The 1,050,955-nt window shown below is 42.0% G+C and overlaps 7 protein-coding genes, 1 long non-coding RNA gene, 3 other non-coding genes and 1 pseudogene across 26 annotated transcripts; 7 read left to right on the top strand and 5 right to left on the bottom strand.

The window, feature by feature from the left end:
- Positions 1 to 56,121: 56,121 nt before the first annotated feature.
- RNF145 (ring finger protein 145) lies at positions 56,122 to 107,564 on the bottom strand. Of its 4 annotated transcripts, none has more exons than XM_050794786.1 (11): positions 107,215 to 107,564; positions 101,392 to 101,611; positions 91,774 to 91,882; positions 79,936 to 80,027; positions 74,660 to 74,895; positions 72,091 to 72,266; positions 67,792 to 67,932; positions 66,989 to 67,171; positions 61,335 to 61,482; positions 59,992 to 60,348; positions 56,122 to 57,740 (listed from the first exon to the last, which is right to left on the bottom strand). In XM_050794786.1, exons 2-11 carry the CDS (start codon positions 101,573 to 101,575, stop codon positions 57,375 to 57,377), a joined length of 1,992 nt encoding a protein of 663 aa, XP_050650743.1. In that variant the 5' UTR covers positions 101,576 to 101,611; positions 107,215 to 107,564; the 3' UTR covers positions 56,122 to 57,374. The 4 variants fall into 4 exon arrangements, with proteins under 4 accessions (XP_050650743.1, XP_050650742.1, XP_050650740.1 ...); XM_050794785.1 differs by lacking the exon at positions 107,215 to 107,564 and adding an exon at positions 106,326 to 106,384; XM_050794783.1 differs by lacking the exon at positions 107,215 to 107,564 and adding an exon at positions 105,874 to 106,249.
- A 21,546-nt stretch (positions 107,565 to 129,110) lies between these two features.
- LOC126957775 (small nucleolar RNA SNORA68) lies at positions 129,111 to 129,219 on the top strand. Its single transcript, XR_007726943.1, has one exon. It is a non-coding gene; the product is annotated as a small nucleolar RNA SNORA68 (small nucleolar RNA).
- Positions 129,220 to 150,646: 21,427 nt separating this feature from the next.
- On the bottom strand, positions 150,647 to 162,759 carry LOC126957226 (uncharacterized). The gene is made up of 3 exons (XR_007726697.1): positions 162,688 to 162,759; positions 158,706 to 158,799; positions 150,647 to 150,840 (listed from the first exon to the last, which is right to left on the bottom strand). It is a non-coding gene; the product is annotated as an uncharacterized LOC126957226 (long non-coding RNA).
- Positions 162,760 to 162,882: 123 nt separating this feature from the next.
- UBLCP1 (ubiquitin like domain containing CTD phosphatase 1) lies at positions 162,883 to 185,127 on the top strand. Its single transcript, XM_050794820.1, has 11 exons — positions 162,883 to 163,005; positions 168,524 to 168,722; positions 169,557 to 169,648; positions 169,994 to 170,079; positions 170,162 to 170,277; positions 171,650 to 171,748; positions 173,993 to 174,030; positions 174,561 to 174,659; positions 177,356 to 177,472; positions 182,297 to 182,424; positions 183,993 to 185,127. The coding sequence occupies exons 2-11, from the start codon at positions 168,569 to 168,571 to the stop codon at positions 184,018 to 184,020; spliced, it is 957 nt and encodes a 318-aa protein (XP_050650777.1). The 5' UTR covers positions 162,883 to 163,005; positions 168,524 to 168,568; the 3' UTR covers positions 184,021 to 185,127.
- A 25,189-nt stretch (positions 185,128 to 210,316) lies between these two features.
- Positions 210,317 to 212,164, top strand: LOC126957220 (uncharacterized). The gene is made up of 4 exons (XM_050794826.1): positions 210,317 to 210,586; positions 210,779 to 210,984; positions 211,366 to 211,588; positions 211,853 to 212,164. Exons 2-4 carry the CDS (start codon positions 210,951 to 210,953, stop codon positions 212,031 to 212,033), a joined length of 438 nt encoding a protein of 145 aa, XP_050650783.1. The 5' UTR covers positions 210,317 to 210,586; positions 210,779 to 210,950; the 3' UTR covers positions 212,034 to 212,164.
- A 4,131-nt stretch (positions 212,165 to 216,295) lies between these two features.
- Positions 216,296 to 226,376, bottom strand: IL12B (interleukin 12B). Its single transcript, XM_050794818.1, has 6 exons — positions 226,271 to 226,376; positions 222,657 to 222,932; positions 221,999 to 222,116; positions 219,904 to 220,118; positions 218,347 to 218,504; positions 216,296 to 216,427 (listed from the first exon to the last, which is right to left on the bottom strand). Exons 1-6 carry the CDS (start codon positions 226,356 to 226,358, stop codon positions 216,296 to 216,298), a joined length of 987 nt encoding a protein of 328 aa, XP_050650775.1. The 5' UTR covers positions 226,359 to 226,376.
- On the top strand, positions 217,655 to 217,780 carry LOC126957794 (U4atac minor spliceosomal RNA). The gene has a single exon (XR_007726959.1). It is a non-coding gene; the product is annotated as a U4atac minor spliceosomal RNA (small nuclear RNA).
- Positions 226,377 to 370,091: 143,715 nt separating the features above from the next.
- TTC1 (tetratricopeptide repeat domain 1) lies at positions 370,092 to 931,173 on the top strand. Of its 2 annotated transcripts, XM_050794822.1 has the most exons (9): positions 370,092 to 370,101; positions 874,696 to 874,750; positions 876,163 to 876,521; positions 900,621 to 900,681; positions 902,160 to 902,272; positions 908,570 to 908,606; positions 914,833 to 914,981; positions 916,433 to 916,487; positions 930,561 to 931,173. In XM_050794822.1, the coding sequence occupies exons 3-9, from the start codon at positions 876,192 to 876,194 to the stop codon at positions 930,692 to 930,694; spliced, it is 879 nt and encodes a 292-aa protein (XP_050650779.1). In that variant the 5' UTR covers positions 370,092 to 370,101; positions 874,696 to 874,750; positions 876,163 to 876,191; the 3' UTR covers positions 930,695 to 931,173. The 2 variants fall into 2 exon arrangements, with proteins under 2 accessions (XP_050650779.1, XP_050650778.1); XM_050794821.1 differs by lacking the exon at positions 370,092 to 370,101 and having other exon boundaries at positions 874,672 to 874,750.
- On the top strand, positions 779,699 to 836,088 carry ADRA1B (adrenoceptor alpha 1B). The gene is made up of 2 exons (XM_050794802.1): positions 779,699 to 781,072; positions 835,407 to 836,088. Exons 1-2 carry the CDS (start codon positions 780,124 to 780,126, stop codon positions 836,012 to 836,014), a joined length of 1,557 nt encoding a protein of 518 aa, XP_050650759.1. The 5' UTR covers positions 779,699 to 780,123; the 3' UTR covers positions 836,015 to 836,088.
- Positions 814,219 to 815,245, bottom strand: LOC126957217 (glyceraldehyde-3-phosphate dehydrogenase-like; annotated as a pseudogene).
- PWWP2A (PWWP domain containing 2A) lies at positions 926,849 to 991,667 on the bottom strand. 12 transcript variants are annotated; one of them, XR_007726696.1, is made up of 4 exons: positions 991,018 to 991,661; positions 960,849 to 961,813; positions 929,153 to 929,284; positions 926,849 to 927,675 (listed from the first exon to the last, which is right to left on the bottom strand). XR_007726696.1 is itself a non-coding variant. In XM_050794776.1 (4 exons), the coding sequence occupies exons 1-4, from the start codon at positions 991,599 to 991,601 to the stop codon at positions 945,299 to 945,301; spliced, it is 1,683 nt and encodes a 560-aa protein (XP_050650733.1). In that variant the 5' UTR covers positions 991,602 to 991,667; the 3' UTR covers positions 943,027 to 945,298. The 12 variants fall into 12 exon arrangements, 9 of the variants coding, with proteins under 9 accessions (XP_050650733.1, XP_050650732.1, XP_050650739.1 ...); XR_007726695.1 differs by lacking the exons at positions 926,849 to 927,675; positions 929,153 to 929,284 and adding exons at positions 943,027 to 945,312; positions 957,298 to 957,404 and having other exon boundaries at positions 960,116 to 961,813; XM_050794776.1 differs by lacking the exons at positions 926,849 to 927,675; positions 929,153 to 929,284 and adding exons at positions 943,027 to 945,312; positions 948,140 to 948,259 and having other exon boundaries at positions 991,018 to 991,667.
- On the top strand, positions 938,201 to 938,302 carry LOC126957730 (U6 spliceosomal RNA). Its single transcript, XR_007726905.1, has one exon. It is a non-coding gene; the product is annotated as a U6 spliceosomal RNA (small nuclear RNA).
- Positions 991,668 to 1,050,955: the final 59,288 nt, after the last annotated feature.

Genomic DNA, 1,050,955 nt, shown 5'->3' with positions numbered 1-1,050,955 from the left:
GAGCGGGTCCGAGCGAGGACGGAGAGGGGACAGAGGGAAAGGGAGGCGGGTGTCTTCTCCAGGAATTTGAGCTTGGGGTCTGCATCCTGGCCATTGCAGTCCTTTAGCATCCTCGCCGCGCCCTGAGCGCGCTGGAGGCTCGCAGGCTGCGCCCTCCCAGGGCTGATGCCGCGTCCTGCTCCGCTGTTCTGGGACGTCGGGGACAAAAGTGGAGGAGACGGGAGAGCCCGGGCAGAAAAAGCAGGACGCGCGTCCCAGGTGCCCACCTCTTCGCTTTGAGGCGGGGGCGGTGGGATGGAATATGGGTTCGCGAGGTCGGGGCTGGTACCTCGCGGAGGGGCACGGCCTCCACGCTGGGAGGGGTGAATGGACGCTGGGCCCCGGGAAATGAGGCGCTGTGGGTTCCCAGGAAGTTGGGGGCCAGGTTCTGCTCCCACCTTGGCCTCTGAAACGCTTCTCTTTCGGCCGCTAGCCTAGAGGCTGCCAGGGTTGGGCACTGTTCTCACTCACACGCTCACCTCTCTCGGGCAGTCCTCGAGATATGTGAATGGTGGAATGAATGCTGTCACTGGGGCTGTGTCAGGATGCGTTTTTAAATCTTCTCAAATGCCAACCCCTCATTCCCCACCCCAAGTTGTTTGTTTGTTTGTTTGTTTTTAGAGTAACTACCAAAGCAACAGCAATGTTAACCGTCCTTGATTAGCTGGTAATTTGGTGCAGGGTTTTTCTCATCCTCCTTTATTCCTGTTAAAAAGGAGGGCTTGAGCAAATCCTTCCTAACTCTGTCTCTGCCATATGAAAAGGGTGGGGGGAGAAGAGAAGGAAGGTGGGGAGGAAAGAAGAAAAGGGGAAGGGAAAAAAAGGAAGAAGGGGAAGAGAAAATGGGAAAGAAGAAGGGAGAGAGAAAGAAGGAGAGAGATAGGAGGAACGAATGGAAATGGAAGAGATGGAAGGAAAGAAGGAAAGAAAAAAGGACGAAATTGTCTCCTTCCTCAGGCCTTTCAGCATGTATCTTTGTGGCTGGCAAAGGAAATAGCTAGAAGTTTCTGGGTAATGTGCCCCATCATTTTTTTAGCAGGTTGTAACCTCTAATAAGCACATGGTGAACTTCTGTTTCATTGCCCTCAAAGGAACTCCCTGACTGCAGCCAAATCTGCTAAGGACTCCTTCGGGGAAATTCTCTGCCAGAAATCCAGGTCCCCTTTCTGCCGGCCTTCCTTGGTCCTTTGATTTAAGAAGCTCATGGGGTCAGCGATGGAAAAGTACATATGCCCATGTTGAATAGAGACAGGCAAGAGTTATGCTTTGTGCTCTTGGCAGAGCAGTGGAGCCACTTCCTGATTCCTAAACTGGATGAAAGAGTGTGGTCCTGGCCTGCAGTGCATGGCCACTGTCCTCAAACACTGCTTTATCTCCTGTGCACAAGGCCTGCCCAGCTCTCACATGTGTAATCTAGATCTCTTGTGTGTTGAGCACTTTCCCCTGGTACCATAATTAATGCCATCTCTTCCAGGACTTCCTTGAAGGGATTGGTCTGATCTTTCTGGATCCCCATAGCATTTACAAGGGTTCCTAACATAGCGTTCATGTTGAAGAAGAGTATAATGGTGGAGAGACTTGAAGGGTTGTAGGTTTGTGGGGATAGGTTTGTGAACATTTTCAGTCTCTATAGTATTTAAATGCACAATTGAAACTTGGCCTGCTAAAAACTGTCTAAAGCTCCAAACTTAACCTGATGCTCCAGGTCCAAGGGGGTCCCCAGAGTCAATCCCTCCCCCTGCCTGGGCCATATTCTCCAGCTCGGAGAGGATCCTGGAAGGTAAGGAGATCAGGAAGCAAAGCCCACCCATCCTATCAATGGGTCCCATATAGCCCTGGCAAAAGGCCCAGGCCTCCTTCCCTTTAACTGCCTGAACCTCCATTTTACTCTCCAGTAAACAGTCCTCAACTGCAGGACTCCCAGCTGAGTCTGGTGGGATGTCTCCAATGGTGAGGGACACACAAGAAGGGAGCAGATCACTGCCAAAGGAAGGTGACAAAAGTGCCAGGGAAAGGAAAAGCATAGACACCGTCAGGTCCAGGATCAGCAAGAGACACACAGCAGATAGATTTCTGGGGTCGAGCAGAATCTAGAAGCATCTGCAAAGGAAGCATTTGTTGAGAGCCTGAAGCTGACTGACCCAAATGAGAAAGTGGCACAAAGCAAGAAGTCTTGAGCAGCTCAATTTCTACCCCAGAGCCAGTCTCTCCATGAACTAAATATGAGGGAGGCAATTTCCATACCTGCCAGGCTAGAGAAGGAAGAAAAATAAAAGGGGGCAGGAATATTTTGATAAGACTAATTCCCTTTGGCTGTGCAGAGACAGCATATACCTCACCTGGGGTGGTGAGTGTGCTTTATTTTAATCAAGCAGAGTGTATTCATAGCTTTTCTTCTGGGTGTCCTTGTGCTTTCAACCTGGCTTTCTCATCCTGTAATAAATGTTTAAGTAGGAAGGAGGCTAAAGAGAAGGTGGAAGAGAGACAGAGTGAGTGACAGAAAACTGGAAATGACACCCAGGCCAGCAGAGCAGTAGATTTTTTGTGGATTTTCTCTGGTGAATATTGAACCAGCAATTGTAATTTTAAACTTTGAAAAAGGACCTCTTAAATACTCTAAATCTTCATGTGAGGGTAGCATCACCTCCAGAGACAAAGCGTGTGTGTAGAGGGTGATTGCCATCATACCTGAAAGCAGATACTTCAAGCACTATCCATCACAATTACCTTAGGTATATACTATATAGTAAAGGTATCCTGTAAAGAGATATTATTGTATGTACAGCATTGCCTGGGCTTTATAGCATATGTGTGATTTGACTTTAGGGTAGTTTATAATAGTAATCCCCAAACTGGGTTCATCAGGCTAATCACACAGGGAAGGGCGCAGGCAGTTGTTAGAAATGCAGATTTCCAGGCCTTATCCTCACCCACAGAATCACAACCTCGTGTGTTGGTCCCTGGGATCTGTATTTAAAGTTATTTGGAAACTCTTGATTTTTGAATATATACAATCAAGAGAAAAAGAAGGAAGAGAAGGAATGAGTGAGGAAAAGAGACTTTTGCATGGGGAAAAAATGACAGCAGAATGAGTTTACACTTGGAAAGAAAAACTAGAGAGGTTTGGGGTTTCCCCTGGAGCCTGGTTTCCCTGCTGAGCTCCTCAAAATTTTTGCAGCTGTGGGAGTTCAGGATACACAGCTCCTCAGATGCTCCCAGGGCTGCCCAGCTCTCCGGATCTCTTGACCTGGGCCTGGAGGAAGCCCAGGGCAGTGTGCAAGCCCTCCCCACGCACCCACTCCCACCCTGACCTTCTGCTCCTTGGCTATCCCAACCCTCTTGAGGCACAGGGAAATCAATTCCCCTTCCTGAAAGGCAACATCTACTAGTAATTTCTGGGGGCTCCAGTAGAAACGCACCGGTCTCCCCAAAGAGAAAAGACCAGATACATACAGCCAAACTAAGACCCGTGGGAAGGTCCCAGCAAAAGAGGGAATCGTCTCTGCTCGTCCGCCCCCAGGAGGCCAGACTTGGGACCTGTCACTTTGAAAATTCTCTTGATCTCCGTTCGCCTTGTGAGGGCGCGCCCTCAGAAGGGCAAACCGTCCCCGGACGTGCCCCCTTCCCTCCCCACCTGCCAGGGACAGCTTCGAACGAGGCGGGAGGACAGATGCCTACTTCAGTGTTTGGAAGGGAAAGGGGAAAAGAAAGATGGGACGACCTAAGCCAAGGCGCAAAGTCCCTCAGATTGCGGCCGCTCCAGAGGAGTCGACCAGCAACCTGGAGTCGGGGTTGAGGTGGAGATGCGTAAGGGCCACGGCGCTGCCCGGTGGAGAATAGGAGTGAGTGGCGGCCCCGGGGCCCGGGAAAGCCGGGACCTGCGCGGGGGTGCAGCTCTGCGGGGCCCATGAACTGCACCCCAAAGATGCCGGGAGTGGCGGAGCACGGTGAGACACCGCCAGCCCTCAAATCCGTGGTTCTCTTCCTCGGTGATCTCCACGCGCAGTCCTCGGGGAACGCGTGGGAGTAGCAGGCCAGGGGTCCACTGGAAATCCAGAATCTGATTTCTGTTTCCGACTCTCTGCGCTCCAGAGAAGGCCACCTTTCCTGGCCCAGTATGACCGACACTTCCCGACCCTGGGAGCGCAACTTCACCTCCCACTCCCGCCATGGTACATACAGGGAAACTGAGGCCTAGAGAAGGACAAAGACACCCACAGACGGCTAGAAGACAGAGACCAAGCAAACAACACCGCGGGGCTCTGTCCCCGGCTGGGAGCGCTTAGTTTGATTAGGGCCAGAAGACTGGGGCAAGGGGTTCCTACAGATCTTTCCAGGGCGAGCCTGCCGACTCTCTCGGGTTTCCCCCGCGGGCGGCCCCAGATAATAATAGATCCCATTTGTTGAAGGCTTTACGGGCAGGAGCTCACTGAATATCCGCCACAGACCACGGCAGATAAGACCACTCCACGTTTTTCAGGTGAGCAAACGGAGGCCCTGTGAGCGAAGTTGAAAAACTTGTCCACGGCCAACAGTTAATAAAGTCGCCAAGCCTGAATATCGCCAGAGCCCGTCCCCTTAAATATAGAGCCAAACCGTCCACCCGGCTGTGCTGCGAATCTCTTGCCCCCAAACGCTCAAGTGTCCTTTGGCTGTGGAGCCCTTGGGCCCGGGTTCCGCAACCGGGAGGAGGAAGGAGCGAGCGTGCACGGTGCCTCCCGAGGGCAGGGAGCAGAGGAGAGAGAGAAAATGGGAAGATTATGAAACGTCCTAACTAATGTGCGTACTGAGTGCGCATTCACGTGGTCAGTTACCGATGTGCTTCTCTCTCCTGGCCCGCAGGGACAGAGCACGCCAGGGACGTGCCAGCCCGGGCCCCGGCTCTGTCACATTTACTATGTGACCTCCTATCAGTCACTTCTCTCTCCCAGTCCTAGCTGAGATCTTAGAGCTCACGCAAGCTCGCCAGTTGGAACAGACTAAGTATCTGACTTTGCAGGGATGTTCCTGATGCCCATCGAAGGACAGAAATCTGGACACTTGTGGATGTGTTTTAATAGGGGAGATGCTGATTCTGCCCTAGAATGACCATAGATAGCTAAAAGCTGAAGTCATTCTGAGTCGGGAAAATACAGTTGGGGGCATTGCCGGAAAGGATCTTTAAGTCAGTGGATGCCCCAGGGCGCGATCATATCCCACCCGGTGGTCCTTGCTCACAGTCTGCTAGCCCACGAGATTGGAGTCCTATCTGGAAAGGTCCCTGCTCCGTCGATAGAGGGAGGCTCTGGGGTGGGAGAAGGGAGCTTCCCAGCAATTTGAAAATTAGCATCCCTTCCGTAGCGCAAACCTTATGAAAGAAACCTTGTCCTTAAAACATTCTCAGAGGGGAGACAGGGACTAACAGGCCTATTTACTCAGGGGAAAGTTGGAGGAGGGAACGCGAATTTAGCAGACAAGCTCGAGATGCCTGGATAACAAAAAGTTTGTACGCATACTTCCTTCGAGGGGCAATTTGCTGGATATTTACACACCGTTGCGTGCTGCGAGGTCTTTGTTGGCTACTGGGATGCGAGATGTGTATGATATGTGTGTGCAAATTTGTTTGCATGTGCGAAAAGTGGCTGCACATTTGTGGGCCGGTGCAGTAAGTGTGTGTGCCAGTAAGTGACAGTGCGCACTTGGCTGGATGTGTGCGTGGGTGCTTAAGGTATTGATGCACACGGGCGTGAGTGCGCATGTGTCTAGTGTGTGTACCTGTCATGTGTAGACGTGTCTACTTTAAGTGAGTGGGGTGTGCATGTGCAAAAGTCCGTGTGTATTGTGCAAGAGCATCGTACACGTGTGTAAGTCTGAACTCATACGTACACTTGTGCGTATGAAATTCAGCAAAAAAAAAAAAAAAAAAAAAAATCTAGGTCCAGGCAGGGTGTGGACCGGAGGGCCCAAGGGCAGGCATGCAGACTGCTACGCCTTTGGCTGTAGAGAGACGCCTGCAGGGCGCAGGACCCGCCCGAAGACGCGGCTTAGCCAACAGCTCAGCTCCCGGCAGGCGATGCGGGTTCCCGCTGCGGGCACACAGATTACGCGGACTGAGCTGGGAACGGTCCCTGCTGGACAGTTCCGTGCTCTTACTCCTTCCTCACGGACTGTCTCTGATTATTGATGCTTGCCGTGTGTCCTAAAAGGGACCGCTTCCGGGTTATTTGCTTATGTATTTATTATCTTTATCAACGTCATTTTTTTGGCAACTGCCGTGAAGATGCCAAACCCACCAAGACCGCGCTGCCCCACCTCTCGGAGGCTGCCTTGGGAGTGCGGGTGACCCGCGGGCTCCAGAATCTTCCCTTAAGGTGGAGCCACAGCGCCACCTCGCGATCCTCCAGTTTCCCTCCCTCATGGCCACGGAAGACTGGCCCTCTACGGTCCAAGCCCCCAAGGTCCCACACTTAGTGGTTTTCCATGCACTTTCATTATTTCCCTTTCTCTCGCTCCAATGTTCCCTTATCCTGAGTATTGAGGTCTCCAAACACGGCTTTCCACCCCACATTTGGACATAGCCGGAATGTCTACCTCCTTCTCCATCCGGTAAAGCACTGCTCCGCCTATAATCACCAGCTCAAAGGTCACCTCTATGAAACCTTTTTAGACTTTACCAAGGCAGTCTTTCGTGCCTTTCCCTGGTTTCCCTACTGCTCGCATCACATTGGACAGGAAACGCTATTTAAACGTTTCTCTCCTCTCCCTAATCAGGGAGCTCCTCTGAGAGGAGCCATGACTATCCTTGTTTATCCAACAATAAAGCCTAGTATATATCAAGTTCATACTATGGAGCGTTTAATGCACTGTACTGCACAAAAACATATTGTCTTATTTCATTTTCCTAGCAAAACCCTGAGGAAAGCACCAATATTGTTTCCCATTTTGCAGATGAAGAAACTGAGGTTAGAGAAAATAAGTACCCATCCAAGGTACCATTGCAGAGCCTCACCCAAGTCAACCTGTCTGATGCCAGAGCCAACTTTTCTTAGCCTCTGTCTTGCAGACTTATTCAGCTCTCATGGGCTTTGTGATAGGAAAAGACACAGAATGAGTACTTGTGTGTTTACGAATAAATGTATCATTTAAATTATTTCTTCTCCTAGAGACTTGGGTGTGGGAAAGCACTGCAATTATCAGATATTTTGATTGAAATGTCACTGCAATTATTTATCTCTAAAGAGTATTCCTCTGCTAAGTAGCTAGGAGACCTTGGTCAAGTCACTTCATCCTCAGTTTCCTCAGTTCTGAAAGTAGGTGTACTGTGGAGATTAAATGAGAAAAACAATGTGAATTACATGATATATAGCATTCTAGTCATTACTCAGTTAATTATAATAACTCAAAACTACTGAAACACACACACAAAAAAAAAACTAAAACACAAAATTGACTTACCCGAGTCACACAGAATTCACTGTACCTGTGTATGAAATCATCTTACTGTTATATATTCATTTGCATCTTAGACATGAATTGTGTAATAAATATTTTTAGTTTATGATGGTTAGGGTGTTAATGTTAACCTTGCTCTGTTACAAATATTTAAGGGGTAGTGGGGAGAGATATAATAAAACAGTAAACCAGCAAACTTTGCCTCTCGTAATTTCCTCCTGCTTTGCAGATCTTTACCAAGAAAGATTTAAAGAAAGTCTATAAAAGTACTTATTGGCCAGGCACGGTGTCTCACTCCTGCAATCCAGCACTTTGGGAGGCCGAGGCGGGCGGATAATCTGAGATCAGGAGTTCCAGCCTGGCCAATATGGCAAAACCCTGTCTCTACTAAAAATACAAAAAATTAGCTGGGCGTGGTGACGGGTGCCTGTAATCCCAGCTACTGGGGAGGCTGAGGCAGGAGAATCGCTTGAACCCAGAAGGCAGAGGTTGCAGTGAGCCGAGATCGCACCATTGCACTCCACCTGGGCAACAAGAGCAAAACTCCGCCTCAAAAAACAAAAAAAAAAAGAAAAGAAAAAAGAAAAAGAAAAAAATGCTTATTATTCTGGAAAGTACAAAACTCTATTTTTTAATTTAGGGGAGATTCTGAGCTAGTTTAAGTGTTTCCCTACTTGAAAACTTTGCTGCTACCAATACATTAAAAGTTTAAAAATATATGTCTAAGCAAATGATTGTATCCAAATAAAAGAAAACTCAAATAAAATAACGTATTACTACTACTATATTAAAAGTTTAAAAATACATGTCTAAGCAAATGATTGTAACCAAATAAAAGAAACAAATGAAGGTTGTCTGAACATATTCTAGACCTTAAGACATTTCCCAAAAAGGTTAAGTTTTAAAGATGTAACATCTCTTTCTAGAGTAACTCATTAAACAAATATTCCTATTGGCAATTTAGGTGAAAATGAACTTTTTCCCCTGTTACAGCTATAACTTTCCTACTGTCCAATTATTTTGGAAAGACTGTTGACCAGTATTGGCATGTCATAAACACATGACTTCTCCTCCGAGAAATGAGACTAATAAAATCCATAAAAGGTATAAACGTGCCTCCACATTTTGCTGTCCCACAGGCCATTTCTAGAAACTTCACCCCAGCCCCAATTTAGTTTACTTTATTGTACTTGCTTTCCATTCTATGCAATTCTCTTGTTAGAGATGAAGAAATGAATTCAGGAAACTCTATTAATGTGTTAAGGTATTTTATTGTATAGCTGATGGATATTTGGGAATTTGATTCATCTTGATGGTGTGAGACACTGGCGTTTTGACAAAGTTGGGGTATATTCTGTTTTCCTTTTTTATTCCTAGTATGGTGGCCATTAGAGATGTTCACCAAAATTTTGGGTTTTCTTCTTCCAGGTGCATAGAAGGATGGAAGTATTCTGACCCCTCTGCATTTAGCTGTGATCCTGTGATTTAACCTGGCAAATAACGTATTAGCAGAAGTGAAATGTGTCACTTACAGGCAGAACCATGAAGAGCCAGTGTGCAGTTTACCAAATCCCTTTCCCGATGGCACAGCTGTTGCTGCCCCCCAGATGGAGTTTCCATCAGCATCCCACCCCTGGCACAGACGTGTGGAGTGGAGACCTCTCCAACACCCATAGATATTTAGCAAGAATGAGAAATAATCCTTTGTTACTGTAAATCCCAGAGATTTTTCTGTACTTCAGTATAACCTAGCCGCTCCTGACTAATACACTTAGAAAGGAAACTCATCTTTTCTTTTCTTTTTGGGAGACAATTTGAAAATTCTTCTCCTAGAGTGAAAAGTAGACTTGCGTGTCTAATTAAATAAAATAATCAGATAATGAAATCATTCAACTAGAAATCTGAATCTTATTTTCTTAATCTATTCATACATTTCCCCAGGGTCAAAACATCTGGAACCCTCTGAAATAAGGAAAACAACTAAATTTTACAAATACTTAAAAGGAATCTCAGAATTATTGCTAGACCTCGACAAGAATATTCAGTGTGTCCTTAGTCCACTTGCAGATACATCATGAAGTGAGTTACATAGGGTTAGATTAGAAAAGACTTTATTAGCAATTGGCCAGGCATGGTGGCTCATGCCTGTAATCCCAGCACTTTGGGAGGCTGAGGCCGGAGGATCACCTGAGGCCAGGAGTTCAAGACCAGCCTGGTCAACATGATGAAACCTGATGAAACCCTGTCCCTACTAAAAATACAAAAATTAGCTAGGCATGGTGGCACACGCCTGTAGTCCCAGCTACTCAGGAGGCTGAGGCAGGAGAATCGCTTGAACCCAGGAGGCGGAGGTTATAGAGAGTCAAGATCATACCACTGCACTCTAGCCTGGGTGACAGAGATAGACCCATCTCAAAAAGGAAAAGGCTTTATTAGCAACTGTATGCAGAAGTAAAGGAACTTTTCTCTCTGCATCATGTTCAATTCTATAATTTCAGATTGGCAAAAAGGAAAAATATTTGATTAATCAATGTGAATTTAATAACATGATCTAAGGCAAGTCATTTAACTTTTCCAGACCTTCTTTTCCTCATATGGTGTTACTGACTGAATGTTTCAGCCTTGCCCCGCTCCTCTGCCCTGCCAAATTCATATATTGAAACTCATATGCACAATGTGATGGTATTACTTCCCAAAGATAATTAGGAGGTAATTAGGTTAAGATGAGGCCATAAGGGTGGGATTAGTGTCCTTAAAAGAAAAGGTAGAGACTAAAGCTAGCGTGTACTCTCCATCTGTCTCTCTCTCTCTCTCTGTCTGTCTCTCCCTGCCATATGTGGACACAACAAGAAGGCAGCTGTCTGCAAGCCAGGAAGAGAGCCCTCAGCCCTCACCAGAACCTCATCATGTTGGCATCCTGATCTCACTCTTCCCAACTTCCAGAATGGTGAGGAATAAATGTTCGTTGCTTAAGCCACCTAGTTTGTGGTATTTTGTTATAGCTGTCTGAGCTGAGTAAGACACCTAGAAAACGAGTAGACAACATGAACTTCAGGGTACCACTCAGTTCTACTAAACTAGAATTTTGAGGTATCTGGGTTTCAGAGTTGATGCTACAGTAAAAAAATCTTCCTGTGTCTCCATCCCCAACAATATTTTGTGAATCTTTTTTCATTTTTTCATACTGATCTCAACTTAAAACAACTGTTTCTTAGGCAAAATAGTACTTCTTTCCTTAAACCTCAAATCTTTTAAACGTGGAAATCTGCTAGAAAAGTGTGCTATATAGGTTTGGGGCCATGTAAAATGCTTTGTCATTTTCTATCCAAGGGGAGAAATTTGCTTCTATATTGAAGAGCTATTCTCTATAGGTTTCATTATCTGATAAACTAAAGAGTTTTTCTGTAGATTTTCAGGAAACTTTTGTGAGAAAATATTGATTGTGTGATGAGTGCTATAGGGTGAAATCATTACTGTCTATTCTTTATCCTTGGTGTGGCATGATTGACTGCCAAGAATAATACTGCTATAATATTTTCATTTGGATAATTTAAATTTGACAAAGAAGTTTCACATGAGTTACTGCCTTGACTTCTCGCAACACACCATACAACTGACATTTCTGCCCTGTTTCACAGAGGAGAAACATGTTTAGATCTGCCCATACCGTGTGGCTAAGAAGCACCAGATTTGGGGTGTAACTCAAAAGCCACAGCTGCCTATGAAATTTAGAAAGCTGTCTGAAGCTTTAGTAGGAAATAGGAAGTGTCAGAACAATGCCGTGGAGCACTTTTTTATAAAAAGATGCAGGATGCTTTCTGTTGCAGACATGACTGCTGGTAACAGATGCCTGGTTCACTCTTATCCTGGCCGCACCTGAGGACTATGCTCCTCTTCTAGAAGTTTGGCGCGGTCATCTGACTTAATTGATCCAGCACATTTATCTGCAGGCGAGAGAACCCCCAGAGCACTTGTTCTCCTCAACTGGAAATATTATTGAGATTAGATCCATCAGTTTGGGTCCTGATATCTGTACAGATATTCAGCCCTGAAAAGTAAAAACAAGCTTCTTTTCTGAGCAGTTCATCATGTACTGTTTTCTTTCCGTGAACAGAAGATTTTAACACTAAGACGATTTTATAGGCAGACATGTAGAAGAAGCTAGCAGAGGCTTCTTAAACCCATTTGTGCCTATAGAGCCATACAGTTATCCAGGCCTGAAAAATATTAACAAATTTTTTTTCTGAACACTTCATCATGTAGTTTTTGCTCAGTGAATGGAAGATTTTATCACAAGGAGAAGTTTGTAGGCAGACATTTAGAAGAAACTGGCAGAAGTTTCTTGGACCATATATGCCTATAGGGCCATACAAATGTCCCTCCCTGAAAAGTAAAAGCAAGTTTCCTTTCTGAACAGTTTATCATGTGCTGTTTTTGTTCAGTAAATGGAATATTTTAACACCAAGAAGAGTTTGTAGGCAGACAGAAGAAGCACCGTGAGCTCTTTACCAATATGCAATGGATTTAATGTAAGCAAGTGGTTTAAGCCACTGGAATTTCTGGCTTGCTTGTTATTGCAGCTGAACTTAGCTTGTCTTCATTGGCACAGTTTCCTAATTCAAATTTAAATCTTTTGTAAAAGAGAACTATCTCTGTAGGGTAGACACTCTTATACTTCAGCCATAGACACATACCTTTCAAGGAGAAAGTATTCTTCTAGACCTCTCATGTTTTTATTTAAATTAATTTTATTATGTAACTTAAATATGTGCAAGCATAAAACTAGAGATCAATTCTTCATGCATACCAATGCTGAAACAATGGTGAAACTAAACTGCAAACTAAATGAAAAAGAAAAACCCCACAAAACCAATGATTTATAAGTAAACAATAATAAAATATGCGGATGACATTGTTTTGTGGAAACTGAATTACCTCTCAAATATCAACATTGCTTTGCATTCAATGGAGTAGATTCTTTTGGATATGGCATGCCTTTATAGTTATGTCATTTGTATCGCTTAATTCTTCTACCACTTTTCTCTCTTTGTAAACTACTACAAAACATTCCTTAGTTCATAGTATATAGGAAAAGCTTAAAGGAATAATTTCAGTATCAAATCCATTTCAGCCCCTTCTTACCAGCCTATGACAATTTAGAATTACCGTTGGCACCAATAAACATAAACTAAAACTTAAGTTCAGAAATTTCATGTCAGTCTTCAGTTTAAAGGTATTGCCCAGATGAATCTGTTTACCTTTTTAAGATTATCATTGAAATGAAAACCCTAAGTTTTAAATTTCTTATTAACAACTAGGAAGCTTCTCACCCTCAAGAACACATTTCAGATGCCACTGAAGTGCACACTTTAAAAACAGTTAGAGGGGTACATGTCATGTTAAGTATTACTATATTTTACCACAATTTAAAAAGATTTTTCAAAAAGAATAGCACAAGTGTGATGAGAATCTTATCGCTGCTACAACTATTTTGATGCTGGGTGACCTTGAGGCAAGTTGCTTAACTTCTCTGAACCTCAGATAACTCATTTGCAAAGCAGTTCTGTCTTTGGTTTTTGTTTGCTTGATTGTTTTTTAGAGACAAGGTCTATGTTGCCCAAGCTGGAGTGCAGTGGCTGTTAACAGGTGTGATCAAAGATCATAGCAGCCTCAAAGTCCTGGGCTCAAGTGATCCTCCTGCCTCAGCCTCCCAAGTTGCTAGGACTATAGGCTCAGGCCACCATGCCCAGCTTAAAGAGTTGTTTTGATGAACAAAAAGAAGAGTGAATGGAAGAGTCTAGCATAGTACCAGTCTGTGGAGAACTGCTTTGCATTTTCCTTCTGGGCAATAGCAAGGCTGCATTTCCTGGCTTCCATTGAAGTCAGGGTGAGGTCGATTGAAGAAAGCCATTTCCAGACATAGTCCATCAATCCTCCTGCATAATCTTCCACTCTTTTTCTCCTCCTTCTGTGGGCTAAATCAGAGAATCTAACACTGGACTCCGATGCCCTCTGGCAAGACTTAGCAAATTTTCCCTGTAATGGGACAGATGGTAGATATTTTAACCTTCATGGACCATACAGTCTCTGTCACAACTGCTTCACTCTACCATTGCAATGTGAGAGCAGCTACAAAGCACAAATGAAAGGGAAGTGAATAGGTGTGACTGTCTTCCAATAAAACTTTATTTACCAAAAAATGTTTAAAAACAGTAGGTTGGCCGAGACGGGCGGATCATGAGGTCAGGAGTTCAAGACCAGCCTGACCAACATGGTGAAACCCCATCTCTAGTAAAAATACAAAAATTAGCCGGGCGTGGTGGCACGCACCTCTAATCACAGCTACTCAGAAGGCTGAGGCAGGAGAATTGCTTGAACCTGGGAGGCAGAGGTTGCAGTAACACGAGATTGCGCCACTGCATTACAACCTGGGAAACTCTGTTTCAAAAAAAAAAACAGTAGGTAGGTTGGAATTGACCCATGAGCCACAGTGTGCTGACTCCCACTCTAGGGTATCTCAGAGTCAGAAAATGGAAGGAGTTTGTGTCCATAAACTACTACATGAGGAAATAGATTTTGTATGAGCAAGACATGAACATCTATTGTGTTAAGTCATTGAAATTTCAGAGCTGTTTGACAATAGCCTACTCTGATATAATGCTCAAACACGTAGATGGCTTTCTGTAAATACCACACTTCCCTTTTCTCCCTACAGTTCCTTTAAAGACAGGGACTGTGGATTATTCATCTGTTTACCCTCTCCAGAGCCTTCCCGATACCCATTAATGAAATAAATATAATTTCCATCAGAAAAAGAAAGATGTGCATGAAAAGATTAATGGATACAGCATCTATAACATTCTAAGTTGTCACTGCCTCCCCCTCCTTCATTCCACTGCCCTATTCCTAGACACATATTTGGGATGTTTTGTGCCCCATCCCAGATAACAAGAAACATGTATCTGTGAGATGATTTTCTTTCTTTCTTTCTTTCTTTTTTCCTTGTCACCCAGGTTAGAGTGCAATAGCACGATATCGGCTCACTGCAACCTCCGCCTCCAGGTTCAAGCGATTCTCCTGCCTCAGCCTTTTGAATTGCTGGGATTGTGGGCACCTGCCACCATGCCCAGCTAATTTTTGTATTTTTAGTAGAGACAGGGTTTCACCACGTCGGTCAGACTCGTCTTGAAATCCTGACTTCAGGTGATCTGCTTGCCTCAGCCTCCCAAAGGGCTGGGATTACAGGTGTGAGTCGCCGCACGTGGCCTATGAGATGATTTTCTTGAGTAGAATGAAGGAAGCTTGGCTACTGAGTCCATTTTATGTGAACGCATTGCTGCTTATTATAGTCAGTCCCTGGAACCCATTGTAAAGTCAGTTCTGGGTTTTTGCTCAGCTACCGTGTAATAACAGTCGCAGCCTGCCTCCTGTCACCCTAACACCATCACCATTGTGGGTGGGTATTTTTACCCCTAGTTTATAGTTAGGAAGCCTGAGACCCAGAGGGATTAAAGAGCTTTTCCAAAATCATATGGCTGGCAACACCAGTAATCTGGGCTGCCTGAGTCCTAAACATCATTCTACTCCAGCATTGAATTCTGAGACCTCTAGAATCTTACCCACCTTCCCTGTTTGAAATATGTTTGTTGGGGAACAATTGACCTCGGAATGAATAATTTGTCACTACTCTGAGAAAGTTTCACCGAGTTTCACATTTTCCCATTACAAAAGGAAAATGAGAAAATATGTCCTAGATACGACAGAGAAAAATACTTCATTGTCTTAATTGCCTTTCTATTTCAATCAAGGAATGCATTTAATTATTTCTGAACTACATTCAAAACTCTCTCTCAAGAATATTACTCTCCCCAGGTGAGTTAACCAAAGCTCTGCACAACATTTCTCAAGTCTGAATAATAACATCAAAAAATTTATTGAGCACTTTTTATATGCCAAACTGGTCTAAATTCTTTCTGTTTATGACCTCATTTATTCCTCATGGCAAGTCTATGAAGTGGAAGCAATCAGTATCTCTTCTAACAAATGAGTAAACTGAGGCACACAGGGATGAGATAGTTTATCTAAGATCATAAGACAGTAGGTGGTGAAGTCAGCATTGGATCCCAGACCACGCCCGAGGCCACCACTCCACCATGCTGCCTCTCAAGAAAAAGATTCAGTTTCCCCTTTGAGATACACATTTCTGAGTATACGTGCAAAAGCAACGTGGAGAAACCACCCCAGATGACTTGATTAAGCTACAGAAGGGACATTTGGGGTCTCAAGCCTCTAGAAATCAAGGTGGAGCATGTAGAGGCTATAGGGTCAGGAGAAGCAGGGTTTGACTTCTTTTTTTTTTTTTTTCTTTGAGACCAAGTCTCGCTCTGTCGCCCAGGCTGGAGTGCAGTGGTGTAGTCTCGGCTCAGTACAACTTCCACCTCCAGTGTTCAAGCGATTCTCCTGCCTCAGGCTCCTGAGTAACTGGGATTACAGGCGCACTCCACTAGACTGGCTAATTTTTGTATTTTTAGTAAAGACAGAGTTTCACCATGTTGGTCAGGCTGGTCTTGAACTCCTGACCTCGTGATCCGCCTGCCTCTGCCTCCCAAAGTATTGGGATTACAGGCATGAGCCACCGCATCCGGCCTGGGTTTGACTTCTTAAGCAACCTGAGGAACGATGTCCTTGCTGCTGAGCAGGTTGCTCTGAGCCCTGGAAAGCCCACATGACACGCATTCAGCACCTAATGCTGGCTTCATCATGGCTGTTGGAAACCACGTGGAAAAGAAATAACTTTTTTTGTGATCTGTACGTTATGGCTATTATTTTTTACCTCGCTTAGCTTTTCAAGAAAATGAAGACCAGTCGACTTAGTATTTGTACTCTAAAATTGAATGGCATGAACACATGTGTTGTATAAGTGAGAAGTATTTTCTTGTGTGATGGACTATAGCCTTCAGAAAGCATCTACTGTTAAACAGAATAGAGATTGGATTTTGAAATATGTAGGCCACATCAGTAGGAAAGTTGACACTTCAAATTGCCCACAAGGACTTTAAACTTTACAATAGGTAAAATGTGGCGTACCTTATGTTTTCAGACCAAATGATTTTGTAATTTGAATTCAAAATTTTTTTAGTCTTCACAGTATTCTTAGTTTTAAAAGCATGGTTATTTTTAGTATTTTCATAAAAATATTCTATTTCATTAATTTTGTATAAGGGCATATGTGAGAAGCATTGATATTTTTAAAATATAAAAATACAGCCTCTTTCTAATAAGCAAGAGCAATTGTTGATTTTTAAATTTTGTGTTTTTGGAGGCTTCCATTCACAAATCTGATTGTTTAAATAAATCTATCTCCAGTAAATATGCTGGCACTTAGACTACGAGTTCAGTTAAGATTTGTGGAACTCACACTGTCTTGAGACATGCAAACGGTTGTTGTTCAATAAGGACTTGGATAATATTCTTAAATAACTAGGATTAGATAAGAAATCTAAGCAAAGTTAATTTCCCCTTCCTTTTCCTTGATGCTAGTCCATAATCCTATCCAGAGTACTTCACATGCAGTTAAGCACTCAAATTCCATCATGTTGTGGGGATATCATGCCAACTTGGATATACTCAAGAATGTGAAAGACCAAAATAGTATCATTGAGCTTCTGGTTTCCAGTCATGGCAGCTAGGTCATTCAAATCAACCCTCTACTACCAACACACAGACACACACACACACACACACACACACACACACACACAGACAGGTCAAAATAATTTTGAACTCGACTGAAAAGAAAAAAACAGCAGTCGGAAGTTCCCAGGACAATTTGGGGGGACAGACTTGTGACCAGAAAAACAACTGGAATATCAGACACGAAAGCACTTAGGCCTGAAAGCATTTCTGGCTATTGGGGTTGCATGGAGAGAGGCAGCAAAGGTCAGGGCTCAAAGCCATCCAAGGTGGGAAATCTTTAGGAGACCTCCTCAAATTAAGCTAGGATTTCAGTGAGAATCTGCAGAATCAACAGAAAGCAGAAACATTTACACTCCCCTCCTGTACTGAAAGTATCATACAGACTAAAATATCACCATAGTTACCATGTTTAAAGGAGTAAACGACAAACTCTACAATATCTGCAGGAAACAGAAAAACTATAAAATTTGTCATACCAGATTTGAAAAAGAAATAATTTTTATAAATAAAGACTAAAATAATGCTAAGAACTCAGTGAATGGATTTGACAGCAGATTGGATAAGAGAGAATTAGTGAATGGAAAGATAAATTAAACTATCCAACTGAAACATGGAACAGGAAAAATAAAAACGAGAGTAAGACACAAGGAGGATATAGTGAGAAATCTAACATCGTGTCCTTGGGAGGAGAGGAAAGAGAAGATGTGGTGCAGGAAATGTTTGCAGAGAAAATGGCTGCAAATTTTCCAGAATTGAAGGAACATGTTAATCTATAAATTGAGGAGATCCAGGGAACCCCAAGCAAGTAAAATAAAATCTGCAACTAGATGCACTATAGTAAAATTGCAGAAAAACAAATGTAAAGAGAAAAATATTTAAAACAGCCAGAGGAAAAAAAGAAAGTTAAGCTATTTTTATTTATTTATTTATTTATTTATTTATTTATTTATTTATTTATTTATTTTTGCGAGATGGAGTCTCGCTCTGTCGCCCAGGCTGGAGTGCAGTGGCACAATCTAGGCTCACTGCAAGCTCCGCCTCCCAGGTTCATGCCATTTTCCTGCTGAGTAGCTGGGACTACAGGCGCCCGCCACCACACCCGGCTAATTTTTTGTATTTTTAGTAGAGACGGGGTTTCACCGTGTTAGCCAGGTTGGCCTCGATCTCCTGACCTCGTGATCCTCCCGCCTCAGCCTCCCAAAGTGCTGGGATTACAGGCGTGAGCCACGGCGCCTGGCCCAATAAGTTACTTTTTAAAGAATGACAATTAGAGTGATTCTGACAAAGAGCCAGCTCTTCTCTCAGTAGCAGTAATGGCAGAGAGAAGATAGTGAAATAGTGTCTTCAGTGTACCAAAAGAAAATCATTGCCACATAGAATTCTACACCCAGTAAAAGTCAGACTAAACATGACAGAATTTGTCGTCAGCAGAGTCTCACTACAGAAAATCTCTTGCTGTACTTAGGCAGAAAGATAATGACACCAGAAAGAAAATCTGATATGCATCAAACTTTGTGGAACAAAGAAAGTTGGTAATGTGGGTAAACAAAATAAGCATCGACTGTATAAAATAGCAATGAGAATTTCTAGTGGGGAAAAGGGGGAATTGATTAAATTATCAGACAACAAAAGCATATGAGTTTGAAGAAGGGAAATAGAGAAATAATAAAAGGTTCTTCTTTGTGGTTTCCCTGTGTTCCGCGTTTGTCCAGGAAGGGAATAACATTCTAATTACTCGTAAACTTGGGTACATTAATTACGGAGGTTGCAATTTCTAGGATTAGTTTCCTACCCCTGCCATAACAGAGTACCACGAACTGGGGGACTTAAACAACAGAAATATATTCTTTCATAGTATCAGAGGCTAGAGGTCCAAAATCAAGGTGTTGGCAGGGCCATGTTCTCTCTGAACGCTCTTGGGAAGAAGCCCTCTTTGCTTTTTCTAGCCTCTGGTAGTCTCAGGCATTCCTTGGCTTGTGGCAACATCACTCCAATCTCTGTCTTCACAGGGCTCTGTCTTCACAGGGCTATCATCCCTGTACGTCACTGCCGTCTCCTCTTCTTACAAGGACGCCAGCCATATTGGATTAGGTTGCACCCTGATGACCTCATCTAAATTTTATTACATCTGCAAGATCCTATTTCAAAATCAGGTTACAGAGTGGGGGTAAGGAGGTTAAGGCTTCAGTGCATCTTTTGGAGGGAAACAATTCAATCCATAACATAAGGTAACAACTACAATTATAGAACTAGGGTGTGTTACTTCGAAACGAGTAGGGGAAATTTCAGTAGTCCCTCCTTTTCCCAGGTTTCACTTTCCTGCATTTCAATTACCCAGGGTCAACCATGATCTGAAAATAGGCAAGTATATGTCTCTAAAAGAACAATTGAGTTAAAAAAAATTAAAGATAATAGATGAATATAGTACAATAAGATATTCTGAGAGAGACCACACCCACATAACTTTCATTACTGTATGTTGTTATAATTGTTCTATTTTATTATTAGCTATTGTTGTCCATCTCTTACTGTGCCTAATTTATAAGTTAAATTCTATTATAGGTATGTATATATGGGAAAAAACATAGTATTGATAGGGTTTGGCACTATTAGCAGTTTCAGTCATCCACTGGATGTTTTCAAAAGTATGTCCTGTGAATAAGGGGGGACTACTTTAATGGAATAATTATAAATGCTCAGGATTAAAAATAATATTGATGCCAGGAGCAGTGGCTCACACCTGTAATCCCAGCACTTTGGGAGGCTGAGGCAGGCAGATGACTTGAGGTCAGGAGTTCGAGATCAGTCTGGCCAATATGGTAAAACCCTGTCTCTACTAAAAACACAAAAATTAGCTGGGCTTGGTGGTGGGCACCTATAATTCCAGCTACTCGGGAGGCTGAGACGGGATAATCCCTTGAACCTGGGAGGCACAGGTTGCAGTGAGCCAAGATCACTCCACTGCACTCCAGCCTGGGCTACCAAGCGAGACTCTGCCTCAAAAACAATAATAAAAATGATACCAAAACCTAACAAAAACAGTGTAAGAGAAGAATACAGGTTAATCCTATTCATGAACCTGGATTTTTAAAAATTTAAACAAAATATTAACAAATTGAATTCACAATATACAAGAAGGACAATAGCTCGTGAACGAGTAGAATTTATCCTTTGATTTTAAGGTTGATGTAACATAATGAAAAGCAAGTAATTCACCTCATTAATAGATTAAAAGAGGAAAATCATACTGTCTTCATCACAAAAGAAGCAGAAAATGTCATTAATGTAGATAATAATAGTATTATTATATAAACTTAACTTTATTGTGATGATAAAATGAATCTTTATCTAGTAATTAGTGCCTGGCATGTAGTAAACATTCAATAAAATCCTATGTATCATCGCTATTTATAAACTCTAACAGGCATTTTACACACATGTACAGAAGATATCCAAATGACTAACCACACATAGGAAGGTGCTCAACTGTATTACAATTCAGGCAAATACAAAATAAAACCAGAGTAAGATATTCTTACACCTATCAAATAGGCAAAAGTTAGGCTGGGTGCAGTGACTGATGCCTATAATCCCAGCAATTTGGGAGTATGAGCTGGGAGGATTCCTTGAGCCCAGGAGTTAAAGAATAGCTTGGGCAACACGGGGAGACCCCATCTTTACAAAATTTTTTTTAAAAAATCAGCTGGGTGTGGTGGCACATGCCTGTGGTCCCAGATCTTGAGGAGGCTGAGGCAGGAGGATCACTTGAGCCCAGGATGTTGACGCTGCAGTGAGTCTGTCTGGGTCACAGAACAAGACCCTGTTTGAAAAAAAATAGTCAAAAGTTTGAAAATCTGACAATGCAAGTGTTACTTAATATATGTGAGAACTCTCATACACTTTTAATAAGTACAAACACTTTGGAACAAAGTCTGACACTGTTTACAAACTATTTTACCCTATAATCTAGAAATTTCACCTCTAGGTGTATACTCTACAGAAATGCCATTAAATCACCTAACATGTCAGGGATATATCTTACATGGTCGTAGTGTATAATCCTATTTATATATTGCTAAATTCAAATTTTTAATATTTTGTTGAGAATGTTTGTATCTATGTTCACGAAGGAAATTGGTCTGTAGTTTTCTTTTCCAGTGAGGTCATTGTCTGGTTTTGGTAACGGGGTAATAGTGACTTCATCAAGTGAGTTCAGAAGTGTTCCCTCCCCCTTATTTTTGGAAAAATTTTGTGAAGGATTGGTATTATTTCTTTAAATATTTTATTGAATTTACCAGTAAAATCATCTGGTTCTGGACTCTTCCCTCTGGAAATATTTTTAATTGCTAATTCGATTTCTTTTAAATTCAAATATTTGAGGTTTACTCAGACTTTTAAAATTGCTAATTCTTCTTTTTATAATGTTTTGGAATGCATTGAGTTTACACAGGTGTAATGATGTGTTGAAATCTTGTGCTCTCCAAGGAAGCTTCTTTTTTTTTTTTTTTTTTTTTTTTTTTTGAGATGGAGTCTCGCTCCGTCGCCCAGGCTGGAGTGCAGTGATGCATGGTCTCTGCTCACTGCAAGCTCCGCCTCCCGGGTTCCCGCCATTCTTCTGCCTCAGCCTCCCAAGTAGCTGGGACTACAGGCGCCCGCCACCTCGCCCGGCTAATGTTTTTTTTTTTGAGACGGAGTCTCGCTCTGTCGCCCAAACTGGAGTGCAGTGGCCGGATCTCAGCTGACTGCAAGCTCCGCCTCCCAGGTTCACGCCATTCTCCTGCCTCAGCCTCCCGAGTAGCTGGGACTACAGGCGCCCCCCACCTCGCCCGGCTAGTTTTTTGTATTTTTTAGTAGAGACGGGGTTTCACCGTGTTAGCCAGGATGGTCTCGATCTCCTGACCTTGTGATCCGCCCGTCTCAGCCTCCCAAAGTGCTGGGATTACAGGCTTGAGCCACCGCGCCAGGCCATGTATTTTTTTTAAGTAGAGACGGGGTTTCACCATGTTAGCCAGGATGGTCTCGATCTCCTGACCTTGTGATTTGCCCACCTCAGCCTCCCAAAGTGCTGGGATTACAGGCTGAGTCATTTTTAAGTGTACAGTTCAGTAGTGCTAAGCACAGTCAAACTTGTGCAACCAATCTCCAGGCTATTTTCATCAAACTGAAACTCTATACCACTAAACATCTCCCCATTCTCCCCTCCTCCTGCAACCACTGTTCTACTTTCTGCCTCTATAAATTTAACTAATCTAGGCACCTCATACAAGTGGAACCATATAGCATTTGTCTTTTGTTTTTGAGGCAGAGTCCCCTCTGTCATGCAGGCTGGAGTGCAATGGCGTAATCTTGACTCACTGCACCCTCTGCCTTCTGGGTTCAAGTGATTCTCATGCTTCTGCCACCCAAATAGCTGGGATTACAGGTACACACCATTACGCCCAGCTAATTTTTTGTAGAGACAGAGTTTCACCATGTTGACCAGACTGGTCTTGAACCCCTGACCTCAAGTTATCCATCTTCCTCAGCCTCCCCAAATGCTGGGATCACAGGTGCAAGCCACTGTGCCCAGCTGTGTTTGTCTTTTTGTGACTGAAGGTCAAAGTTTATTTATGTGGTAGCGTGTGTCAGAATTTCCTTCTTTTTCAAGGTTGAATAATATTCCATTACAAGTGTACACCACATTTGTTAATTCATTCACTTGTCAATGAATGCTTGGGTTGCTTCTACCTTATGGCTATTGGGGATAATGCTGCTATGAACATGAGTGTTCAATTTCTTTTCTTCTTATCTCCATATTTTCTATTTCTTAGTGTTTGTAATTTACGACTTTCTCAGAATGTTCTCATTTCATCTAAGTTGTCTAATTTGTTGGTATAAAGTTATTCATAATATTTTCATATAATCCTTTTAATTCCCATAGTGTTGGTAATAACATCCATTGTTTAATTTCTGATTTTTAGCAATCTGTATCTTCTCTTTTATTTTCTTTCTCAGACTTGCTAAGAATTTGCCAATTTTGTTAATATTTTCAAACAACCAACTTTTGGTTTCACTGATTCTCTCTATGGGATCCACTGATTTCTGCTCTAATATTTTTTACTTCTCTCCTTTTGCTTATAGTTTCTTAAGGAGGAAGTTTAGATTACTGATAACATTTAGATTACCTTTGTTCTTTTCTGATATAGACATTTAGAGCTAAAACTTTCCTTCTAAGTGCTTATTTAATGCAACCCATACATTTTCTATGCTGTGTTTTCATTATCATTTAATTCAAAGTGTATTTTAATTTCCCTTGTGATTTCTTCTTTGACTCATGGGCTCTTTAAAAGTGTTTTGTATAATTTCCAAATATTTGAGTTTTACTCAGAATTCTTACTATTGTGAATCCCTAAACCTAATTTAATTCTGTTGTGATCAGAGAACAAACTTTAAATGATTTTGAACTTTGAAAATGTATTGAGATTTGTTTATTGATACATTATATGATTTATCCTGGAGAATGTTCCATGTGCACTTGAAAATAATATGTATTCTGCATTTATTGGGTTGTTTGTTCTATAAATGTTAGTTAAATTGATTGATAGTGTTGTTCGGGTCTTAGTGTTGTTCAGGTCTTCCATATCCTTCTTGTTTTTCTCTCTAGTTGTATCAATTATTGAGTGTGAAATCGTCAACTATTATTGTTAAATTGTTTACATCTCCTTTTAATTCTGTCAAATTTTGCTTTATGTGTTTTGAAGCTCTATAATTTGGTGCATAGAGATTTACAATTGTTATATTTTCTGAATTATTGCTATTTTATTAGTATAACATGCCCTTTTGTCTCTAATAATATTTCTTATTTTAAAGATTATTTTGTCTGATAAAAGCCATTTCAACCCTCTTATGGTTAATGTTTACGTGGTATATTATTTCAATCCTTTTCTTTTAACCTATTTGTGCCTTTGAATCTAAAACAGATCTCTTATAGATAGCATATTATTGGCTCTTGCTTTTTCATTCAGTCTGACAATCTCTGCCTTTTGAGTGGAGTATTTAGTGAGTGTTTAGTCTGATCATGTTTAATGTAACTATTGACAATCTTTGCATTATGTCTGCCATTTTGCTGTGTGGTGTTTGTCTCACCTATTTCCTCTGTTCCTGCTTTCCTGCCTCCTTTTGTGTTAAAGAAATATTTTTAATGTGTCATTTTTAATTCCTCTGTGTACATTTTACTATATTTTTTAAGGTATTTTCTTAGTGGTTATATTTGGGTTTACAATATGCATTTCAACTTATCACAATCTACTTCAGAATAATACTAAGTCATTTCTGGTAAAATATGGAAACATTGCTCTAATACGGGGTTTCCAATTTTTTGACTTCCCTGGGCCACACTGGAAGACAAATTGTCTTGGGCCACACATAAAATACATTAACACTAATGATAGTTAATGAGCTTTAAAAAAAATTCCACGCATAAATCTCATAATGTTTTAAGAAAGTTTACATATTTGTGTTGGGCCACATTTAAAGCCATGCTAGGCTGCATGCATGTGGCCCACAGGCCATGGGTTGGACAAGCTTGCTCTAATATATCTTTTTCTTCCCCTTCATTAGTGCTATTATGTTTTATAGATTATGTCTATATATTAACTCTATATAACTAGATTGTTATAAGTATTGCCTTATACAGTCTTGCATCATTTGAAGAAATTAAAAGAAAAATGAGAAAAACTTATTTCTAGAGACTTTTATATTTTCCCACATATTTGTCATTTCTGACATTCTTCATTTATTCTTTAGGATTACAGTTATTTTCTGTTGTCATTTTTTTCAGCCTAACAGACCTTTTCTGTATTTTTGTAATGCAGCTCTGCTAGTGAGGAATTTTTTCAATATTCATTTATTTCCAGAACATCTTTATTTTCTATTCACTTTTGAAGGATAATTTTGCTTGATGTAGAATTCTAAGTTTGCAGGCTTTAAAAAATGTTTCCTATCAGCACTTTGAACATAGCTTTGTACTGCTTTTCTGGCCTCCATTCTTTCTGATAGGAAATCAGATGTTACTAGGATTCTTGTTCCTCTGTGTTGTGGGTTTTTTTTGTTGTTGTTGTTGTTGTTTTTGAGATTTTCTCTTTGCATTTATTTTTCAACAGGTTAATTCTGAGGTGTCTAAGGAGGATCTTTTTGTGTATATCCTACTTGAAATTCTTTGAAGTTCTTGGATCTGTACATTAATATATTTTCATAAAATTTGACATGTTTTTGGCCATTATTTTTAGACGTTTTTCTATCTCATTTTCCTTTCCATCTCTTTCTGAGACTCCCATTACACCTAGGTTGGTACATTTAATATTATTCCACAGGTCTATAAGGATTGTCTGCTGCACTTTCATCATTTTTATCCCTATTCTTCAGATTGGGTAATTTTCACTGCTCTATTTTCAAATTCCCCTTCCTTCCTTCCTTCCTTCCTTCCTTCCTTCCTTCCTTCCTTCCTTCCTTCCTTCCTTCCTTCCTTTTCTTTCTTTCTTTCTTTCTTTCTTTCTTTCTTTTCTTTCTTTCTTTCTTTCTTTCTTTCTTTCTTTCTTTCTTTCTTTCTCTCTCTCTCTCTCTTTCTTTCTTCTTTTTCTTTTTTTTTTTTTTCCAGGGTCTCACTCACTCTGTCACCCAGGTTGGCATGCAGTGGTATGATCTCAGCTCATTGCAACCTCTGTCTCTCGGGTTCAAGCAATTCTCCTGCCTCAGCCTCCTGAGTAGGGAGATTACAGGCACACGCCACCACGCCTGTCCACCTTTTTTTTTTTTTTTTTGTATTTTTAGTAGAGATGGAGTTTCACCATGTTGGCCGGGCTGGTCCTGAACTCCTGGCCTCAAGTGATCTGCCTGCCTCAGCATCCCAAAGTGTTGGCATTACAGGCGTGAACCACCAGACTCGGCCCTAGTTCTTTCTTTTGCTAGTTCAGAATTACAGTTAAGCCTCTGTAGTAAACTATTCATTTCAGTTATTAGAATCTTTAACTTCAGAATTTTCATTTGTTTTAAATAATTTTTATCTCTTTATTGAGATTCTCTATTCAGTCATTGTTGTCATGTTTTGCTTCAATCTTTAAAAACTGTTTTCTTCAACTCTTTGAACACATTTATAATAGCTACTTTGAAATTTTGTCTTCTAAATTCATTATCTGGAAACACTCAGAGACAGTTTCAGTAGACTCAGTTTGGTCACCCTTTTGGTTTCTTTATATGACTTGTAATTTTATATTGAATATTGAACAGCTTAGCTAATACTGCAGCCACTCTGGATTGTGATTTTTTTTCCTCCTAGAGTTGTTTTATTTGTGTATTTGTTTGTTTGTCTGTTTGTTTTCTAACTTAGTAACTTGCCTGGGCTAAATCTATAAAGTGTGTGGCCACTGTTGACTTTGATCAGCTTTTATCTTTGTTTACATTTTAAAGCCTGGATGCCTAGGAATTGCCCTTGATAGCTTAGAGTTCAGGTAAAGAATGGTCAGGAATAGCACTCAAGCACCTCAAGCCAGTGAGGCTTTCACTCTTTACTAATGGGCTACGTGTGGACTGGGGAGTACATTCAAAACTTGGGAAGTTTTTAAGTCAGGCTTGGCTTTTATTTTCTGATAGACTTTCTTATTTCTCTTGTGTTCATGTGTGCAGGTTCTATTGGCCAGGCATGTGTGAATGGCCTGGGTTCAAGCTTATCTCTGTAGCACATAAGCACAGCCTCCAGTCAACCCAGGATATGTGAGGAGATTATCAAGCCCCTGGAGCTATCTCACATCTGTGCACCCCCGTTAAATCCCTGGAAGCCTGTCAGTCCATCACTTGTCCCATATAGGGCCATAATCTCAGACTAGTAGAGCTGCTGGCTCTCCCTATCCACTTGTTACTAAGATCGCCACTTTAACTGACAACATTCCAAATCAAGGACACCTTCTGGCAGCAGCAACAAGGCTGTGGGTCTCCATGACCTGGGCCCCCTGGTTGAACTACCACCACAGAACTGGCAGGCGGGGAGGGGATGGGAGCAGCCTGGGCAACACCACCACAGACTCATGCTGTTCTTACCCAAACTTCGGTACATTTCATCAGTTTGTGGTATGCTTTTGGTCAACTTCCAGAGCACTGAAATTGTTGGTTTTGAAGTTTTGACCAACTTAATAGTTTCTTTTTGAAGACAGAATTTCTCTGCCTTCTCATTGCATCATGCTAGAAGTTGAAAGTCTAAAATCATTATTTCTATGTGCTTCTCTGCACAATAATTAATGAAATAATTATACTAATTATTATTACAATAATTGTTTCACTAATTATTGTAAAAACAATTATTTAAAAACATGTATTTATAAAATGGTAATATGTATAATTATATGTACACTTATACTAATTATACATATAATTAGTATAATTATATGTATACTAATTATACATATAATTAGTATAATTTTTTTATAAATATTTATAGTTGTTTTACAATTATATACAATTATTTTCACTAATTAGTAAAATAATTATTGTGCAGATACGTACATATAGTATACTAAATATATGTGAAATAATTATTGGTATAATTACTGTAATAATTATTGTAATCAGTATTTCCACTAATAATAATACAAAAAAATATATAATTATATGATAGATAATAATAATATATAATAATATAATACTTAATATACCAATTATAATAATTACACAATAGATTATTTAAAATAACTATATGAAGTAATTATTAGTGAAATAATTATAGTGCAGATAAGTGCATATAATATAATTCCATTTATAGATCTAGTTCTAAGTGCAGACAAAACTATATGGTTTAGGGATGAGTGTATAGGTGATAATACTATGAAGAAAAGCAAGTAAGTGAAGATAGTAGTCACCTCTAGGGGAAGAAGGGGTTTTGATTGGAAATGGATACATGAAGTGCAAAGATAGCTTCTTGGATTCCGGTACTGTTCTGTTTCTTTTTTTTTTTTTTTTTTTTTTTTTTTTGAGACAGAGTCTTGCTCTGTCACTGTTCTGTTTCTTGACTTGGGTAGTGGTTAACAAATCCTCACTTTAGAACCATCTCTTCAACAGTGCATATAGTCTTATGCATGTTTCTCCATGCATATTATACATTACACTAAAAAGTATATAAAACATGTTAATTTGTTAATTTATTTAATTAATAAATATTTATTGGGCAACATTAGTCTAAAAGGCAAAGTTCTAGGCAACGAGTATATACAGTAATACAAAGACAAGAAGGTCTCTGTTCTCATGGAACTTAAAGGTTAGTTTCATGGGAAAGACAGACAAAAAGTAAACCTCAAAAAAGTAATTTCATATTGCAGTAAAGAGTATGCAGGGCAGGGTGGCAGACAGAGAGCAGCATTGAGTACGAGGGACTTGAGCCTGATTTGTCTGATTAGGTCTCATCTAGAAGATGAAATTTGAGCTGAGAACTGAAGGGTGAAATGGAGACAGGCATGTAAAGATTTGGGGCAAATGCATCCCTGCAAATTAAAATAGCTAGTTCAGAGCTCCCAAAAATACCTAGAGAAGGAGACCGCAACTTGCAAAGAGAGTTTGACTTGCAAGTTGACATCAAACATCTGAAAGATGTGCTTTGGATGAGCTCAAGAATGTGTAGCCAGGATCAGTAGAGGAAAGCCATGGGGGTGTAGGGGGCTGAGCTCTCTTCAAGGAAAGGCAGGATTTGCAGCCATCGTAACTTCTCGAGAGGCTGCTTGAAGAGTCAGCACAGCCAATATCACTGAAAGTGATTCTCGCTCTCTTGGTAAGATAGTGACCACATGTTTTTTGTCCATTCTCTCTCCCTTGGGGAACAGCCCCCAATTTTCCTTGTGGAGAATTACCTCTCCTCTATTGTGGCAGCCTTGACTTAAACAATGACACTGGCCAAAGGGTGGTCACACACCTAAGGTTGTCCAAATGGACTTTCTTCCCCAGGACTCTCTTCTCTGCAGTGGTTAAGTATGGGGTTAGGAAGACTATGCAAAGCTGATCCCCACTGTGGTTGTTTCAGGGCAGACTTAAATTTCTATGTAGAAGGGATGGGGCTGGCAGTCTATTGAGGGCAGGATTTGGGGGACCACTTTAACCTATCTTCACATAGCATTTTGCATAAGGGTAAGAAAGATCAACTTTTCACACAAAGAATTACAGGAGGATGGAGGGGTTTAAAGTTCTTCCAAATACCCTCAAATATCTCCTTGGAGTCACCACTGGGTGACACCACTGGTCAGTGCCTCTCACCTAGATCCTCAGAATCTTCAAGGTTCCTGAGTCGTCCTAGCCTGGTTCTTCAGCTGCCTTTTATTTCTGGAGACCCCCTTTTAATAACACAAATACCCTTTTTGGTTGAACTTGCCCAGAGTTGGTTTCTATTACTTGTACCACAGAAGGCTGATGGCGGATGGGGACAGACCCAGGCCCTAGATGAGATGAAGGAATTTTTAAAGCCTCTTTCAATGCTGTGGTTTTAAGATAAGCACAAATATAATTAGGCCTCTCTCATAGGAATCAATAGTTATAGATGTGCTGGAAAGACAATACTTGGCTCAGTATCTTAAACAGACATGTTGGCTCTACACACCTGCAAACAGTGAAATCAAGTATCATTTGCAGCCCTGGGGATATAGTTCCAGAAAGAGGCTCAAAGTACACTTACCAGTGGTATTCAGAAAGCCATGGAAGGGGACTCTGCCAGAACGCCATCATCTGTAGGCTGATGTCAACACATAATAAAATAATAGAGTGAATGCTGGGGGAGGGAGGAATCTGTAACACGAAGAAGATAATGGAATCATAAACACTGATCAGCATCAGGAACAAATGGGGCTGGAGGAAACCTGAAGAATTCTTCAGAAAATCTCAAGTAAGTCTCCCACCAGAAACTAACCATGCCTCACATTTGATTTCCACTGGTATATTTCGTGTATTTCATGACGTTGTGTAATATCTGCCCGCCCTGCTTTGAATCTCAGCAGAGTTACAGTGATAAAAACTAACAAAAAACAAACACAAAAACCCCAAGAGATTCATACTCTGATTTGGGGATGGGGCCTGGGGGGTACAGTATAGTTCAACATAATTTGTCATAGAAAAAATAGTTTCTATTGATTCATAATCAACCTTTTTAGTGATAATGTTTTGGGGGACGTGATCTCTCTGGGCAGTTTTTTGGGAAAACATCGTTTCCTGTTCGACAAAGAGCATTCTGTTTTGAACAGTGAAACTGACCTCTCAGCTTCTCAGTTTCTAATAGCAAATTCAATCTACCTCACCAAGAAAAGAAAATTATGAAAAGGTAACTTCTATAATGCAGGAAATAATTGGTGTATTGATCTTTATGAATTTCCTGATTTCTTTACCTTATAATGGTTTTCCTTAATGGCAACATAGGCATTAAGAAAACAAAGCACATTTGATGGAAATTCGTTGTCTTCCCCTTTTTAAATTATTTAGTAACATCGGGCAGCTAAGAAATTGTTTCTGCTTCGATAAAATCCCCTATGCTAATTGTGGCCAGCAAATTAGTAATTATAATAGATTATACAAAGCAGGAAAGGGCTAAACTAATGTTAGGGAGTAAAGAGTGCAATTAGATGGTCAGCCTAACACATCTTCACTCTGAATCTCTGTGAAGAAGGAAGAAAAAAGCTCTGCACCAAAATTAAAGGGGACTCGTTTTCTGATTGCGTCCTAGGGGATTTGGAGAAAGCTCAAGCAATTTGAAGAATACCCTCAGGTTGTACTCAGCAGAATTCCTGACCTCTGCCACATCCTATCTATCATGAGCCTTTATCAGGAGGAGATGGCACATCACAAGCCATTTGGTGGCATATAATTGCTTCGACATTGACAGCAGAGGGGTATATATCATCTCCTCTGTTAAAAAGAGAGTGAGTGTTTTAAGTGGAAGAAGACTGAATGTAAAGGCAAATTTAAATAAACGTTAAAGGGAAGTTAAACCAATACAAAACTGAAGTGGATACCAAAACAAAATGAAAGCTTAAATATATATTGAAGAAAACACTTAATAATGTATGATTTCTAATCATGCCCTTTAGAAATATTGAAGAATCAAGAATAAGAAAAGAAAAAGAATCCTATAGCTTAGAACAGCTTATGAAAGCATGAGACTGGTTTTGGACGGTACATAAAGTATTGTGGTTGGTTTCATGAACTGCACAGAGAGAAAGGTCTCCTCAGTCTCCGTTCTTCTGCTGACGTTGGAAGGAAAGTTTCAGGGCTGGTCTGTCTTCAACTCCTCTTCCACACTTCCAAATCTCCCTTTTAAAAAAGGAGGAAAAAAGAGTAGACTCGTGCTCTGAGCCTTTGGAAAACAATCGCTTGAATTTAATTATATTACTTTGTTTTTATTACATTTATTTTTGTGGTTACCTTTATTTATGGCAAGTGAACTGCTTTCCGCTTGTGATGGGCCTATGACATTTTTTCTTCATTTACATTTTAAAAAGCTGAGTCAACTTGAAGACAAGTACTATATAAATATATAAAAAAGAACACTGGTGGAAAAAAAAGAAAAATCAGTAGTGGGTCCAACGTCGTTGAACAAAAATCTTGTAAGGGACACTGAAATAACCTTAGTTGAGAAAACATCAGTTGAAAGTCATAGACTATGAGAGCTAGAAGAGACTAGGAGCAGCAATCCAAGTCTCCTCCACGTGAGGAGACCAAGTCCAGAGACAGAGCAGGAACTGCCCCGCTCCCACGGCTTGTAATGGCAGAGACAAGCTTTAAACCTGCTGCCTCCTCCTTCGTTGCTTTTACCATTATTTAATTTGTAGGCTTCACTAAGGCTATATGTGTTGAAACTGGCTAAATGTGCCCAGTGCAGAAACGAGTCAAAGTCAGGAGGGAGGCCGCCAAGGAATTTAGTCTTTACTGATAAAATTTGTGCAACTTGCAAAACCACAGTGACATCTAGTGGTATTCCTTGAAAATGCAAACTTTAAAAAATACTTTCACATATTTAGAGGGTACAAGCGCAGTTTTCTTACATGCGTAGCAGTGAAGTCTAGGCTTTCAGTGTGCCCATCGCCCAAACAGCGAACATTGTACACAACAGGTAGTTCTTCAACCCTCACGACCCTCCCACCCTTTCAGCTTTTGTAGTCTCCAATGTCTATTTCACTCTGTATGTCCATGTGTATCCATTGTTTAGTTCCCAATTATAAGTGAGAACATGGGGTATTTGACTTTCTGTTTCTGAATTATTTCACTAGGGATAATGGCCTCCAGTTCCACTCATGTCGTTGCAAAAGACATGATTTTATTCTCTTTTATGGCTAAGTAGTATTCCGTGGTATATCTATACTTCATTTGCTTTACCCAGTCCTCCATCGATGGAGACAGTTAGGTTAACTCCATGTCTGTTTTGTGCATAGTGCTCCGATAAGCATATTAGTGCAAATATCTTTTTTATATAATTGTTTCTTTCCCTTTGGGTTTATACCGAGTAGCAGGATTGCTGGATCAAATGGTAGTTCTATTTTTAGATCTTTGAGAAATCATACTGTTTTCCATAAAGGTTGTACTAATATACATTCCCACCAACAGTGTATAAGCATTCTCTTTTCTTCACATCCTTGCCAACATCTATTGTTTTTAGACTTTTTAATAATTGCTATTCTGACTGTTGTAAGATAATATCTCGTTGTGGTTTACTTTGTGAAAATGCAACTCTTAATACAACCCTTGACTTAAGCAGGCTTGTCATTAAAAAGTACACATTGTTTTGTAGAATATCTCTTAGTATGGGTTTGTCTATTTCCTCATGATTAGATTATCCTTAACAAGAATATCTCGTAGGTGAAGGGGTGTCTTCCTTAGTGCATTGTGTCAAGAGGTACATGATGAGGGCTTGTTCTATCATTGGCAATGCTAACTTCAGTCACTTGATTACCGCGTTATCTACCAGGTTTATCTCCTATAGAGTTACTGTTCTTCCCTTTCTTAATCAGTGATTTGAGGGACAATATTTTGAGGCTATTAAGCATCAATTCCTTTTCAAACTTTCATCCACTGGTTTTAGTATCCATGGATAATTCTTGCCTAAATCAATTATTATTATAATGGTTGCAAAATAATAATTTTCTAATTCTGTCATTCCTTTCTCCATTTTATTAGTTAGCATTTTACTGAAAGAGGAGCTTTCCTGATTCACTTATGCATGTTTGTATTTATTTATTAGAATAAACTCCCGAATTCTGACACAATCTACAATCCGTGAATCTAGAATTCATGAGTCTATCATGAATAGATTATGTAGTAGATATTATATATCATTAGATATAGAGTACATATTCATGTATAGATTATGTCTAAATCTATAACCTATTGCTATTGTTATGTATTTCTTTTTAAAAATATAAATGTAGAACATCACACACCGGGGTTTGTCATGGGGTGGGGGGCTAGAGAAGGGATAGCATTAGGAGAAATACCTAATATAGATGATGGGTTGATGGGTGCAGCAAACCACCATGGTATGTGTATACCTGTGTAATAAACCTGCTCGTTCTGCACATGTATCCCAGAACGTAAAGTACAATAAAATAAATAAAAATAAATAAATGTTATGAATGTCAAAATAGCATGAAGAATTGTTCCAGATTAAGGAGACCAAAGAGACATGACAACTGTAAACAACGCATAATCCTGGGCTCGATTCTGCAAGGGACCTCAGGGGAGGCGCTGCAAACAACTGTGAAGGACATGATTGCAATAATGGGTGAAAGTGAAATAATTCTGTGAAGTAGGTACTGTGGATTAAATAATAATACTGTATCTGTGTTAAATTTTTTGGTTTTGATTGTTTTACTGTAGTTATGTAAGAAAATGTCTTGCCTTAGGAAATACACACTGAAATAGTTAGGGTTAAAAGGGCATTACATCTGTGGCTTAGTCTCAAGTGGTTCAAAAATAATAGTGTGAGTGTGTGTGTGTATCGTGAAGGAATGACAATCAAATGTGGCAAAATGTTAACGACTGGTGAATCTGGGTGAAGGGTACATAAAAGTTCTAGCAACTTCTTGACTAAATTTGAAATTAAATCAAAATAAAAGTTACAAAAAAAGATAAAATAAGATTTTAAAGAATTTTAAATTGTCTTTTTTTTTTAAAAAAAGAACAAAATAAACAAGTAAACTTGCACCTAGAAGCTTGAGAATGTCAAAGTCTTGTTAAATTTCTTCCCACTGCTGCGTACAGTTTGAGATAAAGCTCTGCTCTTTTCATTAGGGAATTATCTTGCTTGTCAAGGAAATCTATTATAAATTCCTAGTTCGAATTCCCTAGATGCCCAAAAAATTCCTCAAAGGCACAACAATTTGATAAAAGCTCACACATTTAATGTCATCACATACAGAAAACTGGCTATCCAGGTTGGGTTCTAGTATTGAACCCAACCAACCAACCAGCTGTATTTGGACTAGAGGAAGCTCGCAATGAACAAACAAACAAAAACTGCTCTGAAATAGAATTAGCCTTATCTTAAAAGGAAAAGAAACTGGAGTGCTGGTGAGGATGCAGTTGGGAGAGTGAGTCACTGGATCTGGAGTCACTTCTTAAGGTGGTGCACCAGCCCTACCCATGACCTCATGGTTGTGAGTATGCGTCTAGCCTCCTCTCTCATGATTCCCCCTCTCTGCCCTCTTTCCTTAGCCTCCTCCACCCTCTAAAGAAACTGTAGTACTGGCCAGGATGCAGTTGAGAGAGTGAGTCACTGGATCTGGGGGGCAATTTGATGCAAAAGGGAAAGAATTGGTCACCAGCAAAACATCAATTGACAGGTAATGTGTGTTGCATATCCTTAGGTTGTTCTCCTTCATAATAAGCCTGCTGTATGTATTAATAGGCGCATTGCTACATATGCCGTGAAAATAAAGGAAACGGAACAGAACTTGGTACCAGGTGTGAACTGAGTGACACAGCACCCTCCCAGACATGACATTTAGGGTGGTGTGGGGTTAGTGCTCCTCAGATCACATGACTGTGATGCAAAGCCTCTTCCCTGCCCTCCGGGAGCTGCCCTGCCCAGTTCCACTTCACTCTGCAAGACCCAGAGCTCCTGCTCCTCTGTCTTTGTATTCCTTGCTGTCTCTTCTAGGAAGCAAACATTGTATAGAAAAGAAAAGCAACAATGAAAAATGTCTGGGCTGGGAGCAGTGGCTCATGCCTGTAATCCCATCACTTTGGGAGGCTGAGGCGGGTGGATCATTTGAGGTCAGGAGTTCGAGACCAGCCTGGCCAACATGGTGAAACCCCGTCTGTACTAAAAATACAAAAGTTAGCCAGATGTGGTGGTGTGTGCCTGTAATCCCAGCTACTTGGGAGGCTGAGGCAACAGAATTGCTTGAACCCAGGAGGTGGAGGTTGCAGTGGACTGAGATCACACCACTGTACTCCAGCCAGGGTGACAGAGTAAAACTCCGTCTCAAAAAAATAAAATTATATATGTATCTTAGGTTTGGGAGTTACATAGCTATGAGTTAGAATCGCAGTTCTAGAACTTACTGGTTGTGTGGTCTGTGGGGTTAATGTATTTAACCATGCAAACTTCAATTTCTTCACCTGTAAGATGAGGGCTATTTTGAGTAAATATTCTAGACCTGGCACTTATAAGTGATGGCTGTACAATAGGTCCTGGGCGAAGCATTGTGGATCATGGAGGATGTCTGGTCCCTGGGCATCCTCCTCTCTTACCTTGACTGCCACAGTCTCTTGACTGATCTCTGGCATCCACTCTTATCCTCCTTCCTGTCCATTGTCCACCCAATAGCAGTGTGAGTTTACTGAAAGGCAAATCTTCAGACCCAAGTCCAAACTTCTTAAGGTGGTGTACCAACCCACCCATGACCTCATGGTTGTGAGTATGTGTCTGGCCTCCTCTCTCATGATGCCCCCTCTCTGCTGTCTTTCCTTAGCCTCCTCCACCCTCTAAGCTCTAGTGCTGTCCAATAGACGTTTCTGCAATAATGGACATATTCTGTATCTGTAAAGTCCAATATGGTCATCACTACTCACATGTGGCCATTGGGCATGTGAAATGTGGCTGATGTGACTGAAGGACTGAATTTTTAATTTTTGAAACATTTTTAATTCAAATGTAAAAAGCCATATGAGGAGTGGCTGCCATAGTGGACAGAGCAAACACATAAAACTTCTTCAAGTCTCCAAGCTGCTGTGTTCTCTCTTGCCTCTGGGTCCTTGCATCACTGTTCTCACTCATGTAAATACTTCTTCATCTTTTATGTCTCAGCCTACATGTCACATGCTATGTGCATTCACAGGATAGGATAAGATGTATACAAGCTCTGCCACTGACAAATTTTCAACCAATAAACATTCATTGGTGCAAGTAGGTTATGCCTCAGTGCAATAACCCATTAATTGTACCCTTTGCTTTCTACCAACAGATGTGCAAGGTATTTTTCCCTCTGCCCTTGACTGTTCATTAATCCATGGTAGGGGACACCAGTGGACGGTCACAGGTTATGATTCCTTCCATCAATGTGTTTTGCTTGGTTTTCATAGCATTTTTTATTTTTTATTTATTTATTATTTATTTTTGTATACAGAACCTCATTCTGTCATCCAGGCTGGAGTACAGTGGCATGATCTTGGCTCACTGCAACCTCCACATCCTGGGTTCCAGTGATTCTCCTGCCTCAGTCTCCTGAGTAGCAGGGATTACAGGTGCACACCACCACTCCCGGCCAATTTTTGTATTTTTAGTAGAGACGGGGTTTCACCATGTTGGCCAGGCTGGTCTCGAACTCCTGATCTCAAGTGATTGACCTGCCTCAGCCTCCCAAAGTGATGGGATTACAGGCGTGAGCCAATGCGCCTGGCTGGCTTTCATAGCATTTTTTAAATGGAGCCAACATTTTAAATGGAAAAGACTTCACTAAACATATGGATTGGATTCCTGGATACTCTGAAGAAAAAAAAAAAAATCAGTACATCTAACCACACTGGACCCATATCCATTTCTGCTCAGTGATAATCAGCTGACTCATTCCAATATGGTAGCCACTAGGCACATATAGCTACTTAAATTTAAGTTAATAAAAATGAACTAAAATGTAAAATTCTTCAGTCTCACTAGCCACCCTCAACTGCTTGATAGCCACGTGTGGCTAATGGCTACTGTATTGGACAGGATAGATGCAAAACATTTTATTTTTTGTGATGGAGTTTCACTCTATTGCCCAGGCTGGAGTACAGTGGCACAATCCACGATCTCAGCTCACTGCAACCTCTGCCTCCTGGGTTCAAGTGATTCTCCTGCCTCAGTTTCCCGAGTAGCTGGGATTACAGGCACCCACCACCACACTCGGCTAATTTCATATTTTTAGTAGAGATGTGCTTTCACCATGGTGGCCAGGTTGGTCTTGAACCCCTGGCCTCAGGCGATCCACCTGCCTCGGCCTCCCAAAGTGCTGGGATTACAGGCGTGAGCCACCATGCCCAGCCACAAAACATTTTCATCACAGCAGAATGTTCTGTTGATCCGTACTCCTGGAGGGTTGTTGGGGAGGGCTGCTTCCTGCAAGTGGAGCAAGCACTCTTCAAGTCTCTGTGGTCCTCAGCTGGCCTCCTTTACCCCCTTATGTCATCTACCTGATCCCTGTAGGCATCTGAATTCTAGAACTTGGTCTGCTACATGCTTTGGGGTTTCTGTTTAGTTTTGTGATATTTGAAAAACACCACTAATCCTAGGCCACCTGGAAGCTACAAAAAAAGCACTGGGAGTTATCTGAAAAAATGAATATGAAAGTAAGGATACCAAACCTGGAAAGAGGTGTGTGTGCATGTGTGTGCAGGCACACATAAATGAGATCAGTGGTTCCATAGTATAAATTGTTTTGAAGCAAACCATGGTAAGAAAACACTGTGCATACACAGTCAATATTCAGCAAAAGATTAACAAAAGCAACTACCAGTCTGTTCCAAGATGGCTGAATAGGAACAGCTCCGGTCTGCAGCTCCCAGCATTATCAACACAGAAGATGGGTGATTTCTGCATTTCCAACTGAGGTACCTGGTTCATCTCATTGGGACTGGTTGGACAGTGGCTGCAGCCCACAGAGGGTGAGCCAAAGCAGGGTGGGGCATCGCCTCACCTGGGAAGCGCAAGGGGTTGGGGGACGTCCCTTTCCTAGCCAAGGGAAGCCATGACAGACTGTACCTGGAAACAGGGGACACTTACACCCCACTACCATGCTTTTCCCATAGTCTTAGCAACTGGCAGACCAGGAGATTCTCTCCCATTCCTAGCCCAGTGGGTCCCACGCCCACAGAGCCTTGCTCACTGCTAGTGCAGCAGTCTGAGATCGACCTCTGAGGCTGCAGTCTGGCGTGGGGAGGAGCATCGGACATTGCTGAGGCTTGAGTAGGTAAACAAAGTCACCAGGAAGCTCAAACTGAGCGGAGCCCACCACAGCTCAGCAAGGCCTACAGCCTCTATAGACTCCACCTCTGTGGGCAGGGCATAGCTGAACAAAAGTCAGCAGAAACTTCTGCAGACTTAAACATCCTTGTTTGACAGCTCTGAAGAGAGCAGTGGTTCTTCCAGCATGATGTTTGAGCTCTGAGGATGGACAGACTGCCTCCTGAAGTGGGTTCCTGACCCCCATGTAGTCTAACTAGGAGACATCTCCTGGTAGGGGCTGACAGACACCTCATATATCCGGGTGCCCCTCTGGGATGAAGCTTCCAGAGGAAGGTTCAGGCAACAATATTTGCTGTTCTGCAGCTTCTGCTGGTGATACCCAGGCAAACAGGGTCGGGAGTGGACCTCCAGCAAACTCCAACAGACCTGCAGCTGAGGGACCTGTTAGAAGGAAAACTAACAAATAGAAAGGAATAACATCAACATCAACAAAAAGGACATCTACACCAAAACCCCATCTGTAGGTCACCAACATCAAAGATCAAAGGTAGATAAAACCACAAAGATGGGGAGAAACCAGAGCAGAAAAGCTGAAAATTCTAAAAACCAGAGTGCCTCTTCTCCAAAGGATCGCAGCTCCTCGCCAGCAATGGAACAAAGCTGGATGGAGAATGACTTTGGCAAGTTGACGGAAGTAGGCTTCAGAAGGTCGGTAATAACAAACTTCTCTGAGCTAAAGAAGCATGTTCTAACCCATTGCAAGGAAGCTAAAAACCTTGAAAAATGGTTAGATGAATGGCTAACTAGAATAAACAGTGTAGAGAAGAACTTAAATGACCTGATGGAGCTGAAAACCATGGAACAAGAACTTCATGACGCATGCACAAGCTTCAATAGCTGATTCAATCAAGTGGAAGAAAGGATATCAGTGATTGAAGATCAAATTAATGAAATAAAGTGAGAAGGCAAGATTAGAGAAAAAAGAGTGAAAAGAAACGAACAAAGCCTCCAAGAAATATGGGACTATGTGAAAAGGCCAAGTGTACATTTCACTGGTATACCTGAAAGTGACAGGGAGAATGGAACTAAGTTGGAAAACACTCTTCAGGATATTATCCAGGAGAACTTCCCCAACTTAGCAAGGCAGGCCAACATTCAAGTTCAGGAAATACAGAGAATAAACAAAGATACTCCTCCAGAAGAGCAATCCCAGGACACACAATTGTCAGATTTACCAAAGTTGAAATGAAGGAAAAAATGTTAAGGGAAGCCAGAAGAAAGGTCAGGTTACCCACAAAGGGAAGCCCATCAGACTAACAGCAGATCTCTCTGCAGAAACCCTACAAGCCAGAAGAGAGTGGGGACCAATATTCAACATTCTTAAAGAAAAGAATTTTCAACTCAGAATTTCATATCCAACCAAACTAACCTTCATAAATGAAGGAGAAATAAAATCCTTTACAGACAAGCAAATGCTGAGAGATTTTGTCACCACCAGGCCTGCCTTACAAGAGCTCCTGAAGGAAACACTAAACATGGAAAGAAACAACCAGTACCAGCCATTGCAAAAACATGCCAAACAGTAAAGACCATCGAAGCTGGGAAGAAACTGCATCAACTAATGAGCAAAATAACCAGCTAACATCATAATGACAGGATCAAATTCACACATAACAATATTAACCTTAAATGTAAATGGGCTAAATGCCTGAATTAAAAGACGCAGACTGGCAAATTGGATAAAGAGTCAAGGCCCATCAGTGTGCTGTATTTGTATTCAGGAGACCTATCTCACGTGCAGAGACACACATAGGCTCAAAATAAAGGAATGGAGGAAGATCTACCAAGCAAATGGAAAGCAAAAAAAAGCAGCAGTTGCAATCCTAGTCTCTGATAAAACAGACTTTAAACTAACAAAGATCAAAAGAGACAAAGAAGGCCATTACATAATGGTAAAGGGATCAATTCAACAAGAAGAGCTAACTATCCTAAATATATATACACCCCATACAGGAGCACCCAGATTCATAAAGCAAGTCCTTAGAGAACTACAAAGAGACTGAGACTCCCATACAATAATAATGGGAGACTTTAACACCCCACTGTCAACATTACACAGATCAACAAGACAGAAAGTTAACAAGGATATCCAGGACTTGAACTCAGCTCTGCACCAACAGGACCTAATAGACATCTACAGAACTCTCCACCCCAAATCAACAGAATATACATTCTTCTCCGCACCACATCACACTTATTCTAAAACTGACCACATAATTGGAAGTAAAGCACTCCTCAGCAAGTGTAAAAGAACAGAAATTATAACAAACGGTCTATCAGATCACAGTGCAATCAAATTAGAACTCAGGATTAAGAAACTCACTTAAAACCACACAACTACCTGGAAACTGAACAACCTGCTCCTGAACGACTACCGGTTAATAACGAAATGAAGGCAGAAATAAAGATGTTCTTTGAAACCAGTGAGAACAAAGACACAATGTACCAGAATCTCTGGGACACATTTAAAGCAGTGTGCAGAGGGAAATTGAAATGTCCACAAGAGAAAGCAGGAAAGATCTAAAATCAACACCCTAACATCACAATTAAAAGAACTAGAGAAGCAAGAGCAAACAAATTCAAAAGCTAGCAGAAGGCAAGAAATAACTAAGATCAGAGCAGAACTGAAGGAGATAGAGACACAAAAAACCCTCCAAAAAATCAGTGAATCCAGGAGCTGATTTTTTGAAAAGATCAACAAGATTGAGAGTCCTCTAGCGAGATTAATACAGAAAAGAGAGAAGAATCAAATAGATGCAAGAAAAAAAATGATGAAGGGGATATCACCACCAATCCCACATAAATACAAACTACCACCAGAGAAACACCTCTATGCAAATAAACCAGAAAATCTAGAGGAAAATGATAAATTCGTGGACACATACACCCTCCCAACACTAAACCAGGAAGAAGTTGAATCTCTGAATAGACCAATAACAGGCTCTGAAATTGAGGCAATAATTAATAGCCTACCAACCAAAAAAAGTCCAGGACCAGACGAATTCACAGCCGAATTCTACCAGAGGTACAAAGAGGAGCTGTTACCATTTCTTCTGAAACTATTCCAATCCATAGAAAAAGAGGGAATCATCCCTAACTCATTTTATGAGGCCAGCATCATCCTGATACCAAAGCCTGGCAGAAACACAACAAAAAAAGAGAATGTTAGACTAATATCCCTGATGAACATCAATGCAAAAATCCTCAATAAAATACTGGCAAACTGAATCCAGCAGCACATCAAAAAGCTTATCCACCAAGATCAAGTCGCTTCATCCCTGGGATGCAAGGCTGGTTCGACATATGCAAATCAATAAACATAGTCAATCACATAAACAGAACCAAGGACAAAAACCACAGGGTTATCTCAATAGATGCAGAAAAGGCCTTCCACAAAATTCAACAGCCCTTCACACTAAAAACTCTCAACAAACTAGGTATTGATGGAAGGTATCTCAAAATAATAAGAGCTATTTATGACAAACCCACAGCCAATGTCATGCTGAATGGGCAAAAACTGGAAGCATTCCCTTTGAAAACTGGCACAAGACAAGGATGCCCTCTCTCACCACTCCTATTCAACATAGTATTGGAAATTCTGACCAGGGCAATCAGGCAAGAGAAAGAAATAAAGGGTATTCAATTAGGAAAAGAGGAAATCAAATTGTCCCTGTTTGCAGATGACATGATTGTGTGTTTAGAAAACCCCATCGCCTCAGTCCAAAATCTTCTTAAGCTGATAAGCAAGTTCAGCAAAGTCTCAGGATACAAAATTAATGTGCAAAAATCACAAGCATTCCTATACACCATTAACAGACAAAGAGAGAGCCAAATCATGAGTGAACTCCCATTCACAATTGCTACAAAGAGAATAAAATACCTAGGAATACAACTTACAAGGGATGTGAAGGACCTCTTCAAGGAGAACTACGAACCACTGCTCAACAAAATAAAAGAGGACACAAACAAATGCAAGAACATTCCATGCTCATAGATAGGAATAATCCTTATTGTGAAAATGGCCATACTGCCCAAGGTAATTTATAGATTCAATGCCATCCCCATCAAGCTACCAATGACTTTCTTCACAGAATTGGAAAAAACTACTTTAAAGTTCATATGGAACCAAGAAAGAGCCCGTATTGCCAAGACAATCCTAAGCCAAAAGAACAAAGCTGGAAGCATCACGCTACCTGACTTCAAACTATACTACAAGGCTACAGTAACCAAAACAGTACGGTTCTGGTACAAAAACAGAGAGATAGATCAATGGAACAGAACATAGGCCTCAGAAATAATACCACACATCTACAACCATCTGATCTTTGACAAACCTGACAAAAACAAGAAATAACAAAAGGATTCCCTATTTAATAAATGGTGCTGGGAAAACTGGCTAGCCATACGTAGAAAGCTGAAACTGGATCCCTTCCTTACACCTTATACAAAAATTAGTTCAAGAGGGATTAAAGACTTAAATGTTAGACCTAAAACCATAAAAACCTTAGAAAACCTAGGCAATACCATTCAGGACATAGGCATGGGCAAAGACTTCACGACTGAAACACTAAAAGCAATGGCAACAAAAGCCAAAATAGACAAATGGGATCTAATTAAACAAAAGAGTTCTGCACAGCAAAAGAAACTACCATCAGAGTAAACAGGCAGCCTACAGAATGGGAGAAAATTTTTGCAATCTACCCATCTGACAAAGGGCTAATATCCAGAATCTACAAAGAACTTAAACAAATTTACAAGAAAAAAACAAACAACCCCATCAAAAAGTGGGCAAAGGATATGAACAAACACCTCTCAAAAGAAGACATTTATGCAGCCAACAAACACATGAAAAAATGCTCATCATCACTGGTTATCAGAGAAATGCAAATCAAAACCACAGTGAGATGCCATCTCATGCCAGTTAGAATGGTGATCATTAAAAAATCAGGAAACAACAGATGCTGGAGAGGATGTGGAGAAATAGGAATGTTTTAACACTGTTGGTGGGAGTGTAAATTAGTTCAACCATTGTGGAAGACAGTGTGGCCATTCCTCAAGGATCTAGAACTAGAAATATCATTTGAACCAGCAATCCCATTAATGGGCATATACCCAAAGGATTATAAATCATGCTACTATAAAGACACATGCACATGTATGTTTATTGCAGCACTATTCACAATAGCAAAGACTTGGAACCAACCCAAATATCCATCAATGATAGACTGGATTAAGAAAATATGGCACATATATACCATGGAATACTATGCAGCCATAAAAAAGGATGAGTTCATGTCCTTTGCAGGGACATGGATGAAGCTGGAAACCGTCATTCTCAGCAAACTGTTACAAGGACAGAAAACCAAACACCATATGTTCTCACTCATAGGTGGGAATTGAACAATGAGAACACTTGGACACAGGGTGGAGAACATCAAACGCCGGGACCTGTCGAGGGATGGGCGACTGGGGGAGGGATAGCATTAGGAGATATACCTAATGTAAATGACGAGTTAATGAGTGCAGCATAACAACATGACACATGTATACCTATGTATCAAACCTGCACGTTGTGCACATGTACCCTAGAACTTAAAGTATAATAATAATTGAAAAAGCAACTGCCAAAAAGGAATAGTGATCTTCAGGGGTCACAGATAACATAAATGATGGGATCTGGGTCGGACCTTGTGAACTGGGTGGGTGGGAGAGAGTAAGTGCCTGTTAAGGGGCAGAAGCCTCTGGGCTCCTGCTGAATATTATGGTGGAAATGGGCTGAGACCTTCTAATTTTTCCAGAGAATCCAGGAATCCATACTTTTTGTGTGAAATCTCACCTTTTTAATTTTTTTGAGATAGGGTCTCGCTGTGTCACCCAGGCTGGAATGCAGTGGTGTGATCACTGCTCACTGCAGCCTCCCTCAACCTCGTGGGCTCAAGCAATCCCCTTAGCCTCCCAAGTAGATGGGACCACAGGTATGCACTACCACACCAGCTAATTTTTGCACTTTTTGCAGAGACCAGGTCTCCCTATGTTGCCCAGCCTGGTCTTGAACTTCTGGCCTCAAGCAATCCTCCCACCTCACCCTCAAAGTGCTGGGATTACAAGCATGAACCACCATACCCGGCCTGATTTTTAAATGTTCAATTTTTTAAGAATCACCATCCAAGCCAAACAAAAGAAGTTTGCCAGTCAGATTCAGCTCACAGATGCCAGTTCGCCAGGTCTGAGCCCCAAAATGAGCAGCGGCATGAAAGTCAATGAACTTGCCTGATGCTGATTTAAGAGAAGATTGGGTGTTGAGAATACCAAGGCTCAGAGTGGAGGAAATCATGCTACAAACCAGGGACACTGTTGGGAGAAGATCTATCTCAGGTGTCAACGGCAACAGAACAGCCAAGTGCTGATCTCTTGGGACACTGTGATTCCCAATCTTTGGCGCACACTGGAATCACTAAGGGAGCGTCTAAGAATTCCAGTCCCTAGCCCAACAAAATTAGAATGTCTGGGCCTAGGACCCCAGGTGATCTCAATGTGCAGCAAAGTTTGAGAACCACTATGCTAAGGGACTCTCTCTTGAGTCTGAGAACCTGTCTCTGCAGTTTTGATAAAGCTGGTTTTAGGGGAGCAGGGGGTATGCCTCACAGAAGGCAAGGAAGTATACTCAGTTGTAAAGATTTGAAGTTTTCCCACATCTGGTGAAAAGGAATCTGAGAGCAACAAGTTTAAATCCATCCTTAGTGACTGAACTTATGAACAGCGGACTTTGCCAACAGCCATGGAGAGGTAGAGAAGTTTGGTGCTCCCTTAAAAAAATAATCACATTTTATTGTTATCATTTAACTGTGAGTCTTCCAAGTGCCCCATGAGAGCTCTATGAGGGCAGGGGGGATGTCTGGTGTTAGTCTGCATCTGGTTCCTAAGGGCTACTTACAAATATGTATTGGTGATGCCATGGAGAAGTAGGGAAAGCAAGCTACTAGCTGGGGACAGGGAGGACTTGGGGGTGGGACTCTGGAGAAAATGTCAGGTGTCCATATCAAAGAACAGGGGTGGGAGGTCTTCGGTGGAGGGTCATCTTGTCGCAGCTACTGAATGAATGAAACCGGTAAAGTCCCCAGCACATAAAAGTATCCAGGAATTACTTCTACTAAGATGCTTTCCCTACTACCTCCTCCAATTTTAAGTGCAAGAATGAAAAATTCGAAAAATACATGTCTGTGAATAAACACTGTAATGTATTGGTTAAGTGGCGCCAGGCTGCATAGGTGCAAGAACTTACTACTGTTGACTTTGAGCAAGACATCGAACTCATCTCTGCCTCAGCTTCCTCGTCTGGATATGTGGATGATAATGCCTACAGGTGGTTCTAAGGAGTTCATGAGTGATTCATAAAGGGATTAGAAGGCCACAGAGTGTGAGCTATTGTTTTCTTGGAGAATATCAGTAAAAAGGATATAGTTTGCTACTTATCAGATAAATGAAAATCAAAACCACAGTGAGATATCGTCTCACACCTGTTATAACAGAATCTCTATTGTCAAAAAGTCAGAGGCTAGGCATGATGGCTCATGTCTGTAATCCCAGCATTTTGGGAGGCCAAGGCGGGCAGATCACCTGAAGTCAAGAGTTCGAGACCAGCCTGGCCAACATGGTGAAACCCCATCTCTACTAAAAATACAAATATTAACCAGGTGTGGTGGCTCGTGCCTGTAATTCCAGCTACTGGGGAAGCTTAGGGGAGAGAATCACTTGAACCTGGGAGGCAGAGGTTTCAGTGAGCCAAGATCGCGCCACTGCACTCCAGCCTACGCAACAAGAGTGAGACTCCATCTCAAAATAAATAAATAAATAAATAAATTAATTAATTAATTAAAAAGTCAGAAGATAACAAGAGTTAGCAAGAATGTGGAGAAAAGGGAGCTCTTGTAACCCATTGGTGGAAATGTAAACTTGCACAGCCATGAGAAAATCAGTATGGAGATTCCTCAAAAAATTAAAAATAGAACTACCATATGATCCAGCAATCCTATCTGGGTATATATCCAAAGGAAATGAAATCAGTAGCTCAAAGAGGTATCTGCATTCCTGTGTTTATTGCAGCATCATTCACAATAGCTAAAATATGGAAATAACCTCTCTGTTGATAAGTGATTTGATTTTTAAAATGTGGTATGTGTGCACACACATATACACATGACGGAATATTATTCAGCATAAAAAGGAAGGAAATCCTGCCATTTGCAACAACATGGAGGAATCTGAAGGACATTATGCTAAGTGAAATAAGACACATAAAGACAAATACCACATGATCTCACTTATACATAAAATGCAAAAAAGTCAAACTCACAGAAACAGAGAGTAGAAGGGATTGGGGCCACGGAAAATGGGGAGATGTTGGTCAAAGGTACAGACTTTCAGTTATGAGATGAATAAATTCTGGAGACCCAATGTACAGCATGGTGACTGTAGTTAATAATACTGTATAGTATACTTGATATTTGCTTAGAGTGGACCTTAAGTGTTCTCACCACATAAGGGAAAAAAAGGGAAACTATGTGAGGTGATGGATATGTAAATTAGCTTGATTGTGGTGATATTTTACAATAATATGCATATCAAACATCATGTACACCTTAAATGTATACAATTGTCATTCATCAGTTATGCCTTAATAAAACTAGAATAAAGAACTAACTAAATAAATATAAATATTACGGTTTTAACGAAGAAAATAAAAGGGACACAGTGTTTCTTTTGGGTGTACGTGTCAGATGTTTGGATAACATGGACCATTAGCTCAGTTGACCAGAATGGAGGATAAATAAGGCCTGGGGGTCAAAGCCTAAGGAGGAGAGGAAAGGGAAATAGTTCTCTAGCTTTCAGACTATTTCTCTCTTTAAGTACATGGTAGTAGTCCCTGCAAGAATTGGTTAATTCAGTGAGAATGATTAGGCACACACTGATCTCCTCATCCCCATGCTGGTGGGAGGCAGTTGGTGGGGGATCCTTGATGTGTTACTAATTGTCCTTTTTTTTTTCCAAGACAGGGTGTCACTCCATCATCCAGTCTGGAGTGCAGTAACACAATCACAGCTCACTGCAGCCCCGACCTCCCAGGCTCAGGCAATCCTCCTGCCTCAGCCTCCCAAGTAGCTGGGACCACAGCTGGGAGTACAACTGTGCCTCCACACCCAGCTAATTTTTCATATTTTTTTGTAGAGACAAGGTTTTGCCATGTTGCCCAGGCTAGTCTCAAATTCCTCAAGAGATCTGCCCGCCTCCCAAAGTGCTGGGGTTACAGGTATGAGCCACCGTGCCTGGCCAAATGGTACTTTCATACTAGATTCTGAATGTATCACATTGCATCTGAGTTTATTGAACTCCATCCACCCATCTTTTTATAATTTGTATTTTATTTCAATAGTTTTTGGGATACAGGTGTTTTTTAGTTACATGGATAAGTTCTTTAGTGGTGACTTCTGATATTTCATTGCACCCATCACCTGCGCACTATACACCGTACTCAATATGCAGTCTTTTCTCATCCCCTTCCCCCTTCCACCCTTTCCCCCAAGTCCCCAACATGCATTGTATTGTTCTTATGCCTTTGCATGCTCATAGATTTGTCCTCACTTATAAGGGAGAACAAATTATATTTGGTTTTCCATTCCTAAGTTACTTTACTTAGAATAATCACCTCCAGCTCCATCCAAGTTGCTGCAAAGGCCATTATTTTGTTCCATTTTATGGCTGAGTAGTATTCCTTGATATATATATGCCACACTTTCTTTATCCATTCATTGGTTAATGGGCTTTTGGGTTGATTCCATATTTTTGCAATTGTGAATTGTGCTGCTATAAACATGAGTGTACATGTGTCATTTTCATATAATGACTTCTTTTCCTTTGGGTAGATAATCCAGTAGTGGGATTGCTGGATCTAATAATAGTTCTACCTTTAGTTCTTTAAGGAGTCTCCATACTATTTTCCATAGTGATTCTATTAGTTTACATTCCTTAATAATTTCTCCCATTCTATGGGTTGTCTGTTTACTCTAATTATTATTATTATTATTATTATTATTATTTTTGAGATGGAGTCTCGCTCTGTCGCCCAGGCTGGAGTGCAGTGGCGCTATCTCTGCTCACTACAAGCTCCACCTCCCAGGTTCACGCCATTCTCCTGCCTCAGCCTCCCGAGTAGCTGGGACTACAGGCGCCCCCCACCATGCCTGGCTAATTTTTTGTATTTTTAGTAGATACAGGGTATCACCATGCTAGCCAGGATGGTCTCAATCTCCTGGCCGAAGCTTTTTAGCTTAATCAGGTCCCATTTACTTATTTTTGTTTTTGTTGAATTTGCTTTTGGGTTCTTGTTCATGAACTCTTTGTCTAGGCCAATGTCTAGAAGAGTTCTTCCAATATTATCTTCTGGAATTTTCATGGTCTCAGGTCTTAGATTTAATCCATCTTGAGTTGATTTTTGTATAAGGTGAGAGATAAGGATCCAGTTTCACTCTTCTACATGTGGTTTGCCAGTTTTCCCAGCACCATTTATTGAATAGGGTGTCCTTTCCCCAGTTGACATTTTTGTATGTTTTGTTGAAAATCAATTGGCTGTATTCGGCTTTATTTCTGGGTTTTCTATTCTGTTCCACTGGTCTACACGCCTATTTTTATACCAGTACCATGGTTTGGGTAATAGTATAATTTGAAGTCAGGTTATGTGATGCCTCCAGATTTGTTCTTTTTGCTTAGTACTGCTTTGGCTATGTGGGCTCTTTTTTGGTTCCACATGAATTTTAGGATTGTTTTTTCCAGTTCTGTGAAGAATGATATGGCATTTAGATGGGAATTGCATTGAATCCGTAGATTTCTTTGGGTAGTTTGGTCATTTTCACAACACTGATTCTACTCATCCATGAGCATGGGATGTGTTTCCATTTGTTTGTGTTCTCTCTGATTTCTTTCAGCAGTGTTTTGTAGTTTTCTTTGTAGAGATCTTTCACCTCCTTGGTTATGTATATTCCTAAGTATTTTATTTTATTTTTGTAGCTGTTGTAAAAGGGGTTGAATTCTTGATTTGATTCTCAGCTTGGTTGTTGTTGATGTATAGCGGTGCCCCTGATTTTTGTACATTGATTTCGTATCCTGAGACCTTTACTGAATTCATTTATCAGATCTAGGAGCTTTTCCGATGAGTCTTTAGGGTTTTCTAGGTATATGATCATATCATTGGTGAACAGTGACAGTTTGACTTCCTCTTTTCCAATTTTGATGCCCTTTCTTTCTTTCTCTTGCCTGATTGCCTTGGCTGGAACTTCCAGGACTATATTGAATAGAAGTGATAAAAATGGGCATCCTTGTCTTGTTCCATTTCTCAGGGAAAATGCTTTCAACTTTTCCCAATTCAGTAAGATGTTGGCTTTGGGTTTGTCATAGATGGTTTTTATTACTTTGAGGTATATCCTTTCTGTGCCAACTTTGTTGAGGGTTTTTATCATAAAGGGATCCTGGATTTTATAAAATGTTCTTTCTGCGTCTATTGAGATGATCATATGATTTTTGCTTTTAGTTCTGTTTATTTGATGTATCACATTTATTGACTTGTATATGTTAAACCATCCCTGCATCCCTAATGAAGCCTACTTGATCATAATGTGTTATCTTTTTGATATGCTGTTGGATTGGGTTAGCTAGCATTTTGTTGAGGATTTTTGCATCTATGTTTATCAGGGATATTGGGCTACAGTTTTCTTTTTTTGTTGCATCCACACATCTTCTAAGCAGAATGTAATCTATATATGCACATACATTTGACTAAGCAAAATGTTTTTATTTGCATTTGTGATGTAAGGTATGTGTCGGCCCCATATTACATTAAAAATATTCAAGTTCTGGCTGGGCACGGTGGCTCACCTGCAAGTGAGGTGGGATTACGCCTGTAATCCCAACACTTTGGGAGGCCGAGGTGGGCAGATCAGTCCCAGCTACTAGGGAGGCTGAGGCAGGACAATCGCTTAAACCCACGAGGCAGAGGTTGCAGTGAGCCAAGATCACACCACTGCACTACAGTCTGGGCAACAGAGCAAGTCTCCATCTTAAAAATAAATAAATATTCAAGTTCTTTTTCTAAGTAGTTAATATTGCTTCTCATCTTTTTAAAAAGATGTTTTTTCCTTCCCCTTGAAACAACAAGTACACTTTGGTGGCAAGCATTTCTTTTTTTTGTTATTATTAATATTATTATATTATTATTATTTATTTTGAGACAGGGTCTTGCTCTGTCACCCTGGCTGGAGTGCGGTGGCATGATCACAGCCACTGCAGCCTTGATCTCCCCAGCTTGGCAATCCTCCCGCCTCAGCCTCCCGAGGAGCTGGGATTACAGGCACATGCCACCATGCCTGGCTAATATTTAATTTTTTGTAGAGACAGGTTCTCCCTATGTTGCCCAGGCTGATCTCAATCTCCTGGGCTCAAAACACTTCCCTCCTCAGCCTCCCAAAGTGCTGGGATTACAGATGTGAATCACCTCACCCAGCTGAGAATATTCATTTATCAGGTATCATTTGTTCAAGCTATATTTGCTTTTTTTCTTCTTAAATGTAGAATAAACTACAAAAACCTAAACCCATAACAAAAGATAAATGGCAGTGGCATGGAGGCAGGCTGTGAGAAAGCCTAAAATGGTTGAAAGTCTAAAATGTTATGATACAAGTTAGCTCAGCTAATTGGCTTCCTTCCCTTGTGAATACACTTTTCTAATATACATGGCCTTTCCAATATCAGTCCCCCACCAGCACCAGCACCAGCACCAAAACACATAGAGGTGACCATCTCTCAAGTTTATTCGTTTGAGTTGCACAATATAGCTCATAATAACAAAAATAAACATAATTGCCCCCCTTAAAATTTGGGATTTATAGGGGTAGGGGAGGAGTTTCAAGGTAATTTTGGGAAGATGACTTCAGAAAAGATTAATCAACTAGAGAAAAAAATGGGAATTTACAGTGTTTATGTCTATGTATCCCCCACATGTGTTTCTTAGGATGATTTAATACTTATCTTGGAAAGGAAGCAGTTTTATATTTTAAAATTCTCTAAACCAAGGCTTGACTCCCCAGTTTTAAACACAGCCCATCTGTTCCTGCAAATAGTGTGATTACATGGTCTGCACGGATCTGTGGCTCTAACTACTATGCAGAAGGTGTTTTGTATTAAATGGTACGAGGGTATTTTGTAGCCAACGGTTTCCAACTCCAAATCTTGATGGATTGTGGCTTGCCATATATTAAGATTTATTCTACATCCCATATTTTTTCACTGCTTTCCCTTTTTACATAATTTGCCAGACATTTGATCTCAAATTGATAATTTTAAATATTATATCTCAGAAATTGTTTCAGATTTTCATCAAATCTCACGTGTAATATCTTTAAAGTTAATACACGTTTTATTGAATGCAACAAAATAACACATGGGTGTTTGGATCTTTTTTGAGTTGAGAAAGTGTAACAGAAAGAGCATCGGACTGGATTCAGGAGACCTGAGCACCCTTCCCTGCTTTGCCATCAATTGTGTGGCCTTGGGCACATTGATAATTGGTTCTCTTGTAAAGTAGGACCACTGATCTAGATCTCTGAAGGCTGGTTTGCTTCCAAAATTCTGTGATTCTTTAATGTTTCATGCTTGGGAAAGGAGAGGTGGAAGGGGTGCCAAGAGCATTTTACCTTCAAATATAAATAGCTTAAGACACTTCTGGGTGGTCAGCCAACCAAAAAAGGTTGGTAGATTTGGCCAGATGGCATATGCACACCTGCATAATGCGTCAGCCAGGCTTTACTGCTTCACTGTAGAAACCCTATTGGTTGTAATGTTTGCTGAAATCCTTAACCACCAATGTTTCCCAGAGGCAAAACTCACGTGTATTTCTTCTCTAAGAATCTTCTTCCATAAAAACGGTAGATCCAAGAACAAGGAGCCCCCTCTCACTGAAATAGCAGGAATATTTAAATAAAAGATACTCTCATTTCCATAGAATCAGAATCATCTGAAAAATTGGAAAAGGTAAGATATCAGGCTCCATCCCAAACCTACCCAGTCAGAATCTATGGGACTCGGTCTAGGCATCGTATTTTTCTTTTTTCTGTTTTTAGATGGAGTCCCACTCTGTTAGCCAGGTTGGAGTGCAGCGGCACAATCTTGGCTCACTGCAACCTCCGCCTCGCAGGTTCAAGTGATTCTGCTGCCTCAGCCTCCCAAGCAACTGGGATTACAAACATGTGTCACCACGCCTGGCTAATTTTTGTATTTTTAGTAGAGATGGGGTTTCACCATGTTGGTCAGGCTGGTCTTGAACTCCTGACTTCAAGAGATCCACCTGCCTCAGCCTCCCAAAGTGCTGGGATTACAGGCGTGAGGCACCGTGCCCTGCTGGCATTGTATTTTTCACAAGCTTCCCAACCTGCTTCCAACGCCCATCAAAGGTTGAGAAACACTGGTCATGAAACAACTTGGTGATATCAAAATGCAAAATTCTAGCATAGATTGAAATTTAAAATGTCTTTGAATAAAACACTTGCTCAGTTTTTTTTTCTTTTACTGCACTCCTGTCATTAAAGAAAAACAAACACGTTCTATACTTCCATAAATGAATATCAAATTTATACACATTGCTTCTGCTTTTTAATCGCGTTTTTCACTTTAATCAATACCGAATATCTGCACTATACATATTCATATAGGATCTGTTATTAAATGAGATGTCGAACTTGCCCAGTGATCACTTACAGCATCTTCTAAGCAAACAGAAGAGTCTGATGACAGCAATCTAATCTGCTAGAGTAAGCTGTGGTGGAGAGAACAGGGGTGAATTAGAAACTCAGCCCACCCCAGCTTATGCTGTTGCCAAGCAAGAATGAGTGGCCTATGCAGCCAGCACTTCCAATTTTTCACAAGAAGACAGAAACTGAGTTTGTCATGTACAATCCTGCAATTTTTAAATGGCTGGCAACTGATTCAAATATTTTTTAAAATATCATTTAAAAATGTACAATTGAGGCCAGGCATGGTGGCTCATGCCTGTAATTCCAGCACTTTGGGAAGCCAAGGCAGGTGGATCACTTAAGGCCAGGAGTTCGAGACCAGTCTGGCCAACCTGGTGAAACCGTCTCTATTAAAATATAAAAATTAGCCAGGTGTGGTGGCGCATATCTGTAATCCCAGCTACTTGGGAGACTGAGGCAGGAGAATCACTTGAACCTGGGAAACGGAGGTTGCAGTGAGCTGAGATTGTGACACTGCACTCCAGCCTGGGTGAGAGCAAGACTCCATCTCAAAAAAATAAATAAATGTATCATTGAGGCCAAACAACAAAGCAAAATTTATCAGCCCAGATTTCCCCAGAAGGCCCCAAATTTGTAATTTCTGCTCTAGCAACTGAGTTCAGGATCTGATCAGTTAAGACGATCAAAACCCACTCACAGAAATGACTTCATTTAGTTGCCATGCAATATTATGCTCTCTGCCTCTGGAAAGAATAGAATTCTCTGCCATTTTTACACTACAGGGTTGATATGAGGAGCCGCCTGCTAAGTTTATTTGTTCATTCTGTAGATATTTAGAGTGCTCCTGCCGTGTACCAGAGACTGGGAATATAGTGGTGAACTGAATCTTAGGTAAGTTGAGTATGTAGCACAGCACATTAAAAAAAAAAAAAAAAAAAAAAAAAAAAAAAAAAAAGAAGCATCTGTCTCTAGTTTAAAACTGTTAAAAAATATGAAGCTCATTACTCAGTCAGTGGTGAGGATTAAAAATACAGATGGGCAAAACCTGAAACAGAATGACACTTCAGTAATTTTTTTTCAGATGAGGCTGAAACCCAGAAAAATAAAGGCTAACCAAAGATCATAGAGGACTTAAAATTATAATCCAGAGCTCCTGTCCTTAGTGCAAGCCCCTTTTATCCCTCTGTGCTGCCCATCTCCCTAAATCCAAGAGGACTGATAAAGGATTGTCACAGTACTAATTTTGATGGCAAAGTTCATAAGGTGACAGACCTTATTACAAAGTTTTTAAGGGAATATTGATGCGTGAAAATAGGTATGCACTGTCTGAAAACACTGGAAACCATTAAGTAGACAAGAAAAGTGACCTAAAAAGGACTCATAAGGGAACTGATGATTCCATTTGATCAAGCAAAATACAAGGGGAACTGAATCTAATTTTCTCATTTTCTCTTCAGTAGAACAAACCAGGTGGTTAAACTTTGTCTTCTTCCTAAGTCAAAAACTCTGCAGTGAGTTGGAAGCTATTAAAAAATGACTAGATTTTGAATATGGATGACATTATACAATGCTACTCTCCAGTACATAAGGACAAAACAAATTAAGTCAGAGGCTCCCAATTGGTATACTTGGAACCATTCACAGGTGTGCTCCCAAATTCTGAATAATCTGTAAAATGAAGTCTTGCTCTACCAGAGGGCTGGTCACTGATATGCTCTTTCTAGGACATGGAAGACAGCTTCTGTCCTGTTGTGGCTGGTGGGGCCATACTAGTAGTTCTGGCCAAGGGAGTGAGTGGAAGTGACATGTCCATACCAGGGAGGAGCATGTGATTGCTGGTGTACAGCCTTGCAGTCTTCCCCCTGGCATGACCATCCAGAAAGTTCAATAGTGGCTGTTCCACCAGCCTACATCCCTGAGTGTCTGCACCAAATGGTATCCTTGTAGTGTACGTGCATGACATAAATCTTTGTGGTTTTAAAGCCACTATAATTTTGAGGTTTTCTGTTACAACCACGTAATATATTCCTCCTGAAATACACACAGTGACATTTGTCCAAAAGGCTACCAACAGACTCATCTGATTTGGTATGTACAGCTGGGATCCATTTGTTATTGAGAAGTAAAAAGTGTATTATAATGTGAAAGTGATTCCGAAGAACTCTATTTTTATTAAAATCCCAGATAATTACTGCTAGGTCTTTGGATAGTAGCCTTCTTACCACTAGAGGGAGCTATCTGCTTTGTCGTCTGCCTAACACAGAGCACCAAAAAGATGATAAACCTTCAGCACACCAGGGGAGAAATGAATTCTAGCCTAGATACTTTCCGCCCCCCCCCCCCCAAAAAAGTCATATTGCCTTAGTGTTAGGCTAGCTGGATAGAAGCTCTGAAATGCTCAGGCACCCCAAAAGGTTGATTCAATCTGAATCAGAAGTAAAGTTCAGAAATGTATACTTTTTTAAAATAAAAAGCTCCCCAAACACTTCTGAAGCAGAGCTAAGTTTGCTAACAGTGGGTGTAGAAGATTTCAAAGAAATGGTCCTTTTCAATCAGTTTTGCCATCTACAGGGCATTTCTGACAAGGATCAACACGTAAGTCCAACTAAATTAAAAACAAAAAAGCACTTCATAATGACAACAAACCACAGGAACAAAACATAATTATCTTCAAATTTAAATTTATTAAGACATTCAGCTATGTCTGTCAGTCTACATCCAAATTTGCTACTAAAAATAAAATAAAAGTCACATCCCACATTAGGAATACCGAGGTCTGAAAAACACTTTTTGAGCCAAGCCTATTGTATAAATAAATGACTAGTTTCTTTTCATATCAAAATTCCCATAAAAAATTACATTCCCCCCTCCCCAGTTCTACCTGTAGCCATGATGAATGTAAAAATTTAAATATGACACATCCTTGTCAAAGAAAAGGTGCAAAGTCTATTAACAGCTTTAAAAGTGGCATTTGCAGAGTGTGATCATACAGTTATGTACTCATTCCCAAGGTGCAAATATTGCCATAATTTAACACTGTTTTGATTCAGTTGCAAGAATTAAACATCACACAGGATTGAAAAGTACACCCAGGGCCTCTATCAGTGCCCTAAAGCCCTTCCCACTTTGGTCTCCTTCACTAAAGCGGACTCCAAAGTGTTCATTAGAGTTTTAGTTTACTTCACACAGCCAGCGAAGTATACAACATATTAACAAAAGTTTCATATACATCAAAATATTGAAGACTCCGTCATAAAGTTCAAGAGTCTCAGATTACATGAATGCACCCGCAAGGCCCAAGTGCCCACCCACCCCTTCCCTAAAGCACATACAAAGTATGAGCGTGCTTCAATCTTTGAATACAATCAATGCTTCTTCATCTTTGATTTCATTTCAGTGCTGTACAAGACTCAATCACCACCTGACTGAGTTCCAATTAACTGAGGAGAAAGGGGGTAGAGGAGAGGGCTGGTCGCTATTCAGAGTTGATGATGATATTGATCTGTCCCACGGAGAGTGAAAGTTCAGTTCCACTTCTGCCTGCTTCTTCCCATGCTATCTTCATGCTCTTTATCCTCACTTCCTGAGTCCCTTCAACACTTAAATCTGATTTTATTTCTCTCACACGTATCAGGGGCAGTTTCTGAAGTTGCTGAGGTTGAATTTTCTTCACAAACCTCTATAAAACATCAGCATAGAACATATAAATACATTTTGATTAGCATACATTGCAAAATTTCTCCCACAATGTCAGCGGATGAAAGCAGGTGGTCCCCAATGAGAGGACTTCCTGGATTAGATCCTTGGAATGTCAGTTTCCTGCCTGATCATCTCATTTTCATTCCTCAAATCAGAGCATGAATTCCATCTTAACTTCTCCTCCAGAGTATCAAAGCATCATTCCTGCTTCTTTTCCTCTAGGCTGATTCAACAGTATGTGCTTCATCTTTCGCACTGTGAGGATATTCTTTGGGGTCAAAAACCCCTTCCTGGTTATCTGGTTGTCTGGCGATGCGCTCATTATTGTCCCTAGAACCTTCCTGTATCCTGGTCCCTGGAGTATGCTCTTGGCCTGGGGGTTCAGTACCTTCCTGAAACATGACGTTTTGCTCAGCTCCAGCATGAGGCTGTAGAACTGGCTCAGTTCCTAATCCTGGAAGCTGGGAGGAGTTTTTCAGGTGGCAGTGGCACAGAGGGCAGGTCTCCTGGACATACAGCCATTTCTTAAGACACCCTGCATGGAAAAAATGACTGCAAGGCGTGATCACAGCAGATTTCATGTCCTAGAAGAGGGGGAAAATAGATACCTTATAAATGTCCGTTTTCTAGAATCTTTGGTGCTATCCCCAAAGTTCTGGTTCTAACATTTCTTTCCCACAATAAAAAATTTGTAACATAGATCTCAGAATAAAACTTACTTTATGTATCAGTAATAATCCTGCTGCCACCACAGATCCCCCATATACAAATAATGCAAGAACCACTGGCTAAGTACTTTCTAAAAGTGAAGGAAAAACCAAAAATGAGGAAGAAGCTACCTTTATAACTGGGTTTTGCCTCAATATGAAATGCAAGTGTTACAAAACTGTTGCAGTATGATTACTGGGTCTCCACTGGTATGACAAGAGTATAATTACAACCTCAGAAAATCTGATGAAGACAGGACTTTTTCTACAGTTTTGCTTCAACACAGCTGAACACATTACTCTATGATGAAATTATTGGCAAGGAGACAAAATCAGCCATATAATACCAGGATATTGGCAAGGAAGTGGCAATCTCTCATTAGGGACAATGTATATACTCAGTTTCCAAGACCTGGTCTATATAAGCCAGTGTTTCTCAACTTGCATAAGAATCACTTGTTAACACATAGTCTTGGGCCACGAAACACCTACTGAAGTGGAATATATCACGATGTACAACAAGTCACCTATGTGACTTTTACACACATTTGATAACCACTGGAATAAGGAGTGGTGTACTCCTTATTAAACTGATATTTCTTGCATAAGATATATATGAAGAGGGAAGCCTGGAGACATGAAGTTATAAAGACATACATTTGGCGAATCAATCATTAATTTTGTTTAAAGTCCCAAAACAAGGAGGTGTGGATATCCCAGAAATTCCTTGCCAAGAACTGGTAACACCTGGGAGTCAACTTTTAAGCAGAAAGCCATCCAAGGAAAAGCAGCCAGCTGGGAAGCTAAGCAGTTGTACTCTCATTTTCCATATGATATCAGCAGGTAGTTCTAGCACCTCAAAAAAAGTGATGTGACAACAGGAAATACAAACAGGACTCTTGAATCCCCGAGATGGAATGTTCAGGCATCAGCTGCTGAAGCTGAGGTGCTCCGACTCTGTTTTGATGTGCTTTGTCCTGAGTACAATGAGGCTACCTAGCACAAAAGAGCTAGGGTTCACTTTAATAATAAACACAACTAAGAGAATGGCTACTTTGAAGGGAGGCAGGAACCCTATATTACTCCTCAGTCCCCTCAAATGCAAAAACAACCTGGAAACCATTGTTTAGCTAGGATCAAAAAGTATGTTCTAATCACAACAAAAAATTGGTAGTTGTATTTTACTATTAGAAAAAAATTCTTAAATACGCACAAATTTAAATATGCACAAATACATACATACCCCACCTAAACTACAAAAGCAATCCTTAAGTAAGAATATCCCCTGTATATTGATGACACTGTCTATAGTTTTAGTCTACCAGCCTACACTCTTAAGAGAGTGATTTTAAAAATGGGACACAGTTTCTGCTGCTGGTCATCATCTCACACAGCTTCTGCTGTTGGCCATTATCTCTGTCCATATTTCCAACAGTGCAGCCTCTTGCATGGGTGACTGATGATTAAACTTTAGGTCTTTTTGTTGTTTTATTTCCGAAGTGATTTAAGTACTACCTTTAATTTGTAACAGAATGCAATCATCAGGCTCTTTATGGTGCATGTGCCAAAGACTGTAAGTAGGCCAACTTCAATTGTACATCAGTTGGCACTTTGCCACATCCACCCACTTCCACCAAATGCTTGTATCCTCAGATATTTAGCAACCCAGAGGTGGGCACATATTCTCTCTACCTATGTTAGGTACATGAATAGTTCTTCCCCACTCTGGGAATACTAGAGGGAAAAGAGTCAGAATTTTGGCACACCACTTTTCAGGAGTTGCTGACCCCTCATTGATAGTATATTCGATAGTCCGTGTGAGTGTGTATTCAGGAGTAAATATAAAATGCACCTAACCTGTTTTTCCTTTATTTATGGGTGAGCAATAATGTTGAAAACAACAATACATTAGAACCCAAGGGACTAAATTTAAAACTTAATTTAGAAATAAAATGGAAATATTTTATCAGGTCTTTAATATTTGAGGTCCACTTTTTTTTAATCCAGAAGATAATTCTGCCTAGAAATTTAAGTTGAATTTGGTTAATATGGTTACAGTCCCTATGGTTACAGTCCCAAGGGATACACTGTATGACTTACCCAAACAGATTCTTATTGAAGGAGTTACCTGATAACAGATGGCACAAATATCATTGTGTTTCTCAAGCTGCTCTTTCGTAGCAATGGGTAACGATTTAATCTTATTCACAGCATCCCTGCGGAGAAGAAAGCTCTTCCACCCCAGCTGGGCCCGAAGCCACACGTTATAGTAGGAATGAATAAAGATGATCATTGAGCCCATCACTGTCCATTCTCCAAAGATGGTCTCTGAGACGCCATAGGCCACCACACAAAGGGCCACAAGAAACTCCAGCAGGCGGTAAGTGCCATTCACATAGTAAATGACATCATCCATGTTTTCCACTGGCTCTTTTCTGAATTCCTCAACCATAAATAAGACATAAATAAAAAGTGTTCCCAGAACCTGAAAAAACAATGTACGTATCTTAAAATATGATAAGAGACTTTTTTCATAGGCTTTAAACAATAACACATTCCTGGTGTTTTTAGGATGCAATATTTCAAATCTACAGCAGAGTATCCAGGGAAAAAAATATTTTAAATAAATAAAAAATCAACTCTAAAGAGAAGACACTGATGTAACTAAAATGTGGGTGATCTTAGTAATCCAGGCACAGACAACAAAAAGCCACACCGTCAGACATGACTTTCCTAAAATTATTCTGATGAGTAATCAATTTTCTGATTCATCTTTTTCCCTTATTCCTTAGGTCACCAAACCTCATCAACTCCATCTTAATTTTCCTCATACCATAGTCACTCCTGTTCACAACTCTCAAAGAACTTTTACTTCTACAAAAAATAATGAATAACTCTTCACTGTCAGTGTTACATTTTCTTTTACTTCTTAACTTAGGTAGCAAAGATCTTCAAGTTACAATAAGCTTATTATTTCTAGGGCAATATTTTGTGTGTGCATGTCTGCGAAATATGTATCATGTCTGTATGTGTGTAATACACACACATCAGATACATACATATTTATATACATCATGAAACTATTGGTATTTTTTAGTGGAATTTAATTTAAAAAAACACACTCCAAATAAGCTCTAACACAAGCTCTAAAAGTATTTATTGTTTTAGTTACTTATCAATTTAAGATTTATGTGACATCTCTGTATCACACCATTTTGAAAAAGAGAAACTGAAAGGCTTAATTACCTTCATAAAAAATACAGTGACATTAATAGGTTTATCTAATATTTTAATAACCTGCCATCTACCTTCTGTGCTCAAATAAATATGTGTTCTAGTAAAGAGAGAGAGAGAAGTTATCACCTCAGTAGTACACTTATAATCATTCATCTTGAAAAAATTTAATTCCTTTTCTGGGAGCAAAAATAACAGAATCAGTTATTATACAGAGTCAATTAATCATAGGCTTACCTGAAGAGAGGTAAGAATGCTGCTGGAAATAATGATAAGAAGCCAAAAATCCATGTGGAAAAACTGGCAAATCATATATGCCATATAAGCAGGGAATACCAATAAAAATAAACAAAGGCTTACAGCACGGAAGTGTTTCCACAAGCTCCTGGAAAAAGAAAAAATTATTCTTTTTAAGTGCCTGCCACCTAGTAGCACAACCACTCACATCAGCAGCTAACATCTCCGGTGCCATGATTAAATTTCACAAATTCCTCGCTGAACACCCTTCTCCATGCCAGTCACTGCACTAGAGTTCAGGCCAAGTCACACAGGCTTGGCATGTCAAAGTCACCACACTCAGTCAACTGCAAAGTACCACTGATTTTCTTTCGTTCCTCAATAGTTTGCTTTCAATTGCTACTCCTAGCAATTTCAAATTACTTCAGGCTTTTGTAGCCTTAAACCTTAACAATTTCAATAATTTGTCCTGGTTAAGACAGGGAGGGAGTATCAGAATAATTTGTGGTCTTTTTCATAACATGTTATTTTTCAAATAACATAAATCTTATGACACCCTCCTCCCACTCATTCCACTTGTGATGAGAATTTCTGCTACAGTGAGTGCAGTGTCACTAACAGGAATGACTCTCCAATGAGTAGGTACATTTATCCTCACATCTGTTGCGGTCAGGGGAAGTGGGAGATGTGACTGAGAGCAACTGTATTGTAAGATCTACTAGCTGGTTTTCCTCCCTCCTCCAGTCCTGATCTATCCAGGACACTGCCAGCCAGACTAATCTTCCTAAAGCTCTACTATCATAATATTTTCAACACTGTCTCTAAATTTTTGAGTCTGGCCTTTGAGGTCCTCCACTCCCAATTTTTCCATCCAAGCTTGTCAAATCTGTTCCTCATAAACCAAGATGGTTAACTAACTGCCCTCTCAGCAAAACACAAGCACTCTTACATCCCACTAGAAATTCCTCCATCATGCTCTCCATTTCTTTAAACCCTTTAGGCTAGTTCAAGCTAAACAAATTTGGCTTTCAATTGAAATAGTTTAAAGCTCATGGCTACAAAAAAAATTAAGCTGTTTTAATTAAATATCAACATCTGTGATATGTTCTCAAATCCAGGTAAAGCATCTCAAAGAGACACAAATAACATAAATCATCTTTCCTACCTTTAATTATAATATATGCAGGAAGTAAAAATTACCACACAAGGTCAAATGCTATACAGTGCGGTCCTAACATAATCAGTAATTCAGAGAAGAAAGTTAATTATTATGATGAAAATTAAAGCTGCATACTTTGGATAGTGTTTTACATTTTTTCTTGCCAAAAACTAACAATAATAATAATAATCAGAAATTAAGGAACAAATGTAAACTTGTCAGTAGCTTTTGAGATTCAGCAATTTTAACTTTTTAAAGAAAGGCAGGCAAGAAGGAATTACCATCATAGTAGCTTTATTGTCTTAGATGATGAATTATAGCTCTAATAGGGCAATCTGCCTTATAACCTTAAATATATTTTTTAAAAATCAAGCCAGCTATGATTCATTTATATGAAATATGTACATATTTATAAACACACATACATATATTCAGGCACACACACAGAAATGTATATACAACAATGTTATGTCAAGAGTTTTACATTTATGTCTAATTTTAATACAGGTGGATATATACACACAAACATATACATAGACACACATATATGTCCTTATCTAAAAAGTTAAAATCAAATTTCAAATAAAATATAAAAAGAATAAGGGAAAATTACATTGAAACCTTGAGAAATTAATAGGTTAAGCACTATAAAATGACAACCCATTTCCTAAAATGTTTGCCTTTTGAAAATTTGCTATATAATTTGAATAAGTAGACTATAGTTCTAATATTCCTTGTTAAAAACTGCAATAAAATTTACAGATAAAATAACCAATTGTTTCTATGGCTAAAACTAACTCACACACCCTCCCCTAAGCTAAACATGGAAATTACCTATAGTTCAAGCAACTCCAAAGATATATTTAAGAAGATTTTCCCCTTAACAATTATTTCATTAATAATAAAAAAATTGTTTCATGAACTATCAGTATCATCTCTTAATTGTCCTCTAACTTGAGAATTAGGATGCTTTTCCTTTCCTTTTTTAATCCCCAGTACACGGAATTGAATTCATCACAATCCTTGACTAACGATATACTATCATCATTGGTCTCTGCATGTCCCTCCTTTTATTTAGTCAGTAATCTAATTAACTACTGTAAATAATGTAACAAGCATTTATTAACCCACTTCCCACATAAGGTGAAGGCCTGGACAATAAGCCACATCTAACGACAGGGGCAGGCCTGCCTATATGTACCACGTCCTCGCTCGCCCCTCCACCCCATGAAACCACTATCTTGAATCCTGTGTGCTTCATTCTCTTGCCTGCTTCCCTTTTTATAGTTTGGTTTTATTTATACGTATTCCTAAGTATTACACATTTTAAAGTTTTGTTTTTAACATAAAAATAATATCCTACATTGTCATTTTTTTGGATTTACTTTTTTACCTCGTGCTGCTATGATCATTCATACTGTTTTGTGGGTCACTATTTTTAACATAGCACTGTGACTATTATCACATTTTATCATCTACTTTCTTGTTGTATTGGCATCTGGGTTGTTCCCAGGCTTCTGGTGAGGTGAACTGTTCTACAAACATTCTTCTACATGTCTCCTACTGTACACGTGCAAGAGTCTTTGAATATATACCTATAAGGAGATCATGCCAAACTCTCTTCCAAAGTGACTACACCACTTTACACTCTCACCAGTACCATGGGATGATATCCTGTAGAGCTGCAACTTCCCCCATCATAGGTACTGGCAGATTTTTCCCTCCCCTTTCTCTCTCCTTCTTCCATTTGACTGCGTGTAAGACAGTATCTCGCTGTGGCCTTCACAATTCCCTTGTCATGAATGATGCTGAACTTCTCTTCATGTTTGCCTGTCTTCTCTTTTCCTAAATGCCTTATCATGTTTTGTGTCCATTTCTCTTACCGATGTGTAGGAGCGATTCTTGATCAGGAATACATACAGAAATACTTTCTTCCAGTTTGTAATGACCATTTCTAACTTATCTTTAGGTTTAAAAACTGCTATTAATTCTAATATTAATAGTTAAATGTATTAATCTTTTCTTTCATAGTTATAGTCAAACTCGGTCTTCCATAGTCAGTTCTGTCAGTTTAAGAAATTTTTTCCTACTCAAACATCCAAAATACACTAATCTCAGTGGAATTTTAACTTTCTGTTTTTGACATTTAAGTCCCTAACATACTGGAGTTACTTTGTTTGTAGTGCGAAATAGGAATCCAGTGTTTTTCTAGCTTCATTATAGACTAGCACCTGTCTCCACTCATCTGGCATGCCACTTCTGTCATATACCAGAGTTCCACCCATATGTGGGTCAGTCTGGGGTTTCTATTCCACTGGTCTACCTTAAGCCAACATTACAAATGCCTCGTAAAACTCCTGCTATGAGTGAAATACTTTATTTTTCTCAAATTGCCTGATTTATTTCAATACTGGGATTACAATGGCTTCACAGAGTGAATGGCTTCACAGAGTGAATTGGGAGGTATTCCTCTTATAGTTTGAAAGTATTTGTTTTAAATAATCTGCCAAGTGTGGTGGTGTGCACATGTGTCCCAGCTCCACAGAAGGCTGAGGCAGGATTGCTTGAGCCCAGGAGACCAGCCTGGGCAACATAGCGAGATTCCATCTCTAAACATAAATAAATAAATAAATAAATAAATAAAATAGGGATAACTGTTCCTTGAAATTTGGTAGAACTTGCCTGTAATATCATCTGGCTCAAGATGTTTGTCAACTGCTTTAATTTATTTAACCGCTATAGAACTATTCAACTTTTTAGTTCTTGAGTCAGTTGTGGTAAGTGGCATTTTTCTCTTAACTTTATTTCATTTGTTTTAAAAAGTACTCGCATGTAGCTGGCGGTTATTCTCTTATTACTGTAGGCAATGGTGGGAGGGAAGAACAGAACGGAACAGTTCATGTCTATTTTTCCTCCCACAGCCAAGGGGGCAGCCTCTCCTGCCTCAGGTTAATGCAGCTGCAGCCAGAAGGAATAACACAGACACCAATTCGAAGTACCCCAAACCCACATACAACACTTCTCAGTTTGCTCCTTTCTCTCTACATCTCCTCTGCATCTAATTTTGGAGAAAGCCAGTAGTGAGGATAGTTCAATATCCTGGGAAGACCCACAACAGCAACACAATTTTTCTCTTTTCCAAATATTAGTTTTATCAATATATACTAATTAGTGTGATTAATAACAAATGATATTGACAGAGATGACAAAATACTAATTATACTTAGGTCAAAGAAATCTACTTTTCAGATCTACTAAGTGGCTATTTAATTGCACTCACCCTTGAGTTCAACATTTTAAATGCCTCAGTTGAGAAACCTTAAACCTCATAAACAAATGTGAAATAACTACGATCAGTTATGATGATTAAGAAGATCTGAAACATGTCTGAGAGTCTGAGCTTATTTAAACTGATTTTTCAGCCATCCTACCACTTGAGAAAATTTTATAGAATGTTTGGCGGTGTGTGTTATGAGGATACAAAGATGAATTGGATGTACTATAATTCAAATGCTAATTTGGAATGTTTTAGAAATCAGCTGATACAATTCTACCTCCCAAGATATTAGCAGTTCCCTCACTCATAAAAGGCTACCAAAGAAGCAATAAATTCAGATGTATTTCTATAATCAATAATCAGAATGTAGATAGAGCACTAGAAAAAAAACAGTGACACCGAATTTTCAGAAATTCCTTACAGAATTTCCTTATATAAACTATAATAAAAAGACTGTATCTTTAAGGAACTAAATAACAGTTTGGCTTTTATCCCTCACAAAAATTTCTGGATACCTCAATTATCCTGATTTAATCGTTATACAATGTATACAGCTCTCAAAATATCACATGTACCTCAAAAATATATACTACTACTATGTATCAATAAAATATACAGAGTTTAAAATTTTACTGTAATGCAAGATGTACATGAATCCAACTATTAATTTCATTTGGTCCCATAAGTTGTCAAGAATCCCTATAATCCAGTCAGTTGAAACTGTCTAAAACTCCATCAAATGAGGCTGTTTTTCCATAAATGTCTATTTTATGATTACCTGAGAGCCTCTATTTTCCTCTCCTTCATTTGTATTTCACTTGATGCTTTCTCTCCTTTAATTTACACAGAATAAAATTACATATTATTTGTTACATTTATTATGCTAGACTAAATTTTATGCTCTATGCTCTTAATTTTAAAACTGGACAAATATAAAAAGTATTAAATTCATCTGAAGCAGAAAAAGTTAACTTATAATTACATGGCCTTTGATGCGATTTTTAACTAAAAAATCTTGAGAGAAAAAACAACAGTCAAATAAGTCAAACACCTCATACAGGAAAAATAAAAACATCAACTTGTTGAATTAACCTAAGCTAATACCAATTACCCATATCCATTTTTCTGTCTCTAAATATTCCCTAAATATTTAGACAACAAATGCATGTAAAAAATATTACATTGAGTTAATTTAAAGAATATTAAGAGGCCTCTTACTTGTCTCTAGATGCTCCCAGTGCCAAAACAATAGGATCTGCAATTTCTAACATGGACTGTAGGATAGAAGCTACAACAATGAAAAGGATAATACTGAGCAGGAATGCCCGATGAACAACCTGTAGTTCTATCAGCCCAGTCTGCACTGCCAGGATTAACAGCGTTACTCCTTCTGTCATACCCCTAAAAAAAGCATACATTTTCAGAAAACATAAAATAATCTGAATCTCATTTAATTCAAAGAGAAAAATAATCCAAAGTCTTAGACTCTTGTTACGTATTTTTAAATCTATTCTGACTTAATTCAGACTAAAAACCTGATCAGTATATTAACTTTATAACATTAATGAAACAGTCATATATATCACTACACGTGCAAAGGCATAATAGCTATTATTTTACCACACGATGAGGGCAAAAATAATAACTTCTAAGACAAATAGAAATTTTCCAACCCGACTTTGTTAATAAGCCAGATATTAATATCAAAACTATAGAAATCAGATTTTAACAGGGTTAAACTTCAAATGGGAGAAAGCAAGCTTCTGAAAATCTCTTAAAGAAATCTAGGAAAGGAAGGTGTCCAATATTCATAATGTATTAATACATACAATAAAAATACATCTTTCTTTAACATGCAAATGTATTTTTTCACAGTACTTTAACCCAAATGTTGCAACCATTAAAAAAAAACTCTCCAATTCCATTTCTTCTAAAATTCATCAGCCAAAGAAATTCATCATTACTTCCTCGAGTTATCTATAGTATTTACATTTCTAGAAGTATTCAAGGAAAGAACTTACCGATTCATGGCAGGATCATTCATGAAAGCTCGATAACCCTGCAAGTAAAACTTGCAGAGTGTGAGAACACCCAAGGCAACAAAAGAAACTGTGAAGACCAAACCCAAAAGAGAGTAAGGAGTGCTGCAGCATTCCGCAATACTGGAAAAAAAGAAGGGGAAATTAACAGACATAAACTTTCCATTTGGAGTAAAAACATCCGAGGCCTTTAAATAACCACCAAGCTTGATCTGATCCTCATTAATTAAAACATCCTAAACCAAAATTTGAGGTGAAATCACCCAATTACTCCACTAATAATTTAACCATCTTATTCATCTTCAAACCCACATAGCACCAGATCTGAAACAAGGTCTTATTTTTAATAATCTATCATCTTCAAATGCAGTAAAATTCAAAGAGCCTAAATCTTCACATCTAAGAAATATATAATTAGCATGCTGACAAGTATTCAAAAGAAGCTTGTACAGTTGCCCACTGTTCTTCCTGAAAAATGTCGGCTATTCAAATTGTTCACTGTGCTACATTATAATATGAATACTTGCTGCAACTCCTTATTTGACCAAACTGCTATGGAGCAGGGTGTATCAATCCTCCTAATCCATCAGTATCTTACATACGACTGGCATTTTAAAATTTAGGTTGAGACAAACGCATTTTTAAAAAAGGGGTTACTTCCAAAGATGCCCAAGAATTCACTTCAAGACTTTAAAAATAATTTTAATATTAATTTTTAACATAAAAGTTTGCTATGATACTACTAGAGCCGGCAAATATTTTCATTGAACTTAGATATTAACTTATGTGTATTTTATAAATACATGTACTATTATGTACTAATGAGATGGATTTAGCATTCACACCATATCTTTCATATATGTATGTGTGTGTGTGTGTATGTATGTATATATTTGAGACAGGGTCTTGCTCTGTCACTAGGCTGGAGAGCAGTGGTACAATCATAGCTCACTGCAGCCTTGCACTTCGGGGCAAAAGCGATCCACTCACTTCAGCCTCCCAAGTAGCTAAGACTTTAGGAGTGTGCCACCACGCCTGGTAATTTATTCTTTATACAGACAAGGTCTTGCTATGTTGCCCAAACTGGGCTAAAACTCCTGGCCTCAAGCAATCCTCCCACCTCGGCCTCCCAAAGTATTGGGATTACAGGCTTGAGCTAATGCTCCCAGCCCCTATATAGTATCTACATCTTAAGTTTTAAAATTCAAAGAAGAATTTTACTTATATAGATGAGGAATTCATTCAGGCAATCAATGCTTGCTTGCCCTTTACTACGCAGCTCCATGCTTCTATATAGTTATCTTTCCTACACAATTGCTTATACGTTGGTTTTTATGTGAAAGCATCTAATTTTACATGGTACCAATGTACACTATGATGAGAAAAAATGTCTGACTTTCTGTTAGGAGCCAAAATATCTACCAATCATGGTGGCTAATAACTAGAAAAAATCATTAATTTTATAACATTCCTACAAATTTAATTTCTGAAATGTTTGGCATTTTCACACTGAAATCATTATGTAGTAACAATTTTAAACAAATTGTGTGTAATTTTACAACATGAGAATCATGACTGAAAACAAACTAAAATTTTACTTCATTCTCATTGAAAAAGACTGAAAATTTAACCAAAGGTCCATACTACTTCTCTATTTTTATGGACCTTTCTCCACATTTAGAGAAAATTTTACACCCACACAATATGATTTAATTACATATTCAAATATAGCACTTTCCTTTTATCTTATTTTAGAAAAAAAAATGTGGTGCTATTTTTCAAAAGACATCATACTAAATACCAAAGGTTTCGACCTAGCTTTGGGGAAGTGAAAGAGTTTAGAAAATTTATAAAATTTTTCTTTGCCCTCTCTTCATTCAGTAACTCATTTTTATGAAATCTTAATTTCTACTTTCTGGCTGCAAAAAAAACTTTTTGTTTGTTTGTTTTGCAGTTTGATCTTGTGTGCTTTTTTGTTGGTTGGTGTGTTTGTTTAGTCAGGGTATTCTGGTAAGCTTCCAATCCCTTTTTCTAAATAAGTTGATTTTTGGCAAAGAAACATAAACATTACGCAGCACACAAAAGCATAAATAAGAACAGAGAACAACTCTTATAGAGATATAAATTAACAAAAGGACCAATATGGGAACTTCTCAAAGCAAATTATAACATTCTTATCATGAAAAAAGGCAACCTATCCTGGCTATGCATAGAAAAAGAAGAGAAAAAAAATTACGTTAGCAAGATATCTGAACTTCACAGAATATCCCAATATTATTTTCTTTGTAAATAAGTCCAAATTCATTCATGGCTTAGTGAATTGTTAAGCCTGTCGCACTATGCTATACCTCATCTTACTGTGCTTTGCAGCGGGTAACAATCTGGTTTAAAGCACCACCAATTCAGTCCCACGCTGAGGTTATTATCCTAACCACAGAACTGTCTCTTTCTCTTTAAATTCAATTACGTTTTAGGTCATTTTAAAAGTCTGCAGGCCGGGCGTGGTGGTTCACACCTGTAATCCCAGGACTTTGAGAGGCCAAGGTGGGTGTATCACCTGAGGTGAGGAGCTCCTCAAGACTAGCCTGGTGAACATGGTCTCTACTAATAATACAAAAATTAGCCAAGTGTGGTGGTGTGTGCCCGTAATCCCAATTACTTGGGAGGCTGAGGCAGAAGAATTGCTGGAACCTGGGAGGCGGAGGTTCAGTGAGCTGAGATTGTGCCACTGTACTCCAGCCTGGGCGACAGAGCAAGACTCCATCTCAAAAAAAAAAGTCTTGCACAAAACCTCCATAATACTTATATCAAAAACAAATAGCAGTCAAATTTGCTTAATACGAAATTAATCCTTAAAATGTATTTGACTTTGACATCAACTTACTGTATGTTTATAGAAGCTACTTATAATTGTTATTCATTTTTAGAAAGTTCAAAATCTGATTCAGTACCAATATAAGTTTATCCTACTTATTTGTTAAAACAGGTTTTTGTCCCGTATATTTTTAATGTTATTTACATCTGTGTTAATGCTTTCCTTGTAACATTTTCCTTAAGGATAGTAAACTATCTTAATTTAAACTTGTCTTAAATTTCTCATAGCCTACACCACTTAGTACACAGTCTTCCATCATATTGGATGGCTGAGAAACAATGACTATTAACTAGAACTTAAAACTGTTATCTACCTACATTTACTTTATAGGAGGACAGATTTTCATCCCTACTTTTTAAAGTGACAATGAGTGAGGGAACCAAGATGTATATTCATGTACTAGATTCTGAGAAAGTGAGATTCAAACTCAAGTAGAAAAAATAACAAATGTGGATCTAGCATAAGCTCACAATAAAGTGGGAAAAGGACTCAAATGACATGAGATTTTAAAAAACAAAACAAAACAAAAAACCCCTAAATATTAAAAACTGAGTCTTAGAATTATTTTGGGTTAGAACAAGCCTGACTCACCTGCAGCCCAGGACAGTTTTGAATGCAGCCCAACACAAATTTGTAAACTCTCTTAACATACTATGAGATTTGTTTTGCGATTTTTTTTTTTTAAAGCTCATCAGCTATCATTAGTGCCAGTGTATTTTATGTATGGCCCAAGATAATTCTTCCAATGTGGCCCAAGAAAGCCAAAAGACTGAACACCCCTGGGTTAGAGAGTAAAGTACTATTATAGACCCATTTCTCCAATTATCTGACTCTATCTTGATACTGAAGCCAACAGTGACATAAGCAAAGTATACAGACTAAGTCACAGGCTTCGAACTCAGGTGGGTCTGAGTGCCAGTTCTGCTTCTTTTGGCAGTGTTACCTGGGGCAAGTTATTCCTGGTAGTTTCTTCAGCTATAAAATGGTAATTATAATAAAGGCACCTATCTCTCAGGGTTGCTGTAAAGATTAATGTGAGGCAAAGTGTTTAATGGTATGGGTACATTTTAAATACTCGATAAATGTTATTTTTATAATATACTTTTTTCTGATTGACCCAACAATTTTAACTTGAAAGTGAAAAAATACTTTTACAATTTGCTATGTACATTTCCACAAAACATTTGCTACACTCTGGTCCATAGTGCAGTCAAATAAACCACATTATTATATCAGCACCTCCCTGCATTGCCAAACCTAGGAATCCAGTGAATGAAAATCCTATCTTAACAAAATACGAAGTTGTATAACATGAATGATAAAAGTAATCTGCAAAACTTACTATTCCTAGATCAGTTTTCTCTTTCTAAGGTTATACATAGTATCATAGGCTCTTATTAAATTACCTTGTCAGAAAAAGGAAAAGAAGCCTCTCACGTGATGCAGGCTGATCTCGAGTACTGAAATAGGAGTAAATCTGAAGAGCAAATAAGACGAGCCAGAAAACCATGAAAAGAACAGGGACTACCAGTTGATTCCACAGGGACATTCCCAGGGCGAGAAGGCCATATACTTCCACTACCTAAATAAAAACAAGACAAGAAAACTTCTTGTATCACCATCTAATAAACACTGTAAAAACACTTAAGAATCGAATCAGAAGTAAAACATTAGTTTTTCTTTTATTGTAAGACTGTTTCAGCTAAATTCCTTTAAAGTTAGCCTATATAGTTAACAAACAGTATGTTTTTTAAAACTTACTGATTTTGCATTATTATTAACACTTGACACACACTTATTTGATAGAAACAAATTGCCCTAATAGTCCAGGGATAAGGTCAAAATAAGGTCATACTCAGTACAAAATAACCTTGAAGGTAGTTTGAGAAGACTTGGTAAACACTCATGTCTAATCAAAATAATCAGGACTAGCATGAACTTATACAACACTGCTTGAGGCAGTAGGCTAAAAAAAGTAAAAGTAAAAACTTTCAGGGTTTATTCAGAAATGTCACAAATGAGAAACAGTTCAATGAAGAAGAGTACTTAATCACTGGAAAAATTTTTTGCAGAGCAAAGATAGTTAGCAAGTCTTTTTCTCCCATACACATCAATTCCCCTTCCTCCTACTGTGTTTTTATCAAGCTATGTTTTTCCATTTGGTTTGCCAAATGTAGTAACATTAGGAAAAGGATATATTAAAAAAAAAAAAAAAAAGGCTTAATAATCTGCAACTCACTAAATTAGTTTTCCAGTTTATAAAACACTCTTCTTATGAAACTGACTAGGAAAAATCAATCACAGAATCTGATTTAATCTAAGAGCATAGGTGTTACCAAGTTTCTAGAGCTTCTATGTCAAGGACCAGACTCTGGTAACACAGCAGGAATTCTGCCTGGCAGCTTACAAAACCAAAATCTAGCAGTCAACTGGTCTTGCTGGAATTTCTCAATGTGATACCGGAATGTTTCAATAAGGTACAAAGATCTTTAAGTATTGACTTGCAGATTATTCTAAATTTAAAATTCTTTCATCAGTAAATCAAAAGCTTTTTCTACAACCCAGTCTATTAACTTCTATTTTCCCCAGTGAGAAAAGATTAAAAGAAAAAGGAAACTGCCCAACTAGCTGCAAAATTATTATCAGGCAGACTGATCACTAAGACGCAGAGAATACTTTTCTTCCTCTCCATTCAAGAAACAGACCACTATTTCTTGCTTATCTAATTCTTTCCTGGTCACACATTTTATAACCTGTATTTCCAACAGCTACATCTAGTTGATGTATGAATCTTATGGCAACCAACTAAATATGACATTAAAAAATGAAGGCTGAGGTTATTCAATAAATATTTAATATTCAATAAATATTTACTGAATATTCATTATTTATTACAAACTAAGATAACCCTCATAAGACTGAACTGAAAGAAAAATATGTATCTTAAATTTGTCATTCTTACCCTGAATACAACTATAACCCCTCCTGTCCTGCTTCCCCACGAAGCCGCTCTTCACTGACAGTAGAAATAATCTCGTTTCTGGAAGATCTACTCCTGGGAAAACTGTCCAAGTTAATCACTGTGTAAGATGAAGATAGAATCAGGCTAAGGCCAAAAGCTTAGAGAAAGTATTCTCAAAGATCTGCCCCTGGGGCCATAAGAGAATACCTCACTTAGCTGTATCAGTTTGTTCTATCTGAGAGCTTCCTGTACCTTAAGGACACAGTCCAGAGGTGGAAGACAGTGACATTTTAACACTCTCTTTTTATACCAAGTCAGGTTAAAATCTACTTTTTATACTACAAACTATCAATTAAACCAAAGAGAAATATTTATTTCCCAAATGTGTATTGTTTGTATCTGCGAGTAATTTACCTTAGAGCAAAGGCTGAAAAAAGTAGGGGAGAAACTTTTATAAAAAGCATGTTATGTTGGCAAAGTCAGTTCAAGTACTATATCTAAATGAAATCTATCATATTATAACCCCGAACTATTTAACTTTTCTTTTTCAATTAGGCACAAAGGGAAGAAACTGTAGTCACAGTAGGACTATAATCAGAAGGAAAAAGCAGGATTTGACTTATAGGTATTCAATTCTTTATTATTTTTGTCTTCATTACAATAGCTAACACATATGGAACACTGTCTGGTACTAAACTCATTTAAATCTCACAGAACCCTATGAGGAAAACACAGCTTTCATTATTAGCTCCGTTTTACAGAAAGTAAAGCAATTATCACAAGGTTACACAGCTAGGGAACAGCAGCATCAGGGTATGATCTCAGATAAATCTGCTTTAAGAGAACCACTTCAACAATCTTTCAGATGCTCCTAATTGAGCTGAAAATAGCTGCTGTTTTGAAACTGTAAAAATGACTGGTACCATAACTGTGAACTAAAAATGAACTATAACTTTAATGTACTTAACATTTATGTAGAATTTTATCTACATGTTTGTGGTTGTCAGTCTTACCTGAACCAATTCTCTGTATGCAGATTTAGCAAGGTTATAAGGTACCAAAAGATTAGACCCAAGAAAATAGAGAACTTCCAATCCAGTAAAAATCATAGCAAATTTATTGATGATAACAATTGTCTCCAAAGGAACAAGGCAGAGTCGTGCTAGCAGAGGAAGCATGTGAGCTGAAAAGAGCCAAATCTGCTTTGTTTTCATGACACAGGAGCATAAAGTACACACCACCAACTGACCTAAAATGGGGAACAGAATACATTTAAATTTTGAGCATTTGGCATCCACAAAATAAAAACAACCAAAAAACACTGTTGATAAGGATAGTAACACAACTTTTGAAGAAGTCTAACTAAAATCTTGTAGATAATATTTTAAATCAAACTTTAACTCTATCTGACTATAATTACATATTCACATGTTCTGTGAATTTTGAATGCTAATTCCTTAGGGCTGATCTGGAAAGAGCAACATAAATCTCCACTGGTTGTCTGTGATGGCATGTATAATACGAAGAAAACTTTAAACAATGTCTAGTTCAGTATTGTGACAATTCAGTTGCTACTGTTTATACACAGCTTCTTTTCCTAAGGTACTCAATATGTAACTGTTCTGGTCTATAGGTGAAAGCATAAAATCCAAGATACAATCACTTGTTCAAGATCATACTGTAACAATATTTGTTCTGAGAATTTTTTAATCTTTATTTTTGGAGGACCATGTAAACCTCCCCAAATAACTAAATCATAAGTTAAAACTAAAAACTAAACAAATTCTTCTCACTGGGAATTACACATGATCATTGTATTAAACTCAGAAACAGAGAAACAAAATGGGAAAGAAAACTCTCAGTCTCTTACAATCCCACAACCCAAAGGTAGCCCCTGAGAACACCCTGGGTTACATTGAATGTATGTGACATGATATTTGCATTTAGCCTTTTCCAAATATTCCAGAATTATAAAATACTTTATATGAATAAGCTTTTACATTATGACATCCTTGTATAAACTACCTGGAACACATTTCCTAATATTCTCTTAGGCTAGTAATTACTGAATCAAAAAAAAAAAAAATTTTAAAGACTTTGACACACTGTCAGACTGCCCTCCAGCAACAATTTACCAGTGTATAATGTGGCCATTCTTCTATTAACTTGCCATAGTGAGTATAATTTAGAGAAGGGAAGAACAGGGAATATTTCTTAAATTTTTATAATTGGCATTTTGTTGGTTACTAGCAGCACTGAACATTATCAATAAGTATATAAAAACATGTGCAATCATTTGCAATTATTTGGTGAAATGTTCACATTCTTTGCCCATTTTTCTACTAGAATACATATCTTACTGCTTGATCGAAATATTAATCCTTAGTCACATGATTGCATTTTTCTAATATGCCCCTTGTCTTAATATTTTTAATAACTTTATTCTCTCATAAAAGTATGTATTGAAAATAGTCAAACCATTTTTTTTCTTAATTGTACCCACCTTTAGTGCCATAGTTTATTACATGGCTACCCCACTCAAGATTATACAAATAGCTGTATTTTCTTTTAGTAATTTTTAGCTAATTTTTAATTTTAACTTAAAAATTAATACATTTGATTTACTGTGGAATAAGAAAATAAAGATCTAAGTTTGTTTTTTGTACATGTTTAGTTGGTTATCTCAAAACTGGCTACTGGACTCATCCACTCCTTTCTCATTAATTTGAAATGTCACTGTAGTATACTCCAAAATCTTTTACATATTTAGGTCTGTATAAGAACTTATTACTTTTTGCTTTCAGTGATCTATTCTAATGATGGTACCACCCTGTTCCATCATACTGATTGGACAAATCCTCTCTCATTGCTTCTTTCAGAATTTCTTGGAGATTATGGAATTTTCCAGATTAATTTAGAATCATTAGTCATATTTTCTCACTTCTTGTCAATGAAAACCAAAATGAAAATTTGCGACTTGTTTGTATTCTATCCACACACATGTTGAATATTCCTAGTCCCAAAATCTAAAATCCGTAATGCCCTAAAATCTAACATGATGCTCCAAGAAAATGCTCATTGGAGCATTTTGGATTTCAGATTTTGGGATTAAGGATTTCCAAACAGTAGTATAAAGCAGATATTCCAAAATCTAAAAAAATCAGAAATCCAAAACATTTCTGGTCCCAAGCATTTTGAATAAGGAAAATTCAATCTGTGTTAGAAAAATACAAAAATGTCAACCATTTTTACATAAGACCAAACACTTATAACAATCTACTATGTCATAAAACACATACGGTATTTTATCTCACAAAGCATTAATTTTGGCCTTTAAAAAACTGATACTAAAGTAATGTGAAAAACAATCATAAAGGCATAAAGAAGAGAAAAGCTCCTAATTATATAGAAAACAAGAGGCCACCAAATGATCTGGCTTCCACTGTGTTTACAGTTATGAAACTTAAATGTCCTTGTTGAGCACAATGTAAACTTCCTCTAAGCTCTGAAAATTCCCTTAAGTCTATGCCAGCACATGTGGCGCTCAGTGCTGGGGTTACAGGCTTCCTTTATCTTCTTTCATAGAAGAATATGACTCATATGGCATATTTAAGAGAAGACTACTCCTGCTGAGGTAGAAGAATGAAGGAGTCATATGTTGTTAGTGGAATCTCCCCTAAAGTTCCAAAAGAACAAGTTGTTTGTCTTCTGATTTGCCTATTTCAACTTTTAACTCTGAATAAACCAAAGTCCCAATGTACTCTTTAGATGTCAGGATTCCACTATTAGAAATATCTCCAAGAAGTTTGCAACCCTAGGAAATCATGGCATATTAAAATTACCTATTTTCAAAAAAGTTTGTTATTAAAATGAAGAAAAACACTAAAAAATTATTTTAAAATCAAAGTTGGAAGAAAACATGCTCCTTAATAGTTTATGGACTTCGGAAAGTTGAATCTTAGCTAAGTAAACAGAAGACCATGGCCACTGATAAGAAGAGTTTTAAGAAATATGCTTCATATTTATAATACAAGTATATCCATCATAAAATAAAACGTTACAAGCTTTCTAACTTAGCAAATATGTTCATTATTGAATGTTACCATTAATAAATATGCCAACTCATAACGACATAGTTATAAAGCAACATTATTTTTGTCCTCTGCTGTCTTTTAAAATCCACTCTGTGAAGATTAGTGGTTTTCCTGCCCCTAGATAAAATCCAAGGCAAGTCCCATAACTCTAGCTTAGGTTACTGTCTCAATTTAATAATAACCGAAACTTTCAAACACATTTAAAGTTGGGACTTATCCCTTACTCTAGAGTTCAGGCATTCTAGGGAAAGCATTAATTTTGACCTTCATGCTTTAAGATAGAAAACCTGCAATTGGGAGAGGAAGTGGAAAGCCTGTAGCTGGCTTCTGTCTCTTTTTTGACCTAGCACTTCTTCCTCTGACTCACCCAGGACTGAAGCGGGTAGGGAAGAAGGAGAGGGAGGGAAGTAGGCAGGTTCCTACTTAACTGGACTCTTACAACAATATGGTTGGTACTGGTACTGGTGCTTCCTAGACTTGAGGTATCTAAAACCGATTCATTTTCCCCTGGACACTTTTATGGGTTGTTCTGAAACTGTTCCTATCACTGTTGCTCTCTCACCTGCAGCAGTACCCTTGGTGCTTGGTGTATACCCTCCACTGGCCATTTTTGGCTCTTTTCTCAGCTCCTGGGAATCTGGAAGGTCAATCCCTGTTGAGGACTTCTCATCCCCCTAAAAGGCCTGCTTGAACAGGACCTAAGAAAATCCTACACAGACTTTCGGGGCCCTTGTCTAGTTCACAAAAAACTTACATTGTTTGCTCCACAATTTCCTATATCAGAAGATACAGGAAAACCCTATAAGGCATTTTCACTCCACAGTCAAAACACTCAACAAGCAACTAGCCTATTGCTAGTCCTTTATATCAGATTAGAATTATAATGTGAGCCTCATATATAATTTTAAATTTTCTATTAGTGTCATTTCAAAAAGTAAAAAGAAACAAGTGAAATCAACAATATATTTTACATAACCTAACATATCCTAAACACCATCATATAGACATTCAATCTATATTAAAAGTTAACAAGACATATTAAAAGTTAACCTGGCTTGTGGCAAGTCTTCAAAACTGAGTATGTGCTTTACACGTACAGCACACCTTAATCTCAATTCACCACATGGCAAGTGCTTACCAGCCACATGTGGCTAGTTTTGGACAACATAGTTTTAGATTTTGCAGGCTGAAAAGGCACAAGAATGATACAGTGGACTTCTGGCCTCCTGGAAAGGTGAGAGGTGGGTGAAGGATAAAAGATTGTACATTGGGTACAGTGTACACTGCTCAGGTGATGGATGCACCAAAATCTCAGAAATTACTGCTAAAGAACGTATCCATGTAACCAAACACCATGTGTTCCCCAGAAATCAATTTAAAAATGTTTTTTAATGTAAGAAAATAAAAATAAAAGTGTAACACACAAAAAAAATGTTCCACGGTAACTCAGACCCCAGTCCACAGCATTCCCCCCTTCACTACACAAGACACATAACTCCCTAAATGGTCCCCCACTGAATCCTCTAGTGTAAAGGGCTGGGGAAGTATTTCAGAAAAAAAGAGTTCTCTCTGAAGAAACCCTCCTCTAATCTCTAATATTAGGCCATTTAACACCTTCTACATGGGTGAGTTTCAAAGTCACAAAACAGGTTTGCTCTCACTTCCGTTTTTGCATTTTGGCATGGTACACTCTGGTAGCAGGGCTCCGGTACTTCACGTTAAATTGTATCTATACTGTTTTCAGGCCTTAGCCAACACTTCTATTTTTAACATTCTACTATCTGAATATTTCAATCACATCTCAAGTTCTTGATGTTTCCAGACATTTATTTTTGACAATAAGGTCATGGCTTTCAACAGCAATAAGTAAATTTAAGATATTACATGTTTCATTTTAATCTTTCAAAGTAATAATTAGCTCTATTTAAAAATTAATCTTCTCAAATACTTAAAAAAACCCTTATAAAAAGCGCAAGCGACTATGTGCTATGTACAATATGACTATAAATACATAACCTATACATGGGGAAAAGAAGACCTAAAAAAAACCACTGAACAATGGTTATATGTGGAAAAAGTCACCATGAATCACTTTTGAGAATTCCATTTTTTAAAAAAATGAGTATGCACGAATTTTGTAAGTTAGTAAGACTGGCCGGTTCCTACCTACACTTTAATTCTTTTATAATACTTACCTATTAAGGCTGTGGTAAACCGATTCATAGACAGAGGTTCTAAATACATTGGTCCCTCATAGGCAAACTCCAGTTCACTCCGAACATAGTCCCTAAATAAGAAAATTGATAAGAATGTGTATATGAAATACATTCCAAGCAGAATCACAATATGCTTATAAAAGTATATTATGTTACTGATACCCCTTTTCCATGTCTAAGGAAAAATTTAGGTATGAAGAATTATATATAAACGGCCTTCATCTGTTTTCTGTGCATTAGAAACAGACATAACTTATTGAAATGGAATGTTACCATGCAGAGAAAGCTGCCAAAGTTCCACATTATGAAATTTTCTTTCTTCTCATGACCTTATAAAATACTTTATGCCCAGTAAAAACCCAATTGAGAGGTGATCTCTCTCAACTCTACTACACTAACCAATGATATCTAGTGATATGACACTAAATATCTCCTTTTCTGGCTATCTTCCACCACCAACATCCCACCCTCATCTTATTTCCCTCAGAGTTTTGGCCCCAATTATATTTTATTAGTCCCAACTAGAACCACAAACTAGTTAGAAAACTGGGGGATAGCAGTATAATCCTTAAAAATTATCAACTCTATATGAAATCTAAGATGATAATTATAATATTTAATTAGGCTACATATTTACTTTGAAGCAAATTTTATATGTGCTGCCGAAGCGAGCACTACTTTGAAGCAAATTTTAGATCGAACAAAATACTCCTTTTAAAATTCAACTCAATTAACCTGTGACTACTGAGAAATAGTAAGCTTTAAGTAATAACCAAAGAGCCTTTACACATTCAGAAAACAAGCGGGAAGCACAACCAGGGAGAATTTAATTTATTATCAGTAAGTTAAATGGTACTACTGGAAGACAGTTTGTCTAAAGTATTTCTGGCATCAAAGAAGGGAAGTTTGTGTAAAAACATTCTTCCCTCTTTTTTCAACTTTTAATGTTTTATTCATTGTATTTAAAAGAGAACATTTCAAGTATTTCCAAACAAACTCATATGGCTATATTTACTTTTTCCATGAAATGACTTCCCATTAGGCAATCAAGTGGAATTCCTTTAGCACTGCATAGCCAAACAAGGAAAGACCCTTACACAATCAGCCAGAAGGGTATTCCCAAAAAAGAATCAAAACTTAAAACTAAAATTTTAAAAAGAATTAAAACAGTTTCTGAGATTATAAAAATGTATGACTAAGTTATATGAGTGATCTAGCAATTCTCCTTTATCGCTCTTAGATGACAGTTTCTAACACATAATGTATTGTCTCTTTCTACTGAAAGAGAAAGCCAAATTCTCAAGAATTATTTTAATGCAGTGGTTGTCAACCAAGGGGCAATTTTGCCCCTGAGGGGATATTCTACGTCTGGAAACATTTTTGGTTGTCACAATGGGGGAGAGGTATTACTAGCACTTAGTGGGTAAAGGCCAAAGATGCTGCTAAATATTCCTCAGTGAAAAGGCTAGCCCCTAGAACAAAACATTATCCAGTCCAAAATGTCAACTGTGCAATATTAAGTAACCTTGTTTTCATGTAGAAAGGCACAAATACAAATAACACATAAATATCTGATTACTATAGGTAACCATCAATGGAATTATATAGTTAGAATAGAAAACTAAAAAATTAAAATTATGAAATTAGAATAAAATGCATATATAAACACTATTAATACAAAGTATTTAAAAATGCTATTTGAAAAACAAATTTATACCTAAAAGAGATTTTAACTCTGAGTGTCAGTACTAGCCAGACCTTTAAAGCCCAATAATTTCTTTTTGGTCAGAGCATCTCTCTCTCCAATGGATATAGTTTAAACAGGGGCCAGGAAAATCCATACAGACAAAACACAGATTGGTAGTTGCCAGGGGCTGGGGAGAAGGGGAGATGAGAGTAATTGCTTAATGAGTACTGAGTCTTGTTTGGGGGTGACGAAAATGTTTTAGAATTAGATAAAGGTGACAGCTGCACAACATTATGAATGCACTGTATGCCACTGAACTGCTCACTTTAAAATGATTAAATTTATGTTATACGAATTTTAGAAAAGGGAGATAAATCAGCTCCAAGTGCACTATCCCCAAGGAGAAAGCCACAAAGTGCCCCAGAAGGGCCTCAGTCCCAAGTATCTCTGTGTGAGGGACAAGAAAAGAGAAGACTTGAGGTCCCTACCATGTTTTCTTTCCACTGTTTGGTTTTGTCACATATTATTAGTATTTTATAATAAAGCTCAGCAAACTAAACATCACGCTAGCATTTCTGATTGCTGAGACATTTGTTAACTGTTCTGCATTATTTCATAGCCTACGTTAGTTTATCCTCTTTTTAAAAACTTCTTTATCTTTCTTTAGTTTCTTACCTTAAATTCTAATTTCACACAACAAAATTTCTAGGGATAACTAACATTCTCTGTTTCTTTTTAACTCAAAAAGAAATTACTGAATACATAAGTGCTAGTACTCTGCTAGACTCTGCTAATACTGCACAGTCCATACTAGCATGCAACTTACAAACAGGGAGGGGAGATAAATACTTAGTCCTATAATTATTTAATTATGATGATAATCAGTGCTGTAAGAAAAATACAGAATGCTGTGAGGATTTTAGTCTTTTTTATTGATACATAAAAAGATTTTAAATTCACAGCATATTTAAAAATTACATATTTTATTCTCTATTTCTAGGTTCTAACTTTTTCAATAAACTAATAATATTTCTATGTGCCTTTTACTTTTTTATTTTAAATACTACTTATTTTACCTCTCCTATTTCATATGGTTATTATAAAAGTTTTTAATGTAACTATTTCCTTTTCATTTATCCAACCCTATATTTCATTCCTTTGTTTTTTAAGCCTTCTCTCAACTTTCTAATCCTTTCCATTATTTTCTTTTTAATTCTTTTTACTTTCTCTATACTCATTACTTTGCGATTTGCTGTGATTATAGGACACTAAGGGAGGTCTGCATTCCAGAAGAATAAATAATCAACCTTTAGGCCACAATGACAGCCCTGATGTTAAGCAGTTTCCTCCCACTTGCTCTTACTTTGTCCTTCTCTAGGATCCTAGGATTAGCTCTCCAATACTGTACTGCCCCCCACATTCCTGTTCAACTTGAGTCTTTGTATCATTCATCATAGCCTCAAAATTAATATCGTCCCTAGGCCCCTTAGAACCTTTCCCCTTTGCTCAATTCCTCTCTTTCAATACAGTCCTCCAAAATCCTCCATTTGCCTGATGCATCAAAAAGCCCCACCTCAGTAAAAACAGCCAGGCCTAGAAAGCCTGCAGACTCTCTCTTCAGGCCAGCTCAGCTTAGCATGCCAGAGTCAAGGCAATGGTTTTGGTGACAGCTAAACTACCTAGTATGCCACACAACCACTACGGATCTGTCACTTCTAAAAGGAGGATCTGGGCATCCCATCCCAAACTGTAGAGAAGAACTGAAATAAGAATCAGTGTTAACAAAAATCTCTACATCTAACTTATGCACAACTTCCAGGTATCTCATGCTGGCATTGAGAATTCTTGGTGACTCAGTCCCAACAGGGATGTTCATTCACAACATAAGAAAAACAAGACAGTAAGCCTAAATACGAAAGATCCAAAGTGGGAATTATCCAAAACTCCATGAGTCATTTTAGGTGAAAAATTAGTTCAAGGCAAGAGTCATAAAATTCTAACTTTTAACAACATCTTATGATTCTCTTAAGACTCAAGTGAGCTACTCAAGAGAAGCATTACAATTTTTCATTTCAGAAGACTTAAATGGTAGAATGTTTTAAGACCTTCAGAAACAAGAATTCCTGCCAATCTACTTATAACAGAATAAAATATTTTCCTTCTTAAATGTTTTTTCATTTGTGGAAGGCTGATAATCACCCCAACACAGTAATAAACTAAAAAAATCTCTGAAAAATCTACTTCCCTAGTCCTGTATAATAGCCTCCTCTCCTTTAACTCAAATTGGGGCCACAAGGAATGTACAAAATCTATGAAAAGGGCCTCCAGGCACGGTAGCTCAAGCCTGCAATTCCAGCACTTTGGGAGGCCGAGGCAGGCAGCTCACTCGAGCCCAGAAGTTCAAGAGCAGCCTGGACAACATGGCGAAACTCTGTCTCTACAAAAAAAAAGCAAAACTTAGCTGGGCGTGGTGGTGCCTATAGTCCCGGCTACTTGGGAGGCTGAGGTGGGACAATTGTGTGGGCCTGTTGGGGGCAAGGGCTGCAGTGAGCCAAGACTGCACAACTGCACTCCAGCCTGGGTCAGAGTGAGACACTGTCTCAAAAAAAAAAAAAAAGAAAGAAAGAAAGAAAGAAAAAGAAAAGGGTCTCAGAGCTTGCCATTAGAAAAATTCTTGCTTATATAGAGAAGTATACATGTTACAAAAAAATAAATGGGTACCAACCACAAAACCTAGTAGCTTACCATTTCAGCTAATTAAAGACCTTTTCACAACAGTCTATTCAGCAATCTGACTCACACACTGGACAACCTAGGAACAACTTGTACATTCTGGCTATTTACTTAAAGCTTTCAAACAACGTTAATTCCAAAGAAACCTAATCTATTTTCACATAAAACAAAGGTGTGCCAAGTTATCTTTTGCAATATGGGCAACAAGCACCACTTGATACAAGAAATCTCAGATGTTCAAATACCTGTACTTCCTTATATGCCTACTAAACACACATACACACACACAAACATACCTACTATATCCTCAGCACTGCGCTAGCAGTTGAATAATTCATTTACCCAGAGTTTATTTAAACTGTTGACACCCTTTCTTTAGCTTCTTTCTAGCCTCCAAGATATTTAGTGCCTGCATCTGATAACGTTCAAAAGAAGAAAACATGTTAAACAGCGAAACTGATCACTTTTATTCCTGTCAAAATTAAGTTTAGAATATAAATGGTAATACTCATTTTAACATTCCAAGCTACTTGGGAGGTTGAGGCAGGAGAATCACTTGAGCCCTGGAGGTGGAGGTTGCAGTAAGCCAAGATTGCGCCATTGCACTCCAGCCTGGGCAACAGAGCAAGACTAGTCTCAAAACAAAAACAAAAACAAGTTGGGCGTGGTAGCTCATGCCTGTAATCCCAGCACTTCGGGAGGCCAAGGTGGGCGGATCACCCGAGGTCAGGAGTTAAAGAACAGCCTGGCCAACATGCTGAAACCCATCTCTACTAAAAATACAAAAAATTAGCCAGGTGTGGTCGCGGGCACCTGTAATGCCAGCTACTTGGGAGGCTAAGGCAGGAGAATCACTTGAACCCGGGAGGTGGAGGTAGCAGTGAGCCGAGATCACACCATTGCATTCCAGCCTGGGCAACAAGAGCAAAACTCTGTCTCAAAAAACAAACAAAAAACAATTTACCTAGTTTTGTGGTTTTTTTTTTTTTTTTGAGACAGTCTAACACTGTCACCTGGGCTGGAGTGCAATGGCATGATCTCAGCTCACTGCAACCTCTGCCTTCCAGGTTCAAGCGATTCTCCTGCCTCAGCCTCCCGAGTAGCTGGGACTACAGGTGCCTGCCACGACGCCCGGCTAATTTTTTGTAATTTTAGTAGAGACCGGGTTTCACTATGTTGGTCAGGCTGGTCTCGAACGCCTGACCTTGTGATCCACCCGCCTTAGCCTCCCAAAGTGCTGGGATTACAGGCGTGTGCCACCGTGCCTGGCCTATCTATAGTAGTTTTTAACTGAGGACAGTTTTGTTCCTCAGAGGCAGCATGTGACAATGTCTAGGGACACTTTTTGGTTGTCATATTTGCTGGGAAGAGAGTGTCACTGGGATCTAGTGGGTAGAGTGTTGTCAACAACCTATAATGCACAGGACAGCCTCCATAGCAATGCACACCCTGCCCAAAATTCTGATATCCCTGAGAAACAGCAGCCCCCATCTACAATTTTAAATTATGCAAGTCATCATAAAATGGAGAGCTAATTATCCATATTTTACGCCTAAGCCACTCTTGGGGAAGTTTTTACATTTGAAACCATACTTACACACCCAAGAGCCAGAATAAAAACAGTATTACTTTCTTCTTTTGAAAGCCAGTTCTACTGGGCTCTTAATTCAAGTCGTAGACACACAAATCCAACATGTTGGTTCATAAATCTAACAATAAAACAAGGAATTTAAGAATACTGGGCCGGGCATGATGGCTCATGCCTGTAATCCCAGCACTTTGGGAGGCCAAGGTGGGCGGATCACGAGGTCAGGAGACAGAGACCATCCTGGTTAACACAGTGAAACTCCGTCTCTACTAAAAAATATATATAAAAAATTAGCCAGGTGTGGTGGCAGGCACCTGTAGTCCCAGCTACTTGGGAGGCTGAGGCAGGAGAATGGTGTGAACCCAGGAGGCAGAGCTTGCAGTGAGCCGTGAGCCGAGATTGTGCCACTGCACTCCAGCCTGGGTGAGAGAGAAAGACTCCTTCTAAAAAAAAAAAAAGAATACTGGAGTTTGGAAAAAACATCCATCTGTAGATGTGACCCCACACCCTCACAAGAATGACCACACTCTCACAGGAGTGGTAATATCAGTGTATGGTTTTTCTTTTTTTCCCCCTTAGTTCTGGATAGTCTCAATTTTCTATTGGGATTAGTACTAGAAAAATACATTCGCTACATCCCTCAAAATGCAAGGCAGAGTTCAGTAATTTTAAAAAATTTAAACTGACATTTAGTTTAGTAAGTTAGTTAATAAGTTCAATTAGCATATTAATATTAAATATTCATATGACACTGACTGAGCCGATGAATCTTCTGACATTTAATTCTTCCAAACTGCAAGCTATATCCATTCTATAGACATATTCTAAACAAGTTTTTAGTCATTTCCAGATAATCAGCCTCATTATGTAAATACACATGTAAGGAAAAACAGAAACCCAACTTTTCAAAAGTTTATGAAATTTGAAAATTTCAAGAAAATTAATATTTGCAAATGTCTTTCTCTATAAGCTAGTTTTTAAATTTGTTTTTCTTGTTTCCAATGAGGCTGGATATAGCCAGTTTTTTAAGTACCAAATTAATTGTTAAAATTATTATAAGTGCTGATTCTCCTTCTCAGGAGCATAATAAACTATGCCTTGATATAAGTAGACTGCAGTGAATGGAAGAATATATTTGCCAATCATAGATCTGATAAGGGACTTGTATATATTTGCAAATCATAGATCTGATAAGGGACTTGTATATATTTGCAAATCATAGATCTGATAAGGGACCTGCATATATTTGCAAATCATAGATCTGATAAGGGACTTGTATATATTTGCAAATCATAGACTGATAAGGGACTTGTATCTAGAATATATAAAGAATTCCTACAACTTAGTAAGAAAAAGACAACCCAATTAAATACTGAACAAAGGATGTGAATAAACATTTTTCCAATATTTACACATGGTCAATGAACACATGTAAAAATGTTCAACTTCATTAGCCATCAGGGAAATGCAAATCTAAAGCACACTGAAATATCTCTTCACACTCACTGTAATGGCTCCACTAAAAAGGACAACAAAGGGTGCTGGCAAGAATGTAGGGAAATTGGAAGCCTCATACACCGCTGGTAGAAATGTGAAACACTGCAGCCATTTTAACAGTCCGGCAGTTTCTCAAAAGGTTAAATATAGGCACCACACAATTCAGCGATTCCGCCCCGAGGTATTTGTACAAGGAAATCAAAAACATTTATCTACACAAAAACCTGTACATGAACGGTCGTAACATTATTCACAATAGCTAAAACATAGAAACAATTCAAGTGTCCATCAATGGATAATTGGATGTATAAACAAAATATGGCATATATCTGTACAACGGAATATTGACAGAAAAAGAAAATAAGTACCAACACATGCTACAACATGGATGAACCTTGAAGACATGCTAAGTGAAATTCAGTGCATATAAAATATCCAGAACAGGTCAATAAAAAAAGACAGACAATAGACTGACAGTTGCCAAGGGCTGGGGGCAGGGAAGGTGGTGGGAAATAGAGAATGACTGCTAATGGGTATGACATTTCTTTCTGGGGTGATGAAGATCTAAAATCAATTTTGATGATGTTTTGCACAACTCTGTGAATGTACTACAAACCACTGAGCTGTATACATATGTATTTTCTGAAACAGGGTCTTGTTCTGTCACCAGGCTGGAGTGCAGTGGCACAATCCCAGCTCACTGTAGCCTCAACTTCCCAGGCTCAATCGATCCTCCACCTCAGCCTCCCAAGTAGCTGGGACTAAAAGTGCGTGCCACCACACCCAGCTAATTTTTTGTATAGAAGGGGTTTCACCATGTTGTCCAAACTGGTCTCCAACTTTTGAGCTCAAGCAATCCACCTGCCTTGGCCTTCCAAACTGCTGGGATTACAGGTGTGAGCCACCATGCAAGGCCCTTGAGTTATATACTTTAATCAGGTATGTGAATATCTAAATAAAGTTGTTATTAAAAAAAAAAAAAACCTGGGGCCAGGCACAATGACTCATACCTGTAATCCCAAAGCTTTGGGAGGCTGAGGCAGGAGGATATGTGAGGGCAGGAGTTCAAGACCAGCCTGGGCAACATAGCAAGAACCCTATCTCTACAAAAAAAAATATTTTTTTAATTAGCTAGGCATGGTGGCATACACCTGTAGTCCCAGCTATTCAAGAGGCTGCAGTGGGAGAAGTGCTTGAGTTCAAGGCTACAGTGAACAATGACTGCACCACTCCACTATGACCTTGGTGACACAGTGAGAAACATCTCAAAAAAAAAAAAAAAAAAAAAAAAAGATACTTGCTTATGAAGCTCCACAGAAATCTGAACCATTATTTTTTTAAAACTAAAACCTTCAACCTCATGTCTTACAAATGTTACATGTTCAAACCTTGGTATTTATTAACTGATGCGTTATGAATAATTCAAGGATAGCACATCTTTGCTAGCCTTTTGTGAGATACTATCATATAGTATAAATTACACTAAGAGGAAAATACTAAAATATGCCATATCTTGAAATTCATTCATTTAATACCAAAACAAACTCCCTACGATGGCATTGTCTACAAAAGGGTTATCCAATCTTTCCGTTTCCCTGGGCCTAACTGGAAGAAGAACAACTGTCTTGGGCCACACATAAAACACACGATGATAGCTGATGAGCAAAAAAAAAAAAAAAAAAAAAAAAAAAAGGCAAAAAAAATCTCATAATGTTTTAAGGAAGTTCACGAATTTGTGTTGGGCTGTATTCAAAGCCATCCTGGGCCACATGCAGCCCAGGAGTTGGACAAGCTTAGTCTACAATTTCAAAGAAGTAACTTGCTGAGGTAACATATTTACTAGGTAAGGAAACATTTTGTATCAAGTCTGATTCTAAAATTTATTTTCCTTTCCACTAACCATGCTGCCTACCGAAGTGGAATGAACTAGATTGTGAAAACATGGATTCAAGTTAAAGTCTGGGATTTTCCCTTCCTAGCTGGTTGCCTACTTCCTTTTTTTCATCTGTAAATCCCAAAGGAACATAAAAAAAATCAAAATGAAATAAGAATAGGAAGTATTTTTGCCTACTATAAAATTTTATTAAAATTTAATAAAATCCCATTATTGAGGCTGGACACAATGGTTCATGCCTGTAATCCCAGCACTTTGGAAGGCCAAGGTGGGAAGATCATGAGGTCAGGAGTTCGAGACCAGCCTGGCCAACATGGTGAAACCCCATCTCTACTAAAAATACAAAAAGTTAGCTGGGCGTGGTGGCATATGCCTGTAGTCCCAGCTACTCAAGAGGCTGAGGCAGGAAAAACACTTGAACCTGGGAGGCAGAGGTTGTAGTGAGCCCAGATAAAATAAAAATAAAAATAAATAAAATAAAATTCCATTATTTAAATTAAGCTTTAATTTCCTAGTAATGAAAATAAACTTGAAACATTAGAAACAGTCATTTTCATAAACTGAAACTAAAAAGCTAAAAAAGCCACAAGGATGGTCAGGAAAAATCCTTTCTTTACCTCTGAAACTCCCATCTTGTAAAAAGATGGGAAAATGTCTCCATCCTCAGCCTGAGCTGAGACTCAGAGGTATCGGGGTAAGGTCAAATGAACAAACTGTGTGAAGTGTGGGGGATGGTGGTACTAGGATGAGAAACGCATCATGTCTGTGTCAGTATTGGTGCTTGGACTCCTAGTTTGACTCTATGGAGAGGGATGCTACAGGACAAGGTCTAAGTTATTTTCATGAAGGAGTCTAAGACACAGTGACATACTTGTGTGACGCAAAATGGGGAATCTCACTGTCTCTATTCTTGAAGGGAACACAGCTTGATTTAAACATTGTGAGGATTGCAAGAAATGCAACACTACTCTGCCAGCTCCAGATTTTGCAACTTTGACATCAGAGGACCTACCCTGGGCAGAATGGTGGCAGAAGTTCAAGAGTAAGACACCATCCTCCAGGCACCATTTTGAGCAGAGAAAATCAACCAGATAGGAATAAAGGAGGAAAATGCAAGAAGAGTAAGCTTCTGGGAAACACCCTGGGACTTTGAGAAATAATTAGACAAAACATTAAAGAGAATTGGAGGTCCTGTTTCAACAAGAGGGGCAAAAAACCCAGTCATTTTAGTTATTCTCATCCTTTCATATCCACAGAAGTGGTAAGAATTGAACAATGTTTTAAAAACTGTAAGTACCAGAGTATTAACACATCTATCTCTGGGTGGTATAATTTCAGACGATTATTAAATGCCTTTACATTTTCTGTATTTTCCAAAAATTGTCTATAGTGAGCGCCTAATTTTATAATCAGAAAAAGTTAATGTTTTTAAAAACTCAACAATGTAATTCTAGTTAATGTAAAAATGCTACTTCTAAGATTAAATTTCAACTACCCCAAAGTCTGTTTCAGACTCTTATTATGGCTTATACTATATGCAAGGTGGCCACTCCTCTTAGAATTGGGAATATATTTTAATATGGTAAATACCTTTCTATCAAAAATTATAAAATTTAAGTTTCAAAAGAAATTATACCTCCAAAATATACTCCAACCCACTACTTTACAGTGTCACTTTTGGTCCACCTATATTTTAACATTCTGTTCCAAAGTAGGAAGCTCATATTCATTGGCAGACCCAAGTCTTAAAATTTAGATCTAGCAGACTTAGGTACACAGACAATATGGCTAAAGAGACAGAAGTTTAGCTATACAATCAACCTCACAAGATAATGTATATCAATCCTTCACTCCACATGGCTGCATCTTATGCTGATTCTTATACATCATAAATTGATTTCCTAAAGTAATGAAGTGTGTAATTGTTAAAATGCTCCTACAGCCTACCTTTAGAAATTCTTTTATCAGGCAATACAGGAAAGTTAAAGGATATCCTCCCAAGTAGCTGGGATTACAGGCGACCGCCACCACGCCCGGCTAATTTTTGTATTTTTAGTAGAGATGAGGTTTCACCATGTTGGCCAGGCTGGTCCCGAACTCCTGACCTCAGGTGATCCACTCGCCTCCCAAAGTGCTGGGATTACAGGCATGAGCCACCGCGCCCAGCCAGTTCAAGGATATCTTTATAAACATAACCTTAAAACTTGTTTCATGTTAAGCTTGTTTTTAAAAGCAGAAATAAAATGTCAGCATAAACCAGCTATTAATCCTGTTTAAGATCTAGAAAATGAGCATCAAACCAGTTTTGGACCTAGCAAAGCCTTAGCTTTACTTAATAGTGTTCATGAAAAGTATTTTATTGGCGAAAGAAAACTTTAAATTCAGTCATACATTTCAAAAATGGGGTCATATTCTTACCTGGAAATTTGATGTCCAGCATAGAGGAGCAGAGCAGTCAAAAAATATAGATAAAGCTGAACCAGATGCTGCCTGGGCAATGTTAGCAGCACCACACTTAAGATATAACCTGTAGCAGAAAGACAGATAAATAAAATATAATTTTAATTTAGTTTCCCAATTAATTACAATAAAAGAAAGAGCTTGAGATAAGTAATTTTCCAAACAGGTTTCAGTACTTTCTGAGGTTTCTGATTATACTTACCAAAGTAAGTTTAGTATAGTGACACCACTATGGATTTTTTGTTGTTGAAAATATATTGTATTTTTCACTTCTTTTGTAGATTTCTCTACCTAATAATCAAATACATCACACAAATGTGTAACACAACTCCTTTCATCATCTACCTTTCCTTGATGTCAACTTACTTGTTTTATGCCAATTCTCTCTTTCTTTCTAGTTCCAGAGGAAAAACTGGGTGTCTTAATGTCTCTTTCCAAGGCTGCCCCTTCCATGTGATTCAAGACCTTATTTCTCCAACCCCTGAAAACCCTCTATCTCCTGTACTTTCAGTTGTTCCCCCTTACATCACTCCTTACCTTTGTTTCAAAAAAATATGCATGGCTTTTACCCATCTTGAGAAAAAATAATAAACTTCTTTTCATAGCGATTTTTTTCCTATGAACTATTTTTCTCATTCCACTATCAAATGTTTGAAAAGATCTATATCCAATGCCTCTATTTTCTAAGCATCTATTTTTCACTTTACCATCTACAATCCCTTTACAAACCCCCTTAACTCCTTTGCTCTAAAGAAAGTTGGAAGTCAACAATTGCCTACTTGTCACATCTAAGACATCCTGCTTATTTTTGATCCCTAATATCCAGGCAACTACCATCAAAACGTTGTTACTCTTTGGCTCTGTGATATGGACTTCCTCTTACCCTCTAACTTCTCCCCTTCATTTATTTTCACCGTTTCCAATAAACACTGGAAATCTGGTTCCTAAACAACTGTTTTCCTCTATATACAAAGTACCTAGTGCAAACAACATACTGTAACTTCAAATATCAGCATCTCTTCTAGAAATGTTATCAGCAGTTACTGACAACTTACTATATGTGCAAAAACACATCCTCATTTCTTAGTCTAAGTAGACATCCCATCTCATGACACCTGAGATATATTCCACTTAAATCTTCTCATATTCAACAAGCACAAACTGTGTTCCCCACCTCCTCCCTCAACAAAATAACTCAAAATGACTCAAAATCTGAGTCATCTTTTCTTTCTTATCAAGTCCTGCTGAGCCTTCCTTGATAAATTCCTCTCATGTGTTACCCTTCCATTACAATCTCTATGTCCCATATCCTAATCTGTTATGCAATGCACAGTATACTACCATCCTTCTTTCAGTCTCTATTTTCATATACCCTATACTTCAAGCTTGTCCAATCCGCAGCCCATGGGCTGCATGTGGCCCAGGATGGCTTTGAATATAGCCCAACACAAATTCATAAACTTTCTCAAAATCTTATGAGTTTTTTGGGTTTTTTGTTTTTTTTTTTTTTTTTTTTTTGCAATTTTAAGCTCATCAGCTATCATTAGTGTTAGCATATTTTATGTGTGGCCCAAGACAATTCTTTTTCTAATGTGGTCTGGGAAGCCAAAAGATTGGATACCCCTGATACAGTTAATTACCAGGGTAATAATCCTAACATCATCACTTTTACCTGACAATTCTCCTGCTCTCAAAGTTATGAACCTGACATTCTAGGTCTTACACAATCTGGATCTAGTCTACTTTTCTATAACCATCTTCCACTTAATTTACAAATCTTTATTAAGGCACAGGTACTCCTACTTATCCCCTATTGCCTCTCTCATGCTGAATCAATCATGCCAAAAGCTAAGGAAATATGAGCATGCTTGGGACTAAAGAGATAGAACTGAGGATTTCCTACATGTACTAACTGCAAGGACAATCCATCAAAAGCCAGAGGTAAGTATTTTTATTTGCTCTTTATTTCTTAAAATAATTTCTCCAATTTTGTTAACCCCTATCTCAAATGACTTTAGAGGTATTTTAAAGGATATGTATTATAGTTACTAAGCATTTCCATTGATTGTAGCTGAAGGATTTTCTAACATCTATTACATGAAACTTCTTAAACTCTCTTTTAACAAAACTGTCATTTTCCTTTCCAGAATGGTCTTGTCTTTTCTTTCTCCTACATATCTCATATAAAATCAGTTGCCAAATCTTCTAGATCAAACATATTCATTTCATCCATTCCTTCAATTATCCAGTCATTCAATCAACATTATTATGTGTAAAGTATATGACCCACTCACATTCCTAGACATGGAAGATCCAAAATTAATATGAATAATAATCTAGTGAAAAGGTAAGCATGGAAAAAAGTAATTATTAGACAAAATTGATGCTATAATAAATGAACATTAGAAGGGCTATGGTTAAGTGATTAAGCTTGAATTAGATCTCAAAAGGTGAGTGGTTCTTTACCAGGCTAAGAACAAAGGGAAACATTCTAGAAAAAGAGAACAGCAAACACGAAAACTATAAAAGCATAATTTTCAGGGGACAGTAAATTCTGTAGGTTAGATTAGAATTTGATGTTAACAGAAAGATTGGGAGACGATGCTGAAAGAACTGAGAGCCAAAGCCTCAATAAAAAGCCTAAATACAATAATCAAGAGTTTAGACATAGCTAACGGTTCTCAAATTCTTCAATACCTATTTAGGTGAGGTAAGAGAACAGAAATCAAAACAACAAAAGCACCATTGCTCACCTATACCCCATTTTCATATTCCAGTGGAAAAATAAGTCTGTGATAACAAAATATTTGTGTAAGAAAACTTTGAGAGATGATGAATACTAACTATAAGAGCAGTACGAATGAACCATCTGAACTACAATGTATATATAATCTAACAATTTAAAAAACACAAGTCAAAAATACTACTGACACAAATATGGATCACAACTTATTCTACAGCATTAACCAAACAATCCATAACAAACTAAGTTTATAATGACAAAGCCGTTAGTTTTAAAATTATACACAGTAATTTGTAATTAAAAAGCAAGACTAGTAGTATTTAATAATGATGACCTAGACCAGGTATAGTGGTGCACATCTATAATCCCAGCTACTCAGGAGGCTGGGGTGGGAGGATCACTTGAGCCCAGGAATTCAAGGTTATAGTGAGGTATGACTGCACCACTGCATGCCAGTCTGGGTGACAGAGCATGACCCTGTCTCTATAAAAAATAAGGGTTGGATGTGTTGGCTCACATCTGTAATCCTAGCACTTCAGGAGGCCAAAGCTGGAGGATCACTTGAGCTTAGGAGTTTGAGACCAGCCTGGGTAACACGGCAAACTCCTGTCTCTACAAAAAATTAGCCAGGTGCGGTGGCACACACCTATGGTCCCACCTACTCAGGAGGCTGAGGTGGGAGGATCACATGAGCCCAGAAGGTTGATGCTGCAGTGAGCTGAGATCGCACCACTGCACTCCAATCTGGGTGACAGTGAGACCCCATCTCTAAATAAATAAACAAATAAAAGAAATGATGACCTATGGGAACAGACTGTGAGAACAGAAAAAAATAAAAAATAAATAAAAATGATGACCTGCTTAAAACAACACTGATGAATCTAATAATTTCTGCTATTTAAACATTATGGTAGTTGTAGGGTAAACACACCTGATAGCAGTAACTTAAGTATACACTGAGACTGACCCTGTAGGGAAAATGCACCTAAATGTGTGGTCCAAGCTAGCGAATCCAGGAGTGGCCAATCCAGAGATTCCTTCCTTGTCTATGAGGAACATCCGAGCCTCTGGTCCATCCTGTGGAACACTGGCCATATAGGGGATTGGGCTCTGAGTTTTGGGTTGAATGAAGGTTGTCAGGTGGAGGCTGTTAGGGAAAAGGTGCTAAGTGAAAATGCTATATACACTACATGCCTTTTTCAAGAGGTTGCAGTTCTTCTGTTCAGCCCACTGCCACTGGATTCTCTTCCCTATGTGTAAGCCTGCAAAAAAAAAAAACCCATGTCTGTTTTGCTGGCTCTGGGTGTCTTCTTCAGTTTCTTTAACCTGGTGTCATCCCCAGTGGAGTCCACAGGGGTTCAGCACAACAGCAGGACTGGAGGGAAGATGAGAGCCTGGATTATAACAGTGGCTTTGGGTATGGAGCTGCCAGTCAGCTATGAGATACATATTTAAATAGGTCTTAGTGGTTATCTACGGGTGAGTGGCTGAGAACAAGGAAGTGAAGATCTGATGTTTCTAGCTTGGGTAATCAAGAAGACAGCTTTGCTATTAAGACAGGAAAACACAGGAAGAGGAAGACTTTTGAGGTGAGAAAAAGGCGATGAGTTCAGTGACTGACAAGCTGAAATGTCCATAGGCTATTTAGGTGGAAATGTCTAACAAGTAATTCAAAATTCATTCATTCAGGGCTGGGCATAGTGGCTAATATCTGTAATCCTAGCACTCTGGGAGGCTGAGGCAGGAGGATCACTTTAGACCAGGAGTTGGAGACCAGTCTGGGTAATGAGACCTTGGTATATGCCTGTAGTACTAGCTACTCCAGCAGCTAAGGGTTACTTGAGCCCAGGAGTCTGAGACTGCAGTGAGCCATGATCACACCACTGCACTCCAACCTGGGCAAGAGTGAGACCCTGTCACGTACATACATACATACATATACATAAAATTCAATCATTACTGGGCACCAGCTAGGTGCTGGGAATACTGAGATAATAACCCCCTTCTTACCTTAAAGGAGCCCACAATCTATTAAACAGTTGGGAAAACAGATAAGCATATGGACCCTCAGAATGCAGCATAGTAATTGCTATGGTAGAGATGTGAACTGGTTCCATGGAATCAGAGAGGAAGAACATCAACTCCAGACTACAGTGGTCAAAAAGTAGTGAAGTGGAGACAGAGATTTGCAGCCCAAACTACGTAAGGTCACCCAAACAACAAAAGATTGAAATTAAACACAGATTGTGGGCAATATCAACACTTGAGAAGTCTAAAGTAAACAAATCAAAAGAATCAGAAGCAATGGTCAGAGAATTAGGAGAAGAATCAGGAAAAAAAACAACAACAACACTTTCAAGAAAGAGGAAGTAGTAAACAGATCTGTAAACACAGAGAAGTCTGTAGAATGAGGACATAAACAAGGCTTGAATTTTACATTTTAAGTCACTAATGAGTTTAGTGATGGTAGTTCCAATAGGATTTTCACATCCATTTCTTCCTTTCTAATTTCTACCTTGCCAGTTCTGGCTCTCATTACCTCTTGCCTAAAATCCTAACTGGTCTTCTTACCTCCAGTTTCTCCCCTCCCCAATCCATCATCCTATAACACGCTGCCTAATCAATCTTAAAATGCAGCTCACCTGCTCTAAAATCCCCACTGAACCACCCCGACCTATAGAATTAAGCACAATCTCTACAATATGTATTCAGGACTCTTCACAAAAGTCCTATTCTACCTTACCAATATTACTTCTATTACTCTTTTCATATTCTACACTCCAAAAAACAGTGGACAGTCACTTCTCTTTCAGCAGAACCCACCCTGGAAACCTTCTAAGTTTGAAGACACAATTACATTCCATTACATACAAACTTTATTGCTCCCTACCTTAATTTTTAAGCTCCTTAATTACAAACAATTAGAAGATATAGAAGGAAAAACTTCCACTTACAATAGCAATAAAAAAGATAAAATACCTAGAAACAATAGATGTCTAAGACATATATGAAAAATCTTTAAAACACTCCAGAAGTACTCAAAAGAAATCTTAAACATAGTAAGGCTTTCTATGTTCTTGCATAGAAAAGACCTAGAATCCTTAAGCTATCTCTTCACCCTAACGTAAAAATTTAAAATAATGCAGCCAGGTGCAGTGCCACACAGCTGTAGTCACAGCTACTGAGGAGGCTGCGGCAAGAGGATCACTTGAGCCCAGGAGTTCCAGGCCAGCCTGGGCAACACAGCAAGAGCCCACCCTCCCCACCTGCCCCCAAAATCAGTAATAATGCAATCTCAATAAAAAAAATCAAATGGGTTGCTTTGTTTTTGGAATGAGACCTAGACAATTCACATAGAAAACTAACCGTAAAAAAAAAGCTCAGAGGAGGAACTGAAGGGACTAACCCTAACAGACAGTAAAATATAATCTAAACCTTCAACAAACAAGACAGCATGTTAATGGTTCACTAACAGGCAGGCAGACTAAAGGAAGAGAAGTTGAAAAATGAAACAAAATATAGGAGAATTCAGTATATAATAAGAAAAAAATGGACTAAACAAATAGGTGAAGACTACTGTGTGGTTATCTAGAAAAAATAAAATTATACCTATAACACACTATTCATACAGATAAATGAAGCAAAGATTGAAATGTAAAAATAAAACCACAAAAGTAGTAAGATAAAACACAACAGAACTCGTTATAAACTCAAGAATAAAGAAGGCTTTTCTAACTGACTCAAAATACTAAAGTTTAAGGAAAAAATGATAAATTCAGTCACAAAAAACCTTCTAAATGTCAAAAAAATAAACAAAATCACTGAGTTGAAACTGGAAAAACTATTTTCAACTTATAACAAAGGATTAATTTCCCTAATGTATACCAAATTCCCACAAATTGGTAAAAAAAAAAAAAAAAAAAAAAAAAACCTCACAGAAAAGTGGGCAGGGGATATACACTGACAACTCTCAGAAGAGAAAATACAGGCTTCTTAAATATGTGTATGTTCAATTCATTCATAATAGAAATGCAAACTAAAACCACATTGAGTTAAAAAAATCAATTTTTCCACCTACTGGAGTAGCCAAAATATGTGTGGTAACAGGCTGTTTTGATAAGAATATAGGATTGTAGGCACTCTCAACCACTGTTTTTGGAGATACAAAATAGTAAAACCCTATGGAAAGTACTATCTGTCAACACTACAAATATATATAAGTTAACCCTTGAACAACATAGGTTGGAACTGTGAGGGTTCACTTAAACGTAGATTTTTTTCAATCAAACTCTTATGGAAAATACAGTATTTGCAACATGCAAAACCCACATATACAGAGGGCCAAGCTTCTGCATACATAGTTTTACCAGGTCAATCGAGGGACCTGAGTATGCGCAGATTTTGGTATACGTGGGCATCCTGGAACCAATCTCCAGCATATACTGAGGGACCACTGTACTCTTTAACCCAGCAACTTCACTTCTAATAACTTAGCCCCAGGTTATATTTGTACATGTTGAAATTATAGTTATACAAAGTTATTTAGCACAACACTGTACAAAATAGCAGAAGGCAGGCTATCTAAAATGTCCACCAATGGAGTAATTAGTTCAATAAATTATGGTATATCCATATGAGGATACTATGCCAATGTAAAACGCAATTGGGAAGAGGAGAAATGAGGCCTCAACATTTACTCAGAGTCTTTAAGATCCGGCAGACTGCCATCATAAGAAAAGAGCACAAGATTCTATTTCATAAATATCTAAAAGCAGTAGTTATGGCTCCACATACACCACAAACAAACAAAAACCACGATTCAAAACCATGTATACCATGCTAACATCTGTATAAAAAGGGGGGAAACATATATTTTTTATATTTACTTATATATACATAAAAATATCTCTAGAATTATACAGAAGGAAATAAAAGCTACGCAGCGTTCAGAGTGAGAAATCAACGAATGAGTAACAAGAGATGGAAGGGAGATACTTTTCATTAAATACTTTTTATGCTTTTTGATTTCTGAATATAAATACATTATCTATTTTATTAAGGTGAAATTTGATTTGTATTTGAGGGTGAAATTCTGTAAACAGCAGCATTATATAAACACTATGTAATATTTTGACAAAGGTAACGCCAACCAAAAAATTGTTTAAGCTGAAAATATCTGTTCATGCAACCACTGAGCTTACTCTACTTTGGTATGGAGTAAGTGTATTTAAGATGGCTCAACTGAGTTTCCAAAATTATAAACCAGATTATGAACTTCAATTGTACTAGAACACATTCAATTTCTAAAATTAATATTTCTGATTATCAAGCAGCTGTTTTTATAATAAATAGTTCAACCTATTCAGAAATAATATATAAGCACATTTTTAAAACCACAGTATGTATGACTTTGCTGATTAAGCTAAAAAGCTAAGCCAAGAACCCAATTGTTCTACAACTGACCGGAATTACTTTCCATAAATTGGCTAACATACAAAGCCTTTCATAAAAGGCTGAGAATTATAGTGTTTTGCAACATAAAGTAAGTTTCTCATTTCAGAGACTTTCCCAAGGTAGTGCCATTCACAAAAGATGAGTTTACTGAACTGAAATGTTTTGTTTCTAGTGCACCGTCTTTTCTACTACATCATATTTCTTTCCACAACAGCTTATCTCTTAAGGATGTAAGGGCAACATTCTCAGGGCTGTTTTAGAACCCAGAAAGTCCTTTTATAGATAAAAATAAATCTCAGAGAGCCGGGCGCGGTTGCTCACACCTGTAATCCCAGTGACGAGGCGGGTGGATCACGAGGTCAGGAGATCAAGACCATCCTGGCTAACACGGTGAAACCCTGTCTCTCTTAAAAACACAAAAAATTAGCCAGGCGTGGCGGCGGGCGCCTATAGTCCCAGCTACTTGGGAGGCTGAGGCAGGAGAATGGCGTGAACCCGGGAGCTGGAGCTTGCAGTGAGCCGAAATCGCATCACTGCACTCCAGCCTAGGCGACACAGCGAGACTCCATCTCAAAAATAAATAAATAAATAAATAATAAATCTCAGAAAGACAAGACAACTCTTCATGACTTTATAAAAGATATACGTTGTGATGGGCAACTCTAATAATAAAATATTAGCAAAACCACTATAGTACCATTCAAACTATGTCTGGAACTCTGCAATCACAACATTAATAAAATACATTGCTATACACATTACAGATAAACCAAAACTTAACTTAAAAAGGAAGGATCATGACTTTTATTCTACATAAATTTTATCTGTTTCATGCTTGTATTTCTTGACTTTAATTTCTTTAATCTCTCATAATTATTTTTACCATTAACCCCACAGGGTATCAATGATAGTTCCATTTTTCTTGAAACGGGATTCAAGCAAAAAAAAAAAAAAAAATTACAGTTCCAGAAGGATTTTTTTATGGAACAAAATATTATAGTATCATTTCCCACATTTCATTTAACTGAACACTGAATTACTACCAAACTCCAAAACAAGGACAAACTAGAAGGGTCCAAATGTCTCTAAAAGTATTTCTTATTGTTTATATTTCATCATATTAAAATCTAAAATGTTTTCTTCTGTCTTCCAGTTTTATCCAGTAAAATAAATCCAATACTGCCTACTTTCTTGTAGCCTTAATAATTCATGTGCAATGGTAAGACAAAACTATCAACAAGATTCATAAGCACTCATCAATAACTATATCACTATCATCTTAATGAAAATGAACTTCATTTTACCCAAATCCAAAAATATATTAAGACATAAATCAGACTGCTCACTATAAGATCAGAAAACGTGATGTAGACACTCACCTACATAATGCATATTAAGAGCCAAATACTTATACTGGAAAAGAGGGTTATTACTAAGGCTACTTCTTTGGATCTGCTGGAAAAAGGAGCTGACATCCCATCTGTACAGGACATCCAACAGCATGATGCTTGGCACCCTCAGGGCCACATTTAACACTGCCTCCAGTTTCTCCTTTGCAGCCATGTTTTCTTTTTTTCTTTTTTTTTTCTTGGAGAAGACCTAAAATTCAGAAGACACAACATATAAAAATAAAAAGTCAACACAAATAGCTGTTAGATATCCTTTTATGAATCTAATAGGTTGTCACATACTGTACAAAACTATGTGAGAATGCATAATACTACTTCTCAGCCACATCTACTATTTTTAGATAGTCATGAAATAACCTCTGTATTGTGTTTTCACATTGACCCATTCAGTTCTGCCCAATCTTATAATTCTGATTAAATGTACTGGCCTCAAAACTAATATTTTAAAAGGCCACTAACTCCAAGTCTAGGAACAAAACACTCTGTAAGACTACTGTAACTTGTATACAATTAACTTGAAAAATTCACTCACTCCAGTAAAACTCCGATTTATGTAGCTCGTAAAAGGGTGAATTTTGAATATTTACGCTATGAAAAAGCCTAAGAAACTCAATAAAAACTTGATGACTGCACGTTTAGTTTGCAGCATCTTGTACTCTATGCTTTTCCTTATTCACCTGCAATCAAAATTGAAGGGATAAATTTACAATCCAGAGAACTCATGATGTAGATACAGGTAGAGGAAACATTATTTACAGTATCATTTCCTTGAATCTTTAAAGTTAAATATGGTCTAAAAATCCCATAATCTGCCTTTAAAGTGTTCATCAAAATCTTCCCTTGATATATAGATAACCAGGCACAGCACATGGAAGAAGCCAGGCATTGAGTCTGCAGCCCCTGTCTCTGCATACACCTTGATAAGTAGTGAGAGGGGGGAAAAAAAAGGAGGAAATGAAAGGCAGTTATCAGGACAATTTACTATTTAAAGGGACAATTCAATGCCATACTGCTTATTATGGTAGAGCTTCAAATTAATCCAAAAAAATACAAAATAGGGCAGACAAGGCGGGGCACAGTGGCTCACGCCTGTAATCCCAGCACTTTGGGAAGCTGAAGCAGGCGGATCACGAGGTCAAGAGTTCGAGACCAGCCTGGTCAATATGGTGAAACCCTGTCTCTACTAAAAATACAAAAATTAGCCAGGGATGGTGGCGCACACCTGTAGTCCCAGCTACTCAGGAGGCTGGGGTAGAACAGTTGCTTGAACCCGGGATGCGGAGGTTGCAGTGAGCAGAGATCATGATACTGCACTCCAGCCTAGGCGACTGAGCTAGACTCCGTCTCAAAAAAAAAAAGGGCAAACAAAAGTAGGTAAAGAATAATTTAAAGAGTAAAGATAATTCTGGATTGTTGGCTCTGACAATATCCTTTTAAGAATTTTGCTGAGAAAGCTAAACACATTTCCAGCTTTGGCAGTAATTTCAGACATGACAGGACAAATGAAAACATTTATTTCTGCAGGAAATTATAGTGACAGATTGCTATGCTATGGTTAAATATTTGTCAGTATTTCCATCTTACCCTCCAATTTTCATAACTTCCTAGTTCAGATAGTTAAAAAGCTAAAGGCAACCTCACCTGGCACACTATTAATAAAAGCTTTTCAATAATCATGTCAACCATTCCCATAACCCAAATATTTTATATATATAGCTACCAATAATATAGACTTAACATTTTTATAGATAAGTACTGCAATTCTGATTATTTCACATGAACAAGATCATTTTCATAATTTTCCTACGTAAGAAAAAATATTATTGTGAAAATCAAAACTAAATATAATGTCCTAAGGGGGAAAAATGCACTGAAAAATAAAATCTCTAATCTTTAACATTTATTGCAAACCACATCACTGAGGAATCTAAATTTCTCAAAGCCCATGATATAATTATTATTTTTTAATCCCAGGAAAAAATACACCAAAATATTCACAGAAATTGTTGGTAAAGAGTTTAATGCATTTTAATGTGTATAAGCCATCTAGATAACTTCAGGAATCACATTGGAAATACTTACTTTAGTGAGCAAACTGATAACCCAACACCCTCTTGGGAATTTATTTCAAAGTAACATGAATAGATTTTCTCACAAACCACCACCTACCATGTGAAAATCACCACGTACTGAGATGACAGTATTACTGACAGTCTTTATACTGCAATCGAAAAGTAACTATTTTTCTATATTCTGGAATCCAATATACATCATTACCTCTGTTTTTATAAGTAACAAGGGGGGAGGAGCTATTACTGATTTAACACTCGTAGCCCATATTTATTTCATTTGATTTGGAACCTTTCTCTTTATTCAATGCTTTGCTATTTTAAAATGTGCCCATTTTCACCATTTATTGTGGCTCCTAAACAGGTAAGAAGAAAATTTAAACTAAACAAATAACTAATCCTGCTTTAGAAATCAAGGTCTGCTGGGAAAAAAACCTCTCTAATCCGTACAGAGGATCATCTCTATTACAAAAGTCCATTAGCAGAATGGTACATGTTCCCTCTTTAATTCCACCCACCACTCCTGCCTAACAAATATAGTAAGAAACAGAAAACAGGACATATTTCTATTTCCATAAAGAGAAAATACTGGGTTCTGAAAGCTGTCAATAAAGAATAATATCCAAGATCCCCAACTCTACTACATAGTCAACTCGAGACTGAAATGTTTTTAACAAGGACTTTGGATGGAATTAAGTATGTCCATTTAACAATGAATCTATTGCTTACTAAATGTTTCGTTTATTTCTATACGTGAATGTTATTTTAGCAAGTCAGTGGCAAGCTGGTCATGTATAAGGGCACTGAAGAAACAAATTTAATACATGGAAAATCAAAGAAAAAAATTCCAAAACCTTATCACTTTGAAACTTTGTAAAAGAGTGCATGATAGTTACCATCACAAATAGGTACTTTACACACTTTAGCACCACACACTAAACCAACATCAAAACAAAACTGTAAAATATTCGTCTTCTTTGCAAGTACTTGCAATTACTCATATCACTGTATCATACAAACACGAAGTAAAATGGAGCCTTCTCTCCTGATCTGGAGAATACCTTTATAATGTTATCCAATTTATCTTGTTCCAGATTTACTGTCAGACAGGACTAATTAGCACATTCTAAAGTACAGGGGAGCTCAATATTCTCTTAAAAACAAAATAATACCAAATAATCCTAGAAAATAAGCAGGAGAGCTAAAAACAGAAAAAACCGAAAGGTTTAACACACCCAAAGCCAAATATATAAACTTCCTATACTGTTTTATCTTCCATGCAAGATTTTAAAATTTCCTCCTTGAACTTTGAAAGGAAAGTAATACTTCAACATGATGTCTCCGCAGGTAACATAAACTAAATGTGACTCAAACTTAAAGATGTTTTACACAGTAAAACCGCCAAAACCAAAAAAAAAAAAAAAAAAAAAAAAAAAAAAGCCTTTCTTTCCAAAAACCACAAGAGAGGTTCAACAAATGCTAACCAAAAAGGGAACCTCAACGAGTTCATTAAATGACTTTCTCAGGCTTCGAAGCAGCAATCGGTACTTATGAAAACAGTAATGTCTTGTAGAAGTATAATGTTGTACGATTTACCATTCAAATTTTGGGGTTAAAAAACACAGGAGGCTTCACTCCACACTTTCCTGAAAATATGGGATTTTAGTTTTGAATACGAAGACAACATACAAATCGTCCTGAATAAGAAAAATGTAGGTTTTTAAAGTCACAGCTAATCTCTGAAGAACTGTGTCAAATAAGAGAAATGAAAAACTCATTTTTCATTTCTCTTATTTGACACAGTTCTTCAAAAAAAAAAAAAACAAAAAACAAACAAAAACCTCACACCTCCGAAACTCTTTTTTTAAAAAGACAAAGAAAAAACAAGAATGACACGTTACCCAACTTAAAACTATTCAGTACAATACTTCTACACCTTCCCCCAAAACAGAAAAACAAAAATCATCATCCACCATTATCTCCTTTCTTTCTCCCAACCAGTTAAAAAAAATTCTACCATCAACTAAAACTGATCTTAAGAAAAGCAAATTTTCGGGCTGTCCATCTGTTAGGATGGTAGGCCTCATTGAAAACGTTAAGAGCACAGAGCTAGAGCCTAAAATTCTAAGTAAAAGCCCAGAACTGAGATATCAGGAAACAGAACGCATTTCTTACATAAGCAATGGCACATGTTTTAAATATAGCTGGTCCTCCCCACTCCCACTCGTTGCTAGCTAACTTTGTATGTACCTGATCTCCACATAAACTACTAGCAATTCTGTGGTTTCTAATCATCTCCAAAACCGCAAAGACACGGAGTCCATTCTGAATACAAAGGCCATCTTTCAACTTAAGGAACAGAGAGAGGAAATAAAACTGCTACCTCTGCCATTGGGCGCTCAGCCTGGGTCACGACTGCAGCACCGACAGCTCATTCTTTTGGGCATGATTCAAGATTCAGTAAAACTGCACACTTCGTATTTTAAAAAATAAAAAGACACACAGCCCTCTCCTTCCCTTTCAGACTAGTTTCCTGTTTACTGCAGACTGCGACGCAAAGCCATCCATTAATCTTTGATGCCTGCTCACTGCACAGGCCCCTTCCTCTCTCCCCGCACCTCCTCCCACCACGCCTGCTGATCTCAGATGCGTTTGAACTACAGTAACCCCAACCCAGCTCGCGGCAAGCAGGCAGCGCAGCGGCAGCAGCAGCAAGCGGGCCGCCGCCGCGGGGCTAAGAGATTACGTTCAGCAAAAACTCTGCCAGGAAAGAGGCTCGGGAGCTCCCCTCCTATCTCGCCAACGGTGCTGACTGTGTCGCGCCACGCCACGTACCAAAAGGCTCGCGAAGAAAAACGCGGGCGAAGTTCAGCATCCCCGAACAGAAAGCGAACTCATTCCAGAAGGGGGGTTAACGGGTCTGAGGGTCCTCGGGTAGGGAAAGCAGAACTGGAGGGAGAGGACAGAAGGGATGGCAGCGAGAGAGGAAACCACGGGGACAAAAAAGAAGGGATGAGCAGCCCTCTTACTATAAAAAGGGACTGATGGACGGGATGCAGAGCAATGGGTTCCCCCTCGAAGAATGGATTGGCAGGCCCTTCCGCACCCCCAAACAACCTCGCACCACCTGAAAGCGGGGAGCTTGAGTTTGGGGCTGCGTAGATCAAAGAAGGGTAAGACGAAGAGAAAGAGGGAGGGGAGGCTGGAAGCAAAGTGAACAAAGAGGCAAAAGAGGCAAAATTGGAAATGGAAACGAGAAAGGGAGCTGGAAAGGGGCCGCTCTGGAAGGCTCTTGAAAAAGGCCTAGAAATGGGATGCTGGGGAAGCAAAGGGGGAGAGCCCCGAGGAAGGGCATCTCAGGAATGTAAGGGACCTCTCCAGCCCTGGAAAGAGGAAGGGATGGGAGGGCGGGGAGGCGGCGGCCGAGGCCCAAGAGCTGCAGCAGAGGGGGCTTCGCGCGGGGCCCGGGAGGGGAGACCAGGGTCGGAGGAAGGCGAGGACGGCGGAAGAGGCTGGAGGATGGGAGGGAAGGGTGCTACAGGTGAAGAGGGGATGTGGACTCCTCCGAGGCTAGGGAGAAGAGGGAGGTGAAGCGAGATAAAAAGAAAGGAGCGAACAGGGAGAAGAGGAAGGAGCCTGCGACGCGATGGGGGAGGGGAGGGAGGCCGTGGGAAGCGGCCGGGGGGCGCGGGGATGGGAAGGGGCCGGCGGGCGGCGTGGTCACCTCAGGCTGCGGACTCCCTCCCTGGGGAGCGGTGCTGCCGGCGGGCGGGCTCCGCAACTCCCCGGCTCTCTCGCCCGCCCTCCCGTTCTCCTCGGGCGGCGGCGGCGGCGGCGGGGGCGGGACGGCTCGGCTCACAGCGGCGGCTCTTCTGCGCCGGGCCTCGGATGCTGCTTCTGGGGAGGCGGAGGCAGCGGCAGCGGCAGCGGCCCGGCCCGTACGGTCACCATCGTCCGCTGCACTAGGCGCTCGCGGGCCGAGCCCCTCAGCAGCCCGCGGCGGCGGCGGCCATGGCCTCCTGCGTTCGCTCCTCCCGCCCCCGGCGCTCTGCGGCGGCCGCGGCCCGGCTTCCGCACTCTGCGCCTGCGCGCGGCCCCGCCAGCGCGGCGCGCCCCTCCCCCGCCCCTCCCGCGCGCGCCCGCGCTCACTCACAATCGCGCCCGCGGAGTGCTTTCCGCACCGCCTCCGGTGCGTGGGCGGGAGACATAAGCCTAGCCAAATCGGTACAGCCCGGCTCCGGCGGCTATGGAGAGGCGTCCCGCGGCGACACCTGTACGCGCACTGTGACACGCGCCATTCTGACACACGTGCTCTCTCACTCCCAGACACCACGGGCCGCACGCGCTCACACCCACACTCACCTGCAGGGACCACGTGGGAGAATTTGAAGGCCTGATCCTGTCCCGGTGCCTTCGCTGTAGCAACGATGCGAAAATTCGTTTTAACCCCGTCACTGACTGGACTGACTAGACTGTCAACTCCTTGGCGTCTGGTATGGCTCAGCGGTGCTCAGCACCGAGTGCAGGCACTCAGACCCCTGCGGAGTCAGTGAGTGGATGAATGAATGTATTGGAACTGTTCCCTGAGTATCTGTAACAATTTTGATCCCATGGTTTGATACAAAGAATTTTATTGCAGTATGAAACCCGGTCTTGGCCTAAGATTCAAAACAGGTTAATGTATATTTTCCCCTCCCCAAAGTAGAGGAATTCCACTTTTTCTGTCTCTGTGCCAGTCTCTATCACAGATGCACAATCCTACCCTAATTTAAATGTCACCACCTTTTAGGGCAGGAACTGTTCCCCACAATACATAGCCTGAAGCATATTGTGTGTTTACACAACGACAGTCTTCTGGGCTTGACAAAACTTATCATACCCCTGGGCTTGACAAGACTTCTCATTCCCCGTTTGTCTGCCACTGCCTCACCACGACCTTCTGCAACCCCCACTTCTATCTCCCCTATCTTCCACCACCACCAAAACCCCTCCACTGTTTTTCGCTTTCTCTTTTCGTTAGTTCCTGGGGAGCCAGTTGCTATGAGAACCTAGCCTGGCCTTAGATGTTGAAAGAGCCAGTGGAAGATACACACCCAGTGATGGGTAAGATGTTGCAACTATACAGGGTCATGCTGAAATTGTGAAGCCTCAACTTCTTCATGTGCAAGAGAAATTAATGTACTGTAATCTCGATGTCTGTGTTGAGGACCCTCCTTGAAAATTCAAGTCTCTGGCCTCTGTTCTTTGAATGGTAAACCCCCAATTCTGAACACTCTTGTATCTTGCTAAAATTGTGAAAGCCAGCTCTGTATTTAGAAAATGCAACCCCTGGAGGTATCAGTCAACCAAACTCAGAGTAACTTGCCTTCCATTAGTTTGAAAGCTCTGTAGGAATCAAGTGTTTAAAATGTGTGGGAATTGTGTACATAACTCACTATAACCACCTTTCATCCAGGTGCCTCAGACTACTTCACCATAGTCATTAAGCCTGTTACATACCAGGGAGGCAGTTCGTGAGTCTCTTTATCTAGCCTAGTAAGTAAAAAAAGTACAGAGGCCACATGAATAATGACTGGAATAGGAAATGGACCAAGATAGCAAGACCTTATCCCTTGATCCCCTCCCTGTTTTAAAAACTTTGCATCTGACTGAGTCAAGAAAACCTAAGGCCAGAAACAGATTACAAAGAAGTCAAAATGAACATAACACTAAATTCTAACTTGATTTGTTATTCTTGTATAAATGGCAGAATCCTGAAAATGTGATTCTTACAAGAAGTATGGTTGCTGGATTTGCGTGGTTTTTTGTTTGTTTGTTTGTTTTTGAGATGGGAGTTTCACTCTTGTTGCCCAGGCTGGAGTGCAGTGGTGTGATCTTGGCTCACCACAACCTCCGCCTCCTGGGTTCAAGCAGTTCTCCTGCCTCAGCCTCCCGAGTAGCTGGGATTACAGCCATGTGCCACCACACCGGGCTAATTTTGTGTTTTTACTAGAGATGGGGTTTCTCCATGTTGGTCAGGCTGGTCTCTAACTGGATTTGTGTTTTAAATGGAGGAGAGGCCTACTTCAGCTCTTACCTTTCCTTTTTTTAAAGTGGGGGAAATGGCTTCAAAGCCCTGTAACCCTCACTATGAGTATTCTGGACTTGTAAAAGCAGGAAGAAGTCACATGTCTTTTTACCTTTTAACTTAATAGCAGCTGCCTGTAAATGCTGAAGTTCAAAACAAGTAAAGAAAATTACTCTGGTAATGAAAGGGTTACTGCTATTATAGTGCTGCTAATCCAGTTATGGGAAAGCTCCACATTGCCAGAAGCAGGTAATCAAACAGAACTAAAAAGAAACGCAAAAGAAAAAAGACGTGGGGGTGGGCCGGGTGAAGAGAGGGCAGCTCAAATAAAAGAGCTCAATCAAGTGTAGAGGAAGTACTTTCTAGAGGCACCCAAACCCACCCGAATCAGGAAAAGCCAGGAGCTAAATTTGTCATTAAGCACCTGGAAGAAAATGTCTAAATACCACAGCTTGGTCATAAAAGGAACTTGCCCAGGGTGCTAGAAGGAAAGAAGTGGTGTGTTTATAACTGCCCAATGGCAGACTATTCAGGAATCGAAAGGTTATCTTCCTTCCCGTCTAAATGCATCCAACATTGAGGAGGAAGTCAGCACAAAGTTTGAAAGAGTGCATATATGTTCCAGTTCTAGCCATTCCAAAAGGCTCGCTCCTGAATTCCTGATACAGCCAACTATTGCTAATAGTCACATAGAAATAGTCTTCTGTTGCAAATCCGCAGACAACTGATGGCCAGTTTATTATGCACTGCCTTCTAAATCTAGAGAATATCATATAACAGATTTCACATGATGGGGCCAAAATCCAAAGAACCATGGATAGCCAACACTGGGAGTATGAGGGAGAATTTTCATGTCTTCATTTATTCACACACTTTTTTGTTCCTAATGTTTTCTGGGCACTTTGAGGTTTTCTTTATCCAATTCAAACAACCAGATATTCAAAGATATCTAATTCAATAATCAACTTCCTAATTAGAAGAGTCTAGATAATATATAGAAGCCATTCAACCTGGCTACCCTCCTGGTTTGATTTTGAGAGCCAACTCTACAAGGAAAACTATAGTTTTGTTAGGCAACATTATGCAGTAAAGGGAGGTTCACTCTATTTTTCATGTATATATGTGTGTGTGTGTATATATATATACACACAGCTTATTTGACATATAATCCACCTGTTTAAAAGTGTACAACTCAGTGGTTTTTAGTATATTTGCAGAGTTGTATAACCATCACCACAATCAATTTCAGAACATTTCATCATAACCTCCCACTGGGGAAAAGAAAACCCATATCCATTAGCAGTTACTTACCTTCTTGTCCCAGCCCTAAGCAATCATTAATCGTTCTGCAATCACTAATCTTTCTGTCAGATTTGCATGTTCTGGACATGTCATATAAAGGGGATTATACAATATGTAGTATTTTGTGTCTGGTTTATTTTACTTAACATAATCTTTTAGGTCCATGCATGTGTAGCATGTATTGGTACTTAATTTTCTTTTCTTGCCAGATAAAATTCCATTGTATAGATAGATATATCATGTTTTGTTTATTCATTCATGAGTTGATGGACACTTGAGTTATTTCCACTTTTTGACGTTTATGAGTAATGCTGTTACGAACATTCATGTACAAGTTGTTGTGTGGACACGTTTTCATTTGTCCTGGTAGAATTGCTGGGTCATGTGGTAACTCTATGGTTTCGCTTTTTGAGGAAATGCCAAATAGTCTTCCAAAGCAGCTGCATCATTTTACATTCCCACCAGCAGTATATGAGGAGAGATTTACTCTTCCATTCAGATGCCTCCTATCTGTTAACTATGGGACCCTGTGCCAAGTGTATGTAACTTAAGAACACCTCCATTTATTGTCTGTAAAATAGGGATGGTGATAGTATCTACTTCGCAGGGTTGTTGTGAAAAATAAATGAAATGATGTGTGCTAAAATTCTTTGTACCTCAATATTATGTATGCAATATTCAGATAAGGCTTACAGTTCTTACACTGTGACCAGGTCCTGGATTCTTTTTATGTCTCACATTCTCTTTCTTGTGTTGGCTAAATCTTCCATTGGTTCTTTCTTTTTGTATCCCAGATAGCTGCCAGTAAATCCCTGGGATTACAGGTTTCCTTTTTTAGGTCTAGCAGGAAAGAGAAACTTTGCTCTTCTCATGGTTCAATCAAAACCTCTGGTGTTTAGTCTTACCCCTGATTGGCCCAATGTGGCTCAATCAAAACCTATGGTGTTTAATCTTACCTTCTGTACTATGAGGTACAAAGTCCTCAAGAGTTTCCCCTCCTTTTTTTTTTTTTTCCGAGACAGGGTCAAGCAGTCCTCCCACCTCAGCCTCCTGAGCAGCTAAGACTACAGGCATACGCCACCGCACCAGCTAATTTTCGTGTTGAGACAAGGTATTGCCATGTTGCCCAGGCTGGTCTGGGCTCAAGTGATCCACCCACCTCAGCCTCCCAAAGTGCTGGGATTACAGGCATGAACCACAGCACCTGGCCTAGTTCCCTTCCTTCTGTCTGTAGTATTTGGTTGTCAACTTTTATTATTCTCTAATAGGGTGATAAAGATTAAATTGTAACTTTATATTAACACTAAGTGATTCATACTCATAGCTGGTGCTGAATAAACACTTTTCGTGGATAATTGAAAACAGCAATAGAACTTATATTGTTTTAACACCAAAATAAATTTATTTCTTTCTCCCTGGTACGGAACTAATACCTGAGACTATAAGAAGAGAAAGCATAGAAATAAGTCAGCTTTTTTGTTTGTTTGGAATTTTCAGATTTTTCTGAAAACATTTTTTATTTCCCCAACATTTTAAGAGTTTCAAACATAAAGAATTAAAAGAATATTTTAATGATCACCCGTATGCATACAATCTAGATTCAACAATTGGTAATTTTTGCATGTTTTGTTTACCTATGTGTGTGTGTCTTTTGCTAAGCTATTTTAGAGAGCCACAGACATCAACACAATTCACTCCTAAATACTCCAACCTGCTGCTTCTAAAACTTTTACCAATTACCATTACCGTACCTAAGAAAATGGAGTATAGTTCTCTAAATCCTCTACTGCCCAGTCAATACACAGATTTTCTCAGTTCACCTCAAAATATCTCTAAAGAAGATCCAATCTGACAAGCCAGCTTTGCTTTTCATCAATCTGAGCACCTGTGATTGTTTAGAATCACTAACATTGGCAGAAAAAAATTGCATTTTTGCTGCGGTTCTCAGATTTTAGCTCAACTGGTACCTCTGTTCCACTCAGCTACTTTCTTTGCCTTGGTTCTGATTAAGCCTGAGGTAGGGAGTAGTGCAAAATTGTGTGTTGTTGTTTATGTGTGATGATATTCAATTAAATAAAATGGACATTGATTGTCATAGACATTTGTTAGCTACCTCCTCACTATTCTTCTTCTCCTGTTCTTCTTTCAAATACCAACTTGAACCTTGAATAAACAGATGGTCTGTTGGCCACTGACCAGGAATGGGATCCACCAGTTTATCCTTTCTCCCTTAGTGCTTAGTCCAGGGAAGGACCCGTGAGCCACATTGGGCCAATCAGGGGTAAGACTAAATACAAGAGGTTTTGATTGAACTATGGGAAGAACAAAGTTTTTCTTTCCTGCTGGACCTAAAAAAGGAAACCTGTAATCCCAGGGATTTACTGGCAGTTATCTGGGATACAAAAGGAAAGAACCAATGGAAGATTTAGCCAACACAAGAAAGAGAACCTGAGACATAAAAAGAACCCAACACCTGGTCACATTGTATGAGCTCTAAGCCTTATCTGAAGCCGGCATGCCCACCCCCTCACTCTTTAATTGATATTACCCAATAGGTTACCTTTTTTGGCCTAAGCCAATTTGGGTTGTGTTTTCTATTATTTACAGTTAAGGGTCACAAGGCTTTCAATCCTTATAATTTGCTTGTCACCCATCCCTGGGTATAATATGCTGCTATGAATATAAGGAGGTAACTAATAATAATAATGTTAAGTACATAAAAACACAATTGTACAGCTCCACATACTCTTATGAATACAACCATTTAACCACTGTCCAGAAATATAAGCTTGTCCACACCCCAGAAGATCCTCACATGCCCCTTCATTCACAGGTGTCTCACTAGCCCCAAAGGTAATCATTTTCCTGACTTTAGTCACTTTCTTTTCTTTCTTTGACCACCTAACTATGAATTCCTAAAAACTGTAGTCTAGTTCTGCCTGTTCTTGATTTTTTTCCTTTTCTTTTTTTTTTTTTTTTTTTTTTTTTTTTTGAGGCAGAGCCTCTCTCTGTTGCCTAGGCACAATCTCGGTTCACTGCAACCTCTGCCTACTAGGTTCACATGATTCTTCTGCTTCAGCTTCCTGAGTAGCTAGGATTACAGGCATGCACCACCATGCCCAGCTAATTTTTGTGTTTTTAGTAGAGACGGGGTTTCACCATGTTGGCCAGGCTGGCCTTGGACTCCTGACCTCAAATGACCCATCCACCTTGACCTCCCAAAGTGCTGGGATTACAGGCATGAGCCACCATGCCCAGCCTAGATATTCTTTTGTGACTAACATTCTTTTCTGCTTAACATTGTGAGATTCAATTATGTTCTCGTGAGGCTACAGTTATTTCATTTTCATTGCGTATAGAATTCTGTCATATGAATAGAACATGATGTAATCATCCTGGTACTTACGAACATTGAATTTATGAACATTAAAGTTTCAGTTTGGAACTACAGGTATGGTGAATCATGCTGCTATCAACATTTTTGCACTTGCCTTCCTGGTGACCACATGTACACATTTCTCTTGAATTGCTGGGCCACAGGGCTACCTATCTTCAACTTTCTTAGGTAACTCCAAACTGTTTTCCAAGGTGATTGCAGCACTTTACTTGCCTAACAGCAATCTGGTTCCTGTTGCCCTGTATCCCAGCCTATGATTGGTGGTGTCAGACCTTTTAATTTTAACCTTTCTAATGGGGTTTTTAACTTGCATTTTCCTAATTGCCAATAAGGTTAAGTACTTTTTCGTATTTGGGGGCCTTTTAAGATTTCCTTTTTGATGAATTGCTCAAGTCTTTTACCCAGTTTTCCCTTGGGTTGTCCTTTGCTTGTTGTTTTCTTTTGTAATTCTTTTCATATTATGAATGCAAGTGTTCTGTCAATTATGTGTCAAGCAAAATGTTCTGTTATATGGCTTCCCTTTTTAGTCTCAAAATGATGTCTTTTGAGGAAGATTAATTTTTAGTTTAAATTTAATTTTTTTATGTGTAATGCTTGTTTTAAACCTGTTTTTTCTGTGCTCTACAGCACCATCTCTGTCATAAAGTGAGTGTGCATATCTGAATAGATCTGTTTCTGAACTTTCTATTCTATCCCACTGGTTTCTTTGTTTATCCTTGTGCTGACACCAAACTGTTCCAGTTACTCTAAGAAGTTGATATGTGGTAAAGCACATCTTCCTACTTAGTTTTCTTTGTTTTGTTTTGTTTTCGGGAGGTTCTTGGCTCTTTGCATTTCCATATCAATTTTGGAATCAGCTTGTTGAGTTTCCCAAGATCCTGCTGAAGTTTTTAGTTTCCACATACAAGTCTTACATATCTCTTATTGCATTAATTCCACCATACTTGGGGTTTTTTTTAATGCTACTGCTATTGGTAATTTACTTTGACTTTTTTTTTTTTTTTTTGAAGAGAAGTCTCCCTCTTTCACCCAGGCTGGAGCGCAGTGGCACAATCTTGGCTCACCATAACTTCCACCTCCCCAGGTTCAAGTGATTCTCCTGCCTCAGCCTCCTGAGTAGCTGGGATTACAGTTGCCCACTACCATGCACAGCTAATTTTTGTATTTTTGGTAGAGATAGGGTTTCACCATGTTATCCATGCTGGTCTCAAACTCCCGACCTCAAGTGATCCGCCCAACTCGGCCTCCCAAAGTGCTGGGATTACAGGTGTGAACCACCACACAGGCCGGAAATTTGCATTTTATTGTATGTTAGGCTTTCAGGATATAACAGTAAATCTCAAGAGTTTCTGACCCCAAGACCTTCCAATGTCTTGGAGCTGGGGCAGACATATAAATGATGTGGGTTGGTTATCACAGATATACAAAGTGGTGTGGGTTAGTTATCACAAATATGCAAAGTGGTGTGGGTTAGTTGTGATAGAGGTGAAACAATGTTACCATGAAAATGCAAATAGTGTGAAGTGGGTGGGATTAGCCCATTTGTGAGTTCTTGAGGTGGTGGGGAGAGACATTCTGAGTGTTGAAAAATACACAGGAGTCAGCTGACCGGGTGCAGTGACTCATGCCTATAATCCCAGCACTTTGGGAGGCCAAGGTGGGTGGATCACCTGAGGTCAGGAGTTCAAGACCAGCTTGACCACCAGGTGAAACCTTGTCTCTGCTGAAAATACAAAAAGTAGCTGGCCGTGGCCGGGCACGGTGGCTCATGCCTGTAATCCCAGCACTTTGGGAGGCCAAGGCGGTTGGATCACCTGCGGTCAGGAATTTGAGACCAGCCTGACCACCATGGCGAAACCCCATCTCTACTAAAAAAAATACAAATATTAGCCGGGCGTGGTGGCATGCACCTGTAGTCCCTCCCAACTACTCAGGACTCTGAGGTGGGACGATGACTTGAGCCCAGGAGGCAGAAGTTGCAGTGAGCCGAGATCATGCCACTGCATTCCAGCCTGGGCAAAAAAGCCAGACCCAGTCTCAAAAAAAGAAAAAACAAATCTTCAAACAACCCATGGAGAGTCAACAGCTTCTCACAATAGTTGATCAGTTATAAAAAGCCAGCTAGCTTCTACCAGTTAAGATATGAGTAGCAGTGGTGCCGATTGTTCAGATTCTATGAAATTACTGCTCCTATGTGTTATATATTCTATGATGTGAAGCAACCTGTGCACCCTGCAAACCAAGGTCCCTTCTAAATCAATGCATGGAGTAGTTTCATGGAGTAATAGGAGAATCGGTGATGTTATGGGTCCTCTTTTATCAATTATGTCACTTACTGGTGGATATCCATATACTCTTTTTAATAAACTGCTATATCTTAAAAAAAAAAAAAGATGTGCAACCAGAAGAGAAAGAATCAAGTTTAGGCACCTGCCAGATGCAGACAACCTGAAGACCACCAGCAACCTGCATTGCCTCAGCTGGCTTCTGCCCAAGTGCAGCTGCTGGTGCCTGGGGAGGATTTAAGTGGGGTAGAGAGAGCATAAGGTGACCACAGGCCCTCACAGGTGCAGAGAACTCTCACTTTTTGAATGGAGATTGAGGCATTTAATTAATATCTTGACACATTTCTAATTACCAAAGCCAGACTGATTTTTTACTTAAAGTGAGTAGGACTGCCCACTAATTAAGAATTCTTGATATCTGTCCAAGTTTCCATTGGAAGGCAAAGAAAAATTACTCCTTCTGAATACTTAAAGCGATAGTGAGTGATAAAATCAGATTGCATTTTGATTGCATCATGAATCTTGTTACTTCCAGAGTGTAAAGTTCATATAAGAAATGATACACAAAACAATTACGATTGGATCTCAGATTTACAGAGGGAATGGAGGGAAAGATGAGGTAAGCTGGGGCCAGTCCAGGAGTTAAGGAGGGATTTTTCATGCCATGCAAAGGAGTTTGGACTTTAACACGGAAATCAGGGAAATGCTGAGGAGTTCACTTAGGAGAGTAACATTTAGGGCATTTACTATGTTTTAGGTCCTGTACTAGGTGGTTTACGTGAATTATCACATTTAATTATCATGAAAAACCTATGAAGTAGATAGTATAATTATTGCCATTCTGAAAATGAGAGAACTGAGGCATAGAGAGGTCAAGTAACTTGTCCAGAGTCACACAGTTAGCAGCAGCAGAACTCAGATACAACCCAGACCGTCAGGGTTCTATGTGTATGTCCCCCATTATGCTGCACCTGCTTCCTGTCCCACTGATATGCCAGGATAGGTGATGAGTTTATTCAGAGTCTAGAACTCAAGCCCCACTGGTGTCTCCTTAGTAATGAATGAATGATTATTTTACCTGAAATGACTATACAAACAAAAGGCAATAACACTTCAGGAATCTTCCCTGTGAGTTTTCTTTGTTTTTATTTTTTGAGACAAAGGCTCACTTTGTTGCCCAGGCTGGAGTGGAGTGGCGTGATCTCTGCTCACTGCAACCTCTGCCTCCCAGGTTCAAGCGATTCTGCCTCAGCCTCCGGAGGAGCTGGAACTACAGGTGTGCGCCACCACTCTCAGCTAATTTTTGTATTTTTAGTAGAGATGGGGTTTCACCATGTTGGCCAGGCTGGTCTTGAACTCCTGACCTCAGGTGATCCACCTGACTCGGCCTCCCAAAGTGTTGGGATTACAGGCGTGGGCTACCGTGCCAGGCCCCTGTGAGTTTTCTTTGATGTCTGATATGGTTTGGCTGTGTCCCCACGCAAATCTCATCTTGAATTGTAGCTCCCATGATTCCCACATGGGAGGTAATTGAATCATGGGGGCAGGTTTTTCCCATGCTGTTCTCATGATAGTGAATAGGTCTCATGAGATCTGACGGTTTTATAAAGGGCAGTTCCCCTGTATACGGGCTCTTGCCTGCTGCGATGTAAGACATGCCTTTGCCCCTCCTTCACCTTCCGCCATGATTGTGAGGCTCCCCTAGCCATGTGGAACTGTGAGTCTATTAAACCTCTTTTTCTTTGTAAATTACCTAGTCTCAGGTATGTCTTTATTAGCAGCATGAGAACAGACTAATACAATGTCTCCACATTGTTTCACAAAATAAGAACGTTTGCTTTGAGTCATAGACTTCTGAGAAGAGTGCGGCTAATGAATAACTCTTTCTAAATAGGAAATGGAGGTGGCAGCTAGGAGAGTGCAGACTAGAGTTACTCTAACTGGGTTCAAAGCCTGGTTCTGCCTCTTACCAGCTGTGTGACCTTGGCCAAGGTACTCAACTTTTCTTTGCCTAATTTCCTATTTAATAACACCTACCTCGTAGGATTTTGTGGTTAGATGTGTCATTATACATATAAAGTACTTAGAACAATGCCTTGCACAAGGAAAGCAGCATTGCTATGGTCTGAACGTTTATGTTCCCCCAAAATTCATATGTTAAAATCTATTCTCCACTGCAATAGTATTAAGAGGTGGGGTCTCTGGGAGGTGACTAGGTCATGAGGGCTCTGTTCTCATAAATGGGATTAGAGGCTTGAGGGAGCTTGTTCGCCCCTTCTGTCATGTGAGGACACATAGAAAGCACTGTCATCAGGAACAGGCTGTCACCAGACAACCGTTGCTGCCTTGATCTTAGACTTGCCAACCTCTAGAACCATGAGCAATACATTTATATTGTTTATAAATTACCTTATCTAAGACATGTTGTTATAGCAGCCCAAACCAGGATAAGCACTTATTATCATCATTGTTATTATTATTACTTTTTGGCTTATCATGCTTATACCTTCACTATTCAAAGATACTAAAGATACTATCAGTCAATATTTACTGAACACATATTCATAGCATCTGTTAGATACTAGGTGCCATATAAGTGAATTAGAACACACAATTCCTGCAGATGCTAAGTGTGATGTAAATGAATGGGAACATAATTTCTCCCTTCAAGCCTCTTATGACCCAGTTAGATAGGTGGACCTACGTATGCTGCCGTGTTATAAAGCTGCTCGGTACATATTTTATCCCTTAATTGATTATAAACTCGTTCTGGCACAAGCCACAGTTTATTTCTTTTTGAATCCCTCACTCCTTCTCTCTTCCACTTAGAAGATTGTCAATAGTATGTCTTCAGCTAATTTGTCATCAACATCAACTTCCAAAAAACTCATTTTCTTTTTTTCCTTTTTTTTTTTTTTTTTTTTTGAAGACAGTCTCGCTTTGTCACCCAGGCTGGAGTGCAGGCTCGATCTTGACTCACTGCAACCTCCACCTCCCAGGCTCAAGCAATTCTCCTGTGTCAGCCTCCTGAGTAGCTAGGATTACAGGTATCCACCACTGTGCTCAGCTAATTTTTATAATTTTAGTAGAGACGGGGTTTTACCATGTTGGCCAGGCTGGTCTCAAACTCCTGACCTCAGGTGATCTGCCTGCCTACTAGGCCTCTCAAACTGCTGGGATTACAGGCATGAGGCACCGCACCTGGCCACAAAAACCTTATTTTCAATAATCTTTCCTGCTGACCACTCCTATTAAGGTTCTGGTCCTGTTTTCATAGTGTCTTTACTAAAGTGTTCTTCTTAGCATCAAGTTTCCAATCCACTGACCCTACCAGCTCTTTACATCTTCCTCTTATGTCCTTCCATCTCTCTTCACCCACCATAGGTTCTATGTTGTGTCATTTAAATGTGCCACTTACAAGGATTCTTGGCTCTTTGTCTGCTCTGCACCTGCACCTGAGTGGCTAATAGTGCTGGATAAATCACACAACCAATCACAGATCTCAAATCTGAGCCTTCAGGCGCGCTCCACAATCCCACTGCATTGTCCTGATACATTTGTTTCCCACTCCCAGAGGGGCATGCTCTGCTTTCTTCTCAAACCTTCCACACCACCCATCCTCTCTCTTCCACTATTTTCAGCTCAGTGAGTAGCTGAGAAAATCGAAGTGATCCATCAAATCCCTTGTCTATCCACCATGAAATGACCAGACCGTAGCAATATTTTAGGCCTTCTTTCTTGTACCTTGGTAGAGGTTCCCTGGCTTCACCCATAGATCAGATCCTCTACTAGCAGTCTGAATCTCAGCCTCTTTTTTTTTTTTCCCAGCATTTAAAATCTGAAATAAATCCCTTTCTTTCTCGTACCATCAAGTCCCCTCTCTACTGAGTCATTTCCACTAGCATACAAACATGATTAGAATGGCAGTTATTTAAAAAATGTGTCCAAACACAGTGGCTTGCACCTGCAATCCCAACAGTTTGGGAGACCAAGGCAGGAAGATTGTGTGAGGCCAGGAGTTTGAGACCGGTCTGGGCATCCTTGTAAGATCCTACCTCTACAAAAAAATTTTTTTAATTAGTTAAGCATGGTGGCACACACCTTTAGTGCCAGCTATTGGGGAGGCTGAGGCAGGAGGACTGATTGAGCCCAGGAGTTCAAGGCTGCAGTGAGCTATGATTGTGCCACCGCATTCCTGCCTGAGTGACAGAGTGAGACCCTGTCTACAAAAAAAAAAAAAAAAAAAAAAAAAACTTCATGCCTCACAACCTTCAGCTCCCTCCTTTGACTTCATGCCTCACAACCTTCAGCTCCACTTCACTACAAAAAATATCCTAAAAAGTTGTCTATAGCAACTGCCTCAACTTCCTACCTTTTATCTCCTGACCTTGTGATCCCGCCCGTCTCGGCCCTCCCAAAGTCCAGGCTTTCATTTCAATCAGAATTCTACCCCAAATATTTCACTGAAAGTTTTCTAGCAAGATCATGAAAGACTTCCTCACCAAATCCAGTGGTCCCTTGTCAGTACTGATCTTATTCTACTTGTCACCAGCCATTTCAAAGAGTTCACCATCTCCCCACATTTTTTTGTTTGTTTGTTTTGTTTTGTTTGAGATGAAGTTTTGCTCTTGTGGCCCTGGCTGGAGTACAGTGTCACAATCTCAGCTCACTGCAACCTCTGCCTCCTGGGTTCAAGCAATTCTCATGCCTCAGCCTCCCGAGTAGCTAGGATTACAGGCATGCGCCACTACACCTGGCTAGTTTTTGTATTTTTAGTAGAGATGGGGTTTCACCATGTTGACCAGGCTGGTCTCGAACTCCTGACCTCACGTGATCCACCTGCCTCAGCCTCCCAAAGTGCTGGGATTACAGGTGTGAGCCACCGCACCTAGCCAATCATCTCCCCCTTTTAAAAACACTTTCTCCTCCTGATTTTTGCATTAGATGCCTAAGGCTGCTGTAACAAATGACTACAAATTGAATGGTTTAAGATAAAAGAAATTTATTCCCTTACAGTTTTGGAGGCTAGAATTTCAAAATCAAGGTTTCAGCAGGGCCGTGCTCTCTCTGAAGTCTTTAGGGAAGAATCTTTCTTGACTATTGCTAGCTTTTGGTCGCTCCTGCCAATCCTTGGTGTTCCTTGGCTTGTAGCTGCCTCACTCCAATCTTTGCCTCTGCCATCACATGGCCTTTTTGTAAGGACCCCAGTCACTGCATTCAGGACCCACTGTAATCAGTACGACCTCATCTGAACTTATTAGATCTAACTTATTAGGTCTGTAAAGACCCTATTTTCAAATAGGGTTACATTCTGAAATTCCAGATGGGCATGAATTCTGGGGAGAATACTGTTTAACCTACCACAGTTTCTGTGACTGCATGCCTTCCCGGTTTTTCTTCTACTTCATTAGCTGTTCTTTCTCACTCTCATTTGAGGGCTATTTTGCCTTAGCTGTAAGTGTTAGAGTGACCCAAGGCTTGGCTCAGGGCCCTTTTGCGTTCTCTAAACACACTGTCTCCTGAGGGGATATCATCCACTCCCATGGTTTTAAAATTCCATACCAAAATTTATGTTCCAGCCCTCAGCTGTACCCTCAGCTGTGTCCAAATCCCAGCCTCCTATTGATGATAGTAGTTAACACTTACTGGACACTCCCTATGTACCAGACCCTGTCTTAAGGTCTTTATATGTATTAACTCATTTAATCCTCACAACAAATTTACAGGGTGAGTACTGTTTTTATCCCCAATTCATAGATGAAGAAACTGAGGCACAAAGAGGTTCAAGCCTACATAGGTAGGAGCCAGGATTCGAAACTGGGTAAGCTGAGTCCAGAGTCTGCTCTCTTTACCACTACCTGTTCTGCCTTTCCTCAGGGATCCAGGCTTATATATTCCAACACATACTCAACATCTGCACCCAGATGTCTAATAGGCATCTTGGAGGTGAATTAAATAGAACGTTGGACTCCTGCCCCTTACTTCCACCTTAATCTTTCCTTCCCTGGTCCCACATCTCAGCGTATGACACCACCAACCCAGATCTGGAAGTCAAGTTCAAATTTGATTCTCCTGTTTCCCCATGTACCCTAGTCTTCATTCCCGTGCCCAGCCAATCCATCAACAAGCCCTACTGGCTTGATCTCAACCATAGGTCTCCAGTCTGTCCACTTCTCTCCATTTTCACTACCGTCCTAGTTCATGCTGAGCTATCATTTCATGTTACTGCAATTAAATTCTACGTAGTCCTTTTGCTTTCACTTTTGTAGTCTACCCCTAACCCAGTGGCTAGATAAATTTTTGAAAGGTAATCAGACCATGACATGGCCCAGTTTCAGAGCCTTCCACGTGTCCCTCATGTTCAAAATGCATACTCCTATTCCTTGCCCACAGGGCCCAGCCTGACCTGGCACCTTTGCCTCTCTGCCCTCATCTCTTACCACTCTCCTCCTTAGTCCTCCAGCTTGAGTCACAGGCCTCACTTATGCTTTTCCAGGAACGCCAACCCATGCTTGCATCAGGCCCTCTGCACTTGTTCACCCTCCTGACAAAAATGGTAGCAGAAATGCTCCATCCTCACATCTTCCCTTCATTCAGACTTTGGCTCAAACATCACATGCTCAGACAGGACTTTTCTGAATCATTACTTTTTTTTTTTCTTTTAGGACAGGGTCTCACTCTGTCACCCAGACTGGAGTGCAGTGGCACCATCTCGGCTCACTGCAACCTCTGCCTCCTGAGTTCAAGGATTCTCCTGCCTCAACCAACCAAGTAGCTGGGATTACAGGTGCATATCACCACTCCTGGCTAATTTTTGTATTTTTAGAACGGGCAGAGTTTCACCATGTTGTCCAGGCTGGTCTTGAACTCCTGACCTCAGGTGATATGGCCAACTCAGCCTCCCAAAGTGCTGGGATTACAGGCGCGAGCCATGGCACCCAGCTTAGGACTTTCCTGAATCACTAATGTTGTTCTGTTGTCCCCTGATCACTTTCTATCACACACTGCCCTGTGTTTTTTGTTTGTTTTTCCTTTGAGACTGGGTCTCGCTCTGTCGCCCAGCCTGGAGTGCAATGCCATGATCTCAGCTCACTGCAACCTCTACCTCCCGGGTTCAAGCAACTCTCCTGCCTCAGCCTCCCGAGCAGCTGGGATTACAGGCACCTGCCACCATGCTCAACTAATTTTTGTATTTTTAGTAGAGATGGGTTTTGCCATGTTGGTTTCGAACTCCTGTCCTCAAGTGGTCCACCCACCTCGACCTCCCAAAGTGCTGGGATTACAGGCGTGATCTGCTGCGCCCAGCCTGTTTGTATTTTAATAGCTTTTATCACTATTTAAAAATACCTCATTTATGTTTTATTTATTTGGACAGAGAGCTTTTCATTTACATTTGTATCGCCAGTGCCTAGAATGGTGTCCAATACAGACTAATTACTCAATATATATTTTTAAAGGGATGAATGAATGAAGCTGAGTGTATAGACAAGTGAGGTCAATCATGGAAGGTTGTAGATCAGTTTTAAGGCATAGTTTGAAAGAGGGGAAGATGTTTTATTACAGTGGAGAAAGGACATTTTTAGCAAAGAAAACAATATATTCAAAGAAATGATCTGGTTTTGAATAAGTGACAGATAGAAGCTGATAACTGTATTAATTCAGGTGATATAGAAAGTTGGTGACTACAGGAATAAAATTAGCTTATCAGAGCAGGGAGTTATCACTTAGATATTGAATGTCTAAGGAGTTTAAATTCATTAATGACTTTCACTTTATTGATTTTCTTTTGGATGCAGGTTTTGTCTAGGTAGTTTTTGTACAATAATGAACAAGCAAGATGTAATCCCTGTCCTCGTGGTATTTACAGTCTAGTGGAAAAACTGACATCAAATACTATTCCATAAACATTAATACAAATGGTCAAAGTGTGTGCTGAGCTAATATTTTGGAAAATTACTCATTGTGTGTTTTGTCCCCAGCATTACTTGTTCTCCTTTGGCTCTTACCCATTCAATCAGCTCAGTTTTCTGCATGTATGACGCAGAAGATAGATGAATTGCAGAATCCAATGTATAACTAACAAAAACCTTGTCCTAGCTCTTGAGTTCCAAAATCCAAGTTTTCAGTAGGTATAGACTGTAACTTCTCTCATGAATACATGAATAGTGATTTGAGAAGATACTCAATGAATCAGAGCAAGGCTATTCTGGCCCAGAGACTGGCAACTTTTCCCGAGGATGGAGGAGAGTCAGAGGGAAGTGATTAGAACTTAGGTGGTGTTGGGTCTTTGCAAAATGGAGCATCCACCCTATGTCATTGCCCAGGCCAAGCTCCAGGGGATGACAAATTCAAGATTAGTTTGGACTTCATAAGAGCAGAGGAGACTGGTGCTCACATTCTCCAGGCCCAGCCCAGCAAGTTGACCAACATTGAGCAGAAATGGCTTTGTAGATGCCTTTGCACTTGGACTTTGAAACCTCACAGATTCCGCCTGTGCTTCTCTTTGGTGTAGAAGAGCAAAGTGATCTCTAGGCATACAGCACAGCATTGTTTTTCTGACAGCAAATCTGTCATTTTCCAAGGACCACCAATTCTCCAATTCTTTGATACCAACTGGGTGTCCAATAATTCAACTCAACTCTGACACCAGTGACCTGGAGTCAGTGCAGACCCCCCAAGTTATGGGCTCAGTTGCATAACAGTGCCTCCACTTCACATGTTAGCCAGATACGGGGCTCCAAGCTAACTGAACCTTTGCTCAATCAACTACAAATTTGGGGATTCCCATGACCCTCCCTGTATTAGTTCATTTTCACGCTGCTGAAAAAGACATAATCATGCTGATAAAGAACAGCATGGAAAAGAACTGAGCACCTGATTCAATTACCTCCCACCAGGATCCTCCCACAACACACAGCAATGCAAGATGAGATTTGGGTGGGGACACAGCCAAACCATATCACTCCCCACCCTCCACCAGGTTTGATAATTCGCTAGAAAGACCCACAGGACACAACCACTGCAGTTTTATTATAAAGAATATGATTCAGAAACAGCCAAATGGAAGAGATGCATAGGGCAAGGAAGGGAGTTGAAGGTGGACAGAGCGCCCGTGCCCTCTCTGGGCATCCACCTGCCCAGCACGTCAATATGTTCACAAACTCAGAAGATCCCTAAACCTTGTTTTCAAGAGATTTTACTGAAGTTTCATTATGTAGGTGTGATTGATTGGCCATTGGTGATTGAACTCAATCTCCAGCCCCTCTTCCCCTCCCCACAGTTAGGGGTTAGGGGATGGGGCTGAAAGTCACCTGGTGATCAGCTCTATCCTGAATCTCTCTAGAGGTTAAGAATTCTCTCATTAGCATGTGGTCAGGTATGATTCAAAGAGGCATGCTATGAATTACAAAAGACAGTCCTATTAGGAAATTCTAAAGGTTTAGAAACCCTTATTCCCTGTGTAACTACTCCACCCAAGGCAAGTCTCAAGCTGTCCAACTTGATGTCACTGGGTTCACCTGGAACCCAGATGAAATCTCAGGAGGAAAGGGAAGGATGAGTACTGACTCTATCATTTTCAATTCGGGTTGAATAAGGGTTCAAATTATCAATTAAAGCCTACTCGTCCTTTCCCTCCCTCTCTCCCTTCTTTCCTCTCTCCCTCCCTTGCTTCTTCTCTGCCTTCTCTCTTTCCTTCTTTCCTTCCTTCCTTTCTTTTTTCTTTTCTTTCTCCTTCCTTCCTTCTTTCCTTTTCTTTTTCTTCTTTCTTTCTCTCTTTCTCTTTCTCCTTCCTTCCTTTTTTTTTTTGAGATAGAGTCTCACCCTGTCACCCAGGCTGGAGTGCGATGGCATGATCTTGGCTCACAGCAACCTTCACCTCCCAGGTTCAAGTGATTTCCCTGCCTCAGCCTCCCCAGTAGCTGGGACTACAGGCGCATGCCACCACGCCTGGCTAATTTTTTGTATTTTAGTAGAGATGCAGTTTCACCATGTTGGCCAGGACGATCTCCATCTCCTGATCTCGTGATCTGCCTGCCTAGGCCTCCCAAAGTGCTGGGATTACAGGCATGAGTCACCGCACCCAGCCTCTCTTTCTTTTGTTCACAAAGTCAACAGTGGCTGAGTGCCCATGTGTTTCATGGTGCTTGTCTAGTATATTTTTAAGAGGTGGCACCAGGGTGCTTCTGCTAAAATGGGTCTGTTGTTCATGGAGGAGCTGGGGGTAATGGTTCTGGAAGTGTGGGGAGACCAAAGCTGACAGGGATCAGCCCTTTCAGTCCAAGTGGACACTGCTGCCTACAGTATCTTCCTCACCTTCGTCAGCACCGTGTTGTTCTTGCTGTTGCTCATTATCATCCACTGTTGCTGCAGCTGCTGCTCCAACTCCCCTAGATCCCAGAAGGTGAGCCCCCAGAACAAAAAATTCCAGTGGGTTGGGTAACTTGGCCCTGGAACCTTAACACCACGAGTCCCTGCCAGCCCTTTCCTGTAGGTCCCGCCTTGTAGCAAGTAACAATCCCATGCCTTGTGTTTACCTAGAAAAATTAATTAATTAAATTAATAGTGAGTCACATGTTTAGAAAATAAGAATTTTTGCAGACCTGCGTTTGTAGATTGAGATCCATTCCTGTCATTAAGACTGATCTTACCATTGTAAATAGAGCTATACAAAACTACAAAGAGATTTGTGGAATCCCAACTGGATTCTATTTAAATATCAGTAAGAGCTGAGCTTGGCCTGCTTGGAAGAATAAGATAATTTAGAATAGAATAAAGCCATTCAAAGAGTAAATCAATCCAATCTCAAAGTGAAAGAACCTAGGAGAGGGGTTACAGACCCAGATTTCACTAGAATTAGGGATGTGAACATGGGACCCTTTCTGACTATGAAATTCCTATAACTAGGCCTCATAACTGGGCCTCAGTATGTTGGGAGAACACAAAACCCTGAATCCCAGCCAAATCCAGGGTCAATTTGTATCCTCAGTGACCTCCTCCTGAAAAATAACACCAAATGTTTGGTGTGGTATAACTATCTGCTTCATCTGCCCATTTTAATTCTAGGAGGATCTGTAACTGAAAATAAAAGAGTGAATTATGAAAACTGATTAAGCCAAACCCATTGTATTCATATATTCATGGTAAGTTGAGAAATACCTTGTGCACTTGCTATTTAGAATATATGTAATGATTTGGAGAATTTATTAATAGCAGATGAGCAAATCAAACAGAATTGCTTTATGATTTAATATATAATATTTAATTGAATAATTGATTAACTTCTGACTTCAAGTTCAATGTATAAGAAAACTTTACTAAATTTAAAGATATTATTGGAACATTCAGAAGAACCTAATATTCACCAAATTTATGTTTCATCTGTTAGAGTTACTTAAATTATTTTTGTTACACAGTTGAATGACTTGAAATGAAAACAAGTATATTAAATGTATGAATGTAATTTTTTAATGTTTAACAATTAAAACTGGCCAGGCACGGTGGCTCATGCCTGTAATCCCAGTACTTTGAAAGGCCAAGGTGGGTGGAACACAAGGTCAGGAGTTCAAGACCAGCCTGGCCAATATGGTGAAACCCCATCTCTACTAAAAACACAAAAATTAGCTGGGTGGTGGTGTGTGCCTGTAGTCCCAGCTCCTTCGGCGGCTGAGGCAGAAGAACTGTTTGAACCCCGGAGGCAGAGGTTGCATTTGCAGTGAACCGAGGTCATGCCACTGCATTCCAGCCTGGGCGACAGAGCGAGACTCTGTCTCAGAAAAAAAAAAAAAAAAAAAAAAAAATTAAAATTAAGTTTGTAAATGGGCTTGCACATTAATCAAAGTCTCCCTTAAAAGTGACTGTTAAAGTCTCATGTATTCATTAATAGAACAATGTGATTTTTATTTTGAATTTTAAAGCTTAAGGACAAATAGTTTTTTGATCTTATAACCTTAAATGGAATATTAATATCTAAAAACCAAACTCATCATAAATCATCTTTTCTGGTCATAAAAACTGCCATCACTCATACCTAAACCCAAGAATCACTTTCTTTTTTTTTTTTTTTTTTTTTTGAGACGGAGTCTTGCTCTGTCACCCAGGCTGGAATGCAGTGGCCAGATCTCAGCTCACTGCAAGCTGCCTCCCGGGTTTACGCCATTCTCCTGCCTCAGCTCCCGAGTAGCTGGGACTAAGGCGCCGCCACCGCGCAAGAGTAGAGACGGGGTTTCACCGTGTTAGCCAGGATGGTCTCGATCTCCTGACCTTCCGCCCGCCTCGGCCTCCCAAAGTGCTGGGATTACAGGCTTGAGCCACCGCGCCCGGCCAAGAATCACTTTTTTTTTTTTTTTTTTTTTTTTTTTTGAGACGGAGTCTCGCTCTGTCACCCAGGCTGGAGTGCTGTGGCCGGATCTCAGCTCACTGCAAGCTCCGCCTCCCGGGTTCACGTCATTCTCCTGCCTCAGCCTCCTGAGTAGTGGGACTACAGGCGCCCGCCACCTACATTTTTTGTATTTTTTTAGTAGAGACCCCCGTGTTAGCCAGGATGATCTCCTGAATCCGCCCGTCTCGGCCTCCCAAAAACAAAAAAAATCAAAAAAAAAATGCAAAAGCAAGCACATCTTGTCACCTTTGCGAGGCAGTGGCTGTGCCCCTCACAGTAAATTTGGAGGTTCTACATCCCCAGTGAAAATTTAAAAAAAAAAAAAAAGCCTGCCATCATTGACACCAAAACACTCATAATGACAGTACCCACTATAATGCTGAGAAGTGAGAAAATAATGTGCCATGAAAGAGACTAATTGAGGGGGCTTAATTTAGATCAGGGGTTCAAAGATCTCTCTGGAGAGTGCCTCATGAGCAGAGACTTCAGAAAGAAAGTTTAACCAGAGGAAGATGAAAAAGAAGAGCAGTCCAGGTGGGATCCTAGAGAGAGCTTGGTATGGCAGAGGAATTGAAGGAAGTTGGGAAGTTCAGAGAAGCTGGAACCAAGTGAGTCAGAGGGAGAGCGGCATGGATGGGACAGGAGAGGAAGCTGCAGTCAGATCATGCAGGCCTTTGGAGACCAGGTTAAACCGTATGTTATATAAACACAAATATACAAATCCCTAAATGTAATGGAAAACCTCTGAGGATTTTAAGCAGAGGTCGGGGTGCTGAGTATGGTTGAATAGCCTGGGTATTGCACAACTTCATGTTGCACCAGTGGCATAGTTCCTGGTGTGGTGCAATATTGCCTCCGGGCAGGTAACACAATCAAATTGGTGTTAAACAATTACTCTGATTGCTGTAGGGAGAAGAACTATAGAGGTAAGAGTGGAACCAGGGAGATCATTTAACTAGTTAATGCAGACTCCAATCAAGTAGCCCAACATAGTATTTGTGGTGATAGGGAAAAGCGGACAGACTGTTTTTTTTTTTCTATTTCCATGGTAGACAGTAGAAGTCTGGGTAGATTTCTGAATCTGAGAATAGCCTGTCTTAAATGGTGCTTGAGAAAAATTAATCGTCCATCCAGAAATGTGCTAGAGCTGATATACAGCAGCTTATATTGGTTCAGTACAGACGATGGGGTCCACCTTTCCCCAGCTCCTCATTCAGTGACATCAAGTTGATAGCTTGAAATCTGCCTTGGTGGGAATATTTACACCATGGAGACTGGCAAACACTACCAACAGAGCTTCTTTCCCCTGAGAGCTGACTGTGAAACATTTACCAGCACACCAGTGCTTCCAGAGCTTTTTGCCATCTCAACACTAGAACACTATTTAAAGAATCACTGCATATAATATATGATGTCAAAGAACATTCATACGGTTCTTATGAAACCTTAAGAAAGGAATGGTTACGAGAGACACTGGGAAGAAAATATCTGTAAAACTTGGTGGTGCTTTGTAAATGGTGGGCATGGGAAGAGAGGAGCAGATCGTATTTTCTTCCCTGGAATAGGAATCATTTCAAAGCACATCTCTTTGATGAAGATTATAGAGAGAACATTTCACAATTTGGTTCCCTGTCCTCTATATTTTAAATGTCCCTGCTTCTGCTGTCAAGGATTTCAAGTGCCTTTTAAAAATTCCATGTTGTGGTAGCTCTGAGTTCTGAATTCTATCACTATTTACTGGTGCAGTTAAATGAATAGAATAATAATGGAATACCAGACTCTCAGTCACTGTCTTGCAAAAATGGAAGCTCTGCAGAGAGCAGGAGAAGAGCATGCTTTAAAACTGAAAAATGTCTTCCACTTTGTAAATTTGTAGAATCAAGGCAGTGGTGTTGAAGACCAACCTGAGCCTTCCATATATATGTGGAAGGTTCACATAAAGGTTTCTAAAGGGTACCAGGAAAGGAAGTGGAGGGAGACCCTAAGGCCATGCTCCAAATATTATTTTTCCCATGAAAATTAGTGTTCTGCAGAATTTAAAGCTTGTGTCACAACATGATGTAAACACCTTTCTCATCAATATTGTGACAAGTATTTCCCTAGATCCCGGAGATATGAAAATGAATAATGTAGTGTTTCCTCGGATCTCAGTGAATAAAAAAGTGAAAAAGACTACTTCATTTGGCACACAGTAATTGAGAGAGACAAAATCATGAACAGATTAGAGTACAATGTGGTCAATGCAGAAATTTAGTATTTAGAAGATACCATGGAAGTCCAAGGAAGGGCATGTGACTCAGCCTTGGGTGAGCAGGGACAGCTTCCTGGGGGAAGCGATATTTAAGTTGAATCTTAAAGAGTAGGGGTAAACTAGATACAGTGTATGTGCGGAGTAGAAGGAATTCCAGGCAGAGGGAAGAACATGAGAAAAGACACAGAAATGAGGAACAACAGAGTGATTTGGCCTTGGCTGAAGGGCAGATAGGGATAAGGAGAGGAGGGTGGAGGCCTTCAAGTTTTCAGTGGAGTACCAAGGAGTAGGGCAATGTGAGTGAACCATGCTGGGTGCAGACAAAAAGGGGGTAGACTGTCTGTTGAGTATTAAAAAACAATAATAAAACTGACTCTATTGCCAACGATTCTAAACAATGATAACACACTCCTCTCTATCAAGATGGCTACCCGCTGGGGGCACCACTGCATGTTTTTCCTGAAGGTCTGGGGCAAGGAAATGATGCAGTCAGACTCCTGAGCTGTGCATATCTGGAGATGCCAGCCTCAATAATATCTAAGTGAGAGAACCTTTTCTCGCATCCCCACTCCCGATCCTAGACAGATAGAGAGTGCCTCTACTAAACATCCTCAAAGCACTGAATATTTTTCCTTAATAACCGAGCAGTTTGTAATTATATCCACCACTGAAGAGAAAGAATGCAAGAGAAAAATACAGATTTTCAGAAGATATATAGAGTTTGGGACAAGTTGAGTTTTATTAGCTTGTGGGAGATCAAAGACAGATATACAGCAATGGGACATGGATTTTGGACTAAAGCTGTAGGTTCAAGAGTCATTAGTATAGAAGTGGTGGTTAAATCCTTGGGAGTGGATGAGGTAACCTGGGAAAAACTGAGAAAGACAGTGGGCCAAAAATGGAATGCTAGAAGCTGAGTATTTCATGGACAGATGATGGAACAAATATCAAAAAAAAAAAAAAAATAGACAATGAAAAAGAAATGCTCAGAGGCCTAAGAAGAATCTGGACAACACAAAGTTGTGGCAAGATTTTCCAAGACCAAAGGAAGAGAAAGAACTGGAGATAATGCAGAAAACTAAAATATCAGGAAGTGTCTATGAGAAAGAAGTCAAACCCATGGCATGTGTGCTGGAAGGTAGTTGGTGAGAAAATGGGGAGGCAATGGCAGAAACCCTGGAAAAATCTGGAAATGACAGAATCCCATCTGGGATTCTCTAGAGGGACAAAACTAATAGGAAATATGTCTATGCGAAAGGGAGTTTATTAAGAAGAATTGACTCACACAATCACATGATAGGCCATCTGCAAGTTGAGGAGCAAGGAAGTCAGTAGTGGATCAGTCTGAGTCCCCAAACCTCAAAAGTAGGGAAGCCAACAGTGCAGCCTTCAGTCTGTGGCCAAAGGCTCGAGAGTCCCTTGGCAAACCACTATTGTAAGTCCAAGAGCCGAAGAACTTGGAGTCTGATGTTCGAGGGCAGGAAGCATCCAGCACTGGAGAAAGATGAAAGCTGGAAAACTTAGCAAGTCGGCTTCTCCCACCACTTTCTGCCTGCTTTATTCTAGCCAAGTTGGCAGATGATTGGATGGTGCCCACCCACATTGAGGGTAGGTCTGCCCACTGGGAGGATTTCCCTTTGCCTCTGTCCTTCAGGGATGTCCTAGAAAGGGGCTGTAGTGCTGCAGCTGTCCACTTTTGGGTGGTACCTGCATATTGTGCAGAACCATATGTAAACCAGGCCCTAGTCTTCTCTTCCTGTGTAGACTGATCATAGGGAATTCCCCGTGAGGCCATCGCTGCAGGCTTGGGGAGAGAAGGCAGGGTGGCAGGAGTGGAGACCATGGGCATTTGAGCCATTTCCTTATGTAACTTACTTGTGCCTTCTAAGCAGCTCAGGTTGCATGGTGACTTGATGACCCATAATCAAACCTTCAGATTCTACCAAAGCCCAGGAACAAGCCAAGAGCTGTCTCTCAGAAGGAGAGTAGTTATCTGCAGAAGATGGCAGGGCCTTGCTCCAAAATCCTAGAGGCCTTGCTGTGATTCACCTATGGGGGCTGGCTGAAGGCTTTGAACAGCATCCCATCTGCCACTGACACCTCAAGCACCATTGGATCTGCTGGGTCATATGGCTCAAGTGGCAGAGCAGCTTGCACAGCAGCCTGGACCTGTTGCAGAGCATTCTCCTGTTCTGGACCCCACTCAAAACTGATAATCTTTTGAGTCATTTGATAAATGGGCTGGAGTAACACACCCAAATAAGGAATGTGTTGCCTCCAAAATCCAAATAGGCCCACTAGGTGTTGTGCCTCTTTCTGGGTTGTAGGAGGGGCCAAATAAGGTAATTTATCCTTCAACTTAGAAGAAATATCTCAATAAGCCCCACACCACTGGGCCCCTGGAAATTTCGCTGATGTAGAAGATCTCTGAATTTTAGCTGAATTTATTTCCCATCTCCTGGCATGCAAATGTCTCACCAATAAGTCCACTGTGCTTGCTGCTTCTCACTCACTGGGTCCAATCCGCATAATGTCCTCAGCAAAACAGACCAGTGTGATGTCTTGTGGAAGAGAAAAGTGATCACAATCTCTGTGAACAAAATTACAACAAAACTGGAGACTTGATACACCCCTGAGGCAGGACAGTGAAGGTATACTGCTGACCTTGCAAGCTGAAGGCAAATTGCTTCTGGTGGGCGTTATGGACAGGAATGGAGAAAAAGGCATTTGTTGAATCCATGGCTGTATACCAGGTACAACGATATGTGTTAATTTGCTCAAGCAATGAAACCACATCTGGTACAGCAGCTGCAATTGGAGTCACCACTTGGTTAAGCTTACAGTAATCCATTCTCCCACTCTCATTCTCCAAGATCCATCTGTCTTTTGCACAGGACAAACAGGAAAGTTGAACAGGGATGTGGTGGGAATCACCACCCCTGCATCTTTCAGGTCCTTGATGGTGGCACTAATCTCTGCAGTCCCTCCGGGGATGTGATACTGTTTTTTGATTTACTATTTTTCTAGGTAGAGGCAGATCTAATGGCTTCCATTTGGCCTTTTCCACTGTGATAGGCCTCACCCTACCAGTCAGGGAGCCAATGTAGGGATTCTGGGAGCTGCTAAGTATGTCTATGCCAATTGTGCATTCTGGCACTGGGAAAATGACCACGGATGAGTCTGGGGACCCACTGGACCCACCGTAAGTCACACCAGAGCTAAAACTTCATTAATTACCTTATCTCCATAAGCCCCTGCTTTAACTGGAGGACCACAGTGATGTTTTGGGTCCTCTGAAATCAATGTCAGCTCAGAGCCAGTGTCTAGTAGTCCCTGAAAGGTCTGATCATTCCCCTTTCCCCAGTGCACAGCTACCCTGGTAAAAGGCCAGAGGTCTCCTTAGGGAAGGATGGGAAATTAACTGCATAAATTGTTGGTAGTATAGTGAGGTTCTTCCTCAAGGAGAACCAGCCTCTCCTTCATTCAAGGGTTTCTGGGTCTGTAAACTGGTTCAAGTCTGGAAATTGATTGACAGGCCATGATTGTCTATTTTTATAATTCAAATTAGTCTTTTGTCCATTCAGTCTGAAAGTTTTCTGCTCATATAAATTAAGTAAGCATGCAGTAGGCTTCCTATCAATTTCACTTCTGGGAACACTGTGATTAATTAGCCAAAGCCAGAGCTCAACATGAATCAGACTATTCTGATTGCTGCTTTGCCTCTGCTGTCCATTATAGTAACTACATCCACCTTGCCTTTGATGGTTGAGTGCCTCAGCGTGGCCCCTGCCACCTTGGGATCCAATTATTTCCATTGCATTTAACATTTCTAATTGAGTGACTGCGGTTCCCACTGCAAGATCTGGCATACAAAGAGGAGCAATCACAGAGCTCTTCAAGGATGTAAACGCTCCCCTCACAAATCTATTTCGCAAAGTATTGGTGAAGGGTATATCTTCTGGACCCTCCCAGCTGGGATGAGTAGGTCTAATGTGACTAATCCACTCCAACATTCCAATCTCCCTAGGCTTTCGGATCCCTTCCTCTACATTAAACCAAGCAAGATCAGGCATTTCCAGCTTGCTCATAGTAGGCCATATTTTATTTTATTTTATTTTATTTATTTATTTATTTTTTTGAGACAGAGTCTCACTCTGTCACCCAGGCTGGAATACAGTGGCACGATCTCAACTCACTGCAACCTCCGTCTCCTGGGTCCAAGCAATTCTGCCTCAGCCTCCTGAGTAGCTGGGATTATAGGGGTGCACCGCCAAGCCGGGCTAATTTTTGTATTTTTAGTAGAGACTGGGTTTTGCCATGTTGGCCAGGCTGGTCTCAAACTCCTGACCTCAAGTGATCTGCCCACCTTGGCTTCCCAAAATGCTGGGATTACAGGCATGAGCCACTACGCCCAGCCAAGTAGGCCATCTTTTGATCCATATTCCAGCTAACCAAACAAATAAATTATTAGCACCTTTTTAAACTCCCCGATCTGCAACATTAAATGCAGAATCCCTACTTAGTGGGCCCATATCAGTAAATTCAGCCTGATCCAACTTTATGTTCTTCCCAGCATTATCCCATGCCCTTAAAGTCCATTCCGATACCTGTTCTCCAGATTTCTGCTTATATAATTAGAAAACTCAGTTCTTTTTGGAGTGTAGCACACCTCCTCATCGGTCACATTCTGAACCTTACCTCTAGAGCCTGCTGGGACTTGAGTCTAGTTATAGGTCTGGAAGCAAATAGGGGTGTTGGGGGTGGGTCCTGAGGAGAATCAGCATTCTCTTACCTGGCAACTACCTCAGGAGAGGCCATCACTGTTGCCTCAGGCAGTGCAGGGTTAATCTCAGACAAAGGTGGAAGGGCTGATGGCAGCATGGGTGGTGGGGGGAGATGTTGCTACCACTGCAGGTGGGAAGGCTGTTTCCTCTGGCAAAAAAGGCTCATCAGAATTTAGGAGCTCAGTGCCCCCAGCCCCATCAGGGACCTCCCACATGTCCCCATTCCTAATTGCAGGGTCCCATTCTTTTGCAATCAATGCCCTCACTTTAACAGTAGGCACCTGGCAAGGCTGTGCATGTACCTTTCATTGCAGGCCAACCACTCACGTGATAAGAGCTTGTGTCTGATTTTCCACAATTTCAGCTATTTCTCTACAGGAGATGAAACTCTCTCTCAGGGCAATCTTAGAAGATTTGGGGTTCAGTATCTGCTTCTGGAGCCAGGAGTTAGAATCCCTGAGTTCAACGTTTTCTTTCATCACTTTGTCCAGCAAACTTAGGAGCAACCAAACAACTTTATTACATTCCTGATTCTCCACACATTGTCAAAGGTATTATGTATAGAGTCGCTAAACTCCTTGCCTCTGCAGAGCAGTGAATCAGGAGTATCAAATGCATTTATTTTGCATAACTGTCTAAACAGTTCACACCAAGGACTATCAGTGTTTTCCATACTATTCAAAGTAGAGGCCTTAGCATTTTGGGGTCTAATCAGATTAAGCTGCCAATTCCAGAAACCTTGAAACCAACTAAAGAACTCCATCCTTGGCCGGGCGCGGTGGCTCACGCCTGTAATCCCAGCACTTTGGGAGGCCGAGGCAGGCGGATCACAAGGTCAGGAGATTGAGACCATCCTGGCGAACACGGTGAAATCCTGTTTCTACTAAAAATACAAAAAATTAGCCAGGCATGGTGGCAGGCCCCTGTAGTCCCAGCTACTCGAGAGGCTGAGGCAGGAGAACGGTGTGAACCCGGGAGGCGGAGGTTGCAGCGAACCGAGATCGCGCCACTGCACTCCAGCCTGGGCGACAGAGCCAGACTTTGTCTCAAAAAAAAAAAAAAAAAAAAAGAACTCCATCCTTAAAATTCTTGAACTGCTCCAGGTACCAAAATCTGTATTAGTCTGGGTTCTCTAGAGGGACAGAACTAATAGGATACATGTATACATGAAAGGCAGTTTATTAAGAAGAACTGACTCACGCGATCACAAGGTAAAGTCCCACGATAGGCCATCTGCAAGGTGAGGAGCAAGGAAGCCAGTAGTGGATCAGCCCGAGTCCCAAAACCTCAAAACTAGGGAAGCCGACAGTGCAGCCTTCAGTCTGTGGCCAAAGGCCAGAGATCCCCTTGGCAAACCACTAGTGTAAATCCAAGAGTCCAAAAGCCAAAGAACTTGGAGTCTGATGTTCAAGGTCAGGAAGCATCCAGCACTGGAGAAAGATGAAGGCAAGTCGGCTTCTCCCACCTTCTTCTGCCTGCTTTATTCTAGCCAAGTTAGTGGTTGATTAGATGATTAGATGGTGCCCACCCACATTGAGGGTGGGTCTGCCTCTCCCAGTCCATTGAGTCAAATGTTAATCTCCTTTGGCAATACACTCACAGACACCCAGAAAGAATACTTTGCATCCTTCAATCCAATCAATTTGACAATACTAACCATCTGATGGCTTAAGTGGATCTGTGGGCCCCTACCTAAAGTCACATATTGAGCCCTGCAGGTGACAAGGCCCCAGAGTTTTCCCACAGCACAGTGTGGTGAGGTATATGGTAGTCATAGCCCAGTGTGGCTGAGGGGCCTACTGAGTGTTTCCCTTGCCTCAAAAACAGAATTGGCCCAGCAAAGAGCCTCACCAGACCAGAAAAGACAGGGACTTGGGTTGACAGATGGGATCATGCAGATCTTAAGGTCAGCTAGGATGATGGCCATCTTAAAAGATGCCATTGTTATCTGGCCCAGATGCATTCCACATGAACCTCATCATTACCAAAGCCTCTGCCCACCCCTACCTCCACTTGATCTTAGTTGCCTGAGGCCAAGTTTCTGCCACTGGGAGGAATAACAACAAATAAAAATGAAGATAGAGAAAAATAAAGTCAGATTTATTGTGTACTTCAGTTTGCAAACTGGGAACCCATCTGCTACTTGTAGAAAAATGACTTTATTGAATTGAATCCTTGAATCCTTTCTCTGTATGATGTTGATGCTGCATTCAAAGAAGTACAATCCCAACAGCTAAAAATGATAAAACATGAAATTCTGAGCTTTCATGTGCATGGCTTGGAATCTGTTTAAAAGGGTCCCATTTGTAACCCCTGGGAATACTCTTCCTATGCTCTTTTCTCTCTTCCACAATTCTCTCCCACCCTATGTTGCTTTAGAGCCTCTCATTCACAACTCTACCTCCCCAAACCTTTTTCTCCTACAGTTCACACTATATTTTGCTTCCTAAATTCATGAATCTGGCTGGGCACCCTGGCCTGTATTCCTAATACTTTGGGAAGTTGAGGCAGGAGGATCCCTTGAGGCTAGGAGTTCCAGAGTAGCCTAGACAACATAGCAAGACCCCACCACTACAAAAAAACAAAATTAGCCAGGCATGATGGGGCACCACTACAGTGCTACTACTTGGAAAGCTGAGGTGGGAGGATCATTTGAGCACAGGAGTTCAAAGCTGCAGTGAGCTAAGAAGGTGCCACTGCATGGGTGATAGAGCAAGACCCCATCTCTTATAAACAAACAAACAAATAATTTTTTTATCCCCTAGTTCTTTAATAGATAATTTATGTTTCCTTTTCTCCTGTCCTTTCCCCTTTTTTCCTATTCTTTCTTCCTCCTTCCCAAGGCATGGAAAGATTGTGAATCTACTCATTCAATCTTAAAGGGGGCAATGGGGAGAGGGAAAACAAGGAACCCTCACAGGCTAATTTTTAAACCACATCTCTTAAGAAAATATGGAGAAGCAAAGAGAGGAAAATGTAAATTACCTGAAATTCTACCACTGTAAATATGTTGATATACTTTCAGACTTTTTCCTATGCATTTATAACACACACAAACATATACATAAGTTGCAAAAAATGGCCAGCAGTGTATATATACATACTCTTTTGTAGTCCCCTTTACTTATTGTGAATGTCTTTCCCTCTCAAGCTTTATACTGACAACATCATTTTGAAAAGCTACATGACTTTCCATTGTGTGAACATACTATAATTTATGAACTGTTCTTTCACTTTAAGACATTTAGGCTGTTTTGTCTGTTGTAAATGATAAACACTACTGTTGTCAATATCCTTATGACAACTCCTTTGCTCACTTGTGCAATTATTTTTATAGGATCAATTACTGGGTGTGAAAATTGGGATGGCAAGCATGCATATGGCATTCGCTTTCTAGGGCTGCTGGAATACCACAGACCAGGGAGCTTAAACAACAGGAATGTATGGCCTCAAAGCTCTGGAGGCTAAAAGTTCAAGATCAAGGTGTCAGCAGGATTGGTTCCTTCTGAAGGCCTGTCCGCTAGCTCTGGTGGTTTGCTGGCTCTCTAGGTGCTCCTTGGCTTCTGCTGCATCACCCAATCTCCGCCTCCATCTTCACATGGTCTTCTCCCTATGTGTGCATCTCTGTGTCCAAATTTCCCCTTTTTGTGAGAACAGCAGGCCTACTGAGTCTGAGACACTATGGAACATGGAAGCGGAAATATCTACTCAGTAGCTATATATGTGGGTCTGGAGTTTAGGAAAGACAAATGTGTGAGTCATTGCCACTTCAGGGGCAGTTGACAGTCATAGGGATGGATGAAATCACCCACTAAGATCACCCTGTAACATGAGATAAAAGGAGAGCCAAGGAAAGAATTCTAGGAACTCCAATACTTACAGGATGATTGGAGGGTAAGAAGATCACTAAGGCATAATTAGACCTGGGCTTCAGGAAGTCAGCACTGGGAGTGATACTATGGAATAGTTGGAATTAGAAAGAAAGAGGAGACATGTCCCATCTCCTAGCTCTGAAGCACCCTGTGTGTCCATTCCTGACTTCAGGAACCTCCCTCCCTGCCACTGGCAATCACTGCTCTTAAGTTTTTATTAACCAATCTCTTGCTTTTCTTTATAGTTTAAGCACATACATATCTCTATGTTGTTCAATTTTTTCTATTTTTAAATGTTACATACATGGAATCTTGCTTTATGAGTTCTTCTACAGTCTGGTTGTTTACTCAAAATTAGGTGTTTGGGAAGGATTTATTTTGATATGTGTGGCTATAGATCTTTCATTTTTAGTGCTGTATGCTATTGCATTGTAGGCACATATACCAGTTTATTATTATTATTATTGAAAGTAATGGTAAATACCATAATTACTTTTGCACCAACCCAATATTTGTCCACTGTATTATTCATGGACATTTGGGGACATTTCCAGTGTTTTGCTATTATGAGTACTGTTTCCATGAACTTGTTCATACATTTCCCCTGCTTCATCTGCCCAAGAGTGTCTTTCTAGAAAATATACCACAGAGTAGAATGGTTGAATTGCTTACCCTCAGGCTTGCTTTACACCAGAAAAGACTCATATGACAATGAATTCCTGCCTCACACCATATTCAAAATTCAATTTCATGTGGATCAAACACTGAAGTTCCAAATGTAAACCTTAAGACTTTTAAGAGAAAATATGGAAGCTTTTTTTTTTTTTAACTTTTGAGATGCAGTTGCACTCTTGTTGCCCAGGCTGCAGTGCAATAGCGCGATCTCGGCTCACTGCAACCTCTGCCTCATGGGTTCAAGTGATTCTCCTGCCTCAGCCTCCCAAGTAGCTGCGATTACAGGCACCTGCCATAACGTGAACTATTTTTTTATGTTTTTAGTAGAGACGGGGTTTCACCATGTTGGCCAGGCTGGTCTCGAACTCCTGACCTCAGGTGATCTGCCTGCCTCAGCCTCCCAAATTGTTGGGATTACAGGTGTGAGCCACCATGCCCAGCTGGAATATCTTTATGACCTTAGATTAGGAAAGATTTTCTTATACAAGGTACAAGAAGAACCACCCATAAAGCAAAAGGTAATAAATCATAAGAATTAACAACTTTTTTTCAATAAAAGACATGATAAAAAGAATGAAAAGAGAAGCCATAACTGGGAGAAGACAGTCATATAATATATATAATGCACAAAAATTAGTATCTAGAGTCTATGAATAATTCCTACAAATCAATAAGGAAAAAGACAAATGACTCAGTAGAAAATGAGAAAAAGGCTCTTCACTGGAGAGGAAATCCAAATGCCTAGAAACATAGAAAACAAGATTCAATCTCATTAGTAATCAAATTAAAACCACAATGAGAAACCGTTTAAATCCACCAGACTAGCATAAACATAAAAATAAGGCAATACCAAGTTTTGACAAGAATGTAGAGCAGTGTAATCTCACACACTCCTGGTGGGGGTGTGATTTTCTACAACAACTTTGAAAACCAATTTGGCATCACCCAGTAAAGTCAAGTAAGCATGTATCACATGCCAAGCAATTCTCCCCCTAAGGTTAAACTAAAAAAAAAAAAAATTCTTTATACATGAGAAGCAAGAGACACCTATATAAGAAACTCCATTGCACAACAGCCCATAATCGTTCCTAATAGCAAGCAGCATTGACACAATTGAAATTTCTATTGACATTAAAATGGATTACAAAATTGTCATCTATCCATATCATGGAATTTTATACAGCAGTGAAAATGAATACACTACAACTACACATAATAAATGGATGAATTTTACAACACAGAGTGAAAGCCAAGTAGTAAGTCACAGAAAGTCACATATGATGTGACTTAATAGATGTAGTTCAAAACACAGACAAAATCAAATAATAGTTTGTTTCGAGCTACCTACATGTGTGGTAAGGTCTAAGGAAAACATAGGCTTAACACAAAATTTAGGATAATAGCTACCTCTGGGTGGAGGTGAGCATGTGATGATAAACTATGATAAATATTTGAAGGAAAGGATGGAGCTTATCTGAAGTTTATAATTAAGGGCCTGACTCAGACTCTGGGCTTACAAAAGCCTTCCTGAGGAAAGGGCACGTCAGCTGATACCTGAAGCATGAGAAACAGTTTAGAGCAGTGCTTCTCAAACCTTAGCACAGATCCCCACCAATTGCTATGGGATATAAAGGTATTTTCAATCATAGTCAGATTTTTAATTTTTAAAATGGAACTTTATGCAAGTAAACTTAAAGGACTGACCATTGGAGTTTCTACCTTCCTGGAGGAAACACGTCAATTTTTTTTTTCAGGCTTAGCTTCATTCGAACAGAATTTGAAAGATTTCAATCTGCTTTAATGGAAGCCAGACTTGAGAACAATTATAATATATACAAAAACTGGTGGCCACAAGCAAAAAATCTGGAAATACCCAATTCTTTACTCTGGGTTAAAAGAGATTTACGAGAGACCTGGTCTTTAGAAAATGCATCGGACATCCAAGTTCAGGTAGCTGCAACGAAAACATCCTTTAAAATATATCAAATAAATGAAAAAAAAAAAAAAAAACTTAAGGTGGCAATAAAAGATGGCCTGGATGAAAGCATATTTTCATAAAAGCATAAATTTGCTTTCACAAGAAGCTAAGATAAAAAGAAAGAGTGAGTAAAGTCAATAAACTGAAAAAAGCTTGCAGAAGATGAGAGACTGAGCTGCTGTTCTTATATAGGAGAATGAGATCTGGGAATTGGAGATATTAATAATTAATGCCTCAGACAATGGAGATTGTGTTGAAGATTAATAAAATAAAGTTTTTTATTGAGATAAAATTCATTTAAAAACACTTTGAAGTATACAAACCAGTGGCTTTTAGTACATTCACAATGTTATGCAACCATCACTATTATCTAACTTCAGAAGATTTTTTCACCCCAAAAAGAAACTCCATACACATTAAGCAGTCACTCCCAATTCCTGCCCCCACTTCCACCTGATAACCACTAATCTGTTTTGCCTCTATAGATTTGCTTATTCTAGATATTTTATATAAATTGAAACATTATGTGGCCTTTCCAGTGGGTTCTTTAACTTAGCAAAGTGTTTCCAAGTTTCATCCATATTGTAGCAAGTATCAGCACTTCATTCCATTTTATGGCTGAATGACATTCCAATGTGTGGGTCTACCACATTTTGTTCATCCCATTCATCCACTCATGGACATGTATCTTGTTTCCATTTTTTGCCTATTATAAACTATGCCTACTATGAACACTCATGTATAATATTTTATTTGAAATATGGTTCAATTCTCTTAGATATATTCCCAGGTGGGTAATTTCTGGGTCATATATTGTAGTAACTCTGTAATATTTTTAGGGAATATTTTTTTGTTTTATTTTTGTTTTTTACAGTGACTATACTATTTTACATTCCCACCAGCAAGTTTTGAGGGTTCAAGTTTGAGGTCTCCTTGCCAATACTTATTTCACATTAAAAACAAAATTATTGTTACAGCCATCATAGAGGATGTGAGGTGGTATCTCACTATGGTTGGATTTGCATTTCCCTAACAATTGATGATGTTGAGCATCTTTTTATGTGCGTATTGTCTATTTTTATATTTTCTTTGGATAAATGTGCATTTATCTCCTTTATTCATTTTTAATTGGGTTATCTTTATGTTGTTGTAAGAGTTATTTATATATTCTGGGTACTAAACCTTTATTAGATTTCTGATTTGCAGACATGTTCTCCTATTCTGTGGGTTGTCTTTTCACTTTCTTGATTGTGTGCTTTGATGCACAAAAGTTTTTACTTTTGATGAAGTCCAAGTTTTTTCTTTTTCTTTTCTTGTGCCTCTGGTGTAATATTTAAGAAACCTCTGCCTAATCCAAGGTCATGAAGATTAACACCTATGTTATTAAAATGAAGTTCTGAAGAAGCTGGATTTATATGGTTATGGTAAATGTATCTTCAAAAACTCTTGAAAGAAAAAGCAATAAAATCTACACTAAATTACTGAAGAAGTCAAAATAACAAATGCACTTACGGATAATGTTAAAAGTCTCAAAAATGTACTAGATTCATTGCAGTCTGAAAAATCCAGTTTGAAAGTGAGATTTCAGAGCTTCAGCCGAAATTTAGTCATTACTAAACTGCATCAATAAAATAAAATGATTATGCAAGATTCAATTTAAAGTGATTTACTATGGAAAGAGAAGAATCTTTCCAAAGCAGATGAAAAAAATCAGTCATGCATCTGAAGTGCTAGACATCTTCAGAATCTTAGCCAAAATCTTTCTCTCTCTCTGTTTTTGAGACAGGGCCTCTCTCTCTGTTGCTCGAGCTGGAGTGCAGTGGCACGGTCACAGCTCACTGCAGCCTCAACCTCCTGGGCTCAAATGATCCTCCCACCTCAGCCTCCCAAGTAGTTGCGACCACAAGCATGCACCACTATACGTAGCTAATATATTTTTTAAATTATTTTTTGTGGAGACAGGGTCTCCCTGTGTTGCTCAGCTGGTCTCAAACTCCTGGGCTCAAGAGATCCTCCTATCTTGGCCTCCCAAAGTGTTAGGACTATAGGTGTGAGCTACCACACCCAGCCCAAATTAAAATTCTTCTAGAAAAATCAGAAAAAGCCATTTGGTCTTATAAATTATCATGAGGGAAAAAAAGCTCTTGATAGTTGGTTGAGAGCCCTATTAGCTGAGAAAAACTTTGATAACTTAAGAAAATAAAATCCGTACCTCAAAGAAATAAGGATTTAGGAAGAACTTAAGTTTCAGCTTTTTAAAAAGTATCTCTATGTCACTGATATTCCAAAAGGAAAATTTGGCTGAAGCATGGGAAGTACTAGGATCCCCTGATACCAAGACAGCGGAGCATTAGGCTGGGATGGCTCAGGGATCCAAGATCTGTGCCTCATGTGAACCAGATTCCTCCATCAGGCCAACTCCACCAGGACACATAAATTCCTCCACAACAACAGGGAGAGTTTCTCCTGGTGCTCCTTTGCTGCCTTCTTTCAATGATATTCAATGCTCAAGACCTTCTTTTGATGATGTTGAGAGACATGCACCTTCAGAAATGGAGACCAATAGGAAAGTCAATGCACATGATCTTGGTCCTTTAATTACGCCAGATTCAACCCTTTCACCTGGACAGAAAGCAGCTGCCCAGGCTCTGTTCTTCTACCTCATCCTCCTGTCAGATGGCACAGATGTGTCCCAGGGGAATGTTCCTGAGAAGCAAATCTTCTGTTATGCTCTCTTCTCTGGAAAGCCATCATGGACCTCCCCAAGGATTCTTTCCTCGGGGATGGCCATGGCCCAGCACATCCTTCACTGACCACAAAAAAATCACAAGTGCTGGATTTTGTCTTCTGTTCACACAACTTGAAAACAGAAGCAATTGATCATGCCTCCCAAGAAGCCTACTTCCAAAGATCAGAATCATAAAATGCATTTTTGCTCTCTTCATAAGCAATTTTGATATTTTCTGTCAGTTTCATTGCTATTAAGTGATCATTCCATGCTTCAAATGAAAGCTAGAGAGAATTACAATTCTTATGATACTGTTTTATAACTGTAGATTACCTAAATGTGAATTTTTAGGCAAATTGTTTCCATTTTATTCTATTTGTATGTAATTATACTATTTTTCTTGTTAAGTCCACTAAAATAATTCATAAACACAGCAAAAACTTTGTCTTCTAAGATAATTTTGAATATTTTCTCTTTTAGTTTTATTGCTATTAAGTGATTATATAAGTACTCAAGTGGAAACATGATAGAATTATAATTCTCAGGATAGTGTTTTACAAACACACATGGTATAAATGGAAGTTTTGTTAGTAAATTGCCCCCATTTTATTTGATTTCTGCATAAAATACATTCTTTTCAACATTGCTATTTAACAAGTCTCTTCTGTTAGTCCAGAAAAATAGCAATAGTTTTATCTTCTAAAGTATTTTTCAATTTCTCTTCTTTAGTTTCTCTGTAGTAGTTACGTGATTACGCAATTGCTCAAATGGAAGCTCAATAGAATTATCATTTTTAGGATAGTATTTAGGAATTTATTTTCAAGTGAATTTTATTTTCTTCAATCTCTAGATAGTATGAAGATGGCATTTCAATTGCTGATGTTTAACAAGTCCCCAGTAACACAAACTGTAGTTGTAGTAAGAGCAGTTGTGTAAGTAAATACATGGAGACATTTGAAATTCAGTTTATTTCTGTATAGAACAGGGGCTGAATTTACTCTAAATAATTAATATATTTATCTAAACAAATGTCAGTTTAAAAAGAGCTGTCTTAAAATAACTTCCTTTCCTGGGTGACTTAAAAGAGGCAATCTAGGAGAAAACTACATTCTTTTCTTCTGTCAATCATGCTATGGATCCTTAGGGACCTGGGTTTTCTTTTAGGGATCAAAATCTTACACCTATTAAAGGCCAAACATGGCTGGGCATGGTGGCCCACACCTGTAATCCCAGCACTTTGGGAAGCCAAGGCAGAAAGATTGCTTGAGCTCAGGAGTTCAAGACCACCCTGGGCAACAAAGTGAGACCCGGTCTCCACAAAAAACCCAAAATATTAGCTGAGTGTAGTGGTGTGTGCCTGTGATCCCATCTACTCAGGAGGCTGAGGAAGGAGGATCGCTTGAGCCCCAGATATAGCAGTGAGCTATAATTTTGCCAGCACACTCCAGCCTGTGGGTAACAGAGCAAGACCCTGTGTCAATTTTTTTTTTTTAAGGCAAAACATACCTTTAAAATAAAGGGGGAAAATCTGCCTATAATCTACTTTAAGTCTTCTGTGAGGTAGTATTGCACACTGATAGCTAAGATTGAGATTTCACTGTGGAAGGCAATAGAAAAAAGCAGGTAACAATATTTTTTCACACTCACAGTCTGTTTCTTACATATACAGGCCCTCTTTTAAGGGGTTCTTTGTCTTAATGTTAGCAACTACTACAGTTTGTGTCCCTGCAGTTGCCCAAGAAATGTTGAGTGAATTAAATTTCATTTTGAACCCAGAGATACTAATTAAACTTATTGTAAGTGATGTTTTAAAGATGAAAAAGGACCAACGACTATATATTTCTCCACAAACGATGAATAAAATAGTTTTCAGAAAGTTTGGAGTGGGTGCTTAAAACTATATTTTGGGGGATGGCTTGATTTTTCAAATTTCCTGTGGTCACATTTTGGATTATTTCAATTCCAATGTGATACAAAATTTGGAGAAAATGAAAAGAAATTTTATAAAAATTATAATGAGGAAATACACAGCATAGAAGAATAAACAGGAGACAGAATAAAGCATTAAAAGTACAGATTCCAGAACTGTCCAGTACAGCAGCCACTAGCCACATGTGGCTACTGAGCATTCGAAATATGGCTAGCATGGACTGAGATGCATTGTGAGTATAAAGTACACAATGGATTTAACATGATTTAGTATAAAGAAAGTCTGTGAAATCTCTCTCTTTCTCTTTTCCCCCATCAGAACCCTACTTCTGCATTTAGACAGGCAGGGGATGCCTCATCCTTTGAATACTGGCACATTAGGAGCAGTCACATAGGTAAGAACTGAACACAAGTACTACAAGACAGGAGGTTAAGCAAGATCTAAAAATCAAGGTGATCAACAAGAACGGTAATCTTTTCTTTTCCAGGAAAAAAGAATGGAAGGAACAGAAGGTACTGGGCACAATGTATCCAACACTGTGTTTTGAATGACTCCAGATTCTATGACTGCCTAGAGGGGTTTTGCTGGATCAGTGCAATGTCATGTGATTATTGGAAATTATTCCCTTTTTTCAAGAATTTTTTAAGAATTAGGTTAAGTTAGATTTGAGCAAACTTAATTACCTTGCCAGTCATTTGTTTTTCAGAAACATAATAATCTATGTATTTGATTCAATTAGTAGGAGGCCCATGGGTTCTTTTGTAAATCACAAGAGTAAAATAGAGACTCTAAAAGTCATTTATTGAGCAATTACCACGTTCTAGGCAATGACCTTGTGAGAGAAATACCATTATGCCTATTTTACTAATATGAGAAATGAATCAAAAAGAGGTGAAGTAACTTGTCCAAAGAAATACACCAAGTGGGGGAGCTGATTTGTACCCACAAATGGTTCTTCATTAATTCTCTTTCAGCTGAGGAAGATAATTTCAAATGTAAGCATATGTCCTGATTTTATCTTGTGTACATCATATTAAAACTCAGAAGGACTGGTTAGCCAATCGACATCATTCTTCAAACTTCTCTCCCTCTCTCCCTTCACTCAATCTAGTCAACAATTAGAAGACAGAATCAAAGTGTGATTTGATACCTGAAAAAGACTATGATGACTGAAGGAACTGTAGAGTACGCTAGATCACAAAAAATAATTCCTGCATGTTGATGGTGAGGGTTCAGTTCTCATTCTCCCCATCACATTTCTATGTGTATATGCCATCAGGACAAACACTTGCAAATATAGGCAAACTGCTGATTGTGGGAGGGTGGGACGGAGTGGAGAATGAATCAGCTGTTAAGATAAATCATCTGTTCAACTGTTAACCCCAGGCAAGCACAAAAACTCACAGAATATTATGAAAGAATATTCTTAAGCACTAGATGTTTTTAGGAATTCTAGAAACAAAGACTGAGATAGCACTTGTTACAGACTATTTTTTTTTTAGAGCGGTTTTAGGTTCACAGCAAAACTGAAAGGTACATAGATGGCTGGGTGCAGTGGCTCACACCTGTAATCCCAGCACTTTGGGAGGCAGAGGCGGGCACATCACTTGAGGCCAGGAGTTCGAGACCAGCTTGGCCAAAATGGCAAAACTCCCTCTCTACTAAAAATACAAAAATTAGGCGGGTGGTAGTAGCACATGCCTGTAATCCCAGCTACTCGGGAGGCTGAGGCAGGAGGATTGCTTGAATCCAGGGAGGGAGAGGTTACAGTGAGCTGAGATCGCACCACTGCACCCCAGCCTGGGTGACACGGTGAGACTCCCTCTCCAAAAAAAAAAAAAGAAGACACAGAGATTTCCCATATATCCACTACCCCATTCAGGAACAGCCTCTCCTACTACCAACATCCCCCATTAGAGTGGTACGTTTGTTACAATCGATGAACTTGTACTGACATATCATTATTACCCAAATATTATTTTTTTGTTTTGTTTTGTTTTTGTTTTGTTTTTGTTTTTGAGACGGAGTCTCACTTTGTCACCCAGGCTGGAGTGCAGTGGCACCATCTCGGCTCACTGCAAGCTCCGCCTCCTGGGTTCATACCATTCTCCTGCCTCAGCCTCCGAGTAGCTGGGACTACAGGCACCCACCACCACGCCCGGCTAATTTTTTGTATCTTTAGTAGAGACGGGGTTTCACCATGTTAGCCAGGATGGTCTGGATCTCCTGACCTCGTGATCCGCCCGCCTCGGCCTCCCAAAGTGCTGGGATTACAGGCGTGAGCCACCGCGCCCGGCCACCCAAATATTATTAAACAATCTCTCCTTTTCCTACTTTTTTTGTGGTTATTAGAAAATTTAAAATTACACATATGTGGCTTGTATTATATTTCTATCGGACAATGTTGCTCTAGAATCAGCCTGTCTGGGTGTTAAATCCTCCACAAACCTGAGGTGTGACCTTACACACTTAACATCACTTTGTCTCAGTTTCCTTAAGTGCACAATGGGCTTAAATTTAGACAATACTTTAAAGCAGTGGTCCCCACCCTTTTTGGCACCAGGGATCACATTTCTTGGAAGACAATTTTTCCTTGGAATGGGGGTGGGGGTGGTGGAATGGTTTCAGGATGAAACTGTCCCATCTCAGGTTCTCATAAGGAGTGCCCAGCCTAAATCCCTCGCATGCGCAGTTCACAATAGGGTTCCTGTTCCCGCTCCTATGAGAATCTAATGCCACCACTGATCTGATGGGGCAGAGCTCAGTCGGTAATGCTCATGCGCCACGCTCACCTCCTGCTGTGCGGCCTGCTTCCCTTCTGTGGCCCAGGGGTTGGGGACCCCTGCTTTAAAGGGTTAAGAGCATTTCTTAGACATACTGATGTTGGCATGTGCCAGTGTTTAGTAATAATAGTAAGGCTACCAGCAAAATGATCAAAAAGTGAGCCTGTTCAGAGACAGAACAGAACTGGAAGTGGGATATAGTTGAAAAATGGAAGGATCACTAGAGTTTATTAAAACACACACAAACAAAAACAATACAAAACAAGCAGGCAACTAGTTAATGTTTAGAGTTACATTTTCCAGAGTCATAAAAGCATCATTCCTATGTCAGTTGTTACAGAGGAAATCTGGAGGAAATAGTGCCAGATGTCAGGTATGCTGACCATTGACTGAAAATAAAAATAAATACATCTACAAAGCAAGGACAGTGATACATCTGTGGCTGTTAACTGGAGTCTTAGGCTTTCATCCCCCAGCCTTGTTGAGGATGCAGAAACTGAATTAAGCCAACATCAGAGGCAGAGCACCAAGCAACAAAATCTGATTTTAAACAGATTGCTGCCAGTGATTTTCTCAAACCGTAAGTAAAACACAGAATCAATAGTTTGCCCATTTTTTCTTTTGAGACAAAAAGTTTTGATACCCGTAAGGTTGTGAGAATTAAATAAAATATCACATCTATTATATTTACATGCATTAATAATAGCTTTTATTATTAAAATGTTAATTGGGAATATTATTATGGGAAAGTCATGAGGATAAAAAAGTTATAGGTTAGATTCACCATGTTTAAAATAATAATAATACAGCTGTGCGCAGTGGCTCACGCCTGTAATCCCAGCACTTTGGGAAGGCCAAGGTGGGTGGATCACGAGGTCAGGAGATCGAGACCAGCCTGGCCAACATGATGAAACCCCATCTGTAATAAAAATACAAAAAAATTAGCTGAGCATGGTGGCACACACCTGTAGTCCCAGCTACTCGGGAAGCTGAGGCAGGAGAATCGCTTGAACCTAGGAGGCGAAGGTTGCAGTGAGCCAAGATCACGCCACTACACTACAGCCTGGCAACAGAGTGAGACTCTGTCTCAAAGTAATAATAATAATAATAGTTGTGAGTTACATCAAAATTGGCATTAAAATATAATCAGATTCAGAAAGATTAATTTTTTCTTAGAGTCAGGTTCCCATTCTGTCACCCAGGCTGGAGTGCAGTGGCATGCTCATGGCTCACTGCAGCCTTGAACTCCTGGGCTCAAGTGATTCTCACATCTCAGTCTCCTGAGTAGCTGGGACTATAGGCATGCGCCATCACTCCTGACTAAGTTTTTCTATTTTTAATAGAGACAGGGTCTCACTTTGTTGGCCAGGCTGGTCTCGAACTCCTGGCCTGAAGTGATCCTCCTGTCTTAGCCTCCCAAAGTGCTGGAATTCCAGGAGTTAGCCACCACACCCAACCTCAGAAAGAGTAATTTTAAGAAAAAAATTAATGTAGAAATCACTGTTGATTTAAAATACAGAGCATTTCGATTGGAGAGTCGTGAACTAATTTGGAACTATTTAGTACTTTTTACATTTGCCAGTAGCAGTGACAGCAGAAAATACGTTTCCAGGTGGTAGAATTTAAAATTAATGTAAATCCAAAGAGCTAAGATATGAATGGAAAGGAAGAAAATGAGTGATTTTCTTATGGATAAAATGTGACTATCATTAAAAAATAGAGTGGGTGAATGAATAATAAATTAACTAGCATATTAAGAGAAGGAAAAGAATAATATTGAGACTTGTTAGGAAAATAATTAACACTGTTAACTGTCAGTACAAAATCACTTCAGGAGTGGCTAATAGGCCTACAGAGAGGGTCTCATCCCTGAGAACCCTCCCCAGTACACAGGGGCAAGCTCAGGCAGAACCTGATCCCTTAGGCAGAACTGATTGGTTCAGAGAAGAACATGTGGCCCAAATGAGGCCAATAAGATTCCATCTCGGGAGTTTGGAATTTGGAGCTGAGCACTACAGAAACTGGGAGTCAGAGTCATATAAATGGCAGTGTTCTTGAGAGAAGGTCTGTGGATCTAGAATTTATTGTTGAGGATCTTGAATTCGCCTTGGCTCCTAGTTCAACAACAGGCATAACTGTGTCTGGTACTGTGCCCTTTCTAATACTGCTCTCCTGCTTCCTCTCCACAACCCCCTTTAGGCTCAAGCTAGCATGTTTAAGTTTCTGTTATTTAAAACCATAAATAATATTTCAAAACAAGTCACTTGAGGTAATATTTATACAGCATCAAGAAAAAATTTACTACTTCGATGTTTTCAATAAAATTCTACACACTAAATGTAAATTAGATTCTATAAAATGTATTTAAGTATGAATGATAAAGCTCTGAAAATTCCAGGAGAGATAAATGCAAATATCAAGGAAGTAATAATAGCTATCAATAAAGAGGAAGAACATGAATTTTCCATTTGGTTTTATGGACTACATGATTCTTATGTTTCTCATTTTGCAAATGGAAGATTGATGGAAACTGTCAAAATCTAGCCCAGGCCCATAGGCTGTTTGAGAACTATTAAACCATAGAGGCTATGAAATACAGAACATATTTATCTTTTTGTCTTTTGGCTATTCAATAAACTCATTTTTACAAATTTGGAATTGAGGTCAGGGGAAATTGATTGCCTCAAGGTCAGGAGGGTAATTTTAGGCAAAGCTGCTTCTAGAACCCTAATGCTCTTTGGAAATAAACACATTGCTAAAGAAATATCTCCTGAAGATTGGAAGCATAATGAATAAAACAAGGTAGCCTATTCATTATAGATATCTTATTGGTAATCAAAGCTTGCCTTGTTGTGTTGTAAATGTTTAGATTGTAACTGTCTAGACATTTCATTAATATTTATTGAAGCATGGGAGATACTAATTTGTTCACTTATGAGTCACTGTGGATGTAAAAAAACAAATAAATGAAATTACCCTCATAATGTTAAATACTACAACATAACAATTTGATGTTCTTTTTTAAGATTTCAAAGTGAATGTTGATTAGGCAGCAATATATTATGCTAAAATGTTCATCTCAGAAATAGTTTCATTAGTCTAGAATTTGTTGGTTGGGACATTGTAATTATTATTCCATAAGTAAGAAGATACTATCTCTAATGCACGTGATTTTGGATATAAAAGAGAAGCACACATTTTATTGTTCCTATTAAAACTGTGCATGGGACATCATGGAAGGTCTGTTCCACCCTTTGACTGTGGGAAAATTTCTACTCTATATTCTTCTCTATAAATGATAATGAAATGAAATGAATGTAGGTACTCTGCCACCCTGCAATCTTTACTAACTTTGAAATTTTCATTTTGTTTACTAAAGAAAACTAATATATTAATCTGTGTCAAAGAAAAGTAGGATCAGTTTTTTATAATGAGTACATATTATTATTATTATTGAGATGGAGTTTCACTCTTGTTGCCCAGGTTGTAGTGCAATGGTGCAATCTTGACTCACTGCAACCTCTCCCTCCTGGGTTCAAGCTATTCTCCTGCCTCAGCCTCCTGAGGAACTGGGATTACAGGTGCCTGCCACCATGCCCAGCTAATTTTTTGTATTTTTAGTAGAGACGGGGTTCACCATGTTGGCCAGGCTGGTCTCAAATTCCTGACCTCAGGTGATCCACCCGCCTCTGATTCCCAAAGTGCTGGGATTACAGGCGTGAGCCACCACACCCAGCCGAGTACATGCTATTTTTATAAATGAGAGAAAATGCATTTTACTGTCAGAAAAAGTGGAATCAAATCATGACAATGTGTTCCACTCCTGTTGGTAACTTTTCAACCCTATATTTAGGTTATGCTTGCTATATCATGTATATTTATTTTGTTTTGTTTGCTATATCATATATAAATATGTTTTGTTTTCAAGATGAAAACAAAAAATTGCCTTTTTTTTCTTATTGTAAAAGTAATACAGAGACTTCCAGTTCCAAGACAGTTCCAGTTGTACATCTCCATATTCTTTTGCTAAGTATAGCTAAAAACCCTGGACAGTATATGTAAAGTAAATATAAGGGGACTCTGAAAGGTAGAAATAAGGCAGATTGGCTATTTACCTTAAAAGACATGCTAGCAAATTCCTTGGGATTTCTTTTTGCTTCATATATCCCAGACTGGGTACTGGCAATACAGGCAACCTAGAAATGCCAGGGGGTTCATATAACGCCCCCCCATCCCTATCCCGAGCCTGCTCTCTCTAGACAAAGGACCAGGAAAGGAATAGCCTAGTAAGACAGAAAACATTTAGTTAATAACCACCTGTGCAGAAAAGTTACCATGGGAGGCCTGAGCCTGCTATCCTTAGAAATTCTTGCTTGCAAGATTGGTCTTTGGCTGGCATCTGGGAACATCCTACTGTTCCTACACAGATATGAAACTTTCCTCAAATGATAAGAATGGCTCACTAAGCCTAGACTGTTGGCAAACAACGTAGCTTCTGCTGCACAGCTGCTTTCCTTCTGAGAGTCTGCAATTTTGATAGGTGCAAGACAGTGGGTATCTACATGATTGACACAGTTGTCTGTGTCCCCCTCCAAATCTCATCTTGAATTGTAATTCCCATAATTCCTACATGTCGAGGGAGGGTCCTGATAGGAGGTGATTGGATCATAGGGGTGGTTTCCCCCATGCTCTTCTCGTGATAGTGAGTGAGTTCTCACGAGATCTGATGATTTTCTAAGTGTCTGAATTTCCCCTGCTTGCACATACTCTCTTGCTGCCATGTGAAGAAAGTCCTTGCTTCCCCTTCACCTTCTGCCATGATTGTTAAGTTTCCAGAGGCCAACCCAGACATGTGGAACTGTGAGTCAATTACATCTCTTTCCTTTATAAACTACCCAGTCTTGGGCGGTTCTTTATAGCAGCAGCAGTGAAATGGACTAATACAATAATCAAGTGTCCCCAAAACCTAGGGCACTGAGTCTCTAATAATCTTTCTTTGTAGACACGATTCATGCCTGTTGTCACAGTTCCCTGTTAACAAAATTAAGTGTGCTCTGTATAATTTCCCTGGGAGAGAATCCTTAGAATCTTGTGCCTGGTTTCCTCCAGACTTCATTCCATGAGGCTATTCCTTTTGCTCATTTTATTTGTGACTGCAACTATATGCTGAGTCCTATGAGTCCTAGTGAAACGCTGAACCTGGGAGTGTTCTTGGAGACCCCTGACACACTGCCATACTCCAACCAAATATCACAGAAAAAAGGAGTGGTCCCACCCCCACCAATGAGTAGTAGCTGAATGGGAAGCCTAGACTTTCACCCTTGATGGACTATAGGGTCTCCTAAATCCCCACCAGGCTGGTTTCAGAGAAGGCTGAGTGGAAGCCAAACTTTCACCATCTTCCGGTGGTAATGAGTCCCCCACACATCCTCCGAAGTGTCACTGGAGGCCACATGAGGATGTAACAGTGAAACAGCAAAAGAACTAACATAACTAATCAATTTTTTAAAGGGACCTTTACTCATTCCTGCATGTAGGCTAGGATAATTTTAGAACACTGAGATAATATGCAAAAACAGCAATCACGTAGTTTTAAAAACTAACTCTAGGATTAAAGGAGAAGTATGTAAGCAGCTAACTATATTTTGTTAAAGATTTATAGGAACATTTGTCATGTGACAAAGACAAGGAAGTTCCCAACCACTTTGGACCCTCACTGGTGCCCAGATTTCTGTGGTTATTGGTCATCTCTTGATCTCAACTCCCTCCTCGTCCCCTTACCCTTAACATAAAAAGAGCCTAAAATTTGTACTGACTTAAGATGGTACTTTAGAATGATGGTCCACCATCTTTTCAGTTAGCTGGCTATCTGAATAAATCTGCTTTTCCTTCCACCAACCATCATTTTTCATGTCTGGCTTTCAAGCAGTGAGCAGCCAAACCTAGGTTCAGTTACATAGGGCAGTAATGAGGCATCCCTCTCCCTCCCAACCAGGGTGCTATCAGTGGAGGCCTAGTGGGGAGCCTGAACTCCCAACCCTGCCCAGCAGTAATGAGATGCCTTCCCCACCAACCTAGGTTGCCAAGGAGGCCTGATGGAAAGCTTTGACTTTCTCCCCAGTCAGAGAGGTTGAAGGTGGCATCTCCCTTCTCCTAACAATTCAGTGTCAGAGGAGGCCTGCTGAAACAGAACATTTAATAAGATTCAGCACCAAGATAATACAGATGTTGGAATGATGTTTCCTAGCCTACGTGATAAGGGTTTTAAAGCAGTCATCATAAAATGCTTCAACGAACAACTAAGAGTATGCTCAAAATGAATACAAAGGCTTAGCAAAGGAATAGAAGGTATAAAGAAAAAATAGATGGAGATTTTAGAACTGAAAAATACAATATCCCAAAAAAATCAGTGGATGGAAGAATGGAGGGGACAGAAGAAAGAATCAATGAACCTGAAGATAGAACAAGAGAAGTTATCTAATCTGAACAATGGAGAAAAAATGGACGGAAATAAAATGAACTGAGGTTCAGGGACCTGTAGACTATACCAAAATATCTAACATTTGCGCTATCAGAGCCCTGGAAGGAGAGGAGAAAGAGGGGAGACCTCAAAAAGTATTTAAAGAACTCATGTTTGAAAATTGCCCAAATTTGACTAAAGACATAAGCTTACAGATTAAAGAAGCTGAGTGAACCCCAAACAAACACGAATAAATCCCCACCATGACACATCATTAGTCAAACTTTTAAAAACTAAAGACAAAAAAATAAAAATATTGAAAGCAGCAAAAGGGAAACAATGGCTTATGAGTAGAGTAGAAAACAATGAGAATGACACAGGATTTCTCATCTAAAACATTGGAGGCTAGAAGAAAGAAGCATATTTTTCAAGTGCCAAAAGAAAAGAACAGCCAGCCCAGAATTCTATATCCAGTGAAAATATGCTTCAGGAATAAAGGGGAAATCAAGACATTCTCAAATGAAGGAAGACTAAGAGCTTTTGTTGCTAGCTGACCTACTGTGATGGTTAATTTTAGATGTCAATCTGACTTGATTAAGGAATACCTAGAAACCTGGAAAAGCATTATTTTTGGGTGTGTCTGTGAAGATGCTTCCAGCAAAGATTAGTGTGTGAGTCTGAGTGGACTAGCTGGGGGAGATCCAACGCAATGTGGGCAGGCACCATCCAATCTGCTAGGGTTTCAGAAAGAACAAAAACAGAGAAAAGGTGAATGTGTCATTCTATCTTCTGGAACTGGAATGTGATGTGCTTTTTCCTTCCTTGTCCTAGGAAAACAACTCCAGGCTCCCCAGGCCTTTGAATTCTAGGACTTATACCAGAGTCACCCTCCCTCCCCAACCAACTGGGTTCTTAGACCTTTGTCCTTAGACTAGGAGTTACATCACTAACTTCCCTGGTTCTGCAGCCTTGGAGCTTACACCCTGCCACACTACCAGCATCCCAGAGCCTCCAGTTTGCAGATGACCTGTCAAGGGATTTCTCAGCCTCCACAATTGTGTGAGCCAATCCCTCTAATAAATCCTTTTACACTTCACTTGAACTAGTAACACGTTATCGCTAATTGATTGTTTTAAGTTATGCAAATATAGTGTAATACCTAGAGCAACCACCACAAAATTTACACAAAGAGATAAACTGAAAAAAATTATACAAAGAGATATACTCAAAAACACTGCAGACAAATCAAAATGGAATTCTAAAATAATATTCAAGAAATCAATAGGAAAACAAGAAAAAATAGAAAAGCTAAAAATAGAAGCAACAAACAGAAAACAAAATATGGTTTGGAAGACTTAAGTCTCAACAGATTACGAATTACCTTATAAACAAATAGTCTACTTTATTTCTAAAAGGCAAAACTCAGAAACAACTAAAATGCCCAATAAGTGAATGGCTAGACAAATTGTCGTAAATCCACACAGGGAATCCTACTCAGTCATAAAAAGAAATGAACCATTGATACACAAAATAGTTTGACTGGGTATCAAGGGCCTTATGATGAAAGAAGAGGCTGATCTCAAAACACTTATACTATATGATTCCATTTACATAACATTCTGGAAATGACAAAATTATAGAGGTAGAAAACAGATTAGTGGCCAGTGATTAGGAGCGGCCAGAGGAATGGGAATGGATGTGAGTACAAAGAGGTAACACAAGTGCTATGTTTGTGGTGATGGAATAGTTCTTTGTGTTGATCATAGTGGTAATTACATGAATCTGCATGTGATAAAATGGCATAGAGCTATAAGTACACTCATTGCATCAATGTCAATTTTCTGGTTTTGATGTACTACAGTGATGTAAGATGTAATTCACTGGGAAAAACTGAGTGAAGGGTACAAATGACTTTTCTTTTCGCAGAAGTTCATAATAATTAAAGATTATAATTATAAAGTAATGTAAGTATAATTATAAATAGAAGTATATTTATAATTATAATTATCATTTGTAAGTATATAATCTTTATAATTATTTTTAAATAATTGTAGATTTTAAATAATTGTAGATTTAGATAATTGTAGATTCCCAGGAGAATCTACAATAGAGTAGATTTTAAACTCTATCTAAAAATAGAGTTTAAAAAGCCTCATAAAAGACCAGGCATGGTGGCTCATGCCTGTAATTCCCAGCACTTTGAGAGGCCAAGATGGGTGAATTGTTTGAGTTCAGGAGTTTGAGACCAGTGTGGGCAACATGGCAAAATTCTGCCCGAGAAAAACAACACGCACACAAAATTAGCTGGATGTGTTGGCGCGTACCTGTAGTTTAAGCTACTCGAAATGCTGACGTGGATCACCTGAGCCTGGCACTTCAAGGTTGCAGTGAGCCATGATGGTGCTGCTGCACTCCAGCCTGAGTAATGGAGCAAGATCAAAAAAAAAAAAAATCACATAAACTATACATATGTGTATGTGTGTGTACAAAGTCTAGAAAAGCAATGATAGGCTCTACAAAAAGTTAGCAGAGTTATGAATATATCTGTATTACTTGAATATTTTTTAAAAGAATGCCTTTGTGAACTTCTCATATTAAAAAAGTAATGTAAAATCATTGTAAAAATTCAGATATACATAGAAACATAAGATGAAAATCGCCTGTTCTATGATGCCACAGATAATTTCATTAATTCACCTAACAAATATTTCCTGAGTACATTCTACAGAGCTATGATCTATCACGATTTTAGTGTGCATTTCAGAACTTTCCTGTACCTCCAGAGTTCTATACAAATTGTAATCATTCATTGATATGTATTGTTACAAGCGTAAAATGTACAGCTGGCCTTCTGGATCCACAGGTTCCAAAACTATGGATTCAATCAACCTTGGGTCGAAAGTATTAGGGAAAAAAACCAAAGATAATAAGACAACAATAAAAAATAACGGAAGTAAAAGCAGTACAGTCTACCAACTATTTACATAGCATTTCCATTGTATTAGATATTATAAGTAATTGAGAGATGATTTAAAGTATATGAAAGGATGTGTATAGGTTATATGCAAATACTATGCTATTTTATATGAGGGACTTGAGCATCCTCAGATTTTGTTATTTATTGGAGGTCCTAGAACCAATCCCCTACCAATACCAAAGGACAACTGTTATATAATAAGCTCTTATTACTTAACATTCATTATTCATTCATTTAGCATATATTTATTGAGCACCTATATTAGCGAATACCATGCTAGGTTCTGAGAATGGAAAGGTGAATAAATTGTTTCCTAACAAAATTTACTGATATGGTTTGTCTTCGTGTCCCCACCCAAATCTCATCTCAAATTATAATCCCCACGTGTTGAGGGAGGGAGTTGGTGGGAGGTGATTGGATCATGGAGGTGGTTTCCTCCATGCTGTTCTCATGATAGTGAGGAGCTCTCATGAGATCTGATGGTTTAAAAGTGGCAGTTTCCCCTGCGTGCGTGCTCTCTCTCTCTCTCTCTCTCCTGCTGCCATGTAAGACATGCCTTGCTTCCCCTTCACCTTCTTCCATGATTGTAAGTTTCCTGAGGCCTCCCTAGCCCTGTGGAACTGTGAGTCAATTAAACCTCTTTTATTTAGAAATTACCCAGTCTCAGGTAGCATCTTTATAGCAGTGTGAAAACTAACATGCTTATAATATAGTGGGAGAGAATATCACTAAAGAAATAATATTTCCAAGAAGTATACAACTATAGATTGTCAAGTTCAGACAACTGTAAACAATGTTCTGAATATTCATCTGTGAAAGGAAAGGGTGATGTCTATGATGGCAAGATACCGTGGCATGTTTATTATTGATGGGAATGAGCCAGTAGAAAGAGGTTAAAAATACAAGAGCAAGAGAAGGGAATCCTGTATTTACAGAAAGCTTCCTTAGAATAAAAAAGCCAGAGACCAAGTGAAAGGGTTGGCTTCAAATAGAAGGGAACTGCCTCAACTGAAATAAGTAAAAGTGAGGATGACTGAAAATATAGCTTGGTTTGTAGATTTAGAGGTTTGAAGAATTGCCAAAATAAGGGACAATGTCATCTGCCTAGAGCAAAGGCGTATGTTGCAAGTTCTGAGGTTTGAAGAGAATGGAGTTTTTAAGTAGTAGTTTGGGGAAAACATGCTGAATAGAGAAGGGCAGTAACTGGGCATGCTTCATTAAGAACCTGTATTCTGTCACGTGGGGCAGATTCTAAATATTTTCAGCTCTCTTATTGCAGGCAAGATAAAGGCAAATGAGTAGGTATTAGAAGAGAGAGAGACAAACTTCTAGAGGGAACCAAATTTTTAAAGGGGATTGTCTTCCAACTGGGAAGAGAGGGAAAGCTTTATGAGGGGAGTAGATCTGAGCTGGGCAAGAGAACACACTTGCTAGAGAAAGAAAATGGCCAAAGAGAGAAAAGGGGAGAAAAAAGTCTGGGGGAGACGGAAATAAAAGCAGAGTAGAGGTGGATTTCTGGCCTAGGTGCAGGAATTTCCTTTTGTCTTCCAAAGCAAATGTGGTCTTAGTAATATTAACAGTTTATCATCTGATGTTGTGAAATTGTTTCTATATATTTTTTAGACTCTTAGACCTGACAATCTATGGAGGAATTCCCAGGCATCTTTAGCTGCTACAGAGATGACGGAATGAAGGACAAGTATATTATCCTCCACACATTAAAAGAGAGGCTCCAGCGAGCAACAGAAGGCAAAAGTTCTTTTTTTTTTTTTGAAACAGAGTCTTGCTCTCTCACCCAGGATGGAGTGCAGTGGCATGATCTTGGCTCACTCCTACCTCCACCTCCCAGGCATCTTTAGCTGCTACAGAGATAGCTGAATGAAGGACAAGTATATTATCCTCCACATATTAGAAGAGAGGCTCCAGGGAGCAACAGAAGGCAAAAGTTCTTTTTTTTTTTTTAAACAAAGTCTTGCTCTCTCACCCAGGATGGAGTGCAGCGGCATGATCTTGGCTCACTGCAACCTCTACCTCCCAGGTTCAAGCGATTCTCATGCCTCAGCCTCCCGAGTAGCTAGGGTTACAGAACATGCCACCACACCTAGCTAATTTTTGTATTTTTAGTAGAGATGGGGTTTCACCATGTTGGCCAGGCTGGTCTTGAACTCCTGACCTCTAGTGATCTGCCTGCCTTGGCCTCCCAAAGTGCTGGGATTACAGGCATGAGCCACTGTGCCCGGCCAACATTTATCATGTGTTGAGACTATTCCAACCTTTCTCCTCTATTTTGAAATATAAAATAAATTATTGACTACTATAGTCACCTTACTGTGCTGTGAACACTACAACTTATTCCTTCTGTCTAACCGTATTTTCGCTCCTTTTAACTTCTCTTCATCTCCCTCTCCCTCTGTATCCTTCCCAGCCTCTGGTAACCACAATTTTACTCTCTATCTCCATGGAATCAACCTTTTTAGCTCCCACATATGAGCACCTAACTTCAAAGTAAGACCCACAACCATGCAGCTATTCCCAGAAAATGATTTGAGAAAATGCTTGAAAATGTTGATCTGGGCTATGATTTTTTTTTTTTTTTTAAATTAAGACCTTCTTCTGAAGAAAAGGGCATACTTTTCACTGAAAAAAGTTTTTTTTAAATGAGCAGATAATCATGCATTACTAGTGCAGCCAAAAATTATAAAAAAGTAGGGAAGAATGCAAAATAGCGTGTGCCTCTTAACTAAAGAACTGTTAAGATACAAAACTTGGCTCTTTGCTGCCTTTCCCCCACTGCCAAGAGGGAAACATGAATTAGTTACATTGCCGTCGTGCTCATTGGGAGTTCGCTATATGGACCAGATGGGGACTGCTCTGAATTTCCACTCAAGTCTGACATTCTTTTGTCAGCGTTTGTGTAACCGGCTTTCCTTGCATTCAGAGGAAAGGCGGTATGGAAGTATGGATGGGAAGGTTGGGACGATTCGATACAGTATGGTAACCTCGATCGCAGCTCTCCTATGAGACTTGCTTCATGGATTCTGAGTCACTGAAGCTTGCCCCTTCTCTTTCCTGACCCTCTTCCGTTTCCCCTTAGATTGGAGATTCTCCTCAGATTCTAAGTCTCTGAAATTATTAGTGTTCGCAGTCCCTGGGCCCATGGAGGGGTCTCAAGTCTTCAGTTCTCAAAGATCACCTTTTAAGCTTCATTCGAAACATGATACAGCCACACGAATCCTAGCCCTGAATCTCACGAAGACCTCAGTACACCTGGGGAAGGCAGCACACCCAGTTCCGACACTACTAGAGACGTCACACGCCGCAGCACCCACCCGCTCCCGGCCCAGAGCGAGCGCACGCGCAGAACGAGAGAGCGGTCACCCAGGGATCGGGGCTATCTGCACAGAGGTTACAGTCTCGGAAAGGCCTGGCTTCTTCGTGGCTTTGTGGAGATCCCGCACAGCGGCCATTCGATTAGCACCCGAAGAGATTCAAAGGAAGCAGCTGTTCAGTCCCCAGCATATTTCCGTTTCAAACCACCCACTTCCGGTTTTTCAGCCGGTTCCGGTCCCGCCCTTCACTTCCGGTTGCTTTCGGTCTCGCAGCGGCCGGTTTCTGCGTCCGCTGCCGCTGTTTCCACCGCGCTCCAGGTGAGGGGTTGCGGGGCACCCTGGCGCGCTCCCCATGGAGACGCTGCTGGGGCTCGGGGACAGTGGCTTTGCCGCCCGCGCGGCGTGGCTTGCACTGCGGCGGGCTGGGGATAGTGTCTGTCCTAGTCCGACGCCCAGGCCCCTAGCCCCGGCCCGCTTAGTCGCGGGGGCTGCTGTCCTCCTATCCAGCCGTCTCGCCTATTTCTAGGGCTTTCTGTTTCCCAGTGGGTTTTGCGTCCCTCGACTTCATTCCTCCATCTTCTCAGGCTTGTCCATCCCTCCCCTCACCCTCCTTATTGAAAGCATCCCGACCTTTTTGGTCTGGAGTCTCCACCTGCCTCCTGATGCTACCCTAAATCAGTCAGCACAGCCCCCGACCTGCATCACCTCGCAGTTGTTGCTGGTGTGCGGTTCTCGCCGGGAATTCTTAGTGCTTCACGGTTACCTTTTGCTGGGATTGTTGAAAGTTAGCCTCCCATTAATTCCCAAAGTGTTACTTTTACTGCTATACTTTAAAATTTCTTCATTTGCCACTTTTAAGGTTTGTGGTCCCGGGCAAGTTTAATTTCTTTTCAGGTTTCTCATTTGTATAATGAGGACAACAGCTATTGGTTCAGGATTGTGAAGATTCAGTGAGATAATTAAATTGTTTAGCATGTTGTTATTCCATCATGAACACTATTCGTATTGGGTTTTACAGTTTACGAAGTGCTGTCACAGGTGTTAGTTCATGCCTTAACACTACTCCTGTCCAGTGAATATTAGTAGCCTCATCTTGTTGAGAAGACTGAGGTCGAGAGGTAGATTGCCTAGGCAAAGTCAACACAGTATGTTAGGCAGAACTCGAACGTAAACAGATATTCTTGACCCTAGGTTGACCATATAGAAGTGTGTTCTTTCCTTGCTTGTTTGGGTTTGCCAACTTCACTCCTCCCCACACCCCAAATCGTTTCTCAGTTTATAAATCTGATGGGATCTGAAATGATGCAAAATACTAAGAAAGAAGGTTAAATGTGAAAGCAAAATTGCTCATGCGTTTATGTCACACTGCTTCATTGGTGTAAATGGTCTTAATAATGATGAAATAAGGTTCAGTAACTTTTAAACAAATCTTAAAGACATATGCATTTACAATTTTTATGGTGTTTGTTTTGCTTGGCCCTTTAAGGCATTTGCCAACTTGGAATTTCCACTTGTGGGATAGGTGCTTTATAGCGTTTTTTATGCTGCTTTGTTAAGCATATAAAGCCCATACCCTCTGGTACTTTTTTTTTTAAGGCTGAAAACATTGAAGAGCGTGTAGCACTGGCTCTCAAATTTGAGCATGCATCAGAGGTGAGGAGGATGGATCTTGGTAAAACACAGACTCCTAAGTCCCTTCTCTCCGCCCCAATTACATTTCTACCAAATTACCAAGTGAGGTCAATGCTGTTGGTTGGCCCAGGGACCATGCTTTGAAAACCACTGGTCTAGAAGAGCAATGACTTGTCCAGAGTCACCTGGAACTCAGATGATCTCACTCCAAACTCTGCGCTACTACTCATCACAATATATGCGATATTAGTGCTGGTTGCCTTTCTAGCTCTGGTAGGATTCCCTTTTATTCTTACCTCTTACAGAAAGTATTTCAACTGTATTTCGGTTTAACTCAAAAGGTCCACTTTTAATTGAAGGATATAACGTTTGTTACAGTTCTGTGTAAAATGGAATACATTACCCTAAGCTAACACACTTGCTTTACGTTTTCAGTAGAACACGTTGTAAACATAGGAGTAAGTATACATTTTTAGTTCATATTTGTATTCATATATGAGTAAATATAAAAGTGAATGTATAGTGCTCTCTTCTACTAATTGGCCTCTTAGTAGGAGATACTGTTTTCAAATTATTTTTGGATGTTGAGATTAAAAATTTGCCCTCTTTCTTGCAGTTGGTCCTAATAGTTGCATGAAGAGTGCAATCAAATGTTTCATCAAATAAGTGAAAGCATTGGAAATACCAATACGTTGAGATTAGAAAATCCAGTTCTCTGGACTGTGGGAGGAATGAGTTTTATGAAAAGTAGAAAGCTTTATGCAGGAAGAGACATATGTTTGGCTATTTACATGAGTAGCAGCCACTATATAATCTTTGTGTGCTTAGATCTGTGTCTGTGGGTTTTGTATTTACTGACTGATATGGTTTGGCTGTGTCCCTACCTAAATCTCAACTTGAATTGTATCTCCCAGAATTCCCACTTGTTGCGGGAGGGACCCAGTGGGAGGTAATTGAATTATGGGGGCCAATCTTTCCTGTGCTATTCTTGTGATAGTGAATAAGTCTCATGAGATCTGATGGGTTTATCAGGGGTTTCCGCTTTTGCTTCTTCCTCATTCTCTCTTGCCATTGCCATGTAAAAAGTGCTTTTTACCTTCCACCATGATTCTGAGGCCTCCCTAGCCATTGTGGAACTGTAACCAGCTGGGATTACAGGTGCCCACCACCACGCCTGGCTAATTTTTTTTGTAGTTTTAGTAGAGATGGGGTTTCACCATGTTGGCCAGGCTAATCTTGAACTCCTGACCTCAGGTGAGCCACCTGCCTCAGCCTCCAAAGTCCTGGGATTACAGGCATGAGCCACTTTGGCCAGCCTCAGGTATGTCTTAATCGGCAGTGTGAAAACAGACTAATACCGTAAATTTGTACCAGTAGAGTGGGGCATTGCTGAAAAGATACCCGAAAATGTGGAACCAACTTTGGAACTGGGTAACAGGCAGAGGTTGGAACAGTTTGGAGGGCTCAGAAGAAGACAGGAAAATGTGGAAAGTTTGGAACTTCCTAGAGACTTGTTGAATGGCTTTGCCCAAAATTCTGATAGCGACATGGACAATAAGGTCCTGGCTGAGGTGGTCTCTGATGGAGATGAGGAACTTGTTGGGAAATGGAGTAAAAGTGACTCTTGTTATGTATTAGCAAAGATACTTGTGACACTTGCCGCACCCTAGAAATTTGTGGAACTTTGAACTTCAGAAAGATGATTTAGGGTATCTGGCAGAAGAAATTTCTAAGCAGCAAAGCACTCGAGGTGATTTGGGGACTGTTAAAGGCACTCAGTTTTATAAGGGAAGCAGAGCATAGAAGTTTGGAAAATTTGCAGCCTGACTATGCAATAGAAAAGAAAAACTCATTTTCTGGGGAGAAATTCAAGCTGGCTGCAGAAATTTACATAAGTAGCAAGGAGCCTAATGTTAATTCCCAAGACCTAGTGGAAAATGTCTCCAGGCTATGTCAAAGACCTTCATGGCAGCCCCTCCCATCACAGGCCTGGATGTCTAGGAAGGAAAAAAGGTTTCGTGGGCTGGGACAAGGGTCCCCATGCTGTGTGCAGCCTAGGGACTTGGTGCCCTGTTTCCCAACCACTCCAGCCATGACTGAAAGGGGCCAATGTACAGCTTGGGCTGTGACTTCAGAGGGTGGAAGCCTCAAGCCTTGGTAGCTTCCATATGGTGTTGAGCCTGTGGGTACACAAAAGTCAAAGAATTGAGGTTTGGCAACCTGTGCCTAGATTTCAGAAGATACATGGAAACACCTGGATGCCCTGGCAAAAGTTTGCTACAGGGGTGGGGCCCTCATGGGGAACCTCTGCCAGGACAGTGTGGACAGGAATTGTGGGGTCGGAGCCCCCATACAGAGTCCCTATTGGGGCACTGCCTAGTGGGGCTGTGAGAAGAGGGCCACCATCCTCCAGATCCCAGAATGGCAGATTTAATGACAGCTTGTACCGTGCACCTGGAAAATCTGCAGACTCTCAATGCCAGCCCATAAAAGCAGCTGGGAGGGAGGGTGTACCTTGCAAAGCCACAGGGGTAGAGCTGCCCAAGACCATAGGAACCCACCTCTTGCATCAGCGTGACCTGGATGTGAGATCTGGAGTCAAAGGAGATCATTTCGGAGCTTGAAAATTTGACTGCTCACTGGATTTCAGACTTGCATGGGCCCTGTAACTGCTTTGTTTTGGCCAATTTCTCCCATTTGGAATGGCTGTATTTACCCAATACCTGTACCCCCTTTGTACCTAGGAGGTAACTAGCTTTCTTTTGATTTTACAGGCTCATAGGCGGAAAGGACTTGCCTGGTCTTAGATGAGACTTTGGACTGTGGACTTTTAGGTTAATGCTGAAATGAATTAAGACTTTGGGGGACTGTTGGGAAGGCGTGATTGGTTTTGAAATGTGAGGACATGAGATTTGGAGGGGCCAGGGGCAGAATGATATCGTTTGGCTCTGTGCCTACCAAAATCTCAACTTGAATTTTATCTCCCATAATTCCCATGTGTTATGAGAGGGACCCAGGGGAAGGTAATTGAATCATGGGGGCCGGTCTTTCTTGTGCTATTCTCGTGATAGTGACTAAGTTTCATGAGATCTGATGGGTTTATCGGGGGTTTCTGCTTTTGCTTCTTCCTCATTCTCTCTTGCCACTGCCATGTAAGAAGTGCTTTTTGCCTTCCACCATGATTTTGAGACCTCCCCAGCCATTCTCGAACTGTAAAGTCCAATTAAACCTCTTTTCTCTTCCCAGTCTTGGTTATGTCTTTATTGGCAGTGTGAAAACAGGCTAATACACTGATCTTTGATGTCTTAACCCTTGTACTTTCAACTGAAGAGAGAGAATTGTGGAGGAGAAGAAACCTAAGATTTAATTAGAAGACCTGTTCTGTAACTAGCTTTGTGTCTATGTGCAGATTACATAGCCTCTCAAAACTGCTGTTTCCTTAATTGTAAAAGAGGGGAAACTTATCAAATTACTTTCTCTAATGAGATTGTGTAAAAACTTCAATTCATAAAATATGAAACAAATAATGGCTCTTTACTGTTTATTTAGCACAGTGCCTGCCTGGAACATAATAAGCTTTCAGTTTAAAAAGATTTTTGTTTAACCAATACTTAATTAATGTAGTGTTTACTAGGTGCTAGGCACTATGTAACTTGTAAATGTTAATTAATTTAATCCTCATAAGAGCCCTAAGAAGTAGGTAGTATCATCATCCCTATTTTACAGATGAGGAAACCTAGGCACTGAGAGTCAAGTAACTTCTCAAAGTCAGATAGCTAAGTGGGAGAGATCCGGAATCTGAACCCAGGTCATCTGGCTCTAAAGTCTGTGTTCTTAACTACACCACACTACCTTTCAAATGTTAAATAAACATTGATGGTCTGTCAGGGAAGGACTTGCCTGTAGCATCAATCTGACCAAATAGAGCAGGAGGAATGGTAGCTCATAATTGCACATTTCCAGTTGAACAGTGAGAGTCAGAGTATTAGAAAGTAGTAACTCTAAGCCAAAAATTAGAAGTGTGGGGGAATTTAACTTTGAGTCCTAGGATCTTTTGGTGTTCTGGTAGTATTCCTGTATGGACAAAAATCCTCTGTGTCATCATTTGTAAAATACGGCTCAAAGTGTACACATAAAACTTGAAAGTTTGGCTTCAGTATACAGTATCTATTTTAACTTGTTCACTTTTTGTCTTTCTTTCCAGGTATTTTTTTTCTGAAGGAAAGCTGCTTCCTCATATGTTTCAAGAATGGCTCTCCCTATCATTGTAAAATGGGGTGGACAGGAGTATTCCGTGACCACACTTTCAGAAGATGATACTGTGCTCGATCTCAAACAGTTTCTCAAGACCCTTACAGGAGTGCTTCCAGAACGCCAAAAGTTACTTGGACTCAAAGTTAAAGGTAATTCTCTCCCCTCTTCAGAATTTTTTGCATTGAATTTTTAGTATTATGAATTTTAATAATTATTTTGAGTATAATTATTTAATAATTTATACTTGCTATTTGTTGTTTAGTAAGTCTTTCCCTTTCGAGATTTCTTTAGTAGAAATATTCTTAAAATTGTTTTAGTGGTAAAAGTGAGAATATTAAAGTGTCCTTGAAAATACCATGATTATTAAGATTACTTTTGATGTTTTAGACAGTTGGTATTTGCTTGTTAAACCTTTAGCACAGAAGTCCTTTATGAAACTCATTTATTTTCTGACATCTACCTTTTAGCACAGTGTTTTGTACTCTTCCCAAGGGCCTTGTACTCTTCCCAAATTATCTTTTCTGTTTCAAAAGTAAAGACAACATTTAAAAATTACAGGCAGCATTCATATCCAGTTTAAAGGCATTTTTTATGGTGTTTTGTGATTATCATATCAATGAAGAGTGAGTTTTGAGTAACAGTAAATCTACAGTTTTCGTAGGCACTCAATTTTTAAGACTTCCTGGAAAAGAGTAATATTCATTTTGAACAGCAGAATAAAACATGAATTAATTTTGTTTAGGTAGTTGAATAAAGGTGTTCGTCTAACATAGAACTGGGGAGAAAATAACCCTTGTATTAATTTTGACTTCTTAGTGTCTTAGATATGACTAATTCAGCAGAAACAATTTGTTAATGTAGGAAAAACAGAAACAACAAAAATTGCTGTGACATGTGTACCAAACCTTTTAATGTTAAGGTTTTGTATAATGGAATAGTAAAACCAGCACCTGTGAGAAAACAGTCATTTGCTTGTATTGTAGGCAAACCTGCAGAAAATGATGTTAAGCTTGGAGCTCTCAAACTGAAACCAAATACTAAAATCATGATGATGGGAACTCGTGAGGAGAGCTTGGTAAATGTTTACTTTTTGTTACTATTTGTCCATTTGATACTGCACTGTTGTATTATAGTTTTAATTGTGGTAAAATTGTCAGTCTAGCAATCAATGAAAAATAAAACCCGCACCGTGAATGTGGTATTAACTGTGTAAGTATAGTAGTAGTGCAAATGGTCAAATTTAATATGGTAAATCTGCCCAGGAAACATACATAATGAATTATTAATTGTGGAGATTTTCCAGTGTGGGCTTAAAAGACCCTGTAACTCGAATTGTATCTCTCATTTGATTTTTATGCTATGCATGTATTTGTTACATTAAGGATAATATGGTAAAACAAAACTTTTTCCATCTTAATAGGAAGATGTCTTAGGTCCACCCCCTGACAATGATGATGTTGTTAATGACTTTGATATTGAAGATGAAGTAGTTGAAGTAGAAAATAGGTAAGTACTTTTCGCTTTAGAAGTAATCAGTTGTCATGTGAGAATAAGTGAATATTTTATCTAATTATATGTTTTCAATTAGGGAAGAAAACCTACTGAAAATTTCTCGCAGAGTGAAAGAGTACAAAGTGGAAATTTTGAATCCTCCCAGGGAAGGGAAAAAGCTTTTGGTACTAGATGTTGATTATACATTATTTGGTAAGTGAGTTAATGATGCTTTTCATTTTCTGTTACCCACAACAACTCTTTTTTTTCTTTTCTTTTTTTTTTTTTCTTAGCAACTCATGGTTCTCATGAAATACTTGAAAACTTTTCTTATTACAAAAGTAAATTGCTCATTGTAGAAAATACAGATAACCAAAAAAAGAAGTCATCTGTAATAGTGATACCCAAAGATGACCACTCTTAATAATTTGATATGTATCTTCTAGACTGTTTGTATGGCTCTCCTGTAATTATTTAATAACAGATTGAACATCATCTCAGTAAAATATTGTTTATTATGAATGATGTATGTATGTGTGTGTGTGTATATATATGTATACACACTTTTTTTTTTGGCCAGATAGTGTTCTAGTTTATGGATGCATCATCATTTAACCATGTGACTCCCTGTTGATTATAAATAATTTTTTATAAGGAATATTTAAAAAAATTATTTTTGATATTTTATCACTAGTTTTCTGTTTAATTATATTCAAGCAGACTCTTGAATTTAAACTTTCTCATGTAGGCCAGGTGCAGTGGCTCACATCTATATCCCAGCACTTTGGAAGACTGAGGTGGGAGGATCGTTTGATCTCAGGAGTTGGAAATCAACCGGGGAAGCATAGCAAGACCTCAACTCTACTAAAAACTAAAAATATTAGCTGGATGTGGTGGTATGCACCTAGTCCCAGCTACTTTAGGAGGCTGAGGTGGGAGGATTACTTGAGCCCAGATTCAGACTGCAGTGAGCTATGGAGTGCCACTGCAGTCCAACCTGGGTGACAGAGTGAGACCCTATCTCAAAAAAAAAAAAAAAAAGTGTTTTGTGTTCATTGAAAAAGAAAGATGTTCCGCTTATGTATAATGTTGGCAAGAAATAGTTAACTTCTGATATTGGAATTTATTTCTAACCCTAAACCTAAAATATAAGTTAATGTATAGTTTTTAAAAATTTAATTAATTGGTTAATTGGCCCTATCATTTTGATGAAATGTGATTATATCTGCAAGATAGATGACTAAAGGTGAGTATAAGTGGACATAGTTTGTTTTTCATTATTAAAAAATAACATCTAAACTTCAGAGACTAGGTGAGAAAAAAATTTACAGGTTACTACTTAAGCCTGAATTTTCAGTATTGCTTTTTGCAAACTGAGCAAAACTGATCGACTAAAATTGGATCTTAAGGATTTTTAATTGTATGGTTTGAAAGACATCTTTTTGTCAGCCAATATAATTCAGTCTGAAGCAGTTTGCACTGGAATGTTTATATTGCATTTCATAATATATTACATTTTATAATAATTGGTATTAGGTACTTGTTCATGATGGTAAACTAATAATTATGATCAATTTTCTTTTAGACCACAGGTCTTGTGCAGAGACTGGGGTAGAGTTAATGCGGCCATATCTTCATGAATTTCTAACATCTGCCTATGAAGATTATGACATTGTTATTTGGTGTAAGCTGTATTTTTTTGCTTAGATTTCTGTGGAAATAAGGTTGTTCCATATATTATTGTGCTGTATAAAATGTGACTTAAAATGACCTATATTTAAATATGAAATAGTTTTCATTTTTTAGCAAATTTCTAAAACGAAGTGTGTATCATAATATAAACTTACACATATATTTGCCAAATACCAGTGAGATAGTAAATTTAAGTATAGGACATGAGTACATTATAGTATAAGAATAAAAATAACTAATTTTCCCAATGACCCCACCTTGATTTGAAGTTTTTCCTTCTGATTTTTTTTTTTTTTTTAACTGGGGACATATCTTTAGGGTCTTGCTGCGTTGCCCAGGCTGGTCTCGAACTCCTGGGCTCAAGTGATCCTCCTGCCTTGGCCTCCCAAAGTGCTGGGATTACAGGCATGAGCCAACGTGCCCAGCCTTTCCTTCTGATCTTTGCTGTGGAATTCTTGATGCTTCAGAATATTTTTGCTTTCTCCTTTTTTCCTGACTCCAGTTTTAAAATACTTGGAAAAAGGTGTTTAAAATAAATCACACTGATGTAGTTCTCTGGAAATAAAGGCAACTTGAATTACTTAAGGAAAAATTAATATGTGGACTAAAGCAGTGACATTGAAATTGTGGTCTATGGACCATTTCAAGAATGTACAGGTCTGTGATAAGATACTGAGTTTGCTTCAAGAAGTATATCTACTGTAATAGTATGCACACTATTCAGTTCAATTAATGTTTTTTGGTAGCAAGATTTTCTTGAAAAATGAAGCAACGCATTGATTTACATCCCTCCTCCCCACAAATATATGAGTTCACAGCTGTTAAGATTAAAATTATCGTCAAAATATATAATTTTCTGGTTTAGTAAGATAAGGCGAAGAAAGCTTGCTGGTAAGCAAATTTTTGTTTAGCAACTTTGACATCTAAGATGATATTTGAGAAAAAAATTTATCCTTTAAATGTTATTAAACTAGACTTATAAAATTTGAGAACCTTTTACAATCATATATTTAAATTATTTTTATAAACCATGGTATTTTGTGGTGTTCATTGAAAAGAATACTTCACTTTGGAGCTAAATAGACTAAGATTTTAATTCTGGCTCTGTTCTTACTGTGTGACACTGAGCAGGTCACTTAATCTCTCTGAGCCTTAGTTTCCTTATTTGAGAAATGAAGATAACTAAATATAACAAGTTAGTTGTAAGAATAGAAGTGTCAATATAGCAACTAGTACTATGTCTGACATATAGTTACTTAATAATTAGAAACTTTTTATTAGCTGTGAGTCTTTGTTTTTCATCTGATAATTGCAGATACAAAATAAGTACTGAATTAATTTTTTTTTCTATCTTATGATGGTTTTCATTGGAGATACAACAGTCTTTAGAATTTTAGCTCAACTGACTAGTTTCGTATGTGTAAAGTGGTTCTTCTGTTTTTTGTATGTGTGCATGCTGAAGATTTTTTACTTTGAGAACTCAGGTTCCTCTTTTGCTTTTAAAAATTATACACACACACACTTCAAATAATTAAATTGCTTTTTCTCTTTTTAAACATTTTACTTGGTTATACCTGTATAGTTTAGTCCAGTAAACCAGGAGAGCACATAAAGATGAGGATTTAAGTTTAGTATTAATGATCTCAAAGCTGGTTAATGTCTGACAATGAGCAGATACATGATGCAGGTATACTTTATGAATTTGTCTCAGATTTCTTGTTAGAAGCTGCTAGACTCAGAGAGCTTTAATTTACTGAGACTGACAAAATGCAGATTTTCATTGAACCTAACTAGCTGGTTTTCAACATAAACTTTTGACACATAACAATATGCTTATATTGACACTGTGTATACCTGTGCATTGCATAGAAGTAGGAACTTGGAAAAAAGTGATCCAGTTACCCGAGTTTAAGTTTGGGTGATAGAGTGTGAGGGCTGATTCAAAAAGAGAGTTTAGGTCTTGATTTGTAAATTTCCTAGGTTCAGAGTTCTTCTGAGCATGGGTTACCTGTATCTTATAGATAAAAGTTGTTTAAAATTTATTCTGTCTTGAAGACACACTGCAATAAGTTTACTTTTATCATTATTTAAAAGAAAATTACCATAAATGCTAGGGACTGTTAATTCTGATGCATTTAAACTTTTAGTTTTGCTTAGAAAACTTATTTATACAGATTTTTTTTTAAAGAAATTCAAACTTTTCATATGTATTGTATTATCATTCCTCATGTTTTAGCTGCAACAAATATGAAGTGGATTGAAGCTAAAATGAAAGTAAGTGTTAGAAAGCAATCCATTTAAAAATATTTTCAAACTGCATTTGTCTTGTTAAAAGTTCTAGAACTGAATTAGTTTTATTCTTACTGGAGGGCACTTAGTAGATAGATAAATGCCATTATTGGGAGTATAGGCTTTTTTTAAAGTGTGTTTATTAAGTGGATTGTACTGATCCCTAAGTTTTTTTTTAAGAAAAAGTATAACTAAGCTTGTCCCCTCCCCCACATTCTTCCTCATTTTACAATAATACTTTATTTTCCTTCTTTTGCTCTGGTGTTTAATACTTAAAGAGTCAGTATTCTCCTAAAATGGAGATTAGGAAGTAATCTATTTCTAGTTTATTTTCCTTGGTCTAGCATTTATTGACTTAGCTAAGTTAAACTAAAATACTTCCTAGTTGTTCAGCAAGATGCAGTGGCCAGTGGTGTAGAAAGTTGGCATTATGAGAAATTGCAGCTAGAATATTCAGAAAATCTGAAATTTTCCATATTACTGTGTTTTAACCTCATGAATATTTGTGTTTATAGGAGCTGGGAGTGAGCACAAATGCAAATTATAAGATTACTTTCATGTTGGATAGTGCTGCTATGATAACAGTACATACTCCAAGGAGAGGATTAATAGATGTAAGAAGTCATTTTACTTCTATTTAATGACATGGTTATTTTCCAGTGTATTTGTAATGTTTATACTGGTGGAGTAAATTAAAGAAAGAGTATAGAGATTCATCTGAGTGAATAATAAAGTGGTTGAGTTTTGACATAGCAAAATGTATTTAAGGTTGAAAGATTTGAATTTTAATGATAAAATTAAGGATCTTGAAGCAGGACTGTCAAGAAAGGAACTTGTGATTGTGCGTAATCGACCTGTGTTGATGACAGCACAACGTTACTGGGCAGAGTAGGTGAGAAAAATACTGAATATTATGAAGGAAGATACTAGGAACAAACAAAAACACTCACCCTGCCCTGTATGAAATTGGTAATAAAAGCAGATGCATCATGATGCATGTACTTTGGGGTGATGCTAGAGAATAGCAACAAGAACAATCAGAGAAAAGGGTTGGGCTAACCAGTTATTTTAGTTGTCAAGCAACTATTTATATTATTAAGTTCCTACTATCTGGAAGGTCCTGTGATTGGCACTGTTGGAAATATAGAGATGAGTGAGACACAGTCCATACCGTTTGAAAGCACTCAAACTGTTAGCCGGGCTGGATGGTGCATGCCTGTAATCCCAGCTACTCAGGAGGCTAGGGCAGGAGAATTGCTTGAACCCAGGGGGTGGAGGTTGCAGTGAACTGAGATCACGCTACTGCACTCCAACCTGGGTGATGGAGCAAGACTCTATCTCAACAAAATAAAGTAAAAATAAAATAAAAACATAAAAACACCCAAACTAATAGGAATTGAGGAGAACTTAGGATACGAGGAAACCTTAGGGGAGACAGTATTAAAATCATGAAAACCATAAATAGAATGATTTAAGAGCATGGGGACTTGTTCTATAAAGTAAATACTGCATGTATCAGGAAAAAGATAACTTATTATATACTAAAGTAAAATAATACATTTACAAAATCTTAACGTTAAAAATTACTTAGGGAAATGTTAAACATGTTTTATAACAGTGAAAAATTAAAGGAATAAAAATAATCCTCAGTATCCAGCAGTAGGGAATTGGATATATAAACTACTGTTATCTATGTAAGGAACTGTGGCTCGTCATTTGATGTGGTAGGACATGTAATGATTTAGAAATTTTCATGACACGTTTAAGTGAAAGAAGTATTTTAGAGAACACTGTTGGAAGCCATTAGAAAATAGTTCTTAACCTTTGTTTGGTTCAGGATTACCCTTAGTTTCACAAAGAACCTGTCAACTCTCTGAGGCTGCTCTTGTTTATAAAAGTGCCTGAGCCAATATATCAGAATATTGAGTTATTGTCCTTGGTACTGATAGATTATTGATGATTTAAAATTTTCCTTTGTGCTTTTCAGTATTTTGAAGTTTTTTTTGTAGTTAGCAATATTACTTTTCTAATTGAGAACAAAGTAGTTTGTGTTTTGGGGAACATATCTATGGTGCTTGACCTAATTGCCAAATGACAGCACTTTTTAAGAGGATGTAGGATTTTTATTCTGGATGTCATAAAAAGTGACCTCTGTTGTCATATTTCTTGAGGCTTTTGTTAGCTAAAAATCCCCAAAATATGGCTTATTGTATTAGTTCCTATATATTTCTCTTATTTTGCAGGACTGGAGTGGGTGGTTTCTGTTTCAGTAGTAAACAAGATTAGTAGCAAAAAAAGAAAATCAGGAGAGTAAAATTTTAGTAAATTAAAATATTTCATTAACATTTTTTGTAATAGGACCATAGGAAGGAAAAAGCTTTCTCCAAATTAAGTTATAGGAGGAAAAAAATTTTAAAGCGACAACCTTTATCACTATTTATTTATTACCACTTAATCTCATACATTTATTATTACATTCTGTTCTCCTACTACCATAAGACTTTTGTCTTCAGCAAAAGTAATTTTCTAAAAATTAATTTAAAAATTTTTCCAAATGTGTAGTGACTAAAAGAAGAATAAAGTACATAATGAAAAGTCATCTTTCACCTGGCACATAGCCACTTATTCTCCCTATAGTCAATCAGTGTTATTTCCTGTGTGGTCTTACAGAGACTTTACATAAGTACCAATAGGTAAGACTATATGAGAAATTATCTCTTTGAAGCTTCAGTTTAACAAATCAGAAATAAGAGTAAGAATTTGTAAAATATGGTGCTTCTGAAGTTAAGCAATCAAATTCCCTAGAAATTATGCACCTGCGCCACTGAGTTAAAGATAAAATGAGTTTTTCCTCTATAAAATATTTAAAGTATCAATTGAAAGAGCCAAATACATTTTTTTTGACTAGGGTGTTCTAGTTTGGAAAGCAGACTCCATGTGACTTCCAAGCTCTGAGAGGGAATGTGTTAACCAAGGAAGTCATGTGACTGCATAGCAGACATCTAAACAGTTACTTTGGATTTTTAAAAAATTAAATAATTATTTTACCCAAAATCTTCATGTTAAAATTATGGAAAATTTTATAATGGGTGTAGTTCAGTTGGACATGAACCAACCTTTCAGAAGTTTCAGTATTGCAAAATGCATTGTGCTTTAAAGTGGGTCGCATTTAATAATTAGCTCACACCTGTCTCACAGGAGGAAAGGAACGCTTTGGCATTGTTTTGCAGGGCAGTTTGCGGTATTCCTGCTTTTAAGACAGGATGAAATGTTGATAAAATTTGAGTTAAATGTAAACTTTTGTTCTAAGGTAAAGCCTCTTGGTGTTATATGGGGAAAGTTTTCGGAGTTTTACAGCAAGAAAAACACCATTATGTTTGATGACATAGGGAGAAATTTTCTAATGAACCCACAGAATGGACTAAAGGTAAGACATACTTTTTCTTGTTATGTGCTCACGTAATCTGGACTGTGTGGTAGAACTTTTGTAGTAAGCACTGTTGAATTTCATATATTTTTGGAAGTACTGTATTCTTATGTCACAGGCAAGAAAAGTTTAAGAACAATTCATGTAGAAATTGAACTTTGTCTTTTTTGCATTGATGTCTCCATAGTTAGCTAGTTCATCCAAGTGTTTGTTTGTTTGTTTGTTTGTTTGTTTGTTTGTTTTTGAGATGGAATCTCGCTCCATCGCCCAGGCTGGAGTGAGGTGGTGCGGTATCGGCTCACTGCAGCCTCCACTTCCTGGGTTCAAGTGATTCTCCTGCCTCAGCCTCCTGAGTAGCTAGGATTACAGGAGTGCACCACCACATCCAGCTAATTTTTGTATATTTAGTAAAGACGGGGTTTCACCATGTTGGCCAGGCTGACCTCCTGATCTGCCCACTTCGGCCTCCCAAAGTACTAGGATTGCAGGCGTGAGCCACTGTGCCCGGCCCAAGTATTTTATTTTTAATTAGCTCTGTGGGAGCAACATGGGCTTCCCAACATTGACTTTTAGCATCAAAAGTAAAATCATTAGTTATTTATTTAGGTATACAAATCCTGGCATTTTAAACATTCTGGTTAGCTTGAGAAATGGCAGTAAGGGTACTTTGTTTTTCTTTTTAAACTGAAACTAAAGACGTTTTTGAAAATTCCTAGAGGGCAAGTACAGATCTTAGAATTAGACGTTGCTAGAGCTAGAAGGAACCACAGTCATCTCTTGCCTACCTTCTTAACTTTGGAAACAGTCTCAGGTTGAAGAAGTTCCTGACTTGCCCAAGATTGTGTGTGTAACTGGCTAATGGCAGAATTTGGGTTAGACTCTAGTGACTTGGTTCCTAGGTCAGTGACAATCCTAGCATGCAATTGCATGCAATCTTATGTGACATTTCATCTTGGTAACAGTGTAAAATTGGTAAGAGTGAAATTTGAAACTTAAAAGTTTCTGGTACCCATAGTAATTACATGTTGGCGCAATATGAAAATGGAAAAGATAGCTCTATACTATGGCACTATTGCATATGGAGTCTCCATTTGAAGCGCAGTCCTGACACTGAGATGTTTTTATCCTCAGTCCTAAACTTTTCTACTAGCTGGGTCCTTGGTAGTTCTAAAAGACAAGAGAGAAAAACTTAAAGTACATTTTTTAAACCTTTCTTTTGTTGATTTGATTTTTTTGTTTACAATGAGGATATTTTAGGGAAAGAATGCTAATCTAGGTAGTGAATTGCCACAAGTATAAAAGCTATTGACTTGGAAGAAAAGTGGTTATGTTGTCCTTAATGGTTTCTGTTTAAGGCTTGGGGAGAAGTGCTTTTCTTACATGTGCTTCACCAGGTATAAGGTACAAAAATGTATTCTTGAGTCTTGAGAAGAAATGTGATTGATGTAAACTTAATTGTCTGTGAAACTAGTGGTTATTACCTATTCTTGCGAGGAGGTGAGCCCATGATGGTCAAGGAATAATTTTTGAGGAGACCTTTAGCTTTTTTAAAAAAAAATACTATCATTAGTTTCATGTTTGTTTAGAAGAAACTTTGTTTTCCTAACCAACATTTGAGTTCCATTCATCTCTTGATGCAGGGAGAGATGTTATTGTAAATGTCTACTTCTTTATGTTACTTTACAGTAGGGTTTCCAAAAGACTGTACTTAGTAGACCCACTAAAGGGATTCCTTAAAAAACATATGTCCCCATCCCCTAAATTCCAATTCCAGAGGTAGATTTAGACGCTCCACGGGTGGTCCTTGCGTGTCTTTTATTGAAAACCTCTTTTTTATAAAATTAATCTACCCAAGATAACACTTCATGAAAACCTCTTTTAAGGTTAAAGATTAAAGGTTAAGATTAAGGTTAAATATCTGCCCACACCATCATAGAAACAGGTAGGGTTTTTTGTTGTTTGTTTCTTGAAACAGAGTCTTGCTCTGTCACCCAGGCTGGAGTGCAGTGGCATGGTCATAGCTTATTGCAGCTTCGACTTCCCTTGCTCCAGTGATCCTCACATGTCAGCCTCCCGAGTAGCTGGGTGCACTACAGGTGCACACCACCACACCCGGCTACTTTTTGTATTTTTGGTAGAGACAAGGTTTTGCCACATTGCCTACCTAGGCTGGTCTCGAACTCCTGAGCTCAGGCGATCCACCTGTCTCAGCCTTTCAAAGTGCTGGGATTACAGGCATGAGCGACTTTGCCCAGCCCAGAAACAGTTCTAAAATGGAGAAATATCCTCAAATACTGTGTTTTGTTATCATGCTTTCATAATGCGCTTGGTAGAAATCTCAAAGATTTCATGTAGATCTTAAAAATAAGACTGCTTATTTTGAAAATAGTTCTATTAAACATAAGTTTGTCAGTCATAAGGTTTGAAATATATGGAAGGTACTGTGAATATGAATTTAGAATTACACTAAAAGAATGTGAATCTTGTTCATGGATAAAGCAGCTTATCGGCTGAAAACTCCATTTTTATTGTCCATACAAGGAAATTGTGATATAGGAGAATTCAGCTAATCTGGACAATCTTAAGTTTCTAAAAATGCTTCCTTGACCTGAGACTAGAGGGTGGTTTCCTGTCCTTTTAGTGATCACTTAGATCAATATTTAAAAATATACAGTAAACAGTGGTTATACTGGAGCAAGTGAAGTCAATTAGGTGAATAGATTTTCACCCTTAATTTGTTTATTTTAAATTTTAGAACCAGAATCATTAGAATATTTTAGTTTTGTTGTTTAATAGTGCTTAACAGCAGCAAATGTTTGGAAAGTAAAAATAACTTAGCAGAGCCTTGGGTTGAAAATCTTATTTACTACCCACCAACCCTGTAATTTCCTGCTGTTTAAATTTGGACACTTTAGTACATTATATATTAATTGTTTAAAAGTTAATCTGTTGCCTTTCAGTGCTTAGGAAGTGAATGAAGGAATACTTTAAAGCATTACCATGTCACCCAGGATTATGCAGAAACTCATTTCACTACATCCTCATATCATGCCTCTGTTTACTCCCATCCCCAGGGCCTAAGCAAGGCCCTGTAAAGCGTCGTCTTCATCCCCCCATTCAATGCTGCTGGGAGACAGCACTGCTGCACTGCCTTTTTGGAAGTGGTATCTCCCACAAATGCTGATTTCTGAGAAGACTCCCCTTGACAGCTCTGACTGGTGCCCTTCAAGCAGTATGCGAGCCCGCTAACAGTGTGGAGGTCACTGGCACCAAGCTGTTCTGATGAGAGTAGAACACCTGGGAAAATTTTCTTCTGTCCATTTCAGACTGGTGGTGTTTTTCCATTGACAGAAGAAAAGTATGTAAAAAATACTTAAACCCTTCCCTACACTTAATAGATATGGTAGTAGACTCCTTTGGGCTCACTCATTGTTCTTGCTACTCAGTAAGTGACAATGATTAAATATCATTCATTTTTCAGTGTTAACTATGTAAAATTAATAACTAATGACCAATTTTCATTTTCTCTAAGTCAAAAAATATATTAATACTTTGCTAAGTATGATGAAATCAGTGCTTACATGTGTGCTTTAAGAATATGTGTGCTTTAGGAATATGTATTTTTTTTTTAAAGATAACAGAAAAATTCAAATATAAACAGAACTATATAAAATTGCTTAAACCCCCATGTAGATATTATTCAGTTTAAATTAGCTTATTAATTCATGGATGGTTATTATTTACTCTATACCCTACTTCCCTCTCAGTATTTTGAAGTAAATCTTAGTTATATCATATTATCTAAAATTAATTTAAAATTATTGAAAGACGATCTTGAGTTGTATGAAGATATTTGAGCAGATGTCTTTTACAAAACAGCAGAATTCTTTATTGAAGCTGTAAAATAAGGAAAAGTGCATACGTTTATAGTTTAACAAACTGTAAAGATAATTCTTGTAAAAAATTTTATTCCACTAAAATTACTCATGATTTTCCTTTCCGAAGATAAACACTATTACCATCTTGATGTATAGTCCTCTAGTCTTTTCTAAGCATAGATATATGCAAAAATCTAGATAAAGATTGCATATAAACATATGCATTCATAGCACCGCCACTCAAGTCAAGGTATGATATTCCTTACTAATTGCAGCCCCCTACCTCGGTCTATTATTCTGACTTGTGTGGTGTGAAATAATGCTTTTTAAACTGTTTTTCATCATACAATAAATCAGCCTTAAACATTTGGAAAATATGACAGTTCTTTTTATGGAAAACTCTTACATAATTAAAAATGATTTTAATGGAGAATTTAACAATAAAAATGCTTATGATAAAGTGTAGGAGGAAACAGGTTATATAAATGTATAATGATATCTCAGCTATATAAAAATTTAATAGAAAAATAAAAATCATCATTGTTAAAATGTATCTCACTACTGTTAGATCAAGCTGGTATTTGGGTTAAATTTTTATGAATAAAATATGAATGAAATTAATTAGAAGCAACTAGAATGATAGGAAGCAGGAAGGGCTAAGTAGTTTTGCAAAGTAGAGTAGCTATGTATGGATTCAAGTGCTATAAGAAAGCTGGTGTTGTCAGGTTCAGATTGAAAAGATAATGTTCGGTGAAATAGGTGGGAGAGTTTGTCATTTGTAAACATTATACATGACTTTCTACTTAAGCTAATATAAAAGTAATTTTTAGTATTTATGTTCTTGGTGATATTTTAACCTCATTAACTCTAATTGAAATGATAGTATAGATTTGTTAGTTTTCCTTATCACATTGTGATGTGTTGAGTAATGTTTGTTTCCTAATAGATAAGGCCTTTTATGAAAGCGCACCTAAATCGAGATAAAGACAAAGAACTTTTAAAATTAACTCAGTACCTCAAGGAAATAGCAAAATTAGATGACTTTTTGGATCTAAATCACAAATATTGGGAAAGGTAAGTTTTAATTGCTTATTTATTTTCTTTTTACGTCAATGAAGAAAAAATTAATCATTTTTCATCAGTGACCCCAGTATTTATATAGCTGTCTTAATTTTTATTTAAAATAGGTGACTTCTAAAAACATTTTCTAATCCAGTGATCTACCCCTGAAAGTATTTTCCCCTTTCATCTTAACCTCTAACTTGTTCATAAACATACCTCTTGTAAGCTCTTTAATACTTCTAGAAGAGAGAACTTGAGAGACTAGCATATGTGGGTGATGCCGCCTGTAAATTATTTTGTGATGTTAGGTAGGCTACTCCTTTATGAATCACGTAATCCCTCTTCTCATACTGTAACATAATGTAAGGATAAAATAAAACACATGTAAAAATTTTATCTATTTATTTATTAAAAATTACAAGTAACTTGTGTGTAGCAGAAAAATTAGAAAACTTTATCCCACTAAAAAAAACAATTACTCATAATTTTCCTTTTTAAAGATAACCACTGTTACCATCTTGGTATATAGTCTTTCAGTCTTTTACCTAAACTCAAATGTATGCACAAATCTATATAGGCATTGCATATAAACATGAAGGTTTTGAGACAGAGAAAAGCCCCCGGAGAAGTGGAAGGTGTTACTCTGTATTACAAGTATTTTGGGGGGAATTAGATCTTTAGGGATCTGGTTCCAGTAATACAGCACCAAAAGAAACTATGTGTGTAATAATAACACTTTGGCTTTTCAGATTCCACTTTTGACTTTTCAGATCACTTTGACACAAGTCTTCTAAGAGTCTATAATCCTAATAGGAAGACAAAGCAGATATTTTTACCCCCATCTTTGCATTGCAGATGATGTAACTGAGTCATGAAGATAGTAAATGCTTAGTGCAGTGCCACAGAGTGAGCAAATTGTACCAGCAAAACATGTTCAAGTTTGCTGATTTTAGGAACTCTTTCCCCATCCCCACACCACCAATTATAGTAATTTGTAAATGTGAGAAATAGAGATCACGTTTTTAATTTAGTGGTAGATTTCTATTAAACAATATGAAAAACATTTGTTTGCTTAGTAAGTTAATGTCTTGTATCTTTTACACTCTTGATCAAAGACCTTTAGCATCTTTTGCCCATTGTCTTGCTGTAAGAAAAATAAGATCTTTATGGAGTTGGAGCTGTATTTGGAAGTTACAATACTAGTTAATATAGTGACCTTCACATTGGAAGTAAGGCAGTATGGAGTGATAGTCAATGAGTACGACCTCTGGAGCCTTGTTTTGAATCTAGGCTCTTCCACTTTCTAGCTGTGTGAATTTGGGCAAATTGCTTAACTTCTTTGTGCCTGTAAAGTAGGAATAATTCTAATAGAAACTCCTTAGAGCTGTTGTGAAGACTAAATAAATTAATACCTGTACTTAGAACTGTGCATGCACATAATCAGTAGATGTAAGTGATTATTAAGAATACTCATCTTGAAATGTTTCATTATTAGAATAAACTCCTTTGGGAGGAAAGTTAGGTTATCTTCATGAATTTAGCATGATACAGCTTTGATATCTTTATTTTATTTCTTGCAGATATCTCTCAAAGAAGCAAGGACAGTAGTTACAAGTTATACTGGCAGTTACTGAAGATACTTAAGATCCAAGAACTTCTTGCTTTTATGCTAGAAATCATTATGATAGTGCTGGACACTGAAGCAAATACCATAATGCTTATACTTGGTCTTCCAGTTTTTTGTAAATTTAATTTTATATTTTTTGAAGATGATAGCAATATGCTAAAAAAAAAAATGCTTGTCCCCTCTATGAATATTCTGTTACTCTTGAAAAATATTTTCTCCAGCGTTGGTTGCTGACCCCTCCCCCCCACCCCCCAACCACACACACACACACACACACACACACACACACACACACACACACACACACACAGAGAGTGGAGAAAAATGTATGCTCAACAATGTCATTTTGTGACTTTGGAAACAAGTTATGTTTTGTGTTTTTGTCTCATTGTGTTACTGTCTGACTAAATCTAAGACCAAACCCATGTTGAAACTAGTGCTTTCCCCTTTAAAACAAAAAAAAAAAGTTTTTGATTAAAGAACCTAGTTTGTTATGCTTAAAATTATCAAGAATTTTTTATTCCTTTGTCATAGACACAATTTCTCTTCTGTATGCCACTAGTTACATTTCTAAATTCTGAGCGGTCTCAGTTAGGCCTGTATGTGTGTACATGTCCAAGTAAAGCTGGAAAACGTCAGTCTTGATACAGCTGTGTCTTAGTATGAGAAACAGAAGACTGAAGAATAAAAACTAAGGAACAAAAATGAGTCTCTTTTTGGTGGCTAAGTATAATCTGCCTAAAACCATTGTCATAAAAGCAGTTAAAGGCAATAAATTTTTAAAAGGGACATATCACTGATTCATTCCTAAAAAGCATGAACAAAAAGTTTTTGTTCTGTTCCAGCTATATCTTGTCTAAGTGCTAACACTGTTTCAGTGAAAATATCTAGCCATAAGATTAAAAAAATATATTATTTGCAATGCTTAAGCCTGCAGATATGTAATGTGACCACTGTTTTGTGTTGACAATATTGCTTTATACAGTTCTTGTATTTGAAAGGAATTGATCCTTTTAAAGAAACATGGTGTATATTGTTCTTACAGGACTAATTTCAGTGGTGTAAATAATAAATATCTTTTCTTAAAACATTGATTATCTGTTCTATATTACCACAGATATTTTACCTCTTTCTTGAATGACAAAATGAACATTATGTTCGGGCAAGGATCTCTTGCAAAAACGTAAATGTGTATGGTGATGTTAAAGGTGTGTATATCACTATACATTCAGGAGTAGTTTTAGCAGCTAATCAGATACATAAAATTACTGAATTCTAATAAGTACCTTTTTTCAGAAATGTATGCTGTTTTCTTTGTGACAGGTTATTATGAGGATATACAGTGCAGAAGAGTTTGAGGACTCAAAGTGATTCAATTAAAATGTATTTCTTAATTATGAAGTAAAATTTAAATATTTAAAGATAGAATAGAAATTTTAGAGTATTCATTTCATTGGTACATTTTTCCCACTGTAAAAGACAACTTATTCCAAAGTACGAATGGAAAGGACTTAATCTTCTCAAGAAAATGGAACACTTGATTAACATAGGTCAAGAAAGGGCAGACATTTTCTTCTTCTTTTTTTTTTTTTTTTTGACATTTTCTAAAGCAGTGTAAACCAAAATACAAAAAGTTAGCAAGTCACAGGAAGCAAAGTAGAATTTTACAAAAACATTTTCTGCCATTAGGTGGTGCCCAAACCAAAGCTTCTTAGCTGCTGTGCTTAATTAAGCCACTCTGGAGAACATTGTCATTGAGCTTGTTGAGGTAACACACTATATGTGATTAATACCATCATAGAGTGCAGGAGTTTTCATTTGTCTTCTGCATCTCATGGCTTATTGAACAGCTCCATCTCTATATATCTGTGTGTGGTACACACAGCTGAGTCAATAGATCACGTAATTGAGATGTATATATATATATTTTTTTAATTTTTATTATACTTTAAGTTCTAGGGTACATGTGTACAACGTGCAGGTTTGTTACATATGTATACATGTGCCATGTTGGTGTGCTGCACCCATCAACTCATCATTTACATCAGGTATAACTCCCAATGCCATCCCTCCCCCCTCCCCCCTCCCCAATTCAGATGTGTATTTTGGTGAAACCACAAGTTATTTTTACCAGATATATGTGTTAAGCATTAAAACAGTATTATACGAAGTATATTTAGCCTAAAAACTACTGAACATCGGTAAATCTTTGATTCAGAGGGAAGTTTCTAGTTTCCACTCAGGTCTTTGTTATGGAAATCAGTTATTGGACTAATGATACCTATAGCAGCTCTTCAGTGTAAAAGGTAAGGAATGGAAAAACAGGTTGTTACAGTAAGCAACTGAAACTTATTTATTCATGGAAAGTAAAATAGTTGCTTGAGAGGAAGAGGAACTGTACAGGGATAGGGACTGGGAAAAAAGGATATGCAAAATAATGCAGATTAGTTGCATTTTAAGTTATTGCTTGGTTTTTAGGTATTAATAACAATTGGGTAGTCAGAATAGCAATAAAACATGAATAATAAACTGTTGAGTTTTCTCATCCCAAGTACTCAACAGAGCTCTCTCATGGGACAAACCATTATGGTCTCCAATGAAATATTTTACATCAAAATTCAATCTTCTTATGAACTAGAATAGCCCAAGAAATGTCTGTGAAGATTAAATGCATAGATATTTATGTAAAGATTAAGTTTTGCTATGTGAGTCTTGGTGAGACATCTGAGTATTTTAAATTTTTAATTGACAATTGTTTATGGGGTACAATATGGTGTTTTGATACATACATCCAATGTGGAATGATTGAATCAGGCTAATTAGCACATTCGTCACCTCAAATACTTCTTGGTAGTGAAAACATTTAAAATTCCCTTTTTAGCTGTTTTGAAGTATACATTATTATTAACTGTAGTCATTATGCTGTGCCGTAGATCACCAAAATGTATTCCTCTTATTTAACTGAAACTTTGTACCCTTTGACCAACATCTCGTCTTTCCCCATCCACCACCACTGCCCTCCCCAGCCACTGGTAACCACTTTTACTCTCTGTTTCTGTGAGTTTGACTTTTTTTTTTTTTTTTTTTTTTTGAGACGGAGTCTCGCTCTGCCGCCCAGGCTGGAGTGCAGTGGCCGGATCTCAGCTCACTGCAGGCTCCGCCTCCCGGGTTTACGCCATTCTCCTGCCTCAGCCTCCCCAGTAGCTGGGACTACAGGCGCCCGCCACCTCGCCCGGCTAGTTTTTTGTATTTTTTGGTAGAGACGGGGTTTCACCGTGTCAGCCAGGATGGTCTCGATCTCCTGACCTCGTGATCCGCCCGCCTCGGCCTCCCAAAGTGCTGGGATTACAGGCTTGAGCCACCGCGCCCGGCCGAGTTTGACTTTTTTAGATTCTACATATAAGTGAGATCGTATTGTGTCTCTCTGTACCTGGCTTATTTCATTTAGCATAATGTCCTTTAGCTTCATCCATGTCACAAATGACAGAATTTCTCATTTTTTTTAAGGCTGAATAGTATCCATATATATATATAAATGTACATCATATTTTTAAAAATCCATTCATCCGTTGATAAGTACTTTGTTTTTTTTCTATATCTTGGCTATTGTAGATAATGCTGCAGTGATCATGCGATTGCAGACATTTCTTCAGAGTGCTTAGTGCTTAAATCTTAAGAGAATCTTTTCATAATTAGTTTCATAGATTTAGCAAAGACTTCTGCGAAATTAGTGCCTGATAAGAACTGAAACAAATCAATATGAAGCATCCTGTAGGGCTGAAAATGGTGTCAGTTATCTATCTAGTAATGTCAATGAGCTTCCATGTAAAGTGTAAAATCTTACACGCCTCCCACATTAATAATTTTGTAAAAACACTTTGGAAGTAAGCAAGCACTTAAATGCAAGCATAAGGATATTACCTGACATGAACTGTTACTCATTAAAATGCTGGTTTGCTTCTGAAAAGCTTTAAAACCTGAACTTACAGCTTTATTTTATTTTTTTTGAGACAGAGTCTCACTCTGTCACCCAGGCTGGAGTGCAGTGGCGCGATCTCAGCTCACTGCAAGCTCTGCCCTCTGGGTTCACGTCAATCTCCTGCCTCAGCCTCCCAAGTAGCTGGGACTACAGGCACCCGCCACCACACCCAGCTAAGTTTTTTGTATTTTTAATAGAGATGGGGTTTCACCGTGTTAGCCAGGATGGTCTCAATCTCCCGACCTTGTGATCCACCCGCCTGGGCCTCCCAAAGTGCTGGGATTACAGGCGTGAGCCACCACGCCCGGCCTTGAACTTACAGCTTTCAAGAACATTTGTAAACAGTAGAAACAAAACCTTAAAAATATCAAAAAGATTGCTAAGCTTTAATGATTTTTCCATAAACCAATATGGCTGTGAAGAACACAAGTTAAATAGTGTATGTGTATAATTTGTTACACTAAAGGCCAAACTGATGACTTTTCAGGAATCTATACATTATTAAAATGAGGTGAATCAATTATTTAATTGAATACAAATCCCTCTTACTTTTATTCCCAGTTCTTAATTCTCTGAAACACTGATTGCTATCACTATCACTTCTTGTTGGATAATCTGTGAGGACAACTGCTGTAGCTTCCTAAATAAGGCTTTTGAAAGAGCCAGTGGTTTGTCAGAAAAACATGTGACTAGAATCCCTCTTTATTGGCAACAGTACCTTGGGCAAGTCACTTCAATTCTTTGAACTTTGCTTCCTTCTCCTTAAAAAAAGTTCTACACCTGTCTGCCTTTCCCATAGGCTGTGGCAAAGTCAATTGAGACAGTTCCTGTGGAAGGACTTCGAAGCAGCAAAGGCATATGAGAATGTCAGATGTTAAAAGTAGTTCAGAGCACGTGGCTATCATTGAGCCCTATCATTCCTGAAATACAGTTACCAAAAGTGAAGTTTTAAAAGGAAGACTTTTCTTGATAATTTTACAAATATTATCTTGGTTCTCCTAAGATTTCTAAATAATCAACGAAAGGAGAATAAGGAAACCTCTTATGACCTAGATCTTTTGGTAAGTATCCAGCTGCTTTTATGTCTGCAAATGCCATTTAGTATTGGTCTGGACCGGAAGTCCAGCTGTCCCTCTCCCTCCACCCCCACCCTTAAAGTGACTATGACTGAACCTTAACAGCATTATAATACATCTTGTATAGTGAAATATTTACATGATTTTAGTCTTCTAACTTTGGAAATCAATTGTTCCCAGATAGAAGCTTGCTTATTTTGCTGTGCCATGTAAAAATGAAAAGTCATTCAAAAGCAATGAGTTTTAAAATTTTTTTTCTTATAAAGATACACTCAGGTGTAAACATTCATGGGTTGGTTTGTTTGTTTTCTGACAAGTTTGGTAGAATAAACCATGCAGGAACCGGGCAGTCAACATTTAATGTATATTTATCAGTTCCTACTATGTCTGAGGCAGTTTTTCAAGGGTTAAAAACACAATATTTTTCTACCCTCACAGAGCTTATATTTGAGTAAGGGAAACAATGAAGAAACAAGATAATTTCAAATAGAAGCCCTATAAAAATATAGTAATATGAGAGAAAATGATGGTGATTCACAATTACATGACCTAAGGCGGGAAGATGGAATTTGAGCTGAGATCTGAATGAGAGCCACCATTTGGAATGTACAGAGAGAGGATGTGGAAATCTTAAGGTGCAAATAAAAGGAAGAAAAGAAAAAAAGTATGAAGAATATTGTGGATAGAATATTGCGGAAGGCAGGATCAAGCTAGGCAGATTCAGTGAAGAGTGGGAGGTAAGCCGTGGCCTGGTGCAAGGTGAGGTTGGAGAGGCAGGCAGAGCCTGTGGGAAAGAGAGGATGTTGTACATCACAATAAGCAGTCTGGCGAATTCTACGTGAAATGTCAGGAACCAGTGAAGGGTGTTAAGCATAGAATGATAATCTAATTTTTTTAACAGCCTTATTAAGATAGAATTTACATACCACAAAATTTACCCATTTGCAGTATGTAGTTCAATGGTTTTTAGTATATGTAGAGAGTTGTACAACCATCGCTGTAAGCTAATTTTAGAACCTGATTTGTTTTGAAAAAGATCATTCTGGTTCTCGTGTGAGAATGGGTTATTGAAGGGCAAAAGTAGAAAGGACAAGACCCATTAGGAGGTGAGAAATTTTCAATGTGACCAGGAGAAAGTACGCATTTCTTCACTCCCTAGTAGCATCATCTTCCAGCTACCTATTGAGCCCCTGTGCTGTACCAGGCCACGGGTGAGGTGCCACATCTTCCATGGTAAAGAAGACAGATGTGACTCCTGCCCTATAGCACGCAGCTGCAAGACTGTGTGTACCACAAACATAGCCCTTCCAACTTTACCACTGGGTAAGTGATGCAATTTGAAGAATAGAGAACTCAATATATCAAAGTCAACATATGAAAAATCTTTCTCACCCACCTACGCCCACAATGAAAAAGCCCTCTGTGATTCCATCCAACCCTTCTGCGCAGAGGCCAGACCCAGGATTCAGTGTCCAGCTTGGGCATGCATGGCCTATGCCAGCATGGGCACAGCAGAGGTCTGCACACATGGGAAGATAGATCAAAGGCCTTCTTCCATTTCTCCTCTCCAGAGTGTTCCAGCAAGAACATCCCCTTCTAGCTATTTCACACATGGACAGCCAAGAAATAGACAGTCATTTACAGAGCATTTTTCATCTGTGCACTTTCACTCGTTATTTCTTCCCCAGTACCTAATGGGGGCTGCAGCGTGTACTCTGTTTGTGGTTAAATTCTGCTGCCAGAAGTTTCCTCCAGCTCCTGATGCCCCGAACCCCTCCCTCCAGCATTCCTGTGGCTCGTCTTGCAAACTGATTAAAAAGTGCTTGGTTGCAATCTGATCTTTCAGGACACATACTGCTAAAAAGCTTTTGAAATTTTAGTCAAAGCAAAAACAAAAACAAAAAAATAAGCCTAAACATCCCCTGAGGCGAAAATAATGAAGGAGCTCTTAAGCATTATTGCAGATAATGCTTAATTTTAAGAAGACACATTTTTTTAAAAGAATGTGGACTACTTCCTAGTTTAGACTTGGAAGGGTGTATGTGTCCAGGAATTTATCTATTTCTTCTAGATTTTCTAGTTTATTTACATATAGGTGTTTATAGTATTCTCTAATGGTAGTCTGTATATCTGTTTTGGTACCAGTACCATTCTGTTTTGGTTACTGTAGCCTTGTAGTATAGTTTGAAGTCAGGTAGCATGATGCATCCAGTTTTGTTCCTTTTGCTTAGGATTGTCTTCGCTATGCAGGCTCTTTCTTGGTTTCCTATGAAATTTAAAGTAATTTTTTTTCTGATTCTGTGAAGAAAGTCAATGGTGATGGGAGTAGCATTGAATCTGTGAATTAGTTTGGGCAGTATGGCCATTTTCATGAGACTGATTCTTCCTATCCATGAGTATGGAATGTTTTTCCATTTGTTTGTGTCCTCTCTTATTTTCTTGAGTAGTGGTTTGTAGTTCTCCTTGAAGAGGTCCTTCACATCCCTTGTAAGTTGTATTCCTAGGTATTTTATTCTCTTTCTAGCAATTGGAATGAGAGTTCACTCATGATTTGGCTCTCTGTTTGACTATTATTGGTGTATAGGAATGCTTGTGATTTTTGCACATTGATTTTGGATCCTGAGACTTGCTAAAGTTGCTTATCAGCTTAAGGAGATTTTGGACTGAGACGATGGGGTTTTCTAAATAGATAATCATGTCATCTGAAAACAGAAACAATTTGACTTCCTCTCTTCCTATTCGAATACCCTTTATTTCTTTCTCTTGCCTAATTGCCCTGCCCATAACTTCCAACACTATGTTGAATAGGAGTGGTGAGAGAGGCCATCCTTGTCTTGTGCCAGTTTTCAAAGGGAATGCCTCCAGTTTTTGCCCATTCAGTATGATATGGACTGTGGGTTTGTCATAAATAGCTCTTATTATTTTGAGATACCTTCCATCAATACCTAGTTTATTGAGAGTTTTTAGCATGAAGGGCTGTTGAATTTTGTAGAAGGCCTTTTCTGCATCTATTGAGAAAACCCTGTGGTTTTTGTCCTTGGTTCTGTTTATGTGATTGATTATGTTTATCAATTTGCATATGTCGAACCAGCCTTGCATCCCAGGGATGCAGCCGACTTGATCTTGGTGGATAAGCTTTTTGATGTGCTGCTGGATTCAGTTTGCCAGTATCTTATTGAGGATTTTCACATCAACATTCGTCAGGGATATTGGTCTGAAATTTTATTTTTTTGTTGTGTCTCTGCCAGGTTTTGGTATCAGGATGATGCTGGTCTCATAAAATGAATTAGGGAGGATTCCCTCTTTTTCTATAGTTTTGAAGAGTTTCAGAAGGAACGGTACCACCTCCTCTTGGTACCTCTGGTAGAATTTGGCTGTGAATCCATCTGGTCCTGAACATTTTTGGTTGGTAGGCTATTAATTACTGCCTCAATTTCAGAACTTATTATTGGTCTATCTAGGGATTTGACTTCTTCCTGATTTAGTCTTAGGAGGATGTATGTGGACACATGGACACAGGGAGGGGAACATCACACACTGGGGCCTGTCAGAGGGTGGAGGGCTAGGGGCGGGTTAGCATTAGGAGAAATACCTAATGTAGATGACAGGTTGATGGGTGCAGCAAACCACCATGGCACATGTATACCTATGTAATAAACCTGCAAGTTCTGCACATGTACCCCATAACTGATAGTAATAATGAAAAAAAATGTGGACTAAATATTCTTTATTTTCCCTTAGTTGGTTCTTCGCTCAAAGAAAAATTTGCATCATTATTTTGGTGGATTTAGTGGACCTATTTAATTAATGTCAGAGCTAATGGCTTAAAAGATCTTGGAGCAAAAAGGTGTAATATCTTTCCCTCACTCATTTTGAGGTCCACAGCCAATATTTCTATAGGAAAGAGAAAAGCATAATAAACTCAACCAAGTTTCATGTGACACAAGAGCCTTCAGAAATGGATGCCCAAAGACCCAGGGAAAATTGTATTTTTATGCTTAGGTTCAATGAAGAATGAACAGCCATATAGAAATGTGATCAGACAAAAAGGGTATGTTCTAATGGCAATAAACAGGGGACCCCAGCAAGGCCTGTTTGTTCGGATCCTTCTTGGCCTCTTCATACAGGATTTTTTCCCTGCTGGGTATGGGGCAAGACCCTTCTGGAATGAGGGTCTTATGGTCTGCTTTCAGAGGAGGTAGGTCAGAGAATGACCTCTCTAGGTTTTATGACTTGCTTCAGGAGAGACAGGTTCTAGTGTCTATGACCCGCTTTGGGGAAGAGGAATTCTCATTCCCATGACCTGCCTGGGAGGAAAACGGTAGAAGGAGAAAGGAGTGTGAAGAAGGCTAAAGGGAACTTCTTGCTTCTGAGGTCCTTCCCATCTTTTACAGTTCAAAGTACTCAGCATGCCAAAGTGCCATACTTTGGAGGATAGTGTTCTGAGCCTTAACAATCTTTAATAGCTATACATGATTATTTTTATTTTCATGGGTAATTTCTATTTGTTTAAGAAATATAATTTTTTAAAATTACATGGAATCTCACCACCCAGAGGCAACAATGGTTTACATTGTGATATATATTCTTCTGGGCTTTTTTCTATGCCTATGTGTACTGATAAAATATATGTGCAAATATGGATAGGTGTGTCTCAGTGGCTCCCTGTGCTTGAATTAGTCCAATGGTTATTGTTAGATGCATATAGTTGAAAGCCTCAGGAAGCAAAGACTGTATGTCTGTTTTTTTGGTGTTCTTCCCAGGTACATAGTAAGCCTTTGAACTTGATAGATATATGATCAACCTGAGTTAAATTAACAAATGAATGTATAAACAGACAAGCCATAAAATAGGTACTTATTTAATGTCACTATTTTAATAACATTTACTTCTTTAAATGCTTCCCTCTGTGTTGAGAGTAATGACAAAAATATAACACATATTTATTTCTCTTTTCTTTTTGCATCCCAGCTTATTGATTTTTCAGTCTACCATTTAGGAGGATATATTGATATAAGGAAAATATTTTTATGACAGCTTATTACAAGAGAAAATTTTAAAATTCTGGTTACTGATGTAATGTTGGATGGGTGAACTACTATAGTTTTATGTCTCCATGATGTATGAGGGATATTTTCATTCATCTCTTAAATGCATTCTGCCTTTAGTGTAAGAGTCAATTGATTCATGTAGTTTACAAATGCTTCACAAGAGAATAATAGAAGGGCACAGGCCAGGCGCGGTGGCTCAGCCTGTAATTCCAGCATTTTGGGAGGCTGAGGAGGGCGAATCACAAGGTCAGGAGATCAAGACCGTCCTGGCTAACACGGTGAAACTCCGTCTCTACTAAAAATACAAAAAAAAATTAGCCAGGTGTGGTGGCGGAGGCCTGTAGTCCCAGCTACTTGGGAGGCTGAGGCAGGAGAATGGCGTGAACCCGGGAGGTGGAGCTTGCAGTGAGCCAAAATTGCACCATGGCACTCCAGCCTGGGAGGCAAGGCGAGACTCCTTTTCAAAAAAAAATAAAATGAAATAAAATAAAAAAAATAGAAGGGCACAGCATCATATCTAAATGCCATAATTATTTATCATAAATTGTTATTCTCTGGGAATTCTGGGAGCTTGAGATTACCGTCCATCCTGGTTAATAGGACACTGGTAGGTGTTATGTTGGTGCTGTCGAGCAGCAAATCATTTAAAGCCAAGTGCTACCATTTGCTGGCTGCCCATCCAGTTCACTGAGTAATTAACTAAGCAGTTACACATCCAACCCCACAGTGGGGTGCCGTGAACATGTATGGAAGCCCCATATCTTCAAGGTGGTCCTACCAGGGCCACAGGTTACTAAAACTTCCCCAATAGTGCCCAAGGTGAGCCCGTATTATTGTTCCTCTATCAGGCAGCTCAATATATATGAAAAGATAGTGGAATCGGCTAGGTGATACAGGTGAGGGAAGATCCTTTGATTTGAGTTGATGAGGGGAATTCAGCTGAGTCATGTTTTAGGATGCAGACCCATACGTAGAACAATCTTGAAAGTACCATCTGGGAGCAAGAGGGCAGGGCATGGATGCCCTGTTGAACATGGGCTTTGAGGCAAACAGACCTGGGATGGATATCTAGTCCCATGACTCCTGTGGGATCTAGGGATAGAAACTTCACCTCCCTGTATTAGTTTTCTATTGCTGCATAACGAGTTACCACACACCTGGTGTCTTATAATCACACACATTTATTATCTTGTGGCTTCCACAGTCAGGATCAGCTTAGCTGGATCCTCTATTCAGGGTCTCACAAGCCTGCAATCAAGGTGTCAGCCAGACTTGTGCCTATCTGAAAGCTTGACTGGACAAGAATCTGCTTCCAGACTCTTGTGGATTGTTGGCGGACTTCATTTCCTTGAGGTCGTGTGACTGAACGTATGTCTGAAGCCTGTGCCTTGTTGTCAGTTGTAGCTGCCCTGAGGTTCCCATGATCCTTGCCACATGAACCTCTAATATGGCTGCTTTCCTACCTCAAGAGAGTCTCTGACTCCAGTTTACTGAAATGGAGTTGTCTTGTATTACATGAAATAATTATGGAAGTGACATTTTACCACGTTTGCCAAATTCTCTTAGAGTCAAGTGACAGGTCCCACCTACACTCAGGAGAGAGGATTACACAAATGTGTGAACCAGCAGAAGGTAGAAACATTGAGGATTAGGCTACAGTCTGTTTGCCACAATCCCTGAACTCATTCTGTAAAGTTGGTATAAAAATACCTACTTTAGAGAGTTGTTACATGAATTCAAAACAAGATAACATATATTGAGTGTTTACATGGTACCTGGCACATAGTGAGCATTCAATAAATGTCACTGATGATGGTAATGATGATAATCATTGGTGATAACCAATGGGTATCCTGATAAATGCCTATAATCTTCTTATATCATTATGTCTTTCTAAGCACTCACCACAATATGAGGAATTTTAAGTTTTGAACTTGACTCTCTCAAAGGATAATGGTCAACTCAGTTATCTACATGACATGGAGAGGAGGGTGATGGAATTGATTGTCTAAGGCAGGATATAATTCAGGAAAATATCTAACTTGACTTTGAAATAAAATTTTTTCTTTCCCTGATTGTTTTGCACACACGTATTATTCCATATCACAGAGGTATGCTAATTACCCTAATTCATTTACTCTTTCCCCCTTGATGGACTTTTAGTTTGAATGTAATTTTTACTATTAACAGCAATGCTGCAGTGGACATCCTTCTAGATATATTCTTATGCTCTTTTGTGTTTTTGTAGGAAAAAGTTGTACAGCCATTTATCGACAGCTTATTACATATCAGACATTGTGTTATGTGCCAGGTGAATAAGACATATATGGTTCCTCATGGAGCTCACAGCCATTAAAATTACAGGTATTAAAAGAATAATTTTGAATATGGGGTGTATATTATTGGAGGACATAACATAGTAGGAAGGAGGGAGAGGTGAAGCACAGGAAGATAAGCAAGATTTTGGGGTCAAATGAGAAGAGTTAGGCTATCTCTAGAAAAGAAGTGAAATCTTAGGATCTGGGGAATCAGAACTTGGACAACATTGGAGCCAAGTTTCTGGGATCTTGGAATTACTCTTTAAAATTTCACTTGTACAAATCTCAGACTGTTAATTCAGAAATATGATTTTATTTTTCTATTAGAAAATTTATTTTAAGATCCCTTATTCTTCTGAGTAGCAGAAACTTAATCTTGGTCAATATGAGGTTTCCTGTCTTCCCCAGTGTTGGGTCTAAGCACTGGGGTCTTATATCATACCAAGACATTGGGAATATGGGATTGAGATGAAGAAGTATCTGGTCTTTAGTTGTCACCTACTGTATTAGTCTGTTTTCACACTGCTGGTAAAGATCTACCTGAGACTGGGCAATTTACAAAAGAAAGAGGTTTATGGACTTACAGTTCCACATGGCTGAGGAGGCCTCACAGTCAGGGTGGAAGGCAAGGAGGAGCAAGTCACATCGTACATGAATGGCAGCAGGCAAAGAAACCTTTTGCAGAGAAACTCTTGTTTTTAAAACTATCAGATCTTGTGAGACCCATTCACTATCAAGAGAACAGCATGGAGAAGACCTGCCCCATGATTCAATCATCTCCTACTGAGTCCTTCCCACAACACGTAGGAATTATGGGAGCTACATGATGAAATTTGGGTGGGGACACAGAACCTAACAATATCATTCTGCCCCTGACCCATCCCAAATCTCATATCTTCATATTTCAAAACCAATCATGCCTTCCCATTAGTCCCCCAAAGTCTCATCTCTTTTCAGCATTAACTCAAAAGTTCACAGTCCAAATTCTCACCCAAGGCAAGGCAAGTGTCTTCCACCTATGAACCTGTGAAATGAGAAGCAAGTTAGTTACTTCTTAGATACAATGGGGATACAGGCATTGCATAAATACAGCCATTCCAAATAAGAGAAATTGGCCAAAACAAAGGGGCTACAGGCCCCATACAAGTCCAAAATCCAGCGGGGCAGTCAAATCTTAAAGATCCAGAATGATCTTCTTCGACTCCATGTCTGACATTCAGGTCACGCTGAAGTAGGTTCCCAAGGTCTGGGGCAGCTCTGCCCCTGTGACTTTGCAAGGTACAGCCTCCCTCCCAGCTGCCTTCACAATCTGGCATTGAGTGTCTGTGGCTTTTCCAGGTGCACAGTGCAAGCTGTCAGTGGATCTACCATTCTGGAGGATGGTGGCCCTTTTCTCGCAGCTTCACTAAGTTGTGCCCCAGTAGGTCCAATTGTGTGGTGGGTCCAACCCCACAATTCCCTTCTGCACTGCCCTAGCAGAGGTTCTCTATGAGGTCTCCACCCCTACAGCAAACTTCTGCCTGGGCATCCAGGCATTTTTGTACATCTTCTGAAATCTAGGCACAGGTTCCCAAACCTCAATTCTTGACTTCTGTGCACTTGCAGGCTCAACACCATGTGGAAGCTGCCAAGGCTTGAGAGTTGGACCATCTGAAGCCACAGCCTGAGCTGTATGTTGGCCCCTTTCAGTCATGGCTGGAGTGGTTGGGACACAGGGCACCAAGTCCCTAGGCTACACACAGCATGGGGACCCTGGGCCTGGCTCATGAAACCGTCTTTTCCTCCTAGGCTTCCCGCCCCGTGATGCAGTGAAGACCTGTGACATGCCCTAGAGACATTTTCTTCATTATCTTGGGGATTAACATTTGGTTCCTTATTACTTATTTCTGCAGCCAGCTTGAATTTCTCCTCAGAAAATGGGATTTTCTTTTCTATCATTGTCAGGCTGCAAATTTTCTGAACTTTTATGCTCTGCCTCCCTTGTAAAACTGAATGCTTTTAACAGCACCCAACTCACCTCTTGAATGCTTTGCTGCTTAGAAATTTCTTCCACCAGATACCCTAAATCATCTCTCTCAAGTTAAAAGTTCTACAAATCTCTAGGACAGGGACAAAATGCCACCAGTGTCTTTGCTATAAGAAGAGTCACCTTTACTCTAGTTTCCAACAAGTTCCTCATTTCCACCTGAGTCCACCTCAGCCTAGACTCTATTGTCCATATCACTATCAACATTTTGGGCAAAGTCATTCAACAACTCTCTAGGGAGTTCCAAACTTTCCCACGTTTTTCTGTTTTCTTCTAAGCTCTCCAAACTGTTCCAACCTCTGCCTACTATGCAGTTCCAAAGTCGCCTCCACACTTTTGGTTATCTTTTCATCAGAACCCCACTCCTGGTACCAATTTACTATATTAGTCCATTTTCACACTGCTGATAATGACATACCTGAGACTGGGCAATTTACAAAAGAAAGAGGTTTGTTGGTCTTACAGTTCCACATGGCTGGGGAGGCCTCACATTCGTGGCAGAAGGCAAGGAGGAACAAGTCACATCTCGTGGATGAAAGCAGGCAAAGAAGCTGTGCAGAGAAACTCCCATTTCTAAAACCATCAGATCTCATGAGACTCATTCACTATCAAGAGAGCAACATGGGAATCACCCATCCCATGATTCAATCATCTCCCACCAGGTCCCTTCCACAACACATGGGAATTATGGGAGCTATAACATGAGATATGGGTAGGGACACAGAACCATATCACTAGTCATGCTGGCATCTGCTAAGATCTCCAAAATCTGCCCTGGACCTTGGCCACTGATCCACATAGGTCACTGCTACATCATCCCTTGTTCTAAGTCAGGTCGATGAATGTTCCTTGTTACATCTATACTTCTGCTGAATGCATAGAATTCTTGTGCTTCCCTCAACCCTAGGATATTAAGTGGAGCTAAAACCCTGTGGTACTTCAGAGCCACTCTTAGCAGCATAAAGCCACATTTTTGTCATCACTCTGTGCTGAGTTAAGAGGAAACTCTTGCAAGGTTGTTTAGGTTCCCTCTGTCTAGGCACACCCTGAAGTCATTTATTCTCTGAGGTTGTGGCACCTCTTTTAGGCTCTGCCAGGGGAGAGAGACACACAATTACTTTGCTCTGTAATCCCATAAACCTTCCTGTGGTTCACCAGGGGTTCCTTTCTGGGCTCACTTTTCCCTCATACATTCTTTCTTCCTCAATTCTGGAAGAACTTAATTTAATTGATGGGGAAGGATAGAAAACTTTGATCTAATGCATCACTTTGATTGAACTCATCACATATGTTCTCAAATTTATTGCCTGATTTCCAAGATTGAAAATCTGAGAGCAGGAGGCCCCTTTCAGGTCCCTTTTGCCCCACTGCCCCCTCCCCCAAGCATGGAAATAAAGGAAAACTTTGAGTCCTCTCAGGAGAAATTCCAAGCACTTGGCTAGCCTTGAGAAATAAATGAGCAACCTGATAAGCAAAAAGGTAATAATAATTTAAAACAATAGCTACCCAAGTAAGTTAGGGACACAGATATTTGGTTCCCTATAAAAACTAGAGATAACATCTTGACATATGTCCTTGAGTTATTTTTCAGAAACCCAGACTCCCACCAGATGAAAAATGTCACATAGGCTGTCACATAGACTGAACTCTGACTGCCATTCCTTGTTCTAAACTTTTTCCTGAGGGGCCTGAAGAAAGTCATGCCCACAGTCCAAACCTGAACATTCCTTTCTGTGGACCCCAAGCTTTTAAGACACAGTTTTGTTTTCTTAACCAACTGCAAATCAAAGAATCGTTGAATCTACCTATGACCTATAAGCCCCGGCTTCAAAATATCCTGTCTTTTTGAGCCAAACCAATGTATAACCTCCATGTATTGATTTACAATTTTGCCTATAACTTCTGCTTTCCTGAAATGTACCCCTGCTCTTAAAATCTCTTGCTTATAAGCCATGGGGAGTTTGGGCCTTAAGCATTATCTGACCAATTCTCCTTGCCTCCTGGCATCCTACAACAAATCCTTTTCTTTCTCTCGTTGAATATCTTTTTTATAACTAATGAATAAATTATTTTGTTTTTGTTGCTGCTGTTTACCTACAGCTGCAGTATCTCACAGCAAATCTTGATGTCAGCATTTGGCTTTGCTCTGCCAAGTGAGCAGACCCAAGCTCGGTTCAATAACAAATCCAAAAGCCTTTGTTCTCTGCCATCCTCTGAGTTATCTATTCTTTGAGGCAATGAATGACTGAATGGGGGTAGGGATGCAGAGGAGGACCAAGAGGTACAAAACATATATAGAAAAAAATTCTAAATATTTTAAAAGTATTTACCCACTACAAATAGCAGTTTTTATTTATTAGGGATGAGGTTCAAGACACATCACCCCAAAATATGACTGTATTAGACCAGAATATATCACCCCAAAATGTGCTTCTTTAGCATAAGGATTATGTTGATCTAATTATTTTAAGAAATAGAAGACCTAGGAGAAGCTCTGAAAACAAGAGTAGAAGTTACCCTTTTATAAGGAAAATTTACATTTACAAAGGAAATCTCCAATTGTAAGAGTGTTTTCCTCTCTGCACCAGGAAGAGAAGGATGACTGTACATCATTAGACATACCTATCAATGGCGAAGATACTGACCTAAATCTGCATAACAAACCTAAAGCTATTTTATGGTGTTTTGCTTGGCCATCTTGGTGAAACTGGACCTTCCCCACACCCCGCCCCTATTTTTTTGTTTCAGTAGATGGAATTTAAACCACCTCTTAGAGAGTTACTCATTTTCCCTGTGTATCTCCCATGGTATAAATGAGACATACATGTTAATTAACTTCTGTTTGTTTTTCTGTTGTTAATCTGTCTTTTATTATAGGAATTTTAGTTGTATCAGCTAAAAATCATGAAAGGTAGAAGAAAAATGATTTTTTCTCCCTTACATTAGACATGCAATAAGTGCGTGTGTTTGAGGCTGGGTGTAGTGGCTCACGTCTGTAATTCCAGCACTTTGGGAGGTCAAGGCAGGCAGATGACTTGAAATCAGGAGTTTGAGACCAGCGTGACCAACATGATGAAACCTCAGCTCTAATAAAAATACAAAATTATCTGGGCATGGTGGTACGTGCCTGTAATTCCAGCTACTTGGGAAGCTGAGTGTTATAAATAAATTTTTGGTGCCGCAAAAGAAATAGCACTCAAACATAAATTTAATTTTCTCAGCAAGGCAATTATACTTCTATAGAAGAGTGTGACTTGCAGATGAAGCAATGGCAAGAGCACACCTGAACAAGGGAGGAGAAGGGGTTTTTATTCCTGACGCAGGTAGCCCCTACTGCTGTCTTGTTTTCCTGTTGGCTAGGGTTGGACCTCACAGTCTAAGGTAATTCTGATTAGCTCTTTTAAAGAGAGCAGGGGTACAAGTCGGAGTGGCGGGGTGAGTAGTTTGGTGGGAAGGGCAGTTACAGAAAAGGTGACTCAGGATGATTAAGGTCAGAGCAGGTGACCTGGGGTGACTCAGGACGGAGCAGGTGACCAGGGGAACAGATGTGAACTACTGATTAGAACTGGTGGAAAAAGTTGTTTACTGAAACTAGGGGCAAGGAGAATGAGGAAGTTAAACTTTAAAATGGAGAACAAAGAATTGAACTTACTGACATACTGATTCTTTTAAGAGAAATGTAGAACTCACTATTCAACATGTGTCAGGAGAATCACTTGAACCCGGAAGGCAGAGGTTGCAGTGAGCTGAGATCACGCCATTGCACTCCAGCCTGGGCAACAACAGTGAAACTCAGTCTCAAAAAAAATAAAATAAAATAATGTGTGTTTGAATCTGCCTAACACAACCTTTTTAGGTGGATCTCTTTTGATGTTCCTAAATCAGGCTGTTAAGGACTATCTTCCATGGGAAAAGGTGACTTAAGAGTGGCAATCACCGATACAGTAAAGTTCTGCTTTGCTGCTTTGTAAAACTTTGCTTTATTCTCATTTTTGGGGAGATGTATCCTAAGCCTTAGGCAAGAATTACTTAAATTTAAAATTATGCTTAGGTACATGAATATTCATAGCAGCATTAGCCATAATAGTAAAGAAGTGGAAACAACCCAAATGTCCATCAACTGATAAATGGGTAAATATATTGGTCAGGAATAAAGGGAATGAAGTACTGATACATGCTGCAACATGTATGAACCTTGAAAATATTATGCTAAGTAAAGAAGAAAGTCACAAAGGACCACATATTATATAATTCAATTTATATAAAATGTTCAGAATAGACAAACCCACAGAGACAGAAAGTAGATTGTGGTTGCCTAGGACTATGCACAGGAGGAGGGATACTGGGATTGGAAGCTGTGTTAGTCTGTTTTGTATTACTATAATGGAATACCTAAGGCTGAGAAGTTTGTAAAGAAAAGAGGTTTATTTGGCTCACGGTTCTGCGGCTGTCCAGGAAGCATGGTGTCAGCATCCGCTCTCCTGGTGAGACCTCAGGGAGCTTACATATATGGTGGAAGGCAAAGGGGGAGCTGGCATATCATATGGCAAGAGGGGAAGTGAGAGAGAGGGAAGAGGTCCCAGGCTCCTTTAAACAATTAGCTGTCATGTAAACTAATAGAGCAAGAACTCATTCATCACCAAAAGGATGGCTCAAGCCATTCATGAGGGTTCCACTCCCATGACCCAAACAGCTCTCATCAGGTCCCACTTCCAATATTGGGGATCAAATTTCAACATGAGATTTGGAGGGGACAAGTATGCAAACCATATCAGGTGTTGATGGTGAAGAGGTGCTGGGTTTCTTTCTGGGGTATTGAAAATATTCTAAAATTTATTGTGATGGGTGCACAACTCTGCAAGTGTATAAAAGCCATTGAATTAGACACTTTAAAAGAGTCACTTGTATAGTATGTGAACTATGCCTCATTACAGTTGTTAGAAAAATGCATACATTGGTGGTCAAATTGTAGTAGCTAGTGGTGGCTTCAGTTTGCAGAGTTAGAAGAGTAAAGTCAGATATGAGGGTTTGTATATTTTGGGTAACTTTTTCATTATCTAAAAGTAAAATTTTCTCTTTTTGTGGATCTTGGGTGGAATGTAATGTAAAGGAGAAAACCTTTCTCTCTATACTCTTAAGCTTTGATCATTGAGTCTGGGAAGTAAATAGACAGTAGACAGATTAACAGGAAAAAAACAATTTTAGTTATGTACATAGGCATGGGAATCTCACAAAATATGAGACTCAAAGAAAGGCTAGATGATTAAAGTTTATATAGCATCCTGAGCTACAGAAAGGAATTGCGGCTAGGAGCTTAATTTGGGGGTGGGGCATGACACAAATTATGGGAGGGTAAGGAAAGGAAATGCATGGTGAATAAAAGTTGTCTTGTTATGCAGATAAAGAGTCTCTGGAGTCATAAAGTTTGTCTTGGAGCAGCCCTCTGAAGAACAGGTGATAGTTTGTGACAATGTCTGGGTGTGGCACTTACCTTCAGTCTGTTCTCCTCCTGTGATACAGTTAATTTTTCCTAATTAATGAGATTCCTGGGGAGGAAACTCATGACAATTGAGTGCCTTTTTGGAAGACCTATCTTTAGGCAGATAAGGCAAGTTCAGAGAGCACCCTTCCCTGTGCTTTTGAAACGAGGGTGAGAGACAGCAGGGCAGAAGTTCAGGGAGGCTTTGGCTCTCCCTTAGTTCAAAGCACTCTGCATGAAAGCTCCATACTTTGGGGTATCATTTTCAGAGCCCCAACAATAAACTTACAAATTTGCCTATTTGTGTAGACTTGCCTCTTGACGGTCAGTAGTCAGTATTTTTTTTACTCAGTGAAATTTCAAAATTTACAGAACTGAAATCACTCAGACTTAAATTTTAAAATGTACTTGTGTAAAGAAAATACATATAGTAAAATCCTTTGAAAGCAGATATTGAATCTTTCTGAAAAATGATAGGACATTTGCAGTTTTCATATGACAATCCAGTTAAATCCATTTGATTTCTTCCCTCTGTTCTGCCTTCTTTTACTGTCCATTCCTCTTCTGGTAGAAAGAGTTGACTGCCTGTGTACAGGTGGCAGGGTTGTTTTCTGTTCATCAGAGTCTGTAGTAGTAAAATTCAGTTGCTGGATCAGCCACGTGTGTTCTGAATTCTGACCTCTTCAATACAATAACATTTTGCATGATTAAGTCTATACAGTTTGTTCCAAAACATTACCCTGCAAAGCAGGCTGCAAAGCAGCTGATCCATGCTTGGATGGCCATCCCCAGCTTGGTCCTCCAGGTTCGTGGACAAGGATCTGGGACACTGAGGGCTTGTAGAGAGCAGATATGGATTGGATTAAGCGCAAATGCCAACCCTAGAGATGCACACAAGAAAGTCATAGTCAGCCACACCTTGGGCTTCAGGTGATGCCTGAAGGTGATGACAGCAGCACATCAGTGCTAAGGAGCCGGGGCTTGCAGGCCAAGGCACACCAATGCATTTGCAAACTCCAGAGTCAGCATTAGAAAGTCATTTCCTCCAACACTTGTAGAGAGAGGCTGCTTGTCTCTAACAGTATATGTGCAGTGTTGAAAATAAATCTTTAGATAAGTTAAATTTAACCAAATTTAATTGAGCGAAGAATGACTTGTCAGTGGGGCAGCTCTCAGAACCAGCAGAAGTTCGGACAACTCTGCTCCACAATATGGGCTGACAGCATTTATGAACAGAAAACGGAAGTGAGGTACAGAGACAGCTTGACTGGTTACAGCTAGGTGTTTGATTTATTTGGGCATGGTCTGATCAGTTGGTAGCCTATGACTGATTGGAGGTTTGCTGCTGTGTTTTACTGCTGAGGCTCAGCTATTAGCTACAAAAATACATTAAATTAGCTTTCAGTCAGTTCATACCAAGTTAGGTTGCAGTTCATTACATAGGGACTCAAGGTACAGCGGCAGTCTCAGGTCAAGTTTAGATTAATTAAACAGTGGAGAGAGGGCAGATGTTAGTTTCAGAATCATGGCTGATTGGAAAATGTTTTCCCTTTCTGGACTTTTTGGGTGGGAGAACTTTCCTTCTCAGATCCTCCAAAAGGCCTTCCTACCTCCACCACCACCAACTCCAAGAAATGTCTTTTTATTTTTAAATACATGCTCAGAGAATACAAAGAATCCAAAAGAAGGAATTAAAAAAAAAAATAACAAACTAAGACATAGTCATTGTTACTACTTTGGTATATAATAATGCTATCTAACAGAAGTAGAAGGTAAATGACAAATATGACCACATATTTAATTACAAATTTTCATGTAGCCAGGCGCAGTGTTCATGCCCATAATCCCAGCACTTTGGGAGGCCAAGACGGGAAGACTGCTTGAATCTCGGAGGTCAAGACCAACCTGAGCAACATAATGAGAACCCCTAGCTCTACAAAACAAAAATATGGTACTCATATTTTAAAAAGGTTTAAAAAGGTGAAATTAATGTTAATAATACTTTAAACTTGATATATATAATATTATTTTATCATACAATCAACTTTAAAATTATTATTATTATTATTATTATTATTTTTGAGACGGAGTCTCGCTGTTGTTGGCCCGGGTTAGAGTGCAATGGTACGATCTTGGCTCATGGCAACCTCCGCCCTGGGTTCCAGCAATTCTCCTGCCTCAGCCTCCCAAGTAGCTGAGTTTACAGGCACCCGTCACCACGTCTTGCTAATTTTTTTATTTTTTAGTTGAGACAGGGTTTCACCATGTTGGCCAGGCTGGTCTCGAACTCCTGACCTCAGGTAATCCACCCACCTCGACGTCCCAAAGTGCTGGGATTACAGCCGTGAGCCACCGTGCCCAGCAACTTAAAAATTATTAATAGGATATTTTACACTCTTTCATACAATCTTTGTTTTTTATCATTTTAATTTATTTTAGAGACAGGGTCACCCAGGCTGGAATATACTGGTGTGATCATAGCTCACTGCAACTCAGACCTCTCAGGCTTAAGCAATCCTCCAGCCTCAGCCTCCCAAGTAGCTAGGACAATAGACGTGCACCACCACGCTGGGCTAATTGTTTCGTTTTTTGTAGAGACAGGGTCTGTATGTTGTCCAGCCTCTTTCATATTGTCTTTGAGACCCAGAGTGTATTTTGTATGTACAGCACATCCTGCCATGTTTCCAACTGAGCTGCTCAATAGCTATGGTTGGCGCCTATTGTACTGACCAGCACAGATGGGTGTGTGTTGGGAATCTTTACCCCAAATTTGGCTCAGATGCTCTACCAAAGGAGGGCGCACCCAGGCTTTCTGAGCAGCTTGCCCAGGTGTGGGTGTGGTGCAGAGAGGTAAGAGGGAGAGCAAGGTTAAAAGCTGTTCACAGTCACATATCAAAAAAAAGGAGTCAGACTCTCTCTATGTATACATTATATTAATATTTATCTCTATCTATCTATCTATCTATCTATCTATCTATCTATCTATCTATCCCTATATCAGACCTCAAGGAAATATATTCAAAACTACATGTTGAAGAAATTAAGCAGAGAGAAGTAGATGGGAAGACACTAAAAATGCAAGACTTAGCAAAAGAAGGCTGTGTACCTACAGCAAAAGGAGACCTGCAGCAAAAGCCCCTCCCACTAGCAAATGCAGCCTAATCATTACCCCTAAAACAGAAACTTGCACTTGCTGCTCCTTTCCTGAAACGCGCCTCCTGCTCCAAGACACACAGATTCTCCCTCACTTCATTCTGTTCTCTGTTCAAATCTCACCACACCTACCTCTTCTGAGGGGCTTTCCTTGTTCATGCTATCTAAATTAGAGGTTTCTCTGCCCCTGTGATTCTTAAAGTCACTGCAAAGCAGCTACCACTTAAAGAATTTGTTTGTAGTCTGTCTCCCTCAAATAAACTGGAAGCTCAAAAGCAGGGAGTTCAGGTCTATTTTGTCCACTGGTTTGGCCCCAGAATTTAGAAAAGAGGCCGGCACACAGTAGGTTCTCAGTAAAATAGTGTTGAGTGAATGGTTGCTTGGAAACAGGGAAGGTACTTGGCAAAAAGGAGCAAGAAGGCCACCATTAGTGGGAATAAGTGTTTTATAAAACACAGGTTATGGTTTTCCTTCTTTAAGAAAAGTAGTTTTGTTTTCAAGTGCCGAGAATAACATTAGGCTACTAAGGATTTCTGGACTGCTTTGGTATTTGTTTTAATGAATAGATGGAAATTATATCTATTTAGCATTAATTTTTATGTGTAAATGGGTACATCCGAATTGCATAAAAGCAGTTCTCTTGAATAATTAAAACATCCTCTTCACCCTGCAAAGCATTTAGCACACTCCTCTCTCAAAAATTCTATTAATGGCAACTAAAATAATAAGGTTTAAATGCAAAATAAAGAAGGCATTTTTCCTTATGGTGGCACAGAATTGAATACCTCAAAACTAGGCAGACCCAAGAGTCAGATACCAAGTTCTGTGGAGTCGACATGATGGTCTCTGATAACATCAAAAGTTAGGAATGTTTTACTAAAAAGAATATAGGAAGAACAAAGAATTCTTGTTTACAGTAGAATTCAAACTAATAAATGTAGAAAGAAGGATGGAAATAGCAAATCAACATTAGGCAAAATTATTGTTGCTTGCAAGCAAGTATCATCTAAGTATGACAAAATCTGTTGGTAGATGTATGATGAGAAAAAGAGTATTGACATAGTCTTAAAGTGTCTCTCCCCAAGATACACTAATTCCAAAAGAAAGAAGAGTACTACAGGGGAGAACACTGGTGGTCAGACACCACCTAAACAAAGTGATCAAAGTTAATTTCACCAGTACTGAGAGACACTGATTTCATGCCCTCCTGATGAGATCCACTGAGAAGGGCACAGTATTACTGGTGGAGGATTCTTGACAAAAATGTAGAACCCAAATTTAATCATGAAGAAACATGAGACAAATCTCACTTGAGGGACATTTTCCAAAATAACTGCTCCCAGCTCTTCAAATGTGTCAAGGTAATGCATGATTAAGGAAGACCGAGGCACTGCCCCAGACTTGAGGTGATTATAGGACATGAAACTAAATTTAATGTTAGGTCTTAGATTGTATCCTGGACCAGGAAAAGCACATTGGTGGAAAAATTCGCAAAATTCGAATAAGATCTATCTATTAGGTAGTAGTATTGACCAATGTTAATTTCCTGTTTTGGATAATTATACCATGTTTATGTTAACATTAGAGAAACCGGGTGATAGTAATTTGGGACTTCTGTGAACTATTTTGGCCATATTTTTCAAAGTCTGAAATGAATTCAGAATGAAAAGTTGAAAAGAAAGTATCTTTAGGTGCCATCTTCTGGGAATTACAAACAGAAACTGCCAAAATGGGAGTCAGGAGACCCAGGCTCAAGTTTGAGCCCTGGCATTAATCAGACTCCGGGTGTTTTGACATGGCACCAAACTCTGTCCTTCAGTTTCATCATCTATAAAACTGTGTTCTGCAGACGTTAGGAGTGTTGAGAAGAGGCCTTAGGGCTCTCAGTGGTGAATAGGGGACAGGGAATGAGTGGGTGTGAGGCTTCAGCCAGAGCAGCTCTGCTTTTGCCTACTTTATATATAGAAATTTATAAAAAATTAATTTTTAATTATGCAAAAAAAATACTAATATATTTTCCTTGTAAGAAATTAGAAAATTGCAGATGCAACTGAAGCCCCTTTGGTCACCATACTCCCCAATTCCTGTGTATCTTGGAATTGCATTTAAGATTTCCATTTGAACAAAGGGACCGTAGCTCAAACAAGTTGGGGGACCATGGGGCTGGTTAACCCTTCAACACCCCAAACACTCAATGAAGAGGAGTTTCAGGGAAATGGACAAGCCATGGCTGGAGGATGTTTGACAAGGTTGAGCAGAAACCCATACAATAATTTGGTAAAATAGGGCATTGCTCTGGGTGCTGTGATTCCAGGGAGATGTCACTGCTGTGTGCTGGCTATATGCCCAGCAAAGGGCTGGTGACTGGAAGGGCATAGCTTTCTGAGTTAGGACTGGGAGGCTTCTGTACATGTCCAAAGTCAACCTTCATATTCATGGGGAGGGAAGAAGTGGGCTTTAGGATTGCCACTCCTTGTTGGCCTGCTCTGAGAAAAACAATCGCGGGAGGGTGAGGCGGGAGAACAGATTGAGCCCAGGAGTTTGAGGCTGCAGGTTAGAAGCTGCAGTGAGCTATGACTGTGCCACCGCACTGCAGCCTGGGCGATGGAGCACTGGGTCCAGTGAGCCTTGACTCATTTAACCCCCAGAGCACCCAGTAGATGGTGGCACTATTAGCATACTTGTTTTAGAGGTAAGAACACACACAAAGAGATAAGGAATTGCCTCAGAGCACAGAGCTGGTAAGTGGTGAGCCCAGGTATGAGCCCAGTCTCCTTACTTCAGGATCAAGTGTACACTCATGCGCTCTGGACTCCTTCCAGATGTTGCTCTTGCTGTCATTTTAGCTTCATTACACCTATCTGTATGTTGGTCGTGGGAAAGAGGAAGCTCACTGAACACTGTGGCTTACCCAAAATTTGTCCCTCGACTTTCCCTCTTCACCAAACCCCAGAGCCACTGATGGAATATTCAGTTCCTTGGAATCCCCCACCCCCGGGTTAGTTCTTTTTGCAAGCCGCCCGATGGATAGAAGTGAAGGGATGGTGCTCCTTATGAAAGGAGACGGGAGAACTTAGTGAGCAGCTGCAGGGCCCTGCGGCCTGTCACACGCTAGCATCCACCGGGTGGAGCGGCTGCGCACGACCGCGGCGGGCGGGCGCGCTGCCAGAACGCTCTGCGCCTCCTGCGGAACGCAGGCCTGCGTGAAGGTAAATGCAAATCAGCTCCGCCCAGCGCTTCCCGCAGAAGGAGGGTTTTCTGTATGCGCGCCCGGTTTCCTCCTCCTTCAGCCAGAATGCTGATTTTATTTTTGCGGTTTATGAACTTGAGAGAGGGAATTCATTTCCTTGGTATAATATGACCCTCTGGAGAAAGTCTTGTCCGAATACATTTTGCTCCCAAACATCGTCCTACAAGAAGGGCTATACTGAAACGAAACAGAGATGATTGAAGTCTGATTTATAGGTAAGGTGAATTGGTAGGTTTATGCCAAATTATTACATCCAGAGAAGGTGAAAGGGAATGAAAGGGCTCCTCCCGGGAGATGGAAACCTTTGTGAAAAGAAATATTTATGTTGCACATACCTTTAACCCAGCCAGCAGCCAGGTTACATTTTATTATATTCACCACCAATTCCCTTTTCTGTTTCTCGCCAGACTGTACAAGCCCTGAAAGCAAGAACGGGGTTCACGGCATTTGATACCCCCATATGGGGACGTTTTGGCGATTTTATTTATAAGAAAGGGATTTTACACCGGAGAGGCTTTTAAATCTACTAACAGACTGGACCAGCTTTCTCATCCCCACTGGCTGATTAATGATTCCTCCATGCCAACCCGGTTCTCAGAGACACCAAGTCCAGGTAAAAACCACACCTTCGTCCCCTAAACCTTGCAAGAAGCACACGGTCCAGAATTATGCTTCTTTCAGGTTCTAAATAGCACAATAAAACTAATAACAATAAGCTTTCTAGTTATTGGATCAGGTACATTTTACTTTATAACAAGCTTTTACTTATTGGATCAGGTTCCCTTTAAAGCAATGTTTGAACATGATTTCATTTAATCCTCACAACCACACTATCATTCCATTTGAAGGATGAGAAAACTGAGGCTTGAAGATGTTAAATAACTTGTTCAAGATCACAGCTAGTCAGTGGACATAGCTGCCATTCACTGAGTGCTTCCTGTGAGCCAGGCACAGTGACCATCACATTAAACCAATTATTTATTTCATTTAATAGTGCCCTTGATCCTTAAGAAGTGGCCTCCAGTGCTTAGAATTCCAGGCATTTGGTCCTTTGGAGATGAGAAACCATGGGAAGGCAGGGGCTTATTCACCCCTGTATCCAAAAAGTTGAGGGTGGTGCCAGGGACACAGATGTTACCAGGGACTCCAAAAATACTGAATGAAAGGACAGTGGAGGTGCTTTCCTGTGGGATCTTCCAACCTCTTCCCGCCTTCAGGTGAGTCCTGCTGATGCTCCAGCTGCCCTTGGAACAGGGACCTTGGCCACAGTTTCCTTATCTGTAATAATGGGGTGACAATTCCTCCTGCACAGTGTTGTTATGGACCTAGTGAGGCAGCTTCTATGGCTGCATTTGGCCCTTAGTTTTCTCACTTTCTTCTTGAACATGGGAGTGGGGAGATGGACTCCTAAGGTTATGACACTTGAAGATTTCAAAGGGGGGCCTGCAGATTTATGTCCTCACTTGTTTTATACCTCACAGAGGTCAGCGAAGCAGGGTATCACCGAAGTCCCACCTGATGTCACTGGAACGAGTGCTCCATGTCTTCACCAGGCCCATGCCAGCCGTGAGGGGCAGAACCAGGTTTTCTGACACCAAACCCCAGGTTTCTTCCTGTGCTGACATGGATCCTTTTTCTGACTTGGCCAGCAGCCTCTCATAGATGGGGGACTGATTAAATAGTTCTGGTGATGGGTGGGGTGATGGTTGCACAACAATATGAATGGATTTAATGCCACTGAACTGTACACCTGAAAATGGTTAAAATGCTACATTTTATGTTATGAATATTTCACTGCAATAAAAAAATTCATAACATTTTATGTTATGAATATTTCACCACAATAAATTTGCAGAAACAAATATGGGTCTTTCTCACATGTCAAGAAGTCAAGAAATCTGGGGTGGGTAGATACAGTGGTTAGTTCAGCTGCTCCATGATGCCATGAGGGTCTGGAGTCTTGCTTTTTGCTTTTTTCTTTTCTTTCTTTTTTTTTTTTTTTGAGACAAAGTCTCGCTCTGTTGCCCAGGCTGGAGTGCAATTGTGTGATCTCTGCTTACTGCAACCTTTGCCTCCTGGGTTCGAGCGATTCTCCTGCCTCAGCCTCTCGAGTAGCTGGGATTATAGGAGTGTACCACCATGCCCAGCTAATTTTTGTATTTTTTTTGGTAGAGACGGGGCTTCACCATGTTGACCAGGCTGGTGTCAAACTCCTGACCTCAGGTGATCTGCCCACCTCGGCCTCCCAAAATGCTGGGATTACAGGCATGAGCCACAGCGTCTGGCCTGGAGTCTCTAGCTTGAGTTTTTGCATGATGGCTTTCATGCTGGGCTCAAGGTGTCCTCTGACGCGTCTTTAGATTTTTTCTGCTCAAGAGAGGAGGAAGGAGGGAAAGGGTGATGCTAGCCATGGCTCTGTCTTTCATCAGAAAAGCCAAAGCTTCTCAGCAACCCTCCCAGCAGAATTTTCTTATATTTCATTGGCCAGAACTGGGTGTTTTGGCTTTGCTGGGCAACAAAGGTGGCTGAAAAAGTGATCGCTAAACTTACCAACATCTACAGCTGAAGAGGGCATCAGGGGAGAAAACAGTTGGGAATGAGTATTGATTGGAAAATCAGCAGGCTGTGTCCAACACTCTGCTCAAAGTCACATGATTATGTAACAGACTTGTTACATAACCATAATTAGGACTACAGTCTGCTCCTCTGATTCCCAGTCCTGAGATCTTTGGCTTAGACATCTAATACATTGTGTAGTGGCTAGATTTACAAGAAAAAGGACAGTCCTGGAGACTATCTTTAAAGAAGAAAAACTGCATTGCATGCTTTGAAATTTATCGACTGCAAGAGGTCATGTCGCAAAAGCACTGGGCATGGTGGGAGCCAGAACATCTCAGCTCTGCCCCAGACTGGCCAGAAATTTGGGGAAAGGTCTCCAGTTCTCAGTGCTTATGATATGTGATTATTTATTTTTTAAAATCTGGTTAGTGTTGTTCATTAAATGTCCATTAAATACTTTGGTAACTGTAGATGAAAGACCCTGTAGGGGAACAAACACTTGTTATTAACAACCGTATGCTGTAAAGTGTGGGCTTATGACATGGGACCACACATGCTCCAAAGGTTGGAGTAGAATGACAGAAGCCACCCACCATTCCTCCAGGCCAGGAGCATAGGGGCATAGGGCTCCAGGGGATGCTGAAAATCAAGAATGTAAACAAACACCCTTATTGTAATTACTCTGCCATGGCAAGGAAGCCTGAATGTGCACACTTGGATTTTTGGGATAGCAGGAAATTGGAGTGCATTCCCTCAGATCCCACCATCTGCTCCTTCCGTGGGAAGCACCAAGGGGAATTGGCAGGCCCTGCCCATTCTTTAGCCCAAAGCTGGCACCCTTTCTTCTCTGACGAGTCTTCCTGGATGGTGCTGGGTTACACAGATCCTTCTTTTTCATTGTCACCCCAGGATACCGTATAACCTGAACATTTCAGCGTTTAATGGTAGTGAAGTTAACTTTTCATCTTTGTCTTATAAGCAGTGTCAGGAGTGGGCACTGTTTGGGAGACACAATGCAAGGCTTTTTGAAACTTCCCAACCCCGAGGGTGAGCACATGTCCATATATAGGGCAAACCCTCAATAAATACTAGAGCTAGACCTAAGAGCTGAGATGTCCATGGCTGCAACAGGTTAGAGTTTTATTTCATGATTCTGGGGAAACCAGTAGAGTCGATTCCAGGATAGAGGGTGGAAGAAGTGAGAGCATCCACCCCTAAAAAAGGCACAATGCAGCTCAGTGCCCTTGCAAAGGATCCTTTCTGGTCAGATTACAGGGACATCCCCTGAGCTCAGGAAGACACTGACTTTGGAAATACTATAAGGGGAAAGAGCGACTCTGCAAAATTGGAATGGGATCACTTCAAGAAAGGGCAATTCTTAAGTGACAGGGGAAGAAATGCACCCCTGGTAGACTTGCAAGCAGAGTACTCAAATCAGCTGAGAATGCCCAAAATATGGTTACAAAGAAGTTTTTATTAGTTCAGCCTCAGAATGCAAAAATAAATAAATAAATAAATAAACAGAAAACAAATGTAATCACTTTACAGAAAGCACATACATTACTTAAAAGTAGCACCTTCATGGAGCCATACTGTCTGGTCATAATTGTGTATCAGGTTCACTCATGCTAATGAGAAAGGGATTCCAGATTTTCTCTGCATCTGTCTGCTTCTCACATGGCTGTGAAGAAGCCATCTGCAATTCTGACAATTTTATGTCCTTAGCCATAACTACTTGTCCTCTCTCTTGAATCTTAAGATCTTTTTGCCTTCCAGACACTTACGGTGTTTCTGTGCCATCCTCCTGTGTATTTTAGAGAGGTGGGGGTGAGGACTGCCATTGAAGCTAAACCTGAATTTTAATTTCAATCTTATTATTATTATTTTTTTTGAGACAGGGTCTCATTCTGTCACCTAGGCTGGTATAAAGTGGCACAATCACGGCTCACTGTAGCTTTGACCTCCTGGGCTCAAGGGATCCTCCTGCCTCATCCTCTTGAATAGCTGGGACCACAAGCATAGGCCACCATGCCTGGCTAATTGTTAACTTTTTTGTAGAGACGGGGGTCTTGTTATGTTTCCCAGGCTGGTCAATCATTTTTTTCTAGCCCTTTTAAAATTCAGGCATCCAAAGATTAAACTTGCTTAGAAGTGCAAGTGGCCCTAAATTGCTTTATCAACACCATCTCCAGGAAGTCTTCACAGACATGGGAACTAGCATCTTGTTCTCCAGGATCTTCTCAACAGGTTTGCATTGTCAGGTTTCCATTTAAGTATCTCTTGCGTTCCCATCCATCACAAGTATATGATGGCACTGGTATCAGAACACTGCATTCTTCCCGATTGTCATAAAACTGATGTACTTGCAGGCTTGCTTGAAAAGTTGTCAGTATAAATAAAATTAAATTCACATTTTGCATAGTAGGGACTGATCCTGATGGATTGGGTCATGAGAGTATGAAACATTCAATACATCCTGGCACACAAATGGTAAATAACAGTAATACATTAATAAATACATAAATTACTTAAATATTTAAATAGCATGAAGGCCTATGGCAACTTGAGAGCTAGAAAATCTATACATAAATTAGCTGATTGTTTCAATGAGCATTTAGCATCTACCTACACGAATAAAGCAAAGATATCATTGTGATCCTTAAAAAAACTTTTTAAAGCAAATTAGATAGAAAATATCTTTTTGGGTCTATTCCATTGTGTCTTTAAACGTTTTGCTTAATATCTTCTACTTTTCCTCCAATTTTTCATCCTGGGATCACAACCTGGAAAAGAATGCCAAAAGTCTATGTGGGGTGACATTGCAACAGCAAACTCTTCTTATTTCTCACAACACATGATCCTGGACAAGTGGGTTTTGGGGATTTCGTGCCAGAAGGCCCAGGCCTTCCTTATGTGGCCTGGAATTTGGCTGGTACCACACTTGCCAGAGGCTTTCTTGAGAGTTTTCTTAAAAGAAGATCTGATTGTGTTACTTCCTTGCTGAAAACCCTTCAGTGGGTTTCAGGTCCCAGGGCTCCCAGAACAAGGTTCTGAGTCCTGCAAGCTTGCAAGTCCTCCATGCTCTGCCTCCTGGCTACCTCTCTCTCTTCTTTACCTTTCTCTTTAGGAGGCCAGAACCCAGGTCTGTTTTCTTTCCTGCAATATCCCTGTGGCCAGCACAGCGTCTTACATAACACAGGCACCAAATAGATATCTGTTAGTGAATAAATGTACGTTTCTGATTCTGGCAACTGGGTGCCAGCCACCCCATCCCCCTTTCCTCTCCAACGCAGCCCCCAGTCACATCCCTGCACCCAGGTGTACTGAGAGTGCAGGTCTGGACTGGGCTTTGAGGGCCTGCTCACCTAACTGCAGGGCACAGATGCCCATTCGCTCCAAGATGAGCTATAGTAGCGGTCCTGGGCCTGCACGCTAAAGCTGGCATTTTTGCGGCAGATGACCGTGGCTGAGGTCTTGTCTGTGAAGATTCTATCTTTCTGCAAAAGAGAAGGAAAGCTGTGAAGGCCCCTTGGCAACATAGTTACAGGGTAAGCCGAGCCTATTTCTGCAATGCATACTCTCCCAAAACAAGTCCATCTTGGTCTTAAGACACTACCCTTGCAATTCACAGGGGCATGCGTAGAACTTGCACCACCTACTGGCAGACACTCCACATATAGGTGCAGCTTTTGTACTTTGTAAGCCCTTGAGGGAGAAATCGTTTGACCCAGCTTTCATCTTTCTAGCACAGTTGCCTTGCCTCAAGGCCCCATGGCCAGTCACCCAGTCCTGAGCTGATGGTGAGAGAGAGACAGATTTGCTCTAGCCATCCCTGAGATATTCAGAAATACCATATCCTGATCATTTCATCAGAAAACTTGCCTTCAAATCCTGTCACTGCTACTTAATAGCTGTGTAACTTCAGGAAAATATCTTAGGTTCTCTGTGTCCGTTTCCTCACTTATAAATAGGGATGACAATAATGCCTACTTCATAGAATTGTAGAAGTTCAAGGTAAAAATCATGTCAAACTCTTAGCAAGTCTTTAGCACATAGGAAGCACTCAATATCACCTATTAATCATACAGATCTTAAATAGGGAAAGCACTTGCCAAGACATAAAATAATATTTAGATAAATATCTATTCCAGAATAGCCTCCCCACCTAATTTTTTTCCCAGAGAGTAACTAGCTCACTGAATTTCTACCACATGCTAAATGTTATGCTGAATTAGGACTTTGTCCAGTGATTTTAAAAGTGGGGTCAAAGGAGTCTGGGGCTGTACAAAAGGGCCTTTGGAACCTTGCAGTAGGCAAAGGAATTTTGCTGTAAGGCGAGGAAGCTGGGAAGCCAATATCTTAGCCTCTGTAAGTGTAGATATTCTGTTTAATAAAAAATTTTATAATAGCTGGAACAGCCAGGAGCTATCCATTTTGGGGGTAATATCTCTTGCCTCTTCTATCATTCACTACATGGACTCAGTTGAAACAGCAATTTTAGGCTTCTGAAGCCCAGGTCTCCTCTATCACGACTGATTCTGAGTGCCAAGATCAATGACCAATATCAGAGGTGGTGGGGTGGTTAGGTGCATGGCCTTTCTGTCTGGCAGATTGAGTTTGTGTCCTGGTTTTGTCATTTCCTAGCTGGGTGACCTTGGGAAAGTCACTTAACCTCTCTGAGTCTTCAATCACTTGTGAAATGATGATAATACTACTGGCTACCAACCATCCTTTTCTTGGGGTTGGGCTACTGTCCAATGAGCACATAGTGAAGGCAGTGCTGCTAACACCTACACAAAATTCCTGCATCAGCTACAGCTTTGATTTACCTTGCCACAGTTTCTGGACAAAAGGAAAGCCTCTTTTCCACAGAAAAAGGGGGTAAAAAAACAAGAATAACACCAGCTGCCTTTGTCGGGTTAATTTTGTAGATTAAGTGAAATAAACATGGAAAGCCCTTGGCACAGTTCTAGACACATAGAAAAGTGCTAAAAAAAAGTAATTACGCATCACATAATACATTTCAGTCAAAGAAGGATCACATATATGATCAGTGGTCCTATATTGTTATAATATTGCATTTTTGCTGTATCTTTTCTATTTAGATATACAAACCATTGTGTTGTAATTGCCTACAGTAGTCAGTACAGGAACATGCTGTACAGGTTTGCAGCCTAGGAGCAACAGGCTAGACCATAAAGCCCAGATGTGTGGTAGGCTATAGCATCTAGGTTTGTGTGGGTACACCATATATGTTTGCACAATGATACAACTGCCTAACGAATTTCACAGAACGTATCCCTTTTGTTAAGTGATACATGGATGTAGTTGTTATTATCATCATTCATCTTCTCACTTTATGGTGGGTGTCCATAAAACTGACCAAGGAATATACTGCACCTGAATCACTTCTTACCTTTTCTCTCTTGCTCTTGCCCTGGACCTGAATGCAGAATGTCAGGGAGAAGTAGGAATGTGGAGTACTCCAGGTGTCAGGGTACTCCCAGCTGACCTCCACCTGCCGAGAATTCTTTAATGGCTTCAGCTGCAAGTTCTTGGGTGGGTCGGGTTTGACTGTGGAAGAAGAAAAACATGCTTTATTCTCCTAATAAGGCTTCGGAGTTCACTGGTTTTGGCTTAGGATCTCCTTTGCACCTTTGATCAGCTCTGAGTCCGCTGGAGAGTTACTTAACTTCTGTGAGCACCTGGCTGGCACATGTGCGGCACCTCTGCTGCAGGTGCTCACGCCGCTGCCTAGGGAAGGCAGTTGCTCTCAATGGCCACATCTCAGATCCACATTTATTGCAGGATCTGAGAGATGCTCAGAATCCTCATCACTGAACAATCAGATGGGACTGCACAGTGAGAAGACCTCTGCTTTAATGGTATGGGCCATGCACTGAAGGACCGCCCTCTCTGTGCTAATCCCTCACTTTGCACTGAACATGGAACTGAGGTGAGCCTCTCCCTGGGGATGAGAAGATAGATTTTCTATTTACTGCCTTTTTTTTTGTCTTTTCATAGCTTTTGGTGCTGACATGTCTTAGAGCAGTTATAGTCAATTGTCTCTATGCTCAACGTGCTTGTTTATTCCATAAATACCGAGCACGCATTACATTCCAGCCACTGGACTATGCATGAAGGATACAGCAGTGAGTTTCACAAAGACTCCTTCCTCAATTAGGTCTTCTAGATAAGAGGAGGGGGAGATATGCTGGGGTATGTGGTTGGGCTCTGTAGGCCTGGCGCTGCTCCACACAAAGATCACGGCTCCTAGCAAGTTCTTCGCAAATATGCTTCCCTCTGCTCTTAACACAACTGACATCTTTCCTTTTGGTGTCAGCTAAACGTCACTTCCTCAGAGAGGCCTTCCTTGGCCACCCTATGTGAACTAGACCCCACCCACCGAGTACAAACCCTCCATGAGTTTTGAAGCAAGTTCTCTGGTTCTGTTACACTTTATCATGCTGCCTGGTCCATGAATAAATAGTAAAGGAAATGACTTACGGTGAAATCCCTATCTGCCAATTAAAAAAAATAGATGTCCATTTTGGAAGGGTTTAAATTCTAAGAAAGAAGTCCTTTTTCAAATGCTAAGGAAAGATTGGTTGGGAATAATTGCCACTAGTAGGGAAGCCCTGGTTCTGAATATGAATATTAGGCTTGATTAGGCTCTGGGATTCATCATGGAAACTATCTGGCAGCTGAATCAAAGTGCAGCAAAGAGCAGCTCTAGTGGAGCAGATCTGGATTAGAACTGCTAGCTGTAAGGTCTGAGATCTGGGGCAAGTTGCTTACCTTTTCTAAGACTCAATTTAAATGCAGATAATAGTATCTACATCGTATTTTGTTTTTGGATGCAGAATAAAAGAGATAATGCTTGTCAACCACCTACCCCAGTGCATGGGGCATTGTGAACATGTGACAAATGGTATCTTTCCTTATGGAGCACATATAATCATCCAACACTCACTGATGTCCCTGATGAAGAAGCTGCTGGTGTAGTTTTCATACTTGAGCTTGTGAATGGCATCCACCATGACCTCAATGGGCAGCCTCTCCTCAGCGGATGGGCAGGCACTGTCCTCCTGGCACTCCACTGAGTACTCATACTCCTTATTGTCCCCTCTGACCCTCTCTGCAGAGAGTGTAACGGCTCCACACGTCACCCCTTGGGGGTTAGAAGAGCTGAAGTCAAAGACAGAAATTAGCCTGTGTTACACATTAGGGAGAGTGATTGTAGCCAGTAAGGCAGGTAAGGCCTCAACTGTTGTCCAAGGACACAGTTTCTCCAACTGGGCTGATTTCTACCCAAAAGGTAAGAAACCGCCCTCCCCAGGAGAAAAAGGTTAGCTTCAAGAGCACTTACATGTCTCTGGACTAAATGAATATGGAAGTGTTTGTTTGTTTGTTTGTTTTAGATCTAGAATCCCTGATTATTAAACCCCCTTGTTAAAAACTTAAATTCATTTTTCCCATTTTAATTATAAAATCAATACACAAATCAATACACACTAATTATAAAAGTAAAGATGATAAAGATCCATATAAAGGAAAGAAGTATATGCCTCCTTCAGCCTTAACTGCTCTCCGCAGGTATAAGTATTAATAAAAGCTTGTTGTATCCTTCCAGACCTTCCTTTTTCTTTTTCTTTCTTTCTCTCTCTCTCTCTCTCTCTTTTTTTTTTTTTTTAAAGAGACAGGGTCTTGCTCTGTCACCCAGGCTGGAGTGCAGCGGTGGGATGAGACCTCACTGTAGCCTCAAACTCCTAGGCTCAAGTGATCCCCTCCCTCTGCCTCCCAAGTAGCTGGGACTACAGGTGTGTGCCACCACATCCACCTAATTTTTTTATTTTTAATATTTGCTGAGATGGGGTCTCACTATGTTGCCTAGGCTGGTCTTGAACTCCTGGCCTCAAGCAATCATTCTGCCTCAGCCTCCCAAAGAGTTAGGATTACAGGTATGAGCCACTGTGTCTGGCCAGAACTTTTTCAATGAATATTCAAGATAATTGTATATCCACATTATATATATATATACATACATACATTATATATATAAAAAACACATTATATATATAATCCATGTTATATATATCTCCACATTATATATATCTACTATATATATTTTACCTATAAATATTCATATGGATTTTATTTTTATGAACTAGGATCAAATTGTATACATATGATTATGTAACTACCCTTTTCCCCTCTGAACATATTATGGGGAGCTCTCCATGACAAAACATATAGGTTGGGTTATCCATTTCAATGACTGCACATTAAACCAGAGTATAGTGTACCATGTTTTATTTAACCATTCCTCTGCTGATTATGTCTTTATGCACTTGGAGAAACATTTCTTTAGTAAGCATTTTCCTTTTAAAGATGAAAAAGTGAGACCCCAATGCTTAATTTACTCAGTGAAATAATAGTAAATTCAGAATGGTCACCTGGGGTTTGCTTAGGTGATGATTAAAGTAAGTCACATGGGGGTTAACACATAGGTCTTGTATTTATGGAAATTGCTTTCTTAGGGAAAGTCCAAGTGCATTGGACCAACAGTGAACTTCAGATTAGTGGTGTCAGCAGAAGTAAAAGGAGTTGAAGTGGCCCTGGGAAAATTTCGGGAGGCCTCATCGAGTTCTGGAGTCTGCTTCAGGGCCCCTAAGATCTACACCCTGGAGCTCTTGTTTTTATTTTTGACTCCAGGTGCAATTTCAGCAAGTCATTTGTAGCTTCGAATTCTCCTTTTATCCCTTTCTTTGGTGCTATGAGCCATCAGGAAGCATGGCCAGGCAATTTGGATGAGTGGGTTCAAACACAGCAGAGACTATTCTCAGTTCCCAATAATATCCTGCCCTAACACATATATTTATTCAAGTGATTGGCTAAAATCTCCATGTTCTTTCTTCAATGTAGACAAGGAAGGGCGGTTGAAAAAATATGGGTTTGACTTTGTTTTTCCCTTTTTCATTAACTGATAGGTCACTGAGAGGTTGCCCTTAATTTCTTAATGAAATAGTTCTAGCAAAATGCTGAAAAACCAGAGCAGTTTCACTCACCCTCTGCTGCTTTTGACACTGAATGTCAGATCAGTACTGATTGTCGTCAGCCACCAGCAGGTGAAACGTCCAGAATAATTTTTGGCCTCGCATCTTAGAAAGGTCTTATTTTTGGGTTCTGGATTTGAAAAGAACAAAAATTCAGTATTTAGGAGTCTTTTGCAGAAAGGTTTTGATTGTGATGAATCACAGGTCACCAGATGTACAGGGTGAAGTTCTTCCACGCGTTCCCTCTTGGGTAGCTCCATCAGGATTGGGAGGGTCTCCTAGTAGGGTGTTGATTCTGCAGAGTACACTACACACCTAACATGCCCAGCAGAGGCATTCATTCTTTGAAGGCTATCACCCCAGTGCAGAGTGATACACTATTGGTTAATTTCCATTAGCCATTAAATAATACCACCATTATTTAAAGAAAACATTAGGCTAAGCATTCAGACTGACCATGAAACTCCCTTAATATGAGATTTTGACGGTTGATAACCCAAAGGGTCCAGGAAAGCAAAGGAAAATGGAGGTTAACATCAATAAGAGACTTGATGTTAATTCATTAACTACACTCATCATGACTTGGCTTTTCAATTTGTTGTTGTTGTTGTTGTTTTTTACTCTTATGAGTGAAAGAGAAAATTGATACTATCCAAGGGCATAGAATTACCTTTCTGGTCCTTTAAAACATCAGTGGACCAAATTCCATCTTCCTTTTTGTGAAGCAGCAGGAGTGAATGGCTTAGAGCCTCGCCTCCTTTGTGACAGGTGTACTGGCCAGCATCTCCAAACTCTTTGACTTGGATGGTCAGGGTTTTGCCAGAGCCTAAGACCTCACCACTCTGGTCCAAGGTCCAGGTGATACCATCTTCTTCAGGGGTGTCACAGGTGAGGACCACCATTTCTCCAGGGGCATCCGGGTACCAGTCCAATTCTACAACATAAACTGGAATGCACAGGAAGTAAAGAACCAGGCTGTAAGCTCCAGGAACTCTGGGACTGTGTTTTATTAACCCTTTGGGCATCCCCACTGCCTAAACACAACCTTGTTCACAACAAGTATTTGGCAAATGCTTGCTGAGATGATCTCAAGGCATTAGACCCTGCTTGGGCTCAAGGTCATGGAAAAGAGAAACAAAGAGTTTTATAGCTGCCATTGACTCATTGACTGGAAGGCTGTCTTTAATAGTAACCTTTTATTATTCAGCAAATTGGAAACACCTTAATATACCAAAAACTGCAAACAGCACAAGACTCTTTGCCAAAGGTCTAGGGGAGAGAAACTTTCAGCACAATTTCAGTTTCATAAAGAATACGGCAGGGTACAATATTTAGCAGAATAACATAGTGGTTAAAAGCTCAGGGTGTCGAGAACAACTAACCAAGACTGTAATCCTGTCTCCACTAACCAGCTGGGGGATTTGGAACAAGGTACTTAATTATCATGAGCCTCAGTTTCCTCATCTGTAAAACGATAATAATAACAGTATCTGCCATACATTTGACTGAGGATTAAATGAAAAAAAAAAAAAAGCATGTAAAGTACTTAGCACAGTGTCTGCCACACAGTAAATTCTGTGTTAGTTATTGTTATTTATAGACTGAAGAGTCAGCCAGCTGTACAGAGAAACTCTCTTAACAATTTTCCATGGATATTTAAGGATTTAGTTTCCTCTGTTTTAAATTACCAATAGAGATTTTCATTCTCTCTGTATTATTATTATTGTTTTTAGCTATCTTACACTCTTATGAAGCAATCCAGTAGATCTTAGTCTTCCCATTTAATGAAGACGGGTACTGAGGCCAAGGATCAAGCGTGGTCACATCAAGTCAGAAGTACAAGGGCTACAGCGCAGACCTTTTGTCTCTTGGCTTTGCAAGGGATGCCTAATGCTGGTGTCTAAACTGGCCTTTGAGGAATGGTTTAGTATATTATTTCAGAGTGTGTCATAGCAAAGCTTCACTCATGTTTTTATCCATGCATAAATTATTAATTGAATAGAATTGTTTAATGTAGTAGCTCCCAAAGCATGATCGATGGAACACCATCAGCAGCATCACCTGGGAATGGATCAGAAATGCAAATTCTCAGCTGCTGAATCAGAAACCTTGGGGTGGATTCAGTCATTTGGTTTTTAAGCTCTCCAGATGATGTTGATGCCTGCTCAAGTTTATTAGTCACAGTGGTTGAGAGCCTGGATTTTGGAGTGGCAGAGGCCTGGATTTAGAAGCAGCTCTAGCCCTTACTCCAGTCTTGTGGCCTTCGGCAAGACATTCAACTACTCTAAGCCTCAGTGTCATCATCTTTAAAATAAGAAGAATATTAGCCTTTGCTTTAGAAGGTCGATATGTGGATTCTATAAGCTCATTCACATAAGAGTTTAACACAGTGCCCTTACATGCTTTATAAATGGTGGTTCTTGTTATTGGCCTCCGGATGTAAAGCATTGTAGAATATAAAGTCTTCACTTTACATCAATTGGATTATAAGGACTGAATGGATCACAAAAATAAGAGGTCAAAAGCATTTGGGGTCCAACTCTGGGGAAATGATTAGCTGTGCTGATGTAAAACCATGTGGCCCTTTTGATTTTTCTAGTTTTTTTTTTGTCCCCCTGACACCTGAACAGCATGGTTACTTTCCTGTCCCAACTGAGGCTCGGAAGCCCTAGATGACATTTGCTCAACAGCAGGGAAAACAGCGGCAGGAGGAAAGCTGAAGAGGAGCATCAAGAACCTGGCACTTAGCCTCACTGCATCGTCTGCCCTCCTAAGTCACACCTCGGAGCGTTTCTTGCATTGATTTTCTGGAATTTCTGTGGTTTACCAAATCAGAAGTCACTAAGGGGTCAAATATGCCAGGGCCAAGGTTCCTGAGCTCACTAACAGTCCCAGGGTTGGAAGGGATCTGCCATATACCCCTGGCTCAGGCCTTTGCCTTTACTCAAGACAGTGTCTAAATCTCTGAAACCCTCATGGAGAAGGGGTGGCTGGATTGCTGTCTTCCCAAAATTCTTGAGAAGAAAGGAGTGGTCTCAAATTTCTTTCAGGTACCCATTTCAAGATGGTGCTCTCCAGAATATCAAAAGATTATTTCTGATCATCACCTGAAACCTTTTCATCCTGAATTTATGTCCATTTCCTCTTATTCAGCTCTCCAAAGACCCAGGAAAAAATTACTTCATGTCCTTGTAAAAACTTTTTCACAAATTTAAGTACACCGGCTTTGAAGCAAGACAGAAATGGGATCAAGTCCCTGTCCTACCCTTACCAGGTTTGTGACATTGGTCAAGTTACTTAATCTCTCTGGCCTCAGTTTCCAGCATCTGTAAAATGGGATACAGACAGTCTCTACTTCATATGGCTCTTGTGAGAATTAAGTGAGACACTGCCCTCAATAAACATTAACTATTATTTTATACAATTAAAGATAGTAATTGCCAACATCATGATGTTGGCTTCAGTGATAAACATCTGAGGGTCTTTCAGGTACAGCCAACGATCAGAATGCACATATACTGAGTGTGAGATCCTAGAAGGATGGGCAGAAACCCTTATTTTACCATTAACTATTCTATTAGTCAACTAATAATTTTTACTGATCATTGGGATAATAAAAAGTATCTCTTGAATCATGAGAGATATTTTAAACAACCAAAATAGTAACACTAGCTGACATTTACTTTCACTTTACTATCTGTTGAGTTGTATTCTGCATTCATTAACCCATTGAATAACCCATGTGGTAGGTATCCACTTTGCAACATCCAGTTTACAGTTGAGGAAATTCAGGATCAGAGGTGACCCAGCTCAAAGTCACAAAACCAATCATTGACAGACCTAGGGCTTGAACCCAAGTCAATGTGAGTCTGAATCCTATGCTCCCTCCAAAGTGCTTGGTCAGAGGTAAGTCATCACAGTGCCAACTGAGGGGGCAGTATCATGTGGTGGAATGAGAAATGAACACGGTTGTTATACTTTGCAAATCCTCCTCCACTTTGGAATTTTAATTGTGTGAAACAGCTGGTTTTTAGTAATACTAGAAAATATCGTATGTCTTTTCCTACCATAGTGTACCAATGTCATCCAATGTGAAAACCAAACAATATAGATACCGTCAAGGTGGAAAAGAGAGATATGGCATTGCATTTTCCCAGAGTGATGGCTTTCTCTAGAGGACCCAGTGCACGGTTGCCTATTTCAGTTTGATTTCCCACCAGTGGCTGCCCAGGAGTCCTGGCTTAGAAGTGGGTCCTCCACAGAGAATAATGAGAGGCTGGTTACCGTCTTTCTTCAGTTCCCATATGGCCATGAGGGGAGATGCCAGAAAAACCAGGGAAAACCAAGAGATGACCAGCTGCTGGTGACACATCTGTAAGAAGGGAGAGAAGCAGGGGGAAGAGAAGGAGGAAAAGAGAAGGAAGAGGAAGGAAAAAGAGAAGAAAGAATGTCAATAATTCTTGTTACCTTTGTGAACCATATATACATTCTAGCCACTTTTTTAAAAAAAATAAGATCTTGATTCTCCCCTTTCTTCTCCATACTGTCGAGCAAATACTAAGTAAACTACAGGAGTTCTATAACTCTGGGGAAGAACATCAAATAGAGAACTATAAGGTATTTGGGGCTCTGGATCTGAAAGAGACCTAAGGCAAGCCATCTGATACAATCCTCTTATTTTTAAGATGAGAAACTTAAAGCTTATAGAAGGAATGTGACTTTCTGGATCAACATCTAGCAGTTATTTATTTAGTGCTTACTACATAAAGAGCACTGGGCTAGAAGCAGTTGAGAGAGAAAAAAAGGGCTTACCTGGATCCCGCTTCCTAGGAGCAAATACTTTTACTCAATAAATATTTATTAAGTCAGTGTGTTAAATGCCTCCCCGCCAGCTGGGGAGATGAGCCACACATCTGTATCACTGCAGCACAAGGCAGTGTGTGCTGGGACCCCCAGAGCTGAAGGACTTGGGTTAGGGACAGGAAAGAACACAGAGGCGAACTTTCAAGTTCTGGCAACGACCTGGTCACCAGCCCTTGCTGTAGGGGTTTAGCTTCTTTTGTTCTCCAAGTCCAAAGATTACTCTCTCCCACATAGAGAACCTAGTGCTTCTAAAATTTGAGTGACTGTCAGGATAACCTGGAAGCATTGCTACAACAGACAGCTGAGTCCCACTCCAAGAGTGTCTCATTCAGCAGGGATGAGGCCCTGAGAATATGCATTTCTAGAAAGTTTCCAGGTGAAGCAGATGCTGCTGGCGCTGAGACTACACCTTGAGAACCACTGGTTTAACCCATGTTGAGGGTCCAGAACCCCTGCAAATCAAAGTGTTCATTGGGAAAAGACCACAACATATTGATATATCCACCATCAAATAATGAAATGCATAATTTTGTGTTAAATCAGCCACCATCTGATAGAGAAACCAGTCTAGGTTAGTATCCAGGGTTTATGAAAATCTTCAGATTGCAACAATTACATGCCACTTACAAATGAGGTAGAGATGATTATTAAAACATTCTGAAACAACTCCATTCACCTTGCAGAGCACCCATGGTCTGGAGGAACATGGGTTCTGAAACCACTGTTTTAAATTATATGAAGGGCAATGCTCAACTGTTTCAGCCAAATACCTTAAAAATGAGCATTCCTGGGTTGGGTGACTGAATATTGACAAATCACAGCTTTGTCAGAACTGCTGCTCACCCTAGGGGGACCTTGCTATGTACTTTATTCCCTTATAAAGTTTGTGAGTGGCAGAGACAGGACTAGAAGTCAAGTCTTCTTGGACACTGCTCAGTGCTGTCACCACAGCATGAAGTTTTAGGGGCATGGCTATCACTTCAGTCTAGGTTATGACTGTAGCAAAGTACTAGCTGGCACAGGGCACCAGTTGGTACATTCACAGGCTTGAAGTTAAACAGACACAGGCTTGAATTTTGGCCAAGTTACTCTCTGAGCTTCAGTCTCTTCATCTATAAAAAGGACATAATACTTATCTCAAAGGCTTGTTGGGAAAGGCAATAAGATAACATATTATAGAAGGCAACCAATAACATATTATCTTGAACCTAGAGGAAGAGGTGAGGGAACAATTTGGTATTTCTGTGTTTTATATATCATGGATAGTCAAAAAAGTCATTCCAGGCAGCAGGGAAATGCACACAGAGGTACCGCAATTACATGGGACTGTAAAACCCAGAGGCTGGCACACTGGAAGGGAAACAGTGGAAATTCCTGGTATCTCCTGGTGATTCCTTTATACCCACTTACGCTGAGGTTTTCCCACTAGCTGTGTGCCCAGCCCTTCCTCTGCATGCCTCAGATGCCTTTGACAATCTCAGGTGAACTGCATTTCAGGGTCAAGGGAACCCTGGCCATGGTTCTAAGAAACAACTCCCATTTTAGTATCACCTACATTTGAAACCACAGAGCACTGTCCAGGAGAGGTGATGGTGACGGATCACCTCCTTTGGCTCTGGCCGATCAGCTGATACTAGGCAGCGCCATCCCTCAGCCCACATTTCCTCAGCATGGTCAGTTTGAGAGTCTTGAGGATTAAAACAAATTTTTGTGTGTGCAATTTCATAGGTTTTCTAAATTCTTGAAACCCTTGCATGAAGGACAAAGGGACCCCGCGTTACACACTCCTACTTCCTGGGGTATGCTAAGGGCTTCCCAACACTGGTGCCAACATCAGCACGCCAATGACACTTGGGTGGGCATCTCTTTTTCAAGTTTTATTTTGTTTGTTACCTTTAATTAGAAAAGGGAGTTATTATTAAAAAATAAAAAGATATAGTCACAGATGGCATGGGTGGCACATGCAAACAGCCCCAGTTTGAGGGCCAGGCAGACTTCTAGAACTGTCATCCCAGCTCTTCCATTTATTAGCTATGTGACTCTGGGTGAGTCACTTGGTCTCTTTAAGCCCCACACTCTTGATCTGTAAAATGGGCATGCTACTGTAGTAAGGAGTTACTAACATAATTCATGTCAAGTGTCATGGTGCCTAGATGAAGTCAGGACCCACTATTTGCTCCCCTCCTCCCATAGCATTTACTACAATGGCAACAATACAGTCTCTTCTTTACTATTTGTCTTCTCTGCCACACTGAGTGAACTCTCTTATGCCATGGATCATGTCTACCTTGTTTCACACTTTATCCCCAGAGTCCAGCATAGAGGGATTCCATGACTTATTAGTAGAATGAAGGAATGTACGGAAATCGTACAACTTCAGACTCCAGTAAAACAAACTCTAAGAGGTTACCCACATTCCATCTAGTATCTTGAAATTCCTTGTTTGAAAAAGTGGGTCATCACCTGGGGGTTAGTAATGCCTTTGTTAAAATGGCATTGTTGTTGCACACAATTTTACCTGGGCAAGTATCAGATACCAGTACAGTAAAGGTTGTTTTTTTCCCCCTTCTCACAGATTTAAAAACTCTTCAGGAAGTAATAATAGCTTTTCATTTTTTAAGTGGGGCCAAAGTTAGTTAATCCACAAGAATGGGGAACCCAGCTATCAGTTTGGTTGGTATCACAACTGACGATCAAGACCATCACAAATATGGGAGCAAGTCTGATTTGTAACACTGTTATAAGATATAATTATGAATTCAATTACTTTAAGGAATGCATGAAAGGCTTTTTTAAAAGTTTCAATAGTAAGGCAGGCACCACTCACTTTAGCTCTATACAATCCTTTCACTGACGGGCATTAATATTTAGGAATATACTTTTATACATCAATACATACCATTTCAAAATAAGATAAAACAAACATTTCCATAAAATATGCATACACACAGATCTTGCTATACAGTTATTATTAGTTGGCTTTTAAAATGGACACTGTACATCAGACCCCAAAGTACTAAGTTTTCACTAATGTTCCAGCATGTGACTCATCAGGGATGCTTCCAGGAATCCATCAACGCCCTGCTGCCAGGTGCTGGGGTAGCACACTAACAGTTTCTACACCTGGACAACTGCAGGCCCACAGTGAGGGGAGGGAAGAAGGGGCTTGGGAAGTGCTTACCTTGCTCTGGGCAGGATGTAGAGTCCAATGGCCCTGAAACAGATGTTGTTTCTTCTGCTGCTGTTGCTGCTACTGGAGCTTATATACTCTACTCCTTTCTGATGGAAACTTAAACTAGAAACTGACTTGTTGCAACATTATAAACAACTCTCAAAACCTTCTGGGGGAATTTCAAGAAGTTCCTTTTTTGTCTGTCTCTCTGTATGTGTATCAATAACGAGGAGACATCAAAATCCCAGGTAATGAACTAAGAGGAAATGACTTTTGGGTGGGGAAAAAGGAAGGAGATGGAGATGCTAATTTCTTTGGGTTTACATCATGGCCAAGGTGCTTAGAGACAGCACTAGGCAGCCTCCCTGAGTTCCACAGATCGAGGAAGAAGGAAGGCCAAGGGGCGGTCAGATGGGAGGCTGAGTTCTTGTCAGGATGGAGCAACTGTATGCCCAAGGGCTTAAAAGCAAAATCCTGGTTCTTCCCAAGTTGGAGAGGATGAGATAAAGGGCAAAGGGTTTAGTACATCTGGGGCACCTTCCTCCACATTAGTCCTTTAATTTCAGAAACATACTATTTACCACCCATCTTGGCTCCATGCACCTCTGCCCACATTCCCCGAGTGGGAACACACGCGTGCACACACACCCATGCACATTCATACAGACACAACCCCAGGGAGATGATGAAACTGGGTATACCACTAATAAGACTCAAATATGTGCACATCCTGTGCTCATAGGTACTCGCTCATAGGGGCGGATGGGAGCAGAAAGTGAAATACCCTCAGGGAGGCATACAGACAACCACACTCAAGGCACCCCTCTTGGGCACCCAGACTACATCCTCATTTCATTTGCACGCAAATCTATGACCCTAGGGGCTCCACGCAGATGCACAGGAATAGTGGAATAAAGACATCTCTTGTGGTGGAATTTCAAGTTGCTAAGAGGTATGCAAAAGTGTACACCGGTGTGGACCCCCCCCATCCCCCGCCCAGTCTGCACGTGAACAGGAACACGTACCCGCACGTATACCAGGTACAGGCAGACAGATGCGGGCGATCCCCAGAGCCGCCGACAGAGGTCGCTGCGAGACGGTACCCGCGTCCCGGAGTCCCCCCGCGCCCCGGAGTCCCCCGCGCCCCGGAGTCCACCCGCGCGGGTCCACTTCTCCATCCCTGCTTTCGACCCCGGCCCCTGCAGCGGGGGAAGTTCCTGGGGCGGTGACTGGGACCAGGCCGGGTTTTAGGCGGGCGCAGATTTCCGGGCTAACTTTCCTCGCCGTCTCAGCGCGGGGAGGGGGAAATGGGAAACCCGGCGAGAGCAGCGGAGCTTCCCAGCCGCACACTTCCTCCCTCCAGCCGTTTGTCTCGCCGGGGAGGGCCCTGGCAGCCAAGCCGGCAGTCCCACTGGTTATCCGACCTTGTGCTCTTGCGGGGGGTGGAGACCTTACCTCCAGCTCAGAGTGCCTCCTCCCATCCCCTGTGTTCTCTAGGCCTCCCCAGACTTTGCCTTTTAGCCTTCCAGTGAAACAAGTTCTGTATCCAAGATATACAATTAAGTGGACAAAGCAGATTGCAGGTATGTTGTTTGTATGATACCATTTGTGGGGTGTGCGTGTGTGTGTATGTGTGTAAGTGCACCTGCACTTTTCACAACTGGTATCTCTGTGGCATATGTAACAACTGAGGGAGGGGCTTTTTGTAAACATGTATTAATTTCCTTCCATCCATCACTGAAGTGTACTGAACAGAAAACTTTATATGAAATTGACGTGAAGTAGTTTCACTAATTTATTTACAGTGGCTGCACCACTACAGATGAGTCGTTGTGTCCCCCCATAAATAAATACATGTATGAAATAAGACAAATAAGGTTCAAAATGACACAAATATTTTATTCATGTGTTCATAAAAGCACCTTCAAAATTAAAAAACAAAAAAACAAAACCGTAACGTAAAGTCTCAGTAAAAATCCAGTGCCAGTTATGCAAAAGAAGCTTCAAAGTATGCTGTGATCCTCCCTTTTCCGCTCAGATTGCAGCCCAAGGGCTAGTCCTATATGAAAGGGCCCCCCGTGTTCACCTCCACCAGGGACAAGTAATAGGGTTTTAAGAGGATAGGCCCTGGAGTTAGAGAGCTGGGTATTCACACCTGCAAGTTACTTACCTTCGTTAAGCCTCAGTTCCTCACATCTGTAAAATCGGGTTAATAATAGTGCCTGATCTTAGGACTGGTGTAAAGATTAATGAGATATGATGGGATGCAGTTAAAGTAACATCCTGGCTGAATGTTTAATGAATGGCTGCTTGCACTTATTTATTTTGTTATCCTGTCGTGTCCCAGAAAGTCTTTTGGTAGCTCACAAGGGGACATCAAAGATGACAAAGAGGAGTGGAAGAAGACAGAATCAATGTGAGGAGCCTGGAACAGGGCTCTGAATTGTCCTCCCACAATGAAATCACTTGGCTAGAGCTGAGCCACGAATTTGACTCTGAGCATCTAGGATGAAAAAGAAGAACTGGCACCTATGCCATCTCTGCCCCTCGGGACTGACTACTTTGGTAAGTCCAGTTCACCCACAGAGGAAGTAGTTCTCGTACTTTCTCTGCATATAACAACAAAATTCAGGTTCTTGGGGCTGATGCTTGGGGATTGTGATTCAGATCTGGGATTGGGCTCAGGAACCTGCATTTTAACAGTGGAGGTTCTAATGTGGTCACTGGCAGGTTGTTCTAATGTGGAGGCCACAGCCCACTCTCTGAGACAGGCTGTATACTTGTGTTCCATTGCCTGGAGATACAACCTATGCTTCACTCATCTCTGGACACCCTGCATGGCCAGCCAGCGTTCTGGTAATAACAGCTGAATGCCCATTGACCTGATTTTGGAGAAGAGGTTTATTAACATGTCCCACTTCACAATCCAGACCGTGATCCCAGGCAAAATGAACCGATACCCATAAGCTTTCTATGGCTTACCCTATGGACGAGGAAGGTCTGCTGACAGGGCATGCTGAGCTGCAAGGTTAATGTGACTGACGATTAAGCTGTGAGATGGAGGAAACCCCCTAAAAACCAAAAATAACTTCAAGAATTTTTTTGGCCACAAAAACGTATTTTCTCCTAGAAGAATGCTTTGATCATCTAGTACACATTTCAAATACAGGAGAAGCCATGTGTACTTATAACAATTAAAATGTTTAGAAGATTACGTAAGCGGGGCCGGGCGTGGTGGCTCAAGCCTGTAATCCCAGCACTTTGGGAGGCTGAGACGGGCGGATCACAAGGTCAGGAGATCGAGACCATCCTGGCTAACATGGTGAAACCCCGTCTCTACTAAAAAAAATACAAAAAACTAGCCGGGCGAGGTGGCGGGCGCCTGTAGTCCCAGCTACTTGGGAGGCTGAGGCAGGAGAATGGCGTAAACCCAGGAGGCGGAGCTTGTAGTGAGCTGAGATCTGGCCACTGCACTCCAGCCTGGGCGACAGAGCGAGACTCTGTCTCAACAAAAAAAAAAAAAAAAAAAAAAAAAAAAAAAAGAAGATTACGTAAGCAATACCTGCATGCATCCTACTGTAAAAACTTCAAACAATACAAATATACATAGCATACAATGTCGAGCCCTGATTCCTGTGGCTTCCAGAGGTTACCATTGCCAGCATTCCTGCAGAGCTTCTCAATGCTTCTCTATGTATTTATATCTATCTGACTGTATAAATGGGATCATACTGTACATATTGTTCGGCAAATTGCTCTTTTCTTGCAACAGTCTATTTTGTATTCAGTCGCTTGTGGTGACTTCCTAGAGGTCACCTGAACAGATTTCATATCTACATCAATTAGGTTGCCCTGGATGTAGTTTTCCAAGGAGCTCTGCAGTTCCAGGCATCAATCCACTAAGAATTGATGACATCTGGAATAAGAAAGGTCTATCTTTTCCTGTTTATGTCTCTTAGGAGCAAATAATTTGCCCTACAAGCTCCCACAGCCTTTTCATGAAGTCTTGCTTATCACCTGTATACCACTCCCTGACAAGGAGAATGGGCTTATTACAAGGAAAATGATAGACAAGGCAGGTTTGCCCTATTAGGTGGAAAGTGGTAGGCCATTGAGAGTCATGAAACCACCCTCACAGGGTTGACAAGAATTGCATGCTGGGTTCTGGAGAGAAATATAGTTATAATTAAGCATTAATTAGGCTGCACGTTGGCCCACTTCCTTGTTGCTCAAAGTCACGTAGCACTAGATCCTGACCATTTGCATCTGCATTATTCCTATAGATAGGATTTCTGACATTAGGGTAATAAGATTTTGTAGGAATTGGTTTGTATCCCTATTGTTCCTTTAGATGGGATCTCTGACATTACAATCATAACGCTTTTGTTTAAGAATCACTTAAGTTGTTTTTCAGGTCCCCAATTCTACCCCGTTTCAGTTTGAAAACCCCCACAAAGAAAGGGGATCAGCCTGAAAATACAGCTTCACCCTGTCCCATGACTTCACCCTGCACTCTTCAACCAATCAACCATCTCCAACACATCGGCCCACTCCCAAACTCTTGAAAACCCTATCACCAAATGCCACAAGGAGATAGATTTAAGGTTTCTTCCTGTCTCCTCATTCAGTGACCCTACGATGAAACCTCTTTCTTGCTGCAACCTGGCCTCTCGGCGTATTGACTTGCAGTGTGCAATGGGCAATGAACCTATTATGGATACAGTCATATGTGTCTGTTAGGTGAGCCCAAGTGATTTGTGTGGCCAGTGAAGTGCAGAAATAGGGCAATTGTGTGGATAATGAAAACTAAAGGTTCTTCCCCCGAATGGTCAGTTGCTTTTGAAGGGATACTTCTAGCCTAGGGGTATGGGAAGTAGCTTCTACCTCCTGCCTCATAGATACATGCTGTTACCAAAAAGAGTGTAAGTGTTACAGCAGATAGCTAGTCAGACATGAGCAGGGCAGAAGAGGGTCCCCCCCCCTCCCCACCCACCACCACCAGGAATGTCAGGCAACCATCAGGTGAGGGTCAGATGGTTATTAAACAGTCTCTCTAAAATAATAATTGGTCACAGCTGGTACCAGGGAAAGGCAGTCTCCCAATAGATAGAACACCTGAAGTTGGTGATCAGCAGCTTCCGGATAAGATCTTAGGAGATGGGCGAATGAGCTCAAGCATGCGCAGTAGGAGGGAAAATGGTTGCATCTAACTGGTGTATGAGCTTCTAAGAACACTCAACTGGTAAGGGAAGAATGCCTCAAGTGAACATGTGTACAATTTCAGTAAACATACTGTGTATGTGGCCCCTCCCAAGTGCTGGCAGGCCACTGTGCATGTGCGCGGCCCACCCCAAGAGAAGAATCAGGGGAGGAGGCTTCACCCCAGAAGCATGCCAGCATATGCAACCCCAAATCAAAGGTTAAACCACACACTTGAATCTCTCAAGTCACCCTCCCTCTTCCAAGTGTACTTCTTTCTGTTCCTGCTCTAAAACTTTTTTTTTTTTTTAACTTTTTTTTTGAGACGGAGTTGCGCTCTGCCACCCAGGCTGGAGTGCAGTGGTGTGATCTCAGCTCACTGCAACCTCCACCTCCTGAGTTCAAGCCATTCTCCTGCCTTAGCCTCCTGAGTAGCTGAGATTACAGCCACCACGCCCGGCTAATTTTTGTATTTTTAGTAGAAATAGAGTCTCACCAGGTTGGCCAGGGTGTTCTCAAACTCCTGACCTCAAGTGATCCACCCGCCTTGGCCTCCTTCAAAGTGCTGGGATTATAGGCGTGAGCCACCGTGTCTGGCCTCCTGCTCTAAAACTTCCTAATAAACTTTCACTCCTGCTCTAAAACTTGCCTGGGTCTCTCACTCTGTCTTAAGCCCTTTGGTCAAATTCTTTCTTTCTTTCTTTTTTTTTTTTTGAGACGGAGTGCAGTGGCCGGATCTCAGCTCACTGCAAGCTCCGCCTGCCAGGTTCACGCCATTCTCCTGCCTCAGCCTCCCGACTGGCTGGGACTACAGGCACCCGCCACCTCGCCCGGCTAGTTTTTTGTATTTTTTAGTAGAGACGGGGTTTCACCGTGTTAGCCAGGATGGTCTCGATCTCCTGACCTCGTGATCCGCCCGTCTCGGCCTCCCAAAGTGCTGGGATTACAGGCTTGAGCCACCGCGCCCGGCCCAAGGTCAAATTCTTTCTTCCGAGTAATAGGGACAGGAGACAGAGAAATTCTAGGCAGAAAAGGGTGGGGGTCTTTGGCAAAGACCCACCCTCAAGCCTGGTGCCGCCGCCCAAAGTGAGAACATGTATTCCTGTTTTCCCACTCCAATGTTGCCGTTTCCCAAACCACCTGTGGCCCACCCCGCCCCCACATCCTGCACCCATAAAAACCCCAGGCTCCACTGGCTGAGAGCAGAGAAGGAGAGGAGAGAAGCAGCAGCTGAATGCTGGAAAAAAGCAGTTTGACTTTAGAGGGATGATTTGACGGTGGGACTTCAGGGGAAGAATACCTTCCGGGTCCCTCCCCTTTCCGCCTCCCCTTCCTGCGGAGAGCCACTTCCATCGGCAACGAAATCCTCCACATTCACCACTTTTCAATTCGTTCGTTCATGCAACCTGATTTTTCCTGAACGAGATCTCAGGTGCCATGGATGAGGATGCTAAAGGCTGTTACACTGACCCTCTGCCCTTGCAAAAAGGCAGAGGGTTCACTGAGTTGTTAAACACTTAATCCATCCATGGACAGCAAAGCTAAAAAAAGTGCATTGTAACATATGCCCTCTGGGGCTCCAGGGGTCATGGGTACTCCACCCTAGATGCTGCTGTGGGTCCTGCACAGAGTTTTGGTCCTGCCGGTGCCCAAAAGCATTTGCTTTGGCTCCTGCACCTGCTCACCTGTGTGCTCCCCGTCCCATGAGGGATTGAGAGCTGTGGGCCGAGTAAGCGAGGCACTCCTGTCACGAGGACTATGAAGGGGTCAAGGAAAACCTCATGTTTCATGAGGAGGCAAGAATTGAGGTTAGTTCACCACCACTAACATAGTTTGGTGCCACGTGATTTTGGTGCCACGTGACTTGGATACATTCCCTAGTGGTAACAGAAGGTTCTAGAGCACAAAATTTGAGTGTATATATGAATGGTATGAGGGCAAATGATTTTTGTTTTCTTTTCAATGATCTCTTAAATTTTCTAGAATGTCTACAATGACCTTGTATTACTTTTCTAATCAGGAAAAAAAAAGTTACTGAAAGAAAAGATAAGTGAAGCACATACAAAAGGCAGAGTATGTAGTGGATCAAGAATTTGTGTTTTACAATCTGACAGACCTAGTTAGACCGTAGTTCATATTTCAAATATAATTCCATGTGCTCATAGCTGAGAACCTTCTCCTGGGATGGATGCAAGTTACTGGGTCACTGCTGAAATGTTGTACTTTTAAGGATGGTGATGAGGAAGTATCTGTTTTAGGTGTGGTATTTCCTGGAGGCAGAAAACTGCTTGAGTTAGCTCTTTCAGTTTTTCAGTGGCCCTTCGAATACATGTTTTGTTTTGTTTTGTTTTAATGTTTTGCAGAAGATTCCCAGAGTGGAAATTGCCTTTGCAAAAATTATAACAGTGAGAAAATCATGACAGTGAAAGGGATCTGACCTATCTGTCCCCATCTTGCTTCTGGGTATCTTTGCTCATTCCTGGGTGTGGGCCAAGCTAACTTTGGGAGAAATTTAATTAAATGATAATGGCCCTTCCCAGATACTAAATTGCCCTTTTAAAACTAATGAAAGGCCACCAAGTTAGGAGGATGAGAGGGGTCTGAATTCTATTAGGAAGTATGCCTAGCCAGCCATTACTTAGGAGGTATAAAGATTTGCACCTTCCCCAATTACTCCAGCAGATAACATCACCATTTTAGAATCTAAGACTGGCCTTTGGAGATGTCTTTTCAGGTTTTTGCATTTCTGACAACCGGATGGGCCCCACCCAGGAACCAACTTAACACAAGAAGACAGTTTCCACTCCCTATGATTTCATCTCCAACCCAACCAACCAACATTCCCTACTCCTGTCTCCCTACTCACTGAGCTATCTTTGAAAAACCACTAACCTCTGAGCCTTTAGTGAGACTGATTTGAGTGACAATAAAATTTCAGTCTCCTGTACAGCCAGCTCTGCATGAATTAAACTTTTTCTCTGTTGCAATTCCCCTTTCTGGATAGATCAGCTCTGTCTGAGCAGGGGTTCAAGGAGAACCCACTGAGCGGTTAGAATCAGCTTCACTTTCAAAAGGCCTACAATGTCCCCACTAATTTCTTCCCCTTCAAAGATGACTCTGATCACATGTTTACAATATCGTCCTTCCACCCCTTGGCCCATGATAAGGGCAGAGGGTGGTAGATGCAGTCACTACTGAATTTCATTATTCCAGTGGGCATTTTTGGCCTGTTCAACTGGACTGACTGCAGAGCAAGGTTCCACTTTGACCTTGATTTTGCCATTTGCATATGGAAACCTTTTTTTTTTTTCCCCCTCTCTAAATGCAACTCTTTGGTAATCCCAGTGAAAGAAATGGGTGTGTGGGCAACTGGAAGGAAGTGGGTGTGTCCTAGGTTGTAGGATTGCTGAGAAGTAGAAATGCTTATGCTAGAAAGTTATGAGAACAGTTGGTCTGGTCTTGCTGTTAGTAGAGACAGGTAGAACAAGGCAAGGTGAGAACAACATGGAGTGGGCAGATGTTTGTGGTGAAGTCCTGTCATCTATTGTCTGAGGGTCCCCTATCAACATCAACTCCAACCAATAATTATTGAATATTAACCAGCACCCCCTGCATTTATAGGATGAATTGTTAAAGCACCATCCAACAAATACATTCCTGCTGCTACTCACCCGAGAGCACATAAAATTCTCCTGGAGAGAAATGGATTGACCAAAAATTGGAGCCTGCAATTTGGAGCATCCTCCATTGTGACAGTTGATTTGGGACTCACATTTAAGGCTGCATTTGTTTCTCCATTCAGAGAACATTTATATTAATATTCATCAGACTTTTATTGTATCTTGTTCTGGAAATCTGCTCTGGAAAATAACTATGACCCCTGGTCTTCTGCCCTGTCATTTTCTCTCTAATTTTTGGCTTCAAAAATTATCTATCTATCTATCTATCTATCTATCTATCTATCTATCTATCTATCTATCTATCTATCTTTATTCTTGATGGTACTTTAAAAAAGTAACTCATGCCTCTAGTTTAAAATAAACCATGCTGGGCATGGTGGCTCACACCTGGAATCCCTGTGCTTTTTGAGAGGCTGAGGAGGGAGGATTGTTTGAGGCCAGGAGTTTGAGATCAGCCTGGGCAACATGGGGAAGCTCCACCTCTACAAAAAAAAAAAATTAAAAAATTAGCTGGGTGTGGTGGCACATGCCTGTGGTCCCAGCTACTTAGGAGGCTGAGGCAGGAGGATCACTTGAGCCCAGATGGCTGAGGTTACAGTGAGATGTGACTGTACCACTGCACTCCAGCCTGGGTCACAGAGAGAGAGACCCTGTCTCAAAAAAAAAAAAAAAAAAATCAAATAGTACAAAGGTTACTAAGTGTGTCTATCTTCTTGAGGTGCCTCCCTGGTCCCCCAGTGTGAAAGTTGCGTATACCACAGATCCAAATCAAGCTGTCCCCAATACCCATCAGACTTGGTGATGATCTTCTAGTCATTTTACTTAAACATGAAACAGCCAAATAGACAAACTCAATTTCATTTTTGTTTTTTAGTAGGTGAGAGATGTTCCTTTTAGACCTGGGGAGACAGAAAGAATCTTAAGACCTGGGCACCATCATCAACTGGTTGTACTCCAGTTGAGGAGACTTGACGAGGCATGAAAGTTAAATAATGCCAAAGACAAAAATACAGCAAGGTGGGGTTGATTAGTCACCAAAGGAATTTACATCAAAGGCATTACCATGTTTGTTATGTAGGTGCCAATAATGATGAAATGCCACTCTACAGTATTTGGGAGGCCGGAAAATTTAACAAAAAGGAAAGTGGCATCCTTAGTCTTGTCGGGGACAGCAAAGGAAACAGACACTGGAGATGAACGGTCTTGGGTTTGGGTCGCAGCTCTGTTCTACTAGCTAGATGATCTTGGGCAAATTACTTCAATTCCCTGAGCCTCATTTTCCTTATCTGTAAGATGGGACTACTGATAATATCTACCTCAGAGAACTGATAGAAGGATTAAGTTACATTTGGCATAGAACATGGATCAATATATGGTAACTCTTATTAAAATTAAATAATATAAAAAAGAAATGTGTTTGGTTGCCAAGGGAGTCTAGTCTTACAAAGTAGCAGTAATAAGTGTATAACACAGCAAAACTTCATCTTTATTAGATTGCTTGTTTAAATAGCTATTTTTAATGTGACCAGAATATGTCCTGAGCACTTACTTTGTGCCAGGTGCTCTGCCACAGTAGAAGGAACACTGACCCCACCAGTTAATGTGCTCACAGTATTCTAGGGGGCAAAAAAAAAAAAGAAGAAAAAAATGCTAAGTGGCAATGACGCGGCAGTGTGACACACCTTGCAATGACAATCATGGCACGGGTGCTTTAGATGCACACACATCTTTGGGGTGGCGGTGAGGGAAGGCTTTCCAGAAGAGATGATGTCTAAGCTGAGACCTGCCATATGGGGGGTTGACCTGAGAAACCACAGTAGTAGACTTTTTTGGGTATGCTTCCTATGGACCAGGTACTGTGGTGTGTGTTTCGTGTGAGTTTTCTCATGTCGTACTCACAACAAAGCTATGAGGTGGAAACTATTCTGCCCACTTTACAGGTGAGGAGACTGAGGCTCAGAGATGTAAAGTTAACTTGCCATGAAAAACATAGCTAGTAGATGGAGAATCTGGGATTGAAACACATCACGTATTTGAGTTCATCAGTACCATCTGTCTTGTAAGACCATCCTATATAATGTTTATAAAGTGACAGCAACTCTGGTTAGCAGAAAAGACATTACCCTTAGCTAGGCCATCTATAGGAAGCCAGTGGGAGAAATGGTTTTCTAAGATGTGGGTATGCATGAAATAGGAAGTGTAGATAGCTCTTGGAGAGAAGAGTGATGTGATTCCAGGGGGTTGTGAAAATGAGGCATCCAGACATGAGGATCAGGTAGGGGAGAGGTTGGGGGAAGGAGACCCAGGAAAGAGAGCAACAGTAACTAAGGTGTGGACAGATGAAGGCTGATACTCATGCTTCTTCCCACTGCAAGGAGAGGAGCCATGTGGCATTTCCTGTCCGCGATTGTGAGCAGCCCCTGGCCCCTGGAGCTTCCCAGGTACAACCGAAACACCACCAGGGTCCACTGGGCTTACTTTTAAGCCTAGAACATGAAGACAGCTGGTTAGAAGGGGACAAGCAAAAGATTGGAAGGATTAGGCACACACACTCCACCATGTGCTTGGTGCCATAGAGCAGTTCGAGTCTAGACAAATTGGCAATCACTGCCTGACATTCTCCATTTCTGTTGTCCAACTGGATAATCAAAGTTCCATAAACGGATTCTTTTTGGTTTTATTTATGAGTTGTGTGGGGGACGCCAATGGGGCTGAGAATTAATTGTCCATGTTTCATATTTTGAATTGAGGCTTTTATTCTAAAACAAGCAAGAGGCATTGGACCTGTCAGTTTCTGAGGCAGAACCTTCCTCTCAGAATGGTGTGTGGGCATTCATGGGATAGTCCTTGAACACTGTCCTTGTCCTAATAAAAGCAGCTAACTTTTATTTAGAGTGCTTGTTTCTTGACAGATTTTACTTCAGAGCTTTATAGTTAGTCCTTTTAACAACCTTTTTCTAGGCAAAGACATGACTGGTAGAGGCAGAATGAGTAATTTCCCCAGTCTCTGCCAGCAAGGAGGTGGCAGAGCTGGGATTCTTGATCACAAACACCGCCCTTGACTGTCTCTGCCTGTGGCTAGTGATGCAATTGTCCCACGTGTCCATCTGAGGGGCTGTTTGCCAGAAAAGCCTTCTGAAATGCTTTGGGCTCTACAGGGCCGCAGTTAAAATACCTGTGCATGATTTAAACTGACACTTGTTAACCTTGCAGTTATTTATTGAGTGACAATTACATATCAGGCACCCAGCTAAATTCTGTTAATGTAGTAAGCAGATCAGACCTGGACTCTGTCCTCCTAGAGCTAAATAGGTATGTGCAAAGGACAAAATGCTATGAAGGAAATGAATGGGTGGTGAGACAGAGAATCACAGGGGAGGGCTCTCTGATGAGGTGGCATTTAAGATGGGACCTACAGGTGAACCAGGATGAGAATCAGTAAGAAGCCCCTATAGTGGGACAGGGCTTGGCGGATTGGAGGAATAGAAAGGAGGCTGGTGTGACTTAAGCACAGAGGAAAGGGAAAGATGCCCAGGGAGGCTGAGGCAGGTGCTGGCCGAGGCATGTGGCTGCACAGGCCCCATGTAGTGAGCACATTTAGCACTGAAAATATGGAAAAGCCTCTAAGATGAAACAGCCACGACAACCAAAACCAAGACCCAAGTATGTTTGTCATAGGATCAGGTACCAATGAAGTTCTTGGGAGCTGTGAAACATGGCTGACTTGACCAGACCTGAAGTTTCCAAATCTTCCTTGGTCGCAGAACGCTTAGTGCTTCAGTAATTTTTTCATGGCATCTGTAGGCCAAAAGAAATACCAAACAGATTCATTGATTAAGTAGTTAGGGTCAAATCGCTTAAAAGTCTTTATGTGCTAACAGCTTTTTACTGGCCATTTGAAAAAAAAAGATACATTGAAAAAATATATATATATTTTGTATTCTCAAATCATCACAATTACTTACTCATGGGATGTGTGGCCTGTTGGACACTATACAACTCCTTAAACTTTGGAATCAGAGTGGGCCCTGCCACCTTCATTTCCTCTTCCACACTGATTTCCTTGTGACACTTGCTTTTTGTCACAGTAACTGCCAAAAACATGGCTTCCCCAAAATATGCCACCATTGAAAGGAACATGACGTAATCTAATGTTGAAACCATGAACAACCCCAAGTTTGTGCAGTGTTCAACAGATATGGAGGATCCTGTCTTTTCCTTGGAAAATTTAAAATACCTCACAACAGTCCTGTGAATTTATTATGCTACCCTAGGGTGACCAGGTAGAGAGTTTGGAACCACTGCTAGCCATAGTACTTTCAAACTACTAGACTCAGATATCTCTTTGCCACAAAATACCTCCTCAGGGCCATATGTGACCCTGCATTTTGTGCAGGGATTCCAGGAAAGAAAGTTGTCACTCTTTCTGGAACCTGTATCCTATTTGTCCAACCATCAATAGGGATACGTCTGGAGTGCTAACCCAGCCTGGCTTATTTGAATAGAGGAAAGGAGGAGAGGGGTGAGTAACATGTACAGATGGTCAGCAGTAGTATGGAAGCATGTGAGGTTGAACCAAGAGGAAATGAGTAGGTGATACGCAACCATAATTTTGGGGCCCTTGATGAAGAAATGAGTGCTGAAATTCTGAAGGGTTTGTTATTGTGCAGACCTGCAGTTAAGCTGGCTAAGCTTTAGGTGTTGCCTCAGGAACATCCTGCCAGAAGGCAATTAAAGAGTGGAAGAGCAGAAATGCAGAGAAGGAATTCAACACCTGCTCCACCAGCACATTCCTTGGTTGCTCTCATCTGTTTCCTTAGCTGGATCACATTCTTGGTGAATGAGAGAAAGTATGAGGATTAATGAGCAGACCTGTTTTTGGAATACCCTAGAACCATGATGCAATGCAAATACCACAGTATCTTAAAGGACAGTAGCCAGTAGAGCCAGTTGACTTCAAGTCAGTTTAACTTTCTCTTTCTGCATAAAGTCATGTATGCAAATTTTCCAGGATGGCTGAGATGCTGATGAAATGAGTTCCCATGGCAACTGGTAGATTATCCTTACATCATCTTTGTGATGAGCAAAGTTCAGTGAAGACCAGAGGGAAGTAAAATTCTTGCTTCTCACTGAACTTGGACTGTTTACTCAACCTCTGTCTATTGCTTAGTTTTCTCATCTGTAAGATGAGAATAATACTGAGATGGGAGAGTTCACTTGACCTCCTCATGGGACTTGTGACATTGGTGGCTTGTTTACTTGGCCACTTCACTCAAACCCCTTGCAGGAGGGGGAGCACACAGGAGAGCAGGAGCAGGAGCCGGGGTGATTGCCTTTGGACACCATTAGGAACAAAACCTGTATCAGCCCGTGGCAGTGTCTAGGGGATGTCCGTGACCTCTAGAGCCCAAGAGGGCATGTGTTACAAACAATGCTCTTTTAGCATTTGCTGTCCACTGACAGCTAAGTGTTTACCAGCTCAGTGGAGGGTTGGGGTGAAAGCCTTTTACACCCTGCCCTCTTGGTACCCGAGTTCTTGTCCTATGTCCAGGAAGAATCAGGTCACACGGACTTGAAGGATGGTGAATGCAGAGACTTTATTGAGTGGTGAGGGTGGCTCTCAGTGGGATGGGGAGCTGGAAAGGGGGTGGAGTGGGAAGATACTCTTCCTCAGGAATTCAGCCATTCCTGGCCAAACTCCTCTCCAACCATAGTCTCCAATGTCCAGCTGCCTCTTCTCCTCTTGATGTTCAGACATTTCTTCCCTTCTCTCCTTCTCTGCTGCACTGCTCTGCTCCTCTGCCGGTGGAACTTGGAGTTTTTATGGGTACAGGGTGGGGCGGGGGGTGTGGTGGGCCAGGGTGGTTTTAGAAAAGGCAACATTCAAGCGGGAAAACAGGGATGTGAAGTTCTCATCTAGGGCTGCGGGTCCAGGCTTGAGGGTGGAGTCCTTGCCAGGGACCTTGCCCTCTTTTACCCAGTATTTCCATTCCTCCTGTCCTTATCAGTACAAACACAGACCTTTAAGTTGTTACAAGAAGTAATAATACTCACTAAGCCAAAACCATGGTGTCAGGTACTATGCTGATGTTTTATATACACTAGCTTATTTTATACCTAAAACAATCTTACAAGGAAGATGTATTATAATCCCCATTGACATCTGAGAAAAATGAGGCACAGAGAGAACAGGTAAGCTGGTATCAAAAATGGCAGGGCAGGGATAATGTGATATGTCTAGTATACGATTTGGTTGAGATTATGCATATGAGATCTTAGCCCATTGCCTGCCCACAGCAGCACTCAGTAAATGCTAGGCTTTTATTATTACTGTTATTTTTTGTTAATTCCATTACTGTTATCATTTGACCAGGGGAATCATCTTAAGCTTTATGGAGGAGGTGACATTTACAATCAACTTTGAGGGTGGGTAGGCTTTGGACAGACAGGGATGGGGCAGAAGAACATTCTGGACTACGGGAACAAAAAGAGCTAAGGCTAGGAGGTGAGACTGTGTAACTTTGAGATGGAGAATAGGGAGGAGACCTCAAAGCAGGACCTTAGGCTCTAAGGGAAACAAGAGAGAAGGATTCTGCTGACAAGACAGTAGAGCAGCCTGCTCGTCTGGTGGTAGGCACTGTCAGCATTCTAGGTTGTAAATGTGGGAAGTGAGCAGATCAGAGGTTTGCTCAACAACCTGCCTAGTGAGCCAAACTGCTTGCTCTTGAGGCCACTTAGTCCTTCTGGGGCAGCTAAACCCAAGTCCACACAGGCAGGTACCCAGTTCTTGCAGTGATGCCCCAAGCCAGATAAGAAAATGATGTTATGGAGATCTGGAATCCCCACCCAAAAGTCCAGCTTTCATTCTCATGCATCCTTCCATCAGAAGAGTCTTGTGTGTGTTCAGAGGTGAGGGATGAAAGAGAAACTTCACAGCAGAAGACCCTCTCAGAGTCATGTGGGGATCTGCACCAAGTCTCCTGTTTCTCCCTCTTCCCTAGCGATACCTCTTTTTAAGATCCAAAAGGGCAGGGCTGACTTAAAGCCTTCACTAGGGCCAGACATTCCTAGATGAAAACAAGGGGCTTCTTTAGAGGAAATGAAAGGAGACAGAGATGCGGTTTTGTCTTAAGGTTTTTTAATGTGAACCACTGAGAAGATTCATTTTGAAATAGAAATATGTGTCTGACAGTGTGATGTAAATGCAGGCATTTTGGAATCCCTGCTGGAGAACACAGAGGTGAGTAGGGGTTCTCCAGTGACCTTGTGGGAGTCTTTGGCTGGGAAGCTAGCTGCTGGAGCTGAAAGGGCACAGGAATAGAAACCACACCACTTGGGGTCTTCTGATCCAGTGTTTTCCAAAGGACAAGTGTCATGTGAACTGGTTTTGGACTGCAAAGGAGCAACCCCTTCAACAGTTACAAATCACCAATGAGAACTTTTCCCATTTCAAAGCTACTTTTGAGTTCTTCTGATGCTAAGGAGAAAGTGTCGGTTTCAGGCTAGTGCCTCTTTAATACCTCTCTATCACTTGTTGATCTCTCTTCTTAAGGAGGGCAAGCATTCTTCAGCCTCAGAGGCATTAGCAGTCAATAGCGTCTATTCTAGAGGGTCTCATCCTTGGCTGCATGATGCTATTTCCTGGGGAGAGCTTTAACAAATTACTTATGCCTGATTGCTTCCTCCCCAGAGGAATTCCAGTTTAATAGCTCTAAGGTCTGGCTTGGGCATTAGGATTTTTAGAAGCTCTCCAGACAACAGTTTCTAATTAGAATTGTTTTGTATTATATTTATTAACCTTCTATTAATGGCACGTGATACTAGTTTTCTACTGAAGGCATTGAAGTAAAATTTCCTTTCAACATCAGTTGACTTACATAAAAACAGTAAGTGCCTGTTAAAGGAAAATAAAAACTAAAGGCAGGAGGATCACTTGAAGCCAGGAGTATGAGACCAGTCTGGGCAACATAGTGAGACTCTGTCTCTTAAAAATAAAAGCCAGGCATAGTGGTACATACCTGTAGTCCCAGCTGCTGAGGAGGCTGAGGTGGGAGGAATGGGAAAATCACTTGAGACAGGGTGTTCGAGGCTGCCGTGAGCTATGATCATACCACTGCATTGGTGTGACAGAGCAAAAAAAACAAAGAAGAAGAAGAAAAAGAAAGGTAATAACTAAATAATGCAGGTCGTATTTGGATATGGCAAAAACAAAATATGCATTCAGTGAACTTTGCCAGACTCTCTTCTGGTTCTTGCTTAGCAGTCCCATTCCTGTCTTCTTTAGGCCCAGATTCCCCAACAATGAAATGGGAATAATGATCTCAGGTCGCATTTCTCTCTGGGCTTACCCTGGGAATCAAATGATTGAGTTTTGGTAAGTGTTATTTGATAAACAAATATGAGGAAGGAAATAAAAAGGAGAAGATCAGTGCTGAAGAGATGGGTAATTGGCAGATTTACACAGAACTGGATTTTTCGGGTATGTTAAACCAGGCTATTTGGAATTTCTGAGTTCAAGTACCATCTTCTCTCCCTCCGCATCAGAAAGAGCCACTGGTCTCCATTAAAGGTATCATGAGTGCCAGTAATGATTTATTTCTCCAGTGGCAATAAACTAAAGAACTTTGAAAGTCCCACTGAGACTCCCAAAGATAGCATGTTAGTATACAAGCTGAACAGCCTGTATTGCAGTCCCTCAGGGTCTTCTGGACAAAGCATTGCAGGTGTGAGGACTGGCCTGGTCCTCTGCAGGCTGAATTAGATATGTCCCTCCCATGTGCCCCCGTTTCTTCATCAGGAAGATGAGGGGCTTGGACTAGTGTAGGATCAGATATAAATGCAAATACCTCCAATACCAAGGAGGTAACTCAGGTGTGAGGCTCTGCTAAGGGAATAGGGAGTGGTCAGGCCTACAGCAAAGTAGAGAGCACAGTCCCACAATAAAGATACTCAGATTCAAGTTTTGAAAACCATGGGGTTATTAAACAACAGTTTGGCAAGGTGACAGTTGGTGATTCCTGGATATGATGGTTTCTAAGATTCATTTCTAAAAATAATTTTATAATAGTAAAATAAATCCAAGGAGTCTCCTGGGCATTTTTTATATGACTGCTGTACTCAGTGGTACCCAAGGGCTTCCCTGATAATAAGAACTACCACTTAGAATAAAAGCTAACATCCGAATGCTAAGTTCTTTAAAAACCATTTAATCCTCACCATAACTGTATGAAGCCAGTACGATTATTACAGCCTTATATAAGGAAGTTGAGATTCAGAGTGTTTAAGTCATTTGTGTAAAATCGCTAGAGCAGCACTGTCCAATAGAAATATAAAGTGAGCCATGTATGTAATTTTGAATTTTTTTAGTAGCCATATTAAAAAAAATAAAGAGAAACATGACATTCATTTTAATGATATATTTTATGTAAACCAATATATAGAAAATATTATCATATTAATATGTAATCAATGTAAAAATTAATGAGATGCCTTGTGTATTTTTCGTACTGTCTTTAAAATGTAGAGTTTCTTCTTCTTTTTTTAAACAAATAGCCTTATTGAGATATAATTCACATACTATACAGTTTGCCCACTTAAAGTATACAATTCAATGGCTTTTAATATATTCATATATGTGTCACAATTTTAAATTAAAATTGTATAAAATTTAGTATATTCACACATGGTTACACACATATGGTTATACATATGTTAATATACGCAATTATGTATAATTGTGTATACACAATTGTGTAAATTTTATGCAAATGTATATTTATTATTTATTTATTTGATATATAAATATTATTATTTATTTGAGACAGGGTCTTGCTCTGTTGTCCAGGCTGGAGTGCAGCGTTACAATCATAACTCACCGAAGCCTGGACCTCCTGGCTCAAGCAATCCTCCTGCCTCAGCCTCCTGAGTAGATGGGACTACAGGCATCTACCACCACACTCGGCTAATTTTTAATTTTTTTGTAGAGATAGGGTCTCACTCTGTTTCCCAGGCTGGTCTTAAATTCCTGGGCTCAAGTGATCCTCCACCTCAGCCTCCCAAAATGTTGGGATTATAGGTGTGAGCCACTGTAATTTTAGAAACTTTTCATCCCTTTGAGTTGAAATCTCATATCTTTTGACTAGCACTCACCTACTACCCTGGCCCCGTCCTCAGCCATAAACTACCCCTAATCTAATTTAAATCTCTATAAATGTCCCTATTCTTTTCCATGTGACTGACTATTCAGTTATCCCAGCACCATTTGTTGGAAAGACCATTTTTCCCCCACTGAAGGGTCTTGGCACCCTTGCCAAAATCAGTTGACCGTAGACATATGGGTTTATTTCTGTGCTCTCAATGTTCTGTTCCATTGATCTGTATGCCTATCCTTATGCCAGTACCACACCATCTTGATTATTGTTGTTTTTTAGTAAGTTTTGAAGTAGAGAAGTTTAAGTCCTCATACTTTATTCTTCTTTTTAAGGATGATTATGGCTATTTCAGGTCTCTTTTAATTCCGTATAAGTTTCTAAATCAACTTGTTGATTTGTACAAAGAAGTCAGTTAGGATTCTGATAGGGAATGTGTTGAATTTACACATCAGTTTGGGGAGTATAACAATGTTAAGGATTGGAAAATCCATGATTATAGGGTTTTCTCCATTTATTTAGACCTTTTTTATTTTCTCAACAATGTTTTGCAGTTCTCAGCATATAACTTTTGCATTTCTTTTGTTCAGTTTATTCCTAAGTATTTAATACTTTTTGATGCTATTGCAAATGAATTTTCCTATTAATTTTCATATTGATCATTGCAATTGTATAAAAATACTATTAATTTTTGTATATTGATCTTGTTTCATGCAAACTTGCTGGGATGGTCAATTTTTTGTGTCAGCTTCACTGGGATATGAGGTGCCCACATATTTGGTCAAACGTTATTCTATGTGCTTCTGGGAGGATGTTTTGGATTAGTTTGACATTTATATTGATAGAATGAGTAAAGTAGATTTCCCTTCGTAATGTAGCTGAGCCTCATTTAATCAGTTAAAAGTCTGAAGAGAAAAAAAGGCTGACTCTCCCCACAAATAAAAAGGAATTTCTTCTGTCTGACTACCTTTGAGCTGTAACATCTGTTTTTTCTTGCCTTTGGATTTGAATTGAAACATTAGCTCTTTCTGGGTCTTGAGTCTGCTGGCTTTCAAACTAGAACTACAACATTAGCTTTCCTGAATGCAAATCAAAACCACAATGAGATACCATCTCACACCAGTTAGAATGGCGATCATTAAAAAGTCAGGAAACAATAGGTGCTGGAGAGGATGTGGAGAAATAGGAACACTTTTACACTGTTGGTGGGACTGTAAACTAGTTCAACCATTGTGGAAGACAGCAATTCCTCAAGGAATTCCTCAAGGATCTAGAACTAGAAATACCATTTGTCCCAGCCATCCCATTACTGGGTATGTACCCAGAGGATTATAAATCATGCCGCTATAAAGACACATGCACACATATGTTTACTGTGGCACTATTCACAATAGCAAAGACGTGGAACCAACCCAAATGTCCATCAATGATAAACTGGATTAAGAAAATGTGGCACATATACGCCATGGAATACTATGCAACCATAAAAAAGGATGAGTTCATGTCCTTTGTAGGGACGTGGATGAAGCTGGAAACCATCATTCTGAGCAAACTGTCACAAGGACAGAAAACCAAACACCACATGTTCTCACTCATAGGTGGGAATTGAACAATGAGAACACTTGGACACAGGATGGGGAACATCACACACCAGGGCCTGTCATGGGGTGAGGAGGAGGGGAGGGATAGCATTAGGAAGTATACCTACTGTAAATGATGAGTTAATGGGTGCAGCACACCAACATGGCACATGTATACATATGTAACAAACCTGCACATTGTGCACATGTACCTTAGAAATTAAAGAGTGTGTGTGTATATATATATATGTATGTATATATATATGTATATAAAGCCACAGAATTCTTTTGTAAGTCAAAAAAAAAAATTAACTTTCCTGGTTCTCAGACATTTGGACTAGGACTAGAACTAAGCCATTATCTCCCCTTGGTCCCCAGCTTGTAGGCTTCAGATTTTAGGACTAGTCAGCTTCCATAATCACATGAGCGAATTTCTTATAATAAATCTCTTTTTCTGTCTCTGTGTGTGTGTGTGTGTGTGTGTATGTGTGTGTGTGTGTGTGTGTGTGTATAATATATATACATTCTCTTGGTTCTGTTTCTCTGGAAACCCTGATAAATTATACTTGTTGACTCAAATAATTTCTTGCTGGTCTTAGAATGTTTTATATTCAAGATTATGTCATGTTTGAATAGAGATAATTTTACTTCTCTTTTCCCCGATCTGAATACCTTTAAATTCCTTTTTTTTTTTTTTTTTTTTGCTGTCTAATTGCACTGGCCAATACTTTCAGTATAATGTTAAATAGAAGTGGTGAGAATAGATATTCTTGTCTTGTTTCTGATCTTAGGGGAAAACATCCAGTTTTTCATCACTAAGTATGATGTTAGCTGTGAGTTTTTTCACAGATTCTCTTTATTAGGTTGAGGAAATTCCCTTCCATTCCTAGGTTTTTTGAGTTCTTATTCTTTTTAATATTATAGGAGAGTTTTGGGTTTTGTAAAATCTTTTTAAAGCATCTATTGAGAAGATTATGTGTCTTTTGTTTTTTATTCTATTGATATGGTGTATTATATTGATCGATTTCTCGATGTTAAACCAACCAATCTTTCATTCCAGGGATGAGTCTCACTTGGTTATGAAATGCAGTCTTTTTGTATGTTGCTGGATTTAGTTTGCTAGTACTTTGTTCAGAATTTGTGCCTCCATGTTCTTAAGAGATTTTGGTCAGTAGTTTTTTTTTTTGAGATGTGTTTGTCTGGTTTTGGTATCAGGGTAATACTAATTTCATAGAATAAGTTAAGAAGTGTTTCCTCCTCTTTTATTTTCTTGGAAGAGCTTGTGAAAAATTGACATTAGTTCTTCTTTAAACGTTTGGTACAATTCAGCAGTGAAGCCATTTGGTCTTAAGCTTTTCTTTGTGGGTAATTTTTTGATCACAAATTCAATTTCTTTACTTGTTAGAGGTCTACTGAGATTGTTGGTCTAAGATGGTTGAAGTTATTTAATTTATTGACATGTAATTGTTCATAAGAATATTATAATTATTTTGAATCCTTTATAATCCTTTTTATTTCTATAAGGTTGGTAGTAATGTTCCGTCTTTTGTTTCCAGTTCTAGTAATTTGAGTTTTCTCTCTTTTCTTCTCAGCAGTCTAATTAAAGGTTTGTCAATTTTGTTGATCAAAATTGATCAAAAGAACCAGTTTTTGATTTCATCAATTTTTGTAATGGTTTCTTTATCCTCTATTTTATCATTTTCCATTCTAATCTTTATAATGTCCATCCTTATGCTTGCTTTCAGTTTCATTTGCTTTTCTTCTTCCAGTGTTTTAAGGTTAGGTTATTGCTTAGAGGTCTTTCTTCTTTTTTAAATATATGCATTTACAGTTCTAAATTGTCCTCTGAGCAGTGATCCAGCTACATTACTTAGGTTTTGGTATGTCATATCTTTATTATCTTCTTTCTCAAAGTACTTCTAATTTCTCTTTTGATTGTTTCTTTGACCGATTGGTTATTTAGGAGCATGGTGTTTAGCACCCCTTAAATTGAAATAATTACATTTCAAGTGCCTAATAGCCACTATGGCTGGTGGTTACCATATTGAACGGTGCAACTTTATAGAGTTATTCAGTGATGCAAGTTGGGAGGTGAACCTGGTTTATCTGATTCCAAAGAAATAATGCTTGCAAACTGTCTCTCCAATATGTTAAATGTGTAAAATAGCAAGCCTTGCTAATTAGCCACTTTAGGAAGTTTAATTACTTTATTTTGGGAAAGTAATTTTAAACATTTTACTTTTTAAATTATTGAACAATTTTTTATTTGTATATACTTTAGGCATACAACATAATATTTTAATATCCTTTTACATAGTGAAATGATTACTACAGTCAAATAAATTAACATATCTATCACCTTTTATAGTTACCTTTTAAGCTTTAAAAAATTTTAAATGTAGCACACATATAGAAAAATGCACAAAGTATAAATGTACAGCTCAATAAATTATCACAAAACAAACACGTATGCATTCACTACTCAGTTCAAGAAATGGAACGTTGCCAAGTACTCCAGATGTCCCATCTGTGCCACGGCCCAATCTGTATCCTTCTCTTCCTCTGAAAGTGATCATCTCACTTGTAACCAGAGTTGGATTTACCATTAAGACAATACAGCCTAAGCTATAGGGGCCCTTATTTACACAGACCTCTTCCAAAGCCCTAAGGTGGGGTGGAGTGCCCAGTCAAGTGTTCATATGGTCATTTGTCATCATTTTTATGTGTTTTTGTAAATTTTGCATAAGGAGAATATTTTGACCATAGTCACTTAAGGTGGTGGTGCTTTCTACTCTGACTTTCCTGCCTTCACATTTTGCCTTTTGTTGAGTGGTAATGAAATAGCTATTGATGTTTTTTGACATTTGTTTAAGCCTTAGACTCTGAGCGTAGGGGAGTTGAGGATATATTTTATTGAGGTCAGCAAGATTTATTTATGTGGCTCCAAGTCACTTCCATATTCAAACAGTTAAGTTAATGTAGGATTATATATCATAATTTATTTATATATTCTCCTGCTGATGAACATTGGGTTTATTTTGAGTTTTTGGTTATAACAAATTATACTGACATATCATCTTTGTACATTTCTTTTGGCAAATATACATACACGTTTCATTTTCTTTTTCTTTCTTTTTTTCTTTTTTGTTTTTTGAGACAGGATCTCACTCTGTTGCCCAGGCTGGAATGCAGTGATACGATCATGACTCAGTGCAGCCTCAAACTCCTGAGTTCAAGTAGCCTTCCCACCTCAGCTTTCTGAGTAGCTGGGACTACAGGTATGTGCAACCACACTCGGTTAATTTTTAAATTTTTTATAGAGACAGAGGTATTACTCTATTGCCCAGGCTTGTCTTGAACTCCTGGGCTCAAATGATTCTCCTGCCTTGGCCTCCCAAAATGCTGGAGTTACAGGCTATGCATTTCTTTTTGATATACCTCTCTAGGAATGAAACAACCACCTCATAGGGTAATTTGTATGTTCAACTTTGGTAGACATACCAAACTGGTTTCCAAAGTGGGTATAAACACATGTTCCTACAAGTAAGCACATGAGGGTTTCCTTTGCTTTACACCTTTGCCAAAAATAAATTAAAAGAATGAGTAGTTTTTACATTTCACTAATTCTGATGAGGTTGTAATGTTATTTCATTCTCATTTAAATTTGTATATCCCTGATTATTTTTGAGGCCAGGCACGTTGTCAGTCTATCAGTTATGCTAAGTTTCTAATCCATTTGTCCATTGGCTGTCTTACCTTATTGATTTGTAGAAGCCCTTAGTTTTGGCATGAGCTCTTTATCAGTTACATGTGTGGCAAATATTTTCTCCCACTCAGGGACTTGCTGTTTCACTCTCTTCGTGGTAGGTTTTGATGACCAGAAGTTCTTACATTTGATTTAGGCTAATTTATTAATCCTTTTGTTTCAGGTTAGTATTGTTTTATTTAAAAACTGTTTCCTGGGCTGGCTCACATCCCAGCACATTTGGAGGCTGAGGCAGGAGGATTACTTGAGCCCAGGAGCTCGAGACCAGCCTGGACAACATAGGGAGACCCCATCTCTATAAAAAATTTAAAAATTAACCAGGCGTGGTGGCTCGTGCCTGTAGTCCTAGCTACCTGGGAGACTGAGGTGGGGGCATCTTCTTGAGCTCAAGAGGTTGAAGCTACAGTGAACCATGATGGCACTACTGCACTCCAGCCTGGCCGACAGAGCAAGATCCTGTCTCAAAATATACAAAATAATAAAAAATAAAAACTATTTCCACACTGCAAAGTTATGAAGATATTCTCCTATTACCATAGGATAATGCTTCCTTTCTAAAGCATTATTGGTTTGTCTTTCAGATTTAGATATATAATTCACATAGACTTGATTTTTATGTGTAATGTGAAGTAAAGGTCAAGTTTCATTTTTCTTATGTGGATATGCAGTTAACTGAGTACTACTTATTGAAAAGATTGTTTTTTGTCCACTAGTTTGCAGTGACTCATCATTAGACAAGTATCTATACATTCATGAGTTATCTCTTCTTCTCCATTGATCTACTGGTCTACTCTTATGCCAATACTATGTTATGTTAAAATCTTAAAATAAATCTTTTTTTTTTTTTTTTTTTTTTTGAGATGGAGTCTCACTTTGTCACCCAGGCTGGAGTGCAGTGGTGCGATCTCGGCTCACTGCAAACTCCTCCTCCTGAGTTCAAGCAATTCTTCTCCCTCAGCCTCCAGATTAGCTGGGCTTACAGGCATGTGCCACCACACTGGGCTAATTTTTGTGTTTTTAATAGAGATGGGGGTTTCACTATGTTGGCCAGACTGGCCTTGAACTCCTGACCTCAGATGATCTGCCTGCCTCAGCCTCCCAAAGTGCTGGGGTTACAGGGGTGAGCCACCGCACCTGGACTAAAATAAATCTTCTAATGAGTAGAAGCAGTCATTCTGTCTTATTTTTTCTCTTTCAGAATGTCTTGATTATCGTTGGTCCTTCACATTTCCATATCAATTTTAGAGTCAGCCTGTCAATTTTCATACAAATCCTATTGACATTTTATTAGGATTACATTGTATCAGTAGATCAATTTGAACAGAACTGGCACATGGATGATACCCAATATCATAAATTTGTTATATTTGGTATTTACAAATCAATACATGTAATCTACCATATGTTTAATTTATTAGTCGATGCCTGACTTCTTGAGATGAAAGCATAGATCATTGTTTCTTCCCCAGCCTTTCTTCTTTCTTAACATATTCATTTTAAGGTTACAAGTTGCCCTATGAGCATGACTTTAGTTGGATTCCCCAAAATAATTAGTTAGTTAATCAATTTGTTGACTGATTGATTGTCACACTGCTAGCTCCTCTCAGACTACCCAGTCTTCCTCATGCCCAAAGTGCTCTCATTCCATTCATGGTAACGCCCAAAATCTTTACCTTGGCACACTCATTTCTCCATGATCTGCCCCTATTCCCTAATTGCTGTCAACTCCTACAATTTGTTCCCTTATTCACCTTGCTCCAACCACACTGGCCTCCTTACTGTTCCTCAACAACATCAAACACACTCCTGTCTCACAGCCTTTGCCCTTGCTGCCGCCCCTATCTGGAAGGTTTATACTTTAAATAGCCAAAAGAGTTTTACTCTTCCTTCATTCAGGTTTGAGCTGAAATGCACCTTTTTTGGAAAGACCTTCCATGACTACGCTGTATAAAATGGCATTCTCTAGCACTATCACCCATACTTTGATTCTATTTTTCTTCATAATGATACTTCCCAACTGACACAAAATTAATTTACATGTTTATTTATTGTTTGGCTACCAAGTTTTCTTTTCTCTCTAGAATATAAACTTCATGAGGATAAGGATTTTTTGTTCTGTTTTATTTACTTCTGTATCTCCAAAGCCCACAAAATGTGTGGTACATGGTAGATGATTTATAAATACTTGAGTGATGGATTCTGTACTTGGCATCAGAAGATCTGTATTAAATAGTTCTGAATCTGCCACTTATTAGCCATGTGACCATGGGCAACCAAATGAAACTTTCTAAGCCTAGATTCCTTTAATGGTATAGTGGAATAATAATTATTGCCCCTGAGATACTGGGTGTAAAAGTACTTTATGAAGTATATAAACCCATCATAGACATTTTTGATATTATAGTCAGAAAATGTACTGCTTGTCCCAAATTTCTTTCTATTTGGACTTCCTTGGTGATAAAAATTCCCGGGAGAAATTTTGTTGTCAACATTTTGGACATTTTGTTGTGTTTGGCTCTAGCTAAAACATGAGCATTTGTTCCTAGAAAGGATAACATTTTTACACTTCTGTTGCCATTAGTATGTGAGCAGTAATTAATATATGAACTCATTGTCACTGATGACATGGGATATGGGTGGGTAGGTTTTGGTGGAGAAAGCACTAAGCAAATATCTAGAGCACTGCGGGGAGGGAAGTGCTGGAAAGGTCATTCTAAGTGGGTACCTGGGGAAAAAATTTAAAAGTTCTTTATTAACCAGGTTAGGCTATGTTACACTGCAGCACAAAACAACCTCAAATTCTCAGAAGCGTATCAGGAAAGGTTGATTTCTTATCCAAATAGTCTTCTGTGGTTCCATAGTACTCTCCAGGGGTTGGGAGGAGATAGTTGTTATTATTTCACATGCCTATGTGGGAACTTTTTAGGGAGTCTTAGTTAAACAACTTTGATAAATTTAATAAAGTTTTGTAAGACTACCACAGTACAAATCTATCTTGGCAAAAGATTTTACAGTTTACATAGGAATATGCTTGACGATACTATTATTATTTTGTAGCCCCTTTGACATAGAGTTTAGGTACAATTATCACATTTTCTAACTGCAAGTTGTATCATGTGTTTTGATGGATATGTATGTTTTTGGGGAAATGGGACTTAATATTTGAATTAGAACCTTTAAAAGAATGCTGCCATTTATTGAGCAATTATTGTGTACCAAGTAGCACAGCAAAAGCTTTGAATACCTTATCTCATTTGATGTTCAAAACAGCTTCCTGAGGGAGATACTATTACTACATTCACCTTATAGTGAGGAAACTGATGTTCAGAGATGTGGAGTAATTTGTCTCCAGTCACACAAGTAAGTGGAAGAACTCAGGCCAAATTCAGGTCTGTTTGACTTCAGAGCTTGTGGTGTTTACCACAACACAACGCTACCTACCTCTTCCCAGATAATATATTCTGCATGTATAATTGCCTTAGGTCTATCAGCAGCCCAAAATAGATGATGACAATGAATATATTAATGTAGAAGGGTTATATTAATGATCTCACAACATTTGGACCTGAGTGTAGAATCCCAAAGATGTTCTGTTGTATATGTTTAACATTCTCAGCGTCACAGTCACTCCTTTGGGTTAAGACTTTGCCTGTGATAGACCCAGGTAAAATGCAACTATCCTTCCTGGGAGCAAAAATAAATTAACACGATCACTATGACCAGCAAGAAATAGCTGATTTCTATCATCAGGGAATAACCAAATGAAGAAGACAAATTTAAAATAGTTTGTTAGAAAGCAATTTAATATAATATATAATCAAATGAGAACTTAAATATAACTGAGTGGAAGTTATATTTTGCGTAACTATAATGGGTAGGCCAGTGAGGGAAGGGTTTTATAATTGAAAATAGTTATCAGGAAAGGATTCTTGGAGTAGTTGGCACTTGGTATGAGTCTTGAGTCACTTGGAAACCAGGTACTATATGTGTCTAATCATCCTGATTTTAAAAACCTATATGTCTCTCTTTTTTTTCTGCCCATAAGAGTCCACCTGTTTCCATCTTCTGTTTCTCTGCGAAAATGCTGCTGCTTTTCACTGTAATCATGTGACTTGAATGGGAGCTGCCATCTTTTTAGAGCTCTTTCTCCTAGACAGTGTTGATTGGCTCAGAGACAGGCACTTGATTTAGTCCAGGCTAATCAGAATACTCAAACTTATGTCCACATTGGTGAGTTCAGTGATAAGTACCTGACCCAGGATTAGTCAATTCTATCAATTGGTAGGATATTTGAGTTTGAGACTAGAAAAAGTGAATCTCAATGCTTCTATGGGTTTTGCTTTTGTGTTGTAAGATTTGATGTACTAGAGCTCTGGGTGGCCACGTTCCTGGTTGGTCTATTCTAAGAAAGAATGAGGTGCCCTGTGGGGTTGAAATAGAAATGAGAGACACAAGGAAAGAAAGGTGGCATTTCCATTTCTGGTCTCTGAGCTCCATCTTTATGTACTGTTTTGGCTGTTCAATCTTCAGCTAAATAACTTCTAATAACTCCACTGCCACCGCCATCTAGCTATGCTCTTGGTTAATTTGAGTTGAATTTTTGTCACATGCAACTGAGAGTCCTGACTAATATTTCATTGTGACTTTATATTGAAGTAGGAAGAATAAAAATTATCTTTATTTTACAGGGAGAAAATGAGCCTCAGAAAAAATATGTAACCAAGATACTAAAAAAGTGTAGGAGTTAATCCAAAGCAAACGTCAAATCTTTTCTCACTGGAGAAAACATTGCTAGGTACAAGGAGCTAGGTCATGAAAAGTCTACTGGCTTAGGAGACTCAGTATATGAACTATGAATAAAATAGCTTCCCACCTCTTAGGGTATTCTGAATGTTCTGACACCAGATTTTGGTGTCATTTTAGGTTGGGTTTTTTTGTTGTTGTTGTTTTTGTCAGTAAAATCCTGGCTTTTGAGGAAAAAGGAGGAAGTTCAATTCCACCACAGAACCCACTTCCCTTTTTACTTTAGGTCCATGGGGTTGCCCAGGTCTGAAACAAGTTAATAACTATCTCTTTTATACTATAGCGACGTAACTCTGAAAAGAATGGGTGTTTGATAAGGATTAATTTCAAAATGATACCAAATGATTGATTGTTCCACTCTTATCAAAGCACACTCAAATCCGTACTAACCTAGGGATGCAGAAAGATTAAGAAAGAACAACTCTTTGAATTTTGGGACAAATTTAGAGAAATATATCCTTAATAAACAAAAAAAGAAAATGAACTTAGGACATATAAAACTTTACATTTTGCCATATTTCAAATAAGATTTAAGATAGCTTAAAAGAATATAAACATATAAGAAGACGATTTAAGTTACAAGTGGAAGAGAGGCTGGATGTGGTGACTCATGCCTGTAATCCCAGGGCTTTGGGAGACCGAGCTGGGCGGATCACTTGAGGCCAGGAGTTCATTTGAGACCAGCCTGGCCAACATGGTGAAACCCCATCTCCACTAAAAATACAAAAGCCGGGCATGGTGGCACATGCCTGTAGTCTCAGCTACTTGGGTGACTGTGGCAGGTGAATCGCTTTAGCCCGGGAGATGGAGGTTGCAGTGAGTCAAGATTGCGCCACTACACTCCAGCCTGGGTGACAGAGTGAGACTCTGTTTCAAAAATAAATAAAATAAAGTAGAAAAAAAACCCCCAAAAATGATAAGATAGGGACATTAAATGGAGTTAGAAATAAGGCTAATAAATAATGAATATGCTACACCATGGAACACTACTCAGCCATAAAACAGAACAAAATAATGGACTTTGCAGCAACTCAGATGGAGCTGGAAGCCATTATCTTAAGTGAAATAATTCACAAATGGATAACCAAATATTGTATGTTCTCACTTGTAAGTGGGAGCTAAGCTGTGAGGATGCAAAGGCATAAGAATACTTTGGGGACTTAGAGGGAAGAGTGGGAGGGAGGTGAGGAATAAAAGACTACATATATTGGGTATAGTGTATACTTCTCAGGTGATGGTGCATCAAAATCTCAGAAATCCCCACTAAAGAATGGATCTATGTAATCAAAAACTACCTGTACCCCCAAAACTATTGAAATAAAAAAAAATAAAAAAATAGATGGATGTGACACAGTCCTATATGTATTTGACAACTAGCCCCAAGTTGAGTTGGACTTTAAGCTTTCTTGTTGTCAATGCAAATAGAGAAACTCAACCAATTACACAGTTTTGCAATGTCCACAAGACAAATGTTTAGGAAAAGTACAACTGCATCTAATACTATGTCCAGAAATAATGTGTCCCTGGGTTCTTACAAAGAGCACACTGTATTATAAAATACAAAATGCCTGAAGATCCTCCTTCCAGGAGACCCAAGGATGAGGTTCACAGGCCTGGTTCTTATAGGTGGAAGCATTATTTCTCAAATTTCAATTGTCTTTATTATTTCTGCCATATATACTTACTAAATTTACTATTATTATCATTATTATTATTTTTTGAGAGAGAGTCTCACTCTGTCACCCAGGCTGGAGTGCAGAGGCATGATTTCAGCTCCCTGCAACCTCTACCTCCTGGGTTCAAGTGATTCTTCTGCCTCAGCCTCCCAAGTAGCTGGGATTACAGGTGGGCGCCACCACACCCAGCTAATTTTTTATATTTTTTTGGTAGAGACGTGGTTTCACTATGTTGGCCAGGCTGGTCCCAATCTCCTGACCTCAAGTGATCTGACCGCCTTGGCTTCCCAAAGTGCTGGGATTACAGGCATGAGCCACTGTGCCCGGCTAGAAATTATTAACCTAATATTTTTTTTTAATGTAGATTTTATTTTGACTCAGTTTTAAACTTAACCTAATCTTAGCAAGGTAGATAAGCTAGTTATGTTTTTTTTCTAATATCCTTTAAGTCAAGTTTATAAGGATTAAAATTTAAAAGTCTATTTTAATCTACAGTTTTCTTATGTACCATTAATAGTTTGTAGGCTACACCTTGGGAAACACTGACTTAAGGAAAAGGAAAAATCCAGTTTTTGAATATCCATGACCTCACTGCATTTTAATATTTCTTGAGAGGTGTCATCCTAATATTTATTGAGAGGTATTATTATCACCAACAGAGATGGGGAAACATGTTAAAGAATTTTTGTAAGTTTCCACAATAACTGAGCAGAGATGAAACTCAAGTCTTCTGATGAAAATCAAGTTCTGGCTTCTAGATGGGTGTCCAGAGGCCTTTTTTCCAAACTGAAGTACAAACTCTCTTTGACTGTTTACCCATTTGCTTCCTGCCAGAATGCCCCACCCCACTTAGTCCCTAGTGGTGCCCACCTCTGGTTAATGGAGCTGAGGCTGCTGAACCAAAGGGAGGAAGTCTGTCAGGCATATGTGGAACCCAAAAGAGGAACTTCATCAACTGTCATGGACAGCTCTGCCACTTTGTGACCCTGTGGATTTTTTGGGAAGTGTTTTTGTGGTTCACCAGTCTCTCATTTGGCAAGGCCACTTGTCCTGGGTTGATCTTCTTTATTGGTGGAAAGTACGGCTGGGAGATTTGGAATGGTTGCAGATTGACTTGACTCTCGGCAGGAACTGCCACCATGAGCTTTTGGGGAAAGACCTCAAGCTGTGGTTTGTTGCTGAGGATTGTGGGATTCCTTCAAATCTTGGGGAACGTTTTGAGTCATCACTGGCAGCAGGTTTCTGTTGACAACTTGAGCAACCTCAGAATGAAGAAGCTGTGTTCATCTCTCACATGAATATGACTTTGGGTAAATCATCTCGAAATCTGAACTCATGGTTGTGATCCACACTCTTCCCAAGTTCTAATTTTTAGTGTAAGCCTTTTTCTTCTCATTTTTTCTTCTTTGTGCATCTCTTAAGGAGATTTTTTACATCTCATAATTAAAACATTTGTTTCTTCAAAACTTTTTATTTTGAAATCACTGTAAATTCACATACGTTTGTATAAAATGCCACAGAAAAATCCTGTGTGCCTTTTACTCAGTTTATCCTAATGATAACGTCCTTAAAGAGATTTAAAAATTAGGCCCAGATTGTCCCCTTTCCACTATGGTGGTCCTCCAGTCGACCAGGCGTGGGCTGCATGGTAGCTCTTTTGCAGGATTCTACAGCCTGGAGTAATAAGTCGTGCCAGCCTCTCTCTGCTATATCCCAAAGTCCAGCACCCTGCGGGTCAACCCCCAAAGGCCATCCAGCCTCTGTCTCCCAACACTAAGTTCACTTCATGTCTCTCACGACAGGGAGGAAACTTAGCATTCCTTGGAGACTTGAAGGGATACGGTGAGCTTAAAAATTTTCAAGAGCTTATCAATCAGTCAGCCCTTGTTCATCCCCAAGCGGATGTGTGGTGGTATTGTGGTGGACCTTGACTGGGCACTCTGCCAAATAACTGGAGTGGCACTTGTACTTTAGTCCAGTTGGCTATCCCTTTCACCCTGGCATTTCATCAACCAGAGGGAGGAAAAATAAGATGTCGTAAAGCAAGAAAAGCCTCTTATTGGTCTTTCAACTCTCACGTCCGTTTAGACACAATTAGAGTCCCACGGGGAATACCAGATCAATTTAAAGCTTGAAATTAAATAGCTCTAGGATTTGAGTCAGTATTTTGGTGAGTGACAGTTAATAAAAATGTAAATTGGATAAACTATATCTATTACAACCAACAGCAATGAGCTTTTCATGAGTTAAAAGAAAAACTCAAGTCGGCCCCAGCCCTGGGGCTACCTGACCTGACAAAACCCTTTACACCCTATACATCAGAAAGAAGAAAAATGGCAGCTGGAGTTTTAACCCAGACTATGGGGCCCTGGCCAAGGCCAGCGGCCTACCTCTCAAAACAACTAGACGGGGTTTCCAAAGGCTGGCCTCCATGTCTAAGGGCCCTGGCAGCAACGGCCCTGTTAGTACAAGAAGCAGATAAACTAACCCTTAGGCAAAACCTGAATATAAAGGCCCCTCATGCTGTGGTAACTTTAATGATTACCAAAGGACATCACTGGTTAACAAATGATAGATTAACCGAGTATCAAAGATCGCCATGTGAAAATCCCTGCATAACCACTGAAGTTTGCAACACCCTAAACCCCGCCACCTTGCTCCCAGTATCAGAGAGCCCAGTTGAACATAACTGTGTAGATGTGTTGGACTCAGTTTATTCTAGCAGGCCCAACCTCCGACACCATCCTTAAACATCAGTAGACTGTGAGCGGTATGTGGACGGGAGCAGCTTCGCCAACCCCTGCAAAGTGACTCTGGAGAAGACGACAAGCCCTGCTCCAGTCACACCTGGAAGCTGACTGGTCCATGCACGGCCGAAGCATGAGGAAACTCATTGCGGGACTCATTTTCCTTAAAATTTGGACTTGTACAGTAAGGACTTCAACTGACCTTCCTCAGACTGAGGACTGTTCGCAGTGTATATATCAAGTCACTGAGGCAGGACAAAAAGTTGCTACAATTCTATTATTTTATGATTATTATAAGTGTACCGCGACTCTAAAAATTAAAAAAAAAAAAAAAAAAAAAAAAAAAACTTGTTTGTATAATGCTTTTCTATGCAAGGTATGTAGCCCAGGAAATGACCAACCTGATGTATGTTATGACCCATCTGAGCCTCCCATGACCACAGTTTTGGAAATAAGATTAAGGACTGAGGACTGGTAAGGGATCATAAATGATACGAGTAAAGTGTTAGCCAAAACAAAAGAAAAAGAGGTGCCCTAACAAGTCACCTTGAAGTTTGATGCCTATGCTGTCATTAATAGGAATAAGTTAGAAATAAGATGTGGTTCTCTTAATTAAAAAAGAGGCTATATGGCAGAAAATAAGTACATTTGCAATGAACTAGGATTGTGTAAAAATAAATGTGGATACTGGTCTTGTGTCATTTAGGCTACTTAGATAAAAAATAAAAAGAAACCTGTCCACCCTCAGAAAAAATAAGTAGCCCTTCCTGTACCAGTGGTCAGTGTAACCCCTTAGAACTAGTAATAACCAACCCCTTGATCCTCGCTGGAAAAATGGGGAGTGTGTAACCCTAGGAATCAATAGGGCTGGACTAGATCCTCAAGTAAATATTGTGGTTTGAGGAGAAGTTTATAAATGCTCTCCTGAGCCAGTATTTCAAACCTTCTATGATAAACTGAATGTGCCAGTACCAGAAATTCCAGGAAAAACAAGAAATTCGTTTTTGCAATTACCTGAGCATGTATCCCAGTCTCTCAATGTCACTTTATGTTATTTATGTAGAAGAACTGTAATGGGAGATCAATGGCCACAGGAAGCCCGAGAATTAGTACCTACAGACCCAGTTCCTGATGAATTCCCAGCTCAGAAGAATCACCCTGGTAACTTCTTGGTCGTTAAAGCCTCAATCATTAGACAATACTGTATAGCAAAACTGAGGAAGGACTTCACCCTTGCTGTAGGAAGACTCAGCTGCCTTAGGCAAAAACTGTATGATACTACTACAAAAACAGCCACCTAGTGGAGTTCAAACCACACTAAGAAAAATCCATTTAGTAAATTCCCAAAGTTGCAAACTGTGTGAACCCACCCAGAGTCCCACCAGGACTGGACAGCTCCCACTGGATTATACTGGATATATGGGCCTAGAGCTTACACCAAATTACCCAACCAGTGGGCAGGTGGTTGTGTTATTGGCACTATTAAACCATCTTTCTTCCTACTGCCCATAAAGACAGGTGAACTCCTGGGCTTCCCTGTCTGTGCTTCCCACAAAAAGAGAAGCACAGCTATAAAAAATTAGAAAGATGATAAATGGCCCCCTGAGAGAATCATACAATGTTATAGGCCTGGCACTTGGGCACAAGATAGCTCGTGAGATCACCCAACCCCCATTTACATGCTCAACCGAATCATACGGATACAAGCTGTCTTAGAAATAATCACTAATAAGACTGGCAGAGCCTTGACTATTGTGGCCTGGCAAGAAACTCAGATGAGAAATGCTATCTATCAAAATAGATTAGCTCTCGACTACTTGCTAGCAGCTGAAAGAGGGGTCTGTAGAAAATTTAACCTTACTAATTGCTGTCTACACATAGGTGATCAAAGGCAAGTAGTTGAAGACATAGTTAGAAATATGACAAAACTGGCGTGCAAGTGTGGCATGGATTTGATCCTAAGGCCATGTTTGGAAAATGGTTCCCAGCACTAAAAAGATTTAAAACTCTTATAATAAGAGTTATAATAGTAATAAAAACCTGCTTACTGCTCCCTTGTTTGCTACCTGTACTTCTTCAAATGATAAAAAGCTTCATTGCTACCTTACTTCACCAAAATGCTTCAGCACAAGTGTACTATATGAATCACTATTGATCTGTCTTGCAAGAAGACATAGATAGTGAAAATGAAAGTGAGAACTCCCACTATTGAGTGAGATTCTCAAAGGTGGGGAATAAGGGAGGAGACCACCCCTCATATTGTCTTCTGCCCAATTTCTGCCTCCAAAGAAAGAAGTAAAAACTAAAAGGTAGAGATGAAATCCACAGGCAGACGGCCTGGTGCCGCACCCTGGGCGTGGTTAAAGATGGACCCCTGACCTAACTGGTTATGTTATCTATAAATTCCAGACATTGTATGGAAAAGTGTTGTGAAAATCCCTGTCCTGTTCTGTTCTAATTACCGGTGCATGCAGCCCCCAGTCATGTACCCCCTGCTTGCTCAGTAGATTGTGACCCTCTCAAGTGGACCCCCTTAGAGTTGTGAGCCTTTGAAAGGGACAGGAATTGCTCACTCAGGGAGCTTGGTTTTTGGAGATGTGAGTTTTGCCAAAGCTCCCGGCCGAATAAAGCCCTTCCTTCTTTAACTCGGTGTCTGAGGGGTTTTGTCTGTGGCTTGTCCTGCTACAAAGCAATCTTTCTGCCTCAGCCTCCCGAGTAGCTGGGACTACGGGTGTGCACTGCCATACCCAACTAATTTTTAAACTTTTAATAAAGACAAGGTCTCACTATGTTGCCCAGGCTGGTCTCAAACTCCTGGTCCCAAGCACTTCTCCTGCTTTGGCCTCCCGAAGTGCTAGGATTACATGTGTAAGCTGCAATGCCTGGTGAGTATTATCTTTGTAATGTGCTATTGAATTTGATTTGCTAGTATTTTGTTGAGGATTTTTGTATCTACATTCATCAGGAATATTGATCCATAGTTTTTTGTTTTTTTTTCCACTGTGTCCTTGTCTGGTTTTGGTATTAGGGTGATATTGATCTCATAGCATGAATTAGGGATAATTCCTTCCTCCTCAATTTTTTTGAATAGTTTCAGGAAGATTGACATTAATTCTTCTTTGTATAGTTGGTAGAATTTGAATGTGAATCCATCTGGTTCTGGGCTTTTTTGTTGGGAGATTTTTTAAATTATTGACTAAATTTTACTGTTCATTATTGGTCTGTTTAGGAGTTCTATTTCTTCCTGGGTTAATCTTGGAAGGTTATATGTTTCCAGGAATTTATCCATTTCCTCTAGGTTTTCTAGTTTGTTAACATATCGTTGTCCATAATAGTCTCTGATGATCTTTTGTATTTCTGTGGTATCAGTTGTGATGTCTCCTTTTACATTTCTGATTGTGTTTATTTGGATCCTCTGTCTTTTTGATTAATTTAGATAGTGGTTCATCAGTTTTATTTATCTTTTTGAACAATTACCTTTTTATCTCATTGATCTTTTTTTTCTGTTCTCATTTTATTTAGTTCTGCTCTGATCTTTGTCATTTGTTTTCTTCAGCTAACTTTGGATTTGGTTTGTTCTTGTTTTTCTAGTTCTGTGAGGTATGCCATTAGGTTGTTAATTTGTGACCTTTCTGCTTTTTTGGTGTAGGCATTTAATATGGTAAAATGTACTCAGCATTGCTTTTGTAGTGTCCCATGGGTTTTGGTATATTGTCTTTTCATTTTCATTAGTTTCATTTTTTAAAAATTTTCCATTTAAATTTCTTTATTGACCCAGTAATCATTCAGGAGCATACTGTTCAATTTTAATGTATTTGTATAGTTTCTGAAGTTCCTCTTGGTATTGATTTCTAGGTTTATTCTACTGTGGTCTGAGAAGATACTTGGTATGATTTTTATTTTAAAAAAATTATTAAGACTTGCTTTGTTACCTAAACATGGTCTATCTTGAAGAATATTCCATGTGCTGATAAAAAGTGTACATTTTGTAGTTGTTGGGTAGCACGTCCTATAAATAATTGATAAGTTCATTTTGTCTAAAGTCCAATTTAACTTCAGTGTGTCTTTGTGAATTTTATGTCTCAATTACCTGTCTAGTGCTATGAGTGGAGTGCTAAAGTCTCCCATTGTTATTATAGTGTTATCTATTTCTTTAGGTCTAGTAATATTTGTTTTGTGAATTTGGGTGCTCTGATGTTGGGTGCCTATATATTTAGGTTTGTTATATCCTCCTGCTGATTTGATCGCTTTATCTTTATATAATTACCTTCTTTGTCTTTTATTACCATTTTTTTATTTAAAGCTTGTTTTATCTGATATAAGTATAGTTACTTCTGTTCACTTTTGGTTTCTGTTTGTGTGGAATACCTTTTTCCACACCTTTACTTTTATCAGTCTATGTGTGTCTTTATGGATAAGATGACTTTCTTGTAGACAGCATTTTCTTGGCTCATTAAAAAAACCCATTCTGTTTTTTTTCAAGATGGTGGATAGGAGGTAGTGTTAGTGTCCTTCTCCCACTTGAAAGGACAGAATAGTGGGTGGAGATTCACACTGTTAATTTTTTTCCCATGAATTACCACAGGAACTTGTCAGGAAAACCGAAAGAATTCACAGAGCCTTTGCCAGAAGCAGCAGGCTATAGCCTACTCCATGAGATAGGTGAAAAATTATAAGTTCCCAGAGTGTGAAGGGGGGAACCTGCATCCAAACACACATCCCTACTGGGGAATCTGAAAACCCAGATCATGGGAGAAGGACTTAACCCTAGTGAGAGCTGGAACGAATTTAGGGAGAAACGTGAAATATTAAAGTAGAAGCAGCAGTGGGAAGTGCCTTGTAGGCATTCACAATCTGCAGCATGAGCCCAGGGAAGCCATTCCTGATTATTTCCCACAGGCGCCCTTGGGGAAGTTAGCCAACGAACCCAGGGAGGCGTCACAGGGTGAAAGAAGCTCCCAATTGAATTTTGTGATATAATTTTGAGTGGGGACAAACTCTCTTGAACAGAATCCAGGAGTGAGCAGGAAATGTGCTGCAGACACAAACACAGAAGCTGAGTGCCTGCCTTGTGAGCAGATGGGGAGGGGAATGGCCTTAAAGCTGTTATTGCTGTCTCTGTGGGGAAGCTTATGGCTTGGGTCAGGTCTGAGTTCTATGTGGGAGGCAAAGGCTGCAGTGAGCTAAGATCACGCCATTGCACTCCAGCGAGACAGAGTGAGACTCTGTCTCAAAAAAAAAAAAAAAAAAAAAAAAAAAAATTGGATCAAAGAGTTAAATCTAAGGCATGAAACCATAAAAATTCTAGAAGATAACATCAGAAAAACCGTTCTGGATATTGGCTTAGGCTAAGAATTCATGACTAAGACCCCAAAAGCAAATGCAATGAAAACAGAAATAAATAAATGGGTCCTAATTAAATTGAGAAGCTTCTGCACGGCAAAAGAAATAATCAACAGAGTAAACAGACCACCCACAGCATGGAAAAAAATTTTCCTTTGCATCTGATAAAGGACTAATATTCAGAATCTACAAGGAATTCAAACAAATTAGCAAGAAAAAAACAAATAATTGCATCAAAAAGTGGGCAAGGGACATGAATAGACAATTCTCAAAAGAAGATACACAAATAGCCACCAAACATATGAAAAAATGCTCAACTTCACTAATTATCATGGAACTGCAAATTAAAACCACAATGAAATACCACCTTACTCCTGCAAGAATGGCCATAATTAAAAAGTCAAAAAATAATAGATGTTGGGGTGGACATGGTGAAAAGGGAACACCTTTACACTGCTGGTGGTAATGTAAACTAGTACAACCACTATGGAAAACAGTATAGAGATTCCTTAAAAAACTAAAAGTAGAACTACCATTTGATCCAGATATCCTACTACTAGGTATCTACCTAAAGGAAAAGAAGTCATTGTATGAAAAAGACACATGCACATGCATGTTTATAGCAGCACCATTTGCAATTGCAAGGATATAAAACCAACCTATGTGCCCGTCAACCAATGAGTGGATAAAGAACATGTGGTACATATGTACCATGGAATATTATTCAGTCATAAAAAGGAATGAAATAATGTCTTTTGCAGCAATGTGATTGGAACTGGAAGCCATTATTCTAAATAAGGTATCTTGGGAATGGAAAATCAAATATTATATGTTCTCACTTATCAGTGGGAGCTAAGCTATAAGGATGCAAAGGCATCAGAATGATATAATGGACTTTGGGGATTCATGGGGTAAGATTAGGAGAGGGATGTGGGATAAAAGACTACATATTGGGTACAGTGTACACTGCTTGCATGATGGATGCACCAGAATCTCGTAAATCATCGCTAAAGAACTTATTTATGTAAGCAAAAACCACCTGTACCCCCAGAACTATTGAAATAAACAACAATGACAACAAATGATTCTGCCAATCTGTACCTTCTAAGTAGACTATTATTTAATCCATTTATACTCAAGGTTAATCTTGATATGGGAAGTATTTTCTGTTATATTGTTAATTATTTTCAAGTTGTTTTATAAATTCTTCTATTTCTGTTTTTGTCTTTGTGATTTGATGAAATTCTATTGTGTTGCCGTTTGAATCCTTCTTCTTCTTCTTTTTTTTTTTTTTTTTTTTTTTTTTTTTTGAGATGAAGTCTCGCTCTGTCACCCAGGCTGGAGTACAGTGGCATGATCTTGGCTCACTACAAACTGTCTCCTGGGTTCAAGCAATTCTCCTGTCTCAGCCTCCCATGTAGCTGGGGTTACAGATGTGCATCACCATGCCTAGCTAATTTGTGTGTGTGTGTGTTTTTAGTAGAGACGGGGTATTGCCATCTTGGCCAGGCTTATCTCAAACTCCTGACCTTAAGTGATCTGCCCCACTCAGCCTCCCAAAGTGCTGGGACTACAAGTGTGAACCACCATGGCTGGCCTTTTGTTTTGTTTTGTTTTGAGATAGCGTCTCATGCTGTCACCCAGGCTGGAGTGCAGTGGTATGATCATGGCTCACTGTAGCCTCAACCTCCCAGGCTCAAGCCATCCTTCCACCTCAGTCTCCCAAATAGCTGGGACTACAGGTGTGCGTCGCTATGCCAGGCTAATTTTTTATATTTGTCACATTGCCTGAGCTTGTCTGAAACCCCTGAGCTCAAGCGATTCACCCACCTTGGCCTCCCCAAGTGCTGAAATTACATGAGTGCACCACTGTGCCTGGCCTAATTCCTTTCTCTTCCTCCTTTGTGTGATTGTTTTATAAGATCTATGAGTTTTATATTTCTATATGTTTTCATGATGGTGAATATTGACCTTTCGTTTTTATGCTTAAGACCCCTTTCAGCATTTTATATGGGACTGGTCTAGTGGTCACAAATTTCCTTAGCATTTGCTTGTCTGTGAAAGACTTTATTTTGCCTTAATTTATGAAGCTTATTCTGGCAGGATGTAACATTCTTGACTAATAGATATTTTTATTTTTTTTCCCCAGCACTTTGAAAATACCATCTCATTCTCTTCTAGCCTGTAAAGATTTTACTGAAAAGTCTGTTGTTAGTCTGATGTGATTCCCTTTTATAGGTAATTAGCCACTTTTCTCTCACTAATTTTAAAATTCTTTCTTTCACTTTCACTTTAGATATTCTGAATATAATATGCTGAGGTAAAGTCCTTTTTTAAAGGGGATTTGCCTGGGGATTGCTGAGTCTTCTGTATCTGGATGTGTGACTCTCTTGCTCAACTTGGGAAGTTCTCATCAATTACTTCCTTAAATAGGTTTTCTAAACTTTTTTTTTTTTTTTTTTTTTAATCTCTCTTCTCCCTTTGGAATACTGATAATTCATAACTTTGGGTCACTTTAGTAGCCCCACTCTCTCAAAGGCTTTGCTCATTCTCTTTTATTCTTTTTCCTTACTTTTGTCTGACTGGATTATTTCAAAAGTCATGTCTTTAAGTTCTAAAAGTCTTTCTTCTGCTTGATTTATTGTATTGTCAGAGCTTTCTAATGTATTTCGTATTTCTCTTAATAAATTTTTTATTTTCAGAATTTTAAAAATATTATATCTGGCCGGGCGCGGTGGCTCAAGCCTGTAATCCCAGCATTTTGGGAGGCCGAGACAGGCGGATCACGAGGACAGGAGATCGAGACCATCCTGGCTAACACAATGAAACCCCGTCTCCACTAAAAATACAAAAAAATTAGCCGGGCGTGGTGGCGGCGCCTGTAGTCCCAGCTACTCGGGAGGCTGAGGCAGGAGAATGGCGGGAACCCGGGAGGCGGAGCTTGCAGTGAGCCGAGATCGCGCCACTGCACTCCAGCCTGGGCGACAGAGCGAGACTCCGCCTCAAAAAAAAAAAAAAATATATTATATCTATCTCCTTGGTAAATTTCTCATTCATATGCTCAATTGATTTTCTCTTGCATCTCATAGATTTCTTTAAAATTAATATTTTGAATAATTTATCTGGCTTTTCAAGGAATCCTTTTTGATTGGGATCTATGACTGTACAATTGTTGTGATCTTTACTTTTTCATGTTTCCTGTGTCTTTCCACTAATATCTGAACATCTGTTGTAGTAGTTGCCTGTTTCAATTTTTTGAAATTGCTTTTGCAGGGGAGGATTTTTTTTTCTTTTTCTTTTTTTTGCAGATGTATATATGTTGTTGGTTGAGTAGGATACTTTGGCTTTGATTTTAGATGCCTGTGGTGGTTTGATCTTTGTTTGACTTCTTGGCAGGAAAAAGGGTCAATAGTACCTGTGATTTTCTTGGTATCTTAGAGTAGTTATTAGTTGAGGTTGTGGTAATGTTTTGCTGGGCACCTGGACACCAACTGAGTCAGTCTTTGGGCTCCAGCGGTGGCAGCAGTTGCCTGAGTGTGCTTGTTTTTAAACCCCAGAGCAGCTTACCTTGGCTCTTGTGTTCGTGGGCCCTGGAGGGTTGATTCTTTGGCTTGCAGGTGGCTTATTTAGAAGTTAGTAGTGGGACCAGTGGGCTGGGTGTGTAAGTAGGTTCTCAGACCCCTGGGCAGCTTGTGTGGTATGCTTTATGGCAGTAGCAGTGGTGGAGCAACCAACCCACTTAGACCCAGTTAGTCTATGTTGGTGTTGCTGGTGGCTGCCATGGATTGGTTGGGATAGTTCTCGGTCCCACAGCTGCCTGTAGCAGGGTAGTGGGTATTATCCTAAGTATGCTTAGGAGAGCTTGGTCCATCTTTTCTCTCTTCTGGCTGGGTGGCAGCGGCAGCTGTGTCACCTTCAACTTGGCCTGAGGGCATGCACAACCCAGCATTAAACTCTCAAATTGATGCCTTGGCCTTGAGAGTAGAGAGGGTGGGGCCCCTCCCAGGCAAGCAGCATGAACAACAAGCTGTGGGGGATGCAGTCTGTTCACGTCTCAATCTCAACATCAGGCTTCATGGAGTGGTAGGCATTTTCCCATGGGATGCATGGGAGTGCCTGATCTCGCCTCTCCCTCCTTGAAGAAGTGCAGCATCAGCAGCCATGTCTGTAGATCTGTGGTATCTAGCTTCTCAAAATGGTGTCCAGCTGAAGCTGCTCTAGGCTTAGTTGTCTGTGGAATTCTGTGTGTGTTCCCTTCCTGGTGCAATGCCTCTGTGCAATCTCTAGGCAGCTGTCTATGTCAGGCCTGAGGCCCTGATGGGTTGGAGGGTTCTCCCATAGCCCAGATTGTAATAGCCTGTTTTGGAGTGTGAAACCGTGGGGGTTACTCTTACTGTTTCCCCACATCCAGGAGCCTCTCTCAGCTCTCAGCTCTCAGCTAGTCCCTTGCTTGGCAAGCTGCCTTGAACCCTCTCCTCACTCACTTCTGGTGATTCTCATCACTTCTCTGGTGAATCCTAGTATTCTCTCCTAGATGATCTGTTTGAAATGTGAGTATCTACTTTACTATCCTGGTTCCACTCTATGGACAAAGACCTATGTCTAGTCAGTGGTCTTGATCACACTACTCTCATTGTTGTTTCAGTTTGCATTTCCCTGATGATATATGATGTGAAGCATTTTTTCATATGCTTATTTGCCATCTGTATGTTTTCTTATTTGCCATCTGTATATCTTGTGTCTGTTGAGGGCTTCAGCCCATTTTGTAGTTGGGTTGTTTCCTTATGTTTTCTGAGTTTGAAGGGTTATTTTAATATTTTAGATAACAGTCCTTTATCAAATATGACCTTTGCAGATATATTTTCCCAGTTTGTGGATTGTCTTTTAATTCTCTTGACAGTGCTTTTGCAGAACAGAAAAGTTTAATTTTAATAAAGTCTATCTTATTAATTCTTCATTTCATGGATTGTATCTTTGGTGTTATATCTAAAAAGTCATCACCAAATTCTAAATCATCTAGATTTTATTATATGTTATGATCTAGGAGTTTTGTAGGTTCACATTTTATATTTAGGTCTGTGAATTAGTTTTTGTGAAAACTGTAAGGTCTGTGTCTAGTTGATGTTCAGTTTTCTAATATCATTTGTTGAAAAGACATTCTTCACCTTTGCTCCTTTGTCAAACATTAGTTGATCTATATTTATGTGGCTCTATTTCTTGCTTCCTAGTCTATTTCATTGATCTCTTCTTTCACCAATACCACACTGTCTTCATTACTGTAGCTTTATATTAAGTGATAAAGTTGGGTAGTGTCAGTCCTCCAACTTCGTTCTTCTCATTCAATATGTTGGATATTCTGGGTCTTTTGCCTCTCCGTGTAAACCTTAGAATCCAATTGTCAATATCCACAAAGTAACTTGCTGTGATTTCGATTGGGGTTATACTGAATCTATAGATCAAGTTGGGAAGAACTCGCATCTTGACAATAGTGAGTATTCCCATCCATGAACACAGAATATCTCTCCACTTATTTAGTTCGTTTTTTATTTATTTCATCAGAGTTTTGTGGTTTTCCTCATCTAGATCTTGTACAAATACTTATACCTAAGTATTTCATTTATTGGATGATAGTGTAAATAATGTATTATGGTTTTAATTTCAAATTCTACTTGTTCATTGGTGGTATATAAGAAAGCAATAGACTTCTATACAAGATTAACCTTGTATCCTGAAACTTTGCTATAACTGGTCATCCTGAGTTTTGTTCTTTTGCCTACTTTATTTCTTGACAAGAGGATTTTTTTTTTCTCACTGCTTTGCATGTCTTGTTCTTTTTAATGGAATGCTGAACATTATGGGTAAAATAACATTAGAGACTAAGTTAAATAGTAACTAATGTCCAGAATGGGCCTATCTCTTTTTCTGTCAAACCTTTAGTATGGGGAGCTGAGTCAATTGACTCAGTTGTTGAGCTGAGTTTCTTTTACTGTTGTTGCTATTATTACCTTTAGTGCACTACAAATGTTTAGTATGAATTCCGAAGTCCTGTAGAGTTTTTCTCATGTCTTTTGCCCCATCCTCAACTTTCACCATGCCCTTTTCCCTCTTTTGCCCTCTTCCAATGAAAGATTGTCACTGCTTATTACTCAGTGCAAAGCTTATGGTACTCAGTGCAAGGCTTATGGTAGACATTTTTTGAATCTCTTGCTCCAACTTCATTCTTAGGCAGACCTTGTGCACCTAAGCCTCAGGAGTTGGGCTTTCTCAGTATTCCTCCTCCTTCTAGTTGCAGGCAGTCTCTGGTACCTACTCAGTTCAGGATTGAGTGCAGTGCATTTCCTGACTGTTATAGGCTGTGTCACTCTCCACTCCCCTAATTCACATGTTGAGGTCTCAACCCCGGTATCTCAGAATATAGCTGTGTTTGGCTATATTGTCTTTAAAGAGGTGGTTAAGTTAAAACGAGGCCATTAATGTTTGGGCCCTAATTCAATATGACTAGTATCCTTATAAGAAGAGATTGGGACACAGACATGCACAGAGGGACAACCATTTGAAGTCACAGCAGGAGGGCAGCCATTTGTGAACCAAAGAGGGAGGCTTCAGAGGAAAGCAACCCTACTAGGACCTTGGTCTTGGACTTCCAGCATTCAGGACTGTGAGAAAATAAATTCCAGTTGTTTATGCCACCCAGTCTGTGGTATTTTGTAATGGCAGCCCAGAAAACTAATATAATAACTTTTTCTCCTATGGCAGATTAACTCTACATTGTATCAGCAGGGGATATTGGGTATGAGTGAATTTCCAGTCTCTCCCCTGGCAGCTTTTGCTTTGTGTCAAAACAGAGGCACGAGTAAGTTTCTTCTTACCCTTCCCCTGCCAGTAGGCAGCTTTTGTTTCATATCAGAGAAGACTCTGGGGTGTGAGTGGGTTTCATGCTTATCCTCTAGGCTAATTATTACCTTGTACTCATAGAGTGCCCAGAAATGAATGAGTTTCTCTGGATACTTCTGCTATTTTCTCAAACCTTGGCAGGCTCAGAACTCCCACACCACTAAGGAGTGTCTCTCAGGTCTTCTACCTGTCCCCAGTGTTTCTCATGAGTACCCAGTAGAGGCTCATGGAGAAGAACTATGAAGTGGGTGTGGCCTTCTTTCATGTCAGTGTCTCCTAGGGATCAACACTTCATGCCAGCAGACATTTAACCTTTAAGAATTCATGAATGTTTCAGTTATTTTCTTTTTACCTGCCTTTATAGCTTCCACCTCTTTTTCTCATGCTCTGCCACAATTAAAATTATTCATTAGTCCCTCAGTTCAACTAGTTGTCTAATGACCTCATCACTCTGATAAGACTTTTTAAAAAATCACTTTTTAGATTACAGTTAACTCTTGAACAGTGTGGGTTTGAACTGCATGGGGGCACTTAGACTTGGATTTTCTTCTGCCTCCATTACCCCTGAGACAAGCAAGACCAATGCCTCCTCTTCCTCCTTCTCAGCCTACTCGTATCGGTCCATTTTCATACTGCTACGAAGAAATACCCAAGACTGGATGATTTATAAAGAAAAAGAGGTTTAATGGACTGACATTTCCACATGACTGGAGAGAGCTCGCCATCATGGTGGAAGGTGAAGGAGGAGCAAAGGCATGTCTTACATGGAGGCAGGCAAGAGAGCGTGTGTAGGGGAACTGCCCTTTATAAAACCATCAGATCTTGTGAGACTTATTCACTATCACGAGAACAGCATGGGAAAAACCCACCCCCATGATTCAATTACCTCCTATCAGGTCACTCCCACAACATATGGGGATTATGGGAATTACAATTCAAGATGAGATTTGAGTGGGGACACAGCCAAACCATATCACTACTCAATACGAAGATGGTGAAGATAAAGACCTTTACAATGATCCACTTCCACTTAATAAATAGTAAATATATTTCTCTTCTTTATGATTTTCTTAATAACATTTTCTTTTCTGTAGCTACTTTATTGTAAGAATACGGTATATAATACATATAACACAGAAAATATCTGTTAATTGGCATAGGGCTTCCAGTCAATAGACTGCTGTTAGTAGTTAAGTTCTGGCTGAGTCAAAAGTGATACATAAATTTTCTACTGCACGGTAAGGTCAACATTCCTAACCCCCTCACCTTTCATGGGTGAACTGTATTTTTATATCTATATCTATATCTAATCTATATATCTTTATCTATATCTATATTTAGTTTGAGTGGCCTCAGCTTCCTTTTTTTTCTTTGTATATTCTAAGTGGATGCTTGAAGTCATTTCATTTATTGACATTGTTAGAATCAAAATGTGGTGATATGAAATCAGTCAGGGCCAAAGTTGTTGTACTCAGAAACATAGTATAAATCATGCAAGCACTATATAAAGCACATTTCAAATGAATCAAGTATTTAAAACTTGCTATGGTATTCTCCCACCAAAACTTTTAGTGACTGTTTTAGTATTTAATGGGCTGGACATTTGAAGGCAATTATTGCTCAGTGAATTTAGTAGATAATCAAAGTCTAATTGGATACTTTTTTTGTTTTTTGAGACAGAGTATTGCTCGTCACCAGGCTGGAGTGCAGTGGCACGAGCGTGGCTCACTGCAACCTCTGCCTCCTGGGTTCAAGTGATTCTCCTACCTCAGCCTCCCAAGTAGCTGGGATTGCAGGCATGCGCCACACCCAGCTAATTTTTGTATTTTTAATAGAGATGGGGTTTCACCATATTGACCAGGATGGTCTTGATCTCTTGACCTCATGATCCATCTACCTCAGCCTCCCAAAATGCCAGGATTATAGGCATGAGCCACTGCGCCTGGCCACTTTTATATTTTTAAATCCAATATTAAAGTAAACTTTATCTGGAATTCTAACTGTAATTATCCTCCACTAATATGAGAACAAGCTCTTTAGGACTGGAAACCATGAAGTCAATTGAATTGAATGTATCACAGCCCTATGAGTTAAATCTTTCTTTGTGAAAAGATTCCACAAATGCCTCTAAAGTTGCATCTATAAGCTTAATGATCTTATGTCTGTGTCTCCATGGATGACAAGTGATATGGTTTGGATCTCTATCCCCACCCAAATCTCATGTTCAGTTGTAATCCGCCACGTCAGAGGCAGGGCCTGGTGGGAGGTGATTGGATCGTAGAGGTGGTGAATGGTTTAGCACCTTAATGAATGGTTTAGCACCATCTCTTTGGTGCTGTTCTCATGATAGAGTTCTCATGAAATCTGGTTGTTTAAAAGCATGTGGCACCTCCCTGCTCTCTCTCTTCCTCTTGCTCCTGCCATGTGAAGTGCCAGCTCTACTTTTGCCTTATACCATGATTGTAAGTCCCCTGAGGCCTCCCCCAAAGCTGATGCCACAGTGCTTCCTGTACAGCCTGCAGAACTGTAAGACAATTAAACCCCTTTTCTTTACCAATTACCCAATCTCAGGTATTTCTTTGTAGCAATGTGAGAATGAACTAATATACCAAGTAATATGGCAATACTAGTTAAATGTCCTAGGAATGATGAGAAAGCAGAAGTAGTAGTGATTCACAAGATAGATACCAAGTGGAAGGGCCTGAAAGCCAAACTGAGAAGTTTGTACATGAACGGTTTTTATTGATTGACGGATTGATTGATTTCCTATGACGGATTGATTGATTTCCTATTAAGGGAATAACATGATACAGAGAAATGTGATATAAGGAAACGACTATTGAGATCTCAAATCCATGTAACCTGGATTTTAGTTCTGATTTTACTGATACAAAGCACAATGAGGTGAAAAGAGCTAACTTTAGGTCCAGAAAAGACTGAGTATAAATCTTTGGTTTTGTCAGCTAAGATTTTGTGACTTTGGGTTATATAAGCCTTAAGAGCTGTAGCTTACTTATTAGCTAAATGGCATAATTGTACCTATCTTGCAGCACTCTGGAGAGAACATAAGATCATATATTTCCGTAATGCTTGGCATTCATCATTAGAGCTCCATAAATAATTGACATTGGGATGATTCCAGTCATCCTCTCTGAGCCTTTTTCCTTGTGTGTAAAATGGGATGGTAACACATTTCATTGAGCCATTGAGCAATTTAAATGACATGATGTATATGAAAAACTTCCTAGAATGCGAAATGAAATGTTATTTTTTTCTTCTTACAAAAGTTGTTATTCAAGGGTTATTGGCAGCCACCATTAATTAAGCACTTCATTATGCTGTTTTACTTACCTCATCTCACCTGATTATTGAAGCAGGGATTCCTGCTCTAGGATTACAGGGATGGCCGACACGTGACACTTGACACTGAACAGATGAGATGACAGCAGCTTGTCAGTCACAGGTACTGCACTCACATCCAGGGAAGGAGGACACCACGTGGTAGGTAGCACTTATGCTGTGGAACAGAGTAAACTAGCAGGGATTGTATGTAGAAGGTAGGCTTTGTAGTATCACAAGGCTGTGGTGCGCCTTGGTTCCTGTGGGAGGATGTGATTGGCTCGTTTGAATAATTTTGTGGACTGACACAGAATGCAAACCCGCTACTAAGAGAGAAGCAGGCACTACACCTGGTCCCTTTGGAAAGGGTTCTTTGGCAGGGAGTCCTTATCTGCTATAGCAGGGTAGGGAGGGGAACTTGTGGTTATGCCATTTGAGGTCCTCCCAGCTTCTCCCAGATGTCAAGGCAACATATAATATTGGCTTTTAATTTTAGGTCTTGTGTCACACATATTCCAAGAAATTTGTAAGTCTTTAAAATCTTCATTAGCCCTCCAAGGTAGATACTATGGTCTGAACGTTTGTGTCTCCCCATAATTCATGTGTTGAACTCCTAACCCCCAAGGTGATAATGTTGGGAGGTGGAGCCTTTTAGTCTCCTGGTTTGGATTAGTGGCCTGATAACATAGACTCCGGAGAGCTGGCTTATTCCTTCCACTATGTAAGGACACAGCAAGAAGCCACTGTTTATGGGGAAACAGAGGCTTACTAGACATGGAATCTGTCAGAGCCTTGATCTTGTACTTTCCAGACTCTGGAACTGTAAATAATACATTTCTGCTATTTATAAACCACCCGGTGTATAGTTAATTTGTTATAGTAGCAGGGACAAACAAAGACAGTGGATATTATTATTATTATTCTCCCCATTTTACAGGTGAGGAAACTGAGGTGGAGAGGACAAGCCACATAGCAAGTGGCAGTGCCAGGGATGAGCTCAAGTTTGAGTTCTGGTGAGGTGGCTGGGATCATGCCGGAATCTGATGGCATTATGAAGGATGGTGCTGTAGCCGTGTGAGACTCGAGGCAGGAGGTCCAGCAGAGCTGTCCCAGGGGTGCAGGGGTGTGGCAATGAATGCCCACCAGACATCACAAATTCAAGCGCTTAGGCTTGACACAGCACATGTAAACGAATACACATAGACAGGGAGGCAAGGCTCAGGACTGAGGACAAGCTAGGGAGTGGTGGGGACCACAGTGAACCCATGGCGTGTGCTCTTTCCCAGAGGGAGGTCGCTCCTCAGATCCAGCTTACTGTGCCAGATGTGAAAGCAAGACAGGCATCACAGTTCTTGTGATGTTTAGAGAGGAGCTGGAAAACTGTATTTAAATGTGAAGTAGCTATTTTAAAGGCTGGCCACAATTATAATTAAAAATATATATGATATAGGCCACATTGTGAGTATGAAGCAAACTGTGTCTGTAGGTTGGGTCTGGCTCTCAGGCTCTGAGCTTCAGGGGTGGAAATGGAGACAGAGGGACTGCCTGAGGCACTGCAGCAGCTGTGGACCTGGAATTTAACCAGACGTGTTTTTTGCTGGAGGGCTAAGTGGCAGACTCCAGAGCATTTTCCTTTCAGTGTGAGACCATTCATTATGTATGCCCTGGGCTTCAGGCTTCACCATTCTGGAGGTGCCTCTGTGTTCACACTGATGTCAATACCTGACTTGCTTCATACTTCTTCCTGCCTCCGCTAGCCTCCACCCAGGGAAGGTGTGCTTCTCAGTAAGTCAGTTTGAGAGAAGCAGTGTAGTGTAGTGGTGAATAGTCTGGATTTACATCTTTGATCTTCCATTTACTACCCTTGTGACCTAGGGGGTGTTGCTTCCCCTCTCTGTTCCACTTATTTATCCATAAAATAGAAATAATAATTTGACCTCGCTTCAGGGGTGGCTGCAAGAATTATAAAAGATAATAAACATTGAGGACTTGGAAAAAAATCTCTGCATATAATAAATGTTCTACACATGTCAGCTGCCATCATTCACACTTCTTTCTTTCTTCCTGATGCATCGATTTGAAGCATCTATTGGCTGCCTGTGATGCATTAACTCCTGGGAAAATTCACTCGGTGTTGCCCAGAGCCCTCAGGATGCCAAGGCTGCATAATACATATTCAAAATTTCATAATATTAATAATATTCATTCAGAAAATATTTATCAAGGGCCCACTGTGTGCCAGGTTTTGCTCTAGGCATTGGGGACTCATCAGCTGCAAACAACATAGAGAAAGAGTTTATATTAGAATGCACAAGATTGACAATGATAATGAAGCCACATAAATGAACAAAATCATTCCTGAGAGCTTAATGCTATGAAGAAAAAGAAAATGGTGGTGTGATCACAAATGAATAGACAGTGACTTTAGGTGCTCAAGAAAGGCTTCTGTGAAGAGTTGTCATTTGACTGAAGGTTTGAATGATAAGAAAGTATCTTTTCATTTAAAGATCTGAGGGAAGAGTGTTCAGGCTAATGGAACAGCAAGTGCAAAGGCCATGAGGCAGGAATGAGCTTGGCTTGTCCAGGGAACAAGCAAAAGATTACAGTGGTTGGAGTATAGAGAATGAAGGGATAAGGGCCAGGGAGGGGCCACTGAGCTAGCTGGGACCACATCACCCAGGCAAAGGCTTTGGTTACATCTTAAGTCCTAAGTTGAAGATCTGAAGCAGGGGAAGGAGAAGACCTGATTTACATTTTATATTTATATTTATATTTTTAATTGGTCACTCTTGCTACAGTGGAGGATGGATTTGCCAACAGGAGGGGAAGCAGAGAGGCCATCAGCTCCAATGTGGACTACTGTGGAACAGGTAGTGGGGGAGGGAGAGAGAATGGCTCTTCTCCAAATTATTTTTTCATTCATTGATTTATTCATCCAACAGCTCTTTCTTATGTGTCTTACTGTGTGCCTAGTATGGAGAATGCTTGGCAGATTCGATTCACGATGTGTCAGCAATATGTTGGGCACTGGGAATACACTCACCCATGACGTTGGCATGAGCTCTGAGCTCTGCTGTCTTCGAGCTTTCAATCAAATGTCCCTCTTGGTTTCCTGGGTCCTGAGGCAGCTCTGTCTGTACATCATCTTTCATGAACATTTATCCTATAGCGGCTTACCCCAACCACACTCACTTTCACGTGGGCTCACAATCGGGGCGATGGAGGGGTCGAGGAGCCTCCATCTTAGTTGTCCTTCTCTTTTCTTTTCTCTCTTCAAGAGAAAAACAGGAGGGTAATTAGGGCTCATCCTGTTGTCATCCCGCCCATCCCAGGTAAGTCTTGGAGCTTTAGCTCTTTAAGGAACATAGTTGGGACCGTATTGATTTAAACCATGACAGTGAGCAAAGATTGTGTGAATCCTTTTTTCCCTAAGCTAAATTTTATTTAGAATATATCATATGGTAGGGCTTTTTGCTAACAAAGCCATTTACATACATAGCATTATGTTTGATCCCATGAAATGGGTGTTGTTATACCTGTTGTCCAGATGAGGAAACTGAGGCAACGGGTGGCTAGATCATGCGCCCAAAGCTACACAATTGCTAAGGGCAAATCTTGGTGTCACACTCAGAGCCGCCACCAAAGTTCTTGCTTTGAACTAATAAACTCCACTTTCTCTCTCTCTTTGACAGGGTCTTCAATTCTTGTCAAAAGTAGAAGAGTTTTAAGGAATGCTTACTGAAATGAGACAGGGAGGAGAAAAAGGAGGAAGAAAGGGTAATGTGGAGGAGGCAGAGGCAGAGGGAAGAGTTGGTCTTAAGCTAGTGACAAAGAGGAAATTAATGTAAAGTGATAAAAACCCAAGGAACCAAATGCTAAGAAAGGAAACTCCATGGAAAATCCAAAGAAAGATAATATCGTGAAGAAAGAAGAGAAGGAAGAGGTGGGCTCAGATGGAAGGTCACTGCTTACTAGACACCAAAATGCCAAGATTTCAACGGGGGCCAGCTGCCCTGGTTTCTATTTTGATGTGATTACTTAGTCATTTAAAGTCAAGTTAATGTTCACCAACAACAGATGGGGTCAGGACACAGGAGTTCTGCAGTTCACTGGAACTGGACAGTCTTTTAGGGAACCCAGCTCACAAGGCCACACCATGGCCTGCCCCTGGATGGTGGCTTTTTATGCCATCAAATGATCATTTTCCCTCCATTGACTGACGTTTTAGCTAGGTTGCTAAAATGACAGGCCAGGTTGGAGTCCATGAACCAACAGTTATCAGATCCAAGGGACAACCTAGAAGCCAAGAATCTGTCTGAGGGATGTTTCGTTTGTCAAAAGGAAAAATCAGGGAAAGACAACCAGTAAGCAAGCTGTTGGCGTATTTTTTGATGACTGGTCTCTGTTAGCCCATTTGTGTGGAATCAATTACCAAGATGAGTGGTATCAAGACCATGCACCTCCACTGCACAAGTTTTGGGTGGAATTGGTGACATAGCTCCAACTGCTGCTATGGGCTAAGTGGGTGCCTGCTGGATGGAGGCACCTGCCCAAGTAATGAAGGACAGGTCACTTTCTCATCCTCTGCCTTGGCTCACCTCTGTGGAACACCCCGATCATATTTGCTCCTTACCTAGTGTTTTTAGGTAAGGGATGTGGAATCGTGAGGCAAGAGTGTTGGAGAGCATGTTGAGTCTTCTGGGAGGGAAAGGACAGAGACATTCTTTAAAGACCACTCTTTAAAGGACAGGAATATTCTTTAAAAATAAGAGAAGGCAATTCACATGCTTTCTCTGGTCAGATTCTCCCCAACTGTAGGCTAGGCAGTATTAACCCCATTCTACAGGAGATATTCAGAGATTTCTGAGATTTAGAGACATTATGCTGTCTGTCCAACTTTTATTTTTATTTATTTATTTTTGTATCTCCTTCTCCTTTAGGTTCCCTATACCTCTTTAGTGCATCTATTCTTAATCCCTTTAGATTCTTAGCCCTAACCAAAGGGTACCAGGATAGGTACCAAAGGCTAGACTCGAGGCCTGGCAGGGTCACTTTGGAAACCAAGCAGATAACATAACTATTAGAGGCAGTCAGGTATAGAATAACTGGATGAGGAGTATGATTAGAGGGAAAGTGCATATAAAGACTTTCAGATTCAAAGAAAACACCCTTACATTGGTAAACAGAATACATAAAGACAGAGCTTTCCTGTTTACAGCCTCCTGGCTAGATCATCCTTCAGGTCTTTTTGAGCGCTAATGTTTAATTAAAAAAATTTTTTTTGCCATACCAAAAAATGAGCACATCCCTTGCTTATCTTCAGGTTCTGCTTTCTATTGGCAGGAGTAGGCGATGGTGGCAATGAGCTCATCAGATAAGCTAACCTCTGCTAATGGGTAAATTAGCTAATGGGCAATTCCTCTCATGACTTAATGCTATCATTGGCTTAAAGCATATCCCTTCTGATCTTGGACCCACAGGATTGACAAATGATGGGAATTCAGCATCCCTGCAACTACACCCTAGCAGGCAGTTTCTTGGTCTTCTCAATGCCAGGGGCAGGGCTGGACAGAACTGGCAAGTGAGCCAGCCTCAATTCCTTTTAATAGTGGCATCAATACAATGACCAGAGCCTAATTATTGGGCTAAACGCTATGGATTTCTGTATCATCTGGTGGACCCGTGAAGGGGGTAGAGATGAGAAAACCTAGGCAATCTTAAAGTCATTTATGAATATTTTGGTTAATCACATTTTAAACTCTGAATAAACACATAAATACTTTTATTTTATTTTTCATTTGTTTTTGTGTGTTTGTTTGTTTTTTAAAGAGGGGTCTTACTCTGGCACCCAAGCTGGAGTGCAGTGGCACGATCATGGCTCACTGTATCCTCAGTCCCTGGGCTTAAGTGATCCTTCCACCTCAGCCTTCCGAGTAGCTAGGACTACATGCCCAGCTGGTTTTTTAAAAAATGTTTTGTAGAGATGGGGTTTTGCTCAGTTGCCTAGGCTGGTCTTGGACTCTTGGGCTCAAAAGATCCTACCACCTTGGCCTCCCAAAGTGCTGGGATTACAGGTGTGAGCCACTGCACTCTGCCTGTAAATACTTTTTTTTTTTTTTCAGACGGAGTCTTGCTCTATCACCAGGGTGGAGTGCAGTGATGCGATCTCGGCTCTCTGCAACCCCTGCCTCCCGGTTCAAGCGATTCTCCTGTCTAAGCCTCCTGAGTAGTTGGGACTACAGGCATGCACCACCACATCCAGCTAATTTTTGTATTTTTAGTAGAGACAGGGTTTCACCGTGTTGGCCAGGATGGTCTCGATCTCTTGACCTCATGATCAGCCTGCCTCGTTAAACAAAATGCATTGTGGTAAAAACAAAAATATATGGAAAGACATAAAGTTTAAAAGTCATTTTTCCTCCCATCTGCTCAAACTCCCAGGCCTGCTCCCCTAAAGAAATTAACTTAATGTCTTATAAATATCTAAGCTAAGGAAGATCACCTATAGCTTGAATATTCCACCTCCAGAGGAGCCAGAAACAAGCAAACCAACCAATCCATCTTAGTTCCTTCCTTCCACCATCCTAGGGCTACAAATTATGCGAACAGCATCGCCTCTTTCTCATGCATCTGTCTTCCATTCTCTTGGCTTTCTCTTTTCACTGCTACAGAACTCCACCTTATGTCCACCTTTTTGATTTCAGAAGTTGTCTTTTTCAGAGAAAACCTTTTATCAGCAGCTTATATTTGAGTGTAGAAAAAGATTATAATGAATGTAGTATTTGGAATCTGGAAGGAATCTTCTATAATTGTGGATGCAGAGGCCACCTCAGAAAAACAAATATACACCCATTACCTTGGGTTTGTGTAAAAGTTCAGTGTTTATAAGAGGGCTTTCCTGTCCATTTTCATACTTGACCCTCTTCTTGGCTCCTGTATGGAATCAGGGGAAGTCAGTATTATTTCCACTGTGCAGATGAGACAACTGAGCCTCTGAGAAGCTGACTTCCCCAACAGCCAGTGTACTTGTCCCGAGGCCACAGCCTTTCACCCCACTGGCATCAGCTGCTTGTGGAGGGACTTCAGGTTTGGTGGAGACAGTGGGCATGAGGCCATCCCCAGAGCTCCTCAAATTGCAACACTTGGGATACTGGCTGTTTTGCATAAGCTGACATTGAGCTCTGGCTTAGGTACTCTGCTGACTCCACTCTCCAGATTTGATTTGGCTCCTGGCCCTGGGTTTCCCAGGCATGGAAATGACATCACCATGGCTTGAGACAGAAGACCAAGTGGAGCTCTGGCACTCAGCCAGCCTGGGCCCTTCCCAGTCCCTGCTTCACACGTGGGACTCACCTTCTTTCCCTTCATGCTTTTCTTCATCCTTCCCTTAATTTGGTGGTGTTACCTCTCATGTAAGGGGAGTTGTCTGTTTTCCTAACATGACCTCTTTTGCCCAGGCAGGGGTAGGGGGAGTAGAATGGCAAGAAGGGGTTGATTTGAGTGACTACAATGAGCAGGTGCTGTGCTAGGGACACTGGTACTGAGACTAAGAGGGCAGCATATTCAGTCTTGAGGACCTCACAGCTCAGGGGACAGGTCATCAGACACATAGCAAAGTAAACAAGTGAGGAATTGCATTTAGCTTCAAGTAATAGAGAATCAAAACAACAGAGATTTAAATAAGAGTCTCTTTTTTTCCCCAAATTCCTTGAAGTTTGGAGCTGGGTGGCCCAGGGCTGGTTTGGGAGCTCTGTGATGTCACCAGGAACCCAAGTTCCTTTGATTCTTCTGCTTGGCAATGTTTAGTAGGATTGCTTCGTGGTCATAAGACAGCTGCTGGAAATCCACACTGCATGTCTCAAGCAGGAGGGGGGTGAAAGGCGGAAATGCAAAGTGGTATTAGCCAAGTACAGCCTATTTATTTATTTATTTATTTATTTATTTATTTATTTATTTTGAGACAGAGTGTTGCTCTGTCACCCAGGCTAGAGTGCAATGACGCCATCTCAGCTCACTGCAACCTCCACCTCCCAGGTCCAAGCGATTCTCCTGCCTCAGCCTCCCGAGTAGCTGGGGTTACAGGTGCCCACCACCACGCCCAGCTAATCTTGTATTTCTAGTAGAGACAGGATTTCACCATATTGGCCAGGCTGGTCTCAAACTCCTGACCTCAGGTGATCCACCGCCTTGGCCTCCCAAAGTGTTGGGATTACAGGCATGAGCCATGGTGCCTGGCCAGAGTACACCGTCTTTATATCACTTTCCTAGGGCCCCCTATCCCATGATGTTGACTTACATTTCATTGCCTAACCTTATCTGCAAAGGAGGATAGGAGATCATTTGTTTAGCCTTTATTTTTTATTTTTTAAGCTGGGCACATTGTCATCTCTAGCAATATAGTCTTTGTTATTGTGAAAGAGGAGAAGAAGGGATGTTGGGTAAATTGCTAGCAGTGTCAGCTAATCTGGGCAATTTCAGTGCATTGTGGTGTACTCTGCTGAATGTGTGATTTAGCTAAATAATTAAACCTCTCTCATCTTCAAAATGGATATACTAATAACACATACCTTGTAGTAACTAAACTGTGTAGCATTACTGTGAAGATTTGATGAGAAAAATGTATGTCAAGGGCTATGGGAGGTATTCTGTAAGTGCCCAATAAATGTTAGTCATGATGGTGAGCATGGCAAGGGTGATGATCCTGGGTTTGTATTCCCCCTCCAGCACTCCCTGCCCGACAATGGGCACAGCCTTGTGATTCAGTTTCTTCAATGATAAAACAGTAGGATGGGAGATTCTGTGTCTCTAAATTGCTATCAGATTGAGATAATCCCTGGGGTGTGTGTAACAGAGTGTGCAGCACGTCCTAGGCATTCAGAGAATTATGATTATGGAAGCACCGAGACGAGGTGGGACGGTCAGGGAAGGCTTCCTGGATGAGGCATCCCTGGGTTGTGTTTCACAGGTGTAAAGGAGACAGCCTGGGAAGGAGGCGGGGAAGGCTGTCACATATTGTGCTCTGGGAGCTGTGAAGGGTCTGGGGCATCTGGGCCCCAAGGTCGAGGTAGGACATGGTACAAGTTGAGGCAGAGAGGAAGGCAGTATTTGGGGCCATGCTGCGGGGCTGAGAGCCCTGGGGGTGTGGAGCCTGCTGCTCTGATCTCCTGGGACTGAGGTTTCTGAGACTGAGGAGATCATATTCACAGACAAGAGATTAACTAGTTTGAACAATGCTTATTTTATTGGCATCTGAAAACTGCCACCTGTTAACCAGAAGCCTGGGCTCAAACTCTGGCTAGATTCCTCTGGGAATAGGCTATTAATCAACAAATGACTTCCCCTTTGGCAGAGAAGGAAATGTCTAATAGCTTGAGGCTGATCTTATGACTGGAAAAATGGAAAGGCTGTTGTAAGTTCTCACAGGGATGTAAAGACAAGTTGTCTCTAGGTTTCCAACAGGTTTTTTTTTTATTACCTATTAGCAAATGAGCACAGATTTGTTTATCAGATTCCCCTAGAAATTAGGTTGTTGAGGCAGCTGGAGAGGTGAATTCTGGGGTGGGAGAAGGCAGAGAAGGGAACAAGAGGAGCTGGCATTACCATGGTGCATTGTACTTAAGGAACTATAGGGGCTGCTTGTTCCTGAGCAGAGGTCACATAGAGCACTGGACTTGAGTCCAAAGTCACAGGGGCCAGTCTCACCTTTGCCTTGAGTTGCCAAAAACAATGTACGCTGTTCTGTAAAACATGGATAATACATACCCACTTGGGATTACCAGGCTCTCTGATGGTAACCTAGGAAAATGTATGTCTGCAAAGACACTTTGTAAAGTGCACCTAGAGTAAAATCCAACCCCCACCCCAATCTCCCAGTCCTTCTGACAAACTACAGAGCACCCCAGGCTCTTTTTCCACTTTGTACATTGACCATTGCTCCTTTTTCTGCCTAGAACATTCTTCTGCCCCCTCCTTGGAAGGGCCTTCCATGCCTTCTAAGTATATGCTCCCCAACATAGACAGTGGTTAAGACCCAGACTCTGAAACACCACTCATGGGTTCAAGTTTGGCTCTGATACATACCAGTGAATGGACCTTGGGCAATCACCTGACTTCTCCACCTCGGTTCCCACTTCCATAAGATGAAAGTAATAATTGTTTGTACCTTATGGAGCAGTTGTGGAGAAAAGATGACATTAACAAATAGCCATTATTACTGTTTTTCAGAACACTCTCTTCTAGTGCTGTGATCTGTAATTAATTTATTTGTATATATGTCTATTAACTAACACCCATAATATCCTATTATTTTCCATGATGGGATCTTAATGAGGGCAGTGACCATGTCTTTCTCATCATCCTTATATAGCACAGTGTCAGAGACTTAAAAAATGCTCAAGTCATAGTTGTTGGATGAGGAATTCACTGAACGGGTATTTCCCAGAAGTCTCAACAGCCTGTCCCCAGAGACAAGAAGACACCACGAGGGGTGACTGAGGCAGCCCTGCAGACCCTCGGGGAAGGGCCAGGGAGCTTGTCAGATGGCCCTATTTTGCATTTCATTCTCCTAGTTGCAGGCTTTCACTTATGTAATGAAATACCAGTGAAACCCCACTGATACCTGAGTGCTTCCCCTCTAGCCAGCCCAGTATTTGACCACAAAAAGGGGGAAGAAAAAATATGAGAAAAAAAGAAGCTTCAAACCACATGCTTCTTGGGACAGACAGATGAGCTGTCCTTTCCCGGAGTCATGTGAGCATATTGTAGTAGCCTGAAGAGTGTTTTGCTGAGCATGATCTTTGTGACCAAGTGGTGAGAAATCAAGGGGCCCAGCCTGCGTGTCAGCAGTTGAGACTTTTTCCACCTCTGCCCCTGACCTGCTGTGCAGCGTTTTTCAAGTCACCTTACCTGTCTGGGTCTCTTCAGTGACCCTATCTGCAAACTGAGGGATTGAAATAGATGACGAAAGTAGAGTAGCCATGCAGTTCTGGCTTTGCCTGTAGACTTGGTGTAATGATTAATAACAACCTCTTTCATTCTTCTTTTCTTTTGTTGAGATGGAGTCTTGTTCTTCAGGCTGGAGTGCAGTGGTGTGATCTCAGCTCACTGCAACCTCCGCCTCCCTGGTTCAAACGATTCTCCTGCCCCAACCTCCCGAGTAGGTGGGATTACGGTGTGCGCCACCACACCAGGCTAATTTTTGCATTTTTAGCAGAGATGAGGTTTTGCCATATTGGCTAGGCTGGTCTCGAACTTCTGACCTCAAGTGATCTGCCCACCTTGACCTTCCAAAGTGCTGGGATTACATGTGTAAGCCACTGTGCCCAGCTCATTTCTCTAAATGACTTGTATTGGATGATGAATATAAGATTAGTTTGATGCAAGTCTCTGCCAGTTGTAATATTATTGTCCTTATTATTATTATTGTTTTTTTCTGACTGCCCATCCCTGCTCCTACCCTGTCCCCAGATTCATGCTCTGTCCAGCTTGCTCTCTGGAATGCTGACCACCAAAGCCACTGTCACTTGGCCACTCCCACTCTCTGGATTCCTGTGAGGTTTGGTGATGGAAAGCACTAGCAGAAGAAAGGAGTGTGGGAAAAGAAAGAAGCGGGGTCATTAATCCCTCAGTGCCTCCTTTACTGCATCCTGGGAAGTGTCTGTTTCCTGTGCCCATGGCTTCCATTGGCTGAGCTCTAGAAACCTTACACTTTCCCAGCCCTTTAGGCCTAGGGGTAGTAATGGCTTCCCGGCATGTGTTTCTATCCCCAGCCGCTCCCTAGTTCTACCACACCTCTGAATTTAGTACCTTCAGCAAACTGTCTCCAGTTGACTGTTTTGAGGATGCTCCTTGTTTTCTGCTAGAACTTGGACAAATACAGATTCTTTGACCCTCTGACCCAATCTTCCCTTGAGGCACTGGGCTGTCCAATACATGGACACCACATCCAAATGTAGGCAGCTCTGCTGCTGAGTCTTGGTTTTCTAGGATGCAGGGGGCCTGTGGCATAACTGGCAGCATGAATTGGTGGGGGGGTCATGACAATGGCCTCTGATGCCATTGAGGTGCCATTGCAGCAACATGGACATGAACTCAAGAAACTTACGGTGCATGTCTGATGCATGGTAGGCATTTGAGAATAGTAAGATTTCCCCCTACCCCTAGATTTTATTATGAACATTTTTGAACAATCAGAAAGTTGAAAGACTTGCACCATGAACACCCATCTATTTGTCATCTCAACTCTACAATGAATACTTTTCTGTGCTTGCTGTATCACATATTCATCTACCTAATCCTCTATCCATCTCTCAACCCATCCTATTGTTTATATATTGTATTTCAAAGTTAATTGCAAATATCAGTATATTCCTTCTCTAAACACTTCAGCAAACATAATAGAATTGTTTTCATTACAAAATCAATTGAAGCTAATAGTGAAACATACTGACAATACAAGGTGTATGAAGTGAAAAATGGAAAATATCTCTCTTCTCTACTTTCTCTAATCTCGTTCCCCAGGCACAACTGCTGGTGGGTGTTGGGACTCAGAAAGCAATACTCCAAAATAAAGGCCTCAGAAGTCAAAAAGTTTTTCTCTGACCTCTGCTCTCCTGTCTCTCAGCCCCTTTCTCCCCCAAGGCTATCCAGAGAAACTAGAATCCCTTTTTCCCAAGGTAGGTCATGGGAACCAAAACCCCTTTTCCCCAAAGACAGACACAAAACCTAAAATTATTACTCCAACTTACCCCTCTGCTTTTCTGTGTAAAAACTGGCCATGAGGAAATTATCTGACCTACCTCGTTTGACCCCGATTCCAGAGGGGGGTCCCACCCCATTCCCAGGAGGAAGGAATGCTGCTCAGAGAGGCCAAGAAGAACTTCAACTGACAGGTCTCGCTGGGTTTCCCTGCTCAGTCTATTAGCATTAGATTAGACTTTTTTTTTCTTTTCTTTTCTTTTTTTTTTTTCTTTTGTCTAATCCTATTTCTATATGGCTGTTCATACTTTGTTGAACCTAAGCATAAAAATGGACAATTTCCCCCTGTATCCTTGTTCTTCATCCTGAAGTCCCCTGTGTATGCACATTAAATAAATTTGTATGCCTTTTCTCCAATTAACCTGCCTTTTGCCAGTTGGTATTTCAGCAAATCCTCAGAGGGCCAAGGGGAGCCCTCCCTTTCACCCTTACATGGGATAGTCCAAAACATTAACGTATACATGTATTTTTGATATCTTACAAATCTTGAATTATAGCATACTTATTGTTCCACACCTTGCTTTTAGAAAATCAACCATACCTTGAAAACATTCTTGCTTCTTAATGGGTCATCTCAACTTTTTTTTTTTTCAGACGGAGTCTCTGTCTGTTGCCCAGGCTGGAGTGCAGTGGCATGATCTCGGCTCACTGCAAGCTCCGCCCCCCGGGTTCACACCATTCTCCTGCCTCAGCCTCCCGAGTAGCTGGGACTACAGGCGCCCGCCACCTCGCCCGACTAGTTTTTTTGTATTTTTTAGTAGAGACAGGGTTTTACCGTGTTAGCCAGGATGGTCTCGATCTCCTGACCTCATGATCCGCCTGCTTCGGCCTCCCAAAGTGCTGGGATTACAGGCTTGAGCCACCACGCCCGGCCCGTCTCAATTTTTAATGACCATAGAAATTTCCACATTACGTACCTTCATTTATTTAACCATTTCTCACTGATGGACATTCATACTATTTTGGGTTTTTTTGGGATATGATAAACAACATCACAATGAAGATTCTTATACATTCCTTTACTTAACAAATATTCTAATAAGCACCACTGTGTGCCAGACATGGTTCTATGCTTGGGGATATTAGGAAAATAAGACAGGTAACGTTTGTGTGGAAAGTATATTCTTCTGAGGGAGTCAGATAACAGACTAGAAAACATCAAAAGCAAATAAATTGTTTTTAGCTAGTTATTAAGAAAATAAAATTGAATAATTTGATAGATGGTGATAGGAGGGACTACTTTACAAATGGTCATCTGGAAGGCCTCTACTTCGAGGTGGTGATATTTGATCTGAGACCTGAATGAAGAGAAGGGGTCAGTTACGCAAAGTCCTAAGGAGAATGGATAGCACGAGCTTGGTGTGTTGAGGGACAGAAATACACACAGCATGGCAAGTATAGCAAGTGGTGTGAAATGGGGTTGGAAAAGGTGGCATGGGCCAGATCACTAGGACCAAGGAGTTTGAATTTTATTCTCTGTGCAGTATATCAGGTTGTATTTTTATCACTGGATAATCATAGAGTAAAACTAGCTTGATCTGATCCATGTAGAATGGAATATGCGCAAAAAAATGCTTTGTATCTGGTTAGCTGCAGCATGGAAAGCCATAATTTCTCTGTAGGCTGTGTGGCACCCTGGAAAGAGAATGGGTGTCGGAGCAAGAGAGATCTGCTTTCAAATTCCAGCTCCATTGGTATACACCCCAAATAATTGAAAGCAGAGTCTCATATTTGTACACCATGTTCATAGCAGCACTGTTGACAAAATGGAACCCCCAAATGGAAGCAGTCCAAGTGTTCATTGACAGAAGAATGATAAACAAATGTGGCATATAGGGTGGGCATGGTAGCTTATGCCCATAATCCCAGCCGAGGCCAAGGCAGGTGAATTGCTTGAGCTCAGGAGCTTGAGACCAGCCTGGGCAACATGGTGAAACCTTGTCTCTACAAAAAACACAAAAATTAGCATAAACACACAAAAATTAGGGTGTGGTAATGCATACCTATAGTCCCAGCTACCTGGGAGGCTAGATGAGAGGATCACTTGAGCCAGGAGGTTGAGGCTGCAGTGAGCCAAGATGGTGCCATTCATGTATACATATGTAACAAACCTGCATGTTGTGCACAGGTACCCTAGAACATAAAATATAGTTAAAAAAAAAAGAAAGTAGGTTAGAATAGAAAAAATAAAATAAAATTTGTCATATATCTGTGATATTTAATATTATCAAATCATATTTAAATTTGTATAGTATTTAATAAATAATTTGGAAAAAAAAAAAAGATGGTGCCATTGCACTCCATCCTGGGTGACAGACTAAGACCCTGTCTAAAAAAAAGAAAATGGTATATGCACAAAATGGAATATTTTTAAGCCTTAAAACAAGGGAAATTCTGACCTGCTACAACATGGACATGTTAAGTGAAATATGCCAGTCAGTAAAAGACAAATACTGTATGATTTCACTTATATGAGGTACCTAGAAAAGTCAAATTCATAGAGACCAAAAGTAGAATGGTGGTTAGAAGGGGCTGTGGGGAGGGAGGAATGAGTAGTTGTTTAATGAGTGTAGACTTTCAGTTTTGCCCGATAAGAAGAGTTCTGGAGATTGGTTGCACAATAATGTGAATGTACTTAGCATTACTTAAATGTGTGCTTAAAGTGGTTAGTGGTTAAGATGGTACATTTTGTGTTATGGGTTTATGTTATCCCCAGCTAATTTTTGTACTTTTTGTAGAGACCGGGTTTTACCATGTTGCCTAGGCTGGTCTCGAACTCCTGGACTCAAGCCTCCAAAAATGCTGGGATAACAGGTGTGAGCCACTGCACCAGGCCCTGTTACTCATTTTTAATTTAAAAACTCCATCTCCATCACTTACTGGTGGTGTGACTTGGTCAATTAGTCCTTCTATGCATAAGTTTTCTCATTTATAAAAGGAAGACAACAGTATCTCATAGCTGTTGTGAAAACAGACTTCAATGCTATCTGGTTCCAGTCTTCCTTTGCATAATTTGGAATCTCAGGCTCCCCAGGCACACAGCTTAAAGAACCTTTCAATGAATCCCAATTGAGTTGTCCTTGTACCTCGTATATAGTAGATGCTCAGTGAACATTTGTTGACTTGCTGGCTGACTGAATCCACTTATGTAGACATGATCTAAAAGGAAGCATGTGTAGGGAGCTATGTGCCTGGTACAGAGTAGGCATTCCAAATATTTATGGAACAGGTGAATGTGTACATACCTGCCCACAAACTGTGGCAAAACAACTTGTTTGCTCCAAAATGCACACATTTTTTCCCCTCATGTTGTACCGTAATGGTTGCTTTAGAAAACAAACTGAAATCCCTACTGACTGAGTCTCATGTTAGTACTGTTGCTAGAAACACACACACACACACACACACACAACAGATTTCCACAAATATTGTAGTTTAAACAAGGCAAAGTTATTCTCTTACAGTTCTGTGGGTCTGACGTGGTCTCGCTGGGCTAAAATCAAAGTGTCAGCAGGAGTATGTGCCTTACTGAAGGCTCTAGGGGAGGATCTCTTTCTTGGGCATTCAGGTCTCTGGCAAAATTCAGTTCCTCTGGTTGTAGGACTGAGATGATGTTTCCTTGCTGGCTATCACTGAGGGACATGCCCAGCTTCTAGAAGCCACCCGAATTCTTTGACTCATGCTCAATTCTTCCATCTTCAAAGTCAGAAGCTCTTATTTCCTGTCACCTCTCTGACTCATTTTTTAGAAAAGTGACCCCGTTTTTAAGGATTCGTGTGATTGGATTAGGCTGTCCTGGGTAATACGGGATAATCTCAAGGTACTTAACCTTAATCTCATTTGCACAGTCTCCTTTGCTATGTCGTAACATATTCAAAGATTCTGGGGATTAGGTTGTGGATATATTTGGAGGGGTTATTATTCTACCTATTGCAGCATCCATTATCACTTTAGAATGGAATGGTTTCTCAGAACAGACAGTTGTCTGTCTTCCAGCAAAGAGCTCCAGAGAACTAGGCCAATGAAAGGGAAATTGGGATGAAGGCAAGAGAGGTGAGGCACTGGCAGTAAATGTGCTGGCAGGCCTGCGAGGGGTGCTACAGAAAGAGGTTCCTGATTTCATGGAATCCAGGTTATGAAAAGAAGAAATACTCACAAATGCCAGAAAAGTTAAATTTCATGTGTCTTACAATTTCCCTTCAGATCAGTTCTGCCAAAGATAAAGCGATCTTCATCTGCTGTGAAAAACAGTAATTCCTTTCTCCATGATTTTCATGATTTGGTTGATGGGTTAATGGTTCATCGCTGCAAGTATAATTGAAGGACATTGTCTTTGCTGGTTTGGTGAAGCTTCCAGATGTTATCAGAGGGGGTGTTCCTTTAAGCTCACCCAGCATTCTCTCACTTATAGCTGGGTATTAGCTATACAAGAGCTATTTGGCCTCTGAGAGCAAAAGTTCAGCCACTAAGGAAGGAGCTGGTGGTGTCCAATGTAGGCCTTTAGATCACCTCTGGAGCTTCTCTCCAGGGCCTAAGAAGTGACCCTGCCAGGACGCCATCTGTTTCAACCCTATTTTTTTTTCTTCTTTCTGCCTTGGCAATCTTCTTTTTCTCTTTTTCTTCCTTTTTCTCTTCTCTCCTTTCTAGTGTTCTGATGTTTTAGGATCAAATCAATGAAAAAGAATAGAAACCGTTTCAACTCAGAAAATAATCCAAAGATGGAAAAAGGTGTGTACCAAGTTCACTGCTCTAATCATTTCTGTTCTGATGAAAGGAGTTTACAGCAAAGAAATAACTTTTCGGGGTTTCTGAGGCTTTGGAAAAACAAGGCATCGAGAAGCCTGGGGGCTGTGGGGGGTGTGGCGGGCAGCCTACTGCTTGTTGAGGTAATGCAAACTAAGGAGAAAGAGGCGTTGGCTTCCTCTGAGGCCAGGGCGTTTCAGGCTGCAGGTAAACTATGGATGTGGTTCCACAGATGTTGCCACAAGGGGAAGCCAAAATCTCACAGCTAACAGAGGTCACAGCTTTTGGAAACAGTGGTTGCGACACAGGGGAAACTCCCCCTCCCAGCCCTACCTCAAGCACATCCTTGCTTCTCTCAGTCACACCAGTTACACCAACAAGGGCAGTACTGGGGAGGACATTTGGAAAATAGTCAAGAGAGGATGAAACCGCTGGCGTGATGTCACCAACAAGAGGCTACAACCTGGGAAAATCTAACAGGAAAAAGGTAGTTGAGCCAGGAAAAGCCACCAGACCCTTTCTCTTGGCTTGAGGCAACGTTTACATTTGAATAATAATCAAATTAACAATGTAATGTGACTGTTCAGCAACAATGATGTGCTAATCATGATTTTACATGGGTTATCTTTAGTCATTAAATTCTCTACATCCTAGAGATGCAAAAATTGAGAACGAGAGAGGTTATGAGAGCTTTGAAAGGCCACAGAGCGTGTGTTGTGGCTGAGATTCAAGCCCAGCTTTACTGATTTTAAAGCTTGTCTTCTCTTTCCCTACCTTGCTTCCTTTTTTTTTTTCAATTTTCTTTCTTGCTTCATGTGCTTTCTTTTTTTTTAAGAAATAAAATGATAATCCCTTTGTGTCTCCACTGCCTGCCACGCCCCACCCGCCTGCCATCCTTGCCAGCAGCAGCCTCTCAGTTGAGGTTAGAGTTTCCCTCCCACCCTTCATCGTGCATGTTCATGGCTATAAACAATAAGTATGCACGTTTTAAAAATTTATGTATATGAGAAAGAGCTTAAAGTATTAATTTACTGAGAAAAAAAATGCAAATGGCTATTAACCATCAGAAAAGATTCACCACCTCATTCATTAAAAAAAGAGTAATAAAAATTCAAACCACATTGAAGGTGGGTGCAGTGGTGCATTCCTGTAGCCCTAGCTACTTAGGAGGCTGAGGTGGGAGGATGACTTGAGCCCAGGAGTTAGAGGCCAGCATGGGCAACATAGTGAGACTCCGTTTCTACAACAACAACAAAAAATTTTAAAAATAATCACTAAAAAACCCCCTTCACATTGAGATAACATTTCAAAAATCTGTCAAATCGGTCCATACCCAAGATCTGATAACAGTGTATAGAAGAGGCTGAGGGAAAAGAGGCACTTAAACTTTGATTGTGGGTAAGTAAACTGGTATAATCTCTGTAGAGGGCAATTTGACTATATATATGAAAAATGCAAATACACAAGTCTAGGTGTGGTGGCTTATGCCTATAGTCCTAGCACTTTTGGGAGGCTGAGGTGGGAGGATTGCTTGAATCCAGGAGTTTGAGCCTGCAATGACCTATGATTGATCCACCGCACTCTAGCCTTGGCAATAGAGTGAGAACCTGCCTCTAAAAAAAAAAAAAAAAAAAAAAAAAGCAAATGCACAAAACTATAAAATAAATCTCATTTCTTATAATTTATCTATAGATAAGTGTATGTTTACACATGTTCAAAAGTGCATGTGTTCAAGGTTATTCATTGCAGTATTGCTTGTAATAAAAAGACCAGAAACAGTCCACATATTCATTAACAGGGAGTGATTAAGTAAGTATGGTGCATCCTTGTAATGGAATCGTATGAAGGCACTATCTGTACTAATATGGAAAGTTTTCAAATACATATCAAGTGGAAAGAAAAGCAAGGTGCAGAAGAATATATATAGCGTGCTATCTTTTGTGCTAATGAAGGGGAAAATAAGCCTATGTATTAATTTTTGTTTGCATGTGCACAAAGAAACTGAAAGTTTACATGCCAAACCTAATAGCAGTTTTGCATGTGGGATGTGGAAAGAGGGGTGGGATGAGGTATGGGAGAAGACTTTTAATTATATTTCTTAATTTTTTTTGAGATAGCCAATGTGGATGGACTATGTTACCTATTCCAAAAATTAAAAAGTTAAAGTGGTTTTATGCAATACAAGTCATTCTGTAATTAACCTTTTCCAATCAGGTTTATCTTTTTTTTTTTTTTTTTTTTTTTTGAGACAGAGTCTTGCTCTGTCACCCAGGCTAGGGGGCAGTGGCACCATCTCGGCTCACTGCAAGCTCTGCCTCCCAGGTTCACACCATTTTCCTGCCTCAGCCTCCCAAGTAGCTGGGACTAGAGGCACCCGCCACCACGCCCCACTAAATTTTTGTATTTTTGTAGAGACGGGGTTTCACCATGTTAGCCAGGATGATCTCCATCTCCTGATCTCATGATTCACCCGCCTCACCCTACCAAAGGTTTATCTTTTTGAATTTCTATCCATGTGGTTGTGCCCTTGATTTTTCCATTAATTATGCTGCCTTGAACTGTAGAATTTTACAGCTGGAAAAGCTCTTGGAGAACACCCAGTTTCCAGCTTTCATATTACAGGAAAGAAAAATGAAGGTGCATCAGTGGCGAGTAATTACTGAGAGTAGCTTTGCAAGTCAATGGCAGAATTGGGGTTTGGCCTCAGATCTGACTCTGATTCAGAGGCTGGGAGTGCCTTTCTCCACCCCACCCCCAACCAGTGCCAAAGCCATCTGCCGAGTCTTAAGAAGAGATTGGTATCTTTACATGTTATCCTTTCCTAGGCACATTTGCATTCAAAAACAAAACAAAGATAACAACAGACAACAAAACCCAGCGGTCACTGTTTCATGCAGTAGTGATTGTTCAGACCTCAGAAGTCAGGGAGATGCTTTGGGATGAGGAATAGGGAGTGGGATGGTAATAGTGCTTGGGCCGGTAGTCAGGGACACGGAAAACCTTCTAATATCTCCATTCCCCTACAAAATACATAAATCATTTAAAGGAAAAGAAAAAGGCAAATAAAAAACAAAACAACGAGGTTATCACTAGCTCATCCATATAAAGATTGTTTCTGTTTTCAGCTCAGGAAGAACTAATTTGAATTTTATATTAGTGATGCCATTGCTGTGAATATTATCAATGTAACTAGATCTTATTAGACTTTTTGTTGCCATAGTGATAGTACAGGCACTAATAAGTCACAGTGTATGAGACCTCTGCCGGCAGAGTCATCTGGTATATCCCTCCACCTACATGCAGAACTCCTCTAAGCCGTTCTAACAGGTAAAGACCTTTCAGGATTTATGTTAATAAATGCCAGCGTTTCTGGAGTTCTTATAGTCAAGCACTGTGCCAGAGTGGCAAGAATACAAAGACTCAGAAGAAATGCACTTCCGAGATGGCCAAGTTCCTAGGCAGATAAAAAGGGGTCCCGGGAGAATCTCCGACTGGCCTGCGCACTGGGAAAACGGGGTGGGGCCAGGGGAAGTTCACACCCTTTGCAGGAGGGAGGAACCTGGCCTATTCAGTTTCTGCGTGGTGGCCTCGTGTTCAGTCTGTGAGATGGGAGCCCACTGGCAGGATCCCTTCTTGCTTTGTTGAGAGTTTCTTTTTTTTTTTTTTCCTTTTTGCCCAATAAATTCCTCTTTAAGCACCCTTCAGTGTGTCTGTGCGCCTCATCCTTCCTGGTTGTGTGACAAGAACCTGGTATTAGTTGAACTAAGAAGCAAAATTCTGCAACACTTCCATCACAAATTAAATAGCATACCTGGGTGTTTTCTAAAATTTTATACAAAAATATTTCATTTACTTATTTATTATTATGATTATTATTTTTGAGACAGAAGTCTCCCTCTTGTACGCCAGGCTGGAGTGCAATGACGTGATCTCAGCTCATTGCAACCTCTGCCTCCCAGGTTCAAGCGATTCTCCTGCCTCAGCCTCCCCAGTAGCTGGGATTACAGGCGCCCGCCAACACAACCGGCTAACTTTTGTATTTTTAGTAGAGATGGGGTTTCACCATGTTGGCCAGGCTGGTCTGAAACTCCTGACCTCAGGTGATCCATGCCTGCCTTGGCCTCCCAAAGTTCTGGGATTACAGGTATGCGCCACCGCGCCTGGCTAACAAAAATATTTTTAACAGTAAAGGAATAGAAACAATGTGTAGAGACCTCCCCATGCTTGAAATTTTGGTCACATTTGGAATTTTAACTCATAATTTCATTCAAAATATTGGATTCTACTCCATAATATAAATGTGTTTGCTTTAATGTCTATTAAATGTCTTACATGTATAGTCTGTTAACTATTTTTTTCTTCCTAGTCTTCTAGTAAAATTGATGCTCCAAGAAGATACACAACGTTGACCATGTGGATTCAGATATCTCCTGCTTGGATCTCAGCCTGGATCTTGTTTGAGAAGCATAGATTAGCTACAGGTTGGTAAACTTTTTTGTAAGGGCCAGATAGTAAATATTTAAACACTATATGAGCCACCCTGTTCCCGGACAGAACGAGGTCCTGCTGCCTGTTCTTGCATTCCAATAACGAGATGCTGACAGACTGGGAAAGAAGGGAGTTTATTTCTGCAACTGGTTACAGGGAGAAGGTCAGAGTAACTCACCAGACCAACTCAAAATTAGAGGTTTTTCTCCAGTGTTTATGTTACTGGAAGGAGGTCCCAATCCAGACCCCAAGAGAGGGTTCTTGGATTTCATAGAAGAAGGAATTTGAGGCGAATCCAAAGGGCAAAGTAAAAGCAAGTTTATTAAGAAAGTAAAGGAATAAAGAATGGCTACTCCATAAGTAGAGCAGCCCCGAGGGCAGCTGGTTGCCCATTTTTATAGTTATTTCTTGATGACTTGCTAAACAAGGGATGGATTATTCATGCCTCCCCATTTTAGACCATGTAGGGTAACGTCCTGATGTTGCCATGGTGTTTGTAAACTGTCCTGGTGCTGGTGGGAGTGTAGCAGTGAGGATGACCAGAGGTCACTCACATTGCCATCTGGGTTTTGGTGGGTTTGGGCTGGCTTCTTTACTGCAGCCTGTTTTATCGGCAAGGTCTTGATGACCTATATCTTCTGCGGATCTCCTATCTTATCCTGTGACTAAGAATGCCTTAACCTCCTGGGAGTGCAGCACAGCAGGCCTTCGACTCATTTTATCTAGTCCCTATTCAAGATGGAGGTGCTCTGGCTTAAATGCCTCTGATATGCCTACATGTGGGGCCTGGGGTCTGGAAAATTACTTCAGAGGCTTGGAACAATTACTTAATCTAAAGTAGGTCATGGCACAAGGTGTGCAAGAACACCTCCATTATTTTAATTAAACTCTAAGGTCTGAGAAAGCCCAGGTGGAGTCTTAATGGACTTGTTTTTACATTCTAACCTTTGTACTAAGGCGCCAGTTTCTCCAGTTCTTTAATGTTTTACGTATCTGTTCATCAGAATGACAATAAGGTATTGGTGAAGGCTAACTGCTCTGGTGGCTAATGGAGACCTGGCCTGACACAACACTGTTTCTGTTACATGCCCTCAACCCAGCCATTATAGCAAAAAAATACCCAGAGATAATATGTAAATGAATTGGCATGGGTGTGTTCCCGTAAACTTTGCTTATAAAAACAAACAGATTTGGCCAACGGCCTGCATTTGGCCTGTAGGCTGTAGTTTACCAATCCCTGGATTAGAAAATGCCCCAAGAATTTATAAAAGGGAAGTTTTTGGCCAGGTACGGTGGCTCATGCCTGTAATCCCAGCACTTTGGGAGGCTGAGGTGGGAAGATCATGAGGTCAGCAGATGGAGACCATCCTGGCCAACATGGTGAAACCCTGTTTCTACTAAAAATATAAAAGTTAGCTAGGTGTGGGGGCGCACGCCAGTAATCCCAGCTACTTGGGAGGCTGAGGCAGGAGAATGGCTTGAACACGGGAGGCAGAGATTGCAGTGAGCCGAGATCACACCACTGCACTCCAGCCTGGTGACAGAGCGAGACTCCATCTAAAACTAATAATAATTTTTAAAAGGCAAGTTTTTTTCCGCTGGAAAAAATAAGTGTGGAAGTGGAAATTCTATTGGTTATTGAAGGCTGCATAGTATTTCAAACAGCAGAGAGGAAATGTCAGCATTATTGGTAGAGAACCAGTATAAGCAAAGGCAGATGTCTTGAGGCTTATTTGTAGATGGGACTGGGGGACAGGGAGGACAGTAAATAGATCAGTTTGACTGAAGGAAGGAACTCATGTCAAAGAGAAACATTCTAAATCATCAGGACTAGAAAAGACTTTGCTGATTATTTGCTTTTCATTGTACAGATGGGGAAACTAATGTGGGCGATTTCAGATCTGGAAAGAGAATAGAGTGGCATGCTTCGAATCCTGTCTTAGTTCATTTTGTGCTGCTATTACAGCATGCCTGGGATGGGTATTTATAATGAACAGAAATGTGTTGGCTCTTTTCTGGAGGTCGGGAAGTCCCTGTTTGAGGGGCAACATCTGGCAACGGCCTTTTTGCTGCATCATCCCAAGGTGGAAGGGCAAAGAGAGGGAGGGAGAGAAAGAAAAGTGGACCAAACTTACCCTTTTATGGCAAACACATTCCTGTGATAATGGCATTAATCTGTTCATGAAAGGTGGATCCCTCATGGCCCAATCATCTCTCATTAGGCCCCGCCTCCCAATACTGTTACATTGGAGATTAAGTTTTCAACAAATAAATTTTGGAGGGCATATTTAGACCATGGCATTCTGTACCTGGCCCCCAAAACTCATGTCCTTTTCACATGCAAACTACATTCATTCCATTCCAATAGCCCCAACATCTTAACTGTTTCAGCACCAATTTAAAAGTTTAAAGTTTAGAGTCTCATTTAAATTTGATATGGGTGAGACTCAAGGCATAATTTATCCTGAGTTAAAACCGCACCAACTGTCAGCCTGTGAAATCAAACAGATTATCTACTTCCAAAATATATTAGTTGAACAGGTATAAGATAGACATCCCCTTTCCAAATGGAAGAAATAGGAAAGAAGAATGGAGAAACAAGTCCCAGGCAAGTTCAAAACCCAATAAGGTGAATAATACTGAATCCTAAGGCTTAAGAATAGTATTTTTGGACTCAGTGTCCTACCTTTGGGTATAGTAGGATGGGGGTTGGTCCCTCAATGCCTTGGGCAGCCCTGCCCATATGGCTTTATGGGTGGTTAGGGAGAGCTAGGCCTGTGCAGCAGCTCTCAGGAGTTGAAATCTCATGCCTGCAGCTCCTCCAGGCTGTTACCTCGTGGTGGTGACTCTACAGTTCTGGGGTCTTGGGAATGGCCTTACCCTCATGGCTCCACAAGGACTAGTAGGGACTTTCTACAGCAGCTCTGATCCCATTGCCCCAGTGGGGGCTGTCTGCAGTGACTCTGCCCATGAGAAAAGTTCTGCCTGGGCCTCCAGGCTATCTGAGACATCTTTTGAACTCTAGGTAGAAGAAGCCATGTTCCCACAACTCTTGCATTCTGTGTACCTGCAGACTTAACACCACATGGATACTGCTAAGATTTGCCACTTGGGATGCTGTGCCAGAATTCAGAGAGCGGAGACTTGACCTGGCCTGGAGCCAAGGCCCCGTGGATGCCCTAGGCCTCTCTTTTGATGTATTTTCTTTTCCCCGACCTTGTCATTCTGAGCCTGCAATAGGAAGGTCTGCATCAGTAATCTCTCATGTGCCGTTGGGGTCCTTCTCCCCTTATCCTGATAAATAACCTCCAGCTTTATTCTATCCATGCTAATCTCCTTATCAAATAGTCCCTTGGCCACACCCTTGGTTTCCTAAAACATTTTTTTCTCTTAAAAAAAAAAAAAAGCTTCTTTTATTCTCTACTATATAGCCAGTCTGAGAGTCCTCCAAATCTCTATTTCTCTTTTAATTTTAAATTCTGTCTTTAAATGATTTCTTTTTCTTGCATTTTACTTTATGCAGTTAAGAGAAGCCATGCTGCTCCTTCAGTATTTTGCTTAGATATTTCTTCCACCAGATACCCTAGTTCATTGCTCTTAAATTCTGCCTTCCGTAAAGCTCTTGAGCACGCACATAATTCAGCCAAGTTCTTTGCCACTTCACAACAAGGATGGCCATGACTTCAGTTTTCAATAAAGTATTCTTCAATTTCCATCTGAGGCCCAATCAGTATGACCTTTACTGCTCATATATTTATGAACATTCTGATTATGATCACTTAAGTAAAGTTTCAGACTTCCTCTACAGCTCTCCTCTTCTTTTGAGGCCTTACCAGCATCATCCTCAAGGTCCATTTATAGTAATTTTGGCATTTTGTAGCCTGCTCCTCCAAAGTCTTTCAGCTTCTGTTCAATTGCATAATTCTGAAGCTGCTTCCACATTTTCAGGTGTTTGTTACAGTAACAGTTCCACCTCTTATTGCCAATTTTCTTTCTTAGTCTGTTTTGTGCTGCTGTAACAGAATACCACAGACTGGGTAATTTATAATAAACGTAAATCAGTCAGCTCATGGTTCTGGAGGCTGGAAAGTCCAAGATCGAGGGGCTGCACGTAGTGAGGGTCTTGCTGCATTTTCCTATGGCGGAAGAGCAGAGAGAGAGAGCAAGAGAGAGAGAGAGAAAAGGGGACCAAAGGTACCCTTTTATAAAGAACTCACTCCTGCAATAAACGCATTAATTCATTCATGAGAGTATTGCTCTCATGGTCTACTCACTTCTCATTAAGCTCCACCTCCTAACACTGTTGAGCTGGGTATTAAATTTCCAGTGCATGCTTTTTCGGGGACACATTCAAACTATAGCAAATACTAAGTTAAAGAAGTTTCAGCTCTGTTGGGCAGCCTCATAATATTTCAACACTTCATCATTTGAATGCTTATTAATTAACCAACTTCCTGTATGCCATGTGATCAGATGTCACAAGAGGAGTTCCTTTGGGATGAAGTTAGTTCTTTGTGCACCATTGTGACGTAGCACTGTAGTGATGGTGACAAAACACATCTGGAGTAGGCAACTAGACAAGTGCCAAGTATTAGAAGCCTTAGCATCTCAATCTGCCACCAACTTGCTCTGCAAGCCCAGACCAAACCCTGAACTTCCCTCTGGCTTTCTCTTTGGTTAAACAAGAAACATTTATTTTCATCTCTCCATCAGAACCAGTGGCCTGCTCCTCTCTCCCTTCTCTGCTTTTGTTCTCCACCAACACTGAAGTCTTAAAAGACTAGAGGGAGCTGGAGTGTGAGGTCCAGAAACTTGTATGACCCAGGTATTCATTTATTGATTTTTTTTCTCAATTAATTAGTGAGCATTTGCCATGTAACAAGTGCTGAGGATAAAGTGAGCAAGGCAAGCAGGCTTCTGCCCTCACAAAGCTCATATTCTAGTCCTGCATATGTGTGTTGGTGGGGGAAATGTAAACAATATACAAGTAAACAAATGAAAGAATTTCAGATGGAGATAAGTGCTACAAACAAAGTAGAACAAATTATTGTGATAGTGACTAGAGGGGTGTCTGTGGCTATTCTAGTGAAGGAAAACCTCTTTGAGGAGAGACCTGGAGAAGAGCCAAAGAAGAAGCACTCCAGCTAGAGAACCCTGAGTATGCTGTGCTGGGGATACAGAGAGAAGACCTGTTGACTTGACTGTGGGTTAGTAGTCAAGGGGAAATGCATGGTAGACAAAGAGAAAGAGGTAGACAACATGAAGAAATCGATGAGTTTTAATCTGGTCAATTGAGTGACTTAGTATAGTTTCTATTTTTAAAAGAGCATTCAAGCTGTTACCTGTAGAATGGTTTGGAAGGGGTAAGAGTAGAACAGGTAAGATGATAGGCAAAATTGTCAGGCACAGTGACTTGTGAATATAATCTCAGCTACTTGGGAGGTCGAGGCAGGAGGATCACTTTTTGCCAGGAGTTCAAGATGAGCCTGAGCAACACAGCAAGACTCTGTCTCTAAAAAACACACACACAAAAATAGCCAAATGTGGTGGCACGTGCCTTTCATCCCAGCTACTCAGGAAACTGAGGTGGGAGGATCACTTGAACCTAGAAGTTCAAGGCTTCATTGAGCTATGATCACACCACTGCACCCCTGCCTGGGTGACAGAGTGGAGACTGAGAGAAGTGGCTGGATTCGGGATCTGTTCTGGAAGCAGAAGAAACAGGACCTGTTGAGGGACTGGATGTGATGTCCTTGGTAGTGATGGTAAAATGAAAGCAGAAATCAAGGATGGCTTCTTAAGCTGGAGCTGGAACAACCAGGTTGACGGTGGTGCCTTTTTTTTTTTTTTTTGGAGCGGAATGTTGAGAGATGAACAGTTTGAGTGGGAGGTGTGGTAAGTTGGTAGGTCTTTCGTGGGTGTGCTAAATTGGAGATGCCTCTGAGAGTCCAGGTAAGGATATGCAGTCAGCATGTGGAAGTACTTTTCTTTGGTGTCTCCAGTCTTAAAGAATTAGCGTTCTCTCTAACACTCATATAATAATCCCAGCCTTGATTTGTTTGACCACGTGTTTTATAATATCCACCCGACCCCCGGAATTTCTGGGACTCCTTGGAGATATATTGATTCCATGGGATCCATCCTAGTTTCTGCATTTCACATCTCCCAGCCATCCTGCCCCCACCTCTGCTCAACCCCTTGCCACTACCTGTCTCCCTCTGCCCACCTACTTGGCCCCACGTGGTCATCTTTAAGGGACTGACACATGTTGTCATATCAGTCTTCCCAGAGATTAAGCCATTTGCATTCCTGTTAGCAGAGCAGGATGTGTCCATTTGGCCACATTTTAACCAATTTCAGGCACCATTATTAGCCAGTTAGATAGACGGTAACACATTTCCATTTGCATTGCAAAGATATGCTCCTAAACAGCGGAGTATTCTATGTCTGTAAATAGAAACACACAGAATCAATTCAAATGCCCAGAAACCACATGCAATTATTTGGGAATTTCAGGGTGCAGATAATAACAACCGTTAACATTTGTTGAGATCTCGTTATGTGCCGGGCACTGTGCTAAAGCATTCTGCAGATGTAGTACCTATTATTACAGCATTCTGATAGGGTGGATGTTACGATCAGCCTTCGTTTTCCAGATGTGGAAACTGAGGCAAAGGAAAATTAAGTCATTTGTGCAAGGCGCAGAGCTGGAATTCAGATCCCAGGTCTGTCAAATCCAATCCCAGCCAGCCTTCCTTCTGTTGCTCCAAGGAGGAGTCCTACCCAGAACTGTTCCTGGCCCTGTGTGACAGCATTGATAAGACTCCTGGAAATTTGGGTTACTTCCTAGCCTCCACTTTCTACCTTCCCGTTTTCTCCTAATTTTCTCAATCTTTGTTGGGGTTTTCTCCTTGACACCTGGCCAATATAACCCTGCAGGATCTTCACTCAACAAAACATCGCAGTCAGGAGTGGGGCGGGTAATGAAAGCCTCCCACAGGTTTACAGGGTGGGGAGGGGACTCCCTGGCAGGTAGACTGCCATCTCCTCCACCTCGCTTTGAGGTAAACTTTGTTCTTTCCTGGTAATAATAATAAGATAAAGTATATTGAGGGCCTGCTGTTTGTGCATGCGCTGTTTTAAGTACTACTAATCCCTACAACTCCCCAATGGGGTACTCACCATGATAGAAATTTTACGTGCATATTGTAAAAAATGTGAATAACAGAGTATCTAAAGACTGCCACTGCTAAGATGGTGGTGTATTCCCTTCCAGTATTTTTGCCTAACATAAGCATTTTTAATATTTTTCTAGAGTGCCATGTCGTACATCCAATAAAGTTAAACTCTGCAAGCAAGAGAGAGAAGAGGAGAGAAAGGAGAGAATCTAAAGTGTGTGATTCTGTTTACCATTCCACAGAGTAAGTGGCTGCCTGGGAGTGAGTGTGAGAAGGGAGTGGGAGGAATCTTCTGTTCTTCCCTTGGACCTCAGTTCCAGGGAACTTTTCAGTGTGTAAACATCTTACCATGGACATTCTGGGTTTCAATTTAAAAATATGCATTTTTGGTTTGACATAATCTGTCACTGAAACCAGCTGCTTCAGCTGACGGTCAAACTAAGAGTCAAGGATTAACTGAACAGTTAGGGACACAGTGGCCGTGGCGAAACTTACTGAGAAATGGCCATCTCCCATGTAGCATTCTGCTAAGGGATTTCAAGGGCATTTTGACTTTTGACTTTTTTACCTGGTGTGCTGACTTGGCGAGCTAACCCCTGGGCAAGATGCCACTCAAGAAGCTACTCTGTTGTTTATAATTAAGACAACAGTTGAGGTGGCCCTGTACTTTGAGGTTTAAACAATAGTGACTTAAGCTCTTTCTCCTGTTTTCTGTGGGAAGTCCAGCTTGCTCACTGAGAGCCCCGCTGGCTCTGGGGCTGACAGTCCTGTGATTTGTTCTGGCTCCAGATGTCCACCCCCGAGGAGCTCTGAATTCATGGTCTCACATGAAGGGACGGCACCCTGCTCTCCCTATGCAAGTCACTGAGCTTCATGTCAAACTTGGCCTCTGTGTTTTGTTCCCACCAGGCCCTTCTCCCAAGAAAGGTACACGTGGCAAACTTTACTCAGTGTGGGGACTCAGGAGGGATTTTTAAAAAATCATAAAAATGCCAAGTTTAAAATTAGATCATATTAGTGTTGCTTTCCTTAGAAGGAAGAAAAAAAGTTTAAAAATTAAAAGAAGAGATAAAATTAGATCTTATATATCTCTCTCCTAAAAAGTCCCTTAACAGCCTTGCTGTAGGGGATGTTGTTCTCACCGACCACTTTTCTTGGAAGATTCCAGCCTTCTACCTTGTTGTTTGCCTTCTCTGTCCATAAAACATTCAAATTCTCTCATTTATCCTAGAAGGCAATTTAGATCTACAGCCCCTACACAGTCCTAGACCTCTTTTCTGTATCTACTATTAAGTACCACTCACACCAAGGGTCACCCACTCTGAGTTTCAATCATTATTAATGAAGAAGAGAAAGTGGAGGCTTAGAAATTCCCATATTTTCTTCATGTCTCTCCACCAGTCTGCAAGTGAAATAGAGTCTGATAGAGATTTATTTTCTCATTGATATTAACTATGCTTCTCCTCTTAGAAGACAGAGGCATCTGCAGTCAGTGTCAAATATTTCCCACCCCACCATATATATATGAAATACATGGATTATGTTCTGTGGACAATTTGGTATCTTGTTTGTTTCAGTTACTATTGCTGCATAACAAATCATTCCAAACTTACAGGTTAATCAACAACAATTTATTGTGTCCACAGATTCTGCAGATCAGGGATTTGAGAGGATCATGGTATAATCACTTGTTTCTGTTCCATGATGTCTGGGGCCTCAAATGGGGAGATACAGAGGTTGGGGATGGCTTTGTGGATGAGGGCTAGAATTATTAAGAGGATTATCGCTTACATGCCTGGCAGTTGATGTAAGTCATCAGCTGAAATGTCAGCTGGGGACATCCACTGAAACACCTACTCATGGCCTGTCCACATGGTGCCTTGGGCCTCATCACAGCGTGGTGCCTGGGTCCCAAGAGTGAGCATCTCAAGAGAGCAAGATGAAAGTGTATGGCATTTTAATGAGTCAGCCTTGAAAGTCACATAATGTTAGTTCTGCACTATTCTTGGTCGAGGCAGACACTAAGATCTGCCCAGCTTCAAGGGGAGGTGACAAAGACCCCATCATTTGATAGGAGAATTGTCAAGGTCACATTGTAATGAGAGCCTGTGAGATGGGTGATGGTGTTTCTGCCATGTTGGAAAATGCAACCTGCTACACTGGTCTTTTCATTTAACGTATCATACCATTAAAATAATCCATCAACTCTGTGAATACATCTGTAGAACTTATTCATTTACTAATTCTTTAGTATAGGACTTTTCTCATCACTTCTCCATAAGAGAGAAGAAGGAGGTATGGGTATTTTCCTTCCCTAAAACCAAGAGAGAGAGGCACAAAGAGAATTATTTGACAAGTGGGATTCCTATTACTCCAGTGTCGACTCCACTAATTTGGGGTCTGTTATCTTTCCTTTGATGGCTTTTGAGTCTTGTACCAGCAGGAGCACCTGATGCTGCTTAGGACATGGATATAGGGGTCTGTGACTTCTTAAGTGTGTCAAGGACACATACCTTTCCCCTGGGTCAAGGGAACACCTTGGAAAGTGGGACTTGAGCTGTTCTGCCATTATTCCCCAAGTGGGTTGCCCACTGGATGAGATGCCCCTGGCAGAAGGAAAGTGTTGGGAAGACTGTGGTTGGGGAGGAAAAGGAAAGGAAGCAGCTGGAGCTCTAGCCAGGCCATCCATTTAGGTGAATATGCAGGGGATGGCCCTACAACATTCTCCAAAGAACCCAATGAATGAGCCCCATGAAGGAGCCACACGGCAGGAGTCAAAGCCCAGTCTGCATTATCCAGGAACCAGTAACCACTGAAATAAAAAGTATCAGCTCCTCATCATAAGCAGCCAAATGAGGAGACATCTCTGTCCTTCCCTCTTTCCATCCTGCCCTAACATCAGAGGGCATGTGCATAGGAGATGGCATGGTGAGAAGAGACCATACTCTTTCCCCCACAACCTTTAAGCAGCTTAGAAACTCAAGTCTAGGTTTGTTTATGTGTTTAGGCGTCACGAGGAAAAGAGAGTCATTATTTGAAAACAAGTTTCAAGTTTCTAAATGCATGGAACTGAGTCCTACAGAAACAAAAATGTCACCGAATAACCCTTAATAACTGGAAATAAATGGAATTGCACTAAGATGATGTCAAGCACCATTAAAGAGGATTTGAGAACACACAGTTTGTGGCAATTTTGTGTTTGAAACAGTGGTAAGCTGAGACTCCTTGATAAACTAGGTACAATTGTAGTTATTGGGTATCAGCCTTTAAAAGACTTAATTCTTAGCCAAAATGCCCTTCCAGAAAGGCTGTGCTCTTCCCAGCTCCTTGAGGATGCCCACTTCACAGGATGACATTTATTCAGGCCTGGAGAGGTGCAATCTCATTATGTGGGTCATTAAAGGAAACGCATTAAAGGCAACAAAGGGAGTGTCGCCAAAAGACTTTGTAGCAAGTTACATGGAAGTGAGCAAGAGAACAGGACTGCCTCACTTACCTCTTGGGGGTGGCGAAGGATTATGTTTAGGTGGGGTGTATGAGTGTCTGGCTTTTTTTACCCACATTGATGGCCAAATTCTTTTCCGCTTCTGATTCCCTTTGAGAATCCACTTCCGCTACCTGCTTCTTGCTGCAAACTGGGAGTGTAAAAAAGTGTAAAATCATACAGTCTAGGGTGTCACCCGAATTGCCCTCACATACAGCATAGCTGTGTGTGTAGAGCAGAAAGAGGTAGGGAGGGAAAGTCATGCTGAGCTCAGACTGAGAGAGAAGAGGGAATCAGAAAGATGGGCCATTTGAAAGCAAAACTGCCTTGAATTCTCTAATAGGCTCTGTCTTGCAAACAAGAAGAGGAAGATAGGGTGAGAGGGGATGTTAGTTTTTAGCAACTGTTTTAAAACTGACAACAGAGGAAGAGAGACCAGAACCACAAAGTTAACATTTGCAACTTAGGCATCTTTTGATTTTTTTTAAAAAGTCCCCAATCTTAGGAGGGGCTGTCCTTGGGTGAAGGGTTCTGTTTTGAACTGGAGGGAGATCTGGGTGAAGCATGGATGAAGTATATATTCCCTTCCTCAAATCACTCTCCATCTGCATCACCTGATGTTGGAAATCCCCAGGGTTAGCTTTTTAAAATTTTTGGCTACATTATGAAGTTCATTTAATGCCTTCCACAATGGCATCTCAATTTACAGGTGAGCTAACTGAGGCTTGGAACAGTTAAGGCAATTAGTGCAAGCCTGTGCAGCTGGTGAAGCACATAGCCCCAGATTTGGACCTAGATCTGTCTGATTCTAAATTCTTTCTATCACATCAGTGGCCCCAGCAGATGCTCAGTCCTTTAGATTAAGTACCCTCTCCATCAACTGCGTTACACAGTTTCTTAAGCAAATAGCATGGAGGCTCAGACTATGGGCTTTGGAGTCAATAGGGCTTGAATTTAAATTTTGACTCCAGCCTTGATCGTTTGTGTGACTTTGGGCACACAACTCGAAGTCTACTCAAAAAAACTGTGAGGAGGATGTCCAGCAAAGCTGTGGTAAACGCTCTACTAGATTATTGTTATTGTTATTATTATTTTGAGATGGGGACTCTCTCTGTTGCCCAAGCTGGAGTGCAGTGACACGACCTTGGCTCACTGCAGCCTCAACCTCCTGGGCTCAAGCCATTCTCCTACCTCAGCCTCCCAAGTAGCTGGGATGACAGGTGCATGCCACCATGCCTGGCTAATTTTTTTTTTTTTTTTTAAATAGAGATGGAGTTTCACTATGTTGCCCAGGCTAGTCTCAAATTCCTGGCCTCAAGAATCGATCCTCTCACCTAAGCCTCCTAAAGTCCTGGGATTACAAGTGTGAGCCACCATGTCTGGCCTATTGTTAAATTTTAAAAAGTTGTTGTCTCTCTTCGAGCCATGTGTGTGTGATGATAGAACAGGAGGGGGACAGATAACAATGATCAGAACACTAGCTAATACTTTTTGAGCACTTAGGACGCATCAGACACTGTGCGAAGTGTTTTCCATGGTACTATCTTAATCTTCCTAACAATTCAACGATATGTACCATTAGTCAACCTCAATGTGTAAATAAAAAGCACATCCAGCTACAAGTAGAGGAGCCAGGATCTGGATCTAGGTGGGTGAACTCTGGAGCCTGGGCTCACACCAGGAGGTAAGCTTGCAGGGGCCCTGTGGGACTTTGGGAGCAGATGGTGATGCTTAAGGAGGGTTGAGTAGGAGGCTGTGGTCCTGGGGTCAGTGTGTGGGTTTTGGGCATTGGAGGGTAGGGAAGAAGGTGACAAGAACAGGGTGAGAAAAGGTAACCATGGAGTGGGGATTTGGACATTTGAAACAGTTGTCACCTATAGGACGATGTGTTAGTCCGTTCTTGCACTGGTATAAAGGCACACCTGAGACTGGGCTATTTATAAAGAAAGGAAGTTTAATTGGCTCACAGTTCTGCAGGCTGTACAGGAAGCAAAGCAGCTTCTGCTTCTGGGAAGGCCTTTGGAAGCTTCCAATCGTGACAGAGGGCAAAGGGGGAGTGAGGTGTTTCATGGAGCAGGAGCAGGAGCAAAATAGAGTGAGGGGAGGAGGTGCTGCATGCTTTTAAACAAACAGATCTTGTGAAAGCTCACCCACTCTCATGAGAACGTCACCAAGGGGATGGTGCTAAACCATTCATGAGAAACTGCTCCCGTGATCCAGTCACCTCCCATCAGGCCCCACCTTCAACACTGGAGATAACAACTCAACCTGAGATTTGTGGGGACACAGATCCAAACCATATCAGATGGTTTCTAGGGAAAGGCATTTGGATCTGACTCCCAAAGGTGAATCACAGACTGTCAGGGCTGGGAGTTCCTTAGACATGGTCTAGTCTGATGGCCTTTTAAACCGTACCCATGGAAGCTTAGTAGAGTCCTTCAAGGGTGCCAATGGATAGAGGCAGTGGGAGGGAGGCTGAGCAAAGGGGTCTTCAAGACCTTCTGGTTTGCGTCAACCAAAGTCATTCCATTTCTCTTTTTACCCTTTTTGTTGTTGTCGTTGAGGTACAACTTATGTATAATAAAGCATGTGAATCTCAATTCATGTGATGAGGCTGGACATGGTGGTGCATGCCTGTAATCCCAGCACTTTGGGAAGCTGAGGTGGGCAGATAGCTTGAGCTCAGGAGTTCAAGACCAGTCTAGGCAACATGGTGAAAACTCATCTCTACAAGAAATACAAAAATTAGCTGGGCATGGTGGCTCATGCCTGTAGTCTCAGCTACTCAGGAGGCTGAGGTGGGTGGATCGCTTGAGCCCGTGAGGTTGAGGCTGCGGTGAGCTTTGATTGTGTCACTGCACTCCAGCCTGGGTGACAGAGTGAGGCCCTGTCTCAAAAGATACATGAGATAAAATAAAATAAAGCCTGATGAGTTTCTATAAACTTATGCATCCATGTAACCACAGATCAAGAATCTTTCCGGAGTCCCAGTAAGCTCTCTCTGGTTCTTTCCCATCAGTGCTCTCATGAAAGAGAACCACCATTTTCATATTATCTATTTTTGAATTCATATAAATGGAATTATAGAGCATGCATTCATTGTGTCTAACTTCTTTTGTTCAAAATGATGTCTGGGAGATTCATCCGTTTTCTTGCCTGTAGGAGCAGTCCACTCTTTTTCATTGCTATGTAGTGTTCTGTTGTGTGACTATACCAGAATTTATTTAGCTTTTCTGCTTTTGATGGGCGTTCGGGTTGTTTCCACATTTTGGTGTTGTGAACATAGCTGCTATGAACACTCTTGCACAGGCTTTTTGGGGAAAAAATGAACATATTTCTGTTGGGTGTATACCCAGAGTGGTATTGCAGGGTTACTGGGTGGTTGCATGTTTAGCTTTGGTTGGTAGGGAAGCTCTATTTTTGAACAGATGTTTCATACAGTAGGAATCCTCATATAAGATTTTGCCTGGAGAAAGGGTGTGATTGCTTACATTTTTCTTTAAATGGAAAAAGTTTCAATTCCTTTAGTGCAATCTTCTGCATTTACAGATGGTGAAACTGACACTCAGAGAGGAAAGTGATTTGCTCAGACTCAAACTGCGGTAAAGCCACAGCCAGATCACTAGACTGAACATTTCATATTGACTTTCAAACTCTATGAAACGGATCCTAAATATCACTCAAACTGGTTGCTGGTCAGATGTGGACAGAAAACCATAATTAGAGTCAGAAGCCTTGGGTTCAGTCTCCAAAACTCACACTAACAAATGTGTGAGTCAGGGTGAGGTACTGCTGTGGACTGCCATCTCCCTAGCAGGGAAGTGGATGTACTTGCTTCACAGCATTGCTGGATGGAAGGAGGTAATGATGGGGAGACGTTTGATAGCTGGGAAGCTCTTAGCAAATTGTTATTATCATTATCAAGATGTATTCTAAGGGGATGCTTGGGCAAACATGCTGTTTTCTTGCAGTATGAATGTTTATAATAATTCACTATGTTCTGTTTTATATTTTAGCCTGAGTTAATAGTTTTTAATGAACATTTCTTCCTCTTCATTAAAGAGCTAGTGTGGCAGTTAGTATTTTCCGGAGATAGCCACACCAACATATAGCCCATCCTCCACGCTGCTCTTACACTGGGGACATTTTTATAATGAGACACACCTGCATTGAAGCCGGGGTCTGTGTTCGCTCCCCTTGAACCTGGGCAGGCTTTTGTAACTGCCTCGACTCACTGAAAGTCCAGAAATGGCAGTGTGCAAGGAGGAATGCAGAGTTAGAAAGGAAAAGTCTAGCTTTTGGGGTGTTTCCTGTAGAGAACAGAAACTCTCCCTGGGAGGAGACACTGCCGTGGCTTTTACTTTTCTGGTTTTACACTGTGGCCCTATTCACTTTTCAGATTTCTTCATTAAAACTTGCCCCCAAAGAGGAAAGCCTGTGTCTAGCAAACACTCCGAGAAGTTAAAGCTGAGGTGAGAACTGAGTGCTCCATAGCTTCCAATTCAGGCAGAGTTTTAGTCATTTTGGGGGAGCCTGTTGACTCTGGGAGAAAGGCCTAGAGCTCAGATTCTCCTGGGGTTTTGGGGCTGGGAACAGGAGCTTTGAGTGACAGTACATAGAGGAATAGTGACAGCTTCCCTTTGCCTGAGGGGCAGATGGACTCCTAGCGCCCAGAACCCTAGAGGCAGAATGGTGCCCATGGGGGTGAGTGGTCGAGAGGGACACAGACAGATCTGGATTTGTGCCCCTTGACGTCCCCTCCCTGAGAGTTACAGATTTCTAAGAAAGAAGGTCCTCACCACAGTTCTAAAAATAATAACTCTCTTGGCTGGGCACAGTGGCTCACACCTGTAATCCCAGCACTTTGTGAGGCTGAGGTGGGAGGTTTGCTTGAGCCCAGGAGTTGGAGACCAGCCTGGGAAACACAGTGAGATCCTGTCTCTACAAAAAATACAAAAGACTTAGCCAAGCGTGGTGGCTCCCACCTGTAGTCCCAGCTACTCAGAAGGCTGAGGCAGGATGACTGCTTGAGCCCAGGAGTTGAAGGTTACAGTGAGCTATGACCACACAACTGCCCTTCAGCCTGGGCAACAGAGAGAGACCATGTCTCAAATACATACATTCAACACATACATACATGCCTTATATGTGTAAATCACTTTACATACTGGGAGGCAGGTTCATGCATGTGACTTTTTTTTATTTTTCCGATGACCCTGTAAATAAGCCAGAGAATGTGTCGTCGTCATCATCATCTTAATGTTATGTTTAAAGAAACTGAGAGGGTGAATAAAGGCTTCACCCAAGTTCACACAGGAGTAGGTGGAAATGCTAGTGGGAAAACCAGGTATTCTGGCTTCGTGAGTTTTCTTTCATTGCACTGCATACTTGATCCATGGAGGAGCGGGAGTTTGGGGCACACAGCAGATCAATGGCAGAGCTAACTTGGGGGAGAGGCATTTTCACCCCTGAGATTGCCCCCAGAAGGTAGCTGTCTCTTTGGCTGGCAGCATGGTGTTGATTCTATGTGAGAATAAAGTGTCCTGGGCTGGCCACCTCTGCCCCACCTTTGTCCCCCTACCTCCACCACCCCATGACTCCCCATTCCCTATCAGAAAAGAACCATTCTATCAGTCATTTACACCTTCGTTAGAATTTAAGGACTTATGCTTTCTCTCTTAGCCATATTTGCATTTAAATCTTATCTCTTATTATGATTTTCGTCTCCAGGAAAAAATGGTTTGTGGCATCAGTAAGCTGATAGAAGAGTGTTATCTCAGGGGCAGGGTGGGAGTGAATGGGAGAGATTTTATAGACATCCTCCTCCTGTGTCAGCAGATCCCAGCTACTTGAATCACAGAAAGTCACTTATCAAATATCTGAGTGCTGGATGCCTGGGACAGAGTGATAATAGAATATGGTCCATCCAGGTGCTGGGATACAGCTTGAAGAGAGTGCAGTTCATGGCAGGGGCCACAGACTGGTGGAGGAGACAGGCAAGGAAGCAAGTAATTATGATGTGCTAAGTGCTACTATAGATGTAAGTGTTCAGGGTGCCCTGGGAGCATGAAGGAACTGGGGTCGGAATGGGGGTGGAGGTGATGTCATTTGATGGAATCTGGAAAGGTGATAGAATTTCCCTTTATTGAATATCTTAGTCCAGGTACTCTCGACAAGCAAATCTGAGGGATCGTGTGCTCAAACCAGGGCGGGAGTGCGACCTCAGGGAAGAAGGCGCTAGGGAAAGTGCATGCGGTGGTGAAGGAGGAGAGTAATGTGAAGGAATGCATTCTTGTTGTGACCACGGTTCTGCAGCAGCCCTGTAGGTTGCTCCATCCTGCTGGACAGTCCCAAAGAGGTCTTACAGACCTCTGCCCCCTGAGCAGGGCTCTACAGGAGGGCAAACACCTCTTCTGCTTCTTTCCCATTTTGAGGCCCCCAATAGCTAAGCTTGCTCCATGGGGCGTCATCTCTTGTGCATTTCTAGTTTGAGTCATATGCCCTGCAGCTGGCAAGTCTGGGGGTGATGGGAGCTGCCAGAGGTGGCCGGTGTCAACCATAAGGGCAAACACAGATCTAGCGGCCAAGATGCCAGCAGAGAAAATCCAAGGTAGCCTATAAAAGGAGCCTCTTTGAGATGTCAGAGCATTTGTACACAGTGGATTGTCGAATCCTCACAATGACCCTGTGTTGTTCATTAAATTGTGCACCCGAAAAAGATAGGTTGAAGTCCTAACCCCTGGTACCTGTGAATGTGACCCCATTTAGAAACAGGGTCTTTGCAGATGTAATCAAGATGTGATTTAAGGTGAGGTCATACTGGAGTAGGGCAGGCCTTTAATCTGATATGGATGTTATCCTTTAAGAAGAGAAGAGATGCAGAGACAGGTGCACGTAGAGAGGAGAATGCCACATGAGGACACAGACGCACAGGTGAATGCTCTGTGATGATGGAGACAGAGACCGCAGGGGCGCATCTACAAGCCAAAGAATGCCAAGGACTTCTGGAAACACCAGAAGCTAAGAGAACGGTGTGAAATGGGTTCTCTGCAAGCCTCTAGAGAGAGCGTGGCCCTGCCAACACCTTGATTTTGGACTTTTGGTTTTAGAAGTGTCAGATAATACATTTCTGTTATTTTAAGCACCCCCGCCCTTTATGGTACTTTGTAACGGCAGCCCTAGGAAATCGAACGAAACAAGGCTCTTGCTCACTTTTTCACAGCTAATAATTAGAAGAGCTGGGGTCTGAAGCCAGATTTGCCTATTGGCCTAGATTTGATTCGAAAAACAGTGAAGGCTTCGCAGGGGTGGGACTGGGGAGACCAAAGCGTGTTCATGTCTGTGGGTAAATTGTAGGTGTATATATTTATTAGGTACATGAGATATTTTGATACGGGCATGCAATGCATAACAATCACATCAGGGTAAATGGAGTATCCATCACCTCAAACATTTATCTTTTGTGTTGAAATAATCCAATTCTACTCTATAGTTATTTTAAGATGAACAATTATTATTGTTATTATTATTATTATTATTATTATTTTTACTATAGTCACTCTGTCGTGCTGGCAAATACTAGGTCTTATTTATTCTTTCTACTTTTTTGTACCCATTAACCATCTCCGCTGACTACCCTTCCCGGCCTCTGGTAATCATCCTTCTACCTCTATCTCCATGAGTTCAATTGTTTTCTTTCTTAGCTCCCACAGATAAGTGAGAACATGTGATGTGTGTCTCTCTGTATCTGGCTTGTTTCGGTTAACATGATGACCTCTGGTTCCTTCCATGTTGTTGGAAATGACGGGACCTCGTTCTTTTTTTATGGCTGAATAGCAGTCTATTGTGTGTATGTACCACATTTTCTTTATCCATTCGTCTGTTAATGGACACTTAGGTTGCTTCTAAATCTTGGCTATTATGCATAGTGTGCTGCAAGAAGCATAGAAGTGAAAGTATCTCTTCAATATACCGATTAAAGTGAAAAATTTAATAAACTAGATACTGCTCCCTCACACACACAAGAGAGCAGCTCTGTCCAATACAGAGACCTTGTGGCTACTGAGTGCCTGAACTGTGGCCGGTCTACACTGAAAGGGGCTGTGTGTGAAAAATACACACTGGGTTTAGAAGACCTAGCACAGAAAAGAATGTACAGTATCCAATTACTAATTTTTAATATTGATGACATATCAGAATGATTATCTTTTGGATACACTGGGCTAAATAAAATATATCATTAAGCTTCCTTGCACCTTTTTAAAAAAGCGGCCACAAGAAAATCATAGTCACATATGTGCCCGTGGGATTTCTATTGAACAGCACTGCTCTGGAATATGAGTTCTCTGAAGGTAGGGACCACCATCTCTGTGCTGTTGACTGTGGGTCTAAGAGCCAGAGCAGGGCCTGACACGCAAGAATTTCTCAACACATAATTGTGGATAATTAAATGAATGAATAAACGAATGACCAAATCCAATCCAACCCTGAATCTGCTCGTCTGGTCCCTGTGAACATAAGATTGGATGTAATTTTCACCTTGCTTTGTCTCTCTGGACAGTTATTCAATGACTCTGAGGCTTACCAAGAGAATGCATGCCGCACAGTGCCAGCTAATGGAGAGGCTGGATGTGTGGTGGAATCTGGAGAATAAAAATGGCCAAAGTATTTCCAACCACAATGGCAGTGACCACTTATTGGATTCAAATTTTGTGCCTGGCATCATTCTAGGCACATTATATGGAGTGACTCATTTAATTCTAACAACCTATGACATCAGTCCCACCATTAACTCTATTTGACAGATAGAGGAAATTAAAGCTCAGACAGATAAAATTATGCCCCCAGGGTTACAGAGCTGTTTTTTTTTCCCAATTCTGTCTGACATGACACTTGTGCTCTTCACCACCATCACAGAACACAGAGAAAAGGGGACTGGGGGTCCTGCCAACACAGGGTGACAGTAAACCAGGTCCCTTTGATTCTGAGGCCCCAGTTCCTGAAAGCAGGTGGCCCCAGCCCTCCAGGATTTGGAAAACTCATTGTCTGTGTCTAGTACCTTGGAGAATTTGGCCACATACTGTCTGTGCATCTAGACATGTCCTGCTCATACATCCAGCCATATCTTGTCCGTGCATCTCCTTCACCAGATGGCGGGACCACCCTCTGTACCTATGATGTGGCAATGAGTGCACAGGTGAGTGAGCATTCCCTGTGTCGGAGGAGTGGCCTGGTGGGCAGTGATTGAATCGTGGGGGTGGTCCTTCATGAATGGTTTAGCACCATCTCCCTTGGTACTGTCATCGTGATAGTGAGTGAGTTCTCGTGAGATCAGGTTGTTTGAAAGTGTGTAGCACCTCCTCCTTCTCTCTTGCTCCCACTCCCACCATGTAAGATGCCTCACTCCCCGTTTGCCTTCCACCATGATTGAAAGCTTCCTGAGACCTCCCCAGAAGTAGAAGCAATTATGCTTCCTATACAGCCTGCAGAACCATGAACCAATTAAATCTCTTTTCTTTATAAATTACCCAGTCTTGGACATTTCTTTACAGCATTGAAAGAATGGATTGATACAATGGGCAATCCAGACTGAGCAAACCAAATGGAAAAAAGCACAAAGATATAAACCCATGGTTTACATTTGGGGCAGTAAGTAGTCCAGAGTGGCAGTGGCATGTGTGTTTGAGGTGGGCAGACGGAGGGAGCATCTTATGGAGAGAAAGCATCAGGGAAAGGGGCTGGAGGCAGACTGTATGAAAATCTGAAGGCCAGGTAAGGGGCTTGGACTCTCTCTGGGGTCCCTGAGGAGCAGGGATATGATGGGCATTGCTGAATGCTGCCAAGTCTGTTTTGGCTGTTTAGTGGAGAACCGATTGGAGGCAGGAGGCCAGATGCTGTTTGAAGCCAGTTCATTTTGTGTGCTTATGGTAAGTGAGCATTAAGAGTAGATGGCAAAGGAACTATGTCCGTCTGCATGTCTTCCCTTACAGCTCTATGGAAAGACTTGTCCCATGTGGGGCCCAGAAACCTCATTTTCAGCAGCTAGTTCACTAACAGGTGCAATGCTTTCTGGGAATCGGGCAAAATTACAATGAGTCTACATATAATGGAGCATGTAATGCAATTATCTTCCACCTGATCTTGGGACTTCCCTTCCACCCAAGCTCTTTGTACAGCAAGTCATTTGTGGGTCCTAAGAAGCAGGCAGAAATAACAGCAAGTGGGCACCTGCTAAGTGTCAGCCACTGTTCAAGGCTCTTGCCATGTGTTAACTTTAATTCCCACAATGTGTCATGGAGGGAGGAGCAATTGTTATCCCATTTTACAGGTTAGACAATCAGATAGGTTAATTAACTCGTTGAAGCTCACACAGCCAGTGAGTGGAAGAGCTGGATTCAAACTCCAGAGCCCACAGTCTTAACTGCTATCTTATATTGCCTCTCCCTTTTCAGATATGATACTTATTATTTCTACAATGATCACAGCTCCTTATGAAATACGTAATACCATTACTTTTCAGTTTATAGATGAATAAAACAAGGTCTGAAGAGGATTCATAGTTGTCCCAGGTCACACAGCCAGAAAGTGGCTGAGCTAGAACTTGAACCCAGGTCTGTCTGACTTTGTAGCCTCACCCCTGTTTTCCAGGAAGGGATGAGGAAAGAGGAGAGAAGGTGAATGCAGGGGCCTGCCTTGTGATTCCTCACCAGAGGGCAAGCATCCTCCAGCCTATGATGTTTGGGTCTCGTGCCTCCATAAGAATAAGATTTTTTGTTTTCATAATTTGGAAATTCCACAGTAAGGCACAAACATCATGACTCTACCCTTGGCCACATCCACCTCTTCTCTTGGCCAGGCCTTTGGCTCTTTCAAGTTGTGACAGCAAAACCCTGTCTCAGAGCTGGAGCTTGTAAATGTCAGGGCTCCCATCTGAGTCTGGAAGATAGTGATTTCAGGGAGTGGTTTCTTTATGAGCAAAGAAAAGTGCTATTCAAATCCCATCTTACTTCACATTTCAAAACTCTGCTCGTAGGCCAGTGTGTGTGCGCATCCATGATTGTCAACAGGCATCCAGGGATGGGGCGGGAAGTGATGCTCCGTGGCCACCATAGGTCAGATAGGAACTGGGTAGCTGACATATAATGAATTAGGCACTGCTTCATTTTCTGATCAGCATCACCTTCAACTGATGCTCATCTAGCAAGGCTGCCCTTGAGGAAATCTGAGCAGCGTGTAGTAATAACACATCTGAGCACTCATTACAAGCCAGGAACTATATTAAGCATGATATACACACCATCTCACTTAGTGCTCAAACAGTGCTGTCACAGATTTCATTACCCCTGGTTGAGAGATGGGGAAACCGAGCGGCTAAGTGACTTGCCACCTGGCTGAGGCAAGATTCGGACCCAGGTCAGACTCAAGTGTACAAACTGAACACCTGTATCTCTGACTACTGTGTGAAAAATAGAATGTAGGAGAGCAAAAGTGGATACAGAGAGACCAGTTGAGAGGCAAGTGCAATAGTCCAGGTAAGACAAAACAGTTGCTTGGACTAAGGCAGCACTATGGAAGTAGTAAGAAGTGGTTGAATTCGGAATATAGTTGAAAGAAAGGCAAAACAATAGGGCTTGTCAATGGAGTGGAGGTGAGCCATATGGGAAAGAGATGAATCAAGGATAAGACCTAGACTTTTGGCCTCAGCAACAAAGTACAAGGAGGTGCCATTTAGTGAGATGGAGTTGCTAAGGGCAGGAGAGAGTTTGGTGGTGGGTGTCCAGAGTTAACTTGGTGGGTCAATTAGACAACCATGTGGAGACATGATCAGGGGAGAGGTGGGGGAAGGAGGTGTGGATTTGTTGCCAGTTTACGGATCCAATTTAAAGTCCTGGGGTGGATGAGATCATCAAATGGAGGATTATAAATAGAAAAATAGCCAAGGGCAGAGCTTTGTAGAGCCTAACAATTAAAGGTCAAGTTGAGGAGGGGTAGCGGGCAGGGGAGACTGAGAAGGAATAGCAGCAGGTAGGAGGACAACCAGGTGCTGATCAAAGAGGAACCATGTTTTAAGAAGGAGGGGTGGTCATCTGCTCACTGACACTGAAGGTCAAGTAAGACAAGGAGAGAGTTGGCCAGTGACTTTGGCAAAGTATAGCCCATTGTTGACTTTGACATTTCAGGAGGAACAAATGCTTTAGACCTGTCATGTTGGCTGTCCTTGAATTTCTGGGCAGGAATTTCCAAGATTATGGAGCCTAGAGATGGCAGAGTCAACATTCAGACAGTTCCAGGTTTGAACCTCAGATCTCCCAGTAGCTGTGTGACCTTGGATAGTTACTATCCCTTCTTGAACTTCATTTTCCTCATCTATGGAATGGGAGTGATAATGCTTATAACTTGAGGCAAAGATTGAATGAAATAATATGTAAAAACATAAAGCAGCAAATGCTTAGGAGGTACTAGATATTTTTATTATTTTTATTTTAAAAATAAAGACAGGATCTCACTCTATCACCCAGGCTGGAGTATAGTCATATAATCATAGTTCACTGCAGCCTTGACCTCCTGGGCTCAAGTGATCCTCCTGCCTCAGCCACCCGAGTAGCTGGAACTACAGGCGTGCACCACCACGCCTGGAGACTTTTTTATTTTTAGTAGAGATGGGGGTCTCACTATGTTGCCCAGGCTGGTCTTGATCTCCTGGCCTCAAGTGATCCTCCCGCTTTGGCCTACCAAAGTGCTGAGATTACAGGCATGAGTCAATGTGCCTGGCTTATTATTTTAATTTTTATATATTTTTAAAACCATTGTTAGCGTAAGAGTGATACCCATATTTCTGAGAAAAATCAATGATCTAATTTTGAGCAGAGCTTTATTAATGCCTAGGAATCTGACGGAAAATTCTTTGAGGATTGAGACATTCTTTTCCTTGTGCCATCCCAAATGTCCAGCACCTAAGTGGATTTAAACCTATCAGGTCAATCCCTGTTCTGAGCAGTTTTATATTGCTCCCTGGGAAGCAATATAAAACTACCCGGGCTCACAAGACTGGGTAGTCTGGTTCCATCTACCTGTGCTGCCTGGTCACACACAATACTTTCCCAGTGACTCTCAGTTCCCCGATGGCACTGTGCTTGGTGCTGCACATTCTGTTACCTCCCCTACACACTCCCTTCTCTGTCCTCTTCCCTGTGTTCATTTCTTCTTGTCTCCTGGGGCTGTGGCTACTTCCCCAGGAAGTCTTTCCTGAACTTCTGGACCAGGTCGATTCCTTTCTTAGAGGCTACCAGAGCCCCTGTGCCTCTCCTTCCTGGCACTTAGCATGTTTCTGGTGATACATTCTTGGTGCACATCTTAGTTTAACACCTGACTTTATCACTAGACTCTAAGCACACGGGGGCAGGGGCAAACCTGTTTTGCTCACCACTGTGTGTCTTGAATTGAGCCCAGGGCCTGGCACGCAGTAGGAAGGCAACACATAATTGTGGACTGAGTGAGTGAGTGGGTATTTAATGCAATGAATACATGAGCAGATGGCTTTCCTTTTGTAGAGCAATGCAGGTGTCTCCAAAAGGTTGTTGGAAAGGCAAATATAATACCAAATCTTACTTCATTTAGTTTAATTACAATACTAAGGAGTGGAATAAATCTTGCCCTTGAAATGTAATGAAAGCATACTTTAAAATCTCAGCTGTCTTTTTCACTGGCTTATTTTTAAAAATGATAATTTCCTGATAAGCCATAAGTAATACCACTTAAAATAGATTCCTGACTTGGCTCGGCCACTAACTAGCTGCTGTCATAGGCAAATCACTTACACTCTGCACGTCACCAATTGTGAGGCTCTGGGTCGATGGCGTGAGAGTCTTTGATAGCAAGGTCTTATTTGTTATCCATTATTCTCAGTCTTATTAATAATAAGAAGAAACAGGCTGCGTGCCAGAGATAGTTGAGTAGATTTGCAGGGCTGGAGGATTGAGGCCACAGAGAAAAATGAAAAGAAATGTGATTGGTTGAGAAGTATTTAAGGGGGGCGGGGTTGGGAAATGAAGGGTGGACCAGAGACAGTAATGGCTGGGGGTTTATATCTATCAGGCTGAGCAAAAGGTGGGGCTGTTGGTGACCTGAATAAAATCACTCTCATGGCCAAATTCTTAGAAACCGCACAGGGAAGGAGAGAAAGGAATAAACTCCTTGGCTCACCATGTGGTGGCATAAGAGAGATGCCGGGCAACTCCCAGGTGACCTTGGCTGATCAGGGCTGTGGCTCTGAGGTCGGGGAGGCTGGCAGCTACCGGTGGGGATGGTGAAGCTGGTGCTTGGTCCACCAGGCAAATTATGCTGCCCAGCGCAACCTGAGCTCCACCACTAGGAGGGGACACAGACGCCCCCAGGCCTGGGAGAAGGAGCAAACCCAGCAGGACAGGGTGGGGAGGGGTGTGCAATCCAGGCCTTCAGGGCTGGGCAGGAAATGGAAAGAAAAAGAACTGGGCAGCCCAGAGGGGATGGGGTCTCGAAGAGCCCAGCCCAGTTAAAGAGCAGCAGCACCTCAGAAACAAGCAGCTGGTGCTGTGTGAGGATGTGGCACCCACCGTCACTCTCCAGCTTTTCCAGAGAGGTTGCTCGTCCTGGGTTTTAAACGTGGAATCATGCCATTTGCAGAAAACCAAAACCCAACCAACCAAACAAACAATAACAACAACACCTCTGCAGACCAAACAGGACAGATCCGATGACTGGGCCTGGGCTGCTGTTTTGTGGTCTCATTTGATGCCCCATTTGGGGGCTGCAGACAGGTCCCTGCCCTTCCCCTTCCTGGGTGGGGATGGAGAAGACCATTTGACTCTGTGGGAAAGGGTCCTGTAAGCTCACCTAACCCATCTTTCATCTTTAGGAAGACCACCAGAAGTGAACAAGCAGAGTAAAATGTCAGCTTGCAGTAGGTGCTATGAATAAAGATAATGCAGGGTCAAGGGGAGAGAGAGTGATGGAGGCATTTATTTTCGGTTGAACGACCAGGAGAGGTCTCTGTATCCTCCCTCCTTCCGCGCGCTCTCAGCAGCTTAACAAGATTTCACCAGGTTTCCTGGGCCTCGTTCATAGGTGCTAATGAGCAGCTGGGGGTTGACTGAGTAGCTACAGTAATCCAAAAGGGTTTCCCTTCCACCCTCTACATCCCTGGCCTTGGAATTAGCCTCAGCCCCAGCAAAGGGAGCAGGTGCAAAGCCCAAATCGTGATTGTGAGTAAGTATTTTCGCCTCTACAGCTGGAAGCAGCTGGCCACTGAGTCTGGGATGGGAGGAGGCTGCATGCTGAAGGACAGCAGGTGGGGGAGGGGAGGAAGCAGGAACCACCAGCTTCTGGCCGTGGTTGTTCATCTCCTGCTCAGTCTTACTCAGAGGGGACTTGACAGACATAAGGGATGCGGTGAGTCAGGACCGGTCCCACTGCCTCACATATGTCTTCTCTCACCCAGGTCTCCCTGCCTGAAATCTTATCATCAGACAGTAACTTTTCTGAAAGCTGCAGTGGCATCTCTAAATCTCTTCTTTTCCAAGACAGAAAACTGTGGGAGTTGTAATCCTTCCCATCTCAAAGAGAGAAAGAGTTCTCGCTGTGAGCTGGAAGGCCGTCTGTGGTATCAGCCCCAGCTCACTGGGATGGCTACATAATTTTAGGGGCCCAGTGCAAAATGACAAATTGGCCTGCAGCATTGTTGCCATCTCCCTGAGCACAGAGCTTTCTGTCTTTGTTTTGGCTTGATGATGGCTCTATCTTCAGTGCCTGGCACCTGATAGAGGCTTACTATTTTGTTGTTGATGTTGAGTAAAAGCATAGTATTTGAGTCATGATGTGGATGTATTGGTAGGACTTCTTTCAACATTTATTATGTTTTTTTGGCATCGGGCTAAGGAAATGGGGTTTCAGCCCTGGCTGCACAGGGGAATTGCCCCAGCAATTCTTAAAAATCTCAATGCCAGGCTTTACTTTGGACTAGTTATGTCAGGATCTAGTGGGGGTGTGTGAGGGGCCAGCAGCATTTTCAAGCTGCCCAGCTGATTTCTATGTGCAGCCAAGTTTGAGGACCAGTGCACTGGCTCAATCACACTTGCTCTCAGTGGCTGCTGCGCGTTGTTAGGCAGCTTGTTAGCTGCTCAGAAGGCCCAGGGCCATTTTCAGATTTTCCGGATTGTTAAATTTGGGAAGGAGGGTCTGTCCTGTTAGTAAGCTCCCCAGGGAATTTTGCTTATACCAAAGTTTGCAAATCTAAACTATTCTCAATCCTGTTCATTTTACAGACAGGAAAAAAGAGACAGAGGTTAAGTAATTTGCCAAGGTAACAAAGTAGGTAACTGGCAGAACCAGGATTTGAACCTAAGGCTTCTGAGCTTACCTAGTAGCTTCTCTGCTTTTTCTTTTTTTCTTTTTTTTTTTTTTTTTTTTTGAGACGGAGTCTCGCTCTATCCCCCAGGCTGGAGTGCAGTGGTGCGATCTCGGCTCACTGCAAGCTCCGCCTCCCGGGTTCACGCCATTCTCCTGCCTCAGCCTCCTGAGTAGCTGGGATTACAGAGGCGTGCCACCACACCCAGTTAATTTTTGTATTTTTAGTAGCAATAGTGTTTCACCATGTTGATCAGACTGGTCTCCAACTCCTTACCTCATGATCTGCCCTCCTTGGCCTCCCAAAGTGCTGGGATTACAGACGTGAGCCACTGCGCCTGGTGCTTCTCTGCTTTTTCTTTGTGACAAAAAATCTAAGTGCTCCAGGAGCTGGTGGTGAAAATAAAATAAAGATAAGGTTAGGTGCAGTCGTTCATGCCTGTAATCCCAGCACTTTGGGAGACCAAGGTGGGAGGATCGCTTGAGCTCAGGAGTTTGAGACCAGCCTGGGCATCATAACCTAGTAAGACCCCACCCCCATTTCTACAAATAATAAAAAAGATAAGATTAAGAAGATATGCATGTAATATTGTGTATTTTGAAGATGGAGAAGTCGATATTTCCATTCCATGGTGAGGAAACAGGTCCAGCTTGGTGAACTAACTCCCACTCCGAGGGTCTTTGGGGCTTTAAGAGGCAGAGCCGGGATTCCAGATGAGGGCCATTTTCTCCAGACTCTCAGGTTTTGCAGGTGAATCATTCAACACCTAGGGCATCCCGGAATCCATGTTGATTGGTGCCTAATAGGCCCACAACCAATGATGAGAAATGAGTGGTGGGAAGGCTGGCTAGGTGAGTGGGTGAACCGGTCAGGGAGTGAAGGGGTCATTTGGCTATTTCATGGATTCATTCTATTTTTCAAGTAGAGTTGGATCACTAGAGGGCGATATCGGACAAGAGAAAGAAGAATTCTTCACCACCGTTTCTAGGACTGGTGAAGGTAAGACATCTGTGGCCGTGGATTTAAACCAAAAAGGGAGACTCTAATTTACAGAGCAGTTAAAGTGAGCTTTGCTTTCCCCTGGGCTTGCAGGCTGATGAGAACCTTTCTCAAGCCCCATTAACACATGGGGCCACTCCAGACCTTTGTAGACTTAAAACCAACAGGGCAAAGGGGAGAGGAGGGGAAATCTTGGTTGGCTTGAAATGTGGATGTTTATAGACAACAGGAGGTTTTAGAAAAAGACATTTTGTAACTTCCCAGATTTTTACAACATTGATGGGAGTTAATGTTTCGAGAAATGGTATTATGATGAAGTTGGATGCTGAATTAATTTTCCATAAATAAGACCACACATTTCCACAGATCGCTTTTCCTGCTGTGTCATGGGAGTACGTCCTCTTGGTGGATGAGCATTCTCTCCCCTTCCTCCACCTACCACCTCTTCTCTCCGTGACCCCTAGAGCAAAAGCGACCTGGGTATGTCTCCACTGGTTGTGTGGCCTTGAGTAGGTCACTTAATTCTTCTGAATCTCGGAGTCATCGATGGTGACATAGAAAGTTTGTCCTGAGGTTTAAACACAGAACATGTGGGTCTCCTTGGAACTCCTTTCAGGCTCCTGTTTCTTTGTCTTCTCTTCTCTGCTCTTCCATTAAGCACCAAAAGTTCTGATGTCAAAAGAGCAGCTAAGTCTTCACTGAGAATTCACTAGTTGCCCCTCCCTGGGGCTATCACTGACCCCAAGATGTGCATTTTAGAAGTTCTCTGAACTGGAGGGGCCCCTAAGGAATGAATTTCAAGTGAAAGCCTTTCAGACTCAACACCTACTTAGTGCTAATAATCATTACAATGATAATAACTCCTATTGAGCACATATGATGTGCTAAGCATTGTGCTGAAGGTTTTATAGGCATCACCTCCCTTAATCTTTGCCACAAACCTTATGAGGTAGGTGTTTTGTTACATCTTTTTTACAGATGGGGAAACAGGATCAGAGAACTTGAGTAACCTGAGGTCACACAGCTATTAAGTGGCAAAGCTGGAGTCAAACCCAGATCTGATTCCAACGCTTATGGTCAAGAAGGGGGCTAGCAATAACGTATGTGTATTATTCACCCCGTGCCAGGGTGACTTCCATAGAAAGGTTGTATGTCCAGGATACTGGAAGGAAGAGGAGGCCGCACATGATAGAAACACTTGGAAACACTTCCCAGAAGCAGGGTCATTTGAGCAGGGCTCTGAGGATTAGCCTGGGTTCTGGCAGGCAGAGATAAGGAGGGAAGAGAGTATTAGAGGAACCACCAAATGCAAAGACAAGGAGACTGGAGAGCATGGGGTTTGCTTTGGGGATGTGGATGTATCCAGTAATGTGCCACCATATGAGGTGGGTGTTACCTATCATTATTTGCGTTTTGCACATTAGGAAAATGAGGCACAGAGAGGGTAACCGATTTGGCCAAGGTCACACAGCCCTACAAGTGGCAGGGCTGTCATTTAAACTGCCATCTCTCTGACTCCACTTCCATAGGGTAGAGAGCACATATGGATCTCAACTCAGTCACAACTAAGAGAAAGGCTTTAGTACCTGCAGCTTCTGGGGGGATCCCAGGGCCAGCAGCCCAGCCATGCCAGAGGTTTGCACACCAATATGCTCCCCACCTGGAAATGTAGAGGGAAGAATAGTGGGGACAGGACAATGTTCAAGCTCTAAGACACCAACAGTAAGAATCTACCTTTGCACAACACCCAGCCTTCTTCTCACTCCCACCTTGGGATCAGATTACTCTCTTGCATTCTTTTACATTTCATAATAACTGTTCATTAACCATGTGCCAGACCCTTAAACAATATTGAGGCATGAGGTTGGTTTAGAAACCTGTGGGAGGTCACATGGTGAGCAAGTGGTAGGGGGAGGATTCAGTCCCAGCCTGGGCTGCTCACTGCAGTGCTGTTTCCCTCTCTTGGGGAAAAGAGTGGGGAACACATGAAGAGCTGGGCTCTTGCGAAGCCCGTCCTGTTTCTCCTAATGGCTCCACAAGGCAGCTGGTCATAGGTGAGGCTCAGGAGCTCTGAATGGTTTACCAGGGCTGGTGGAGCCAAAACAGGAGGCCAGATCCTGACCCTCCCTGCTGCCCCACATCCAGCTACCCTCAGAATCTCCAGACCACCACCTCTCCTCCAGTCTGTCCCAAGGCCTCAGTTGCTGGTGGACTCCGGGTGTCCCCAACACCACCATAGCCAAAGTCCTGGCCTCAGGATCTTGTTACCTGAGAACTTCTGCCTGCAGGGGACAAGGACCCCAGGCCACTGGTAGTTCTATTTATGTGGGTTTTAGAATCAATGGAGTCATGGCTGGTTTCATTCTATGGCCAGAAACTGCCTTGGCCCTAGAGGGACATTTCTAGGGCCCCAGGCAATATCCACAGATGGACCAGATGCTGATGTTGGCACACACACAGAAATCCTGTTCGGAGAAAGGTAAGGTATAAAGCGCCCCAGAGGGGATCCCTTGCCGTGGAATGAAGGGGAATCACCAACGTAGTGATGAGAGTGGAAACTCATCTGCATGTGTTTTTGGAGGAAGGAAGGGAGTATGTACATTTATTCATTCATTCACTTATTCATATCATTAACTCAACAGACACACGTGGGGAACCTATTATGTACCAAGGAATGTGCTAGGCATCAGAGAAATAGCAGGGTACAGAACAGAGTAAATCCTTACCCTCATAGAGCCCCCTCGCTGGACTGGTGATGACGGGCATTGGGGAAGAGGAACAATCGACGAGCACATAAATCAAATACCTAAGTTTGGTGATGGGGAAAAGTGACATGGATGGAAACAAACCAGGGAAGGGGCTGGGAGGTCAGGTGGGTGGGATTTGTTTGGAATGGACCATCATTCTCATTCCAAAAGGAGCTAGAATTTGGTTCCTTTTCTCATAAACGAATGGGTCTTAATTTAGAGAATCCAGATTCACTCCTCAGGGGTAAACTGTAGGCAAAGCTCCAACACCTCAGCGGGGCATGCTTGGAGCCAAAATGACATGAGAGTGAAGTTTCTCTCGGCTCCTCACAGCATCAGTGCTCTCTCAGCTGATGGGGTAAAGGAGGTGGTTTGTACCCAGAAGCCTGGGCCCATTCTCATAAGGTGGGGATGGGAGCAGCACTTCCAGGAGCAGGTGTCGGTGAAGACCAGAATGTTCTGGTGTCCTATCACACAGTAGGGTGACTACGTCAACAATAAGGTGTTTTATACGTCAAAATAGAAGTGAGAATTTTGAATGTTCTCGCTACAAAGGAGTGATAGATGCTGGCAGGGATGGGTATACTATTTACCCTGAGCTGATTATTATACACGCACACATGTATCAAAACATCACACTGTACCCCATAAATATGCACAATCATTATGCATCGATTTTTTTAAACAGACCGAAATGAACATGTGTCCCTGTGCCACGGGTTGCCTGTAGAGGTGCAGGGCTTCTTGCTGTCTGTTGTGGAAGCAGTCGGGCCTTTTCCTGACTCCCAGTGAAGGAGTTCTGGGAGGGCCAGGAATTCTGGGGCTCAGTTTTCCTGAAACAAAGATAAGGACCCAGAGTGTGACTTCAGCTCACCGTGTTGTTACATGTTAAAGCGTGGTCTTGGCGCCTGAACTAAATTTGAATCAGCTGCCTTCTGTTGAGGGCCCATAAACATCCCCTCATTTCAAAGTCTCTAGTGGCCAAAGAAACACAAATTTATGAGAGAGTGGCTTTGCTTTGTAAACTTAAACCCTCAAAAGGGAATTTTGGGAATCTCTATTAAGATATTTTTGAACTTCATTTTTTAAAAAGATAGTAAATATGATCCACTTTGAATTATTTGATTTATTTTCATTAATTGCCAGTCATCCAAAAGAATTTATTGAGCACCTTTTAGGCACCAGACACTGTTCTAGGCACAGGTGTGAGCAAGATACACATGGTCCCTGTCCTCATGTAGCACACAGTCTGGTGTTGACACAGAGTAAATGGGTAGTCATAACACGGGGCTCTGAGAGGGGAAGGAAGGGGGTATCTTAGGAGATTCTTAAGTATCAAGGTCAGGGATGGCTTCATGGAGGAAGGAGTTGACTGGGTGAGGAGTCGTGGGAACAGCGTAGATGCCCAGATGAGAGTGGGGCCGGCCTGGAGTGGAGAGGGCATTGAGCACACAGCTAGAGTGTCATAACCTGGGTGGTTTAGGGAGGTGAAGGAGTATCTCTCTAGCATCTCTGCTAGGGCTGCCAGAGCAAAGCACCACCGACTGGGTGGTTAAAACAACAGAAATTTATGTTCTCATCATTCTGGAGGCAGGAAGTTTGAGATCCAGGTGTTGGCTGGGTTGGTTTCTCCTGAGGCCTCTCTCCTTGGGTGGTAATGGCCATTTTCCTCCTTGTCTTCACACGGGCGTCCCTCTGTGCAAGTCTGTGTCCTTATCTCCTTTTTGTGTAAAGACGTCAGGCATATTGAATTAAGGGCCCCCAAACATGACCTCATTTTCACTTAATTACCTCATTAAAGACTCTATCTCCAAATACAGTCATGTTCTAAATTACTGGAGGCTGGGGCTTCACTGTATGAATTTTATGGGACACAATTCAGCCTGTAATGGATGCATAGTTGCTGGATCAAGCAAGGCCTTGGAACCATGTTAAGAAAGATGGACTTTATCTGGAAGGCAAGGGGGAGTCACTGAAGAGTCTTACACAGAGGGGTGATGCTCATGTTTGCACTTGGCAGAGATCTTACAGCAGTGAGGGGAAAATTGGAGAAGGATAGCGTTGGGTTCAGAAGCTACGAGGATGTTGTCTAAGAAAACTCTTGGCAGAGGGAGATTAGGAGGTGGAAACTGCAGGACCTGTGATGGGTCACTCCTGGGGGGCAGGGCAGCGGAGTGTCAAGGTGAGCTGGATTTCTGGTTTGGACCACTGGGTGCACCATGGAAATCTTCACTGAGAGTTGTGGTCTGGGTGAGGGAAAGGAGATGAGTCCAACATTAGGGGGGCATGCTGAGTTTCAGGGCCCTTTGGGATATCTGAGTAGGGCAGGTCTCAAGCTCCGGAAATAATTCTGGGTTGGAGATATGGATTTAGGACTCATTTAGGATGGTAATTGAAGCCATGGGAATGGATGCGGGAGGGGGACTAGCCATGAGTTTGAATATTCAGAAGGGAGCTGGCAACACTTCTTACTAATGCTGGAGATGTGTGTGTGCCCAGAATGACTAACACCTCCACTCATATGAAGGCCCAGTTAATCTTCAAGCCCATGTTTTCCTCTCGGAGGAACCACTGGGGTCCTGGGGTAAGAGAGGATCTTGGGTCTCCTGGGCATTTGCTCCCTTCCCAAGACGTGAGGACATTTAATCAATTTTTGATACTTGATGAGTCACTGAATGCCTTCACAGCTGAGTCAGCCAAGGTACCCCTCCTGGGAAGCACAACCCAGGCAGTTCCAAGTACCGGCCTTGTTTATCAGAGGGATGGGATGAGAGGGTGGGGTGTGACCTCCCAGAGCAGCGAGCTGCAGTGTCTGACTACACGGGGCAAGGAAAGACACCAGTGGACAAAAGGTATTTGCTGGACTTAAGGGTGCGTGACGTGTATTTTTGGGAGTAGTGGCAGATGAGTCTTTTTAAGATGTCTTTTTTGAGCCACTTTTTAAATAACAACAGCTGACATTTATAGAATCCTCACCAGCTTCCAGACAATGTGCTAAGCATTTTACCTGCATTGTCTCAATTCATCCTCGCAGGCAGGCACTGTGGTTATTCCGATCGTACTAAGGATATGATAGAAGTCACACGATGTGACTTCTGAGGCTAGGACATGAAAGCATCTACCTGTCTCTCTCAGTCTGTCTCAGGATGTATGCCAGGGAGCCACAAGCCAACATGTGAAATGTCTGGCTACCCTGCAGGTGCTGTGCTGGAGACAGCATGTGGAGAGACTCCACAGAGAGTGATGTCCAAGGATCCTCTGCTGTTCCAGCCTCCAGATGTTTGGTACCAAATGAAGCATGAGTGAGGCTTCCAACCCCACCTTTGAGCCACCCCAGCTGATGCCGCTAGAGCAGAGATGAGCTGTCCCCACCAAGTCCTGCCCAGATTGCAGATCTGTGAACAAATGAGTGTTTTTGCTTGAAGCCTCTATGCTTTGGGGTACTTGGTCATGTAGCTCTACGGCTAACTGAAGTATAGTGAGAAGTGACAAGATTCAAGGTTGTATTGCTGCTTAGGGGAAGAACAAAGAAAGTACACTCTCCTTGCATTCGAAGCCTAGTTCTTCAATTTGCTTGCAGTGTGAGCTTTGGCAAGCTACTAAACCTCTCTGTGCCTCAGTTTTCTCACCTGTATGATAGGGATGAAGATGGCATTTCTTCAGAAGTAGTGATGAGGAACAAATATTTCATTCTTGGCGTGTAGGAAAAAGCTAATAAGTAGCTGGGTTGGGATTTCAATTCAGGCAGTCTAACCCTAGACCCTAGGTCTGGAACATTCCCACCAATTCCTGAAAAGGAAGCCAGACAGCAATATCCCAGGTACTCCCATTTTTTCCCCCGTAGGGCATGATTCTGAGTCCTCCTTGGCCGCCCTTCTCTGTTCACTGGGCATTGATACATGATTCTCTGAACTGAAGGCCGCACCATCACTGCTCTCTGTTTAGTGCAGCCCGAGATTACACTGGCTTTTTTGGCAGTCACATCACATTGTTGACTCATTCTGAGCTGGCAGTCAAAATCCTAAGTGTTTTTATCACATGTGCTAGCATCAAGCTGCATTCCTTCCCATCTAGGATTGGTGCAGTTGGAGTTTTAAAAAATCCAACTACAGAATTGTCTAGTTTATTAGATTTTTCTCATCATGGTAGTGTGCCTAGGAAAGAATCCAGATGAGCTCCTCTCCAGGCTTCTCGGAGATACCCTGTATCCTTTTGATATACCTTTCCTTTTTTTCTGAAGTCCATTTGAGTGGCTTACTGGTACTCGCAACACAAAAAGTAAGCCATAGAGTGACTTCTGGGTGGTCCATGAGCAGGAGGAAAAGAGGTGTGGCAGGGTGCTGTGGTCGAGGGCAGAGAAAGCAAATGGCAGGAGCGTGTGCCAGGTGCCACGTCTGAGCTGTGGCACACCTTGCAGTTGATCGTGACTCTCTTTTCTGCTGAGTCAGGAAATGGCCTCTACTTTGATGAGCTGCCACCTGAATAGGACAGAACTGAGGACAGAGGACAGAGCTGAGGACAGAGACTGCTCTCAAAGTAGATCCTGGTATACTGAATCAGGCTTCAAGCACATTGGTTGTTCGGATGGTTCCCAATTCCCCCAAATGTGCTGCCATCTCACTCTCATTTTCTCAGCTTGCCCACAAAGATAAAATGACATTTTTATCAAGTCTCATTTCTTGCTGAACTACAAGTTCTCTAAGTGGCCACATCACTTGATCCTGCTACTATGTACGGTGATGCTATGTATGGTGCTTGCTGAACTGGTCACTCTGGTCGGTGGGTGCCACAGAAGGTGGGTGACTCAGAGTGGACTGAAGAAAGTACCAGAGTCTGATGGACATCACTTCTGCAGTCAGTGGTGAGGTGCTGGCTCCCATGGGAGGGGGATTTTCCCAGGTGCCTTAGCTCAGGAAACATGGTGCTCAGTCGAATGGACCCTGGTGTGTCTCCAGTTCTCTGCATAGCTCCTGGGCTATATGGAAGGACAGTGCTGACTCAAGCAGAGCCTGAGCCATCTCTAGACACTTTTCCACCTTGTCCTTGAGTCCTACAAATTAGGTCCTAATTGATCTCTATTCTCCCTGCCCCCTTACTCTCCAGCCTAGAGACATCTTTCTATTCTGGGAATAGGATGCCTTACCTTTACTCCACTCATATTCTCTCAAATATGTTGTATGTGCATGAAGCCTTCCTATTTGCCTATGCTTAAGCTCTCGAAGCTCAAAGTTGATCATTAACTTCTGGTTAATGATCCTCCTTTTTTTTTTGGTCCTCCTTTGCTTTCTTCTATGTGAACTCTTCCATGAGAGAATGAAGGCAGACTTCTGGGCTGAACACAAAAAGGGGAGCAGCCCAGGGGTATAAGGAAATTCTAGAGTAAAGAGCACATTGGTTAATAGCTTAGAAATGTTATGCCCCTAGGCAAGTAATAGAAAGTTGCTCAAGCTTGCCTCGGCAAATTACGGGAACTGATTGTAAGAGGCAGCTTAGGGAAGCCAGGGGTGGAATGGCTGATTGGACCGGAAGTGGCACAGGTGCCTGGGGGACGTGCTCTCACAGATTCTTACTTCTTCAGGTGCTACAGTCTCTCATCTCTGGCTCCTCTGAATGTCTACCTCGTCTCTTCTCTCTCTGGGCTGGCTTTCACTGCATTGGTGGACGTATGACATGAGGATACCCAGGCTTGCCCATGACCCAATTGCCCATAGCCCAATTGTGCCAATTAGAAAAGCTGCCCCTTCAGGAAATATTGTAATTGCCATCTGCTAGGTGACTGAGTTAAAAACACACAAATAAGCGAGGACCGTACATGCTCAATGGACCGCTGCTACATGTTTGTGTGCAGTGATGGCAAGTGGGACCCGGAACTCTGGCCTCTGCTTATCCTCAGAAGCGGGCAGCAGAGAAAGAGGAATGTGCTGGAGTCTCAGTCCCCAAAGAAGGAGAAACACATTGGCCCAGCTTAGGCCCAGTGTCTGCCTACCTGTGGTTCAGTCAGCTGTGGTCGGGGGCAGGATGTGCCCGAAGGAGCGTATCTTGGCTGTGTGGGTTGGGCAGATATCCCACAATGCTCATGTAGGGGGATTCATTGCATTAACTCTGGGTATTTCTTTGGCATCCCCCCACTATTTTTTAACATATAATTTACAATATTGAATGAATAAGACTAGGAATAAAAGTTATTTGACAGAACACACGTGGTAGTTGCTTTTGGGACTAACTGCTCTGCAGGTCGCCTAACGCATTATCATCTGCTGTTGTTGCTTAAATTCTATGTATCCGCTTTTATGTCACTTCGTAGGTAAACCTTACTTCCCCCTGTAGGAAACATGGTTCACTCAAACAAAGTAAATAAAGGGGCTTTCCTGAAGGTGTGGGCAGATTTAAGGGAATCCAACAAGAAAAGTAGGAGCTAAGAAGGTCTGGCAGCCGTTCCCCTGCTAAGCTAGAACAGGCAGGAAGGGAGCAGTTACGGGGGCCAGGAGAAAGGTGGTAGCTGTAAGGATGTAGGACATGGCACCTCACGGGATCTGTGGCCTCATGCAGAGGGAGGCAGCCAATCTGTAGCCACCTATTAGGGAGGGAGCTGGGCAAATAAGTGCCTCCACCTTGTTCTCCTCCTCCTTCTCTCCAGTCTCCTGCCAGTGCCTCCAATAGTTGAACCTAGCTGGGAGCCAGTGGACAAAAGATTCTGTTTCGGATCCATAAATGTGATCCTCCTGGGGTACAAAAAAGGATAGAAATAGGTGGAAAGTGGATCTGGGAGCGGCTAAATGGAAAATGTCCGGGATGTTCCAAATTGCCTTCCTCTGCTATATGCCTTCCCAGACCACTGTACTGCCCTATCACAATGCTCATCCTAGTGTGTCATATCTACTGAAAGATTAGGCATGCAGAGCATATGCCTCATGGAAGTTAAGGACTGTATCTGACTTGTTATTGCTGTATGCCCAGAACCTATCCCTGCATCTGATTATCAATGATGTGTAATGGAGCTTGGAACGTGAATGGGCACATATGTCTGATGTCTCCATGTGACCATTCTTTGGGAGCCCTTTGGGGACAGTGAATCTCCCAGCACCTTACTTGGAAACAGTAAAGACTCTTTAGTGAAAGAACATTCACGATTGAGTGAACGGATGAATTCTTAAGGTGGATCACTTTTAAAATACCTGAATGTCAATCTCATGGTACCAAGTTTATATCAGAACTCAACCTCAAATTAACTAACTTCCATTCCAGATCTGTTCCTTTCTTGGTGACATGGCAGCATATACATGCCTCATTTTCTCCTGCCTTATATCCATATCCTCTTGGTCTGGTGGCACACCTTCCATTTCTTCACAAGCAACCTGGGATGGTTAGCTTAGGTCCCCAGCCCAGCCAGAGCTTCGACTAAGATGGGGACAAGGAGGCTCTCCTGGGATTTTGCCTCTCAAACCATGGATCATGTGCCTCTCCTCTCCTTCCACTTTCTTTCTTTCTTTCTTTTGGCTTAAGTTAAGCAGAGGTGGCATTTGTTGCTTGTATTCAAAGAACTCATCTACTCAGACACTAGGAGGAGAGTTCCAGACTTATCAGCCTATACAGTGGCATGGTTAAGGTCTTGGGCATTGCAGCTACATTGCTTGGGCTTGAATTCCAGTTCTGCCATTTTTTGGCTGTGTGACCCTAGGCAAGTTACTTATGTTCTCTGTGCCTCAGATTTATGATCTTCATAGTGGAAACATTAGCTGAGATAAAGCATGCAAACACTCTTAAAACAGTTTCTAGTACATGGTGAACACGCAGTATATATCACAGGGTCTTGACCATCCAAGCAACTTGAGAAGAAAAAAAATATGATGGAATTATACTTCTTTAAACAAAAAAGAAAAAAAACACAAATCACGGAATAAATTGGAATGAATTCAATGAGTTTTCAAGGACTGCTGTGTCTTCCTACCCACTCTGATGTGGGGTATGTACAGAGAAAAAAGAATCTGGAGCTGTTTCTAAACGGGGCATTTAAAAATGAGCTTGTGCCTTTATATTTTTCAAGAAAAATCAGAGGCTATATGTGCTGTTCTCTCTTTCTTTTCTGGGAAAGTTCATGAGTTCTTGGCCCCAAATAAGCTTAGTTCTCTACCGCTTCCCACAAGGAAATTAAATTTTCAGGTCCTGCACAAAAGTTTAGTTATCGCTAATATAATCATTGGTGCTGTCACTGTAGGTCTGTAGGAGCTGAGTAGAAGGATTGAATTTGACAGCAATAAAAAATTCTCTGGTCTCAGACACTTGGATACACATTTACACACATGTGCACAATGTGACACACACCCTCAGGCACATACCTGCACAACCACACACACCCATACCTAAAGGGATGGCTTTCCCAGAGATGGTTATCCTAAGTGATTTTTTTTTTTTTTTTTTTTTTTTGAGACGGAGTCTCGCTCTGTCGCCCAGGCTGGAGTGCAGTGGCCGGATCTCAGCTCACTGCAAGCTCCGCCTCCCGGGTTTACGCCATTCTCGTGCCTCAGCCTCCCGAGTAGCTGGGACTACAGGCGCCCGCCACCTCGCCCGGCTAGTTTTTTGTATTTTTTAGTAGAGACGGGGTTTCACCGTGTTCGCCAGGATGGTCTCAATCTCCTGACCTCGTGATCCGCCCGTCTCGGCCTCCCAAAGTGCTGGGATTATAGGCTTGAGCCACCGCGCCTGGCCCTGAGTGATTTTTTTTTTTTTTTTTTTACCTGAGTGTTATCCTGAGTGATTTTTTAAAAAACTAAACCCATCTAGTATCTTTGGGTACCCAAGTTGCCAGAGCTGGGCATGGGGAAATGGGGAAGAAGGTGGTGCTATAAGCACGATTAAAGCTGTAATCCTGGTCCTGCCTTCTAGGAGATTCTGAAACAGTGTTTTGGGGGTGAGAGACCCCTACCAGTATCTAATAAAGGGTGTGTTGTGAAAAGGTTATGTGAGAGGTTAAAAAGTTGCTACAGGTTGCTTTGCTTTCTTTCTTTAATTTTTAATGTGACTCTGGAGTAGTTTCACAGGGTCTCAGTCTAGCTTTGGAGCAAACCAGCCTTGTTCTGCATTGGTTTGGATTTAAAGACTGGATTTGCTGCTTATGAGTGGTGACACTTACTGAGCCTTGGTTTCCTAGTCTGTGAACAAGGTACGAACATCACCTATCTGTGTGTGTTAAGATTGCATCTGCTGGAAATCACAGAGGTCAGACGGCAGTGACTTAACCAAATAGGAGTTTGTTTTTCTCATGTAATAAGTAGTTCAAAAGTGCGCAAGCCAGGGTTGTTACCATTGTTCTAGGGACTCATCAAGGACACAGGCTCCCAAAATCTTCCAGAGCCACAGGGTGGCTGCCCTGGTTGCAGGCAAGATAAAGGGGACTGGACGAAATGGCAAGAAGCTGAAGACATGAGCCAGCCACATCTGTTCCCCTTTGAAAAGCTTTCTGGAAAGCCCCACTCATTGATTGCATCTTATACTTTGTTGGACACACTATGCCAAGATGACCAACACTACTTGCAAAAAAAAAAAAATCTGGGATATCAAATATTTTAGCTGAACATATAGTTGCCTTAAACAAAATTGAAGTCCTGTCACAAAGGAGGAAGAAGAGACTCCAGCAGTATCTGCCACATGATACTGGCAGAGTTGTTGAAGAGATTCCCTGAGATAATTCATGCCAAACTCTTGGCCCAATGCCTGACATGTGGTAACTATTAGTATTAGTTGGGACTCTCCCCATTGTCTTCTCAGAGGATCCTCCAGCAAGGTGACAAATGTAAACGCAGCCTCCTCAGTGTTCAGGGACTCCCCCTGCCACCAGCCACCTCCTGTCTGAATCTGAGTCATGCTCATGACTCAGCCCATCTCATCTCTTCCAGAAAGTCTCTCCTCACCCCTGTGGTCCTCAAAGATATCACCTTCTATTTTGAGAACCTGTAGCATGAAATGAGTATATCAACCAAATGTAATTTCAAAACATATTTCCTAGTATGAATAGATCTATATTTCTGTGTTTATTTTTTCTCCCTATTAGGTTACAAGTATCTTGATGGCAGGAATTACATTTTATTCCTACATCCCTGCCACAAAGCTCTGATTACTCGTTCTTACGCATCCCAGATGCCCACCCTGAGTAGACTATAGGACATTCTGAGGTGGCCAGCTTTTGTTTAATTTGCTGTTGGGCTGAAGTGTGGTGTGCCAGGGATTTGTTCATGTATGTGCAATAATGAATAATGCTCTTTTGGGCATTTGCTGTTTTATTAAAAATATTTTTTGAATTTTTTATTCATATATAATAGGGGACATGTGATCTTTTGTTTCATGCATTGACTGTGTAATAATCGAGTCAGGGTATTTCAGGTTTCCATCACCTTGAGTATTTGTCATTCCTGTATGTTGGGAGCGTTTTAATTCCTCTCTTCTAGCTATTTTGAAATATACAATACATTGTTGTTAATTATAGTTACTCTACTCTGCTATAAAACAGAACTTGCTGTAACTCAGGAATGGAAAACCAAATACCGTATGTTCTCACTTATAAGTGAGAGCTAAGCTATGAGGATGCAAAAGCATAAGAATGATATAATGGGCTTTGGAGACTCAGGAGGAAGGGAGGGAGGGTGGTGAGGGATGAAAGACTACGTAGTGGGCAAAGACTACGTAGTGGGCAAAGACTACTGCTTGGGTGACAGGAGCACCAAGGGCATTTGCTGTTCTATCTGCATCGATTTTGGAAGCTCAGATAGCCAAGGTATTGTCTAGTAACATACACCAGGGTGACCCTCAGAACAAAGAGGAATCAAACGTGAGGTTTAGGCCAGGCACGGTGGCTCACACCTGTAATCTCAGCACTGGGAGACCAAGGCAGGCACATCACCTGAAGTCAGGAGTTCAAGACCAGCCTGGCCAACATGGCAAAACCCCATCTTTGCTAAAAATACAAAAATTAGCCAGGCGTGGTGGTGGGCATCTGTAATCCCATCTACTCAGGAGGCTGAGGCAGGGAGAATTGCTTGAACCTGGGAGGCAGAGGTTGCAGTGAGCCGAGATTGCGCCACTGCACTCCAGCCTGGGTGACAGAGCAAGACCCCATCTCAAAACAAAACAAAACAAACAAACAAAAAACATGAAGTTTAGAATGCCCATCTGGAAGCATTCATTCATTCATTCATTCACTCATTCACCAACTAAGTGCCCGATGTATGTGAGGCATAGTTCTGAGTGTGGCCCTCCTGCTGCTGTGTCACCTGCCACGGCTGCTTCCCGTCTCAAGGTAAGAGGAGTGCCTTTAATCAGCAATACTCACTTTCTTCTGATTTTGACTCAAGGGTACTTCCCTGCACCTATCAATTGCAAAACCATTTCCTAAATCTGACTTAGCCACTTGATTTCATGGGGCGCCCTGTCAAATAATTGTGAAAGAAGAACATGAAGCAGGACTATTGTGGGTGGGAAAGCCCCATACTTACCTGCCCCTTTTCTAGCCAGCTCATATCCTGGTCCCTTTGGGGTCCCCAGATGAAGTACCAGCACCCCCTCTTCCCACACCCCACCAGTTCCATGGAAAGGAAAGAACTTATCGTCAGGAAGATTGGATTTTGTGCCTCAAAATGAATGAATTCAGCAAAGAATTTCTGAGGTCTTCTTATATGTAAGGTACTGTGCCGGCGTGGGTGACAAGAACACAGCTATATTAACAAATCAATCAAGTAACTGATTAAGTATTAGACTGTGCTAGCTGATGAGGATACTTTAATCTTTGTAAGACTGATAGAGCAGTCTCTGTGTGCCAGGCTCCATGCTGAATGTCTTATGTACATTTTCTCCTTGGATCCTCTAAGGATTCATATCAACACTCTGAACAGGTCGAAGATAGAATGATTATCCTCTACCTGCCCCTTCCCTCCTGCTTTGTGTAGAACCCATCAAGGTGTGGAGAGCGTTGGAGATCTAAAAACAGGATCTAAATCCTGGGAAGAGACCACTTGTCTGTTGAGGTGTCCCATGCCAACATGAGGTGGCCTCTGTTGAGCAGTATGCTGGCATTTTGAGTGGAAAGGATCCGAGATATTCCCCTGTACTCTGTCTCTGAGTTTCCCTCAGGTCCAATGGGTGTAAATGAGATCTGAAAATGTTCAATGCCCTGTGGTAGAGGAGAGGAAGGTAGTTAAGAAGTAAGATCATTACTTCTTATTTGCAGTTATTTGCGTGGGATCATTGTGATGTGGTTTGAGGGGAACACTGTGGCAGAGTCTTAGTGTGGATGAGCCAAAAGTTGGGGCTCAGAGAGAGAGCACAACAGGATCAACAGAACCAAGTGGAGGCTGAGTCACAGGGAGGACAACCTACCTTTACTGTACCACTGTCATATCAGCTGTGGACACTTTAGAAGTATGTGTGATAAGGAATAAAGCTGATGTCCAGCCATGACGTTGGGTGTTACCTAGACCAGCCAGGATGACAGGTGTTACCTGGAACAGATACCCTTCCCAAGGAAGGGGAGAACAAGTCAGGAGGGAACAAGTCAGAAGTTAAGTCTTCTGGGAACTTAACTTCGCTCTTGGGAAGATAAGAAGGAGAAAGGGGAGAGAGAGAACTTTCAATTCAAGTGAATAAATTACTCAAAAGAGATGGGCTATAATCTCTTTTGAATGGTGTTATCTTGATGTAAAAAGATTGATTTGATCTTTTTGTATCACTCATAGAAACAGTGTTTCCAGAACTGTGACTATGAATTTTATATCCACAACAGGAGTTTAGGTGAAAATATCCTCAACTATTTTCTTTTCTAATCTTTTGCTCTTGGCTTCCTTCTCAGAGCACCTCCTCATAACCTGAAGTGCCTTCCAGGACCAAGGTAGATCTTAAACATATGAATAATGGCTGAGGTTTCATCCTTAGACTGCATGGTTCCCCTAGGGGAGTACATATTTATATTCATCTTTCAATCAATGGCAAAACCAGAGGATGACTCATTCCCTCAAAGCAGAAGAGGAAGTCATGGTGCCCTTGACTAGAGTCCCTCTGGGTTTTGGTTTCTTCTCCATGGGGTTGCAGCAGCCCTGTAAGGAATGCATGAAGGAAGGGGGCAAAAGGTGCTGGGAAGAGAGATGGCGGCTGTTTGGACAAAGGGCTCTTTCTGTCAGTGGCTCCATCTCCACCCAGATCCAGGCTCCAGTTCAGAAGTTCAGCTCCCTTCTCCGACACCCACGCCCAGATTCACATGCTCACGCTCAAAGCTATTCCCTCACCACCAGGGCTGGGAGAGACCCTGCCTGCAAGCCCTTTCCTCTTCCAGATGCTGAAAGAAGAAGGAATTATAGAAAATAAACAAAACAAAACAAAACAAAGGCAACACTATGGAGACAGTAAAAAGACTAGTGGTTGCTAGGGGTTAGCCTGGAGAGAGTAATAAACAAGCACAGTGCAGAGAATTGTTAGGGCAGTGAAAGTAGCCTGTATGAGACTATAATGGTAGATGCATGTCATCATACATTTGTCCAAATCTACAGTATGTAAACCAAGGGTGAACCCTAATGTGGTAGTCTTCCTTCTCTGAGGTTTTTCTTTCCAAAGTTTCAGTCACCTGTGATCAACTGTGGCCCAAAAATAGTAAACAAAACTTCCAGAAATAAACAATTAGCAAGTTTTTAAATTGCACACCATTCTGAGTGGCATGGATGAAATCTTGAGCTATCCTACTCTGTCCCACCTGGGACTTAAATCTTCCCTTGGTCCAGCATACTGTCTATGCTACCCACTGGTTAGGTCTGAAAAACATAGTGTGTATGGGGTCCAGTACTATCCCAGGTTTCAGGTGTCCACTGGGGGTCTTGGAACTATTCCTTGGGGATAAGCGGGGACTACTGTATACATTATGGACTTTAGGTGATGATGTGTCGATGGAGGTTCATCAGCTGCAACCAGTGCACCACTCTGGTGGGAGATGCTGACAATACAGGAGGCTTTGCTTGTGTCAAGGCAGAGGGTATATGGGATATTCTGTACCTTCCTTTCGATTTTGCTATGAACCTAAAACTGCTCTAAAAAATTAAAACTTTAAACAACAACAGTGACCTATCCTATAGAAAGCAGTGGGGGCAGTTTCATCCTTCCCTTTCTCAGAGCATAAAAAGTTGCACTCATTTTTTTTTTTTTTAACCAATGAAGTAGCTGGGGAAATTGAAATGGAGAGATCCTCATGGTATAGGTTCAACTTATGGAAACCAACTTACAAGTCAGATCATTTAGGAGGCGATTCTTTATTTTATAGGCAACTGCATTACTTCAACACAGGATTCCTATAAACAGTGATTCCCTAGGGTATTTAAGAATTTGCTTATAGATCATGACTATTTTAGAGAAGGCAGAGGCAGGCAGAAAACCATTTTGGAGCCATCATCTGTTATAATTCTGGGAGAAGTAAAGAGAAAAGAGGAAGTATCTCTGAAGTCAAATAAATCAATAGGAAAACAGGATGGATTTCCCAAATTCAATTTATACACAACTTTTTACAGCATTATAAAATATAGGCTGGGCACAGTGGCTCACGCCTGTAATCCTAGCACTTTGGGAGGCCGAGGCGGGTGGATTGCCTGAGCTTGGGAGTTCAAGACCAGGCTGGGCAACACAGTGAAACCCCGTCTCTACTAAAATACAAAAGAAATTAGCCGAGCCTGGCAGCCTGCACCTGTAGTCCCAGCTTCTCAGGAGGCTGAGGCAGGAGAATTGCTTGAACCCGGGAAGCAGAGGTTGCAATGAGCCGAGATTGTGCCACTGCACTCTGCCTGGGCAATAGAGTGAGACTCCGTCTCTACAAAAAATAAAAATAAAAATAAAAATAAATTAAAAAAATTAACCTTTCCAAAGCCTCAACATTTACTATATATGCTGAACTAGACAGTTTATTTACACGAATCCTTCTAACAGCCATGAGAGGTAGCTATTAGTCTCCTCACTTTATAGATGAATAAACCGAGGCCTGGGATAGGGAAAAGACTGGTCAAAGGTCACAGATATTTCAAGTTCGTATTACTGTACTCTGTAAATCCAACTGTGTATGCGTCTCTTTTTTGGGTGCATGGGGAACGAAGCACAAGGGGTTAGTCATCATTCACTCCTCTATTTGAAAAATGTTCTTTAAAAAGGAAACTATTTTTGGATAGGGAATTAAAGAGTAAACACAAGTCTCTGCTAGTTTATTTTCACTGAGTGCACACACTCCTCCAATGATAATTCATCCAGGATGTGAGCTGGAACTCATTAGAAGTCACCAGGCCTTGGGGAGAAGATCAAACCACGATTAAAGACATCTGAGCCCTTTAGGACAATTTATTATCTTGGATTTCATATTTAATAGGAGACATGAATTCACACAAGAAGTCCCTGGGGCAAGCAAATAATGCCTTATAATTGCTGTAGGGCTCTGGAGTTTCCAAGCGTGCACTTACTCCTGGGCTGGATGAGGTCCTAGGTTTGCTGGGAGGTTCCACACCCAGGAACTCCTCTGAAGCTCTATCAGTTTGGCATTGTAGGAGGAAGAGCTCTTACCAAAAACCAGAACATACCTTCAAGTTATTTCTTATAAGATGGCTGTTTTGTTTTTTTTTTTTCCTCAAAGGTCTCTCCATTCATACCAATGGGAGGGGAAACAACCCAGTAGATAGGTCTGAAGCATTAAAACAGGTGACAGAGTGGCTTTTCTTTCTTTCTTTCTCTCTCTCTTTCTTCCTTTTTTTCTTTCTTTTTCTTTATCTTTCTTCTTTCTTTCTTCTTTTCCCTTTCTTTCTTTTTCTTTCTTTCTTTCTTTCTTTCTTTCTTTCTTTCTTTCTTTCTTTCTTTCTTTCTTTCTTTCTTTCTTTCTTTCTTTCTTTCTTCTCTTTCCTTTCTTTCCTTTCTTCCTTCCTTCCTTCCTTCCTTCCTTCCTTCCTTCCTTCCTTCCTTCCTTCCTTCCTTCCTTCCTTCCTTCTTCCTTCCTTCTTTTCTTTCTTTCTTTCTTTCTTTCTTTCTTTCTTTCTTTCTTTCTTTCTTTCTTTCTTTCTTTCTTTCTTTCTTTCTTGTTTTTCCTTCTTCTTTATTTGTTTATTTATTTATTTTGAGACAGGGCCTCACTCTGTCACCCAGGCTGGAGTGCAGTGGCACGATCACGACTCACTGCAGCCTCGACCTCCCAGGCTCAGACATTCCTCTCACCTCTGCCTGCTGAGCAGCTGGGACTATAGGTGCTCACCACCATGCCTGGCTAATTTTTGTTATTTATTGTAGAGACGAGGTCTCACCATGTTGCCCAGGCTGGTCTTGAATTCCTGGGCTTAAGGGATCCACCTGCGTTGGCTTCCCAATGTGCTGGGATTACAAGTCTGAATCAATGTGACAGGCCAAGAGTGGCCATTCTGAGAGCCCTGTTCTGCCTGGTAGTGAAGTGTGCAAGAATGATCCTTGGTGGGCCTCTGGTCCCCTGTTTGTGAAACGAAGAGTTTGGATGACAGAGTCTCTAAAGTCCTTTTCAAATCTGTGGCAGCGTCAGAGAGGCAGAGTGGGGAAAAGCGTTCTGGAGTTCAAATCCCTGCTCAGTCCCTTCCTGCGTGTGGAATGTTGGAACTATGATCACAATACCAGCAAAAGAGTGTTGATTGTTTACTAAGTGCCAAACATTATGCTGAATCCTAGAAACACTGGGGCAAGCCTATGAAGTAGGTACTGCAATATCTCCATTTTGTTGTTGAGGCAATTGGAGCACAGAGGGACTAAGTGACTTGCCCAAAATCATATGGAGCAGGATATTTTGGTTCCAGGTAGTCTGACTTCAGCATCTGCACTTCTGCTCATCACTGTCTTCACCCATAAGGTGGGATAACTGCATGCCTACCTTATAGCGTTATAGTGAGGATGGAAGGATGCTGTGAATCAAAGTGCTTAGCATGGATAGTTCCTGACCCATAGTAATAGCTTGTGAAGTAAATTGGGTTTGTTTAGCTGGAGAAGCTAATGAGAATAGGAGACTTAATTATTGCCTTCAAATATATGAAAGATTTTTAATGATTCACTTACGTTTGATGAATATCAAGCCTCCACAGAGCCAGACTAAATGCTTTGTATTATTCTTAAGTCTGTGTCATCCAGGAAGAGAATTCAATTTAAACACGAGAAATTTAATTAGACATAAAAATAACTTGACCTTCATACTGGGTATAAAATTTCAGAATAAATGATTGCAATTAGCTGTGAAGTTTGTATCCATGATGTTGAAATAGAGAATTACTATTTGAAGGCCTGCCATGGACAATTGTACAAGTTGTTTACTGCACGTAACCAGGGACTGCCATTCACACCATAGTCTATGTGAATGGTACCCTCTGGAGATGTGCAATATGTAATTTGCATTTCCTTTTATCCTGCCTATTAGCCCTGAAATGTTTAGATTGAAGCTGGTCCCATTCTAGCTGTAGGAATCCATGGCTTTGAATGAAAGTTGAGAATTGAGACAATTATCTAAGAAATGTAAATATGTGTTTTGCACAATACGACTCACCACTTAGGGTTCTATGGCAGTCACAGATAGTAGACCATGGCCTCAGAATCTTCTCAATGCAACACTCCAGGGAATTGCTATCAAGAAATCAGATCTGCTACTTTATCTAAAACACAAAAGCTGTTTAACATAGTGATCAGAAGCCTAGTCTAGAGTTATAATGGCTGGGTTCAAATCTAAGCTCTGATACTTAGTAAACTGATGACCATTGAATCAGAAAGGAAGCATTTTACTGCAAATAATAGAAACCAAACCAAAAGTGTGTTAACAATAAGAAAAAATTGTTATCCCCCTTTTAATAACCTAAGAAGCATGCACATGTGTGCATACACACACATACATTTTATATTTTTAACATCTCTGATATGAGGTATGCTATGCAATTGCTGTTGCTAAGCATTGCCTGTCCTTGTGCAGAATCGAACCTGCAGAATGGTGATGGCCTCTTGGGTACAACTCCAGAGATTACAGAAGGGCACTTTCTTAAGAAACACAGCATCACCAATGTTCTTCATGGTACAGAGGACAAGCGTATGTGGAAAAACTAGAACATTGATAACTCTGATTGGACAAGTGATTCAAGAGAGTTTGACTCAATGTAAAGCAGATTTAGGAATGCCTTGACTACTTTACTTTATTTATGTATGTATTTATTTATTTTTGGAGACGGAGTCTCAGTGTGTCACCCACACTGGAGTGTAATGGTGCTGTCTTGGCTCACTGCACCCTCCGCCTCCTGGGTTCAAGCAATTCTTCTGCCTCAGCCTCCCAGGTAGCTGGAACTACAGGCGCAAACCACCATGCCTGGCTAATTTTTGGTATTTTAGTAGAGACGGGATTTCAGCATGTTGCCCAGGCTGGTCTCGAACTCCTGAGCTCAGGCAATCTACCCGCCTCGGCCTCCCAAAGTGCTAGGATTACTGGCGTGGGCCACTGTGCCCAGCTAAATTCACTTTAAACTAGTAAATTTATATTTAAATTTAAATGCACAGGCGTGATAGGTGGTGTAAAAAATCTAGGCATAAGTAAATCTAAATGGACTTTTTCATTAGGCATATTCAAAAATTCTAAAAGTATATTCTAAAAATATATTCTAAAACTTCTAAATGATAATACAGCATCATAGTTAATTTGACAGCATTAACAATTTTTTTTTAGTCAGAGACAATGTAATGGTGCATCTTACAATTGATGGCATTTTAAATGAGAAGAAGTATGGCATATCACATTATAAGAAGGCCAGAGAAAAGGCAGTGCTGGGGTTGGTCAATTTGGCAGCTTAATAACATTGTTAAGGACAAATCTCTTTTTATTCTTTCAGGCTGCCATCCTCCTTCTATCAGCTTGTTCTTTCCTGACTCCTCTTGCTACCGAATGGGAAGTCTTGACTATGAGTTGTTCAGGTTCTTGGCACATTGAACAAAGAATTGAACAAAATGCACAAACAAAGCAATGGAAGATGAAGGCACAGATTTATTAATATTAAAGAGAAAATATACTCCATAGAGTGTGAGTGGGCTTGGGCAAGCAGCTCAAGAGCCTTGAGTATAATGTCCCCTGGGGTTTTTATGAGCTAGAAGAACTAATAACACCCTTTAGAGGCTTCCGATTGCTTACACCCTATGCGAATGAAGAACTGGCCAATCAGAGGCTAGAGCCCCTATGCAAATGAAGGCTTTGTCTGTGGCCATTCAAAGGGCGAGGTAAAGGCTGGGCTTGTGGCCAATCAGAGGCATTTCCCATTTGCTGAAGGGGAGAGGAGTTTTGCTGAGGGAGGGGGCCTCCAGCACCTTGTCACTTGGGCATGGAGAGGTGGAGTTTTCCTTTTGGTTCAATTCTAAGAAGTGAGCTTGAGTTGCTCTTAAGCTCCCTGCCTCTAGACCCTATTCTCCTTCCTTACTCTCATGGTTCTAAGAAGACTGCTCCAGTTCTAGGTACTCCATGCGGATGACAATGTCCAGAGACAGAAAGAGAGCCTCTCTCATGTATCTCCTTTTAGTCTGCAAGGATTCCTAGCAGACTTCTTTTCATGTCTTCTTGTCTACAATTGTGTCTCACATGTATAATCATGACCAATGCGAATGGGATTACCATTGACTTAAGCCAATTATGACGTCCCCCTGGGCCTAGGGTAGGACTCCACTCCCCTGCAACACATGATCCCCTGAACAAAACTGAGGTTCTTCTAGCAAGGAGAAGACAGGGAGAATGACTATCAGTTAGTCAATCAGAAGTATCTGCCATACTCCGCAAATTGCTTATCTTTTTTTGGCTTTAGTGTTTTCATGTGTAAAATGGCAATAGTAATAATAATAATAATGACAACTGCCTCAAAGGGTAGTGAGGATTACATAATGCATATAGGGCTGAGCACAGTGGCTCATGCTTGTAACCCCAGCACTTTGGGAGGCCTAGGTAGGTGAATTGCTTGAGGCCAGGAGTTCAAGATCAGCCTGGTCAACAAGGCAAGACCTTATTTCTAAATACACACACACACACACACACACACACACACACACACGTACAAACTGCTTATATATATATATAAAACTGCATATATATAAATAGTGCTTAGAATAGTGCCTGATACATGGTAAAGGCTCAAGAAATGTTTAGAATTGATTGATACTGTTCCTGTTTTCACTGGTCGTTATCATTATATTACCCTATATCTAGATAGGCAAAGTCTCAATCTGCCACTGAAGAAAAGGAAAATGAGGGCTTAAACTAGCCTTAGATATTAGTACAGATAGTCATTGGTCCACAGGTTTTTTCTTGAGCAAGTCCTCTATACTAGGTATTGTTCCGAATGTAGAAAGAATTCAAAACACAGCTCTGAGGAGTTTATGTTCTGGTTGTAGAGGCAACTAGAGATTTGGAAAAAAAAGTAGAGATGTCTTGCTTTCTAGCTTCTTCATATACTCTTTCCTCTGTCTGAAACAAAATTTATCATCACCTCTCTCCTACCTTAGCCTGGTGAACTCATATTCACCTTATTACGTCAGCTTAATTGCTTCCCTGACCCCAGATTTTAGGTAACCTGTCTATGCTGAATGCTTTCATAATTGCTATCATAATAGCAATATTATATTGAAGTATGTCAGTCTTTTGTCAGTCTTCCCACTTTGTGTCTGAAGTTCCATGAGGGCAGAGACCATGTCTGTCTGTTTCATGACTGTATCTCCTATTCACAGTGCCTGATACAAATGTAGGCAGGCAGGGTGAACCTGTTGAATAAGGGAGTAGATGAAGGAATGTGTTTCACTTAGAACTCTTTCTGTCATAAGTGACAGATATAACCTGGTTTAATTAAAAAAGAGATTTATAAATCTCATAACTGAAAAGCCCAGAGGTTGGTCTGATTTCAGTCGTGATTTGATTTAGGGGACTCAAATGATGGCATTAATATTCTGTCAGATCTGCCTTTTCTAGTGTGGGTTTCATTTCCAGGTTTCCTGTGGTGTTCTTGGCACTTCCAGAGTCTCATCTTTAAAATTCACATACAAAGGCAAAGAACATATGCCTCTCTCCCACCAGATCTACCAATATCTGATTCTCATTGGGTCACATGCCCATCACTGAAAGAGTCACTGTGACCAAAGCTGGACTTGAGGTGGGATTTTTCTCCACTGAGTACATGTACGGTAACCTTACATGTTACCTAAGAGTGGGGGTTGTAATGACTCCCAGGGATAGATTTGGGATATTATAATTAGAAATGGGGTAAATAGATGCCAGACCACAAAACAACAGATGTTCACTATAGAATGAATGACTGAATCATACAGGACTATGTGATAAAATCAGATGTAGAGAAGAAAGTACTACAGAATTTGTGGTAGGACAGAAAAATATGCCCGCCCCTGCCCCCCCGACCCCCAAACTTGTTCATATGTTACCTTACATGGCAAAGAGGAATTTAGGTTGCAGATGGAATTAAGGTTGCTAATCTAATGATCTTAAAATAAGGAGATTATCTAGGATGATTTGGATGGACTCACTGTAATTACAAGGGTCATTAAAAAGGAGAAACAGAGTCACCAGAGGAGGGCGGAGTGCTGTCATGTGAGAGGAACTCAACCCCCTGTTACTGGCCTTGAAGATGGAGGAAGGAGGCCATGAACTAAGACATTCAGGTAGCCTCTTGCAGGTAGAAAAGGCAAGGAAATGGATTTTCTCCCAGAGCCTCCAGAAAGAAACACAGCCCTGTCAACACCTTGAATTTAGCCCAGCGAGACCCATGTTGGACTTCTGGCCTACAGGATTGTAAGATAATGTATTTGTGTTGTTTTAAACCACTACGTTTGTGGTAATTGGTTATAGCAATAAAAAGCGAATGGAGTTTAAACAAAATAGCAGACAGTCCTTATAGAATGAACAAATGAATGAGCGAATGAATGATGCAGGACCATGTAATGAAATCGGGGATAGAGAGAAAAATGCTACAGAGTTCCAAAGAGGGAGACCTTTTTGTTGGTGTAGTCAAGAAAGGGTTCTCAGAGAAAGCAGGATGGTAGCTACAGTATTTTATGAGGTTCACCCAAAAAAAGAGGGATCTGGGGCTGAGAAAAGTGGAATGTTCAAAGTCAGGAATGAATCAACACATTGGGAACTTCATTGAAATTGCAGGTTGTGGTTGGAGAAGGGTATGAGATGGGGTCGGGGAGGTAAGAAAGGGGGTCTGATGGAGTTTCTGCAAATCTGGGAGGAGGTGTTTCTATTTATTACAGTTAGCCATGAGAAGGCAGTGTAGGTTTTGAGCAGAAGCCTATCATGATGAACACACACAGAGGTGCCCAGGATGAACTGGGGACAAAGGAGACCAGAGATGAGCCAGGCTGACAATGTGGAAGTGCTGGGTAGGTAGCCTGTCTGCAGGATCCATGGCTGACTCTGCAATTGAGTAGAAATGGGAGTGAAAATAACAAAGAAAGGAGAGAATCCTGGAAAGCAGGGAATCTTCACTTGGGGCTCATGGGTCCTCTCTCCTCTGTTCATTACTTCAGGGAGTCAATGAGACTCCCAAGATTAGATGCACAGTTAGGGGTTTTGTGAGTTTTTCTGGGGAGAGGTCCACATCCTTTATCAGATTCTCAAAGGGCTCTGTGACTTGAGAGAGGTAAAAGTCACTGATGTAAGTTTAAAAATATGCTTTATTGAAGAATAATACACATGTAGAAAAAGTGTACATGTCATAAATGTACAGCTTGATGGACTTGCATAAACTGAATACCCCTGAGGAACCAGCACCCAGATGAAAAATCAGAACCATACCAGTACTCCAGAAGTTCCTTCTCAAGCCCTGCCGTCTTCCTGCCACAGTAACCACTACTTTGATTGCTAACTCAGCTGTAAGGTATTAAGCCAGGGCTGTATCATGTTCAACCTCCTAGGAATTCGACCACCATTATTAAAAGCAACTATAGGCTAGAAAACCACATATTGTGGATTTCCTCCAGGGGATTTCAGATAGAATTGGATGAGAAAACCACTGTGGTGCTTTGCAATCATCCGCACGTTGTTTTGGCACTGGGCAGGACTGTTGCAAGCAGTTTCCTTCCCTGGGTTTCTAACCCTCTGACATGCAGCCAAAGCTGTGCTTCCCCCTCCAGGGCTCAAAATCTCTGTGCTTCACTCCATTTGCTGCATTAGTCACCGTAATCCTGGGGGCTGGGCCATGGGAAGAACAAAATCTAATTTGGGCATTTCATTTTATGAGTTGATCATTATTTGGTTTCCTTTCCTGATTCAGAATCAAGGGCCAAGAACACAGGCTCTTGAGTACATAGTTACCATGGCATGTTTATATGCTGCAGCGAGTGGCTGCAACACATTGGAGGGTAAGAGGATTAGACAGCAAACGGCACCTGCTAAATATGAATAGCGAGTCATCCTGCGAGGGGGTTACAGTGCACTCCAGCAGGCCCGACGCTGGAGGGACATGGATGGGCTATAATAGGGTTCAGAACCGATCTATTTGCCTTTTCAAACAAAAGTTAAATAAATAACAGTAACTGGATTACAGATTCAGCTTCTGCCTAAGCACATAAAAGCAGAGAACCCAAAACAAAAGAAATGAGGTGAAGGTTTTGTGGCCTCACCAAGAATTAGGGATTCTGGCAGGAAAAAGAACCCCCAGAAAGAAATTAAATTTCCTCAGAGAAACAGGGAGGGAGGTAACATAACCATACCTCCTTGGTCCCATTCCTGGTGCCCCCACCCTTCCCACTGGCCACATTAGGTATCTCTGAGGTCAGAGCCCATTGCAATGGGTTTTGGGGTACTGCCCTAATTCTCGAGTTTGGTTGGCATTTTGTGGTATTGATTTCCGTTCGATTTGACATCGGCTGGACTCTCAAACTCTTTTTGTTTTGGAAAGAGTTTCATTATGATGGTATTTATTCTACTTGGCAGGGCCTGACTCTGGAGAGGTCTGTGAAGAAGGTGGGATTTGTTGGGGTGACTCCTTCCCCACCCTCTCCTGGCCAAGCCCTTCTTCTCTTTGCATTTTCCCTGCACTGCTTTTCACATTCCTGCTGTCTCTCTCTCTCCAACCCTGCACTGGTGCAACAAACCAAGGAATCGCCAGCCTCTTCCAGGACCTGAGCTGAGTTTTCATGTAAAAAAGCTGTCACAGAAAGAGATAATACTTTTAGTGTCACCTGCCTTTTTTTTTTTTTTTCGAGAAAATATATGGTCAAAGCTAATAACATCTCAGAAAAGCCCTTAAAATGTTTATTTTTGCTAATTATAATGGGAAATAAATAAAATATATTTATTTTACCATAAATAACATATAAAATCAAGGTGCTTTAATATAAAAAATCAAGATGCCCTGAAAACTTCCATTTAAATGTCACAGAGTGAACAGATCTATTAATTTTGGTTTCTTCCTCAAACTCAGCTAAAATGACATTGATTGAATGAAGGTGGTAAAACCCACAAAGACAAAGAAAGTGGGAAAATGAGAGAAGTCAACAGAATGCAAGCTGGGGGGCAGGACTCATAAGGGTCTTCTTAAAGCCTAAGGAAAGCCTGGGAGGCAAGAGGGTAGAGAATCATAAAGAGCAAGTCAGCTCACCCCACAGAACCTCTGGCATCTTAGGAATTGGAGGCTCAGAGGTCCTCTGCAAGCCAAGGTGTAGGTGGGTCTGAACATAGGAGGATGGGTTTAAGTTTGATTAAAGAACAATTGGATTCTCAGAGTTCATCCCCCAGCCTGAGCTGTTAGGCAACTTGCCTTTCCTTAATCCAGCAGAAAACAGAATGTGTCCCCTCCAGAGAAGTTGAAACTGAGACATTCTGGGCTCAGGACACAGCTGGGCACAGAGACAGAGAACATCACGTGTGCTTTATTAAAAGCAGGGGAATTAAGTGAAAGATGCTACATTGAATGTGGAGGACTCCAGCTGCCTTCCACCGCTGAGCTCCCAGAATACAGCAGCCAGGCTCGCTGCACTACACAGGTAGATTGGATGGTTGTTCTCAGGGAAAGTAGACCAACACAAGAAAAGAATCACACAGCCTCTACTCTTTGGGTATCCCCAGTGGAGCGGTAGTGGGTCCTTTCTGGTCAGTATTTCTCTCTTAAGTCAAAGAATAGCCAGAGGCTCCCCTCGATGTAGTCATGGCTTCTAACTTGAAATGTAGATAGCAAAGTAAATTAACAGGGACAATAAAACACTGAGAAAACAAAGACAATGCAGTGAAAGAAGAAAGGTTTAAAAAATATGTCAGTATTCACTTTGGGAGGCCAAGGCGGGCGGATTACAAGGTCAGGAGATTGAGACTATCCTGGCTAACACGGTGAAACCCCGTCTCTACTAAAAATACAAAAAATTAGCCGGGCATGGTGGTGGGTGCCTGTAGTCCCAGCTACCCGGGAGGCTGAGACAGGAGAATGGCATGAACCTGGGAGGCAGAGCTTGCAGTGAGCCGAAATCGAACCACTGCACTCCAGCCTGGGCGACAGAGTGAGACTCCATCTCAAAACAAACAAAGAAACAAACAAACAAACAAACAGTCAGTATTTTCTTCATAGAGATAAAAAATTGTATCTATGAAATAAGAAGAGGATGGTGTAAAAAAAGGAACGAGTTTTTCTCCCAGCTTTGTTGAAGTGCGATTGGCAAATAAAAATTGTGTATATTTAAGGTGTACAATATGATGTTTTGATATACATCTACTTTGTAAAATGATCACCATAATCAACCGTATCAGCAGCCCACACATAGTTGCCTTTTTGGTGGTTGGAACATTTGAGGTCTACTCTCTTGGCAAATTACATTTCTAACTATAGTCACCATGCCATACATTAGTTATTCAGAACTTATTCATCTTATGACTGAGACTTTGTACCTTTGAACAGCATCTCTTTCTCCCCACACTCCAGTTTCTGATAGTCATCATTCTACTTTCTGTTGATATGAGTTCAACTTTGTTTTTAGATTTCACGTATAAGTGAGATCAGGCAGTGTTTGTATTTCTGTTTTTCCTATTTCACTCAGCATAACGTTAATTTTTTAACGTTCTAATTTTTTGTATTTTTAGTAGAGATGGGGTTTTACCGTGTGAGCCAGGATGGTCTCGATCTCCTGACCTCGTGATCTGCCCGCCTTGGCCTCCCAAAGTGAATACTGACATATTTTTTAAACCTTTCTTCTTTCACTGCATTGTCTTTGTTTTCTCCTGGTTCATCCATATTATCACAAATAGCAGGATTTCCTTCTTTTAAAATGCCAAATAACATTCCATTGTGTACATATACCACATTTTCTTTAGTCTTTCATCTGTTGACAGAATCTCAGTCTATTTCCGTATCTTGGCTACTGTGAATAATGCTACAATAAACATGGGAGCGCAGATATGTCTTCATAGTAATTTTACTTACTTTGGACGTTTACTCAGAGGTGTAATTGCTGGATCATATGTTAATAATATTTTTAATTTTTTTGAGAGACTTCCATTCTGTTTTCCACAATAACTGTATCAATTTGTTTTCCCACCAACAGTGTGCAATAGTACCCTTTCTTACATACCCTTGCCAACATTTATCTTTTGTCTTTTTGATAATAGCCATTCTAACAGGTATGAAGCAATATTTTATTATAGTTTTGATTTGCATGTCCCTGATGATTGGTGATGCTGAGCATCTTTTCATATACATGTTGACCATGTGTATGTCTTCTTTGAAAAAATGCCCATTCAGGTCCTTTACTCATTTTTTAACTGGATTATTTGTTTTTTGGTATTGTGTTCTATGAGTTCCTTACACATTTGGGATATTAACTATCTTGCTGTTTTCCTTTATAATTTGATTATTTTCTGTAGTAGTGTGCTTTAATTCCTTTGTATCTTTTGTGTATTAGCTGTAGATTTTTGCTTCAGGGTTACAATGAGGCGTAAGAGCCCATTTAAGCCAATAACAACTTAACTTTGAATGCTTACAAAAATTATACTTTCCCCTCCCCCATTTTATGTATTTGATTTCATAATTTACATCTTCTTATATTGTGTATCTATTAGCAAGTTATTGTAGCTATAGTTATTTTTAAGACTTTTGCCTTTTGATCTTTAAGCTAGAATTAAAAATAATTTATACATCTTGATATTACAATATTAGAATATTGTGAATTTGACTATATACTTACCTTTACCAGTGAGCTTTATACTGTCACATGTTTTCATTTTATTAGTTAGCAGCCTTTTATTTCAATTTGAAAAACTCCCTTTAACATTTCTTGTAAGGCAGGTCTAGTGGTACTGAACTTCTCCAGTTTTTGTTTGTCTGAGAAAGACTTTATCTCTTCTTCATTTCTAAAGGATAGCTTTTCTAGGTAAAGTATTCTTGGTTGCCTTTTTTTCCCCAACACTTTGACTATATCATCCTACTCTCTCCTGGCCTGTAAGGTTTCTGCTGAGAAATCCTCTGATGATCTTATAATGTTCTTTTGTATTTGGTGAGTTTCGTTTCTCTTGCTGCTCTCAAAATTCTTTCTTTGTTTTTGATTTTTGATGTTTTTGTTATAATGGGTTTGGTGAAGTACTCTTTGGGTTGAACCTGTCTGAAGACATTTGAGCTTCATGTACCTGGACGTCCATATCTCTCACCACATTTGGAAAGCTTTCAGCCATTATTTCTTTAAATAAATTTTTTGCCCTTTTCTCCTCTCCTTCTCTTTGCATAAGACTTATACACATGGTTCTCAACTTACAATGGTCCAACTTAAAACTCATCAACTTTATGATGCCATGAAAGTGATACACATTCAGTAGAAACCATACTTCAAGTACCCATATAATCATTCTGTTTTTCACTTTCAGTACAATATTTAATAAATGACATGAGATATTCAGCACTTTATTATAAAATAGGCTTTTTGTTAGATAATTTTGCCCAGCTTTAGGCTACTGTGTGTTCTGAGCGTGTTTAAGATAGATTGGCTAAGCTATGATGTTAGGTAGGTCAGGTGTATTAAATGCGTTTTTGATTTATGATATTTTCAACTTATGATGGGTTTATTGAGACATAACCCCATTCTAAGTCAAGGAGCATCTCTAGCAATTCTTTTAATGGCATCCCACAAAATCTGCAGGCTCTCTTTTTCTCTTTCTCATTCTTTTTTCTTTTGTGACAGGATAATTTTAAGTGATCTGTCTTTGAGTTCATAGATTATTTTCTGCTTGATTGAGTCTGCTGTTGAAGGCCTCTATTGCATTTTTCACTTCATTCATTGTATTCTTCAGCTCTGGAATTGGTTTGGTTTTTTAAAAATGATTTCTTTTTGTTGAGTTCATTGTTTTGTTCATGTGTTGTTTCTATGGTAATGTTGAGTTATCTATCTCAACAAAGAGAAGTTATTCTCTTCTAGCTCACTGAACTTCCTTAAAACAATTATTTCAAATTCTTTTTCAGGGAATTTGTAGATCTCCATTCCTTTGGGAGTGGTTACTGAAAAAATGTTCTTTTGTTGGTGTCATGGTCCTTAGTTAGTGTCACAATTATTTTCTGTGTTCCCTGCAGTGTTACCTTGCTATCTTTGCATTTGAAGAGGCAATTACCTCCTCTAGTCTTCACTGACCAGCTTTGAGAAACACCTTCACCTATCAGTTTGACTAGGGATTCTGAGACTCTCTCCTAACTTTTCTATGAATATGCCCCCTCCATACCTCTTATTCTGTCTTGGGGGATGAATTATTAAGATTATCAGCCTTCTCTTTGTCCTGCAGAGCCAAGCCAGGTGCTGAGATCCTCTCATTTGTTTTCCCAGGATGGTGCCCTGAAATACTCAACTTTGTGTACTTTTTTCCAATCTTGCCAAGTCAGGCTGTCTGTCTGCATGTACTTGTAAACCTCCTGCTGAAATGCACACTTTCAGTCCATGAGGCCACAAGTGGGAAGCTGGAATGGGGGTAGGGGATATATGTGAGGCATGCGTACCATTGCAAAGGCCTGTGGGCCAGTTGGGGAGTCTGCAGGTGAGTTGTCCCAAGTCGTTTTGGACAAGCTTCCTGATGAAGTTCATGAAGCAGTTAATAAAAACTGCAGCCCTTTGCTGAATACTGAGTCTTGGTTGCTATGAATCTCTTCTCTTCTCTACTCGCAATCTCTCCTAACTGCTGAGCTCTGCCAACCACCGTGGTACTTTGAGTGGCAAAAGAAAGGTGTAGCCCTCTTGGGCAGCATTCCACATGACTGGGGAAGCCAGGTACTCACTTCCTATGTTCTCACTTTCTCTCATGGGAGCAATCACGGGCTGAGAGATCCTCTCTTTGTACTGAGCTGTATTGCCCTAGGGGAGGGGTGACATGGGTATAGTGAAATTTTTCTTCTTACCCTCTTTAATGTGCTTTTCTCAGATTTTTTTTTTTTCCCCACAAAGTGTGTTGGAACTTCTTTGCTGGATTCTCAGACTCCCACAAAGGTAGTATGATCCATGAGTGGTTGTCAAAAGTGATGCTCTGTGGGGAGATAATGGTAGAAAACTCCTATTTCACCATTTTGCTGATGTTACTTATACTGAGCTTCTTGAGAGTTAAAAATATGGTAACAAGAATAGAAGTTTCAATAAAAGATCTGTGTGATAAAGTAGAGCAAATCTCAAAAGTAGGTAGAAAAGAGGAGAGAAAAGCTAGAAGACAAAGAGAAAACAGAGGAGATGTTTGTAGAAGGTCCGACATTTACTTAAAAATTCTAAAAAAGGGAATAAAAAACCAAAATGAAAAAACAATGCCTAAGAAATAATAAACATATTCAACAACAGATGGACATGAGTTTCTAGCTAGAAAGCATCAACCAAACTGTTCAAAACAATAACATTTGAAAGTCCCTCACAAAGCACAATATTTTTAAATTCCGGAATGCCAGAAATAGAGATTTTAAAGCTTTCAGAGAGAAGAAATAGGTCATATACAGAAAAGAGAAATCAGAATGGCATGGAACTTTTAAACAGCTACCTTGGAAGCTAGAAATCAATGAAGTGCCTTTATATTACTGAGGGAAAATGACTTCCATTCTAGAATTGCTTTTCCAGATAAACTATGAATCAAGTGTTAGGATTAAAAGACACTTTCCAATGTGTAAGGTTTTAAAAATGTTACATCTCGTGGTAACTCTTCTCAGTTTTTGTTCAACCGTATTGAGAAAATAAAACAACAAATAGAAAATCATGGGATACTGGAAATGGGGATCCAATACAGGAGAGAGCTGAAGGGAATTACTAGGTGGATGGTGAAAGATGACCCACAATGACAGCTGTTTGGCAGGTCTAGAAACTCAGTACGGGTTGAAAGGAAAAGGCGGAAGTCTCCATGGTGGATGTTCCTAAGAAGAGTGGAACTGAGAGACTACTAATGGATTCAGGTATATTGAGAGAAATTCTTAGGGCTCCATGGGAGAGTTGGGGGATAAATTAGTGACAGGCACATAGAAAACTAAGCAAAAAATAATGTTAATCCCAAAGACAGCAAAAACAAAGAGAGACAATTCCAGAAAAAAGCCACAAAGTTGTACAAGAAAGAAAATAAAATCATAGTATGATCACTTCAGTGAATAATACATAGTTATAGTATTGGGAATGGTGATGTTGAAAATTTAGTTACAGTGTTAGAAATGCTAGTATTGGAAATTTAAGTATTTTAAAAAATACTTAACAAAAGCATAATGTAAATGTGTTAGGAGAACAGAGAGAGAGGAAGGGTAGGTAGGAAGGAGACCTGTGTGGGGATATTAAGGCCAGAGTAGACAGTCAATAGATAAGGTATAAAATGCAAAAATCAGAATGTACTGGTTTACAAACATTATTTTTATATATGGAAGGAAATAACCAAGAGAGATATCCCAAAGCTGAAAGTGATTGGCCTCAGGGAGAAGATAAGGGTTACAAAGAGAGATAATGAGAAATCTTGTTTTTCCAGTATAAACCTTGTGGAACTATTTGATTTTTTAAAAGATGTTTTATCCAAATTACTCTGATAAATTTAAACCTAAGTTTAACAAAGGGAAATAAAAGCATCTTCTAATCTCACTCTCTGCATATTATTTGTAAATAGTCTGGTGAATATTCTTTTGGACTTTGTTTGCTATGTGTAGTATAACAGAAATATAATTTTTAATTTTCTCATGATTAGATAGTACTATGCAAATTGTGTTCCATTTCTCTTTTTCACTTGTATCTTGGATATCTTTTCCACCTTAGAGAGGGTAATAGTAATACTTTTTAACGAGTTATGTTTTACTAGTCACAACTGCAACTTTTTGCATTGGAAAATAGCAGTACCTATAAGTAGAAGAATTATTAGGGGCCCCATTTATTTGGGCCTTCCCTTCAGCTTACTCAACTTTGGGTATCATTCGTTCAAACTCCTACTCAGGTGTTAATCAATAAGGGCTTAATAAAATATGACTTTTTTTTTTTTTTTTTTGAGACAGAGCCTTGCTCTATTTCTCAAGCTGGAATGCAATGGTGCAATCTAGGCCCACTGTAACCTCCACCTCCCAGGTTAAAGCTATTCTTCTGCCTCAGCCTCCTGAGTACCTGGACTACAGGCATGCACCACCACACCCAGCTAATTTTTGTATTTTTAGTAGAGACGGGATTTTACCATGTTGGCCAGGCTGGTCTCTAACTCCTGACCTCAAGTAATCAACCCGCCTTGGCCTCCCAAAGTGCTGGGATTACAGGTGTGAGCCATCACACCTGGTCTAAAATACGACTTCTCCCAGAGATGTTTATGACTTAATAGATAACTCCCGAAGATTAAAGGACCTTATAACTTTAAGAATGAGCTACTAATGAGGAAATTCCAGGTACTTTCATAGAAAGTAGAAGAGATCGTCTTTGGGTAGAGGATATCCATTAGATATCTTCTCTCGCTCACTCTCTCTCTGTGTATATGTATATTAAATATATATAAAAAATTATGTATAAATATATAATTCATACATATACATTCTATATAAAATATATGTAAATGCTGTATATTTCATATATAAAAATTATATATTATAAAATTATATATTATATATAACATTATATATATATATTTTTTTTTTTTCCCTAACCCTGCTTCCTGTATGAGAAGGGGAACTCCCTATTGTGAGTGCCCTGTCCCCCACTATGAAAATCCTTCCTCTCTCCCTATAACCACAGACAACTAGGGCATGGGCACCTGCTCCAGCCCTGACACCCTTCTGCCCAGGGCTTTGATCTTGAGAGAGTAACACAGAAATGGACAGAGGTGCATGTTTTGTGGTGGTATGCCATGTTAGCAGTTGCATCCCCACTCTTCCTCCCATTTTTCTCATCTGGTGTCCATGCTGTCATCCATTGCTGTTTGTTCTTGCTACCCCCTCTCTGGCTTTGGAGGTGGGTCTCTGCCCTCCTAGTACATCTCCATCTTAGGGCTGAGCAGAAACCTAGCTCTTTCATTTCCACAGTGCCAAGAGGTCTGGCTGCACTGTCTAAGGAGAAAGTAGCAATGACTGGAGACAGTGGAAGAGGAACACACATCAAAGAACAATACTGCACAGGATAGAACCACCTTTGGGTCTAGGGCAGATCCATCTTGCTTATGACCTGCCTTTATGTGACTGGCAGCAGCAACTATGCCTTCAACCCTTCCCTCTCCTGGAAGTTCTGTAGTCATCTTCTGTATTGATTTCAGACCCCAAACAGAGCAAGAAGTGTTTCCTCTCATACCTGCATAAGGACTGGCCTCTTCTTAGGATGACCGGTAGTGAAAACACCATTTCTCTTCAGGGGAAATCCCACCCTCTCCACCGAGCTTTGGTCAGACCCTGTGGCTCAGATAAGACTATCACAAAGGAGTTTTAGATGGGTACCTTTCCTCAACTCTGGGGAATTGAGTCTGATGACTAACACTTGGCCACCCTAACAAGAAAGATGCAGTTAACAATGCTGCCTGTGATTAGCAGTTGGTAGTCTGTCACTCAACACTTGCACCTGCCTATCTGATGGAGGACCAATATACATGCTCAGTATCTAGCTGGGAATCGTAGTCCTAATAGCCAAATGAATACCCATTATTTACACGCAAAAGTTCTGACTGAAGCTGGAGTAGAATACATAGCTTAAGTCCAAGGCCGATAAGGCCTTTCCTTCTTATCCTCAATCTAAATCCTGGGACCCCTATGCTCAGGCATGTTACTAGGTAGTGAGAGACAAGGAGCAGATGCTGCATTCATTTGCCCACCAGTGATGTGAGCAAGGATGATAGGCTTGCCTCAGCCATTCACCTGTGGATGGGCCAGGAGAGCCCACATGAGTAACACAGCTCATGGTATAATAAAATGTCAAAGGATGATCAATCAGATTAGCTTCTCCTCTTTTTTCTTCCCTGTCTGTGGAGGAGTGGGTAAAGGGTGGAGGGATAGAAGGAAGTATGTCCTCTCAGGAAAAGAAGGAGGAAAGCCTTCCCTGCAACATCTAACAGAGTGTCTGGAACACGGTGGCTACATAGTAAATGCTTATTCATGAGAAGCAGCAAATGATCAGATTCTTATGAGAGGCACAAAAAGAAAAGGAACTCAGAGAAGGCTTCTTGGAGGAGAGTGCATTTAGAATCATCTCCTCCATCCTTCTGTGGCCTGTCTGCATCTGGGGCACAGCCCATAGAAACTTCAGTAATTAAAATGTTTTCCTAAGTAGTTAATTCACACTAAGTGATATGATCATGAAGTATTACTACCTGTCATTACTTTGGTTGGGTGTTGGCTAGAACTTTTGGATCAATTAGTAATAGTCATTGAAGTGGGATACAAATCATGATATGATCTGGGATCTGGAAGTTCTTAAATTTTATTCCACTAAAATTATCTCATAAAACTCAGGCCTTCTGAAAGAAGACAAATCTCAATAAAGCTTCCAGGTACACTTGACAAAAGGAAAGGAAATCTCAATAAAGCCTCCAGGTACACTTGACTAACAACTGAATCATATCCAAAAATTATATGCTATGTATGGAGGCTTTCAACTCACTACTCTTCTCAGTAAGTCACCCCTGCAGCCAGCCCACACCCACACACAGATTTTTGGATGACAGGTTGCACAATTGAAAAAATGTGGGTGTCTATAGAGTTAATGGTAGAAAGGAAGAAAGGCATTGAGGTGGGAGCATTGTGTATGCAGAAGGAGTGTGCAAGAAACATTCAGGGGATGGTGAGCACACCCATTTGACTGACTAGTTAATCTGCTCGTTAATCTGCCTCTCTGTCAAAAGAAAGCATTTCACTCCAGTCCTGAGAAATTGCCTTCCTAAGGAAAGAAAGTTATTGATGGAAATGTAGGGGTGTTTGGGGAATATTACTAAAATTTGTGTGTAACCAAATTTGTGAACTTCTAACAAATGTCCCCCTGTAGACCTGTAAGAAACAATATTAGGGTTGACCCACTCAGTTCAGGCTTTTTTTTCTGTTAAAAAAAGCCAGCATTTCAAGCAGTGAGTAGACCAGTAGGCTTTACCCCAGGCCTTATAGGTCAACAAACCTGCACAAGGGATCCAAATCTTTCTCAGAGTGATCATACCACTGTATTAGAGTTCTTCAGAGAAAATGAACCAATAGGAGACGATATAGATATATAGAAAGAGACTTATGAGGACCCGATTCACTCACTGGATTATGGAGGTTGAGAAGTCTATCTGACACCTGCAAGCTGGAGGCCCAGGAAAACAAGTGAGGTAGTTGCAATCCAAACCCAAAGGCCTGAGAACCAGAGGGGCCGGTGGTGTAAATCCCAGCCAGAGCCTGCAGGCCTGACAACTGGGAACACTGATGTCTGAGGGCAGGAGAAGATGGATGTCCCAACTCAAGCAGAAAGAGCCAATTCACCCATCCCCTGCCTTTTTGTTCTTTTCAGATCCTTAATAGATAGGATCGTGCTTACCCACATGGGTGAAGACAATCTAATTTACTCAGTCTACTGATCCACATGCTAATGTCCTCCAGAAACACCCTCACAGACACACCCAGAAATAATGTTTCATCAGCTATCTGGGCATCCCTTAGCCTAGTCAGGTTGACTCACACAATTAGCCAACATACCAACCTCACACTTATTTATTTATGTATTTATTTACTTGTTTATTTATATTTTTATAACTTTTATTTGAGGTTCACAAGTCCATGTGTAGTTTTGTTATATAGGTAAACTTGTATCCTGGGGATTTGTTATACAGATTATTTCATCACCTAGGTACTAAGCCTAGTACCCAATAGTTATTTTTTCTGATCCTCTCCGTCCTCCCACCCCCAACCTTCTAATAAGCCCCAGGGTCTGTTTGTCCCCTCTATGTATCCATGTGTTCTCATTATTTACTTCTCACTTATAAATGAGAGCATACAGTATTTGGTTTTCAATTCCTGTGTTAGTTTGCTAATGATGATGGCCTCCAACTCCATCCATGTTCTTGCAAAGGACATGATCTCGTTCTTTTGTGTGGCTGCATAGTATTCCATGCTAACCTCACCCTTTTGTTGTTAGGGCAGGCTCTGGGAGCTTTGGGATAAAGGAGACCCTTAAAATTTGCCCCCTTCATTTAGTCATACTAGATACAGAGCCTCAAAGTGGTCAACAGGACCCACCAGCTGCTCCCTCTCCATCTCTGTACTCAGGACTCCTTATCTTGTACTGTGAATGAGCTTCCACCACATGGCAGAGGGCAAAGCGGGGATGGCCACAGTCAGCTCCAAGCTCATGTCAACTAAGCCTAGCAACCTTGGGAGAAAAATGATTTCCCCAATCCATTTCAGAAGATTTAGAAATGTGAGAAGGACTGATTACTATGGCTTGGGTCACTTGCCTATCCTGTCAACCAATCACCTTAGCCAGGGGGATAAGGATAGGCCATGCACTAATTCTCTCAGAGGGATCAGCAGGGACATGGAGTTGGCAGTCCCATCAGACTCACAGGGGAAGCATAACAAGGGGGCAGCAATCCCATGAATGGAAGTGTGTTGTGGAGCAAGGCTGTTATCCGAAGAACCAGAGGAGAGAAATGCTGATAAACCAAAGTAGCAGATGTCCCCAAACTAGGAAAGCTAGAAAAGAGGGCAATGAAATTTGAAGTGAAAAGTAAGAAGCAGAACTTGGAGAAACTCCCAAGTAGAAGGCAATACCTTCAAAAGATTTTAGGGTACTGGAGGCTTTAAGTGTGTATGGGGGAGGAAGCTGTTAATGGCATTGGACAGGCCTTAACACTGCTGGAAAAGTGACTTCAAGAGCCAGTCACATTTCTTCCTACATGAAGGTCAGTGGACTCTTCCTGGCTAGAAGAACAAGGATACTGACCTGTGGGGGGCATCATGGTTTGCTTTTTTTCTAACTTAAGAATAAAGATGTCAGGGTTTCTTTCCCACTGCAGTGGGAAGTTTCTTTCCCATGGCTGGAGATCACTGAACTGGTAGGAAGATTGCCAGGTTGGCCAAAGGAAATCGGCCGCTTTTGTTTAAGTCCTGGAGTTACTCATTGCCTCTAGAAAGGTCGTCCGCATCGTGATGTGGTGAGCTCTGATGGAACACCGTGGATGGGGAGTGGCACTGAATCTTTAGAAACTCGAAAGTGGGCAGGGAAACCACAGGGAAGTTTGGATCGACTGAAAGGACAGTCTGCTGAGTTCCTAGGAAAGGGAAATAAGTGGAAATGTCATTTTCTCCTGACGTAGCTCCAAGATAAAATTTTGATGTGGTGATACCAATCAAGCTCATTAACTTGTTTGGCACAGGTTACGGAGGTTGAATGATGGAGAATGCTTGGAGTATTGTGTTAAGAAGAATTCTGAAGCGATATTGAGCTCAGCCAGGAACAGTGCTATAAATGACAAAGCAAAACCTGCCAGTGTCATAGAAATGGAACATGGTAGTATGTATCTATCATATGTGCCATCCCCAGGGAATCTATTTCCTGAGGATTTCTCCCAGGAAACTATTAGAAAGGAAGAAAAAAATTCTATATGCCACAAAGGTGTTCTCCTCGGTGTTATTTACCATAGCAGCAATTTGTTCTACGGAAGGAGAATGGTCACTTGTCAGAATTAAATTGTTGATCATGAAGGCCATTTGAAAACATGAGAAAATATGGGACATAAAAAGCTGAGTAAAAAGAAAACATTTATATACATAACATTTGCAATGAGATAAAAGATGACATATCACACACACACACACACGTAGTTTTGTGCATCTAGGGCTCATTTATTTCATGTTCACTTGTGTTTGAAACCCAGCTCCTATCACACAGTAGGTACACAATAAATACTATTCAACTATTGTGTTGCTAGCTTTACATATTTTCTTTTGCAATAAAAATAGCTTTTCCCAAAAGGAATAAAAACTAAAACAAAAAACTCAAACCTCCAAAAGTTAACGTGTTGGTTTTTCTTCTCAGAAATAACAATTTGTTCTGCTTCTCATCAGTCCCGGTTAGGCTCTCTGTAGGACTTAACCAAGCAACTCCTAAGATCCAAGTTCACTTAAATTCCTACAAGCAGCGGTACCACCAATAAAGACTTCTCTACTCTTCCTTTGCCTCCACATGCCCAGGCTTGGGCTTCTGATATTGTGAAAGCATCCACATTTATTTTCCTACCAGAGATTGTGATTTGCCCCAAAGGAAGCTTTTTCTTCCATTTTGTGTAGCGTGAGCTGTAACTAACTATGAGAGTGGTCTCAATGGCATCTCCAAGGCCAGAGGAAAGCTGCTGATGGAATTCAAAATTCAGATCTGAAGCCTATGACTATGGTTACTGGGAGTGATTGACAGATTGAGGCCAGGTATCAAACAGACCTTAGATATTGACAGAACCTCTGCTCATTGGAATGACCTCTCACTATGAGGGCAAGTGATCAATTACTGTGTACCTTCACTAACTTCAGAAACTCTCCTAATATTCCCTAATTCCATCGAACAGTATTTTTTTTTCCTCCAAACCACACAAAGCACCCGTAGCCCTTCACTAGGAAATTAAAGTTTATTTTCAATTTCCTCAGGCAAGGCAAAAGCAAGGGTAAATTAACAGTCTGTAGCTTGTCTGGGACTAGAAAAGCATTGAAAATGTAGTGGGGAGTCACAATGTAGGAAAATTGTCCAAAGACAATGCAATATTTAGCTGATGGTAATCTCAGACGATACACTGGCAGGACAGTAGCAGTTGGATGAACGGGCAATATCTCTGGAAGCAAAGGAAAAGAGGAGAGGGGAGGCAGTTATTGCAAAGAAAAAAGCCATGGTTTATCTGTCTATACCAATCTAATATACTAGATGACACAGTATCTGTCCGTTTCACTGGGTCCAAAATAGTCAACTCACTGTCACATGTAATTTACTCATTGTAAAGTAATAGTTTTCTGTCTTTATTTCTCACCTGAATACCTTCTGTTCCCAGCCCTTTCTTTTTAATAACATCATCTTTTTCTTACCATGACAATAATTCTTGCATGTATCTATTCTACACATTTTCATTGAATTTCTACCATGAGCAGGCACTATGTGAGGCACAAAGGAAAGAATGGGCAATAAAAAATGGTCAGGGATTGGCCGGGCGCGGTGGCTCGTGCCTGTAATTCCAGCACTCTGGGAGGCTAAGGAGGGTGGATCACAAGGTCAAGAGTTCGACACCAGCCTGGCCAAGATGGTGAAACCCTATCTCTACTAAAAATACAAAAATTAGCCGGGTGCGGTAGCAGGCGCCTGTAATCCCAGCTGCTCAGGAGGCTGAGGCAGGAGAATCACTTGAACCTGGGAGGCAAAGGTTGCAGTGAGCCGATATTGTGCCACTGCACTCTAGCCTGGGTGACAGAGCAAGACTCCATCTCAAAAACAAACAAACAAACAAACAAACAATGGTCAGGGACACAGGTAAATTAAAGAGATAACTACAGTTCAGTGCTGTGATACGAGGATGTAGTAGGGGCTCTCAAAGCACAGAGGAGGGGGCCTAAGCCAGGGTGAGGAAGGCTTTTTGGAGGAGGCAATAGATAAGCTAGTTTTGAAGATAAAATGGCTTAGATGGTAGAGGAAACATCCTATAGCACCTTTGATCCCTCTTAGATAAAAGAGCTGTTAACATATATGTGTGTTTTCCTTCAGTATTTTAAACACACACATACATACACACACACACACACACAGAGATTGGATTTATAGATATCATAATGATCTAGATGTACATAGATTTATAGAACTGTGATCTATATAGGATTCGATGTTGTTTTTCCATGTCTTTAAACATGTGTTGAAAACATGGATTTTGATAGATTAATATTATTATATTCAATAGATGTTTCATAATATTTTTGATCATTCTTTGTGTCTGTCAGAGTTTTTGTTTGTAAGCCACAGAAAACAACACTGGCTATATTAAGCAAAAGATGAATTTACTGGAATCATATTAGGTAGCTGTAGGATCTATGGGAGGCAAGGAAAAATAGGCTAACAAAAGGGACAGAAATCAAGATAGGCTCAGCAGTGGGACCCCTAGCCAGGGCTGACCACAGAAACAATCTGTCCCTGGAATTTTTGTTTTCTATACTTAGGTTTCAATGTTCTGAATAGGGGCCTCTTGCTGACCAAGTCTAAGTGATGTGTCTTACTTTACCTACAAGGGGACAGAGAGTAGGAAGCATTGCTCCATTTGATTCTGTAGTGAGAAGTAAGGCCGTGACTCCCATTAAGTGCCCCCACTGGGGTCCATCTCTCAAACAGCAAAGGCATTAGGATGTGGTTAGCAGGAAACCACCAAGAGCATCTTACTACCTCCCCATTGTTAGATGTTTGGGCTGTTTCCTTTTTTCCCCTTTTCTATTGTACTACAAAACTATGAAACATTTTTTTTCTCCAAAATTATTGAGTACCTCTCTGATTATCTCTAAGATAAATTCTCTAGAAATTGAATTTCTGGATGAAAGAGTATAAATATTTTCTCGTCTCTTAATAGATACTGCCAAATTGCTTCTCTGAAAACTTGCATCAGTTCAAGCTCACTCTTGGAGTGGGTATGAGGTGTGCCTGGTTTCTTACCCAGCTTTGGCATGATTATTTTTAGGAATCATCACGCCCACGCCTTTCTAGGCTGTACTCATTTATGCAGCCTGTACCTCACTTAAATTATGGTTCTCTGAAGTTGAAACACCTAGTGGCAAAGTGAACAATTGAGCAAAGAAGTTCTTTATTTTCTTACGTTTATTTGTGATAATTACTTTTATTGATTTTCTTCCTCATTAATTTGATTAATACAGGGGCTGCTTCTTTTAATATGCTGTACAGAAGCTGTTTCTTTTTCTCTTCTGGAAAGATAGCATTTACAAAGCGGCAAGTGTATCTGAAATAACGAAAGATTGAGTTCTAGAAATGAGGTTCTAGGAGGTGCTCACCCTGGCTCGGCAGGTGGCTCTCATGGATGCTGTCCAGGGTATCTCTCCTGGGAATGGGGGAGAGCTCATCTCCAGAAGCAGGTCCATTCAGAAGTCGTAGCAGTGATTCAAACCCTATGGCCCCTAAGTTGGGAGGAACACGAAACCCAGAGAGGTGATGAAATATTTTGTGACTTTTGTATTAACTTAGAGGAACATCTTTCTAGCAAGAAATTGGAACGCATGAAAAATATTAGGGCCTGGGCTTCCATCAAGAGAGTCCTGATGATGCCCAAGAAGGACAATTGATGAAGAATCAAACACAGGGGATTTTAGGGCAGTGAAACATCATATGGCAATTGAAGTATCATATTACATGTAATACTATAATGGTAGATACATGATGTCACACATTTGTCAAAACTCATAGACCCATATTGCACACAGAGTGAATTCTAATGTAAACTATGAACTGAATAATAATGTATCAATATTGATTCATTAATTATAACAAATGTACCACACTCATGTAAGATGTTAATAACAGGGAAAGCGGTGTTGGGGTAGGGGACTGTATATGGGAACTCTCTGTACTATCTGCTCAATTTTTCAGGAAATGGAAAACTGTTCTAAAAAATGAAGTCTATTAACTAAAAAACATTTCAAAAATACACCCAGAGAAGTACAGTGTATTCAGGAAGTAGCATTTGACTAGAAGTCTGGGTCCCAGAATGCTGGTCCTGCTTGGCCATTCACTAGCTGTGTGGCTTTGGAGAAGTCACTTCACCTCTCTGGATTTGACCATAGAGTTGGACCACATGATCTTTAAACCAATTCTCCCTTCTGATAGCATAAGATCTCAGGATTACTTACTTTAGATTTGTCACCCTTGTCCAGATTTTGAATGTCAGTAGTAATCAAAACATGCCTTTCACTTTGCTGTCTGGCAAGAAATAATGGAATGAATAAAACGCAAGTCTTTCTCCCTTACCCTGGAGCTCAGAAGCCTCTCTAGAGCTAGCAAGACCCATATAAAAGTCAGGCATAAGGCAAATAAGGCAAGCTGATTTTTTTTTCCAGATAAAGTTGATTTTGTTTTCTCTTTGCATAATTTGATTTTAATGTTCTGCCCTTGTTAAGTTCTCTCCCACTTGTAGACATTTACACAATGGGTTATAATCATATTATTGTATTGTTGATCATTAACCATGGGTTAACCTTTTAAATGGACTTATGTAGCTTATTAAGTATGCCATTCACGAAGACTAGAGATAAGGCCTGGTTTTGGATCATGGGTATGAACAAACATCTCTGGGTATCTGTGCTTGGCAGGTAGCCAACTTGATGCTGAGCTCTGATTGGTTGGATGCTCTTGGGGCCATGCGACCTCAGGTCCAGGCAATGGTGCACGTTCATGGGTTGGTGGGCTGAGGCAACCTCACTGGTCTTGAAGGAATGTCGATCTCATTGGAAAGTGTATATAGCAAAGAATAATTTTCAATTTTCCCTAAGTAAATATCTGGCAAAGCCTAGAATTGGATCATGTCCAATTCTGCAGATAAAATGCCCCCAAACACATTTGCCCTGAAGCAAGGCTGAAAATATATGCACATTTATATTTGTCTAATTTAAGCAAATCTCATTAATGTGAATAATGCAGAATAATGTACAGTGATGTAGTGGTTTATATTCTCATGCTCGTCTAGAAGGGAGTTCATTATGGTCCAACAGGAGGTTAGCACTTACTGAGGCTCTTTCTATATGAGGTCTTTACACATGTAAGCTCTTACTTAGTCCAGGAATAGCAAATACACAGCAGCACTTGTACCTCAACTCTCCCTCCTAAGCTCAAAGCAGACATTACTAATGTAAAATGACATTCTTGCCTGCAGAGATGGCAGTAGCCCTCAAAGGGGGCTTGTAAGAAGAACCTCCCTGCCCAATGAAGTCAACAAGCTTATCTTCATGGGAAGCCACCTTTCCTGGAGAAGAAAGATCTTGCTTCTTGGAGATGACTGTCTTTAAGCTCATGGACTAATATACAGGTTGTTAAATTGACTTTCATCACATTCTTAGAGGCTTCACTGAGTCCCCAGAACAGAGGTCAGTGATTGTTAAGCACCCATCCTTTCTGGAAAACATAGATGCTAGACATATCCTTGGGAAGTTTCTGAGAGAGAGAGCAAAAATGGTCCCTCATGTCCATCATTCACATCCATGCTGTGTAAGAGAAAGAAAACCAGACATTTAAAGATAGAATTAAATAAAGGGATGTCTTGGGAGTGAGTAGTTCTCTCCAACCACCACTACTACTTCCAGTCAAATAAAAGAGCTGCAAGAGTAAATGGTGGAGGTATTTGGGATGCGTTCCTCTGCCTAGAAGATGCTGAAAGCTGGAGGCTGGCTGGAAATGACAGTGATGGTGGGGCTAGGAGACAGGGTGGCAGGAGGGGCAACAGCACTTATATCATTTGTGGGGCAAGATAAATGGGTTTTCCCGTGGGCTGAGTGGACAAAGAGGAGGGCAGTCAGGCTCAGCCTCTCTGAAAGGGCTCCACCCCAGAGGGCTGCCTGTCTGTTTTTTTTTTATCCAAATGTCAGTTCAAATGTTACATCCTCAGAGATGCCTCCCCTGACCACCAGGGCAATAGAGTGTTCCCTGTAGTCACACTTTATTACACCACCTGGTTTATTTCCTTGATACTACTTACAATATAAACTTATGTTTTCCTTTGTTAGTTTATTTATTGTCTGGTACCTGTCCAAAGTTTCACAGGAAGAATTAGAGGTGGAGAAGTGAGGATTTGGGGAAGGAATCTCAAAGAGGATATTCTTTACAAAGTAGAATCATCTTACTAAATTTAAGTTCCATGAGAGCAGGACTTTATTCATCTTATTCACCACTATTCCAGGTACTTGGAATAGAACCTGGCACATAGTAGCTACTCAACAAAAATGTGTAAACTAAGTACATCTCTGCAAGCAAGAGCCCTAAGAGATAAATAGACTGGTTCTGAGAATGGCATTTTTTCCAGTCCATGGCCTGCTTGTAAATGTCTGTGTTAAAGGGTGTAGAGGGAGAAGCAGGTAGGAACCATAAACTGGAATGCATTTTTTGTCCTCTCTGGTTTTCTATTATGCCTGTGCTTCACTGTCTGGATAACCAGGAAGTAACACTTTAGGGAAGGTTTTTCCTTCTCCTTTCCTCCTAGTCTCTTCTTATAATCTGCAAAGTCTGCTGGCCCCTGGAAACTCACATGGCCACTTAGTTGGTTTTGATTGATTGGATTGGCAGTGATGAGCTCTCCCCAGCTTTGATATGCCTCCAGGCTTCAGGGAAAGTTGAGCCCCTGGCCAGATGTTTGGAGACAATTTGGAAAGGTAGAAATATACAAAGGATATGCATTTGCTAGTGTTATTTGTGGCTTTTGTGCACATCCTCCTGAGTCATGTTAAATTAAAATCGTTTACTTTAAGCAAGTGTGTGTCTTCAGTAATTGGGACCCCCAAAAAACAAATTCATTGAAAAAACATGGGTAAACCAGAGTGTTGTAAAAGCCATTCATTTCTCATGCTTTTGGTTAGAATCACAAATTAAATATCCATAAACCTAGTCATACAGTGAAGTGAGAAATTACAGCCTTTTCTTTCTGTAAGAATTTTTTGAAAGATTGAAATAAAAATCAAAATACATTTGAACAGCACTTTCCAGTTTACCAGCACTTCTACCTATATTATATCATGTGGTTGAAAAAAGACAAATCATTTAGTAAACTTTAAACTGATAAAGTCATAAAGCTGAAGAAACTTCTGGCTGTTCAGTGAGTAAATGAATGTTTGAGTGGAATGTGGAGACAGAATCATCATGATGATTAGATTAGAATTAGGATTGTACATCAGGTTGACCTTGAATCATGGATCACATAACAGAAAGTTAGATAAGGCTGCTTTGAGAACTAAAATGACCAAAAAGTGCAATCATATCCATGTTAAGGTTTGTGGAACCCAGAGTAAGACTAATAGAGAGACCTATTTACATATGTATGAATATTTAAAATGTGTAAATAAAGCCAGAAAACTGTTAAATTAAAATATAGTCGATCCTTCTACCTTGACAAGTAGGACTTCATGACTCTCTGGAAGGCCAGATTTGAATTGTGAATTCTTGGATGCCTCAGGTGGATGTTTCTGACAGAATATGGAAGGGTAAGATGAGTCTCACTTGGTGCCACCTCCTTCCCTTTTCACTCCCAGCTCTATCTTATACCACAGGGACCTCAAGTGCAGGCAAGTGGATATCCCAATCCCACATCCAATCTCCATCCACACCTCGTCAGAAAGGTGGGCCCTGGGGAAGAGGTCTGCCTGGTCCTCAGAAGTGAACTCAAGGCCATTAAGTCAGGCAATTCCAGGGAGCTGGGTACTTAGTATGAAGAAGATGGGTGCAGGCTCTGGGTGCACATGTTTCCTTGGGCCCTGAGAGTCCTCACTCCATAAGGAAAGGTATAGTCAGAGGAGGAACAAACAGGCCTCTCTAAAGTGCAGGAACCTGGGCAGGGCCCCTTGTGCCTGGATCTAAAGGTAGTACCAAATTTAATGATAGTTAGTGCTATGGTCTGAATGTTTGTGTGCCTCCCAAGTTCATGCATTAAAATTCTAACCCCCAAGGTGATATTAGGAGGTGAGGCTTTGGGAGGTGATTAGGTGATGGGATTAGTGCCTTCTATAAAAGAAGCCTGAAGGGACCTTCACCCCTTACTCCAGATTAGGTTACAATAAGAAGACAGCTGTCTATGAACAAGGGAAATGGGCCCTTATCATATGCCAAATCTGCCAGTGCCTCGATTGTGGACTTCCCAGCCTCTAGAATTATGAGAAATAAATTTATGTTTTTCATAAGCCACCTACTTTCGGGAGTTTTTGTTGTAGAAGCTCAAACAGACTAAGATAGTTGAAGTTAAACTGAGCGTTGTTTGCTTCTCAACTTTTTTCTTAGGTACTCTTTCCTTTACGTGAAACATTTGTAAATAGTATAGTACCTAAAGCTACACTAACCAAAGACCTATTTTAAGTGATGCTCCATTTAGCTTTAAAACACATATTGAAAGGGGGCCACTTAGGATGAAGAATTCAGTAGTTAGGACAAACGAACCAAAATTTGAAATAGAAAACAGATAAAACATTCCATTTCTAGTCTAGACAGGTGAACTAAAAGAGCTATAATACCATAATAGTGTCTTTCAAAGTATAACTTCTTGTTTCCAAAACACTTTCACTTGTATATGTATCATTGAGTTCTTGTGAAATTAAGATATATGTACTCCAGACAAATATAAAAAGGAACACTTGACACTGTGAGGAGTAAATTTATAGACTCCATTAGCCAAGGAATGGTGGAAATGAGAGGTGGAACAATGTAGAAAGAGAAATCAAAGGCACTAAACAGGCTTCAGCCTGGGCCAGCTCTGATCTTTGGATAGTGGCCCCTGAAGTGCTTGACTGAGAAAATCTTTCGTCGTGCCTGGCCTCAGTGGTTGGTAATAAATTAGCCATGACTGTTACAATCAAAGAAGGGGGCCATGACGGTATGTGGGCTGTGAATGTGCCACTTCTGGGCTGGACGAATGCACGTGGCTGACAGTAAAGGCAAGCAGGATGCTTGGAGTTATCCTTAATCTTTTGAGGTTGTTGACAAGGAGAACAATCAATGCAAATTCTCAACAAGAGTTCTCATGTTTTTGAATATTTCTGTCTTTCTCTAGCAAAAACAATTTGGGTTTCTTGGAAAAAGAAGTTGCTTTCAACTTACTTTCTGATATGGAAAAAAGATGAGATAGACACCTGTTAAGGTGTTAATTGGTGATGACCGGATAAATAGAAGACCTGGATTCTTTTCTCATCTCTGTCACTAACTAGGTGTGTGACTTTGAGCAAATCCCTTAACCCCTCCAGACCTCTATTTCCTTGTCTCCAAAATAGGGATGTTATCTGAGTGATCTCTTAGAGCTTCGTGAGGCTTAAAGGAGTTAGTAACAAGGCAATCACTTGAAATATAAAACATTACACCGTTGTAAACCATTATGATTCCACTGAAAAATTAGCACATTAGTCTAGGGTAGCATTTCCCAAAGTGTGTTTTTGGAACATCAGTTCTATGGGATGTCAACTGGTATTATGCTAAAGCTATCAAACAAACAAACAAACAAAAAAGTGTTTTCTGGCCAAATAAATTTAGAAAACTCAAGGCTAAACGAGCTTACATAGGTATTTTACCACATAAATTATTAGTCTTAATAATTTAATGTGCATTGTGAATCATTAAAATGAGGAAATTATATGCAGTAGTTCAGACACTTCTGTGGACATAAAACTCTTATTTTGTCAACATATTAGCCTTTCAGAACACAGTCCTTTGGAAATTATTAAACAATCTACTCTTCAAGTTCTCTTCTGACTTGAATGCCCTCTGATTCATTCATTTATTCGACAAATTATTATAGAGTCCCTGTGATATGCCAGGCACTGTTCAGTGTTAAAAAAAAAATACATCAGTGTACAATACAGAAACAAATGCTTGCTTTCATGGAGCTTACATTCTAGCAGGATTTGATGTCACTCACTCAAAGTGTACTCATGCTTAGAGAAGTCACTGCTATCCCTTAACTCAAAGATATAAAGTTGTAAAGTAGAATCATTAAAAACAGAGAAAGGCCAGTGGGGAAGGATAGTTTGTGGGGAAAGTAGGGAAGACTGCGTATCACTGTGCCTCCCTATCCCTCAGCCTCTGAGTCGAGGTTAAACTATGAACTCAGATCTGAAGAAGCAGATGACTTCTGCATCAGGGGCACACAATCCCATTTGTTTATTTGTTTATTCATTAATGCCACTATTCACCATATAGTTATAGGCATGATATATGTCATACACAACAATGCGTAAGACCCAATTTGTACCCCCAGAGCTGACTTCCAGGTGGGCAGGCAGATCAGGACGAGAGATTGTGCCTGTGTGTTATATGTGCTATGGGGGAAAGGACAAGGTGATATGGGGGCACATTACAGGGGCACTGAACCCTAGACATCAGAGAAGACATCTTAAAGTGACATTTAATTTAAATTATCCAGAGGGCAGTAGGAGTTTGTTTAGTAAACTGGCTTAGGGTGAGTTGGGGGAAGCAGTGAATAGGGAAAGCACTCTAGTCAGTGGACACAATATGTACCTAACAAAACTCCCATGACAAGTTTTACACAGTGGAACTGGCGCTAAAGACATATGTATATATTAGAGTTCTGTGTATGACTTTCTTTGAAAAAGGTTCTGTTGTTGCAATAAAACTCGAAAACCATTAGTGGTTTCCCAAAGGAAATTTTTGAGGCTACTGCCATGTTTATAATTCTTAAATTCTACTGCTTACATAAGTCTTTCTGTCAAAAGTATTTGCATTTTCATGGGGAATTTTGGAAGACTGCGATTTCTTTCAAATCTGAGGTGCACATTGCTGCTGGCAGATGGTATTCATTGAAATGATTTTGGTTATAAATGACAGAAACCTCAATTCAAGATGACTTTAGCAAAATAGGAAATTAATTATCTTACATGACAAAACAATTCAGAGAACGTTTGATCCAGAGATTCCAAATCCAGTCTCTCTCTCTTTCAGTTGTCTGGGCTTCATTCTCAGTCTCAGCATGGCGGCAAGAGGGCTGCCAGTGTCTCCATGTCTGCATCTTTCATGTCCAATTCTAGTGGAAAAGAGGGTTGTCTTCCTGAAGCTACCACATAAATCCTTGTATTCACTCTGATTGTACCATCTTATCTCATATGCTCATTCCCAAACCAATCACTGTAGCCAAGAGGGTGAAACTACGGAGATTGGATGGGCCTGGATCACATAATCCAATCCTGGAGCAGGAAGTATAGTGCCATCCAAACCACATGACTGAGAATGATTTCCTAAAAAAATTCCTAGGGCTATAAGCAGAATAGGCAGGGAGGCAGAAGGGGAAGGAGACAGAGAGAGAGATAGGGAGAAAGAAAGAGAGTCAAGAAAGAAGGGAAAAAAGAGAAGTATCACAGAAAAAAGGAAGAAAAAAATCTCCCATTTCCTTTTAACAAATGTAAAAAATGCATAACACTATGAAGAATTTTTGGTTGTTAGAAATGGAAGGGAAGTAGGAAGAAAAGAGGAAGCATTGTGAATTGACACTAATTAGATGTGAGTATTCCTGAGTCTGCCGTTTATCAGTCTCTAGGTAGGAAAGGAATTTAAAGATCATCAATTCATTGGATGCTTGAACCTCCTTCAGCTACACAGCCAGCATACAATCAACTTATGTCCTTAAATACCTCCCAGTGATAGGAAACTCATGCCTCTGTTAGCTAATCACTTCATTGCTGAGTATCTCCCATTGTTCGTTTATTAGTTCTCGTAATGATCTGAAGTCTTCCTCCTTGTAACTCTGCTGGCTTCAGTTCTCTCTTATCCATGAAGGGAAAGCCTAATTCAGTGGGAGTAAACATTCAGTGGGGATAAACTGGTAGACTATGACCAAATCTGAATCTAGACAAGGTCATTACCCAACACAATAAATTAAATGTGGTTGACTGTGGGTGCTTTGGGTGGGCAGGCACAGCTCTTTTCCTGTAGCCCTACAACTTCCTGCTGTTCACTCCCTGGGAACTTCGTATATTTATGTTACCTGCCTGGACTGGGAAGGGATGTGATTTCACAATTCCTGGTCTAATTCTTCTTTCACATAGTAGTTGATCAGGCACTTGAAGGCTGTTATGTGATGGATAAAAAAAGGGGAGAAAGCAAAAACAGAAAGAAAAAGAATGAAACTGGAAGTAATACAGTCTAGTGAGTTCTTCCTTAAAGCATCACCTTGAGGGTAATGTTTACTTTCTCCAGTGATACTGCTTTGGCTCAAAAGGATTTTCAAACTCCTCTTGGAATATTTTTCAGAGCCTGAAGCACGTTCTTTGAATATCCTCAATGGTGGTGAATCCTCATTCTTTGGGGGTGGTTTTGATTTTTGAAAGAAGCCAGAAGTCATTGAGAGCTGAGTGTTGATCAACATGGTGGCTGCTGCATCTGCCTCATCTTTCTTGTGTCCAAAGCAAAGTGCAATGATGCGCTCATGAGTCTGAGATCCTTGTAGGTTCCTTTTAATTAATTCATTTGTTTATTGTTTTATTTTAATTTCATTAACTTAATAACCAACACTTTCACATGTTTCACATTTTCAAAGGCACAAAAGAATATATGGTAAAAAGTCCTTTTCCTTTTCTTGCCCCCCAGCCACCTGGTTTACCTTCCGTGTTTTGTGTGTATCCTTCCAGAAAGAGCCTACTCCTATCCCTTAATTGACTTGAAGAAGGCCCAGAGAGATATCTCTAAGTAACTGAAGAACTGCTTGAATGCCGGCTGAAGAGCATTGCAGTGTGTGTAAGCTCTGATGCGTTTATGCCAAATGCAGGCGTCAATACTTTATCCTTAGGACCCTGAGAAGTCTCTGTAATAGGAGGCAGTTTCCTGAGCTATGCGAGGTCAGGTGGGTTATTTTTCTCTTGAGCTTTGGTTTTCTCATGTGTAAAATGGGGATAATGTCAACAACCTCCTTCACAGGTTATTATAAGGATTAAGTGCAATGACGTATGAAAATGTTCTAAGGATGTTTATTGTATGTATTGACTTAGCTCAACCACAGTACCCAGTGGTTTAGTCAAACACTAGTCTAGATGTCTCTGTGAAGGTATTTTGTAAATGTGATTAACATCTGCAATCGGTTAACTTTAAGTAAAGCAGATTACCCTCCATATTGTAGGTGAACCCCATCTAATCAGTTGAAAGCTTAGAGCAAAAACTGAAGTTTTCTAGAGAAGAAATTCAGCATTAAGACTGTAGCCTAGATATCCTGCCCAAGTTTCCTACCTGCTGGCCTGTCCTATGGATTTCAGGTTCAAGACTGCAACTTCAACTCTTACTTGAATTACCAACTTCCTGGCCTGCCCTACAGGTCTGGGACTTACCAGCTGCCACAATTGTGTCAGCCAGTTTCTGAAAATAAATCTTTTTTCTCTCTCTCTCTCTATATATATCTATATACATACATATATACATATATAGATATATATATAGTCTATTGTATTCTACTGATTCGTTTCTCTGGAGAACTCTGACTGATACAGAGGGAGAAAACTGCATTGCAGTGAGGCGGGTGTTGAAATAAACCTAGGTTTTAGTCCTGGGTCTCTCTCTGACTGGCTAAGCAGCTAAGCAGCCCTGGGAAAGACCCCTGATACTACTGAGCTTCTGGTGTCATCACCTGCCTAATGCCTCTCAACATTGCTGGGAAGATGGACATCATGAAGATGATTCGTCAAGCATCCTATATGTGCAGGTTATAATTATTTGAGTCCGCCCTGCTTTGAAAGCACACATATCCTTAAAGTCATGCTTTGGTGGCTCCCAGACCTATAACCTCTTCAGAGATGTTTTCTTCCCAGGCAATGATTCTTGGCTCTGTCTCTGTGAAGCTCATAGTCAGGTAATGAAATCCAGTGCAGCCTCAAGTAGTTGTCAAGGGGGATAGACGGCTCCACCCAAGGCCTCAGTGGGCTCTGCACCCACAGGCAAGGGGAAGCAGAGGGAGGAGCGTAGGGGAAAGTGGAGGGAGGAACTTATGGAGGCAGGAGTAGGGGCGGGGGAGGGGAGGGGAATGAGAGAGGAAGGAGGACATGTGTTAAGATGGGTCCCCAGGGGTCCAGGGCTGATTTGCTGGGGTAGCTGGGTCTGCTCTAAATATTGCAGGCTGATTGCAGCAGATTAGCTGGGACCTAAAAGGGGCCTTGTCAGAGCCCATGAATCCAGTGCTGAATTTTCTGCTATTTCTCTTATCTCGGGATAGAGCCAATCAAAACAGAGAGGACTGGGGATGGCGGGGAGAAGCACTATGACTAACCTGCCTCCCTTGCCATCACAGTGCGTCAGAACACCACTCAGTCCCATTTCCACTTGTTTTCTGCTCTGCCAGGGATTCAAGAACTGGCACTTGAGAGGGATGAAACTTTCTGTGGTGTCTAAGAGGCCCCATGTTGCTTTCCACCCCACCCTGGTGTTCTTTGTTTCATCACTCAAATCTTTTCTTTCATACCACTTATCACAAGCTGAAATTATTTGATAAAAAATTATCCACCAAAAACTGCTCTCTCCACCAGAATGTGCCACTTTATCTTATTTGCCTGCCTCTGTAGTGCCAGTTCCCAGCAGAGTGGTGCATGGTAATGCCCCTAAAAATATTTATTAAGGAATGGGATGGATGGATGGATGAATACCATTTACAAAGGGCCCTCTTTGTGCCAGGCAAGAAGCCCAGAGCTGTACAGGCATTTCTCATCTGCTTTTAATGATAGCTCTGTGAAGATGGTATGATCATCTTTATTTTACTGATAAGAAAACTAAAGTCCAGAAAGTCAAGTAACAAGTCCATGGTCACACAGTCAGACCTGGGATTCTAATCTAGGTTTGACTGACTCCAAAGTATATGTTCTTAATTACTATACCATGGATAAAATATGCATTTTCTGCCGTGTGGGCATTGATTGGCAGTTGCTGCCAGGAGCCCTTAGCTGAGAAGAATATTGAAGCAATGTCCAAATTGGTGAGGAAGAGTGCAGAGATCAATTAGTAATGTCTGCAAGGGGTGAAGTAGAATGTCTAGCGGCACATGTGCCATCTGTTTTTCATTTTAACACATATTATATTGCCTCCCTAAAGATGTGAACTAGAGGCAAAGAAAAAAAAGAGAGAGAGAGAGAGAGAGAGAGAGAGAGAAACTAGGAGGCAGAAATGCTTGACTTCTTTTCTGGCCCTAGTTTTCACCCCTTCTTGTTGAACTTATCATTTCTTTAACATGAGAACACATCTATCTACATGCTTATTTGGAGGATGGAGTGCAATCAGAAGTAGGAAAAAGCTTTGAAAAGTCTTGGAAGCAAAGGTTGTGATATTGCTTCTTAAGCTGACTTTATGATGCTTGAGGGGCTTCGGATTACCTGATATTTCTGTGGGACTCCAACACTCCTGGCAAAGATGCTGTTATTATTTCCCAAAAACCTTTCAAACAAATCAGGTGCAGGGAATGAGGAGAGGTGATAGGCTGCAGAGCTGGACATTGGGAATTGGAGCCTGTTGCACTTAAGACTGCAATGTGTTGGCCATGGAATAATCATCATGTATTTACCCTGCCGGACTAAAACCTGGGAGTAGGACAGTAGATTGGTTAAGAGTGGGGCCTGTAGAGTGTAAGTCCCAATATTACTGCTTACTGTGTAGTCTTGGACAAGTTACTTAATCTATTTGAGCCTTGATTTCTTACATAAAATAGCCTCTATCCAAGGACCTGATATGAGAATTAAATGAGACAGTTTGAGGCCAGGTGCCGTGGCTCATGCCTGTAATCTCAGCACTTTGGGAGGCCGAAGCAGGTGGGTCACTTGAGGCCAGGAGTTTGAGAGCAGCCTGGCCAATATGGTGAAACCCCGTCTCTACTAAAAATACAAAAATTAGCTGGAAGTGGTAGCGTGCGTGCCTGTAATTCCAGCTACTTGGGAGGCTGAGGCACGAGAATCACTTGAACCCAGGAGGTGGAGGTTGCAGTAAGCTGAGATTGCGCCACTGCACTCCAGCTTGGGTGACTGAGTGAGACTCTGTCTCAGAAAAAAAAAAAAAAAATTAAAATTGAATTAAATTAAAATAAATAAATAAATAAATACATAAGACAGTTTGTAGAAGAAAACAATATGGCCCTGGCATACAACAAGCACAAAATGCATGTTAATTGCTGTCTGTGAGGAATCTGTATGCACACGTGGAAAATGGAAAATCAGAGCAATGATCTGAATCTATCTATGTTGTTCCAAGCCAGATAACTGGTGGTATTTTGGTTTTTGTTTGTTTTCCTACTTTTTTGTTTGCATCTGGATGTTCTGAATACTCAGACTTAGTGTTTTTCTCAAAAAGAAGACGGGCAAGGTTGTTCCAAACTGTTCATCTCCTTGAAGTATCCAGTGTATAGTTCTTGCTGCTGTTAGGCCTCTCTCTAATTGAACAAGGGGAAAAATCACCCTCTCAATGCGTGTTGAAAAACTGAGTTTTGAGAATATAAAGTTGGGCATTACCACACTTGCCCATCATGAAACACACTGACCCAGAACAGTCTTTCTTCTCTTCATCTTCTGTAAGAAATAGCTTAGGCCATGGTTATGTATGGTGATAGCTACCATTTATTATGAGGCACTAATTGTGTGCCAGGAACTTCATTCTTCTGACAGCCCTATAAGGTAGCCACTATTGCCACTCCTGGTTTGCAGATAATGAGATTACAGCCAGGTATGTTTAACTCGCCTGTCTTAAGTCCACAACCAGGAAGTAGCAGGGATGGGATTCAAACCCAGGTCAGTCAGGCCTCAGCATCCCCGTGCTAACCACTTAGTCATATTATCTAATGGGAACTCTGGCTTAGTGAAGAATCCGTTTGGCAGAAGGGGTGAAATGTCAGATTCATAAATGAGGTGCTGTGAGAGATGGTGGAGGGGTCACAGCCATGGTTCTCATGCCCAGCTGCCCAGCTGAATCCCCTGAGGAGCATTCATGAAATAGAGATGCCTGGTCCCCACCCGCAAAACTGTTGATGCACTTGATCTGAGATGGAGCCAGAGCTTTCCAGGTGATTCTGATGGGCTTCTAGGCTTGAGAACCACTGGGGCAGAGGAAGAAGGTTTGGGGAGAGATTTAGCGAATTCCTTGTGGTTAGGAACTTTTCCATTCCCTCATAAGAAGTGGCTAATTCACATTCCAGGTGGTGTACCTTTATCTCAGTATCTCCATTTGCAGGATGTGGGCAATGGAGCTTGACAACATTGCAGACTGCTGTGTGGATCAACAGCTCGTAATGTGCCATTTAAATGGGAAGCACTGGGATGAAGTGTTCTTGGGGCTTGAAGTGACCCCATTTTATTTTCAGTGTGGGGGTGCCTGGGCCACATCCTAAGCAACTTTGAATCATCTGGACCCACTGGACAGCAAGTGGTTAATCCTGTAAGGCTGGGGTGTGAGGGATCCGGTCACACGGCTGGGGGTAACTGGGGAGCTCTCCTTGTCCCATCCTTTGGTTGAGGAACAGTGTGAGCCAACACATAATTGGAACCATTAACTGGCTTTCAATATGGAGAATGAGATTTGTGGCTCCTGCTCACTAAGGAAATATGAAACGGTAAACACACTTCCAGTTATGGATGGGGCTAAACACACCATTAAACTGAATGCTAATAGCTGCCTCCTGCTCCCTTCGAACATTCCACCGTAGCGACCAGCAGGTGCCCTTTTCTTGCCTTCTCTTTCAGCTTCCCATAATTCTCTTCTGCCGTGGTCCTTTGGATGATAATGGGCACATGCTTGAAATAGTAGTTAGAGAATAAGAATTTAACAACAACAACCACAACCACAACCACAACAACAAAAAGCAAATGAGGCTGGAGTAGGTTTTCAGCTCCTCATATTATTGGCTTGTAGGCTGTAGCAATCTCAGGTATTGAGAATAAGCCAAAACAGACTGAGATGAACATCTTTAATTGACATGAGTGTCTTAAATATACTGCATGCTAAAGGCATCAAGCTTGACTTCTGAAGTTCAGTCACTAAGCTGTGGGAGCATCATTACTTACGGTTTAACAATAGGAGGCCAGGAGTTTGACATATTGAGTATAAATCCTTCCCTATTGCCTAATGGCTGTGTGGCCTTGGATGAATAACTTTCTCTCTCTGTGTCTAAGCTTTTCCATCTATAAATCATGGCTAATAATAATAAACTTTTCCTCATAGGGCTATTGCGGGGGTGGAGTGATTAAAGACACACGGGTATAAAGCTTTCAGTACAGTGCCTGGCACAAAGATTCTTGATAATCAACAGCTATTCTGATGATGATGATGATAATATGATTAACAACTTGCTAGGCAACGTTAGGCCTATAACTTCCCTGAGCTTCAAATTTTTCATCTGCAAAAGGCGAGCTAATCACAGCACTTGAGTCATTTGCTTAAGGCTCTAGATAAGAATTAAATGATGAAAAGGACTTGGCACAGGTCTTGGCACATAATAAGAGCTCAAGGAGGACTTGCTGAATGAATGGGCAAAAATAAATGAATGCTATGTCAGCTGGAGAAACTCAGTCATCAGACCCAAAGCATTTAATATGAGACACAGAGGAAGAAAAATACAAACAGCCCTGGACTCTTTGTCAGTTACATTTTTTAGAGCTGAAGACCTTCCGTTGCTTCCTTTCTCCTTGTTGCGTCTGTTCCTCCCACCCCTTATCAAGACGGGGTGCTGGAAGAGAGAAAGCATGATGCTGACACACATAAATGAAACCCCAGTATCACAAGGGGCGCCTAGCAAGGCCTCAGACAGGAAGGGCCATAAATAACCGAGTGGCCTGTGCACCAGGCTCAGTCTGTGAAGCCGGTCAGTAGGATCTCTTCGGTCCCTGCCCTGGCCCCTCAAGTGGCCAGTGTCCTCACCTTGAGCCCCACACCCTCCTTCCCCATCTAACGCCCCTCCTAGGTCTGTTCCCCAGGGCAGTGACTCATACTCTGAATTGCTTCTCCCTCCTCTGCCAAACTCCAGCTTTCCCTGGGAGAAAACAGTCTGGTAAGCCAGTCACTGAAATAATTGCTTAGTCAGCCATTCTCACGGGGGTAACTGAAATGTGTTTTAAATAGCATTTGTGGTTTTAATTTCTAATTATAAAAGTGATGCATACTTATTTTAGAAAACTTTGGGGAAAAAGTCTGGGGAACATATCCAAGCATGTGGAAAAAAATACGAATCCTGAGGCCCAGGTCATAGCCCAGGCCAATTTGATCAGAATTTCTAGGGGTGGCATCCTAGAGCAGGATTGTTTTACTAAGTTCCCTGGGTGATTCCATTGCAGAAAAGGTTCTTTACTTAGAGATACCTGCCAATAATACTTTGAAGTATTTTCTTTACTTTTTATATTGATATTCAGATTATACTGTGTATGTTATTCAAAACCTGAATTTTTTTGCCTGAGGATATATTATGAACATCTTTCCATATCATCAAATATTCTTTGAAAACATGATTTTTAAAATGGGCATGTAATGTTCCATCTTATGGATGCACATAATTAGTTTAGCTAACAATCCATTATTAGACATGTTTCTAAATTTTGCCAATTAAAACAATACTGAGATGCATTTCTACTTCTCTCTCTGATCACTTATTTAGCTGACACATAGCATGTAATCGTATGCTGGACATCATTCTAAGGCATTCCATACATTTCATTTAATCCTTACAACCAGACTATGATATTATCCCCATTTTAGATATGAGGAAACTGAGGTTCAGAGAGCCTAAATCACATAACTGGTAAATGGTGGAGCTAGTTCATGCTCTGGAATTAAAATTGTTGGGTTGGAAAAAAAAAATGAACATTTTTAAGGCTTTTGAAGCACACTGCTAAATGACCTACCAGGAAGGTTATAACGATTCACTTCTTCACCAGCAGCATGTGGAAGACAGTGCAGGGGTCTCTGAATTTGAAAATAATTCTACAAACCAATGGAATCCCTCCATTTGAAACCCCCCCTTATTGCAGGTCTACTATGTATGGAAAGAGTTTTTTGGAGTAGGGTTTTAAAAAATGGTCTCTAATAGCTGTATAGCATGGCTTTACAGTTTGTAAGTGGTGTTCCAAGCATAAGACAGCATATTGCTTTTGTGGAGGGAGGGAAGAGGGACTGCCCAGAATCCTTCAGCTTGTGCCACCTGATGGCCGGCCCTGTGGGAGAGTTTTAAGACTGTTCCTGAGCACTGGTCCTTCTCTAATGGTCTTTTTCTTCCCACCCCTCTTTTGGGGAAAATGCTTTTGGTAAGACAGAGAAAAGAGACAAACATTTCCAAATACAGTAGTTAATGGAAGAGGTGCTGTGAGAGGAGAGATGGCATTGTTAGAGCAAAATTTGCTGAGCTTTTGGTGTTTTACCGAAGGGCCCAAAGCCCCCTTCCCTGAAAGAATCTGACTCAACTCTCTTCAGCTCCCAATGGGAGTAAATGGAACTGCTTTTCTGGGAGCCCTGGAGGGAGGGCAGAGGAGCCCAAAAGGCCAACAGGACAAGGGGAATCCCAAGAAAGGGAGAAAAAGCTAGGCAAGAGGGAAAAGATGTCTGGAAGCCCACCAAGGGGCTCGAGGTGGGCTGATGTGTCTCAATGAGAAACATACAAAGCTTTGCGCACTACCCTTTGGTTCCTGTGTGTATCTGTCAAGTGTAATAGTTAGCTTGGTCATTATTATTTCTCTTTTGGAAGAGGATTGTGCCTCCCCGCCATTCCCTCTCCCACCACACATACATACACTGACATCATCAACCCTTCTGAGGGATTTCCTATTTGTAGCAGGAAAGCAAAAAACTTCCCATGACTATGAGTTTCTTGAGGACAGAGCTCCATGCCTTTTTTTAAAAAAAATTATATTCATTCTCAGTGGCTCTGTCAGGTCAAAATTTTAATTTCCATTCACAGGGCAACCTATTGAGGTTTGATTGAGGCTTCAGTGGGAATTATGTTAGTGAACTCTATTTTGGCTGCCAGCTAGAGAATCCCACTTCAAACTTCCTTAAATACAAAAAAAAAAAAAAAAAAAAAAAAAGAGTACTATATACCCGTAAAACAGAATGAGATCCCATCATTTCCAACAACATGGATGGAACTGGAGGTCATTATGTTAAGTGAAACAAGCCAGATACAGAAAGACAAAAAGCACATGTTCTCACTTGTCTATGGCAGCTAAAAATGAGAACAACTGGACTCTTTGATTATGGCCCAAAAAACGGGAAAGTCCAGGATGGGGAGCGGTTTGGCTAGATTCCGAATTTTGAAGGATGTTGTTTGTTTTTCTCTCTCTCTCCATCTTTCTTTGGACTGGCCTCATTTTTTCCTACTTATGAATAGGCTTCCTTCACACATCCAGAGATCCTTCCTTCGGATTTTACGTATGGATGCTGAGAGAGAGAGAAAAATCCTGGTTGCCCAGGTCATTGCAAATCTGTGTTGCTCATGTGTGGGGGCTGCTTGTGCCTTTCTCTTGGGTGACTCCAGCTTCACAATCTAGTGGAGAAAGAAGACTGCTCTTAGAGTGCCCATATACCAGTCTCAGAGAGATAGACTGGCTGGCTTAGTTTGAGTCACATCAGGTCAACTGACTACTGTTTCCAGTGGAATAAAGTACCACAAGTGGCCAGACCATTTATAGGACAACCTATATGGTCAGGAGTGGCATCTGTTGCCCAAAGAAAAGGGTGGACAAATAGTGTGTCAGGAAAGACACAACTCCCCAAGAACCCTGTAGTGGTTCAGACTCATGGTTTCCCAGTCCAGACTCTCAGCTGGTCCAGTTAATTTGGATTTTTATTTTTGTCTTTAATGGCATGTCTTTCTTGCACTTTTCTATCTGCAAAATAAGATAAGCACTCATTTTTATTAAAGTCTGATTTTTTTAACCTTTCCTCTTCATTCATCGCTTCCCTGTAATTTTAAAACATGCAGATATCGTTATATGTACTGCTATTCTTGAATGAGTAGATCTACTTTAGCAGTCTTGATTTCTCGACCAGTTACTTGCTGTAAACTGCTTTAAATATCAGGTCTGGACACACTTCTCTGTTGAAGCAGCCTCTTGAAGGCCACTAATGACCCCTGGGTGCTGAATCCATTGTCCTTTCTTGGCTGCATTGTCCTGGCTGCTGTAGCAGTCCGTGATGGGCAATCTTACTTTCCCGCACCATCTCCATTTTGGGAGTAAAAAATGTCCTCATAAAGGACCCAGAAAAACTATTTTCCTTCTTGGCACTTCTGCCCTTTTGGGCTGCCTGGTTTTGTTCTCCATCTATAAATAGAGAAGGGACTCATTGTTCACCCCTCCACCTTTCAGCAGGGATGTATTTTGCATTTGGAAGGCAGACCAAACTTGTAGAAAGAGCATGAGCTTTGGAATCAGGCGAACTTGGAATCACATCCCAGCTCCACACTTACTAGTCATGGAACTATCAGTGAGGCTTTTTTTTTTTTTAAGTGTTTTTTTTTTTTTTTTTTTTTTTTTGGACACTTCTCTGAGCATGAGTTCCTGCTCCTGTAAATGGAGGGAAATAATAGTTCCTGCCTCACAGGATAGCAACAGAATTTCATAACAAGGTACTGCACCCAGTAAATGTTCAGTGCATATGAGTTCTCTTCCTCCCTCAAAGATATTTGGTTTGTCCTCTGTCACTGTATTAGTTCTGTGCTGTCTCCCCTCTTCTGTATATCTTATGAAAATTGCCACTCATTAATTGTTTAAAGCATATCAATGTCTTCTGTATTCTAATAAAGCTGGCCATTAGAAACAATCCTAAAATTACTCTTTGGTAAAGTCCGTTTCTACCTTTTCTTTTGGAAAACAATAGTTTTTCCTTTTATTCCTTCTGGCGTAACAGACATCTCTCTCTGCCTCCTCCCCTCCATCCTGTTCAGCATCTACTCCCTTTCCATGGAAAGGCACCCGCCTTCCTTGGGGGAACTGTTCTTTCGCACCATGTGGTTCTGGTGGGTAAGCTGTGTCATGTGACCAAGGCTTGACCAATCATGGGATCTCATGCCTCTTGCCACAGTGATTGGCTTCGTGATGGCCACATGACCTAAGTTTGGTTTATTGGTGTTGTTCCCTTGAATTTTACATCTGAGTGCTAGGAGAGAGAAATCTTTGTTTCCTCGGGAGTTGCTAATCTAGGTTGATGAAGCCTGGAGCTGCCCATGCCATACCTCCTGCTGTGTGAATAAGCTCTGCTACGTGAGGAAGGAACGAGTCCCACGCATGGAGAGAAGTAGAGATCTGAGATATGGCATGAGATGGGATGGGAGAAGAACGAGAGAGGGAGAGACAATATCATCATTCGATTTCCTGAGGACAGCTCTAGTCCTGGCCTTTATGGAGATGAGCCAGTAAATTCTGATTTTTCTTTAGGCTGGATTGGGTTAGGTTTCTGTTCCTGGAATTCGAGGGTGCTGAAAAATGCATCAGTTTATTTAAAGTAACTGTTACATTATAAATGAGAGTTGTGTATATGTTACAACAAAATCCCAACAGTTAGTCTAAGTTGCTAATAAGGAATGGATTCCTATATTGAACTCCTTCTAAGAGCACAGAGGTCTGAGGTTATAGAGCCCCTTCTACGTTTGTATCACTGGAACCTAGCATAGTGCTTGGCACATGGAAGGCCCCCGTATGTATTTGGAGAATACAGTAAGGCACAAGAAAGAATCTGATTGGCTCAGTGGGTCAGTACCATCCAGCACAGGAGAGTCCTACTGGCTAGACCAGGGTTCCCACATGGGCCAACATCTTGGCTACCTATGGGTTAGGAACCTCACCCACAGTCTGGCCAGCTGTGAGTAGAGAATAATAACTTCTGGTGCAGAAAATAACCTCTTTCCCTCATGGTGCAGAAAATAACCCCATTTGCTAAATATTTATTTAAATTTGACTGTGGGTATGACAAGCACTCTGAGTCTCACAAACGGAACAGAATAGCAGACGAGTGCTTCACTTGGCTTGTTCAGGCCGCGTGAGTCCTCCCATTAAATCCCTTAGTGAGGGGTTTGAAGAGCTACTGGGGGAGTTCCAGAAAAAGCTGGGCTCCTTTCTGCCAAGGGTCTCCCCTTGAACTTCTCTTCCATAGGAGAGCCGTGACCCTGACCAAGTTCTGGGAAACTGTGAGAGCCTGAAGCAGAGAAGGGGCTGACTCCAAAGCAACCCGGCCAGGCCTGCTGGTGAGAAACACGCCCCTTGCTATGGTGAGGCTGGCCACAGCCTGACACCACCTCTGCTGCGGATGAGGGCATGGGGAAGCAACAACATTCCGGTGTCAGCCAGGCTCTGGCCATGCCCCAGACCCTGTTCCCACTGTAAGCTGACACTGGCTGGGAGGGACCCCTCCTCTATGAGGGCTCCAGGGCAGAGTCTGTTCTCAGACTTGAGCAGCAGCTTGTGGATGCTACAAGAGGGTGTAAAGAAAGCAAACCAACCTCTGTAGGCCCGGTGAGGTGGGCGGGGCCCTCTGATGTGTGTTTGAGAGGTTGGCATTTGTAGTAGATTTTAATCTTGGACTTGTTGACATGGCAACAGGGTTAAATGGGAGACAGTAAAATGTATCTGGAGGGTCTGGATCTGAGCCTGAAGGCCTGGGGGTTAGCCCAGTTCTCTCTGTAAGCTCTTTTGGGGTCAGGGGCCAGCCTTTGGTACCTGGGCCTCAGGCTCCTCAGTGGTAAATTGAAGAGGTTTGTCGGGCCACAGGCTCTTGGAGGTTCCTTCCAACATGAGTAATCCCCACTTACCATCAAGTAATGGCTCTAAATTCATTTGCTCTGTGGAGATAACCAGTTTGGAAAAGATTGGCCTCAAATTTAACTTTTTTTAATAGGCAGTAAAGGATGGATGAGAAGTAACGTTATTCCAAATAGAATGACAGGAATAACAATGATTACAGTAATAACAATAAAAAAAAAACCAATGCTTTAAAAATAGTCACTGTAAGCCAGGCACTCGATTCAAAATTTTACATACCTTACCTTATTGATTTCTTTGCAACACTCCCCTGGGGTGGATTTCATGGTACTTGTTTTGGAGATGAAACTACTGAGGTGCAGAGAGGCTCAGTTACCTGCCCAACAGCTCACTGTTCAAAGGTAGCAGTGCTGGGATTTGAACCCAGTGTCCACTTGATTCTAAAGCGTACATTCTCACCTCCTCTGTTATCAGGTAGGTGAGAGGTGCCTTCTATTTTCTGCTGCGAAAGTGCAGATACAGAGGAGCAACGTCTGTCCACTTGCTTCTCCAGTGTTCATATGTCATAAATCCCTCAGGGATATAGCCTTAGACTTATTTTTCCAACCCCATTACTGGCCACTCCCTGCCATCCCCACCAAACTCATGCTCCTTCTCCACTCATCACTTCTCCACAGGTCACAGTGGTCTGTGCCTCAGAGCCTTCATAGGTGCTGGTCCTTGTTCCAGAAACCCTAGTCTTCTCTCTTACTTCTGGAACATTCCTACTCGGCAAGGTTTCGGGTGCCATCTCCCTTTTAAAAGATGCTCTTTGATTTCCAAACAGCCACAGCCCACTTTTGCTTCTGTCATAGTCTGTATCATGTCTGTAATTATTTGTTTTAGTCAACTCTCATTCAGTAAATATTCACTGAGTGACTCTTTGTGCTTGGCACTGTGTTAGGTGCTTGGGAATTTTCTCCTGTCCACTTTTCCTGTCCTCTAGACATCCAACGCACAATCAAACTCGCAGGGCTTTTTTCTTTTCTTTCTTTTTTTTTTTTAAATAACAGAGATGTGCCTTATTTCCCCCGAATCCCAGGTAATTGACAAAGCCTAATACATAGAAAATGCTCAATAGGCACTTGAGCGGATCCATGACCCAGTACTTATCTTACCTTTGAATAATTGCCTGTTTCTTCTCTCCATCCTTTACTAGATTCTTAGACTCTTGTGGCCAGGGGTGGGGACTTATTTTTCTTTTGTCCCCATTGCTTAGCACAGAGAAGTAATTTAATATGGTTTGTTGAATGAACGATTTGTGAGAAATGTGAGTTCTGGGAGTGGATATGCTAATTCTACAGGCATATGCTAATTCTGGGAGTGGATATGTTCTGGGTTCTGGGAGTGGATATGGTAATTCTACAAGCTAATTCTACAAGCATGTGACCCAGTGTGTATCCAGTGCCAATCATTGCTTGGGTGGGCGCCATGAAAAGCAAATACCATGCAGATCTCACACCCTCAGGATCCTGAGTGTATGGTGACCGGGTGTATGCACACAAAGTTACAAGAGAAAGATTCAGCAGGGGAAAAGCCCAGTTGCCAACCAGACAGTCACGCTGTCCAGAATCTCTACTGGTCCCTGGCCCTGTCCTCAGCCACCTGTGGCTCTAATTCCGATGACTTCCTTCCCTTAGAGGGCTCCTTGTTTCTGGAGAGAAATGAACATCACCTGTGAAAGAGGCTTGCCGAGATTATTGCTCCATCTAATTGAATGTGAATTAAAGTAGAAAGAAGGATTGGCATTCTTACTGTGCCCAGAATCATTGAACTTATGACTGAAAGATGCCACAACTGGTCATTTGGCCTTGTTCTCATCTTCTGTCTGCAGAAACCATTGTAGTGGGCCAGCCCTAGAATTCTCTTGTGGGACAAGACTGCCTTGAAATCCTGAGGGCAAAGTTGGTAGGAGACGAAGTGATAACAAGAGAAATAATTTTATTATTTTTTTTTGCATAACATAGCTTGGATGAGGGGGGTTCAAGAAAGACAAGAAATAGAGGTAGAGAGGATCTAGCAGAGAGAAACTAGAACTTGAAGTCTGCATTGGTTAAACTTTTTAAGAACAGGGTTTTCTAACTTTTTATTGTAGTTTTTTTGTGTATGAGTTCTATAAACCTTTTTCTCTCTTTTTCAAAGACTGCTACACATACACACACACAAACACGCACACACAAACACACACACTACCTTGTGTAAGTGGGTTTTGTTTGGGAGGGGTAGAACAGAGAGAAGTTGAAGAAAGTTGCTGAGTTTTTTTTTTTTGTTTGTTTGTTTGTTTGTTTGTTTTTTATTGGTAAAGACAGCCCACAGAGGATGGTGAGACCATCGATAAACTAAAACAAAATAACTCACTGGAAACAAGTGAAATAAGGCAAGAGATAATAGGAATTCTCCAGAAGGGTGAGGGTCGTTTATCATGTGTAGGTTGGGGTCTAAAACCATATTTTTATTTGACTCTCAAAGAACAAAGGCACTCACCAGATTTCTTTGGTAGTAAATAACAGAAATTGATAGGCTAAAAAGCCAACAAAGGGTTCTATTGGGAGGATTCTGGGTGGCACGTAGAACTGAAGGGGAATTTGAACAGTCAGGTCCCAATAAGCAGGAACAGTAGACCCCACTTCAGGGCAACCCCATGGGGATGAATTGGCCCAGGGGTTTGCCATGCTAAGAAGGCTTCCACCAAGTTCAAACCTTAGGAAGAGAAGTTCGATGGCCTGAGTCTGGGTTAAATCCCCACCCTCCTTGACTGGGGTAGCATGGAGTAAGGGTGTCGAGATTGACCGGCCATCTTCTCAGGACCACATAGGAGAATAAGAGGAAACTTGACTGGGGAAGGAAAGGGGCTACTTTTGCCAAAACTCAGAGGAAGGGATGCCAGGCAAGCAGAATTAGCAAATGCCCATGCTTGTGGTGTACCTCAGCTGTAAGATGTTGCTGCTGACACACAAGAGTGGAGCAGGTAAAATGACTACCTCCCTCTACAATTAATTTCACAATAGGTCTACGGTTAGAACTGAGCAGTGCTGTGGTGTGTCGCTAACAGATGAAGGAGCAAGGAGAAGGGCTGAGAGTCCAGTCCTTTATCTTCCAGTGCTAGGCCCTTTCCCATACACCAAGCTACTGCCCTGGCACCCCCATACCTCCATGCCTTTGCTTGAGCTCCCTCTACCTGAAGTTCCCTCTTCTTTCTTCGTTACCTCTTGATTTTGTTCTTTAGAACTCAAGAGTATCACCTGAAAGAAATCGTTTCTAATCTTGCCCTTCTCGGTGGGTTAGGAGTCTATCCTCTATGTAGACCCGTATTTTATTTCATCATTAAAAGTTGTATTGTTTGTAAAAATAGTTAACATAAACACACAGTAAAAAGTTCAAGCACACAAATTGATATAAATGGAAAAGTTGGGCGTTCCTTTGCCTCTGACCCCAGTTTGCCCCTCAGAGGCCACCACTGTTTCCTGTGTCTCCTTCGTGCGCACACACACACCCCTGCACACACCCCCACTGTAAAGGGACTACCTCCCCAGACCCTCTGAGGGCAGGGCCTCCTTGTTTGCCTCCAGGGCCCTGGAGACTAGGGCAGCCTGACTCCCTGCACAAATTCAGCAACTGACTGCTAAAAGCCATGCTCTTGCACAAGGAGAAGTGGGAGGGAAGGGGATGGATTCTGTCTGAGATCACTGGGTGCCACGCTCTATGATCTACGAGTTGCTTTTAATTTCCTGTGCTCAGCCGCCAGCAGCCTGATGAAATGAAGCAGATAGCAGGGCTTCAGATCTAGCCCTGCCTGGGCCAGGGCTTGTCTGCTTGCTGCAAGGTTATAATCCCCAGACTCTGAAGAGAGAAGAGCTACGTGCACTGTACCCCCACAGCCACCCCCCACCCCACCCTGTCGCTGCAGCCTCCTGGGCCAGGGAATAGGCAGAAATGAAGCTGCTTGATGTTGCCTGTGGTTCCTAGGGCAGTGGTTCTGAGTCTGCCATTTAGGCTTTGGGCTCAGAGAGATGGCTTGGATCCTGGTTCTGTTGCCTCCTTGCTGTATGCCTTTAAGGCAAGTTGCCCTAATTCTCTGAGGCTCAGTTTTCTCAATTGTAAATGACGACTGTAAGTAGAACCTACTTCATGGTGTTCTTATGAGGATTCAGAGGGAATGAATTCAGTGTCTGAGCAGAGGTGCCTGGAACCTAACTCCTGCTGAGTTGGTGGCAGGCATCCTGGTTGTCTGTGTTTGCCATGGGGTCACCAGGATCAGCTCTCAGCAAAATGGCCCAGTTGGTGACTTTTGTCTTCTATCTTCTTTCCTTTTAGCACTCCTTTTGCCTTCCAGGTACTGACTGGTCTTACTTCTCCTCATCTCTTCTGGTGTGGACAAGAATAACTCCTCTCCTACTGCTTCTACTATGACGCCCACCACCACGCCTTCCACCACTTCCATGTTGACTGTGCCAGGCCTTGTACCCTTAATGTGGACTGTATCAGCTAATCTTTACAGTCACCATTATTCCCACTTCACAGCTGAGAAAACAGAGTCACAGAGAGTTGAGGTGTTTTCCCCAGATTTATAGAGTGAATAATTAAAATGAGCAGCCTGATGGTCCTTTATACTGTGTGATAGAGACTTGATGGATTATCTCTATCACCAAGTTTGCATTTTCAAAATGCTCTTCAAAAAGAGGCCAGAGCCTAGTCCAAATAAATGAATTGATAATAGCAAGTAAATCTTTCTCAACAGGCTTAGGAAAGAGAAGATTTTGTTGAGGGACATGGGATACCTTCATACGACCCTTAAAAAATGAAACCAAGGCCACTGCTGGCTGCATCTGAAATTTAGATCAGTCTTGAATGTGTGTATGAGAGAACAGTACAAAATTCCTTGCTGCATTTCATGAAACAGGTAGCAGAATGGAAATTCCTGGGAATTATACTTCTTGATGCATGAGATTGTTTAACAAACAGAAACTCTCCCCCAGACTTTCGGTTTAAAGAAAATCAAAGACCTTCCCTCAACTCAATGAAGTATTAATAACATGCGGAGTCCTGAGCCTTTGTACTGAGCAGCTGCAGGGCTTCCCACCGCCTGCAGGTGTCGCTGGCAGCTACTGGCCCATCTGCTGCTTGGCGGGTGATGGGAAGAGGAGAAGGCCTGAGTCAAGACAGTAGGGCCCCTCACTTTTTTTTTTTTTTTTTTTTTTTTTTTTTTTTTTGAGTCAAGGTCTTACTCTGTTGCCCAGGCTGAAGTGCAATGGTGCAATCATATGCAATCATAGCTCACCGCAACCTCGAATTCCTGGGCTCCAGCAATCCTTCTGTGTTGGCCTCCTGAGTAGCTGGGACTACAGGTGCATGCCACCATGCTCAGCTAATTTAAAAAATTTAGTAGAGATGAGGTCTCACTATGTTGCCTAGGCTGTTCTCAAACTCCTGGGGTCAAGCAATCCCCCTGCTTCAGCCTCCCAAAGTGCTGGGATTATAGGCATGAGTCACTCCACTCGGCTAGGGGCCCCATTATGACACATTCTTTAGCTCTAGGGACTCTTTAGGGATAATCAACTCTGTTCTTTTTGCAGAGAGGGTGCCCAGGAGTGGGAAGTGACCAGGTTTAGGTTCCCCATCCATAGTCAGTGGCCTGGCTTGCCCAGAACTTGGTGAAGAAGTGTCTTTGGTGGAAATAGTCAGAGTGCTGGATGTTTTTACAGCTTATGCTACTGTTAATCGAGGTCGTTGAGCTTCCTTCCCCTCCCCTTCCCTCTCCCTGTCTCTTCTTTTTCTCTCCTTTTTATCTCTTCCCTCCTCCCCTTCCCATTTGGTCTTCACAGCAACCAGGTGAGTCTCCAACACTTTAACGATGAGTAGCAGAGGCTTGGAGGACATAATATGCCTGAATCACATCAGAGTGGTTGACAGAGGAGGAACTAAGGCGCCACCAAACATGTCCCTCTTGGATGCTCTACTGCCTTAGTGGGGTAGTCTTGGCTCTGTTACTGATTTACCAAGTCCTGGAGCAATTAAATTATTTTGTTTCTCTATACCTCTGCTTCCTTGTCTGTAAATAAGACAGTAACAATAGCTACCTCACAGGGTAGTCATTAAAGTGTATAAAGTGTTTATCAGAGTACCTGGTACTTACCAAGTAGTTAATAAAGGTCACCTTTATGGTTTTTGTCCTGACAACCCTAAACATTGTCATTATGTAGATTGTGTGCCCTCTAACTAATGTTATATGTTGGACTTGAACTTGTCTTGTGCTTTGCAGTGCAAAAGATTTGTTTTGCAATGCAAATTTAAAAGCAATCAATTTTTCACTTGTTGATGATGTTAATACTTAGTGCTGGTGTGTGTGTGGTAATGTGAGAGATAGGTACTTTCATTGGGGCTGCTGCATTCAAACAGTGCCAACCAAGGGCACCATCACTTGCCCTAGTATTGTATAAAAAGATGGGCCTGGCCCTCATGCCCCACTCAGGGATAGAACTCGCTGTCAGCTTTGGGAAGCTGACCAAAGTGCCAACTTCGGTGTCGTGCATTAGATGCTCTCAAATGTTCAACTTGAGGCAAAGCAGGATAAGCAAAGCCCCAGTGTCTAAAGATGATAAAAAAGTCACCTGAAGGGATTTAGACAAAGCAGTAAGCATTCTTCAGGGAGTGGCACTAAAATAGGGGAAGGAAATTGAAGATGCCACCCACTGGTGCGGTCCAGTGGAGAGGGAGAGGTTCAGACTATTACTAGTTGAATATTAAATAGAAGAGTGATCGGTGAAAAATGGAAACTTTGAAAGCAACCTGCCAACCCTTTGTAGGTGACTCACAGACTTCCCAGACTTACCTACCCTCTTGATTCCATCCAGCCCATTAAGCTTATCGCTTCCCACTCATCTACTGAACCCATTTCATTCGTTCCATGAGGATGATAAGCACACCTTCCTCACAGGGCAGCTATGTGCAACCAAACAGAGACCTCTCCTCAAAGGGTTAGCACATACTCAAAAAAAGGCAGCTCTTCTTTTGGACCTTCTCAGACCAGATTCCTTTGATATTCCTTTGATACTGACTAGGAGACAAGAGGACTGTCTTCATTTGCTCATTAGTCAGCTGTCCTCATTAGCTCTGTAGTCCTGGATAAGGCACTTAGGACCTTTGAGCCTCAGTTTTGCCATCCATGTGTGAAATGTGAATAATAATGGTACCTGCCTCATAAGGTTGTTCTGAGTATTCATTGGGATGGTACATAAGGCACTTGGCATGATGTCTGTCTCAGAAGAAGTGATCTGGAAGTTACCGTTATAATTTTTACATAACAATATTATAATTATTACATAATTGCCTCTCTGAGAGGCAGCTGGCTTCCACTAACCTACATCCCTGGTGTTACCCACTGATTTGATTTCCACAGTTTGCCCACCTCTGAGATGAGGAATAGACTCCAATACCCTCCATCTAGCAAGAAAAATGATGATGGGCACACTGGGAGCATTTCCTTTTGCACTTGCCTTGTCTTGTTGCTATTTTAGAGCTGTGTGCTGCATGCCATTTGCAGATAAGGCCATTGCCACAACAAGATTGGGACGCCAGGCACAAGGTGCCTGGCTCTAGGTTCTCCACCTCATTGTTGACTTTGGCATGGGAATTTTAGAGGAGGGCTGCCATGGTCGCATTCTTCAGCACAGCAAAGAGAAAACAGTGCGACTCTTGCCAATTTCCTTGAGCTCCAAGGGAAAGAAACAGAAACAAGGAACATGAGTAACAACACTAAAATGAGTTTGGAAGTGTGTTGGAATGAGCTGAAAGCCTTTGGGGCATGCTTCAGGAACAATTAGCTGTTCCTATTTGGCTGCCCAGGATTTTTTATTAGACTGGGTGTAGCACATTAGGGAAGGGAGGTAGAATCTCGCTGGTGGAGGTGATAGGGCACTTGCGGAGAGGGGATAGATTGTGGAAAGACTAGAAAGAAAAGGTCGTGATGTCTACGGTAGACTCCGAAAGTCTTCTTGTGTAGTGGGAAATGTACCCGTCTCTCCACTTCCCAGTTCAAACTTCAATGATGTCTGCATTAATCTCCAGTGCTTTGGGAATTGGGTTTTTTGGAGGGATGTGGAAGAGTGCTGAATTTTACATTCAGCACTCAAGGTTGGCATGAAGCATGAGCAGAGGCGGCCAGTGGGGATCTGCACTTATTCATCACCACTGTATAAACATGCACTGACCTGCTTACTTTTACAGACCTCACCTTCCACCTGACATAAAAGCCTGTTGTATGGAGAATACTCTAATTACTGTATTCGTGCACATTTGTAAGAAACACCAGTTGGCATAAACCTCTCCTACCCCCACCCTTTCCCCCTGGCAAGAGAAGCCAATATTGCATAACTAAAGACAAATGGAAGGGAGATTATGTGGGATCTTTCCAAATCGGGAGGAGGAGAGAGAAAAAGTTCCTTAAGGTTAGAGAAGCAGAAGAAGCTGTTGATACCTCAAGACTGGTGTTCTTTTTTATCCACTGCTGCTTTAAAAAAATGCCCTGGCTTAAAACAACAGCATTTATTTTGCTCACGAATTGGAAGTTTGGCCAGGATGCTGCAGGAACAGCATGTCTCTCTCTCCACTCGGCTGGGGTGGCTGGAAGGCCGGGGCTGGACTCCTCTCATGGTTTGCTCACTCACATACCTGGCAATTCATGCTGGCTGTCAGAGCCGGGGCCCTTGCTGGGGATGCCAGCCAGAACACCTACACCTCTCGGCGGGGCCCGGGCTTCCTCCTCACTGTGTGGTGGCCAGGTTCCAAAGGTGGGGGTCTTGGGAGAGAACTAGGCAGAAGCTCCATCACCCTTTCTGACTTAGCCTGAGAAGCCAGGCAGTATCATTTTGACTGCATTCTATTCGCTAGAAGTGAGTCCCCAAGGGCATTCGTTTGCTGGGCTGCCATAACAAAGCACCACAGAGTAGGTGGCTTGGACAACAGAAATTTGTTTTCTGTTCTGGAGGCCAGAAGTCTGAGATCAAGGTGTTGGAAGGGTTGTTTTTTTCTGAGGCTGCTCTCCTTGGCTTGTGGATGGTCTTCTTCTCCCTGCGTCTTCACGTGGGCTTCCTTCTAAGTGTGTGTCTGTGTCCTAATCTCCTCTTCTTACACGAGGACAGCAGTTAAATTGGATTAGGGCCCCACCCTAATGGCCTTATTTTAATTTAATCACCTCTTGAAAGGCCCTGTCTCTGAATACAGTCACATTCTGAAGGTACTGGGGGTTTCAATATGGGGATCTGAGAGGAGAGGAAGGACACAGTTTAGCCCATCACACCAAGGATTGGCCATACTCAAAGGGAGAGGAATTAGGCTTCACCTCTTAATGAGAGGAAGGTCTGAGGGTTTGCAGACATGTTTTAAAACCACCACAACTGAGGAAACGGCCAGGTTTGAGCAAGTCCTCTAGTTGACAGGGCCCCACGCTCCATCCCACACTCAGCACCCTCAGAAGGTTGCGGGATCTCAGAGCACAGCTGGAATGTAGCTTTCAGGAAACACCCAGCAGCGCACAGGAGTGAGCAGCACGTTTCAAAGGGCCATGGGTTTCAACCATTGGTGCGTCAGCAGTGAGCTCACTCAGGATGACTCTTTTTCTGTTACCTCATCTCCAAATAAGGTCCTGGATTCTGGTATGAATTCAGGGGCTAGAAGAGCTCTCAAAATTATAACTGAGACTGAATTTCCCACCAACCTGTGAGTGAGGACTTAAGAATTAGATTTCATTGGACTTGAAGTAATGCAACATTTCTTCTCACTGAGCTGAGAAGCAAAATTCATACCCATTTCCTGGGGTGTGGGCACAGGGTTATGAGCAGGATGTGAGTTATGCCAGCTTTCCATCTTAGATTAACTCTTTCTATTGACCCCTTTCTGTTTGCCTAAAAGCAGCATAGTAGAGTTCCCGACTCACCAACTCTATTCTGACAAACCACCTGGGATCCGAACAGCTGCAGTACCTGGTCCACCTCTCCACTGACAGCTACTGCCATAGGTGTGATTGTAAAAATCAAATTAGGCCAGGTGCAGTGGCTCACGCCTGTAATCCCAGCACTTTGGGAGGCCGAGGCAGGTGCATCATGAGGTCAAGAGATCGAGACCATCCTGGCCAACATGGTGAAACCCCGTCTCTACTAACAATACAAAAATTAGCTGAATGTGGTGGCACGTGCCTGTAATCCCAGCTACTCGGGAGGCTGAGGCAGGAGAATCGATTCAGCCCGGGAGGCAGAGGTTGCAGTGAGCCAAGATCGCACCGCTGCACTCCAGCCTGGCGACAGAGTGAGACTCTATCTCAAAAAAAAAAAAAAAAAAATCAAATTAAAATGGCATTTTTAGAGGCGGCGCTGCGCTGGGCAGTGAAGAGCATTTAGGGGAGCTGACCCTGGGACAGAACTCGGGGCAGGGTAGATGTGCCCATGTGCTGACCATCTCCCTCCACCCTGCCCACAAATGTCCTTTCCCACAGAACTTGAATGTTTGTCACCTCCCTTTTTATACTTCTTGAAGTGCCACCAGGAAGAGATTCAATTAAGTTGACATATTCCTCTGGAAGGTTTAAGGGGTGATCAGTGGGTTCATTAATTTTGTGCCAGGACATTTTGGTTGAACTAGGGACTTGTGACTTACTACTTCATTAGTAGTAAGACGGGGCCTTCCTTTGTACTGGGGAGAGATGGATGGGCTATTTGCACCTATATTTTTAGGAGCACAGTGGCCCCTGGAAGGAAAAAGACAACAACTTCAACTTGCTCTCTTGGAGATTCAGTTAGGATGTTTGTTTGGTGGGTGACCCCCACCAAGGTCAGATTGTAGGAAGAGTAATGAGGCCCAAGAAAGATAATTCTCCACGAGGGTAAAGGAGAGTGGGTCAACCAACTGTCTTTTGCACCAAAAGTGAAAGGAGTGTTGCTCTGGGTCTATGAAAGTGGCTGATCCAGGACCAGTTGTAGCCTTTCGAGTAGGTGGACCAGTACAATCTTCCTCCCACCTTTGCTTCAGCCTTGGGTCAACTCCAAGTCTCTGGCTTCAGAAAGGACAAAGGGGGCGAGCAAATACCATCTGAAGTGGGTAACCTCATTGCCTATTCTTCCCCCATACACCAATCTTCATAAAGCAAAATATTAATCAATGCGACTACATAAAATTAAAATGTCTTTGTGGAAGCGAATTCCACAAAGTCAAGAGACAAATGATAAAGTGGTACACGAAATTTGCAACACATAAAACAGACAGAGATAATTTCCTTATTTTACAAAGAGCATATACAAACCAATAAGAATAAATATGAACAGGCCAACCAAAAAATGGGCAAAGGATATGAAAGGCAGTTCCCAGAAAAACAAATGCAAATATTCAATAAATGAATGAAAAGATGTTCCAGTTTCATCAAATTAAAGACATGCAAATCCAAACAACAAGGTGCGATTTTTCACCTATCAGCTTGGCAAAAATTTAAAATGTGTGATAATACAATCATCCCTCGATATTCTCAAGACATTGGCTCCAGGACCTTCCAGTTACCAGAATCTGAAAATGCTTAAGTCCCTCATATAAAATGACGTAGTATTTGCATATAACCTACACACATCCTCCTGTGTACTTCAAGTCACATCTAGATTATTTATAATAGTAAAAAGTGGTTGTACTGCATTGTTTTTATATGTATTTTTTGTTGTATTGATATTTGTATTTATTTATGTTTTAAAATATCTTCAATCTGAAGTTGGTTGAATCCATGGATACAGAACCTACAGATATGGAGGGCCAACTGTACTCAGTATTGACAAGTGAATGAAGTAACAGAGGTTTTTATTCAGTTAATGTGCAGATAACTGGATGCAATATTTTAGTTGTGCATTTTTGTAATGTAAATCAAGTATAAATGCATATACCCTTTGACACATGGGCAAGAGTTTAATTTACACATACATTCACAGAACTACATCAGATTATTGATACTAGAATGTTCATTGCAGCATTGTTTGTGAGAGGGAAAAATGGGAAAGGGCCATAACTGGGAGTTGAGTATTCCAAGTATGGTACATTCTTGGGGTGGAATATTATGAGGCCATTAAGAATTTGCTAAACTACTTTCAAACCTATTAAGTGAGTCAGAACCTACTGGGTAGGGCAATGCCCAGTAAAAGGCACCCCTTGTAGAACAGATGACACATGGTAATTGTCAACCCAATTTATGAGCATCTCATGAGACACTGGCAGTAGGCTCGGGATGCTACAGCCCTCCCTGAACAAGGCAGAGTCAAAACCGAAATATCTGGGTTTGTTTTGAAACCTCTCTGTATTTATAGCCTGGTGGGATCTAGGAAAACTTGAATCACAAGAATATATTTTCTCTCCAGTCCTCCAGCCTCTGTCCAGTTCTGGTTATAGTTTAAGGTAGGATTGCAGTCTGGGGCAGAAATTGAATGTGCCGCTTATTATTGAATGAAAACAGGACTTTGAGAATATCAGTTCTTGAGAACAAATCCCCAAGGATGAAAGACGGGTCCTTCCTGTTTATTTACATGCTGTGATTTGTTTTGGAAGCGCAGTGCTGACTTGCTCAGGGACAGATGACTTGCTCAGTGCTGGCTTGATCAGCAGTACTGACTTGCTCAGGGACAGGCTCTTGCGGGGTGATTCTGCACAAGAGCAAGGCAACATCCACGGCATCAGACCACCCTTCCAGGCGGTGAACACCGGGAAGAAAGGTGCAACCCTGTCCCATTGGTGATGCACAGCTTCCAGTCTTAGAGCCAAAGTATGCACAGAAAGAGTCAAATTGTTTCAAATGAACTCTAGCTTTCTACCTCCCATTCTCAAGCACTGTGGGAACAGTAGTTCTATAGCACAGTTCTCAAACTTCGGCAGCTATCAAAATCACTTGGAAAGCGTATGAAAAGGAATTTCTGCATCCCATTGCCAGGGTATCTAATTCAGTAGGTCTGAGGTGGGGCCTGAGAATCTGCAAATTCCCAAACCACACTGATGCTATTGTAGTGGTCTTGGAGCCATACTTTGGGAACTACCAATTTATAAAGATACTTTATCAATTTTTTTCTCTCTCATCAACAACCCTCACATAAGTTAACTATTCTCATGCCTTTTCCTTAAAACTCAGCTAAAAAGATGCCTTCTTTCATAATCACCAGTCCTTGGACCTCTTCTCCCCTTTTCCTTTTCCAAAGAACTCATCTGACAATGGCAGACGCCTCCCTGAAAAGGTGCGGAAGAGGAAAAAACTCAGCAGGAGAAGCCACAGTCCTTTTTTCAGATAGGGGAAGGACTGGGAAGATCATGTGTTAATTTTTGACTTCTCCTAACACAAGCAGACATGCATCATCTGTCAGGGTCTGGGCATACCAGCAGCGTGCAGCAGGGGGTAGCTTTGGTCTCTGAATCTCCCCCGTGGCTGCCTGAGGATGGGGGCAACGGTCCTGTGGCCCCATTCCCAGAAGGAAAATTTTGGCAAGAGAAGAGGAAAAGCGATCCAGAATGTTTGTTTTTAGAAGCACGCTCAGTGGGGCCTGGCTCCCTGCAGAGCCCTATCAGTGCTGCCTTCACTGGCTTCCCCTTCTCCCACTTCCAAAGCCTCTTCTACCTCCTCAGCTGATGGCTCCCTTCATCCAGGGGGCTGCCCTGGTAGGCAGGTCTTGGGCCACACACACAGTGATTATCCCAGGGAGACCAAGGCCGCTGGAGAAACAGGAGCAGAGAAATTCTTTTGTTGGAAAATGGTGGGATCTTTTTTTTCCCCTCTCCGTTTTTCTAGTGGAAAATAAAAGAAGAAAGGAAGAGAAAAAAGAAGGAAAGGAAGGGATAAAGGAGGAAGAAAGGAAGGTAGAAAAGGAGAGAAAGAAATCTGATTTGGAGTTTACTTAGGTGGTAGAGGTTGAACAAACCTTTTCCAAAAAGCTATCCCTCCTTCTCTGGGTGACATTAATCTGCTAGGTGGAAGCAACTCTTGTCCAAATTCAAAAGTACTTTTCTGGAAGGAGGAGAGAGACTCAGCCCAGCTGTTAAACAAGTGGTAACACAGAGCACAGGATAGATACATACAGCTTGAGGTGTATGGGAATCCTCTGGGAGTTTTGTGAAATGTAGATTCTACTTCAAGAGGTCTGGGGTGAGACCTGAGGTTTTGCATTTCTAACAAGGACTCACGTGATGTTGATGCTACTGGTCTGAGGACATTGCTTTGAGTAGGAAGGTCACAGAATACTAAGGGTTGGAAGCAACCTTGGCATACATTTAAGTGCAATCGTTTTACAAATGGGAAAACTGGTCCCCTAAGTGGTTATGTGACCTTCCCCAAGGCCACCAGATGGTTAATAGCAGAACCAGGTCTAGAATTGGGTCCTTGCACTCCTAGTCCCATGCTCTGTCTACTTCCTCAGGTAGGAACTGAGGCAGGAATATAAAATGGGTGCTGGACACACTGGAATATGAACATTGAAAAGGAGCATCTGGACCTGAGGAAGCCAATATGCACAAGTCCACTCTGCCAGCATCCCAAAATCAGGACCTGAGACTGCAAACCTCTTCACTAAGGAGCTGGTTGGTTGCTACTGCCCAGTCACCTGACAACCCGACTCCTGGCCCATTAGGCAACCTCTGGGAAGAGGGAATTCCATGATACTGTATTCTCAATCTGCATTTGGTAAAAAAAAAAAAAAAAGTCCTTGTATAAGTAGACCCGTGCAGTTCAAACCTGTGCTGTTTAGGATCAACTGTATTCGAATTATCCTTACTGACTGAGCATCCTTAATCCCAAAATCCAAAATCTGAAATACTCATTGGAACGTCATGTCGATGCTCAAAATGTTTTGAATTTTGGAGCATTTTGATATCAAATTTTTGGATCAGAGACCCTCTACCTGTGTATTATAAACCAGGGGATGTACAATTCCTGAGAGCCTTTGCCACGTCCCAGACCCTCTCATTTTTTACATTTGTATACTCCTCCTCATGGTTTCAAAGGTAACACTTTGCCCAAGACATCTGGGAATTCTGAAATTGGAGGTCAGACTTTCTAGGAAGAAAATCGTTTATTCTGCAGTGTTGATCAGGGCAGACCACTGTAGTGAGCCAGGTTACTACAGGAAGGCACCTGGGCTGGATGTTTAAAGACCCGAATTTTAGGTCTGGTCCTGCTGCGTCCTAGCTCTTGAGTGGGTTTCTAGGGAGGCTGTAGCATTCACTCATTCACTCGCTCACTTGCTTCATTCAAGCAATCAACAAATATTTTATTGACCACCAGCTGCTGTGCCAGAAGTTAAAGACACAAACAATATCCTCTCTGCTCTCAGGGAATTCACAGTCTAATATGGGAGGTGGATAAATCAACTAATAATTACAATATAGCTACAAGAGGTGCAGGAAACACCGTGTGCTCTGGGAGGATCAAGGAGGGGTTGTGATGTCAGGTTGGTGGGTGGAAAAGCTTTCCTGAAAGAGGTGCTAGTTGGTCTGAGTATTGAAGGAAGATTGGGGAGGAGTGGGGGCCACACAAAAGAACCTTCTAGGCAGAGAGAACAGCATGACACAGTCTAGGGTCCTGAAACTGCACAGAACACCCAAGGGATTACAAGCTATTATGTGTGGTTGGATCACAGGGTCCCTAGTGGTGTGATGTGGGTGGGGTCAGGTCACAAAGGCCCTTATTTACTGAGCTGAGGTCAAGTTTCAGCTAGACAAAGCTGTGAAGATGAGGCTGGTATTATTAGTTATGGTAATAATTGTAATGATCATCATGATAGTTACATTCATGAGCCCAATGCTATCATTTGATCCACATAGCAACTCTATGAGGCAGGCACTGATGCTATATCTGTTTGTACAGATGCAGAATTTGAAAGGATGAGTAACTCACAGCCATGCAGCTGAGGTTCTGATACAACAGTACTCCCAACCCCATTAGATTTAAAGAACCCTTTCATGACAGATATTTTTAAACTCTCTTTAATGTGAAATGAAATTCAAACATAATGTAACCCATTTAGAATGTACTTTGAAATATGTGTAATACTCATCTTTATTATGAAGAAAATATAAAAGAAAAATAATTTGGAATAAAATAATGTGTATTTCGATAAGGAAATGTTCAGACCTCACTATCCTAGAAGCAAAATAATCAATGTGTTTACTTATTATGTAAAACCACCTTGAATGCAGCAGCTCCAGTTGCAGATGGACACCTGTGTGCTGAGAGAATGAAGTAAATACTATCAGCAGTGACGCTAATAGTGAACTGATTTTTTCAAATGGTGATTCATCCTTGGTAAAGTTCTGAATGACAAGGTACAATATTCCCTTAAAAACCGGTGGGAAACTGGGATTTGAACCCTCATCAGCTAATTCCAGCATTTAAGCAAATAATTCCTACCTGGGGATGACTGCTCCCTCATGGGAGGCACCTCGCATCTCAGAGGTACCAGGGGCCGGCTGGCAGGGGCCTGCAGAAAGCCCTGGGAGAGCAGGGTGTGGTTTTCCTGAGTCCCAGGGCCCCCCACAGAACATCAGAATGACAGTCAGTCTGCTTTGCTTGCCTTACATTGTTTTCCCAGTGGGTAGGATCTCGTCAGTTCTGGGCTTTTGACTGAATAGCTTTCCCAGTCCTTCCACGAAGACTTCCACATTTTATGACCATGCTCTTCCAGGTCTCTAACATTATGTAGAGGTTCCACGTATGCACTATGGACTGAATAAGACTCAGAGAACAACAGACTATTTACTGATTTTCCAAGTATTTTTTTGAACTTCTGTTTTTTTTGTTGCTGTTGTTTGTTTGTTTTCTGACCTATGGTTGCTAACAAAGCACTCCAAAACTTGGTGTACTAAAACAATAATCAATTTTTCAAGACCTTAGGGATTAAATGAGAGATTCTTTTTCTCATGGTGTTGGGTGGGGCACTTAGATACCAGTTGTTCAAACAAGGGCCTTGTTTCTCTTTTATGTGAGCCCCTCCACGTAGCTGTTTGGGCTTCCTCACAACATGTCTGCTAGATTCCTAAAAGAAACTCTGCAAGTGCCCAAGGCAGAGGCAGAGGTTACAGGTCTTTTAAGGCACAGCCTCAGGAGTTGCACAGTGTCGTTTCTGTAGTATTCTAGTGATCAAAACAAGTCATGGAACCACCCCAGATTCAAGGGGAGGCAAAATAGACTCCATCCTTTGATGATGAGTTGAAAAAAATTTACAGCCAGCTTTATTCTACCAAAATCTACAATGTGCCAGGCACAGTGCCGGGTGCCTGGGGATATGAATGGTGAACAGAATCATACATAATCTTTTGCTCTCATGAGCTTATAGTTTGGTGGTGGGAAGAAGAAATCAATTATCCACGCCAGTAAAAGTATAAGTAGAAGGACTACAAAGGGATATGCTCAATGCCAGAAGAGCATAAAACAGGGGAACAAAACCATAATCAAGAATGTCAGAGGAGAGTTACCTGATAAAGGAGCACTAGGGCTGACATCTGAAGAATCGGTAAAGTTATTTAAGTTTTATGTATGCCTAGCACATGGTAGATCCTTGACTAATATTTGCTGAATGAATAAATGATAGGCATGAGAAAAACTCTGTGACAAGAAAGACAAGGGGCTGGGGAACAAAGAAAATGGAGGGTTGTGGTGTGGGATAAGGCCAGCGGAGGGTAGATGGTATAGATCTTTGAAGCCACGTTGAGTATCGAGTATCTGTCTTCAGCCTCAGAGCAATGGGTTTGAAGCCAGAGCAGGTTGGTTTAATAAGTTTTGGGCTCTGAAAAAGCCACCTTGACTACATTGTGGAGAATCAAATGGTTTGGAGGGCTAGATAGTAGTTGGGAAGAGCAGAGAACGAAAGGAGGAGGGAGATTGGCTAGGACACTCTGCAGAAGACCACACAGTCGGTTCAGCGAATATGGAGATCGAGAAAACTGAGGAGATCTATCAAGACTGAGAAAGAAATGGCCCTGTGCTGTGGTCAGTTCCACTCCCATCAGCCCCTCAGGCCCTGGGAGCCTGTGGAAATCTATAGGTAGTTTACACCAACCTGCGGGCATCTGAACTCTGAAAGAGAATCTGTAGCACTCTCAAGGAAAGGCAAAGAAAGTGAGGCCAACACAACTCACTTTATGCCCTCAGAGCTGCATTTCAGGCCAGGTGCCAGGTGCCAGGTGCCTTCTCCCACCTTAGGCTCTGAAGAGGAATATTGATTTCTGCAGCTGAGAATATAATGTTGGTGCTTGCTCTCAGGGCTCTCATTTTGCACTGCTCGTACCTTGCGGGAGGAGAGAGACCATGGCTCTGGAGATCAATGGCTGTGAACAGGATCGAGGAAAGGAGACCATCGTTTCTTTACTCAGCCTATGCTGTCCCAAGGTGGCCACAGAAACAAGGCCATTCATCTAGGATTCTCCATCAGTGGCATTGTGAGAGTTTTGCTTTTACCCTTTCTATTGGAGAACGTTTCAAACTTATCTATAAGTAAACTAGTAAAAGTTACCATTTTACCATCAGCTCCAACAATTATCAGCTCATGGCCAGTCTTATTTCATCTATTTCCCCAACCTCTCTCCCCCTGAATTACTATGAAGCAAATCCTACAAGGCATATAACTTCATAGGTAAATATCTTAGTTTTATTTTCTAAAAGATAGGAGCTCTTTAAAAAAAAAAGCACAGTCATGGCATTATCACATTTAAAAATATTAATAATTGCAAATGGATTTGTAATTTTGATGTATCATATGATATAATTATTTGATATCATCAAAAAATAATAGATGTTTGTTCACTTTTCCCTACTTGTCTTATAAAAAGTTGTTATTTGCTTTTGTTTGTTCATTTGAATCAGGGTCCACACAAGGCCCATACATTGTAATTGATTACTGCATCTCTTAGGTCCCTTGTAATCTACAGGTTCTGTCTCATTTCTCTCTGTAAATAATTTTCCTCACCAGTGTTTTGGAGAAGAAACTGGGTGGGTTGTCCTGCAGAGTTTCCCACATCTTGATCTTGCTGATGACATCTTTGTGGTGATATTTAATAGATTCCTGGTCCCCTGTGTTTTCTGTCAATCAGTAGTTGGATGTTGAATTTTGATTAAATTCACAATCAATTTCTTTTGGCAAGGCTACTTCATCGGTGGTGCCCTCTTTATCTAGCAGAAGGCACGCTGTATTTGATTGTCTCTCTGGAATGTGAGCAGTCACTGGTCATTGCTTAGATGCATTAATTCATTAGGAATTGCAAAATGGTGATAGACTAATTCTATATTCTGCCTTTTTTTGTTAATTAGGTAGAATACTTCTATATAGAGAAACTTTCTCTCATCATGATTATACTGAGGCATAATTCTCACAGAAAAACATGATTAATATTCTTTACTCTTTACCTTCTTTTTTTTTTTTTTACACCAGTTCTCTAAATAATGTGCTAGTTCTGCAGCAACTTCTAAGGGTGACTATGGATGTTTTTAAATATCATGGATTTAAACATACTAGATATCATTTGTAAGTTATTAATTCTCAAATTATCTCATTTTTGGCCAGTAGGAGTCTCTTCGTGTTGGCTCCTGAGTTCATTTGACAGAATCCCAGTAATTTTTGATAGCTTCCTTGCTTTTTGATATGACAGATTCTCCAGGCTCATTTTGCACATTACCTGCCCCAGACATGAAATGAGCCACTTTGCCGAGGATCCTGGACTTCTCTTAGTGAGAACTGGTATATAGAGATAGCAGTCTAGGCACAAGGAGTGCTCAGTGCTTCTGGATTGCTGTTGCTAGGCTTTTCCTGTACTGATATACATCATACAGGTAGTTTTTATTGAAATTCGGAATTCCAGGATTTTAGCTACCGTCATCTATCTTATATATATATTTCCTTTCTCCCATGTTGAAATTCCTGGTTTTCAATCACACCCGCAAAATGATTCATTTGATTTATCCCAGACTATATTCACCGCCATCTCAGACTAACAATACTAACACTACCACCATTAGTATAATTATTATAAATAATTTGGCCAGGCGCCGTGGCTCAGGCCTGTAATTCCAGCACTTTGGGAGGCTGAGGTGGGCAGATCACGAGGTCTGGAGATCGAGACCATCCTGGCTAACACGATGAAACACATCTCTACTAAAAATACAAAAAATTAGCTGGGCATGGTGGTGGGCGCCTGTAGTCCCAGCTACTGGGGAGGCTGAGGCAGGAGAATGGTGGGAACCCGGGAGGCAGAGCTCACAGTAAGCCGAGATTGCACCACTGCACTCCAGTCTGGGCGACAGAGCGAGACTCTGTCTCAAAAAAAAAAAAAAAAAAAAAAAAAAAATTAAATAAATAAATAATTTGTTTTCTCTAGTACTTTTTTTTCTTATGCTATATCTTAGTAGGGATGTACAGTCACATAACTGTGCTTTAAAGCAGAGCTGAAGCACTTTAAAGCACTTTGAAAAGTTCTTCTCTATGTGGTTATATCAATGACTGGTTACAAATTTCTGTTTCATTTCATTTTACTTTGGATATTTAGGGAGTACTTTTTAAAACAAGATATGTTAAAAGAAGTCTCTGCCATCTCCACTCAATTTCCTCACTCCCACTATAAGTAACCACTTAACATTTTTACAGTTTTTCTATTGCATAGATATAGATACGCAATGTTTCATGTAGTTGTATGAGTTGTACTCACCACCTCACATTTTTTGGCTAAATTGTAGTATATTATACAAATCATTTACCATTTTGCTTTTACTTTTAAAACCAATAATATAACCTGGATCACCAAAAAATGGATTCAAATCCCACCCATGCCACTTACTAGCTATGTGACCTTGGGCCTGTTATCTTAAATGCTCTGAGCTTAGTTTCCTTATCTGTAACATCAGAGCAATAATATCCACCACTTAGGGTTGTTGAAACAGTTGTATACAAGTGTGAACATGGTGGGTAACATCCAGTAGGTGCTCAATATATAGTATCTCTAATGGTTTTGTGGATGTTATAATACTTAATAATTTTTATGTACTTCTCATTTGATGAGAGCCTTGTTCTTCCCCATCAGTGTCCCATAGTGAAGCTTAAGAGGGGTGGGTGGGAAATTTGAGAATCACTGAATGAGGACTCAAAGAATTAGAATGTTAATACAGGCAAGAACCCTTAGAGACCTGAACAATTGTCCTGCTTGTTCTACAGGAAGAGAAATAGATACCCAGAGCGAGAAAGCAATTTGCCCAAGGTCACATACCAGGGTGGGGAAGTCTGCTGTTGATGCCTCGTTCAATTATTTTTCAAGGTAGCTCTTCTCTAAAACAAAGTTCATCTTCTGCTGTTCATAGAAGTTTCTCTGTGCATTCCTGCATGCTCTCTGTAAAAGAAGAAACCCAGTGAGGCACGGGTCAGAGAAACTATGCCTTGAAGAAGTGTTTCTTCCTCCTCTTGGTATGTAAACACAGCAACAGTGACAGAGGCTGATCCCTATCAGTGAGTAAGGTGTCATTAATACAGTCAGAGGGGGATCCTGGAGATAAAGAAGTTCAAGGAACAGTGCCTTGCCCTCAGGGGGCTTAACAACTATTAAGACAACATCAAGCTTATTTGAAAACCAAACATGGCAGCAAAAATATGTGGCAGTGTTTAAAATAATCATTCCTTTTAATGACTTTGTTTTATTTTCATTACAACAACCTAGGAGATGGCCACTATACTTGCATCTCTTTTACATATCAGAAAACTAAGGTTTAAGTAGATTTTTGTGACTCTTCCAAAGTTATATAGCTAATGAGCAGAAAAGCTGGATTTGAATTCAGGTATGTCTGACTCCAGCTCCCATGCCCTTTAAACAGATGCTAACAGGGGTGTGATACATTTCCACTTCAATCCATTTGTTTTGAGACAAAGAGAAGGATAAAACCTGATAGGGTATTCCAGAACAGTTTGCAATCATTTGATATTTTATTCATCCACTCATTCATTCATTCATTATTTATTCTTTGCTTACTAAGTGCCTTAAGAATCTGAATGCCAAAGCCAGCCTGGATTTGAATACTGACTCTACCACTTACTAGGTAAGAAAGTGACTTACTTTCCCTGTGCCTCAGTTTCCTCATTAGTGTAAAAAGAATAATAGTACCTACCTTATGGGCTGTTATGAGATTTAAATGAGTCAATATGTAAAAACACATGTGGAGCTTTATAATTGCCACTTGTGCTTCTGCTGCTGCTACTGAGCTTTATGCTTGGTGATTTGCATTTTAATGGAAAGAATCAGCAGTCTTAGATACTGCTTTAGCTCTGCCACCAATGAGCCGTGTGATCATGGACAAGTTATCTTTAAAGTTTCTCCATCTCTGATTTTCTTTTTTGTTTTATTATTAATATTATTTTTATTTTATTTTTGAGACAGGATCTGGCTCTGTCACCCAGGCTGGAATGCAGTGGCACAATCACAACGCACTCAGCCCCAAATGCCTGACCTCAAGTGTTACTCCCACTTCAGCCTCCTGAGTAGCTGGGACTGCAGGTATGCACCACTGTGCTCAGCTAATCTTCATTTTAATTTCTTTTAGAGACAGGGTCTCACTATGTTGGCTAGTCTGGAGTGCAGTGGTGCAATCATAGCTTACTGCAGCTTCAGCCTCCTGAGTAGCTGGGACTAACGGTATCCACCACTACAATCAGCTATTTTTTTTAAACTTTTTTTTTTAGAGACAGCGTCCCACTATGTGACCCCGCTTCAACCTCCTGGCCTCAAGTGATCCTCCTGCTTCAGCCTCCTGAATAGCTGGGATTACAGGCACAGGCCACTGTGCCTGGCCAGCTTCCAACTTTCAAGGTTTAGAGGGGTCTGTTTTCCCTCCTCTCCTCGTTACAAATGTGGGAACTGATCTTAAAAGCAGAGTCTTTTTTTTTTTTTTTTTTTTTTTTTTTGAGATGGAGTCTCGCTCTGTCACCCAGGCTGGAGTGCAGTGGCATGATCTCAGCTCACTGTGACCTCCACCTCCTGGGTTCAAGTGATTCTCCTGCCTCCAGGACTCTCATTCTGTCGCTCAGGCTAGAGTACAGTGGGAAAATCTCAGCTCACTGCAATCTCCACCTCCCGGGTTCAAGCAATTCTCCTGCCTCAGCCTCCCAAGTAGCTGGGATTATAGGCGCATGCCACCTAGCCTGTCTATTTTTTGTATTTTTAGTAGAGATGGGGTTTCACCATGTTGGCCAGGCTGGTCTCGAACTCCTCACCTCAAGTGATCCACCCACCTTGGCCTCCCAAATGGCTGGGATTACAGGCATGAGCCACCACACCCAGCCACTAAAAGCAGTGTCTTTATAAGCTAGAAGCTCATTTTTTAAATCTCCTATTTTATTCTCAACAGATAGGAAAAGTGAGGTCAATGCATTTTCTATCTTGTGTTTCTCAAAGCGTGATCCTCAGACCACCCACATTAGAACCATTTGGGCTGTTGGTTAAATATAGATTCCTGTGCCTCAGCCCTGAACTACTAAATCACAGCATCTGACGGTGGAACTTCAATAAGTAACTACCTGTTGAATATGGATTGCAGGTGATTCTAGTGGGAACTCATGTTTGAAAACCACTGGACAAGAGAGGAGAGAAAGAACCCCAGCTTTGAGTCAGGTACACTGGAGTAGGGTTCTCAGACTTGAATGTGCACATCAGTCAGTTGAGGATCTTATTAAAATGCAGATTCAGATTGAAGAGGTCTGAGGTGGGGCCTAAGAGTCTGCATTTCTTTTTTTTTGAGGCAGAGTCTCCCTCTGTTGCCCAGGCTGGAGTGCAGTGGCCCGATCTCACCTCACTGCAACCTCTGCCTTCCGGGTTCAAGCAATTGTCCTGCCTGTCATGCCTCAACCTCTTGAGTAGCTGGGATTAGAGGCATGCACCAACATGCTCAGCTTTTTTTTCTTTTTTTTTTCTTCATATTTTTAGTAGAGACAGGGTTTTGCCACGTTGGCCAGGCTGGCCTCGAACTCCTGACCTCAAGTGATCCACCTGCCTCGGCCTCACAAAATGCTGAGATTACAGGTGTGAGCCACTGTGCTCAGCCCAAGAGCCTGCATTTGTAGCAACCTTCCAGGGGATGCCAAACCTGCAGGTCCATAGATCATACTTTGAGTAGCAAGATTTTGGAGCCCCACTGATAAGCTGTAGAACCTGGGGGAAAGTATTTAACTTTTCTTATATCCAGTTTGTTTATCTATGAAGAGGAATAAATGTGATGCCTACATCATAGAATTGTTAGTTGGATTAAACCAAATAATGGATGTGAAGCTGCTTGTCCCAGCACCAATCACATGGGAAGCTAAAAAAGGTCCTCTGAATAAATATCACTGTAATAAAAATTCTATTGACTCAGACTCCCATGGGGTAGGATGCTGGGAATGCGCATTTTTAACTGAGATCTGGAGGTGACTCTAATGAACAAGGAAGTCGATAACCCTGCACTCTGTGTCTGTTAAGGACAGGAAAAATCCTCAGCCTGATTCGAGTTCCCTAAATCCCACCAGCATCTGGTTTGAAAATCTTCGATTCAGGAAGCAATGTGGTGATACCTTCAATAAAGCTGCGGCTCCCCAAACAGCACAGGTAATGAGAGCTTTGTGAGGCAGCTTTCATTACTTTCGAGCAAAGGTCCATGGGAAGGTGCCTAGTCCCCTGAGAGTGTCACAGATGAACCCAAATCATCAAATACATGAGCATGAAAACTAAATCCTACTGTGAAGCACACACACTGGGAGATAAACACGAGAGGCACCTGGGACGGAATGCTGAGTCATAGGCTCCAGGCTCTTGACGGACGGAGGTTCCTGTGGGAGAGAAAACCATTTATAAAACAAACCATTTCCCTTTCTATGTACAGCCTCTGGCTATAAACTGACCTGGATTTAGATTCTGAGGCTTTCGTTTATTAATTTTGGGAAATGCAATTCAACAAAGATCTATTGAGCATCTATCGTGCCAGGCATGGCACGCGTTAGGTGCAGGGACACAAGAATACAAGACTGCATATTCCCGGTGTGGTGGTGGCAGGTGATAAGTAACTGTACTAATGAATGAATGAGACCATTTTAGATTCCGATGAAGGATAGGAAAGGAGTAAGCAAAGATACACAATAGAAAGAGACACAGTAGGACTGCATTTGGAGAGGATGAGAGAAGGCCTCACTGAAGAGGTGATAATTTAGCTAAGGCTCTAGCATGAACATGAATTGGCTCTTCAAAGATGGAATTCTGGAAGAGCATGCCAGGAGGAAGGAACAACATGTGTGAAGACTCTGAAGAGGTAAAGTGCTTGGTTTGTCGGAATCACTGGAAGAAAACTGACATGGCTGGGGATTGTGTGTTGGGGGACAATGGAGGGAATGTGTGGTGGCCTCAAATGAAGTTGAAGGGATGACAGATAATAGCGGGTAACACTTCTTAAGGACTTTTGTGTGCCAGGCACTGTTCTAAATGCCTTTCTTGTAATATTGCCTCTAATGCTCTAGAGGAAGGACAGGAAAAATCCCCAACCTGGTTCAAGTTGTTGTATCTACAACCCTAATTATATCCATTTTACAGATGATGAAACTGAGGCTCAGAATAGTTAAGCAGGGTCAAAGTCAGGTAAGACCTACTCTACTAGAAGTTACAATGCAATATCTGTTTCCTGCAAAGTGAGATCAGAAAAGTTAATTTGGGAACCCTTGCCCCAATGCCTTGGTTTTTCTACTTCCCTCTCTTTATGCTTTTGGTGCTTTACCTTCTCACCCCCAATTCTCACTCCCCAGTTCCTACCCCTGTCAGTCATACAGAATATCAGAAAGAAGCTGAAAGAGTGAAAACCATAGAGGTAAGGATTCTTCTCTCCTCATTTGATCTCTATGCACAGCCATTTAAGTTTGGCTAAAACTTTTTTTCTTTATTTATAATGACATTTAGTAAAGATTGATTCAAGGCAGTGTGGCACAGTGGTTAAAGATAAGAAGTCAGATGGAGCAGGTTTGAAAGTCAGTTCTGCTGTTCTTATGTGTCCTGCAGCCTAAGAAGCTGTCAGGTATAGGATACATTATTAAAGTCATAAAAATGAGTCAGGAGAGAAATACTACACTAAAAATGTTCTTTTGTTGTGAGGTTATCTTTATTCCAGAAATGTTAAAATGTGAGGGGGATTAAGCATGATGTTTTAAAACTGAGGAACTAGCGTGTGACAGTGGGATGATTCCTCTAAACCTCAGGTGTCTTGTCTGTAAAATGGATGCAGTCACACTCACCTCGCTGGGTTATTGTGAGCAGTTCTAGATCTGTGAACACTGGCAGATCAAGTATGTGCTTCAGGCCCTAGCGAGAAAGCGAAGGAAAATGGGAAAAGTTCAGCTTTGATGCGTGAGTTCCGAATTTTGTAATGACACATCAGGAAAGAAGCTGTTTTTCAGAACGTCTGTGGATTTTAATTATTTTAATTTAGCATGTATAGTTGTTCTTATGTTGAACATGGTTGAGGCGTACAGTGGAATCTTTTCTGTGCCTTTGTCTTCTCGAAGTCTTACCTGAGCCTTTTTGGGAAGAATAAATGAAATAACGCACGGTGGGTGTTCAACACAGTGCCCAGTATATATCAAGGGCTGTGCAAATGTAATTTTCATCATTACTACCCCAGGTTGGGCCTCGGGTTCTCTGCCGGGGAGACAGGAAGAGCCATAAGTAGGTGACAATCTAATTTATCACCCAAACTGGGGCAGTTTTGAGAATGCAAGAAAATGTTACTATTAATTAAACAACAACGATGGGACTAACTGGGGCTGTCATGGGCAAGCCAGGGTGTGTGGTTTCTGTAACCACGAAGTCCATAGATTTACCAGCTAGTGGAGCTTTATTAACAAACCCCACTGGCCCTCCCCTCATTTCATGGGATTCAAAGCCTCTCCAAGGCACAGACAATAATCTTCCCATCTGAGATTTCTCTACTGTAACGTTTCACATAACAAAAGATCTTGCCTTGCCTATTTTATTATAATACAATTTTTTTTCATAAAAATTTCAGCAGCCATGAGGATACTGTTCTCTGTGATGTAACAGTGAAATTCCTCTCCCATTTAGGGAGAAAATACTTACATTCTAAATTATAATGTCACAAGGAGAAAAAAGCCAATTAATTTCAGACTCCACTAACCTGGGATTTATATTAACTTGGACAGAGCCTGGAAATGATACTCTCTTTTGCATTAGCTATTAGTAAAATACATTTTTAAAAAGGCATTTTTTTTTTTCTTAATGTACATTGAAGACGGGGCTAGATACAGTGTTTACAGGATGTTAAAACTACATTGTAATAATATATTTTGAGTGCTTGCTATGTCTTAAGCTAGGCTTTTTATGTGTATTAATTGATCTAATTCTCCAGACAGCCCTGTGAAGTTGGTACAAAAGCAGGAAGCTGAGGCCTAGAAAGGCTTGCTTCATTTTGCACAATTATTAAGAAAACTATGGAGCCAAAAAACAACCTACTATTCTCTACTATATCTCAAGAAAAATAAACGATTTTACTTACAGATAATTGACATCAGAGGTTATCCCCTGGTTATCCAGGGGATGCGGAAGATATAAAACAACGTGCAGCTCAAATTTTACCTTTTCTATGAAGCCCACAGAACCTTGGACATTTAGCTTATGTTCTAATGTTAAATTTTTCATTTTTGCCTTCCCCCTTGACTTTGAGCATCTTGTAGTTTTATGCACATTTGCCACACTTGGTATCTCACACATTGCCTGGCACTCATGTCAGTGCTCATTCATTTGCTTATGTTGATTGTGGGCTATGTGGCAGGTGCTATTCTGCACACCAGTGACAAGCAATGAAGAAGAGTCACATGGTTCTTGCCCTCACTGAGCTCATCAGCTCACACCCCTAATGTGTCATTGTTCACTGAATAGTCCTAGGAAGAGCAAACTGAGCCACCAAGTTGGAGGAGCTTTAAGTTCCCTCTAATTTGCCTCATAGTCTCTGTCAGGACAAAGCCTTTAGGTTAGGATAAGAGTGAAAGCAGGGGTTTTGACAAGGCAAGTAAAAATAGTACACTTCTCACCCCCCAGGATGTGTACAAATCATCTGAGGCACTCATGAAAAACACAGATTTCAGGGTCGGGCGCGGTGGCTCACACCTGTAATCCCAGCACTTTGGGATGCTGAGGCAGGTGGATCATGAGGTCAGGAGTTCAAGACCAGCCTAGCCAACATGGTGAAACCCCGTCTCTACTAAAAATACAAAAATTAACTGGGTGTGGTGGTGGGCGCCTGTAATTCCAGCTACTTGGGAGGTTGAGGTAGGAGAATAGCTTGAATCCGGTAGGGGGAGGTTGTAGTGAGTTAAGATCGTACCATTGCACTCCAGCCTGAGACAGAGCAAGACTCTGTCTCAAACAAACAAACAAACAAAACAACCCCACAGATTTCAGGCTCTACTCTTAGAGAATGTGATTTAGTGGGCCTGGGGCACTCCAGAGAGTTGATTTATATATTCAACAAGTATTTCCTGAGATCCTCTTATGTGACAGGCACCATTTGGGACCCTGTGGTTCAGAAGTTTATAAGCTAGATATGTCCTTATTCTCAGGGAATTTACATTCCAGTGGGGAAGTTGAAGAAACAGATGAATAAAGAAGATGATTGCAACTTGGAAAAAGTGTGATGAAGTAGGTGATGTGTTGAAGGATGACCTAAGACTACTTTATGCATGGAGCTGGGAGACTGGGTCAAGGGAGGTCTACGTGAAGAAAGGACACTTGAGTTGATTCCTGAGCTATGAGAATAGGCAAGTCATGCAAAGAGCTGGGGAAGAGGGTCCCAGGCAAATATTCTGAAAGATTTTCATGTTCAAAGAATAGAAAGACCAGTTGTCGGGGCTGGGCGTGGTGGCTCACACCTGTAATCCCAACACTTTAGGAGGCCGAGGCGGGTGGATCATGAGGTCAGGAGTTCGAGACTAGCCTGGCTGACATAGTGAAACTCCGTCTCTACTAAAAATACAAAAAAATTAGCTGGGCATGGTGGCAGATGCCTGTAATCCCAGCTACTTGGGAGGCTGAGGCAGGAGAATCGCTTGAACCCAGGAGACTCCATCTCAAAAAAAAAAAAAAAAAAAAAAAAAAAAAAAAAAAAAAGGAGACCAGCCAGCTTTGGAATAAAGCAAACTGAAAGATGAGGGCAGAAAGGTAGGTGGGGGCTAGATCCTATCTTTCAGGCCATGGAAAACCATGATCTTTGCTCTACACTTTGAGAATGAGAAATATTGACCCAATGGCTCTGCCTCACCCAGAGAAATGGGCTCCCAGGAATTTTACCTTCTCACCTTTCCACCCTTTCCAGCATTAGCTGTCCTCAGAGTAACCGCCATGCAGCCATCTTCCATGCAGTCATCTTTCTCTGTCACTCTCATTACCAGAGGGCTAACAGCAAGTGTTTGGTGAGGAGCTGTGACAGACAGTCAACACAGTCACCTCATAAACAGGTTAAGGCTTACTAAGTAAGTGGCATGACACTCTTTTTGAAGACCCAGTGTCCTGAGGAAGAGAGAACAGCTGTTTCCTCTGCTCTCATTAAGGACTTAAGCCTTCTTCATATTGAAGAGCTTCCATAAACAAAGCTAGAGATTACTGGATGTTCCCACAAAAATTGTTTGTGTAACTGAAATGTGTCTGTATAAAGGGGAGCTCTTGGTGTTGGCAAATGGCATAAAAAATGTTCTCTCCTGAGGTCTGGAGGGGGCCAGAGGGCCAGAGCAGGTTCCCAAGCGGCATGGGATTGTCCTTCCTGGATTAACTTAATTCTAGGAGATGAGCCTTGAACTTGTGAAAGTGAGCCTCCACCTCAAACTTCTGATCCACCACTGAGTTTATCCTGCATAGTGTCTTCTCTCTGGGCAGCTCTGGGTCTCTCTTGAATTAGAAATGCGCGCTTGATTTATCTTTCCCAGGTAGCAGCACACTATTCTTCTTGGGTTGTTCTTGCCTTGTAAAACCTGTTTTATATTACCCCCAAATGCAAGATTATGGAGAACCTCTGGAATCTTCCAGAGAATGCAGTTGACACTAGATGGTCCTTCCTAACAAGTCCTTTGTAAACACTGTGTTATATATCTTTTAGGCTCAGGCAAGTCCTCCATCTTTGTCTCTGAGAACGGCCCTGTCCTTTGGCTGCCATGTCTATAAAATGGAATCCTTGCCTTCCAGCTTGCTATGGTGTGAATGTGTCCCCCAAATTTCATGTGTAACGAGTCCTTTGTAAACATTGTGTTATATATCTTTTAGGCTCAGGCAAGTCCTCCCTTATTGTCTCATGTCCTTTGGCTGCCATGTCTATAAAAAGGGATCCTTGCCTTCCAGGTGGCTATGGTGTGAAAGTGTCCCCCAAAATTCATGTGTTGGAAACTTAATCCCCAGTACAACAGTGCTGGGAGGGGGGATCTGCAAGAAGTGATTCGGTCATGAGGCTCTGCCTTATGAATGGATTAGTGTCGTTATTGTGCCAGTGGGATCCCGATAATAAGTATGAATTTTGACCATTTTTTCTCTTTCTTTGTCTCTCTTCTCTTTCACCTTCTGCCATGGAATGATGCAGCAAGAAAGTCCTCACTAGATTCGATCCCTTTGACCTTGGACTTCCCAGCCTACAGAACTATAAGAAATTAATCTCTAATCTTTATAAATTACCCAGTCTCAGGTATTCTGTCGTAGCAGCACAAAATAGACTAAGACACTGGCAAAGGCTGATTGGATGAGGTATGAACAAGTGACTCAATATAAGCCAATCAGATTCTGTCCTGAAAGCTTGACAGGGAGATTCAGAGATGCCAGGCCTTTCCCTGCTGGCTGCTAGGAAAAAAAAAAAAAAAAAAGGACATTGAGCTCTAGATCTGTGCTGTCTGGTTTGGTAGCCACTAGACACTGGCCATCTGAAATGTGACCAATCCAAATTGAAATGTGCTATAAATGTAAACTACACATTGGATTTCAAAGACTTAATATAAAGAAAAAAATTCAGAACGCTATCTCATTAAATTTTTTGTATTAAGTTACATGTTAAATGATATTGTAAATATATAGATTAAAATATATTTCTAATATCAATTTTGCTTTATTGGGCTTCTTTTAAATGTGGCTACTAGATACAAAATGTACAATTACATTTGTGACTCACAAATATATTTCCATCGGAATGTGCAACTCTTGATTTTGTCCCGTGTGGCTGCAGAAAGAGAGAAAACCAATCTACAGAGAAAGAAGGCTGTAGCAAATGGTACAAATGAACATGTGTCTCTGGAGAGAATTAGAGGAGAGAGAAAGAAAATAAGGAGAAGGAGTGGGGTAAATGGGGGGACAGAAGAGTTAGAATAAGACAGAAGTTAAGTGACAGAAAGATTCTGCCTGGGTTTCTGATGACATTTCATTTCTTGGTTTCAGTCCATGGAGATGACTGTCAGCACTTCCTATCACTGCGTTTCAAGAGACACCACCATGCTCTTATATAATACATTCTCCTTTTTTTGGTTTAAGTGTATTTGAGCTTACTTGCAACTAAAATACATACTTCTTATACTTCTAAGACACAATGATCGATAGATTGCTGAAATATAAAAAGAAGGTTAAAGAGCCTAGATATCATGATCCAGTGTAGGGCAGACCCCTTGTGCACCGGCTATCACTTTCTTATCCCATACCTTATTAGACACTACTAATCAATCACAACCCTATGTGTGACCTTAGAATCTTTTTCAATGCTAGATCTTTGGCCAGCCACCACCGATAGACAAGACAAATGGCATATGAGGAAAATCCTATTTGTTGTTCTTGGGAAAAATCATTGAGGTAGATGTCATAGGAGACATAGGTTTTTGGTCTCGCTGAAACATGGACTTGTTTTGCCCCTAGTGAAATCATTTTCCTTCTCTGAACCTCAGTTACCTAGTTCATAAAATGCCAATCATAATCATATCTACCCACATGGTTGTTACAGACATAGTAATAGAAATGAAAGCCCTTGGGAAACAGAAGCACAGGTGTGAGTTGCTATTCTGACTCAAACCGTCAGCATTCAGAGCCAAGTTAGGTCACACCTCCTTTGAACTTAGTCAAGACTAAGGAGAAGGGCCCTACCTTAAGTACCTAGGCTTTGGAAGCAATTCCCAGTAACTCTAGTAAATGAAATGAGGTTGTTTCTAGAAGCCAGCCAGGCACATCAATTTCATGTCTTCTTGTTTTATTTTATTTTTTGCACAGAGGATGTTGGCACTAAGAGGCAGGACTTGACAAGGAAGATTTTGGGAAATGACTCATTTGGAATTTGTTGGAGGAGTCTGAAACTGGTGAAACTTCAGACTTTGGAACAAAAATATATGTGTAAGTGTGTGTGTATGTGTGTGTGTGTCCCTAAGTATTCTGCTGTCCCTGCAGCATGTAGAAAGCAGTTCTCAGGAAGCGAGGGCACAATATAACTGGTTCTGGGTGAACATAAGTGATGTTTTTTCTTTGGTGGTTACACTGTTTGTTGAAGGGACAGGATTATGGATTCAGACAAATGAAATGTATCCATAAGTACGGCAAGAACATAGGGCAGGTAGGTTTTATTTCAAATAGTCATTTCTGCTTGCCTGATAAGTGTAACCAGACTTATGAAATTATGTAGTCTAATTTAAAGTTCTGAAAAAATATGCCCACCACACCCACAATGCACTGCTTTCCTTCTTCAAGCCCAAGGGAGACTGTCATTGTGACCATTTCTGAATTATTTACGTGGCCAAAGAAATGTATCTGTCAAATATTGTCCATCTTTCCATGTCCTGGCTTCAACAGCCTCTTATCCTAAGAGAAGTCATAAATTAACTCAGTGAGTAATTCTGATAGTACCTGACAGTTTTGTGGCACTTAAAATTTGCCTCATACTGTCCCAAACACTTTGCATATATTCATTTAATTTAATCCTCACAACAACTCAAACAGGTAGGGACTATTATTATCCCCATTTTATAGATAAAGAAACTGAGGCATAGAGAGATTAGGTAATTTGCCCACAATCCCACAGCTGGTAAGCAAAAGAGATCATCCTCTTAATGACTCTGTAAAGACCTAGTCCACTAGACAGGGAGAAGTAAATTCCAGAGCTGCTATGAAGGAAGGATCAGTTATTCTCAGATCAGAAATAGGAGTGCAGAATGTCAGATGGAAAAGGAAGTCAGTGACCATGCAACCCTCCTGACTTATTTTAGAAATGAGGAAACTGAGGTTCAGAAAGGTTAAGTGAATTGCCCAAGGTCCTGTAGAGGGTAAGTCACAGAGCCAAGGAGATAACTCAAGTTTCCTGACTCCTGTTCTATTGTCAATCCAATGATTTCCTCACAGCCTGTGGGCCTGAGGACAGCCTTTGGGCTGTCCAAAGGCTGCCTACAAACTTTCATCTTAGGTCTGATAGAATGCTTCCTGTTCCTTTGCTTTGGCTGATCTTTCCTGAAAAGGGTGAACTGAGGTTCCCATCTCAGAGTTCAAATGCCATTTTAGACTTCCCTGTTTTGTCTGGCATTGCCCTCAGTCCACCCTTCACATGCCCATCAGATTGCTTTTCTCACAGCACTATTTGACAATTCACCCCTTCTCTATCTCCTCTAAGATGTACTTCTAGGTACAGAGGGCCACATTCCTGGGCCACAGTGATTGGTGCAGGGTTATGTATATGACTTCAGCTGAGTCAATAACATTTCACCCTGGACCTTAGCAAAGAGTAAGGGGTTGCTAAGTTCATAGGACAGAAGCCTGGCGGGACACCTGAGACCCTGTCTAGGAATAAGCAACACAGTGGCAAGCAAGCAGTACCAACAGAGAGAAAAAAAGGGATTCCCAATGACATGGAACTACCTAGGGGCTTCTCAATTATGTTGCCAATATATTCCATTGTTTTTTCTGAAGCCAAATTGAGTTGAACTTTTAAGAAATTACAACCAAACAACTCTGAGAATATTTCCTGTTTTAAAACAGAGGAATATATTGGTATTTTCTCAAGTTTGTTCCCAGGCTTTCCACCAATTGAATAAATATTGAGCATGCACCATAAGTAGGTATAGGTAACGAAGACCAATAAAGATTAATAGGGAGCAGTCCTTTCTCTTAAGGGCTTAGTGGTCTTGTAGTGAAGCCAAGACTCACATATATTGTCTGTCACACAAAGTAGAACATAAGGAGTGGCCTGAGAAAGATGCAGACTGTACACTGTGAAGATATAAACGAGGAAGAATCCACACTCAATTGGAGAGCCGAGTGGAACATTTCTTATAGTATACAGGATTTGAGATAGATTTGAAGATTGGGGAGGAACAAGGAGACTTTCAGACAAAGAAGCCAACATAAATTAAAATGTAGAAATGGAAACTTTCTGCAAACAAAAAGGGAATAAATTGATAGTCTAGTTTATTTGGAGTGTATATTTCAAGAAAAAGAGAAGCAGGAAATTAAATTTGTTGTGTCCAGTAAGGCACAATATGGACATATTAATGTTACATTGATTAAAACCTTCCCACCTAGAATGGGCAGTTGTATGTGCAACACATTAAATATTTTTTGAATGAATGAGTGAATGTTTCCCTTTTCCCCACTACACAGAAGCTCTGTGAAGGCAGGAAGCTTGTTCATCTTGGTTTCTGTTTTATCCCCAGTTCCTAGCACAATGTCTGGCACAGAGTGGATGCTCAATAAATATTTATTGAACAAACAAGTGAATATTATAGACATCTGTCAATCTCAGACCAAGGACTTTGTCCCTAACCAAACAGATAAAGGAGAGTCCTCAAAGATTTTCAGGTAAACCCGACCTTTGGAGAGCACCTACTATGTGTCATCCCCTCTGCAGATGTGTGAAGGATCAGGAGTTGCTTTAGGAAGAAAGACTGGGTAGCAGTGAAGAGGAAAGAAGAGAAATTGGAGTGAGAGTCAGCTAATACCACCACTAACCCACACTGAAAGTTTTTGAATCTGCTCTTAAAGCGGCTGTTACGATAATGGAAAGGAAAGAACAACTGTGGAAGTAAAATGTCAGGATTTGGTCCCAGTCAGAAAAGAAGCAGGTAGGAGGATCTGATGGATGGTGTGGCAAATTGTATTGTCCACAGATAACTACAACAGGATCTTCTTTCCCATCACATCATAAAGTCAGGTTCCACTGCTCTTGGTTCTGAGAGGGCTAATCGTTTGTGGGTAACCAAGAGTGATATTACATGACTTCTGATGGAAAGTCACAGGAAGTAACTTAGCTTCTGTCTTGCTGTCTGGAATAATTTCATCCTTGAACCTTCAGTCACCATGTAAACAGCCTGACAGTCCAGAGGCTACCATGCTGCAAGGAAGCCCAAATTTTCCATTATGGAGAGGCCACAAAGGGAGGCCCTGTTACCACACTGGGAGATAGAGACAGAGAGAGAGACAGAGAGGGAGAGAGAGAAAGAGAGAGATAGAGAGAGAATGCCTCGAACAGACCCAACATGTGCAGCCCTCTCACTGTTTCAGCACCAGCCTCAGTAATAGACCCCAGGGAAGAACCATCCAGCTGAGCACTTCCTGAATTTCTGACCCACAGAAACCATAAGAGATAATAGATGTATTTAGTTCTGGTCGTGGTGAGTTCAGGTTTACAAATGGTCCTGCAGACATGATATCCAGCTCTCTGTTGGAAATATGGATCTGGCATGTGTACAACAATAGCAACAATTTCCCTAGAGATTATGCCCAGAAATTGAATTGCTAGGTAATAAGATATGCATAGCCTTATCTTTTTATGATAATGCCAATTTGTTTTCCAGAGCAGCTGTTCCAATTGTCACTCCCAGCAGCCAAATATGAGTGTTCCTGTTGCTCTACTTCCTTGGCAACATTTGATTTGATCAGATTTTTTAACATTTGCTAATCTTGTGGGTGCAAAATGGTGTGGTTTTAATTTTTCACAAGTCTAGTCTGTTTAGGCCAGAGGTTGTAAGCCAGCTGTGCCTGGCTGGATGAGGTCTTCTGTTTGGATGTCATCCATAAAAGTAGATTTGTGGGGCATTTGAAGAGAGGTGCTTCTGGAAGCTATAGGAATAGATGGAGTTGTCAATTCAGAGAATGTGGCCAGAAGAAAGCAGGCTCAGGGCAAAATGTGGTTGAATGAAGAAGAGAAGTTGGTATAAATGGAAGAGATGTTACATAATTAGATGTTGCCTAATGTAAAAAAAAAAAAAAAAAAAAAAAAGTAGTTTCAATAATTATTAGTTGGCTCATATGTTTATTGTGTGCCTCCCCTGGCTAGACCATCAGGTCCATAAGAGAAGGGATCAAATCTGTTTTGCTGTATTAATAAGTGCATTAATCAGGCTTGCTAACCGAATAAACTACCCAATCATCTCAGAGGCTTTCAGCAACAACCGTTTATTTTTTCATCCCTGTAACACTCATACTTCCCAGCAGGTCAGCAGTGGTTCTGTTCTGGGCAGCATTCTGCTCCATGTGCCTTCTCATTCTAGGTCTGGTAGAGAGAACAGCCTTTGTCTGGGACATGCAGTTCTCAAGAAAGAGGGGGAGAAGCAAAACATCTACAGAAACTTGCGATGCCTCTTAAAGCTTCTGCCTAGATGTGGTTCATATCATGCCTGTTCTAATTGTACTGACCAAAGCTTGACACGTGACCAAGCCCAGAGTAATCCCCAGAAAGCACAGCAAGTTACACAGCAATGGGTAAATGTGGGTGGTGAATAACTGCAAGCAATAACTCACCTCTTCATTCAGAGTAACACCAATGCCTAGCACAATCAGTTGCACTTAGATCATAAAAGCACACTATGCAGTATTTTCAGCCCTTTTTTCATGGAAAATTTTGCAGACACCTGTCTCAGTTGTGGATCCTGCAAGATAATTCCTTTGCCATAGTTCCAGGACGCTTTCATTCTGCATGCATCTCCTGAACTCCACCCCTCTTTGCTTGCTAGTTTCATTTAGAGCTCTTAAAGTGGGAGCTGTTTGGTATGAGGTTATGCTCCTTGCTGAGCTCCTGGCAAATCAAAAAGCTGCAAAGATGACAGCAACTATAAAAACCAAGTGCCTATGTGGTAAGGAACAAGCCATTCTCCACATCTTTTGCTGGGAGCAAGGTCAGGCTGCATTCTTTCAGGGCACAGAGATGGCATTGCCAAACTGACTGTGGATATTAAGGGGTTTCAGATGATGAGAAAAGGGAGTGAGGTCACCTCTGAAAATGCTGGTTTGGTGTAATTTGGAAATATTCATGCAAGCCATGTTTGTTAGCTTTTTTATTTGTAATCCAAACTAATGAAAAACTGAAGGGAAACGAGATGTTCCATGAGATTTAGCCAAACACTAAATAGGTCTTGTGGACTCTGACTGCAAAATTAGTTATAGAGGGCTTGTGGCAAAAACCATTATTGAAATTAAAATACTGCTTGCCTGTTCCTAAAAAGTGTTGGTGCCAATTGTGAAGCCTCTGGTGGGCTATTGCAGGAGCCCCTGATGCTTTCCCATTTATAATTACCTAAGAGATGAAAATTTTAGAAAGTTTAATTCTAGCATATGAGCTGTGCTTAGTTGGGGTTTCTGGCCAAGGCACCAAGGATCAAACAGCAAGGACAGAAAACTTTTAAGTTAGATTCTGAAATATTTGTGTATCTATGCAGTATATGTGTATGTGTGAGTATATATACACACACATACACCCATATATAGATATATGGAAATGGCATAGAGAGGAAACTATTTGTGAATTGGAAACCACAAGAAAAGCAATCATTGAATGGTAATTACTTTCTTCCATGAAGCTAAGTAGCTCAGATGAATTTGTCTAGCTTTGATATATGAAAATATTTTGGGTAATGAACTCTGATCCTCTGAGTGTCTGGACTAAACCTCCGGTCCTTCAGCGTGGGCAGAAGGGGAACGTTTGAGCTTAATATTCTCTTCCTTCTGATTGGTAGTTTAGTAGAATGTCATGTTAATACATGATAGAGCCTGTGGGTTAAATCCAGTTCGTTTTGTTTTGACATTTAAATTTCATACACCATTCTGGCTTGCTTGCCAACCATCTTGAAAATTGGGTGGAAAGATGAACTCAGACTTTTCCCTCATTGCAAACGAGCTTTCCAGTGTGAATGCACCATGCTCCAGCCACACTGAGCTCCTCTCCATCCCTCTGAGCAGGTTAGGCTGTTTGCGTGCTCGGGGTCCTTGCAGGGCTTTCTCTCTACCTGGTATGTTATTTTCTCCTTTCCTGGCTAACTTCACAGACCTCAACTTAATTGTCCCTTCTACAGAGAGGACTTTTGTAACCCTTTATATTCCTCCCTATTCCATCTAAGCTATGTTCCTCCTCCATTGTGTTCTTGTAGCATCCTGCTCTTTTCACCATTTATATATCTCTATTTGTTTATTTGATTGTTTAACATTGTCTCTTCTACCACACTGTAAGGACAGGGGCAATATCTGGTTTGTCACAGCGTCCTCAGCATCTAGCAGAATATCTGGCGTATGGATGGTCTGTAAGTAGTTGCTGAATGAATAAAGGTTACACTAACAATGGGTTAGTAATATCTAGGATTGTTTCACATTAGAGATGAGATATTAGAGACCTTTCTAAGGAAAGATCTTACTTAGAAAGGTATACCTGACCCTTCAAGACACCAGATCCATGTTAATTGATAGCACTTTAGTTATTTTTATTCTGTTCTATGATTATGCCAAAGCTTATTTATTCTTTTAATAGGCATTTGATTTGTTTCCAGTTTCTTGCCATAAGAAACAATGCAGCTATGAACATTCTTGTATGTTCTTTATATGTTATGTGTTTCTTTGTGCACATTTGTAACAATTTCCCTAGAGAATACGCCAAAAATGGACTTGCTAGGTAATGAGATATGCATGTCCTTATCTTTACAAGATAATGCCAATTTGCGTTCCAGAGCAGCTGTTCCAATCATCATTCCTAGGAGCTGAATATGAACATTCCTGTTGCTCCACTTCCTTGGCAACATCTGATTTGATCAGATTTGTTAACATTTGCTAATCACCTGGCTGCAAAATGGTGGCTTTAATTTTTCACAGGTCTAATGTGTTTAGGCCAGAGGTTGTAAGCCAGCTGTTCATGACTGGATGAGATCTGCGGTCTGGATGCCATCCACAGACCTAAAGAGTGTTTTTAGAGCCTAAAAATTGAATTAGTTGCCAACATTTTAAAACTGGAAGATTTAATTTAAGAATCTGGATCTCCTTATTTTCTTGGGGAATAAAAACCACTACATAGGGCTGGTATTCACACAGGACAACAACGGACAGTAGTTGAGTAACAGCTGCCTCTGCTTGTCAGACAGGAAATGTGCTTTGGAATTGGCCACAGTGAACCTGCACCTTTTGGTTATCTTAGTTTCTTGGCCCCTGCAGAGTTTTAAATTGTCTGCCCTGCTTTGAGTCTTCATGAAACAGAGAAAGGCTTCAAAAGTGGAGTGGTGGTAGGTGGGCACCTCCCCTACTCATGTTTGACCCAGGAATAGTCCTGCCCGACAGACCACTGGACACACGGCTTCCAGATAAAGACTAGAACAGCTGCTGGGCTCAGGGCTTCCTCCCTAAAACCTGTCCGTACCCTTTCTCAGATGTGATCTCCCTTCCTCTGAACTTCTTTAGCCCCTTTGTCTGTACTCCTTCTGTGCCCTTTTTTCTTTTCACCGTTACGATTATCTTGTACTCGTCCCCTTTCCTGTATTTTGCTGAAAACTCTCTGAAGTTTGGGACCATATGTTTATGTACTTGGCTTTTTGTTGTTCATGTAACTTTTTATTTGTGGTCCTTCACAGTACTTTAAAGTGGAGACTTGCACATGGAAGTTTCACATTCAACAAACATTTACTAAGTGCTCATATGCCATGACTTTTATATGTCATTAATACGTTCAACAAATATTAATATTAATACGTTCAACAGAACCCTGAGAGAAAGGACCACATTTGTTCATTTATTCATTTATTCAAACCATAAACACATACTGAGTGCTTGCTTCAGGCCAGGAACCATGCTAGTTGCTGGGAAGCAAAATCAGACAAGATCCCTTGCCTCATTGTACTTACAGACTACACATGTTCAGTTGCCTAGGATTTAAAAAATTGGCCTAGCCTGGGAGTTGGGCTTGGGAGGGCGGGGTAAGACTTGAGATTGAAGGGTGAGTAGAAGCTAATTAGATGAAGGAGGAAGGTGGAAAAGAATATTTGTTCCATGCCCATGCAGAAGAGTCCGCATATGTGAATGCCTTACGGTGGGAGAGAGAAGGCCCAGCTCACTGTCTAGGAAGAAGGGTCAATGCGGCTGAACCTTACAGTGTTAGGCACTGGGTAGTGGGAGATGAGGCTGGAGATGTAGATAAGGGCCAGATTCCAATAGAAATAAGTACAATGAAGTGTATGGGTGCGAAAATAGAGGTCAGTACATTGAGCCACTCAGTTATTGATTGGATCAATGCACAGGTAAGTGATTGTATGGATAACATTCTAGAAACTTAACATCTAATAGAGAAGATGGGTAGGATAATAGACACGTTATTATTGTTGTTGTGTAATCAGGAAGGGGCAGAATGGGTGTTGAACATTTCAGAAACCTGCAAACTCTACACTTTCTAGCACTAGCTACAGTAAGAAGAATCCTGTGAGCTTGGAGATTTAATAAAGAAGGAAGGCTCTTCTCCCTCAAGCCAAACTGGAAAAGGAATGGATTTTCCCCAGGCTTCCACAGTCCCAGAAAATAGGAGGATTGTTGCCTGTGGAGGATTAGCTGAAATAGGTCCATAATGAGCCAGCCCTGAGTCATTCACAGCACTTGGCACTTAACTGTGAGGAGCAAGACTTATTTTCTAAGCTCCTACCTCGCTGGTGTACCTCAAAGCTTCCCAGGCCAACAATCCTAATAAGTATGTTTTTTCTTCCTCACCCTCTGCTGCACTGAGGCTAACTGAAAGCTTTCTGCCCCTGTGTTGATATTTTAGGCCATGCCAATTGCAGGGCTTTCTCAGACACACAATTGAAACCTAAGGCATCTTTGGTGAAAGCTCCCCTTCTACCCAATGTCACTCTTAAGAGTGGAGGAACTTGTGCCTCACAGGGTTTATTATCATTGATCTCTGAAAATCATAGCTAAGAAATGTGAGACCCTGCTGCCCTTTGGGTGGGTGTTTTGTTTGTTTTAGTGTTGTTGCCAATTGATCAGGTATTAAGAAGAGGAGTCTCTGTCACTCAATGCTGGGTGTCTCCTCTGTCACTTTGCTTGCTTTGTACTTTTGCCTGCAATGTCCTCCCTCCTTTCAAGGGTCATGTCTTCCAGGAAGCCTTCTCCAGTAATGCTAGACCACAGCACTCCATCTCCTTCCTGACCTGCTCATAACTCTTACCAATTGCTCTGTACATTTTGGTATTTTATTATATTGTTTTTTGTGCATTTTTTTTCAGATGCATATCTCTCAGTTCTTTATCAAGATTACAACTTGGTAATAGGCCAATAAATACTTGTTGAACGTATTAATGACATATAAAGGTCAAGGACAAGGACTAAGTTATATCAATCTTTGCTTGTTCCTATATACTGAGTCCATTGATGGGATCATATGAAATATTCAGTAAATATTTTTGAAGCAAATTATTAATGAATCAACTGAAGCTAGACTAGAAAGTGTTGTATCACAGTGATCAAGAGCATAGAGTATGGAATCAGGCAATTCCAAGCTACCAGCTGAAGACATAGACAAGTTCAGTAATTTCTCTGTGTGTCAATCCTCACATGGAGATTGCAGTGGTTTCCACTTAAAAAGGTGTTATTGAGATTAAATAAGATAATGCCTGTGCACAAAGCTAAATGACAGCTAAGATTATTTGCAAATGAAACTGTGAACAACTTTACTTGTGAAGGTTGAGGGTTTAAACAGAGCTTTCAGAGTGCAAAAGGAAGCAAAGAAGTGAAAAATTTTGTGGGATCCTAGAATCAACCTCAAAACACAAAGTTTCAGGAACTATTCCCTGGTGGGTGACAGGTAAGAGATGGTGTAGGAGAGACAGGATGTCACAGGTTAGTACTTCCCAAATTCACACCTGTCCTACCAAGCCAATGCAGTTATTCCTTTTTCATTCTTTTCCATCCTCTTAAAGAAAACTTTGATGGACTTTTTGTTTGATGGAATCTTAGACTGCTGGTTTCTATCCTTGTTCAGCCCCTCTTGAACCCTTGCTAGTTTCTTTTTTTGTGGATGAGAGTATTTGCTTCCATCTCTGATCCTTTGATAGATCATTGCATTTCAACCAGAATTTAATTATAGCTCTGCTGTTTATTTTATGGCTATCTTTTATTTCATTTAATTAGTAATACTATTTTTTATCTATTAATGTTTAGTTATGTAATATTTCTTTTTACATTTATTTTTCGTAAAAAAAAAAAAAAAATCAAGTAAATGGGAGTCTAGAAGATTCATGGATCAATAAAATATCATGAAGGTGAAACACAAATGACCGATTAGAAAATCTGTGTGTTGATGATTAGAAGTGACCAGATTTGGGCCAGGCGCGGTGGCTCAAGCCTGTAATCCCAGCACTTTGGGAGGCCGACACGGGCGGATCACGAGGTCAGGAGATCGAGAGCATCCTGGCTAACACGGTGAAACCCCGTCTCTACAAAAAAATACAAAAAATTAGCCGGGCGCGGTGGTGGGCGCCTGTAGTCCCAGCTACTCCGGAGGCTGAGGCAGGAGAATGGCGTAAACCTGGGAGGCGGAGCTTGCAGTGAGCCAAGATCCGGCCACTGCACTCCAGCCTGGGCAACAGAGCAAGATTCCATCTAAAAAAAAAAAAAAAAAAAAAAAAAAGAAGTGACCAGGTTTGTACATACCAGTTCTGCCCTTAAGTAGATATGCAACCTTGGAAATTCATTTCCCCTGCCTAAGCTTCCCATTTTCTGATCTATAAAGCAATTGAATTGGACAAGAGAGAATTACGATGGTTCTGTCTAGCTTACATGTTCAGACAATTGGCTGGGGAAGGTGTCAGAAAATTCTCCTTGATGGTGGTGGTGGTGGAGGGCTGACTTGATGTGGAAGGACCTGCTTTGCAGAAAGGTGGGCAGTGTTGAGGCTGAACAGAGGCATCATGCCAGAGACATGTAGAGTGTATTTATTTTCTGAATATATTTATTGATGTTTATGAGCCCCAGGATGCCATCCTCATTTTAGGACTGAAAATGTTCATTTCAGAGACCCAAATTTGGAATTGGCAAGTCAATTGACAACAACATGTGGTCAATTTAGATACTTCCTTATTTCCCCCTGATTTCCTTTCTTTATAACCTTGGAAAAATAACGTTTTCACCCCTTTTAAAGAAAATGCCTTAGGTGGGTCCAACTCTCTATTTCCTGTCTATTATGCCAAGAACTATCATTTACCAAGCTTTTAGCATGTACCAAGCACTCTGCAAAGCACTTTAAGCATATTATATTGCTTAATCTTGCAACAATTTGGAGAGGAAGATATTGCTATTATCCCTGTTTTACAATGAGGAAACTAGGGCTCAGACAGCTTGAGTGATTTGCTCAAGGTCAAATAACTTCTAAGAGGTAGAAATGGGATTCAAGTACATGTCTGTTGGATTCCAAAGCCTATCCTCTGAAACCCTTAAGTCATGCATTGCTAGTATTTTTCGTATCAGTTTTTTCAAATGCTAAAGCAAAAATCAAAGTGTCAAAGATCAAAAACTGAGTTTCTTTTTTTAACTTAAATGCATTCAAGAAATGTTAACAGAATAGAATACTATCAGGTTATTAAAATAACAAGAACCTGGGCCATGCTGGTGCACAAGAATGTTTATGTGAAATATCATTTGTGAAAACCAGTGTGAAGGGGAAGGTACGTACTAATTGCAATTCTGTGATAGAATTTTCAATATACATTGGCGAAGGCTGTACAGAACCTGAAGGATACAGATTGTTCGGAGTTTAATGTGTTTTAGACTTTTTTCCTGCAAGTTATTTAATTCCTAAATGTACAAAAGAGGAGTAAGGAAGTTGTTTTTCATTTTGTTTTGTTTTGAGTAAATCTGAAATAATTCTTAAAGGATTCCAGCTGTGGCTGGACCTCTGGACTGACACATCATGGACCCACCTAAAGTATTTAGTGAGCAAGTGACTCCTGTTTGAGACCAGACTGAATTACAAATCTCTCCTGAACTTCCCAGTCCCTTATTGTTTTGAGTCAACTCTATTGAATCAGAATTTTGGGAGAAGATTCCTCTTCCCAGAAGCTCATAAACATTTTGGTAACCAACCTCGAGAAAAAATGCACGCGTGCACATACATATGGTACTTTGGCAGCAATTACAGTGGACGCATGGGTCCCTGGGCAGGTGGAGCAGCCTACTAAGGAATCTCCTTCTGAAGACCCAGATTGGATGGTTGGAATGAAGTCAGAGTGAACCTGAAAGGGTCTGGTCTCACGGCAAGAAGGCAGAGCTGTTTATTCTGGCGGCCTCTGCTGGTGAGGCCTTGAGGGTTTTACAAAGGTCTTCTGTGACTGTTTTATCTTCAGAACCACCTTCTGGCTGGACAGAGCAAATGATGCTGTAATTTTTAGAACGTAGACTCTGGAGGCAGTGGCTGGGATTCAGGTGCTAAGTTTGTTACGTATTACACATGTCAAAGTGGGCATGCCACTTAATTTTTTGAAGCCTCTGTCTCTTCTGTAAAGTGGAGATGATGATAATGATGATGATAAAGAGGACTTTGGGTAGCTCACTGGCTGGCTGTAAAAATTCAATGATACGTGTTGGGTAAGCACTTAGCACAGTGCCTGTCACAGAGAAAACTCTGAGTAAATGATAACACATTTGCTTAAGATAATATAGCCAGTGGTGATCAGGGTTGAGACTGTATCTCAGATTATTTGTCAACTCCAAGTCTACTTCTCCTTGTTACAAATTATAATGCATTCATTTATTCATTCCCTACCTATCTACTACATATAATTACATAGCTATATATAATTATATATTTTTTCCTTTTTTTCTCCTTTCACGTAAATTAAGCATCTTTTCAGAGAAATCAGTAACCTGATCAGGAAGTATTTCTGTCAAGTCTTATTTCATAGCAAGATTAAAAGTTTTTTCTTAAGATATATTTGGAGACTTTGTCATTTAATCAAGGACTTCACTGTATGCCTACATGGGATAAAGCTTGCCAATAACTTATGGGAAATTGCTGGTGATTAATCCAACCCCATTTCTGCCATGCTGCCCCTTGCTCTCTCCAAGGGCCTCTATCCCTGATCCTGCCCTTCCCAGTGTCTACAACGTGGATTCCTCCCCACCCTCTTACCTCTCAGAGCTCGGTTCAAATGTTGCTTCCTCCATCTTCCTCCCCGCTTCCCTGATCTCAGTCTTTCTCCCATCTTCACCAAGCTAGCAGTTGCTCTGCTGAAATTCTCACAAAATTGCATTCCTTCCCTTTATTGTGCTTATCTCTGTTTCTAAATAATTTGGGGGATTATTTGATTCATATCTGTTTTCCGCATCACATTATAATGGACAGGAAAACAGGGCCGGGATATTGCACGTCCACTCTTGTGCATAACTTTTGGTTGAAGAAACAAGTGATTTTTTTGGGGCACTGACTCTGTGCCTGGCCCCTAGAGTAACACATACTCTCATCCTTACAGTAAATTTTCAGGCGGGCAGCATTTTCTTCATTCTATACTCTAAGGAAGAGGAGGGTCAGAGAGGATAAATAACCTGCCTTAGATTTCAGAGTAGGTAAATGACAGAGACTCCACTGCCTCTATGATCTCTCTCGAGGCCCAGGGACCCTCAGATGGTGAAAGGCAAGAGTCTGCAAACCCCTGGAGGCCTGGAAGCAGGATTCATGGAGTTCTTTCCCCAGAGAGGAGCAGTCAGCTCCGAGCCAATTAGCAGAGCAATCATCGGCAATCAAGTCCCTGACTAATTGGGTGCCTGAAATTGAGATGTCACTTGTAATCTCTTTTCTTCTAAACTATCTGGATTAAGATTCCAGGGTATTAAGAAATCATTTTTATTTTTCTCAGGGAAATCTAAACACTTCAATGTTACAAAAAATCTTGTTATTGGGGAGATAAGTAAAATGGGCTTCAGTATTAACTTCTTAATGATTTTTGAAATATGCAGATCTTGCTGGAGCAGACATGCAAAATGGATGGTTTCCAGTGTCCCTTTAAAATCTGGGATGCCTTGGAGGCTATAAAAATAAAATTCTAAACACAAATTCATCCTGGCAAAGGCTGGGTAGCCATTCTAGATTGAACCAAAATATCTAATTGGCTCAGGCACAGAGGATCAATGCTGTTCTTCAATTGGTGAACTTCTTATGTGGAGATTAAATGGAATCATAAGATTGTAATTAGTTGTAATCATATAAATAGTGTCTTCTGGTTTTGTCTCTTTGCTGAGACAATTGCTTGGGATGGCTTTGGAAAAAACTTGTTCCTGAGGCCAGGAAGGGCTCTGAAAAGGAAGTTTTCCAGTCAGCTCTCAAATACCCCACTTATGCCCTCAAACAAAAAATGAGTTTCTTTTAGGATGATTTATTTCAAAGGCTTTTTATTTCTTCTCCCTTAAACTGCAGCCGTTTGGCCCTGCAGGGGTTTGGGAAGGCAAGGAGGCCAGCTACAGGTGCAAAGCAGCTTCATCGCTGGAGGGACACCATGCCCAAGGTGGGAATGGTAATAATGATGAAATAGACCAGAGAAACATCCATTCACTTGGAAGAGCCAGGAGTAAGAACCTACTGCTCTTGCACTAGGCCCATGTCATGCCCACTTCTGCGCTCTTTTCCAGTTATGGGGTTTTAATTTGAGGGTAAATTACCCTACCAGGACGTCTGGAGCACATCCGCTATGGGAGACTGATTTCACTCTTTCATTTCCCATCCAATTGCTGAGTTTCATTATTCCATTATTTCCTTCCATTCGGTAAGATAATTCTTGGGTGAAAATATCCACCGTGTCACTCTTTTTGTAAGCCCATTCTCTAAAGAGATATAAAGTAACATCAGCCCTGCCAGGTCTGCACATGAAAAAATCTAGAAATCCATTACCCAAAGCAAAAGTATACTCTGTCTGATTCGAGGCCCTATTGAGGTTTAGAAACATAGAAGACAGGGTAAGAGTGTATTTGCAGTTTATCTTGGAGCCCTTTGGAAGGAAGCTCTGTCTTGTGGAGTTTCTATTCCTCAGAAGTAATAATAACAAGCAACAATTATATAGCAGTGACTCTGTGCCAGTCACTCAACAGATTTTCATTGCGTGCACACTTGTCAACACCATTGAAGCCACTGGGAAGAAGGCAAGGAAACCATTACTGACCCTATCCCTACCCTCGTGATGCTTATACTGCATTGGGGAGCTGGGCTTAAGTGTTTGAAGTTCTGCACACTGGAAGGGGAATTAGACTTTCTGGGTCCTTCTGGGAATTACAGGGAGGAGGGAGTGGAAATTACAGGGAGATGGATGGGATTAAGTCACCTGTGCAAATTCTCAGACCCCACCCTACATCTACTGAGTCAGAAACTCTGTGGGTAAGACCAAGCAAGGCAAGTTTCACAAACTCTACTCTGATTCTTATGTGCACTGAAGTTTGAGAACCACCTGGATTTGACATAAGGAGAATACTCTACCCAGTGGAGTTTTCCAACAGCAAAATGAGCTGCCACTGCTGGTGGCATAGCATTCTCCATTGTGTGCAAACAAGACCACTCGAAACAGAAGGAATGAGGGTGTGGATTTCAGCATTTCCCAAGCACATTTAATGATGAAATACTGTTATAATTATGAGGTGCTGACAGGACATCAATAGGAGCTTGACAATTATGCATTAAAGTCTATTGCAAAAAATACTCCCAAATGAAATAATTGCTGCCGGAAATTGTCAAAAGTTGTTCTTATACTTTATAACATACAAACAAAACAAATTAGAGAAATAAGGTCATTTTAATTTATTAATACATTAATGTGAAGATTACTAAACTAAACAGCCTCTTCCATTCCCCCTGCCCCCCATCCCCCGCCCCAGAAATACCTATGACTGTATCAAGGATGGAAAAATCAAATGCTCTGATGTTCCTTCCAATCTGGGACAACATACTTTAGAAAAAATACTGGAGGGGAGCAAACATTGTATTTGAAATCACCTTGCCCTTTTCTGTGACTTCTCCGGCTCTCCATCACTTTCTTTTCCTCTTTTCTGGGCAATACTCCATCCTTGCCTCCAAGCCCCCTAGGACCTAGGTGCCATGTCTTCATCTCTCTCTCCCACCCGAACCTTCCCAATTTCCTTTGTATTTGCTCCCAGGAGGCTCATGTTCAGTGCTGTAGTCTATCCGCCCTTCTCAGCCCAGTGCTCTTCCCTCAGAGTGCAGTGCAGCCATCTGCTCAGGAACCTGTGCTGATGGGATAGCAGTTGCTAATGAGTTACTTGTTCATCTCCTGGGTAACCTGTTTGCTTTTTAACTGGAGGCTTCTAGGGCCAGCACCTGTGAGGGGAAGAGCTTTAGAATGTCAGCCTGAGAGAGGGGCACCGTGTGGAGAGAATTTCTCAGTCAAGTCCAAACTTGATCTGTCTAGTGTTTTCCAGGTCTCTGGAGTTCCATCTGCGTCCAGAACTGAAATCAAAGGTGAAACATAACCACGAGCTTGGCCTGAATTAGATAGGGGCTGCAGAGGAGAGGATTTCTTGCCACACTTCTGTTACTCAGGCAGTCTCAATCAGCTACCTCCTTGGGGTTATAATTCTGTTGGCTTTTTTTCCCAGTTGGTCCAGAAAGGGGAATGACAAGATGAAGACAGGAAGACAGGAATACTTTTCTCTGCTTTTCCCATAATCTCTGCATGTGAGTGGAGACCTGTTTATGATCATTTGTTACCATCTCCTGTCTCCCCCCGATATTTTGGCCTCATTTACAGTAGGGATTAACATGATCTAGGGCAGCCTTCTGGGTTCCTTTGTGATCATCTAAAAATGAACAAAACCCAAAGGATCCATTTCTTCTTCCCATTAATTTGAAGAAAGGCAGATGGTGCCCAATAACCTGATTTGAATTGCCAATAAAGTGCATCATCTTTTTACTAACTTGCCATTAAATTTTAACGGACGGTGTCCCTGGTGCAGAATGAGCTCTGAGAGAGGTTATTCAAAGCCTGTGGGGTGGGAGAGTGAGCAGTCAGTCTGTGTCCACACAACCTCCCTGAGGAGGAGGAGATTTGGAGCAATGAGAGAGGCTGCGGAGGGGTCTGAACTGTTGAGACTCTAGGGAAAAATGTGGCAGAAAGGGGTGAGCTGGCAGGAAAGTGGTAGTTTCCAAGAAGCTTGAGACTCATGTTGTAAATTTGAGGGCACCAACCGTATGTCACCTATTGCTAGTTCTCCACTACATTAGGTGTTTGGAGGGCAGTCACTAAAGGCTGGCTGAAGGAGTGATGAAAACTTTTGATGGATGGAAAGCATAATTTTAGTGAAGAGGGAAGAAAATACAACCAAGATAAGAAAAGGAGATACCTCCCACAAGGTACTGCAGAGTTGAAAGAAAGAGTCCTAGGCTTGGGGACTTGGGTTCTACTCCTGACTCTAATAGTACATCACTGAGAAAAGTCTTATAAGTCTCCAGATGGAGGGAGATAGGTACCAAATTGCTGAAGGGACTTGCCTCCTTCATCTGCAACCAGAAACCAAGACTCCAAAACCTTCTAGTGATACTTCCACAAACGAACATGCTCGCTCTTTGCTTACGTGCTCAGTGAATGGTTTATTGAATTTCCTGACTCAAAATGGTTAATTCTGTTGATTTTTTAAAATGTCAAAATTAAATGGCTGGACTGGAAGATCGATAAGATCCTTTTCAACCCTAAAATTCCATGGTGTGGTCTACAATGTTTGTAAAAAGTCAAGTTTTCTTTTGTTTCACTAGTGCAGAGCATCAGGGTCCTCAAGCCAGCATAATTCAGTTATGGTATGGGAATAAGGATATTCCATCATCTGGGAGGAGAATAAATTGTAGCATGGCCATCTCTGCTCTACGAGTTAGACATGTTGCTCCAATATGCTGGACTTAGGTAGTTTTCCCTGCTTGTTATCCTTTCCTTCTATGCTTTTCAGCTCTCCCCTTTGGAGAACCGCCTCCCTGCCATTCTCATTCCATGTAGTGATGGAGTGGCTGACCTTCTCACCCATTAGTCAAGTGGACACTTGACTAATATTCAGCCAACCAGCATATTCTACACCCTCTAGCCACAGTGTTTGGTTCGAGAGTGAGAGCTTAAGAAAGCCTAATGAAAATCAGCCTCAGGATTTTTGCCAGAACAATTGAGAATGAGACTCTCTCTTTTCTTTAGACTCACTAAACTACATGGATATAAGCTTGAAGCTGCAGGTGGCCATCAACTCTTGAGGGCATCCTGGGCCTGAAAATGAAGCTAACATAAAGGGAAACAAAACTGAGGCACAGAGAGAGATGAATTCCTTGAACATGGCGCCTGAAGGTAGATTTGCCCCTGGATGTTTCAGTCCAATGAGCCAGTAAATTCCCTCTTTTACTTAAGTTGATTTTAATTGGGTTTTGTTACTTGCAATGAGAAATGTCCCAACGAACACAGTCACCTTGATACTCAGGGTGATATGCAGGGAGAGGAGAAAGAGACACCTGCAATGTAGTGAGCACATTCAGTGAGCAATAGCATAAATACAGCTAAAATACAACTGATCAGTTAATGCTTGACCCGTTATAGTCACAGTGATAACGTGGTGGGGAGGGTTTGGTAAAGTAGAATCCTCAAGCAGTTGGCATCAGGGTCATCCAGGGAGGTTGCTTTGTTTTGTTTTGTTTTTTTCTTTCTTAAGAATTTAGATTCCAGGGCTTTACCCAGACCTGCTATTTAGAATCTGTGAATAGAGGCCTGGAATTTGTTTTCCTAAAAGATTCCCAGAGTGTAAAGTTTGAGATTCACTGTCACAGTAATGAGAGCTCAGACTTTGAAATTAGAAGGTTTGGGTTTAAATCTAGTCTCTGCCATTTACTACTTGTATGACCTTGGGCTAATAACCTTCAATCTCAGCTTTTTCAGCAGTTAATAATGCCTCATAGGGTTGTGAGAATAAATAAGAAAATGTATTCATGTAAAGTATTTGCCCTGCTGCATTTTTATATAGGGAAATTTAGAAACTATTGTTATTGGTAAAACCTACACCTATGAGAGAAGGGAGCAGACTTACGAAATGCAAAAGGAACATATAAGCATTACGTTTGAATTACAGTGCTCCTTAGAATCTATGACATAGCAGGCATAGTGGTTAAGACTGAAGTCTCTAGAGTAGGAATGTCTGAATCAAACTCTGATTCTGCCACTTGCCAGCTATGTGACCTCCTATTGAGCTGTTTGTGCCTTTGTTTTTTCATCTGTAAAATGGGATTAATATTGGTACTTAACTCACAGCTTTTTCGGGGGTAATGATGAAATAAGATAACGAATGAGAAGGGCATAGACGATACTGACTAGTTTTATTATGACCATCTTCTTCTTTTCCAATTACATTAATGCTTTTCCCTTGTGGTTAATCCCCACATAGCCTTATTCCTCTGAGATCCTCTTCCACCGGCCCCTGCTCTTTTTGTTAAATAAAAAAATTAGATTCACAGATGGCCTCCCATTCCCAGCCTTGAACTTGAGTTCAGTCTCCCTAGAGAGGGCCCCAGGCTGGGGAATGGTGGAGACGCCTGCTTTGTGCTATGGGGCCCTGGTTTTTATGCTGACAGCCTACGTGCTTGGAGAAGTGTCTGGAACTTCAAGTTGACATTTGCAATGTGTCAAAGCCCTGAGCATTTCCTTTCTAACTGAGCCCTAGGAAACCTCAGGGCCCAATATATTAAGCAAATGAAGAACTCAGGGCCCAATGTATTGAGCAAATGAAGAAAAAGCAGCCGTCTTTGGGCTGTAAGTTATGCTGATGGATATAGCACTCCAGTCCTGCCTACTGTATCTGTGTAGGTATTGAACATCCAAAGATCTGTTCCATACAACTTTTCAAGTGAAAAAAAAATGTCAGCAAGCCTCATAACAAGAAAATAATTGCAGGAGCAAAATGACAATGTTTGGCAGTGCTGCAAAAGTGCTTGGAAGCATTTGAGGAAATATCTGTACCTGAAATACAAGTAGTGCCTCATCTTCCTCATTTATTAAATTAAAACATAATATTTAATGTTGCTTTTAATCTGGATTATTTAAGATTCTTAGATTCAAGATTCTATGACATTATCCAAAGGCACTTCTCTTAGGAAGTCTCTGTTCCCACTGGTTTCCAACAGTGGGAGGTGGGATGGGTGACATCTGCAGATAAAACCAGGCCGTGCTGTTGAACAGTTGGCAAATCCAAGTGATTCTCTTCTCCCTGGAATGGGTGCAGAGTTGCATATTAATTTACAATTACTCATAAAGTAGACAGCAAAGGCTTCTCTTTTGTCAACACTTAGACATACAAATTAGGTAATATTGAATGGGCAATGAATATTTCATTTCCACCTTGCCTCCTGGTGCCAATCACTGTAAATGAGGCTAGATTAATATCCGAAGTGACTCACACTCCGTTAGGTATCCAAGTCTGGGCCTCTCGGACTCGCTCATTTTGGCCTTAATTTGTCAGCTGAATTTTGTTAGTGACTATGCAAGACAGAAGCAGGAACATGTAGTTTACCTCAACTTTATGCTGGACATGAACTTCAGTTTTTCAAAGTGATCTTTGGTTCTGATAATACGGCAGAGCAAACTTGTACAAAGGATGAATAAAAAATAGAAATAGAATTTTTAAAAATACTCTGGCATAAAAGAAAAAAAAATCCCCAGGTACAAGAATTGAAGAGAGAAATCAAAGCCAGGACAGTAATGGAGAGTTGGTATTTCAGCAAAATTTTCTGACCCAGATATAAGCCCTAAGAGCTGAAGGTTGGGGATTTAACACCCACTGAGGTACAGGAAATGTGGCCTCAAGCCCTTGCTAGGTAGGGAAAATAGAACTGAGCTTCAGCATAAAGCCATGAGCCTTGAAAAGTTGCGTTGTCCGTGGGATGGTGACTACAAAAACTCCACATCTGAGTCCAGGAAAGTAGCAAGTAAGCTTGCCACCCATCTAGAACCCCAGTTAAAAAAAAAAAAAAAAAAAAAAAGAAAAGAAAAGAAAAAGAAGTTGTGTCCAAAAAAATCAAAACCCCAGGTCTGAGCCACATATGGGCATGGTGTCTAAATGTATACCAGTGATAAGTTAGCACACGTTGCCTAAGTCTATGAAACCCCTAGGATATAATAGGGGAAATTGTGAAACTGCATTGTTGGGACATTTTTACACATCAGGGCATGAAAGACTCACACCCGGAAATTTACCATCATAAAGAAGATACTAAATGCTTCAAAAGGATAATTAGCACCTTAAAGATTCGAAATAATAGACATATCTTTATGAGACTATAAAATAAGAGCATTTAAAATTATTAAAGGTAAAAGAAGTAGTATGATACAAGAAGCAGAAAATTTAAAAGAAATACATAAATGGGACTCATGCATAAGTTGGTTTGCCCGGCACGAAGGCATTTCTCAGGAGACAAGGTTCTCAATATTAAGGGAGACTCTCATTAGGCAAAGCATGTGGTGGTCATGTTACTTCCACTGGGTAACCAAAGAGATTTTAATGAAGAGACTGTTTACAAACATGTGGACAGAGTTTGGGGAAACCAGCAAGGAACAATATAGTGCCCTGGACCTAACCACAGGGAGCCACTACTACCAACTCTGGGAGGGAAAACGGCTGATAGGAGGCAGGACTAACTTACAGCTCCCACTCGGACAGACAGAGCGGTGTGTGGAGACCCACATCATGAACTTTTGCTCCATTACTACCCTCAAGTCTGAAGGGGCAAGGAGAGGGTGCCGTTACTGAAACTCTGAGAAATAAGCCCCATGGAGAAGCCCTTAATGGAAGGAAATGGGAAAGAAGCAAGGAGAATAAACACACGATTTTCACTCTCCACCTACCTTCCCTCTGAACTCCTGTTGGGACACCTCCCATTGGCTAGACTCAGCTAAAAGCCAGAGAGCAAAGAAGTTCTGTGACCTAGTCTGCATAGGCCAGCCTCCTGAAACACAGATCAAGAAGGATGCAGAATGGATCTTGAAGGGTAAATGAAAAACAATCAGGACAAAAGCACAATGAAATTGACTATCTGAATACCTGTATATAAAACCTTGCAAGTTAAAGCAGATTGTGCAAAACCAGAATTAGGAGTAAAATAGCAGGCTAAAAGTTAGAAGAGCTGAGCCCTGGTGACACCTTTGGTATTCACAATCAGTGTGACTTTGAGAAAGTGTCTTTATTTACTCAAGCTTCCTTATTATTAATTAAGAATGAGGCTGGGCACGGTGGCTCACGCCTGTAATCCTAGCACTTTGGGAGGTCGAAGTGGGTGGATCACTTGAGCTCAGGAGTGTGAGACCAGCCTGGGCAACCTGCCAAGACCCTGTCTCTACCAAAAAAAAAAAAAGAAAAAAAGAAAAAATTATCTAGGCCTGGTGGTACACACCTGTAGCCCCAGCTACTCGGGAGGCTGAAATAGGAGAATCGCGTGCACCTGGGGAGGTCAAGGCTGCAGTGAGCCATGATTGTGCCACTGCACTCCAGCCTGGATGACAGAGTGAGATGCTCTCTAAAAAAAAAATTAATTAACAGTGAAATTGTTCTAGAATAGAAGTCTCACACTAGAAGCCCTTGGATCAAATCTTAGTGGAGTATATTGCTTATAGAATGTTTTAGACTAAGTCTGAATAATTCAATAACATTGAAAAATTGAGGAAAATTCTTAAAATAATGTGGATTTCTAGCTTTCTTTGTGTTTTTGTTTGGCAACCATTGTCTAAAGGCAAGGCCCTCACTCCCAGTTCTACACCGACCATCCCTTCTGGCCCACTTCGCTCATTTCTGTTACCTGCCTGCTCCTTATGGGAACTGGTATTTGCCACCTTGAATAGCACTTTCAGCTTTCAGGTTTAACAATCTGTGAAATTTAAGGCATTCACTGTAGGTTTTGACTATGAACACGGACTTTCTGAGTTTTTTAATCGAGGTGGATTGGGAAGTTGGCAGGTGGCTGTTTTTGCATATCTTCCTTTACATCTTAAACACAGCACATATGCAGTTTTATGAAGCATATGGTTTTCCATGTGCATAACTACACTTTGTTGGTTTTTACTTTTCCTAAGTTCTCCAAAAGCCCAGTAGAATAAACACAAGCTGCCACTTGGAAAACAATTCTGAAGAAAAGCCCAGCTGGGGAGAAAAAGTGAGGCAATCCAAAAAGCTGCCAAGTGACCACATTTTTGGTGTAAGTTTTTACAGTTCACAGAGACCATGACTCTTCTCCTCTTGGCATGATATATGATGAGCATGGTGTAAAACACCTTATGGTGACATTGCCTTTGCTCTTTGGGCTTTTGGCAGGGAATGGGTAAAAAAGGCCAATTCAACCTCTCTATGGCAGACCTTGATTGGAAACACGTGTGAACGTTTTACCTGGTGATGAGCCCTGGGTTTTACATCAGCCAACAGCCATGGCAGCAGATGACAGAAAAAAAGGGAATCTTTTCCAGGCTTGGAGAAAGATAAATCTGAAAAGGAGTTTTTCCCTGTAGACCAGCTCTTCTTAGGAGATACTCACAGTGAGTTGTCAGGTCAGGGAACTTTGAGGTAAGCATTAATGAGAATTGCACTAATTTTCCATGAGGGACCAAGAAACCGGGATTCTCTAGCCAACATTTTGTCCTAAGAACAACTACTCACCCCGCTCCATGGAGGATTTTCCCCTCAGCCCATCCCTCAGGGTTTACCCTGTGCACGGTTTCAGCTACTGCTGGAAAATGACTCAGCCAAAGAATTAAAGTGTTGAAATAGATGCTCCTAACTCCTTTGCTTGAATAAACAAGGATTGTGGGTTGAATATAAATTATTAAAATGTATTAACTTCCTCCTGGACAAGTCTGGTGCTAGTTAATCACCTTTGCCTCGAGGAAAGGTAAATGGGTTGTGTGTGTTGCAAGGCTGAACTGGCACCTGATGAAATTGTTGAATAGCAAAGTTTGTCTTGATGATTCCTGTTCCAGAACATCTCCTATTCCCTTTCTGGAGTCCTGTTTGTCGTCCATCATTTCCCATTCCTGTGCCTTCCTGCTGCACACCTGGCACCTCCTATTAGCTTTATATGCCTGTCTCCCCTCCGAGCGCAGCTGTCCCCTGGCCCTCATCAAGGCTCGCTTCTCCTCTGTGCCACTATGTCAATGAGATTTCCTGATGAGTAAGGTGACTGTATAATTTAGTATCCAAAATTGGACAAGTTTGAGAGTAAAAGAGAGTTATTAATAATAGTCGTAGTCTGTTTGGGCTGCTGTAATAAAATAGTATGGACTGGGTAGCTTATAAGCAACAGACATGTATTTCTTACAGTTCTGGGGCCTGGGAAGTCCAAGATCAAGATGCTGGCAGATTCAGTGTCTGGTGAGGGCCTGCTTTCTGATTCACAGATGATGCCTTCACACTGTGTCCTCACATGGTGGAAGGGGCAAACACACTCCCTTGGGCCTCTTTTATAAGGAAACAGTCCCATTCATGAGGGTGGAACCTTGCAAAATACCCCACCTTCTAATACAATCACCTTGGGAGCTAGAATTTCAACCTGTGAATTTTTAGGGGGACATAAACTTCACACCACATCAATCATTATACCTACATGACAACATTTTAGTCCACCCCCGAGAGTATATTTGTATTTCCACAGGGGTCTTCTAATGATATTTTGTCTTGACTCAGAAAGATACTCTTAAGGTTGAAGATTCTGATATTTTGACATAGTAGCAGGTGAGCTCAACAATTTGGGAGCAGGTAAGACTTTTGTAGCAAATCAAAGCAAACCATGTAAGTGTCTAGGGAGTCTCATTTAGAAATAAATAAACGTAACACCTACCTTTGGAAACTTTTAATTTAATTTGGAAAGTCAAAACCAACAGGGATGAAAAGTGTTTGAGACAGGTTTAGAGAAAAAAAGTGCTGAGTGTCACTTTTTAATTAAAACAAATTTTAGACCTCCCTCCTCTACACCTTCCAACAACAACAACAACAACAAAATACTAAACTATTTATGGAGATGGGAACTTACCTTCTGTGGGCTGGCAAAAGTAAGTAGATTGACCAAAAAATAGCAAGGATTATTAATAAATGCTATGAGAGAAACAAACTAAGGGCAAAGACAACCAAGCAGGGCTACTTCAGGTATAGTCAAGAAAAGCCTCTCAGACAAGCTGTCATTAGTCTTAGACCTGAACTATGAGGATGACCCAGCCATGTGAAGAAGCAGAGGACAGCACCCAGGCCAAGAAGACAACACATGCAAAGGCCATGATTACTGGGGTGAGCTTGAGGTGCCTGGAGGATGGTCAGGAAAAGATAGTGTGGAACAAAGTAACTTGGAAAGGCAGGCTGGAACCTTGAAGGTCTCCACGGAGTCTGAATTTTATTCTAAGTATAATGAGGATCACTTGAAGTTTATGAAATTTATGTAAGCTGAAATGTACAGATCTTAAGTGTGCCATTCTACCAGGAGTGATAAGTCCATATACCCTACAACAAGTTCCCTAGTCACAACATAGAATAGTCCCATCAACCCAAGAAGTTCCCTTATGCCTTTTTCCAATCAATTACCACCCCCAGTAGGCAACCAGTCTTCTGATTTCCGTCACCCTATATATGTTTTGCCTATTCTTAACTTCATATAAATAAACTCATACACTATGTATTGTTCCGTGTCTCGCTTTCCCTCAGCATAGTATTTTTGAGATTCATCCAAGTTGTTCATCCCTCGTATTGCTGAGTAACATTCTATTGCATAAATGTTCATAATTGGCTTATCCATTCTGGTGAAGGGCTTCCCCCAGCCCCCAGGTTTTGGCCATTATAAATAAAGCTGCTATAAACATTTCTATACAAGTCTTTTTGAGGACTTCTCTTAGGCAAATAACTAGGAGTGGAATTGCTGGATCACAGACTAGGTATATTATTATTTCCTTTTATGTTTTGAATTAATCAGCTTTATTGAGGTATAATTTACATACAATAAAATTCACCTATTTTAAGTAAATTATTTGATGAGTTTTGACAAATACATACAGTGTGTAACCATCACCATAATCATAATATGGAAATTTTACATCATGCCCCAAATTTTCTCATGCCTCTTTGCAGTCGATGTCCTTCCCCTACTCATTGTCCTTGGCAGTCATTGATTTGCTCCCTGTCATCATAGTTTTACATTTCCTAGACTTTCATATGTTAATGAAATCATATGTTATATGGTCTTTTATGTCTCACTTCTTTTACTTATAATGCTTTTGATATTTATCCATGTTGATACATGTATTACTAGTTCATTCCTTTAAATTGCTGAGTGGTATTCCATTGTATGGATATGATACCATTTGTTCATCCATTCATTCATCAGTTGATACACATTTAGGATGTCTTCAGTTTTGGGCTGTTGTGAAAAAAGTTGCTATAAACATTTAAATATGATTTTTAAGAATGAAGTTGCTTAGTTATGTGCTAAGTATATGTTAACTTATATGAAAGTGAAAAATATATCCCAATGTAGCTGTTCATTTTACATTTCCACTAGCAATGCCAGAGAGTTCCAGGGGCCTCACAACCTTTTTAAATTTTGACCATTCTAGGTTGGGCACGGTGGCTCATGCCTGTAATCTTAGCACTGTGCGGGAGGCCAATGAGGGAGAATTGCTTAAGCCTAGGAGTTTGAGACTAGCCTGAGCAACGTAGTGAGACCCCATCTCTACTAAAAATATAAAATAAAATAAAATACATTTTGACCATTCTAGTCAGTGTGTAGTAGAATGTTATTTGATTTGACTTTTGACAATTTGATTATGGTTTGTCTAGGTGTCAAGATCTGGCTTTATCTTAATTGGAGTTTGTTGAGCTTCTTGGATATGTAAGTTAATGTTGTTGTTGTTGTTGTTGTTACATCAAATGGAAAATTTGGCCATTATTTCTTCAAATGCTCTTTCTACGCCTTACCTACCTGGCCCCCACTCCCATTTGGCATCTCTTGGTATGCTTGGTGTTACTGCATGGGTCTCTGATGTTCTATTGATTTTCCTTCATTCTTTTTTCTTTTTATTCTTCAGACTGAGTCATTTCAATTGACCTATCAGGATGCTAATTAATATTTGCTAATTCTTTCTTTAGCCAGTTCAAATATGTGGTCGAACCCCTCTGGTGGATTTTCACTTCAGCTATTATGCTTTTCTACTCCAGAGCTTGTATTTGGTTCTTTTACATAATTTCGATCTCCTTAGCTATAGTCTCTATTTGGTGAGGTATCAGTCTCATAATTTCCTTTAGTTTTTTGGACATGGTATATTTTAGTTCTTTAAAGACATTTAAAATAACTGATTTAAATTATTTGTCTAGTAAGTCTAATGTCTGTGCTTTTTCAGAGAGTTTCTATTGATTGCTTTTTTTCCCTGTATATGGGTCAAATTTTCTTATTTCTTTACATATTTCATAATCTTTGTTGAAAACTGTATATTTTAAATAACATGATGCAGCAACTCTGGAAATCAGTTTCTTTCCCCTTTCTAGGGTTTGTTGTTGTTGTTGCTGCTGCTTTCTGTGTAGTTATTGTTTGTTTAATGAACTTTACTGACCTAATTCTATCAAATCTGCACTCTTTGTTGAGGGTGGCCACTGAAGTCACTGCTTAATTAGCTTACTGGACAGCTAATGACTGTGCAAATATTGTCTTAAGTGCCTAGAACCAATAAGTCACCCAGTTTTAGCAAAGCAGCTATGTGTGAACACAGGAGCATGCTCTGAACACTTGGCAAGAGAGTTGACAGCTCCACCTCAGCCCTCCATTTTGTCTTTCATGGAGCCTCATGGTCAGCCAGAAGTGACAGCTTACGGCCTTCTCAGGCCTTTCCTGACACTCTCCCATGCACGTGGCTTCTTAGATATTCAGGAATATGTCAGAGCTTTTCAGAGCCCCTATGGATATCTCATTCCTCAGATTTTCCCTTTAGGCTCTTTGGTTAATCAACTGTTTGCCCAAGCTTTATCCAGTACCTCAGACAGCCATGATGATAAGCAGTTGCCAGTAACTATCTTTGACAAATGTCCCCAGGGAGGCCCTGGCTGTGCTCTGACTCAGGTCAAATAAATACAGCCTTGCTATTGAAGTCTTCCAGGGAACCACCAGACAGGTCAAATGACAATTCTTTGGAAGTGGGGTTTTAAAGGAGCTCTAACCCTACCTATTCTGCCCCTTCCAGTGGCTGCCAGGTTGCTGGTTTTCACTGTGATAAGGGGCTGTTAATTTTCAAGGCTAAAGTAAAGCTGGAGAATGGGAATGGGAGAAGTTCAACTTACAATGCCACAAAGCTCATTGTTCTTCATGAGGTTCACCTGTTTTTCTTGAATAACTGCTTCCCTGATTCACACAATAATTTGGTTAATTCTTAGAATTCTGAAAGAGTTAATCCTGACCATTATTGCAAGTTTTCTCATTGCTTTTACAGAGGAATTTTCAAAGATGCTTACTTTGCCCTTTTTCTCACTTGGCTTTATTTTGCATTTTCCTAATGACTAATGATACCGGGGAGCTTTTCATATGCTTCGAGTCATTCTCATAGATTGGGGAAATGTCTGCTTAAATCTTTTTACATTAAAAAATTACATTACATTCTTGTTAATGAGTTTTGAAAATTCTTTATTTTGTATACAAACGTATCTCTCTACCGAGATATGTTTGGCCAATATTTTCTCCCAGTTCGTGGCATGTATTTTCAGTTTTGTAATGGTATATTTTGTAAAGCAATTTATTTTTATTTGGCTCAAGTCTAATTTATCATTTTTTTTTCTTTTATGGTTAATGCCTGTGTCCTCTCTAAGAAATCCTTCCCTAACCTAAGGTTACAAGGTTTTCTTCTAGAAGTCTTACATTGTTAGTTTTATGATTAGGTTTATAATCCACTTTGAGTTAATTTTCGTATATGGTGTAAGGTTCATTTTTGTAAATGTATATTCACTTGTTCATGAACCATTTATTGAAACGACTATCCTACTCCTCATTAAATATCTTTAACACCTTTATCAAAAATCAATTTAACATATATAGTGATTCTATTTCTGTATCCTCTATTCTGTCTCATTTTTGTGCATGTCTATCCTTACACCATTATCACACTGTTTGATTACAATAGTAAGTCTTGAAATTATATGGTATAGTATTCTAATTTTTTTTTTTTTTTTTTTTTTTTTTTTGAGACGAGTCTCGCTCTACCGCCCAGGCTGGAGTGCAGTGGCCGGATCTCAGCTCACTGCAAGCTCCGCCTCCCGGGTTCACGCCATTCTCCTGCCTCAGCCTCCTGAGTAGCTGGGACTACAGGCGCCCGCCACCTCGCCCGGCTGGTTTTTTGTATTTTTTAGTAGAGACGGGGTTTCACCGTGTTAGCCAGGATAGTCTCGATCTCCTGACCTCGTGATCCACCCGTCTCGGCCTCCCAAAGTGCTGGGATTACAGGCTTGAGCCACCGCGCCCGGCCTTCTAATTTTTTTTGATAGGTGCATATTTATAAAAACCTTCCCACAGAATTCCAAAGTAGATGTGCCATTTTATCCTCCAAACAGCAATGTATTAGAGTTCCGGTTGTTTCCAAAGCTCCTGTCAACATTTGGATTGTCTGTCCTTTTTAATTTTAGCCATCCTAATGGGTATGTGATAATATCTCATGAAATGTTAATTTGTCTTTCCTTGATAATTAATGACTTAGAGCACCTTTTCATTTGCTTTCTGTCCTTACATATGTCTTATTTAGTGGTGTGTTTTGTAAAGTTTCTTTAATTGAGGTTTTGGTCTTTTAATTATTGATTTGTAAAATGATTTTATATATTCTGGAATGTATATATATATATAAATATTTTCCCCCTCTCTAAGACTTTTTCTTCCTTTTTTTTTCTAAGACAGAATCTTGCTCTGTTGCTCAGGCTGGAGTGCAGTGGTGCAATCTTGGCTCACTGCAATGCCCAACTTCTGAGTTTAAGTGATTCTCTTGCCTCAGCCTCTCGAGTAGCTGGAATTACAGGCCTGAGTCACTATGCCTGGCTAATTCTTGTATTTTTAGTAGAGATGGGGTTTCACCATGTTGGCCAGGCTGGTCTCAACCTCCTGAGCTCATGATTCTCCAGCCTCGGCCTCCCAAAGTGCTGGGATTACAGGCATGAACCACCATGCACAGCCTCTTCCATTTTCTTAATTGTGTTTTCTGATGAACATTAAGCTTTTAATTTTGATGAAGTCCATTTGATTTTTTTCTTTAACCATTAGTGCTTTTTGTTTTGCCTTTCCTAAGGTTGTGAGTGACTTTCTTGACTTTTTAAAATAGAAACAGCACACTTTTCATTTTTATGTTTGGATTTATGATTCATTTTGAATTATATTTTTGGCCATTATAGTGGTTAATTATTATTTTTTTTTTCTGATGTTTATCCAGTTGTTTCTGAGCCAGCTCCTTTCTCCCTTTGAACTGCCTTAGTGCTTCCTTGAAACATTTTTTTTTCTTTAAAATTTTTATTTTATTTAATCTTCACAACAATTCCACTGTGTTAATATTAGCACCATTACATTTTTTTATTATACTTTAAGAATATACATCCTTGAAGCATTTTAAGCAGAGAAGTACTATGATGCATTTGCTGATGTGAGCAACATGGACTGGAGGTAGTAGGGAGATCAGTTAGGAGGCGACTGCAGCAGTCCAGGAGTGTTGTGATCGTGGCTGCAGTCAAGGCAGCAGTAGTGGAGATGGGGAGAAGAGGAAGTCACTATGTTAGTCCAGATTGTTGGAGACTGATTTGTGTTGATCCTGCATGCTTCCCACTTTCACCAGTCTCCACAGTTTCAGCACACAGAAAGGGACAACACAACGTGATAGTCTAATTCCATGAATGATGAGTCAAGTGTTGGCAGTTTCAGTCTAGGCTCTGCCACTAAATCTTAACTAACCTTATGAAAAAAGCATTTTCTCATAAAAAAAACTAGGTCATTAATGATGTCATCTTTCATACTAAAATGATGTAATTCTATGCTGTTCTCTGAATGCTCCAGGAAAGGTAGCCAATGAATTCCTGATGTCAATAAACTCTTTTTGATCTTTACCTAATCTGAGCTCTCTGTAACACTAGGGACTTTACCAACCATTCCTTTCCCCTTGAAATTCCCATTTTCCTGGGCTTCCATGCCTCTACTCTCCTGATTTCCCAATTTTCTCTCTGGTCAGTTTTTCCCAGTCTCCATTGCTGCTTCCCCTCAATTTGCACAACTTCTAAATGTTGGCCTTACCAGACTCTTACCATGGGCACATTCTAATTCCACATTTCTTCTGGGTCATCTCTTTCATATTCATGACTTCAGGTATCTAGATACTATTTCTTCAGGTATCTAGATGCTATTTTACATATAGAATTTTTTATTTTTATTTTTGAGACAGATTCTTGTTCTGTTGCCCAGAGTGCAGTGGCACAATCTCAGCTCACTGCAGCCTCCGCCACCCAGGTTCAAGTGATTCTCATGCCTCAGTCTCCCAAGTAGGGGGGACTACAGGCACAGGCCACCACACCCAGCTAATTTTTGTATTTTTAGTAGAGACAGGGTTTCACCCTGTTGGACAGGCTGGTCTCAAACTCCTGACCTCAAGTGATCCACCCACCTCGGCCTCCCAAAGTGCTGGGATTACAGGGTGATACTATTTCACACATTTCTATCACCAGATGATGTCTTTCTCTCTTGCATTCTGAACTTACATAGTTAACGTTTACTTGGTCATCTGTACCCAGCTATGTCCTAAGTCCAAAATTTAACTCATTAACGTATCCCCTAAAACAATCTCCCCTCCTTGATTCCCTGTTCTGATGACTTCTATTTCTATCTACCCAACCTCCCAAATCAGATGCCTGAGAGTCATTGTAAACTCCTTTCTCTCCTTGACTCTCCACAACCAATCCCCAAACACTTCCCTTCTCTTTCCTAGATATTTTTCATGTTCTTATCCAAATTGGAAGGCTTATGAAAAAGGGTCACTATTAGTAATAATGCCAAGATAACCAGTGTAAACCAGTATGATTCTGGGCAAACAGCAATGTATGATTAGCCTAATGTTGAGAAACAGAAATAATTCATTCCAGAGTGGTTTCAGAAAGCACATTGCTCTCGAAGAACTGAGAGAATTACAGTCTGCTTAGTCTAGGGTGTGTGATGCGGACTTACACAGTGAGAGATGAAGCTGGAAAGGTCATTGCAATACCAGATTCTGCAGGTGTAAAATATTTCTCACCTTGAAATTATCCATGAGTGGTAAACAGTACTGGTCGTTTGCTTAGAATTAATTTTCTTTCCTTCCTAGCAAAAGCCATCTCCCATGTAACCACATACTTCAGGAGAAGCTGACCCTACACCCAGCTCTACTAGTGAGTCTAATTTGTCCAAGGGTCTTCTTTTCCCTTTGCTAGAGATTGGCTCATGGGTCAAATGATCCAACTCCAGCCAATGAAACATTAGGGGAGTCTGCTGGAGGATTTCCAAAAAGAGTTTCCTCATTCCAAACAGAAAACCATAAGAAAGGAATGTCATGCCTATAATTGCTGCAGCTATTTTAATTCCAAGTATGAGGTTGAAACAATCATGGATGGCCAAGTGAAGAGATGGAAAAAGCAGGATTCAGGATAACTTTGTGAGTTGCTAAGTTACCAACCCCTGCCCTACTTCTGGACTTCTGAAATATGAAATGATACTTGCTTTGTTACTTAAGTCAGGATTTTCTGTTACTTATAGCCAATGACACTCTGATATGCCATGAAATTTAAGAATGTGAAGTAATGGCCTTGACTTTCACGGAACTGGAAGGAGTGTGACTGCCATGTCACTTACTGTCACTATCACTTGTTTGACAATTACAGCTGCTATTTATCTTGCCTTGTGTTGTTGCTTATTTTTCTATGTGATTATGTTGAATATGCATCTAATCTGGAACTTCAAAGAATCAGTTAGAGATAGATCTTACTTCTTTGTAGGCCCATAATCCATTACATAACCCACACATTTTTGTCAATTATTGACTTCCCCCTTATTCTACCCACATAGATTTTTTTGGAAGATGACCAAAATGCTATCTCTATTTGGAGATAATAATTAGTCTCATCTTCATTGGCTTCCTCTTGAATGCGGAGGGAATTATCGGATGAGTACATTGGAACATGGTCGCCATGTGGCCTGCTGCCCCCATGTACCACTTGGAGACCAGCCTAGCATGGAAATGACCAGATGTTGGAAGCTGAGCTACTGGTGAGTAAAATAAATAAGTTAGCTGTACCACTTCCCATCTGCATGGACAGCTTCTGCATTGCGAAACTACGGGTGCATGTCATTTCACATGGCAGCAGTTAATCTCTTAACCCCTTCCTAAACTTGGCATTGGAAAGCCCTAGATGGCCAATTAGGCTTTGTGGGTATATGTACACTAGTGCCCATCTGCCACAGGAATTGGAATCAGTGGCTCAACTCAAGTCAGTACCCAGATACACAGATGCTCTGGGATCTGAGGAAGTGACTTATAGAAAATGAAAAATGACCAGGTAAAGGCAATATGAAGGGAAGTAGAGGAGCTTATTAGGCAGCTCTGGACAAGCAGAGAAAAGTGATGGTTCAACATGTAGGGTGTGCCAAAAATGGGCTTGTTTCACTGGTTATTTGAACACAGAAGCAGGGCTTTCTGTCTCTCTCTCTCTCTCTCTTTCTCTCCATTCATTAATTATTTTTCTGAGTAGACTAATAATATACGCTTTTTGTGAAACATTTGAGAAATGGAAGAAAGTATAAGAAAAAAATAAAAATCACCTATACATGTATCTCCTAATATTTCATTATATCTGTACAGGCCCATTTCTTTCTAGTTTTGTGATCATTTATTCGGTCAACATTTCCACAAATATTTAATGCATTTTGTATGTGTCAGGCACCATACCAGGCACTAAGAATATAGTTGTGATCAATAATTGGCATAATTCCTTATAGAACTTTGGGTCTAGCAGAAGTGACATATAAACACACAACTGCATTAAGAATTATTTAATCTCAAATTTGACAAGCTCCGCAAAGAACAAGCACTAAGTCTTTGGGAAGAATGGGGCATCCTAACCTAGCCTGGATGTAGGGAGTGCACCTAAAAGAAAAACTCTGAAGCTGAGACTAGACTAGTGAGAAACTGCTGGCCAGGGGTGAATGTGTTGGTCCTAGAGGGGTAGAGTAGGGGCAGGCTGGGAATAGAAAGGAAAATTGCCGATGGAGGGAACAGCTTGCCTGAGGTCCTGATGAGGAGACAATGACTAGATGGGGGTGAAATGGCTTTGTGGAAATTAGAAAGAAAAATAGGAGCCAGATCCTACAAGACAAGTGTTGACAAACAATAGCCCAGGGGCCAAATCTAGCACCCCACCTATTTTTGTGAATAAAGTTTTATTGGAACAGAGCCACACCCACTCATTTATATAATGTCTGTAGTTGTTTTCACACCACACTGTCAGGGATGAATAGTTGTTACAGAGACTGCAGGGTCCATAATGCTTAAAATATTTACTATCTGGCCCTTTCCAGAAAACTTTGCTGACCCCTGCTATGGGGTTTTGTGGCGGGGCGTATGGTGGAATTCTTCTATCACAAGTACAATGGAAAGGCTTTGAGAGGAAAGCAAGGAAGACATCATCAGATTTTTCTTTTAAAAGAACTCTAGCTACAGAAGCATGTAGAGATTAGAACTGGGGACTCTGGGTGGATATTGGGCACCTAAGAGTATCCAGGAGACAGATGTTGATGGTTTGGACTCAGGATGTGCCAAGTGGACACAGGAAAAAAGAAACAGATTTGAGATCTCTTTAGCATTTGTATCGGACAGGACTTGATGGCTGATTGGGAGGGGAAGTAAGGATAGAGAGGTGTTCAGGAACACCCAGGTTTCTGCCTGGTGCACCTGCATGGATGAGGGTGTCATCAACCAAATGGGGAGCCATGGAGGAGAAGCAAGATTGAGAGGGAAAGTCAGGAGCTTTTAGCGCCTGTCTAATGTAATCACAATGGGTAATATGATAAATCCCCTATTAATGGACATGTAGATTGTTCCTATTATTTTTCTTTTCAAAATAATGCTGCGATGCAGCAAAAGGAACAGTCAGCAGAGTAGACAGACAAGCCACAGAGTGAGAGAAATATTCACAATCTATACATCTGATAGAGAACTAATATCCAGAATCTACAACGAACTCAAACAAATCAGTAAGAAAAAATAAACAATCCCATCAAAAAGTGGACTAAGCACATGAATAGACAATTCTCGAAAGAAGATATACAAATGGCCAAAAAATATGAAAAAAAATGCTCAAAATCACTGATGATCAGGGAAATGCAAATCAAAACCACAATGCAATACCACCTTACTCCTGCAAGAATAACCATAATAAAAAAAACAAAAAAACAGTAGATGTTGGAGTGGAGGCGGTGAACAGGGAACACTTCTACACTGCTGGTGGAAATGTGAACTAGCACAGCCAGTATGGAAAACACTGTGGAGATTCCTTAAAGAACTAAAAGTAGAACTACCGTTTGATCTAGCAATCCCAGTACTGGGTATCTACTCAGAGGAAAAGAAGTCGTTATTCAAAAAAGACACTTGCACAGGCTTGTTTATAGTGGCACAATTCACGATAGCAAAATCGTGGAAGCAACCCACATGCCCATCAGTCAATGAGTGGATAAAGAAACTGTGGTGTGTGTGTGTATATATATATAAAGAAAAACTAAAAGAAAAACTCTGAAGCTGAGACTAGACTATACACACACACACACACACACATATATAAAAACATATATATACATATATACACAATGGAATACTATGCAGCCATAAAAAGAAATGAATTGACAGCATTTGCAGTGACCTGGATGAGATTGGAGACTATTATTCTAAGCGAAGTAACTCAGGAATGGCAAAGCAAACATCGTATGTTCTCACTGATATGTGGGAGCTAAGCTCTGAGGATGCAAAGGCATAAGAATGATACAATGGACTTTGGGGACTTCGGGGAAAGGGTGGGAGGGGAGCAAGGGACAAAAGACTACAAATATGGTGCCGTGTATACTGCTGTGGTGATGGGTGCACCAAGATCTCACAAATCGCCACTAAAGAACTTACTCATGTAACTAAATACCACCTGTACCCCAGTAACTTATGGAAAAATAAAATAAAATAAAAATAATGCTATGATGAATTCATTTGTGCATATATCTCATTGTTTCCTTAGACTGCAATCCTAAAAGCAGAATGGCTGGACAAAGACAGCTCACATTTTTAATCTCTTTGATCCATATTGCTAAATTGTCCTCCACAATGTTATTTCAATTTATACTCGCACCAGTGTGTGCTGCTACAGCCATTTTTGGTTCAATAGGCACCAAATTGCCCTAGGGTTGGGTGTCAGAATCTGTCCTATGTCTTTAAAACAAAACAAAACAAAAAAACTCTATTGCTTCCAGCTCAAGTTATTAATGCTTGAAAGATATTCCATGTTTGAAGGGATTTTTGTGGTACTGGCCTGTAAGTTGACCTTTCTGAGATGAATAAGAAACATTCTTCAAAACTGTGGTTGACATCCAAGGTATGAATTCTGGCACAAGAACTTTTCGAGTTCCATCTCTCCTTGGTGTGATAAAAGGTAACTTACAACCCAAGTCACATTAAGCCCCTAATATATGTGAGCTGGTGTTTCAGGCCACATCTTCTCTCTGTCTCCAAAGAGGATTTTGTTTTTTGTGGCACACCCATCACCTGCCGACTCCACAACCATACTCCATACTCCAAAGTTGCAGCTGCCACCTAGTAGCAGCCAGACTCATGAAGCCTTTTGGCACAAGGCATAGGTTTGCAGCATCAGGTAAGCCTTCTGGTGTGACCATGTAGGGAAAGGGAGGTGTGATGTTGAAGCCAGGCAGCCTTGGATATGAATCCCAGTTCTATCCATTACTTGTTTTCTATCTCGTTAGGTCATGTAACTGCTCTGCCTTCACTTTCTTGTCTGTAAAATGGGAGTTTTTTATAGCTAGCTCAGAAATTGTTGGGAAGAGTAGTGACAAGGCCCAGCAGATGCTCAAAAGTGAAACTGGGGAATGGGAGAGGATCTGTGGAATTTGGGGGCCTTCTGCCCTCTGCACTTCAGCCCCCTTCAAGCACTTCAGACTTTAGGGTCTCAGAGTTAATCACAGCTTAATACACCAAATTAATCACAGCTCTTTTTTAAGAAGGAAGACATAATGAGTGAGTTTAATTTTGCAATCCTGCTTTAGGCAGTCAGCTCTCAAGTAGAGGAAGATAATCATGGGTAAGGCGTGCTGCATGGCCTGTCTTCTGCAGATGTCTTTCTCACTAGCTGAATGTTCCACCTGAAACTTCCAGCATGCATCTTGTTGTCTCCAAGATGCCCTTGTTAAAATACAGATATCTTCAAGGTAAGCTGTTAGATGTTAGCACAGACTCTGGAGTTAGATGAACTGGGGATAAATTCCCGCTTCCCCACTTGTTAGCTATGTGACTTTGGAAACGTCACTTCACATCTCTGTGTCTCAGTTCCTTCATCTGTACAATGGAAATAATAATCTTGTTAAGGGAAGAGTAGATGAGATAACGTCTGGGACATTAAAGTGCTCAATTAAAGTTAGCTATTGTTAGTAGCTATTACTAAACCCTGAGAAGAAGAGTTAGGTGGTGATACGAGTCCACCAAGAATACACTTAAGTTTCTCCTTCATCTGGGTGAGTTTCCATAGGCTTTGCAAAATAGGTGCTATTTCACAGACGAGGACAACTAAATCTCGGAGAAATTAACTGGTTCTGAGTCACACAGCTTCATCAGGATGCCCTGAAGAAACAGGATATAATGAACACCCTCCTTTAGCTGTGCCCCCAATAACCCTCCTGAATAACTTCTGGCTTCCTAAGAGAGGACTAATGGTTGTAGCCCCTGGAATCCACCTACACACTCTCCCTGAGACAGTCTGTAGTGGACAGCTCCCAAATGCTTTCCAGTTTGAGGAAAGACAGCTTGAAGAGCAACTTGCAAAAGCAAGGTCAGATACCAAGCCCAGAGGCCGTACGGATGTCACACCTCAGTTCTTATGGTGATGACTTGGCATTTAGAGATGAAAAAATCATCTCCATGACAACGTAGGTGATTTATTTTCAGATGATTAATCCCATTGTATACTACTGCCAAATCCACTTCTGGCTTCACGCCTGGTGACATGGGGAAAATACCACGGCTTCCTTGTCTTGGGTACATTTCCATCTGCTGGGCATTCTCTGGGTTCCTGGGGGAGGTGAGTCAACAGTCTGTCAATACTATGGATTTAGTGTCTTGATGTGGGTTCTAATGAGAGAGTTTTTATAATGTTTCACACACTCCCAGCCCTGCCGGCCACAGTGGTAATATCAAACCCAGAGACCAGGAACAGAGGAACTTGCTTTCTTCCAGCTTTAGATCTTCCACCTAATATGATCAGAGAATTCTTATTTCATTTAATATGTCTTTCATGAGTGCCTGTTCTGCACCAGATACTGTCCCAGAATAGAAGAAAGCATACTTCCAGAAAATTTGCTATGATCATGAAGAAACTGAACTCAGACAATAATAGTTATAATAATATCTCCTATTTATCAAGCATTTACTGTGTGCCAGTTGCTGTACCAGGAACATCACAGTTTATCCTCCCCAAAGCCCTTGGCTGCAGGTCCCATGGTATCCCTATTTTTCTCTTAATGAAGATAAAACACAGAGAGGTTAAGAAGCGCTCCCAGGATGGCACAGCTGGGAAAGTGGTGGAGTTGATTTTACCCAAATACAGTGAATTCTCCTTATCTGTGAAGGTTATGTTCTATAAAGTGGCTGTGAGCACCGAATTAGCAAATACTAAACAGTTGCTCCTACAGGAAATACAGGGTGAGATTCCTTTGAGCTTCTGATCAATATTTAACCTTGTTTTAATGATGTTTTGTTTAAAGATATCTTATTCAATATACACATTTGATTCATTAACATTGAACTTATAACAACAGCACTGTGACCCACGCCCAAATGATGCTTCCCTTATGCATATATTTTGTCTGTAAGGCACACAGCAGCCTTCTACTTAGAATCACTTTAGCACTATGCTTTGGGACCATTTGAAACAGCAAAATCACCATCATAAAGCATAAAAATGGGAAAAAATGGGGCACTAAATAGACCACAAAAGAGACACTTGTTCTCAGACTGAGAGCTGAAATGAAAAAGCAGAGTATCACTTTGTTGTCCCACCTCAGCTAGGAATGCTTGTGTTGAGTGTTGAGTGACCCAAGTTTTTTGCTGCTGTAAGAATACCTGCAAGTGACCACAAATGTGCCCTGAGTATTGATTTTAAAGTTACAAATAAATTTTAGCATGTAGAGAAATTCCATTCATAAGGAGGATTGGGTATAATCTTATTCCAGAGCATGTTTTTACTGTTCTTCACACTTTACGCTGCTGTGGTCAGCAGCCTCTAAGATGACCTTCAGGGATCCCCACCTCCTGGTCTTCATGCCCTTGGTAACACCCTTGGGAATGCCAATCCCTTTGAGTATGTGCTAGACCTAGTGACTGATTTCTAATAAATAGAATGTGGTATAAGGTCATAGGATATCACTGTCAAGTTCAATTACAAAAAAAACTATAGCTTCCATCTTGAACGTTCTTTCTCTTTTATTAGTTTTCTGGGAAGTTTGCTGCCATGTTTTGAACTGCTCTATGGAGAATGCAACATGGCTAGGAATATGAGAGAGCCAACAGGACAATGAGGCCCTCAATACAGCAAGAAACCAAATCCTGCCAACAACCATGTGAGTAAATAGATCCTCCCCCAGTCAAGACTTCGAGTGAGATTGCTGCCCTGACCAATACATTAGTTGTAGCCTTGTCAGAAACCTTAGAACCAGAGGCAGTGAACTAAGCCATGCATAGATTCTTGGCCCAAAGAAACTGTAAAATAGTAAGTTTTTGTTTTAAGTCACTAAGTTATGTTTTAAGTCACTAAGTTTTAGGGTAATTTGTTACAAAGCAAAAGATAACTAGCACAACTGCCTTCTCACATGCTACATTTATTAGATTGCATGGCATTATGAGCTAGATTCTTTACATGACCTACTGCATCTGATCCTCACGATGACCTGGTAAATTACTGATATTATTCTCATTTTGTAGATAAGGCAACTGTCCATCAGAAAGGTTGAGTAACTTGACCAAGGTAACACAGCTAAAAGTAAATCAGGTTTTTGACCACAGATTTGATCAACCCCCAAACTCTCAAGCTAGACTTGAATTGCACAATACCATTGAGCTGGGATCAGAATGCATTCCTCTTGATTTCAAGGTCAATTTTTTTTTTCCTGTTTCTCACTTAAAAACACAAACCTTCAAGTGAAAGAAAGATTACATGAGATGGAAAGGTTCAGGTGGCCATAATGATATTCAGTCTCTGCCACTACTTCTTCCTAATCCTCATCTGCAGAAGAAGCCCTTTGAGCAGGATTGTGCAAATGTTATCTCTTACAAAGTCACCCCACCTGGAATCTAATTGTATTAATCTTCTCAGGTTGTCATAACAGAATACCAGAGGTTGGGGGGCTTAAACAACAGAAATTTGTTTTCTCACAGTTCTGGAGGCTGAAAGTCTGAGATCAAGGTTCAGCATGTTCAGTTTCTGCTGTGGTCCCTCTTCCTGAGGTGTAGATGGTCACCTTCTCCCTTTGTTCTGCCATGGCTCTCACAGAAAGAGAAGGCTCTCTAGTGCATCCTGTTCTTGTAATTCCATCAGATTAGGACACCACCCTTATAACCTCATTTAACCTTACCTCCCTAAAAGTCCTGTCTCCAAATACCACCACATTAGGGGTTAGGGCTTCGAGATAGGAATTTTGCCGGGGGGCTCGTAGGGGACATAATTCAGTTTATAATATAAATCAACATTCATTTATTGGCCACTAGGTCCAAAACCAGGTAGAGATTAAGGATGCCACTCCCAGTGTATAAGCCTGAAACTTGATGTGGAAAGGGACCAAGAGATATCCAGTAATCAACTTCTTACCTCTCTAGTCCTTGATTTCTGACAGACACACTGAGACAGATAACCCCTGCAGTGGAGGCCTAAACTTAGGCTATGTGTAGCATTAGTAAATGGCTCAAACAACTCCAAACTCCTCATTTTACAAATGAGGATCTTGAAGCTCAGAAAGATAAAATGACTTGCCCAGGGTTGCAGAGCTGGCTAGTGGCAGGGCCAGGCTTGGGTTTAAGTGTAGTGGCTTTCACCTTCCCCTTGGCCAGGCTAGAAGATGGGTGTCCTGAGAAACCCTCAGAAGGAGAACACTGGACAAATCCTTGAAGTCTCCTGGGCATGTGGGGGTTGTGATGGAGGGGTGTATTGTGAGTGTGGGTGTGTGTATGCAGAGTGTTGCTGGGCAGCACAAGACAGCATAGCTGGCACCTTTGTCTTCCTCATGATTCCGTTTCTTCTCTTGGGCCCCTCTTCCTGTGTAAAATAAAAGTCCCTCTTGGCAGTTCACTAAGAGTACGGATTGACAGACTTTTTTTTTTGAAAAGGACCAACTAATAAATATTTTAGGCTCTGTAGGCCAGACGATCTCTCTTGCAACTCAACCCGGCCATTGTAGCTTAAAAGTAGCCATAGACCATATATAATCAAATAGGTGTGGCTGTGTGCTAACAAAACTTTATTTACAAACAGATAGCAGCTGGATTTGTTGTAAGGGATATATTTTGTGGAGCTGCTGAAGCTGGGGTGCTTTATTTGTCCCTCACAAACATCCTCACATGAACTTACTCATCCCTTTTCTTACCTTATTTTGCCAAGTTCTCAGATTTTGAAGACCAGGACTCCTCATGAATCTGTCAGCCCCCCTCAGCCCAGCTCTGGGCCTCTCTGTCACCACCACTGCCACCTCGTCATTATCCTATTTCATGCCAGTCACTGGACTAACAGGCTTTATCACATTTAATTCCTTCAACAACACCAAGAGGTAAGTATCACTCCACATCTAACACGACTTGCCTGAGGCTTAACTAACTAAGTAACTTGTCCAAGGTTGTTGTAAATACTAAGTGCAGATCTTGACCTTTTTTTTTTTAATTTGTAAATCCCAAGCTCTTAATAAATTCTCTACGAACTCCTAAATGGATGGTTTTAAACTAGCACAGTGAGAAAAATCATCAAAGTGAAAAGAATATAGAGTAACAAGTTGAATCGTTTAATCTCAACTGTAGGCCTAGAGATCTAGAGCAGTGATCACAGGCCAGGGATCAAATGAAGGTGAGCCTCAGAATCTCCTGGGGAGATTGTGAATATGCACATTCCTGGGCCCCGCTCTCAGAGATTCTAATTTCTTAAACACAGGAAGAGACCTAGGAATCTGCACTTAAGACAGCATCCCAGATTCTAGGACCAGTGAGAGACACACAACTTCTGAGGTCCTACTGAAAAAATGCTGTCATCAGACTCGATGTAGCTAAGATGCTTTGGGGCATCTACTTCTGCATCTCCAGTCTTGTGGATGACTCAGCAGCAGGGCAGCTCTCGCTGTGATTCAGCACTAATGACCTAACGTTATGCTCCTTAGAAAGCGTAACTGCTCTACTCTAGGTACAGCCCCAGGAGAATGAGAGCTCTGGTTTTCTTTTCTCTTCTCTTCTCCTCTTTTCTTTCTCAATTATTGGCATGTCTATGCATACCAAATGAGTGAATTTTGTCAGAAACTTTTAATATCTTAATGTGGGCCTTTGAAGCCCCCCCAGGACTTTGGGGAAGAGAGAAAGGGCTCATTTCAATTTGAACCTTCAGTAATCTCACTAATACAAATAAGCAAGGGATGACTACTTAGCACATACATGGTTGCTATTTATGAGAATGTGGAGGTTAATGCAGATTTTGCATACACTATTTTTTTTTTTTCTGCTTGGTGATTTAGGCACTTATATCTCTACCCCACCAGCAGCATCTTAGAGGCAGTGAGAACCCTATTTTAGAAGGAGAGTCTGTCCTCTCAAGTTGACAACGTGCTTGCTTTTCGGTCTAACCCTTGTCACCTGCCCCAGACCCATTCTAGAAGTGTCCCATTCTCCCCATGAATGAGAAATGAATGTGCTGTTGCAGGCTTGCAGGCACAATGCATCACTCTGAGTGTGTGCTGGCCTCCTTGGCTTCTATTCCAAACATGCTGTGAATGCTCAATTGCAACCACTGGGTTTCTTCAACCTGACTTGCCATCAAATGGATATTGTTTGTGCAGGGGTGGTAGAAAGTGAGTAATGGTGTGTAGTTTCATGGAGATACTTGTTTTAATAAAATATTTCAAGGTCCAGTCTTCCAAATCTCATTACAATTTTGCTATGAAAAGAAATGGGGTATGTATGTGTGTGTGTGTTTGTGAGAAACAGGTAACAGGTAAGCTAGCTTGCTTTCTTTCTTCCTTCCTTCCTTCCTTCCTCCGTCCCTCCCTCCCTCCCTCCCTCCCTCCCTCCCTCCCTCCCTTCCTTCCTTCCTTCCTTCCTTCCTTCCTTCCTTCCTTCCTTCCTTCCTTCCTTCCTTCCTTCCTTCCTTCCTTCCTTCCTTCCTTCCTTCCTTCCTTCCTTCCTTTCCTTCCCTCCCTCCTTTCCTTCCTTTCTTCCTTTCTTTCCCTCCCTCCCTCCCTCCTCCTCCTTCCTTCCTTCCTTCCTTCCTTCCTTCCTTCCTTCCTTCCTTCCTTCCTTCCTTCCTTCTTTCTTTCTTTCCTTCTTTCTTTCTTTTTTTGAGACAGAGTCTTGCTCTGTCACCAGGCTGGAGCACAGTGGCACAATCTCAGCTCACTTCAACCTCTGCCTCCCAAGTTCAAGCGATTCTCCTGCCTCAGTCTCCCAAGTAGCTGGGACTACAGGTGTGTGCCACTACACCCAACTAATTTTTGTATTTTTAGTAGAGACGAGGTTTCACCATATTGGCCAGGATGGTCTTGATCTCCTGACCTTGTGATCTGCCCTCCTCAGCCTCCCAAAGTGCTGGATTACAGGTGTGAGCCACCACACCTGGTCTATTTCTTAATCTGTTAGGAAAACAGAAAACAGCTCAGGAAAAGAAAGAAAACAGAAGTCAAGACATCCCATCTGTGATACAGAATAACCCATGACTTAGAATATTTCATGTAATGACTTCAAACCACAATAAGACTTCAGTACTTCAGAGCACAGCTGTTGGATGGCTTCACCATTCACTGGCTCTGTGTCTTTGGGAATCTTCCATAACCCCTGTAAGTCTCAGCCTCCTTGTCTGTAAAATGAAATTAATAATAGTCCTTCCATCATTAGGCTATTGCAAAGATAAAATGAAACAGTATATGTAAAAGTACTTGCATACCTGGCACGTAGTAGGAGCTCAATAACTGTTAGTTTTCCATTCATCAAGTTTTCATTCAAAAAACATTTATGAAGTGCCTGTTAACATGTCAAGCACCATTTTTAGGTACTTATGAAAAAGTAGTGCACAAACAGACAGGAATCCCTACCTTTATGTCTAACGGGGTCAAACAAGTAAAACACAGCTGATATGAAGTGGTGTTGAGTGCTTTGGAAAAAATGAAGCTGGGCAACAGTTCTGGGTAATGGCAAAGTGGGCAGGGGTCATTTTCCTGCTGCCCCTGAGCTGAATGAGGATTGCCATCTGGGACATAAGGAGTGGTGTGGGAATGTTGAGTGTCTTGTAATGATAGAAGAAAACTGGGAAAAGAGGCATAAAGAAATTAGCACTGACCTAATGATGTCAAGGCAAACAATATTTAGGGGTGAGATGGGAATAGAGGTTTTTCCTGAAACACACAGAATTCTGGTGCCTTCACTTTTTCTCTGCTATTAATTAATGGAAGCTTGGGAAGAAGTGGCTTTATAGATCATGATTATTATCTTTACTATACAAGGCTCCCCAGCTTGCGATCAATTGATGAGATAAAGGGGGCATCTGGAACTCCTGAATTTTTAAGTAAAATTATGTACATATGGGTAAGTATGTGCAAGGAGAAAGTTCATACATTTTATCCCATTCTCAAAGGGACCCAAGACCAAAACAGAGTTAGTTCTGCTTCTCCTTGGTTCATAAGAAGGTGACCACACTGAACAGTGTCAGTTGACACTTCTTGTCCTTGCAAGAGTATGAATGGTGCTCCCTTTCATCCTCCAAGCTGTGGAGGTAATTTTAGGGTCTCCTGAGCTGTAAGGCTCCTACCTTACTTCTTTGTTTGATGCATCCCTACATCTCTCAGATGGCCTTCAGCCCTGGGTTGAGAAGAAGGGTCTAGAACACTTTTCAAACAGAATATTGGAACCGCAGGTTGTACAGCTCACTATCTGCCTAGGCTGATGTCCTTGAGTGTTCCTTGACCACAGAGGAGAGGACAGGAGTGGCTCCCCTTTAGGAATCAGGGGTAAGTTTCCAGAGGATTCCTTCCAACATGCTCTTTCCCATAAGTTCGCTTTCACACGCTCCCTCATTTCCCAAACTGAAACTGTGACAGTGTGCCAACTTGGCTGTAGGCAGGACAAAGCGAAAAACAAAGCACCCAGACAACCAACAAAATAGATGATGAGAGCCGGGGGCCTCTAACACTGGAGACTTAGGTGGGGAAAATCCTGGATCTTTTTCTACTGGACTAAGCTTGAGGTATGTGTCTGCGTGTCCAAGGGGTTTATTGAAAATGGTGACTGGAAGATCCTTGCCTTCTAGGCACTTAAAATGTCTTAATTTTACTTCCTTATCAGCAAAACGAACAGAGGTAAATGGAAAGTAAATGTTAAGCTGCATAAAGAGCCAACAGAATTAAACATAGATAAGTGACCTAATTCTAGCATCCCCAAGCCTGACTTTCTGCTTCATTTCTTTTTGGTCTCCTTATGAGGCTACCACTTTCCCTGCACAAGAAAGACTTTGGTTAAAGACTTTGGACTCCTTTGGGTCTTCTGACCTTGGAGCAGCCAAGGAATTCCTTTTTCTCTCTCTTTTATGAAAAAGTCTGATTCCTTTTTCTCTCTCTTTTATGAACACAGCTCTATTTCCTCTAAGGAAGAAAAAAAGCAAGGAACTGGGAATTGGAGTGTCCGTTGAGAAACATACCCTCTTGGTCATTTTTGGAAGGCACATTGTTTAAGTTTGGAAGTCTAAGGCCATCAGTGGATCATGTTACGTTTGTTTCATGGCTTTGGTATTATAAGTGGAAACCCACTAGTGGTGGGCTTTCCAAATGATTCAAATTTATTATAAAATTATTGGACATAACAAGAGATTATCCAATATGAAGCTATCTAATCTGATTAAACCAAACATTTTCTTAAGATATACCTCAACATAGGCACATACACATTCCTTTGGGATAGAAGAGACCACAGCACCCCAATCCTTATACAGGGTATTGTGATGGCTCATGTGGGTGTGGCTTGAAGTTCTGGATGCTCTCTCACTCAGAAGCCACCTAGAACAGTGCTGAGGATGGGATATTGGATGAGGTCCAGAGTTCCCAGTCTGAGACTGCACCTTCAAGCGCCAGGGCAGTGGAAGCAAGTGTCATGAAGCTGTGGAAACTCAGGGCTCGTATACTTGGTAAACCCTGCTGGATATGACCAGTGTGCATGCTGGCCCTTCTACTCCCACCCATCAGGCTGTAGACTTCAAGTTTACACAAATCAGGCAATCCTAATATGTTGATCCTGATACTATGCAGTGGCCCTCACTGGGACATCGGCAGCTCTATTGGATTGATACAATAAAGTATTATGGGACTCAGAGTCATAACTGAACATATACACCATACTGTGCAGAGGTCATGGGTCAAATTGAGTCAAAAAATATTTTTTCGCTACTTTCATGTTGTTTTTGTCCTCACAGTGGGTTTGTTTGCTTGTTTTTGACACTCAGACATTTTAAAACAATGAGATTTCATATGACAATGCAGTTTCTGGTTTTGTGTGTATGTGTGTGTTTTTTTAATCAGAAGATATAGGTTTCCTAGGCCTTCATTATCACACACCAAACAGGAGCAGACATTTGCTTTCCATTTGGCTCCCGTTTCTACCTGGCACAGTCTTCTGTCCCTGCAGGCATGTCACTCTGCTGCCTTGATTTGGAAGCCTAGATTCTCCTACAGTCTCAGGTCCAGACTGGTGATGTCCAAGACTCCATTTAAGGAAGGACCTTCCCAATGACCTTCTCTACTGTTTCCAGATGGTAGATCTGCATCTGTGGCTGCTACCTGCAGGACCTGGCACACCACAGAGAGACTGTGATGAGAGCCCACGACTCCCTTAAGATGAAGGCATGAGTGTTAGAGCACCCCATGAGTAAAGGGGAAGTGTCTTAGTCCATTGATGCCGTTATAACAAAATACTTTAGAATGGGTAATTTATAAACAACAGAAATTTATTGCTTACCGTTCTGGAGGCTGGGAAGTCCAAGATTAAGACACCAGCACATTCAATGCTTGGGGAGGGTCTGTTCCTCGTTGGTGGCACCTTCCATGTGTCCTCACATGATGGAAGGACAAAGCAGCTCTCTGGGGCTTTTCAATAAGGGCACTAATCCCATTCACAAGGACAGAACCCTTGTGACCTAATTACCTCCCAAAGGCCCTGCCTTCTAATATTATCACCTTGGTGATTAGTTTTCACTCTATGAATTTTAGGTGGACACAGCATTCAGAACATGGAAGGAGGGGTAGCCTCGGCTTTTCTTTTCCATTTTTTTTTTGGAATGGAGTCTTGCTCTGTCACCCAGGCTGGAGTGCAATGGTGCAATCTTGGCTCACTACAACCTCCGCCTCCCAGGTTCAAGCAATTCTCCAGCCTCAGCCTCTCGAGTAGCTGAGATTACAGGCACCCGCCACCATACCTGTCTAATTTTTGTAATTTTAGTAGAGACAGGATTTCGCCATGTTGGCCAGGCTGGTCGTGAACTCCTGACCTCAGGTGATCCACCTGCTTCAGCCGGCCTCCCAAAGTGCTGGGATTACAGGTGTGAGCCACTGTGCCTGGCCGCCTCAGCTTTTCTATCTCAAAAGCTTATTGGTAATTTTCTCCTCTAACTTCCTCACTCATAGATGTGAAAACACAAGCCCAGAAAAGTTCCATGGTTGTTCTAAAGTCCCACACCGAGCCAGCAGTAGAGCCAGGATGAAGGTTTAGGTCTTCTGATCCTTGGCCCAGATGATTTCCCTGCTCTTTTTCCTTTGCCAGTGTGTTATTCTGGGATGAAGCCATTACTCTGTCTGCCCTCCCAACAGAAGCTTCTTCATTTGTGTTCACTTTCTTTCTCCCTGCTGGTCAGTGGTCTTGAATTTCACAAGTACTGCAAGTGTGAATTGCCTTGGGTTATCTGTTGGTTGGAGTCTATGGCAGTCAATATTTTCTCAGGATGGTGTCTCTCAGCAAGACTTAAGCCAATAAATGGCAAGCAGGCAATCAACAAGGACTTATTAATTCCCCTGATCTTTGTTCAGCACCACAGGCTTTCTGAAGAACTATTACATTTAATTCCTTCTGTAACAAGTAACAGACCACCTTGTCAAAATTGCTTAAGCAAAGGAAGAATTTATTGGCCCCAGAATAAAATATCAACTCATGGGAAAGGCAGGGCCACAGCTGGGCCTTGGGAAAACTAAAAGTAGAACTCCAGCAAGAGCAGTATTCTCTGTTTAGATCTCACATCTGCTTCTTACTGTATGTTGGGCTCGTTCTCCATATGATAGAAAAATGTCCACCAATGTTTCCTGACTGTATCCTCTCAACTTTGACCATTGGAAAGAAAATGACTTCCTCATTCTGGGTCCTCCAAGCCTATGGAAATTCTCTGATTGGTCTGACCTAATTCAGGTGCCTATCCCTGGACCAATCAACTATGGTGTGGATGGAAGTGGAGGAGATACTCAGGTCAATCAGCTGTGACCTGAGGTGGCCCATGTTGTACTAAGAGGACAGCTTCCACCATAACTATGTGGAAGTGGCGTGGGTTGAAGGTGCAGAAGACTGTCTCAGAAAAAAACCAAAAAAGGATGGGAGTCTTAGGAAGACTAAACCTTGCATCCAGTACATCTGCATATAGGATTTTATAATTGAATAGGGAGTTAAGAATTACATATAGAAACAGCAGTGATAAAAGACTGTTGTGTTACTGATTGTGAGATAAAGCAGGGGCTCCTTACAGGGACCTGCTGGATTTCCCCACCCGCTTCAAAGCATGAAAATAAAGAAAGATGAGAGTCCCTTCAAGGGAAATTCTAGGCACCTAGCTTGCCCTGAAACCAGCAATGAAGGAAATGAGTGAATAATCCACTAAGCAAGAAGGTAATAGTAATGTAAACAATAGTCATTCAAGTAAGTTAGAGTCACACGATGTTTGGTTTCCTATAGAAACAAAAGCTAACATCTTAACATATATTCTTGAGTTGTTTTTCAGAAATCTGGACCCTCCCACCAGATGTAAAATGTTGACTGCTTTCATGTAGATCTCAGAAAATTGGGAGCTGAGGACTTAACTCCAACTGCCATTCTTTGCTCTTTTTTTCTTTTTTTCCATAAGGAGCCTGTCAGGCCTCTGAGCCTAAGCCAAGCCATCGCATCCCCTGTGACTTGCACGTATACACCCAGATGGCCTGAAGTAACTGAAGAATCACAAAAGAAGTGAAAAGGCCCTGCCCCGCCTTAACCGATGACTTTCCACCACAAAAGAAGTGAAAATGGCCAGTCCTTGCCTTAAGCGATGACATTACCTTGTGAAATTCCTTTTCCTGGCTCATCCCAGCTCAAAAAGCTCCCCCACTGAGCACCTTGTAACTCCCACTCCTGCCTGCAAGAGAACAACCCCCCTTTGACTGTAATTTTCCTTTACCTACCCAAATCCTATAAAACGGCCCCACCCTTATCTCCCTTCGCTCTCTTTTCGGACTCAGCCTGCCTGCCCCCAGGTGATTAAAAAGCTTTATTGCTCACACAAAGCCTGTTTGGTGGTCTCTTCACAGGGACGGGCACGACAGAGCCTGGAGAGAGTCACACCCATAGGCCAAATCTTAACATTCCTTTCTGCTGACCCCAAGTTTTTAGACAAAGGCTTGCTTCCTTAACCAATTGCAAATCAAAGAATCTACCTATGACCTGTAAGCTCTCGCTTCAAGATGAAACCACTACTGCAAAGTTATAACTGAGACAGTGAAAGAGATCTGACTTAACCAACTCCATCTCCCTTCTAACTTGCAAGCTGTCCTTTTTCATTCCTGGGCATAGGCTGAACTAACTTCGGGAGGAATTTGGTTTATAGTTTATAGTTTAGAGCAAAGACAATAACAGCCCTTTCCCAAAACAAATCCCCCTCTTGCTTGGGGGCTAGACTGCCTTTGTAAGACTAGCAAATTAGCCAAAAGATTAGAAATTATGGTTTAGCAGTCATGCAGCTTGAGGCTACCAGATTCTGACCCCTCCCAAATTGCTCCTGGGAATAATAACACTATTATAAAGCCTAAGATCAGTGTTTGAGATGTTTTGCAGATTCTTCACTCAATGGATCAGCTGGTACCACCCAGATTGATAAACTGGTTCATCTTATCTTCTGGCCCCCACCCAGGAACTGACTCAGTGCAGCTTCGACTACCTATGATTTCATCTCCAACCCAACCGGTCAGCACTCCTGACTTTCTGGCTGCCCCTTGCCCACCAAATTATTCTTAAAAACTCTCATCCCTAAATGTTCAGGATACCGATTTGAGTAATCATAAAACTCCAGTGTCCTGCACAGCCAGCTTTGCATGAATTACTCTTTCTCTATTGCAGTTCCCCTGTCTTGATAAATTGGCTCTGTCAAGGCAGTGGGTAAGGTGAACCCATTGGGTGGTTACAAAAATACTCCCCCTTTTTGGGCCAAACAAATGTATAACCACTGTGTATCGAGCTATAATTTTCCCTGTAACTTCTACTTTTTTGAAATATGCCCCTACCTTTAAAAACCATTCCTTGTAAGTCAATGGAGAGTTTGTGTCCTAATCATCAGCTGCCTAATTCTTCCTGCTTGAAGCCCTGCAATAAATGCCTCACTTTCTCTTGCAGCAAATCCTGGTGTCATTGTTTGGCTTTTTTGTGCACTAGGCAAGTAGACCCAAGTTCCATTCAGTACTAGTTTTTAGAAATAAGTGTGCAAAATGGGCTGGTATTATCAAGAATGACACCATCTAGTGCTGGCTTTTTCAAATTGAAATAGTGGGATAGAAGAAACTTTAAATAAACATAATTCTTTCTCCAGGAGTTTCAATTTTATACAAAATTGGGGTGAGTTCATTAAAAGCAACACAAAACACAGAAATATAGGGGATGGTACAAAATTTGTATGATGCTTAAAATAAAGGTACAATTTTAAAACTAAAAATTCAAGCTTTTTGGCCAGGCACGGTGGCTCATGCCTTTAATCCCAGCACTTTGGGAGGCTGAGGTGAGCAGATCACCTTAGGTCAGGAGCTTGAGACCAGCCTGGCCAACATGGCAAAACCCTGTCTCTACTGAAAATACAAAAATTAGCCACACCTGGTGTCATGCTCCTGTAGTCCCAGCTACTCAGGAGGGTGAGGCAGGAGGATTTCTTGAACCCAGGAGGTGGAGGTTGCAGTGAGTTGAGATCACACCACATCACTCCAGCCTGAGCGGCAGAGTGAGGTTGTTTCAACCAACAACAAAAAAAGAAAAATTTAAGCTTTTTGACCTGGGACTCCAGTCTTCTTCTCAATACACTCTACTGCCCTAGTAAAACTAGTGAGGAAGTTTTAAAAATTTGGAGGGTAACTTGAAGTTCTTGACTATTGCTTATCAAAAGCTGTGTGGTCTTCGAATACTTAGCTCCTGTGGGCTAAAAGAATTTGAGGTTAGTGGGGAGGGATGATACAGACTGTGGAAGGGGATTCCCGAACTCCCTCTGGCAATAACATTCTGTGTAGGTTTTGTTTTGTTTACTTTGGAAAGCAGGATTTAAGCAATAGAGCCACCGACTAGATGAGGTTTAATTACTTTATAGTGCTTTTACCTCAGTTCTGGGATCTAAAGATTGTCCTTGTGATTAGCATATTACCTTCAGTACTTTCTAGGAAAATGCTGCTTAAGTAATGCAAATGAGTAGAGCTATTTTGCTAATTAGGGGTAGTAGACTGAAGGACACCAGGCCTCAAATAGGACAATAGAATAAAGAGAGAATGGAAGTAGTTGGAATGAGGTCAGTGAAGTTGGGAGGCCTTTGGTTAGCTGTTGGGTAGCTGCCTGAGGGGCAGTTGAGCCTAAAAAGTAGGTTTGGAAATATGAAGGTGATCTTCTCCCTGGGATAGCTAGCAGTACTGACTTTGCTGGGGAGGCCTCACAATCATGGTAGAAGGCAAGGAGGAGCAAGTCACATCTTAAGTGGATGGTGTCTTAATTTAATTTAATTTAATTTAATTTGGGAGAGCTAAATAGTTAAACATGAGGCCAAAGTACATAAGAAAGCGGCAGCCTTTTATTGCAAATATGCACACACTCTCGGGCGAGGTTCTCCGGTCCTCAGGTATGGGGCCAGGGAAGTCGCACTGGCGCTCTCGGGTAAGGTTCTCCAGTCCACAAGTAGGAGGGGCCGAAGAAGTCACGCCGGCTCCTGCGGCAGCAGACTTTTATGCATTGTTACTGGAAGGGGGAGAGCAGTGGGCGGGATAAGGGCGTGATAGGGGCATCTCCGTAGGCGTGGCTGGGTAAGTTTTGATCTCTTAGGATTGACGTCACCTGGCGCATGCTTGGTTGTCCTGCACTTTCCTGGGCGAGGGAAAGTTGGTGATGAAGGACCCGGAAGCAATCGGGACTGTGCCATCTTGTTCACCTTCCTCCATTTTGTCCCTTCTCCTTCACCCAAACAGATGGCAGCGAGAAAAGAGAGAGCTTGTGCAGGGAAACTCCCGTTTTTAAAACCATCAGATCTCATGAGACCCATTCACTATCATGAGAACAGCATGGAAAAGACCCACCCCCATGATTCAATCATCTCCCACTGGGCCCCTCCCACAACACATGGGAATTATGGGAGCTACAAGATGAGATTTGAGTGGGGACACAGAGCCAAACCACATCAAATATTAAAGATGTTAGCTCTCTTCCCATATTAAACACCAGACAACACACCACTGAGTTGATGTCAACCCCTCAGTAGTGGAATTCTATCTATCTCCTGCCATTTACAGTCAAGCTTCTTGAAGTATCCATACTCGGTTTTCACTTCCTTACCTCCTATTCAGGCATCAACTCAGCAATTCTTTGCCTACTTACATTATTCTGTGGAAACTCCTCTCCCTGAGGTTACTAAAGATATATTTGTCCCCAGGTCCAGTGGATATGTCTTCACCCTTGATCTTACTTAGCCTCTGAGTAGCATTTAACTCCTGAGCTGATACCTTCTAGAAATTCTCTTCTGGTCTCCATGGCACCCCATTCTTCCAGTATTTTGTCCTCCTCAGTCTGTCTCTTTGTGCACCCTTTTTCTTTTACTCATCTCTGTTCTTGCTCCTGTGTCAGGGAGGAAAAACTTTTTCTTATACTCTCTTAGATTCAGTGGCTAGGGCCAGTGAATCAAATTAATAAGGGAGGGATTAACAGAAGGAAAGGTACAATGTTTATTTAATATTTATATGTTCAGGAGTTCACAGAAAAGAAGTGAAACTCAAAAATCAGTTACATTCAGGGGCTTATGTGCCATTTTAACAAAACAAAGGAGGTTTGGGTTTCAAGGGATGACAAATATAGAAAAGTGACTAAGAAATATATGGGGAAACTAATGGAAAAGAAGGGTTGTTTTAGTAAGGTCTAGTTATACACATTTGTTTTGGTGTTGACTCTTCTCCCAGTGATAAGTATGCCCTTGTCATTCTGGCCTGAGGGGGCACCTTCCCCAAGGGGAAATGTGTGCCCTGTTTTTAGGCTGATAAGGGGAGGGCAGAAAACTTTCCTGCATCTGTTGATTCTCAGTTGCCTTCAGCATAAAATAATCTTTGTGCAAAAGTGGCCTATTTGGGGCAGGGGGGTACATTCTGATTCCTTTCACCTGCATCATCAGTTTTTCTCAATATTGAACCATTCCAATTAGCACACAACTCAACTGCCATTTCTGTCATCTTTAAAGAAATCCTTTCTTGGGTCGAGCACGATGGCTTACGCCTGTAATCCCAGCACTTTGGGAGGCCAAGAGGGGTGGATCACGAGGTCAGGAGATCGAGACCATCCTGGCTAACATGGTGAAACCCCATCTCTACTAAAAAAATATATTAAAAAATTAGCCAGGTGTGGTGGCAGGCACCTGTAGTCCCAGCTACTCGGGAGGCTAATGCAGGAGAATGGCGTAAACCGGGAGGCAGAGCTTGCAGTGAGCCGAGATTGCACCAGTGCACTCCAGCCTGGTTGACAGAGCAGGATTCCATCTTTAAAAAAAGTAAAAGAAAGGAAGAAAAGAAAGAAATCTTCTCTTCACCCCTCTCCCCACTTTGGCTTCCCACAATTTCTCTCTTCCCTTTACAGAAAACTGCTGGCAAGAATTATCTACAATGCCCAGCTCCTCTTCTCACTTCTCTCTTAAGCTGTCTCTAGTCATGCCTTTGCTACTGATACTCCACCAAAACAGCACATATCAGACTACAACTTGGATCTGCTAAAGTCTTCTCAAACTTAATTTATCCAAAACTGAACCCTCCTGGCCCACACTTATTCCATCCACCATCTTTCCCAGTTCAGGAATAACAATCTCATTCTTCATTTGTTCAGGCCATCATGTTGAAATCCTTATTCTTTCTTTCACACCCCACATTTAGACTCCTCACATTCTGTTGGCTTTGCTATGAACTGAATGTTATGTCTCCCCAATCTCACCTAAATGTCTGTTGAAGCTCTAATCCTCAATGTGAAGGTGGGGCCTATGGGAGGTAATCAGGTTTAGATGAAGTTGCAAGGGTGGAGCCCCCGTGACAGGATTGATGCCCTTATAAGTGGAGAAGGAGATTAGAGTGTGTGCTCTCTCTCTCTCTCTCTGCTTTGTGAGGATATAGCAAGAAGGCATCCACCTGTAAACTAAGAAGTGGGTCCTCACAAGGAGTCAAATTAGTCAGCTTCTTAATGTTACACTTCTCAGCCTCTAGAACTGTGAAAAATAACTTTTGGTTGTTTAAGCCACCCAGCATATGGTATTTTTGTTATTGCAGCCTCAGCTAACTAAGACAGGCTTCATCTTCAACTGTTTCTAGACTCGTGTTTCTCCTCACCACTTCCATGATTGCCACCCTAGTACAAGCCACTGACATCTCTCACCTATATTAATACTGTAGCCTGTCTACCTGTGCTCTTGAATTGTTCAGTATCATCTTATCACAGCCAAATGTTGCTGTTAAAATGTAAGTTGGACCAAGTCAGTCCTCAGCTCAGTACCTTCTAATGGCTCCCATCCCACTCTGAGTAAGGGCCAACTTTCTTTCAGTAATCAGAGTCCTATGGGATCTGCACTGCTGCCCTCCCCTCCCCCCGTCTCTTAAACCCTTGTTCATTCCTCTCCAGCCACATTGGACTCCTTGCTTTTAGGCATGCTCCTGCTTCAGGGCCCTTGCACTTACTGTTTCTCTTTGCCAGAATGCTTTTCTTCAAAATATCCACAAATCATGCTTCCTTCTCTCCTTCAAGTCTTTGCTCAGCTGTCATCTTCTTGATGGGAACTTCCTTGACCTTGAAATCTAGAATTTCAACTCTCCTTCTCCAAACTTATTATCCACATTCTTGTCTTTTTGTCTTCTTGGAACTCATTAGTATCTAATGTACTACCTATATTTTATTACTTATTTGTCTTGATTATTCTCTGTTCTTCCCACTGGAATATAAACTCCAAGAGGGCAGGGATATTTTTGTCTTTTGTTTACTAGTGGATTTCCAGATCTGTTGCATAATAAGCCCTCAATAAATATTTGTGGAATAAGTGTAGTTATTTTTATATCATGTTTACAGTTTTTGCTGATGTTTTTCTTTTAATTGACTCACTTGATGTATTAGCTAATTTTGTATTGTCATAAAGGAATATCTGACACTGAATAATTTATAAAGAAAACAGGTTTATTTGGCGCACAGTTCTGCAGGCTGTACAAGCATAGCACCAGCATCTGCTGATCTCCTGGTAAGGCCTCAAGAAGCTTTTACTGACGGTGGAAGGTGAAATGGGAGCAGGCATGTCAAGTGGCAAGAGAAGGAGCAAGAGAGGAGGAGGTACCAGGCTCTTTAAAGAACCAGCCTGTGCATGAACTAATAGAGTAACAACTCACTCATTACTGCAAGGAGGGCATGAAGCCATTCATGAGGAATCTGCCCCCATGACCCAAACACTTCCCACCTTCAACAATGGAGGTCACATTTCAAAATGAGATTTGGAGGGGACAGATATTCATATTACATTATTCTGCCCCTGGATCCAAAATCTCATGTTCTTCCCACATTGCAAAATATAATAATCTTTTCCTGACAGTCCCCCCAAATCTTAACTCATTCCAACATCAACTCAATCAAAAGTCAGAAGTCCAAAGTTTCATCTGAGACTTAAGGCAAATTTCTTTCACCAATGTGTCTGTAAGATCAAAGACCAAGTTATTTACTTTCCAGATACAATGGTGGTACAGGCATTGAGTAAAACATTCTCATTCCAAAAGAGAGAAATTAGTTAAAAGAAAGGGGCAACAAGCTCCACAGAAGTCTAAAACCCAGAAGGGCAGACATTACACCTTAAAGCTCCAAAATAATCTTTGACTTTATGTCCCACATCTAGGGCACACTGGTGTGAGGGATGGGCTCCCCAGGCCTTGGGCAGCTCTGCCTCCATTGCTTTTGTGCAGTCCATATGGCTGCTTTCACAGGTTGGAGTTGAGTGCCTGTGGCTTTTGCAAGCTGAGGGTGCACATTGCCAGTGATTCTACCATTCTCTGATCTGGAGGGCAGCAGCCCTGTTCCCACAGCTCTGCTGGGCAGTGCCCCAGTGAGCCTCTGTGTGGAGGCTCCAATCCTACTTTCCCCTTGGCACTGCCCTAGTGGGGTATCTCTATAGGGGCTCTGCTTCTGCAGCTGACTTCTGCTTGGATACCCAAGCTTTCCCATACATCCTTTGAAATCTAGGTGGAAGCCATCAAGCCTCCTTCACTCTTGCATTCTGTGTACCTACAGGCTTAACACCATGTGGAAGCCTCCAAGATTATGACTTGTGCCCTCTGGACCAATGGCCTGAGCTATGCCTAGAGCCCTTTGAGCTCTGGCCAGAGCCAGAGTAGCCAGGATGTTGGGATCACTGTCCTGAGGCTGCACAGGGATCAGGGTCTTGGGCCTAGCCCCCCAAACCATTATTTTCTCTAAGGCCTCTGGGTCTGTAATGGGAGGGGCTGCTTCAAAGATTTCTGAAATGGCTTCAAGGTCTTTTCCCGTTGTCTTGAATATTAGCACCTGGCTCCCTTTTTGTCAAGTGAATCTCTCTAGTCAGTGGTTGCTCCACAGCCCATTTGCATTCCTCTCCTGAAAATGCTTTCTCCTTCTCTACCACATGGCCAGGTAGTGAATTTCCTAAGTGGTTATCCTCTGCTTCCCTTTTAGTTATAAGTTCTAACTTTAAGTCATTTCTTTGCTCCTACATCTGATCCTAGGTAGTTAGAAGCAGCCTGCCACCTCTTGAATTCTTTGTTGTTTAGAAATTTATTCTGTCAGATACCTAAGGTCATCAGTCTTAAGTTCAACCTTCCATAAATTCCTAGGGTTCTTTGGTAAAGGATAGTAATGGTGACATTTGCTCAAGTTCCCTATAAGTTTCTCATTTCCATCTGAGACCTCATCAGCCTGGCCTTTATTGTCCATATTTCCATCACCATTTTGGTCACAACCACTTAACTAGTCTCTATGAAACTGCAAACTTTCCCTCATCTTCCTTTCTTCTTCTGAGCCCTCCAAACTCTTCCAACCTCTGCCCATTACCCAGTTCTAAACTTGCCTCCACATTTTCAAGTATTGTTATAGTAATGCTCTACTCTTTGATACCAATTTTCTGGGTTAGTCTATTTTGCATTGCTATAAAAGAATATCTGAGACTGAATGATTTACAAAGATAATAGGTTTATTTGGCTCATAGTTCTTCAGGCTGTACAAGCATAACATTAGCATCTGCTTAGCTTTTGATATGGCCTCAGGAAGCTTTTATTTACGACAGAAAGTGAAAGTGGAACAGGTGGTCACATGTCATGAGATGAAGCAAGAAAGAGAGGAGGAGATGCTAGTTTCTTTAAACAACTATCACTCTCATGAACTAGTAGAATGAGGACACACTCATTACTTCAAAGAGGGCATGAAGCCATTCATGAGGGATCCACCACCATGACCCAAACCCTTCCTATTAGGCCCACCTCCAATAATGGGGATCACATTTCAACATGAAATTTGGATGGGAAAAATATCCAAACCACATCACTTTATAGACTCAAATTAATTTCCTTATAAGGAAGTTTTATGTCGCTGTTATTAACAGAAAAAAAAGTACAATTTGCCATATATGAAAAATATAACTCAAAACATTTAAAATAAATACATAACCATTAAATAAAAGTGTACTTCTATATAATCTAAACTCAATTTAGCACCAATGGTATTGAAATGACATTTTGGGAAACATTTCCATAGATGCCCATTTCTTGGGGTTCTGCCCTACATCATCTTTTCATATGCTTTCCAAGGGTGAACTCATCAACGGCTGATGATCTCAATTTCTGCCTTGTTCCAACAACAATTCTCTGATAACAACTGGGCATCTTGCAATTTAATTCAATTCTGACACTAACTACCCAGAGTTAGTGCAGACTCCACAAGTAAAGAACAACATCCTTCACAAGATTGCCCCCACTTCAGACACTAAACATCAGTCTCAGTCAGTCACTGACTGACCAGCTACAAATTCAGGGATTTCTATGACTCCCTCAGGTTCAGTAATTTGCTGGAACAGCTCATAAACTCTCTGAAAGTGCTATCTGCATCATTACAGTTTTATTGTAACGGATACAACCCAGGAACAGCTAAGCAGGAGAGGCACATAAGACAAGGTCTTGGGAGGGGTAATGACAGTGAGCTTCTCTGCCCTCTTCTCTAGGAATCCAGGCATATTTATCTCTCAGCACATCAGTTGTTCACCAACCAGGAAGCTCCTTTGAGCCTTGGTTTCCAGAGCTTTTACTGGGGCTTCATTATGGTTGATTGATCAGATCACTGATGACTGATCAAATCATGATTGATTAAATCACTGGCCATGTTGTCGAGCTCAGTCTCCAGCCCCACTTCTCTCACTGGACATTATTGGGCTGACAGCCTAAAGTTCTACCACTCTAATCATGGGATTGGTCTTTCTGGTGACCAGCCCCCATCCTAAAGCTATTTAGGAACCCAGCATGAGTCATCCCATGAGCATAACAAAGACATTGTTATTACTCAAGATTTCAAAATCTTTGCACCAAAAACTGGGATAAAGACCAGATGTATTCTTTATTATATCACATATATATATGGATGAATCACAAATTTATATTTCAGCTCTTACCTCTCATCTAAAATTGAGACTTTCAAATACAACTGCCACCTGGGTGTCTTTTTCAGGATGTACCACTTGCATCTCCAAGCCATCAGTATTCATAAATAAATCCCCATACCCACCCCATCACCCTAAGCAAAACATACACTCTCTTTCTCCTATATTTCTTCTTAGTAAATGTCATCATAACACCATTCTCCCAGCTACCTAAATCTGAACCTGGGTTTTGCCCTTGTTTTTTCTTAATCACATCAAGTTTCCTCCTTTTTGAAAGTTTCTCTTGTTTCCCCTTCTCTTTCTAGTTATTGTTTTGATCTTAGCGTAAAAGTCATGCTGTCCAGGAAGACTTTGCTCGTCTCCCAGGATGGGTCAGGTGCTCCTGCACTTCCATAATCATGGATGTGATAATTTCCTGTTTGTCTCTCTTGCCCAGTAGCTTGGTGAGGGCAGTAGTTGAGTCTGTCTTATTCACTTTCATACCCTTGTACCTGGAACATAGTTGACACTCAATAAATAATTACCCAGCAAATGGATAACATGATACAAAGTTGGAACATTTCAAAATAAGACTTTTCTTGTAGATAACTACTTTCTATACCAGTAATTTATCAACGTTCCAATAGAGGATGACTTGGCATAATCTTATTTTGAGAATTAAATAATTTGTGTTTGTTCATAATAACTGACATATAAGTGTATTTATTCATACATTTGTTCTTTGGATATTTATTGAATATCTACTAATGTGAGAAGCAGTGCCCTGGTCCTTGGGGCTGGAAATGGGTGTAAACCTAGTCACAGTCTACTGAAGAATTATGTATTTATACAAGCAAAATTGCAATAAAATATCATGGGTCCTGTAAAAAATGGATGAGCAACATATTGTAGGAAATATTCAGTGTGATTACATTGAATTATTGCTCTCAGCTCTTTAATCCTTTCTACAAAGGATTATACACTCACAACCTCTGCCATATACTTTCTAGTGCCTGTCACAATAGTAACCAGAGTGTACATACCTGCCCCTACTTACCTGGGCTTGGCTATGTGACTTTCGTTGTCCAATGAATACAGGCAGAAGTAAAATGAAAATGCACCAATTCTGAGCAGACACTTTAAGAGACAAGTTTCTGTCAAACTTTTTACCTTTGAGTGAGGCTTATGTTCCCAGTAACCATTACTCTTTCAGCCTGAGTCCTGGAATAAGGACATGTGGAGCAGGCATAAACCCAAACCACAGATTGGAGTCTAGCTTAGCCCAGCTGAGCAAAGCCAATTCACAGGCAACCTATATCCCTATCTACATTAAATTGAATTTTTTTTTGTTAGTTATTGAGGTTTGGGAGGAGGGCTGTTGCTACATAGAATTATTACAGCAGAAATCTGCTAATACACTCAGTATCCATCAATCTACCAGTGGAGTATGAGACATGAGACATAAGTAAAAGGCTACATGGCTTTGCTCTTTCCCAGGACACAATGCTCCCAGTTCTCTGATGGTTGTAGACATTTAGTTAAAAAAAAAAAAAAAAAAAAAAAAAAAAAAAAAAGCCAATACAATGAGCTCAGTGGTTTGTTCCATATGATGTGAAACTTAAAAATTCAGATGTGGCAAGAAATAAACACGGGGCTCCCTAAAAAATCTGACATAGCTGGGCACAGAGGCTCATGCCTGTAATCCTAACACTTTGGGTGGCCAATATGGGAGGATCATCTGAGGTCAGGAGTTCAAGATGAGCCTAGACAACATAGTGAGACCCCATCTCCACCAAAATAAATAAATAAATAAATAAATAAATAAATAAATATAACCAGCTAGAACTAGTGGCTTACACCTGTAGTCCCAGCTACTCCAGAGGCTGAGGTGGGAGGAACACTTGAGCCCAGGAGTTCAAAGCTGCAGTGAGCTATGATGGTGCCACTGTACTCCAGCCTGGGTGACAGGGGGAGACTTTGTCTAAAAACATATATATATATATATATATCCTGGCCTATTTGTAGCTGAAAAAGCTACCTTAGATTTACTGGCATTTCTCCAACAGCTTATTTTCAGAGTGCAAGCTAGATGTAGTGGCATTGACCAATTAGGGCATACAGTTTTAACTGTGCAGAACATTAGAGTTCTGATACAACCACTGTATAATTGTCATCACTTAAATAAGAAAAGTTGGTTTTCCAAAGCAAAGAAGCACACTGCTACTTGTAGGGGTGGTTGGTTTCTCAGTGTGAGTTTGCTTTTGTCGACCATTTGTAGTTGCGAACTGGTGTATAATTTATTTTCATTTTGCATTAATAATGAGCAGTAAAAGTAATAAAATGGTATAAAAGAAACTCTCTAACTCCTAAACTCTTTTTCTCCATTTCAACAATATTTTATTTGTTTTAAATGAGAAGTGGTCAGGCACAGTGATTAGGAAAAAACACTCTGAATTAGACTTCTTCGAATTAGACTTTGAACCTAGGCACCATCAAGAATAGTGTAAAAATGATCTGAGCACTCAGCCTCAGTCTTTTCATTTGTGAAATGAGGATCATATGGTGCTTATCTTTAGGGCTATGAGGAGTCAATGAAACAATCTTGTGAGGCCTCAGCACCGTGTCTAACAGATAATAAGCAGTCAATAAATGACAGAAATTATTACAGGACAAATTTTGTCCAACTTTTCTTAGGAAAGCAGCTGTTTATTATAGAAAAACAGCCTGTGTCATGGCATTTGCTTTGACCTTTACTATTGAAAAAAAAAAAAAAGCCTCAGGACCCAAATCATGATTAATTTATATGCTATGTTTATGAACAGCTAAGCTTTTTCTACTTTGGTTCTCTGAGAGGAATAAGGGTCAAAGACACAGAAAATTTGAACTCACCACAAAACAAATACTTCCTAAACTGTAATTTGGCTAAGGTACAATAGACTGGACTCTCTGGTAATGAACTGTGGGCAAGTTTCCAGGCAAACATGTTGTGCACTTGGATTCTTCCATGCATACTATGCTGGAGTGACAGCAACTATGCTGTGGAGTGGCCATGGTCAAATGTTCCCCCAGTGAATTTGCCAGGAAGATAAGAACATTCCAGCAGCCTGTGTGTTGCCCAAATAGCAGGTCACCTCATTCTCAGATCTTCTCATTTCCTGATTGCAGAGTATACCAGTGTGGACAGCCTTGAGTTTACAGAATATATGGTGGCCGAGCAAAGTTAACTATCTTTGGAAACTGCGAATTGATATTGGTAATAATGGTTTTGATATACAAGAAATAATTTGTTGTAAGACATATTTGGCTGTTTACCTTGAAAGATCCTGCAAAGTGTGTGTGTGTGTGTGTGTGTGTGTGTGTGCGCGCGCACACACGCATGGGTGCATGGGCAGGTAACCTGTTGAAATTGAACAAGCAATTGTAACTTCAAATTATATGAATCAGCCATTTGAGGTATGTCTCAAATGCCTCCCCTGGAGAAATACAAGACTTTTTCCCACTTCCAGGCATTCTGTTTCCTAGTCCTTTCACTTTCACTCAGACATTTCAGAAATCACTGGACTCAGAGGTGAAGCTAGGGGAATTTACAATTTTATTTTTTGTAATACAGAGCTTGAAACTTGCTCCCATTCAAAAAATACATACACAGTCTTAAGTTCACTTAGAAAGAAGCCATTAATTTAATGTATAATCCTATAGCAAAGATCAATATGACTCACATGAAGAATTAAGGATGGGCCACATAGTAAAAATCCACTTTCTTTTTTAGAAAGAAAATATAAGATATTTTGCTTCTCTGAGGAAAATAAAAGGATAGGGACTATATACCATTATTCAATACATAAAATAAATTTTAAAAATACAGCCAGAGAGCATACATTGTAGAAGGGAACTGAGACAGAGAGAGTAAAGAGAAGAAAAAAGAAGAAAGAGAAAAGGAAAGAGGCATAGGGGGAAAGAGTGAAAATAAAAATATGTGCCAGATACAGACAGATGCATAAACATATACCAGACAATTTTCAGAGGGGAGAATTACTATTTCTCCTGTTACATTTTCTAACTCTAGGCCCAAATCAGGACTTCTAGTTTGGGGCACATGCTCTTTGGTCTGATGAAATTTATCTACACTTCTTTCTACTATTTTTAGTAGTGTCTTATATAGAGATTATTATAATATTTGTTCTTTAATGTATCACAGTCCACCTTGAATTATCGTGCCAATCCATGAACAATGTTAGAACTTTGCTATGATATGATTTCATTTACCCACCCCCTCCACCTTTTGTGCTATTTGTCATATGTTTTACTTCTAATATATCATAAACCAGAGAATATATTATCTATGCTTATAATAGCCAATAGTCTTATGAAGAAAATTTTTTAAATCTCCTTTTATATTTATGTACACATTTTTTTTTCCTTTCAAGTGTTTTTCATTTCTACCTACAGATATAGACATATTTGCATCATTCTCCCTTCAGCCTGGAGAATTTTTCTTAATACATATTTTTACAGTGCAGGTCTGCTGATTATAAATTCTCTCAGTTTTTAATTTTCTGAAAATATCTTTATGCATTTTCACTAGATTTTAGGTTGATAGAGTTTTTCTTTTTCTTTCAGTACATGAAAAATGATGTTTCATCATTTCTAAATGAGAAGTCAGTTGCAATTCTTATTGTTGTTTCTATAAATGTAATGATTAAGGTTTTCTATTTACATGCAGAAGAATGAAACTAGACCCTCAACTCCGGCATATAGAAAAATTAACCCATGGTGGGTAAAAAATTTAAATATAAGAACTCAAACTATACAAATCATAGAAGAAAACCTAGGAGGCACTCTTCTGGACATAGCCTAGGCAAAGAATTCATGAATAAGTCCTCAAAGGCAATTGCAACAAGGACAAAAATTGACAAGTAGAACCTAATTAAACTAAAGAACTTCTGCACAGGCCGGGCGCGGTGGCTCAAGCCTGTAATCCCAGCACTTTGGGAGGCCGAGACGGGCGGATCACGAGGTCGGGAGATAGAGACCATCCTGGCTAACACGGTGAAACCCCGTCTCTACTAAAAAGTACAAAAAACTAGCCGGGCGAGGTGGCGGGCGCCTGTAGTCCCAGCTACTCGGGAGGCTGAGGCAGGAGAATGGCGTGAACCCGGAAGGCGGAGCTTGCAGTGAGCTGAGATCCGGCCACTGCACTCCAGCCTGGGCGACAGAGTGAGACTCCGTCTCAAAAAAAAAAAAAAAAAGGCCGGGTGCGGTGGCTCAAGCCTGTAATCCCAGCACTTTGGGAGGCCGAGACGGGCGGATCACGAGGTCAGGAGATCGAGACCATCCTGGCTAACACAGTGAAACCCCGTCTCTACTAAAAATACAAAAACTTAGCCGGGCGAGGTGGCAGGCGCCTGTAGTCCCAGCTACTCGGGAGGCTGAGGCAGGAGAATGGCGTAAACCCGGGAGGCGGAGCTTGCAGTGAGCTGAGATCCGGCCACTGCACTCCAGCCTGGGCGACAGAGTGAGACTCCGTCTCAAAAAAAAAAAAAAAAAAAAAAAAAAAAAAAAAAGAACTTCTGCACAGAAAAAGACAGTGTCAACAAAGTAAACAGACAACCTACAGAATGGGAGAAAAAATTTGAAAACTGTGCATCTGACAAAGGACTAATATCCAGAATGTATAAGGAACTTAAATCAATAAGAAAAGAAACAAAAAACAAAAAACGAATAACCCCATTTAAAAAATGGGCAAAGAACATGAACTGACACTTCTCAAAAGAAGACATATGAGTGTCCAACAAGCATGTGAAAAAATTCTCAACATCACTAATCATCAGAGAAATGCAAATCAAAACCACAATGAGATATCGTCTGACACTAGTACCAAGTGCAGTGGGTCATGCCTATAATCCCAGCACTTTGGGAGGCCAAGGCAGGTAGATTGCTTGAGCCCAGGAGTTTAAGACCAACCTGGGCAACATGGCAAAATCCCATCTCTACAGAAAATACAAAAAAAAAAAAAAAAAAAAAAATGTAGTCCCAGCTACCTGGGAGGCTGAGGGGAAGGATCTCTTGAGCCCAGGAGGTTGAGGCTGAAGTGAGCCATGAATGTCCCACTGCCCTCCAGCCTGGGTGACAGTGAGATCATGTCTTAAAAAAAAAAAGTGAAAAAATAACAGATGTGATGAGGCTGCAGAGAAAAGGGAACACTTATACACTGTTGGTAAGAATGTAGGTTAGTTCAGCCCCTGTGGAAAGCAGTTTGAAGATATCTCAAAGAATTAAAAATAGAACTACCATTTGACCCAACAATCCCATTACTAGGTATACATCAAAGTAACAAATAAATTGTTCTGCCAAAAAGACACCTGCACTATTATATTTATTGCAGCACTATTCATGAACAACCTATGTGCTCATCGATGGTAGACTGGATAAATAACATGTGGTACGTATACAACATGGAATACTATGCAGCCATAAAACAGAATGACATCATGTTCTATGTCACAGCATAGATGCAGCTGGAGGCCATTATCCTAAAGCAAATTAATGCAGCAAGAGAAACCTGAATATCACACATTCTTGCTTATAAGTGAAAGCTAAACCCTGCGTACACATGGACATATAGATGGGAACAATAGACACTGGGGACTCCAAAAGGAGCTGTGGTGGGGAAAGTTGAAAAACTTCCTATTGGGTAACTGTGTTCACCATTTGGGTGATGGGATCAGTAGAAGCCAAAACCTCAGAGTCACACCATGTACCCCTTGCAACAAACCTGCACATGTGCCCCCTGAATCTAAAATAAAAATTTTAATAATAAAAAAAGAGTTTCTATCTGTCTTAGAATGTGCCTAGGTGTGGGTTTTTTGTTCGTTTGTTTGTTTTTGTATTTATTCTGATACACATTTGCTGTGCCTTTAAAATGTATGGATTGAAGTGTTTCATCCGTTTTAAAATTTGGAGCCATCACTTCTTCCAACATTTTTTTCTTCGCTATTCTCTCTCTCCTCTATTTCTGGGACTTCAATTACACTTATGTTAGCTGAGTTAGTTTATATTGTTCCACAGGTCTTTAATATTGTTTCGTTATTTTTACATTTATTTTTCTCCCTGTGCTTTAGTTGAGATAATTTCGATTGACTCACTTCCAGTTCACTAATTCTAGGTTCTGCTCTCTCCAGTCTAATGTTAAGCCCATCCAATACTTTACTTTTCAATGGTATATTTTAGTTACAGAATTGCTATTTGTTTCTTTTGAATAGTTTTTGTTTATTTGCCAAAATTCTCCATCCCTTCTTCCCTCCAAATTGTAAAACATTTATAATAATTGTAAATAAATATTTTTCTCTGAAAATTTCATCATATGAATCATCTGTGGGTCTGAATCTATTGATAAGTTTTTATTTCTCTTAACTATGAGTCACATTTTCCTGCTTCTTGCATGTTATAATTTTTAATTTTATTTCAGTCACAGCATATATGTAAAAGACCAGTAGAGACTGAAGTAGATGATAATTTTCTGCAGAAACGGCTCACCCTTTTGCTGACAAGCAGCGATTGTTAGCGGCTGAGTTCATCAATTTAACTAGTTGGATAGAATTGGGGCTGAAGTAACAGCAGAGTTAGTTTCAGTTCGCTTCTGGTTCAAATGACTTGGGAGAGATTAGGCCCTTCCCTCCAGCAGGATTTTGGATTTGGGGATCTAAGCACCACAACACTATGAGATCTCTCTCTGAGTTCTGGACCTCATTCCAGGCTTTCTGATTATTCTACTTTTTGATTAAAATTTCCATGGGAATGAATTGGGGGATGGGGAAGGCTAACTCTGAGTTTAGGGCTCTTCCAGATTCGGATCCACCATGCCAGCCTCCTAAAAACTTGGCTGATTTCTCCTTTTTCACACAAAGTCCCTCCATCTGCGGCAGGCTTGCTTCTCCCCTAGACTTAACAACTCCCTATGAATTGAAATGGTCTTCCACCTGCTCACTCAAGAAGGCTCTTCTCCCTCTATGAATTTTAGTTTGTTTAGAATTTGTTTGCATCTGCAATCTTCAATGGCTTTAAAGAGAAGTAAGATTTTTTTTAGTTTACCTGATATTTTTGTTGCTATTAGAATGATGACCTTTTATAAGCCCCTATACCTAACTGATAGCAGAACTCTTGAGTCTGATTCTGAGGAATTAATTCAGGAATCTATTTTATTTTAAAATAAAGTGATTAATGATTTATCAAATTATAATACACTTACAGGTGATTTTTCTCATCTGCAGTGCCCAAAGCCAACCAACTCAAGAAACCTTCAAATTGTACTTCCCTGCCTCCTTGAACTGTTGAGCTAGAGATGATAACCTAATTTATATAATGGAATAAAAATGAAGAGAAATTAATTTTTATTAAGTGCCGTGATATAGTATATCTCTAAGAACTCTGCTTAGCCCTTTTCATACATCATTTTATTTTTTAAAATGCAAAAATATTTATTAGGCATTTACACTGAAATAGGGAAAACCAGTAGAGATAGAGGTTGCAAGGCAATCCTCGGGTCAAGGTCCCAGCCAAGGAACATAAATAAAGATGAAGGATAGGTCCTTCTGAGGGAGGAGGGGTGCTGAACTGTTTAGGTGTTGGTCTCGGGAATGAATTTACTTGTTCCTGATTTAGTGAGTACCAGGAACCAGGATATGAGGCATCTGGACCTCATGTGTAAGCTGCACACGCTGATGACTAGTTCTGGTTCCCTGTTTAAAAATAGGACCCTTAGGCACCACTACGGCGGGAATAACAAAACAGGACAATCTCACAAATGTGGAATGCTTAGTTACCCTAAATTTCCCACTACTTTACAGACATTTCAGTTACTTTATCTGTTCCATTTCCTGGGAAAGATTTTGTTTGTCATGGAAATAATGACACCACACGGTAGTGCCCTCAGGTGCAGGGCTGGCTCCTATGCTTTTTAGGCAGCTTGAACACAACTGATGAAATTGTGGGTAAGCCACATTATACTCTGTGGGAAATAGTACACTTTGAATGATGTTCCCCTAAAGTTACAGTGATGCCTGCTGAAAAGAAAATGAGCAGTTTCTTCCTGTTCTTGTCACTTAGCCCTTATTCCACCTTGCGTAGTTTCACTTGACATATATTTTCTCTCCCCTCCCTGCGCCTCCCCTTACCTCTCCTCCCCACCTTTTCCTCTCCCTTTCCCTTCTTCCTCTCACTGTCTTATCCCTTTCCTGTTTCGCTTCCCTGCCCTTTCTTTTGCTTTCTTATCTCTTCTTTTTTCTTTTTGTTTCCTGTTTTTTTGAAACAAGGACTCACTATGTCACCCAGGCTGGAGTGCAGTGGTACCATCATCATCATCGTGACAGATTTGCACACAAGTCCCATAAACTTAGCCTATAAACTCCAAATTCTTAGATGCCTGTCTTTCCCAAATTCTCATGTGTCTTATTACTATAATCTTCCAAAATTCCTCTACTGATAGGATTTTGGAGGAGAATCACGGCAGGGGGTTGGGGGAGGAGATCAGGGCAGCCTAAATTTTAGGCCCCAACTCTCATCTAGCAAGATGAAGCAGAAGAGAGTAAGAAATTCTATAAAAGAGACTTTGCGGGACACTAGGGAGCTCAAGCCCAGGTCATCCCAAGTGCCACCTTCTTCTCAGCTGCCATAGCATAATATATTATAGGTTGGTGCAAAAGTAATTGAGGTTTTGGACCATGAATTTTAAATCATTATAACTAGGTTCAAAGACATCTTTATTAATCAAAATAGGAACCATTACAATCAACACATTTTTGCCAATGAGAAATAAGTTTGTGTATTCCTGTAGCATAAAAATCCATGCTTTGGGATTCGATGAATTCTTGGAAAGCATTTTCTGCATCCTGCTGGTTGTGGAAGCATTTTCCCTGAAAAAAGTTTTCAAGACGCTTGAAGAAGTGTTAGTCAGTTGGCAAGCGGTCAGGTGAACATGGCAGATGAGGCAAAACTTTGTGGCCCAATTTGTTAAACTTTTGAAGTGTTGGTTGTACTATGTGGTCGGGCATTGTCGGGCATTGTCATGGAGAATAATTGGGCCCTTTCTGTTGACCAATGCTGGCTGCAGGCATTGCAGTTTTGGATGCAGATGGAGGTTGCAGTGAGCTGAGATTGTGCCACTGCACTCCAGCCTGGGTGACAGAGTGAGACTCCATCTCAAAAAAAAAAAAAAAAAAAAGAAAAAAAAAATCCACTTTTCATTGCATGTCACGATACGATCTAGAAATGGTCCGTTGTTGTTGCATAGAATAAGAGAAGATGACACTTCAAAAAGACTTCTTTTTTTTTTTTTTTAAATTTTCACTCAGCTCATGAGGCACCCACTTATCGAGCTTTTTCACCTTTCCAACTTGCTTCCGGTGTCAAAGGACCGTAGCATGGCCGGCGCTGAGTTCTTTGGCAACTTCTCGTATAGTTGTAAGAGGATCAGCTTCGATGATTGCTCTCAATTGGTCGTTGTCAACTTCCGATGGCCGGCCACTACACTCCTCATCTTCAAAGCTCTCTTCTCCTTTGCAAAACTTCTCAAAGCACCACTGCATCTGTCAATCATTAGCATTTCCTGGGGCAAATGCATTCTCAATGTTGCGAGTTGTCTCTGCTGCTTTACGACCCATTTTTGAACTCGAATAAGAAAATCACTCGAATTTGCTTTTTGTCTAATATCACTTCCATAGTCTAAGAGAAACATAAAATAAACAGCAAGTAATAAGTCATTAGCAAAAAAAGTAAAGTGAGAAATGTGTATTAAAATGATGTATAACATAACCACGTTTATTTAAGAATGTATTCCAACATCAAACAGCAAATCTCAACAATGCAAAAATCACAGTTAACCAGTGGTATAAATGAGGGATTTTATAACTTTGGATGGTGAATCTAAGATGTGAGCATCTCATTTCTTATAAAATCCCGCATTTATACCGCTGGTGAATGGATTCCGGAAGTAGCAGCAATGTCATTGGGTGACGGGAAATTTCAAAGAGTTGAGAGAGGAGGAAAAACTTGAGTTCCCAGGCTCTTTGAGGAAGGTAGGTCTTCTGCCTTGGGAGTGTGAGTGGGACATGTGTGTTATTTTAATGCATCAAATATTTAGAAAAGATCCCTCCCTTACACAGTTATTCTGGAGGCCAAATGTATCAGTTGAAATACTTTGGGCTGCAAATAATACAAAAACCTAACTAGCAGTGACTAAAACCATAGCTATATTTATTTTTTCTATTGAATAAAGGCAGACGTTTCTTTCAACTTTGCTAACTCCTGACTCTGGAGTGTTGGCAACTACTATGGTTTGAATGCATGTGTCTCCCCACAAGTCATGTTTTGGAGTCTAAGACCTAATGCGATAGAATTAAAAGGCAGGGTCTTTAGGAGGTGATTAAGCAGTGAGGGCTCCGTCATGGTGAATGGGATTAGTATTCTTATAAAAGAGCGCAAGAGAGCCAGCTAGGCCCTTCTGTCCTTCCATCTTTCTCTATGTGAGGACAAAGCAACCTCACACCATCATGGAAGCAGAGAGCAGCCCTCACCAGATACCAGATCTGCTGCCACTTGATTTCAAACTTCCACAATAAATTTCTATTATTTATAAATTACCCAGTCTCAGGTGTTTTGTTAATGCAGCACACACAGACTAAAACAATGATTTAACAAGATCATCAGAACCTAGGGCTTTCCGCCGGGCGCGGTGGCTCACGCCTGTAATCCCAGCACTTTGGGAGGCCGAGGCGGGTGGATCACAAGGTCAGGAGATCGAGACCACGGTGAAACCCCGTTTCTACTAAAAATACAAAAAATTAGCCGGGCGCGGTGGCAGGCGCCTGTAGTCCCAGCTACTCAGGAGGCTGAGGCAGGGGAATGGCGTGAACCCAGGAGACGGAGCTTGCAGTGAGCCGAGATTGCGCCACTGCACTCCAGCCTGGGCGACAGAGCGAGACTCTGTCTCAAAAAAAAAAAAAAAAAAAGAACCTAGGGCTTTCCATTCTGTCATCCTCAGCATTTTAGTTTTTCATCCTCATCCTGGAGGCCTCACAATTGCAAAGTGGCTGCCTCAGATGCAAACCATCACATTTTCTTTTGATCACATACAAAGACAGGAAACAAAGGCAGCCAGAGTGTTGAGAAATTGTCTCGTGTCTCTCTCTCTCTCTCTCTCTTTTTTTTTTCTCAGTGCAGTTCCCTTTCCTTTTATAGATGAGTACTCCATCATGTAATACCTACGACCACAAGTAAAGGCTGGAAAAGTGAATCTATTGAAAAAAAAAAAAAAGCAACCAAGTTTATTGTGATTGAATTAGCAAGAGCAATTATGATTTATCTCTCAGGGCTGTGTACTTGGCAGCTCAAATAAAATCAGGATTCTGTTAGTACTGTATTGTGTGCATGGTAATTTACTTTAAAATACTTCAGTACAAGTGGTGTGATGTGTATGTGTGCAAGTTAACACTAATCAACACTCTAGCAATGAGTGGTTAATTAGTATATGAAGAGTCCTTACCTGAATCAATCCTTTTGAGTTAATTAGCATATGGATGTTAGAAATAATTTTTTGTTGGTGAAATTCATTGTGCATAAGATCAGTTAGGAGTGGGGTAGCAGCATCCCCTACTTGTGCATGAATAAAGCAGGAGAAATGCGCATGTTCAGCCATCGGTACCAGAGGTGGACGTTCTGGAGCCCATTGACCCCACATCCTCCCACTTCATGGGGATCCCTCTAGCTGGCCAGTGATGAGGCCTTGGATCATACTTTTAGGAAACCTGTTTCTGAGCGAACTACTCCTGCAAGGGGCATGTCAAGGAACCCAAAGGCAGAGAGAGGGGGAGTCTTTCCCAAAATACAAGTGGTTGTTTGCCTGCTTGCTAAAAAATGATGTGTATGGTGGACAGAATTTGCCCCGAGACTTGCTTTCATATTAAGACACCACCTTGGAGCAAAGTTGCAGGAAAATAAACATATCACCCCCTCCCCCTCCTGCCTCTAGAGGCTACCAACATGTACTAAGAAGAATCTAGTATCTGCCAAACAGCCAAAGTAACATAGGTTTGGTCACTCCAGTTAGCCAAAGAGGAAAGGGGTGGGTTGTTGGGGAGACCATGAGACTAATAATATCACATAATAAGATGTTAAACTGAAACCATTTCTACTAAAACACGATGGGTACAAAATTCCAAAGTGAGATGATAAACCAAAATACAATTTTTCAAAAAAAAAAAAATTTTTAGAACATAAATCGTCATTACTTGATTTTGAAAAGAATTTGTAGCAAACTGTATTTGGGTATCTGCTGCTATTCTGTGAGCCCCATCTTCCATGAGTTGAAGGAAGGGTGTTCTGTCCCTCCCCTCAGCTGTAAAGAGCTTTATCAGAAGGCCACTCGGCCCGCTGATGTATGCCCCTTGCAGATGGGCATGGCTGTGGTAGACTAATGTTTGATATGCTCTGTGGAAATCTGAAGGATTTCTACCATAGATGACAAGGCAGAAGGAAATGGAGCTACTGCTATGTTAAGGAGTAACGATCTCCCCTCTATAGGCAGGGGAAAGGTGCATGAATACTGGGCACCAGATGCTGAATCCATAGCAGGAATGTTAGCATGGGGTTGCTTAAAATCCTGCTGCAGAGGGATTCTGCCAGAAGGCAAGTTACCCCAACAGAATCAGCCTGTAAGATGTGGCCTTTCAGAAAACAAACAGGCTGAGGAGAGAAGTGGGAAGAATTCACACAAAGGGGAACTATTGCCTGCATCAAGGGAATAGCAAACACGGTGATCCAGCAGGAGAGCCACTGAAGTCACTCCAAAGTGTTCAGAAAATGAAGAGCCAGCTTTACACCCTTGCTAGGCCTAGAGCCCACAGCCATCTCCCAATAGCGCCAGACAAGTAAGTGCTTCCCTTATTCTTTCCACTCACCCATCCCATGTCTTCTCATGCTCCAATAGTGGAGAGGCCAGAAGCCACTTCCTCAGAAGCTGAGGAAGGAGAAGTAGGGAAATAAATGAGATAAGGACCCCACACTCGCTCAGCAGGCAGGAGGCTGGCCCTACCTGAAAGGAGAAAATTTAAGTCTCATTACAGTCCAGTTTTGATTACTGCAAGGTACTAGGCATCCTAACTTGCAAAAATAAGACCGTGTTTGCTATTTAAGAGGTGGTAGGGCTTTCGGTGACCCAAGGGTCATGGGCCTGCTGGAGCTTCCATCTGGGTCACCAAGCACATTTAAAGGACAGAGGGAACCACCTCAGATGGGCATGAAAGGAGTCCTGCCCCTGTCACTTCCCTCCTCTGCTTTGATCTTTCACCTTCTCTGCTCTTCTTTCCAGCATTCTGCTTCTTTTTAATCTTGGCTTCTGTGTCAGTTCTCTATTGCTGCATAGCAAATTACCACAAACTTCATGACTTCAAAAAAGCACGCATTCACCATTGCATGGTTTCTGTAGGTCGGGAGTCTAGGCATATCTTAGCCGCGTGTCTCTCGCTGTAAGACCTTTCATAGGGCTTTAATTAAGGTGTCAGCCCAGATTCCAATCTCATCTCAAGGCTCCACTGGGGAAGGATGGGATTTAGGACTCATGTGGTTGTTGGCAGAATTGAATTCCCTGTGGCCTGTTGGACTAAAGCTTCAGTTTCTTGCTGGCTGACAGCTGGAAGCCACCCTCAGTTTCTAGTCTGTTGGCAAAAGGCTGTACTCAGTTTCTTGCCATGTGGACCTCCCAAATATGTCTACTTGCTTCATCAAAACCTGCAAGTCTTTTTCATAAGACAAGTGTTACAATCTTATGTAATGTAATTGCAGAAGTGACTCACATTGGAGTCATATTGCCATATTCCTTTTGGTTTCAGGCAGGTCCCAGATCTCACCCACATTCAAAGGGAAGCAATTACTACACAAGGCATGATTATCAGAGACTGGGATGATGGGAGACCATCTTCAAGTTGGTCTGTCACAACTTCTATTCTTCAATCCATTTGTATCTCTAGCCTGGGGACAGGGATGGGGAAAATTGCCAAAACATCTTTAGAGTGAAATGTCTATTAAACAAAAACACTGTCCTAGTGTTGAGATAAAACAACTCACAGAGAACAGGCCCAGTTAATTATTATGGGAGGAAGGGTCTGCCCCTTATTTCGGAGTACCCCAAATCTTCTGCAGTGTCAGTTTAGAGTGTGCCGCCTAGAGGAGCTGGGTTTGGGCTCCAGGGAAGGGAAAGGCTGAGGAGATTAAAAAAATAATAATCCATTCCATCACACTGACTTGTATGATGCACATGCTAAATACCAGGCTTGTCTATGCCCTTTATATGTATTATTCAAATAGTGCTGACAACAGCCTTATGTGAAGGTGTTCTTTTTAGCTGCATTTTACAAATTAAAAAAAAAAAAAAAAAAAAAAAGGAAGATTTTATAGGTCTCAGTAGCTTGCCCAGGGCAAGTGAGGGAGCCAGAACTTGAAAGAGGTTTGTCTGCTCCAAACCTGGATCTTATCACCATCTTAAAGAATGTGGGCACCTAGACAGTGGAGGCAACACACAAACAGCACTTTATTTGGAATCAGAAGACCTGGATTCAATTATCACTTAGTTGCCTCTAAACTGTACGACTTTGGGCTCCTTACTTGGCCTCCTTGGGCCTCACTCTTTCATGTGTATGAAGAAAATAATAAATTATTTCTGTTCTTCAGATGAAAAAAAGTACCTTGACCCTTATTTCCCACCACGCACAGAAAATGAACTTACAATGGAGCATAGGCTTAATTGTGAGAAACAAACCTACAAAATTTAAGTTAGGCAAAGATTTCTTAGATATGCTATCAAAAGCAAACCTATAAAAGAAAAAAGTAATAAATTGGACTTCATAGAAGCTAAGAATTTTTTCTTTTCAAAAGACATCAACAAGAAAATGAAAAGACAATGCCATTGTATGGGAAAAAATTGCAAAATGTATATCTGATTAAAGACTTCTATCCAGATTATATTGTCACCTCTTACAGCTTAGTTATATGGCAAAAACCCAATAAACAGTGGGAAAAGATTTGAATGGATTCATTACCAAAAACAGATATTGAAATGGAAAATAAATACATAAACAGATGCTTAACATAATTTATCATTAGGGAAATGCAAATTAAAACATCAAGGAGGCCAGGCACGGTGGCTCACACCTGTAATCCCAGCACTTTGGGAGGCTGAAGGGGGTGGAACTCCTAAGCTCAGGAGTTTGAGGACAGCCTGGGCAACATGGTGAAACCCCGTCTCTCTAAAGAAATACAAAACAATAAGCCAGGTGCAGTGGTGTGCACCTGGTCTCAGCTACTCGGGAATCTGAGAATTGCTTGAGCTTGGGAGGCAGAGGTTGTAATGAGCTGAGATTACACCACTGCACTCTGGCCTGAGCAACAGGAGTAAAACATTCTCAAAAAAGAGAAAAAAAAAAATTAATGAGATACCACCACCATACACCTACGATGCCATATATTAATTATATCTTAAATCCTTACCAAGACCCTTTAAGTAGGGCTCTTGTTATTCCCATTTCACAGATAAGAATACTTGCTGCCTTAGGTAGGTGCTCAAGGTCACAGAGCTAAGGTGCAAGACAGCAAGCTTCACCTCAGGCAGTCTGATTGTAATGCCTATGTGCTTCCTGTGACCTTACTAAGCCATTTGATGTCAGCTCCATGAGAGCAAGGACTTGTCAATCTTGTGCACTGTTGGGGCTCCAACACCTAACCTATCGAGCAGACACTCGATATTTGTTGAACGAAAGCTGGCCAGTGCACAGTGGGACTCAGCTGGCACTTTTTCCTACCATCACAGAACCTTCATGTATGAATGAATCATACCAACTTAAAATTTAGGATGCCCTTTTATGATACCTTTTATTTGATCTTGGAACACTCTACAACTAATTTCAGGTAGGTCCTCTCCACATTCCTCTTCTCCCTTACTTCTCCTTTTCTCATTCACTCCTCTTTCTTCTCTCTCTTCTTTTCCTTTCTCCAGTGGCTGGTGTGGCTTTACCTCACTTTGGAGAGGATACATGGTGAGGCTGACCTCCAGGGCCAGCTGCTTGGCTTGCCAAGACAGTGTCCTCAGAGACTGTGCATGCAGACTCTCAGCCTATCTGCCCTACCCCCAGGTCCATGCTCTATCTTTAGCCAGCCTTTGAGGGCCTTTACTTCCCAGCACTACGAGGGAGGCTGACTGGCCTATTTCCTCCTGACCCGAGGAAGGTTTGCTTACTCAAAGATTATCCAGTGAGTACCAAATGCTCCTTTTTTATTTTTATTTACTTTTTTAGAGATGGGGGTCTCACAATATTCCCCAGGCTGGGCTGGAACTCCTGGGCTTAAGCGATCCCTCTGCCTCGGCCTCCCAAGTAGCTGGGACTACAGGCATGTGCCACTGCACCTGGCTAATGCTCCTTTCTAAGACAAAAACCAGAAAAGTCTAAGAATAGTCCCTGTGGAAGAGGGAAGCAGCAGGAATCCAGGACTGGAAGGTCCAGGCATCACACAGCTAACTGAGGCCTGCCTTCCTCAGGCTGGAAGATAGAAGAGGCAGGACAACAAAGTTTGCTTCCTCTCCTGCTAAGAAGGGAGGATGGGGGTTAAACTGGATTTGCTTTCAACTCTTGAATCAACATTGAGCCCGCCTTGTCTGCCAGACCATATGGTATGCAGAGGCAGACTTGGACTGGGTTTTGGCAGATGGAGGGAGCTATGCTGAAAATGACAGAGTCTAGCAACTGGGGAGGCATGGGGGTTGGCAGGCGAGGACCTCAGGAGGAGGCTGATTGGGAACAGGAGGAAAACGCAAGAAGCAGGAGACAAAGCAAAAAGAAATCATTTTCCAGTAGAGAAAAAGGGAAGAAGCATTATTTGTCTTGGAGAGTAGCAAGGACCGCTGAATAAGGATGTGTGTACAGTGCAACACAATGTTTTCCCAGATCTTTTATTTTGCCACATTTGTGTGCTACCTATACTATATTCAGTTAATATTTTTTCTTTATACTGACTTTTGAAAAATGTAATAAATTTATTTTAAAAGGAAGGTTTTATCACGGCTACATGTGAAAAATTTATCATAATTGGATGGTAATCCTAAGCATAAATAAAAAGAAAACCTTGTGATGATATTAAATTCTAACCATATGCTACAACTTACTAAAGACTGGACTTTCATCTGCTCTTTCTTTAAACAAAAATAGAGTATTGAAGACATAGTATCATCGAATTCAGCATTTTTCTTTGATATTTACAGAAAGTTTGAAAAAGAATGTGATTTGATTGATTTTGGAGACAGAAGATAGCAGATAGGAAACAGTACTAACATGCAGCTCTCACTTGGATGGACAGAACAGCATGTGGAGACTCACATTGTGAACTTTTGCACAGGAACATACCAGGAAAACTGAAAGAATTAACAGACTCTTTGAAAGAAGTGGCCTGCCACTACAGACTTCACAAGACAGCCGAAAAACTGAGTTCCTAAAGTGTGAGCAGGAAATGTCTGCCTCTGTACACACCTTCCCACTGGGGAACCTGAAAATCCAGATCATGGGAGAAGGATTTAACCTTACAGAGAGCTGACATGGATTTAGGGAGTTGAACAAAATATAACAGTAGAAGAAGCAGTGGGAAGAGCCTTGTAGGTACTCCTGGTCCCCAGTTTGAGCCCAGGGAAGCTATTTCCAGCATTATCTCACAGGGCTCCTACGGAAGGCAGCCGGTGGAATTGAGGAGGAGCCACAGAGTGAAGGAAGCTCCTAGCTGAACTCTAATAATTGCGACTGAGCATGAATTTTCCTGAGCAGAATCTTGGAGGCAAGGATAGGGGTACAAATGAGAAGTACTGATAGGGGCGCAGAAGTGCAGCCATCTGTGTGGGCAGGCAGGGAGGGGCAAGGCCTGAGAGCCCTGCTTGCTTTCTCATCAGGGAGGCTCATAGCCTGAAGCTAGATCTCAGCCCTGCTCACCAGCTGCCTCGTGAGCACAGGCATAAACTCTGTGCTGTTGGTGGAGCACAGTGGAAGTGAGATTGGCCTTTCTGGCTGTGTGAGACCTGGGTGAGGCCTGTCACTTCCAGCTTTCCTCCACTTTCCTGGTGACCTGTATTACACAGCAGAGATAGCCATAATTGGCCTGAGAACTGCCCTCCATCCACCACAGTGATCACAGTAAGCCCCACCCATGGAGAGTCTGAGCTCAGACATGCCTAACGCTGCCCCCACCTGATGGTCTTTCTCTATCCACCCTACTAGCTGAAGACAAAAGATATAAACTAATGGGAGCTCTATGGCCCCGCCTATTGCCTGAGAAACCCAAATACTTATCCAGGCATCTTAGGGCAAGCTTGTATCCCCTCTATACTACCACAGATGATGCTCTCTTGAAAGCCCTATCTTTTGGCTGGAGGTCAACCAACTCAAGCCATGACAGCAACTCAGGACAGAAAAACCCTGCTCCAAAGAAGGAGAAAACAACAGCTCATTCCGCTGCCTGCAACACCCTAGCTAACCAGAGGTCCTGAGTGTGTCCACGTGACAACTTCACTGTTAGCATAACCAGCATTCAGAAAGCTAGTGCACTACACAAAACTACAACCGAGGACTCCCACAGAGGCCACTTCACTCTCCTGTCACCTCCACCAGAGAAGGTGATGGAATTCATGGCTGAGAGACCTGAAGACAGATGACATCATAGGACTGTCTGCAAACCTTCTTCAGCACCAACCCAAAACTTGGTAGCCTGGCTGGGTGGCTATACCCAGAAGAGCAATGACAGTCACTGCAGTCTAGCTCTCAGGAAGACCCATCCCTAGGGGAAGACACATCAAGGGATCATCCATGGGACAAAAGAATCTGAATAGCAGCCTTGATTTCCAGATCTTTCCACTGAAACAGTCTACCCAAATGAGAAGGAACCAGGAAAGTAATTCTGGTAATATGACAAAACAAGGTTCTACAACACCCCCAAAAAAATTACACTAGCCCAGGCCGGGCGCGGTGGCTCAAGCCTGTAATCCCAGCACTTTGGGAGGCCGAGACGGGTGGATCACGAGGTCAGGAGATCGAGACCATCCTGGCTAACACGGTGAAACCCTGTCTCTACTGAAAAATACAAAAAAAAAAAACTAGCTGGGCGAGGTGGCGGGCGCCTGTAGTCCCAGCTACTCCGGAGGCTGAGGCAGGAGAATGGCGTGGACCCGGGAGGCGGAGCTTGCAGTGAGCTGAGATCCGGCCACTGCACTCCAGCCTGGGCGACTGAGCGAGACTCCGTCTCAAAAAAAAAAAAAAAAAAAAAAAAAAACACTAGCTCTCCAGCAATGGATCCAAACCAAGAAGAAACCTCTGAATTGCCAGATAAAGAATTCAGAAGGTTGATTATTAAGTTTCTGGATTCAGAAGCTTAATAATCAACCTTCTGAATTCTTAAAAGCTTCTGATTAAGTTTTCGCCATACTATTAAGAAGGTACCAGAGAAAGGTGAAAACTATTTTAAAAAATACAGAATTCGGATGAAAAGTCTCCAGAGAAATAGATTTCAAAAAGAAAAGACAATCAAAACTTCTGGAAATGAAAGGCCTACTTAAAGAAATGCAAAATATACTGGAAAGTTTCAACAGTAAAATCAAACAAGTAGAAGAAAGAACTTCAGAGCTTGAAGACAAGGCTTTTGAATTAACCCAATCTGACAAAGACAAAGAAAAAAAATTTAAATGAACAAAGCCTCCAAGAAATTTGGGATAATGTTAAGTGACCAAACATGAGAATAATTGGTGCTCCTGAGGAAAAAGATAAATCTAAAAGTTTGGCAAACTTATTTGAGAGAATAATCGAAGAAAACTTCCCTGGTCTTGCTAGCAGTCTAGACATCCGAACACAAGAAGCTCAAATAACACCTGGGAAATTCATTGCAAAAAGATCATCACCTAGGCACATAGTCATCAGGTTATCTAAAGTCAAGAGGAAGGAAAGAATCTTAAGAGCTGTGAGGCAAAAGCATCAGGTAATTATAAAGGAAAATAAATCAGATTAACAGCAAATTTCTCAGCAGAAACCCTACAAGCCAGAAGGGATTGGGGTCCTATCTTTAGCCTTCTTAAACAAAACAATTATCAGCCAATAATTTTGTAGCCAGTGAAACTAAGCTTAATAAATGAAGGAGAAAGTCTTTTTCAGACTAACAAAAGGAGTTCTAACTCTTGAAATAAAGCCTCAGAATACACCAAAATAGAACCTCCTTAAAGCATAAATCTCACACGGCCTATAAGACAATAACACAATGGAAAAAAAAAAAAAAAGGTATTCAGGCAACAACTAGCATCATGTGTAGAATAGTACCTCACATCTCAATACTAAAGTTGAATGCAAATGGCCTAAATGCTCCCTTTAAAAGACACAAATGGCAAAATGAATAAAAATCCACCAAGTATCTGTCATCTTCAAGAGACTCACCTAACACATAAAGACTCACATAAACTTAAGATAAAGGGATGGAAAAAGATATTTCATGCAAATGGAAACCAAAAGTGAGCAGGAGTAGCTATTTTTATATTAGACAAGACAGACTTTAAAGCAACAACAGTTAAAAAAGACAAACAGGGACATTATATAATGATAAAAGGATTATTCCAACAGGAAAATATCACAATCCTAAACAGATATGCATCTAACACTGGAGCTTCCAAACTTATAAAACAATTACTTCCAGACCTAATAAATGAGATAGACAGCAACACAGAAATAGTGGGGGATTTCAGTACTTCACTGACAGCACTTGGTAGGTCATCAAGACAGAAAGTCAACAAAGAAACAATGGACTTAAACTATCCTCCAAAACAAATGGGCTTAACAGATATTTACAGAACATCCTATCCAACAACTGCAGAATATACATTCTTTTCATCAGCACATGGAAATTCTCCAGGACAGACCATAATATAGGCCAAAAAACAAGTCTTAATAAATTTAAGAAAATCAAAATTACGTCAAGTACTCTCTCAGGCCATAGTGAAATAAAGGTGAAGATTAACTCCAAAAGGAACCCTCAAAACCATAAAAACACATGGAAATGATTATCTGCTCCTGAATGATCTTTAGGTCAACAATGGAATTGAAATGGAAATTTAAAAATTCTTTGAACTTGAGGCAGGAGCATAGGGTCTGGGGGCAGGGAACCCAAGGACTTCCTAGAACTAAAGCAAATGGAAAAACCCCAACTTTCTACAACCAAGTAAATAACTTTGTAACTCTATTTCAGCTATGACAGGAAACATCCTCTTCATTTGCATAGGTTGTACACCAAGTAAATAACTTTCTAACTTCACTTCAGTCTCTTCATTTACATAGAGCATACACCAAGTAATCAATGGGAAACTTCTGGAGAGTATTTAAACCCCAGAAAATTCCGTAACCCAGCTCTTGAGCCGCTTGCTCAGGCCCACTCCCACCCTGTGGAATGTACTTTTATTTATTTATTTATTTATTTATTTATTTATTTATTTATTTATTTGAGACGGAGTCTCACTCTGTCTCCCAGGCTGGAGTGCAGTGGCGTGATCTCAGCTCACTGCAAGCTCCACCTCCCAGGTTCTCGCCATTCTCCTGCCTCAGCCTCCTGAGTGGCTGGCACTACAGGTGCCCACCACCATGCCCAGCTAATTTTTTTTATTTTTTGTAGAGATGGGGTTTCACCGTGTTCTCCAGGATGGTCTCGATCTCCTGACCTCGTGATCCACCCGCCTAGGCCTCCCAAAGTGCTGGGATTACAGGCGTGAGCCACCACGCCCCGCCTGTACTTTTATTTTTAATAAATCTCTGCTTTTGTTGCTTCGTTCTTTCCTTGCTTTGTTTGTGCATTTTGTCCTATTCTTTGTCCAAAATGCCAAGAACCTGGACACCCTCCACTAGTAACAGCCTGAACAATAATAATGACACAACCTATCAAAACCTCTGGGATACAGCAAAAGTGGTACTAAGAGGAAAGTTCGTAACATTGAATGCCTACATCAAAAAATCTGAAAGAGCACAAACAGACAATCTAAGGTCACACCTCAAGGAACTAGAGAAACAAGAAAAAATCAAACCCAAACCCAGCAGAAGAAAAGAAATAACAAACATCAGAGCAGAACTAAATGAAATTGAAACAAACAAACAAACAAAAAACAATACAAAAGATAAGTGAAGCAAAAAAGCTTGTTCTTTGAAAAGATAAGTAAAATTGATAGATCATTAGTGAGATTAACCAAGAAGAGAGAAGATTCAAATAAGCTCAGGAGATATTACAACCAATACCACAGAAATACAAAAGATCATTCAAGGATACTATAAACACCTTTATGCACACAAACTAGAAAATTTAGAGGAGATGGATACATTCCTGGAAATATACAATCTTCCTAGATTAAACCAGGAAGAATTAGAAACTCTGAGCAGACCAGTAACAAGTAGCAAGATTGAAAGAGTAATTATTTTTAAATGTCAGCAAAGAAAAAGTCCAGGACCAGATGGATTCACAGCTAAATTGTATCAGGCATTTAAAAAAGAATTGGTACAAATCCTACTGAAACTATTCCAAAACTTGGAGAAAGAGACAAGCCTCCCTATATCATTCTATAAAGCCAGTATTACCATAATACCAAAACCAGGAAAGGGCATAACAAAAAAAGAGAACTATGGAACAATATCCCTGATGAACATAGATGAAAGAAATCCTCAACAAAATACTAGCTAACTGAATCCAACAGCATATCAAGAAGATAATACGCCATGATCAAGTGGGTTTCATACCAGAAATGCAGGGTTGGTCTAACATACACAAGTCAATAAATGTGATACACCACATAAACAGAAGTGAAAACAAAAATCATATGGTCATCTTAAGAGATGCAGAAAAACATTTGACAAAATCCAGCATCCGTTTATGATTAAAACCCTCAGCAAAATCAGCATAGAAAGGACATATCTTAAGGTAATAAAAGCCACCTCTGACAAAGCCACAGCCAACATTCTACTGAATGGAGAAAAATTGAAAGCATTTCCCCTGGAGAACTGGAACAAGACAAGGATGCCCACTTTCACCACTTCTATTCAACATAGTACTGGAAGTCCTAGCCAGAGCAATCTGACAAGAGAAAGAAATAAACGGCATCCAAATCAGTAAAGAAGTCAAACTGTCACTGTTTGCCAATGACATGATTGTATATCTAGAAAACCCTAAAGATTCATCCAAAAAGCTCCTAGATCTGATGAATGAATTCAGTAAAGTTTCAGGATACAAAATCAATGTACACAAATTAGTAGCACTGCTATACACCAACAGTGATCAAGCTGATAATTAAATCAAGAACTCAATTCCTTTTACAATAGTTGTAAAAAATAATAATAATAATAATACTTAAAAATATACCTAACCAAGGAGATGGTAGATCTCTACAAGGAAAACTACAAAACACTGTGAAATAAATCGACAACACAAACAAATGGAAACACATCCCATGCTCATGGATGGGTAGAATCAATATTGTGAAAATGACCATACCACCAAAAGCAATCTATAAATTCAGTGCAATTCCCATGAAAATACCATGATCATTCTTCACAGAAATAAAGAAAAAAAATCTTAAAATTCATATGGACAAAAAAAGAGCCCACATAGCCAAAGCAAGACTAAGCAGAGACAACAAATATGGAGACATCACATTACCCAACTTCAAATTATACATAAGGCTATAGTTACCAAAACAGCATGGTACTGGTATAAAAACAGGCACATAAGCCAATGAAACAGAAAAGAGAACCCAGAAATAAAGCCAAATACTTAGCTGAGCATGGTGGCTCATGCCTGTAATCCCAGCACTTTTGGGAGGCCGAGGCAGGCAGATAACTTGAGGTTCCAGACTAGCCGGGCCAAAGTGGTGAAATCCTGTCTCTACTAAAGATGCAAAAATTAGCTGGGAGTGATGGTGCATGCCTGTAGTCCCAGCTACTCGGGAAGCTGAGGCAGGAGAATCACTTAAACTGGGAGGTGGAGGCTGCAGTGAGCCAAGGTCATGCTACTGCACTCCAACCTGGGCAACAGGGTGAGACTCCGTCAAAAAACAAACAAATAAACAAACAAACAAACAAAAAGCCCGTCAAATATTCATATCCAACTGATCTTCAACAAAGCAAGCAAAAACATAAAGTGGATAAAAGATGCCCTATTCAACAAATGGTGCTGAAATAATTGGCAAGCTCTGCATAGAAAAATAAAACTGGATCCTCATCTCTTACCTTATACAAAAATCAACTCAAGATGAACCAAAGACTTAAGTCTAAGACTTGAAACCATAAAAATTCTAGACCATAACATCAGAAAAACCCTTCTAGACATTGGCTTAGGCAAAGACTTTATGACTAAGAACCCAAAAACAAATATAAAAAAAAAGAAAAAAGAAAAAAGAAAAAGAATAGTTGGGGCTTAATTAAACTAAAAAGGTTCTGCACACCAAAAGAAGTAATCACCAGTGTACACAGACAACTTACAGAATGGGAGAAAATATTTGCAAACTGTGCATCCAACAAAGGACTAATATTCAGAATCTACAAAGAACTTAAACAAATCAATAGGAAAAAAACAAAACAAAACAAATACTCTCTTCAAAAAGTGGGCTAAGGACATGAATAGACAATTCTCAAAAGAAGATATACAAATGGCCAACGACCATATGAAAAAATGCTCTATAGCACTAATTATCAGGAAAATGCAAATCAAAACCACAATGTGATACCACCTTACTCCTACAAGAATGGCCATAATTAAAAAATAAAAAAATAGTAATAGACATTGGCATGGATATTGTGAAAAGGGAACACTTTTACCCTGTTGGTGGGAATGTAAACTAGTACAACCACTATGGAAAACAGTATAGACAGTCCTTAAATGACTAAAAGTAGAACTAACATTTGATCCAGTAATCCCACTACTGGATATCTACCAAGAGGAAAATAAGTCATTATATGAAAAAGACACTTGCACAAGCATGTTTATAGCAGCATAATCGCAATTGCAAAAATATGGAACCAGCCTAAATGCTCATCAACCAATGAGTGAATAAAGAAAATGTGGTATATATGTATACCATGAAATACTACTCAGCCACAAAAAGGAACAAAATAATGGCATTTGCAGCAACCTGAACGGTGTTGGAGACCATTATTCTAAGTGAAGTAACTCAGGAATGAAAGACCAAACATCATACCTTCTTACTTAGAAGTAGGAGCTAAGCTATGAGAACACAAAGGCATAAGAATGATATAATGGACTCTGGGGACTTGAGGAGGATGGTTGGGAGGCAGATAAGGGATATAAGACCACACATTGGATTCAATGTACACTGCTCAGGTGATGGGTGCACCAAAATCTCAGAAATCACCACTAAAGAACTTATCCAAGTAACCAAACACCACCTGTTCCCCCAAAACTATTGAAATAATAAAAATAAAAACAAGAAGGATGATTTTTCTCACTGTGGGAGCCAATGTCATTTAATGCAGCAATGTATCAATGATGAATGTTTTTCTAGAACATTTTGGAAAACCTGTGGGATGGGGCAGAACAAACATGGCCCTATGCATTAGAAGATGAGGCTTCCAGTTCTCTGCCACCATCATTGGGTCATCTTTGATATGTTTGCTTATGATGAGTCTCAATTTTCTCATCTGTTGGAAGGTATGGAGCTAAACTTCCCAAGAAATAGTATTTGGTTTCATCTTTTGGAGTTAAGAACAATTCTGAAGTTTGATCCAAGTTCAGTGGGAAAGAACGCCATGGTAGATAGTGATGTCTGCCATAGGTGCAGAGCTGGAAATGGTGAGATGCATGTTAGTTATCTGCCATTCTTAGATTAGAAAATCTCCAGGTTGCCCCCCCAATTCTGACAGCCTGTGATTGTATAATTTAAATAATCATCCAAGAGCATGTTTGGCTTGCTTGTGACTTATGGCAAATTATGAAACAAGACAATTTTGGTAAGTGATAGGCCAACAAGTCAGTTCCGTTCAACAAACACTCATCTAGCATTATATTATGCCAGGCTCTGAGTTGGGAATGCAAAGATGAATAATAAGACTTAGTCCCTATCTTAGAGGAGCTCACAGTCCTAAGCAGTGTGTGTAGGAGGCTTGATGACAGAAACCTAAACAGATGTCACAGAAGTTTCAATATGATGTAATAAGTACTGTGCTAGAGGCACATGTGGAGTCCTGGGGGACCTCAAGATGCATTCAAAGGATTCCTAGAATTACATCCTGACCTGAGGGATGATGAAGTTATTATGGAAGTTCTCAGAGATTCATGGGAGCTCACTGTTTTAGGTTGAATTGTGTCCTTCAACAACTTATGTTGAAATCCTAAGTCCCAGGACCTGTGAATGCAAGCTCATTTGGAAATAGGGTCTTTGCAGATTATTAGGGGTTGAACTGTGCCCCCTCACTATCTGTCCCCCCAAAAGATATAGAGTCTTAACCTCTGATACCTTAGAACTTGACTCTATTTGAAGATAAGCTTTTTACAGTGGTAAGTAGAGTAATAAAGTTAAAATGAGGTCATCGGGGTAGGCTCTAATCTGATATGACTGGTGTCCTTATAAAAAGAAGAAATTTGGACACAGAGACAGACATGCACATAAAGAAGGTGATATAAAGAGACAAAGGAGATGACAGCCATCTATAAACTAAGGAGAGAGCCTGAAACCTCTCTTTCACAGCCCTTGGAAGGAACCAACCCTGCTGACAGCTTGATTTTGGATTTCTAGTCTCCAGAACTTTAAGACAATAAATTTTTGTTGTTTGAGTCACCCACTTAGTGGTATTTTGTTATGGCAGCCCTAGCAAACTAATAAACAGATGTAACTAAGTCAAAATGAGGTCATATTGGATTAGGATAGGCCCTAATCCAATGACTTGTGTCTTTATAAGAGAAGGAAATTTGGACATACAGAGACACACACAGGGAAGAATGCCATGTAATACTGGAGGCAGAGATTGGAGTGATACTTCTACAGGCGAAGGAATGCCCAGCACTGCCAGCAGCCACCAAAAGCTAAGAGACAGGCACAAACCAGACTCTCCCTTAAACCCATTAGAAGGAACCAGTCTTGCCAATCCCTTGATTTCAGACTTGTAGCCTCCAGATAACTATGAGAGAATAACATAAATTTTAAGGCACCCACTTTATGGCTATTTATTATGGCAGCCCTAGGAAATGAGTGCACCGACGCTATCTGTATCTTGCCCTCTCCTTCCACCCCATCCCACCCTAAATAGCCTCTTGTTCCTCCTTCTTCGGGAAATTTGCTCACAAAATAGGTTATACAGGCTACCAAAATGAACACCATGTTTATCAGATGAAAAGGTGACAAGGTTGTAGTTTTGAGATATTGGCCTGTGGTTTTCCCATGGTATTTTCTGTAACCACAACCCTCCTCCCCTCCTTGCCACATTTGGACAGGTGGGTGCCAGCTCTCATTGCTTTGGAAGAATGCACAAGGCAGGTCTTGGTTTTGAGTCTACCAAGTAAAGCTAAAGAGGTCTTATGATAGGAAGTGAGGACAAAGCAGTGACCTGTGTGGGCAAATAGCCAGAGGTTGATGAGGACAGGGCCTTCTCAGTGCATGTCACCTGAGTGCCAGGCTATGACACCAAGATCAGCCTTCCTCAGCCCACTCTAGCTTGTACAGGACCACTAAAGCTCTGACACAATCCAGGGAGATGGAGGTGAGAGAGATGTATAGGCTTGACTGATATTGTTTCTACCACTGGCAGAATGGGACGTGCATGGGAGGACAGGGTGAGAAGAGGTACTGAGAATACAAATGAAGTTCAATGTAGAGAGCCAAAAGTGGCATTGTTTTTTAACTATCCAAGGTTGAGCACGGAGATATGTACTTGCTGCAAGAATGTGACTCTTCTTTCCCTTGAGGGAAAATAAGTTCAAACATGATTTGCATATTTGAGCTTTTATTTTTTGGTAAGTTTATTGAAGTATAACATATATGCAAATCAAAAGTATATAGCACAATTAATATTCAGAAAGTAAACTTGCCTGTGCAACCAGCACCCATAGCAACAGAACATTACCAGCACTGCAGAAATCTTAGGGTCCCCCTCCTAATCACTAATCCTCCCTAAACGGTAATCATCTCCTGACTTCCAACAGATTAGTTTTTATCATTTTTAAGTTTTATATAAATGGAGTCAATCAAAATATACACTTTCATGTCTGGCTTCTTTTGCTCATCATGTTTGTGAAATTCATTTATGGCTTCGCACATAGCTATAGTTCATTTCATTCTATGGCTGTAGGTGTTTCATTATATGTATATACTAGGATTCATCCACTCTATTCTAAGCAGGCATTTGGGCTATTTGCAGTGCTGGGCTACTGCATAGAGTGCTGTCATGAACGCTCTTGTACATGTCTTTTGGTGCACATGGATGGGTATTTCTATTGAGGATAATCCCAGAAGTGGAATTCCTAGGTCTTACAGTACATGTATGGTTCAGTTTTAGCAGACACTGCCAAAGTTTTCCAAACTGGTTGTACTATTTACACTCTCACCAACGGGGCATGAGGGTGCCAGTCTCTCTACATTCTTCCCAAAATTTGGTATTGATTGTCTTTCATTGGGCCATACAAATCTTTGTTAGGATTTTAGTCAGCATGTTTCTAGGGTGAACACAAATAATGAGGAGCTAATTTCAAGATTCTGCAAGGCTTTTTCTAAGTAATTCCCTATTTTAGGTAGCCCAATCCCCTCCTCCTTTCTGTCTTTCTTAGCCCATTTGTGTTGCTATAAAGGAGTACCTGAGACTGGGTAATTTATGAAGAAATTAGACTTACTCGGCTTATGGTTCTGCAGGCTGTACAAGAAGCATGGTGCAGACATCTGCTTCTGGTAAGGACTTTAAACTGCTTCCACTAATGGTAGAAGGTGAAGGGGAACAGCCATCACATGGCAAGAGAGGAGAAGAGAGAGAGGGGAGGAGGTGCCTGGCTCATTTCAACAACTAATTCTCATGGTAACTAAGAATGATAACTTATTCAGTCCCACAAGAATGGCACCAAGTCGCTCATGAGGGACTTGACCCTGTGATCCAAACACCTCCCACCAGACCCCATATCCAACAATGGGGATCAAATTTCAACAAGAGATTTGGAGACCACAGATATCCAAACTGTATAACCCTCTTCCAGAGAATTTTAGAAAATGGAGACAACTCTGTTCTTTACCATTGTAGAATATTGCAACTGAAGAGGTGCGCTTCAAGATCATCTATCCCACCTCCCTATCATACACATGAGAAAACTAACCAAGCAGGGGAAAGTGAGCTCTGAAGAATCTTACCACAAGCAACTGCCTGAGACAGGACTAGGACTCAGGTGCCCATGATGTGTCTACTGCTTTATCTGCCTCCTTGTGCTATTTCTCCATTATAACTTCCAAATTTCACTGCCAAACCCAACAATAGAGGATATTCTTTGGACAGAGTGATAAGTACATCTTAGCTGCTGTCTGGACTGCTCACTCACCCGTGCAGCCCATCCCTTTGGGTGGTAAGGACAATGAGGGTGAGGTTTCTAGACAGAGTGAATGAGCCGCACCTTCCAGCCTTGTAGTCTGCCTGCAACCTGAGGTAAGATTTGCATCTCAAAGCTTCCGGTAGCCTCCCTAAATTTCATTTCTTACCACCCTTGGCATCTGCTCTGAAACTCTGTTGTCCTAGTTCCCAGACAGAGCCATGACATTACACTGGGGTAGAATGTGGTGATTTATGCTTTCTCTTTCTTTCTCTCTCTTGCCCTCTCCTTCTGTTTATGCATCTTTTTATGTCAATAAACTGATCTAGTCACTTTTTCCTATGTGAGCGTAATATCAACACTTACTGAGTGCTTACTATGTGTGAGGCATTGTATCATTCAATGCTCACAATAGCCCTTTGAGGCTGGTATCATTTTATCCACATTTTCCAGACAGAGAATGGGAGCCTTTGAGAAGTCATCTTGTCCAGACCCACTGTGAAGTGGCTGAGCCAGGACTCGAACTTAACAAGTCAAGGCCACACCCTCAACCATGACTCTGCAGCCTCCGTTACTGGGAACTATTAACATGGGATTGAGTAGGGAGAAAATACTGGCTTAGGGCATGCCTTTCTTTAAGAAAGCCATATAAAGGAAAATCTGAGGCTATAAAGCAGATGTGTTGTCTTGCAGGAGGAACGCAGTTCAAACCCACAGCTCCACCGGGAGCACTTAATTGTTTGTTTTCACAGAATTTACTGCTTGACTTGGGGGCTTGGCAGAGTCAGAGAAACTCAACCAGAGTGTTGGGGAACTTCTAGCCTACAGTAATCATTGGGAAACCAGGATAAAACATCTCTTCTTTGGAAGAGAGCCAGAGAGGCATTCGGTAATTGTAGATTTGGGAGCTGCTTCACAGGCAGGAATAGCTACAGGTGCACAAGGTAGTAGGGAAAGGAAATTGAGTTGCACAGGGCAAATTCAAGACGGCTTCCTTTAAAAAATGGAAGTATACCTGCCATTCTTTTCCTGGGAGTAGAGAGGAGCCTATAAACAGAGTTAAGGTGGGAGATTCAAAAGGAAGAAGTCAGATGTACATCTGGCTGTGATGGCGGACTGGAGTAATAGATCAACTTGCATTAGGGAGAAGGATGTTTAGAAAACAGGGTCAAGAACCTATAAAAATTTATGTGGAATCTTAACCGAGGGTAGAGGTCAGTGTTGAAAATTTTGATTTTAAACATCTGAATCCTGCTTCCCACAGTATCTCTCATGTCACTGTCCCCACGTTTCTGCCTAAAACATTCCAGTGGTTTCCCATTGCCCTTAGAATAAAACTCAAACTATACCATGACTGATCTGGCTCCCGTCTGCTTTCCCAGCCTTTCTTCTGTCACTCTCCCCTTTATTCCTCCAGCCGCCCTGGTTTTGTTTCTGTTCCTTCAACATATTCGGATTCCTCCTGACTCCAGTCCTTTGCGTTACTCATTCCCCTCCTTGGAATGCTCTTTTCTGGTTCTTTGCAGGGCTGATTCCTAGTCTTTCCAGTCTCAGCTCCTAGGGCACCACCTGAGAGAGCCTCACATTTATCAGGTGATCCTGCTTCCTTTGTAGGATTTATCATCATCTCTAATCACCCTGTTTATATATCTCTTAACTTTTCTTTTCTTTTTTTTTTTTTTTTAAATGCGGAGTTTCACTGTCGCCCAGGCTGGAGTGCAGTGGTCCGATCTTGGCTTACTGCAACCTCTACCTCCCGGGTTCAAGTGATTCTCCTGCTTCAGCTTCCCAACTAGCTGGAATTACAGGCACATGTCACCATGCCCAGCTAATTTTTGTATTTTTAGTAGAGATGGGGTTTTACCATGTTGGCCAGGCTGGTCTCGAACTCCCAACCTCAGGTGATCCACCTGCCTCAGCTCCCCAAAGTGCTGGGATTACAGGCATGAGCCACCACACCCGGCCTTCTCTTTGTTTATTACTTGTCTTCACCCACTAGATTTCAAGTTCCAACAACAACAAAAAAAGTGTGTGTGTGTGTGTGTGTGTGTGTGTGTGTGTGTGTGTGTGTGCGTGTTTAGCTCAGAATCATCAGCACCTAGAACATTGCTAGGAATTTCTGGACATTTGACATAACTTTGTTGAACGAACGAATGAACTGCTGGTAGAACCAGACATCTCACTAACGGTGAAAGGAATATTCAGGCTTCTAGTTTCTACTAATAAACACCAATTATAAAATGAAATAGTACCAGTTATTCTTTGAAAATCAGTGTAAGTCTTCTCTAATGATCAGGAGTACCACACATCACAGATCTAAAACTATCAAATAAAAGATCTTAAATGTAGACCATAAAATTGATTTCTGAATGACAGTGTAGGGAGCTTTGTGGGCCTACTACCTAGTGAAACCAGTGAAAATTATTTAAAGCAAACATTTACAGCCTCTGAAAATGGCCCTAAGGGCATATAACAAATGAAAAAACATCTATTCAAGACAATCTATGAAAATTCAATAAGAACCAGGTGCGGTGGCTCACGCCTATAATCCCAGCTCTTTGGGAGGCCGAGGAGGCATGGATCAGGAGGTGAAGATATAGAGACCATCCTGGCTAACATGGTGAAACCCCATCTCTACAAAATACAAAAAATCAGCCAAGTGTGGTGGCACGTACCTGTAGTCCCAGCTACTCGGGAGGCTGAGGCAGGAGAATCCCTTGAACCCGGGAGGTGGAGGTTGCAGTGAGCCGAGATCATGCCTTTGTACTCCAGCCTAGGCAACAGAATGAGATTCCATCTCAAAAAAAAAAAAAAAAAAAAGAAAATTCAGTAAGAAAAGTGAACCAAGTATTGATATTTGAACAAAGACTGCTTCCTTCATCCTCTCTCCCAACTCAGTGAGGTGGAAATTCTACTCTAGACTGGTACAGTCAACACACAAGGCACCTTCTACCCCCAGCTGCCTGTCCGGGGCTTTCTTCTTAGGAGAAAAAAGACATCAGCATTTCTCATCCTGCCCCCAGTTACCTGTCACTAAGGCTAAGTCCTGAATTAGTGTGGTCAAGGAGTTGGGAAGCTCCCTTGTTCTACCCATTTCCCACTCATGAAATGAGGATCTAGCTTGGACACAGTGTGCTGAGAACACTGGAGCCCTGATTGTTCTAGCCTTGGGTTGCAAGTTGGAGATTCCATGCCAGAAGACTTTAAGTTACTGAATCCCCTCCACTAATGCTCAGTTCCCAAAGTTTCTCTACTCCCAGCTCCAGAGCTCTGGTTCAGAAATTCTGCCTGGGGCAGAAACAGGGGCAGAAACAAGCCACACTACTGCTTCTCTCTTCCCAAAGGAATCAACTTTACTTGCCACAGAGTATGAAGAAATTGAAATCAATGAGTACTCTCAAAATCAGTGGAGGTAGGTGTGAAAAATTATTTGAAAAATTTGTGGCTGAAAATGCCTCCATTTTATTGAAAAACACTAACCTACACATCCAGGAAGCTCAATGAACTCCAAATAAGATATACACAAAGAGATCCACAAACAGATAAATCATAGTAAAAATGCAGAAAGTCAAAGACAAGGAAATAATCTCAAAAGTAGCAAGAGAAAAACAACTCCTTTCTTACAGGGGAATCACAATAAAATTAAAAGTTGACTTCTTAGCAGAAACAATGGAGACCAGAAGACAATGGGATAACATATTCAAAGTGCTCAAAGAAAAGAACTGTCAACCAAAGATTCTGTATTTAACAAAACCAGCTTTCAATAATGAAGGCAGAAGAAAGACACTCCCAGATAAACAAATACAGAGAGAAATGTGTTGTTAGCAGACCAGCCTTATGCAAAAGGAAGTTCTCTCCACTAAAGGAAGTTATTCAGGCTGAAAGTAAGTGACTCTGGATGTTAATTCAAATACACCACACACATACACACACACACACACACACACACACACGTACTTATAAAAAACAGTATAAATGCATATTTTCTCTTTTCTTCTCTTAACTGATTCAAAACAGAATGTAAAAATAATATGTATATAAGATATTGGATCTGTAACATATAGATATGTGACATATTTGTAATATGTTTGCCAATACAGTACAAAGGAGATGAGTGGTAGTGGAGCTGTATTGGGCAAAAGAAATGACTACAGATGGTAAAGCAATAATTATAACAATGTAGTGTTGGGTTTCTAACATTAAGATGCAATATGAATGAAAATACTGTCACAAAAAGGGAAATAAAGCTATATATGTACAAAAACATTTCTATGTATCACTATAACTAAGCTATCATAACTCTGAATCTAATTGCTATAAGTTGCAATGTACATGGCATACCCTAGAGTATTCATTTTGGAGAAAACTCAAAAAATAGTAAAAAAATTATTAAAGAAATTTAAATGCTTCATTAAAATTATTCACTTAATGCAAAGGAAGTAGTGAAGGAAGACTGGGGAGACAAAAAACACAAGACACATAGAAAATAAAAAGTAAAATGCCAGACATAAATCCAATTATATCAATTATGTCAATAAGATTGTAAATTTATTAAAGAGTCTAATCAAAAGGCAAAGATTGTCAGACTGAATAAAAAACAAGATCCAAGAATGGGCTATCTACAGGAGGCACATTATAGATTCAAAGATACAAAGAAATCAAAAGAAAAAGAGTGGAAAAAATATACCATGCAAACAGCAACCACAAGAAAGCTGAAGTAAGCTATATGAATATGAGACAAAATAGATGCTAAAATGAGAAATATTACTAAAGACAAAGAGAAATATTTTATAATGATAAATGAGTCAATCCTTCAGGCAAATATATCAATCATAAACATATATGCACCTGATAACACAGCATGAAATACATGAAGCAAAAACTGACAAAAAAAGGCAAAAATAAATAATTCAACAATAATAGTTGGAAACTTTAATACCTCATTTTAACAATGGATAGAACAACCAGACAGAAAATCAAGAGGAAATAGAAGCCTCCTAACAATATTACAAACCAACTAGACTTAATAGACACCTACAGAATAGTCTACCCAAAAACAACAGTACATTATTCTCAAGTGTATAAGGAATGTACTCCAAGATAGATCACATGCCATGTGAAATTAGAAATTAATAATGGAAAAAAAATTAGGAAACTCATGGATATATGGAAATTTTAAAATATACTCCTACATATCCAGCAGATTAAAAAAGAATCAAAAGGAAAATCAGAAAATACTTCAAGATGAATGAAATTAAGACAAAACTTACTAAAACTACGGGATGCAGCTAAAGCAATATTCAGAGGAAAATTTATCATTGTAAATGCCTATGTTAAGAGAGAAAAAAATCTTAAATCTATAACCTATCTTTTTACTTTAAGACACTAAGAAAAAGAAGTACAAACTAAACCTACAGAAAACAGAAGAAAGTTAATACTAAAAATTACAGTGGAAATTAATAAAATAGAGAACAGAGAAGCAACAGAGAAAAAGTGATGATGCCAATCTAGTTGTTTTAAAATATCAACCAAATTGACAAACTTTTAGCTAAGTTGACCAAGAAAACAAGAAGACTCAGATACTAGAATCAGAAATGAAAGGATATCAATACTGACCTTAGAAAAATAAAAAAGATTATAAAGAAATATTATAAATCATTGTATGCCAATAAATTAGATAACTTAGATAAAATAGATAAATTTCTGGAAAGACTAAATAACTGAAACTTACTCAAGAATTAGACAATCTGACTAGACCTATAATAATAAGTAAAAAGATCAAATTAATAATAAAAATAATAAAAACCTACCCACAAAGTTAAGCCCAGGTCCAGGTGGCTTTCCTACTGAATTCTACTAAACATTTAAAGAAGAATTAATACTATCTCTTTAAAAACTTCCAAAAATTTAAATATTTTCTAGAAATTTAAGTATTTATTTAATGATTTTAAAGAAAAAGGTCAGTATTACCCTAATAGCAAAGCCATACAAAGACGTCACAGGAAAACAAGAGATGAGTATCACTCATGAATAGGGGTATAAAATTCTCAACTAAATACTAGCAAACTGAATCTAATAACATAAAATCCAGGAAATCTAATTTTCAGTCAAAACAAGGAAAATTTCTATTTTCAATGCAGTTCTGCCTCCATTTCTGATTCACAAACACACTTTCTGGGGAAGTAAGCCTCTTCTATAAGTATACATCTCGTGCTAGTGTGCATGCAGCTTGAAGAAGTCAGCTGCATGGAGAGGAGCTGGTAGAAATAAAAATTTTTCTGAAAAATTCAGAGAAAACAACAATTGTAACATACGTATCATTTTGCACAATGACCCTTGGCCTCAGAAAGTTATAGAGAAAGAACATAGATGATGTGGAGAAAAAGAATATGAAGAAAATTAATTTTTGTTGGGTTTTCAGACTTTCTTGGGAGAAAAAGTTTGTTGTTTTTTTTTTTTAATTATAAATTCTATGGTACATGTGCATTACATGCAGGTTTGTTACATATGTATACTTGTGCCATGTTGGTGTGCTGCACCCATCAACTCGTCAGCACCCATCAACTCATCATTTACATCATGTGTAACTCCCAATGCAATCCCTCGCCCCTTCCCCCTCCCCATAATAGGCCCCGGTGTGTGATGTTCCCCTTCCTGAGTCCAAGTGATCTCATTGTTCAGTTCCCACCTATGAGTGAGAACATGCGGTCTTTGGTTTTCTGTTCTTGCGATAGTTTGCTGAGAATGATGGTTTCCAGCTGCATCCATGTCCCTACAAAGGACACAAACTCATCCTTTTTGATGGCTGCATAGTATTCCATGGTGTATATGTGCCACATTTTCTTAATCCAGTCTGTCACTGATGGACATTTGGGTTGATTCCAAGTCTTTGCTATTGTGAATAGTGCCGCAATGAACGTGCATGTGCATGTGTCTTTATAGCAGCATGATTTATAATCCTTTGGGTATAAATGGGATGGCTGGGTCATATGGTACTTCTAGTTCTAGATCCTTGAGGAATCGCCATACTGTTTTCCATAATGGTTGAACTAGTTTACAATCCCACCAACAGTGGAAAAGTGTTCCTATTTCTCCACATCCTCTCCAGCACCTATTGGAGAAACAGTATTTCTTTCCTCATATCCATACATGTTAGGAATTCCTAGGATGTCTCAAGCACTCCATCAACAATTTACAATTGTCAAGCCACAATTTGTGGACACTCACAACTTTAAATTAAAAGAAATTCCTACAGAAAAGTTATAATAATTAGTTCTCATATTTGTGTTGTTTCAGTTAGGATGCTTTTGTCCATAAATTATAGAATATCAGATGAACAGTGGCTGAGGCAATAAAGTCATTTATTATCTCACCTAGCCTGCAGGTAGGCAGTTCCTGGGCTAGTTCGTCATCGCAACAATGGCACCAAAGATTTAACATATTTCTACTTATTTCATCATCCTTAACTGTTGATATTGTGTCCTCATGCTCACTGCCTTGTTGTCATAAAACGGAAGCTACAGCCCTAGACATCACATCTGTGTTCAAGGCAGGAAGAAAGAAGAGATAATACCAACAAACTCTTCATTCACTTGTATCTTTTATTTAAAAAACACAACAAATGATTTCCCCCAAGGATGCTCAGCAGACTTTTGCATAAATAGTTGACCCTGGAACAACATGGGGGTGAGAGGCACTAATCTCCATGCAGTTAAAAATTTGCATATAATCTTCAACTTCCCCAAAACTTAACTGCAAATAACCTACTGTTGACCAGAAGTCTTACCAATAACATAAATAGTTGATTAACATGTATTTTGTATGTTACATGTATTTTATACTATATTCTTATGATAAAGCAAGAGAAAAATAAAATGTCATTAAGAAAATCAGAAAAGAAAATATACTTACTATTTATTAAGTGAAAGTGGATCATCACATAGGTCTTCATCCTCATTGTTGTCACGCTAAGTAGGCCAAGCAGGAGGAGAAAGAAGAGAGTTGGCTTGCTTTCTCCGGGGGCAGAGGCAGAAGAAAATCCACGTAGAAGTGGACAAACACAGTTCCAAGTTGTGCTGTTCAGGGGTCAACTGTATACGACTAGGCTGAACTGGGTCTCACAGTCATCCCTAAATATGAGTAAAACTGGAGAAAAAGCCAATTAGTAAAAGTGAAAGGCTGCCAAGACTGGCTTAAAACAACCATGATCTAGTTCTTGAAGCAGGAAAAAGTACTTCCTTGAACAAAATCAGGATTCAGTAGGGAGGAAGTTGAGAATGGCTGTTGCTTGGGCTCCTCACAGTGTCTGCCACAAATGCCATGTAATGTTCTTTTCCCTGAGCTATTTTCCCTTCTATCTGATCCCATTCTTAGAGTCTCCCAAGGAGTTAGATAGGTTCTGTGTGTCACAGATAAGTAAAGTTGGACTCTAGTAAGTGAGCGGCTCAGAGTGCTCTACAAAGCTTTCTAAAACATTTCTCAGAATGAAAGCTTAATTCTGTGCTTAAATTCTTTTGAGGAAATACTATGTTTAAAACATATAGCACTTAAGCATCTCTTATAAGACAAGAGGTGTGCTAGATGCCTTAGATGTATTATCCAACTTAATCCTTTCAGCAAGCAGATGACACAGGTCCTGTTATGATCATCTTATGTAGATAAGTAACCCAAGCTTTTGACAGGTCAAATAACTTTTTCAATGATGAGCTGGGAACAGGCAGAAACCCCACCCCATTGCAAGTTGGCAGGGTGGGAGCCTCATGCTCCCTGAGTGCAGATGCAGCTGCCCAGCCATGGTTCCAGACCCAGGCATTCTTATGTTCTTGGGGGCCAGGAGCAGGCAGGAGCTCCACCCTTCCAGATGCAGCTGCAGCTGCCCAAGATGTGGGCTGCAGACCCAGGCATTTCTGCACTCTCACTCACCCAGGAAGACACACCTCACCCTGTGATCCCTGCAGGCTGGGAAGTGCCTGCTCCCACTGCCTGGCCTCTCACAGCTCCTGGCATCTGCTCCAATCTTGGAGCAAAGCTGAGGCTGAGTTTGGACACTGTTGCAACCCACTGGGTGTTTGTACACTCAGGGCAGCACTGCCTCTAGACTTTGGATGCCAATGAGCATGGGAGGGAGGCTGGCAGAGGGGCGGGCTAAGGGCAGCTTGGCACTAGCCTGCAGGTGCCCCTCAGCACAAACTGCCTGGGTGCCATGAACAGCCACAGGAGGCAGACAGGCTCCAGGGCAAAAAGGGGTGGGTCCCCAGTGAAGCCCCACCTTCAAATCCAGGAAGGCCTAAAGCCTGGGGGCCGGGCTGCCAGTCCAGTGGACCAGAGTGGGAACTTATGGTGTTTTTTCCATGCCCGCCCATAGTTGTCCATGGACCAATCCGCACATACTTCCTTCCCTCTGAAGCCCATAAAAAACCCAGACACAGGGAGATGACAAGATGGCCAGCTGCAGAAAACAGCTACCTACTCCAGGGTCTCCTCTCTGCTGAGAGTTGAACACTCAGTAGGATGACCTGCCTGTGGAAAGGAGCTACCCACTCCAGGGTCTTCTTTCTGCTGAGAGCTGAATACTCATCAGGACACCCTGCCTGTGGAGAGGAACTACCCACTGCAGATCTCCACTGAGCTGTTCTGTTGCTCAACAAAGCTCCTCTTCACCTTGTTCACCCAACACTTGTCCTTGTACCTCATTCTTCCTGGATGTAGGACAAGAACTCGGGACCCAAAGAATGGCAGGGCTAAAATAGCTGTATCACAAACAGGGCTGAAACATGCCCCTTGCTTGCTATGTTGCAGGTAGCAAGAAGGAGAGAAGAAAGAAGGAAAGAAGAGCTGTGGTTCTTCGGGGAGTCTAGGCCTAGGAGCTCCCCAAGCGAGGGCTGTGGCACTCTCTTTGGGGCTCTGTGGTTCCTGGAATCTCCAAGTTTCTGGGTGTCACCAAGTTCCCCACTGCCAGCTGTGGGAGCTGTTTGCTGTACACCTGGTCCAACCACAGCCTCTCAGGGAGCTGGCGCCCTCACCAGCACCTGGAGCTGCCTGCCTCACCTCAGTCAGCATGCCTGACTGTGTGCAGTGGCCAGACCCCATGCTTGCTGGCTCACATACCCCTTGCCATTCCACTCACCCTTGGCAGGCATAGGATCCAGGACAGTAGTGTAAGCCAAGCACAGCTTGCCAGGCTGAGTGGGCAGAATGAGCCCAGTGGGCCCGAGCAAAACTCAGGCAAAGGTGTCACTGGCCACAGAGGTTTCCAGTTGGAAAAGCATCACCCTAAGAATCTCGTGACAATACCACTGGTCAGTGGTAGAATCATAACGCAGATCAAAGGAATCTCTTTCCAAAGCCTATATTCTTTACCAAAGAGTAAGAATATAGAGCTGCAAAAAGATTGCCTTGTCTCAGGACTTCTCAGAGCCAATTCCAATGCATTTTATTTTAGACAGTACATTTTAGTACAGTAAAATGTATTGGATGCAATGGAATCTCCAAGAGAAAGATCTAAATGATTGATCAGAGAGCTCTACTCACTGAATGTCTAGGAGGACTTTGAAGCATTAGTGTCCTGAGTAACACACTTCTGAAAATACTGGTGCAGTGAACAAAATGTTGAACCATGAATTAGAAAACATGAGTTCCCATTGTCATTTCCCATCCCAGTAAACCTTTTTCTTGTAACTAATTCCTATTTATCTTTCAAAATTTCAACACTGCATTTCAGCACCTCTTCTCTAGGTAGCTTTTCTGGATCTGTAGGTCTGATTTTAGTGTCTTTTCTGTGATTTCATATTTCTCCATGTAGTTGTTCCCACCAGGGGGCAATTTTGCCCTCTCCCAAGGGGACATTTGTCAACGTATGGGGATATTTGGCAGTGTATGGGGATATAGTTGGTTGTTATAACTGATGTGAAAGACAGTGTTCTATTGGCATTTAGTGAGCAGAGGCCAAAGATACTCTGAACATTCTACAATACACAGGACAATGCCCTCACCCCCACCCAGCAAAGAATTACTCAGCCCAAAATGCCCAGAGTGCAGAGGTTGAAAGACCCGTCTCTATAGGACTTTCACACCACCTGAATCTTGTATTTTCTTGTGTGTGTTGGTCCCTCTTTCAATTGTCAACATCTCGACTAGAGACCTGGTTTTCTTAGAATTTACTGGGCACAAACAGATCTCAATATTTCCTGTTGAAGGAGAGAAGTTAGTAATAGATTTTAGTAGGTGCATTTGGAGGTGTCTACCTACCTCATAGCCTCCCATTCTCAAGTTCTACCACACATTACATTGGTGGGTCCCAGCAGCCATGTTTGTACTACACAACTCTATTTATCTGTTCTAGTCATTGGAACAGAGGTGGACACTGATCCTCACCTCAGTCCACTGTATTTTCTCCACAGTGAATTTAGAATTAATACTCAGAGGCACTAGTTAGTCACCAGTGGTTGAGGGCTATAGAATAGCGTCTTTGGCATAGTAAGTGATAAAATCTGGTCAATTCCAATTGAGAATTGGAATTGATAATCATTAGATTGATGCAAAAGTAATTGTGGTTTTACCATTACTGTCAATGGCAAAAACCATAATTACTTTTGCACAAAACGAATAGCATGCTACAAATAGTAACCTTGGTTTTCACAGTGGCTTTCCACTGAAAAGCCATTGCTGGTTCCACAGAACCCATGTGTTCCCCCTTGTACATTCTGGGGTTTCATTTCTTTACACTATATTACATTCCTTCTTTTTTATTTTGGTCAGAGTGAGTTTCTGTTTACATAGAACCAAAGAGTCTTGATTAAGATACAAGTTGGAAAACATAGCCCATTGTTCTTAACTTTAATATAAGATTCTTCCTTCTCCCAAAACATGAAAGTTTGAAGGAGGAAAGAAATAGTGTGAGAGAGTCTATTAAATGGCCCTAGAATACTATCATATCACTTTCGGTGTTCTACAAACAGTAGCTGGAAAGGCCATTCCTATTTTTAAATGAACACCCAGAAAGGGTGACTAATGCCTGGGGGTCTTGCTTTAGACTCTAAACTATATAATGTTGCAGAGGCATAAATTCTCCTCTGTAAATGAAAGGCATTACAATCTACTTCAGTTTCAATACATCAAAAGAGGCTTGTGGAGACAATTATTTGCTGAAGGGGCACATGACCTTGTTGGACCTGACATTTATTTTGTCTTCCTTTGAAAACAGTTAAAATTGCACAATTGATATTTTTCACTTCTAATCTTTTGCTTCTTGATGACTACCACAAAGAAATAATAATAATAGATTAAATCTGGCTGTTGGCTTGAAATAGACTCTGTATTTTTTTTCCCCCAAAGGAAAACAAATAGAAAACTAGCTGTACAATGTTTCATGGATATGGCCACACAAGTGTAAAGTGTTCCTGATCACCTCTAGCTGTGATGGCCTGGAAAAGCACAGAAACAGCAGCTACAGTTGCTGGTCCAAGCCCAGCCATCTTCAAGTGCAAGTTCTTTGCCTGGCTCCAAGTTTGGCATGAGGACAGATTTCTGTCAATGGTGTGGTTTCTAGTACAAGGGTGGCCATTTCCCTGAAGTGGATCTATCCTCTGCTTTTTCCTTGACCTCCTCCCAAAAAGCTGGGAGAGTTTTCTAGATCCCCATTATATCCCCCCACTTATTTTGTCCTTGATTTACCCAGCATGGATGCCAAGGAACATTTATATGATGAATTGAGACCCTCTGAGATCATCACTGCTCTTCTCCATGGCAGACTGTATTTGCAAGAGTTTGACTACACTTTCATCAACACCAGCCATTTGTTCTTTTCTTTACCTATTAGAATTTCACTCATACTTCTTTTCCCTTTCTAGGCCTATTCATTTTTTCCAGATCACGAAATAATTTTTCCCAATCTGTTTTTCTTTGGTGACCCCCAAACACCTTTCTTCTTGATGCTAGCTGAATTATTATTTTTTAATCTTGTTTTTTTAGAGCCTTGATTTTAGACTACAGACTTTCACTGATGTAGCCTCTGACACAGGAGGCTGTTTTCTGCTTCCTAAAGCTCTGGTGTCAGGCTTAGATGTGGAATAAAGAGTTTAAAGCATTTTATTAACTTGGTAGTCAAACAATAATCTCAGATTCAGGAAATGTTCTATCTGCATGAAAGGATTTTGTATATTGATTTTTACAAAATAGACAAAAAATAAGCTGATTCCTTGGATGTAAGGTCAATAATCAGAGTCAGGACTTCTTGGACTCTCTGGAGACAAATCCCACACTAGCTCACTCACACTTTTTCCCCAAAAGCCTGTATTAGAATGTGGAAAGCAGCAGGGATGGCGGGGAGAAGCATCTGTAATTTTAATGGGACTGCAGAGACCACTTTGAAATATTGAACACCTCCATGAGAACAAATATAACAGCTTTCACCAATGTCATAGTCACTGTTCTCTTTAAGGATCCAAGTGTGCAGGCGAGTTTTCTTGACGTAGAATATGACTAGGTCCTTCAGGATACTGCAGGATGTCATTTGCAGGTCGCAGATGACTCCCTGCTCTGTGAATCTGCCATGAGCCGGGGCTTTGATTTCAGTGTTCCTTCTCTAAAGCCATGGCCGTTGCAGGCGGGCAGTGACTCAAGCAGATGGCTGATGGTGACAAGCCCACTCTGATTGGTAATAAAAATACCAGAAGCTAAACTGCATTGTGTACAAATACGTGAGGCTATTGCTGATTCCTTTGTATCTCTAGATTCTATTTTGAGAACGAGTTGATCTTTTCCATGCAGAACCCTCACAGAATGAGCCATCGCGCCAGGTGTATTTGAAGCATCTACTGCCGTTTGTGACACAAAGTCGGGATTTTTTTTTTTTTTAATTAGGCTTCAAAACCACACTCTTACCCTCTAAGGTTTCTGGCAGACTACCCATGATTTGGGAGTGGGGAAGAGAAGTTCAATCTTCTTTACAGAAACCATCAGAGGCACTCCCAAACTGAAAGACTAAATTGTGTTGTTTCTCTCTTCTCTTAAGAGATATTGCTAATGAACCCCCAAAATGGGAAAATGTAGAATTGGAGGCAGAGATGGGAGAGAGAGCAGAATGTAAACACTGAGTAATCCATTCCCTAGGTAGAGTCCAGAAATAGTTGAGAGTCGATTTTGAACTAGGCAATTCCTGTGGTTGCTTTGCTTAGTTTATTACATTGCTTCTCAAACCTTTGAACATCAGAATCACCTGGGGAGCTTTGATAAAATTACAGCTTCTGGGGCCCCACCCTTGGAGGGTCTGATTTAGCACATTTAGGCTGGTTCTAGGAAATCTGTATTTTTGAACAAGAACCTTGGTGAGTCTAACCTGCTACTACTGCATCAAAATGCAATATTAGTAAGTCTGAAAGTCTCAGGTCCAATTGCAACACCAAGTCAGCTAAATGCTCATTCTGTGGCCTCTATCTGCCAATCATGAGCATTCTGGTAAATGGAGTGAGAAGCAGGGAATGGAAAGAAAGGATAACAGATGAGAGATGGGAAGGTCCATTGTCCAGTCCTTGCTCCATCATTTATTAGCCATATGACCTTGGGCAAATGTCTCTGAGAGGCTCAGTGCCTATCTGTAGAATGAGGATTATAATTCCTGCCTTGCTTACCTTATTGGGTTATGATGACCAAATGAGAAATAACTTTGTAAAACATTACATGTTAGAAGTAGCAATATTTTTATAGAGAAGCTGTATTTTTTATTCCCTTGGATCTCATGATGACACACTCACACTCAGAATCCCCAGACCCAAATACCTTCATTCAGTAAATCAAAGGACATTTGCTTTATTGCAAGGGCTGGTTCCTTGAAAACAGTCATTGTGGCTGGGAAGGCAGTGGTTTTCAGAGTCACCAGCTGCACATGGGAAATGGGAAAATGCTGGGGCTCCTTCTTGAATGAGAATCTCTGTGGGTGGGTGGGAATTTGCCATTGTAATAATGCCAGAGATCATTCTTAACATATTAAAAGTGAAGGAGTCACTGGGCATGGTAGTCACAAAGGTTGGGGGTTTCAGAGTTGAACATGACCTTGAAGGCCTCTTTCCTACTTCTTTTGGCCCTGAAAAAAAAAAGTGTCTTGTTGCCCAATTCTCTCCTTCCCCACTCCCCCCTCCACCCACCCTTCTCCTCTATCCTATTTACTCTTTTTGCCCCTACTCTGCCTGGTTCAACTGCATACTCCTGAAGACTTTGCCCTCTGCTCGCCTTCCTCCATCAGAACTCATTTCCTTCCTGCCAATGCTCAAGCTGACTTTCCCCAACCAATTTCACATGAAGGGGCCAGTTACAGCTTCCAGCACTCTCAAGTGTCAGCTTTTGTTTTTAAGCAGATCTTTCATCACTTTATCAAGGCATTCCTAGAGAAATTCCAATAGAAGGATATCCATCATCTGTCCCAGGTCAGTGAAGAATATACTGTGGGACAAGGGCCCCATTCCCCAGCCTGTGTAGCCATCATAAGCCAGGCCAGCAGGTCCTCATACCTGACAGCCTGATTCCCAGATGGCCAATTCCTGGACTCCTTCATCCTCTACCATCTCCTACCCTCCTCTGCTTTCTAAAGCGAGCAAATAAGTTGTTTCCTTTGTGCACAGGAAAAGCCTCCTTCCCTTGGCCTGTCTTCATCCTATTACCCAGCTCCAGATCTCAGATTGCGACCTAGATTTCCTAATGCCTCCAATTCATTTTCCAGGGAGCTGACCGCTTCCCTCCCGGGCAGGACCTGGCCCATGGAGCCCTATTCTTCTGTTTGCTGATTTCTGCTGTGACATTCAGCTCATAATATCAGAATTTTCAAGGCTGATGCTTCCCCAAAGAATTATTAGTAAGAACCCATTCCATGAGTTTTTTGTTCTATGAAGGGAGTTGTCTTCAGCCTATATATATATGGGGTTTTTTTGAGATGGAGTCTCACTCTTTTGCCAGACTGGAGTGCAGTGGCACGATGTTGGCTCACTGCAACGTCCGCCTCCCGGGTTGAAGCGATTCTTCTGCCTCAGTCTCCCGAGTAGCTGGGACTACAGGTGTGTACCACCACACCCAGCTAATTTTTGTATTATTACAAAGAAGTTTTTTTGAACTTCTTTCTTTTAAACCGAGAGGAAGAATAAAACAGACCCGAGGGTAAAAAGATAAAGATAGTAGGTAGGGTTGAGGAAAAGACTAGTATTTAGCAGTCCCCAGTGGGGGATGGGAGATGGTCAGCCTTCCAGCTGGGGAGAAGCCAAAGTCAGGGAGTCAAGAGTGAGAATCCTGAGAACTAGCAACACTGAGACTGGCCAGAAGAGTCACTCTTTTGTGGTATGGTATGTCTTACAGAAATACCTTCAGAAAGAATAGGCTGAAAAAGCCCTGCTGCACCTCATCAACATCTAGAACAGGGGTCAACAAACTATAGCCCGCCCCCTATTTTTGTAAAGTTTTATTGGAACAGAGCTACACCCAGTAATATTCTCTACAGCAATTTTCACCTTACAACAGCAAGAGTAGCTGTAACAGAGACCATATGGCCTGCAAAGTCAAAAATATTTACTATTTGGCCCTTTACAGACAAAAAGTTTGCCAACCTCTAGTGTAGAATGCTGTATCCTGTAATGCACCACTTTACAAACTTGTTTCCTTAGCAACAGAATGCATTTCTGTGAAAAATACTTTAAATGTGGAAACCCATGAAAAAGATAAGTGCAGAGAAGAGATAGCAGTCACAGTCCCAAGACCTCAGTCTTCCCTTTGCTCCCCTCTCCTAAGGGTGTTTCTAGAACCCAGGGTTCCATGAAATTGAGTTTGAAAATAGCTTCAGAGCACATGCTTTTTGAGGGCAAGACACTGGTTTAATTTCTTGTGTCTATTTAGTGACTGGCAGATAAAATACACTCATGTTTGACAGGATGAGGGATGAAGTGCTTCCAATCAAGACCCAAATCCCCATGGTTGCTGTTGAACACCTTTCTGTCTTCTGTCATCCAAACTCCCCTCAAGAGTGACTCACACCCACCATCTTCTCTTCCTATACCCTCATGTCACTGGCTTTTGACTTTAGCCCCATTGCTCTGCTTGAACTCCTGTCACCAAGTTCCCTAGTGATATCTTTAACTACTACAGTCCATGGGCATTCTCCAGCTCTTCTCTTCCGGTGACCCTTTGAACATCTGACAACTCCTGAATCTCACTATGCCTTTGGGTTCTTTTTTCTAACACCTTAGTTTACACATATTTTATTTTATTTTTAGTTGACAAATAATAATTGTATATATTTACGGGGTGCCATGTGATGTTTCGATACATGTAGACATTGTGGAATGAGCAAATCAGGGTAATTAACATACTCATTACTGAAACTTTCCTTTTTTGTGGTGATAACATCTAAAATCCATTCTTCTTGCTATTTTGAAATATATAATACATTATATTAACTGTATTCACCATGCTATGTAATAGAATACCAGAACCTATTCCTCGTGTCTACTGGAAACTTTGTACCCTTTGGCAAACATCTCCCTTGTCCCCGTTCACACCGTCCTCCCACCTTCTATTCATAGAATAAGGGGTTAATATCCAAAATATACAAGAAACTCAAACTACTCAATAACAGGAAAACAAGTAACCCTATAATAAAATAGACGAAGGACTTGAATAGACATTTCCTGAAAAAAGACATACAAATGGCCAGCAGATCTATGAAAAAATTCTCAACATATTGAAGCATCAGAAAAATGCAAATTAAAACCACAGTGAGATATCACCTTACCCCTGTTGATCAGCAATTGTAAAAAAGATGAAAAATAAAAAATGTTGGTGAGAATGTGGAGAAATAGGAATGCTTATATACTATTGGTGATATTATAAGTTAACACAGTCATTTTGGAAAACAGTGTGAAGGTTCCTCAAAAAGCTGAAAATAGAACTACAATATGGGGTGGGCACAGTGACTCACACCTATGATCCCAGCCCTTTGAGAGGCCATGGCAGGTGGGTCAACTGAGGTCAGGAGTTTGAGACCAGCCTAGCCAACATGGGGAAACCCTGTCTCTACTAAAATTACAAAACTTGGCCAGGCACAGTGGCTCACACCTGTAATCTCAGCACTTTGGGAGGCTGAGGCAGGTGGATCATGAGGTCAGGAGTTCAAGACCAGCCTGGCCAAGATGGTGAAACCCCATCTCTACTAAAAATACAAAAATTAGCTGGGTGTGGTGGTGGGTGCCTGTAATCTCAGCTACTTGGGAGGCTGAGGCAGGAGAATTGCTTGAATCCCAAAGGTGGAGGTTGCAGTAACCCAATATCGTGCCACTGAACTCCAGCCTGGGCAACAAAGCAAGACTCCAACTCAGAAAAAAAAAAAAAAAATTAGCCAGGTGTGGTGGTAGGTGCCTGTAATCCCAGCTACTTGGGAGGCTGAGGCAGAAAATTGCTTGAAACCAGGAGGCAGAGGTTGCAGTGAGCCAAGATCGCACCACTGCACTCCAGCCTGGGCACAGAGCAAGACTGTCTCAAAAAAAAAGAACTAAAGAACTATGATATGATCCAGCAACTCAACTCCACTTCTGGGTATGTATCCAAAGGAATTGAAATTAGTATGTTGAAGCGATGTCCGTATTGTCATGTTTACTGCAGCATTACTTATAATAGCCAAGATATCAAAATAACTGAAGTGCTCATCAATTGATAAGTGGATTAAAAATGTGGTCTACATACATGACACAGTACTATTTAGCCTTTAAAAATAAAAAAATTCTGTCATTTTCAACAACATGACATGGACCTAGAGGACATTAAGCTAATTGAAATAAGCCAGACACAGAGAGACGAATACCACAGGACTGCACTTACTGTGGAATCTGAAAAGTCAAAACTCTTGGCTTCTTGTTAGTCCACAATCTCCGGTTATTTTTTACTCTCTTTGGACATTGCATCCCTGTGTCTGAAGTGAGCTCCTCTTTCTCTGACCTCTTCTTAAATGAAGATATACTTTAAGCATTGACATCATCTCAAATCTAAATCTAAATGTTAAGTGCTCACAAGTTTCTATTTCAAGCCCAGGCTCACCTCCTAAGTTTCAGACTCATTTATCTAACTCTCTGCTAGATAACTCCACCTGGCACCCCAAACTCAACCTGTCCCAATTTGAACTCGCCATATTCCTTACAGCTGATTCCTCTTTGGAATTCTCTCTGTCACTTGAGGATATCATCATCTGGCCAGTTGTTGTCAGCTACAACCCTGTGACCTTGGCATCTTAAATCAAACACCAAATTCTACCCATTTTGTGATCTAAGACTTCTAGGCTCCATCCCCTGTCTCCTTCCCTTATTATCTCTCTCAAGATGACTAGAGCAGCCTCCTACCTGGACTCCTGAATCTTATACTGTAATCCATTCTGCACTCTACAGCTACAGGGATTATGCCACTCACCATCCCCAACATCCACATACCTGTAAGCTGTCTATGGCTTCCCAGTGCACACAGGGTAAAGGCCAGATCCATGGTGATGGTTTACAAGGGCCTACAAAGGCTGGTCCTTGTTTGTCTTTTCCAGTCTCATTTTCTATACTCTCCTTCACTCACTGCCTCCCAGCTACACTGATCTCTCTATTTGTCAAACATGCCATGCTTCTTCCAACTAGAAAGCCTTTATCCATGTTGTTTCCCCTGCTTGGTGATTAACTCCTATTCATCCTATAAATCTTAGCTCAAACACCACTTTCTCTGGGATGCTGCCTTCCCTGACCAAAAATCAATTATAGCCATCATGGGATCCTAGGGCACCACAAACGTCTCCTTCTTAACTCATCACAGCTATAATTTCACACTTGTTTTTATAATTATTGCTTAATATATATATTCACTTACTAGACCCTAAACTTCAAGAAAGCAGGAACCAAGTCTGATTTTTCTCTTAGACATGTCCCAGTGGCTACCCCAGTTCTGCATATCCACAGCCCTTAGCACCCGGCTGGCTTCTGAAAGTAGAAATAATTACTGTGTGAATTAAACTATTTACTGCTGTGGTTTGAAGGAATGCTCTAAACCTCATGCTGACACGTAATCCCCAATGTGGTAATATTGAGAGGTAGGACCTTCAAGAGGTCATTAAATCATGAGGCTCTGCCCTCATGAATGGATTAATACACTCATGGATTAATTGATTAATGGGTTATTGTGGGAGTAGAACTGGTGGCTTTGTGAGAAAAGGAAGAGAGACCTGGGCTAGCATGTTAGCACACTCAGCCTCCTCCCCATGTGATGGCCTACGCCACCCGGGCAATCTGCAGAGAGTCCCCACCGGCAAGAAGGCTCTCACTAAATGCAGCCTTGGATTTCTCAGCCTGCAGAACCATAAAAAATAAATTTATTTTACCTATAAATTACCTAGTCCCAGGGATTCTGTTATAAGCATCATTAAACAGACTGATGTACTTACCTTTCATCCAGACTTGTTACCCTGAAATCCACCCTGAACACATTCTACCTAAAATACCCACCAGACCTTGTCCCTGCCCTGCCCTTCAGTGGCTCCCCTTGGCCTGCAGGATGAAGTCAAGCTTCATTCTATACAATGATCATTACCATTCTCTGGGCTCATCTCTGCCCTCATTACTGGGCATATTATGCTCCAGAAGCCCAGTTCTGCTTCCTGATTTCAGCACACATCATGCTATTTCACACCTAGGGATGGCTGCTGCTGGGATATAATTTACTGGGATTCACCAATTGTTAATGTTTTAGCACAATCACTTCTCCTCTCTCTCCCCCTGTATGTGTGCATATGGGTGTATGTGCATTTGGGGAAGCATTTGGGAGTAAGTTGAAGCCATCATGGCACTTCACTCCTGAACGTTTCTGAAGGTATCATCTAAGAATAAGGTCATTCAATTTCATCACCACAACATAATGGTCACACCTGGGAAATTAAGCATTAATATAATACTACTCTAAAGACCATATCCCTAATTGTATAGTTTTTGGTTTAGTTTTGTTTTCTCTAATATCTCATATCATCCCCTGCCTCCTGACCCATCTCCAGTCTACATCTGGTTTGCTGACTCTACTTCCTTTTTTCTGCAATGATTTCAGAAAGGGCAGAGATGACCAGTTGTACACCAAAACCTGTTTCTTCTTCTTCTCCCTCAGCACACAGCTTGACCTCATTTCTGAGCCTCCCTTGAAGCTGTGTATGTGACTGTGTGGCTGAGTTCTAATGACAGAGGTGAGTATGATTCTCAGGCCAGGGTTTTTATGAAGCAGCAAGTTCTTGTCCATGCTCTCTCTTTTGTCAGCTTAGCACCAACGATGAAGACAAGCCTTTAGGGAGGAGTGGAACCACAAGATAGAAAGAGCCCTGGGTCATCATATCAGTGGGTGGAAGAGAGTCTCATATCAAGCAGGAACATCTGCCTTGGGTTTATAGGTAGGTAACAATAAGCTTCTTTTATGTTTGAGCCATTTCACAATTGAAGATCTATTTGTTATAGCAGCCAATGTCACCAAATGTGGTTAATAATTCTTCTATAGAAAAGGGACTAGATGGATTTTCTTATCTAGAACCTCTTACCTCAAGAGAGAATGAGAAGTGCAGGAAAAGCCGTGGGCATCATTTTCTAGGCAGAAGTCATCCCAGGAGCTAAAGGGAGGAGAAGGAGGATGGATAGATGTAAGAACTCAGCGCATGGAAACTCCATCCCCAGATCTCTGTCTGCAACATGCGTGAGTGTGCTTGCATCTAGTTATACCTTTGTGCAATGAGGGTTCCATTTAAATCTTAAGGAGCATTGAAGAAAACAGTTAACACAGAGACTGTTTATGAATGCAGAACGTCTAACAAAGTGAAAAGAGAAAATCTATAAAAGTTTGCTTAACAATATGAAAGTAAATGAATAAATAATTATAGCCATTATGTAAACTTCTCATTTTGTCTAATTACTATGCAATATAACAATAAGATTTATCATTAAATATGTCAGATTCACTTTGTTGTTAATTCATTTGATCACAATTCTGAATTTTGTTCTTGAATGTACAGACTGCACTGTTTGTTGTTCATGGCTGAAGAAATTAGAGGGAAACTTACTCAACACTCAGTTTTATGGCTGAGGAAAACTTGAGAACATTTCATCAGCATCTAAATGTTATGGTTCTTCATAACTTGTTTTAATTTTCGACCATGTGGACTGAATTGGAAGTAGGCTGAAAAGTGAGAAATGTTGCTGAGCCAGACATCTCAGGCTTTTGATGGGTCCTCTGGTTCCATCCAGTCTGGGGTGCTACGTGCCACACTCTTGCTCAGTTAGATGAGGCTGGAATTTGTCAACTCCAGAGTCTGACTTCACTTCCAAGCCCTGGGCATCTCGGTATGTCTAATTAATTGCATGTATATTATTTGTATATATTAATTGCTTAATAATATACCAATGATGCTAAAGTGCCCCAGCAGAGTTATTCTATGTGAGCAGAAATGGAAAATATTCAACATTTCACCACCATATAATGCTAATAACATAATATAATTATAACATAATAACAACATCTGACACTTACATAATTATACATAATTACAGCATCTGACACTTACTGGGCATGTACGTGGTGCCAAACACTGTTTTCCATCTTAGTGCATCTTTACAACAATTCCACGAAAGAGGTAGAGTGGTTTACTGCTTTCTGACCTTAAAGTTTGAGGGCCTATGGAACTTGCCAAAGTTTCATAGTCGTCCGGTTACTGGGACTAACTGTTGGATGAGGTCATAAGCTACGTTCACCTCTTTCAACTTCTCTCAATCATTATTTTTTCTTACGGTATCCTGAGATAATGTCAGTCCTGGTGTAGGCAAAACTGTGAGGTGGGACAATTTGTGTTCACGGCTCCTTCATCGCTCCTTGAAGAATTTGGGAATACGGACGTTGGTTTGGGGTTGAGTGCGAGGGCTCATTGGTTTGGGGTTGGGTGGGAGGGCTCATTGCAACAAGTTATATATATGCATATTATTTACTTTGTATATATTTTGCTGAGGCCAACCCAATTCTCAATGAGCCTATGATCTAGTTGAAAAAGGCTAAAGAGTCAACAGGCAGTTGCAATCCAGTGGGATAAGTGCTGTGATCAGAGAAGTAAGACTCTGTGGAAACCTCTAACCAAATTTGAGGGCAATCAGGAAGGGCTTCCTGGAGAAGGCATCTATGTTTAGGCCTGCAGGATAGGAGGCAATAAACCAGAAGGAGTGAGAAGGCAAGAAAAGAGGGTTCCAGGCAGCAGAACCAGTATAGCTGTGTAGATGAGAAGAGACTGGCGAACAGGTGTTGATGGTATGCTGGCGTCATCAGATAAGCATTGAGTGCTCCTTTCCAGAAAGTTCTTCCTTGCCTGCTACAGTGCCTGGTTTTCTCAACATTGATCCATTAACAGATAATTTTACCAATAAATCTATAGCATTTATTACATCTTTACTACACAAAGTGTTGGGTGAAGAATTGAGAATTCAAATAACTCTGAGACCCTGCCTCTGCCTTCTAAGAGTTTACTGAGTGTGGGTGGGGTTGGAACATTCTCAGATAAAAAAGAAAAATGTAAATAATATGGGAGGTTTTTGAGTAAGAGGAAGAAAAATGCCATGGTGAATCACTCAAGCTTTGGAGTCAAACCTTATTTCCACCATTTACTACCTAGGTGACCTTGCACAAACTACCTTACCTTTTTGATCCTCAGTTCTCAATCTATGCAATTGTTGCAAGGACTAAACCAGTAATGTTCTCACAGCACTTAGAGCATGCTGCTCAGCACAGAACAAGCGCACAATAAATGTTTTAGCTATTATGATAATACTATAATTAATTCACCACATAAATACTTGAGTGCCTGCTCTGTGATGCCCTTCCTGCTTTTTACTTCATGCCCTTCTGGCTTCGTGCCATACCAGCCATCGCCCTAGCACCCGTGTCTCCTCTTTCCACTGGATTCTTCTCTCTAGTCAGCATCATCTGGCCAAAGAAGCATAAACCGTGAGCTCTGGAAAAGCTGGTTTGTCTGTCTCACAAGCAGGCCTCAGAGTCCCCTGGGCACCTCTCGAAATCTCCCTGGAGATTGTCTTACCATATGGGGAGACCACTCTCTCCTGACCGACTGCAACCTTCTGCTCTCACTCACATAGCAGTGAGTTATATACCACACGGGGACATCTGTCACTGTGTTATGGTCTGCTTCTATCTATTACTAATTCTATTAACATCTAACATTTGCTGAGCCTGTATTAGGTACTGGAAGGAGTTGACAAGGGCCTTGCATAGGGGATAGAGGATTATTAAGTTGGGATGAAACATCTAGCCTGAAACCATTATAGAGTGCATGCTCAAATAGAATCAGCAATCAAAAGCAGATTTTTTAAAAAAGACTAAAATCTAGTCAATGTATGTATTTACTTATTTGTTTACTTATGGTAAGTGTTGATATCTCCTGTATTTCCAAACCCAGTGCCAGGGAAAACTGGAGCACCATTAAGATAAGCTGGAAAATGACACGGGAGAGCAGCCTGATGATGCTGGTGGGACATGGTAGGTTTAGAATTGTGGACAAGTTAATTTCAGGGCCATCCAAGACACGGTGTGCAAGTGGAAATGTCCAATCAAGCAGCTGGCAATTTGGGAATAGAGTTGAAGAGAGGGGACAGGCAGAAGTAGATTTAGGCATCCTTCCCAGAGGCATGGCCACCCCTTAAATAAAAGTCTTCTGGGATCGAAAGTCCCGCTGAAGGGGCAAATATTTTATGAGGGTTGGTAACACTTCACCAGTGTTGGTAACACTTAGACTTCTTTGCCCAAGGTAGAGAGAAAGTTGATTAAGACCCAAGGGGTCTGGGCTGCAATCCCTAGCCGCTTATCTTTGAAGTCTCTTGTTTTAAAACATCATGTGAATTTTTCATTCTATTCCACAATATACAAATAAGATTTTAAATTACCTTTGAGTAAAACTGACATTGCAGTATGACAGGTGGCATTTAGCCTGCGGCTCTACATAGGATAAATTATTCTGAGCACACATGCATAGAAGGAGCTCCCACTTCAGCTTGAGACACAAGGCATTCAGCGAGGAGCAGGAATGCCACCATCAGATGAGCTGGAAGGTTAGCAAGGGAAGCCCTGGAGGGAGTGGAACTCCAGACCAGGGAGTTTCGATGAGGGTAAGACCACGTGGAAAGGTCTGGTTGCCGGGAGGGTATAAGGTGGAAGGGTTACCTGGGTGATCTCAGGTCTTGCGGCTATGGGATAAGGACTCAGGAAGGGATAAAGAAGTGCTGAGAGACCCAGCACTGGCAGTGCCTGTTGACTATGGGTAGAAGGTCGGGAGACTGCATGGGACTAGGTGATCAGGGAGCCCTTTGCTTTGGGATTCTGTAAACGAAGGACTTTGGGAAGTTCTCCGTGGGGCCACTAGCAGGCTGAGATTTCTCTCCTGAGTGGAAACAGATTGAAACAGAGCTTCAATCCCACAGCATATTTCACTGACAGATTGGGTGCGATTTTTCCCGAGATGAGGGCGTTTCAAAAGCAGAGGAGGAAAGGGAGGCTGGGAGGGGAAGGTGGGTGGGGGAAGACAGCTGTCAGCTTCAGCGTGGCTTCAGGACAGCTCTTGCAGATGTGGGCAGAGCAACAACTGCCAACTTCCCAAGCCTCGGGTGATTCTCCAAATCCGGGGTCGCAGGAGGGCGGGGGCAATCCTGATTGTACAAGAGGGTCCTAAGAGGCTTTGGGGACATGGAGCCTAGCTTCAGGGTGGGCTCACTTTGTATGTGAAACGAACATAGCTCCTTGTACCAAATTAAACCAATTTGATCAAAATTTGTAATGCAGAGGAGCATAATTAAATTGAAGATTTTAATTAGGCACAGTTTTGATGAAACTTAACGGGAGCCGGCAAGAACAGTCTTGCTGTCTGCTAAACATAATCCTGCCTGGTGAAGAGCTCTTTAGTTGATGATCTTTAATGACTGCCCAGCTCTCAGCTTCTTAGATGGTGTTGCAGTCAGCTTGGAGGAGGCTGGGGAGGTGGGAGCAGACTGGGGGAAGAGGAAGTGAGGTGGGACTTGCATGCGCAGGGAGGCGTCTTGTCTCTTTCAAAGGAATGCTGCTGCTAAACTTTCGGGGTCCCCAGTTACTTGCTTTTCATTGCCAAAGTGGAGAAATTCGTAGTGGAGAATTACATTGAGAGCTGTTTCACAGTAATGAGGCAGGAAGGAGAGGGCAGGACTCCCTCCTAGATTGGAAGGGCCTCTGCCGGACTTCTTTGCTAATTGCTTTGTGCCTCTCAATTTCACTTCACAAAACTTGAATTTTCCCTTCGCTCCCAATAACAACAAAACATAATAAAAGGCCTCTGGGGACAGAGATGTGGGAAGAGCCCTCAGCTTTCAGGATTAGATGCTGAGAAGGGCCTGGCCAGGATCTGTTTCCCCAGCACAGCACTTAGTATATAGGGGAGACAGTAAACACCGCATCACTGAAGGGATGAAGGAATGAACACAACAGTAAATGGATAAGTCATTTACCCTAGGACTCTCCTGACAAAGAGAAAGAGTTAAAAATATGAGCTAGTTGGCAGGGTGCGGTAGCTCACTCCTGTAATCTCAACACTTTGGGAGGCTGAGGCGGGCAGATCACGAGGTCAGGAGTTTGAGACCAGCCTGGCCAACATGGTGAAACCCTGTCTCTACTAAAGATAAAAAAATTAGCTGGGTGTTGTGGCGGGCGCCTGTAATCCCAGCTACTCGGGAGGCTGAGGCAGGAGAATCGTTTGAACCCGGGAGGCAGAGGTTGCAGTGAGCCAAGATCGTGCCACTGCACTCTAGCCTGGGCAACAGGGCAAGACTCCATCTCAAAAAAGGAAAATAAAGAAAAGAAAAGAACAAAAACAAGCCAGTAAGGGTTGCTGCCTTTTAACAAAAAGTACCTGTACTTGAAGAAGGAATCCTCCCCTCCTTTCTTCCTTTCTCTCTCCTTTCCTTCCTTTATCCAACATATGTTTACTGAGGCCTCACTGTGTGGCCAGTACTTTACAAGGCTCTATATTCTAGCAGATCCTTAAGAGTCCAAGTTCCTTCCTGCCCTTATAGATCTAGCAGACTAATGCAAGTGACAGTAGTGGGCACATATTTATGATTTATAAGAAGCTCTGCATAGGAATAACAGAGAAGTCATACTTTGGTTTAAATCAGGGATCAGCGAATGACAGCTGAGGGCCAAATCGTGCCATTGTCTATTTTTGAAAATAAAGTTTTAATGGAACAGAACCATGTCCATTCATTTACATATAGTCTATAGCTGTGTTTGCTACAATGTCAGAGTTGAAGTTGAGTAGTTGTGACAGAGACCTCATGGCCTGCACAGCCTAAAATATTTACTATCTGGCTCTTTATAGAAGACATATGCCAACTCCTGGCTTAGATGGTCAGGGCAGACCTCTTAGAGAGGATGAGGGTTAGCTCAGATTCGGAGGAGAATTTTAGCTGGATAAGGGGTTCCATACCCTGGGGTTGGTGGGGAAAGAAATGATGGCCCTGCAATGGAGATAAATGTGGAGTGTTCAAGGACTTGGAGGAAAGTCTGTTTGATTGGAAGATGGTGATGGGAGGACACAGGGCTTGGATGAGATGGAAGAGGAGGGAGGGCCATTTTATTCAGAACCTTGTAATTTGGCTCCTGGGAAGGGATTTGGATAAGATTCTGAGTGCATCGGAAAGCTCCTGGAGGATTGTAAGCAGGAGCATGTTCTGATGTAATTTTTAAAGAGCACTCTGGCCACTGTGGTGAAGGTAGCTTACACAGGTAAAACATTCAGACATTGGTGGCTTGTATCAAGTTCATGTTAGTACCAATGGAGAGTCGTGGGCAGATTTGAGAGGTAAACTGACAGGATTGAGAAATACATTAAATGTTGGAGGGGGTGGTTAGGAAGAAGGAGAAGTCAGGAATGATCCCTCCCAGATTTTTGGCCTGAGCCACTGGGTGGTCCCACTTGCCGAGATTAGGAAGACTGGGACTGGGTAAAGAGAAATTTGGGTGAGTGATTTAAGAGTTTAGTACTTTTTGTCCTCCTTCAAATTGAGACTCGTGTGAGGCTCCAAGTAGAGGTGACAGGGAGACAGTTGAAAGTAGGACCCTGAAGTGCAGATGAGCGGCCCAGGCTAAAGATAAAAATGTGTGAGTCATAGGCATAGAGATGGTATTTAAGCAATGAGGCTGGATGAGATCACCTAAGGCAGGAAGTAAGGAGAAAGGGAATAGGACCCATAGCTGACGATTTTTGCAGGCTGCTTAGCTTTAGTTTGGTCTATTACTACTCCTTGCTATGTATCAAAGCATTAGACTGAGAGTAAAATACTAAAGAGACTTAATTAAGGAATATACTTAAAGAAATGCTACGAATTATTCTTAGGCATATAGGCATATATAGTTATTCATATGATTAAGAATAATTCATTGCATTTCCTTAAGCATATTCCTTAATTAGATGACCCCTTGACCAAAATTGGCATCAAATGGAGGGCCTTGTAGCTTTCTATATAGTGAAAATATAAGTAGAATATGCATTGCATAAATGGTACAGGAATCGTTTGCTCTTCTGAACATTTTACATCCTTTTTCAAGTTAACTACTAGTTGACTTATTTCAAGTGGTGGTTGCCACATCACAGCTGCCCAGCAGAATCATCTGACCAGCTAGTTAAAACTATGGACCCCTAGGACCCCACTCAGAGAGATTTAGTAGGTCTGGGCTAAGTTTCCAGGAATCTCAGTTTTTAACAAAGACCCCCAAGGGATTCCAATGGCCATGGTTCAGCATTTGGTAACCACAGTCTTTCTGGATATATCAAAGGGCAAACTTCAGATCTGCCCCACTAAATAAATAATCAATTTTCTAAACTGACAGAGTTCTAAATTAGCAAGGTTGAGGGAAAATATAAATGTTTTGCTTATACAGGCAACAGGATTATTGACTTATCACATGCTTGCTTCCATCCTCTTCCTTCCTGTCTCTCACCCCTCATTAAGGCCTGAAGATCTTAGTTCACACAAATCTTTCAGCCAGCGCACGTATATGTCCTGCTCACATAGACACACATAACGTCTTTCTTTCTCCTTCCCTGTCTCTCCATCTTGCACATATACACACACACTCTCTTCTCTATTTATCTTCACCAACACTGCCTCAGTTCAAGTTCTTGTCAACTTTCACTCAGGCCATGGTCACAGTTTCCTAATTTCTTTCTTTGCCAGACCAGCCACTATCACCTCTAGTCCATTCTCTAGGTGTTAAGTGCTGGAATTAACTTTCATAAACTCAGCCTGATTCCCTCAGGCTCCTTCTCTATGAGAAAATTCTCTATTGCCTATTGGGAAAATTCCAAACCTCTTGGCATAGCATTCAATCGCTGTTATAGAGTGATACCAATGTTCTTTATCAGTGAGGCTTCCTCCATTACCGATACCAATTCACTTGAACCCCATCCATACCTACCAATCCACGCTTGTTTCTTCACACCTGCCCTCCCACACCTGTCTAGCCACCTCTGCCCTTTGACACCTCCTGTACACACCTGTCCATACACACCTCCATGCCTTGGTCTGAAATCCACTCATTCCTAGAACTGCCTGGTCAACTCTTCCTCATCCGTTAAGAACCAACTGATATGTTTCCTTTGCTCTAAAGTCTTCCTCAGCTCCACAGCTAGAGTCTGTTATTTCTTCCTTTATTCTCAGTGTAGCAATTTGCATATATCTTTATTGGAACATTTACCATGTTTTCTTATAATTATTTATTTCTTTCTCACCAATCTCCAATTCCTAAATCAAACTGTAAAATTATTCACCATTCTATGCATAATGCCTAGCTCAATGTCAGGCTTACAGTTTGGGTCTTCAATAAATATGTGGAGAGATTTTTTTTTTCTCTTTCCTTGCTGTCAAGCTTTCAATAAGCTAAGTTCTTAAAGTGAACAGTGTTTCTGTCTGTAGTAGCCCATCTTCCGACTTCTGATTGATTTGCTGGTATCTAGGAAAGCAGATAGCTGAGCTTATTAGAATTTTGTGAAAAACAAGAGGTAATAGTCTCCTAGAGGGCACCAGAGTGACTCTCTTAGAATAAAATGCATCCGCTTTAGTGTGTGGTCTTCCTGCAGTCTCATACCTTGCTTCTTTCTGGGTTATCAGTATGTTCTGAAGATTTAGGCTACTGTGTACCTATCCCTGGACAAGTAAGAAATATATATTATGCAAATTGAGCCATGTTGTTTATTTTTTATTCACCAAAATTAAAACAAAAAAAAAAACAGGAATGAGAAGCCATGAAAATTCACAGTAGTTCTTTTTCTGTTGCTTATAACAAAATACCTGAAACTGGGTAATTTATAAAGAAAAAAACTTATTTCTTATAGCTATGGAGGCTGAGAAGTTTGAGGTTGAGGGCTCTCATCTGGTGAGGGTCTTCTTGCTGGTGGGGACTCTGCAGAGTCCTGCGATGGTGCAGGGAATCACATGGTGAGGAGCCGAGCACGCTAGCTTAGGTCTCTCTTCCTCTTCATATATATATATATATATATATATATATATATATATATATATATACACACACACACACTCATTTTTATTTATTTATTTATTTTTGATACAGGGCCTTTCTTTGTCACTCAGCCTGGAGTGCAGTGGTGTGATCACAGCTCACTGCAACCCCTGCCTCTTGGGCTTAGCGATCCTCCAACCTCAGCCTCCCAAGTAGCTGTGACTACAGGTGTGCACTGCCACACCCAGCTAATTTTTGAATTTTTTTGTAGAGACAGGGTTTCATTATATTGTCCAGGCTGAACCCCTGGGCTCAAGCAATCCACCCTCCTCAGACTCCCAAAGTGCTGGAACTACAGGTGTGAGCTACCGCACCCAGTACCTCTTCTTATAAAGCCATCAGTTCCACTCCCAAATAACCGTCAATCCATTAATCCATGAATGGATTAATTAATTCATAAGGGAAGAACTCTCATGATCCAATCCCATTAATCTATGAATGAATTAAACCATTCATAAAGGCAGAGCCCTCATGATCCAATCCCACTAATCTATGAATGGATTAATCCATTCATAAAGGCAGAGCCCTCATGATCCAATCACCTCTTAAAGGTCCCACCTCTCAATACTACTACATTGGAGATTAAGTTTCAACATGAGTTTTGGAGGGAATGAATATTCAAACCACAGCAATGGGTGTCCTTGACCTGGAGTACACAGACAGACATTAGGCAATCCATGAGCCCTTGCTGCATTGTATGCAACATGCATGCGCAGGCATGTGAATTCTAGGGATAGGTTCCATAATTTTTATAAGGTTCTCAAAGGGTTCTGACACCCATAAGAATTAGGACCCACCAATTTAGAATATATTTTTGTGCCTTTTGAAAAAATGTTCGTATTTAAAATTAACGCATGAATCTTAAAAGTCCTTGGGAATGTGAGTAATTTTAATGCTATATGCTGATTTTCATGTCCTCTAATCTTCTCAAGAATCTCCAGACTTGCATTCTTCACCCATTATTTTAGCCTCCAAGCCAAGAAGAGAGCAAAGTGGTATTATTTCTAATAGGTCCTGTAAATAAACACAGCAACTGTTGCATTGGATCACTACAAAACCATTCCCCAGGGCCCAAGGGATTAAATAATAAAAGAAAATGCTTTCTGCTAAACCACAAATCATAAAAAATATTCTCACTTGGATAATTTATACAGATTACTTCTTAACAAATTGGTTGTTTGTGCTGATCATATTGATCACTAAAGCACCGTGCAGACTTTCTTCTGGGTTTGGAAATGTTACAGACGCATGGTGAGGCCCAGGGCCTCTGCTACCGACTGACTCACTAGCTTTCAAATGCAGCTTAAGAAATGCTTGGTGATCTTAAAGCCAGAGTGAGCATGTTTTGCTTACAAAACAGTTGTCTTCAATTTTACATGTCAACAAGGAGAAACTACCAGGGCCCATCTAACATTCTTTGAGCAGTGCTGCCACCAGAGTCTGCTGGGAAAAGGAGACGAGGTACCACATGATGGTGGGTGGCCTTGATGACTTAATCTCATCACCTTTCCCTACTGTTCCCAGCTTGTTCTTCCTCATGTATTTCCATTTCATTGAATGATGCTCATTCAAACACTTAACTAAATACAAGCACCATCTTATTTCCTCTCTCTCCTTTCTCCCCACCTCTAAGTCCTGCTGAGTCAACCCTCTTATCTTCTCATATCCGTCCATGTCCTTTGGTTTGGGACACTGAAGTCTCTCATGTGGATGAAAGTAGTGGCTTCCTAACTAGTTTTCCTTACTCCTGCCTTGCCCCGACTCCAGTTCAAAGAAATTTCTTGAAGCACAAAACTGGCCATCCCTTTCTTGTCCTCCCTCATGCTTCTTTTCCACCACTACTCCACCCAGAGCTCAGCAAATAAATGTTGAACACACTTCGGTTTGAAGAATAGTCACACTGAGAGCCAGCAGGATGCCCCGGGGTCTGGCCACACCTGGTCGACATAGAGCCCGCCATTCTCTGGGTAACTGCCTGCTTGGTTGTTGTTCTCTACCAGCTTGTGAACCCTGGGAGAGAGGGAGCTGGGTCTTGTTTATAGCTATAGCTGTTTTGTACCAGAGTGCCTGGCACATGGTAGGTAATCAGTACATATTTAATGAATGTATAAATACAACTTGAAGGCAACAAAAAATACTTTTTGATGGCGACATGGATAATGAAAGTTTATTTTTAAGTAATAAGCATTGATGGGACAGAAATAATCTGAGCATGTCTTTTTCTGATGCTTACTAATCCTTATTTAAGTTCAGTAATTTTTAGTACAAAATGCTTTTCCTTGGACCCCAAATAGTAGTGAGAGGCACAGCTGGGGTTCCAGACCTCACTCCTGGTTCTAACTCCTTGCATTCAATTTACCGTGCTACACTACACAGAGGATAAGTGAAGGGGGCCAGTTGGTGGTATATCTGCAATTAGAATGAGCTTCTTCTCATTCTAAAGACAGGGTGATATTATGTAATTACCTAAGTCATAAATTTATCATTTTATGCATAGCCAAGTTTATTACGTTAGCGTCAAAGCCTAAGCAGCTCCACACAAGACCCCAGGCACTCACATTCGTTAAGGACTGGAGGGCATAATTCAACACACCTTGTCTACCAAAACTTTCCTGTGCTTAAACTAGAGACAAAATGAGGAACTCCTAAAATAGTTGACAATTTCTACTTCATTATTTTATTTCCAGTGCCTTTGTCCAAGCTGTTACGGTATAATTCTGATAAACAAGTACAGGTATCCTTTCCAGGTATCCAGGTGCCAAGTGCCCATGACCTTTGCCATTCTGCCCCAGCCTGCATGTCCTCATTTATCCTGGGATAGAGTGTTCTTCTTTGCTACAAATTATAGGGCTACAAAATCCAAATTGAAGCTGAGCAAAAGGTTTAGGAAACTCAGTTTGAGAAAAGCCCCCCTTGGTAATAATATTTTTTTAAATTATCTATTCCCGACCTTATTTTTTCTCTAAGGAAACTCTTCTTCCATACTCTGAGAGCCTGGGGGAATAGGAATCAGTGTCTCAGCCCCACTACAGAAAAGACCTGTGATCCAGACTGGCCGATCTGTGTACTGGACCACAGTGACTTGTTCAAGTTTGGGCACAGAATTAGAGTCTCCTAGGATTAATATTTGAATACAAAGAGAAAAATTCTTCTTCCTTTGAGGATACTAACCTTGAAGTCTGCAGATAGATGACTACTAGTAACCATTTTGCCATTTGGCGAGCTCTTACCTGCAAAATGAGGTTAACAAACACAAGTGATGATGATGGTAGTGGTGGTGATGACAGAAGACATTTATTGAGTGTTACTTATATACAAAGAACTACTTTAAGTATATTAAAGTAGTTCTTTACACTTTAAGTATATTAAAGTGTAAAGAACTACTTTACACTTAAAGTATATTAACTCATTTAATCTTCACAAACCTTATAATTATGATTGCTGTTATTATGCTTCTAATGATTATTGCATTATTATCCTCATTTCACAGAGGAGAAAACTGACACACGGAAGTGTTGAGTAACTCAAGGTTTAAAAACCTATTAAGTGGGAGAGGCACAATTTGAACCCAGGCAGCCTGGCTCCTGAACCCATGTTCTTAATCATTTCACCCTGCTGCCTCTAACAGTACTGACCAAGGACGAAGAGGAGGAAAAAGAGAAGACCTAGGTTTCCACGATATTGTGAAGCCCTTGGATCCAGCCATGTCTGAACCTAGGGCACCTGGATTCCCAGTTAAATGACCCGATACATCTCAATTGTTATTTAGCCAGTTTGAGTTGAGTTCCTATTCCTTGAAACTTGCCTAAAATACTCTACCACCAGCATCTCTCATTCTGATTGCACCTTATCATACTGCCTTACCATAAAAAATAATAATTTACAAAATAATACTAGATCATTGTAGAAATTTGGAAAATGCAAAAGGATACCATAAATGAAAAGAAATTGCATATGATGCAGCCAACTTGAGATTATTATTTTTGTTTTCTTCCAGTCTTTTTTTAAATCATGTGCATATACACATGTAAAGTTGTATATGTTTCTTGTCTTTCCTTTTTCACTTAACACTACATTAAATACGGTGTTATTCCCTTATATTAAATAACACGTGTTCCCCTATATTAAATATTTTTGAGACCATAATTTTAATGGCAATATAATTCCTGTGCACACGTGTGTGTGTTCGTGTGTATGCATGAGTGTGTGTGTGTCTTTCCATCCAACTCCTGTGTGCTGCTTAGTGCTTTACCTCTTTCCTGATTTCACCATCTCCTCTGGAGCCAGGAAGGATACCACAGCCTACAGAACAATTTTGGCCTCTGCCTGTACTCCTTGGCCTCTGTCTTAGTGTTCAGGGCCTCAGGACCAGTCCCACAACCCACATCAGCTCATGCCACAACTCAGGGTCTCAGGCAGTAAGGAGGCTATGTTAGAGTCAGAGGCCATCTTGCTGTTCCCTGTCCCTCTGCCCATGAGCAGAAGCCACCTCGACTCTGAAGCCAGTAGGTTGGGCACAAGACAGGCTCAGGGAAAGGCCCAAGCCTCTGTCACAGATCAGTAAGCATAAAGCCAGGATGGCTCAGCTGCTCCAGGCACAATTTATTCTAAGGCATGCAGAGTTTCCAGTTAGCACAGTAAGAAACCTTTTGTTCCTGCCTTTTTAACTCCACACATCAATAACAATTTGCTTGGCAAAGCCCAGGGTTCTAGGCCTAAATATACAAGCCACCAGGGGGAAACACAAGGATAACATTGAGAAATTAGCTTTAAAATACCAATAAACTCATTTCATTGTATCCCTCCCAGTCAGTGCTGTATAAAGGCTCGTAACGTTTATGAACATTAAATGCCACATAAATGACTAGTTATTGATGTGTAGATGAGAAAGAGAGAAAGCGATGGAAAGAGTAAAAATAGTGCAACTGTACATGATGCAGATGGCAGTTCCGTATTCAATAAGTCTCTGGGAATCACTCAAAGCCATGAGCAGTGGTCAATTAAGATTTCAGGCTCTTAAGCCCCAACCAGGGTACCTAAGGCAAAAGTTAGAAACAGAAGGGGTGCTAGGTAGTCCATGGTGAAGGAGAATATGAAGCCAGACAAGTTTAGCACACGGCAGTCATCCCAACTCAGGTATAATCATGAAATTAAAAGCATCCATCTATCCTTTCATGCATCCATATTTCATTAACTCTCAGCTATCCTATTACTATTGCAAATATTAATGACTCAGTTTAAGACTTACTACTAATTACTATCATTTATTGTGGGCTAACTTTGTGTCAGGTTTTTCACAAATTGTTTTACAGGAATCATCTTGTTTTATGTATAACCATCATAACCATCCTTTGAATTGGATGTTTCCATCTCTACCTTATTGATGAGAAAACTGTAGCTCAGAGAGCTAAAGCAATCTGTGGAAGGCCTAGCAGAAGGCATGTGTCAGATCCACAGATCTGTCAGTCCAGCCCATTCTCTCCTCCATTGTGTAGTTATCAAATTCCTACCATGTACCAAGCTTTGATGAGACATTGGGCTACAAAGGGACATTAGCCATGCCCCCACAACACTATTTCCTGGAATAGGTAAAGCTGGAAATGAGTGGATGATGCCTCAGAGTCAACAAACTGATAGTTTCAGTGGCTGTCCCTGGAAAACCCAAAAGGCAATGTCCACCGGGTCATGACAACTTCAAAAAGAGATACTTGACTCTGTTTGAATGGTTTAGGGATAACTCAACCTGGACCTTGAAGAGTGATGAGTCTTGTTCATAGGTAGGAAACATACTCTAGGTGGGGACAACAGCACAAGCAAAGAGGGAGACTTGAAAGGGTATGGCTCTAACAAACAATTTAGAGACCACATAGCAGAAGTGAGAGGATTTGGGAACCAAAACATCATCTCTACCAAACTGCACATGTTTATGTACAACTGACTGCAGCTGAGCCTGAATGTGCAAATAGGTCAGTGTCACTGCAGAGGTGACAGCGAGATGGCCAGGGCCTGTTCACAGTCCCCTACCTAAAGCCTCCACCCTACCACCCCAGTCTCATTATACTGGATCTCTTTACTTTTTCACAACACTTAACACTGAAATGTTACATCGTTTGTTTCTTTACTAGTTCATTGCTTCTCTCCCCGCTAGAATATAAGCTCTTTGAGATCAGAGATTTTGTCCATCGTGTTCTCTGCTCTTTCATCACTACTTAGAATAATATTTGGCGTGTGTTAGATCCTCGAAATTTGCTGGATAAATAAATGCACCTGACAGAGAAAAGGAGGAAGATCTTGCTGCTAGTAAGTGGCAGGAGCAATGGAAGTCCCATTATAGAACAGGGCCCTGTCACTCACCTGGGACTCATGGTTTCTCTCTAATCGCTTTTAAGTGATTTAGAATCAAAACCACTTTTATTCTCCCTGAATGACTTATAAAGCTTAAAAAGCAGAGGTCCTTTGCCTGCATCCATGTGCTGTCTCCTGCCCACCTTCAAATACCAGAAGGCAAATTGCTTGCATTTGGTCACACTTCTCCTTCCCGAGTCCATGGCAGACATTGCAAATCAAACGTGGCAATTTTTCTTGTGGCCTTAGAATCCTTGTCAATACCACACTCCAGACAGACACTGCTAATACACAGGAGGTGGCATTAGAGATGACATCTACTTTTCATTCTGAGCATGAAAAGAATTAAACAGATGTGAGAAGGAAGTAATACAAGTAGGCACAAGGAGAAAGGGACAAATCCATATTCCATGGAAATATTGTAAGCTTTATGTCTTCAGACTTGCCTAACAGTGACAAACAGAAGAGCTTGGAGACGACACAGCATGGTGATTATGAACATAACTATCGATGGCAAGCTTGCTGGGGTCCAGTTTTAGTTTCTGTCATTCCTAACCATGTAGCTGTAAGCAAATCACTTAACCTCTTTAAACCTCAGTTTATCTGTACAATAGAACTAATAACTTTTAAACCTCAGTGTCCTTATCTATACAATAGAACTAATAACTGCATCAAGTTGCTGTCGAGGAAGCAATAATCCATGTTGGGCCTGGCTTATGGTTCATGTCTGTAATTCTAGCACTTTGGGAGGCCAAGACCAGTAGATTGCTTAAGGGTTTGAGACCAGCCTGGGCAACATGGTAAAAATCTCATCTCTATAAAATTTTTTAAAAATTAGCTGGGTTTGGTGGCACACACCTGTGGTCCCAGCTGCTTGGGAGGCTGAGGCGGGAGGATCACTTGAGCCTGGGATATCAAGGCTGCAGTAAGCCGAAATTGTGCCACTGTACTGCACTCCAGTCTGGGTGACAGAGCGACAGTCTGTCTCGAAAAAAAAAAAAAATCCATGTAAAGCACCTAACCCAGTGCCTAGAACACAGGAGGTAATAAACATATATTTGTTATTGATTTTTTTATTTTTATTTTTGAAATTGACAGATTAACAAGTATAAAGGTCACCAGGGGCTGAGTCTTGAACTCCAGAAATATTTCAAATGAAATGGTCTGCTTCCTACTAGGAAAATGTAAGAGAAGACCACTTTCCACCCAACCCCAAGAAGCTTTCTATTTAGTTTTTCCAATTTTTATTCACATCTAAACCACTATTCTAAAAACATTCAAGAAAATATTTTAAACAATAAGCATTTACCCATAATCACAGCTCTCATATACAACTCATTTCATTTTTCATGTTTCTTTCCAGTCTTTTCTCCGAAGGAGAGTTTTAAAAAAATATGATAATCTTGATCTTCTTGTTTTTTTCTATTAATTCTCTGAACCAAGAGATTTTATTTCTAGGCTTCTCTCCACGACGGTTGCCACACGCAGGTAACTTGATCTGTCTTGGGCCCATTGCCCTTGTCTGTCAAATGGGAATAATAACAGGAGATTGCTGGCCTCATAGCTTGTTAGATGGAGCAGATGAGAAAATGGATATGAAAATAAGAAGTTAAAAACATAGCTGTTGTAGTCATCTCAAAGGAGAGTTATTTACAGGAGCCAGTGAAATGACAAATGTGAAGGAACTTATGTAAAGTGGTATTTTTAAGTGAGCAGGGAATAGAGCTGAAATGTAAAATTTAAATAAAATTAGAAAATAATACATTAAATTGTAGATATGATTTAAAGTGCTTCAAAAATGATGGTAAATATCACTCAAATAATCCCCTCTGGCAATTATGGTAAATTGTTGGAATTTTTTGTTTTGTTTTGTGTTTCTTTCCCTCTTTTCTGCAATACATTTTAGATTTAATGGCCATTTTTCTCTACCTTCATAAATAATACAGTATCCTCCAGGGTCCTCAAATATCTAGTGAACATATTAAACAAAATCATTTATAAGTTACACTACGTAGTAAAGAAAAAATATCAAGCTGGAATCATAGGCAAAAGTAGATACCTAAATGGAAGTGTATAAAACCCTGACATTAACAGTCACTTCATGGACCCGGAGCTTGCCCCAAGGAATCTTCTGGCATCAAAGTATTAGTGAGCAATGTTGAATTTACTGAGGATCTCATGGGGGAGATGACGGAGGGTTTACCATATGTTATGGTTTGAATGTCTCCTCCAAGTCTCATGTTAAAATGTAAACCCTGATGTCGAAGGTGGGGCCTAGTGGGAGGTATTTGGGTCATGGAGGCAGAGCTCTCATGAATGACTTGGCGCCCTCCTCATGGTAATGAGTCAGTTCTCACACTGAGTTCACGCAAGATCTGGTTGTTTAAAAGAGTGACACTTTCTCTCTCTCTCTCTCTCTCTCTCTCTCTCTCTCTCCCCCCATGTGTCATACCTCCTCCCACTTTACCTTCCATCATGAGTAAAAGTGCCCTGTGGCCTCACCAGAAGCCAAACAGGTGCCGGAGCCATGCTTCCTGTACAGCCTGTAGAACCATGAGCCAAATACACTTCTTTTCTTTATAAATTACTCAGCCTCAAGTATTTCCTTTATACCAGTGCAAGAATGGACTAACGTAGAAAATTGGTACTGGGGATGAAGCATCACTATGAAGATACCTGAAAATGTGGAAGCAGCTTTTGAATTGGGTAATAGGCAGAGGTTGGAAAACTTTGGAGGGCTCAGAAGAAGACAGGAAGACCAGGGAAAGTTGGGACTTCTGAGAGACTTGTTAAGTAGTTGTGACCACAATGCTAATAGAAATATGGACAGTGAAGGCCAGGCTGACAAGGTCTCAGTTGGAAATGAGGAACATATTAGGAACTGTGGCAAAGGTCACCCTTGCTCTTTGCTATGCCTTAGTAAAGAGCTTGGCTTAGTTGAGTCCATGCCCTGAGAATTTGAAGACGTAGGGTAGCTGGTAGAAGAAATTTCTAAGCAGGAAATCATTCAAGATGTGACATGGCTGCTTCTAACCACCTAGGATCAGAGACAAGAGCAAATAAATGACTTAAATTGGAACTTATATTTAAAAGGGAAGCAGAGCATACAAATTTGGAAAATTTATAGGCTGGCCATGTGATAGAGAAGAGCAAAGCATTTTTAGGGGAGGAATTCAAGTGGGCTGTGGACCGATCACTTGCTAGAGAGATTAGCATGACTAAAAAGAGGAAAGTGCTAATACCCAAGACAATGAAAAAAAGGCCTCAAGAGCATTTCAGAAGTCTTCAGGACAGTCTCTACCATCACCAGCCCAGAGAGGCCTACGAGAAAAGAATGGTTTCAGGAGCCAGACCCAGAGCCCCACTGTCCTGCACAGCCTCAGGATGCTGCTCTCCACATCCCAGCTGCTCCAGCTCAAAGCACGCAGGGTACAGCTCAGGACACTACTTCAGAGGGCACAAGCTGTAAGCCTTGGAGGATTCCATATGGTGGTAAACCTGCAGGTACACAGAATGGAAACATGAAGCAGGTTCGACAGTTTCCACCTAGACTTCAGAGGATGTATTGGAAAGCCTGCGTGCCTAGGCAAAGTTCTGCCAAAGGGGCAGAGCCTCCAAAGAGAGACTCTACTACAGCACTGCCAAGGGATAATGTGGAATTGAAGCTCCACACAGAGTATACACTGGGGCACTACCTAGTGGAGCTGTGAGAAGGGGGGTATTGCCCCCTACACCCCAGAACAGTAGAGCCACTGGCAGCTTGCACCTTGAACCTGGAAAAGCAGCAGCCTCTCAATTCTAACCCATGAGTGTACACTCACTCAAGTAAGCCCTAAGGAAGGGACTGCTCAAGGCCTTGGGAGGCCACCCCTCACACCAGTTTGCTCAGGACACAGGATATGAAGTCAAGGATTGTTTTGGAGCTTTAAGATTTAATGTCTGTCCTGCTCAGTTTCAGTCTTGCATGGGGCCTGTTGCCCTTTTCATTTGGCCAATTTCTTCCTTTCCAAATGGGAATGTTACCCAATGCCTGTAGCACTATTGTATCTCAGAAGTAAATAACTTGTGTGTGTGTATGTGTGTGTATGTGTTTTATCATACAGGCTCATAGGTGGAAGGAAATTGTCTTGAGACTTTTATGAGATTTTGGACTTTGGATTTTGATTTAGTTGATGCTAGAATGAGTTAAGACTTTGGGAGACTACTAAGAAGGGATGATTGTATTTTGCAATGTGAGAAGGACATGAGATTTAGGGGGCCAGAAGTGAAATAATATGGTTTGGATGTTTGTCTTCTTCAAATCTCATGTTGAAAGGTAATCCCCAGTATTGGAGGTGGGGCCTAGGGAGAAGTGTTTGGGTTTTGGGGGCAGATCTCTCATGAATGTCTTAGTGTCTGTCTTGTGGTAATGAGTGAGTTCTTCCTCTGAGTTCACACAAGATCTGGTTGTTTAAGAGTGTGGTACTTCCTCTCTCTCTCTCTGTCTCTTTTGCTCTCTATTCCTCTCTCTCTATTGCTCACTCTCACACTCACCATGTGACATACCTGCTTCTGCTTCACTTTCCACCATGAGTCAAAGCTCCCTGGGGCCTCACCAGAAGCCAAGCAGATGCCAACATTATGCTTCTTGATCAGTCTACAGAACCATGAGCCAGTGAAACCTATTTTCTTTATCAATCAGCCTCAGATATTCCTTTATAGAAATGCAAGAATGGACTAACACACCATAGCAAACAACCTGAAATATTCTGTATCAGTCAGTTGAGGTTAGGTAATGTTGCAGTAACAAACGTCTTCCAAATCTCAAAGCCTTAGCAAAGCAAGTGTTTATTTCTCCCTCACTCTAAATATTCAAAATGGGTTGACAGGAAGATGCTGCTCAACGAGCTTGTTCAGGGATAAGGTTGATAGGGACTCTATCGTCTTTTCCCTTGCCATGATCACCTTGGCAAGGGAAAGGAAACAAGGTCCAGAAGTAACAAATGTCTCTTCTCATCACTTCTGCTCCTATCATTGACAAAAGCCAATAACACGGTTTCACCTAGCTTCAAAGGAGGTGGGGAAGTATAATTCTGCCTGTGCCTGAGAGGAGAACCAGAAATGTTTGGTGCACAGCAACAACAGCTACTATGTAGTCCTGAGATACTTCTTCATCTCTTAGATCCTCTTATCTCTGTTCTTTCCAAGTTGGGTTGGAGAACAAAGGGAAGTACGGGAAGAGGTGAAGGGCATTCTTTTGTTTTTCATTTTTTGTTCACAGTACCGAGTCTCCCAGGCTTCTATGCTCTTCTGGATTATTCTCTATAAAAACACAGAAGTTGTGGAGGCCAGGTACTGCAAATACCTTCCCTCCAAATTCTGACTTTAAAAAATTATGATGAGCAATTCTACTGTGGCACACAGTGTCATTGGTCACAAGTTTTAATACCAAAGCTATCACTGGCCTCAGCTAATAAACTTTCTGCTATTAGATCCCACCTTCCTTGAAATGTGTGCATGTGTGTATTTTCTGTGTGTGTGTGTGTGTGTGTGTGTGTGTTGGAAGCAATAAAATAAAACTGTTTTTCAGATATCCACATACTTATTGATAAAGTAGGAATTTCTCTGAATTTTATCTTGGAAAAGCTTTAAGTAGAGCAAAGAGTTCAGTTTCAAAGTCAAGAACATGAGATTTAGTGTTGAATTCAAATTTGGCTCCTTCACTCATCAGTTGTGTGACCTTAAGACAAATTTTTAATCCTTCTAAGCTTTAATATCTAATCTGTAATATGAGGGAATAATACTAACTTCTATCTCATCATAGAACATAGAGTTGTAATGAGGGTTTAGTGAGCACAGTGCCTGGCATTCAATAAATTCTGGCTCCTATAATAATACTCTTTTCCTCTTCCAACCAAAAATCCCTTTTTTAACCTTTGTGACCAGCACAGAAGACAAAGAGATCATCACCATCTTGAATGTGGCCTTTTTACCTTTATTAAATCACGAATATTCACTAGGGAATATTCATTCCCTAGAAATTCATTATTTAGTTAAAAAGGGTCAGAAAACCAAACACGAAATGTCTTAACCAAGAAGACAAAGATTATCTGACGTATATAAATGAAAGGCTTTAGGCACAGCTAGATCTAGTTGCTCAAATAACATCACCAGATTCAATATCTGTTGTCTTTATTTTCCCTTCTTTGGTTTTATTATCAGGCTTTCTTTCCTCTCATAGTGCTAAAAGGATTGCCAAGCAGCTTCACAGTTTTATCTTATTCTCTCAATAACCATGCTGGATAACGATAGTGAGATTTCCTTTTTTTAAAAAAAGCAAAAACTCAGAATTTCATTTCATTGATTCTGCTGGGACCACCTGATCATCCTTGAAACAATCATGGGGGCCATAGGGATGTAGTGCACTTATACAGCAAACGTGGTTCTCTTCTCTACACCAAATTGGTAGTAGAGTCAGCAACACTGGAATTATTTGTGTGGGGGGTGGTGAACCCTTATATATCCAAAGAAAAACAGAAAAAGAATATAGGGATGGATACTGACAAGAAAAAACCAGGTGACTACTACACATTTCATGAATATACAGACTTTTGGAAACAGCAAGGTCCCACCATTAACTTAGAGCAAAAAATGCAGTATCTCCACTGGCACCCTCCCATTCCTTGCCCATAGCTAACACTGATAATCAGTCATAGCCCTTTTGTCCATGGAGTTCAGAAAATTCTTCAGAATTCTACACAACCCAGTTATCCTGGCATCTGGTACAAATTGACAGAAGTTGCCATGAAAAATGAACCTATTGTCTCTCAAGGTCATTTTCAGACAAACTGTTAGATCATGTTATCCCTTCTTCATGTTTTCTGGTTTATTTTTTTATTTTTCATTTGTCTTTAAACTTCTTATCCACAAGCACAAACTAGTTTATTTTGTAAGCTCAGCACATGCTGTTTATACTTATTACACTTTATCTAGTCTCATTTGGTCTGTTGTCCTGGTCTGTTGAGATCTTAGGTGAGCACTCATAGTACCTGGTTTTAACTTCATATTGCTGAAAGAGCTAGTGAAGAGACTAAAAAAACAGTCCTGAATCTTTAATGCCACCCCGAGCAGTTGTGGTGGCGTGGTGTGGAGAGCATCTCTGGTTGCTGGTAGAGGAAGAATACAACAATTGTGAGGCATTGAAATCACTGCTGTCCTGTTGGAGCACTAAGGAAAACTGGACCAAACTCAGCTGACACTTGTCCATGGAGGGAGCATTTAAACCAGCCTTAGCCAGAGGGGACTCTCCAATCCTAATAGTCCAAACTTGAGTTCCCACAAACCTTGCCACCAAGGACTACAGTGCTCTGCATCTCCAAGTAAACTTGAAAGGTAGTCTAGGCCATAAGGACTGCAACTCTTAGGGGAGTCCTAGTGCTGAACTAGGCCCAGAGATAGTTGACTGGGTGTTGAGGGTAGGACGTGTGACGTACTTAGACACCAGCTAGGGCAGCCAAGGGAGTACTGGCATCACCCCTTCCCTTACTGCACAGCTAACTCCCAGGCTGCACAGCTCCTGGCTCCAAATGAGACCCCTTCCTTCTGCGTGAGGACAAGAGGGGAAAGAGTGGGAGGGACATTGTCTTGCGTCTTGCATACCAGCTCAACCACATCAGGATAGGGCACCGGTCAGGATCGTGAGGCCCCCATCCAGGCCCTAGCTCTCAGACAACATTTCTAGATATGACCTGGGCTGGAAGGGAACCTGCTGCCTTGAAAGAAAGAACTCAGTCCTGGCAGCATTCATTGCCTGCTAAGTGAAGAGTCCGTGGACCTTGAATAACCTACCTCAAGACTTGCTGGCTTCAGGTACTAGCATAGCCACAGTGGGGTAGAACACCAAGTTCTTAGGGTGCATGCAGAAAGGTGGGGGCCTGGGTGGGGCCCATGAAACCATTTTTTTCCTCCTAGGCCTCCAGGCCTGTGATAGAAGGGGCTGCCAGAAAGGTGTCTGACATGCCCTGGAGACATTTTCCCCATTGTCTTGGGGATTAACATTGGGTTCCTCATTACTTATGTAAATTTCTGCAGCTAGCTTGAATTTATCCCCAGAATTTTTTTGCCCCTATGGCATTGCCAGGCTGCATATTTTGCAAACTTTCGTGCTCTGCATCCTCTTGAATGCTGTGCTGCTTGGAAATTTCTTCCACCAAATAACCCTACATCATCTCTCTCAAGTTTAAAGTTTCACAGATCTCTAGGGCAGGGACAAAATCCCACCAGTTTCTTTGCTAAACCATAACAAGCATTCATCCTTCATGAATAGTTTAGCACCATCCCCTTGGTGACATTCTCATGATGGTGAGTGAATTCTCAAAGATCTGATTTTTTACAAGCCCAGTTGCTCCAGCTGTGGCTAAAAGGGGCCAAAGTACAGCTCAGGCCATGGCTTCAGAGGGTGCAAACCCCAAGCCTTGGCAGCTTCCATGTGGTATTGAGTCTGTAGGTGCAGAGAAGTTAAGAATTAAGGTTTAGGAACCTCTGCCTAGATTTCAGAGGATGTATAGAAGCACCTGGATGTCCAGGCAGAAGTTTGCTGCAGGGTTGGAGCCCTCATTGAGAACATCTGCCAGGGCAGTGAAGAAGGGAAATGTGGGATTGGAGCCCCCACACAGAGTCCCCACTGGGGCACTACCTAGTGGAGCAGTAAGAAGATGACCACTGTCCTCCAGACCCCAGAATGGTAGATCCACTAACAGTGTGTACTGTGTGCCTGGAAAAGCTGCAGGCACTCAATGCCAGCCTGCAAAAGCAGCTGGGAGTGGGACTGTACCCTGTGAAGCCACAGGGCAGAGCTGCCCAAGGCCATGGGCACCCACCTCTTGCATCAGTATGACCTGGATGTGAGACATGGAGTCAAAGGAGATCATTTTGGAATTTTAAGATTTAATGACTGTCCTATTGGATTTTGGACTTGCATGGGGCCTGTAGCCCCTTTGTTTTGGCCAGTTTCTCCCATTTGGAATGGGCATATATACCCAATGCCTGTATCTTCATTATATCTAGGAATAACTAACTTGCTTTTGATTTTATGAAGCTCCTCGGTGGAAGGGACTTGCCTTGTCTCAGATGAGACTTTGGACTTGGACCTTTGAGTTAATGCTAGAATGAGTTAAGATTTTGGGGAACTGTTGGAAGAGCATCACTGAGTTTTGAATTATGAGAACATGAGATTTGGGATGGGGCAGGAGTGGAATGATATGGTTCAGCTGTGTCCCCACCCAAATCTCATCCTGAATTGTAGTTCCCATAATCCCCATGTATTGAGGGAGGGGCCAGGTGGAGATAATTGAATCATGATAATTGAATAATTGAATAACAACTGTTTCTCTTATCCTGTTCTCATGATAGAGAGTTAGTTATCATGAGATTTGATGGTTTTATAAAGGGGCTTCCCCCTTCACTGGTCTCTCATTCCCTCTTCTGCCACCCTGTGAAGAGATGCCTTCAGCCATGATTGTAATTTTCCTGAGGTTTCCCCAGCCATGTGGAACTGTCAGTCAATTAAAGCTCTTGTATTTATAAATTATCCAGTCTCGGGTATTTCTCCATAGCAGTGTAAGAACAGACTAATTCATTGCCCTTGTAGAGGTTCTCCATGAGGGCTCTGACCCTGCAGCAGGCTTCTGCCTGGACATCCAGGCTTTTCAGTACATCCTCTGAAATCTATGCAGAGACTTCCAACCCTCAACCCTTGTACTCTGAAATCACAGGCTTAACACCACATGAAAGATGTCAAGGCTTTCTGTTTGCACCCTCTGAAGAAGTGGCCTGAGCTGTACCTGGATCCCTTTGAGCCACCACTGGAATTGGAGTGTCTGGGATGGAGGGATCAGTGTCCTAAGGTTGGGCAGCGTGGTGGAACACTGGGCCTGGACCACAAGACTATTCTTCCCTCCTAGGCTTCTGGGCCTGTGATGGGAGGGGCTGCTACTAAGGTATCTGAAATGCCTTTGAGGCCTTTTCCCCATTGTTTTGGCTGTCAGTACTTGACTTCTCTTTACTTATACAAATTTCTGCAGCCCACTTGAATTCTTCCTCTGAAAACAGGCTTTTCTTTTTTACCACATGGCCAGGCTGCAAATTTCCCAATCTTTCACACTCTGTTTTCCTTTTTAATATAAGTTTCAGTTTCAGGTCAATTTTTTTTTTTTTTTTTTTTTTTTTTTTTTTGCTCACCCATATGAGCAAAAAAACTCATATGCTCACTGTTAGAAGCAGCCAGGCCACATCTTGAGCACTTTACTGCTTAGAAATTTCTTCCATCAGATACCCTAAATCATCATTCTCAAGATCAAAGTTTCACAGATCCCTAGAGCAGGAACACAATGCATCCAATCTCTTTGCTAACATATAACATAAGTGACCTTTGCTTCAGTTTCCAGTAAGTTCCTCATCTCCATCTCAGACCTCCTTAGCTTGGACTTCACTGTCCATATCACTATCAACAGTTTGGTGACAACAATTTAACAACTCTCTAGAAAGTTCCAAATTTTTCCTTTCTTCTTCTGAGTCCTCCACACTTTTTCAACCTTTGCCTGTTACTCAATTCCAAAGTAGCTTCCACATTTTCAGGTGTATTTATAGCAATACCCTACTCTTGATACCAATTTTCTGTATTAGTCTGTTCGCACATTGTTGTAAAGGAAATCCTGAGACAGGGCAATTTACAAGAAAAGAGGTTTAATTTGCTCATGATTCCACAGGCTGTACAGACATCATAGTTGCTTCTGCATCTAGGGAGACCTCAGGAAACTTACAATCATGCCAGAAGGTGAAGGGGAAGCTGGCATGTCTTACATGGCTGGAGTGGGAAGGAAGACAGTGAGGGAGGAGGTGCTACACACTTTTAAATCAACCAGATCTCATGAGAACTCACTCACCATCATGAAAACAGCACTGAAGAGATGGTGGTAAACCATTCACCCCCATGATTCAATCACCTTCCACCAGGACCCACCTCCAACATTGGGGATTACAACTCAACATGAGATTTGGGCAGGGACACATATCCAAACCATATCAATCATCAAGGCAGTACCTCTATGAGTCTATAAGAACCACAGCATCCCTGGGCTTGTGGTGCCCCTAAAGGAGATACAGCTTAGATCACAAAATCCAAGTGCTTTTAAATATCTAAAAAGCCCTCCCAAGAAGGACAAGTACAAATAAGCCCAGACAGTGAAGACAGCAATAAACACCTAACTCTTCAATACCCAGACACCAAAGAATATCTACTAGCATCAACACCATGAAGGAAAACAAGATTTCACCAAATGAACTAAATAAGGTACCAGGGACCAACCCTGGAGAAACAGGGATATTTGACCTTTCAGACAGAGAATTCAAAATAGCTGTGTTAAGGAAACTCAAATAAATTCCAGATAACACAAAAAGGGAATTCACCTGTAAAGACACACATAGACTGAAAGTACAGGAATGGAAAAAGATATCCCGTACCAATAGAAATCAAAAAAGAACAGGAATCGCTATACTTACATCAACAAAATAGATTTCAAAACAAAAACTATAAGAAGAGACAAAGAAGGTCACTATATAATGACAAAGGAGTTAATTTAGCAAAAGGGTATAACAATTTTAAATATATGTGCACCCAATACTGAAGTGCCTACATTACAAATGATACTGCAGAAATTCAAAGGATAATTAGTGGCCACAATGAACAACCACATGCTAATAATTTGGAAAATCCAAAAGAAATGGACAAACTCCTAGACACATACAACCTACCAAGATTGAAACAGGATTAAATTCAAACCTTAAACACATCAATAACTGGCATATATATGTATGTATATAGCAAGAGATAGGAGTCTAGTTTTATTCTTCTACATATTTATACCATTTTTCCCAGCACCATATATTGAAGGGATTGTCTTTTCCCCAGTGTATGTTCTCAGCATCTTTGTTAAAAATTAGTTCTCTGTAGGTGTGTGGATTTGTTTCTGGGTTCTGTATTCTGTTCCATTGGTCCATGTGTTCATTTCTTTTTCTTTGTTTGTTTGTTTCAGTCACATATTGTTTTGTTTACTACAGCTTTGTAGTATCATTTAAAGTCAGTAATGTAATTTCTGTAGTTTTGAAAATGAAGAGGTCATCAAAAATTGAAAAGTAATTCATTTTCACATATTGGAAGAATCAATATTGTTAAAATGTCCATATTATCCAAAGCAATCTACAGATTCAATGCAATCCCTATCAAAATTACCAACAATAATTCTTCACAAAAATAGAAAAAAAAATCTAAAATTAATATGAAACTATAAAAGACCCCAAATAGCTAAAGCTATTCTAAGCAACAAAAACAAAGCTGGAGGATGCACACTACCTGATTTTCAGTTATCCTACAGAGCTATCGTAACTGAAACAGCAAGGTGCTGGCATGAAACATTCAATGAACAGAATAAGGAACCTAGAAACAAATCCATTCATCTACAGGGAACTCATTTTTCACAAAGGTGCCGAGAATATATACTAGGGAAAAGGTAGTCTTTTCAATAAATGGTTCTCAGAAAACTGCAAAGGAATGAAATTAGACCCCTGTCTCTCACCATATACAAAAATCAAATCAAAATGGATTAAAGACTTAAATCTAAGACTGCAAACTATGAAACTACTACAGGTAAACATTGGCAAAAATCTCCAGGACATTGGACTGGGCAAAAATTGTTTGAGCAATACCTCACAAGCACAGGCAACTAAAGCAAAATGGACAAATGGAATTGCATCAAGTTAAAAAGCTTCTGCACAGAAAAGGAAACAATCAACAAAGTGAAAAGACAACCCACAGAATGGAAGAACATATCTGCAAACTAACTATGTGACAAGGGATTAATATCCAGAATATATAAGGAGTTCAAACAACTCTACAGGAAAAAAGTCTAATAATCTGATCAAAGAGTGGGCAAAAGATTTAAATAGGCATTTCTCAAAAGAAGACATACAAATGACAAACAGCCATATAAAAAGGTGCTCACCAGAGAAATACAAATCAAAACTACAATGAGATATCATCTCACACCAGTTAAAATGGCTTATATCCAAAAGATAGACAATAACAAATGCTAGCAAGGATGCAGAGAAAAGGGAACCCTTGTACACTGGGAAGGGTGGCAATGTAAATTAGTACAGCCACTACGGAGAATAGTTTGGAGGTACCTCAAAAAACTAAACTTTGAGCTACCATATGATCCAGCAATCACATTGCTAGGTATATACCTGGAAGAAAGGAAATCAGTATATTGAAGGGATATCTGCACTCCTATATTTGCTGTAGCACTGTTTATAATAGCTAATACTTGGAAGCCACCTAAATGTCCATCAACAGATGAATAGATAAAGAAAGTGTGATACATGTACACAACAGAGTACTATTCAGCCATTAAAAAAGAATGAGATTCATTTGCAACAACATTATGGAACTGGAGATCATTATGTTAAGTGAAATAAGTTGGGAACAGAAAACAAACATCACATGTTCTCACTTATTCGTGGGATCTAAAAGTCAAAACAATTGAACTCACTGATATAGAGAGTAGTAGGATAGTAATTAGAGATTGGGAAGGGTATGGGGGCATGCTGGGGAAGTAAGTGTGGTTAACGGGTTAAAGAAGTTTTTAAAAAATGAGTAAGACCTACTCTTTGATAGCATAACAGGGTGACTATAGCCAATAATAACTTAATTGTACATTTTAAAATAACTCCAAGAGTATAATTGGATTGTTTGTAACTCAAATGATAAATACTTGAGGGGATGGATACCCTATTCTCTATGATGTGCTTATTTCACATTGCATACCTGTATCGAAACATCTCATGGAACTGGAACAAGACAAGGACGCCCTCTTTCACCACTTCTATTCAACATAGTACTGGAAATCCTAGCCAGAGCAATCATACAAGAAAAAGAAATAAAGGGCATGCAAATCAGTAAAGAGGAAATCAAACTGTCGCTGTTTGCTAATGACATGACTGTGTACCTAGAAAACCCCAAAGACTCATCCAAAAAGCTCTGAGAACTGGTAAATGAATTCAGCAAAGTTACAAGATACAAAATTGAAGTACACAAATCAGTAGCCCTGCTATACACCAACAGTGACCAAGCTGAGAATCAGGAATTCAACCCCTTTTACAATAACTGCAAAAATAAAATAGAATAAAATAAAATACTTAGGAATATACTTAACCAAGGAGGTGAAATACCTCTACGAGGAAAATTACAAAATAGTGCTGAAAGAAATCATAGATGACACAAACAAATGGAAACACATCCTATGCTCATGTATGAGTAGAATCAATATTGTGAAAATGACCATACTGCCAAGAGCAATCTACAAATTTAACACAATTCTCATCAAAATACCATCATCATTCTTTACAGAACTAGAAAAAAAATCCGAAAATTCATATGGAACCAAAAAAGAGCCCACATAGCCAAAGCAAGGCCAAGCAAAAAGAACAAATGTGGAGGCATCACATTGCCCGACTTCAAACTATACTATAAGGCCATAGTCACCCAAACAGCATGGTACTGGTATACAAACAGGTATATAGACCAATGGAACAGAATAGAGAACCCAGAAGTAAAGCCAAATATTTACAGTCAACGAATCTTTGAAAAAGCAAATAAAAACATAAAGTGGGGAAAGGACATCCTATTTACCAAAGGTGCTGGGATAATTGACAAGCCATATGTAGAAGAATGAAACTGGATCCTCATCTCTCACCTTATATGAAAATCAACTCAAGGTGGATCAAAGACTTAAATCTAAGACCTGAAACAGTAAAAATTCTAGAAGATAACATTGGAAAAACCCTTCTAGACATCTGCTCAGGCAAAGACTTCATGGCCAGGAACCCAAAAGCAAACACGAGAAAAACAAAGATAAATAGATAGGACTTAATTAAACTAAAGAGCTTCTGCACACCAAAAGACAATCAACAGAGTAAACAGACAACTCACAAAGTGGGAGAAAATCTTTGCAATCTATACATCCGATAAAGGACTAATATCCAGAATCTACAAGGAACTCAAACAAGTCAGCAAGAAAAAACACAATTCCATCAAAAATGGGCTGAGGACATGAATAGACAATTCTCAAAAGAAGATATGCAAATGGCCAACAAACATGAAAAAAGTTCTCAACATCATTAATGATCAGAGAAATGTAAATCAAAACCACAATGCAATACCACCTTAACTCCTGCAAGAATGGCCTTAATCAAAAAATCAAAAAATAATAGATGTCAGCATGGATGTGGTGAAAAGGGAACACTTTTACACTGTTGGTGGGAGTGTAAACTATGTACAACCACTATGGAAAACAGTGTGAAGATTCCTTAAGGAACCAAAACTAGATCTACCATTTGATCCACCAATCTGGGTGTCTACTCAGAGGAAAAGAAGTCATTATATGAAAAAGATACATATACATATGTATGTCAAAAATATATATACATATATTTGTACATATATACATATATGTATACATATATATGTATATCTGTACATATATGTACATATATGTATATCTGTACAGATATACGTATATCTGTAAAAAGATATATATATACACACACACACACACATACACACCATGGAATGCTACTCAGCCATAAAAAAAGAACAAAATAATGGCATTCACAGCAACCTGGATGAAATTGGAGATGGTTATTCTAAGTGAAGTAATTCAGGAATGGAAAACCAAACATCGTATGTTCTCATTCATAAATGGGATGCAAAGGCATAGGAATGATATGATGGATTTGGGGGACTTTGGGGAAAAGGTGGGAGGGGGTGAGGGGTAAAAGATTATACACTGGGTACAGTATACACTGCTCAGGTGATGGGTGGACCAATATCTCAGAAATCACCACTAAAGAATTTATTCACATAACCAAACACCATCTGTTCTCCAAAAACCTATTGAATTTTTTTTAAAAAGAAAAAAAACCTCTCATGTACCCCATAAATATATACACCTACTTTGTACTCACAAAAATTAAAAATTAAAAAAAGATATTCAATCTTGACTCTGTCATCCAAGTTTCAGTTATACTCTAAGTTTCATGCCTCTCGTAAAGGCAACCCATGTCTGTTTGATTAATGTTAAGTGGAGGGGCTAACAATAACAGTTCTTGGTGTGTCTCAAAACATCACTCTTCAGCTGCTTCCAGTTAGATTATAAACAACAGAACTGGTTGACATTTTAGAATAAGAAAAAGTTCAAGGTAAATGCAAACTCATATACACATACATTTAAGTGCTACTATATCTTCTTCTTTTTTTTTTTCTATTTTTGATAGACTTGATAAAACTGGTCCTATCCAAATTTAACAAATTTCAATCAAGACAAAAGGCAATTCTCTAACAAAGAAGGGAAAGAACGTTGACCTATCTTAACTAAATCCATCATAGCTCCAAAATAGAATATTTTTCTTTGCCCAACATGGCAAGTTTCAGGGAACACCAGGGCCCCGGAAAACAACCTACTTGGGTGAAGCAGAAACAGTTTGGTTCATGTCAACAGTTTGCTTAGCTTGCCGTAGGAAGAATTCAGAGGCATACATGGATTGGGAGAAATGTGTCCCGCCTCCCATGGGAATGCAGATATGCAGAGCGGAGAATGTAACTCCCCATATTAAAACAAGCTCCTCCTGGTATTTGGGAATCTGCCTCTTGCTGCTTAATACAAACTCTGTTCTCACACCCCGGGCTGGGACCTTCATCTGGGATGCCAAGGGACAGGACCTCTGTGGGACATTTGAGTCCTATTGTAGGAGGTTAGTGGAGAAAGGTCATTTTTCTGGTTTTGCAAGAACACATGGGACCAAAGGCTAGGCTGGTTGTTTGGACAGACCCCATCAATTTTGTTCTTTGGCCCCCAGCTGCTTGTAGAGGCTTTTGAAAGCATCATCTCTGGGACTCAGCAAACGAGAAGCACAAGTGATGTCTTGCTTCCTGTTAGTCGGCCTGAAACCAGCCTGCTGTCTTCCAATTGACCCTGTAGTCTTGTCTCTCCAGCCAAGATTGTTCCTTACTTTTCCAACAACGTCATGTGTCTTCTATCCCTCTTTTTCAGTCCTACAAGTGAGACAATACATTTCCTGTGGTATGTGGACGTCTCCAACATTGGAGCAACTGTATTAAGCACTTTGTTTTCATCTACTATTGACTCATAAAATACTCACCATAGTCCTAAAAGAGAAGCGTCATTATAACTTTCTTTTGCAAATGAGGACAGTGAGGTCAGATAAACCAGAGATCCATATTACAGGGACAGAAGCGAGAATCCAACCCAGCTCTGGCTGACTCTACAGGCAGACTCTTACCAGCATGCTAACTGACCCTTTACCTCCTAGTGGGCAATTCTACAGACGTTGACTGAGCTATATTGTGCTGGCCTTCTGGGGACATAATGAGAGATGTGACACTGTCCCTTAAGAAGCTTTTAGACATTACTTGAAAAATTGATTTGGAGCAAGGGGCTTGTATTCAGCTGAAAATTTGTTCCTGGTCAAAAAAAAAATGCTTCCACTCCTGAGTAGGATCCAGAGCCAGCCTTAAATGTGCTATGAATGCTTCTCACCAAGCACCTGCAGATGCCTCCTGAAAGGCCTGGCATGCCTTTGTTAGGGATATGGGCCTCTGGGCAAAGGCACCTGTGACAGCACTCAGCTCAGAGTCTTGGGAGTCTCTTGTGGCCTCAGCCAACTTTACCCTAGTCCCCAGAAAGCAAAAGCTGAGTCTATACAGACACATGGATGGAGGGTTTGCAACCAGCCTTGAAAAGGCATCTGTTGAGTCCTGAGTATGATTTGGGGAACAGTGTAGGGAGGGCAGAAAGTGCCCTAGAAAACATTGCCTCTGGGGAGGGTGGAATGAGAATGACTGCTTCATGGGTAAAGTCTCCCTTCGGGGTGATAGAAATGTTTGAGAATTAGAGCTGATGGTTGCACAACATTGCGAACGTATTAAAATGCCACCAAAATGCACACTTTAAGATGGTTAATTTTATACGTATAAATTTTGCCTTGATTTTTAAAAAAAGTTTTAAAAAGTCACTTCTGCCAAGTGCCACAGTTCCTGAAGTGCTACTGTTCAGAATAGGACTATTCTCTCTCTCCACTTCCCTCCAGCCCCTGTTTTCACCTGGACCTTCTGTCTCGTCTGAAGCTGTGGGAGGGTCACTTTCAGGCCCCTTTTTGTCTCTTATGCACTCTTGCCTATAGGAAGAGGTACACCTTCCCAGGTTGGTGAGGCTCAGAGAAGAAAGAGGACCTTTTCATGTCTTTGATCTAAGGGTGTCCACGGACCTAGTCCTCAGCTCTGGATTGATATTGCTACCAAGTATAATAAATATGCAAAGGGACTGAGCCCTTCCCAGCATTGCCTAGAGCTACCTCTTCCCTCACCAGCTGCTCCCTGCATCAGTGATCACCAGATCCAAGGGTACCTCTCTCTAAATGTGTTGATGCTCTTGCTTGCAGAAGCAAGTTGGCCTTTGTTTCGCTGCGTAGGACTTTTCTTTAGGAAACATCCTACCAACTTTCTTGTCCACCTTGAAATTCTTTGTATTCAACAACCATCACCAGAAAAATGACATGAAACTATTTTTGTAGCAAAAATGTATTTATTGACTTCGTTTACATCAGTTTGCATTTTAAATTCAAGTCAAAGGACACTTCTTACTGTCAATCACCAGCTGCTTGGCCCCATTTGTCCTTCTAAGCTGGAGGAAATGTGAATAAACGTTAGAAGGACAAGTAAGACTGTTCTTGCAAAATCTACCATGTTCAGGAATCTGGAACTTCAAAAGAAAACAAAAAGATCTTTTCATCTCCTTTCTTAGTTTTAATTGTTTCTTCTTTGGAAGCTAATTTCTAACTGTAATCACAGGAGAAAGGAGGTTTGGGCAATTACGCTGCAAATCTGATGTGCGGAGGCAGCCCACTGGGATGCTATTTTCCTCAGGAGCTGGAATTTTGGCCAAAATCATCTGGGAAACTTTTCTCTTCTTCTAATTTATTCTGCCTATGGAGACCTTGTTAATAATGCCAAAAATGCTTCACATTTGTATAGCCATTTTAAATTTTTTCCAAACCCTTGTCACATTAATCATCTTACTTGATCTTCACAAGTCTCTTGGGAAGTGAGTGGAGAAAGGACTGGGATTCATACATTATGGATAAGAGAAGTGAGCTCAGAGAGGTTAAGCAACCTGACCAAGGTCACACAGCCAGGCAATCAGAACAGCCTAGAGACCTTATTTCTAACCTTGTATCTTTAGAAGTAGACTGGGTCACAAACACAGATTACTGCCCTCCTGGCCTATATCAGAAACTCAACCATGCATGTCCCAGGTGGTATAATTCTACCCCTGGCTATATTTGGTTTTCTCTTCTCATTAATATTTGACTTGAGCATCACAGTTGTTCTTTTGGGGCTGTATTTATCATGCTGGTGACTTGTTGTTCTCTTCACCGTCTGCCTGATGCTTGTAGATATCAGTGGATGAGGGAGTGATTCGGTAAATCTTTCTTTGATCTGTTTTCAATGAAATCCTATTTACAAGACACACTTCACTTCTTTTGATGTGCAGCTCACTAATTAGCTCACATCTGAGAGTAGGTTCTCTGGGAGAAAAAAAAATTAATTAGCCCATTCCATCGCGAAAAGACACAATTCTTGAACTAATTATGGTATTTGAATGATTAATCTCCTTTAAATACACATGTGTTCAGGAGTATTATAGTTAGGAAGAATGTATAATGAGAAAGAAGACAGAAAGCTAAGGGGAGTGAAACCAAGTGGCAGCTCGAGGCAAAAATCCTGCCCTTGACGTCCAAGGGAGAGTTTAGGGATTCTTTATTATCCAGGTGGAATATGACTGGCATGCGAAATGGCAGAGTAGGCAAAAGTTGGTTCTGAACCCTCTTCAAATCTTTCACTTTCTGCTTCTTTGCCAGCTCTTGATGCCAATGTCTTAAGATCAAACTACATATGTAAGCCTGCTGCCAATAAAAGAAAAGTTACTTAATTTACACTAAAGTGTTAATGACTGATCATTAACTAAATTGCCTAAATTAATTGATTAACTAAAGTGCTAATCACGTTCTATCTAGTTTTGCTCCTCCCACAATTACGTACTTTTGAATAGGAAGCTACAATTTTACTCCAATGAATGATCCTCTACTTGTGGATTTTTAGGAGATGACATATGGATTTGATTCAAAGTCCCTTTCTAACTTATTGGCAGTGACTGTGTGCTTCATGCCACAACCTGAATATAATAGGTTAGTATAAAATAATACTATGGTACATTAGTGATGTCTGCCATGGGCACAGAAATTGGGATGGGTCATATACAAATTATGTACCTATCATCCTGATTATAGTTTTTGGGAAAATGATATTTGGGGTACTAGGGAGAGCTTTCAGGGGTTCATGAAATCACACTGTATAGGGTATCACCCATTCCACTCAAAAGGTTGGTGGCCACTATTGATCACCTGGCCAGTCAGTAAGTGCTTTTCTTCACTTCAACATTTATAGTGTAAATCCCTTGAGAATAGAAATTATTACATTTTTATCTCAAGGGTATGACTCTTACTTGGTCCTAAATAAATATTTGTTGAAAAAGTACAAAGAAGATAGCACTGTAAGTGTGAAAAGAAATGTGTTACTAAATCTGAACAATTACTATAAAAGTTTAGAGCTAAGTGAGACTGAAGGAAGGGTACAAATATGACAGGACCCTTAGATAAGCTGGTTACCAAAATTAAGCACAGACCTCACAAAAACAATAAGCCAAGCAACATGTTGGCTTGTAGAGTTCTCACTATATGATTAAAAAACACTATGCAAGTCCATCTTGAAGGGCAACATTTTTCCTGGCACTTAGTCCTAGAAAAAATGTATCACGTTACTTATCCCTATGAAAGACCATTGAGTAAGATAATGGCCAATGGGTTTAAAAAGGATTTTGCAAAAACTCAGCAATGTTCCTTAAATGGAGTTTTCTGTACCAATCCTTTGATTATGTAGTGGGCATAGCATTAAATTGTGACACAGTGAAGCTATTTCTGAAATAATGTGTAAGAAAATAGTATGGTAGGCTCGTTATCATAGGAACTCCACCTCCGTCCCCACCAAGGTGGGTTCCTGCCTTCTCTGTGATCCTTTTCCTTGTGCCTTGCCCTCTCTTCAGGGCCTTCCTGTGCCCTTGGATGGACATGAGTGACTCATTGTGAAATGGAAGCTGAGTCCTCACTGATAAGTAGAATGCCTTTTATCGTCTCAGCCCCATTGAGTAAACTGAGGTGCAATGTAGTGCAAGGAGCAGGTACAAGGTGAAGACCTGTCCCATTCTGGTATGTTCACGTGCCTTTGGGCAAGTCATTTTCCCTCTCTGGGCTTTGCTTTCTCCCCTGTAAGATACAGAAAAAGTTGGATTATCAGGGGTCTGCAAACTTTTCCTAGTTTATAAAAAATAGTAAATATGCCGGGCTTCAAACATTCTCTTTTGTAACAACTCAACTCTGACATTAAAGTTTGAAAACACCCATAGACAATATGAAAAGAAATGGATGTGCCTGTGTTCTGATGTAACTTGATTTACAAAAACAAACAATTAGCTGGATTGGATCCATAGGCCATAGTTTCCTGACCATTGGATAAGTCGATATAAAGACAAAGCCAAGCAATAAAAATAGAATGCAAGCTACAGATGCAAACCATATATGTGATTTTAAATTTTCTAGGAGCCCCATTTTTAAACAGTTTTTTAAAGGTAAAATTGATTATAAGAACATTTTATTATCTCAATATATACAAAACATTGCCAATTCAACATGTAATCAATATGAAAAAAATGTATCCATGAGATATTTTCCCCTCCTTTTTGAATTCTAGGTCTCTGAAATTCAGACTGTCTTTTACATATTAGCACATCTAGCACATCTGAGTTGAACTCATCCCCCTTACTTTTTTTTTTTTTTTTTTTTTTTGAGATGGAGTCTTGCTCTGTCGCCCAGGCTGGAATGCAGTGGCATGATCTCAGCTCACTGCAGGCTCCACCTCCTGGGTCCACGCCATTCTCCTGCGTCAGCCTCCTGAGTAGCTGGGACTACAGGCACCCGCCACCACACCTGGCTAATTTTTTTTTTTTTTTTTTTGTATTTTTAGTAGAGATGGGGTTTCACCATGTTAGCCAGGATGGTCTCGATCTCCTGACCTCAAGATCCACCTGCCTCAGCCTCCCAAGAACTCATCACATTTTAAGGGTTCAGTATCCACATGTTGCTGGAGTTACCATCCTGGACAGCACAATTCTAAGAGGTTTTTTTTTTTTTTTTTCCCTGAGATAGAGTCTTGCTCTGTTACCTAGGCTGGAGCACAGCGATGTGATCTCAGCTCACTGCAACCCCTGCCTCCCGGGTTCAAGTGATTCCTTTGCCTCAGCCTCCCAAGCAGCTGGGACTACAGACACCTGCCACCACTCCTGTAGCCTGGAAACAAGGAAAATCAGCCACCACACCCAACTAATTTTTTGCATTTTTAGTAGAGACAGGGTTTCGTCATGTTGGCCAGCCACGCCTCAAACTCCTGACACCAGGCAATCTGCCTGTCTCAGCCTCCCAAAGTGCTGGGATTACAGGCGTGAAACACCACTCCCGGCCCTAAGAGGTTCTTTCTACCCTACACCTACTCCTTACATTCTGCCAGAAAACACACAGCAACGTGCTATTGTTCTGTTTCCTCATCCCTGATAATTTAACATATAAGTCTGCAAAAGATGTGATAATTAATGTCAGGAGGTCAATGTAGCTGCTGAGTGACTTATTATTATCTCTACTGCAATTTGTAAATAGCTGATAATGTCTTCATGCAGAGCTTCAAAAAAAGCCTCCTCCCACCTACCCCAAGCACTCTCCTAATGGGAGAGAAGTGTGAACATTTACTCTAGTGGTGATGGGGAGTGGGGGTGCTTGTAAAAACCACTCTAAATAAGATATTTCTCTGACATCTCATGTTTTACTTTGATGTGTATTGAATTTTGCTCTCTACTCCATAATATAATCTGTTTGAATTTTTAATTTGAATTTCTTATCAGTTAAAATATTCAAACCCCCTGCCCTGCAAACACTCACTTCATCACCTATCCTTCTCACCACAAATTGGTGAGCAAAAATTCATGCTCCCAAAAGATGCATCACAGTTACCATCATACCCTTGGGAATGGGTTTATGTAACAAGGTGTTAAATTAGAAGTGTTAACTGAGGACCAAGACCTAATAGGTATTAAATGCTAAGGTGGGTTGTGGCAGACCAAAAGGCAGACATTTCCTGAGAGAACCGTTCGTCCAGAGTGAGGACGCTATCACCAGGCAGCTGGGGGCTTGACAGTGGCACACAGAGACTAAAATCTGAAGGGCAAAAGATGGGCTGCTTAGAACCTGTAACCAGCTAAGTAGAGGCTGCAGTGCTTGGGTTTTCTTGCAGCCCCAGACTACTCCAGAGCCATAGAGTTCATGTAGACCAGACACAGGCTATGAAAAACAAGGAGCAGGTGGGCAGGGGGAGGGAGGATAGGGAAAGAACAATGCTGGTCCTCTTTCCTAGTGGAGGGTGCAGCAGGTGACAAATATGAATGAAGGTAGGAGCTTTGACCTTTTGACCATCTTAAGACCAAGTGAGCCTGAACTTCAGGAATTACAGTGATCAGGGCACTTCATATTGTCTGACAGTGACCAGAAATTACTCCTCCCTTCATAAAAGAAAGAATATGAGAACAGACTATGATTGTATCATGCACTGGTTTAAGACTTCTGGCTTTAATATGTTACTACATACTCATGAGTAATATATTCACATTAAATGAGAGATAGGTAAGAGAAGAGGAAGATGACTGCCTCTTGGATTAACTCCAAAGATTGGAATTTCAGGGCCTATTTGCCAGGCTGGTCCGGGAGCTATGTGGTACAGGTGGTGGTCTTTCCAACTCCTCAAATGATACCAAACTCCCTATGACAATACTGATGTCTATGTGTAGACAGCACACAGACTTAGTCTACAAGAAAAATTAATAACAATAACAGATAACGTTTACTGAGGAATCACTATGTGCTATGTACTGTACTTTTCTCACAACAAAAACCAATTCTTTGTAAATCATAGAAGTGGTAAGTAGCAAAGACAGGATTGGAACACAGTTTTGTTCCCTGAAACCACTACCCTCTGCTGCTTCTCTTTCCCAGCCCAACTGTGCCCTTTGGCCATTTGTTGGCTTTTTCTTTTATGACCCTGTTCTCTTCGTCCTACATCCTCCTCCCTCTCTTCTAAGTGGTGGTACTCCATTCCCAGCTTAACAGAACCTCTCCTTCCCTCTTTACCTGGGATGTATGAAATGAACAAGAACTCCCTGAAACTCACCAATTTTCAGCCAACTAACTGGTGCTACAGAGAGCAACTGGTGCTACAGAGAGCACACCAAGAAGCTTCACCGAATCCTGCAAAATGCTGGCCGAGCAAAAGCATGAAGATGGAGAAAAGCAAATTCTCACTACTTGATGCAATCACCTCAGAGTTCCATTAACATGGGGTTGGGTTGAAGATGAAGAAGGGTCTGTCTGTGGGCTCCAAGCAAACATCATGGTTGTGGTCAATAGGATAAAAACAAAATGCTACCATTTCATTACTGTTTCCACCCCTGCTGACCATCCTGAGATGGCTTCTGTTTGGTGCCCACCTAGCGGAGCAATTTCCCAGTGGAAAATGGATCAGCAACTTGGCCAGATTATCTTGTGTCCTTTCAGGGCAATACTGGAGCACATTTTATCCAAAGCTCCAGGAGCGGACAGGCAGCAATTGTTAAGCACTCTCAAAATAGCTGCACCCCATTTACATTGTCTACGAAAACATTACCTCTTGCTTTTTCTTCCTTTACTCCACTGAGCTATTAGGCTTCCATTATAAAATTGTTAAAATGAGTATTTAGGCAGCCAGCATAATCACCACTTCACCAGGCCTCATGCTAAAGCAGGACAAGATCTTGAATGACATTTTTTGACGAGCAGAATCAGATTTCTTACTTACACAGGACTCTTCCCAGAATGAGATTCTTGACCTGAGAACATGCCAGAAGAGCATTTTTTTGCCCGTGTCTTCATGTGAACTCTGCCCTTGGTTGTACATTTGAAAGAGAATGATAGAAATTCCTCCCTGCAAGGAGCTGATCTGACCCCGGATTAAAATATGTTCAACTCTGAAATTAGTAAAGATCAGGGAAAAAAACTGAATGATATCTTGATTCTAATGCTGGAGTGTCTTGACCAGGAAGGGGCAAGCCCTAGAGCAGGAAGAAACAATAATAAATCATAGTGAAGCAGGACCAGCTATGATTTGAAGAGGACTCAAAGAAATTCAACCACAAATTCCTTGATGCTTTAATTTTTGAAACAAATGTTTATTGAGCACTCTGAAGGAAAAAACAAACTTTTTTTCTCTCTACTCTCTTTTACAGTCACTCAACACAACAGTTCTGACACCAGCTTCTCCAGTGGACACCAACTGGTGTCCTATAATTTGATTTAATTCTGACACCATGTAGCTGAAAATGGCGTCAGATCCCATAAGTTAAGGGTTAGTCTCACAAGACTGCCCCCCGCAGTCTTCCCATTTCACATGCCAATTACAAGCCCTAGGTTGTGACCCATGCTTCTGACCAACCAGCTTAGGTTAAATTAGGGTTCCTACAACCGCTTCCTTGGGTTCAATTAATTTGCTAGAGCAGCTCACAGAACTTAGAGAAACACTTTACTTAGATTTACCCATTTACTACAAATGATATTTTAAAGAATACAGATAAAGAGAAACATAGGAAAAGGCCAGAAGGGTCTCCAAGTGCAGGACCTTCCAGACCCAAGGAGTTGGGATGTGCCACTCTACCAGCACATGAGTGTTGTCTTGTTCACTAACTCATAAACTCCCTAAACCCATTCTCTTTGGGTTTTTAGAGGCTTCATTCCATAGGCATGATTGATTAAATATTGGCAATCAAGTCAACATTCATCCTCTCTCTCCTCCCCCAGAGGTAGTGGGTGAGGTTGAAAGATCCAATCTTCTAATCACTTGGTTGGTTCCCAAGGCAACTGGCTCCCATACGGAGGCTGTCCAGAAGCCCCCAGCCACCAGTCATTTCATTGGTACACAAAAGACACTTTTCTCACTCCAGAGAGGCCAAGGGTCTTGGTATGTGCCAAGAACCAGGGACAGAAACCAAATATATATTTCTCATTATATCACAATATCACAAGCACCTAGAAGATATGACATTTATTTTTTTAGAAAAACAAGATGGATTATAACAAAAGAAAACATTTTGTAAGTGTGTAACTATGAGCTGGACTCTGAATAATGGCTTTAAATTTATTGATACATAATCTACCTAATAGCCTTATGATGTAGACACTAATATTATTCCCATTTGATAAATGAAAATTTTGAGGCTCAGAGGTTAAGGAATACTAATTAAGATCACAAACCTATAAAGGGTGAATCCAAAACAGGAATCCTGCCTCTGATCTTTACCACTATGCAATTCTGCTCTAAAGGATAGAAGCTTAGGCTTAGGCTTTTTCATTTATGAATGAAATGTACATATAAATCCAGGTAGAAACTTCAAATAGGACTTTACTTCCAGCAATATTTTGAATACACACGCTGAATATTACTGTCTCATAAATCTATTGCTTCACAACATACCACCCCATTTAGCAGCTTAAAACAATAATGATTTATTATTTGTCATAATTCTATGGGTTGGCTGGGCTCAGAGGGGGAAGTTCTGCTCCACATGGTGTTACCTGGAATCACTCATGTGACTGCATTTACCTGAAGCTCAGATGAGTCTGAGACTTCTATGATTGCCTCTCCTTCTCACCAGAGGGCCTCTCCAGCAGTTTAATCTGAACTTCTTAAGTGTTCAGATTAATTCTAAGGCCCTTTAGAATTGTACCCAATTTCTTAAGTGGTAGATCATTTCTTAAGTGGTGGATCTGATTTTTCAAGAGAGCAAAAGCAGAAGCTCCAGGCCCTTTAAGCTTATGCCTAGATTTGGTGCAATGTCAATTCTGTGGCAATTCTATCTGTCAAAGCAAGATAAACCAGCCCAGATCTAAGGGAAGCAGAAATATGGCCCACCTCTTGATAGGACAAGCAGCATGCGTGTATTGGAAGATGAGAAATTGTTTCCATCATTCTTGAACTTCGGGCCTACAAGGTGGAGGAGCTGAACCTTAGACAATTTCATTAAGCTGGGCTCTTCAGAGCCACTAATGTATAATAGTTCCAGGTCAATAGTGTCTCCCAGCTTCCTGAAGATGCAGATATAAATCCTCTTTGAAGGAAAGCACCTTCAGTATACTTCACCAAGATTCTTATTAAGTTTAACAAAATATGAGCTCAGAATTTTTAAAATCTCCAAAACACAAAAAATAAGCCATCATGAATAATAAGCAGTAAACACATCAAAAAATACAATTAGATCTCTCCAAAACTTCAGATTTTGAAACTTTCATATATAGTATATAAAATAATTATGTATAAATGTATATGTTTTTAGTTTTATTTTATAAATTAACCACCTAAATGACTTAGCCAATATGAAAAGTGAAAATTTTAGAAATTGCAAGTGTAATTTTTGTCATTAAGCTAGTGTTAGGGTTAAATAACATAGTAAGCATAGTTTAAACAAGAATCAGTAAACTGGAAGATGGAGCTAAACAAATTACCTGGAATGTAACACAGAGAGACAAGTAGATGGAAAATATAACAGATTAAAAGGCGTGAAGAATAGAATGAGAAAGTATAATTGCTTCCATTGCCTAGTAGAGACCCAAAAGAAGAGAATAGAGAAGATGATTATTTGCAGAGATAATGGTTTAGAATTTTCCAGAACTGATAAGAAACCCAAATCCATAGATACAGAAGGCAGAATGTATATTAGGTAGGATCAATAAAAAGAAACTCATGTCTAGATACAGTGCAATGAAACTGAACACCAAAGACAAAGGAAAGATCTTAAAAGCAGCCAGAGAGAAAATGCATGTCCCTCACATAGGCAGATGTTGATTTCTCAGTAATCAATAAGGAATATCAAATATCTTCAAAGCATGGAAATAAATTCACTATCAAGCTAAAATTATGTGCTCCATAAAGGCTATCTTTCAAGAGCGAGGACAAAATGAAAAACACTTTCAGATAAATGGAGACAGTTTACCTTTAGCATACCCTCATCAAAGAACTGTTGGGTTTCAAGGAGAGGAAAATTACCCATTCATAATTGTAAAAAAACATTAGCACATGAAAGAAGAAAATTTCCTTAACCAAATGAAGAATATCTATCAAAAACCCTACTGCAACTTTATTCTTCATGTTGATACAGTAAAGGCATTCTCATTTGAAAATGAGGCTCCATATAAGGTGCTATCATAGACTATGTTCCACAGGAAGCAGACATCGAGCTAGAGGTTGGGATACAAAATGCTTATTCAGGAGTGCTCCTGGGACTGATGTATGTGAAAGAAAAAGGAAGGAAGCTGGCTTGGGCAGAGGAAAAAGTTGAGCTAGGACACAGTTCCAATGAAGACTTCAGTCAATCTTATGGAGAGTTCTGGATCTGGCCCTTTAGAATTGTACCCAATTGGGAAATGAAGGTTAGGCCTTTATATTCCCATGTCAATCAGCCATTGGATGCTGGCTGGTCCTGGAAGATGGCGTACCTTGTGTGAGACAGTTTTTTTCAAGCAAGGTGATCCCCAAAAAGGGCTTAAAGCTGACGGTTGTCTTCAGGTAGCACTCTCAGTAGCTGTAGGCATGAGTTCTTCATTTCCAAAGGGATCTAGGCAGCGTATAATAGCAGCCAACACAGATGCCCACCACCACAACTTCTATTCAGCATTGTCTGGAAGTCAATACTGCCAATGCAATAAGACAAGAAAAACCACAAGAGTTATAAGGATTAGAAAGAAAAATTGCCATTATTTACAGATAATATGATTACCTAAAAAACTCAAAATAATGTACAGAAACATTATTATAATGAATAAAAGGTAATTAAGAAAGTGGTTGAAAATAAGAGTAATATATAAAAATTAATTGCATTTCTAAACATCAGTTAAAACAGAATTCCTGAAGAAACTCTTACATACACTCCAAGAGACATGTACAAGAATGTTCATTGCTTCAGTATTTGTAGTAACAATACCGTAGAAACAATCCCAATATCTGTTCATGGAGAATAGATGAATTATTCTATATCCACACATGAAATTGTATGCAGCAGTGAAAATGAATGAACACATAACACAAAGTATCTGAGAAATAGTTTTGAGCAAAAAAGGCAATTTCTTGAAGACTACATAAATTATAACTTTTTTTAAATGAACAAAATCAAAAGTACACTCTGAATTATTTAGATAAATAAACATGGATAATAAAGTATTTTTTAAAACAAAGATCAAATAAAGAAAAAGTTCAACATAATAGTTGCTGGGATACAAGAGGAGAATGGAATTGGAAAATAACACACATGTAACCTTAATAGGGAAAGTTCTTACATCAGGTGGTGGGTTCATGGGCATTTGTTTTATAATTATGCTTTATGAGTTATACATATATTACAAATGCTCTTTTTTACGTATCAATAATTTTGAAATTTAAAAAAATATCTTTAAAGAAAGAAAGTCCAGCATCACAAGACATAGTAGATATGTTCTGTTAAGGAAAAGAAATTCAATGACACTTGTTAAAGCACAATAAGGGAGATATTATTTGGGACCATCCCAATGCAATGCAATTTTTCCATGAAGGAGAGAGATTGAGCTCAACTGTAAATACAGCATAGGAAAGGGGGAATTTATAGCCAAGAAGTAAGGTAGGAACCAGTGGATAGAAAATCAGTGAGAAGTAACATCAGGAGCGATGGGGATTTTGGCTCAACCATTCTAACATGATCTTTGCTGAAGACAGGCCTGTGTGATCAGACATCACCTGGGGGATGGTGGAAGATGAGGAGCCTGATCAGTACTGAGAGTGATCAAGTAGAGAGGGTAGGGATTTCTTGCTAAACTGATTTAGCAGGGTTCTTGCTAAAACTGGATTTTACAAGGAAGTGCACAAGTGAGTCTAGAAGGTTCAGGAGGCAGACTAATATTTGGTTAACAAAGAATCTTTGCCAGAACTATAGTGGAAGGACTAGAAAAGGCTTCGTGGAGAAGGTGGATAGATGCTGGCCTTGAATTACAAATAGGATTCGAAGAACAATTACATTTATCTGAGATCCAAGAGACCCCCAGGGAGGTCAAGGTCTTCCCTGATTCCTTACCTGGTAGGTCATGAGGGAGGCAGTACTTAAAGCTGTCTTGGGCAAAAGTGCAACCTTTTCCAACATGAGGAGAAAAACTCACTCTTGCTTCTGTCTGTGACGGCTGTGGGGCCTTTGCAAAGTGTTGGCTTGAGACACAAAAGCATGGACAATGGAGAGACTGCCCAGGATAACAATATTAACACACTAGACCTGGGCTCATGTGCAAGAATCAGGGAGCATTCTAAACTTCTGGAATTTAACCAGGACAAAGTTTCTAATTGATATATAAAGCATGACCACAAGGCTATATTACATTAACATGAGTTAATGAGTGGATGTCTATTGTTTTTGCTGCCTAATGATACCTATCTACTTTTCTTCAAGGCACCAGACCTGACTTTTGCTTATAGCACTATTCCTTCAACTTTCAGCCCCTGTGGTTTAGATGGATTTTTCTCCCACCAGCTCCAGGAGTGGTGGCTGACCCAGGTCTAGAAAATCAAATCACTTCTTTCTAATTAGCCACAATGATAGCTCAGGCTTGGGCACTTAATGCAAGTGAAACCAAAAACACACACTCTTGGGTTTTTACTAGGGCTATAGAGGAAAATAATTGCTTTTCCTATTGGAGTTGTTGAAGGGATTGGCGCAAAGTCTGGTGCTGATGGCACCATAGAGGAAGGGACTGAGAGTGAAGTGGAAAGCAGAGGCACTAGAGAAGAGGAATAGCTTGCTCATGGTGAGTCTTCTGTTAATTACACTGAAAGAGACTTGGGTGATGCCTTGGGGTGATTTGAGAAAAGCCCTGCAGTGCTGGATTGAGAGAAGCAGTGTGGCGTGGTAGAAGAAGAAAGAGATGTGACTCACAGATTTTCCACTTCTACAAATTCTCTGCAGGACACTGAAAAAATTATTTAATCCCCCAGGCCTAAATTTTCTCATCTATAAAAGAGAGATTATTAATAGATTGTCATAGTTTGTCATGATTAAATGTGTTAGCACCGTGTTTGACACACAGAAAGTACCCAATAAATATTACCTTTTATTCCTTCCATTAGCATTCTTACCTCCTTTTCCACCCTCTGCAGTTCTACCTGCTTTACTTTCCCTTCACCACAAAAAATAGTACTTTATTTCTGAAAAATTGACAGAGAAAGAGAGAGAAGAGATTCAGATTATTGATCTGGTATCCAAGGCAAATAAAAGCAATTGAAGCCTGAAACAAGTCAAAAAAAAGTAGTTGCCAGAGAAAGATGCTAACAATGACTGCTTAACAGATGCCAGCCCTGTTAGGTTTTCCTTGACATTGCGAGCCAAGCTTCACTCAAGCCTAATCCGATTGTTCCAACCCCAGAGAACTTGTCTGCAAGTTGGAGAGGATTAACAAAAGATACCTCATAGCTCCTGCAGTTGTGCGAACATCTAATGCTTTTCATGTCTGATGTGTCCAGACACATTCAATGTCACCTGAATTCTGATACGTTATGAAGCCAGAGATTTGTAATAACAGTATATGTAATAACATGTGCCCCATTTTTCAAAAAGGGATAAGAACATCTAGAATCCATGAAACACAGAATGCTTGAATGGAGGAGCCCCGGGAATTCTCTGTTTACAAATCAGCACCCGAAGTAGGTAACCTGCCTAAGGTCCCTTATCTGTTTTAAATCACAAATCCTTTTTTTATTGCTTTTCTCTGCTTGAATCAGGAGGAAATTTGAGGCCAAGATGCAAATAGACTTCAGCTTATATGCCAACTCCAATCAATCATTGCTGTTTGGAGAAGCACTATATTGAGAAAGATTTCCAGTCTAGCCTTAAAAGAAAATAGTGCTATCATCAATAAGCAGTTTCCACCATGGACAATGGTTAGGATGGGAGGCCTGTCTGCCACGTATTTGCTGACCTTGAATTCTGGACCAACAAGGTGGTTATAGCAGGGATAGGGATGGGAAGGTAAAATTTTAGGTTACTTGTACTCTCTGTCCTTCTTCTTAGACAGGCCCTGTATTTCTACTTATCCCACCGTGTATTTCATTTTATGTGGTGAACCTGGTGGTTAGGATGGCTGTGAATCCTTGCTCCAAGTTTTTTCCATCCTACATTAAATAAGAAGACAAATTGCAACATTGGGTCTTCAGCCAGTCAGATAACAGGTTTTGTTTGTTCCTCCTCTTATGGGGATGATCCCCTGGCCAAAGATATCACAAATTCTGGAACACAGGAGAGGCTTCAGGCATTATTTGATAAGACCTGATTTTATAGGTGAGGAAACTGAGTCCTGAAGTAGGGAAATGGCTTTGAGGTTATAGAGAGAAATACAGACCGCCGGTTTTCCACAATACCGTAGGCATTTGCTTTATTCTTCCCCCAACTTTATTTCCCCAGTTATGGTAAATCTAGAAAATTTTGGAAAAATAAAAACTAAATTACTGGCCCTATGGAATACTGCAGTTTTAGCAGAGAAAATGCAACATAAATACAAAGTGGCAATGACTAGCTTATGTCTCAAAGGCAACTGACAAAGAGTGACAGGAAGACTTTGAAATGGCAGTGGTAGTGTTATTCTACTAAGGAGAACCTCCACTTTCTAATTACATCAGGAGTCACTCAGAAATCTTTTCATATGGTCCAGAAAGTAACACATCCCTTTATTGTAATATCTACTAAAGACAATAGATGAATATATTGATAGTCTTGCACTTTGATGATTCTGAAAGTTTTGATGGTTTTGTGATTGTTTTAGCCTCTACTCTGGGCCAGGTATGTTGCTAGGTGTCAGAAAGACAGAAATGATAAAGCACAGTTCCGGCTTTGCAAAGCTCACATCTAGTTGGAGAGACAAACAGGCAAAAATAATAATAATAATGTACGGCACAATATAAATGGAATTATGAATGTGTACATAGGTTCAATATCACAAAGTTGAGAATGATTAACTTTGGAAGGCACTAGGAAATTTTTTACAGAAACAACATCTGGACTACATTTAAAAGGGCTAGGCTTAATATGAAGAGGAATTCATTACTAGCTCTTGTACACTTACCCATTCAATAAACATGCTAACTCACCCAAGGCATGTCAATCACCGTGTTAGGCACTGAAGATTGGGAGATACATAAGACAGGGTCCCAAACTCTCTAATCGCCAGACTAAACAAGAGGTGTTTACATAAACAAAGTACTACATTACAGTGTGTTCAAAGCAATAATCAGCGGGAGCACCAAGTAAACACATAGGAAAGGCTGTGCTTAGGAAAGGATGTGGCTGGTCTTTTTTTCTCTGTGTTTGGAATGCCCCTTTTCAGAAAGTATGTATGGATCATTATGACAAAATTGGAATATCAAGGGGACAGTGACTGTTTATGAGCAAATCAATGAGCAGATAAGGAACTGAAAAAAATTACTGAAACCCAGCTATCAACCTCCATTTAACAAAAATTCCTACGCATTTATCTTGCACTAGGCGCCATACTAATTTCAAAAGACACAAGAGAGAGAAATACTAAGCAGCCATGAAACCGAGAGGGTAATGGTGTAGTGATAAGAGTCAGCCTTCCTGGGCTCAAATCCTAGTTTCCTAATCCACTAGCCTCAGGATCCTGGACAAGCTGTTCTCTGTACTTCAGTTTTTTTCATTTACAAAAGGCAGATGACAAATAACTCTGCTAGTTGTGATATTAAAAACATAAAAGAGGCAAAGTGCTTAACCCAGTCCCTAGCAAATGCTAAATACCCAATAAAAATGTTATCAACAAAGAAGAAGACATTAATCATGCTAACAGTCTAAGATCCAAATGATAAGTAGAACTTTGTCAGAAAAAGAGGAGGGAACATACAGGTTTTAAAGAAATGACATAATTAGATTACATTTTTAAAACATTTGTATTAAGGAAATTTAAAACATATACAAAAACAGAGACCATAACATAACATGCTCTAATATTCATACCACTCAGATCCCACAATTACCTAGATTTTGCCACATTTGCTTCATCTGTCACGTTTTTATTTGCTTAAGAATTTTAAAATGTTATAAATTAAAGACACAATTTTACCTTTATATACCTAAGCATGCATCTTTTTAAAATATGGATATTTTCTTACAAGAATCACCTTTATCTCTCTGCCATGAAGAAAAATGAGAGGGCATGTCAAGATAGACTCCCATCAGCCTGGGCCCTTAGTAGATAAATAGTTCCTAAGATTTTAGGTTATTTTCATTGCACTATATTCTAGTCTATTTTATCTAATATAGGTGGTATTGTGAACCACCTGTTGCATCACATCACAGGGCACATAATTTCTGGTTGCCCCACTTTCAGTAACGCTAACATTCATCAGTGCCTTCCCTCTTCTCAAGCACTTATGAAATATTCTCCAGGATGGATCACATGGTAACCCATAAAATAAGTTTCAAAACACTTTTAAAAATTGAAATCATATAAAATATATTCTTCAAACACAACAGAATTAAATTAGAAATCTACAGCAGAAATAACTATGGAAAATCCACAAATACTTTGAAATAAAGCAACACATTTCTAAATAACCCAAGGATCAAAGTTGAAAATGCAGGATAAATCCTAACTGAATGAAAATGAAAACACAACATATCAAAATTTATGGGGTGAAGCTAAAATCGTGCTTAGAGGGAAATGTGTAGTTTTATATGACTATGTTTTAAAAAAGGAGAAAAATCTCAAGTCAGTAACCAAAGTTTTCACCTTAGGAATCTAGAAAATGAAGAACAAACTAAATGCAAAGTAAGGAGAAGAAAGGAAACAGCAAAGATGAGAATGGAAATCAGTGAAATATAAAACAAAAAAGTAAGAAAGTTAATAAAATCATAAGTTGATTTCTTTGAAAAGATCATCAAAATTGTCAATCTTTAGTGAGACTAATCAAGAAAAAGAAATCAGGAAAAAGGTCTACAGAAATTAAAAAGGAAATACCACAAACAATTTTATACCAACAAATACATACTTTATATAAAATAAACAAATTCCTAGAAAGACACTGCTTACCAAAACTGACGCAAGAAGAAATAGAAAATCTGAATAGATCTGTAACAAATAAAGAAATCAAATTAGTGATTAAAATATCTTTCCACACACACACACAAAAACAAAACAAAACAAAAAAAAACCTCAGGTCTGGATAGCCTCATTGGTGAATTCTTTCAAACCTTTAAAGAAATAAGAGCAATTCTTTACAAATTCTTGCAGAAAATACTGGAAAAAATATCACTTCTCAACTCATTCTATGAGACCAGTATTACTCTGATACCAAAGCCAGACAAAGATACCACACAAAAAGAAAATTACAGACCAATATCCCTCATGAATATAGACATTTTAGTTATATCAATTATTTCTATCTATGAGCATGGAGTGTTTATCCATTTGTTTGTGTCATCTCTGATTTCCTTGAGAAGTGTTTTGTAATTCTCATTGTAGAAATATTTTACCTCTCTATTTAGCTGTATTCCTAGGTATTTTATTCTTTTTATGGCAATTGTGAATAGGATTGCATTCCTGATTTGGCTCTCAGCTTGGCTATTGTTGGTGTATATAAATGCTAGTGACTTTTGTACATTGATTTTGTATCCTAAAACTTTGCTGAAGTTGTTTATCAGCTGAAGGAGCTTTGGGGCCGAGAATATGGGGTTTTCTAGCTATAGAATCATGTCGTCTGAGAACAGGGATAGTTTGACTTCCTCTCTTCCTATTTGGATGCCTTTTATTTCTTTCTCTTACCTGATTGCTCTGCCCAGGACTTCTAACACTATGTTGAATAGGAGTGGTAAGAGAGGACATCCTTGTCTTGTGCTGGTTTTCAAGGGGAATTGTTCCAGCCTTTGCCTATTTAGTATGATGTTGGCTGTGGGTTTGTCATAGATGGCTCCTATTATTTTAAGGTATGTTCCTTCAATACCCAGTTTATTGAGAGCTTTTAATATGAAGAGATGTTAAAATTTTATTGAAAGCCTTTTCTATGTCTATTGAGATAATCATGTGGGTTTTGTCTTTAATTATGTTTACGTGATGTATCACATTTATTGATTTGTGTGCGCTGTACCAACCTTGCATCCCAGGAATAAAGCCTACTCGATCATGGTGGATTAGCTTTTTGATGTACCCCTGGATTCCATTTGCAAGTATTTTGTTGAGGATTTTTGCATCAAGGTTCATTAAGGATATTGGTCTGAAATTTTCTTTTTTAACTGTGTCTCAGCTAGGTTTTGGTATCAGGATGATGTTGGCCTCATAGAATGAATTGAGGAGGTGTCCCTCCTCCTCAATTTTTAGAATAATTTCCATAGGAATGGTACCAGCTCTTCTTTGTCATCTGGTAGAATTCAGCTGTGAATCCATCTGGTGTGGGTCCTTTTTTGGTTGATAGGTTATTTATTGCTGATTCAATTTTAGAGCTTATTATTGGTCTGTTCAAGGAATCAATTTCTTCCTAGTTCATAAACACCTTGGGAGGGTGTTTATGTCCAATAATTTATCTATCTCTTCTAAGTTTTCTACTTTGTGTAAATAAGAGGTGTTCATAGTAGTTTCTGATGGTTGTTTTTATTTCTGTGGGGTCAGTAGTAACATTCCCTTCATCATTTCTAATTGTGTTTATTTGGGCCTTCTCTCTTTTCCTCATTATTCTAGCTAGTGGCCTATCCATCTTATTAATTTTTTTCAAAAAACAAACTCTGGATTCATTGATCTTTTGAATGATTTTTCTTGTCTCGATCTCCTTCAATTTTGCTCTCATTCTTGTTATTTATTGTCTTCTGCTAGCTTTACTACTCCCACATGTTTTAAAGAAATTGCTGGACATTCTATCATCTGTCTCAGTACTTTCTAGCATCTTGAAGAAACATCGTTATCCAAATCCCTGTCCCTTTTCTCAATTTCTGCCAATCTGGTGTTTCATTAAAGTTCATTTCTTTATTGAAAGGCTTTGATTCCCTTTAAAAATTCAGCACAGCTGTGTTTCAGAGAGATACTTAACGCACAGTTTGACTTAAAAATAGAATCCTTCTGTTAGCCAGAAGATAGCGGAGAAGAAGTTCAGATGTAATGGTAGCTTCCTTCTCAAATCCTCTTTGGATTCTTGACTTTCCCATAAAAATACTGAGGTTTGGTTGGCACTAGACAGCCCTAGTCAAGTATACCTGTGCATGGGGGCAGAGAAGAGATGCACCTCATTCTTCTTAGAAAAGCTTTTGACTGATGGCAACCACTCAGCCTCTTGTCCTCGACTTCTTAGAGTCATGGTTCAGAGATAACTTCCTACTCACGTCCCCAAACACTTGAATGTTGTGTTACAGCCCTGCATACTTGTTAAGTAAAAGAGCTTTTGTCCCACTTGGAGTCTTTTTTGTTATTACTTGCAGTCTGAAGCTGTTTTGACTTATCTCAATGCCCTTTGTCACTGATACCTGCTTTGTTCTATAAACTGTGCCTACATGAGGGCTGAAGCCCAGTGCTCACTTGCCAGTGATTTCCTTAAGCTCCCTGAGACCTCCATTTCCCCACCTCTGAAACAGGGCTCATTTTCCTACCTACTTCATATAATCACTATGATGATTAAAGTAAATATAGTACCTAAAGATGCATAGCACCATGCCTTGAATATGCTGTTATTACTGTACTTACCAATTTATCTCATGTGCGCTGGTTCAGTCTTCCACATTTATCTCCTATTCTGAGAGACCTTTTTCCTGTCCACTTGGGTGATGATGGTTAAGATGATTATGATTGGGATTATGATTATTATGATTGTCTGTCCAAGGTAAGGTTCTTAATCATCATGAATCTGAATATTCTCATATGTAAAATGGGATTTTAATATGTTTTGCAAAAAAAAAAAAAGTTGTGTAGATTAAACAAATTGTGACTATAAAAGCAGCCAACACTGTGCCTGACACATCGTAAGTACTCAACAAAGATTTGGGTGATGGTAAGAGCCTAGACTGGGTCACTGGTTTGGGTGGAAGTATTTTTCTGACAAAGTGAAAAGATTCAGGTGTCATCCCTCAGGTGGGTGGAAAGACACAGTTCTCCTGTGCCTGTGTAGGAGACCCAAATCAGTGTCATTTTCAAGCATAAAGTTATTTGAGCTAATCTGAATAGTTTAATAAATGTCACAAATTTCCAGAGTTCTCCAGGCACACTAAAATGAGGTTATTCCATTACTGTCAATTCTCTCCAAATTATCAACTGTAGTCAACTAATCATTTATCTGTTCCCAGAGCTAGAAAATCAATCCATTTTAGGTAGATTATGAATCTAGCTCTAGAACTCAGTAGCCTTTGCGCTACTAAGCTCAGCTGAACAGGCCCCCAGGGATGAAGGAGTGGGAAGGAGACAGCAGTATAGTGGAAAAAGTGGTTTTAATTTTAACTTTTATTCTGTATTAACCATTTTCCCACACTGCTTTGTAAATCACAGCAAGGAAAGAGAACAAAGTAATAAAAACAAAATATATTCAAATAAAGCCCCACAGTACAACATAGTAGTAGGTGATGGTGCCCTTGGGGGGCTTATTTTTTTTAATGCCTCATTTGCGTCTGATTTTGAAATTTCAGAAGCAGAAAAAATCCTCAGTTTTGACTTGTTTAAAAAAAAGTAGAAGTTTAGATTGCCTTTGAATCAATGTGCAAAGCATGGCCCCTTAAAGTTCCTTTTTTTTTTTTTTTTTTCCAGGACACCATTCTGAGGACCTCATCCATTTCTTGGTAAAAATCAAAGAGATTGTTAAGGTTCTTACTTCTCAGATTTGTTTAGGGCTATTACATTAATCTATCTCTGTGTACAATGGAGTTGCATCATATACACATTCAACTCCATGAATTCGACTTCGTGCATTTGGCAAAAGAGAACTAGCTAGAGAGGACTGGGAAAGTTCAGGCGAGGCCACCTGCCATTTTTCTTGTCCCTGAGCAACTGCTGGTTGGTTTCAGGGTAAAGTCTCATTGCAAAAGTGCTTGTCCAGGCCAAATGTCAATCTGTGTCAGAAATTCAAATTTTTTGCCTCTACACTTCTTTTTTGGTGATCAAAGGAAGAGACAGCAATATCTTCTGATCCTGGAGGGAAATGTAATGGACTTTCAAGAGTAGTTTTAGCTATATAGTCAACGTCAAACCAACCCCCAAAAAGATGTGACTCTCCTGCACAGCAGATGCAGGAGACACGAATTGGGATGGCTGCCCAGATCACAGCAGTTGCCTCAGTGGCACCTTCTGTCCCGTCTTCGTGGCTGAATAATCCTGGGACAGAGACATCTGATCCAAGCCAGAACAATCAGCTCCTCTCTTAGGAATCTGAAACCCTAAAACCTGAGTAGAAAGGTGCAGAGGGGCGTCTCTGCAGCAAAGTCATTTGAGTGGCGTTTCCAATGACCCCCAGGGCTGAAATCCCCCAAACTGCTCTGGTTTTGGCTCTTTTCAAATCCTAATTGTTGGCAATGTTACGAGCTTTCCTAATATCTTCAAGTAAGTTAGCCAGTTTCTTTCTGTTTGCTAAAAGAGCCTTAATTAATACACCAAGCTACCATCCCCTTAAGTTAACAGCTTCTTGGAATTAGAACAAAAGTTCAAAGGGCCCAGAGGATGCCTAGTGCATAAACAGCTCCGGATGGCACAAAAGAAAGATGTCAAAAGGCAGAACCAGAGCAGTTCAGCGGCGTAGGCTGGTGTTTTCCAAAGTGGTTTCTTCAAACCCTACTTCAGCAAGATGATCTCTGATAAAAAGGTCCCATGGTCAAATAAGTTTTAGAAATGAAGTACACTCTATTCCTCACCTACAAAGTCACATGAACAAGCCTTTCAGATGCACTTAAAAGCCCTGAAGTAAAGACTTAATTTCCTTAAACTAGAATTTCTAAAACACATGAAAAATAGCCTCTAATCTTCTCTATCTCCATCCCTCTTCCTGACCCATCCTGTAACCCAAATCCTATTAACATACACTTTGAGAAGCACTAATAGAGGCTATGGGGAGGAAATCTCTAGTGCAATGCTGCCTGGGAGCTTTGGCCTTTACATTGATAACTCTGGTTAAAAGTTTTGGTCCCTCCATCACTTCTCAGGTGTCTACTGAGAATTACAAAGGGCTCAGCCCTGTGTTGGATGCTCCGGGAGCAACCATACTGTGATTAGAGAAGTGGCAGGACATGATGGGAGTCCTAACTCTGATCTGGAGCTCAAAACTGGCTTGCTCTCTTCGGAAAAACTTGATCTCTTTAAGACTCCGTTTCCTCATCAAATGGGGCTATTGCCATCAACCTCACCTCACCATTGAATAAAACAGATCTAATAGAATAATGAATATAAAGGCACTTTGCCAACTTCAAAACATCAAATAAGTATCAGCTATTACAGAGAATAAATAACTTAGAGAGTGATGCCAGATATTATGGAGAGAAAGCCTGCTAACCACAGGATCACAGCCTTATGCCTTGTGATTTTTGAATGCAATAAATACTTTAATATCTAGACCAGACGTGGTGGCTCACGCCTGTAATCCCAGCACTTTGGTAAGCTGAGGTGGGCTCGGGGTCAGGAGTTTGAGACCTGCCTAGCCTGGCCAACATGGTGAAACCCTATCTCTACTAAAAATATAAAAATTAGGCAGGTGTGGTGGTGGGCACCTATAATTCCAGCTCCTCAGGAGGCTAAGGCAGGAGAATTGCTTGAACCCGGGAGGTGGAGGTTGCAGTGAGCCGAGATCTTGCCACTGCACTCCAGCCTGGGTGACAGAGTGAGTCTCTGTCTCAAGAAAAAACAAAAACAAAAGCAAAAACTCTAATATCACAGCTGAGTATTAAGTCTGTCAATAATTTACTAACCTACCAAAATAGGAACTTTCATTTGTACCGGTACCTGTTAATTATTTTGCAACAACAAACCACCTTGAAACTCACTAGCATGCAACAATCTATATCTATTTCTCAATCATGTGTCTGGGGATGGCTGGGGTTCTTTGTGTCTAGACCAGGCTTGTTCAGGTTTGGCTCCAAGCTGTGAGTTGGTCCACATCTGCTTCACATGTCTCATTCTCCTTGGACAGGTGGCAATGACGATGGCAGAGGTAGAAGAGGACACACCCAACTACATAAGCACATTTCAAGCCCTAGTTTGGTCAGGTGCATTAATATCCCATTGAACAAAGCAAGTCACATGGCCAAGTTCAACATCTGTGGGTGAGGGAAGAAGACTCCTCTTCTGGATATGGGGTGGGAGGAGAGGAAGAGCATATTTACTGAACGATAATCTAATCTACTACAGTACGGGTTTTGCCTTCTTTCATTTCAAGCAGATAGTCAGACCCATAAGGAATTACTTCCTTGGGGACTATGTTGTGTAGAAGAGGCAGAGGAGGAGTTGAAATTACCTGAAGGCAACAACTTTTTCTGTCTTTCATAAAAGCTTAGAAATTATTGAAGAAAACTGTACCTTTGAGGTCAACCAGAAATGAGAAAATGGCTTTGAAGTTACTCAGAGGAGAAAGGAAGGCAGTTTGCAAAATTTAAAAAGAGATTTTAAATCTCTTTGTGTTAGGATGGGGAGATCATCTGCTAAAACATGGCTCCAAAGTGCAGAGCTACTTTATCTTCAAAAAAAAAAAAAAAAAATCCTTCAGCCCCATAGGGAACTCAAAATACTCAAACTAGAGACCTCCTATCTACAGTGACCACTGAGCCCCAAGCTGTTTGCACATCTCTGGCCATCATGATAGCATGGGGTTTGGAGCCCCATCCCTGTCCTCTGGACACTATCTAAGAGTCCTGGATTCAGATGGGACCCTGGGATGGCACAGGGCCCTATCATAGCTGTGGTTAAATTTCCTGCTAGGTTGCACACTCAGAGGCAAAATAGGTTTCCCTTTGAAAAATTAAGGAGATGATACATCATATATGCCTGTATTTATGGCCTAAGATTCATACCTACCACATGGATAATTAATTTATCTGGTTTTATTTTTGCTACTATGAATAGTATCCTGGCCTCTTTGGGTGACTTGATGTTGGTTGCCAAATTTAGCAAATATGTATAGGATGTCCAGTTAAATCTCTATTTCAGATAAACAATAAATAATTTTTAGTATAAGTGCATTTCATACAATATTTTGGACATACTTACGCTAAAAAACTACTCTTTGTTTATCTGAAATGGAAATTTAATTGGATATATTTTATCTGGCAATTCTATGTAGGGCTTTATAAGCTTGAAGCATTTTTTGACAAGTAAAGGATAACTTTTGCCAGCCTGGCCTGTTCTACAGCTATACTTTGAGGACTAGGGTTGCTCAGAAGTTACCGTAGAAGAAGCAGAAGGTTGACTCTCCACTGGGGACACAGAGGGGTAGTGAGCTCTGCTGTCCCTAGTGAACCAAGTGCTTCACCCACGACGTGCCTCTTCGTTTGGAAGACATGTCAGATGAGAGCAGCAGGAATTCTCACATCCAGCCTGCTTCTTCCCTGACCTTACTAATTTAAGATGGTTTCCACAATTTTGTGGACATAACTGGGTAATCTAATAAAGGTAGATTAAATTACAGCTGAGTATTTTCAGAAAATCCGAACATGGGAAAAATGTATCTTGTTTCAAAAAACGATAAACCACCCCACACTTGTTTTGTTTTTCTTTCATCTGGGAACTGGGCAAACAGGAACTATCTTGAGTTATTATATGTGAAAGTCCGTGCAGTTGTGTTGGTTTCTCTAACCAAAAAAAAGAGGAAGAAAAGAAAGAAAAGAAAAGAAAAGAAAACATTTAAAAAGACAACCTTTAAATCCATAAAATTGTTTTTTTTCTCTCATACCAAAAATGTAAGGGACCTGAACTACAACTTTAGAAATAGATATTTCATTTTTTAGAAAGCACCAATGTTTCATCAACACACACACACACACACACTTCTAACCAATGTTTCAACACACACAGACACACACACACATTTCTAAGGGCTTTTCGAGTAAAAAAATGCCAGCTACCAAATCACTTAGGTGATTCTGTGAGCAGGAAAAAAAAAAAAAACATGGATTTGAACCAAATGAAATATTGTTCCTATTCAGGTTCAGCTGGCAGCATATTTAAATACAGAGATTTTGATCTGGTTCAATAGGTTTAGAAAATTAGCGTGGTGAACTCTAGGTTTTAGTTCACATTGGAGGTTGAGTCCCAAGAGAGAAAATGATGGTCTTTTCTAACTTGCATCTTTAAACAAGCTTTGTTTAAAGTGTCCCTTTACCTACTTTTTGTTCAGCAATATTAGCTTGGCCTGGTGGTCTCACAAATAACAGCACATCTCCAGTGAGGCAGAGTTTGTTTGCTTAAAACTTGTGGGTGTTTCTTGGGCATTTTCTCATGAGCAGAGTGTGATAGACAGGACCCATGTGGAGTCGCGCAGGCCAGGGTTGACCAGAAGACCATTGGCAGTGCAGTCTCATTCTCTTTCGGATTCCCTCCAAGAATTGTGTTTCCTTCTTGCCTCAGCAAATGGATTTGGAGCTTCCCAGAACCCAGAAGGTTCAAGATGAGATGCTCAGTGCTCCAGAAAATGCAAGATGCTTTCCTTAACTCAGACTAATGCAAATTCTTAATCTATTGGCTGATGCTGACCTTTCTATGTTTTAGGAATAAAGTATCTGAAAACAAAATGAGAATATGTACAAAAAAGCAACAACAAAAAACTTTAGGGAGTAGAAAATATCCAAGAGAACAAACTGTTTTAAGCACTGTAGAACTCTTCAGAAACACCTATATATTCAGCATACAATTACAAATAATTCATAGGTGGTTTTTGAAATGTTTTATTTTATTTTAAGTTCCAGGATACATGTGCAGGATGTGTAGGTTTGTTACATAGGTAAACGTGTGCCATGGTGGTTTGCTGCACCTATCAACCCATCACCTAGGTGTTAAGCCTCACATGCATTAGCTATTAGCTGTTTATTTTTAAAGTTTAAAAAAATGTTTTTAATAGGTAAACCCTCTCCCACCACCACCACTCCACAAATATACCCCACACATCCAAAATGTATTTATAAAGCAGGAGGGGTGTCTATCCTGGTTTGATCATACACTCAGCCTAATATCCTAAAATTGCACAGACCTTTAAATTCAGCCGTGTAGGAACTTCAAGCTCTGCATGGCTAGAGTTCCTTGAATTTGCAGTTGAGTGAACTGAAATTCAGAAAAGTGAGGTAAAGCGACTCATCCAAGGTCACATGGTTCATGATTTATGAAGGCAGAATCAAAGCTTAAATCTCCTGTTCTTGAGTCAGAGCATAAAAGGAATCAAAGCTCATAACAGTGTTCCTGAAGCCTCACAACAATGCAAATCATACCGGGATAACTGACCTTTAGCCATCCTCCAGTCCTTACTAGGCCAGAAAGAGAACCTGGATGTTCTGGAAAGATGTTAAGTAATCCCAGGATTGGAACAAAAGCATTTTCTGCTTGACCCTTAATATTTTTAATACTCTGAAATACTCTTAACATTCTGAAACAACTCAGTTTCTCCAAGCATTTATAGCTGTTTTGCATTATGTGGGGGAGCCCTTACATTCTAGGTACCCCACTTTTCCGTATCAATCAGAAGGGTCTTCGTTAACACAAGCTTAAGCTATGGGATTTTCTAAGCTTTCCTACGAGAGTCCTGTACACCTGAAACTTGCTTTTCATTACAGTTTGGGGGTCTTGACATTTAAGACACCACTGTCTATTAAGCATCACTGGATGATTAATCAATATTTTGCCATCTCCCTAATTCTATGAGGAGAACATCATTGTTCAGCTTCCAGTCTTTCTTTTTGCCAACAACAGCAAACCCTGACTCTAGGTTGACAAAGAAGAAAAAATTTGTAAACATCCTGGGATTAATTACTACTGGGATCTGTCTGCCCATCCACGCTAATAAAGTATGAGACTTCCCTCTATTCATCATCTTTATTTCCTCTGAGACATCAGAAAACAGCCCTCCCTAACAAAATGGAATGAATCTGATTAATGCAGGAGCTCAGCAGCCCGAATCCTTCATCACACCATCAGAAACAAAGAGGGAGGGGGGCATCCAATACAAAGTGCCTGCATAACCTTTTGTCTCTCATAGCCCACTGTCACCAGCCAGATTAGCATCCGAGGCAGGGAGTGTAAAGGCCTGACATTCAGCTCTGTGTTTTAGCCGAAACTAATTTCCTTTCCAGCATTCGAGGCCTTGGCCACTGGGCCTTCCTGGCAGGTCTAGTTCTTTTGCCAAGGAACGAATGTCAAGGGCTTTCTTGTCTTGGAAAGGAATGCGCTGTTTCACTGGCCTGCAGTAGGTTGCAGGGGACCCAAACACCAGGTCAGAGCCCCGTATGTGCTGGCTGTGGACTAGCAGCAGTGCAGGCTGACCAGAACAATGCCCATGCCCTTGACACAGTGCCCCCTTGAGCAGGTCTTCACATTCTTTTGAAAGAGAAGAGGACAGCAGGGTTAAGAGAACAGATTCTTGAGAAAGGAGAAAGACTGGAGTCAGCAAAAATAAGTCATAAAATCTGGTAAACATAAGGTCCCTAAGGACCTAAAATGGCCTTTAAGCCCCTGCGTGGTTGATCTGTGTCCTTTTCCCGCTTCCTCTCCTTTCACATATCCTAACATCCTGTGCCCCAAACACACTGGCCTTATTTCAGAGCCAAACTCCATCCTTCCACAGGACTTTTGCACAGGGCTGTCCTCACCTCTTCAGCATCACCCATCCCACTGCTACCCCCCTCCCCTTTATCTAGATAACTCCACCAAACTCTCAGGTCTTAGTTCAAAGATCAGTTACTCAGGCTGTCTTCCCTGAACTTTTAAGCTAGGTCAGGCCCACCTGGGTAGCAATTCAGAACACCTGCTTCCATTGGGATTTTACGTTTATTTGTGGGGTCATTTGAATCATGTCCGTTCCTTTCACAAGACAGTAGTCTCCATGAAGCTAATTCTTACATCTTGTTTCCATGGTATCTGCAGCACCCAGCACTCTTCATGGCATGGAGGAGACACGACTATGCAGGAATCATGAACAGCATTTTTACCAAGAAGAAAACTAAGCCCTAGAGACTTTAAGCACTTAACCCAAGGTTATGCAGCTAGTAAATGCTAGACCAGAAGTCTACTTGGCTTCTAATACAACGTTTTTGTAATGCTTATAACCAGGTAGCCCAGGGGACCTGGGTTTAAATCTTGACTCCTCCATTTCATTGCTGTGTACATTTGGCCAAGTTACATAACTTCTCTTAGCCTCATTTTCCTCTTTTACAAAATAAGATTAATAACATACCCTCATTGGCCAGGTGTGATGGCTCACACCTGTAATCCTAGCACCTTGGGAGGCCAAGACAGGCAGATCATTTGAGGCCAGGAGTTCAAGACCAGCCTGGCCAACATGGAGAAACCCTGTTTCCACTAAAAATACAAAAATTAGCTGGGCGTGGTGGTGCACACCTGTAATCTCAGCTACTCGGGAGGCTGAGTCACAAGAATCACTTGAACCCGGGAGGCAGAGGTTACAGTGAGCCAAGGTCATGCCACTGCACTCCAGCCTGGGTGACAGAGCAAGACTCTGTCTCAAATTAAAAAAAAAAAAAAAGGTAAAAAAGAAAAACAAACTTCATCATAAATTGACAAATGGGATAATATATATAACTAATATAATAATTATCAGCTATTATTATTCCAAGAGTGTGCAAAAACTCAGATTTTATTAATTAAGAATTTATGATAATTCAGATAAGAACTTGACTGGTGTTAACTTTTTCAAAATCTATGAAGAACTTCAAGCTCATAAGAGTGGTTCAGAACTTATTAGAGGGGAAGAGGGACAGAAGAGAAGAAAGATTGAGAATGCAAATGGAAGGTTAACATTTTGGAAAGAGTACGTTTAAACTGCTTAAGAGGACAAATTGTTTTTAAAATGTCAAATTAGGCATTTTTAGAAGCATTTATTTACAGACAATTCTGTTATGATAATTACAAATAGTTATCATTCTCTATGCATCAAAATAGGTTCCCTAAGGATTTCTACAGTACAGTTATTTATTAGCCTACTTCCAATTAGTATTCATGCTTAAAGGTAAGAAAACTGCATACCCCTTCAAACGTTTTATATTATAATTGATCTCTGTGGTTCCAGCAAGCCTGTCTCTCCCAACTCCGATGCTGCCATTCCTTTGCTGTGTTGCACAGAGTAAGCTCCTTCCTGCCTCCAAACCTTTGCACTTGCTCTTCCCCCCACCAGGAGCACCTCCCCCTAAATCTTCACAGGGTATGTTTCTTCCTGTCACTCAAGAGCTAGGACAGGTTTGTTCCTCAGTGATCACTTTTCTAAGAGGGCCCTCTCCTACTCACTCTACTTTACTTGGTTTGGTTTAAATTATTTCACAGCTCCAATTTTTGTTGAAAATTACCCTGGATCCGTGTGGGTTTCTTTAATGTCCGACTCTGCCCTCTAGGCTGAGGGCTTCCTGAGCAAAGTGGTTTCTCCTGTTATGTTCCAGTGCCTGGAAGAAGGTCTGGCACATAGTGAGGGCTTAGGAATTATTAATTGAATGGGTGATATGTACAGTTTCTACACCAATTTGAGTGGATTAGGAAAAGCTGATTCGAGAGCTAATGCTGATAGATCCAAATAAATAAACAGAAAGCCCTTTAACCTCTTCAGCATACGAGTTCTTTCTTTCAGAAATAGTGTACAATTTGGCATTTTTACAGAAAATCAGCTGCCATACCAGCAAACATTGTGTAGTCAGGGAGACGGGAACTGTTTAAAGGGTGGTTAAGATTGACTGATGTTTTAATGAAACAATCGACAATAAACCTCCCACCTTTCTCTCCCTCCCTACCCCACCCACACAGCTCCACCACCCTTTATGAAAGCTTTAACTTAGAAACACTTTGGACCAATTGCTTTGTTTTGTGAAATTAATATGAGCTGGAAGAAAGCAGTAATGGTGTCGTTATATGGTAGCGCAAATTCTAAGCTCAATAAACATTACATTCGTCATCCTGGAAAGCTAATATAAACAGTGTGTTGTCATTGATTAATTTATTTAAGAATCTCCATCTGATTCATTCTCAGAGGAGCACTATGGAAAGTTCATTATTTGATGATGAACGTGTTGATGCCGCCTTGCACTAATGAGAAAAGTTACTCACCCGCAAAGATGACATGTCTTCTTCAAGGAAATTGAGGGGGCCAGTTGGGCCAGGTGGGAAAGGAAAATCCTAATTCTTCCTGTTCTCTCCACCTGTCTACCTTCCCACTCCCTTGCCCTCGATTTTTCCCTTCCTGCTTTCAAATTTTCTTTCCTCTTTCATCTCTACCTCTTCTTTTCCACCCTTCAAAACCATCTCTTAGTTACTGCCTCTGTGCTCAGGTCTAGATTTGGAGAGTAGCTGAAAAAGAAGAAGATATTTCTGATACTAAAAATGACACAAATAAGTGAAGGCTCCCAACCCCACGTACCTATAGAGACTGGGCAGATAATTTAAGCAAGTGAAGCAGGCTGAATGTGACAATAGAGGGTGGTGGGGACTGTGGCGACCTTGAGAGGACATGTGCCTCCTCTAGAGGGAGGCACTGCCACCCGGCTCCATTCCATGTTGCCATGAAAAACTGTTAACCTTGCATGACCAGATCTTTCAAGCTGGAAACCTGAGTTTTTATGGGAATTCCAAATTTTGAAACCCTATGTGAGCCCCTAGATTAGTATTTGACTGGATTCGGCCCACAGGCTGCCACTTGCAGCCCCTGGTGTTAATTATTCCTGGCTCAGAGTCTCTCTCCATGGCTCACTCACTCCACCTCCTGAGTACTCATCTTCCCTTCTTACCCCCATTTCCCCTCGTGCCCCAGCTCTACTCCTTTTTAGAAAATTTTACTTTCTCTCTCTCATTCCCTCTGTGCCCTGTGTCTCTTCTCCTTCCATTGCCTCCGATGTTTTCAGAGTCGTATCCCCTTTCAAGGCTTGCTCAGACATCAGTAACACAGCGTTAGTGGAGAGGAGAAGCAAAGTGGAGCTAGAAGCATTAGGACCAATTTACCAGGCTGGGGAGGTGTGGGGTGGAGTAGGAAGGATGGGGAGAAAAGAATTAGCTTGGCCAGAGCCCCGGGCCCTTTCAAAGACCCATCTTAGAAAAATGTAGAGAACAACAAGGAGAGCTACAAGACACTGCTAAAAGAAATCACAAATGACACAAAGAAATAGAAAAACATTCCATGCTCATGGATTGGAAGAATCAATATCATTAAAATGGCCATACTGCCCAAAGCAATCTACAGATTCAATGCTCTTCCTATCAAACTACCAGCATCATTTTTCTCAGAACTAGAAAAAACTATTATAAAATTCTAAACTATTCTAAAATTCATATGGAATCAAAAAAGAGCCTGAATATCCAAAGCAATCCTAAACAAAAAGAATAAAACTGGAGGCATCACATTACCCAACTTCAAACTATAGGCTACAGTAACCAAAACAGCGTGGTACTGGTATAAAAACAGACACATAGACCAATGGAACAGAAGAGAGAACCAAGAAATAAAGCTCCATACCTACAGCCATCTGATCTTTGGCAAAGGTGACAAAAATAACCAGTGAGGAAAGGACTCCCTGTTTAATAAAGAGTGCTGGGATAGCTGTCTAGCCATATGCAGAAGAACAAAACTGGACCCCTACTTTTCACCATATACAAAAGTTAACTCAAGATGGCTCAACGATTTAACTGTAAGACCTCAAACTAAGAATCCTAGAGGAAAACCTGTGAACATCATTCTGGATATAGACCTTGGAGAAGAATTTATTACTAAGTCCTCAAAAGCAATTGTAACAAAAACAAAAATTCACAAGTAGGACCTAATTAAACTATGGAGTTTCTGCACATGAAAAGACACTATCAACAGAGTAAACAGACAACCTACAGAATGGGAGAAAATATTCATAAGCTATGCATCTGAAAAAGATCTAATATCCAGAATCTATAAGGAACTTAAACAACTGAACAAGCAAAAAACAAATAACCTCATTAAAAAATGGGCAAAAGACATTAACAGATACTTCTCAAAAGAGGACATAAATGGCCAATAAACATATGAAAAAATGCTCCACATCACTTATCGTCAGAGAAATGCAAATCAAAACCAATGAGATACCATCTTACACCAGTCAGAATGGCTATTGTTAAAAAGTCAAAAAACAAAAAAACAAATGCTGACAAGGCTGCAGAGAAAAGGCAACACTTATATACTGGTGGTGGGAAGGTAAACTGTGGAGTCCTAATTAGGGAAAAGAAGTCAGGCTGATGGGAACAGAGGAAAACACAAAGAAAAACCAGATAAGCTCCAAGTCTGCCTTTCTTCATGGTCCAGGACACATAGCCCTCCTGCACAAATTACTCACAATCTTCCTGCACCCAGCTATCATCAGACCTTTAGCTAATACAAAAAATTGCGAGTTAGTTCACTGCAACCTTTGGTGTTATTGATACTGCACAAGCCCTCTTCAGCACACAGCACAGCACCGTTCTATTAAATCTCCAGGAAGCTTTTGTTCCTTTGCAGTCAGCCCCTCTTCTGCTGATTCTGCCCATTGCCCCTTGCAACATATTTTCATACTCTCTAATAAGGTTGCCTTTCTTTACCTACAACCGTCTTGGTAATTTCTTTTACCCCTGTGCTACTGGCCCAGATAGTCACTGCTCACCTGTGATATAAACTAGTTTAACCACCGTGGAAAGCAGTTTGGGGATTTCTCAAATAATTTAAAACAGAACTGCCATTCAACCCCACACCCCATTACTGGTATATATATCCAAAAGAAAACAAATCGTTCTATCAAAAAGACACATGCACTTACATGCTCATCACAGTACTATGCACTATGCACTATGCACAAAGACACGGAATCAGCCTAGGTGCCCATCACTGGTGGACTGGATACGGAGAATGTGGTACATATACACCATGGACTACTACACAGCCATAAAGAAGAAAGAAACTATGTTCTTTGCAGCAACATGGATGCAGCTGCAGGCCATTATCTTAAGCAAATTAATGCAGGAACAGAAAACCAAATGCCACATGTTCTCACACATGGGAGCAAAACATTAAATACTTATGGACATAAATACAGGAACAATAGAAACTGGGTACTCCTAGGGGAAGGAGGGAAGGAGGTGAGCGAGGGTTGAAAAACTATTGGGTACTGTGCTTAGTATCTGGGTGATGGGATAATTCATAATCCAAACCTCACCATCAGCCAATATACCCAGGCAACAAACCTGTGCATGTACCCCCTGAATCTAGAATAAAAGTTGGAAAAAAATTAATTAAATTAAATTACAGTTGTACACACACACAAAAATAAATAATAAAATACCTAGGTTCTGTGATATCACACTCTCCTCGTATACCTGTTTTCTGGTACTCTTTAGTTTCCTTCACTAGTACTGTTTTCTGCCAGGCCCTTAAAGACTGATGTTCCTCTTGGTTCTGTTCTTGAGCGTGTTCTCTCCATACACTCCCATATACTCCCTCTGTTCTCTCAACCCCTCGTGTAGCTGCAACACTCACCTCCATGTTGGCTCTCAAGTTAGTGCCTCCACACTAAATCTCTCTTTTGATCTTGAGAGCCACCACTCTCTCGTCTGAATGTCTGAAACAATTTCCTTGCTTCTACCTTTTCTCCAAAACTTGACTCCATCATCTTGCACTGTAGCCAGAGTGATCATTTTAAAATGCAGCTCTTGCCATGTTACTACGTCTTGTAATGACTTTCCATTGTTCTCATGATAAATATAAACTTTTTGACAGATCTTAAGAATCCTTCACAGTCATGTTCCTATAAAGCCTTCCATCCTTACTTTATTCCACTTCCCCTCTTCCATGAAATATAGTAGCTTGATTGCTTATACCAGTGCCTCCAGAAAAAAATGCCCTGAATGCATTCATTAATGTTGCATAATGTCAAAATGTTGCTAAAAAGTAAAAGTATCTGGCTTCAAAAATAAAATTAAAATTAAAATTAAAATTTTTAGAAAACAAAAATATACAGAACAAACATCAAGGCAAGAATGTAGGAGTGGCCAGCACCCCTCTCCTTCCCCATCCTGTACTCTTCTCTGATTTTCCTCCTAGCTTCTCCCTTGCTGGTTCTCTAGTTCTATGATAGCACTGTCTGAAGGTTCCAGAGGGCTTTCCACATCCTTGGGAACAGGTAAACAACCAAGGAAAAAGGATCTCTAATGCCTTCTAAAGCAAAATTCCGGACTAAGCTTGTGAGGCCAGAAGCATCTACCAGCCCACATCCTGTCCTGTGGGGAGACTGTCTGCCAGCTGGGTCACCGTCCCAGATGGTGACTTGCGATGGTGTCACAGTCCGGATGGTGACAGCCACAGCTTGGTCTCCACATCCTAAGGCACTACTTATTGGACCACCTTCTGAGAGTGAAGAAACAGGCCCCAATAATGCAGAAGGCACAGTCTCTAGGGGAGGACTCTAAGTGCTTTACATGTATCATGGCATTTAATCCCAACAACGATTCTATGAGGCAGGAACTACTATGGCTTCCATTTTACAGAGGGGGAAACCAAGGCACAGAAAGATTATGTACTCAAGGTCACAAATACACTCTTCCCAAGATTACTGTGGAAACAAACTGGGATTCTTCATGCATTACATTAATAAGATACAAAGAACCAAAGAAAGGTTGTTGTTTTTTTTCTCATTTTAAGCTAATTTGCACAAATCTATTAGCAGCAGATAATATATTAATATATTAATATATTACCTTCCCAAGGGACTCATTAACCCAATAAATATTGATTGAGCATCTACTATTGCACCCTAGATAGGGATGCAGAGAGAAGGTTCTAGAACCTCCATGACTCAGAAGGCCTCCCCCTCCTACCATGTGGCCCTGGACTAACTGCACCACCTGGCTTTGTCTTTAAGCTAAGGAGTACCTTCCAGACAGCACCTAGTGCAGTAGGAAGGGCCTGCCCTGATAGGGCCCATTATTCTTTGCAGGACTGTGCTGCAGCTCTCTGCCTAGTCTTTTATCTGCCTCTTGAGTCAATGATAAATTCTCAGGTCCTTGTTCCACTCAACACCACCTTTGCTGTCTTTGCCTGCCCTGCATCAAGCTTTTTCTTCCCCACCCTCCCTTTCTTCTCTCATTCTAATTCCTGGACTCCAGAGCCAAGTCCACAATCAGTCACTTTGACAGGATCGTAAGTGGGCAAGTCCCAGGAAAGTCTCTGGATGGTCATACTTTCCCTTTTCATGGGGGAATCCTTTTCTTTGACTTTTTAGGGGCATTTCAGGGGCATCCAGAAAGACCGAGTGATGTAGTGATGTACTGAGTGTAGCATGATGGTACATATGGGGAGATACTGGGATTCGGGCCAGTTCATGCTTGTCAGCTTAGAAAGGGACTCCTCTTTGGGAGTTGGGCGCATTTTCTTCATGTGTGAACTGAGAAGGTCGGTCAAGACGTTCCCTGACCATTGTCACCATCATGTTCAAATGATCTTCTTAGATGCTCAGACAGACCAAAGGGGAGTAGGGTGCTCTGGGCAAAACCAGAGTTTCTCACAAGCAGGGTGGGCACCCCCCTCTATGGTACAATTCCAGGGGTGAAAAGACCTCCCACCTTTCCCCCTGAAGCTCCTACCTTCTCTGCTACCAAAAGCTGTCCTGTGATATCATTTTGGGAAATAAAACCAATTTTATTTTATCATTTTGGGAAATAAAATCAATTTAAAATGCAATATCATTACAGAACCTTAGCTTTAAGGATCCTTAGCTCATGAGGACAATTCACCTTGAGTTTGCATAAGAAAATGTTCACCATGATGTGAAGCTGGCAGTTGCCAGGGATCATAAATAAGATAGGACTTTGGGGAATATCAGTGAGAAAACTTTAGCTTAGAAACAGTGTTTGCCTTTTTCACTGCTATATACCTGTTGTATCCATGGCCGTCTTCGGTCTTAAGCCCATCCACTTTATTTACAAACAAATGAAAAACAAGACTCCGCATTGGATGAAGGAAGACAGAGAGAAGTTCTGGGAAGGACCTTTGCTTTTTGGCAGAGGGGGAACAGAACCTACCCATGAGGGCAGGACTCTGATCTAAGTGCCCATGTAAAACTTATGAAAAGTAAAACCCACTTCCTTCTTGTTAGGGGTTTATGATAAAGTAACTGCATGCAAATAACAGAAAAGCAAGACTGAACACGCAATGCATTTCTAAAGCGATATGAAGGACATACATGGCAGAGGCAGAGTTTAATTTTGGCAACAATAAAGTAAGAGAAAGAATTGAAAATACTCCTGGAAAAGGTAGATTTTAAAGGGTGGATCAACAAGTGAAGATGGCATTCCTGGTGGAGAACCAGGCACAAGTGAGGGCACGGAGGTGGGGACCAGCATGCCATCTTGTCTGGTCCAGCAGTTGAAATGTGTTGTCAGGCAAGGTGGGAAGTGGAGACTAGAGAATTAAATCAAGTCTTGATGGTGGAGGGCCTGGACTATCGGGTCAAGGCTGTGGGATTTTATCCTGAAGACAACAACTGATGTGTGAGAGGGAGGGGAGCATCGTGCTTAAGAGTGTGGTCTGTCTGGCACCACGCAGCTGCCCTTGCTTCCAAAATAACATCATTTACTTAATGTCTCTGAGCCACAATCTCCTCATCTATAAAAGGTAGATGATCCTAGTCTTATTTTACATACTCTTGGTGAAGATTCAATAAAGCAATGCACACAAATGCTTGCACAGGGTTGGCCACACATTAAGCATTTACTAAATGCTCGTTTTTAACTTTAAAGGTTCTGACATGGGAAGTGATAAGATCAAGTCTTGTCTCAGGATGCCATTGAAAGTAATGGCAAAAACCACATGCCATAAATCTGCATGCCAAAACAATTAGGTTGGTGCAAAGTAATTGAGGTTTTGTCATCAAAAGTCATGGAAAAAACTGCAATTACTTTTGCACCAACCTAATTGTTTTGGCATGCGGGAGAGGCTGATCTAGATCTTGGGAACAGCCAAGGAGAAGCATGGGACAAATCTGTAACTGTGGTATCCCTCCTGGGCCCAATTTGTCCCAAGGAGAAGCATGGGACAAATTGGGCCCAGGAGGGATACCACAGTGGAGAGTCCCGGGAACAGGCAGTCAAGGGAAGAATAGTTTGCTTTGCTTCTCTTAGAGGAAGCAGCTTCTCTTCTTGAGGGAGGGTAGAAAGAACCTCAGAGGGTCCAGAGTATCACTCAGGAGCTACTCAGTCACAGGGGCAAGGATAAAAGCAACAGCTTGGACAAAGTCCTGGAGGCAGGATGGGATGTGTGGAATAGCCACATCAATACAAATACAATTGCTGAACACCAATGCAGTATCCTGGTACCAACACTAAAGGTGTCCAAAGGGTGAGATTGGCACCCTATGTACTGTACTTGTCTCATTTATACCAAAGCCTGCAATGTCCTCCTTGGCTCCTCTGTTTGTACAGATTCTACTTCTCCCTGCTTAAGTCACATGTCCTCCTTGAGACCTTTCCCAACAACTCTAGCCTATACTGAGCTCTCCCTTCTCTGAACTCCAGAAGTGCTTGAGACAGACTCACTCTGTTCAGCAGCTAGTTGTTCTTTCAACTACAAAACAGGAGAATAAGTACATAGAGGTTTCTCATGTATGTTAAATGAAACAATCCTTGTTAATGCACTCAGCATAGTACCTGCTGCCTCATCAGTGCACAATAAACATTGACACTTCTGCTGTTGCTCCTCCTTCTGCTTCACACTGATATTATTATGATGTCCTAAACACATATGGTAGATGACATCCTTGGGAACAACACACTCTGGGAGACAGGGGTGCGTGGGCCATAGCTGTTATGCCCACTCTTTCTCTCCCACTCAGGAAAACGTTCTAGAGAACCAAGTGAATGAACATGACGTTATTATTGCGATAACCTTGAATCCACTCTACTTCATGTTTGTTTTTTAAATCATCTGTCAATATTGGTACTTTAGCTTCATGAGTCACAAATTCTTTGTGGTACAACTCATAATATATTGTGACTCACCAATGTGCCGTGGCCATGAAGGTAAGAACTTCTGCTTGAAGTATTAACCTATGTTAGTCCAGCCTTCCTGGCTAGACTGCACACTCAATGAGAACAGGGATCCTAGTTGCGACCCTGTTCCCCATCATGGGTACACAGCACAGTGCTTGGCAGCTAAGCTCTTGATTGTCATGTGCTGTTGTACTGATACCTAACAGTACTTTTAGAAAGGTATTGGTTGCTCAAAGCTGGCACTTTCAGAGTTATATTTAATTCTGCCCAATTCCTGTGAAAATCTCTGTGAATGGAGAACATTTCATCAGGACTTTTCTGTACATTCATCAGAACTTTTTGGGGTGCAGGTGACAGAAACCTAATTGAAACTTCCCCCAGCAAAAAAGGCATAAATTGTTTCATATAACCAAAAAGTTAAATCCAGGTAAGGCTGAATCCAGATGCTCAAATCATACAGTGTAAATGTGTTTCTCTCAGTTCCTCAACTCTGCTTTTCTTCTGAACTGTATTTTCTAGCATGCTCTACGCTACTTGTGGGAAAGGTAAGACACCAATGGCTCCAGGCTCATATTTCATCAGCTTGACAACAGCCAGCAAAATCCTGTCACTTTCCTAATCACTTCAGCAGAATCCCAGAGCTGACACTCATGAATGCAGAATGGGTCACATGTCTATAACTGAAAACTTCCTGTGACTTAGTTTGACCAGATATAAATCACATGCTCAGCTTAGGGCTGGGGTAGAACACATACTATCTAAAACAACAGGTTTGGTAGTTCAGCAAGGATGATTTCCCAAAAGATAATCTTGATGCAGTTCCTAGAGGTAGAAAAAATGGATGCTGGGCAGACAAATATTTTCAACATTTGGTAAGCCTGGGTGAGGCATAATGGTTATGTGTAGAAGCAAGAACAACCGTTTCCATGTCAACTGCTGTCCCCATGGTGAGAAAGACACTGACCCATTGCATCATCTGTGGACAAAGGGTGGCCTTTGCAGACAGCTCTGCGCCTTGACTTTGGTGCCAGCATTGCAGAGCTGCAGTTCCAAGGCCCTCGCAAACAGAGACTGATCCCATCAGAATGAAGAGAAGTTGATGGCATCTGCTGAGCTTCATAGAGAAGGGCTTTGCATGTGAATGAGCCTGGTTTACATAACCAAATGGGGGGACATCTGGAAACAGCTGCTAGCCAGTTAGCAAGAAGGTGAACACACATTGTCCTGGTGTGATTAGTCTGTCTCAAGAATAGACTTCTCATGGGGCCCTAAAGAAGACAATAACTTCTTACCCAATCCCACCTCCATGCCTGGCTTTCTCTTGTTCATTGCTTTCCATTCTCTGTAAACTAGAGTTGACCCTGGCCAAGATTACCACTGTCTATGACTATGGAGAAATGTGCAAGGTGAAGATTTTCTTGGCCAGTGTGCTCTTTAAGAGAAAAAGTTACGATGACTTAAAGACAAGTCTTACTATGCAGACACCTTTTGTCTACATAGACATGAAAGGTGTCTACATGGAAGACTTATGGGTTTTTCTGCTAGAGAACTGGACTGAGTGGTCCTAATGGATGTTGCTGATATTTTGCAATAATCCATTAACAGTGATTGGTGGGCAGAACAAGAACCACTAAATTTTAGGATAACAAAGCAAGAAATGACCCTAACAATCATTATGACTCTGTAAGATTTATGAGTTCATCAGCTGAATCTGTCCTGTTCAGTGCTACATTCCCAGTGCCCAGCACTCTGGCATTCTGGCACTCCATCTAGCACTCTGGGAATTCCACCATACCTCTTTACTATGTTCAAAGCAGACATCACTAATCAATCACCATGCTTTTTCCCACTGATGGGGGATACGTCCTCAGAATCATTTTTCAGCATGGAATTCCAAGGATCTAATGCCAGTCAATGAATAGTGACACATAAACCAAAACTGATTTTTCATTCCTGATTAATGGCTTCTCAAAAGTTTGTAGGGTCTTAAGGACAGACAATGTTTTTTTCAACCATATAGCTTCCATTTGGGAGAAGCCAGAAACATAAGCAGTTTTCTTGGTCATATTGAATGTTGGCTTCTTCAGGCTTTAAAGTTTGTACAGAACGAGTTCATTTTATACCTGTAGCATCACTTCTCAGAAGAAATTCAAAAATCAGATGTTGTATGGCATAAATTAAATTGTAGAAGCTGTATATGCTTTCCCTTGAATATTAACTCCTTAGTAAACTGTTTGATAATAATTAGCATGTGTAAACCAGTCTATTTCAGAGAAAGGTTGGAGATTTAGGTGCTAAAGAACATTCCCAGGAGTTCTTTTCCCTTCTTTGGTGCTGGCCATTTAGTATTTCAAGTGGTGGAGAAATGGCACTCAGAAAGAAGTGCTCACTCAGGGAGCACGCTCACTCAGGGAGCACACTCCCTCCCTTTGAGATTTCAGCCTAAGTGGCATTAGGAAGTAGTCAGTCATGGACAATGTGGGCTCCTGCAAATAACTCTACAAGTTAAATTGACTTTGTATGTAACAGGAACATGCCACTGGAAGACATTTATTCAAATAACCCATTGTGCACAGTCGTGGATGCAGCCAGAAAGATCTTTAGCAGGCTTGTCAAATTACTGTAGTAACAGGAGTAAGAAAGGGGCTGGATAACTTATATAATTGAAGCTGCCAGATGATCAAAAACTCTTTTGTTGAATTGGACTAATAGGCTCCTGAGCAGCATCAGTCCTAGTGAACAAGGAGTACTACTACATATACTAGCAATAAGGTAGTGCTTCTAATATCTGACCATTAAATTCAAAAGAAGAGAAAGGAAAGAGCCATTTCAAGGCAGGTTGACTTAAAGGCTATTATGCAAATTCCACAGACATATAAATAAAACCTACTAATCCAGAGGCTCTCTAAGCATCATTGGGCTTTAAGGGACAATCAGTCATTCCCTGCTAGAAAGAGGCAAAAACACCTAATGTCAGTCTTTGTTCTTGGGTGTTTTTAGAATGATCTGGAGATTGAGCATCAGTCAGCAGCAGGGCTCAGTAGTAAGTTTCTGACTTGAATCAGCGGTTGGGCTTTGTGCATTTCTAACAATCAGACAGAACTCACCTTTACATCTGTATTAGCAACTGATGCAATTGTGTTTATGCTAGAAAGGAGCAATTTAGGAGTAGATTTCAAGACTTTGAGAGAAAATTAGCCTCTGAACTCAGCCTCTTTAGAATGAGAGGTCCTACCCAGCTTATGAGGAATGGATGTGAGTGGGGTAATCATGAAAGACTGGTTTATAACTTGGTTTTGGTGTCAGATGAGAGCATATTCCAGTTCTCCTATTTAATAGCTGTCTGGCATTGAATACATTATTTAAGGTGATTGATTCTTATCCTTTTCTTTTTATAATTAGGAGCACGGTATCATCTCTTGGTTCTTTATTAAAATGGAAATGATAGTAGCATTCTTATAAAGATTAAATATAAAAAATAGCATTTAAGGTGCTTAGTTATATGGAACATCTATGAAGTTACACTATGTTCTGGAACATAAAACAAGTCTTAATACATTTAAAAGGATACCAATGATACAACATGTTTTCTGACCAAAACAGAATTAAATTAGAGATCAATAACACAAAGATATCTGTAAAATCCCCCAATTATTTGAAAACTGTATAAAACACAGCTTAATAATCCTTGGATTAAAGAGGACATCAGAAAGAAATTAAGGAAGTATTTTGAACTGAATGAAAATGAAAATAAGGCATGAATTTATGAGATGCTGCTAAAGCAGTATTTAGGAGAAAATTTATAGCACTAAGTGCCTGTACTAGAAAATAAAAACAACAGTGAGACACCATCTCACACCAGTTAGAATGGCTATTACTAAAAAGTCAAAAAATAACAGATGCAGGTGAGGTTATGAAGAAAAAGAAACACCTATACACTTTTGGTGGGAGTGTAGATTAGTGCAACCATTGTGGAAAGCAGTATGACAATTCCTTAAAGAGCTAAAAACAGAACTACCATTCTACCCAGCAATCCCATTACTGGGTATATACCCAGAGGAATACAAATCATTCTACCATAAAGACACATGCATGTGTATGTTCATTGCAGCAGTATTCACAATAGCAAAGACATGGAATCAACCTAAATGTCCATCAATGGTAGACTGGATACAGAAAACGTGATACATATACAGCATGGAATACTATGCAGACATAAAAAAGAACGAGATTATGTCTTTTGTAGGAACGTGGATGGAGTTAATGGCTATTATCCTCAGCAAACTAACACAGGAAAGGAACAGAAAACCAAATACTGCAAAGTGGGAGCTAAACGATGAGAACTTATGAACACAAAGAAAGAAATAATAGACACTGGGGTCTACTTGAGGGTGCAGGGTGGGAGGAGGTAGAGGAACAGAAAAGATAACTATTGGGTACTGGGCTTAATTTCTGGGTGATGAAATAATTTGTACAACAAACCCCCATGCCATGAGTTTACCTATGTAACAAACCTTCACGTGTGCCCCAGAACCTAAAACAAAAGTTAAAAAAAAAAAAAGAAAATAAGAAAGTTCTCAGATCAATGACCTGAGAGTCCACCTGAAAAAAAAAAAAAAAGAACAAACAAAAAAAAGAGTATGTTAAGGCCAAAGAAGCAGAAAAAAAGACACAATAAAAAACAGTGAACATGTCAATGAAATAGAAAAACAATACAGGAAAATCACTGAAATAAAAAACTAGTTCTTTTAGATCAATAAAATTGATAAACCACTAACTAAACTGAATAGGAACAAGAAGACATTAATTATAAAAGATCAGAAACGAGAAAAGTGACAGAATTACAGATTCTACAGATATTAAAAGAATAATAAGAGAATATTTTGAACACTATGCCTGTAAAATAAATGATATATTCTTATAAATTTGACAAAAAATGAAATGGACAAATTTATTGAAAGATACAATCTATCAAAGATAAATCAATGATAAATAGCCTGAATTTGTAGTTAACAACCTTCCCACAAAAATGCACAAAACAAACAAACAAAAAACCCACCAAATTCCAGGCACAGATAACTTCCTTGGACTCCTATCGAAAATATAATAAATAATACACAAACTCTTCTAGGAAGTTGAAAAGAATACTTACCAACTTATTCTATGAGCCTACCATTAAAAATGATATTATAAGATAAGAAAATTATAGACCAATATTCTTGAAGATTATAGAGCAAAAAATCTTAACTAAAACAGTAAATCAAATTTCAATGAATATAAAAGGGATAATATATTATTGATACGGCTCTGATGAGTGGAGAATACCAGGTTCTTCGTCTCTAGTGGAATTAGAAAAAAATGACACGGACACATGTTGAGTAGTTTTAAGGAGCAAGGAGTTTAATAGGCAAGAAAGAAGGTGTAAGAAGGAAAGAAGCTCCCCGGTACAGAGACAGAGGCAGGCGGGCGCCAAAGTTGAGAGATGGAACTCCACTTTCAGGTAGTATCAGCCAGCTACATTCGATGGCGGGAGGAGGCGGTGTTTGATTTCCTTAAGGCTCAGGGGATTGGTTAGACCAGGCATGTCATTCATGTAGCCCGTGGAAAAAACTGGCCCTCCCACCCTAGCCTTTTAATACGCAAATGCAGGGCACCATGATGTTCCATACATACGAGGATATGTGGGGCGGCCATGCTGCTAGGCACATATGGGGGCAAGGGCAAGAAGACAAAGGTGGAAATAGCCATGTTGGGTAGACCCAGTTTCTAAAGATTGGCATTTGCATATCAAAGGTTGCCTGCCTGGGTCTAAGAGCCAGGACTTTCATACTAGACAAGAGCTGTCAAAAATCTTCCAAGGACTCCGTTTTTCTTTTCTATCTGCCTAAAATAATTTCTTAATAATTCGTACCTCAAGTAAATTACATTATTCTGGAGTTTATCCAAGATATGAAAAATTGATTTAACATTTGAAAAATCAATCAATGTAATTCACCATATCAACAAACGAAAAATACACACACACACACACACACAAAACCACCAAAAATGTAGAAAAACACTTAACAAAAAATAATGTATATTTATGAAAGAAAAAAATGTCTTAGCAAACTAGAAATTTGCTCAGGAAATTTGTTCAGGAAAATTCCTCAACTCGATAAAAGGCCCATAAAACACCTATTTTGTATGCAATAATAATAAAATTAAGTGCAAGTTTGAATGCTTTCCCCTCTATAACCAGAAACAAGAAAAAGATGTCCATTCTTGCTAGTTCTATTCAACATTGTACTGATGTTTTAGCTAATAAAATAAGAAGAAGAAATAAACAGTATATAGAATAGAAAGGAAAAAGAAAGCTGTCTTTGCTCTCAGGTGATATAATCATCTACATAGAAAATCCTATAAACCTACCAAAAAGTTACTAGAAGTTGTAAATATGAACGTGGTTTCAGGATAGAAAATCAATATAAAAGATTACATTTATATATCATGGCAGTAAACTAAAATTAAGAAACTATGTCACTTATAGTAGAATAAAAAATATGAAATAGGAATTATATTTGCCAAAATATGTGTAAGATGTACACTGAAAACTGCAAAACACTGTTAAAAGAAATTAAAGACCTATAAATGGAAATATATACAATGTTCATGGATCAATGAAGATGATGCAATATTTTTAAGATGTCAATTCTCCCCCAAATTAATCAACAGTTTTAGTGTAATCCCAATAAACATCCTTGCAGAGTTTACTGTACAAATTTACAAGCTAGTTATAAAATCTATATCAAAATACAAAAGACCTAGGATAGCTAAAATAACTGTAAAAAAACAAAGTTGGAGGGTTAACACTATCTGATTTGAAAACTTATAAATATACAGTAATCAAGTCAATGTGATGTTAGTGTCAAGACAGATAAATCAAACAAAAAATAGTATAAAAATAGACTCAACAGACATATGGGCAACCGATTTTTGGTAAAGGTGCAAAGGCAATTCAGTGAAGAAATGATAGTCTTTTTAACAAATCATGGTGGAACAGTTGAGTATCTGTATGGAAAAAACAAAGACAGAACTTCATCCATCTCTTGAACCATACACGAAAGTTCACTCAAAATGAGTCATAGGCCTAAATGAAAAACCTGAAACTATGAAACTCCTAGAGGAAAGCATAGGAGGGAATTTTTGTGACCCTAGATTAGGCCAAGATTTTTTTAGGTGCAACACCAAAAGCACAATTCATGAAAGAAAAAATTGATTCATTGTATTACGTTGAAATTAAAGACTTTTGCTCTTTGAATTACATGGTTAAACAAATGAAAAAACAAGGCACAGAATGAGAGAAAATATTTGTAAATTATATATCTGACAAACAATTGTATTCAGAATATATACAGAACTCTCAAACCCAGTAATAAAAAAAAAACTCAACAAAATAAAGAAACCTTTTGCATTTATAAAAAAGTATATAAAAGGTTTGAACTGACACTTTACAAAAAAAGATACATGGATGACAAATAAGCACAATACAAAAATGTTCAACATCACTAAGTAAATGCAAATAAGACAATAAGATACCACTCTACCCCTGTTAGAATGACTGCAGTTAAAAAGACTAATCATAGTAAGTATTGCCAAAGACAGAAAGCAACTGAAGCTACACTGCTGGTCAAATGGCCCAAGTACATTGGAAAACCTGTTTGGCAGTTTCTTAAATAGTTAAACATATGCCTACCCCATGTCCCAGCCATTGTACCCCTAGGTATTTACACAAGAGATATGAAAGCATAGGTCCATACAAAGACTTGTGCATGGGCCAGGTGCAGTGGCTTACACCTGTAACCCCAGCACTTTGGAAAGCCGAGGTGAGTGGATCACCTGAGATCAGAAGTTTGAGACCAGCCTGGCCAACATGATGAAATCCCACCTCTACTGAAAAAATAAAAAATAAAAAAATTAGCTGGGCATGGTGGCACATGCCTGTAGTCCTAGCTACTTGGGAGGCTGAGGCAGGAGAATCGCGTGGACCCAGGAAATGGAGGTTGCAGTGAGCCAGATCACACCACTGCACTCTAGCCTGGGCGACAGATTGAGACTCAGTCTCAAACAACGACAACCAAAAACAAACAAACAAACAAATAAAAACCCCACAAAAACCTTGTGCACGAATGTGTATAGCAGATTTATTTGTAATAGTCCAAACCTGGAAGCAACCCAAATTTTCATCATCAGATGAAAAAAATAAAGAAAATTGTGTTTTACATTGAAATGCTACTCAACAAAAAAGCAATGAACTACCAATATACACAGTAACATGGATGAATCTCAAAATCATTACACTGACTGATAAAGACAGACAAAAACGGGATTTATTGTATGACTTCATTTATTTGAAATGCTACAAAATGGAAACTAATCTATATTAATAGCAGGTCAGTGGTTATCTAGGAATAGCAGGAGATAGGATGGAGTGGACAGAGGGATTATAAAGGACAAGCAGGCTCTTGGTGGGAATGGATATGTTCATAATGATGCTTGTCATAATAGTTGCATAAGTGTATACATAAGTCAAAGTTTATCAGATTGTACACTTTGAACATGTAGTTTGTTACATGTCGACCATATCTCAATAATGCTGTTTTGATTTTTTAAAACGTGTTCAGCACATGGTAATTGCTTTCTTTTGCTTCCAGTTCTCTGACTGGCTTTGTTTTGTATCTTTCCTGATGAATCTCCAAAGCATGGATAGCTCTGACTTCACAGACCAAATGGATTTAATGTCTCCGATCAAACTCTGATCCACTAATAGTGGCTGCCTATACCACTGCATTGAGCAGTGTAGACAGAATAATGGCCCCCAAAGATGACCATATCCTAAACCCTGGAGGGCAAAAGGGACTCTACAGATGTGATTAAAGTTAGGGATCTGGAGATGGGTAGGCAATACTGGATTATTCAGTAGTCCCTAAAAGCAAAGGACACTTTCTGGCTGTGGTCAGAGAGAGAGAGCAGTGTGGGAACGGTGTGGCAAGCTGTTGCTGGCTCTGAGACTTAAGGGGCTATGTGCATGGACCAAACAGAGGCCTCTGGAAGCTAAAAAGAAAAAAAAAAAAAAAAAAAGCAAGGAAAATAGAATCTTTTTGGAAGTTCTAGAAAGAAAGGCAACCCTGCTTGATTTTAGCCCAGTGAAACCTGTATTGGACTTCAGACCTATAAATCTGTAAGATAATAAATCTGTGTTATTATAATCCACCAAGTTTGTGGTAACTTGTTATAGCAGCAATAGAAAATTAATCCAAGTAGCAAAGAATATCGTCATTGGTTAATTATGTCTACCACTAATACCACAGGGGAAAGAAGCATGTGTGCTGCCTGTCTGCCGTCTTGGTTCTCTGTTGAAGGTATACCGGCAGTGGCAGCTATGGAGGCACCTTCATTTATGATGTCTACTGTGTGCCAACCTCTACATGAGGTTCTTTGCATATGTTCCTTCAGTTATCTTTACACCAGTCCTTTCATGAAGTAAATATGACTTCCTCCTTTGAGAGATGAGGATCAGAGAATTGAGACCTTACCTAAGTCCTTAATTTCAAATGCTGTTTTTTATTCCTCCTTGCTTGCAAACAAAGCAGGAAACCTCAATAGAACATAGGTGAACTAGGTTTCAAGTGTTGATGGAAAACAAGAACAAACACAAATGAAGAGCCTTTGTCTTGGAACAATACTTGTGGCCCTGGGAGTGGTGCACCTAGTGTTACTAGCACAGCTGGAGATCCTAGAAGTATCTTGGGAGTGGGGAAGGAATAATACATTTCTAATATTTGGTAATTATCATGAATCTGCTTGTTTACACTTAAAATTCAGCACAGAGGACTACCACTTATTTTCTCTCTCAGCATGGTATGTGTGACGCATCCAGCCAGCTGCCACGTTGGGCTCCTGGCCCCTCTGGGAGTGGGGACTTGTGTATGCCCCTGCTGAAGAGGCTGCACTGCCTGCATCCTTCCTGCCTGCTCTGTGTCTTCCAAGATTGCTCCAGGCAGCCACGCTGCGGACAGCACTACTGAAGTCTCTTTCTTGGAGTGAAATTGCAACATCATGTGTTGGGGCAAGTGAGGGAGCAAGACCCCAGATAACCTTCAAAACAGAGCTGTGGAACCAGGCCAGGCCACTGTCATTTGCCATTGCACAATTTTTCTTTCAAAAAAAAAAATTAGCGAGTTGGGGAAGCATAGAGAAAGGTTGAGGGCCTGGGTTCAGCACTGAATAATTCCATGACTTAGGCTTTCTGAGCCTTAATTTTTTTCACTTATAATGTGAGAGTAATAACAGCACCTCACATGGATACAACAGTGGCTACCATTTACTAAGCATATACTACGTGTCAGACACTGAGCTAAAAAGTTCACATGCAAATCTCATCCCAATATTCTTATGAAAGACAGACCGTTGCCCCTAGAGATAAGAATACAGAGGCTCAAAGAGAATTAGTTACTTGCCCAAATTCACACAGTAGTAAAGGAAACTAAGCAAGACGCTTGACTCTAGTACTCAGAGAAGTTTACTGCCATGGTAAAGGACTTAGCATAGCACCTTGCACATAGTACATGTTCAGTAGGTTTTAGCTAGAGTTACATTGGCTTTAGTGTTAGTATTCAGTAGTAGTTTGGATCTGAGGTCCCCTTAACCTCACTCCTTTTATTACTTGTTTACAGTAAAATAAAACACAGATATAGAAACCCTTACAAAAACTGCTGTCTGGCTCAATGAGTTGTTATATGACACACACCATTTTAGCCACCACCAGGTCAAGAAATAGAACTTTCCAAGCCATCCCAAAGCCCACCATGGGCCCCATCAAATCACAGCCATCAACCAAAAGTAACCAGTCTTGACTTTTGTGGGAATAACTTTGTTGGACTTCCCTTTCATCACCCAGTGTGTGTCCCTAGACACTATAGTTTATTTTTTGGTATATGTCTTGTATGTCTTTTAATTTACAGACATCCATCCCCACCTCAACCCCTCCCCCAGTTCATTCTTTCTTTCTCTCTCTTTCTTTCATTCTTTCTTTCTTTCTTCCTTTCTTTTTTGAGACACAATCTCACTCTGTCGCCCAGGCCAGAGTGCAGTGGCATGATCTCAGCTCACTGCAACCTCCACCTCCCTGGTTCAAACAATTCTTGTGCCTCAGCCACCCAAGTAGCTAGGATTACAGACGTGCCCCACCACACCAAGCTAATTTTTGTATTTTTAGTAGAGATGGTGTTTCACCAAGTTGGCCAGGCTGGTCTCAAATGCCTGACCTCAAGTGATCCACCTGCCTCAGCCTGCCAATCTGCTGGTATTACAAACATGAGCCACCCCACCCAGCCAGTTCTTTCTTTTTCTTACAATTTACCTGACTTGCTTTCTGGGATTTTCTCACTCTTCCTCCCCACCCCTCTACTTGTAACTGGACTTCTTTTTCTTCATCTCTGTTGTCTGTATCCTGCTCAGTTTTTATTCTACTCCCAGCAGTTTTTCCCTGTGTGAGCCCACGTCCTAGAAGGGAGACCAAGGTGTCAGTTTAGGGAGTTCATAGGGGCTAAATTGCTCCAGATCCTCTACCTTTTTCTCAGATCCCTTATGCTCCCCAGCTGATGGCTCAGGCAAAATGCCTCCTAGTTTTAGCTGCCACTCTCAAATTGCTTCATGCATTCTGCAGTAAGTTCTTGTTCCTGTTTTGAGTTTCTCCTGTTCTCAGGTCTACCAGATACCCATTGCTTCCCTTCCGTCTGCATGCACAGACACCAACACTGTGTGAGTATTGGGGAAGTTGCTGCTTTATCCCCACAGTTTGTATCTAGGATTCATGGAAATATCTTGCCATTTTTTAAAAAATTTTGTTATGTATTTTCTTTGTTTTTATGTGGATATCAGGTAAACTTAAATAGGATACTACCAACGCTCTCATCTACCAAAGTCTCCTAGAACTTTTGATTCTTCTTTGATCACAGGATCCTGTTCAGATCTTGCTTCTCCTTGTGTGCATGGAAGACCACCAAAGTTACCCTACAAGGACCTGCCTCATGATCCACTAAACTCTGCTTTCTATCAGTGATGATAGAAAAATTGTGTTCTAGCGAGAGAGGTTCGTATTCCATCACAACAGATTTTCAATTCAATTTAGCCATGAAAGAAGCTACCAGGCAGAGAAGAGATCAAAGATCCTGTAGTAGGAGGCAGCTGGACTGGAAATTTACGATCCCTTCCATCTCTAGTATCTTGGGGTCTCTGACAGTTTAGGAAGGACCCACCAAACATCCTCAGCTTCCTGTAATTAATCTTATCCTGAGAAAATAGTAAAAGTCTCTGCGGATTAGGCCTCTAAGCCTTTGAATATGAGATTTCCAAAGGTCACCAGAACAAGACTGGAATCCTCTTCTCCCGTTTTCATCATCATAGGTATGTAAGTGGTTTTATAAGAGAAGTTCCCATTTTTACTTAACTGAATGAGACACTATCCAAAGAAGTTAGCATTGCTCCTGCTTTTCATGAACTCATGGTCTGAGTCAACAGTATAAATTGCTGGTTTTTATATTTACCTCACACTTTTAAGGAACCATGAAATAATATTTGGCACAAGGAGGAAAATTCTTATATGATCATCAGCATTAATGGCTCATCAATGAATCTTCCCATTTATAGAAAAATAAAACTTAAGTACAACAAAGAGTTTTAGGATTTTGCTGAACACCTCTCACCAGTTATATTTTGCAAAAATATTCAAAGCTTTTTAGAATTCTGATTTTGGAGGAGGAAGAAAGGAGAAGATGTTAGCCTCTCTCTCTCTTGGCCCTTCCCTTTCCATCCTTTTCCAGAAGAAAAGAATAATCTGATGGATCTCACCTGAGGATGCCAATTAGGTCCCTATAATGTGTCCCAGAGTCACTGTGTATGTCATGTTTTGTTCTGGTGATAAAAGACGTGTTTTAGAGGCCTAGAACATTCTTTTAGACCCCTTCCTGTTTTGTTCTATCACTACTTTTTCAACCACATCCTGAGGACCCAAAAGATCTGAAGGACATCTCAGGGATCCTAAAAAATATTCTTCAAATTTCATTTTTAAATACATATAAACCACTTTAAAACTGGCAATAAACAAACATACCTTCAAATGTGCCATATATCGATTTTATTGCTTTGAGTCTAACATATACATTAATGTATCTCACACTTTTGTGTGAAAGTATATACAAATCTTGGAATAAATCTTCTGCTATCTTTTTATTAAAGAATTTCCTGACATTACAAGATAAACTGCTTTTAAAACCATATTATTATTACAACTAATCTGTTTGAGTCAGATTTTCTTAATACTGGATGCATTAGATATGTTTTGGTTGCACAAGATAGAAATCCAAATCAAACTGACCTAAAAGACAAAAGGGATATTACTGGTTTGTGTAACAGAAAAGTCTAGGGGTAACACTGGGTTAAGTTCCAGCTAGATCCAGACACTTCGGTGGTGTCCTGTGCAGTCCTGAGCCCCTGCTCATCTGGGTAGTGCTTTCATCTTGGTTGGCTTCTTCCTTTATGTAGTGCTGAGATGACCCCCAGCAACTCCAGACTGATGCTCTTCTAGCTTCAAGGCAGCAGGAAGAGCTTCTGTTTCCTGGTGCTCCCGAACCCCACCTCCCAGACCCACCTCTCTACCTGGGAGTGGGACCAACTACTCCAGAATGACATGACCAGAATTGGGGGTGGGGAGAGGTGTGGAAAGTAGACAACAGAGACTAGGTCCACAACAGCAGTCCACTCTACTGGGCAGGCTAAACAAATTACAGGAGCACACTGGACCCCAAGACTGCACTGTCCCCATTTGATATCAGTCTTTGATTTCAAACATCTGAGTTCCCCAGAATGGCCTCATTGTTCTTATATATTGATGGCATAGTAGGTAAACATTATGCATTTGAATCTAAAAATAAAGTTAAGATATAAAATAGCTTTTTATCCATTTAAATACTTGGAGGTTCTACATAAGATCTGTCAAAAAAAAAAAAAAAAAAAAAAAAAAGATGGGTTTGGCACCTTAAAAAAGTTGAAACTTATTGCTGTACATGCATTTACATCCAAGGTAAGTTCAGTCACTACAAAGGCATCTTGGCCACACAAGCTTATGGTGATAACTGTCTCTTTTTTGTGTGTTTTACTCATTTGGCTGTTGGTCTAAGAGGCTGTGAGGCAAAGGGGAAGCTTGTAATCAGAAGTTCAAGTCCAGGCTTTACTCCTTACTGTCCTTCTGACTTTCCTTATCTGTAAAATGGAAACGGTGATGGCTGTTCCCTTATCATAGATGATAATTAAGCCAGAAGGTTTTGAGGGAAGGTTCTTTAGAATCGGTAAATGCTTTTTACTGCAATCAGTAAAAATCTTGCTTACTCTTGCTCCTATACCTTTTCCATGAGAACAGGCCTAGGCCAATCTGCTGGAGGATGAAACACATAGAACAAAAGCCATGTTGACCAGGCAGTCGTGCCAACTGAGGTCATCCTAGACCAACGAATAGTCAGTCAACTCCCAGACATAAGAGCCTAAACCAGAAGAATTGCCCAGCTGAGCCCAGCCTAAACTTCCAACTTCCAGATTTGTAAGCTAAATAAATGCCCACCATTTTAATTCCCTAAGTTTTTCCTTGGTTTTTGTTTTGTTTTGTTTTGTTTTTGGCATCCTGTTGTGGTCATCAATAACTATTTCACTCCCAGATAATGAGACCAAGAATTTTGTGTTACATCTTATCCATCACTGTGTCTTACAAACAAAAGTTAATAAATATTTGCTAATGGAAGTATGTTAAGGACTCTCAGCTTTTATAAGGTGTCAAATTCTGAAGTTCTTCAATTTCTCCAACCCTCTAAAGTGATATGAGAGAAGTGGAATTCCAATATTATTTAAAGCTTTCTAACATTCAGGTACTCTATGAGGTAGTTTTTCTGCAGTACTTCATTTAATCTCCACAGTATCCTTGAGAGGCATGTATGAATTTTCCCATTTTAAAGATGAAGAAACTGAGGGTAAGAGAAGTGAAGTAAGTTACCTACTTACTTCACCTTACTTGACCTTTCTCTAAATACCATCTTTTTCTCCAGTGGTGTCATATTTGTTTATCTTAGATCCTAGACCTTTATTAGATTTTATTTTCTCTCATAATGAATGATAATCTATTTATTGATTAGCATACTTGTTTGATACTTTAAAATTACAAATTGTTGGTTTTCTTGTATTTGTTTCTAAGAAACTTCATTCGTTGTAAATAAATAAGGGAAGAAGTTGCTTTCCAAAGATCTCGAGAATCTAGCATTTTCTTAGCCCAAATTTGGCCCTTACTCTGGGTTTCTGGCCCCAATATTTGAGTTGTTCTCCTCTCCACACCCAACAGAAGTTATTTTTAAGTTGCAGTTTTATCCAAAGAGCATTTTTCAAAGAATGCCTTGGAAGGTCCTGGAGTTTCTCTTCAGCTCAAGAACTGTCCCTTAGCCCCACCCCCTCAGTCTGGGGAGTTTATTTTGGTCTATGCAAGAGTCACATGTTTTCTTTTGATGAAGTCATCTGGGTATTTTGCTTCCATGCCCTTGGTCCTATTTCCTTAAGAAAGGCTGGTCTCTCTGTGATCTGCCAAGGACAGAGAGGTGGGCACTCTTTTCTGTCAGTTAAGAAGCAGAATCACCATGAAGACCCTGCCTCTCCAACCCTAACTACACCCATGGCTTCCCCTGGGTACCCCCCAATCCAAATCCTGCTCTTTCTCCTAAGCCCAGCCCATCCCCCTCTCTGCCAAGATGAACTCCCTGACTCATGAATTTATAATAATATCCCTCTTTTCTGAATGATTAGAAAACCTAAAACACTCGATTGTCTATTTATTTAGTAGATACAGACAGTCTGTATCTACTAAATGATGTAGATACATTTAGTCTGTATCTACTAAATGAATGATGATTTAACTTATAATTTTTTGACTTTACGACGGTGTAAAAGCACTACACATGCAGTACAAACCGTACTTTGAATTTTGAATTTTGACCTTTTCCCAGGCTAGCAATATGCAGGATAATACTCTCTCATGATGCTGGGCAGCAGTGAGCCACAGCTCCCAGTCAGCTGTACCATCAGAAGGGTAAACAACTGATATGCTTCAGTGTGCTGTATCCGATAAATTACCTAAGATAGTTGACACTTTATTATGAAATAGGCTTTGTGTTAGATGATATTGCCCAACTCTAGGCTCATGTAAGTGTTCTGTGTATGTTTAAGGTTGTCAAGTCTAAGCTATGGTATTCATTGGATAGGTTTGGTTTATTAAATGTATTTTTTTTTTAATTTATTTCCATAAGTTTTGGGGGGACAAGTGGTTTTTGGTTACAAGAGTAAGTTCTTCAGTGGTGACTTGGATTTTGGTGCACCTATCACCAGAACGGTATACACTGAACCCAATTTGTAGTCTTTTATCCCTCACCCCCTCCCACCCTATCCCCTGAGTCCCCAAAGTTCATTGTATTATTCTTATGCCTTTGCATCCTCATAACTTAGCTCCCATTCATGAATGAGAACATGTGATGTTTGGTTTTTCATTCCTGAGTTACTTTACTTAGAATAATAGTCTCCAATTCCATTCAGGTTACTGTGAATGCCATTAATTAGTTCCTTTTTATGGCTGAGTAGTATTCCATCATATATATATAGCACAGTTTCTTTATCTACTCGTTGATTGATGGGTATTTGGGCTGGTTCCATATTTTCACAATTGTGAATTGTATTACTATAAATATGCATGTGCAAGTATCTTTTTTTGTATAATGACTTCTTTTCCTCTGGATAGATACCCAGTAGTGGGATTGCTAGATCAAATGGTAGTTCTACTTTTAGTTCTTTAACGAATCTCCACACTGTTTTCCATAATGGTTGTACTAGTTTACATTCCAACTAGCAGTGTAGAAGTGCTCCCTTTAAGTGTATTTTTGACTAACAATATTTTCAACTGACAATGGGTTTATCAGACCATAACCCCATAGTAAGTTGAGGAGCATCTGTACTTACTGGGTGTATACATGTGCCAGGCAGAGAGCTTACAGTCTACCATAGATGAAAAACCACAAATAAATATGATACATTCAGGTGGTGACAGTAATTATTTTAAATACAATATAATGGAATGTAATAAATAGGAGGATGAGGAGGGTTACTTCAGATAGGGTGATCAGGGAAAAGAACTCTGGGAAAGTGACATTTGCATTGAAAGGACTCCGCCTTTCCTCTGAGGGAAGAGTGGCCCAGGCGAAGTATATGATAAGTGCAAACGCTGTGGGGCAGAAACTAGCCTGGTGTGAGAGAAAGAAGGCCTGTGTAACTAGAGCAGAGAGGTAAGGGGACAGTGGTGCAAGATAGGGTTGAAGGGGAAGGGTGGGCCTATCAAGTACACCAGAGGAAGGAGTTTGGATTTTGCACTAAATGCAATGGAAGTATTGGAGGGTTTTGGGCATAAGAGGCATATCTAATTAATATTTATTAAAAATCCCTTTGACTGCTGTGTGGAGACTAGAATAACTACAGGGATGCAGGAGGGTGATGGCTATTTCAGTAGAAATGCTAGAGATTTGTACAAAGATGGAAGAAAGATTGTCATTTTTTTTAACCAGCTTTTCCCTACATGTAGTAATCTCCTTTCTAAGTATATTAAGTTCATTTACTTTTAAGCTTGGACTGTGTCTTGTATTTTGTTCTATTACTTACAAACCCAAGCCAGACTAGAACCAAGACAGGTACTTAGATATGTGACCAATTAACTCTGTTTAATTAATTATTATTATTATTATTATTTTCGAGACTGAGTCTCACTGTATCGTCCAGGCTGGAGTGCAGTGGCACGATCTTGGCTCACTGCAACTTCCGCCTCCCGGGTTCAAGTGATTCTTGTGCCTCAGCCTCCTGAGTAACTGGGATTATAGGTGCCTGCCACCACACCTGGCTAATTTTCGTATTTTTAGTAGAGATAGGGTTTCACCATGTTGGCCAGGCCTGTCTCGAACTCCTGACCTCAAGTGATCTGTCGGCCTGGGCTTCCCGAAGTGTTGGGATTACATGCGTGAGCCAATGCGCCCAGCCAACTCTGTTTAATTTTAAATTTCTATGTATTTAGATTAGGCATCTGGTAAACCACCCCCTCCCCCAAACTATAAGTTAAATTTGGAATGCACCTTTGAAGTCTTTGGGTCTAAGTTTACATTTCAATTTGCCACCTACTAAATCTTTGCCTACCAACCTTCTTCTAGACTGATTCACAACGGAAATGCCCATGCCATTGAGACCAGTGTGAAGCAGTGTCTGCCTACTTGCAGATGTGTGATTACCTGATAAATCCTGTCTTGTATAAGACATTCTCCTCTGGTCTCTGTAGCTTGCAGCCACTCACAATCCTAATTGATATAATTGATCATTTGAACATTGTTCAGACACGCCTATACCTTCTTCCACTCTGTGAAACAGTCAATGACATATGGTGGGTGGGTTTGAGGGCTCTGCCAGACACCCTTCCAAGGATTTCACACATTTACAAGGCAGCAGGTGACACCTGGGAAGTCTCCGGGCATTTTCAATGCCTCCTCTTCAACAATTTCCTCACTCGCTGTCAGATCTCACATCTCACCAGCAAAGCTTATTATTCAAGGTGGCTAAACTCCTCCAGGTGGAGTGAGAATATCCTGACCTTTCTCTGTGAAGCGTCACTCTTTTTGTAAGCTCAAACAGTGTTGCTAATGGATGATGAGGTGATCTACCGTGCACTTTGGTTCCTATAGATTTCTCAGGTTTATTTGAACAAGTCTTTTCTCTGCCTCTGGTAGTTGGCTGGGTCGAGGAAAGGCAAGCCAAATAAAACTTCTGACAAACTTAAAGTTTCCTGTTTAGCCAGAGGGTACTTTTAGGGTAAGGGACTGTTTGATTCTTTAGTAAAAGGTTCGTAGAAACAGAGGACTTTAGAGTAAGAAAAGCTCTTACAGATCATCCAGTCACTTGGCAGAAGAAAAATGTGGAGCAGAAAGTTTAATTCCCCATGACATTGGAGCTATGCACTCTTCTGAGTACCATGGCAAGGTAATCTCATGTGCTTAAAATATTATTTTATGCTAGGCACTAGAGTAAGTTTTATACACAAATTAATTTTATTTCTTCCTCCCAACAATTTTAGAAAACAAATGCTGATATCACTGTATTGCACAAGGGATAACTGAAATCCAGAGTTTCAAAATCTTTAGACAGTGTGGTAGCTTGCATTATTATTTTCCATTTTCACCTCCTTCTCCCCATGTTGGTATTTATCCCTACCACATAGATGTTGGCCTTGGCAATTTGACTTGCTTTGACCAATGGAACATGAAAAAACACAGCATAGGTCACATCCAACCAAGCAAACGTTTTTAATATGATTGCATGATTCAACTTAGTTTATTGCTCCTGTGCCCTCTGTTATGAGAAGTCATGTCCCAAAAGCTGCTTCTCCATTAACTTGGGTCTTGCAGTAAGAAATGAATCTGAACTCAACAATGCCTGTTGCTACAACTGACCTGTAGCCAACACAATGTAATATGAGAAAGAAAGAAATATTTTGTAAGCCATTGAAAGTTGGAAGCTATTTGTTACACAGCATGGCCTAGTGAAAGGTAATGAACGCAAATGGACAGAGCCGGGATCTATACCCAGACCTATCTGCCTCCAAATGCAATACCCTTTTCCCCACAAAACATTCCTTTCTGTCCACTCCAGTATGCTTTAGCCTCAGTAGCAAATACTGCTTTCTCAGACCCATACCTTTAAACTCCCCTCTCTAGCATCCAAGACATTTTCCTTGACCATTTTCCTTAGGCTCAATATCTTACTCACACAAGTGCCCCCCTATAAGCTCTCACAAAATGATGAACCACCCTAGCCCACAAAGGAAAAGAGGGGCTGTCATGCATAAACTCCTTCAGCTTCCCTCTTGCATTTCTGGATGTATCGATACCACTGCCTATTCTTTTTCCTCACCTCTCACCTCCACAGAAAAGCTGTTCTATCTCCTGTTTGAGGTTGATCTCCCAACTGTTCTCTTCATCCTCCCGAATCTCACTCCAGCAATTATCTCTTTTTCTTGTTTCATTCCTTCATCTCTCTCTCTCCACTTCCTTTTTCTGTCACCCTACAAGCACATAAGTTTCCCTATTTTTCTAAAACAAAGCAAGAAACATCTCTAATTTTCTCTTCTTCCCAGGTTACTTTTTTAGTTCTCACTTTCTTTTGACACCAAATCGATTCCCTCACCAGTTTTGCTGTTCTATATTTTTTACTTACAAAATCTGACAGTTCTATCAACTTGCTTCTCTTCCAATCTGATCTCAATAGCAGGTTTTTCTTCTTTGAAATCTTCTATCTCAGAGTACAGTGATATTTCTCTTCCTACCTTTGTGACCACTCTTTTTCTATGTCCACAAGAGTTCTTCTGTTTTTACCTAGGCCATAAAAGTTGGTGTTCCCCGGGTTATGTATTCAGTGCCCTTCTCACTCTAGGAAAACTGATCCACGGCTCTGGATCAGTTATGGATGAAACCACTGTTATGATTTCATCTCATTAATGCTGACTTCCAAATATTCACGGCCAATTCTATTTACTGTCTCGCCTTTTGAACATTACATCAACATACCTAGTAATTAACTGAACATATCCTCTTGGGTGCCTGCATGAAAATCTTGACCTCGACATTCTTTAAACTATACTAGGTCCTTCCTGGAAATATGTTCCTCCTCCTATGTTCTCTTCCTCAATTAAAAGCATCATCAAGCCCAAAAATCTCAAAGATGTCATTGATTCCCACCTTGTCCTTTAAGCATCTCATGAACTTAATGTCTGTCTTTATTCTGTTCTCTCCTATCTACACCATCGCTACTGTCCTAGTTCAGGTCCTCATTGTGACCTTCCTGCCCATCTCCTGTTCACTAGTCTTAAAACCCTCCTGGCCATACTCTGCACTATAGCCAAAGTGATCTAAGTTCTTTACCTCTCTCCTACTTAATAATGTGATTGTTCATAGGATAAATCCTAACCACTTAATATGATATTCAAGGCTCATCAAAATCTGGTGTCACTTTATCCTGAAGCAAGATCCAATCTTGGACTTTTCAATTACATGCACCAATAAGTCCTTTTTCTTGCTTAATCCAGTGTGGGTTGAGTTTCTACCATTTATAACTAAGAGCCCTTATAGTTCTTAGTCTCATTTCAATAGAACATCTTGAATATATCATCTAACACACTTTACATATAACATCTCACCCTACACCCTTCTACTATTCTCCCAAAACTTGTTCATCCATAACTGACTAGATTCCCCCCACAATTTTCTGAAGTAAAAATAAGATTGGACAAGCATCATTGGCCCCAGTTGATAGAAGCATTGACCTTAACCAAAAGGGGCTGAATTACTGATGCTCCGAATGGGAGTCCCCAGGTTAAAAACAAAAAATGCCTGGACTAGAGCCCAGGTCTCTTGATTCTTAGCGCTGGTACTAAATCTTACCCCCACTTCCAAATTTTCCCCCACATTTCATTTCTGCACTTGCTCATTTGTAGCATCATCCCGAGAACTGTGATTCCTAGTCTGATTTGAGTAGAATAGAAACATCTCTTCTGTTGAAAAACCTTCTAAAGGTTGCCGCAGGACCAAGGAGAGTTTGTTGATTAGGGCTTCTTCAGCCAGAAAATTACCCCTATTAAAGGATAATTGGTGCCTTGTGATGGTGATGATGATGATGATGATGACGACAATGACAACACAGCCTCAGAATGAAGAGCACTTCAAATGAGCAGCAGGCTCTGAGGAACCAAGACCCAGAGACTGATCACATTTGTAACTAGCAGTGACCACCACTGACAAGTCATTGCCCTCAGCAGCCTTCACCCTCGCAGTGACACCTTGTGCTGAATTAAAATGTACTCAAGCTGGTCGGGCGCAGTGGCTTATGCCTGTAATCCCAGCACTTTGGGAGTCCACGGCAGGTAGATCACAAAGTCAGGAGTTCAAGAGCAGCCTGACAAACACGGTGAAACCCCATCTCTACTAAAAATACAAAAAAATTAGCCAGATGTGGTGGCGGGTGCCTGTAATCCCAGCTACTCAGGAAGCTGAGGCAGGAGAATCACTTGAACCCAGGAGGCAGAGGTTGCAGTGAGCAGAGATCATGCCACTGCACTCCAGCCTGGGCAACAGAGCAAGACTCTGTCTTTAAAAAAAAAAAAAAATGCACTCAGGCTGAGTGATGGAGTGCAGCATCATTCAAAATCAGACCCCCAGGTTCTAGAAGCCACTAGAGCCTGGCACGTAGACAGAGCCACTTGGCAGTACAATATCCCCCTGAGGGAGCACATTGGAAGCAAAATAAATGTATTTGACAGTGTGAGCTGTCACCAAACATAAAACTATTTCCCATAAGCAATCGTATGCAAGACAGTAAGATAATTCTGTCCTCTAGAGAAGGGGTCCCCAGTGAGAGGTCAGAACCTGCCTGGTGGGTCTCAGTCTTCCCAGGAGATCTTAGATGCCAGGGTGTAGCCTCCCGTATCCAGCCTACTGACATCAAGAGCTGATTTGCCTCTAATCCAATAGTAACCACCACTCAACCTACCCTTGCTCCTCCTCCACACTTTCATGGGTCTTCCACAGGGAGGTTAATTCTGGGCCTGAATCTTAATTCAACCTCCCCATTTCACTCAGAAATATTCGCCACACCTCTTCTCATCCCCACTCTTCATGGAATAGTATTTACTACCCTTCCAAGAAAGACGGAAATCCTGTATTTATAAAGGCAACTGCATTGTTTTTAAGTCAATTTACCACAATCAACTTCAAATCGGTTATGAATGTTCATGGATTCACCCCTTTGGCACAAATTTATTCGCCATCTACTGTTGCAAAGCACCAACATGTCAGAATTTAAGATGTTAAAATTTAAAAGTTCTAACTATGTCAGGTTCACCATCATATCCCTAATCCATGACTTGGCACATAATAGCATTCAATAAATTGTTTTTGAATAAAATAATAAGGAAATTTAAAGAAATTGAACATAAAATCCTGTGCCTCAAGAAGCTTATAGAAAGTCTTCAACTATGCAAAAGTGAAGAAAATATTGCTAAGACCCTTCCTCACTCTAAAATCCTAAGAATCTATGATTCAAAGTCTTAGTTAGAAGATAAAAAGGTTAAAAGACAGGCCTGGGGTTGTCACAAAGAGTCAATAATAAAAATCACAGGGCTGGGCACGGTGGCTCATGCCTGTGGTACCAGTACTTTGGAAGGCCAAGGCAGGCGGATCACCTGAGGTCAGAAGTTCAAGACCAGCCTGGCCAATATGGCAAAACCCCGTCTCTACTAAAAATACAAAAAAAATTAGCCAGGTGTGGTGACACACACCTGTAGTTCAGCTACTCGAGAGGCTGAGACACAAGTATCGATTGAACATGGGAGGCAGAGGTTGCAGTGAGCTGAAATCATGCCACTGCACTCCAGCCTGGGCAACAGAGCAAGACTCTGTCTCGAAGGAAAAAAAAAAAGAATAATAATATGAGAGGTAAGGATTGAATGTGTTAGAAGTGATCAGAAGAGGGAGAGATCTTTTAGGCCTGCAGAAGGAAGTCAGAAAGAAAAAAATGTGGAGGAGATGGAACTTACACAAGACCTTGAAGAAAGGAATTGTTGGGAAGGGCACAGAGCTAACAAAGCTGGGAGTTATTCCAAGGGAACAGAGGAACTCAGGCTTCAGGGGGCTCAAATGGGACAGAACTTTCTGAGCAGGAAGAAAAAGCAGCTAAAAGGAATGCAACACCTACTATGTGGGAAGTACTGTTCTACTTAGTTTATCGAAAGTTTTTGCAAACTTTTAACATTATTTATTAAGCACCTATTATATTCCAGACACTCTGCTTAGATGCTAGGGACACTGCAGTTAACAAAATGCTCTATGGCCTCATAGAGCCCGCATAGTCATGGGGAGAGCAGGCAATGCACAAAATAAGTAAAATACAGAGTGTGCTGAATGATGCTAAGTGCAATGAAGAAAAATTAAGCAGAGAGCAGGGATGAATGTTTGGAATAGAATGGAACAAAGTGGTCAGGAAAGAACTTGCTGAGAACACGGTATCTGAGTGAAGACCCGAGGGCAGTGAGGGAATGATACTTGCAGGTGAAGAGCATTGACAGCAGAGGAACCACGAGTGCAAAGGCCTCCAGGTAGAACATGTCCCATGTGCATGAGGCCAGCTGGCTGGAGTTAAGGAGGGGAGGGAGAGAAAGTCAAAGAACTAACACGGGTCAGATCAGAGAGGCCTTGTAAGCTATTGTAGTGAACGCTGAGCCTCTGGTTGACTCACAAGCTACCTGTCATTCATTTCCCTTTACAAGGGGACTGAAGCTCTGCGAGGCGATGTGGCTTACCCAAGAGCATACAGATAACAGGTAGCAGAGCCAGGGTCTAAACCCAGGCCTCCATGGCCCCTGCTACTTCACCTGACCCCATCCTCCCCTCTCTTCATGATTCATTCTTGTGTGTGTGTGCACGTGTGCATATACTTGCATGCGCACTCACACCTTACCCTACTGTTTTCAGTCCTCCAACACATCCAGCTCCTCCCTGCTCAGTGTCTTCCCTCGTGCTGTTCCCTTTGGTTGGAGTGCCCTTCCCCTACTCTTGATCTGATGGGTGCATCTTTCAGGCCTTGGTTCAAACGTAATAGCCTTTCCCGACCCTCTCATATAATTTGGCTGTGCCTTGTTGTACCTTCTCAAGGTCTCCAGTTCCACTTTCCTTTGTAATTACATGTTTATTTGTGTGTTCGCTTTTCTTCTCTCTCCTGCCCCGGATTGTGTCTCTACCCAGCACCCAGCCCAGTGCCTGGCACATAGGAGGCACACAATAAACATGTACAGAGTAACTGAGAAGACCAAAAGGGTAAAGACAAAGTAGGAAGGCCTCAGAGAGGTTTCCAGGCATCTGTAAGAAAGGGAAACCAATGGTTGCTGCGAGAGAGATTTGGGGTTATCTGTGGCCTGGCCTGTTTCCTGCCTGGTTTTGGAATGAGACGCTGCAGCCTGTCTCTGGCTGCTCCACAATCTAATACATTCATCATGTGACTCACCCCCCCAGCAGCCTCTGGAATGAATGTTATTTGGAGTAATTGGCCAAGCACTTAGAAAATGCTAAGGTTTATTTTTAAATATGATTACGACCTGTCTCTTGCCTTCCGGAAAATCACGTGCGCTCTTCAGAGATACAAAATCCGATCATTGCACTTTTAAAACCAATGTTTTAATCTTGTCATCTAAACAAACTTGCTAAGTTGGTTTAGGGGAGGAGCATAACCATCCCCATTTGATTGATAGGAAAACTGAGGCTTAGGGGAGACTAAATGCACCATCTCAGGCCAAATAGCTATTGAGAGTAGCTATCTTGAAACTAGAGAAAGCTGTGTCCACTCTACTATCCTGCCTCCCCCATGCAAATAACGCAGATGGTCCCCCAAAGAGAAGAAGAATCTAGAAAGAGGAAACCATGACCTTCTTGGTTTAGTGTTTTATGTGGCAGCAGGGCAACCAATCGTTCTAATTAGGCCACAGGAAGCCTGTTTCTCTTTAAGAACCTATTAGCAAGCTGGCAAAATCTCATCCTATTACCATGTAAATAAATAAGGATAAATTTTCCCACATCAGCCTCCCAGGGCTGAACCAAAACTCTCCTCCTTTGCACATTTTTGATAACCTGCTTATTCTGGAATACCTCACAATTAAAGATAGCATGCTCTGGACGTCAATAATTCATCGTGGAGAGGGAAAAAGGATGAGATAATTAACATTCTCTGGCTGGCTTTGGCTGGGAAGTAGCTTAGTAAGCACAAGGGCATGTTTTGGGCTATTTCCATCATGAGGGTAGAATAAATAAAACGGATCCTTTCGCACACTAGACTTGAAGGATTTGTGTCAGGCTAGTTGGCCCTGGGGCTTTCTGAGTTGAGTTTAGATCTCCACTGTGGCAAAGTAAGCTGACCAGCAAATTCAGCCCCAGGGCTGGACTGGGTAGGTGGGTTACAAGGAGTAAGGGCAGCATGTCTCAAAGCCACTCCTTAAGCCTCTAGCTCGTACCGTAAGCTTTAACTTTTCGGTGAACTTCTCTCTGAGCTTCCATTTTTTTCTTCTCTGATTTCTTTTATCAAGTTATGTAACTCTGATGGACCCTCCTTCGTTTGCCGTTCTGTAAAATGGGAAAGATAATGTGATTTAGAGTAATTGACCAAGGACTTAGGCAGGGGTGTCCAACCTTTTGGCTTCCTTGGGCCATATTGGAAGAAGAATTGTCTTGGGCCATAAAGAAAATACACTAACACTAACAATAGCTGATAAGAAAAAAAAAAATCACAAAAAAATCTCATGTTTTAAGAAAGTTTACAAATACGTGTTCGGCCTCATTCAAAGCTGTCCTGGGTCACATGCAACCTGCAGGCCTCCAGTTGGACAAGCTTGCCTTAGAGCAAGCAGGATTACTGAGGACTGAAACATCATTGTTATCATCATCGTCATCATCATCGTCATCACTATCCCTTATGAATCATTTATGATGTGTCGGGTTTTATCATGTGCTAGATGTATTTCATTTGCATTTTTAAGTTTGATGCCTACTGGGATAGATGATCAGTCTTTGAACCTCAAAATAAGCTGGAAATAGAGTTTTTAAAATTTTGTATCACCCAGTTGAAAATAAACTAATGAAATACATAACCCCAAGGGGAATAGTGCAAGCAGTCAGAGAGTTTGAGTATATTTATGCATGACAGAGCCATAAATGGGTGCTGGGATATACCTAACCTTTATGGTTGACGTCATGGGGGAAATGGCTTCTGTGCCTACTAACCGAGACCAAGGGAGGGTACAGCATGACTGTGCCCTCTGGGTGCCCATCCCATGGGACCTCTGTTGGCAGCACAATATCAGCCTGTGTGGACTTGTGTCTGTCCCAGTATGGCAATTCCTATATTTTATGTTGTTATGATTCCTAAGAGAAAAAATTTTTTTCAGCTGAGATTTTTGTTTCTGTGATGATGCACTGACTGCCTCTATTCCCTCTACATTCTATGTTCTTAATCTAAGTAGCGCAGATTGGTAGCAATTTACTATAGCAAGTCAGAAAGGAATCGTCCTAAAATGTCTGAGCATTTTAACCAGCACATGGAAAACTGTCCCCCACCTCTGTCCTATTTGCACACTGTAACACCCCTCGCCCATCTTTGCCTCCTTTCCTTCAGGCCTGGTTGAAGGATCAGCCTCCTCTAATCTAAGAATTTAAGACTAATCTTGCCACCTGATCTTTGTTTTGGTACATACTGCTCAGGTATCTGACCTTATCCATAAACTCTTTCTCTGTCCATCTTCAGTTGCCCTCAACTCTCTGGCTGGCTCCTTCACAGAAGTAAACTTTTTCATCTCTCCCCCTCTCTCATCTTAAAAATAAGCCCTCCCTTAATCCCTTATCCTTTTCCAGCTCCTGTCTTATCTCTTGCTCCCCATCAAAGCCAACAGCCTGAGTTGTCTTCATTGTGTCTCCCCTTCCTCACCTCCCACTCTTGCCCCTGCAATCCAGGCTTGTTCCACTCCTGGTTGGCCTCTGAAATTGCTCTCATCGAGATTATACACTTGTTGGTCCAATCCAACAGGCACACAGAGCCACCTTATTCAATGGCTCTATTGTGGTTGACAGGGAGGGCCTCCTTCACAGGTCCTGGAATTAGAATGTGGACATTTTGGAGCAGCATTTATTCAGCCTGCCATCCCCCTAAAACTCAGTTCATGTCTGAATCTGAAATCTTTTTTCCCACCAAGATGAACTATGACTATCCATCCTGTTGAGTCAGCCAGAAACAAACATGGCATTATCCTGACTCCTTTTCTCACATCCCTATATCCAATCAATGAGCAAATCCTATCAATTCTTAATATCTGGCCAATAGAGTCACATCTCATCTCTCCACCCCTGCTACTGGTGTCTTGATTTGAGCCACCACCGTTTCTCATCAGAGATACTGCCACATGCTTTTTTCTGCCGTTCTTGCCTCTGATCTTGACCCTTTCCTCCATTCTGAATGCTGTCCACAGAGTATTCTTTAGAAAACACAGATGTTAAAGTTCCTCCAACTACTACCACCACCACCACCATTACCAGGATAGGAAAAGCTCCTTAATTATAATATTTTGATATGATAAAAATACATATTTAGTCTTCATCCTGGACTCCTGGCACAGAGCTCCTAAAACCCTTGGAATTTCCTGAGTCTTAGGGGCAAGATGAACGTCTTTTGTTATTCACAATAAGCCTAATGAGGTGACTCCTGGAAGATGCAGGATGGTTGCCAGAGAAACCGACCATGTGATTAGAGGATTGGAACTTTTAACCCAGGCCCAGACCTCCTTAGAAGGGAGAAGGGCTGGCCGGGCACGGTGGCTCAAGCCTGTAATCCCAGCACTTTGGGAGGCCGAGACGGGCGGATCACGAGGTCAGGAGATCGAGACCATCGTGGCTAACACGGTGAAACCCCGTCTCTACTACAAAATACAAAAAAACTAGCCGGGCGAGGTGGCGGGCGCCTGTAATCCCAGCTACTCGGGAGGCTGAGGCAGGAGAATGGCGTGAACCCGGGAGGCGGAGCTTGCAGTGAGCTGAGATCCGGCCACTGCACTCCAGCCTGGGCGACAGAGCGAGACTCCGTCTCAAAAAAAAAAAAAAAGAAAAGAAGGGAGAAGGGCTGGAGATTGAGTTTAATCCTCAATGGCCAATGATTTAATCAGCCATGCCTATGTAATATAGCTTCCATGAAAAAAAACATAAACTAGGGGTTCAGAGAGCATTCAGACTGGTGAATACATGAAGGTGCTAGGAAGGCGGATAAGCTCAGACAGGGTATGAAGCTCCAGACAGCCCCGCATCCCCATACCTTGCCCTGTGCATCTCTTCCATTTGACTGTTCCTGAGTTGTATCCTTTGTAATAAACTGGTAATAGTAAATTAAGCACTTTCCTGAGTTCTATGAGCCACTCTATCAGACTGTCACACCCAAGGAGGGTGACCTGGGAACCTCCTTGGGTGTCCTGGGAACCTCCTTGGGTGTCCTGGGAACCCCCAATTTATAGCCAGTCAGAGAATATGGATCATAACCTTGGACTTGTGACTATTGTCTGAAGTGGGCTTCGGTGCTGTGGGACTGAGCCCTTCACTTCTGGGGTCTGTACAACACCAGGGAGTTAGTGTCATAATTAAATAATAGGGCACCCAGTTGATGACCAGAGAGCTGGAGTATTGCTTAATGTAAGGAGGGAACTCACTCATGTGGTTGCCTACATGTTCTCTGAGTATAGAGAAAAGCAGTTTATCCCTTTTACTAATGTGTAATAACTTCAAGGCCCTTCAAGACCTGGCTCCCTATTTACCTCTCCGAAATCATCTCCTGCTACTCTCCTCTTGCACTCTTAGCCTTTAACCACATGGAACCACCAGCAATTCCCAGATGGGGCTGTGGACTTTTGCACTTGCTGCCTCATCCACTCTAAATTACCTTTTCTGCAACACACCTGTCACTCTTCACCTAGCCAACCTCAATTCATCCTTCAAAACTAGTTCAGTTACCACCTCCTTCAAAAAGTCTTCCCTGATGTTGCAGATGGCACTACTGGCCTGAATACTTCGCCCCTTTCTACATCCTCAACCTTTGCAGGATAGCTTAACAGCTCATCCCATTAGGAAGGAGAATCAGGGCAGGGCAAGGTAACTCATGCCTGTAATCCCAGCACTTTGGGAGGCTGAGGCAGGTGGAGCACTTGAGGTCAAGAGTTCAAGACCAGCCTGGCCAACATGGAGAAACCCTGTCTCTACTAAAAATGCAAAAGTTAGCGGGGCTTGGTAGCATATACCAGTAATCCCAGCTACTCAGGAGGCTGAGGCACAAGAATGGCTTGAACCCAGGAGGCGGCGGCTGCAGTGAGCCGAGATCACACCATTGCGCTTCAGCCTGGGAGACAGAGCAAGACTCAAACTCAAACAAACAAACAAACAAAAACAAAAAACAAAAAGGAGAATCTGTTTTCCTACTCCCCACAATTTTCTCATGTGACTTTCTTTGGCCAATGGGGTGTTAAGAGCTTCACATGCAGAGAAGCTTTGCTTTTGGGTTTTTGTTTTGTTTTTATTTTGCTGTGACAGCAGTTTCCTCATCCTGCAGCTCCTTTGGTGGCCCAGTTCTGTGTCATGGTTTGCAACGTTGTCTTTCAGGAAGCTTGCCCTAGAGATTGTTTATTCAGCCCACCCAACAATTATATGAAGCATTTAGTAATAATACTCTAACAATAGCAACAAAAATAATAATCAACATTTCAATCTATTTATTAATAAATTCCTTCCTACTTTACGAACTAGAATGGATTCTGTTGTCTGTATTTAGGACCTCTAACCATTATGGAGGAGGAGAAAAGGAAGAATGAGAAGAGGAGGGGAGGAGGGAAATAAGTGAAAGGGGAAGCAACTGGCCAGGCGCGGTGGCTCACTCCTGTAATCCCAGCACTTTGGGAGGCCAAGGCGGGCAGATCACCTGAGCTCAGGAGTTCGAGACCAGCCTGGCCAACATGGTGAAACTCCATCTCTACTAAAAATACAAAAATTAGCCAGGCATGGTGGTGCATCCCTGTAATCCCAGGGACTTGGGAGGCTGAAGCAGGAGAATTGCTTGAACCTGGGAGGCGGAGGTTGCAGTGAGCCAAGATCGTATCACTGCACTCCAGACTGGGAGACAGAGCAAGACTCCACCTTGGGGAAAAAAAAAAAAAAAAAAAAAAAAAAATGGAAGCAGCAACCAAGGTGACAGCTTATTTTCTATTTATAGATTTATTTAAAGTATGTTAAATCCATATAACTATGTTAATGTCATACTACATTTTTAAATTTTTTTATTTTTTTAAATATATAATATCAATTTTTGCAAAGAAAAAATAATGTACACATATATGCATATAGATCAATAATAAACATTTTAAAGAACAGAAACATAACATAGAAGTTGTTATTTCTAGATAATGGAATCAAAGAGATTTTCTTTTTGATTATTTTTAATTGTTCAAGAATAAGCACAGATAATAATAATAGGCACATCTCATTTTCTCCATACCCTATTCTTATTCTCTAATCTTGGTGGGTAATAAGTTTTTCAGACATATCAGTCCTTGCAAATAGATGCAAGGCTAAATATACAGTACACATTTATCTCTAAAATGTGTCCCTATTTTTACAGAAAAGCAAGGCTCAGAGAGATGGCATAACTGATCCAACTAAACTCCTTTTAACACGCTAACCTCTCCAGGTAACAAATGCCAGCCAGGACCGTAGCAAGAAGCACTGACTTCTAATCATTTTGGTCATCTAATAGCTATGTAAGCACTGGACTTTTTTTAACTTCTGTGAGCCTCTGTTTCTTTCATCTCAAAATTGAGTATCATAATGGTACCTACTTCCCAGGGTTGGTGTAAGTCTCCAATGAGATATACATATGGAAAGCTAAGGACACTGCTTAGCAAATCATGCTCAATAAATATTAGCTACTACTACTATTGTTATCCTACTGTAATAGGGTCACTATCATTAGCCTACATTATTACTATTTTTATATTACTCTAATTACTATTACTACAGTTCTTATCATACTATAATAGAATTCTATTACTCCTATTTCTTTAATTCTGATAGAGTCAGGTGGAGATGCTGCCCTAATCATCTTTGTGCTCCCAGCATCCAGCATAACAGATGCTAATTTAAACGAGTGAGGGTGTGGGTGGGTGGGTGGATGGATGGATGGATAGATAGATTAATGGATGGATGGATGAACTGAGACAGGTAGAGAGATGGGATGTAAATAAATGTGTGCTATGGACAGGTGGATAGAGGAGACCTTAAGTAACTTAGTATGTCAAATGCCTGAATGGGAACGTAGGTAGGTGGTTGGCAGAAGAGTGGACGGGTGGATGAATGATCGAACGGATGGATGGGTGGGTGGGTGGATTGATGGAAGAGAAGGTCTTAAGTGACTTAGTGTGAGAGCCTGAATGGCTAATGGTAGAGCAGGCGACTGAACGAGGGGTGGACCGACAGCCAGATGCCCGCTTCCTGGCTTTTCTCCCCCTCTGTCTTCACAGCCTGCCCTTCCTCGGCTCCAAGGCGCCCCCGAGGGGTGAGCTTCCTGGGCGCGCTCTGCAGCGCCCTCCGCCCCCAGCTCACGGCGAGCGCGTCACGCAGCTGCTCAGCGGGGCAGCGGCCTAGCGGCGCGGGCCGGGGTCTCCTCCCTCGTACCGGGCCAAGCGCCGGGCTCGTCTGCATTGACGTCTGCGGCGGCGGCAGCGGCCGGGCTCTCGGGAGCCTGGGTGAATTATGATGCACATCCACCGCGGCTGCTAAAAAAGGGGCAGTGACTCACCACCTGCCGCGGAAACTTCCACGAGCGCCGGCCGCACAAAGGCGGGGGCGCCAGGCCAAGGGCGGCTGCGCCCGGGGCGCCGGGCAGCGGCCAGGTGTGTCTCGAAAGCAAAACGCCAGGACCGTGGCGCGGGGTCGGGCGGGAGCTGGAGAGACCTGGGGCCTGCGCCTTGGCTACCTGGCCTGGCTTCCACAGCTTGGAGCTCAAAGCCAGCCCTTCGTCGGAAAAAAAAAGAAAAAGAAAAAAAAAAAAAAAAAAAAGATGTGATTTGGCAGGTGACAAAGGGGAGAGCAATAGCTCATACTCATCGCTGTCCTACATGTACTAAGGTCATAACCCTCAAAACAGCCCTGAAAGCAGGTCACGTGATTATCCCTGCTTTGCGATGGGGATACTAAGGCCAGAGAGGGAAAGGGGCTTGCCAGGGGTAGCAGAGCTCTCAATATACCCAATAAAATAGTAATGTGGCAGCACTGTGGAATCCCTGCCGTGTGCCCAGGCCTGTGCTGGTGATACAGAGATGGACGAGAGTGGTCCCGCTGCGTGGAGCTCACTGTACAGCACTCTTTCTATGTCCAGAAGCATTTACCTGGGGGGACTCAGTTCCATCCCTTGCCACCCAACAAATATTTTCGAGCTCTGCTGTGTGCAGAGAACAGTGGCAGAGGAGACATATAGAGGGTTACAAAGGTGACTAAGGCAGCTTTAATTTAATTTTTGTGCATTCACCAAGTAGTTAGTAAGCACCTATCATGCGCCAGGTGAGCAAGGTAACGCTGACCTGTCCCAGTTTTCATGGAGCGCACGTTCTAGCAGTGAAGACGGGTAAACAGGGTGTGAGAAACGCTACCTTAGGGGCTGGAGGCACACACAACACAGTGAAGGAACACCCAGCCTAACGTAGGCCATCAAAGAAGGTTTCCAGGTGGCAGTAACTTTGAAGCCAAGGCTGGGAAGCTAATTAGAAGTTAAGCATATGGAGAGGAGTTTCGGGAAGAGAGTTTCACTCAGGGAGAACAGCATGTACCTAAGTCCAGAAGTGCCAGAGATCATGACGGGTTTGAAGAACTGAAAAGCATTCAGTATACCTGCAGCAATGGGGGCAAAGGAGGAAAAGTGGAAAACAGGAAGCTGGGAGCAGGGGTCACCCCACGCACCTGTTTGAGGACTAGGGACTTAGCCAGAGGGCAAACGAGCTAACAGCTCAGACAATAGCCAGCTGCATTTACAAGGACAGGGAAATCAGTTATATTGGTACCAAAGAGGCAGAATGAATTCCGTACTGGTGGGAAAGGGAGATCAGGGAGAGCTTCCTGGTGAAGGAGGCATTCAGGCTGTCCCTGGTTGATAGACTTTCTGCAGAAGAGGAAACAGGAAGAACTAGGAAGTGGCATGGATGCCATAGCGCCTCACCCAGGCTCTTCATGGACCCTCTTGAAAGGCCAGAGAGCCATTTGCAAGACTAGGGCTAATGCAGTAAGCTTCTTCTAGGGTCTGGGGTATGGGCAAACTGGCCTACAATGAGCTCCATGTGAAAAGGAGGCACAGCCCTGGTCTTTAAAGAAGCTTCTATCCATTGGTGCTGGCAACTGAAAAACAAAATTCATGTAATTATTCTACAGTATGTACTGAGTATTTACTGTGTGCCAGGTGCTGTGATAGGCACTAGAAATTCATTGGAGGGCAATAACAGATATGGTGCCACTCTCATGGAGATCAGTTCTGGAAGGGAATAGGTTAATTTTTAAAAACACACAAATAACTGTGAAATTCCCACCATGAAAGTGCCCCCAAGACACAGGTAAGTGGTCCTATGAGAAGGCAGGTGAGGACTGCTGTATTTTGAAGGGCATGGACAAGATGCTTTAATGATGTGACGTTTGCACAGGATCTAAAGGATGAGAAGAAAGTAACAAAACATGGGTGGGAGGGGCAGTGCTTCAGGCAGAGGGGACAGGGCAGGCAAAGCCCTCAGGGAAAGGCCAATGTGACTGGAATAAAGAATGGGGAGAGGGTTGGGAACAAAATAAGACTATCCTAGGAACAATGGGACGGTCATCCTGCCTGTAAGCTGGGCAAGTGCCATGGGGATGCAGAGAACCGGTGAGGACCAGAGAGCCTTGCTCTTTATTCCTTGCACCTCATTTCCGTTTAGCAATAACTCTGCAGCTGGGCGCGGGGGCTCATGCCTATAATCCCAATACTTTGGAAGGCTGAGGTGGGTGGATCACCTGAGGTCAGGAGTTCGAGACCAGCCTGGCCAACATGGCAAAACCCTGTCTCTACTAAAAATGCAAAAGTTAGCCGGCCATGGTGGTGGGCACCTGTAATCCCAGCTACTGAGGACGCCGAGGGAGGAGAACTGCTTGAATCCAGGAGGTGGAGGTTGCAGTGAGCCGAGATTGTGCCACTGTACTCCAGCTTGCGTGACAGAGGAGACTCTGTCTCAAAAAAAAAAAAAAAAAAAAAAAGCACCCTGCAGGATTCTAACCTCCATCTTAATGAGATGAAACCTGACACTCTGAGAAATTAAGTGACTTGCCCATGTCCACAGCTAGTTAAGTTGAAGAAACCAAGATCCAAACCACAGTCTCCGTAACCCATGATCTTTTTACTGGGGATGAGATCAGCCTCCCAGAAGAAGGTCGACCCAGAAGTTAATAGAAAGTGGGATATGGAAAGCCAGATGGGAGGTGAAGAGGTCTTTCCCAGAAGGGCAAGATATCATCAGCAATGTAGGGACGAGACTACATTGAGAGAAGCAATACAGAAGCTACCTACATAGAAGAAAAGACTAAAGGAATTAAAGAGATTTCTCTCAGTGGCTTGTATCTGAGGATTGTGCGTCACTTTTTCTTTTCTTTTTTGAGACAGAGTTTCGCTCTTGTTGCCCAGCATGGAGTACAATGACATGATCTTGGCTCACTGCAACCTCTGCCTCCCAGGTTCAAGCAATTCTCCTGCCTCGGCCTCCAGAGTAGCTGGGACTACAGGCATGCTCCACCACGCCTGGCTAATTTTTATATTTTTAGTAGAGACAAGGTTTCTCCATGTTGGCCAGGCTGGTCTCGAACTCCTGACCTCAGGTGATCCACCCATCTCGGCCTCCCAAAGTGCTTGGGATTACAGGTGTGAGCTACTGCACCTGGCTAACTTTATTCTTTTTTCTTTTTGCTTGTCTATGCTTTCTAAATTTTCTATAATGGGTGGATATTCCTTATGTAAATAGGGGAAATAATAGCAGTTACATATAAAAGGGATCATGTAAGCTTTTTAAGTCCTTGCAGGCAGTATCTATATTGTATTTATTTTTTCATCCTCCTACAGAGCTCAGCACGATGCCTGGCACATAGGAAGTTGCTCAAAAAAAGTACACTAAACAATGAAGTAGTTGGAGATAAGGGTTAGGCAAGGCAGAACGATAGAAGGCCAAATCCAGCATTTTGTTTTGAAGCAAAGTTCAAGCCTATGTGTCAAAAATCAATTAGTCTTGAAATAAGCCCTTGGAACTGAATTCACCTGCTGTTTCCTTCATAGCATGTAGTGACCACACTCTGACCATATGCCACCCTCCCAGCCAACAGATTCCTCCACAAATTTTATTTGAGCTCCTTCAATGTGTCCAGCCCTGCAAGGGCTCCACAGGGGAAACAGACCCAAGAGAAGAATAAACCAGCGCCCCTTGCCAGAGCAAATATTTTGGTGCTGAATGATTTGGCGAAACCTGAGAACATTCGCTCAGAGGAGGACTGCCTTTCCTCACCAAATGGCACAACATACTATGATGTTATAATATTAGGTTCTTTATCACAGAAACACTGGCATCTGTTTCGGAGGAAGCACCCTCCCAGATGGTGCATCCCACTGTTTTTGTCATCTGGAACAGTGTGAGGTTTCTTAAATGGCTTTCAGCTTCCAAATCATCCTCCATACAATGGCAGCTTGTTAATTAAGTGGTCCCTTTGTGATTGCATTTGATAAATATAAGATGAGAAGGGTTTATTGAGATGTGAAGGAAAGCAACAGGGAGGAGCTCCTCGGAGCAGACAGGTCTTTGTGTGGGCGTCATCCACTGGGCTTCAAGGGAATAGGGTACAGCTTTGGATGAGCACAAAGGAGTTTGGGATTCGCACAGACAGAGCCGTCTCTACCCAGTGGACACCCAGCCATATGCAAACAGTGTATAAGGGGCTTTGTGACAACCTCACCTCATCCATCTCTTTCCACCAAGGGCAGGCAGGGAAATGGAAACCTTCCAGTTCTTTCCGGGAGCTGAGTGATTTGTGCCATTCGCAGATGTGCAGTTGTCAGTTACACTGCCAGGAGCTCTTTTGACTCCAATGGACAAGATTTGGGAAGTGGAGGTCCAAAAAAGGTATCTGCTTTGGAAGCAGTGGTCTGTGTTCTTGGAACAGCAGATGACTGGTGACAACATTTAATTAAATATAAACTCTCAGGCCAAGAACTTGACTTGGAGGGTTGGTGGACTTTCAGATTTGACTTGTGAAATTTGGCCTTCTCCAAAGACCAGGCAACTTTCTCCAAAATACAGCACACCAAGGAACACTAAAGACACATAGTTTTCAAGGGAATAGAGATCTCTGTCAACCCCTCTCCTGCCACCAGGCAGAAATAAATCAGCCTCAGGCTACATAAAAGGATCTGTGATTACCAGATGGCATCTTTGTCTTTCCTTCTGGTTCAACCTTAATTCAATCATTTATGCAACAAATCTATATTAGGCATCTACTAGGAGGAAGGCGCATATCTGGGTATGTAGTGGCATGGCTCATGCGCCCCTGCGCTGGAGGGGCTTACAGTCCGACAGACGCATGACTCTGTGAGCCACTTGGGGGCACAAGATTTGGCTTTGATCTTTACCCTCCCAGCACCTAGCACAGTGCTTGCTGCATGGTGGGTGCTCAATAAATATTTGTTGAATGACTGCATGAATAAATGCTATTTCCCACCCTCTTCTGCAGTTAATATCACTCTATATCTTTTATATCTTCCTGCTGTCATTAATGCTTATTTTCTGGCTTTGGTTGCTATAAAGAACAGCTGTTTCTCAACTTCTGTACCCTAATGCTTCATACACTTAGAAAGTATTAATAATTCATCTTTTTGCCTTCACTTCTCCAGCTCCCTCTTGTCCTCCCCTGGCATCAGCATCTGCTCTTGGTCACCTGTAATAAGAAAAATAATCTGTTTTGGTATCTAATGGCCTTTTACAGTTTGCAGAGGTTTTCACTTGTATGATTTCAAGGACTTTTGGAAGAGCCACTAACAAGCCCCAGCATCATCCAGGTTGCACCCTCCCAAATATTACCCCAACCCCAAATTAACACCCCCAACCCCCGCAACTTGCACCCTCAACCTTAAAGTCCAACATCAGAAGATTTAAACATTAATTCTATCATTAAAATAAGATCCAGAGAGGCAGGGCACAGTGGCTCACGCTTGTAATCCCAGCACTTTGGAAGGCCGAGGTGGGAGGATCACTTGAGGTCAGGAGTTCGAGACCAACCTGACCAACATGGTGAAACCCGTCTCTACTAAAGGTACAAAACTTAACTGGGGGCGGTGGCACAGGCCTGTAATCCCAGCTACTTGGGAGGCTGAGGCATAAGAATTGCTTGAACCCAGGAGGCGGAGGTTTCAGTGAGCCAAGATTGCACCACTGCACGCCAGCCTGGGTGACAAAGCGAGACTCCATCTCAAACAAAAAAGAAAGAAAAATAAGATACAGAGAGTACCTCCTCTAAAACAGTCATCACATTGACCTTGAAATTTTTTTACACTATAGTATAAATTATACCAGATCCTATGCTGAAAGTGGGTTATAATAAATAGAAAAGAAAACTGGGAAACCCACAGGAGAATCCAGGTTTGCTAACCCTGCCCAGCAGCAAATCTTTGACCTTAGTAGAGAAGCTCAACAGTTATAGATTTGTATCATTACTATTTCTACTATTAAAACTACCACTCCTACTATTACCATTAGTATTGTTTCTGCTGTATGAACACCAGTTCAACAAATGTCCAACAAATTTCAGCTTCTTTCGTGAAATGTAAGCTTGACTGTCAATTATGTTTTCACAGCTATCCACAAACCAAGCTGATCCTTTGGTTTTCATTCATTTTAAGTGTCAACAGATGTTCTCTTAAAATGTTCACAAGCTGTACCAAAGGGAAAGGTTTAGATGGCCAGTAAATTTAAATAGAATTGGGACTAAGAGGAAAGGATTTCTTTGGAGTTATAAGCACATGAGTGTGTGAATTATAAGCACAAATAAGTGTTGTGGTCTAAAGAAGCCACTTACTTCCTTGACTGTCTTTTAACAGTTTTTTCTCCTTCCCAGGGATGGGAAATCCTCAGTTCAGCAGCTGACATCCTAGAGGACTTTGTGGAAACTGGTTAAACTCTCTTATGTGTTCACCTGATGCACCAGTAGCATCCTTAACTGGGAGCACTTCCTTCCCATCACAGCCAGGTTACCTGGAAGACCCACTTGGGTCTTCACTCCTGAAGCCAGACCCTAGGATGGCTGTCTTCATCTCACACCTGCTCCCCCACAGAAGAAAGTTGCTAAGAGGCTGTTCCACCGGTCAGGTGCTCCTGCCTCCTCTCCATGGCCCAGTCTATTCATGTGACTTCTGATCTTCTGCCTTCTAATTCTGTGTATTGCTTGACTCTTTGCCCAGTCTGTTTGGATCTTTTCCCATCCAAATACATGCTACCCCTTTTGTCTGATTTCCCGAGGCCTAGCTTCCTTCCTGATCTCCACAAGCTATAGTGATTGTAGCTCCTGCATAAGAAATACAAAGAATACAAAACTTTCGCTTCCCAGACATTCCCTCGGGATGAGAGAGTGTAGAAGTCTGGCTGCAAATTGCGAGACAGGAAATGGATCACAACCTGCTGCAAACAAGGCCTTGATCATCCTGGTTATTCCAGTCCATGGCCTGAGCCATGTGATGACAACTCCATTTGGATCCTCCTTTTGTCTTGATTGGCCCTCCCAGTAAGGAGGAAGACATTGAATGGTAAATGGAAAATCCATAGAGGATCTGGAATACTCAACTCCTCCCTTCACCCTTGCTTACAGGGAGACATCATTTCCTCCAGAAGCATGGAAGAGAATGTTGTTTGTTTGTTTTCTTTTTCTAAACAGACTTTATTTTTTAGAACACTTTTAGGTTCACTTCAATTTATTTAATTATTATTTTTTTGAGACAGGGTTTGGCTCTGTTGCCCAGGCTGGAGTGCAGTGACCTGATCTTGGCTCATCGCAGCCTCGACCTCCTGAGCTGAAGCCATCCCCCTGCCTCAGCCTCCTGAGTAGCTGGGACCACAGCCACTATGCCCAGCTAATTTTTGTATTTTTGGGGGGTGGGGGGGGATGGAGATGGGGTTTTGTCATGTTGCCCAGGCTGGCACAGCAAAATTGAGTGGAATGGTAGTGAGTTCCCATATACCTCCTACCCACACACTGCACAGCCTTCCCTACTCCCAACACTTTCCAAGAAAGTGGTATGTTTATTACAAATATTGAACCTACATTGACGCATCATTATCACAAAAAGTCCATAGTTTACATAAGGATTCACTCTTGGTGTTGTACATTCTATCTATGGGGTTGGGAAAATATATAATGACATATATTCAACATTACAAAGTCATACAGAAGAATAGTTTCACTGTCCTAAAAATCCCCTGTGCTCGATCTACTCATTCCTCCCTCCCCACAAACCTCTGGAAACCACTGATCCTTTTACCGTCTTCATAATGTTACTTTTCCCAGAATATCATATCGTTGGAATCACACAGTACATAACCCTTTCAGATTGGCTTCTTTCACTTAGGCATTAAGTTCCCTCCATGTCTTTTCATGGCACTGAATAATATTTCATAGTCTGGATGTACCATAGTTTATTTATCTGTCCACCTACTGAAGGACATCTTGGTTGCTTCCAAGTTTTGGCAATTATGAATAAAGTTGCTATAAACATCCATGAGGAATGTATTTTTAAATTATAGTTCTTATCGATGATGACATGTTAATGAGCAGGAATTAGTTATGACAAACATGCAGTTCAGTATGTAGAATATATAGCCAAGACTTCCCAAACACCTGTTCTCAAGTAGTCTGTAGATAAATCACTCAAGGAACTTGTGAAAAACATAGCTTTTGAACACCATTCCCAAAGACTGATTCAGGAGGCCTATGAAATCATCAGGCTTAAGAAACAGGCTTAACCTACAAAAGGAAGAAAGCAATGGAAAGTTAAGATCACTCTAGTTGCACCAGAGAGGATCATGCACAATGAGAAGGTTGGAGACTAACATCGAAAACTCGTTTGATGGAGACATTTTGTTCTTCACTGAGACTCTTGGGGAAATGACATGCTGGCTTAAAGAATTGTTGATATGTGCTATCCTCTCCCATTAAAAGGAGCTAAAAAAGCCCTGGGCACCAAGATGTGAACTATTTCCTTCAGGGTAGAATGGAGCCACTAAAAATAGCCTTGGAAAATAAGGAGTTGTAGAGGTTCAACAAGAAAAACAAATCAGAAATAAATCTGGTACTGAGAAAGAAACGGGGAGAAAGATGAGCTCTCACAGGCAGTAGAGAGAAAGAACCTATTAGCTTGGGCACATAAAAGCAGGTACATTTTTCCCACCCACAGAGCTGCTGGCTGGCATTCCCACAGAGTAAATCAGTCCCTCCAGAAGGAAGGAAGATGAGTCAGAGAATCAGCCAGGATAGGATAGGTTACGCCAGGGTAACAAACAACCCCTCAAATTTCAGTGACTTAAAAGCACAAGTTTATTTCTCCCTTGTGTTACACATCCAGTATGGGCTGGAGGGGGCTCTGCTGCTTGTCATCACTCAGAGACCAGGCTGGCAGAGGCCTCATTTCCACACGTGCTTCTAGGACCTCTGTGGCAGGGGACAGCGGGTGCTACACATCCAGCACTGGCAATTAAATGCTCAGAAGTGATGCATGTCACTTCCACCCCACATCATTGGCCAATGGCTGATGTGTGCCACATGACCTTGCTTGTGTTTAAGTAGAATAAGAAAGTGAAATCACGTCACGTGCCTAGAAGGAGGAGAATGAAAATTGGTGCAAACAGCTCCATGGCTACTATAGTGAGATAAAGGAGCTGAGGGAGGATGCACGGCAGACAGTGGAGGGAAAGCCCCTTTTGAGCCACTAATTTGCAACTTGAGTTTCATCTCTCTCCTTACCCATCAAGAGGAGCAGGCCCATCCAGAGCCCCTGAGGGTATTTCTGGATTCAGTTTCTGCCTGTATCGGGAAACTACATTTACTCTCTCTGGACCTCGTTTTAGTGCCTGTCTCATGGGGTTGTTGTGAGGATTGCTAAGTGAGATCACACAAGGGAAGAGCTTTAGGCCAGAGATGCTCAAACTGGGCTGCAACAGTGAGCCACTTGAGGAGCTTGTTAACATGCATTTCTGATTCAGCAAGTCATAGGTAGGGCCTGAGATCCTGCATTTCTAACAAGCTCCTAGGTAATGCCAATATTGCTGGTCCGTGAACCACCCTTTAGTAGCAAGGATTTAGAGTAAGCAGCGCCCAGACATGGTCCATTATATGTATTCTTAAAACTGGATCAAGAGATTCCAATAGTTCTGCTGCCCCCACCCTCAAACAATGAAAGTTACAACTGCTTGTTAGTAGAGATGTTCATGTCTGATGCGTCCAGAGATGAATGTTCCAGGGAACCCTCGTAGTTAAGGGAGCAGGTGCTGAAGTCAAGAGTCCTGGGTTATCTCCATGCCTTGTCACTTAGCAGCCATGTGACTTGGATGAGAAACTGTCTGAACCTCTGTATCAACATCTGTAAAATGAGCGTAATAATACAGACCCACTATCCCTCATCTGCAATTCCCTAGTCCAAAGATCTTTTAAAAAGACGTTTCTTTATTAAGTTGGTATGCATTGACTTGGGTGCAAAAGTCAACCTGCATTAACCTGAAGCCATTTGTGACTTTTTTCCTTCTTTTGTGACTATTTCTATGTTTTACCACAGAAAAGTGAATGTGTTTGATAGCAAGATGCTGCTGCAGATTCTGTTGAGGATGTGAAACTACGTACAGTACCTACCCCATGTTACCTTCCTAAAAACTAAAATAAATCCTGAATTCTGAAACACATTTGACCTCAGTGGTTTTGGAGAAAAAAAAAATGTACCTAAAATGTCTCTTTCTCCAGTAGTTGGAAGGAGTGAGGGGGAAAAAATGCATGAAAAACACCTACTACCATACTTAGCACATTGTAAGTGCTTAACAAATAGATGTTACTACTGAAATTATTGTTTCTCCTAGTGCTTCTCATAGAAAGAGGGGAAGGGAATGTGGAAGATGGTGCCTTCAGGTGCTGTAGAGATAGAAGGACAGGACCAAGATTGTCCCTATCTGTTTGAAACCCCCTCAGTTTGTCTTCTACCTTCTCCTTAAAGAAAGAAAAGAAATAGGCAAGGAAATGAACACATGCACTGAGTATGCACACAGGAAGCCTGGACAAAAGCAAGACTCAGGCCGTGGAAAGAGCTCTTCTCTCTGCCTGTAGAAGCAGCCCAGCAGGAACCCAAGCTTCATAGTCAACCAAGGACAGTTGATCTTTTTTGATGTGTCTTTGAATATACTGTTGAGGAGTCTCACTTGAGCTAAGGACTCTGAGGGAGGAGATGGGATTTCCATTTCTTACTCTGCCATTCACCTGCTGGGGGAACTCAGGAATGCCTTCATCTCCACAGGGCTCGGTTTTCTGATGTGAAATGGGCCAGTAATACAGATCCTGCTGCGACTGCCTTATTGAGGGGGCCGAATAAAAGCGATCACAGATGTGAATGCATTTTGAAATGGAAAATCTGTGTTTGCAGGTAGAGTACATTTATTAATCTGACTACAAGCAGATCAGTGAGAGGACTGACCTCATGCAGGGAACGCTGGTTAGCACGCTTTTTAATCACACTTCTGTTGTCAACTCTGATGGCATTGTCATTTGCATTTGGCTCCCTCACCTTTGCCAGAGCCATTTGTGCTTGTCAATTAGGCTGGTATGATTGGGTTTTCACAAGATGTAAATTAAGTCAGCTGCTCTGGCCCCACCCCCACCACTGACACACACCCAAATCAAGGCTTTGGGATATTGTTTTTTAAGCTAATCAATGACAATGATTAGAAAAAAAATAATGGGGTGCAGATTTGAGGAGTGTCCCAGGAGGTGTCCCTGAATATTCATTCAAGGCTTTTGAGAATCTGCGAGTATATCCTGGAGTGCCAGTAAATGGACAACTGCCCCAAAGTAGCACTGATGGCTGATTCCAGCATCTTTGGAAGGGACTCCCTTCTTCCTTAATCCCCACCCTACCCTGACTCTGAAGGAGCCAGCCACAGAAACATGAAAGAAAGTTCAGCGCAAGTGAAAAAAGAGACCACGTGCCCCCTCCCAACCCACAAAAGATCCCTATAGCCTGGGTTGGGGTTGGGGGGACGTTGAATAGGATGGGAGACTGAGGTTTGGTATGGTCTGAGGGGCCATTTAGCATCTGAAATTGAGTATAAATGACAAAAGTAAGACAGAATAGGGACCCTCTTTTTTAAGAGCCTGCAGATCCCAAATCCTGATTTCCTTCAGGGGAAATCCCAGGTACCTAGCTAGTCCCAGAAGTAAATAATTTCTTAAGCGAAAAAGTAGTAGTAGCCTAAAACAATAGCTAAGAAAATTACTGTCCAAGAGATGTTTCCTTTCCCTATAGAACCTCAAGATAATGTCTTAACATGTGTCCTTGAGTTGCCTTTCAGAAACTCAACCCCCACTGAACAGATCCAGTGACATGTAGATCTCAGATAAGGAGAAAATAATGACTAAACTTTAACCATCATTCTTTATTCTAAGTTTCTTCCTGGGGGAGCTTAGAAAAAGTCACACCCCCTAGCCAATTAACAGTCTTCCACTGACTCCGAATTTTTAAACAAAGTTTTTCTTCCCTAACCAATTACAAATCATAAAGTCTAAATCCACTTATGACTTGTCAGCTCCACTTCAACATATCTCACCCTTTTAGGTCTAAACCAATGTGTAACCTTCATGTATTAATTTATGATTCATACTGTGACTTTCACTTACCTGTAGTTTACCCCTGCCTTAAAAATCCTTGCTACAAGCCATCAGGAAGGTCAGGATTTAAACATTCAACTGTTTGATCCCCCTCACTTGGTCCTCTACAATAAAAGCCTTTTGTTCCATCACTACAAACCTTGGGGTAGATACCTGGTTTTACTAAGCCAGGCAAGCAGACCCAAGTTTGGTTCCTAACAAAAACAGTACTTGTTAACCTAAACTGATGAGAAATCAAAGTATGAATCTGCCTAATATGTCATCAAGGGGCTGGAGGGAGTTAGCAGAGTGTTTGGAAGTGCAGCATTTGGAGGGAAAGAGAAATCCATTTCCTGTCTGTGTCCCTGTTGTGTTCAGTCCACTCAATAAACTGGTTCCACATATCAAGGGCTTAACTCTGGGACCGGTACATGGCTCAGCAGTCAGATGACAGCAGTTATTACCATTATTTTTATCTTAACTTTCACTGAAGGTGGATTTAGACCTTTTAAGTAAATCTACAGAAATACAATATACCTAGTAAATGAGAGAGTAGAGAGACTTCTTACCCTGTTTTTAAATTTTTTTACATTCCTGTCTTCACAGGTGAATTTGGAACCATCTTCAGAATCAGGTTGCCGTGCAGTCTGTCAATGTATTGTAACTGAGACCTGCAAGAGCTCTTCTCACACCTGGGAACATCATGGTGACATTGTGTCTGCCACCAGCTCCAGCCCCAGGAAGGTAGCATGCGAGGATAGGTGTGGCTGGTTATCTTCCCAATGCCTGATTAAGGCATAATAAAAATCAGATGATGTTGGTGTGGAACAGGGTCCCCAAAATGCTCAGAGCCCTATTCTCATTGTTCCTGCCTCAAAATCGTATCCCAGAGCTCCTTTCCTCAGGTCCTGCTCTCTGCTTTCCTAGCCTGTCTGATAAACCAAGCCATTTGTTGACATAGCTTCAAAAGGCCAGGGGCTCAAATTCAAATCCTTGTTCTTCCATTTACTACCAGGAAGCCTTAGCCAATTATCTTCCTCTCATCTGACTTCTGCTTCCCATCTATAAAATGGGAATGCTGGCAGCTGTCCTATTGATCAGGTGTCACAGTGTTATTCTAGGGTTCAATTGCAGTTGTAGATGTGGGAGGGTTCAGGAAAACTTTAAAGCGCCATATAAATGATCATCAAGGATCTCAAGAGTGTAATGTCTTCATCTCTTTTGCCCAGATAACATTCTGCATGTGAATAGGTTGAACCTCAATCCTTTTCAAAAGTAGAATTCTAGAAATATGATAGGGTCAATGTGAAACACATTTTTGACTAACCCCAATCTGTCCCAGTAACTGATTAAAGATCCAGTTGGGCTTTTGACTAAAATCCCTATAGACATAGTATTTGATCTAGCCCATTCAGGATCTGTCCAAAATTTGCCATTAAGAAAAAAAAAAAAAAACTGTCAAAATAGGAGGTTTCTTAGGAACTTTCTGCCTCTTATGAAAACAGTCCCCAGGCTGAGCACTGTTGGTGCCTCTCAAACAGTCAATATTGTGGCTCAGTCCTGCCCTCCTGTTGAGTAAGGATTGTATGTATCAGATGTCCCTTGCCGGTCTTCTTGATTGCTGGTCTGGTCAGATTCGCCTGCACAGTACCCTGCACTGGCCCAGAATCTTCCAAGAGGAAGCCTTTGTCCTCAGGGCTGACAAGCAGGACAAGGGCTTGCAAGCCAAAAAAAAAAAAAAAAAAAAAAAAAAAAAAAAAAAAAAAAAAAAAAACATTTTCATGGGCCCCCAAGAAGTAACATCCAAGTCCAGTTGTGGCTCCAGACTGAATTGAGCAATTAAATCCACATCTGCCCCTGCCCAAAACCTCAGAAATGTTAACATCTTACACGTGTCAAGAGGGTTATTTATGAAACTATTTGCTTGTCAACCCCAGGAGGACATTCTGTACTTTTTCCCTGGAATACTGTATATTTACGAGCCATGGCTCAAAAACTAACTTTGGCAGGAATATTTATCCAAGAAAAATTCTATCATCTGCTTGCAAAGCACAGCCTGCGCTCAGTCACCAGCACGTGGTGGCTGGGCCGGGTCCTGGTACAGAGCTGGTCCATGGCTCACTGCCGCAGGGAATGAATTCCAGATGTGTGCTTCTTCAGGGGTAGGATTGCAATTTCAGATAAGAAGCTTGCTTTTTTTTTTTTTTTTTCTTACTCTTTCTTTATTTTTTTTTTTTTTTTTTTTCTTTTTTTCTTTTTTTTTTTTTTTTTACCTCCATTCCCAATCTAGCAGCATGCTCAAATAATTAGCCTTGAACGTGTGGAGCATGCAGCCTATTTGTCGTCTCCTGCACTGGATATTTGATCTGTTATCACCCTCCTCTCTGACCTCGTAAAGGCCCTCAGTTTGCAGAGCTCAGCTTCTGATGTCCCTGTTTTAGGATCTGGTCATCTATTGCTAGCGTGTGACTCACAGAGAATCACTTAGTGGGAGAGTGGGAGGCCTAGTGCCATGTGGATAGGCTCTAATCTGGGACAGTAAAATACCCACCAGGAACTGTTGCTATCAGCCTTCCCTAGGAACTGGTGTACCTCCAACATGGCCCTGCCGTCAGCTTCATCAGCCAATAGAGTCTTCTGCTGACAGGGAACCCAAGCCCAGCCATCATCATAGCAGATTCCTTGCTTTCCCATGGGTTCGGCCAATCAACTCAATCCATTTTTCTGCTGTCTTCAGGGTTGAAGGGCCCAAGGCAGGAGTAGGCTCTGAGTGTGTGTATGCTGTCCAGTGACAGGTAAAAGGAGACAAGGACATGTATATGGGGACCTAGAGAGACAGAAAGATCAGAGTAACAGAGAGATCTTGACACTCAGAGACATGACTGTGGCATTGATTCTTACACAACCTCTGCAACATGTTTCTATAGCTGAGATGCCTATATTTTTAATTCTTAAGTCTCTTGAACCTTGATTAAGGACCCATTCCTAAATGTCTTGGTCCACAGCATTCTTAGAGATAAAATAAAATCCCTTTAGCTAATTTTTTTTTACCAGACCATATGGTGGTATACTAAAGTATTATTATCATTGTTGCTATTTATTAAATATTCGGCATTTAGTATACTCTATTTGTGGTTCTTAAAAACTGCAAAGATTTTATCATCCTTAATTTACAGGTTTAAAAATGCCAAGGCAGGGGGAGGTTATGCAGTTTTCCAACAGTCACAAAGATGATTAGGGAGCTGGTATTTGAACCCGGAATTTACTGGTTCTTTCATGAGAGAGAAAAGGAAAGAACTAAGAAGTCGAAGGAAGGAAAGGGGGTGAAAGTTGAAGTATAAAACAGAACCATCAACTCTTGAGAGTTTGATGTTGTTTTCCCCAAGCTGCCCTTCCAGCCTCAGTCGACCTTCCCGAGTGAGGCACGCCGTCTGAAGGTCATGTCCCTGCGAGGAGGCTCCAGTGTGCACATCCAAGAGGGCTGAGGGTGGGAGGTCTCTATGGGGGAGGCTTCCATGTCCTCCTTAGGCTTTTTGGCAGTGGAGACACCAGCAGATCCAGCAAGGGGTTATTTGGGGCCAAGTCAAGAATCTAAAATGCCTGAAAGCTTCTGGTGCTGGTCACTGGGACTCAAACTCCCCTGAAGACCTCTCCTAACCAAGATCAGGGCACAGAATCAAGTTGTCTCTCTACTCATTCCCCTCCTGCCCCAAGCAGGCACCTTCTTGGCAAGGAGCACTGCCTCCAGAAAAAGACAGGTCCATGGAGCCTCAGGCCACAGCCCAGGGTCAGGAGGCTACAGGAGGTCACCCCAGGGGTGTGAGGGCAGCCCAGGCTATAAACCCCAGGCCTGGGTGTGGGCACAGAGCCAGCAGACTCACCTAAGGAGCAGGGACAACAGGAGAAAGGACTGCTTGAAGAAAGACCTTGGGCAGCCTCCAGACCTTGCTGGGGAGTAGGGTGTCATCCCAACATAGTTTGTTTCATGGAGTCACCTAGAACTGCATTTCTGAGTCTCCACATCCTTATGAGTTTTAACAGAGATTAAGATTGTATCATAAAAGCCCCATCCTTAAAGTAAAGCCCACCCTGGTTCTTATCCTTATTCTGCTGATGCGTTAACTTGGCCATGTCTCTGGGCCACCCTGCCTTAGTCCTCGTCCCTGAACAATGGAAGGAATATTTTATTCCCCTATATTAGAGGGTAGAAGTGGTGGATTTGAGCCCTTCATTCAGACAGGTCCCTTTACTTCTTGGATGAGTTACTTCATCGTGGTTTACTCATCCTTAAAATGGGAATAATGACATACCTACTCCATAAAGATGTTGTGAGGGTAAATCACAACATGAATATAAAGATATTTTGTTCTTGGCACATAAAAAAGTGCTCAATAACTGTAAGCTCTTTTTTAAAAATTAATTTAACTTCCTGGAGAAAAAAATAAAACATAGTAATGGTGACATGCTTGGACACTGTCAACTAAAGTGAGGAATTATTAATCTCTATATACAGATAGGTAAATTAAGTTCAGAAATGTTAGCAGATTTGGCTAAGTTGAATAACCAGACACTGTGGTTTGGGAAGTGATCTCCCATCTGAGATGATAAGAAAACTGCTCCCAGGTTGACCTTAATACAGGAAAGTCTGTTTGCTGGGGAGGAAGGTGGGCAGGTGGAAGAGCTCAAGAAATGGAGTGATGCACTAGATTAGGGCCAATGACAGTGTTGGTGCCATTAGACCTTGAAAGAGGATGAGGCCTCCAAAATGTGTCTTTGCCAGGCACCCAATGGCCCACACTTGCTCAAGGCCACCACCCGAAAAAAGAGTGACTGCTACAAGTTGGAGGGATGAGTTTTCCAGATTTGAACTGCATCCTAGCCATTGTGGGCTAGTGGGAAGAGCAAATGTATGGGAAGTAAAGAATCCTAAGTCCTTAGTTACTACCTTGTTGACTTTGAACAACTTACTTCGGGAACCTCTGTAAGCCTCAGTTTCTCCAGGCTCTAAGATGTGGAAAACAAATGCCCATATTTCAGGTTTGTTATCAGGATTACAAGATATAAGTACTAAGCACTTAATAAGTTAAGCACCTACCTTCTTTTTTTTAATGAGGAATTTTTTTTTTATTTTTCCATAAGTTTTTGGGGTAGAGGTGGTATTTGGTTACATGAGGAAGTTATTTAGTGGTGATTTGTGAGATTTTGGTGTACCTATCACCCAAGCAGTATACACTGCACCATATTTGTAGTCTCCTATCCCTCGCCCCCCTCCCACTCTTCCCCCCGAGTCCCCAAAGTCCATTACATTATTCTTATGCCTTTGTGTCCTCTTATCTTAGCTCCCACATATAAATGAGAACATACAATGTTTGGTTTTCCATTCCTGAGTTACTTCACTTAGAATAATATCTCCAGTCTTATCAAGGTCACTGCAAATGCTGTTAATTCATTCCTTTTTATGGCTGCATAGTATTCCATTGTATACATATCACCCATGTTACTTCTTCTTGCTCACTTCAGTTAAATGGGTATTGGACAAATTCTCTAAAATAGGAGAGCCCTCCACCTTTATTAACACCCTGATGGCTGAACACTAGCTGGAGACACAGGAGCCACATCTAGTCAAGAGGGCAGTGTGAATTGAGGCAGGAAGCCCTGCACTTTCAACCTTAGAAATCTCAGACTGATATTATTTTTAATTTTTAAGAAAATGTGTTGGCCTTATTGAAAAATCAAGAGAGAACTTTCAAGTGCCAGCAATGAAAAAAGAGGAGAAAACTTTTGGATGTGACACATCTCAGAGGGGAGGCAAATCCCAGCCTTGGGTCTGCCTCCGTCACCGTGAAAGCCCATGCCTGCCCAGAATGATGACCATGCAACTATGCAAAACCTTCAATCAAAAAACTGTCATTATGGCTGTAGTGCTACTCTTACAGATGCAAGAAAGAGGACTCGTACACTGTAGAAAGATTAATTCTTAATTATCCAGAAAATTCCATTACCCCGAATCCCACAGTCTGCTGCTTTCTTTTACTCCAGGTTTTACCATGTACATCAGGAAAGGATTTTACTGACTATTCCCTTTATCCATAATCACACAGGGTGTTCAGCCATTTTTCTTTTCTACATTGTTCTGCTCCTTTGGAGGGGAATGAGAGACCCTTTCCAGGCATGAATGAAATAATCCAACTATGATTTCAAGGGACCATGAGCTTCTTTTTGAAGCACCACTAAAGTCAGGGGGTAAAAGTGGACACTAGGGTTATTGGTGTGGACAGCATAAGTGAGAGTTGGAGAAGGAAGGCGGAAGGGGATCCCGATGACAGTTTGGTGTGTAAAGAGGGTTGTTTAAAAGAAGCAAGGGCCCAGGTCAGAGGAGCAGAAGAGGATGCAGCAAAGGGCTCCATTTAAGCCATGCTGGATTAACCATCCTTTGTAGGATCTGAAGATGTGAGAATGGCGTGAGCTGAACCCAGAAAGGAAGAAAATTAGAGTTAGCAAAAGCGCTGCACCTGCCAGGAAGTATAGGATTATCAGGGCTATAGGATTTAAGATACGAAAGAGAAACCCACTCCTTGAAACATATTCCTACAAAGAAGACTGCAAAAGCTTTACTAACAGGAATGTTGCTTTGAGATTTGTGAAAATGCCCTCAACTTAAATCTCCAGCTGACAAAGAAATTTCCAAGTCACTGATGTTGAGTGCAATAATGAAAATGAAATAAAATACATCTTTGAATCCTGGCCTTACCACTTACTAACAGCATGACCCAAGCACATCATTCCTTATTTCTGAATCTAAATGTTTTCACCTGTAAAATAGTACCTACTTCATTAGGAACATAGTGGGAATTAAATGAAAGAATGTATTGAAGTATTTATTGAGTACAGAGGTGGTTCATCGTAAGCCCTAGATACACGGCTGTGGCTGTGATTAGGATTATCAAGGCAGGGGCAGGGCTGTTTACCCAAGATGCCAATCAGCTTTTCTGTGGCCTGAGCAGACTTTCCTCTGCAAACCTGAGCTTGTAATTCTAGTGATCAAGTGTATATGAGCTCTGGCTATAGAGCTTAAGACTAGCTGTAGACAGCTTGAAATTGAACCCCAGATCTGCTATCTACCAAGGAGTGAGTTGGGACATATTATGTAATGGCACTGAGCCTCATTTTTTTAATCTATGAAATGGGATGATGACAGTACTTACCTTACAACAAACTCAAAGCATTGTGATGATTGATTTTAAGAAGGCAGTTCTGAGACTGTGGGTGTATTCTCCCTAGCTCAGACCCAAGCGTTTACCCCTTTCCTGCTGTCCTTTGTACCTTTTCTCCCTACCTGTTATGTTTATGGTTTCCTTCCCACTGTTGGAAAGTGGCACAATGAGGGTTCCACACCCATGAAAGTCACATTCCATACTGGGGACCCCATGCAAGCAACTTTCAGGTTCTAATATTCAAACTGTACTGCCACAGTTGCTGCCTCAGAATCATCACACAATTCCTCATTGTTACAGGGGGCTGCCCAAATATCGGCAGCTAAAATCATAATTAATGTTATTAGGGGCAACAACAAGAAGGCGGGGCCGGGGCGGGGGCTGCACAATTACCCAACGGTAAAATCAACCTCCAGGAAACAGTCCTTGTTAATTGTCCAGAAAAGAAAAGCTTCCATCTCCCCTCCCACTTCCCATTCCTTCTGAAATCCCTTTCAGAAAGACAGAGACATAAGTATAGATTAGAGCTCAAATAAATGGCAAGTGAGTCAAAATATTTAAAAGGAAAGAATCTCTGATTCATATGCCGCTGATTGCAGCTTCTAATTGCTCCTTTCACGCGGAATGGGCTTCCCGGGTAAGACTGGGAGATCGAGCGGGCCCCAGTGCAGCAGCCAGGTGTGGGGTTCTCCCTCAAGTGACTGTGCTGTGCCGGCACCGACACTCAACAATGGAGCACTAGAGGCCAAGAAGGAGCTGTGAGCATGTCCCAGGAGATGTTTGGGGCACTAGAATACTGAAGCCAGGGAAGAGGGAAGTTGGGCTGAATCGTAGTTTAGAACCCAGATTGTAAGGGAGAATAGACCTGCTATTAATCCACCACTTCCTGTGTGGTCTTAGACAAATGACTGAATCCTCTCTAAAGCCCAGTCTCCCCGCCTATGAAATTTCGTAGGACTAATGACAGAATTAAATTAAACTGTGGATATACACCTTGCAGCACAGGGCCTGGCACCCATTAGAGGTTCTACAATTTAGCCATTCAAAAAGTGTTTAGCCAAATGAATGACTTGATGCATGTAATGGAAATCTCAGATCCAGAGAGGGCAGGCATTTGCCCAGAGTTACTCATCCAGTTATTAGAATGCAGGGGTCCCGACTCCCAGGCCAGTATTATTTCCCTGGCTGGTGCAATTTAATCATTCCTCCAACTTTTGGGCAAGCCCACCCCTGCAGCATCATGCTCCTTTAGAGCTGGGTGATCTCAGGGACGCCCTGGGACCACAGGTGCCACCACAGGTTTCCCTAACGGGTTCTCCTCTCCCTTCTAATCTGAAGTTCTCCATTCTCTCTAGGTTAGGCAACAGGGCAGAAAGGGGACGAACAATTCCTGAATTCTCTTATGTACCAAATACTGTCCTTGGCATGTTAAATATATTCGTCTCCATGTTTATTCTTCCTTACTCCCTGTGAAGTAAGTATTTTTGTTCCCAATCTGCAGGTGAAAAAACTGAGGCTATTCAGGGTTGCATTGTATCTTCTGAAGCCCATCTGTTGAAGTCTTAACCCCCGAGAACCACACAATGTGACCTGAGTTGTAAATAGGATCATTGCAGGCATGATTGGATTAAGTAATATGAGGTAATGAGCGTAGGCCCTAATCCATTATAACTGTTGTCATTAAGAAAAGAGGAAATTTGGACACAGAGGGGTGCCCAAGGGAGAATGCTATGTGAAGATGAAGACAGACATTGGGGGTGATGTGACTACAAGCCAAGGAACATCAGGATTGCCAGCAAACCACTAGAAGCTAGGGAGAGACCTGGAACAGATTCTTCAACACAGCCCTCAGAGGGAGCCAACTCTGCCAGCACCTTGATCCAGCCTCCAGAACTGGGAGATAATAAGGTTCTGTGGTTTAAGCCACCAGTATGTGGTACTTTGTTATGGCAGCCCTAGCAAACTAATGCAATAACTGTGGACACACACATAGCCACTCAGTTATTCAAGCCAGAAACCTGGGAGTTATTTTTGATTCCTTGCTCTCTCTCTTATTCCTCAATCCAATCCATGGCAAAATCCCACTGATGCTTTTCCTTCTTCCTTCCATCAGACTTTTATTGATGCTATCTCAATTGATGCTATCTCAATCATAAAAACCACACGCTACATGGAATTCCCAAGGAGGCAATTCTCCTCAACACTACCACTTCATTTGGTATTAGAGCCATGGGTACACGGGCTCAAACCATTCCACAGGTCAATTTGGTGTCTCAAATACGTCACCTCTTTCCATCTCCATTGCCACCATCATGGTCCAAGCTCCCATCATCTCTCAGCTGGGTCAGCACAAACACATTGAATCAGGCTTCCCTGACTCTTGGCCTAGCCCAACTCAGATCCATTCTCTTACAAACGTCAGGGTAATCTTCACCAAATAAATCAGATCGCATTACTCCCCTGCTTAAAAACCTTCCAAAGGCTCACCTGTCCTCTTGGGATAAAACCGAAACTCTTTGCCAAGGCCAGCAATCCTAGTCTCTATGCCAATCCTACCTAATTTTACCTCTAACTTATGTGCTTCATCCACACTCAGTTACTTTTGGTTATTCAGGCTGGATGGATCAAGCTTCTAGCTACCTCGTGGTCTTTATGCATGCTGATTCTTATGCTTGGAATGCTTCTCCATCCACCTTCCACCCATATTTTCCCTTCAGCTAACTCCAATGTAGCCTTCAACTCTCAACCTCAATGTTCCTCAAAGAGACCTTTCCTGGACACAACCACCCTCTAAGTGATTTCCATGTTGTTATTCTCCGACTGGGCACCATGTTCTTTTTTCTTCAAAGACCTGATGACAGTTGGATATCAACACATTATTTAACGTAAAGACTTCTGTCATGAGTGGCACAAGGTCAGACATAACCAGGTTCATACATATTTGTGTCTTTCCACAAGGTCAGACTTTGTGTGGTTTTGTTTGCTTGTTCGTTTGTTTGTTTTGAGACAGAGTCTCACTCTGTCGCCAGCCTAGAGTGCAGTGGCACGATCTTGGCTCACCACAACCTACGCCTCCCAGGTTCAAGCGATTCTCTTGCCTCAGCCTCCCAAGTAGCTGGGATTACAGGTACCTGCCATTATGCCCGGGTAATTTTTGTATTTTTGTAAAGATGGAGTTTCACCATGTTGGCCAAGCTGGTCTTGAACTCCTGGCCTCAAGTGATCTACCTGCCTCTGCCTCCCAAAGTGCTGGGATTACAGGTGTGAGCCACCACGCCTGGCCAAGGTCAGACTTTTATTGATGCTATCTCAATTGATGCTATCTCAATCATAAAAACCACAAGCTACATGGAATTCCCAAAGAGGCAATTCTTCTCAACACTACCACTTCATTTGGTATTAGAGCCATGGGCACACAGGCTCAAACCATTCCACAGGTCAATCTGTATTGCAAATCATACGTAGTAGTATAACTAATCAATATATAAATGTTGGAGATTAAAATTTCACACCAAACAGAGTGATATTTAACATGAAGAGAAAACAGGAATAGTAAAAAAAGGGGGATTAGGAAGCAGTCCCAGGAAAGTGACATGGACAAGGAGAGTGTCCTGACTTGATCCTGACAGTCATCAGTGTATTGCAAGGAAGAGTCCTTGATTTGGCCAGAGCCTTCTGCAGCAAATTCCAGGTGCCAATCATGAGTGACAGCTAGATGGGGCTGGTCAAGACAACCATCTTGAGCTGGCGAAGTCCTGCTAATTTTAAGGCCCTTGAGTCCTCTGGTGAGGACTGATAGTAAAGGGTTATGCCCTTATCTGGTTGGATGTTGTCTCTATTGATTAAGTGAACATCTTGTCCCTGTTGGCATAATGCCCTTTGAAATGTAAAAATCGAGTCTTTTTCTAAGATGGTGTCACTTATGTCAAGGGTGTTCTATACTACTTCCCGAGGAGACTTTATGAGAAGGAGGACCTCATGTGTGGGTCTCCATTGTATCCCCAGTGCTGAGTACACAGTGCTTAGAATATTGCTGACATGCAATACGTATTTGTTGAATAAATTCATGAAAGTCAGTGCCGGTATTCAAGCTAGGTTTCATATGTCTGAGGTTCTTCTACCATAACATACAGGAATCACCTCTTGAAGGCCGTAATTTAAATTAAACCATTCCATAACTTTTGTTTCTGATTAGGATGAAGTAGCTTAACTCAGACCATCATCCTACTGAAAACAAGTATAAACGCTGGATTAAAGTAAAATAACAAAAAAGAGTCTGTTTAACAACATCAGAGAACAACCAAGGTAGCCAGGACTTGAAGACACAAGATCTCAGAGAAAAGAGATTCAGAGAGAAGCGAGCCTGGCATTTAGGTCCACTTTCTGCCTTAAGGCATTTGCTGAATCTTAAACTGGGTGAGAATGAGAGGCCAAGAAACCAAGTGGAGGGCATCTGCATAGGGGCTAAAAAAAACTCTCACAGAGCAGGAGAGACAAAATTTGGAGGGAGTTCACAGATGCTACGAAGGAGGGGCCCTGGTAAACACGCCAAACTTCCAGTTAAGACCAAGAATAAGGAGAAACTGGAAACAGACCAATGCTCACTAACTCCCAGCTTAGAACCATCTCAGTCACTGGTTGGGTAAGCTTGATCTGTCCCCACTCTAACTACAGGCCGGAATTAAATAAAGTCTTCTTGGGAGAAGGATGACATCATCTAGAACATGTACAAGTTTTTGTACATGATATCCAGCATTTTCCTCATTGAGACCCCAAAAAGTCTATCATTTTCAAAGAAGACCTAATGTGAATTCCATGTAAGTCTGAATGTGGTTGGTCAGGCCCAGGCAGCTCTCAGGGGTGGAGGACAGAATGAGGAGGAGAATCCTGAGTGACCAGACAAAGCTGACAATTTTAAATTGTTAACTGAGAGCTCAACTGACTCAAATTTCACCTGGAAAATGGAAAGCTGCCTACTGTGCAGTCAGCATGCAGACATAAGGAAGTCCTACACAGAAAGCATGCAAAGCACATGTCAGTGAAGGTCCTACTTCCCTTTTCATCACCTATAAAATAGGCTTCAATTATTAGAATAATGTAATGCTGCAGCTGGAAGGACCTTTGAAATTTGTCTAAGCCCAACCTTTAAACTCTTTGCTTTTATGAACTTAGAGGCCCCAAGATGGGAAATGGCCCTTCTATGACCATTTAAAAAATTCGGTTGGTTCTTGAACCCAAATAACTGGGCTCCCTGTGCAGCCAGAGTCCCTGCTTCACTGCCTTGCTAAAGCTCCAGGCTCAGACAACTCTAGCCCGCAACCTATCAACACTGCAAACAGCTTCAACAAAACTATAAATGTCATGTTAGGTGTCAGATGATAAATGCGATTCTTCCTCAGCAAAGGAGCCCTAATGGGAGGATACAATGGGATTCCCAAGGAATTAAATTCTGCATCTTCCCAAGGACATCACAACAATTTCTCATTTATAGTGTTGTCCTAATAAATACAAAGGAAGTCATAATTCACTATTATTTAAAATAGTCATCAAGTCCTGGCTTTTATAACTCCACATTGGGCAGGATGTTTTTTATCAAGTAGCAGCTGGGCTTTTACAAAACCCAAAGCTGGCGCCTCTATCTATGTTGTTACCTGGAAAACAGTGATGGAGTTTCAGCATCTGGGGAAAGGGCAGCCAACGGGGTGGCAGGAGGGTCAGGTTCTAGTCCTGGCTTTGGCACTCTCTGGTCTAGGGGCTTTGGGCAAAGAAGTTCAAAATAATGATAATACTTGCTGAGCTCTGTGTTAAGAGCTCACAAATCTCCTCCTGTGTGAGAATGGGGACTGAGGAAATGGAGGCTTGGGGGCTTTTGCATAGGGCCATGGAACTGATAGAACAGCTGAAATTCAATCTCAATTACAGGGCATTTGGCCTAGAACCTAAATCTTTTTTGTTTTATTGTAGTGTATTTGTTTTTACTTGTTTTTACCAATGTCCTGTTGCCGTAGCTTCCTCATCAGCATGCAACCCTAGTGTCAGCTGAAGCCTCCCATCCCTCAGATATCTAAATAACCTTAACTCAGACATCATCTCATCCACTTCCTGTGGCAGACCATAATTTCTCTAAATCTTCAAGGATGTGCTTTATCCTGGGTGTCTTTGACTTCGGATCTGCAAGTACAGAACTGTCCCTATCCATTCCACAGCAGCATTCCCAGATAAGAAACTCAGGCCTATGCATCTGAAAAAGAAAAAGGAAAAGTGCAACAAGGAGTCTGTGGGGTTAGTGACTTTGAAAACAATTCGAGAATTCACAGGAGGAATCGCAGCACACGGTTCAGCCTCATCCTCACCCCACCCCATCTGCCTGACTCTCTCAACTCTTCTCCCTTCTCCCTCCTTCTCCCAAGTCCCCAAAAATGTCTTCAGAGCAGCAGCACTGGCCCCTTTTCAGAGGCCTTAAGGTTGGTCAACATTCATGAACTACAAGGACTCACCTGCCCAAGCAGGCTTTTCCAAACAAACATGGTCTCAACACACAGCACTCTCTCTAAATGGTAGCCTCAGGCATTGGCTAAGAAAACAAATCTTTTTCTATACCTTACATCCAAAATATAGAGGTTAAAAGGATCAAAGATACCGAAACTGGGTTTTATAAACCCGTAGGATCATGAACTGTTGTCAGTATTTCCAAAAGTGAGATAAATTCTGCACATTTATTTTCAGTGAAGGTATATACAATGTTAGATGTCTGTTTGGGGTTTAAAATTATATCAGTTTTGTGTAGTATCTGTGGTTTTCTCACGCTGATCAAAAACTCTGATAGACACCTATTTATGTTCCTGGTTCAATAAAAGAGCTCACATCAATCTCCTATTATTTCACATTTGTTCATTCACTCATTCAATAAACATGTATTGATCAATTACCCTATGCCAGGCTTGTGTATACTGTGGTAAATATGATAAAGTTTCTGCCTTCAAGGTGGTGACAAACAGCAAATAGATGAATATATTTTCATAGTAGTATTAGATGATGATGTGGGAATTCAGAATTTGGGGATATATGTCTGAGTAAGTCTCCCATTTAAGCCCAATCTGAAGATTTCAAATCAGTTTTACAAGTTTTTCTGCAATGGTTTTAACCCAAAACACATTCTAACTGAGGACGTGAACCCAGATGAGATTTGGTGTCTGGTCTTCATTGGATTGCAAACATAAAAATATTTCTTTTGGGGACACTTAACACTACTGCAGCAAATGCTACAGGCTGCACAGTGACAGCCCTAGTTCAGTACCTGATTTGCATACAGTGCATCTTCGTTCTTAATTTAGACCTGGGTGCCAAAGCCTTTTCCACTGAAAGGTAATAAGGCAGTGAAAGATGGCTCAGAAACAGCAAAGTGCCTGAAAGTTCCTCATTTGCTCTTTCATCTCCACAGACAACGTAATTAACCAGGCAGTCCCTTCCCACCGCTTTCATCACTCTCACTCAGAATGAGTCTTCTCAGGGCACAATCAAGTGCTTTCACAGCTTTAAAGTCACAGGTTTTCAGTGAATGTAGCTTGTCCATTTCCATTCCATTCAGAACATGAGGGGAAAAGATTACTCTTTGCCAAGTGAATAAGAAATGGGGGATAGAAGGGAAGGCAGAAAATCAAAGAGAATCTATATTCCAAAGGTGACAAGTAACTCTGGAGATGTTTAAACATACAGGACTACGAGCAGCCTTTCAGGATTCCATAGGCTCACCGAAGGTAGAGTTGAAGAAAGTCTTAGAGACAGTGCAAGTCTAATTCTGTGCATGGGCATGAGGAGAAACTGAGTTGCAAAACGGAAGAGCCGTCTTTCCACACACGGTCATGTGGTTGGTGGCAGAACAAGGACTAGAACTCTGACTATCTGAACAGCACCCTTTGCATCACACCAGACCACTTCCATATTCCCTTTCTTCACTTATCCTTTTCCATGTTGGTTTTATTAATTTGTCCTGCACGTGGGGTCCTCCCTTTTGTACTTACGCAAATGCTCCCTCACTTTCAAAGACCATTCTCTAGTCCATGTGCTTTTTGAAGAAGTTACCCCAGTTACTCTAGGCATAATTTCTGCTTTGTTCACCCAAATCACCACATTTGTAATCTGAGTCATGCACTTGTTTGTGTTATATCTTGCAAGTGACAATTTACAATTTAAATTGTCTTAAGCAATAAGAAAAAGGAATCTTTTGTTAGTTGCAAAATTGAAAAGTCCAGGGGTGGATCTCACTTCAGGCATGACAGGATCCTGGAGCTAGGACGACAGCCTCACTATTTTTTCCACCTCTCTGCTTCTTAGGCAGGGTCTCCACCTTGGGAGAGCAAGATGGCTTCAGGAAGCTCCACGTAGAATTTTGTCATCTTAACAGCTCCAGCTGGAAGCAGATTCTCTCTTTCCCAGCAGTTCTACAGAATTCCCACATAGGAAGAGTCTCATTGGCTCAAACTGGGTCATGTGTCTGTTAGCCGACTATGCTCACCTCCTCCTGGACCTGGGAGATAACTGTCATCATCCAATGGTTAAAGTGCCAGTATAAGGACACTTGGTTATTATTTATGACTTGTGGATAATGTAGCATGATGGTGTTAATGGCAAACTGAGACACTGAGAAGACTTGCTAAAGTCAGTTTTTGCAACCATAATGCTGAAGTTTTATAGTATGATGTCTCACAGGGAGCTTCCTGAAAGCTGATAGCAGCTTTTGCCTTACAGGGACAATTTCATCACCACCAACCCAAGAGCATCTTCCAAGAGGAATTGGAGCCCCTCAAAAAGTTGAAGTCTCTGAACATCCCATAGCCTGTTGTCTCCTGCTATAGTCTGCCGATAATATATCCTTTGAGCTTATCAGAGTAATGTGTAACTTCCGTAAGAGTGAAGTTCAGAAAATGCATTTTTGACAAGTTTCTGATGACATCGTCCTCATCTGTGAACCAATCACTGTAGCCACAGATATGGGATGTTCCAGTTGCTCAGGGCTGGTTCACATGACTACCTGGGCCACTGCACATGGCCACAAGGCGGAAACGATTATAGTGTTGGCTTTTTTTAATAGTACGTTTCTTCTGGAAAACACTGAAGAGCTCCTAAGAGCATGGAGTGTGGGAGTGGTGATTCCACCAAGGAAAACCACAGTCTGTTGTCAGAAAAAGAGGAAATGGATGTTGAGCGGGGGAAAAAAATGAAAATCTATAGTAAGCATTGTTCTCCCATTACTTCATATGTATAAACCTTGCTTTTCCCAAATCAAGTATAAGCTCATTCATGAAAACAGAACTCAATATCTAACTAATAATCAATATATTCTTATTGATTAGTCAAAAGCAAATATTTATTGGGCATCCACAGAGAACAAGATGCTATGATGCTTAGAGAAATCTTAAAGATCCAGATTTGAGACTTTAGTTTAAGTGCAACAAACAAATCCTGAATATCCACTGCATGTCAAACACAGTGCTAGTGCTACGGATGCAAAGTTGTATATGATACAACCCCCGCCCTTAAAAATCCTCCTTAGCAGAGTAAAAACAGCAATACTAACATTTATGGAGTGTCTACTATGTGCCTATATTCCATATACATTAATCTTAAGTCTTAGTACAACCCATGCAAAGTATGATATATTTATTTTAATATGATTTTACTGAATACCAGAGAATGACACTTCAAACCTGATAGTCAAACTTAGAGGTCAAACAAAATGTTAAGAATGTGCAGTTAATTAGTAGAGTGGAGAAATCTGGTTATGAGGTGGCTCAGAATTGGTTCTTATAATCTAGATATGTAGATAGTAAAATAGATTTTAAAAATCCATTGCACAAGTACTTTTCGCAGGCTTTCTTTTCTGAAGAATTCTGAAAAGCCCTTAAGACCTCATTGCTTGTCTCTGTAAACACATTCACACACACTTCTTTAATCTTACTATTCAATGAATTGCATCCTCAACCTTTTTCTGTATGAATTTCAAAGCTACTCAACCTGTTAGAGGAGCTCAGTGCCAGATAAATACGATGTATTATAATTACTATTTTGGCCATAAGTCTTTTTTTTCCTATAATGGAGCATACTCTTTGTGGCCACTGAACCCTACTTCTGGTTGATTAGGCTCTTAGTATTTAATAAGCTTCAACAGGAAATGAGTAGAATTAGTACAGAGTCTTGAATAATGAGCTGTTAATGTATTTTTAATGACCAAGATGTTCCAACAAGAAACTTGTTGATTTTTGTCACTAAAACATTATTGGAAAAATGATCTGCACGTAGCCTGGCTGGTGTTTTATGTGAAGTGAGATGATGTTTTACTACATTTCGAGTACTCTTTTACAAGCCAACTTGATTTAGGGAAGTTGTTGCAGGAAGAGGAAGGAGCTTAGCAATTAGAACTGAGTATAAACTGTAATATTTTTTAGGATTTCAGTCACAGAAAAAAATGTATTTCTTTTTTTTTTTTTCTTAGATGGAGTCTTGCTCTGTTGCTCTGGCTGGAGTGCAGTGGCGTGATCTCGGCTCACTGCAACCTCTGCCTCCTGGGTTCAAGCAATTCTCCTACCTCAGCCTCCCAAGTAGCTGGGATTACCAGCACCCAGCACCGCGCCAGGCTAATTTTTGTATTTTTAGAAGAGACGGGGTTTCACCATGTTGACCAGACTGGTCTCGAACTCCTGACCTCATGATTCACCCACCTTGACCTCCCAAAGTGCTGGGATTCCAGGCATGAGCCACCGCTCCCAGCCAGAAATATATTTCTTATAGAGGATCTTACTTTGTCTTTTTTGTTCCTTGCTTGATAGTAGTTATTAACCCATTTTACAGATAGACAAAGTGGAAAAGCTTGTTCTGCTTTTTTTTCTGTAAAATAGAAGGATCATTTCTGCCTGGGTCTGACTTTTTTACTGGAAGAGATTATATAGGCTTTCTGGGTCTCAGTTTCTTTATCTGTTAAATTAAGATAATAAAGTGCATGTGTCACAAGATATTGTAAAAACTAAATGAAATAATTCATGTAAAACACTACTAGATCTTTCTCTTCTGTGTTCCTTTGGGCAAGTTAATTAATATCTCCTTAAGATATTACTCCTTTGGGAAAATTTTGCATTTTAGTAGCCTTTAATACTCTAATTGCATTGTGAGCTCCCTACGGTCATTGTGACCTCCCTAATCTTACTTTAGACATTTTTCTTTTTATTCCTTGCATTTAGCACAACACTGGGCTCAGAGCAGGTGATAGATAAACACCTGTCAAAAGATTGCCTCCAAAGTGTCTTCCAGGACTTACACACTGTAATTACTTCCAACAGACTTCTCCTTAAGGAGATACAGAATGTAAATTTGTAACTAGAGTCATCTGTTTCTTTTGTAGAATCATGGCCCAAGAATCCCAGGTTTCAAGTTAAGAAGCACAAAATTGGTTCATTCAGTGATCATTCACTATGACATCAAAACCCTGCAATTCCAGGATAGTAATTAATTTAATTGCAATGAATCTATGGCTAGACATTGTCTCTCCAGCAAAAATGTAGCTGCAAATGCTTCCTGGGGGCAAATTTGAAGAGTAACATGAAGTAGAGTTGACCCCAGAAGAGAATAAAGAAAAAAGCTACATATCCAGGATATTTGCACATAGTGTTTCATTTTAGATGGCGATTTTTGGTATTTAAGTGGATTGGGATATAAGGTAGGAAGGAGTAATGAAATGAGAGAATATTTGCCTCTAATATACAATTGATGATGATAACGATGATAGTTATCATTTATGAGCAGTTACTACATGAAAGTGCCATGCCAAGGAATTTATATCCATTGTTTCATTTCCTCTTCATAGCTACGCTAAGAGGTAAATGCTGCTACTGCTTCCATTTTACAAATGAAAAAAAAAATGAGGCTCAGAGAAGTTAATTCCTTTGACAATGTCATATAGTCAATATGTAGTAGAGGCAGAATTTGAACCCAGTTTTGAGTATTTTAAAATAGCATATTTAGCCAGTTCTGTAGCTGAATCCTAAACTTCTCTCTTCTTCTAATGCAAACAATAAATTAAATAGTAATTTAAGTTTTATAACTACTACATGTTAAAAAGAAAAATCCCATGTTGGATAAGCAGATTTATTTAACAATGTAATAATAACAATTTCCAGGGCCTTATCAAGGGTTAACTATGAATCAGAAATTTTATACAGTGATATTGTGGGTTTTATCTCTTATTTAAAACTCTGCAAAGATATAATAGCCCATTTTACACATGAGAAAACTAAACTCATGCAACTAAAACAACTTCCCTTATTCCCAGAGGTGACAAGTGGCAGAGGACAGATCTTGAATGCAGGCCCTGATTTTTCCTTTGATCTCTGCTGAGGTGGTATTATACCAGGAACATACTCTGCTATATGGAAAACGTGGTTGGAGATAAGTTATGGAAAAGACATTTATAATTCAGCCTACTTTTTAAGTTCTGAGTCTCAAGGGGGTTGTTTTGTTTGTTTTGCTTTTACTCTTAACGAAATTATTCAAAGGCATCTCTCAAATGTTTTGGATTTGTGTAAGAAATGCCAAAACATGCTCGTTCTCTTAAGAATGTTCTTCTCTCTCTGTTAAAATCTCTATGTAATTTCAGGCAAAATTTAATTCATATGTTTCTGATTCACTTCCCAAACTTACCACCATGTTTTCAGAGGCCATTTAAAGTCTATGACTTTTGGAGTTGCTGTGAGCTACTTGTCTTTAAAATAGGAAGTTAGATTTTTTTCATAAGGGCAGAGGACTTGGCCTCAGAGGAAAGGGGGTGTGTTCCAAGTCCCAAGCCACAAAAAGCATGTGGTTTCCAAACCTGGCTGGTGTCTGCTTCTCCACGCCTCTCCTGCAAGCCTCAGCAAAGTGTCATTTCTCTCAACACCCAGAACTGGAATTTATCTCCCTTTTCTGTTCAAAGTTCATTATAGTATTTGAATCTAATTTTAAGAGCAATCAGAGAAGAAAAAGAAAAGAAAGATATCCAAATCAGAAAGGAAGAAGCAAAATCCTTGTTTAAAGATGACATGATTCTATATGTAGAAAGCTTTAAAGACTCTACACCAAAAAATTAAAAAATAAAAACTGTTAGAGCTAATAAATGAATTCAGTAAAATAGCAAGATACAAAGATCACCGTACGAAAATTAGTAGCATTTCCTTACATCAACCACTACCTACCCAAAAAGGAAAATCTAGAAAATAATCCCATTTACAATAGCATTATAAAGAATAATTATAAAGCTATGATAATAAAAACTGTATGGTACTGAAATAAAGACAGACACATAGACCAACGAAAGAGATATAAACCCAAATATACAAAGTCAACTAATTTTCAACAAGGGCACTAAGAATACCCAAAGGGGAAAGGATAGCCTCTTTAATTAATGATGTTGGGAGAACTGAATACCAACATACAAAAGAATAAAATTGAACCCTTATCTTACACCTACCAAAAATCAATTCAAAATGGATTAAAGACTTAAAAGTAAGAATTGAAACCATAAAATTCCTAGAAGAAAACAAAGGGGAAAACTTCTTGACATTGACCTTCACCACGATTTTTTGGATATGACACCAAAAGTTCAGGGAACAAAAGCAAAAATAAACAAGTGAGACTACATCAAGCAAAAAAAGCTCTGAGCAGCAAAGAAACAATCAACAAAATAAAAAGGCAATCTGTGAGCTGGGAGAATCTATTTCTTGGTTAATTATTTTTAATGCATTGAAATTTATTGCACAAATAACAGAACTGCTTTTTTTAAAAGATGAAAAATAGGAACTATGTTTAAAATAAAAAATACTTTTACTCTTTTCCAAGTTTCCTTCCAATTCTTGTTTACATATACTCACAAATTTTTACACAGCTACAATGAAAGTGAATATATGATTTGGTATCATACAAATGTTACTTAATCATAAGTATGTTTCTTGGTTGCTATTTGGTCTAAATTGTTTTTAATGACTGCATAATATGCTATAAAGTTGAAGTCCCATAACATAAATTCAGGAGTTTCAGATTCTTTCAAACAGTTTGAGATATGTATAAAGAGTTAATACATTTCTGGTATGGTAAATTAAACTGCTAACAGACTGACCCTTCTGTAAATAACTACAAACTCTGGAGAACATGTGAAGGGAAAAAAAACTATCAGAAGGCCACAGAAAATGAACAAAAGCAGACGTATTTCAGAGGAAAATTAAAACTTGAAGGAAGGGACCAGTACAGAGTGAGTTTCCGGTTTGTGTAGTTTTAGCCTTATGTGAGACCACAATAGTAGCACAACATGAAGCAGCTAAAACTCCAAAGAAAATCCATCATTTTTCTAACCAGAAGAACCAGAATACAAGAGACTGGGCAAGCATAGCCACTGGTCAGTAAGAGAAAAATCCCAGAAAAGAGAGGTCCAGAAAAGGGTGCACCCAATTCTATTTAAAATCCTGTCCAAGTCTCTGGGTGTACCCTATGGCAGCTAAAACCAAACCAAGATTTAAGCTGCCAGCCATCACAGGCAAAAGTTTACACTTAGAGTCAAACCAAGTTAATTGTCAGCTAAAACAAAAACATCAAACCTCCTGCAAGAAATATAATAGAATTCAGTCTTTATACATGCACACGTATGTTTATTGCGGCACTGTTCACAATAGCAAAGACTTGGAACCAATCCAAATGACCATCAGTGATAGACTGGATAAATAAAATGTGGCACATATACACCATGGAATACTGTGCAGCCATAAAAAAAGATGAGTTCATGTCCTTTGCAAGGACATGGATGAAGCTGGAAACCATCATTCTCAGCAAACTAACACAAGAACAGAAAACCAAACATCAAATGTTCTCACTCATAAGTGGAAGTTGAACAATGAGAACACAGGGACACAGGAAGGGGAACATCACACACCGGGGCCTGTTGGGGGATGGGGGACTAGGGGAAGGATAGCATTAGGAGAAATACCTAATGTAGATGATGGGTTGATGGGTGCAGCAAACCTCCATGGCACGTGTATACCTATGTGACAAACCTGCATGTTCTGCATATGTACCTCAGAACTTAAAGTATAATTAGAAAGAAGAATTCAGTTTTTATGATATCATTGCATATGTATCATTTGCAATATCTAGTATACAATTCAAAATTACTCAATAAATGAAGAACCAAAAAAAATGTGAATCATTTTCTAGGGATGACCAAGCTCTAAAATGACCCAGATGTTGGAATTATCAGTCAAGGACTTCAAAGCAGAAAAACCTTGCTAAATAAGATAAGAGGAAAAAAACTTGTAATAAATTAAAAATAGGAAACCTAAATAGATAACTGAAAAATATTTTAATATTTTTAAATTAAAATATTAAAAACGAATATTTTTAATAATAATGAAATACTTTGGAAGTCAGATGAATGAAAGAGAGATAAATGAAAGTGAGGAAAAGTGGGACTGAAAAATATATCTGATTTTTTAAATAAAAAGTGCTGGATGAGTTTAATAGCAGAAGGGAAATGACAGAAAAGCATCAGTAAACTAAAGACAGAGCAATGAAGACTATGTAATCTGAAAAAGAAAAAAATTTTTTTTAAATGAACAACACATCACCTCAGAGAACTGTATAAGTAGTTTCTTTAAAACATGGATAAGAAGTTTCTTAGAAAAAGAAGGAAAAAATAATAGAATAGAAAAAAAAATATGTAGAGAAATAACAACAGAAAACTATCCAAGTTTGGTTGAGATAAATAAATGTACAGATTCAAAATACTCATCAGAACCCAAACAGAGGAAAAAAATATGTCTAACACATTGTAGTTAAATTGCTGTAAAGCAAACCTAAAGAGAAAATCTTGAAAGAAGACAGAAAAAACAGCACATTACATATAGGGGACCGATGACTGAGATGACCACAAAATTCTCACCAAAAATCAGGGTGGTCAGAAGATAGTGGAGCAACATCTTTACAGTGCTACAAGCAAAACTCTATCAATCTATCATGCTGTATTCTGGGGCATAATCCTGTATCCAACCACTTCAAAAAGGAGGCTGAAATAACATTTTCATACAAAAGAAAATGAAGACAACTTTTCAGTAGCACACTTGTACTACAAGAAATGATAAAAGAAGTTTGTCAAACCTAATGAAAATGATACAGTGGGAAACCAAATAACCAGAAAGAGCATCAGAAGTGGTAAATATCTGGATAAATATAAAAGCTACTTTTACTCTTAAATTCCTTAAAATACATTTGACAGTTTTAAGGAAAAATTACAGTATTAACTTGCTGGGTTTATACTGTAAGTAGATAGACAACCTATAACAACTATAGCATAAATAATGCAGAGTAGGAGGGCAGAACTAAATGGAACTATATTCCTGCAAGTGTTATATAGTTTATGTGATGTGGCACAATATTAGCTCTAATTAAACTCTAAGAATTTTTTTAAAAAGTTATCTTGCTGTCCCCTAACTACTAAAAATATAATACAAAGAGTCATAGCTAAAAAGCCAATAGAGAAATTAAGTGAAAATTCTAAAATATATTCAAAAATCCGGAAGAAGACAAAAACACAGGGGAAAACAGAAATCAGATATTGAAATGATAGGCATAAATCCAACCATGTCAATGATCATATTAAAAGGTAATGGACTAGTAGCTTAAGATGTTAATAATAGGTGAAGTTGGATGTGGGATATATGGCAACTCTCCAAAGTATCTTTGCAATTTTCCTGCAAATCTAAAACTGTTATAAAATATACAGTCTATTTTTAAGGAGGTAATGGACTAAACACACCAACCAAAAGCCAGAAATTAACAGAATCGATATAAAAGCAAGGCTAGACTATATACTCTCTGTAGGAGACATACTTTAGACATATAGACACATAAAGATCGAAAACAAAGATGTCCCATACATATCCATGGTGTGTATGGGTATACCATGCACACAATAAACATAAGACTAGAGTAGCCACTAGTTTTTAATTTAATATATTAAATTAAAATTAAACATATTTGGAGACCAAAAAAAGTAATACCGGAGATAAACAGAGAGACATTTCAAAATAACCAAGGGTCATTTCATCAAGAAGATGTGGTAATTATAAATATGTAAATGCTAATAACAAGCTTCAAGCAACATAAAACAAAAGTTGACAGAATCAAAAGAATAAATCGATAAATCATAGGAAATTGTAACTCCACTTTCTCACTAATTGATAAAATGAATTGGGTGTTATAATGGAGACCCCAAATATCAGAAGCTTGAACAAACAAGCAAAAAAGCTGTTTACATCTCTCTTTCTATCTTGTTGATCCACTGTCCCCAGGAGATTGCCCTTATCCCTATGGCCACGCTGGCTGGTCACCAAATCCTCACTCTGTCCAGTAAGAAGAGGAAATGTGGAAAGGGCGTGTCCTGTCCCTTTAAGATAATGACCAGAAGTTGCACACGTTTCTGCTCACATATCATTGGTCGGAATTTAGTCACATAGCTACCCCCAGCTGCATAAAGGAATGGAAAACATGGTCTTTACACTGTTGGTGGGAGTATAAACTAGTTCAACTATGGTAGAAGACAGTGTGACAATTCCTCAAGGACTAGAACTAGAAATACCATTTGACCCAGCGATCCCACTACTGGGTATATACCCAAATAATTATAAATCATGCTACTATAAAGACACATGCACATGTATGTTTATTGCGGCACTATTCACAATAGCAAAAACTTGGAACCACACCAAATGTCCATCAATGATATAGACTGTATTAAGAAAATGTGGCACACATATACCATGGAATACTATGCAGCCATAAAAAAGCATGAGTTCATGTCCTTTGCAGGGACATGGATGAAGCTGGAAGCCATAATTCTGAAAAACTATCACGAGGACAGAAAACCAAACACTGCATGTTCTCACTCATAGGTGGGAATTGAACAATGAGAACACTTGAACACAGGGTGAGGAATATCATACATGGGGGCCTGTCATGAGGTGGGGGCAGGGGAATGGATAGCATTAGGACAAATACTTAATGTAACTGATGAGTTAATGGGTGCAGCAAACCAACATGGAACATGTATACCTATGTATCAAACCTGCACGTTGTGCACATGTACCCTAGAACTTAAAGTATAATAATAAAAATAAATAAAATAAAAAGAAAAAAGAAAACAAAAAAAACAAAAATGAAGTAAGGCCTAAAGATATGATTGAATTGCTGCAATCTCACAGTCAAACTTGAGTCAATGAAGAGTTCCTTCTTATGGATGAGCAAAGAAAGTAGTTTCTTGAGATGGACTGTTCTCCTGGTAAAGATGCTGTAAACCAAGCTTGTCCAACCCATGGCCCATGGCCCAGGGGCTGCAAGATGGCTTTGAATGTGGCCCAACTCAAATTCGTAAACTTTCTTAAAACATCATGAGATTTTTTTGCAATTTTTTTTAGCTCATCAGCTATCATTAGTGATAATGTATTTTATGTGTAGTCCAAGACAATTCTTCCAATGTGGCCTAGGGAAGACAAAAGTTTGGACACCACTGCTTTAAACATCGTTAAAATGGCAAGAAAGAATTTAGAATGTTGCATAAACTTAGTTGAAAAGCAGTGGCAGGATTTCAGAGGTTTGACTTCAAATTTTGAAAGAAGTTCTAGTGTGAGTAAAGTGCTATCAAACAGCATTGTATGATACAGAGAAATCTTGCATGGAAAGAAGAGTCAATTGATGCAGCAAGTTTCATTGTTGTCTCATTTTTGAAAATGGTCACAGCCACTCTAAGCTTCAGTGACCACCACCCCTTATCAGTCAATAGTCTTCAACATCGAGGCAAGACCCTCCACTAGCAAAAAGACTACGACTTACTGAAGGCTCAGATTATCATTAGCATTTTTTAGCAATGAAGGATTTTTTTTTTTTTTTTTTAGAAACGGAGTCTTGCTCTGTCACCCAGGCTGGAGTGCAGTGGTGCCATCTCAGCTCACTGCAAGCTCCGCCTCTTGGGTTCACGCCATTTTCCTACATCAGTCTCCTGAGTAGCTGGGACTACAGGCGCCTGCCACCACGCCCAGCTAATTTTTGTATTTTTAGTAGAGACAGGGTTTCACCATGTTAGCCAGGATGGTCTCGATCTCCTGACCTCATGATCCGCCCGCCTCGGCCTCCCAAAGTGCTGGGATTACAGGCATGAGCCACCATGCCCGGCTGTAATGAAGTATTTTTTAAGTAAAGTATGTACACTGTTTTTTAGACGTAATACTGTTGCACAGTTAATAAACTACAGTATAGTGTAAACATAACTCATATGCACTGAGAAACCAAAAAAAGAGGAGAGCTATAGAGAAAGCTTCAGGTTTCTTAGAGATTATCTAAATAGTCATGAATAGATTGTTAGTAGAAATAGGGATGGTAAAGACCATTCTGATGAGGTTTCAAATGGAAACAAGGAACATGTTATTGGACAGTGGAGGAAAGGCAATCCTCATTATATAATGGTAGGACTTATGAGCAATGAAATCGGATATTTAGCGAAGCTATTTCTTAGCAAAGTGCTGAGGATGCAAAATGGCTTCCCTTGAGTGCTTATAGCAAAATGCAGGAAGAGAGAAATGACTTAAAGACAGAATTCTTAATCAAAAAGAAAATAGAACATAAAAATTCGGATTCTCAGCCTATTCATATTGGATAAAATGAGAAAGCCTGTTGTGACCAAGTGACTTTTTGACAAGGAGATTTAATATGGATGGGTCTTGTCAATGAAAGCCAGGTGCTGCTCATCAAGACAATGAAAAAACGATCCCAAAGGCATTTTTAGAGATCACAAGGCTGGCATTTCTATTACAGACCAAGAGTGCCAAGGCCTGTGGGGCAGAAGAATTTCAAAGTTTTGCTCCAGCAGGTGGCTGTGCTACTGGGCTGCCCCAGGTTTGGCTCCAGCAGACCCAGTTGTTCATGAGCCATGGTGACTGCCCCTCCGCATTCAGGGTACAGGCAGTAAATCTTGATATATGTAAGATACTGTCTGCTGGCTCATGAGCCAAGGGGGTGTGGATGTCTTCACTTAGATTTAAAAAGATGACCCATAGAGCCTCAGGCAGGCAGAGAACAATCACAGGGGCACGACCACTGCAGAGAGACCTCATTAGGGCAAAGTCTGTTGGAGGTTTAGGGATGGGGATGCCCCGGAGATCCCAGACCAGTAAAGCCAGAGGCATGAGATTCCAGCCTGGGAGAGCTGCAGGCACTTGACTCCAACACGTGAGAGCCGTGGGGGAACAGGGAAGCCCGAGGTCATGGAGGCATGGCTTCCCAGAGTCTTGGGGGCCCAATTCCTGCCTGGAGGGCAGAGCCTGGACTCAAAGATTAGTCTTGAGACTTAAGGTTTTGGACCTGCTTGAAATCTATTTACCCCTTCCTTCTTTCCTATTTCTCACTTTGGAATGGAAATGTCTATCCTGTGCCTGTCCTGCCATTGTATTTTGGAAGCACAGAACTTGTTTGTTTTCATAGTTCACAGCTGGAGAAAAATTTGCCTTGGGATGAATCATACCTTAAGTCTCATCAATTTCTGATTTAGATGAGATTTAGATAAGATTTTGGACTTAGACATTAAAACTTGATGCTGCAGCCAGTTAAGACTTTGGGGACTATTAGGATGAAATGAAAGTATTTTGTATGTGAGAAGGACATGAATTTCGGAAGGCCAGGGGAAAATGCTATGGTCTGAATGTTTGTGTCCCCCAAAAACTTCATATGTTGAAACCAAACCTCCAAGATGATGGTATTGGGATGTGGGGCCATTTGGGAGGTGATTGCATCATAGGAATGGGATTAGTCCCCTTATAAAAAACAGGCCCAAGGAAGTTCATATTCCCCTTCCACCAAGTGACGACACAGCTAAAAGGTGCCATTTATGAGGAATGGGCCCTCACCAGGCACCTTGATCTTGGACTTCCCAGCCTCCAGAACTGTGAGAAATTAATGTTTACTGTTTATAAACCACCAGTTTAGGACATTTTTATTAATACAGCCCAAATGGCCTCAGATAAGTGGCCTTGGCCAGCTTGCTCATCCTTGCCTTCAGCACCTGAAATGGTCCCTGACATACAACAAAGGCTCAATGAAACTTGTTGAATAAGTGTCTACATGCTTCCCAATTTGTTTTCCTCCTTGTTTGGGAGTTTCTGGGTCTGTTCCATTAAAAACATGAGGTAGAAATAACTGTGAGCCCAATTTGACAAAGAATGTTAGGAATTTTCTAAAACCACTTAAAGAAAAGCTTTTATGAAAGGGGGCAGAGTAAAAGAGAAGCCTTGTCAGTCTTCTAGCGGGCAGAATGGACTTCATGCAAACCCAGAGCAGGCTCAGCCCTCCCTCCTTCATGAGTTCTGTGATGTGATTTCAAGCCCTCTCCTCCAAAAATGTCGCCCCCATTGGCCTGTGTAGATGCCTGAAATTCTGCCACTAATGATTCCTTTGGGTTAATTGAAGCCCCCCCCCCCCGTTGGAAGGTAAATTGGAGAGGGCACTATGACACATAAGATCTCTATTAGTTAACAACACCTTTCTACAAGATGATTCCATGAAACCAGCAATCAGGGGCCTGAAAAGCAGGAACAATAAGTAGCCATATTTGTTTTATTACGGGGAGAAGCCCAGATCTTAGGGACCAGCCAAAAAGAGCCAACTAGAGTGAAAGGAGAAGGTGAGCAGACCAGCCCAGCCAACCTGAGGGGTAATCTGAGAAGGCTGGGCACAAGGTGGGAGTGAGAGGAGACCCAGGCTCCAGTCATAGCCACCCTAACTTTACAGGTGTTAGCAGGTACTAGAGAAATAGTTGTTGAAGAGGGAAGTGAAGTATGCTATTTATTTAATTTACTTTTTAAATAAACATTCATATCATGCTTACTATGTGCCAGACACCCTCCTAAGCGTTTAACAAATATTCACTTGAATTTAACTAGAGAAATGGCATTGTCCAAAGTCAGAATCTGAAAGTCAACTTCACCAGTTTCTGGCTGTGTGACCCCAGCCAGTGATTCATGCCTTCTGGGGCTCACTTTTTTTTTTTTTTTTTTTTTTTTTTTTTTGAGACAGAGTCTTGCTCTATTGCCCAGGTTACAGTACAGTGGCAGGATCTGGGCTTACTGCAACCTCCTCCTCCCAGGTTCAACCAATTCTCCTGCCTCAGCCTCCTGAGTAGCTGGGACTACAGGTGCATGCCACCACACCCGGCTAATTTTTGCATTTTTAGTAGCGACGGGGTTTCACCATGTTGGCCAGGATGGTCTCAGTCACCTGACCTTGTGATCCACCCGCCTCTGCCTCCCAAAATGGGGTTCATTTTTATCCCCTATAAAGGGGACGCAATAGTAAAACTACCTCAAAATTATTGTACGAACTATCAAGCTATGAGCCATAGAGACACTTTGTGGACTGTGAAATGTTTTGCAAATCATTGCTTATATATAAGTAAGCCTAGGACCGGCTCAGCCTCTAAAGCAAATAACAGTAACAACAACAACAAAATCGTCCTTTTCATCCTCATAACTGTTACTGGCTATTGTGCAGCTTGTGGGCAGCAGAGTTGGATGGCTTCATTCAAGTCCTGATTCCCAACCTATTAGCTGCATGGCTTTAAGCAAGCTGCTTAATCTCTCAGCAATTCTGCATTCTCCTCTATGAAACTAGGGCTAAAAACAGACCTACTCCATAGAGTTGCTGTGAAAACTTTTTAAAATGATGGAAATAAAGCTAAGGACAACAATCTAGAGTAAATGCACCATAAATGGTACATACCTATGCTCTTTCAAGCCCCATAGTGTTACAGAGTAGGTACTATTATAGCTATTATCCTCATTTCCAGAGGAAAAAGCTGAGAGCCAGATAGGGTCAGTAACTTGCCCAATGCCACACACCTAGGGAATGATAGAACTGGGATTCCTAGACAGGTCTGTCTGACTTGGATATTTTTGTGGTTGCCTAAGTAGATGTTCTCACTGTCCATAATGACATACCAGAAACACCTAAGGAAATTCCTGAGCAAAAGAAAAAAGAATTGCTTGACCAGGTGCAGTGGCTCACACCTGTAATCCCAGCACTTTGGGAGGCCAAGATGGGCAGATCGCTTGAGCTCAAGAGTTCGAGACCTGCCTGGCCACATGACAAAACCCAGTCTCTACTAAAAATACCAAGATTAGCCGGGCATGGTGGCACGTGCCTGTGGTCCCAGCTACTCAGAAGGCTGAGGTGGGAGGATTATTTGAGCTTGGGAGGTGGAGGTTGCAATGAGCTCAGATCGCACCACTGCACTCTAGTCTGGGTGACAGAGTGAGACCCCATCTCAAAAAAAAAAAAACAAAAACTGCAAAACTAGAAAAGGAAGAGGGGTGACAAGTACCTTACTTCTCCTTAGTACTTGCAAGTACTAAGGCTAAGTCGTTGCAGAAGGGAAACACAAAACCTTTCAACGCAAATGCTAAAGAGGCTCCCAGAAGCCGTCTGGTTCCACCTCCTGCCCAGTGCAGGCATGTCAGAGCCTGGGACAGAGCCTGGGAGGTTATGAACCAAACTGGTCTCCACTTCCATCTGGGCCATGACCCAAACCTTGTAGTTAGATATGACAGAGTTCTAGCCCATGGCGTGTGAGTGGAAGGGATGTGCACCTCTTCTAGGTTTGGTCTGTAATCACTACCTTTTTTCTAAACTGTTTGATACAATTCAGCATGGTGACCAAAAAAGCCACAGACAGAAAATGATGGAGCCACAGGATGAAAGATGCCAGAGTTTCTGAGCCATCTCCTGGAGGAGAGCTGCCTACCCATCAGAAACACATGAGCAAAACTACCCATCAGAAATACATGAGCAAAACTAACTCTCTTTCACAATTGAACCATCATATAGTCCATTAGTCCCAGCATCAAGCATAACTTTAACCAAACCAGGGGCTAGCGGACTTTCTGACTTTTGGCCGCTCAACTTCTGCTTAAATCCTCCAGTGGTGGGGACTTTATTTCCTCCTGCAGTATTAACTCATTCTCATTCTTCATTTGGTCAAGCCACACATATTTATTGAGCTCCTACTATGTGCCAGTCACTGTGCTAGGCACTGAGGAAGCAGTAATGAGCAAGGCACAAAGCCCTGTGCCCCCAGGAGGCTCATCACCCAGACTGGTGTGTAGAAAATGAACAAGGAGGCAGGCAAGAAGCATGATATGTATAGACTTTGATAAGTAATTTGCAAGAACGAAACAGATTGATGAGACAGAATCACTGGGAAGAGGATCAACTTTCGCTGGAGAAAGAGAGAGCTTCAACGGAAGCTCACTCTGAGGAGATGACTGAGACCTGAGACACAATGGCAGACACCCTGATCTTTACACTTTCTTTTTTTTTCTTTAAATAATAGGAAAGTGGTCTCCTTTAGGTCTGCTCCCAGTCCTAATTACATATTCTGGGACTCCAGAGATGCCTATTGCTCCCTTCCCAATGACAGCTTCTCCAACATCCAACATTTGCAGACAGCTGTCACATTTCTGTCCTCCCCGCTGGCCCCAGCAACAGCCCCCCCAGGATCTGCAGGCCCAGACACCTGCTGCAGGTATCAATAACAGCAAGCAACTTACAGCAAGGATCGGGGTAAATGAGGGAGTCCCCAGGATCCCTGCGCCCAGGCTATGTGGACCCTCCCAACATCTTAGAGGTAATCGGTCCCACTCCCACAACATTGCTTATAATATCTGCAGAGCTGCTTGCTAACTGCTGGCTCCTGTTAGGCATTTATTCTCTGACATCAGGGGGAGCAGGCGGGGTTAGAGGCCTTCGGGAGCTCCTGCTGGAAGCCTTCTCTCTCTTAAAAACATTTATTTTTTCGACGTTAAAACCATGTTCCCCCTACGCCCCGGTTTGGACACCAAAACAAACCCAGCTGTCCCCAACACTAGGCGTTTGGCTGCAGAGCCAAAGAGGCAGCAGGAGGAACTGCTCAGAATCTTGCCCCTCCAACTTCCTGCCAAGCTCCACTCCAGAGGCAGGGAGGCCAGTGCTCCTCAAAGGCCCAGCCTCCCCATCCTCAGAATTAACCAGGACAGCACCACCAGGGTCACAAGGCTGCTCTCCTCCTAGGGGTGGGAGGTGGGGGGTGGTTCACAGGAGGCAGAGGCAGAGGCTGCACTCCTAAGGCCTCTGGGTCAACTAACACCCACTGCTCCGTGTGCCACGAGTGGTCTCCAGCAGCTCCAGGGCCCTGGACAGTCAGGAGAGCAGAGAGCTGATAGTCAGGCATTATGTCAACAACTGTTTTCCTTGCTTGGTTTGGGGATAAAAACAACTGCTGCTCCTTACTTTCTCACACTTTCCACCGAGGTCACTTGGGGCATGACTGAGTCAAGACTTCCAGAGGGTGTGGAAATAACAGGGAAGCAAACAGTGAAGCTGTGAGCACAGGACGCACTGTGTCCAGCTTCCTCCACCGCAGGGAGGTCACAGCAGAAGCATGCACCCTGCAAAACTGGCCTTCACACCACTTCATCTTCACACTGCTTTATACAGCACTCAATCTGACCTCTAGGTATGGTTCTCCCAACTCACCTGGCCCTCCCCTCTCCGATCCTCCCCCTCCACAATCAGGGTTGGGAGTAGGGTGAGGCCAGTGAAGCACAATTTTTTCTTTCTTTCTATCTTTCTTTTTCTTTTATTTTCTTTTTTTTTCTTTTTCTTTTTTTTTTTTTTTTTTTTGAGACAGAGTATCCCTCTGTTACCCAGGCTGGAGTGCAATGGCTCGATCTCAGCTCACTGCAATCTCTACCTCCCCGGTTCAAGCGATTCTCCTGCCTCAGCCTCCCATGGGGGTTGGGATTACAGGTGGTGGCCATGACCAGCTAATTTTCTTTTATTTTGCATTTTTAGTAGAGACAGGGGTCTCATTATGTTGCTCAGGCTGGTCTCAAACTCCTGAGCTCAAGTGATCTGCCTGCCTCGGTCTCCCAAAGTGCTAAGATTACAGGAGTGAGCCACCACGCCAGGCACAAAATTTAAGGAGGTGCTCACCCTCTGGGTCATGCAAGTTCAGGGTCCATCCTGAAAGCAAGCACTTACATTTTGCACCCATGGCATCTCACTCCCCTTACCCTGCAGAGGGCCCTGGGCATACCACTCAAACCCAGCTTTCCATGCAGATCCCTGGGAAAATACTTTATTTCTTTGATGTCTCTCACCTCATGTCCCAAACTGCTATTGGAAAGAATCTATACATGGCTTTACACACATATGTGAAAGATCAAATCCAGCTTGCAGAGGTTTTGGTTTGGTTTGGTTTGGTTTTGGCCAGATAATACTTTAATTTTTGAAAATGTATTGACGATGTTTAAAATTCAGAGAAGAGTTCAAATTTTAAAAGACACACACACACATTTCTGGCTCCCCTTGAAAACACAGAAGACACAGTCCCTCTGGGCCGAGGTGGAGCGGCAGCTGCCCCTTTAGGCCCTGGAGACATGGGCCTGTGCCCCTCGGTACCCCACAGTCCCACCTGTGCAAACTCACCATTTATATTATCTGCTTGAGCCTTATAAACATTTGAGTTGCAACCTTTGGTCTAAAGAAAAACATAAAATGACTTGTCTCTAATGGTGCAATTTCAGGCACAGGCCAGGGTAGAAGACTAGGGTGGACAGCAGGAGGAGAAATTTTCTGATGTCCTTGAAATCAGGCCATGGAGGCAAGTCCCCATTCCATCAGCGAGGATGCATAAAGAATTGAAACTTGAAGTTTACAGGTAGAAAAGTGTTATATGACAGCATCAGGAGTGTGGCTAGCACAAAGGGACTAATGCTGGATGGTAGGAGCCCTGGTGCAGGGTCAGGAGGCCTCTGTGGGCATCCCACATTCGCCCCTGATCTCTGTTTGATGTTGAATATGATTCCTTTGAAGCCTCAGATTCCTCTTGTGGGTGTCCCACATTCGCCCCTGATCTCTGTTTGATGTTGAATATGACTTCTTTGAAACTTCAGATTCCTCTTCTCTTCTTAAGGAGAGTCAGGCTGGATTATATCCCGTCTAGCTCTAACTCTTGAGTTTAATGCTTACTATTCTTAGGTGGAATTATTCTAGTAAAAGAGAGTCTCAGAACATTGTTCAGACCTAGCTTAGAAGAGCAACTGTGCGAAGATCAGAAACTACATTTCGTTGATAGCATGGAAATTTGCAACATTTGCAGCTCTCTCCTGATTCTTTCATAATTTCTTTGGTTCTGCTGAGAATATACACTTACAGGAGCTCAAACAATAACCTGACTCAACAGTCTCTTGCCTTAACAATCGCTTGTCTGTTTGAGAATTCACTACGTGTGAAATCTACTTTCCCAAAGCCTGCATCTCTACCCTGAAGATGCTGGAGGAGAATAAAGCTCCCTGCATTCTACGCAGTCTGGATGGCAGGGTTTTGGCAGAGGGGAACCATGAAATATAACCATTAGTAAAGCCCAGTCCTTGTCCTCAAACAGATTACAGTAGGGCAGGGAGGGACACACAAAACTCATAAAATTCAAACGTATGACAGATTAAGATAAAAGTCTATCAGAGCATCATGGCTCTCACTGTAGCCTTGAACTCCTAGACTCAAGTGATCCTCCCAGCTCAGCCTCTCGGGTAGCTGGGACCACAGGTGCCCGCCACCACTCCCGGCTTTAGACAAGAAATTTTATATCCAGGGAGGCAAAAGCTTGTGGGAAAATCAGAACAAAAAGCAAAAGCAGCAGAGCAAAGCTGCAAAAGCAGCAACATGTTACTGCTCTTGACCATGTCTGGATCCACAAACTGAACCTGGTAGAGAACTTGGGGCTCAAACATGTGTACATAGCATATTTCAGTAAACAAACTGTTTCCATTTAAAGAAAAAAAAAAGGTCTATCAGAGCTATGAAGTACTTGCTAGGAGGAGTCAAAAAAGGAAGGACTTACATAGATCTAAGGAGGTGAGATTTAGACAGGTAGTGAAGGATGGATAGGCACTGAACAGATGGGGATAAGTGGTAAGGAACAAGGCCTTCAGCCATTCATTCATCCACCAAAGATGAAAGCTTCCTACTGCCCGCCGTCACCCTAGGCATTGGGATATAGGCATTAATGAGACAGCCAGGTGTCCTGCCTTCATGCCACCTAGCTTCCAGTAAGGAACACAGACAAGTACACAAATACCTAAGATAATTTCAGATACTTTTAAATGCTATGAAGACTATTAAATGAGGTGATTATCATAGATAGTGACTATTAGATGGACAGGGAAGCCCTCTCTGAGCAGGCTCCAGTTGAGCTGGGTCATGAGATACTCTTGAGAAAATAATTTCAGGAAGGAACAGCAAGTACAAAGGTTCTGAGGCAGAAACAAACAAACAAAAATTAGCAATATGGCTGCAGGACAGGGAATTTTGGTGAAAGAAATTCGGAGATGAGGTTGAGAGGTGAACAAGGGCCAGATCATTTGGGGTCTCATAGGTCAGAGTAAGGAATCCAAATGTAATTCCTTTTGCTGTGGGAAGCCAATGGATAGAAGCTGACTTTATAATTTTAAAATACCCTCTGGCTATTGTATAAGGAATGGACTACCAAAAGGCCAAATGGAAATGGGAGGCCATGTTACCCTGCTCAGGCTGCCACAACAAAATAGCGTAGACTAGGTGGCTTAAACAGTGGAAATGATTTCTCTCAGTGCTGGTGGCTAGAAGCCCAGGATCAAGGTTCCTAGTGAGGGCTCTTTTCCTGGCCTTCAGAAGGCTGCCTTCTCACCGGGTCCTCACACAGACTATCCTCAGTGTGCTCATGCAGAGGGAGAGAGGGATCTCTCTCCTCTCTCTCACTTCTTATGAAACCACCAATGCTATTGGATTAGGACCTCACCTTTAAGCCCTCATTCAACCTTAATTAAGGTAATTACCTCCTAAAAGCCCCATCTCCTAATACGATCATATTTCAGGTTAGAACTTGAATATATTTGGGTGTGGGGAAGGGGATAGGGAATAATTTGATCTTTGGCAGATCCTAATGAAGAGCTAATGGGTATCCTAGCAAAACTCATCCCAGGGATCTGAAAGAACAGAATGATGAAACAAACTTTACCCTGGTGAGGGGACTCTGGCCTCACAGGGTCATGTTTATAGCCTGCGTTGCCACTTAGATACTTTTAATCACTGAAAAATAGGAGGAGGCCAGGCACAGTGGCTCACACCTATAATCCCAACAGTTTGGGGGACCAAGGCAGGCAGATCATTTGAGGCCAGGAGTTTGAGACCATCGTGGCCAACACGGTGAGACACCCATCTCTACTAAATATACCAAAATTAGCCAGTGTGGTGGCACATGACTGTAATGCCAGCTACTTGGGAGGCTGAGGCCCAAGAATCTCTTGAACCCAGGAGGTGGAGGTTGGAGAGAGAGAGAGAAAGAGAGAAAGAGAAGAAAGAGAGAGAGGGAGAGAGAAAAAAGAAAGAAAGAAGAAGAAAAAGAAAGAGAAAGAAGAAAGAGAAAGACAGACAGACAGACAGACAGAAAGAAAGAAAGAAAGAAAGAAAGAAAGAAAGAAAGAAAGAAAGAAAGAAAGAACGAGAGAAAGAAAGAGAGAAAGAAAGCACTTTTCTTGTTTCTAGAATAATTAGTATGGTTCTCCATCCCAAGACAGACTTTTTGGTCCTGTGCTAGAAAAGACTTCCTGAGCTAATTCATTTCATTTATTTCTAAGTATCTTGTTTTCATCATGGCATCTCCTGCAGGAAATGAAAATAGCCAGCAGCTCCGGCATAGAGAGACTGAGAGGTCCCAGCCCAACACCTCAAGACAAAGGCAGAGCATAGCAGATTAAACGCCACCATTGCTGCAGTCGCCTGCTCTCACTTTTCTCTCCCTGTCAAAGCTGATATTGAATGTACTCTCCCTGTGAATTGAGCATTCTGTCATCAAAAAGCTCGATGATGAAGCTTTTCTCATTTTTAAAATCAAGACTTGTCTCCTGTCTTTAATACTGGATGACTAATACTTAGATTATTTTTTAAATACTAAATTAATCTGACGCTCTGATTCCCTGTTACCGTGCAACAAATTACCTTAAAATGTAGTGGCTTAAAATAGCCATTTTATTTTGCTCACAGTTTTGTCAGGAATTGTTCTTTAAACATGACAAGATGATATAATAAAGTATGACCAATTCAGCAAAATGTATTGAGTGCCTACCATGTCTCCATTACACCAGTCTATCCCGCAGTCATAAGCAAAGACACAGTGGGGTAGAATTTCTGGGTGAACTGCAAGTCCTGGGTATGGCTGGAGTCTGGGTTCATGTGGAACCCAACAAGGGACAGGCTTCAGAAGTAGACTGAGGCCAGATCCTCAAAGCCCTTGAATGCCAGGGTAAGAAATTTCAACTTCATCCTGTAGGGTATGGGCAATAGGGAGCAATGGAAGATTTCAGCAGGAAAGAGTCACTGTCAGATCTATGCTGGGGGATAGGCAGGGAATAGATGCTTCTATGTGAAAAGAGTGAAGCATCTGGAACTTTGCCCTCTTATTTAACACCTGAGGGGCTCCACAGTTAATACTCACCTTCTGCAGAGCTGACCTCCCGGACCTCATTTTACCCTAGCCCTGTTTCTTTGCCACTGGGTGCAGCTCAGCATGAAGAGTGCACGAGAGAGCCAGGGGCCTCCTTGGGGGATCAAGAACAAGTACTGCCCAAGTTGCTACATTGCTCAGATGCATTCTTACCCTGAAAGGGTCACAGTCCCTTGCCTCTACAGGGAGTGAGGAATGAGGCTGCCTTGGTGTGGCTCAGAAAACATATTGAGGCTTGGCAGCACCTGAGAACATTTTGAAAAACTTCCTACCAGGTTTTATTTGTTTTGTTCACAGGCTCTTAAAGTTAGCAACAGAAATCACCTCTGAGGGTTTGGTTCCTGACGGCTCTCCAGTTCCCAACAGCTGTGGAGGGCCTCGCCTGGCCCATTTCCCTGACCAACTACTCCCTGCCCCTGTCAGGCCCCTCCTACCACAGAGGAGGCCACAGCCGCAGGTCAGCTCCAGGCAAAGGCACAGGGTAATTCGAGGCTGCGAATCACCACCACGATAATACTACTAGTGAGTTAGGGAATGATTCACAGATAGGAGACACCAAGTTAAATACATGTATCCTCTCATCTAATGGTCAGAACAACCCACAAAGGAGGCATAACTATTTATCAGATAAACTGAGGCATGCAGAGCAAACCCACCCAGTTGCACAGCTAGTATGTGGCAGAACCTGGATGCAAACCTGGCTCTGATTCTAAAGCTGAGGCCTCTTGGCCCTCCAGTCTCCCATTTCCCAGTGCTTCCCTTGGGGAGCTGCCTCTCCTACTGCCCCCTCAGGTACCCAGCCCCCTGCACCTAGATTTTATCACGTAAGCATCCAGTTCTTCCGATACGTAGCTGCTTTGTCTCAGTTCATCATTAATTAATTTTATTACCCTGGGAAAGTCCCTTCATTTGCCTGGGCCTCAGTTTCTTCATCAGTAAAATGGGGGTGCCCAGTCTATCTTACAGAGTCAGTCCAGGCACTAAATCAGTCGGTGTGCCCCTGAGGCCCCAGGAACCTGGGATGGGCACATAACTGTAAAGTCTTCTTATGACAATGCAGAAGTGACTCACGTGGTCGAGCTGCCCAAGCCCTTCTTGTAGGCAGTGAGCACTTAGCAGGTTTCCACAAATAGATTCAAGCAACAGGTGTCTGCACCCTGGGTAGCTCGGTACCTGCCAACTCTGCTGGCAATCCTCTCTCTTGGCTCTTTCCACAGAGAGAGGTCACATTCCATGGCCCAGCAGCCCAGCACAAGGAAACAGCCCTGCCCACACACAAGAAATAGTGGACATTAAGGATTCTGCTTGTTTTTAAAAGGCTTATGAGCCTCCAAGGCACAGGAGAGAAGAGCAGGGAGACCAGGTCTAAAGGGAGGGTGGAGACTCTCCGTGTTCCCAGCTGTGGAACAGAAGCACTGTCTCCTCAGGGTGGAGGCCAGCGGCTTTCCCAACGGGCAGACTATGAACTGCTCTGCTCAGAATTCAGACTTGGGTCTGGCTTAAAAGGAGCATAGAAGCCCATGTCATATTTGCTAGATTAGTTTCCTAGGGCTGCCATAATGAAGTGCCACAGACTGGTGACTTAGAACAACAGCAATGTGTTGTCTCACAGTTCTGGAGGCTGGAAGTCCAAGACCAAAGTGTTGGTGGGGTCACGTTCCTTCGGAAACCTGTAGGGAAAACATCCTTCCTTGCCCCTTCCAGCTTCCGGTAGCACCAGGCGTTGTGAGACAGGATCACTCCAGGCTCTGCACTTTCTGCTTGGCATTCTCCCTGCTTTACCTCTGTGCATGTCTACCTCTGTATCCAAATTTCCCCCACAGTGTTTGTTTTTGTTTTGTTTTGTTTGAGACAGGGTCTCACTCTGTCACCCAGGTTGGTTGGAACGCAGTGGTGCAATCTCAGCTCACTGCAACCTCCACCTCCCAGGCTCAAGCGATCCTCCCATCTCAGCCTCCCGAGTAGCTGGAACCACAGGCACACACCACCATACCTGGTTAATTTTTTGTAGTTTTCATAGTGACAGAGTTCCACCATGTTGCCCAGGCTGGTCTCGAACTCCTGAGCTCAAGTGATCCGCCCGCCTCAGCCTCCCAAAGTGCTGGGATTATGGGCGTGAACCACTGTACCTGCCCTTCTTATAAGGACACCAGGCATTTTGGATCCAAGCCCACCCTAATGATCTCATTTTAACTTGATTACCTCTATGAAGGTCCTATTTCTAAATAAGGTCACATTCTGAGGTACTGGGGATAAGGACATCAACGTACCTTTTTAGGGGGACACAATTCAACGCATAATACCTGCCTTCTTCACACTGTGTTTAGTGGGGAAAAAATGGGAGCTCAAAAGATTTGAATTTGAGCCCCAGTTCTGCCAATAACTGGCTGCTTGGTTTCGATGAGTAATTTTGACCACAGTTTCTCCTCTTGCTTACTTGGGGAAAAGATTAAATGAGATCATAGAAATCACCAAATTTATAGCCTGAAGTGGCCTCTGAGATCATCCAACATTTCCCAGAGTGTGCTCACCAGAATATTAATCCTACAAAGTCCCCTTGGGATAAAAAGGAGGGCTGGATGTGTGAGTCCCTCTCTGAGACTCTCAATGTGCATTAGCAGAGGGAAGGTCCTGAGAAGTTGCACAGTAAAGAAGCCTTTCTTTACTGTTTGTCCCTGCATCTCCCAGACTCATTTCACTATGAACACTGTTATTTGGGTGTCCATAGATGTTTGTCCCTGCATCTTCCAGAGTCATTTCACTATGGACACTGTTATTTGGGTACTCCCTGGTAGCAATCTCTTGATCACTGATCTACATTTGGAAAATGCTCACATAGGTTAACCCCTTTAGTGCACATTAGAGAACCAGGGTTTAGACTTAGATCACTTTTTACCTGCTCCCAAATCCCTGTCTTAGGCTCAGCTTTGAGGAAAACCCAAATTGAGACAGATGGTTGTTCCTGGGATAAAAACAGCTTTACTGCTAATTTTAAATTTTTAACATTATATGTAATACTATGTACTCAGTAAATTTTCCAACAACACAGAAAAGAATAAGGGAGATAAGTAAAACTCACCTTAAATCTTCCTACCCTAAATTAACCAGCTGATGTGGGTTACTTCTTTATTACTCTATTATTTCTGCCACTTTTTTTTTTTTTTCTTGAGACAGGTGCTCACTCTGTTGCCCAGGCTGGAGTACAGTGGCGCAATCTCCACTCACTCCAACCTCCGCCTCCCAAGCTGAAGCGATTCTCATGCCTCAACCTCCCAAGTAGCTGGGATGACAGGCACACACCACCACACATGGCTAATTTTTGTATTTTTAGTAGAGATGGGGTTTTGCCATGTTGGCCAGGCTGGTCTTGAAATTCTGGCCTCAAGTGATCCACCCACCTCAGCCTCCTAAAGTGCTGGGATTACAGGTGTGAGCCACTGTGCCCAGTCACTTCTGCCACCTTTTGATTACACCAAGAGGTAATGAGGCTCAGGAACTGGGATAGGAGTTGAACCCAGAATCAGTGAGTTCAGAAGCATATCCCGACATGAGTTGTTGCTTAAATTATAGGCAAGCCCCTTGGTCTCCCTGTGCCCGATTCCTCCTTACTCCTTTAGAGAGCAAGTGTCTATGGCAGAGTCTGAAAATTGATCATATTCATGGCTACCATTTATTGGGTTCCTACTATGTACACATAATATTATGTTACATATTATTGGATCCAAGAAATTAACCCTCACGTCTACCCAAGGAAGCAGGTGATACCGTTAAGGCTTTGAGAGTTTGACTTGCCTCAGATTTCACAGCTGCTAGCAGCCATCGAGCCAGTCTGAAACTGACTTCCAATTCTGCCTGACTCTGAAACTTTCTGCATAACTGTAACTCTGTGACTTCATACACCATATGCAGCAAACATCAGTCCTATTTTCTGACCTCTCAGCTCCTGTTAAATGCCTTTGCTATGTTTGGAATAGTTTTAGCCCTGTGGATCCTACTACTCCAAAGCAAAACCCAGAAGATTCCAGTCAAATCTGAGTCTCCCTTGCAGATTTGATGGAAGGGTGTCCAAGGCTTGGACAATCAGACACATTCCTATAAGACCTTGATTCTAAGAGAGCAACTCAAGGAAAGAGACTTTCCAGAGATTCATTGTGCTGGCAAGGATGGCAGCAAGAAGTCTGGCTTTTGGGGTGACAATGTTTGCAAGAATGAGATCTTGGCACAGCAACAGTGGTGGTTGCTTCTAGGGCTTAGTGGGACAACAGCAGGGGTAATGGTCCCTCCGTCAGTCTAGTTCTATGGAGCGGTGTTTTCATTGTTCCTTAAGTTTACCTTCAGACCTTGCTCTCCATCTCTCCTGACGATTCTGAGAGCTCTCAATATCCTTTCAATAAATTCCTTCCCTGCCCAATCAGCCAGAGTCAGCTTCTGTTGCTTGCTCCCAGAAAACCTGACAGGCATGTGCTGTATCAGTGAGAGAGAGAGAAACCTCCCACTACACAGAACTCTAGTGGCTTTGCATGTCTACAAACTACAAAGCAATGAAAAGAGCTGGCCAGTTTCTGATCAATTTCATTAACATAAACAACAAATTCATTAGATCCCCAAGTGAACTTTTGGCCAAAGTGGTACAAATTGGTTTAAACCATATTGATTCTATTACCTCACAATTTCCTAATTTCCAATTCACATTATATTTTGTGCCTTGAGTCCAGGTGTTAGAAGCCAACAGGAAAATTAGACTTTCTTGAATGAATCTTCTGAAAGAAATTTAATTGAAAATCATATTTATTCTTTAATCCAGTGATTCTCAAACTTTTTAGGCTCAAAACACCTTAAAAATATTAAAGATTCAAACAGATTTTGAGTTGGATCTGTCTATAGTGAGACAGTGGCATTGTTTGAAATTTCTGCAAATCCCTTTAGTGTCTGGCTTTTTGGAAGACAGCTGGGTTCTCACATTTCCTTCTGCATTTAGTCTGTTGTGTGTCTCATAACATGTAACCTCTGGAACACTCCACTGTACACTTGTGAAGATTGACAATGAAATGGAAAATATCATTTTAACATTATTATGAAAAGAGTTTGACCTTACACACCTCCTGGAAAGACCTCCGCAGTCTACATTTTGAGAACTGCTGGCCTAATCTCTAAACCTTTTCATGTCTTACATCTTAGATTGCAACTGATTCACATGACAAGTCCCTTTTACACCCTTACTGTTAACCTAATAATGTGGTCTCGTCCTTCAGAACCATTCTATTCACTGGACCCTAATCTCTCTGCTTGATTAGAAGCCATTCTGCTCAAAAATCAGAAAACCTAGTTCTGCCACTAACTGGCTACATGATGCTAGACAGGTCAGGGACCTTGGATAGGTCCATCGGTCTCTCTGGGCATTAGTTCTGCACTTGCCAAACAGATACTTATTTAACTTATAAGACTACTTAAATACCAAATAGGATGGTACACATGAAAATACTTACAGCACACATATATGAAAGAATACTATTCCATTATTTGAATGGTTATATTACTTTGGTTGCTTTGGGTTGCCAGTAACAGAAAATCTAATTCAAATATCCTTAAAAAGATTGGCTCATTTAACTGAAATGCCTAGAAATGGTCCAGATCTCAGGCATGGTTTGACCCAGAGGTTCCTGAGGGAGTGTGGGCTCTGAATCATGTTTCCCGCCATACTTTCAACTCTGCAACTCTGCTCTGTGTTGCTTCAGCCTCAACTATTCCTTTTTCTGTTAGTAACAATAACCACTGAACTTCCTATCCCACCTGCTTATGGCATACTGCTCAAAGCAAGAGAAAGCACCCATTCCAGAAGCTTCCATGAAAGAGACAGAAACTTTTTTTTTTTTTTTGAGATGGAATCTCACTCTGTCACCCCACCTGGAGTGCAGTGTGCTATCTCAGCTCACTGCCAGCTCCGCCTCCTGGGTTCATGCCATTCTCCTGCCTCAGCCTCCCATGTAGCTGGGACTACAGGTATCCGCCACCACACCCGGCTAATTTTTTGTATTTTTAGTAAAGACGGGGTTTCACTATGTTAGCCAGGATGGTCTTGATCTCCTGACCTTGTGATCTGCTCACCTCGGTCTCCCAAAGTGCTGGGATTACAGGCGTGAGCCACCATGCCCGGCCAAGAGAGAGAAACTTTCTATCTCAGAAGTCCTCAGCAAATGTTTCCTCTTTGATCCAAAATGAGTCAAGTGTCCATCCTGAACCAATTGCCAAGGTATAGGTAATAAGATAAGCTGATTGGCAAAGCTAATCAAAGTGCACCCTGGAGCTAGGATAGGATGACTTATGCAAACTATATGGTTTGGAAATTCTGTGTTCTGTTAAGAAATGACAAAGTTGGAATAGTTGTTCAGAGAACAAGCAATGAAAGTCCAATACAACATCACAGATCTGTATTTCTTGACCACCAAAGATAATCACAATGTACTATACACTGAAAAGCTAAAGAAGAGGAGTATGTCTATGAAGATTCCCATCTTACAAAATGTATGTATATGCATGTACACATATATGTATATGTATAATATATACACACATATGTGTGTGTATGTATGTGTGTGTGTGTACACATACTGTATCTGCTCAGTGGTAATGACTGGGGTGGGATTATGGATAACAAGCATTTTTGTTTGTTTTTGTTTCTCTACCTTTTACATAATTAAAAAGTATGGTATTTTATGTAAAATTTCAATATAGGAACAAAGTCTAAGATACAATGTGAAGCATGTTCACCAACTATCCCATTTCCTGCTCCTAGCACCCTCTAGTCTTCCGTCCTAGGACCTAAGGCTGACCTCACCTACCATCTTTCATGTCACCTAATGGAACTCTAGGCAAAGGGTTGAGCCAGGCTCAAGAAACTTCTCCCATCTCTGTACATTTTGCTTCAATATCCCTAAAAAAATCACGAAACTAGGATCTCTTGCTCAGAATAGAAAGCAGTCTATTTTCATTCATAAGCAATTCTAATTTCACTGGCCTCTTCCCTCTCTTTCCCTCTCCCCAAGCCCTCCACCAACTCCCATGACCTCATCATGGTATTTAGAATAATAGCCTTTTCCCACAGGTCATCAGCTTCTAAAATAAATATATTTCCATCCGCGGAAGCTGCAGAGTCACTGGAACTATTATACCTCGGTTCAGAGTCACAAGCTCATTAAAGACCGATTATTGTGCTTTCCAAAAAGAACGGCAGTGGAAGAAGCAGGATGATTATTTTTTATTTAACTGAGGAAGGAGATGCACAGGCAGATTACCGTAAAAGTCGGCCTCTGGAGGAGGTAGTTGAGACAGCTAGGAGGTAAGAAAATGAGAGAGAAAAAACAACAATCTAAATTCTTGATAATCTGAATTTCCCTGGAAGACACCAACAACAATGAGGCAGTTTGGTAAGAAGGAAGAAAACTTAAGAATAGAAATCAGGAATTCTAGATCCCATTCTGTTCCTTCCTTCAGTGGGACTTTGTCTACGTCCCTGAGCCTTCAAAATTGGGTTAAATCAAGGATGGCGAATGACTGACCTCCCTCCACCACCCTTTCCTTCCTCCTCCTGGCAGCATCACTGATCCATCCCAGCACCTTTCCAAGTGAACCCAGATGTGGTCCTAGAAGCAACACTGTGCTCTGAGCAGCCACTCTCCATTTATCAAAATGGGCACATGAGGCTGTCTATTATCCCTAGCCTAAAGATTTCTAAAATGCCCATAAAATTCTGACATTCTGATTTGCCTCTGCTGCGCTGCCTACTTCACTTGCTAAAAGCTTATAGCTGGCATTTAACAATCAGTCAAAACATCATTTATTAACATCACTTATAAAAACAACTGCCGGGTGCGGTTGCTGACACTTGTAATCCCAGCACTTTGGGAGGCCGAGGCAGGCAGATCACAAGGTCAGGAGATCGAGACCATCCTGGCTAACACGGTGAAACCCCGTCTCTACTAAAACTGCAAAAAATTAGCCAGGCATGGTGGCGGATGCCTGTAGTCCCGGCTACTCGGGAGGCTGAGACAGGAGAATGGCGTGAATCCGGGAGGCGGAGCTTGCAGTGAGCCAAGATTGGGCCACTGTACTCCAGCCTGGGCAATAGAGTGAGACTCTGTCTCAAAAAAAAAAAAAAAAAAAAAAAAAAAAACCAATAGTTATGATACATTGACTTTTGAGAGGAGATGGAAACAATGGGAACACATCAAACTTTAAATGTCAAAGGGACTGTCACTTGCAAGAGGCAGTCAGTATAATCTGTGCAATACCCAAGACACAGGACAGGGGCCCCGGAGTGCAGGTTACAGGAAGACTAAGGGCGTTGTTTGCAAGACAATGAACTGATCCATACAAGAGCATTTCTCAGTCTCTGGAGCAGGCAAAGTGGCCTCAGCCACCTCCAGGGGAGGCTGTAGAACACCAGTCGCAAGACCAACACCTACAAAGTCCAGGCAGGTGATGTAGTTAGGATATGTGGCAGGGTGTGGTGAGCAGAGAGCACAGGTCTGGTCTGGAGGGGACAGTCACTTTGCATCCTCACATTTCTCCCTCCCTCCGTTCCCTGCCTTCCAACTGCCCTACGTCCTTTCATTCAAGCCTCCTTCCTATTGTCTTCCCGGCTAGGCAACGTGTCGTGTCTGTCTACGTGGAAGCATACATAAAGAATGAGAAGATAGCGTGAGTGGCATAAATGAGGTGCCATGGGAACAAGAGCAAAGAGAAATGGATTTGGTATAATGGGATTGATGGAGAATAAGACATTGGCTCTGGACCTTAAAAGGGGGTTGGGGTCTAATGTGCATAGTTAAAAAGGAAGTGTCCACACAGGGGCCTGATGTGGGGTTGGGGGAGCGGGGAGGGATAGCATTAGGAGATACACCTAATGGAAATGATGAGTTAATGGGTGCAGCACACCAACATGGCACATGTATACATAAGTAACAAACATGCACATTGTGCACATGTACCCTAGAATTTAAAGTATAATAATAATTTTAAAAAAAAGGAAATATCCTCCAGGCAGGAAGACAGCAAGAGCAAAGGCACTGAGGAAGGAAGATGTTGGAGCAAAGAGAATATGAAGAAGGACATAAAGCAGAACTACAGATCCCAGGCAGGTCATGAAGGTGCTCAGATGCTTTGCAAAGTAACTTGGGCTTTATGATACAGGTTAGAGATTTTCACATTGTTCCTTGATTCTCAGCTTTCCCAGGATAACCCTCCTAGCTGCTTGCCCAACTCCTTACTCATGCCTTGACTCAGGAAGGAAATGGAAAATTGGTACAACTCATCTGACCGATGGGTTTGGGAGGAGGAAAGAGTGTGGCTAACTCAGTCTCTGGGGACCTGCCTACTGCAGAGCATTTGTGCTCTGAGCTAACCCTGCCATGGCATCAAAGGCAAAGGTCTTCCCCACAGCAAAGCGCATAGTGGTCTCACTCTGCAACCAGGTAAATCTAATTCAGGGGTGGCTTTATTAAAAAGCCCGATTAGCCAGTACACCTAAAAGCTGCATTCTCCAAGCAGCCTAATAAAGAATGAAGGTGAACTTTTGTTCCTCACTTGCCTCAAGTGGTTTCCTCAAGTGATTCAGAACTCAGGCTTGCAATGGTGGTGAAAGCGATGGTTGGCAACTGGGCACAGTGGCTCACACCTGTAATCCCAACATTTTGGGAGCCCAAGGCAGGCAGATCACAAGGTCAGGAGATCAAGACCATCCTGGCTAACACAGTGAAATCCTGTCTCTACTAAAAAATACAAAAAGTTAGCCAGGCGTGGTGGCAGGTACCTGTAGTCCCAGCTCCTTGGGAGGCTAAGGCAGGAGAATGGCAGGAACCCAGGAGGTGGAGTTTGCAGTGAGCCAAGATCGCGCCACTGCACTCCAGCCTGGGTGACAGAGTGAGACTCCATCTAAAAAAAAAAAAAAGCTGTGGTTGGCCCTGAAGCACCAACAACAAACCCCTCCCCAGATCTACCCAATTTCATGGGTTGAACCCCAAGCGTATGCCTTTGAAAAAGTTTCCAAAGTGTTTCAAATATACAAATAACTTCATTATTTGTGTAGTAATAACCCCTGACATAAATACTGGGGAATCATAGAAGGTTTTTGAGCAGGAAATATGTGACGGAGATTGATAGTTGCCTACCCAAGTATATATATTCCCCATCATCTTTATTTACAAAACCTCCAGTTTTATTTAGAGCATAAATGTGCCCCCCAAAAAGGACAACATTTCCCAGGCTCCCTTGCAGGTAGATATGGCCATGCAACCGAGTACTGGACCATGAGATAAAAGCAAAAGTGTTGTGGTGGCAGCTTTTGAGAAACTCTGAAAAGGCAGCTGGCATTGGCTCTTTTTTCCATCATGTTTAACCTCTTCCTCTAAACTTCTGCCTGGAATGTGGATGTGATGGCTGGAGCACTAGCTGCCATCTTGAACACTGAGTACAATGGCCACATTCTTGGCCAAAGAGAGCTAAAAGCTGCCAGAAACCTGAATCCCTGATTGCCATGGAACCACCCCATATTAGAAAAGGAAATAAAGCCCTATCTTGCTCAAGCCTCTATTCTTAGTTTTGGGTCACCTGCTGCTGAACCTAATCCTAACCGGAAGAGAAGGAATACAAACCAGAATGTGCTTTAATCACACCACCCCAGTGCCATGTTAGACACACTCAAATTATTCAGTCAACAAATTGAGGACCCATAAGATGCCAGGCACTAGGGACAAAATAAGAGACAATGCAGATTATATCCTGCCCTCTTATTACTTACAATATATTGTAGGGTATAGGTGATTATTAATTAAACAAACAATTACAAACTGTAACAAGAACAATAAAGGAAACACATGTGGTACTGAGATAATAGGGGAGGTAGTAGTGATCAGAAAACCTACGGTAGCTACGGTAGTCAGAGAAGCTTCTCTGAGGAGGTGATAGTTAAACAGAGGCCTGAAGAAGGAAAGGAATCAGCCATGTGAAATGGGGGTGGAAGGAGGAGCTTTGCATATAGAAGTATGGCACATGCAAAGGCCCTGGGGCAGGAAGGGCCTGGTCAGAAAAAGAAACTGAAAGTAGAACAGGGTAGCTGGGGCATCAGTGGAGCAGAGATCATCATTCTCATAGGAACTGGCATGACCCATTGACAAGGGACAAGTTCATTTGAACATGTATCTTGCTAGCCTTCATTTTAAACATTTACATCTCATGTGAAGTAACTTTCTGAGTATAATGGATACCTCTGTGAGACCACATGGAATATAATCATGGCCAAAAGGAAGGGGCAGACAAGCTTTCATATACTGTGGCGTTGAGGGAAGTGGTGGTGGAAAAACAGATGGTTTTTCTTGTTGGGAAATAAACTTCAAGGAGAGAAGAATATGTCCTTTGAGTTTATTCATATAAGGCCACAAAGCTCTGCTTTCTTAGCCAAACACACCACACCCCAGGAACCTTCAGATACCAAATATTAGCATCTTTCCACCGGAAAGGCAGTGGTCAGTGGTAGCACGTCAGGATGGAAGGGAGGTACAATTTTTTAAAAAGGGGAAAGTTGCAATGCTGATGATAAGGAAGAATGATGGAAGAATCTAAATTTCTGGCATTTATCTAAACCTAGTTGCAAATATCACCTAGAACAGAAAATTAAGCAAAGATTCCTTATAAAAGCAAGTTGATGCTCCCAAAGCATTGGCTGTCAACCCCAGGGAGGCTAAGCCCACTGGGACCCTGGCTTCAAAGTTTCAAATAGAGACACTGGGTCCATCCCAAAGATCTAGGTTCAGTAAGCTGGGGATAGGACCCAGGAATCTGCCCTTTTAACAAGCACCAGGTGTTTCTGCGATCACTGAGAAACACTGCCCCATCTGGATTTGGGGAGTGGAAAACAAGGCCAGAGGAAGACTAGAGGAATAGAGACTCATCGGGTCTGCACAGCCCCGAGCTGCATTCATACTGGGCTCCATCCAGACACCCTCAACAACTCCTTGCCGGCTCCCACTCTGTTGTCTGCTGGCAAAACCCCAACCCTGAATAAATTCCACTTCCCAGAACCCCTAGCAGCTCACACTGTGGCTACAAAAGAAGACAGACACAGCTGAGTAGTCTCACTTTAACTTTCAGGCCACAAATTTCAAATCCCCGCTGATCCCATGCTGGGGGACCCCATTGCTTCTCTCCTACTTGGGGACTTTGCTGATATATTTCTCCCCATTCTCTCCTATATGAACAGCCTTTCACTCTTTGCTGGATCATTCCTTAGGCCTATAGAGACTCACAGTAATATTTCCCATCACCTTCACACCCACATCCCCCTCCAGCTAACACACTCTTTCCTCTGCATCCCTTAGTGCAAACTTCCTTGAAAAAAAATTGTCTCTTCTTGCCAGCTTCAATCCCTCCCCCACTCATTGTCTTTGCCATCTTCTTCAGCAAGGCTTCCAATCCTCTACTCTACTGAAAGATCTCCTCTTAAAGTACCAAACCAATTCTTGTCACCAATCCAATGGGTCACCAGTGCTTTGCCCCCATAATTCTTACCTGTGCTGCTAGCAGCATATGGCACAGTCAATCACACCCCACTTTGTTGTAACGCTTTTATCACTAGACATCTAGGACCCCTGTCCTGGTTTCTCTATCAGCTCTTTGGACTTTCTTGTCTCTTTTTTTTTTTTTTTTTTTTTTTTTTTGCTACCAGATCTTCCTGACCTGTTGATATAGGAGGGCCCCTGAGCTCTGCCCTGGGTCTTCTCTCCAAATTCTATCCTTACTGTCTTGATGACCTCATCCAGCCCTGTGGCTTTAAATACCATCTATATCCTCACCCCAAATTTATATCTTCTGCCCTGACATTTCCTCTAAATTGCAGACTTGGATTATCTAACTTCTCACTCAACATTGCCCTTTGAACATCTTTTCAGACATCTCAAACTTAGTATGTGCAAACCAAATCAAACTCTCGATTTCCCTTTCTCACTCCCATTTTTAAAAGTATATGCTCCTCCCTCAGTGCTTTCCTTTGTAGCAAATGGCACCTGATTCACCCAGAGTTTCAGGCTAAAACTGTATCATCCTTAACACATCTCTTTCCCTCACACTTTACCTCCAATCTCACAGCACTTCCTGTGCAATTCCAAGCTCCAACATCACAATGCATCTTAAATCTGACCACTTTTCACCACCTCCACCCAACACTGTGGCCCATCATCCTTCCACTAGACAACTCCAGGAGTTTCTCAACTCCTCTCCCTGTTTCTGCTCCCATGGTCTGTTCACACAACGCCAGAGGGGCCTCCTCCATCATTGAGTCACATCATGTCATTTCCTTGACCAACACCTTCTTGTCACACTTGGAATCAAGTCAAAAGCCTTTATCAGGAACAGCAAACTCCCACTCTAGGTTCAGCCTGCCTGACAACCCCATTGTCCACCACTGTTCTCCTCACTCACTCGACCCAGCTCTTCTTGCTGTCCTTCAAACACCCCAAGCTGAGCCTCACCTCCATGCCTGTGCCTCCATTCTACCTGGAAGACATTCCCTTCAGCTTTCCCATGGCTCCTGCCTGCACTTCATGTCTCAAAACAAACGTCACCACCACAGAGGGCCTTCTCCTTCCCACCTCATTCTCTCTTCCTTCACCTTGCTTTCTTTTTCTTCATAACGCTTAAAACTACCTCTAGTAGGCTGAATAACAACCCCCAAAGATGTCCACATCCTAAACCCTGAAGCCTGTGAATGTTACCTTACCTGGAAAAAGAAGCTTTGCAGGGGTGATTAAGTTAGGGATCTTGGGAAAGAGAGATTATCCTGGATTAGCCACATGAGCCCGATATAAGCACAGGGGTCTTTATAAGAGGGAGGCAGGAAGGTCAGAGTCAGAGGAGGAGATGTGAGGATAAAAGCAGAGGTTCAAGTGACATGAGGAAGGGATGAGCCGAGGAACATGGGCCGCTTCTATAAGCTGAAAAAGGCAAGAAAGGGGTTCTCCCCGAGAAACTCCAGAAGGAACATCCCTCTGCCATCACCTTGATTTCAACTCAGTGTGACACATGTCAGACTGCTAACATCCAGAACTGCAGGCTAATACATCTGTGTTGTCTTAAGCCACTCTGTTTGTGGTGACTTGTGATGTTAACAGCAGGAAACTAACACACTAACTGATGCTATATTAATATTTCATATTTTCGCTTAATATCCTTTCCTCCAAAGAATGCAAACTCCATGAGGGGCAGGGACTTAGGGTGTTCTTTGAAGCATTTCCAGCACCTGAAACATGCTCAGGCAACGTCTAGAATATTTATTGAATGAATAAACAAACACTCCAAGTTGGTCGGGTTTTTTTCAATGATGAAAGACAAGAAGATATTGGAGCTTGAAATTAGAAGTGACAGGCCAGGCACGGTGGCTCATGCCTGTAATCCCAGAACTTTGGGAGGCCGAGGTAGGTGTATCTTGAGGTCAGGAGTTCAAAACCAGCCTGGCCAACTTGGTGAAACCCTATCTCTACTAAAAATACAACAATCAGCTGGGCGTGGTGGCAGGTGCCTGTAATCCCAGCTACTCAGAAGGCTGAGGCAGGAGAATTGCTTGAACCCAGGAGGCGGAGGTTGCAGTGAGCCGAGATCATGCCATTGTACTCCAGCCTGGGTGACAGAGCAAGACTCCATCTCAAGAAAGAAAAGAAGAAGAAGAAGAAATTAGAAGTGACTAAGGGCACCCCAGAGCCTCTAGTGTACTAAACCCACACCACAAGTCACGTATGCCTAGAATTCACAAGGATGTTTTTTACACCTGTGGGCTTAGATGACTTCATAATCTTTTTGCCCCCTGCTCTTGTCATATCTGAGCTCATTAAATTGCTTCATTGCAATTGCAAACTCCCACATCACAGTTGCTTCTCCTACCCCCATCCTCACCACCATATGCACTTACATAGGTCACTTCTGGCAAAATTAGTAAGTATGAACTAAGACTTTTAAATGACTTTGGCAGCACCCAAAAATGTTAAAATCAAATGCTCTCCTCTTTTTCAACTTAGGCTTCCACCTCTAGCATAAGAGGAGAGGCTTCCAGAAGCACTTAAGAGAAATCACTCCAACTCTGTGCTCAGTTTTCTGCCACTTGCAATGTGTTTCTTGCTCATGAAACTCATGATGGCATTTAGTTCCTCCACAGACACATCTGAGAGATAACTAGGTGAACAACATTGTAACTCACCACCTGGAAAATTATAGTCTCTAACCTCATGGCACATCTTGAAACTATCACGGACTCTTGTTTCCCAGTTATGGAGAGCTCTCCTCAAACTGTCTTACCACAGAATGGAGTATGCTGACTCACATGACCAGGTGACCCTGCAGGGGCGCTAATTTTAGGTGTGATTTGATGGTCATCAAGGCCTGGCCCCCCTCCATCTCTTGACTCTCCCCTCTCTATGATTTCTCCATTCTCAAGCTCTTCATGATGTCAAGAGGGCTACCCTCTCCCTGACTTACATCCTTCCTGCTTCAAACCCAGAGGGAAAGAGAGTCATGCTCCTTGCTCAGCAGTTCTCTTTGGCCAGAATCAGGTCCCATGTCCATCACTAATAATTACTGTAGCCAAGAATGTCATGCCAGACCTGAACCTCATAGCCTGATCCCTGAAGCCAAAGGTGAAGTCAACATCACTTCATCTGAGACATATGAATTGCAATTGGAGTTCCTAACAAGAGTTCTAAGAGGAAAATCAGGTGTAATAACCAACAGAATTCTGGAGGGGTGGATGAGAGCTGACGAAATAAAAGATGAGATCTCCCTATGAACGTCTCAGAGACACGGTCAATCAACTTCTGCTAGTTCACTGCAAGGAACAGGGAACTCACTACCTTATGAAAGCCATTTACTCCATCTTTTATCATAAATTGTTAGAAAAATCTTCCTTACCTCAGGTCATGCAAAACTTGCCTGAACTATCACTGACTCTGTTCTCAGAACAATACAGGAATGTATTCAGATACATGACAGCCCTTTAGATATTCAAAGGCAGTTTTCAGAATTCTCTCAAGCTTTCATTCTATAGGCAAAACATTCTAATTCCTTCAAGTGTTCTAGTGACATTTCATGCTTCTTTTTATGAGCTCTGACTTGTTAACATCCTCTCAAACTAGAGCAGAACCATTACATCCATAGATCTTGACAGTGTAGAGTCATATCTCACATAGAAAGTGGAATGTAAAGTTAGCACACCAGGCAAAAACAGTATTACCTAAATTGCCCTTGAAAGGGGTGCCACTTTGTAAAACAGTATTATTACCTCTCAAGAAATCCAACATCTTCAGATTTCTCAAGTGCTAGATCACTCTCTTTAGTGGATCACATGATCAATTGCTTGCATTTAGGAAGCCACTTGCACTGTAAACTTGGCATTAAAATATGTATCTAACTACAGCAGAATCAGACTCAACACAGAGAAGTATACATACTCAGAGAGGCATAAAGGAAATGAAACTAGCAAAGGGAATAGCAGATTAACAAATCCCAGCTTTGATTCAACCTAGGGCATACACTCACTGAGTGGTAGGGCAAGCTAAATTCTCCCTTTCTCAATATATATCTCTCTCTCTATCCATCCCTCTCTAATCCAGCTGTCCCATCCAAGTCAATGGACTAGAAATAAGACTTGATTGTACCACTATTTATAAAATCTAAAATCATTATCTGGCCTGGCACAGTGGCTCACGCCTATAATTCCAGCACTTCAGGAGTCCAAGGTGGGAGGATCTCTTGAGACTGGGAGTTTGAGAACCGTCTGGGCAAATATATATATAATTATCCACATTGTATTTTATATGGCAGTTGCTTTATGTTAGCTTATATTAAACTTATTCTCAACCAGACTTCTAGGGTTTATAATCTTGTAGCAGAAGGCCAATTATCAAGTCAGGTCTCCCTAATACTCTATTTTATATAATCAATTATTGAAATTTAAATATGGTGTCTTAATATTTACTTCTGTTCAATTTCATCCTGCTGATCTTACCCATGATTCTTACCTGTGATGATCAATTAAGAATACCAATTTCATCACACTGTGTATTTTTACCCTTCCCAGGTTAGTGCCCGGGATGGATCTGATGAACTAGAGTTCAACCCAGTGTTGCTAAAAGTATGGCCCAAATGAGGAAAGCCTGAGTGCAAAGCCCTGAGGCAACCCATCCACCTATTCATTCTTACTTGCCAGATACAGTTGGTAACTTCAAAAAAAAAAAAATCGTCCTAGTCATATATCCAAAGGAGATGTTGCCAAAGTTCTACTGAAACCCAGACTCACTGTGCATGTCACTCCCCAGAGCACCAGTCTCACGACCCCTCTAAGACCAATGAGTTCTTTCTGGCATGACTCTTAGAAATGAAACTGAAGTGCACAAACTACTCCTTAATCCAATTGCTCATCACATTCTATGCAAAAACCCATTCCAGAATTTTGCTGCCAGATGTCAGCAAGTGAAAAGCTGTTCTTTCTCTCTTTCATTAAGGTCCACTAAAAATTATTTTCCCAATACTGTGCATCAGGGTTGGATTCATTCTAGGAGAACACCAGAAATACTAAAGCTGGGGCTAAAGGACAGTAACTATCATCTAGTCCATGATAGATTGTGTCCATGTCACCGATAATTCCCAGTCAAAAAATCAGACATCCTCACTGCTGTCTTGTGACTGTCAGTGCCCTCCTGTGGGAGGGGTATACACACAGTCACCCCTCTATATTTATGGTCTGCATAAAAAAACCAGCTGTAGATCACAAAAACAATAAAATCAATACAACAATAAAAAATAAATTTTAAAATACAATATAATGACTAGTCACCTAGAATTTACATAGTACAACCATGCAACACCCATAAAGACATTTTGGTCAATGACAGACCACATATATAAGGGTGGTCCACAAGATCATAACACCATATTGGTACTGTTTATTTTCTATGTTCAGCTATGTTTAGATATACAAATATTTACCATTGTGTTACAAATACCAACAGTATCCAGTACAGTAACATGCCACACAGGTTTGTAGACTAGCTGCAATAGGCTATCCCATATAACCTAGGTGTGTATGAGGCTGTACCATCTAGGTTTGTGTAATATACTCTATAATGTTCACACAATGAAAACATCACCTAGTGATGCATTTCTTAGAATACATTTCCATCGTTAAGCAATAATTGACTATATATAGTATTATAAGTAATCTAGAGATGATTTAAAGTATACAGGAGGATGTGCATAGGTTATAGGCAAATACTACATTATTTTAAATCAGGAATTTGAGCATCCTTGGATCTTGGTATACACACAGGGTTCTGGAACCAATCCCCTGAGGATACTGAGGGACAATGGTACTTCCCTACCCTGTTAATGCTAGGCTCAGCCATGTGACTTGCTTTGGACAGAGGGATATGAACATATGTGAAGTAGGTTCTGTCCAAGCAGAAGCTTTAAGAGCCATTGCACAACTCAGCATGCCTCCATCAGAGCTGCACTTTCTACCTGGGCCCACAATGAAGATTCCCAGTCATCAGTGCAGAGAGGCAGCTGACCCAGTTCAAAGCTAACACGAGAAAGAAATAGACCATCAGTCACTGAGATTGGGGATCATTTGTTGTCACTGCAAAACTAATATATAGTCCATCCTTGACCTTCAAACATAAGGAAATCAAAGCCCTAAAACTTTAGATGATTAACTTGTTAGCATAATTATCAGTAGTTATCAGTAGATTTCATAGTTATCAGTAGAACTTGAATTCAGGTCTCCTAATATTCAGGCCATCCACTTACCTTGCAATGAATGAACATGAAAATGTTACCAGGAATAAAGGATAAAGCTCTTAAAGATAATGAGGCAGCCATTTTAATGAGGTTACTATGGTCACCCTACTGATATTAACAGGAGACTTCTAAGATAAGAACTAAGATGTATTATATGAGAATTTAGACATCCAGGTGTACCAGCCACATCTTAAAATTGGCAAAGTTCATTTGGAAGTTTTTAGTTCACTTGCCATCAGTCCATGTACCCACCATGGACTCATCACTCTCATAGGTACTGGGTGCTCAGGTGGAAATAAGACCCAGCCTCTCTCCCCACAAACCTATAGCCTAGTCTGTCATTTTTACCATGTGACCTGTGGAAGACCTATCCCAGAAAGTGTTGCTTGTAAACAGGTGGGTGCACTGTATATTATTTTCTCCTTTCTCAAGAATTCATGATGAAGTTAGTTTAGTAAAGCTCTAAGAAGTCCTATGGTAGAAAAACCTGCTCAACTTTATTTAAGCCAGTATCTCACCAACTTATTTGACTGTGGAATCCCTATTTTGAATAACACCTTACATCCTGCAGAACTTGTGTTCCAAGTACAGCCATATGGAAACAATACCCCAGTTCTACTCCCAGTGATACTTACCCCTTCACCCCAATCAGGCCAGTCATAAGAAGGATGCCACCAAGACACTGTCTTTCAAAATTGCTTAGACCTTGATTCCCCCTTTCTCTGGTCCCCTTCTTTCATTTCTACCAGTAAAATTACTTCATCTGGGTTTATGGGATCCTGGAGGGGAATAGCTTGATGTAGATCCAGCACTAGCTCTGGGTAAGTTAATCCCTTGTTTCCCAGGAAGGAGCTTCCTGGAGCAGGCCAAGAGACGGGCCTATTTTGATCCAGGCAGGTGGTAAATCACAGTGCAGAGACAGCTGCCCACTCCTCCTGCTGTCAGGCTGCCCTGGGAGATGTTCTCACTCTCCGAAGTTCTGCTGCTGCTCTTCTAGAATGTCACCCTAACCCTGCAGTGTTAAAACAGAGCTGGGGTAGGCAATTTGCCTGCATAATGTATGCAACCTCTCTTATTCACACCTTCTTCCTGCCAAGAGTCACAAGAATCCAAAGGTTGAAGGAATTCATGTTTAAAGCTCATCTGGTCCAATACCCTCATTTTGCAGATGAGAAAACTGAGGCACTGAGAGGCTAAATGACATGCCCTAAGTCAGTAAAGAGTGACAATATCCCAAGCTCTTGGGACCCCCAAATCTAAGATGTTTTCCATTCTGCAATGAAGTGCCAGTGATAGCAAAGGGCTGGAAAGAAGCCATGCATCCACAAGCTGCTATGATGTGAATGGACATGCATAAATGTGCGCATGCTTTGAAAAAAACAAATGACATCATCCTTATGGTTCTGCAACTTGTTTTTGTTTTGTTTTTCACTTAATAATGTTTGAACATCTTCCCCGTGTTTACAGATAAACCTATATCCTTGCAAAATTTTGGTCTCTCTATTTTGGCTCTTGTCTTCCCATCATCCGTGCTGAGCACAGCAGTCGGAATAATCTTTTTAAAATGTAAATCAGATTCTATTACCTCCAGGCTTAAAAACCTTCAATGGTTTCCCATTACTCCTATGATAAAGGCCAAACCACCCAACCCGATGTCTCAGGCCTTAGGTGACCTTACTTTTCACTGCCCCCTCCCGGGCCTCACCTCTGTGCAGCCACCAGGGTTTCTTTCAGTTCTTTAAAGGAACCTGGCTTCTTCCTCCACCTCAAGGCCTCCTGGAATGTTCTTCCCTCTCATTAAAATACCCTTCTTGCATGCATGCACATACATGCACATGTATGCACATATATACCTGTGTGCATGCTCTCATTTACACATGTACCCACACACATATGGGTCTTCAAACCTCAGCTCAAACAGAACGTACGGCTTTTCCTGAACCCCTCCACTTCCCACCCAACTCCAGACTTCACCAGACCTGACACTACTCACTCTTGTAGCAACAGCTATTTTTCTTTAAGGCTTTATCCCAGTATATGCATGTATATATACACATTTGTAGGATTATTTGATGAACACATGTCTTCCCTGTGAGACTATGAGATCTCTAGGGAATGGCGGGTGGCTTCATGCATCATTGTATCCTCCACACTTAACCCAGTACCTAACATATAGTAAACCCTCAATTAATATTTATAAAATAAATGAATAAATGGAAGTGCCAAAGCAATGTGTGCAAGTGGTATAGGAAATATTGCCACAGGAAAAGAATCCCCTTTCCCTGAATTAGTCTGCACCCTGGAATCAAGTGGGCAAGTACAAATTGCAGGCCTCCAACTGAAGTTTGAGAAGAATATCACCTTCTTTATTATTTAAAATCAATTTATTCCTGAACAATGGAGATTGAGGGATAAAGTCCTTATTGGAGCACCCCATTCCCTCCCTCTCCGAGCTGCAAATAAGAACACAGTATAATTGTGTGATGTTCTGGAAACAAGACAGGGGTCTGTAACCTCCAGCCAATCATGAAACCCCTGACTCTTCTAAGTCCACCTCTACGGTGACCCCTTGCATGGAAGACCTACTCTCTTTTGATGTCCTGCATGGGAGACAGAACTCCACTGAGACCCAGGTCCCCAGCCCCAGGGTCCCCCCTTCCTGGGGGCACCAGCTGCCATCCCCATTGGGTCTCTTTATCTCCTTAGGCAGCTGCCACAGAAGGCTCACAGCTTCCCACAGCCAGAGAGACATCCACAGAGAGCAAAAAGTGCCACTCTTTCAGAATGTGCCTAGGAGATGCATCCCCTGGTCTCTACCCCAGGCTGCCCCTGCCTCAGACCTCTCTTTCCTTCCCATTCCAGAGAATTGCTCCTTGCCTCCCCTTTCTCCTTCCCCAAGGACACCTAAGAGCATCTCTTCACAAGATCCAGATGAACCATGGGCTGCAGATTGTTTCTGCTGACAAGAGTCCCCGAAGCAAGAAGCCCAAGCTACCTGATTAACATGGGGAGGAGGAAGGCAATGGAGGGAGCTCAAAAACACATTAATATTCCAATAAATCACAAACTATTGCCTCACATGTCATTCTGATGCCTTTTACGCCCCCACTTCCTGACTGAGCCTGAGCCGACTGTCATGTGCAAAAAGGTTCCAAGGGGAATGGGAGGGAATGAGGACCAGAGGAAAGGCAGGAACTTGAAGAGGGATTTAGGGGGACTAAAAAGATTCAGAGGCAGGATGGGGGGCATCTAGTAGGACATGTCCCCAAAGCCTTCACTAGGAGACCCTTCTCCCTCCTCATGGTCACAGCTGCCCCCTGCCCTGCCTTTACTGCTTTTAAGGCACTCTTCTGAGACCTTGATGGTAGAACTGTTTATACTTACCTCCGTGGGAATTCAACTGGATTTCTTCTAAGGGGTGATGAGAATGGCAGGCCTCAAGAGCAGGACTCTTGCAAAGGGCGAGTGGTGAGCAGTGGGTGAAATTAACACTCCCAGTATTAGACTGCTAGGTAGAAGGGAGCACAGGCCCATTCCTCCCCAACTAATCAACCAGAAGGATCTTCCCACCCCATGGGACACCGATGAGGGTCCCTGCCTACCCAAATCACATAAATGCATAAGCTGTGGCTTCAGCCCTTGGAAGACAAGCCAAGAGGCAGACTGTGAGCCCAGAGCCTGAAAATAAGAGTTAATCCTATACTCTGGAGTCTGGACCTCCCCATCCACAAAGCTTTCACCTGAGCCCAGCTGATATCTCCAGCAGCTCCCAGCCCTCCCAGGAAGACCTTCCCAGCTCCCACTCTGGCGCCAGCCCTTGGGGGAACTGCAGGCAGCTGGGATGACTTATTTTCTTAGCTGATCGGTAGCAGCGGCCCAGCTGGCTCATACCTCAAAGGCAGGAATTCCTCCTTTAGTTCATCGGCACTGGTTTGTGCCAAGGGGCCAGGGAGGGGACAGACTCTGACCTCCCACAGGCCCCTGCCTGGCACCTGGTCCAGGGCTCAGGCTGTAGTCAATGCAGCCACTGATTACATGGGACCTCGCGAGCTCAGTCTGCGGTGTTATCGGGAGTCAGGTGTCTCCTTACCACAGGCCCTGCTTGGCCGGAAATCTCTACCTGGACCCTGGTGGTGATAAACAAGGTAATTGTGAGGGCCTCACCTCACCTTGTTTTAGAGATAAGAAACCCAGAGGACTAAATACCAATGGCTGTGTCAGCCCTCGATGAATGCACTGAGGGTAACACATGTTTTTGCATCAATAAATATCAACTGTATGGCATTCCGGAACCATTTGAGGTGCAGTGGGGGATACAGACATAGTTTTGGATACTCTCCACATGTAACTACAGCCTAGGTGAAGAAACCTAACTAATGCAAAGAATGTCTTCATCCGATAAGCATTTACTGAGGCCAGGCATGGTGGCTCACACCTATAACCCCAGCACTTTGGGAGGCCGAGGCGGAAAGATTGCTTGACCCCAGGAGTTTGAGACCAGCCTGGGCAACATAGTAAGACCCCAATTCTATATATTTTTTAAAAAAAAACATTTACTGAGCACCTGCTCTGTGCTAGTCACTGTGATGGGACAACAGCTGTGACCAAGAAGCCCCTGTCTTCCTGGAGGTTATACTCTTATGAGTGCAATAAGAAATTAACAAGTAATTTATGATAAAGTCTAATGGGTATTAGTGCACGTGGGGGAATGCAAAAAGAGGGTGGCTTCAATCAGAACATGCTATTGAAAAAAAAAGGCTTTCTGGAGAAGAGAGAAGGAAGGGGAAGGAAGACACCCATGTTACAGACCGTGAATAGACACACCATCTTAGAAGCTAGTGCAGGAATTGAGATGTGAACAGTTCCTCACATTCAAACCCCAGCTCCACTACTTGCTATTGTTTGATCTTGGACAACTTTCTCACTTGCAACCTCCGTTGTACCATCTATAATAAGATGGTAATAGTAATAGCGCCTATCTCATAAAGTGGCTGGGAGGATGAAAAGAGTTAATTAACACGAGAAAGGTTCTTAGCAGAATAAGTCTTCAATATGCAATCACTTATATTGTTGTTATTATCACCAGAGCTTAGCTGAAGGTAGAACAAGGGAAATCATAACAAAAGCCTGAATCCAAGTCATCCTAATGGAACAATGTCATGGGACTTGGTGACAGGCTATGTCCTGGTAACTGAGAAGGAGGAAGAACCAGCATTGATTCTCTCATTGTTCATGAACAGAATGGAAACTGCCATACGCCCTGAATTAGGATGCTGAAAGACCTGGCTTGCTTTCTGGCTCTGACATTTGGTAGCAGGGTAACATTGGAAAATCACTTGAGACTCTGCCTCAGTTTTCACATCTGTAAAAGGAAGAAAACATTGGCTGCTCTGCCAACCATACAAGGTCGTACTGCAAAGCAAGCAAAAAAGTGAGTGTGATGGCCTTTTAGTCACATTGTGAAGTGCTACCATCATGGGAATTATTATTATCCTAAAGGTTGTACCTTTGAAAAACAAAAGTACATGCTTCATACTGAATCTCTAATGATGATAAAGAGATTCTAGACCTCTTTTCTTCTTTTATTTGCTTCTTAAAGTTCTGAGGCTGTGCTTCTTAAACTACTGTGCCTACAAAATACCTGGTGATCTTGGTAAAATGCATCTGATTCAGGATGTCTGGGGAGAGGCCTATGTCTCTGAATGTCAAACAAACTCACAAGTGAGCAGTTCACTGCTGCTGCTGGTCCACGGACTGCACTTTGAGTAGCAAGGTTCTCTAGCGGACCATATAGAAAAAGTCGTCATATTCCTCAGGGTGAGCTGACAGAGTAGACAAAGGGGAGAGGTGTTCAGGATCCACAGCTGTAGGGGCCCAACAAGCTGCCCCCGCCCACCTTTATTAACAATCATTCTGTGTGCTTGCTAAGTATCAAGCACCATGCTAGATGCTTGGCAGATATTTGCTAATATAATCCCTGCAATACCTCTATCTAATTGATACTATTATTGTCCCTATTTTACAGATTTAAAAAAAAAACTAAGGCCCGGAGAGGTTAAATTATTTTCCCAAGGTCACACAGCACACAGTCCTTCTACCTGCAACTCCAGAGCTGAGCCCAGAGCAGAAGGTAATAAAACACAGCACATTCTGTGATCAGCTCCCAGTCCAAACCACAGAGCAGAAAATCAGCTGCTGAACATACACTCCTGAAGGCTGAGTCATTCCATGGCAATGGCCTAAAGAAACAGTCCCAGATCTTCCTTGGTTCCTGTCCCACCCAGCGTTCCTCTCACTTCCATTCTGTGAGCCACCTAGAATCTAATAAACCTCTTCTTTTTGCATATCGCAGGGTTTTTAAAGCTTTGGCTCTGAAGCCAGACTGCCTGGCTTCCCATCTTGGCTTCACCACTCACTAGTTACTTAACTGCTCCAAGGCTCAGTTTTCTCATCTGTAGTGTAGGGATAAGAATAGTACCGACTCCACAGTGTTGAAGAGGACTAAATGCAATCATGCATGTTGAGCCCTTAGCCCAATGTCGCATACACAGCACAGGCTCTATAGCTGTTTCTAGTATGATTATTAAGGTAAAAACAAGAGTAGGTCTGTAGCCCCTGTTATGTGAAATCAGCCCACCACCCCAGCCACCTGACGCTCTCCCTGGATGCCTTGAAAAGCCGCCAGGGTTTCAGGGCTTGGGCAAGCGTGAGTGATTCCCACTCTGGCAGGAAGTTCCAGGCTATTGCACCTGCCAGAGGCGCTTGACTCTCCTTCTTGTAGAGAATGGGGAATGTGTCACATTTATGGGGGCCCTTTATCGCACATCAGGGAAGCGCTTTGCACAAATGTTTGGATCAACTTTTCATGACTCTGGCCCCAGGTCTGCTATGAATCAGTCTTGCAGTCCCAGCTCACTCACTCCAGAGATTGTCCCGAGGCTGTGGTTTCCATCCCTGCCTGCCTCCTTCTTCCACTCCTACCTGCTGTCACCAGCCACCACCTTGAATCCCCCAGGAACCCAGGGTGAAAGAGATGTGGGGTGATGTGAATGACAATTGCCACGCTGGCCCTCCAGGATGTGTTAACTGCTATTAAAAGATACTCCAAGTCATTATTGGAACATTATGAGGACTGAGCTGATTGCCGCTAATCTCAGACTCCCTTTGTGTTCCTAATGGAGGGGAGCCGCCTCGTGTGAAAAATCCCATTTGGTGTCTCTCTTCTAAAATTTCATTTAAGAAAAATAACTAGGGGCAAAATGTGATATTCAGCAATGGAAAATGAGTAAGATAAGGATTTAAGTACAGAGCAAGTGAATCACAAAATAGAACTTCGTGCAGTCAGGTAGGCACTGAAGAGAGCAGACACACAGGAGGAGTGAAGGGGTAGAGGACATCAAATCGCCCTTCCGATCCGCTTTCACCACCTCTGATGACATCAGCAAGAAAATCTCTTTTTGTGTTAGTGTGTCTTTAACATCCTTGGACACAAGACAATCTCCCTTTGTTAACAAATGGACAGCAGACCCACACCATTAGGCAAACAGCACAGCTTGACTGGGTTAAAAATCCCTGCTAAAGCACACAGGCACTCTGTGGCCTTGGAGACGTTAATAAACCTCTCGATGGCTCAGCATCTTCCTCTGTGAAATGGGGTTAATAGTAGTCCTTCTTTCATAGATTTACCATGGGGATTCAATGAGTAGCTTCACAGGAAACAGGTTTGTCACTCCGCTGATGTGAGCAACCAGTACGTGGCAGCTGACGGTATCTGAATTGAATATAATTGCTTTGTTCTCATTGTACTTATTTTTAGGATTATTTTCTGCTTGGGGAACATGATACTGGTTTTTCATTGTTAATAGCAATACAAAGTATGTTTGTAAGAGATGTACTTAAAGTCACCCAAAAAAGGCGTATTAACAATAGAACAGATAATATGAGATTGTGGCAAAAATCATGAAAGTGGTACTTAAATAACTAAATTTTGGGAAGCCTGATCCAGTCTAATTTAGTCATTTTGCAAATGAAAACCTGAGTCCCAGAGAGGGAAAGTGACTTCCCCAAGATCACACAGCAAGCTAGCAGCAAAGTGATTCTAGAATTCAGAACCCAGCTGAGTGTTTTACCTAACACACTGTATTCAGGTCACTAAGTTGATCATGTTCTAAGAATGAACAAATGAAAAGGTACCCCATGAAGTGAGTGATCACTTCTTTGACATCTTGGTACTGGAGCTATTATTATGGAAATCCTCAGCTACAATGAGCCACTTCACTGTTTTTTTTAAAAAAAAAAAAAAAGGAAATAATATCATTTTCAGGGTTTTCAAAGAATTCGGGCAAGGCACAAAACAATTCAGAACTCAGGATACTGTTTTATTTGGAGCATTTGTAAGATATGCCTTTTGGTTCCTAATTTTTTTCATAAAAGCATATTCAGGCTAAAACAGAAAATACTGTGATGACCTTTTTTCATAAAAGCAAAAAGGGCAGGCAAGAAAACATTTGTTTCATTGGAGGACAAAGGATGAATTTATGTGGTCCAGTGTAACCATAGCATAACAAGATTACATTGCGGGGGTAAAGTCAGTCCAGTGGCAACTGGAGAGCAAAAAACAAATTGCTCTCCAGCCCTGTCTGAGTGGTTCCTGGCTTCAAAACGGAACAATAAATTCCCAACCCTCTCCAGTTCTTTCTTGTTAGTAGGCAGGGCTGGGGGCCTTTTAATTTCCAACTTACTTTAGGTATTGATTACTTGTAAGTGCACTAGAGACCAGGCAGTGGGCTTAATTCTATTAGTAGGAATGAATAACCACCTCTGTCCAGCACCTGCTGCAATGAGCAATGTATTAAACTCCTCCACCTCTGAAGAGGTTCTTCCTTCCTTTTAGGAGATGGAATTCGTGTGTTTTGACTAGAATCTGGGCAAAATGGAAAAATTTGAGGTGAAACCAGAAAAAGAGGTTTACCTAGGAGTTATCCAGTGACTGTGAGTGTTCTTCCCTCGGTGTATTTCCCACCCCTTACTCTATATGAGGATCACAAATGTGGAAGTCCTCAGCAGCTAGGCAAGGAATGGAAATGGAGGGAGCTGTCTAGGGAAAGTGGGGACCTGGAGCATGCCTGCCTCTCCAAAGGGGTGGCAGCCACTCAGTTGCAGTCACCTGTCACCTTGTGATGTAGGCCCAGTATTGCCAGATATTCTCATCACTAAAGAAATGCCAGAAACCTAGATTTTTGTAAATTGCTCTGATTTTTAAATGTCAGTGACTGGTTTGCTTTTTTCCAAAATTTAGTGTAGGCTCAACACAAGCATCAGAGTGCAGCTTCAGCCTGCAAGCACTTCTGCTCTGTCCCTTCCCCTGAGCAGTCTCGCTCTCTCTGATTTTCAAATGCCAAGAATAAGCAGTGACTCCCCAATCTGCACTCCAGCTTGACCCCCACTGGAGCACTACATCTGCACTTCTCAGCTAGGGCCCACCTCCTGGTTTGTGTGTGTATATGTGGGCTTTTTGCTTTGTTTTTTTATTTTTCTTTTTGGCCAACATTTAAGGCATTGATGAAGAAGAAGGAGCCAATGAAGGAAATAGAGGAAAGGAACCCAGTTGATGGCATCCAACATGGCAGAGAGGTCCGGATGGTCTCTTGTTCTTCTTGTTCGCGGTGCCTGATTCACAGAAGGTGCTTAATAAATCTTTGTGGACAAATGACAAAATGAGGGAATAAAGTGAAAGACAAATGGAGTCACTGTGTTGTCCATAAGGAAAACTAACTAGGATCTGAAGCAGAAACTATCAGCCACTGAAATGGAATCAACAATGGACAAACCAGAGCTTATAAAGTCAGAGGTCCAACTAGGAGAGAAAAGAAAGGTAGAGAATTTAAAAGCCCATAGCCTGAGTCAGTTGGGACGTATCATTTGGAGACAGAAAGCCTGAGTTTGAATCATTGCTCTGCTAATTAGTAGCCACAAGATTTGGGGCAAGTCATGAATCCCACTGGGTGTTGGTTTCTACATCTGAAAACAGGGACTGAGATTATCTAACTCCCGGAGGTTATTGGGAGAATCAAATGAAACAATGGAACTTAAAATGCTTTGCAAACTGAAAGACACCCCAGAATGGGGAGTGGAGAACAGGAGAGTCCAGTCACGTAGAAGGTGGTGAGTCAGAAGGACAGTGCAGAGCCAACATGTTTCTTAGGCTGTCTGCATCATTTAACATGTCAAGACGGCTCTTTGCCCTTGGCTTGGGTCACCCTGATTAACAGGTGCATGGCCAGCCGGAAGTTTGACTCTTACTAAGCTGACTGGATGACTGAGTTGGGAGGAGCTCCTTAACTTGGCCAGTGATGGAAGACAGCTAAGATAGCAGCCAAAAGCAAAAGCAACCTTCCCCATCCAGCCCAAGGATGACTGGATTATCTGTGAAACTCAATCGACAATCTGTCTCCAAGAGTACACATGAAACAATCCTTCCAGGGCTTCATTGTTGATGAAGAGGGTGCACCAACAAACATGCTCATTCAGGGTGTGAATTATTTATGTTCGTAGGATGCAAGTTTACACGGCTCCATTAACAAAAATTACATCTGGCAACCACTTCTAAACAAATGCAGTGACTGCGGTTTTAAGTAGTGAGCTAGACAATAAAATAGAGGAGCTTCCTCAAGCCTACTAAGTAATTCTCTCCTTGACCTCAGCAGCTGGAAGCTCGATAAATGGTTAAGAATGTGGGCTCTGGAGACAGATAGACGTGGTTCAAATCCTAGCTCTGTCGCCTTGGGCCTCTTAACCTCTCTGAGTCTCAGTTTCCTCAGCTCCAAAATGGAAATAATAATAGTAGCTACTTTCAAGAGAATTTGTCAGGATTAAATGAGATGATCTTTTCAAGAAGCTAAGCACAGTGCTTCTCTCAAAGAAAGCAGTCCAAAAATGATAGATAATACATTTGCTCCTACGGTCACTCCAGAATTTCACTGTAGACCTACTCTCTTATTTGCTGGGATTTGGAGGATTCTAGACTGTTAAAGATGTGAACACCATTGAATTAAGACAATTTAGAACAAAGAGTTTATTTTCTTGGGGCCTGAGAGCATCTTGAAGGCCCATAAGAAGCTTTTTAGGAAGACATAGAGGACCCAAAATTTAAAAAGCTCTAGGCAACTTGCAAGCTCTTCAACTAGAATGGCTCCACTTTGACCTGTTTTTTTATACAGGAGCTGTATGTACCATTTTGCTTGATGAATTGTTTTTTACTAGTAAAAATAAGTCAACATCTTCATTGTACAAAGAGAAAAGCTGAGGCCCAGAGAGAAGCTGAGGCCCAGAGAGAAGTGACTTGACCAAAAATACATTGTGAGTATGTACCAGACACAGGAATGGGTTTTGTGTCTCCAAATGTTTGTTAAGCATAAAAAAATTAGTTTAAATTATTAACTATTAGATAGTTAATATTCTCAACACAACCATTCTGTCTTTAATTAGATCAATGTTACACTCCATCCAATATGCTTCTTCTCCTTTGAGACATAGACTAAAAAGATCTATCTTACATCCAGACACATGGAGAGCCTCACTTAGGCACACATATACCTTGTACCTAGGAACTGCAGCACAGCCCAATGACTTTCACATTCTGTTATTTTGCTTTTGCTTTTATTGTCAAAATGTTTCATAGAAGATCAAACCAAGACAAACTAAAAGAGATCGGGACAAAATAAAAAAGGAGGGAGAAAAGAGAATCCATGAAATCCCAAATTAGGCAAGTTCTATATATATACAATCTCTACTTCCCAGGAAAACCATTAAATTATCATCCTCACATCCTCACATGCAACCTCAGAGCTGGCAGCTATTGAGTGTTTATCTGGCAGCTACTGAGTGTTTATCTGAACCAGGTTCTGTGCTTAACACGTCACACATGTTTGTTTTCTCATCTAGATCTCTCAAGAATTCTATGAGGCAGGTATTACCATTTTACAGATGAGGAAAAAAGAATAGAATTAAGTAAGTAGCACAAAATCTCAAGGCAGGGACAGAGCCAATATTTGAACTCACATCAGCATAACTCCAGAGCTCTTGCCTTTAACCGTGGTATACAGTGGATTTACCTACAGCCACATGTAACTTACATGAATTGAACTAGATATATTCAAATAAACAATCAAAACAAGTAGAGAGGGAAAAACAAGTGAACAGCATACGTGATCCCACCTGTCCTTCCTCCCTCTGACCATGGATTCCAAGGTGAGTGCCAGATTGAATATGTTCTTTGATGGTCCATCCACGGCCACATACACATCATCACCTCCGCATGCAGAAAGTGACTCTAGGGTTTAAAGACACACTTTAAACACTTTACTAAGTGTGAGCCAGCTGCATCATCTGAGGCTCCAAGAAGCAGTAGTGATCTGGTCCAAGGTTGGGAGAAAAATGACTGCATTCTATCAGTCTCCGACAAGAGCAAGGAAGTCTTTCAGAGGGACATTCAAGGGAAATTTTGACCACACCATTTTCCTCCTTAGGTGTTCACTTGAGACCTCCCTTAGGAGTTGTATATTCTGTCTCTGGACTGAAAGGAGCCTAATGGGGAGGCAGGAAAGCCAGTTTCTGGCCCTCACTCTGCCACCATACTAGAGTGAGATATCTTCTGTCTGTCAAAAGAGGATCACTTAGGGAGCCAAATGATTAAGAAGCCGTCACTTGGTATTTGGGTTTAGTCTCCGAGGGCTGCGGGAATTGGGTTACACCAAGTTGATCTCTACAAGGGGACTGTCCAGACCCTCAGGAGATTCCACATCTCACACGGAGGACATCTACCAATACCTCTCCCATTTCCAACAACTCCATGTTGTGTAGTGCTTGAGGCAATCCTTTCCCTGGGTCTATGGGGAAATAAAAAGGGACAGCCTTTTGGCTTGGAGGCATCATTGCAGCTGGCCTGGGGCTCAGACCTAGACTTGGAAACAAGGACAGGCTGCAACCCCTCTCCATCCCAATCAGCAACCCCTGCCCCATCCCAGCAGCTGGTCACTGGATCATTCACAATATCAATGACAGAAGGAGGTGGCAGGAGCCAAGAGAAAAAAGGAAATCCTTTCCAGCCAACTGCAATCTGAGCTGTCCAATCCAGAAGTTTATATTATTAAAAATAAAAAGGGAAATGAAAAAATTGACCAAATGTAGTTATAGGGAGGCTGAGATGGCACATTGTAGGGCCTCTTGGTGAAAGATGAGGACTTCTCTCAGCCAGTGGGTTTTGTCTTTATCATGCCAAACAACCGTTCTCAATGGCTTTGTTTCCTTTAAAGGAATTGACCCATTTTATTCGAACGAATAGACCAGTTGTTTGAGTGCCAGACAACATAGCCTTCATATTCTTCTGCAGCTTAGCAAAGTTTCTCAAATAACAGCTTTGCACGCCTGCCTGGGCTGATGAAACGTGCAACTTAATCATCTGGGGTGGCCAAGAGCCAATGTGACTGTTGGAGGAGAGAGTCAGACATAACTGTGTGGAATGAAGGTCCAAACTCTGTGGAACTCAGTGGACAGCAATGCTCTTTAGAGCTGGACCCAACTACAGTAGTTAGACCCTCACCCATTGGAATTTCACCTGCAAATACTGAAAGGACCTAGAAACAAACACTCCTAGACCTAATTGTGCTGCTGCTTGCATTGCACTTTGTAGCATAGTAGCCCCTGACTTCTGTGGTCTGCTCATTGGAGAGGGACCCTCTGCCTGTAACCAGAGGGCTGCTCTGTAGGTCAACCTGCTTAGCTAGGGCTCAGGAAACCAAGCCCCACCCTGACTCCAAGGCTAAGGCAGATAGCCATTTGCTACTAGTACCTTTATTCTCCAGTTTTAGGGAGGGGTGGATAGGTGTGCATATGCATGCATGCGCGCATTTATTACTATTGTTTATATGCATATATATCGTATGCATATTTCACTGTTATACAGCCCAAGAACCTTCCTCTCCTATAACTTGCTTTTATTCTCAAATTGGATTATAGGTAAGTCTTTTCTTCTCTTTCCAAGTTATAACTTACTAGGCCAGAATTTTCTCTTGCATCCCTACATTGAGAGAATGCCAATGGATCTTAAAAGAGGAATCACAGAGATCCATTTTCCAGTCCAATGCTTGGCTCCCCACCCAGAGCCCAGTGCAGGACTGGCTCACAGTGGCACTTGGTAAATATCTGGCAACTCAATCAAGAGGTTGGTCAAAAGGCTGACTGGGGTTTGCTCCACTCAAAGGCAGCTTCAGGTCCTTGGCTCTGTGTCCTTGATTAAGCTGGAGCTAGAGAAGACCCCAGCCATTGTCTAATAAACACATGCACACACACAATTGTAAGCTCTACAGGACAGGTTAGGATGTCCCAGTCCGTTCAAGGGGCAGCCCCTGAGCCAAGGATACAAGCACCAGTAGTTCATTTGGGAGGTGATCCCAGAAAGCATCAGTAGGCGATTTGGAAAGTAAGATGGAAGGAAGGAAGCCAAAACATGACGTGTTAATGAGCAACTGAGTCATATTCCCAGTGGCGACCTCTGGCTGACAATGGAGCACATGCCTCAGAGTTGCCCCTACCGAGGGATATTTTCTACCAACTCCCATCTGTTAACTGAAGGCTTCTCCTGCAGATCTCAGGCTGCCCTGAGCATTGACCAAGCATGCTGAGAAAGCCCTGTGGCAGAGTCCTGGGTGCATGCAGCAGGAAGCTGGGGAGTAAAGGAAAGATGAGTGCCTGTGGGTAGAAGGAGGGCTGTAACAGCAGCCGACACAGCTGGAATCCCTGGTGCCTATAGCCGTGCCTGGAACATAGCTGGTGTCAAAAAACCAAGTTACATAAATGAATGCATTCATTCCATTTGTTTTACAAAATTTTTTAAAATTATTTTTTAAAAGGGGGACACTTTCTTCAAAGGAAATCTTATGAACAAAATTCAAAATGTAAGAGATGAAAGAACAGTTGTCTGATTTAAGGACCAAAGCCCCATCTCCTCCTTCTACTGTCTACAGACATGGTGAGGAACATCCAGGGCACCTCAGAGCACAGGGTGGAAAGTCCTGGTCTAATTCATTGGCTTCATTTTACAAACAGGACAATTGAGTGCTCTGTCTCTGGTTCACCAGTGTGAACCCCGGTGAATATTAGCATGCTGTCTCAATCTGTTCTCCAAAGCTGAAAACCATGAGCTAGTGCTGAAAATCAAAGGTAGCCCAGGAGAGTTGGCCAGCGAGGGTGGGTGCCACCCTGGGCTTTGGCTCAGACTAAGAATCTCCCCTGGAAGCACGTGGGAAGCCCTGGCTGAGGACTGGGATGTTCTTCCCCAAGACTGGAGGAAAAGAAGAAGCATTATTGTAAAATCATGACACCTCAACTGTCTCCAAGAACATAAGCAGTTAAGTCCGATGTCACTTGTGTCCCATTGCTCCAGAAGCAAACTTAGTAGCCAAGGGGTATGTCAGCACCATCCGTTGTCACTCTCACAGGAGCTGCTTTTCACAGCTGCCAGAGGGGCTGTCATCTTGTACACACATGTGTGGAATTGAGTCCCCTTGTCCCTGGGAAGATTTGCTGGGCAGACACATCTTGAGGGGGTGGCTGGGAACAAAAATCCTAAAGAAATTAGAAACACAAGTTTGTGCTAGAAAGCCAAGTTTGAGGTCACTAAATTGAAATGTACACTCATGGACAGGCAGAGAGAGGTGGAAAGGAAGATGCGTGTTCACCCCCAGGAGCTGGACCTGTTGGGCTTCCTGTGGCAATGCTTGGATCACACACATGGCATTCAGCCCCCTGGGTCTAGGTTTCTTGCTGCCAACACTGAAAGCCCCAGGCCAGCTGCCTTCCCTCTGGTCTTGACATTATCTGGACATCAAGTGAGGCAGCCAAGTTCACCTCCTAGTTCTATGGATGCAAGGGGAAACATATCCCTTCTTCAGTCTCTTTGGAGCACCCGGCATTCCCTCTGCTGACCAGAAAAAGAAAAGAAATAAAAAAATGGCTTGGTGTGAACCCCAGTGGATATTATCATGCCATCTCAGTCTATTCTCCAACGTTGAAAACTAATGGATCATTCCACCTGAGACAACTTGCCCCGTCTCCTCATCTCACAGATGAAAATGTGAGGCCCAAAAAAGCAGTGACTTGCCTAAGATTGCAGTTATTTAAGAAAAGATCTGGAATTAAATGCCAGCTTTTTCTAATTCCTGGTCCATTGCCTCTTTTTCTAAACTAATTTTAAATAAAATCTACCTTTTGTTGTTTTAGCTCTGCATTTTTCCCCTCTTTTCCTTTCTTTGTTTCTTTTAAATTTTTAAAACTTTTTTAGCACCGTGCCTGGCAAAGAGACTTTCATTTAATATTTGTTGAATAAAGTATTGTAAGAATATGTAAATGAATCTTCTTTCTGAGGAAAAGTTGGGGCTTCTTAATTTATTATATTTTATTTATATGAGATGGCATTTCACTATGTTGTTCAGGCTGGTTTCAAACACCTGGACTCAAAGGATTCTCCACCTCAGCCTCCCGAGTAATTGGGATTACAGGTGCACACCGCTGTGCCTGGCAGGACTTTTCTTTTTAATCCATTTTTCAGTCTTCATAGATCTTTCAAATGGTACACGCATAAGCATGTTGGATAAGGTGTCTTCTTTATAGAAAGTTGAGGTTGCTAGATGCAGTTCAGGGTTCAGAATAAGAAAGGGTGATTAAAAAGTGAGCAACATTTGGTAGCAATTGAGAAGACTGTTGCAGTAACACCTCCCTGGAGCATTCTCAGACCCTTGTCCACGGCCCAAGGCAAAAAGAAGTTCAAGAGCTTGCCTAGCATTAGGCCAAAATTACTTCCAGTTCCAAAATTCTGTAGTTCATCACATCAATTGACCTAAAATCAGGATATCCTTGCTGCTGGCTATAATCATATCTATACCCTCAAAACACTCAGCCTGATAAGGTGATTTATAAAATCTTGTTATTTCTGTCCAAAACAGCCACAGTGATTTCCACCTAAGAGAGAAGCCTCTGGACATCAGAATGTCTCTGGCGCAGCCTGAGCTTGTCTCTTTCGACTTTACCTTCTTATCCTTAGCATTCAGACACTACAAAGCCAGCAATAGGTTTCATCTTTGTTTGTTTGGATTTTGCTATTTACTAACCACTCCTTTTGCCCTCAGTAAAACAGGCTGACTGTAAACACAATCTTTTTTCAAACAGCACAGACACTAACAATAGCTGTCAGCATTTTTACGATCACCCTTCTTTTCACTTCCCTGACTCCATCACCAAGCGTTTGAACCTCATCCTAGTGCTCTCATAAGCGCCACCTTTCTTTTTTTTTTTTTTGAGACAGTGTCCCGCTCTGTCATTCAGGCTGGAGGGCAGTGGCAGGATCTCGGCTCACTGCAACCTCCGCCTCCCGTATTCAAGCAATTCTCGTGCCTCAGCCTCCAGAGTAGCTGGAATTATAAGCACTCACCACCATACCCGGCTAATTTTTGTATATTTAGTGGATACAGGGTTTCACCATGTTGGCCAGACTGGTCTCGAACTCCTGACCTTAGGTGATCCACCAGCCTCGGCCTCCCAAAATGCTAGGATTACAGGCGTGAGCCACCGCGCCCAGCTGCACCACCTTTCTTTAAGTACACTGGGTGAAGCCCTTTACATTTCCTCCTTTCATTCTCACAACATCCCAAATGTGGTGATTACTGGTTCCATTTTACAGATTGGAAACTGAGTCTCAGAGAGGTTGTGACCTGCCCAAAAGTACACAGCCAGTAAAGTGACAGAAATGGGTTTCAAATCCAGATTTTATTTCCAAAGGTCAAGTCTAAAAATAAAAATAGCTACTAAGTTTTTATACCTTTACTATGTGCCAGGCACTATGCTAAGTGCCTTGTGTACATTATCTCAAATCTTTACAGCAAATCAATAAAGTGGACTTTATTCTATGATTGAGAAACCGATGGCAAAGAAGGGTTAAGTGACTTGCCCAGCATTATACAGCTAGAAAAATGCAGCCAAGAAACAAATTCAGAATTTCTAACTCCTAAGTCTGTGCTCTTAACCTGGAAACTATATGATTCCCTCCACTCCATAGGCTGAGACAGATTTATGCATAAATGGAGTCACATTCTTCACTCTATTACTCTGTTCTGTAATTTGTTTTTCTCATCAGTAAAGGTGGCGGGCTTTCTTTTTTCTTTTCTTTTCTTTTTTTTTTTTTTTTTGAGACAGTCTCACTCTGTTGCCCAGACGGGGCTCTCACTCTGTTGCCCAGATCTCGGCTCACTGCAGTCTCCCCGATTCTCCTGCTTCAGCCTCCCAAGTAGCTGGGATTACAGGCGCATGCCACCACACCTGGCTAATTTTTGTATTTTTAGTAGAGACAAGGTTTCACCATGTTGGCCAGGCTGGTCTTGAACTGCTGACTTCAAGTGATCCACCCACCTTGGCCTCCTAAATTGCTGGGATTACAGGTGTGAGCCACCACACCCGGCCTGGTGGGTTTTCCATTCTTATCTGTAAACTTGAAATAATGTGACCCAATCCTGCTCCCTTAAACCAACAACTGGTGCTTCCTCTATTTGGTGGTCCTTCTATTTGATCACAGCCCCACACCCTGGACACTGATCTCAGCCATCTTGCCCTCTGTGACTCCTTGACTCCTTATCTTTCACTCACCTTCAGTTTGCTGTCTCACACCAACCCCTCAAACCTGAAACTTCATACAGGCCACTGATCCAGACCTCGGGTTTCAGACAAACCCTCATTACCCCAATTTGGCCACTTCTGACCAAGACTCTGGAAAGACACATCACCCCTTGCAGCCAGCAACCCAGTACTCTAGCCTTCAACACAGCCCTTGCCTTGCAAGCAGTTGTCTTCCTCCCCCGCATGGATTTGCTCCAGCTTCATAAACAAGTCAATGACAGAAAGTCCATCACGTAAGCTCTAAAATTCCTATAGTTAAAAAATAACATCTAATGTTGTCACTTCACTTAAGTAGGGCGATGAAAGTTTATTGAGAAATATGCACAGACGACACCACTCTGAGGTTGAATTATGTCCATTACTCTGCTTAAAGTAATCTAATTGTGTGACTTTGGGTAAGTTACCTCACCTCTCTGGTTATCAGCTTCTTTATCTGTCAAACAATGGGTACAACTAGGGAATCCCAGGCCCCTGCAAACTCTGAAATCCTATTATTCTATGATGAAAAGAAATGACAAGCCTGATAGCTATTACTCCTATCAAGGTTTTTGTCCAATCATTAACCAAACTAATGAGACTGTTTCTGCAATCCAGCTGCAAAGTTCACTTTCAGAGAGAAGGGGAGGATTTGGGAAAATTGGACGTTCCTGGACATTGCTGGGGAAAAAAGACTGAGTTGATCATAGTGTGCTGTCAACAGTGAAAGAAAATCTGGGAGATCCTCACAGAAATGGGGCGCACTTTGGAATGAAGGAGCACTTGTGGTGAGTCAAAAACTATTAGCTGACTGCAGTCAAGATGAAATCCATTTTGGAAATGTTTGGGGTTTTTTTAAGTTTGGCTCAATCACTTGTTTTTCATTGTTCCTTATGTAATCTTGTGGGATGTGGCGTCAGAAAGTCATAAATCATTCATGGTGCTTTGCGAAAAAAAAAAAAACACACACACACACTGTGCAAAGCAGATGCAACTTAAAATGAAATGAGAGAAGTTTCTGCGTGAAACCGAAAAGAAAAGCGTAACTCACATGGTTTGCAGCCAACACTGATCACTAATTCTCGCAATCTCTGTATAGCTTGGTCATTTGTCTCCAGTTTCTTGTGCTTCATTTTAAATGGAGAGTGAGTTAAAGATATAGCCTATCACAACTGCATTGCATTTTTCCAAGAGTCTTAGAAAAGATGCTGTAGTCGCGGCATTTTTGGAAACGATTCAAACTGGCAGATTTTTATTTCCTGCTTGAAGAAACCCAGAAAGCCCTGTTTTGTTCAAAAAATCCCTTTTACAATATGCTTGTCACTACTGTTCATAATACCTATGGATCAATTAAACTCTTTTCGTGAAATATATGCTTCCTCAAAACCTACATACAAAAACACAAGTAGCCCCTGGCAGACGTAACCCATAAAGCTAACTCTAAAACATCAACACCTTAATAAAAGTGGTTTAGCTGAATTATTTCTGATGTGGCAGCTAGCTACAATGAGGTTTCTAATAAACAGATAAATTATGTTTTTTTAAATACTCTTTCATATTCATTAACTCATTTCAGCTTTACATAAGTAGCAAGGAGAGTTGGGTGGTCATTCCTTAATTCATTCCTAGAACAAACTTTATTGACTGCCAAGCACTATGTAAGAGTTCTAAAGATACAGACAAGATAATAACGCCCAGCCTGGGCAACATAGCAAAACCTCATGTCTACAAATATATATTTTTTCCATTAGTCAGCCATGGTGGTTTGTGCCTGTAGTCCCAGCTACTCAGGAGGTTGTGGCAAGAGAATCGCTTGAGCCCGGGAGGTCGAGGCTGCAGTGAGCCATGATCATGCCACTGCACTTCAGCCTGGGCAACACAGTGAGACTCTGTCTTAAAAAAAAAAAAAAAAAAAAAGATGGGCTGGGCACGGTGGCTCATACCTATAATCTTAGCACTTTGGGAGACCAAGGCCAGTGGATCACCTAAGGTCAGGAGTTGGAGACGAGCCTGGCCAAAATGGTGAAAGCCTGTCTCTACTAAAAATACAAAAACTAGCTGGGCGTGGTAGCACACCCCTGTAATCCCAGCTACTCTGGAGGCTGAGGCAGGAGAATCACTGGAACCCAGGAGGTAGAGGTTGGGGTGAGCCAAGATCGCACCACTGCACTCCAGCCTGGGCAACAGAGTGAGACTCTGTCTCAAAAAAAGAAAAAAACAAAAAACAAAACAAAAAAGATAGTAATGGTACTTGGCCTTATGCTGCTCACAGTGTACTGAGGGACAAACATATAAAAACCATTACAGAGACATAAACCAAAATGAGAATGTCTCCCAAAAGTTAAGTGTTTTTTCCCACGTCAAACAGCTAGAAAGTTCTGGGGCAAGAATTCTCTGCAAAGTCTAAGGTCTCCAAAGTGTAAGTTCAGAACACTCTTGACAACACTCTACAGCATTTTATACATGAATAAATTTTGGTGAAAGAAAATGAGGAAAAGAAAGCTCCCAAACTGAGGTTCTGATATTGGAGGGATAAGTCAGGTTAGTTATCTCAGGAACCACTGAATGGCCAGCAAAACTGAGAGAGATTTCTCAGCAGAACAAATGGGGGAAGTATTCCCACAGATCTACTTCGTAATTTCTCCCCAGCAGCCTTGAAGTGATGTCCAACCTACAGCGTCTGGCATTGGGTTGGTGCTCAAGAAACATCTACTTACTCTCTGTTCAATTGAATTTAAATGAGTTATATGACCTCTTTTGGGTATGTTACCAAATGTCAAACAGTTGCCCACTGGCCCCCCCAAAATCCTTGAAATCTCCATGATATTGCCTTGAACCCTGAATTCTACAGCATGGGAAAGCCTTAAGCCGTCCTCAAGAACTTTGCATTTTTCTGGTGTTGAGAATCTTTTTGTTGGCTCACTAATTCCATTCTACCCGTGTCCCAAGGCATAGGGCTTTCTCTGTTTTCCATGAGAAATCTATTTATGTCTGCCCTTTGCTAAGCTTTCAAGAATTCATTGAAGATCACACAGTTCTGGGGAGTGATTATATCATGTACAATGCAGTACAGCTGATTCACCATCTTGCTGGTTCTACCACCCTCTCCCTCGCCCTCTCTCATATTTTCCTCTCCCTTTCTTCCTCTTCACTCAGGTACAGCTATACTTGCTGTAAGTATTTTATAGTAAGTGGGCTTGTCAAGGGGTTTTTCCCCACCAAGTTGGATCTCTCCTCAGAAAGATTCTCAAACCAACTGCTCAGACAATAAAAGTGTTCCATCTCTTATTCCACCCAAGACTGAGATCAAAGATGGAGACCACTGCTCTTTACTTACCATTATTTCCTTTGACCACATGATGAAAGATGTCAGAGAGTCCCTAGCGTAATAGAGCTCCTGAGTGCTCACCTAACTCAATGGAAGAACTGCTTTCACCTTGATCCAATTGCCAGCTTATCTACCTGGCTTTGATTCTCTGGAACCACAGACTTTCTTCATCGCAAGTGTGGTCTGACGTGTTCTGGATCTGTGTCTATAAGCAACAGAAAAAAAATTGTTAAGCACCCATTGCAAACGAAGTAAAATTCTAGGGACTGAGAGAGAAGAATCATGGCCTCTGTTCTATAAGAACTTGTGAGCCCAGCTCTGGCACCAACTTACCATGTAATTTTAGGAAAATGACTAATTTCCAAGCCTCAGTTTCCTCATATGTGAAATGGTGATATTATCAACACCTACCACAAAGGGTCATTGCAAAGAATAAATAAGGTAAAGACAAAACAAAGAGGCAAAACATGTAAAGTACTTGGCGTAGTACATGGTTAATAATGATAATAAATTATGTACAAATAAATCAGTGTTTGCTGATTTATTTGCTGATTTATCAGTGATTGCTCGATGAAATGGGAAAATATGCATAATATAAGGCAGATTTTGATAGGTTTTATAGGCGAGTTACAATGACCTATGGGGAAATATGGGAGGGAAGAATTCATTCTAATTTAGAGGATTGAGAAAGGATATTCAGAGTAGACAGGAGTTGAGCTAGGTGTGAAGAACAAATAGGATTGGGACAAAAGATCTTGGGAAGTTTCCACAAGGTATTGAGAATCAGTGTTGAAAACTCATATGTTTTTGGTAGCGTTTCAATCTTGAAGGATGATGATCTTGGCTTCTACCAGTTTTGGTGAGAAACTAGGTTGCTATATTCAGAAACGATTTGGTTGATAGAAGTCTTTAAAGCTTTGTGGCTAAAACTCTACCTGATCCCTATGCAATCTATGGGTGGCATAGTTTTTATAAGGTCTGAGGTTACATTACCTGAAAGATCATTTAGACCAATACTCATTAGATGTCTCAACCGTTGTGGGTACAACATCCTTATTCAAAAGCCAACTCATTATCAGTTCATACACCTCCAATGATGGAACATTCATTGCCAACACTATTTTGACCACAGTTAATATACTGAAAGGAACCAGAGGGTAGGAAACCCACCAGGTTCATGGGATATCATGGTAAGAAGGACATAGTTTCCAGAAATTATCAGTTTTAAAAGGAAACTTAGCTTGGCTCTAAGCAAACCATTCAACCTCTCTGGACCTCAAAGCATCTCTCACCTTGCTTACGGCTCTAATATCCTGAAGCCTCAATCAAAAACATAGCAGAGATTAAACAACATATTGTAGAGAAAAAATCAACTGAAATTTGGCACACATATGTATTTTATAATTTTCAACTATAAAGTAAAGGGATTATTATTATCACTATGAAAGCATTTTATTTGAATTCAACAAGCATCATGTCAGTCCCCAGGGTTACAGACCTGCATATTCTGACTCTACTCCACCCTGGGCAAACCATGCCTGGAAAGCCTTCTATCCAGGTGTGGATGCCTCAGTTTAACAGGTATACCAGTACGCTATGGTTTGGCCAGAAGCTGCAGATATAGCTGGAACATAGGCTGTCATCTAAGTGAAAACTCTTATCAGAGCTGTATGAGAGGAACTAAAGTTCTTTTAAACTACTGAGAGTAGAACAGGTGTCCACAGGTAAAATTATCACAGAAGTGGATTTCAGTTTTACATAATGAAAATCATCCTAGTTATTAGAGTTGCCCAGCTGGAAAAGCTAATGAATCCCATTGCCAGAAGTATTTCAGAAGGATCTGGAGAACTAACTCTTAGAGTAGTTGTAGAAGACATCTTTGCATTGGCTAGGTGATTAGTCCAGAAGATACACAGTAATATTGATCATGATTGATTCATTTATTCAACATATATTTAGTGAACACTTCCTGACTTTGAGGCTTGCATCCCTGGATTTAAATCTCCACTGTGGTACTTCCTAGCTGTGATACCTTGAACCAGTTAGCGTCCCTGTATCTCAGTCTCCTCATCTACAAAATGGGAATAATGATCGTTCCTGCTTCAGAGAGTTATTGTGAAGATAAAAGGAGATGATTTATATAAAGCAGTTTTTAACAGTGCCTGGCACATAATACGTAGTCAATTAATATTAGATATTAGGAGCAGTAATATGTGATATGTTACTGCTATAATATATTGCAGCCAATGGCAGGCACTGAACTAGACACTGGATTACCATGGTTAAGAAAACAGACATCAATCGTACCTTTCTTGAGTTTAAAGTCAGCCAAGAGGTTGGAGGGTGTAAAAGATAGTAAACAAAAAGTCACAGAAACAAATAGAGTTTCAAAATGTGAGAATGCTATGAAGGGAAAAAAGAGAATGTCATGATAGCACATAACAGAGAGGAAGGAGACTCACCTAGACTTGGAGGTGCAGGGAAGAGTTCCTTTAGGAACTGACACTTAGGCTGAGTTGCAGTATAGATGCATCCCTGTACCAGTGATTTAAAGGAGTGCCCTCACGCTTGAATTATTTTAAGTCCACAGAGAAAGCAAACCATCTATCTGCAACAGTATGGCATCACCTGGCAATCTGATTCCCAATATGTGCATCAAGACTCACATTGGCAGTGTAAATGTAGACAAGCTCTCTTTGCTTTGGATATTAGATTCCATTTGATTTCTCTCTGAAATCTATAAACTCATCAATAAATCCATCCATCCATCCAACCATTCATTCAATGATCCACTGGCCTATGGGAGATTCAAAGATATATAGCCCCCAATGTCAAAAAATTCTGCAAGGGAAGCTGATGTGTGTATAAATTCCTATAAGTGAAGATACATGGGAGTGATGGAGGGAAATGCTATGGAATTTTGAAGAAGTTGGAAATTCAACACCAATACAGATATGAAGGGAGAAGTCGTTGGAAAAAGTGGCATGTTGAAGTATGCTGAGGGATTCTAAGCAAAGTGAACTCAAAGGAATCAAATCTTACTCAGCATTTGTCTTCTAAAATCAATGCATAAAGCCAAAAAAAAGTCATAAATAAAGGATAGTCAAAAGTTCCTTTAAAAATATCTTATGAGACACTGTGTTGGAAAATGACACTGTCTCTCAAGAAATCCAATGCAGTCACTGTGTCCTGTAGTCCCGAAATCAATTGTTGTTGCTTCAGCTGAATTCATGAGCTTGCTTTGAGGGGCCAGGTTGTATGAAAACCATGAAATCTTCCACATTGGACTCATACATGACGTGATGAGATGCTCATCCTGTGGGAAGACCATGGGAGTGGTGAGGAGTAGCCGTGGCCATGTTTCCCGCATCCTGCAGGGCAGCACCCACCACTCAGCATGGAAAAGGAGACAGAACTGTCCCTAGCAGCTTAGCCATCAATTTGCTCTGCTCTCAGCCTCTCTCAGTCTATTCATGTTATTTTTTGCCAACCAAATAGTTAACTGTGCATGCATTAAATATAAATGTAATAATGTGTCCAATGCAACATTGTTAAAAACCCAAGGTCAGCAAAGAGCTGGGCTATTCAGGAAACAACTCAATGGCCCAATATAACTGGAAGTTGGGGTCTATATTAGTCTCCTAAGGCTCCCATAACAAAGATTCCATCCTTTGCCTCTTCCAGCCTCTAGTGATTCTAATTCCTTGGCTTGCAGCTCCTCCCCTGTGTCCTTATGTCTCAACTCTCCCTCTCTTTTATTTTATAAGGACAACAGTCATTGAGCTTAGGGCCCACCCTAAATCTAGGATCATGTCATCTCAAGATTCTTAACATCTTCCAAAACCCCATTTCCAATAAAGTCATATTCACAGGTACCGGGGTGGTGGGGTGGGGTTAGGACTTAGACATATCTTTTGGAGATCTGCTATTCAACCCAATACAAAGTCTAAGAAAGAGAGTTTAAAAAGTAGATTGAAGCCCTGTTTTGACAGACTTTGAATGCCAATTTTGAATGACTTTGAAGTTATAGTTCTCTTCAGAGTTGTGATGGTGGCAACTTATATGCTATTTAAACATCTCTCTGCAGGGTCTCCTCCTCTGCCTTACTGTTCCTCTCTGACACCCTGGAGCCCTTCCCCACTACTTTATGTACTCATGAGGGATCCTGCAGGACAATAATCTTTGAGAAACTTGATAAACTTCAACAATGCTTTTTCATGTCCTAATCAAAATTCCCAACTTGTATCGTATCCTCTACATGAGTGATGATTAATCAACTAAAATAATCTTATAAGATTAAAATATTCTTATAATTAATCAAATAAAATAATCTTATTTTAAAATAATAAAATAATTAAGGCACTGGCTTGTCAACATTGTTAGAAACTGCACATGTGGCAGTTTTGAGTATGTCTATGTTAATGAGTGCTCTTGCTTGCAGAGATGCAGCTGCTGCTAGGGACACCACCTGAAGCAGGGAGGGAGAAATGCCCTGAATAGCTGCTGCTTCTTGTCCCCAAATTATCATTGGCCAAACTCAGCTAGAATCCAGCTGACACAGGAGCCTGGGAGCTGCATCTTGCAGAGATAAGGTCCCTGTGATACAGAACAGACGTGGGAAGGGAAAGACACTATGGGAAGACAAGTGGGCCCTGGACCAGCCCACTATTATCCCCATTTTACAGAAAGGGACGTGGAGCTCAGAGAAGGTGATATAATTGCCTAGAGTCATGCAACTGGTGAGTATGAGTGTGGATTTTGAATCCTGGTCTGTCTGAATCATAAGCCTGAGGTCTTGCCATCTTGCCTGGCTCTCACTACCGTCATAGAAATTGTACTTGCTTTGTCTGACTGCTTGGTCAGGAGATAGACCAAGGTGCTGAGAGGTGGCTTCATGGCTCTGAAATCTGCAATAAAACCTTCCCTGGATTCAAGATCTGGGATTTTTTTTTTTTTTTAATTCTGGGATACATGTGCAGAACGTGCAGGTTTGTTACATAGGTATACATGTGCCATGGTGGTTTGCTGCACCTATCAACCCATCATCTAGGTTTTAAGCCCCAAATGCATTAGGTATTTTTCCTAATGCTCTCCCTCCCCTTGCCCTCCACCCCCCAGCAGGCTCTGGTGTGTGATGTTCCCCTCGCTGTGTCCATGTGTTCTCATTGCTCAACTCCCACCTATGAGTGAGAACATGCAGTGTTTGGTTTTCTGTTCCTGTGTTAGTTGGTGGAGAATGATGATTTCCAGCTTCATCCACGTCCCTGCAAAGGACACAAATTCATTCTTTTTTATGGCTGCATAGTATTCCATGGTGTATATGTGTCACGTTTTCTTTATCCAGTCTATCATTGATAGGCATTTAGGTTGGTTCCAAGTCCTTGCTATTGTAAATAGTGCTGCAATAAACTAAGTGTGCATGTGTCTTTATAGTAGAATGATTTATAATCCTTTGGGTATACACCCAAGATCTGGGCTTTTTGAATGGCACACAGTTGCAGTGCTCCAGTCTCCTTCAGGGAAGAACCCACTGAGCCCGCTGCTGCAAGTGCCATCAGCAGACACTCCAGCTGTCAGCTTGAGCTTGGCGACCTCAGCTGCAGAGAGCCACCTTGCCCAGGAGAGTACCCTTCCCTGACAGCACACATCCAATCATTGATAAAGACTCAGTCTTTTCAGCTCACTGAGGACAACTCTGATAAACATCACAGTTCAACTTCTCCCTCTGTCCAATCCTGTTTCCTCTCCCTTCCCCAAGTGCCGATCCCTAACAACAAACCCTGACTATGACAGTCTACGACAGGCCTTGTTGTTGTCATTGTGCTCGTCTTAGAGTTCTCTTAGTCTACACATATACTGGATGATGGTGGCAACAGGAGTGAAAGCCACGGCAATGACCATCGTGGAGGTGATTTCACCTCCTTCCATCTCTAGACAGTGTGCAGGCCTGTCCTCGCTGGAATTTTTCTGGTTAATGTAGACAGACAAACAAGTGGAGACACCATGAAATGGTGAGGCATTCCATCATTTTCTTGATGATGATCCATTGCTTCATTCCCCCAGAATGAATCACCAAAATAGCATTTGATTGGAAGGTCAATGGAAGCACAATCACCAGCTTTTTAACCCCACCTCTTTGTTTTTTATGCAGAGGGCAGAAAACATGGTCTGAACTACTTACTGTCTTGATAGTGTCTTCCCACTGGAACTGAAACACAATCTAACATTCTGCAGCCCTTCTGGGCTATTGGGGTCTTTCTTCTCTCTAGAGGTAGCCTAGATTAGTTTCTGCCTTTCTGTAAAATGTTCCCTTTAAAAAATTCCCAGGATGCTTGGAGAAGTTCTCAGACCCACTGATTTCTAATACCAGCCCCTACAGCCACAATAAAGGCCTGAAGCTTGGTGGGGCCTCCGGAAGCCATCAAGTCCACCTCTCTGCCCTTAGGAAGAACCTCCCACCACCACCAACGTATGCACATTTTATTTCTTCAAAATGAAATAAATTCCTTATTTTCTTGGCTATCCCAGCTCACCACTATCCAATCAGATGACGCAAGCTACTGAAGCTCTGTAGAGCTGTGGGTGGCCTCCTTCACAATTTTCTTCCCTGCCAACTAATTCCTGACCTTAACCTTCTTAGGTGTCAGTGCAGCACCTATTATTCATGACTTCATTGACATTTCTTCCAAATCCCTGAAGCTGGTGGTGACTCATCCTCTCTTGTCATCGAGGGGCATCACTGGGCTATACACAGTACACGGCATGAAGTTTGTGTTAGCTGTTCTCTGATGCCTTGCAATAAAGGCACTTTGAATATTTTTAATTTGATGACCTGGAGGCAAACATGAAGATTTCCAATTTAACAGCCTGAAGAATTAAATTAAACAACCTGTGTGGGTCATGCAGGGACAAGGAGCCTAGACTTGCCCCCTTGGGGGTCAGAATCCTCAGGTCCATGGAAAGTTAGTTTAACAAAGGTCTAAAATGTCCACAGCAGTCCAGGCCTTCCCTACAGGGACCCATTTGAATTTATTCATGCACCCAAATGCAGTTTGCATGAAAAGGGTATGTCCTTGTATTTTCCATGAGATATTTTCTTTAGCTGAAAAGAACTGAACATTTATTGGGCTAAATGAGAACTGAGAATTCACGCTCCTAGACAAAACTTGTGTCTTCACAGCACTAATTAAGCCAAACAGGATGTCAATTTCCTTGGAAATTGCATCAAAACTTCTAGCTTCATGGTCGTTTGGTGGTATAGGCCCAATTCTTAGAGCCTGAGCCACACTGACATTTAGATAAGAGAAGGGGGCTTTGGTAACATAATTCATGGTGGAGAAAACAATAGTGGCCTTTTCAGTAAAATCAAACACAAGACTTCTGCTAAGAGAAGGTTTATCCTGCAGGATAAAGGCTTGTTGGCTTGCAGATGTCCTACCTTAATGTCAGGACACAGTTACATCCTTCTATTCTCTTTTCTCCCCTTTTCTATTCCCCACTGCCATATAACTCAAGCCCACAACCACAGCTCCTACCCAACAGCAAAATCTGAAATAAGTCACTGACAGCCTTAAGGTTCAAGCTCAAGGAAAAAATGAAACTCTGAGGTTAAACCCAAGTCATAAATATATGACCCTGAGACCATACATAGTACACAGATATGTCAGTTTGGTTCATATACAGTATCTTACTTTAAAATTTCAACTTGCATTTCTAAATTGAGAGTCCACCTAAAAATCCAGTTTTCCAGTTTCTCCTGAAAAATAAAAATATCTGGCCACAGTTGGGTAGGATTCCTGCACAGCCAGAACCAGCTGGAACCCAATAACCAGCACCAGCCCCTTCACAAGGGGCACACACTCTGTAATTCGCCTTCCTTGTGCCACACAAGTTACAGTTGTGCATAGTTCTGCTCCAGCCCCTGCAGGCATCCAGGTTTGAGTCACCTGAATTAAAGCAGGGAAAGGAGAAGAAAAAGGGAGGGTCAACTGAGAAGAGGTTTCCCTGATAGATTCGTTCAGATGCTTTGGTATAGATGGAACAGCATATGTGACTAAAAGTTGCTTAAACAACAAGGGGCCAGGCATGGTGGCTCACACCTATAATCCCAAAACTTTGGGAGGCCGAGGTAGGCAGATCACTTGAGGTCAGGAGTTCGTGACCAGCCTGGCCAACATGGTGAAAGCCCGTCTCTACTAAAAATACAAAAATTAAGCAGACATGGTGGCGCATACCTGTAATCCCAGATACTCAGGAGGCTGAGGCAGGAGAATCACTTGAACCCAGGAGACAGAGGTTACAGTGAACTGAGATCACGCCACTGCATCCTAGCCTGGGTGACAGAGCAAGACTCTGTCTCCAAACAAAACAATAAGGACTTTCATTACTTCATTTAACAAAAGTGTACAAGTTGGCAGTTCCAGGGTTAGACTGTGGCTCAACAATGTGAAGGCTCTGAATCAGCTTCTGTGCCACGTTTTTGGCTTTCTCCTCACAGTGGCAGGATGGCTGCCAAACACCACATCCTCATACAATGACATGCAAAAGAAGAAAGAGACAGAATGAGATTTCTCCTCCTATGTCTCTTTCTTATCAAGGAGCAAAATATTTTCAGACGATTCCAGAGGACTTTGACTCAGATCCCATTGGCCAGAACTGAGCCACATGACCATCCCTAAACCAATCACTGGCAAATGGGAATGAAATTGTCGTGTCTGAGTGAGACCAAACATGGCTCATTCCCTAGATTCAGCAGAGGGGGTTCCATCTTAGCATACTGCTGCAGATACAGTTCTGTGAAAAAGAAGATAGGGAGAATGGTAGGTATGGGTTGCACATACCATTTGTGAAAGGTAGCATCCTAAGATTCTATTAGAGTGGCTCCGTGTTGGAATGTTGGGGAAGAACTGAACATGTGGCTGAGTGGAATCCGCCTCTGTGGGATCTGTTGGGGCTATAAGTAAAAAGTAAAGGACCATTTGTCCCTTCTTCTGGACTCTATGTATGACCAGCTGACAGTAAGGTCATTTTGTTAAGAACTCTACCACTCTCCCTTTCACTGTTAGGGGCCTGGCGCTTGTGTTTCAGGTACTTCCCTGGCCATCAGAGAGCAGTTCCCATCCCTACGGAGGGCCCAGAATTTGTTCTCTGGATTTTCTTCCCCTAAGGGGTGCATAAAAAAGAGTTGCCTTTCAGAGCAGTCCTGGGACTCAGGCCTGCAGTCAGAAGGGCAGCCCCTCTGGTTGAAGCTCTTTACTACAAGGACTGATGATGTGTTTTCTGGAATGGGAGCCTCAGTTCATAAATCAAGGCTTGTTGCCTGGCCCCTTGTCACCTTCTCAGAGCTGCGGGCTCTGAAAAACACTTAGCAAATAAAGTTTCAGCTCCTGGTCCCCTGTGTCTCCCCTCCACCCTTTGTAAACCCCTCTGCTAAGCTAGAAGAACTGAGCAAAGCTGATGGCCTCAGAAGACCCGGGACAATAGGAGAACTCTGTCCAAGCCTCTTCCCTCCCACTGCACCAGATGGGAAGGTCATGCCAGCAGCCAGCTCTGGGGAAGTCCTTCATGCACTCTGGCTGCCATGCACCCAATCTTTGGGTGCAACAGCACATCAGTTGGCAAATGTCAAAAACTGAGAAAATAATGATTTCAATACTCCATGTTGACATCAGGCTCTCCAGCCTCCTTCTAAACACATTCAAATCCCTTATCTCATCAGGTCCTCCTGATGACCCTGAGCAGCCACTAGGGCAGTGGTCACAAAAATCATCAAATCACAGTCATCATAGCCACTATTTTATGGACTCCCTACTGTGCACCAGGCATTGTGCTCAGCACTTTGCAGCCATTATGTCTCTCAGTGCTCTCAGCCCCATAAGGTAGGTACTGTTCCTAACCCCACTTTATAAGCAAGGAATCCAAAGCTCAGAAAGAAGGTGCAGCGTGCCCAGGGCTGCCCAGTTCACAAGCGACAGAGGCAGGCTTTAAGCTCAGATCTCTTCAGCTGAAACACCTGGGGCTTTTAATAACTACTACTTTTTTCTCTCAGTCTAGGAAGTAATGTTTTGATGGCAGCTGTAGTGAATGCTCCTGAAATCCTCTTCCTGATTCTTCCTTCTCTCCCGAGCCTTACTTCCTGTTATCTGACCTCTTCTGGAAACAACCTGAGATTCAAGTGCTGGATTGGGTGCTCTGTAACCTAGAAGAGCAGGTTCAGGTTTCTTCAGCTTGGTCTTGTCAGGACTCCAGGGATGAATGAGGCCCAAGAATCAGAGGACCAAATGCTGAGGCAGTCTCAGGCAGCTCCAACAGTCTGGGACGCCAGGCCCAGCAGACCTAGAGTTGCCCTCTTGAATCAGTCAGTCCAGAGATGAGCAGCAGCTGTTACCTAAGCTATGTCAGGGCCAGGAGCCAAGGTAAGGGTCAAGGACCAAGAGGAAGAGCACATGAGGGCTGAGCACAGGGTTTGCACTGGGTAGCTGGGGTCCAGTCCAAGGGGCCTCCTGCCCCAAATGGGAACAAAGTTCCAGGCACACACTTGAGCCAACTGAGAAGAGAACTCCCACTCAGAGAAGGGCTCTAGTCCAAGGAAGGAGGCTGGGAAATAAGGAGCCAATAAACCAGACCATCTCAGGCAGTTCTGGATTCCCTGTTTTCCACGTGCAATCTGTCTGATTAATTCAGCTAACGTGTTATTGGCTGATAACAATACCTCATTTCCCCTAGGTAGCACATATAATAAAGTGAAGTAACCTACTTCACCATCTTTAATCCTTCCCATGATTCCCAAAACATAGCACATAATAGGGAGTCTCCATTTTACAAGTAAGCAAACCGAGGCTTGGAGAGAATAGGTGACCTGTGCAAGGTCTTCTACAGGAAGTAACAGGATTGGAGTCCTAGTCTGTTTAGCTCCCTAAAAAATGTTCTTCCTTTTCTACCATGTATCACATTCAAGAACCAGAACTGCGGGGTCTTCACACACTGAGATATTGCATAGATTACGCATGTATCCATTGATCAACTAATATCTCCTGTGCGCTTGCCACCAGGAGTGCCAGAATGGATAAGACAGATAGCTTGCACCCAAGGAACTTAATGCTCATGACCCCTAGACTTTTCTGATGTCCTTCAAAACCTAGCAAAGAGCCAGCTGCCTCCTCCCGTCCTCACCCTGGCCCTGAGTGAGATAGGTCAGGTCTCCTATTGCATATTCCTCATGCCACTTTCTCTGCTCATTACAGAAACCACACTGTTGACAGAGGCAGGGCTGTGGGGCCAACGGATTAGACTGTATCATTTTGAATCTAAGCTGCATCCTCTGCAATCAGTGGCCTCTGCTGTCCCAGAGGTTTCTGTTTGTTTGGGGTTGGGAGGATTTGCTCGGATTAGCATAGAGATTGTCTGTGCACTGGGGAAAGGGGCCCAGCGACTGCCGATAGACCAGCTGGAATGCAGTCAGCTCGGCTCCTCCCATGAACCACAGCTCTGGAGTGACACAGCGCTTCTGCTGGCTCCAGCAGCAACAGGCGCCTGCCTGTAAGCACGACGGTGGGAATGACATCTTTTGGTTATCTGATCACTCCATCACTGAAACTCTTTAGGAATAATTCCAGCCCCCTCTCCAGCAGCCAGGGCTATAAATAAAGATTCCCTGGGGATGCTGAATCCTGCCCTTCATCCTGGCTGCCTCTGTGACTCATTCCACAAGCCAATTCTTCTTCCATCTTCTTAATTATGGGCAGGGGGGAATGAACGTCTGTGCATATCTGCCTGCATGCTGTGTGCATTATCTTAGTTGCAGTCCATATGCATGCGTGTGTGTGTCTATGTGTACATGTGTGTTTACCTGTGACTCAGTGTTTAAGCTTAAAATGTAGAAAAGTGGCTGGGCGCAGTGGCTCACGCATATAATCCTAGCACTTTGGGAGGCCGAGGCAGGCAGATCACTTGAGCTCAGGAAGTCAAGACCAGCCTGGCCAACATGGTGAGACCCCGTCTCTACTAACTATATAGAAATTAGCTGGGCGTGGTGGCGAGCGCCTGTAATCCCACCTGCTCATGAGGCTGAGGCAGAAGGATCGCATGAACCTGGGAGGCGGAGGTTGCAGTTAGCTGAGATCACGCCACTGCACTCCAGCTTGAGACACAGAGCGAGACCATCTCAAAAATAAATAAATAAATAAATAAATAAAATTAAAATTTAAAAATTTTTAAAAAGAGTAGAGAAGAAATGCATTTCTCATAGATATTTCAGTGTAGCGATTGTTAGCTAAGGCTCCATAGTAAATCATATCTACATTTATGAAGGCCTTTTTAGGGCACCACCCTATGCTAAGTAAGGTGAATAAGACACAAACTCTATCATCTTCATGGACTACAATTGCTTAAAGCAAATAAAATCCCTGAAGTGGTGGCAGCAGTTGAGAGCAGCATTTCATAAAAAGAAAACCCTCACCTATAACAGAGAAGAGTAAAGAAAACACTCATTCACTGAATTCCTTCTTCCCCACACCAGGCACTTACTAAGTGCCACATAATTCATTCCTTACAACAGCGCAAGAGTTTTCCATCTCAGTTTTCAAAGGTGATAAAACAGGCTTAGAGAAGTTAAATAACTGGCCTAAAATCACAAAGACCGTGTGGGTCCAAGGTGAAATGTGAATTCAAGGGTTTGGGGCAGAATCTTACAGATCATCTCATCTAAACTTTCATCTATTGCTTGCATCTACCCTACAAAGCTCATGAAAACTGGTCATTTAGCCCCTTGGTAGGAGAAAGTCAACCCTCAAGACAAGTGGTTCCATCTTCAGACAGTTCCAAACTGCCAGGAAGCTCTCCTCTATGTTGAGGCCAAATCTGCCCCCTTTTTATTTCTACCCACCCAAGTTTTCTTATGCCCTCTGGGGCTAATAAAGCAAGCCTAATTCCTCCTCCTTATCACTGCCTTTCAAATAAGTCATCTTCCATTTCCTTATCCAGCCAGGTCATTCCACACTTGAAGTTATTTCAAATCCCTAAATATTTGTTCATCACTGTATCCTTCATGCTGGTACCCACAGTGCTGCCACATCTAGGTTAGGTAAATATCAGTTGAGTGAATGAAGAGATACACGAGCTCTTTCAGGGTAGATGGTGCCATGACTTGTTTCATTAAGTCTTTAGTCTTAATTAAAAATTGCCTGGTTGCCAGGAACAGTCTATTCTGGCTACTTCAATAAAAATTCTGCAATGATGGAGGGATTCAGGAAACTCTAAAGACAGGTAAATGTAGAAGATTACAGGGTCTTGTGGAATGAGAACAATTATCAGAAAGTTCTCTCTCTCTCTCTCCCTCTCTCTTTCTGCCCTTTTCTCCTCTCCCCCTACCCACTCCCATGTTCTCTCTATCTACCTTCGTTTTGTGTATCTACTACCTTCTCTTCTTGGCATGCCAATTTTCTCTATTGCACATGGCTCAACATGGCAGCTGTCCCGAAGACATACCCCCACACAGCTTCATGTCTGTCAGCATCTAAATGACAGAGGCTCTGTGTCCCAATAGAGAGGAATCGATTGGTCAAGTGGTCACTCCTAGACCTATCAGCAGTGGCTGTCAGGCAGTGGGGAGGAATCTACTAGTACAAAATGTGGCTGCATTTAGGCATCTTTTTAGCAAGGATTTGAAGGCTGTCTTAGAGAGGAGGGAAGAATCTTTGGGAAGGAGTATGAGTGAATAGAATAGAAATGCTGACATCTCTTGTACACCTTTAAATACCAATATTATAAATGGATCTGAGAGGTCAGGATGCTCTCAGAGAAGTATATTATCCTTAGGATGTCCAGACATGGGCTCTAGGGACTGGAGGCTTTCAGAACTTCTTGCACCTCTGAAATTCTGATGCAGAGCCATGAAGTCCTGGAAAGCCTGACTAGTGGCATGGGTGGCCCGAAAAGGGCTCAGGCTTCCCTTTTGCAGAAGAACATTCCACTTACCCTATTTGTGGCTCCTTAGCATGTTGTCAATGATCCTGGCCATCTCTGGAAATACAGAAGGTCCAATCCGCAAGCACTGAACACAAAAATAGCTCATTTTCCTCCTCCCCGTGTGCACAGAGAAAGTTTGTATGTGTGCTGTGCTGAGGCTTATGCAGTAGGGAGGGGATGAAGAGGAGGGACTATGGAAATGTGACTGTTTTATAAAACAAATGAATAGACTTGTTTGACTGTTTTGTAAAATAAATGAATAGACTCGTAGGCTAGAAAGTCCCTTACAGATCATCTAGCCATGTAGTCATCAAAGGGTGTGCCTCAGACCTCGAGCGTTCCCCAGAAGAACCTCAAGGACCAAAAGAGGAGGTAGCAGGAAAGTATTCAGGAATCCTTCCGAAGTAGACAGGATTCCACCCACCAGCATCCTCTGGCAGCAGTGCAATCCTGCTGTTCTTAATTTTATATGTTGAGTTGCTATGTATTGTTTCACTGGTTTATAGGTGAGGAAACTGACTGCAGAGAGGTACAGCAACTTGCCCAGAGTCAGATAGTGCTGGTTTCCAGCTGTGCTGACTCCCAGAGCCCTCTTTCTGCTGGCACACGTCATATTGAGACCAAAAAGAGAACAATGATTTCTGACAAGGAAAACTGTCATGAGAGCTAGCCATCTGTGTCTTCCACCTGCTGCAAAGCATCAGGCATTCACTATTGACATGTTTCCATCACCCAATAGCCTGATCATACAGCTGTGCTTGGTAATATGCAAACTGCAGAACAGGGATGAACTTGTGGCTTCAGGGCTCAAGCTCTCTAAATCGCCAAACTTGCTCCTTCAGTGTCTGTTCATTTTGCAATTAGCTAATTGGCAAAGGGACCCTGAAACTGTTAGGACAATTCAAATTCAATCAACAGAACTCAACTCTAACCAAAGAGAGAGAGAGGGAGAGAGAGAGAGAGAGAATGTTGAGAAGCTTTCCAAACTGACAATGTCAAGATGCCATGGCTGGAATAAATGAAGGCCAACCAATCTTCCCAAGATTCGAGGTCCTAGGAGAGGGAGACAGACTGGATAAGCTCAGTTCCCATGATCAGCTCTTTACTGGCCACTGACATTCTCTTGTGCCAGTTGCTGGTTCTAGGCTTTCCAAGCCACCATATTTACTGTTACCCTTGAGGCAAGTCTTAACTTGTCACTCAAGCAAGCTCTCTATCTCACAAGCGGCTCTTGCTCCTTCTCTTTTTCACCCTTCCAACTTGGTTTTTGTCATGCCTCCACTCCTATAATCAAAAGACCCACCTCTTTTCAAACTCCCAAGAAGAGTTTCCCTGTGTTCTCAATGTCTTGCAGCCTGGCATGATGATTCTTTTATTTGTCTCACACATGTAATTTTTTACCATGTTCTCTCTTCTAGGAACTTCAGAGAGAATTCTTTGGGATTGAAACAGAGGGCAAGATGCAAAAAGTGTTGAATCCAAAATTACCCCTTCTCTAACAGACTATCCAAGAATTAGACTCAAACTTAGAGTCAGTTCAGTACAAGACTTAAAGGGCAACTCTTGTCCTCCACCTTGGTTGAAGAAATTTATCCTACAGCAACAGTCAGTGCCAACATGTTCCCCACTGGTTCTCCTAGAAGGCCTACAGGGACTTCATATAAACAGAACCTCTGTGTCACAGTCCCTGCAGTGGGACACAAATTAGGCCTTCCCCATGGACTTGGCTGCAAAGATATTTAAACACATGATGTCCAAAGTTACTTCGAGCTCTAACAGTCTGTGACTCCCTGATGATGCAAATGGAATTTATTTCTAAGAAGAGGGTGATGAACATCTTACTCAATGAACCATAATTCACTTTGCCAGATTCCAGAGACTTCCTGGCTGGTTCTTGAGAGAACTCCTGTGCTGCTGAATTTCTGCCACTTGCCTGGGAGTTTATGACATCAGACAGCAGAGTCTAACCTGACCCTTGGAGGAAATTGTTATCTGCACTATGAGGCAGTAGGCTCATACATACCTTCAATACCAAACACATCACTTTCTAGTTGACCCAGGCCAATTGACCAGTGGATGAGGGGTTGCCAATGGTTGAATGAGCTGACTACTTGCAACAGAGAGAAGTGGTCTGTGCCATCTTCTCCACAAGCAGCCTTTGTTATGGCCTAAAGCCAAAAATAAATTAAAAAGAAAAAAAAATCAATTCAATTATGGATGTAAAATTAAGCTATGCTTCAGGATTGGGATGCAAAAAATAATTGACTTTCCCATGTAAGTGAGGAATATTTTTCCAATCCCTAAATGGCATGCTATTATGTTTGGGGTTGTGTTATGGCTTGAAAGTTCATATGCTGGAAATTTGAAAACTTAATTCCTCATGCAACAGTGTTGAGAGGTGGGACTTTTGAGAGGTGATTAGGTCATGTGGGCTCTGCCCTCATGCAAGGATTAATGCCATTATCCAGGAAGTGGGTTTGTTGTTATGGAAGTGGGTTCCTGATAATTGGATGAGCTTGTCCCCCTTCCCCTCCCTTGTGTATGTTCTCTTGCCCTTTCAACTTCCACCATGGGATAATACAACAAGGAGGCCCTCACCAGATTCAGGCCCCTTGACCTTGGACTTCCCAGCCTCCAAAACTGTAAAAAATAAATCTCTGTTCTTTATAAATTACCCAGTCTGTGATACTCTGTTATAGCAGCACAAAACAGACCAAGACAGGTTGTTTCTCCAAAAATGGGAGTGGTTTTTCACCAATCTATCCACACTGGTTCTTCTTTAAAAAAAAAAAAAAAAAGTATTAACTATGTAATCTGTGACCACAAAACACAGAGGAGTTAGTCAAATGAACTAGAGATGTTCAAATCTACTACCCTGCAATCCAAAACTCTATTTGAGATGGACTTGCCATCTCAAATAGAGAAAGGATTCCCATATATATGACTGAAAAGGCAGATGCTTTGGCACATAATCAACTGTATCCTCCGCTCAGTTACACAACTCACTGTTGTGAGTGACAGGCTGGAATCCTGGAATCTTGAAATTAATTTCCTTTGGCTGGTTCTTAGTAGCTCAGCACACCTGGGAGTGTTTGGCTATTCCACCTGAAGGATTTGCAAGAGGGGAAAGAAAGTTGGAAGCAGAAATTGTACTTTTCAGTTGCCTTCTCATCAGAAGATGCAGGGACCAAATTAGCCCGGCCCACACTGAGAATGCTGAGTAAGATCAGAGTCACAGACTATCAGAACAGGAAAGAGACAGGGAGAGCAAGCAGTCCAAGCAAGAAAGTTATAAGAATAACAGTAATAATAAAAATGATAATAATGAAATTTATTTATTTTTCTGGAGATTTTTGACAGATGCCTAGCCAACATCCACATCATCCTTCTTCTTTCCTAATAGAACCTCAATCAGCTTCCCTCCATATAGCGTCAGGTGAAACTGACTGCAGCCCCCAACTCCAGGATGAGTTCCATTGGTCAAAGGTCAAATGCTGCCTACCAATGATTGGTCACAACAGGCATGTGACCCAATTCTGGCCAATGAGACATAAGCAGGTATTTGCTAATGGGATTCTACAAAAAAAGTTCCATTTCAAATAGAGAGTCTCAGGAGAGACATCCTTCTTCTTCCTCTGGACATTAACACTAACACATCTAGATGTGATTCCTGGAAGTGATGTAGTCATCCTGCTATCCGCCTAAGGTTGGAGCCAATGCTCAGGATCACAAAACAGAAATATGGGAAAACCCAGGTCCTTGATGACACCACTGAGGCACTTATTTAACCAACCTTGAAGACATCCTCTTCCAGAACTTCTTTTTAAATAAAGCTATCGCACATTCTTTTTTATGTCACTTTGAGCTGGAGGTTTGATGAGCTGCAACAAAAAACATCCCAAGTTAGACAGTGTTTACCATGAGCCAGCTTCCGTACTTGTAACTCTACAAGCATTATTGCACTTAACCCTGTGACAACCCTCTGAGAACAATATTATTATTATCCCCATTACACAGTTAAAAAAGACTAACTCTTAGAGAGATTAAATGACTTTCTCAGAATCAATTCATAGATGGTAGAGACTAGATTCAAAATTTAAGCAGTCTGACGCCAGGGTCTGCACCTTTAATCTCCATGCTATGCAATCCAGAAAAGGGAAAAACTTGCACCAAAAAGCACAATAAGTTAGAATTATTCAGGGATTAAAACTGACATCCAGTGGTCTTTCAATGCTTAAGTAATGGCGATGATTTTGGAGAGCAGGAGCTAGTGTAGCCACTGCCATCACCTTTAACCAAGGTATCCTTTCTCATGGGACCCATAGTCTGCCTTAAATGTCTGGTTCTTTTTTCTAATCATTGACCACATTCTCTGGCTCTCTATGCTCATCTTGCTTCCACCTTCTTCTTCATTTCTGCCTTTTCGGCTCATTAATTGACTTTTTGTAGCCATTAAAGAGAGACATGTGAATCTCCTGGAAAATCCCCCACGACAGGAGCAAGATCCTTGCCAATGAGGAGTTCTCACTAGCAAGGAAATTAAGCTGTCTGCTGGGGGCATGGAGGATGAGTTGGCAGATCTCCCATGCTAATTGCTTTCATCTTGATTCAGTGAGTCTCCCAAGCCAGGTGACAACTCAGCAGTGCCCAGCAGTTCCAGGCATAGGAAGAAAGCAAACACTTGAAGTTACCTCATGCTAAGGATGAGTCACAGGGGGCTCTGCCATAAGGACCTCATAGGCCTTGGATTGTCCATGAGCAAGGGGACATATTGATGATGGCAATGTCATCATGCTAATATAACAAAAAGGAATGGGAAGCCCACTCTTACATTGTGGGATGTTGTGATTATGAGCATGGTCTTATAATTAAGCAGATATGGATCTGACTCTCAGTTCAGTTACTTGCTAGCTGATGAAAAAAGAGAGAGTAATGGAACTTGCCCTGAATTTAGTTTCTTCCTCTGTAAATATATGGCTGTGGGGATTAGATATGATGAGTATAGTATCTAGCACCTAGTAATGCTCAGTGCCTTCAAAGACAATGATATTGACTTCAATGATGATGATAATGATCAGGATGAAAAATTGAGTGGATAGATAACATGTGTTAATCCTCATGGTCAAAGATTCTCCTTAGTAACAACTCAAGACAGGTATCAGGCTCATTCAAAGAAACTCTCTGCCTCTATTTTGCCCCATGTTACCATGATTCTTCCCTCCTAACAAAGACCAGACTACGTACAATTCAGTACACTTGAACTTTAACCAAACCATCAAGTGGCTCTTCTGTGGTTGATTACAAAGATGATTTCCCATTATATCAAGCTATGTTAATGGCAAACATCCAGCTCAACTAAGTAAAGCCAATTAGTTAGGCTACGTGTGGAGTTGGAAAATATAAACCAACACAGATATGGTTAATTTCAATAGGGAATGTTGGTTACAGGACAACTAAGCTTCAGTGTTCAAAGCTATTATAATGATCTTATCAGACTGATGTTGAAAAGACTTCAACTATCCTTCTTCAAATATCTCCCCAGGATTCCATCTCTATCTACCATTGAGTGTGGTGTGGTTATCCAGTTGACCAAAATATACATGTCTTGCTTGACATGATTTTGAGGAAGATTTGCACCCAGACTTCTAAATCAAGTGGTATAAGTAAGGCCATGTTTAGACTATCATTTGAGCAATGCATGGGCATCATATTTGGTTGGTTCTGGAAACCTACTTGTTTACCTGAACTGTGGTTTGCATGAAGCTATTATACTTCCTTTTTTAAGCCACTTTGAGCTGGAAGTTTGATTAGTTGCAGCCAAAAACATCCCACATCCCACCATGTGCCAGCCTCTCTGTGTAGAGATGGAATATATAGACGTCATCTAGTGCAGAGTTATAACTGTGCTCCATGGAGTCCTAGCATTTCAGTGGAAGTGCCAACAAGGGTTAAGGGATGAGGGAGCAGTAGAGTACACAGAATTCTAGAGTGCCTACCCCTCACTTCAAGCAGTGCCCTTATTTCTGTTTTCCATATTGGGCTCTCAAATAATATTAATCATAACATTTAAAAGAAGTTTGTAAATCACACTCCTGATTGAACCTATTTATTTTTCAGGAGAAAAATATGCAGCCCAGAGAAGTCAAGACTTGCCCAAGGTTGCACAGCTAGCTACTAATAAAATCTAGACTAGAATTCCAGGCTTAGAGATCAGCACACTTGTCTAAAAAGAGCTATTGGAAGCATTTTTTTTTTTTTTTGCAAACATACACTTCAAATCTTCATGACCGTCACTGTAAACATCAACAAACACTATTGTCATATACCTACTATGAGTATGTGGTACTGTATTTGGCACCTTAGAGCTTAGGAGGACAGAGTGTGGGGGTGATATCAGAGAAGACGTCATGGAAGAACTAATGCCTGAACAAAGTTTTGAATAATGCATACGAGTTCCCCAGATGGAAAGAGGAAGTAATGGAGCCTATTTGGAATAGGCTCCTTCAAACATGAAACCTGTTTGGAATTGACAACTATGTTATAAATGTAAAGTATATTATTCTTACCAAATTACCATGTATATCAGTAGAGCCTAGTCAGGAAGCAAGAAGCATATTAGGTATTTCAAATAGAGGGGATTTAATCCTGAAACCTAGTTATACATTGTTGGAAATAATAGAAGAACAAAAAAATGGGAAAGGAGAGGAAATCCAGAGAGTAGGAACTGCAGAAAGCACCTACCCCTCCTAGGGCTGGAACAAAGATGAGACTATGTTATTATCTAAGCCCAGGAATGCACTTATGACTGCACCACTGGGGGCACCAGGAAGGGTGATGGAACCACCAAGGAGAGGCCACCAAGTCAGTACTAGTACCAACACAGAGGGCTCATCCAAGCTCCAAGCTAGTACTGAGATTTTATGACTGAAGTCGAAATTGTTAGAGATACAGTCACTTCCAAAGATCACATGAGAAACAGTGAAAGAGAAAGAACATTGCTTCCTGCCTTCTCTCAACTTCCAACCTCCTACCAGTGCTTCACACTGACTGAATCTATCAAGGGAGGCTGGGGTCTGTAGTTTGCAGTGGTCTAGGACCTGTGATGCACAGCATCGAAGGCAAGAATGGTGCTGAGAATAAACAGGGAAGTAGCCGCCACACTGTATTTTCTAAATGTAATATTCCTTCTAGCAATTTCTCCATAGTTCTCCAATTCAAGGTCTATCCTCCCTCTCCCCACCAAAAATTCACATCTACACACTGATGTACCCATATAGCAACAAGTCCCCAACAGCACAGTAGTGGGCATTTGTAACTTTTTTCTTCCCAGTGCTTGAAGCCTCTTCCTATTTGGAGGGAATTCCCCATTGTCCAAAGCTGAAACTCTAGATCCCTGACTTGCCAGCTTCCCTTGTAGCTAGGAAGTAGCACATGACCGAGGCTCCATCAATCAGAGGAGCTAGTGATATGAAGAGGTAGAGACAGAGAGGTTCCATCCTGATAGAGAAGTAGCCACATACAGCCAGGTTCAAAGGACCATAATGGGGGTCATGCCAGTGGCTGCGTTTAGGGTTCAATGACATTCAGGCTCCAATGGCTGTGGCATCCATGTCCTTACTAAACAGGTTCATCATGTGATTTGGTCCTTATCCTCTAGACTTCCCAGTGATTTTGAGATCTACCCAAATATTTTCAATAATCTCACTTTCTGCTTAAATCATCCAGAATAACTGTCTGTTGCTTGCAACCAAGAACGTGGCTACTATAAATTCCTTCCTTGTTTTGTAACCAGAGATCTTCCATCTTGAACCTAACACTTATGATTGTCCAAAGGCTTTAGGGAACTTCATCTCCTATGATATCCAAAAGAAATGAACAATGACAGATAAATAGACTCTGGCACAGAAGCCTCCAGAAGGTGCTAAGATATGCTGCCAGCCTCCAGCATCCAGAGGTGTAAGAGCATGCAATCTCCAGATATGACCATGGGCAAGGGGTGCTTGCCTTGAGGGTCAGGCTCCAAACCTAGTAGTAGACACCGAGTGTTTTTCTGCCTCTCCCTCAAGGATTCACCCTTTCCAGGAAACTCTTGGTTCTATTGCATTTCCTGCCATCTCCCAGACCATAGATGGCCCTAGGAAGTACTGTCAGAAATTATTGATTTCTACTCCCTTGCAAATTCAGAACCCCCAACCTCCTTCCAATATCAGCCAAGGATTTTCCCAGGTATAGGATACTTGACTTGCTCCTCCTATTCTAAATAATCATCTATTAAATTAGTCATCTATTGCCACATAATAAATCACCTCAAAAAGTCTATAGAGGCTTAAAACAACAATAGTCATTTATTACCTCTCATCATTTCTGGGGATCAGCATTCAGACAGGGTAGGGTTTAGATGAGTTGTTTCCATGATCCACAATGTTCGGGGATCTCAACAAGAAAATTCAAAGGCTGAAGGCTGCACTCACTTACAGGCTCGTTCATTCATATGTCTGCCTGTTGATGCTTGCCCTTGGCTGGGGGCCTAGCAGGGACCATCAAGTCAAATACCCGCACATGTGCCTGGTCTTCCTTACACATGACGGCTGGGCTCTAAGACCCAGAGAGAAGCTGTATTGCCTTCTACAGTCTAACCTGGGAATCCATGTGGCATCACTTCTACCACATTCTATTGGTCAAGGCAGCTACAAAGACCTGCCCCATTTCAAGGGAAGGGAACAGAAACAATCCTCCACTCCCTACCCTAAAGGTGATGTGTCAATTTCTCATTGTAAAACAAACCTGTAAGATGGGAAATACATTGTTGTGGCTATCTTGGGGAAATATTTCCTGACACAGTCACCTTCAATAATTCCCAGGTTTAAAAGACTTCCTTGGACTCATTCCTCCTTGGATCATATAGCAACTCATGCTGCACCTGCCATTCTAACTATATCCCCTCAGTGAGTCCAGAATATCCTACACCCACCCACCCTCTAAGAGGGAAGCTATGCTCAGTGAGTTCCAGATGGTCTTCTGGCTCCTTCTTCTGAAGAAAAACAAATAAACAAATGCAAATGTCAACTCAAAAGGGCTCCCTGCTACAAATGTTAACCCAAAAATACTGATTTCAATAACCCCTCTGAGCTACGCACTGCTTTATAGTACTTTTGCTTGCACAGGCTTATTAAATCAATAAACTCCAAGATGACTTTTCTGATGAAAATCGTAAATATAGAAAACTACACTGTGTTAAGTATAAACATGGCTTGAAAATCACTCACACCACTCTTCCCCATCTCAATTTCCACCTACTTCAATGTCATTGGTTAAAACCCACCCCTCAGGGACTGACACCTCAGCAAGAAGTAGGGTTCCACATGAGCAATCTGGTTGATGAGGGAGGGAAAAGCAGGTAAGAAGGTGGCTTACACAGTAGGAAGGGGAGGCTCTGGCACACTTGCGTTAATGTTCCCAAGCTAAGGATCCTGCAGGAGCTGGATGAATTGGAGGTGGAAAGGCATAAAATAAATTGACTGTGCTTTTAACCCTCAGGCAAAGCATCAGAGATTCATTGTTGAGAATTTTCATAACACCCTCCTGCAGCCCTACTCCCTCAGGTCTTCAGCTGCAGGCCAGGCCTGACTCTGCATGCAACAAGGGCAAAGTAGTAGCGGAGAAACCAGAATTGGGCACAAACTTTAGACTGCTCAATCTAGGCCCTGATTTTGGTAGGGGAGAGCCACCTTAGGATTCAACCATGGCTACAGTAGAGGAGTAACTTGCACCTGTCAAAAAGCTTGAGTCATCAGTGCTGAAATTTGAAAGGGGTTCCTCATGATAAATGAAAGTAACAGCTATCTGGCCAGGCACGGTGGCTCACTCCTGTAATCCCAGCACTTTGGGAGGCCGAGGCGGGCAGATCATGAGGTCATGAGTTCCACACTAGCCTGGTCAACATGGTGAAACCCCCTCTCTACTAAAAATACAAAAATTAGCCAGGCATGGTGGCACAAACCTATAACCCTAGCTACTCAGGAGGCTGAGGCAAAATAATTGCTTGAACCTGGGAGGTGGAGGTTTCAGTGAGCTGAGATCACGCCACTGCACTCCAGCCTCAGCAACAGAGCAAGACTCCCTTTCAGAAAAAGAAAATAACAGCTATCCTTTGAAGATGCTTGATTTGTGCCAGTCTCTGAACTAACAGTTTTATGAGCATTATACATATTTTTTAAGGTTCCAGGATACATGTGCAAGATGTGCAGGTTTGTTACATAGGTAAACATGTGCCAAGGTGGTTTGCTGCACAGATCATCCCATTATCTAGGTATTAAGCCCAGCATCCATTAGCTCTTCTTCCTGATGCTCTCCCTTCTCCCCCTCAACACTCTGACAGTCCCCAGTGTGTGTTGTTACCCACCATGTGTCCATGTGTTCTCATCATTCAGCTCCCACTTGTAAGTGAGAACATGTGGTATTTGGCTTTCTGTTCCTGTGTTAGTTTGCTAAGGACAATGGCCTCCAACTCCATCCATGTCCCTGCAAAAGACATGATCTCCTTCCCTTTTATGACTGCATAGTATTCCATGGTGAATATGTGCCATATTATCCTTATTCAGTCTATCATTGATGGGCATTTATGTTGGTTCCATGTCTTTGCTATTGTGAACACAGTGCTTCAGTGAACATATGCATGCACATATGTTTATAATAGAATGATTTCTATTCCTCTGGGTAGATACCCAGTAATGGAATTGTTGGGTCAAATGGTATTTCTACCTCTAGGTCTTTGAGGAATCGCCACACTGTCTTGCACAATAGTTGAACTAATTTACACTCCCACCAACAGTGTAAAATCATTCCTTTTTCTCCACAACCTCGCCAGCACCTGTTGTTTTTTGACTTTTGAATAATCACCATTCTGACTGGTATGAGATGGTATCTCACTGTGATTTTGATTTGTATTTTACGAGCATTATTTAACTTAATTAATTAGTGGAATTAATTAATCAAACACATGTCATTGAGTACCTATTATGGTTTCCTGGAGCTTACATCCTTTGAAGCAGATGCTGTTAGAGCTGGGACTGAAAAACATCTCTGTGGAATTCCAGAGCCTGACACATTAGCCACAAAGCTGCAGAACCCATTTCTGGTAACTCGCATGCCTTTGGTGACTTGAGCAGTTAATGCCAGGCGTCCAGGGCTTTGCTTCGGGCTGCGGTGCTAAGCAAGCTGAGCTAAAGGTTGAGTATATCTTGATAATCTGTGGAAACAACTGAAAGGAGGAAAATGGAGAGGCTCTAACAGACCCAGGCTATGTAGAAAGATTGTCAGAAGAACCAGTCAAGCATGGGGTTGAATCCCAGCTCTGCCAGATGTTGGGTGAGTTACTTCACCTCTCTGTAAAGATGGAATAAAACAATTAAATGAGATAATGAGCTTATGCCCAGCACCTTATCCATAGGAAGTGATGGAGCAATGCTTAATGGGGATGAATATGAGAATGGAGAGGCAGCTTGGAAGGAGGGGCTCCAAGTGGCAACCACAGCCTGGGAGCCAAGACTGATAGCTGAGTATGTTGCAAAACAAAACGGAGAACAAGACATGCATGCCAGGAAGAAGCTCAAAGGCAAAGACTAGGAGTTGTACTAAGCCAGGAAGAAGGGAAAAGGTCAAATGTCAAGAAAGATGCAACTCTTTCTTTCTTTCATTTGTTCAGTCATTCAATAAGTATTTCCTAGGTTCCTGCTGCATGCAAGATGCTCTGTTGTGCCAAAAGGAGCAGAGAACTGGGTGCTGTCTGTGGAAGGTTGGCAGACAGGCAGTCAGGGGCTCAACTGTCATCAAAAGGTTTTTGAAAATACCAGTCCAGAGATTTAGGGGCTGCCCTGATGGGTCAGAAAGCAAGAGGAAACTTGCAAGCTTTTCCCACAGTTCAAATAGCTTCACAAGCCCTGAATCTGCACCAGGTTCTGGGAGTTTAGGAAACCATAGGGGCCTGGATTGGAAAGGCCTCTCTGGATAGTGTGTCCAGTCTGGACCACCCCAAGTAAACCTAATCACTCTTGGACCAAACACTAAGGTAGACCCAGTTTCAGGAGACTCAGGCTGGCCCCTCACATGGCCAGAATATCTACCTACCTGGCAAGGGGCCAGGTGGTCAACAGCTACACCTTGCTGAAGTGCCAGAAACCCCCTCCCCACAGACAGGCCATGTTGCCCCGCAGGGAGACACCCATTCAGTGCCTTCCTTCACATCTACTAAGTGCCTACTATGTGCCAGTTCTGGTCTAGGCCTGAGGCTACGGCCTTAAATAAAACAAATGTGATCCCTGCCCTCTTGGGATTTATGTGCTGGTTGGGAAAACAAACAATTAAAAGTCTGCAATATTTATCTAAAACGCTTGTCACCAGATGTTTTAGGGGATAGAGAATTTTTCACATTTTAGAGAGGTTATGCAATTCAAATACCATATAATATGCTATACTCCATAGAATCCAGGCCAGCATATCAGAGTCAAGCATATTCACAGTTCTGTCTCCACACATGTAAATATTTACACTTAGAGGGATAAATTAAGGAGGCAGATAGCTTTGCATCAGTTTAAGTCAAATTTTGCTACGAAAACTGTAAATTTGTATCAAAAATAAACTGATGTGTGCCGAACTTGTTTTTTTTTTTAACATTCAGTTTTCAGAATGTTTGGAATTTCAGTGTTATGGAGAGGAATTGTAAACAAATTAATTTTAGTTTGTGCTACAATAAAAGCGGGTAATATGGTCATGCACGAGGTGGGGATAGAGCAACATCAGGGGAGAGGGCCACTCACCATGCAGGGCCCCTCACACGCATTCTCTCATGTCAGCTCTCTAGCCCCAAGAAGGTGACGTTGTCACTGTCATTTTACAGACAAGAAAAAGGAGAACTGGCACCATTAAGAACCTTGTTCTAGGCCAGCATTTCCTATGCTCCTTTGAGCACAACAGAGCATCAGACAAGCACCATCATGATTTTACCATGTTCACATACCTCTGCTAGTTCTTAAGTTTCTTCTCTAAATCAAATCATGTTTTTAATGTATATAAATCTATCTTTAAAGGAAGCATTATAGAACTACTGTAAATGGAAAGATGGTATCTTTGTTATACACAGGAAAATGCACAGCTCTTCAGTTTGTTCAACACTTGCCTCTGTACCACTTCAACGCTATCTATGCAGCCCACACACTCTGAGAAAGGTTGACCTAGGCTCCGGAGCCAGCCAGAGCCTCGTGCTCTTCCTCTCACAAGACACTGCCCTTCTAGATGAAGATGGCAGCAAAGATCATATGGACCCATTTCACCAACTTACCACATCCCAGGCCCAGTGGAATCTTCACCTTCCAAAAATCATGTCCTCATCAGAATTAACTCTGAGAGCAGAAGAGCAGCCACCAGGAACTGTGCTACATGCTTTCTTTACAAACAATGCCTCACTGAAGCTTCACCACCTGGAACCAGATGCTACTGCTACCCTCTTAGAAAACAGGAAACTAAGACAAGGAGACACCAAAGTCATACAGTTACTAGAGACAGAGCCAGAATTCAAACCCAGGTCTCAGGTTTACAAGCTTGTGCTCAGTATTTACAATCCCACACTTCCTTAAGATCGTTCCCATTCTTTCTGCGCAGCAAACCGCTATGGCACACGTTTACCTATGTAACAAACTTGCACATCCTGCACATGGACTCCTGGACTTAAAGTAAAAGTTCAAGGAAAAAAAAATCATTCTCATCCTCCCTTTGGCATTCCCGAGCTCTCTGAAGTCCAAATGTATTCAAGGCCTTACATACTGTTTTGCATTTCTTGTACTATGTCTGCCCCATACACGAAGCTGTGAGCTCCTGGAAGGTATGGTCCAAATTCAGTGCTCCCCGGGCCAGGTGAGGTGGTTCATGCCTGTAATCCCAGCACTTTGGGATGCCGAGGTGGGTGGATCACCTGAGGTCAGGAGTTCAATGCTCCCAGCGGACTACAGGGGCTATGAAAGCAAGGATCTCTTCTGTTTCATTCACCTGTGTCCCTCTCACATAGTGCTGTGCCTGACAGCTATAGTAGGTGCTCAATAAATACTTGCTGGTGAATGGATGGATGAAAAGCTATATTGGTATCTACCAAAAAATCTGGTATTCCCAGTACCTAGTACAGTGCCTGGCACACAGAAGGTTCTCAGTAAATATTTGTTGAATCAATAAATGACAGCCCTCTTACTTGAAGATGAAGCAGAACTAAGATTTTGAAATTCTACTTTCTAGAATTCAGAAGAATATGAATTTTAAATGGGACCTCCTTCTGTTAAAAATAAATAAACAAGCTAAAGGAAGGAAGGTAAAGGAAGAAGTTACTAAAGATCAATTCAGATAAACTTAAAATTTTAAAACCTTTGGATGTGAAATCACACCTGAGCCCAAGTGGAGCCATCTTCTGGGGAACATGCTTCCATGAGTGTGCTTACTGTAATTCCCAGTTCTGGTATCAATTCTCCTGAGACTGATGGCACAACTAATTTTTAGTGATTAAATGTGTTCCTGGAATTCTCAAGTGTTCCTCCTGAGTCAGATGAAAGATGTGTGCTCAGAGAAGAAACATTTAAAAAGCTATTGTTTAGTGAATGTGGGCACAGGTATCCCGTATTTCTCAGGGTTTGGAAACGAAATATGATGTGAAACGAATTCCATGTTGAAGAGCATATTAGGTCCTCTGTCAAATCCATTCTTCTTTTATGATGTGATCATCTCAGGGTAACATACTCATCAGCCACGCTCCACTGAAATCACAAATGTAACAAACCCCTTGACAAAATTCTCAAGGACAGAGAGTACTGCCCAGCACAGGGGGAAAAAATCTTATTTCTCCAAGTCACCAAGTCAGAAAGATGCAGGATTGTTGCATATTATTTAATGAATTCACATGGAAAAGCACCTAACTCCATGCTCAGTACATCAAAACAAGTAAAACAGTTCCGTGTCACCAAATTCTGCCCAGGTCTCAAATAATTATTTATATAATATGAGACAATGGAAAAATTGCCTGTATATCTTTTATTCTTTTCTCCCAGCAATCCTTTGGGGCCTATTGGCAATGGCTAGAAAGTCAAGGCTCAGACAACCAAGCAACTGATCCAAAGTCACACAGCAAGGAGATGACAGAGGTCGGAGGAAAATGCAGCTTTTTCAACTCCAGCGACTATTTTCCTCATTTCCTCTGCTTCTCCCACTAACTCACCTGGCTGTGCTTAGGACTGGTCCCTCCCATGGGTATAAAGCAGGTAGCCATTTAGGTGGAGTGATTTTTAAAATTTCCCCCCTTCCAAAAATGTTTCCTCCAATGGCCTTCCAAGGTTCCTAAAATCCCTGTCCGTTTCTCCTCAAGATCAGGCGCAACTACTAACCTCCCATGGCGTTGTCCTGTATGGGTCTTTAAAAGAGCCCAGACCTGTCCTTGTTGGTAAACATGTGAGTCAAGATGGTGCTTCCAGAATCCCAGTGCCCTCATCTGTAACATGAAGAGTCTGGGTCACGTGATCCTCAAAGTCCCTTCCTGCCAGGACATTCTCTGTCATTCTGACCTGAGGGGACATCTAAGGGGTTTGGCCACCTTTTCCTTGTCCACTTATAAAAGGTCCAATGGCAGGGTAAGGACAAGGGCACTGGCGCCAGAACAGAAATGTTCCTGCCAGAGGCTGAGATGACAGAGGGCTCGGGGCTGGCACAGCTCCCACATCTACTGCCATAGCTAATAGGGCTCCCTGCCACTTTCCGCTCCCATCCCCTTCCCTCTCTTCCTCTCTCCTCACCCTGCCCAGCCAGGCAGGCAAACCACAGGCAGAGAAGCCCTGGCAGGGCTGATCTGTGGTGTCTCTGCTGGCTCTGTTGATGATTCCACTTAAAGGAATCAGTGGTGCTGGCATCTGGGTCCGGCAAATGTGTTTGGTTGCTTCTGGAATGCCAAAGGGAGCCACTGAAGCTGCTCTTTACCCCTGTTGCCCCCACAACCCTGCATATCACTGGTTCCCTGCGAACACAGAGAACAGGAAGAGTGGGAGAGAGGCTCACTCAGGAGACAGCTGTAAGACAGGAGGGCAGAGAGAATTGTCGCCCATAGATTTTAGCAGCTTCTGGATCACAGAAACTGATTCGCAAAAGTGGGTGTGTGTGTGTTTGATGACTGAAACTCTGATAAACATCTGATTCTCAACAATACTCAGCAGTTTATATCTCTAATGTACTTTTGGAACCTAAGGGTTAGATTGAGAATACATTAGAGGTTATTAGCAAAACAAACACATGTTTATAGATTTCAACAAGGTGATTTTTAAATAGTTCATTGTTATTTGAAAATACTAATTATTAGCAGTCACTATCTAAAGATTTTATCTGCATTTTTGCATTTAATCCTTAAAGCATCCTATAATGTTACCATGGCAGAATTGATTGTTTTGGTTGGCAGTTTTATCACATCTATGTTGGTATCAATGAATAGAAGCTGAGGAGAGACTTGGAAGGGGGATCCTTCTGAGGGCAAATTTGAGCTACTCACTTAAAACAGTTAAAGCAAATGGATTTTATTTAGTTCAAGGGCCAGCTACAATTGAAAACTAGTGGAGGCCAGAAGCAGTGGTTCACGCCTGTAATCTCAACACTTGACAGGCAGAGGCAGGAGGATAACTTGAGCCTAGAAATTTAACACCTGCCTGAACAACATAGTGGGACCCCATCTCTACAAAAAGAAAATTTAATTAGCCAAGTGTGGTGGTGCGCACCTGTAGTCCCAGCTATGTGGGAGGCTGAAGCAGTAAGATTGCTTGAGTCTGGCAGGTTAAGGTTGCGCTGAACTTTGATCATGCCACTGCACTCCAGCCTGGGTGACAAAGTGAGGCCCTGTCAGGAAGGGAGGAAGGAAGGAAGGAAGGAAGGAAGGAAGGAGAAAGAAGGAAGAAAAGAGAATGAAGGAAGGGAGGAAGGGTAGAAGGAAGGAAGGAAGGAAGGAAGGAAGGAAGGAAGGAAGGAAGGAAGGAAGGAAGGAAGGAAGGAAGGAGGAGGGGCAGGGGTGGGGGGAGGGGGGAGGGAGGGAAGGAGGAAGGAGGAAGGAAGGAAGGAAGGAAAGAGGGAGGGAGGGAGGGAGGGAAGGAAGGAAGGAAGGAAGGAAGGAAGGAAGGAAGGAAGGAAGGAAGGAAGGAAGGAAGCAAGGAAAGGCAACTAGTGGAAGAACTGTGTTGAGATATCTTACAGGATTGGGTTTGGAAAGATTTTGAGATTAAGGCTGGGCCGAGTGGGAAAGACTAAAATGATTGACAGCCAATGCCTAGAGAATTGATTCACAGCCATGCATACTGGAGAAAGAAGCTTCGCCACATATCATAAGTATTCGTCATCCTTGCTGAAGAATGAATTCCAGATCCATCCTCCTGAGCAGGACTCCTAAGTATGCCCATACTGACTGTGCTCTGCACAGCTCCAAAAGGGTACCATTCATATTGATTTTGATGTAAATGGACCCCCCTGAAGTGGTACAGTCATAACCTGCACAATTGCACCTGGCAGCCCTGCTCCTGTGATGCCTTATGGAAATGAAAACTGTGGTAGGAGGCAATGAACTGGACTGTAAAGATGGGTCCTTAAAAGGTAGACAGCTCCAAATAGGAAGTAAAGAATCATTGGCCCTGATATTAATGTGTTGTGTGTCCTCGGGCAAGCTCTTTCTCCTTTCTGTATGTTTTATAGCCTGTGAAATGACTGTTTTAGACCACAGGATCCCCAAAATCTCTGCCAAGAGATGTATCTGGAATGTATAGTGTATGTAAGGTGAGAAGTAGGGCTGTAACTTTATTTTTTGCAAATACCCAATTAATATATTGATAAAGGTGACATTTCCTTTCTTCACAAATGCCTTTATCAACACAGTAATTCTCATATGTCACTGAATCTAGTTTAAATAGCCTATTCTATTCCAATAATCTGCCAGCCTGACCCTCTGCCAGCAGCACTGTTTCAACTACAGTCACATTATCAAGCCTTTAAATCTGGTAGGGAAATTCCCTCCACCTAACCTTTTTTCCAGAAATTTTTTGGTTATTCTGAAGCATTTATTCTTCCAGAGGCAGTTTGGAATCATTTTATTAAATTCCCTCCAAATCCCAGTGATATTTTTGATGGAATGGCATTAAATTAATAGGTTAAACTGAGAAGCATTGACATCCTTACTATACTCCCAGAAGTGGAATACATCTTTCCATTTATTCAAGGCCTTATTTATGCCCTTCAGTGAAGTTTTGTCACTTTCTTCATATAGATCCTGTATGTTCCTTGTTAAAGTTATTCCTGGGCATTGCATATTTGGTTGTTATTGTGAGTAGAATCTCTTTTCTTTTATATTTTGTAGCAAGTTCATGCTGGTGTGTAGCAAGCCATTGATTTTTTTATAAATGTATTTGTACTGCTAGACCTGTCTGGTGTAGTGGGAGCCATGAAAGTGATGAACCTTAATCAGAAATAGCCCCTGAGGGAGAGAGAGAGAGTCAGCAAAGGGGAGAAATGTCCTCACTTCTCTTGTCTCTCTCCCTTCTGCCATCCCTCCAGCTGACCTAGCCCAGCTGGCAGCAAGATGACAGGGAGCCTGGATGGGGGGTGGGCAGCCCCACAGCCATGCAAGACAGGCCATGGAATGGACTTGGGACAGACAGGCTAAGGACCAGCTCAGAGTGTCTTCATAAGGACTATGGATTGCTTCTGAAAATTACATCTGCTCCCAAAGAGTGAGTGCTTAATTCCACCATGATGGTCACAAGAAGGTGCAAACTGGTTTGAGAAGAATAATGAAAGAGGACAGAAAATAGTTTTAATTGGATTGTGAAAACAAGCTCATGGTCTCCTGAGGTGAGTACTCTGAAGGGAAAAACCTGCCTATGGGTATACTTATTATTATATATTCATTATATTATTTATTACTATTACACATATTATAGATATTAGACCTATAATATATGTATTATTATTTTGAAGTAGGCTCATTAACTTATAATTATTTATTATGTAAAATGGGTGTCATTCCAACAAGCTCCCAAAGAGTGGAGATCAAAGATAATCCACTCTCTTGAAGAACCCCGAGAAATCTCATTTTCCTCCCTCATGCCTTCCTCAGAGGATAAAGGCAGAGGGAGAAGTGAGGGGACTTCTCAGCAGGTACACCCCTTGCTCTTCCAGCACAGTCAAATAAGCCAAATAGAACCCCACTAGGATCAATACAAGAAGAGGAAGAAGAAGAGAGAAGAAGAAGAAGAAGAAGAAGAAGAAGAAGAAGAAGAAGAAGAAGAAGAAGAAGAAGAAGAAGAAGAAGAAGAAGAAGGAGAAGGAGAAGGAGAAGGAGAAGGAGAAGGAGAAGGAGAAGGAGAAGGAGAAGGAGAAGGAGAAGGAGAAGGAGAAGGAGAAGGAGAAGGAGAAGGAGAAGGAGAAGGAGAAGGAGGAGAAGGAGAAGAGGAGGAGGAGGAGAAAGAAGGAGGAGGAGGAGAGGAAGAGGAAGGAGGAGGAGGAAGAAAGGAACTACACATTTTAATTTCTGTGTAGTTCAAATTTCTTATAACTAACCAGATATGTTGCTTTGAAAAAAATCCCAAAAGCCTTCCTGAAAGCTTCTTGAGGGACTTCTTGTTCATCTGAGCTCTTCTCAGCAGGTAGAAGTAGATGCTCAAAGAATGTTTACAGTGACAAACAGCCCAATTAAAAAGTAGACAAAGAAGGCTGGGTGCAGTGGCTCACACCTGTAATCCCAGCACTTTGGGAGACTGAGGCAGGCAGATCACGAGGTCAGGAGATTGAGACCATCCTGGCTAACACGGTGAAACCGCAGCATTATCCTCAATGTTGTGGAAGCAACCTAAATGTCAGATGAGTGAATAAAGAAAATGTGATATATACACAATACATACACAATGGAATATTACTCAGCCTTAAAAAGAAAGGAAATTCTGATGCATGCTACAACATGGATGAACCTTGAGGACATTATGCTAAGTTAAATAAGTCAGTCACCAGAAGGCAAATACAATATGATTTCACTTACATGAGGTAAGTAGTTGAATTCATAGAAACAGAGAGTAGAATGGGGCTGGGGGAGGCGGAATGGGGAGTTGTTGTTCAATGGGTCTGCAGTTTCAGTCATGTAAGATGAACAAGTTCTAGGGATCTGCTGTACAACGATGTCCATAGAGTTAACAATGTTGTAATGTATACTTAAAAACTGCTAAAGGGGTAAATAGATGTTACGTGTTTTTTTAACCACCGTTTTTAAAAAACAGGAATGTTTGACATGAGGTGAAGTTGAACCTATTCAAAGACAAATGACTGGCATGCTAACTCCTGGGACCCTCCCACTCTTCAAGGCCCCACCCTGGGTGATATTTCCTGTTGCCACATCTTAGTCAACAGCCCAGTTAGTTGATGGTAGAGTCAGTGTTTTTCCCAAGTTTGTGTCTCCCACACAATCCAACATGATGCCTGGCACAAAGCCCTTGCTCAACCCATGTCCGTGGAACAAATGAAAGAGTGGATGTAACGGGTCGTCATTTTCCCCACCTATAAAATTTGGAAAACACCTGCTTTTTAAGCAGTGTGTGCAGTGGAGAGATTCCTCTTCATTCCTTTGCTGGTGGGAGGTGAGAATGTGGGGGTTTTCCTTCCTCCTATGCCTCCGGCGTGTGTCTATTCCCCTCCTGATGAGTCATACAGGAATCAGACACTGTCGCTCTCGGACAGAACACGTCAGGTACTTGCTTGGGAACAGCAGGCCCATGAATCTGTGCTGCATCCCCTGTGGTTACCTAGGGAACTCTGGGGCCCAGCCAGGAAGGGGGACTCTGCAGACAGAGAGGACTCTGGCCAGTGTCCCCACCTCTCCCTCGACAGCCCGGCAAGACCTTCCCATTCTCCAGTTTGGAACCAGCATCCTGTCCCTCTAGAGGACCCAAGCAGTCCCCAGCTAACAGGCCCTGAAAAGCATCAAGGTCCACACCCCAAATGTTCAAAGAGGCAGAAGCAATCAGTTAGCAAATGACTGCACGAGGAACCAGGGCAGCTAGGACCTGGCCCTGCATCTTAGTCCTTCCCCAAACACAGGCAAGGATAAGCAAATCCCTCTTCCTTCCACTCTCTGCCCGTGTGAAGACTAAATGAAGCAATATATTAAACTGCTTAGCATAGCCCTCATATCTAGCAAACAATTAATAAAAGCAGCTGTAAATTTAACTACTATTTTTGTTATTAGTAGTAGTAGTGATATATTATCCTCACTATGATCCTACAAGTGTTACCCCATTTCACAGATGAGGAAACTGGGCTCAGTGGTTAAGTGACTTGTTCAAAGTCCTTCAGCTAAGAATTGGATCCACCGGTAATGGCCAAGTAGCTACTTTAAAGGGTAGAAATTATTCTGGCAACTCCCGTGGGAGTGTGTGGGAAGGGTGGCCACATTCACTCAGCTCCATTCACACCCAGACAGGCTCTCTCACTGTGGCTGCATAGCAACCACAACACCTCCAGACCTGGCTCCAAACCTCACATCCCCTCATCTTCAAATCCTACGTCTTAAGAGTACCTGGGTACTCCTTGGCTATGATTAAGTCAGGAGTCCACCCCTAGAGCTGGAGGGGAGGGTGTGCCTGGGCCTGACAGGTTGAAGACTCAGGGCACAGCTTCCATTACAAAGGGAGGCTAAAAATAGGCTGGGGTCCAAACAAAAGGCACCTGGTCTGTACACACACACGTGTATGTGTGTTGTGCGTGTGCACGTATGCATGTGTGTGTGTGTAAATACTAGAAAAGATTTGCCAAAATGTTAACAATGATGTTCTCTTGATAGTGAAATGAGGGTGATTTTCCTTCCATTTTCTATGTCTTTCCATAGCTTTGAGATGAGCACAATTTACCTTGATAATTTTTTTAAAGCTGCTTGCATTTGTTTAATATTTAAATAATGAAAATAGCATATAGTTATTTTTAAGACTATGGGGCTGGACATTAGAGGCCTCAGTTCTGGTTCTGGCTCTGAGTGACCATGGTCAAGTAACTTGCCTGGCCTCAGTTTCCCCACCTGGGAAATAAGGAAAGGGCTACACAACTTCTACAGTCCTAGCTCCTCTCTATGAGACACTCAACCAAGAATCCTCTCTATGAGACATTCAACCAAGTTATGTGTATAAGAACCCTCTATATGAAACATTCAACCAACCATTTTACAGATGACCTCCACTGGATCATCTGTAAAAATGGGGATGTTGGACTAAAATGATGTTTCTCAAAATGTAGTCTTCCACAATCAAATCATTGGGTTACTTACAAAAATATAAATTCCTGAACCCCATTTCAAACCTACTGAATCAGGATATCTAGGGCTGGGGCCCAGGAATCTGCATCTTAAGGCTTGCTCTAGGTGACTTTTATTCCCTGTAAAGTTTGAGCATAGCTGGCTATGTGGAGAAACCTTTGCCTACTCAACACTCTACATTCCTTTCTAAATTCCAGGCTCTTGATGGAGCAGGACCAGGAAGGGGAAAAGTGAGCAGTTCCCTAGACTGAACAAAGGAAAATTCTAAAGTTTTAAAGTGATAACAAAAGGCCAAACTTTCACACCTGGAGATGACCCAGCTCTTTTAGGGACAAGTTCCCCAGCTTGACTTGAGAGCTCCAGACTGAATCCTGTTTTTCATTTCCACTTAGTCCCAGGATTTAATTGAAAATACAAATTTACTGGCCTTCATTCCCTGCCCTTTGCTTCCTTCTCTTCATCCCATTCCCAGAGGACCTGGTCCTCTGTATAAGTATCTAGGAGTAGATGGAGGTTCACATGAGTCCCCCTGCCTTCCCTGCCCTTCTAGGGTATGAATGGCCAGCTTCCAATGAGACGATTTATAGCCTTTGAGCCTCTTTGGTCTGATACACAAGGAAAATTCCTGTTGACACTAATTGTACCAGTGGCCATGAATTATAGTCCAAGGACCTGCCACTCTGCCTGCTGAACTGAGCTGGGTTTCTCTCCCACTGCACAGCAAGCTCACTGGCCAACTGCCTGCCACACCCCATTCCCTAAGCTCACCAACACCCACAACCGGCTTGATCTCCAACCTTACTGTGGATAGAAATATTTCCAACAAGTTCTGGCTCTCTGGATATGGCAGTTTCAGAAGTTGCATCTCAAAGGCCGGATATATTATTTCTCCCTACCTGATAAGATTCTTGTATTAGAATGAGATAATTCATGTGAAGCATATAACAGATGCTTAGTACACAGAAGTTCTCAACAAATGTTAGCTGTTATTATTTATACTGTTGTTCTTTTACCAGCCGCTGTTTGTTCAGGGCAATTTATGTCAGAAAAAAAAATGCATCAGTGACATCATTTGGCAAGTAAAGGGCTGTAAGGATAGCTGAGAGATTAACAGAGAAAATCTGCACCTAAATACTCCAGATACTGAGAAATCTTTTGTGTGTTTTTAAGATTATGCAAAAATATCCATAATAACTAACATCTATTGAGAGCTTTCTAGGTGCCAAGCACAGTTCCATTTTATCTTCACAACAACTCCATGTGGATTTTAATACTATTAAAATCCCCATTTTACAGACAAACAGATGGAAGCTTAAGTAAATAAAGTAACTGGCCCAAGGTCACAAAGCCAGGAAGTGGCAGGAGCTAGAATTTGATCTGTCTGGATGAAGCCAGCTTGCTCTTTAATAAGCTACTTCCTTAGGGCTAACTGGCATTTCTCATGCTGTCTTTGTCTTTGGCATCTATAGCTGTGTGTTCTCTCTCTCTCTCTCTCTCTCTCTCTCACACACACACACACACACACACACACACACACACACACACACACACAGAGAGCTGGTTGCCATCATGGGACCAATAATTTTTGCCCTCCTTAAAGACAATTATTGAATCAGGTCTCACACCCTTCTTGGAAGAGGTAAGGCAGGATCCTGACATAAACTCACTGAAGGTTCCCCAGGAAGTGTTAGGAGGAGAGATTCAATTCCCAATCCTCACCATGGAGAAGGGCACACATTTGTGTTGTGCAGTAGCACACAGCCTAGCACAACTTCTGCCTCTCTGGCCTGTCTGTGCTCTAATCCCATCTCTGAATAATCTTGGACAAGATAATGAATCTTTCTTATCTTCAGTTTTCTCACCTGTAAATTGGAGCTAATGATGTCAACCATGCTATGGTTTGGATATGCTTTACTTGGCCCCATCAAGTCGCATTTTGAAATTCAATCCTCCACTGTTGAAAGTGGAGCCTGGTGGGACATGTTTGGTTTGTGAGGGAGGATCCCTTATGAATGGCTTGGTGCCATTCTTGCAGGAGTGAGTGAGAGCTGGTTGTTCAAAAGAGCCTGGCACGTCCTCCTTTTTCCTCCTCTTTCCCCATGTGATGCCACCTTCCCTTCCCCTTCCACCATGGAGTGGAAGTAGCCTGAGTCCTTCACCAGAAGCAGATGCTGCACCATGCTTCTTGTATGGTCCCCATAAACCTTTCTTCTTTATAGATTATCCAGCTTCAGAGACTCCTTTACAGCCATGCAAGGGTTTAAGACATACCACGGAAGTGTTGTTCGGTGAATTAAATGAGATGATGCATAGGGATTCACTTGGCACAATGCTGCATGCATAACTGCACTCAGTAAGTCAGAGTTAATTCAGATGGGACCAAAGAAAGCAGGCAATGTAAATGGGTAGCACTCCAAAGGGCAGGGGAAATATTTGGGGCCCACCCAGGCACTTGCAATTCACACCACATAGCTAATTGCCATTACACCAGGCTGCTCCTGTCTAAAAGTCTCCACAATATCTTCCCCATTCCCCAAGCACTCACTCAAGAAGTGTCACAAGAAGCCAAAAAACCAAAATACTGCCTCTTTCTCCCCTTGTCTTTTCAGGACTCCCAAGGCAACCTTCCATATCTTTTGGTTTTGGTGTCCAGTAAACAGCAGAGACACGCTGGGCATTTCCTGTCCCAGCTTTCCTCAATGCACGATGAAGATGGGCAAAGGAAACTGCCCCTTTCTCACCCTGCTCCCCCCTTTACTATGCTCCCCATTCCCAAGTCATGCCACACGCTATTTCCCAAGCAAGCCTACACTCATTCCAGGACCCTACGCTGTCACCTCTGCCAGACAATGGAGATGAGGAGGCAGAAACCGCCTTCTGACATCACTTCCTTGCCTTGCTCCCCTGGGGCCTGGTCTGTCCTCTCCAAAGCTGGGCTCTAACACTTTGTCCAGATACAATTTTTAGATGCCCCCAAGGAAAAGGTTCCCACCGCTTCCTTTAGACTTTTCTGAACTTGATAGCTACAAGTGAAAATCCCCCAAAAGGATTGGATGGTTTGGTTCAGAGAGCACAAAAAAAGGAAGAAGAAAAAGGATGGAGAAATTTGAGATTTGTGTCATGTATTTATTTATTTCCTTATTTAACTCACATCCCTGTTCAATGTCAGACACAATTCTCTATGCATCCTCCATTGCACATTCCCGTTATTCATCTTAGACTATAAACTCCGGGAGGACAAGGAAGGCCAGCGTCAATTCACTACATTCAGTTCAAGTTCTGTTCCATGATAAATGGTGAAACACTGAATTAGTTCTATTGTCCAAAATTGAAAGAGGTTATGCCTAGACAAAGAGAGTTACAACAGAGAGGCTTCTCAAACAAAAATAAGAAGTAACAAAATGGAAATCAATTGATCAAGGGGCCCTACCAAGGACTTGGCACTGAGGAAGCCCCTATAAGGAATTCAGGAAAAGTGGAGGGTAAAGAACGTATCCACAGCTGCATCCACAGCTTGCAGCAAATTCTCAATCAGGTCTAGAACCCAAAAGTTTAAGAACTACAGGTAAGAGGCCTTTAGTTTAGGAGGCCCTTTCCCTTCAGAAATTTGGAGTGAGAGAGACACAACTTATATATACACACATACATATCCTACATACATACAAACACATATAAATTACGGAGAACATCAATATAATAATAGTAGAGGTCTTTTGTTGAGTGTTTTAAAGAGCCAGCTCCCAGCCTAAGCAACACAGACTATATGTAGTTAATTTTCACAACCACCTAGAATGTGCATTATCTCAAGAAATAGAAAGCATTATCCTCTGGGCACAGATGAAAATAAAGAGGCTGAAAGAGTTTATGTAGCTTGCCCAATGTCACACATCTGGGTCAACTAAAGCCGAGATTCAAACTCAGAGCCTGTGCCATGCTGCAGAAACAGATGAAAGTGGTGGCAAAAACAAGTTGTGGGCATGGAGTCAAATCTCCTGGCTAGTGACCCTGGCTCTACCTCAGACAAATTTCTTCCTCTTTCTGGGCCTCTGTGTTCTCATATGCAAATTAAGAGCGTTAGACTAGATGAAAGGTTAACAAATTTTTTCTGCAAAGGTCCAGGGAGTAAATATTTTAGGCTTTACAGGACAGACAGTCTCTGTTGCAGCTACTCAACTCTGCCATTATAACCTGAAAGCAGCCATAGACAACATGAAAACAAATTGGCATAGCTGTGTTCCAGTAAAACTTTATTTGCAAAAATAGGCACAAGGCTGGATTTGATCCATGAATTGTAGTTTGCAGACTCTGGACTAGATGATCTCTAGAGTTTTCTAGTTCTGACACTTCTGTAGTCTCTCATCCTGGCTTGTGGCAGTGCAGCCCAGAGGGGCCAAAGCCCTGAAATGTCAGCTGTAAGGAATCTATTGCCCTAGGTATTTTTTGCTGGGGTTTTTTTTGTTTTGTTTTGTTTTGTTTTTTTAACCTTTGATGACTTTAGGACATGTGGTTGGGAAATAGATCCTGGCAGTAGAAATACCAAGGAAGCTTGGGAGGACTTTTGCCCCAGTAAAATCTCTATCCGCTCCCTACCCTGGATCTGTGATGTGGACAATGACATCTATCTTGAGAAGGTCATGGGGCAAACAGCGGCATGCCCACCTTCAAACCAGACTGCAACTTAAAGATCTTTTCCCAGAGAAATTCTGGAGGCACCATAGATTTTTGGGCAAAGTGACAGTGGCAAGCCCACGGCCAGCAAGGGTCAGCCAGAGTCATTCAAGAAAGCAGCACACACTTCCCTTCGCCCTCGATTCTGTAGCAGCATGGGTGGGTTTTGGCAGCCTGTTTCCACTGTCCCACCAGAATAGCACGAAGGCATAAGAGAGAATGGATCTGCTCTCTAGTTCCAGAGACAGCAGGCCTTTGGGATTCTCCCTCTGGCACCCTGTGCCTTCACACCCCAGCCCCCGCCTCACACCCCAGCTCCTGGACTCTCCCCGAACATGTGATGTGCATTCAGCCCCTGGGTGACTTTCAGCCCCTGGGTGACTTGCCAATTGATCTTTACCAGCCTGCTGCAAAGGGCTGCCGCTGAGCTCTCTCTGTCTTACCCGGGAGTGCTGTATGACTGGAAGTTCTGGGTTGGGGAAACGCATACTCACCAGAGAGTGACAAGTTGTAATGACCACAGAGAAAACACAGTCCTTTCCAGAAGGAGCTGAAATTCCTCCCTCTTGGGAGCCTCTGACCTTCTGCCTTCGGAGGTAGAAGAGAAGGCTTTGCTCTAGTTAATGTACCCCACCCAGAAGAAAGAATGCATCTCATCCTCTCACCAGGGTACCGCTGGGACAAAAATTATCCTTCGAGTCCCCACAGGCCCTAGTGTACCTCCTAAAGCAGATGCCTCACTCCTCCAATTCCTTTTTTGGGTTTAGCCTCATTTACTGGGTATTTTGTATTTCAGCTGTGCCACTTGTTAGTCCTGTGGCCTCGGGCAAGTCATTTAACCACTCTGGGCCTCAGATTCCTCATCTATCAAATGTCAATAATAATAGTACCTACCTCATAATGTTATCATTAGGATTAAATAAGATAATATACAGAAGGCATTTTGGGCCCAACGCCTGGCACCTAGCAAGCACTAACTCCTAGCAGATAGTATTACTATTACTCTGTGCTGAGCATTTTACACACATTTTCACATGTCATCCTCACCATAGCCCTGTAGAGCTAGGAACTATTCTGATCTTCATTTCACAGGTGAGAAAACTGGGCCCAGAGTGGTTGAGTGACTTGCCCAAGAACACACAGCTAATAAATTAGTGGAAGTGGGACATAAACCCAGGTATGTCTGATCCAGGCTCTTCATCACTTCACTCTCCTGCCCAGAGTCACAGTAAACATTAAATGACAGAAGTGCAGTTAAAATCCAAGTTAGCTCTCAACTCCCTCAGCAGATCAAGTGCTGGCCTGGAAGGCAAGGAAGACTAACCTAAGGTGCTCCACGGAGGAACCTTTTCTCCCAGACAGCTCTCCCTTGCCCTCCCCTCCCTGACCTCTGCCTTATTCAGGACCCTGGTCACATTCTGTTTTCTGCTGTTATTTCCTTCAGGCTAACATTGAGCCTTCTGCTGCCTTTTTCTTGTTTTAATCTCAGTCTGGTGCAGAGAGAAGGATGCAAGTTTTGGAGCCAGACAACAATGCTTTGAATACCAATGCTACTTACTCACCGAATGGCCTTGGCCATGTCACAGAACCTCTCTGAACCTCAGTTTCCTCATTTGTAAAATGGAAAGAATTCCTCCCTTGCACTGTTGTGAATAGTTGAGGAAATGCACATAGATTGCCTAACACAGTGCCTGGCACACAGTAGGTACCCTCTTAAAAGTGCTTTAGCGTTATCATCATCTCCCACAGCACCTAGCTCAGTGTTGATTCACCCACGGTACTTAGCATGGTGCTTACACAGAGTACATGCTTCTCTATAAGCCTGGTCAAATTGAAAGCTAGAGAGAGCACCATGAAAATTTGCATGATCACAGATGACAGATCTCCTCCCATAGATATCTTAAGCAGATCCTTGAATCTCCCATAGCTTCAGTTTCCCTACAGGTCAACTTCAGTGCCAGCTTCCCCTGGAGGGTTCACAGAAACGGGAGTTCTGCAACATCAGAGGTTTCTAATGCAATAAGACGGATAATGAAAAGATTCTTCTTCCACAAGCGTCGAGTGAGTCAGAGCTCTGTGCTTGGCTTTGCCCCAGGGAGTACCGAGAAAATGAAATATCGTCTGTATTCTCATGACACCTAAACAAATGGTCAAGTCCATGGGTCAAAAATCAGCCAGAGGGGTTAAGAGGCATCTCCAGCAAAGGGAGGGGAGGAGCAGCAAGGAAAGCACCATTAGCAAAGGTTGCTGAGTGGGGTCCTGCTACATGGCTGCTGTTAAGGCTAATACCTGTTCTCCTTACAATGAGATCTTTGTTTTGTCTTCACGAAAGACACTGGTAAATGACAACAAGTCTGAAACCTGCAAGGATTTTGAACTTGTCAATCTGGCTCAATAATTTCTTCCACATCCTGACACCTGAATCAAGACATAAGTTCTCATCTAGGTAACAAACTATTTTCTTTCACAATGAGGATAAACCATCTCTGAATCTCAGATTTGCTCTTTTTTTCCTCCTGGCCTTTTGCCACCACAGAAAAATGTCTGATAGGCTGAGTTTTCACATTGCAGCTGGTTACTGTGATTATGTAGACACAGCCTCAGTAAATTCAATGGTGTGTTGCTGGCTGTTCAATAGCTGGTGAAATTAATGCCCAGGGAAGTGGGAAATGGGCCACCACAATCAAAATGTGGATTTGGAACTTGCTCTTTATTCTATCCCACCCTTACCCTCCCCTACACCCCTGTCTTTGTGCTAATGCCAGCTACATGCCAGGTTACTGGTATTTTCTTCCTCCTCTCTCCCCTCTTGTAAGTAAACCACCTCAAAAGAAGCCCCATTATCTTAGACTTGAAAATACATTGGGAATGGTGGGAACTGAGTTCATGATACCTCACTCTCACCCCTTCCCTGGAAAATACATGAGAGAAAGGACAGCAGGTGCCTTCAGGGGCCACTTTATCCAGCAAGAGAAGCTGACCACCTGGAGCTACAGGATCTCAAAAATCATCTAAGCTGGCTCCTATCTGCAGACAGACTAGTCTGAGCCACCCAGGACCAAGGACAGCCTCTTCTTTGCATACAGACCCCTGGCAGAGGGCTGCCAAGTTATTCCAGTCTCACACCCCACTGTGTAGGTCATGAGTGGCTGCAGTAGCAGAAGGAGCACTGTCTTGTAGGCCAGGGAAACAGAGTTTGCTAACCAGCTCTGCACCTGTCCGGCTTGCCAGGTCTGTTTCCCTAGTACACCACCTCCAACATAGGAAGATAAGCAAACCAGGGTTCTGAGAGCGTCTGAAGATCTAAATCATTATAAACTTGTGAATCTCTTATTTTCAAATTTTCAAATACAGCTTAGGGCAATTTAATTATAATAGAAAAAAAATCTATTTTCAGGGCTGTCTCTACCATAGATTTCTTAACCCGAGGGAAACCTCCTGAAATTGTGTATTTTGCACATTTCTAGAGTCTGTGCATTTTGCTGGGAGTAAATTAAAACCTTCGAAAGGTCTGTGATAACCACCTGCCTCCCTTCTCAAAAAATAAAAATAAAAAGAGGTTAAGAACTTACCTCTACATTGAGAAGCTTAGATGTAAGTCACCCTGAGTGACTTCTGATTTCCCTACCCGTGAATATCAAGTTATAACGACTATCAAGAGCAGAAGATGAGAAACCCAAGATGCAGGCTTGTGAACTGGAGTAAAAGAAGGTATCAGGCTTTACTTTTCAATCTCCAGCTGCCACTACCCATTGCTCTGCCGTATATCTGCTAGCCTATGACCTCAGGAATCAACTGACTCTCTCTGAACCACTATTTCTCATCTGTCAATGAACAATGGTTATGCTTCTCTCAAAGAATTGTAAAGAGTCAAAGAAAATGAGTAAATGCATGGGTATCAGTAAGCGCTCAATTCATGGGAGTCCCTGCCCAGCACCAATGACTCAGTCCCCCAAATTAACTACTCAAAAGGCAGCTCCATCTACAACAGTGGTTCCATCCCCTACCTTGCCCCAGGGGGAAAAGTGTGACACAGTAGCTGAGTATCCAACTTTGGGAGAGACCCCACAGTTGCGTTCAGTTCCCAGCAGCTCTCCTCCATGGCTTTGTGAACTTAGGCAAACAGCTAAACTTCTCCGTAATTTGGTGTCCCATCCATGAAATAGAAATGATGCAGAGTATATTCTTTATCTCATGAGAGTCATGAGAAAACGCAAAAAGAACTCAGCACACTGTCTAGGACATAATAATTGTTGGATAAATGTGAACTAACATAAAGTTCTTTGGCTTCCTTCCTTCCTTCCTTCCTTCCTTCCTTCCTTCCTTCCTTCCTTCCTTCCTTCCTTCCTTCCTTCCTTCTCTCTCTCTCTCTCTCTCTCTCTCTCTCTTTCTTTTTCTTTCTTTCTTTCTTTCTTTCTTTCTTTCTTTCTTTCTTTCTTTCCCCATACTTTCTCTTCTAAGTACCATTCACCCACCTTTGGGAGTGCATCCCTTTGACTGAATGTCCAACCTGGATCTCAGACAGAAAGGAAAAAAACTTAACAAATAACCAAGATACTCTATGTCCCTTCCCCAGGTCTCTGACCTCCCTCACCCCCACTCCCAGATAGCAGCTCGCTTCCTCCCTCAATTCCCTTCAGGTTTCCTCAAATATCACTTCAGTGACTTCCCAAGTACCCACTTAACATTTCAAATCCACCCTACAAACGCCTCACTGTATTTCCCTCTCCTTACTTTATTTCAGCCTAACACCTGTCATCACATTACACACCTCATCGTTTGCTTATTTAGTTTACTGTCTGTCTTCTGTGGGGAGAAGGTACACTCCTAGAGGGCAGGAGTCCGTCTGTTTTGTTCAGTTGCTATGTCCACAGCGCCTAGAGCCAGGGCAGAGAGTGGAGACTCAGTAACAATCGGCTGAATAAATGAGTGAATGCCTGAGCGAATGAAAAGATGAAGAGAAGCCGGATTTTACTGGGGCCAAAGAGTTTGCACGGGACGAGGGGAGCGAGATGAAGGATGAGTGCTGGCCTCAGATTCGACTCAAGTCCCTCCCACCTGCCTAACCCTACAATTCTCTTTCCCTCTTTTAGGTGCCGGACAATTTGCATATCCTGTTAAATCCGGGGCCTGACTCCAGGAGCCCCGATTACAGGGGCAGCCCCCAACCCACCTTTGACAAGGAAGAGTGACTAGCGGGGAAAATAACGCCAGCGGGCCGCCTAGGGGGTGGGTGACCCGCGATCTCCACGCCCAGTTCCCGCCCTCCCGGCCCCTGCCTCCCCTCCAGCCCCGCGCAGGGGGCGCGCCCTGGGAGCGGCGGGGGACGCGGCTGGCCTCCCGGCTTGCCCGGGTGGCGGCGTCGGGGCTGCGGGCGCCTTGGCTGGACCCGCATTGCCCCCTAGTGCCGCACGGAGTCAGGGCGCCGGGCTCCCCCGCCTGATGTCACCGCCGTGCAGTCAGCCCAGAGGCGGCTCATTGAAAGCAGACCCTCCTCGGCGCTCGCTGAGCGGAGGACGCGCCACGGTCCGCGGACCCGCGCAAGCCGGGCACCGCCGGGCGCCCCCGGCCCTGCCGCCCCCTCCTCCCCGCCGCTCCCCCGCGAGCCCGGCCCGGCGCGCCTGACGTGGACCATTAAACTTGGAGCTGCCGCCTCGTACCCTCTCTCTCCTCCGCCTCCCTCTGACAGGCGAGCGCGCGGCTCGGTGCAGGCAGGAGACGTGCTGCCGGGCTGGGCTGCCCGGGGGAGATGACTCCACGCCAGAAGGGCGCCTCTGGGAAGAAGACCACGGGGGAAGCAAAGTTTCAGGGCAGCTGAGGAGCCTTCGCCGCAGCCCTTCCGAGCCTAATCATCCCCCTGGCTATGGAGGGCGAACTCTAAGATGAATCCCGATCTGGACACCGGCCACAACACATCAGCACCTGCCCATTGGGGAGAGTTGAAAAATGCCAACTTCACTGGCCCCAACCAGACCTCGAGCAACTCCACACTGCCCCAGCTGGACATCACCAGGGCCATCTCTGTGGGCCTGGTGCTGGGCGCCTTCATCCTCTTCGCCATCGTGGGCAACATCCTAGTCATCTTGTCTGTGGCCTGCAACCGGCACCTGCGGACGCCCACCAACTACTTCATCGTCAACCTGGCCATGGCCGACCTGCTGTTGAGCTTCACCGTCCTGCCCTTCTCAGCGGCCCTAGAGGTGCTCGGCTACTGGGTGCTGGGGCGGATCTTCTGTGACATCTGGGCAGCCGTGGATGTCCTGTGCTGCACAGCGTCCATTCTGAGCCTGTGTGCCATCTCCATCGATCGCTACATCGGGGTGCGCTACTCTCTGCAGTACCCCACGCTGGTCACCCGGAGGAAGGCCATCTTGGCGCTGCTCAGCGTCTGGGTCTTGTCCACAGTCATCTCCATCGGGCCTCTCCTTGGGTGGAAGGAGCCCGCACCCAACGATGATAAGGAGTGTGGGGTCACCGAAGAACCCTTCTATGCCCTCTTCTCCTCCCTGGGCTCCTTCTACATCCCTCTGGCGGTCATTCTAGTCATGTACTGCCGTGTCTATATAGTGGCCAAGAGAACCACCAAGAACCTAGAGGCAGGAGTCATGAAGGAGATGTCCAACTCCAAGGAGCTGACCCTGAGGATCCACTCCAAGAACTTTCACGAGGACACCCTCAGCAGTACCAAGGCCAAGGGCCACAACCCCAGAAGTTCCATAGCTGTCAAACTTTTTAAGTTCTCCAGGGAAAAGAAAGCAGCTAAGACGTTGGGCATTGTGGTCGGTATGTTCATCTTGTGCTGGCTACCCTTCTTCATCGCTCTACCGCTTGGTAAGTTGGGGACTAGCAGGAGGGGAACTGGGCATTTTTGGACCTTGGGTTTACTGATGAGCTTACTCTAAAGTTTTTTGTGGGTTTTGTTTCTTATGCAGTCTGTGCGTGTTTGGAGATTGAATAATATTGTTTGTTCTGCAAAGGCTTTGCAGACTGGGGAGCTGGCTAAAAACCAACTCAGGTGTTAGTAGAACACGCTAAGGTACTAGCTTCTAGAAATAGAACCACAGAAGGAAAATCTGGTATGGGGAATGACTCACTCAACAGCCTCGGTTTAATAATTAAAAAGGACACTGGACTTGAATATCACTTCGGCGTTATTTCAGTAGTAATGATGTGTCGGCTAAGGCAGCGTCACTAATGCAGCATACAAAATAGTTTGTAGTTACTGCAGATGCGGCATTTGGGAAGCAGGGAGGCAGCTCATACACAGAAAGGCAGCATTCATTCAGCATTTCCAGGGCTAGTGCAGAAGCCACGCTTCTCAAGAGCTTTGCAGAGGCTGCATTCTCTCCCTCCCCTCTTCACTGACAGCTATCACCCATATATACTACGTTCATTATCAGTTAATACGAGCATTTTACAGCCACACAGCCCCAAGCAGACTTTAAGTTATTGAAAGCTTGAGATATGAAAGAGAAGATGACTACAGGGTCACACATTTTTAGTTTTTACCCAAAAATATTTCTAACTCTGGTGATTTATGGAATGCCCAGAATCAATTTATAGTTGCCCCTCACCTTAGCTGACAGACACCAAATCCTGGTAAGATGGAATTCAGTGCGTCCTCCCCCTCTTATGAAAACGTGTTCATCTTCTTTTTGTTTGGTGGTCCCACTAACTGAATTGTTCAAAAGGTTACCTGATGTTTTCTAAGGAAGAAGTCAAGGCCTGGTTAGCAGGTAAACCCTAAAAGGGGGCATCCGTCACATGCTGTCCACATGGCCTGGGAAACTCTTGTCCTTCCTCTGAGGCACTGATCTGCTTTGATTCCTTCTCCTATCCCTGGGGGACACTACAGAAAATGAAGAGAGGGAGGTTATCATGACACAGTCATGTGCCATGATATCAGGAGTGGTAACAGCTGCTACATGCCACGGATCACATATGCCTACAATCACACTGGAGTCTCAGGTCAGACCCAAATATAACCAAATCCCTCAAGCAGCTATAAATTCTGAAGACACAATGCTTTCAAGAGAAAAAGGCAAATGGAAAGGAAGCAAACGGATATCACGTTTCCATTTAAAAAGAAAGAAAAAAAGAAAAAGATTTTCAAAAGCCGTCTAACCTTTTCTCCATGTCATCTTTTCTAAAGCAGGCCTGCAGGCTAACACCTTTCAGAAATATTTTCAGTGGTTAGTGTTAAGTGGAAAGCGTTTGAAAAAGTTCTACTCCCCAGGCGTGATCACATACCATTGCAGGGAAGCTTGCTTTTCTTTCCCAAGGTCTCAGGGTTGTTTCACAGGCTTGTTGGGTTTACAATGGATGACAGTTCACACGGCATTGGGCCATTACAAAGATCATGGTTGTACATGGAGCTGATGGAGGTGATTTGGCCTCCCATTAGCCATATGACCTTGGCCAAATGACTACTCCTGTATGAGCCTCAGTTTCTTCATCTACAAAATGGGACTAATTAATATTTGCTCCATGGAGTTTGCACTAATGTATAGGAAGGACTTAGCACAGTATCTGATATATAGCAGATGCTCAATGTAAGTTAGCTATGAGCAGTACAAACCAAACCCCAATCTCCCCTTCAGTATAACTGTGTCTTTTCTCTTTACTCATTTGCCAATCTCACACCTGTTACTAAAGTCTTGGAAGAGAACTGAGTCTTTCTCCTTTCTTCCTTTGCCCCTGCTCTCCAGCCTGCAGAGGCTGTGACCAGTGCATGCTCAGGAAGGAGAAGGCCTCAGCAGGATGCAGGAATGGATCAAAGGTGCAGACTTTGGCTTTTAGGGGCAGGGGAAATAGCTCCAAACAGGTAAGGAGGCTTCCAGCATATTGAAATGGGAAGAGCACAGCTCCGGTGATCAGGAGCAACAGAGTTCCCACTTGAGCTTTGCCATCAATTAGCTCTACGGCCCTAGGCTTTTTGCTTTGCTTCTCTGGGCTTCAGGTCTCATATCTGGTGAAGAGGGGATTGAATCAGCTTAAGGGATCTCAAACTTTGATAACTATTAGAATCACCTGTGAAACTTAATAAACAATGGTAGCTGCCTGGGCCGAACCCCCGGTGAATAGGATTCAGTAAGTCAGAAGGATCCCAGGAATCTGAAGGTGTAATCAGCCCACCAGATGATTCTGAAGAGGTAGTCCACAGACCAGGCTTTGAGAATCACTGGCCAAAAAATGTCTCTGTTTCCTTCAGGCCCCAGCACCCTAGAAGCCAGGGTTTTAAATGCTGCCGACCTCAGACCTTTCCCAGCCACATCGTAGTGTGAGATGATGTGGCTTCTCTCTGGGTCTTGCTCTTTAAGTCATCAAGCCCACCCTCAGTTTCTCCTCACTCATATTACCCCCATCGTCTCTCTCCTTTCTGTCTGTGCCTTTCTGAGACCTTGTCCCCCTAGCATCTCAGGTCCTGAGCTTCCACACAATAGAAAGTGAGAGGTTCTTGCCACCCTGATGCTATCTTGTTTCTCTTCTGGCAATGAAAACTTTGACTATCATGCGATGATCTCCCAGAGATCTTCCAATGATTTGTCCCTGAGCCAACCCCATCAACATCCTTCTTCCCTGAAAACCGAACGGATAAGGTGGGGAATGTGAACTCTAGGACTTGGGTTTGGGATGGGCTTCAAAAAGTACTCAAGAGCTTCAAACAGAGAGGGTACTTAATTATTGTTCTCTTAATGATTCAGGAAGAGCATTCCAGCAAAATAGAGATGTAGGTTTCTACTTCCTCTGAGTTGAAATAACACCCAAGCAAAAGTAGCATGATATAGAACAATAACTTCTTTGGAATCTGAAGAAGGTTCCAAATTCTAAATTTTCCATGAAAACCTTTTCACTCATAAGGGGAGGAAGCAGATGTGGGAGAGGACTGTGTTTGGCAAAGGGAGAAGTGCAGGTAGGAGCAACTTCCAATTGGTGATAGACTTTCAGGTGCCAGGATGGCACAAGATTTCCATAGCTGTGTTTGTTTTCTCCATGGGAGAGAAGGGTTGGGATTTCTCCTGGGAAGGAGGGAAAATAGCTGTGCCCCCTACAGGATCCTGTTCAGGGGCCTCATTTGTTTTTCTTCGTCTCTTATTTTTATTTCTGGGAGCAGGGTTGGGCTGCCTGCAGAGCAGGGCCTCTTGTCTCCTCCTGCCCTCTCCCCACCTGGGACACCCTCCCCCATGTCCTCCCCACCCTTTCCCTGTGGCCTCAGACCAAGTTGGACCAGGGACCAGTGCTCACTTACTCAGGAGCAGGGATGGACTCCACCAAACAAGGACCTCTTTATTTGGCCCCTGGAAACAGGCCAGGGAGGGACAGGAAATAATTGAAATAGAATATAGTAGTATTTCTTACTCCATGAGCCATTTGCAAGATGTCAGAGAATCTTCAGCTGCCCAGCATTAGAATGAAGACTAACTTCCAGCCCACCTGGGGAAGACCTGGTCAGGGTCTCAAGAAGTGACTGAGCTATTGAGGATGTGCACTGCAGCAGTAGGGGAAGTTGGGGGACGCAGGGCTGGTAGCAGGAAGTGCTCGGCAGCCAACCAGTAGCTGGGCTTAGTGAGTTGTTTAGAAAACACTGGAACCTTGCCTTGCTCCAAATCTTTCTTCTGTCTTTTAAAATGCTGGAAGGCACCAGGAAGCCATTATTGAACTAACTGCTTTCCCCTCCAAATAAATGAAGGTCAATTTCAAAGAAACAGTTGTGTTCTCTATAGTATTGGAACAAAATAGGAATCCCTTTCTCCATTGATCTGATCCTCCAGCCCTTTCATTCAAATGGGGGCTGACAAATTTCCACCTTCTGCAAGCATAAGGGTCTCAGAGATGACTCAAGACAGAACCACCCCCACAAACACACATTCATCTTCCAGCTCTGAGACTTCAAAACACAGGGATTTGAGTTGCCCACAAGGAAATCAATTGGTTTGAGTACTTGGCAAGGGGGAAGTTTTTACACATGGGAATCCTTCCTGGAAGAGGGAAATGCTGCTAAAGTAAAACCCATTTGACCATGTATTAAATCACTAATAAGGACTTCCTAAAGCATCTACTACATGCCAGGCACTGCACGAGATACTGGGTTATCAAGCCAAAAGCAAACATGGCCCCTGATTGAAGGAGGCTTACAGCCTGGTGAGATTGTATTCAGTATTGGATACACACTATGTACCAGACATTCTGCTAGGCCTCCTACAGACATTATCTCATTAATCCTCACAGCTACCCCAACAGGCAAAAGTAACTGCTCCTTTTTTATGGACGAATATACTGAAGCTCAGAGAGGTAAAACTTCCTGTCCGAGGTCACACATCAAGTAAGTCATAGAGCCAAAAGTTGAATCCAGGACTGTCAGAACAGACCCATACCTGTTCCACCACACCAAGGAAATGCCTTGCCCTTTTGCTGTCTTTTAGCAACCTTTTTTCGTAGCACATGTTCTCCAGGAAACCCAGAACCACACTGTCAAGAACTAGTAACGATGCTTCTGTTGCAAAAGCTGCCTTTCTTCCACTGCCTGCTCACTCCTGAAAAAATAACCAACCCGTGACATATCAGGGTGGGTCATCCATGTTCTAGCTCACGGCTCGATGTTCTCCTGTACTGTGTATGACAAGGGTCTCTCAGGATTGGACATTTTGTCAGTCACCCCAACCAGAAAGAAAAAGTGGGAGAGACCTTGCCCTTCTGGTGATGTGGGTTCGCATCTTTACTCATTCATCCATTCACCGAATAAATATGTATCTATTCAGTGGGTACCGTGTCCAGGCATTACACTGATGATATAATGGTGAGCAAAATAGTTAATATTTCATAGAATTTGGCTCCAGTGGGGAACACAGATATATTGAGAAACACACATGCACAAACAAACGTGAACATAAATTGCAACAAGTGACTTGAAGAAAAGGAGTGTGATGCTGCTAGAATTCTAAAACAGGGGTTAGTACATCACAGGTCCCTGAGGCAGTGACATTTAAGTAGAACCCTCAACAGTGTGGAGAAGCTAATTCAGTGAAGGCAGCTGATAGAGGAAGAAAGGTGTGGGCAGGAGGAGGGGCACACTTGAAAGTCCTGAGGCCAGAGAGAGTGGAGAACTAACAGAGCCCAGAGAATTAGAAGGGAGGCAGGTGCGTGTCAGGGCCAGAGGCGTGGGCAGAGGCCGGGCCATGCAGGGGCTTTTAGGCCACATTAAGGACTTTAGATTTTTATCTTAAGTGCATTGGCCACTACAGCAGGGTTTGAAGCAGATGAAAGACACTGTCTGAATCACATCTTTTAAAAGTGACTGCAGCCACTGTGTGGAGCATACACTTCAGACGAGACAGGTAGGAGGCTTTGCAGTGGCAGTGAGAGATGATGATGACCTAGACCAGGCTGGGCAGTGGAGGTGGAGAAGCAGACAGCTTCAAGGACCTGGGGATGAGTTGGTGACAGCATAGGAGAGTCCGTGAGAGAGGAAATGTGTTCAGAATAACCCTGGGGTTTCTAAGTAGATGGAGGTACCATTTGTTGAGAAGGGGAACAGAGTGGGAGGGGGGAGGCTGAACACAGCAAACAAGATACCTCCCAAGATTTTCCTCTGAACACACCATGCTAGGAACAATCTGCCACACACGTAAGTTGAGTAGACAGGTCCAACTCAAAAGTCAGGGGCTGTGAGCTACCCAAACCTAGCTGTTCATCAGAAACATCTGGAGGAGGGGCTGTTTTTAAAGGTGTAGGTCCTTGGGCCCCATTGTAGATCTCTTGCATCAGATTCTCTCCTTGTAGCGCCAAGAATCTTAGTTTTAACAAGTTTCCCTGGCGACTGTTATGCAGCCAGCACCACACAAGTCCTCCCCGTGCCTAGAAACCCCTGGAAGGCTTTGCAGAGCAAGCATCGTCATCCCTGTCTTTACAGGTGAGGGAACTAGAGTTCAGAGAGGTTCAGTACCTTGCCCAAGATCACACAGTTAGTAAACGGTAGAGTCTATCAAATACCACATTTGGCACTCAATAAACATTCATTATATTATTCCTGTTGTCAGTAAACTTCTTCTCCAACATTTATCTGAGATCTGGCACCCAGAGATTTTACTGGCTTATGACAAATCAGAAAAAAAGTTAGGAAAATGTTGTGTTCCTTTAAAAAATAAATGTATGTCATATACACGATTGTCTTTTTCTTCTAAAGACTGTGTCTTTTCTATTTGGGGACACTGAAATAGCACTTCTTTGATGGAACGATGGTAATTAGTGGCAACAGTGTGCGTTTCTGTGTGTGTGTATGTGTGTGCATATGTGTGTGTGTGTGTGTGTGTGTTGATATCTTACTTGGCAAAATTAAAAGTTAGTACCCTATGTCAGTCCCTTTCAGAAATTTTTTTCAAACTTTACTGAGTCTCCTAAAGTCTTGGAATCATAGAAGACACCATGGCGGCTAGACACAACAAATATTTGTGAGGAAAACGGGAGGAAGGAAAGAAGTGAGGGCAAGAGAGAAGGAAGGAGGGCTGGGTGAATGAGTTAGCCTCAGCTTTGCTGTGAGATTCGGCTGTCTGGGGCAGAGGGGCCGGAAGGGGAAGAATGATGTGTGCAGAGCTATGCCTGCCAGGTCCGACAGGATGGTGGGGCCCGTCATAGAGGCACCCACCCCTGCTGGAGCAAAACGGCTCACAGAAATGCCAGCAGGTGCGTGTGTAGCTGCAGTGCCATCATGGATGAGCCTATTAAGATATGTTATGTAGGAAATGCCTTTACCTGAGTGTGTGTGTGGCTAGTAAAAATAACTGATGTCTGCCGGGCAGCAGTGGGAAATTGCTTCCTGCCATATCTGCAGAATGTTTCTGCAGTCACTGTGCTTCCTAACCACATTTGATAATAGTAATACTAATAGCTACCATTTATTAGGTCTCATTGAATGCCAGGCTTACTGCGCTCTCCATGCTGGATAGGGGTTATTTCTCTGTATTCCCTTATTCATACCTGTCCACAGGATTGTGAAGTGGGCGCTGGTATTGTCCCCATTTTACAGATGAGGAAACAGAAGCTCAGAGAGATTGAGTGATTTTCCTCAGGTTACCCAGCTGATCAGTGACAGAACATGGATGCAATGCAGGCAGTCAGATGGGTTCATCTTTGGAGCTCTCCTAGAAGTGGGGCTCTGAGCCTGATTTAAGGAAGTGCAGGAAGGAAACTGGGGAAGCCAGAGTTTATTCTGAGGAGGAAAGAAAAAGCATGTGGCTGCCCGTCATTCAGCAACAAAGAGGCACCGTATCCTGGTGAGACCATAAAGAAGATAAAAATAATTGGGTCGTTCCTCTAGCAAGATAAGTCAAAATTTCTCTTATATTATTGATGCTTTAGAAGATTTTCTTCAGCTTCACAACTTATGGGTAATATCACATACTTTTTCAGATTTTTATCAAATTTGGAGAAACATAAAATTTAGAGCACTTTTTTACAGTTTAGTTTCTGGCTGCATACATTTCAGACCTGGATTCACCACCACCCACCCACCTACATGTGGTGCCAGCACCAAGGGGACACTCTTCCATCATGAATCTGCCTCTGGTCCTGCCTCTTGATGCCACAAGATCAGGTGAGTTGGCATCGTGGGCAAGAGAGTATTTCTAGAAGCTGTTTTTTCACTTTGCAGTTCCTGTGGCTAGTGGTGACCTAGCTACACAGAAAGAAAAGACTGTAAACCACATACATATATTCAACAGAACCCAAACAAAATCTATCTTAACTCGGCTCTTAGCTGGTTCCCAAAAATGTCCATGGCCCCTATATTAACCACCTACATAAGGAGAAATGGGAATAATATTTAAATAAGGGGAATAACCAATGTCATTAATACACCTTACTTCTGAAAACTTTGTGTGGCCATGGTGGGGGCATTGCAGGGCCCCTGCTGAGGCCGCATAGGGTCCTATGAAGAGGGAAGCCCTAAGGCTACTCTTCTCAGGGCTCTCTCCAGCAATCTCCTGACTGCTCTTTCTCCTCTACCTACTGTGAACGTCTTCTAAGCAGTGACCAAATCTCTGCCTAACATGGGTGCTCACACAAGCTGAATGAATGAATGAACACTGCAGAGCCCAGAAGAAGAATTAAGAGTGCACTCAATTGAAAATTATTTGCCACTTCCCAAATACACTTTGCATTTTCTTTTTTCTGTGCATCTGTTCCCTCTCCCACCAGTGTGTTTCTCATACCCTCTGAATATCCAATTCCTGCTCATCTGTAAACATGTGGTTCTGTTTACACCTTTCTCGTGAAGTCTTCCTGGATCCCACCCTTTTCCTCATCAGTAATCACTCCCTTTATCCCTGGTTTGTGGTGCTTGTCACATTTCTCTCTGGGGATAAAGGCTGATGTGCACAACTTTTGCAGCACTGCCAGGCTGCAGACCTTTGCAGGGTCCAAGTTCAAATTGTCTTCTTGTCCTTCATGCCCAGGGATGTGTACATAGTAAACTCCATAAAAATAGCAATGACTGGCCGGGCCCGGTGGCTCATGCCTGTAATCCCAGCACTTTGGGAGGCCGAGGCGAGTGGATCATGGGGTCAGGAGATCGAGACCATCCTGGCTAACATGGTGAAACCCTGTCTCTACTAAATATACAAAAAAATTAGCTGGGCATGGTGGTGGGCGCCTGTAGTCCCAGCTACTCGGGAGGCTGAGGCAGGAGAATGGTGTGAACCCAGGGGGCACAGCTTGCAGTGAGCAGAGATCACGCCACTGCACTCCAACCTGGGTGACAGAGTGAGACTCTGTCTCAAAAAAAAAAAAAAAAAAAAAATGACCAATAGGATTCACACAGTGTGTACCAGACTTCTTCTAGTACTTGAACCTCCCACGGCCCATCAGATAGGTATTCACGTTTTGCCCATTTTATAAATAAGGAAATGGGGCCGGCCGTGGTGACTCAAACCTGTAATCCCAGCACTTTGGGAGGCCAAGGTGGATGGATCACCTGAGGTCGGGAGTTCAAGACCAAGCTGGCCAACATGGTAAAACCCTGTCTCTATTAAAAATACAAAAATTATCCGGGCATGGTAGCGGCACCTGTAATCCCAGCTACTCAGGAGGCTGAGGGAGGAGAATCACTTGAACCTGGGAGGCGGAGGTTACAGTGAGCCAAGATTGCACCACTACACTCCAGCCTGGCAGACAAAGCAAAACTCCATCTCAAAAAAAATTAAATTAATAGGTAAACAAATAAGGAAATGGGCTTAGAGGGGTTAAGTGGTTTATATCATTCCTTGAAACTACCACAAGTTCATTACAAACAGACTGTCATAGACTCATATTCTAAAACCAAAACGCCGATCTGGACCTGGTCATGAAGCCAGTGAAGAGGGATTGGCTAGGTGAAGACCCGTGTGGACACAAGGTAGGATCTAGAAAATGGATGGCCTCTTCATTCTTTATTAAAAGACTGCCATTCCACCTGCCTCTGGGGGAGATTGTCCCATTGCCAACTGGCCCTCACACATTCCCTCACCCTACTAGCCCTGGTCACTTGGTTTTGTGTGTGTTTGGTGGGTAGTTTGGTTGTGGTGTTTTGGTGGTGTTTGTTTGTTGTGTTGTGTTGTTTTTTTGTGTTTTTTTGTTGTGTTTGTGTTTTTGTTTTGTTGTTGTTGTGTTGTGTGTGTGTAGTTTTTGTTTTTTTTGGGTTGTGTTTTTTGTTTGTTGTTTGTGTTTATGTGTTGTTGTTTGTTTGTGTTTTTTTTGTGTTGTTGTTTTTGTGGTTGTGTTTTTTGGTTGTTGTAGTGTGTTTATTGTTTTGTGGGTGCCTCTCACCTCTGAGAGGGATATGGTCAGAGTTGATCCCTGCAGAAGCAGAAAAAGAGAAAACTATTCCAGTGACTTTATAGCAGAGCCAGATAGAGACCTCTAAAGGCCTAAGGTATTGAAAAGGGAATAATAAAATTATAAATTAAAACATGTACACACACACACACACACACACAAACACACACATATGCATAGAGCCCTAAAATAAATGTAAGGAAGGCCAACAATATTCTGATTCTTTCCATGCAGGTAACTTTGATTTCTTTAACATCAAATTATTTCACCAAAAATACCGGTGCCCCAGCTTTGTGAATGCTCTGAAGACACACTGGGTCTTTCTGTTGGGTAATATATCACTGTTCTCTAACGGGGTGACCATATGTCCCATTTCACTGAGATGGTCTCCTTTTATGCCTATTATCAAAGCATAATTATAATTAGCATAATAACCCTTTCTTATTTTCAAAAGTGTCTCAATTTGAACAATAAAAATGTCTCCCTGTTTTAAAACCTGGAATAAGGGTGTTTATAGTGTGGACATCCAATAGTACCCCAGTTTCATGCCAGAGCCTGAGATGGAGAGGAAAGAGAAACTGGCACGAACAGCCTCAACAGTCCAGAGAAAGATTCATGATGAGAGAGCAAAGTCATCATCCATTTAAGAAGGAAAAATGTGACTTACCATGTGTGTATTTTGTGGGAAGCAGGAGTTTTATAAATGTGGGTCTGAAATTTTTTTTAAAAAGTGTTCATTTATTTTACTTGCCCTGATGATACAAGTGAGTGGCTGAGCTGGGATTTGAATCTATGGCTGGCCAGCACTAAATACTTAGGGAATAAATGATTAAATGAAGGAATGTATCAATTTCAGCACAAGCTAAGTGGTGCCATCTGAATGATGGGTTCCTCCAGAATGCAGAGGAGACAGAAAGAAGAGTGGGCTGAAATAAGATTTGGGGGAGGAAAAGGAAAGTGAGCTGTGTTTTAAGGACTTGTGAGGCTGGAATCAGTGCAGGCGGAGGGCCATCTTCACCCCAGCCATCATCACCCCTCCTGGCATGACAGCACGTGAGTCAGCTCAGGATACAGTAGAATCTGTCCACACTGACAGGCTCTGCTCTTAGGACTCTATCAACAGCATACTCCTGGGCACACCCACCTGCAGCTCATCTGACCACCCTTTGAACGAACACTCAAGTGCCCCTCTCTGGTGCGAGAGCAGCAATTGTGCTATAAAAGTTGCACCAATGAGCAGTTCAGTTCAAAATGTTCAGAAACAGAATGTTCTAGCACATGCAAGTGGCCCATTCCTCCTAGAGCTCCATTTAACTTTTTCCAAGGGTGTCTGCCCACAGTGTCTTGCTCCCTCCTAAGCTTTCTATCTCCTGCTTGGATGAAATTGGGGCTTAGTTTTGCACACTTTTTGAAATTCTTCAAGACAGAGTTTCCTGCCAGGCTAACATGCATTGCTTAGAGGCTGAGCTTAGCACCCTGGCCGTGCCCCAAAAGGAGGTTAAAATGGGACCAAGGGCAAGCCGGGCTCACTGTCATTCGCAGGCATCAGCCCCAGGGCTCACACCACCAGCATCGGCCGGGCGGAGATCCAGGGAGGCAGCTGGTTGGGGAGGAGGAGGATCCACCAACTGGAACAGCAACAAAAAATTACATCTCTGATTCATATATTCAGGCCATTAATCGGCCCCCGGCATCAAGAGGAAGCGGTAGGATCCCTTCTCCCAGCTTCTAGGGACACTTCCCACAGCGCCCATTTGTGATTCCTTGTCCCCAGCCCTTTGGCATTTACCTTAACGCCAAGGTTCCTTGGCTTCATTGTTTTGCGGACCCCTTTGGCAATCTGATGAAGCCCCTTCTTACAGTCGACACATCAGATAAAAGACACAGGATTTCAAAGAAAACCAATTATATTGAAATACAGTTATAATGTTGAAAAAACAAATTTATTATAGAGTAAAAAATGTCCTTTAACATATTAAACAAGATCTAGCAGCAAGTCAAATAAATAACTACTATAATTTTGAAGTACTGACAAGTGGAAATATTTCAAGATTATCTGCAACAAATGTAATGTGCTATCACAAACCTGATTTCTAATGGTGACAAATCCTGCTAACTCTAGTGTGGCTGCTTGCCTACATTCCTATCAAAGGAAATGCAAACTTTCCGCCAAAGGTTAGTTTGGGGTTTTTTGTTTTTTGTATTTTTTTTTTTAAAGAGGGTTTTTTTCTCACCCGAGTTCATGGACCCTCTAACTCCAGAATAAGAACCCTGCCTTGGGACATTACAAAAATGTACTCCAGGATATGAGATTTTCTATACTTTTTTTCTGTACAATGTTTTATAAAGAATGCCTGTTTTTAGACTTAGGACCACAGGGAACTTGGACCATGCCATCACGCCTTGTAACTATTTTGCATGATTACTTGTAGCAATTTTTAAAAATCAACTAGTTTATTTTTTAATGATGCATAGATTCTTATTTGAATCAGAAAAAAAAAAATGAAAAAATTCTTCTGCTCTTACCTACCCCACATTCACACCCAACAGTCTAGTATTTTTTCCCCTGAAGTAAACATTGTTACCAGATTGTGTATGCTTTCCAAAATAGTCTATTTATTTGTAAGCATACATATCCATATGTGTATGTGTATGTTTGAGTGTTTTTGCATGTAGAATATGTGTGTTTTCACTCTGTTTATTTTGATTCATGGTGTCATTTTAGAAACACTTCTGTGAAAGTTTCATTTTTCACTCAACAGCACGGCATATCTTAGACATAGTTCTATGTCAGAATGCATAGAGTTACTGCTGGTTTTCATGGCTGCATAATAATCCATTATACGAAGTGTCCTATTTTACTTATTAATTTCCCAGTTGATTGACATTTAGGTTATTTTTGGTCTTTTACTACAAACAATGTTGAATGAATACTCTTGTATATATGTCTGTGCCTACATATTCAGGATAAATTCCTAGAAATGTAGTGGCTGGGGCAAGGAAGATTTGGTATTTTAGGTTTAACTTGATTATGTGTAATAAAAAAATTTTAAATATAGTAAAATGCACAGTGATGTTAAAACAAATAGGTTAGGCCGGGCACAGTGGCTCACGCCTGTAATCCCAGCACTTTGGGAGGCTGAGGCAGACGGATCACCTGAGGTCAGGAGTTCGAGACAAGACTGGTCAACATGGCAAAACACCTTCTCTACTAAAAATATAAAAATTAGCCAGAGAATTGCTTGAATCCGGGAGGCAGAAGTTGCAGTGAGCTGAGATCACGCCACTGCACTCCAACCTGGGTGACAGAGTGAGGCTCCGTCTCAAAAACAAACAAACAAACAAACAAACAAAACAAATAGGTTAGATCTACATCTACTAATCTATTAGGAGGGTTGCTCATGATATCTAAGTAAAAAAAGCAAGTTATAGAGTAATGTCTAACCCAATTTTTAAAAGCTATTTATTAGTTTAGTTACCTCAAGGGGTAGGATGGAGTGAGGAGGAGTAGGTTATTAGCTTTTTCATAACCTCTGTATTATTTCACATGTTCCAATAAGCAAATACTCTATTTGTGATTAAGAACATCAAATTAAGAAAATGTGATAGAATACAAATTGGGTTTCAATAGAATTACAGTGGGGACTACTAAACATTTTTAAAACTTTAGAAGAAAAACTATCAATGGTTAAAAAAAAAAAGATTGTTGTTCTTAGTCATTTTCAATCTAATTTAACATGTATATGAGATAGATAGATAGATAGATAGATAGATAGATAGATAGATAGATAGATAGAGATAGAGATAGATATGTCTATATATATGTATATATCTCATGCTCTGTGATTACCAGATCTGGAACACTTAGAAATTGCTTTGGCCCATGCTGGGAGCAGTGACTCATGCCTGTAATTCCAGCACTTTGAGAGGCTGAAGCGAGAGGATCACACCAGGAATTCGAGACCAATCTGGGCAACACAGGAAGACTCCCATCCCTACACATAAAAAATAAAAATTAGCGTCATGTGGTAGCATGGGCCTGTAGTCCCAGCTACTAGGGAGGCTGAGTGGGGAAGATTCCTTGAGCCCAGGAGGTCAAGGGTACAATGAGCCATAACCACACCACTGCACTCAAGCCTGGGCAACAGTGTAAGACCCCATCTAAAAAAAAAACAGAAAGAAATGACTTCAGCCCTTTCCTCTGCTGGTTACAGCCCTGCTCTTCCCCCAATTCAAATTCATGCTGTCAAGTTGTTGATTTTTTATTCTTTTCAAAATGAGAACAATTTTCTCTTTCTTGGTAGCAAAAACTAATTTATACGTAACAGCAAAATATAAAAAAGAAAGGAAAAATCATCCATAATCATATCACCTGCCTTAGTCCATTCAGGCTGCTGTAACAAAATACCTTAGACTGGGTAATTTATAATAAACGACAGAATTTATTGCTCACAGTTCTGGAGGCTGGGAAGTCCAAGATCAAGGAGCAGGCACATTCAGTGTCTGGTGAGGACCTGCCCCTCATAGATGGTGACTTCTACGTGTCCTCACATGGCAGAAGGGGCAAACAGGCTCTCGAATGCCTCTTTTATAAGTACACTGATCCCATTCATCAGAGTTCTGCCCTGGTGACCTACTCGCCTTCCACATGACCCACTTACCAACACCACTGCACGGGGATTAAGTTTCAACATACTAATTTTGGGAGAGACAAACATTCAGACCATAGCACCATTGATATAACCATGTTTAATATTTGCCTATGCAACTTTGCAGAATTTTCTGTGTGTTGTTATGTGTATTCACACAAATTAGATCACCCAGTGCTTTTTTCACTAATCAGCAAGTCATCCTGCCTGACTTCTTATCATATCGATGAATCTGAGTCTTTTCATTTTTTTTGTTTTTCCCTTTTTTCTTTTCTTTTTTGTTTTTATAGACAGAGTATCACTCTGTCACCCAGGCTAGAGTGCAGTGGCACAATCACAGCTCATTGCAGTCTTGAACTCTTGAACCCAAGCGATATCCCCCTACTTCATCCTCCCAAGTAGCAGGGACCACAGGTGTGCACCACCACACCCAGCTAATTTGTAAATTCTTCTGTTGAGATGGGGTCTCCCTATGTTGCCCAGGCTGGTCTCAAACTCCTGGCTTCAAGCGATCATCCTGCCTCGGCCTCCCAAAGTGCTGGGATTACAAGCATGAGTCACCGCGCTCAGCCTTTCCCATCTTTTTAATGCTGCACTGAATTCCATAATAGAAAGTATCATAATGTATTTAACCAATCCAGTTATGTAAACAAGCCATTTACACCAATAGATAAGACACACACAAGGTATCACTTTACAAGGTACAAATGTGGAGTGTAAAGTCTGTCTCTCTCATTTCCTTGGCCCCAGTCATCCAATTCCCCTCCATGGAGGCAACTACTCCTACCAGTTTCTTATATATTCTTCCAGATATGTTCTATGCATATAGAAATATATTTATATGATCTTTTTAATGGAAATAACATAAACACTATTCTATATTTTGCTTTTTTCACTGAATAAAGTAGCTTCATTCCTAGTAGCTCCATAGTATTTCTTTTTTTTCAGATAGATCTCCACGGAAAGACATTGTAGGTTATTTTGAATTTTTGTTACTACAAAACAATATTCTTATACATCACCAATTTCCACATGAGTAAATATATCTGTAAAATCTTGTAAGTGGACCATTCTGAGTAAATGTTTTCATGTTTGTAAATATTACCAGATTGTCTTCTGTAGAGATTATGTCAATTTACATTTCAGTAACTGACATTTGAGGGTGCCCGCACATTCACTAAGAGCTGTTATCAAACTTTTGGATCTTTGCCAACTTGACAGGTGGAATTTTTGTGAATGAGGTTAAGCATTTTTTCGTATGTTTAAAATAATCCATTCCCTCTTGATGTGCAATTTGTTTTCAGTTTTTAGCTGTGATGCACACATTCTTTTCCTTAATATCTTTAGGGCACTTGCCCTTTAGGATTTTGTTGGGATAAAGTCCACTTTGAATGGTTAAATCAAAAGGCAGACTCCCGGGAAAGGCCTCAGATGTATATTGTCAAATTTCTCTCTGGAAAGGATGTAGCAATTTGCACATCCACAAAGTATGTTTCAACATTGATGAAGAAGCCAGTTTTTATGCTGATAGCTTCTCACTGCCTGAGGCACAAGAACTTTCAGGCATCTACGTGACTTCCTCCTGAGGTGATAAGATGTCTTGAAAGCTTCAAATCCTTCCAGCTAATTTGGTGTCAGTTTCCCAGAGTTCAGGGCTAGCTAGCTGCCCTCTTGGGATGCAACACCCATCCATCAAAGGAGCCAGAGGAGACAACAGCCTCGGAATGTGTGTATTTTATCCAGGAGCTAAGAAAAAAAAGCAGTCAGCCAGGACATATAAACAGATTTGATCTTTCACATGTGGTGGGCTGCCAGGCCCACCACGGTCCACATCAGTGGTTTGAGGCTCCAGGACTGACATCCCAATTTAAAACCATAACAAAATAAAAGAAAACGCTGTTGCCATCCCCGGGAAAACAATCCAGTTGGAGGCACTCAAAGGATGAGTTAATAAGGAAGGATTCCTCTAGGCATCTAAGCTCACCCCCTCCCCACCGTGGGGGCCTGTGTGGATCGAGAGAATGCAGTAGACAGCCTATATTTAGATCAGGGCATGCAAATGCACCACATTTTAGTTGCAAAATTTGGATTGGCCCTGGAAGACGCCAGACTCACGAACTGAAAATTCAATTGAGCACCACTCAAGAAGCAAAGAGCTGGCCGCTTGAGCAGATTCTGCCAGGGAAGGAGGCCTTTTGAGAGGGAACCAATGGACCCTGGTCAGTCAGAGGAATAATTTAATCCTACCCTTGAACTGCTGATCTAGAGGGAGAAGCTGGGTTATCTTTAAACTCTACTAAATCCAGAGGTGTTGGAACCAGCAATTAGGACAAGGCAGGGGCTGGGTGAACTTTGACCCACTTGCCACAGCGTTGGGAATGCCACTAAGCCAGAGGCCTGGGCTCACCAGGTGATTCCCAGAATCTGACCAGGAAAGCGCTTCCTGTCACCTGCCTCTGTCACCGTCATCCCACCCCCTCATCTTGAGGAAGAGGGATGGCACCTTCTCTTCTCTGAGACACCCTTGCTAGCTCTTAATGACTCCAGCTTCAGTTGCTGTACTAGAAAGAATAGGGACTTGAAGGCCAGGCGGTGGCTCACTCCTATACTCCTACCAAACACTTTGGGAGTCCGAGGCAGGCAGAACACTTGAAGTCAGGAGTTTGAGACCAGCCTGGCCAACACAGTGAAACCACGTCTTTACTAAAAATACAAAAATTAGCCGGATGTGGTGGCAGGCACCTGTAATCCCAGCCACTCAGGAGGCTGAGGCAGGAGAATCCATCACCTGAACCCAGGAGGTGGAGGTTGCAGTAAGCCGAGATTGCACCACTGCACTCCGGTCTGGGAGACACAGCGAGACTCCATCTCAAAAAAAAAAAAATAAATAAAAATAAAAAAGAACAAGAACTTTGAAATCTGACATATCTGTCTGGCTCTTCTGCTCAGCTTGCTAAGCCCCAGTTAACTCACCTGTAAAACGAGACCAAAATCATCAACCTCAAAGAATTGTAGTGAGGAATAAATGAGAAATGGATGAAAGGGACTCAGCTAGGTGCCAAACACTAGTAAATATTTCATAAATGTCAACTATTAATGTACATGAAGCCTCTAAGATGGCATCCACTTCAGAGGAGATATTTAAGTACCTGTTAATATTATGATCATGACAAATTCTATGAATGGGCTATGTGTTTTGAGGAAACAAAAATGAGACAGGTTCCTCCTCACCGAATAGTTGGGAAAATCCTCTGTTAAAAAAGGGCAGAAGAGTAAAAAACTAAAGTTTTTTTAGAGTGCCAGGTATGATGATCACATGGTCAAAAAAAATCAGATGACTTTGCCTAACATTTATGGTCATGTTTCTCTCTTTTTCAAATTGTTTCAATATTTAGATTTGTGATATTTCGGTCATTCCAAAAAGTACAAGAAGTAATTTGGGACACCCATGAGTCCTCCATCCAAATTTAACATGTTGCTGAATTTGCTATACATCTTCTTTTAAGAAATAAAAAGTTACAAATATATCTAAAAGGCTCCCCACCCCTCATCTCATTCACCTCTCTCCTTCCCAAAGGCAATTACCACAATGTCTGTGATTGGGTGGACTTTCTTCTATGCAACTTTTTTTTTCTTTTAAGATAGGGTCTCGCTCTGTCACCCAGACTGGAGAACCATGGCGCAATCTCAGATCACTGCAACCTTCACCTCCTGGGTTCAAGCGATTCTCAGGCCTCAGCCTCCCTAGTAGCTGGGATTACAGGCATGCACCACCACACCTAGCTAAGTTTTGTATTTTTAGTAGAGACAGGGTTTTGCCATGTTGGCCAGCTGGTCTCGAACTCCTGATCTCAAGTGATCGATTCGCCTCAGCCTCCAAAAGTGCTGGAATTACAGGTGTGAGCCACCGTACCTAGCCTCTTCTATACATTCTTACATGTGTACTCTTAAGAAGCAAGAATAGTAGTCGAGACTGAGGCTCTGGATTGTCAGTCCTGGGTTCAAACTCCACTCCTGCTTCTTGACTACCTGTGTGGCCTTCAGCAAATTGCTCAACTCTCTGATCCTCTTTTCTCCCATCTCTAAAATAAAACAAATAACAGCTAATTTTGTTGGGTGTTGCAAAGATGCAATATAAGATTATTCATGTAAACCAGTAGTTCTCAACCAAGAGCAATTTTTCCCCAGGGGACGTTTAGCAATGTCAGGAGACATTTTTTATTGTCACACTGGGGGTGCTACTGGCATTAACTGGGAGAGGCCAGGTATGCTGCTAAACATCCTACAATGCAAAGGACAGCTCCCACAACAAAGAATTACCTCGCCCAAGATGTCAATCGCTGTTGAAGTGGAGAAAATCTGACATCAAGCATGCTGTCACTTTATAAGGGCTCAACAAACATTTGTTCAGTAAACACAATAACATAAATTATTATAATTTGTCCTTTGAAAGACATCGTGTTAAACAATTTTACATAAATTATCTCACTGGTATCCAGTGAGTTGCGCCTTCTTGATGAAAAGGATGATGGACAGCAAGCACTATTTTTTCTGCATGCCTGACAATGTCTATACCATTTGTTAAATCAAAATGATAAGCCTATTAAAAATGTAAACTTTCAGACTGATAGATTAATTGGAAGTTGTTACTTGGAGCCTAACTTCTCTTTGCTCTCAGTGAAAAACAAATTGTATCAGTGCTTTTAGCCACAAAATTAGTTTACTCAAACCACCAAAAAAAAAAAAAAAAAATTCCCTTCAACCTAAGCAGGCCCAGGAACTGGCGTGGCTATAAATAAGTAAATAATCAAAATTAAGAGAATATTTTTGGCCCCTGTTCACAAGGACTGGCTCTCAAGGACTCAAGAAGCCACAGAGGCAGGGTAGAAAATGGGAAAGAGGAAAACAGCCAGAGCTCTGCTTCTCTGACTCACCCCAGGCTCAGGTGGACTTGGAACACTCTGTCCTGGAGCTGCTGACTGTGTTGTCAAAGAGCATACACTGTGAGTGGCCTTATCCAGTGGGTCTTCAAGTGGGGTCCTCAGCCCAGCAGCATTGACATCACCCAGAAACTTGTTATAGATGACAAATCCTAGACCCCATCCCAGAACAACTGAATCAGAAACTGGAGGTGCACCCCAAGCAGTCTGGGTTTTCCCAAGCCCTCTGGGTACTACTGATGCACACTTAAGTTTAAGAACCCCCGGCCTAATAAGAACAGTCTCCACGTTCCCTGTGTGTGTTACAAAGCACTCCAACACCGGCTCAGATGTGGAGGAAGCTCGGCTCACTGGCACTTGCCTGGTGTCAGATGCTTGGCACATACTCTATAACTTCCAGAAGATTATGAGGAAGTTGCTATTTTCTCCTTTCCAGATGAGAAAACCACAGCTTAGGGAGTTTAAACAACTGGCCCAGGGTCATACCTGCACAAAAAGGCTGGAACCAGGATGTGAATCTCAGTGGGCCTCCTGCCAGATCCTAGCCTCTTTTTTTTTTTTTTTTTTTTTTTTTTTTTTTGAGATGGAGTCTTGGGAGTCTCGCCATGTCACTCAGGCTGGAGTGCAATGATGTGATCTCGGTTCACTGCAACCTCTGCCTGCCAGGTTCAAGCAATTCTCCTGCCTCAGCCTCCTGAGTACCTGGGACTACAGGCGTACGCCACGTGCCCGGCTAATTTTTTGTATTTTAGTAGAGACAGGGTTTCACCATGCTGGCTAAGCTGATCTCAAACTCCTGACCTCATGATCCTCCCGCCTCAGCCTCCCAAAGTGCTGGGATTACAGGTGTGAGCCACCATGCCTAGCCCAGATCCTAGTCTCTTAATGATGACATCATACTGTGACATCACACTGCCCATTGAGGATGAAAAGAAACAGAACACAAAGAGATCAGCACTGCTCAGGCCAAGTTGTGAGCCCTGTCAAGTTTGTCTTTAGTGACCCTCAGTCACTGGTCCTGGGGCTCGCCTGGCCTCAGGCAATCCTCTGAAGTTGTTAACCCCCAGGGTCATGACACTGTCCCACTGGAGGCCAAAGCTGCCCACACTTCAGTGCTCTCCTAGGCTTTTCCTCTTACTAGCTGTGTGACGTGAAGCTGACTCTTCTCTTCTTCTCTTATTATCAGTGATAATAATACATTTATATCAAGGTTGTTAAAAGAATTAAATGAGATAATATATGTGAACGTACCTAGCCCAGTGACTGTTGCACAGTAGAAACGAATTAATTCTTGGTTTTCTTTCATCCTCCTCTACACACCAGCAACTATCAAAACTACTCCATCCAGAATCCATTCTGTTGAAGTCTCTTGTATTGACCAGTTAGCTAATATGATGAGCTAATCCTCAGGTGTTAATTCATAATAATGGTTTTCTGCATTTGTCTCCAAAATGACATCTGCATTTCAACCAGGGGCCCTTATCCTCAAAGTCTTCCAACCATGGAGTGATTAATGATGGAAACGTTAGGGAATATGGAAGACCACTGGGAAGAGATTTCCCAGCCTTTCTCCACCCCACATATCACTCCAATATCATATCACTAGCGTAAGTGGATGGGGAATCCCAGAGAATGGGTAATGAGACTAGAACAGAAAATATGCCTTCAAGGCTGCACCTGGCTTCAAAGAGGAAAAATGAACTACAGGCATCTCAATCTCAGGATAGATGTGAACAATGCAAAAATAGAAGTGAAATCAAAGACTAATGGGTCATTTGCCAGCATTTAAAACAATTGCTTAGGATTTGCGTAGTTGAATGTAATAAAGCTTCATTAAAAAGTAGTTATAACAACTAATAAGACCCTAATTAAATTAGCTTTCACTGGGCAAGTTGCTTGCGAGGTCCTAATTAGGTTATTTGCAGCCGTTGGCCTAGCCTGAAAACCAAAGAAGACCTTAAGTCCTCAGCAATACCTAGAAAATCCAGTCTCTGGCCTTATGCAGGAAATGCTAAGAGACTCTATCTAAATTTGGGGGCAGCCAGTCCAGAACTAGCTTAGCTCTCCAAAAATCATAGTACGCGGCCAGAGCGAAATCCCTTAATAGGTCCCACCACTCTTAGGAATCCGACAATTGTAAAGACGGAAAGGACATGTAAAGGTGGAAACACCAAGAATTTCATTTTACAGATAAGAAAACTGAAGTCATGTGAGAAGGGATTAATCCAAGGTCCCTCAGCAAGGGGCAGTGTCCCCAGCCCCTCTAATCTTCTTCCACTGTGATCTGGAATAAACATAGAACTCAGAGCTGCTGGTTTTCATTTGAGAAGGAAGAGGGAAACAAAGAGTGCTGGATTCTCAGAGGCTCCTTTCTTTGAAGGACAGAGAGAGAGAGAGAGAGAAAGAGAGAGAGAGAGAGAGTGTGTGTGTGTGTGTGTGTGTGCGCGCGCACGCGTGCAATGCACTGAGGATAGTTCAGCCCAAGGTGAATTGCTGACCTGCTTACAAACTGTCTTTGCTTTGCTGCCACAAAGATCTTCCTAGAGCACAGATCCGCTCAAGCTGGTACCCTGCTGAATTACCCCAGGGTGACTTCTGAACTTCTGAGTGTGACAGAAAAGACTCTTCACAAACGGAATCTAACCTACCCCATCTCCCAAGATAGGGTTTTGTGCTCAAACAGATCAGAATCCCGGCCCTGTCCCTTACTAGCTGTGCAACCTCAGGCAAGTTACTTAACTTCTCTCAGCTCCCATTTTTTCTGCCTGTAAGACAGGGATGACATTTTACTTACCTCACGGGGGTGATAAGAGAATTAAAAGACAGTAAGGCAGGCAATCACACGTGGCCCCTGATACTGCTCCTCCAGCCACACATGAGCATTCTCCCCTCCCAGAACACACCTGGCTCTGTCATGCCCCAAGCCTTTGCCAGTGCAATTCCCTCTGCCTGTAACACCCTTCCTTTTCTCCTCTGCACAGTGAATTCCTCCAGCTCAAATGTAACATCTCCTTTGCTGTCTTCCACGATTCCTCAGGCAGTGGCTACTCTCTCTCCTGTGCTTTCTCTGTCCTCACTCCATGCCCATCAGAGCCTTGTCACACTGGGCTTTTTGATGTCCATCTCTCCCAGGAGACTGGGTCTCACCCAGCATGGGCCTGGCATAGGGAGAACTCAGTAAGTGAATGAAATCTGATCAGAACTGTAAAGAGGAACTGTGAGGAAGGAACAAGATTGATTCCAATGTCACTTCCGCTCTTCTACCAAAGCCGAAATATAGTTGAATTCTGTGTGTACTGACAAAGACATTGCTTGATGAAACTTTAGTCCAGCTCCTGAATCTTCTTCTAGACTTATCTGTGCACTTATTTGTAAAACTCAGTTTTGGGAAGAACCATGGTGAGTCAGTTCAGAAAGAACCACTCACATAAATATCTAATCAACCTCAATATCTAATCACTCTTAATATCTGATCAGGCCTCTTATCCTCCAGCATCCCCCCAGTTGACATGTGATTACCCCGGTCTGCCTTCAGCAAGAACCCTGTTAGTTCAGATTAGCCAGAATCACCCTTACTCCTGATGTTTTCTCTTAGTAATTTTCCATCCACTTCCCCCAACCCTTTTCCTTGGCCATAAATTCCCACTTGCTTATTCTGTATTCACAGCTGAGCCCAGTCTGTCTCCCCCCTGCAAAGCCCATTGCAGTAGTTCCTATACCTATCTCAATGGTTCTAAATAAAGTTTTCTTTACTGTGCTTTAAGAAGGATCATTAAATAATGTTTTCTTTAACAGTATATATACACACACACACACATACATACACATACACACACACATGCATATACACACAGTTAAACATACACACACACCCCCAAGATTTTAGCAGCAATTATCTGTGGTAGTTTTTATTTTCTTTTCATGCTTCTCTGTAGTGAGCATGAATTGCTCTTGTACAAAGAAACAAAATAATATAAAGATAGTTCTTTAAACTGGTAAGCTAAAAGGAGATACATGAAATGCCAACTTTCCAAGCATAATTCTGCAAAAGTTGGGAGTTACCTGAATTTCAGTGTGGTACAATTCTGGTTTAATTCCTTCTCAATTCTGGTTTAATTTCTTCTCTGAATTTCTTCTCTGTGATGTCTGTGACAAGAGCTAACTTGGAGTTGCAAGGTGAATACTAGAAGGTGGATCACTTCTCCGGTATCTTTATGGTGACCTTTTGGGTTCTGTTGGTCTTTACATACAGGAGAGAATAAGTACTGAGCTATCCGATACCGTAGCCACTGGACACATGAGTACAATCATATTTAAATTAATTAAAATTAAAAATGCAGTTCCTCGGCCACAGGAGTCGCCTTGCAAGTGTTAAACACCTACACGTGGCTAGTGGCTACCATATTGGACAGCACAGATTTAGAACGTTTTCATCATCACAGAAAGTTCTGCTGAACAGTGCTGAGTTGTTTTTCAGCTTGCTCCAAATATGGCTGAGATGTCTCAAGAATAAACACATCCATTTGGCCCATGAACATATTCTTCCTTGTTCTTGTTCTAAAAACTCACATCTATGGCAATGTAGAAGGGCACAGCCACTTCAAAAAACAGTTTGGTAGATCCTCAAAAGTTAAACAAAGAGTTGCCTAATGACCCGGTAGTCCCACTCCTAGTATACACAGAAGAGAATTGGAAACATGTCCTCACACAAAAACTTGCACACAGATGTTCACAGCAGCATTATTCATAATGGCCAAAAGGAGGAAATAACTCAAATGTCCGCCTGCTGAAGAACAGATATGCAAAATGTGGTATATCCATTCAATGGAACGTTATTTGGCCAAAGAAAAAAGAACAAAGTACAGATACATGCTGCAACACGGATGAACCTTGAAACTGATACGCTAAGGGAAAGAAGCCAAACACAAAAGATCACATTTTGTCATATAATTCTGTTAAAACAAAATGTTAAAAATAGGCAAATGCACCGAGAGAGAATGTAGATGAGTGTTCGCAGAGACTGAGGAGAAGGGGAAATGAGATGACTGCTAATGGGTACTGGGTTTCTTTTTTTTTTTTTTTTGAGACAGTCTCACTCTGTTGCCCAGGCTGGAGTGCAGTGGTGCGATCTCGGCTCACTGCAAGTTCCATCTCCCAGGTTCACGCCATTCTCCTGCCTCAGCCTCCCGAGTAGCTGGGACTACAGGCGCCCGCCACCACGCCCGGCTAATTTTTTGTATTTTTAGTAGAGAAAGGGTTTCACCGTGTTAGCCAGGATGGTCTTGATCTCCTGACTTCGTGATCGGCACGTCTCAGCCTCCCAAAGTACTGGGATTACAGATGTGAGCCACTGTGCCTGGCCGGATACTGGGTTTCTTTAGGGGGTGATGAAAATGTTCGTAATTAGATAGTGGGGTTGGTGTACAACTTTGGGAGTTACTAAAAACCGCTAAATTGTACACTTAAAAAAGATAAATGTATGGTATGGGAATTATATAGCTCAATATGACTTTTTGTAAAAAAAAAAAAATACTGTTCTAATTGGGAAACAACCTATATGTCTATCCATAAGCAGGTAAGGAAATAAACTCTCACACATTCATACAGTGGACTGTGATACAGCAGTTAGAAGGAATGAATTCGATCTGGATACTAATTTTAAAAGATCTTTAAGATAAATTGTTGACTGGCCACACCTGTAATCCCACCACTCTGGGAGGCTAAGGCAGGAGGATCACTTGAGCCCAGGAGTTCCAGACCAGCCTGTGCAACACAGTGAGACCCCCACCTCTACAAACACATAAAAAAGACAAATTGTTGGGGGAGAAACAAGTTTCAGAGCATTGCATATAGTATGAAATGTTACATTTTTTAAATCCCAAATATTCTATTTTCTATAAGTATATGTATGGAAATACATAGAAAAAAACTGAAAGGTAATACACCAAAAAGATGAAAACAGTTCCCCATAAAGGAGGGATATGAAATTAGGGATGGTAGTCAAAAAAATTATTCTTAATTTTTAAAAGTATTCATTTATTACATATGTAATTAATAATTTGTAATGCTTTCTTTATTAAAATCAAAACATAAATTAGATCGTCTTTGGGACGTCAAGGTGGGCGAATCACCTAAGGTCAGGAGTTCAAGACCAGCCTGGCCAACATGGTGAAACCCCATCTCTACTAAAAATGCAAAAATTAGCCAGGCTTGGTGGCGTGCACTTGTAATCCGAGCTACTCAGGAGGCTGAGGCAGGAGAATCACTTGAACTCGAGAGGCGGAGTTTGCAGTGAGGTGAGATTGCGCCACTGCACTCCAGCCTGGGTGACAAAGCAAGACTCTGTCTCAAAAATAAATAAATAAATAAATAAATAAATTAGATCATCTCAGTGGAGGATAAAGAGAAATATAATGCAGAACAAGTTTCAATGATATAAACTACCTAACTATAATGAGGTACTTTTTCTGTTTGTAAATTGAGCTCTCATATTCTCCCAAAGAAATAAACTTACCTCTTAAACTTTGCTTAGCTCTGAACTCTCTAGGGCTGCAAATAAACCCAAGAGGCCAGTTCCTCTAGTTTAAGACACCGATGAAAGAACCCCAGACATGAATGTCCCTAACTCCCCAACTCCAACCTGATTAAAGATCATTAGTCTAATGACTTCTACCCTGTGTCACCCGTCAGCATCTCTCCCTAATCAGATCTATCTAGGTAACGCCTCGAAATTCTTTTATGCTTGCTGTAGGCTGAGCCTCCGCTGAGATGATTGAGGATACTGTGTGTGACCTACTTAGGGGATTTTTTTTTTCAGGGGTTGGGGAGAGAAAGAGATTTGCTTTTCATTTGATTTTTTCCCAATCTTTTCTTCCTCAGATCATAGGAAGAAAAGATAAAATTTTAAAGGAACACAATGGAACATTTTCCCATTTTGTAACTAAAATTTTGTGATGATTTCCTTACAATCAGTATATTGTTACCTGGGTGACTGACCGACTACCACAATTGGCTCTCTCTCTCTCTCTCTCTCTCACACACACACACACACATTCTCACTCCCCAGTTTTATTCTTCTTGGTTCTCTCCTCCTTTAAAACCAATACCTCTTTACCATTCAATGAGGTACCTTACCCAAGATTTCTGCATTTATTTACATCATATCTTACAGAGGCCACTTTCACCTTTACGAACTCAGATTCTTAAAGTGGCAGGCCCTGTTTCCTTCTGAACATTTCAGGCAGAGTTTTTTTGTTTTTTAACAAAACTCTTCTAAAGATACCAATTTACTCAGGATGCCCCAGGAACAAATGGCCCCATTTGTCACAGCAGAGAGCTTTCTCGCCGGCCACTGGCTCCTGGCCGGAGCGTCGTGCTCCTGTGCTTTCGTTTATTACCTGTCTGATCGTGGTGCAGTGTCCTGCAGGCTACTCATTATTCTAGATACAAATTCCATCCGCAGTGCCTTTTAAAGAACGATCTGAAGTAGCACAAGGTCTCTGTTAATCAGTTAATTATTGTACATCACACAGAGAAAGGCTAACACTTAGCCAAAGAAACATCAGAATGATGCTGTGAAACCTGGTCTCTCGACAGGCTGTGTTACCATCTTGTCAAAGGGCCCCTAATAAAAGATGATTGCTTGCTCATGATGAATGAATGAGAGGATTCCGGTGGGCATAAAAAATTAAAAATGCCTTACAGTTAGCACCCAGGGAACACAGCCACCATTTGTACCATGTGCCAGGCACTGTGCTAAGTGCTTCATATATGTTACCTCCTTCAATCTTTACAACAACCCTGGGGGAGGTGGGGCGGGGGGAGAAGCTTATTAGCCTAAATTTACAGATATGGAAATTGAAATTCAGAGGGTGAGAGGCTTGTAAAGATCACACAGCCAGATATCTATTAAGTACCTTCTCCGTCTCAGGTACTCTTCAAGGCACTGCAGATACAAGAGTGAAAAAAACAGGCAAAGCCTCTGCCTCCATGAAGCTTACAGTCCTGAGGGGTGGGCATGGACAAATCATACATTTAAATAAACATGTGATATCAGATAACTGCAGATACTATAGAGGAAATAAGATGAAGTGGTGTGCTAGAGAGGAGCAGGGAGTGATGATCAAAAAAAAAGCATGAACTCAACCTGAGGAAGCTGATTGAAAAATAAAATAATTAATTATAAGAAAAAAGAGGGCTGGGTTCGGTGGCTCACGCCTGTAATCCCTGCACTTGGGGAGGCCAAGACAATCACTTGAGGTCAGGAGTTCGAGAGCAGTCTGGCCAACATGGTGAAACCCCGCCTCTACTAAAAATACAAAAATTAGCCAGGCGTGGTGGTGCATGCCTGTATCCCCAGCTACTCAGAAGGCTGAGGTGGGAGAATTGCTTCAACCCGGGAGGCGGAGGTTGCAGTGAGCCCAGATCGCGCCATTACACTCCAGCCTGGGCAACAGAGCAAGACTCTGTCTAAAAATAAATAAATAAATAAAACTAAGGGAAGAAAAAAGAGAGAAAGCTGCTCTATGAGATCATGGGCTGAAACTTGAGTGACTAGAAGGAGACAGCCCTGCAGGAATCTGAGGGGAAAGCATTCCAGGCAGCAAGGACAGTGAATGCAAAGTCCCTGAGATAGGAATGCATTTGACATGGGTGACATGGAAAATGGCAGCCAGAGTGCTGGACTGCACAGAGGGAGGAGGAGAGAGGTGGCAGAGGACGTCAGACAGGAAGGAAGCATGGAGATCCTGTGAGGCCTTGTAGGTCATGATAGAAAGTTCAGCATTTTCTCTACATGCTATTGAAAATCACAGGAGGGTTTTGGAAAGAGAAATAATGTAATCCGATTTCTGTTTTTAAAGACTTCATTGGGTAAGTGGAGAATGGATTGTAGAGGCTTAAGGGTAGACACAGGGAGGCCAGTTGTGAGGCTGCAGCCGTGGTCCAGAAGAGATGACGGTAACTTTGGATTGCATTCTGTTCTTACCTATGAAAATCTAGACCATCCAGGAAAAAGCCTGATCCAGGATTTACAGGGAATTCCCTGGTAAATTGACATGAGGCTTCTCCAGGATTTATCCCACCTCATGCTGAATGCATACAAACTATGTGACACTTATTTCTCTTTAAATAAACTTTTTAATGAAGTATGACATGCAAACAGAAAAGAGCACCAATCAGAAGGGATGGCCGTGTCAATACTCACAAAATGAACACATTGGGTAAGCAGCACCCAAAATAAGAAAGAAAAGATTATCAGTAATTGCAAAGCCTCCCCATTTCTCCTTCCAGCCCATCTCTGGCATTCCAAGTGTGTGTGTGACACGTGTTTTGCACAATGACATTCTGTAAATCCATATTCTCAGTCTTGCTTATCTCATGACCTCTTTTTCTAAACCTAAAGTTGCATGCCTTCTGCAATCAGAGATTTCTGATAACACCAGCCAAGATGTTTGAATTTTGTATTCTGTGATGTATATTATGAAAACAATTAAAATTATAGTATAATATTGAATATGCTCAGATTCTATTGTGCCCTCTCTTAAGAATCAGAGCTTACACATAAACATGGCATAGATTCTGGAAAGCCTGCAGGTTACCTTGTCTAGGATCATCTAGAAATCCAATGGCACAGAGTGTAGGATTAAGACACGTGAGTTTGTATCATCGAACAAAGACATGATTTCAGGGCTTTGTTCAGAAGGCAAGACACTGGTGGAGAACTAATATTTACTGAGCACTTATGATGTCCCTAGCACTGAGCTAGGTGTTTCAGCATGTTATCTTATTTAATCTTCACAGCCCTTTGAGGATGGCATTAATTCTCTCCACTGTACAAATGAGAAAACCATGGTTGGCTGGGTGTGTGGCTCATGCCTGTAATCCCAACACTTTGGGAGGCCAAGGTGGGCAGATCACCTGAGGTCAGGAGTTCAAGACCAGCCTGGTCAACATGGCGAAACCCTATCTCTACTAAATAATAGAAAACTTAGCGAGGCGTGGTGTGGATGCCTGTAATCCCAGCTACTCCAGAGGCTAAGGCAGGAAGAATTGCTTGAACCCAGGAGGCAGAGGTTGCAATGAGCCGAGATCGCACCACCGCACTCCAACCTGGGCAACAGAGTGAGACTCCATCTAAAAAAAAAAAAAGAAGAAAAAGAAAAGAAAAGAAAAGAAAACCATGGCTCAGAAAGGTAAAATAATTGACCCAAGTTCTCAGGGCTCCTAAGTGGCAGAGCTGAGCTTGCAACTAGCTCTGTCTGCCACCAAATCCCATGCTTATTTCACTCAACCAGTGCAGCCTCTATAGCACTTTTTTTCATTTGATCTGCAGGAAATAGATTGAAGTGTTGGCCTCAATACTTGGTTGTTGCAATAAGCCTCATTTCTTTTAATGGTTTCCCTTTTACATTCTTTTTATCAATACACTGGCTTTCAAATTAACGCTAAAGCTATTCATAAATGAAATGGGGGATCTGGCTATGACTTTGCTTCTTTCCAGAAAGCAAAGACTCTTTAAGCTTAATGACGTTGAATCCTTGCTGTAAATCCAGGAAAGAAATGAATGAGCACAATTTAAATCTCTCCAGCCTAGAGTCTGGCCATGTGAGGGACACGGGAGCTACGTTGCAACACCATATTATCCGTTATTGAGAAAGGAGTCAGCAATTAGCACAGCAATTTAGAATTAACCATGCTAACATCTCTGGGAGAGGGATTCACATTCTCTGGCTTTCTGCAAGCTCTTCCAAGCTCAAGCTGTCCCTGGATTCTTTGGGTTTGCATCATGAAGGGAATTGATCAATTACATTGCTGCTGTCTAATTAGTAAGCATGGCCACACTGGCCCATCGGTTTCACAGAGATTAAACTTGGGATCCTGACCACAGACCAATTTTCATAGCTGAAAGTCTCTGTACCTTCATTCTCAATCCATACCACTTCCCTGGAGTTAATCATAACAGGCCTTTGACCCAGAGCTGGAGGCATGTTCTCTAAGTCTGGACAACAGGGCTTCCAGAGTTCTCCTGCATTACAGCACAGATTATTCTGTGAAAGCTCCACAGGTTAAGAAGTTGGACCTTTTCACACATGCCATGCACCGCCCTTCACAAAGCACTTTATGCTCACCCTTTCATTTGAGTTTCCTAGGGTCTCAACAAGGAAAGAAAATATAACTCTCATTTCAACATGAAGAAAGGAACCTTCACAGATATGATGACTCAAAGCCACAAAGCATTTTTCAACAGAGATCAGTCATCATGTTTTCAAAAAGTAACTTTTATTGGGTTAGTTATGTTTTATTACAAGAAGTTATACACGTGTTTTCATTGTAGAAAATTTAAAAGAATCAGAAAAACAAAAAAGATAATAAAAAGCCACCCCTTAAACATAACCACTGAAATGTTGAAAACATTTATTCAGCCATTTTTCTATGGCATGATATCAAATGTACTGTTTTGTAATCTGTTCTTGTCTTTTGACATATTATGAACACGTTTCTAATCATATTCACCTAGTTAACTTTTCCTGGTTGAATTGTATGTGTCATTAAGCCAGTCACTTATGTTGAATATTTGGGGTTGTTTCCAATTTTTACTTATGATAAATAATGTGCCAATAAAATCCTTGTATCTAAATAATAATAGCAGTTATTGAGTATTTATTTTGTCCCAGATACTATACTAAGTGTTTTGCATGTATTATCTCATTTAACCCTTCTAAGAATCCTATGGATAAATAATATCATCTCCGTTTTATAGATGAGGGAACTGAGTCCTAGAGAGAGGTTAAGTAACTTGCCCACAGTGATGTAGATAATAAGTAGTGATGTTCAAATTTAATTCAAGTCAGTCTGACTGCAGAGCTAACACACTTACCCACTAAGACAAATTCTTAAAATTGTAATTTCAGGGAAACTAAATATATAAAACTGTAAGGCTTTTGAATCGCCTTACTCAATTACCCTCCAGAAAGCATATTCCAGTGTATACGCCCACCCTCAATATATGAATGACCATTCACTCACATCATCACCAACATGGGGTACTACTCAATTTGTATTGTTCATTAGGGAAAAATGAAGCCCAATCTTCTGATAGCTCATTCACGCTTTTAGAGCATGCATGCAACATGGTTCCTGATCAAAACAGTGATTTTCTCTAAATCAATGGCTCATATCCTTTTTTTGGTACATGGGTGCCTTTGGGAATCTGAGGGAAGCTATGAAACAGCTACGCAGAAAATGTACATATGCACATCAAATAACCTTTTATTTTTCAGTGGCTCACAAACACCATTAAGAACTTCTGGGCTTGGCCGGGTGTGGTGGCTCACGCGTGAGGCCGAGGCGGGTGGATCATGAGGTCAGGAGATCGAGACCATTCTGGCTAACACGGTGAAACCCCATCTCTACTAAAAATACAAAAAATTAGCTGGGGGTGGTGGTGGGTGCCTGTAGTCCCAGTTACTTGGGAGACTGACACGGGAGAATGGCATGAACCCAGAAGGCGGAGCTTGCAGTGAACTGAGATCGCACCACTTCACTCCAGCCTGCCACTTCACTCCAGCCTGCCACTTCACTCCAGCCTGGGCAACACAGTGAGACCCAATCTCAAAAAAAAAAAAAAAAAGAACTTCTGGGCTTGTCAGAGGATTGATGCATCAACAACATGAGAACTAAAACTAAAAGCAGGACTAATACACTCATTCTTCAAATGCTGGTTTTGCCAGATTGTTCTTTTTAACAATCCTGAAGCATAAGGAACCAGATCAGGAGACACTGGAATGAAACACCCAGGCACTATAACCGTGTATTTGCCATGTAGTGGGAGGTACCTAGGTCAAGACTCTCTCCTGAGGTCGTGCTGTCCTCCACTAAGATCAGCAAGATCTCAGAGCAGATGGACCGGCCGGCACCAGCCTGCCTCCGTTTGTGCACTTCAGCAACCTCAGAAGAGTAAGTGTTGGATTCTCTTGCCAAATGCACTTCTTCACATGCTGGCGTTTTTCATCATCTCCCCTTGCATCCTGCTCCTTTATGGCTTGCAAAGCCTTGTCCCAGATCAGTCAAACCTCCACCAACCCTACCCACTCCCCTCCTGTCACAAGCAGTGGATCAGGGCAAGCAGGGGAGAGTGAGGTCCAGAGCCTCGCCCGTCCATCTGCTCTGAATGCTGTTGTGCCAGGCAGGTCTTTCTGTGAGCCCTCCTTGACCAGAGCACATGTTCCCTGGGAGGAATGGGGCAGTTTTTAGTAATGATCCATCAGGGCAGTTTTTTGTAATAATCCACTGAGGTTCAGTGACATTTCAGGATTAGGGTGAAACACCTGGTTCCAGCTTGCAAGGAAGGAGGTGGACAGAGGAATTAGCAAGCTTAAGTGATCTGCCCTTTTGGGCGACCCTAGGGGAGATTTTTTTCATTTTTTGGCTGAGCACAGGGGACTTTATTGATGGTATATGACAAGGTGGGGCTCCCTAGGCCCCTCCCTCTTCAGGGGGTCTGCATGGAAACTGTGAGGAGGGAAGAGTCTCAGTGTGGTGGGGGACTGAGTGCGTCAGGACTCCCCAGCAGTCAGGGCTCCTCTCTTCCTCTCATGCTTTTGCTAGGGCTGGTAGTCCAGGGCTGTTACTCCTTGGAGGCCATCTGGGCCATGAGGTCCACCACCCTTTTGCTGTAGCCAAATTCATTGTCATACCAGGAAATGAGCTTGACAAAGCAGTCATTGAGGGCAATGCCAGCCCCAGCATCAAAGGTGGAGGAGTGAGTGTCTCTGTTGAAGTCGGAGGAGACAACCTGGTGCTCAGTGACGCCCCAGGTGCCCTTGAGGGGGCCCTCGGATGCTCACTTCACCACCTTCTTGATGTCATCATATTTGGCAAGTTTTTCTAGACGGCAGGTGAGGCCCACGACTGATACATTGGTGATGGGGACACAGAAGGCCATGTCAGTGAGCTTCTTGTTCAGCTTAGAGATGACCCCTGCCCACAGCCTTGGCAGTGTCAGTAGAGGCAGGGATGATGTTCTGGAGAGCTCCGCAGCTGTCACACCACAGTTTCCCGGAGAGGCCATCCACAATCTTCTGGGTGGCAGTGATGGCGTGGACTGTGGTCATGAATCTTTCCACAATACCAAAGTTGTCATGGATGACCTTGCCCAGGGGCACTAAGCAGTTGGTGGTGCAGGAGGTACAGTTGACAATATTGAGTTCGTTGTCATACTTCTTGTGGTTCATGCCCATCACAAACATGGGGGCGTCAGCAGAGAGGGCAGAGATGATGACCCTTTTAGGTCCTCCCTGCAAGTCAGCCCCAGCCTTCTCCATGGTAAAAGATGCTTGTGGACTTCACAACATATTCAGCACCAGCATCACCCTATTTGATTTTGGAGGGATCTTGCTCCTGGAAGATGGTGATGGGATTTCCATTGATGAGAAGCTTCCCTTTCTCAGTCTTGACAGTGCCATGGAATTTGCCATAGGTGGAATCATACTTGAACATGTAAACCATGTAGATGAGGTCAATGAAGGGTCAGTAATGGCAACAATATCCACTTTACCACAGTTAAAAGCAGCCCTGGTGACCAGGTGACCAATATGTCCAAATCCATTGACTCCAGCCTTCACAGTGTCTCAGGGATGTGTCTGACAATGCACGAGAAGATGTGGCTGTCTGTCAAACGGGAGGAGCAGAGAGCCCCTAGTGGAGAATTTAGCTCAGTCTGGATAGATAGATCAGACCACGGTGAGACAGGGGCAAAGAATGCAGTCTGCTCCTCAGGCTGGAACCTGAGCTGCCCTGGCCTGGCTACCCACCCATAGCCACCTTTGGGGTCTCACTGTGCACAAAACCACCTCAACCTAGTCAGAAATACGGAGCAGAGTGGTGAGGGAAGCAAGGGCTGTTGTGCCCTTTTATTGTCTGGCTTAGTTCTATCTTTTCATCCCTACTTATATTTTCCATCCTTTGAAAATTCACTCTTTGCTCTGTCCTCTCACTTTTGTTCTTGGCATTGCTCGTCCACAGATCATGGAAGGATTTGTGAGTTAGGCATCTCTTCTCCCTCCACCTTCTTGGAGGCCCAGAACTTACTTTCACGAGGCCTGGAGATGGCAGAAGGATGACTTTTCAATTCTAAATTATTACAGTTTCTCCTCGATTTGGCTGGGAAAATGAGTTATCTGAAAACTAGTGTATTCACAGTCAAACGCTTATTCCCTGCACTTTCCAGTCCCCTGTGGAATCTGATACACTTTCTTAAACTGCCTTTTGGTACAGGAGGCCCTTTTTCTTCTTGGGGGATATGTTGCAAGACCCCCAGTGGATGCCTAAAACCATAGATAGTACCTAACCCTATATGCACTATGTTTTTTCCTATGCATACATGTCTACAATAAAGCTTAATTTATAAATTAGGTACAGTATGAGATTAAGAAGAAGAAGAATAAAATAGGACGATTGTAACAATATACTGAAATAAAAGCTATCTGAACATGGTCTCGCTCGCTCTCTCAAAACATCTTATTGTATGTAATATTTTTGGACTGCAGTTGACCTCAGGTAACTGAAAGCATGGATGGCAAAACTGTGGATAAGGGGGAAACTACTGTCCTTGGCTTCCTAGTGGCCCACCTCACCAAGTTAAAACAGCAGCAGATGGGAGAGCAGGAGCTCATGGTTTGAACGGAGATGGCTCCATGACTTTGAGCAAATTACTTCTCTTATGTAAGTGTCGATTTCAACATCTGTAAAATGGGGACAGTTAATTGCATCTCCCACATAGAATTGTTTTCGGTACGAACGAGAGGTGCATGTTAGGAGTTATTACAGTGCTTGCCACCTATAAGCTCTCCGTACACAGTAACTACTATTATTATAGTTGTTACTGTTATAAAATTCAGATCCCCACTATCCTCTGTATTTTTCTTTGGATTTTGTCGAAAAGACCGAGTCCATTTCTAATTATTGTGAGAATCAGTACACATTCTCCACCTTCTCTGTAATCAGGACACCGCATAAAAGAAGCCAGGCGTCCCCTCTCAAGAGCTGAATAAGCTTCTTACGTTACAGGGTTTCTGAAACACACTTGCCCTGTTGCAGTTACACAGAGGGGATGCTATTTTCTGCCCTTCCAGCTCCTATGTCTGCAAAACATGTGAATATGTGATCACTTTTATAGGAACCTTCTTTGGAAGTGACAATGTCAAGAGCTGGGTGTGGTGGCTCACATTTGTAATCCCAGCACTTTGGGAGGGCGAGGCAGGTGGATCACCTGAAGTCGGGAATTCGAGACTAGCCTGGCCAAGATGGCAAAACCCTGTCTCTACTAAAAATACAAAATTAGCTGGGAGTGATAGTGCACACCTGTAATCCCAGCTACTCGGGAGACTGAGGCAGGAGAATCACTTGAACCTGGTGGGGTGGAGGTTGCAGTGAGCCAATCATGCCACTGCACTCTAGCCTGGGCAACAGAATAAGACTCTGTCTCAGAAAAATAAAAAATAAAAAATAAAAAAAAAGATAGTGGCAATGTCAAATAATTCCTCCTTTCCAAACTATCCCCACCACACATCTCTCCATCCCTGTGTGTAACCAGCACCTCCTCATCTTCTTCTACACACTCCCACACTGAATGTTCCAAGGGAGTCACAAGTCTCCAGTCTGTGGCAATCAGCACTGGGGTGGTAGAAGGGTCAGTAGCTCTGGTCAGGCCTCAAACTGAAGCTTGTCTCTACCGTTGTGTAATCTTGAGCAAGTTCCTTAATCAGACTGAGCTGTCATTGTTTCATCTATAAAATGGGCTAATAATTATACCCACCCTATAGGCTTGTGAGGACTGAATAATAGTGAAATCTCCTTGTCTCCCGAATCAGTGTTAATCTCCTTGATCAGATGCAGGCATCTAAGAGATGTTCCATACAGACTTGCTGTGAAGGGGAGCAAAGCTCGGGGACCTCCTGCTGAGGGCAATAATCCAAAACCTATGCCAAATTGAGAATGGAGCATTTATCTACATAAAAAGAGCTGGTAAAAAAAAAAAAAGAAAGAAAATGAAAGCCATTTTCTACCATTACCATTACGAACTCTCTCTCCCCGGCTGCCCCTCAACAAGGCTGACACCAAAGTTGCCAGTAGACAGGACAGAAATGCTTGCCTAAAAAGAGACATAAGAAAAGTAACAAAAGACATTTATATGAATTTGGAACTCCTGGAGCAAACTGGGAGGGAAAGGGAGAGGGGCAGAGATGGGAATGGACAAGGAAGGGGTCAGGAAGACCCGCATCAAGAGTTCTCCTCCATGCTTGGTGTCTGAATCAGCTCTGGCTGCTGTAACAAGGTACCATAGATCAGGTGGCTTATCAACAATAGAAATTTATTCCTCACAGTTCTGGAGGCTGGAAGCCTGAAATCAGGGTGCTGGTATGGTCAGGTTCTGGTGAGGGCTCTCTTCCAAGTTGCAGACAGATGCCTTCCTGTTGTGGCCTTACATGGGAGAAAGATGGGGAGGAAGCTCTCTAGGGTCTCTTTTATAAGGGTATTAATCCCATTCATGAGGGCTCCACCCTCACGACCTAATTACCTCCTAAAGGCCCCACCTCCTGATACCATCACTTTGCAAGATAGGGCTTCAACAAATGGATTTTAGGAGGACAATCACTCCATTGCACTTGGTATGGGTGATTTTTCTCTTATGGAATCATTGCCTCTGTGTGGTGCAAACAGAAGAGGCCACCAAGGGAAATGGAGCCCATGAGTCAGGGGAGGCCACAAGGAAGGTAGTGTCCCTGCCCTACAACAGGAATTGGGAGACTCCAAGGGAGGGCTTTGAACTTCCAGGGTTATGGGAAAGGGATACAGGAGATAATCTCACCTGACTTTCAAGGAATAGGAAGGCCTCCTCCACCTGGCATCCAGGCTACCATATGTAGCCATCACAGGCAATAATACTGAACACATTCAGACCTTTTTTCATTGAGATTCTCAGAAAACATTCTCGTATGACCACAGTAAGCCCACCCAGCTGGGTGTCCTACAGGACATCTTCAAGTTGTACTGCTACCTGAAAGGTTTCCCTGCTGTAATGAGGGCTGGAATTTCGGGGTCATTTATGGCATGCCGGTAGACCTAGACTGAGAAGCAAGATAAGGGTTCATCTTGCTGGAACCTGGAGAGTGGCATGCCTTCAGCAGCAAAGACTAATCATTTAATTATACAATATTCATGATGCCAGGCAATGTGCTTCGCCTTCAGGATACAGAAAGACAAGAAAGGGCTCTGGTATGAAGACAAGACACCCTAGAGACGGTGTACCAGCATCATTCACTCTGTATTGGAGAAGCCCTGAGGGCTGCCAGTGTCAAGGAAGGTATGAGTTCCAGATGTGGCCTCCTCAGGGAGGAGTGTGTCCCAGACTGAGCCGGGGAAGTGAGAGGTGACACAGAGCCATCCAGGGCTCCAGACATAACCTTAACCTGTCGTATCAGTTTGGATGCAGGAAAAGTTTCAATGCTTACCAGCGAAAGGACAGAACAAAGGGATGAGTCAGAAAGAAGAGGGCAAGGACATCAGCGCACAGCTGCTGAGAGGAGAGATGAAAGGGACTGCATGGAGCCTAATGGCCTAAGTGGTCCAATCTCAGTGTTTTACCATCTGATTCCCCAAGGCTGGAAATTGTCCCTGTTCTCTTGTAGAGCCTTTCATCCTGAGACACCTGTGCCTCTCTGCCAGCCGGCAGGTTCATCTACTGCTTAGGGAGGAGGGATCCAGTGTTGTGTGTCCTGTTTGTCCTAGGCTCAAAGAAACTCTGGCTGGAGAAATATCTGCACCTTCTTCCCTAATTTCCATTCTACCTCTAAAGGCTGAACACAAGGCTAAAAGTCAGAGAAGGAGGGGGCCCTGGTAGCTAATTCGACCCCCTTGTTTTGCACATGGAGAAACTGGAGTCCAGAAAGGCCATGACTTAGCTTCAAGGTCTACCAGCTACTAGTCCTCTTCTAGCTCCTTTCTCATCCCTAGATTTTCAACCTTTGTCTCTCCCTCAATCTCTCTCTCTGTCTCTCTCTCTCTCTGTCTCTCTCTCTCTCTGTCTCTCTCTCTCATAACCAAATAAATATCTGAGGCCAGGCATGACTCCTGCATGTAATCCCAGCAGTTTGGGAGGCTGAGGCAGGAGGATCACTTGAGCCCAAGGTTTTGAGTCCAGCCTGGGCAACATAGGGGAGATTCCATATCTACAAAAAAGTTTTCAACTGGCCAGGCCTGGTGACACTGAGTAGTCCCAGCTACTCAGAAGACTGAGGCAGGAGAATCGCTTGAGCCCAGGAGTTTGAGGCTGCAGCAAGCTATGATCACATCACTGCACTCTAGCCTGGATGACAGAGGGAGACCCTTTTCAAAGCAAACAAACAAACAAAAATGTTCATTGCAAAAAGAATTTTAAATACAACGTGAAAACGTTCACATAAACACATTCCAGAGATAACAGCTATGAAGAGTTTGGTGTATACTCACCCAGATTTCCACATTTTATTTTTTGTTGGCTGTAAATATACCAAAACACACACCCAGAGGTTTTTTTAGAGAAATCCAAAGCATTCTAAGCATTCTTTCCTGAAATTTGCTTTTTTGCTACTTAATTTTGTTATGGACATCATCCCATTGTTGACAGCTTACCATTTTAATAAACGTGTGGTTTTTCATTATGTAAATGCTACATGGTTTATTTCACAGTCCCCTATTGTTAAAATTTTAAATTATTTCCTATTTATGGAAAGCATTACTGCAATTTTTTATACTTTCATCTTTGCTCTCTTTCAAGAATACTTATGTAGGCTAAATTCCTGAATGTCAAATACTTAGACCAAAAGTCATGCTTATTTTAGTTTTATTAGATAATGCCAGTTTTCCACCCAAAATTTACATCTCTGCCCAGAATGTATGACAATGTCTGTTTTCCCACACACTTGCCATATTGAGCATAAGCACTTTTTAAAATATCTTCCACAAAAATATACCTAAAATATTTTAACATTTTGCTTTTTTTTTTCTTCCTGAGACAGGGTCTCGCTCTGTCACCCAGGCTGGAGTGCAGTGGTGCAATCTCAGCTCACTGCCACCTACACCTCCCGGGTTCAAGCAATTCTCCGGCTTCAGCCTCTCAAGTATCTGGGATTACAGGCGTGCACCACCACGCCCAGCTAATTGTTGTGTTTTAAGTAGAGATGGGGTTTCGCCACACTGACCAGGCTGGTCTCCAACTCCTGATCTCAAGTGATCTGCCCACCTCGGCTTCTCAAAGTGCTGGAATTACAGGCGCAAGCCACCGTCCCCAGTCTTATTTTGCTGCTTTTTATTTTGCATTATTTATTTTGTAAAGAAATTTCAGGCCAGGCTTGGTGGCTCACTCCCATAATCCCAGCACTTTGAAAGGCCGAAGTGGGCAGATCACTTGAGCCCAGTAGTTCCAGACCAGCCTGGGGCAACATGGTGAAACTCCATCTCTACCAAAAAAATACAAAAATTAGCTGGGTGCCATGGTGCGCACCTGTAGTTCAGCAACTCTGGAAGCTGAGGTGGGAGGATCACTTGAGCCCAGGAGGTGGAGGCTGCGGTGAGCTGAGATCATGCCACTGCACTCCAATCTGGGCAATAGAGTCTTTGTCTCAAAAAAAAAAAAAAAAGTTACATTTTTTCATTCATTCATTAGGTGTCAATTATACTTACTCTTGTTATTTGTTCATTCATATGATTTAGTTTTCTATTGAGTTTTCTCTTATTTATTTGAAAGACAGCTTTGTGTATTAGAAATATCATTCCTTGGCCAGGCTGACGCTTGTAATCCCAGTACTTTGGGAGGCCAAGGCGGGTGGATCACCTGAGGTGAGGAGTTTGAGACCAGCCTGGTCAACATGGCGAAACCCCGTCTCTACCACAAATACAAAAAAAATAGCTGGGCATGGTGGCAGGCGCCTGTAATCCCAGCAAGCTGAGGCCAGAGAGTCACTTGAACCCAGGAGGCGGAGGTTGTAGTAAGCCAAGATCATGCCATTGCACTCCAGCCTGGGCAACAAGAGCAAAACTCCATCTCAAAAAAAAAAAAAACAGAAAAGAAAAGAAATATCATTCCTTTTATTGTCATTTGAATTACACATATTTCTCTCAATTCTTCTTTTGTTTTTGAAGTTTGCAGCCTTATACAAATGTCTAGACAAATTCATCAATACACTTATTTACAAATCCTGGACTTTTAGCTGTGCTTAAAATGGTCTTTCCTATTTCATACTTATAAAAATATATACCTATATCCTCTTTTAATACTTTAACAATTTTTCTATATTTAAAATATTGGATCTGCCTAAGTTTATTTTAATGTAAGAAATAATGTGGAGATCCAGCCTTATTTCTTTCTTAAATAGCTATCCTGTTGTCCCAACACCACTTACAGTCTGTTTTTTCCAAAAAGCATTGAAATGGCATATCAAATTCTCATGGATATTTGGTTCTCTTTCTAAACTACGTAATTTCATTGATCTTTCTTTCTTCTGCCTTCTTCTGCACTTCCTGCCCTAGGATTTTTTTTAATTACTATGATTCTATGACAGGTTTTAATATTTATAGAGCTGAGTTTACCCATTTTCCTCATACCCACTCTTACCATCCCTCTTTATTTCCATTGATCTGGATATTTTTCTCATGGTTATTCTTCCAAATTCCATATTCTTCCATAAATTTGGTTTTGGATCATTTAACTCTCCACACAACAACAACAACAACAACAATAACAAATACCTGTTGGGATTTTAATTAGACTGTTTTGAATTTTCAGATTAATTTGGGGAAAACTGAAGTTATCTTGGATAGAGACTCCCTGTACAAAAGCAATTTATGTATCTCCATTTATAGATGTCTTCTTTTATGACCCTTTATAAAGTTTTATAGCTTCTTCACAGTAAGTCCCACCAATGCTCAGTTTCTAAAAGTGTTCTGCAGGGAAAGTGCTATTTCCAAAGAGGTCAAAGCATGGAACAAACTCAGTCTGGCATCAAAGATGGAACCTTAGTGCTGCAGAAACTATTTCATCCGATCTGCTTTCAACTCTGGGCTTAAGCCAAAAGGTAGCTCCCCTACTGGAAGTTGGAATGGGTCGGTCAGTTAGTCAGTGCTAATCAATGGGCACTGACTGCATACCAAGGCCTGTGCTACAAGGGCAAGACACAGACCTCATTTTTAAGGAGCTTTTACAGTTCTCAAAGAGTTAAGAGGCACACCCCCTAACAATGGCACTTTAGATTAATCCATGTACTATGGACTTTGATGGTAAATAAAAAAGAAGTCTGGAGCAGTCAGAAAGGGTTTGGGGAGAAGATGGAAACCGAGCTGGGTGTTGGCACATGAATGTCATTTAGGTACGTAAAGAAGAGAAAGGAATCAAATACAGGCAACAGCCATTTATTCAGCATCTATTATGAACCCAATACTGAGTTAGGCACATGAAAAGGAGGTTATGTGCTCAACAAGTATTTTTACACATTCACTATAAGACAAGCTCTATGTTGGGTGCTAGAGAAACCAAGATGAGTAAGATTGACCCTGGCCTTAAGGAGCTTGTGAACAAGGAAGACAAACCCTTAAATAAGTTCAACTATTATGATGGAAATCTGTAGCGAGAAGAGCAGAGACTCTTAAGCTGGGGGCCGTGTACTTCCTGGACATCCGTGGATGAGATTCAGCAGGCCTGTGAGCCCCTGAAATTACACGGCACTGAATTATCTGCTTAACCAGTATTGTCAAGTTAAAGGTGGCACAAAATCCCTGGCTTCTAGATACTTGCATCTTAATAGCCAGATAAAATATATGTGAAGATGTCATTACTTCTAGGAGTCGTCATTTGTAGAAGCAAAATAATATTAGTTTAATAAAAAGTTTAAAAATGTAAAAAAAACTTACAAAAAAGCCTAAGTACCTAGTTCCGGCCTTCCCCACCCCAGAAGTATTCTAAGAGTTTAGAAATAATATTGTGTATTATGGAAACTAATTTGAGGCCAGGAAGATTAGTGTTTCAATCATAACTCTACCACTTAATATCTGTGTCATATTGGGTGAGTTCCATACACTCATGGCTTCCATTTCCACATTTGTAAATTGGGAGTTACAGAACCCAAGGCGTTACATGAGGCATCCCCGTGTTATTGTGAAGATGAAAATATTAATAGGTCAGGTGTGTAAGTCATCTGGATCTGAGCAGGTCTTCTTGGGCTGTTCATTCCTTCCCTCTGCTTTCACACTTCAGAGGAAAGTGGTTATGAGAAGAAAGAATGTGAACCAGGCCTGGAAAGGATGGAGAGAAAAGAGCATCTCAGGCCAGTGTGAACAGTGTGAATAAAAGGAAAGGGGCCAGAAAAGTCAATGCTGTTGCAGAGAATCAGTCCGTTGCAGCCACATTGAACAGGTCTTGTATTCTAATCTAAGCAGTTTGAACTTTATCCTATAAACTAGAGGAGCCACTGGAGGATCGGGGCCAAGAGAGTCAACCCCATAGTGAGGTGGCTCTCAGCCCAGCCTTTGCTCACCCATGAATCCCAAGATACACGCCACTGCACTCCAGCCTGGGAGACACAGCGAGACTCCGTCTCAAAAAAAAAAAAAAAAAAGTAAAATTGTAATGTGAGCTAAGGCAATACTTCTCACCTCAGGATCTTGTTAAAAAGTAGATTTTGAACTGGACATGAGGATACCTGCTTGTAGTTCCAACTACTCAGGAGGCTGAAGCAGGAGCATTGCTTGAACCCAGCGATCAAGGCCAGTCTGGCCTGGGCAACATAGCAAGACCCCAGCTCTAAAAAAAAAAAAAAAAAAAAAAACAGATTATGATGCACTGGATGGGAGATTCTGCATGTCTAACCAGCACTCAGGTGCTGCTTATCCATGAACTTCATTTTGCATAGCCAGAGACTAATGTATTTTGGTTTTATTATTTTTATCACTATTATTCATGCAACACCTGTTGGTTGAGTGCCTTTCACGTGTCAGGCACTGTGCTAGGTAGGCCTTGGGCAGAGAAACAAGAGTCAGACATGAACTCTCTTTTCTATTCATTCACAGTCAAATCAGAGGAGATGAGATACAGACCTAAGCAATTGTAATCCAAGGTCGAAAGGGATAAATGCCACATTTTAGTTTCAGAAAAAGTGCTTTGACAATTCAGTGTTCCCAGTTAAGGGAGAAATTCCCTAGTGTTTAAGGAAATGAATAAATGCTCCTTTTCCTTATTATTAAACGAGTAAAAACCCACGTTTCAAAATTGGATTTTAATTTCAGTCCACCACATACTACGCATGTGACCTTGTTAACCTCTTAAGCCTTATTTCCTCATTTGTAAAATGAAATACATAGTAGCAGGGCTGTTGGAAAATTAACAATAGAGAATGTTTGTAAATGTGGTACCTTAATAACTGGTTTGGGAATGGAGTCGTTGTAAAAGGTGACTCTGGTGATTTTTATTGTTTTCAGTGTTTGTTTTAAAACTTAACATGGCTCTCTTGGCCCAAAGATATTGTATTAATTGGACAAGTTTATGATCTCATTCCAGGGTTAAGTGGCAAATAAAACTGGAAAAACCTTGAAGGGAATTTCCAAATCCAAGGAAACCTTTTACAAAGCTGGTGCTGAAAGAAGCAGGAACTATTGTAAATTTTTCCAGTTTTTACTAGACCAAATTGTTTCGGCTGAGGAAATGTGGTTTGGCTGACGGTGTAGCCAAGTGCCCCTAATAAGAGCCATGCTGCAGAGGAGTTCCACTCCATTTACAAGAGGATCGAAACAGTTTCTCCACCCACTGACTCCCCTGAGGTCACTGGCTTGTTTGACACTGACTGTGAAATAAATCAAATCAAATTTATAATCCCAGAGTCCCAGAACGTCAGGGCCCGGAGGAATGTTAGAAACCACGCAGCCCATGGCTGGCATTTTGTGGACCAGATAAATGATGCTTTAGGTCCCCACACCACGCCGCAGTCTCTGAGCCCACTCACTGCCTCATTTCTTCAGCCAATATTGAGTGAAGACCAATGGATTTAAGAATATGTAAAGACAGCGCTTTGGGAAGCCGAGGTGGGTGGATCACTTGAGGTCAGGAGTTCAAGACCAGCTGGTCAACATGATGAAAGCCTGTCTGTACCAAAAAATACAAAAAGTAGCCGGGTGTGGTGGCACGCACCTATAGTCCCAACTACACAGGAAGCTGAGGCAGGAGAATCACTTGAATCTGGGAGGTGGAAGTTACAGTGAGCCGAGATCGTACCACTGTGCTCCAGCCTGGGCAACAGAGTAAGACCCTGTCTCAAAGAAAAAAGAATATGTAAAGACTAAAAAGATTCCTCCACTTATGCCCTACAATAAGGCGATAGGGACAGGGGACCACAGGCACACCAGGAACTAACGAGGGGGTTACTGGGCTTAATAACAAAAGATTTCATTTAAAAACTCTCTTTCTCAGGGACCTCAGACTGGTGTTGCCATCTGTCTGAGTGGTGTTGCCATCTGTCTGATTTCATTTCAAACCTCTCAAATCATCTGATTTCATTTTCATTTCAAATCTCTCAAATCATCTGATTTCATTTTAAACCTCTCATTCTCTCACCTGTGAGGGACCTCACACTGGTGCTGCCGTCTACCCATTTCTTCATCTGTAAAGTAGGGAGAAGCCCACACTGCTCAGGGAGCTATTGTCGGGATTAAATGAAGTAGGATCTAAGAAAGTTGGAGGCACATAACGAGGACCCAATACGCACAGCATCTTTTGGCTTGTTTTTCAGCTTTTTTTTCTTTTTTTTCTTTCTTTTCTTTTTTTTTTTTCTTTTGAGACAAGGTCTCACTCTGTTGCCCAGGCTGGAATGTAGTGGTGCGATCATAGCTCACTTCAGCCTCAACCTCCCGAGCTCAAGCGATCCTCCCACCTCAGCCTCCCCAGTAGCTGCTCCACAGGTGTGGGGGCCACGCCACCTGGCTAATTTTTTTTTTTTTCCTTTTTGGCTTGTTTGGTTTTTAGCTTTTATTTCTTCTTTTTCTTCTTCTTTTTTTTCTTTTTGAGACATCTATGTTGCCTGGGTTGTTCTCAAACTCCTGGACTCGTGCAATCCTCCTGCTTCAGCCTTCCAAAGTCCTGGGATTATAGCCATGAGTCATTGCACCTGGCCTGTCTTTTAGCTTTCAGATAACATTCATTGGATTTTCCCCAGTTACAGAAGGAATTTGTGTTCATGGAGAACATTTTTGGAAAATACCGAAAAGCACAGAGAAGGAAAATTCACCCATAATTCCCCTGCACTCAAAGATAAGCACAGTTGACATTCCAGTGCACACCCTCCCAGACCTTTCTATACATGAGCATTATGTTGAGACTTGACAGTGAAAAAACAACAACAAATATATATATATATATATATATATCTCCCCACACATAAGTATGTATATTTTGTTTTCCTGTAAGCTGCATTGTGGTGATTAAGAGCCCCGTTATAGCTGCCTGGATTTAAATTCTAACTCTGTTACCTACTAGCTCTGTGGCCTTAGGCAACTTACCTATCAAATTTGAGTTACCTATCAAATTTGAGTTTCTGTTCCGCCGTGTGTAAGAATCGTGGCCCCCAGGCCGGTGATGCAGGTTGGACACAGTCATCAAGAATTGTTGCAAATGACAGTATGAATGGTTCCTTCTAGAACACAGTCATGAGGGGCTGCCCTGGGAACAGTGGCTGTTGAAGGAGTAACTGGCCCAACAGCAGTTAAGCGTTTAGCCCATTGCCTGGCACAGAGTCAGAGCTTGTTAAATGGCAGCCACTATTCCACAGACATGCCCTGAGGTTTTGATGAGCGGAGGTTCACAGAGGGTTGAGACCTCCAGTGTTCATTGTTTACTGTTCAGATTTGTTGAATGGCACCTTAAGGATGACCTGCTGGGGCCATGTCCAGCCAAAAAATGTTTTTCCCTGTGTATATCCTGCTCAATGTGAGTCTTTGATCCTTGCACTTCTCAGTCCCTCTAAATCGCCCTTGGGCACTCAAAGCCCAAGTGACGTGGGTGGGCTCACGGCAACATTGTTCCTCAATTTATCCCTCCTCCCCTCACCACCCCACCCCGGAAAAAAAAAGAATAAAATAATAGAAATGCCTCCCACATGTGCTTTCCCAGGGCTGTACCTACACAGCAGGTGAAATTCACTATGGATTTGGGTGGTGTGCAAGATTGAAATGACATCTAGAGATAGCACAAGACACTGTGAGTCACATATTCAGTCAGGCCATCACTGAGCAAATATCTGCTCAGCACTTACTATGTGTGCCAGGGCCTGAGCTCTCCAGAGACAAAGTGGTTCCCTGTTCACTTCTCTTTCAATCCTTTAGGTTCCTCAGAGAGGAGTGCCTCTCAGTTTAGGGACAAAATGTCTTCAGCACCTCTCAACCACTGCTAATCTCCCTTTTGGAGAAAGAGGGAGCAGGCCTCATTCACACCACAGTCTGGAGCTATCCAGTAGGTACAAACATTGTTTTGTTTTCATCTTATTTTCTCCACCATGATGTTTTATTTATAGCAAATGATGCAAGTTTTAAAATAGTGATAGAAAGCTCAAAAGAATTGAGATACCAAAGGCTAATTGGTGCAAAGGAAAGCACTAAATAAATGGTGGTCCAGGTGGCAGAATGATGAATTCTTAGCAAGCTTTAGACCTGGGATGAGTGAGTCTCAACCCTTTGAGGGTTACTGATCCCTTTAAGACCATGAAGACAGCTATAGAATCTCACCAAGAAAAATGTAGGAATGTTGCCCACAATTTTAGCAGGTTCAGGAGCCATGTGGAGCCCATGACTCAGCTGGTATTGGAAAGAGCAGTAGGGTAAGTCTCAATGCCCAGACAGCACAAAGACCTCATCCTCTTCACCACCTTCCTCAACTCGGTAGCAGTGGTACCGGTGGTAACAGCAGCACTGGCAGTTGTAATAGTAGCAGCGCTCAAAGCAGTCATCATAGCTATACTTATTAAGTGCTTTCAATGTGCCAGGTACTTACCAAGCCTGAGCTTACCTCATCCGTACAGAAAAGAATTATTACCCTCCCCATTTTCCAGGAAACCAAGCCTCACCGAACTTAAGGATCTTCTCCAAGTTTACCCAGCTGAGAATGCCAGGGCTAGATCTACCTACCCGTGATGGCTGAGCAGGTCCTTAACCACTAAACTCCACTGCCTCAATAAATATTTAATGAGGCAAATGAATGGAAACTTGAACAGGTCTTGGTGGCCACTCTGCCATTCACCAGGTGAGTGACCTTGAGTGAGTCACTCCCCTCACCCTCACTGACCCTCCATTAAGGAAGGAGGCTTCCTAGGCCTGGCAAGCCATGATTCTAAGAGGCAGGCCAAGGAGCATCGGGAACATTCCATGAGCAAGAGGAGCAGAGGCAGGCTCAGGGCCAGGCTCGGGAACATGCACAGGGGGTTAATGGCATTGTTAAAGAGCCCAGCGCAGCCCTGACTTCCAGCACAGAGTGTCCGGGCCTTCCAGGAACCCACACTTCCTGTTGTATTTACTCCCCTCTCCCAGCAGCTTCACCCACCACACTCTTCTCCAATGACAGGTCTGTTTGGCTGCCCAGGAGAAAAGATCCCTGTCACACATCCTCTTACATGCCCAACAGGCTCAGCATCTTGTCACTTAACGACAGCTTCTTGGTTTCCACCAGGGCAGGCCAGTGCAGCAAACGGGACCCCCCTAATCCCAGCAGCTACTGTGCTGGCAGAGGAAGAAGGAGGAAGGAGGGGGCCGAAAATTTTGTGGAATCCGTGGCAGCCTGGCGGTCCAGTCCCTGACCCACACTGCCCCGCTGTGGTGAGAGTCTAGGGAAGCAGGCACGCCCCAGCAGGGATGGCAAGGCTTTGGTCTCTGACTTCATGAGGACTCTGAATTGTTTTTGTTTTTGTTTTTGTTTTGAGACAGCCCAGGCTGTAGAGCAATGGAGTGATCTCAGCTCACTGCAACTTCCACCTCCTGGGTTCAGGAGCATTTCGGCTAATTTTCATATTTTTAGTAAAGACAGGGTTTCACCATGTTGGCCAGGCTGGTCTCAAACTCCTGACCTCAGGTAATTTGCCCACCTCGGCCTCCCAAAGTGCCGGATTACAGGTGTGAGCCACCATACCCGGCCAGAACTCTAAATTTTAACACTGAAAAAGACCCACCTCACACCACTCAATTAAAGAAGGAAAACAGGCACAAAATTGGAAAGCAGTTTACCCAAAATAATACATGGAGTTAGTAAAATAGGTCCCAAATATGTTTCCTAAAATTAGATTTCCAGCCCAATCAGGGATTTACAGGGACAATAATTATTATTCAGTTAATTACTGTTCATGCAGACTTGACTGGGTGGCAGACATCTGGGATCCAGAGTGCTCATAAGGACTCTACATGTTTTCACCTTGCTTAATCCTCACAACAATCAGAGAGGTTAGTACTATTATTAGCCCATCTTACTGATGAGAAACTAAGGCTTAGGAACAGTATGAAACTGGCCCAAGGTCACATGGCCAGAGCCAGGATTCTATCCCAGGGAGTCCCATTCCAATAAAAAAGGGGACTCCCTGTCAGAAGTCACTGAGAACTTGTTCAGGGTGCCCTCCTCTGCAGGAGGACAAAATAAAATGAAATGCAAATGGAACAAGAGGGCAACACCAGTGTTCACCTACCAAACAAGTGAGGAGTAAAAAGGCTGAAAGAGCCCAGAGCTGGGGAGTTGTAGGGAAAATGTCAGAGTCAGGCACAGTTGATAGGTGGGTAAATTAGTACAACCAGTTCAGAAGGCAATTTGGCAGACAGTGCTTAAAAGTGGAGATGACCCAGTGACTCCTCATGTGGAATTTATTGCACAGAAACACTCAAATGTGCATGCAAAAAGTGAATGCATGTGGCTTTTCATCACTGCAGTCCATAATAGCCAAAAATTGGAAATCACCTATAGAGAAGGCATTAAATAAAACTACCATCTATCCGGACAGTAGGATGTAATGCAGCCCTTGTGGGGCGGGGAGAGAAGTGAAATAGCACCACGTACTTTGACAGGGAAATATCTTTTACATACTCTAAGCAAAGAGAGCAATTTGGGGAAAGGAATGTGCAGTATGACCCCGTTTTTTAAAATCTGGAAGGATTCAAAATAAAACTGTTAACTCTGATCCCTTCTGCTTAAGTGGAGTATTTTTACTCTAGACTTAGACATTTTGTGATATGTATTTTTTAAATTCAGCATGGATTACTTTTGAAATAAAAAAATATACAAATCTGGAAGGGAAAAGAAAAGAAATGAAGATATAGCTCCTTCCCAGAAGGAATTTACAATCTGGGTGACGAACCAGGATTCAGCCAGCCCTGGGATGGCTTAACATGAAAAAGCAAATAATAAAATAACAAAATACGATCTGCTTGTATGAATTCTATGGGGTGCAGAATAAAGAAGTCCATCTGAGTTGGGTGGGGCTAATCAGAGCTGAGTTCCTCGAGAAGAATGGGCCAGGATATAAAGTATATTTAGAAAATGGTCACTACTTATTATTTTCAAGATGCCAGACTCTGTGTCAAGTATTTTACATGGATATTTTCATGTATTCATAGTAATTCTATGACACAGATATTGTCCCCATTTTACAGATGGGAAAATTGAGGCTGAGATGGCTAATTAACTCTTCTAAAGCTGAACAGCTAATAACTCAAGAGGGGTTTCAATATGGGTCTGTGTCATCCCAATTTCTGGGTTCCAGCCACTTGACCACACTGCCTAATCATAATGAGCCAAGGGCAAAGAATGGCCCTTGGCTGCTTCTTCTCAGACGAATAAACGGTGTAACGAGCCCAAATCCAAAATGTGGCAGTAAATGCCCATGAGAAAAGTTGGCATCACCCCCTCACCTTTGGCTGAACACTTCTCAAGGCCATGGTCCTTGGAGGGTACTTTGTAAGAAAACGAAGGCAAAAATCTAGCCCATCATTTTCCCTGACAAGGCACTTCCAGTGTGATGGACGTGAAGAACAACCAAAAAACATATGCCACACGGACATAGGGGGAAAGTGAAATGTATGCCCTTCCTAATGCTACATTTGCTCTGTTGAATGGCCTGTTAGCTGCCATGGTGCAACACCACACCCCAAACTCATCTCTGTATTCCCATAGCTTGTCCTCATGCCTAGCACTTAGCAGGAGCTTAGTGTTTGTGGGACGGATGAATGAATGAACACATGAATGAACATATAAGAATTTAAATAACTATGACTACAATATACTAGTCTCTTGATCCAAAACAATGGGACCAACAACAGTACCTTCCTCACTGGTACATTCCAATTATAAAAATTAAATAAGCTAGTGGTGTGAAGAGTTAGCACAGGACCTGCAGAGCACACACACAAGATAAATGTTGGCTATGATGAATCGTAGCTATTAGCATTATTGATATTCGTGCAACCTTTAAAAGAGCCAGTTTCTCAGGTTGTGTCCTCATTAATCCATTTGCCTATTTCACAACCACCTTCAACAGGGTTGGCACCAAATGAAGTTACAAGTTGGTCCTCAACAAACATGCTTTCCTGCTCTAGATCCTGTCCATGGTTTTGCCATGTTGGCCAGGATGGTCTCGAACTCCTGGTCTCAAGCTATCCTCCCGCCTTGGCCTCCCAAAGTGCTGGGATTACAGACGTGAACCACCATGTCTGGCCCTCTCCAAAATTTATTCCCCAGTGTCCCATTTTGTCAAGGCCAGTTTCCTATGTTCTTCAGACTCAGTGACAGAAATAAGCCCATCCCTGTGGACAGAGACAACTCCCCGCATCAGGGGATAACTAGGTGTTCATATACCATAGTTGCATTTCAGCTGGGGCCTTCTGTACAGAGTCTTAATCCAAAAGAGTAGCTCCAATGGTGAAACCCCAAACTAATGGTGTGAATCTTGTCACAAAACAGGCCACAAGATAGTGCCCTCCCTTATCTCACCTAGACCAAACCTAAAAAGTATCCCACTGCCACATTTCCCCCTGACCTGAAAAGAGGTCAGTACTTACACTTGGCGCTTACATCCAGGTATGGATAACCCTCTTTCTAAGTTGAATTCCTGACTGACTTAGTCCTGCACCAAGAGCCCAGCCACTGCCTCCACAGTAGCCACCACTGAGTTACTGCGCAGAGAATTAGGAGTCAGGCTTCTATATTTCTTCTTCTTGATTATTTGAGGTTTGAAACAGGCCAAATCTCAAATAATCAAGAAAGTGAAATGCTACAGAGAGGAAATGCAAGAGCAATCCAAAATCAAAGATGGGAATCCATGTGGCATCTGTGCCAACCACCTCAGGGATTTTCAGCTACTCTCTGGGTCTTGGTGTCTCCACTTGCAAACTGGTTGGACTTGGCAGTTGCTAAGATCTCTCCCATTCAGATATGCTCTAAGAGTGTTGACTCTTCTTTTAACAAATAAATTCAGTGATGATCCCACAGACCAGGCCCTTGGGAAGCTCAGTCTGAGAAGTCAGGAATACAAAATATGCCACAAGCCAGGTGGCAGGGACAGAGACACGGTTAGAAGGTACAAAATGTTCTAGAAAGTATTCCATTTTCTTAAGATATTTAAATTTGTATATACAAGAGGAAAAATCTGAAAGTATAGACACTAAAATATGGTATTTTGGCACTGCAGAGTTATATGTGCTTTTAAAATAGTTTTTCTTTTTGTATTTTTATATTTTCTTATCTCTACACAGATTATTAATTGCATCTTCTTTTTTTTTAAAAAAAAGACACATTTTTATTCAAATAGAATTTCGTTTAAATCCCAGATATATTACATGCATGCTGTGTGACCTGGGGCAAGTCATTTAACCTCTCTAAGTTTCAGCTGACTTATATTTAAAATGGAAATTGTTTTGAATATTGCCATAAAATGTTTTGGGATCTCAAATTCAGAGGGGTGAGTTAATCATGTTTCTTATTCGTAACATCTCATCATCATGAGTGTATGCCAGGCCTGTCTCATTATATTGATTTATTTCCTTTTATTCCCATACCCATTTCCCTCCGCTTCCACCCCTAGGCATTCTGTCTTTAATATGTTTTTGTTAATTTGAGTGTGTTTTTGCAAAATGCATGTGGTTGTTTGGTGAGCTACTTAAATAGTATTATGTCATAAACCTCATTCTATTTCCTACTTTTTTCACAAAGAACCATGTATTTCAGATCTTTCCATGTGGTCATGTGGACATGTCACCCCGGGCCTCTAAATGCTGCATAATATCTAAGAATGCATCTACCCCATTCTACTTTTCCCAGGGAGGGACATCCAGGTTGTCTCCCACCTTCTGTCCCTACAAACAATATTGCCATGAGCCCCCTCATATATGAACCCTTATGGACTTGTGTGAAAATTCATTGAGATCTGTGACCTGGAGCAAAATGGCTGGGTCACAAGATGTATGTATAGTTAATTAGACCAAGTGCTACCAGAGTCATCTCCCGGATGTGTGTACAGCCTGTGCCCCCACCAGCCACGCACAAAGCTCCTCGAGTCCCCACACGCCACACCCCTGTGTGAACTTGGAAGCATCCAGCTTCCTAATGTTTGCCAGCCTATCAGATACGTTCCTTTGTGGTTTTCATTTTCGTTGTTGTTTTTTTAGAGACAGGGTCTTGCTCTGACACCCAGGCTGGAGCGCAGTGCCACGATCATAGTCCACTGCAGCCTTGAACTCTTGCGCTCAAGCAATCCTCCTGCCTCAGCCTCCCAAGTAGCTAGGACTACAGGCACGCACCAACACGCCTGGTTAATGCTTAATTCTTTTGTAGACACGGGATCCCCCTGTGCTGCCCAGGCAGAGCTCAAACCCTTGGGCTCAAGTGATCCTCCTGCCTTGGTCTCCCAAAGTGCTGGGATTACAGGCATGAGTCACTGCACTCAGCCTCTTTGCGGTTTTTATTTTATTTGACTGCCTGATATTTTGATTATCTTTTCATATGTTCATTAGCCCTTGAGTTTCCTATTTTGTAAATTTCCTGCTAATTTCCATTGCCCAAAAAGTGTTTCTACTGGGAACACTTTTTCTTGCTGATTTGTAAGAGTTCCTTGCATATTCTAAATATCAATCGCTTGACTGTTTTGGACATTGTAAATATCTTCTCAGATTCTTGTCTCATGATTCGTCCTTTTGAAGTACTGTTTTTCTCCACCCCTAGATCAAAAAAATAGTCTTTTATGTTGTCCTCTTTTACCTTTAAAACTTTACCTTTCACATTTAGGTCTTCAATACACCTTCTACTTTCCACGGAAATAAGTCGGCATCTACTTCATGACGTTTTGTGAAGGATAAACTAATATCGCGAAAGCACCTAGCACAGTGCCTGACCCAAAAGCGATGTGCAATTGTGGGCGATTATTGTTACCACTTTGATAGAAGGTGCCAAGGGCTACCAGAAGAAATTATAGGAGCTTAGATGCTGTTCAACTATATCAAGAAAGGTTTCATGGACAAAGGCGAAGTTATTGAGGCTGGCCCTAAAAATGAATGTAGGATTCATTCATTTTGAAATGGAAAGGGAGGTATTCCGGGCCAAGGAACTGGCTCGGGGAAAGGCCTGGCGGCAGAAACGCTGCGGGTTGACAATGTTGAGGAGCATATTGGGGCGAGAGCTTGACTACTCACAAACTGCTGTCTTTCTGCCCGTGCCCACCCCCCTCCCCACTGCAGGCTCCTTGTTCTCCACCCTGAAGCCCCCCGACGCCGTGTTCAAGGTGGTGTTCTGGCTGGGCTACTTCAACAGCTGCCTCAACCCCATCATCTACCCATGCTCCAGCAAGGAGTTCAAGCGCGCTTTCGTGCGCATCCTCGGGTGCCAGTGCCGCGGCCGCCGACGCCGCCGTCGCCGCCGTCGCCTGGGCGGCTGCGCCTACACCTACCGGCCGTGGACGCGCGGCGGCTCGCTGGAGCGCTCGCAGTCGCGCAAGGACTCGCTGGACGACAGCGGCAGCTGCCTGAGCGGCAGCCAGCGGACCCTGCCCTCGGCCTCGCCGAGCCCGGGCTACCTGGGCCGCGGCGCGCCGCCGCCAGTCGAGCTGTGCGCCTTCCCCGAGTGGAAGGCGCCCGGCGCCCTCCTGAGCCTGCCCGCGCCTGAGGCCCCCGGCCGCCGCGGCCGCCACGACTCGGGCCAGCTCTTCACCTTCAAGCTCCTGGCCGAGCCCGAGAGCCCCGGGACCGACGGCGGCGCCAGCAACGGAGGCTGCGAGGCCGCGGCCGACGTGGCCAACGGGCAGCCGGGCTTCAAAAGCAACATGCCCCTGGCGCCCGGGCAGTTTTAGGGCCCCCGTGCGCAGCTTCCTTTCCCTGGGGAGGAAAACATCGTGGGGGGAGGGGAGGGCGGGGTGGAGGGGGGAGGGGAGCGTCCACGCCGGGTAGACGCGCGCCCCAAGGGGAACCGGGGGGGAGGGCCAGGGACAGGGGCAGCTGCTTTTCTGGCAGGGGCATGGGTGCCAGGTACCACGCGGAGAGCCGGGCCAAGCATGCTGAGAGCCTGGGGGACCCGACGCCGCCGGGATTTACCTCTCTCTCTCCCTCTGTGTATATATAAACGAGTCCCTCTCTACTTGTATTTAACCGTGGGTGCAAGTGAGTGTGTCTTTGCGGTGTGCGTGTGTTCCGCATGTGTGTGCGCGTGGGGCCGCCCTGTGGGGGCGGAGCGAGTGTGCGCCCAGGAGGCAGCCGGGGGCGTTGTGTGTGTCGTGACTTCGTACCTCTCAAGCCCCTCCTTGTACTTCACTGAAGGATGGCACTTTGGTGGGGCTGGAAACAAAGTCGACATTAAAGGTCATTTCTCCTGTGCGGCTTTGAGTGGTTTGTGGACGAGCGGCAGGCCGAGCCTTGCGTTTCCCCTTCCTTCCGCTTCGGATTTGATCCCGTCCTAGGTCTTAGGCTCCTTCTTCGCTTTCCTTTCCCCTGCCCTTCAGTCTCCACCCCAGAAGAGCCACTCTCACCACGTCCTGAGGACAATTAGTGCTGGCTCCCCTCGGTCCCATTTATGCCTTTGCGATTACTGACCTAAGGGGCTGCACCAATCTGGCCCTGTGGCTGAACGTGACGCCCTGGACTTGCCTAATAAATCCTGCTTAACCGCTTTTGACCCTTAGCAGATTCTGAATCCTCCTGCGGCTCCTTCCTGCTGTGACCAACACTGAGCAATGTCTGGCTTGGCCCTAATCCCTAGAACCCCAACCCTAGCTGGGGTTCCCGGGCCAGTCCCCTAAATGGGCCTATTTCCTGAGAGAGGATAAAGCCCAGGCAGAGAGAGGGGCTGGTTCCCTTCCCCTTCCCTTTGCATCCCCAGGCCAACACTCCACTGATTGTTTGCCTGTGCCCACAGAACTTCAAAAGACATCCAAACTGCAGACATTTCTGGATAAGGTGTGGATCCTTGGGGCCCAGCAGCGCACAGGAGCACAAGAACCCTCCCAAGCTCTGCTGACTTGTGACCCTGCCTGGAAAAAAGCACTGAGGAAGGTCACACAGAAAGGTGGAGCATTCTTTGGAGTCAATAACTTGGGTTCCAGTCTCAGTCCTACTACTGATTTATTGTATGAAGAGCAGAGTTACATCCCCTCTCTGGATCTTGGTTCCCCATCTGTGTAATTGTGGGGTTGATTCTAAGGTCTTTGCTGCCTCTGAAAGCCCCCAGTTTGAAAACAGAATAAAGGACAGTGAGTAAAATATGAAACATTTTTCTTCAGGGATTCAGAAAAGCCTAGGAGGAACGCTCTTCCCACATCCCATCCCTTTTTCTCTTTCTACTTTGCTTTTCTGAGTTGAGTTTCATAATTTTGCAAATGGCAAGGACCTCTTCCAATAATATTAGCACATCGACCATTCATTCTGTAGGTGATTGAAAGAGAAAATACTTAAAGCGGAAAGAGCCAGTGATTGATGTAGTTGAAAAGTGTAGGGGTGTCAGGTATGTCTGGATACAGGGGCACAAATAAGATTGTCAAGTTACTCACAGTCTCTTTCTCCTTCCTGTAGCTTCCATCTTTTAGTTCTGCTTATCTTTGTATATTGCCCTAGTTTCCTTATTGAAAATGCCTTCCTCACAACATTCTTACAACCTGATACCCCCAAAAGGAGAAACAAGATTGCCCAGCAGTTCTGTCAAAAAATGAAAAAGAAAATCGGCTGAGCGCAGCGGCTCACGCCCGTAATCACAGCACTTTGGGAGGCCAAGACGGGTGGATCACCTGAGGTCAGGAGTTCAAGACCAGCCTGGCCAACATGGTGAAACTCCAATTCTACTAAAAATACAAAAAATTAGCTAGGTGTGATGGTGGGCACCTGTAATCCCAGCTATTCGGGAGGCTGAGGCAGGAGAATCGCTTGAACTCAGGAGGCGGAGGTTGCAGTGGGCCAAAATCATACCATCGCACTCCAACCTGGGTGACAAGAGCAAGACCCCATCAGGAAAAAAAAAAAAAAAATCCTAGGAAGCCAGAGATTCTGTATCACAAACCCCCTTAAGACTTTGATGAAGGCTATAGACTCTCTTTCCATAAAAACGCACATACCAAAAAAATTATATTTTCATTCAATTTTAGATGTCGTACCCCTGTGTAAGATCTCACTATCCTCGGTTTATATGCTCTGAACTGTATTTTAGTAATTATCTAGGCCAACTCCCTCAATTTTACACATGGGAAGACTGAGGTAAATAACTTTACTGGGTCACACCAAAGCTGTAGAACCCAGGTCTTCTGCCTCTTTGTCCAGTACCTTTTACATTCCCCTGTGCTACCATCCTGTAGTTAAGTATATCCTCCAACAGAGAGCAGTCCTTTTCTTGCCCAAATAGAGAAAAGGGGGCCCTAGGAAAAGAAAAACCCCAACTCCATTCCCAGAGAAGAAGGAATCATTTGGGGCAGTTCTGAAAACATTTTGTTAGGAACACAAATCTTCTAACAAATCTTACACAGAAATCTGATATAAGATCAGCTCATAGGGCCGGGCGCGGTGGCTCAAGCCTGTAATCCCAGCACTTTGGGAGGCCGAGACGGGCGGATCACGAGGTCACGAGATCGAGACCATCCTGGCTAACACTGTGAAACCCCGTCTCTACTAAAAAATACAAAAAACTAGCCGGGCGTGGTGGCGGGCGCCTGTAGTCCCAGCTACTCCGGAGGCTGAGGCAGGAGAATGGCATAAACCCGGGAGGTGGAGCTTGCAGTGAGCCGAGATCCGGCCACTGCACTCCAGCCTGGGCGACTGAGCAAGACTCCGTCTCAAAAAAAAAAAAAAAAAAAAAAAAAAAGATCAGCTCATAGTGGAGTGGAGAGAAGAAGACAGAGCCTCCTCAGCCTCCTCCTCTTCCTGAGACCCTTGCTCTAGCCTGCCCCATTCACCCTGGAGTTCCACAGAATGATGTTTAAAAATCACTGGTCTAGTGCAAGTAAATGGGATTTGGAGTCAATAGGGCCTGGGTTCAAGTCTTAGCTCTGCATGACCTTGGGCAGTTCATCTTGCCTCTTCTGGTCTAGCAAATGGACACGATCATCACAGCCCACCAGGACACACAAAGGATTCAACGAGATCATTGAAGTATAAACACCGAAATGCAAATCACTGGGCAGATGCAAGTTATAATTTGGACCTTGGATATCTGAAGCCACAAGGCACTAAAGGCATTTCCTGAGCTGCTCAGTTCTGATGATCTCATTCATTACTGGGGTTTGGAGGTCACCCAGGCAGCACAGAGAGGCAGTAGCAGCCTCCTGTTTCTTTCCAGAAGGAAGACTGGCCAAGCAGTGGCTTACATGCCCCAGAGGGTGCTAGGGTCCAGGTCAGCCCCTCGCCAGAGTCTACATTTTGCTGGCCTTTCCAAGTCACCTCGTTGTATCCAGGAGGACCCAGAGTTCATCAAGAATCCCTCAGACAGACAGGTCCTCTCTGTTCTGATCTCCCAACAGGCAGCAAAGCAGCCCTACTTTTTCCTCTCCAGCCACCCAGACTGCTGGGCCATTGTCACCATTGAAGGATGCACAGGAATAAATCTGCCAACCCCAGTCAAGAGGCCAGTGGCTTGGCAAGTGGAATACTAGTTAATTTTCCAGACTTGGACTCAAATTCCACCTCTGCCAATAGTAGCTGTGTGACATTGGGCAGCTTACATCATGGGTCTAAACCTCCATTTCCTTAACTATAAAATAGAGATAATAATACTAACTACTTCACAGGGACATCGGAAGGATCAAATGAGATCATGAGGCTAAAACAGTTGACACCATGCCAGGCACTCAGTGAGCATCCCATGAACAGTAGCTATTAACGGAGGTAGTCATTCTTCAATTATTTACTGGGATATATGAAATTTGGAAAATCTGAATATAAAGACAAAACAATTCAGGTTTTTTGGGTCAGATTCCAGGTTTTAGGACTTAGGGTCCACCCTGAAGAAGAAAGACATAAGTTTATCACAGAGTAAAAGAATTTTGTTGGTCAGGCGCGGTGGCTCACACCTGTAATCCCAGCACTTCGGGAGGCTGAGGTAGGCGGATCATTTGAGGCCAGCAATTTGAGAATAGCCTGGCCAACATGTGAAGCCCTGTCTCTACTAAAAACATAAAAATTAGCCAGGCGTAGTGCATGCACCTGTAATCCCAGCTACTCAGGAGGTTAAGGCAGGAGAATCGCTTGAACCTGGGAATCAGAGATTGCAGTGAGCCAAGATAACTCCCAGAGCAAGTTATCTCACTGTCTCAAAAAAAAAAAAAAAAAAAAAAAAAAAATTGTCCTACAGCATGAAGACGCGTTACTCAAAAAGGTAATCAGTCCAAACTAAAATTAAAAATAACTTTAAACATTTAATAAAAGTTATAGGACATTCCAGGTGACAAAACCAAAATGGGTAAGGGAAGCATACATGTGTTAGGATTAGCACATCCTGTGACAGAAGAGGTGGAGGAGGGGACCAGGACAGTGGCCCCAAGCATGCACCTGAATTCAAGGCCCAGCTCTCCTACCCAAGTGAAGCACTTACCCTCTTGAGGCCAACCACTCTGCCTGTAAATTGGGGATGCAGATAGCACCTACTTCACAAGGTTGGGATGAACAATAAATGAGACAAAATATGAAAGAGCTTGGCACAGAGTAGGCACTATTTTTATTAACTATGGGGGACCTTGTATATCCTCCGTTCCAGCAGTTCTCAACTTTTCCTGGATCAGCATTTCCTTTAAGAATCTAATAAAAGCTAAAGAAAAATGAACACAGGAGGCTCAAACTTCACCTATTATTCCTGCCCTGCTAAATCTCCCAAAGGACACATGGAACCCAGGTTATAAACTTCTTAACAAATATGCTTCCTCAATATACAGAAGAAGCCAAAGAGAACATATAAGAGTGAGGAATCTGGCCCTGTGTTAGACATGTGAACACAACACGGAGGGAGACCAAGACCCAGGGTCAGGGAACTCAGCCTGGGTGAGAGGCAGCCGGTCAGCAAGCAATCCCATTCAAGTGCATCACAGATAGAAAGTGGTCCACTACTGTTCTCACTTGGTGAGACCCCAGTGTCAGGCTCCATCTCCCATTGGAGGGATGGCGGTGATGGTAAAGTGCTCCAGGTTCTTGCAAGGAGGTTGCCCCCCAAGGTTGGTTGGATTTGGAAGAATTTGCATCCTTCCACAGTTTTGCCAGCTTATACCTGGACCTGCCTTTTGAAAGTTAAGAGCCAAGAATTTGACACTTTTTTCTTTAGCTTCCCCTTGACAGCCGTTCCCTTGGGCAATGAGCGGCTGACATCCAGCTGACTTGGCTGGAGTCAGAGGTTTAGTGTCCAAGATAATTCACTGAAGTGTGGGCATTGGGGTGAGGAGGGGGCACACAGGCATGACCTGCCCTTATTCCCTCTCTGATCTTCTTTCCTACCATCCCTGTTTGCTACTCTTCAAATGATAGGGGCATGGGGAGCCTCACGACTCCCAGCTCAGGGACTTTGCACTTCTTGTCCCCTCTGCCTGGAGCCCCTCCTTTCCATGTGGCCTCCTCCATGACCTCCTTCCCCTCTGTGCTCAAATGTCACCTTCTCAGTGATCATCCAATTTCTCCTACCGTCCAATTTAAAAGTGACTTCCCTATTGCCAATACTGTCCAGCAATCCCTATTGCCCTTTCCCGCTTTTTCTCCATAGTACTTATCACTGCCTGACATATATTTTTCAAACTTATTTACATGTGTATTATCTGTTTCCCCACACACACACTAGAAGTGTATATTCCATGAGGGTGGGGATATTTGTCTGTTTTGCTCACTGTTGTTTCTCAGCACTTCATGTAGTACCTGACACATTTTAGGTGCTCACTAAATATTCTTGAATGAAGAAATGTGTATTACCCTGCCATGACTGTGAAAATGCTATAGTAGCAGAACAGAGTGCTGTGGGAAGCACATGGCATTGGGTCCTACCTCTAAATTGATGGAGCAGTTCTGGTCAGGGAGGGCTTCCTGTAAGAAGTGGCATCTGACAAATGTCATCTGGGACTCACTGCCCGGCAACCCTGGTGCTTCCATAGTCAGTGCTCTCCCTTGTGCCCCTAAGTGGGGATGGAGTCTGAAGGCCTACGGTCTGATTCTGGCTCAGCCCCTACCTAACTCCCTGGCCCTTTCTAAGGCTCTGTCTCTTATCTGTACTAAGCCAGAGACAATAGCTAAGCTCTGCAGATCTGTCACTTCAGCTTTTGTTCTCCCCTCCTCATTGCACAATCCTCAGATAAGCTATTTTTGGAGACAACTTCATTGGGATTAGTAAGACAAACAGCTTTGGCCCTTGCTGATGGCCTTATTCAGAGAAATAGCATCTTCACAAGAGATTTACAAAACTGCTTGGGAGCAGAGGAAAACGCTAAAACCTAGTGAATGCTCTCAAATATTGTGTCAGCCACTACTGTCAGAGGCATGCTATGTCCTCACCAAACACCATCTGAAACCCAGCCAACCACTGACACCTGTGCAGTACTTCATTCACTCATTTGTTTTTTCATTCATTCATTCTGCAAACTATTCTTAAACATCTACACAAAGCTTGGAGCCAAGAACTTGAGCAAAACCTGTGTTTGCTCTCATGAAAATTTCATTGTGAAAGGGGAGATTGTACAGTCATTCAAAATGGCCAGGTGTAGTGGCTCACAACTGCAATCTCAGCACTTTGGGAGCCTGAGGCAAGAGGATTGCTTGAGGCCAGTACTTCCAGACCAGCCTGGGCAACACAGCAAGACCCTATCTCTACCAAAAAAAATTAATTTAGAAAAACCTTACATACAAGGTAGAAAGACGTTTGTGTAACACACGAGTTAAGTATTAGAACCATAGAATCAGCTAGAACTGGATGACAATCCTGATTTTCCCATTTATTAGTTGTGTCTCCTTGGGCATGTCACCTATCCTCTGAGAGGGTCAGTTTTCTTATTCTGTAAAATGAGAATAGTACCTGTCTTAAAAGGTTGTCATGAAGATCAGTAACACTTCGGATGTAGCATGTTTAGTGCAATACCTGGCACATGGTATTTGTTCAGCAAGTGGAAGTTATTAAGAGCCATTGTAGGCATACCAGTAAGGGGCTTTGGGAATCCAAGGGTTCATGTCCGCTTGCACAGAATAAGAAAGGCTTCATGGAACTTTTGAAATGGGTCTAAAAGATGTGGCCGGCTGGGCGTGGTGACTCTCGCCTGTAATCCCAGCACTGTGGAGACCATGGAGGGCGGATCACCCAAGGTCAGGAGTTCAAGACCAGACTGGCCAACATGGTGAAACCCCATCTCTACTAAAAATACAAAAATTAGCTAGGCATGGTGGTGCAAGCCTGTAAACTCAGCTACTCTGGAGGCTGAGGCAGGAGAGTCTCTTGAACCTGGGAGAAGAAGATTGCAGTGAGCCAAGATCTTGCCACTATATTCCAGCCTGGGCAACAGAGCAAGACTCCGTAAAAAAAAAAAAAAAAAAAAGATGTGGCCAAGTAGAGAGGGCAAGAAGGAGAGCAGAGGAGACAAAGCATGATGAGGAAGAGAAGATGGGGCGGGGAAAGGAAGCTAGAGGCAGATCAAGGCAGCAGAAGGAGCCCCACCAATGTAAGCGGACCATCGTGTGAGGAGAGCCTCAGATTTGCCATAGAAGAAGGAAAGTCGTGTTTCACAGGGACCACCAGGCAGCAAAAGAGAGAGAAAGGTGGAGGGAGGGACTCCAGGTTGGAAGGGTGGTTAGGGAGCCCTGACAACCTGCCAGCAATGAGGATTCAAGAAGGGAGTTTCAAGGTGAGATCTGTGAAAGGTGACTGGGTGGATGGCCACAGAACTGGCCCAAGAGGTTCCATATCCATAGAGTTGCCTCATTACGGTTTTCCTGTGACAGGCTAAACAGGTACACTAATCTCCACCTGAAAGAGGAGGAAAATGACACTCTAAAAGATTTCTTTCTTCGGTCACATAGCTAGTGTGAGGGAGAGCCAGAACAAGACTCCACACTGCCTGGCCCCAACTGAGACATTTTTTCTCTTTCTAGATCTTTCTATGTGACAGATGGGTTTCAACCCCAGATTATGATGCCCAAAACATAGCTCAGACGAGTAGTAGTACAGCCTGGTCTTTAGGACTTGGGCTTGAGGTCAGAAAGAACTGCATTCAAATCCTGGTTCTGCTACTTGCCAGCTGTGTGGCCCTAGACAAGTGATTTAACTTCTCTCAGCCTCCGTTTCCTGATTGGGAAGACTGGCAGAATAACAGAATCTTCTTCACAAAGTTGCTATGAGAAATAAATGAGCCAATGCATGGAACTGAGACATACTGGGCATATAGGAAATGCTCAACTAATAGCCAACAGTATTAGTGATAGCATTATCCAGTGTGAGGAAACAGAGAAAATGGAGTCTTAGAATTAGCCGTCAGGAAAGCGCAAACCTCTCTGAGCCAGGGGTAAGAGGTATTAGAGGACTCTCTCTTGAGACGCTTCAACTCTCCTGAGATAAGTACTATTTTGGGAGACCTCACAGTAAAAGAAAACCAGAAGAAAACAAATTATAAATCCAAATCATCTGAGCAGGGGCAGATGCTAACTGGGGCTGATGAGCAAATGTTGAGGGCAAAACAAGGTCCAGGAGCTGGACTCATATAGAGACTTCTAGGCCAGGGGCTCTCAAACTTTCCAACTGCAACCCACAGGATGAAATACATTTTACATTACCACCCAGTATACATAGAGAGATATAGCTATGCAGATATAAATACAGACAGATCCAGATTTCTCAATCCCAGCACTATTGAAATTTTGATTTGGATAATTACTTGTTGGGCAGGGGGCAGGCACTGTCCTGCAAATTGCTGAATGTTTAGCAGCATCTCTGGTCTCTACCTACTAGAAGCTAGCAGCATCTCCCACCACCAGCTCTGACAATCAAAATTGTCTCCAGTCAAATGCCTCCCGGGGGGGTAAAATAGCTCCCAAATGAAAACCACTGATGGATAGAGATGTAAGAAACAAAAGTTTCATGAAGGTTACCCATATTTACAAAATGTACTCTAATAGTTCCCATTTCGTATTATTAGATGTCACTTTTTTAAAAGTGCTAATTTGAGGATGGGCACGGTGACTCACGCCTGTAATCCCAGAAGTTTGGGAGGCTGAGGTGGGTGGATCACTTGAGGCCAGGACTTTGAGATCAGACTGGCCAACATGGTGAAACCCTGTCTCTACAAAAAATAATAATAACAATAATAATAATAAAAATAATAATAGTGCTAATTGTGGTCCACTAACTCGATTTTACACTGTAAGAACAATACTTTGAGGGGCACTATTTCAGGTGAAGGTTTCTACTTATCCCAGGCCCTGAAGAACTCAGTTGTAACTGTTTTCCAATGTCCCCCATCATTCCCAGAGGAGACTCCCTATTGGGAATTGGGAAGATGTTTGGGCTGGGAAAGATACTTATCCTCTTAGGACCTCTGTCTCATCCTCTGCAAAATGGGGATCAAATGTCTATTTCAAAGGCTTGGGTGGACATTAATGAGATAATTCTTAAAGTAAGCACTACCTCTAATTGAGCCATCACTATGTGATAGGCACTGTCCTAAGGGCTTTACACAGATTTACTCATTTAGTTCTCACTTTGTTTCTATAAACAAGGTGTTATGGTTATTAACATTACTGTACAGATGAGGAAAGTGAAGTTCTAAAAAGCCAAGTAACTTGTCCAATGTTGCATACTTAGAAAGGTCTGGTGGTTTTAAAATATTTCTGCAGATTCTTTGGCACTCCTCTCATTTAGAGATGAAGCCTAATCATCCATGTCTTGCATGCAATGCAGCAGAAGTGACCTGTGGGACTTCCAAAGTCATATAAGGTGATTCTGTTTCCACCCATCTTTCCCTCTTGGAATGCTCACCCTTGGAACCCATCTATCATTCTATGAGAAAGTTCAAGCCACACGGAGAGGCCACATGGAGATGTTCCTACCGGCTAAGGTTCCGGCCAGCAGTCAGCCTCAACTGCCAGACACGTAAATAACTCCTAAGTGCAAATCAACTAGCTGAGCCTAGCCAATCCCCATAATGGTGATGAAAGTAACAATAATAAGTGATTGGGCACCTAACAGGTGCCCTAGAAATGTCCGTTCTGTCTTGACGGAGCTAATGAAATGATGGGAAAGATTTGAGGTCTGGTATCTTCTGGTCTTGACTTGCAAAGGAGTCAGAGGGCATAAAGTCAGGAAGAGATGTGCTTGGTTGTTTGACTTATTTTCCCATCCAATTAGGTAGGCAGCTTTGTGTCTCGGGGACCTCCAAAGCTTAATATCAACAACCCAGAACATTGGGACTAAAACCACAGTGTTAGAACAACACATCAATGAGGTAGGCATTATTACTGTCTCATTTTTAGGCTTAGAAAAGTTAAGGTAATTAGTCCAAGATAACATGGCTTCTAGGTGGCAGAGCCAGGATTTGAGTCTTGCAGCCAACCAACCTTGGTCTGCACACCCCCAGCCTGGACAGTCCTCCTTTGTTCCTGGGAGGAAGCTCCTCTCACCCTCCCGCTTCTCCAAGCTCCCGCCTACCTCTGCCCTCTTTCTGGTCTCTAGCTTTTAGAAAACAAAAGCCAGGAAAACTTGTAAGTTTCTTCTGCTTCCCTCCCTCCCCCACACCTCACCTGAAGGAGGGAGGCACGAAGCCTGCTACTTGATTGAATCTGGGGAAAGGATGGGTGGGGGCAGAAATATGAATGAATATCACAAATTATTATCCAGTCACTCACTACCTAAATGTCTCATCAGTCCCTATCCGAAGGCAGTTACTAAGATGCTCTGCGCGTGTGCGCACACACATGCAGGACGCGGCTCTGACTCAATCTGATGTGGATGACGTTCAGTTAATCCTGCTCAACGCCAGTCCTCAAAAGCTTATGTAGTGCAGGGATTTATGAGGAAGCACCTGCTGCAGAATTCAGGGTTGAAAGTAACCACCTTCTTTCCCCTTCAGCCTGACCCCAGGATGAGCCTGAAGGTTTCTCATGAAGGGGTTCCAAAGGCAGAGGCTGGTAGCTTCCCCACCAGGGCAGAGTGAGCAGGACTTCCCTATCCCAGCCAGATCCCTCTGCTGCTTCAGAAAGCCCCAAGGGCTGGCCAGTCCAGAGCTGTGATCTGTCCAAGAGAATACCCTGGACAAGGCTTTCCTCTCCACCATCCCCAACCCTCACCTGGAAAACACCTGCAGAGAGATGTCAGAGAGCACCCGATGCCTTCTGTTAGGATTCTCCCCCGTTACAAGCCCTAAACCCCATGTGTTCTGGCACCGCACTCTCTCACTCTCATTACTGAGGTAACAGAGACAGGTATTCCTTCAACACCCACTCAGCCCATGCCGCTGGGGCCTCTTCTCAGCCAGACACGCTTAAGATACAGTGATGAACAAGGATCTTCATCACTGCCTTGGCAGTGGGAATGTGGCAAGGGTGCCAGCCGAACCGAAATTGGGATTTGAAGTTTGATTGTGTCTGCTGCATTAGTGGCTCACAGGTCCTCCCAAACATCTGTTTGCATAAAATGGCATGCATGCGTCACAGGATTCTGCAAGAAGGGGAATTTTGCAGGTGGATCTCTGGGGGCAGAGAGACAAGATATTTTTTTTTTTCTAGCATCACTGATCTCTCCTTTTCTTCCTCTGTTGACCTGTGTTGCTTCCAGCTACCAAACTACCCCAGTATTTCCCCTAACTAAAGCACTCCACATTATTTTCCCTGACTCCACTTTCCCTCCCCGGGTTCTTTCTGCCATCCACGGAAGATGGCTTTCATCCTTCCTTCTCCTTGAGAACTCTGCTTGTCAAGGTCATTAAGGATCTTGATGCTGCCAGAGCCAAGGCCTCATCTTCCTACACCTCTCAGCAACATTTGGTGTGACTGATACATGGTTTTTCACTTTTGAGCACTTCTTTCACACTGCTTCCAACCTTGCTGACCACTCCTCAGTGGAGAACCTTCTCCTCTTCCCAATCTCTAAATGTTGAGGTTTCCAGGACTCAGTCCTTAGGCCTTTCTCTTCACTCCCTGGCCACCTCCTCCACTCCCATGACTTTAAGTTTATCCAAAATGGTGACTCCCAAATTATGTCACCAGCTCAGGCTTTTCATAGGCATCTCAAACTTAACATGTCCCAAACTGACCTCTTGTTTCTTTCCCACAATGGCTGCCCCCCATCTCAGGAAATGGACCAATGTTCATCTGAATGCACAAAATAAAAATCGTAGCTCATTCTTGACTTCTCTCTGACTCTTAAACCCCACATCAAGCATCAGAAGCTACCCAGAATCCATCTGTTTTGCACTACCTCCACTGCCACCACCACCCCATCTTCTCCAGCCTGAACCACTGCAGTTGCCTCCTAACTAAACTCTGGGCTTCCACCTCAGAAAATGGTCAATTTGCCCCTCCTCCCCAGCTACTAGAATGGGTCTGTTTGAAAAGTAAATGAGGCTGGACGTGGTAGCTTACGCCTGTAATCCTAGCACTTTGAGAGGCCGAGGTGGGTGGATCATCTGAGGTTAGGAGTTCGAGACCAACCTGGCCAACATGGCGATACCCCATCCCTACTAAAAATACAAAAAAAAAAAAAAAAAATAGCCAGGCGAGGTGACGGGTGTCTATAATCCCAGCTACTCGGGAGGCTGAGGCAGGAGAATTGCTTGAACCTGGGGGACGGAGGTTGCACTGAGCCAGATCAGGCCACATCACTCCAGCCTGGGCAAAAGAGCAAAACTCCATCTCAAAAAAAAAAAAAGAAAAGAAAAAAAAAAGAAAGAAAAGCAAATGAGACTATGCTTCTGCTGGAACCCTCCAATGATTTCCCATCCATAAAATCCACATTTTGCAATGGTCTGCCCCTCTCCCACCTCCTCTTCTGATACTACCCCCTCCCTCACTCCACTCCAGCCACATGGGTCCCCTTAATGAACACACCAGGGACAGAGCCTCTGCTCTTGCTGTTTCCTCTGCCTGTGCTCATTCCAGATATTTACAGGTTTCACACCCTTCAGGACTCAATAAGAGACCCCCTAAAAGAGGCCCTGATTACCCATTCTAAAACAGATCGTCTATCACTCTGTAGCTCTTTACCTGGTTTTACCTTTTAATTAGCACACATTGTGAACTGATCTATTATTTATTTCTTTATGGGCTATCTCCTCCATTGGAATATGAAATCCACCTTGGCAAGTACTTTAGTTACTTTGGTTACTTCTGGATTCCTAGATCAGGGAATAATAACTGGCACACAGCAGGCACTCATTAAATATTTATTGAATGAATGAATGATGTCTTAATATCTGGTCTCTGGCCAGGCCCCAAGTAGTAGCATGCTAAAGCTGACTTGTACCAGCTGAGAGCAGTTTATAAGCATCTCTGTTCAACTTTGCCTTTAGTGACATAATGACAGCTTGAAATATGCTGATGAGAATATGTACACCACAGAAATTGATAAACACTACAAATCAGGGCTCCTTTTTCTTTTCTTTTTTGTAGAGCTATTTACCAGCACACCAAAGGGTCTGGAAAAGGACTGGAAATAATCTTGGAAGAAACTCTTTCCTCAAAGGACTCTGGATCACTGAGAGGCCAAGCAGTGCTGCCTCTGGGCCCTGCTGACAAAGCCTGATCCTGCATTGGAAAGAGGAGCATTCTGCTTGGAACAAGGTACTGTGGGACCTGAAGGGAAGAGAGTTCCATTTAGCCCTCGAGGCTTTGCAGCTTTGGGAGGGCTGGGACACAGCATAGCCCCGAAGGAGGAGGAGAGTTCACAGAAGCACCAGAAGCATCAGCAGCAGTGACTACTCTTTAATGCAACTTGCTGAAAGCAGTTATTAAGAAGGTGGTGGGAAGAAAGGAACCCACAGGGCCCCCAGAAATATCTGGGGAGCCTTTTAGGAGGGCCTGAGTTTGACAGGTGAGGACCAGTAGACAGATTTTCTTTTAAGAGACAATGCTCACCCAGGCTGGTATGCAGTGACACAGTCAGCTCACTGCAGCCTCGAACTCCTGGCTCAAGGGATCCTCCCACCTCAGCCTCCCAAGTAGCTGGGACTACAGGTGCATGCCACCATGCTCTTCTAATCTTTAAAATTTGTAGAGACAGGGCCCCTCTATGTTGCCCAGGCAGATCTCAAACTACTGGCCTCAAGTGATCCTCTTCCCTGGCCTGCCAAAGCACTGGGATTACAGGTGTAAGCTAGTACACCCAACCTAGACAGAAAATATTGATTATTCACAATCACATGACCTAATTTGCACCCTCTGACTTGTGAGACTAGAGAGACTCATCTTTGAAAAGAGGTGTGTGCTCTGAGGCCGGTTCTTTTATTTGAACCGACAGCTTTTAGTACCAAGAGCTGGAGCTGTGATAATCAAACTCAGAGAGGAGAATCACTCAGTGAGCTAATTAAAAATACAGACTCACAGTTACCTCCAGCCCCCTCTAACGGATTTAGCAGATGGAAATAAGACCCAGTAATCTGCATTTTAAGAAATGATACAGTTGGTCCATGGACCAGATATTGAGAAGCATTGTACAGACGGTCAATGACTCAGGAGGGCTCAATTTACGATTTATTGGCTTTACGATGGGTTTCTGGAGGCCTAGCCCCATCGTAATTCCAGGAGCATGGGTGCTCCGTCTTACATTGCCCAGATAAGGGCTAGGTTTTACTCCCCGCTCAACGGTGCCTACTGTCTTACGGGGTCCACTTTGCTAAACACCGAGTTGGAAAAGCAGCTTCCTCTCTTTCCCAATCTCTGATGGTGCTGCTTCCAGATGTAACTTCTACCTGCCCTCTGCCTTAAGGGTCCCTAGAACCCAGGATGACTCCAGAGAAAGTAAGCTTGTCATGGACCAGTCACTTCCCAGGTGGTGAACGTCCACACCCTGGCCCCAGCGGCAGGGGAGCCGGGCCTGCGGGCTAAAGGGTGGTGGTGTAAGAAGCTGGACTAGCCCGGTTCCGGAAACCAAACGGCAGCTGTTATCATGCCTTTTAAATCACGCGTAGAGGTTTCAGTTTCTTCCTCTGCAGGCACGTAAATATTTGCCTTTGGGTTTCTGTGTTTTCTGCCTTGCCAGGAGCTCCGATCCACCTCCCGCGGCGGGGACGCCCAGGTGCGCGGGTCTCTGCTCCGGGCTCAGCGGGCCGGCGCCGCGGCGTCTCCAGCAGAGCGCAGCAAAGAAGACGAAGCCTCCCGGGGCCGCTCCTCTCCGCCTAGAACGGGGCATCCTTCCTCCGTACGTGCAGAGACTGGGAAGCAGCTCTTCAGACACTGCAGTGACCCAGCCCACTCCACGCCCCCTTCCCCTTCCCCTGAGCAGGTGCTTGGCGTGGGGCATGCTCGGCGTTGAGGTGGACCCGCGCGCCACCCGCTGGCCAAGGCGCCTAAGCCACGGGAGTGCAAAGAAACCAGGCTGCTTGGCAATTCAGCTGGTGCGGCCCTGCGGCACTTCCCCTATCCCTCCATGGATGCAGCAAGATAGTCTAGAATTCTAGGTTAGGATTGCTTAACCTGGGGTCCGTGCGCTGGCTTCAGGGAATCTGGGAGCTCTCTAAAATGCTATGAACAATGTAGTATTTTTCTGGAAAAGGGATGCACAATTTTCATGAGTCTAATTTTATATGGTCTGTGGACCAAGTGCCAGGCAATGTGCAAGCCATTGGTGGTAAGTGATGACCAAGCAGATGTGTCACTTCTCCTCGTGGACTTTGTAGGCTGAAAAATGCCGCCCCCCTCCCCCGCCCCCCGCCGCCACCCAAAATATCTTTACAACCTAATCCCTGGAACCTGCGAATGTTACCCTTTATGGCAAAGGGTACTTTGCAGATATGATCAAGTTAAGGATCATGAGATGGGGAGATTAGCCTGGATTATCCTGGTGGGCCTGATATCACAAGGGTTCTTATAAGACAAACACAAAAGGAGACAGACAGAAGACAATGTGACAACAGAAGCAGGAGAACAAAGAGACAGACATTTTAAGATGCCACACGACTGACTTTGAAGATGGGGAAACAGGGCCGTGAGCCAAAGGATGTGGGCAGATTCTGAAAGCTTGAAAGGTCAAGGAAACAGCTTCTCCAGACCCAGGAGCCTCCGGAAAGAACCCCACTGCTGACACCTTGACTTTAGCCCAGTAAAACTGACTGTAGACTTCTGACCTCCAGAACTGCAAGAGAATCAATGTGTTTGTTCCTTTACGCCACTACTTTGTAGTGCTTTGTTACAGAAGCTTTAGGAAGCTAATATGCATCTCAGCAGGCGTCAGACCCTAAAAGTGGTAAGAGACCACAGTCCTTTACAGTGCTGAGATTCTCTGTATCACTGATCCTTCCCCTCTCCAGGAGGAGACAACCAAGAGACAGAAAGTCTAACTGACCTTGCTGAACTCACCTGTGCCACAGAGGTACAACTACATCTGAGTCCCTTTCCTGGAGAGTTTCAGAACTAGTTAGGAAGATAAAATTCAAATTGCATCAGTGGCCGGGCACGGTGGTGTATGACTGCAAACCCAACAGTTTAGGAGGCTGAAGTGGGAGGATCACTTGAGCCCAGGAATTCAAGACCAGCCTGGACAACATAGCAAGACCCCATCTCTATGAAAAAAAAAATTTAAATTAGCCAGGTTTGGTGATATGCACCTATATTCCTACCTACTCAGGAGACTAAGACAGGAGGATTACTTGAGGCCATACACTGATGGCCAGTTGGGCTGCTTTCTACCTTTTGGCTATTGTGAATAACGCTGCTATGAGGATGGGCATATAAATATCTCTTCCAGACCCTGCTTTCAATTCTTTGGCTATATACCTAGAAATGGACTTGCTGGATCATAATTTGATTTTTTTAAGGAACCCCAATACTGTTTCCCATAGCGGCTGCACCATTTTACGTTCCCACCAACAGTACACAGGGGTTCCAGTTTTCACCACCTCTTCATCAATTTTGTTATTTTTCTAGTGTTTGTTCTATAGTAAGCACTCTAATGGGTGTGAGGTGATATCTCACAGAGATTTTGATTTGCATTTCCCTAATGATTAGTGATGTGGAGCATCTTTTCATGTGCTTATTGGACATTTGCATATTCTCTTTGGAAAAACATTTATTCCAGTCCTTTGCCCACTTTTTAAATCAACTTATTTGTGTTTGTTGTTGTTGATTTTCAAGTAAGTCTTTTAAGTCAGTTTTTTTTGGAGGGGGTAGGATATATATAAAATAAAATTCACTATATAAAATGAATTTCACCATTTTTAAGTGTAAGATTTTAAGTGTATGATAGGTTTTGACAAACGTATGCGATATATAACCAACACCACAATCAAAATACAGAACATTTTCATAACCCCAAAAATTTCTCTCAGGCCCCTGTGCCATCAAATTCCTCTCCCTTCATCAGCCCTGACAACCACTGAACTCCCCTATAGTTTTACCTTTCCCAAATGTCTTATAAATGAAATCATACCCTATGTAGCCTTCTGTATAAAATAATGCCTTTGAGATTCATCCATGTTGTTGTATGTGTCAGTAATTCATTCCTTTTTATCAGTGAGTGGTATTCCAGTGTATGGATATACTATAATTCGTTTATTAATTCATCAGTTTATGGACATTAGATTGTAAATGAAAGTGCCATAAACATTTGCATACAGGTCTTCCTTTCTCTTGAATGAATACCTAGGAGTTGGATTGCTGGGTTGTATGGTAAGTGTATGTTTAATGTTATAAAAGCTGCCAAACTGCCAGGTGCAGTGGCTCACGCCTGTAATTTCAGCACTTTGGGAGGCCAAGGCAGGCGGATTACTTGAGGTCAGGAGTTTGAGACCAACCTGGCCAACATGGTGAAACCCCGTCTCTGCTAAAAATACAAAAATAAATAAATAAATAAATAGCCAAGTATGGTGGCAGGCATCTGTAATCCCAGCTACTTGGGAGGCTGAGGCAGGGGAATTGCTTGAACCTGGGAGATGGAGGTTGCAGTGAGCCCAGATCACACTATATTCCAGCCTGGGCGACAGAGCAGGGCTCCGTCTGAAAAAAAAAAAAAAAAAAAAAAAAAAAAAAAAAAGCTGACAAACTGTTTTCCAAAGTTGCTGTGGTATTTCATGTTTCTCCAAACAATGCATGAGATTTCTGGCTGCTCCACATCCTTAGTAACACCTAGTATATGATTCTGTTTCATTTTCAGTCATTCTAATTGGTTTGTAGTGCTCTCTTGTGGCTTTAATTTGTATTTCCCTAAAGCCTACTAATGTTGAACATCTTTTTATCTGCTTATCTGCCCTCTGTACATCTTTGGTGATGTGTCTGTTTAAATATTTTGCTCAGTTTTATTGGCAATTTTGCTCTTCTTATTGAGATGTAAGTTATTTATTTATATTATGTGTAATTCTTTTAATGCATATATGCTTTGCAAACATTTTCTTCCAGTCTTTTCATTTCTCTTGCCTTTTGTTTCTTTAATAATGTCTTCTGAAAAGTAGGCATATTTAATTTCAATGAAGTGCATACTTTTTATTGTCCTGTAAGTAATTTTTTTATTTAAAAAGAAAGCAGGTTGAGTGTGGTGGCTCATGCCTGTAATCCTAACACTTTGGGAGGCCAATGTAGGAGGATTGCTTGAGTCCAGGAGTTTGAGACTAGCCTGGGCAACGCAGGGAGACTCTGTCTCTATAACAAATTTAAAAATTAGCCTGGCATAGTGGTGCACATCTATAGTCCCAGCTACTTGGGAGGCTGAGTCCAAAGAATTGCTTGAGCCAAGGAGTTGGGGGCTGCAGTGAGCCATAATTGTGCCACTACATTCCAGCCTGGGTGACAGAGCCAGATCCTGTCTAAAAAAAAAAAAGGAAAGCAAAAACCCTGCTTGCTTGATGAATCTTATGGGGAGAAACAGTTGGTCTTTGAGTTAAGGAACATGGAGTAGGGAGAAATTAGAGTGAGCCTTCATTGGACCAAATGGAGAGGAGAGGAGACCATTGCTTTAGATTCAAACAACTTCCAAGCCCTCATTGTCTCTCTGTGCCTCATAAGCGACGGAAAGTGGAGCTCTCCCATATAATCAATTAATGGCATGAATAAATGTATAATTGCAGAAAAGAATAAGTATTACAAAGGAGAGATGCACAGTGCTCTGAGGGCTGACCACCAGGCCCCAGGCCTAGGTGGAGGTGGGGAGGGAGGAGATGTTCAGGGGTGACTTTCCTGAGGGAATGGAGCTTGAGCTGAGTTTTTTTATTTTTACTTTTCAGAGATGGGGGTCCCACTATGTTGCCCAGGCTGGCCTCAAACTCCTGGGCTCAAGCTGTTCTCCCGCCTCAGCCTCCCAGGTAGCTGCTACTATAGGTGTGCACCATTATGCCTGGATTGAGCTGAGCTTTAGAGGTGGGGCGGGAAGGGAGCATTGCAGGCAGAGGAAACAATTCAGGCAGTGGCTCTCGCAAGGAGGGTGCTTTCTGAAAGGCCAGTGCGGATGGTACTGAATGAAGAAGAGAGAGTCATAAGGAGGCTGGGAAGGTAGACAGATCTTGAGGGTTTTGGGTGTATTTTTGTCTTCATCCTAAGAAACTGGGAGGAAAATTTCCAGTTTTGCAGGTGATGTGATCCAGATGGGCATTTTGGAAAGATCAATCTGGTTGGTGGATGGAAGGATGATGGATGAGAGAGGGAGTTTGTGCTGCATTAAAGTTAATTTATCCACCTCACTAAAGTGGGTATCATTTTTTTTTTTAACGATAACAAGTCTTGACAATGATGTGGAGACATTAGAATCTTTGCGCCCTGTTGGTAGGGATATTAAATGGTAAATCTGCTATAAAAAAACAGTTTGGCAGTTCTTCAATCAGTTAAACATAGAATAAGCATTTGACCCAGCAATTCCACTTCTAGGTATATCCCCAAAGGAACTGAAAACAGGTTACTCAAAAACTTACACACAAAAGTTCATAGCATCAGTATTCATAGTAGCCAAAATGTAGAAACAATTCAAATGTCCATCAACTGATAAAAGGGTTTTTTTAAATGAGGTATATCCATACAATGGAATATTATTCAGCCATAAAACAAAGAAGTACTGTTATATGCCACAACATAAATGAATCTTGAAAGAAGAAGCCAAACACAAAAGCCTACATGTTGTAGGAGCCCATTTATGTGAAATATCCAGATTCAATCTATAAAAACAGAAAGCAGAGGAGTGGTTGCCAGAGCTGGGGGAAGGGGGAAATGGGAATTATTAATAGGTACAGAATTTATTTTTGGAGTGATAAAAATGTTCTGGAACTTGGTAATAGTGATGGTTGCACAACATTATGAATATTGTATGTTACTAATAGGAAATTTTATGTTATATGTATTTTACTACAATAAAAAATTTTAAGTTATTTTGTCCTCACCTTCCCCTTGGGATGCTACTTCCCTCATCTATGCAAGAAGGAAGTTGAGCTCACTGTGCCCTTCAGGTTCTAACTTTCTAAGACACCATAAACTGCTCAGGTAGTGTACTTTGCATTCTGCCTACCTATAGGATAACTTAAGTAGAGTACCAAGTAGGCAACAATAATATTAAACCACAGAATTAAGTTACTCTCTTTTCAGTCTCTTTTATTCTTTCTGATTCTGTCAAGTTGAAAGTCTTGCCTTGGTGCTAATGCAAAGCAGGTTCACTGTGCACCAATTGCTTGCCAAGTTAAGAGAATATTCACACACATAACCCATTACATGAAATGGGCTTATTACTCACAGACAGGCAGCAAGGGACAACAGAAGTCCAGGATTCACAATGAGCCAGTCCCTCAAAGCTCAGGAAAAGCTGCCTGGGGCAGATGAAGGCTCATCTGCACATGCCCCCTTGCACCACAGCTGAAGGACCCTGGAAAGCAGCTCATCCTGGGTTTTATACCAGCGGATATGGGACTCACTGAGCTAAAGCATTGAAGAACATCTTGTTTCTAGGAGGGACTGAAATAAAGCCCAAGCTGTTCCAGTTGGCTCCTCCAAATCTCAGGATATTATATCCCCAGCACATTCTTTAGTTACTCTTGAGAACTATAAGCAAGATGAGGGGGAGAATTGGGTCCATCTAAGAGAACTGTCTTACTAGTAGACACCTAACACCCCTCTAATACTTGCTAATCTCTTTCTTTATGTGTGTGGTTTATTTAAAATTTTTTCCTTTTTTACCTTTTTGTAGAGACAGGGTTTCCTTGTGTTCCCTAGACTGGTCTCAAACTCCTGGCCTCAAATGATCTTCCTACATTGGCCTCCCAAAGCACTGGGATTACAATCCTGAGCCGCTACCCCCAACTTGTTCATTCTTTTTCTTTTTTTTTTGAGATAGAGTCTTGCTCTATTGCCCAGGCTGGAGTGCAGTGGCACCATCTCGGCTCACTGCAAGCTCTGCCTCCCAGGTTCATGCCATTCTCCTGCCTAGGCCTCCCAAGTAGCTGGGACTACAGGCACCCGCCACCACGCCTGGCTAATTTTTTGTACTTTTAGTAGAGACAGGGTTTCACCGTGTTAGCTAGGATGTATTTATTTAAGTAAAGAGATATCAGACCTCAGGCTCAGAAATTTAAGCAGACAACCTCAAAGCTCAATTTTAATAACATTATTTTGTTTCTATTTTACTTATTTCTACTAAAAACATCTCTTTAGCACAAGTGACACTAGTATTTCAACATACAGATGACATAAAAGTTTCTTAAAATAAATTTTACTGAGTCAAAAAGTGATGGAATGATTTTTAAATTTACTTAAATAATAGAAGACTGCAGAAATAGCAAAAATCATAATGTAGATATGCTAATCACTGATATTTGAGAAACAGTACACTATTCAATTACTGATTGTACTTCTTGGGAACTGAAAGTAGGACTTACAGCTCATCAGTCCTTTGGAAATTATAGGCTGTTGGCTGGGCACAGTGGCTCACGCCTGTAATCCCAGCACTTTGGGAGGCCTAGGCCAGCAGATCACTTGAGGTCAGGAGTTCAAGAGCAGCCTGGGCAACATGGCAAAACCCCGTCTCTACTAAAAATACAAAAATTAGCCAGGCGTGGTGGCAGGCACCTGTAATCCCAGCTACTCAGGAGGCTGAGGCAGGAGAATCACTTGAACCCAGGAGGAGGAGGCTGCAGTGAGCCAAGATCGTGCCACTGCATTCCAGCCTGGGCAACAGAGCAAGACTCTGTCTCGAAAAAAGAAAAAAGAAGAAATTATAGGCTGTGGACAAAGCTTTGGCTAAAAACAGATCCCAACTGCTTCATCCACCCCACTGTGTCACTTTATGGAGCAACAGCAGTGGGCCAGGGAGGCCTGCAGTTTGGAAACTAAAGCTGAGGAGACAGAAGGTGGCTTCAGGTCCAAGACCTTTTTGCAGGCCCTAGGAGTAACTGGGCACTCTGACGTGACTCCATCACAGAAGCCCTCAGCAGGGAAAGGGACGGCAGGGAAGAGAATGCCCAGTCACTCTCACTGCCTCCCATATTTTACCTATCCCGCAGGGGTGGGAGAATCTTCTAGAAATAGGCCTTCATAAGTTGTGCTCACACTGCTAGTCATACTTATCCTTCCAAGGGGATGCTACTGGCGGTGTCAGTTCCTATAAGAAATAAGCGTGGTCAAGATGACTCTCAGAGCACCTCCCACAAGCCTTCATGTTCCTTCTCTCATCATTCATCTTATGCCAAGAGCCATCCAGAGCAGTGATTACTAAGGAATCCCAAATGAACATTTCTAAATCTAAGATCTAAAGGGCTGTTCATTATAAGAAACAACAAAAGCAACTCACTGTGCCTTAGCCCTTAGGAAAATCTCCCTAGGTAAGAAAATGGAAATTTGAGAGTTTTCCTCATGTCCTTCAAGTTGATGCCTTGAGAGCCCCCAAGTTTTCATATAGACAGCTGGATTAAGTAGCAAACCAGAGCTCCCTGGGGTGGTTGCGGGCAGAGGAAGGGAGAGGGAGAATCTGAAAGAAATGCTAAAACATCGCTGGGATAAATTACAGGAAAAGTTCATTGGTTTCATTCCTGTTAATATCACTTCTGGGGAGTGGTACTGGGGCTTGAAGTTAGTCTTATTTTAATGCCTAGATTTTTTTAATTGTGTTTTTTTTTTATAAAGATGATGATGATAAAGGGATATTAATTAGAATGGATGCCCAATTTTAGCCTGCCCAGTATACTTCTGGGGACCCAACCAGCCCCCAGTATAGAGAGACATGTGCCTCACTTCTTAGCCCCACATGGAAGGAAGCCACTTTGGCAGGTATTAGCATCTTCGGTGGTCCCTAAACCATCAGTGCTAAGGAAGTAGTGTCAAAGAAAACAAAAGAGCCAGGTAGATAAATGGCACCATCCTTCGACAGAACTGTAGGCCAAGTGTGCCTTTGGGAACCACAGGCCATCCTTGCCCTTTGAGCCCTTGTAAGTCCTATGGGCTCACGCATGCCCAGCACAACCCACGTGGCCCCAGCTCATATGGGAGAAAGCCTAGCAGAGTGGCCACTGGAACAGGAAAGGCATCTGGAGTCTAAAGCTTCTTCACAGCTCCTACAAACTCTCCACCACTTCTCATCCCACTTTCTTCCTGTAAAGTCAGTACTGCTGGCAGAAGAAATATCTCGGAGGCTTAGGCAAAACATTTGAGGAATAAATGAGAAGTTGCTTTAGTCCCCTCAATTTATACAACCTTCCTAATTGCCTCCATGTCTGTGGTCGTCAGCCACTAATTATTAGGTGTTTCCTCTGTGTCAGCATTTTCATAAACTGTTCCTTTCTCTGGGACATTATAAGCATTTCCTCAGGCTGACTTTGAGGCAGTGGACCAGAGCTGCAGCTGGAGAAGGGGGGCTGGGGCTGGGGAGGGCTTAATGGGATATTGAGTCGGTGTGAGTGATTTTTAAGCTGTGAGTCAATTTGGTAGAAAGAGCACTGAACTGCAATCCACTGAAACAGTAATAATAATAATAGCTGCTTCTTGCTGTGCCAGGCACTGCCTAAGTCCTCTGTATCTTCTAATCCTCACCAAAAAACCTTAAATGAAGGACTCAGGGCTCAGAGAGAGTAAGTCATCCAGCCAGGAAGAGCTGTGTATCAGTTAGGGGAGTGAGTTTGGCTGCACATAACAGAACACACATAACAGTGGCTTGAACAAATCAAAAAGAGCTGTTTATTTTTTCTCTCATATGAGAAGTCTGGAAGTAGGCAGTCTGGGGACAGTGGGGACAGTATGGCAAATTCACACTGTCAGGAGAGGCCCATGGCCCTTCTAGAGTTTCCCTACTCTGTCCTTTAAATGTGGCCATAATGTCCCTCTTCCAGGCAGGAATAAATGTGACAAAGACAAAAGGCACATACAGGGCCAGGTGTGGTGGCTCATACCTGTAATCCCAGCCACTCAGGAGACCAGAGTGGGAGGGCTGCTTGAGCCCAGGAGTTTGAGACCAGCCTGGGCAACATAGCAAGATCCCTCTACAAAGAAATTTAAAAACAAAAAATTATCCAGGCTTGGTGGTACGCCCCTATAGTCCCAGCTACTTAGGAGACTGAGGCAAGGGGATCACTTGAGCCCAGGAGCTGCAGGTTGCTGTGAGCTGTGATTGCACCACTGCACTCCAGGCTGGGCAACAAACAAACTGGCCAGGTGTGGTGGCTCATGCCTGTAAAATCCCAGCACTTTGGGAGGCCGAGGTCAGTGGATCACCTGAGGTCAGGAGTTCGAGACGAGCCTGGCCAACACAGTGAAACCCCGTCTCTACTAAAAAACAAAAATCAGCCGGGCATGGTAGCAGGTGCCTGTAATCCCAGCTACTCATGAGGCTGAGGCAGGAGAATCACTTGAACCCAGGAGGCAGAGGTTGCAGTGAGCCGAGATCGTGCCGTTGCACTCCAGCCTAGGTGACAAAGTGAGACTGTCTAAAAACAAACAAACATTCTCCTCCAGTGTGGCAAAAAGAATTTTTAAAATCAAATAAAAAATAAAAACAAACAAAAAGACACACACAGCTGAGTTTGCCCTGTTACAGAGATTTCCAGAAAGTCTCATCTCTCTGCTTCTACTGTGTTGTGTGGCCAGTTTTCTACAAATGCCCATTGTGTCACTGGTACTGTGCTAAGATTTTACATATATTATTATTTATTCCTCATAACAGCCTTGTAGAGAAGGAATTATCAGCCTCTAGGTTTTAGTTTACTCCCTGCTATGTGGCTAAAATGTCTTAGATAAATCACATTCCCTCTCTGGACCTCATTTGTTCATCTGTTTTATGAGAGATTGGACTAGATAAGGAGATCTTAACTTGGGGTCTACAAACCCCTAAAAGGACAATGGATAAAATTCAGAGGGAAGGGTCATGACTTTAGACAGGGGAAAAATTACATTCTTATCTTCACTAACTTTTTTTTTTTTTTTTTTTTTGAGACGGAGTCTTGCACTGTCACCCAGGCTGGAGTGCACTGGCGCAATCTCGGCTCACTGCAACCTCCGCCTCCCGGTTTTAAGCAATTCTCCTGCCTCAGCCTCCCGAGTAGCCAGGATTACAGATGACCACCACCACACCAGGCTAATTTTTGTATTTTTAGTAGAGATGGGGTTTCATCATGTTGGCCAGACTGGTCTCGAACTGCCAACCTCAGGTGATCCTCCTGCCTCGGGCTCCCAAAGTGCTAGGATTACAGGCGTGAGCCACCGTGCCTGGCCTCTAACTTTTAACTGAAATTTAGCTTTTCCTTCTTTTATGAATTTAGCCAATAGGCCATAGTAATATTAGCAGAGCTTTTGACTTTGTCACCAAAAGAATATCAGATATTTCATAGCATATTAAGTTGTTTCAGATGACTTGAAATATTGAATATACTCATCACTACTTCAAAATTGTGGTAGTTATTACACCTGCTATATTTAATGTGTTAATAAGGAGGAGTGTGCATGTGTGTGTAGACAGATAGAATATAGATATGCAGATATATAGATCTTGCTAATTTTATTGTTAGTATTATAGGAACTGTATTTCAATATAATTTATTTCCTTCATATTCCAGTATATTTTGTTTTATGCATTTAGAAAAAAATTTCTCTGAGAAGGGATCCAGAGGCTCTAGCAGCCCACCACAGGAGTTCATAGAACAAATGAGATAAAGAACTGGACAGAGATCTCTTTGTCCCTCTGGCTATAAATATAACTCTGTCATAAGCTATCGTGGTCCTCCTGAACAAGTCCTCTCAGTTCTTGATTTCCTCAGTTTTCTCTTCTGTAAAACGGGAGTAATATTTGCCTTGCCTAGCTCAGAAGTAATCTACATGTAACCACACACAAATGCAGAGCTTATGCATATTCAATTCAGGGTCGGCTTCTGTAGTGCTGAGTGAATGCTGAGTGTTACTACATTGTTCAACTTTAGACCTATTTCCCAGAGATGCTGATGTTTTTCTGTCACTTCCATGTGAGTGTCCTGCTACAATGATGTATTTCTTTCAGTGCCAGTTTAGGACTGAATTCATATACAATTCAATAATAAAGGGGGAAATGCATCTTAAGTGCACTTGGATGGAACTACTTAAGAAAATAGAAGATAAAATGAGATTTCGCCAATGGGTCTTGTAGCTCCAATTATCTTAGGCTCTTTGAAAAGTTTGGGTCAATGTATTGTGATTTTAAGTTACAGATCAAACACAGTCATTTTGTCTACAACTTCTAAACAGGGATAACTGGACAAAGGACAGAAAAATAAGGAAAGTTGGTTTATCTTGTTCATAATCTGTGTCTTTGGATATCTGTGAATACTTATTAAATATTCATCTAAAAGTCGGGTTAGGTGGCCATAATTAGTGTTTCAAATAGCCAAGTAAAGATCTACAAATATCTTTTGTTTGTTTGTTTTTAGGACGGACAGGGTCTTGCTCCATCGCCCAGGCTGGGGTTTAGTGATGTGAACACAGCTGTATTAATCTGTTCTGGTACTGCTATAAAGAAATACCTTACTCTCTCTACCTTTGTAGGAGGGGATCTTGCTATGTTGCCCAGGCTGGTCTCAAACTCCTGGGCTCAAGCAGTCCTCCCACCCTGGTCTCCTGAGTGGCTGGGATTACAGGTGTGAGTCACCACACCTGGCCCTGTATGTATGTATCCTTTTGCCTTTGTCACTTTTCTTCCTGCCTGGAAGAAGGACATTATGGCCACATTTTAAGGACAGTGCAGGAAAACACTAGAAAGGCCATGGGTCTCATCTGACAGTGTGGATTTGCCATTTAAAAAAAAAAAAAAAAAAAAAAAAAAAAAAGCGCATATGCCACACACTTTTAAACAACCAGATCTCACAAGAACTTACTATTGTGACCACAACACCAAAGGGGGATGGTGTTAAACTATGAGAAACTGACCCCATGATCCAATCACCTCCTATCAGGACCCACCACCAGCATTGGGGATTACACTTCAACACAAGATTTAGGTGAGGACACAGATCCAAACCACATCAAAAGTTCGTTGCAGCTTCAATCTCCTGGGCTCAAGTGATCCTCCCACCTCAGCCACCCAAGTAGCTGGGACTACAGGCACATGCCTCCACACTTCGCTAATTTTTCATTTTTTGTAAAGATGGGGTCTATGTTGCCCAGGCTTGTCTTGAACTCCTGGCCTCAAGTGATCCTCCCACCTCAGCCTCCAAAACTGCTGGAATTAGGGGGACGAGCCACCATGCCCAGGCTATGAGTATCTCATTCGTTAAATTATGTTTAAGGAAGTACTTCAAATTATGTTTGAAGTACTGCTGAATGCTTTCATAGTCTTTAACTAAAAGACACAGGGTACTGTGAGTAAGGTAGTCTACATGGACAAGCAAGATAGTTCCTAAACAAGCTACTATTTTGATACAGTTTCTTCAAATATTTATAGAAATACTCTGAGATATTTATGTTGGGGAGGATGTTTGATTTGCACACTGGAAGCTATTCTTTTTTTTCTCGTTTTAAGAGAATTTCAGGATAATGTTGGGGTCTGAGTCATATAAATAATTCAGCTAAAAGTCAGGCTTGAGGAAATTTCTATGCTACTAAAAAAGAAAAAAGAAAAGCCCACTTTTTTTTTCTTTTTCTTTTTCTTTTTTTTTTTTTTTTGAGACCGTGCATCCCTCTGTCATCCAGGCTGGAGTCCAATGGTGCGATCTTGGCTCACTGCAACCTCCACCTCCCAGGTTGAAGCAAGTCTCTTGCCTCAGCCTCCCGAGTAGCTGAGACTACATGCGCCTGCCAACACACCCAACTAATTTTCATATTTTTAGAGGAGATGGGATTTTACCATATTGGCCAGGCTAGTCTCAAACTCCTGGCCTCAAGTGATTTGCCCGCATCAGCCTCTCAAAGTGCTGGAATTACAGGCATGAACCACTGTCCTGGCCTGAAAAGCCCACTTTTATATATATATATATTTTTTAAATCAACTGATTATGCTGGGGGCAGTGGCTCACACCTATAATCCCAGCACTTTGGGAGGCTGAGGCATGTGGATCACTTATTTTTATTTTCCTTACACAGGGTCTCGCTCTGTTGTCCAGGCTGGAGTGCAGTGGCTCATTCATGGCTCACTGCAGCCTTGAACTCCTGGGCTCAAGTGATCCTCCCGCCTCAGCCTCCTGAGTAGCTGGGACTACAGGCATGTGCCACCAAACCCAGCTGTTACTTTTTAAAAGACAGGTTCTGAGTATTCTACATATGTTAATTCATTTATGCATCCCAGTAGCCCTGGGATGAAAATACTGTTATTATCTCCATGTTACGAACAGAGAATCTGAAGCTTACTTAAATTAAGGAGCTTGTCGAAGGTGATAGGACTTGTTGGAGCAGAGCTGGGATTCAGTCTTGACCAGTCTGATACCACAGTTCATCTCTAAAACAGGAGTCAGCACACTGCAGACCATAGGCCAAGTCTGGCCTGATGCCTCTTTTTATAAATAAAGTTTTATTGGAACACAGGCACTGTTGTTCATTTACATGGTGTATGTGGCTGCTTTTGTGTGACAACAGCATTTGAGCAGTTGTGGATAACTGGAGTGGTGGAGGGTGGAGTCATCCTCTTTAAAATGTGAGCCCCCAGAGTGGGAACTTCCAAACTGAGATCTCAATCCCCAGAGTGAGCTTGTTGCTGAGAAATTTGTAGTTTAGTCAGCTCCCCAAATACCCACTATCTCTGCTTTGACCTGAACAGAGGATGACAAAGAAACCTATCTCCTTTCTGGCGTGAAAATATTTCCTTCCCCTTCAAAATGAGTCTAGAAGAGTTCAGCGAGGGGAATGACAGCTGAAGGTGTTCTGTGTGGTGCTTGGCACCCAGTCAACACTCAGCAAACGTCCCCTTCCTTCCGACACCTGCCCTTGCCACCTGCTGGACCAAAATTGGCCACCTGCCTGAACTTGCAAAGGTTTGTATATCATGGACACAATGCTTTATGCTTTAAAACCGACATTGACATTTCATATAACAAAGTGAAGGTTGGAAGTAAGTTTCACAACTCAGAATAAACTGTTTGGGTCCAGCTGATGAGTGTGGGGGTGGGGGGTGCAGCGAGGGGAATGTGCTAGGTCAGCCAGGTCAGCCATTCCATTATAGTTGAGGCAGTGAATTATCTTCCTTTGTCCAGAAGACCAAGGTGGAGGGCAAAAGGGGAATGAGCACTCAAGTGAGTGGGAGCAGAATGCTTGCCTGGGCAGCCTCTGGATGACTCTTTCCAAGACTGTCAGTTTTGGTCCCTCCACCCATCCAACACCAGCATTAAAAGCCTAATCTTTAACCAGGCTCTGAGCCATTTGCCTGACACTGAAAAACAGCTGAGTTTTCCTGCCAAATATATATCCACATTTTTTTATAGACATAAATCACCTTCAAGCCACTTCTCCTCTCTGCAGTTAAGGTTACTAAATCTGCCCAGCACTTTTGTTCTTTAGAAGAACATAGACTTCATGGTTAGACTGGGCTTTAAGTCTCTGATCCATTCTACTAACTGTGTGACCTTGAGAAAAACTTTTAACCTCTCTGAGCCTCAGTCTTATCATTTGCAATAACAGTACTTACCAATTTCATCCACCTGTATAACAAATATTTGAGTGCCTATTGTATGCCAGGCACTGTGAAGAGCTATAAATTTCACAGCAAATAAGACAGACAAGATCCTTATCCTTGTGCATCTTACCATCTAATAGAAGGCGCTGCAATAATCAAGTAAATAAATACTCAAGATTGTTACAGATGATGATAAATGATATGAAGGGGATATAGAGGGTGATGTAATAGAGTGAGCCACTTAAGTGACATTAAGGGAAGACCTGAAGTATGAGAATGAGCAATAGCCATGGGAAGAGCTGTTAATGGTATCAAGCTGCGGGAACATTGAGTACAAAGGTATGGGGATGGGAAAAGAAGTGTTGTTTTAGGGCCAGGCGCGGTGGCTCATGCCTGTAATACCAACTCTTTGGGAGGCCAAGGCAGGCAGATCACTTGAGGTCAGGAGTACAAGACCAGCCTGGCCAACATGGTGAAACCCCGACTCTACTAAAAAAAAAAAAAGTACAAAAATTAGCCGGGTATGGTGGTGTGCGCCTGTAATCCCAGATACTTGGGAAGCTGAGGTGGGAGAATTGCTTGAACCCAGGAGGTTGTGGTGGGTGAACCGAGACTGCGCCATTACACTCCAGCCTGGGCAACAGAGCAAGACTCCATCTCAAAAAACAAAGAAAAAAAAAGTTGTTTTAGGAACAGACAGTAGCATAGTGTCAAGAGGCAAGGTGGCATGAGATGAGGTCGGGGAGGGAGGCAGAGGCCCAATTGCATGGGCTTCATGCATCATGGTAAGGACTTTAGATTTTGTTCTAATCAGGGTGGGAAGTCAGTAAAAGAATTGTACAGAGTTCATATTTTCTTTTCCTTTTTTTTTTTTTTTTTTTTTTTTTTTAATCTCTGAGACAGGGTCTGGCTCTGTCACCCACGCTGGAGTGCTGTGGTGTGATCATGGCTTCCTGCAGCCTTCACCTCCTGGGGGCAAGGAATCCTCCTCACTCAGCCTTCCGAGTAGCTGGGACTACAGGCATGTGCAATGGCACCTGGCTATTTTTAATTTTTAGAAATAAGGTCTCACTATGCTACCCAGGCTGGTCTCAAACTTCTGGCCTCAGACAATCCTCCTGCCTGAGCCTCCCAAGGTGCTGAGATTACAGGCATGAGCCACCATGCCCAGCCGTGATTCATGTCTTGAAAAGATTGGTTTTGTTGCTTTGTGAAAAGATTATAAGAAACAAGAGAGGCCACGGTTATTGTAAAGATTACCTGAAGTTACAAATGTAAAGTAATGAGCACAGCCCCTGATGCATGTAAATTCTCTGAATGATAGTTAGTTGTTCTGGAAAGTCTAAGCCTGTCCTGTCCAGTATACCAGCCATTCACCACATGTGATTACTGAGCATCTGGAATGTGGCTAGTGCAACCAAAGTCTTAAATTTCTCGTTTTATTTAATTTTAATTAATTTAAATTTAAAAACTGATACTCAATTCAGTTACTGGGAAGCATGTTTGAAAAAACTTAGATAAATGAATCAATTTTTTAAAGTACAGATTTTATGAAATGTGAACACAGACTCAAGTATTTTGGAAGAAAATTTGATGTCCAAATTGAGATATACTATAAAATACGCACATGACCCCAAAGACTTAGTAAGAAAAAGAGAATGTAAAATAACTTGTTACAGCTGGGCATGGTGGCTCACGCCAGTAATCCTAGCATTTTGGGAGGCTGAGGCGGGCAGATCACCTGAGGTCAGGAGTTCAAGAGCAGCCTGGCCAACATGGCGAAACCCTGTCTCTACTAAAAATACAAAAAGTTAGCCGGGAATGGTGGTGCATGCATGTAATCCCAGCTACTCGGGAGGCTGAGACAGGAGAATCACTTGAACCCAGGAGCTGGAGGTTGCAGTGAGCCAAGATCATGCCACTGCCCTCCAGTCTGGGTGACAGAATGAGTGAGACTCCATCTCAAAAAAAAAAAAAAAGAAAACTTGATAACATTTTTACACTGATCACATGCCCAAGGGATATTTTAGACATATTCTCTTAAATAAAACATTAATTGCATTTAATAATAGTAAATATTAAATTAATTTTACTTATTTTACTGTTTTTAATGCCGATACTAGAAAATTTAAAATTCGACCAGGTATAATGGCTCACACCTATAAGCCCAGCACTTTGGGAGGCCAAGGCTGGAGGATACCTTGAGGCCAGGAAATCAAGACCAACCTGGTAAAAATAGCAAGACCCTCTCTCTACAAAAAAAAGAAAAAAAGAAAAAAGAAAAGAGGCACGACGGCATTGGCCTGTAGTCCCAGTTGCTTGGGAGGCTGAAGTGAGAGGATAGCTTGAACCCAGGATGTCGAGGCTGCAGTGAGCTATGACTGTGCCACTGCACTACAGCCTGGGTGACAGAGTAAGACCCTGTCACAAAATACAGATAAAGTAATAAAACATGTGTGGCCCAGTACAGTGGCTCATGCATGTAATCACAGCATTTTGGGAGGCTGACATGAGAGGATCACTTGAGGCCAGGAGTTTGAGGCTGCAGTGAGCTAGAATTATGCCATTGCACTCAGCCTGGGTGACACAGTGAGATCCTATCTCTAATAAACAAATAAATAACATATGTGGTTCACATTGTATTTCTATTGGGCATGCTGATCTAAGGGAAAACAAAAATGTAGACATATAAATGCACAGAATGCTAATTCTTGATTATGTCTCATCAGAAATTTTAATTCAAAGATTGGAACTGGGAAACAAAAGCATCTTTTGGAAACACTGCAGGAATGCATAATCTACATCTTATTTATTTATTTATTTTTATTTTATTTTATTTTATATTTTGTTTGAGACAGAGTCTCACTCTGTTGCCCAGGCTGGAGGGCAGTCGCGTGGTCTCAATTGACTGAAACTTCTGCCTCCCAGGTTCAAGTGATTCTTGTGCCTCAGCCTCCCGAGTAGCTGGGATTATAGGCCTGCGTCACCACATCCAGCTTATTTTTGTAATTTTAGTAGAGGCGGGGTTCCACTATGTTGGCCAGGCTGGTCTTGAACTCCTAGCCTCAAGCAATACTACTGCCTCCGCCTCCCAAAGTGCTGGATTACAGACATAAGCCGCCATGCCCGTCTTTATTTATTTTTATGTACATCTCACTCTCAAGGAGTTATTTTAGCATGCCTGACTGTTCCTGGATTTTAGACCCTCTTTTGGCAAACTCAAGAAGCGCAACCCCAGGAGAAATAGAGAGAATGGATCTCAGGACTTAGAGGGTCCCAGAATGTAAGGTTTTATCCCCAAAACCAACTGGGCTCAATACCCTATGGTAGTAGTATATCTACTTTGAGCATGGAAGGGACTGAGTCAGTCTAGCATAAGTGTAAATCGCTAACTCCAGGGAATGTAGTTGCACAGAGTTTCCCAAAAGTTTGCACAGTATATGCATAAGTCACTAGGGAGGCAGGAGTGATTTCTGTCTCTGCCTGCAGACTTCCTGCAAAGCAATTTATTTTAAGTTAAAGACACGTGCCAGGGCCTGCACTAAGTGTTTTAGGTTTGTTATCTCTTTTATTTATTTATTTAGAGATGGAGTCTTGCTCTTGTCACCTAGGCTGTAGTGCAGTGGCACGATCTCGGCTCACTGCAGCCTCCACCTCCCAGGTTCAAGCGATTCTCCTTCCTCAGCCTCCCAAGCAGCTGGGATTACAGGCACGTGCCACCATGCCCTGTTAATTTTTGTATTTTTAGTAGAGACGGGGTTTCACCATGTTGGCTAGGCTGGTCTCGAACTCCTGACCTCAGGTGATCCACCCACCTTGGCCTGCCAAAGTGCTGGGATTACAGGTGTGAGTCACTGTGCCCAGCCTCAGGTTTGTTATCTCTTTTAAGCCTCAAGAAACTTTATGAGGCATAAGTATCACTATTTACATCCATACTATATTACCGAGATTTGATGGCTTGTCCAAGATCACATATGTGGTAATAGACAGTCTGATTCCAGAATCTATGCTTTTTTTTTTTTTTTTTTTTTTTTTTTTTTTTTTGAGACGGAGTCTCGCTCTGTCACCCAGGCTGGAGTGCAGTGGCCGGATCTCAGCTCACTGCAAGCTCCGCCTCCCGGGTTTACGCCATTCTCCGGCCTCAGCCTCCCGAGTAGCTGGGACTACAGGCGCCCGCCACCTCGCCCGGCTAGTTTTTTGTATTTCTTAATAGAGACGGGGTTTCACCGTGTTAGCCAGGATGGTCTCGATCTCCTGACCTCGTGATCCGCCCGTCTCGGCCTCCCAAAGTGCTGGGATTACAGGCTTGAGCCACCGCGCCCGGCCAGAATCTATGCTCTTAACAACCATACTAGACAGCAACCCAGTTGTCATGCTAGTGACCCAAAAGACCACCCTTAAGGAAGAGACTCCTTCTCTTTTATCCTTCATTATTACCAGTTACGCTGAGACCTGCTCATTTCTTCCTAATCCCTATCCTGTTTCCAGCACAGAGCTGGCCACAAAATAAGTGGGTAACACCTTACTGATTGAGTGATAGACATGTGTCATTAAGAAACCACTGAGCTGCTCCCCGCCAACAAAAAAACACTGAGGGAAACTGGTTCTTTTGCTACTTTCTCGATTTATTGCTATACCCACCACTGGACCTAGTACGATGCCTAGCGTGTATTCATTGGTCAATAATTTATGTTCAGCACTGATTCTTTCAACAAACTTGAGTGCTCAGTTCCTTATCTGGGGGGTGTGAATGAAAGCTTCACAAACACTGCCACTATTAATAATAGTAGTAGTAGTCATTAACAATAGTAATAAAAAATCACTATTAGTAGTTAATAATGGTAATATCTGTGAGATCTTCATTAATAGTAATAATGATTACGATAACAGCAAACATTTATTGAGTACTTACGGTGCTAGGTGCTATTAATATTAAAGTGGCTGGATGCAGTGGTTCACTCCTGTAATCCCAGCACTTTGGGAGGCCAAGGCGGGCAGATTGCTTGAGCTCAGGAGTTTGAGACCAGCTTGGGCAACATGGCAAAACCCCATCTTCACAAAAAATACAAAAATGAGTCAGGTGTGGTAGTGAGCGCCTATAATCAGTCCTAGCTACTCGGGAGGCTGGGGTGGCGAGGCTTGCTTGAGCCCAGTCAAGGCTGTAGTGAGCCAAGATTGCGCCACTGTACTCCAGCCTGGGTGACAGCGAGAACCTGCCTCAAAACAAATTTTAAGTATTTTTTCTATCTTGAGGATTTCATTTTCTGTGTTTTAGATAAGACATGACACCATTTAATTCTTACAACCACCCTATAATTCCAAAAGTGTCAGTATCTACTTACTCAACTCAGAGAGCTGAGTGGCCAGTGTTTTGGCCATAAATTTCTGAAATAGGATGTTCACTGATCCCTTACAACTGTAAACAGGGCAAACATGGTCTCTGGCCAGGGAAAATACAAACAGAACCACCCTCTGAATCAAAAACATTTCTTGTCCTTTTACAGGATAGTTGTAAGGACTAAGAAACAAAATCTTCATGTTTCCAGGAATGGATGAATTGGCTTCCATCATTAAAAATGTGTTTCTTGCTTTATGTTCTATATATACTTAAATAGCATCCAACTACTTATTGTTCCTAAAAATGCTTCTGATATTTGTATGCTCCAGATTCCATGTCCTTCTACCTATCCTGGTTTTTTTGCCCCCCGCCCCCACTAAGTGAACTATTCTTCTTTATACAGCCTAACTCGAGTATCCTGTTAGTGAAGACCTACCAAATTGGGTCAGTTGCACTTTGGTTCCTTTTGGCATAAAAAGAAAGGCAGATTGCTCTTTTTTCGGGCTCAGTAACTTCTTTATTTTCCTTCTCCACTCCCCCACTAGTCTGTGAGCTCCTGATGATGGGGAAGGGCAAGGACTGTGTCTTATTAGGCTTTCTGTCCCCAGCTACTGGCGCAAGGCCTGCCATATAATATTATTGTTGCTAATATTCATTAAACACTGTGCCAAGCCTTGTGCTCCTTATCTTCTAGATATTTTTTTCTCCCCTGCCCTGTGCTCCTTGTCTTCTAGATATTTTTTTCTCCCAACAAGCTTGTGAGTAGGTACCACTGTTACCCATCCCAATTTTTACATATGAGGTAAATATATACATTAAAAAGTTGGCTGGGCCCTGTGGCTCACATCCATAATTCTTGCATGTTAGGAGGCTGAGCCGGGAGGATTGTTTGAGCCCAGGAGTTTGAAACCAGCCTGGGAAATGTGAGAACTTGTCTCTTAAAAAAAAAAAAGTAAAATAAAAACCTTAGAAGCGTAAGTAACTGGTCCCAAAATCACACTTCTACTCAAGTGGCAGAGCCTGAATTAGAACTCAATAATCAAATAAGCCACCTAAAGCATTTTTCACAGCATGTGGTGCTTAATAAGCATATAGTCTGTGAATATTAGCAATGGGAATTATTGTTCAAAGTTGTACAGCTCGTAAAGAAAGCTGAGACTGTAACTCAAGTTTTATGTATTTACTTTCTTATTTATTTAGCTCCAAAGTTTACAGCCTTTCCATTATACCAGAATTGAATTAACAGGGCCTCTAACCATTTGTTTTTGTTTTTGTTTTTGTTTTTTTAATATAGACAGAGTCTCCCTCTGTCCATATTTTTTTTTAATATAGACAGAGGGAGACTTCAGGCCGAAGTGCAGTGTCGTGATCACAGCTCACTGCAGCCTCTGACTCCTAGGTTCAAGGATCCTCCCACCTCAGCCTCCTGAGCAGCTGATACTACAGATATGCGCCACTGTGCCCAGCTAATTTGTACACACATACACACACATACACACACATATGTATACATAGAGATGGGTTTTTGCCATGTTGCTCAGGCTGGTCTCGAACTCCTGGCCTCAAGAGATCCTCCCATGTCCACCTTCCAAAGTGCTGGGATTACAGGCATGAGCCACCACACTCAGCCTCCATTTATACTTTTTAGATTCTGGGTGTATTTTTTAAAATTCAGAAATATTAAAACCAAAAATATGATATATTTTTTATGTTTTCTTTTAGTATATAAAGCTTTCAACTTACAAAAAATATAACTGTATGCATAACCTCATTTACATGGAAATTCAAAAACCAAGTTTCATACTCTCTGAAAAAGTCTCTTCCAGCTATCTATCTCTGCAATAGGTTCTGTGAATTACAGAAAACGAATTAATCTGCTGTCATTGCTGGTTACCTGTCTGGCTACCTTGAGGATGGGTACTATATTTCAATTCTGTGATCCCAGCACAATGCCCAGTGTCTAATAAACATTCAATGAACATTTCTCGAATTAATGTATAAGACAACCACTTTTGGTCTCAGGGTTCCCTTACAGTCTTAAATATTATTGGCCGGGTGCGGTGGCTCAAGCCTATAATCCCAGCACTTTGGGAGGCCGAGACGGGTGGATCACGAGGTCTGGAGATGGAGACCATCCTGGCTAACACAGTGAAACCCCGTCTCTACTAAAAAAAGTACAAAAAACTAGCCGGGAGAGGAGACGGGCGCCTGTAGTCCCAGCTACTCGGGAGGCTGAGGCAGGAGAATGGCGTGAACCCGGGAGGCGGAGCTTGCAGTGAGCTGAGATCCGGCCACTGCACTCCAGCCTGGGCGACAGAGCGAGACTCCGTCTCAAAAAATGTGTATATATATATATATATATATATATATATATAAAATTGAGGTTAGTCGGAGTGCAGTGGTGTTTACAACTAACTGATCACAACCAGTTACAGATCTTTTTGTTTCCTCTCTACTCCCACTGTCTGACTTGGCTAGCCCTTAAAAAATAAAAAAGGGCCGGGCGCGGTGGCTCACGCCTATAATCCCAGCACTCTGGGAGGCCGAGAGGGAGGATCGTTTGAGCCCATGAGTTCAAGACCAGCCCGAGCAACATAGTGAAACTCCGTCTCTACTAAAAATACAAAAAATTAGCTGGGCGTGGTGGCGCGCACCTGTGGTCCCCGTTACTCGGAAGGCTGAGGCAAGAGAATCACTTGAGCACAGGAGGTTGACGCTGCAGTGAGTGGAGGCAGTGATTGCACCACTGCACTCCAGCATGGGCGACAGACTGACACTCTGTCTCAAAAATAAATTAAATTAATTAATTAATTAATAGTGAAACGAACACCACAGAGACATACTTCCTTTTGTCCTTTTTTCTCTTCTGCAGAGTAACGCGAAGTCTTGCCGTAACCCAAGATGGCAACCATCTCTCAAATGTCACTCCGTACAATGACGTCACACAGCGACCATGCCTTTCCTCCCTGAGAGTTTCGCTACATTTCCCAAGATGCTTTGCCGATAGCGACGCTATTAGTCGTCATCGACGGAAGCGCACCTGACTGAGCGGAAGTAGAAGATCTCTGAGGCTAAGAAGGTGGAGACTGGAGAAGCTGTGAGGTTGTAAGTAACCCCGTGGGTCTAAGCGTCTTGGCTGTGAGGAACGAAGCTAGGGAATAATCTGCTGGAAGCGCGAGGCGTCGCTTCCCTAACCCTAGGAGCTCAGACTCCTGTGTTCTTCCAGTAGACCTGGGAGCGAAGAGAAATAAGACATTGCTGTGGAGGCGAAGTCTCCGTATTAAGGTCTTGCTGGTTTTTAAGTTTTCTTGGAACATACTAGGGCGAATTCAGACTCTTGTCGTGACACAAGGGTCGTTGGCGTGATTTTGCTGCGACTAGAGCAATTTACATTTTTGCAAATCTCTAGCAAATTTTTGCAAATATCTGGGCTGCTGATGCTCTGACTCAGCTTCTACAGCAGTGGTTCGCAATTGGCTGCACGTCAGAATCACCTGGGATGAAAAAAAAAAAAACAACTCTGATGCCCTTGCTTGACGCCACACTAATAAATCAGAGTTTGGTTAGGGTCTGAGCAGTGGTATTTTCTAAATCTCTAGTGTTCTGTTGGGCAGCTAGGGTTCAGAGTCACCCTTTCTGATGCCTGACTCTGACCCCCACGGTGATTCTGATTCGGGTCACCTGCGCGAAGGTTCCCTTTCCACTGTAAGCTGCGTGGGCTCTACTACACGCATTTGGGTTAAAGTGATCACAGTTTTGGCACGGATTTTATTTTGAGGTACACTAGAAACGTATTCTTGGGTTTCCTGTGGTGGTGCTAAAAAGACGGACCATAGTTTCTTACTCGTGTCTTGGTTATTCATTCTGAATGAAAATTAGGGCTGCTTCCTTTTTCTTGTCACTGTTTTAGTTTCTGCCTAATTTTTGCTATATAAACAGAACGCGAACGGTGGAACGTGGAAGAGTCACATTAAAAACGGCTTCTTTTGTTGCTTATTAGAAGTTCTGGGCCGGGCGCGGTGGCTCACGCCTGTAATCCCAACACTTTGGGAGGCCGAGGCGGATGGATCACGAGGTCAGGGGTTCCAGACCAGCCTGGCCAAGATGGTGAAACCCCGTCTCTACTAAAACTACAAAAATTAGCCGGTGGCGCGGTGGCAGGCGCCTGTAATCCCAGCTACTCGGGAGGCTGAGGCAGGAGAATCGCTTGAACCCGGACGCAGTGGTTGCAGTGAGCTGAGATCGTGCCACTGCATTCCAGCCTGGGTGACAGAGTGAGACTCCGTCTCAAAAAAAAAAAGTCTAGTACCAGATTTGATCAGGAAAGGGGTCTCAGGTAAAATGACATTTGACATTATTTTTACTTATAATCTATATTTTTAAATAATGAATTCCAGTGAAAGGAAGCTACGGTGTGTTTTTTGGCTGTAATGCAGAGGTTTGTTTAGGTTTAAAACAGAACTTTTAAAAATATAAGCACCATTACATAGCAGTTGTTTTGTTTTGTTTACCCCCAGCTTTAGCGTCACCTCCCTCACTGGACAGCATGGGGGAGAAGTCAGAGAACTGTAGGGTTCCAGAGGATCTGTTCAATGGTTTGAAGGTTACAGATACTCAGGAAGCCGAGTGTGCTGGCCTTCCAGTTCCTGATCCCAAAAGTCAGCATTCCCAGAGTAAGCTGCTCAGGGATGATGAGGCGCATCTCCAGGAGGACCAGGGAGAAGAGGAGTGTTTTCATGATTGCAGTGCCTCATTTGAGGAGGAGCCAGGAGCGGACAAGATAGAGAACAAATCTAATGAAGATGTGAATTCCTCTGAAATAGATGAAGAATACCTAATAGAACTGGAAAAAAACATGTCGGATGAAGAGAAACAGGTAATTATTTTATTTATTGTGCAAGAGCTGCCACTTACACTGCATTTTAAAATGTGATCGATACTGTATCGTAGACCACCTCATCTGTGGTAAAGAATAACTTGCCCTTTTGTCTTTTTATGGCTTTAGTAGTGTAGGATCTGAGATAAATCGGTGGCATGTCAGGGAAACACTGAGTGTGTCTGCTTAGCAAAGAAATTTTCATTATTTTCTGTGAACCTTGAGTTATGTTCATCTTGTACTTCAGGAGTCTGTAACATAACAGTCTTTTTGTTTATTTTCAAAATGTATATATACTTTTTAGTTTTCTGTTATAACCTTTTCTGTGGTTGGCTGCTGGAATTTCTGTAATGAACATTTTTATGTTTATGCTACATTTATGTTTATGAACATTTCCTGTTTATGCTAATCCCTTGTTAGCAAAATATGACTGCCTGAATATCTTGGTGGAGTTTTGGTTGCGGAGGTCTTAAGGAACAGAATTGTGTATGATTATAGCTAGCTATCGTTTGTTGAATGCCTACAATGTGCCATCCACTGACTTGAAATGTTACTTGTGCTTTCATTAATCCTCACAACATGCCTATGAAATATGTACTGTTATTTCCCCTAAGGAAACAACTTGGAGTGGTGAAGTAATTAGCTGAAGATCAAATGCCTAATGAATTGCAAAACTGATTCTCAAATCAAATCTGTTTGATTCCAAAGCCAGAGTCTAATGTAGAATGTAATAACAAAATATCTGTCTTCCTACAAAGCAGATAGACTAATAAAATGTACAATCTCCTGTTTCTTTGCTCTGGGGCCACACCCTTAACTGAGCAAGCCTTCACTTTTGGAGACTGAAGTCCTGCTGTCCTACCTCCTTCTGATTGCACAAGCAAGGTAGTCTCTGAAGAGTTACTGTAATAGCTTCAGTTTGTCTACAAAGAACTTGAATGAGATTGTAGTTTATGCCACTAACGAGCTCACTCACTGAACAGGTTGTGATACATTGGTAATGAGTTGAGATAATTAATGTGCAGCCTAAGCCTAACAGTGGGGGTGGGAAGGTAGCCTGGGGTGGGAAGGAGCATCTTCTCTTTCGCTGTCTCCTTAGACACCTTTCATTATCAAATCAGTTAGCTTTCATGTGAACGTGTTCGCTTTTGTGCTAGTGTGCGCCACCAGAACAGGAGGAAAAAGGGGCAAAACTGAGCCAAGTTCATAAACTATCAAGCAAATACAGCACATAAAAATTAAGTACTGCTCCATAACAGTATAGCAGGCTTCAGGCTTTTTAGAAACACTGATTATACATCTATGTTAAAAAGATAGCAATGCTTTTCTGTTACCTTAATATATTTTGCCCTAAAATTATATTAATTTTCTAGTGCCCTCTGGATTTGACAGTTGAATGGTTTGGCTCAAGGTGTCACAAAGTCTGATCCCCACCTCTAATTTAGTAAAGCCTGTTTTGTGTCTCCTAGGCCAGAAAATCATACTTTCAGTTCCATAAATACTTTTGGGATTTTTTTTTTTTTTTTTTTTTTTTTTAAGACAGGATCTCGCTGTGTCATCCAGGCTGGAGTGCAGTGATGTGATCACGGCTCACTGCAGTTTCAACCTCCTGGGCTCAAGTGGATCCTCCCACCTCAACCTCCTGAGTAACTGGGACAACAGGCATGCACCACCCTACCCGGCTAATTTTTATGGGTGTTTTGATAGAGACGGTGTCTCACCGCGTTGCCCAGGCTGGTCTCCAACTGCTGGGCTCAAGCTATCATCCCATTTTGGCCTCCCAAAGTGCTGGGATTACAGGCGTGAACCACCACACCTAGCCAGGATAATTATTTTTATTGCCTGTAAGTCATATTCTAAGTAGAACAATACTTTCTTTCACTTTTTTCGCTCCTTTTAAAAATTGAGATATAATTTAGTGAAACAGTAGATCAGTTCTCATGTGTAGAATGCAATGAGTTTGACAGTTGTATTCACCTGCGTAACTCACATTTCTATCAAGATAGAGAACATTTCCATCATGTCAGAAACTCCATTTGTGTGCTGTATCAGTCATTCCTTTCCCAACCACACCAGTCTCTGGTTAACCACTCTTCTGATTCCTGTCTCATAGGTGGTTTTTTTCCTGTTCCAGACTTTCGTATAAATATAATCAGACAGTAGTATTCATGTTTAAAACATAAATATTTTCTATTTATATATCAAAGTGTTTTTATAGCTAATTTGAAAATTTGTAAGAATATCTCGTAACAGTAACATACAGCAGTACTAGTCCTGTTATTTAGAGAAATGTAAGCCACTAACTCTACTTTAAGGAAATAACCTATGAGAGTACAGATTGCCTTCAGCTAACTGTGGTACTAATCTATTAGCTGTTTCTATGCTATTTTGATAAATATCTTTCCGAAATTTTCAAGAAGCCAGCAAAACAGATGAAGAAATGTCTTCTGCATATATGGTTTGGCTTTAATAGCTCATCAGGGACAGGATAGTATTATATTTGAATCTTTTAAAATAGATAAAGTTCAGATAGTTCAACAATGATTTAAAAAAACATAAATGGCCAAAAAATGTGAAAAGACTTTCAGCCTCATTAATAATAATAAAAAATACAAACTAAAACATTATGTCTCATCTATCAGATCAGAACATTGATCTGATGTTGACAAGAAGAGGATGCTGGAACTCATATACTCATGTTGGGAATGTAAATTGTTATATCACTTCGTGGGACACATACCAAATTTTTATGTGAAAATTTCTTTAGGTAGGGCTATCAATAGCCTCTTCTACAATGATAGGAATGTTCTACATCCTGCACCATGCAATATGGTAGCTGCTGACTACATCAGGCTGTTGAGCACTATTACAGCTGAGAAACTGAATTTTATTTTAATTAATTTAAATAGTCACACAGGGTGGCTCACACCTATAATCTCAGCACTTTGGGAGGCTGAGGCGGGCAGATCACCTGACAGGAGTTCGACCTGAGACCTGCCTGGCCAACATAGTGAAACCCCATCTCTGCCAAAAATAAAAAAAATTAGCCGGGCCTGGTGGCAGGCTCCTGTAATCCCAACCACTCAGGAGGATGAGGCAGGAGAATTGCTTGAACCCGGGACATGGAGGTTGCAGTGAGCCAAGATTGCGCCATTGCACTCCAGCCTGGGAGACAAGAGCGAAATTCCGTCTCAGAAAACAAATAAATAGTCACACAGGCCAGGCATAGTGGCTCATTCCTATAATCGCAGCACTTGGGAGGCTAAGGCTGGAGGATCACTTGAGCCCAGGAGTTTGAGACCAACCTGGGCAACAGAGTGAGACCCTGTCTTTCCAAAAAATTTTTAATTAAAAAATTTTTTAAAGCCTTTAAAAATAAAAATAACCACATGTGGCACAAGCCTATAGCCCCACCACTCAGGAGGCTGAGGGAGGATCCCTGGAGCTTGGGAAGTTGAGGCTGCAGTGAGCCATGATCATGCCGCTGCACCCCAGCCTGTGCAACAGTGAGAACTTGTCTCAAAATGAATAAATAAATAATTTTAAAATAAAATTGTCACATGTGGCTAGTAACTACCATATTGGACATGACGGCATTAACCCTGATTCTCTTGTAGCCATTTATTTCAAGGAAATTATTAGAAATATACACAAAATTATATACATAGATGTGTTGCAGCATCATTCATAATTTTGGAAAGCTAGACAATGTTAAACAGGGTATTTGTAGTATAGTAAATATATTTGGTCTTTGTCCCTGGTTCCTGTTACAGAGCCCCTAAAACCCTTGGAATTTTCTGATAGTGTATCGTCTGTTATTCTTAATGTACCCCTTTTGATAACATCTGAGTTCATCCTAATGAGATAACTTTTAGGGTGTGGCCTATCAATAGCCTAAGGATGGGGCCAGTCACCAAAAAGACTAAGTGATTCGGGGTTTAGAGGGTTGGAACTTTTGGCACCACCTACCGAAATCCAGGAAAGGAGGAGGGTAAGTGCTGGAGATTAAGCTCCATTAAAACTTTTTTCTTTTTGTGTTTTGAACCAAGTCTCACTCTGTTGCCCAGACTGGATTGCAGAGGTGCGATCATAGCTCACTGCAGCCTTCAACCTCCTGGGCTCAAGCTATCCTCCTACATCAGTGTCCCAAGTAGCTGGGACCACAGGCACCCTCCACCACACCTGGCTAAATGTTTTTGTATTTGAAGTGAGGTCTCACTGTGTTGCCCAGGCTGGTCTCGAACTCCTGGACACAAGCAATATTCCCATCTCAGCCTCCCAAAGTGCTAGGATTACAGGCGTGAGCTGCTATGCCTGGCTTATAAAAACTCTTGAACAAGAAATCTGATGAGCTTCCAGGTTGATGAGCACATGGAAGTGTTAAGAGGATGGCACCCAGAGAGGGCATGGCAGCTCTGTACCCCTTCTCCCTCTGCCTTTCCCTGTGTGTCTCTTCACCTGGCTGTCCTATATCCTTCATAATATCCTTTATAATAAACTACTAAGTGTAAGTAAAGTGTTTCCCAGAGTTCTGTGACCCAGTCTAGCAAATTATTGAACTCAAGGACGGGGTGGTTAGAATCCTGTGCTAACCATTCAGTCGGAATCATAGGTCACAACCTGGGACTTGTGATTAGTGTCTGAAGTGGAGCCAGGCTTGTGAGACTGAACTCTTAACCTGTGGGATCAGACACTGTCTACCTGGAGATAGTGACAGAACCGAATTGAATTACGGGACACCCAGTTGGTGTCCGCTGGAGAACTGTTTAGTGTGGAAGAAAACTCTCATCTGTTGTCAGAACTATTGGGAGTGTATAGTAGGAGAGAAAAATATGTTCTTCCCAGAGTATTACTTAAATTTTGTTGTTACATTTATGTAGTATACAATGCAGTTGTTAAAGATAAATCTTGACTGGGCATAGTGGCTCATGTCTATAATCCCAGCACTTTGGGAGGCCAAGGTGGGCACACCACTTGAGCCCAGGAGTTCAAGACCAGCCTGGCCAACATGATGAAACTCCACCTCTACTAAAAATACAAAAATTAGTCAGGTATGGTGGCATGCACCTGTAGTCCCAGCTACTTAGAAGGCTGAGGCACAAGAATTGCTTAAACCTAGGAGGCGGAGATTGCAGTGAGCCGAGATCACGCCACTGCACTCCAGCCTGGGTGACAGAGTGAGTCTCTGTCTCAATAAATAAATAAATAATTTTTTTAAAAGAATTTCTAAAGGTGAATCATAGGTATTGACATGGGAAGCTGCCTGTAATATAATGTCAAATTAATTAATCAGGTTATACAACAGTGATGATTTCTTTTAAGTTAAACTAAACCTATATGAAAGTATGTTTATACATACGAATTTGAAGGGTATACACCAAAGTATAAGCAGTAAGTAACTTTTGAGAGGTATGATTATTAGGGAATTTTAATTTATATGTAATGCGATTTTGTAATATTTGCTTTTTTTTACAGTAAGCCTATATTACATTATTCCATTTTAAGAATATAAATAAGTAAAAATTGATTACTTTACAACCAAAGTGTATGCCCTACCACAAAAGCACATAAAGCCGACCCCTGAGGATTTGGGAAAGAAGTGCTATTCCGTATAGAGTCTATGTATTATTAAAGGCTTCTTGTGGACACAACCAAATAACAATAGCCAAAGTCTGTTAATCAAGCTAACCTCACTTGTCCTGTGGCTGGGAAGATAATTCAGCCTCAAGTACAGTGTCACTTCTCAGCAGAACTCATAAATCAAGAGTAATTGAGGAGGAAAGCAGTTAAGATTTGGTAAAAAGCAGGAAAAGCTCTCAATGGGAGTATAGTGTATTTGTGTGTTTATTTCAGCAGTAAATATTAACTGTTTGTGAAAGCTTAAATGTAGACATGACTACCCATAGGAATGGAATTTTAGATAACATTTGAGATGTACTAGGTATGTGAAGCAAATAATTGATTCCAAGAGGCTTGGCTAAGGTGAAGGACAGATGTAGCAGCAGACAAGAATTGCAATAATAACATTATGATATAAAAAATGCTATCTTAGTATGTTGGAGCTGCTATAACAAAATACCTTAGACTGGATAATTTATAAATAATAGAAATTTATTGCCGGGTGCGGTGGCTCATGCCTGTAATCCCAGCACTTTGGGAGGCCGAGGCAGACAGATCACAAGGTCAGGAGATCGAGACCATCCTGGCTGACACGGTGAAACCCTGTCTCTACTAAAAATACAAAGAATTAGCTGGGTGAGTTGGCGGGCACCTGTAGTACCAGCTACTTGGGAGGCTGAGGCAGGAGAATGGCGTGAACCCGGGAGGCGGAGCTTGCAGTGAGCCGAGATCACGCCACTGCACTCCTGGCATGCAGGAGTCGCCTCGGTGACAGAGCGAGACTCCGTCTCAAAAAAAAAAAAAAAATTTATTGCTCGTAGTTCTGGAGGCTGAGAAGTTCAAGATCAAGGTGCCAGCAATTTCAGTGTCTGGTGAGGGCCTATTCCTTACAGATGGCACCATTTGTGTTCTTACGTGGCGGAAGGGGCAGGGCAGCTCCCTTCAACCTGTTTTATTAGGACACTAATCCATTCATGAGGATGGAGCCCTTATGACTTAATCCCATCCCAAAAGGCCCCACCTCTTAATACCAACACAATGGGGATTAGGTTTCAACATGAATTTTGGAGGGACACATTCAGACCAGAGCGAGTGTTTATAGTATTAGGACCTATGGCACATACTGCAGAATGCTGGTATTGATTCTATAAGAAAATCGCCTTTTATGGACTGCTTGTCACAGTGCAGTTTCTTAGGCCTCGTGTGTAAATTTCCTAGGTAATTCATATGCACATGCTGAGACTTGAGGACCACTGTCATGGGCTTTGCACAGTCTTCCTCCATTAAATAGCTATTGAATGACTAGCGTCTTTATCTCCCCCATGAGAGCCAATAATTGGCCTTGCAAGTTACAGAAATTTTTTTATCACATTTATTCAAGTAATATTTGCATTTCTTCCACACACCAGGCATTGTTTGAGGCCCTGAGGGATACAGTAGTGAACAAGACAGAGAGGGTTTCTGTTCTCTCATTGGGGAATTAGGACAAAATCTTAAGATGAAGTGATGCAGGGTTGGGTTGGAAGGATGGTGCTATGGTTTGAATGTTTCTCCCCAAAATTCATGTTAAACTTAATCCTCAATGTGTAGTATTAAGAGGTGGAGCCTTTAGAAGGTGATTAGAAGAATCAGTATCCTTATAAAGTATACCAATAAAAGACCTGAGGGAACCTTGTTGGGCCCTTCTACTCCCCTTTCACCAAGTGAGGATGCAGAAAGAAGGCACCCGTGTTGAATCAGAGAACACGCCCCTTACCAGACACCAAATCTGCTGGTGCCTTGATCTTGGCATTTCCAGCCCCTACAGCTGTGCAAAATAAATTTCTATTATTTATAAATTACCCAGTCTGTGTTATTTTGTTATAGCAACCTGAGTGGACTAAGACAGGTGGAGAGGACTGCTTTAGACTGACTAGTCAGGAAAGCCTCTCTGGAGAGGTGGCCTTTCAGCAGAGCCTGGGGGAGGGTGGCACTGGGAGCAGCCAAGTGTGTGACCATCTGAGAGGCAAGCATTGGAGACAAAGAGAGCAGTTGAATAAAACCCTAAAGTAACAACAACCTTGGTGTTTTGACATGTTCAAGGAGTGGAAGAGCCTATGGCTGAAGCATAATGATTAAGGAAGAGAGTGGGCTGATAGTAGGCAAGGGTCTGATTATGGAACAGTTCCTAAGCCATGGTAAAGAATTTGAAGTTTGTTCCAAGTGCGGAAGGAAACAGGTGGATAATGTTAAGCCAGGGAGAGATGGGAGTTATTTACATTTTAATAAGAGAATTCAGTTCTTATACAGAGAATGGAGGGGTATGAGGATAGAGGAGGGACATGAATGGAACATTTGAGACCAGTTAGGCTCTAATGCAGTAGCCCGGGCAAAGATAATAGTACCTTGAACTGTGGATCTGAAGAGAAATGAATGATTTCGGGATGTATTTCAGAGGTAAAGCTGACCACACATTGCAGTGGATTCGATTGGAGGGATGGAGTGAGACTTTAGAATGATTCCTTTTCTTCAGCTACTGGATGGATGGTGGTGGCCTTTATTAATATGAAGAAGATGAAGGAACTTTGAACTCATCCAGGTTCTGGTCATTTAATTCTTTCCTGCAAACAAACATTTTCATTTGTAAGCCAAAATGCAGATTTAGTCATTTCAGTAGGTTTGCTGCCTTTCACTAGTGGTTTGCAAATGGTATTCATTTACATGTACACATAAGGGAGCCAAAAGTCTGTTGGCATGGTGAACATGGATTCAGAATGCATGGGATCTGGGATTTTAAAACATTAGGCTCTGAAAATTTTAAGGATTGTTCTTTAAGGTCATTTTCTCTTTAGGAACCATTATCAAAGCTTAGAAGTCTCAGTTTAGAACAGAAGTTATATTTTAGTCTCTTCCCTCTGTCATTTTTCCTAAATTCCACATTATTTAATCTTTTGGATTTCCATGTTTCTGCCACCTTATTGCATCATTTTCATAATCTAATCAATGTTGTGGTTGTGGGTGTGTTTGCAGGGAATACTCTCTTGATTGCTTCCAAAAAGTTTTCAGTAACTTCTTCCATAGTGGCCTGCATAGTCCTGTTAACTTCGTGAGCAACCTTGCTGATTTTGTTGTTTCCCTTTTCTTTCTTTTTTTTTTTTTTTTTTTTTGAGACGGAGTCTCACTCTGTCACCCAAGCTGGAGTGCAGTGATGCTATCTATGCTCACTGCAACCTCTGCCTCCTGGGTTCAAGTGATTCTTCTGCCTCAGCCTCCTGAGTAGCTGGGACTACAGGTGTGTGCCACCACGCCCAGCTAATTTTTGTATTTTTAGTAGAGACTGGGTTTCACCATATTGGCCAGGCTGGTCTCAAACTCCTGACATCGTGATTCACCCACCTCGGCCTCCCAAAGTGCTGAGATTACAGGCATGAGCCACTGCGCCCTGCCTCCTGCCTCCTTTTCTTTCATTTCTTGTTTTATTTCGGTTTTTTGTTTTGTTTTGTTTTTTGTTTCGAGATGGAGTTTCACCCTCTTGCCCAGGCTGGAGTACAGTGGCATGATCTTGGTTCACTGCAACCTCCGCCTCCTGGGTTCAAGTGATTCTCCTGCCTCAGCCTCCTGAGTAGCTGGGATTGCAGGTGCCCATCACCACACCTGGCTAATTTTTGTATTTTTAGTAGAGATGGGGTTTCACCATGTTGGCCAGGCTGGTCTCAAACTCCTGACTTCAAGTGATCCACCCGCCTCAGCCTCCTTTTCTTTCATTTCTAATGGGCATCCTTTGGAACTAAGGTGGTCTTTTTTACCAACTTATTAGAGTTACCACTGTTGAACTTAATGCTGTCTACAAACGATTAAATCAAATCCTGGAAGGAGCTTAGATTTCTGATCCCAATTTTGTTTATTTTTATTTTTGTAGAGGCCTTTTCACTTGGCCTCCCAAAGTGCTGAGATTACAGGCATGAACCACCCTGCCTGGCCTGATCCTGAGTTAAAACCAGAGGAAATAAGGGTTGCTTGCTCTAAAACAGGGGTCGTCAACCCCCGGCCATGTACTAGTACCAGCCTGTGGCCTGTTAAGAACCCAGCCACACAGCAGGAAGTGAGCAGCAGGCTAGAGAGTGAAGCTTCATCTGTATTTACGGCCACTCCCCATCATTTGTATTACTGTCTGAGCTCCGCCTCACGTCATATCCGTGGAAGCATTAGATTCTCGTGGGCTCGTGAACCCTATTGTGAACTGCACATGCAAGGGATCTAGATTGTGGCTTCTTATGAGAATCTAATGCCTGATAATCTATCACTGTCTCCCATCACCCTCAGGTGGGACCATCTAGTTGCAGGAAAACAAGTTCAGGGCTCCTACTGATTCTCCATTATGGGAAATTGTATAACTATTTGATTATATATTACAGTGTCATAATTATAAAAATAAAGTACACAATAAATGTAATATGCTTGACCGGGCGCAGTGGCTCAAGCCTGTAATCCCAGCACTTTGGGAGGCCGAGGCGGATGGATCACGAGGTCAGGAGATCGAGACTATCCTGGCTAACATGGTGAAACCCCGTCTCTACTAAAAATACAAAAAACTAGCCGGGCGTGGTGGCGGGCGCCTGTAGTCTCAGCTACTTGGGAGGCTGAGGCGGGAGAATGGCGTGAACCCGGGAGGCGGAGCTTGCAGTGAGCCGAGATCACGCCACTGCACTCCAGCCTGGGAGACACAGCGAGACTCCGTCTCAAAAAAAAAAAAAAAAAACAAACAAACAAAAAATGTAATATGCTTGAATCATTACGAACACCCCCTCCCCCACGACCCTGGTCCGTGAAAAAATGGTCCCCCACAAAAGCAGTCCCTGGTGCCAAGAAGGGTAGGGACCGCTGCTCTAAAATATTTGGAAGTTAGTGAGGTATGTTTACATTATTTGCTGGTAGAAAATTAAAATGGCATTCAGTATTTCCTGTGTTTATTAAGAAAGGTCACTTTGTGTAGATCAGTGGTTTCCAGACTTTGTTGTGCCTAAGCATCACAGGAAATGTATTAACCATGCAAAGCCTGAGAAGTGTCTGATACCACACACCCACAACCAGGCATCTGCTTTGTTAGCAAGCCTCCCAGGTAATTTCAATATAGGAAGAACTGTGGCCACCCCATGGGAAACAGATCCAGATGGACACAGATGACTAAGCTTCCAAAACAAGAAGTATTGACCTAACCCATGCATTGACTGCATCCAACGTCGGAAGAACTGAATGGGAGGTTTTCTTTTACCCACATCCATTGATCAAGGTCGAAAAACAACTTGTTGGGCCGAATTTAAGCAGTCCTGACAGAAAATTTATTTCTATTAAATTGTGTTTTGGGAAATAGAATTTTCTGATTTAAGAAACAAGGGACTGTTTCCAAGATTAATTCCTCATAGATCAGTCATTTTTTCCTCAGAAGGATAATACCTATTGAGAGGCAGGTTCTAACTGTGGCTTAGATCTAAAGATTCTTCCCTCATGCCTGCCTAGAGGACATGTAAAGGTGACTCGTGGAAAGAACAGATATGTCTTTATATATGTAAAGCAAGTGATACCTGATTTCAAAGAAGACAAAACCAAAAGCTTATTTTTTTAATGATAAGGAATTCCCTTCAGAATAATTTGTAGAAGTGGTGTCCCTAGCTGTTCCAATATTTGCATTCCAAGTGTAGTTTTCTCATCCCACCTAGATAAGACTAAAGCAGAAGGTTTTGTTGCATTTGCCTCCATTTTCCAGCAATTGAGCAAGTATGTAGCTCTCTTTACTCTCTCTTTTACTCCAGCGATTGATCTCTGGGTACTGTGATTCTTGGGTACTGTGCTTGGCGTCAAGTGTGTTTTATTTTGTAGCAATTACTTCACAAAACTGCAGAGGGCAGCAGAGAGCTGCTGATTTATAATATGGACATAAGCTTGCTGGAGTGAGAGTCTTGGTTTTATCCGTTTGTCTGTTGAGCACATGCTTACCGTAGGATTATTTAAATATGAGATTATTGTTTAAATGTATTTCATGCAAGTTTTTACTATTTAATAATGATAGGTGGGATATACACTTGTAAGCTCCAAGTCAAGTGTGTTTATGTTGTATTCACTGACCTAAAGTAAAATACCCTACTCAGCCACTGCATTGTAGTCTGTTGAACAGTGGTTTATTTATAAGAGACTAGAGGAGCACTTTCTAGCATTTTGCCTTGCTACCCCAGGATTTTAAATTATATCAGTTGAAGTTCTCTAGCTTGGATTTTTGGGTTTTTTGAAGGGTGGTGTTTTTGTTGTCCATTAAAAAATTAAATTCAAGCTACTTCTAATATTTTAAGCAAGTGAATCAATCCATTTGAAGCTCTTAGCACAATGTCTGGCTACATACTAAATATTATGAGTTTTAGCTCATTGAATGAGTTACACAGCCATGGAATCAGGCATATTTGGGTAATCTAAGCAGATAGGAGTACTATGTTAGTAAACAGGAAATGACAAGGTAAGATTATAGCCAAGTCATGGATATTTGCTTTACAGGAAGAGTCTTCACTTAGCAATATTAGTATACCATTTTTCATCCTAACTAGCATTTAAAGTAATTTGTCTTCTTTATAGAATATCTTCTTTATGCAAAGCAGTTTATGATGTTTATATCCTTGATTTGCTAATTTTATTCAGAAAGGACACTTGTAATAGTTTCCACCCTTATTTCTTTGTTAGTTAAATGAAAATTAACCCACATATGCTATAGATTCAGGGTAATTCTAGAAATTGAGTTATTCATTCAGCAGACATTTGTTAGTACCTGCAATTAATAGACAAAATTGGCCAGGTGCGGTGGCTCACACCTGTAATCCCAACACTTTGGGAGGCCGAGGCGGGCAGATCACCTGAGGCCAAGTTCAAGACCAGCCTGACCAACAAAGTGAAACCCCATCTCTACTAAAAATACAAAAAAATTAGCCGGGCGTGGTGGCATGTGCCTGTAATCCCAGCTACTCAGGAGGCTGAGGCAGGAGAATCTCTTGAACTCTATAAGCAGATGTTGCAGTGAACTGAGATTGCATCATTGTACTCCACCCTGGGCAAAAGAGCAAAACTCTGTCTAAAAAAAAAAAAAAAAAGACAAAATTGGTTTGTTTGTTTTTTTGTTTTTTGGGGTTTTTTTTGTTTTTTTTTTTTATTTTTTTATTTTTTTTGAAATAGAGTTTTGCTCTTTTGCCCAGGCTGGAGTGCAGTGACGCAATCGTGGCTCATTGTAACCTCCGGGGATCAAGTGATCCTTCCGCCTCAGCTTCCCAAGTAGCTGGGACTACAGGCATGAGCCACCACGCCCAGCTAATTTTTTTTTTATTTTTAGTAGAGGCGTAGTCTTGCTATGTTGCCCAGGCTGAAGTTTTCTTGAAGAATATGGTTTTCTCTGTCAAGAAACTTATAATTCAGCCAGGAAGACATGTAACTATGCTTACCTTTTTATTTTAGGTAGTTTCGTGTTTTGTCAGTATACTCTGGTTGGCATGTAAGTGTCGGGGAGCAATGGGTGGAGCCTTCTCTGTGCTGTGTACATTAGCGCAGTGCCTGCACATTATGTGCCCTAAGTATGTTGAAAAACTGTCATTACTGAGGTAGGAGTTTCAAGTCCTTACTGGAGGCTGCATTTAGCTCTTGAAAGACAAAAATTATTTCCCAGGTGGAGAGTTCTATTTTAACTTTTTATTTTTGAAATAACATTTTTTAGAAAGTAGCAAAAAACAGATTCCAGCTTCCCCTAGTTTTAACAGCTTACATAGCCATAGTGCAGTTATCAAAACCAGGAAATAAACATTATTACAACACTATAAACTACAGACCTTATTCAGATTTCATCACATTTTCCATGAACGTCATCTTTTCTGTTCCAGGACCCATTGCATTTAGTTTTCATGTCGCCTTAGTTTTCTCTAGTTGATGATAGTTCCTTTTTCTTTTTTTTTCTTTTTTTTTTTTTTAAGAGAGACTAGAATAGCCCAAGCTGGAGCACAGTGGCATGATCATAGCTTACTGCAGCCTCAAACTCCTGGACTCAAGTGATCCTCTTGCCACAGCCTCCCTCATAGCTGGGACTGCAGACACTTGCCGTCACACCCAGCTAATTTTTTTTTTCTTTTTTTTTTTTTTTTTAGGACATGGGGTTTTGCTTTGTTGCCCAGGTTGATCTTGAACTCATGTGCTCAAGTGATCCTAGCACCTCAAAACTAATAATAATAATAATAATAATAATAGAACAACCTAAGTCCTGTGGTCCAAGCCCTTGATTCAGTGAGGAAAAGGTTTGTTTTTGTTTTGTTTTGCTTTGTTTTTTGAGACCAGGTCTTGCTCTGTCCCCCAGGCTGGAGTGCAGTGCCATGATTCCATAATTCCACTGTAGCCTCGACTTCCTGGGCTCCAGTGATCTTCCCACCTCAGTCTCCAGAGTAGCTGGGACTGCAGGCATGAGCCACCATGCTCAGCTAATTTTTGTGTTTTTATTTATTTATTGTTTTGTTTTGTTTGTTTTTGAGACGAAGTCTTACTGTGTCACCCAAGCTGAAGTGCAATGGTGCAATCTCAGCCCACTGCAACCTCTGCCTCCCAGGTTCAGGTGATTCTCCTGCCTCAGCCTCCCAAGTAGCTGGGATTACAGGCACCTGCCACCGCACCTGGCTAATTTTTATATTTTTTATAGAGACGGGGTTTGACCACGTTGGCCAGGCTGGTCTCAAACTCCAGACTTCAGGCGATCCACCTGCCTTGGCCTCCCAAAGTGCTGGGATTACAGGTGTGAGCCACTGCGCCCAGCCTAATTTTTGTTTTTCAATAGAGACGGGGTTTTGCCATGTTGCCCACGCTGGTCTCAAACTCTTGAGCTCAAGCAGTCCACACTCCTTGGCCTCCCAAAGTGCTGAGATTACAGGTATGGGCTACCACACCCAATGAGATTTATTTTTAACATAGGTCTCAAAATGACTATAGATCAGAACTCTGGAACTAAATAACATGTTTTGGAGCAGTGTCATCCTCTTTTCAAATGCCCTAGTTCTTGACACCAAGGGAATTACAAGTGACTTTTTCTTTAGAACTATGAAGCATATAAGTTCTGTGTGTTCACCTTTTTGCAGCAGTTTCTGTGCGTTACTCAGTTCTATTTCCTGCAAACAATTCTTTATTTCCACACCTGTGGAAGACAGTATGGTCTTGTGGTTAAGAGCATGAACTTTGTTGTTTTGTTTTGTTTTGCTTTGTTTTGTTTAAAAGACAGGGTCTAGCTTCGTTGCCAGTGCAACTCCTGGGCTCAAGCGATTCTCCCACCTCAGTCCCTCAAGTACTTGGGACTAAGGTGTGCACCACCTCACCTAAAAACATTAACTTGGAAATGTTACATCTGTCCTAGCTCTATCATTTAACTTGGCATAAAATGGGATCATAAGGATTAAATGACCAGCAGACAAGAGCAATCAGGAACTATTAACTATAGCTATTAAGTCAAAATTCAATGAACATAGACCATAAAATATTTCAGGTCTAGAATAGAACATAGAAGATCTCTTAAAAATCATTTTTAGATACTTGGTTTTCTAAAGGTTGCAAGCGTACATTCCACAATGTTATAGAAGTATGACAGCCTCAATTATTTAACTCCTTCAAGTTATGAAGAAAAGTTGTTTGGCTAGGGATGTCGGGGTGAGAGAATTTAGAAAGGAGTACACTGGAAGCTTCTGAGGTTCTGGCAGTGCTCTCTATCTTAATTTGTATAGTAGTTTTTTGAATGTATATTTTGCAACAGTGTACTAAGTGGTACATTTCTGTATGTTTTTCCATGTGTATTGTACCTCTGGTTGTTTAAGCAGTTTCTGATATTGGGGTATTGAAATCTTCAACTAGTGTTGGATTGTCTGTTTCTCCTCTGAATTCAGTTTTTCCTTTATGTTTTTATGGTTCTGCTGTTAGATACATATACACCTATAATTGTTATATTTTCCCAATTTGTTGACCTTTTTACCATTATGAAATATCCCCTTTTTTGGTCTCCAGTAATATATCTTGTCTTAAAGCCTATTCTGTCTGATAGCACTTCAGCTACTTCTCTTAAGGTTGCTGTTTACACAGTATCTTTTTTTATACTTTTACTTTCAAACTGTATATGTCTTTGAATGTAAAGTATGCATCTTATAGTCAGCATATGATTGAATCTTGTTAAATCCAGTGTGATAATCTCTGCTCTTTGAGTTGTTTAGTCCATTCATATTTAATCTGCTTATTTATATGGTTGGATTTACATTAGTCATTTGTCTTTTACAAGTCTTATGTATTCTTTATTCCTGTTTCTTTTTTACTGCCTCTTTTTGTGTTAGATAATATTTTGTGCATGCTATTATAATACTTTGGATTTTATTAACTGTTTACTTTTAGCTCTTTTCTTAATGGTTGCTGTAGGAATTGTAATGCACATCTTTTTATAGTCTACTTTAGTTTTCCGGAATTTTTTTGTTTTTGTTTTTGTTTTTGAGACAGGGTCTCACTCTGTTGCCCAGGCTGGAGTACAGTGGCCGCAATCATGGATCACTGTGGCCTCCACCTCCCTGGGCTCAAGTGATCCTCCCACCTCAGCCTCCTGAGTATCTGGACTACAGGTGCACACCACCATGCTCAGCTAATTTTTGTATTTTTTGTAGAGATGGAGTTTTGCCGTTGCCTAAACTGTTCTCACACTCCTGAGTTCAAGCGATCCACCTGCCTTGGCCTCCCAAAGTGCTGAGATTACTGGCGGGAGCCACTGTGCCCAGCCCTACTTTAGTTTAATACTACTTATTTTCAGTGAACTGTATTGATAGAAGCTTTGCTTTAGCATAGCTCCATTTCCTGTCCTCCACTTTGAACTATCATTGTCATGTACATTATATCAATATATGTTGTAAACCTAACCACTGAGTGTCATTTTACAATCTTTTGTCTTTTAAAGAAATTAAAGAAGAGAGAAAATAACATTAGAGTCTTATATCTGCTTACCATTTCTGGTGTTCTTCATTTCCTCCTGTGGTTTTGAGTGACCATCTACTATCATTTCCTCCAGCCTGAAGGACTTTAATATGTTTTGTGAGGCAGGTTTCACAGCAGTAAATTCCCTTTGTTCATTGTGAAAGTCTTTATTTTGCCTTCATCTTGAGGTAGTTTTGTTAAATGTATAATCTGTCTGGAAAATTTTTCTGGTTCACCATTTTAAATATATCATTACACTGCCTTCTGCCCTCCACTGTTTCTGGTGAGATGTCAGAAATTAATAGTCTTGTTGTCTTTTATCATTTTTCTCTTGTGGCTTTATTTTCTCTTTATCTCTCATCACTCTTGACACAGTGGTGTCCTCAGATGTAGATCTTTCTAGTCTACTTGAGGTTCACTGAGATGAGCTTCTTGGATCTTTAGATTAACATTTTTCATCAAAATTTTAAAGTTATCAGCCTTTATTTCTTCAAACATTTGTTCTGTTCTCTTTCTTCCCTTCTTCTGGGTCTTCCATTCATGTCAAGAGGGTCCTGTTCATTTTTCTTCAGTCTTTTTGTTTTCATTCTTCAGCCTGGATAATTTCTTCCAATACAATTTCAAGTTTACTTATTCTTTTTATTTTTTGAAGCAAAGCCACACTCTCTGGCCTAGGCTGTAGTGCAGTGGCACAATCATGGCCTCAACTTCCTGGGCTCAGGCGATCCTCCCACCTCAGCCTCCAGAGTAGCTGAAACCACAGGTGCGCACCACCACACATGGCTAACTTTTTTGGCTTTTTGCTAGAAACAGGGTTTCACCATGTTGCCCAGAATGGTCCAAACTCCTGATTCGGGCAGTTCACCCACCTCGACCTCCCAAAGTATTGGGATTACAGGTGTGAGCTACTGCCCCTGGCCTGTCCAGTTTTACAGTTGGCTTTAAGGAAAAGGATTTTGACAACCTCCTTACTTCACCACATCAGAAATTCCACCTATTTTTGAACTGTGTAAATAATTTTTTTTATTTTCAAAAAATAAAATTAAATCAGAAAGGATGAGAAAAAAAAACAAGCCTTAAAATTGACTGTAAACAGAAACAAATTACATAACAATCATGAATTGATTATATAGAAAAGATAATTCCATTAACTTTGGACACAGACTCTGACTGCAACAAAACGTTGAACTTTACATAGTAGGTTCATTGTTGGTAATGATATTTGTATAGTAATTTTGGAACTCTTGTTTATTGTGGGATAGAGCAAATTAATAAAGTCACTCTTCTGAGAACCAGAGTTTTCACTGTGGAGGAATGTGAGGAAGAACCCTGTGTTGTTGGATTTCACTTGTATGTGTTCTTTGGACTCATAAGGGTTTCATTTTGTTTAAGATGTATTTCCTGGGTTTCTTCACTGAGAGGGCCTAAAAGCAGTAACACCCTGGTAACAGTGAACACACTGACACCAGATCTTTGTTTCTAAACACTGTTCCACACTAAAAGAATCCAGCACTCAGCTGAATGGGGTGACTCACACCTGTAATCTCAGCACCTTGTAAGGCTCTGGTGGGAGGATCACTTGAGCCCAGGAGTTTAAGACCAGTCTAGGCAACATAGTGAGACCCCCCACCCGCCATCTCTACAAAAAAAAAAAAAAAAAAAAAAGCCAGACGTGGTGGTATGCACCTATGGTCCCAGATCCTGAGGAAACTGAGGTGGGAGGATTGCTTGAGCCCAGGAGGTTGAGGCTGCAGTGAGCCATGATCTCTTTAGCCTGGGTGGCAAAGCGAGACCCTGCCTTTAAATAAGTAAGTAAGTAAGTAAAAATTGACCTAGGACTTCTTGGAGATATGGCCAGATCTAGGGTAGGCAAAGTACAGAATACTACACCCAGAATATTACGTAAACCTGCAACAAAGTTAAATAAACCCAGGTAAAATACCCACGCAGATTCTGGAAGTGGGCTAGGGAGGCTTGAACTTGAAATCCTAGAGAACTCAGTTACCTGGAGCATAGTTTAAAAGGGCCGTATGGGATATGGGTGGGGCCCACAAGAGGGGGCCCTTGACGAGAGACTCTTCTGCCCAGGTCTGAGGGCCAAAAAGCTTCTACAACACATGAAACCATTTAAGCATTAAGTAACACTCCAGATTTTTTGCAGTGCTTTTGTTGTGTTCATAATTTAAAACAATCTCTAAGGCAGAATTGAATTACAAACTTAAAAGCAGTGTGTATAGTCTGCATTCAAAGAAAGATAATGTGGGAAAAGAAGTAAAAGGTGGCCCCAGGGAGGAGCTATGGTTTGTACGAGACTGAAAACTACAGAAAATTTGGTGTGAGAGAGTTGGGAGGAGAATATGAAAGAGATACTCCATGGAAGGACATGGGGGACACATAAGCAAACAAATGGGATGAGGGAAAACCATGGTAAGCTTTGAGAGACAATAGTGAGATCAGACTGTCTAGCAAAGAGGACTTGTGTTGCATAGGTTGAGTTGGTTGGAACAGAAGCTTGATGCAGTGTGAACAAGAGATTTCTGAACCTTGATTTTTCTCATCTGTAAAATGAGTCAAGACTTCTGGCCGGGCGCGGTGGCTCAAGCCTGTAATCCCAGCACTTTGGGAGGCCGAGACGGGTGGATCACGAGGTCAGGAGATCGAGACCATCCTGGCTAACACAGTGAAACCCCGTCTCTACTAAAAAATACAAAAAAACTAGCCGGGCGAGGTGGTGGGCGCCTGTAGTCCCAGCTACTCGGGAGGCTGAGGCAGGAGAATGGCCTGAACCCGGGAGGCGGAGCTTGCAGTGAGCTGAGATCCGGCCACTGCACTCCAGCAAGGGGGACAGAGTGAGACTCCGTCTCAAAAAAAAAAAAAAAGACTTCTATGTCCACCTCTCAAAATTATCTTGAAAAACAAATGAGCTAATGTATGTGACAGCAGATTTTCAGCAGTGAAGCGCTGTACTGGTGTAGGTTGTAATGAATTTTGAATACCAAGTTGAGAAGTTTACAGTTGTGGTAGTAACTTTTCAAATAAGCTCCATTCATTGAGAGCATTGTCTGTTTGGGACTTTCCTTGGCAGTTCCTGTGATCATTTACAATACAGGATAATGTCACTATTTCCCCCTAAGTTTTCAGTGATGGAGAAGAAAGTACTGAGTAAAGGGCCTTATAAAATTTCTTTGGTTTCCATTTCTATAAAAGTATAATTCAAGATCAGATATTTCCCTGTGAGGCCTCTCTGGAATGTGTTAAGAGGCATTGTGGAGGTATGTAAGGGCTTTAACCACATTAGAAGCTTCTGTTCATAGAACAGAACCTGGAAAGACTCCCCTGATAGTGCTGCAGAATATCAGCACTGCCGGCTCACGTATGTGTGAGTGCTTCTGGCACCTAGCACGCTAAGGAAGACCCGTACACTATTTATCATATCTATCCTCGGATTCCAGTAATATTGTACTATATGCCTGTCATCCTTTGGAGAAAGAATATATTCAGCAGAAAAAAAACTCCAGTCTTTGTACTGGGATCATCAATTCAGTCTCGGCACAGCTGGGAAATAGTTCAACTTGCTCCTCAAAGTGCTATTTTTAGCTGTTTCCAAGGAGATGTTCAGCATGATACTGATAATTGCATTACTCTTAATTTGCACAGTCTGTGGAGAGGGAAGCAGCAGTTCTTTTTCAGTGTTTACTACTCAGTGGGCCATTGGGTTGTGAGTTATCAGTTGAAACAATGGGATACCTTACTTAGAGTAATTGACCTCAGCTCACACCTATAATCCTGGAACTTTGGGAGGCCAAGGCAGGCAAGTCATTTGAGGCCTGGAGTTTAAGACCAGCCTGGGCAACATGGTGAAACCCCATCTCTACTAAAAATACAAAAAATTAGGCAGGTGTGGTAGCGCATGCCTGTAAACTCAGCTACTCAGGAGGCTGAGGCACGAGAATCACTTGAACCTGGGAGGTGGAGGTTGCAGTGAGCCAAGATCACACCACTGCACTCTAGACTGGGTGATGGAGTGAGAGTCTGTCTCAAAAAATAATAATAATAATAACCTCAGAATTACATTCTGGAGCCTTTCGCTTGGCTAGGTCAACTTTCAGTCCTTCAAGTTAGAAAGACAAGATGAGGGCTGGGCACACTGGCTCACACCTATAATCCCAACACACTGGGAGGCTGATGTGAGAAGACTGCTTGAGCCCAGGAGTTTAAGACCAACCTGGCCAACACAGTGAGACCCCATCTCTACTAAAAACAGAAAAAAATTACCTAGGGGCAGGCAGTGGTGCTTGCTTATAGTCCCAGCTACTCAGAAGGATTGCTTGAGCCCAGGAGTTCAAGGTTACAGTAAACTCTTATGGTGCCACTGCACTCCAGCCTGGACAACAGAAGGAGACCCTGTCTCTGAAAATAAAAATAAAGACACGGTGAGTATTTCTCAAGCTGGCTGCTCCGGCTGGCCCTCAGCACTAATTCCTTTCTGAATACTTGGGTCTTGGCTTTGCCCATTGGGAACTTGATGTTATAAATTTCCCAAAGAATGATTGGTCTCCTAAAACATGAATACACATACTACACGCTTACTTCACAAGAGCCTGATCTGGCAGTCTGATAGATTCATCTGTGTTCATAGAAGATTCCTAATGAGTTGGCTCTGAAGAGAAGATTATAGATCAGAAAGTAGCTTAAGATTTACAGTTAATGCTAAAGAAATTGAAAACTCCTAAAGGATGGGCATTAAGCTCTAGTAACTTGATGATTTAACCCCTCTATGAAGAATTTGTTTCTTAAATAACTGTTAACTGAATTTGTTATGTTGTCTTCGCTCACCAGCATCCAATACCCCTTCCTATTTGGAGGAATTCTCTTGTGTTGTGATCTTATTGAGTGGCAGTACCCCATGTCTCTCACTTCATGCTCTGACAACCAAGGCTTGTGATCGATGCTTCGTATATTAGATGCTTCTGACCAAGACCTTGAATCTAGATTGAGTGAAGCAAAGAAAATGGAATGGTTAGAGTTGATTTGCTACCATCGCAGCCCTGTCCTGGCAAGTCTTTCACTAAAAGACACTCATGCATTCTGCTTCTGCTTCTTGACAGAGCCTTCTTGAGTTCTACTTGCTTTCTTTTTTTTTTTTTTTTTTGAGACGAGTCTTACTCTGTCGCCAGGCTGGAGTGCAGTGGCACGACTTTAGCTCACTCCAACGTCCGCCTCCCAGGTTCAAGCAATTCTCCTGCCTCAGCCTCCTGAGTAGCTGGGACTACAGGCATGCGCCACCACATCCAGCTGCTTTTTTTGTTTTTTTGGTATTTTTAGTAGAGACGGGGTTTCACCATGTTGGTCAGAATGGTCTCGATCTCTTGACCTCATGATCTGCCCTAGCCTCCCAAAGTACTGGAATTACAGGCGTGAGCCACCATGCCCAGCCGAGCTCTACCTGCTTTCTAAGCCCATTCTTTAAGCTTCCCATTGATTCTGTGAGCGCTGATGTCTTTCCAGTGAGCCTGCCCCCTAAAGTTTTTTGCTTAAGATAGTCTTTTGCTTGCATCTAATAACCCTAATCAATACAGTAGAGATCATTACAATCCAAGCATCTTTCTTATGGGTAGTACTAGGTAAATATGGCCATGTTCTTATATTTTATTTTTTTCTGAATTCCTTTAGAATAGCCCTTCCCTCAGATACATTATATCTTAAAATGAATTTTTATGTGTATCTGCTATGTGTCTGGCACATAGTACGTACCATAAAAATTAGATTCACTCTATACTTACCTTTTAGTTTCTTCATTGAGATTCGTCAAGTGCTGTGTTTAATCCGCAGTGTAATAAGAAGACATTTGGGAAATACCCAGTCTCATCAATAGCATATTGACAAATCTTTTCCAGAGAAAGAATATTTTTACTTTGGTTCCTGTATTAGTCTGTTTTCACACTGCTATTAAGAATTGCCTGAGACTGGGTGATTTATAAACAAAAGAGGTTGAATTGACTCACAGTTCCACATGACTGCAAAGGCCTCAGGAAACTTACAATCATGGAGGAAAGTGAAGGGGAAGCTGATGGTTTTAAAGTGTGGCACTTGAAAAATCAGTTCTCATGAGAGTGAACTCACTATCATGCGAACAACATGGGAGAACCCCGCCATGATCCAGGGTCCATCCCTCGACCCGTGGGGATATTTGGGTAGGGACACAGACCATATCAGTTCCTAATGCTAAAATGACCAGTTGTTTAGGTTCCAGGCTTCTCTTGTGCATGAAATACCCTGCTCACTGTATTTCCTCCCTTTGAGATTACTTAGTCAGAAGCTTCAAGAAGGAAGATAGAACTCAGCACAGTGGTGTGCACCTATAGTCCCACCTACTCAGGAAGCTGAGGCAGGAGGATCACTTGAGCCCAAGAGTTCAAGGTTATAGTGTGTGTTGATCACATCTGTGAATAGCCACTGCACTCTAGCCTGGGCAACATAGCGAGACCCTATCTCTTTAAAAAATAAAAAGAGGGGACTTTGGGAGGATTCTCTGTTTTTGGGGGTTTTGTTGTTTTTATTTTAAAGCACTGTCAAAAGGTGGCAGGCAGGCAGACTCTTCTGGTTTGGCTTGTGCCAGTTATATTGTTAAGATGTTCCAGAAGAAAGTGCACACGCTCAGCATGCGCCTACTTGGCTTTGCAGGAAAATATTCTCTCAGCCTTTGTATATGATGAGTTTTTGGCCATCTGTGTGAGTTTCTGTGTTGTTTGAATAAGCTAAGAAAAGACAGACTAATTTATTTAGGTTTCTTCACATTTTCCTGTGTTAACCTGCTAACAGTATACTGCCCTAACCCTACAGACATGGCTTGTCCCCGCGAATGTGCTCTCCTAGCATACTGTGTCTCCTTCATGACACAAACCATGAAGGGTTCTTATATCTATAAGGATTAAAGTACTTATTTCACAGAAAATAATAGCTTATTTTTTATTGAGCCCTTATTTGCTAGTCACTGTATGAGCAGCTTTACATATATTATTACATTAATCCATTAAACAGTAGTCCATAATACTATTAAGGCTTCATTTTTTAAATGAAGAGACTAAGGCTCAGAAAGATTCTGAAACTTGTCCAAGGTCACATAACTAGTAAGTACTGGAAGCTAGAATTTGAATTTACACTGGTATGTACACCAGTGGGTATGTTATTTAGTTTCATTTCTGAGTAAGTAGAAATTAAGTGATACTATAATTATCATTCCGTGCAAAAGCCAGAAACATAGAAAGCAAGGGACATGCCAAGAAAACCTACATTTTTTTGTTTTAAACATCAAGAATGAAATTGATGGTCATGTGTTTTTTTTTCCTCTAACACTGTACAAGGTTTTGGTGAAACCGATCCAGTTCTCAAAAGTCAGACTGTTGCCTATTAAATAGGCTTGTGTGTAAAGAAAGCTCACCTTTTTGTTCACTTATAATAATATTGTGAGAAATTATGTAATTCTCCGATCTCTTTCAGAAAAGAAGAGAAGAGAGCACTAGACTAAAGGAGGAGGGAAATGAACAGTTTAAGAAAGGAGGTAAGATAACTTTCAGCACTGATAATCTGGTCATCTTGACTCCTCATCCTGTTATAGAGTCTGTGAAGAAATCCCAAAGAACATTTGAAGAAACCCCAAAACCAAACTTCACAATACAGTGTTCCTTCCCAGTACCTTGGCATTTTGGATTTTTAACCAGGCCAAATTATTCATCTGTTGGTGACAAGTTACCATTTGTCTCTTGGCACATGCATGGTCTTTCTGTAATCCACTATCCGTTAATCTAGAATCAAGGGTGAAACTCTTGAGCTCATGCTTTGGAAAACACTAACCTGGAATGTTAAAAAGTTATGTGCTGCATTGCTGTAAAAGCAGAGTCCCCGCTCCTCACCTGCTGTGGGGCTGTAAAAGCAGGCCTGACTGCTCTGGTACGGCCTAGGGCTGCCTGTCCTTTGGTTGCTCCTGCTTGCTTTCTTTTTTTAAATTCTCCAAACTGCTTCAGAAGGGTTGCTCTTTCATGTGCCATTTTCTTTGGATGCCTTAAGTAGAGAGATTCTTCATGTCCTGCATTTTCTACATTTGCTTAGAAATAAGTTGGTGGGGTTCATTCTGATAATTTGGGGTAACTAGTTGATCTGAGAGCAAAAGTCTTCTGTCACATCTCAAAGTATATATCCATCAGAAATCTAGGTGTGTTAAGATTTTTCCCCAGTTATTTTCAGGTTTTTTATTTTTTTCTTTTTTTCCCCAAAAGTTACCCTATTATCTGATTTCAGATTTTAATTTTTTTTCTTCTATTTCCTGGTTTAGTAATCATTAATATTTTTTTCTAATAGAATAAATACTTCTAATTTTGAAAGCATATTTTTTGTATGTTAATATTAAATATTTCAAACCTGAGAAAGGAGTACATAGGCAATTTTCTGTTAGTATCCTGACCATAATTCTCTTTTTCGCCATTTTCTCTTTTAAGGTCTTGATTTAAATATTGATTTTTACATTGTTCCTTTTAGCTCTATCAAATGTCTCTCTTCAAACATTTCACAGATGCCGTTTTAGCCAGGTTGACTGTATGAAAGCACAACAGATTTAATTAAAACAAATATACTTTTTTTCTTTATCTCAGGCCATGGATCCCAGAGTTTAGTCTCTTTCCTCTCTCTAGTTCTCTAACCTCCTTTGAAAACTCCTTTCTGAATTGCCCAGCCAAATGAAAACTGAATATTGAGGGAATGCCAGGACTCCTGAGTATTGAGGGCTTGTCGCTGACAGCATGTTCAGCTGCCAGTTCACCAAGCACAGTCTGTGAGGTTGGCACAAGTGAGCACTGTTCCTTTAAAGAGAGAAGAAAGGAGGAAGTGATTTTTACTGCCCCAGACTTAATAGACTATGACCATCTTTTAACTCGAAACCTTCATCCTATGAATGGAAAACAGTGCTTCTGAGATCCTGCGGAATACAGTAGTATCAGGAATAAAATCATAATGACCACTCATCCTTTATCTTATCATCCTCAGATTATATAGAAGCTGAAAGTTCTTACAGTCGAGCCCTTGAAATGTGCCCATGCTGCTTCCAAAAGGAGAGGTCGATTCTGTTTTCAAATAGAGCTGCAGCAAGGATGAAACAGGTATGTATCTTTGACCTTTTCTTTTTAAAAAGCACATGGACTTGCAGTCTTTTCATACCATAGTTTCTCTCCAAAAACTAGCATAGAGGTTGCTGCCTCCCTTTTCCTGCCCGTATATGTTCCTGATGTAAAGGCCACAGGGAGAATAGAAAATCTTTTGAAAAACTTGAGTGAGATTACTGTTAACATTCCCCGTTAAAGTAGCTGAGTGAATACTTTCATGGAAGGAGGGCTGGCAAGTTTTTTGCTAAACTAGGGCAGGTTAATGAAGCAGTGAACCAAGCAGTGCATGTCCTAGAATAGCTCTAGATCCTTATTTTAGGCCTCTGGAATTCTAGATAAACATGCAAAGGCACAGGGAAACACCAGTGAAAACTCTGGGCTTTAAAGCATCTTTAAAGATGGTTATTCCTAGGATTCTGACTTTTCTGTTCAAAGTATGGACACTTGGAGAAATCTCCAACAGTTGGGATAAAAGGTACCCCTAAATGCAAAATAGGTGTCAAGGAACTTTAAAGACATTTTGTATTTCCAAAGGATTGAGAACCTAGTATAACAAGGTGAGTGTGGAATAAGTGAGAGTACAAATATATTTGTTTTATACCGTGATGGTATTAAAAGTTAGATTTGGGCCAGGCACAGTGGCTCATGCCTGTAATCCCAGCACTTTGGGAGGCCGAGGCGGGCGAATCACGTAAGGTCAGGAGTTCGAGACCAGCCTGACCAACATGGTCAAACCCCATCTCTACTAAAAATACAAAAATTAGCCAGGCATGGTGGTGAGCCTGTAATCCCATCTACTCAGGAAGCTGAGGCAGGAGAATCTCTTGAACCCTAGAGGCGGAGGTTGCAGTGCACTGCACTCCAGCCTGGGCGTCAAGAGTGAAACTCCGTCTCAAAAAATAAGTTAGATTTGTTTCTGATTTGTCTGATTTTCCTATTTAGTCTTCATAATCGTTGGATTGAAATGGGAGTGGTTTTTTTTTTAAACAATACCACTTTTAAAACTATGGCTACTTACATTCAGAGTGCAAAGGATAGGTTATTTAACATAGCTTTAAGCAACCATGATGCTGACTCAAGATTGGGAGTGGCAGTTTTTTCATTTGTTTAGATCAGATATCTCTTTGGATACTGTCTGAAATTCTCAAATGCCTCTACTACAGTCACTTTAGGTGACAAGGTTTTTTTGTTTGTTTGTTTGTTTTTGAAAGGCCCCAGGGCAGGGATGGGGGTGTGTGCTTGAATGCTTGGACATGCAGAAAGGTTACGGGTTTTTTTACCGGAACTTGTATAGGATTCAACAAAGCGGAGTGTTTTTGGACTATTTCATGTGGCATGAGAGAAGAAATAATTTTAGAGTATACAAACCAACATTTTGTATCAGAGAAAACAAAACAATTGGTTTAAGTTTATTTAAAACAATATTCTTTAATGTATCCCACCAGCAATCAGAATTAACATCTAACAGTTTTTACACCTACCTGGAAAATTCTCATCTTTTGGATTTGCTTCTCCATTTTGCCACATTCTTAGACTGGACATTGTCATTGTGAAATAGGATCAAGGATGCGCCTTCAGTATCAGGGGAAATGCACCATACCCAGTTGGTTCCTGGGATTTGGGATTCTTTGTTTCCACAGGTGCCCAAGTTATTGATATTTCTAGGTTTGGGCTGGCATAAATAGTCTGGTTCTTGAGTTAAGAAAATATATGGTCTTGCTAGTAGTTTGTCTGTCACATCTGAGGAAAACTCAAAAGAGCATTGCTCTATGATTGCTTCCTGTTCAAAGAATAGTTTTGTTGGTGAAGTTTTCTGTTCTTTTAAGTTGCATTCTTTTTTTTTTTTTTTTTTTTTTTTTTTTTTTAGTGAGATTGGAGTCTCGCTCTGTCACCCAGGCTTGCGTGCAGTGGCATGATCCCAGCTCATTGCAACCTCTGCCACCTGTGTTCAAGCGATTCTCACGCCTCAGCCTCCTAAGTAGCTGGAATTACAGGTGCCCGCCACCACACCTGGATAATTTTTGTATTTTTAGTAGAGACGGGGTTTCACCATGTCGGTCAAGCTGGTCTCGAACTCCTGACCTCATGATCCGCCCACCTTAGCTTCCCAAAGTGCTAGAAAGGCATGAGCCGCCGTGCTGGCCTTAAGTTGCATTTTTAATACTTTATGAAGACTCTAAAGTGAGAGACTTGATAACTTCTAGGATTAGTGCCCTGACACAATTTAAGGAGCATATTCTAAGTTTTTCAAGGAAATGATGGTTTAACTGCTTTAAGAGGTAAAGACGAAGAATTTCTGAAAGGCAGGTTTGCAAGCTTAGCATCCCTGACTTAGTGCCCCTGGCCACACTTCACATTTCATATCTGGAGAGAGAAAAGGTAACCTGGAGTTAGGGCAGAGTTTCAGCTCTAGGTCTTGCTAGCTACACAAGAGCAGAGCCCTAAAAGAATAGGTTCTCTTTTTCTTTTTTTAACTACTGTCCTTATATATTATATACATTGTTTTATATGTATAGTTAGATTTGTTTCTCCTTATATATTGTGTACATTTTTGTCCTTATGTATTATGTATATTGTTTTATATAGATAGCTACCTATATATAAAAATTATGAAAGAATGGTAAAGTTGTGATTTGTTTTTTTCACACACTCCACTTTGGGGACTACCATTGTAAGCAGTAGACAACACCTGGGTCTTCTGAGGTATTAGTAGACTATGAGCCTCAAGCAAAAGTTTCTGCAAGAAAATTCCGTAATTCCTTGGTTTGAAGAGGACAGTGGATAAGATGCACTACAGCTTAATAATCACTTCTGGGCACACAAAGAATACCACCACAACAGCTGTACACATAAATTGTAAAGATTTCTTTCTATTTCAGAAACTGTGAAATTATGTGTCTTTGACTTACAGAAATGTGATAAGTTGGAGAAATACTGACATATAAAGTTATACAGATTTCTTTAAAGGACTTCTTAGAGTTTTCAATACTTGAATTGGTATGCTGAACATTGGAAGAGAAATAAAAAAGGTCCCAGATGACCCTGAAACCTTTTTTGTTTTGTATATTGTCGTAAGATACAGATAACATAAAGTTGGCCATTTTAAAGTACAGTCGTGAGTCACTTAACAACAGGCATACATTCTGAGAAATGTGTTATTAGGTGAGTTCATCATTGTGCGAACATCATATACTTACACAAATCCAGATGGTATGGTCTACTACACACCTAAGCTATATGGCATAGCCTATTGCTCCTAGGCTACAAACCTGTACAGTATGTTTCCGCACTGAGTACTGTAGGCAGTTGGAACACAATGGTAAGTATTTGAGTATCTAAACAGAAAAAGTGCAGTACAAATGCAGTATAAGATATTTTTCAAATGGTGCATCTGTATATATAGATATATACACACACACACATATGTGTACACACACACATACATATACCGTAAATACCATGAATGGAGCTTGCAGGACTAAAAATTGCTCTAGGTGAGTCAGTGAGTGAGTGGTGAGTGAATGTGAAGGCCTAGGACATTACACTATTGTAGACTTCATAAATATGTTACATTTAGGCTTCACTAAATTTATTTTATTTTTCTTTAATAAATTCACCTTGGTTTACTGTGCCTTGTTTTCTTTATCAACTTTTAAATTCTTTTAAACTCTTTTGTAATAGCCTAAAACATAAACATGTTGTACAACTACAAAAATATTTTCTTTATATCCTTATTTTCTGAGCCGGGGCAGTATCTTGCTCTTTTGCCAGGGCTTGAGTGCAATGGCATTGTCATCGCTCACTACAGCCTTGAACTCCTGGACTCATGCAATCCTCCCACTTCAGCCTCCCAAGTAGCTGGGACTACAGACCTGCACTACCACGCCCAGCTAATTTTGTTTGGTTTTCTTTTAATTTTTTTTTAAATTTTTTAAGAAATGGGGTCTTGTTGTGTTTCACACATTGAACTCCTGGCCTCAAGTGGTCCTCCTGCTTCAGCCTCCCGAGTCACTAAGATTATAGGCGTGAGCCACCATGCCCAGCTATATCCTTATTCTATATACTTTTTTCTATTAAATAGTGGTTTGTTTTTTCTGTTTTTTTTTGTTTTTCACTTTTTAAACTTTTCTGTTGAAAACTAGGATGCCAATACACACAGTAGCCTAGGCCTACACAGGATCAGGAGCATCAGTATCACTGTCTTCCACCTCCACATCTAGTCCCACTGGAGGGTCCTCAAGAGCGACACATACATGAAACTCATCTCCTATGATAACAGTGCCCTCTTCTGGAATACTTCCATACTTCCTGTAGGACCTGTCTGAGGCTGTTTGATGGTAAACTTTTTGTTTTAGTGGAAGGAGTGTACTCTTAACATAATAAAAAGTAGTGTATAGTAAATACATAAACCAGTAACAGCCATTTTTTATCAAGTGTTACGTATATGTTATGCTTTCTTTTTTTTTTTGGAGATGGAGTCTCACTCTGTTGCCTAGGCTATAGTGCAGTGGTGCTATCTCAGCTCACTGCAACCTCCGCCTCCCGGGTTCAAGCGATTCTCCTGCCTCAGTCTCTCAAGTAGCTGGGATTACAGGTGTGCACCACCATGCCCAGCTAATTTTTTTGTATTTTTTATAGAGATGGGGTTTCACCATGTTAGCCAGGCTGGTCTCGAACTCCCAACCTCAGGTGATCCACCCACCTTGACCTCCCAAAGTTCTGAGATTACAGGCATGAGCTACCATGCCCAGCCTGTGTTATACTTTCACATGACTTGCAGTACAGTAGGTTTGTTTACCCTGGCATCACACCAACATCTGAGTAGTAAGTTATGCCATGATGTTATGATGGCTACTGTGTCATTAGGTGATAGGAATTTTTCAGCTCCGTTATACTCCTATGGGACTACTGTTTTATACACAATCTATCATTGACTGAAATGTCATTATACAGTGCACGACTGTATACAATTCAGTGTATTAAAATACCTTCACAGTGTTATATAGCCAACACCACTATCTAGTTCCAGAACTTTTCCATCATCCTAAAAGGATACCCCACACTCATTAAGTCGTCACTCTTCATCCTGAAACTTTTTTTTATTTTCTGAAACGGAGTCTTGCTTTGTTGCCCAGGCTTGAGTGCAGTGGCGTGAACTCGGCTCACTGCAATCTCCACCTCCTGATTTCAAGCAATTCTCCTGCCTCAGCCTCCAAAGTAGCTGGGATCACAGGCACCCGCCACCAGGCCTGGCTGATTTTTGTATTCTTAGTAGAGACAGGATTTCACCATGTTGGCCAGGTCTCGAACTCCTGACCTCTAGTAATCCTCCCACCTTGATCCTCCATAATGCTGGGATTGCAGATGTGAGCCGCTACACCCAGCCCTGAAACTGCTTTTGATTGAATCCTGCAACAATTTGGCTGACATTGCTCTGAAATATTCTGCAGAATATTTAGTATTTGCTACATACAGTAGGCATTGTGAGAATATTGAACACTTATTTGAAATAACTTATTTCTGTAATACAAAAATTCCTAATTTCAGGAAAATGGACATTTTAGAACTGCAAGACGTCTTATATAACATCCAGTCCACGCTGCTCCTATTTTAAATGAGACAAACTGAGCCCTAGAGAAGGAAAATAGCATGGCCAGTGTTAAAGAGCAGGTTATTGTCAGAGCCAGGACCAGAATTCAGTCTTTGACATCCAGTGTTCTTTCTGCTGTGTCATGCTTCTAGATTCAGAAAGTTCAATTAGTTAAATACTTTGTTTAAGTGTTTTGTATTTTTGTTTGATCAGTGGATAAATTAAGGTTTATAACTGAGACTACATGACAAGCCACACTGTGTGTCTGTAGATAGAGCATCTGTATACTTTCTGAAATATACAACTTTGGAGTATGATAGTATAACCACTAGCCAGAGAGGAGGGTAATTCAGTTATTCACATGTCAGTCATTTGCTCTGATTTAGGTCACAGAGTTTCTCAATGTCAGCATTCTAATGTAAAGTGTCTTGCAAATGTAATAGGTCAGTTAGAACAATCTTTAAAGACACTTTCAGAAAGAAGCGACTTGAATAATGTGTTACCAGGAGGCTTTCAGATCAGAGCCATCCCCACGTAAATTTTGAATTTTGTCTTGGAAGTAACATTCAGGTTTTTACGTAGTTCCTTTGAAAACCATTCTGTATCTCCATAAGCAGTTATTAGTGATCAGATCATGTCATTAAGCCTTTGGGCCATTAAGATAAAACTAGGGCAACACATATTAATACTATTTTTCTTTTTAGGACAAGAAAGAAATGGCCATCAATGACTGCAGCAAAGGTACAGCTTTGTTATCTCACTACATGTTAACATACAGGAACATTATGTCAGACAGAGGGGCTTTGGGTCAGGTGTGCGCTTGTACCTGTGTACCCTTCCTCTGGGGCCTTTCAAGAGGTAGCTTTATAATTCTGTATTTTCAGAGATACTATATAATAGTCATCTTAGAGTAACTGCTTTTGAATGGATAGTTCAGTCAGTTTCTCCTCTACTGGTAAATACATGAAGAAAAATTCTAGCCTGGGCAACATGGCGAAACCCTCTCTCTACCAAAAATACAAAAGTTAGGCAGATGTGGTGGCATGTGCCTGCAGTCCCAGCTACTCGGGAGGCTGAGCCCAGGAGGTTGGGGCTGTGGTGAGCCATGATTATGCCACTGTACTCCAGCCTAGGTGACAGAGTGACCCTGTCTCCAAAAGAAAAAAAAATTCAGTGCTATCTTGGCAACAGAACTCATGGAATAGAATTTACCTCCTGTAATTACTTTCTGTTGAGATTCAAATTGAAGATCATAGCTGCTGTTAGAGCATTTGGATCTGTGTATTTTGAGAAGGGGGACAACTGTGATGGGGGACAGTTTCTGTTAGTGAATTGATAGTCTTTTCGGGTGTCATAATTCTTCCAAACCTACTTCACATCATTTTTTTTACCCTTTCATATTCACAATGAATCAAGCCTTTGCTATATGATACCTAAGTTCTATTAAGATCTTATCATCCCACTAACTTCTATAGCGACACCTCAGACATAGGGTCACTACAGTTTTTTTGTGTTTTGGGGGGTTTTGTTTTGTTTTTCAAAAATTGCCTGACAGGCCAGACTGGTGTCTTGCCTCTAACCAACTTCATGTGGAGAATACACATTATCACTTTGTCTTGCAGCTTAGTCTCAGAAGTTTTTCTAGCAAATCACTATTTTTGTGTTTTCTATTTTTTTAGTTTTTCTTCTTTGGGTAATAGTTTCTGGGAGAATTATAGAGTGGAAGAGAACCTTATATGTTATCTAGATCCCCTCTTACACTAAGCGTGTATTCCCCTGCTGTTACCAAAAAGGGATCCTGATCCAGACCCCAAGAGAGGATTCTTGGACCTCTCACAAGAAATAATTCAGGGCAAGACCATAAAGTGAAAAAGCAAGTTTATTAGAGAAATAAAGAAACAAAAGAAGGGCTACTCCATAGGCAGAGCAGCAGTCAGTGTGGGCTGCTCAGTGAAGTATACTTACAGTTATTTCTTGATTATATGCTAAGCAAGGGGTGGATTACTCATGAGATTTCCAAGAATGGGGCAGAGATTTTCCAGAACTGGGGGTCCCTTTTTAGAATATATAGGGTAACTTCTGAATGTTGCCATGGCATTTGTAAACTATCGTGGTGCTGGAGGGAATGTGTTTTAGCATGTTAATGCATTATAATTTGCATATAGGAAGCAGTGAGGATGACCAGAGGTCACTTCAATCGCCATCTTGGCTTTGGTGGGTTTTGGCCAGCCTCTTTACTGCATCCTGTTCTGTCAGCAGGGTCTTTGTGACCTGTATCTTGTGCCAACCTTCTCTCTCATCCTGTGATTAAGAATGCCTTAACCTCCTGGGAATGCAGCCCAGTAGGGCTCAGCCTTATTTTACCTAGCCCCTATTCAAGATGGAGCCACTCTGATTCAAATGCCTCTGACACTCCTATTTTTTTATTTAATTAATTTGCTGCCCTCTCTACTGGCTTTCTTTTCTTTATATTTTGTATTTCCTTATAGTGTCTGAAACTGTTTCTATATTATAATATAGAAGACCACTTCTGATCTGTTACCAAGTTGGACTGGAACTAATTCTGAATGTACTGTTTTGTTTGGAAGAAGTTATTTAACCTATTTCCTTTATGTGAGGATGTGTGGGTTTGAGAAGTTTAAATTAGGAACAAGCTGCTGGTTTTCAGAGCTTCTTTCTCTGTAACCAAATGGTGAAAAAATGCCTTGTAAGCGTGATTAGCATGGTATATTGTTAGAAATAGTTCATTTCCATATGAAACAGTTTACTTCCAGCTGCAGCCCGAAGTGTAGGAGCCTTGCCTAGAAAATGAGGGAAAGGAGAAGAAAGTGCTTTCCAGCGAAAGTGTTTTCCACATTTGTTTTTGGATTTGCTTAAACTAATATTTATGTGGTTAGACATGGTCGTTATGGATACATGCATTGTATTCATAGGCAAATTACATTTATATCAATATGGTTTGTTTGTATCGAGAGCCCCCGACATCCCCCACCCTCCACACACACACACACACACACACACACACACACACTCTCTCTCTCTCTCTCTCTCTCTCTCTCTCTCTCTCTGTCTTTGTCTCTGTCTCTGTCTCTCTCCCCTCTCTCAATTGATAAACCTTGGCAAAGAGCTTATTTCTGAGGTCATATTGGAGCTCCAGGGTTTTCATCCTTGACATAAAGTTTAAGTTCATTCTCACCTCAGTCTCCTAAGTAGCTGGGACTACAGGTGCACGCCACCACACCCAGCTAACATTTTTATCTTTTATTTTTTATTTTACTTTTTCAGACAGAGTCTCGCTCAGTCGCCTAGGATGGAGTGCAGCAGTGCCATGTCGGCTCCCTGCAACCTCCGCCTCCCAGGAGGCGATTCTTCTGCCTCGGCCTCCTGAGTAGCTGAGACTACAGGCACATGCCACCACGCCCGGCTAATTTTTGTATTTTTGGTAGAGATGGGGTTTCACCATATTGGCCAGGCTCATCTCGAACTCCTGACCTCATGATCTGCCCACCTTGGCCTCCCAAAGTGCTGGGATTACAGGGGTGAGCCACTGCGCCCAGCTCAAGGTTTGGGGTTCTTTCAGAAAACCTTCTCCTGACCCAATATTCCCCTTCAATTGCTATACCATTTATCTGATCCCTTTCATTGAAATAATTGTCTATACTTGGCTGTCTCTACTTAGTCTTCCATTTTCTCCTTACTTCACTTCCATGGAGCATTTGTTTTATCTATGCCATTGAAACCCATCTTGTAAAGGTCATCAACAGTTTCATCTTGCTCAATTTAGTAGTTGCTTCTCTAGCCTAACTTTACTTGACCTTACCTGCATTTAATACAGTTTATCATTCCTTTCTCCTTTAAAATTCTCTCTCTTAATTTTAATGAAGTCTATTTGTTTTTTCCCTGCTTTGTTGGCTGTTCCTTCTTACTCTCCTTTGTTAGCTTTTATGTCAACCTCAACATTTTGGAAGTCTCTAGATCTTAGTCCAGCATGGGACCCTCTTCTCTTGTTTTCCCTAGGTATTTTCTCCCTAAGTGATCTCATTCAGTTCTGAAGCTTTAAATACTATCTATAAATTAGCACAATGTAGCCATTCCACCTTGTGTGTGTATTTCAAAAACACATTATGTTATGTTTATGTTATATACCATAAATATACACAATTTTTATTTGTTGTTTTAAAAGTTAAATTGACAAGGAAAATGCATGGATTATTTAACCTAAGAAATCAGAGCAACAGGCCAGGCACAGTGGCTCACGCATGTAATCCCAACACTTTGGGAGGCTGAGGCTGGTGAATCACGAGGTCAGGAGTTCAAGACCAGCCTAATCATTATGGTGAAACCCTGTCTCTACTAAAAATACAAAAATTAGCCGGGCATGGTGGCGCATGCCTGTAATCCTAGCTACTCAGGAGGCTGAGGCAGGAGAATCACTTGAACCCGGGAGGTGGAGGTTGCAGTGAGCCGAGATCGTCCCATTACACTCCAGCCTGGGTGACAGAGCAAGATTCCATCTAAAAAAAAAGAAATTGGAGCAACAAAAATGCAATTAAGGGAAACAAAAGGAGTATTTACATAAAGATAAAAGCCAAAATTAATGAATTTTTAAATATAAAACTAATAAATACATGCCATCTGTATGGCAGAGTTTCTGTCTTCAGCTCTGACTTCTGCCCTGTAGTCTAGTGTCCTGTATCCCACTGCAAAGTTGTTCTTTCTGCTTGGATGTCTGGTAGGCACCTCAGATTTAACGTGCCCAGCCCCCATACACACACAGAACTTGCAGTTCATTTTTTCCATTCTAATAAATGGCATTACCATCCATTCCCTTGCTTAAGTTAAACCCTGGGAGTCATCCCTGATTGTTCTTTCATGCCACATGGCTAATTAATTAATTAGCAAGTTCCGTGGGCTCAGATTTAAAGACAATCTAATCCAGCTGCTCTTTTCCATCTCTACTATTTCCAGCTTAGACCAAGCCAACATCTTCTCTCATCTGGACCACTGCATTAGCTTTCCAGCTGATCTCACAGCTTTCAGTCTTGCCCCAACCCCCACACTACGGCCAAAGCAGTCCTTCAAAAATGTAAATCAGACAATGTCTGAAGCTTGCTTGAAAACTTTCCAGTGGCTTCTCATCACACTCAGGAAAAAGTCCAAACTCCTTTCGCTGGCCAAGAAGGTCCTCCATGGCCTCACATTTCAACCTCTGGTCCCCAGCCTGGTAACATGCCAGAGTTATTCTTGTTGGTCCCTCTTCCTGGCACACTCCTCCTTAGCCTTTGACGTGGCTGGCCTGTCTCACATAGTCCCTCTTCATATTCTGAGACCACTTTCTGAAGTTACCTCATTTCTCGCTTCACTTGCATTTACATGACCTTGTTTTATTTTTCATTTTAGTACTATGACTATTGAAAGTATATACCTGTCTACTCTTGCCTACTAGAATAGCATAAGGCTTCATTGAGAACAAGGACTGTGTCTGTCTTGTTTACCACTATAGCCCAGACATATACCAGGAAGCATGAATTTTAAAATTAAGGATAGATTATGAGAAAAGAAAAAAGTTCTAGAGCCAAGACATTGGGGTTTTTTTGTTTGTTTGTTTTTGTTTGTTTGTTTTTGTTTTTGAGACAGTATTATCGCTCTGTTGCCGGGGCTGGAGTGCAGTGATGCAGTCTCCACTCATTACAGCCTCCGCCTCCTGGGTTCAAGTGATTCTTATGCCTAAGCCAATCGAATAGCTGGGATTGCAGGCCCACCCAGCTAATTTTTGTATTTTTAGTAGCGATGGGATTTCGCCAGGTTGCTAGGCTGGTGGTCTCAAAGTCCTGACCCCAACTAACCTGTCTGCCTCAGCCTCCCAAAGTGCTGGGATTATGGGCGTGAGCCACCACCGCTGGCCAGCACTGCTTTCTAATAGAAAAAGAAACAGCTCGGAAGAAATGAGAAGAAATGCGGTATGTTGAACCAAAACATAGCAAAGGATTATTAGAAGGGCAGCTGATGCTGGATGAAGGTAAAGAAACTGTGCATCAGCCACCTCATAGTGCTGGAGCAGTAGTTTGAGGGTTGAAGGAACAGTGAGGATTTAACTAGAAATGTAATCTTAGTACTCAAGACCTAGAAAAAAGAGAATGATAAACTCTGCCACCAGACTGGTTTCCCTTAACTCTTTAATTTGTATCTTCAAATTGTCTCTCACCCAGCCTGGCCAACATGGTGAAACCCCATCTCTACTAAAAATACAAAAATTAGCCAGGCGTGGTGGCGCATGCCTGTAATCCCAGCTGCATGGGAAGCTGAGGTAGGAGAATCGCTTGAACCTGGGAGGGGGAGGTTGTAGTGAGCCAAAATCACACCACTGCACTCTAGCCTGGGCGACAGAGCGAGACTCCGTCTAAAAAAAAAAAAATCTCTCTCACTCTTTCACTTGAACTCTGTGTTCTGGCCTGTCCTGGACTGGGTAAATGACAAGTGGGCAAAAACCAGGACTTGGAGTATAGACCAGGATATGGCAAACTACAGCCACAAGCCAAATCCAGCCTGCCACCTGTTTTTGATAGCCTAAAAGATAAGAATGGTTTTTACAGTTGTAAATGATTGGAAAGCAAAAGAAAAATATTTCATGATAATGTGAAAAGTATGTAAACTTAAATTTTAGTGTCCATAAATAGTTTATTGGAACACACCCACCCTTTTTTGTTTACGTACTATGTGTGCCTACGGTCGTGCTACAATAGCATCACCGAGGAGTTGCGACACAGAGGGTCTGTCTGGCCCACAAAGCCTACAGTCTTTACTGTCTTGCTCTTTGTGGAAAAAGTTTTCAAGCATCAGGTATGCACTTGACAAATGACTCTTCCTTTCGTACCCTTGGAGGATGATTGATGAAGGAATCCGATATAGCCAAAGATATGTAGGCCCTTTTTCTTTGTGATAAAAATTATTTCTTCTCTTCTTACAGCAATTCAGTTAAACCCCAGCTATATCAGGGCAATATTGAGGAGAGCGGAGTTGTATGAGAAGACGGACAAGCTAGATGAAGCCCTGGAAGACTATAAATCTATATTAGAAAAAGATCCATCAGTACATCAAGCAAGAGAGGCTTGTATGGTAAAACCTAAATTTTTTTAAATATTTTTCCTTCTGTTCTTTGTGTTGCTGCCCAGTGAGTCCTAAATAATCCTTTCAGACTCGGTTAAATTCCATTTCTGTGCTTTTGAGGAGCTTATCAAGATATATAGGAGGCCAGGCGTGGCTCATGCCTGTAATCCCAGCACTGCAGGAGGCCGAGGAGGAGAGATCACTTGAGGCCAGGGGCTCGAGACCAGCTCGAGACACAAAACCCCATCTCTTCTGAAAATACAAAAAATTAGCTGCGTGCGGTTGTACACACCTGTAGTCCTAGCTACTCGGGAGGCTGAGGCAGGAGAATTGCTTGAACCCAGAAGGCAGAGGTTGCAGAGAGCTGAGATCATGCCACTGCACTGCAGCGTGGGCGACAGAGAGGATCATTGAGCCTAGAAGTTGGAGGCTGCGGCGAGCTATGACTACATCACTGCATTCCATCATGGGCAACAGAGTAAGACCTTGTCTCTTAAACAAACAGGCTGGGTGCGGTGGCCCACGCCTGTAATCCCAGCACTTTGGGAGGCCGAGGAGGGCAGATCACCTGAGATCAGGAGTTCGAGACCAGCCTGACCAACATGGAGAAACCCTGTCTCTACTAAAAATACAAAATTAGCTGGGCGTGGTGGCACATGCCTGTAATCTCAGCTACTCAAGAGGCTGAGGCAGGAGAATTGCTTGAACCTGGCGGGTGGAGGTTGCAGTGAGCTGAGATTGCACCACTGCACTCCAGTCTGGGTGACAGTGTGAGACTGTCTTAAAAAAAAAGAAAAATACAAATGAATAAAAAAAGTTAAAAATACAAATATAGCACTGTAAACATCTGATATGTATCCTTTCAGACTTTTTTCCTGTATATATTTATTTGTTAAATTTGTATTGATGCCCTCCTTTAGTGTAGGCTTTCTGTTAAGACCTGGAAATAGAGCCAAACAAAACTTTTTTTTTTTTTTTTTTTTTTGAGACAGGGTCTCTGTCACCCACGCTGGAGAGCAGTGGCACAGTCATGGCTCACTGCACCCTCGACCTCCCAGATTCGAGCAGCACTCCCGCCTCAGCCTCAGCTGCGACTACAGACACATGCCACCGCACCCAGCTGATTTTTGTATTTCCTGTAGAGATGGCACTTTGCCATGTTGCCCAAGGTGGTCTCAAACTCCTGAACTCAAGCGATCCTCCCAACTCGGCCTCCAAAAGTGCTGGGAATAAGGGCAGGAGTCCCTGCACCTGGCCCAAACAGAACTTCTGTCTTTATGTAACACACCCACAAACATAAATACTGGGGGGTTTTTTTCCCCCTTTATTTAATAGGATCGTAGACATAATGCTCAATTTGATCTTATTTCCACATTAGGATTCTCGTGTTTCTCAAATTCAAAATAAAGGCAAAGGATTTTTTTTTTTTTACCAACCCTTGTTTCTCTTCTTTTCCTCAGAGATTACCTAAGCAAATTGAAGAACGTAATGAAAGACTAAAAGAAGAGATGTTAGGTAAGCTTACTTCTTACTTTCACTTGATCATAAACAGCTAGGAACCTAGGATGGGGACATAGTGAATACTAGAGGAGGACACAACAGTTAGAAAAAGTTTCCGACTCTGCCTTTACTGTGGGCTGCAGTACCACAGGGCTACTGACTTCTCAGTTATTTTGACCCCAGAAGGGGCAGCATGGCTGAGAGAGGATATTGGCTTTTTCGGAAACCAGATTTCCTTTTTTATTTTCTTGGGAATTGTTCTTGCCTGCAAGAATTTAAGCATAATTCAGTTCCCTGGGATTATGCTTAAATGGAATTAAAAATCCTAGGATACCACCAACCTCGATTTCAGATAACAATTACATAAAAACCGTTGAGTTTCTTCATTGACTCATCACTCCTTGAGGTTCATTAGGATGCAGTCAAGATCATGAGAATTTTTATTTAGAAAATGGCACTCAAAGTCCCTTTAGTGTTTGAGAACACATGAGAGGACAGGAATTAGGAGTAAAGAGAAAAAAGACTGGGGGTAGGGGTAGGGCAAATGGATTCATTTGATCCATGTTTAGTTATTTCTCGTATTTGCCAAAGCATTTTAGAGCTGGAATCAGAGAACCTCCCACGAACGATCTGCTTGAGTAAGAGGAGTGAGGGCTCCTGAACACAGACTTAAGTCTATTCCACTTGTAACCTGTCTGATATTTCGCTGGTCAGGATCTGCCATGTATTTTCCTTTATGAGTATTTTCTAAATCTGTTATTTGAATTACGTTTAATAAATTGCAATCATGTGGCCCTAAAGGAAAAATCATTTAAAATAAATTGGGCACTCACGCCTGTAATCCCAGCACTTTGGGAGGTTGAGGGGGGCGGATCAAGAGGTCAGGAGATCAAGACCATCCTGGCTAACACGGTGAAACCCTGTCTCTACTAAAAATACAAAAAATTAGCCGGGCGTAGTGGCGGGCACCTGTAGTCCCAGCTGCTCAGGAGGCTGAGGCAGGAAAATGGTGTGAACCCGGGAGGCGGAGCTTGCAGTGAGCCGAGATCGCTCCACTGCACTCCAGCCTGGGAGACAGCGAGACTCCATCTAAAAAATAATAAATAAATAAATAAAATTGGGCCTGCCTGGCATTTATGGCCTTCAGACATCAGTATCCAGCGAATGGGAACAAATTTCCCAAAGGATCATTCTGATAGCCAAGTCGATTGAGAGGAGGCCATTAACCTAGACTATCCAGAGTCTTCTGGCCCCTGCCGGCTGGAGACTGTAAAGATTGCTACTTCAGACTCGGGATAGCTCTGGAGCCCTCCCCAGATTTTCCAAAAAAGGGTGGGGGATGGGGGAGCTTTTCCCTTAATTTACTTATTTAATTAAACTTGGCCGGGCAGAGTGGCTCCTGTGATCCCAGTACTTTAGGAGGCCAAGTTAGGAGGATTGCTTGAGCCCAGGAGTTCGAGGCCAGCCTAGGCCACATGGTGAAACCCCATCTCTAGAAAAAATTAGCCAGGCACGTGCCTGCCCATAGTCCCAGCTACATGGGAGGATCAGTTGAGCCCGAGGGTTCAAGGCTACAGTGAGCGATGATGGTGCCACCACACTCTTCACTGGGCAACAGAGCATGACCCTGGCTCAAAAAAGAGAAGAGGGAAAAGAGCAAAATTTTTCTTACCTATTTTTACTAACAATGATGCTCTATTTTAGCAAAAAAAAAAAAAAAAAAAAAAAAAAAAAAAGTATTTGCATTTAGTATTTGAATTTCTTGCTAAAAAAGTTGACCTTGTGAATGGCCATAGTGGATCTGGAAGGCTTTGGTCTCTTAGTCCGTTTTTTTAAAGCCAGTCCAGTGAAGGTACTGGTGCAAACTGAATCTTACTGCCTACTGTTTGTTCCAGATGGAATTAAAACTTCCATTTGTCCTTGTCTTTATAAATTCTAATGCACCAGAATTTTCTGTCTCCAAGGCTTTGAGTGTTTCTTACGTCATTCTCTTCATTTGAAAAAATTCAAATTGAATTCATTCCCTCAGTTGCTTCTAAAATGAATTCACCTGTCATTAGACTTAACCAATTTAAGTTGCTTTGTAAATAATGTGTGTTGTTACACATGTGTAGTTTGAATGGCTAGATTCTTTTCCCTTAATGAGTATAGAAATCATGAATAAGATACTGCTCTGCTCTAGGTGTTAACCCCACAGTAGATAACCTAGAAGAGAGAAATCACTCTTTACATGGAATTTCAGCCCCCACAAGAGCTTTTCTGGTGTTCTTCCTCCTTGTTACAGATGAGGTAACTTTGGTTCATGTTCTGTGAGATCCCTGGAGGCTAGACATTCTGAATGCAAATTAATATCACTTAGCAGTTCCGAGCAAGCTTTTCACAGTGGACTGCATGATCTTTATGCTAGTTCCTGTTAAAATGATGACTTCTATGGAGAATAAGCAGTTAAACATTTTTTAAATCAGGTAGTGTGGGCTGGGTGTGATCACACCTGTAATCCCAGCAATTTGGTGGGAGGCTGAGCCCAAGAGTTCGAGACCAGCCTGGGTAACATGGCAAAATCCTGTCGCTACAAAAATTAGCCAGATGTGCTGGTGTGCACCTGTAGTCCCAGCTACTTAGGAGGCTAATGTGGGAGGATCACTTGAGCCCAGGAGGCTGAGACTTCATTGAGCCACAATGATGCCACTGCACTCAAGCCTAGGTGACAGAGTGAGACCCTGTCTTTAAAAAAAGAAAATTATAAAATCAGGTAGTGTGATGCCTATTACAGCTTTTGTTCTTTTTATTCAGTATCACTTTAGCTTTCAGGGTCTTTTGTGGTTCCATGCAAATTTTAGGGTTTTTCTATTTCCGTGAAGAATGTCATTGGTGTTTTGACAGGGATTACATTGAATCTGTAGATCACCTTTAGTAGTACAAAATGGGTTTTTATTTAGATTTGTTCAGTATTCTTTAACTTGTTTTTTCTTCCATATCTGTAATTTCGTTTTCATTAGAAAGAAGAGCTATGTACTCCTTGAGAAAAAAGTCCTGATAGGCGTTATTAGTGGGTAGAACAATTATTTGCTTTGCCCTTTCTAGCGTGTCATTTATAATCTTTAGAACAGGAGACCCAGGGTGGCCATTAGTCCTAGTGGCACAGGCCTTGCAGAAGATGATCATGATAGCATCAAGACGATCACTTGAGGAAAGTGGTCAGCAGCTGGAGTGGGGGGTTGGGTTTTGTTTTTTTGGGTTGTTTTTTTTTGTTTGTTTGTTTGTCCTTTTCTCTGGGATAATTAGCCTCACAGCCATAATAACCAAGGAATGTAAGGTTTAAAAGAACTTAAGGGTATATGTGGTTGATAGTGTGATGAGATGGAAATAGAAACCCTGCACACAGCATCCCAGGAGGCTCACAGCATTTTTGAGCAACTAGTCATTGATGCTTTATTTGCTTTTTCTCTGATGTAATGATTTCACAGTTTTCTTAAATAGCTGGATAACAAGTTGGCTGGGTACAGTAGCTCATGCCTGTAATCCCAACATTTTGGGAGGCCAAGGTGGGAGGATTGCTTGAGCCCAGCAGTTTGAGACCAGCCTAGGCAACATGGCGAGACCGCCATCTCTGCAAAAACTTTAAAAATTAGCCAGGCGTGGTAGCACAAGACTGTGGTCCCAGCTTCTTGGGAGGCTGAGGTGGATTGCCTTAGTCCAGGAGGTCAAGTCTGCAGTGTTATGATGGTACCACCCTGGGCAACAGAGCCAAAACCCTTTCTCAAAACCAAAAAAAGAAAAGAAAAATCTCATGTGAAACCACAATATAGAAAAAACAAAAAATAATGTTTTATATAAATTCAAATGTATGGTATAGCATTTATAATCAGAATAATCAGGTTAGTTTGAGGAACATAAAGATCTGAAGTCAGGTTTCATATGGCAGACACAGCCTTTATGAGTATATCTAAGCCTTTATGGGTATATTTCATTGTTTCAATTTTACAGTATTAAATTTTTTGCTCACATAGGTAAATAGTTTAAAAAAAAAAAAAAACATTTAAAAGTAAAACTGACGAGACACTTTCAGCAACCCTGAAGCTCCTCTGCTCAACTGTAAGATTCTTAGGACAAATGCCCCATGTTACTGCTCTGCCCTCAGGAGTCCCTTGAGAAGTGTGGCTGTGTCACCTTATGGGAGGAGTGCCTTCCTGGGGGTTAGTTCTTTGCACATGAGTCATTCTTTTTGGCAGCCATGCTGAGAGGGCAAGAGATTTATACTGGGATGATGCTACAGGTCTCCAAACAAACTTTGATTCCAAATAGAAAAGGATATAGGGTAAAGACATCTGTCATCATTTGCAAGTTATTTTATCCTGTTTGCTGGCCCAGCCAAGAAGTCTTTCAAGCAAGTGAAATTGTCAATAAAATCTGTATGTACATATTTTTGGTTCTTCCTTGATCTGTCATCTCAGTTTATTGAACTATGAGGTAGCAGATAGAGTCATCTACTTTCTCCAAAAAGTAACAGACTGCGTGGGCTACTTTTCACATTATCTAACGGGGAAGCTCTACCCAGGCAGCTTTATCCCTCTAATCACTAGAGATGAGTGTTTACAATTCATTTTTTAATATACGCCCTCTCATCAACATTCTAATCACCAGTTGCAAAGCAAGTTAACCTTTTGGGGCTGCAGCTCAAATATGGTGCCCAGAACATCAGTACCTAAGGACCTGCCAAAAATGCATGATATCAGGCCCTACCCCAGACCTACTGAATCAGAGATTTAGGATGGAACTCAGCAATCTAGTTTTAACCCCTCAAGTGTTTCTGATGCACACTCAACTTTAATGGCCCTGATGAGTTGAGAGACGGAATGTAGAGGCAGCTCAGGTGAGGAGTTAAAGGCCAAAGGAGGGCATGGCTAAGAGGGGCATTCAGCTCTGCTCCGAGAGACACCTCCTGAGCAAAAGCAGCCATGGCACTGAGTTTTATCTTTTCTTCTTTCTGTTGTAGCTGCAGCAGAGAAAAACTAGAAAGCAGACATTTCAGAATGTGTGGTCTTCCAATTCACTAGACTTCAGATCTCAGCTCTCTATTTGGACAAGTTGCCACTGGAGGAATAGAGTCAGTTACATTACCACTTACTGGGTGTGCGGGGGATACCAAGCTTCCCTTGCCCCAGGTCCTGGGTAGGGAGTAGGTCCCAGAACACAAGTATGGCTTGTGTTCTGACCATTCCATGAGATGCTGCTCTTCCTGCCTTAACCAAGAGCTGCCAGGTGCCTATCCCCACCTTGACCTAGAGCAGCCACTTGAAACTTACCTACTTCCCTCAAAGAAACCATAGACACAAAGACAGGGCATTGCCCCAGTAATCCACCTTCCTTTCACCAGCACCTGCTGCTGCCCCTGCCCTGGCCACTCTGGTACACATGTGGGCCTTGTTCGTATCCAACCCAGGTTTTCCACTCATACCTTCACTTTCTAGGACATATTCCTGGTCTCCTGATTCCTAAAGTCACTCATTTGTTCACTCCTGGCCACTAGCAATCTGATGAGGGCACATTGTGAACTGAATTAAGAATACCATCTGGAGCCTGGCATGGTGGCTCATGCCTATAATCCTAGCACATTGGGAGACCTATGTAAGAAGATCCCTTGAGCTTGGGAGATCAAGACCAGCCTAGGCAGCATATAGCAAGACCCTGTCTCTACAAAAAAAAATAAAAAATTAGCCTGGCGTGTAGCATGTGCCTGTAGTCTCACACTTGGGAGGCTAAGTTGGGAGGATTCCTTGAGCCCAGGCGGTCAAAGCGGCAGTGAGCTGTGATGGCACCACTGCATGCCAGTCTGGGCAACAGAGTGAAACCCTGTCTCAAAAGAAAAATATATATATATATCATCTTGTATGAGTGCCACATTCAAGAGCTACATGCGGAGATAGAATTAACATGTCATTGCCAAGTTCAGCATATTCTTCCGGCTATACCTGGACATCGTGTACTTTCTGCTTTGCAAGTAGTAGAAGGTCCTAGAATCAGCTCCCTCACTGAGGCTCACAAGAAAGACTGACTTGTTACCACCCCTCTTAAAGCTGCTGAAGCCACACATGTAGGTACAGGAACCCAGAGTCTGGTTTCCCCCCACCTCCCCACATTTCTCACACTATTCTACCTGATACCTGTCATTACAGACTGTACACCTGCAGGATTTTGTACTCTGGCCACATTCCACAAGAAACCAATTCCTTGTTGTGGTTGGTTGTTCCCTTAGTAGAGAATGTCAGTAGATTTTCAGTGCTTTGCTTTTGTCTTCATTTCCTAATTGCTATCCTGAGGCTTCTTAGGAGAATAGTTCCCACTCCTTTGAAAATTCTTGGTAAGGCTTCTTTCAGCCCTCGAATTTACCCAAGGTCTAATACAGGCGTACCTCAGAGATGTTGCAGGTTCAGTTCCAGACCAGCACAATAAAGCGAGTCACAAGAATGTTTTGATTTCCCAGTGCATACTATAGTATTATATAAATGTGACTTCTGTATGCACTGGGAAATCAAAAAGTTGCTTAAAAAATGTTGATGATGAGCTCAGCCTTCAGGGAGTTGTAATCGTTTTGCTGCTGGAGGGCCTTGCCTCCACGTGGATGGCTGCTGACTGATCAAGGTGGTAGTTGCTAAACACTGGAGTGTCTGTGGCAGTATCTTTAAATAAGATAGCAAGGAAGTTTGCCACATCAGTTGATTCTTCCTTTCATGAAAGATTTCTCAGTAGCATGCAGTGCTATTTGATAGCATTTTACCCACAATAGTTCTTCCAGTATCGGACTCAGTCCTCTCAAACCCTGCTGCTGCTTTATCAGCTAAGGTTATGTCATATTTGGGGGTTTTTTTGTTTTGTTTTGTTTTGTGACACAGAGCCTCATTCTGTCGCCAGGCTGGAGTGCAGTGGCACAATCTTGGCTCACTGCAACCTCTGCCTCCTGGGTTCAAACAATTCTTCTGCCTCCGCCTCCCAAGTAGTTGGGATTACAGACACATGCCACCATGCCCGGCTAATTGTTCTATTTTTGTAGAAATAGGTTTTCACCATGTTGGCCAGGCTGGTCTCCAACTCCTGACCTCAAGTGATCTGCCTGCCTCAGCCTCTCAAAGTGCTGGGATTATAGGAGTGAGCCACTGTGCCCAGCCAGTTTATGTAATATTCTAAATCCTTTGTTGTCACTTCAACAATGTTCACAACATCGTCACCAGGAGTAGATTCCATCTCAGGAAACCACTTTTTTTGCTCATCCACAGCAAGCAAATCCTCATTCATTTAAGTTTTATAATGAAATTGTAGCAATTCAGTCACATCTTCAGGCTCCACTCAAATTCTAGTTATCTTGTTATTCTCACCACATCTGTAGCAACTTCCTCCACTGAAGTCTTCACCCCCTCAAAGTCATCCATGAGGGGTGAAATCAGCTTCTTTCAAACTCCTGTTAATGTTGGTATTTTGACCATCTCAGCAGCCATAGCCATATGAAGCGTATTTCTTTTTCTTTTTCTTTTTATTTATTTATTTATTTTTTTTTTTTGAGACAGAGTCTCGCTCTGTCACCCAGGCTGGAGTGCAGTGGTGCGCTCACTGCAATCTCCGCCTCCTGGATTCATGCCATTCTCCTGCCTCAGCCTCCCGAGTAGCTGGGACTACAGGCGCCCGCCACCAAGCCCGGCTAATTTTTTGTGTTTTTTAATAGAGACAGGGTTTCACCGTGTTAGCAAGGATGGTCTCGATCTCCTGACCTCGTGATCCACCTGCCTCGGCCTCCCAAAATGCTGGGATTACAGGCGTGAGCCATTGAACTCGGCCAATGAAGTGTATTTCTTAAATAATAATATTTTCTGAACAGTAGGTCTCAACAATGGGCTTAAAGTGCTTAGTAAATTATTCTCTAAATAGATGTGCTGTCATCCAGGCTATGTTGTTCCATTTCTAGAGCACAGGCAGAGTAGATTAGCATCATTCTTAAGGGCCCTAAGATTTTTGGAATGGTAAATGAGCACTGGCCTCAACTTAAAGTCACCAGCTGCATTAGCCCAACAAGAGAGTCAGCCTGTCCTTTGAAGCCAGGCATTGAATTGTTCTCTCCTGTTGCTATGAAAGTCCTATCTGGCATCTTCTTTCAATATAGTGCTCTTTCATCTACACTAAAAACATGTTTAGTGTAGCCACCTTCATCAGTGATCTTAGCTAGATCTTCTGGATAACTTTTTGCAGCTTCTATATCAGCCTTTGCTGCTCCACCTTTCTCTTTTATGTTATGGAGACAGCGTCTTTCCTTAAAGCAGCTTCCTCACTTAACCTTGGTAGGACAGAAGAAAGTTAGGGCCTTGCTGTGGCAATCCAAGGCTCTGGCTTAAGGGAATGTTGTGGCTGGTTTGATCTTCTATCCAGACACCTAGAACTTTCTCCATATAAGCCATAAGGCTGTTTTGCTTTCTTATTCCTGTGTTCATTGAAGTAGCACTTTTAATTTTGTTAAAGTCTGGCTCTTCCTTTTACTTGAACACTTAAAGGTCATTACAGGATTATTAATTGACCTAATTTCAATATTGTTGTGGCTTAGGGAAGAGGGAAGCCTGAGGAGTGGGAGAGATACGAGGGAATGGCTGGTCAGAGGAACAGTCAGAACATACGCCGCACTTATCAGTTCAGTTAGCTGTCTTATGCAGGTGCAGTTCGTGGCACCCCAAAACAATTACAATAGTAACCTCACAGATCATCGATTACAGATGACCATAACAGATGTAATAATAATGAAAAGGTTTGAAATGAGAATTACCAAAATATGAAACAGAGACACAAAATGAGTATGTGCTATTGGGAAAATTGTGCTGACAAACTTGCTCGATGCAGGATTACCACATGTCTTCAGTTTGTGAAAAAAAACAATAACTGTAAAGCACAAAAAAGCACAGCACAACAAAATGAAGTCTGCCTGTATAAGAATTTGAATTGGGCGTGAATTTTATCCTTTCTACCCTGGGCTCTCTTGATTTGCCTTTTGCTTAGAGAAAAGCTAGAGTTAGCTGCATGCCTTAGTTTCCTGCCTCACAGGAGGAAATGTGGTATTAGGATTCAGTTGTATGCAATTTGTTTCATCTAAACAGAGAAGAAAGTCCCAAAGGAGCTGTTCCATCGAATCCACGCCCGAGTGATCTTAAGGAGATGAAAACACAGCATTCCTAGTTTTGCTCAGGGTAAACTGCCTGGTGCACAGTCAGTATCTCCAAAGAGAAATTATGCATAACAAATCAGTTGGGTTATTGTGATATGCTACTTGGCAGAGAAATTAATATTTATCAACTGAATCCAGTGGCAAGCACTCTGATTCCTGTTTCTAAACATTCTGGTCTAAGCACGAGTAGTTTTGTACTCTTCTCTTTGCCATGGGATCTAGTCTGATAGATGAGATCCTAATAGTTAGGGACATGTGGACATATTCAGGCCAAGTGATGGTGCCGCCTGTGCTATAGGTGGAAACAAGGAAACCTCATTGATTAGTGTCCAGATAAGGAAGACAGAATTTGACAACCAGTGGAAAGTGTGGCAGATAGGCTAGTTTGGCAGATGATCCTACTTGGATACAAGGAAGCTGCTTTAGCCTCTGAGCACCCAACCTGACTCTTAAACTGCAGGCAGAAAAATGTGTGAGTGTGCTTATATTTAGGAGCCTGAGCTCTACTGAATGCTGTTGCTTCTCTGTCATTGGCACAAACAGCAAAAAGTAAATTTTTCAGTCACTTAAAACTTGTTGATTCTACCATACTGTTTTGCCCTGTTCTTTGTGTTCCACTGACCACACTCTGGCTTCAGAGCCCATCTACCCAAGCACTGTAGAAATGTTAATGTTTGTTCAGTGAATAAATGGCCTCTTTCCCATAATGTGGGCCTAACTTTCTGTCAGAACCACCCCCAGGGTCTCCCTTTCTGGTTCATTCTTCATTTTGCCACAGGATTACTAACCCTGAACACTCAGTTCTCAAGCCATCAGAGGCTTCCTGTGGCATGGGAACTGTAGGCTGATGGGCCTGGCTCAGGAGGGCCTGGCGGGAGGCACCTGCCTGCCCCGCTTCAGCCCCATTGGACACACAGCTCGCCTACCTACCTCTGTGCATTGGCGCACACTGGGCTTGCACTGACACCACCTCTGTCTCATATGGTTGCAGTCCTATGGCCTTTGGTGCCTGGTTCAAGTGCAAACTCTTAGACAAAGATAGACCAAATCTTCTCTTTCCTCCACCCCTTTCCTCTCTTCCTGCCCCAGCCGAAGGAATCTTCCCCTTCCTGACTCTCATGGCATGTTATAACTCAGCTACACATGAATTTGGTTTTGCGTGTGTGTCTTGTCTTCCTTGTCAAATTCTAAACTTGTTTTGGTGTATAGACCATGTCATGTATCTCTGCATCTCTACTACACACAGCAAGGTGCCACACACATGTAATGAGTACATGTTGGTTGAATTAATCTATATCAGGTGACCTTAGGTCTTCTCTAATGCAGAGACTATTTGTGTGTCTTTTATTACATACCTGCTACCTGCCAGGTATTATATATATGTAGTCTTGTTTAGAAAGCAGAATTTTGCGTTTTCTTTTCTTTTTTTTTTCTTTTTTTTTTTTTCCTGTAAGTGATGGTTGGTGAAATTAATGTGGAATGTTATAAAGGCAGAGATACTGGAATTGAAGGAAAAAGAATAATTATCTATGTGTTAGTCTGGATCATCCAAAAAACAGATGCCAAGATAGGATTAAAAGTACAAGAGATTTATTGGGGGAAACACCTGCAAGGGAATATGGGGCTGGGAGCTGGAGGATGTTGGCAGAGCTGGCAGACCCCTGTGGAGGAGGAGGAGCGGAGGAGGGGCTGGGAGCTGGAGGATGTTGGCAGAGCTGGCAGACCCCTGTGGAGGAGGAGGAGCGGGGGAGGGGCTGGGAGCTGGAGGATGTTGGCAGAGCTGGCAGACCCCTGTGGAGGAGGAGGAGCGGGGGAGGGGGAGTTTTCCACTGGAGTGTGGTGTTGAGAAAGTTTCAACAAAGCCATTGGGGAGCCAGCGCTGCCCCTCAGACGAGTCCCTGGCCTGCCCCTCGCATGCTCAGGCGCTGGCTGGAAGCCGCAGGCGGGAAGGGTGGCCTCTGCAGGAACGTGCTGATGGATTTTAGAGTGCAGCCACTGTGTCCCCTGCATTTGGAGAAGTACATCTTCATGACTGCCACACCATAGAATCACACAAGCTAAAAGTTCAGAGGTGACTTGTGGCAGACAGGCCCTTTAGCCAGTTAGGCAAAGTGAGAGCCTGGGAAAGAGAATTCTTCCTCTCTTTGGCAGTTTGAGTATTTGCAGTCTTAGCTTGGAATGGGCTTTCTGCACTAGAGGGAAACCTCCTTTCGTGCAGACCAGCCTAAAGCCAAGCCACTGCTGCCTGAGGACACTGCCATCGCTGGAGCACGGTGACATGCCATCACCCGGGACCGATTCCCATCCCCTAGAGCACTGTGGCGTGCGGCCCCTTCTGAAAAGGCTTCCTCGTGCTCCTGCAAGGTCAGAAAGCACTTCTGGGCACACCTCAGTCTTTTGGGTCTGCCTCCCCACTAGACTGTGATCGCTGTGCATGGAAGCTACTTTTATTCTTGACATCCCAGTGGCTCACATAATAGATGCCAAGTAAAATCTCCAGTCTGTACTTTAAATTGTTTTTCTGGCACTGGAGATGAGCTTGCAATGATCCCTCCATCCATGTAGTGGCCCTGGGCTCAGTGGACCATCCAGAGTAGGCCTGGACCGGAGGCTTCTCCACCATGGAACTGCCCCTCCTCGAGAGTCTGATGTGAGTGGCTCCTGAGAGTCATTCTCACTTCACTCACTCCGTATCACAAGAGCCAAGGATTTCCCAGTACCAACATTTTATTGGGCTGCTTTTGATGGGTTTTTTTCCCCCCTTCCCTGTCCTCTTTTTCCAACCCCAGGACAAACTGCCAGCGTTCCTGGTTGGTGTTGCTAACTCAGGTTGCCCTGAGGCTGCCCTGTCTTACTCTTGCTTATTGTGAGCCCCTCCCTATACACACATGTGCCCGAGGCTGTGCCGCTCCCGTGTGCAGGCACCCAGGGTTTGTGCCGGTGGTTTCCTGACACAAGCAGCAGCACTGAACGTGTGTGTCCCAGGTTTAGGTTTCGGAGGCCTGCCTGGAGAACGGCCATCCCAGGTTCTGGGAGCTTTCTCAATTTACTCTTTCATCCAAAGATGGGTTGGCCTTTCTCTGGACATGGTGAGCTTCCTTGGGCTAGTTCTTAAGCCTGAGACTAAAAGTTCTTACCATGCGTTATTAGGGAGGCCTGGAAAATGTAAAGGCCATGCGTCTTTTTTGCTGTTACCCAGGCTGGAGTGCAATGGCACGATCATGGCTCGCTGCAGCCCTGAACTCCTTGGGCTCAAGCAGTCCTCCTACCTCAGCCTCTGCATAGCTGTGACAACAGGCGTGTTCCCCCACATCTAGCTAATTTTTAAATTTTTGTAGATACAGGGTCTCCCTATGTTGCTCAGGCTGGTCTCAAACTCCTAGACTCACGTGATCCTCCTGCCTCAGCCTCCCAAAGTGCTGGGATTACTGGTGTGAGCCACTGTACCCAGCCAAGGCCATGCATTCTTTAAGTGCTTTACCTGGGCTTTACTCTAAGATGGGAGGTCTCAGAGTGAGAAAAGCTGCTAGGAAGTGGGAAGGAGCCTGTGCCTCTGATGATTAGGGATTTCTCTTTTCGTCTACCCCCATTCTCACCTCCACTGGAAGCAGACCTGCAAGAAAAATTAAAGCAGTTTAGAAAAGGTTGAAACTGTTTATTCACCCATCCCCGCCAAAATTTTCTGGAACATTCCTAGTTCCAAATGTTCCTTATATCTTAAAACAGCATAAGAACTGTTAGTTTTTTGTTTTTAAAAAAAAAAAAAAATTGTAGAGATGAGCGTCTCATCATGTTGCTTGGGCTGGTCTAGAACTACTGGGCTCAAACCGTCCTCTTGCGTCAGCTTCCCAAAAGTGCTGGGATTACAGGCATGAGTCACCACGCTTGGCAAGAACCGTCGGCTATACACCGTGACTTTTTTTTTTTTTTTTTTTTTTTTTGAGACGGAGTCTCACTCTGTCGCCCAGGCTGGAGTGCAGTGGCGCAATCTCAGCTCACTGCAACCTCTGCTTCCCGGGTGCAAACGATTGTCCTGCCTCAGCCTCCCTAGTAGCTAGGACTACAGGCACATGCCACCACCCTCAGCTGATTTTTGTATTTTTAGTAGAGATAAGGTTTCACCATGTTGGCCGGGCTGGTCTCGAACTCCTGACCTCAAGTGATCCACCCACCTCGACCTCCCAAAGTGCTGGGATTACAGGTGTTAGCCACCACACCTGACTTATATATCTCACTCAAGTCATGTGTAAATAAAGCCTGAAACTTGGGAAGAAGAGCGTGGACTATTGAGGTCTTATTGAGGTTGCTGTGCAAATGAACAAGATCCCATTTCTAAGAAATGGCTAGTCTGATGTAGAAGCTAAGGATTTGCTTAGGAAAGCAGGAAGCTCTTGAATATGAATCCAAGCTCAGTGGAAATGGACTGAGTTGAATTAAATTTAGCAGGTGGCTGCTGTCATTCTAGAGAGAAGAGACTTGGAGGGACCTCTGCCCTCACTACCAGGCAGACCTGGCTTGGCAGGGTGCCTTGAGCCTCACTGGAACAGCAGTTGGTTTTCCCAGAACTCACCCCAGAAGCCTGTGTCCTTTGATAGTACTGGCCAGTTAGGACAGGAGGCTCTGATCTCCCAGAGAGAGCCAGCAGGACTCCACTCTCATCTATGGAAGCACAGGCTTGGGGTGGACGGCACTGAAGTGACTGCACTGCTGAGTGGGGAAGAGGGGTTGGGAACTCTCCTGGAAGCTTTCATCATATTAAAAGTAGGCATTTCTTTAACTGCAAAGAGATGCTTTTATATTTTGTACTCAGTGCTAAGGCAAGATTAATTGGTGCCTTCCTGCTTCTGTTCATTCCTGTATTCATTTGAGTTTTTGCTTTTACATTACAGGTAAATTAAAAGATCTTGGGAACTTGGTTCTCCGACCTTTTGGGCTCTCCACGGAAAATTTCCAGATCAAACAGGATTCCTCTACCGGCTCGTACTCCATCAATTTCGTTCAAAATCCAAATAATAACAGATAACAAAGATAACAATAGCTTTACAAGCTGACTTGGAATTGTGTGCTGCTTGCTGTTAGCAAGGGGAAAGGCCCTGCCAATGTTTAACTTTTAAAAGCATCTTATCTAAAAGAAAGGCTATGCAGTAGAGCCTAGTGCTCCCTTTTCCCTCCTTTATGATCAGGGTGAAATGTACTTCCTGATGTAATGAACCTAATTTGATTTCCATTTTAAGGTGGTGTCTGTGTAGCTGGTATCCCGGTTCTGGCTGTCCTATGTCCAGGAAGAAGCCCATTTGTCGAGGCTGACCTTCCTTATCCACACAGACACACAGCCCAGCAAAAGCCTCTCCTGAACCAAACAGACCTGTTGGTTGGGAGACTGCCCAGACATGACTGATGACGGGTTCCCGCCTGCCTGTCCCCTCCCTGATCACACAGCTAACGAGGCTGCCTCCAGCATTTCCTGATTTCCTCTGTGGTAATAAAAGCTTTCTGTGCTTAGGTCTGGGTTGGGTTGTGAATTTTGTCACGTAATGACAACTAAGGCAGAAGCCTTCTCTGGCTTTGGGAGCAGTGTTGGTTTCAAGCAGGGTTACTCATAACAGATTCCACAAATCTGCCCAAAGTTTTTGTTGCCTTGTAGATTTATCTTGAAGAGTTGACCATTCTACCATGTACTAGAATTCAGAAAGTCCACCTTACAAGCTGTCTTGGGCCCCACCAGGTTTGTGTAGATAATTATAAATCTGTTTTTGACCAAATGTTAGTATTTTTAACTTAAAATAGCTTCATCAAGGAATGGTAGTATATGAATCCCAGAACAAAACCATATTCTTTTCAACTACATGAACCCAGAGGTGTCAAAGATAGAATATTTTTCTCCTCATCAGTTGATGCTAGTGAAAAGCTTGCAGTTGCTCTGGTTTGACTGTCAAAAGCATTGCCATGCAAGTTTCATCTTGGAAGTAAATTACACATATAATTCTGTAAGTGACGTGCAGTAGTCAGTCATACTCCCAGTGTTAAGGACTATGTGATTCTTCTGATCTGTTCCTAAAAGCTTTTGATCTTTTTTTTCCTTTTGGTCAAAGTGAACCTCAGAAGAAACTGTGTTAAATCTGGCATCCAATTTTCCCAAAAATGTATGCGTGAAAAATCATACAAGTTGTATGAATACTGGATGGTCTGGAAGTGAGTGTTGAGTGCTTCCTGTGCAGCCAGCATTATGCTAGACAGTGGTTCTCAATTTTTTTTTCTTTTTTGAGACGGGGTCTCGCTCTGTCACCCAGGTTGGAGTGCAGTGGCGCGATCTTGGCTCACTGCAACCTCTGCCTCCCAGGCTCCAGCAATTCTCCTGCCTCAGCCTCCAGAGTAGCTGGGATTACAGGCATGTACCACCACACCTGGCTACTTTTTTGTATTTTTAGTAGAGACAGAGTTTCACCATGTTAGCCAAGCTGGTCTTGAACTCCTGGCTTCAAAGTGATCCACCCACCTCAGCCTCCCAAAGCATTAGGATTACAGGTGTGAGCCACCGTGCCCAAACTTTTATTTCAGGAGCCCTTCATAGTCTGCAAAAAAAATTTTAAGAGCATTTCCACTTATGTGCATTATATCAATATTTAGTATATTAAAAATTAAGATAGAAAATTTTAAAGTATTTAATCCCTTTAAAAAATAACACGTTTCATGTTACTATCAATAATTTTATGTCAAGTCAGGAACGATGGATGGTTTATGCCTGTAATCCCAGCACTTCAGGAGGCCAATGTGGGAGTATTGCTTGAGACCAGAGCTCCAGACCAGCCTAAGCAACATAGCAAGGTTCCGTCTCTACAAAAAAAAGTTAAAAAAAAAAAAAATTAGCTGGACATAGTGGCTTCATGCTACTTGGGAGGCTGAGGCAGGAGGATTGATTGCTTGAGCCCAGGAGTTCAGGACTGCAGTGAGCTATGATCCCACTGCTGCACTTCATCCTGGGTGACACAGACCTTGTCTCTAAAAAAAAAGTTTTAATGAATTTTTTTTTAATTTTTATGAAAAAATCTTCCAACTCAAAGACACATTTTAGTGAGAAGAGTGACATTTTTGCAAATCTCTTTAATGCATGGCTTGATAGAAAACAGCAAGAGTCTCACATCTCCTATATTCAGTTTGTCATGAGATCACAGTGCAGTCATTGACAGGATGACAGTGAAAAAAGTAGACCCTTTAGTTTTGTATTATGAAAATAGTTTTGGCCAGATAGACACCTTGAAAGGGTCTCCAGAACGCCTACAGAGCCTTGGACTACATTTTGAGAACTACTGTCAGATTGTGCCTGGAGCTCAATGGCTTAGACTTAGCAAAATCAGGGCTGAGATTCCTGAAGGACTGTCTGTGTCTCCAAGGAATAGGAAATAGACTTGTTCATCTAGAAACAGCTTTGGTTAAGAGAAGATGCCCGAGACCACCATTGCCGTGAGTGTAGAGATTTTGTTTCTTAGGCTTCGTCCTCCTCTTCCTCTCAATCACACTGAAATCTTATAGGTGCTACACAAGGCCAACATTACATGCTCCCAGTGGGTGGGCCAAGCAGTGCATTGTCTGGAAAGGAAAGGATGTCAGCAGGTGTGAGTTTGCTTAAGCCAAGGAGTTTTTATCGGGCACTGTTACTTTGCTGCTTCTAACATTTGTAAGAAAAGATATATTCAAACCTTTTGAAAATGTTTGACCATAGAAAATCTTCAGAGTTCAAAAGTAGAAAGTAAGTGTTAAGGTAGGAAGGTGGCCTGTATTTGCCTATTGCTGCTAGAATGTATGATTTTAAAGCTATGGCCAGGTACCGTGGCTCACACCTGTAATCTCAGAACTTCGGGAGGCCAATGCGGGCGAGCACCTGAGGTCAGGAGTTCGAGACCAACCTGACCAACATGGTGAAATCCCATCTCTACTAAAAATATAAAAATTAGCCAGGCACAATGGCACATGCCTGTAATCCCAGCTACTTGGGAGGCTAAGGCAGGAGAATTGCTTGAACCCAGGAGCTGGAGATTGCAGTGAGCCAAGATCACGCCACTGCACTCCAACCTGTGTGACAGAGCAAGCCTCCATCTCAAAAAATTTTAAAAAGTTATATGATGCTTCCCACCCCTCACCAAAAAAGCATACCAGAATTTACTTTTAAGGTAGTAACACTGTGATGTTGTACATATTCTTATTCCAACAATATTGCAATGGGTCAAAATAATTTTTGGAGGCTGGGTGCAGTGGCTCAAACCTGTAATCCCAGCACTCTGGGGGGCTGAGGCAGGTGGATCACCTGAGGTCAGGAGTTCCAGACCAGCCTGGCCAATATGGCAAAACCTCATCTCTACTAAAAATAAAAAATTAGCCGGGCATGGTGGCGGGCGCCTGTCCCAGCTACCCAGGAAGCTGAGGCAGGGGAATCGCTTGAACCCGACAGGCGGAGGTTGCAGTAAGCTGAGATCATGCCACTGTACTCCAGCCTGGGTAACACAGTGAGACCCTGTCTCAAAAAAAATTTTTTTTGATCTTTTAGAATTGCCCTGGAGACTCTGAGAAACATTCTTTAAAATATCTACTATTTCTCATCTGCCTCCTGAGTAGACCATGAGCTCATGAAAAGGGCCACATTTATGTTGTTAATAGTACCAGCAGCTACCACTGTACTAGAGACTTAGTAAACTGGTATTAAAGGATATTCCACAAGAGGTGGTTTTAATGTGAACAACCATCACTATTGAAAAGTCTTCTAATTCTGTGCCCTTTTGGTGCCTGTTTTTTCAGATTTCTCCTTCACTACTAACCAATATCTGTTACCTCAAGATAAATAGAAACTAATCATCTCCATAAATTTTAAGACCCAGCAAGTAATTCAAATGTCAGCTTAGGAGGCTTGCTTGCTATTTTTTCTCAGCCAGGCACAGGTCCTGTAATCCTAGCACTTTGGGAGGCTGAGGTGGGCAGACTCCTTTAGCTCAGGAGTTCAAGACCAGCCTGGACAATATGGTGAAACCCCGTCTCTACAAAAAATACAAAAAACTACTTGGGTGTGGTAGTGTGCGCCTGTAGTCCCAGCTACTTGAGGGGCTGAGGCAGGAGGATTGCTTGAGCCCAGGAGGTCGAGGCTGCAGTGAACTGAGATCATGCCACTGCACTCTAGCCTGGGTGACAAAGTGAAACCAACCTATCTTAAAAAAAAAAAAAAAAAAAAAAAAAAAAAAAAAAAGGCTTACTTGCTATTTTTCACATTCCAAAGAATGCAGTGGGAGACAGAGACGACAGCTTGGTGTCACTGAATCAAAGTCAGTAACTTATCTGTGACTTAACCCAGTATTGCCCGAAGTGGCCACCTCACCCTGGAGTTTCTGGCCCTAGTTACTCAAGTAAACTTTCTTAGTAGTGTTATTTCGTTAAGTGTGTAGTTCTGGCAAATTTGGAGGGCTCAGCTAGGGTTTCTCAACAGTGAATCCAGTAATCATACCCATGGAGCTCAAAACAACATTCTGTAGGCTGGGCACAGTGGCTCATGCCTATAATCCCAACACGTAGGGAGGCCAAGGCAGGAGGATCGCTTGAGCTTAGGAGTTTGAGACCAGCCTGGGCAATATAGCAAGACCCCATTTCTGTAATAATAAATACATAATAAAAATAAAAAGCATTCTGTAAAGAAGGTCACTCTAAGCCAGTCTAGCCTGTCTTGCACGGCCATGTAGAATGTCCTCAGATGTTGAACATTCAACTTGGCCTGTAAGCATCTGTCTCCTGGTTTTTAAGTTTTCATTTTTTGCATCTTGGATATTTCCAAGGATTAAAAAATCCTCAACTTGGCCGGGCGCGGTGGCTCAAGCCTGTAATCCCAGCACTTTGGGAGGCCGAGACGGGCGGATCACGAGGTCAGGAGTTCGAGACCATCCTGGCTAACACGGTGAAACCCCGTCTCTACTAAAAAATACAAAAAACTAGCCGGGCGAGGTGGTGGGCGCCTGTAGTCCCGGCTACTCGGGAGGCTGAGGCAGGAGAATGGCGTAAAAACCCGGGAGGCGGAGCTTGCAGTGAGCTGAGATCCGGCCACTGCACTCCACCCTGGGCGACATAGCGAGACTCTGTCTCAAAAAAAAAAAAAAATCCCCAACTTTTCCTTTCATTTCAGTCTCCTCACCTTCTCCAGGCCACATTTCCATCAAGTCTTATGTTTTCTGTATATTCCCACACTGTATCCTAACTACTTTTCCAGTTTTCACAGGAGCAGCTTTTCCATTGGTTGGGGCCTCTGCAGGAGGCTTCCCCAGGAAATTGGGATTTCTAAAACAAATTCATACTCATATGGTGGTTTTTCTGTGTAGAGTGCACTGTGGGTTCATTCCTTCATTTTACTCATGGATCCATGCTGTTAAATTTACCTATTTTAAAAATCTCAACCATTTTTCTAAGAACTAGCTAGGTGCAGTGGCTTACACCTGTAATCCCAACACTTTGGGAGGCTGAGGCAGGAGGATCACTTGAAACCAGGAGTTCGAGACCTTAGCCTAGTCAACATACTGAGACCCCATCTCTACCAAAAAATGTTTTAAAACCAAGTCAGGTATGGTGGCACATGCTTGTAGCCCCAGCTAGTTGGGAGGCTGAGGCAGGAGGATCACTTGAGCACAGGAGTTTGAGGCTGCAGTGAGCTATGACCGAGCCACCACACTCCAGCCTGGGTAATAGTGAGAGACCCTGTCTCTGAAAGAAAAAAAAATATGCCTTTCCATGTGTGCTTCCCTTTCATCACAAGCACTGCAGCCAGTTTGTTGTGGTTGGTGATTTTTAGCCTTTTGCTCCTTGCCCCATTCCCTGCAAAACGCCCATCTCACTTTACAAATAACTGTACTTAAGGAGACAGTGTTATACCATGTCTAAGTGTGGAAGCTGGGGAGTTGCTAAGCCTACATGTTATAGATGCTCCTATAACTTTAGGGACATCGTGGCACTGGGCATACATCTGAGCTTCGGCAAAATGACGAGACCTCATACACTGTCCTTCAGAGCTGCTTGGATAAAGCCAGACATGAATGTTTGTGTCATCCATAAATGCTGACAGTTGCAGTTCCTACAACGTTTTATGTAACTAAAAGTAGGGGAGAGTGCTTTAAGAAATGTTGCTGGCCAGGTGCAGTGGCTCACACCTGTAATCCCAGCACTTTGGAAGGCCAACATGGGTGAATAGCTTTAGCCCAGGAGTTCGAGACCAGCCTGGGCAACATGGCGAAACCCTATCTTTAGTAAAAATACAAAAAATTAGCCAGGCATGGTGGTACACACCTGTAGTCCCAGGTACTTAGGAGGCTGAGGTGGAGGATCACCAGAGCCCAGGAAGTCAAGGCTGCAGTGAGCCAAGATGGCACCACTGCATTCCAGCCTGGGAGTGAGACCCTGTCTTAAAAAGAAAAAGAGATGTCGGGCTTAGTAGTTATTTCTGGTGCCCCTTCACTCTCTGAACTGGCCTCTGAGACTACTGGTAAGTAACATTTCACTCAACTTTCAAGCTAGGATCTAAGTTGGTGCAGGAAGACTAGGCGCAGGAGCTTTTTAGAGGCATTTTACTGCCTGAATAGATAGTGGGAGGAGAAGCTGGCAGCAGGCGTCAGATGTAAACCTGATGGAAGATATATTTTTGCAAGCATGGTCTGATCCCAAGAAGTAAGCAGGCCTGCATATCCTTTTACCACCAGTTCTGTAAAACTTGGGATGTCCAAGGGAAAGGCTATGATAACAGACCCAAGAGGACGGCTGTTAAGACAGCTGTGGAAGTTAATGGCTGCTTTAATCTTGGAAAAGATCTTTAAGAGGAAGAGTCCAATAATCCCCCAAGACCAAAGTGCAAATCTGAGACACCACATAGGATGGGAAATATCTCGACGAGCCCTCATCCGTTTCCTCTGCTTGTTATCTGTGCTCTCTCCAGATTGCCCTTGGCTTAAGAGGAAAGGCTGGAGCTGCTGGCGCTCAGCTGCGCAGCCCCCGTTCAGATGCAGCCTTATGAGCCTGCAGCCTGTGGTCACTGCCAGCTGGATTGTATGTTCCTTCCTGTTGTTTTCTGTGATCACTTCCCTTCATTACTGTGCCGGTTCCCTCCCTATGCTCGTCCCTCCCCTTAAGAAATACAGGAGGGACGAGGATAGGGAAGAGAAACTCTTCCTCTAACCTTATCTGTGGCTACTGTGTACTTGATACATACCCACACAATCCTAGTCAACTCTCCTTGAAGTGATTTCAGTTAGGGATTCTTTCCAGCCTGCTTCCTCGGTATTTGATAGTAACAAGCTTAATCCTTCCATCACCTGGATTTCCTTTTAAAAAGTATGTGTGCATTCCACCAGAAGTGGCTGAAAAATATGTTCCTTCAGTGAACTGCACAATTAAAAGCTGTACAGGGAAAGGAAGCTATCATTTGCAATCACTTCCTCCTGTTGTGTGCAGAGCTATCCTGACCTCACACTATTCCAGATCCATTAATGCCTCTGAAAATGAAAAATTGATTACTGTGCTTGCTTCGACAGCACATATACTAAAATTGGAAGGATACAGAGAAGATTAGCATGGACTCTGGAAAAAAAAGTCAATTAAAAAAATGGATTACTTGCTACCAGCCAGTCCAAGTAGGGTGAAAATAACGTTAGCACATGAGAACGACTGCTTACAACCCTTCAAGGGGCAGTTTACGGGCTGGGCACAGTGGCTCATGCCTGTAATCCCAGCACCTTCGGAGGGCGAGGTGGGAGGATCACTTGAGCCCAGGAGTTCAGAACCACCTGGATAATATAGGGAAACCCTGTCACTACAAAATAAATTTTTTTATGTTAGCTAGGGGTGGTAGCGCATACCTGTAGTCCCAGCTACTCAGGAGGCTTAGGCAGGAAGACCACTTGAACCACAGGGTTGAGGCTGCAGTGAGCCATGGCTGCACCATTGCACTCCAACCTGGGCAACGGAGCGAGACTCTGTCTCATAAATAAATAAATAAATAGCCAGATGTGATGGCAGGCGCCTGCACTCCAGCCTGGGCAACAGAGTGAGACTCCATCTCATAAATAAAACAGAAATTAGCCAGGTGTGATGGCAGGTGCCTGCATTCCAGCCTGGGCAACAGAGCAAGACTCCATCTCAAAAATAAATAAATAAATCAAAAATTAGCCAGGCATGATGGCAGGTGCCTGTAATCCCAGCTACTCGGGAGGCTGAGGTGGGAGAATCACTTGAACTCAGGAATCAGAAGTTGCAGTGAGCCAAGATTGCACCATTACACTCCAGCCTGGGCAACACAGCGAGGCTCCGTCTCAAAAAAAATGTTAGTTTATGAAAATGAGTGAGAGAGCTCGGCGCAGTGGCTGGACGCACTGGCTCATGCCTGTAATCCCAGCATTTTGGGAGACTGAAGTGGGAGGACTGCTTGAGTCCAGGAGTTCAAGACCAGCCTGGGCAACATGGTGAGCCCCTATCTCTACAAAGATAATTTATTTTTAAATTAGCCAGGCCTGGTAGTATGTCTATCTGTGGTCCCAGCTATTCAGGAAGCTGAGGTCAGAGGATCGCCTGAGCCCTGGAGGTCGAGGCTACAGTGAGCCAGGATTGCACAAGTGCACTCCAGCCTAAACTGTGCAAGACCTTGTCTCAAAAACAATACGACTAAAAAGAGTAAAGATGTTCTCTATTTTTACATTTCAAAGCATCAGAATTTTCAATCTTCCTGGCCACAAGTTGGTACTTGTTAAAGCTAGGTTGGGTACACAGGGGTTTGTTTTACTGGTCTACTTTTACAAATATCTGAGATATTCTGTAATAAAAACATTAATATCGCCAGGCGGGGTGGCTCATGCCTGTAATCCCAGTTATTTGGGAGGCTGAGGTGGGCAGATCACCTGAGGTCAGGAGTTTGAGACCAGCCTAACATGGTGAAACCCCATCTCTACTAAAAATACAAAATTAGCTGGGTGTGGTGGCACATGACTGTAATCCCAGGTACTCGGGAGGCTGAGGCAGGAGAACTGCTTGAACCGGGGAAGTGGAGGTTGCAGTGAGCCGAGAATGTGCCACTGCATTCCAGCCTAGGCAACGAGCAAAACTCCATCTCAAAAAAAAAAAACAAAAAATTAATATGAAATTTTCTAGTTGCCCAGTCCTCTGAGATCTGCAAGCTAGGAATACGTGCCATCATACAAAAGTTAAGTTCTATCAGCCAGAACTAGAAATATGATTCCCTGCCACCTTTTTCCTTTCACTCAAGTGGAAACTGGAAGCTCCCATTTCCCCCTTCACTAAGGCACAACAAGGTCTGCTGCCTCACTGCCAAGGAAGCCCACAGCAAGTGATCTATGCCAGTGACCCAGTGTCAGCTAGTCTTCATTTCCATCAGTCCCAGCTGCCGGTTCCGCTTGCAGAAAAATATGGCCTATTAAGGTGGGAACCACTACTAGGCACTGGGCTCATCAGCCATCAGTCGTCATGACAGATGTGAAGGGAATCCCCACCCAAAAAGGCTTCTGGAGAAACTCTTGGTTTCAAATGTGAAGAGGTGGATTTGAAGATACTGGAATCTCACTGTCCCTCTGCGGCCTACAGTACCAGACTGACGTCCACATCAGAGACATGCCCCCCTGGACTCACACCCAGCAACTGCCACGTGCTGTCTGAGCCAGTGGCAAACAGCTTCCACTCGGTGCCTCCCACTCAAAGTCAGAAATCCACAAACCTGAAACTCCTCAGGGATGGGAGTAAGGGAACAGAGGTAGGGAAAACAGTAATTAAATATCAAAGGAGTAGGTTTTCCTAGGCTATACACAGTACTTGATCTCAAGTTTGTAAGGCGTAGTTTGATTGCCCCAAAATTAAATGCTGTTTGCAACTTTGCCCATAAACTTAACTGGGAGAAAAGGGCTGATAGTTTCCTAGGGCAGTGTGGTACTTTGATTGGATTCTGAATTAGCATCAGAGGCTGGAGATTATAGTTTCAGCTTGTGCTACAGAAGCTCGTCTGGCCCGTCTCATTTCCTACAGATGTTAAGAAAGCCGAATCTAGGCATGTGAAGGGTCGTATCCATCCTTGTCTTCTGTAAGGCTGTTCTTACTAAAGGCGCTGGCTGTGCTTTTCTGGGCACTAACATGTCAGGCTCTTCTTTTACCTCAGGGCACTCCACAATGATGTTACAGTTCAACTTATGTAGAAGATCGCCCAAATTTTGAGCTGCCTACTCAGGATCCAGAGGACTTAGGCACTGAGCTAAAACAAAACTCAGAAACAGTGGATTATATTCTAATTAACAACAATAAAAATTCCTGGCCCGGCACAGTGGCTGACACCTGTAATCCCAGCACTTTGGGAGGCCGAGGTGGGCAGATCACGAGGTCAGGAGTTCAAGACCAACCTGACCAACATGGTGAAGCCCCGTCTCTACTAAAAATACAAAAATGAGTCGGCTGCGGTGGCGCATGTCTATAGTCCCAGCTACTTGGGAGGCTGAGGCAGGAGAATCGCTTGAACCCAGGAGGCGGAGGTTGCAGTGAGCAGAGATCGTACCACTGCACTCCAGCCTGGGTGACAGAGCAAGACTCCGTCTCTAAATAAATAAATCTCATTCCAATTAAGCAAAGATTTGGCAGCATGCTAATCACTAGAGAAAAGGATCCTTAAAAAACAACATATGGCCAGGCACAGTGGCTCATGCCTGTAATCTCAGCACTTTGGGAGGCTGAGGCGGGTGGATCACCTGAGATCAGAAGTTCGAGACCAGCCTGACCAACATGGAGAAACCCTGTCTCTACTAAAAATACAAAATTAGCCAGGCGTTGTGGCACATGCCTGTAATCCCAGCTACTCAGGAGCCTGAGGCAGGAGAATCGCTTGATCCCGGGAGGTGGAGGTTGCAGTAAACCAAGATCACGCCACTGCACTCCAGCCTGGGCAACAACAGTGAAATTCCATCTCAAAAAAAAAAAAAGTCCAGGCACAGTTGCTCACGCTGTAATCCCAGCACCTTGGGAGGCCGAGGTGGGCGGATCACCTGAGGTCAGGAGTTTGAGACCAGCCTGACAAACATGGAGAAACCTCATCTCTACTAAAAATACAAAATTAGCCAGGGGTGGTGGCACATGCCTGTAATCCCAGCTACTCGGGAGGCTAAGGCAGGAGAATTGCTTGAACCCGGGGGAGGGAGGGCGCAGTAAGCCAAGATCATGCCATTGCACTCCAGCCTGGGCGACAAGAGCAAGACTCCGTTTCAAAAAAAAAAAAAAAAACCTCTTTATTCAAATAATTTCTTATTCTGAGAAAAGAATCATGGCCAGGTGCAGTGGCTCATGCCTATAATCCCAGCACTTTGGGAGGCCAGGGCAGGAGGATCACTTGAGTCCAGGAGTTTGACACCAGCCTGGGCAACAAAGCAAGACCTCGTCTCTATTATTTAAATTAAAAAAAAAAAAAAAACTTTACCTGAAAGAGGAAAAGTGAACTTACACTTTCTTATGTGAAGGCCAGCATCAGTAAGATTTTCAGTTGCATCTATGGGTTGCATCACTCATTCCCTGCATCTTGTAGGAGTCGTGTCTATAAATATACTGATATACATGACCAGGATCAGTGTGAGTCTCCTGTAGGCCCTCTCAGATAATGAGCACATGGGTTGTTAATCTTCCCTGGTTCTCTCTGTTCCATTTTCATTAGTGAGACGTTTGAGAGAAAAAAGATATTAGCAGAGCCAGATTCCTGTGGTCTCTTTTTCATACTCATTTAGATAAACTGAAATGGGAGAATGTTTGAGATTAAAGCCTTCATGTACTCTGGTATAACACGCAGCCAAAGGATTGCCTTTCTGAAACAGAAAAGAAAGTACATTGACCTAAGTTGCTGGGCCAGTCCTGTGAACTGTCTGTAGGTTTGAAAAGGCTCATTTCTCCTGATAACCAAGTGTTTCTGATTCCTAGGCCAAACCCTCGACCTCTCACTGAATGTGCTGGGCTGTTCAAGAAGCGACCATCTGTCCATAAGGGCAGGATTCCTTAAAATTAAAACAAAGGAAAACAAGACAAACCCAGCAGCAGGCATGTAATTACATCCAACGCTGAAGGGTAGGTTGTTTCTGTCAAAAAGCAGTTATGTTTGTGCACAGGGTCCTAATTAAACTGTTCACCCTTTCTCTATCTTTGGTCATAAAGAGGTCCCATAAAATCTCCTGCAGGTTGTTCTCCTTAGGAAGCACTGCTACTCAAAACAGCTCCCTAAGTACAGCCAGTGATTGAATTTTAATAGCAAAAAAAAAAAAAAAAAAAATTAAAAACTAACTCCTAAAAAGTAAACATAGTTTTTAAATAACTAAATTTTTAAAAAATCAAAGACTTTATTGGATAAAGGTTACACAACATTCTTTAACATTTAAAACTCTGAGCATACTTAAGATGAGAAACAATTTTTATCATTCAAGTCTACAAAACAAAATAGGCTTATGAAGATTGAAGTACAGACAAAAGGTAGCATGAAGCAAAGCTTAAATATTAAGCAACTAAAGCAATGAAAGTGAAATAGCAACATGGCAGGTCTAGATTTTAAATACCACCAAGTTTCATTTTTTAAAAAAGGAAAATCTGGTTTGCAACAGAACACCTTTGAGAATATGCCATGAGAGAAAAAAAAATTTATATACTTATAACCTGATCTCTCCCAATTCTTTTGCTTTATATTATTACTTCTTGGTCATTTCCATTACTCTACACAAATAAAGAATTCTAAAGCTTAATTAAAAATCTTGATCATACACTTCATGTATAATTCCACCATGGTTTGGGAGTTATCTGGTTCCTGAAGTGAGCCTGCAAGGTACTGCTGGTGTTTTGTATCTGAAAGAACAAGACTGACCCAAACCAAAGCCCTAGGCCACATAGAGTAGGGCACCCCTATAGTATAGTTCATGTCATCTTTAGAACTCCCTGCTGCTACAGTTCCTGAGCTGATTTTTTTCTGACTTGATAAAATATATAATGACTTCATAATATGTAATTTTCCAAACAGACAATTGTAGAATGCAATAAAAACTTCAAATTATTTGCAGTATAATTAGAATTTGCATTAAGCTCATTAGACACAAGACTGCCTGCCTCTTCAAGTTGTAAAACAAATCATAGGTGTATTAAATGTTTTCAAACTCACCCAGAACCCTTTGGTAATCCTGAGTCTGGGGTTATTAGGTAATTCCAAACTTACACAGTAACATTATGGAAAGTCTGACTACTTGAGCCAAGTGCTCAGTTACCTGTTACGTTGCTTCATATGAATTTTAAGGGTTTTTATTTTTTGGCGTATTTTCCCTTTTTTGTAATAAGTAATCAATATGGATTATCTTTCTGGTTTAAAAAATAAATCAGTATTGCCACTAAAAAACTTCAGTTTTATTATTATTAAAAGTACGGCACCATCAAATATAAAATGCCTTAAAAATGTAGTACTAACAGGCCCATCTGGTTTTCTCATGTTTTCTCCATTCATTAAAAAAGAAAAATTAAGGTTTTTTATAATATTTACCAAAGACAAGAAAAAAATTACAGTCTCTATTAGTAAGAATTCATGCTCCATGCATGAAAAGTTTGACACTGTTTTAAAGGATCCTGTTCCTGCCACTTGTCCCCCAGGGCCAAGTCCTACTGACACCTGTTAGAATTTCTTGCACTTAGGAGGGGCTTTCTGGAGAGAGGTTCACATCAAAATTTAGACGTTGTCACCTTTTTTGAACTAGATAAAACCAGTAAGGATACAGACAATAATAAAAGGCTTTCCAACCCAGCAGAATTAAGAACTAGCTCTTGGAGTATACATTTGCACTCCAAGATCAACACTAGCCTATCCTCTTTGAGTCAAAATTTGAAAGGTAAGAATGTAATTATGAAAATGTGCACAAAATGTTAAATACTAGTGGCAAATAAATATATCTTAGTATGTTCTAACAAGCAAACATATATTCAAGATAATACAGCCCTACTTTATTAAAGAAGGAAAAGATTCAAATTTTGTTTGTGGGGTGGGGTGGGGCACTGTGCCATCCTTTCAGCAGAATGTTATTTTCTGTTGTTTCTACTGGCACCCTGAAGGAAACATTGGCCTTGGCATATGTGACTATTGCTGTTTCACAGAAGAGCCATTTTAGAAATACCTTTGCTTGTATCTGAACTGATTAACCTAAACCTTGGAGAAAGCACAAAGTTTAAGTATGAAAAATAATTCAGCATTTCTGCATCATCCCATGTCTTTTAGGCCTGTCCAAACTGTACTGATAAGAACTTCACATTCAAAAGAAGTTACTGTCAGTGTTTCTTCATACCTAAAATTCAAGTGAGTTCTTGTGTGTGTAATTCACATCATTTTTCTCCTCATCTCATGCATGATTTATTGCAATAGTTTATTTTTTATAAAATATTCCCTAATACCTTTTCTTCGGTTTAAGATAGGACAATTTGCAAGTGCCCCTTTATAGACTTGTTTTTAACCACTGCCTTAACATTTACTTCTTAGTGCAGCTTTAAAAACTCCAATTTCATTCAGTCCTGATGCTCTGGTGTTCTCTGTGTCATTGTGGTACAGGTCCATGAAACCAGCAGCCTGCTAATGTCTTTGTGCTGAAATATAGTAAAGAAAAGGAAGAAAATGTAGTTAAGCACAAGTAATTATATGAGGAAAAGATGTCCTTGTTGTTTAAGCCCTACATAGACTGTGGGATCACACCTGATTTTTTCTTTTAAATCAGTTAAACCTGACCGATGTTGTTTTAAGAAAACAACTTACTGCCACTCTAAACCAGCAGAAATATTCATGTTATTTCTGAAGTATTATCAGGCCAGTTTCCAACACAAGTAAAATGGCTGTCATTTTTACATAATCAATGTGCACTTAGGTGTTTTTTTAAAAATACTTGCTTATAAATATCTGCCTAGTAACAGGGGAATTTTAATTTTGTTCTTTATATTGCTATTTCACAGTATAATGCTGTGAGAGTCAGTTTAGTTGCTGGGGACTGCTATGAAGCACCAACGGCCTTCTACTAGCACAGACTAGCCTACAGTTTTAGCAAATTTATAAACAGAGCCAGGCTATGTACAAATCAGCAGCAGGTTACACTGTCCACATACTTGCAGAGAGTAAAAAAAGAAGGGAGTGGAGGGTGCCTCCCCAGAAGTAGACACAGCACATCAGAAGGCATCAAGAGCACCATTTTGATACTAGAAGACAACACATGTACACTGGTTAGACTGACCAGTATCCCTTGTTACACCAGCAAACCTGATTATCAGCAGAGGCCTCTTCACCATACCTCCAACAAGAAGCAGGACTCTAAGCGCAGTATTTATAAAGGGCAGGGCTTATAAAAATGACTGCTAAATAGCATGACCAGAATGATCAACACTACCAACCTCCCTCTAATACTACGAAGTAGAAAGATGCCCACGGAAACCTTCTACAATCCCTGATTATGCTTCTCAAACCTGGAAACCCAAGTACCAACACGAGTTTCAATTCCAAAAGAGATGATCCGTGGAAAGAAAGATGAATTTTTTGGTCAAATGCATTTTTAAACCAAAAATGGTATTTCAGTGAAATGATAACAGACACAACAAACACAATGCAACAAGGAAAACAGAGAACCACCCCATCCTTCCCATTATTTAACTTCCAAACATTTCACAGGAGGTTATCTTCCCCATGTCAACAGAACTGACTTGATTTTGTGTTGCCTTCCGGTGTTCCCATGCTTCCTTCACTTACTAGATTAAGGCCTACAAAATACATTTCACAGGGTATTCTATCACGTTTCTCCTCAAGCAATGAAAAGTGACCTCTAGGGACAAATACTACACACATCAAGATGAAAGATGAATGTAATCCTTGCTTCTGGAAAAAAAATCAAAAACAAAAAAACAATGATTTATGCTGTTTTGAAATTTGACATTCTTGGCCGGGTGCGGTGGCTCAAGCCTGTAATCCCAGCACTTTGGGAGGCCGAGACGGGCGGATCACTAGGTCAGGAGATGGAGACCATCCTGGCTAACACGGTGAAACCCCGTCTCTACTAAAAAAAAACTACAAAAAAAAACTAGCCGGGCGAGGTGGTGGGCGCCTGTAGTCCCAGCTACTCGGGAGGCTGAGACAGGAGAATGGCGTGAACCCGGGAGGCAGAGCTTGCAGTGAGCTGAGATCCGGCCACTGCACTCCAGCCTGGGCTACAGAGCGAGACTCCGTCTCAAAAAAAAAAAAAAAAAAAAAAAAAAATTTGACATTCAGCTCAGTTTTTACTTTCTAAAACTAAGATACTGTGCTAATATGATTGCAATACTAATAGATTCAGGCTCACACAGAACTTTGGAAGCAAATGTTCCCATTTTATAAACTGAAAGAAAAAAAGGTAAACACCCAATCCCATGTACAATTCCATTTCCTTCTATTTATGACTCTCAATATTTGGCTTCAATGTTAGTGAGGCCTGTTCAAGTTCAGTTAAAATCTATGGCAGGAAAGGCAAGGACTCAAGCAGATCTTACTATTCCTATGAGAGGTGCAGAAAAATAAAAAACACTATTCCCTCAAGAGATACGCATCTTAAGGGTGGCTACCACTGCTACACAGATAAGTGTCCAAAATCCCAGCTGCAATCTCTAATCCAAAATTTGCCATTCTGACCCAGTTTGCAAATTACAGCTTCCATGCAACTCTACAGTTCTTCACTAGCTGTACAAACACCAGAGGGTTAAACAGCCTCACTTCAAGGAAGCAATAAAAGTAGTAAGTTTCCAAGCAGTGCAAACACACAGAAATCCCTGAACTTTTCCTACCCTATAAGGGCCCAAAATAAGCCTTTTAGGCATTATCCAAAAATAAATGTACTTAAAGAAATAGACTATATTTCAGCACTATCTTTTACCATCCTCTGGAATTCTGAGTTGCTTTATGTAAATGATAATGGTTTTGAGACTAACTCACTAAGAATATATATACATATATGTTTTCATATATATATTCTTATATATATATATACAGTTAAGAAGTAATGACTAAGAAGTTTAATGAATATAAAAGTGACAAAAAAAGACTGAGATAGTGAAAAGATAAAAGAAATCCAGTATTTTTGACTTTCCATGGAGACTCAGTTGCTATTTGACATAATTCTGCAAGGTCACACCCAACTTCTACCACCCTAAGAGAATCTGCTCTCAATTCACGGAAGCTCACAGGAGACTCCTGTTTTTTGGCATGGCAGGTAGTATCAATGGAAAGTTATATTCATTCATTAAAACTATCACCTACACAAGGCACACCGGCTACCAAGGTCAATGAAAACTAAAGAAAAAGAACTAATGAATTCTTTTAAGTCTAGCCTAATCTACTTCAGGAATGATCAAGTGATGACATGATGCCCTCTTCACTTTGTGGCAGGGCTTAAAACAGACAGACCTGCCCGTTTCACTGTTAACTTCAATGCTCCCAGTCTGAATCCACAGTGGTCTGTCAGACACTGTAAGGGAGCAGCAGGACTCGTCACTGTCTGATGTAATAGCTGCCATTTGTTGAGACCTATGGTAGAAAAAACCAAGTTAACAAAAATAAAGCATTCGAGTTTTTTTAATCCATCCATTTTACCAAAAATAGTTTTAAAATAAGACCAAAATTCAGGTGAATTTTCATAACAAATTTATTCTGGATAACGTGCTGGCTTCACAGAAAGAGAAGCTTTGGTACTAAATGAAAACAGACTTGAGAGCCGTGTAGACACAACAGCCTTGGCCCAGAGAGGGCACTCTCCGGCTCAAGTCAAATCCGCAGCAAGATGCCATGGGGCACACCAAGATTCTGCCCTCCAAGCAAACTTACAAATGAAAGGAGAAATGCTAACTCACACTGGGTGTTCCTAACAAAAATGTCTTACTAATCTCACATTAGCCTAGTGCTGAAGAAGTCCTGATCTTCTCAGTCAGTATTCAGAGATAAGGCTGAACCTGTCATCCCTGTCCACACTATATAATTAATGAGCTCAATGACTTTTTTTTTTTTTGAGACAGAGTCTGGCTCTTGTCACCCAGGCTGGAGTGCAGTGGCGTGATCTTGGCTCACTGCAACCTCCACTTCCCAGGTTCAAGCGATTCTCCTGCCTCAGTCTTCCAAGTAGCTGTGATTATAGGCGCCCGCCACTACACCTGGCAATTTTTTTATATTTTTAGTAGAGATAGGGTTTCATCATTTTAGCCAGCCTGGTCTCAAACTCCTGACCTCAGGTGATCCACTCGCCTTGGCCTCCCAAAGTGCTGGGATTATAGGCGTGAGCCACCACACCGAGCCTCTTTTGACCCTTTTTAGCAAAATGACCAAGCACTGCCTGAACCCCTTTCCGCTTTAATCCCAATAACCACACTTGCATACTATTCAGGACCTAAATTTACTGTGTGAGGTAATACCTCGTTGAAATAACAGTTATAACAAGATAAGCTTTTTTATGACACTTAAGCTTTCAAAACAGACTTCAAATACTAAGCATAATTTAAATGAAGGACTGCTATCTTAAGCCTAATTTTTAAACATATTTGCTTGTTTGCTTACTTTCCTAACTATAAATAAAAACAATTCACCTATCACATCAATGTAGTCAACTCTGGGATCATTAGTTAGATAACATCCAGTCTTTATAATCATTGTTTTTTTTAATCCTAAGTTAAAATTAGAAGCAGCAGTATATAATGAAAACCTTATAAAAGGCTTTTCTGACTCATCGAAAAGATTTTGTATACAACTGATCTAGAAAAATAATTCCCTCTGAATTTTAGCTCAGGGGAAAATAATTTTTTAGGTGAGATTTAATAATGAGGTATTTATCCTTTTGTTCATGGAAAAACTTAAAATACTATCAACTATAACCCAACAGCAATCACACAATAAGGGAATCTGAGTGCAATAAAGAAATTATCTTTTGAACCTCTCCCTCTGCAAGTAAAACTTGTTAGGTTTCAGCAATCATTCTAAATCTCCTTTTCAACTTTAAGCAAGGAGAGTCAAGATGTATCAAAGAATGATCTCATCTTTCCCTGTGCAATTCCTCACCTGCAACCCCCTGAAATGCCAAAATATTAACAAGCCAGTCCCTGGTCCACAGTGCCTGGCCTGTGAGTCTTTTGTGCTAGTGTTTAAGATAATCTTCCCCTCAATGCTTTTAGGGCCTCGAGGCTTTTCTTTAGAAATTTACCACTAGTACAGGACACCCATTAGGAAGAGCCAAGGAGACCCAGCTGTGACGCAGTAAGTGGAGGGAGAGACCTATGAAAAGGCGGCAATTTCATCGGAAATTACTTATTTTGTCCTTTGAGAGAAAAGTTTAAGTGCAACAATGGCAACTATTCTTGGGAAGCAGCAGAACTGTAACAGGGCAAATCAGAACAGGGTAACCCTCAATCTCCCTCTTAGTGTGCACGAAACAAGTAGAGCTTATGCTCTTAAAGAAAGCCCACAATTAAAAACTAAAATCTTAAGAGCATTGACATGTACCTATTATCTCACTGAACACTCCAAATGCATTTTCTTAATACAGTAAAGCATGATGCAACATGAACAAGCAGGAAAAGCATCAACAGTATCTCCTCTTACAATAGCCCTTCTGGCTTTCTAATCTTAGTGCTATTTTTCTAACCAGCTCTTTTACTGGAGTTTTAGATAAACTGCACGTACTTCTTCCCAGTATACCAGGACGCACACCAAGATGTGCCACTCCCAGCCAGATTCCTTGCTAAAAACTAAACTGTTGCGGGAGATGACAGATTTGTGATTAAGAACATCCCCAAAATGAGCCATGGGTAAAAATGACTATCCTCGGGAAAATATGGCCACACCACACACAGATCAAGGCCTTGGAATGTGTGGCATTTCCCTCCTAGAAAGAGGAGACAATCTACTCAATCATACGAGCAGCAATAAAAATGAAAATGTTCAAATCCTTTTTCACCATACTGCAAAACATTAAAACAGTAAAATGCTATGGTCCCAGGGAAACACAGCATCTATGCAAATCAGCTAATTTACCCAAAAGCTGACAAATGTGGCTTTGTAGTTCTAGCACATTTGTGAAGTTCTCCTAATAGGACCTCCACTACATTGAGCCCTACCAGCTCAGATACTTCTCATGTGTCATGGAAAGGATTCGGGATGTGCAGGGCATCTGAGATGGTCATCAGCCATTAGGACATGTCTGAACCAGAATTGCTCATCATTCATTCACAAGAAGACAATCATTTCTCCCCATGCCAGGCCCTGTGCTTGGCATAAGGGAGAGTAGAATAGGAAAGTGAGTACCAGATCACTGAAATTTGTGTGTTAAATAAATGAATGGGGCAAGAGTTGAAATATGTTAATACAGGTCTCCTTTAACCATAATCTTCATGACCTTCGATTCAGTTAACCTCTACAAATGCCTATTAAAACCAGTGAGTTCATGCTACTTCCAGAGATTTGTGAATAATCATACTATGATTCTCGAAATTTTCAGGTACGAATAATATTGTTATAACATATTTTCATTTATACCGAGTATACGCTGCAGAATGATAGTATCAAAAGCTACCAGAATTGACTGTGCAACACAAAGTGATTGCAGTGGTAGTAATGATAGCAAGTATTTACACAGCCTCATGCAAGACATTTTTTTATTGCTTTAAATATTCTTTTAAATTCTCACAATTACCTTATGAGGAGATACTATTATTCTCCCTATTTCACAGTTGATGATATTGGGAGTAACCTGCCTAAGATCACATAGTTTGTAAGTGGCTGATCCAAGTCAGGCTTTGAATCCAGCAAATCTGGCTCAAGAGCTTGTACTTTGAGCCATGTGCCTGAAAAGTGAAAGGGAATGGTTTTTTGCTCAATAAAAGCCTGCTATTAATCACTACTGTTGCAAAAATCTTTTTTGTGTCTTTTTTGAGACAGGGTCTCACTCTGTCGCCCAGGCTAGAGTGCAGTGGCACAATCATGGCTAACAGCAGCCTCAGCCTCTAAGGCTAAACTGGTCCTCCCACCTCAGCCTCCCAAGTAGCTGGGACTACAGGCACGTGCCACCAAGCCCACCTTATTTTTTCGTTTTTGTAGAGACAGAGTTTCACCATGTTGCACATGCTGGTCTCAAACTCCTGGACTCAAATGATCCTCCTGCCTCGGTCTCCCAAAGTGCTAGGATTACAGGCATGAGCCAAGGCGCCTGGTCCTAAAAATGTTAATGAATGCTTAAACTCACCTGCATCACTGGCAAGTCATATATATACTCCTGAGTATCCATTTCTATCTTTTACACTCAACTCGATGACATTCTCACATTACAAAAAATTTTTCTGAGGCAATAAAAAAATTCCATCATATTTTACCTGACACTCCTAGGCTTTTTCAATAGCTTTTAAGTGAATCTAAATGAGATTTAGATTACTAAATTAAATACAAAATTACCTTAAATAGTAAAAAACAAAAAAAACAAAAACAAAAACAAAAGAAAAAGAAAAAACAAGCCGCCCTTGCTAAAACCTGATATGCATTTTATTTATTTCTATTTTTTTTGAGATGGAGTTTTGCTCTGTTACCCAGGCTGGAGTGCAGTGGCACAATCTTGGTTCACTGCAACCCCCGCCTCCTGGGTTCAAGTGATTCTCCTGCCTCAGCCTCCTGAGTAGCTGGGACTACAGGCACCCGCTACCACGCTCGGCTGATTTTTGTATTTTTAGTAGAGACAGGGTTTCGCCATGTTGGCCAGGCTGGTCCTGAACTCCTGACCTCAGGTGATCCAGCAGCTTTGGCCTCCCAAAGTGCTAGGATTACAGGCATGAGCCACTGCACTCAGCCCCTGATATGCATTATAAGTACAAGGTTTTTATTTGAGAAGAGGAAAAAAGTGTGATCATAACAGGCTAACACTTCAGTTATGAAGTACTTGGCTTTTCCTTGTAGATACTGACAACCAGGATAGAAAAAATTATGAGAAGTTTTAATGATGGTTTCTGGTTAAGACTCAGATTTCCAGGCAGTATAAGGAAGTAACTGCCAACATTTTTTTTTTTTTGAGATGGAGTCTCGCTCTGTCACTCAGGTTGGAGTGCAATGGCACGATCTCGGCTCACTGCAACCTCTGCCTCCCGGGTTCAAGCGATTCTCTCGCCTCAGCCTCCTTAGTAGCTGGGATTACAGGTGCGCCCCAGCACGCCCATCTAATTTTTGCATTTTTGGTAGAGACAGGGTTTCACCACGTTGGTCAGGCTGATCTCGAACCCCTCACCTTGTGATCTGCCTACCTCGGCCTCCCAGAGTGCTGGGATTAACAGGCGTGAGCCACCACGCCCGGCTGTCACATGTCACATTCTTTTTTTTTTGAGATGGAGTCTCACGCTGTCACCCATGCTGGAATGCAGTGGTGTGATCCTGGCTCACTGCAACCTTTGCCTACTAGGTTCACGCCATTCTACTGCCTCAGCCTCCCGAGTAGCTGGGACTACAGGCACCTGCCACCACGCCCAGCTCATTTTTGTATTTTTAGTAGAGATGGTGTTTGACCATGTTGGCCAGGCTGGTCTCGAACTCCTGACCTCAGGTGATCCGCCTGCCTTGGCCTCCCAAAGTGCTGGGATTACAGATGTGGGCCACCATACCCAGCCTTTATAACCGTCACATTCTTATGATACAAAGAAACTTCCATATTTAAATAATGACTGTTTTCAACTTTTTTTTTTTTTTTTAGACAGTTTCACTCTTGTTGCCCAGGCTGGAGTACAATGGCATGATCTCGGCTCACTGCAAGCTCCACCTCCCAGGTCAGGTTCAAGCAGTTCTCCTGCCTCAGCCTCCTGAGTAGCTGGGATTATAGACACGCGCCACCACACCCAGCCAATTTTTATATTTTTAATAGAGACGGGGTTTCACCATGTTGGCCAGGCTGGTCTCAAACTCCTGACCTCATGATCCGCCCGCTTCAGCCTCCCAAAGTGCTGGGATTACAGACGTCAGCCACCACACCTGGCCAGAATATCAGAAATGTGAAGAAACAATATTTAGCTGGGTGCAGTGGCTCATACCTGTAAACCCACCACTTTGGGAGGCCAAGGCGGAAGTTACTGTTTGAGCCCAGAAGTTCAAGACCAGCCTGGGCAACATAGTGAGACCCTGTGTCTACAAATAATTTTTTAAAATTAGTCAGGTGTGATGGTATGTGTCTGTGGCCCCAGCTAAGAGGCTGAGGTAGGAGGATCGCCTGAGCCTAGGAGGTCGAGGCTGCAGTGAGTCATGATTATACACCCCTACAGTCTAGCTTGGGCGAGAGTGAGACCTTGTCTCAAAATATATAAATATATATATATTTAATTCACCTTTAAACTGAGTTTGCAATTGGTCTGTTTTCAACATCAAAGCTTTATGGGCTGGGCACAACGGCTCACACCTATAATCTCAGCACTTTGGGAGGCCAAGGCAGGCAGATCACCTGAGGTCAGGAGTTGAGACCAGCTTGGCCAACATGGTGGAACCCCATCTTCCTGCCTCAGCCTCTGGAGTAGCTGGGACTATAGGCATGAGCCACCATGTTCAGCCTCATAAATAATTTTTTTGTCAATTTTGAATATGGAAATCATTTAAATTAGTAATGGAATTAAACTACTTTCCAAGTTTTATATACCATCACACATTTTGCCATATTTTAATAATATGTATACCATTTTTTTGAAATTTACTTGCTTTTTCCACTTTTTATGTCAGTAAAGTTAATGGAAAACAAATATGCCTTGATATAAAAGTTTACATTACTGGAAGGGAACAGTTTTAACCAAAACCAACTAACTACTCGGTAAGTACAGTCACACTAATTCACCTAAAATTTTGGCAGTTACAGTTCTTAAAAATGGAGACACTGGCCGAGCACGGTGGCTCATGCCTATAATCCCAGCACTTTGTTGGGGGCCAAGACGAGAGAATCACTTGAGCCCAGGAGTTTGAGACCAGCCAGGGCAACAAAGGGAGACTTTGTCTCTACTAAACATTTTTTTAAAATTAGCCGGGCATCGTGACACGCACCTGTAGTCCCAGCTATGGTGGGGGTAGGGGACTTGAGGTGGGAGAACTGCGTGACCCCAGGAAGTCAAGGCTGTGATCTCGCAACTGCATTCCAGCCTGGGCGACAGAGTGCGACCCTATCTCAAAAAAAAAAGTTGGGGGGGGGCACCAATTAGCACTGTAAGCTACAGTCATTTCCTTGTATAGGACTACAGATTGATCAGGAAGGAATCCTGGAAGTGGGGCAATGCCAGCAGCATATTCCAATCACACCACTGACCAAGAAAAACACTCTTATAACTTAATTTCCAACACCTTCTAGAAAATGCCATCCCAAATTTAAAAGATTTCTATCAAAACCAAATTACAGATGGAAGGTGGTGATGGTTGAACAACATTGTGAATGCATTTAATGCCATAGAACTGTATAATTAAAAATGATTAAGATGATAAATTTTACATCTATTTAACCACAATTTTTCAAATACCACACAAAAAGATCACAGTGCTCCATTAATATAACAAGGAGAAAGTGATTTCCACACAATGCCACAAGGAAAGGCAAAAAAAAAAACCTGTTTGGATCTATAAATGTTAGGTTTCTTACTTGAGTAAAGATAAGACAAAGAGTTGTTTATCTTATGTTAGTGTCAATTATCCATGGTAATGACACCAAAATACCCTGGAAAACTAAAAATACACAGATCAGCTATATCACTGTGACTTTAAACTTCCTATTCCTTCATTGAAAATGGCACAACAAAGCATATTACTATTAGCTAATGCTTTCATTTTTTAATCCTGTTCATTTGTTGAATGAAGGAATACAGTAAATCTACACAAACTGTATATCTGGAATATGAAGGGCCTATTAACTAAATCAGAACCAGGTAAAAGTAACTAATGCACCCTCGCCGTTTTATTTTCTCCTGGAAATTGGCATGGCATCCTGTTTCTGAATTCCCTTACATCCAGCATGGTTTTTTTTTGTTTTTTTTTTTTTTTTTTTTTTTTTTTTTTTTTTTTTGAGACGGAGTCTCACCCTGTTGCCCAGGCTGGAGTGCAGTGGCGCGATCTCGGCTCACTGCAAGCTCCGCCTCCCGGGTTCCCGCCATTCTCCTGCCTCAGCCTCCTGAGTAGCTGGGACTACAGGCGCCCGCCACCGCGCCCGGCTAATTTTTTGTATTTTTAGTAGAGACGGGGTTTCACTGTGGTCTCGATCTCCTGACCTTGTGATCCGCCCGCCTCGGCCTCCCAAAGTGCTGGGATTACAGGCTTGAGCCACCGCGCCCGGCCCCAGCATGTTTTTTGTTTTGTTTTTTGAGACAGAGTCTCACTCTGTCACCCAGGCTGGAGTGCAACCTCCGCCTCCTGGGTTCAAGCAATTCTCCTAGCTCAGCCTCCCAAGTAGCTGGGATTACAGGCATATGCCACCATGCACAGCTAATTTTTGTGTTTTTAGTAGAGACGGGGTTTAGTAGAGACAAGGTTTTGCCATGTTGGCCAGGCTAGTCTTGAACTCCTGACCTCAGGTGATCCACCTGCCTCAGCCTCCCAAAGTGCTGGGATTACAAGCATGAGCCACCGTGCCTGGCCATATCTGGCATTTTTTAAGAGATTGTTTTAATAGCTGTAATATAAGAACAATACCAAAACAAAAACTACATTTGCCTCAACTTAGAAAATGAGTCTTCATTCTCTCTGGAAAATTCCCTATTGGAGGCCATCACTAGGCACAAATTCCTGAATCAAAACATTAATTTTTCTAGACATCTGCCCATCTCTTCAGCTGTAAGTACTAATAAAAGTGAAAGCATGCAGCACAGACCATAGAAAATTCCCAACTTCAAAGGGAAAACCTAATTTTAGATACAAATTACAGACTTAAGGTATTTCCAATTCCCAATTCAGTTATTCTACAGACTTGTGACCTTTTCAACATAACCAATTTTTAGAAAAGTACAACCTGCTTAAATAGGAGTGTAACTCAATTTAATATTTTGCAATTTAGATACTCTGGCTCACTAATGAAGATATATTCATTTAGTTGATTTTAGTATCAGTTCCCTGTTCTTTGCCTCCAGTCTGTTATCACATCAAAATTCCTGCTTTTTCAACTTAGTACCAATCTACAGTTACTATTTACAGATTTCTTCCCCATCAAAACCATCTGGGGACACACCACCAAGTCATACAAAAAGGCTTCAGACTAGTGAATCCCACTTTCTCTACCTCACTGATGTATAGGGTTTTTTTCAGAGACAGGGTCTCACTCTTGCCTAGACCAGAGTGCAGTGGTGTGATCATAGCTCACTGCAGCCTCCAACTCCTGAGCTCAAGCCATCTTAGCCTCCCAAGTAGCTAGGATACAGGCGAATAGCTGGGACTATAGGTGTGCACCACCATGCCGGGCTAAGTTTTTATTTTTCTGCAGAGATGGCAGGGGGGACAGGGGTCTATGTTGTCCAGACTGGTCTCCAACTCCGGGCCTCAAGCAATCATCCCACCTTGGCCTTCCAAACTTCAAGGAATATGGGAATGAGCCACCGCACCTGGCCTCTCACAGATAATTGTTTGTGGTCTTTGGTTCCACATCTGTAAATGAGAGTTGAATGGATGTTCCTTCCAAATGATTAGTCAGCTTCCTGGTCTATAAATTCTAGAAAGTAAAAAGGGAAAAATACTCTGATGCTTTACATTTCTGAGAATTTCCAGAAATAAAGACATTCTTAGCTTTCACAACTCTTCCTTCACTTGGTTTCTCCCCTTGCCAATCCTTTGTTTTAGCCACGACCGTTACTTAAGCCGCAGATTTGGTCTAAGCCAGTTTACTCCCACTGCAAAGGGAAAAAAAATACCCACTTCTGTTATCTCCATATCAAGAATAAGTGCCTTTTATCATTTCAAAGAGAAATATAAAGTGGCTGTAACTACCCAATTCAACTATATCTCCATCTGCAGTAGATACTGGACAAATGTATCTAAGACATTTCCATTGGAACAAAAGTTTTTAATATTCAGCTATTAGAGTTTAGAATATACATTTAAGATTAGAGAGATTCTTTAAAACTTGCTCCCCTAATGAAACTACAAATGAAATATGCCAGACTGCCAGTTTAAAGCAAAGGGGTCATTTGGCATAATATCATTTGTGATATGCTCAACCTTTTCCTCAAAGGTGTGTTCTACAAAACTGAATGTTATTTTATATTCAACAATCATGATTTTTTTTCCTTTCTTCTCTTTCCCCATGGCTTCTGAAACAAATCAAATTTGGTTTATGCCACAAGAGCACATTTACCAAGCACTTGACCATATTAGTAATGTCCACTTCAAACCACTGTTAAGATAAAACTCACCCGGATCATTACACACAGCCTTGGAATTACATGTTTTGGTGATTTTTAAGTCTTTCTGAACTTTAGATTTCAAACTTTTAAAAACACCTGAATTAACAAGTTCATTAATCTGAAACAAATACTTGGAAAATCTTTTAGGATAGTTCCTTATAACTTCTCAACCACACTGTGAATTTCAATCAAAGAATTTTTTTTTTTAAGTATAGTTGTTTCTGTTTGCAGGAAAGAATATGTTCTACTCAAGTGAAACATGTTTTTAAATTGTGTGTTCATAATAATCAAAAAGCATTGAGTTCCCCAGAAGAAATTCCACTTGCTTTTGCAGAAATTCGTAACCAGTTCATTACCTTAAGAAAGCTGACAAGACTATTGATTTTCAACCTCCATTAATCTTTTCATTATGCGTTCCATAACTATTTCAAATTGGATTTAGAAATCCACAAAAACTGCTAACACTTTTAAATTTCTAAAAGTATTGAAATTAGATATCCAAAAGTTGTTAAGACACAAAACGTATGAAAGCAACTTTAAAAATCTTGAGATAAACTTGCCTCCACAGCAAATCAGATATATTTCTCACTACTAATACAAAGCTAAAAATGGAAAATAAGAAATCAAATCTTAGGGACAGATGGACCATGTAGAAAAATAGTAAGCTAAGTTACTAGCCCCAAAAGCAGTGATATATGAGGCAGAAAACCAAACAGAAGAGACCGGTTGTAATTACCCAAATGTAAAAAAAGGAAGCATGTGATGAAATATTAAGGCTAAAAATTAAAATTCACACATTTATGAGAAATTGGCAGGAAGGAGGTATCAAATCTAAAAGCATTATCAAACCTCTATACTATAAAATCTTATTTTGAGAATATACTGATTCATCTCTCATTATTTGAAGTTTTCTTATCTCAGATAATATACTCCCTGATAGGGCAAATAGCAAAATAAAAGTTTGATTTTTTCATCTCTTCTAAACACTCTTACAAAGAATAATTTTCTACCATCTTGAAATTTTTCAAAGCTTTTTGAGAAACACACACAAATAATTTGGATTTAGTTGATTTTATTTAGTTTTTTTTGGTTTTTTTTTTTTTTTTTTTTTTTACATTTCAAAGCATTACACAATTACATTTTCTCATTTTCTGACCTGCAAACAGATACCTTAAACGGAAATTATTTTGTTTTAATTATCAAATTAGGTACATCCAAAATGCAACAATTACACATATGACAATTAATTCACAAAGTGTAATTTTACTGGGACATATCCTAAGAATTTAGGAACAGCCAGTCAGGAGAAATCTGACCAAATTTAGCAATCAACTATTTACAAATCCAAAATCAAACCTATCTAAACTCCCAAACCAGAAGCTTGAAAGTATTTATTAAATCCCCACCAGACGAAAGACAGTGATGACTAACACCTATCCAGTCTTGACAGTTTTAATCCCAAACACTGGGCTATTTCCCCAGTCTGTAACTGAATAGCAAGCATCTGTTTATCAAACACCTAACCACCTAACTTTTACACCATTATGCGCATAAGGCTAAGTGTTCATTATTTAAAAAACAAGTAGTCATTAAATATCCACACTATTCCCCCAGCTCACCAAGCCCTTACTGCAATCCCAAATATGCAACCTGTGTCACACAGTGACAGGCTATATTTCATATATATATGTATATATATGTGTATATATACAGTATTAGGTACAAATGGCAATTAACAGTCCCTACAAAAATTCAATTTCAGTTGAGGCTATGGCTCCTATGCCTTGGGATGGTTTTGAACTTCAAAACTGAAAAATACTGCTAAAATCTCATTTCCTTAACACAAAATTTGATTATATGTTGAGTTTAAGCTTCTCAGTCTAAAAATGGCTATAAGGTAAGTATTAAAAAGCCAGCCAACTGAGTGCAACTTCTCTCTCCAATCCGGCCAAGCTATTTCGTAGAAATTATTCCTAACTAGACTAGAAAATCTGTGGTGACTTCCAATGGTCTTGCCTACCTTACTGTCCATGTTCACGTTTCAAACTGTGTCAACAAAGCCCGCACTTCGGGGGTCAGCTGCTTGGCAGCCTTAGCTGCCTCTGTGATAGCCTTGCGATACAGGCCCTTTCTCTTCTTATTAAAGCGTGACTGGAAGTTTTCTAAAAAGGGGGAGAGTTGTGAAAGAGCAAGGAAAGATGTTGTTGGAGACCCAAACCATGAAATACGGGCCTCCTGTCGGACTAAAAGGCCGTTATCTTTCCGGCTCACAGTTATAGTAAGAATACGGGCTGGCCACCAAGGGAAGCCATATATCTTGGCCCAAACAATGTCCCCTACACATATGGTCCTGCCATCTGGTGTGACGCATTTAGAGACGTTTTTGGAAAAGACTTTCATTTTCAAGGAATTACTGAGCTTTTTCTCTTCCTTTGAAGAGGAGGAAGTGGAGGAGGTGGAAGGTGCATGCATACTGCCTGGAGGAAAATCAAAGCTTTCAGAAGAACTACACTCAGAGTTGGAAGATTTCAAATCATCTGTGCTATCAATGCTACACACTGAAGCACTGGAGGAGTCAGATTTCTTTTGATTTAGGGTCATATAAACAGAGATATTGTTTTTGCTGCCCTTTTTGCCCAATGTCTGTGGTTCATCCTGCTCACCAGGCACATGCACTTCATTTGTGTCCTGAACCTCACTGCTGGCCTCTTCAGGGCCTTTTGAGGGACTCTGATTTTCTGAAGGGGCCTCACCTGCTGAGCGGGTAGAGGTGCAGCGAGACTGGGGCTTGGGTGCCATCTTGCCACTCCGCATTTTCTCAAGTCCTGTCTTCAGAGAAGAGTCATTTTCTTCATTCCTGTACCTCTGTGGTTTTAAACGAACCCGGGGTGGAAGGGAACCTGAGCTAGGATTCTGATATCGACGTGTGAAATGGACTTTTGAATGTGCATTTTTGGAAGTAGAGGTTTCATTTTGCTTCTTTTGTGCCTTTTCTTTGGCAATTTTTAACACTTCCCGAGCTTTCACATGATCCATGTTCTTACTCTGGAGAACTTTTTTAGTACTTAACTGAGCTTTTGATGTATTTGCCTGAGCAGAAACTTTTACGACTCTGCCTCTGCTGTGAGCAATATTTGAAACCTTAACCACAGCATTTCTTTTCTGGCTTTCATTTTGGTTTTTCCCATCCACTTTATGGTCAGTTTTCAGTTTTTTGTTCACAGTAGTTACACTTTCATTTCTCCGTTTTTTATCTTCATATTTAGAAGAGTCACTTGCACTACTACCTTTTCTAATTTCCTTTTTTTCAGCAACAACACTGTTTTTACATTTATCACACAGAACTTGCCTGGGTCGTAGTTTAATAGCATTCATTATTGAAGTGGGTTCTTCCCTGTACATTTTTCGTTTGGGTCGCTTAATTTTCCGAGGAGGTGGCTGAGGTATTGATTGGTTATATGTGTCCCTGATAAACAAAGGGGGAGGATAAGGTGCTCCTTCATGGAAGAGAGGTGGTGGTTTGGAAGTCCACAGGCTTTCAGCCAAACTCAGCTCGGGATGCGGGACAGGAGAAGGGTCATCAGGAACAGCACCATTTGCTTCACACTTGACTTCTGTCCCTTCTTGGAATGTATTACTTTGGAGCTGCATGGCTTCTGGTTTATCCTTATATTCCCTTTTGGGAAATACTGTCACAGGGATACCATGGGGCCCAAACCTTTGAAAGAAATGGAAGAAAAAAAGAAGACATTAAGTTAACATCTGTAATTCAATTTCTTAAACGTAAACAACACCTGATGCTTACTTACATAACCTTTCCCGAAAACTACTTCATATTAAAAGACAAGAACACAAAAATCTACTATCTCTTCCCCCAAAAGTCCAGAGACCTTCATTTCTTTAGGTCCTACATTTTTGGTAAAAACAAACAGCTGCCCTAAGCAATGCAAGAATAGTTGACTATACTTAAAATAGGTATTTCCAGTACTGAATCAGAAAGAATGTTTTCTCAGACAGCTTTATGTTAAGCATCACATATATTTCATTCACTGAACCATATACAACATTTTCAGTAAATGCAACTACAACTTTTGTGAAACACACATATATTTCTTCCTCTGGTTATAACAGCTTTCAAAACTTCCACAAAGCAAATTCAGCCTTAACTATCCAAAGCTATTTAATGAGTAAAATCCCATCTCAACTTTATCGGTTAATCACTGAAGATTCAAAGAAAGTTGCTCTTCTACTCTTGCATCCTAACTAGTTACCTATTCTGTCTCCCAAAACACAAAAATATCAAGAACTCAGATACTCAAACTACTTCCGAAGCAAAAAGTTACAGAGCTGTGGCTTTCTAACTTTTTAAATCATCTCATATTAAGAAATATATTTGCACTGCAATCCAATAAAAACACTTATGAATGTATACATGCATCCATATATACATAAATACACAAACTTAAGCAAAAGTTTCACCAAGTACTTAACTGTGTATTTTGTGATACATAATTTCTTTTCTACTCTGGTCTACTTCATTTGTTTTAAGGCTAGTCAGACCCATTAAACTGATTTGAAAACTGTTACGGGTCCAGACCCTGTTTGCACACCACAGTACCTAATACAAATCTTTAAAATTCTCAGTTTTTAATAACCTTATTTGATAGAGTTAGAAATAACAGTGTTTTAACGTGCCTGGGCTGAATACCAAGAACCTGATCCTTAAAATAAATCTTAAAATAAACTTGCTATACTAAGTTTTCTTCACATAAAATCAAATCACGCTACCAAATAATTTCAGCATATATGTTAGCATGTTGACTGTATGCACTACTTGATTCCAACAGTATCTAATACAATACAACTGTAATGCCAGTCCTGTAAGGCAAAGAGCTTAGACCTAAACCCAAAGATTGGCTTCGGGTAGTCAGTCACGCGGAACCTACAAAACTAGATGCCAATGTTAAATATGTCTGTTTTTCTACATTACAAATCTTCAGTGTCCAGATTCTCCAAAATGTTAAAAAAAAAAAAAAAAAAAAAAAAAGACAGGATCTCACTCGGTCATCCAGGGTGCAGTGCAGTGGTACAATCACAGCTCACTGCAGCCTCGACCTCCTAGGCTCAAGCAATCCTCCCATCTCAGCCTCCCATGTAGCTGGGACCACAGACACATGTCACCATGACTGGCTAATTTTAGTATTTTTTGTAGAGACAGGGTTTCACTATGTTGTCCAGGCCAGTCTTGAATGACTGAGCTCAAGCAGTCTGCCCGCCTCAGCCTCCCAAAGTGCTGGGATTACAGATGTGAGCCACCGTGTCCAGCCAGAAATGTCCTTATGCTCCCAAAAAGGTTCAGAATACCTTTGCTAGGAAGAACTCCTGATATTAGGTACTAACAGCTGCGGACAAACCTAAACGCGGGCAGGATTTACAAAGAGCCAGCATACACCAGATACTATTCTAGCACCTGAATACTTTTTTCCCCAAAGTCTTTGTTAGCTTGGCTACCACAAACCAATAACTTACAGCAAATACTTACAAAACATAAAAAGGAAAGGCTTTTTTACCTACGGTAGGAAAAGATTAGGTCTCGGCTAGTCCAAAAAGGAAAGGTACCCTCCTATTGTATCAGACTGCACAGAAAGCTGCTTTCTCCATTCTAACTTCTGGTAACCAAGTGTTTGCTTCCTGACTACTTAACTCAAAGTAACTTTAAGCATTTAACGCTTTCTTACACAGTACACAGGAGCTCATTAACCACTTTTTCAAAAGATGACAGGACAAAAGAGGTGCTTCTTGTGTTTTAATGTAGAACCAACATAAACAATGTGACTTATTTGATGTAATACCACTACTTACATTAACAATAACATTTTCTAACTCATAAGAAGGCATCATTTTGCCTCCATCACACATTCACATGATGTTTCAATAGCTGAATGAAGAGAAGTGCCCTTCCTCTTATTGATTTATAAAATTTTTTTATAGAGACAGAGTCTCACTCTATCACTCAGGCTGGAATGCAGTGGTGCAATCATGGATCACTGCAGCATCAACCTCTTGAACTCAAGCAATCCTCTCACCTCAGCCTCCCGAGTAGCTGGAACTACAGGCACCTGCCACCATATCCAGCTCCCTTCCTTTTATTAGGACTAACTAAACCATACTTACCTTAATGTTTGAGGTGAATTTTCACAGCTATCTTTATCAACTGTTTGTATCCTCTAAACTCATTTTTGCATGTGTAAAATAAAACACTATTTCCAACCTTAAAGGATTCAGATAAAGATCAGTAAGTCAATACACGGCAGCCATTTTCCTTGGCTAAAATTTACTTTATTTAATTTGCTTCATGTAAGTGATTTAATCTTATTTTCAAACTAATAACCTAAAGCCTGATGCAGTGGCTCACGTCTGTAATCCTAACACTTTGAGAGGGTGAGGTGGGCAAATTGCTTGAGTCCAGGAGTTTCAGACCAGCCTGGGCAACACAGGAAGACTCCATGTCTCTACAAATAGAAAAATTAGCCTGGTATGGGGGTGTGTACCTGTGATCCCAGCTACTTGGGAGGCTGAGGTGGGAGGATTGCTTGAGCCCGGGAGGTCAAGGCTTCAGTGAGCAATGTTCGCGCTATTGCACTCCAGCTTGAGCAACTGAGTAAGACTTTGTCTCAAAAAAAAAAAAAAAAAAAAAAAGGCCAGGGTCAGTGACTCACGCCTGTAATCCCAACACTTTGGGAGGCCTGAGGTCAGGAGTTCGAGACCAGCCTGGCCAACATGGTGAAAACCCGTCTCTACTAAAAATACAAAAATGAGCTGGGTGTGATGGCACGCACCTGTAGTCCCAACTACTTGGGAGAATTGCTTGAACCTGGGAGGCGGAGGTCGCAGTGAGCCGAGATCACACCACTGTACTCCAGCCTGGAGACAGAGAGAGACTCCATCTCAAATAAAATAAAAAGAAATAAAACAAATACAAAAACAAAAAACACCTAATAATTTACTAGAGGTTTCTTTGGTGGGGGGGGGGGTTGTTTTGTTTTTTTGAGACAGACACTCACTGTCGCCCAGGCTGGAGTGCAGTGGCGCAACCTCAGCTCACTGCAACCTCCGCCTCCTGGGTTCAAGCTGTTCTCATGTCTCAGCCACTTGAGTAGCTAGGATTACAGGCGCATGCCATCACACCAGGCTAATTTTTATATTTTTAGTAGATGGGGTTTCACCATGTTGGCCGGGCTGGTTTTGAACTTCTGGCCTCAAGTGATCCACCAGCCTCAGCCTCCCACAGTGCTAGGATTACAGGCGAGAGCCACTGCAACAAGCCAATTTTGCTAGAGTTTAGGGTCCTTCCCATATATTTAATTCATACTCTCAATGCAAGTATGGCCCGCCAATTACTTTACAGCTGTTTATATCAAGTAATGGAATCTGATATGTTTATCTTTATGAAGTTCAGTAAGAATGTTACTATTTCGCAACTGGATTGTTTTTCTTCTTTGCTGTTCCCACATAAGCATACAAAATACCCAAGTGTTAAACGCTTTTAATAACATAGGGAAGAAGCACCTAATTGTATAACGATGAGTGAAAACTGTAGTGAAAACTACAAAAAGGGGGAAAAGGGGAAATAAAACTGGTAATTGTGTGTGGGTAGTGAATGCCTAGCAAAGCAGAAAAATGTATCTAAATAATAATAAAACATCCTCAAAGGACCAAAAAGATAAATCACTTTAAGAAGAAATGGGGATCGCTTCATCTCAGTAATCCTGCTGTCGCCCTTACACAGATAATACCTAAGGCAGTGTTACCAAACTAAGGATGGAGACACTAATTTTGAAATCAATTTCAGGGGTCACACTATGATTAAAATAAAATCAGAGTGTAAAAGTAGAAGTAAATATCTGTAACTGCAATGAATCTGTTTCATACATGTATATAAGGATATATGGATAAGAATATAAAGCAGAAACAAAACTATGGTCCCTTAAAAACCCTAATTTCTCCCAGCCTGACCAACATGGTGAAACCCTATCTCTACTAAAAATACAAAAATCAGCCAGGCGTGGTGGTGCACGCCTGTAATCCCAGCTACTCGGGGGAAGGCTGAGGTTGCAGTGAGCGGAGATCATGCCACTGCACTCCAGCACTCCAGCCTGGGTGACAGGGCAAGACTCCATCTCAAAAAAAAATAAAAAATAAAAATAAAAATAAAACCCTAATTCCTCAAGTACAATCTGAGAAAAAATACATCACAAATCCTCGGAGTGTTTGCAGTGGAAATTCCTAAGCCCTGCCCAAAACATAAATCATAAAACTTTCCTACAGTGGAACTGGGATCTGGTATTTTAGCAAGCACCTTGGCTTTAGCTTTTCCTAAGGGAAGACATTTATGTCTCATGTGACTGCTCACCAAGATTTTATTGAGTAAGTGTTCAGGTGAAAGGCTGACTGGTATCCTTTAAGTTTTCCAAAAGAACTTTCTACAAATACTCCCAAAAAGTTGAGTAATAAGATCCTCTACCCACTTTGTACAGCATAAAGGCATGTGTTAATGTATTAGTGACTCCTAACCCTTATCCACTTTCAGTCTTTAACTACTACCCAAAGATTCTAAAGTAAAACAATTCAGGTATTATGGCTTAATTAAAAATATTGCAACTGTCTGCAAATCTGTAATTCTTTGAAAATAAAACTTTCTGTGAATGTTATTCAACAAAAAAAATTATTTTTAATTTAATAGAGAAGCGGTCTCCCTATGTTGTCCAGAGTTAGTCTTGAACTCCTGGGCTCAATCAGCCTGCCTTCCACAGTGCTGGGATTAGAGGTGTGAGCCACCACAGTCGGCCTCAAAATTCTTTTAAACTAAATATCTTCTTAATAATTTAGGAATAAGTGCCAAAAAAAAAGTGTTTTTTTGGTTTTTTTTTTCGGAGACAGAGTCTCACTCTGTCACCCAGGCTAGAGCGCAGAGGCCTGATTTCAGCTCACCACAACCTCCCCCTCCTGGGTTTAAGCAATTCTCATGCCTTCGCCTCCCAAGTGGGTGTGTGCCACCATGCCCAGCTAACTTTTGTATTTTTAGTAGAGATGGAGTTTCGCCATGTTGGCCAGGCTGGTCTCAAACTCTTGGCCTCAACTGATCGACCCTCCTTGGCCTCCCAAAGTATTAGGATTACAGGCGTGAGCCACTGCACCTGGCCAGTGTCAAAATTTTAAGGGGGAAGAACACTAGGGTTTAATAGTTACTTTGTGTTGCCGGGCACAGTGGCTCACACCTGTAATCCCAGCACTTTGGGAGGCCAAGGCAGGCGGATCACCTGAGGTCAGGAGTTCAAGACCAGCCCGGCTAACATGGTGAAACCCTATCTCTACTAAAAATACAAAAATGAGCAAGGCATGGTGGTGCACACCTATAGTCCCAGCTACTGGGGAGGCTGAGGCAGGAGAACAGCCCTGGGAGACAGTGGCTGCAGTGAGTCAAAATATCGCACCACTGCATGCACTCTAGCCTGGGCGACAGAGTGAGACTCCATTCTCAAAATAATAATAAAAATAAATAAAAATTAGCTAGGCGTGGTGGCACATGCCTGCAGTCACAGCTACTTGGGAGGCTGAGGTGGGAGAATCGCTTGAGCCATGATTGCACCACTGCACTCCAGCCTGGGTGACAGAGACCCTGTCTCAAAAACAAAACAAAAAAAGGCCATGAGCAGGAATGGTGGCTCATGCCTGCACTTTGGGAGGCCAAGACAGGAGGATAGCCTCAGGTCAGGAGTTCAAGACCAGCCTGGTCAACATATCCAGATGGTATCTCTACAGAAAAAGGAAAAAGAAAAAATAAAATAATACCCAGATTCACTTTTTATTTTGAGCCAATGATTTTAGAAACTACCTTGCCTTACAAACAGCAGCAGACTAAATCACAGAAGAGGTAAAACTGAAGCAAGCTTCTTGTGGTTCATATTTCATCTCTTTGTAAGACTGGTTACGATGTCAAAGTTTAACCTGAGAAAAAAATGAAACAGCTAAATGCAAAAGAAAATTTTACCACAGGCCGGGCACGGTGGCTCAAGCCTGTAATCCCAGCACTTTGGGAGGCCGAGACGGGCGGATCACGAGGTCAGGAGATCGAGACCATCCTGGCTAACACGGTGAAACCCCGTCTCTACTAAAAAATACAAAAAAAACTAGCCGGGCGAAGTGGCGGGTGCCTGTAGTCCCAGCTACTCAGGAGGCTGAGGCAGGAGAATGGCGTGAACCCGAGAGGAGGAGCTTGCAGTGAGCTGAGATCCGGCCACTGCACTCCAGCCTGGGTGACAGAGCAAGACTCCGTCTCAAAAAAAAAAAAAAAAAAAAAAGAAAAAAGAAAATTTTACCACAAAAAATTAAAAATGGAATTATAATACAATCCAGGAATCCCACTTCTGGGTACATATCCAAAAGAATTGTAAGCAGGATCTCAAAGAGATATTAGCCAAAAAGGTAGAAGGTGGAAGCAACCCAACTGTCTACTGACATATGAAAGGACAACAAAGTGTGAGCTAGACAGAGATATATAGATATACAAATATATTATACAAAATAGTATTTTCAGTCTTAAAAAGGCTGAAATCATAGACCAGGTGTGGTGGCTCACACCTATAATACCAGCATTCTGGGAGCCTGAAGCAGGCAGACTGCTTGATGTCAGGAGTTCAAGACCCCAGCCTGGCCAACATGGTGAAACCCTGTCTCTACTAAAAATACAAAATTAGTGGAGCATGGTGGTGCATGCCTGTAATCCCAGCTACTTGGGAAGTTGAGGCACAAAAACTGTGTGAACCCAGGAGGCAGAGGTTGCAGTGAAAAGAGATCATGCCACTGCACTCCAGCTGGGGTGACAGAGTAAGACTCTGTCTCAAAAAAAAAAAAAAAAAAAAGGAAGTTTTTTTTCATGTAGCACATGCTACAACATGAATAAGTCTTGAGGACATTAAGTAAGCCAATCATAAAAAGATACTGTATGAATCCACTTACATGAGAAGTATCTAAAGTAGTCAAATTCACAGAAGCAGAAAGTAGAATAGTTTATAGCAGGTGGAAAAGGAGAAATGGGAAGCTGTTGTTTAAAAACTATTGAATTTTAGTTTTGCAAGATGAAAAACTTCTGGAGATCTGTTTCACAACAATGTGAATGTACTTAATACTATTGAACTGTATCCTTAATGGTTAAAATACATTTTGTTATTTTTTTTTTTTTACAATTTCAAAAACCTTTTAAAAATGTGTATCTAAGGTAGGCATGCCCATAGTCCAAGGTATTTAGGAGGCTAAAACAGAAGGATCACTTGAACCAGAGTTCGAGGCCATCCTGGGCAACACAGAAAGAACCAACCATTTAAAAAAAAAAAAAATGCATGGCTGGCCATGGTGGCTCACGCCTGTAATCCCAGCACTTTGGGAGGCCAAGGCAGGCGATCACCTGAGGTCAGGAGTTTAAGACCAGCCTAGCCAACATGGCAAAACCCTGTCTCTACTAAAAATACAAAAAGTAGCCGGGCTTGGTGGCATGCGCCTGTAATCCCAGCTACTTGGGAGGCTGAGGCAGGGAAATCACTTGAACCCAGGAGGCAGAGGTTGCAGTGGGCCAAGATCACACCATTGCACTCCAGCCTGGGCAATAAGAGTGAAATCTGGTATCCAAAAAAACAAATGCGGCCAAGTGTAGTGGTTCATGCTTGTAATCCCAGCACTTTGGGAGGCCAAGGCAGGTGGATCACCTGAGGTCAGGAGTTCAAGACCAGCCTGGCCAACATGGTGAAATTGCGTCTTTACTAAAAATACAAAAAATTACCCAGGGGTGGTGACAGACACCTGTAATCCCAGCTACTTGGGAGGCTGAAGCAGGAGAATCACTTGAACCTGGGAGGTGGAATTTACAGATCGCACCACTGCCCTCCAACCTGGGCAACCAGGCGAGACTCCACCTCAAAAAAAAAAACAAAAAAAAATGCAGCTAAGCACGGTGGCTCAAGCCTGTAATACTAGCTACTCAAGAGGCTGATCACTTGAGGCCAGGAGTTTAATTAAGTCCAGCCTGGGCAACATAGCAAGACCTGATCTCAAAATTAAGTAAAAAATTAAAATATGAAACAATGAAAAAAAATGTGTATCTAGCTAAATGTAGAGAGGAAAGTTTTATGAGAAGCAATACATTGGCACAGTAAAGAATTATTAGTGCAAGGGAAACAGTAATTACATAGTGGAGAAACAGTACAACACCCTAACCTGAGAGAGAATCAAAGTTTACATTGCCAATGAGGGCACATGGCTATCATAGGCCTGAAGATGTGGTGTTCCCGAGAACACAACATTGCCTGCGTAACCTAACCCTCTCAGGAGTAATATCTGGCAAATCCAAATTGAGGAACAGTCCTTATTACATAATTGCTACATAATTATATTGCAAGTAAATGTAATACATAATCATTTACTAGAGAAGAAAAAACACATTGAAGGAAATTTCTATTGGAAAAATTGAAGAAATAATGAAACATAAGATACAAAGTAAAGTATTCTATCAATGTTTCTTTAATTTGAAAACTATACTGTGGCTACAGTTTTCCTTTGATCTTAGAAAAGAAATGCTCAAGCATAAGTAAAGGAGAATGATGTCTTCAACTCAGCCTCAAACAGTTCAGGAAACAAATTTATTTACATAGAGAATGACAAATTAAATGTGGCAAAATGTTACAAATGACTCTCTCTAGAAAGAGTTTACAAGAATTCCCTGCTATGTTTTAAATTATCTAAAAATAAGAAGCTAAAAAAGTAAAAAGCATGAATTCAGTTTACTTAGTTCCACCAATACTTCTATGCAAAGAAAGCACACAAAAAAGAAAATCTATCCCACTTAAGTGCAAATGCCAGCAAATTCACCTCAATTATCACTAAGCATAACTCTATATGAAACATAGTGAGACCCCCATCTCTTAAAAATAAATAAAATGCTTAAAAAACAAGTATGCTAACTGGTCTGATGGTATAAAACAGTCTCAACCCTAGGTCACAGCTTCAGTAGGTGAGACCAGAATATACCAGTCAATACTAAATGAGGTTACAGTCTTCAGAAGGCAAGAAATCACCGTGGATTAGTGATCAGGAAATGGGCTTTGCAGGGAATGGGAACTAGAAAGGCTCAAGCAGATTAAGTGAAGAGCAAAACAGACAGTGGTAAATGGTGAAGACTAGTTATCCATTCTGAATATTACTAAGGATTCAGAGGCTTAAATAAGCAATAAAATAAAGGTGATCCACTGGCAGAAAAAGAGGAGGGCATGTTGGTGAGCATACCTGAGTGGAGAGGGCTGTCAGTTTAAGAGTGTGATAGATGGAGAACAACCAGTCTCTTAAGAAGGCTAGATGGGAGCAGTAGCTCACGCCTGTAATCTCACACTTTGGGAGGTCAAGGTGGGTGGATCACTTGAGACCAGGAGTTCAAGACCAGCCTGGCCAATGTGGTGAAACCCCACCTCTACTAAATATACAAAAAAATTAACCGGGCCTGGCAGTGTGCATCCATAATCCCATCTACTCAGGAGGCTGAGACAGGGGAATCGCATGAACCTGGGAGGCAGAGGTTGCAGTGACCTGAGATGCACCACTACACTCCAGCCTGGGCAACACAGTGAGTCTCTGTCTCAAAAAAAAAAAAAAAAAAAAAACTAAAAAAGAATAAGAGGAGACTGGCTGAGAGTGATAGTGATGGCTCATGCCTATAATCCTAGCACTTTAGGAGGCTGAGGCAGGAGGATCACCTGAGGCCAGGAATTTTGAGATCAGCCTAGGCCACATAGGCAGACCCTGTCTCTTTAAAAAATTAGCTGAGTGTGGTGACACACATCTATGGTCCCAACTACTTGGGAGGATGAGGTGAAAGGATCGCTTGAGCCCAGAAGGTCAAGCCTGAAGTGAGCCATGATGGCACCACTGCACTCCAGGCTGGATGACAGAGCGTGACTTTGCCTCAAAAAAAAAAAAAAAAAGAGAGAGAGAGACTAGCGAAGTCTTCTGTCTAGTGATGTGATTAAATGTGTCTAAATTACTTTGTTAAAAACATGGCCAGGCACGGTGGCTCACACCTGTAATCCTAGCACTTTGGGAGGCCGAGGTGGGTGGATCACCTGAAGTCAGGAGTTCAAGACCAGCCTGGCCAACATAGCAAAACCCGTTTCTATTAAAAATACAAAAAAATTAGCCGGGTGTCATGGTGGGTGCCTATAATCCCAGCTACTCATGAGGCTGGTGCAGGAGAATTGCTTGAAACTGGGAGGCAGAGTTTGCAGTGAGCCGAGATCACGCCACTGCACTCCAGCCTGGGCGACAGAGAGAGATTCTATCTCAAAAAAATAAATAAATAAATAAAAACTTAAGCACAGCTATTCTAGTCTGATCCCATCATTTAAAAATTACAAAGAAGAACACAAAAATAATTTCCTTTCCATTATATTCTCAAATATGAGCCCTTTTCCATAATGTTTAGAAAGCATACTGGTGGCCAGGCGCTGTGGCTCATCCCTGTAATCCAAGCACTGCTGGAGGCCAAAGCAGGAGTATTGTTTGAGCCTAGATGTTCAAGACATTGTCATTACTAAAAATAAAACAATTAACCAGGTGTGGCGGCACAGGCCTGTAGTCCCTACTATTCAGAAGGCTGAGGCAGGAGAATCACTTGAGACCAGGAGTTCAAGGATGCAGTAAGCTATGATCATGCCACTACACTCCAGCCTGGGCAACAGAGACCCTGTCTCTAAGGGAGGAAAAAAAAAAGAACAGGCTGGGCGCAGTGGCTCACAGCTGTAATCCCAGCATTTTGGGAGGCCAAGGCGGGTGGATCACGAGGTCAGGAGATGGAGACCAACCTGGCTAACATGGTGAAACCCTGTTTCTACTAAAAATATAAAAAATTAGCCAGGCATACTGGCATACGCCTGTAGTCCCAGCTACTCGGGAGGCTGAGGCAGGAGAATCACCTGAACCTGGGAAGCAGAGGTTGCAGTGAACCGAGATCACACCACTGCACTCCAGCCTGAGCGACAGAGACTCCTTTTCAAAAAATAAAGAAGAAAAACGGAAAAAAGAAAAGCAAGCATGCCAGAAGGGGACTGTAGGGACAAAACTTACCTACTAAAAGACTGTAACAATTTCCTCATAAGCCATCAGCTCCAGGTGCTAATGAGAAAAAAGATTAAGAAACACCCCCACCCTCCACTGTACAAGCAACTGTTACCTCATTCCCTAGTAAAATTTTGTCATTCTTCCAAATTAAAAGGGGAAAGTAGGCCGGGTGTGGTAGCTCACACCTGTAATCCCAGCACTTTGGGAGGCCAAGGCGGGCGGATCACAAGGTCAGGATATCGAGACCATCTTGGCTAACATGGTGAAACCCCATCTCTACTAAAAATACAAAAAAAAAAAATCAGACGGGCCTGGTAGCGGGCGGCTGTAGTCCCAGCTACTCAGGAGGCTGAGGCAGGGGAATGGCGTGAAACCAGGAGGCAGAGCTTACAGTGAGCCAAGATAGCGCCACTGCACTCCAGCTTGGGCGACAGAGTGAGACTCCGTCTCAAAAAAATAAAAAAAGGGAAAGTAACGCTTCACAGGTATTATCTGAAACTTCCACAGATCCTTTCAAAGCATTTTAAAGATGCTCCTATTAAACTGTAGGCCACAGTATAACAGGATGCAGGTTCAGTGGATATTCAAAAGCAAACCCATGTTAAGTGACTTCAAAAGCTACTGTCGGTCAGGCACAGTGGCTAACACCTGTGAGCCCAGCACTTTGACAGGCCAAGGCAAGAGGATCACTTGAGGTTAGGAGTTCGAGACCAGCCTGGCCAACATGGTACAACTCCTTCTTTACTGAAAATACAAAAAAATTAGCCAGGCATGGTGGTGCACACCTGCAGTCCCAGCTGCTCGGGAAGCTGAGGCAGGAGAATCTCTTGACCCCAGGAGGCAGAGGTTGCAGTGAGCCAAGATCACGCCACTGTATTCCAGTCGGGCAACTAGGTGAGACTCCATCTCAAAAAAATAAATAAAAAGAAAAAACTACTGTCACATTCATCCTATTAAGAGTTCTGCCACTTAGCATCTAGTTCATAAAAGTAGTAATAGTTTGGCTGGGCACAGTGGCTCACACCTGTAATCCCAGCACTTTGGGAGGCCAGAGCAGGCGGATAACCTGAGGTTAGGAGTTTGAGACCAGCCTGACCAACATAGAGAAACATACAAAACATTAGCTGGGCATGGTGGCACATGCCTGTAATCCCAGCTACTCAGGAGACTGAGGCAGGAGAATCATTTGAACCCGGGAAGCGGAGACTGCAGTGAGCTGAGATCATGCCATTGCACTCCAGCCTGGGCAACAAGAGCAAAGCTCCATCTCAAGAAAAAAAAAAAGTAGGCCGGGCGCGGTGGCTCAAGCCTGTAATCCCAGCACTTTGGGAGGCCGAGACGGGCGGATCACGAGGTCAGGAGATCAAGACCATCCTGGCTAACACAGTGAAACCCCGTCTCTACTAAAAAAAAATACAAAAAACTAGCCGGGCGAGGTGGCGGGCGCCTGTAGTCCCAGCTACTCGGGAGGCTGAGGCAGGAGAATGGCGTAAACCCGGGAGGCGGAGCTTGCAGTGAGCTGAGATCCGGCCACTATGCTCCAGCATGGGGGACAGAGCGAGACTCCGTCTCAAAAAAAAAAAAAAAAAAAGAAAAAGAAAAAAAAAAGTAATAATAGTTAATACTTATATAGCACTTGCTATATACAAGGCATTATTCTAAATGTGTAATTACATTAATTGATTTAATCACCACAGCAAACCTATTAGTAAAGTACTATTACTGTCCCTATTTTATAGCTGAAGAAACTAAAGCACAGAAACGGAAAGTGACCTTCCCAAGGAAGGCGATCCAGTGGCTCTCCCAGTAGAGCCAGTATATGTATCCAGGAAGTGGCCCGAAGTCAGGTTCTTAACCACAGTCTCCCCTCATTTTATTAAGTTACTTAACTTCTCCACCAAGAGAGTGAGGGAGCTAACAGGCGTGCACGCTCTTGTCTGAATCCTGAAGTGGTAGACAGGCTTCAGAATTCACAATTTTTCTGATTTTCAGGAGATAATAAGCATGCCATTATCAAGCATTTAATGTTTCAGCACTGAAATAAAATGAAAGCATACTAAATGGGATGGATAAATAGGGAAAATAGCCTTACATCACTGCAGGTCAGGTTAGGTTTTATCACCAAAAAAGAAACAAAAAAAGTCCAGTTTTCAGAACTTTTTGTATTTTCAAATTGTAGTCAACAATCTTGATAGAATTTTTAGCAAGATTAAATAATACATAATCATGAGTGCTTATACCATAGGGTCTAGAACACAGTAGGTGGGCAAAGTATTTGGTAGCTATTATATTAAAATGTATTTGATTTCATTTACTGTATGGCATTGGCTAATTTTTTAATTAAAAGCTCCAAGTATTACAAGGGCAGTCTGCAGAGTACTCAAATAGATAGGGGATGGGAGAGAAGAAGACTTTAGCAATATTAAAAACAGTGTCTTATAAAATCAACTGGTGTGGAGAAAGGCTGAAAAAATAAAGATATTTCTGACCACAAGAAAGTACTCAATCTTGGCCGGACACAGTGGTTCACACCTGTAATTACAGCACTTTGGGAGGCCCAGGCAAGTGGATCACTTGAGGCCAGGAGTTCAAGACCAGTCTGGCCAACACGGTGAAACCCCATCTCTACTAAAAATACAAAGAAAGTAGCCAGGTGCAGTGGTACACACCTGTAATCCCAGCTACTCGGGAAGCTGACACACAAAAATCACTTGAACTCAGGAGGCAGAGGTTGCAGTGAGCCGAGATTGTGCCACTGTGCTCCAGCCTGGGCAACAGAGCAAGACTCTGTCTCAATAAAAGAAAAAAAAAATTACTCAATCTTTAAAAAAAGTATATTTATCAATCTTCTTTTATAAATCACAGGCAGCTCTGGAGGGGACAAGTTTAAACTCTAATAATTTACATTTTAAGCTCCCAACCACATGCCTTCAAACAATCCTCTAAAAAAACCTTACCTGTATAATTAAGTTTGAAAATAAAAATGGAAACAACTATATAGAAAACACTTATGCTTCAGTCTTTTCAAAAGAAAAAATAACATCTGTACAGTATTCAAATTATTTAACTCCCTAAATGGAAATTCCTTTTTAAATAACTATCCAAGAAAATTATAACAGTCACAAAGTGGGCAAAATATATATATATATTTTTTTTTTTTTTGAGACAGAGTCTCACTCTGTCACCCAGGCTGGAGTACAGTGGCGCGATCTCGGCTCACTGCAAGCTCCGCCTCCCGGGTTCACGCCATTCTCCTGCCTCAGCCTCCTGAGTAGCTGGGACCACAGGCGTCCGCCACCACGCCCAGAAAATTTTTTTTTGTATTTTTTAGTAGAGATGGGGTTTCACTATGTTAGCCAGGATGGTCTCGATCTCCTGACCTCATGATTCACACGCCTCAGCCTCCCAAAGTGCTGGGATAATAGGTGTGAACCACTGTGCCTGGCTGCAAAATATTTTTAAGATCAGACAATCTTGATTTCAATTTTGTATTAATACATCACTTACAGCAACCTACTTGACATTTTCCAAATAAATCAAATGCAGTATAAAATAATCTTTTTTATGGGAGACCAAGGTGGGAGAATCACCTGAGGTTAGAAGTTGGAGACCAGCCTGGCCAACATGGTGAAACCCCATCTCCATTAAAAATACAAAAAAACTAGCCGGGCATGGTGGCACACATCTGTGGTCTCAGCTGCTTGGTAGGCTGAGGCAGGAGAATCGCTTGAACCCAGGAGGCAGAGGTTACAGTGAGCCGAGATCACATCACTGTACTCCAGACTGGGTGACAGAATGAGACTCCATCTGAAAAAAAAAAAAAAAAAAATCCTCAAAGAAAGGTTACCTAACATTTTATTTTAGTCTTTAAATCCTTTTCAAATTCAGTCATCCAGCACTGACTAAACACTGACCTGTGCTTAACAGGCTTCAAAGCTGACAATTTGTATTTCCTCTTATGAACAAGTGGGTTTCACTACTGCCAGGTCCAGGCCAATCAAGGCAAAACAGCATGTTATCTAACTTAAGATCCAGGACCATACAGAAGAAATATGATTTCCAAAAATGTCCAAAGTTCACTATATTGAACTGAAGAGTAATTAATGTTTACAACAAATAGCTGTTGCCTGGGTGAGTGAGAAACAGAGAACTCTTATTTCTAACTGCCAGGTTAACTCCCCAGCAAAACCATAAACTAAGTGGTATGGCAAAATATAGTTAAGTACATTTTAATTAGAACAAGGTTTTCAAATCCTGGAGAACTGTGTATCATTCAAAAAGCCATCTTGAATATATCTACTATTATCTAACATTTACAATTTTAGGCAATTTTGCTTAAGTAACCTCTGAGCCTTGGTGTCTATCTATGAAATGGGGATTAATAGAATTTACTTCAGCAGATTTGCCAGAATTAAATGAAACAATGTAAACAAAGTATTTGGCACAGGACTTAGCATAGAAATTGAAAATACATAGTAGCTACTATAAAATACAGAAACTAAAACGTGGCAATCTTCTTAGATGGTAGAAATATGCAGGAAAAAATAAAAATTTAAAACCTCATACAGGCCGGGTGCGGTGGCTCACGCCTGTAATCCCAGTACTTTGGGAGACCAAGACGGGTGGATCACGAGGTCAGGAGATCGAGACCATCCTGGCTAACACAGTGAAACCCCGTCTCTACTAAAAATATAAAAAAATTAGCCAGGCGTGGTGGCAGGCGCCTGTAGTCCCAGATACTTGAGAGGCTGAGGCAGGACAATGGCATGAACCCGGGAGGCGGGCTTGCGGTGAGCTGAGATCAAGCCACTGCACGCACTCCAGCCTGGGCGACAGAGTGAGACTCCGTCTCAAAAAAAAAAAAAAAAAAAAAAAATCATACATTGAAAAAACAAATATGCAAAAAAGTGAAATTAAGTATTATAGGGATTATGAGTTTTTTTTTTTTTTTTGAGACGGAGTCTCCCTCTGTCGCCCAGGCTGGAGTGCAGTGGCCGGATTTCAGCTCACTGCAAGCTCCACCTCCCGGGTTTAGGCCATTCTCCTGCCTCAGCCTCCCGAGTAGCTGGGACTACAGGCGCCCGCCACCTCACCCGGCTAGTTTTTTGTATTTTTTAGTAGAGATGGGGCTTCACCGTGTTAGCCAGGATGGTCTCGATCTCCTGACCTCGTGATCCGCCCGTCTCGGCCTCCCAAAGTGCTGGGATTACAGGCTTGAGCCACCGCGCCCGGCGGGATTATGAGTTTTAAAAGGCTAAAATCCACTATTCTATAGTAAGCCAACTACATAAAATTGGTTCAAGGGTAAAGAAATGAAAATTATGGGCTACTTAAACTTATAGATTCAGGAAATCATTTGCAAGACTAATTACCAGCTCTACAATAAGGATTTAGATCAGCCACCCAAGCTGCCCATCCCCACATATGATAGACTGCTTAGTTTGCAGTGGGGAGATCTCAGCTCACTGCAACCTTCACCTCCCGGGCTCAAGTGATTCTCATGTCTCAGCCTCCCAAGTAGCTGGGATTACAGGTGCATACCACCATGCCCGACTAATTTTTTTTGTATTTTCAGTAGAGACGGGGCTTCACTATGTTGGCCAGGCTGGTCTCGAATTCCTGGCCTCAAATGAGCCACCCACCTTGGCCTCCCAAAGTGCTGGGATTACAGGCATGAGCTACCATGACCAGCCTTAACTGGAAACCTTTAAAATAGGCTTAACAAATTGATTGTTCTATTAAATACTTTGGCAAACTACCCCCTAAAAATCAGTTATCTCCAAATGGTCCAAGAATCTTCTGTGTCAGAATCACTTTGTTTAAAATGCAAAATGATGGAATGAAGCTCAGAAATCTATGCACATTTGTTTTGACAACCACTGCCCAAAAGTGTTTAGTAAAGGCATTCTATATTAAATCTACCTAGAACGTAACTTAATCTCCAATTACTTTCTTGCAATACCTGCCACTACAGCAAGCTTCTATTCTCCTGGTACTGTGTGCCTGAATTTACTCAAGAATTTAGGGAAAACAGGATAAATAAATACCAAGAAATAATGATGCACTTTATAGACAAAAGTAACTACTAATACATTTTCCTTTTTTATCAATATGAAATTAACTCAGCCATTACAGTGAAGATAAGCACATAATATATAAACTCTTTAGCAGTCCCCACAGAAAACCTGATCTTAGGAAGATTAGACCTTGTTTCAACAAGAGCTTTACTTTAAAATAGTACACACTAAAGTACAGTCTTATTTACAGTAAGAGGTTGAAAACCTCATTAGAAACCCCAAGTACAGCCGGGCGCGGTTGTTCACGATTGTTAATCCTAGCACTTTGAGAGGCTGAGGAAGGCAGATCACGAGGTCAGGAGATCAAGACTATCCTGGCTAACATGGCGAAACCCCATCTCTACTAAAAATACAAAAAATTAGCCAGGCGTGGTGGCGGGAGCCTGTAGTCCCAGCTACTTGGGAGGCTGAGGCAGGAGAATGGCGTGAACCTGGGAGGCGGAGGTTGCAGTGAGCCGAGATCGTGCCACTGCACTCCAGCCTGGGCGACAGAGCGAGACTCTGCCTAAACAAAAAAAAAAAAAAAAAAAAAAAAAAAACCCAAGTCCAGGCCGGGCACGGTGACTCATACCGGTAATCCCAGCATTTTGGGAGGCCAAGGTGGGCAGATCACCTGAGGTCAGGAGTCCGACAGCAGCGTGGCCAACATGGTGAAACCCTGTCTCTACCAAAAATACAAAAATTAGCCAAGTATGGTGGCAGGCACCTGAAATCCCAGCTACTAGGAAGGCTGAGGCACAATTCTCTGTTTGAAGGCGGAGGTTCCAGTGAGCCAAGATCGCACCACTGCACTCTGGCCTGGGCGACAAAAGCGAGACTCCATCTCAAAAATGAAAAAAAAGGAAACCCCAAGTCCAATAAAACATGCCTGGGCCTAGTTTGTGTATAACACATCTAATTAGTGTATGAAATCTACTTTTAAGTTTTATTTTTAATTCCATAATTTATTAAAGGATTCTTTATTTATTTATTTATTTATTTTCTAGAGTAGCCTCTCCCTAGACAGAGCAGGGCTACCCCATAGACAGAGTGGCCTGGAGGATTCTTTAGACTCAGAATGAAAGCAGGTTTAATGCCCAACTAATAATCACTTCTGAAAAACATCATATTAATGCAACATGCAATGGAAGAGCTCACTCTCAACACATACTGCACAGTAGTGGGCAACCTAAAGCTGTATGAGTCAGGGAGTGACTGGCACTTGCCTCTTCTCTGTTTCACTATGTAAAGCCTTTATTGACATCTTGGCATATAAGCAAAATAATCACCAAAAAAATATTACTTGTAATGTACCACAACACAATCATTCAAGCATACTACTCGAGGGCCTAAGTTCTCAACCTGGACACTGTAGTATAAGCTACTGATACCACTACTCACTGCTTCACCAGAATGGCTGTATATTTTTCCCACCAAAAGAAGGGCTATTGCACCATACGTTTCATGGTCTCTGTAAAGAAAAGAAATCATTGTCTTGGTTTATATTTCCTCCAAAAAACAAGTAAATTTTCCACAAATTGCTTTTAAGAACTTAGTGAAAACTGAAGTTTCCTAAGAAAATCATCAATTATTTTTAATGCAACAGTACCCCCGTGTATACACACACAGTTGGTATTTGTAAAAACATCAACTCTGAAATAAACAGCTAGCTACACCCTTTAATACACACATACCACAAAATTAAAATGCACAAGCATTTTTTTAAGAGATGGGGTCTCAGTATGTTGCCAAGGCTGGTTCAAACTTCAGGGTTCATGTGATCTTCCTGCCTCAATCTCCCAAAGTGCTGGGATTACAGGCAAGAGGCACCATGCCCAGCCATACAAGTTTTTATTTATTTTTTTCTTGAGATAAGAGTCTCACTCTGTCACGGAGGCTGGAGTGCAGTGGCACGATCTCAGCTCACTGCAACCTCTGCCTCCCAGGTTCAAGCAATTCTTGTGCATCAGCCTCCTGAGTAGCTAGGATTACAGATGCACACCACCACACCCAGCTAATTTTTGTATTTTTAGTAGAGATGGTATTTTGCCATGTTGGCCAGGCTGGTCTCAAACTTCTGGCCTCAAGTGATCCACCCGCCTCAGCCTCCCAAAATGCTAGGATTACAGTCATGATCCACTGCACCCGGCTACACAAGCATTTTCAAGCATAAACCTTTACTTCATGATTCCTTGTTTCCTGTCACGTCTCCCCCTCCCCCCCAAAAAAAATGATTCAGAAAGACCTTTCAGGATTTTCCCCTTTTTTTCCTCCCATTTAAAAGCTTCTGCAGTGGCCGGGCGCGGTGGCTCAAGCCTGTAATCCCAGCACTTTGGGAGGCCGAGACGGGCGGATCACGAGGTCAGGAGATCGAGACCATCCTGGCTAACATGGTGAAACCCCGTCTCTACTAAAATATACAAAAAACTAGCCGGGCGCAGTGGCGGGCGCCTGTAGTCCCAGCTACTCGGGAGGCTGAGGCAGGAGAATGGCGTGAACCCGGGAGGCGGAGCTTGCAGTGAGCTGAGATTCGGCCACTGCACTCCAGCCTGGGCGGCAGAGCGAGACTCTGTCTCAAAAAAAAAAAAAAAAAAAAAAAAAAAAAAAGCTTCTGCAAGAAGATTTTTAAGGATTTCCAGGTGGCTTTGTAACTATGAGAAGTGAAGAACTACCTCTTCAGAAGCCTGGGCTGAAGGCTTTTGCTCTTTGCAAACAGTCTTGAGAGGTTCAATTTTCTTATGTTTGCAATTACTAAACTTGGGACTGTGTTTAAGATATAGATCTAAAAGTCTGCTAGCAGGTAAGATATCCATAATCATTTCTACTGACCCAAAACAAGGAGAGGCTTTTAAGAGAGGCCTTGATAAGGCTGTGGTTCTTGCCCTTTCAGTTTGTTCCTAAGGGAAAATAACTATTTTAAAACAAGAAATTGCAAGAGGATGCAACTGGGAAAAAATGTATATATGTCCAGAACGTAAAAACTTCTACAAAGTCCATGGATTAACAGTAAATTGCAAGTGAATAAAAGTAACAGCAGAACTATGAACAGATGAAAAGGACAAGAAAATCAACCAATTGCAATGTTGAGCTTTATTTGGATCCTAATTTGAAAACTGAACAGTCTTGAGCTATTAATTTTGACAGTCCCTTTCTTTTTTTCTTCTTTTTTTGAGTCTTGCTCTGTCACCCAGGCTGAAGTACAATGGCACAATCTCAGCTCACTGCAGCCTCCACCTCCCGGGTTCCAGTGAGTCTCTTGCCTCAGCCTCCGGAGTAGCTGGGATTATAGGCACACGCCACCAGGCCCGGCTAATTTTTACATTTTTATAGTAGAGATAGGATATTACCATGTTGGCCAGGCTGGTCTCAAACTCCTGCCCTCAAGGGATCCACCTGTGTCAGCCTCCTAAGATGCCAGTCAACAGTCTGACATTCTAACAGTGACTGAATATTTGATGATATAAAAGAATTATTGCTATTATTTCAGGTGTAATAATGGTAGTAAGATTGTTGTTTTTAAAGTCCTTATCTTTTTAGATATCTGCACTGGCCAGGCGTGGTGGCTCAAGCCTATAATCTCAGTACTTTGGGAGGCCACTACGCCCGGCTAAGTTTTGTATTTTTAATAATGACAGGGTTTCATCGTATTGGTCAGGCTGGTCTTGAACTCCTGACCTCAGGTGATCTGCCCACCTCGGCCTCCCAAAGTGCTGGTATTACAGGCGTGAGCCACCACGCCTGGCATTTTTTTTTTTCTTAACTCGCCAGGCACGGCGGCATGAGCTTCTAATCCCAGGTACATGGGAGGCTGGGGGGAGGATCGCTTAGGCCCAGGAGTTCAAGGCTGCAGTAAGCTATGATCACACCACTGCACTCCAGTCTCTGTGAAAAAGTGAAACCCTGTCTCTAAATAAATAAATAAAATAATCATTAAGACAGTTTAGAATCCTGAAGGGATGCTTATTATATGTCAAAATTTAAAAAGCTAAGATTAAGGACAAAATGAGAACAGGAAAACCCAAACTAAATTTGTGGGGTTAATTGATTATTCTCATCTGCTAGCATTTAGACTATTGTCATTAGACATTGCTAATGAGCTCTGAAGCAGGCAGGTAATTTAAAGGAAGAGAGCTGGGTATAAAATATAAAACAACAGTGGCCGGGTGCTGTAGCTTACGCCTGTAATCCCAACACTTTGAGAGGCTGAGGCAGATGAGCCTGGGCAACAAGGCAAAACCCTGTCTCCACCAAAAAGACGCAAATTAGCCGGGCATGGGGGCATGCACCTGTTGCTGCAGCTATTTGGGAGGCTGATGTGGAAGGATTGCTCCAGCCCAGGAGGTTGAGGCTGTAGAGTGTGCCATTGCATTCTGGCCTGGGTGACAGAGCAAGACCCTTTCTCAAAAAAAAAACGGAAAAAAAAAAAGAAAAACCAGTGGAGGAGCACAGAGTAAGCTAGAGAATGCATGCTTCACTTAAAGGCATCCAGTTTTTTTCCTTTGTTTGTTTGTTTGTTTTTGAGATAAGAGTTTCACTCTGTTGCGCAGTGGTGCGATCTCGGCTCACTTCCAGCTCCACTTCTCGGGTTCACGCCATTCTCCTGCCTCAGCCTCCCAAGTAGCTGGGACTATAGGCTCCCGCCACCGCGCTCGGCTAATATTTTGTATTTTTAGTAGAGACAGGGTTTCACCATGTTAGCCAGGATGCTCTCGATCTCCTGACCTCGTGACCACCTGCCTCGGCCTCCCAAAGTGCTGGGATTACAGGCGTGAGCCACAGCGCCTAGCCCCAGTTTTTTTTTAGACAGAGGCTCACTCTGTCAACTGGACTGGAGTGCAGTGGTGCGATCTCTGCTCAATGCAGCCTCCACCTCCCAGGTTCAAGCAATGGCCCTGCCTCAGCCTCCTGAGTAGCTGAGATTATAGGTGCATGCTGCCACGCCCGGATAATTTTTTGTATTTTTAGTAGAGACGGGGTTTCGCCATGTTGGTCAGGATGGTCTTGAACTCCTGACCTTAGATGATCCACCCGCCTCGGCCTCCCAACTTGCTGGGATTACAGGCATGAGCCACCATACCCGGCCAGGCATCTAGTGTTAAGTAAATACAATGCTAAACAAAATCTGATTTTAACCAGATACTAAAAATATCCTCAAAATCACTGTGTCATTTATGGGCCAAAGAAAACTACCTAGAAGACAGAAAGGAGGACGTAACAAACCAGGATGGTACAGGGAAAACCAGGCCACCTGGTCATTCTGTTCATTTTACGTATAAATTGAGGCATAAAGTTTGTTTGCTTGTGTCTAAGTGAACTGTCCAAAGCTAAATCAATTAGCCTAAGAACTAGGAAATGGAGCTTAGTAAGGCACAATGATTTGCCCAAAGTCACAGTGCTAATAGGAGAGGCTAGTACCAATATTAGAAATTAAAGCCCAGGCCAGGAGCAGTGGCTCATGCCTGTAATCGCAACACTTTGGGAGGCTGAGGCGGAGGACTGCCTGAGGTCAGGAGTTCGAGACCAGTCTGGCCAACATGATGAAACTCCGTCTCTACTAAAATACAAAACAATGAGCCGGTCATGGTGGCGGGCGCCTGTAATCCCAGCTACTCAGGAGGCTGAGGCAGGGGAATTGCTTGAACCAGGGAGGCAGAATTTGCAGTGAGCCAAAGTCACGCCATTGTACTCCAGCCCCGGTGACAGGAGCAAGACTCTGTCTCAAAAAAAAAAAAAAAAAATTAAAGCCCAAGCACCCTAACACTCTGTCCAGGTCAATAATTTATTTTTTAGTACCACTTTCTTTTCTTTCTTGAGTTATATGTGTTCAGCTCCTTTTTTTTCACAGAATGATTCTCCTCAAAAATGTGTTCTCCAACCAAGTAAGTCTGAAAATAACGCAAAAAATAATAATACAACAGGGAAGGGAAGCATTTCAAATGATTACGAAAGCAGACTCTTAGTCATCCACACACATATTAAATCCTGTGTTCTAGACTCAAACACCTTTTCCACACAGTAGATAGCTCTTCCAATTTTACAAAGACATTTCTGTACCATGCATAATGTCAGCATAAAATATGGAAGAAATTTATAAAAGCAATAACTAGCCCTTTTGAAGACAGAAGAAAAGCACAAATACATTACACATTTAGTCTCCCAAATGTTAATCTCACTGGAGAGGCAAGAACCAAAACTTCAGAGCTTACTATGTATTCCCCAGTATTCAGCTAAGGAACTAGTGGAGTCTCCAGAGCCAGGTTTCACGGCTTTTACCCAACTAAAGAATCTGCTTGGCTCCAACACCCATATCCTTTATATTGTTTCCACACAGGCAATGAAATCAAGAGAAGCACTAACTTTCAGAAATATGCAACTTTCAGAAACATGCCATTCTTTACTTTCTGCTTAAACTAAAACTTAGCCCAACTGGCTTTCTAACATTCAAGTAGAAAAAGCAGAGGTTTTAGAATGGGATCAACCTACATTTGAATCCTTGCTTTGCCACTTACAAGTTAACTGGCCAAATTAAATGAGCTTCCATTTCCTTCTGTGTAAATTAAAAACACTACCAAGGTTATTAAAAAAACTAAAGCATGAGGTACAATGTCTGGCATATAATGGGCACTCAGTAGAAAGCTCCTAATTTTTTACCTAGAGGTTGAATTCAATGGCCAATTCAAATAAGATACAAATTACTTTAAAGCAACTGATGAATATAGCCTTAGTAGAGTCTAAAGTATCTTGGCTGGGTGCAGTGGCTCACGCCTGTAATCCCAACACTTTGGGAGTGTAGAAGTGGGAGGATGGCTTGAGGCCCAGGGTTCAGACCTGGCGCAGTGGCTCATGCCTGTAATCCCCAGCACTTTGGGAGGCTGAAGCAGGAGGATCACTTGAGGTCAGGAGTTCGAGATAAGCCTGGCCAACATGGTGAAACCCCGTCTCTACTACAATCCCTTGAATCCTGGAGGCCGAGGTTGCAGCGAGCCAAGATCACACTACTGCATTCCAGCCTGGGTGACAGAGCAAGACTCTGTTTCAAAAAAAAAAAAAAAAAAAAAAGCGTTCAGGCCAGGCGCAGTGGCTCATGCCTGTAATCCCAGCAGCTGGTGGGACGATCACCTGAGGTCAGGAATTCAAAGACCAGACGGCCAACATGGTAAAACCCTGTCTCCACAAAAATATTTGCCGGGCGTGGTGGAACATGCCTATAATCCCAGCTACTCGGGAGGCTGAGGCAGAAGATCATTTAAACCCAGGAGGCCGAGGCTGCAGTGAGCCGATATTGTGCCACTGCACTCCAGCCCGGGGAACAAAGTGAGACTCAGTCTCAAGAAAAAAAAAAAAAAGGGTTCAACCAGCCTGAGCAACATGGTAAGACCCCCATCTCTACAAAAAAAATTTTTTTAATTAGCCAAGTGTGGCCAAGTGCAGTGGCTCACGCCTAAAATCCCAGCACTTTGGGAGGCCAAGGCAGGCGGATCATGAGGTCAGGAGGTCAGGAGTTTGAGACCAGCGTGTCCAATATGGTAAAACCCTGTCTCTACTAAAAAATACAAAAAAATTGGCCAGGCATGGTGGCATGCACCTGTAGTTCCAGCTACTCAGGAGGCTGAGGCAGGAGAATCACTTGAACCTGGGGGGCAGAGGATGTAGTGAGCTGAGATCGCACCACCGCACTCCAGCCTGGGTGACAGAGCGAGATTCTGTCAAAAAAAAAAAAAAAGAGCACAAACTCAGTAGCCCTGGGTTCCAGCCTAGTCTCTGAAACAGACTGGCAGTCATGTCTCTATGCTGGATCTCAAGGTTTCGTTTGGATGAAAATATAGCTGGCTGGCTGCAATGGCTCATGCCTGTAATCCCAGCATTTTGGGAGGTCAGAATCAGAGGATCACTTGAGCCCAGGAGCACGAGACCAGTCTGAGCAACATAGTAAGACCCCCATCTCTACAAAAGATACAAAAATGGGGCTGGGCGCAGTGGCTCACGCCTGTAATCCCAGCACTTTGGGAGGCCGAGACGGGCGGATCACGAGGTCAGGAGATCGAGACCATCCTGGCTAGCACAGTGAAACCCCGTCTCTACTAAAAAATACAAAAAAATTAGCCGGGCGAGGTGGCGGGCGCCTGTAGTCCCAGCTACTCGGGAGGCTGAGGCAAGAGAATGGCGTGAACCTGGGAGGCGGAGCTTGCAGTGAGCTGAGATCCGGCCACTGTACTCCAGCCTGGGTGACAGAGCGAGACTCCGTCTCAAAAAAAAAAAAAAAAAAAAAAAGATACAAAAATGGGCTAGGCATGGTGGCTCATGACTGTAATCCCAGCACTTTGAGATGCCGAGGTGGGCAGATAACCTGAGGTCAAGAGTTAGAGACTAGCCTGGCCAACATGGTGAAACCCCTGTCTCTACTAAAAATATAAAAATTAGTCAGGCGTGGTGGCGGGTGCCTGTAATCCCAGCTACTCGCGAGGATGAGGCAGGAGAATCGCTTGAACCCAGGAGGTGGAGGTTGCACTGAGCTGAGATCACACCACTTCACTCCAGCCTGGGTGACAGAGTGAGACTCCGTCTCAAAAAAAGGGAAAAAAAAAGTTAGCCAGGCGTGGTGGTGTGCACTTGTAGTCCCAGCTATTTGGGAAGCTAAGGTGGAAGAATGCAGTGAGCTATGATCCTAGCACTGCACTCCAGCCTGAGCAACACAGCGAGACCCTACCCTTCAAAACAAAACAAAACAAAACAAACAAACAAAAAAAACAATCTCCTAGATCCATCAGTAAACCTCAAAATTGCACATGAAAGTGTGCAATCAATATTAGTGCAAATTACAAAATATACTGGCTGGTCCGTTTTCCCGGATGAAACTATAAAAAAAAGGAAATTCAACTAGTCAATCATTAGTCCAATAAGAATTCCTTGAATTGCTATATTTTAGAGTCACTGTGTTTTATTTCCTCAACATTTCCACAATTATTTTTTTAAGACAGGGTCTCGTTCTGTCACCCAGACTGGACTGCAGTGGCATGATCTTAGCTCACTGTAACCTCCACCTCCGGGGCTCAAGAGATCCTCCCACCTTAGCCTCCCAAGTAGCTGGCACCACAGGCACAAGCCACCATGCCCAGCTAAGTTTTATATTTTTTTTTTTGGTAGAGGGTTTTACCATGTTGCCCAGGCTCCTCTGGAACTCCTGCACTCAAGTGATCTGCCTGCCTTGGCCTCCCAAAGCACTGGGCGCCTATAATCCCAGCTACTCAGGAGGCTGAGGCAGGAGAATTGCTTCAGCCCTGGAGGCAGAGGTTGCAGTGAGCCGAGATCGCACCTCTGTACTCCAGCCTGTGTGACAGAGCAAGACTCCGTCTTCGAAAAAATAAATAAATAATAATAATAATAATAGGATCCTTTCACTTCAGAATATTCAAATGGAAAAGGTTCATATTAGGAATAGCTCCTCCAATAAAAGAAATTGCTGTTTCTAGGCACTGATAGCAAGAGACCAAAACTCAATTGCAATTCTCTACCAAAGAAAATTTTTAAAAAATAAAGCACTAACACAATGAGCACTTATCCATTCCATTTCCAAAATCAACTTACCTTCTGCACCTTCCTTTTGCAGATTTGAAATCCAGATTCTCACACAATCACTGGCCATCTCTTCTGTTTCATTCAACAGCATACACACCACTGAGTGTCTCTCACTATTAAATACATTAACAGAGTCCGGGCGAGGTGGTTCATGCCTGTAATCCCAGCACTTTGGGAGGCCAAGGTGGGTGGATCACCTGAGGTCAGGAGTTTGAGACCAGCCTGACCAACATGGTTAACCCCATCTGTACTAAAAATACAAAATTAGCCCCCAGTTACTTGGGAGACTGAGGCAGGAGAATCGCTTGAATCAAGGAGGTGGAGGTTACAGTGAGCTGAGCTGAGATCACACCACTGCACTCCAGCCTGGGCAACAACAGCAAAACTCCGTCTCAAAAAAAAATAAGTAAATAAATAAAATACATCAATAGAAAGTACACTCACCTTATTCTGCTTTCTAATTATGAAAACAGAAGTGCAGGCTGGGCGCAGTGGCTCATGCCTGTAATTTCAGCACTTTGGGAGGTCGAGGCAGGAGGATCGCTTGAGCCCAGGAGTCTGAGACCAGCCTGGGCAGCACAGCAAGACCCCGTCTCTATTAAATAAGTAAACAAACAAACATAAACAGAAGTGCAAATGCCCTAATCCAAAATTATTTTTAAAAAAGATACTTGAGGCCTGGCACGATGGCACATGCCTGTAATCCCAGCCCTTTGGGAGGCTGATACGGGTGGATAACCTGAGGTCAGGATTTCAAGACCAGTCTGGCCAACATGGTGAAAACCTGTCTCTCCTTAAAAAGTACAAAAATTAAACCAGCGTGGTGGCGCGCACCTGGAGTCCCAGCTACTTGGGAGGCTGAGGCTGGAGTCTCAGCTACTTGGGAGGCTGAGGCTGGAGAATCGCTTGAACCCAGGAGGCAGAGGTTGCAGTGCGACGATATGGCACCACTGCACTCCAGCCTGGGGGACAGAGTAAGACTCCGTCTCAAAAAAAAAAAAAAAAAGATATTTGAGATTAAATAATACAGAGTAACTGCTCTCATCTTCCCGCCGCAAACACCATACTTTAATATGAAATTTTAAATGGCTTTTTTCCCCAAATGGGAAAGAAGGATTCCTGTGTCTTGATGGGAAAGCAAGCAGTTTAAGAGTAAAACATACTAATAAGCCATGGCAAACAGGTGAGATACCATCAGAGTGTGCGCTATTGTAGGAAACAGAATGGAAAGGCGTGAATGGGAGTCTCTGCACTTCATATCTGCAAAAGAAGAGAATAAAAAGGTTAACTCCAGATTTAGAACAGGTTTATTCCCCTGTTTAAAGCAGAGCCCAAAAACATTTTAAATCAAAAAATGAAAATGTGCTGGCTAAGCCAAATTTGTAAATGAACTCAACCTTCTTGTCCTTAGTATATAAACGGTATCCCAGGTGTTAGAAGTTATTTGAACATTTTTATGCTACACCACCTTGACATTAAAGGATTTTTTGAAATCTCCAATCTCTTCTTTAAACTTTTCTTAAAACTATCATTAAAATTAGCAAAATATGCTTCTCTATTGAATGGTTAACCTAACGGGAATGACTTCTAACCGTAAGAATCACAGTTAAAAGGTTCATTTTAACAAATGCTCTTCCCCCTGTAAGGAGTGACAGGTAACCTTTTGGGATCCCCAATGTACACACCCCTTTCTCCAGCCCTGCTAAAGTTAAACGTTGATTTGAGGACAGACAAGTGCCTCCTCGCAAGGATTGCCTCCCTCCCCCTGTCCAACACGCCGTTCTCTGCAATAATCCATCTGCATCTTGCATTAACCCACCCGCCCAGTGCCGGTGAGTCCAGGCCAAGTCGCAGAAGGCCAGGAGTGAGGGGTGAGACCTGTGAGCCCATCTGCACCCGCGCCCTCCCACCTGGTGGCACACCTGCCCCGCAGGCGCCCACCTGGGGCCGGGACCGCCCTCTCCCGGTCTCGCGCGCCTGCCCCACTCGGAGCGCGCCACGCGCCGCGCAGGACCAGAGGGCGGGGCCCCGGGCAGCAGGGAAGCGAGGGCTCGGGGAGAGGGGGCCGCCCGGGCTCACTCCCTCCCTGGGGACCCAGCGGACCGGAGCGTGCTGGGGGCGGGAGCGGTACCTTTTGGACAGATCCATGAGGACCCCGGAGAAGAGCTTCTCCCCGAGGCGGAACGACACGACGAGCGCGTCCTCAATGATGTGGTCCAGCGTGACCCGCACCTCCGAGCCCGGGATCAGTTGCGACACCGTGGAAACCCCGCCCGCCGGCGGCACGAGCGCCAGGGCTACGGGCTGAGGCAGCGGCGGCTCCTCGCGCTCCTCGGGTGCCGGGGGCTGCTCCGGTGGCGATGCTGGAGAAGGTGGAAGTTCGGGCCCTCCCTGAGGCGCGGCTGCAGCCGACTCCGCCACCCGAACGGACAGTTTCTCCTCAGCCTCCAGCTCCGGCCCCGCCGCCTCTGGGCTGCGGGCGAGCTCCCCCGGCGGCGGCGGTGGCGGCGGGAGCGGCGGTTCGTCGGCCTGAGGAGCGGACTGCTGCCCGTCGGTCTCGCCATCCGGCACAGACGCTTCAGTGGCCGTGACCGGGAGGGGGTCAGTGCCGGCCTCACTGCCGGGGATGGGCTCCATCTCCGGCTCGGCCTCGCCGGCGCCCCCCTCCCCGGGGGACGCTGCAGTCGCTGCCGCCTCTGCAGCCACGGCCGCCATTTTCTTCCTGGCTTCTCCCTCCTCCAACTCCGGCTGCAGCGGCGGCGGCGGCGGCAGCGCTGCTTGGTTCCCTGGGCCTTCCCCTCCCTCCCGCGAACACTTTCGTCCCGCCCTTTCCCTGATGCTCGTTTTTGGCACCTCGCCATTGGTTCCATTCTACACCCCTCCCGCACTTGTGATATTCCATTGGCCGGGGTGGACGTCTATCATCTAGTCAGTCCATCCTTCCCACGCAGAGTAGGAACTTCTCATTGGCCAGATGTGTTGTCAAGTGTGGAATCTGAGTGGAGGAATAGGGGGCGTAATCCAAGGGGGCGGGGGAAGTCACAAAAGAGGAGCCATATACTCATCCCCTCTTGCTATTGGCTGGAAGAGGAAATAAAGTTTTATGGTTGGCTTACGCTCCTGCCCATTATCAGTCAGGTCTTCGGAGGTGGGAGAAAGGAGGGAATCATGTGGCGTGCTACTTCTTTCAAAGGCGCCGAGGGGAGGAGTAACTAGGGAATGCGGGAGGGGAACCGCTTCCCAAGAATCTCTGCGCAGAGATCCTTAGAATAAATGTTATTTCTAGGCGCGGACTTCTTGCGACCGCGTGTGGGCACGACAGGCTTCTCTGGGAAAGACAACTAAAGTTTGAAATATAATCCTACCGACACTTTTTGAGTGCCTACTATGCTAGTCACTGCACTAGGTGCTGGGGAATAGAATATTCAAGACGTTCTCCATAACCTCATGGCAGCTGGCTCACGGCAGCCACTCCAGCTGCCATAAGGAGTACGAGGAGTGTTTTCATTGACTTCTAGGAGTACGATGAGTATTTTCCTTGACTTCTCTCCACTTCCTAGGAACAAAGCACCTACTTACTAACATTTCAAAAATAGGAAAATGCTCATGAAAGAGGAGAGACACCATCCTCACTGGATTAAACTGATGACTGTTCCAGAAAAGAGTCTTGAGACATTGCTGGACTGATATGTGAACACTGCTTGTTCTCTCCAAATACACTGCAAAGTGGACGCACCTGATCCCTGCAAAAGCCTTTATGTTTCCTGGCTTCTCCAATGCCAAGAGAAGAAGCTCTCTCACTTCAGTGTCCTAACGCCCCTACTTCTCTTACTCTCACGTCAAGTCTCTTCGTTTGTTATCTCTGGAAGAATCTACTGAACCTATTTCTCTCAAATGGCACCTCAGAGTCAGCCTTTTTTCTGGGAGAATGCCTACAGGAGAGAGGGAAGAAAAGCTGCTAGCATTGAGAGTAAAAAAAATAAAGTCCTGAAGAATAATTACAGCTAGTGTCTTTTAAGTACCATGTACCAGGCACTAATACAAACACTATAGCATATCATCTCAATCCTTAAAATTTCGAGGCACAAAGAGGGTGCCCAAGGTTACTCGGCTGGTAAAATGCATAGTCAGAATTTCGGTTTTACACGGAAAAGACTGAAAATAGCAATAAACAAATATCACCATATGCTCTGCCTATTTCAAACCAAGTGGCTCTTGGGGAAAGGCCAGTGGAAGATCCCAATCAGGGAAGTTTCAGAATATCATTTAAAAATACACACACAAAAAAATGTATTTAGTGTTCATTTTGTACCAGAGATTTTCCCAAAAGCTCTCACTTAAAAATCCTGTGACTTAAATCTTCTCCTGCTTTTACAGATGAGGAAGCCAAGCCTTAGCCATGTTAAACATCCTAAGCAGGCCAAGCGCAGTGGCTCAAGCCTGTAATCCCAGCACTTTGGGAGGCCGAGGCAGGTGGATCACCTGAGGTCGGGAGTTTGAGACCAACCTGACCAACACGGTGAAACCGCATCTCTACTAAAAATACAAAATTAGCTGAGCGTGGTGGCGCATGCCTGTAATTCTGGCTACTTGGGAGGCTGAGGCAAGAGAATTGCTTGAACTCGGGAGGCAGAGGTTGCAGTGAGCCAAGATCTGGCCATTGCACTCCACTCTGGGCAACAAGAGTGAAACTCCATCTCAAAAAAATAAAAATAAAAAGATAATAAGATCTTAAGGGTCACACAGCTAGCTAACAGCAGATCCTATCTATCCTGGGTCCTTCTAAGTACATGACTTTCACTCAATCATTCATTCAACAAAGAGTTATTTCCTTCAGACTAGATACTTGCAGTAAACAGACATAGATTCTGCCTTATAGGGTTTTCACCATAATACTTTGTCTATAGCTCACCATAATCAACTAATTAAACACAACATATAGTCTATGAAATGCCTAGCCCCTAAGGTCTCACACTGTATAATCTCCCACAGGGAGAAAAATATAGTTCAGGTCCTGGGACCTGATTACCTCTTGTAGTAATTCATTACAAGATGCTGCAATGAGTAATTTACATTTCAGATTCATAGCAGATTGTGCCATACCAAGTCACTGTCCTAAGCCACCATTTCATTCTGTAACTCAAGAGCTTCTACTGGCTCCCAATGCTCACATGGAGTGTACCTTCTTCTGCTTGGCTTTCAAAGCCCTCTCTGTGTTCTCATCTTACCTTTCAAGGTCTCTTTTCCACTACTCTTCAAGCTTCCTAATACTAGAAAGATTTGGTCATATATTGTTCATTCACTTATTAATTCATTCAACAAATAAATATTAAAGGACTACTATGTTTCAGTGACTGGACTAGTCAGGCAGAAGGTATGAAATAAAGAATACAAAAGATATCACTTGAGTTCAGGAGTTCAAGACCAGCCTGGGCAACACAGGGATGTGTTGCCCAGGTTGGTGAATATATATATGAAAGATTTAGTAACTGCCCTCCTGAGGATTATTTTTCTAGTTGGGGAACTGGAAAATGAGCAAACAATGAATAAACAAGATGATCACAGACGTGAGAAATACCATGAGAGAAATAAACAGGGTGAGGGAATAGAAGTAGCTGGCAGAGGGGCTGAAAGGTGTCTCCTTTAGATAAGGTTGTCACAAAAGCCTTCTCTGAGGACTGGATATCTTAACTAAGATGCAAAGGAGAAGGCAGCCAGCTATTGACATTGCTGGATGAACATTTGGATCAAAAGGAACGGCAACTGCTTGAAGTTCTGAGGCAAAAGAGGGTTTGGCTTGTTCCAGAAACAGAAGAAAGACCAATCTGGTTGAGGAATGAGCAAGAAGTTGAGTAGATGAGGTTGAAAAGGAAAACAGGACCCAAATAATGTTTTGTACTGGAGATACCAAAGCAAGGGATTCTGCCCTCAGGGAGCTCCAAATCTAGTGGAAAGCCTGGGCCAGCCATAGTGGCTCATGCCTGTAATCCCAACATTTTGGGAGGCCAAGGCAGGAGGATTGCTTGAGCCTAGGAGTTTGAGGCTGTAGTAAGCTATGACCATGCCACTGCACTCTAGCCTTGCAACAGAGCGAGACCCTAGCTCAAAGGAAAAAAAAGAAACCTGGCTTTTACATTTGCTTTTGTAATCTATTCACCTCTGCATTCAGCCTCCTCCTGACATGGAATTGGTATGGAGGATGCCCTTGATATTTGTTTAATGGATGGCCACATGATATTTGTGGCTGACTAGGTGATTGGATGGATGGTTGATGGACTGGATAGATAGTTGGAGAACTGGACAGATGGTTGAATAGATGGTTGGATGGTTGGATGAATAGATGAATGGCAGGGATAAGGAAACCAGCTGATTGCTGAAACAGATCCTCACTCTCATGAGCATACTTTCATCTCAAGTTCTGCAAGATACTATAGTCTGGTGGCTAAAATTCAGTTGAAGTAAATAAACCTGTAACTGGTCAGGCTCGGTGACTCACGTCTGTAATCCCAGCACTTTGGAAGGCCCAGGCAGGCAGATCACTTGAGCTCAGGGATTTGACAAAATGCTGAGCAACATGGCAAAACCCTGTCTCTACAAAAAATACAAAAATTAGCCAGGCATGATGGTGTGTGCCTGTAGTCCCAGCTACTCAGGAGGCTGAGGTGGGACAATTACCTGAGCCCGGGAGATTGAGGTTGCGATGAGCCATGATTTCACCACTACACTTCAGCCTGGGCAACAGAGTGAGATGCTTTCTCAAAAATAAAAAATAAAGCCAGGCGCGGTAGCTCATTCCCTTAATCCCAGCACTTTGGGAGGCCGAGGCTGTTGGATCACCTGAAGTCAGGAGTTCAAGACCAGCCGGGCCAACATGATGAAACCCTATCTCTACTAAAAATACAAAAAATTAGCTGGACGTGGTGGTGCTTGCCTGTAATACCAACTACTCAGGAGGCTGAGGCAAGAGAATCGCTTGAACCCGGGAGGCAGAGGTAGCAGTGAGCCAAGATCACGCCATTGCACTCCAGCCTGGAAAACAAGAGCGAAACTCCGTCTCAAAAAAAAAAAAAAAAAAGGCCGGGCGCGGTGGCTCAAGCCTGTAATCCCAGCACTTTGGGAGGCCGAGACGGGCGGATCACGAGGTCAGGAGATCGAGACCATCCTGGCTAACATGGTGAAACCCCATCTCTACTAAAAAATACAAAAAAATTAGCCGGGAGTGGTGGCGGGTGCCTGTAGTCCCAGCTACTCGGGAGCCTGAGGCAGGAGAATGGTGTAAACCCGGGAGGTGGAGCTTGCAGTAAGCTGAGATCCGGCCACTGCATTCCAGCCTGGGCAACAGAGTGAGACTCCGTCTCAAAAAAAAAAAAAAAAAAAAAAAAAGGCCGGGCACAGTGGCTCATGCCTGTAATCCCAGCACTTTGGGAGGCCAAGGTGGGTGGATCACCTGAGGTCAGGAGTTCGAGACCAGCCTGGCCAACATGGTGAAAACCTGTCTCTACTAAAAATACAAAAATTAGCTGGGCATGGTAGCACAGGCCTGTAATCCCAGCTACTGGAGAATCGCTTGAACCCTGGAAGTGCAGCCGAGATCACGCCACTGCACTCCAGCCTGGGTGACTGAGCAAGACTTGGTCTCAAAAAATAAAAAATAAAAATAAAAAATAAAACTGTATCTGACTCCCCAGTCATCCTCTGACTACCTATATGATCTGAGCATGATCTTAGGCAAATTGCTTAACCTATTTCTTCATTCGTAAAACATCGTAATAATAACTACTTACCAACAGAGTTTACTAGGGGGGGTTTTGTTTTGTTTTTCAAGGCTGAGTCTTGCTCTGTTACCCAGGCTGGAGTGCAGTGGTGCAATTTCAGCTCACTGCAACCTCTACCTCCCAGGTTCAAGCAATTCTCACGCCTCAGCTACCAGAGTAGCTGGAATTACAGACACCCACCACCATGCTCAGTTAAGTTTTTGTATTTTTAGTAGAGATGGGGTTTTACCATGTTGGCCAGCCTGGTCTCAGACTCCTGACCTCAAGTGATCTGCTCACCTCAGTCTCCCAAAGTGCTGGGATTACAGGCATGAGTCACTGCACCCGGTCTGTATTTTTCTTTTCTTTCTCTCTCTCTCTCTTTTTTTTTTTCTTTTGAGACAGCCTCACTCTGTCACCCAGGCTGGAATGCAGTGGCATGATCTCAGCTCACTGTAACCTCCACCTCCCAGGTTCAAGTGATTCTCACACCCCATGCTCCCAAGTATCTGGGGTTACAGGTGCCCGTCACCATGCACAGTTAATTTTTGTACTCTTAGTAAGATGGGGTTTCTCCATGTTGGCCAGGCTGGTCTCAAACTCCTGACCTCAGGTGATCCGCCCATCCGCCCACCTTGGCCTCCCAAAGTGCTGGGGTTATAGGCATGAGCTACTGCGCCCAGCCTGGTCTGCTTTTTTATTTATGTAACATATATAAACTGTTTAGCATAGACCTTCAATTATAGTAAAAATAGTTCAATAGTTGTTAGCAACTAAGTCCAAAAACTCATTCATATTCTCGTATCTGTGGTTGATCATACTCAAGGGGTGCTGATCCTCAATAACCAAACTTGAGTAAGCCTAAGTAAAAACCCAAACACAGGGTATTGGTCCTGAGAGAGAAATAACTGTGGCTAAATATGGCTTAGTGGTTTTCTCTGGGCCTGGTTTCTCAGGAAATCGAGTTATAGACAAAAGATAACATGGAGAACATGGCCATCAAACCATGGGGGCTGAGTGAATTGCTCCTCCTGTTCTGGGCCTATTTCTGCTGAGATAATCAATATTTCTCTTCTAGGCCAGGCGTGGTGGCTCACGCCTATAATCCCAACACTTTGGGAGGCTGAGGCGGGTGGATCACCTGAGGTCAGGAGTTTGAGACCAGCCTGGCCAACATAGTGAAACCTTGTCTCCAATAAAAATACAAAAATTAGCCACCTGGCGTGGTGGTGGATGCCTGTAATCCCAGCTACCTGGGAGGCTGAGATGGGAGAATCGCTTGAACCTGGGAGGCAGAGGTTGCAGTGAGCCAAGATCACACCATTGCACTCCAGCCTGGGCAACAGAGCAAGACTCTGTCTCAAAAAAAACAAAATTCTCTTCTAGAATTAGATCACCTGCTCCCAGACCAAGGCTGTGATGGACAACTACTGACAATTATGTCATTCGTCATCTCTGCCTCTGTGTGTGTGTGTGTGTGTGTGTGTGTGTGTGTGTGTGTGCGTGCATCAGTCAGTAGTTCTCAATGTATCATGAATAGGGGGATCTCTCTGAGAATCTGCTAAAAAGTTATTTTGTGCATATTATATGATTTTTTTTTTTTTTTTTTTTTTTTTTTTGAGACAGAGTCTTGCTCTGTCACCCAGTTTGGAGTGCAGTGGTGTGATCTCAGCTCACTGCAACCTCCACCCCTGGGTTCAGGTAATTCTCATGCCTCAGCCTCCCGAGTAGCTGGGATTATAGGCACTTGCCACCAAGCCTGGCTAATTTTTGTATTTTGTATTTTTAGTAGGAACAGGGTTCCACCATGTTGGCCAGGCTGGTCTTGAATTCCTGACCGCAAGTGATCTGCCCACCTTGGCCTCCCAAGTGCTAGGATTACAGACATGAGCCACTCACTGTACCTGACCGATATTATTTATATATGGCACAAAACCAAACAAAACAAATTTATGCTGTTTGAAGTCAGAATGGGGTTACTCTATTTTTTTATTTATTTTTTTTTTATTTTTTTTTTTTTTGAGATGGAGTTTCACTCTGCCGCCCAGGCGCTATCTCGGCTCACTGCAAGCTCTGCCTCCTGGGTTCATGCCATTCTTCTGCCTCAGTCTCCCTAGTAGCTGGGACTACAGGCACCCGCCACCACGCCCAGCTAATTTTTTATATTTTTTAGTAGAGATGGGGTTTCACCATGTTAGCCAGGATGGTCTCAATCTCCTGACCTTGTGATCCACCCGCTTTGGCCTCCCAAAGTGCTGGGATTACAGATGTGAGCCATGGCACCCTGCCTGGGGGTTACTCTTGATAGGAGATGAGGGGGAGCAGCACAGCTAGTGACTGAAAGAGAATATCAGTGGTGTTTTCCGGGGTTCTGATACTTTCTCATACTTGATCTAGGCACTGGATACACAGGTATGTTCAGCTTGTGTTAATTCATCAAGCTCTGCACTTATGTGTACTTTTCTGTAAGTAAATTGGTATCAGTTATCTATACCTGCTAGTGGTCTTAGTGTCTCAACAACATACATTTATTTCATCACCGTGTCTCAGGGTGAGAAACCCAGGCAAGGCTTAACCAAGTCCTCTCTTTCAGTCTCTCACAAGGCTACAAATCAAGGTGTCAGCTGGGGGTGTGGTTTCATCTGAAAGCTTAACTAGGGAAGGGTCCATATGATGATTAATTTTATGTACCAGTTTGACTGAGCCAAGGGGCACCCAGATTAAACCATATTTCTGGGGTGTTGAGAGGATGTTTCTAGATGAGATTAGCATTTGAATCAGTGGACTCAGTAAAGTGGATGGCCCTCAGCAATGTGGATGGGCATCATCCAATCTGTTGAGAGGTTGAATAAAGCAAAAGGCAGAGGAAGGAGGAATTCACTCCTTCTGCTGCCTGCCTGCCTGCCTGCCTGCCTATTGGAGCTGGAACATTAGTCTTCTCCTGTCCTTGGACTGGGACGTACATCATCGGCTTCCCAGATTCTCAGGCATTTGGACCTGGATTGGAATAACACCAGGCTTTCTTGGGTCCCCAGCTTGCACATGGCAGTTTATGCAACTTCTCAGCCTCCACAATCAAGTGATCCAATTCCTTATGATAAATTTCTTCCAAAATATATATATTTGGGCATATGTATTTTGAAAGTCCATTTCCAAGGTCACTCACATTTTCATCTACAGCAAGCTTGTTCAACCGGTGGCCCATGGGCCACATGCAGCCTAACACAAATTTGTAAACTTTCCTAAAACATTATGAGATTTTTTGCGTTTTTTGGTTTTGTTTTGTTTTGTTTTGTTTCTTTGGTTTTGTTTTGTTCTTCAGCTATTGTTGGCGTAGTGTATTTTATGTGTGGCCCAATTCTTCTTCTTCCAGTGTGGTCCAGGGAAGCCAAAAGATTGGACACCCCTGATTTATAGGATTCAGTTCCTTGGTGACTGCTAACCAGAGGCTGCCCTCAACTAATTGCCACATAGGTCTGCTCCACAGGACAGCTCAAAACATGCAACTTGCTTTATCAGAGTAAGCATACAAGAAGAGCCAGAGGAAAAATTGGTGTAAGCAAGAAAGAAGTCACAGTATTTTGTCATCTGATCTTGGAAGAGGCATTCCAGCACTTTTGCTGTACTTTGTTCAGAAGCAAGTCACCAGGTCCAGCTGTTTACAAGGAGAGAGGATTCCTCGAGGGCATGTATGCCAAGAGGCAGGAATCACTGACAGCAATTTCAGAAACTGATATCACACAACTTAAAAGTTTGAAGAAATGAAAACAAAACATTTCAGATGGGCCAGGCACAGTGACTCATGCCTGTAATCCCAGCACTCTGGGAGGCTGAGGCAGGTGGATCACCTCAGATCAGGAGTTTGAGACCAGCCTGGCCAACATGGTGAAACCCCATCTCTACTAAAAATACAAAAATTAGCCAGGCGTGGTGGTGGGTGCATGTAATCCCAGCTACTTGGGAGGCTGAGGCAGGAGAACTGCTTGAACCCAGGAGGCAGTGGTTGTGGTGAGCCCAGATCACACCATTGCACTCCCGCCTGGGCAACAAGGCAAAACTCCATCTCAAATAAATAAATAAATAAAACTTCCTGCTCTATATGGATACCACACATCCCTTACCACCTGCTTCTGATAACAGAGTCTCACTTCACACCACAGGTGAAAGAGCCATCATATTACAAAGGTAAATCTCAATACTAAGGACAATCTCCATAATAAGAGCCAACATTAATCCAGCGATTTATGAGCACTTACTATGTGCCAGGCAGAGACAGCCACCAGATGAGCTTGGGGGAATCAAGTAATGAAATAGTCATTTCTACTTCAATAGTTGCTGTGAAGTTTATGTTAAATTAGATCACACGTGTGAGCCAGTAACTTTTCTCATTATCTTTTCCAAGGGTCTGGAGGCCTGTGTAGGAGTGTGGACATCATCCGGTTCAGCCAATGTAAATTCTGAGCCAGGAACTGGGGCCCAGGCACTGGCCTTAGCATTTACTTCATAGCCATTCACTCCTAAGCAGCTATTTCCGTGTTTACCTCCAGTTGTTCCTTTGACTACACAGACAAACACAAAATGACCCGAATATTTAGCTCTAAGTTGCTTTGGTTCAATTTTATACCAAATTCCTATTCTTTTTTTTTTTTGTTTGTTTTGTTTTGTTTTGTTTTTTGAGATGGAGTCTCGCTCTGTCGCCCAGGCTGGAGTGCAGTGGCGTGATCTCGGCTCACTGCAAGCTCCGCCTCCTGGGTTTACGCCATTCTCCTGCCTCAGCCTCCTGAGTAGCTGGGACTACAGGCGCCCGCCACCGCGCCCGGCTAATTTTTTGTATTTTTAGTAGAGACGGGGTTTCACCGTGGTCTCGATCTCCTGACCTTGTGATCCGCCCGCCTCGGCCTCCCAAAGTGCTGGGATTACAGGCGTGAGCCACCGCGCCCGGCCCAAATTCCTATTCTCTACCTTATTTGTACTTGTTTAGTTTTAGAACAGCAGAGATTTTTTAGGAAGGTATGTGTGAACAGTTCTATATAGAAAAAAATCTTTGTGAGACCTGCCTTGCTCATCTCCATACCTCCAGTCCTAGTACAGTGCCTTGCATATGATAGGCCTTCAAAAAAAATATTTGTAGGAGGCTGGGCACGGTGGCTCACGCCTGTAATCCCAACACTTTGAGGCCAAGGTGGGCAGATGATTTGAGGTCAGGAGTTCAAGACCAGCCTAGCCAACATGGTGAAACCCCGTCTGTACTAAAAATACAAAAATTAGCCAGGGATGGTGGCACATGTCCGTAATCCCAGCTACTCAGGAGGCTGAGGCAGGAGAATTGCTTGAACCCAGGAGGCGGAGGTTGCAGTGAGCCGAGACTACACCAATGCACTCCAGCCTGGGTGTCAGAGTGAAACTGTGTCTCAAAAAAAAATGTCAGGCATGGTGGCTCAAGCCGGTAATCTCAGCACTTTGGGAGGCCGAGGTGGCTGGATCACCTGAGGTCAGGAATTCGATGCCAACCTGGCCAACATGGTGAAAACCCATCTCTACTAAAAATACAAAAATGAGCTGGGTGTGGTGGAACATTCCTGTAGTCCCAGCTACTTGGGAGGCTGAGGCAGGAGAATCACTTGAACCCAGGAGGCGGAGGTTGCGGTGAGCTGAGATCACACCATTGCACTCCAGCCTGGGTTACAGAGCGAGACTCCGTCTCAAAATACACATACATATATTTGTAGGCCCAGCACAGTGGTTCATGCCTGTAGTCCCAGCAACTTGGTAGACTGAGGTAGGAGGACTGCTTGAGCATGGGAAGTCGAGGCTGCAGGGAGCAGTGATTGTGCCAGTGCACTCCAGCCTTGGCTACGGAGTGAGACCCTGTCTCAAAATAAAAATAATTCATAGAATTTATAAACAAATGACCAAATAAGTAAATGGTTATTTCTAAGTGGTAGGATTAATGTGGAGTTTCTTTTCTTTTTGGCCATCTACATGTCTCAATTATCCTAATTTTCTAAATTTTCTACAGTGAACATGTATTTCTTAGGGGGGAATCTTCGAATTGCTTTTTTGGCAAATACACACATAAATAAGTGAATAAAATAGGGCCTGGGTCGCCTTGTAATAGGAAGATCCCAAATGTGGGTTTTCTAGACAGGGTGTGCAGAAAAACAGGCGTGACTGGGTTCCCCAGGATCTGATGGGTTGGAGAGACAAGAGAGTTCCCAGATGAGAAGCCAGATCTCCACCAGCCTGGACATTTTGTTTTCCTTTGGGTCACGACACATTCTTTTCTTGCCCTGGTATCTCTGCTGGGTGAAGGAGAAAAGCAAGTCCCAGGAGAGTTTTTCATGGACTTTAAATGATTCATAAGGCGCCTTCCTCCTCCAGCGGAGGCGAGGCCTGGGTCTTGGCTGTCTTTGTGGCGTGGCAATGGAGATGGTGCGGCTCCCACCCCCGCCCTCAGCCCCCGCCCGCCCACCCCTGGCCTGGGAACCTTGAGAAGCAACCCCCTTCCGTATGAGCTGGTTCCTGTATTCAAATCCGAATTCCGCCCAGACCCAGCCCACTCCATCCAGCTCTGTGGATGCGGACTAGGAAGGGAACAGATGAAGCCAATTTAGTTGTCCTTTCTTTGTTCCCGTGACCTTGAGGCACTTAACTCAGCGGAGCTCGCGGTGCGGGGAGCCCGGCGGAGCTCTGGAATGAAAGGCAGGAGACCTTGGAGGGCTCTTGGAGCCTGCACTCTTTCGTTCGGCTTTGGTCACCATAGTGACTTCTGTCTGAAGCCTCAACCCTGCGGTTATTGCTCGATATTCATTCACAATAAGGCCACCCCTGAGTTTTCCGCCCACTGGGGGACCGAGTACCACGTGCATTGGAGTCACAAGCGGAGGCGCCCGGGCCTTTAAACGCTGTGTGTCAGGGAGGGTGGGGCGGGCCGGCGCTGGGCACAGCTCAAGTGTCAGAACCGGGAGGAATTCATATTGTATCTGGTCCTCTTCCCTCAGCTTACAGAGAAGGGACTTGCCCAAGGTTTCTTAGCCCTTCCGAGGGACAGCAGGGACTAGAACAGGCACCCCCGTCTCCTGGCCTAGGGCTCACTGCATTCCATCACTCAGGGCCGTGCAGGGCCATTGTCCTGGTCCAGGTTTTCTAATTTCTTGAACTCTTGGGCTAAGCACGGGGCTCACAGTTTCCATGAGTGTCACTAAAGGTGATCGGAATTGATGGTAATCAGCTCATAAACCCTTAGTGAAAGGCCTGAACTAGAACTCCCTTAGCCAGTCAAAAGACTTCTAGTTCCAGTACAGATTTGCAAGTAAATTAGCTCATTTAATCCTCAAAATCACCCTGCAAGGTGACTATTATTATTCCTTTTTAAAGTGAGAAACCTGGGACTTCAACGTGTGTTTGAATAGCTCAACTTGGAGTCCAAAGTGAATATGAATCCTCACTCCAGCCCAGGGGACAGAAGGAGACTCCATCTCAAAAAAAAAACCGAGGTGAATGTGAATCATGTGAATCCTAACTCTGCAATTTACTAATGATAAAGAATTGCCTAAGAACTCATTAATAAAGGCACTGCCTTCTGACTCAGGGAGATCAAGACCTACCATTTCCTTGCTGTGTGACTTTGGAACTTGACTTCTCTGAGCCTGTTTGCTCCGGCTGTAAAAACAACATAACAATAGAACCTACTTCATAGGATCATTGTAAAGATTAAATAATGTGTGTAAATCACTTAGCACTGTGCCTGGCACTTCATAAGTAGATTCTATTATTTCAGTATTTAAAAGTCAAAGACAAAAAGAGAAAGTCTGCATCCCACTGCCAGACTCACCCAGGGCCCAAGGGCTTCCTTTTTGTCAGCCTAGGAACCAAGTGCTTGGAAAAAAGGACATTCCAGGGTGAGTAAAGTGAATTGGAAAGATTATTTTCATAGCTTGATTTTTGTTTTTTTTTGTTTGTTTGAGACGAAGTCTCGCTCTGTAGCCCAGGCTGGAGTGCAGTGGCGTGATCTCGGCTCACCACAACCTCTGCCTCCCAGATTCAAGCAATTCTCTCCATTCTCCTGCCTCAGTCTCCAGAGTAGCTGGGATTACAGGTGCACGCCACTGCACCTGGCTAAATTTTTGTATTTTTAGTAGAGAGGGGATTTTGCCACGTTGGCCAGGCTGGTCTTGAATTCCCAACCTCAGGTAATCCGCCTTCCTCGGCCTCCCAAAGTGCTAGGATTACAGGTGTGAGCAACCGCTCCTAGCGATTTTTGAGTTTAATTAGAGACTCAAAACAGGAAAAGAAAGGAAATAGTTGAGTCAGTGTCTCTCTATAGCTTAGCTGTCAATACCTTCCAGAGCTATGCTGCCCAACACAGTGTCCACCAGCTCTGTGTGGGTATCGAACACATGAAATATTCCTGTCCAAAATGAGATGTTCTGTAAGTATAAAGCACACACCAGATCTTAAAAATATTTCAAAATATCTCATTGGCCTGGCCTGGTGGCTCACGCCTGTAATCCCAACACTATGGAAGGCCAAGGTGGGTGGATCGCTTGAGCTCAGGAGTTCAAGTCCAGCCTGGGAAACATGATGAAACCCCATCTTTACAAAAAATACAAAGAAAATTAGCCGGGCGTGGTGGCGTCCACCTGTAAGTCCCGGCTACTTGCAGGGCTGAGAGGGGAGGGTGGTTTGAGCCCAGGAGGTCGAGGCTGCAGTGAGCAGTGTTTGTGACACTGTACTCCAGCCTGGACAACAGAGTAAGACCCTGTCTCAAAAATAAAACAGAACAAAACAAAGCATTGATTTTTTAAAATATTCATTACATATTGAAATATTCATTACATATTGTATTTTAAATAAAATACATTATTGGCCGGGCACGGTTGCTCATGCCTGTAACCCCAGCACTTTGGGAGGCCAAGGCGGGTGGATCAGGAGTTCAAGACCATCCTGGCCAACATGGTGAAACCCCGTCTCTAATAAAAATACAAAAAAAGAATTGGCTGGGTGTGTTGGTGCATGGCTGTAATCCCAGCTACTCGGGAGGCTGAGGCAGGAGAATCGCTTGAACCAGGGAGTCGGAGGTTGCAGTGAGCCTAGATGTGTGCCGCAGCACTACAGCCTGGCGACAGCGCAAGACTCCATCTCAAAATAAATAAATAAATAGGCTGGGAACAGTGGCTCTCCCCTATAATCCCAGCACTTTGGGAGGCAGAGGCGGGCAGATCACCTCAGGTCAGGAGTTCAGGGCCAGCCTGACCAACATGGAGAAATACCTGTCTCTACTAAAAATACAAAATTAGCCAGGCGTGGTGGCACATGCCTGTAATCCCAGATACTCAGGAGGCTCAGACAGGAAAATCGCTTGAACCCCGGAGGTGGACATTGCGGCGAGCCAAGATCGCACCATTGCACTCCAGCCTGGGCAACAAGAGTGAAACTTCCTGTCAAAAAATAGCTAAATAAATAAAATTAAATTAAAAACATTATTAAAATTACTTTTACCGATTTCTTTTTTTGCTTTTAATATGTCTACCAGAACATTTTCAGTTACATGTATGGCTTATGTTATTTTGCTACAGGACAGAGCTAGTGTAGAAAAATCTGATTCTAGGCCGGGCGTGGCAGCTCATGCCTATAACCCCGGCACTTTGGGAGGCCAAGGCGGGTGGATCACCTGAGGTTAGGAGTTGGAGACCAGCCTGGCCAACATGGAGAAACCCTGTCTCTACGAAAAATACAAAAATTAGCCAGGTGTGGTGGTGGGCGCCTGTAATCCCAGCTATTTGGGAGGCTGAGGCAGGAGAGTCGCTTGAACCCGGGAGACAGAGATTCCACTGAGCCAAGCTTGCACCACTGCATCCAACCTGGTGATACAGCTAGACTATTCTCAAAAAAAAAAGAAAGAAAGAAAGAAAGAAAGAAAGAAAGAAAGAAAGAAAGAAAGAAAGAAAGAAAGAAAGAAAGAAAGAAAGAAAGAAAGAAAGAAAGAAAGAACAATCTGATTCAAGCTTAGCCAGCCTGTGTTGGGCACCTCTGCATATTTCTCTCCTTTAGTTCTTCTTTTTTTTTTTTTTTTTTTTTGAGATGGAGTCTCACTCTGTCACCCAGGCTGGAATGCAGTTATCTCGGCTCACTGCAACCTTCACCTCCCGGGTTCAAGCAATTCTCCTTCCTCAGACTCCCGAGTAGCTGGGATTACAGGCACCTGCCACCACACCAGACTAATTTTTGTATTTTTCGTAGAGACAGGGTTTCACCATGTTGACCAGGCTGGTTTCGAACTCCTGATCTCAAATGTTCTGCCCACCTCGGCCTCCCAAAGTGCTGGGATTACAGGCATAAACTACCATGCCCGGACTCTCTCCTTTAATTCTTACAACACTTTTGTCTGGAAGGTATTGTTTATTTACATTTTGTTCCTGAAAGACAAGCTTGGGGATGCCAACTCTTCATTGTGCCAGGTAAGGTCACTAAAAACCCCTATTATTATGTACTATTATTATTTTATTAAAAATATGAGTTTTTTTCTTTTTTTCTTTTTTTTTTGAGAGGGAGTCTTGCTCTGTTGCCCAGGCTAGAGTGCAGTGGCATGATCTTAGCTCACTGCAACCTCTGCCTCCCAGGTTCAAGCAATTCTTCTGCTTCAGCCTCCCGAGTAGCTGAGATTACAAGCGCTCACCACCACCTCTGGCTAATTTTTGTATTTTAGTAGAGACAAGGTTTCACCATGCTAGCCAGGCTGGTCTTGAACTCCTGACCTCAGTTGATTCACCCACCTCTACCTCCCAAAGTGCTGGGATTACAGGCATGAACCAACCCACTCGGCCAAAAAATCACTTTTAATACCAATAAAATTTAAAAGGTCAACTATGCAAAACAGTGCTTTGCCCAGGTAAGAGCAGTTGACATTTCTTTTTGAGATGGAGTCTCACTCTGTTGCCCCCCAGGCTGGAGTGCAACGGTGCGATCTTGGCTCACTGCAACCTCTGCCTCCCGTGTTCAAGCAATTCTCCTGCTCAGCCTCCTGTGTAGCTGGGACTATAGGCGCCTGCCCCACGCCCGGCTAATTTTTTGTATTTTTAGTAGAGACAGGGTTTCACTGTGTTAGCCAGTGTGGTCTTGATCTCCTGACCTCGTGATCCACCTGCCTCTGCCTACCAAAGTGCTGGGATTACGGTCCTGAGCCACAACACCTGGCGACATTTCTTAAGAACTTACTACCCTGCAGGTACTAGGCTAATTTATGCTTTGTCCTATTCAGTTCTGTATAACCCATGAGGCCAGTGCTATTATTATCTCCATTTAACAGATGAGGAAACTGAGGCTCTGAGAGCCACTTGGCTAATAAGGGGGAGCTGTGGGATTAGTACCCACATCTGATAAACTCTAAGGCCTATTCTCTATAAATTCTTCCTCCCCGTAATTGCCCCAAAGAGTGATTGCAGTGTGCATTTGGGTAAAATTTGATGAGATTTTAATTCTTTTAGAATCTTATTATAGATTCATACCCTTTCCTCACTCTCCTCACCCCACTCTGTTCTTGAATTTGGGAAAAGGTAATTACAGTTGAAGTGACACAAGTACTTAAAAGGAAATCAACACATCTGCCTTCATTCTGCATGAATATGGAAGAGAGATTTCCATCTACCCACCTTTCTCGTTTTCCCTTCTGATGGGAAATGTCAGGAAGCTCTGGTGCTTGAACCCAGCACATAGAGAAAACTCCGGTGCCCCATATCCAGTGGAGGCCAAGGCTATATATATTAGGGCCACTCCAATGCTTCATCTGCGTCTTCCAGACGGTGCTCAAGGCCCTGGGAGACCAGGGTAGGCCGAGGAGTTACCACTCCACTTCCTCCTCTTTCCCACAGGACAGAGGATTTAGGACTGAGCTTACCATGTCTGAGTTAAAATGTATGTATTCATTTATTTCGAAACAAAGTCTTGCTTTGTTGCCCAGGCTAATTTTTAAATTTTTTTCTGTAGAAATGGGGTCTTACAGCCGGGCACGGTGGCTCACACCTACAGTCCCAGCACTTTGGGAGGCTGAGGTGGGTGGATCATTTGAGGTCAGGACTTGGAGACCAGCCTGACCAACATGGTGAAATCCTGTCTCTACTAAAAATACAAAAAATTAGCCAGGCGTGGTGGTGCATGCCTATAGTCCTAGCTACTCAGGAGGCTGAGGCAGGAGAATCCCTTGAACCTGGGAGGCAGAGGTTGCAGTGAGCCGAGATTGCGCCACTGCACTCCACCCTGGGCAACAGAGTGAGACTGTACCAAAAACAAGCAAACAAAGAGATGGGGTCTCACTATGTTGCTCAGGCTGCTCTCAAATTCTTGGGTTCAAGCAATCCTCCTGCCTCAGTCTCCCAAAGTGTTGGGATTACAGGCATGAGCCATTACACATGACCACAATTGATTTCTGACTTGTCCACCTCCTGGCTCACTTTCAGAAGCTCAGCCCTCAGGGAGATCATGCCAGTCTTCTTTTTTTGAGACAGTGTCTCACTTTGTTGCCCAGGCTGGAATGCAGCAGCATGAGCATAGCTTCCCTAATTCCCCATCTTCCAAATCTGCAACTTCAGGATTTGAATTTGGAGGTGGAGAAGGTTAGTACTGAGCATGTTTCCCCTTCAGCGTTAGAAGTCAGGCATGGGCTGGGCGCAGTGGCTCACACCTGTAATCCCAGCACTTTGGGAGACCGAGGTGGGTGGATCACTTGAGGTCAGGAGTTAGAGACCAGCCTGGCCTACATGGTGAAACCCCATCTCTACTAAAAATACAAAAATTAGCTGGGCGTGGTGGCAGATGCCTGTAATCCCAGCTACTCAGGACAGTGAGGCAGGAGAATCACTTGAACCCAGGAGGCGGAGGTTGCAGTGAGCCAAGATCGCGCCATTGCACTCCAGCTCGGGCGACAGAGTGACTCCGTAACAAAAAGAAAGGAAGGAAGGAAGGAAGGAAGGAAGGAAGGAAGGAAGGAAGGAAGGAAGGAAGGAAGGAAGGAAGGAAGGAAGGAAGGAAGGAAGGAAGGAAGGAAGAAAGGAAGGAGAAGTGACTTGCCCAAGGTAACACAGCCAGTAATGGCTGAGCCAAGGCTCCGAAACGGATTTGTCAGACTCCATAGCTTAGGACTGTGATCTAGTTTCTTCAAGGTCATGTCATAACTAGTAAGTGATGGAGCCAAATTCCAACTGAAACAAAAAGGAAAGACCATGCTCTCCCCCAGGAAACTGTAGAGATTATAAATGACAAAAATAGGCCAGGCGCAGTGGCTCATGCCTGTAATCCCAGCACTTTGGGAGGCCGAGGCTGGTGGATCACCTGAGGTCAGGAGTTCGAGACCAGCCTGGCCAACATGGTGATATCTCGTCTCTACTAAGAACACAAACAATAGCCAGGCGTGGTGGCGGGCACCTGTAATCCCAGCTACTCGGGGAGGCTGAGGCAGGAGAATCGCTTGAACCTGGGAAGCGGAGGTTACAGTTAGCCAAGATCACGCCGTTGTATTCCAGCCTGGACAACAACAGTGAAACTCCGTCTCAGTAGTTCAAAGGAAACTTCCTGAGAAGAGAATTTGATTTGAAAATGTCTCCAGTCTACCTGGCATGGGATATAAGAAACATTTGGCAGTCTGCGGTGGGTCAAGATTTCTATAATAAATCATTCCCATTGCCAAAAGAATATTCTATTGTTATACAAAAAAGCTAACAAAAATGACTGCCATGTTTGGGATGTTTACTACATGCCAAGGACTACATCAATAATCATTTCTTATATATTAATATCATTCCATCTTTATGATAGCCCTATGGGTAGGTATTATTATTTTCATTCTATACATTAAAAATTGAGTCTCAGGTTGGGTGCAGTGGCTCTCACGCCTGTAATCCCAGCACTTTGGGAGGCCGAGGCAGGTGAATCACGAGGTCAAGAGATAGAGACCAGCCTGGCCAACATGGTGAAACCCTGTCTCTACTAAAAATGCAAAAAGTTAGCTGGGTATACTGGCAGGCACCTGTCATCTCAGATACTGGGGAGGCTGAGGCAGGAGAATCGCTTGAACCCGGGAGGTGGAGGTTGCAGTGAGCCAAGATCGCACCACTGCACTCCAGCCCCAGTAACAGAGTAAGACTCCGTTTCAAAAAAAAGAAAGAAATTGAGTCTCAAAGAGGTTAAATAACTTGCTCAAGGTCACCCAGATGGAGGGTGGTAGAGTCAGAGTTCAAAATGACAATGCTATCATTTTCATCCCTGGCTAAGCATGAGAAAAATGAAGATTACCAGGCCCTACTTAAAGTCACCAACTTGAGATTTCCCAGGGATGTGGCCCTGGGATGTATTGAAAATTCTCCACAGGTGACCTGAAGCCCACCAAAAACTGAAGACCTAGCCCCAGTTAGGCCTTAACCCAAAACTCACCCTTTTAACTGCTCACCTGCCTGGACCCAGTATTAATCATATTAGTCGCTGTTACAGAAGAATGTCTGTTTGGTAAAACCACTGATGGCTTTTGTGAAGGCTTTGGTTCGGTGATCAGCTTTCAAGATGCAAACTTTGTCCTTGGAATAGTGGGAAAAGAGCATGTAGGCTTAAAGATTCCTTTTTTTTTTTTTTTTTTTTTTTTTGAGATAGAGTTTCACTCTTGCCACCCAGGCTGAAGTACAATGGTGAGATCACAGCTCACTGCAACCTCTGCCTCCCGGGTACAAGTGATTCTCTGGCCTCAGCCTCCCAAGTAGCTGGGATTACAGGTGCCCACCACCACGCCTGGCTAATTTTTGTATTTTTAGTAGAGATGTTGGGGGCGGGGTCTCACCATGTTAGCCAGGCTGGTCTCAAACTCCTGACCTCAGGTGATCCACCTGCCTCTGCCTCCCAAAGTGCTGGGATTACACGCGTGAGCCACCACGCCTGGCCTAGGCTCAGAGATTCCAACAGGAAGGGTCTCAAAAGCCCAGATGATCTAATATCTTCAGATCCAAGGAACATGCCTTTCACTCCGCCTGGAACATTGTGCCCTCTCCTCACCTCCTTAGCGACTTTCAGATCACAATTTCCTTACCTAGCCATAGGAAGCATGTACTCCCACATAGCTTTATTTGTGTGTGATTATTTACTTCTTGTTTCCTTCTTCACTAGACCAGAGAACAAGGAGCACATCTTGTTTTGCTCATCTCTAGACGCAAGCCCCATGCGTACGATATAGAAGGCACTCAGTCAGGAATACCTAATCTTTGAGTACCTTCTTCTATGCACCAGTGACTGTACTGAGCAGTTCATATGTGTCATCTCAGTTAATTGTTCCAACAGTCCAAACCTCATTTCACAGGTGAAGAACCCAAGGCATAGAAAGACGAAGTGGTCACTTAATTTTTTTTTTTTTCATCTTTTAAAAATTTTATTCTTCAGGCCGGGCGCGGTGGCTAACGCCTATAATCCCAGTATTTGGGAGGCTGAGGCGGGTGGATCACCCGGGGTTAGGAGTTCGAGACCAGCCTGACCAACATGGAGCAACTCCATCTCTACTGAAAATACAATATTAGCCAGGCATGGTGGTGCCTGCCTGTAATCCCAGCTACTCGGGAGGCTGAAGCAGGAGAATCACTTGAACCCAGGAGTTAGAGGTTGTAGTGAGCTGAGATCTCACCATTGTACTCCAGCCTGGGTGACAAGAGCAAAACTCCATCTCAAACAAACAAAAAAAAATTATTCTTCAAATGATAAATTTTTAAAAAAATTATAGATTCAGAGGGTATATGTGCAGGTTTCTTACATGGGTATATTTTATAAATCTGGGGTTTGAGCTTCTAATGAACCCACTACCCAAAGAGTGAACATCATCCCTGGTAGGAAGTTTTTCATCCCTTGCTTTCCTCCCTCCCCTCTCTTGGAGTCCCCAGTGTCTGTTGTTTCTACCTTTAGGTCCCTGTGTACCTTTTGTTTAACTTTTTGTTACCTATTTGGTTTTCTGTTCCTGAATTAATTTGCTTAGCATAACAGGCTTCAGTTGTATCCATGCTGCCGCAAAGGATATGATTTCATTTTTTTCTTTTATGGATGTGTAGTATTCCATGGTGTGTATGTATCGTATTTTTAAAATTCAATCTATCATGGACAAACAGGTTGATTCCATGAGTTCGCTACTGAAAAGAGTGCTACAATAAATGTACAAGTACAGGTGCCTTTTTGATAAGATGATTTCTTTTCCTTTGGGTAGATATCCAGTCATGGGATTGGTGGGAGAATGGTAATTTTTTTTTGTGGTCCTTTTTTTTTTTTTTTTTCAGACAAAATTTTGCTCTAGTTTCCCAGGCTGGAATGCAATCGCACAATCTCAGCTCACTGCAACATCCGCCTCCCGGGTTCAACCAATTCTCCTGCCTCAGCCTTCCAAGTAGCTGGGATTACAGGCATGCGCCACCATGCCTGACTAATTTTTTGTATTTAGTAGAGACAGGGTTTCACCATGTTGGTCAGGCTGGTCTCAGACTCCTGACCACTGGTGATCCACCTGTCTCGGCTCCCAAAGTGTTGGGATTACTGGCATGAGCCACCATGCCCAGCCTGTTTTAGTTCTTTAAGAAATCTCCATACTGTTTCTCATAGAGGTTGCACTAATCTACATTCCCATCAACACTGTAAAACTGTTCCCTTTTCTCTGCATCCTCGCCGTCTGCTATTTTTTGACTTTTGTTTTGTTTTGTTTTTTGAGATAGAGTTTCACTCTTGTTGCCCAGGCTGGAGTGCAGTGGCATGATCTCTGCTCACTGCAACCTCCACCTCTCAGGTTAAAGCGATTCTCCTGACTCAGTCTCCCACATAGCTGGAATTACAGGTGTGCCCACCACCACACCCGGCTAATTTTTGTATTTTTAGTAGGGTTTCACCACTTTTAGCCAGGCTGGTTTCGAATTCCTGACCTCAGGTGATCCGCCTGCCTCGGCTTCCCAAAGTGCTGGGATTATAGGCGTGAGCCACTGCGCCAAGCCTATTTTTTGACTTTTAAATAGTAGCCATTCTGACTGGTGTGAGATGATATCTCATTGTGGTTTTAATTTGCATTTCTGTCATGATCAGTGATATTGAGCATTTTTTCTTGGTTGTTGGTTACTTGTATATCATCTTTTGAGAAGTGTCTGTTCATGTCCTTTGCCCACTTTTTAATTTCCTTCCTTCCTTTCTCTCTCTTTCTCTCTTTCTTTCTGACGGAGTCTCGTTTTGTCACCAAGCTGCAGTGCACTGGCACTATCTCAGCTCACTGCAACCTCCGCCTCCCAGGTTCAAGCGATTCTCCTGCCTCAGCCTCCCCAGTAGCTGGGATTACAGGCGTCTGCCACCACGCCTAGTGTCTAGGAGGTTTTTATAGTTTGAGGTCTTATATTTAACTCTCTAATCCATCTTGTGTTAATTTTTTTGTATGGTAATAAGTAGGGGCCCAGTTTCATTCTTCTGCATGGCTAGCCAGTTTTCCCAGCACCATTGATTGAATAGGGGGTTATTTGCCCATTGTTTATTAGTGTCAGCTTTGTTGAAGATCAGTTGGTTGTAGGTGTGTGACTTTATTTCTGGATTCTCTATTCTGTCCCATTGATCTATGTCCTTATTTTTGTACCAGTGTCATGCTGTTGTGGTTACTATAGCTTTGTAGTATAGCTTAAAGTCAGATAATACAATGTCTCTGACTTTGTTCTTTTTGCTTAGGATTGCTTTGGCTATTCAGGCTCTTTTTTGGTTCCATATGAATTCTAAATTCATATGTTTTTTCTAACTCTGTGAAAAATGACATTGGTAATTTGATAGGAATTGCCTTGAATCTGTAGATTGCTTTAAGCGGTATGCCATTTTTTTTTTTTTTTTTTTTGAGACGGAGTCTCGCGCTGTGTCACCCAGGCTGGAGTGCAGTGGCGCGATCTCGGCTCACTGCAAGCTCCGCCTCCCAGGTTCACGCCATTCTCCTGCCTCAGCCTCCGAGTAGCTGGGACTACAGGCGCCCGCCACCACGCCCGGCTAGTTTTTTGTATTTTTAGTAGAGACAGGGTTTCACCATGTTAGCCAGGATGGTCTCGATCTCCTGACCTCGTGATCCACCCGCCTCGGCCTCCCAAAGTGCTGGGATTACAGGCTTGAGCCACCGCGCCCGGCCGGTATGCCATTTTAATGATACTGATTTTTTGTGCTTAAAAGGCTCAATATCACGAAACTGGTAAATCCAGGCTGGGCACAGTGGCTCATGCCTGTAATCCCAGCACTTTGAGAGGCTGAGGCGAGAGGATCACCTGAAGTCAGGAACTTGAGATTAGCCTGGCCAACGTGGGGAAACCCTGTCTCTACTAAAAATACAAAAATTAGCTGGGCGTGGTGGCATGCACCTGTAATCCCAGCTAATCAGGAGGCTGAGGCAGGAGAATTGCTTGGGCCCAGGAGATGGAGGTTGCAATAAGCCAAGATGGTGCCACTGCACTCCAGCCTGGGTGACAGAACAAGACTCAGTCTCGGAAAAAAAACAACAACAACAACAACAACAACAACAAACCCAGTAAATCCCAGGCAGTCCAACTCTAAAATTTAAACACTCTATTAGTTCATATTAGGGTGGCTGATAAATGAATGGTTTAACGAACGGTCTGTGAAGCAGCCACACCCACTTAGCAGCCAAGTCTGATTTACCTGCAGGAGAACAGAGCTCATGCCTGACCAGGCAGGGCTGATAAGAGTGTCCAGGCAATGTGGCTTGAGCACTAGCCCTTAGAGAGATGCAAGAACCCTGGAAAATAATGGGTTTTTGGGGTAACCTTGAAAATACATCCTGGCTTCATCATTTATCCTTTGTGGGGCTCTCTCTGGACCTCAATTTTTCAATCTGCTATGTGGGTTAATAATTACTGCCCTCAAGAGTAGTATGAGGCTGGGCATGGTGACTCATGCCTATAATCCTAACACTTTGGGAGGCCAGGCAGGAGGATCACTTAAGCCCAGGAGTTTGAGACCAGCCTGGGCAATATAGTGAGTCTCTGTCTCCACAAGAAAATTTAAAAATTAGTCAGGTGTTGCCGGGCATGTTGGCTCACACCTGTAATCTCAGCACTTTGGGAGGCTGAGGTGGGTGGATCACCTGAAGTCAGCAGTTCAAGACCAGCCTGGCCAACATGATGAAACCCCATCTCTACTAAAAATACAAAATTTAGCTGGGTGTGGTGGCAGGCGCCTATAATCCCAGCTACTCTGGAGGCTGAGGCAGGAGAGTTGCTTGAACCTGGGAGGCAGAGGTTTCAGTGAGCCAAGATCGCTCCACTGCCCTCCACCCTGAGTGACAAAGCGAAACTCTGTCTCAAAAGAAAAAAAAAATTAGCCAGGCATGGTGGCAGGTGCCTGTAGTCCCAGCTACTCAGGAGACTGAGGTGGGAGGATTGCTTGAGCCCAGGTGGTCGAAGCTGCAATGAGCCATGATTGCACCACTGCACTCCAGCTGAGACCCTGTCTCAAAAAAAAAAAGACAAAAAAGAAGTGTTGTATGAAGAAGATTAGATGATCTGAAACAACCAACCACAATGCATCATACCATCATACCTGGCTGGCAGCAGGCATAAAACAGATTTGTTTCCTTTCTTTAATGAATCTCTCCCTCTCTCTCCATCTCAGTCTGAAGCCTCTTCTAATAAGGCTCAGCTGTAGCGAACGTTCTCCAGCTGAGGTGCAAAAGCAGCTATGACCTTTGCTCACATCTGCCTCCTCCCACACCAGACACTTCTTCCTGTCTATTTCTAGCTCATTGTTCACCAAGGTCCTTTCCCCTTTTCCAAGGTATCTAGGATACAGGCTTGTTAGGCCTGGCTTCCAAATCCCCTGATGTGGCCAAGACAAGGCCTTAGACAAGTGGACACAGGGGAAGCTGAAAAGAACATAAGCAACAGAAAAAAATGTATCCTGAGAGTGGGGGTAAGGCTCACAAAGCTACTGTCCCATGACGGTAGCTCAGAAGCAGAAAGATGAACCAGTCAGGCTGGAGAAACCTGAACCAAGTCCCAGTGGAGAGGGCCAGGGTAAAGAGGAGCAGGGAATTAGCAGCAACCCTTATTCTGTGAGCAAAGCTAGGTTAGATTTATTTCCTTCCTTCCTTCCTTCCTTCCTTCCTTCCTTCTTTCTTTCTTTCCTCCTTCCATCCCTCCCACCCTGCTTCCCTCCTTCCCTCCTTCCCTCCTTCCTTTTTCTTTTTTTGATGGAGTCTCGCTCTGTCGCCCAGGCTGGAGTGCAGTGGCGAGATCTCGGCTCACTGCAAGCTCCGCCTCCCGGGTTCACGCCATTCTCCTGTCTCAGCCTCCCAAGTAGCTGGGACTACAGGCGCCTGCCACCTCGCCCGGCTAATTTTGTTTTGTGTTTTTAGTAGAGACAGGGTTTCACCGTGTTAGCCAGAATGGTCTCGATCTCCTGACCTTGTGATCCGCCTGCCTCTGCCTCCCAAAGTGCTGGGATTACAAGCGTGAGTCACCACGCCCGATCGCTTGCTTTTTGCTTTCTTTTCTTTTCTTTTCTTTTCTCTTCTTTCTTTCTTTCTTTTCTCTCTCTCTCTCTCTCTCCCTCCCTCCTTCTCTCTCTCTCTCTCTCTCTCTCCCTCCCTCCCTCCCTCTCTCTCTCTGTCTCTCCCCCCCTTTGTTTCTTTCTTAAGTAGGGACAAGTTCTTACTATATTGCCCAGGCTGGTCTTGTACTTCTGGACTCAAGCAATCCTCTCACCTCAGCCTCTTAATGTGCATGAGCCACAGCGCCCAGCCTCTTGCTTGTTTGCTTTCTCTTTCTCTCTCTCCCTTTCTCAATCTCTTTCTCTTTCCCTCCTTCCTTTCTTTCTAGATAAAGGTCAGGCTTTTCTGTTTGTTTGTTCGTTTGTTTGTTTCTTTGAGATGGAGTCTCACTCTGTTGACCAGGCTGGAGTGCAGTGGGGCGATCTCAGCTCACTGCAACCTCCACCTCCCAAGTTCAAATGATTCTCCTGCCTCAGCCTCCCGAGTAACTGGGACTATAGGTGCACATCACCACACCCAGCTAATTTTTGTTTTTGTTTTTTTGAGACGGAGTCTCGCTCTGTCGCCCAGGCTGGAGTGCAGTGGCGTGATCTCCACTCAGTGCAACCTCTGCCTCCCAGGTTCAAGCGATTCTCCTGCCTCAGCCTCCTGAGTAGCTGGGATTATAGGCATGTGCCACTACAGCCGGGTAATTTTTGTATTTAGTAGAGAGGGGTTTCGCCATGTTGGCCAGGCTGGTCTTGAACTTCTGACCTCCGGTGATCTGCCCATCTCGGCCTCCCAAAGTGCTGGGATTACAGGCATGAACCACCACACCCAATCTGTATTTTTAGTAAAGATGAGGTTTTACCATATTGGCCATGCTGTTCTTGAACACTTGACCTCAAGTGATCCACCTGCCTCGGCCTTCCAAAGTGCTGAGATTACAGGTAGAAACCACTATACCCGGGCAGTATTTTTTAAAGGACTGAATGATTTGGGACCTCAGGTGACCTGAGTATTAACTGGGATTCATGACAGGCTAGGAAGGACATTGTCTTGTTAGGGGCAGGCTGTTGTCTCTGGGATGCAGTGGCATGATTTTGGCTCACTACAATCTCTGCCTCCCAAGTGTAAGTGATTCTCCTGCCTCAGCCTCTGGAGTAGCTGGGACTGCAAGGGTGCACCACCATGCCCAGCTAATTTTTTGTATTTTAGTAGAGACAGGGTTTCATCATGTTGGCCAGGATGGTCTCGATCTCCTGACCTCATGATTCGCCCTCCTTGGCCTCCCAAAGAGCTGGGATTACAGCATGAGCCACCACGCCATGCCTGTTGTAGCATTTTTAAGCACAAGGAAAAATCAGAATACAATGTAGTTTCCTATGGGTCTTTGGGAGAGAGAAAACTTCCTGTTTAGCAATGCAAGCAACTGGCAGAGCCTTACCTGCTAGGGTAATGGACCACTTTACTTTTGAAGTCACTTTCCCAAATATCAGTGAGAAGGGAGAGTGGGTACATGGAGAGCGTCCAAAGATCTAGTTTCAAATGTCCTTATATATAGGCAGGACATCTGATTTTTTTATTCTTTGTTCTTCTGATTAAAACTTTTTCCAGCCAGGCACACGGGCTCATGCCTGTAATCCCAGCACTTTGGGAGGCCGAGGTGGGTGGATCACCTGAGGTCAGGAGTTTGAGACCAACCTGGTCAACATGGCGAAACCCTGTCTCTACTAAAAATACAAAAAATGGCCAGGCGTGGTGGCTCACACCTGTAATCCCAGCACTTTGGGAGGCCAAGGTGAGCGGATCACAAGATCAGGAGTTCAAGACCAGCCTGGCCAAGATGGTGAAACCCTGTCTCTACTAAAAATACAAAACTTAACTGGATGTGGTGGCAGTTGCCTATAGTCCCAGCTACTCGGGAGGCTGAGGCAGGAGAATCACTTAAACCTGGGATGTGAAGGTTGCAGTGAGCAGAAATTGCACCACTGCACTCCAGCCTGGGGAGACAGTGAGACTCCATTTCAAAAACTAAATAAATAAATAATACAAAAATTAACCGAGTTGGTGGTGTGCACCTGTAATCCCAGCACTTTGGGAGGCTGAGGCAGGTGAGTCACCTGAGGTCAGGAGTTTGAGACCAGCTTGGCCAACATGGTAAAACCCTGTCTCTACTAATAACACAAAAATTAGCTGGGCATGGTGGCACACGCCTGTAATTCCAGCTACTCTGGAAGCTGAGGCAGGAGGATCACTTGAACCCAGGAGGTGGAGGTTGCAGTGAGCCAAGATCACACCATTGCAATTCAGCCTGGGCAACAAGAGTGAAACTCTTGTCTCCCAAACAAAAACAAAAACAAACACAAACAAACAAACAAAAAACCCAAAACTTTTCCCCAATGAATAAATGCACATAATGAACAATTCACACTATTTAGGGAGTAGAGTGAAAAGCAAGCCCTCTTTTCATACTCGTTCTCAGCTTCTTGGGTACAACTACAGTCTTCTTTCTTCAATGCATTACATAACCTCAGCTCCCCTAGTTCAAACATTTCCCTGAATTATTTTAATCACGAAATATTTATTGAGCTCCTTCTATGTGGTGGGCACTGGGCCTAGCACTGGGGATGACATGATAAGCGGAGAGACACGGCCGCTGGCCTCAGGGAGCCTTCCATCTAGTGAGGAAGGGAGTCAATAAATAAGTAATTGCATATGCATAATTATTTAACTATAATTGTGAACACTACCATAAAGAAAAATTACAGGGGACTGTGAAGCCATATAGCATCCCTTGCCAAGGAAATGACATTTAAGCTGAGGCCTAAAGGATGGGTAGGGGTTAATGAAACCAGAGGGAAAATATTTTCCTGCCAGCAGGAACAGCACGTGCAAAGGCCCTGCAGAGGGGAGGCATTTGGCAGGAAGGATTGAGAGAAGGCAAGTGTGACTGCACAGAGTGAGAGGGAGGGAAGAGGTGAGATTCAAGGGCAGGCAGGTCTGGGTTCACACAATGATCTGGAAACTCGCTGAAGTGATCCGCCTGCCTCAGATCACCACCACCAGCAACCAGTCTAAAGATATCCAGAGTTGCCGGGCGCGGTGGCTCAAGCCTGTAATCCCAGCACTTTGGGAGGCCGAGACGGGCGGATCACAAGGTCAGGAGATCAAGACCATCCTGGCTAACACGGTGAAACCCCATCTCTACTAAAAAATACAAAAAAAAAACTAGCCGGGCGAGGTGGCGGGCGCCTGTAGTCCCAGCTACTCGGGAGGCTGAGGCAGGAGAATGGCCTAAACCCGGGAGGTGGAGCTTGCAGTGAGCTGAGATCCGGCCACTGCACTCCAGCCTGGGCGACAGAGCCAGACTCCCTCTCAAAAAAAAAAAAAAGATATCCAGAGTTGTTATCTTGACAAGGCCATGTGTCAAGTGTTTGCGAGAATCAAATACTTTCCAGAAGTTACTATTAAAAAAATAATAATGTAGGCCAAGCACAGTGGCTCACGGCTGTAATACCAACACTTTGGAAGGCCGAGGAGGGAAGATAACGAGGTCAGGAGTTCAAGACCAGTCCAGCCAACATGGTGAAACTCCATCTCTACAAAAATACAAAAATTAGCCAGGCATGATGGCATGTGCTTATAATCCCAGCTACTCGGGAGGCTGAGGCAGGAGAATCACTTGAACCCGGGAGGGGGAGGTTGCAGTAAGCCGAGATGTGCCACTGCACTCCAGTGTGGGTGAGAGAGCGAGTCTCTGTCTCGAAACAAACAAAACAAAACAAAACAACCACATTCCCTCCGCTTCTTGCCAGGTGAGATCTTTTGTGGTGTCTCCTAACCCCTCTAAGGCCTATTCTGCCCACCTGGCTCGAATTCCATACTGCTAACTCTCTGTTTATATTTAATTTAATTTAATTTAATTTAATTTAATTTAATTTAATTGATTGATTGATTTTTTGAGATGGAGTCTTGCTCTATTGCCCAGGCTGGAGTGCAGTGGCACAATCTCGGCTCACTGCAGCCTCTGCCTCCCAGGTTCCAGTGATTCTCCTGCCTCAGCCTCCCAGGTAGCTGGGATTACAGGCACACACCTGTAATTACAGGCCACCACGCCCAGACAATGTTTTTATTTTTAGTACAGACCAGGTTTTACCATGTTGGCCAGGCTGGTATCGAACTCCTGACCTCAGGTGATCCACCCACCTCGGCCTCCCAAAGTGCTGGGATTATAGGCGTGAGCCACCATGCCCAGCCATGTTGCTCTTTCATAACTGCATCAAACCTCACTCCTGCCTCTCCTCTTCCTCCGTAATCTCTGGCAACTATTCATCTGTCCTCCATTTCTAAAATTTTATCATTTCAACATGTTATGTAAGCGGAATAATACAGTACATATTATTTGAGAATTGACTTTTTTCACTTAGCTTAATTCCCTGGAGATTCTTCTCAGTGGTTGCATATATCAGCATTTCCTTCCTTTTTGTTGCTGAGTACTATTTCACGGTATGTAGGTACCACCATTTGTTTGACTGTTCACCTGTTGAAAGACATGTGGGTTGATTCCAGTTTTGGCTATTACAAATCATGCTGCTATACGCATTTCTATACAGGCTATTTGTGTAACCGTAAGTTTTATTTCCTTGGGATAAATGCCTACGAGCACAATTGCAGGATTGTATGGTAGTTGCATGTTCAGTTTAAGAATCTGCCCAATTGTTCTTCACAGTGTCTGTACCATTTATATTTCCATCGGCAATGTATGAGTGACCCAGTTTCTCTGCATCCTCACCAGCATTTGTGTTGTCACTATTTTTTATTTTAGTCATTCTGACACTTATGTAAGTGATAACTCATTGTGGTTTTTAATTTGCATTGCCCTAATGGTGAATAATATCGAATATGAAAATATACTTATTTCTCATTTATATATCCCCTTTGATGAACTTTTGCTTCATGTTCCAACAAGATTTTTTTTTTTTTTAACTATTGAGTTTGAGGGTTGTTTTTTTGTTGTTGTTGTTGTTGTTGTTTGCTTGAGTTGAGTTGAGTTGGGGTCTAACTCTATCACCCAGGCTGAAGGACAGTGGCACAGTCATGGCTTGCTGCAGCCTCCAACTCCTGGGCTCAAGCAATCATCACACCTCAGCCTCTGGATTAGCTGGAACGACAGATGTGCACCACCATGCACAGCTGTATTTTAAATATTTTGTAGAGATGGGGTGTCACTGTGTTGTCCAGGCTGGTCTTGAACTCCTAGGTTCAAGCAATCCTTCTACCTCGGCCTCCTAAAGTGCTGGGATTACAGCATACCACACCGGTCAAGTTTGAGAGTTTTGGATATATTCTAGTTATTAATCCTCCAGATATATGGCTTGCAAATATTTTCTCCAATGTGTACTTTGTCTTTTCATTGTCTTCGCAGGGGCATTCACAGAACAAAAGTTTGAAGTTTCAATAAAGTTCAATTGATGAATTTTTTATTATATAAATCATGCTTTTTATTTGTATTTATTGATTGATTGATTTTTTGAGACAGAGTCTTGCTCTTGTCACCCAGGCTGGAGTGCAATGGCATGAACTCAGCTCACTGCAACCTCCACCTCCTGGGTTCAAGTGATTCTCCTGCCTCAGCCTCCCAAGTAGCTGGGATTACAGGCATGCGCCACCACGCCCAGCTAATTTTTGTATTTTTAATAGAGACAGGATATCACTGTGTTGCCCAGGCTGGTCTGACCTCAGGCGATCTGCCCACCTTGGCCTCCAAAGTGCTGGGATTACAGGCATAAGCCACTGAGCCCAGCCAAATCATGCTTTTTAGTGTCAAGTCTAAGAACTCCTTGCCTAGCCCTAGATACTGAATTTTCACCTACCTTTTTAAAAGTTCTGTAGTTTTACATTTTACATGTAAGTCTATGATCCATTTCAATTTAACTTGTGTATAAGGTATGAGGTTTAGGTTGAGGTTCATATTTTGCTTGGGGATGTCTGATTTTTTTTTTTTTTTTTTTTTTTGTGACGGGGTCTTGCTCTATCGCCCAGGCTAGAGTGCAGCGGAGGGATCTCAGCTCACTGCAGCCTCCACTTCCCAGGTTCAAGTGATTCTCCTGCCTCAGCCTCCCGAGTAATTGGGATTACAGGTGCCCACCACAGTGCCTGGCTAATTTTTGTGTTTTTAGGAGAGACAGGGTTTCACCATCTTTGCCAGGCTGGTCTTGAACTCCTGATCTCGTGATCCATCCTCCTAGGCCTCCCAAAGTGGTGGGATTACAGGCATTAGCCACCATGCCGGGCTTTTTTTTTTTTTTTTTTTTTTGAGACAGTTTTGCTCTTATTGCCCAGGCTGGAGTGCAATGAATGGCACGACCTTGACTCACTGCAACCTCTACCTACCAGGTTCAAGAGATTCTCCTGCCTCAGCCTCCAGAGTAGCTGGGATTACAGGCGCCCGCAACCATTCCCAGCTAATTTTATTTATTTATTTTTTATTTTTTTGAGACAGAGTCTTGCTGTGTTACCCAGGCAGAAGTGCAGTGGTGCGATCTCAGCTCAGTGCAACCTCTGCCTCCTGGGTTCAAGCGATTCTATTGCCTCAGCCTCCTGAGTAGTTAGTTGGATTACAGGTGTGTGCGCCACCACACCTGGCTAATTTTATATTTTTATTAGAGACGGGGTTTCACTGTGTTGGTCAGTCTGGTCTTGAACTCCTGATCTCAAACGATCCACCCGCCTCAGCCTCCCGAAGTGCTGGGATTACAGGTGTGAGCCACCGTGCCCGGCCAATTTTTGTATTTTTAGTAGAGACGGGGTTTCACCGTGTTGGCCAGGCTGGTCTGAAACTCCTAACCTCAAGTGATCCGCCCGCCTTGGCCTCCCAAAGTGCTGGAATTACAGGCGTGAGCCACTGTGCCTGGCTGGATGTCTGATTTAATTTGCTTGATTTTTAACCATGGTCCGCCTCCTCATTATTCATTCCTATCACACAGAAGTATCTTGCGCAACCAACTGTTTTATGATATGCAACATTAGGTTTTGTTTTGATCTAAAATAAATTGCTGTTAACTCTGTTTGAGATTTTTACAGAATCCTCTAAGGTGGCTAGAGACCCTCTTAGGTATTCCCAAAGCAAGTTTGGGAATTATTGCACCAGAAGGCTTTGGGAGTTTGATGCATTGTTGCTTTTCTGACTTACTCATTGATTCCATATTATGCTTACCCATACTGGTTGTTACCTGTATGGCATCTAGCCATGAACCAATTTGTTTGCACTGTTTATCTGTTTTTATCTTCACAGCATGCCTGTAACATAGGTATTTTTATGCCTGTTTTCCCGATAAGGAAATTGAAGGTGAGAGAAGTTAAATAACTTGCCTAAGATCACAAATAAGTAGAAGAACTGGAATTTGAATCCAATCCTGATTTCAAAGCCTGTGGTGAAAGTAAAGACTATGCACAGAAGGGGGAAAAACTTTTGCAAATTATATATCTGATAAGGGAGTTGTATCTAGAATGTATAAAAACATTTACAGCCAGGCACGGTGGCTCATGCCTGTAATCCCAGCACTTTGGGAAGCTGAGGTGAGCAGATCACCTGAGGTCGGGAGTTCGAACCAGCCTGACCAACATGGAGAAACCCTGTCTCTACTAAAAATACAAAATTAGCCTGGCGTGGTGCTGCATGCCTGTAATCCCAGCTACTCAGGAGGCTGAGGCAGGAGAATTGCTTGAACCGGGGAGGCAGAGGTTGCAGTGAGCTGAGATCGTACCATTGCACTCTAGCCTGGGCAATAAAAGCAAAACTCAGTCTCAAAAAACACAAAACAAAAACAAAACAAAACAAAACAAAAAAACACCCTGCAACTCAATAATAATAAAACAACCCAGCAGGGCGCAATGGCTCACATCTATAATCCCAGTAGTTTGGGAGGCCAAGGCAGATGGATCATTTGAGTTCAGGAGTTCAAGACCTGCCTGGGCAACAAGGCAAAACCCCGTCTCTACAAAAATACAAAAAATTAGCCAGATGTGGTGGTACACACCTGTAGTCTCAGCAACTTGGGAGGCTGAGGTGGGAGGATCACTTGAGCCTGGGAGGTGGAGGTTGCAGTGAGCCAAGATCATGCCACTGCACTCCAGCCTGGATGACAGAGTGAGACTCTATCTCAAAAAATAATAATAATAAGACAACCCAATTTAAAAATGGACAAAGGCCGGGCGCGGTGGCTCAAGCCTGTAATCCCAGCACTTTGGGAGGCCGAGGCGGGCGGATCACAAGGTCAGGAGATCGAGACCACAGTGAAACCCCGTCTCTACTAAAAATACAAAAAACTAGCCGGGCGCGGTGGCGGGCGCCTGTAGTCCTAGCTACTCAGGAGGCTGAGGCAGGAGAATGGCGTGAACCCAGGAGGCGGAGCTTGCAGTGAGCCGAGATGGCACCACTGCACTCCAGCCTGGGCAACAGCGTGAGACTCCGTCTCAAAAACAAAACAAAAAAAAATGGACAAACAAAGCCAAGTGCAGTGGCCACATGCCTGTAATCCCAGCACTTTGGGAGGCCAAGACAGATATCATTTGAGCCAAGGAGTTTGAGACTGGCCTGGGCAATGTAGTGAGACCCCATCTGAAAAAAACTTTTTTTAAAAAAGGACAAAGACATTGAGTAGGCATTTGGCCAAAGAAGATATACAAATGGCCAAAAAGCTTACAAAAAGATGCTGAATATCACTACAAATCAGGTAAATGCAAATCAAAACCACAATGAGATAACACTTCACAGTTACTAGATGGCTATAATATTTAAAAAGACAGATAGTAGGGCCGGGTGCGGTGGCTCACGCCTGTAATCCCAGCACTTTGGGAGGCTGAGGCGGGTGGATCACAAGGTCAGGAGATCAAGACCATCCTGGTTAACACAGTGAAACCCCATCTCTACTAAAAATACAAAAAAAATTAGCTGGGCATGGTGGTGGACGCCTGTAGTCCCAGCTACTTGGGAGGCTGAGGCAGGAGAATGGCGTGAACCCGAGACAGAGCAAGACTCCATCTCAAAAAAAAAAAAAAAGAAAGAAAGACAGATAGTGGCCGGGCATGGTGGCTCACACCTGTGATCCCAGCAGTTTGGGAGGCCGAGGTGGGCAGATCACGAGGTCAAGAGTTCAAGACCACGCTGGCCAACATAGTGAAAACCCATCTCTACTAAAAAGACAAAAAATTAGCCAGATGTGGTGGTGGGCGCCTGAAGTCCCAGCTACTCAGGAGACTGAGGCAGGAGAATCGTGTGAACCTGGGAGGAAGAGGTTGCAGTGAGCCAAGATCATGCCACTGCACTCCAGCCTGGGTGACAGTGCCAGACTCCATCTCAAAAAAAAAAAAAGACAGATAGTAACAGGTTTTGATCATCAGTTTTCTTGGCCTTGGTTTCTCCACTTATGAAGTGAGGGATTTGAACCAGTTCTGGGATGCCTGACAGCAGACCTACATTCTGCCACACACACCCCCGCCATGGCAGGGTTTGCCAATTTATGATAACACATGTGTTAATCAGCCTCAGAATTATTTTCAACACAGTGTTTTCATCAGCTACCACCAATGGATCAGAGTTATCACAGAGGTTAGGACCTACGAGCATGTGCCTGAAATGGTGCAATTCTGAAGATCCACCTAATCCTGATATTCTGATGAATTTTAGCCTCTAGGTTTGCAATCACAACAGGAGGAGAATATGAAACCGATAGGAACAGGGGCATTGGAACCAGAGAATCCCGGGTTTGAATACCAGCCGTGATACTTCCAAGTTATATGCAATGTTGGGTGAGTCATTTCTTTCTTTTTTTTTTTTCTTTGAGATGGAGTCTTGCTCTGTCACAGGCTGGAGTGTAGTGGTACGATCTCGGCTCACTGCAGCCTCTGCCTCCCGGGTTCAAGCAATTCTCATGCCTCAGCCTCCCAAGTAGCTGGGACTACAGGCGCATGCCGCCACACCCGGCTAATTTTTGTTGGTTTTTTTTTTTTTGTATTTTAATAGAGATGAGGTTTCACCATGTTGCCCATGCTGGTCTTGCACTCCTGAGCTGAGGCAATCTGCCCACCTTGGCCTCCCAAAGTGCTAGGATTATAGGCGTGAGCCCCAACGCCTGGCCGAGTCATTTGTCTTTGTGCCTTGGTTTTGTCTTCTCTGTAAAATGGGATCAGAATCCCTAACACATAAGGCTTCAAAAATTAAATTGAGATGCCACTTGTAATGTACCTTTTGCTAGCACATAGTGGGAACTGCATAAATGGAATGTAAACAGACACAGCCAGCAAATGTGTACACCAAGAGACTTGTCTTCCACCTGTTTATACCACCCTCTCCTCCCACAAAGCAGAGAAACTCTGACAAGTGGCTTCTGACTCATGCTGCTGAGGACACCAAGATGAATTAGACACGGTCCTTGTCCTCAGGATGTTCACAGTCTAGTAGGGGAAACACAAGGTACAGCATGTTGGGGCCATTTAGGAGAGAAACCTGAAGAGTGTGAGATTTTGCCAGGTAAGTAAATACTCCTGTAGCCACCAAGGACAGAGTGAGCAGGTACAGGCTGATTTTGTACTCCAGGGGACACTTGGTAGTGGCTGGTTACTTTCGGTTGTCATGACTGGGGTTGAGGCTGGGGAGAGGTGATACTGGCATCTAGTGGGTAGAGGCCAAAGAACATCCTGAGATGCACAGGACAGCACCACCAACAAAGAATAATTTTGGCCTGGCACAGTGGCTCACGCCTGTAATCCCAACACTTTGGGAGGCCGAGGCAGACGGATCACCTGAGGTCAGGAGTGCGAGACCAACCTGGCCAACATGGCGAAACACCGTCTCTACTAAAAATACAAAAATTAGCCAGGCGTCGTGGCACATGCCTGTAATCCTAGCTACTCGGGAGGCTGAGGCAGGAGAATCACTTCAACCTGGGAGGTGGTGGTTGCAGTGAGCCAAGATTGCGCCACTGTACTGCAGCCTGGGAGACAGAGCAAGACTCCAGCTCAAGAAAAAAAAAAAGAAAAAAAAAAGAAACAAAGAATGACTTCTTCCAAAATGTCAATAGTGTCAGGGTGGAGAAACCCTGGACGAAGGCTGCATTGGGAGTCTTCTGTCTGACTGTCATGAAGACGGAAACATGAGCAGGGACACACAGGAACTTGTGAGCCAGCCTAGACTTTTTCTTGAGGCTCTCAGGAAGACACTGAAGAGTTTTAATCAGTCCAGGGGCAGGACTGAATTTGTACTTTATTTTTCATTTATTTATTTATTTTTCGAGATGGAGTCTCACTCACTCTGCTGCCTAGGCTGGAATGCAGTGGCATGATCTCCGCTCACTGCAACTTCTGCCTCCTGGGTTCAAGCCATTCTCCTGCCTCTGCCTCCTGTGTAGCTGGGATTACAGGCACCTGCCACCACACTCAGTTACTTTTTGTATTTTTAGTAGAGACAGGATTTCTCCATGTTGGTTAGGCTGGTCTCAAACTCCCGACCTCAGGTGATCTGCGTGCCTCAGCCTCCCAAAGTGCTGGGTTTACAGGCATGAGCCACTGCTCCCAGCCTCTGGATTTGTACTTTAAAAAGACCCCTCTGAGGCCGGGCGTCGTGGCTCATGCCTACAAACCCAGCACTTTGGGAGGCCGAGGCACGCAGATCACCTGAGGTCGGGAGTTTGAGACCAGCCTAACCAACGTGGAGAAACCCTGTCTCTACTAAAAATACAAAATTAGCCGGGCATGGTGGCACACACCTGTAATCCCAGCTACTGAGGAGGCTGAGGCAGGAGAATGGCTTGAACCCGAGAGGTGGAGTTTGCAGTCAGCCAAGATCATGCCATTGCACTCCAGCTTGGGAAACTCCGTCTCAAAAAAAAAAAAAAAAAAAAAAGCTGGGCCCGGTGGCTCACACCTGTAATCCCAGCACTTTAGGAGGCCGAGGTGTGCGGATCACGAGGTCAGGAGATCAAGACCATCCTGGCTAACATGGTGAAACCTCGTCTCTATTAAAAATACAAAAAATTAGCTGGGTGTGGTGGTGGGCCCCTGTAGTCCCAGCTACTCGGGAGGCTGAGGCAGGAGAATGGCGTGAACCCGGGAGGCGGAGCTTGCAGTGAGCTGAGATCGTGCCACTGCACTCCAGCCTGGGTGACAGAACAAGACTCTGTCTCAAAAAAAAAAAAAAAAAAAAAAAAAAAAAAAAGGCCAGGCACGGTGGCTCACACCTGTAATCCCAGCACTTTGGGAAGTTGAGGCCGGCGGATCACAAGGTCAGGAGATTGAGACCATCCTGATTAACACGGTGAAACACCATCTCTACTAAAAATACAAAAAGAATTAGCCGGGCGTGGTGGTGGACGCCTGTAGTCCCAGCTACTCAGGAGGCTGAGGCAGGAGAATTGCTTGAACTCAAGAGGTGGAGGTTGCATTGAAGCCGAGATCGTCCCACTGCACTCCAGCCTGGTGACAGAGCTAGGCTCCGTCTCAAAAAAAAAAAAAAAAAGTAATGGCATCATCTTATAAGGTCAGTTAGCACAGGAGCCAAATATTTATTATGACCACTTTTTCCCTAGACGTAGTCCAATAAAGGGAGAATCCAAGAGCTAGGAGGGCAGAAACAAACAAGTTGGCAAACGCAGTCTGTGGTCTCGGTCGGGGGTGCAGCTTCACAGCCAAGGCCACATGGGACTCAGATTTGGCTGCAGAGTTAGAGGAGGCTGCTCATGTGAGTGAGTGTGAATCCACTGACCATAGACATCTAGAAGTAGGCTCCCTTACACACTAAGCTCCTGGCTGGGACCGTCCACCTGCAGGAGCCCTCCGTGCAAACCGCCTGAGGTCCTGTCCTTTGTTTCAACAGGGCAGGAATTTCTGAGCCTGAGGTATTTGCATTTGGTATCTTAACTACTGACCTGTTCCTGCAGCTGCTAAACCACTGATATGCTTTCTCTGAAACCACTGATGAGCGGTAGAAAATCAGTAAGCCTGGCCCGCTCAGTTTTCGTCTCATAATTAGTATTTTATTCCTTGCGGGAAGAGAAAATAGCCCGAACACCTGCTTTCTGAGGCGTCAGTTGCCGGCAGATCTCCTTTGTACACTCTCTATACATATGATTTTAGAGGAAGGACCTTTAGGAGTCTTAGGCCAACCCACTCATTTCACAATGGAGCCAACACAATGTCAGAGAAGTAAACAGACTGGAGTGCAAGGGGTGTGGTGGTTCGAATCCCTGCAGGCCACTTCCAAGCTCTGTGCCTGCGTTAAGTTATTTAACCTCCGGAAGCCTCATTCCCTCACAGTGAAACAAGGATGAAACAGCTTCCTCTTGGGGATCTTCTGAGGAATGAAGGCCATGGTGGGGTTTTAAGTTCGCTGGCAGCTGGCAGGAGGGAAACTCAGCCAGCACCCCCTCAGAGAATCCTGCCCATGACAGCCCCATCTGTTCACTCTCTCGTTCGACCTGGTGTTATTGCCTTCTTGACATTTGTCTTTAACTGAAGTTAGTTATGCGTGTACTTTTTGGTTTTGTTACCAGAAAGGGGTCCTCCTGATCCAGACCACCAGAGAAGTTTCTTGAACTTCACGCAGGAAAGAATTTGGGGAGAGTCCATAAAGTGAAAGCAAGTTTTTTGTTTGTTTGTTTTCTTTTTTTTTGAGACGGAGTCTGGTTCTTGTCACCCAGGCTGGAGTGCAGTGGCACGCTTGGCTCACTGCAGCCTCTACCTCCCAAGTTCAAGCTATTCTCCTGCCTCAGCCTCCTGAATAGCTAGAATTACAGGCGTGTGCCACCACGCCTGGCTAACTTTTTGCATTTTAGTAGACGGGGTTTCACCATCTTGGCCAGGCTGGTCTTGAACTCCTGACATCGTGATCTACCCACCTCTGCTTCCCAAAGTGCTGGGATTACAGGTGTGAGCCACTGCACCCTGGCTTTTTTTTTTTTCTTTTGAGACAGGGTCTCCTCTGCCTCTCAGGCTGGAGTGCACTGGTGTGATAATGACTTACTGTAGCCTCAACCTCCCAGGCTCAGGTGATCCTCCTGCCTCAGCTTCTTGAGTAGCTGGGACCATAGGTGTGTGCCACCTGGCCTGGCTAATTTTTTAAAAAATTATCTGTAGAGGCAAGGTCTTCCTATGTTGCCCAGGCAGATCTTGAACTTGTGGGATCAAGCAATCCGCCCACCTCAGCCTCCCAAAAGGCTGGCATTACAGGTGTGAGGCACTGAGCTACCCCAGATTAGGTGTTTTTAAAGCTGTCTTTCTGCTGGAATGTTCTGTGGAGGGAGCAGTGAACAGGGAAGGAGGAAAAGAAGAAGGGAGAGCAGGAGTCACTGGGGAATCTCTGAGACCCTGTTTGCGGGGAGAGGAAGAAGGTCTGGCCTTTCTACTCGGTAAGGCTGTTTAGGTTAACCCTTCTTTTCCTCTTGCTGCGGGCTCTCACTTGGGAGAAACAAAGTGGCCCAAGCCTTAGGAGTGTCTGAGCAGATCTGAACAGCATGCTGCAGTGTGTGGCTGGAGAGGCGTGACTGTGGTTCTGGTGGAAGATGAGAGAGGAGACCACCATCCTAGTCCAGAAGAGGCCTGAGGCCTCAGCCTCCAAGTGGACCGCTCCCTGTGCCCTGGCCTGCTGCTATCCCTGGAGGAACCCCGGATGTCCTTCCGACTGGGCCTGTGTGTCAGGGAGAGAGAATGTAGTCTGTGGTCAGTGTGGCTGGCGGCCAGACTGGCAGATGGCCAGAGCCCAGAGCTCGCTGGGAAGGAGCATAAACAAGGCGCCTGGTGGGCAGCTGTGACCCAGAATCTTCCAGCAGAAGAGCAGTGAGGAAGGAGGGGGGAATGCCAGGGGGACCCTCGCCCCGATTCCCCAGGCTGCCCAGCACTCAGGCATCAGTCAGGGACAGCATGGGGCTCCCTGAGGCACCGGGCAAACAGCTGCCACAGAAAGAACTGGAGGAGCCCACTTTGAAGGGGTCTCCTGAGACTCTGTGATCCCACGACTTTGTGATTCAGCTTTTCTTACACTGTAGAGTCGCTCTGTACAGAGGACATCTGTGATTTTCCCTTGCCCAGCATCCACTCGACTCCTTCTGTTAGCAGCACCCTAGTTATCCTCCAGGAAACCACCCCGCCTCCACTCAGTCCATGCGGTTTGGGTGAGGCTGACTTTGCCTTTCCACCCTCCCAGCTTGAGGGTGGGCATGTGTGCCAGGCCTGGCCAATCAGCAGATTTCTTCTTCTGCTGGATCCAGTGAGACCCAATCCAAGGGATTTTGCTGGAACTCATGGGAAAAGTAAAATCGCCAGCAATTGGCTTGATGCATATCTGGAGGTACTGGGGGCCATCTGGTCCTGACATGGGAGGAGCTTGCCTGAGAATGAAGCCATCGCAGAGAAAGACAGCATGGAGAGGGAGGGAGAAGACAACAGATTGATTAATTGACATATGTAAGAGACAGAAAAATAACTGAGACTTGATTAAACGGTTTAAGCCCCTAGATACAGCTTTAAATGACATAGTTAGTATCTAATCCCTGGACTTTTCAGTGAAGAGGTCCAGAATATGCCACCATAGCATAAAAAGTATTATGAGCAGAAGGCATTTGAGTTCCTGAAATATTTTATCTGCCTAAAAGTAGAGCCTCCCAGAAGAACTCAATTATAAATCCCCTCCCAGAGCAATCAGGGAAGATTGACTCTTACCTCTGAAGGCTAGAAGTCACCACACCTAAACAGACTGTCACAACATTATCATATCTCCCATCTATTCTCCTACCCATCTATCTTTCCTAAAAGTCATGTGTTCCTGTAAGCGCCCTTCTCCCTTTTCCTTCCTCTATTAAGATGGTATATAAACTCCCAATTCTAATTCCTTCCTGAATCACATTTTTTTGTGAATTCCTGTAGGGATATGATTAAATGATTAAATCTGTCCCTTCTCATGCTAATCTGTCTTTTGTCAGTTTAATTTGCAGGCCCCCAGTCATTATCCTAACAAGGTAGAGGAAAACTTTTCCCTGCCCCGTCTCCACCTGCTCATCTAAGCTTCCATGACTCCAACATTCTACACAAGTCTATGATTTACCTAAGAACTAAATTCTACTTCCTTTTGTTCAAGGCAGAAAGAAGCCAGGGTCCCCCTTAAAACCTACCCCGATTGCTTGAAATCGGAGGGATTTGCCAATGAAATCTCAAGGATCCTGGCTGCATTTCTGCCCTGTCAGCACCCCCAGTGTTATCGGAAAAGGGGATCCCTATCCAGACCTCAAGAGAGGGTTCTTGGGTCTCATGCAAGAAAGAGTTTGGGGAGGCCGGTGGCTCAAGCCTGTAATCCCAGCACTTTGGGAGGCCGAGGTGGGTGGATCACGAGGTCAGGAGATCGAGACCATCCTGGCTAACACGGTGAAACCCCGTCTCTACTAAAAAATACAAAAAACTAGCCGGGCGAGGTGGCGGGCGCCTGTAGTCCCAGCTACTCGGGAGGCTGAGGCAGGAGAATGGCGTGAACCCGGGAGGCGGAGCTTGCAGTGAGCTGAGATGCTGAGATCCAGCCAGTGCACTCCAGCCTGGGCGACAGAGTGAGACTCCGTCTCAAAAAAAAAAAAAAAAAAAAAAAAAAGGAGTTTGGGGAGAGTCCATAAAGTGAAAGCAAGTTTATTAAGGAAATAAAGGAATAAAAGAATGGCTACTGCATAGGCAGAGCAGCAGCTTGGGCTGCTGGGCTAAGGATACTTATAGTTATTACTTGACTATATGCTAAACAGGGTGGATTATTCATGAGTTTTTCGGGAAAGGGGTGGGCAATTTCCGGAGCTGAGGGTTTCCCCCTCTTTTAGACCATATAGGGTAACGTCCTGATGTTGCCATGGCATTTGTAAACTGTCATGGCACTGGTGGGAGTGTCTTTTAGCATGCTACTGCATTATAATTAGCATATAATGGGGCCGGGCGTGGTGGCTCACGCCTATAATCCCAGCACTTTGGGAGGCTGAGGCGGGCAGATTACCTGAGGTTGGGAGTTTGAGACCAGCCTGACCAACGTGGAGAAACCCCGTCTCTACTAAAAATACAAAATTAGCTGGGCGTGGTGGCACATGCCTGTAATCCCAGCTACTAGGGAGGCTGAGGCAGGAGAACCACTTGAACCTGGGAGGTGGAGGTTGCGGTGAGCCGAGATCGCGCCATTGCACTCCAGCCTGGGCAACAAGAGTGAAACTTTGTCTCAAAAAAAAAATAAAAATAAAAAATAAAAAACAAAAATTAGCGTATAATGAGTGGTGAGGACGACCAGAGGTCCATGCCCAGAGTGGGCACTTGGACCTTTCCCTATTGGAAATTACTGTAGGCCACTAAAGGCAGGACCCAGCGATACTTTGCAAAGATCTTCATTCTTCTCTCCCACTCCCCAGTTCTTCCTAGATTCCCCTCTTTCCCATGCATGTCCTTCAGCTCTGCAGGGCCTGTGAGGACAGGAAATGACCATGGGTAAAAGTGGGTGCTCTGTGGAGTCAGACAAACCCAGGTTCCACTCCTTGCTGGGCCATTATTGAAAGTGTGAACTTTTTATTTTTTTTCCCCTTTGGCTTTTTTTGGGGGATTAGGTTGAGGACACAGTCTCACTCTGTTGCCAAGGCTGGAGTGCAATGGTATGAGCATAACTCACTGCAGCCTCGAACTTCTGGGCTCAAGCAATCCTCCTGCCTCAGCCTCCCGTGTAGCTGTGACTATAGGTGTGCACCACCATGCCCAGTTAATTTCTTTATTTTGTAGAGACAAGGTTGCCCAGGTTGGTCTTGAACTTCTGGCCTCAAGCAATCTGGCCTTCCAAAGTACTAGGATTACAGGCATGAGTCACTGTGCCTGGCATGAGTGTAACCTTTTTTTTGAGACGGAGTCTCGCTCTGTCACCCAGGCTAGAGTGCAATGGCATGATCTTGGCTCACTACCAGCTCCACCTCCCAGGTTCACACCATTCTCCTGCCTCAGCCTCCTGGGTAGCTGGAACTACAGGTGCCCACCACCACGCCTGGCTAATTTTTGTATTTTTAGGAGAGATGGGGTTTCACTGTGTTAGCCAGGATGGTCTCAATCTCCTGACCTTGTGATCCTCCCACCTCGGCCTTCTAAAGTGCTGGGATTATAGGCATAAGTCGCCTCGCCCGGCCAACCTTTTTTTTTTTAATTAAAAAAAATTTTTTTTAAATTTTATTTATTTTCTGAAACAGGGTCTCACTCTCTTACCCAGGCTGGAGTGCAGTGGCACAGTCTCGGCTCACCGCAACCTCCGCCTCCTGGGTTCAAGTGATTCTCCTGCCTCAGCCTCCCAAGTACCTGGGAATATAGGTGCCTGCCACCATGCCTGGCTACTTTTTGTATTTTTAATAGAGACGGGGTTTTGCCATTTTGGTCAGGTTAGTCTTGAACTCCTGACCTCAAGTGATTGGCCTGCCTCAGCCTCCCAAAGTGCTGGGATTATAGGTGTGAGCCACTGCGCCCAGCTGAGTGTGACCTTCTGACACAGTCTCTCTGTATCTGTCTCCTCCTCTGCAGAATGAAGATGATAGTACAGATTACATGGAGTAATGCATATATAGTGAAACAGTCATGAATTCACTGATGGACTCTTTTGTCTGTGGAGCATTCCTTTCTTTGGGAATCCATGCCATTCATTCCATGTGCTCTGTTGAGACTTTCAGTCAGAGCCTTGGCCTTTTCCTGGGCACAGGGTGGGGGCACAGACCATGCCCAGCCAATCATAAGATCCCCTTTTTGGCAACAGTGACTGGTCCCTGAGGTGGGCTCAAGCCTCAAGAAAGCCAAGCAGAGCCTGCCTTGGGAAAGGACCACTTCTTCCTGGGGTTACTGAGCTGGGAGAATATAAATCCGGAGACAGACTGTCTATCTGTGGATGAAGTCACTTCTTAGAAGGAAATAGAGCCAAGCTGAGGAAGATGATGTGGACATCATCATGCATTGCTTGAAGCCAAATTCATTTCCGGACTTCCCAATTCCATGAGCCAATTCATTAGCTGGGTTTTCCTTATTTAGTTGGGGTTCCTTTACTTGTCATAACAATCTTAAATCATTTGGCGTGCAAAGCCCTGAGCACAGTATCTGCCACATACGAAGGGCTCAACGAATTGTCACTACAATGAGGAGGGTGGAAATGATCTTATTCCCCCTTCATCACCACCGTTTTTACTCCCAGAACACAGTTTCGCTTCTTTTCCTTTTGGTCTGCTGGCTGTGTGGGCTTCCTATTGGCAAGAATGGGGTGAGGGTCAGGGATACAGTGACAAGCAAGCCATACTACCCAGTGCCCGCCAGACAGCATGGGAGCTTCGGCCACACCACCAACGTCCCCAGCCTGTCCACTGAATGTGATTGGAATCAACTGCATGGTAGAGCGGGAATAAGCTGGAGTCAGACTGACCTAGTTTAAATTCCGTCGCTAGAACTGTGTGACCCATAAAAGGTCACTTTATCTCTCCAGGCTTCTGTTTTTCCGTCTATAAAACCAAAACAATAACGGTCCCTGTTTCTCCAAGGAAAGTTGTGGGGATTAAATGAGGAAAAAAAGAGAAACCTAGTATTAATATTGTGATTAATATGTTCCAGGCATTGGTCTAAGCACTTTGCAAACTATTAGTCTAATTAACCTTCACAACAAGCCTTGGTGGAAGGTATTATTATTCTTCCCACTTAAAAGATAAAGGAAATGTGGCTGGGCATGGTGACTCACACCTGTAATCTCAGCACTTTGGGAGGCCCAGGCGGGCAGATCACCTGAGGTCAGGAGTTCGAGACCAGCCTGGCCCACATGGTGAAACCCCGTCTCCAACAAAAATAGAAAAATTAGCCAGGTGTGATGGTGGACGCCTGTAATTCCAGCTACTAGGGAGGCTGAGGCAGGAGAATCGCTTGAACCTAGGAGGCAGAGATTGCAGTGAGCCGAGATCACACCATTGCACTCCAGCCTGGCAACAAGAGCAAAACTCCGTCTCAAAAAAAAAAAAAAAAAAAAAGATGAAGGAATTGAGGTTAGTGTGCCCTGAAGTAGAACCCAGCAGTTATGGTACATCCTGTGATATCTGAAAAGCAAGGCAAGAGGCAACTACTGGGGGCCCTGATGGTGCCTCCTCCCCTTTACCTTTTCATATCTAGAAGCCTCTACAGACAGCTCTACATTGCTGGGTGCAGACCTACCACAAAAAGCAAGCTCTCTCCTTCTCTTTTGAGATGAAGTCTCGCTTTGTCGCCCAGGCTGGAGTGCAATGGCGCGGTCTTGGCTCACTGCAACCTCCGCCTCCCAAGTTCAAGCAATTCTCCTGCCTCAGCCTCCTGAATAGCTGGGACTACAGGTGCATGCCACCACACCCGGCTAATTTTTGTATTTTTTAAAGTAGAGATAGGGTTTCATTATGTTGCAGGCTGGTCTTGAACTCCTGACTTCAAGTGATCCGCTCGCCTCAGCCTCCCAAAGTCCTGGGATTACAGGAGTGAGCTACCTAACCCGGCCCTCCCCGTTTTTTGTTTTTTGGTTTTTTTTTTTGAGACAAAGTCTTGGTCTGTCACCTAGGCTGGATTTCTGTGGTGCAATCTTAGCTCACTGCAACCTCTGCCTCCTGGGTTCAAGTGATTCTCCTGCCTCAGCCTCCTGAGTAGCCGGGACTACAGGCAGCCACCACTACACCCAGCTAATTTTTGTATTTTTAGTAGAGACAGGGTTTCACCATATTGGCCAGGCTGTTCTCAAACTTATGACCTTATGATCTGCCCGCCTCAGCCTCCCAAAGTGCTGAGATTACAGGCGTGAGCCACTGCGCCCAGCCAGCCCTTCTCTTTAAAGGGAATAGGAGCAGCCTGAAGGACCCCAGCAGATGTAGCAGTTGTTGAAAATCAGGAGGCACTTAAGTAAGGTGAGATCCCAGCTCCACATGATGTTCTTTTGCAAAAGCCTTGCAGGGTCTCCTCATTCCGCTCACACATGCAGACCTCTGTATGACCTTAGTGAGTAGCTGGGAAGCAGCTGTTACCTGCTGTTCCGGAAGCAGGCAGGATCCCACAGGTGACAGTATGAGCAAGGGTAAAAGATCCTGGCCAGAGCACAAGAGATGTGGGGTCTGAGCCTGCTGTGGCAAGACAGAGCATAGCTGGTCATGGGAATGCTTCCCTTTGACGCAGTATTCTGCCTCTAGGGATTTATCACACAGATAATCTTGCAAAAGCACATAAAGACTTCGGGAGAAGGTTATTTGCTGCAGCATGGATTATGATTAGCAGAAGACTGGGACAAAAAAAGACCAAGTGGCCAATAGGAGGTGATTTAATTAAACAAATTATGATGCACTTGAACAATGGAATGCTCTGTGCTCTTACTAGAAATGAGGTCCATGTAGATGTGCTGAAACAGGCTGATATATGAGACAAGTTGTTAGTGAAAAATGCAAGGTAAGAACAGTGTGTCTGGCATACTCACATTTGTGGGGGGTGCTAAAAAGAGGTGTTTGTGTGTATTTATGAAGTCATCTTTTGCTATCTAAACCTATTTGGTTTCTGAATTCAGATATCTAGGGTTCAGAAAGCAAGGAATGCTACATTACTGGAATCTTTGACTCCTACATTTCATTTCAGATAGCAAACAGCAAGAATTAGATAGCAAATAGTTCATCCAAGAGGTGGTCTGAATCCATTTAATTTTCTGCGTTGGAATAGTGTTTGGACAACTAGAGTAGACGGTAGAGATACCGTCACTCGGGTATATGTATAATTACACACCTATGAGTAGATGTATATGTATAATTCTCACACCTATGTACATGTGGACTCCTGGGAAGACACACAAGAAATTGATTAGTAATCATTGTTGCAACAGGGAGTAAGTCAGCCCTGAGGGGACAAGGTGAAAGGCAAACTTATGTTCTCAGTTTTCATATATGTTGTGGTAGATTTTTTTTTTTTTTTTTTTCCAGATGGAGCCTTGCTCTTATTGTCCAGGCTGAATTGCAATGGCATAATTTCGGCTTGTTGCAATCTCTGCCCCTTGGCTTCAAGCGATTCTTCTACTTCAGCCTCCCGAATAGCTGGGATTACAGGCGCCTGCCACCACGCCCAGCTAATTTTTATATTTTTAGTAGAGATGGGGTTTCACCATGTTTGCCAGGTTGGTCTTGAACTCCTGACCTCAGGTGATCCGCCCACCTTGGCCTCCCAAAGTGTTGGGATTACAGGCGTAAGCCACGGTGCCCGGCCGTTGTGATGGTTTTAAAACATGGTGCTACATTTCATTTTTTCTTTTTGTTTTTTGAGACGGAGTCTCGCTCTGTCGCCCAGGCTGGGTGCTGGAGTGCAGTGGCGCGATCTCGGCTCACTGCAAGCTCCGCCTCCCGGGTTCATGCCATTCTCCTGCCTCACCCTCCTGAGTAGCTGGGACTACAGGTGCCCGCCACCATGCCCAGATAATTTTTTTTTGTATTTTTTTAGTAGAGACGGGGTTTCACTGTGTTGCCAGGATGGTCTCGATTTCCTGACCTCGTGATCTGCCCGCCTCGGCCTCCCAGAATGCTGGGATTACAGGTGTGAGCCACTGCCCCCAGCCTGCATGGTCCCAGACTTCTTTGAGAGGTGAGGTCTATGTCTTTGCCCATTGAATCTGAGTGAATTTGCAATTGGTATAGGCCAATCAGGAATGGCTGGGGTGACACTTTATGACTTTTTTTTTTTTTTGAGACGGAGTCTTGCTCTGTTGCCCAGGCTAGAGTGCAGTGGTGCAATCTCGGCTCACTGCAACCTCCGCCTTCCAGGTTCAAGCGATTCTCCTGCCTCAGCCTCCTGAGTAGATGGTATTACAGGCACCTGCCACTGTGCCTGGCTGATTTTTGTATTTTTAGTAGAGATGGAGTTTCACCATCTTGGCAAGGCTGGTCTCGAACTCCTGACCTCGTGGTCCACCTGCCTTGGCCTCCCAAAGTGCTGGGATTACAGGCGTGAGCCACCGCGCCCAGCCCATTTCACAGCTTTTAATGCTAGGTCATGAAAGGGTCATGCAATTACTTTGCGTTCTCTTGGATTGCTTGCTCTTGGCATGCTCTCTCTCTGATCCTCACCACCATGCCGGGAGAAGCCCAAGCCAGATGCAGCAGCCCACAGAGACACTGCAGTTCACATTCCCATCTCAGCTCCCCACTCATGGCTAATATCATATGCCAGCCATGTGAGTGTGCATCTTGAAAGTTAAATCCCAGGCCAGGCACGGTGGCTCACGCCTGTAATCCCGGCACTTTGGGAGGTTGAGGCAGGTGGATCACGAGGTCAGGAGTTCAAGACCAGCCTGGCCAAGATGGTGAAACCCCGTCTCTACACTAGCCTGGGCAACATAGCGAGACCCCGTCTCTACAAAAAGTGGAAACTGCTCCAGGGCTGCCATTCATGAGTCCTCACTCAAGTCCTTGCCCACTGTAAACCTGAGTTTCCTCAGTGAGCACTTGGGAATACATGAGCGGTAGAAAACTCAAAGCCACAGGGGCCTGGTCGGTAACACAAAAGGGTGAAGTGGGCACAGTTGGCTCTGTCTGGAGCAGTTTCAACTTAGCTCACGGAAAGGCCAGCCCAGAGTTGCCAGATTTTGAATTTTTTTCTTTTCTTTTTTTTTTTTTTTTTGAGACAGAGTCTCATTCTGTCACCCAGGCTAGAGTACAGTGGCGTGATCTTGGCTCACTGCAGCCTCAACCTCCCGGGCTCAAGCGATCTTCCCACCTTAGCTTCCTGACTAGCTAGGACTACAGACACGCACCACCACACCTAGCTAAAGTGTTTCCATTTTTTGTAGAGACGGGGTCTCGCTATGTTGCCCAGGCTAGTGTCAAACTACTGGGTTTAAGAAGTTCACCTGCTTCAACCTCTCAAAGTGCTGGGATTACAAGCAAGAGCCACTGTCCCTGTCCAGATCTTTGGAATTTTTAAGAGAAACCAGAAATCAGATTGTTATGTGCAATCTATCTATTTCTGTTTAAATGTTGGCAACTAATTCTTTTTTTCTTTTTTCTTTTTTTTTTTTTAACTGTGCAGACTGAGAAGCAAAACAAAAGCAAAGGGCTGCCGATTTGTCTCTCTGGACTAGCAGATCTCTAAGGAGTCTTCGGCTCAGACATCTTGACTTTCAGCAGAGTCTCTGGGGAGACAACATACATTCTACTCCCAAGAGGTGGACATGGGAGAAAGGAGAGGGCAGTGGGGAAGATGGAGGTACCCAGCCTCCCCTCACCATGCCCCTCCAGAGGTATTTGGGGAATAGGGGTTACTGGGAAGCCAGGTCACAGGGAGCTCGAGAGGTGCGGGAAGGCAGCTGGGCCTGAGATAAATCAGCCGCCACAACCTGCCCGCTTTCCCAGAGTCAGTCTGCTCCCTGGGGTGCGGGGAGCTGGCAGGGCACCAGGGGAGGCTGAATTTCCTTTGCAATGGGAACCTCCCCACCTCCGCCACCCACACCAGCCATTTTCTCCACCTCTCCTTTCTCACTGCTCTTCCAATGGAAACCCTGCCCTCCCTTCCTCCCCCATTCGACCCTTAACTGAGCGGGGATTGATCCAGACCTTGCCTGTCTTTCCGGACCTCCCCTCCCTCCCCCTCAGTGGCTTCGATTCCCTCCTGAGCCTGCAGCCCATTCCGTCTTCAGCAGACTTGTCTTCCTCTGTGATCCAGCCTGGCAGAGAGCAGCCGCGTGATTGATGAGCTAAGACGCTCGGCTGGCAGGCGAGTGGCAGCCAGCCAGAGACAAGGCTCTCACAAGACAGCAGAGCCACCCTGGGGAGAGCCCGCAGCTACCAGGATGCGATGCTCCCTGGGGTTGCCTCCTTAGCCCCCCCATGTCTGGGTTGGTGGTGGCAGCACTCTGGGCAGAGCAGGTAGCCACAAGGGTCACTGGTTCAGTACCTGGTGCATGGTGGTCCCTCAATGAATGAGTGCTCTCTTCTTTCTCCACTCCAAAACAGAGGCCCAAGTAGATGAACACAGTGAACTTCTTAAAGCTGGAAATGTCTGTCATTCAGTCATGCCACTCAGTCCAGGTGTTTATAATTTGCCCATTCATTCATTCATTCATTCATGCATGCAACATGAAGGTTTGCTTGTGGAGGATCAGCGCGCCATTGTCACTGTGAGTGTGGTCTTGGGAGGCAGGCTGCTTTGAATCCAGGCTCCATTCCTTCCTAGCTGCGTGACCTTGGGCAGGTCTCTTCACCTGCCTAAGCTGTAGCTTCTCTCAAGGTTGCCACTGCAAGTTTCAGCCAGATAATACATGTAAACTGCTTAGAACAGAGCCTAGCATAGAAAAGAGATCAACAAATTCATTCATTCAACGACTGATAGCTGAAGGCCTACATTGGGCCAGGTTCTGGGGACACAGTCACGAACAAGACTGGTAAGGTCTCTGATCTCAAGCACTTCGTCTTTGATACAGGAAAGACTGACAGACACATAACTGAATGAAAAAACAAGGACATCCTGGGGCGAGCTAAGAGGCTGTTAAATGGGGAGGGGTGAAGGGGAGGGGCAGTAGTCATGAAGGCCCCTGCAGGGAGGGGACTTGGGAGCTGAGTTTCGAGGAGGAAGGGGCTGTCAGGTGAAAACCTGGGGAAGCAGCATTCTAGCTAGAGGGAACAGCACATGTTCCTGGAGGCAGGAATAAACCTTGGAATATGCAAGAATCAGAAAAAGAAAAGAGAGACCAGTGTGGAGGAGCAAAAGGAAGGGGAGTGTATAGAAGATGAGCTTGGAGACACGGACAAGCCAGATCAGCTAGGGCTTGCAGGCTGGCATAAAGGTTTTATTTTAAGCACACTGGGAAGTGACTGTGCTTTTGTTTTTGTTTGCTTTTCAGTCTGCATAGCTGAAAAAAAAAAAGAATTAATTGCCAACATTTTAAGCACGGGAGCAGTCTGACGGGGAAAATAGGAGAGAGAGCAGCTACCATAGTGGCTTGGGCTCCAGTGGTGACCGCGGCAGATTTAGGAGGGTTTGAGAGGCATAGGGACAGGTCTTTTCCTGGGTACGTGGGAGGGGGCGATCACAATCAAGGTGTCCCTTCTGTTATCTCACTTGAGCCTCCTGATGAATGCTGGTATAGGCCGTGTACTGAGCCGGGGAAGCCTGGAGACTGTTTGGCAGCCTTTGTGGATAATGGCGATTTTGCTTTATGCAGTAAGTTAAGAATAGAGGGTACAATACTTCCGGGAGGTGATCTCTGTCCTCAAGAATCTGAGGTTTAGTTGGGGAGTCAGAGAAATGAGCAGGCAATGACAATCCAGTGTGACAGCTGCTGTGATAGGGAGGGAAAGGGGGCTCGGTGTCCAGGGGAAGTACCTACCTGAACATGGGAGTGCTGGCTTCCTGCTCTTGCCTCTTCTCTGGCCTCCCCTGATCCAGCCACACTAGTCTTTCCTTTCTTCTTCTTCTTCTTGCCCAGACTGGAGTGCAATGGTGCGATCTTGGCTCGCTGCAACCTCCACCTCCCGGGTTCAAGCTATTCTCAAGCTATTCTCCTGCCTCAGCCTCCCAAGTAGCTGGGATTACAGGCATGTGTCACCATGCCTGACTAATTTTGTATTTTTAGTAGAGATGGGGTTTCTCCATGTTGGTCAGGCTGGTCTCGAACTCCTGACCTCAGGTGATCCATCCACCTCGGCCTCCCAAAGTGCTGGGATTACAGGCGTGAGCCACTGTGCTCAGCGACCTCCTTGTCTTAAATGATATTATTTAATTGATTGTCTCCTCCCATAAAAATTTGTAAACGGCTCAGTGATGTGCACCTGTGGTCCCAGCTACTCAGGGGTCTGAGGCAGGAGACTCTCATGAGCCCAGGAGTTCAAGTCTAGCCTGAGCAACATAGCAAGACCCTCTTATTTATTTATTTATTTATTTATGAGACGGAGTTTCACTCTTGTTGCCTAGACTGGAGTGCAGTGGTGCAATCTCGACTCACTGCAACCTTCACCTCCCGGGTTCAAGTGATTCTCCTGACTCAGCCTCCTGAGTAAGCTGGGAATACAGGTGCACGCCACCATGCCCGGCTAATTTTTGTATTTGTAGTGGAGATGGGGTTTCACCATGTTGGCCAGGCTGGTCTCAAACTCCTGACTTCATGATCTGCCCATCTCAGCCTCCCAAAGTGCGGGGATTACAGGTGTGAGCCACTGTGTCCGGTCTGGTTTTTGTTTTTTTAATTTTTGGTTTGTTTTTTTTTTACATTTTTTTCAGACAGAGTCTCCCTCTATTGCCCAGGCTAGAGTGCCATGCATGATCTAGGCTGACTGCAACCTCCACCTCCTGGGTTCAAGTGATTCTCCTGCCTCAGCCTCCTAAGTAGCTGGGATTACAGGTATATGCTACCACGCCCAGCTAATTTTTGTATTTTTAGTAGAGATGGCCATGTTGGCCAGGCTGGTCTCAAACTCCTTACCTGAGGTGATCTGCCTGCCTCGGACTCCCAAAGTGCTGGGATTACAGGTGTGAGCCCCCGTGTCCAGCAGGAGAAGGGGATAGGTGCAGTGGCTCACGCCTGTAATCCCAGCACTTTGGGAGGCCGAGGCAGGCAGAATATGAGGTCAGGAGTTCGAGACCAGTCTGACCAACGTAGTGAAACCCCGTCTCTACTAAAAATACACAAGTTAGAGGCAGGGCGTGGTGGCTCACGACTGTAATCCCAGTACTTTGGGAGGTTGAGACGAGAGAATCACGAGGTCAGGAGTTTGAGACTAGCCTGGCCAACATGGTGAAACCCTATCTCTACTAAAAATACAAATATTAGACGAGCATGGTGGTGGGCGCCTGTAATCCCAGCTACTCAGGAGGCTGAGGCAGGAGAATCTCTTAACACCGGGAGGCAGAGGTTGCAGTGAGCCAAGCCCTTGCCACTGCATTCCAGCCTTGGTAAAAGAGTGAAACTCCATCTCAAAAAAAAAAAAAAAAAAAAAAAAAATTAGCCAGGCATGATGGTGTTCGCCTGTAGTCCCAGCTACTCAGGAGGCTGAGGCAGGAAAATTGCTTGAACCCAGGAGGCAGAAGTTGCAGTGAAACGAGATCCACCACTGCACTCCAGCCTGGGCGACAGAGCAAGACTCCATCTTAAAAAAAATAAAATAAAATAAAAATAAGAAATAAAACAAAAATCTGCAAGCTCCTAGAAAACAGGGACAGAGCGTATCTCATTCACTCCTAGATCCCAGTCCCACAGCCTGGCACAAGGTAAGTGTTCTCTCCATGTGAATTGAATGAATGAATACATGCATGAATGAATGAATGAAGGTGAGACTTGAAAAATAAATTGAGAGGTAAGACAATGCCAGGCATAGGGAATGGCTTGTACAAGGGCCAGGAGTCAAGAGAAAATGGTATAGTCAGAGAACTGAAAGGACTGAAAGATCTGATACTATCTGTATCTTCTCTGGGCCCTTAGCCAGGCACACAGGGGATCTTCAGGAAGTGCGGAAGCCTTCCTTCTCTTTCCACCTCTGTTTTGTGAATAGAAAAACAGTAGCAGGGCTGGGCACAGTGGCTCACCCCCATAATTCCAGCACTTAGCGAGGCTGAGGTGAGTGGATCGCTTGAGCTCAGGAGCTCAAGATCAGCCTGGGTAATATGGTGAAACCACATCTCTACAAAAACTATAAAAATCAGCCAAGTGTGCTGGTGTGCACCTGTAGTCCCAGCTGCCTGGGAAGCTGAGGTTGGAGTTTTTCTTGAGCCCGGAAGGTTGAGGCTGCAGTGAGCTGTGTTCAAGCCACTGCACTCCAGCCTGGGTGACCAAGTGAGACCCTGTCTCAAAAAAACAAAAAAAAAAAAAAAAGGAAAAAGAAAAATAGTAGCAGGATGAGATGGTGCCTGAGAGTTCCCAGGACAGGAACTGCACCTCATTCACCCCTGATCCTCAGTGCCTGGTATGGGCTGGCACATAATAAGTATTCAATAGGTTTTGGAATTGAATGACGCTGAAAAGACATTCAGCTCTCAGGTGCCAAAGCAATGCTATATGATAATTCCAGAATGTCAGCTCCAGCAAGTTCTTCATAGACCAACCTGCCTCGTGTTACAAATGGGGAAACCGAGCCCCAGAGTGGGGAGTGGATTTGTGCAAGGTCACACAGCGAGTCAGAGGCAGAGTTGGGATGGGAGCCCAGATATATCCTGACTGCTGGTTCAGGTCGTCTCCCACTCTGTCCCATCCTCTATCAATCCACCTCCTGTCCCTTTCTGTCCTCTGACTTTCAAGATGTCAGAAACCAGCAGATTGGAGCCAACAGGAAATCCCCGAGTGCCTTTTAGTAGGGTGAAGGCATTAGGTTACAGGGCGGGCAGATGGGGCACCCATTAGTGAACTGACACTGAGTTCCTGTAGGCTCCATGAGTGTCTCCGATGGACCCATTAGCACCCACTGAAAGCCGGAAGCACAGGGACCAGGGACCTCAGAGGGGATGAGTCACCGAGTAAATCAGCTTTAACGCGGCTGAGGGAGCAGAGTTGGAGAGACAGAGAAGGGGCTTTCCTCTTTCCTTGGAAAGTGGGCTCGAAGGCAGTAAGAGAGTGCCCGGCAGTATCAGGGATGATAAAGACCAGGCACAACTCAGAATCATGGCATTTGGGACCTCCAGAGAGCCTGATGAACTGACCCACTCTACAGATGTAAAAACTGAGCATCTGAGAGAAGAAATTTGTCTCTGAGTCACTCATGGAGAACCGAGGTTTCCTGCCTGTCACACTATATTATGGGACTCAAGTGTGCCCTAGGAATTACAGCCAAAACTACAGCCACTGTGCTAACTGCTTTACAAACATTATTTTGTTTTATTATTATTATTATTATTTTATTTTTGAGACAGAGTTTTGCTCTGTCGTCCAGCTGGAGTGCAATGATCTCGGCTCACTGCAAACTCCGCCTCCCGGGTTCAAGCGATTCTCCTGCCTCAGTCTCCCAAGTAGCTGGGATTACAGACGCCCACCACCATGCCCAGTTAATTTTTGTATTTTTAGTAGAGAAGGAGTTTTGCCATGTTGGGCAGGCTGGTCTCAAACGCCTGACCTCAGGTGATTCACCCGCCTCCGTCTCCCAAAATGCTGGGATTACAGGCGTGACCGTGCCTGGCCTGTTTCATTTTATTCTCATAGCAACCCTGGGAGATAGGTACCATCAGCCCGATTTACAAAGCAAAACTGTCATTCTTCTATGCAGCAGAAACTGTCTGCTGAGTCCGCCAAGGGCATGCTTTTTATTGCAAACACTTCAAGGTGATATTATCCTCCTATTTCACAGGTGGAAAACCCAAGGCACAGTGAGGCCAAGTGACCTGCCCCATGTCACACACACAAATATTGTCAGAAACTCCTGATTGCTTCAGTGCAAAGCTAAAGCTCTCAGCCTATCCACTACATGAATGTGATGAACACAACCCCCACATTCCACACTATGACAGCTGTGTAATGTGCCACCTCCATGCTTGGCATCCAGACTGATTCATCCACTTATTCATCCGTTCATTCACTTATTCTATACACATAATGTTGAGCTCCCGCTGTGTGCCAGGCCCCTGCTTACAAGACCAATGTAGCTTACCTTCCACTTGGGGGACAGGACAGACAGACAAGCAATTCCAGTATGGTTCAGGTGAACATTGAATGTTATGGCATAGTCTAGACCTATGGGGCAGAGAAGACCAAGTTGAGTCTTATAGGACAAGTAAGTGTTGTACAGGCAAAGAGAGGAGCCAGGACCAGCACATGCAGAGGCCAGAGGCATAGAAGAGCACCCAAGCAGCACCACAGGGAAGCGGGAATGAGAGGTGGAACTGCAGATTCCAGAAGTGGCTGGAGTTTGGGGTTTAGCCAGGAGACAAATGGGAGCCACTGCGTGGCATGAGGTATCTATGGTAGCATGGATTTGCATATAGAAAGCTTGGGGTCTGGAAGAAGGATGCAGTGGGGTAAGAGTGGATGCCTTGAGGCTGGTTTGGTGGAGTTTCCAGAGATAAGGAGGGCCTTTAATGATTGATTAGATCTGGGAGTGAGAGGTATGGGGAGATCTGGTTTCTTTTCTCTTTCCTTTTCTTCTTCTTCTTTTTTTTTTTTTGGAGACAGAGTCTTGCTCTGTAGCCCAGCTGGCGTGCAATGGCTTGATCTCAGCTCACTGCAATCTCCGTCTCCTAGGTTCAAGCGATTCTCCTGCCTCAGCCTCCCGAGTAGCTGGGATTATAGACACCCACCACCATGCCCAGCTAATTTTTGTATTTTTAGTAGAGATGGGGTTTCACCATGTTGGCCAGGTTGGTCTCAAACTCCTGACCTCAGGTGATCCACCCGCCTCGGCCTCCCAAAGTGCTGGGATTACAGGCATCAGCCACCATGGCCAACTTCCTATCCTTCCTTCCTTCCTTCCTTCCTTCCTTCCTTCCTTCCTTCCTTCCCTCCCTCCCTCCCTCCCTCCCACCTTTTTTTTTTTTTTTTTTTTTTTTTACTGAGAACTTGTAACCATTTTTTATTTCATTGGACAAATAAACATTTAATGTAATGTATAGACACAGGACATACTCTTTTCTTTTTTCTTTTCTTCTTTTCTTTTTTCCTTTCTTCCTTCCTTTCTTTTTTTTTTTTTTTTTTTTGAGACAGGGGCCACGGGAGTTTCATTCTGTCACCCAGGCTGGAGTGTAATGGCACAATCAGCTCACCACAACCTCGAATTCCTGGGCTCAAGCAATCCTCCTGACTCAGCCTCCCAAGTAGCTGGGACCATAGGTGCATGCCACCATTCCTTGGCTAATTTTTTTGTAGAGAGGGGGTCTTGCTATCTTGTTCAGACTGGTCTTGAACCCCTGACCTAAAGAGATCCTCCAACTTTGGCCTCCCAAAGTGCTGGGATTACAGGAATGAGCCATGGTGCCTGGCTGTGGGAGGCCTGGTTTCTAACTGGCATGATAGGCACATGGTGGGCAAGGGCTGGGAATCAGACCCCTGCAAGATAAGTTTGGGGAAGAGAGGTAAGTTCTATTTTAGACTCAGTGAGTGTGAGAGGCCTGAGGGTGTCCCAGGGCCTGGATTTCAGGCCATTCTCTACAGAGCTTGAAAGGTTTCTTAAAAAAAAAAAAAAAAAAAAATGCACACAAGCTTCGTGGTCACTCACAGACCTCCCTACGGAGAGGTCTAGTTAGTGGCTGGACACAGGAATCTGGGGTTCAGAGAAGTCAGAACTGAAGAAGTAAACATGGGGTGATTGGCTTATATGTATACATTTATTTATTTATTTATTGAGACGGAGGTTTGCTCTTGTTGCCCAGGCTGGAGTGCAATGGCACAATCTCGGCTCACTGCCAACCTCCGCCTCCTGGATTCAAGCAATTCTCCTGCCTCAGCCTTCCGAGTAGCTGAGATTACAGGCATGCGTCACCACGCCCAGCTAATTTTGTGTTTTTTCGTTTATTTGTTTTTGTCTTTTGAGACAGAATCTCGCTCTGTCACCCAGGCTGGAGTGCAGTGGCACAATCTCAGCTCACTGCAAGCTCCGCCTCCCAGGTTCACGCCATTCTCCTGCCTCAGCCTCCTGAGTAGCTGGGACTACAGATGCCTTCCACCATGCCCAGCTAATTTTTTGTATTTTCAGTAGAGACGGGGTTTCACCATGTTAGCCAGGATGGTCTCAATCTCCTGACCTCGTGATCCACCCGCCTCAGCCTCCCAAAGTGCTGGGATTACAGGCATGAGCCACTGTGCCCGGCCCTAATTTTGTATTTTTAGTAGAGATGGGGTTTCTCCATGTTGGTCAGGCTGGTCTCGAACTCCAGACCTCAGGTGATCCACCCACCTCGTCCTCCCAAAGTGCTGGGATTACAGGCATGAGCTTGGCCTATATGTGCTCTTAAATGTCTCAGCATGGGAAGGAATTGCTTAGGAGAAGAACATTGACAATGAAGAGAAGCAGTTCCAGGACCACATCTGGGGGGAGCACATTATATTTTCTTGCCAAGTAGAGAAGGAACCTGTGAAGGAGACTGAGAAGCAGCAGCCAGTGAGGCAGGAGGAAAACCAGGACATTTTTGTGAAAGAACAAAAGCTTCGCAAGAAAGCCTTTTAAGTGACAGGAAGTAATACAAAACTAATACTTGTGGATGAGTCTGGGTAAGGGAACTGTCTGGGAACAGACAGGGTTGGAAGGGAGGGGAACAAAGGACATTGGATTTGGGGCCCAGATGAAGTTGAAGATATGCTGGAGGGAGGAGTAAATGAATGGCAGGAGGAGAAAGTGCTGGTCAAAGAGAACCCCTGACCTTGAAATTTCAGAGGAGGTGTGATGCTAGGACGGGAGGTAGAGATGTGATGGTGGGAGGATGGCTCAGGTGGGTGGAGGGCACCATTGATTACAGGGGCTAAGAAACAGAGGCCAGATGTCAGTGGGTCCTCCAGGTAGAGGCTGAAGTGGTGGTGACAGGAATAAAAATGAGGGCAACTGTGAGCCACCTCTGACCAGTGCAGAAAGTGAAGCAGAGGTTCCTCTTCAAAGGGACTTTCCTTTCTGTCTGATTAGGAATAAATAGTAACTTCTCTTAGAAGCAAAATTTAGTCAAAGACCTGTGCTAACAGTCTTAGATATCTGCTAGCCATAATAAAGAAATCAATGTACTTTGTGCTCTTAGCTCCCACATTTTAGCCTAGATATTTGCCCTGGCATGCTTATACTGATCCAAGCAAGCAGTAGGTCATAGCCTGTTCCTCTTCCTTATTTGGAGGTGTTTTTACCTTTCTCAGCATTCCACAGGTTGCTTCCTCC

This window comes from Macaca thibetana, chromosome 6 (genome assembly GCF_024542745.1).
Source record: "Macaca thibetana thibetana isolate TM-01 chromosome 6, ASM2454274v1, whole genome shotgun sequence".
NCBI classification, from domain to species: Eukaryota; Metazoa; Chordata; class Mammalia; order Primates; family Cercopithecidae; genus Macaca; species Macaca thibetana.
The sequence above is the reverse complement of the archived record's forward strand: the minus strand, read 5'-3'. Positions and strand labels throughout refer to the sequence as shown.

Excerpts from the sequence above, each read along its gene's own strand:
- RNF145 (XM_050794783.1), bottom strand. Across the intron at positions 80,028-91,773 it reads GCTGGACATCAAATTTCCAG|GGACTATGTTCGGAGTGAAC; the intron begins GTAAGAATATGA and ends TTTCTTATTTAG. Across the intron at positions 61,483-66,988 it reads CTGGGAGCATCTAGAGACAA|GAGCTTGTGGAAACACTTCC; the intron begins GTAAGAGGCCTC and ends TTCTTTTTCCAG.
- UBLCP1 (XM_050794820.1), top strand. The coding sequence starts at position 168,569 with ATGGCTCTCCCTATCATTGTAAAATGGGGTGGACAGGAGTATTCCGTG. Across the intron at positions 168,723-169,556 it reads ACTTGGACTCAAAGTTAAAG|GCAAACCTGCAGAAAATGAT; the intron begins GTAATTCTCTCC and ends CTTGTATTGTAG. Across the intron at positions 169,649-169,993 it reads GAACTCGTGAGGAGAGCTTG|GAAGATGTCTTAGGTCCACC; the intron begins GTAAATGTTTAC and ends CCATCTTAATAG.
- LOC126957220 (XM_050794826.1), top strand. The coding sequence starts at position 210,951 with ATGCCAACCCGGTTCTCAGAGACACCAAGTCCAG. Across the intron at positions 210,985-211,365 it reads CTCAGAGACACCAAGTCCAG|TGCCCTTGATCCTTAAGAAG; the intron begins GTAAAAACCACA and ends TTCATTTAATAG. Across the intron at positions 211,589-211,852 it reads CAACCTCTTCCCGCCTTCAG|AGGTCAGCGAAGCAGGGTAT; the intron begins GTGAGTCCTGCT and ends TATACCTCACAG.
- IL12B (XM_050794818.1), bottom strand. The coding sequence starts at position 226,358 with ATGTGTCACCAGCAGCTGGTCATCTCTTGGTTTTCCCTGGTTTTTCTG. Across the intron at positions 218,505-219,903 it reads CTTCTTCATCAGGGACATCA|TCAAACCCGACCCACCCAAG; the intron begins GTGAGTGTTGGA and ends CTTCTTCCACAG. Across the intron at positions 216,428-218,346 it reads GCAAGAGCAAGAGAGAAAAG|AAAGATAGAATCTTCACAGA; the intron begins GTAAGAAGTGAT and ends TCTCTTTTGCAG.
- ADRA1B (XM_050794802.1), top strand. The coding sequence starts at position 780,124 with ATGAATCCCGATCTGGACACCGGCCACAACACATCAGCACCTGCCCAT. Across the intron at positions 781,073-835,406 it reads CTTCATCGCTCTACCGCTTG|GCTCCTTGTTCTCCACCCTG; the intron begins GTAAGTTGGGGA and ends TCCCCACTGCAG.
- TTC1 (XM_050794822.1), top strand. The coding sequence starts at position 876,192 with ATGGGGGAGAAGTCAGAGAACTGTAGGGTTCCAGAGGATCTGTTCAAT. Across the intron at positions 900,682-902,159 it reads TGAACAGTTTAAGAAAGGAG|ATTATATAGAAGCTGAAAGT; the intron begins GTAAGATAACTT and ends TATCATCCTCAG. Across the intron at positions 902,273-908,569 it reads CTGCAGCAAGGATGAAACAG|GACAAGAAAGAAATGGCCAT; the intron begins GTATGTATCTTT and ends TTTTCTTTTTAG.
- PWWP2A (XM_050794774.1), bottom strand. The coding sequence starts at position 991,601 with ATGGCGGCCGTGGCTGCAGAGGCGGCAGCGACTGCAGCGTCCCCCGGG. Across the intron at positions 961,814-991,017 it reads CTCATGGATCTGTCCAAAAG|GTTTGGGCCCCATGGTATCC; the intron begins GTACCGCTCCCG and ends TTTCTTTCAAAG.